Source organism: Phallusia mammillata, chromosome 5, assembly GCF_965637545.1.
Source record: "Phallusia mammillata chromosome 5, kaPhaMamm4.hap1.1, whole genome shotgun sequence".
NCBI classification, from domain to species: Eukaryota; Metazoa; Chordata; class Ascidiacea; order Phlebobranchia; family Ascidiidae; genus Phallusia; species Phallusia mammillata.
In genome coordinates this window covers 25,228,859-26,177,311 of record NC_137256.1, presented here as the reverse complement: position 1 = coordinate 26,177,311, position 948,453 = coordinate 25,228,859, and the positions used below count along the sequence as shown (strand labels likewise).

The window sequence follows — 948,453 nt, the reverse complement described above, 5'->3', positions numbered from 1 at the left end:
TTTGTCTTGTTTCGCTAAACCAAATAAACTCTACTCAACTAAACACAGCTGCAGCAAATGCACAAAACTGAAACAGAGTTGATTATTTGTGCACGCGACCGTTTAATGTTTGCCTAAGGCTAGAACGTGATGACGCAGATGTGTACATAGCTACTTCGCTGAGGTCTTGTCATAAATCCCTAAGCCTACAGGCCTAGGCTACGTTTTATCTCATGTTTACATACGATGTGGGCAAATTCAATATACCGTCCTTGTTGTATGTGCGGTCGGTTGCGATCCCACGGGAGAATTTCTAGTGCATTCCTAGTACACAGAACAAATCACTTGCTAACTCACGTTTGTTTCGGTGCTCAAATGCTTCACTGAATTTTTGAAATGTTTTTTAAATCGATTTTTTTGTGTTCATAGAAATCTTAAAACGTCAACAATAAAACTCGGGTTTGCAAACGAGCGTTTCGGTCTCTCGCATAAAACTAATTTGTGAATGTTAATGTGCTTTATTTAACAGCTGTTTTAAACATTTTATGAAGGAAAAAGTATCAGTTAATAATGCAGTTTGAAACACGCGGTTTGTGCGAAGTAACAAGTTTTCGGTAAGTGTTTTCAAATTTTCTTGTGACAGAAACGCACCAGCAATTGTGTTAACACAATAGTCTACGCTTTTCGAGCATTGAAGCACAGATAAAAATATATTTAATTATTAATACGCTCTTGTAAACACAAAGTATAGATGTAATACTCTAGAGTATTATGACATAGGGCCCCCTCGATTGGTCCCACCAACGTTACCCCCCCAGTCGAGTTTACCCACAATGCGCCAACCTCACCTTCTTGTGAGCCCCCGTCACCTAACGCCTTTTAATACGGTGTAGCTGCAGCGCGTTCAACCATGATCCACCAATTGTGCCCTTCATTGTTTTGCGCTCCATAACGTCTTAACGTTGCGCAGCTATTTCCGGCTTGGTGATTGTTTTAGTGCTATTGTGTCGCTATGTTCACCAAGCGAAATAAACTCATCTCTCTCTCATATTGGCTGGTTTTCTCTGGCTGTGAAAGTTCAAACCCACACAACATTACCACATTTTTCTGGTGGCCATATTGAATTTATCCTGAATTAGTCAGGTCAATACTAGGAACCAATAAAGTTATGTCAACTATATTTCTTACAGCATAACTTTTTTTACAAAAAAATGCAAACACAGTTTAATTGTATAACTAACAGTTGTAATGCAAATACCATGAATGTTCTAGCAAAATGGTAGCGCTATAAAGTACATGATTTCAAAATCATACCTAACGTTAAAAAGCACCTTATATATGCGAAATATTCGATTTGCACTTGCCATACAATTTGCCATACATTTTGTGTGACATTCCGATAAAAGTACTTGTTGTTTTAGTTACAGATATGACTGATTAGGTTCTGTAACAAAGACTGTGCATATGCAACCATAGCAATGTATACCAGCAAAGGGCAAAGTCCCAAGCATCATGTTTTTTGGGTGTGTGAGATTTTACATTTGTTGTGTTCTTATTTCTAGTGCGTATATTCTGTAAACCATTGTAACTGTTGCAAGCAATATTATGTCAAAAGATCCTAGCAATCAAATGGACTCAAAGTATTTTAAAACAAACTACAGTTTTTTAGGGTGGATGCTTAGCATTGTTGTACTTCATATTAAGTTTACAAAATCCTATAAAGATTGCATAACAATAAGCGAAATTGCTTTTTTACACCAAATCATTAAACACATTTATACTTTGGGGTGGGGTGTTTTTAAAACTGTTTGTTTTTACAGTTCACAGTAATTTTCCTTATTGTGTAGAATAATGTGACATACAATTAAATCAAAACTTCTTCAAGAAAAGATGATCAACAATTAAGAAATTGAATCAGAACTGAAACAGGTAACTTTTATTATATTTTGTGATTGCCGCCATAACATTGTTCATTTCAGAACAACATACCATAGTCTATGTGGAATAATAGCTATAGTGTGTGCAAAAAATAAAGAATTATAAGGTGTGGGTAGAAATAAAGTTGAACAAAATGAGATTTAAACTGATTGAAAAAAGGCAAACCGTTTTAGGCCGGGTAACTTGCTCCAACTATAACAAAACTTAAATGTGAAAATGTATATGTATTTTAACCTGAGACGAACCTTGAACCCTTGAAAACAATATATTAGCAAACCGGAACCTGAACCAATGACAAGTATTTCCAATTCTTGATATCTAGTTTGCAACTTATTGCCAACTAGGTTAAAAACATGGAAACATTACATTACTTGTTTTTGTGCATTTGAACTTTAAATTTAAAGATCATGATAAACTACTGAGGTACATGACCTGGAAGATTCATACGTTGTTGGTTGGTGCATTGTGCCTTGTGCAGTATTTGAAAGTATTTTGTTAATAACTAAGTTAAATTCACCCTTTAACCCCCACATATTCATTTTTCATTCACATAGTCTTTTTTTAGATAAAGCATTCAAATGTGGCATATCATGGACTGTTTTAATCGTTGTTTTTCGGATTATGACAAACATTTTATTTTATGGGCAGTTTGTTTCTTAGTCTTGGGTTTAAGTTGAGCAATTGTTGGTGTTAAATGCATTAATGATGTCGTAATGAATTTAGCTTCGCCACCTTGCACTTTTGCAAAACTCGACGCTTAGGTTTGGGGCGCATGCTTGTTACATGAAAGTTTTTTATATATACGGAGTTTCACCGCAGGGAAAATCTTTTAAGTAAACAAATTTTTTCAAGATAGCCTTTAAAATGGCAGAGAAAAAAGATTTCAGTACCCTACCAGACGTGAATCTTAGCGCACGTTACTGATACAAAGAGAAAAAGGGATATTTTAATTTGTATGATTTTTGTTGGATTCGTGGAAATGAGAGTTTGTGTAAGACAGTGCAAACCATTCATTGTTTAAAATGACTGGCCTGTGGTCTGCACAGATCAAATTATGTCATTATTAGGTTTGTGTGCGACATTTAGCATAAATCTGGCCAAGCACAGGTCTCTCATGTGGGTCCATGTGTATAATGTGGCTCTTTATGGTAACACAGTAACAATTGTGGCTCTAAGGCAGGGGCGGGCAACTTCTCCATGCGGCGGGCCTGATATGGGAAAATGAAGTACTTGGCGGGCCGGATTCCTGGATCTATACATTAATCGCGTATTTATCCAGTGATTTAAAATGGATATTTGACCACCTAAACCGAATACAATCAAGAACGTCACAATTACAATACAGTCCAAACAATCTAACTGATATAACATAAAATTATTCACCACAGCAAATTAAATGCATACACCACACTGTGGTGACCACAGACTTATACTGCTAAAACACTAACTAGGCTACACGTGTGGAAACAAAGGAAACCGTGAAAGCAGGTCACACACACGGTTGGCAGTTATGTTGTAACAATGGACGCGAGGTGCAGTGGCAACACTGGCGGGAATTTTTTTTGCTATTGGGAAGCGTTTATGTCCGTTACAACTGTAATTTGACGCAGTAAGCAAGTAGTGGGGGATGACCTGTTTGTTTCTACCTGTCCTGCACTGATAAACGATTTCTGTTGAAGGTATGATTCCAATCATGAAGTTCATCATCACTTGGGAGATTGGATCTGAACTAAAACTTGAACTTGCCCACCTACAACCCAGAGAAGTTTGGCAACTTAAAATGGGGTTTCCCCTTGATTGCACTCCTCATGGTAAGTGAAGCTGGTGGTTTGAAAACACAAGTTTCTGGAATATAATAGTTTAAATCTAACAATGGTTGAACTGATCTCTTACAAAGCTGACATGTGTTTAAACAATTTTGTTGTTAAATTGTCACATTATTTAGCTCGCTTTTGTTAAAAGGTAAATCAGTCTGACTTTGTCTTGTATCCCACTCATACCCAGAGTTGTTAAGTTTAACGCTGATAGTTATTGCTAGGAATAGGCATTGTTAAGAATGAAGACAAAATTTTGTGTGCTTGCATGAGGACTGTGTAATTTAGTTGTGTTGAAGTCAGGCATGATTGTTAGTATCCTAAGCAAACTGTCTAAATTTAAAATTAAAGCAAGCAAGTAGTGTAGTTTACTTAGTAATTGTACATGTTTACATTAAACAATTACTTGTTCAAATCTGGCTGCATTTATAATCTGGTAATTGTATAGTTAGGCTCATCTTACAAGCAATGCTTGTATATTAGGTCACAGGTAACACAATAAGGCGATTGTTTGCGCGCAATTAACACTTTTTGTCTTGTCTGTGACGTAATAAACTGGCTTTGGTTCAATCCTGGGCGTTACAATTCTATGAAAGTAGGTAATATCAAATACATGTTGTAACAGTAAACCTTTGTACGGAGTAGATTCATTTTTGACTGTAACAAAGTTATCAATACGTTTTGGCCAACCTAAAAAATAGGGTCACGGGCCGTAGTTTGGTGACACCTGTACTATATAGTCGGCTTATTTGTTTGCAATTTCGCATTAGAAAAAACCTTGACTTTAAGTGAATCAACAATTTCTGGGCGACATATGCAAAGTTTACTAAAATACTGGAAACAGGCTCTGTGCATGTGCAAATAAAAACTTTTATTTCGCAACTTATCAGTGTTGAAGTGACTTTTTCTAACGATTAGTACTAACTTGACAGCAGCTTAAAGGGGAACTTTTGATGTATGTTGTTTCCGATAAACAAGACAAACATAAGTGCTAACGTTTTTAGGGGGCCGTGAGATTAAATAAGTAGTGTCCAGTGGGGCATAACCGAAAAAGTTTAAGAACCCCTGAGCTAAGTGTATTTTGATTTAAATGTGAACATTTAAATGATGTTTTTGTGTGAGCTTATTTAATCAGTTTCTGTGTTGTTGGGCATGACTGTACATTTTTATTGTCTGAGCTAATTTCATCAGTTTTCTTTATTGTGTTATGTTTGTTTGTGGTATAAGCAAAATAAATTACAACCTACTTTAATCTGAGGTTCCTGTTAATTTTGTGTTTTGTCTGCAGTTGTTGATCCGATCATCAACACAATCACGCTCCCCCAACCTCCAAACACTCCCTCCTGTTAATCCCATCGCACCACGACGTGAGCAACTTCAACCCTCCCCAACGACAAGTGCTCCATCTAGTGGTACAGTGCCAACTCAGTGTAAGTTATAAAAACTGAAATTTGATATAAAAACAACGTTTTGCATGTATTCATGTTTCTTGTGCTGCACTATGTGCTTTAAGTGTTTTAAACCTGATAAAGGTATTTGGATGTTGCAGAATATGATGTAGAAAGTTTTGTATTCCACAGCACTTGCCCTCTGGTGGATGTCTGATTGGGTTCCGAAAATCAAGGTCAGGTGACCTTGGAACAGAGGTGTCAGACTCAAGCCACTCTGAGGTCCAAAAACAAACTATTAGGTAAGTCAGGGCCGCACAGTAACATGATAACAAAGCAATTCCATGATTAAAAAGTAAATGTTCTTTAATGCTATTACCCACAATAAAAAAACACTATTGTAATAAATAACAAACAGATATATACTGTAGCAAGGTGAAAGTCCAACTGTGCTTAATTGCTTTGTGTGAAAACAATGGCATATGCAATTGCTGGTTCTAAAGATGGGTTATTTCGATCATCCTATTAAAACCACTAATAGAGAATGATTGTATTATGTAAACTCACTGGTCTGACAGGGTATTCCGCCTAAATAAAAGATTTAACTTCTAAAAGTAACTTCGCAGGCTGCACAAAATCTTTTAAATTTTTCTATCTCTGTGTAAAAAATAAGCAACCCGCTGTTTGACATCCCTGCCTCAAAACACAAAAAACTAAACTTTAGCGGGCAGTGATTGTTGGTTACGAGGATTTCTGCTACTTGTCTGCTCGACTCGATCAGCTTCTGGGAAATTTGCACAGTTGAAAGTTTGTTGGACTTACAATGCTGTGGTTGGTTTTGAAAAGGTAAATAACTTATCAAGGCATTTTTTTGTAATTGGGGGGAACCTGTTTTGGTGAATTGATTTGACTGATTAGAAGAAATGTATTACCAAATCTAGTATTACTTATTTTTGTTCAAAAAATTGTTTAATGTGTCAAAGTTGAAGAGTGTACTAAATATACCATGATATAGCACATTGTATACCAGGGCTACTCAAATGGTGGACCGTGGTCCATATCTGGACCTTTTGAGGCATATGTGGCCCTCGACAGTCTTGGCAACATATCGTCTATGATTTGAGTGGTAATGACTTGAACATTGACATGGTGTGGTAATTACTTGAACATTGACTAAATCTTTTTAAAATCTTGTGTGAGTTATGGAGCAATCCTTCAAAACCAGATGAAATGTATTCAGTAAATGATTGTGACAATATACTCTCGCAAGAAGTGAATTAACGTTCAGTGCACAGTTGCATTTCTGACAAAAGTGTCCGGACCTTTTGTAATATTTACCTTTTCTATATGGACCTTTGACGAAACTAATTAGCCCTGTTGTATACTGTATATATATATATATGTAAAATGTGAAAACAAGGTTAAATGAAAGCAACTGGATTTGTTATTATGGGTCCCCTTCCATGAAGTTTTTCATGTTTGTGATTTATATAAGTCTAACAACTGCTGAGTGTTGCATTGTTTGTAGGGCAACTTGCATTACTATTTGGAAGAGGAGGACAGCAATGATCGGTTTAGTGTAATTTATGAAGGTGGTGAGAAGACAGCTATATACCTCAATACTGCTGCAGAACCAGTCGATATTGAAGAAAGGTAGAAATGACAAATTGTTTCTTGTTTGCACGCCATGTAATGAATAAAAATAATGACAAAAATATTATGAAAAAAGTTAGCTACATTGCACTTAGTTTTTTATACAATATTAATTACAACATTTTTGACGGAAAATTATATTTAGCAAAGATAATTCATTGCATGCCAACAAAAAAATCTCAATATTGTTGGAATGCAATAAGCATACATTGCTAATAGACATCATAAAAAAGATGGTCAAAGTTTTAAGAATTGTGAAAAATGGCAATTCCAAGTCGAGCAATATCAAAATCATATATGTGTTTTAAACTTTTTCGAGGTGGACTGAAACATACACAAGGTGGTCACCTAAAGGATCATACTTGGCCACATTTCATTCTGAAGGAATTGCTTTATGGGGAGGGGAACACTTCAAGCAGATTCAGAGATTTGCCCACCCTGGTGTCTAACTTATTAACTTTTCACCATCTGAAAGGTGAGAAGTGGTCTTTAGTATTGATCAGAGTGCAGTAAACTATTTTGCACTACAGATGGATGTATGCCTGGCCCTGTTTTCTGGTTATGTGGTTTTGTTCAATAAAATGATTAATGTCTGGTGTATACAACTTTTTTACAATCTACCAACCCATATTTAATGGACATCTGGCACAACTATTGGTGTGAATGCATGTTATGTTTAGACCTTGCAAAGTTATAAATGAGCTTTTAATCTTACCTAATGTGTGCAAAGATTACATAAAAAAATAATACATGTGTCATATATATATAATATGTTGTAGTGCACTTCTTGAGTTTTTATGTACAGTTATAGCTTCGAAGTTTGAAACATACCCGAGCAGCATTCATATATTTGAACTAACAGTATTAGTGATGGGACGAGTACCTGGTACTCACTACTCAATATCGATGGTATTGAATGATTTCAGTGGTATCGATACTCTTACTCGGTATTGAAATATTTTGCCTCAGTTTTTGATACCAGCGTGCGAGTACCGAAGGCTGATGTACACCATAAGAATGCTTGCAACTTTATGCCAATATTTGCTTCGGACAGCACAAAATTGGAAAAAAGTTCCGCCAGTTTATGTATATCTTTTTCGCTATCACGTGGAGATTACATTTTTGGCATGTGTGTGCACACCTGTACCCCGACCATGACAGATAAATTAGCCAGTGATATACAACTAAGTACAACACTACACTTAAGTACTCGGTATAGAACGTATATACATGTGGTACTCGTACTTGGTATCGGTACTCGCTTTAAAACCTGGTATTGTCCCATCACTAAACAGTATTATATTTAGGATATCCTTGATTTTGTACACTTTTCTAACTTTTTAACAAGTCTGCATTGCTGCAATTACCTGTAAAATAAAGATACCATTCATTGTTTTTCATGCAAGTGCTTTAATTGTTTATTAAAATTAGTTGGATATTAGGATTGTGAGTCTAACTAAAACAAAACAGAGAAAAAATATCCTTGTTGTTTTTGCAGATACTTGGTAACTTTCAGGCCAATGCAGGAACAAGGAACTAGTGAAGATGTCCAGTCCATTATAATATGGGAAGTTTTTACTGGCACAAAGAAGAGAGGTTTCCATGCCGACATGTCTCGAGCTGATGACAGGCAGTGGCCCATATTTAAGTATGTAATGAAATCTTTTACATACCTTAATGTTGTGTTTTACATGTTTTTCATTAGCTAATAAAAATTGTTATAACATCAAAAAATTAATAAAAAAAGAACGAAGAAATACCCCAACTGTTCTATATTTGTTACAGACTATTTGACAAAAAAAAAACTATTTGTGGTAAATTCATTTACTGTGTGTGTGGTTAATTATATTTAGACTTTTTGAAGAAAAAGCTGCCTATCATTGTTCAAACAAATTTGTTTAAATAACCTGTTTGAAATTTGCTCTTTGACAGATGGAGTCACGATGGTACTTACTTTGTAAGAAATTCCAAAGGTGTGCTGAGTGTCTGTGAAACTCTTGTAAGTAGCTAAAGCAAAAAACTAATAACTGTCATTAAAAAACCACAATAAAACAAATTAGTTACCCTCATTCTGCACTCAACAATTTTAAACAAATCCATTGTAATAATTTACATGCAAAATTTCATATATTTTATACCTTTATGGAAACTTTATACTATTGGTGGTTGATGGAGCGAGGTGTGTATTAAAACTTTTGGTAACCTCGAACAAACATAGCAAATCAGTATTAAACTTTTCTTGAATTTTAGCGAGTTTGTGTGGTCACCCTTGGCCAACATGTTAGCTTTCTGGGTACCCGAGCAAAACAAGATACCAGCTCGTGTCACAATTCTTGCAATTCCATCCAAGAAATAAGTTTGAGTGAAGAACTTGTTCAATGTGTTTGACATCCGACTGAACTGTCACAAACAGGGCAAGTTTCTTTGTGTCAAAGTCGAACGATACAACAGAGCAAAGAAGGTATTTGGATTCATGTTTTGGTCAATTTAACGCTTTATGGATAATTTTGCAACCGAATGACCCCAATTCCATGCATCCAAGCATTGACAATTTAACCCTCAACCATACTTTACATTGTCTTTATACTTTTTGATAGCTTCCATGTTGAAGCTGGTTTAGCTGACTGGTCATAGCTAAACCAAAAAAACATGCTCCTTTAAAACTTTTGCTAATAGGAAGCAGATATAAGGGGTTGAATTTAAATTACAACCAGCTAGATTTTTTGTGTGTTGCACTGTTTATTTTTGCGATGTGTTTGAACTTTGGTTTCATACTGTTTCCATTAATTTGCGCATCAGTAACAGATTAAGAGTCATCAACACAAAATTGTTTTCTTTCTTCAGGCTACAATTTTCAAATTTTGAAATATTCCACATTCAAAAAGTTCCTGTCGACATAGTTGAGCTAAAGGAGCAGGTAAAAAACAGTTTTCTTGTCCTTTTTGTGTCTTGTTTCAATTACAAACACTCACCCTAATCCGAATAGCTTTAACTGTCACCGCAGTTCTCCATTAAAACTAATTACCATGTGATATCATGCACTATTTAGTTCCCTGAAGGGGACACATATTGATTTTACTCAAAATGTTTTTTGTTTGTTTCTTTTTTTTTCTTCTACCCAAAGTTTGTCCGACTCGTTTTTCCATCAAATCCTTGATGGATTTGGCTGAAATTTACACAGATAGTAGATGTAGTTATGTAGATGTGCATCCCACTTTGTTTTTGTTGATAACCCCAGTATTTACCCCGCTAGCCCCGTAAAATGGGTATTTTTCCCCCGAAGTTTGTCCGACTCGTTTTTCTATCAAATGTTTGATGAATTTGGCTGAAATTTACACAGATGGTAGATGTAGTTATGTAGATGTGCATCCCACTTTGTTTTTTGTTGATAACCCCAGTATTTACCCCGCTAGCCCCCTAAAATAGGTATTTTCCCCCGAAGTTTGTCCGACTCGTTTTTCTATCAAATGTTTGATGGATTTGGCTGAAATTTACACAGATGGTAGATATAGTTATGTAGATGTGCATCCCACTTTTTTTTTGCTGATAACCCCAGTATTTACCCCGCTAGCCCCCTAAAATTGGTATTTTTTCCCCGAAGTTTGTCCGACTCGTTTTTCCATCAAATGTTTGATGAATTTGGCTGAAATTTACACAGATGGTAGATGTAGTTATGTAGATGTGCATCCCACTTTGTGTTTGTTGATAACCCCAGTATTTACCCCGCTAGCCCCCGAAAATAGGTATTTTCCCCCGAACTTTGTCCAACTCATTTTCTATCAAATGTTTGATGGATTTGGCTGAAATTTACACAGATGGTAGATGTGCATCCCACTTTGTTTTTGTTGATAACCCCAGTATTTACCCCGCTAGCCCCCTAAGATGTTTTTTTCCCCCTAAGTTTGTCTGACTCGTTTTGCCATCAAATGCTTGATGGATGTGGCTGAAACTTATACAGATGGTAGATGTAGTTATGTAGATGTGCATTCCACTTTGTTTTTGTTGATAACCCCAGTATTTACCCCGCTAGCCCCCTAAAATGGGTATTTTCCCCCGAAGTTTGTCCGACTCGTTTTTCTATCAAAGGCTTGATGGATGTGGCTGAAACTTATACAGATGGTAGATATAGTTATGTAGATGTGCATCCCACTTTGTTTGTCCGGATAACCCTAGTATTTACCCCGCTAGCCCCCTAAAAGGGTGAGTTTGTAAACAATGTCAGAATTGGCTAAAATTTGGATAGCTTGTAGTATGCCAAATTATCGTTATTGCGCCATTGCAGTTCGGGGGTTGTTAACAGCCCTTTGACGTCAGAAACATTAATGGTTGTTGCTCAAAACACCTCTAGTGGTTGAAATTTTAAACGTTGGCAGATTGGAATGAAATTTTGCAGTACTATTGATTGAGTCATTGTGGTTTCCTACTTTTAAGTTTGTGTGTGTACCTCAAATTAGTTATCCTACTAGCCCCCTAAAATGAGTTTTTTAATTTAAATAGATTTTACTCCATATAGCATATTTAGATATGCACAGCACCAATCACTGTGTTTGTCTTCACAATACCAAACTTACTCATTGTTATCTATTGAATTGCATTATTTTCAACTTTGCATGTTTGGGGACCCATGAGTTTTTGCCTGCAGAAACAACCAAGGTTCTGAAAGACGATGGCTAATATGGGACCCAATACAAAATAAGCATAGGAAATATATTTATGTTTTAAAATAGATCATAGTGTATGTGCAAGGGCAATATGTGCTAAGCCACCCTTCTAGTTGACACACTTATTTGCTGGTAGAGGGATTTAAGCTTATTTAGGGCTTGAAATGGAAAAACACAAGACACATTGTATTAAGGAGTGTTTTGGTATTTAGTTTTAACATTTAAAGCAGCATTCTTTTTTTATTGTATGCAATTTTCTGTGCACAAAATTAATCATGTTTCAAATAAAATATTTATGTTTAGAAAAGCTGGGAAATCCACAAAAGCTTCATCGAACTCATGGCACATTTTCATGTTTCAAACTCACAAACATCAAAGCTGCTTGCAACTCAACTTTATACTTTCACTTACCAAGGTGAGTTAAAACAAGTTTGTAAACATAGACCCAAAACTAAATTGCTAATGACCTTATATAATATGTAGCAAATACATTAAGCGAAAACATTTTTTGTTGCCAACACTTACCTTATCTGTTTTTTTATTCTGTTACGCCACAACTTGCTTTAATTTTGACGACATCAATTTTAGAAACATCTGCAACACAATGTATTCTCTACACACAAGTTTTGTTTTTATCAAACTAAAGTTTGTGTGTATTTTTTTTCAGTTTTGAACTGTATGTAACATATAAAACCAAGTGAGAAGTTAAGCAGCTGATTTTCAGCCACATTTCAAATATATTATTTGTTTGCAGCATTTTCTCCAGCCCACAACCGAAGTTCAAACCCCAACACAAGGAATATAAGGATATTCACAGCACATCAATTTCACCAGTGAAGAAAGATGCTTTACCACAAGATGTAGAAAATATAAATCCTATCCCAACTCCATACATAGCAAGATAATACGGATCTGATCAAGTTGTGATATTCTTTCAACTGTGTTTAATCAAAACATAACTGCAACACAATTTAATTATATTTATTGTAATCTTCTTTTGTAATAATATCCATTATTTATTTTATATGTTTAATATTGTGTGGTACTGTAATGTAATGTAATTCCTAACTTTACATTTACACTCACTACATGAGGGATAAATACCTGCATGTAGACTTTGTAATATAAGTGATGATGATATGAGCTACTGCAAAACAACAAATTTTATCTGCTATGCCCTTCAGTATAAAAAAATAAAATCTAGTTTGAACTGAAATCCACCTACAGTAGCAGTTTTCCGGTGATTACTGTTCTTACATCAATATAATTCAAAACCCAGTGTATAAATCCTAGGCCGAACAGAATCAACCGTACTTGTACACAGTATTTCACAGAATATATATTTCACCAAAAAGTTTTGGCATCGTCGGTTCTGTAAGCGAATACAATACTGTTATAAAAGCATAGTAAAACAGTAAAAACAATAAAATACTAAAACAAGCTACCAGAATAACATGCAACTGGTGAAGAAACTTTCCAGAGTGAACGCCGCACTGTTTACTATCGGGCTGTCAAGTATGCTGCAGGTGTGTTGCAAAACAGAAAAAAAGCGGAGGTACAGAAAAAGATAAGACAGTAATTGGGTTGAGGGGAATGCGTGGAAAACGAATTTAGCGAACACGCGGTAGTATCATGCACTGGATGTTTATTTTGGCGTTAATCAATCCCAACCACTTTGCTTCGGCCATATCTAAATTTTGTAGCACAGGTTGTTCTGCAAAAATGACCGAAAAACATTGTGCGATGTTTGGTTTTTTAACGAGCGTAGACATATGCTTCTGTTCGTAATGGCCCTTCAGTATATTCACACCCAGTATGTGTGACTTGTTTTTCAGGATCCAAGATTGGATTCCACGAAATACAGCCCTACCCGTTCCACCAAGTGAATCTTGGAGAATTGTGGATGAAAAAAACTTGCAGGTTAATAATGTGGCTTGATGCTTTCTACTAATTTGTCCTTCAGAATCTAAAAATACTTGCACCATTTTTATATCGTAAGCAATTCTCATAAACATGTGTGTGGAGACCTTATCAATTTTGCAAAAACAGTTATGTTAGGAGATCAAATGTTGTGTATAGTAAATCGTTAAAAAGAAAAAAGAACGTATAAAATGTAAATATATAGGAAAACCAACTTTTTAGTTTGTGATTAATTATGGGTCCCCTTCCCTGAAGGGGACACATCTTGATTTCACTCTGTTTTTTTCTGTTTTTTTTCTTTTTTTTTTCTTTTTTCTGCCGAAGCGTTTCCATGCACTTTTGGCATGAAATCTTTGGTGGATTTGGATGAAACTTTCACAGATGGTAGATATAGTTATGTAGATGTGCCATCTGCTTCGTTTGAGTTAATAACCCCAGTATTTACCCCGCTAGCCCCCAAAATGTAAAACGTTTTTGCAGGTTGCTACGCACCACAAACAAAAAAATTCTGTGGAGTAACAGTATAGTAAAGGTACCAGAGAATATGCTACTTGTGTTTGTGCATTACTTGGAAGGCGTTTTTGCACATGCCAGTCAGAGGGGTGATAACAGTCTTATGATGTCAGACGTGTTAACAAATGTTGCTCCTCTAGTGGCCAGAAATTTAAACATTGGCCGATTTGGATAAAAATTTACACGACTGTTGATTGGGTCATTGTAATTTCATATTTTTTACTTATGGGTGTAGAACCCCATTAGTTGCCCCACTAACCCCCTTAAATGGGTGAGTTTTTTAAACGGTGTCGGAATTAGATGAAATTTTGACAGCTTGTAGAATTTGTCATTTATAGGTGTCAATTGTTGTGTTTAACCCCGTAGCCCCAATATTACCTCTCTAGCCCCCTAAAATGGGTGAATGTTTTAAACAATGTCCGAATTTTATAAAAATTTCAACAGTTTATAGAATGTGTGATTTATAGTTGTCTATTGTTTTGTTCAACGCTTTGACCCCATCATTTACTCCACTAGCCCCCAAAATGGGTCAATTTTTTAAACAATGTCTGAATTGAATAAAATTTAGACAGCTTCTGGAGTGTGCCACTTATAGGTGTCGATTGTTGTTTTACCCTGTAGCACTATCATTTACCCCACTACCCCCTACAATCAGGTGCAATTCGCAATTAAAAGGAGCTGATTGTTGTGTTTAGCCTTTTTTTCTCAGACAGAGAAAAACCTTGTATGAATGGAATGAATATTCATAACTATGAGAAAGTTTGTTGTTGTCAGATAAAACACAGTGACCGGTACCGAGCATAAAATAATATGCTATTTGGATGAATGGAATGAAATTTGAATAGTTTGTAGTCCATACAGCATATTTATTTATGTTCAGTACCAGTCACTGTGTTTTACCTTACAATAACAAACTTTCTCATAGTTATCTCTTGAAATGCATTATTTACAACTTTGCATGTGTGGGGACCCATGAGTTTCTGCCTGCAGAAACAACCAATGTTATAAAGACAGTAGATAATATGGGACCCATTATAAAATAAGTGTAGGAAATATAGTAATGTTTTAAAGTAGGTTATAATGTATATACAATAGCAATATGTGCTAAGCCACCCTTCTAGTTTTACATGTAAAATATTTTGCAGTCAGCTGTTTCTAAGTCTTCATCTAACGATTCTGTGATGCTTGCTTGGAGAAGAATCCCAACATTTGTGGACAATATTGAGGTAAAATAATTTCATTCATTGCACTGAGATATCTCACTTTAAACTTTTCATGCGATTGTCTGCAGCAGAGGTTAACAACCAGGGAAATATTTGACTTGTCCAGTGGGTTAGATAAAAGGAAATCATAAGTTTTGACATTCCTTAAGGGATAAATAATAATTTGCCTGATTTAATCAATATTGTTTAACAATGTCACACATGGAAACAAGATATTGTTGACAGACAATATTCTAGACCTGTTTTTTGAGATCAATGTGGGATGTAAAATTTATTTTCAAAGGAGGCCTGGTTGGGAACCACTGGGGTACAGGGTAGCAACAGCAGTTTGTAAACCTCTAATATTTTTGTAGATTGTTTACTAACCAGCACCAACTAGTGATGAAAGTTTAGATGCAACTTTAGAAGAAATGTCAGTGAAAAACAACGGGCCTCTTGAATGAATCTTTGTCACCACCAGTAAGTTGAAGTTTCACCCACAAATATAATCTGATGTATTAATTGTACCATAAACCTAGTTATGGGTCTCCTTTCTTTTTTATGTCTAACACTGGTTTGTTCCACATGTTTGGTCAAGAAAGGGTGCTTCCAAATTATTCAAATTTACACAGAAGTTAGTTAGTTATCCAAGTTTAATCCTTCTAAAGTTGACCTTAAATTACTCAGCAGTTTACCCACAGGCCCCCAAAATGTGAATTTTTGAAACAGCTCTACTTACTCAAATACATGATCTTGGAGTTTTTTACTTTGTTGGTTGGTGCGTGGTAAAGTATTGTAATGTACTTGGTACATTTTAGTTAGATTCACTCAATTTTTACCCTTTAAATATGTGTTTTTAGGTTATCGGTCCTTAAGATCAGAAATACAAGCCTTAATGTGTTGAATATTTAAACAATTGATTGTAGTGTGTTTCTCGTTTAGTATTTGAAGTTTTAGTTAAATCGGCCAAATGGTTACCTTTACAGCCTCGAATAAGTGATTGTGTTTGTTAAACATTGACTAAATCTCAGACTATACTATTGAAGCCCCAAGGGAGTAATTCAGTGGTTTACAATTGTGTCGTTTTGATGCAGGGTGGGAGATATCTATTTGACGCATCAACACATGACAAAGCTGGAAAATCTAAAAAAGCTTCATCGAATTCATGGCTCATTTTCATGTTTCAAACTCACAAACATCAAACAGCTGCTTGCAACTGAACTTTATACTTTTACTTACCAAGGTGAGTTAAAACAAGTTTGTAAACATAGCTGGACATTTCAAAGTAGGCCAAAAATGATCCAAAACAAATTACTAATGAGCTTATATATAGCAAATATATAAAGCGAACACATTTTTTTACCAACACTTGCCTAATCTGATCTGATCAAGTTGTGTCAATCCTTGAACTGTGAAACAGAAACTGCTTAAAATGCAATAATCACAATGTGGTGATGTAATGCATTTCCTATCTTTACTTTTACACCTACTACATAAAGGATAAATGCATGTAGACTTTGTAATATTGCTGATAATGGTATGATCTACTGCAAAACAAAAAGCCATATGTTATCTGTTATAATTGATTCTGGTTAAAGACAAAGTTTTTGCATGTTGTTTCTAGGATTGTAAATTGTGTTTTGTGCATCTTTGTATAACTCACCACTATTATGCGATAATATTTTTAGCTACTTTTCTGCAAAGGTATAAAATGCATGTTTGAATGTCGCTGAATCAAGTTTGTTGTCACGAACGATGTACTTCCAACAAATTGGTTGGCAGGAGAGAATGCAGACAATAGGAATTCGATTCCAGTTTAGTGAAGTGAGGTTTGTATGGAATTGGTTCAGAGATCCAGTTACAGTTTTGTTGTCGTTGAGGAAATAGTTATGGGTCCCCTTCCCTGAAGGGGACACATATTGATTTTACTCAAATTGTTTTTGTTTGTTTTTTCTTTTGTTTTCTTCTCCCCAAAGTTTGTCCGACTCGTTTTTCCATCAAATGTTTGATGGATTTGTCTGAAATGTACACAGATGGTAGATATAGTTATGTAGATGTGCATCCCACTTTGTTTGTCCAAATAACCCTATTAGTTACCCCACTAGCCCCCTAAAATGGGTGAGTTTATTAAACAGTGTCGGAATAGGCTAAATTTTGGGTAGCATGTGGACTATGCTATTACCAGGTTTCGATTGATGTGTTTTACCTTGTAGCCTCAACATTTACTCAACTGGCCCCCTAAAATAAATGAACTTTTAAAAAACGTTCTAATTATATGAAATTTGCAAAGTTTATTGAACATACTAAGTCTTCAAATGTTATGTTTTGCCTTGTAACACCACAATTCAACCAAATAATCCCTAAAATGGGTGACCCTTCATCAATGTTCGAATTGAATGAAAATTAGACAGCTTGTAGCATTTGCTATTCATAGGTGTCTATTTTTTGTTTTACCCCATTATGCCACTATTTACTCCTTCTTTTCTTTGAAAAAGAACGTTAAATAGGACATATTTAAAGCAATATATTATTATTTAGGACCAGTGCCGATGATGATTCGTTTCTGGACAAGTAAGTTTCCAAATTTATTTGTTTTATGCAATATTATATGTATATATTTAAGCGTTTATGCTATAATATGCATGTGCTCTGGTAAAATAAAAACTTGTTAGGAACTCTTCCCAGTGCAATTGTGCATTTAAGTAAAAAAATAGGTGATTGCTTGTCAATTGGTAGCTTTGGTACTATGCATATCTAGAATGTTATTTAAAAATCAGATATGGTTTTTGCATAATAATGATTGGTTTATGTGCTTAAATCCCATTATAAAAGCTGAAGCTTATATCAGGCTGTATCAATCTATTTACTTCTTCACACAAATAATAGTAAAATTGAAATCAGTTGATGATGTTTTTTGAAAATCATTTTTTATTACCTTGCCCAGAGAAAAACAAACCGAAATTACAACTGTAGTACAATTAACCTGTTTGTTTATTGTAGCAGGTGTATTTTCTGTTCTCTAGTTGAAATTAACCTGCAGTCATGCATCTTAGTAAGCTGTTACAAACAAAATAGTTGTTCAATTGTCAATGTTGGTCACAGTATGGATTGATCAACATTTAAAAGTGTTTGTATGATTATTGATTTGTGTACTTGCTTATGCAAAAATTGTATTGAAACTTGGCACAAAACCTGCTTTTAGCATGCTTGTGTAATGCTGCTTACTTCTAATGCAAAGTTATAACAAATCAACATTAGTTTGATGTTTTTTTTTCCGGAAAATCAATTGTTTTGTTATTCTGTCTGAGAAAAATATACCAACAAGCAAAAAATGTCATCTTTACCTACTTTTACTACAACTACCTTGTTTGTTTTGCAGCATGTGTATTTTCTGTGGTGAAAGAGATGAGGGATTTACAGATGAAGGTTTAGATTTACATTACTGGAAACAATGTCCAATGTTAAGGAGATGTGAACACTGTAAACAGGTAAATTAATGTTGCTGACATACTCACAAGCTCCTGATATTCACATGTACAAGTCGAACAGGAGTCCTTCCAGGGGGGTGGTTGGGGGTCCTTAAACACATCATTGAATAGCAAAAATTGTACAGACTTGTAAACAGATCAACTAAAAGTTCATACCACTCCTGAAAGCACATGCTTTTGATATTCTAGTATAGAGCAAAAATAGAAACTGTTTTAAATTACAAACACAGTTTTAGAAACATAAAGCAGCCAATACATATTATACAGGCTCATTGTTAACTTCTGCATCCTGTAATGTAGCGATTTCAGCACCAACTTATGCCATCAAAGGGGTTTCACCAGAAATTTAAAAAATTGCCACAAAATTAATTAACTATCCTATTTATGGAAAGGAAATACATTACTCTGTCAGGACATGCTCTGCGTGCTATTGGAAATATGTAATCCAGTACTGTACTACCTGTTTCATAGTCGGGTCGTTGGCGACTAAACCAGCTCACCACACACCTCTGCAGTGTGGAGAGTGCCTAGCAACTCGTTTAGTACCCAAAATAAGACCTAATGAAGGGCGGATGAGCTTAAAAAAATGCCAACAGTATCCCATCTAACTGGCTTAAAAATGAAAATGTTATCAGATGACTTTATCTATATAATGTAGCATACTTGGGTGTTGCTAACTTAGCCAAGCAGAAATTTGTTTGCTTACTTTTGCTCTATGAATTTGACATTCACATACGAAACTGTATTGTGGCCTTCACAAGCAAAGCCGAATCACAAGCACCATTGCCTGCCGTGTATGCTGCACATGTCAGCTTCGTAGTAGGCTAGCGCTAGTTCTACCATTATTTACATCTAAATAAGCAAAAATTGTATTTATTTTAGTGAGAGCAAAAGCTGAAGCGGAAAAAGCAGCAGCGGCGAAGAACAAGAAGAAATCTCCTCACAAATAGTTTGCTTGCCTTAATATTTTTGCTTAGTTTGCACAGGGTTATTGGCTTACACTGTGCGTCGATATATATTTTTATGCAGTGATATCGTACTGTTGCTTCCTTTGTTCCCTTTGTGTTGTATGTTTTTTCCTGTATACATTTTCCTGTAGACAGAAACCTGCTTACACATGAGGAAATGGTTTGTAAAAAGTCTTTTGTTGGCTTCTAATAATATTAGCATTACTTGGCAAAAAATAATAAATCGTCCCTAATTGTCAAGACTTTTCTCACAAAGGGCTTCCGAACCTGTTTCCATTGAAAACCGTCTACTTTCAAATATTTTTAATATAGCAAGTTTTTTGGTTTACAAATGAATTCTGATATATTGTGTGACAAAACTGTGTCTTACCCTTCTGAAAGATAAAGTTCGTAGACTAAAGTAAATCCCTTATTCATCTCATTTTGTTATCAAGTAAACTAACATGTTCCAATAAAATCATGCAATGTATTATTAAACCAATGAGCAAGTGACCAATACATTTGTTCATTTCTCATGACCAAATTTCTTAGTCTTTATGTGTTGGTCCTAATTTATAAAATCATTCCTGTATAACAAAACAGTTGCAACATAAACAAACAAGAAATTAAACGTGCATAAAGATATCATATATTATATTACAAACTTGACCGGGCACCATTCTTCACTGTGAGATAAACAACACATAGAATTTCTTTTAGACCATGTCCATCAACAAAAAAGTCACTAATAAAAATGTAGCACTAAAAGCATGTCAAAAAGACAATAAAATTTAGGAAAATGCCAGTACAGTACGTTGAACAAGTGGGTATAACTCTTACACCAAATTGTGACAAACCATGCATATGTGTGATTATGTTTTTGTTTTCATCTCATTTAAGTTTGTTTTTCATGTTACTGTCTGTAAAGTGTGGTAAATAGTTTCATTTTCTTACTTGCATTTTTGATATTAAACATTTTGCTTCTGTATCTTTGAGTTCTATGTCAAGAGGGCAAATGAAAGGAATTAGCAGCTATATTTAAGCACAGACGTCTCTTGTCATCTTGTTTTTAAGAAGAAATTCCTCCCAAGAGATGGATTTTGAAACTTGAGGGGAAAATTGACTTTAATTTTTACATGTGATTTGTAAATATACGCTTCAGCTCTGGAAATATAACCTGTAAAGTAAAAAAAAACCAACGTTTAATGATCTTTGTATTGTTTAGCATCTACTACGTAGTATATTAGGGAGAAATGAAAATGTTTAAACTGCTAAGGGAGAAGTTTGCCAAAAAAGTTTGGGAGCCACTGGGCTAAACATTTGCTTTGGATTTATATGAAGTAGGCAGCTATATACATGTACAGACTGCTTCTAAATATGTTAATTGCCAGAATGTTTGCTGGTTGTATGTTTAGTCGCCCAGTGGCACAAAATTTAATGTCGTTGGTAAAGGAAAACGAAACATAACAACGTTTTTAATACTTATTTCGTCTACGCAACAACACACCAAGTAAAATAAAACTTTTCCTTTTATGAAATTGCATTACATTTTTACGATGACGGGACAATTAAACGGATGGCTAAACCTATTTGTGCTGTTTGGTTACAAATCCTAACGAACTTCGGATTCTTCCAGCAAGCAATTGTGTCACAAGAACCAATCAAGTCAAGCCACGTCACAACAGTTCAGCCGCCAATCATTCCAAGATTTTTGCCTCCCGCAATCAATCAACCAGCCCGAAGTGGAATTCACTGATTGATGCAATAAAGCCTGTCATGGGTCGGTTGAAGAGCGCCCATATGACGTTTGAGAAGCAAGCGTTCTAATTCGTTGAAAGAAAAAGAAAAAAAAGTGAGGCGACTTTGTCCTTGCGCCTTCGATCTGTCATTCCTTGTGAACTTGGTGAAGGTAGCTGTGTCGATGGGACGACTCACCAATTGAGAATAAACAGGTAATTTGCGAGTTGTAAATCAACTTGTTTGGTGTCTTTGTAGAAGTAAACTCGGGTGCACACTTGTTTACTTCGCACTGATACCTGTAATAATAAGTTATGCGTTTATGTTTAATTCACTTTTCAAATACACTATATACTGCTGCTGGATCACTTTGTTTCAGGTCGTCGGATGGCTTCGGGAATTGATTGGCTGGACGCTGAAACATCGTTCTTACGGAAGAGTGCTTCGTTGGCACACAACACACACTTCCGAAAACAGGCGAGTAAATGTATTTTTATATGTTATCTATTAACTTGTATCACTTAATATTAGATGTAGGGGCCAACATGGGGAAATAGTATAAAAGTGCACTTATCCTGTCTTCACATGTTGGTATATAGTTAAGCTTTTTGTAATTAATATTACGTTATGTCAAATTCCTGGTACTGCTTATATTTTGTTTTGCAGACAATTACTGGAGGCGGAGTGATCGAAGATGGAAAGATCGGAAAGGCCTAATTAAGTTAAGTAACCAGAAAGTTAAATGTGATGTTGCTTATTTGGCGTTCCCTGGTTTGTAACAGTCGTTTGTTTTGAGTTTAGCTTACTAGTTGTGAGGCAGGAGTAAAGATTAGAAGCGTTAACAAACGGAGCGTCAAATATGCACTAATATTATTTTATTTTCATTTCTAAAACCAACAGCCATCGAACTTTAATATTTACATTGGTTATTGCAGATCTCCCGTTTGCGGTTAAGACACTGGGGAATAATATCGGCATTGGACTGATCACTAGATGAATGGGAACTACATACATCGGAAATACTTAATAAGTTAAGTAACCAGAATAATGTTAAATCTACAGATACAACGTAACACAGAGTAAGCTAAAGAGCTATGAGGCAGGAGTAGAGTTAGAAGTGGTTGATTTTATAACTTTATTTTGTATGCACTAAAATTCGTCAGATATTAATATTTGTGTTTTGCTGCAGATCTCCTGTATGTCGTGAAGGCATTGCGTAATGGAGTCGGATTTGCGCTTGAACTAACCATTGGATGAATGGGAACTATATACAGGTACGTGTTAAGGCAAATCTACATGAATTATATTCTTTTAGATAGACGTTTTGCTGCATAAGTACCGGTTCGAGAGTTTCTATCATAAAATGTTTACAAATCAACCAATGAATTAGAGGGGATTAATAATAGTTGTGACTCTTTAGCCGTTGCTGCAACGAATAGCAAGCCTGTTGTTGTTTTGCATGATGCTTGTGCATGTTACATTTATTGTTTTGCATGTCACTTGTGTGTTAGAGCGGCTATTCAGTTGTCAGCATCGGTTAAATCATTCATATTAATAAGTAAGCGCATTATTAAAATTATTTTAACACTTAATGAACTTAAGGCGTTTGTATGCAGCAAATTATAGTCGAACAATTTACTTTTTTCAATTAGGTTGCTTATAGCCAACATGGTGCACACTGTCTAGCTTTCAGTATATTATATTTTGCGAATATGTTAAGCGATCTATATGAAAGTATGGAATTGCATTGTTTTGTCTCTTGTATGTTTCTGTTTCAGGAGCTCAGATGTCGGGTAAAGATTGGAGTTCATTCTATGGACGATGTTGGCCACAAGTTGAAGCACTCCTATCATATTCAGACTTGGAACAACAACCATACAATCAGCGGACGATCTTCAACCAGACATTCTCGACGCTCTTTTCCCGATGAAGAACTTACTTTCCGAAGAACTTCGAACTTATGTTTTGTTTTCACATTTCTGTGTTCGCTTAAATAAAAAACAACTTTGTGTATTGAGTAAGTTAAAGCTACATTTGTATCGTAATTATATTTTTGCGTTTTGTCGTTTATTGTAAATTCTAACATTCTAAAATATTTATGTAATGTAGTTCTTGTTCATCGTCAATTTTGGCAATGCTTACTTATATTATTTTGTTAATAGTTCTGAATTATAACCAAACTTTTGGCATGAGTACAGACACTGTTGAACGTTTATTTAAATGTTGCTTATTTTTGCGTGCGTGTTACTCATACTTGTTTGTTATTTTATTTGTTCACTTAAAACGTTGTTTTGCCCTTAATTTGTGTACGCATATAGCACTGTGTTTATTCTAGGTGTTTCGTTATTCTATACTATATTCTATATTAGGATATTTAAAGACTCATAATTGTGTCTTTTTTGTAATTTTATTGGTTTTGGTCTTTGTTTGTACTTAACATCTTTCATTGTAGTATGTTTTCAAGTTATGCTTCTACATTCTATGCTATAATATACGCTATTTTAGGTTGCCGTTTTTTTGACATTTTTATGTCATTTTTATTCTCCATTGGCTTGATGCCGTTATACCATATTTATTGTTAGACCCCATATTTCCATATTGTTGGATAGGCTTCAGTGTAGATCCCAAGTCAGTCGTAACGGGAGGTCAACAAACAAACAAAAATCTGTAAAATTAGAACGTAAGAGCAAAAAGATTTGGACCTTACACAACTTCCTATCAGCAGATTTTGAGACTTCCGGTGGGATTAGAACCAGAATTGTCGTACTCCGATCCAACTACAACATTAAGTAACGTTATGGTCCCTCACATATGTTCAAAGTGTTGTGGTTGCACACTTGTGAAGTTGTTCGTAAAAATCAAGTTTTTCTGGCCGTTGGCCTAAAACGTCGGTTTGCAGCCTTCCTATACGTCACTTGAGTCAGTTTCTCTGCAAGCGGACAGACAGCCCTTCTGCAAGACTTTCTGTGAACTTCTATCCAGCCTTTCGACCTTTCAGAGGTTCGAACCAGTGAATTGGAGATTTACTGCCTGCCTGTCTGCCTTACTCTCAACCTAACTACCTGCCTGCATAACCACTGTACTAAGGAGCTGCTTGCCCAACCACTAAAAAATCGTCTGCATGAATGGTCTGTGTGTCCAAAAATTAAGACAATAATAGGTAAGAAAAGAAATCGATATCATTAAGGAAACCCGCCCTGCGATTTCGTGTCCATTGTGGTCTAATGGTAAGCTGCTTGGTCGATAAAACTTATGGTTTGTAGTTCTAACCCTCTATCAAAATTTGTTATTTTTTTCGGGAAGGAATCGTTTAACTCACAAATGTATCATTTTTGGTTGGGTTTGCCGTCACCTCTCGTGGTGTAGCGGTGAAGATCCTGTCCTCATATGCTGGAGATTTGGGTTCGAATTCCAAAAGCTACATCGCTGCTTAGTTTTTGGCTGAAGCCTAGAACCGAAAACATATAAGGACCACTTAAAGCTGGGTTTCTCGTCACCAGCCGTGGTGTAGAGGTTAGTTCCTTGCTTCTCAATCCTCTCACCACTGTTCGAACCCCGGTAAAGATAAACTCTGCCCCGGTAACCGATAACACACTTTGGGTTCGAACGTTGCCCCTCTGATAGAACTCTGTGGTGACCCTCCTTGATTGAGGTCTCTCCCCGCTCTGATCTCATCACTCTCTAAGCCACCCCATGGGCCTAACCCATTTCCATGAGTGCCCCCAATCCCCCTGACTGGCTTCCATGCCCCCATAAGCTAACGAACCTCACGCTGATCGTTCAAACGCAGAAATATTTTGTTTGGTGACATAAGAATCGACGAAAAGAACAAGTCATAAGTCAGTTTAGCCCTTAGACCGAAGGGCGCTTGCACGGTGTAGTGGCTAAATAGAAAAACCGCCAGTTCGAAGCCAATGGTTCGAATCGAAGCCATCGATCCCCCCCAAGTGATAAACCTCAACCTCTTCCGTACAAAGGGCTTGCGCCGAAGGCGCAAGCAGGGCCCGAAGGGCCCACCACCTCTCAAGCCCCCCAAAAGTGTCTAAAAATACTACTCTACAACATTCCCCACTTTTTTGTTGTATTATATTCGACGGTTTTCCAAAAAAGTGCAAAATTACCTTTTAATTGTGATCTCATTTAAATAGGTGTACGGTCTTAAGGTTTGAGAGTGGAGTGACACACATAGAGAAGGGGAAAAACTTTAGCTCAGTGACGGCTTATGGCTTATAGTCTGGGAAGCGGGAGATGAGATTGTTACAACGGGGAGAGACCTCAATCAAGGAGGATCACCACAGAGTTCTATCAGAGGGGCAACGTTCGAACCCAAAGTGTGTTAACGGTTACCGGGGCAGAGTTTATCTTTACCGGGGTTCGAACAGTGGTTAGAGGATTGAGAAGCAAGGAACTAACCTCTACACCACGTCTGGTGACGACCATCCAAGCTTTAAGTGGTCCTTATATGTTGTAATACCAGAGCGTTTTTTTTACTGCGGTTCTAGAGTTATATAAAAGAATCATTCAATAAACAACAAGCAGCTTGCTAGTGTAGTGGTTTGCAGCAAATGGTGGAAAGCAGTGAGTCATGGGATCGAATCTCGCGAAGCCTTCGAATCCTCGTAACCCAAGGTTAATTTTTTTGTAAACTAATTCTCTTGTGTTTTGCGATGTTGCTCTGATTGGTGGTTTACCTAAAAAAACAACACACCGAATCGAAATAAAACGTGTTGTTTAGTATTATTGAAGTAAACAAAGAACAAGTTTCACACACATGGTTAGGCAAAAAAGGTACTACTACGACAAACTAAAGGACAGACGTTAAATGGACGATGTAGAAGTTTAGTGGGGAACGGAGATATGTTATTTATTTTAAGATTAATGTTGTGAGCAAGGGAAATACGAAAGCGACGTAGAACGAAATATCGTGAAAATTATGGGAAATTATTTGTTAAAAAAATCATTGTGTATTAGATGTAGCTATAACATATGTTATCAGGAAAATTTGTTTCGCAACAACGCAAGAAGCAGGACTAAAAATGGATTGTGCTCATATAAATATACAACAACTCATATAAGAGAATAAAGTTTGGACGATGCACAGAGGCGTTAAAGCAGAATAAAACCGTTGGTACACGCAAACTGATAAACAATGCTGATGTGTATTTGAAGTGTACCAAATATAACGTGTATGAAAGATTGTTTATTAGTGGACAAATACAAAGTAAACGATGACGTCATCGATCGCAGGTTTCGTCATCACGGTCATCTACATGCGAAAGGATCATGACCATGCGAAGGTTAAACCGAAAGTGCACGATGACGTCATCGATCGCTGATTGCGTCATTCCTATCCAGTTGAAGGATCCTATCCACGCGAAGACCCACCAATGTTTCCCAGTTGTTTCTCCTGATGTTATCGAAGTGACTAAAAAAACAAGTATATAAATGGTAAGTGCGCGGCCAGTGGCATATAAACAAAATATAACATAACTTTTGTAGCAAGTTTTATTCATTCGCCTATTTGAAGGGCATGAGCATTTCCGTCTTATTTAAATGGAATCATATAGTTATTAGATTCAATTGACGCGACCAGCGACCTTCAAAAGTAACATATCTAGGTAAGATAAACACTTACATTTGGAATGTTGTGCTTCAATTACGTTGATCCGATCAGGGTTTCTCCACAACCTTTGTCACCGCAGTTGTTTCCGATGTTTGGCTGCTGCTTCGAACGTCTGCAACAAAACTAACAACAGCATTCTGGTTTGATAAAAAAACCTAAAACTAATATAATAGAAAGCTAATATCTCAATCGCATTCTGTTAAACTGATGTAAAAAGGAATATTGCGATTTTAATCAATTCTACCGATGCTGACAACTGAATAGCAGCTCACAAACACACGTGACATGCAAAACAATGTAACATGCACAAACATCATGCCATGCAACACCCCGGGCTTGCTATCCGTTGAAGCAACGGTATAAATGATAGTTTAAATTCTAAACTATGTTTAACTTCACAACGCTCGTGTTTTCTATTTATAGTTTACTTACATTAAAGCTTCAGTGCGATTTCTGTCAAAGTCAGATTTAGAAGTCTTTAAATCTTAGTCACGCCATGATCTGAAACCAAAACCATTTGAGTAAATATAAACATGGATGTACCAGCATTGAAACTGTAAATTGTTTTAAATTTTGATGTATAGCATATTTGACGCTCATTCTAAACACTTCTGCCTAAAACTCTTACTAACTTTCTGCAAACTATTATGAGTCGTTAGTGTATGCAGCAAATATTATTTTAGGTAACCTAGCATTATATAAGCGTTAAAACAATCAACTTAACTTGAAGCCGAAAGTTCCCCCCATCTTTGTTACGCTTCCGCCGGAAATCCAATCCCTGCAAAACAAAGCAGAAGCAGTATTTGGAATTCAAGGCAACATGTAAACTATAGTTTATGAAATATTTAATTATGCCAACATGCGAAGACAGAATAAGTGCACTTTATACTGCCAACACTTGGACATACAAACTATTACCATGTAACGCCAAAAATATAGATAAGTACATAAACTTCAATCATTTATTTACTCGCCTATTTTAGGAAGTTTCATAAAGTATTTCTTCTTCGCTGTGGTAGATGTTTCTCCGAAGCGATTGAAACCATCCGACGACCTGCAACATACGATGCAGCAGCAATATCGTGTATTTGATAAATAAGTCAAACATATTCTGGTAAATGTTATTCTGGTAAATGTACAGAAGTCAACAAGTGTGCACCCGAGTTTATTCTGCACAAACACCAGGCTAGTTGATTTACAACACGCAAATTACCTGTTTATTCTCAATTGGTGAGTCGTTCCATCGACACAGCTTCAATTCACCACGAGGTGATCAAAACGAATGACAAATCGAACAAGTTGTCTCATTTTTTTTTCGATCAATCATAGCGCTTGCTTCTTAAACGTCACTCCCGCGCCCGAAAACCGACCAATCACAGAGCTGATACAAGTAATCAGCAAGTCTCGTCAAAAATGCAGAGAAAAACTTTAATTGATTTTCCTGGAGCAACATTCGTTGAAATAGGCACGTGTCGTGTTGTGACGTAATTTGTGCGCATTCTATCTGTAATAAAACGCGCCATGCTGGAATATAGAAGAAAAAATGACAAAAGCTGATAATATATTTTTGATAGTTTACAGCAAATCAGTTTCCGCTTTCTGTTTCTTGGTAGAACATAAATATTTTAAAAATCAAACCTTCTGTGAAAGTTGGAACTATACGTTGCCGTTACTGTATTATATGCTTTTTTTATTTCCATCCAACAATTTTAATTGCTTCAAAATCCAACCTGTGACTTTGTTTTTCAGTTTTTCTGTTGCTGACGTTTTTCATTTTGATATCACTTCAAATTCATTAGCTGACATTTCAGCTGATAAGATTTAAACCGACTTGCTGTTTAACTCTGTCACGCCACGTGGTTTTTATCATACGTTAAGCAGGTTTACTTCAGGCCTAATTTATTTGATTTTTTGCGCGAGGTGCGTGACGTCACATTCCTCGTCGTTGCAATCCGCATGGTATCCGGCACTTTACGCGTCGGTAATTTATTCCATGTAAGTTGGTAGAGCTACTGACACCTTGGAGCCGTTCTTCGTATTGCTCTTTGAATTTATTCAGATTCTGCAAAACAATTTTTTTGAAACTGTCAGCAAAACTACGAAATAAAATAATGAATGGAGTTTAATATTCTTTAGAATAAAAAAAATATATATCCGAGAGTAACGGAGTGTTGCAATTCAAGCAAGATATTTTAAAATTGCTTACATTTAGTTACTTCCCCAGTTACTCCTGTTAGGTCTGCTTTGATGTAAATATTACAGCAGTAAAATTATAATTTAGCTTACATATTCGTTTTGCTTGCTTAAAAGTTGAATTTGACGATCCAGTGTTAAAATAAACTTAATTTTACTTTGCAAGTTCAACTTTGACTCACCTTTTCATCTTTCCTGATTTGTTTCTGTACTTCTTTCTTTTTTTGTCCCACGTTGAGTAAAGTATTAAACAAATCGTCAGCGTACATTTTGAGGTTTTGCAAGCAGTCATCGGTAACGGCTGTCTCTTTACACGTCTGCAAGTGACAACAAATTTCATTGTATTAAATAAATCTATTTACTATACACAAATTCCCCTAGCATGCTAAACTTAAATCAATAAGTACAAGTTTCATTATAGCCTTCATCCACCAAACAACGAGCTCAGAGATTCCATTTTTAAGTTTAAAGTACAAGTTTCATAGCATTCCCGTATTTGGTGCTTTTCATTCCGTTTTGTTGGGTAGATTTTATTTGGCGGTTGCAGAAGCGATAGCAATGAAATGTATATACGACGTATACGCTCCTTAACGGCTATCTGGTAATATTTCCTGAACGAACAGCCAGTAAAGCACAAATATCATAAAACCTGCAAAAACAAAAGCAAGTTTCAAAATGTGGTAGGTATTAACAACGTCATAGATCTTCATTGGCTGACTTGGTCAAGTTTTTTCGCAACAGATTCTAAATGCAGCAAATCAGATCTAAGCAGTCTTGCATAGCGAATGCTGCACTGAAAATGGCTGACATTTGACGATGGCGGCTTCCAGGAAAAAAGAGAAACTAAACTAAACATCTAAAAATCGCTTTCGGTAGCGGAACCTGCAAGAAAACCTGTCACTGACTGATCGCTAGCCAAACGGGCGTGGCTACTATCAAAGATAAGAGAGCGACGTAACAACAAGACACAGTTTTCGCTCCAACTTAATTGGACTTATTCCAGCTCATTGCCTCATACTCTGCCGCTGATTGATAGTTAATAGCACCGAACGGTTTCCCTATTCTGAGAGTATTTTGAAGGGTAGAGCTACTGACGGAGTGCCTCCTAGGAGATCCAAAAGTGCCTAATTTTCGATAGGTGGCGTAAAGAGCTGAATTATTTATTTTGCGGCTATAAATGGGTTGGGTTGGGAAATATTTACATAAAATTTTTACATTAATAACTAATTTTTTGGGTTAATTTTATTGAATTTTAAGCGCTAATACCTTACCCCGACCCTAATAGCCCTAACCGTTAGCATTTTTTGAGATATACCGTTTTAAAAATTTAGCACTTTTGGATCTCCTAGGAGGCACTCCGTCAGTAGCTCTACCATTTTGAAGAACCCAATGTCGTCATAATTCTGTGCTCATAGAAATGGTATATGTTAAAAAATCATTACTGTCGACTTTTGGTTTTAAAAACTTCTTTGTTTTGTCTTTAGGTATTGATATATTTGATAAAATTCAATCTTTATTGTCCATTTTCTAGTTTCTGTTTGATTTTGATTTCTACATACCGTTTTGAAAAACCTATGTTTGAATTAAGGATAGGCTTACGCTTTTTCCTGTTTGAAGCCTAACAATGTTTTTAGTTGCCCGCTTTGGAGTGGCTTGTTGCTGAAATGTTCAATTTTCACAGGTTTTGCCTCCTACCTCACCTTTAAATCACGTTCAATCAAAATCGTAAAAATATAACGTTGATCTGATATTTTAAATGTAGGCTTGTATCGCTGCATTTATTTAAGTGCAACTGGCAATTTATGCAGTTGATCACAACCACAATTATCGAGTCACGTTTTCGGTTATTTGAATGATGGTTACAATGTATTAGGTATGTTTTATAAGACAGGCGGTTACCTACAACGGTGGTTGAACCCGTAAGTTCTGTTCACCAAATAAGACAGCGTACACGGAAAACACCAGTGCGGTTTCTTAGTTGCCATATTTGACAAACGTTCTTGATATTAGCCTGTATCACCCAATCTATAAATCACTTTACTCAAACCAATTGCCAATCACGCATGCATTTTATTGCCGGAGTGACCAATATGTTGTTTATGTACATATGCATAGAGAAAATGCACAAATCCAGAATTTGTTCGCTAGACACACAACGATCGAGTCAACTCCCTCTACTAAGAGGCACCAACCAAAGTGAAAACAACGACAACAATCCAAAAAGTACAGCCACTAAATATTGATATATTATTACTATGGGCACACACGCGGTAAAACGTCACACTACACAGTTTGTTACGTCACAGCCAGACGTCATAATGCGAGTACGTCATTAATGTATTACGTAGCACGCAGGGGTTGATGAAGCACTCGAGTCGGATAAAAAAGGATTTATATCTTTGAAGATGGAACACGGTCCATGACGTCACACACATGACGTCATAAACACGTACCTGATCGATGACGTCATATATCGACAAGAACTCAAAAGTTTTTGGTTGAAAAGAATCACAAACAAAAAATACATGCAAGAAAATAGTGATCATAATAAATACAAGGAAATTTCACTTCGTGTTCACAATCGGCGTTTATTCGTTTGCTGACGTCATAAAGGTCATTAGCAGGTGTTCGAACGGTTTTATTGTTCACAGTATGGACACTATGCTGCGCACCTGAGCGACTGTATCGTGATCTCGATTGGTTAAAAATTCGACCAACCACAGAGGTTCCCGCCAAAAACAGGCCCCCAGTAAAAAAAAACAGAAGTACGTGACAAACACAGTTACATGCTGCACACTACAAAAGTACGAAGCAATTAAATAAATAAACAAAAAATGAGCACGGTAGGCAGGATGCCGTTGTAACATCACACAGAGCATTGTGTTTGACACAACAATCTACAGATTATGGCTTTCAATCGAACACTATGACTTCATAGAAGGATGTTGCGCAAAAAAACAGGCTGCTGTTTATTTGATGCTAAAAACGAGCTGATAAAAGGTTACAGAAGGTCGTTGACCCCGTACAGAAGAGTTCACCGCCGTCGAGGTTACTCGCGGTCAAAAGCATGCTGCATAAAAGCTAAAAGCTGCGGGCTTTTGCATAAACAAGCGCTTTGCGATAAAAAACGCAAAGTTTGGGGCAAGATGACTTGGATAAAAGAATTCGCCACAAGAAGCGGGAGGCAAGTCGCTATAAAGTGAAAAGAAACTCGATCCAACAACGATAAAACTCTAACCACCAAACTATAACAAGCGCAAAAATCTTTCACGGGAGAAAAACGATTTAATCTACGGGAAAAATAAAAACTAGGAAAGTTAGGAAAGTCCAATGCCTGCATGGTAACCGGTCATCACGCTTGTAACCCCGCCCTGGTGATTTTGATTGACAGACAGATTGAGCGAATCAGAGAGGTCCATCGCCACACTAGAGGCTGCGTTTCCTTGCATGAGACTAGGATTAAACTGTTGCGTCAGAACGGCAGAAGCATTGAACTGTGGCGATGCTCGTTCATCCGGAACGGGGCTGCTATGAGTGCTCACTCGAGCGTACTCTGCGTTGAATTGTGGGTAGACACCGCTTGAGGTTGGGGCGCTAAATGCTGAGTCAGCATGATTCAGCGGAATTCGGGCTTGCGACATGTTGCTGTATTCAATGTCTTGTCTGCTAAAAAAACATCAAAAGTTGCGATATTTTTCTCTAACCGTGCCTGTTTCCATAGCACTATGACGTAACATGGCGATGACGTACCCGGCTTTTGTGCAGACTTGAGCGAGTAGAATTCCTCTCTTATGTTTGTTGGCGTGTTGTTCTATGCCGGACAGACCGACCACCGAATAAGTACAGCCCGGTTGGAGACAGTGAAAGTGGGAAGTATTCCTGTGTCTGTCGGAATTCCAATTATTATTTCACAGTTTCAAGTTGTTACGACATACTGCTGTGACGTAATCGACTGCTAACTGACACAATCAACCACACTTAAAGCTGGGATTAAAACCGACCCGATAGGACCATGTTGTGGCATTTTAGAAACATGCTCTTCTGCCAGAAAACTGGTTTCACATGAAAAAAGTTAGGTTGAAAACGTTTTCACCGTTTGCTGTTACTTATCATTTATTAGCTTGATGCTTTCATACAGAATTTCCTCTGGTTTATGACATCACAGTCTGTGATTGTTACCTGTATTTGCACGTGTCCCGCATACAATCCTCCTTCCCTCTGAATCTCTCGAAACCGGATTGTTCAAGTGTATCAGTTTTAACGTGTTGACGTCGATGTGTTCCAACTTTCGCACTGTCTGTACACCTGTCACGTCACAATACAAAGTTTGATTCCAAGCAACGAAAAAATTCTAATAAAGACGATTTAAGTCCACCATAGCGCTTGTTACAAGGACCTTGCAAGCTTAAAGCGGGTTTCTTAACGGGCTTTGTGCAGCCAACCATAGCGCTTGTTACATGCACGACTTTGCAAGCTTAAAGCGGGTTTCCTAACGAGCTTTGTGCAGCAAAACACGACCATAAATTAGAATTCCGTCAGCCTCTTGCAAATCTAAAGGCTCGTTGGTAGCAAAATATCGACTGCGGTATTAACTCACTTAAACTGGCATCTGAGACAGTGGAAATGTGTGCTGGTGCTTCTGTACTGGCAACCATCTACTTCACAATCCTGTGTTGTCTTGAACCGCTTGAAGTCGTCCCTCACCAACCCGGCCACACGTTCATGATGTTGCTGATGTTTGAACATGTGAGTGCGACCTGTGAATCTGTACATGCATCCGTCTCTCGTGCAGTGATAATGGGAAACCTGCGAGTGGGAAAGGGATTATAGCAGGCTTACTATGCTTTCATCACCAGAAAGGAAGATATATTCTCAATTATCTTTTACCCTCGAATTTTGTCAAGATGACCAATTTTTACCTTCACTACCCACATTTTTCATGTAAGTAAATACTTATTTACATGACACCGGTTTCTATGAATGAATTATGACGTACTTTGAACACATGCGGACACTGGGTGTCGCCACAGTTTCTCCGAAGAACCTTCGAAATCCCTCTATGACGTCATTATTGATTCGGAATTTGATTCTCGTCGTTCGGTTTCGGAACGAATCTGTTCAACAAAAAATCTTTCACTTTATTTGAGAGTTTCAACTGTTACGTCATAACTTACTAATATGACGACACGATCACAAATAGTGACGTAAAACTTATCAAAATATTTTGATTTTTTTTATATTCTGGGAAATCCTAGCTAAGGTTTTTGAAAAAATGAAACGGAAAAAAAATTTGATTGACTTTTTAACAAGAAAAAAGTTTTTTTTTAAAACTTTTTGCTCGCTTTATAGTCAACTTTTTTCTGATCTTCAAATTGTTTTACATCAAAACGAAATCGGCAGGAAAAGTTCAGGTTACGAAACAAGTCGGTGAGAAACTTCTCCTCACCTGTTGACAACTTCCGGGTCAGAAAAATGAAACGAACTCCCCTCCTCTTCCGGTATCTTCTCAGGGGAATCACCGTTTGTCGACGGCATGTCGTTCGAGAATTCTGAAATTCCATTCAAACAGTTTTGTTTAAATCAGAAAAAACACAAGAGAATGTGTTGGAAGGAAACAAAACGTTTCAACTGTATTTCTGCCATAAATTTAATTAGATAAACTAAGACCTAATGCGAAAACGGTACTTAAAAAGTCAGATTAGAGCAAGGTTCACCGCGATACTTTAATTGCTTGGTACCAATGGTTCGCCTGGTGCTACTTGGGCGTTTTCGTTCAAATATTTTTTAAAACAGCTAAAAGTGCTGGCTACAATATACACGGACATGAAAAGTAGCTTGGTAAAATCAAAACTGCCAGAGAAATCGTGTGTGGAGAATATATTGTGTTGCTGTTTTCCATAGAAAACTTATCGCATAAAACTCACTCGAGTTGGATTCGTTGCTGTTTGAATCGGTGTCGGGATAATTTGCTCGTAAATCCAGCACGCCCTCATCCGACGAAAGATCGTTACTTTCAAGTTGGGCAGGAAGTGACGTAGAGTGAAGACTCGTCACAGGTCGGGGGGGAGCCCATATCTCCGCTAGTTGGCGCCAAAGATTGTCTCCCTGTAAGTGAAATGTTAGTGGTGAGCGAGATCGCCTGTCCTTACTTGCGCAACTACGTTATTGCCTTTTGCGGACGGCATTGGGTAAAAAAAAACATTTTGAAAAAAAATTTCAACCCCGAACCTTTCGCTATCTGCTCCAACATCGCTAGCTGAGGTCGGCTCAACTCATGCATGAAATTCGACGGTTTCTGTGGAAACGACGATGACGACACTGCTGACGCAGTCGCCTGTGAAGAAAAAATGTCATTGAAGTAATATTTTAAACTTTTAAGGTTTTTGTGATGGAACTTTTGTATTCGTATGAAACAAAATCAGACGCCGTTTTATGTTGTTGAATTTTTCGTGATAATTTTCAGGCAAAGATTTTCGATTTCTTTCGTCAGTACCTGGCTCGTATCCATGGCAACGCCCGGACGCTGCTCGATCTCGTCCGCTTCGTCCACTATTAGCGGTAGAGAGTCGTCGCCGGAATCGACGTTGCTGTGGTCGATGTCAGTCGTGTCTGACGTCATATCTGCAATAACGAGTAAACAATTTAAACTATTTTCGTTTCGTTTCACTATAATTGCCGGTTTTTGTTACGATAATGTTTTGCGTTTGTTTGTGCAAGATCATGATGTTTTACAGTATTGTTTCTTTCTGGAAAATACCGAACAAGCGTTTCGTCCACATGGTTGCATAATTAACAAATTTTGTCGTTCAACTGGTGTGATGCTGAACAAAATACTAGTTGTTGTTTCGAGAACTTCTATTTTTACTGACGCTTCGTCCACCAGAACGGTAGGGCTTCTTCAGAGCAATAAATGAAATATTGCGAGCACACGTTTTTGTATGTTTTTGTACGTGTGTGTGTATGTGTGTATGCATAAGTACACAGTGTTTCCATGTTGTGATTAAACGTGTTGTTGTTGTTGTTGTTGTTGTTGTATGTTTCTGTACAACTATTTATTTCTGTGTCTCACCCATTCCGTTGTAACTCCTCCCCAACATTCTGCACAGATGTTTTCTCACGTGAGTCGACATCTGATGTTTATATTGGAAAGCAAAAGCACAACCGGCTCTTATGCAGTGATAATGACTGAACAATCCGTTGTACTTGCAATCTACGAAACAAACTAGAAGAGTGGCTTTCTGATATACTTCCATTTGATATATTCTATACGATATTTACCAATTTACTATACACATCATTTGATCTACACATATGATTGTTTTTGTAAACAAAAACTAATGGGTCCCCACACGCATGTTTGTGCGGATTTACGGTAAACAAATGTTGCGGTGATTTTTACATTCTTAAGGGCAAATTTTTAGAAAGCATTAACCCAACAATAAAAAAAATTGTTCGTATTCTTTTTGCACTATTATTGTCATATAATGACAAAAACTTTAAAAAAGAAAAAAAAAATAATTTCAATTGATTCTCATGCTTTGACCCAGATATTGTGGTCCAAGGTCAGGTTTCAAACACATTTTTTTCTAGAAAGCTGTAACAGTTGTGTTACAGATACTTTAAATTAAAAAGCAATTTGCTACAAGTGTATACATAACAAATTGTTTTTCATTTAACTTTGTTTCGCAAAACGAGTACCATTGAACTGTAGTAACCTCTCAGGGTGCACACGCCAAACGACTGTTTGACCTTTTGACACCGTTTTCAATAGCACGCCGTCATTCGTGTTCAACAATACTGTTAAGCCTAATTTATACATGCCTTGAGTATTGACTCCTAAATTGATTGTTAAAACGCGCTACGTTATAAAGAAAGTTCTGAGCTGTGTTTGTAATACCGACTAGTTGACCTTAAGTAACCCGTGATCATGCGGCGGCCAACCTGACAGCGAGCATTTAAAACTAGAACGTATGAGCCACGTGCACGCATAACGTTCGTTTTGTATAAAAACTACTCAAAATTGAACGAGAAGAACATAAAACTGGTATAATTTACAGTTTGGAGTTTATCGGCCATTGAATTAACAAAAAGGACGACCAGTGCGTTCATTTCCGTCAGTCGATCATTGTCTCGCGGCGTGCGTATGTTGTTAGATAATGATATGGCGTCGATCGCGGCAGGAGGGGCCTGTCGTTAACGGCCATAAGACGCAAGGCCTTTTTTTTACTCGCGCCATTTTTGTCAAGACGTCAATCACTCCCATTGTGTCAGCAGTGCACTGAGCGAGCACAAATTTGACCAAAGACAGCATATAAAAACGTATTTGGGGTTGTAAGTGTAATTACTAAGCCAATTGCACTGATTTTTTTTAACAGCCAACAAGGAGCACCCTATTCACGACTGTTTAAAACTTCAGCAGGTTAAGTCTTGTATTTCGGACCTCATTAACATGTAAACAAACAAACAAATATTTGGGGGTAAATGGGTGAAAATAAATATATACAACTTCAAGTTACAAAATACATTAAAATACGCTGCAATGTACCAATCAAAAAAGTAAGAAACTCCAGAATCATCTGCTTAAGCAAGTATAGCCATTTTAAAAATTTCACGTTTTTGGGGGCTGTGGGTGAACCGAGGGATCAAACAGGGTCAAAATTCACATGGACCATCTTTAGACCAATATCTACAATGTGTGTAAATTTGAAAAAGATTGAACCATTCTTTGTTGACCAAAACGTGGGAACAAATCTGCGTTAGAAAGAAAAAAAGAAAAAAAGAAAAAAGAAAAAAAAAATATAGACAAAAACAATATGTGTCCCCTTCAGGGAAGGGGACCCATAATAATGTACAGTTACTAAAACAAAATAATTTTCAAACAAAGTACATCGCTTAGGTACAATGTGTCTAAGTATCGGAATGTGGTAAAAAGCAAAAACCAATAGTTAACCACGTAACTTTTTAAATCTTCAATTTGCTTAAAAAACAATGTATAAGTTACAATTTGAGATAGCTAACAAATTGTTTTATCTCTTGAAGACAACCAAAAGGTGTAGTTTAATTGTTACAATTATTAAAACAAGGTTCCAGCCACACTAAGCAATAAAGGAAAGATTTTCGCCGTTTTATTTTGCAAAATTGGAACATTTAAAAGAATAATTTAATCTCTTGAAGACAAACAAAAGGTTAATTGAGGTTCAATTGATGAAAAGGAAATGTTTTTGCCGTTTTATTTTCCAAAGTTGCAGCATTTAAAAAGCTAATAATGAATTAAATTATTAAAATTATTAAAATATGGTCCCAACCATTAAAGGGAACATTTTCGCTGTTTAGTTTTGCAAATTTACACCACATGAAACCCACCATATCTTCCGCATTGCTCCTTCTTTGTGTAATATTTAAATCCGCTCGCCTCTCTTCTAGCAATCTTCTCATGTTTCTTCATGTGCCAGGGAAGCTTCGACGTTCCTATGGTAACGAACTGACAACCGGGTTTCAAGCAGTGGTAATGTCCCCTCAACCGAAACTCGCAACTCTGAATAAAATTTCGTGGTAAGTCGACTCGCTAAAACGGGAGAGTGGAATTTCACAATCAGGCCAGACAATGTTTTAAAGCTCTTAGACTTGTATAGATCACAGTACGCCAGGCCCGTTGAAGGCGCCATACCGAATCAGCCGGTCACCAAGCATTCACCACCACATGGCAAGGCGTAGGCTGCAAAAGTCTAGCCTTAGGTGTGTAAAACGGGTCACATATTTAGTAATTGGGCCCTAAAACATGAGGATAAAAAGTCGATGAAACAGCAGCTTAGCACTAGCACATAGTTTCAATTTGATGGATTTATTAAATCCAGAAACACGCAACATTAGTTTACCGGGTTGGGACACATCTTCTTCACTGTGTAGCTTCGAAAACATTCTTTTGCCGCTTTTGCATAAGCTTCCAAACTGTCGTGGGCTTGTCTGGATGAAAACAAACAAGTGTCAGGAAAATTACGATATTGTTTATTTTAAGTTCACGTTTTTCATGCCCTATGTTTGTGTTACGTATTTTTGAGCCCCAAAACAATGACGTCATAAACTATGTTTTTTTCGCTGTAGCTATGAGCTAACCAGGTAAAAAACCCGGTGACTGGGTTTCAGTCGGTACAGAACCGTCTCACGAAATTTTATGAGACCAGCGAACCGGTTAGCATTACTGGTTACTGTCAATGGACTTTTTGTAACAGAACCGGCTGAAAAATATGGCTTTTGTGATAAAACCGGGTGACAAAAAAATTGAACCCCACCACAACATGATACATAACATACCTGTGCGTTTGAGCTTTGCCGAGCGACTTGCAAACGTATCTGCACCGGTTCAGAGTGCAGTGCCAGTGATTCTGCATCATATATTTGCAATCACGACGCATGCATGTCATTCTGGTGAAGAAATAAACACAGAATTGTTATTTTGTTGATCCTAAGACCGAGCTCATTCGGTATGGGAAACTTTAACACACTTTACGGCATAGTTACTTTAAGCTTGTATCAAGTTTTTTCAAAGATCACGAAGGTAGTTTCAAGCAGCTTTGAATTGTTGCGAATATGATCGAATCCCAAACTTACCCAGGTCGGATGTGGATGAAACCTTCCTCATCGCTTCCTCCCATCTTCTTCATCAAATCCAAGTGTCCTCCCAAGCCACTAGAGGGACCCTGTGAGCCCGACATCGCTTGTGACATGAGAGTGGGGTTCTGCAGCATCATATAAGCCCCAGTTGAGCGGGGTTCGGGGTTCAAAGTCGGGTAAACGAGCTTTTTTTCGGCCACCATCCGCGATATGTATTTGTACACTGGATGGTCGGCATAACTCGCCATGTTTACCGGGGGAGGGGCGCTCACATTCGGGTAATCCCCACCGCCGTTGTTGTTGCCGTTGTCGTGGTTACCCATGTCACGTGACTGGTCGAACTGCGCGCGACTGAGCACGATGTTCCGCTGGGTGTCGCCCTCGCCGCGCGGCAAATGACCGCTAGATGGAGTTGTAACGCGGCTGGGGGAGCGAGGTCGGGGGGTTCGTCCTGGGCGGGAAATACCGGGGAGAATTGGCGCGCGATTGGTTGTTCGAAACCCGATTGTTCCAGTTTTTCGTGAAATCTGTGAAAAAAATTAAAAAAATGCAACTAATTTGTTTGAGAACAGTTTTTTGAAATGTTTGAACCGTTTTGTTAACGAAGTTGTTGAAAGTCGGCTTAAGCCTCATACTGTCGCTATGGTTACCACCAATAGTTGTTGAAAAATTCAGTTTAGGAACAGAAATCATTGCACAATAAAAACTTTTGACATAATAGTCGTCTGTTATCTACAGACTGAAAACTTTGACAAGTCTGAAGTCGTCCACCGTTTTATTAGACATATATATATTTTTTCTGTTATCTACATTATATATAGATATTAGATAACCTACAAAAATGAATTCAATTTTTATACCGGTTGCGATTTCTTCCAGCTTATACCAAAATTCCTTTTATGTAAAAAGGCCAAGTTCCAAATTAGTGTTTTCAAGCCTCGATTGAAGCGTTACAAAACTGTTGTGTTTATCAATAAATTGTAACAGAGGTTTTGCTGGACAGCTTACGTGGTGTGAGTTAGCACGAGATGTTTTTCAGTGAACACAGCACAACAATCCTCTACAGCACAGTGAAAATGATGACACGAACCGAATACACAGTTGGCGACGTTGCATTCATCAGGACCGAGTCTGTGTGAAAATAAACATTTTATTTGCAAACTTCAAAACAAGTTGTGTGTCAACAAGTTGCATTTTCTGCGTTTTGTGCAAAATGAGGCAGAAATATTTCGTTAAAAGCGGCACTTTGCATCTTTTACATCTTTTTACATTATTACAGCCATTTTTATTTCAACATAATACAGGTATTGCCATTTAACTTGATTTTAAGTTTGGTTAAAATCGCAATATAGACATCATTGTGAAAACTTTGATTTTTAAAACATCAAAGGCCTCAGCTACAGATATTTTTCTATGCGCGCGTTTAACGAGAAAATCTTCGTCAAAATACAAGGAGACAAAATGAACTAGAAGGGTGGCTTAGCACATTTTACCATAGCATATACACTACAATCTATTCTGCAAACTGTAATATATTCTCTATATTTATTTTTATTGGGTCCCATATTAGCCAACATTTTTTATAATCTTGATTTGTTTCTGCAGGCAGAAACTCATGGGTCCCCAAAACCGCAAAGTTGTAAACAGACAACCATAAGAAACGTTGCTATAAAGTCAAACACAGTAATTGGTAGTGTTACTTAAAAAAAGAAGTTATGTAAATTACAAACTGTCCAAATCTCATGCAATTGAGACATTGTTATAAGTTTGTGTGCCTAAATAGCATAAAACACTGACATCTCAAAACGGCATATTATACAAACTGTCAAAATGTATTGTTGATTAATTCACCCATTTTGGGGGGTTGGTAGGGTAAATATTAGGGCTGCAGGGTGAAACACAATATTCGACAGCTACAAATGCCAAATTCAAAAAACTATCAAAAATTCATCCAAATCGGACGTTTTATAAACAATAGGTGGCTTAAGCAGTAAATATTGGGCTACATGGTGAAACACAATAATCGATGCCCTAAAATAGCATAATGAAAAAACTGTCCAAATTGTATTCAAATCGGACATTGTTTAAAAAATCACCCATTTTAGGGGGCTAGTGGGGTAAATATTGTGGCTGCAGGGTAAAACACAACAAACGATGCCCTAAAATGGCCCAATGAACAAACTGTCCGAATTTCATGAAATTCGGACATTGTTTAAAAAATCACCCATTTTAGGGGGCTAGTGAGGTAAATATTGGGGCTACAGGGTAAAACACAACAAACGATGCCCTAAAATGGCACAATGAACAAACTGTCCAAATTTCATCCAATTCGGACATTGTTTAAAAAATCACCCATTTTAGGGGGCTAGTGGGGTAAATATTGGGGCTACAGGTTAAAACACAACAAACGATGCCCTAAAATGGCCCAATGAACAAACTGTCCGAATTTCATCTAATTCGGACATTGTTTAAAAAATCACCCATTTTAGGGGGCTAGTGGGGTAAATATTGGGGCTACAGGTTAAAACACAACAAACGATGCCCTAAAATGGCCCAATGAACAAACTGTCCGAATTTCATCCAATTCGGACATTGTTTAAAAAATCACCCATTTTAGGGGGCTAGTGGGGTAAATATTGGGGCTACAGGTTAAAACACAACAAACGATGCCCTAAAATGGCCCAATGAACAAACTGTCCGAATTTCATCCAATTCGGACATTGTTTAAAAAATCACCCATTTTAGGGGGCTAGTGGGGTAAATATTGGGGCTACAGGTTAAAACACAACAAACGATGCCCTAAAATGGCCCAATGAACAAACTGTCCAAATTTCATCCAATTCGGACATTGTTCAAAATTTACCCATTTTAGGGGGCTAGTGGGGTAAACACTGGGGCTATCGAGTCAAACAAAACAAATGGCACATCTACATAACCATATCTACCATCTGTGAAAGTTTCATCCAAATCCATCAAACATTTCAGGGCAAAATGGGGTGGACAAACTTCAGGGAAGAAAAAAAAAAAAAGAAAAAAAAAGAAAAAAAAAAAAAAGAAATCGAGTAAAATCAAGATGTGTCCCCTTCAAGGAAGGGGACCCATAAATATGCAGATTAGGTGCTTACCCTCGGAAAAACTTGAGCACCGCTTTTGAGGGTTTGTCAGATTGGTGAATCTGAAACAAATGCAACACAGCGTTAATATTGTCTTAATGTCAGCTTAAGTTGCTGTTGTAATGTTAAGTTATTTTACCTCCATTGGTTTCTTTTCACTTGATGACGTCGAATTGCTCTTCGATGAAAGATTAAGAGCTTGGTCCTCCACTAAAAAAATTATTGCTATTAAACCGATGACTGGATAATATGACATAACAAAAAAATTGGAAAAAATTAGAACCACTATATGCGGACTTGAAAAGTAATTTAATTAAAAACTTCTGCATGCTGTATGTTGTTATGTTTTTGATTTCAGTTTTAAAACGATTTGAAAGATATCCATTTAATGATGAAAATAACGGCCAAATCAACGCTGCTGCGCACCTTTTTAGCAATCTTTTATATGGCTCAACTCTATATAAACGGGTGTAACTGATGTGACCCTTAATATCACTGATGATGGCATGAGCATTTACCGATGCATTTAAATAATAATGCATGTAATACATGTCGCTTTTTACGTCCATTTGGGCCATCATTCAATTTATGAACAGATCCGTATATAGTGTTACCAAGATACGCATATTTTGAAACATTGCAATTTTTCTGGGATATCCAATACCGTATTTTTTTTTATTTACTCTGTTCAGCAAAACTCAAAACCTCACTTACTCTGGTTTTGATGACTTTCATCAATAAACGAACCATAGTTATCCCTATCTTGCTCCTGATTGGCTGGCAGGCGGTCAGGTGACCTAGCCGTTTCGCTCCAGTGCCCACAACGTTCTGCTTGACTGCTTTCTTGCTCGTATTGACTTTCACTCTTGTATGTTGAAGTCTAAAAATGAAAAAAATCTGTGATGGGTATTTTATGATTTTTGTGTTTATGCCGCTTTATAAGAAATTTGTATTTCTCGATATGCCGTTATCACATGAAGGCGTCTCATACAAAACGTCTAAACGTCGGTTATTTGTAAAAAAAACTGCTGGAAATGCAATACTCGTTTATACATTCTGTGATGCATTTACAGTGGGGTTTTATGTGGGCAATTTCCAATATATGTTATAGCGAATGTTACCTCCATTTGATCGTTATATGCCGGTGGTAGAATGTACGGGTTCATATTTCCCCGAGATACAACTTCATCACTGGAAAACAAAATATTCATTAGTGGTTAGTAAAAGTTGTTAAAACGAGAAAAAATAGGTTTACTAACAATTGGGCAAAAAGGCTTTTCCAAATTCAGTAAAATACACAATTAAGTGTAGAAATCACAGTACGCCAGGCCCATTGAAGGCGCCATACCGAATCAGCCGGTCACCAAGCATTCACCACCATATGGCAAGGCGTAGGCTAGAAAAAACTAGCCTGCGGTGGGATTCGAACCCACGACAGGAGTTTTCCGGGACTCACACTCTACCAACTGAGCTGCACAGGTTCGGTGGTGAGCTCGTTAAAAGTCGAATCACAAGCACCGTTGCCTGCCTTTTATGCTGCACATTCGTTGTAAGTAGAAGTAATAGTTGTGATAAAAAATACTTCAACCGAAAAAATCACTCAAAGAGATTTGAAGTTGACAATTTAAAAGGTGGAAGAGCGAAAGAAAACTCACCGTGGAGTTGATGACATGTCGGGTTTCATTTCACCGCTGGATGGCAGCAGAGGAGATGCAGATGTCGATGGGATAAAAGATGAAGGAACTGGAGGATTAGAAGATTCAACTTTTGGGGTGAAACCCGATAAAGTGTGGGGCAGGGCAGCTGAAAACGAGAACAAAAATAAAAATTAAGATTTATATTTTAGGACATTTGACTCGATGACTTATGCTTTTTTAAACAATTATTTTACGAACTGTTATCACTGATGATGGCATGAGTATTTGCCGAAACGTTTGAACGTTTCAAATAAGGCTTGTCGCTTTTTACGTCTATTTGCGCCGTTGAATTTATCATTAAATTTATAAACAGATCCGGTAAATGTACATAAAAAGTGACATGCTTTATTATTCAAACGTTTCGGCAAATGCTCATGCCATCATGAGTGATACGAAGGGCTACATCTACTAGGCTGTTATATTCGTCAATAAACTTATGGACAGATCCGTGTATAGTGTTACACAGTTGTTAACATTTACCGAAAATTAACATTAAGAAGTAAAACGAAAACCCACCAGTTGCTACAGTTGTCGGAATTGAGGCTAAAACTTTTCTTGCCGCTTCCTGCAACATGGAAGAATCAAACTTTGCGCTTCCACCTGATCTGGATTCGAGAACCAGCGAAGGAACCGGACCTGAAACGTGAAACGTTGGGAATAATATATCCGGGTCGGTAAAGCTCGCGACAAAAAACTTTTTCCTAATGTTATCAAGTATGTAAAAGCATAGAGCCAATAAATGATAAGCTGCAGACAGTGCACGCTGTTTTGACCTATAAGGTCTCACAAACTGGAGTGCCGTTGGATGGCTAACAAGTCAATATGGCCGATCTCTCGTCACCAGCTGCACTGATAAGAACTTTAAGGTCGAAACAGTGTGAACTGTCAGCTTATCAAGTAGGCTTTTGAACAAAAAAGATGAAAAAGTAAATTTAACGAATATTACGTTTTTCAGGAAAAACTTTCTAAAAGTCCTCTTTTTAAATGTGAACAAGATTTCAGTGAAGAAAAAGTTTCATAGAAAGCAAGAAAAATAAATCTCACGGTTGAGTAATCGCGACGCGACGTAGGGGTAAATAAAAGATGGCATCAAAACCGGGGTTGGGGGGTTTCCCCTGACACCCAGATAGGACGGGGGTCGTCCAAAGGTCACGGGGGCTTGTTGATGTCTCACTAAGGACTGCTGCACCACCGCTGGAGGGAGGTGTGGAGCGCACGGAGCAGATGTAAGAGGACGGGAGGAGCAAGAGGAGGAAAGAGAAGTGAGAGTGGGAGGAGGAGGAACAAGCTCTGGAGAGGTTGCTATGGCGACAAGATAAACGGAAGAATAATAAATTAGAAAAGGTTTTTGGCACAAAAGTTTCGAAAATTCGTAAAGAAAAGAACCATCAGAAAAAAATGTACAAAGAGAGAAGAAAAGCTTTGCAATGAAAAAAAAATAACTAACTTATGTGCAAAGTACTTAGAAAAGAGTTTTGTGCACCAAGAAAAGGTTTTTGTCACAAACTGTTTTGATAGGAAAGATGAAAAACAAAGATTTGCGCGGAAAATATTTCTCATGTAAAACAAAACGTTCCGAAGTATTTTTTCTTACTTGAGCTTAGACTGTCAGATCCCATAAGATCTTGTCGGTCGTGTTTCCTCTTGTGAGACACCATCTGGCTGGTTGACGTGAATGAAAAGCCGCAATTATTCCGCAAACAGTGAAAGTGGTTTGCTGTGCGGTTCCAAGCACATGTCGGAAATCTGAAACAAAAGTTTGGACTAAAAATTTAGTGTTTTTCATATATGTTACTTGTTTTTGGTCAAGGGCTCTAAACAACATTTCTTAGGGAGGATAAACAAGTGAATTGAAATTTAAAACATCAATCTTTGAATATATAAGCTATTGCTGCCAGGCATAATATCAAGTTTATAGAGCTCTTCTGGCAAATGTATTTTTATTCCGACGTTTCGACGTCCTATACAGGTCGCCTTCATCAGGAAAAAAAGGCAACGATATATTCAGTTCAAACAACTTTTCAAACAATTCTCCTTGATTTAATCCTTACTATTTTACGACTTACTGACAAGCTTCGTTCTTGTAAAACTTCTTAAATCCCTGTCTGGTGTACGCGTCATCTCTGGTGTGGTAAGCTTTATGTTTCTCGATGTCACATTTGTTCTTGAAAGTGAAATTGCAACCGGGACGACTGGGGGATAAAACGATCGTTCAACAAGTTGTCCAAATCAATCAGTTTAAACATATAGGCTTTTATGGTGACAATAATACATTAATTTGCAACATGCTGACTCAGCAATTATTGTCACCGTAAACGGCCTCTGTTCTCTGTTGCGCCACCTAGCGGAAATTCTCAAACCTGGTAACTGTGAGTTCTTACGTAAGTAGCTCTACCCCAGAAAACTTGACCAGTAACATAGAAACTCTACTTTTATGTCCACAAAAACGCACTTTTAATGAGTTTCAGAAAACTAATATCTTGCACAGGACTTTCAATGCAAGTCCGCCACTACTTATATTTTGAAAGTGGAAGCGCGCGAGTGTATTTTAAGGTACAAGTAAATAAGTGCACACGGCCGTGGGATGTCGGCCTTTTTAAAATAATAACCTAAAACACCAGCTTGAAACTCACGTGCAATGGAAGTGGGTTGTTCGTTGGTTGACAAACGGACAATCTGACATTCCACATGATTCCGTGGCTCGATATCTCTCAAATCCATTGCTCACAAACTGTTGGTTCTTCTTGTGGAAATTTTCGTGCGTCATCACATCAGAAGTGCTAGTGTAGACTTTCGTGCAGCTTGTCTGTTCACAAATTCATTTATTGTTTGTTTATTTCTATGATGGAATAAATTCACGCACTCTAGCACCATCTGGTGACACGCCGTGTTTGAAAACATTGAAAAAGTTGATTATAGACGTTATCACAAAATGGAACAAAAATGCTAACTTTAGTAAAACTAGAAGGGTGGCTTAGCACATATTGCCCTTGCACATACACTATAACCTATTTTAAAACATAAATATATTTCCTATGCTTATTTTGTATTGGGTCCCATATTAGCCATTGTCTTTTATAACTTTAGTCGTTTCTGCAGGCAAAAACTCATGGGTCCCCACACATGTAAAGTTGAAAATAATGCAATTCGAAAATAATGCAAAACCATGAAAAAGTCGGGTGATGTAAGGTAAAACACAGTGATCGGCACTGGGCTTAAATAATAATACTATGTAGAATACAAGCTATAAAATTAGATTCACCCCAGATATTGTTTGAAGTATGTCCTATTTAACGTTTTAAAAAACTGACCCATTTTAGGGGGCTAGTAGAGCAACTAATTGGGTTCGACACACAAACTAAAAAATATGTAAAAACCACAATGACTCAATCAATAGTACTGCAAAATTTCAGCCCAATCCGCCAATGTTTAAAATTTCGACCACTAGAGGTGTTTTGAGCAACAACCGTTGATGTTTCTGACGTCATAGGGCTGTTAACAGGCCCCTAACTGCCATGGCGCAAAAACGACCACCAAGCAACCCACCAATGAGCAACATACAACTGGTTGCCCTTGTAACACTATTGCTCCAAAGAAATCTTTCATTTGTGGTGACCAGTAACATACAAATACGTTTTACACTTTAGGGGCTTGTGGGGTAAATGTTAGGACTACAGGGTTGAACGCAACAATCGACACATATAAATGGCATACTATACAAGAAATCCAAATTTCAGCCAATTCTGACACTGTTTAAAAACTCACCCATTTTAGGGGGCTAACGGGGTAAATAACGGGGTTATCAACAAAACAAAGTGGGATGCACATCTACATAACTATATCTACCATCTGTGTAAATTTCAGCCAAATCCATCAAACATTTGATGGTAAAACGAGTCGGACAAACTTCGGGGTAAAAACACCCATTTTAGGGGGCGAGCGGGGTAAATACTGGGGTTACCAACAAAAACAAAGTGGGATGCACATCTACATAACTACATCTACCATCTGTGTAAATTTCATCCAAATCCATCAAGGATTTGATGGAAAAACGAGTCGGACAAACTTTGGGTAGAAGAAAAAATAAGAAAAAAAAACAAAAAACAAACAAACATTTTGAGTAAAATCAATATGTGGGGACCCATAATTATCATAGTACACAAGGCCCATTGACGGCGTTATACCAAATCAAACCGGTCTCCCAAGCATTCCCATGTGGCAAGAGGGTAGACTAGAAAAAGCTAGCCTGCGGTGGGATTCGAACCCACGATAGGAGTCTTTCCAAGGCTCGCGATAGAAGATCTACCAACTGAGCTACACAGGCTCAGTGACGAACCCGTCGAAAGTTGAACCACAAGCACCGTTGCCTGCCTTGTATGCTGCACATGTCAGCTTCGTAATAGGGCATCGCCAGATTGACCAATAACCACAGCAACAAAAGCGCAAAATTATTGTTGATTTTCGTTTAACAGAAATAGTTTCTGCTTAAAATTGGTAAAATTGACACTTTTTAGATTTTTGAAGGTTCTCGCAATGCCTTGGACAGTTTTAGGTACCTGACGCAATAAACTTGAATCGCAAATTCGTTACAAAATGCGAGTAATGAGTTAAACTTACATGCAAGCAATGGTAGTGGGTGCTTTTCCCGTTCAAATGGCAGTTACCAAATTGTCTCGAGCAATCGTCTGTTGGTGCGAATCTCATGAAGCCATGAGCTAATGAGTTATCTCTCTTCTTATGCATGTTGTAATGACGAATCACATCCGACTTGTTGGTGAAGCGCTGGATAGATATGTTTGAAAAAGATCAGCAATTTTGAATTTTTAGGGTCACAAACGTTAAGAATAGGTAAATAAGACGCTATACATTTACGGAAAACGGTTCTATAAGAACTTAGCAAGTCGTATGAACAATGCCCACTTGCAGGGGATTAACCTGTTTTTTTATGTTATTGTAATGTTAAGTGTATTACCTGAAAGTTACAATCACTATCAGTGCAGTGGTAATGATCTCTGTTGATATGAGGACAAGATGCTTGCATGCAAGGGTGCTTTGATGTGTACCTGGAAATATATAAGACTGTTTTAATGCTCTTCTGGGGTGAAAAATATTCTCTGATAATAGTAGAATCGTAGAACGACCGACACAGGAAAATATTATTTTACGTTTAAAAATACAAAAAAATATTCGCTTCACTTATTATCCGCGTAAAACTGAGAGAAAACAAGTCGTTTCAACAGATGCAAAAAAGCATCTTACTTTGAAATATATTTGTCAAATACATCCTCGTCAAAGTTGGTTGGATCCAGAGTACCTTTTTTGATTGAACTAAAAAAATGTAAAAAAACAAAATTAAATATATAAGTTATTGTTGCCAGGCATAATATCAAGTTTATAGAGCTCTTCTGGCAAATTGTATTTTTATTCCGAAGTTTCGACGTCCTATACAGGTCGTCTTCATCAGGGTAAATAACACTGAATGCGCGTTGCACTGTACTACGGCATGTATAGGACGTCGAAACGTCGAACTAAAAATAGATTTGCCAGAATAGCTCTATAAACAAATTTAAATGTTGATGAAAAATATTTCTCAGCCTAAATATATGTCAATGATAATGTAGCCTGGAAGAAATAGAAACAAACAAGTTACACACCCGACTCCACTTGATACAGTTCCAGCTGTTATTGTGTCGATCGAGTCGGCATTCTCACTATACTTCACACTAGGTGGCACACAAGAGCTGGACGAGACCTGAAATAATAATAAGTGTTACAGTGATATAGATCAGGTCCTGTAAAGATTATGACGGGCCGCTATGTGTAATTTTGTCAGCATTAGATGATAAACTAAGACTGTGAAATTTACTGGACAAGTTATTGAGTAGTTTTAACAGTTCTGTTTGTATTTACACATTTTTTTAATTTAAACGTATGTTAATGAAAGATTTAACTGTTCACCAAAATGAGTTAAACTGTTTTTGTATAGCTGGCATTTATGTTTTTAGTAAAACTACTCTTAAAATATGTGTCTTGCGTTCCTAAGTTACATAATATCATACGTTTACTTCAGTACACATATACATATATTGCTAAAAAGCATGTATTAAAACACTTGTTCAGTAACAGCAACATATATGCTTACCTGAGAAATGGCTGATGATCTTTTGAATATTTTCTGCAGAAGTTCCGCTTTTGAGTTAGCTGAAGCATGTTCTAAAATGTTTTAACATAAATCAGTGTTAAAATGAGTTTTGTCGTTAGTCGTTAGAAGTTGAATTACAACTTCCGCAAGTTAAGTACTGAACCACTTCCTTTAAACACAAGGCCTGTTTTTTTAGTGAACTAACATAATAAAAAATTATCATTTTTCCTCTACTTCTGTCATGTAATGCGCTAATGGTAGCTCGTAAGCCAAAGTAAATGGGTTATTTCATTCAATTTTTAGTCTAATACAAGTCAATTGTTGTCGACAAGTAAAATTTTTTTTTAGATAGTCATGAAGTACTAGTGTGGACAAATCAGTAATGTTTCTATGCCAGAATTAGTCTACACCACTTTTCCAACTGCACACCCTCAGAAAACATTCTAAAACAGCTTCGGTAGCGATGGTCAAAATAACATACATGATGTTAGAAGGCAAATTATTGTGTGAGGTACTGTATTCTTTATTGAGTAACTTTTTTACAAGTAAACATCATAAATTTGCAGTGTATCTTTGAATTTCTCTTATTTACAAGTTACACACCTGCATTGCTTGAAACGATTGAAGCCATGAAGGCTGCAGCAACTGCTGGAGGTAGACTGGCTGAAGAAAATGGTTTGAGGGGAGGGATTTGATTTGAAGATGTTGGTGGTGTGACAGCCTGCAACATACAAACTTTATCAACAAACAAAATATCAAGCACCAAAAATTTCTGGTCTGCAATGGCACACAAATGAAGATTTACACCGTTAAAATACTGTACAGTTTACAGAAGCAACAACAGGAATATACAAAGCTTTAAATTAAATCTGATCAGCAAAATGCAGGCGTTAAACATTTCGATGGTTCACATTTAATGTACTGAAGTCTATATTTCGTCTAACAATGCCTAAAAGGTGTAACTAAACTTTTATTTATACTGAGTAAAATCAAACAGTAAAATGTGTGCAATTTCAATGCGTATACATCCACTCTTTTCAACACTTACATTTGATAAACAGTAAACAATAAAAACATACCTGGTATGCTGTGGTATCAACATTTGTATTATTCCATGATGTGGGTGGGTTCCAAGTTGCATTGCTACTAAAAAAATGTAAAAAGATAGACTAAAATTTTTTTTGTTAGCTTACAAAGCTTTACTAAATTGCTAATCAGCTCATATTAATCTGGTGACAAAACGCAAAGTATGCAACCTGTTTTTGAAATCTATGATTGCTATTTTAAATTTTTTGTTGGATTAGGTATAATTTTAAAGTTAGCAACAACATTGTCTATATTAGAATCAAGGGAAATGACATCTGCTTCACAAAACATATTTCTTGCCAAAAAAGTTTAAAACTTAAGAATTTTACTTGAAAATCAATGAAATTGGATTAATATTTATTTTCTACCTTGTGTTGTGAGTGTCTTGAGAAGTTTCATGTTCAGAAGAAGTTTGAATCTGAAATTAACAATATTTTGAACAAAGTTATTACAAAGCACACTGGATCTCAAAATAACTGTGGTTTGGCAAAAGTTGGTACTTACAGTTGATTCTGGTTTATTGCTGGTCATAGTTTTCATTTGTCTAATAGCGATCAAGTCTTGATGAGTTAATCCTGCTTTAGTCATTGCTTCAATCAGAGGAGTTTGCTGACCTAGCAGTTCCATGAATCTTCTGTATCTAAATTAGACATATTGGGTTTAGTTAAGATGCAATTTGAGTTGATACTTGATTTCACAAGAAGTGCTGTGTTTTAAAATTACACAAAAGTTTGAAAATGATTTTGATACAGTCATTTCTTGTCTCATATTCATTATTCTTGTCATCTGTTTTCAATAGTTGGCTTTTTGGTTCTTGCTAAGCAATAATCTCTATGTGTTTCGCCCATAAGTGAAGCATAATGTTATCAATGAACTAGAAGGGTGGCTCAGCACATATTGCCATTGCACATACACTACGTACACTTTATTTAATAGGTCCCATATCAACCAATGTCTTTTATCGCCTTAGTTGTTTCTGCAAGCCGAAACTCATGGGTCCCCCACACATGCAAAGTTGTAAATAATGCATTTTGCAAAAAAATACTACGAATAGTTTTGGTGCTATCTGTTTAAACAGGGCGATAAAAAAGTCTGCAGACATTCGGACATTGTTTAAAAATCACCCTTTTAGGGGGCTGGTGGGGTAAATATTGGGGCTGCAGGGTGAAACACAACAATCGACACCTAATTATTGCACATAAAACAAACTGTTCAAATTTCGACCAAATCGAACATTGTTTAAAAGTTTACCCATTTTATAATGCTGGTGGGTAAATATTGGGGCTGCAGGGTGAAACACAACAATCGACACCTAATTATGGCACAAAAAACAAACTGTCCAAATTTCATCCAATTCGGGCATTGTTTAAAACTCTACCCCCATTTTAGGGAGCTGGTGGGGTAAATACTGGGGCTATCGAGTCAAACAAACCAAAAGGCACATCTACATAACCATATCTTCAATCTGTGAAAGTTTCATCCAAATCCAACAAAGATTTGTTGCCAAAAGTGCATGGACAAACTTCACGGCGGAAAAAAGAAAAAAAAAGAAAAAAACAAAAAACATAGTGAAATCAAGATGCGTCCCCTTCAGGGAAGGGGACCCATAACAAGTTTACTTTTTAACCAAACTAAACTAATTAATCCATCAAATATTGTTTTCAGGCAGAAATATAAATTGGACTTAGAGAAATTGACAGCACAAACTACATAAATTCCCGGCACATAATTTGTATTACTATCAGCCTGTACCAGTGACCCATTTCTATAAACTGCCAATAAGATTAAATGGCAATTCTGTAATTCTTTTGTGAATTTAATCCCACGGGCAAATTCCAATGCATTATGCGAGCAATAATTTTAATGAAAAGAATTATGTTAGAATATCACATATACAAGTAATTCTAGTGTGTACGAGTAAACTTGGTATAAGCGTTCACTTATTCACAGAATTCAGTTTAAAATTAGGCAAGAAATGTGTAAACACCATTTTGTCTTCACAAGCCGATAGCTTTTTTCATTTTAACTATTTTTTATCCCACGTTTTTGTGAAACTTACTTTTCCATTCTGATATGAATGCTGTTATCAACGTCCATCTCATTTCCATCACTCATGTGTCCTGCTGCTGCTTGTGATGCTTGTGGTTCATGGTCAACTTCACTGTCATGCTCAATACCTTGTGTTGATCTCTCCTCTACAAAAAAAACAATACAAAAAAGCTTAACTTTAACATAAAAAACTGCTGTTAATTGAAAAAATGAAATACAAAGTGGAAAATTTGTTAGACTTAAATGGTTTGAGGGTATAGTGATATTGATAGCAGAAAAACAGAACTAAATGGAAGTTAATCTACAGCTTTGCTAGTAATGCTTATGGCAGCAATGAATATAATCTATAAGGTTAAGGTGTATATGCCATATTTAAAATGTAGACTGTTAAAGTTTAAACAACAATTTGTGTAATTTGCCACCTTGTATAGTTTGTGTTTAATTCAAATAAACATGTACATGAGCTATTTGCTTCTGGACAGCAATTTCCTCAAATTTGTTTTCAGCACAATGTCAATAATGTTGGATATTTTGCTTGTTTTATCCCAAGGTTCTCGTTTTACAGTTTAGTACATGCTTGCTTTTATAAAACATTAAATTTAAATAAAACATATTTATTATAGTTTCAAGGTTTTTGCATGGTTTAATAACAGGGCAACAAAAATTAAACAAGAAAATTAAACCTTCATATTATGTCAAGGAGCATCTTGTGGCTTATTCACTTGCCAGCAGACAGCCGCTCCTTAGAGCAGGGAAACAAACTTTTAGAGTTTTATAGAAATGTTTGACGGCTACTTCCTAACTTCAAGCTTCCAAAACATGAGTTCGTTTATCGCTTGTGTGTTGAAAACCCACACACCCCACAAAGGAAGCCAAAGTATTTGGTGGAAGATTAGAACAACACAATATCACACGGGCTGATTAACAAAATAAATGATTCATTTCCAGGGCAAAAGATTAATGATTGCCAGTTGGACAAAACACAAATGTTTTTTTTTCAGGTTTTTCTTCATTATCAACAATATTAACTAGGGATGTGATTAAATTTTTTTAAAAGGTCATATTAATTATGACATAATAATATTTCTAATTATATTCTAATGTAATAATTATATATTATTTTTAATTTTTTGTGCCAATAAAACTTTCATAAACTCCAACAAAACAAACAATGTGTTTGTAAATCTAAAAAGCAGAACAAACATGTTACCTTCATCAGTTTTTTGTCGCTTCACGGACAAATCGAGGCAGGGCTTCACTTTCGGGTTAGGGATTTCACCGTCAGATGTGTTGTTTTCAAAATCTCTCATTCTTTTTTGCTCGGAACGATCATCATCTGTAAAACAGTGTTAGAGATAAAACAAAAAATACTGAAGCATGTTCTCTTGTACATGATGCAGCATGGAACTTGGTTTAGCCTATATGATAGCATTTTAAATGATTGGTATATGGTACAAAAATGATTGGTATATGGTAAAAAAATGATTGGTATATGGTAAAAAAAATATTGGTATATGGTAAAAAAATAATTGGTTTATGGTAAAAAAAATGATTGGTATATGGTAAGAAATTATTTGTCCCAAGTCCAAAATGACAAATATAATTCTAAAGCCATGACTATTTAATAGCAGTTTGTTAACGACAGAAGTAAAGTCAGTATTTGGTGCACAACTTTATCAAAACCAATATGTATTGGAACTAATATGACATCACAATGCCCTCTTAGTTGACTTCCTACTTTTTGTACTCAAAATATTTTCTTTGCTATCTTGAGCAAATTTAAATGAGGCAAACTGAAATACATTGAAGCTGTGTTTGTTTTCACAACAAAGAATAAAGATTGAAATAAATGAGGAACAAAAGATGCACTAAGTACAATGGGGCCTTTAACCAAATATCAGTTACAGATTTTAATTAAATTTTGAAAATTAATTTGCGTGGTTTGGCAGCAGATGAAAATTCATTCATTGTTGTCAATATATCCTTAAAAAATATCACCACAGTAGCTAAAATACTATGATTTCATAGAAAACTAGATGAAGTTGTATTGAAAAATATTTCAGCGCTAAATTAGACTCGTTCAGATGATTTCTGTTGCACAATCGGAGGATTTTGACTAGGGTTCCTCTATTTACCGGATTTTTTCATTCCCGGGAATCGGGAAATATTTTTTTCATTTCCCGGGAATTCCCGACCGAAAAAGTGCCTATTTTTTCGTGAATAATTATGTCATTACAATCGCTAAAATTAGTTCATTTTCGCTAGGGGCATCTAATTAGTGATTAGTCATGATTTTGTCGAATAAAACTATATTTGCAAGCTTCTTTAACGTTAACAAGATTCGGAAATTACGAAAAATAAATTCGTTATTTTTAGTACCGCTAGGTAGCACATTTCGCAAAAATAGTTTACCACCTCATATAAAAACGCTTACTTACTTTGTGATTAAAATTACAAAACGCCCTATTTTGGTAACAGTTAGCAGAAATTTGAACATTTACGGTATTTTTTCACAAAATTAACACGTTTTTGCTTAATTGTCTGTTTCCCGGAAATTCAATACAAATTTCCCGGGATTCAGGATTGAACTTTGCCGGGAAATCCCGGAAATTTCCCGTCGAGACATTCCCGGGAAGGAACCCTAATTTTGACACAAGGTTTACTTTGACATATAATTTCCTCAAATATTTAACACAACTGTAAAGCAATTGCCTTTTTCAGCATTTTACCCAGCTTGAATCATTTCATTGTTGAAAAACAAGCTACGGCCTGTTGAAACATTTTAGTTTATTTATTTAATTTGTTAACAGTGTTTAAAACTGATTGTATCTTTAGAGGGGAAGTCTTACACAGAAATTGTTCATTGAGTTGTACACCAAGCATTTCAAGCATTACCTTGTTTACTTGCTGAACTTTCGATCCCTTCATCATCACTAAAACCCTGTGGTTGCAGAATGTAGACCCCTGGGAAAAGAACACAAGTTTTAAGTGGGTTGAAATGCATTGCTATACATTATGGTACTGACTAAAATGGCTGGGAATCTTAATAAACTTGTTTTGAAACAAGCTAAAGCATTATATTTTACCGCCAGCTCAAATACTAACCACCAATAAAAATTTTAGGCTCGAATACCAAAGACCACAAAACACTAGACAGGTGGCTTTCTAATATACTTCCATTTTATATATTTTATATCCTATTTACCAACTTACTATACACATCATTTGATCTACACATATGATTGTTTTTGCAAGCAAATACGAATGGGTCCCCACACGTGTGTTTGTGCAAATTTATGGTAAACAGATGTTTCGGTTATTTTTAGATTCTTAAAGAGAAAACTTTCAGAAAAGCTTTTTTTGCATCATTATTGTCATATAATTACAACAGAAAAAATACTTTCCATTTAATTCCATGCTTTGACCTTGATATTGTCATTCAAGGTAAACACAATTTTCCAAAACTGAAAATGTGCTTGATAACTTAATAAAGCGACATAGCATAGTTGCACAAAAACATCTGATTTCTAATCACCGAAATGACCGTATCATGAAACGTCTCTTCAGACGTCAAGCTGAGCACTACCGCTGCATTCACCCGCCTTAATTGTAAACCAGTGAGTTACTTCCTTAAGAGTTGAGACTTTTGTCTGACTGACAGTGTACACATGTTATGGACTATAAAAGTCACTACAGTCAAACTTCGATACTATGCCACCCTTTGGGACTGAGAAAAAGTGGAATAATTGCGAGAGTTGTTTGTAAAAATAGCCTTGTTACATGACAATGAACTGTAATGCCATGTTGTATTGTACGATTATAATTCACTACAGTATACAATATCAAGTACAGTATACGGTATAATTTATTACAAAAATACAAATAGATCATGCCTAGCACAAACAAGATCTGTTAGTTTTATCGTGACACAAGCACAAAACGGCATTTACATAACTCGCTGCAAAGCCGTGGAACCTCTTAACATGACCACATTTGTTTAATCAATGATTTGTTCTTCATTGTTTTCCCTGCCTTTTCATAAGCTCAAACCGAAAGTTATCAGAAGGCCCAATTTTTCTATCCATAACCAGACCGTTAATACAGTAATACTGTATTCTCATGTGTCATAGTATCAAGGGTAAGGGATGGCATAGTTAATATATACATTTTCTCTTGAATTCAGTTGTGACGATCAAAAGTGGCATAGTAGCGAAGTTTGACTGTATTCGGGCGATTAAGGCAAAGTTTTAAATACTAAAAGAATAAACTACAGCTAACAATTGTTTAACATTTCAGCACATTAAGGCGTTTAAAAAATTTTACGTTTTGGGGGCCTGTGGGTGAACCGCTGGGTCATTCGGGGTCAAACTTAAGAAGGATCAAATTTGGATTAATAACTAAAATGTGTCTAAAGTTGAAAAAAATAAAGAAAGCAGTGTATTACCCTTCCTGGATGTAAATAATGAAGCAAAATAAGTTTTTATAATAAAAACTGCTGGATGAGCAATACTTTGTTATACAGTATGCCTGGCAGCAATAGCCTATTTAATGAAGCAAAATGTTTGGGTTTTAAACAATATTCAAATACTAATGACAGATTTGCTTAAAATGTTGGTATTTAACCTAGTTGACATTTATGTAAAAATGCTGTTTAACCTGACATGTATGTGACATTTAACAAAATATCTCAGAAATTCTTGTAGGTATTGAGAAAGGTAAGAATTAATCGAAATAGGTTAAATAACTTTCACCCATTTCGCTTGTGTTTGATATTTCATGCGTCATCAGATATATAATATCTGTTACAAATTGTTTTGCAAACACATACCAGAAATTTAAATCAGGCGTGTGCGATCTGTGGCCTGTTGATAAAAGGTTGTGCGGCTGGCAGAGAAGCTTGGATTTCAAATGTCCTAGCAAATAAGTCCAAAAGTTATTTATTTTTGAGTAGATTAATGCCAAATTTAATTGCAGTTAACTCAATTTAGGTATCAAGTTTAAAGAGCTCTTCAGGCAAATGTGATTTTTATTCCGACGTTTCGACGTCCTATACAGGTCGTCTTCATCAGGGTAAGTAACACTTAGGTATTTTCGGTATGCAACAAAGTAAAATCACCTTGTGATATATAAAGGTACAGCCCACCACTTAAAATTGGTAATTCTATTTGATCCCACAGTGACAAAGGTTGCACACCCCTGGTTTACATAATTGCAAACAATATATTTTTGACAATAAAAATTACTTCAAAATGACCCTTAAAATCAAGTGTGGACAATTTTGACCGACTTGTTTAACATGCAGGTTAAGTAGAAAAACATAAACATATCCGTTTTTGTAACGCTGAAAACTAACATGGTAAATTGTTTACCTCAAAACAGTGTCAGAAAGTTGAGATGGCTTCACATAAGTAATAAATCCATATGTGCCGAGCAGAGACATTTGGCCCCACGATCTATCCAACATAGCAGAGTTCTTGCAATATATATTAGGATCAGTTAAAACTAACCTATTTTTGTTCAATGGGTAGCTGTGGAAAAAAAAACAAATTAAGTAACAATTATTTTATACAAACAGAAAAGGTAAATAAATAATTTTGTTTTATATTATTTTCTTCGCTGCTTACTTAATGTGTCCTAACAGCAACCAGAATTGCTTCAGTAAAACCAGCAGTTTGCTGAAGCAGTCGGAACCGACGCAGATAAATTCGTCTTCAAGTTTATTGTTGGCGAATAATGGTGTGAGATTTTTTTACGGGTAATCCCCAAATTTTGCCGCGTAAATTAAATAACATTGAACAGACAATTGCCTTTCTGTCATATCATAATATAAGGCCAAAAATGAAAGTACAATAAAAAGTAGTAGGCGATTTATTTTTGCAAAAAAAAGAAGATTTTCGACGTCTACGATGCGCGCTTAAACCAAAAACGTTTTCGCAAAGTTTTTGAGGTTTTTGTTTCGCGTTGGATGCGCATGATTAGTTTCGTTTGATTTGTTTTTTTTTGTGTTACTAAAGTTTTTTTAAGGTAAAGTAAACAGAGATATAAAACTATTTGTAAAGAATAAAAAAATACAAAAGCTAATGATGGGCCATCATTCCATCATTGATGGTATTAAAAATCTGAAATACATCTACCGTAAGTATGTGTTTATAGTACTGTTTGTTTGTTAGCAGATTGTGGTATAGCTGCGAGGTGATAGTACTCGGGTGTATATTTTTAAAACACTTGTCACACTTTTTTCTTCGGGCCGGAACGCAATTTCGTTGTTCGTCAAACTTTACTACAAGTTCGGGAAATAGTTATTTCCAGGCTAAAATCAGTGTTGACAGTGTTGTAAAAACAAATTAATTTCGCTAGAAAGCATCCTCAGTGTCTATTAGAACAATAAAAGGGATAAAAATTGGAAAAGGCATAGAAAAAGCTAATAGTTCTTCGAACACACAATCAATCGATCCTCAACTGAAAGCCCAACGGCTAAACTGACTGAAAACGCAATGAATGATAAGAAACGCACGAAAGATAAAACCGAAAAAGCGTAAAAGGCGGAGGAAACTTATCCGACCCGCAGTTAAAAAAGTTTCCCTGACTTTAGTAGATGCAGTAAACCTTGATTATTTCAGGGTCGTTTCAACCAAAATACGGATTAATCGATATCGATTAGTTCAAGTCTTCACATTACAAATCATTTGTACCTCAAACTTTGTCCAAATTAGGCGAAGTTCCGAATTACCAAATCTTGTTTAATTGAGGTTTACTGCACTACCAATGTGATACTATAGGCATATTTTTTACAGGTGCTGTCAGCGGGTTAGTGCAATATATATCTACAAAGTACCCCAAAAGGAGATTTTACAACACATTTCTACTAAGTCTGCTTTTGATACCTTCGGCCTGTTACTTGGCTTTGCAACTTGATGGCAGTCTTTAATCCTAGACCAGTGGTTCTCAACCTTTCATGGGCCGTGGCTCCCTAAACGTATTTTTTGGGCCTCATTGCCCCCCTTCTAATATCAGTGTAAGATCTGTGGCCCCCTGCAAAAAAATTAAATGTTAAACTCTTGTTGAAATTTGGTAATAATTTCGGATTTAAATAAGTTGAATAAAGTAAACAACAAACTGTAATCGTGACAAACCTCAATATGGATAAAGTGTGTTAGGGAATAAATATATTTGCAGCACGCACTCAACTTACTGAACTTTGATTTGCCCAGTGATTTATCCAACTTTATTTGTACACCTGTATTCCATTTACATAAACTATAAAAACTTGTTACAGATTCTGGTGAATGTATATTGTTAGCATGCGTTGCACTGTGGAACTATACACTAATAAAACTTTGTGCATTGTCTGCAACTTGTCCTGTAATCAATCTATGCTTTTATATTAATTATGGAACAAATCAGCTGTCTGGACAGGTCTGGAATTTTATCGTAATATCTAAAAATAATTTTCAAAAACATGTGTACTGTCTTTCAGCCTAAGGAGTACACAAAGTTTTTTGCTGTTTTTGATGAATGAAACCTCATTTATGCAAAAATAACTTAATCAGCATGTATATAAGCAATTTGGTGATAATTTTTGCTGTTTAAGAACAGAGAATCTTGTGAAAAGGCATGTTTTGTAACATATTATTATGCGTTACAGAATACATTTATTGAAATGGTCCAGAATTTAGCTCATGCAGATATGGTAACCCTAATGCAGTGTAATAAAAACCCTACAGCATGATGGTACAATACTATGGAAGTTTATGTAATGCGAGATTCACAGTGGCAAAAATATATTAATAAAATTGTTGCAAATAGAATGGTATGAAGTAATGTATTTACACAAATCCATATAGATAAACACAAAAATAAATAAACAAAACAAACTATTAAGTTACAGTGCAACTAATATACTGATGTAAACAAATAAAATTAAACTCAATTTAGGTTGATGCAAAAAAGTCCTTCATCTTTAAATGCAACGAATAAATTGATACATATGTTTGCAGAAGTTACAGCATCAGTATTACGAGTGATAAAATAAAATGGACTTTCATAGGAATTAAATGCACACCACTACATTTTATGACAGGGCTTTAATGAACAGATCTGACACCATTAATAGTGTATAGAGCAACATAAAATTGTCATTTGAAAACAGTTTGGTATATTAAAAGCATTCACAATATGGGCACAGAATAAAAAAAACTGCATACAAAAACATGACAATGTAAAAACATAATTAAATCACAATGATTAAAAGCTCAGCAGCCAGCCCTGTGGCTAAGTAATTCAAAGAACAAAGCTGTTATAATTTGTTACTCGGACCGATAACTGCAAAAAACTGATAACTAGTTTGTGTCTATTACGTCAAATATTTACATGATAATAATACAAATGTGTAATAGAAAGAAATACGTTTTGAACGTTTTTATGTTGTTCAACAATTGACATACATGATTTTGCAATAGTCTATCACATTAAAAAGCTAAAAACCTGATCCAAAATATGTTTGCACTTGTTCCCAGTATCAGCAAAGTCAATATCAATGTTATTTAATTTTATCTATCCCACATGAGCAGTGAAGGTTGCCCCACTGTACATCAATACAGACAGGTTAGGCTGCCGAATTCAGTTGTCAAGCTTCTTGGTTAACAAGAGGTTGATTTTGCAGAACAGCTTGTCGAGTTTTTTGCATCAAAATATATTGCTGTTGAAGATCATGTAGTCTAAAATGCAGAGGTATTGGGTTTAAAATACACAAAAAGCATCAACCAATTAGACAACAAACTAGAAGGGTGGCTTAGCACATATTGCCCTTGCACATACACTATGATCTATTTCAAAAACATAAATATATTTCCTATGCTTATTTTGTATTGGGTCCCATATTAGCCATCGTCTTTTATAACCTTGGTTGTTTCTGCAGGCAAAAACTCATGGGTCCCCACACATGCAAAGTTGAAATTAATGCAATTCAATAGATAACAATGAGTAAGTTTGGTATTGTGTAGACAAACACCATGATTGGTACTGTGCATATCTAAATATGCTATATGGAGTAAAAACTATTTAAATTAAAAAACTCATTTTAGGGGGCTAGTAGGATAACTAATTGATGTTCAACACACACAAACTCAATCAATAGTACTGCAAAATTTCAGTCCAATCTGTCAACGTTTAAAATTTCAACCACTAGAGGTGTTTTGAGCAACAACCGTTAACGTTTCTGACGTCAAAGGGCTGTTAACAACCCCCGAACTGTAATGGCGCAATAACGATAATTGCCATACTTTACAAGCTATCCAAATTTTAGCCAATTCTGACATTGTTTACAAACTCACTCCTTTTAGGGGGCTAGCGGGGTAAATACTAGGGTTATCCGGAAAACAAAGTGGGATGCACATCTACATAACTATATCTACCATCTGGATAAGTTTCAGCCACATCCATCAAGCATTTGATAGAAAAACGAGTCGGACAAACTTCGACAGAAAATACCTATTTTAGGGGGCTAGCGGGGGAAATACTGGGGTTATCAACAAAAACAAAGTGGAATGCACATCTACATAACTACATCTACCATCTGTATAAGTTTCAGCCACATCCATCAAGCATTTGATGGCAAAACGAGTCGGACAAACTTCGGGGGGGGGGGGGGGGGGGAATCATTTTAGGGGGCTAGCGGGGTAAATACTGGGGTTATCAACAAAAACAAAGTGGGATGCACATCTGCATAACTACATCTACCACCTGTGTAAATTTCAGCCAAATTTATCAAACATTTGATTGAAAAACGAGTTGGACAAACTTCAGGGAAAAAATACCCATTTTAGTGGGCTAGCGAGGTAAATACTGGCGTTATCAACAAAAACAAAGTGGGATGCACATCTACATAACTACATCTACCATCTGTGTAAATTTCATCCAAATCCATCAAGGATTTGATGGAAAAACGAGTCGGACAAACTTTGGGTGGAAGAAAAAAGAAGAAAAACAAAGAAAAAAAACAAAAACATTTTGAGTAAAATCAATATGTGACCCATGATAACAACAAAAGCTATTTAAATTAATAAACAATTTAATGGACAATTCACCAAAATATAAGCCTTTAAACTAGACTTTTACAAAAGAAAAAGTTTGTGCCGAAAACAAATTCATTTTATTGCACTAATCATGCATATGGTAAACCAATCATTTAACAAGAAGAGATTGAAGTGCTTGCTTAATCGCACAATAAAGTTATGTGATTAACTGAATTTGAATGTGTTTGTTGGACTTCAGTAACATGCAAAAGTACCAAATTAAATTTTGTACCTTGTTGATTCCCTGGTGTTGTATCTTTTAGGGAACCACTAGAGTACTTCCTTGTTGTTTTTCTTGCATAAAGATCCATCTCGTTTGGAGGTCATTTGGTATGAAATACAAAGGTAAAATTAAATTACAAATGTCTTATTATTATTCAGGTAAGCAATATAAAAAAACTTGTGACATTGGCAAGATATGTGGAAAAATGGAAAACATTTTATTTGTAAACAGCGAATCGCAACTAATAAATGATTGCAAGCAAAATGCGTGAAATAAATATGTATTTTTTCATTGCAAATTAACTGTGCCAAAAAACAATACTATTTTAATCACTGATGATGGCATGAGAATTTGCCGAAAAGTCTGAATAATAAGGTGTGTACATTAAGTGTGTTAGCTTTAATACAGGTTGTGACCACTCATATACACTTAAAATCCTATGAAAACATTAAGTTTATGAATATTGCCAAATAAGCACAGTACTTGATGGAGTTTCTCATTGACAAAGTCAGACTAAATTGATTGGATATTAACTGTGCCTAAAAACAAATACATATTTAATCACTGATTATGGCATGAGAATCTGCCAAAAAGTCTGAATAATAAAGCATGTCACTTTTTATGTCTATTTGGGCCGTTATTTTCAACATTAAATATATTTCAAAATACATGTGTGCATTAAGGTGTGTTAGCTCTACTGTAGGTTGAGACCACCCATATACACTTACAATCTAAATCCTATGAAAACATTTAAGTTTATGAACATTGCTAAATAAGCATAACACCTGATGCAGTTTCTCATTGACTGATCTTCCAATGTACAGAAAGTCAGATTGAATTGATGGAAGTTCTGAAAATGTAGCTACAGAAGTAAAACGAGTTTACTTTGATAATGTTTATGCAAGTACTTACAACAATATTGGTCAATTAGCATCAGTTGCAATCTATTTAATTGTATTCCACACAAACAAGAACAGCAAAAGCCCTTGCCTGAAACACACAAAAAGAACCAAGCCAGCAAACAGCTGCAAACTTGTGAACAAACTGTTAATTGTTAATATACGAGTCTGAAAACTGTAGATCTGATTACACAAAGAAACTGTAAACCACCTAAAAAAGGCAACTTCCTACACCTGTTAACAAAAGAAATAAACCATCAACCTGGAAAGACAAAAAAGATTATTCTTATTATAAAAACATTCTGAATTCTTAAACCTGTAAACAACCAAAATCGTTTAATCTGTAAATAAAGAAAAATAAACTGTATACCTTCATAAACAAATGTCCTAAATTCCTAAACCTGTAAACAACAACAACACAACAAAAAACATGTAATCTTTTAATCTTGAAAGTTAAAATAAACTGTTAACCTTTATAAACAAACACCCTAAACCTGTAAACAACAAAAAACATGTAATCTGTAAATCAGGGAAGTTAAAATAAACTGTTAGCGATCATAAACTAACAACCTAAACCTGTGAACAACAAAAAATATGTAAACTGTTAACCTTGAAAGTGAGAATAAATGTCAAAACCTGCAAAAATGTTTACTTAAAATAAAGATTAAAACCTGTAAATATGTTTAAAAAGACAATGTTAAAACCTGCAAAAATGTTTATTTAAAATAATGGTAAAACCTGAAAATATGTTTAATAAGATAACGTTGAAACCTGTGAAATATTTATTACATAAAAGGTAACTAACACATTCCTAAAAAACACAACAATTTGTTAAAACCTGCAAAAAAACTAATGAAATATATTAATGCCCTAAATATGAAAAAGTCATTAATGCACATTGACACTTACACTTTACCTTGGAAATGTATAAATGCTCAATAACAAAGATTGAATTAAACCAAATTTATATAACACAATAGATCAATCAAAAGCAGGTCCTGAAAGATAAAACAAAACTGTTATGGCATTTGATAGCAAAGTATTTAACACAAGTAGTACACACCTGGAATGAAGTAAACAATAGTTGAGAGCGTACAGACTGAAGTCTCAATTCTGACTTTTTACTATTTTCTGAGCACTTGACGATGGTGGTTCAGGTGGTTAGAGCGATGCATAAACAAACGCAATAGTGTAATGATGTTTAAAGAATCTGTCGGCTGATGTAAAAAGGCACAACACCCCCCAAGAACTGGTCTACTTAAAAAGAAATAAAGGATAGTTAAAGTAAACTCTGCACACATTTTTGTTGATGAAAGAGGGAAAACGCAAGCAAAATTTAAGTCACAATAATATTGATGGTAGTTGCTCTTGGTTCATAACCAGCCTTAATCAAGAAGTTCAGGCATCATCAAGAGGAAAATCTGAAAAAACGTTTGAACCACCACCGTCCCTGCACGGCCGACGTAAAAAACAAAATACAAGCTTGCCTTAACTAACTGTCCTGCATACAAACGTCGCAAAATAGCCTATAAAGGTATAAAGTGAGTCTGTCGTGTTTTACAACCACCCAAGCAGTCATTGCCCCATTATGACTAGGTGGCCTGGCCAAGTAGGTTACGGAACTGACTTAGTAATTAAGTTAATCTAAATCCACACAAAAAAACAGGCTTGACCAGCACAAGTGGAATAGGGGACATCTTTTAGCGCATTTTTTGGCTACTAGATAAGTTTACTAAAACGAATGAGTGAGTTATAGCCTTGCTTGATATCTAGTACAAATTTCCTTTCAACGGAAAGAAAAGTGTACCAGAAATACAAGCAAGAACATCAAAAGCTGGTCAAAACCCAAAAACAAATCCACAATAACCCTATCTTTACAGTTAATATAGGCGCAGAAGTTTTTGTTTAAAGAGTTCAGTGATGATTACAGCGTATAACAACATGAGATCACTGTTCTCTGCCCTGCGAGACCCCCCTTTCAAGGACCCAAATGGATTATGCAACCTCTGGGCTGGGGAAATTTTAACAACAGTTTGCGCCCTATCAGGGTGGCTCACGGGACTTTTCTGGCGAAATGCTATGTCGGCCCCCTCAGGCTTTCGAGCCAAAGCCTTCATTGAGAGTAACTGTGTCCGGTACTCGGTCCCGCCTGCACCGCGGCCAGCGCAAGCGGTGGTGGCCATGCCCAGTCCGTGTTTCTATGCGCACCTTATTTTAGCTAAAGCCATTTAGCAACGCGCCACACCTAGTTAAAAAAACGATCTAAGCTAAGTCCCTATGTGGCGCGCGAATCCCAAATGCATCTAACCTATGTTACTTAACCTAACCTTAGTTATCGAGTGCTACTCTATTTCTATCCCCTAGCGCCAACTTTCTGACATAGTAGCACTCCTACAGACTTGGACCACTCTTTGACCACCGAGGAAGACTTCCTTCACGAGTCAACCTCGGCAAAGAATAAGTCACTCACCCTAGCGCCAGTTAACCTAAGTTAGGCCTATCAGTTCCGCAAACCCAGTTGACCCACGACAGACTCATATGTTTACATACAATTAAATAGTTGAAGTTGAGAGATGTTGGTTGATTGATGGACACATCGCAGATATACACAAATCTGCAAACAAACAAACACATAAATAGGTGCATTTCAGATTTTTAATACCATTATTACATTAGGTATTGCATTTTTTTATTCTTTACAAATAGTTTAATGTTTCTGTTTACATTACCTTAAGAAAACTTAAGTAAAACAAAAAAAACAACAAATTGAACAAAACTTACCACGCGTAACGTCGAGCATCCAACGCAAAACAAAAACCTCATGGTGAAAAAACGTTGCGAAAACGTTTTTGGTTTGAGCGCGCATCGTCGACGGTTGCGTTCGAATTCAAATTAGAAAATATTTTTTTACGAAAATAAATCGCCTACTGCTTTTTGATGTACGCAATTTTTGCGCTTATTTTTGAAGTATAAAGCATTATTTGTTTGCCCTATTATGATATCACAGAAAGACAATTATCTGTGCAAGTTTATTTTATTTGCGCGGCAAAATTTGGGGAATACCCGTGGATTACCCGTGAAACAGCACGCAGTCATGCGTAAAATTTTCTTTTGTTTTTTCATTTTCGATTTCGGCGCAATGATGATGGTCATTATTCGCCAACAATAAACTTTAAGACGAATTTATCCGCATCGGTTCCGACTGGTTCAATAAACTGTATTTCTGAGAACGGGTGGTGCGGGTCTGTATTTGTTACTCTGTTATTGTTTTTATGGTGTTCGTATTGTGTCAAAATGCCAGTTACATTTTGCAATAGTTGGATATTGAAAAAGGCTAAGGCACATTAAGTTAGGTAAACAACGAAAATGATGTGAAACAAAATGATTCATTTGCCTTGTTTGTTTGTTTGTATTAAATAATTGTTACTTATTTTGTTTTTTCCACAGCTACCCATTAAACAAAAAAGTAGGTTGGTTTTAATTTTTAACTGATCCTTATGTATATTGCAACAACCCTACTTTGGCAAATAAATCGTGGATTAAGCCAAATGGTTCTGTTTGCACATATGGATTTATTACTTATGTGAAGCCATCTCAACTTTCTGGCACTGTTTTGAGGTAACCAATTTACCATGTTAGATTTTAACTGTTTCAAAAAAAGTTATGTTCATATTTTTCTACTTACCTGTGTAAAAGTGCAACCATAAGTTTTGACCATAAGGTCTCATCAGTACAGCTGGTGGCAAGGGATTGCCTAGTTCACTTCAGTTGAAATATTTGTTTTGTTTTTTTGTTGGTCATTGGCATCTAGTTTTTTTGATATTTTGTCCCAGGGTTGTGTCACAAACTTTGAAGTAGCCAGGTGGTATGTTGCTGCACAAATCCCACAACTTATATATGTAGGTTGGTTGTTATACATTCCAATATTTTTTAATGATAATGGGCCTGTTGAGGTTATTATTAGTTCATTACATAGGACTTGCAGTTCATTAGGCGGAATATTTACTTTCGCAATAACTTGGATTGATGTTGCCATTTCCAATGAAAAATTGCATTTGTTACTTCAATTAAAGGGCATTCAGCAGCAGTATATACTCCTTTACTTCGCATTCTACATAATGAGTAACACAGGCTGATACTTTTGCTAGAATGATTTTAAGCTCTAGGTAAAGGACAGTGGACCTCAGTGTTAAAACTGCTGATAGTTTCCTAGCTTGGTATTGACAATATTGTTGGTACACAAACACATACTTTCTTTACTTGGAGGTGTTGTATCCTTTTGTATTGGTTTATTTAATTGTTGATTGTGAAATAAGGGGTTTAAATGAAAAAAATATTGCGCTAAAAATCTGAAATAAGTTTGCAATTTGTTGCTAAGGGCTAGTTGCACTAAATTCCATGCATTAAAACTGTATTTACATCAAAACAAAGTCAAATGTGACAAATTTGTCATTTTTGGCACACCATATGTAGCTGCTATCTCATGTAGTTATCAGTATGTTTTCAAATCCTATTGTGGCCATCACAAAAATAAGGACTTCATTTTTATTGGTTCCATTAAGATTTAATGTTTAAGAAAATGCAAAACATATAAAGGCCTACAGTCATAAGGTGCCAACTTTTAAATGTTAAGGTATATCACAAAAGCATTTTTACTACCAGGGTCTTCTGCTACTATTTCAAATGAAAATGATTGCTTGTTTGTGTGCAATAATGCCACTTTGAATATCACAAAAAAGAAATGCCTGTTTCTCTTTGCAACAACATTAGTTTGCTTTAAACCAATTTGCAAGTGTTTCAATTCCAAAACTGCTTCAGGCTGTTTTACAATTGTAATGAGTGTGAACAATTCATTGGCTATGAGACAATAGTCGATTAAAACAATGGTGTTTGTTATGTATTGGTTTGTAAATACATTGTTAGCTGTGTATTGTACATGACAAAACTTAGTCCTATTCTCAGGTATAAGGCATACTCAAAAAATGGGAGAGGCTTACACATTAGATATTCACCCATTCGATAGGGCTATTTTCTTGTTGGTATAGAGTTGCAAGTTTTTTTTTTTTTTTGTATCACAATGAAATATGTGGCATATATTTGGTGACAGCTGTAATATATATATGTATAATGTTGGTCTACGAGGGCAGGGGGAGAATTTTTTGGCATATTCCACTTCTTATCATACAAACATTTGTAAAATCTCTGTCACTTATTCACATATACATCTTTTTCTATAACACAGGTTTCTCAACAGAATGTTTCATCAATGCAATCCACGAAGTATGACCATGGAATTGCAATGTTTCTCCTACATATGCAGGTATGTAGATAAAACAGAGGGAGTGGTGAGATTCAGCCAGTTCACACCAGTTCTGCAGAACTGTGTCATGAAATTTTATAAGATCAGCAAAACGGTTGGCATTACTGGTTACTGTCAATGGACTTTTTGTAACAGAACCGGCTGAAAAATATGACTTTTGTTGTGATAGGACCAGCTGGCAAAAAAAGTAAATCCCACCACTCAACAGAGGTGCTCAATATTTAAGCTATGTATGCCCACATCACAGGTCCCTATTTCAACAAGGGCCACCAGTGTTTTTGTGTTACAGTTTTAAGGAAATGATATCTATTCCATGCTATCCAATTCAATGTGCATAAAAGTACAGATTGTTGTGTAATTGCATCCATAGAGCTTAACCTCTAGCTTTCTAGCTTCTAGCAGTTTTTCACATCACTATTTACATTGTTACATGTTAAGACTGTTGATTGTTTTTAAGCAACTTGCATACAAAGAGTATAAGCATGTAATATGTATATTTTTAAGTCCCTGAGAAGAAGCCAAAAGTAACAAAGGCAATTGTATCTATGCATGGTCCCCTATATTTATATCACAGTTGCCAGTATGTTAATTTTAAAAGTTGCTCTGGTTGCATAAATTTTTGTCTCGACAGGGACAAGCTGCTGTATTGCCACATTTTGTTCAACTGTAGCTTATAGTAAAGCATTGAATTAAAGGGATTCAAAATTCATCCTGACTTTCTAGCAAGCTTGTAAAGAACAACTGTAACTTATATTTTAATATCTGTCATAGTGTCAAATGGAATTTGGAATTTTATTTACTTTTTGTAGAAAAATATTGTAATCTTTGCTTATCTGATATTGTCTTCTTTGCCTTGGAAAATATTAACAAGTTTTATTGTTAAACAGGTAAAAAACTTACCTTCACCTGAATGTTATATCACTTGTCAATACGAAATATCAGTTTCTTCATCACAATGTTTTTTCGGGTGCCACAAGAGATGTTTTTTATAGAGGAAGATGAGAATCTGTGGATGTTACCAAAATAACAACAATAAACAAGTCAGTGGATGGGCTGCAAAACAAGGTTAATATGGATTAATTATTTTGGGGGATGTAGAACATAACAGTCATGAAGCTCCATGGAGGTGTTCCTTAACTCCAGGTGTATCCGTTTTTTTGTAATTTAAGGTTTTTTCTTAAAACATTGAAATTTAGATTTAAAACACTATGAGAATCTATTCTGATCTTGTAAAACACATAGTAAATTTATCTTCAATTATGTTTAATTTTAGATTTGAGCGAAACTGAAGCTACCATTGGTGTAGATTTCCAAGATAGAAGTGGTTGGTTCGTCACTGTATGTCATGCTGCACAACAAGCGACCCCAGCAGATAAACAGACAAACTCTGTAAGTTTCAAGACTCTAATTGCTTCGACAAAGTGCAGCATACAAGGCAGGCTTCCACATCACAGGTCCCTATTCAACAACAGCCACCAGTGTGCTATTGTGTTTGTATGTAAATTACAGTTTTAAGGAAATAGAACGTATGTCCCAAAACCCCATTGACTGGATCATAAAAGTACAGATTGGTGTCTAATTACATGTATAATTTAGCTTAACCACTTGCTTCTAACAGTTTGGCACATCACTATTTACATTGTTACATGTTAAGACTGTGGATTGTTTTTAAACAACATGCATACAAAGAGTATAGCAGCTAGACTTCTAATATCTTCTAAGCATGTAATATGTATATTTTTGAGCCCCTAAAATTTGTTACTAAAGAAGCAAAAGTCACAAAGGCAATTGTCTCAATACATGGTTTATTGCAGGGGTGTCCAACTCGAATACACCCCGTGCCAATTTGGTTTCAAAATATACTCGTGTGCCAACCTTTGTTACGTTTTCCATACCATGTCCTAAACGTCTTAACGGTACGGACTAATTCTGAATGTTTGGCCAATATGTAGAACCCCATTAAATGGTAAAAAACACATATTATGTCACCAAATGCGAGTAAACTTGTCTAGCAGTTACACTCATATTTCTCCTAAGCTTGCAATATTTATATTTTTGAGCCCCTAAAATTTGTTACTAAAGAAGGAAAAGCCACAAAGGCATATGTATTAATACATGGTTTATTATATCAAAGTCAGCAGTATGTACATTGTAAAGATGCTCTGACTGCATAAATGTTTGTCTATTAGGACAAGCTGCTGTACTGCCACATTTTGCAAACTTTAACTTATGGTTAAGCATTAAATTGAAAGGTTAGAAATTCATCCTGGCTTTCTAGCAGGCCTGTAACAAACAATTGTAACTTCCATATCAATATCTGTCATATTAAATTTATGATTTTATTCACTTTTTGTAGAAGCATTATGTAATTTTTGCTTCTCTGATAATGTCTTCTTTTTCTTGTAAAACCTATTAACAAGCTACATTGTTAAAACAGGTGAAAAACTTCCTTATTTGGTCGGTTCTTGGCTTACTGGCCCACTTTTGGCATCCCTGAATCATTTGGACTACCTTTACCTGAATTTTATATCACTTGTCAATATGAAATATCAGTTTCTTCGTCACCATGTTCGTTCCGGTGCCACAGAGGAAGCTTTTTACAGATTCAACTGAGTTTAACATAAAGAAGGAACTTAGAAGAAGAGCTGTATGTTACCAAAATAACAACAATAAACAAATCAGTGGACGGACTGCAAAAAAAGGTTCATGTGGATTAATTATTTGGGAGTTGTGAAACATAACGGTCATTAAGCTTCATGAGATTATGTTTTTCATCTGCTGGTGCATCAGGTTTTTTGATAAGTTTCAGATAGAATGTTTCTAATTTCACATGATAAATTGAAATTAGGACTTAAAACAGTAAAAACAAAACCAAAGAGGTTTGTTTAGAAATTATAAAATCACAGGCCTGTAAAACTTGGTTAAAAATGTTATCGGTCCACAAGCTAAACAAAGTTAAAAAATCCTGTATTGGAATCTATTTTGGTGATTAAGAACAGTCAGTAATTATGTTTAATTTTTATAATTTGATCAAAATTGAAACTGCCACTAATCAAATAATTTCCAGCCAATTTCGTATTCTGGTTACAAGTAAGCATTTAAGAAAAGTTACATGGCCAAACATGCCACTGGGCTATTTTCTTGTTCGAATAGAGTTGCAAGGTTTTTGGTTGTTTTGTTTCATGTTGACAGATGTTGCATATATTTAGTGGCAGATGTTACATATAATGTTGGTCTATGAGAGCAGAGACAGAATTTATTGTCATATTCCACTCCTTACCATACAAACATTTGTAAAATCTCTGTCACTTATTCACACATTCATATTTTTCTATAACACAGGTTTATCGACGGAATGTTTGCTTAATGCAATTCATGCAGTATATCCCTGGAATTGCAACAGCACAATGTTTCTCCTACATGTGCAGGTATGTAGATAGAACAGGAGTGCACAACATTTTAGCTATATATGCCCACATCACAGGTCCCTATTTCAACAATGGCCACCAGTGTGCCAATGTTTGTAAATTACAGTTTTAAGGAAATGATATTTATTTCATAATATCCAGATCACTGGTGCATAAAAGTACAGACTGGTGTGTAATTTCATCCATAGACTTAACTTGACCACTTGCTTCTAGCAGTTTTTCACATCACTATTTACATTGTTATATGTTAAGACTGTGGATTGCTTTTAAACAACATGCATACAAACAGTCTAGACACTAGGTTCCTATATCTCCCAAGCATGTAATATGTACATTTTTGATCCCCTGAAATCTTAACTTAAGAAGCCAAAAACCACAAGAGCAAATGTATCAATATATTGGTCATTATATCACAATCGCCAGTATACAAATTTTAAAAGATGCTCTAGGGACAAGCTGCTGTACTGCCACTTTTTGTGCAACTTTAACTTATAGGTAATCAGTTGAATTAAAAGGTTAAAATTATCCTGGCTTTGTAGCAAGCTTGTAACAAACAACTTTAACTCTTATATTAATATCTGTCATATTAAATTTATGATTTTTTGTGGAAAAAATATTGTATTATTTGCTCCTTCCCTAATAATGTCTTCTTTTCTATGTAAAACCACAACACTATTCCGAAAGGTTTTGCAATAATAAATACACAGACTGATTTCAGTGTGTGCTGAATTTGTCAGCTAATTAATGTCAATATATGTGACTGGAATCGTCTGTTGAACACCCATGGATTTCTGTTTTAGTACATTGTTATGCACAACACTATTAACAAGTTACGTTGTTTAACAGGTGATCAACTTCCTAATTTGGTCGGTTCTTGGATCACTGCCCAACTTTTGGCATCCCTGACTCTCTTGTATTACCTTCACCTGAATGTTATATCACTTGTCAATACGAAATATCAGTTTCTTCATCACCATGTTCGCTCCGGTGCCATGGAGGTAGCTGAGAGTCAGTGGATGTTACCAAAATAACAATAATAAACAAGTCGGACTGCAAAAAAGGTTAATATGGATTAATTATTTTTAGGGATGTAGAACATAATGGTTATAAAGCTTCATGAGATAATGTTTCTTAACTGCTGGTACATCAGGTTTTTGATAGGTTTAAGAAAGAATATTTTCTATTATACATGAGAGAAATTAGTAACAACGAAACCAAAGAGGTTTGTTTAGATTTTACAAAATCGCCGGCCTGCAAAACTTGGTGAAAAATGTTATCGGTCTGTAAGCTCAACAAAGTTAAAAAACACTGTATTGGCATTTATTTTGGTGTTTTATAACACACATTATAGTTTAATTATGTATAATTTCAGAATTTGATTGAAACTGAAACTACCATTGGAGGGATGTGTTGCTAAAACTGATGGAGAGATTTGAATGTTTGTTACAACTGTTTTGTTACTCTGATGGTCGACTTGGTTATCAAACACATACAGAATTTATGGGAGAAAAGTCATCAGGATGGACTCGACTGATTCTGTTTTAGGTAGGAATTTGTACATATTTTTTCACTTGCTATATTATGGGTTATGGTTTATGGATGTGTCAGATATACATATATTCTGTTTCATTACATTAGGATTATAGATTTCAAACTAGCATTCATTGAGAAAAACTCTAATATTTACTTATTTTGGTTCAAAGTTGAAGCAAAAAGCCTGAAAAATGAGACAATCATAAACTACATTATTAGTCAAATAATTTCCAGCTAATTTCACATTCTTGTTGCTTCAGTCCAGACAAGCCCACTTTATGCTTGATAATGTATTTATCTGTGCACTGACCTCGGGTTCTTTCTTGCGTTTGGTGCATGGTTCAGTCTATTGTAGGCTGCAATTTCATGGCATTTGTACCCTTTAGTTTGCAAATAGGAGGATTATTTAGAATAAGGTTTAATTATCACTTTCTAAGCCTGGAACTCTACTTTTGAAGCCCAGGCATTTGTTATTGTATTTTAGCTATGAAACATAAGATGACTCAGCAAAGACGAGTATGTGAAACACTTCTAATAAGGATAACAATGGCACAAATAGAGTTAAAAAGTGACACACTTCATTATACAAACATATCTGAATGCTCTTGCTATCATTAGTAAAATGACAGGCCCCATCATTTAAACCTGTTTATATCCACTTGAGTCACATAAAAGATTGATTAAAAGGTATTATTCCAAGATCCCAATCCTTTGTTGCAATGCTTAGGTTGTTCTACTTCAATCCTTTGATGCTTTGCTGGAAAACAGTGGAGTAGATCATGAAGAGATTAATATTAAACCACAAAGTCAATGTTACAACCCAACTGGCAAATTCAGAAGAAACAAAACATCTATGGACTGGTTTTTGTTGAGGTGGATTTTCTCGGCTTTGGGTGATAGGTAATAAGGCAAGTAAGAGTAAAATATTTTGAGAAATGACAGCTTCCATCAAAACTGAGATAAAGATATACTGATCTGTGTTAGTAAATGTTCAGGTTTGTCTACATTTGTGTAGATTTCCAAGATGGAGGAAGTGGTTAGTTCGTAGCCTGGAAGTTCTGCTGCACAACAAGCGACCCCAGCAGATAAACAGACAGACTCTGTAAGTTTCAAGACTCTGATTGCTTAAACAAAGTGCACAGTTTTGCTGAGTGACGCTTCCCCAAATTGGCTTCGATCAACTTGGTGTATAACCTGGGTAAATCACCTTCTGAGCTATGTAAGCTTAGTGGTTTGCCTGCAGAAAGTCATTCATGTCAGTATTTTTCAGATCTGGTGTACTGTGTTTTGTACAACCTATTGCTGGCATGCACGAACGCTTTATGTCTGACAAAAGTAATGAATATATTCATAGTTGCCGGCTTAAAACGAGCAACCGTTAAACATTTTCACATACCGTATTTTTTATAACAGGGCAAATACGTTTGTTATATAATAATTCTCATTTTCCGAAGATGTCCGAAGCAATCCGATGTTTTCCGATCTTTCCTGGCAGGATTTGTCGGTTCAACCCGAGTTCGTCCTCAACCCGACAGATAACAGACACGTGTTACTTTGATCCGCGCAACAATGTACGGAAGTCATCCACAGCACACGCGTCATATCCGTTGTCATGACGACTCAGTTAGAAACAACGTTTTACCCGAGGAATAAAGTGATTTGTTTCCTTGACAAAAGAGTGATAAAATGGGTATCAACTTTCGTAACCATGGCAACAATGTGACTCAACTTTTGTTTGTTACCAGGGCAACCGATTGAAGGTGACTCGACAATTTTGTTGCGATTTTTTACAATTGTCGAACACTTGGTGGCTTAATTTTGGTTTCCATGGCGATTTCTAACTTTCACGGAGCTACGTCATTTGTGTGCAGTAAGTTGAAAAATTTGAAATAAAGTTCGTTAACTTCTTCTTATTCTGTCTTTGTATCCAAAAAAATCTCCAAACACAATTTAACAAGTGCTGATTATGCCGTGTATTGTATTCACAAAATCAAATCAATGTTTTTAATACGAACATTTTTACACGTGTTTTAATTGTTATAATACCACGGTTTATCTGCACATATTTTTACTTTCGAATTAATTTGCATAAAAATCAGTTAAATCACTTTTTGGAGAAAAAACTTAGTTATTTTTTTAATAAATCCTAATCACTAATGGTTACAAGGTAGAATGATGCGAATTTTTATTTTAGCAAAATTTGAGCAATTATTTCAACAGAGTAATTGTATTTACATAATTTACACTGATACGGGAAAATTAATAAAAGTCCATATTTTCATCTTTGGAAGAGAAATGTTGATTTTATTCGCATTTAAACATCATCGTTGATTCTTTAATTCCTTCATTCCGTTTCCAGTATCCCCAGAGCATGATGCGGTATCCACCTCCTCTTCCCCATTCAGCGTTGAGTTTAGATTGGAAACAATCTTTATACCACCATCCACCGTTAGCGCCGTAACGAAGTGCACAGTTGCGTCCACTCCACCTGTGTCACAATGTAATATTCCAATAAAACTTAACCTCGATACAAACTTCACAAACACATAGTGGAATATTTAATCGTGTGTTTCAACCAATAGCACCATGACCTTATCAGTTGTGACATCACACAGCCTATTTTGATGATTTTATGACGTCACATGATTTTTGGTATTTTGTTAATAAACGATTTAAAACATGTTTATTACACATACGAGTGAGTCGTTTGATCTGCTGTAAAGTTTTTTATTCACTAATTTTTTTAAAAATAAGTCAAAAATTAGTTTTGCAATTTTTATCCTTGTGTTTTTCCTGTAGTTTATATGATTTCTGTGCAATTGATTTTGCACAATTGTTTTTGTCTTGCAATATGACGTCATAAAACAAACTTACAATGAAACAAAAATAATCTCGTTTATTTGACAATGCGGAAATATTTTTGAACTTATGAACATAAAATGTATTTACGGATCATTATCCCGATCTTTGGTGGAGAATTGGTATCCATTGTGATGTCTCAAACTGTCACCAGCCGTTCCACTGAAGCCAGAAACATGTAAACGATAATTGTCTGATTCGTCGTCGATTGCAAACGAACTGCGAAAACAAAACACATTGTTGGTGTTTTTTGTGTTTAACTCGTTTTCCTTGAGGTTTTGTTTTTTCATGTTTTGTGAAAAAACGAGGACCCGCGAACCGATTCGAGCGGTTAAATTCAATAAACCTGATTCGTAATAAACGTTTTTCTCAAAACCCGAACCGGAGTTGGACCCTATATTTTGTTCGGCGTTGAACCTGAAACCTGACACCAACCCGGTAAAAATGCAGCCTGTATTATATTTTTGTAATCGCCATCACAAATTTATTAATTTCAAACAATGTACTGAAGAATACGCGAGATAGGAGCTACAGGGCGTTTCAAAAATGACAAAATATGGGGAGAATTAAGTTAACAAAACAGATTTTAAACCGGTTTACAAACCGAACTCGAACCCCCAAAACAGTGAACCTAAACCCATATAACAAGTGGTTCGACTCCCTGGTTTAAACCAATTTAAATGTTCACATGGTATAAATATGTATCTTAAGTTGTGAATTGTAAAACTTGTAATGCGCTAAAAAACATTCAACAAAGTAGATCTGGTGCTTATTGTTTGTTGCAAAATTTAACATGTCCTGGTACAACGCATTTTATGTGCCCTATTCGCACACTAGTCAGAACCAGATTGGACTGTATTTGTAGTCCAAGGACCTCCCTGGGAGGTCCTTATGGTTTATGTAATAAGATCCAAGTACCTCCCTGGGAGGTCCTTTGTTTGCGCCAGCGTTTACAAGTCCAAACACCTCCCAAGGAGGTATAAGTTGCGCCAGCGTGGCTACCGCGGAGCAACGGAGAGGAGCAACGGCGCAACTCAAGCGTTGCAAAGGGAAAAAGTGGCTGAAATCTATGCAACAGAAACCTGGGTATTGCTTTGAGCTGTATCATACGCTTCAAAGTTACAAACGGTGTCTTTTATGTGCAATATCATTGTTTACTTTTGTTGACTGAACAATAAACTTCATGTTTTTTGTTGGGTGTATGGTTTTGGTTGATTTTAGAATTGATTGGTTTGGTAAAAAATAAGGCTGTTTTGGCATTGGCTACATAGAAAAAAGCCGTATTTAAAATGTCCATAAAAAATAAATCATTTGTATTGAGGAATAAAACCTTTTATATCGTGTTTTGTATGTATTGTGCTATTTGAAAAAAACAAGAAAGAATCAAAATGCTATAGGTCTACTGGAAAATGCTCTTCACAGAAACAGTAGAAGTTTACACGTAACTGTACATTTTAGATTTTATAACTTATTTATGACCCCATGAGACTGTTATTGACCCTGGCGCGGAACACCGACTGCACCCGCATCTCGTAGGGGCTGATTTCAGGCCAGTCGGTTCAGTGATTACTTTTTCAAAGCCTGATTGTTTTATTTCTTACAAAATAGAAAACGGTTTAGAGTTGTAAAAACAAAATAATATTTGAAAAACATTTTGTTCGAGGTGCGCCGTGTTTGTCCGGTTTCGCAGTTTCTCCTGAGGGTGGAAAAACTCTAATGCAATTTTTCTTGTGATTAATGATTCTTATTAAAATACAGTGGTTTATTGCAGGGGTCGGCAACCTTTTTTGCACTGCGGACCGTTTTTAAAACTAAAATTTTATTTGCGGACCGGTCTTCAAAAACTACAAATATTTAGCTATAAAAATGCATATAGTTTATCGTCCCCGAGATATATGGGCGAAATGTTTTCTAGCATTTTACCTGAAAAATTATAAGGCCCGGAAACTAACTCCTCGCGGACCGGCGGTTGCCGACCACTGGTTTATTGTAACAAACAGACAATCCACGGCGGTGTAATTATTAGTGACAAATAACAGAAATGTCTTAAATAAATAAAAAGACACAAAAAAGTCAAAGATTCAATCTGCAAAGGTTAAGGGTCAAATTTATCAGTAACATCGCATGCTAAAAAAATTGAATTTCCCTCTAGTTTTTTGTACCTTTATATGACGGTATTACTTAACACGTCTTATACAAAGACTTGTTTTGCGAAATAACAATGACTTCGAATGTGAAAAGGAATACTTTGTCGCTAAAGATTTAACAAAATCCATCCTTGTCGTGACACAGTTCTCACGAAAGGAAAAAAGTTTGTGGTGCTGCAGGCAAAAGTTTTGCGAAAGATATTTGATTAATTTTGCTTGGGACGGTGTTGAATATCATCTAGCTAACTTAGTAGCTATGACAAATAGCAGTGGTTCATCCGAACTTTGACTTGTTTGCGAGAATAATTACACCGCCATGAAACAAGACCGCCGCGTTTGATTGCTGATTGCAGAAAAGCGGATTAATTTGTTAGGTTAAACCAGGGGTGCACAACCTTTTCTCTATGACGGCCGCATCGCAGGTCCTTATTTCATCAACGGCCGCCAATGCCTACTTGTTTTTGTTTTAAAATTACTGGTGTAAAGAATTAGGTTTCTTTCAAATATATTTATATATATATATATGAAAATGGCTAAAAATGTTTTTTTACAGTGTCGCAAAATCTGTTTAGAGCACTTTGAAAGGCAAAATATTTGGGAAAAAAGTTTGTTGTTATTAGCGAAAATAATAAACCATTAGGTGTCATTTTCTATTTACCAGCGCGACAAGGCAAAACGCTGTGCAGTGAACGGACCTAGTAACTTTATACTGGAACGTATTAAACTTTTTGCCAACACATTTTAGCACTCCAAACCAGGGCTACTCAGCTAGTTTTGTCAAAGGTCCAAAAACAAAAGGTAAAAATCAACGAGGTACGGACACATCTGTCAGTAATGCAAATGCAACATGCCTTAAATTTTGGTTTTACTTATCGCAGTCCAACATAAACGCATTTTTCAAACCGAATGTATGTCTGCAAAAATAAAAGCTTGTATCAGACACTAAACGTTAATTTACTCATTGCGAAAGTATTTCGGCACGACTACAAACAAACACATTTTATCTAGTTTTGTAAGATTACTTTGGCAATGATTTAAAATTGAGTTTTATGTCACAAATGAAATTATGCGCAAACATTAATGGCCGTTTGTTAGTTTTTCCGCGATCCGCCATGTGAGTAGCCCTGTTCTAAACCAACCTATGACCCTAAGTTGGATCGAATGAAAATTCTGTTGGGTCGCCTTTTTTGTGGCAATAAAAGCATCTACTCTTTGACTTTGTTTCGTAGCGTTTTTTTCCCAAGGTTTTAAATCTGGGTTCGTCAGCGGGGCCGATTTCAAATTTTCAACATTACTGATTGGATGAATATATAAGCTTACAAGAACTGTGAAACTCAGCTAACTTTATCTTAAAAGCAGATAAAATATATATTTGAATACATTGTGTTTACTGGCGATTATTTGTGCTTCTCGAAAGCAAGGTTACGCATTTAATTTGCCACAGGGGACACTTTATCGAGGTTATGCATGGTGACAGGTTATACTTTTTAAATACAACGGTAACGAGCTTTCCCTTGAACTTGTATTGCTTTCACACTTCCTATAGGTCGAATAGCGCTTCCCAGACTGCGAAGTATTTGTATCATTTAATTTGGTAAATGTAGGGTAATTTGATGTTGCATGCATAGAATTCTCCTCTACCGAATAATGCCCTATTGTTCAACAAAAGAAGGCGATTGTTTGCACATAATCGTAATATTGTTATGGGTCCCCTTCCCTGAAGCGGACGCATCTTGATTTCACTATGTTTTTTTTTTTGTTTTTTTTTCTTTTTTCCGCCGTGAAGTTTGTCCATGCACTTTTGGCAACAAATCTTTGTTGGATTTGGATGAAACTTTCACAGATTGAAGATATGGTTATGTAGGTGTGCCTTTTGGTTTGTTTGACTTAATCACCCCAGTACTTACCCCATCAGCCCCCTAAAATGGGTAAAATTGTAAACAACGTCCGAATTGGATGAAATTTGGACAGTTTGTTCTTTGTGCCATAATTAGGTGTCGATTGTTGTGTTTCACCCTGCAGCCCCAATATTTACCCCACTAGCCCCCTAAAATGGGTAAAATTTTAAACAATGTCCAAATTGGATGAAATTTTGACAGTTTGTTCTTTGTGCCATAATTAGGTGTCGATTGTTGTGTTTCACCCTGCAGCCCCAATATTTACCCCACCAGCCCCCCAAAAAGGGTGATTTCTAAACAATGTCTGAATTGGATGAAATTTTGACAGTTTGTTCATTTTGCCATAATTAGATGTCGACTGTTGTGTTTCACCCTGTAGCCCCAATATTTATCCAGCTGGCCCCCTAAAAACGGTTAATTTTTTAAACAAAGTCTGAATTGCAAAAAATATTGACAATGCAATGGTTAAATTTTGCAAACAATTGCTGAATTGAATGTGACTTGAATAGTTGTACCTCATATAGTATGATTATGTCTTCAGACTTTTTATCGCCTTGTTTAAACAGAAAGCACCAAAATTTTTCATAGTTTTTTTTGCAAAATGCATTATTTACAACTTTGCATGTGTAGGGGACCCATGAGTTTCTGCTTGCAGAAACAACTAAGGCTATAAAAGACGATGGCTAATATGGGACCCAATATAAATAATTGTAGGAAATATATTAATGTTTCAAAATATGCTATAGTGTATGTGCAATGGCAATATGTGCTGAGCCACCCTTCTAGTTTTGTTTGTGATCTAACAAACTGCTTTGAATTGCTGTCCCAAAATAATTTCAAGAAAACTTGGCGTAATAATGGTCAATTCGGTTGGGACGTCATATTGGCTGATAATACTTTGAGCAAGCCTTAAATTTCGGGCTAAAAGGAAATGTTTCGTCGAAAAAACGAATGATATTTGTTTGATTTTTAAATTTTCAAAACTGGCGCAGTAATTTTCTAAAAGCTTTCCTGATTTAAAGACAAAAATACAACCAATTTAGTAAAAAAAACATGTCCATGGGTCGCGATAAACCACAAAATAAAATTATGGGAAGTACTAGGGTCGCATCAAAAAAAGGTTGGGAACCACTATTCTAAACCAATGTGTATTTTTTGATAAGGCGAGATTCTCTTTTTCACCAAGGAGGTGTGGAGGTGTGGCACTTTTACACGATTAGGAGGAGCAGCGTTTTCCCACTCTCAGGAGGACCGTCGAAACCCGATAATTTAGCACAGATATTTTCAGTGAGACTCGGCAGTAAATGTAGTTTGATGAGATATTTTTCAACATAAACATTTTTTTTTCAATACAGATAAATTACATGTTAGTTTTTTTCACGGGGTTCGAACCCGCGCCACAATATAGGCATACTATTTTATTAATAGAAATCATACCTGTACTGTGCGTAAGCCGTTGTGGCATCAAAACCTGTCATCTTTATTTTCAGTTTGCAGTTCGGTCCACTCGCCATCCTGTTTATTTTGTCCAAACCTGGGTTGTTTAAAGTTTTGGTCAAATTCAGTTTACGCGTTTAAACAAAATTATTTGTTCACCGAGCCAGAATTCTCCTTCCATGTTTCCGAATCCATCTTTATATTCCTGCCAGGTTCGGTTAAAATCCACACTTCCGTTAAATCGTCGTTGGAAAACCTGTCATGTAGGAAATATACGAGTGTTGTAATTCCACGTTGTTATTCTACATATTGTTTGACTTACCGTCCAACCGTGGTCACAGGCCGCTTCCTTGTTGTTACTGATAAACCTTTGGTAACCATCCACTGATGACGTTGAGCAGCTGGTTGCAAGTCGGCTGTTCATCTCTGAAATGTACAATTCCACGTATAATTTACTTTCAAATTTAAATTAATAATTTTCTTTCACGATTAAAGGAAATTAGTGTGGCTATAAGGAGTTTTAATTAAAAAATGAATGCTACATAGGTATAGGTATAAAGTTATTTTCGAGTCCCGGAAAGACTTCTGTCGTGGGTTCGAATCTCACCGCAGGCTGCATTTTTCTACCCTGTGCCTTATGGTAATGCTTGAAAGACCGGCTGATTCGGTATAACGCTTTTAATATGCCTGGCGTGCTATGATTTATCGATAAGTATTCTGCGTTCGCTTGTTTGCATAGATTTAGTCTGCACAGGGACAAGTCCAGGAAACTCCGTGCGTCTAAATGTTGATTTTTGACAACATATTTGTGGAGCAATTGAAGCAAACATTAAAGTGACTTTGTTTGTAAAGGGTTTTGAAAGATGTGACAGACTAAATAAAATGATCTCACCACATAACCGAATTTTTGGCAAAAAATTAATACTAGAAGTCAAAAACTTGCAAAATCTATACAACGGTAAATTACCACCAGTAACTGCTTAAAAAGACAATGGGTGTGCTGATTGAAACTCTGTTGTTGGATTCTATGGTAGACAAACCCTTGATGCGCCAAATGGTTTATTAATTCTCATTCCAACATAATTTCGGCCCAGAAAGTTGCAGACCGGTTTAAAACTTTAATTTTTGTCACGGACCAGCCTTTAAAAACCACAAATGTTTAACCAAAAAACTAATTACAACTTTTGTTTAATGTGAACCATGAGCAAATTTTATGTGGCCCAGTGGTTGCGGACCGCTGATTTTTTTGCAACTGCAACAGTTTTTGATACTGTGGTTCGTTCTGGTGGAAGAGTTTACTGTTGTACTTCGTGTACCGCAACCCCCTTTTGAAAGTTTGCTGTGTGTAGAACTACAAGTTTTGTTCACAAGCTTTTAACAAAAACATGTTAAAGTTATTTTAATCGCCAGCTGTCTGAGTGGTTATTGGGTGGTTTTATTTGTGTTTTTTTGCTAAAACAAAGCTACAAACTGAAATTTCGTTTCATAAATTGCGTTTTTAATAACTTTCAGTTTGCAGAAAAACAAATGTACCTCGAAGACTTTCTCTTATTTCGTTCACATCTCTGTTGAAGTCTTCCAAATTTAAAGCCTCTCCGTCTTCGCCGTTATCGCCTTTAGGACCCACCGGACCTTGTCTGCCTGCCTCTCCCCTTCGACACACACCAGGCATTCCAGGGTCTCCTTTGGGACCTATTGGTCCGATAACCCCGTTGTTTCCGGTAAATCCCCTGGGACCCATCTTGCCTGGTAACCCAGTGTCCCCCTTTTCTCCCCTCCCACTAATCAGGTTTCCAGGCGTGACAGTGACGTTATCACCGCATGTTGCGACGGTGACGTAACTGCATTGCTGCTTTCCGCTGACCAGTGATGTATAATACAGCAAAATTGCTGTCAGTTGTAACAACATGTTTTAAAAATTATTTTATCTTCTGCCAAGAAATAACAAATACAAGTTTAGAAGGTGTTTGTTTGTGTTAAACATTCAAAACAACTGAATATTTCATTCTGTCGCTCCGAAAAATGGTTTTAACAAGCAAAGTTTGCAAGTTTTAATAAAATGTTTCAAAATTATTGTGATAAAACTTGTTTAGTTGGACAGGCGTTTGGCTCCGAAATGAATATATTTCTTAAATTTGTAGGTTTATAAAGTAACATGACGCCATTTATGGTTGAACCCGATTTGTAACCTCAAAATATCGATTCGTTTCCTAAAGTTTAGTATCAGACTTGGCACGGATTAATTCCTTGAACTTTAGTGTTGATACCCTCTTGGGCTAATGCTACAAGTAATTTATGAACCTGTAATAAAACTTAAACAAAGTTCAAACCAATGAGGCGATAAAGCAAAAGTTTCTCAAAATACTCAACAACAGTCATTAAATGGTTTTACCTTAGAAGCTAAGTTAAAAAGTTTTGCATCAGATGCTTTTTCCAGACCCTTTCACCTTTTTAGGCCAAAATTACCCCGCTTTCAACGATGCCACCATAGTAGAGAAATAATGTATGCCACAATTAAACTAAGAATCATAAAATACAAGGTGGACGTCAAAATTGGAAATACGAAGGCAGCATTTGTTGCATGACAAATAATTTTCGCTATTTTATGTGAACAAACCAAATCAAAATGTGAAGAAGTAAGAACGTGGTTAACAAAACTGCTCTAACAAACGCAGTTGAGTCTTAAAATATCTGAAAATAAAAATGCTTTCACACACAAAAACTTAAATCTAACCTTTAAACTTGTTAAGCAAATTGGTGCATCAATTATAACTGATATAATTGAGATAATTATCTTAAGATATCGCGTAACAAGATTAGGAGTTCATTAAAAATGAAATGGCGCCCGCTAAGGTCTTGTCATAAAATTTTTAGGCGACTCATCAATAAGTTTTTAAATTAATACCGGTTCTATTTGCTAAACATATTTGGTTTTATATCACAGTGGCTCATTGTGACTAAATCCAATGGTGAAGGTGATTTTGACAACAAACCGTTAGACGAAGTTGTGCATCAATTCTCTTGAGATATCTCTTAACAAACATCTGTCCTGAATTCCAAAGACGAGTTTTAATAGCTGATGATGATGTTATTTGTTGCTGAACAAATGTCTTCAGTACGAAGTGTGGTAACGAATATTGCATTGAACTCGTCTTAAACTTTGGTTCCAGTTGAATTGTTCGGTGAAAAAGGCCGAATAATTTTGGGTACATTGGTTTAAGCCACTAACAACTCCATGTCAGATGCATTAGGATCTTGATACATATCAACGTTGTTATGCGTATCGTAGGAAATGTAATCAATCCATTAAACTCCTACACATTTTTTCCAAAAAAAGGAAACGAAAAATCAAACATAACTTCTAAATTTGCATTACCACACGAAGCAACTCGAAATTTAAGTCGAAAAATTCGACTGTTTTAATACTATTGTGTCGCTATTTTTTTACTTTCATTTAAGCGAAATAAACTCAATTCAAACTATACGATTGACGTAATCAAACAGTCTATACGTTAAGATTTTCAAATGCGAAAACATTGCGACGTTTCAAAGCAACAAACCCAAAAATAAATATATGCAAGGATTGGCAAATTATTAATTCCGTAATCCGGGTAAAACGCTTTTAAAGCCATGCGATTTTATCCATTAAAACGTATTAAACTGTGACCATGCTATGCATGAACTAGAATTCTTGCCAATAGGAAACTTAGTAAAACAATATAAACTCGAATCAACAACGGACGACTCTACAATAATTTGAACAATGTTGAAACAACAAAATAATTACAGTCCTGCATTGTTCATGTAAAATTTGTTAAACCATTTTAAAAAATTGATGACATGTCAGATTACTATATATATTATGTGATTGATTTAAAACCTTTTATTATCAAGCTACCGTTGATTAGCTTTAAGGCAGGGGTGCACAACCCTTTAGTTAGAGGGCTACATTACAGGCTTCAGTTTCAACGACGGCCACTAATGTGCGCATGATATTTGTTCATAAATTACAACTGATAATTAAAATGAGGTTTGTTACATAACAACGTCTCTTTCTGCATAAAATTCTGAATTGATTTTCAAATTAATCCATAAATTAACTTTATCTATAAATTATACTGAAATATTTGCTCTGATTACACTTAATTATAAGCAGGATTGCCATCGACTTGAAACCAAAAATAAGGACAACCGAAAAATTAAATCTTTATGCGAAACGAAACAAATGTTTTTGAACAAATCTTTGCATTTATACAAGCAATGACATCATTATTCCAATATTTTGGCCAGAAACAATCTGTTACAGCAACTCGTTGTGCGTAATAAAATACTTCGTGCATCTTACAACAGTTCAGGTCGAGGTTTACTTTTACTTGTAGCAGGGATTTGACTATAGTAATTGTTGAAAATAAGACAAAATTAGGACTACAGTTAAAAATAAGGACATTTCTTTAAAAAAGACAATGAATTTTTCTAAGGCATAGCCCTTCAAAATAACGACACCTCTTAGAAATAAGGACGGTATGTGGACTTGATACCAAGTTGAGGCGAACATTAGGACCACCACACAGCGAGATAAACCATTTACTTAAACTTTTCTAAACTACCAAGAACACAATGCAATGCTGCATAAACTTAACTTAGACAAAATAACCGAACCCGGATGGTGTTACAGATTTAACAAGAAAAACTGGCCTATACGCACATTTTTATCTGCAACACTACAGCATAACTCATGGTTCTGTAACACCACTTATATCAACAAACTTAACCTGGTTACTTTACAGTCCAGGGGTTACCAACCTATGCCCGCCACATTTAAACTTGCCAGTTTTAATTTTCAAATAAGTCATGAACACAGTTGTACCCTTTATAGATTTTTAAACATGTTTATGCTTATGTTTTGTACTTGTAGCCCTCGTGTTACTTGATAATATTACGGTAGTCTTCGACTTTATACAAGTTAGTGGTCCCTGCATGCTTCTTTCTAAAGATTTTTCTCACGATTTGCGAGGTTATGAACTTTACTCCATTCAACCCTCAGGTATAAAATCAAACGCACAAAACGCTACTTCGTCGATGACGTCAACTCGCTACGCATTCTGACAGACCTTGTGAACTCAATAGTTGACCAACCAACATAACTGTATATTCCCAACAGGGCAACAAGGAGACGTTAAACGCGCGTTTAATACATGAATCATGACATTTAAGAGCAATAGAGCAGAGGTGTCAAACTCGTGGGATTCGTGGGCCACATTGCAGTTTGAAAATTATGCCGAGGGCCGCATGTGATTTTTATTCAAGTTTTATACACTTAAACAACTGTTTTGCTACGACGGCCGCATTGCAGATCCTTATTTCACCAGCAACCGCCAATTCCATGCTGGTTTTTGTTTCAAAATTACAGATGTAAAGAAATAGGTTTATATCACATATAAACCATCTATTGACGGCCCAAAAGCCCAGATTATTTTCAAACTTGATGCGCAGATTAAGCTGCACAGTGTGAAGATCAGTTTTAACTGTTTATTACGTCATAGGCTATATCAGGGCTGGGGAACCTGCGACAAAAGGCCACCTGCGGCCTTTTAGGACACAAAGTGCGGCCTTCGATGTCAAAATACATTTTAGGATGTTGATATTACAGACTACACCAGGCGCTGAAAAGTAGACAGAAACTTATTTTTGGATCTTTATTCCACATTATACTATTTGATTAGTTCAAGGGCAGCGGGTTTTAAATTAGAACCAAACGGTCCCATAGTGGTTTACATGGCGATTTCCGTAGTACTGCCAAGACCCCAAGATTGTACAATCTTACTTGTGTTGCGAAAGAACAATTGTTTGCGCATAATCGAATGTATTAAACGTGTCTGTGATGTCACAAGGTGTTCTTAGATCATTGATATTTGCAAACAAGCGAGTTTCTAGGTTAAAAAATCCTGAATATTGTTGTTAAGATTAGAATGTATAGTAAGGAATTGTATTTAGCTTGGACCGTAAGTGCTACAACTCTACAAGGGATTTGCAAACGACCATTCTGCACGTCACAAAGTTTGAACACCATTGCAATGGCCTTGGCCTGGGAAATAGTCCATGCGGCCTAAACGAGTATTGATAAACCGTTTGGTGGCCTTTATAAACAAAAAGGTTCCCCACCCCTGGTTCATATTGTGACGCTTTTGGTACGTGTTTTTTGCATTGTTTGCACAAAATAGGCCTACAAAAAGTCTGACGCATATGGCTACTAGGCTATAGTAATACTCCTTTCAGTAAAACAAAATCTGTTTAGAGCAGTTTGAAAGTCAAAATTTTAGCCAAAGGAATTATAATTACAACTCGGCCGCCAGTACATTATTTTAACAAACATATGCTTACGGCCGTACAAACTCGTTTCTGTGGCCGTACGATTTGAGAATGATTAAATTACTATCGTTTCTATTTATAACATCTGAATTATTATATATAAATTAAATTTCTGTAAATGTGTGTTTAAATAATAGCTTTCACTTTGAAAAGTAAGAAAAATTTGTTATAATTGGATAAAAAATCTGACAAAATACTTCCATTGTTGTCGAGTGTTTGACACCCCTGCAATAGAGTATATTCTTTTTGACGTCGGTAAACATAGTAACAAATATATAGAGGTAAAAGGGTAAAAAAGGTGGACTGAATAAAAATTAAAAATTCAGTCAAATATTGCGCATGACACCAATCAACAAAGTATGAAACTCCTCAGTCTTGTATTTTGGAAATTATTGTAATTTAAAAATATTTAGTAAGTTTAGAAACGTTTAAATTAAAAAAAAAACATTTTAAATTTTCCAATTTATTGAAAATCCTGCGTGTTTATCCTTTTAAAAGTATAAAAATTGTGGCAATTTTCTTAAAACGACCCCAGGGATATATACCGCCTTTATTGCATTTTAAGTCGCAAGGCAGAAATAAACTTTTAAAATCTATGACCAGCCAAATAGTTTTAGTGTGTTGTACGCCTTGCTGGAAAGAAGTTTTAAATCTACAGCAACAAATCGTCAGACGAAGTTGTGCATCAATTCTCTTGAGATATTGTTTAACAACATTTGTCCTGAGTCCCAAGGCGAGTTTTAATAACTGATGATGACGTTATTTGTTGCACAGCAAATGTCTTCAGTACGAAGTGTTGTAAACAACGTAAACTCGAATCAACAACGGACGACTCTAATAATTTGAACAATGTTGAAACAACAAAATAATTACAGTCCTGCATTGTTCATGTAAAATTTGTTAAACGATTTTGCAAAAATCCATGACATGTCAGATTACTACATGTTTTATGTGATTGATTTAAACCCTTTTATTATTAAGCCACCGTTGATTAGCTTTAAGGCAGGGATGCACAACCCTTTAGATTGGACGGCTACATTACAGACTTCTGTTTTGCCGACGGCCACAAATGTGCGCATGATATTTGTTTATTAATTACAATTGCTAATTTAAATGAGATTTATTACATAACATTGTGCTGAAAATTCAGATTTGATTTCTAAATTCATCCTTAAATTAACTTTATCTATAAATTAAACTGAAAGATTTGCTCTGATCACTGTTAATCTGAGGTACTGACAACAACGAATAGACAACCGTTTGACAGTCGGTGATCAGTAAACTAAATAAAAAATCACATTGTAGAAACTTACTATTAGGACTTTCATATCTTTAAGAAAGCAAAAAAGCATTTTTTGTGCATACTAGTCGCCTTTACTTAAAAGGCCTATTTAAAAATGAGAAAAAAATGTTGGGCCTTATTGCCACCAATGGCTGACAACCAAAACCGTAAAAAATTATTTTAAAGTCATTCTTTTTTCCAGCTAAAATATTGTCCCAATTAAAGTAAAACGACCCCTTTACTGATATATCTTAAAAAGTTTTCATTACGACAACGAAACCTTTCAATGTTTGTAACCAAATATATTTTAAATTATAAAAAGTCGTCAACAAACACTTATAAATTTGGATTTCTCATAGTAACTATTACACATAACTTGTAGGTTCAAAACTTTGTAAATCATTCTAAGTACTTATATCTTTTGAAATTGAAACAAAACGGAACATTTTTCCTTGTATATCAAAAAATAAAAACGGTGAGCCTTATTACCTTCCAGGCCTGTGCATTTTAAGGCAGGGGTGTCAAACTCACGGTCCGAGGGCCGCATGCGGTAACGAAGCCCTATAATGCGGCCCACGCACACTTAGCAACAAATGTAGTATTTTCTCAGATATTTATCTCATTAAAATAATTTTTTGTACTTTTTAAAGTCAAAGCAATTATTTAAACAGGGACTTTCAAAAATTTAATTTATAGATAAAAATTCATATGTTATGAATAGAAACGATACAAATTTAACCGTTCCTCGAAGCGTTAAGTTTCAGTCAACTTGCAGCCGTATGGCCTTGAACATGTTTATTAAAATATTTGTACTGGCGACAGTAATGTAATTAAACCACCTTTGCCAAAAAATTTGATTTTCAAACTGCTCTAACATTTGTGTTACAGAAAAGAGAATTACCAGCCTAGTAGCCATATGCGACATACTTTTTGTGCGCATATTGTGCACAAACAATGCGAAAAACAGGTACCAAAAGCGTCCAATATAGATTATGATGCCATAAACACTTAAGACTGATCTTCACACTGTGCAGCTCAATTTGTGCATCAAGGTTGTACATCTCTGCTTCGAATTATCACGTAACAAACTGGTAAAGTTAAAAATGTGGCCAATCTGTGCAACGACAGTTTGTTGCCGTTATTAACTTATTATTTTTACGAGATATAACCTTTGTTGGGTGGACTTGTTACCAAGTTAAGGCGAACATTAGGACCCACACAGCGAGATAAACCATTTACTTAAACTTTTCTAAACTACCAAGAACACAATGCAATGCTGCATAAACTTAACTTAGACAAAATAACCGAACCCGGATGGTGTTACAGATTTAACAAGATAAACTGGCCTATACGCACACTTTTATCTGCAACACTACAGCATAACCATGGTTCTGTAACACCAGGTAATTTGATATCAACAAACTTAACCTGGTTACTTTACAGCCCAGGGGTTACCAACCTATGCCCGCCACATTTAAACTAGTCAGTTTTAATTTTCAAAAAAGTCATGAACACAGTTTTACCCTTTATAGATTTGTAAACATGTTTATGCTTATGTTTTGTACTAGTAGCCCTCGTGTTACTTGATAATATTACGGTAGTCTTCGACTTTATACAAGTTAGTGGTCCCTGCATGCTTCTTATAAAGATTTTTCTCACTATTTGCGAGGTTATCAACTTACTCCATTCAACCCTCAGGTATAAAATCAAACGCACAAAACGCTACTTCGTCGATGACGTCAACTCGCTACGCATTCTGACAGACCTTGTGAACTTAATAGTTGACCAACCAACATAACTGTATATTCCCAACAGGGCAACAAGGAGACGTTGAACGCGCGTTTAATACATGAATCATGACATTTAAGAGCAACAGAGTAGAGGTGTCAAACTCGTGGGGTTCGAGGGCTACATTGCAGTTTGAAAATTATGCCGAGGGCCGCATGTGATTTTTATTCAAGTTTTATACACTTAAACAACCTTTTTGCTACGACGGCCGCATTGCAGATCCTTATTTCACCAACAACCGCCAATTCCCTGCTGGTTTTTGTTTTAAAATTACAGATGTAAAGAAATAGGTTTATATCACATATAAACCATCTATTGACGCCTCAAAAGCCCAGATTATTTTCAAACTTGATGCGCAGATTAAGCTGCACAGTGTGAAGATCAGTTTTAAATGTTTATTACGTCATAGGCTATATCAGGGCTGGGGAACCTGCGACAAAAGGTCACCTGTGGCCTTTCAGGGCACAAAGTGCGGCCTTCGATGTCTAAATACATTTTAGGATGTTGATATTACAGACTACACCAGGCGCTGAAAAGTAGACAGAAACTTATTTTTGGATCTTTATTCCACATTATACTATTTGATTAGTTCAAGGGCACCGGGTTTTAAATTAGAGCCAAACGGTCCCATAGTGGTTTACATGGCGATTTCCGTAGTACTGACAAGACCCCAAGATTGTACAATCTTACTTGTGTTGCGAAAGAACAATTGTTTGCGCATAATCGAATGTCTTAAACTTGTCTGTGATGTCACAAGGTGTTCTTAGATCATTGATATTTGCAAACAAGCGAGTTTCTAGGTTAAAAAATCCTGAATATTGTTGTTAAGATTGGAATGTAGTAAGGAATTGTATTTAGCTTGGACTGTAAGTGCTACAACTCTACAAGGGATTTGCAAACTACCATTCTGTACGTCACAAAGTTTGAACACCACTATCCTTGGCCTGGGAAATAGTCCATGCGGCCTAAACGAATATTGATAAACCGTTAGGTGGCCTTTATAAACAAAAAGGTTCCCCACCCCTGGTTCATATTGTGACGCTTTTGGTACCTGTTTTTGCATTGTTTGCACAAAATAGGCCTACAAAAAGTCTGACGCATATGGCTACTAGGCTATAGTAATACTCCTTTCAGTAAAACAAAATCTGTTTAGAGCAGTTTGAAAGTCAAAATTTTAGCCAAAGGAATTTTAATTACAACACGGCCGCCAGTACATTATTTTAACAAACATATGCTTACGGCCGCACAAACTCGTTTCTGTGGCCGTACGATTTGAGGAATGATTAAATTACTATCGTTTCTATTTATAACATATGAATATTATATATAAATTAAATTTCTGTATGTGTGTTTAAATACTAGCTTTCACTTTGAAAAGTAAGAAAAATTGATTATAATTGGATAAAAATCTGACAAAATACTTCCATTGTTGTCGAGTGTTTGACACCCCTGCAATAGAGTATATTCTCTTTAACGTCGGAGAACATAGTAACAAATATATAGAGGTAAAAGGGTAAAAAAGGTGAACTGAATAAAAATTAAAAATTCAGTCAAATATTGCGCATGACACCAATCAACAAAGTATGAAACTCCTCAGTCTTGTATTTTGGAAATTATTGTCATTTAAAAATATTTAGTAAATTTAGAAACGTTTAAATTAAAAAAAAAACATTTTAAATTTTCCAATTTATTGAAAATTCCGCGTGTTTATCCTTTTAAACGTATAAAATTTGTGGCCATTTTCTTAAAACGACCCCAGCGATATATATCGCCTTTATTGCATTTTAGGTCGCAAGGCAAAAATAAACTTTTGAAATCTATGACCAGCCAAATAGTTTTTGTATATTGTACGCCTTGCTGGAAAGAAGTTTTAAATCTACTGCAACAAATCGTGAAACGAAGTTGTGCATCAATTCTCTTGAGATATTGCTTGACAACATCTGTCCTGAGTCCCAAGGCGAGTTTAATAACTGATGATGATGTTATTTGTTGCTGAACAAATGTCTTCAGTACGAAGTGTTGCAACGAATAATGCATTGAACTCGTCTGAAACTTTGGTTCAAGTCGGATTGTTCGGTGAAAAGGCCGATTAATTTTTGGTACATTGGTTTAAGCTACCAACACACGGGGGGTCTAAACTGCGGCCGCGAGTCAAATGCGTCCCCGGTGGCATTTTACGTGGCCTGTCTTTGTTGTTTTAAATTATGTGACCGCTATAGTTTGGATAAAGTTTTTGGATTGTGGCAATTGCTTCTTCACGCAAAAGCTTCCTTGGAACTTTATTTACCGGTAAAAGCGGAAGTATACATTGTGCTGGCGTAATAAATCCCAATGTTTCCTCAAATCCCGTATATTTGTTATATAACTCTACGTTCAAAAACTTTGCAAAAAACGTTGGCCCGCGGGGGTCTTTACCTAATAAAAAAATAGCCTCCATTAGAAACGGTTTGGACACTCCTGCAACAACTCCATGTCAGATGTATTGGGATCTTGATACATCTGAACGTTGTTAAGAGTATCGTAGGAAATGTAATTAATCCATTAAACTCCGACACATTTTTTTCAAAAAAAGGAAACGAAAAATCAACTATAACTTCAAAACTTACATTACCACACGAAGCAACTCGAAGTTTTTTTAGTGCAATTGTGTCGCTATGTTTTCTTTCACCAAGCGAAATAAACTCAACTCAAACTATACGATTGACGTAGTCAAACGGTCTAAATGTATAAACGTATTAAATTGTGACCATGCGATATATGAACTACAATTCCTGTTTACAGAGATCTTAACAAAACAATACAAGCTCGAATCAACAACGGACGACTCTACAATAATTTAAACAATGTTGAAACAACAAAATAATTACAGTCCTGCATTGTGCATGTAAAATTTGTTGAACAATTTTGCAAAAATCTATGGCATGTCAGATTACTACATGTTTTATGTGATTGATTTAAACCCTTTTATTATTAAGCCACCGTTGATTAGCTTTAAGGCAGGGATGCACAACCCTTTAGATTGGACGGCTACATTACAGACTTCTGTTTTGCCGACGGCCACAAATGTGCGCATGATATTTGTTTATTAATTACAATTGCTAATGTAAATGGGATTTATTACATAACATTGTGCTTAAAATTCAGATTTGATTTTTAAATTCATCCTTAAATTCACTTTATCTATAAATTAAACTGAAAGATTTGCTCTGATCATTGTTAATCTGAGGTACTGGCAACAACGAATAAACAACCGTTTGACAGACGGTGACCAGTAAACTAAATAAAAAATCACATTGTAGAAACTTACTATAAGGACTTTCATATCAGAAAGCAAACAAGCAATTTTTGTGCATACTAGTCGCCTTTACTTAAAAGGCCCATTTAAAAATGACAAAAAAATGTTGGGCCTTATTGCCACCAATGGCCGACAATCAAAACCGTAAAAAAATTATTTTAAAGTAATTCTTTTTCCAGCTAAAATGTTGCCCCAATTAAAGTAAAACGACCTCTTTACTGATATATCTTAAAAAGTTTTCATTACGACAACGAAACCTTTTAATGTTTGTAACCAAATATATTTTAAATTATAAAAAGTCGTCAACAAACACTTATAAATTTGGTTTTTCTTATAGTAACTATTACACATAACTTGTAGGTTCAAACCTTTGTAAATCATTCTAAGTACTTATATCTTTTGAAATTGAAACAAAACGGAAACATTTTTCCTTGTATATCAAAAAATAAAAGCGGTGGGCCTTATTACCTTCCAGGCCTGTGCATTTTAGAGCAGGGGTGTCAAACTGACGGTCCAAGGGCCGCATGCGGTAACGAGGCCCTCTAATGCGGCCTACGAACACTTAACAACAATTGTAGTATTTTCTCAGATATTTATCTAATTAAAATATTTTTTTGTACTTTTTAAAGTCAAAGAAATTATTTAAACAGGGACTTGCAAAAATTTAATTTATAGATGAAAATTCATATGTTATGAATAGAAACGATACAAATTTAACCGTTCCTCGAAGCGTTAAGTTTCAGTCAACTTGCAGCCGTACGGCCTTGAACATGTTTATTAAAATATATGTACTGGCGACAGTAATGTAATTAAACCACCTTTGCCAAAAATTTTGATTTTCAAACTGCTCTAACATTTGTGTTACAGAAAAGAGTATTACCAGCCTAGTAGCCATATGTGACATACTTTTTGTGCGCATATTGTGCACAAACAATGCGAAAAACAGGTACCAAAAGCGTCCAATATAGATTATGATGTCATTTTTAACACACACACACACATATATATATACATGTTAAAAATGATTAAGTTAAAAGTGTGGCAAATCTGTGCAATGACAGTTTGTTGCTGTCATTATTTTTACGAGACGTAACTTTGGATGGCCTTAATACCAAACATTAGGACCAAGACAGGGCGATAAACCTTTCACTTAAACTCTTTAAAACTACCAAGAGCACAATACAATGCTGCATAAATTTAACTTTAACAAAATACCCGCATTATGACATTATTACAGATTTACAAGAAAAACTGGCCTATACGCACATTTTTATCGGCAACACTACATAACCCATGGTTCTGTAACACCACGTTGTATATCAACAAACTTAACCTGGTATCTTTGCAGTCCAGTGGTTACCAACCTACGTCGCAACACACACAGCTTTAAATAAGTTATGAACACAGCTTTTTACGTATATCCTATGTAGATTTTTCGCCATGTTTTGAACTGGTAGCTTCCATTCAATTTGATCATTTGTACTGTAGGCCTACATAAGCCTTCTACTCCTGCATAACAAATTCGGGTTTACTTAAATATACGTTTGGAATTATAGCCAAAAAAAACAAAACCCGTTACATTAGCAGGTTTAGCGCACAATCTATTCTGCAAGCCAACGCCTTTGCTATTTGATTATTTGTACTGTGCATATGTCCATTAAAATATACTCCAGCAAAACGAATTCGGGTTTACATTAATTATAATATGATATTTAAACATAGCCAAAAAATAAGCTAAAAACAAAACCGTTGGGCCTACATTAGCGGGAAATCTAGCCTGCAAGCCAACGCAACTATGGTTTCTTTGATCAGCAAATCACAAGACAGATAGGTTCTTTCCATGCGTTCCAAATCGTTAGACGAAGTTGTGCATCAATTCTCTTGAGATATTGCCTAACAACATCTGTCCTTATCCCAAGGCGAGTTTGAAATTGATGAAATTATTTATAGACGCAGTTTTTGCGCCTTAATTTTGGACATTTTCGTTCCAGGTGTCTGGTAACCCTCATGTTGCGCCGCCCGGTTCAGCAGCAAGACGAGCACAAAGGCAAAAGCGGTTTCTGCAAATACGTGCTGCTTTAGTCAAGGCAATATACAAGAAATTATCAGCAAATTTGACTCTTACCGAACTATTATAGGACCAGAGTCACAGTAACATTCAAAGCGATCAGTAGATTTTAGGTTCTGCAAATACTGCATCAAATTCAATAAACATCACCAAACCACATTAGTTACAGATTGCGAGACTTTAAGCAACAAGGCTTACCGGAATAATTCAGTTATTTACAGCAACAGCACGTTGACTGACGACTGTGGAATCAATAGTCCAGAGATGCACAATTACACATTGGACGACCAACAACAGTTCAGTTAGCACAAATTTCCTATCCGTTACCGAAAAACAAAACATAGTCGATCAATTTATAAAGCATGCTGCCTCTATAATATCCAGTCGCTAATAAACACGAGGCAGTCACACTTACAAGACGTGACTTCAGTAAAACAATGCCAAGGCTGTGACGTCATAAGCACTGATTGTATGACAGATAATGTCACCAGGTTGCACAACATTGCGCCATTCAAGTGAGTTAAGGCTACTGGCGGAAAACATAGAAATCATAATAATATGTACAATGGCGATGTAACACTCCCCCACAAAAATGTGACACATTTTTACAAACACAACGTCGCCAATCGCGCGTGCACTGCAGAGTGGCGACAAATCAATGTTCGACAGTCCTTATCATCGGAGTACCGAGCAGTTATCCCTGTATTTGTCTGGTGTTCCGAGCAGTCGTCTTTGACGTCCAGTCTTTGCTTCCACCGATGTTCAGGGCTCAAACCAAGGCCGGACGTCGAGGAACTCTCCCGTTTTTTGGGCGTCCTTGGTCGCGACATGTGCTTCGGTGCTAAGTCGCCTTGACCGATGACGCCGCAAAGGAAAGGACCAATGCCCGTTAGACGGTCGTGTGGGAACGATGTTTAGTTGTGGCGACGGTTTTGCGTTGAGCGTGCAAGACGGGGTTGCCAGGTTGGCCTATTTTCGGCCAGAATCGCTCATTCTGGCCTTGATTCAGAGCCCTTGGGCGAAAAAACTTCGGTCTGGCCGTCTGGCCGAAAGTTTGGGCGTTCTCACACTTTTATCATGCTTCTCGCTTCTCAGCAGGATTTGACGCTTTTCGGTCCCGACCTTTTTGTTTTCTGCGCTGTCGCGATATGCGCCGTGTCTCGAACGAGATTGCAGCGCCACGTGACGCTCTGAATCCCGTCGCTGCTGAATAACACCGACTTTATCCGGTTTTGTGTCTGGTATCATTGTCTGAACTGTAATACTTACTCCGACTTCATGGTTTCCATCCGGTTAGCGCCATTATCATTGTCTGGATAACTTATCAACAACCCTCTACCCCCCCGGCAAATTTAAAATGCTATATAACTTGTCCCTTGTCCGGACTACCTGTATTACATTTTTGAGTAATTTTTGTACATGGATGGACGAAATGTATCTGCATTTAGTAAATTAGCCACATACGCTCTAAACTGCTTGTCGACACCAACAAGCAATGCAGTTGTTGAACGTGTTTTTTCTTTAGTAACTGCCATTAAAGCAAAAAGTAGAAACCGGTTAGGAGTAAAGATGCTTAAAGCCTTGGTTCGTATCAGATCAAACTTACATGAAGATGGGGTTTGCTGCAATAGCTTTACTGCAACTGACACCATGTTTAAATTGTTCAATAACGACATGTATGCACAAAATGTAACTGAGTTTAACAATCTGCTGACTGATTTTGACAATTGATACTTGTATTATTTTTTTCGTATAGTGTTGGTGTTGCGTATGTCATGTTTTTTGAATAAATGTTTACTCGAGCCTCGTTTTTCAAAAATAATAATACACATTGTCCACCACTTGATGGCGCTAAACAAGCGATTTTAGAAATTTAGCATAAAATGAAAGTTTGGGCGAATTTTAAGCGTTCTGGCCAACGGTCTGGTCGATTTGCAAAATTTTAACCTGGCAAGAGCGTGCGCCCGCGCAATTGCGACATCTCGTCATCGTTACACTCCCACTAAATGCCACGTCGCTGCATGTTTCGTTTCCATTCATTTTCTGATGAAATAAACCGTTTTATGTACGACCAGTTGCAGTAGACTCCGAAAAACCACTAACGTTACAGAAGACATTTATCCAAACGTTCCGGAATTTTGCTCATGCAAATATAGTAATTCTATGCAGTGTGATAAAAACATACAACATGATGGTACAATATCAAAGACGTTTATGTAATGAGGGATTCGCAGTGGCCAAAATAAATTATTAAAATTGTTGCAAAGAGAAAATATATTTTTATGCATGAAAACATAAAAATGGCATAAAACATGTATTTGCACAAATCCATAAACACTAGATTACAAAGCAACAAAAATAAATTAAGTTACAGTGCAACTAATATACTAATATATGTATATGTAATATACTGTGCACAAATAAAATTAAATTTAAGTTGATGAAAAAAAAGTCCTTCATCCTCAAATGCAACAAAAAAATTGATAAACATGTTCGTAGAAGTTACATCAGTATTCTGAGCGATAATACTTTTTTGTACATCATTTTTACTTATTTCTAAAATATAAGGCATTATTTTGCCCTTTTGTGATATCATAGAAAGACAATTGTCTGTGCAAGATTATTTTATTTACGCGGCAAAATTTGGGGATTACCCGTGAAAAATCTCTTACCATTATTCGCCAACAATAAACTTGAAGACGAATTTATCCGCGTCGGTTCTGACTGGTTTAATAAACAGCACATCCGAAAACAGTTCGCTTTTGTTACTGTGATATTGTTTTACCTCATTCGTGACTTGTCTAAACATGAGATACATTTGCAATACCGGTAGTTGGATAATGAAAAAGATTGAGGCACATTAGAGCCTTAATTTTTACTGAAAAGTTGACTTTTATGAAAGTCGAAGAATTATCAAAACATGGGCCAAGTAAACAGCAAAAAATGATGTGAAACAAAATTATTTATTTACCTTTTTTGTTTGTATTAAATAATTGTTACTTATTTTGTTTTTTTCTACAGCAACCCATTGAACAAAAAATAGGTTAGTTTGAACTGATCCTAATATATATTGCAACAACTCTACTATGTGCGATAAATCGTGGATTAAGTCAAATGTCTCTGCTCACACATGGATTTATTACTTATGTGAAGACATCTCAACCTTCTGACGCTGTTTTGAGGTAACCAATTTACCATGTTAGTTTTTAGCCTATGGAAAAAGGATATGTTTATTTTTCTGTACTTAAACTGTGTTGACCAAGTGGGTCAAAATTGTCCACACTCCATTTTAAGGGTAATTTTTTAAGTCATTTTTATTTTCAAAAAACATATTGTATGCAATGATGTAAACTTGGGGTATGCAACCTTAGTCACTGTGGGATCAAATACAATTACCAATTTTAAGTGGTGAGCCGCACCTTTATATATCACAAGGTGATTTTACTTTGTTGCATACCGAAAATATCTATATTGAGTTAACTACAACTAAATTTTGCTTTCGATTTTATCCCCAAAAGGCACATTAATCTACTCAAAAATATATAACAATTGGACTTGTTTGCTAGTACATTTGAAATCCAAGCTTCTCTGTGGGTTGCACAACCTTTTATCAATGGCCCACAGGTTGCACACGCCTGATCTAAATTTCTGGTATGTGTTTGCAAAACGATTTGTAACAGATATTTTATATCTGATGACGCATGAAATATCAAACACAAGCGAAAGAGATGAAAGTTATTTAACCTGTTGGGATTAATTCTTACTTTTCACGGTAGCCACAAGAATTTATTATAGTTCACATACATTTTATGTTAAACACCCTTTTGCACATAAATGTCAAATAGGTTAAATACCAACATTTTTTCGCAAATCATTCATTAGTATTCATAACTGTTAAAAATCCAAAGATTTTGCTTTATTGGTTCCCTACAGTAATGGACACACACTGTTTTAGAATTGTACAAAAACAATTGCATTTGTTACTTGGAATAAAGGGTGTTCAGCTATATATAACATGATGTGCACCACAGTCTGATATTAAAAGGATGCTGTAATGATTTTAAGCTTTAGGTAAGGGACTGTGGACTTCAGTGTTGAAACTGCTGATGGTTTCCTAGCTTGGTATCAACAATATTGTTAATACGTAAACACATACTTTACTTGCAACTTGCTGCACTTGGAGCTGTTGCATCTTTTTGTATTGACTTATCAAATTGTTAATTGTGACAGAACAGGGGTTTAAGTGAAAAAATCTTTGCTCGAAAAAATTTGAAGTAAGGTTGTTATTGTTTAAAGAGCATTTTAGTTTGCTGTTTTAAATTTTGGCCCAATCAGCCTATAAGTTATCTTTACAGCTCTTAATATGTGTTAAAGCGCCTGGGCTTCCAGACAGTCAATTCCCATAGGAGCGATTGGTTGGTTTTTGTCAATTGGACGCTGCTTAATGCATGAACACACATGCCACTGGGCTATTTTCGTGTTGGAATAGAGTTGCAAGGTTTTTGGTTGTTTTGTATCACAATGAAAGATGTTGCATATATTTAGTGGCAGATATTACATATAATGTTGGTCTATGAGAGCAGAGGCAGAATTTATTGCTATATTCCACTCCTTACCACACAAACATTTGTAAAATCTATGTCACTTATTCACACGTTCATATTTTTCTTTTACACAGGTTTATCGACGGAATGTTTGCTTAATGCAATTCATGCAGTATATCCCTGGAATTGCAACAGCACAATGTTTCTCCTACATGTGCAGGTATGTTGATAGAACAGGAGTCCACAACCTTTTAACTATATATGCCCACATCACAGGTCCCTATTTCAACAATGGCCACCAGTGTGCCAATGTTTGTAAATTACAGTTTTAAGGAAATGATATTTATTCCATAATATCCAATTCACTGGTGCATAAAAGTACAGAATGGTGTGTAATTTCATCCATAGACTTAACTTCACCACTTGCTTCTAGCAGTTTTTCACATCACTATTTACATTGTTATATATTAAGACTGTGGATTGCTTTTAAACAACATGCATACAAACAGTCTAGCCGCTAGGTTTCTATATCTCCCAAGCATGTAATATGTACATTTTTGATCCCCTGAAATCTTAACTTAAGAAGCCAAAAGCCACAAGAGCAAATGTATCAATATATTGGTCATTATATCACAATCGCCAGTATACAAATTTTAAAAGATGCTCTAGGGACCAGCTGCTGTACTGCAACTTTTTGTGCAACTTTCACTTATAGGTAATCAGTTGAATTGAAAGGTTTAAAATTATCCTGGCTTTGTAGCAAGCTTGTAACAAACAACTTTAACTCTTATATTAATACCTGTCATATTAAATTTATGATTTGATTTACTTTTTGTGGAAAAAATGTTGTAATATTTGCTTCTTCTCTAATAATGTCTTCTTTTCTATGTAAAACCACAACACTATTAATAAGTTACGTTGTTTAACAGGTGATCAACTTCCTAATTTGGTCGGTTCTTGGATCACTGCCCAACTTTTGGCATCCCTGACTCATTTGTATTACCTTCACCTGAATGTTATATCACTTGTCAATACGAAATATCAGTTTCTTTATCACCATGTTCTTCTGGTGCCATGGAGGTAGCTGAGAGTCAGTGGATGTTACCAAAATAACAATAATAAACAAGTCGGACTGCAAAAAAGGTTAATATGGATTAATTATTTTCAGGGATGTAGAACATAACGGTTATAAGGCTTCATGAGATAATGTTTCTTAACTGCTGGTACTTTAGGTTTTTGATAAGTTTAAGAAAGAATATTTTCTATTATACATGAGAGAAATTAGTAACAATGAAACCAAAGAGGTTTGTTTAGATTTTATAAAATCACCGGCCTGCAAAACTTGGTGAAAAATGTTATCGGTCTGCAAGCTCAACAAAGTTAAAAAACACTGTATTGGAATTTATTTTGGTGTTTTATAACACACAGTAAAGTTATCTTTAATTATGTTTAATTTTAGAATTTGATCGAAACTGAAACTACCATTGGAGGGATGTGTTGCTAAAACTGATGGAGAGATGTGAATGTTTGTTACAACTGTTTTGTTACTCTGATGGTCGGCTTGGTTATCAAACACATACAGAATTTATGGGAGAAAAGTCATCAGGATGGACTCGACTGATTCTGTTTTAGGTAGGAATTTTTTACATATTTTTTCACTTGCTATATTATGGGTTATGGTTTATGGATGTGTCAGATATACATATATTCTGTTTCATTACATTAGGATTATAGATTTCAAACTAGCATTCATTGAGAAAAACTCTAATATTTACTTATTTTGGTTTAAAGTTGAAGCAAAAAGCCTGAAAAATGAGACAATCATAAACTACATTTTTAGTCAAATAATTTCCAGCTAATTTCATACTTTTTGTTGCTTTAGCCAAGACCAGCCCACTTTATGCCTGATAATGTATTTTCGTCTGTGCACTGACCAAGGGTTGATGTTTGCGTTTGGCGCATGGCCCAGTCTATTGTAGACTGCAATTTCATGGCATTTGTACCCTTTAGTTTGCAAATAGGAGGATTATTTAGAATAAGGTTTAATTATCACTTTCTAAGCCTGGAACTCTACTTTTGAAGCCCAGGCATTTGTTGTGTTATTTTAGCTATAAAACATAAGATGACTCAGCAAAAACAAGTATCTTGTGAAACACTTTTAATAAGGATAACAATTGCACAAATAGAGTTAAAAAGCGACATACTTTTTTAATTAAACATTTCTGAATGCTCTTGCCATCATCAGTGGTATGAAAAGGCCACATCTTTTACACCTGTTTATGTACACTTGATTCATGCAATAGATTGATAAAAAGGTATTATTATATATATTTATTGCAATGCTTAGGTTGTCCATCTACTTCGATCCTTTGATGCTTTGCTGGAAAAGAGTGGAGTAGATCATGAAGAGAATAATTACAAACAACAAAGTCAATGTTACAACCCAATTGACAAATTCAGAAGAAACAAAACATCTATGGACTGGTTTTTGCTGAGGTAGGATTTTCTCATTTGTGTGTGATAGGTAATAAGGCAAGTAAGAGTAAAATGTTTTGAGAAATGACAGCTTCCATCAAAACTGAGATAAAGATATAGTGATCTGTGTTAGTAAATGTATTTGCAACACACAAACACATTAGTGTTAGGACTTAAGCATGTTGTTGCAAACATGTCATAAAATATTGATTCTTGTCCTGTATATGGCAATTCATGTGGTTGCTACATGCTTCAGTATTCTGGACCAGTGGTTCCCAACTGCAGGTCCGCGTAAATATTTTGCCGGTCCGCAAATTATCTTCATTTTTGAGATTTTGATATGAGATTCATACTGGCTGGATATGAGACATATGTATCTTAAATTACTACCAAGTATGCAAGATGCAATTTCCATGTAAAGTTATAAATGAATTCCAGCATTGTCATGCACAACTACATTTGTCATCAAGCGATAAAACATAAGATGACTCAGCGAAAGCAAGTATTTAGAGACACAATTTAGAAATCTTTTGCTGCCGATAATTTGATAAATCCAGTAGCTAACACCAGATATTTTGTTAATGTTCATAAATGTGTTGAGTCGGATTTATTTACATTTGTGTAGATTTTCAAGATGGATGAAGTGGTTGGTTCGCCGCCTGGAAGTCCTGCTGCACAACAAGCGACCCCAGCAGATAAACAGACAGACTCTGTAAGTTTGAAGACTCTGATTGCTTTGACAAAGTGCACAGTTTTGCGGGGTGACGTTTCGCCAAATTGGCTTCAATCAGGTTTGTGTATAACCTGGGTAAATCACCATATGAGCTACACAGACTCAATGGTTTGCCTGCAGAAAGTCATTCATGTCTTTGTTTTTCACACCTGTGATTTGTACAATACTGCATTGCTGGTTGGCATAAATGCTATATGGCTGACCAAAGTAACGAATATATTTGTAGTTGCTGGCTGAAGGTCAAACTGGCGATCCCCTACTATGAAGCTGACATGTGCAGCATACGAGGCAGGCAACGGTGCTTGTGATTCAACTTTCTATTGGCGCGGCTGAGTAGTCGCACAACAACAAATTCAAACCTGCTTTGGCATGCAACTGCACTTGATTCATTCTTTGCTTGGTTGAAAGAACACGTCATGATTGTGACATCACCAGCTTGTGACATCACCAGCTTGTGACTGGTTAAAAGTCTTTTGGTTAATTGTTTTGTTGAAATTGTCAAAATTATTTCACCAGTCATTTTGTTTTATATTTGTTTTTCACATTGCAGACATCGAGTGGCCTGAAGGAGATGCAATTCTGCCAGATGACGCCATAAAATTGATTCAACATTTGCTAATGAAAGATTCCAGCGATCGCGCAGGCTCAAAAGGTATTTTAAATGTTGAACACATAAATTATGTATACAACTTACTTAACCAATATATACAAAAGATTTTAACAAGTGTCTGTCATGCAGTATCTACACATTTGTGTCTGTTACCACTAGATTTCAGCAGAGCAAACCTGCTTCCAGAAATTAACCAAATTTTTAAACGGCTTCTGAATTTGATAAACTGTAGACACTTTGTACATTCAGCAGTTGTGGATTATAATTATTATTTCTTGTTGTGTTTCACCAAATCCCTCACTAGTTACCCCCACTATCCCTTTATAACAGTTAAGGTGCTTAAACATATAGTAGCTGCATAAAGTTGTCTATTACTACCATGTTTACATAAACAAACACCAAGCTACAATGCAAGTGTAAAAAAGTCTTTGGTGGTTTTGATGGGTTTGGTGGCAAAATGCAGATGTGCATGAAAATGCTGAAACCTTGTTTCAATATTATTTGTTTTTTAAATTGCTCCAACCCGTCACACATTTTGCAAAAACCAATAACTATTACGGAAAAATGGTCAATAATATATATATGCAGTATTCAAATGGTGACAAGTCTATTATTTTTTTATAGTCTATTATTGCAATGTTTAGGTTGTGCAGCTACATTGATGCCTTGATAGTTTGCTAGAAGAGTGGAGTGGATAATTAAGAGAATAAAATCAAAGTTACAATAGACATTGACAGATTTAGAAGAAACAAAACATCTATGACCTTTTTTGTTCTGAAGTAGGATTTTCTCATTTTGTGATAGGTGATAAGTCAAGATGTAGGAACAATATGTGCCTTTGTTTTTTTATTTTACTTAATGCCTTTAACCACAAAACTGAACAAATCCCATTCAAATCTCTTTTTTCTTGGCTTGTAAGCAACATAACAATATATATTCTTAAATACTATAAAGAATGCAAGATACAATTTCCATGTATAAGTTTATTTCAATCAGGTGGCTTTGCCTTTTGTAGCAAATAATATTAATGTGGACTTCTACCATTGTCATGCACCCCTGTATTTAGTCACCAGACAATTACTACGTTTACATGTCCGTGAATAGACTAGTACTAAAGTTGGGCCTAGCCTACTTGATGGGCCAAAAAGCCGTTGCGTTTACATGTCATGTGCGCAATGGTGCGTGACCGGATTGGCGAGGTCAAAACAAATGTTTTGATAAAGCGACCCTTAACTTACTTAAAAGTTTATTTTTGTGCCTCAAAGTTGTTTGAGTTTGACGCCCCTGCAGTAGAATTATGACGTGAGCAGCCTATGATTGATGTAATGCTTCTTTGTTCATTTGTTAACTTGTGATAATTATTTCAACAGCCATTTTGTTGTTACAATTTGTTCTTCACGTTGCAGACATCGAGTGGCCTGAGGGAGATGAAAATCTGCCAGACGACGCAGTGAAATGGATTCGGCATTTGCTAACTAAAGATTCCAGCGATCGAGCAGGCCGTAAAGGTATTTTTTGCTTGTTCTATTGAGCCCGCATTTGTGCCTTACCTACAAACAGCTCGTGGCCCACTTTGGCCGCCGTGGGACCCGTTTGAGAACCGCTGCAATAGGGAAACATGAGATGGTTTGTCAATTTCGGTCTTTTTTCTTGACAATATAATTAATTTGTGTGTCAATGCCAATACTGACATTTTAAACAATGTTTTGGTTATTTATATTTTCCAAAGATATCCGAAGCAATCCGATGTTTATGAAGTCAAGCACACCACACGTGTCACATCCGTTGCCATTACGACCCAGTTAGAAATAACGTTTCATACTTTGTTGCTAAGGCAGGAATAAACGGAGTTACCATGGCAACGGTGTGAGAAGCAAATGATGCTTTGCATTTGTTTCCTTGACAAAAAAGTGATAAAGTGGGATTCAACTTTCGTAACCATGGCAACAACGTGACTCAACTTTTCTCCGTTACCAGGGCAACCGATTGAAGGTGACATTTTTTACAATTTTCGAACACTTGGTGGCTTAACTTTGGTTTCCATGGCAATTTCTAACTTTCCCAGAGCTACGTCATTTGTGTGCAGTAAGTTGAAATTTTGAAATAAAGTTCGTTAACTTCTGCTTATTCTGTTCTTGCTATCTAAAATGGAAATCTCCAAACACATTTTAACAAGTGCTGATTAAGCCGTGCATTGTATTTACAAAATCAAGTTAATGTTTTTAACACAAATATTTTTACATGTGCTTTAATTATTAGTAATAATACCACGGTTTATCTGCATATAGTTTTACATTCAAATTAATTCGCAAAAATCAGTTGAATCACATTTTGGAGAAAAAAACTTAGTTACTTTGTTTTTATAATTCCTATTTATTAACGGTTAAAAGATTGAATTGCGCGAATTTTTAATTTAGCAAGATTTAAACAATTCAACAGGGTAATTGTATTTACATAATTTACACTGATACGGTAAATTAATAAAAGTCCATATTTTCATCTTTGGAAGAGAAATGTTGGTTTTATTCGCATTTAAACATCATCGTTGATTCTTTAATCGCTTCATTCCAACCTTTCCAGTGATACCAGATCATGTTGCGGTATCTACCTCGTGATCTTCCCCATTGAGCGTTGAGTTTACATTTGGAACAAATATTATTATACCACCATCCACCTTCACCGCCCCATAGAACTGCACAGTTGCCTTCCCACCTGTGTCACAATGTAATATTCCAATAAAACTTAACCTCGATACAAACTACACAAACACATAGTGGAATATTTAATCGTGTGTTTCAACCAATAGCGCTATTAGTTTATCAGTTGTGACATCACACAAGCTGGTTTATTGATTTTATGACGTCACACACTAACTACTAAATCACTTGATTTTTTGATTTTTTTAATAAACGGTTTTGGACACGACAAATAAAAATACGATTGAATCGCTTTATCTGCTGTTTTTTTTTATTTATTTAAAAAGTTAAAATTTAATTTTGCAATTTTATCATTGTGTTTTTCCTGTAGTTTATATGATTTCTGTGCAATTGATTTTGCACAATTGTTTTTGTCTTGCAATATGATGTCATGAAACAAACTTACAATGAAACAATATAATCTATTCATTTGACAATGCGGAAATATTTTTATACTTATATACACAAATTGTATTTACGGATCATTATCCCGATCTTTGGTGGTGAATTGCTTTCCGTTGTGATCTTTCAAACTGTCACCAGCCGTTCCACTGAAGCCAGAAACATGTAAACGATAATTGTCTGATTCATCGTCGATTGCAAACGAACTGCGAAAACAAAACACATTGTTGGTGTTTTTTTCCATTTATTATGGGTCCCCTTCTCTGAAGGACACACATTTCCTTCAGTTTTTGTTTTTCTGCCTAACGCGGATGTTTTTTCTCCCTTTTGTGAAAAAACGAGGTTTAAACCAGGAAGTCGAACCGGAACTGAATCCGAACCCGCGAACCGGTTCGAGCGGTTAAAATGCAGCCTGTATTACTTTTTGTAATCGCCACCACAAATTTATTGATTTCAAACAATGTACTGAAGAATACGCAAGATAGGAGCTACAGGGCGTTTCAAAAATGACGAATTATGGGTAGAATTAAGTTAATGGAAACGGTTCACAAACCGATCTCGAACTCCAAAAAATCAGTGAACCCGTAGCCTATAACAAGCGGTTCGACTCCCTGGTTTAAACTCATTTAAATTTTCGCACATTATTCATATGTATCTGAAGTTGTGCGTTGTATGTAATGCGCTAAAGTAATTTTTAACAAAGTAGATACGATGCTCATTGTTTACTAGCACATATGTATCTTAAGTTGTGGATTGGAAATTTTGTAATGCGCTGGATATTTTTAACAAAGTAGATGTGATGCTCATTGTTTGTTTAAAAATTTCAGGCAGGTCACTGGAGAGCAATAATATGTCCTGGTACAACACATTTTATGGGCCCCACTCGCACACTAGTCAGATCTAGATTGGCCCGTATTTTTAATAAAAGAGAGAATCAAAATGCTATACTGGGGAACTACACCATTACTTTGCTGCGTCGTCATAGAAACAGTAAAAATATACACGTAACTGTTCGTTATGGTATTTCCATTTATGACCCCATTAAGGGCTCTGCACACCAGACGCGGTTGACGGTGGCGGCTAGCGCTGTCAGCGCCGGCGGTTGTTGGCGGATTTTGCGCGTAACGTTTGACGCGACGTTGACCCTTCACACCGGCAGTGCGGTTGCCGTCGCCGATTTTGTTGCAAAGAAAACTAGGCCAATGTGCTCGACATATTTAGTGTTTCTGCGTCTTAAGAAAGTTGCTACAAATTCATTTTGTGACAAAATATAACATTGATCACCATTCCACGGTAAAATGTTTCCAAAAACAATTGCAACAGCACCATTGGTTTCAGTTTACTTCTGTCATTGCTGTTGAAACACACTTCCCTGTTTTACAGACAGTTTATGTTTCAAAGTTGGTAATATAATAGCAATAACATAAAGAACACATTTTAGAAAACACAAGATTGCAGAAACGCAAAGAAAACAATCATAAAACAACATACAAAAAAGCTTCTGTGTAAAAAGATACATGTACATAAACTTGTACATTGGTGCACAGTCACAATGATGCTAGATGTTGTCAAATGCAAGAAGAAAACTTTTATTCTTTGGCTTGTGACATACTTTTCTGAAGTTTGCAGCTTCATCGATTTGCTCAGTGGTGTTGAATGAGGTTTTTATTGGGAAATTGCTTTCTGTAGTCTGACAAACATGTCACAAATTCATATCTGGAACTCTATGGAAATATATATGCAACAGTTGATCAGTAGAAACTACATTTTTATTCAAGTATACCAACCTGGAAATCCACATACAACATTTTTTTTCTTGCCATGAAGTTTATTGAACATGTGCACTGGAGTTGCTGAATCGGTCATTGACATGTAGATAAGGAAAAGTTCCTACAGTTCTGCAACAAATCAAAGTTGTTAAAGAAGCAATACATTTGGAACTTATACCAAAATTCACCTACACATAGGCTCATATGAATAGTGTTTCCATCCTGCTAAGATTTCAACAGCAGTAGCTCTCTTGTACTTTTCTTTTTGCAAAGTCGTGGTTTCATAATTACAAAATCATTTCATTAAAAATGACCAGTTAAATTAAAAATGACCAGCCCAAGACTCAACAAAAAGCTGTAAATAAAAGTTCTTTAAACCACTGGTAAGAAAATTTTAGTATGTTTTTGTTCAGTATTTAATTTTAAACTGTTTACAAAAATATTAAACAACCATTTCAAACTAATTTGCTAAAAACAGCCAAAAAACAATGAAAACAAGACAATTTGTACCAATACTATCAGTACTTCATTGACTCTATTCTTATTTTTCTGGTAAATAACAATAAAACAACCCACCTACAAACAAAAAGACCTAAATCAGGCAGAAATGTATCATAAACAAGTCGAGCACCCGCCGAATATCAAGTTTTTCATCCAGCAGTCTAGCGCGGTTGACGGAAAAGTTAAATCCGATTTAACTTTGCCGTCAGCCGTTTCAACCGAGAAAATCACGCCGTTACGGCAAGTCGCTGTCTGGTGTGAATACCCCGTCGCTTGCCGTCGAACGCAAAAACGCGTCGCTATCCGCCAACCGCGTCTGGTGTGAATCTTGCTTTAGGCTGTTATGTGTCCTGGCGCAGAGCATCCGCATTTTGTGGGGTCCGGTTTTAGGCCAGTCGGTTCAGTGATGACTTTTACAAAGCCTCATTGATTTTTTGCTTGCGAAATAGAAAACGATTTCAAGTTGTGAAAACAAAAGAATAGTTGAAAATTGTTTGTTCGAAATGCGCCATGTCTTTACCGTTTCGCAGTTGCTCCTGGATGTGGAAAAACTCACATGTAATTTTTCTTCCAAATTGTAAAATGCAGCATGTCTTAGCCAATTTTGGTTTTAACTAATCGCGGTCCAACATAAACACATTTGTTCAAACCGATTGTATGTCAGCTTTTATCAGACACTAAACGTTAATTTACTCTTTGCGAAAGTATATGGGCACAACTACATACAAACACATTTTATCTAGTTTTGTAAGATTACTTTGGCAATGATTTAAAATTGAGTTTATTATGTCACAAAGGAAATTATGCGCAAACAATGGCCGTTTGTTAGTTTTTCCGCGGTCCGCCATTTGAGTAGCCCTGTTCTAAACCAACCTATGACCCTAAGTTGGGTCGACTGAAAATTCTGTTGGGTCGCCTTTTTTGTGGCAATAAAAGGATCTACTCTTTGACTTCGTTTCGTAGCGTTTTTTTCCCCGGTTTTAAATCAGGGTTCTTCAGCGGGGCCGATTTCAAATTTTCCACATTACTGATTGTATGAATATATAAGCTTACAAGAACTGTGAAACTCAGCTAACTTTATCTTAAAAGCAGATAAAGTATATATTTGAATACATTGTGTTTACTGGCGATTGTTTGTGCTTCTCGAGGGCAAGGTTACGCATTTAATTTGCCACAGGGGACACTTTATTGAGGCTATGCATGGTGACAGGTTATACTTTTTAAATACAACGGTAACGAGCTTTCCCTTGAACTTGTATCGCTTTCACACTTCCTATAGGCCAAATAGCGCTTCCCAAACTGCGAAGTATTTGTATCATTTAATTTGGTAAATGTAGTGTAATTTGATGTTTAATGCATAGAATTCTTCTCTACCGAGTAATGCCCTATTGTTCAACAAAAGAAGGCGATTGTTTGCACATAATCGTAATATTATTTTGTTTATGATCTAACAAACTGCTTTGAATTGCTGTCCCAAAATAATTTCAAGACAACTTGGCGCAATAATGGTAAATTTCGGTTTGTGACGTCATATTGGCTGATAATGCTTTGAGCCAGCTCTAAATTTCGGGTTAAATAGAAATGTTTTGTCGAAAAAACGAACAGTGTTTGTTTGATTTTGAATTTTTCAAAACTGGCGCAGTAATTTTCGAAAAGCTTTCCTGATTTAGAGACAAAAATACAACCAAATTAGTAAAAAAACATGCCCATGGGTCGCGAGAAACCACAAAATAAAATTATGGGAAGTACTAGGGTCGCATCATAAAAAGGTTGGGAACCACTGTTTTTAACCAATGTGTATTTTTTGATAAGGCAAGATTCTCTTTTTCACCAAGTGGAGGTGTGGCACTTTTAGACGATTAGGAGGAGCAGCGTTTTCCCACTCTCAGGAGAAGCGGCGAAACTGGATAATTTAGCACAGATATTTTCACTGACACTCGGCATTAAATGTAGTTTGATGAGATATTTTTCAACATAACATTATTTCTTCAATACAGATAAATTACACGTTAGTTTTTTTCACGGGGTTCGAACCCGCGCCACCATAATGGCATAATATTTTATTAATAGAAATCATACCTGTACTGTGCATCAGCCGTTGTTGCATCAAAACCTGTCATCCTTATTTTCAGTTTGCAGTTCTGTCCTCTCGTCATCCTGTTTATTTTGTCCAAACCTGGGTTGTTTAAAGTTTTGGTCAAATTCAGTTTACGCGTTTAAACAAAATTATTTGTTCACCGAGCCAGAATTCTCCTTCCATGTTTCCGAATCCATCTTTATATTCCTGCCAGTTTCGGTTAAAATTCACACTTCCGTTAAATCGTCGTTGAAAAACCTGTCATGCAGGAAATATACGAGTGTTGTAATTCCACGTTGCTATTCTACATATTGTTCGACTTACCGTCCAACCGTGGTCACAGACCGCTTCCTTGTTGTTACTGAACCTGCGGTAACCATAGACTGATGACTTTAAGCAGCTAGTTGCCAGTCGGTTGTCCATCTCTGAAATGTACAATTGCACATTAAAACAAAGAAAAATATTTGCAAAAAGATTTTTCTGTCGCTAAATTGCAAAATGCAGAACCTTCTGCATAGAAAGGAAAAGATAAAATAGTTTAGTTTCGAGTTTAATTAATTTACTTTCACGATTAAATGAAATTAGTGTGACTATAAGGAGTTTTAAATAAAAAATGAATGCTACATAGGTATAGGTATAAAGTTATTTTCGAGTCCCGGAAAGACTTCTGTCGTGGGTTCGAATCTCACCGCAGGCTACATTTTTCTACCCTGTGCCTTATGGGAATGCTTGGAAGACCGGCTGATTCGTTATAACGCTTTTAATATGCCTGGTGTGCTATGGTTTATCGATAAGTATTCTGCGTTCGCTGGTTTGCATAGATTTAGTCTACACAGGGACAAGTCCGGGAAACTCCGTGCGTCTAAATGTTGATTTTTGACAGCACATTTATGGAGCAATTGAAGCAAACATTAAAGCGACTTTGTTGGTAAAGGGTTTTAAAAGATGTGACATACTAAATAAAATGATCTCACCATATAACCGAATTTTTAGCAAAAAATTAATATAGAAGCCAAAAACTTGAAAAATGAATACAAGGGTAATTTTACGACTAGTAACTGCTTAAAAAGACAATGGGTGTGCTGATTGAAACTCTGTTGTTGGATTCTATGGTTGACAAACCCTTGATGCGCCAAATGGTTTATTAATTCTCATTCCAACATAATTTCGGCCCAGAAAGTTGCAGACCGGTTTAAAACTTTAATTTTTGTCACGGAACCAGCCTTTAAAAACCACAAATGTTTAACCGAAAAACTAATTACAGTTATTACAACTTTTGTTCAATGTGAACCATGAGGAAGTTTTATGCGGCCCAGTGGTTGCCGACCGCTGGTTTTTTTGCAACTGCAACAGTTTTTTATACTGTATGGTACGTTTTGGTGGAAAGGTTTTCTGTTGTACTTCGTGCACCGCAACCCCCTTTTGAAAGTTTGCTGTGTGTAGAACTGCAAGTTTTGTTCACAAGCTTTTAATAAAAACATGTTAAAGTTATTTAAACATGTTAAAGTTACGCCTTTAGGACCCACCGGACCTTGTCCGCCTGCCTCTCCCCTTCGGCACACACCAGGCATTCCAGGGTCTCCTTTGGGACCTATTGGTCCGATAGCCCCGTTGTTTCCGGTAAATCCCTTGGGACCCATCTTGCCTGGTAACCCAGTGTCCCCCTTTCCTCCCCTCCCACTAATCAGGTTTCCAGGTGTGACAGTGACGTTATCACCGCATGTTGCAACGGTGACGTAACTGCATTGCTGCTGTCCGCTGACCAGTGATGTATAACACAGCAAAATTGCTGTCAGTTTTAACAACATGTTTTAAAAATTATATTATCTTCTGCCAAGAAATAACATATACAAGTTTAGAAGGTGTTTGTTTGTGTTAAACATTCAAAATAACTGAATATGTCACTCTGTGGCTCCGAAAAAATGTTTTACCAAGCAAAGTTTGCAACTGGGCACGTTGGACTACAAGTTTTGACATAATGTTTCAAAATTATTGTGATAAAACTTTGGCATTGGCGTGAACAGTAATAAGGTTTATAAAGTAACATGACGCCATTTATGGTTGAACCCGATTTGTAACTTCAAAACGTCGATTTGTTTCTTAAAGTTTAGTATCAGACTTGGCACGAATTAATGGAATTCCTTGAACTTTAGTGTTAATACCCTCTTGGGCTAATGCTACAAGTAATTTATAAACCTGTACTACAACTTAAACAAACTTCAAACCAATGAGGCGATAAAGCAAAAGTTTCTCAAATTACTCAACAACAGTTATTAAATGGTTTTACCTTAGAAGCTAAGCGTTAAAAAGTTTTGCAACAGAAGCTTTTTCCAGACCCTTTTACACCTGTGGTCAAAATCACCCCACTTTCAACGATGCCACCATAGTAGAGAAATAATGTATGCCACAAATAAAACTAGAAGAGTGGCTTTCTGATATACTTCCATTTTATATATTCTATACGATATTTAACAATTTACTATACACATCATTTGATCTACACATATGATTGTTTTTGTAAACAAAAACTAATGGGTCCCCACACACGCGTTTGTGCGGATTTACAGTAAACAAATGTTGCGGTGATTTTTACATTCTTAGGGACAAATTTTTAGAAAGCATTAACCCAACAATAAAAAAATTATCTCCAAGGTCGGGTTTTGAACACAATTTTTTTTAGAAAGCTGTAACAGGTGTGTTACAGACACTTTAAATTAAAAAGCAATTTGCTACAAGTGTATACATAACAAATTGTCTTTCATTTAACTTTGTTTCGCAAAACGAGTACCACTGACCTGTAGTAACCTCTTAGGGTGCACATGCCAAACGACTGTTTGACCTTTTGACACCGTTTTCACTAGCACGCCTTGAGTATTGACTCCTAAATTGATTGTCAAAACAACGCTACGTTATGAAGAAAGTTCTGAGCTGTGTTTGTAATACCGACTAGTTGACCTTAAGTAACCCGTGATCATGCGGCGGCCAACCTGACAGCGAGCATTTAAAAAACACTTATTTGGCAAATAAGTCAAGTTAATTTTTTCATCTTAACTTTTATTAACAAAGTTTTTCTTGACATATACAAAACCGAAGCACGGTTATTAGGTTTAAATCACGTCATAGGTGTAAAACCTTCGCCAAAACTAAAAATGTGAGTGATAACTTAATAAAACGACATAGCATTGCTCTGCAAAACAGCTGATTTCTAATCACTGAAACGACGTCTCGTAAAACGTCTGTCCGACGTCAAGCTGAGCCCTCCCGCTATCGTAACCAGTGAGTTACTCTCTTGGTACTTCTGCCTACAGTGACCAATATCTGTAATGTGTGTAAATTTGAAAAAGTTTGAACCATTCTTTCTTGACCAAAACGTGGGAACAATAGCCGCGCTAAAAATTTCATGTTTTGGGGTGCTGTGGGTGAACCGAGGGATCAAACGGGGTCAAAATTCACATGGACCATCTTTAGACCAATACCTATAATGTGTGTAAATTTGAAAAAGTTTGAACCATTTTTTCTTGACCAAAACGTGGGAACAAATCCGCGTTAGAAAGAAAAAAAGAAAAAAAAATATAGACAAAAACAATATGTGTCCCCTTCAGGGAAGGGGACCCATAATAAGAACCATAAAATAGAAGGTGAACGCCAAAATTGGAAATACAAAGGCAGCGTTTGTTGCATCACTAATAATTTTCGCTATTTTGTGGAAACAAACCAAATCAAAAAATGAGAACGTAAGAACGTGGTAAACAAAAAACTGCTCTATTGAGTTAATTATCTTAAGATATCGCGTAACAAGATTAGGAGTTCATTAAAAATGAAATGGCGCCCGCTAAGGTCTTGTCATAAAAATTTTAGGCGACCCATCAATAAGTTTTTAAATTAATATCTGTGCTATTTGCTAAACTTGTTTGGTTTTTAATAACAGTGGCTCATTGTGACTAAATCCAATGGTGAAGGTGATTTTAAACAACAAACCGTCAGACGAAGTTGTGCATCAATTCTCTTGAGATATCGCTTAACAACATTTGTCCTGATTCCCAAGGCGAGTTTTAATAACTGATGATGATGTTATTTGTTGCTGAACAAACGTCTTCAGTACGAAGTGTTGTAACGAATATTGCATTGAACTCGTCTCAAACTTTGGTTCAAGTTGTATTGTTCGGTAGAAGGCGGATTAATTTTGGGTACATTGGTTTAAGCCACAAACAACTCCATTGCAGTTATATTAGGATCTTGATACATCTCAACGTTGTTATGCGTATTGTAGGAAATGTAATCAATCCATTAAACTCCTACACATTTTTTCCAAAAAAAGGAAACGAAAAATCAAATATAACTTCAAAATTTACTTTACCACACGAAGCAACTCGAAATGTAAGTTGAAAAATTCGACCGTTTCAATACTATTGTTTCGCTATTGTTTTTCTTTCATTTAAGCGAAATAAACTCAATTCAAACTATACGATTGACGTAATCAAACAGTCTATACGTTAAGATTTTCGATTGCGAAAACATTGCGACGTTTCAAAGCAACAAAACCCAAAAATAATGCAAGGATTGGCAAATTATTAATTCCGTAATCCGGGTAAAACGCTTTTAAAGCCTTGCGATTTTATCCATTAAAACGTATTAAATTGTGACCATGCTATGCATGAACTAGAATTCTTGCCAACAGGAAACTTAATAAAACAACATCAACTCGAATCAACAACGGACGACTCTACAATAATTTGAACAATGTTGAAACAACAAAATAATTACAGTCCTGCATTGTCCATGTAAAATTTGTTAAACAGTTTAAAAAAATTGATGACATGTCAGATTACTATATATATTATGTGATTGACTTAAAACCTTTTATTATCAAGCTACCGTTGATTAGCTTTAAGGCTGGGGTGCACAACCCTTCAGTTAGAGGGCTACATTACAGGCTTCAGTTTCAACGACGGCCACTAATGTGCGCATGATATATGTTCATAAATTACAACTGATAATTAAAATGAGGTTTGTTACATAACAACGTCTCTTTCTGCATAAAATTCTGAATTGATTTTTAAATTAATCCATAAATTAACTTTATCTATAAATTATACTGAAATATTTGCTCTGATTACACTTAATTATAAGCAGGATTGCCATCGACTTGAAACCATAAATAAGGACAACCAAAAAATTAAATCTTTATGCGAAACGAAACAAATGTTTTTGAACAAATCTTTGCATTTCTACGAGCAATGACATCATTATACCAATATTTTGGCCAGAAACAATCTGTTACAGCAACTCGTTGTGCGTAATAAAATACTTCGTGCATCTTACGACAAGTCAGGTCAGGTCTAGGTTTACTTTTACTCGTAGCAGGGATCTGACTATACTTTTGTTGAAAATAAGACAAAATAAGGACTACAGTTAAAAATAAGGATGGTATGCAGGTTGTACACCTATGCTTCAAATTATTATAATAAACTGATCAAGTTAAAAATGTGGCAAATCTGTGCAACGACAGTTTGTTGCCGTTATTAACTTATTATTTTTACGAGATATCACCTTTGTTGGCTGGACTTGATACCAGGTTAAGGCGAACATTAGGACCCACACAGCGCGATAAACCATTTACTTAAACTTTTCTAAACTACCAAGAGCACAATATAATGCTGCATAAACTTAACTTAGACAAAATAACCGAACCCGGATGGTGTTACAGATTAAACAAGATAAAACTGGCCTATACGCACACTTTTATCTGCAACACTACAGCATAACCCATGGTTCTGTAACACCACTTATATCAACAAACTTAACTTGGTTACTTTACAGTCCAGGGGTTACCAACCTATGCCCGCCACATTTAAACTTGTCAGTTTTAATTTTCAAATAAGTCATGAACACAGTTTTACCCTTTATAGATTTTTAAACATGTTTATGCTTATGTTTTGTACTAATAACCCTTATATGTTACTTGATAATATTACGGTAGTCTTCGACTTTATAAAAGTTAGTGGTCCCTACATGCTTCTTATAAAGATTTTTCTCACGATTTGCGAGGTCATCAACTTTACTCCATTCAACCCTCAGGTATAAAATCAAACGCACAAAACGCTACTTCGTCGATGACGTCAACTCGCTACGCATTCTGACAGACCTTGTGAACTTAATAGCAACCAACATAACTGTATATTCCCAACAGGGCAACAAGGAGACGTTGAACGCGCGTTTAATACATGAATCATGACATTTAAGAGCAATAGAGCAGAGGTGTCAAACTCGTGGGGTTCGAGGGCTACATTGCAGTTTGCAAATTATGCCGAGGGCTGCATGTGATTTTTATTCAAGTTTTATACACTTAAACAACCTTTTTGCTACGACGACCGCATTGCAGATCCTTATTTCACCAACAACCGCCAATTCCCTGCTGGTTTTTGTTTAAAAATTACAGATGTAAAGAAATAGGTTTATATCACATATAAACCATCTATTGACGCCCCAAAAGCCCAGATTATTTTCAAACTTGATGCGCAGATTAAGCTGCACAGTGTGAAGATCAGTTTTAACTGTTTATTACGTCATAGGCTATATCAGGGCTGGGGAACCTGCGACAAAAGGCCACCTGCGGCCTTTTAGGGCACAAAGTGCGGCCTTCGATGTCAAAATACATTTTAGGATGTTGATATTACAGACTACACCAGGCGCTGAAAAGTAGACAGAAACTTATTTTTGGATCTTTATTCCACATTATACTATTTGATTAGTTCAAGGGCACCGGGTTTTAAATTAGAGCCAAACGGTCCCATAGTGGTTTACATGGCGATTTTCGTAGTACTGCCAAGAGCCCAAGATTGTACAATCTTACTTGTGTTGCGAAAGAACAATTGTTTGCGCATAATCGAATGTATTAAACGTGTCTGTGATGTCACAAGGTGTTCTTAGATCATTGATATTTGCAAACAAGCGAGTTTCTAGGTTAAAAAATCCTGAATATTGTTGTTAAGATTGGAATGTAGTAAGGAATTGTATTTAGCTTGGACCGTAGGTGCTACAACTCTACAAGGGATTTGCAAACGACCATTCTGTACGTCACAAAGTTTGAACACCACTATCCTTGGCCTGGGAAATAGTCCATGCGGCCTAAACGAATATTGATAAACCGTTTGGTGGCCTTTATAAACAAAAAGGTTCCCCACCCCTGGTTCATATTGTGACGCTTTTGGTACCTGTTTTTTGCATTGTTTGCACAAAATAGGCCTACAAAAAGTCTGGCGCATATGGCTACTAGGCTATAGTAATACTCCTTTCAGTAATACAAAATCTGTTTAGAGCAGTTTGAAAGTCAAAATTTTAGCCAAAGGAATTTTAATTACAACACGGCCGCCAGTACATTATTTTAACAAACATATGTTTACGGCCGCACAAACTCGTTTCTGTGGCCGTACGATTTGAGGAATGCTTAAATTACTATCGTTTCTATTTATAACATATGAATTTTTATATATAAATTAAATTTCTGTATGTGTGTTTAAATAATAGCTTTCACTTTGAAAAGTAAGAAAAATTTGTTATAATTCGATAAAAATCTGACAAAATACTTCCATTGTTGTCGAGTGTTTGACACCCCTGCAATAGAGTATATTCTCTTTAACGTCGGTAAACATAGTAACAAATATATAGAGGTAAAAGGGTAAAAAAGTGAACTGAATAAAAATTAAAAATTCAGTCAAATATTGCGCATGAAACCAATCAACAAAGTATATACTCCTCAGTCTTGTATTTTGGAAATTATTGTCATTTAAAAATATTTAGTAAATTTAGAAACGTTTAAATTTAAAAAACATTTTAAATTTTCCAATTTATTGAAAATCCTGCGTGTTTATCCTTTTAAACGTATAAAAATTGTGGCCATTTTCTTAAAACGACCCCAGGGATATATATCGCCTTTATTGCATTTTAAGTCGCAAGGCAGAAATAAACTTTTGACATCTATGACCAGCCAAATAGTTTTTGTATATTGTACGCCTTGCTGGAAAGAAGTTTTAAATCTACTGCAACAAATCGTCAGACGAAGTTATGTATCAATTCTCTTGAGATATTGCTTAACAACATCTGTCCTGAGTCCCAAGGCGAGTTTTAATAACTGATGATGACGTCATTTATTGCTTAACAAATGTCTTCAGTACGAAGTGTTGCAACGAATAATGCATTGAACTCGTCTGAAACTTTGGTTTGAGTCGGATTGTTCGGTGAAAAGGCCGATTAATTTTGGGTACATTGGTTTAAGCTACCAACACAGGGGTGTCCAAACTGCGGCCGCGAGTCAAATGCGGCCCTGGTGGCATTTTATGTGGGGGGAGTGCCATGTGCATACTAGTCGCCTTTACTTAAAAGGCCCATTTAAAAATGAGAAAAAAATGTTGGGCCTTATTGCCACCAATGGCCGACAAACAAAACCGTAAAATAATTATTTTAAAGTCATTCTTTTTTCCAGCTAAAATAATGTCCCAATTAAAGTAAAACGACCTCTTTACTGATATATCTTAAAAAGTTTTCATTACGACAACGAAACCTTTCAATGTTTGTAACCAAATTTATTTTAAATTATAAAAAGTCGTCAACAAACACTTATAAATTTGGTTTTTATCATAGTAACTATTACACATAACTTGTAGGTTCAAAACTTTGTAAATCATTCTAAGTACTTATATCTTTTGAAATTGAAACAAAACGGAACATTTTTCCTTGTATATCAAAAAATAAAAGCGGTGAGCCTTATTACCTTCCAGGCCTATATATCTTTAAGGCAGGGGTGTCAAACTCACGGTCCGAGGGCCGCATGCGGTAACGAAGCCCTCTAATGCGGCCCACGCACACTTAACAACAATTGTAGTATTTTCTCAGATATTTATCTAATTAAAATATTTTTTTATACTTTTTAAAGTCAAAGCAATTATTTAACCAGAGACATACAAAAAAATAATTTATAGATGAAAATTCATATGTTATGAATAAAAACGATACAAATTTAACCGTTCCTCGAAGCGTTAAGTTTCAGTCAACTTGTAGCCGTACGGCCGTGAACATGTTTATTAAAATATATGTACTGGCGACAGTAATGTAATTAAACCACCTTCGCCAAAAATTTTGATTTTCAAACTGCTCTAACATTTGTGTTACAGAAAAGAGAATTACCAACCTACTATAGTAGCCATATGCGACATACATTTTGTGCGCATATTGTGCACAAACAACGCGAAAAACAGGTACCAAAAGCGTCCAATATAGATTATGATGTCATAAACAGTTAAGACTGATCTTCACACTGTACAGCTCAATCTGTACATCAAGTTGGAAAATAATCTGGGCTTTTGGGGCGTCAATAGATGGTTTATATGTGATATAAACCTATTTCTTTACATCTGTAATTTGAAAACAAAAACCAGCAGGGAATTGACGGTTGTTGGTGAAATAAGGATCTGCAAAAGTGTATAAAAACTTGAATAAAAATCACATGCGGCCTAGGCATCATTTTCAATCTGCAATGTAGCCCCTGAACCCCACGAGTTTTACACCCTTAATTGTTTTAAGGTGCCTGATAATTAAGTTTGACGTATGGCTGCTTGACTTATAAACTACATTCGGCCTAGACCTCACCAAAATTCTTCTCATATCAGTTTTTGAAGCCAAATATTTAGCAAAAAGAATTTTAACAAACGCCGCCCATACACTTTTATTCATATATTTACGACCAAATAAATCTGTCTCTTCACGGTTGCAGGTTGTACACTTCTGCTTCAAATTATCAGATAACAAACTGATAAAGTTAAAAATGTGATATTATTACAGATTTTACAAGATAAACTGGCCTATACGCACACTTTTATCTGCAACACTACATAACCCATGGTTCTGTAACACCACGTACTTACATATCAACAAACTTAACCTGGTATCTTTACAGTCCAGTGGTTACTAACCTATGTCGCAACACATACTTGTCATCTTTAAATAATTTATGAACACAGCTTTTTACGTATATCCTATGTACATTTTTCGACATGTTTTGAACTGGTAGGTGCCGAGCAATTCGATCATTTGCACTGTAGGCCTACATTAGCCTTCGAACTACTCCTGCATAACAAAATCGGGTTTACTTAAATATACTATTAAAATTATAGCCAAAAAAATAAGCTAAATACAAAACCGTTACATATTAGCAGGTTTGGTGCACAATCTAGCCTGCAAGCCATTAACGCCTCCGCAATTTAATCATTTGTACAGTGCATATGCCCATTAGCCTATACTCTAGCAAAACGAAATCAGGTTTACATTAATATAACTATGATATTTAAACATACTTTTGAAATTATAGCCAAAAACAAAACCGTTACATTAGCTAGCTTTAGTGCACAATCTAGCCTGCAAGCCAACGCAACTATAGTTTCTCCAATCAGCAAATCACGAGACAGATAGGTTCTTTGCATGCGTTCCAAATCGTTAGACGAAGTTGTGCATCAATTCTCTTGAGATATTGCCCAACAACATCTGTCCTGATTCCCAAGGCAAGTTTTGAAATTGATGAAATTATTTATAGACGCAGTTTTTACGCCTTAATTTTGGACATTTTGTTCCAGGTGTCTGGTAACCCTTACCTAAAAGTTTCGCAAACCCGGTTGACCCACGACAGACTCCTATGTTTACATACAATTAAATATTGGAAGTTGAGAGGTGTTGGTTGATCACATCAAGGTTTATAGAAAGGCCTGAAAACATACAAACACATAATTGAATGCTTTTTAAGTTTTTAATTGCATCATTACATTATGTTAGGGTTACCAGACGTCCGAAATTTCCCTGGACATGTTTGAAATTCGGGTTTAAATCTGTGTCCAGAAATAATTTTAAATTACACTCCCAATGGAATCCAGTGTCTATAGTAGCCGATTAAAGTTCTCAAAGTGGCCGAAATTGCCTTGCTGAGGTGATTCAAGCAATTGGACAAATGCCTATTTACTATAATATTCAAAACGGACTGCTTGGATTTCCCTTATTTCATCGAAGAAGGATGTTTAAGGCAGTGTACGTTTGCTTATGTCTGTGCGGTTTTTGATCCACGGTTCAATGAAATCCAATATGGCGCCAGTTTAGTTTCGAGAAAGGTATTTATTGAAATTGTCCGCAATATGGACAACTATGGAAACTATATATTACGTACTACTTTTTCAATTTATTATTAGTTTTGTATTTCTGTTAACTTGTATCATAGATACATACAGTACGTAGTATCTATGGTATTAGAGTTCTTCTCATTTTATTGTCTTTCTTTGTTTTCCCCAAACTGGATTCTTTAAAAATATTTTAACCACCTATAATTAAGGAAAACAGAAAGGCTATACCCTAAGAAAAGATGCATTTAAAGTTCAGGTTTTAGATATCAGTTTAAATCGGGTTTGAAAGTCGTAAAAAGAAACCAAACAAAATTAGGTACGCAAGATACGGACTTAACTAGTAGCTTCACTAAAAAACCAATTGCCAGCGAAACAAATCTTTCTGTCAAGGACCGCCCTTGCAACAACCTTCGCTGCAGTGTTGTTTACAGGCTTACGTGTTCATGTGGGTCCTCCTATATTGGTGACACACAACGAAAAGTGGGTCCTCCTATATTGGTGACACACAACGAAATTTAGTCACACGAATAAACGAGCATCCAACCAACGAAAACACGGAAGTGTGCAGGCATCTTCAAACTAACCCCATGCACAGGGTCAACCGATCCTGAAATATTGGACACGACATCGGATCGGATTCGCTTATTAATTTTAGAATCACTTAACATACACCGGGACTGAACGCAGACACAAGGTCTATACCCCTGCGGCTTTTTAACACCTAATTATCACTGTTTTTAGCGCTATCTCCTCGTTTGTCTGCAACCTTTTATCGGTGTGACGTAATTGACCTTTTCTCGTTGAGTGCGAACAAAATTAGTTTGAAGCAGATATATTTTCAGCCAAAAATCGCCTTGCATATCTGTTTTTATCTCATTTAATGTTTTGCTTCATTTTATGTGGTTAATCTTTTCAGACGTATTCTTGGCACTTTTGCGTCGTTATTCCTAAAGCAAAAACGATAAGCAGTTCGCCAATGCCCGCTGGACGGTCGTCTGGGGACGATGTCTAGTTGAGGCGACGGCTTTGCGTTTGGCGCGCAAGAGCGCGCGCCTACGCAATTGCGACATCTCGCCGTCGCTGACTTAGCACTTGATGCCACGTCGATACATGTCTCGTTTCCATTCATTTTCTGATGAATAAAAACGTTTTATGTACGACCAATTGCAGTAGGTTCCGAAAAATCACAAATGTTACAAAGACATTTACCAAAACGGTCCGTAATTTTGCTCATGCAAATATGGTAACTCTATGCAGTGCAATAAAACCCTACAGCACAATAAGACAATACCATGGACGTTTATGTAATGAGGGATTCGCAGTGGCAAAAATAAATTAATAAAATTGTTGCAAAGAGAAAATATATTTTTAGGCATGAAAACATAAAAATGGCATAAAATAATTACAAAGCAACAAAAATAGATTAAGTTACTGTGCAACTAATATACAAATATATGTGATATATGTATATGTAATATACTGTGCACAAATAAAATTAAATTTACTTTAAGTTGATGAAAAAAAAGTCCTTCATCCTCAAATGCAACAAAAAAAATTGATAAACATGTTTGCAGAAGTTACAGCATCAGTATTCTGAGCGATAATACTTGTTTTGTACATCATTTTTACTCTTATTTTTAAAATATAAGGAATTATTTTACCCTTTTGTGATATCATAGAAAGACAATTGTCTGTGCAAGATTATTTTATTTACGCGGCAAAATTTGGGGATTACCCATGAAAAATCTCTTACCATTATTTGCCAACAATAAACTTGAAGACGAATTAATCCGCGTCGGTTCTGACTGGTTTAATAGACGGCACATCCGAAAAGGGTTGGCTTTTGTTACTGTGATATTGTTTTACCTCATTCGTGCCTTGTCTAAACATGAGATACATTTGCAATAGTTGGATATTGAAAAAGATTGAGGCACATTAGATTAGGATTACAATATCTGTCTGAGCAAAATTCCGGACGTCTTCAACAAATATCTTAGGCGACACCAAACATGCGATATGCTGCATATTATTACATGTTGCCATCCCAAAGACAAAATAGCATCACTAGCACAGAGACAAAAGGCGCAGTTTTGTTTGTTTGTAAGTTACAAAACAGAAAGTTTCACAGGACCTGACTTATTTAACAGAGTTTTGATAGCTTTTAAGAAGCAATAAAATAGCCTTAATTTTTGCTGAAAAGTTGATTTGTATGAATGTCGAATAATTATCAAAACATGGCCCAAGTAAACAGCGAAAAATGATGTGAAACAAAATTATTTATTTACCTTTTGTGTTTGTATTAAATAATTCTTACTTATTTTGTTTTTCCACAGCTACCCATTGAACAAAAAAGTAGGTTAGTTTTAACTGATCCTAATATATATTGCAACAACTCTAATATGTCAGATAAAACGTGGATTAAGCCAAATGTCTCTGCTCTGCACATATGGATTTATTACTTATGTGAAGCCATCTCAACTTTCTGACACTGTTTTGAGGTAACCAATTTACCATGTTAGTTTTCAGCTTTGCAAAAAAGGATATGTTTATTTTTCTGTACTTAAACTGTGTTGAACAAGTGGGTCAAAATTGTCCACACTCCATTTTAAGGGTCATTTTTAAGTCATTTTTATTTTCAAAAAACCTATTGTATGCAATCATGTAAACTTGTGGTATGCAACCTTAGTCATTGTGGGATCAAATACAATTAGCAAATTTAAGTGGTGAGCCGCACCTTTATATATCACAAGGTGATTTTACTTTGTTGCATACCGAAAATATCTATATTGAGTTAACTACAACTAAATTTTGCTTTCGATTTTATCCCCAAAAGGCACATTAATCTACTCAAAAATATATAACAATTGGACTTGTTTGGTAGTACATTTGAAATCCAAGCTTCTCTGCAGGCCGCACAACCTTTTATCAATGGCCCACAGGTTGCACACGCCTAAACTAAATTTCTGGTATGTGTTTGCAAAACGATTTGTAACAGATATTTTATATCTGATGATGCATGAAATATCAAACACAAGCGAAAGAGATGAAAGTTATTTAACCTGTTGGGATTAATTCTTACTTTTCACGGTAGCCACAAGAATTTATTATAGTTCACATACATTTTATGTTAAACACCCTTTTGCACATAAATGTCAAATAGGTTAAATACCAACATTTTTTCGCAAATCATTCATTAGTATTCATAACTGTTAAAAATCCAAAGATTTTGCTTTATTGGTTCCCTACAGTAATGGACACACACTGTTTTAGAATTGTACAAAAACAATTGCATTTGTTACTTGGAATAAAGGGTGTTCAGCTATATATAACATGATGTGCACCACAGTCTGATATTAAAAGGATGCTGTAATGATTTTAAGCTTTAGGTAAGGGACTGTGGACTTCAGTGTTGAAACTGCTGATGGTTTCCTAGCTTGGTATCAACAATATTGTTAATACGTAAACACATACTTTACTTGCAACTTGCTGCACTTGGAGCTGTTGCATCTTTTTGTATTGACTTATCAAATTGTTAATTGTGACAGAACAGGGGTTTAAGTGAAAAAATCTTTGCTCGAAAAAATTTGAAGTAAGGTTGTTATTGTTTAAAGAGCATTTTAGTTTGCTGTTTTAAATTTTGGCCCAATCAGCCTATAAGTTATCTTTACAGCTCTTAATATGTGTTAAAGCGCCTGGGCTTCCAGACAGTCAATTCCCATAGGAGCGATTGGTTGGTTTTTGTCAATTGGACGCTGCTTAATGCATGAACACACATGCCACTGGGCTATTTTCGTGTTGGAATAGAGTTGCAAGGTTTTTGGTTGTTTTGTATCACAATGAAAGATGTTGCATATATTTAGTGGCAGATATTACATATAATGTTGGTCTATGAGAGCAGAGGCAGAATTTATTGCTATATTCCACTCCTTACCACACAAACATTTGTAAAATCTATGTCACTTATTCACACGTTCATATTTTTCTTTTACACAGGTTTATCGACGGAATGTTTGCTTAATGCAATTCATGCAGTATATCCCTGGAATTGCAACAGCACAATGTTTCTCCTACATGTGCAGGTATGTTGATAGAACAGGAGTCCACAACCTTTTAACTATATATGCCCACATCACAGGTCCCTATTTCAACAATGGCCACCAGTGTGCCAATGTTTGTAAATTACAGTTTTAAGGAAATGATATTTATTCCATAATATCCAATTCACTGGTGCATAAAAGTACAGAATGGTGTGTAATTTCATCCATAGACTTAACTTCACCACTTGCTTCTAGCAGTTTTTCACATCACTATTTACATTGTTATATATTAAGACTGTGGATTGCTTTTAAACAACATGCATACAAACAGTCTAGCCGCTAGGTTTCTATATCTCCCAAGCATGTAATATGTACATTTTTGATCCCCTGAAATCTTAACTTAAGAAGCCAAAAGCCACAAGAGCAAATGTATCAATATATTGGTCATTATATCACAATCGCCAGTATACAAATTTTAAAAGATGCTCTAGGGACCAGCTGCTGTACTGCAACTTTTTGTGCAACTTTCACTTATAGGTAATCAGTTGAATTGAAAGGTTTAAAATTATCCTGGCTTTGTAGCAAGCTTGTAACAAACAACTTTAACTCTTATATTAATACCTGTCATATTAAATTTATGATTTGATTTACTTTTTGTGGAAAAAATGTTGTAATATTTGCTTCTTCTCTAATAATGTCTTCTTTTCTATGTAAAACCACAACACTATTAATAAGTTACGTTGTTTAACAGGTGATCAACTTCCTAATTTGGTCGGTTCTTGGATCACTGCCCAACTTTTGGCATCCCTGACTCATTTGTATTACCTTCACCTGAATGTTATATCACTTGTCAATACGAAATATCAGTTTCTTTATCACCATGTTCTTCTGGTGCCATGGAGGTAGCTGAGAGTCAGTGGATGTTACCAAAATAACAATAATAAACAAGTCGGACTGCAAAAAAGGTTAATATGGATTAATTATTTTCAGGGATGTAGAACATAACGGTTATAAGGCTTCATGAGATAATGTTTCTTAACTGCTGGTACTTTAGGTTTTTGATAAGTTTAAGAAAGAATATTTTCTATTATACATGAGAGAAATTAGTAACAATGAAACCAAAGAGGTTTGTTTAGATTTTATAAAATCACCGGCCTGCAAAACTTGGTGAAAAATGTTATCGGTCTGCAAGCTCAACAAAGTTAAAAAACACTGTATTGGAATTTATTTTGGTGTTTTATAACACACAGTAAAGTTATCTTTAATTATGTTTAATTTTAGAATTTGATCGAAACTGAAACTACCATTGGAGGGATGTGTTGCTAAAACTGATGGAGAGATGTGAATGTTTGTTACAACTGTTTTGTTACTCTGATGGTCGGCTTGGTTATCAAACACATACAGAATTTATGGGAGAAAAGTCATCAGGATGGACTCGACTGATTCTGTTTTAGGTAGGAATTTTTTACATATTTTTTCACTTGCTATATTATGGGTTATGGTTTATGGATGTGTCAGATATACATATATTCTGTTTCATTACATTAGGATTATAGATTTCAAACTAGCATTCATTGAGAAAAACTCTAATATTTACTTATTTTGGTTTAAAGTTGAAGCAAAAAGCCTGAAAAATGAGACAATCATAAACTACATTTTTAGTCAAATAATTTCCAGCTAATTTCATACTTTTTGTTGCTTTAGCCAAGACCAGCCCACTTTATGCCTGATAATGTATTTTCGTCTGTGCACTGACCAAGGGTTGATGTTTGCGTTTGGCGCATGGCCCAGTCTATTGTAGACTGCAATTTCATGGCATTTGTACCCTTTAGTTTGCAAATAGGAGGATTATTTAGAATAAGGTTTAATTATCACTTTCTAAGCCTGGAACTCTACTTTTGAAGCCCAGGCATTTGTTGTGTTATTTTAGCTATAAAACATAAGATGACTCAGCAAAAACAAGTATCTTGTGAAACACTTTTAATAAGGATAACAATTGCACAAATAGAGTTAAAAAGCGACATACTTTTTTAATTAAACATTTCTGAATGCTCTTGCCATCATCAGTGGTATGAAAAGGCCACATCTTTTACACCTGTTTATGTACACTTGATTCATGCAATAGATTGATAAAAAGGTATTATTATATATATTTATTGCAATGCTTAGGTTGTCCATCTACTTCGATCCTTTGATGCTTTGCTGGAAAAGAGTGGAGTAGATCATGAAGAGAATAATTACAAACAACAAAGTCAATGTTACAACCCAATTGACAAATTCAGAAGAAACAAAACATCTATGGACTGGTTTTTGCTGAGGTAGGATTTTCTCATTTGTGTGTGATAGGTAATAAGGCAAGTAAGAGTAAAATGTTTTGAGAAATGACAGCTTCCATCAAAACTGAGATAAAGATATAGTGATCTGTGTTAGTAAATGTATTTGCAACACACAAACACATTAGTGTTAGGACTTAAGCATGTTGTTGCAAACATGTCATAAAATATTGATTCTTGTCCTGTATATGGCAATTCATGTGGTTGCTACATGCTTCAGTATTCTGGACCAGTGGTTCCCAACTGCAGGTCCGCGTAAATATTTTGCCGGTCCGCAAATTATCTTCATTTTTGAGATTTTGATATGAGATTCATACTGGCTGGATATGAGACATATGTATCTTAAATTACTACCAAGTATGCAAGATGCAATTTCCATGTAAAGTTATAAATGAATTCCAGCATTGTCATGCACAACTACATTTGTCATCAAGCGATAAAACATAAGATGACTCAGCGAAAGCAAGTATTTAGAGACACAATTTAGAAATCTTTTGCTGCCGATAATTTGATAAATCCAGTAGCTAACACCAGATATTTTGTTAATGTTCATAAATGTGTTGAGTCGGATTTATTTACATTTGTGTAGATTTTCAAGATGGATGAAGTGGTTGGTTCGCCGCCTGGAAGTCCTGCTGCACAACAAGCGACCCCAGCAGATAAACAGACAGACTCTGTAAGTTTGAAGACTCTGATTGCTTTGACAAAGTGCACAGTTTTGCGGGGTGACGTTTCGCCAAATTGGCTTCAATCAGGTTTGTGTATAACCTGGGTAAATCACCATATGAGCTACACAGACTCAATGGTTTGCCTGCAGAAAGTCATTCATGTCTTTGTTTTTCACACCTGTGATTTGTACAATACTGCATTGCTGGTTGGCATAAATGCTATATGGCTGACCAAAGTAACGAATATATTTGTAGTTGCTGGCTGAAGGTCAAACTGGCGATCCCCTACTATGAAGCTGACATGTGCAGCATACGAGGCAGGCAACGGTGCTTGTGATTCAACTTTCTATTGGCGCGGCTGAGTAGTCGCACAACAACAAATTCAAACCTGCTTTGGCATGCAACTGCACTTGATTCATTCTTTGCTTGGTTGAAAGAACACGTCATGATTGTGACATCACCAGCTTGTGACATCACCAGCTTGTGACTGGTTAAAAGTCTTTTGGTTAATTGTTTTGTTGAAATTGTCAAAATTATTTCACCAGTCATTTTGTTTTATATTTGTTTTTCACATTGCAGACATCGAGTGGCCTGAAGGAGATGCAATTCTGCCAGATGACGCCATAAAATTGATTCAACATTTGCTAATGAAAGATTCCAGCGATCGCGCAGGCTCAAAAGGTATTTTAAATGTTGAACACATAAATTATGTATACAACTTACTTAACCAATATATACAAAAGATTTTAACAAGTGTCTGTCATGCAGTATCTACACATTTGTGTCTGTTACCACTAGATTTCAGCAGAGCAAACCTGCTTCCAGAAATTAACCAAATTTTTAAACGGCTTCTGAATTTGATAAACTGTAGACACTTTGTACATTCAGCAGTTGTGGATTATAATTATTATTTCTTGTTGTGTTTCACCAAATCCCTCACTAGTTACCCCCACTATCCCTTTATAACAGTTAAGGTGCTTAAACATATAGTAGCTGCATAAAGTTGTCTATTACTACCATGTTTACATAAACAAACACCAAGCTACAATGCAAGTGTAAAAAAGTCTTTGGTGGTTTTGATGGGTTTGGTGGCAAAATGCAGATGTGCATGAAAATGCTGAAACCTTGTTTCAATATTATTTGTTTTTTAAATTGCTCCAACCCGTCACACATTTTGCAAAAACCAATAACTATTACGGAAAAATGGTCAATAATATATATATGCAGTATTCAAATGGTGACAAGTCTATTATTTTTTTATAGTCTATTATTGCAATGTTTAGGTTGTGCAGCTACATTGATGCCTTGATAGTTTGCTAGAAGAGTGGAGTGGATAATTAAGAGAATAAAATCAAAGTTACAATAGACATTGACAGATTTAGAAGAAACAAAACATCTATGACCTTTTTTGTTCTGAAGTAGGATTTTCTCATTTTGTGATAGGTGATAAGTCAAGATGTAGGAACAATATGTGCCTTTGTTTTTTTATTTTACTTAATGCCTTTAACCACAAAACTGAACAAATCCCATTCAAATCTCTTTTTTCTTGGCTTGTAAGCAACATAACAATATATATTCTTAAATACTATAAAGAATGCAAGATACAATTTCCATGTATAAGTTTATTTCAATCAGGTGGCTTTGCCTTTTGTAGCAAATAATATTAATGTGGACTTCTACCATTGTCATGCACCCCTGTATTTAGTCACCAGACAATTACTACGTTTACATGTCCGTGAATAGACTAGTACTAAAGTTGGGCCTAGCCTACTTGATGGGCCAAAAAGCCGTTGCGTTTACATGTCATGTGCGCAATGGTGCGTGACCGGATTGGCGAGGTCAAAACAAATGTTTTGATAAAGCGACCCTTAACTTACTTAAAAGTTTATTTTTGTGCCTCAAAGTTGTTTGAGTTTGACGCCCCTGCAGTAGAATTATGACGTGAGCAGCCTATGATTGATGTAATGCTTCTTTGTTCATTTGTTAACTTGTGATAATTATTTCAACAGCCATTTTGTTGTTACAATTTGTTCTTCACGTTGCAGACATCGAGTGGCCTGAGGGAGATGAAAATCTGCCAGACGACGCAGTGAAATGGATTCGGCATTTGCTAACTAAAGATTCCAGCGATCGAGCAGGCCGTAAAGGTATTTTTTGCTTGTTCTATTGAGCCCGCATTTGTGCCTTACCTACAAACAGCTCGTGGCCCACTTTGGCCGCCGTGGGACCCGTTTGAGAACCGCTGCAATAGGGAAACATGAGATGGTTTGTCAATTTCGGTCTTTTTTCTTGACAATATAATTAATTTGTGTGTCAATGCCAATACTGACATTTTAAACAATGTTTTGGTTATTTATATTTTCCAAAGATATCCGAAGCAATCCGATGTTTATGAAGTCAAGCACACCACACGTGTCACATCCGTTGCCATTACGACCCAGTTAGAAATAACGTTTCATACTTTGTTGCTAAGGCAGGAATAAACGGAGTTACCATGGCAACGGTGTGAGAAGCAAATGATGCTTTGCATTTGTTTCCTTGACAAAAAAGTGATAAAGTGGGATTCAACTTTCGTAACCATGGCAACAACGTGACTCAACTTTTCTCCGTTACCAGGGCAACCGATTGAAGGTGACATTTTTTACAATTTTCGAACACTTGGTGGCTTAACTTTGGTTTCCATGGCAATTTCTAACTTTCCCAGAGCTACGTCATTTGTGTGCAGTAAGTTGAAATTTTGAAATAAAGTTCGTTAACTTCTGCTTATTCTGTTCTTGCTATCTAAAATGGAAATCTCCAAACACATTTTAACAAGTGCTGATTAAGCCGTGCATTGTATTTACAAAATCAAGTTAATGTTTTTAACACAAATATTTTTACATGTGCTTTAATTATTAGTAATAATACCACGGTTTATCTGCATATAGTTTTACATTCAAATTAATTCGCAAAAATCAGTTGAATCACATTTTGGAGAAAAAAACTTAGTTACTTTGTTTTTATAATTCCTATTTATTAACGGTTAAAAGATTGAATTGCGCGAATTTTTAATTTAGCAAGATTTAAACAATTCAACAGGGTAATTGTATTTACATAATTTACACTGATACGGTAAATTAATAAAAGTCCATATTTTCATCTTTGGAAGAGAAATGTTGGTTTTATTCGCATTTAAACATCATCGTTGATTCTTTAATCGCTTCATTCCAACCTTTCCAGTGATACCAGATCATGTTGCGGTATCTACCTCGTGATCTTCCCCATTGAGCGTTGAGTTTACATTTGGAACAAATATTATTATACCACCATCCACCTTCACCGCCCCATAGAACTGCACAGTTGCCTTCCCACCTGTGTCACAATGTAATATTCCAATAAAACTTAACCTCGATACAAACTACACAAACACATAGTGGAATATTTAATCGTGTGTTTCAACCAATAGCGCTATTAGTTTATCAGTTGTGACATCACACAAGCTGGTTTATTGATTTTATGACGTCACACACTAACTACTAAATCACTTGATTTTTTGATTTTTTTAATAAACGGTTTTGGACACGACAAATAAAAATACGATTGAATCGCTTTATCTGCTGTTTTTTTTTATTTATTTAAAAAGTTAAAATTTAATTTTGCAATTTTATCATTGTGTTTTTCCTGTAGTTTATATGATTTCTGTGCAATTGATTTTGCACAATTGTTTTTGTCTTGCAATATGATGTCATGAAACAAACTTACAATGAAACAATATAATCTATTCATTTGACAATGCGGAAATATTTTTATACTTATATACACAAATTGTATTTACGGATCATTATCCCGATCTTTGGTGGTGAATTGCTTTCCGTTGTGATCTTTCAAACTGTCACCAGCCGTTCCACTGAAGCCAGAAACATGTAAACGATAATTGTCTGATTCATCGTCGATTGCAAACGAACTGCGAAAACAAAACACATTGTTGGTGTTTTTTTCCATTTATTATGGGTCCCCTTCTCTGAAGGACACACATTTCCTTCAGTTTTTGTTTTTCTGCCTAACGCGGATGTTTTTTCTCCCTTTTGTGAAAAAACGAGGTTTAAACCAGGAAGTCGAACCGGAACTGAATCCGAACCCGCGAACCGGTTCGAGCGGTTAAAATGCAGCCTGTATTACTTTTTGTAATCGCCACCACAAATTTATTGATTTCAAACAATGTACTGAAGAATACGCAAGATAGGAGCTACAGGGCGTTTCAAAAATGACGAATTATGGGTAGAATTAAGTTAATGGAAACGGTTCACAAACCGATCTCGAACTCCAAAAAATCAGTGAACCCGTAGCCTATAACAAGCGGTTCGACTCCCTGGTTTAAACTCATTTAAATTTTCGCACATTATTCATATGTATCTGAAGTTGTGCGTTGTATGTAATGCGCTAAAGTAATTTTTAACAAAGTAGATACGATGCTCATTGTTTACTAGCACATATGTATCTTAAGTTGTGGATTGGAAATTTTGTAATGCGCTGGATATTTTTAACAAAGTAGATGTGATGCTCATTGTTTGTTTAAAAATTTCAGGCAGGTCACTGGAGAGCAATAATATGTCCTGGTACAACACATTTTATGGGCCCCACTCGCACACTAGTCAGATCTAGATTGGCCCGTATTTTTAATAAAAGAGAGAATCAAAATGCTATACTGGGGAACTACACCATTACTTTGCTGCGTCGTCATAGAAACAGTAAAAATATACACGTAACTGTTCGTTATGGTATTTCCATTTATGACCCCATTAAGGGCTCTGCACACCAGACGCGGTTGACGGTGGCGGCTAGCGCTGTCAGCGCCGGCGGTTGTTGGCGGATTTTGCGCGTAACGTTTGACGCGACGTTGACCCTTCACACCGGCAGTGCGGTTGCCGTCGCCGATTTTGTTGCAAAGAAAACTAGGCCAATGTGCTCGACATATTTAGTGTTTCTGCGTCTTAAGAAAGTTGCTACAAATTCATTTTGTGACAAAATATAACATTGATCACCATTCCACGGTAAAATGTTTCCAAAAACAATTGCAACAGCACCATTGGTTTCAGTTTACTTCTGTCATTGCTGTTGAAACACACTTCCCTGTTTTACAGACAGTTTATGTTTCAAAGTTGGTAATATAATAGCAATAACATAAAGAACACATTTTAGAAAACACAAGATTGCAGAAACGCAAAGAAAACAATCATAAAACAACATACAAAAAAGCTTCTGTGTAAAAAGATACATGTACATAAACTTGTACATTGGTGCACAGTCACAATGATGCTAGATGTTGTCAAATGCAAGAAGAAAACTTTTATTCTTTGGCTTGTGACATACTTTTCTGAAGTTTGCAGCTTCATCGATTTGCTCAGTGGTGTTGAATGAGGTTTTTATTGGGAAATTGCTTTCTGTAGTCTGACAAACATGTCACAAATTCATATCTGGAACTCTATGGAAATATATATGCAACAGTTGATCAGTAGAAACTACATTTTTATTCAAGTATACCAACCTGGAAATCCACATACAACATTTTTTTTCTTGCCATGAAGTTTATTGAACATGTGCACTGGAGTTGCTGAATCGGTCATTGACATGTAGATAAGGAAAAGTTCCTACAGTTCTGCAACAAATCAAAGTTGTTAAAGAAGCAATACATTTGGAACTTATACCAAAATTCACCTACACATAGGCTCATATGAATAGTGTTTCCATCCTGCTAAGATTTCAACAGCAGTAGCTCTCTTGTACTTTTCTTTTTGCAAAGTCGTGGTTTCATAATTACAAAATCATTTCATTAAAAATGACCAGTTAAATTAAAAATGACCAGCCCAAGACTCAACAAAAAGCTGTAAATAAAAGTTCTTTAAACCACTGGTAAGAAAATTTTAGTATGTTTTTGTTCAGTATTTAATTTTAAACTGTTTACAAAAATATTAAACAACCATTTCAAACTAATTTGCTAAAAACAGCCAAAAAACAATGAAAACAAGACAATTTGTACCAATACTATCAGTACTTCATTGACTCTATTCTTATTTTTCTGGTAAATAACAATAAAACAACCCACCTACAAACAAAAAGACCTAAATCAGGCAGAAATGTATCATAAACAAGTCGAGCACCCGCCGAATATCAAGTTTTTCATCCAGCAGTCTAGCGCGGTTGACGGAAAAGTTAAATCCGATTTAACTTTGCCGTCAGCCGTTTCAACCGAGAAAATCACGCCGTTACGGCAAGTCGCTGTCTGGTGTGAATACCCCGTCGCTTGCCGTCGAACGCAAAAACGCGTCGCTATCCGCCAACCGCGTCTGGTGTGAATCTTGCTTTAGGCTGTTATGTGTCCTGGCGCAGAGCATCCGCATTTTGTGGGGTCCGGTTTTAGGCCAGTCGGTTCAGTGATGACTTTTACAAAGCCTCATTGATTTTTTGCTTGCGAAATAGAAAACGATTTCAAGTTGTGAAAACAAAAGAATAGTTGAAAATTGTTTGTTCGAAATGCGCCATGTCTTTACCGTTTCGCAGTTGCTCCTGGATGTGGAAAAACTCACATGTAATTTTTCTTCCAAATTGTAAAATGCAGCATGTCTTAGCCAATTTTGGTTTTAACTAATCGCGGTCCAACATAAACACATTTGTTCAAACCGATTGTATGTCAGCTTTTATCAGACACTAAACGTTAATTTACTCTTTGCGAAAGTATATGGGCACAACTACATACAAACACATTTTATCTAGTTTTGTAAGATTACTTTGGCAATGATTTAAAATTGAGTTTATTATGTCACAAAGGAAATTATGCGCAAACAATGGCCGTTTGTTAGTTTTTCCGCGGTCCGCCATTTGAGTAGCCCTGTTCTAAACCAACCTATGACCCTAAGTTGGGTCGACTGAAAATTCTGTTGGGTCGCCTTTTTTGTGGCAATAAAAGGATCTACTCTTTGACTTCGTTTCGTAGCGTTTTTTTCCCCGGTTTTAAATCAGGGTTCTTCAGCGGGGCCGATTTCAAATTTTCCACATTACTGATTGTATGAATATATAAGCTTACAAGAACTGTGAAACTCAGCTAACTTTATCTTAAAAGCAGATAAAGTATATATTTGAATACATTGTGTTTACTGGCGATTGTTTGTGCTTCTCGAGGGCAAGGTTACGCATTTAATTTGCCACAGGGGACACTTTATTGAGGCTATGCATGGTGACAGGTTATACTTTTTAAATACAACGGTAACGAGCTTTCCCTTGAACTTGTATCGCTTTCACACTTCCTATAGGCCAAATAGCGCTTCCCAAACTGCGAAGTATTTGTATCATTTAATTTGGTAAATGTAGTGTAATTTGATGTTTAATGCATAGAATTCTTCTCTACCGAGTAATGCCCTATTGTTCAACAAAAGAAGGCGATTGTTTGCACATAATCGTAATATTATTTTGTTTATGATCTAACAAACTGCTTTGAATTGCTGTCCCAAAATAATTTCAAGACAACTTGGCGCAATAATGGTAAATTTCGGTTTGTGACGTCATATTGGCTGATAATGCTTTGAGCCAGCTCTAAATTTCGGGTTAAATAGAAATGTTTTGTCGAAAAAACGAACAGTGTTTGTTTGATTTTGAATTTTTCAAAACTGGCGCAGTAATTTTCGAAAAGCTTTCCTGATTTAGAGACAAAAATACAACCAAATTAGTAAAAAAACATGCCCATGGGTCGCGAGAAACCACAAAATAAAATTATGGGAAGTACTAGGGTCGCATCATAAAAAGGTTGGGAACCACTGTTTTTAACCAATGTGTATTTTTTGATAAGGCAAGATTCTCTTTTTCACCAAGTGGAGGTGTGGCACTTTTAGACGATTAGGAGGAGCAGCGTTTTCCCACTCTCAGGAGAAGCGGCGAAACTGGATAATTTAGCACAGATATTTTCACTGACACTCGGCATTAAATGTAGTTTGATGAGATATTTTTCAACATAACATTATTTCTTCAATACAGATAAATTACACGTTAGTTTTTTTCACGGGGTTCGAACCCGCGCCACCATAATGGCATAATATTTTATTAATAGAAATCATACCTGTACTGTGCATCAGCCGTTGTTGCATCAAAACCTGTCATCCTTATTTTCAGTTTGCAGTTCTGTCCTCTCGTCATCCTGTTTATTTTGTCCAAACCTGGGTTGTTTAAAGTTTTGGTCAAATTCAGTTTACGCGTTTAAACAAAATTATTTGTTCACCGAGCCAGAATTCTCCTTCCATGTTTCCGAATCCATCTTTATATTCCTGCCAGTTTCGGTTAAAATTCACACTTCCGTTAAATCGTCGTTGAAAAACCTGTCATGCAGGAAATATACGAGTGTTGTAATTCCACGTTGCTATTCTACATATTGTTCGACTTACCGTCCAACCGTGGTCACAGACCGCTTCCTTGTTGTTACTGAACCTGCGGTAACCATAGACTGATGACTTTAAGCAGCTAGTTGCCAGTCGGTTGTCCATCTCTGAAATGTACAATTGCACATTAAAACAAAGAAAAATATTTGCAAAAAGATTTTTCTGTCGCTAAATTGCAAAATGCAGAACCTTCTGCATAGAAAGGAAAAGATAAAATAGTTTAGTTTCGAGTCTAATTAATTTACTTTCACGATTAAATGAAATTAGTGTGACTATAAGGAGTTTTAAATAAAAAATGAATGCTACATAGGTATAGGTATAAAGTTATTTTCGAGTCCCGGAAAGACTTCTGTCGTGGGTTCGAATCTCACCGCAGGCTACATTTTTCTACCCTGTGCCTTATGGGAATGCTTGGAAGACCGGCTGATTCGTTATAACGCTTTTAATATGCCTGGTGTGCTATGGTTTATCGATAAGTATTCTGCGTTCGCTGGTTTGCATAGATTTAGTCTACACAGGGACAAGTCCGGGAAACTCCGTGCGTCTAAATGTTGATTTTTGACAGCACATTTATGGAGCAATTGAAGCAAACATTAAAGCGACTTTGTTGGTAAAGGGTTTTAAAAGATGTGACATACTAAATAAAATGATCTCACCATATAACCGAATTTTTAGCAAAAAATTAATATAGAAGCCAAAAACTTGAAAAATGAATACAAGGGTAATTTTACGACTAGTAACTGCTTAAAAAGACAATGGGTGTGCTGATTGAAACTCTGTTGTTGGATTCTATGGTTGACAAACCCTTGATGCGCCAAATGGTTTATTAATTCTCATTCCAACATAATTTCGGCCCAGAAAGTTGCAGACCGGTTTAAAACTTTAATTTTTGTCACGGAACCAGCCTTTAAAAACCACAAATGTTTAACCGAAAAACTAATTACAGTTATTACAACTTTTGTTCAATGTGAACCATGAGGAAGTTTTATGCGGCCCAGTGGTTGCCGACCGCTGGTTTTTTTGCAACTGCAACAGTTTTTTATACTGTATGGTACGTTTTGGTGGAAAGGTTTTCTGTTGTACTTCGTGCACCGCAACCCCCTTTTGAAAGTTTGCTGTGTGTAGAACTGCAAGTTTTGTTCACAAGCTTTTAATAAAAACATGTTAAAGTTATTTAAACATGTTAAAGTTACGCCTTTAGGACCCACCGGACCTTGTCCGCCTGCCTCTCCCCTTCGGCACACACCAGGCATTCCAGGGTCTCCTTTGGGACCTATTGGTCCGATAGCCCCGTTGTTTCCGGTAAATCCCTTGGGACCCATCTTGCCTGGTAACCCAGTGTCCCCCTTTCCTCCCCTCCCACTAATCAGGTTTCCAGGTGTGACAGTGACGTTATCACCGCATGTTGCAACGGTGACGTAACTGCATTGCTGCTGTCCGCTGACCAGTGATGTATAACACAGCAAAATTGCTGTCAGTTTTAACAACATGTTTTAAAAATTATATTATCTTCTGCCAAGAAATAACATATACAAGTTTAGAAGGTGTTTGTTTGTGTTAAACATTCAAAATAACTGAATATGTCACTCTGTGGCTCCGAAAAAATGTTTTACCAAGCAAAGTTTGCAACTGGGCACGTTGGACTACAAGTTTTGACATAATGTTTCAAAATTATTGTGATAAAACTTTGGCATTGGCGTGAACAGTAATAAGGTTTATAAAGTAACATGACGCCATTTATGGTTGAACCCGATTTGTAACTTCAAAACGTCGATTTGTTTCTTAAAGTTTAGTATCAGACTTGGCACGAATTAATGGAATTCCTTGAACTTTAGTGTTAATACCCTCTTGGGCTAATGCTACAAGTAATTTATAAACCTGTACTACAACTTAAACAAACTTCAAACCAATGAGGCGATAAAGCAAAAGTTTCTCAAATTACTCAACAACAGTTATTAAATGGTTTTACCTTAGAAGCTAAGCGTTAAAAAGTTTTGCAACAGAAGCTTTTTCCAGACCCTTTTACACCTGTGGTCAAAATCACCCCACTTTCAACGATGCCACCATAGTAGAGAAATAATGTATGCCACAAATAAAACTAGAAGAGTGGCTTTCTGATATACTTCCATTTTATATATTCTATACGATATTTAACAATTTACTATACACATCATTTGATCTACACATATGATTGTTTTTGTAAACAAAAACTAATGGGTCCCCACACACGCGTTTGTGCGGATTTACAGTAAACAAATGTTGCGGTGATTTTTACATTCTTAGGGACAAATTTTTAGAAAGCATTAACCCAACAATAAAAAAATTATCTCCAAGGTCGGGTTTTGAACACAATTTTTTTTAGAAAGCTGTAACAGGTGTGTTACAGACACTTTAAATTAAAAAGCAATTTGCTACAAGTGTATACATAACAAATTGTCTTTCATTTAACTTTGTTTCGCAAAACGAGTACCACTGACCTGTAGTAACCTCTTAGGGTGCACATGCCAAACGACTGTTTGACCTTTTGACACCGTTTTCACTAGCACGCCTTGAGTATTGACTCCTAAATTGATTGTCAAAACAACGCTACGTTATGAAGAAAGTTCTGAGCTGTGTTTGTAATACCGACTAGTTGACCTTAAGTAACCCGTGATCATGCGGCGGCCAACCTGACAGCGAGCATTTAAAAAACACTTATTTGGCAAATAAGTCAAGTTAATTTTTTCATCTTAACTTTTATTAACAAAGTTTTTCTTGACATATACAAAACCGAAGCACGGTTATTAGGTTTAAATCACGTCATAGGTGTAAAACCTTCGCCAAAACTAAAAATGTGAGTGATAACTTAATAAAACGACATAGCATTGCTCTGCAAAACAGCTGATTTCTAATCACTGAAACGACGTCTCGTAAAACGTCTGTCCGACGTCAAGCTGAGCCCTCCCGCTATCGTAACCAGTGAGTTACTCTCTTGGTACTTCTGCCTACAGTGACCAATATCTGTAATGTGTGTAAATTTGAAAAAGTTTGAACCATTCTTTCTTGACCAAAACGTGGGAACAATAGCCGCGCTAAAAATTTCATGTTTTGGGGTGCTGTGGGTGAACCGAGGGATCAAACGGGGTCAAAATTCACATGGACCATCTTTAGACCAATACCTATAATGTGTGTAAATTTGAAAAAGTTTGAACCATTTTTTCTTGACCAAAACGTGGGAACAAATCCGCGTTAGAAAGAAAAAAAGAAAAAAAAATATAGACAAAAACAATATGTGTCCCCTTCAGGGAAGGGGACCCATAATAAGAACCATAAAATAGAAGGTGAACGCCAAAATTGGAAATACAAAGGCAGCGTTTGTTGCATCACTAATAATTTTCGCTATTTTGTGGAAACAAACCAAATCAAAAAATGAGAAAGTAAGAACGTGGTAAACAAAAAACTGCTCTATTGAGTTAATTATCTTAAGATATCGCGTAACAAGATTAGGAGTTCATTAAAAATGAAATGGCGCCCGCTAAGGTCTTGTCATAAAAATTTTAGGCGACCCATCAATAAGTTTTTAAATTAATATCTGTGCTATTTGCTAAACTTGTTTGGTTTTTAATAACAGTGGCTCATTGTGACTAAATCCAATGGTGAAGGTGATTTTAAACAACAAACCGTCAGACGAAGTTGTGCATCAATTCTCTTGAGATATCGCTTAACAACATTTGTCCTGATTCCCAAGGCGAGTTTTAATAACTGATGATGATGTTATTTGTTGCTGAACAAACGTCTTCAGTACGAAGTGTTGTAACGAATATTGCATTGAACTCGTCTCAAACTTTGGTTCAAGTTGTATTGTTCGGTAGAAGGCGGATTAATTTTGGGTACATTGGTTTAAGCCACAAACAACTCCATTGCAGTTATATTAGGATCTTGATACATCTCAACGTTGTTATGCGTATTGTAGGAAATGTAATCAATCCATTAAACTCCTACACATTTTTTCCAAAAAAAGGAAACGAAAAATCAAATATAACTTCAAAATTTACTTTACCACACGAAGCAACTCGAAATGTAAGTTGAAAAATTCGACCGTTTCAATACTATTGTTTCGCTATTGTTTTTCTTTCATTTAAGCGAAATAAACTCAATTCAAACTATACGATTGACGTAATCAAACAGTCTATACGTTAAGATTTTCGATTGCGAAAACATTGCGACGTTTCAAAGCAACAAAACCCAAAAATAATGCAAGGATTGGCAAATTATTAATTCCGTAATCCGGGTAAAACGCTTTTAAAGCCTTGCGATTTTATCCATTAAAACGTATTAAATTGTGACCATGCTATGCATGAACTAGAATTCTTGCCAACAGGAAACTTAATAAAACAACATCAACTCGAATCAACAACGGACGACTCTACAATAATTTGAACAATGTTGAAACAACAAAATAATTACAGTCCTGCATTGTCCATGTAAAATTTGTTAAACAGTTTAAAAAAATTGATGACATGTCAGATTACTATATATATTATGTGATTGACTTAAAACCTTTTATTATCAAGCTACCGTTGATTAGCTTTAAGGCTGGGGTGCACAACCCTTCAGTTAGAGGGCTACATTACAGGCTTCAGTTTCAACGACGGCCACTAATGTGCGCATGATATATGTTCATAAATTACAACTGATAATTAAAATGAGGTTTGTTACATAACAACGTCTCTTTCTGCATAAAATTCTGAATTGATTTTTAAATTAATCCATAAATTAACTTTATCTATAAATTATACTGAAATATTTGCTCTGATTACACTTAATTATAAGCAGGATTGCCATCGACTTGAAACCATAAATAAGGACAACCAAAAAATTAAATCTTTATGCGAAACGAAACAAATGTTTTTGAACAAATCTTTGCATTTCTACGAGCAATGACATCATTATACCAATATTTTGGCCAGAAACAATCTGTTACAGCAACTCGTTGTGCGTAATAAAATACTTCGTGCATCTTACGACAAGTCAGGTCAGGTCTAGGTTTACTTTTACTCGTAGCAGGGATCTGACTATACTTTTGTTGAAAATAAGACAAAATAAGGACTACAGTTAAAAATAAGGATGGTATGCAGGTTGTACACCTATGCTTCAAATTATTATAATAAACTGATCAAGTTAAAAATGTGGCAAATCTGTGCAACGACAGTTTGTTGCCGTTATTAACTTATTATTTTTACGAGATATCACCTTTGTTGGCTGGACTTGATACCAGGTTAAGGCGAACATTAGGACCCACACAGCGCGATAAACCATTTACTTAAACTTTTCTAAACTACCAAGAGCACAATATAATGCTGCATAAACTTAACTTAGACAAAATAACCGAACCCGGATGGTGTTACAGATTAAACAAGATAAAACTGGCCTATACGCACACTTTTATCTGCAACACTACAGCATAACCCATGGTTCTGTAACACCACTTATATCAACAAACTTAACTTGGTTACTTTACAGTCCAGGGGTTACCAACCTATGCCCGCCACATTTAAACTTGTCAGTTTTAATTTTCAAATAAGTCATGAACACAGTTTTACCCTTTATAGATTTTTAAACATGTTTATGCTTATGTTTTGTACTAATAACCCTTATATGTTACTTGATAATATTACGGTAGTCTTCGACTTTATAAAAGTTAGTGGTCCCTACATGCTTCTTATAAAGATTTTTCTCACGATTTGCGAGGTCATCAACTTTACTCCATTCAACCCTCAGGTATAAAATCAAACGCACAAAACGCTACTTCGTCGATGACGTCAACTCGCTACGCATTCTGACAGACCTTGTGAACTTAATAGCAACCAACATAACTGTATATTCCCAACAGGGCAACAAGGAGACGTTGAACGCGCGTTTAATACATGAATCATGACATTTAAGAGCAATAGAGCAGAGGTGTCAAACTCGTGGGGTTCGAGGGCTACATTGCAGTTTGCAAATTATGCCGAGGGCTGCATGTGATTTTTATTCAAGTTTTATACACTTAAACAACCTTTTTGCTACGACGACCGCATTGCAGATCCTTATTTCACCAACAACCGCCAATTCCCTGCTGGTTTTTGTTTAAAAATTACAGATGTAAAGAAATAGGTTTATATCACATATAAACCATCTATTGACGCCCCAAAAGCCCAGATTATTTTCAAACTTGATGCGCAGATTAAGCTGCACAGTGTGAAGATCAGTTTTAACTGTTTATTACGTCATAGGCTATATCAGGGCTGGGGAACCTGCGACAAAAGGCCACCTGCGGCCTTTTAGGGCACAAAGTGCGGCCTTCGATGTCAAAATACATTTTAGGATGTTGATATTACAGACTACACCAGGCGCTGAAAAGTAGACAGAAACTTATTTTTGGATCTTTATTCCACATTATACTATTTGATTAGTTCAAGGGCACCGGGTTTTAAATTAGAGCCAAACGGTCCCATAGTGGTTTACATGGCGATTTTCGTAGTACTGCCAAGAGCCCAAGATTGTACAATCTTACTTGTGTTGCGAAAGAACAATTGTTTGCGCATAATCGAATGTATTAAACGTGTCTGTGATGTCACAAGGTGTTCTTAGATCATTGATATTTGCAAACAAGCGAGTTTCTAGGTTAAAAAATCCTGAATATTGTTGTTAAGATTGGAATGTAGTAAGGAATTGTATTTAGCTTGGACCGTAGGTGCTACAACTCTACAAGGGATTTGCAAACGACCATTCTGTACGTCACAAAGTTTGAACACCACTATCCTTGGCCTGGGAAATAGTCCATGCGGCCTAAACGAATATTGATAAACCGTTTGGTGGCCTTTATAAACAAAAAGGTTCCCCACCCCTGGTTCATATTGTGACGCTTTTGGTACCTGTTTTTTGCATTGTTTGCACAAAATAGGCCTACAAAAAGTCTGGCGCATATGGCTACTAGGCTATAGTAATACTCCTTTCAGTAATACAAAATCTGTTTAGAGCAGTTTGAAAGTCAAAATTTTAGCCAAAGGAATTTTAATTACAACACGGCCGCCAGTACATTATTTTAACAAACATATGTTTACGGCCGCACAAACTCGTTTCTGTGGCCGTACGATTTGAGGAATGCTTAAATTACTATCGTTTCTATTTATAACATATGAATTTTTATATATAAATTAAATTTCTGTATGTGTGTTTAAATAATAGCTTTCACTTTGAAAAGTAAGAAAAATTTGTTATAATTCGATAAAAATCTGACAAAATACTTCCATTGTTGTCGAGTGTTTGACACCCCTGCAATAGAGTATATTCTCTTTAACGTCGGTAAACATAGTAACAAATATATAGAGGTAAAAGGGTAAAAAAGTGAACTGAATAAAAATTAAAAATTCAGTCAAATATTGCGCATGAAACCAATCAACAAAGTATATACTCCTCAGTCTTGTATTTTGGAAATTATTGTCATTTAAAAATATTTAGTAAATTTAGAAACGTTTAAATTTAAAAAACATTTTAAATTTTCCAATTTATTGAAAATCCTGCGTGTTTATCCTTTTAAACGTATAAAAATTGTGGCCATTTTCTTAAAACGACCCCAGGGATATATATCGCCTTTATTGCATTTTAAGTCGCAAGGCAGAAATAAACTTTTGACATCTATGACCAGCCAAATAGTTTTTGTATATTGTACGCCTTGCTGGAAAGAAGTTTTAAATCTACTGCAACAAATCGTCAGACGAAGTTATGTATCAATTCTCTTGAGATATTGCTTAACAACATCTGTCCTGAGTCCCAAGGCGAGTTTTAATAACTGATGATGACGTCATTTATTGCTTAACAAATGTCTTCAGTACGAAGTGTTGCAACGAATAATGCATTGAACTCGTCTGAAACTTTGGTTTGAGTCGGATTGTTCGGTGAAAAGGCCGATTAATTTTGGGTACATTGGTTTAAGCTACCAACACAGGGGTGTCCAAACTGCGGCCGCGAGTCAAATGCGGCCCTGGTGGCATTTTATGTGGGGGGAGTGCCATGTGCATACTAGTCGCCTTTACTTAAAAGGCCCATTTAAAAATGAGAAAAAAATGTTGGGCCTTATTGCCACCAATGGCCGACAAACAAAACCGTAAAATAATTATTTTAAAGTCATTCTTTTTTCCAGCTAAAATAATGTCCCAATTAAAGTAAAACGACCTCTTTACTGATATATCTTAAAAAGTTTTCATTACGACAACGAAACCTTTCAATGTTTGTAACCAAATTTATTTTAAATTATAAAAAGTCGTCAACAAACACTTATAAATTTGGTTTTTATCATAGTAACTATTACACATAACTTGTAGGTTCAAAACTTTGTAAATCATTCTAAGTACTTATATCTTTTGAAATTGAAACAAAACGGAACATTTTTCCTTGTATATCAAAAAATAAAAGCGGTGAGCCTTATTACCTTCCAGGCCTATATATCTTTAAGGCAGGGGTGTCAAACTCACGGTCCGAGGGCCGCATGCGGTAACGAAGCCCTCTAATGCGGCCCACGCACACTTAACAACAATTGTAGTATTTTCTCAGATATTTATCTAATTAAAATATTTTTTTATACTTTTTAAAGTCAAAGCAATTATTTAACCAGAGACATACAAAAAAATAATTTATAGATGAAAATTCATATGTTATGAATAAAAACGATACAAATTTAACCGTTCCTCGAAGCGTTAAGTTTCAGTCAACTTGTAGCCGTACGGCCGTGAACATGTTTATTAAAATATATGTACTGGCGACAGTAATGTAATTAAACCACCTTCGCCAAAAATTTTGATTTTCAAACTGCTCTAACATTTGTGTTACAGAAAAGAGAATTACCAACCTACTATAGTAGCCATATGCGACATACATTTTGTGCGCATATTGTGCACAAACAACGCGAAAAACAGGTACCAAAAGCGTCCAATATAGATTATGATGTCATAAACAGTTAAGACTGATCTTCACACTGTACAGCTCAATCTGTACATCAAGTTGGAAAATAATCTGGGCTTTTGGGGCGTCAATAGATGGTTTATATGTGATATAAACCTATTTCTTTACATCTGTAATTTGAAAACAAAAACCAGCAGGGAATTGACGGTTGTTGGTGAAATAAGGATCTGCAAAAGTGTATAAAAACTTGAATAAAAATCACATGCGGCCTAGGCATCATTTTCAATCTGCAATGTAGCCCCTGAACCCCACGAGTTTTACACCCTTAATTGTTTTAAGGTGCCTGATAATTAAGTTTGACGTATGGCTGCTTGACTTATAAACTACATTCGGCCTAGACCTCACCAAAATTCTTCTCATATCAGTTTTTGAAGCCAAATATTTAGCAAAAAGAATTTTAACAAACGCCGCCCATACACTTTTATTCATATATTTACGACCAAATAAATCTGTCTCTTCACGGTTGCAGGTTGTACACTTCTGCTTCAAATTATCAGATAACAAACTGATAAAGTTAAAAATGTGATATTATTACAGATTTTACAAGATAAACTGGCCTATACGCACACTTTTATCTGCAACACTACATAACCCATGGTTCTGTAACACCACGTACTTACATATCAACAAACTTAACCTGGTATCTTTACAGTCCAGTGGTTACTAACCTATGTCGCAACACATACTTGTCATCTTTAAATAATTTATGAACACAGCTTTTTACGTATATCCTATGTACATTTTTCGACATGTTTTGAACTGGTAGGTGCCGAGCAATTCGATCATTTGCACTGTAGGCCTACATTAGCCTTCGAACTACTCCTGCATAACAAAATCGGGTTTACTTAAATATACTATTAAAATTATAGCCAAAAAAATAAGCTAAATACAAAACCGTTACATATTAGCAGGTTTGGTGCACAATCTAGCCTGCAAGCCATTAACGCCTCCGCAATTTAATCATTTGTACAGTGCATATGCCCATTAGCCTATACTCTAGCAAAACGAAATCAGGTTTACATTAATATAACTATGATATTTAAACATACTTTTGAAATTATAGCCAAAAACAAAACCGTTACATTAGCTAGCTTTAGTGCACAATCTAGCCTGCAAGCCAACGCAACTATAGTTTCTCCAATCAGCAAATCACGAGACAGATAGGTTCTTTGCATGCGTTCCAAATCGTTAGACGAAGTTGTGCATCAATTCTCTTGAGATATTGCCCAACAACATCTGTCCTGATTCCCAAGGCAAGTTTTGAAATTGATGAAATTATTTATAGACGCAGTTTTTACGCCTTAATTTTGGACATTTTGTTCCAGGTGTCTGGTAACCCTTACCTAAAAGTTTCGCAAACCCGGTTGACCCACGACAGACTCCTATGTTTACATACAATTAAATATTGGAAGTTGAGAGGTGTTGGTTGATCACATCAAGGTTTATAGAAAGGCCTGAAAACATACAAACACATAATTGAATGCTTTTTAAGTTTTTAATTGCATCATTACATTATGTTAGGGTTACCAGACGTCCGAAATTTCCCTGGACATGTTTGAAATTCGGGTTTAAATCTGTGTCCAGAAATAATTTTAAATTACACTCCCAATGGAATCCAGTGTCTATAGTAGCCGATTAAAGTTCTCAAAGTGGCCGAAATTGCCTTGCTGAGGTGATTCAAGCAATTGGACAAATGCCTATTTACTATAATATTCAAAACGGACTGCTTGGATTTCCCTTATTTCATCGAAGAAGGATGTTTAAGGCAGTGTACGTTTGCTTATGTCTGTGCGGTTTTTGATCCACGGTTCAATGAAATCCAATATGGCGCCAGTTTAGTTTCGAGAAAGGTATTTATTGAAATTGTCCGCAATATGGACAACTATGGAAACTATATATTACGTACTACTTTTTCAATTTATTATTAGTTTTGTATTTCTGTTAACTTGTATCATAGATACATACAGTACGTAGTATCTATGGTATTAGAGTTCTTCTCATTTTATTGTCTTTCTTTGTTTTCCCCAAACTGGATTCTTTAAAAATATTTTAACCACCTATAATTAAGGAAAACAGAAAGGCTATACCCTAAGAAAAGATGCATTTAAAGTTCAGGTTTTAGATATCAGTTTAAATCGGGTTTGAAAGTCGTAAAAAGAAACCAAACAAAATTAGGTACGCAAGATACGGACTTAACTAGTAGCTTCACTAAAAAACCAATTGCCAGCGAAACAAATCTTTCTGTCAAGGACCGCCCTTGCAACAACCTTCGCTGCAGTGTTGTTTACAGGCTTACGTGTTCATGTGGGTCCTCCTATATTGGTGACACACAACGAAAAGTGGGTCCTCCTATATTGGTGACACACAACGAAATTTAGTCACACGAATAAACGAGCATCCAACCAACGAAAACACGGAAGTGTGCAGGCATCTTCAAACTAACCCCATGCACAGGGTCAACCGATCCTGAAATATTGGACACGACATCGGATCGGATTCGCTTATTAATTTTAGAATCACTTAACATACACCGGGACTGAACGCAGACACAAGGTCTATACCCCTGCGGCTTTTTAACACCTAATTATCACTGTTTTTAGCGCTATCTCCTCGTTTGTCTGCAACCTTTTATCGGTGTGACGTAATTGACCTTTTCTCGTTGAGTGCGAACAAAATTAGTTTGAAGCAGATATATTTTCAGCCAAAAATCGCCTTGCATATCTGTTTTTATCTCATTTAATGTTTTGCTTCATTTTATGTGGTTAATCTTTTCAGACGTATTCTTGGCACTTTTGCGTCGTTATTCCTAAAGCAAAAACGATAAGCAGTTCGCCAATGCCCGCTGGACGGTCGTCTGGGGACGATGTCTAGTTGAGGCGACGGCTTTGCGTTTGGCGCGCAAGAGCGCGCGCCTACGCAATTGCGACATCTCGCCGTCGCTGACTTAGCACTTGATGCCACGTCGATACATGTCTCGTTTCCATTCATTTTCTGATGAATAAAAACGTTTTATGTACGACCAATTGCAGTAGGTTCCGAAAAATCACAAATGTTACAAAGACATTTACCAAAACGGTCCGTAATTTTGCTCATGCAAATATGGTAACTCTATGCAGTGCAATAAAACCCTACAGCACAATAAGACAATACCATGGACGTTTATGTAATGAGGGATTCGCAGTGGCAAAAATAAATTAATAAAATTGTTGCAAAGAGAAAATATATTTTTAGGCATGAAAACATAAAAATGGCATAAAATAATTACAAAGCAACAAAAATAGATTAAGTTACTGTGCAACTAATATACAAATATATGTGATATATGTATATGTAATATACTGTGCACAAATAAAATTAAATTTACTTTAAGTTGATGAAAAAAAAGTCCTTCATCCTCAAATGCAACAAAAAAAATTGATAAACATGTTTGCAGAAGTTACAGCATCAGTATTCTGAGCGATAATACTTGTTTTGTACATCATTTTTACTCTTATTTTTAAAATATAAGGAATTATTTTACCCTTTTGTGATATCATAGAAAGACAATTGTCTGTGCAAGATTATTTTATTTACGCGGCAAAATTTGGGGATTACCCATGAAAAATCTCTTACCATTATTTGCCAACAATAAACTTGAAGACGAATTAATCCGCGTCGGTTCTGACTGGTTTAATAGACGGCACATCCGAAAAGGGTTGGCTTTTGTTACTGTGATATTGTTTTACCTCATTCGTGCCTTGTCTAAACATGAGATACATTTGCAATAGTTGGATATTGAAAAAGATTGAGGCACATTAGATTAGGATTACAATATCTGTCTGAGCAAAATTCCGGACGTCTTCAACAAATATCTTAGGCGACACCAAACATGCGATATGCTGCATATTATTACATGTTGCCATCCCAAAGACAAAATAGCATCACTAGCACAGAGACAAAAGGCGCAGTTTTGTTTGTTTGTAAGTTACAAAACAGAAAGTTTCACAGGACCTGACTTATTTAACAGAGTTTTGATAGCTTTTAAGAAGCAATAAAATAGCCTTAATTTTTGCTGAAAAGTTGATTTGTATGAATGTCGAATAATTATCAAAACATGGCCCAAGTAAACAGCGAAAAATGATGTGAAACAAAATTATTTATTTACCTTTTGTGTTTGTATTAAATAATTCTTACTTATTTTGTTTTTCCACAGCTACCCATTGAACAAAAAAGTAGGTTAGTTTTAACTGATCCTAATATATATTGCAACAACTCTAATATGTCAGATAAAACGTGGATTAAGCCAAATGTCTCTGCTCTGCACATATGGATTTATTACTTATGTGAAGCCATCTCAACTTTCTGACACTGTTTTGAGGTAACCAATTTACCATGTTAGTTTTCAGCTTTGCAAAAAAGGATATGTTTATTTTTCTGTACTTAAACTGTGTTGAACAAGTGGGTCAAAATTGTCCACACTCCATTTTAAGGGTCATTTTTAAGTCATTTTTATTTTCAAAAAACCTATTGTATGCAATCATGTAAACTTGTGGTATGCAACCTTAGTCATTGTGGGATCAAATACAATTAGCAAATTTAAGTGGTGAGCCGCACCTTTATATATCACAAGGTGATTTTACTTTGTTGCATACCGAAAATATCTATATTGAGTTAACTACAACTAAATTTTGCTTTCGATTTTATCCCCAAAAGGCACATTAATCTACTCAAAAATATATAACAATTGGACTTGTTTGGTAGTACATTTGAAATCCAAGCTTCTCTGCAGGCCGCACAACCTTTTATCAATGGCCCACAGGTTGCACACGCCTAAACTAAATTTCTGGTATGTGTTTGCAAAACGATTTGTAACAGATATTTTATATCTGATGATGCATGAAATATCAAACACAAGCGAAAGAGATGAAAGTTATTTAACCTGTTGGGATTAATTCTTACTTTTCACGGTAGCCACAAGAATTTATTATAGTTCACATACATTTTATGTTAAACACCCTTTTGCACATAAATGTCAAATAGGTTAAATACCAACATTTTTTCGCAAATCATTCATTAGTATTCATAACTGTTAAAAATCCAAAGATTTTGCTTTATTGGTTCCCTACAGTAATGGACACATACAGTTTTAGAATTGTACAAAAACAATTGCATTTGTTACTTGGAATATAGGGTGTTCAGCAATATATAATTTTACTTTGATTTGTACATGATGAGCACCACAGTCTGATATTAAAAGGATGCTGTAATGATTTTAAGCTTTAGGTAAGGGACTGTGGACCTCAGTGTTGAAACTGCTGATGGTTTCCTAGCTTGGTATCAACAATATTGTTAATACGTAAACACATACTTTACTTGCAACTTGCTGCACTTGGAGCTGTTGCATCTTTTTGTATTGACTTATCAAATTGTTAGTTGTGACAGAACAGGGGTTTAAGTGAAAAAATCTTTGCTCGAAAAAATCTGAAGTAAGGTTGTTATTGTTTAAAGAGCATTTTAGTTTGCTGTTTTAAATTTTGGCCCAATCAGCCTATAAGTTATCTATACAGCTCTTAATATGTGTTAAAGCGCCTGGGCTTCCAGACAGTCAATTCCCATAGGAGCGATTGGTTGGTTTTTGTCAATTGGACGCTGCTTTATGCATGAACACACATGCCACTGGGCTATTTTCGTGTTGGAATAGAGTTGCAAGGTTTTTAGTTGTTTTGTATCACAATGAAAGATGTTGCATATATTTAGTGGCAGATGTTACATATAATGTTGGTCTATGAGAGCAGAGGCAGAATTTATTGTTATATTCCACTCCTTACCATACAAACATTTGTAAAATCTCTGTCACTTATTCACACATTCATATTTTTCTATAACACAGGTTTATCGACGGAATGTTTGCTTAATGCAATTCATGCAGTATATCCCTGGAATTGCAACAGCACAATGTTTCTCCTACATGTGCAGGTATTTAGATAGAACAGGAGTCCACAACCTTTTAACTATATATGCCCACATCACAGGTCCCTATTTCAACAATGGCCACCAGTGTGCCAATGTTTGTAAATTACAGTTTTAAGGAAATGATATTTATTCCATAATATCCAATTCACTGGTGCATAAAAGTACAGACTGGTGTGTAATTTCATCCATAGACTTAACTTGGCCACTTGCTTCTAGCAGTTTTTCACATCACTATTTACATTGTTATATGTTAAGACTGTGGATTGCTTTTAAACAACATGCATACAAACAGTCTAGCCGCTAGGTTCCTATATCTCCCAAGCATGTAATATGTACATTTTTGATCCCCTGAAATCTTAACTTAAGAAGCCAAAAGCCACAAGAGCAAATGTATCAATATATTGGTCATTATATCACAATCGCCAGTATACAAATTTTAAAAGATGCTCTAGGGACAAGCTGCTGTACTGCCACTTTTTGTGCGACTTTAACTTATAGGTAATCAGTTGAATTAAAAGGGTTAAAATTATCCTGGCTTTGTAGCAAGCTTGTAACAAACAACTTTAACTCTTATATTAATACCTGTCATATTAAATTTATGATTTGATTTACTTTTTGTGGAAAAAAACATTGTATTATTTGCTCCTTCTTTAATAATGTCTTCTTTTCTATGTAAAACCACAACACTATTAATAAGTTACGTTGTTTAACAGGTGATCAACTTCCTAATTTGGTCGGTTCTTGGATCACTGCCCAACTTTTGGCATCCCTGACTCATTTGTATTACCTTCACCTGAATGTTATATCACTTGTCAATACGAAATATCAGTTTCTTCATCACCATGTTCGTTCCGGTGCCATGGAGGTAGCTGAGAGTCAGTGGATGTTACCAAAATAACAATAATAAACAAGTCGGACTGCAAAAAAGGTTAATATGGATTAATTATTTTTAGGGATGTAGAACATAATGGTTATAAGGCTTCATGAGATAATGTTTCTTAACTGCTGGTACATCAGGTTTTTGATAAGTTTAAGAAAGAATATTTTCTATTATACATGAGAGAAATTAGTAACAACGAAACCAAAGAGGTTTGTTTAGATTTTATAAAATCACCGGCCTGCAAAACTTGGTGAAAAATGTTATCGGTCTGCAAGCTCAACAAAGTTAAAAAACACTGTATTGGAATTTATTTTGGTGTTTTATAACACACAGTAAAGTTATCTTTAATTATGTTTAATTTTAGAATTTGATCGAAACTGAAACTACCATTGGAGGGATGTGTTGCTAAAACTGATGGAGAGATGTGAATGTTTGTTACAACTGTTTTGTTACTCTGATGGTCGGCTTGGTTATTAAACACATACAGAATTTATTGGAGAAAAGTCATCAGGATGGACTCGACTGATTCTGTTTTAGGTAGGAATTTTTTACATATTTTTTCACTTGCTATATTGTGGGTTATGGTTTATGGATGTGTCAGATATACATATATTCTGTTTCATTACATTAGGATTATAGATTTCAAACTAGCATTCATTGAGAAAAACTCTAATATTTACTTATTTTGGTTCAAAGTTGAAGCAAAAAGCCTGAAAAATAAGACAATCATAAACTACATTATTAGTCAAATAATTTCCAGCTAATTTCATACTTTTTGTTGCTTTAGCCAAGACAAGCCCGCTTTATGCGTGATAATGTATTTTCGTCTGTGCACCGACCTAGGGCTCTTGTTTGCGTTTGGCACATGACCCAGTCTATTGTAGGCTGCAATTTCATGACATTTGTACCCTTTAGATTGCAAACATGAGATATGTTTAGAATAAGGTTCAATATTCACTTCTTTAGCCTGGAACTGTACTTTTGAAGCCAAGGCATTTGTTGTTGTATTTTAGCTAAATATATAACATATGATGACTCAGCAAAAACAAGTATCTTGTGAAACACTTTTAATAGGAATAACAATGGCCTAAATTGGCTTAAAAGCGACATGCTTTATTAATTAAACGTTTCGAAAAATGCTCTTGCCATCATCAGTGATATGAAGGGGCCACATCATTTACACCCATTTATATCCACTTGAGTCACGTAAAAGATTGATAAAAAGGTATTATTCCAAGATCCTAATCTTTGTTGCAATGCTTAGGATGTCCATCTACTTCGATCCTTTGATGCTTTGCTGGAAAACAGTGGATCATGAAGAGATTAATTACAAACGACAAATTTAATGTTACAACCTAATTGGCAAGTAAGAGTAAAATGTATTGAGAAATGGACAGCTTCCAGCAAAACTGAGGTAATCATATACTGATCTGGGTAAGCAAATGTAATTGCAACACACAAACAAATTCATGTTGGGTCTTAAGCATATTGTTGCAAACCTGTGATAAAATATTGATTCTTATCCTGTATATGGTAGATATATATTTCATGTTGTTGCTACATGCTTTAGTATTAAATTCTGAACTATATCTTGTTCCATGATCAGCAATACATTGAAGCAGTAGTTGGTATATAAAACATCTTTCTTTGAAAACATTTGGTGTAAGATGTTTATGTGCTTTGTGCTTTTTATTCACTTAACACTTTTGCCTCCAGTTTACCAAAAGCCATTAATTTTTTTTTGGACTTACAAGAGACATAGCCCTCTGTATTTTAAATTACTACCAATGTATGCAAGATGAAATTTCCATGTAAAGTTTTCTTTAAAAGGATAGAGCTGATTTTGGCAGAAAATTGATTATAATGAGTTCCAGCATTGTCATGCACAACTGCATTTCATCATTAAGCTATAAAACATAAGATGACTCAGCAAAAACGAGTATTTAGTGACACAATTTAAAATATCTTAATTTGATAATCACAGAAGCTTAACACCAGATATTTTGTTAATGTTACTTTGATAAATGTGTTCATTCAGATTTGTTTACATTTGTGTAGATTTCCAAGATGGATGAAGTGGTTGGTTCGCCGCCTGGAAGTCCTGCTGCACAACAAGCGACCCCAGCAGATAAACAGGCAGACTCTGTAAGTTTCAAGACTCTGATTGCTTTGACAAACTGCACAGTTTTGCTAAGTGACGTTTCCCCAAATTGGCTTCGATCAGGTTGGTGTATAACCTGGTAAATCAACATCTGAGCTATGCAAGCTTAGTGGTTTGCCTGCCGAAAGTCATTCATGTCGTTATCTTTCGTACTGTGATTTGTATAATACTGTATTGCTAGTAATGAACATGTTAGAAGGAAGTTGCTGACTGATGGTCAAACTGGCGATCCCCTACTATAAAGCTGACATGTGCAGCATACGAGGTAGGCATCGGTGCTTGTGATTCGACTTTCTGTTGGCGCGGCTTATTAGTCGCATAAAACAAAACGCGTTTGCTTCACTTAAACCTCAATACAAACCAGCTTTGGTCATGCAACCGCAAATGCACGTGCCCCCTCCTGCCCTACGTGCCGTCGCCCATGATCATAAAGGCCGGTTTACACCAAGCGCGTTCGAAGCGAGCAACGCGAAATTTCTTGTTCTATTTAAGCAACGCGTGGGAAAGTCCCATTTCGCGCTTCTCTCGTTTGCGCGCTTCGCGTCTGGGTTGCTCCGTGAGCAACAGAAACGGCGTTTCGCGCGAGAATTTTGCCCAGAATATATAGGAATGATCAGTCTTGGTCATTTATGTCGGTTACTTTGTAGTCATATGGAGGTTTAGGCGCTGCAACTTTATTACACAATGTCAATTGATGCAAATTGTAAGAATATATCACTCATAAAAGTGCTGGACAGTCATATTTCGCGCTGTCATATCAAAGAACACATGATCAATGTAATATTTTCAAATGGTGATAGAATCGGTGCAATGGCCAAGTTTTGCAATGTACAGACCCACCAGGTAGATCAAATTGAAAATACATAGTTTTTGGAAACTTTAATGGGTATTAACTTTGTTGTATTTTATCCCCCAAAATGGTACACGTTTAAGTTTTAGAGTGCAACCATGTAAGATAAAAAAGACACACGAATACTTTGGAGAACAATTTCTTAAGTTAGCTGCACAGAGTAGAGTAGTTTTGCATTACATAAACAACGACTTTGGTTTAGGAGCAATTTCATTATCAGTTGCACAACCACATTTTTAATGGTCACGGGATTTGTACTGTGTACTATTGTTTGATTAAACCTTCACATGCAACAACTAAACGTTGTTTGATCCAAAAACAATTTATTTTACACACAATTTCATGAAATTAATTGCAAGTCTTATCATATATTGGCAGTGCACCACTGTCGGATGAGCGGCCGAAACGACTTTGTCCGCACCGTTCGCGCCTGGTGTAAACCTCGATTTTCGCGTCATTTGCGTGAGGAAAAAAAGAGCTGTTCGCGTTCGCGCTTGGTGTAAACCGGGCTTAACAAGTAACAGCAAATTAGCGTTAAAAACAAAATCGCTGAAGTTTATTATAGTTTAGTAATTTGTTCAGCTTCAAGCAAATTAAGCGGATTATAATATTAACAAATGAAAGTAAATTCCTTTCCTTATGTTTTAGAATTCCTACCGGTTGAAAACCACTGGCAAATACGTTTGTCACCTCACAATATATTCTTATTTTCCGAAGAATTCCGATGTTTTCCGATCTTCTATGGCACGATGATGCTTTGCATTTGTTTCCATGACAATAGAGTGACAAAGTGGGTTTCAACTTTAGTAACCATGGCAACAATATGATAAAACTCTTCTCCGTTACCAGGGCAATTGAAGATGACTCGCCATTTTTTACAAATTGTCGAACACTCGGAACTTTAGTTTCCATGGCGATTTCTAACTTTCCCAGAGCTACGTCATTTGTGTGCAGTAAGTTAAAATTTGGAAATAAAGTTCGTTAACTTCTGCTTATTCTGTCTTTGCTGGCTAAAATGGAAAGCTCGAAACACAATTTAACAAATGCTGATTAAGCCATGTATTGTATTCACAAAATCAAATCAATGTTTTCAATGCAAACATTTTTACACGTATTTTAATTGTTAGTAATAATACCACGGTTTATCTGCATATAGTTTAACATTCATATTAATTTGCATAAAAATGAGTAAAATCACTTTTGGAGAAAAGCCTTTAATTTTTTGATACATCCTAATCACTAACGGTTAGAAAGTAGAATTACGCGATTTTTAAGTTTAGCGAGATTTAAACAATTATTTTAACAGGGTAATTGTATTTACATAATTTACACTGATACGGAAAACTTAATAAAAGTCCATATTTTCATCTTTGGAAGAGAAATGTTGATTTTATTCGCATTTAAACATCATCGTTGATTCTTTAATCGCTTCCCTATCCCCTTTCCAGTCTTGCCAGATCATGTTCTGCCATGAATGTTTTGATCTTCCCCATTCAGCGTTGAGTTTAGAACGGAAACAATTACTATACCACCATCCACCGTCAGCGCCGTAATGAAGTGCACAGTTGCCCCAACTCTTCCTGTGTCACAATGTAATATTCCAATAAAACTTAACCTGGATGCAAACTACACAAACACATAGTGAAATTTTTAATCGTGTTTTTCAACCAATAGCGCCATCACTTTATCAGTTGTGACCACACACAGGCTGTTTTGATGAATTTATGACGTCACACTCTAACTACCAAATGATTTGGTTTTTGGTGTATTTTGATTTTTTTTAATAAACGGTTTTAAACACGATTATTAAACATGCGAGTGATTTTATCTGATGTGGAGATTTTTGTATTTCCATTTTTTTACTTAGTTTTTTTTTTAAACTTAGTCAATAATTAATTTTGCAATTTTTTGATTCAATATCTGCAGTTGAGATTTTTTTCTTTATTAATTCGGGTTTGTCCAAATTTGGTCAAATTTTTTTAGGATTCTTATTTTGTATTTTTGCCTGTTGTTTTCGCATTATTTCTGTGCAATTAATTTTGCACAATTGTTTTTGTCTTGCAATATGACGTCACAAAACAAATTTACAATGAAACAAAAATAATCTTGTTCATTTGACAATGCGGAAATATTTGTATATTTATGTACATAAAATGTATTTACTCATCATTATCCCGATCTTGTGGTGAATTGCTTTCCGTTGTGCGAACTCAAACTGTCACCAGCCGTTCCACTGTAGCCAGAAACATGTAAACGATAATTGTCTGATTCGTCGTCGATTGCAAACGAACTGCGAAAACAAAACACATTGTTGGTGTTTTTGTGGTTATTATGGGTCCCTTTCTCTGAAGGACACACATATCGCTTTTGTTTTTCTGTCTAACGCGAATGTTTTTCCGTTTTGTGAAAACAACGAGGTTTAAACCAGGGAGTTGAACCGGAACTGAATCCGAACCCGCGAACCGGTTTGAGCGGTTATTTTCGTTAAACCTGATTCGTAATAAACGTTTTTCTAAAACCCGATCCAAGGTTGAACCCTATTTTTGTTTGGTTGTTAAACCTGAACCAAACTAGTAAAAAATGCAACCTGTATTATATTTTTTGTATTCGTCAGAAATTTATTGATTTTAAACAATGTACTGAAGAACACTCAGGATAGGAGCTACAGGGCGTGTCAAAAAAAATATTATGGTGAAATTAAGTTAATGGAAACGGAATTAAAAACCGAACTCGAACCCACAAAAACAGTGAACCCGCACCAAACTTGAACCCGCATAACAAGCGGTTCAAATCCCTCGTTTAAACAAATTTAAATTTTACACATTATACGAATGTATCTGAAGTTGTGAATTATTAATTTTGTAATGCGCTGGATTTTAGATATGGATATGGGGCTCATTGTTTGTTTAAAGTTTTAGGCAGGGCCCTGGAGTGTCCTGGTACAACACATTTTATGGGCCCTACTAGCACACTAGTCAGAACTTGACTGGTACGTATTTGTATTAAAAGAGAGAATAAAATGCTATACTGGAAAACTACACCAACACTTTGCGTCTTCATAGAAACAATAAAAATATACACGTAATTGTTCGTTATGGTGTTTATATTAATAACCCGATTAAACTGTTGGACCCTGGCGCATAGAACCGCATTTTGTAGGGCCTGATTTCAGGCCAGTCGGTTCAGTGATTCTTTTTAAAATGCCTGATTGTTTTTTACTTGCAAAATAGAAAACGATTTCGAGTTGTGAAAACAAAAGAATAGTTAAAAAATGTTTGTTCGAGGTGCGCCGTGTTTGTCCGGTTTCGCAGTTTCTCCTGAGAGTGGAAAAGCTCTAATATAATTTTCCTTGAGTTTTTTTTATTAAATTTCAATTCCTTTTAAAATACAGTCGTTTTAGAAAACATACAATCCAAGGCGGTGTAATTTTTAAACAGACAAATAACGGAAACGTCAAAATCACCAAAAAATCGAAGATTCAATCTGCAAAGGTTAAAGGTTAAATTTATCAGTAACTGAAAAAACAGTAATTGAATTTTTCCTATTTTTTTATAGACGGTATTACTTAACACGTGTTATACACAGACTTGTTTTGCGAAATAACGATGACTTCGAATGTGAACGGAAATACTTTGTTGCTATAACGAATCAACACAATCCATCCATGTTTTGACATAATTATCACAAATGGAAGAAAATGGTGGGATTATTGAACAATTCTGTCCTTATTGCAAAAAAAACTGTAACGGGCGAATTGACAAAAAGGTTTGTGGTGCTACAAGCACAGTTTTGCCCAATATATTTCATTAGTTTTGCTTGGGACGGTGTTGAATATCCACTAGCCCAGTGGTTCTTACCGGTGGGAAATTTCCCAATAGTGGGAAATTCGTTGCACTCAGAGAGAAATTTTGTAAATCGGGAGTAATCACACTCCGGCCTTGAATTAACTGTTAAAAGTTAATTTACTACAGTTTGTTTTCGCAGCAACATGTAAGATTAGTATCACCTAGTTTTAGAAGGCCGTTTGTTACATCACAGACATGTCTAAAATATCAATGCTTTTGTTATTGTGCGCGAATAAATGCCTTCCCTTTAATAATCGTGATGAAAAAAATGAGTAATGCAACAGAGAGGACGTTTCAAAATCCCACACACTTTTACTCTCTTATGGTAGCACTATTCAAACTAAATAACATTGCAGTAAGCGTATATGGTTCCGACCAATTCGCTTCACAAAAGTATTTCAATCAAAAAAAAAAAAAAATGTTTGTTAACGTCAAGCACAAAACATTTTTATAAAAATAACACAAGGGGAAATTCGAACTTGGTGATCGACTCTGGTGGGAAACCATCCCAAAAAGCCCAGTGCCGATCACTGTGTTTTACCATACAACACCCGACTTTCTCATGGTTATCTCTTGAATTGCATTATTTTCAACTTTGCATGTGTGGGGACCCATGAGTTTTTGCCTGCAGAAACGACTAAAGTTATAAATGATGATAGCTAATATGGGACCCAATACAAAATAAGCAAAGGAAATATATTTATGTTTTAAAATAGGTTATAGTGTATATGCAAGGGCAATATGTGCTAAGCCACCCTTCTAGTTTATTCAGCTTCAAGCAAGTTAAGTGGAGATAATATTACCAAACCACATCTACAAATGAAAGTAAATCCTTCCCTCAAGTTTTAGAATTCCTCCCCGGTTGAAAACTACTGGCAAATACGTTTGTCACCTCACAAATTTATTCCTATTTTCTGATTCCTATTTTAAGAAATCCGATGTTTTCCGATCTTCCACCGCACGTTTTAAAACGAGTTACCATGCCAACGATGTGAGAAGCAAATGATGCTTTGCATTTGTTTCCATGACAATAAAGTGACAAAGTGAGTTTCAACTTTCGTAACCATGACAACAATGTGACTCAACTTTTCTTTGTTACCAGGGCAACCGATGAAGGTGACTCGACAGTTTTTTGACGTGCTTTACAAATGTCGAACACTAGGTGGCTAAACTTAGTTTCCATGGCAATTTCTAACTTTCCCAGAGCTACGTGATTTGTGTGCAGTAACTTTTTTACATAATGTGGAAAGTTCAAAACACAATTTAACAAGTGCTGATTAAGCCGTGTATTGTATTTACAAAATCAAATCAACGTTTTCAATGCAAAATTTTTTACACATGGTTTATTTGTTAGTAATAATACCACGGTTTTTCTGCAAGTATTTTTACATTCAAATTAATTTGCATAAAAGTGGATAAAATCACTTTTGGAAAAAAGTTATTTTTTGATGAATCCTAATCACTAACGTTTAGAAGGTAGAATTACGCGAATTTTTAATCTTGCGAGGTTTTAAGCAATTAATTCAACAGGGTAATTGTATTTACATAATTTACACCGATACGGGAAAAATTAATAAAAGTCCATATTTTCATCTTTGGAAGAGAAATGCTGATTTTATTCGCATTTAAACATCATCGTTGATTCTTTAATCGCTTCATTCCAACCTTTCCAGTGTCTCCAGATCATGTTGTGGTTGAAACCTTGTGATCTTCCCCATTCAGCGTTGAGTTTAGAAATGGAACAATCACCATACCACCATCCACCGTCACCGCCGTAATGAAGTGCACAGTTGGTCCAACTCTCCCTGTGTCACAATGTAATATTCCAATAAAACTTAACCTCGATACAAACTACACAAACACATAGTGAAATATTTAATCGTGTGTTTCAACCAATAGCGCCATCACTTTATCAGTTGTGACATCACACAGGCTGTTTTGATGATTTTATGATGTCACACACTAACTACCAAAATGACTTGATTTTTCGAATTTTTTATTTTTTGAATAAACGGTTTTGAACACGATTATTAAACATACGAGTGAGTCGTTTTATCTGCTGTTTTTTTTATTTACTCAATTTTTGCACAAAAAAGTTATAAATTAATTTTGCAATTTTTATTCTTGTGTTTTTCCTGTAGTTTATATGATTTCTGTGCAATTAATTTTGCACAATTGTTTTTGTCTTGCAATATGACGTCATAAAACAAACTTGCGATAAAACAAAAAAAGTCTTGTTCATTTGACCACGCGGAAATATTTGTAAACTTATGTACACAAATTGTATTTACCAATCATTATCCCGATCTTTGGTGGTGAATGGCCTTTCGTTGTGATATTCCAAACTGTCACCAGCCGTTCCACTGAAGCCAGAAACATGTAAACGATAATTGTCTGATTCGTCGTCGATTGCAAACGAACTGCGAAAACAAAACGCAGTCTTGGTGTTTTTTGTGTTTATTATTGGTCGCTTTCATTGAATGAAACACATTTCGCTTTCCTTCAATTTTTTTCTGCCTAGCGCTGATGTTTTTCCGTGGTTTGTGTAAAAACGGCATTTTTTACCGTTTTGTGAAAAAACGAGGTTTTAACTGGTGATGTACCGAATCGGCGCAATTTCAGTTCGGCCGAAACCGAATGTTCGGCAATTAATAAATTCAAACAAATGAACCAAATCATTTTTGACGTCACGAGAAGTCGTACGCTATCGTTTGACATGAAAGCATGATATAAAACAAGTTTTAACCAGGCAATTTTGGCGGTATGGTTGTGTTTCGTCTTCATTTCAGTTCTGCGGGGTTTAACATCGCCGCAAGCATGATTTCCAACCCGACAATGAATTACTGATTTTTATCTGCAGTGGGAAAAAATATAATTATTGACAAGATTTTTGTTGGTATTAAGCAGAAAAAGACATGTTTAACGCTTTAATGTTTGTTTGTAAAAGAATTGGGTTCGGCCAAATCGCAACAAATTATTCGACCGAAACCGAATCTATGCCGAAATGGGCGAATAAATTCGGCAAACGAATATTCGGTACATCTCTAGTTTAAACCAGGAAGTCGAACCGGAATTGACCCAAACACGCGAACCGGTTAAATTTATTAAAACCGAATCATAATAAACGTTTTCTTTAAAACCCGAACCGGAGTTAACACTATATTTTGTTTGCCGTTGGACCGGAACCGAACCGGTAAAATGCAGCCTGTATTATTTTTTGTAATCGCCATCACAAATTTATTAATTTGAAACAATGTACTGAAGAATACACGAGATAGGAGCTACAGGGCGTTTTAAAAAAAGGGAATTATTGATGGAATTAAATTAATGAAAACGGATTTTAAACTGGTTTATAAACCGCAAACCGAACTCCAAAAAACATTGAACCCGAACCGCACCTGAACCCGTATAACAAGCGGTTCGACTCCCTGGTTTAAACCAATTTAAATTTTTACACATTATGGATGTGTATCTGATGTTTGTGTATTGAAAATTTTGTAATACGTTAAAAAAATTCTGAAAAAGGAGATTTGGTGCTTATTGTTTGTTCTAAAATTTCAGACAGGACCCTGGAGAGCAGTAAAATATTCTGGTACAACACATTTTATGGGCCCTACTCGCACACTATAGTCAGATCTAGATTGGCCCGTATTTGTATTATAAGAGAGAATCAAAATGCTATACAGGAAAACTACACCTGCACTTTGCGTCTTCATAGAAACAGTAGAAGTTTACACGTAACTGCTTATTTTAGTTTTTATATTTATGACCCCATTAGACTGTTATGGGCCTGGGCGGGAACACCGGCTGCACCAGCATCTCGTAGGGCCTGATTTCAGGCCAGTCGGTTCAGTGATCACTTTTACACAGCTTGATGATTTTTATCTACAAAATAGAAAACGATTTCGAGTTGTAAAAACCAAAAAATCTTTGCTCGAGGTGCGCTAAGTTTTTACGGTTTTGCAGTTGCTCCTGAGAGTGGAAAAGCTTTAATGTAATTTTTCTTCTAAATAATTATTCTTAATATAATACAGTCGTTTTAATAACCTAACAATCAACGGCAGTGTAATTATTGGCGCAGACAAAAATGGAATTGTCGCAAATAAATTGAAGCACACAAAAACATCAACGATTCAGTATGCAAAGGTTAGGGTTAAATTTATCAGTAACTGAGAAAAACTGTAATTGAATTTCTCTACTTAGTTTTTGTACCTTTAAATGACGGTTAACACATCTTATACAAAGACTTGTTTTGCGAAATAACAATAGCTTCAAATGTGAAAAGAAATACTTTGTCGCTAAAAAATCAACAAAATCCATCCATGTCTTAAAACATTTCTCACGAAAGGATGTAGATTGAGGGATTATTGCACAATTTTGTCTTGTTGCAAAATAAATTAATTAACGGTTGAATTGACAAGAAGGTTTGTGTTGCTACAGGCAAAGTTTTGCCAAAGATATTTTATTAGTTTTGCTTGGGACGGTGTTGAATATCATCTAGCCCAGTGGTTCCCAACCTTTTTTTGACGCGAACCATGGACCACATTCTTATTATTTTGGTTGTATTTTTGCCTATAAATTAGGTATGCTTTTCGAAAACTATTACGCCAGTTTGGAAATTTAAAAAATCAACACTTTTCGTTTTTTCGACAAAACATTTCCATTGGGCGCGAACTTTAGGGCCGACTCAAAGCATTATCAGCCAATATGACGCCACAAACAGAATTAACCATTTTATCACACCAAGTTGTCTTGAAATTATTTTGGGGCAACAGCTTAAACAGTTTGTTACATCAGAAACAAAATAATATTACGATTATGCGCAAACAATGCCCTTCTTTACTCCGCCAAGGAGAATCTGCGTTAGGCTACACGGTCGAGGAATTATATACACTCAACATCAAATTACACTACATTTACCAAATTAAATGATACAAATACGCTGTTTGGGAAGCGCTATTTAGCCTATATAGAAAAATGTGAAACCGAAACAAGTTCCTGTGGCTAATTAGATGCCCAAACTTGCTATCGAGATCGCAAAAGAGCGCAAACAATCGCCAGTAAACACAATGTATTCAAATATATACTTTATCTGCTTGTAAGATAAAGTTAGCTGAGTTTCACAGTTCTTGTAAGCTTATATATTCATACAATCAATAATGTTGAAATCAGGGAGTCGAACCGGAACTGAACCCGAACCCGCGAACCGGTTTGAGCAGTCAATTTCATTAATCCCGAAACGAACCCGAACCGCTAATTACGATTTTCGAAAAACCCGAACCGGAGTTGAACCCCATATTGTGAAAAAACGCCACGAAACGAAGTCAAAGAGTAAATCTCTTATTATCACAAAAACAGGCGACCCAACAAAATTTTCAGGCGACCCAACTTTCGGTCGCGACCCATAGGTTGGGAACCACTGATCTAGCCAGTAGCTATGACAAGTTGAGGTGGTTCATTTCCCAACCAATGTTAATTTTTTGAGTAGGCGAGATGCTATTTATCACCAAGTGAAGGTGTGCCACTTTGTACACGCTTAGGAGGAGTAGCGTTTTCCCAGAGCGACAATACCGGATAATCTAACACGCATATTTCCATTGACAGTAGGTTATGAAAGTAAAGTGTATTTTTACTTCTTTTTCAAATGAGATATTTTTCATAAAAACATTATTTCTTCAATGCAGATAAATTTGATGATCGTTTTTTTCACGGGGTTCGAACCCGATCAGTGTTTTTTATGTCTGTATGTGGGTCAGGCGCTCCGAGTCGCTGCCCAATTTGATCTTTGGTTGCAACAATAACCCCATCACATGACCAAGTTGTTGCGCCACCATATGGGCATATTATTTTCTTTATAGAAATCATACCTGTACTGTGCGTAAGCCGTTGCGGCATCAAAACCTTTCATCTTTATTTTCAGTTTGCAGTTCTGTCCACCTGTCAACTCGCGTATTTGATCCAAACCTGGGTTGTTTAAAGTTTGGGTCAAATTCAATTTACGCGTTTAAACAAAATTATTTGTTCACCGAGCCAGAATTCTCCTTCCATGTTTCCGAATCCATCTTTATATTCCTGCCAGGTTCTGTGAAAATCCACACTTCCGTCAAATCGTCGTTGAAAAACCTGTTACGTAGGAAATATACGAGTGTTGTAATTCCACGTTGTTATTCTACATATTGTTCGACTTACCGTCCAACCTTCGTCACAGACCGCTGTCTTGTTATTACGTAATCGCTGGTAACCGTTTACTGATGACGTAGAGCAGGTGTCAGGGAGCAATCGAGTCACTTCCGTGTTACTACTGGCAAGCGTCTGGTCACCATCCACTGATGAAGTTGAGGAGTTAATAGGGAGCAATCGAGTCACTTCCGTGTTACTACTGGCAAGCGTCTGATCACCATCCACTGATGACGTTGAGGAGTTTATCGCTGTTAGTCGGCTGTCCATCTCTGAAACATGAAAACGAAGAAACATTTGCAAAATGAATTTTCTGTCGCTAAATTGTAAAATAGAGATCCTTCTGTATAGAAAGGAAAAGATAAAATAGTTTAGTTTCGAGACTAAATAATTACTTCCACGATTAGAGGAAATTTGTGTGGCTATATAAAGAGATATAACAAAAAGTAACTTGATTTCAAGTAGTTTACAAGATGTATATTACTTATTGCTTTGGGCGTATTGTGTTGTTTTCTTTTATTTCCTGTTGATAAAATCTTAAATTAAATAATCAATGCTACATAAAGTTACCATATCTGCGTGAGCAAAATTTCGATTATCGTTACTGTCACAGAGAAAAATAACGCAGCTTTGTTTCTGAAGAAGTTACAAAACGGAAAGTTTATTGCGAGATCCGTTTTTTTACTAATTTATTTTTTAACGCAAGTAAAGCTTAACCCAGTGGTTCTCAAACTTTTTTGTTGCGACGCCTCAGAAAAAGTTTTCTGTACTTGCGACCCACCAGCAAATAAAAGTTAATGAGGAAACTTTATATTAAAGTGGGGTTTATTGATACAACAACAAAAAGCCACGAAACGAAACTATTCTGCGACGCCCTTGGAAAATTGAAACGACGCACAGTTTGAGAACTACTGGCTTAACCTACTGTAGTTTTCACAATTCTTTTTAACGGGACTAAAAGGTTTATAACGATTGTCTGTGCTGATTTTGATGTACGATGCACACTACCGCGTATAGTCGATAAAAGTGTTTTAAGAAACTATTTCTGACTTTACGCCCGAATTCCGAACATTTTTCAAGCCTGTGCCTTGCCATATGGGAATGCTGGGTAGACCGGCTGATTCGATATAACGCCTTTAATAGGCCTGGCGCACTCTGATTTTTTGATAAGTATGACGCGATCGCTGGTCTGCATCGACGCTTCAGGGACATGTCCGGGAAAATACGTGCGTCAAAAGGTCTATTTTTGACAACACATTTTTGATGCAATTAAATCAAACGGGTAGCGATTGTGTTGGTAAAGGGTTTTAAAAGATGTAAAAGACTAAATAAAATGATCTCACCATATAACGGAATTTTTACCAAAAAATTAGTCGTAGAAGCCAAAAACTTGTAAAATCTATACAACGTTAATTTTACGACCAGTGACTGCTTAAAAATACAACGGGTGTGCTGATTGAAACTCTGTTATGTTGGATTCTAGGGTAGACAACCTGTGATACGCCAAGTGGTTTATTAATTCACATTCCAATATAATTTCGGTCCTGAAAGTTTGTTGTTTTGCTCAAAAATTGTTTTTTCATTTTTTTATTGAAGTTTTTGATACTGTGGTACGTTTTCTGTCGTACTTTGTGTACGCATCCACTTTTAAACGTTTGCTGTGTGTAGAACACAACGACGATAATTAAAGTAGATATAATTTAAAAAGATAAACACAAAACCAATACATTTAAATAATCATAAAACAGTTTTACCTCGAAGTTTTTCTCTCATTTCTCGCTTAAAATCTTCCAAATCTAAGGCTTCTCCTTTTTGCCCAACAGCTCCTTTATCGCCTTTTAACCCGGGAAATCCCCGTAAACCCACTTCGCCGGGCGGCCCAATATCGCCTTTTAGACCTACGGCGCCGAAATCCCCTTTTTGTCCGGTAAATCCCCTAGGTCCCATTTTTCCTGGTGGCCCAGCGACGCCCCTTTCTCCCCTCCCACTTATCAGACTCCCAGGTGTGACAGTGACGTCATCACCACACACTGGAACGGTGACGTAACTGCATTGCTGCTGTCCGCTGACCAGTGACGTATAATACAGCAAAATCGCTGTCAGTTGTAACAACATGTTTTTAATATTTTTTTTCTCCTGTTAAAGAAAATAAACAAAAGCTCAGAAGGTATTTGTTTGTGTTAAACATTCAAAACAACTGAATATGTCACTCTGTGGCTTCAAAAATGTTTTACCAACAAAGTTTGCAACTGGGATCGTTGAACCACAAGTTTTAACATAAAGCTTTATGATAAAACACGTTGGGTTGGGCAGGTGTTTGGCTCCGAAATGATTGGATTTCCTTAATTTAAAAACCCATTGGCATGAACAGTAATAAGGTTTAAAATATAAACACAACGCCATTTATTGTTAAACCCTATTTGTTTCTTAAAGTTTAGTATCAGACCTGGCACGAATTAAAGGAATTCGTTTAACTTCAGTGACTGAAAACATATTTGCTGTTGGTTCGAAGGTTAAAAGCGCCAACTACCAGACACATTTTACATTGCATATAATTTCACTCTGCATGTCGTGCTTGGGTGCTTCGTACGTACCCCTGGTGTAGAGGGATTTCAGATGGAGATGCAAAATATGTGCCACTTTATATGCTGAAGACGGATCAGTTTTAACATGGAGAAGTTTGATCCATTATGTTTGTAAAATATGCCACGACACGTTCAATAAATACCTTTCGTTTTGTGTTAACAAGGTGTTTAATGCAAACGGTAGATGAATGCGAATTTCCTTTTTATTTGCTGATAGATTATTTCAGATCATTTGTAGCTACGTTTAAAGTAGTGATGTACCGAATCGGCTAATTTTCGATTCGGCCGAAACCGAATATTCGGCGGTTTTGCCGAATAAATTCGACCGAATCGACCGAATCATTTATGAGGTCACGCGAAGTCGAACGCTACGCGTTTGACGTGAAAAAAATGTTGATCTACCAGGCAGCCAGTGCAAAATAGTTGTGTTTCGTCTTTATTTCACTTCTGTGGGGTTTAAAATTGCCTTAAACATGATTGGCAACCTGTCAATGAATTACTAATTTTTTTTGACTACCGTGGGAAACACAAAAATGTGTTGAAAAAGATAAACATTGGCGCAATTTTTGTTATGTCGTGAGGTGGCCACACACATCGATTTTCGCCTATGCCATTTGGGTAGAGCACACGCTACTCGCATAGTGCAAACACACAGCGACCGGGTGGAAATTGTAAATCGCCATCATCACTTTCTTTTGCGTGGCTAATAATCCCACAGTTGTCCACAATGCCCAGGAAGACGTTTCACCATGTTATACTGCAACAGAGCCATGTTATATTGCAAGGGCTGGCCAGACACATTTATAGTTGCATTGCTACACAACCTCGTGGTTTTGTTACACTAAGAACAACAAACTGACAGCTGTCAGAATTGAACGTTTACAACGCGGTAAACCTTTGTGTAAATTTCTGTTCATTGACTTAACCTCCAGTCTGAATTCGAAACGAAACAAATGTTTTTGAACAAATCTTTGCATTTCTACGAGCAATGACATCATTTTACGACAAGTCAGGTCAGGTCTAGGTTTACTTTTACTCGTAGCAGGGATTTGACTATAGTTTTGTTGAAAACAAGACAAAATAAGGACTACAGTTAAAAATAAGGACGTAATGCAGGTTGTACACCTATGCTTCAAATTATTATAATAAACTGATAAAGTTAAAAATGTGGCAAATCTGTGCAACGACAGTTTGTTGCAGTTATTAACTTATTATTTTTACGAGATATAACCTTTGTTGGGTGGACTTGTTACCAAGTTAAGGCGAACATTAGGACCACCACAGCGAGATAAACCATTTACTTAAACTTTTCTAAACTACCAAGAACACAATGCAATGCTGCATAAACTTAACTTAGACAAAATAACCGAACCCGGATGGTGTTACAGATTTAACAAGAAAAACTGGCCGATACGCACACTTTTATCTGCAACACTACATAACTCATGGTTCTGTAACACCACTTATATCAACAAACTTAACCTGGTTACTTTACAGTCCAGGGGTTACCAACATATGCCCGTCACATTTAAACTTGTCAGTTTTAATTTTCAAATAAGTCATGAACACAAATTTCCCCCCTTTATAGATTTTTAAACATGTTTATGCTTATGTTTTGTACTAGTAGCCCTCGTGTTACTTGATAATATTACGGTAGTCTTCGACTTTATACAAGTTAGTGGTCCCTGCATGCTTCCTTCTAAAGATTTTTCTCACTATTTGCGAGGTTATTAACTTTACTCCATTCGACCCTCAGGTATAAAATCAAACGCACAAAACGCTACTTCGTCGATGACGTCAACTCGCTACGCATTCTGACAGACCTTGCGAACTCAATAGTTGACCAACCAACATAACTGTATATTCCCAACAGGGCAACAAGGAGACGTTGAACGCGCGTTTAATACATGAATCATGACATTTAAGCCCAATAGAGCAGAGGTGTCAAACTCGTGGGGTTCGAGGGCTACATTGCAGTTTACAAATTATGCCGAGGGCCGCATGTGATTTTTATTCAAGTTTTATACCTTTTCGCTACGACGGCCGCATTGCAGATCCTTATTTCACCAACAACCTCCAATTCCCTGCTGGTTTTTGTTTTAAAATTACAGATGTAAAGAAATAGGTTTATATCACATATAAACCATCTATTGACGCCCCAAAAGCCCAGATTAGTTTCAAACTTGATGCGCAGATTAAGCTGCACAGTGTGAAGATCAGTTTTAACTGTTTATTACGTCATAGGCTACATCAGGGCTGGGGAACCTGCGACAAAAGGCCACCTGCGGCCTTTTAGGGCACAAAGTGCGGCCTTTGATGTCAAAATACATTTTAGGATGTTGATATTACAGACTACACCAGGCGCTGAAAAGTAGACAGAAACTTATTTTTGGATCTTTATTCCACATTATACTATTTGATTAGTTCAATGGCAGCGGGTTTTAAATTAGAGCCAAACGGTCCCATGGTGGTTTACATGGCGATTTCCGTAGTACTGCCAAGAGCCCAAGATTGTACAATCTTACTTGTGTTGCGAAAGAACAATTGTTTGCGCATAATCGAATGTCTTAAACTTGTCTGTGATGTCACAAGGTGTTCTTAGATCATTGATATTTGCAAACAAGCGAGTTTCTAGGTTAAAAAATCCTCAATGTTGTTGTTAAGATTGGAATGTAGTAAGGAATTGTATTTAGCTTGGACCGTAAGTGCTACAACTCTACAAGGGATTTGCAAACTACCATTCTGTACGTCACAAAGTTTGAACATCACTGTCCTTGGCCTGGGAAATAGTCCATGCGGCCTAAACGAATATTGATAAACCGTTTGGTGGCCTTTATCAACAAAAAGGTTCCCCACCCCTGGTTCATATTGTGACGCTTTTGGTAAGTGTTTTTTGCATTGTTTGCACAAAATAGGCCTACAAAAAGTCTGACGCATATGGCTACTAGGCTATAGTAATACTCCTTTCAGTAAAACAAAATCTGTTGAGAGCAGTTTGAAAGTCAAAATTTTAGCCAAAGGAATTTTAATTACAACACGGTCGCCAGTACATTATTTTAACAAACATATGTTTACGGCCGCACAAACTCGTTTCTGTGGCTGTACGATTTGTGAAATGCTTAAATTACTATCGTTTCTATTTATAACATATGAATTATTATATATAAATTAAATTTCTGTATGTGTGTTTAAATAATAGCTTTCACTTTGAAAAGTAAGAAAAATTATTATAATTGGATAAAAATCTGACAAAATACTTCCATTGTTGTCGAGTGTTTGACATCCCTGCAATAGAGTATATTCTCTTTAACGTCGGTGAACATAGTAACAAATATATAGAGGTAAAAGAGTAAAAAAGGTGAACTGAATAAAATTAAAAATTCAGTCAAATATTGCGCATGAAACCAATCAACAACGTATGAAACTCCTCAGTCTTGTATTTTGGAAATTATTGTCATTAAAAAATATTTAGTAAATTTAGAAACGTTTAAATTTAAAAAACATTATAAATTTTCCAATTTAGTGAAAATCCTGCGTGTTTATCCTTTAAACGTATAAAAATTGTGGCCATTTTCTTAAAACGACCCCAGGGATATATATCGCCTTTATTGCATTTTCATAAACATTGAAATAAACTTTTGAAATCTATGACCAGCCAAACAGCTTTTGTATATTGTACGCCTTGCTGGAAAGAAGTTTTAAATCTACTGCAACAAATCGTGAAACGAAGTTGTGCATCAATTCTCTTGAGATATTGCTTGACAACATCTGTCCTGAGTCCCAAGGCGAGTTTAATAACTGATGATGATGTTATTTGTTGCTGAACAAATGTCTTCAGTACGAAGTGTTGTAACGAATATTGCATTGAACTCGTCTGAAACTTTGGTTTGAGTCGGATTGTTCGGTGGAAGGGCCGATTAATTTTTGGTACATTGGTTTAAGCTACCAACACAGGGGTCTCAAAACTGCGGCCGCGAGTCAAATGCGGCCCCGGTGGCATTTTACGTGGCCTGACTTTGTTGTTTTAAATTATGTGACCGCTATAGCTTGGATTAAGTTTTTGGGTTGTGGCAATTGCTTCTTCACGCAAAAGCCTCCTTGGAACTTTATTTACCGGTAAAAGCGGAAGTATACATTTTGCTGGCGTAATAAATCCCAATGTTTCCTCAAATCACGCGTATTTGTTATATAACTCTACGTTCAAAAACTTTGCAAAAAACGTTGGCCCGCGGGCGTCTTTACCTGATAAAAAAATAGTCTCCATTAAAAACGGTTTGGACACCCCTGCAACAACTCCATGTCAGATGTATTTGGATCTTGATACATCTGAACGTTGTTATGCGTATCGTAGGAAATGTAATTAATCCATTAAACTCCGACACATTTTTTCCAAAAAGGGAAACGAAAAATCAAATATAACTCCAAAATTTACATTACCACCACGAAGCAACTCGAAATTTACGTCGAAAAATTCGACAGTTTTAGTGCAATTGTGTCGCTATGTTTTCTTAAATTCAACTCAAACTATGATTGACGTAATCAAACGGTCTAAATGTATTAACGTATTAAATTGTGACCATGCGATGAATGAACTACAATTCCTGTTTACAGACATCTTAACAAAACAACGTAAACTCGAATCAACAACGGACAAATCAATAACTTGAATAATGTTGAAACAACAAAATAGTTACTGTCTTGCATTGTGCATGTAAAATTCGTTAAACGATTTTGCAAAAATCCATGACATGATTACCAGATTACCACATGTATTATGTGATTGATTTAAACCCGTTTATTATTAAGCCACCGTTGATAAGCTTTAAGGCAGGGGTGCACAACCCTTTAGATTTGACGACTACATTACAGGTTTCTGTTTTGCACAAATGTGCGCATGATATTTGTTTATTAATTACAATTGCTAATTTAAATGAGATTTATTACATAACATTGTGCTTAAAATTCAGATTTGATTTCTGATTTCATCCTTAAATTAACTTTATCGATAAATTAAACTGAAAGATTTGCTCTGATCATTGTTAATCTGAGGTACTGACAACAACGAATAAACAACCGTTTGACAGTCGGTGACCAGTAAACTAAATAAAAAATCACATTGTAGAAACTTACTATTTGGACTTTCATATCAGAAAGCAAAAAAGCAATTTTTGTGCATACTAGTCGCCTTTACTTAAAAGGCCTATTTAAAAATGAGAAAAAAATGTTGGCCCTTATTGCCACCAATGGCCGATAACCAAAACCGTAAAAAAATTTTTTAAAGTAATTCTTTTACCAGCTAAAATATTCCCCAAATAAATCAAAAAACGACCTCTTTACTGATATATCTTACAAAGTTTAACGAAACCTTTCAATGTTTGTAACCAAATATATTTTAAATTATAAAAAGTCGTCAACAAACACTTATAAATTTGGATTTCTCATGGTAACTATTACGCATAACTTGTAGGTTCAAAACTTTGTAAATCATTCTAAGTACTTATATATTTTGAAATTGAAACAAAACGGAACATTTTTCCTTGTATATCAAAAAATAAAAGCGGTGGGCCTTATTACCTTCCAAGCCTGTGCATTTTAGGGCAGGGGTGTCAAACTCACGGTCGGAGGGCCGCATGCGGTAACGAAGGCCTCTGATGCGGCCCACGCACACTTAACAACAATTGTAGTATTTTCTCAGATATTTATCTAATTAAAATATTTTTTTGTACTTTTTAAAGTCAAAGCAATTATTTAAACAGAGACATACAAAAAATTAATTTATAGATGAAAATTCATATGTTATCAATAGAAACGATACAAATTCAACTTGCAGCCGTACGGCCTTGAACATGTTTATTAAAATATATGTACTGGCGGCAGTAATGTAGTTAAACCACCTTTGCCAAAAATTTTGATTTTCAAACTGCTCTAACATTTGTGTTACTGAAAAGAGAATTACCAGCCTAGTAGCCATTGGCGACATACTTTTTGTGCGCATATTGTGCACAAACAATGCGAAAAACACGTACCAAAGGCGTCCAATATAGATTATGATGTCATAAACAGTTAAGACTGATCTTCACACTGTGCAGCTCAATTTGTGCATCAAGATGGAAAATAATCTGGGCTTTGGGGCGTCAATAGAAGGTATATATATGATATAAACTTATTTCTTTACATCTGTAATTTTAAAACTTTTGTTTTAAACCAGCAGGGAACCAGCAGGGAATTGGCGGTTGTTGGTGAAATAAGGATCTGCAATGCGGCCGTCGTAGCAAAAAGGTTGTTTAAGTGTATAAAACTTGAATAAAAATCACATGCGGCCTCGGCATCATTTTCAAACTGCGATGTGGCCCCTGAACCCCACGAGTTTTGCCTCCTTGTTTTTTTAAGGTATCTGATAAGTTTGACGTATGGCTGCTTGCCTTATAAACTACCTTAGACCTAGAGCTCACCAAAATTCTTCTCATATCAGTTTTTGAAGCCAAATATTTAGCAAAAAGAATTTTAACAAACGTCGCCGATACACTTTTATTCATATGTGCACGACCGAATAAATCTGCCTCTTCACGGCTGCAGGTTGTACACCTCTGCTTCAAATTATCACATAACAAACTGATTAAGTTCAAAATGTGGCAAATCTGTGCAACGACAGTTTGTTGCTGTCATTATTTTTTACGAGATATAACTTTGGATGGACTTAATACCAAGTTAAGGCGAACATTAGGACCACGACAGGGCGATAAACCTTTTACTTAAACTCTTTTAAACTACCAAGAGCACGAATGCTGCTTAAATTTAACTTCAACATAATAACCCGACTCTGATATTATTACAGATACTACAATATAAAACTGGCCCATAAGCACATTTTTATCTGCAACACTGCACAACTCATGGTTCTGTTACACCATGTACTTACATGTCGACAAACTTACAGCTGTTAACTCTACAGTCGAGGGTTACCAACCTATGCCGCCACATTCAAACTTGTCATCTTTAAATAAGTTATGAACACAGCTATTTACATATATCCTATGCAGATTTTTCGACATGTTTTGAACCGGTAGCTGCCATTCAATTTGATCATTTGTACTGTAGGCCTACATAAGCCTTCTACGCCTGCATAACAAATTCGAGTTTACTTAAATGTTAGTGAGATATTTAAACATACTTGAAATTATAGTCAAAAAATAATCCAAAAACAAAACCGTTGCATATTAGCAGGTTTAGTGCACAATCTAGCCTGCAAGCCAATGCCTTTGCAATTTAATCATTTGTACTGTGCATATGTCCATTAAAATATACTCTATCAAAACGAATTTAGGTTTACATTAGTATAACTATGATATTTAAACATATTTTCAAAACTATAGCCAAAAACAAAACCGTTAGACCTACATTAGCGGAAATCTAGCCTGCAAGCCAACGCAACTATGGTTTCTTTGATCAGCAAAGTACAAGACAGATAGGTTCTTTGTATGCGTTCCAAATCGTTAGACGAAGTTGTGCATCAATTCTCTTGAGATATTGCCTACCAACATCTGTCCTTATCCCAAGGCGAGTTTGAAATTGATGAAATTATTTATAGACGCAGTTTTTGCGCCTTAATTTTGGACATTTTTGGTCCAGGTGTCTGGTAACCCTTATGTTGCGCCGCCTTTTAATTAGTAGAGGGCGTGACTCTATGCGCCCAGACAGCACAGCAGGGGGTGATCGCTACAATTCCTAGAACGGTTCTCAACGCGCCTTTCCTCGCGCTCAACAACTCCGAGGCACCAAGAGCCAAAATAACGAACGTTTTATTAAGGCAATTTGGACAGAGGTGGCGCTCGAGGGTTCAGCAGCAAGACGAGCACAAAGGCAAAAGCGGTTTCTGCAAATACGTGCTGCTTTAGTCAAGGCAATATACAAGAAATTATCAGCAAATTTGACTCTTACCGAACTATTATAGGACCAGAGTCACAGTAACATTCAAAGCGATCAGTAGATTTTAGGTTCTGCAAATACAGCATCAAATTCAATAAACATCACCAAACCACATTAGTTACAGATTGCGAGACTTTAAGCAACATTGCTTACCGGAATAATTCAGTTATTTACAGCAACAGCACGTTGACTGACAACGGTGGAATCAATAGTCCAGAGATGCACAATTACACATTGGACGACCAACAACAGTTCAGTTAGCACAAATTTCCTATCCGTTACTGAAAAACAAAACATAATCGATCAATTTATAAAGCATGCTGCCTCTATAACATCCAGTCGCTAATAAACACGAGACAGCCACACTTACAAGACGTGACTTCAGTAAAACAATGCCAAGGCTGTGACGTCATAAGCACCGATTGTATGACAGATAATGTCACCAGGTTGCACAACATTGCGCCATTCAAGTGAGTTAAGGCTACTGGCGTAAAACATAGAAAACATAATAATATGTACAATGGCGATGTAACACTCCCCCACAAAAATGTGGCACATTTTTACAAACACAACGTCGCCAATCGCGCGTGCACTGCAGAGTGGCGACAAATCAATGTTCGACAGTCCTTATCATCGGAGTACCGAGCAGTTATCCCGGTATTTGTGTGGTGTTCCGAGAAGTCGTCTTTGACGTCCAGTCTTTGCTTCCACCGATGTTCAGGGCTCAAACCAAGGCCGGACGTCGAGGAACTCTCCCGTTTTTTGGGCGTCCTTGGTCGCGACATGTGCTTCGGTGCTAAGTCGCCTTGACCGATGACGCCGCAAAGGAAAGGACCAATGCCCGTTAGACGGTCGTGTGGGAACGATGTTTAGTTGTGACGACGGTTTTGCGTTGAGCGTGCAAGAGCGCACGCCTGTGCAATTGCGACATCTTGTTGTCGTTAACACTACCTCTAAAAGCCACGTGGATGCATGCAAACAGGATTTATTAAATCCCCTGTCGCTTAATTTTAATTAATAGCATACTGCAACGCCCGCCAAAAAAAGAAATAAAAAAGGTTGCTAAGGTTCATCTAGCTAGGAAATCAGGACCACCTAACTGCTGATTCTGTTTAATCATCATTTCTATTACCGTATCTTGTTGTTGTGGACCATGTTGATAATGACGTGTCAGCTGTATGCACTGATCTAGAAAAAAGATCAGTGGCTGTATGGTCAAATGACGCTGCAATCATCCGATTTCACAGCAACTCGCAACTGTCGTTCTGAGCAGGGTTGCCGGGTTGGCCTATTTTCGGCCAGAATCGCTCATTCTGGCCTTGATTCAGAGCCCTTGGCCAAAAAAACTTCGGTCTGGCCGTCTGGCCGAAAGTTTGGGCGTTCTCACACTTTTATCATGCTTCTCGCTTCTCAGCAGGATTTGACGCTTTTCGGTCCCGACCTTTTTGTTCTCTGCGCTGTCGCGATAAGCGCCGTGTCTCGAACGATATTGCAGCGCCACGTGACGCTCTGAATCCCGTCGCTGCTGAATAACACCGACTTTATCCGGTTTTGTGTCTGGTATCATTGTCTGAACTGTAATACTTACTCCAACTTCATGGTTTCCATCCGGTTAGCGCCATTATCATTGTCTGGATAACTTATCAACAACCCTCTACCCCCCGGCAAATTTAAAATGCTATATAATTGTCCCTTGTCCGGACTACCTGTATTCCATTTTTGAGTAATTTTTGTACATGGATGGACGAAATGTATCTGCATTCAGTAAATTAGCCACATACGCTCTAAACTGCTTGTCGACACCAACAAGCAATGCAGTTGTTGAACGTGTTTTTTTCTGTAGTAACTGCCATTAAAGCAAAAAGTAGAAACCGGTTAGGAGTAAAGATGCTTAAAGCCTTGGTTCGCATCAGTTCAAACTTACATGAAGATGGGGTTTGCTGCAATAGCTTTACTGCAACTGACACCAGGTTTAAATTCTTTAACAACGACATGTATGCACAAAATGTAACTGAGTTTAACAATCTGCTGACTGATTTTGACAATTGATACTTGTATTATTTTTTTCGTATAGTGTTGGTGTTGCGCATGTCATGTCTTTTGAATAAATGTTTACTCGAGCCTCGTTTCTCAAAAATAATAATACACATTGTCCACCACTTGACGGCGCTAAACAAGCGATTTTAGAAATTTAGCATAAAATGAAAGTTTGGGCGAATTTTAAGCGTTCTGGCCAACGGTCTGGTCGATTTGCAAAATTTTAACCTGGCAAGAGCGTGCGCCCGCGCAATTGCGACATCTCGTCATCGTTACACTACCACTAAATGTCACGTCGCTGCATGTTTCGTTTCCATTCATTTTCTGATGAAATAAACCGTTTTATGTACGACCAGTTGCAGTAGGTTCCGAAAAACCACTAACGTTACAGAAGACATTTATCCAAACGGTCCGGGATTTGCTCATGCAAATATAGTAACTCTATGCACTGCGATAAAAACCTACAACATGATGGTACAATACCATGGACGTTTATGTAATGAGAGATTCGCAGTGGCAAAAATAAATTACTTAAATTGTTGCAAAGAGAAAATATATTTTTAGGCATGAAAAACATAAAAATGGCACAAAAAATGTATTTGCACAAATCCATCAATACTAGATTACAAAGCAACAAAAATAAATTAAGTTACAGTGTAACTAATATACAAATATATGTGATATATGTATATGTAATATACTGTGCACAAATAAAATTAAATTTACTTTAAGTTGATGAAAAAAAGTCCTTCATCCTCAAATGCAACAAAAAAAATTGATAAACATGTTTGTAGAAGGTACAGCATCAGTATTCTGAGCGATAATACCTTTTTGTACATCATTTTTACTCTTATTTTTGAAATATAAGGCATTATTTTGCCCTTTTGTGATATCATAGAAAGACAATTGTCTGTGCAAGATCTCTTACCATTATTCGCCAACAATAAACTTGAAGACGAATTAATTCGCGTCGGTTCTGACTGATTTAATAAACGGCACATCATAAAAGGGTTGGCTTTTGTTACTGTGATATTGTTTTACCTCATTCGTGCCTTGTCTAAACATGAGATACATTTGCAATAGTTGGATATTGAAAAAGATTGAGGCACATTAGTTTAGGATTACATATCTGTCTGAGCAAAATTCCGGACGTCTTCAACAAATATCTTAGGCGACACCAAACATGCGATATGTTGCATGTTATTACATGTTGCCATCATAAAGACAAAATAGCATCACTAGCACAGAGACAAAAGGCGCAGTTTTGTTTGTTTGTAAGTTACACAACAGAAAGTTTCACAGGACCTGATTTATTTTACAGAGTTTTGATAGCTTTTAAAAAGCAATGAAATAGCCTTAATTTTTGCTGAAAAGTTGATTTGTATGAATGTCGAAAAATTATCAAAACATGGCCCAAGTAAACAGCGAAAAATGATGTGAAACAAAATTATTTATTTACCTTTTGTGTTTGTATTAAATAATTGTTACTTATTTTGTTTTTTTCTACAGCAACCCATTGAACAAAACTGATCGTAATATATATTACAACAACTCTGCTATGTTGGATAGATCATGGATTAAGCCAAATGTCTCTGCTCTGCACTGCACTGCACATATGGATTTATTACTTATGTGAAGACATCTCAACCTTCTGACGCTGTTTTGAGGTAACCAATTTACCATGTTAGTTTTTAGCTTTGCAAAAAAGGATATGTTTATTTTTCTGTACTTAAACTGTGTTGAAAAAGTGGGTCAAAATTGTCCACACTCCATTTTAAGGGTAATTTTTAAGTCATTTTTATTTTCAATAAACATATTGTATGCAATTATGTAAACTTGGGGTATGCAACCTTAGTCACTGTGGGATCAAATACAATTACCAATTTTAAGTGTTGAGCCACACCTTTATATATCACAAGGTGATTTTACTTTGTTGCATACCAAAAATATCTATATTGAGTTAACTACAACTAAATTTTGCTTTCGATTTTATCCCCAAAAGGCACATTAATCTACTCAAAAATATATAACAATTGGACTTGTTTGCTAGTACATTTGAAATCCAAGCTTCTCTGTGGGTTGCACAACCTTTTATCAATGGCCCACAGGTTGCACACGCCTGATCTAAATTTCTGGTATGTGTTTGCAAAACGATTTGTAACAGATATTTTATATCTGATGACGCATGAAATATCAAACACAAGCGAAAGAGATGAAAGTTATTTAACCTGTTGGGATTAATTCTTACTTTTCACGGTAGCCACAAGAATTTATTATAGTTCACATACATTTTATGTTAAACACCCTTTTGCACATAAATGTCAAATAGGTTAAATACCAACATTTTTTCGCAAATCATTCATTAGTATTCATAACTGTTAAAAATCCAAAGATTTTGCTTTATTGGTTCCCTACAGTAATGGACACACACTGTTTTAGAATTGTACAAAAACAATTGCATTACTTGGAATAAAGGGTGTTCAGCTATATATAACATGATGTGCACCACAGTCTGATATTAAAAGGATGCTGTAATGATTTTAAGCTTTAGGTAAGGGACTGTGGACTTCAGTGTTGAAACTGCTGATGGTTTCCTAGCTTGGTATCAACAATATTGTTAATACGTAAACACATACTTTACTTGCAACTTGCTGCACTTGGAGCTGTTGCATCTTTTTGTATTGACTTATCAAATTGTTAATTGTGACAGAACAGGGGTTTAAGTGAAAAAATCTTTGCTCGAAAAAATCTGAAGTAAGGTTGTTATTGTTTAAAGAGCATTTTAGTTTGCTGTTTTAAATTTTGGCCCAATCAGCCTATAAGTTATCTTTACAGCTCTTAATATGTGTTAAAGCGCCTGGGCTTCCAGACAGTCAATTCCCATAGGAGCGATTGGTTGGTTTTTGTCAATTGGACGCTGCTTAATGCATGAACACACATGCCACTGGGCTATTTTCGTGTTGGAATAGAGTTGCAAGGTTTTTGGTTGTTTTGTATCACAATGAAAGATGTTGCATATATTTAGTGGCAGATGTTACATATAATGTTGGTCTATGAGAGCAGAGGCAGAATTTATTGCTATATTCCACTCCTTACCACACAAACATTTGTAAAATCTATGTCACTTATTCACACGTTCATATTTTTCTTTTACACAGGTTTATCGACGGAATGTTTGCTTAATGCAATTCATGCAGTATATCCCTGGAATTGCAACAGCACAATGTTTCTCCTACATGTGCAGGTATGTTGATAGAACAGGAGTCCACAACCTTTTAACTACATATGCCCACATCACAGGTCCCTATTTCAACAATGGCCACCAGTGTGCCAATGTTTGTAAATTACAGTTTTAAGGAAATGATATTTATTCCATAATATCCAATTCACTGGTGCATAAAAGTACAGACTGGTGTGTAATTTCATCCATAGACTTAACTTCACCACTTGCTTCTAGCAGTTTTTCACATCACTATTTACATTGTTATATGTTAAGACTGTGGATTGCTTTTAAACAACATGCATACAAACAGTCTAGCCGCTAGGTTTCTATATCTCCCAAGCATGTAATATGTACATTTTTGATCCCCTGAAATCTTAACTTAAGAAGCCAAAAGCCACAAGAGCAAATGTATCAATATATTGGTCATTATATCACAATCGCCAGTATACAAATTTTAAAAGATGCTCTAGGGACCAGCTGCTGTACTGCAACTTTTTGTGCAACTTTCACTTATAGGTAATCAGTTGAATTGAAAGGTTTAAAATTATCCTGGCTTTGTAGCAAGCTTGTAACAAACAACTTTAACTCTTATATTAATACCTGTCATATTAAATTTATGATTTGATTTACTTTTTGTGGAAAAAATGTTGTAATATTTGCTTCTTCTCTAATAATGTCTTCTTTTCTATGTAAAACCACAACACTATTAATAAGTTACGTTGTTTAACAGGTGATCAACTTCCTAATTTGGTCGGTTCTTGGATCACTGCCCAACTTTTGGCATCCCTGACTCATTTGTATTACCTTCACCTGAATGTTATATCACTTGTCAATACGAAATATCAGTTTCTTTATCACCATGTTCTTCTGGTGCCATGGAGGTAGCTGAGAGTCAGTGGATGTTACCAAAATAACAATAATAAACAAGTCGGACTGCAAAAAAGGTTAATATGGATTAATTATTTTCAGGGATGTAGAACATAACGGTTATAAGGCTTCATGAGATAATGTTTCTTAACTGCTGGTACTTTAGGTTTTTGATAAGTTTAAGAAAGAATATTTTCTATTATACATGAGAGAAATTAGTAACAATGAAACCAAAGAGGTTTGTTTAGATTTTATAAAATCACCGGCCTGCAAAACTTGGTGAAAAATGTTATCGGTCTGCAAGCTCAACAAAGTTAAAAAACACTGTATTGGAATTTATTTTGGTGTTTTATAACACACAGTAAAGTTATCTTTAATTATGTTTAATTTTAGAATTTGATCGAAACTGAAACTACCATTGGAGGGATGTGTTGCTAAAACTGATGGAGAGATGTGAATGTTTGTTACAACTGTTTTGTTACTCTGATGGTCGGCTTGGTTATCAAACACATACAGAATTTATGGGAGAAAAGTCATCAGGATGGACTCGACTGATTCTGTTTTAGGTAGGAATTTTTTACATATTTTTTCACTTGCTATATTATGGGTTATGGTTTATGGATGTGTCAGATATACATATATTCTGTTTCATTACATTAGGATTATAGATTTCAAACTAGCATTCATTGAGAAAAACTCTAATATTTACTTATTTTGGTTTAAAGTTGAAGCAAAAAGCCTGAAAAATGAGACAATCATAAACTACATTTTTAGTCAAATAATTTCCAGCTAATTTCATACTTTTTGTTGCTTTAGCCAAGACAAGCCCACTTTATGCCTGATAATGTATTTTCGTCTGTGCACTGACCAAGGGTTCATGTTTGCGTTTGGCGCATGGCCCAGTCTATTGTAGACTGCAATTTCATGGCATTTGTACCCTTTAGTTTGCAAATAGGAGGATTATTTAGAATAAGGTTTAATTATCACTTTCTAAGCCTGGAACTCTACTTTTGAAGCCCAGGCATTTGTTGTGTTATTTTAGCTATAAAACATAAGATGACTCAGCAAAAACAAGTATCTTGTGAAACACTTTTAATAGGGATAACAATTGCACAAATAGAGTTAAAAAGCGACATAATTTAGTAATTAAACATTTCTGAATGCTCTTGCCATCGTCAGTGGTATGAAAAGGCCACATCTTTTACACCTGTTTATGTACACTTGATTCATGCAATAGATTGATAAAAAGGTATTATTATATATATTTATTGCAATGCTTAGGTTGTCCATCTACTTCGATCCTTTGATGCTTTGCTGGAAAAGAGTGGAGTAGATCATGAAGAGAATAATTACAAACAACAAAGTCAATGTTACAACCCAATTGACAAATTCAGAAGAAACAAAACATCTATGGACTGGTTTTTGCTGAGGTAGGATTTTCTCATTTGTGTGTGATAGGTAATAAGGCAAGTAAGAGTAAAATGTTTTGAGAAATGACAGCTTCCATCAAAACTGAGATAAAGATATAGTGATCTGTGTTAATAAATGTATTTGCAACACACAAACACATTAGTGTTAGGACTTAAGCATGTTGTTGCAAACATGTCATAAAATATTGATTCTTGTCCTGTATATGGCAATTCATGTGGTTGCTACATGCTTCAGTATTCTGGACCAGTGGTTCCCAACTGCAGGTCCGCGTAAATATTTTGCCGGTCCGCAAATTATCTTCATTTTTGAGATTTTGATATGAGATTCATACTGGCTGGATATGAGACATATGTATCTTAAATTACTACCAAGTATGCAAGATGCAATTTCCATGTAAAGTTATAAATGAATTCCAGCATTGTCATGCACAACTACATTTGTCATCAAGCGATAAAACATAAGATGACTCAGCGAAAGCAAGTATTTAGAGACACAATTTAGAAATCTTTTGCTGCCGATAATTTGATAAATCCAGTAGCTAACACCAGATATTTTGTTAATGTTCATAAATGTGTTGAGTCGGATTTATTTACATTTGCATAGATTTTCAAGATGGATGAAGTGGTTGGTTCGCCGCCTGGAAGTCCTGCTGCACAACAAGCGACCCCAGCAGATAAACAGACAGACTCTGTAAGTTTGAAGACTCTGATTGCTTTGACAAAGTGCACAGTTTTGCGGAGTGACGTTTCCCCAAATTGGCTTCAATCAGGTTTGTGTATAACCTGGGTAAATCACTATCTGAGCTACACAGACTCAATGGTTTGCCTGCAGAAAGTCATTCATGTCTTTGTTTTTCACACCTGTGATTTGTACAATACTGCATTGCTGGTTGGCATAAATGCTATATGGCTGACCAAAGTAACGAATATATTTGTAGTTGCTGGCTGAAGGTCAAACTGGCGATCCCCTACTATGAAGCTGACATGTGCAGCATACGAGGCAGGCAACGGTGCTTGTGATTCAACTTTCTATTGGCGCGGCTGAGTAGTCGCACAACAACAAATTCAAACCTGCTTTGGCATGCAACTGCAAATGCACTTGATTCATTCTTTGCTTGGTTGAAAGAACACGTCATGATTGTGACATCACCAGCTTGTGACTGGTTAAAAGTCTTTTGGTTAATTGTTTTGTTGAAATTGTCAAAATTATTTCACCAGTCATTTTGTTTTATATTTGTTTTTCACATTGCAGACATCGAGTGGCCTGAAGGAGATGAAATTCTGCCAGATGACGCCATAAAATTGATTCAACATTTGCTAATGAAAGATTCCAGCGATCGCGCTCAAAAGGTATTTTAAATGTTGAACACATAAATTATGTATACAACTTACTTAACCAATATATACAAAAGATTTTAACAAGTGTCTGTCATGCAGTATCTACACATTTGTGTCTGTTACCACTAGATTTCAGCAGAGCAAACCTGCTTCCAGAAATTAACCAAATTTTTAAACGGCTTCTGAATTTGATAAACTGTAGACACTTTGTACATTCAGCAGTTGTGGATTATAATTATTATTTCTTGTTGTGTTTCACCAAATCCCTCACTATTTACCCCCACTATCCCTTTATAACAGTTAAGGTGCTTAAACATATAGTAGCTGCATAAAGTTGTCTATTACTACCATGTTTACATAAACAAACACCAAGCTACAATGCAAGTGTAAAAAAGTCTTTGGTGGTTTTGATGGGTTTGGTGGCAAAATGCAGATGTGCATGAAAATGCTGAAACCTTGTTTCAATATTATTTGTTTTTTAAATTGCTCCAACCCGTCACACATTTTGCAAAAACCAATAACTATTACGGAAAAATGGTCAATAATATATACATGCAGTATTCAAATGGTGACAAGTCTATTATTTTTTTATAGTCTATTATTGCAATGTTTAGGTTGTGCAGCTACATTGATGCCTTGATAGTTTGCTAGAAGAGTGGAGTGGATAATTAAGAGAATAAAATCAAAGTTACAATAGACATTGACAGATTTAGAAGAAACAAAACATCTATGACCTTTTTTGTTCTGAAGTAGGATTTTCTGATTTTGTGATAGGTGATAAGTCAAGATGTAGGAACAATATGTGCCTTTGTTTTTTTATTTTACTTAATGCCTTTAACCACAAAACTGAACAAATCCCATTCAAATCTCTTTTTTCTTGGCTTGTAAGCAACATAACAATATATATTCTTAAATACTATAAAGAATGCAAGATACAATTTCCATGTATAAGTTTATTTCAATCAGGTGGCTTTGCCTTTTGTAGCAAATAATATTAATGTGGACTTCTACCATTGTCATGCACCCCTGTATTTAGTCACCAGACAATTACTACGTTTACATGTCCGTGAATAGACTAGTACTAAAGTTGGGCCTAGCCTACTTGATGGGCCAAAAAGCCGTTGCGTTTACATGTCATGTGCGCAATGGTGCGTGACCGGATTGGCGAGGTCAAAACAAATGTTTTGATAAAGCGACCCTTAACTTACTTAAAAGTTTATTTTTGTGCCTCAAATTTGTTTGAGTTTGACGCCCCTGCAGTAGAATTATGACGTGAGCAGCCTATGATTGGTGTAATGCTTCTTTGTTTATTTGTTAACTTGTCATAATTATTTCAACAGCCATTTTGTTGTTACAATTTGTTCTTCACGTTGCAGACATCGAGTGGCCTGAGGGAGATGAAATTCTGCCAGACGACGCAGTGAAATTGATTCGACATTTGCTAACTAAAGATTCCAGCGATCGAGCAGGCCGTAAAGGTATTTTTTGCTTGTTCTATTGAGCCCGCATCTGTGCCTTACCTACAAACAGCTCGTGGCCCACTTTGGCCGCCGTGGGACCCGTTTGAGAACCGCTGCAATAGGGAAACATGAGATGGTTTGTCAATTTCGGTCTTTTTTCTTGACAATATAATTAATTTGTGTGTCAATGCCAATACTGACATTTTAAACAATGTTTTGGTTATTTATATTTTCCAAAGATATCCGAAGCAATCCGATGTTTATGAAGTCAAGCACACCACACGTGTCACATCCGTTGCCATTACGACCCAGTTAGAAATAACGTTTCATACTTTGTTGCTAAGGCAGGAATAAACGGAGTTACCATGGCAACGGTGTGAGAAGCAAATGATGCTTTGCATTTGTTTCCTTGACAAAAAAGTGATAAAGTGGGATTCAACTTTCGTAACCATGGCAACAACGTGACTCAACTTTTCTCCGTTACCAGGGCAACCGATTGAAGGTGACATTTTTTACAATTTTCGAACACTTGGTGGCTTAACTTTGGTTTCCATGGCGATTTCTAACTTTCCCAGAGCTACGTCATTTGTGTGCAGTAAGTTGAAATTTTGAAATAAAGTTCGTTAACTTCTGCTTATTCTGTTCTTGCTATCTAAAATGGAAATCTCCAAACACAATTTAACAATTGCTGATTAAGCCGTGTATTGTATTCACAAAATCAAGTTAATGTTTTTAACGCAAATATTTTTACACGTGTTTGAATTGTTAGTAATAATACCACGGTTTATCTGCAAGTATTTTTACATTCAAATTAATTCGCATAAAATCAGTTGAATCACATTTTGGAGAAAAAACTTAGTTACTTTGTTTTAATAATTCCTATTTATTAACGGTTAAAAGATAGAATTTGGCGAATTTTTAATTTAGCGAGATTTAAACAATTCAACAGGATAATTGTATTTACATAATTTACACCGATATGGGAAATTAATAAAAGTCCATATTTTCATCTTTGGAAGAGAAATGTTGATTTTATTCGCATTTAAACATCATCGTTGATTCTTTAATCGCTTCATTCGTCCCTTTCCACTCATACCAGATCATGTTGTAGTTGTGACCTTCTGATCGTCTCCATTGAGCGTTGAGTTTAGAATGGAAACAACTATTATACCACCATCCACCATCAGCGCCGAAACGAAGTGCACAGTTGCCACTCCACCTGTGTCACAATGTAATATTCCAACAAAACTTAACCTCGATACAAACTACACAAACACATAGTGAAATATTTAAATGTGTGTCAACCAATAGCGCCATTACTTTATCAGTTGTAACGTCACACAGGCTGTTTTGATGATTTTATGACGTCTCACACTAATTTTTTTAATAAACGGTTTTAAACACGATTATAAAACATACGAGTGAGTCGTTGTATGTGCTGTGGAGATTTTTTTATTTGCTCAGTTTTTTAAAAAATTAGTAAAAAAAGCAATTTTTTTATTCAATATCTGCAGTTGGGATTTTTTTCTTTATTAATTCGGGTTTTACGAAATTTGGTCAAATTTTTTTAGGATTTTTATTTTGTATTTTTGCCTGTTGTTTTTATATTATTTCTGCACAATTAATTTGCACAATTGTTTTTGTCTTGCAATTTGACGTCATAAAACAAATTTACAATGAAACAGAAATAATTTTGTTTATTTAAAAATGCGGAAATATTTTCATACTTATGTACATAAATGTATTTACCGATCATTATCCTGATCTTTGGTGGTGAATTGCATTCCGTTGTGATATTCCAAACCGTCACCAGCCGTTCCACTGAAGCCAGAAACGTGTAAACGATAATTGTCTGATTCGTCGTCGATTGCAAACGAACTGCGTAAACAAAACACATTGTTGGTGCTGTTTTGTGTTTGTAACAGGTCCCCTTCTCTCAACGACATACATTTCGCTTTCCTTCAGGTTTTGTTTTTCTGCCTAAAGCGGATGTTTTTCCACGTTTTGTGTAAAAACGGCGTTTAAACCAGGGAGTCGAACCGGAACTGAACCCGAACCCGCGAACAGGTTTGAGCGGTTCAATTTATTAAACCTGAACCGAACCGGTAAAAATGCAGCCTGTATTATTTTTTGTAATCGCCTAAAATTTATTGATTTCAAACAATGTGCTGAAGAATACGCGAGATGGGAGCTACAGGGCGTTTTCAAAAAATTTAAACCGGTTTACAAACCGAACTCAAACCCCTAAAAACAGTGAACCCGAACCAAACTTGGACCCGTATAACAAGCGATTCTACTCCCTGGTTTAAACTAATTTAAATTTTCACACATTATTTATGATGTAACAAACTGCTTTGAATTGTTGTCCCCAAAAAATTTCAAGACAATTTGGCGCAATAATGGTAAATTCGGTTTGTGACGTCATATTGGCTGATAATGCTTTGAGTCAGCTTTAAATTTCGGGCTAAATGGAAATGTTTTGAAGAAAAAACGAATAGTATTTGTTTGATTTTTAACTTTTCAAAACTGGCGCAGTGATTTTCGAAAAGCTTTCCTGATTTAGAGACAAAAATACAACCAAATTAGTAAAAAAACATGTCCATGTGTCGCGAGAAACCACAAAATAAAATTATGGGAAGTATTAGGGTCGCATCAAAAAAAGGTTGGGAACCACTGTTCTAAACCAATGTGTATTTTTTGATAAAGCGAGATTATCTTTTTCACCAAGTGGAGCTGTGCCACTTTTTACACGCTTAGGAGGAGCAGCGTTTTCCCACTCTCAGGAGAAGCGGCGAAGCTGGATAATGTAGCACTCATATTTCCACCGACAGTGGGTTTTGAAGGAAAATTGTATTTTTACTGCGTTTTTAAAGGTAATATTTTTCAACATAAATTTTTTTGCAACTCGTTTTTTCACGGGGTTCCAACCGAACGCATGTTATTTTATTAATAGAAATCTTACCTGTATTGTGCGTAAGCCGATGTGGCATCAAAACCTGTCATCTTTACTTTCAGTTTGCAGTTCTGTCCACTTGTCAATTCGTGTATTTTATCCAAACCTGGGTTGTTTAAAGTTATGGTCAAATTCAATTTTCGCGTTCAAACAAAATAATTTGTTCACCGAGCCAGAATTCTCCTTCCATGTTTCCGAATCCATCTTTATATTCCTGCCAGGTTCGGTTAAAATCCACACTTCCGTTAAATCGTCGTTGAAAAACCTGTCATGTAGGAAATATACGAGTGTTGTAATTCCACGTTGTCATTCTAGATATTGTTCGATTTACCGTCCAACCGGCACAGACCACTTCACTGCTGTTACAGATAAACATCTGGTAACCATCCACTGATGACGTTGCACAGCTGGTTGGAAGTCGGCACTTCATCTCTGAAATGTACAATTCCACATATAATTTACTTTCAAATTTAAATTAATAATTTTCTTTCACGATTAAAGGAAATTAGTGTGGCTATAAGAAGTTTTAATTAAAAAATGAATGCTACATAGGTATTGGTATAAAGTTATTTTCGAGTCCCGGAAAGACTGTGTCGTGGGTTCGAATCTCACCGCAGGCTACATTTTTTTAGCCTGTGTCTTGCCATATGGGAATGCTTGGAATACCGGCTGATTCGGTATAACGCCTTTAATATGCCTGGCGTGCTATGATTTATCGATAAGTGTGCTGTGTTCGCTGGTCTGCATCGATTCAATCTGCACAGGGACATGTCCGGGAAAATACGTGCGTCTAAATGTTGATTTTTGACAACATATTTATGGAGCAATTGAAGCAAACGGTTTAGCGATTGTGTTGGTAAAGGTTTTTAAAAGATGTAAAAGACTAAATAAAATGATCTCACCATATAACGGATTTTTAGCAAAAAATTAGTACTAGAGGTCAAAAACTTGTAAAATATATACAACGTTTATTTTACGACCAGTGACTGCTTAAAAATGCAATGGGTGTGCCGATTGAAACTCTGTTATGTTGGATTCTAGGGTTGACAACCCTTGACAATCCAAGTGGTTTATTAATTCACACTCCAACATAATTTCGGTCTTAAAAGCAGGACGGTACGAAAGGATGGCAGGACGGTACGAACGGTACGCAGTAAATTTCATCAAAAAGTACAGTAGGTACGGTATGCAACGAAAGATGGGGTACGGGTGCGGTACGTGGTACGGCTCTACACTAGAGCGTACCACCGTACGAAAAACGTACCGTACCACCGTACTGGTACGCATATTAAATGTTAATTAAACGTTCATTTTGAATCGTTACCATTTGCAGATAATATCAAAATTGTCTGAAACCTGAATTTAAATTTTTGATGACATGATTTCATCACAATGTCCCTGTAAAATGTCCCTAGTTAGTTGAAAAAGCTAGCTAGTGTTGTTGTCTCTTTCGCAGCAATGATTTTAAGAAACATGCTGTTGAAAATTACACACTGTCGCTGCACGAACCCATCGTAGAAAACACATCAACCTTTCATTTCGAATAAGCTGGTTGTAGTGGGGCAGCTTGTTTAGAGTTTACACACTTCTCCTTTAAGTGCATGTCATAAAATGTATCCAACTTAATCCCTAATGGTTTATTTGAAGGTACGGTACGATTTTGCGTACCGTACCTCAAGTACGGTACAGTGGTACGGTACGCTTTGATTTTTGACATTTGGTACAGTACGGTGGTACGGTATCGCTTTGATTTTTGACAATTGGTACGGTATGCTCTACGTAACGAGGTACGTGGTAGGGTAAACGACACACGTGCTGTACCGTACCGCACTGCCATCCATGCTGAAAGTTTATTTTTTGCTTTAAAACTTTTTTTCTTCAAAATAATTATTTTTTTTATCGTTTAGTGCAGGGGTCGGCAACCTGTTTTGCACTCCGGTTTAAAGGTTTAAAACTTCAATTTTTGTCACGGACCGACTTTTAAAAACCACAAATGTTCAACTGAAAAACTAATTACTGTTATTACAACTTTCGTTCAATGTGAACCATGAGCAAGTTTTATGCGGCCCAGTAAAAATCCCTTCACGGATCACGGACCCTTCACTTTTTTTGCATTCAGTGCAACTGCAACAGTTTTTGATACTGTGGTTCGTTCTGGTAGAAAGGTTTTCTGTTGTACTTCGTGTACCGCAACCCCCTTTTGAAAGTTTGCTGTGTGTAGAACTACAAGTTTTGTTCACAAGCTTTTAATAAAAAAATGTTAAAGTTATTTTAATCGCCAGCTGTCTGAGTGGTTATTGGGTGGTTTTATTTGTGTTATTTTGTTAAAAAAAGCCACAAACTGAAATTTTGTTTCATCAATTGCGTTTTTAACTTTCAGTTTGCAGAAAAACAAATGTACCTCGAAGACTTTCTCTTATTTCGTGCAAATCTGTGTTGAAGTCTTCCAAATTTAAATCCTCTCCCTTGTCGCCCTTATCGCCTTTAGGACCCACCGAACCTTGTCTGCCTGCCTCTCCCCTTCGGCACACACCAGGCATTCCAGGGTCTCCTTTGGGACCTATGGGTCCGATAACCCCGTTGTTTCCGGTGAATCCCCCAGGACCCATTTTGCCTGGTAACCCAGTGTCCCCCTTTTCACCCCTCCCAATAATCAGGTTTACAGGTGTGACAGTGACGTCATCACCACATGTTGCAACGGTGACGTAACTGCATTGCTGCTGTCCGCTGACCAGTGACATATAATACAGCAAAACCGCTGTCAGTTGTAACAACATGTTTTAAAAATTATTTTATCTTCTGCCAAGAAATAACAAATTTTAGAAGGTATTTGTTTGTGTTCAACATTCAAAACAACTGAATATTTCATTCTGTGACTCCGAAAAATGGTTTTACCAAGCAAAGTTTGCAAGTTTTAATAAAATGTTTCAAAATTATTGTGATAAAACTTGTTTAGTTGGACAGGCGTTTGGCTCCGAAATGAATATATTTCTTAAATTTGTAGGTTTATAAAGTAACATGACGCCATTTATGGTTGAACCCGATTTGTAACCTCAAAATATCGATTCGTTTCCTAAAGTTTAGTATCAGACTTGGCACGAATTAAAGGAATTCCTTGAACTTTAGTGTTAATACCCTTTTGGGCTAATGCTACAAGTAATTTATAAACCTGTACTAAAACTTAAACAAAGTTCAAACCAATGAGGTGATAAAGCAAAAGTTTCTCAAAATACTCAACAACAGTTATTAAATGCTTTTACCTTAGAAGCTAAGCGTTAAAAAGTTTTGCATCAGATGCTTTTTCCAGACCCTTTCACCTTCTTAGGCCAAAAATACCCCGCTTTCAACGATGCCACCATAGTAGAGAAATAATGTATGCCACAATTAAACTAAGAATCATAAAATAGAAGGTGGACGTCAAAATTGGAAATACGAAGGCAGCATTTGTTGCATGACAAATAATTTTCGCTATTTTATGTGAACAAACCAAATCAAAATGTGAAAAAGTAAGAACGTGGTAAACAAAACTGCTCTAACAAACGCAGTTGAGTCTTAAAATATCTGAAAATAAAAATGCTTTCACACACAAAAAATTAAATCTAACCTTTAAACTTGTTAAGCAAATTGGTGCATCAATTATAACTGATATAATTGAGATAATTATCTTAAGATATCGCGTAACAAGATTAGGACTTCATTAAAAATAAAATGGCGCCCGCTAAGGTCTTGTCATAAAATTTTTAGGCGACCCATCAATAAGTTTTTAAATTAATATCGGTTCTATTTGCTAAACTTGTTTGGTTTTTAATAACAGTGGCTCATTGTGACTAAATCCAATCGTGAAGGTGATTTTAAACAACAATCAATTCTCTTGAGATATCGCTTGACAACATTTCTCCTGATTTCCCAAGGCGAGTTTAAAACTGATGATGATGTTATTTGTTGCTGAACAAATGTCTTCAGTACGAAGTGTTGTAACGAATATTGCATTGGACTCGTCTCAAAATTTGGTTCAAGTCGTATTGTTTGGTGGAAAGGCCGATTAATTTTTGGTACACTGGTTTAAGCCACAAACAACTCCATTGCAGTTATATTAGGATCTTGAAACATCTCAACGTTGTTATGCGTATTGTAGGAAATGTAATTAATCCATTAAACTCCTACACATTTTTTCCAAAAAAAAGGAAACGAAAAATCAAACATAACTTCAAAATTTGCATTACCACACGAAGCAACTCGAAATTTAAGTTGAAAAATTCGACTGTTTTAGTGCAATTGTGTCGCTATTTTTTTACTTTCATTTAAGCGAAATAAACTCAATTCAAACTATACGATTGACGTAATCAAACAGTCTATACGTTAAGATTTTCGGTTGCGAAAACATTGCGACGTTTCAAAGCAACAAACCCAAAAAAACAAGGATTGGCAAATTTTTAATTCCGTAATCCGGGTAAAACGCTTTTAAAGCCTTGCGATTTTATCCATTAAAACTTATCAAATTGTGACCATGCTATGCATGAACTAGAATTCTTGCCAACAGGAAACTTAACAAAATAACACAAACTCGAATCAACAACGGACGACTTCACAATAATTTGAACAATGTTGAAACAACAAAATAATCACAGTCCTGCATTGTTCATGTAAAATTTGTTAAACAATTATGAAAATTGATGACATGTCAGATTATTACATATATTATGTGATTGATTTAAAACCTTTTATTATCAAGCTACCGTTGATTAGCTTTAAGGCGAGGGTGCACAACCCTTCAGTTAGAGAGCTACATTACAGGCTTCAGTTTCAACGACGGCCACTAATGTGCGCATGATATATGTTCATAAATTACAACTGATAATTAAAATGAGGTTTGTTACATAACAACGTCTCTTTCTGCATAAAATTCTGAATTGATTTTTAAATTAATCCATAAATTAACTTTATCTATAAATTATACTGAAATATTTGCTCTGATTACACTTAATTATAAGCAGGATTGCCATCGACTTGAAACCATAAATAAGGACAACCAAAAAATTAAATCTTTATGCGAAACGAAACAAATGTTTTTGAACAAATCTTTGCATTTCTACGAGCAATGACATCATTATACCAATATTTTGGCCAGAAACAATCTGTTACAGCAACTCGTTGTGCGTAATAAAATACTTCGTGCATCTTACGACAAGTCAGGTCAGGTCTAGGTTTACTTTTACTCGTAGCAGGGATCTGACTATACTTTTGTTGAAAATAAGACAAAATAAGGACTACAGTTAAAAATAAGGATGGTATGCAGGTTGTACACCTATGCTTCAAATTATTATAATAAACTGATCAAGTTAAAAATGTGGCAAATCTGTGCAACGACAGTTTGTTGCCGTTATTAACTTATTATTTTTACGAGATATCACCTTTGTTGGCTGGACTTGATACCAGGTTAAGGCGAACATTAGGACCCACACAGCGAGATAAACCATTTACTTAAACTTTTCTAAACTACCAAGAGCACAATATAATGCTGCATAAACTTAACTTAGACAAAATAACCGAACCCGGATGGTGTTACAGATTAAACAAGATAAAACTGGCCTATACGCACACTTTTATCTGCAACACTACAGCATAACCCATGGTTCTGTAACACCACTTATATCAACAAACTTAACTTGGTTACTTTACAGTCCAGGGGTTACCAACCTATGCCCGCCACATTTAAACTTGTCAATTTTAATTTTCAAATAAGTCATGAACACGGTTGTACCCTTTATAGATTTTTAAACATGTTTATGCTTATGTTTTGTACTAGTAGCCCTTATATGTTACTTGATAATATTACGGTAGTCTTCGACTTTATACAAGTTAGTGGTCCCTACATGCTTCTTATAAAGATTTTTCTCACGATTTGCGAGGTCATCAACTTTACTCCATTCAACCCTCAGGTATAAAATCAAACGCACAAAACGCTACTTCGTCGATGACGTCAACTCGCTACGCATTCTGACAGACCTTGTGAACTTAATAGCAACCAACATAACTGTATATTCCCAACAGGGCAACAAGGAGACGTTGAACGCGCGTTTAATACATGAATCATGACATTTAAGAGCAATAGAGCAGAGGTGTCAAACTCGTGGGGTTCGAGGGCTACATTGCAGTTTGCAAATTATGCCGAGGGCTGCATGTGATTTTTATTCAAGTTTTATACACTTAAACAACCTTTTTGCTACGACGGCCGCATTGCAGATCCTTATTTCACCAACAACCGCCAATTCCCTGCTGGTTTTTGTTTAAAAATTACAGATGTAAAGAAATAGGTTTATATCACATATAAACCATCTATTGACGCCCCAAAAGCCCAGATTATTTTCAAACTTGATGCGCAGATTAAGCTGCACAGTGTGAAGATCAGTTTTAACTGTTTATTACGTCATAGGCTATATCAGGGCTGGGGAACCTGCGACAAAAGGCCACCTGCGGCCTTTTAGGGCACAAAGTGCGGCCTTCGATGACAAAATACATTTTAGGATGTTGATATTACAGACTACACCAGGCGCTGAAAAGTAGACAGAAACTTATTTTTGGATCTTTATTCCACATTATACTATTTGATTAGTTCAAGGGCAGCGGGTTTTAAATTAGAGCCAAACGGTCCCATAGTGGTTTACATGGCGATTTTCGTAGTACTGCCAAGAGCCCAAGATTGTACAATCTTACTTGTGTTGCGAAAGAACAATTGTTTGCGCATAATCGAATGTATTAAACGTGTCTGTGATGTCACAAGGTGTTCTTAGATCATTGATATTTGCAAACAAGCGAGTTTCTAGGTTAAAAAATCCTGAATATTGTTGTTAAGATTGGAATGTAGTAAGGAATTGTATTTAGCTTGGACCGTAGGTACTACAACTCTACAAGGGATTTGCAAACGACCATTCTGTACGTCACAAAGTTTGAACACCACTATCCTTGGCCTGGGAAATAGTCCATGCGGCCTAAACGAATATTGATAAACCGTTTGGTGGCCTTTATAAACAAAAAGGTTCCCCACCCCTGGTTCATATTGTGACGCTTTTGGTACCTGTTTTTTGCATTGTTTGCACAAAATAGGCCTACAAAAAGTCTGGCGCATATGGCTACTAGGCTATAGTAATACTCCTTTCAGTAATACAAAATCTGTTTAGAGCAGTTTGAAAGACAAAATTTTAGCCAAAGGAATTTTAATTACAACACGGTCGCCAGTACATTATTTTAACAAACATATGTTTACGGCCGCACAAACTCGTTTCTGTGGCCGTACGATTTGAGGAATGCTTAAATTACTATCGTTTCTATTTATAACATATGAATTATTATTATATAAATTAAATTTCTGTATGTGTGTTTAAATAATAGCTTTCACTTTGAAAAGTAAGAAAAATTTGTTATAATTCGATAAAAATCTGACAAAATACTTCCATTGTTGTCGAGTGTTTGACATCCCTGCAATAGAGTATATTCTCTTTAACGTCGGTAAACATAGTAACAAATATATAGAGGTAAAAGGGTAAAAAAGGTGAACTGAATAAAAATTAAAAATTCAGTCAAATATTGCGCATGAAACCAATCAACAAAGTATGAAACTTCTCAGTCTTGTATTTTGGAAATGATTGTCATTCAAAAATATTTAGTAAATTTAGAAACGTTTAAATTTAAAAAACATTTTAAATTTTCCAATATATTGAAAATCCTGCGTGTTTATTCTTTCAAACGTATAAAAATTGTGGCCATTTTCTTAAAACGACCCCAGGGATATATATCGCCTTTACTGCATTTTAGGTCGCAAGGTAGAAATAAACTTTTGACATCTATGACCAGCCAAATAGTTTTTGTATATTGTACGCCTTGCTGGAAAGAAGTTTTAAATCTACAGCAACAAATCGTCAGACGAAGCTGTGCATCAATTCCCTTGAGATATTGCTTGACAACATCTGTCCTGAGTCCCAAGGCGAGTTTAATAACTGATGATGATGTTATTTGTTGCTGAACAAACGTCTTTAGTACGAAGTGTTGCAACGAATATTGCATTGAACTCGTCTCAAACTTTGGTTCAAGTCGGATTGTTCGGTGAAAAGGCCGATTAATTTTTGGTACATTGGTTTAAGCTACCAACACAGGGGTGTCCAAACTGCGGCCGCGAGTCAAATGCGGCCCTGGTGGCATTTTATGTGGGGGGAGTGCCATGTGCATACTAGTCGCCTTTACTTAAAAGGCCCATTTAAAAATGAGAAAAAAATGTTGGGCCTTATTGCCACCAATGGCCGACAAACAAAACCGTAAAATAATTATTTTAAAGTCATTCTTTTTTCCAGCTAAAATAATGTCCCAATTAAAGTAAAACGACCTCTTTACTGATATATCTTAAAAAGTTTTCATTACGACAACGAAACCTTTCAATGTTTGTAACCAAATTTATTTTAAATTATAAAAAGTCGTCAACAAACACTTATAAATTTGGTTTTTCTCATAGTAACTATTACACATAACTTGTAGGTTCAAAACTTTGTAAATCATTCTAAGTACTTATATCTTTTGAAATTGAAACAAAACGGAACATTTTTCCTTGTATATCAAAAAATAAAAGCGGTGAGCCTTATTACCTTCCAGGCCTATATATCTTTAAGGCAGGGGTGTCAAACTCACGGTCCGAGGGCCGCATGCGGTAACGAAGCCCTCTAATGCGGCCCACGCACACTTAACAACAATTGTAGTATTTTCTCAGATATTTATCTAATTAAAATATTTTTTTATACTTTTTAAAGTCAAAGCAATTATTTAACCAGAGACATGCAAAAAAATAATTTACAGATGAAAATTCATATGTTATGAATAAAAACGATACAAATTTAACCGTTCCTCGAAGCGTTAAGTTTCAGTCAACTTGTAGCCGTACGGCCGTGAACATGTTTATTAAAATATATGTACTGGCGACAGTAATGTAATTAAACCACCTTCGCCAAAAATTTTGATTTTCAAACTGCTCTAACATTTGTGTTACAGAAAAGAGAATTACCAACCTACTATAGTAGCCATATGCGACATACATTTTGTGCGCATATTGTGCACAAACAACGCGAAAAACAGGTACCAAAAGCGTCCAATATAGATTATGATGTCATAAACAGTTAAGACTGATCTTCACACTGTACAGCTCAATCTGTACATCAAGTTGGAAAATAATCTGGGCTTTTGGGGCGTCAATAGATGGTTTATATGTGATATAAACCTATTTCTTTACATCTGTAATTTGAAAACAAAAACCAGCAGGGAATTGACGGTTGTTGGTGAAATAAGGATCTGCAAAAGTGTATAAAAACTTGAATAAAAATCACATGCGGCCTCGGCATCATTTTCAATCTGCAATGTGGCCCCTAAACCCCACGAGTTTTACACCCTTAATTGTTTTAAGGTGCCTGATAATTAAGTTTGACGTATGGCTGCTTGACTTATAAACTACATTCGGCCTAGACCTCACCAAAATTCTTCTCATATCAGTTTTTGAAGCTAAATATTTAGCAAAAAGAATTTTAACAAACGCCGCCCATACACTTTTATTCATATATTTACGACCAAATAAATCTGTCTCTTCACGGTTGCAGGTTGTACACTTCTGCTTCAAATTATCAGATAACAAACTGATAAAGTTAAAAATGTGATATTATTACAGATTTTACAAGATAAACTGGCCTATACGCACACTTTTATCTGCAACACTACATAACCCATGGTTCTGTAACACCACGTACTTACATATCAACAAACTTAACCTGGTGTCTTTACAGTCCAGTGGTTACTAACCTATGTCGCAACACATACTTGTCATCTTTAAATAATTTATGAACACAGCTTTTTACGTATATCCTATGTACATTTTTCGACATGTTTTGAACTGGTAGGTGCCGAGCAATTCGATCATTTGCACTGTAGGCCTACATTAGCCTTCGAACTACTCCTGCATAACAAAATCGGGTTTACTTAAATATACTATTAAAATTATAGCCAAAAAAATAAGCTAAATACAAAACCGTTACATATTAGCAGGTTTGGTGCACAATCTAGCCTGCAAGCCATTAACGCCTCCGCAATTTAATCATTTGTACAGTGCATATGCCCATTAGCCTATACTCTAGCAAAACGAAATCAGGTTTACATTAATATAACTATGATATTTAAACATACTTTTGAAATTATAGCCAAAAACAAAACCGTTACATTAGCTAGCTTTAGTGCACAATCTAGCCTGCAAGCCAACGCAACTATAGTTTCTCCAATCAGCAAATCACGAGACAGATAGGTTCTTTGCATGCGTTCCAAATCGTTAGACGAAGTTGTGCATCAATTCTCTTGAGATATTGCCCAACAACATCTGTCCTGATTCCCAAGGCAAGTTTTGAAATTGATGAAATTATTTATAGACGCAGTTTTTACGCCTTAATTTTGGACATTTTGTTCCAGGTGTCTGGTAACCCTTACCTAAAAGTTTCGCAAACCCGGTTGACCCACGACAGACTCCTATGTTTACATACAATTAAATATTGGAAGTTGAGAGGTGTTGGTTGATCACATCAAGGTTTATAGAAAGGCCTGAAAACATACAAACACATAATTGAATGCTTTTTAAGTTTTTAATTGCATCATTACATTATGTTAGGGTTACCAGACGTCCGAAATTTCCCTGGACATGTTTGAAATTCGGGTTTAAATCTGTGTCCAGAAATAATTTTAAATTACACTCCCAATGGAATCCAGTGTCTATAGTAGCCGATTAAAGTTCTCAAAGTGGCCGAAATTGCCTTGCTGAGGTGATTCAAGCAATTGGACAAATGCCTATTTACTATAATATTCAAAACGGACTGCTTGGATTTCCCTTATTTCATCGAAGAAGGATGTTTAGGGCAGTGTACGTTTGCTTATGTCTGTGCGGTTTTTGATCCACGGTTCAATGAAATCCAATATGGCGCCAGTTTAGTTTCGAGAAAGGTATTTATTGAAATTGTCCGCAATATGGACAACTATGGAAACTATATATTACGTACTACTTTTTCAATTTATTATTAGTTTTGTATTTCTGTTAACTTGTATCATAGATACATACAGTACGTAGTATCTATGGTATTAGAGTTCTTCTCATTTTATTGTCTTTCTTTGTTTTCCCCAAACTGGATTCTTTAAAAATATTTTAACCACCTATAATTAAGGAAAACAGAAAGGCTATACCCTAAGAAAAGATGCATTTAAAGTTCAGGTTTTAGATATCAGTTTAAATCGGGTTTGAAAGTCGTAAAAAGAAACCAAACAAAATTAGGTACGCAAGATACGAACTTAACTAGTAGCTTCACTAAAAAACCAATTGCCAGCGAAACAAATCTTTTCTGTCAAGGACCGCCCTTGCAACAACCTTCGCTGCAGTGTTGTTTACAGGCTTACGTGTTCATGTGGGTCCTCCTATATTGGTGAGACACAACGAAAAGTGGGTCCTCCTATATTGGTGAGACACAACGAAAAGTGGGTCCTCCTATATTGGTGAGACACAACGAAATTTAGTCACACGAATAAACGAGCATCAAACCAACGAAAAATCGGAAGTGTGCATGCATCTTCAAACTAACCCCATGCACAGGGTCAACCGATCCTGAAATATTGGACGCAACATCGGATCGGATTCGCTTATTAATTTTAGAATCACTTAAATTCAACAACATACACCGGGACTGAACGTAGACACAACGTCTATGCCCCTGCGGCTTTTTAACACCTGATGATCACTGTTTTTAGCGCTATCTCCTCGTTTGTCTGCAAACCTTTTACCGGTGTGACGTAATTGACCTTTTCTCGTTACTTTTCTGTGTATATAATCGCGCTTGTTTCCGCTTGTATTTTACATTATTCACTGATGATGACTATGGTTTTTGTCGAAACGTCTGAGTAATAAAATCAATACCTCTTATTCCACTTCGCTGGAAATTTGTTTTTTAGTGAAGCGAACAAAATTAGTTTAAAGCAGATATATTTTCAGCCAAAAATCGCCTTGCATATCTGTTTTTATCTCATTTAATGTTTTGCTTCATTTTATGTGGTTAATCTTTTCAGACGTATTCTTGGCAGTTTTGCGTTGTTATTCCGAAAGCAAAAACGATTTACGATACGTGAACTTAACTATACAAACTGTATTTATAGGTTGTATCTCTATGGCACTAAGAATCCTTTTTAAAACAGTCTCGATTATGGGACAGCACCAGTCAATGTATACTGAGCATCCTTTAAAATTCATTTTATGCTTAAAATATAACTTAATTGGGGATAGGCCTGGTGATTGTCTCGATGTGGGAAGCCGCCAAGTGGAAACCCACAATCGATAAGCAGTTCGCCAATGCCCGCTGGACGGTCGTCTGGGGACGATGTCTAGTTGTGGCGACGGTTTGGCGTTTGGCGTGCAAGAGCGCGCGCCTGCGCAATTGCGACATCTCGTCGTCGTTACACTACCACTTATGCCACGTCGATACATGTCTCGTTTCCATTCATTTTCTGATGAATAAAAACGTTTTATGTACGACCAATTGCAGTAGGTTCTGAAAAACCACAAATGTTACAAAGACATTTACCAAAACGGTCCGTAATTTTGCTCATGCAAATATGGTAACTCTATGCAGTGCAATAAAACCCTACAGCATGATAATACAATATCATGGACGTTTATGTAATGAGGGATTCGCAGTGGCAAAAATAAATTAATAAAATTGTGGCAAAGAGAAAATATATTTTTAGGCATGAAAACATAAAAATGGCATAAAATAATGTATTTGCACAAATCCATAAACACTAGATTACAAAGCAACAAAAATAGATTAAGTTACAGTGCAACTAATATACAAATATATGTGATATATGTATATGTAATATACTGTGCACAAATAAAATAAATTTACTTTAAGTTGATGAAAAAAAAGTCCTTCATCCTCAAATGCAACAAAAAAAAATTGATAAACATGTTTGTAGAAGTTACAGCATCAGTATTATGAGCGATAATACTGTTTTTGTACATCATTTTTACTCTTATTTTTAAAATATAAGGCATTATTTTGCCCTTTTGTGATATCATAGAAAGACAATTGTCTGTGCAAGATTATTTTATTTACGCGGCAAAATTTGGGGATTACCCGTGAAAAATCTCTTACCAACAATAAACTTACCAACAATAAACTTGAAGACGAATTAATCCGCGTCGGTTCTGACTGGTTTAATAAACGGCACATCCGAAAAGGGTTGGCTTTTGTTACTGTGATATTGTTTTACCTCATTCGTGCCTTGTCTAAACATGAGATACATTTGCAATAGTTGGATATTGAAAAAGATTGAGGCACATTAGATTAGGATTACAATATCTGTCTGAGCAAAATTCCGGACGTCTTCAACAAATATCTTAGGCGACACCAAACATGCGATATGCTGCATATTATTACATGTTGCCATCCCAAAGACAAAATAGCATCACTAGCACAGAGACAAAAGGCGCAGTTTTGTTTGTTTGTAAGTTACAAAACGGAAAGTTTCACAGGACCTGACTTATTTAACAGAGTTTTGATAGCTTTTAAGAAGCAATGAAATAGCCTTAATTTTTGCTGAAAAGTTGATTTGTATGAATGTCGAATAATTATCAAAACATGGCCCAAGTAAAAAGCGAAAAATGATGTGAAACAAAATTATTTATTTACCTTTTGTGTTTGTATTAAATAATTCTTACTTATTTTTTTTTCCACAGCTACCCATTGAACAAAAAAGTAGGTTAGTTTTAACTGATCCTAATATATATTGCAACAACTCTAATATGTAAGATAAAACGTGGATTAAGCCAAATGTCTCTGCTCTGCACATATGGATTTATTACTTATGTGAAGCCATCTCAACTTTCTGACACTGTTTTGAGGTAACCAATTTACCATGTTAGTTTTCAGCTTTGCAAAAAAGGATATGTTTATTTTCTGTTCTTAAACTGTGTTGAACAAGTGGGTCAAAATTGTCCACACTCCATTTTAAGGGTCATTTTTAAGTCATTTTTATTTTCAAAAAACCAATTGTATGCAATTATGTAAACCTAGGGTATGCAACCTTGGTCACTGTGGGATCAAATACAATTACCAATTTTAAGTGGTAGGCCACACCTTTATATATCACAAGGTGATTTTACTTTGTTGCATACCAAAAATATCTATATTGAGTTAACTACAACTAAATTTTGCTTTCGATTTATCCCCAAAATGCACATTAATCTACTCAAAAATATATAACAATTGGACTTGTTTGGTAGTACATTTGAAATCCAAGCTTCTCAAGGCCGCACAACCTTTTATCAATGGCCCGCAGGTTGCACACGCCTAAACTAAATTTCTGGTATGTGTTTGCAAAACGATTTGTAACAGATATTTTATATCTGATGATGCATGAAATATCAAACACAAGCGAAAGAGATGAAAGTTATTTAACCTGTTGGGATTAATTCTTACTTTTCACGGTAGCCACAAGAATTTATTATAGTTCACATACATTTTATGTTAAACACCCTTTTGCACATAAATGTCAAATAGGTTAAATACCAACATTTTTTCGCAAATCATTCATTAGTATTCATAACTGTTAAAAATCCAAAGATTTTGCTTTATTGGTTCCCTACAGTAATGGACACATACTGTTTTAGAATTGTACAAAAACAATTGCATTTGTTACTTGGAATATAGGGTGTTCAGCAATATATAATTTTACTTTGATTTGTACATGATGAGCACCACAGTCTGATATTAAAAGGATGCTGTAATGATTTTAAGCTTTAGGTAAGGGACTGTGGACCTCAGTGTTGAAACTGCTGTTGGTTTCCTAGCTTGGTATCAACAATATTGTTAATACGTAAACACATACCTTACTTGCAACTTGCTGCACTTGGAGCTGTTGCATCTTTTTGTATTGACTTATCAAATTGTTAATTGTGACAGAACAGGGGTTTAAGTGAAAAAATCTTTGCTCGAAAAAATCTGAAGTAAGGTTGTTATTGTTTAAAGAGCATTTTAGTTTGCTGTTTTAAATTTTGGCCCAATCAGCCTATAAGTTATCTTTACAGCTCTTAATATGTGTTAAAGCGCCTGGGCTTCCAGACAGTCAATTCCCATAGGAGCGATTGGTTGGTTTTTGTCAATTGGACGCTGCTTTATGCATGAACACACATGCCACTGGGCTATTTTCGTGTTGGAATAGAGTTGCAAGGTTTTTAGTTGTTTTGTATCACAATGAAAGATGTTGCATATATTTAGTGGCAGATGTTACATATAATTTTGGTCTATGAGAGCAGAGGCAGAATTTATTGTTATATTCCACTCCTTACCATACAAACATTTGTAAAATCTCTGTCACTTATTCACACATTCATATTTTTCTATAACACAGGTTTATCGACGGAATGTTTGCTTAATGCAATTCATGCAGTATATCCCTGGCATTGCAACAGCACAATGTTTCTCCTACATGTGCAGGTATGTAGATAGAACAGGAGTCCACAACCTTTTAACTATATATGCCCACATCACAGGTCCCTATTTCAACAATGGCCACCAGTGTGCCAATGTTTGTAAATTACAGTTTTAAGGAAATGATATTTATTCCATAATATCCAATTCACTGGTGCATAAAAGTACAGACTGGTGTGTAATTTCATCCATAGACTTAACTTAACCACTTGCTTCTAGCAGTTTTCACATCACTATTTACATTGTTATATGTTAAGACTGTGGATTGCTTTTAAACAACATGCATACAAACAGTCTAGCTGCTAGGTTCCTATATCTCCCAAGCATGTAATATGTACATTTTTGATCCCCCGAAATCTTAACTTAAGAAGCCAAAAGCCACAAGAGCAAATGTAGCAATATATTGGTCATTATATCACAGTCGCCAGCATACAAATTTTAAAAGATGCTCTAGAGACAAGCTGCTGTACTGCCACTTTTTGTGCAACTTTAACTTATAGGTAATCAGTTGAATTAAAAGTGTTAAAATTATCCTGACTTTGTAGCAAGCTTGTAACAAACAACTTTAACTCTTATATTAATACCTGTCATATTAAATTTATGATTTGATTTACTTTTTGTGGAAAAAATATTGTATTATTTGCTCCTTCTCTAATAATGTCTTCTTTTCTATGTAAAACCACAACACTATTAATAAGTTACGTTGTTTAACAGGTGATCAACTTCCTAATTTGGTCGGTTCTTGGATCACTGCCCAACTTTTGGCATCCCTGACTCATTTGTATTACCTTCACCTGAATGTTATATCACTTGTCAATACGAAATATCAGTTTCTTCATCACCATGTTCGTTCCGGTGCCATGGAGGTAGCTGAGAGTCAGTGGATGTTACCAAAATAACAATAATAAACAAGTCGGACTGCAAAAAAGGTTAATATGGATTAATTATTTTTAGGGATGTAGAACATAACGGTTATAAGGCTTCATGAGATAATGTTTCTTAACTGCTGGTACAGTTTAAGAAAGAATATTTTCTATTATACATGAGAGAAATTAGTAACAACGAAACCAAAGAGGTTTGTTTAGATTTTATAAAATCACCGGCCTGCAAAACTTGGTGAAAAATGTTATCGGTCTGCAAGCTCAACAAAGTTAAAAAACACTGTATTGGAATTTATTTTGGTGTTTTATAACACACAGTAAAGTTATCTTTAATTATGTTTAATTTTAGAATTTGATCGAAACTGAAACTACCATTGGAGGGATGTGTTGCTAAAACTGATGGAGAGATGTGAATGTTTGTTACAACTGTTTTGTTACTCTGATGGTCGGCTTGGTTATTAAACACATACAGAATTTATTGGAGAAAAGTCATCAGGATGGACTCGACTGATTCTGTTTTAGGTAGGAATTTTTTACATATTTTTTCACTTGCTATATTGTGGGTTATGGTTTATGGATGTGTCAGATATACATATATTCTGTTTCATTACATTAGGATTATAGATTTCAAACTAGCATTCATTGAGAAAAACTCTAATATTTACTTATTTTGGTTCAAAGTTGAAGCAAAAAGCCTGAAAAATATGACAATCATAAACTACATTATTAGTCAAATAATTTCCAGCTAATTTCATACTTTTTGTTGCTTTAGCCAAGACAAGCCCGCTTTATGCGTGATAATGTATTTTCGTCTGTGCACCGACCTAGGGCTCTTGTTTGCGTTTGGCACATGACCCAGTCTATTGTAGGCTGCAATTTCATGACATTTGTACCCTTTAGATTGCAAACATGAGATATGTTTAGAATAAGGTTCAATATTCACTTCTTTAGCCTGGAACTGTACTTTTGAAGCCAAGGCATTTGTTGTTGTATTTTAGCTAAATATATAACATATGATGACTCAGCAAAAACAAGTATCTTGTGAAACACTTTTAATAGGAATAACAATGGCCTAAATTGGCTTAAAAGCGACATGCTTTATTAATTAAACGTTTCGAAAAATGCTCTTGCCATCATCAGTGTTATGAAGGGGCCACATCATTTACACCCATTTATATCCACTTGAGTCACGTAAAAGATTGATAAAAAGTTATTATTCCAAGATCCTAATCTTTGTTGCAATGCTTAAGGTTGTCCATCTACTTCGATCCTTTGATGCTTTGCTGGAAAACAGTGGATCATGAAGAGATTAATTACAAACGACAAATTTAATGTTACAACCTAATTGGCAAATTCAGAAGATACAAAACATCTATGAACTGGTTTTTGCTGAGGTATCATTTTCTCATTTGTGTGCCATAGGTAATAAGGCAAGTAAGAGTAAAATGTATTGAGAATGACAGCTTCCAGCAAAACTGAGGTAATCATATACTGATCTGGGTAAGTAAATATAATTGCAACACACAAACAAATTCATGTTGGGTCTTAAGCATATTGTTGCAAACCTGTGATAAAATATTGATTCTTATCCTGTATATGGTAGATATATAAATTCATGTGGTTGCTACATGCTTTAGTATTAAATTCTGATCTATATCTTGTTCCATGATCAGCAATACATTGAAGCAGTAGTTGGTATATAAAACATCTTTCTTTGAAAACATTTGGTGTAAGATGTTTATGTGCTTTGTGCTTTTTATTCACTTAACACTTTTGCCTCCAGTTTACCAAAAGACATTAATTTTTTTTTGGACTTACAAGAGACATAGCCCTCTGTATTTTAAATTACTACCAATGTATGCAAGATGAAATTTCCATGTAAAGTTTTCTTTAAAAGGATAGAGCTGATTTTGGCAGAAAATTGATTATAATGAGTTCCAGCATTGTCATGCACAACTGCATTTCATCATTAAGCTATAAAACATAAGATGACTCAGCAAAAACGAGTATTTAGTGACACAATTTAAAATATCTTAATTTGATAATCACAGAAGCTTAACACCAGATATTTTGTTAATGTTACTTTGATAAATGTGTTCATTCAGATTTGTTTACATTTGTGTAGATTTCCAAGATGGATGAAGTGGTTGGTTCGCCGCCTGGAAGTCCTGCTGCACAACAAGCGACCCCAGCAGATAAACAGGCAGACTCTGTAAGTTTCAAGACTCTGATTGCTTTGACAAACTGCACAGTTTTACTAAGTGACGTTTCCCCAAATTGGCTTCGATCAGGTTGGTGTATAACCTGGGAAATCAACATCTGAGCTATGCAAGCTTAGTGATTTGCCTGCCGAAAGTCATTCATGTCGTTATCTTTCGTACTGTGATTTGTATAATACTGTATTGCTAGTAATGAACATGTTAGAAGGAAGTTGCTGACTGATGGTCAAACTGGCGATCCCCTACTATAAAGCTGACATGTGCAGCATACGAGGTAGGCATCGGTGCTTGTGATTCGACTTTCTGTTGGCGCGGCTTATTAGTCGCATAAAACAAAACGCGTTTGCTTCACTTAAACCTCAATACAAACCCGCTTTGGTCATGCAACCGCAAATGCACGTGCCCCCTCCTGCCCTACGTGCCGTCGCCCATGATCATAAAGGCCGGTTTACACCAAGCGCGTTCGAAGCGAGCAACGCGAAATTTCTTGTTCTATTTAAGCAACGCGTGGGAAAGTCCCATTTCGCGCTTCTCTCGTTTGCGCGCTTCGCGTCTGGGTTGCTCCGTGAGCAACAGAAACGGCGTTTCGCGCGAGAATTTTGCCCAGAATATATAGGAATGATCAGTCTTGGTCATTTATGTCGGTTACTTTGTAGTCATATGGAGGTTTAGGCGCTGCAACTTTATTACACAATGTCAATTGATGCAAATTGTAAGAATATATCACTCATAAAAGTGCTGGACAGTCATATTTCGCGCTGTCATATCAAAGAACACATGATCAATGTAATATTTTCAAATGGTGATAGAATCGGTGCAATGGCCAAGTTTTGCAATGTACAGACCCACCAGGTAGATCAAATTGAAAATACATAGTTTTTGGAAACTTTAATGGGTATTAACTTTGTTGTATTTTATCCCCCAAAATGGTACACGTTTAAGTTTTAGAGTGCAACCATGTAAGATAAAAAAGACACACGAATACTTTGGAGAACAATTTCTTAAGTTAGCTGCACAGAGTAGAGTAGTTTTGCATTACATAAACAACGACTTTGGTTTAGGAGCAATTTCATTATCAGTTGCAAAACCACATTTTTAATGGTCACGGGATTTGTACTGTGTACTATTGTTTGATTAAACCTTCACATGCAACAACTAAACGTTGTTTGACCCAAAAACAATTTATTTTACACACAATTTCATGAAATTAATTGCAAGTCTTATCATATATTGGCAGTGCATCACTGTCGGATGAGCGGACGAAACGACTTTGTTTGCAACGTTCGCGCCTGGTGTAAACCTCGATTTTCGCGTCATTTGCGTGAGGAAAAAAAGAGCTGTTCGCGTTCGCGCTTGATGTAAACCGGGCTTAACAAGTAACAGCAAATTAGCGTTAAAAACAAAATCGCTGAAGTTTATTATAGTGTAGTAATTTATTCAGCTTCAAGCAAGTTAATTGAACTATAATATTAACAAATGAAAGTAAATTCCTTTCCTTAAGTTCTAGAATTCCTACCGGTTGAAAACCACTGGCAAATACGTATATCACCTCACAATATATTCTTATTTTCCGAAGAAATCCGATGTTTTCCGATCTTCCATGGCACGATGCAAAGTGAGTTGCCATGACAACGGTATGAGAAGCAAATGATGCTTTGCATTTGTTTCCTTGACAATAGAGTGACAAAGTGGGTTTCAACTTTAGTAACCATGGCAACAATATGACAAAACTCTTCTCCGTTACCAGGGCAATTGAAGATGACTCGCCATTTTTTACAAATTGTCGAACACTTGGAACTCTAGTTTCCATGGCGATTTCTAACTTTCCCAGAGCTACGTCATTTGTGTGCAGTAAGTTGAAATTTTGAACTGAAGTTCGTTAACTTCTGCTTATTCTGTTCTTGCTGTCTAAAATGAAAAGCTCGAAACACAATTTAACAAGTGCTGATTGAGCCGTGTATTGTATTCACAAAATCAAATCTACGTTTTTGATGCAAGCATTTTTGCACGTATTTGAATTGTTAGTAATAATACCACGGTTTATCTGCATATATATTTACATTCAAATTAATTTGCATAAAAATGGGTGAAATCACTTTTGCAGAAAACTTAAACATTTTTTTAAATAAATCCTAATCACTAACTGTTACAAAGTAGAATTATGCGAATTTTTATCTAGCGAGATTTAAACAATTCAACAGGGTAATTGTATTTACATAATTTACACTGATACGGGAAAATTAATAAAAGTCCATATTTTCATCTTTGGAAGAGAAATGTTGATTTTATTCGCATTTAAACATCATCGTTGATTCTTTAATCGCTTCATACGGCCCTTTCCAGTAATACCAGATCATGTTGCGCCATTCACCTTCTGATCGTCCCCATTCAGCGTTGAGTTTAGAATAGCCACAAGCACTATACCACCATCCACCGTCAGCGCCGTATTTAAGTGCACAGTTGAGCCAACTCATCCTGTGTCACAATGTAAAATTCCAATAAAACTTAACCTCGATACAAACTACACAAACACATAGTGGAATATTTAATCGTGTGTTTCAACCAATAGCGCCATTACTTATCAGTGGCGACGTCACACAGGCTGTTTTGATGGTTTTATGACGTCACACACTTACTACCCAAATGAATTTATTTTTGGAATTTTTTGATTTTTTTAATAAACGGTTTTTAAAAAGATTATTAAAAATACGAGTGAGTCGTTTACTCAGTTTTTTTTTTAAATTAAACAAAATTAATTTGCATTTTTATCATTGTATTTTTCCTGTACTTTATATGTTTTCTGTGTAATTAATTTTGCACAATTGTTTTTGTCTTGCAATGTGACGTCATAAAAGAAATTTGCAATGTATCAAAAAAATCTTGTTCGTTTGACAATGCGGAAATATTTTTTATACTTATGAACATAAACTGTATTTACCGATCATTATCCCGATCTTTGGTGGTGAATGGACTTCCGTTGCTATGTCCATCCAAACTGTCACCAGCCGTTCCACTGAAGCCAGAAACATGTAAACGATAATTCTCTGATTCGTCGTCGATTGCAAACGAACTGCGAAAACGAAACACATTCTTGGTTGGTGTTTTTCTGTTTATTTTGGGTCGCCCAGGACACACTTTTCCCTTTCCTTTATGTTTTTGTTTTTAGTTTAACGCTGGGAGCCGATACGGAACTGAACCCGAACCCGCGAACCGGTTTGAGCGGTTACGTTCGTTAAACCTGATTCGTAATAAACGTTTTTCTAAAACCCGAACCGGAGTTAACCTTATAACTTGTTTGGCGTTGGACCGGAACCGAACCGGTAAAAACGCAGCCTGTATTACTTTTTGTAATCGCCACCAGAATTTTTATTGATTTCAAACAATGTACTGAATAATACGCGAGATAAGAGCTACAGGGCGTTTCACAAATGACGAAATATGGGTAGAATTAAGTTAACAAATTGGTATCCGTTGCTATGTACCAAACCCTATGGTGTTTTTCTGTTTATTTTGGGTCGCCCAGGACACACTTTTCGCTTTCCTTTATGTTTTTAGTTTAACGCTGGGAGCTGAACCCGAACCCGCGAACCGGTTTGAGCGGTTAAATTCAATAAACCTGAACCGAACCGGTAAAAATGCAGCCTGTATTATTTTTTGTAATCCCCACCAGAATTTTTATTGATTTCAAACAATGTACTGAAGCTTTATGTCGAAGATGGATTCGTTTCTTATGCGGAAAAGTTTGATCCAAGGGAAACTATGCAGCCTAAAACCTGCCACGGCACGTCTTACCTTTCGTTTTGTGTTAACCAGGTGTTTAATGCAAGCGGTAGATGATGGCGAATTTCCTTTTTATTGGCTGATAGAATATTTTAGAAACATGATAAACGACACGTTAATGGAGGGGTGGGCAAAGTTCATGCGGCTCGTCAAATGTTTGTAAATTTAAAAGAGAAAGCAAACGCTAAATGGTATTATGAACACAGGCGTAGAGTTTTCAAAAATACCAGAGTGGGACTTGCCCATATCTATACCATGTTTAGTGTCTGTACCCGTGCCATTAGACTTTTTACATGCCTATAGGTTCTGCCAAAGTATTTTGCAAATAGTCACTTCACACCATTTCTTCGTTCTGTTTCAAGAACAAATGTGCGTAAACTGAATAGACCAGTGCGTCCCAATCTTTTCCAGTTTGCGGCCCACTTCAAAAAAAAATGTTTGGGGGCGGACCACCATTTAATATTGCGACAAAACCACAATGGAAAAATAACTAAAATTGAGGCAGAAAAATAATAACCACACAAGCAATAGTTCCGTTAATGTAAAGCCTGAGCTTGCTGATTCGATATGGTGAGATCACTACTACTTTCTGGGATTTTTTGTTTTTCTTTATTTTCCTTGCTTTATCAATTTTGTAGCTAGTCAAAGACCAAATAAAGCTAACAAAGACAGTTCTAGCATCAAGATTTTACAACTAGTACAAGTACTGTTGTGACGCGACAATCACAGTTTGGTTGTGTAATAAAGCTTTGTTTAACGTGAAATCTTACCCGGCTTTCATAGTGAGAAATATTATATTATTGAGAAAAATGTTCAAAATTAAAAGTACGTTCGCACATACTGTGCAACTTTTTTAACTTATATATTGGTATGGTAATAGTTTGAAAAGCTTCGCGGCCCACCAGAAAGTTCGTCGCGGAAGCACTGGAATAGACGATTTGCCGAAACAGCAATTTTAACGATGATTTAGTTTTGGATATTTTGTTACAGCGGAGAATAAAAGCAAAAGCGATTTACGTTTTCAAATCCAGCCTACTTTGCACTGTTGACGCCAAAACTTTGTCACTTTGGATCAAGTTTAGGCCGTGGCAGTACTTCGCAAACGGTCGTTACCCGCACAACACCTAAAGATGGACACAAAAGGAACTTTTATTGTTTACTGTTGGCGCAAGAAACTTAAAAAAATACTTCGTGTAGCCTACGTTGCAATAAATGTCTGTTCATTTTATAACAATTGCAATTAATGCGTTTCAACCAATATCTGTACGATCAATCAAGTTGCAACAAACGTATTTGTATTTAGCTGGAAACATGTTATGTTTATATTTTGGGTTAATATACTATGCTTCCCCATAAAATTGAGAACTTTTGAATGCGGCCCTTGTACTGAAAAGTTTGCCCACCCCTGTACTAAAGAATACGCAAGATAGGCGCTACAGGGCGTTTCAAAAATGACGAATTATGGGTAGAACTAAGTTAATGAAAACGAAATTTAAACCGGTTTACAAACCGCAAACCGAACTCCAAAAAAGTGAACCCGAACCGAACCTGAACCCGTATAACAAGTGGTTCGACTCCCTGGTTTCAACCAATTTAAATGTTCACATGGTATAAATATGTATCTTAAGTTGTGAATTGTAAAACTTGTAATGCGCTAACAAAAATTTTAACGAAGTAGATTTGATGCTCATTGTTTGTTTCAAAATGTTAGACAGGGCCCTGGAGGGCAATAACATGTCCTGGTACAACACATTTTATGGGCCCTACTCGCACTCTAGTCAGAACTAGATTATCCCATACTTGTATTAAACGAGAGAATCAAAATGCTATACAGGAAAACTACACCAACACTTTGCGTCTTTATACAAACACTACAAGTTTACACGTTACTGTTCATTTTAGTTTTTATATTTATGACCCCATTAAACTGTTATGGCCCTTGACGCGGAGAACCGGCTGCACCCGCATCTCGTAGGACCTGATTTCAGGCCAGTCGGTTCAGTGATTCCTTTTACAAAACCTGATTGTTTTTTTACTTGCAAAATAGAAAACGTTTTCGAGTTGTGAAAACAAAAGAATAGTTGGAATATGTTTGCTCGAGGTCCTTAGAGTGGAAAAATCCAAATGTAATTTTCCTTGCAAATTAAAATTCCTTTTAAAATACATTCGTTTTGGAAACAAACATTTCAGGGCCGTGTATTTATTGAACCATAGATACTATACTTTATAATATCTATGATTGAACAGACAAATAACGGGATAATCATTCATAAATTAAAACATAGGCTAATTTCAAAGATTCGTTCTGCAAAGGAAAGGTTTCAAATTTGTGACTAAAATTTCCTTACTTAGTTTTCACTTATTTTGACATTTCACGCTTTTATATGACCTTCATACTTAACATGTGTTATACAAAGACTTGTTTTGCAAAAAAACAAAGATTTCGAATGTGAAAAGAAATACTTTGTCGCTAATAAATCAACAAATCTATCTGTGTCACAATTCTGCATGTAGATTGTGGGATTATTGCACGATTTTGTCTTGTTGCAAAATAAATTAATTAACGAGCGAATTGACAAATTAGCTTGTGGTGCTTCAGGAAAACTACACCAACACTTTGCGTCTTGACAGAAATAGTAGAAGTTTACACGTGTCAATGACAATTCATTTTGTTATTTTCCCCATTAGGCTGTTATTGCCCGTCGGTCCGGTGGCTTGTGGTAAATAAAGTAGCAAAAGTTTTGTGTTTAAAAGATATTTGATTAGTTTTGCTTGGGATGGTGTTGAATATCATCTAGCTAACTTAGTAGCTATGACAAGTTGCAGTGGTTCATCCGAAGTTTGACTTGTTTGCGAGAATAAATACACCGCCATGAAATAAGACCGTCGCGTTTGATTGCTGATTGCAGAAAAGCGAATTAATTTGTAAAGTGTTAAAACTTTTGTAAAGTGTAATAAAAAAGTGGATTTTCAGCTTTGAAATGTTTGTCCCATGTGAACAATTTGTTGTTGTTAGCGTTAATACTATATGGACCGTCTTTTCCTATTTACCAGAGCGAAACAAGTAAAAAAGTTGCGCGGTGAAGCGACCTAGTAACTTTATGCTCTGGGACGTATACTATTTGCCAATATTTCAGCACTTTCTCAACCGATGTGTATTTTTGATTAGGTGAGATGCTCTTTATCAAAGGTGTGCCACTTTTTACACTCTCAAGAGAAGCAGCGTTTTCCCACTCTCAGGAGGAGCGGCGAAACCTGATAATTTAACACGCATATTTCCATTGACATAGGTTTTGAAGGAAAATTGTATTTTTACTTTTTAAATGAGATATTTTTTAACATAACATTTTTTAATGCAGATAAATTTGATGCTCATTTTTTTACGGGGTTCGAACCCGATCAGTTTTTTATGTCTGTATGTGGGTCAGGCGCGCCAGACCACTCGGCCGAGTTCCTGCCCAATTTGATCTCCGGTTGCCACAAATACCCTATTACATGACCAAGTTGTAGCGCCACCATATGGGCATATTATTTTCTTGATAGAAATCATACTTGTACTGTGCATAAGGCGTTGTGTCATCAAAACCTCTCATCTTTATTTTCAGTTTGCAGTTCTGTCCACTTGTCAATTCGAATATTTTATCCAAACCTGGGTTGTTTAAAGTTTTGGTCAAATTCAATTTACGCGTTTAAACAAAATAATTTGTTCACCGAGCCAGAATTCTCCTTCCATCTTTCCAAATCCATCTTTATATTCCTGCCAGGTTCGCTGAAAATCCACACTTCCGTCAAATCGCCGTTGAAAAACCTGTCATGTAGGAAATATACGAGTGTTGTAATTCCAAGTTGCTATTATACATATTGTTCAACTTACCGTCCAACCGTTGTCGCAGACTGCTTTCTTGTAATTACGCAATCGCTGGTAACCGCTCACTGATGATGTAGAACAGTTGACAGCAGGTAGTAAATTTTCAATTTCTGGAAAATTGAAGCAAACACATGAAACGGAAAACCCAACTTGTGCATAACCGATAGGAAGTTTTGTTTTGTTGTTGAGGATTGCGTAACTGACTTACGATTCTCATGTTTTATATCTTTTCGCAAAAATAATAATCGACAATTTACAAATAGTCTACATTGAAAACCAACGTTTAATCACACTTTCTAAAATATATGAAACACAGATAGATAAACACGAATCCAATACAATTAAAAAACCAATACAATATAATTAAATCATAAAACAGTTTTACCTAGAAATCTTTCTCTTATTTCTCGCTTGAAATCTTCTAAGTCTAAGGCTTCTCCCTTTTGCCCAACAGCCCCTTTTTCGCCTTTTAGCCCGGGAAATCCCCGTAAACCCACTTCGCCGGGCGGCCCAATATCACCTTTTAGACATACGGCGCCGATATCCCCTTTTTGTCCGGTAAATCCGCTAGGTCCCATTTTTCCTGGTGGCCCAGCGACGCCCTTTTCACTCCTCCCACTAATCAGACTCCCAGGTGTGACATTATTGACGTCATCACCGCATACTGGAACAGTGACGTAACTGCATCGCTGCTGTCCGCTGACCAGTGACGTATAATACAGCAAAGCCGCTGTCAGTTGTAACAACATGTTTTTTTTATATGTTTTCTCCTGCAAATAAATAATAAAAACAAGCTCAAAAGGTGTTTGTTTGTGTTAAACATTCAAAGCAACTGAATATTTCACTCTGTGGCTTCGAAAAAATGTTTTACCAAGCAAAGTTTGCAACTGGGCACGTTGAACTACAAGTTTTGACATACAGCTTTAAGACAAAACACGTTGGTTGGGCAGGCGTTTGGCTCCGAAATGATTGTATTCCTAAACTTAAACCCATTGGCATGAACAGTAAAAAGGTTTAAAAATAAACATAACGCCATTTATAGCCGAACCCGATTTGTAACTTCAAAATGTCGATTTGTTTCTTAAAGTTTAGTAACAGATGATTGGAAACATATTTGCTGTTGGCTCGAAGGTTAAAAGCGCTAACTCCCAGATGCCTTTTACATTGCCAACCTACTTTACTTAGTTTATATAATGCATCTGATACTTTACATTTTAAATTAGTTCAAACCTGCCGTTAACATGTCTGCCCTTTCAACTATTCCACCATATAAGAGAGCATATATATATAAATGTGTGAAGCATTCACACTTAACGTTGCTATAACGCCTATATATACCCACAAAAGTGTATCCTGCAATAGAGCAAGGTCTGGCTTTCGTGATTGTCGATAGGAAAAGGCCTGACTGCGAAAGAAAAGTCCTGACGCAAAGTGTTGAATTACAAAACCATTAATCGTCTTTTTTGAATGGATCATTAACTCCTACAGCCGACAAATTTTCTCACACTATTTATGGGTGGTCTGATTGGTCAGCGCCTTGGTGTAAAGCAGTGTTTCTTAACTTTTTTAGCGCTCGTACCCTTTTGAGCTTTCATTAAATTTTGTCGTACCTCCGGTCTACAATGGCCGACGGAAGTAAATAAAATTGTAATAATAGGAATTAAACTCAGTGTATTTATAAGTTACGTGTTGAATGCATGCATTAAAACAGTCTTGTAAGTTAAACAATATTTACAGCACACTAACAATCAGTCAATTCAAATCAGCCCAGGTATATAACAAAGTAACTTGTTATGCATTCTTCACAAATATGCCTAAATAGCGTATAATTTCACACTGCATGTCGTACCCCCTGCTTGGGTGCTTCGTACTTCTGGTTAAGAATCTGATTGTTTAGCGCCTTGGTGTAAATGTAAAGGGATTGCAGATGGAGATGCAATACATGTGCTGCGTGTGGAGAAAGATACTTCATTCCTTATACGTAGAAGTTTGGTCCGAGGGTCTACATTATGTTTGTAAAATATGCCTAAAACCTGCCACGGCACGTTCAATAAATACCTTTCGTTTTGTGTTAACAAGGTGTTAAATGCAAGCTGTAGATGAATACGAATTACCTTTTTGTTTGCTGATAGATTATTTATATCGTTTGTAGCTTTGTTTAAAATACATTTCTTAAATTTGAAACATAGTAAACGACACGTTAATACAGTGGTTCTGAACTCGTTTCAGGCATAACATCGTGGACCATTCCACTTTTAAACAAGATTGAAGTAAGCATACGCGACAAGCATTTTGGCTTGAATCATAATTCTTAAAAAATACAAATTTTAAGATATGAGTTAAAAAATTTAGTAACATTTTGACCCTCTTTCAGTATAAGCCAGGGGTGTCGAAGTTTTTTGGCCAAAGGGCCAAATGCGGTTTACGAATGATTGCGCGGGCCACTTAACTGTTACTGCTAATTTGTAATCTTACGAATGGTTGTCTTATAATGTTGAATTAAAACACTCACACCGGAACTCTAATGCCGGAAATGTGTATTAACCTTGTTTACAAGTTCGGGAAATGTTTATTTTCAGGCTAAAATCAGTGTTGACAGTGTTGCAAAAACAAATTAATTTCGCTAAAAAGCATCTTCAGTGTCTAGAAAGCAATAAAAGGGATTAAAAATAGAAATAGCTAATTGTTCTTCGCACACACAATCAATCCTCAACTGAAAGCCCAACAGACTTAACTGACTGGACACGCAACGAAAGATAAGAAAACGCACGAAAGATAAAGACGTAAAAGCGTAAAGGGCGAAGGAAAAAACACGCGTCACTTACACCTCGGTAAAACCATTTTTTTATGTTTATTTTCGCAATGATTTTGTTTAGCCACTTGTCTTCGGCTAAATCCAGATCAGCAGTACGTGGCTGTTCCACAAACACGACACAATAGCAACTTTCAATTGATGGCTTTTTCGCAAACTCGTTTGGATGTCGTTCTTTATAATGGTGTAAAAGCGCCGTCCCATCATCGCGCTGCGATGTGTCAAACTTCGCCCAAATGGCGCGGTGACCCGACCACCGAGTTGCAAACCGATTCTTTGTCTGGCCTACATATTGTTCTTGGCATAAGTTGCAAGTGGCGACGTAAATGCCATAACTCTTACATGTCAGATGTTGCAAGATCTTAAATCTGCGCATCGGGGTTTGCAGAAATGCGGTATTTTTAACCATGTCGGTTTTGTGGTTTCCATGGTTGCCACATAGAGCACAATGCCCGCAGGGGTAGCATCCTGATGGGGCGCAATGATTTAGTCGCCCTAAAGCAAGTTTCCTACGGCGTAAAAACACTTGTTGTAGGGAGGGTGGACGTTTATATGTCACCATACAGTTGGGTTCAAGTGCCCTTTCTTTATTTGTGAGGTGCAGTAGCGCTGGAAATTCCGTGGCCCAAACGAGTTTCTTTATTCTTTCCTTTACACACGTACTGTTCTTGGAATGCCTTCTGTATTCATAACGTTGATCTTTCCAAGCTTTTGCCTCTTCAACTACAGCAGCAGTCATTCTTTTGGAAAAACCCGAGCAGCTCGCCTTTAACTGCAACTTTTCCAGGCTGTTTGTGTAATCTGCATACAACTGGTTAAGATATCTTAGCCGAACCGCTTCACCCCGTACAATGGACCGAAAAGTTGCAGGCGGATGGTGCGATGACCCATGTAAAAACAAACGATTGTTGCTGGTTGGCTTTGTGCTGCACGTTACAAACCGATAGGGATGTGCTGGCGTTGTTCTGTGAAGCACATCTAAAAATTCCAATCTCTTGTTGTCTTCGTTTGTGTGTAACGTGCGCAGAGTTAGGTTTAACCCAAATCGCGCAAATTGATGTTTGATGGCATGAATAATTCGCTTGGCAGAAGTCTTACCAACGCAAATAAAAACAATGTCATCAATAAATCTCTTGAAGATTTGCGCTTGAGACAGCCCTGGGGTGATTCCAGAAATGATGTGAAGCATCGCTATGTTTGCGATAGCAACTGAGTGGTTGTCGCCGGTGGCTATGCCATTTTTTATTTCATAAAAGTGTTCCTGGAACTGCGTGACCACGTTGGTAACAGTAAAGATTGTAAGTTGGATGATATTCTGTTTCACCTTATCAGAGTACGTGGAGTGGTTATTTAGTGCATTTTCCAGCGAAGACTTTATGAGGGAATGTTTGATGTTGGGATATAGCGATACAACATCAGCTGCAACAATATGCAGGGGGTTTGTATCTTGCTATGTTGCTATGCCATTTTTTATTCCATAAAAGTGTTCCTGGAACTGCGTGACCACGTTGGTGGTTTTAATCCCTTTATTGCTTTCTAGACACTGAAGATGCTTTTTAGCGAAATTAATTTGTTTTTACAACACTGTCAACACTGATTTTAGCCTGGAAATAAACATTTCCCCAACTTGTGATTTATAAAATGAAAGGTGGAAATCGTTGCGACAATGGCAATAGAATAGGGAAAGATTCCCAGAATAAATTTACTAGGATTTGTAACCTTGTTTACAATTATATGAACAACAAACATACGAAGATACAATAAAGTCAACAAAAGTTTTACTACACGGCGACATTTCAACGTGAAGTTTGTCACTGTTTTATCTCTAACAAGTTTGGCAATATTCGGTGAGATGGACGATGTACAATGCGAAGCAAACTCCTCACACGAAGAGTGCCAACTGAGCAATAGACTTGACATCGGTGCTTTTATCAGCGCCAAAGAATATGATGAAAATGTTTGTGCTTTTGCAATTAGTGTTTCTTCTGTATAATTTGCAATGGTCTGTCTTGACAGCCTTTTTTAGCAAATGTCTCTTTCCTTTCCTGACATATGACATCAGCAACACGACCATGCATTCCTTAACAAATTCTACATCTGCAAATGATTTTTTGCTATTATTTCTGCCACCAAGTAGCTCGCTTTCACAACCAACTCCTGCTGCAAAGAAACTTCCGAAAAAAACATTTGCTGTCCACGAAGAACTTTTGTTAATTCTTTCACTTTATCTTTTCTAAACTCATTCTGATATTTATCATAAGCTGATGAACGTCTGCTGACGTAATGTCTCTTTGCATTCTGGTACAGGTTGATTACATACCAGGCAAATTGGTTTATTGTCGACATCTACAAAACAGTCCTCACATATCTACCTTTCTCAGATTATTCTGTTAGCGGTGCTTGCTTTCCGTTTTCTAGTTAACATAATCTATAATCTCTGCAAACTTTAGAAAAATTTCACTGCTAAATGGCTTTTGCTCGAGTCTCTGATATCATATGAACCTCATTAAAGCAAGATATGTTACTGACTGACTGACTCTTGAAGCACGAGTAAGATTGTGGACGTAATAATGTAAAAAATGTGATGCGTAACCATTTGCATTGTGATGCAATAAAAGTAGTTTAAACAGTGTGTATTGCTCTATTAAAAAAGAAATAAAGCAACCATAAATGCCAATTTCTCGCAATGTAAGTTCGCCATAGAATACGTAGGCCATTAAGATTATAATGTAAGTCATTCCGAAAATACCGCCATGGGCCACTCAGAACCTTCCTGTGGGCCGCGGGTTGGACACCCCTGGTATAAGCAATCATCTTCAGTTTACTTCAATTCAATAATTTTATTTATTTTTATTTATTTACACTAGTGGTCCATTGAGAATCTGTTGAGAGACCCACTGAGAGACATCAACAATCATCCAAGCTAGGCCTTCTCTGAAGACGCTCTCCGTGAGCCATCTGTAATCGACATTTGCGAAAGTCAGGCCTTTCCAATTCGACAATAACCCAAGTCAGGCCTCAAAAATATTAATAGACAATGGTGTTACGTCATTTTTTACCATCCGGTGTGGATTTTAGTGCGTCAGGCAAACGTAACAATTGTCCTGTGACGCAATAGCCGAAATAACAAATACTTTCTGTTGGGTGATTTCAATTGCCTGCTTGCCATGTTTTTTGTGATCAGTTTACAAATTGTCTCGTGGTGTGTACATGTATAATACCGACATGTGTAATAAGCATCGAAGCTCTTTTAGCGAGAAATTTGTTTAAACACTGTTGATTTCAGCAGGCAGTAAGTTATAGACTGCTGATTTAACTGGATATATTTGAGCTGCCTCCTATTACATTGTGCTGGTTAGTTTGACTTTATCCCAAACCAAGCCCCAAGCAAGGAGATTATTTAAACACTGTTGATTTTCAGCAATTATTTTTGGCTTTTGATGTTTTGTTTTAATTTCGAATCCTAAGAATGTTTGTTTCGACTTTATAAAGACAAATTTAGTGCACAAAACCCTGTGGCCAAAAAGTTGCTATGTTCCGTATTTTGTGGGTAAAGTGCGTTTTGTGGATGCTTTTTTGTGTTTTTGTTGTTCATTACTTTATGTGGCGCTTTGCGTCAATAAGGGCACTCAAATAAAGCGTTACAACCCAACAAGTCAGACCTTCTGTGATGATGCTTTACGTAAGCCATCTGTAATCGACTATTACGAAAGTCAGGCCTTTTCCAATCAACAATCACCAAAGTCAGGGCTTCTATTATGACGTTTTACGCAGTAAGACCTCTGTAATTGACAATCACCAAGGTCAGGCATTTTCCAATCGACAATCATCCAAGCCATGTTTATTTTATTTACAATTCACAGGCATTCCGCAAACAATAGGCCTACCATACGTCCTCTTTTAGGAAGACATGCCCTCCTTTTAGACAAAAACTAAGTTGTCCTTCAAGGACAATAAAAAGAGCCCAAATGTCCTCCTTTTTAAGGAATGTCTCATTTACAAAATAAATATGTAAAAATTATGCCTTTGTACATATTCCTCTTACTTTTTAAAGATTCCAGGTTTTACATTTTTTGAAAATACAAGCTTATTTTAGTGTTGTGATAAACGTTAAACTTTATCCAAACTCTTGTATACCGTCTAATTTCTGAAGCCTTTAATTTTTGGTGGAACTCAAAGGTTTTTCGATGTTCTTTTCAACAATGTGTCCTCCTTTTTAGGGATAGAAATAGGATATGTTTTTTTTCATTCTTAATTTACGGTAGAGCTACTAACACTGAGTTTCACCTTTGGCTCGACCTGGGAACTTCTGGTAGGTGGCGCAAAAGAGCATAGGCGTTTATGGTGCTGTTACAGCAATTTGGGTTTATGATAAGAATAATTGCTGAGTCAGCACCATAAACGCCTATGCTCTTTTGCGCTACCTACCAGAAGTTCCCAGGTCGAGCCAAAGGTGAAACTCAGTGTTAGTAGCTCTACCTTAATTTACAGGCATTCCGCAAACAACCATGACGATAGTTTAGCCCCCTTGCGATACACAGTGTTGATAGCCAGGCTAATTCAAACGCTCATCGATAAAGTCAGTCCGAAATAATATTTTGTGAAAACAGCCTATACTAACATGGTAGTCCAGCTCCTCTTTTCCTCCCGTTTCTATTATTATCTTGCGCATTTTGGTTATGCATGACTGACACTGCACTTCGCCTGGAGTTTTGTGTGATGTTTGTGGTAAACAGCTACTTTTTACAAGCCGCTGGCGACAAATCTGTGTCTGTTTTAAAGATTTTTACTTATTCGGTTTAATGATTAATGTATGCAGACGCATTAAAACGTTTTTAGTTTTTAATTGTACAAACTCTTTAAGGTGTATTTTAAAAACTTATAGACAGCCAGTGTCAAATCTTTGTTAGGGAATCCTGTTACTTCAAACAAACTGGAGGGCCATTAGATGGCTATACTAGCCAATATGACATGTCTTGTCATCAGTTGCACTGATGATACCTTGACATAGCTTGCATCATTGTGCACTGTATACACTGTAGTGGTTCTCGAACTTTTTAGTCAGGCGGCGCATTAAATAACTAAAATTTTCTACTGCAGCACACTTCGCAGTTAAACATAACAAAAGTTGTTTTAGGAATGATAATTTTCAACTTGATTGTGGTGGGTGAGAATGCTTTTCATTACCAATAAAAATATGAGCTAAACGTTTCCATGCACACAGAATTTCATCATCAAGTCTTTAACACCAGGGAAAGCTTCCACGGTAAAAAAGCAAATCTTTCGCGACACACAGTTTGGAAATCACTAATCTACAGGCTCAGTTTTAAAAATCTTAATTTGCAAGCCTCGGTAAATCACTTGGCTTTATAATTCCCACTCACTATGTTTTTTTCACAGTAGCCTACTGTTAGCTGTAACATTACTGTTAACAAGATAACCTGAAAATTAAGTGTTTCTATATTTTGTAATATGTTAAAAAAACATTGTGTAGAAAGTACAGACACTTTAAAAGGTTTTTGATTAATTTTTCAGATCCCCTCTTAACACTTTTGATTGCTTGTTAGACCTTAGGAACATTTTAGAAAAAAGTTTTTTTGGATAAAGTAAACAAAAAATCACAAAAAAATCCAAATTTTTTCCTTCCTCCTTATCCTCATCAACTTATAGAATATCACATGTCCTAGTTTGGAAACTTTGATACAATGGATCATAAAACTTTTGCAATACACTAAAAATCCAGCTTGTTGGCTGGCCAAAACTTTCTGTCAGGCATTTAATGTACACACTTTGTAAAAGTTGAAGGTACTCAGATTAAGTAATTAGACCTCCAGACTTTTGCTTCATTGAAGAAATCAGTTGCCCCTGTTGTTGCATAGTGGGCAACTTGCTAACAATTTTGCTTCCTTTTGTCAACTTATTTTTTATCTTGAACAAAACATCACCTTCAAAATACTCCATTGTGTTCAACTTCATGTTACTTATCATAGCAATTAGACTCGTTTTTCTGCACCATTTTTTAGTTTATGACGTCTAGCAATTGTTCGGCGTCTTGAATTCCTCTTCAAATAAACTTTTTGCTTCACAACACACTTTTGCATATTCTCTCATTAGAAAAGTCTGTTCTTTAAACTTTCTGTAATAATCATCGTCCGGTCATTTTTTTAAATCTACCCTTTCTTGACAGTTTAAAATGAGTAACTTTGAAACAAATATGACCTTCGTTCAAGCTTGACTTTTGGTCTGTCCAGTGTTCTTGTACGGGGTCAAAGTCGTTATACATTGATTTATCAAAGATGCAGCCAGTATAGGAAAGTTTCATTTTCACCAGACTTTAATTTATTCAGCAATAAACTATATTTTAAGTAAAATCACAATGATGTGGCTTAAGCGGCCTTAACGCGTTTAAAGACGGAATAAAAAGATAAATCCTATATTAAATACTCCCAAACACCGACCAAACTAAGTAATATAACACAAGGTTGGTGCAGAAAACCGACCACACAAACTCAGTTTTGCCATTTTCTTGATCTTAAAGCACCCAACGCAATGCAAGCATCCTACAAGCATGCAGTATTAATAAGGCGTGATGGAAACAATAGCTGGACTACCATGTGAGTGCTAGTTAGCTCACTTTTAGTCAAACCCCTCAAAGTAACCGCTTAGCAACCTAGACGTGACGTAACGGCTAACGAAAACTGTCAGAAATTCGGTAATTTCGCTTGTGATTGGCTGAAAAAGCCCTGTTGTTTGAATCCGGAAACATCACTGATTTAAACAATGAAACAATAATTCAATTGCCTTACTGCAGTGGTTCTCAAACTGTGCGTCGCGACGCCCTGGTGCGTCGTTTCAATTTTCGAAGGGCGTCGCAAAAAAGTTTTGTTTCGTGGCTTTTTGTTGGTTGTATCAATAAACCCAACTTTAATCATAACTTTCCTCATTAACTTTTATTTGCTGGTGCGTCGCAAGTCCAGAAAAACTTGTCCAGGGGCGTCGCAACAAAAAAAGTTTGAGAACCACTGCCTTACTGTATTGTCTATGTAAGGTTCGTTACTGCTTAATTATGTGCATATACCGAAACAAGATTTAAGCATAAACTTCTAACTAAAAAGCACCATTAATTAGTATTAAGATTAATATAGAAACTGATAGAGTTAAAGAGTGTCACATCTTGACAACGACAGTTTGTTAGTGTTATACTGCAAGATAATACTGGGCAGAAACATTTATATTTGCTTTGTAACTAAACCTCATGGTTCTGTTACACCATGTACTGTCATACGAACAAACTTAACCTTGAAACACTCAGGTACAAATCAAGCGCGCAAAACGCTGCTAAATCATTACTAACTTGCTGTTATAAACTCGATAATAAACATAATTTCAGTTCAACAGTTATGGTGTACTTTCAAAATTGAACATTTACAACGCGTTAAACCTATTTTTAAATTCCTGTCCATTAACTTAACCTCCAGTCTAAAATATTGACAGCCTGCGAAATATGATGTTACTTTTTACCATTAGGACAAAATAGACGGTTTGCAAAACAGGGACACAAGGCCGCCGTATTTGCAACAAATTTGCTTGAATACTGTCTCCATTGCTACTGTCTCCATTTGCTAAACAATAACCTTTATTGAATGACAACTATCAAAAATGTTTGCGCACAATCGTAATGCTTTTTGTCATGTCTCTGATGTCTCAAGCTGTCTTTGGATCATTGTTATGCGCAATTTTGCATAACTAGCTAAAATCCTGCAATCAACTTTCGTTTTCCTGACATGCACATTTAGGCTTAAGGACCGCGAGCTCTGGAAACAATGGCAGAGGGACCGTTTCGAAAAAACATTAAAAGTTTGAGAACCACTGCTCTATAGTGTTCAACTTCATGTTACTTATCATGGCATTTTGATTTTTTTTCTGCACCATTTTTAGTTTATGTGTTTAGCAATTGTTCGGCGCCTTGAATTCTTCTTCAAATAAACTTTTTGCTTCACAACACACTTTTGCATATTCTCTCATTAGAAAGGTCTGTTCTTTAAACTTTCTGTAATGATCATAGTCCGGTCTTTTTTCAAAATCTACCTTTTGTTGACAGTTTGAAATGAGTAACTTTGAAACAAATATGTTCTTCGTTCAAGCTTGACTTTTGGTCTATCAAGAGTTCCTATATACGCGGTCAAAGTCGTTGTACATTAGTTTATCAAAGATGCAGCCAATATAGGAAAGTTTCGGTTTCACCAGACTTTAATTTAATCATCAATAAACTATATTTTAGGTAAAATCAACGCGTTTAAAGACGGAATGAAAAGATAAAACCTACATTAAATACTCCCCAACAGCACAATAACAACCAAACGTAGTAACATAACGCATGATAGGTGCATAAAACCAACCACGCAAGCTCAGATTTGTCATTTTCCTGCTCTTAAAGCACTCAACTCATTTGCTACACATCCCACATGCGTGGAGCTTTAATAAGGCGGGACGGAAACAATAGCTGGACTACCATGTGAGTATATTATGGTGAAACACTGTCCTGGAATCAGGCCAGTTAGCCCACTCAGACTTTTAGTCAAACTCTATAAAGTAACCGCTTGGCAACCTAGACGTGACGTAACGACAAACGAAAAACCGTAAGAAATTCGGAAATTTCGTTTTTGATTGGCTGAAAAAGCCTTGTTGTTTGAATCCGGAAACATCACTTTCCTTACTGCTTTGTCTATGTAAAGTTCGTTCCTGCTTATTTATGTGCTTATACTAAAATAATACTTGAACCTAAACTTCAAAATTATAAAGCACCATTAATTAGTATTAAGGTTAATATAGCAACTGATAGAGTTAAAGAGTGTCAAATCTTGACGACGACAGTTTGTTAGTGTTATACTGCAAGATAATACTGGCCAGACACATTTATATTTGCTTCACAACTAAAAAACATGGTTCTGTTACAACAAACTGACAGCTGTCACACGAACAAACTTAACCATGAAACACTAAGGTACAAATCAAGCGCACAATACTCTGCTAAATCATTACTAACAACGTCCAACAAATGCACAACAAATAAGACGGTTTGCAAAACATGGACACAAGGCCGCTGTATTTGCAACATATTTACTTGAATACGTATTTCAAAACCACTGTTTCGTACAGGTTATGTTAATGTGAAAGATTTGACTATTATTAGCTTGACTTTCTCACGTGATTTGCTTTTAGATCTAGCCTATACTATGACAAGATTAAATGTTAATTGGCAAATTGTAAAACAAACGTGCAAACAAAAATATCGCTTAACAAAATTATAACCAGAAACAAAGTTGACACAAAATCTTATAAAACCTGAAATAGTTAACTAAAACAGCTAAAATATTTTGTCTTAAATTTTTAAAACAATCCCAGGTAAGTGCCAAGTCGCATTATTATTTGCCGCCGAATATAAAAGCGCCCTTGCCCGTCTGTAAAGTGTAAGTCTAAAAGACACGCTTCAATTCGCTTCAAAAGCCAGGATGTACCACTAAAATACGACACCAGGGCTTTGAAGGTCGAAAATTTCCAACGCGGTATTTCTTTTCATTTAACTTGAGCAAACTTTATTGAAAGCTTTTAGCTCTACTGCTGCGCCATGCTTTCAACAACTTTAGCCTGGTAACATTCAAGGTGCAAACCAATCGCACAAAACACTGGTAAATCATTAACTGTTTCGTTGCGGTTATAAACTTGCCATGAAATCATGTTTGCAACAACAGACAGGATGTGCTTGCAAAAAAGAAGCCTATGCTATTACCTACCAGGTAACCACTGCTTCCTTGCCGTAATAAAATTAATACACAATCATGTTTGTACGCAAATAAACTGCCAAAAAGGACGTATTGCAAAAACGAGGGCTCCGCTATTAACACACAGAAATACCAGTTTCACAAGACAGTTTATTACAAACGTTACTGCGTTTTGTTTTACACGAGTTTTAATTTACACACTAACCTAGATTCTCGTACTTTGTTAACTCACCAAGGGGCCTAAATCCAGAGTTTCTTTGGCATTCTTTCACCTTACATAAGCCACTTATTCATTTCCAAACCATTCCGCGCCATAATTTTACCGACGCCTAGGCCTTGTACGTTGCACGTTTTTGGTTGGTTTTTGTTTACTAATACACTGGTTCGGGTAGCGCTGTTTTATGTTTGCCTAAGGTTAAAATGCGATTACTTATTGTAATATTCTTGAATATTATAACATATTGACTTGTTGATCCTGGCTATAAAAGTTCAAAGCCAATAAGCAATATAACATTATCACATTCTTTTTGCTAGTACAACAGTTAGGAATGGTCAAGTTACATTCTGAGCTGTAGTGTGGACGTTAATCTTATGATTTTTATGTATTTGTGATCAAAAAAGGGGAAAAAAACATTTATGTCACTGTTGACAATTGCCAAATCAATAAGTTTATTTCATCTGCGGAAGCGTAATTGAGAACTTCTGTTGTGCTGTTTGTACAGTATCCAGATAATTGCACAATCCGATTAATCGCATAAAATACCTCAACATTTTTATTAATAAATATTTGTGCAATTAACCAGGTTTGTCTGTAGGGTTGTTTCTCGACCAAGTGTTTTAGTTGTGCGACGTTTTGCAACGAATATTGCATAAAAACCGTCTTAAACTTCGGTTTAAAACGGATTGTTCAATGGAAAGGCCACACAACTTTGGAAATGGATAAGTGTTTTTTCGTCTCTATTAGCACGGTAGCAAACTGATTTAAGTTTCTTAATCTTAAATAAATTAATCAAAACATTGTCTTTTCACCTCATAATATATTACTACAAAACAGAGTTTAAACGTGCGCTTATAAATTGTTACGAAATATTTATTATCCTTAAGATTAAAAGACGGGAAAATTAATTTGTGTGTTAATTTACTGCTGTTATAAGCTTTAGCTTTGTGCGGAATCAATACCTTTTTTATTTGAGCGCACATTGAGATAAGTAGTTAAACCATTACATAAACATTTCTAACCTACCGAGAAGTCAAATATTACCAAAAATTTCTTGTTGCAAATCTTATTTGCCTGCTTGGGTTTTGACCAAAATAATTTGATTTCCATGTTTTAGGCATTTCAGATTGCCAGAGTCAAAATGAACACAAACTACACAAAACAAAACACATGGACCGCAAATTTGACCCGGTTCACTGTAGTCACTGTCAAACCCGAATCACTGTAGCCTATTACCCAAGGTTAAAAACACACATAGCTATTCGACTGTTGCGCATCAACCCCCCTAAAATAATAATGAATTTACTGAATTGGTTTAGTTCTTGTCGCAAATTTCGTCAATGATGAACCTTTTTCACAAACACTTGTTAGTCACTTCGTAAAACGCGACCTTAAAATCATTGCCTCGTGCTGTTACCAAATTTAAAACACAAATTTACAATTTGTAAAGCATACATATAAACCCAATATAATTTTTTTTCTTCACGGTTCTGCTACACTGTGTAATTTCACACCAATAACTTGCGCACGAACCTCTGGTAAATCTTTACCCACCACTTCGTTGCCGTAATATACTTGCCATAAAATCATGTTTGTGCACAACAGACAGGATGTGCTTGCAAAGAGGAAACCTACGCTATTACTTATCAGGTACCCACTGCTTCGTTGCCGTAATAAAATTGCCATAAAATCATGTTTGTACACAACATACATTACGTGCTTGCAAAAAAGGAAGCCTTTGCTATTGCCTATCAGGTACAGGAAGTGCACAAAACGTTGGTAAATCATTACCTATTGCTTCATTGTCGTAATAAAATTAATACACAATCATGTTTGTACACAAGTAAACTGCCAGGGTGTATTGCAAAAACGAGGGCAATGCTATCAACACAAAGAAATGCCAGTTTCACAAGACAATTTATTACAAACGTCAGTTCGTTTTGTTTTACACGAGTTAAAAAATTTACACACTAACTTAGATTCTCGTAAGTTGTTAATTCACCAAGGGGACTAAATTTAGAGTTTCTTAGGCATTCTTTCACCTTGCATAAGCCACTTATTCGTTATAAAACCATTCCGCGACATTAATTTACCGACGTCTAGACCTTGTACGTTGCACGATTTTTTGTTGGTTTTGGTTTACTAATACACTGGTTCGGGTAGCGCTGCATGCTCTCATCTCCACCTCAATTGACTGTCCATGTTAACAATTTACACACACACGTATGCAGTGTTTTGTTTTCTTAAAATCTCACAAGCGTTTATCATCTAAGTTTCAAACGCAGAAACTTTAAGTGTAATAATTTAGCCTTGCGCAAGTGCTGCTAAATTTTGCATATGTTATATCCTGAAATTTTGCCGTCTGCAGCCGTTGGTGTGTTTTTGTTATAGTTGCAGGGAAATTATTACATTGAAGCGTCCTTATGCCATGAGTCGAAGTAGGCTAAGCTAACTCCAATTGTTCAATCGTTTTAGTTTTGTTTCATTTTTGTTTTTGTTTTTCTCCATTTATTTATACATAACCCTTTTATTGCCATTTTAATTGTTTTAACTTAGTTTTTACATTTATTTACTGTAAATGATTTAATCACCACTAAAACAATTCAGTTATTTGAACTAAAATTAACTACATTTCAGTTTAAAGTAAGCTTATACTGTAGATTTTTGCTCCATTGCGTTTTAACGTTGCGCAGCTATTTCTGGCTTGGTGATAATTTGTGTCGCTATGTCTTGTTCCGCTAAACCAAATAAACTCTACTCAACTAAACTCAGCTGCAACAAATGCACAAAACTGAAATAGAGTTGATTATTTGTGCACGCGACCGTTTTCATGTTCGCCTAAGGCTAAAACGTGATGACGTAGATGTGTACAAAGCCACATCGAGGTCTTGTCATACATTCCTTAGCCTACAGGCCCACGTTTTTTCTCATGTTTACATACGATGTGGGCAAATTCAATAGTACATAAAACAAATCACTTGATAACTCACGTTTGTTTCGGTTCTCGAAAGTTGCCCTGAATTTTTGATTTCTTTGCTTTTTTAAATCGGTTTATTTTGTTCATAGAAATCTTAAAAGGTAAACAATAAAACTCGAGTTTGCAAACGAGCGTTTCGGTCTCTGGCATAAAACTAATTTGTAAAATGTTAATGTGCTTTATTTAACTGCTGTTTTAAATAGTTTATGAAGGAAAGCATATTAGTTAATAATGCAGTTTGACACGCGGTTTGTGCGAAGTAACAAGTTTTCGGTAAGTGTTTTCAAATTTTCTTTTGACAGAAACCCACCAGTGATTCTGTAATGTTAACACAATATTCTACGCTTTTTAGCATTGAAGCTCACAGATAAAATGTATTTAATAAGTAATACGTATTTTATTAATACGCATGTTTTAATTAATATTCTTCGACATGGTTGTGATTTGTTTTATTATTATCCTCTTGTAAACACAAAGTGTGTAATACTCTTGAATATTATGACATATTGACTGGTTTTCTGTGCCTGTAAAAATCCAAAGCCAATAAGCAATAGAACTTTACCACATTTTCCTGCTGGATACTGAATTTATCTTGAATAAGTCAGGTCAATATTAAGTTTATTACTTACAGCAAAACTTTTTTCTTGCAAAAAAATGCAAAAACAGTTTAAATGTATAACTAACAGTTGTAACGCAACTACCATGAAGGTTGTGGCAAAATGGTAGCTTTATAAAGTACATGATTGCAAAATCATACCTAACGTTGAAAAACACCTTATATATACGAAATATTCGATTTGAACTTGCCATACAATTTGCCATACATTTTGTGTAAAGTGCCGATAAAAGTACTTGTTGTTTCAGTTACTGATATGACTGATTAGTTTCTGTAACAAAGACTGTGCATATGCAACAATAGAAATGTATACAAGCAAAGGGCCAAGTCCCAAAGCATCATGTTTTTGGTGTTTGAGATTTTGCATTTGTTGTTTACTTATTTCCAGTGCACATATTCTGTAAACCATTGTAACTGTTACAAGCAATATTATACCAGTAACAAAAGATTCCAGCAATCAAACAGACACAAAAGGTATTTCAAAACAAACTACATTGTTTTTGTTTTTTTGGTGTGGATGCTTAGTATCCCTGTTTTTAATGTCAAATTTAACAAAATCTACCAAAAACACCTCATAACAATGAGCGAAATCACTTTAAAGTTTTTACACCAAATCATTAAACAGTGTATTTATTTATATGGGATGTTGGTGTTTTTAAAACTTTTTTCAAATGTTTTTAAAAGTGTTTGTTTTTACAGTTCACAGTACTAATCCTCATTATTAGAATACTGTGACACACAATTAAATAAAAACTGCTTCAAGAAAAAATGATTAACAATTAAGAAATTGAACCAGAACTGAAACAGGTAACTTTTATTATATTTTGTAATAGCCGCCATAAAATTGTTTAGAATAACTTACCATAGTCTATGTAGGATAATAGATAAAGTGTGTGTCAAAAATAACTAATTATAAGGTGTTATATCTTGCACTATTAAAAGTGTTTTGGAGTACAATAAAGGATGTGTGGATAATGGGTAGAAATAAAGTTGAACAAAACAAGATTTAAACTGATTGAAAAAATGCAAACCGTTTCAAGCAGGGTAACTTGCTCGAACTGTTGCAAAACTTAAACAGGAAAATATATATATTTTTAACCTAAACTGAACCTAAACCCTTGTAAACAATACATTAGCAAACCGGAACCTAAACCATTGACAAGTGGTTCCACTCCCTCATCTCTAGTTTGCATAGTAACTTATTATCGACTAGGTTAAAAACATGGAAATAATACATTGTTTTGTTTTTGTGTATTTGAGCTTCAAATTTGAATGTCATGATAAACTACTAAGGTACATGACCTGGAAGATTCGTATTTGTTGGTTGGTGCATTGTGCCTTATGCAGTATGAAAGTATTTTATTACTAACTAATAACTATGTTAAATTTACCCTTTGACTCCCAATATTCTTTTTTTTTTTTTACATAGCCTTAGGTTTGTAAAAAAACATTATAGAAATCAAATTATAAACTATGTTAGATAAAGCATTCAAATGTGGCAAATCATAGGCAAGAAAAATATCTGGATTAATTCCATATTTTCTGTACTATAGCAAACTAATCATGCTTTGCACTTAAAATAAACACTAGATTTAGTGTATTTATTCTTTTGAGTTTTAAATATATGTGATAGGAACATGATTTTTACAGCATGTATTATATGTATAATATGCTTTTTCCCAAATTTATTAAATCATTAAGTCATTCATCCTTCTGAATATACTGTAATGCTTTTTCCCCAATTTGTCTTTTTTAATCTATTTGCATTGCATTAGTTTTATACAACTATATGTGATCTAGGATTGCCTGCAAAAAGATGTGGACTTTAAATCAAGTGTGTCACCAGAAACTATTTCTGTGTAGGAAAACATGTGTTTCTGCCTTTCCTGCACTAAAAAAAAATTCTGTTGAAGGATTCCCGTCATGAAGTTTGTCAACACTTCGAAGATTGGAGCTGAGATAAAACATGAACTTTCCGACCTACAACCCAGTGAAGTTTGAGGGCTTAAAATAGAGTTTCCCCAGAATTGAAACCCCCCTCATGGTTAGTAAGGCTGGTGGTATGAAAAAACAAGTTTTATGGCCGGCAGTTAATATTTTTACCCAACATTGAAAAATTTAAAATTAAGTTACCTGATTGAAAATTAAGTTTTTGCATGCAATTGGGCGCTGGCTTCTCTCTGGTGTCAAGTTTGGGGACTTAAAATGGGGTTTCCCCATGATTGCGCTTTCCCCATGGTAGGTGAAGCTGTGGTTTGAAAATACAGAACATTAGTCTAGGCTGGTGCTCTTCCACTTTCTTCCTTTGTACACCTTTTACAATTTTCCAGCAACTTGTTTACCTCATACATAGCAAATGTTTTTGTACACAGGAAGTATAAAAAATAAACTTGCATGGTCAAGTGATTATATTATTGTTACTGCGGGCCAGGAGTGCACAACCTGTAGTCATAAACGTTGAATAGTTTTTATTGGCCTGGGATAAGTAATAACAGCTCAGATGTCATATGCAGTCTTCAGACTGTATGTAAGCCCATTATGGATGCAAAGCAATGTGACAACAGGCATTATTAGCATCACAATATAGATGGTGTCATTACAACCAGTTTTCACTGATCGCTAGACTCTCCAGCTTAATCTACCGAACCAGTTAGAAATCAAACTGGCCTATCAGGCCATTAGAATAGATTTACAAAGTTTTTGCATGTGATCTACATTAAAGTAAATAGTTTTTTATACATCTCTGTATAACTCACCACTATTATTAGATACTGTTGTTAGCTACTTTACTGCATAGGTATGGAATGCATGTTTGAATGCCACTGAATCAAGTTTGTCCTCAAAAGCAATGTACTTTCATTAAAACAGATGACAGGAGAGAACAATGGAATAATGGAATTCAGTTCTAGTTTGGTGAAACAAGGTGTTTACAGAATTGTTTCAGAGAAGCATCTCACAGTTTGTTGTCATTGAGAAGTGTAAGTTTTTCACTTGAAAGTTATTGAATTAACAGTTTCGCGACATATAATATAACTAATAATTTATCATGTGAACATAGAGGTTCTCTTTTCTCTGGTTTACTTCTTTGCAGATAAATAACACTCTTTTAGTTTCAGTAAATGTTTAATATTGCTTTGTGAAAAAAACTTTTTGCTACTTATGTTCACCACTAGTTAAGAATTCAAAAACAATATTTTATCGGAGGTGCTCCATCCCTCCAGTGGAGATTTCCAAAACTGCTTTAAAACAACTTCCGCATCCTATGGAAGGATCATGGAGTGGTTACATGGAACCAGTTGCCAGTAAAAGACCAATTTTGCCACCAGATGTACCAACCATCCACTACCATCATTACATAGGTGTTGGCAACTGACCAGTTTGAAGGTAGGTTTAAAGCTTTATGAGTTATCAGAAAAGTGCGTGGAAGGCTTACTGCTTTCTCTGTTGCTGCCAAACCAAAATTGAGTAGTCTGCATGTCCTTTTGTGTTTTAATCACAACTGAAGCAAGGGTGGGCAACCCGCTCGCTACAGCAGTCTGACTGATTCTTGTATCTCACTCATACCCAAGAGTTGTTAAGTTTAACGCTGATAGTTATTGCTAGGAATAGGCATTGTTATGAATGGAGACACAATTTTGTGTGCTTGCATTGGGACTGTGTAATATGGTTGTGTTGAAGTTGGGCATGATTGTATCCTAAGCAAAGATGTCTAAGGTTAAAATTTAGCAAGTACTGTATATTACTTGAAATTTTACATATTTACATCGAACAAATATGAGTTTAAATTCCCTAAATTTAAGTTTGCCTACATTCTTGTGTTATTGCATTAGCATTATTGCGACCGCCTTCACAATATCCCTGTTTCTGTGGCCTACATATGCAAAAAGTTGCCTACCTTTAGTGTATAGGAACTCTGCAAAACTAGTAACTGTATTTTGATGTAAACTTTACATATTTAAATTTAAACTTTAAATGTTTATGTGGTCTTAAAAAATGTATATTTTTTGTCTGAGCTTATTTAATCAAATTCTTTAATATGTATAGTTGTTTGTGGTTTAAGCAAAATTTTGCAACCTACTTTAATCTGAGGTTCCTGTTAATTTTGTGTTTTGTCTGCAGATGTTGATCCGATCATCAACACAATCACGCTTCCCCAAACTCCAAACACTCCCTCCCGTTAATCCCACTGCACCTCGAAGTGAGCAACTTCAACTCTCCTCAACCACAAGTGCTCCATCTAGTGGTACAGTACCAACCCAGTGTAAGTTATAAAAACTGAAACTTTGATATAAAAACTTATTGATTTTCCAACTTTTAAGTTTTCACTAGATGCTATTCCGACAAGACATTACAGGATTAATTAATAGATTTATTGAACGTTTGTGATTTAAACTTTTTCTAGGGCCAAATGAAATGAAATATGATATGTTTGTTTGTGGTATAAGCAAAATACATTTAGATCCAGTGGTACAGTGCCAACCCAGTGTAAGTTATAAAACAGAAATTTTGATAAAACAATGCCGTTTTGCATTATTTTTTGTGTGTGTGCTGTACTATGTGCTTAAAGTGTTATAAAAACCTGATGAAGGTATTTGAATGTTGCAGAATATGATGTGAAATTTTTATATCCCGCAGCACCTGCCCTCCAGTGGATGTCTGATTGGGGTTCTGGAGGTCAAGGTCAGGTGACCTTGGAAGGAACGAGGCTGAACTTCAACGGGGAATGGTTGTTGGTGATGAGGATTCCTGCTGCTTGTCTGCTCGACTTGATCAGCTTCTGAAATTTTCACTATTAAAAGTTTGTCGGACCCTTACAGTGCTGTGGTTGTGTTTAAAAAGGTAAATAACTTATCAAGGCATGTTTCCAACTGGGGGAATTTGATGTGTTTTGGATAAATTATGTTGATTGATTAGCAGAAATTATTACCCACTCTAGTATTACTTATTTTTGTGCAAAAAAATGTTTAATGTGCCAAAGTTGAAGGGTGGTATTAAATACAGAATAATATAGCACATACGGTATACTGTATGTAAAATGTCAGAACATGGGTTAATGAACGCAACTTGATTTGTTATTATGGATCCCCTTTCATGAAGTTTTTCATGTTTGTGGCTTATATAAGTCTAACAACTGCTGAATGTTGCATTGTTTGTAGGGCAACTTGCATTACTATTTGGAAGAGGAGGAAAGCAATGACCAGTTTGGTGTAATTTATGATGGTGGTGAGAAGACTGCTATATACCTCAATACTGCTGCAGAACCAGTTGCTAGTGAAGAAAGGAAGGTATGACAAATTGTTTTTGGTTTGCACGCCCCATAATGAATAAAATAATGACAAAAATTTCATGAAATAAGTTAGTTATGTTGCATTTAGTTTTTATCTAATATTAATTACAACATTTTTTCATGAAAATTTATTTTTAGCAAAGATAATTCATTGCATGCCAACACAAAAATCTCAATACTGTTGGAATGCAATAAGCATACATTGCTAATAGACATCAGAAAAAAGATGGTCAAATCTTTAAGAATTGTGCAAAATGGCAATTCCAAGTTGAGCAAGGGTATATTAAAATCATACATGTATTTTAAACTTTTTCGAGGTGGACTGAAACATGCACAAGGTGGTCACCTAAAGGATCATACTTGGCCACATTTCATGCACAAGGAATTGCTTTATTGGGAGGGGAATACTTCAAGCAGATCCAGAGATTTGCCCACCCTGGTGTCCAACTTATTAACTTTTCACCATCTGAAAGGTGAGGAGTGGCCGTTAGTATAGATCAGGGTGCAGTAAACTATTTTGCACTACAGATAGATTTATGCCTGGCCCTGTTTTCTGGTTATGTGGTTTTGTTCAATAAAATGATTAATGTCTGGTGTATACAACTTTTTTACAATCTACCAACCCATATTTAATGGACATCTGGCACAACCTTGCAAAGTTATAAACGAGCTTTTAATCTTACCTAATGTGTGCAAAGTTTACATAAAAAATAATACATGTGTTATATATATATAATATGTTGTAATGCACTTCTTGAGTTTTTATGTACAGTTATAGCTTCGAAGTTTGAAACATACCCGAGCAGCATGCATATATTTGAACTAACAGTATTATATTCAGGATATCCTTGATTTTGTACACTTTTCTAACTTTTTAACAAGTCTGCATTGCTGCAATTACCTGTAAAATAAAGATACCATTCATTGTTCTTTATGCAAGTGCTTAAATTATTTATTAAAATTGGTTGGATTTTAGGATTGTGAGCCAAACTAAAACAAAACAGAGACAAAAATATCCTTGTTGTTTTTTACAGATACTTGGTAACTTTCAGGCCAATGCAGGAACAAGGAACTAGTGAAGATGCCCAGTCCATTATAATATGGGAAGTTTTTACCGGCACAAAGAAGATGGGTTTCCATGCCGACATGTCTGGAGTTGATGACAGGCAAGCATGTAATGAAATATTTTACATACCTTAATGTTGTGTTTTACATGTTCAAACTTGACATGATGTTTTGTAACCTGCAGAGAAATGTACAAGTTTTGAGCGATTTTTCCCATATCAGATTTCATTAGCTACTAAAAATTGGTATAACACAAAAAATTAACAAAAATAGACCAAATTAATACCCCAACTGTTGTATATTTGTTACAGACTATTTGACAAAAAAACTATTCATGGTAAATTCATTTACTGTGTGTGTGGATGATTGTATTTAGACTTTTGGAAGAAAAAGTTGCCTATCATTGTTCAAACAAGTTTGTTTAACTAACCTGTGTGAAATTTGCTCGTTGGCAGATGGAGTTATGATGGTACTTACTTTGTAAGAAAATCCAAGGTGTACTAAGTGTCTATGAAACTCCTGTAAGTAGCTAAAGCAAAAAACCTAATAACTGTCATTGAGGAGCACAATATAACAAAGTAGTTACCCTCATTCTGCACACAACAATTTTAAACAAATTCATTGTATTAATTTACATGCAAAATTTCACATATTTTCTACCTTTATCGAAAGATTTGTATTATTGGTCTTTAATGTTCATACATGCTGTTTACAGAGCATGGGACTTTTGGACAAAAAGAGCACACCAGTTGATGGAGTGAGGTGTGTATTAAAACTTTTCGTAACCTCGAACAAACATACCAAATCAGTATTAAACTTTTTCTTAAATTTCAGTGAGTTTGTGTGATCACCCTTGGCCAACATGTTAGCTTTCTGGGTACCCGAGCAAAACAAGATACCAGCTCGCTCACAATTCTTGCAATTTTATCCAAGAAAGAAGTTCGAGTGAAGAACTTGTTCAATGTTTCTGAAATCCGACTGAACTGACACAAACAGGGCAAGTTTCTTTGTGTCAAAGTGGACCGATACAACAAAGCAAAGAAGGTATTTGAGTTCTTGTTTTGGTAAATTTAAGGGTTAATGTTTTGGTCAATTTAACGCTTCATTGATATTTTGACAACCGAATGACCCCAATTCCATGCATCCAAACAGTGACAGTTTAACTCTCAACCATACTTTACATTGTCTTTATACTTTTTGATAGCTTCCATGTTAAAGCTGGTTTAGCTGACTGGTCAACCAGCTAGATTTTTGTGGGTTGTGCTGTTCATTGTTGCGATATGTTTGAACTTTGGTTTCATACTGTTTCCATTAATTTGCGCATCAGTAACAGATTAGTAGTCATCAACTCAAAATTGTTTTCTTTCTTTAGCCTACAATTTCCAATTTTGAAATATTCCACATTCAGGAAGTTCCTGTCGACATAGTTGAGCTGAAGAAGCAGGTAAAAACAGTTTTCTTGTTCTTCTTGTTTCTTGTTTCAATTGCAAACACTCACCTTAATCCAAATAGCTTTAACTGTCAGCGGTTTTCAAATTCTCCATTAAACAAATCACCATGTAATATCATGCAGAATTTAGTATCTCCAATGGTTTAGTTCCCTTTTTATGTACTGATGTAACATATTATTTTTGCACTTAATTACTGATAGAGGGATTTAGGCTTATTTGGGCTTGAAATAAAAACAACAACAGCAAGACCAATTGCATAAAGTTTTAGTTTTAACATACAAAGCTTTGTGCTTTTTTTATTGTTTCCACTTTTCTGTGAGCACAAGATTATTGCTGTTAAGTTTGAAACTAATAATCTTAATGTTTAGAAAAGCTGGCAAATCCACAATAACTTCATCAAATTTATGGCGCATTTTCATGTTTCAAACTCACAAACATCAAACAGCTGCTTGCAACTGAACTTTATATTTTTACTTACCAAGGAGTTAAAACAAGTTTGTAAACATAGCTGGACATGTTTAAAAAGCCAAGAAAAAATGATCCAAAACAAATTACTAATGGGCTTGTAAATAGCAAATACATGAAGCGAAAACATTTATTGTCACAAACACTTATCTTATCTGTTCTTTATTCTGTTACACCACAACTTGCTTTAATTTTGATGACAGCTATTTTAGAAACATCTGCAACACAATGTATTCTCTACACACAAACTCTCTGGCAATTTTGTTTAGTTTTTTTTTTTCAGTTTTGAACTTTATGTAACATACAAAACCAAGTGACAATTTAAGCAGCTGATTTCCGCCACATTTCAAATATATTGTTTGTTTGCAGCATTTTCTCCAGCCCACAACCGAAGTTCAAACCCCAACACAAGGAATATAAGGATATTCACAGCACATCAATTTCATCAGTGAAGAAAGATGCTTTACCACAAGATGTAGAAAATATAAATCCCATCCCAACCCCATACATAGTAAGATAATACGGATCTGATCAAGTTGTGTTATTCTTTCAACTGTGTTTAATCAAAACATAACTACAGCAGAATTTAAAGATTTTTTTTTTATTGTAATCATCTTTTGTAATAATATCCATTATGTATTTGAGATGTTTAATATTGTGTGGTGCTGTGATGCATTTTCTAACTTTACATTTACACTCACTACATGAGGGATAAATACCTGCATGTAGACTTTGTAATATAACTGATGATGGTATGAGCTACTGCAAAACAACATATTTTATCTGCTATGCCCTTCAGTATATTTACACTCAGTATGTGTGACTTGTTTTTCAGGATCCAAGATTGGATTCCACGAAATACCGCCCTACCCGTTCCACCAAGTGAGTCTTGGAGAATTGTGGATGAAAAAAACTTGCAGGTTAATAATGTGGCTTGATGCTTTCTACTAATTTGTCCTTCAGAATCTAAAAATACTTGCAACATTTTTATAACAGACCCAATTCCCATAAGCATGTGTGTGGAGAACCTATCGATTTTGCAAAAAACATTTATGTTAGGATTTCAAATGTTGTGTATAGTAAATCGTTAAATAAAATAAAGAACATATAAAATGTAAATATTTAGGAAAACCACCTTTTTAGTTTGTGATTAATTTTACATGTAAAATATTTTGCAGTCAGCTGTTTCTAAGTCTTCATCTAATGATTCTGTGATGCTTGCTTGGGGAAGAATCCCAACATTTGTGGACAATATTGAGGTAAAATAATTTCATTCATTGCACTAACCTTCACCATATGTTGTAACATGTGTACCTCTTAAATCAGACACATGTACCTCTTAAACATGTAAGATGTATATCTTTGAGCAACTGATTTTTGTTCATTAAGAAGCCAAAAGCCACAAAGGCATTTGTATTAATACATGGTTCATTATAATACAGTCACCAGAATATACATTTTAAAAGATGCTCTGGTTACATAAACTTTTATCTATGCAGACAAGCTGCTGTACTGCCACATTTTGAGCAACTTTAACTTATAGTTAACCAGTTGAATTGAAAGGATAAAAATTCATCCTAGCTTTCTAGCAAGCTTGTAAAGAACAACTGTAACTTATATTTTAATATCTGTCATAGTGTCAAATTAAATTTAGGATTTTATTTACTTTTTGTAGAAAAATATTGTAATTTTTGCTTCTCTGATAATGTCCTCTTTGCCTTCTAAAATATTACCAAATTTCATCATTAAACAGGTAAAAAACTTCCTTATTTGGTCGGTTTTTGGATCACTGCCCAACTTTTGGCATCTCCGACCCATTTGGATTACCTTCACCTGAATGTTATATCACTTGTCAATACGAAATATCAGTTTCTTCATCACAATGTTCGTTCCGATGTTTGATTATCATAATGACAGCAATAAACAAATCAGTGGATGGATGTAAAAAAGGTTAATATAAATGAATTATTTTGGGGGTTGTGATTGTGAAACATAACAAGCATGAAAGTCTATGAGATGGTGTTTTTCAACTGCTGGTACATCGGGTTTTTAGGTACGTTTTAGATAGAATATTTCCAATTTTCAATTTAAATATGTCCAAATCCTTGTTAAGCTTGCAGACTGATAACATTTTGACATCATTGGTTAAAATTAGGACTTAAAACTGTGAAACAAAAGAACAAAAAACTTGGTTAAAAATGTTCGGTCTGTAAGCTTAAAAAACTTTCAGTTGAAATCTATTTAAAAAACTTTCTGTGTTTTATAACGCATAAGCAAAGTTATCTTTAGTTTTGTTTAATTTTAGAATTTGATCGAAACTGAAACTAGTATTGGAGGTATGTGTTGAGAAACTGATGGAAAGATGTGAATGTTTGTTACAACTGTTTTGTTACCCTGATGGTCGGCTTGGTTATCAAACACATACAGAATTAATGAGAGAAAAGTCAAAGTCAAAAAGTGCTATATTGCAGGTTTGTTATTGGTTTATGGATGTGTCAGATACTTATTTTGGTTGGTTGAAACAAAAAGCCTGGAAATGAGACAATCACAAACTACATCATTAGGAAAATAATTTCCATCTAGTTTCATATTCTTGTTGCTCCAGCTCGGACGAGCCCACTTTAAGGCTGACAATGTATTTTTGTCTGTGCACTGGCCTAGGGTTCTTGCTTGCATTTGGCGCATGACCCAGTCTATTGTAGTCTGATGTAGGCTGCAATTTCATGACATTTGTACCCTTTATTTTGCAAACATGAGGTACATTTAGAATAAGGTTCAATTATCACTTTCTAAGCCTGGAACTCTACTTTTGAAGCCCAGGCATTTGTTGTCGTATTTTAGCTATAAAACATAAGATGACTCAGCAAAAACAAGTATCTTGTGAAACACTTTTAGTAGGGATAACAAGGGCCCAAATAAACTTAGCAACATGTTTTATTAACCAACTGTTTCGAAAAATGCTCTTGTCATCAATAGTGGTATGAAGAGGCCACTTCAGTTACATCCGTTTATATCCACTTGAGTCACATAAAAGATTGATAAAAAGGTATTATTTTAAGATCCTAAAACAAGAAGAGATTAATTACAAACAAACAAGTCAGTGTTACAACCTAATTGACAAATTCAGAAGAAACAAAACATCTATGGACTGGTTTTTGCTGAGGTAGGATTTTCTCATTTGTGTGTGATAGGTAATAAGGCAAGTAAGAGTAAAATGTTCATGAAAGGACAGCTTTCATCAAAACTAACGATTAAGTGATCTGTGTTAGTAAATGTAATTGCAACACACAAACACATTAGTGTTAGGACTTACGCATGTTGTTGCAAACATGTGATAAAATAATGATTCTTGTCCTGTATATGGCAATTCATGTGGTTGCTACATGCTTCAGTATTCTAGACCAGTGGTTCCCAACTGCAGGTCCGCGTAAATATTTTGCCGGTCACAAATTATCTTCATTTTTGAGATTTTGATATGAGATTCATACTGGCTGGATATGAGACATATGTATCTTAAATTAGTACCAAGTATGCAAGATGCAATTTCCATGTAAAGTTATAAATGAATTCCAGCATTGTCATGCACAACTGCATTTCATCATCAAGCGATAAAACATAGGATGACTCAGCGAAAGCAAAGATTTAGTGACACAATTTAGAAATCTTTTGCTGCATATAATTTGATAATTCCAGTAGCTTAACACCAGATATTTTGTTAATGTTACTTTCATAAATGTGTTCAGTCGGATTTATTTACATTTGCGTAGATTTCCAAGATGGATGAAGTGGTTGGTTCGCCACCTGGAAGTTTTGCTGCACAACAAGCGACCCCAGCAGATAAACAGACAGACTCTGTAAGTTTGAAGACTCTGATTGCTTTGACAAAGTGCACAGTTTTGCGGAGTGACGTTTCGCCAAATTGGCTTCAATCGGGTTTGTGTATAACCTGGGTAAATCACTATCTGAGCTACACAGACTCAATGGTTTGCCTGCAGAAGTCATTCATGTCTTTGTTTTTCACACCTGTGATTTGTACAATACTGCATTGCCGGTTGGCATAAATGCTATATGGCTGACCAAAGTAACGAATATATTTGTAGTTGCTGGCTGAAGGTCAAACTGGCGATCCCCTGCTATGAAGCTGACATGTGCAGCATACGAGGCAGGCAACGGTGCTTGTGATTCAACTTTCTATTGGCGCGGCTAATTAGTCGCAAAAACAAAATGCAAACCCGTTTTGGTCATGAAACTACAAATGCACTTGATTTATTCTTGGCCTAAGTTCAAAGAACACGTCATGATTCTGACGTCACCAGCTTATGATTGGGTAATATTCTTGGTTCATTGTTTTAATAAACTTGTCAAAATGTTTCATTTTGTTGTTGCAATTTGTTTTTCACGTTGCAGACGTCGAGTGGCCTAAAGGGAGATGAAATTCTGTCAGACGACGCAGTGAAATTGATTCGACATTTGTTAACGAAAGATTCCAGCGATCGAGCAGGCTCAAAAGGTAATTATGGGTTCCCTTCCCTGAAGGCAGAGTTTAGATAAAGTTAAGTTTACAATTTATTGACAATTATATAATTACAAATTTCTTAAAAAGCGTTAGTAACAAAATCACTGAAGTTTATTATAGTTTAATAATTTATTCAGCTTCAAGCAAGTTAAGTGGATTATAATATTACCAAACCACATCTACAAATGAAAGTAAATTCCTTTTCTCAAGTTTTAGAATTCCTTCCTGGTTGAAAACTACTGGCAAATACGTTGGTCACCTGACAAATTTATTCCTATTTTCCGAAGAAATCCGATGTTTTCCAATCTTCCATGGCACGATTCAAAGGGAGTTACCATGCCAACGATTTGAGAAGCAAATGATGCTTTGTTTCCATGACAAAAGGGTGACAAAGTGGGTTTCAACTTTTAACTTTCGAAACCATGGCAACAATGTGACTCAACCTTTTCTCCGTTACCAGGGCAACCGTTGAAGGTGACTCGACATTTTTGTGACGTGGTTTCCAATTGTCGAACACTAGGTGGCTAAACTTTGGTTTCCATGGCGATTTCTAACTTTCCCAGAGCTACGTCATTTGTGTGCAGTAAGTTGAAATTTTGAAATAAAGTTCGTTAACTTCTGCTTATTCTGTCTTTTTTACATAATGTGGAAAGCTCGAAACACAATTTAACAAGTGCTGATTAAGCCGTGTATTGTATTCACAAAATCAAATCTACGTTTTTAATGCAAACATTTTTACACATATTTTAATTGTAAGTAATAATACCACGGTTTTTCTGCAAGTATTTTTGCATTGAAATTAATTTGCATAAAAATGGGTGAAATCGCTTTTAGAAAAAAACTTTATTTATTTTTTGATAAATCCTAATCACTAACGGTTAGAAAGTAGAATTGTGCGAATTTTAAGTTTTGCGAGATTTAGACACTTAATTCAACAGGGTAATTGTATTTACATAATTTACACTGATACGGGAAAAATTAATAAAAGTCCATATTTTCATCTTTGGAAGAGAAATGTTGATTTTATTCGCATTTAAACATCATCGTTGATTCTTTAATCGCTTCATTCGTCCCTTTCCAGTGATACCAGAGCATGTTGCGCCAATTACCTTCTGATCGTCCCCATTCACCGTTGAGTTTAGAATGGGCACAATTATTATACCACCATCCACCGTCATCGCCGTAAGCAAGTGCACAATTGCCCCAACCCGCCCTGTGTCACAATGTAATATTCCAATAAAACTTACCCTCGATACAAACTACACAAACACATAGTGGAATATTTAAATGTGTGTTTCAACCAATAGCGCCATCACTTTATCAGTTGTAACGTCACACAGGCTGTTTTGATGATTTTATGACGTCACACACTAACTACCAAATGTTTTGGTTTTTGGTGTATTTTGATTTTTTTAACAAACGGTTTTAAACACGATTATTAAACATGCGAGTGATTTTTTCTGATGTGGAGATTTTTGTATTTCCTTTTTTTACTTAGTTTTTTTTAAAACTTAGTCAATAATTAATTTTGCAAATTTTTTATTCAATATCTGCAGTTGAGATTTTTTTTCTTTAATTATTCGGTTTTGTCCAAATTTGGTCAATTTTTTTAGGATTCTTATTTTGTATTTTTGCCTGTTGTTTTTATATTATTTCTGTGCAATTGATTTTGCACAATTGTTTTTGTCTTGCAATATGACGTCACAAAACAAATTTACAATGAAACAAAAATAATCTTGTTCATCTGACAATGCGGAAATATTTTCATACATATTCACATAAAATGTATTTACCCATCATTATCCCGATCTTTGGTGGTGAATTGGTATCCGTTGTGATATTCCAAACTGTCACCAGCCGTTCCACTGAAGCCAGAAACATGTAAACGATAATTGTCTGATTCGTCGTCGATTGCAAACGAACTGCGAAAACAAAACACATGTTGGTGTTTTTCTGTTTATTTTGGGTCGCCCAGGACACACTTTTCGCTTTCCTTTATGTTTTTGTTTTTAGTTTAACGCTGGGAGTCGATACGGAACTGAACCCGAACCCGCGAACCGGTTTGAGCGGTTAAATTCAATAAACCTGAACCGAACCGGTAAAAATGCAGCCTGTATTACTTTTTGTAATCGCCACCAGAATTTTTATTGATTTCAAACAATGTACTGAAGCTTTATGTCGAAGATGGATTCGTTTCTTATGCGGAAAAGTTTGATCCAAGGGATTACATTATGTTTGTAAAACTATGCAGCCGAAAACCTGCCACGACACGTCCTACCTTTCGTTTTGTGTTAACCAGGTGTTTAATGCAAACGGTAGATGATGGCGAATTTCCTTTTTATTTGCTGATAGAATATTTAGATCGTTTGTAGCTTCGTTTAAAATGCATTGCTTCAATTTGAAATATGATAAACGACACGTTAATGCAGGGGTGGGCAAAGTTCATGCGGCCCGTCAAATGTTTGTAAATTTAAAAGAGAAAGCAAACGCTAAATGGTATTATGAACACGGGCGTAGAGTTTTCAAAAATATCAGAGTGGGACTTGCCTATATCTATACCATGTTTAGTATCTGTACCCGTACCATTAGATACTTTTTACATGCCTATAGGTTCTGCCAAAGTATTTTGCAAATAGTCACTTCACACCATTTCTTCGTTCTGTTTCAAGAACAAATGTGCGTGTACTGAATAGACGATTCCACTGACAGTAGGTTTTGAAGGAAAATTGTATTTTTACTTTTTATATGAGATATTTTTTAACATAACGTTTTTTAATGCAGATAAATTTGATGCTCATTTTTTTACGGGGTTCGAACCCGATCAGTTTTTTATGTCTGTATGTGGGTCAGGCGCGCCGGACCACTCGGCCGAGTTTCTGTCCAATTTGATCTCCGGTTGCCACAAATAACCTATTACATGACCAAGTTGTAGCGCCACCATTTGGGCGTATTATTTTTGTGGTAGAAATCATACCTGTACTGAGCGTAAGCCGTTGTGGCATCAAAACCTGTCATCTTTATTTTCAGTTTGCAGTTCTGTCCACTTGTCATCCTTTTTATTTTATCCAAACCTGGGTTGTTTAAAGTTTTGGTCAAATTCAATTTACGCGTTTAAACAAAATTATTTGTTCACCGAGCCAGAATTCTCCTTCCATGTTTCCGAATCCATCTTTATATTCCTGCCAGTTTCGGTTAAAATCCACACTTCCGTTAAATCGTCGTTGAAAGACCTGTCATGCAGGAAATATACCAGTGTTGTAATTCTCCGTTGTTATTCTACATATTGTTCGACTTACCGTCCAACCTTCGGCACAGACCGCTTCCTTGTTGTTACTGATAAACCTCTGGTAACCATCCACTGATGACGTTGAGCAGCTGGTCGCTGGTATTCTGCTGTTCATCTCTGAAATGTACAATTCGACATCAAAACAAAGAAAAATATTTGCAAAAAGATTTTTCTGTCGCTAAAAATGCAGAACCTTCTGTATAGAAAGGAGAAGCTAAAATAGTTTAGTTTCGAGTCTAAATAATTTACTTTCACGGGTAAATGAAATTAGTGTGACTATAAGGAGTTTTAATTAAAAAATGAATGCTACATAGGTATAGGTATAAAGTTATTTTCGAGTCCCGGAAAGACTCCTGTCGTGGGTTCGAATCCCACCGCATGCTAGATTTTCCTAGCCCATGCCTTGCCATATGTGAATGCTTGGAAGACCAGCTGATTCGGTATAACACCTTTAATAGGCCTGGCGTACTATGATTTATTGATAAGTGTGCTGTGTTCGCTGGTCTGCATCGATGCTTCAGCGACATGTCCGGGAAACTCTGTGCGTCTAAATGTTTATTTTTGACAACACATTTTTGAAGCAATTAAAGAAAACGGTTTAGCGATCGTGTTGGTAAAGGTTTTTAAAAGATGTGACAGACTAAATAAAATGATCTCACCACATAACCGAATTTTTGGCAAAAAAATAGTACTAGAGGGCAAAAATTTGCAAAATCTATACAACGTTAATTTTACGACCAGTGACTGCTTAAAACTACAATGGGTGTGCTGAATGAAACTCTGTTATGTTGGATTCTAGGGTAGACAACCTGTGATACGCCAAGTGGTTTATTAATTCACATTCCAATATAATTTCGGTCTTCAAAGTTTGTTGTTTTGCTCAAAAATTGTTTTTTTATTTTTTTATTGAAGTTTTTGATACTGTGGTACGTTTTGGTGGCAGGGTTTTCTGTCGTACTTTGTGTACGCATCCACTTTTAAACGTTTGCTGTGTGTAGAACTTAACGACGATAATTAAAGTAGATATAATTTAAAAAGATAAACACAAAACCAATACATTTAAATAATCATAAAACAGTTTTACCTCGAAGTCTTTCTCTCATTTCTCGCTTAAAATCTTCCAAATCTAAGGCTTCTCCTTTTTGCCCAACAACTCCTTTATCGCCTTTTAACCCGGGAAATCCCCGTAAACCCACTTCGCCGGGCGGCCCAATATCGCCTTTTAGCCCTACGGCGCCGAAATCCCCTTTTTGCCCGGTAAATCCCCTAGGTCCCATTTTTCCTGGTGGCCCAGCGACGCCCCTTTCTCCCCTCCCACTTATCAGACTCCCAGGTGTGACAGTGACGTCATCACCACACACTGGAACGGTGACGTAACTGCATTGCTGCTGTCCACTGACCAGAGAGGTATAATACAGCAAAGCCGCTGTCAGTTGTAACAACATGTTTTTAATATTTTTTTCTCCTGTTGAAGAAAATATAAAAACAAGTTCAGAAGGTATTTGTTTGTGTTTAACATTCAAAACAACTGAATATTTCACTCTGTGGCTTCAAAAATGTTTTACCAACAAAGTTTGCAACTAGGCATGTTGAACTACAAGTTTTAACATAAAGCTTTATGATAAAACACGTTGGGTTGGGCAGGTGTTTGGCTCCGAAATGTTTGTATTCCTAACTTCCAACCCATTAGCATGAACAGTAATAAGGTTTAAAATATAAACACAACGCCATTTATTGTTAAACCCGATTTGTTTCTTAAAGTTTAGTATCAGACCTGGCACGAATTAAAGGAATTCATTTAACTTCAGTGACTGAAAACATATTTGCTGTTGGTTCGAAGGTTAAAAGCGCCAACTACCAGATACATTTTACATTACCAACCTACTTTAGTTCAAACCTGCCGTTAACATGTCCCCACTTTCCACTATGCCACCATATAAGAGAGCATATATATGTACATATGTGAAACATTCACACTTAACGTTGCTGTGCGTTGAGTGCATGCATTAAAACAGTCTTGTAAGTTGATCAATATTTACAGCAAACCTACAATCAACCAATTCAAATCAAATCAAAGACATATAACAAAGTAACTTGTTACGCATTCTTCACAAATATGCCTAAATAGCATATAATTTTACTCTGCATGTCGTGCTTGGGTGCTTCGTACGTACCCCTGGTGTAGAGGGATTTCAGATGGAGATGCAAAATATGTGCCGCTTTATATGCTGAAGACGGATCAGTTTTTACATGGAGAAGTTTGATCCATTATGTTTGTAAAATATGCCACGACACGTTCAATAAATACCTTTCGTTTTGTGTTAACAAGGTGTTTAATGCAAACGGTAGATGAATGCGAATTTCCTTTTTATTTGCTGATAGATTATTTCAGATCATTTGTAGCTACGTTTAAAGTAGTGATGTACCGAATCGGCTAATTTTCGATTCGGCCGAAACCGAATATTCGGCGGTTTTGCAGAATAAATTCGGCCGAATCAACCGAATCATTTATGACGTCACGCGAAGTCGTACGCTACGCGTTTGACGTGAAAAAAATGTTGATCTACCAGGCAGCCAGTGCAAAATAGTTGTGTTTCGTCTTTATTTCACTTCTGTGGGGTTTAAAATTGCCTTAAGCATGATTGGCAACCTGTCAATGAATTACTAATTTTTTTGACTACCATGGGAAAGACAAAAATGTGTTGAAAAAGATAAACATTAGCGCAATTTTTGTTATGTTTGGGCTTTTGAAAGATTGCGTGGTCCTTAATAAGCAGAAAAGTCACGTTTAACGCTTTAAATTTGTGTTAGTAAAAGATTCGGTTTCGGCCGAATCGCAACAAATTATTCGGCCGAAACCGAATCTTTGCAAAAATAGTCGATTCGGCCGAATAAATTCGGCAAACCGAATATTCGGTACATCTCTAGTTTAAAGTGCATTGCTTAAATTTGAAACATAACAAACGACACGTTAATGCATTAATACAAAAAGCCTTTCCTCCTAATCTTTGTGGATTTTAATGTGTCAGGCAAACGTAATAGCCGAAATAACAATTACTTCAATTGGATGATGTCAATTGCCTGCCAGGGCTGCCACTCTAGATATTTTATAGCTAGATCTAGATAGTTTTGGTTAAGCCTAGATGTAAAATTTGGGATCTGGATGATGGCTATAAAATCTAGATAGTTTTTTTAACGTTTGTGAAGACCATAGGAACAGTACAAGCTCACAAACGTGCCACCCAGATAACCACAAAAGCCTCAACATTATCATATTATAACTGTAACAGAAACAATAGTGATGAAAAGGAAGAAGGAAGCTTCTTTAGCATCAAATAAAGATCAATTTATATTAAAAACCTTCATGTGCGTTGTTGTTTGGCTAATATATTATATTAAATTGGATTATTTTATGTTTAGAGACATTTTTGGTTGTTTTGTTTTTCAACCTAAATGATTGTAGATATTTCTTAAGGTCAAACTCGATTATTTCATTCAAAAAAGTGACAGTCCTGTTTTTTTGTAATCAGTTTATAAATTGCCTCGTGGTGTGTACATGTATATTACCGACATGTGTAATAAGTATCGAAGATCTCAAGTCAGGAATTTATTTAAACACTGTTGTTTTTAGCAGGTAGTAAGTTATAAATTGCTGACTTAACTGAATGTAGTTGAGCTGCCTGATTTTACTTTGTGCTGGTTAGTTTGACTTTATCCCATGATGTGTTGTTATAATTTCGAATCATAAGAATGTTTGCTTCGACTTTATAAAGAAAAATTCAGAGCACAAGCCCCCGTGGCCAAACAATAATTACATTCCGTATTTTGTGGGTAAAGTGCGGAATTCACCGGACAATAAGGTGGTTCTGTAATGTGGTGCCGAGTTTTTCATTACTTTATGTGGCGCTTTGCGTCAATAAGCGAATAAAACGTTACAACCCAAGTCTTTTTGATGACGCCTTTCCACTCGACAATCACCCAAGCCATGTTCTTTTCCATCTCAATTCACAGACTTACCGCAAACAACCATGACGATAGTTAAGCCACCTGCGATACACTGCGTTGATAATCAGGCTAATAGGAAACGTCAGTCCAAAAAAATATTTTGTAAAACCAACCTATACTGACATGGTAGTCCAGCTCCTCTTTTCCTCCCGTTTCTTTTATTATCTTGCGCATTTTGGTTATGCATGACTGACACTGCACTTCGCCTGGAGTTTTGTATGATAGTTGTGGTAAACAGCTACTTATTACAAGCCGTTCGCGACAAATCTGTGTCTGTTTTAAATTTTTTTAGTTAATAGGTTTATTGATTAGTGTATGTAGAGCCATTAAAACGTTTTTACTTTTTAATTGTACTAACTCTTTAAGGTGTATTTTAAAAACTTGTCAATGTCAAATGTTAATGTAGACAGCCAGTGTCAAATCTTTGTTTGGGAATCATGTTACTTCAAACAAACTGGAAGGCCATTAGATGACTATACTAGCCAATATGACACATGTCTTATTATCTGTTGCACTGATGATACCTTGACATAGCTCGCATCATTGTGCACTGTATACACTGTAGTGGTTCTCAAACTTTTTAATCAGACGGCGAATTAAATTACTAAAATTTCTATCCGCGGCACACTTCGCAGGTAAACATAACAAAAGTTGTTTTAAGAACGATAATTTTTAACTTTATTGTGGTGGGTAAGAATGCTTTTCATTACCAATAAAAATATGAGCTAAATTTGCGATGCACACAGAATTTCATCATCAAGTCCTAAACACCAGGGAATGATTCCACGTTAAAAAAGGCATAAATATTTCGCGACACACAGTTTTGGGAATCACTGGTCTACAGCCTCAGTTTTAAAAATCTTAATTGCAAGCCTCGGTAAATCACTTGGCTTTATAATTCCCACTCAGAAATGATTTTTTCACAGTAGCCTACTGTTAGCTGTAACATTATTATTAACAAGATAACCTGAAAATTGAGTCGTTCCATATTTTGTAATGTGTTAAAAGCACATTGTGCAGAAAGTACACACACCTAAAAAGGTTTTTGATTTATTTTTCAGATTCCCTCTTAACACTTTTGATTGCTTGGTAGATATTAGGAACATTTTGGAAAAGAGTTTTTTGGCTAATGTAAACAAAAAAACATGAATAAATAAATCCAAATTATTTCCTTTCTTCTTATCCACATCAACTTCTAGAATATCACATGTCCTATTTTGCAATCTTTGATAAGAAGTATTAAAAAAACTTTTGCAATACACTAAAAATCCAGCTTGTTGGCTGGCCAAAACTTTCTATCAGGCATTTAATGTACACACTTTGTAAAAGTTGAAGGTACCCAGATAAAGGAAGTAATTAGACCTCCAGAATTTTGCTCCATTGAAGAAATCAGTTAGCCCTGTTGTTGCATAGTGGGCAACTTGCTAACAATTTTGCTTCCTATTGTCAACTTATTTTTTATCTTGAACAAAACAAAACCTTCTAAATACTCTATTGTGTTCAACTTTATGTTACTTATCATAACATTTTGACTTTTTCTTCCGCACCATTTTTAGTTTATAACGTCTAGCAATTGTTTGGCGCCTTGAATTCTTCTTCAAATAAACTTTTTGCTTCACAACACACTTTTGCATATTCTCTCATTAGAAAAGTCTGTTCTTTAAACTTTCTGTAATGATCATAATCCGGTCTTTCTTAAATCTAACCTTTGTTGACAGTTTAAAATGAGTAACTTTAAAACAAATATGGTCTTCGTTCAAGCTTGCCTTTTGGTCTGTCAAGAGTTCCTCCACGCGGTCAAAGTCGTTGTGCATTAGTTTATCAAAGATGCAGCCAGTATAGGAAAGTTTCAGTTTCACCAGACTTTAATTTCATCAGCAATAAACTTTATAACATCAGCAATAAACTATAAGTTAGGTAAAATGACAATGATGTGGTTTAAGCGGCTTCAACGCGTTTAAAGACGGACTAAAAAGATGAAACCTACATTAAATACTCCCAAACAGCACAATAACAACCAAACTTAGTAATATAACACAAGGTTGGTGCATAAAACCAAACACACAAACTCAGTTTTGCCATTTTCCTGCTCTTAAAGCACTCAACTCATTTGCTACACATCCCACATGCGTGCAGTGTTAATAAGGCGTGACGGAAACAATAGCTGGACTACCATGTGAATATACTATGGTGAAACACTGTCGTGGAATCAGGCCAGTTAGTCCACTCAGACTTTTAGTCAAACCCATCAAAGTAACCGCTTAGCAACCTAGACGTGACGTAACGGCTAACGAAAACTGTCAGAAATTCGGTAATTTCGCTTGTGATTGGCTGAAAAAGCCCTGTTGTTTGAATCCGGAAACACCACTGATTCAAACAATGAAACAGTATTTCAATTGCCGTACTGTATTGTCAATGTAAGGTTCGTTACTGCTTATTTATGTACTGATACTCAAACAATATTTGAATCTTTAAAGTCGTAAAGCACAATTAATTAGCTTTTAGGTTAATATAGCAACTGATTAAGTTAAAATGTGGTGAATCTTGACGACGGCAGTTTGTTAGGTTTTGTAGCGGTCATATGCAAAAATGGAGAACGCAGGGCAAGCTAAAGTATATACCAAAGCGTCACACAATATACATCGCGCTCCGTAAACGGCTCTAAATGGATTTATCAGTATTCTGGATGTACCTGATCCAGAGCGCCCGCAAGTAAGCGACGAATTCCTTCAATCTAGAGCCGGACACCCCTTCTCTGGGGAGCTAGATTGAAGCCAGTATTTTTACTGAAATCAGCCCGAGAAACGTTGGTATCAAACCCGCGAGGCCCTTGGAAATATATTTAACGCCAAGTGGCAGGAGTTCCAGCCAATCAGTGGCCGTGAGGTGGCCACACACATCGATTTTCGCCTATGCCATTTGGGTAGAGCACACGCTACTCGCATAGTGCAAACACACAGCGACCGGGTGGAAATTGTAAATCGCCATCATCACTTTCTTTTGCGTGGCTAATAATCCCATAGTTGTCCACAATGCCCAGGAAGACGTTTCACCATGTTATACTGCAACAGAGCCATGTTATATTGCAAGGGCTGGCCAGACACATTTATAGTTGCTTTGCTACACAACCTCGTGGTTCTGTTACACTAAGAACAACAAACTGACAGCTGTCAGAATTGAACGTTTACAACGCGGTAAACCTTTGTGTAAATTTCTGTTCATTGACTTAACCTCCAGTCTGAATGCGAAACGAAACAAATGTTTTTGAACAAATCTTTGCATTTCTACGAGCAATGACATCATCTTACGACAAGTCAGGTCAGGTCTAGGTTTACTTTTACTCGTAGCAGGGACTTGACTATAGTTTTGTTGAAAATAAGACAAAATAAGGACTACAGTTAAAAATAACGACGGTATGCAAGTTGTACACCTATGCTTCAAATTATTATAATAAACTGATAAAGTTAAAAATGTGGCAAATCTGTGCAACGACAGTTTGTTGCCGTTATTAACTTATTATTTTTACGAGATATAACCTTTGTTGGGTGGACTTGTAACCAAGTTAAGGCGAACATTAGGACCCACACAGCGAGATAAACCATTTACTTAAACTTTTCTAAACTACCAAGAACACAATGCAATGCTGCATAAACTTAACTTAGACAAAACAACCGAACCCGGATGGTGTTACAGATTTAACAAGAAAAACTGGCCTATACGCACACTTTTATCTGCAACACTACAGCATAACCCATGGTTCTGTAACACCACTTATATCAACAAACTTAACCTGGTTACTTTACAGTCCAGGGGTTACCAACATATGCCCGCCACATTTAAACTTGTCAGTTTTAATTTTCAAAAAAGTCATGAACACAAATTTCACCCCTTTATAGATTTTTAAACATGTTTATGCTTATGTTTTGTACTAGTAGCCCTTATATGTTACTTGATAATATTACGGTAGTCTTCGACTTTATACAAGTTAGTGGTCCCTGCATGCTTCTTTCTAAAGATTTTTCTCACTATTTGCGAGGTCTTCAACTTTACTCCATTCAACCCTCAGGTATAAAATCAAACGCACAAAACGCTACTTCGTCGATGACGTCAACTCGCTACGCATTCTGACAGACCTTGTGAACTTAATAATTGACCAACCAACATAACTGTATATTCCCAACAGGGCAACAAGGAGACGTTGAACGCGCGTTTAATACACGAATCATGACATTTAAGAGCAATAGAGTAGAGGTGTCAAACTCGTGGGGTTCGAGGGCCACATTGCAGTTTGCAAATGATGCCGAGGGCCGCATTTGATTTTTATTCAAGTTTTATACACTTAAACAACCTTTTTGCTACGACGGCCGCATCGCAGATCCTTATTTCACCAACAACCGCCAATTCCCTGCTGGTTTTTGTTTTAAAATTACAGATGTAAAGAAATAGGTTTATATCACATATAAACCATCTATTGACGCCCCAAAAGCCCAGATTATTTTCAAACTTGATGCGCAGATTAAGCTGCACAGTGTGAAGATCAGTTTTACCTGTTTATTACGTCATAGGCTATATCAGGGCTGGGGAACCTGCGACAAAAGGCCGCATGCACAAGCGAGTTTCTAGGTTAAAAATCCTGAATATTGTTGTTAAGATTGGAATGTAGTAGGGAATTGTATTTAGCTTGGACCGTAAGTGCTACAACTCTACAAGGGATTTGCAAACGACCATTCTGTACGTCACAAAGTTTGAACACCACTGTCCTTGGCCTGGGAAATAGTCCATGCGGCCTAAACGAGTATTGATAAACCGTTTGGTTGCTTTTATAAACAAAAAGGTTCCCCCATCCCTGGTTCATATTGTGACGCTTTTGGTACGTGTTTTTTGTATTGTTTGCACAAAATAGGCCTACAAAAAGTCTGGCGCATATGGCTATTAGGCTATAGTAATACTCCTTTCAGTAATACAAAATCTGTTTAGAGCAGTTTGAAAGACGAAATTTTAGCCAAAGGAATTTTAATTACAACACGGCGGCCAGTACATTATTTTAACAAACATATGTTTACGGCCGCACAAACTCGTTTCTGTGGCCGTACGATTTGAGGAATGCTTAAATTACTATCGTTTCTATTTATAACATATGAATATTATACATAAATTAAATTTCTGTATGTGTGTTTAAACAATAGCTTTCACTTTGAAAAGTATTGATTATAATTGGATAAAAATCTGACAAAATACTTCCATTGTTGTCGAGTGTTTGACACCCCTGCAATAGAGTATATTCTTTTTAACGTCGGTAAACATAGTAACAAATATATAGAGGTAAAAGGGTAAAAAAGGTGAACTGAATAAAAATTAAAAATTCAGTCAAATATTGCGCATGACACCAATCAACAAAGTATGAAACTCCTTGTATTTTGGAAATTATTGTCATTTAAAAATATTTAGTAAATTTAGAAACGTTTAAATTTAAAAAACATTTTAAATTTTCCAATTTATTGAAAATCCTGCGTGTTTATCCTTTTAAACGTATAAAAATTGTGGCCATTTTCTTAAAACGACCCCAGGGATATATATCGCCTTTATTGCATTTTAAGTCGCAAGGCAGAAATAAACTTTTGACATCTATGACCAGCCAAATAGTTTTTGTATATTGTACGCCTTGCTGGAAAGAAGTTTTAAATCTACTGCAACAAATCGTCAGACGAAGTTATGTATCAATTCTCTTGAGATATTGTTTAACAACATCTGTCCTGAGTCCCAAGGCGAGTTTTAATAACTGATGATGACGTCATTTATTGCTTAACAAATGTCTTCAGTACGAAGTGTTGCAACGAATATTGCATTGAACTCGTCTGAAACTTTGGTTTGAGTCGGATTGTTCGGTGAAAAGGCCGATTAATTTTGGGTACATTGGTTTAAGCTACCAACACAGGGGTGTCCAAACTGCGGCCGCGGGTCAAATGCGGCCCCGGTGGCATTTTACGTGGCCTGTCTTTGTTGTTTTAAATTATGTGACCGCTATAGCTTGGATTAAGTTTTTGGGTTGTGGCGATTGCGTCTTCACGCAAAAGCTTCCTTGGAACTTTATTTATCGGTAAAAGCGGAAGTATACATTGTGCTGGCCTAATAAATCCCAATGTTTCCTCAAATCCCGTATATTTGTTATGTAACTTAACTCTACGTTCAAAAACTTTGCAAAAAACGTTGGCCCGCGGGCGTCTTTTACCTAATAAAAATTAGCCCCCATTAAAAACGGTTTGGACACCCCTGCAACAACTCCATGTCAGATGTATTAGGGCAGAGGCGTGCAACATACGGCCCGCGGGCCAGTGTCCGGCCCGCGGCACCTATTTTCGTGGCCCGCGCAGACTTCAAATTACTCTATAAATTATGAATACTTTTTACTGTTAGAGCATGGAATGCTGCCATTTGTACACCAACACTGGCATTTTTGACTTTGTACAACGTCACACCCTTATAAGGTTTTAACCACTGTGACGACATATTCCCGTTGTTGCATCATCGTGTGCATTATGAAAGAACAGCCTTTAATGATTCAGTAACAAGATTTATAGGTGCAGTAAATATATTGAGATTTATTCTACGAAACGGTTAGCACATATCCCATTGATCAAAGAGTATTCAAAGAGTTACTTGATTGTGTGCCCCTTTTAAATAAACTATTAAATAAACTGTTGAAAAAATGTATATGTTGCTTAATTGTCTGGCCCTCAGCATTATTTTAACTGTATGTTGTGGCCCACTGCGATAAACAGTTGCACGCCCCTGTATTAGGGTCTTGATACATCTGAACATTGTTAAGAGTATCGTAGGAAATGTAGTTAATCCATTAAACTCCGACACATTTTTTCCAAAAAAGGAAACAAAAAATCAAATATAACTTCTAAATTTGCATTACCACACGAAGCAACTCGAAATTTAAGTCGAAAAATTCGACTGTTTTAATACTATTGTGTCGCTATTTTTTTACTGTCATTTAAGCGAAATAAACTCAATTCAAACTAGAAGAGTGGCTTTCTGATATACTTCCATTTTATATATTCTATACGATATTTACCAATTAACTATACACATCATTTGATCTACACATATGATTGTTTTTTTAAACAAAAACTGATGGGTCCCCACACGCGTGTTTGTGCGGATTTACAGTAAACAAATGTTGAGGTGATTTTTACATTCTTAAGGACCAACAATAAAAAAAATTGTTCGTATTCTTTTTGCACTATTATTGTCATGTAATTACAAAATTAAAAAAAACGTAACAAAGACTTAAATCTAATCTCTTGCTTTGACCCAGATATAGTCCTCCAAGGTCGGGTTTTGAACACAATTTTTTTTAGAAAGCTGTAACAGTTGTGTTACAGACACTTTAAATTAAAAAGCAATTTGCTACAAGTGTATACATAACAAATTGTTTTTCCTTTAACTTTGTTTCGCAAAACGAGTACCATTGACCTGTAGTAAAAGGGTGCACACGCCAAACGACTTTTTGACCTTTTGACACCGTTTTCAATAGCACGCCGTCATTCGTGTTCAACAATACTGTTAAGCTTAATTTATACATGCCTTGAGTATTGACTCCTTAATTGATTGTCAAAAAAACGCTACATTATGAAGAAAGTTCTGTGCTGTGTTTGTAATACCGACTAGTTGACCTTAAGTAACCCGTGATCATGCGGCGGCCAACCTGACAGCGAGCATTTAAAAAAAAAACTTATTTGGCAAAAAAAATCAAGTTAATTTTTTCATCTTAACTTTTATTAACAAAGTTTTTCTTGACATATACAAAACTTAAGCACGCTTATTAGGCTTAAATCACGTTATAGGTGTGAAACCTTCGCCAAAAATAAAAATGTGAGTGATACCTTAATAAAACGACATAGCATTGCTGTGCAAAACAGCTGATTTCTAATCACTGAAACGACGTCTCGTAAAACGTCTGTCCTACGTCAAGCTGAGCCCTCCCGCTATCGTAAACCAGTGAGTTACTCTCTTGGTACTTCTGCCTACAGTGTCTTTCTTGACCAAACGAGCGTTAGACACATTTATGTTTCGGGGGCCTGTGGTTGAACCTCTGGGTCATACGGGGTCAAAATTCACATGGACCATCTTTAGACCAATATCTGTAATGTGTGTAAATTAGAAAAAGTTTGAACCATTCTTTCTTGACCAAAACGTGGGAACAATAGCCGCGCTAAAAATTTCACGTTTTGGGGGGCTGTGGGTGAACCAAGAGATCAAACGGGGTCAAAATTTACATGGACCATCTTTAGACCAATATCTGTAATGTGTGTAAATTTGAAAAAGTTTAAAGCATTCTTTCTTGACCAAAACGTGGGAACAAATCTGCGTTAGAAAGAAAAATAGAAAAAAGAAAAAAAGAAAAAAATATATATATAGACAAATACAATATGTGTCCCCTTCAGGGAAGGTTAATCCATAAATTAACTTTATCTATAAATTATACTGAAATATTTGCTCTGATTACTGTTAATTATAAGCAGGATTGCCATCGACTTGAAACCAAAAATAAGGACAACCGAAAAATTAAATCTTTATGCGAAACGAAACAAATGCTTTTGAACAAATCTTTGCATTTATACAAGCCATGACATATCATTTGCAATATTTTTGGCCAGAAACCATCTGTTACAGCAACTTTTTGTTCGTAACAAAATACTTGCATCTTACGACAGTTCAGGTCGAGGTTTACTTTTACTTGTAGCAGGGATTTGACTATAGTAATTGTTGAAAATAAGACAAAATAAGGACTCAAGTCAAAAATAAGGACATTTCTTTAAAAAAGACAATGAATTTTTCTAAATCATAGCCCTTCAAAATAACGACACCTTTTAGAAATAAGGACGGTATGTGGACTTGATACCAGGTTAAGGCGAACATTAGGACCACCACAGAGCGATAACCATTTACTTAAACTTTTCTAAACTACCAAGAACACAATATAATGCTGCATAAACTTAACTTAGACAAAATAACCGAACCCTGATAGTGTTACAGATTTAACAAGAAAAACTGGCCCATACGCACATTTTTATCTGCAACACTACATTACTCATGGTTCTGTAACACCACTTATATCAACAAACTTAACCTAGTTACTTTACAGTCCAGGGGTTACCAACCTATGCCCGCCACATTTAAACTTGTCAATTTTAATTTTCAAATAAGTCATGAACACAGTTGTACCCTTTATAGATTTTTAAACATGTTTATGTTTTGTACTAGTAGCCCTTATATGTTACTTGATAATATTACGGTAGTCTTCGACTTTATACAAGTTAGTGGTCCCTGCATGCTTCTTTCTAAAGATTTTTCTCACTATTTGTCATCAACTTTACTCCATTTAACCCTCAGGTATAAAATCAAACGCACAAAACGCTACTTCGTCGATGACGTCAACTCACTACGCATTCTGACAGACCTTGTGAACTTAATAATTGACCAACCAACATAACTGTATATTCCCAACAGGGTAACAAGGAGACGTTGAACGCGCGTTTAATACATGAATCGTGACATTTAAGAGCAATAGAGCAGAGGTGTCAAACTCGTGGGGTTCGAGCGCCACATTGCAGTTTGCAAATTATGCCGAGGGCCGCATGTGATTTTTATTCAAGTTTTATACACTTAAACAACCTTTTTGCTACGACGGCCGCATTGCACATCCTTATTTCACCAACAACCGCCAATTCCCTGCTGGTTTTTGTTTTAAAATTACAGATGTAAAGAAATAGGTTTATATCACATATAAACCATCTATTGACGCCCCAAAAGCCCAGATTATTTTCAAACTTGATGCGCAGATTAAGCTGCACAGTGTGACGATCAGTTTTAACTGTTTATTACGTCATAGGCTATATCAGGGCTGGGGAACCTGCGACAAAAGGCCACCTGCGGCCTTTTAGGGCACAAAGTGCGGCCTTCGATGTCAAAATACATTTTAGGATGTTGATGATACAGACTACACCAGGCGCTGAAAAGTAGACAGAAACCTAATTAGAGTCAAACGGTCCCATAGTGGTTTACATGGCGATTTCCGTAGTACTGCCACGACCCCAAGATTGTACAATCTTACTTGTGTTGCGAAAGAACAATTGTTTGCGCATAATCGAATGTCTTAAACTTGTCTATGATGTCACAAGGTGTTCTTAGATCATTGATATTTGCAAACAAGCGAGTTTCTAGGTTAAAAATTCCTGAATATTGTTGTTAAGATTGGAATGTAGTGAGGAATTGTATTTAGCTTGGACCGTAAGTGCTACAACTCTACAAGGGATTTGCAAACGACCATTCTGTACGTCACAAAGTTTGAACACCACTATCCTTGGCCTGGGAAATAGTCCATGCGGCCTAAACGAATATTGATAAACCGTTTGGTGGCCTTTATAAACAAAAAGGTTCCCCACCCCTGGTTCATATTGTGACGCTTTTGGTACCTGTTTTTTGCATTGTTTGCACAAAATAGGCCTACAAAAAGTCTGGCGCATATGGCTACTAGGCTATAGTAATACTCCTTTCAGTAATACAAAATCTGTTTAGAGCAGTTTGAAAAACGAAATTTTAGCCAAAGGAATTTTAATTACAACTCGGTACATTATTTTAACAAACATATGCTTACGGCCGCACAAACTCGTTTCTGTGGCCGTACGATTTCAGGAATGCTTAAATTACTATCGTTTCTATTGATAACATATGAATTATTATACATAAATTAAATTTCTGTATGTGTGTTTAAATAATAGCTTTCACTTTGAAAAGTAAGAAAAATTGATTATAATTGGATAAAAATCTGACAAAATACTTCCATTGTTGTCGAGTGTTTGACACCCCTACAATAGAGTATATTCCCTATAACGTCGGTAAACATAGTAACAAATATATAGAGGTAAGGTCGCAAGGCAGAAATAAACTTTTGAAATCTATGACCAGCCAAATAGTTTTTGTATATTGTACGCCTTGCTGGAAAGAAGTTTTAAATCTACTGCAACAAATCGTCAAACGAAGTTGTGCATCAATTCTCTTGAGATATTGCTTAACAACATTTGTCCTGATTTCCCAGGGCGAGTTTAAAACTGATGATGATGTCATTTATTGCTGAACAAATGTCTTCAGTGCGAAGTGTTGTAACGAATATTGCATTGAACTCGTCTGAAACTTTGGTTTGAGTCGGATTGTTCGGTGAAAAGGCCGATTAATTTTGGGTACATTGGTTTAAGCTACTAACACAGGGGTGTCCAAACTGCGGCCGCGGGTCAAATGCGGCCCCGGTGGCATTTTACGTGGCCTGTCTTTGTTGTTTTAAATTATGTGACCGCTATAGCTTGGATTAGGTTTTTGGGTTATGGCAATTGCTTCTTCACGCAAAAGCTTCCTTAGAACTTTATTTACCGGTAAAAGGGAAGTATACATTTTGCTGGCGTAATAAATCCCAATGTTTCCTCAAATCACGCATATTTGTTATAAAACTCTACGTTCAAAAACTTTGCAAAAAACGATGGCCCGCTGGCGTCTTTACCTGATAAAAATTAGCCCCCATTAAAAACGGTTTGGACACCCCTGCAACAACTCCATGTCAGATATATTAGGATCTTGATACATCTGAACGTTGTTAAGAGTTTCGTAGGAAATGTAATTAATCCATTAAACTCCGACACATTTTTTCCAAAAAAAGGAAACGAAAAATCAAATATAACTTTAAAACTTACATTACCACCACGAAGCAACTCGAAGTTTAAGTCGAAAAATTCGACAGTTTTAGTGCAATTGTGTCGCTATGTTTTCTTTAACCAAGCGAAATAAACTCAACTCAAACTATGATTGACGTAATCAAACGGTCTAAATGTATTAAACGTATTAAATTGTGACCATGCGATGTATGATCTACAATTCCTGTTTACAGAGATCTTAACAAAACAACGTAAACTCGAATCAAAAACGGACATCTTTAATAATTTGAACAAAGGGGACAAGGTGCCATGCCCACCCCACCCCCCCACCCCCCCTCAAGAAATTTTGACCGGCTGTTTTAGTATTAAATCTTGTAATTTCAAACAAAACTGTGAATAGCAATGTGTGCTATTTTGTTTAATGTGCGTAACGCATTGATGTTCGTCACACATCTCAATAAACAATGAATGCCAATCCAGGCCACTTGGCGTCCAACAGCGCGTATGTTTTTACTTACTGGTACTGACAACAACGAATAAACAACCGTTTGACAGTCGGTGACCAGTAAACTAAATAAAAAATCACATTGTAGAAACTTACTATTAGGACTTTCATATCTTTAAGAAAGCAAAAAAGCAACTTTTGTGCATACTAGTCGCCTTTACTTAAAAGGCCCATTTAAAAATGAGAAAAAATGTTGGGCCTTACTGCCACCAATGGCCGACAACCGAAACCGTAAAAAAAATATTTTAAAGTAATTCTTTTACCAGCTAAAATATTGCCCCAATTAAAGTAAAACTACCCGTTTACTGATATATCTTAAAAAGTTTTCATTACGACAACGAAACCTTTCAATGTTTGTAACCAAATATATTTTAAATTATAAAAAGTCGTCAACAAACACTTATAAATTTGGTTTTTCTCATAGTAACTATTGCACATAACCTGTAGGTTCAAAACTTTGTAAATCATTCTAAGTACTTATATCTTTTGAAATTGAAACAAAACGGAAACATTTTTCCTTGTATATCAAAAAATAAAAGCGGTGAGCCTTATTACCTTCCAGGCCTATATATCTTTAAGGCAGGGGTGTCAAACTCACGGTCGGAGGGCCGCATGCGGTATAACGAAGGCCTCTAATGCTGCCTACGAACACTTAACAACAAATGTAGTATTTTCTCAGATATTTATCTAATTAAAATATTTTTTTGTACTTTTTAAAGTCAAAGCAATTATTTAAACAGAGACATACAAAAAAATAATTTATAGATGAAAATTCATATGTTATGAATAGAAACGATACAACTTTAACCGTTCCTCGAAGCATTAAGTTTCAGTCAACTTGCAGCCGTACGGCCTTGAACGTGTTTATTAAAATATATGTACTGGCGACAGTAATGTAATTAAACCACCTTTGCCAAAATCTCACCAAAATTCTTCTAAAATCAGTTTTTCAAGCCAAATATTTAGCAAAAAGAATTTTTACAACCGCAAACGCCGCCAATACACTTTGTCTCTTCAAGGTTGCAGGTTGTACACTTCTGCTTCAAATTATCACATAACAAACTGATAAAGTTAAAAATGTGGCAAATCTGTGCTACGACAGTTTGTTGCCGTTATTAACTTATTGTTTTTACGAGATATAACCTTTATTGGGTGGACTTGTTACCAAGTTAAGGCGAACATTAGGACCACCACAGCGAGATAAACCATTTACTTAAACTTTTCTAAACTACCAAGAACACAATGCAATGCTGCATAAACTTGACTTAGACAAAATAACCGAACCCGGATGGTGTTACAGATTTAACAAGAAAAACTGGCCGATACGCACACTTTTATCTGCAACACTACATAACTCATGGTTCTGTAACACCACTTATATCAACAAACTTAACCTGGTTACTTTACAGTCCAGGGGTTACCAACATATGCCCGTCACATTTAAACTTGTCAGTTTTAATTTTCAAATAAGTCATGAACACAAATTTCCCCCCTTTATAGATTTTTAAACATGTTTATGCTTATGTTTTGTACTAGTAGCCCTCGTGTTACTTGATAATATTACGGTAGTCTTCGACTTTATACAAGTTAGTGGTCCCTGCATGCTTCCTTCTAAAGATTTTTCTCACTATTTGCGAGGTTATTAACTTTACTCCATTCAACCCTCAGGTATAAAATCAAACGCACAAAACGCTACTTCGTCGATGACGTCAACTCGCTACGCATTCTGACAGACCTTGTGAACTCAATAGTTGACCAACCAACATAACTGTATATTCCCAACAGAACAACAAGGAGACGTTGAACGCGCGTTTAATACATGAATCATGACATTTAAGAGCAATAGAGCAGAGGTGTCAAACTCGTGGGCTTCGAGGGCCACATTGCAGTTTGAAAATTATGCCGAGGGCCGCATGTGATTTTTATTCAAGTTTTATACACTTAAACAACCTTTTTGCTACGACGGCCGCATTGCAGATCCTTATTTCACCAACAACCGCCAATTCCCTGCTGGTTTTTGTTTTAAAATTACAGATGTAAAGAAATATGTTTTTATCACATATATTTACCATCTATTGACGCCCCAAAAGCCCAGATTATTTTCAAACTTGATGCAGAGATTGAGCTGCACAGTGTAAAGATCAGTTTTACCTGTTTATTACGTCATAGGCTATATCAGGGCTGGGGAACCTGCGACAAAAGGCCACCTGCGGCCTTTTAGGGCACAAAGTGCGGCCTTCGATGTCAAAATACATTTTAGGATGTTGATATTACAGACTACATCAGGCGCTGAAAAGTAGACAGAAACTTATTTTTGGATCTTTATTCCACATTATACTATTTGATTAGTTCAAGGGCAGCGGGTTTTAAATTAGAGCCAAACGGTCCCATAGTGGTTTACATGGCGATTTCCGTAGTACTGCCACTTGTGTTGCGAAAGAACAATCGAATTTCTTAAACGTGTCTGTGATGTCACAAGGTGTTCTTAGATCATTGATATTTGCAAACAAGCGAGTTTCTAGGTTAAAAAATCCTGAATATTGTTGTTAAGATTGGAATGTAGTAAGGAATTGTATTTAGCTTGGACCGTAAGTGCTACAACCCTACAAGGGATTTGCAAACGACCATTCTGTACGTCACAAAGTTTGAACACCAATGGCCTTGGCCTGGGAAATAGTCCATGCGGCCTAAACGAGTATTGATAAACCGTTTGGTGGCCTTTATAAACAAAAAGGTTCCCCACCCCTGGTTCATATTGTGACGCTTTTGGTACCTGTTTTTTGCATTGTTTGCACAAAATAGGCCTACAAAAAGTCTGACGCATATGGCTACTAGGCTATAGTAATACTCCTTTCAGTAATACAAAATCTGTTTAGAGCAGTTTGAAAGTCAAAAGTTTAGCCAAAGGAATTTTAATTACAACACGGCCGCCAGTACATTATTTTAACAAACATATGCTTACGGCCGCACAAACTCGTTTCTGTGGCCGTACGATTTGAGGAATGCTTAAATTACTATCGTTTCTATTTATAACATATGAATTATTATGTATAAATTAAATTTCTGTAAATGTGTGTTTAAATAATAGCTTTCACTTTGAAAAGTAAGAAAAATTGATTATAATTGGATAAAAATCTGGCAAAATACTTCCATTGTTGTCGAGTGTTTGACACCCCTGCAATAGAGTATATTCTCTTTAACGTCGGTAAACATAGTAACAAATATATAGAGGTAAAAGGGTAAAAAAGTGAACTGAATAAAAATTAAAAATTCCGTCAAATATTGCGCATGACACCAATCAACAAAGTATGAAACTCCTCAGTCTTGTATTTTGGAAATTATTGTCATTTAAAAATATTTAGTGAATTTAGAAACGTTAAAACTTAAAAAACATTTTAAATTTTCCAATTTATTGAAAATCCTGCGTGTTTATCCTTTTAAACGGATAAAAATTGTGGCCATTTTCTTAAAACGACCCCAGGGATATATACCGCCTTTATTGCATTTAAGGTCAGAAGGCAGAAATAAACTTTTGAAATCTATGACCAGCCAAATAGTTTTTGTATACTGTACGCCTTGCTGGAAAGAAGTTTTAAATCTACAGCAACAAATCATCAAACGAAGTTGTGCATCAATTCTCTTGAGATATTGCTTAACAACATCTGTCCTGAATCCCAAGGCGAGTTTTAATAACTGATGATGATGTCATTTATTGCACAACAAATGTCTTTAGCACGAAGTGTTGCAACGAATATTGCATTGAACTCGTCTGAAACTTTGGTTTGAGTCGGATTGTTCGGTGAAAAGGCCGATTAATTTTGGGTACATTGGTTTAAGCTACTAACACAGGGGTGTCCAAACTGCGGCCGCGGGTCAAATGCGGCCCCGGTGGCATTTTACGTGGCCTGCCTTTGTTGTTTCAAATTGTGTGGCCGCTATAGCTTGGATTAAGTTTTTGGGTTATGGCAATTGCTTCTTCACGCAAAAGCTTCCTTGGAACTTTATTTACCGGTAAAAGGGAAGTATACATTTTGCTGGCGTAATAAATCCCAATGTTTCCTCAAATCCCGTATATTTGTTATATAACTCTACGTTCAAAAACTTTGCAAAAAACGTTGGCCCGCGGGCGTCTTTACCTGATAAAAAAAATAGCCTCCATTAAAAACGGTTTGGACACCCCTTCAACAACTCCATGTCAGATGTATTAGGATCTTGATACATCTGAACATTGTTATGCGTATCGTAGGAAATGTAATTAATCCATTAAACTCCGACACATTTATTCCAAAAAGGAAACAAAAAATCAACTATATCTTCAAAATTTACATTACCACACGAAGCAACTCGAAATTTACGTCGAAAAATTCGACAGTTTTAGTGCAATTGTGTCGCTATGTTTTCTTTAACCGAGCGAAATAATCTCAACTCAAACTATGACTGACGTAATTAAACGGTCTAAATGTATTAAACGTATTAAATTGTGACCATGCGATGTATGAACTACAATTCCTGTTTACAGAGATCTTAACAAAACAACGTAAACTCGAATCAACAACGGACGACTCTACAATAACTTGAACAATGTTGAAACAACAAAATAATTACAGTCCTGCATTGTTCATGTAAAATTCGTTAAACGATTTTAAAAAATCCATGACATGTCAGATTACTATATATATTATCTGCTTAATTTAAACCCAAACTTTTATCTTTAAACCACCGTTGATTAGCTTTAAGGCTGGTTACACAACCCTTTCGTTTGGAATTGGACGACTACATTACAGACTTCTGTTTTGCCGACGGCCACAAATGTGCGCATGATATTTGTTTATTAATTACAATTGCTAATGTAAATGGGATTTATTACATAACGTTGTGCTTAAAATTCAGATTTGATTTTTAAATTCATCCATAAATTAACTTTATCTATAAATTAAACTGAAAGATTTGCTCTGATCATTGTTAATCTGAGGTACTGACAACAACGAATAAACAACCGTTTGACAGTCGGTGACCAGTAAACTAAATAAAAAATCACATTGTAGAAACTTACTATTAGGACTTTCATATCTCTAAGAAAGCAAAAAAAGCAATTTTTGTGCATACTAGTCGCCTTTACTTAAAAGGCCCATTTAAAAATGAGAAAAAATGTTGGGCCTTATTGCCACCAATGGCCGACAACCAAAACCGTAAAAAAGTTATTTTAAAGTAATTCTTTTTCCAGCTAAAATATTGCCCCAATTAAAGTAAAACGACCTCTTTACTGATATATCTTAAAAAGTTTTCATTACGACAACGAAACCTTTCAATGTTTGTAACCAAATATATTTTAAATTATAAAAAGTCGTCAACAAACACTTAAAAATTTGGATTTCTCATAGTAACTATTACACATAACTTGTAGGTTCAAAACTTTGTAAATCATTCTAAGTGCTTATATTTTGTGAAATTGAAACAAAACGGAACATTTTTCCTTGTATGTCAAAAAATAAAAACGGTGGGCCTTATTACCTTCCAGGCCTATATATCTTTAAGGCAGGGGTGTCAAACTCACGGTCCGAGGGCCGCATGCGGTAACGAAACCCTCTAATGCGGCCCACGCACACTTAACAACAATTGTAGTATTTTCTCAGATATTTATCTGATTAAAATATTTTTTTGTACTTTTTAAAGTCAAAGCAATTATTTAAACAGAGACTTGCAAAAAATAATTTATAGATGAAAATTCATATGTTATGAATAGAAACTACAAATTTAACCGTTCCTCGAAGCGTTAAGTTTCAGTCAACTTGCAGCCGTACGGCCTTGAACATGTTTATTAAAATATATGTACTGGCGACAGTAATGTAATTAAACCACCTTTGCTAAAAAATTTGATTTTCAAACTGCTCTAACATTTTTGTTACAGAAAAGATAATTACCAGCCTAGTAGCCATATGCGACATACTATTTGTGCGCAAATTGTGCATCAAGATGGAAAATAATCTGGGCTTGTGGGGCGTCAATAGATGGTTTATATATGATATAAACCTATTTCTTTACATCTGTAATTTTAAAACAAAAACTAGCAGGGAATTGGCGGCTGTTGGTGAAATAAGGATCTGCAATGCGGCCGTCGTAGCAAAAAGGTTGTTTAAGTGTATAAAACTTGAATAAAAATCACATGCGGCCTCGGCATCATTTTCAAACTGCGATGTGGCCCCTGAACCCCACGAGTTTTGCACCCTTAATTGTTTTAAGGTACCCGATTACTTTCACGTATGGCTGCTTGGCTTATAAACTACCTTAGGCCTAGAGCTCACCAAAATTCTTCTCATATCAGTTTTTGAAGCCAAATATTTAGCAAAAAGAATTTTAACAAACGCCGCCAATACACTTTTATTGATATGTTCACGGCCGAATAAATCTGTCTCTTCACGATTGCAGGTTGTACACCTCGGCTTCAAATTATCACATAACAAACTGATTAAGTTAAAAATGTGACAAATCTGTGCAATGACAGTTTGTTGCTGTCATTATTTTTACGAGACGTAACTTTGGATGACCTTAATACCAAACATTAGGACCAAGACAGGGCGATAAACCTTTTACTTAAAGTGTTTTAAACTACCAAGGGCACAATGCAATGCTGCATAAATTTAACTTCAACAAAATACCCGCATTATGATATTATTACAGATTTTACAAGATAAACTGGCCTATACGCACACTTTTATCTGCAACACTACATAACCCATGGTTCTGTAACACCACGTACTTACATATCAACAAACTTAACCTGGTATCTTTACAGTCCAGTGGTTATCAACCTATGTCCGCCACATTCAAACTTGTCAGCTTTAAATAAGTTATGAACACAGCTTTCTACGTATGTCCTATGTAGATTTTTTCCCATGTTTTGAACTGGTAGGTGCCGTTCAATTTGAACATTAGCCTTCTACTCCTGCATAACAAAATCGGGTTTACTTAAATATACTATTAAAATTATAGCCAAAAAATAAGCTAAATACAAAACCGTTACATATTAGCAGGTTTGGTGCACAATCTAGCCTGCAAGCCATTAACGCCTCCGCAATTTAATCATTTGTACAGTGCATATGCCCATTAGCCTATACTCTAGCAAAACGAAATCAGGTTTACATTAATATAACTATGATATTTAAACATACTTTTGAAATTATAGCCAAAAACAAAACCGTTACATTAGCTAGCTTTAGTGCACAATCTAGCCTGCAAGCCAACGCAACTATAGTTTCTCCAATCAGCAAATCACGAGACAGATAGGTTCTTTGCATGCGTTCCAAATCGTTAGACGAAGTTGTGCATCAATTCTCTTGAGATATTGCCCAACAACATCTGTCCTGATTCCCAAGGCAAGTTTTGAAATTGATGAAATTATTTATAGACGCAGTTTTTACGCCTTAATTTTGGACATTTTGTTCCAGATGTCTGGTAACCCTTACCTAAAAGTTTCGCAAACCCGGTTGACCTACGACAGACTCCTATGTTTACATACAATTAAATATTGGAAGTTGAGAGGTGTTGGTTGATCACATCAAGGTTTATAGAAAGGCCTGAAAACATACAAACACATAATTGAATGCTTTTTAGTTTTTAATTGCATCATTACATTATGTTAGGGTTACCAGACGTCCGAAATTTCCCTGGACATGTTTGAAATTCGGGTTTAAATCTGTGTCCAGAAATAATTTTAAATTACACTCCCAATGGAATCCAGTGTCTAAGTAGCCGATTAAAGTTCTCAAAGTGGCCGAAATTGCCTTGCTGAGGTGATTCAAGCAATTGGACAAATGCCTATTTACTATAATATTCAAAACGGACTGCTTGGATTTCCCTTATTTCATCGAAGAAGGATGTTTAAGGCAGTGTACGTTTGCTTATGTCTGTGCGGTTTTTGATCCACGGTTCAATGAAATCCAATATGGCGCCAGTTTAGTTTCGAGAAAGGTATTTATTGAAATTGTCCGCAATATGGACAACTATGGAAACTATATATTACGTAAGCTTACTACTTTTTCAATTTATTATTAGTTTTGTATTTCTGTTAACTTGTATCATAGATACATACAGTACGTAGTATCTATGGTATTAGAGTTCTTCTCATTTTATTGTCTTTCTTTGTTTTCCCCAAACTGGATTCTTTAAAAATATTTTAACCACCTATAATTAAGGAAAATAGAAAGGCTATACCCTAAGAAAAGATGCATTTAAAGTTCAGGTTTTAGATATCAGTTTAAATCGGGTTTGAAAGTCGTAAAAAGAAACCAAACAAAATTAGGTACACAAGATACGAACTTAACTAGTAGCTTCACTAAAAAACCAATTGCCAGCGAAACAAATCTTTTCTGTCAAGGACCGCCCTTGCAACAACCTTCGCTGCAGTGTTGTTTACAGGCTTACGTGTTCATGTGGGTCCTCCTATATTGGTGAGACACAACGAAAAGTGGGTCCTCCTATATTGGTGAGACACAACGAAAAGTGGGTCCTCCTATATTGGTGAGACACAACGAAATTTAGTCACACGAATAAACGAGCATCAAACCAACGAAAAATCGGAAGTGTGCATGCATCTTCAAACTAACCCCATGCACAGGGTCAACCGATCCTGAAATATTGGACGCAACATCGGATCGGATTCGCTTATTAATTTTAGAATCACTAAATTCAACAACATACACCGGGACTGAACGTAGACACAACGTCTATGCCCCTGCGGCTTTTTAACACCTGATGATCACTGTTTTTAGCGCTATCTCCTCGTTTGTCTGCAACCCTATATCGGTGTGACGTAATTGACCTTTTCTCGTTACTTTTCTGTGTATATAATCGCGCTTGTTTCCGCTTGTATTTTACATTATTCACTGATGATGACAATGGTTTTTGTCGAAACGTCTGAGTAATAAAATCAATACCTCTTATTCCACTTCGCTGGAAATTTGTTTTTTAGTGAAGCGAACAAAATTAGTTTAAAGCAGATATATTTTCAGCCAAAAATCGCCTTGCATATCTGTTTTTATCTCATTTAATGTTTTGCTTCATTTTATGTGGTTAATCTTTTCAGACGTATTCTTGGCAGTTTTGCGTTGTTATTCCGAAAGCAAAAACGATTTACGATACGTGAACTTAACTATACAAACTGTATTTATAGGTTGTATCTCTATGGCACTAAGAATCCTTTTTAAAACAGTCTCGATTATGGGACAGCACCAGTCAATGTTTACTGAGCATCCTTTAAAATTCATTTTATGCTTAAAATATAACTTAATTGGGGATAGGCCTGGTGATTGTCTCGATGTGGGAAGCCGCCAAGTGGAAACCCACAATCGATAAGCAGTTCGCCAATGCCCGCTGGACGGTCGTCTGGGGACGATGTCTAGTTGTGGCGACGGTTTGGCGTTTGGCGTGCAAGAGCGCGCGCCTGCGCAATTGCGACATCTCGTCGTCGTTACAATACCACTTATGCCACGTCGATACATGTCTCGTTTCCATTCATTTTCTGATGAATAAAAACGTTTTATGTACGACCAATTGCAGTAGGTTCTGAAAAACCACAAATGTTACAAAGACATTTACCAAAACGGTCCGTAATTTTGCTCATGCAAATATGGTAACTCTATGCAGTGCAATAAAACCCTACAGCATGATAATATAATATCATGGACGTTTATGTAATGAGGGATTCGCAGTGGCAAAAATAAATTAATAAAATTGTTGCAAAGAGAAAATATATTTTTAGGCATGAAAACATAAAAATGGCATAAAATAATGTATTTGCACAAATCCATAAACACTAGATTACAAAGCAACAAAAATAGATTAAGTTACAGTGCAACTAATATACAAATATATGTGATATATGTATATGTAATATACTGTGCACAAATAAAATAAATTTACTTTAAGTTGATGAAAAAAAAGTCCTTCATCCTCAAATGCAACAAAAAAAATTGATAAACATGTTTGTAGAAGTTACAGCATCAGTATTATGAGCGATAATACTGTTTTTGTACATCATTTTTACTCTTATTTTTAAAATATAAGGCATTATTTTGCCCTTTTGTGATATCATAGAAAGACAATTGTCTGTGCAAGATTATTTTATTTACGCGGCAAAATTTGGGGATTACCCGTGAAAAATCTCTTACCAACAATAAACTTACCAACAATAAACTTGAAGACGAATTAATCCGCGTCGGTTCTGACTGGTTTAATAAACGGCACATCCGAAAAAGGTTGGCTTTTGTTACTGTGATATTGTTTTACCTCATTCGTGCCTTGTCTAAACATGAGATACATTTGCAATAGTTGGATATTGAAAAAGATTGAGGCACATTAGATTAGGATTACAATATCTGTCTGAGCAAAATTCCGGACGTCTTCAACAAATATCTTAGGCGACACCAAACATGCGATATGCTGCATATTATTACATGTTGCCATCCCAAAGACAAAATAGCATCACTAGCACAGAGACAAAAGGCGCAGTTTTGTTTGTTTGTAAGTTACAAAACGGAAAGTTTCACAGGACCTGACTTATTTAACAGAGTTTTGATAGCTTTTAAGAAGCAATGAAATAGCCTTAATTTTTGCTGAAAAGTTGATTTGTATGAATGTTGAATAATTATCAAAACATGGCCCAAGTAAAAAGCGAAAAATGATGTGAAACAAAATTATTTATTTACCTTTTGTGTTTGTATTAAATAATTCTTACTTATTTTTTTTTCCACAGCTACCCATTGAACAAAAAAGTAGGTTAGTTTTAACTGATCTAAATATATATTGCAACAACTCTAATATGTTGGATAAAACGTGGATTAAGCCAAATGTCTCTGCTCTGCACATATGGATTTATTACTTATGTGAAGCCATCTCAACTTTCTGACACTGTTTTGAGGTAACCAATTTACCATGTTAGTTTTCAGCTTTGCAAAAAAGGATATGTTTATTTTTCTGTTATTAAACTGTGTTGAACAAGTGGGTCAAAATTGTCCACACTCCATTTTAAGGGTCATTTTTAAGTCATTTTTATTTTTAAAAAACCAATTGTATGCAATTATGTAAACCTAGGGTATGCAACCTTGGTCACTGTGGGATCAAATACAATTACCAATTTTAAGTGATAGGCCACACCTTTATATATCACAAGGTGATTTTACTTTGTTGCATACCAAAAATATCTATATTGAGTTAACTACAACTAAATTTTGCTTTCGATTTATCCCCAAAAGGCACATTAATCTACTCAAAAATATATAACAATTGGACTTGTTTGGTAGTACATTTGAAATCCAAGCTTCTCTGCGGGCCGCACAACCTTTTATCAATGGCCCGCAGGTTGCACACGCCTAAACTAAATTTCTGGTATGTGTTTGCAAAACGATTTGTAACAGATATTTTATATCTGATGATGCATGAAATATCAAACACAAGCGAAAGAGATGAAAGTTATTTAACCTGTTGGGATTAATTCTTACTTTTCACGGTAGCCACAAGAATTTATTATAGTTCACATACATTTTATGTTAAACACCCTTTTGCACATAAATGTCAAATAGGTTAAATACCAACATTTTTTCGCAAATCATTCATTAGTATTCATAACTGTTAAAAATCCAAAGATTTTGCTTTATTGGTTCCCTACAGTAATGGACACATACTGTTTTAGAATTGTACAAAAACAATTGCATTTGTTACTTGGAATATAGGGTGTTCAGCAATATATAATTTTACTTTGATTTGTACATGATGAGCACCACAGTCTGATATTAAAAGGATGCTGTAATGATTTTAAGCTTTAGGTAAGGGACTGTGGACCTCAGTGTTGAAACTGCTGATGGTTTCCTAGCTTGGTATCAACAATATTGTTAATACGTAAACACATACTTTACTTGCAACTTGCTGCACTTGGAGCTGTTGCATCTTTTTGTATTGACTTATCAAATTGTTAATTGTGACAGAACAGGGGTTTAAGTGAAAAAATCTTTGCTCGAAAAAATCTGAAGTAAGGTTGTTATTGTTTAAAGAGCATTTTAGTTTGCTGTTTTAAATTTTGGCCCAATCAGCCTATAAGTTATCTTTACAGCTCTTAATATGTGTTAAAGCGCCTGGGCTTCCAGACAGTCAATTCCCATAGGAGCGATTGGTTGGTTTTTGTCAATTGGACGCTGCTTTATGCATGAACACACATGCCACTGGGCTATTTTCGTGTTGGAATAGAGTTGCAAGGTTTTTAGTTGTTTTGTATCACAATGAAAGATGTTGCATATATTTAGTGGCAGATGTTACATATAATTTTGGTCTATGAGAGCAGAGGCAGAATTTATTGTTATATTCCACTCCTTACCATACAAACATTTGTAAAATCTCTGTCACTTATTCACACATTCATATTTTTCTATAACACAGGTTTATCGACGGAATGTTTGCTTAATGCAATTCATGCAGTATATCCCTGGAATTGCAACAGCACAATGTTTCTCCTACATGTGCAGGTATGTAGATAGAACAGGAGTCCACAACCTTTTAACTATATATGCCCACATCACAGGTCCCTATTTCAACAATGGCCACCAGTGTGCCAATGTTTGTAAATTACAGTTTTAAGGAAATGATATTTATTCCATAATATCCAATTCACTGGTGCATAAAAGTACAGACTGGTGTGTAATTTCATCCATAGACTTAACTTAACCACTTGCTTCTAGCAGTTTTCACATCACTATTTACATTGTTATATGTTAAGACTGTGGATTGCTTTTAAACAACATGCATACAAACAGTCTAGCTGCTAGGTTCCTATATCTCCCAAGCATGTAATATGTACATTTTTGATCCCCTGAAATCTTAACTTAAGAAGCCAAAATCCACAAGAGCAAATGTATCAATATATTGGTCATTATATCACAGTCGCCAGCATACAAATTTTAAAAGATGCTCTAGAGACAAGCTGCTGTACTGCCACTTTTTGTGCAACTTTAACTTATAGGTAATCAGTTGAATTAAAAGTGTTAAAATTATCCTGGCTTTGTAGCAAGCTTGTAACAAACAACTTTAACTCTTATATTAATACCTGTCATATTAAATTTATGATTTGATTTACTTTTTGTGGAAAAAATATTGTATTATTTGCTCCTTCTCTAATAATGTCTTCTTTTCTATGTAAAACCACAACACTATTAATTAGTTACGTTGTTTAACAGGTGATCAACTTCCTAATTTGGTCGGTTCTTGGATCACTGCCCAACTTTTGGCATCCCTGACTCATTTGTATTACCTTCACCTGAATGTTATATCACTTGTCAATACGAAATATCAGTTTCTTCATCACCATGTTCGTTCCGGTGCCATGGAGGTAGCTGAGAGTCAGTGGATGTTACCAAAATAACAATAATAAACAAGTCGGACTGCAAAAAAGGTTAATATGGATTAATTATTTTTAGGGATGTAGAACATAACGGTTATAAGGCTTCATGAGATAATGTTTCTTAACTGCTGGTACAGTTTAAGAAAGAATATTTTCTATTATACATGAGAGAAATTAGTAACAAAGAAACCAAAGAGGTTTGTTTAGATTTTATAAAATCACCGGCCTGCAAAACTTGGTGAAAAATGTTATCGGTCTGCAAGCTCAACAAAGTTAAAAAACACTGTATTGGAATTTATTTTGGTGTTTTATAACACACAGTAAAGTTATCTTTAATTATGTTTAATTTTAGAATTTGATCGAAACTGAAACTACCATTGGAGGGATGTGTTGCTAAAACTGATGGAGAGATGTGAATGTTTGTTACAACTGTTTTGTTACTCTGATGGTCGGCTTGGTTATTAAACACATACAGAATTTATTGGAGAAAAGTCATCAGGATGGACTCGACTGATTCTGTTTTAGGTAGGAATTTTTTACATATTTTTTCACTTGCTATATTGTGGGTTATGGTTTATGGATGTGTCAGATATACATATATTCTGTTTCATTACATTAGGATTATAGATTTCAAACTAGCATTCATTGAGAAAAACTCTAATATTTACTTATTTTGGTTCAAAGTTGAAGCAAAAAGCCTGAAAAATAAGACAATCATAAACTACATTATTAGTCAAATAATTTCCAGCTAATTTCATACTTTTTGTTGCTTTAGCCAAGACAAGCCCGCTTTATGCGTGATAATGTATTTTCGTCTGTGCACCGACCTAGGGCTCTTGTTTGCGTTTGGCACATGACCCAGTCTATTGTAGGCTGCAATTTCATGACATTTGTACCCTTTAGATGGCAAACATGAGATATGTTTAGAATAAGGTTCAATATTCACTTCTTTAGCCTGGAACTGTACTTTTGAAGCCAAGGCATTTGTTGTTGTATTTTAGCTAAATATATAACATATGATGACTCAGCAAAAACAAGTATCTTGTGAAACACTTTTAATAGGAATAACAATGGCCTAAATTGGCTTAAAAGCGACATGCTTTATTAATTAAACGTTTCGAAAAATGCTCTTGCCATCATCAGTGATATGAAGGGGCCACATCATTTACACCCATTTATATCCACTTGAGTCACGTAAAAGATTGATAAAAAGGTATTATTCCAAGATCCTAATCTTTGTTGCAATGCTTAGGTTTTCCATCTACTTCGATCCTTTGATGCTTTGCTGGAAAACAGTGGATCATGAAGAGATTAATTACAAACGACAAATTTAATGTTACAACCTAATTGGCAAATTCAGAAGATACAAAACATCTATGAACTGGTTTTTGCTGAGGTATCATTTTCTCATTTGTGTGCCATAGGTAATAAGGCAAGTAAGAGTAAAATGTATTGAGAATGACAGCTTCCAGCAAAACTGAGGTAATCATATACTGATCTGGGTAAGCAAATATAATTGCAACACACAAACAAATTCATGTTGGGTCTTAAGCATAATGTTGCAAACCAGTGATAAAATATTGATTCTTATTCTGTATATGGTAGATATATAAATTGATGTGGTTGCTACATGCTTTAGTATTAAATTCTGAACTATATCTTGTTCCATGATCAGCAATACATTGAAGCAGTAGTTGGTATATAAAACATCTTTCTTTGAAAACATTTGGTGTAAGATGTTTATGTGCTTTGTGCTTTTTATTCACTTAACACTTTTGCCTCCAGTTTACCAAAAGCCATTAATTTTTTTTTGGACTTACAAGAGACATAGCCCTCTGTATTTTAAATTACTACCAATGTATGCAAGATGAAATTTCCATGTAAAGTTTTCTTTAAAAGGATAGAGCTGATTTTGGCAGAAAATTGATTATAATGAGTTCCAGCATTGTCATGCACAACTGCATTTCATCATTAAGCTATAAAACATAAGATGACTCAGCAAAAACAAGTATTTAGTGACACAATTTAAAATATCTTAATTTGATAATCACAGAAGCTTAACACCAGATATTTTGTTAATGTTACTTTGATAAATGTGTTCATTCAGATTTGTTTACATTTGTGTAGATTTCCAAGATGGATGAAGTGGTTGGTTCGCCGCCTGGAAGTCCTGCTGCACAACAAGCGACCCCAGCAGATAAACAGGCAGACTCTGTAAGTTTCAAGACTCTGATTGCTTTGACAAACTGCACAGTTTTGCTAAGTGACGTTTCCCCAAATTGGCTTCGATCAGGTTGGTGTATAACCTGGTAAATCAACATCTGAGCTATGCAAGCTTAGTGGTTTGCCTGCCGAAAGTCATTCATGTCGTTATCTTTCGTACTGTGATTTGTATAATACTGTATTGCTAGTAATGAACATGTTAGAAGGAAGTTGCTGACTGATGGTCAAACTGGCGATCCCCTACTATAAAGCTGACATGTGCAGCATACGAGGTAGGCATCGGTGCTTGTGATTCGACTTTCTGTTGGCGCGGCTTATTAGTCGCATAAAACAAAACGCGTTTGCTTCACTTAAACCTCAATACAAACCCGCTTTGGTCATGTAACCGCAAATGCACGTGCCCCCTCCTGCCCTACGTGCCGTCGCCCATGATCATAAAGGCCGGTTTACACCAAGCGCGTTCGAAGCGAGCAACGCGAAATTTCTTGTTCTATTTAAGCAACGCGTGGGAAAGTCCCATTTCGCGCTTCTCTCGTTTGCGCGCTTCGCGTCTGGGTTGCTCCGTGAGCAACAGAAACGGCGTTTCGCGCGAGAATTTTGCCCAGAATATATAGGAATGATCAGTCTTGGTCATTTATGTCGGTTACTTTGTAGTCATATGGAGGTTTAGGCGCTGCAACTTTATTACACAATGTCAATTGATGCAAATTGTAAGAATAATCACTCATAAAAGTGCTGGACAGTCATATTTCGCGCTGTCATATCAAAGAACACATGATCAATGTAATATTTTCAAATGGTGATAGAATCGGTGCAATGGCCAAGTTTTGCAATGTACAGACCCACCAGGTAGATCAAATTGAAAATACATAGTTTTTGGAAACTTTAATGGGTATTAACTTTGTTGTATTTTATCCCCCAAAATGGTACACGTTTAAGTTTTAGAGTGCAACCATGTAAGATAAAAAAGACACACGAATACTTTGGAGAACAATTTCTTAAGTTAGCTGCACAGAGTAGAGTAGTTTTGCATTACATAAACAACGACTTTGGTTTAGGAGCAATTTCATTATCAGTTGCAAAACCACATTTTTAATGGTCACGGGATTTGTACTGTGTACTATTGTTTGATTAAACCTTCACATGCAACAACTAAACGTTGTTTGACCCAAAAACAATTTATTTTACACACAATTTCATGAAATTAATTGCAAGTCTTATCATATATTGGCAGTGCATCACTGTCGGATGAGCGGACGAAACGACTTTGTTTGCAACGTTCGCGCCTGGTGTAAACCTCGATTTTCGCGTCATTTGCGTGAGGAAAAAAAGAGCTGTTCGCGTTCGCGCTTGATGTAAACCGGGCTTAACAAGTAACAGCAAATTAGCGTTAAAAACAAAATCGCTGAAGTTTATTATAGTGTAGTAATTTATTCAGCTTCAAGCAAGTTAATTGAACTATAATATTAACAAATGAAAGTAAATTCCTTTCCTTAAGTTCTAGAATTCCTACCGGTTGAAAACCACTGGCAAATACGTATATCACCTCACAATATATTCTTATTTTCCGAAGAAATCCGATGTTTTCCGATCTTCCATGGCACGATGCAAAGTGAGTTGCCATGACAACGGTATGAGAAGCAAATGATGCTTTGCATTTGTTTCCTTGACAATAGAGTGACAAAGTGGGTTTCAACTTTAGTAACCATGGCAACAATGTGACAAAACTCTTCTCCGTTACCAGGGCAATTGAAGATGACTCGCCATTTTTTACAAATTGTCGAACACTTGGAACTCTAGTTTCCATGGCGATTTCTAACTTTCCCAGAGCTACGTCATTTGTGTGCAGTAAGTTGAAATTTTTCACCGAAGTTCGTTAACTTTTGTTTATTCTGTTCTTGCTGTCTAAAATGAAAAGCTCGAAACACAATTTAACAAGTGCTGATTGAGCCGTGTATTGTATTCACAAAATCAAATCAATGTTTTTGATGCAAGCATTTTTGCACGTATTTGAATTGTTAGTAATAATACCACGGTTTATCTGCATGTATATTTACATTCAAATTAATTCGCATAAAATCAATTGAATCACACTTTGGAGAAAAAACTTAGTTACTTTGTTTTAATAATTCCTATTTATTAACGGTTAAAAGATAGAATTAGGCGAATTTTTAATTTAGCAAGATTTAAACAATTCAACAGGGTAATTGTATTTACATAATTTACACTGATACGGAAAAATTAATAAAAGTCCATATTTTCATCTTTGGAAGAGAAATGTTGATTTTATTCGCATTTAAACATCATCGTTGATTGACTAAGTATTGCTCATCCAGCAGTTTTATTGTAAACAATCGACGTTTCGTCGAAACGTCGAAACGTCGATTGTTTACAATAAAACTGCTGGATGAGCAATACTTAGTCATACATTATGCCTGGCAGCAATAGCTTATTTCATCATCGTTGATTCTTTAATTCCTTCATTCCGTTTCCAGTATCCCCAGAGCATGTTGTGCTCGTGACCTCGTCTTCCCCATTCAGCGTTGAGTTTAGATTGGTAACAACTACGATACCACCATCCACCGTTGGCGCGATAACCAAGTGCACAGTTGCCCCAACTCTTCCTGTGTCACAATGTAATATTCCAATAAAACTTAACCTCGATACAAACTACACAAACACATAGTGAAATAATTAATCGTGTGTTTCAACCAATAGCGCCATTATTTTATCAGTTGTGACGTCACACAAGCTGGTTTGTTGATTTTATGACGTCACACGGTAACTAACAAATGACTTTTTGGTATTTTTTATTTTGCAATTAACGGTTTAAAACACGAATATTAAACCTACGAGTGTAGTGAAGATTTTTGTATTTACTCAGTTGTTTTTTAATTTAGACAAAAATTTATTTTGCAATTTTTTCATTGTGTTTTTCCTGTAGTTTATATGATTTCTGTGCAATTTATTTTGCACAATTGTTTTGTCTTGCAATATGACGTCATAAAACAAATTCACAATGGAACAAAAATAATCTTTTCATTTGACAATGCGGAAATATTTTTATACTAATGTACATAAACTGTATTTACAGATCATTATCCCGATCTTTGGTGCTGAATTGCATTCCGTTGTGATATCTCAAACTGTCACCAGCCGTTCCACTAAAGTCAGAAACATGTAAACGATAATTGTCTGATTCGTCGTCGATTGCAAACGAACTGCGAAAACAAAACACATTGTTGGTGTTTTTTGTGTTTATTATGGGTCGCCTTCTCTAAGGACACACATTTCGCTTTCCTTGAGATTTTGTTTTTTCATGTTTTGTGAAAAACGAGGTTTAAACCAGGGAGTCGAACCGGAACTGAACCCGAACCCGCGAACTGGCTTGCGCGGTTAAATTCATTAAACCTGATTCGTAATAAGCGTTTTGCTCAAAACCCGAACCGGAGTTGGACCCTATATTTTGTTTGGCGTTGAACCTTAAACGAAATGGTAAAAATACAGCCTGTATTATATTTTCTGTAATCGCCATCACAAAGTTTATTGACTTCAAACAATGTACTGAAGAATACGCGACATAGAGCTACAGGGCGTTTCAAAAAATGATTATGGTAAAATTAAGTTAATGGAAACGGAATTTAAACCGGTTTACAAACCGAACTCGAATCCCCAAAGACAGTTAACCCGCAGCAAACCTGAACCCATATAACAAGCGGTTCGAATCCCTCGCTTTAACAAATTTAAAATTTTACACATTATACCAGGGCTGCCACTGAGAATTTTAAGATATCCCAAGGTTCCCTCACTAAAAATCCCAAGATAACCAAAAAAAGGCAAATACACAGTTTAAGTCCTACCTGCGCAGGCAACATAATCTTTATAGTTACACCAGGTCCCAGCCATCACGTACCTTTGAAAAGACGCTAAGAAACACTAGAAAAATACAAAAACAAATTTTTGTGTAGGGGAGACCGGGGATGGTTCAGACGTTTTTTTGAAAATTGCTAATATTTTTTTTATATGCGTCACATGAATTTAAATGTTAGTTTGTTGTAAAGGGTGATCCTTTGCCGAAAAAGGGTAGGAGTTTCGCTTGCCAAAGCAAACTAGAAATGCATGTAAAAGGTCAAATTCCTAAGGCTCTCAAGTGTCCGATGTTGCCCCGGTACCGGGGTGTACCGAATCGGCCCAATTTCAGTTCGGCCGAAACCGAATATTCGGCAATTAACAAATTCGGCCGAATGAACCAAATTATTTTTGACGTCACGAGAACCGTTTGACATGAAAGCATGATATAAAACATACGCTACCGTTTGACACGTACGATACCGTTTGACATGAAAGCATGATATAAAACAAGTTTTAACCAGGCAATTTGGGGGGCAAGGTGATTAAGAGGCAACCACTGTTAGAAACAACTGTGTCGAGTGTTAAAAAGTGTTACGTGAACACGATCAAATCGTGACTACAACGTTCGTTACTTACAGCAAGAGTAAGGGCTTCACAGGGCCTTAGGCTAACCAGCATTTAGTTGATATTGCGAGTTTAGTAGGCACAACAGGTGCTAACAGAGAGGTCTACCGCAAGGTGGCGCACTTGTCGCCGCAAGGTGGCGCAATATATTTTATATTGTTGCCCCCCCCCCCTCTAAAACCGATCCTAGATACGCCACTGTATGTATCTGAAGTTGTAAATTATTAATTTTGTAATGCGCTGGATTTTTTTTAACGAAGTAGATATGATGCTCATTGTTTGTTTTAAAGTTTTAGGCATTTTTAAAGTTTTAGGCATTTTGTGGGCCCTACTCGCACACTAGTCAGAACTAGATTGGCCCGTATTTGCAGTGCCGGATTAACCATTAGGCAAAGTAGGCACGTGCCTACAGGACAGTCAAAAATCCAGACCACTTCATCTTTGCGACAATGATTTGGCAACACCGATAATTCCAATTTTTTAGTTGGCAACCCTGATTTTCGGGCCACTTATAAAACCCTTAATCCGGCACTGCGTATTTGTATTAAAAGAGAGAATCAAAATCCTATACTGGAGAACTATGTGCCCTGGCGCCGAGCATCCGCATCTCGTAGGGCCTGATTTCAGGCCAGTAGGTTCAGTGATGACTTTTAAAAAGCCTCATTGCTTTTTTACTTGCAAAATAACATTTAATATGTTTTTGCCGTTTCTCAGTTTCTCCTGAGAGAGGAAAAGTTCTAATGTAATTTTCCTTGTCAATTAATATTCTTAATAAAATAAAGTCGTTTTTAGAAAACAAACAATCCAAGGTCGTGTAATTATTGGGACACACAAATAACGGGATAATCATTAATAAATTAAAACATAGGCTAATTTCAAAGATTCGTTCTGCAAAGGAAAGGTTTTAAATTTGTGACTAAAATTTCCCTACTTAGTTTTCACTTCTTTTAATCTTTCACACCGTTATAAGACAGTATTACTTAACATGTATTATACAAAGACTTGTTCTGCGAAATAGCAATGATTTCGAATGTGAAAAGGAAATACTTTGTCGCTAACAAATTAACAAAAGTCCATCCAAGTCTTAAAACATTTCTCACGAAAGCATGTAGATTATGGGATTATTGCACAATTTTGTCTTGTTGCAAAAATAAATTAATTAACGATCGAATTGACAAGAGGTTTTGTGTTGCTACAGGCAAAAGTTTTGACAAAGAAATTTGATTAGTTTTGCTTGGAACGGTGTTGAATATCATTTAGCCAGCAGCTATGACAAGTTGCAGTGGTTTATCCGAAGATTAACTTGTTTGCGAGAATAAATACACCGCCATGAAATAAGACCGTCGCGTTTGATTGCTGATTACAGAAAAGCGAATTAATTAGTTAAAACTTATTGCCAAGCTGAATAAAAAAGTGAACTTTCAGCGTTGGAATGTTCGTCCTGTGAAAACAATTTGTTGTTATTAGCGATAATACATGATTGTCATTTTCCTATTTACCAGCGCGAAAAGCTGTGCGGTGAAGCGACCCAGTAACTTTATACTGGGTCGTATTAAACTTTTTGCCGATGCATTTCAGCACTTTTTCAACAAAGGTTAATTAGGCGAGATGCTCTTTTTCACCAAGTAAAGGTGTGCCATTTTTACACGCTTAAGAGGAGCGGCGAAACCGGATAATCGAGACCAGTGGTTCTCTCACTTTTTTAATTTTTTGTCATAACGGTCCCTTCGCTTTTTTCGAGCACTTGCGGTCCAAGCTAAATATAACTTATTCATAAAATTACTTTGTAAAAATAAAACTGTCCAGTTACCATACTAAACACTAATTTATTCGTTTCGAAAGCATTCCCATAACAACACACAGAATGTATTTAGTTTAACTTCGTAAGATCACTTTGCGTCGGAATGTTTCAAAGCAAATTTATTACGTCAAAAACAAGACTAAAACAATATAAATATAGTGCGCGAACAATCGCCTCTGTTTGTTACTTGAAAATAAAGAACAGAAGCACATTTTGCCTTAAAAGCTCGTTTGTCTATCTAATTTTTGCTTATAGACGCGCAAGACCTTATATTACATAAGTTTGTAGAAATACTTCTCCTCGCGGTCCCCCAGAATTTGCGTGGCGGACCCCAGTTTGAGAACCGCTGATCCAGCCACATATTTTCACTGCTTTTAAATACTTTTTAATTTTTAAAATAAGATGTTTCAACATAACATTTTTACTTCAATATAGGTCAATTTGATGATCGTCTTTTTACGCGGTTCGAACCCGATCAGTTTATTATGTCTGTATGTGGGTCAGGCGCGCCAGACTATTCGGCCGAGTTCCTGCCCAATTTAATCTCCGGTTGCCACAAATAACCTATTACATGACCAAGTTGTAGCGTCACCATACGGGCATATTATTTTTGTAGTAGAAATCATACCTGTACTGTGCGTAAGCCGTTGTGGCATTAAAACCTGTCATCTTTATTTTCAGTTTGCAATTCTGTCCACTTGCCATCCTTTTTATTTTATCCAAACCTGGGTGTTTAAAGTTTGGTCAAATTCAGTTTACGCGTTCAAACAAAATTATTTGTTCACCGAGCCAGAATTCTCCTTCCATGTTTCCGAATCCATCTTTATATTCCTGCCAGGTTCGGTTAAAATCCACACTTCCGTTAAATCGCCGTTGAAAAACCTGTCATGCAGGAAATATACCAGTGTTGTAATTGTCCATTGTTATTCTCCATATATTGGTGATTTACCGTCCAACGGTTGTCGCAGACCGCTTTCTTGTTGTTACGTAATCGCTGGTAACCGTTCACTGATGACGTAGAGCAGGGGTCAGGGACCAATTGATAATTATCAATGTCTGTAAAACAGATATCAATCGAGTAACTTCCGTAACCAAGTTCTTCACCAATATGCTCCCAGATATCGTTTTAAACCATTTGATTTAGTAGCTTTTTGTATATCTTTAAACTCGTATTTTTGAAGCACGTAATATATGCAAAGTTTTGAAATTGCTCATTTGGTTGCTAAGCACCACTAAAACCTTAACAATCGATTCGGGTAAGGTAATTTATGTGAAACATGTACGGTCAACCAAGGGCGTCCGCAGGTTTTCGGTTAGGGGGGGGGGGGGGTCAAAGTGGGTTCACTCTGCCCTTACGGCCGGATGCAAAAAATTTTTGAAAATTTGACCATTACACCATCCAGACAATTTATCAGTTTTATTTTTATCATTTCTACGGATTTTTATCAAAATTGGCCAGAGCACAAATTATCAGAGTTATAACTTATAATCGTTTTATTGCATACTATTATCGTGCTCAAGTGACCCTTGCGTAAGGTGTAATATGTACATTTGGGGTAATAATTTTTTTATTTTGGGGGGGGGGGTCCAGACCCGCCCTTTTCAAAAAGTTGTGCGATCACAGATCAAACAAGATAATTCGAAAATTAACATGATTACAACATATTACCTCGACAACTTGGTTGGGTTCTAGACCAACTTTCGGAATCCTGACAACGAAGCGGTAATAGGCTGGTCAACCTGTAGCCAGATGAACATGTGAACGAAACAACTGTACCCACTGGGTGGCGCAACCCCTCTTGAAATACAGGATTCATTTGTCCGTTAATGATTCTTCTCAATGGTGGGCAAGTTTTTTCTGCAAAAACGCGGAACACGTCAAATGACCTGACAGTCTGTTAATTTCTGTCTTTTTCGGACAACATATTCTGTTTATTAACTGACTTACTAACACATGAGACGGTACTTGGGTTGGCATCCCAACGTTTGGTTGTAAGACAGGTATATTTGACCGAAGTTTGATATCTTGTGTTGTTAATCTTGTAACCATCTTGGCAAATGTAACTGACTCTAGTCCCAGGGAGGTGATGTCCTTGACTTTCACGGGGATACGTGATCCTAACATCGCCATTGTCAATCCAGCGCGGAAAATCTAGACACTTCAGGTCTGCAACGACGTTTTAAGTAATATGTTTGTGAATGTGTGTGTCTATTCGAAGGAGTCATATAAAGAGACCTAAGTGTGTTTTGTTTAGCCACTTTACAAGGGTCAGTTACACACATTTCAACACTCAAAATTGAATGTCGTTTGTTTGCTTAAAATATATGAATTGTAGGAAAACAAGAACATAATCGGATTAAGTTTCTTCTTATAAAACCAGCCCTCGTTGATGTTCATTAATCTGTTAATAAGTTTCAACATACCTATACACCTTGGTTGATCGTTAACCCAAAGACCATCCTCTGTGCAGGTTTGAGAACTTGTCCCATTTATTTGATAACCAGTATTGCACTCGATGGTAACAGTTAAGCCATGGGCGTATACACTTCGTTGTGGAACTAGGCGACCGTTTTCAACCACGAAACTAGGACACTTTATTCCATCTGCATGAAAAGTGTCATTGCCAAAAAAACAAATAAATATTTTCGATGTTTCAAAAATAATTCAGCGCATCATATCAGTTAAATATGTAATGCAAAAAAATCACAAAATACTTTTAGTGTTCCGAGTAGAAAAGTATTCCACACTTTTCAGTGAAAGGTTCAAAAAGGTTTACTTTACAGAATCGATTTAATCCCAATAAAATTGGACGTCCGAGTTTGCCGGCAAGTGCAACTGAGATCTAAATTTAAAATGCGTTCAAGAGTTATTTGTTTCAGGCAAAAACTTGAATGAAATATTTTGTACTGCAACTTTTCACGTTGAAAGTTTCTAGTGGTTGGACGATATTGTAACGAAACTGATTTCATAGTTTAGAATTATGGGTAATTGAAATAGTCGTATTTACCAATGGTTGAATCAATCCAGCTCTGAACTTTGGAAACATCAGTATAAAATCCTGGAAAGCGGAAACCAGTATTTCTGTCGACTTGACCGCATCCGTATCCAAAACTGACGATTCCAATTTGAATCCAACACGATTCTGAGGTGTTTGGGAGTTTGTACTGCCAGTAGAAAATTTTTACCATATAGGCTAAGTCCACTCAGAAAGATTACATTTTTTGATAACTACGATTTAGGCAAATAGCTTAAATATTCTAAATTCAAACTTTACTCCAAGTGACGCAGTTTATAAACTAATAGCATCAAGTGTAAACTAGTTGATTAGTTAACTAAGATTTTTCTGATACGTGAAGCATTTCCTATTGCTAACATACCTTTTGCATCAAAGGTCCACCGCTGTCACCCTGACAAGCATCTGATACTGCACTTGTTTCAGATCGAGCACAAATCATACGGTCTGTATACCTTACATCCAGTAAAGTTTCATGTACTATTTTGTTGGCAGCAATTTTACATCTGAAGATAAAAGTATAACATGATTTGGACACATATAAAGTAGCATTTTCCCTTACATTGAGTCAGGTTGAATTCGTTGAGTTGCTTGTTGAAGTTTGAATGGCATGGTTCTGCGTGTTCGTAAAACCAAAACCTGTAACGAACACCGGTGCTCGATCTTCAGTGAAATGATTCGTAAGCCACCTTCCTAACAGAAAAAAAATCTTGTTCGGCGTTGTTGGGTTATTTTATCCTAATTGTCTTGCATCATTTTTTTCCTAGCTTCACAGTTACATGAGATTTGACTACAACAAACCATTTGAGTAATCATATTTCACTTAAACGCATATTTCGTTCAAATTCACATTAAATCTCCACCACATGCAGCCCATCATGAATAAGAAAGTATTGCAGTTAATCATACAACAAAGCTTGCCCAATAGGACGCCCGGCAGGAAGTTACCTTTCTTGAGACATTTGGTACCTTCGGAGTCATTCTCGTTTATTAATCTGCTTCCATTTCGGAACATATAGTTTTCTATCGGAATACACGAGTTACTGCAGGGAAGACATATGGGGTTTACATGGGCTGAGAGTGGAATTGTTCCGTTAAACTTAGGTGTGCTGTCGGTCCAAATCCACAGTCCATTTTCTTTGATGGTACTAAGTTCTATGCCCACGCGAATCTGAAAAAAAAAACATTTACAAAACTATTGTCAATTGATACGCCTCTTTTCCTGTTATGCCTAGATAGGGAGGTTCACTTGTTAATTTACACGACTGGAATCCTCCTGTAAATATTTTTGAAGGTCACTGCATCGACTCAAAACTAACACTGATTTTGATTTGCAAAATGATGTTGGCCTAGCTCCAACTGTACCCTGATCGATTTGATATTATTTGTGGTCGTTTAATATTTGACAAACTATTAATCTTACCAGTGCAACATCGTAATCATAGTTGTTTCTTTCATATCGGTCAGATCGATCGAACCGGTCATGTACAACAATATTTCTCGGTTGAAACACAATCACATTAGAGTCGATGTTACTTCTTCTGTCAGGTCTTCTAAAAATCCCTTCCAAAATAAGAATATAACTTTGTTGTCATGTAACACACGATGCAATTTGGAAGTATTTTTATCTTTTTTTACCTACGGCCACTACAAAGCTTGTTGTACAATTCTCAATGTTGGAGTAACGATCAAATATATGAGCTGCTGTTAGAACCCAATGTTGATTGATCAGAGTTCCACCGGCAAAACTACTCGCGAAGGTCTAAACAATTACACAAAGTCGACCAGGTTAGCCATCAAGACCGAGGAGTAAAAGGTAAATCGGCCAAGCTGTTTGTGTAAGATGAACAGTTTTAGGGCATAATAAAACTGTACCGTTGCTTACGTTATAAACTGTTCCGTGCTTGACCATAATTAAAGCTTGCCACGGCCAAGACCTGTCTGCATTAATTCCTCCGACAACTCGACCAACGAATCGGGAAGGTGAAGCGCTTATGTGGTTTACAGTTTGTCCACACTTTAGTTTTATACCTGCATGAAAATATAAGACTGTTAAAACAAATTTGCCTGATGCCGTTTCACTAAAACGTGAACAATGCGCATGCTTTGATTAGGTAATCTGCAACTTTCGCAAATTAAATTGAAACATTTCATCAACAACTTTTTCATTCGGTTATTTTTAAAAAAATCGTTAAACTTATTCTTATCAGAAAATTTGTTTTTAGGATTTTATTTGCTGTTTGATGTAAGGATTTTGATGGAAAATAAAAGGCTTGCTCAAAGTAGACCGGCTTTATATGGTTCAAAGATTAAAATGTATAACAATAGCATACTTCTTGCTTTAAAGTAAATTTGCTTACCCGTGCAATTTGCCATTCCTTCCCACGTAGCGTTTTCGTTGCAAAATGCCCAATCACTTCCAATGTTCTCATAACCTGGGTCACAGGTAAACTCAACCCGAGACCTGTAGGTGAAATCAATTCCTTTGGATACAACAGAACCATGATCAGGTGCTTCTGGTTCATTGCATCGTAAAACTGTCACAAATATACATACTGAAGTTTGTCGCTACAAGCCAAGTGGCTTTGAACGGAACAGAATTGAAACAAAAGAATTCACAAAGACAAAACGATAGTTCAAATACCTTCTTGGTATGAACCGACTAAAGAACCCGAGGCAACAAAAGAACTTACTTGAACACCGTGCCGCTGTGCCCGACCATTTCTTGTCACTACGACATGTACGGACTGCATTTCCCGTTAACACCCAGCCTGGATGGCAACGATACTTAGCCTGAGATCCGTACTTTCGGGCACGATAAATGACTCTTCCAAACTCAATTACCTCTAGACTGGCACACTCCGCATCTGTTAACGCAAATGGCGACAATAAGCTCAGCATAAAACATCAGCACATACATTTTTTATTTTATGGACAAACTCTTTGATCATATTCATAAACAAGGTTTCTAAAGGTCATTAAATTAATAACAGTGATCTAATACTTTTACGATTTCAACTGTGCAAACTAATACTTTTATGTTATTTCGGTTACACTCGTTGAATCGAGATATTGGAAATCGACAGTAAATGTTGACGAATCTATTCACGACTAAATGATATCAAGGTAAAAATATTTAACGATAAAAAGACAAGCACAATACATAAAATGAGAAACCATTAACAATAGCAATTTAATTTTGTCTGATAAGCTTAACTTTTTGCAATTATTTTAACCATCCTACGATAAAATTAGCATCGTCGCATTTCACAAACATTTGCTTTATTTTCATTCTGACGGTTGAACCTGACGGTTTTACTTGCGTAACTTCATTTCATGAAACTAAGGTGTCTTAAAACAGTCGCAAAAGGAAAAATCTCAAATGCTTCTGCTCGTGTTCACAGATATTACCTGACAATTCATTTTTTAATTCGATTACCATCAACTTACTTGGGTTGAAACACGACATGCCACAAACATCGTCACATCGACACCGCTTGAGGCGCCCTCTACAATCTGAATCACTTGAACACGGTTTCCGACAATTTCTTCCAGACTCGATGAGATTGAGATCTCTGCTGGGGCAAATTGTTTGTGAAGAACCTGCAAAAAATATGCAACTTGTAATAACAAATCCTAAGCATTAAATTTGTGTTTACCTGTTATAATCCATTAAAAGACAACAATAAAAGTAAATACTGTACATCATCTTAAAATAAGTTGGAAACGATGGGTCAAAATTTACCTTTTAGGTAAACCAACACCAAATCCATACAGTAAATGTAACCGCTGCGGTACAAATTTAATTACAAATAAGCAGTAACTGATACTTTCTTACTTACCAGGTCGTACAATTGAGACTGAACGACAGAACAGTGACAAAACAATTATACACCACAAGGTTTTCATACCAATCCTCTAGTTTTCCTGTAACATACACATCAGTATTAACATTAATTAAGATCATGCATTATTTGCCAGGGCCGCAATTAAAATTTAAAAATACAAAAAAACTTATTTGACATTTCAAAGCAACAAATATAACTGCGATTGCTAAATCGGCTGCCACAGTTATGTTATATTCTAACGTAATCAAGCTCAAGTACTTCCTAGCGTTCTCAAGCACTGTCCCTTCTGCAAGCAACTCACAACTGTGACAAACATTGCAAGGTGCCAACAACGAGCAGTTACATACAAAGTGCAGGACAGGAAGTTGTTAAAACTATTTGCAAACCGCTGAAAGTTCACGTTTCATTCAACAGATTTTCGATACAATAACTTTAAACTCAAGGCTCCTTTAATTGTTTCCGATTCTGAAAAACAGAGTCATGCGCGCAGTATGGATTGCATGATGCTGCTGTGGCGTTTAAAGTACAAAACCGACAAAAGCCAATCAGACTTTTGGTTTAGTTTACAGGGATAAACAATGTAACACTTAAAAGTGGTTTATCAGAGTGATATAATACACATGTACGAGTGTATAGCGTGTAGAGTAAAGCAACAGCACATATGTTGCACGCTGCATATTATGTAAAATCAATAATAGTGATTTGTTTACCGAAAAACATCTCCCTGCAGCATTTTACAATCCAACTAATTTTTGCGCAGCTATTTCCGGCTTAAAGGTAGTTTTATTGCACTTGTCTCGCTTTGTCTTGTTTCGCTAACCAAATAAACTCTACTCAACTAAACACAGCTGCAGCAAATGCACAAAACTGAAACAGAGTTGATTATTTGTGCACGCGACCGTTTAATGTTTGCCTAAGGCTAGAACGTGATGACGCAGATGTGTACATAGCTACTTCGCTGAGGTCTTGTCATAAATCCCTAAGCCTACAGGCCTAGGCTACGTTTTATCTCATGTTTACATACGATGTGGGCAAATTCAATATACCGTCCTTGTTGTATGTGCGGTAGGTTGCGATCCCACGGGAGAATTTCTAGTGCATTCCTAGTACACAGAACAAATCACTTAATAACTCACGTTTGTTTCGGTGCTCAAATGCTTCACTGAATTTTTGAAATATTTTGTTTTTTTAAATCGATTTTTGTGTGTTCATAGAAATCTTAAAAGGTAAACAATAAAACTGAGTTTGCAAACGAGCGTTTCGGTCTCTCGCATAAAACTAATTTGTAAATGTTAATGTGCTTTATTTAACAGCTGTTTTTGATATTTTTATGTAGGAAAACATATTACTTAATAATGTAGTTTGAAACACGCGGTTTGTGCGAAGAAACAAGTTTTCGGTGAAGTGTTTTCAAATTTTCTTTTGACAGAAACCCACCAGTAATTTTAAAATGTTAACACAATATTCTACGCTTTTCAAGCATTGAAGCACACAGATAAAAATGTATTTAATTAATAATACGCATGTTTTAATTAATATTCTTCGTTTTTTTCAACGTTACAGTCACACAGATTGTTGTTTGATTTATTATTATCCTCTTGCAAAACACGAAGTGTAATATTCTTGAATATTATGACATACTGACTGGTTTTCTCTGGTTGTAAAAGTTCAAAGCCAATAAGCAATAGGACATTGCCACATTTTTCTGCTGGTGGCAATACTGATTTTATCCTGAATTAGTCAGGTCAATATTAGGAACCAATAAAGTTATGATGTCAACCATGTTTCTTACAGCAAATTTTTTTTAAAAAAAATTCAAAAACAGTTTAAATTTATAACTAGCAGTTATACCCAACTACCGTGAAGGTTGTGGCAAAATGGTAGCACTATAAAGTATATGATTGCAAAATCATACCTAATGTTATAAATCACCCCCAAAATATTTGATTTGAACTTGCCATACATTTTGTGTGACATACCGATAAAAGTAATGTTGTTATAGGTACTGATATAACTGATTAGCTTCTGTAACAAGACTGTGCATATGCAACCATAGAAAAGTATAAAAGCAAGGACAAAGTCCTAAAAACTTGCAACGTTTTTTTTGTTGTTCAACGTTTTGCATTTGTTGTTTACTTATTTCCAGTGCATATATTCCGTAAACCATTGTAACTGTTACAAGCAATATTATGTCAGTAACAAAAGATTTCAGAAATGAAACAGACACAAAACATATTTTGAAACAAACTACAGTTTTTTAGTTTTTTTAGGATGGATCCTTAGCATTGTTGTATTTCATATTAAGTTTACAAAAATCCTATAAACATTGCATAACAATGAGCCAAATCGCTTTAAAGTTCTTACACCAATTCATTAAACACATTTATACTTTGGGATGTTGGTGTTTTTTAAACTTTTTCAAATGTTTCTAAAAGTGTTTGTTTTTACAGTTGACAGTACTACTCCTTATTGTGTAGAATACTGTGGCACACAATTAAATAAAAACTGCTTCAAGAAAAGATGATCAATAATAATGAAATTGAACTAGAACAGAAACAGGTAACTTTTATCATATTTTGTGTTTGCCGTCACAAAATTGTTTATTTCATAACAACATACCATAGTCTATGTGGGATAAAAGCTATAGTGTGTGTCAAGAATAACGAATTATAAGGTGTTATAAAAGGTGTTATATCTTGTACTATTGATTGTTTTGAAGTACGATAAAGGATGTGTAGATAATGGGTGAGATTAAATTTAAACAAAACGAGAACTAATTGAAAAAATGCAAACAGTTTAAGGTCAGGTAACTTGCTCGAACTGTAACAAAACCTAAATGCGAGAATGTCACAACCAATCACAAGTGGTTCCACTCCCTCATTTAAAACCATGGAAACATTACATTACTTGTTTTATGCATTTGAACTTCAAAAAGTCAAAAACTACTAAGGTACATAACCCAGATACAAATTTCATGCATTGTTGGTTGGTGCATTGTCTTAATGCAGTATATTGAAAAATAAATAACATTTTTTTGACAAAGCATTCAAACGTGGCAAATCATTGCTTAAAAAATGTGGATTAACTTGTTATTTGTCTACTGTAGGAATCTATAGGAAAATTAATCGTGCTTTGCACTCAAAATAAACAGGAGATAAAGTGTATTGTTTCTGTTTTATGTATTTGAGTTTTAAATATATGTGATAGAAACATAAATTTTTACAGCATTGGTTAAATTCATCAAGTCATTCATCCTTCTGAATATACTGTAATGCCTTTTCCCCAAATTTGTCTTTTTCTATCTATTTGCATTCCATTAATTTGTATTTGCAAGTATATGTGGTTTAGGATTGCCTGCAGAAAGGTGTGGACTTTCAATAAGTGTGGCACCAGAAACTTTTTCTGTGTATGTGACCTGTTTGTTTCTGCCTGTACTGCACTGATGAACAATTTCTGTTGAAGGTATGATTCCTATCATAAAGTTCATTAACACTTGGGAGATTGGAGCTGAGATAAAACATGAACTTCCCAACCTACAACCCAGTGAAGTTTGAGGACCTGAAATGAGGGTTTCCCCACAATTGCCCCCTTCCCATGGTAGGTGAAGCTGGTTGTTTGAAAATACAGAATAGTAATCTTGGTTGGTGCTCTTCAACCTTTTTTTTCCTGTTACAATTTTCCAGCAACTTTGTTTACCCCGTACATGGTGAAATTCTATTGTACACAGAAAGTATAAAAAGTGAACTTATGTGGTCAAGTGATTATATTATTGTTATACTTGGCCCAGTGTGCACAACCTGTAGTCATGAACATTAAATAGTTTTTCTTGGGCTGGGATAAGTAATAACACATCAGATGTCATATCCTTCCGACTTTATGTAAGCCTATTATGAATGCGAAACAGTGCAAAAAACACGAAAAAAAAACACTAAAATAACAAACAAGTTAGAAAGCCAACTGTGCTGTAAGGCCTCATTAGAAAGGATTTACAATGTGGCCATCACAGAGAAAAGGTTGTGCACTTCTGTACTAGGCCCAGGAATTTTAGCAACAAAAGTGTGTAAACAGTAGAAGTTGATTTAATGGTTAGCTTGTTGCTACATTTTTTCAGTTTAGACATAAAGTGGTGTTGACTTTTTCTCACAAAGGTTATGATGTGATGCCTTCCTGCATTTCATGAAAACACAATAGCGATATCTAGTAACACTGACCTAAGCTGTGTTCTTTTGTATACCGTTCTTCTGTCATACACCCTCGTTTTGATGTGCTGTACACTTGGGTATACAGTATATATACCCGGTGGAAGTGCAATGATCTAGATTCTAGAACACAATACTGTAAATCCAAGCAATGGTCGAGCTGCAGATCTCTTACAAAGCTGACATGCGTTTCAACAATCTTGTTATAATCGCATTATTTTTCATACCATATATATAAGGATTAAATTAGTGAACTTACTGATATAATATGTTTACCAACATATTATGTAACAAAGAATTGATCACATAAACATATAACAGCTTCGTGAGTTATCTTCGAAAAGTTTTTTCCCTACTTGTGTTTCCCCTAAAGTTAACATTTATTTTCATTCCAGCTGCTCTGTCCTCTAGTGACGATTTCCAAGAAGACTTTATGAAACAACTTAAGAATTGCATGGAAATACATTGGAATGGTGGAACCAGTTGCCAGTAAAAGACCAAATTGCCACCAGTTCGACCAACCATCCACTACCACCACTACAAGTGTATTTGCAACTGACCAGTTTGAAGGTTGGTTTAAAGCTTTATCAGTTGTCAGAAAATTGTGTGAAAGGTTTGCATTGTTTTTTTGCTGCCAAAACTTTGTATCCTGGCTGATCCTTTGTTTTTTAATCAGTGTGATCAACTATAGCAGTGGTTCTCAACTGTTGGTCCATGGACCACTAGTAGTTCATGTTGACTTTTTGGGTGGTCCACAGGCTGTTAAATATATTTCTTGTTTAATTGGAAATAGACTAGTTGCATATAATTTATTGAATATTCAATATGAAGAAAGCTTATCCAAGTGTTTGCCTTTTGTTATTATTTGTTATATATTTCAAGTCAATATACTTGTGCTGGATGTTTTTTTATCCTTATTTAACAATGGACTGGTCCACGATATTTGGTCCATGGCCTGAAACAAGTTGAACTTATGCCCGTGGTAAATCTGTAACTCTAAGAAGTGTATTTTGATGTAAACTTTACATATTCAAATTTTGAGTTTAAATGTTTATGTGGTCTCAAAAATTGTACATTTTTATTGTTTGAGCATATTTAATCAGTTTCTTTAATTATGATCTGTTTGTTTGTGGTATAAGCAAAATACATTGCAACCTACTTTGATCTCAGGTTCCTGTTTATTTTGTGTTTTGTCTGCAGTTGTTGATCCGATCATTAACACAAACACGCTCCCCCAAACTCCAAACACTCCCTCCTGATAATCCCATCGCACCTCGAAGTGAGCAACTTCAACCCTCCCCAGCCACAAGTGCTCCATCTAGTGGTACAGTGCCAACCCAGTGTAAGTTATAAAAACTGAAACTTTTATATGAAAACTTATTCAATTGCCAACTTAACTTTAAACTTTTTCTAGGGTCAAATGAAATTAAATATGATCTGTTTGTTTGTGGTATAAACAAAATACATTTAGATCCAGTGGTACAGTGCCAACCCAGTGTAAGTTATAAAACAGAAATTTTGATAAAACAATGCCGTTTTGCATTATTTTTTTGTGTGTGCTGTACTATGTGCTTAAAGTGTTATAAAAACCTGATGAAGGTATTTGAATGTTGCAGAATATGATGTGAAATTTTTATATCCCGCAGCACCTGCCCTCCAGTGGATGTCTGATTGGGGTTCTGGAGGTTAAGGTTCAGGTGACCTTGGAAGGAACGAGGCCGAACTTGAATGGGGAATGGTTGTTGGTGACAAGGATTCCTGCTACTTGTCTGCTCGACTTGATCAGCTTCTGTAATTTTCAGTGTTAAAAGTTTGTCGGACCCTTACCATGCTGTGGTTGTGTTTGAAACGGTAAATAACTTATCAAGGCATGTTTCCAACTGGGGGAATTTAAATGTGTTTTGCATAAATTCTTTTGATTGATTAGAAGAAATATATTACCAAATCTAGTATTAGTTTAAAAGCATATAGAGCCAATAAATGATAAGCTGCAGACAGTGCACACTGTTTCGACCTATAAGGTCTCATCAGTGTAGGTGATGCATGGGGTTGTACCCTGTGCTCCCAACAAACTGGAGTGCCGTTGAATGGCTACACTAGCCAATGTGGCCGATCTCTCGTCACCAGCTGCACTGATGAGACCTTATAGGTCGAAACAGTGTGCACTGTCTGCAGCTTAGTATTAGTTATTTTTGCAGAAAAGTGTAGTAAAAGTTGAAGGCTGGTATTAAATACAGCTTGATATAGCACCTACGGTATACTGTATGTAAAATGTGAGAACATGGGTAAATGAAAGCAACTGGATTTCTGATTATGGGTCCCCTTCCATGAAGTTTTTCATGTTTGTGGCTTATATAAGTCTAACAACTGCTGAATGTTGCATTGTTTGTAGGGCAACTTGCATTACTATTTGGAAGAGGAGGACAGCAATGACCAGTTTGGTGTAATTTATGAAGGTGGTTAGAAGACTGCTATATACCTGAATACTGCTGCAGAACCAGTTGCTATTAAAGAAAGGAAGGTATGACAAATTGTTTCTGGTTTGCACGCCCCATAATGAATAAAAATAATGAAAAAAGTTAGTTACGTTGCATTGTTTTTGTCTAATATTAATTACAACATTTTTTAAAGGGAAATTATATTTAGCAAAAATAATTCATTGCATGCCAACTAAAAAAGCTCAATATTGTTGAAATGCAATAAAGATACATTGCTAATAGACATCACAAAAAAGATGGTCAAATCTTTAAGTATTATGCAAAATGGCAATTCCAAGTTGAGCAAGGGTATATCAAAATCATATATGTATTTTAAACTTTTTAGAGTTGGACTGAAACATACACAAGGTGGTCACCTAAAGGATCATACTTGGTCACATTTCATGCTAAAGGAGTTGCTTTATGGGGAGGGGAACACTTCAAGCAGATTCAGAGATTTGCCCACCCTGGTGTCTAACTTATTAACTTTTCACCATCTGAAAGGTGAGAAGTGGTCGTTAGTATAGATCAGGGTGCAGTAAATTATTTTGCACCACATATATATAGATTTGTGCCTGGCACTGTTTTCTGGTTATGAGGTTTTTTTCAACAAAAAAAAATGATTAATGTCTGGTGTATACAACTTTTTTACAATCTACCAACCCATATTTAATGGACATCTGGCACAACTATTGGTGTGAATGCATGTTATGTTTAGACCTTGCAAAGTTATAAATGAGCTTTTAATCTTACCTAATGTGTGCAAAGATTACATACAAAAATAATACATGTGTCATATATATATAATATGTTGTAGTGCACTTCTTGAGTCTTCTTGATGTACAGTTATAGCTTCGAAGTTTGAAACATACCCGAGCAGCATTCATATATTTGAACTAACAGTATTAGTGATGGGAAGAGTATCCGGTGCTCAGTACTCAGTATCGATGGTATTGAATGATTTCAGTGGTATCGATACTCTTACTCGGTATCGAAATATTTTGCCTCAGTTTTTGATACCAGCGTGCGAGTACCGAAGGCTGATGTACACCATAAGAATGCTTGCAACTTTATGCCAATATTTGCTTCGGACAGCACAAAATTGGAAAAAAGTTCTGCCAGTTTATGTATATCTTTTTCGCTATCACATGGAGATTACATTTTTGGCATGTGTGTGCACACCTGTACCCCGACCATGACAGATAAATTAGCCAGTGATATACAACTAAGTACAACACTACACTTAAGTACTCGGTATAGAACGTATATACATGTGGTACTCGTACTTGGTATCGGTACTCGCTTTAAAACCTGGTATTGTCCCATCACTAAACAGTATTACATTTAGGATATACTTGATTTTGTACACTTTTCTAACTTTTTAACAAGTCTGCATTGCTGCAATTACCTGTAAAATAAAGATACCATTCATTGTTTTTCATGCAAGTGCTTTAATTGTTTATTAAAATTAGTTGGATATTAGGATTGTGAGTCTAACTAAAACAAAACAGAGAAAAAATATCCTTGTTGTTTTTGCAGATACTTGGTAACTTTCAGGCCAATGCAGGAACAAGGAACTAGTGAAGATGTCCAGTCCATTATAATATGGGAAGTTTTTACTGGCACAAAGAAGAGAGGTTTCCATGCCGACATGTCTCGAGCTGATGACAGGCAGTGGCCCATATTTAAGTATGTAATGAAATCTTTTACATACCTTAATGTTGTGTTTTACATGTTTTTCATTAGCTAATAAAAATTGTTATAACATCAAAAAATTAATAAAAAAAGAACGAAGAAATACCCCAACTGTTCTATATTTGTTACAGACTATTTGACAAAAAAAAAACTATTTGTGGTAAATTCATTTACTGTGTGTGTGGTTAATTATATTTAGACTTTTTGAAGAAAAAGCTGCCTATCATTGTTCAAACAAATTTGTTTAAATAACCTGTTTGAAATTTGCTCTTTGACAGATGGAGTCACGATGGTACTTACTTTGTAAGAAATTCCAAAGGTGTGCTGAGTGTCTGTGAAACTCTTGTAAGTAGCTAAAGCAAAAAACTAATAACTGTCATTAAAAAACCACAATAAAACAAATTAGTTACCCTCATTCTGCACACAACAATTTTAAACAAATCCATTGTAATAATTTACATGCAAAATTTCATATATTTTATACCTTTATGGAAACTTTATACTATTGGTGGTTGATGGAGCGAGGTGTGTATTAAAACTTTTGGTAACCTCGAACAAACATAGCAAATCAGTATTAAACTTTTTCTTGATTTTTAGTGAGTTTGTGTGATCATCCTTGGACAACATGTTAGCTTTCTGGGTACCCGAGCAAAACAAGATCCCAGCTCGCTTACAATTCTTGCAATTCCATCCAAGAAATAAGTTCGAGTGAAGAACTTGTTCAATGTGTTTGACATCCGACTGAACTGTCACAAACAGGGCAAGTTTCTTTGTGTCAAAGTCGAACGATACAACAGAGCAAAGAAGGTATTTGGATTCATGTTTTGGTCAATTTAACGCTTTATGGATAATTTTGCAACCGAATGACCCCAATTCCATGCATCCAAGCATTGACAATTTAACCCTCAACCATACTTTACATTGTCTTTATACTTTTTGATAGCTTCCATGTTGAAGCTGGTTTAGCTGACTGGTCATAACTAAAACCAAAAAACATGCTCCTTTAAAACTTTTGCTAATAGGAAGCAGATATAAGGGGTTGAATTTAAATTACAACCAGCTAGATTTTTTGTGGGTTGCACTGTTTATTTTTGCGATGTGTTTGAACTTTGGTTTCATACTGTTTCCATTAATTTGCACATCAGTAACAGATTAAGAGTCATCAACACAAAATTGTTTTATTTCTTCAGGCTACAATTTTCAAATTTTGAAATATTCCACATTCAAAAAGTTCCTGTCGACATAGTTGAGCTAAAGGAGCAGGTAAAAAACAGTTTTCTTGTCCTTTTTGTGTCTTGTTTCAATTACAAACACTCACCCTAATCCGAATAGCTTTAACTGTCACCGCAGTTCTCCATTAAAACTAATTACCATGTGATATCATGCACTATTTAGTTCCCTGAAGGGGACACATATTGATTTTACTCAAAATGTTTTTTGTTTGTTTCTTTTTTTTTCTTCTTTTTTCTTCTACCCAAAGTTTGTCCGACTCGTTTTTCCATCAAATCCTTGATGGATTTGGCTGAAATTTACACAGATAGTAGATGTAGTTATGTAGATGTGCATCCCACTTTGTTTTTGTTGATAACCCCAGTATTTACCCCGCTAGCCCTGTAAAATGGGTATTTTTTCCCCGAAGTTTGTCCGACTCGTTTTTCCATCAAATGTTTGATGAATTTGGCTGAAATTTACACAGATGGTAGATGTAGTTATGTAGATGTGCATCCCACTTTGTTTTTGTTGATAACCCCAGTATTTACCCCGCTAGCCCCCTAAAATAGGTATTTTCCCCCGAAGTTTGTCCGACTCGTTTTTCTATCAAATGTTTGATGGATTTGGCTGAAATTTACACAGATGGTAGATATAGTTATGTAGATGTGCATCCCACTTTGTTTTTGCTGATAACCCCAGTATTTACCCCGCTAGCCCCCTAAAATGGGTATTTTTTCCCCGAAGTTTGTCCGACTCGTTTTTCCATCAAATGTTTGATGAATTTGGCTGAAATTTACACAGATGGTAGATGTAGTTATGTAGATGTGCATCCCACTTTGTGTTTGTTGATAACCCCAGTATTTACCCCGCTAGCCCCCGAAAATAGGTATTTTCCCCCGAAGTTTGTCCAACTCATTTTCTATCAAATGTTTGATGGATTCGGCTGAAATTTACACAGATGGTAGATGTGCATCCCACTTTGTTTTTGTTGATAACCCCAGTATTTACCCCGCTAGCCCCCTAAGATGTTTTTTTCCCCCTAAGTTTGTCTGACTCGTTTTGCCATCAAATGCTTGATGGATGTGGCTGAAACTTATACAGATGGTAGATGTAGTTATGTAGATGTGCATTCCACTTTGTTTTTGTTGATAACCCCAGTATTTACCCCGCTAGCCCCCTAAAATGGGTATTTTCCCCCGAAGTTTGTCCGACTCGTTTTTCTATCAAAGGCTTGATGGATGTGGCTGAAACTTATACAGATGGTAGATATAGTTATGTAGATGTGCATCCCACTTTGTTTGTCCGGATAACCCTAGTATTTACCCCGCTAGCCCCCTAAAAGGGGTGAGTTTGTAAACAATGTCAGAATTGGCTAAAATTTGGATAGCTTGTAGTATGCCAAATTATCGTTATTGCGCCATTGCAGTCCGGGGGTTGTTAACAGCCCTTTGACGTCAGAAACATTAATGGTTGTTGCTCAAAACACCTCTAGTGGTTGAAATTTTAAACGTTGGCAGATTGGAATGAAATTTTGCAGTACTATTGATTGAGTCATTGTGGTTTCCTACTTTTAAGTTTGTGTGTGTACCTCAAATTAGTTATCCTACTAGCCCCCTAAAATGAGTTTTTTAATTTAAATAGATTTTACTCCATATAGCATATTTAGATATGCACAGCACCAATCACTGTGTTTGTCTTCACAATACCAAACTTACTCATTGTTATCTATTGAATTGCATTATTTTCAACTTTGCATGTGTGGGGACCCATGAGTTTTTGCCTGCAGAAACAACCAAGGTTATGAAAGACGATGGCTAATATGGGACCCAATACAAAATAAGCATAGGAAATATATTTATGTTTTAAAATAGATCATAGTGTATGTGCAAGGGCAATATGTGCTAAGCCACCCTTCTAGTTTACACACTTATTTGCTGGTAGAGGGATTTAAGCTTATTTAGGGCTTGAAATGAAAAAACACAAGACACATTGTATTAGGGAGTGTTTTGGTATTTAGTTTTAACATTTAAAGCAGCATTCTTTTTTTTATTGTATGCAATTTTCTGTGCACAAAATTAATCATGTTTCAAATAAAATATTTATGTTTAGAAAAGCTGGGAAATCCACAAAAGCTTCATCGAACTCATGGCACATTTTCATGTTTCAAACTCACAAACATCAAAGCTGCTTGCAACTCAACTTTATCTTTTCACTTACCAAGGTGAGTTAAAACAAGTTTGTAAACATAGACCCAAAACTAAATTGCTAATGACCTTATATAATATGTAGCAAATACATTAAGCGAAAACATTTTTTGTTGCCAACACTTATCTTATCTGTTTTTTTATTCTGTTACGCCACAACTTGCTTTAATTTTGACGACATCAATTTTAGAAACATCTGCAACACAATGTATTCTTTACACACAAGTTTTGTTTTTATCAAACTAAAGTTTGTGTGTATTTTTTTTCAGTTTTGAACTGTATGTAACACATAAAACCAAGTGAGAAGTTAAGCAGCTGATTTTCAGCCATATTTCAAATATATTATTTGTTTGCAGCATTTTCTCCAGCCCACAACCGAAGTTCAAACCCCAACACAAGGAATATAAGGATATTCACAGCACATCAATTTCATCAGTGAAGAAAGATGCTTTACCACAAGATGTAGAAAATATAAATCCTACCCAACCCCATACATAGTAAGATAATACAGATCTGATCAAGTTGTGTTATTCTTTCAACTGTGTTTAATCAAAACATAACTGCGACAGAATTTAATTATATTTATTGTAATCTTCTTTTGTGATAATATCCATTATGTATTTCATATGTTTAATATTGTGTGGTACTGTAATGTAATGTAATTTCTAACTTTACATTTACACTCACTACATGAGGGATAAATACCTGCATGTAGACTTTGTAATATAACTGATGATGGTATGAGCTACTGCAAAACAACATATTTTATCTGCTATGCCCTTCAGTATAAAAAAATAAAATCTAGTTTGAACTGAAATCCACCTACAGTAGCAGTTTTCCGGTGATTACTGTTCTTACATCAATATAATTCAAAACCCAGTGTATAAATCCTAGGCCAAACAGAATCAACCGTACTTGTACACAGTATTTCACAGAATATATATTTCACCAAAAAGTTTTGGCATCGTCGGTTCTGTAAGCGAATACAATACTGTTATAAAAGCATAGTAAAACAGTAAAAACAATAAAATACTAAAACAAGCTACCAGAATAACATGCAACTGGTGAAGAAACTTTCCAGAGTGAACGCCGCACTGTTTACTATCGGGCTGTCAAGTATGCTGCAGGTGTGTTGCAAAACAGAAAAAAAGCGGAGGTACAGAAAAAGATAAGACAGTAATTGGGTTGAGGGGAATGCGTGGAAAACGAATTTAGCGAACACGCGGTAGTATCATGCACTGGATGTTTATTTTGGCGTTAATCAATCCCAACCACTTTGCTTCGGCCATATCTAAATTTTGTAGCACAGGTTGTTCTGCAAAAATGACCGAAAAACATTGTGCGATGTTTGGTTTTTTAACGAGCGTAGACATATGCTTCTGTTCGTAATGGCCCTTCAGTATATTCACACCCAGTATGTGTGACTTGTTTTTCAGGATCCAAGATTGGATTCCACGAAATACAGCCCTACCCGTTCCACCTAGTGAATCTTGGAGAATTGTGGATGAAAAAAACTTGCAGGTTAATAATGTGGCTTGATGCTTTCTACTAATTTGTCCTTCAGAATCTAAAAATACTTGCACCATTTTTATATCGTAAGCAATTCTCATAAACATGTGTGTGGAGACCTTATCGATTTTGCAAAAACAGTTATGTTAGGAGATCAAATGTTGTGTATAGTAAATCGTTAAAAAGAAAAAAGAACGTATAAAATGTAAATATATAGGAAAACCAACTTTTTAGTTTGTGATTAATTATGTGCTTTTTTCTGCCGAAGCGTTTCCATGCACTTTTGGCATGAAATCTTTGGTGGATTTGGCTGAAATTTACGCAGATGGTAGATGTAGTTATGTAGATGTGCATCCCACTTTGTTTTTGTTGATAACCCCAGTATTTACCCCGCTAGCCCCCTAAAATAGGTATTTTCCCCTGAAGTTTGTCCGACTCGTTTTTCTATCAAATGTTTGATGGATTTGGCTGAAATTTACACAGATGGTAGATATAGTTATGTAGATGTGCATCCCACTTTGTTTTTGCTGATAACCCCAGTATTTACCCCGCTAGCCCCCTAAAATGGGTATTTTTTCCCCGAAGTTTGTCCGACTCGTTTTTCCATCAAATGTTTGATGAATTTGGCTGAAATTTACACAGATGGTAGATGTAGTTATGTAGATGTGCATCCCACTTTGTGTTTGTTGATAACCCCAGTATTTACCCCGCTAGCCCCCGAAAATAGGTGTTTTCCCCCGAAGTTTGTCCAACTCATTTTCTATCAAATGTTTGATGGATTCGGCTGAAATTTACACAGATGGTAGATGTGCATCCCACTTTGTTTTTGTTGATAACCCCAGTATTTACCCCGCTAGCCCCCTAAGATGTTTTTTTCCCCCTAAGTTTGTCTGACTCGTTTTGCCATCAAATGCTTGATGGATGTGGCTGAAACTTATACAGATGGTAGATGTAGTTATGTAGATGTGCATTCCACTTTGTTTTTGTTGATAACCCCAGTATTTACCCTGCTAGCCCCCTAAAATGGGTATTTTACCCCGAAGATTGTCCGACTCGTTTTTCTATCAAAGGCTTGATGGATGTGGCTGAAACTTATACAGATGGTAGATATAGTTATGTAGATGTGCATCCCACTTTGTTTGTCCGGATAACCCTAGTATTTACCCCGCTAGCCCCCAAAACGGGGTGAGTTTGTAAACAATGTCAGAATTGGCTAAAATTTGGATAGCTTGTAGTATGCCAAATTATCGTTATTGCGCCATTGCAGTTCGGGGGTTGTTAACAGCCCTTTGACGTCAGAAACATTAATGGTTGTTGCTCAAAACACCTCTAGTGGTTGAAATTTTAAACGTTGGCAGATTGGAATGAAATTTTGCAGTACTATTGATTGAGTCATTGTGGTTTCCTACTTTTAAGTTTGTGTGTGTACCTCAAATTAGTTATCCTACTAGCCCCCTAAAATGAGTTTTTTAATTTAAATAGATTTTACTCCATATAGCATATTTAGATATGCACAGCACCAATCACTGTGTTTGTCTTCACAATACCAAACTTACTCATTGTTATCTATTGAATTGCATTATTTTCAACTTTGCATGTGTGGGGACCCATGAGTTTTTGCCTGCAGAAACAACCAAGGTTCTGAAAGACGATGGCTAATATGGGACCCAATACAAAATAAGCATAGGAAATATATTTATGTTTTAAAATAGATCATAGTGTATGTGCAAGGGCAATATGTGCTAAGCCACCCTTCTAGTTTACACACTTATTTGCTGGTAGAGGGATTTAAGCTTATTTAGGGCTTGAAATGAAAAAACACAAGACACATTGTATTAAGGAGTGTTTTGGTATTTAGTTTTAACATTTAAAGCAGCATTCTTTTTTTATTGTATGCAATTTTCTGTGCACAAAATTAATCATGTTTCAAATAAAATCTTTATGTTTAGAAAAGCTGGGAAATCCACAAAAGCTTCATCGAACTCATGGCACATTTTCATGTTTCAAACTCACAAACATCAAAGCTGCTTGCAACTCAACTTTATACTTTCACTTACCAAGGTGAGTTAAAACAAGTTTGTAAACATAGACCCAAAACTAAATTGCTAATGACCTTATATAATATGTAGCAAATACATTAAGCGAAAACATTTTTTGTTGCCAACACTTACCTTATCTGTTTTTTTATTCTGTTACGCCAAAACTTGCTTTAATTTTGACGACATCAATTTTAGAAACATCTGCAACACAATGTATTCTCTACACACAAGTTTTGTTTTTATCAAACTAAAGTTTGTGTGTATTTTTTTTCAGTTTTGAACTGTATGTAACATATAAAACCAAGTGAGAAGTTAAGCAGCTGATTTTCAGCCACATTTCAAATATATTATTTGTTTGCAGCATTTTCTCCAGCCCACAACCGAAGTTCAAACCCCAACACAAGGAATATAAGGATATTCACAGCACATCAATTTCATCAGTGAAGAAAGATGCTTTACCACAAGATGTAGAAAATATAAATCTCAACTCCATACATAGTAAGATAATACGGATCTGATCAAGTTGTGTTATTCTTTCAACTGTGTTTAATCAAAACATAACTACGACAGAATTTAATTATATTTATTGTAATCTTCTTTTGTGATAATATCCATTATGTATTTGAAATGTTTAATATTGTGTGGTACTGTAATGTAATGTAATTTCTAACTTTACATTTACACTCACTACATGAGGGATAAATACCTGCATGTAGACTTTGTAATATAACTGATGATGGTATGAGCTACTGCAAAACAACATATTTTATCTGCTATGCCCTTCAGTATAAAAAAATAAAATCTAGTTTGAACTGAAATCCACCTACAGTAGCAGTTTTCCGGTGATTACTGTTCTTACATCAATATAATTCAAAACCCAGTGTATAAATCCTAGGCCAAACAGAATCAACCGTACTTGTACACAGTATTTCACAGAATATATATTTCACCAAAAAGTTTTGGCATCGTCGGTTCTGTAAGCGAATACAATACTGTTATAAAAGCATAGTAAAACAGTAAAAACAATAAAATACTAAAACAAGCTACCAGAATAACATGCAACTGGTGAAGAAACTTTCCAGAGTGAACGCCGCACTGTTTACTATCGGGCTGTCAAGTATGCTGCAGGTGTGTTGCAAAACAGAAAAAAAGCGGAGGTACAGAAAAAGATAAGACAGTAATTGGGTTGAGGGGAATGCGTGGAAAACGAATTTAGCGAACACGCGGTAGTATCATGCACTGGATGTTTATTTTGGCGTTAATCAATCCCAACCACTTTGCTTCGGCCATATCTAAATTTTGTAGCACAGGTTGTTCTGCAAAAATGACCGAAAAACATTGTGCGATGTTTGGTTTTTTAACGAGCGTAGACATATGCTTCTGTTCGTAATGGCCCTTCAGTATATTCACACCCAGTATGTGTGACTTGTTTTTCAGGATCCAAGATTGGATCCCACGAAATACAGCCCTACCCATTCCACCAAGTGAATCTTGGAGAATTGTGGATGAAAAAAACTTGCAGGTTAATAATGTGGCTTGATGCTTTCTACTAATTTGTCCTTCAGAATCTAAAAATACTTGCACCATTTTTATATCGTAAGCAATTCTCATAAACATGTGTGTGGAGACCTTATCGATTTTGCAAAAACAGTTATGTTAGGAGATCAAATGTTGTGTATAGTAAATCGTTAAAAAGAAAAAAGAACATATAAAATGTAAATATATAGGAAAACCAACTTTTTAGTTTGTGATTAATTATGGGTCCCCTTCCCTGAAGGGACCCATCTTGATTTCACTCTGTTTTTTTCTTTTTTCTGCCGAAGCGTTTCCATGCACTTTTGGCATGAAATCTTTGGTGGATTTGGATGAAACTTTCACAGATGGTAGATATAGTTATGTAGATGTGCCATCTGCTTCGTTTGAGTTAATAACCCCAGTATTTACCCCGCTAGCCCCCAAAATGTAAAACGTTTTTGCAGGTTGCTGCGCACCACAAACAAAAAAATCTGTGGAGTAACAGTATAGTAAAGGTACCAGAGAATATGCTGCTTGTGTTTGTGCATTACTTGGAAGGCGTTTTTGCACATGCCAGTCAGAGGGGTGATAACAGTCTTATGATGTCAGACGTGTTAACAAATGTTGCTCCTCTAGTGGCCAGAAATTTAAACATTGGCCGATTTGGATAAAAATTTACACGACTGTTGATTGGGTCATTGTAATTTCATATTTTTTACTTATGGGTGTAGAACCCCATTAGTTGCCCCACTAACCCCCTAAAATGGGTGAGTTTTTTTAAACGGTGTCGGAATTAGATGAAATTTTGACAGCTTGTAGAATTTGTCATTTATAGGTGTCAATTGTTGTGTTTAACCCCGTAGCCCCAATATTACCTCTCTAGCCCCCTAAAATGGGTGAATGTTTTAAACAATGTCCGAATTTTATAAAAATTTCAACAGTTTATAGAATGTGTGATTTATAGTTGTCTATTGTTTTGTTCAACGCTTTGACCCCATCATTTACTCCACTAGCCCCCAAAATGGGTCAATTTTTTAAACAATGTCTGAATTGAATAAAATTTAGACAGCTTCTGGAGTGTGCCACTTATAGGTGTCGATTGTTGTTTTACCCTGTAGCACTATCATTTACCCCACTACCCCCTACAATCAGGTGCAATTCGCAATTAAAAGGAGCTGATTGTTGTGTTTAGCCTTTTTTTCTCAGACAGAGAAAAACCTTGTATGAATGGCATGAATATTCATAACTATGAGAAAGTTTGTTGTTGTCAGATAAAACACAGTGACCGGTACCGAGCATAAAATAATATGCTATTTGGATGAATGGAATGAAATTTGAATAGTTTGTAGTCCATACAGCATATTTATTTATGTTCAGTACCAGTCACTGTGTTTTACCTTACAATAACAAACTTTCTCATAGTTATCTCTTGAAATGCATTATTTACAACTTTGCATGTGTGGGGACCCATGAGTTTCTGCCTGCAGAAACAACCAATGTTATAAAGACAGTAGATAATATGGGACCCATTATAAAATAAGTGTAGGAAATATAGTAATGTTTTAAAGTAGGTTATAATGTATATACAATGGCAATATGTGCTAAGCCACCCTTCTAGTTTTACATGTAAAATATTTTGCAGTCAGCTGTTTCTAAGTCTTCATCTAACGATTCTGTGATGCTTGCTTGGAGAAGAATCCCAACATTTGTGGACAATATTGAGGTAAAATAATTTCATTCATTGCACTGAGATATCTCACTTTAAACTTTTCATGCGATTGTCTGCAGCAGAGGTTAACAACCAGGGAAATATTTGACTTGTCCAGTGGGTTAGATAAAAGGAAACCATAAGTTTTGACATTCCTTAAGAGATAAATAATAATTTTCCTGATTTAATCAATATTGTTTAACAATGTCACACAAACAAGATATTGTTGACAGACAATATTCTAGACCTGTTTTTTGAGATTAATGTGGGATGTAAAATTTATTTTCAAAGGAGGCCTGGTTGGGAACCACTGGGGTACAGGGTAGCAACAGCAGTTTGTCAACCTCTAATATTTTTGTAGATTGTTTACTAACCAGCGCCAACCAGTGATGAAAGTTTAGCTGCAACTTTAGAAGAAATGTCAGTGAAAAACAACGGGCCTCTTGAATGAATCTTTGTCACCACCAGTAAGTTGAAGTTTCACCCACAAATATAATCTGATGTGTTAATTGTACCATCAACCTAGTTATGGGCATCCTTTCTTTTTTATGTCTAACACTGGTTTGTTCCACATGTTTGGTCAAGAAAGGGTGCTCCAAATTATTCAAATTTACACAGAAGTTAGTTAGTTATCCAAGTTTAATCCTTCTAAAGTTGACCTTAAATTACTCAGCAGTTTACCCACAGGCCCCCAAAATGTGAATTTTTGAAACAGCTCTACTTACTCAAATACATGATCTTGGAGTTTTTTACTTTGTTGGTTGGTGCGTGGTAAAGTATTGTAATGTACTTGGTACATTTTAGTTAGATTCACTCAATTTTTACCCTTTAAATATGTGATTTTAGGTTATCGGTCCTTAAGGTCAGAAATACAAGCCTTAATGTGTTGAATATTTAAACAATTGTTTGTAGTGTGTTTCTCGTTTAGTATTTGAAGTTTTAGTTAAATCGGCCAAATGGTTACCTTTACAGCCTCGAATAAGTGATTGTGTTTGTTAAACATTGACTAAATCTCAGACTATACTATTGAAGCCCCAAGGGAGTAATTCAGTGGTTTACAATTGTGTCGTTTTGATGCAGGGTGGGAGATATCTATTTGACGCATCAACACATGACAAAGCTGGAAAATCTAAAAAAGCTTCATCGAATTCATTTTCATGTTTCAAACTCACCAACATCAAACAGCTGCTTGCAACTGAACTTTATACTTTCACTTACCAAGGTGAGTTAAAACAAGTTTGTAAACATAGCTGGACATTTCAAAGAAGGCCAAAAATGATCCAAAACAAATTACTAATGAGCTTATATGTAGCAAATATATAAAGCGAAAACATTTTTTTACCAACACTTGCCTAATCTGATCTGATCAAGTTGTGTCAATCCTTGAACTGTGAAACAGAAACTGCTTAAAATGCAATAATCACAATGTGGTGATGTAATGCATTTCCTATCTTTACTTTTACACCTACTACATAAAGGATAAATGCATGTAGACTTTGTAATATTGCTGATAATGGTATGATCTACTGCAAAACAAAAAGCCATATGTTATCTGCTATATTTGATTCTGGTTAAAGACAAAGTTTTTGCATGTTGTTTCTAGGATTGTAAATTGTGTTTTGTGCATCTTTGTATAACTCACCACTATTATGCGATAATATTTTTAGCTACTTTTCTGCAAAGGTATAAAATGCATGTTTGAATGTTGCTGAATCAAGTTTGTTGTCACGAACGATGTACTTCCAACAAATTGGTTGGCAGGAGAGAATGCAGACAATAGGAATTCGATTCCAGTTTAGTGAAGTGAGGTTTGTATGGAATTGGTTCAGAGATCCAGTTACAGTTTTGTTGTCGTTGAGGAAATAGTTATGGGTCCCCTTCCCTGAAGGGGACACATATTGATTTTACTCAAATTGTTTTTGTTTGTTTTTTCTTTTGTTTTCTTCTCCCCAAAGTTTGTCCGACTCGTTTTTCCATCAAATGTTTGATGGATTTGTCTGAAATGTACACAGATGGTAGATATAGTTATGTAGATGTGCATCCCACTTTGTTTGTCCAAATAACCCTATTAGTTACCCCACTAGCCCCCTAAAATGGGTGAGTTTATTAAACAGTGTCGGAATAGGCTAAATTTTGGGTAGCATGTGGACTATGCTATTACCAGGTTTCGATTGATGTGTTTTACCTTGTAGCCTCAACATTTACTCAACTAGCCCCCTAAAATAAATGAACTTTTAAAAAACGTTCTAATTATATGAAATTTGCAAAGTTTATTGAACATACTAAGTCTTCAAATGTTATGTTTTGCCTTGTAACACCACAATTCAACCAAATAATCCCTAAAATGGGTGACCCTTTATCAATGTTCGAATTGAATGAAAATTGGACAGCTTGTAGAATTTGCTATTCATAGGTGTCTATTTTTTGTTTTACCCCATTATGCCACTATTTACTCCTTCTTTTCTTTGAAAAAGAACGTTAAATAGGACATATTTAAAGCAATATATTATTATTTAGGACCAGTGCCGATGATGATTCGTTTCTGGACAAGTAAGTTTCCAAATTTATTTGTTTTATGCAATATTATATGTATATATTTAAGCGTTTATGCTATAATATGCATGTGCTTTCGTAAAAAAAAAACTTGTTAGGAACTCTTCCCAGTGCAATTGTGCATTTAAGTAAGATTGTTTAAAACAAAATAGATGATTGCTTATCAATTGGTAGCTTTGGTACTATGCATATCTAGAATGTTATTTAAAAATCAGATATGGTTTTTGCATAATAATGATTGGTTTATGTGCTTAAATCCCATTTTAAAAGCTGAAGCTTATATCAGGCTGTATCAATCTATTTACTTCTTCATACAAATAATAGTAAAATTGAAATCAGTTGATGTTGTTTTTTGAAAATCATTTTTTATTACCTTGCCCAGAGAAAAACAAACGGAAATTACAACTGTAGTACAATTAACCTGTTTGTTTATTGTAGCAGGTGTATTTTCTGTTCTCTAGTTGAAATTAACCTGCAGTCATGCATCTGAGTAAGCTGTTACAAACAAAATAGATGTTCAATTGTCAATGTTGGTCACAGTACGGATTGATCAATATTTAAAAGTGTTTGTATGATTATTGATTTGTTTACTTGCTTATGCAGAAATTGTATTGAAACTTGGCACAAAACCTGCTTTTAGCATGCTTGTGTAATGCTGCTTACTTCTAATGCAAAGTTATAAAAAATCAACATTAGTTTGATGTTTTTTTCTGGAAAATTAATTGTTTTGTTACTCTGTCTGAGAAAAATATACCAACAAGAAACAAATGTCATCTTTACCTACTTTTACTACAACTACCTTGTTTGTTTTGCAGCATGTGTATTTTCTGTGGCGAAAGAGATGAGGGATTTACAGATGAGGGTTTAGATTTACATTACTGGAAACAGTGTCGGATGTTAAGGAGATGTGAACACTGTAAACAGGTAAATTAATGTAGCTGACATACTCACAAGCTCCTGATATTCACATGTACAAGTCGAACAGGAGTCCTTCCAGGGGGATGGTTGGGGGTCCTTAAATGCATCATTGAATAGCAAATATTGTACAGACTTGTAAACAGATCAACTAAAAGTTCATACCACTCCTGAAAGCACATGCTTTTGATATTCTAGTATAGAGCAAAAATAGAAACTGTTTTAAATTACAAACACAGTTTTAGAAACATAAAGCAGCCAATACATATTATACAGGCTCATTGTTAACTTCTGCATCCTGTAATGTGGCGATTTCAGCACCAACTTATGCCATCAATGGGGTTTCACCAGAAATTTAAAAAAATGCCACAAAATTGATTAACTATCCTATTTATGGAAAGTAAATACTTTACTCTGTCAGGACATGCTCTGCGTGCTACTGGAAATACGTAATCCAGTACTGTACTACCTGTTTCATAGTCGGGTCGTTGGACTAAACGACTAAACCAGCTCACCACACACCTCTGCAGTGTGGAGAGTGCCTAGCAACTCGTTTAGTACCCAAAATAAGACCTAATGAAGGGCAGATGAAAAATGCCAACAGTATCCCATCTAACTGGCTTAAAAATGAAAATGTTATCAGATGACTTTATCTATATAATGTAGCATACTTGGGTGTTGCTAACTTAGCCAAGCAGAAATTTGTTTGCTTACTTTTTCTCTCAGAATAAAGCCTAAAATAATTTGATCATCTCCATAGCAACGAATGAAGGTCAGCAGGAACACTGTCCATTGTGTCATCACAATATCGTACCCGGCGGGGAGTCATGGAAAGCCCACTTGATGGGGTCAAAGAGAGATGCATGTGGCGACAACTCACGAAGACTTCCCTCAATAAACAGATGCTGGCACTTTACCAACTTAGCTGTACAGGCTCAGTGGTGAACTTGTCAAAAGTCGAATCACAAGCACCATTGCCTGCCGTGTATGCTGCACATGTCAGCTTCATAGTAGGCTAGCGCTAGTTCTACCATTATTTACATCTAAATAAGCAAAAATTGTATTTATTTTAGTGAGAGCAAAAGCTGAAGCGGAAAAAGCAGCAGCGGCGAAGAACTAGAAGAAATCTCCTCATAAATAGTTTGCTTGCCTTAATATTGTTGCTTAGTTTGCACAGGGTTATTGGCTTACACTGTGCGTCGATATATATTTTTATGCAGTGATATCGTACTGTTGCTTCCTTTGTTCCCTTTGTGTTGTATGTTTTTTCCTGTATACATGTAGAGGTAGTGACAGGATAAATAATAGTGGTGGCTGCGTGCGACAGAAACCTGCTTACACATGAGGAAATGGTTTGTAAAAAGTCTTTTGTTGGCTTCTAATAATATTAGCATTACTTGGCAAAAAATAATAAATCGTCAAAGGGCTTCGGAACCTGTTTCCATTGAAAACCGTCTACTTTTAAATATTTTAATATAGCAAGTTTTTTGGTTTACAAATGAATTCTGATATATTGTGTGACAAAACCCTTCTGAAAGATGAGAGATAAACAACACATAGAATTTCTTTTAGACCATGTCCATCAACAAAAAAGTCACTAATAAAAATGTAGCACTAAAAGCATGCCAAAAAGACAATAAAATTTAGGAAAGTGCCAGTACAGTACGTTGAACAAGTGGGTATAACTCTTACACCAAATTGTGACAAATCATGCATATGTGTGATTATGTTTTGGTTTTCATCTCATTTAAGTTTGTTTTTCATGTTACTGTCTGTAAATTGTGGTAAATAGTTTCATTTTCTTACTTGCATTTTTAATATTAAACATTTTGCTTCTGTATCTTTGAGTTCTATGTCAAGAGGGCAAGTGAAAAGAAATTAGCAGCTTATATTTAAGCACAGACGTCTCTTGTCATCGTGTTTTTAAGAAGGAATTCCTCCCAAGAGATGGATTTTGAAACTTGAGGGGAAAATTGACTTTAATTTTTACATGTGCTTTGTAAATAGACGCTTCAGCTCTGGAAATATAACCTGTAAAGTTGATAAAAGATCCAATTTTAAACGAACTTTGTACTGTTTAGCATCTACTACGTAGTATATTAGGGAGAAATGAAAATGTTTAAACTGCTAAGGGAGAAATTTGCCGAAAAACTTTGGGAGCCACAGGGCTAAACATTTGCTTTGGATTTATATGAAGTAGGCAGCTATATACATGTACAGACTCCTTCTAAATATGTTAATTGCCAGAATGTTTGAAGCTGGTTGTATGTTTAGTGACCCCAATGGCACAAAATTTAATGTTGTTGGTAAAGGAAAACGAAGCATAACAACGTTTTTAATACTTATTTCGTCTACGCAACAACACACCAAGTAAAATAAAACTTTTCCTTTAATGAAATTGCATTACATTTTTACGATGACGGGACAATTAAACGGATGGCTAAACCTATTTGTGCTGTTTGGTTACAAATCCTAACGAACTTCGGATTCTACCAGCAAGCAATTGTGTCACACGAACCAATCAAGTAAAGCCACGTCACAACAGTTCAGCCGCCAATCATTCCAAGATTTTTGCCTCCCGCAATCAATCAACCAGCCCGAAGTGGAATTCACTGATTGATGCAATAAAGCCTGTCATTGGACGGTTGAAGAGCGCCCATATGACGTTTGAGAAGCAAGCGTTCTAATTGGCTGAAAGAAAAAGAAAAAAAGTGAGGCGACTTTGTCCTTGCGCCTTCGATCTGTCACTCCTTGTGAACAACTTGGTGAAGGTATCTGTGTCGATGGAATGACTTTCCAATTGAGAATAAACAGGTAATTTGCGAGTTGTAAATCAACTTGTTTGGTGTCTTTGTAGAAGTAAACTCGGGTGCACACTTGTTTACTTCGCACTGATACCTGTAATAATAAGTTATGCGTTTATGTTTAATTCACTTTCAAATACACTATATACTGCTGCTGGATCACTTTGTTTCAGGTCGTCGGATGGCTTCGGGAATTGATTGGCTGGACGCTGAAACATCGTTCTTACGGAAGAGGGCTTCGTTGGCACACAACACACACTTCCGAAAACAGGCGAGTAAATGTATTTTTATATGTTATCTATTAAATTGTATCACTTAATATTAGATGTTGAGGCCAACATGGGGAAATAGTATAAAAGTGCACTTATCCTGTCTTCACATGTTGGTATATAGTTAAGCTTTTCGTAATTAATATTACGTTATGTCAAATTCCTGGTACTGCTTATATTTTGTTTTGCAGACAATTACTGGAGGCGGAGTGATCGAAGAAGATGGAAAGATCGGAAAGGCCTAATTAAGTTAAGTAACCAGAAAGTTAAATGTTATGTTGCTTATTTGGCGTTCCCTGGTTTGTAACAGTCGTTTGTTTTGAGTTTAGCTTACTAGTTGTGAGGCAGGAGTAGAGATTAGAAGCGTTAACAAACGGAGCGCCAAATATGCACTAATATTATTTTATTTTCATTTCTAAAACCAACAGGAATCGAACTTTAATATTTACATTGGTTATTGCAGATCTCCCGTTTGCGGTTAAGACACTGGGGAATAATATCGGCATTGGACTGATCACTAGATGAATGGGAACTACATACATCGGAAATACTTAATAAGTTAAGTAACCAGAATAATGTTAAATCTACAGATACAACGTAACATAGAGTAAGCTAAAGAGCTGTGAGGCAGGAGTAGAATTAGAAGTGGTTCATTTTATAACTTTATTTTGTATGCACTATAATTCGTCAGATATTAATATTTGTGTTTTGCTGCAGATCTCCTGTATGTCGTGAAGGCATTGGGTAATGGAGTCGGATTTGCGCTTGAACTGACCATTGGAAGAATTGGAACTATATACAGGTACGTGTTAAGGCAAATCTACATGAATTATATTCTTTTAGATAGACGTTTTGCTGCATAAGTACCGGTTCGGGAGTTTCTATAATAAAATGTTTACAAATCAACCAATGAATTAGAGGGGATTAATAATAGTTGTGAATTTTTAGCCGTTGCTGCAACGAATAGCAAGCCTGTTGTTGTTTTGCATGATGCTTGTGCATGTTACATTTATTGTTTTGCATGTCACTTGTGTGTTAGAGCGGCTATTCAGTTGTCAGCATCGGTTAAATCATTCATATTAATAAGTAAGCGCATTTAAAAATTATTTTAACACTTAATGAACTTAAGGCGTTTGTATGCAGCAAATTATAGTCGAACAATTTACTTTTTTCAATTAGGTTGCTTATAGCCAACATGGTGCACACTGTCCAGCTTTCAGTATATTATATTTTGCGAATATGTTAAGCGATCTATATGAAAGTATGGAATTGCATTGTTTTGTCTCTTGTATGTTTCTGTTTCAGGAGCTCCGATGTCGGGTAAAGATTGGAGTTCATTCTATGGACGATGTTGGTCACAAGTTGAAGCACTCCTATCATATTCAGACTTGGAACAACAACCATACAATCAGCGGACGATCTTCAAACAGACATTCTCGACGCTCTTTTCCCGATGAAGAACTTACTTTCCGAAGAACTTCGAACTTATGTTTTGTTTTCACATTTCTGTGTTCGCTTAAATAAAAAACAACTTTGTGTATTGAGTAAGTTAAAGCTACATTTGTATCGTAATTATATTTTTGCGTTTTGTCGTTTATTGTAAATTCTATCATTCTAAAATATTTATGTAATTTAGTTCTTGTTCATCGTCAATTTTGACAACGCTTACTTATATTATTTTGTTAATAGTCCTGAATTATAACCAAACTTTTGGCATGAGTACAGACACTGTTGAACGTTTATTTAAATGTTGCTTATTTTTGTGTGCGTGTTACTCGTACTTGTTTGTTATTTTATTTGTTTACTTAAAACGTTGTTTTGCCCTTAATTTGTGTACACATATAGCACTGTGTTTATTCTAGGTGTGTTTCGTTATTCTATACTATATTCTATATTAGGATATTTAAAGACTCATAATTGTGTCTTTTTTGTAATTTTATTGGTTTTGGTCTTTGTTTGTACTTAACATCTTTCATTGTAGTATGTTTTCAAGTTATGCTTCTACATTCTATGCTATAATATACGCTATTTTAGGTTGCCGTTTTTTTGATATTTTTATGTCATTTTTATCCTCCATTGGCTTGACGCCGTTACACCATAATTATTCTTGTTAGACCCCATATTTCCGTATTGTTGGATAGGGTCCAGTGTAGATCCCAAGTCAGTCGTAACGGGAGGTCAACAAACAAACAAAAATCTGTAAAATTAGAACGTAAGAGCAAAAAGATTTGGACCTTACACAACTTCCTATCAGCAGATTTTGAGACTTTCGGTGGGATTAGAACCAGAATTGTCGTACTCCGATCCAACTACAACATTAAGTAGCGTTGCAATGGTCACATATGTCCCCACAGTGTTGTGGTTGCACACTTGGTCAAAAAACAACAACTTTACAGTTGAAGTTGTTCGTAAAAATCAAGTTTTTCTGGCCTTCCTACGTCACTTGAGTCAGTTCCTCTGCAAGCGGACAGGCAGCCCTTCTGTGAGACTTTCTGTGAACTTCTATCCAGCCTTTCGACCTTTCAGAGGTTCGAACCACTGAATTGGAGATTTACTGCCTGCCTGTCTGCCTTACTCTCAACCTAACTACCTGCCTGCATAACCACTGTACTAACGAGCTGCTTGCCCAACCACTAAAAAATCGTCTACATGTATGGTCTGTGTGTCTAAAAATTAAGACAATAATAGGTAAGAAAAGAAATCGATATCATTAAGGAAACCCGCCCTGCGATTTCGTGTCCATCGTGGTCTAATGGTAAGCTGCTTGGTCGATAGAACTTATGGTTTGTAGTTCTAACCCTCTCCCAAAATTTGTTATTTTTTTCGGGAAGGAATCGTCTAACTCACAAATGTATCATTTTTGGGTGGGTTTGCCGTCACCTCTAGTGGTGTAGCGGTGAAGATCCTGACCTCATATTCTGGAGATTTGGGTTCGAATTCCAAAAGCTACATCGCTGCTTAGTTTTTGGCTGAAGCCTAGAACCGAAAACATACAAGGACCACTTAAAGCTGGGTTTCTCGTCACCAGCCGTGGTGTAGAGGTTAGTTCCTTGCTTCTCAATCCTCTCACCACTGTTCGAACCCCGGTAAAGATAAACTCTGCCCCGGTAACCGATAACACACTTCGGGTTCGAACGTTGCCCCTCTGATAGAACTCTGTGGTGATCCTCCTTGATTGAGGTCTCTCCCCGCTCTGATCTCATCACTCTCTAAGCCACCCCATGGCCCTAACCCATTTCCATGACTGCCCCCAATCCCCCTGACTGGCTTCCATGCCCCCCATAAGCTAACCAACCTCACGCTGATCGTTCAAACGCAGAAATATTTTGTTTGATGACATAAGAATCGACGAAAAGAACAAGTCATAAGTCAGTTTAGCCCTTAGACCGAAGGGCGCTTGCGCGGTGTAGTGGGTAAATAGAAAAAAGCGCCGGTTCGAAGCCAATGGTTCGAATCGAAGCCATCGATCCCCCCCCCCCTCAAAGTGAGGTGAAGAACCCTCAACCTCTTCCGTACAAAGGGCTTGCGCCGAAGGCGCAAGCAGGGCCCGAAGGGCCCTCCACCTCTCGAGCCCCCCAAAAGTGTCTAAAAATACTACTCTACAACATTCCCCACCTTTTTTGTTGTATTATATTGGACGGTTTTCCGAAAAAGTGCAAAATTACCTTTTAATTGTGATCTCATTTAGATAGGTGTACGGTCTTAAGGTTTGAGAGTGGAGTGACACACATAGAGAAGGGGAAAAACTTTAGCTCACTGACGGCTTATGGCTTAGAGTCTGGGAAGCGGGAGATTAGATTGTTACAACGGGGAGAGACCTCAATCAAGGAGGATCACCACAGAGTTCTATCAGAGGGGCAACGTTCGAACCCAAAGTGTGTTATCGGTTACCGGGGCAGAGTTTAACTTCACCGGGGTTCGAACAGTGGTGAGAGGATTGAGAAGCAAGGAACTAACCTCTACACCACGGCTGGTGACGACCATCTCAGCTTTAAGTGGTCCTTATATGTTGTAGTACCAGAGCTTTTTTTATAAGTACTGCGGCTCTAGAGTTATATAAAAGAATCATTCAATAAACAACAAGCAGCTTGCTAGTGTAGTGGTTTGCAGCAAATGGTAGAAAGCAGTGAGTCATGGGATCGAACCTCGCGAAGCCTTCGATTCCTCGTAACCCAACGTCAATTTTTTTTGTAAACTAATTCTCTTATGTTTTGCGATGTTGCTCTGATTGGTGGTTTACCTATAAAACCAACACACCGAACCGAAATAAAACGTGTTATTTAGATTATTGAAGTAAACAAAGAACAAGTTTCACACACATGGTTAGGCAAAAAAGATACTACTACGACAAACTAAAGGACAGACGTTAAATGGACGATTTAGAAGTTTAGTGGGGAACGGAGATATGTTATTTATTTTAAGATTCGTGGGACAAAATTGAAACTTTTCAAAGACCAAAAGGGTGGAAATTTCTAACAATAATAAAAAGGTGTGAGCAAAGGAAATACGAAAGCGACGTAGAACGAAATATCGTGAAAATTATGGGAAATTATTTATTAAAAACATCATTCTATGTATTAGATGTAGCTATAACATATGTTATCAGGAAAATTTGTTTCGCAACAACGCAAGAAGCAGGACTAAAAATGGATTGTGGAAGATTTAAAAGGGTGAAAAAACAGTGATGGAGTGTGGAAAACACTATGTTAGTAAGGACAAGGAATTGTTCTGTCATTAAAAATGGCGGCACAACAACTCATATAAGAGAATAAAGTTTGGACGATGCACAGAGGCGTTAAAGCAGAATATATTACACACGCAAACTGATAAACAATGCTGATGTGTATTTGAAGTGTACCAAATATAACGTGTATGAAAGATTGTTTATTAGTGGACAAATACAAAGTACACGATGACGTCATCGATCGCAGGTTTCGTCATCACGCTCATCTACATGCGAAAGGATCATGACTATGCGAAGGTTAAACCGAAACTGCACGATGACGTCATCGATCGCTGGTTGCGTCATTCCTATCCAGTTGAAGGATCCTATCCACGCGAAGACCCACCAATGTTTTCCAGTTGTTTATCCTGATGTTATCGAAGTGACTAAAAAAACAAGTATATAAATGGTAAGTGCGCGGCCAGTTGCATATAAACAAAATATAACATAACTTTTGTAGCAAGTTTTATTCATTCGCCTATTTGGAAGGCATGAGCATTTCCGTCTTATTTAAATGGAATCATATAGTTATTAGATTTAATTGACGCGACCAGCGACCTTCAAAAGTAACATAACTAGGTAAGATAAACACTTACATTTGGAATGTTGTGCTACAATTACGTTGATCCGATCAGCGTTTCTCCACAACCTTTGTCACCGCAGTTGTTTCCGATGTTTGGCTGCTGCTTCGAACGTCTGCAACAAAACTAACAACAGCATTCTGGTTTGATAAAAAAAACCTAAAACTAATATAATAGAAATCTAATATCTCAATCGCATTCTGTTAAACTTATGTAAAAAGGAAAAATCGATTCTACCGGAGCTGATAACTGAATAGCAGCTCACAAACACACGTGACATGCAAAACAATGTAACATGCACAAACATCATGCCATGCAACACACCGGGCTTGCTATCCGTTGAAGCAACGGTATAAATGATAGTTTAAATTCTAATCTATGTTTAACTTCACAACGCTCGTGTTCTCTATTTATAGTTTACTTACATTAAAGCTTCAGTGCGATTTCTGTCAAGTTCAGATTTAGAAGTCTTTAAACCTTAGTCACGCCATGATCTGAAACCAAAACCATTTGAGTAAATATAAACATGGATGTACCAGCATTGAAACTGTAAATTGTTTTAAATTTTGATGTATAGCATATTTGACTTCTGCCTAAAACTCTTACTAACTTTCTGCAAACTATTATGAGTCGTCAGTGTATGCAGCAAATATTAATTTAGGTAACCTAGCATTATATAAGCGTTAAAACAATCAACTTAACTTGAAGCCGAAAGTTCCCCCCATCTTTTTTACGCTTCCGTCGGAAATCCAATCCCTGCAAAGCAGAAGCAGAAGGAGTATTTGGAATTCAAGGCAACATGTAAACTATAGTTTATGAAATATTTAACTGTGTCAACATGCGAAGACAGAATAAGTGCACTTTATACTGCCAACACTTGGACATACAAACTATTACCATTTAACGCCAAAAGTATAGATAAGTACATAAACTTCAATCATTTATTTACTCGCCTATTTTAGGAAGTTTCATAAAGTATTTCTTCTTCGCTGTGGTAGATGTTTCTCCGAAGCGATTGAAACCATCCGACGACCTGAAACATACGATGCAGCAGCAATATCGTGTATTTGATAAATAAGTCAAACATATTCTGGTAAATGTTATTCTGGTATATGCACAGAAGTCAACAAGTGTGCACCCGAGTTTATTCTGCACAAATACCAGGCTAGTTAATTTACAACTCGCAAATTACCTGTTTATTCTCAATTGGTGAGTCGCTCCACCGACACAGCTTTCTTCACCATTGAACAAGATCGAACAAGTTGTCTCATTTTTTTCTTTTTTTTCGACCAATCATAGCGCTTCCTTCTCAAACGTCACTCCCGCGCCCGAAAACCGACCAATCACAGAGCTGATACAAGTAATCAGCAAGTCTCGTCAAAAATGCAGAGAAAAACTTCAATTGATTTTCCTGGAGCAACGTTCGTTCAAATAGGCACGTGTCGTGTTGTTACGTAATTTGTGAGCATTCTATCTGTAATAAAACGCGCCATGCTGGAATATAGAAGAAAAAATGACAAAAGCTGATAATATATTTTTGATAGTTTACAGTAAATCAGTTTCCGCTTTCTGTTTCTTGGTAGAACATAAATATTTTAAAAATCAAACCTGCTGTGAAAGTTGGAACTATACGTTGCCGTTACTCTATTATATGCTTTTTTTATTTCCATCCAACAATTTTAATTGCTTCAAAATCCAACCTGTGACTTTGTTTTTCAGTTTTTCTGTTGCTGACGTTTTTCATTTTGATATCACTTCAAATTCATTAGCTGACATTTAAGCTGATAAGGTTTAAACCGACTTGCTGCTTAACTCTGTCACGCCACGTGGTTTTTATCATACGTTAAGCAGGTTTACTTCAGGCCTAATTTATTGGATTTTTGACTCAGATTTCTACATACCGCTTAAAAGAAAACAGTATTTGAATATAGTATAGGCTTATGCTTTTTTCCTGTTTGAAGCCTAACAATGTTTTTAGTTACCCGATTTAAAGTGGCTTGTTGCTGAAATGTTTAATTTTCACAGGTTTTGCCTCCTACCTCACCTTTAAATCAAGTTCAATCAAAATCGTAAAAATATAACGTTGATCTGATATTTTAAATGTAGGCTTGTATCGCTGCATTTATTTAAGTGCAACTAGCAATTTATGCGATTGACCACAACCACAATTATCGAGTCAAGTTTTCGGTTATTTGAATGATGCTTACAATGTATTAGGTATGTTTTATAAGACAGGCGGTTACCTACAACGGTGGTTGAACCCGTAAATCACTTTACTCGAACCAATTCCCAATCACGCATGCATTTTATTGCCGGAGTGACCAATATGTTGTTTATGTACATATGCATAGAGAAAATGCACAAATCCAGAATTTGTTCGCTAGACACACAACGATCGAGTCAACTCCCTCTACTAAGAGGCACCAACCAAAGTGAAAACAACGACAACAATCCAAAAAGTACAGCCGCTAAATATTGATATATTATTACTATGGGCACACACGCGATAAAACGTCACACTACACAGTTTGTTACGTCACAGCCAGACGTCATAATGCGAGTACGTCATTAATGTATTACGTAGCACGCAGGGGTTGATGAAGCACTCGAGTCGGATAAAAAAGGATTTATATCTTTGAAGATGGAACACGGTCCATGACGTCACACACATGACGTCATAAACACGTACCTGATCGATGACGTCATATATCGACAAGAACTCAAAAGTTTTTGGTTGAAAAGAATCACAAACAAAAAATACATGCAAAAAAATAGTGATCATAATAAATACAAGGAAATTTCACTTCGTGTTCACAATCGGCGTTTATTCGTTTGCTGACGTCATAAAGGTCATTAGCAGGTGTTCGAACGGTTTTATTGTTCACAGTATGGACACTATGCTGCGCACCTGAGCGACTGTATCGTGATCTCGATTGGTTAAAAATTCGACCAATCACAGAGGTTCCCGCCAAAAACAGGTCCCCAGTAAAAAAACAGAAGTACGTGACGAACACAGTTACATGCTGCACACTACAAAAGTACGAAGTAATTAAATAAATAAACAAAAAATGAGCACGGTAGGCAGGATGCCGTTGTAACATCACACAGAGCATTGTGTTTGACACAACAATGTACAGATTATGGCTTTCAATCGAACACTATGACTTCATAGAAGGATGTTGCGCAAAAAAACAGGCTGCTGTTTATTTGATGCTAAAAACGAGCTGATAAAAGGTTACAGAAGGTCGTTGACCCCGTACAGAAGAGTTCACCGCCGTCGAGGTTACTCGCGGTCAAAAGCATGCTGCATAAAAGCTAAAAGCTGCGGGCTTTTGCATAAACAAGCGCTTTGCGATAAAATACGCAAAGTTTGGGGCAAGATGCCTTGGATAAAAGAATTCGCCACAAGAAGCGGGAGGCAAGTCGCTATAAAGTGAAAAGAAACTCGATCCAACAACGATAAAACTCTAACCACCAAACTATAACAAGCGCAAAAATCTTTCACGGGAGAAAAACGATTTAATCTACGGGAAAAATAAAAACTAGGAAAGCTAGGAAAGTCCAATGCCTGCATGGTAACCGGTCATCACGCTTGTAACCCCGCCCTGGTGATTTTGATTGGCAGACAGATTGAGCGAATCAGAGAGGTCCATCGCCACACTAGAGGCTGCGTTTCCTTGCATGAGACTAGGATTAAACTGCTGCGTCACAACGGCAGAAGCATTGAACTGTGGCGATGCTCGTTCATCCGGAACGGGGCTGCTGTGAGTGCTCACTCGAGCGTACGACTCTGCGTTGAATTGTGGGTAGGCACCGCTTGAGGTGGGGGCGCTAAATGCTGAGTCAGCATGATTCAGCGGAATTCGGGCTTGCGACATGTTGCTGTATTCAATGTCTTGTCTGCGAAAAAAACATCAAAAGTTGCGATATTTTTCTCTAACCGTGCTTGTTTCCATAGCAATATGACGTAACATGGCAATGACGTACCCGGCTTTTGTGCAGACTTGAGCGAGTAGAATTCCTCTCTTATGTTTGTTGGCGTGTTGTTCTATGCCGGACAGACCGACCACCGAATAAGTACAGCCCGGTTGGAGACAGTGAAAGTGGGAAGTATTTCTGTGTCTGTCGGAATTTCAATTATTATTTCACAGTTTCAAGTTGTTACGACATACTGCTGTGACGTAATCGACTGCTAACTGATACAATCGACCACACTTAAAGCTGGGATTAAAACCGACCCGATAGGACCATGTTGTGGTATTTTAGAAACATGCTCTTCTGCCAGAAAACTACTTTTGCATGAAACCTTGTAGGTTGAAAAAGTTTTCACCGTTTGCTGTTACTTATCATTTATTAGCTTGATGCTTTCATACAGAATTTCCTCTGGTTTATGACATCACAATCTGTGATTGTTACCTGTATTTGCACGTGTCCCGCATACAATCCTCCTTCCCTCTGAATCTCTCGAAACCGGATTGTTCAAGTGTATCAGCTTTAACGTGTTGACGTCGATGTGTTCCAACTTTCGCACTGTCTGTACACCTGTCACGTCACAATACAAAGTTTGTTTCCAAGCAACGAAAAAATTCTAATAAAGACGATTTAAGTCCACCATAGCGCTTGTTACAAGGACCTTGCAAGCTTAAAGCGGGTTTCTTAACGAGCTTCGTGTAGTCAACCATAGCGCTTGTTGCATTAACGTTTTTACGATTAAAACGGGTTTCTTAACGGGCTTTGTGCAGCCAACCATAGCGCTTGTTACATGCACCACTTTGCAAGCTTAAAGCGGGTTTCCTAACGAGCTTTGTGCAGCGAAACACGACCATAAATTAGAATTCCCCCTAGCCTCTTACAAATCTAAAGGCTCGTTGGTAGCAAAATATCGACTGCGGAATGAACTCACTTAAACTGACATCTGAGACAGTGGAAATGTGTGCTGGTGCTTCTGTACTGGCAACCATCTACTTCACAATCCTGTGTTGTCTTGAACCGCTTGAAGTCGTCTCTCACCAACCCGGCCACACGTTCATGATGCTGCTGATGTTTGAACATGTGAGTACGACCTGTGAATCTGTACATGCACCCGTCCCTCGTGCAGTGATAATGCGAAACCTGCGAGTGGGAAAGGGATTATAGCAGGCTTACTTTGCTTTCATCACCAGAAAAGAGGATATATTCTCAATTATCTTTTACCCTCGAATTTTGTCAAGATGACCAATTTTTACTTTCACTACCCACATTTTTCATGTAAGTAAATACTTATTTACATGACAACGATTTCTATGAATGAATTATGACGTACTTTGAACACATGCGGACACTGAGTGTCGCCACAGTTCTCCGAAGACTCGAACCTTCGAAATCCCTCTATGACGTCATTATTAATTCGGAATTTGGCGAACATCGATGGATTCTCGTCGTTTGGTTTCGGAACGAATCTGTTCAACAAAAAATCTTTCACTTTATTTGAGAGTTTCAACTGTTACGTCATAACTTACTAATATGACGACATGATCACAAATAGTGACGTAAAACTTATCAGGGAAATCCTAGCTAAGGTTTTTGAAAAAATGAAACGGAAAAAAAATTTGATTGACTTTTTAACAAGAAAAAAGTTTTTTTTAAACTTTTTGCTCGCTTTATAGTCAACTTTTTTTCTGATATTTAAATTGTTTTACATCAAAACGAAATCGGCAGGAAAAGTTGAAGTTGCGAAACAAGTCGGTGAGAAACGTTTCCTCACCTGTTGACAACTTCCGGGTCAGAAAAATGAAACGAACTCCCCTCCTCTTCCGGTATCTTCTCAGGGGAATCACCGTTTGTCGACGACATGTCGTTCGAGAATTCTGAAATTCCATTCAAACAGTTTTGTTTAAATCAGAAAAACACAAGAGAATATGTTGGAATGGAACAAAACGTTTCAACAATATTTCTGCCATAAATTTAATTAAATAAACTAAGACCTAATGCGAAAACGGTACTTAAAAGTAGGATAAGAGCAAGGTTCACCACAATACTTTAATTGCTTGGTACCAATGGTTCGCCTGGTGCTACTTGGGCGTTTTCGTTCAAATATTTTTTTAAAACAGCTAAAAGTGCTGGCTACAATATACACGGACATTAAAAGTAGTTTGGTCAAATCAAAACTGCCAGAGAAATCGTGTGTGGAGAATATATTGTGTTGCTCTTTTCCATAGAAAACTTATCGCATAAAACTCACTCGAGTTGGATTCGTTGCTGTTTGAATCGGTGTCGGGATAATTTGCTCGTAAATCCAGCACGCCCTCATCCGACGAAAGATCGTTACTTTCAAGTTGGGCAGGAAGTGACGTAGAGTGAAGACTCGTCACAGGTCGGGGGGAGCCCATATCTCCGCTAGTTGGCGCCAAATTGTCTCCCTGTAAGTGAAATGTTAGTGGTGAGCGAGATCGCCTGTCCTTACGTTATTAATTTGTTCTTTTCTTTGCCTGAAGTGGAACGTTTCAGTTAATATTGTTTTTGGAGATAAATTTTGCCTTTTTGGATAAAAAAAGTTTCAACCCCGAACCTTTCGATATCTGCTCCAACATCGCTAGCTGAGGTCGGCTCAACTCATGCATGAAATTCGACGGTTTCTGTGGAAACGACGATGTCGTCACTGATGACGCAGTCGCCTGTGAAGAAAAAATGTCACTGAAGTAATATTTTAAACTTTTAAGGTTTTTGTGATGGAACTTTTGTATTCGTATGAAACAAAATCAGACGCCGTTTTATGTTGTTGAATTTTTCGTGATAATTTTCAGGCAAAGATTTTCGATTTCTTTTGTCAGTACCTGGCTCGTATCCATGGCAACGCCCGGACGCTGCTCGATCTCGTCCGCTTCGTCCACTATTAGCGGTAGAGAGTCGTCGCCGGAATCGACGTTGCTGTGGTCGATGTCAGTCGTGTCTGACGTCATATCTGCAATAATAAGAAAAAAATTCAAACTCTTTTCGTTTCGTTTGACTATAATTGCCGGTTTTTGTTACGATAATGTTTTGCGTTTGTTTGTGCAAGATCATGATGTTTTACAGTATTGTTTCTTTCTGGAAAATACCGAACAAGCGTTTCGTCCACATGGTTGCATAATTAACAAATTTTGTCGTTCAACTGGTGTGATGCTGAACAAAATACTAGTTATTGTTTCGAGAACTTGTATTTTTGCTGACGTTTCGCTCACCAGAACGGTAGGGCTTCTTCAGAGCAATAAATGAAATATTGCGAGCACACGTTTTTGTATGTTTTTGTACGTGTGTGTGTATGTGTGTATGCATAAGTACACAGTGTTTCCATGTTGCGATTAAACGTGTTGTTGTTGTATGTTTCTGTACAACTATTTATTTCTGTGTCTCACCCATTCCGTTGTAACTCCTCCCCAACATTCTGCGCAGATGTTTTCTCACGTGAGTTGACATCTGATGTTTATATTGGAAAGCAAAAGCACAACCGGCTCTTATGCAGTGATAATGACTGAACAATCCGTTGTACTTGCAATCTACGAAACAAATAATGTACAGTTTGCTAAAACAAAATACTTTTCAAACTAAATACATCGCTTAGGTATAATGTGTCTAAGTATCGGAATGTGGTAAAAACCAAAAATTAATAGTTAACCACGTAACTTTTTAAATCTTCAATTTGCTTAAAAACAATGTATAAGTTACAATTTGAGATAGCTAACAAATTGTTTTATCTCTTGAAGACAACCAAAAGGTTAATTGAGGTGCAATTGATGAAAAGGAAATGTTTTTGCCGTTTTATTTTCCAAAGTTGCAGCATTTGAAAAGTTAATAATGAATTAAATTTTTAAAATTATTAAAATATGGTCCCAATCATTAAAGGGAACATTTTCGCTGTTTAGTTTTGCAAATTTACACCACATAAAAACCCACCATATCTTCCGCATTGCTCCTTCTTTGTGTAATATTTAAATCCGCTCGCCTCTCTTCTAGCAATCTTCTCATGCTTCTTCATGTGCCAGGGAAGCTTCGACGTTCCTATGGTAACGAACTGACAACCGGGTTTCAAGCAGTGGTAATGTCCCCTCAACCGAAACTCGCAACTCTGAATAAAATTTCGTGGTAAGTCGACTCGCTGGAATTTCACTAACAGTGTCGACAATGTTTTAAAGCTCTTAGACTTGTATAGATCACCGTACGCCAGCCCCATTGAAGGCGCCATACCGAATCAGTCGGTCACCAATCATTCACCACCACATGGCAAGGCGTAGGCTGCAAAAGTCTAGCCGTAGGTGTGTAAAACGGGTCACATATTTAGTAATTGGGCCCTAAAACATGAGGATAAAAGTCGATGAAACAGCAGCTTAGCACTAGCACATAGTTTCAATTTGATGGATTTATTAAATACAGAAACACGCAACATTAGTTTACCGGGTTGAGACACATCTTCTTCACTGTGTAGCTTCGAAAACATTCTTTTGCCGCTTTTGCATAAGCTTCCAAACTGTCGTGGGCTTGTCTGGATGAAAACAAACAAGTGTCAGAAAAATTATTTGTTTTAATTTCAATCTTTGCACGCCATACGCTTGTGTTACATGTGACGTCATAAACTAAAAACAACGACGTCATAAACTATGGTTTTTCGCTGTCGCGAAATACTCCTGTGGACCAACAAGGCAAATAACCTGGCGTTGTTTTGAGTATGTTATGCGACCGTTGTATTGGTGTGCGTGTACTGACAGTATGTTATAGCAGCAGAAGCAATCAATGTAGAACATTCACGTGTTGATCACATTACAGCATGATACATAACATACCTGTGCGTTTGAGCTTTGCCGAGCGACTTGCAAACGTATCTGCACCGGTTCAGAGTGCAGTGCCAGTGATTCTGCATCATATATTTGCAATCACGACGCATGCATGTCATTCTGGTGAAGAAATAAACACAGAATTGTTATTTTGTTGATCCTAAGACCGAGCTCATGCGGTATAAGACGCTTTAACAAAACTTGTGTTGAGCCTAAACTCAAGATTACTCGAAATAATTAGATGTGGAATGAATTTGGATAAGTAACTCAAGTAAACGGGTGTAACTGATGTGGCCCTTCATATCACTGATGATGGCATGAGCATTTGCCAAGACATTTGAACAATAAAGCATGTCGCTTTTTACGCATATTTGGGAATTACTTTTTCAGTAGGTGTTTAAAAAGAAACAAAAAGGCCACAAGGGGAGTTTTAAGCAGCTTTAAATTGTTGCGAATCTGATCGAATTCCAAACTTACCCAGGTCGGATGTGGATGAAACCTTCCTCATCGCTTCCTCCCATCTTCTTCATCAAATCCAAGTGTCCTCCCAAGCCACTAGAGGGACCCTGTGAGCCCGACATCGCTTGTGACATGAGAGTGGGGTTCTGCAGCATCATATAAGCCCCAGTCGAGCGGGGTTCGGGGTTCAAAGTCGGGTAAACGAGCTTTTTTTCGGCCACCATCCGCGATATGTATTTGTACACTGGATGGTCGGCATAACTCGCCATGTTTACCGGGGGAGGGGCGCGCACACTCGGGTAATCCCCACCGCTGTTGTTGTTGCCGTTGTCGTGGTTACCCATGTCACGTGACTGGTCGAACTGTGCGCGACTGAGCACGATGTTCCGCTGGGTGTCGCTTTCGCCGCGCGGCAAATGACCACTAGATGGGGTTGTAACGCGGCTGGGGGAGCGAGGTCGGGGGGGTTCGTCCTGGGCGGGAAATACCGGGGAGAATTGGCGCGCGATTGGTTGTTCGAAACCGGATTGTTCCAGTTTTTCGTGAAATCTGTGAAGAAAAATATATATGTTTGCAACTAAATTGTTTGAGAACAGTTTTTTGACATATTTCCCGTGGATGAAACGTTTAAGCCGAAGTTTTTGTTAAAAAGTCGATCAATGTCGGCTTAAGCTTAACACTGTCGCTATGGTTACTAACAATAGTTGGAGGAAAATCTAGTTGAGGAACAGAAATTATTGTACAATAAAAACCACAAAATAATCTACAAAAATTAAATCAATATTAATACCGGTTGCGATTTCTTCTAGCTTTCATCAAAATTCCTATTTGTGTAAAAAGAGCAACTTCCAAATTAGTATTTTTCAGCCTCAAATGAAGTTTTACAAAACTGTTGTGTTTATCAATGAATTGCAAAAAAAGGTTTTGCTGGACAACTTACGTGGTGTGAGTTAGCACGAGATGTTTTTCAGTGAACACAGCACAACAATCCTCTACAGCACAGTGAAAATGATGACACGAACCGAATACACAGTTGGCGACGTTGCATTCATCAGGACCGAGTCTGTGTGAAAATAAACATTTTATTTGCAAACCACAAGTTGCGTGTTTTCATTTTCTGCTTTTTGTGCAAATTGAAGCAGAAATATTCAGTGGACAGACGATTTTTTTTACCTAAATTATCTGTTATTCGCAACTTTTTACGTTTTTTCATTTTTATTTCAACATAGTACACGTGATAACATTTACTTGATTTTAAGTTTGGTTAAAAAATCGTCACATAGACATTCATTATGAAAACTTTGATTTTTTGAAACATTTTCATTGAGACACCGCCTTAACTACGGACATTTTTCTATGTGCGCGTTTAAAGACAAAATCTTTGTCAAACAAGTCTGAAGAAAAAATGAATTTTGCTAATTAGGTGCTTACCCTCGGAAAAACTTGAGCACCGCTTTTGAGGGTTTGTCAGATTGGTGAATCTGAAATAAATGCAACACAGGATTAGTATTGTCTTAATGTGAGCATAAGTTGCTGTTGTATTGTTAAGTTATTTTACCTCCATCGGTTTCTTTTCACTTGATGACGTCGAATTGCTCTTGGATGAAAGATTAAGAGCTTGGTCCTCAACTAAAAAAATGTTATTGCTGTTAAACCGATTGGGATATCCAATACCGAATTAATATTCCCCCCATGTTTACTGTTTATTTACGCTTGTTCAGCAAAACTCAAAACCTCACTTACTCTGGTTTTGATGACTTTCATCAATAAATGAACCATAGTTATCCCTATCTTGCTCCTGATTGGCTGGCAGGCGGTCAGGCGACCTAGCGGTTTCGCTCCAGTGCCCACCACGTTCTGCTTGACTGCTTTCTTGCTCGTAATGACTTTCACTCTTGTATGTTGAAGTCTAAAAATAGATAAGTTTCTGTGATGGGTACTTAATGATTTTTGTGTTTATGCCGCTTTATAAGAAATTTGTATTTCTCGATATGCCGTTATCATATTGAAGGCGTCTCATACAACACGTCAAAACGTCGTTATGCATTCGCATTGTGGTTTAATACTGGCAATTTTCAATATATTTTATAGCGAATGTTACCTCTATTTGATCGTTATATGCCGGTGGTAGAATGTACGGGTTGATATTTCCCCGAGATACAACTTCATCACTGGAAAACAAAAGTATCTATTAGTTTAGCTTGTGGAAACAAAAAAACATAGGTCAATTAACATTTGGACAAAAAAGTATTTCCAAATTCAGTAAAATACACAATTAGGTGCAGAAGTTCTAACAGTTATAAAAAAGGAACAATAGCATAAAACACATTTAATAGTTACAAGAAAAGAATGTTTCAACCAAAAAAATCACCCGAAAAGATTTAAAGTTGACAATTTAAACCAATGATTCTCAACTGCTTTTGAGGCCACATCCGGCTCACAACTACTTATTTTGCGGCTCGCAGCAGACCTCAGAAAACAACCAACGATTTCTATTTTAGCTAATAATCCTAAGTGATTTTTTGAGGTCTTATTTTTTGCGGCTCCCTGCACACCTAAAAAACTTCTATTTGGTCCTGACCATAAAAAGGTTGAGAACCACTGATTTAGAACCGCAAGAGCGAAAGAAAACTCACCGTGGAGTTGACGACATGTCGGGTTTCATTTCACCGCTGGATGGCAGCAGAGGAGATGCAGATGCAGATGTAGATGCGTTAAAAGATGAAGGAACTGGAGGATTAGAAGATTCAACTTTTGGAGTGAAACCCGATAAAGTGTGGGGCAGGGCAGCTGAAAACGAGAATCAAAAATATAATGTGAGATTTATATCAGGACATTTCATTCGATGACTTGTGCTTTTTTAAACAATTATTTTACAAGTTGTTATCACAGATGATGGCATGAGCATTTGCCGAACGTTCGAACGTTTTTGAAAAAGCATGTCGCTTTTTACGTTTATTTGGACCGTTGAATTTGCCAAACTTATGAATAGATCCGGCCAATGTATACATAAAAAGCGACATGCTTTATTATTCAAACGTTTCGGCAAATGCTCATGCCATCATCAGTGATTTGAAGGGCCACATCTACTTGGGTTGTTATATTTGCGATTAAACTTACGAACAGATCCGTGTAATGTGTTTCAGCGTCGTTCATATTTCCCGCAAGTTACAGTGCAAAGTAGTGTAAGAAGTAAAACGAAAACCCACCAGTTGCTACAGTTGTTGGAATTGAGGCTAAAACTTTTCTTGCCGCTTCCTGCAACATGGAAGAATCAAACTTTGCACTTCCACCTGATCTCGACTCGAGAACCAGCGAAGGAACCGGACCTGAAAAGTGGAAAGTTGAGAATAATATATCCGGGTCGGTAGAGCTTGCCACAAAAAACTTTTCCTAATGTTATCAAGTATGTAAAAGCATAGAGCCAATAAATGATAAGCTGCAGACAGTGCAAAATTTTTGACCTATAAGGTCTCACAAACTGGAGTACCGTTGGATGGCTAACAAGTCAATATGGCCGATCTCTCGTCACCAGCTGCACTGATGAGAACTTTAAGGTCGAAACAGTGTGAACTGTCAGCTTATCAAGTAGGCTTTTGAACAAAAAAGATGAAAAAGTAAATTTAACGAATATTACGTTTTTCAGGAAAAACTTTCTAAAAGTCCTCTTTTCAAATGTGAACAAGATTTCAGTGAAGAAAAAGTTTTATAGAAAGCAAGAAAAATAAATCTCACGGTTGAGTAATCGCGACGCGACGTAGGGGTAAATAAAAGATGGCATCAAAACCGGGGTTGGGGGGTTTCCCCTGACACCCAGATAGGACGGGGGTCGTGCAAAGGTCACGGGGGCTTGTTGATGTCTCACTAAGGACTGCTGCACCACCGCTGGAGGGAGGTGTGGAGCGCACGGAGCAGATGTAGGAGGACGGGAGGAGCAAGAGGAGGAAAGAGAAGTGAGAGTGGGGGGAGGAGGAAGAAGCTCTGGAGAGGTTGCTATGGCGACAAGATAAACAGAAGATGAATAAATTAGAAAAGGATTTTGGCAGAAAAGTTTCGAAAATTAGTAAAGAAAAGAACCATCAGAAAAAATGAACAAAGAGAGAAGAAAAGCTTTGCAATGAAAAAAAAATTAACTAAGTTATGTGCAAAGTACTTAGAAAAGAGTTTTGTGCACCAAGATAATATTTTTGTCACAAACTGTTTTGATAGGAAAGATGAAAAACAAAGATTTGCGCGGAAAAAAATATTTTTGTAATATTTCTCATTTAAAACAAAACGTTCTGAAGTATTTTTTCTTACTTGAGCTTAGACTGTCAGATCCCATAAGATCTTGTCGGTCGTGTTTCCTCTTGTGCGACACCATCTGGCTGGTTGACGTGAATGAAAAGTCGCAATTATTCCGCAAACAGTGAAAGTGGTTTGCTGTGCGGTTCCAAGCACATGTCGGAAATCTGAAACAAAAGTTTGGACTAAAAATTTAGTGTTTTTCATATATGTTACTTGTTTTTGGTCAAGGGCTCTAAACAACATTCTTAGGGAGGATAAACAAGTGAATTGAAATTTAAAACATCAATCTTTGAATATATAAGCTATTGCTGCCAGGCTTAGTATCAAGTTGATAGAGCTCTTTTGGCAAATGTATTTTTATTCCGTCGTTTCGACGTCCTATACAGGTCGCCTTCATCAGGAAAAAAGGCAACGATATATTTAGTTCAAACAACTTTTCAAACAATTCTCCTTGATTTAATCCTTACTATTTTACGACTTACTGGCAAGCTTCGTTCTTGTAAAACTTCTTGAATCCCTGTCTGGTGTACGCGTCATCTCTGGTGTGGTAAGCTTTATGTTTCTCGATGTCACATTTGTTCTTGAAAGTGAAATTGCAACCGGGACGACTGGGGGATAAAACGATGGTTCAACAAGTTGTCCAAATCAATCAGTTTAAACATATAGGCTTTTATGGTGACAATAATACATTAATTTGCAACATGCTGACTCAGCAATTATTGTCACCGTAAACGGCCTCTGTTCTCTGTTGCGCCACCTAGCGGAAATTCTCAAACCTGGTAACTGTGAGTTCTTACGTAAGTAGCTCTACCCCAGAAAACTTGACCAGTAACATAGAAACTCTACTTTTATGTCCACAAAAACGCACTTTTAATGAGTTTCAGAAAACTAATATCTTGCACAGGACTTTCAATGCAAGTCCGCCACTACTTATATTTTGAAAGTGGAAGCGCGCGAGTGTATTTTAAGGTACAAGTAAATAAGTGCACACGGCCGTGGGATGTCGGCCTTTTTAAAATAATAACCTAAAACACCAGCTTGAAACTCACGTGCAATGGAAGTGGGTTGTTCGTTGGTTGACAAACGGACAATCTGACATTCCACATGATTCCGTGGCTCGATATCTCTCAAATCCATTGCTCACAAACTGTTGGTTCTTCTTGTGGAAATTTTCGTGCGTCATCACATCAGAAGTGCTAGTGTAGACTTTCGTGCAGCTTGTCTGTTCACAAATTCATTTATTGTTTGTTTATTTCTATGATGGAATAAATTCACGCACTCTAGCACCATCTGGTGACACGCCGTGTTTGAAAACATTGAAAAAGTTGATTATAGACGTTATCACAAAATGGAACAAAAATGCTAACTTTAGTAAAACTAGAAGGGTGGCTTAGCACATATTGCCCTTGCATATACACTATAACCTATTTTAAAACATAAATATATTTCCTATGCTTATTTTGTATTGGGTCCCATATTAGCCATCGTCTTTTATAACTTTAGTCGTTTCTGCAGGCAAAAACTCATGGGTCCCCACACATGTAAAGTTGAAAATAATGCAATTCGAAAATAATGCAAAACCATGAAAAAGTCGGGTGATGTAAGGTAAAACACAGTGATCGGCACTGGGCTTAAATAATAATACTATGTAGAATACAAGCTATAAAATTAGATTCACCCCAGATATTGTTTGAAGTATGTCCTATTTAACGTTTTAAAAAACTGACCCATTTTAGGGGGCTAGTAGAGCAACTAAATGGGTGCGACACACAAACTAAAAAATATGTAAAAACCACAATGACTCAATCAATAGTACTGCAAAATTTCAGCCCAATCCGCCAATGTTTAAAATTTCGACCACTAGAGGTCTTTTGAGCAACAACCGTTAATGTTTCTGACGTCACAGGGCTGTCAACAAGCCCCTAACTGCAAAAACGACCACCAAGCAACCCACCAATGAGCAACATACAACTGGTTGCCCTTGTAACACTATTGCTCCAAAGAAATCTTTCATTTGTGGTGACCAGTAACATACAAATACGTTTTACACTTTAGGGGCTTGTGGGGTAAATGTTAGGACTACAGGGTTGAACGCAACAATCGACACATATAAATGGCATACTATACAAGAAATCCAAATTTCAGCCAATTCTGACACTGTTTAAAAACTCACCCATTTTAGGGGGCTAACGGGGTAAATAACGGGGTTATCAACAAAAACAAAGTGGGATGCACATCTACATAACTACATCTACCATCTGTGTAAATTTCATCCAAATCCATCAAGGATTTGATGGAAAAACGAGTCGGACAAACTTTGGGTAGAAGAAAAAAAAAGAAAAAAAACAAAAACATTTTGAGTAAAATCAATATGTGGGGACCCATAATTATCATAGTACACAAGGCCCATTGACGGCGTTATACCAAATCAAACCGGTCTCCCAAGCATTCCCATGTGGCAAGAGGGTAGACTAGAAAAAGCTAGCCTGCGGTGGGATTCGAACCCACGATAGGAGTCTTTCCAAGACTCGCGATAGAAGATCTACCAACTGAGCTACACAGGCTCAGTGAAGAACCCGTCGAAAGTTGAACCACAAGCACCGTTGCCTGCCTTGTATGCTGCACATGTCAGCTTCGTAATAGGGCATCGCCAGATTGACCAATAACCACAGCAACAAAAGCGCAAAATTATTGTTGATTTTCGTTTAACAGAAATAGTTTCTGCTTAAAATTGGTAAAATTGAAACTTTTTAGATTTTTGAAGGTTCTGGCAATGCCTTGGACAGTTTTAGGTACCTGACGCAATAAACTTGAACCGCAAATTCGTTACAAAATGCGAGTAATGAGTTAAACTTACATGCAAGCAATGGTAGTGGGTGCTTTTCCCGTTCAAGTGGCAGTTACCAAATTGTCTCGAGCAATCGTCTGTTGGTGCGAATCTCATGAAGCCATGAGCTAATGAGTTATCTCTCTTGTTATGCATGTTGTAATGGCGAATCACATCCGACTTGTTGGTGAAGCGCTGGATAGATATGTTTGAAAAAGATCAGCAATTTTGAATTTTTAGGGTCACAAACGTTAAGAATAGGTAAATAAGACGCTATACATTTACGGAAAACGGTTCTATAAGAACTTAGCAAGTCGTATGAACAACGACCACTTGCAGGGGATTAACCTGTTTTTTATGTTATTGTAATGTTAAGTGTATTACCTGAAAGTTACAATCACTATCAGTGCAGTGGTAATGATCTCTGTTGATATGAGGACATGATGCCTGCATGCAAGGATGTTTCGATGTATACCTGGAAATATATAAGACTGTTTTAATGCTCTTCTGGGGTGAAAAATATTCTCTGATAATAGTAGAATCGTAGAACGACCGACACAGGAAAATATTATTTTTCGTTTAAAAATACAAAAAAATATTCGCTTCACTTATTATCCGCGTAAAACGGAGAGAAAACAAGTCTTTTCAACAGATGCAAAAAAGCATCTTACTTTGAAATATATTTGTCGAATACATCCTCATCAAAGTTGGTTGGATCCAGAGTACCTTTTTTGATTGAACTACAAAAATGTAAAAAAACAAAATTAAATATATAAGCTATTGCTGCCAGGTATAATATCAAGATTATAGAGCTCTTCTGGTAAATTGTATTTTTATTCCGAAGTTTCGACGTCCTATACAGGTCGTCTTTATCAGGGTAAATAACACTGAATGCGCGTTGCACTGTACTACGGCATGTATAAGACGTCGAAACGTCGAAATAAAAATACATTTGCCAGAACAGCTCTATAAACAAACTTAAATATTGATGAAAAATATTTCTCAGCCTAAATATACGTCAATGATAATGTAGCCTGGAAGAAATAGAAACAAACAAGTTACACACCCGACTCCACTTGATACAGTTCCAGCTGTTATTGTGTCGATCGAGTCGGCATTCTCACTATACTTCACACTAGGTGGCACACAAGAGCTGGACGAGACCTGAAATAATAATAAGTGTTACAGTGATCATTCTATGTTGGCGCTCGTAGCGAGCGGACGCAAGCAGCAATGGAAAAAGGTCCTAGTTTTGCGCAAGTTATACAACAAAGAGGTGGGGAACGTTTAAAGAAACCCACTTGCATGAGCTTTAAAACAAGAAGTCAAAGCAAAAGAGAAGATGTTGTCAATATGATAGAAAAAGAAAGCTTTCCAATAAAGAAGCTGGTGGGAATATCTGAACGAAAGGGAAATTTAGTGGACGTGACGTGTACCACAAGAAAAGCTGTACTGGAGTTGTATGAAAAATTAGTACAAGTTGATGAAGTATATTCGGTAAGACTGTATGAATCCGACAACTTAAATGTGGCGGTGGGTTGGGTACCTATACCCTTTCCTAACGAGGAAATTAAAAAAGAATTTGAGAAAAGATATGGTGATGTAAAAAATATCCAACACCGGAAAGATAAAAAAGGACTATTAACTGGAATGAGAATTCTCACTCTTGACAGAGCCGATGTGGAGAAAAACCCAATCCCAAGCTATGTTACGATGAACGGTTATGAATTTTACTGCACGTACAACGGGCAGCAAATAACGTGCAAATACTGCACAAAACCTGGGCACAAACAACAAAACTGCCCTGAAAGAATAAAAGACTACCCGAAACTGGAAACAAGCCAAAATGTAACCGCGAAAGGCGTTGATTGCCCCGCCACCGATAAGAGTGGCAACAAGGGCGCTGGAGAAGATAAGAGTTCAGACAAGCCGATCGGGGAACCGCTAGATTTGGACGCCGCCGACACCTTCACCAAAACGGGTGAAATTGAGATAAGCAACACAGAAACAAGGTTGCCTGAACCAAAGGAAATTAGCAAGCCTCCTATGGAACTAAAGCGGGGTTCGTCGAGAAAACGCCATGAAAGAAGCCCAACTGAACCAAACCTGCACCAAGCAAAATCAATCAGCCTTAGCGAGCTAAAAATCCCCATTTCCTGCCCAGTATGCGATGAAGATGGATACGTGACAGAGAAACACACCAGTTTCTTTTGTTGGAAATGCTCGTCGGAGTTTAACATTGCCACAGCGTGCTGCAACGAACTGGACCGATTTCTGGTCCCGGATAAGGAGGTGACAATGAACTGCACCATCTGCAATCAACCTATGAGGAAAATGCCCTGCTGTCACAAGTTTCAGCCCGAGTATCAAACCGACGAAGGTACTTTCGAATGTCTGGAATGCGAAAGGTACGCGATGTTTTGTGTGTGTAAAACCGTTAACGCAATACCTAAACGAACCATGACGACCAACTGTCTAAACAACTATTGCAAGTACACAATTGTTAATTGTAACTGTGGGAAGAAAACCTGCCAACTTTTGGGGCCTAACAAACCCTATCTTTGCGAATGCGGCTTTGAATATGAATTTGACATCGAAATAGGTGTAGAACGCGTTTAAATGCCGCTTTCTATCATAACTTACAACGTTGCTGGGTTGCAAAACCCCAAGAAACGAAGAAGTGTGTTTTATTTTCTGCGTCAGAAAAAAATTGATATAATTTGTCTACAAGAAACGCACACGTCCGCATCCTGCCTCAAACAATGGGAATTAGAATGGGGTGGGGAAATTATAGCCTCGCACGGCACAACAAAAAGCAAAGGAGTGGCGGTATTGTTCTCCAAGAATCTATCGTACTTAAAACACAAAGTGATAGTTGACAATCTTGGGCGCTTTGTTATCATAGACCTTGAAATATCTGACCAGCGTTTAACACTATGTAATGTTTACGGACCTAACAAAGACAGCCCGCATTTTAACGACAACCTGTTTAGCCGCTTGGAGGAGCAACGCGCCGAAAGCGGAACAGATGAATTTATTTTAGCCGGGGACTTCAACTGCGTACTTAATGATGAAGTAGATAAAACCGGAGGAAAAACTACGCATAGCAACCGCCGCGCGAAAAATACAATTTTACAAGCGATGGAAAGATTTGAGTTATACGACGTGTTTCGCATCAAAAATCCGACTCTAAAACAATACACTCGCACACAAAAACACCCACACACAGCAAGTCGCATAGACTTTATACTCGTCACAAATACACTTCTGAACAGGACCACCCAAATTCAAATAGAACCAAGCACACAATCAGACCATTCCATCGTCAAACTCGTAATTAATCTGGATAAAATACCTAGGGGAAGAGGGTATTGGAAGATGAACACGTCCTTGTTGGACGACGCAAAATTTGTAAAAAAAACTAAAACATGGATCGCCGAATTTATGAAAACTAACGATAATGGGTCTGTATCTCCCCAAGTCCTCTGGGAAGCACTAAAATGCAACCTGAGGGGATCTATTATCAAATACGCTTGCGAAAAGGGAAAAAAATTGAAAGCCCAACAAACAGAGCTAGAAAATAAACTTTCAGAAATGCAAAAATCACCCCAACCCCATGACGAACGCACGACGAGCGAAATCGCAATAACCCAACAACAATACGACAATATTATTGAAAGATACAACAAAAGCGCAATATAAGAAGTAGGGCGCGGTGGGCAGAATATGGTGGCAAAAACAACTCATACTTCCTAAATCTGGAGAAACGAAGAATGGAGAAAAAGGCCATTACTAGATTAAACTCAAACTCCAAAATAGAAACAGACCAAAAGACTATTCTACAAGTTCTAAAAGGCCATTTTGAAACGCTGTATAGGGCAAATAAAAACCCGTGCCGCACTACAAATGATGAAATGAACGACTACGTAAACAGTGTAGGTCCAAGATTAGATAAGGAAAACGCGAACGCGTGTGAAGGGAAACTGACTGTTGAGCAATGCTATGAAGCATTGAAGACAATGAAAAACAACAAATCCCCGGGACTAGACGGCTTTCCGGCGGAGTTTTACAAAGTATTTTGGAAAGATATAAAATGTCCGTTGGTTAATGCATTTAACCATGCGTTTGAAACAGGTGCCTTTTCTGGGCAAATGACTTGGGGGGTCGTAACTTTAATCCCCAAACCAGAAAAAGACCTTTTATACGCCGAAAACTATCGTCCTATTACCCTATTGAACGCAGATTATAAAATAGCTTCTAAAGCCATCAACAGTCGCTTAAAAAAAGTACTACCCACGATTATAGCACCTGAACAGTCGGGGTTTGTAAAAGGTAGATACATAGGAGATAATATAAGAACGCTTTTCAACATTTGGGATCATATTTCTGAGCAAGGATTGCATGGGGCCCTAATGTTTTTAGATATATGTAAAGCATTTGATTCAGTGGATTGGAACTTTGTTAACATAGCTTGTTCCAAATTTGGATTTGGAAAAGATATGTGCAGATGGATTAAAACATTCTATGTTAACTCACAATGCTTGATCATTAATAACAACCACATGTCTACCCCTTTTAGGATAGAAAGAGGCGTTCGACAAGGGGACCCGCTGTCCCCTTCGTTGTTTGTTATAGCCATAGAATTCCTGGCCTTGTCTATTAAACAGAACAAAGCCGTAAAAGGAATTAACGTAGGTGCAAAGGAAGTTAAAATTTCGCTTTTTGCGGACGACTCGTTACTTTTTCTAGACGGTTCAGAAAAAAGCTTTCGTGCAGCTTTTGCAGAAGCAAAGGAATTTGGCAAACACACTGGCTGTAACATTAATCTTGCGAAATCAAGCGCCATGTATATAGGCGAAAGACAACCTAACGCCAATCACCACCTTTCTTCGGAAGGTCTTTCATGGCCAAATACGTTCATAAAATATCTAGGCGTAAAAATTCCAGTGATTAGAAACAAAACCAATCTGTTTTCACTCAACTTTGAATCTATAGGAAAGGAAATTGAAGCTGTAACAAAACCATGGCTAGCAAGATCACTCTCGTTATTAGGACGAGTAATCATTATCAAAACCCTTGCGATACCCAAACTGCTGTACAAACTGAGCGTTTTGCCCATTAGTATACCGCAAAAATTTCTGAAAGAAATTAAACGAAAACTTTTTACTTTTCTTTGGGGCTCCAACTGGGAGAGAGTCGGCAGGAAAATATTGTATTGTAGAATAGAGGACGGTGGCGTGGAAATGATAGACCTAGAGGCCTATGCAAAATCACTTCGTTTCTCCTGGATACGGAAACTGTTTGATGCTATGTTTCTTATTGGAAAACAATTGAAACTAGTATTACTTCACTAAACGCCATGATCTGCATTGCAGCCACCAATTTAAAACTCTCGCACAAAGAGGTCACTAAACTAACTCCCCTCTCGACATTCTGGTCATCGATTGACCTATGGAAGGAATGTGTAACCCAATTTTGGAAGCAGAACACAGTTTATAACTACGGTATCTGGTTAAACAACAAAGTATTATTCAAACGAAAACCCATCGCCTTCGAAAGTTTTATAAACGCTGGTATACTAAAGTACCAACAAATTATAGACAACAATTTAGACTATCGCAGCTTCAAAAGCGTTTGCGAAAATTACCAATTGATAAACAACAATCAAAACCATGCAAACTACCAGTGCCTTATTGCGGCAATTCCAACAGCTTGGGAAGCATACACACCTGACAAACCAGACAGAGAAACAGTCCTGGACAAAATACGGACAGGAATAAAAGACAAATTATCCACAGCCAAAAATGCGTACGAGTTCTTTGCTTCGGGTAATAAACAGCAACCGATCAAGCAGCAACAAAAATGGGAACTAATTCTACAAGGGGCGCCCCTAAACTGGTCAGATATCTACAAAAACTTGCACGAATGTACAATGGAAACTAGACTGCGCTCCTTCCAAATTAAATTCAACTTAAGAGCCATTGTTCTAAACGATAGGCTTTATGGATTTGGGATTGCGGAGGCTGATGTGTGCACATTTTGTGGTGTGTGCAGAGAAACCATGTACCATTTATTTTGTGATTGTATTCATGTCCAGGTATACTGGGAAAGCGTAAGTGCCTGGATTGACAGTGCCATGTGTAATCGAATCGACCTTAACAATTGTATAAAACTCTTTGGAATCCACACCGAATGCTTTGAAAAAGGTTTTTTGAACTTGATTAACTGCTTGCTTTTGATTGCTAGATTTGTTATTTACAAAAGCAAGATTCAAAAACTGAGGCCAAAGGTGGAAATGTTTGTTTATGAGATGAAACGTTGTAAGTGCAATGAAAAATTTGTTTCTCGAAAAAATGATACTATGTGGAAATATAGAGTGAAGTGGAATGCCCACCTGCGCTAATGGCTATATGTGTTTGCTCGTTATAATCGTCTTTTTGTCGTGATGTTTATGCGCAATAAAAAAAAAAAAAAAAAAAAAAAAAAAAGTGTTACAGTGATATAGATCAGGTCCTGTAAAGGTTATTGCGGGCCGCTATGTGTAATTTTGTCAGCATTAGATGATAAACTAAGACTGTGAAATTTACTGGACAAGTTATTGAGTAGTTTTAACAGTTCTGTTTGTATTTACACATTTTTTTAATTTAATCGTATGTTAATGAAAGATTTAACAGTTCACCAAAATGAGTTAAACTGTTTTTGTATAGCTGGCATTCATGTTTTTAGTAAAACCACTCTTAAAATATGTGTCTTGCGTTCCTAAGTTACATAATATCATACATTCACTTTAGTACACATATATATATATATATTGCTAAAACACTTGTTCAGTAACAGTAACATATATGCTTACCTGAGAAATAGCTGATGATCTTTTGAATATTTTCTGCAGAAGTTCCGCTTTTGAGTTAGCTGAAGCATGTTCTAAAATGTTTTAACATAAATCAGTGTTAAAAAGAGTTTTGTCGTTAGTTGAAGTTGAATTACAACTTAAGTACTGAACCACTTCCTTTAAACACAAGGCCTGTTTTTTTAGTGAACTAACATAATAAAAAAATTATCATTTTTCCTCTACTTCTGTCATGTAATGCGCTTATGGTAGCTCGTAAGCCAAAGTAAATGGGTTATTTCATTCAATTTTTAGTCTAATACAAGTCAATTGTTGTCAACAAGTAAATTTTTTTTTTAGATATTCATGAAGTACTAGTGTTGATAAATCAGTAATGTTTCGATGCCAGAATTAGTCTACACAACTTTTCCAACTACACACCCTCAGACAACATTCTAAAACAGCTTCGGTAGCGATGGTCAAAATAACATACATGATGTCAGAAGGCAAAATATTATGTGAAGTACCAGCTGTATTCTTTATTGAGTAACTTTTTTACAAGTAAACATCATAAATTTGCAGTGTATCTTTGAATTTCTCTTATTTACAAGTTACACACCTGCATTGCTTGAAACTATTGAAGCCATGAAGGCTGCAGCAACTGCTGGAGGTAGACTGGCTGAAGAAAATGGTTTGAGGGGTGGAATTTGATTTGAAGATGTTGGTGGTGTGGAGGCCTGCAATATACAAACTTTATCAATTAACAAAATATCTAGCACCACCAATTTCTGATTTACAATGGCACACAAATTTACAACATACCAATAAAAATATTTTACAGTTTACAGAAACATGCAAAGCTTTAAATTGAATCTGAGCAGCAAAATGCAGGCATTAAACATTTCAATGTTCTAACATTTATTGTACTAAAGTCTAAATTCATATATCTTCTAACAATGCCTAAACAGTGTGACTAAACTTTTAATTATACTGATACAGATATTAATCAGCAAAATCAAACAGTAAAAACATACCGGGTATGCTGTGGTATCAACATTTGTATTATTCCATGAAGTAGGTGGGTTCCAAGTTACATTGCTACTAAAAAATGAAACAAATCGCATTAAAAAGTTTTTTGGTAGTTTCTAAAGCTTAACTAAATTGAAGACCAGCTCATTTTAACCTGGTGACAAAATGCCAAGAATGTCACCAGTTTTTGAAATCTATAATTGCTATTTCAAATGTTTTTGTTAGGTTAGGTTTAATTTTAATGTTAGCAACAACATTGTTTATGTTAGAAGCAATGGAAATAATATCTGCTACACAAAACAAATTTACTGACAAAACTTAAGAATTTTACTTGAAAATGAATGAATTTGGATTGTTTTATTAATTTCTACCTTGTGTTGTTGATGTCTTGAGAAGTTTCATGTTCAGAAGAAGATTGAATCTGAAAATTAAAAACTTCACATTTATATTTATCATGCAAGAACTCAATTTCAAAATTCCAAAACTTCAAAAAAAAGTATTTGACAACATATTGGACAAAATCATTACGAAGCTCACCAGGAGACCGATAATAAGCAGTTGAACTCAAAATAACTGAAGCGGTTTTGCAAAAGTTGGTACTTACAGTTGATTCTGGTTTGTTGCTGGTCATAGTTTTCATTTGTCTAATAGTGATCAAGTCTTGATGAGTTAATCCTGCTTCAGTCATTGCTTCAATCAGAGGAGTTTGCTGACCAAGAAGTTCCATGAATCTTCTGTATCTAAATTAGACATATTGGGTTTAGTTAAGATGCAATTTGAGTTGATGCTTAATTTCACAAGATGTGCTGTGTTTCAAAGTTACACAAAAGTTTAAAAATGGTTTTGATACAGTAATTTCTTGTCTCATATTCATTATTCTTGTCATCTTCTTGGCTTCTTGGTTCTTGCTAAGCAATAATCATTATGTGTCTCGCCCATAAGTGAAGCATAATGTTATCAATGAAGAAGTTTACTTTTTAACCAAACTAAACTAATTAATCCATCAAATATTGTTTTCAGGCAGAAATATAAATTGGACTTAGAGAAATTGACAGCATGAACTACATAAGTTCCCGGCACATAATTTGTATTACTATCAGCCTGCAGCAGTGACCCTATTTCTATAAACTGCCAATATTAAACGGCAATTTTGTAATTCTTTTGTGAATTTAATCCCACGGGCAAATTCCAATGCATTATGCGAGCAATAATTTTAATGAAAAGAATTATGTTAGAATATCACATATACAAGTAATTCTAGTGTGCTGTACGAGTAAACTTGGTATAAGCGTTCACTTATTCACAGAATTCAGTTTAAAATTAGGCAAGAAATGTGTAAACACCATTTTGTCTTCACCAGCCGATAGCTTTTTTTATATTTTAACTATTTTTTACCCCACGTTTTTGTGAAACTTACTTTTCCATTGTGATATGAATGCTGTCATCAACCTCCATCTCATTTCCATCACTCATGTGTCCTGCTGCTGCTTGTGATGCTTGTGGTTCATGGTCAACTTCACTGTCATGCTCAATACCTTGTGTTGATCTCTCCTCTTCAAAAAACAATACAAAAAAGCTTAACTTTAACATAAAAAACTGCTGTTTATTGAAAAAATGAAATACAAAGTGGAAAATTTATTAGACTTACCGTATTTTACGGACCATAAAGCGCACCCTACTATAAGGCGCACTGTCAATAAATTGCTTTGATTAGTTTTTTGTTCATACATAAAGCGCACCGGACTATAGAACGCAACGTATTTTAAGGAGTATGGGTTACCGTATAAAGCTCAATAAAGTCCCATATAAAGCTCATAAAGCTCTGAATATCACAGTTGGTAGTTGCGTTTACCGTAGTTTTTGTGTAAGACGGTGGTTTATTTATATAATGATAGTATCGGTACTGGTTTTGAGTGTAGCCTAGGCAATTAAGCGCTACTTGATCCATACATTAGGCGCACCGGCTTATAAGGCGCACGATCAATTTATGAGGAAAAAAAATGATTTAGATTGCGCCTTATGGTCCGTAAAATACGGTAAATGGTTTGAGGGTATAGTGACATTGATAGCAGAAAAACAGAACTAAATGGACGTTAATATACAGCTTTGCTAGTAATGCTTACAGCAGCAATGAATATTTTCTATAAGGTTAAGGTGTATATGCCATATTTAAAATGTAGACTGTTAAAGTTTAAACAACAATTTGTGTAATTTGCCACCTTGTATAGTTTGTGTTTAATTCAAATAAACATGCACATGAGCTATTTACTTCTGGACAGCAATTTCCTCAAATTTGTTTTCTGCACACGGTCAATAATGTTCTATATTTTGCTTGTTTTATCCCAAGGTTGTCGTTTTACAGTTTAGTACATGCTTGCTTTTATAAAACATTAAATTTAAATAAAACATAGTTGTTATAGTGTCAAGGTTATTGCATGGTTTAATAACAGGGCAACAAAAATTAAACAAGAAAATTAAAACTTCATATTATGGCAACAGCATCTTGTGGCTTATTCACTTGCCAGCAGACAGTCGCTCCTTAGAGCAGGGAAACAAACTTTTAGAGTTTTATAGAAATGTTTGACGGCTAGTTCCTAACTTCAAGCTTCCAAAACACGAGTTTGTTTATCGCTTGTGTGTTGAAAACCCACACACCCTACAAAGGAAGCCAAAGTATTTGGTGGAAGATTGGAACAACACAAAATCACACGGGGCTGATTAACAAAATAAATGATTCATTTCCAGGGCAAAAGATTAATGATAGTCTGTTCTCAACTTTGTGTGATTTCATGTTGCCAGTTGGACCACATACAAATAACACAGGGGTGCAAAAATGCGGTCGCACGGTCGCGCGACCAACAAACTTGCGTGCGCGACTGCAATTTGTGGTCACGCTTATAGATGGTCTATATATTTTTTAATAATTTTCTCAGAATAATAATAAAGTAATAATGCAGTAGCACAACTAGCTAAAAAATAAAGATTAGGCAACGATCTACCAATATTGTTTTGGCGAAAAACACGCTTGGATGAAGCCGCGACCGAAAAACACGCTTGGATGAAGCACGTTGGGGCCGAATGTGAAGGCACATGCTAATCGTCGTACGTATGAGGCAAGCACACGTGTGTGTCTCAAAAAGAATTTGTAACGCACATGCACGCAACAACACGTCACTCACGTCGCACAAACATTTACAACAGCTTTGTAGCTATTAGATTTGTAGCGACGCAATATTGTGGCAAAATAAAGATTTTTACAAAAATAAACTGAGGTCTTAATTTACAGTCTTCGTAACATAAATCAATACACCTCCTGTAGCGTATATAGGACGTCGAAACGTCGGAATAAAATTACATTTGCCAGAAGAGCTCTACAAACTTGATAAATCATTACATGTTGTTGTATTTATGGTTGCCCCAAAAATACTGTCTTACCTGATGCTATGTGTGGCATCGCTACTCATCCTATACTTAAGCGGCATCGGAACAAATTTCCGATACATTTATAAACGAGTAAAACGTGCTTTAGCCTGCTATTTCTACAATTTTGCGATCAGTCACTTCACACTGCCATGTGCGTACTCGGAGACAAATTAGTGCGGCCGCAAAACTGTATATGGATGTAGGCTATAACTTATTTTTTTAGGGTATACTGTAAAACTGGTATAAATAGATTTTGCGGGGCCACTAACGAGATCTCGGTAGCAATACATGACAGACTTTTTGTACGCTATTATGTGCAAACAATGCGAAATGACAGGCAACAAACAACGTAAAATTTAGATAGTGACGTCATTAACAATTAAGACCGATCATCAAGCTGTTCAGTTCAAAATTTAGGAATAAACTTTCAGGCACAAGCAACTGGGATATTGTGAGATAAATCAAAATTCTTTAGATTCTAAACAATTTGAGACATTAACAACAATATTAACTAGGGATGTGATTAAATGTTTTTTGAAAGGTCATGTTAATTATGACATAATTATATTTCTAATTATATTCAAATGTAATGATTATTATTTTTTATTTTTTTTGCCAATAAAACTTTTATAAACTCCAACAAAACAAACAATATGTTTGTGAATCTAAAAAGCAGAACAGAAATGTTACCTTCATCAGTTTTTTTTTGTTGCTTCACGGACAAATCAAGGCAGGGCTTCACTTTCGGGTTAGGGGTTTCACCGTCAGATGCGTTGTTTTCAAAATTTCGCATTTGTTTTCGCTCGGAGCAATTGTCATCTGTAAAACAGTGTTAGAGATGAAACAACTTATATTGATGCATTTTTTTCTTGTACAGGATGCAGCATGGAACTTGGTTCAGCTTAAACAACAGCATTTTAAACAATGATTTTGTCACAAACAAATTACTGTATATAATATTTGCTAATTATTATCCAAAAAATCTTGTGCAGTTTTGTTTGTGCTATTTCCGTTTTAGTATTCGGTAAAGAATGATTTGTATCAAGTCTAAAAGGTCAAATATAATGCTACAGCCATAACTATTTAACAGTGGATTGTTAACGACAGAAGTAAAGTCAGTATTTGGTGCACAACTTTATCAATATGTATTGGACCTAGTATGACATCACAATGCCCTCTTAGTTGACTTCCTACTTTTTGCACTCAAAATATTTTCTTTGCTATCTTGAGCAAATTTAAATGAGGCAAACTGAAATACATTGGAGCTGTGTTTGTGAAGATTGAAATAAACGAATGAAGATTGAAATAAACGAGAAACAAAAAATGCACTAAGTACAATGGGGCTAGGGTTCCTTCCCGGGAATGTCTCGACGGGAATTTCCCGGGGTTTCCCGGCAAAATTATGTTCCCAAATCCCGGGAAATTTGTTTTCAATTCCCGGGAAACACACAAACAAGCAAAAACGTGGTAATTTTGTAAAAAAGTAACAGAAATGTTTAAATTTCTGCTAGCTGTTATGAAAATACGGCGTTTTGTAATTTTAATGATAAAGTAAGTAAGCGTTTTTATACGAGATGGCAAATTATTTTCGCGAAAATGCACCACCCAGCGGTACTAGAAAAAGCAAATTTATTTTTCATAATTCCTGAATCTTGTTTACCTTCAAACAAGATTGCAAATATAGTTTAATCGACAAAATCATGGCTAATTAGATGCCTCCAGCAAAAATAAACTAATTTTGCGATTGCAATGACTTAATTACCCACAAAAAAATCAACACATTTTTCAGTCGGGAATTCCCGGGAATCCCGGGAAATCAAAAAATTATTTCCCGATTCCCGGGAATTAAAAAATCCGGGAAATAGAGGAACTCTAAATGGGGCCTTCAACCAAATATCAGTTTCAGATTTTAATTAAGTTTTGAAAATTAATTTGCGTGGTTTGGCAGCAGATGAAAATTCATTCACTGTTGTCAATACCTTATATCCTTAAAAAACTATAGACACAGTAGCTGAAATACTAAGTATAATGTCAACCAACAGATTGAAATAAAGTTAAAATATTTCTAAGACTGGTTTGATTTCATAGAAAACTAGATAAAGTTGTATTGAAAAATATTTCAGGGCTAAATTGACTCATTGAGATGATTTCTGTTGCACAATCGGCGGATTTTGATGTAGGGTTTATTTTGACATAGCATAGCTGCACAAAAACAGCTTATTTCTAATCACCGAAACAACTGTCTCATAAAACGTCTCCCCGGTGTCAAGTAGAGCACTACCGCTACATTCACCCGCCTTAATTGTAAAGTAGTGAATTACTCCCTTAAGAGTTGAGACTTCTATCTGACTGACAGTGTACACATATTATGGACTGTAAAAGTCACTACAGTCAAACTTCGATACTATGCCACCCTTTGGGACCAAGAGAAAGTGGCTTAATAGCGAGAGTGGGATAATAGCGAAAGTTGTTTGCAAAAATGGCCTTGTGACATGACAATGTACTGTAATGCCATGTTGTGTTGTACCATTATAATTTATTACAAAACTACGAATAGATCGTGGCCAGAACAAACAAGATCTGTCAGTTTTGTCGTGACACAAGCACAGAAAGGCGTTGATATAACTTTCTGCAACGCTGTGAAACCTCTTAACATGACCATGTTTGCTTACTTAAAAGACCATGTTTGTTTTATCATGAGCTCAAACCGAAAGTTGTCGGAAGACCCAATTTTTCAATCCATAACCAGACTGTTAATACAGTAATACTGTACTCTCATGTGTCAAGGGTGAGGGGTGGCATAGTAAATATATTTTCTACTAAATTTAGTTGGTGACGATCAAAAATGGTATAGTAGCGAGAGTGGCATAGTATCGAAGTTTGACTGTATTTGGCCGATAAAAGCAAAATTTTAGATACTAAAAGAATAAACTACTGCAAACAATTGTTTCACATTTCAGCACATTAGGGCTTGTATTTCTGGCCTAAAAATAAAACTTATTATTTTGGGGTTTAAGGGGTAAATGTGGGTGAATCCAATAAAAAAGTTACAAAATTCTTTAGAATACCCTACATTGCACCAACTAACAAAGCATGAAACTCTCTGATTATGTACTTTACTCAGTACAGCCATTTTATTTTTTCGTTTTTGGGGCCTATGGCTGAACCACTTGGTCATTCGGGGTCAAACTTAAGGAGGATCAAATTTGGATTAATAACTGAAATGTGTCCAAATTTGAAAAAAAAATAAATAACAGTGTATTACCCTTCCTGGATGTAACTAAGGAAGCAAAATGTTTTGGTTTTAAACAATTTTCAAATACTAATTACAGATTTGCTTAAAATGTTGGTATTTAACCTATTTGACATGTATGTAAAAAAACTGTTTAACCTGACATGTATGTGACATTTAACAAAATATCTCACAACTCTTGTAGATATTGAGAATGGTAAGAATTAATCCAAATAGGTTAAATAACTTTCACCCATTTCGCTTGTGTTTGATATTTCATGCGTCATCAGATATATAATATCTGTTACAAATTGATTTGCAAACACATACCAGAAATTTAGATCAGGCGTGTGCGATCTGTGGCCTGTTGACAAACGGTTGTGCGGCTGGCAGAGAAGCTTGGATTTCAAATGTACTAGCAAACAAGTCGAATAGTTATATATTTTTGAGTAGATTAATGCGCCTGGTATTTTTGGGGCTAGAGTGAAAAGCGTAATTTGATTGTAGTTAACTCAATATAGGTATTATAGGTATACGTCAAAGTAAAATCACCTTGTGATGTATAAAGGTGCGGCTCACCACTTAAAATTAGTAATTGTATTTGACCCCACAGTGACAAAGGTTGCACACCCCTGGTTTAGATAATTGCATACAATATATTTTTTGAAAATATAAATTACTTGAAAATGACCCTTAAAATCAAGTGTGGACAATTTTGACCTTTGATAAGCATATCCTTTTTTGTTAAGCTGAAAACTAACATGGTAAATTGGTTACCTCAAAACAGTGTCAGAAAGTTGAGATGGCTTCACATAAGTAATAAATCCATATGTGCAGAGCAGAGACATTTGGCTTAATCCACGATCTATCCAACATAGTAGAGTTGTTGCAATATATATTAGGATCAGTTAAAACCAACCTATTTTTTGTTCAATGTGTAGCTGTGGAAAAAAACAAAATAAGTAACAATTATTTAATACAAACAGAAAAGGTAAATAAATCATTTTGCTTCATATTATTTTTTTCGCTGCTTACTTAATGTGTCCTAACATCAACCAGAATTGCTTCAGTAAAACCAGCAGTTTGCTGAACCAGTCGGAACCGACGCAGATAAATTCGTCTTCAAATTTATTGTTGGCGAATAACGGTAAGAGATTTTTCACGGGTAATCCCCAAATTTTACCGCGCAAATAAAATAAATAATCTTGCACAGACAATTGTCTTTCTGTGATATCATAATAGGGCAAATAATTAATGCCTCATATTTTAAAAATAAGCCCAAAAATGGAGTACATTAAAAAGTAGTTTGCGATTTATTTTTGTAAAAAAAATATTTTCTAATTTGAATTCGAACACAACCGTCGACGATGCGCGCCAAAAACGTTTTCGCAACGTTTTTTCACCATGAGTGTTTTGTTTTGCGTTGGGTGCGCATGATACGTGACCAGGGCAAACCGCAAAAAAAGGCTCCAGCAAACACACAAAACATCGCATATCTTAAGTTCTAGAAGAGGTGGAAAGAAAAGGGGAAAAATGCTACAAAACCCAAAAATTTTTTGGCCGAAATATCCCGATTGAGGTAACTTAAATTGAAACGAGAAAAATAAAATGTTGCTCATTTTTTTGGAAAAGCTTTACGTTCCTGAAAATCTAAACGGTATGCGCCAAATTTTGGTGCGGCTAGTTAAACAAATGCAATTTTGTTTAAAAATTCTATGACGTAAAAACGTGGCAGTTTGGGTTTGGCGCTCAAATTTTGGGGTCAAATCCCAACAGATTAAAATGAAACTTGCAGAAAATGCAAATAAGAGTCATTACTTTGCACAGAAAAAATATGTACTTAAAAAAACCTGATGGTAAAAATTGATATTAAATGTTATTACTGCCAAGTTGCACTTTGGAAAAAGTAAAATCACCAATTTATCTTCAAAAACGCAAGAAATTGACACTGAAATGCAATAAATCACACAGAGATGCAGTTATGAGGTATTTAGGCTTCTCTATTGCAAAATAAAAAGAAACATTAATTATGCACGAAATACTAATCATACGAAATTGTATATTGCAATAAAGACCGACGCTTGTCCTACTTTGAGGCGGATTTTCAGCTTTTGTGTAAAAACGGGAAAAAAGCCACTGCCATATTCTTTTTCTGCAGAGCACGTCGTTTTCAAAAGCCCTAACTCGTTGTTATTCTAATTTTGGGGCCACTGCTCTGAATATTCACTTGAAGTTCGTAACTCGCCCGTCCCGCTCACCAGCAAACAATGACGCGCGACCGATCAAAATGGCCCAAAAGGGTTCACTTTCGACCGCAATATCTCGCGAACCAAACAAAGCTAAACTGAAAAATTGAAACAAAACACTTTTTGGTTGCGCAGTACATGTCCGTTGGTTTCCCTTGCATAACGAGGTACTCGCGACCCTCGCCGGAGCCAGTTCGATGATTACCTCCGGTTTTCCGAAGTACGACTGGCTCAACTCGTGAAGGCTGGACTATTTCAGAGTCATTACTATGTTTTTTCTCCTTTTACTTTACTGATAATATTTAATGACTTTTTTCTCCTTCGGGGCCGGAACATAATTTCGTTGTTCGTCAAACTTTCTAAAAGCCAACTGAGCTGGGCCCCTTTGAACAAATGGACCACTTTAAACCACTGGGGGTAGTATTTTATAAAGTCTAAAGTTCGTCCGCTTTTATTGCAGAAATGGATAGTACTCGGCTATGTGTTTTTAAAAAACGTCAAAATTTTTCTTCAGGGCCGGAACATAATTTCGTTGTTCGTCAAACTTCACAAGTTCGGGAAACATTTATTTCCAGGCTAAAATCAGTGTTGACAGTGTTGTAAAAACAAATTAATTTCGCTAGAAAGCATCTTCAGTGTCTAGAAAGCAATAAAAGGGATTAAAAATAGAAAAGGCATAAAAATAGAAAAAGCTAATAGTTCTTCGCAGACACGATCAATCAATTCTCAACTGAAAGCCCAACAGACAAAACTGACTGAACACGCAACGAATGATAAGAAACGCACGAAAGATAAAACCGAAAAACCGTAACAGGAGGAAAGATACAACACACGACATTTATTGAAACGGTCCGGAATTTTGCTCATGCAAATATGGTAACCCGTGGTATGGTATGTAATATAAACCCTACAGCATGATGGTACAATATTATGGACGTTTATGTAATGAGGGATTCGCAGTGGCAAAAATAAGTTAATAAAACTGTTTGCAAAAAAAATTATGGCATGAAAAACAATAATGTATTTGCACAAACCCATAAAGATTACAACGCAACAAAAAATAGGTAAAAACGTTCACAAACAGAATTATTAAGTTACAGTGCAACTAAAATACTGATGTGCACAAATAAAATTAACTTAATTTAAATTGATGGGTAAAAAGTACTTTGTCCTTAAATTCAACGAATAAATTGATAAACATGTTGAGCGATAAAATAAAAGATTATGAGCGATAAAATAAAAATGAACATTCATAGGAATTAAATGCACACCACTATAATTTATAACAAGGCTTTAATGAACAGATCTAACAGTAACACCATTAATAGTTTATTGAACAATATAAATTGTCATGTGAAAACAGTTTGGCATATTAACAGCATTTTGTAATATGGGCACAGAATAAGAAAAATAGCTGCGGACCTTGTGACAAAAACATCACAATGTAAAAACATACTCACAATGGTTAAAAGCGCAGCAGCCATTTAGATAGGTGGCTAAGTGCTCTCACAGGCACAGATAACTGTATAAAATTTGTAACTGGTTTGTGTCTATTACATGAAATGAATTACAAAATAAAGATACAAATGTACAATAGAAAAAATATGTTTTGACAATGTTTTATGTTGTTAAACAATTGACATAAATGATTTTGCAATAGCTTACTGCATTAAAAAGCTAAACAAACAGTACGAACAAATGTTTCCTAAGCCAAAATATGTTTCACTTGCACATGGATCAGCAAAGTCAATATTAATGTTATTTCATTTTTCTAACACACATGAGCAGTGAAGGTTGCCCCACTGTACATCAATACAGACAGGTTAGGCTGCAGAATTCAGTTGTCAAGCTTCTTAGTTAACAAGAGGTTGATTTTGCAGAACAGCTTTTAGAATTTTTTGCATCAAAATCTATTGCTGTTGAAGGTCATGTTGTCTGAAATTCAGAGGTATCGGGTTTAAATTAGACACCAAGCATAAACCATTTAGACAACAAATAACAACAAAAGCTATTCAAATTAACAGACAATTCACCAAAATATAATCCTTAAAGCAGTTGATTTGAACCATTTTAGCAACTCACAGATTAAAAACCAGTCCTTTAGAAAAGAAAAGTTTATGTTGAAAACAAATTCATTTTATTGCACTAACCATGTAATCGCATATGGTTCATTAAACCAATCATTTAACACGAAAGATTGAAGTACTTGTCTCATCGCACAATAAAGTTATGCATTTAACTGAATTTGAATGTATTTGTTGAACTTCAGTAACATGCAAAAGTACCTTAAATTAAATTTTGTACCTTTTTTGATTCCCTGGTGTTATATCTCTGAGGGAACCACTAGAGTACTTCCTTGTTGTTTTTCTTGCATAGAGATCCATCTCATTCGGAGGTCATGTGGTATGAAATACAAAGGTAAAATTGAACTAGAAAGGTGGCTTTCTGATATACTTCCATTTTATATATTCTATACGATATTTACCAATTATATATTCTATATGATATTTACTACTATACACATCATTTGATCTACACATATGATTGTTTTTGCAAGCAAAAACGAATGGGTCCCCACATGCGCGTTTGTGCGGATTTACAGTGAACAAACATCCTGGTTATTTTAAGATTTTTAAGGAAAAACCTAAACAACTTTGGCAATAACCCAACTTTAAAAGTTTTGTCCATATTCTTTTTGCATCATTATTGTTATATAATTACAAAAAAAAACAGTAAATAAGAACGGGAAAAAGACTTTTTATTTAATCTTTGTCCTTGATATTGTCGTTCAAGGTTAGTTTTTAAACACAATTTTCCAAAACTGAAAATGTGCTTGATAACGTAATATAACGACTTAGTAAGCTGCGCAAAAACAGCTGATTTCTAGTTACCGACACAGACTGTGTCAATTGTTTAACATTTCAGCACATTAGGTCTTGTATTTTGGGCCTAAAACGTATTGTTTTGGGGGTTAAAGGGTAAATGGGTGAATCCAATAAAAAGTTACAAAATTCTTTAGAATAGCTTACATTGCACCAACCAACAAAGCATGAAACTCACAGACTATGTACTTGGGTCAGTACAGCGGTTTTTAATTTTTTTCGTTTTGGGGGCTGTGGGTGAACCGCTGGGTCGTTTGGGGTCAAACTTCAATAGGATCAAATTTGGATTAATAACTAACATTTGTCCAAATTTAAATACATTTAAAGCACTCTTTCTTGACCAAACACATTTAACAAACCAGCGTTAGACAGAAATGAAAAATAAGGGGTTTAAGGGGTGAAAGTGGGTAAATCGAAAAAAAGATACAAAATTCTTTGAAATACCTTATATTGCACCAAACAACAAAGCATATCACTCAGAGATGCTGTACTTCAGTAAGTATAGCCGTTTATAAAGAAATACGTTTTGGGGGCCTGTGGGTGAACCGCTGGGTTATTCAGGGTCAATCTTCAGGAGGATCAAATTTGGATTAATAACTAACATTTGTCCAAATTTGAATAAATTTGAAGCACTCTTTCTTGACCAAACACGTATAACAAACCAGCGTTAGACAGAAAAAAGAAAAACGGACAAAAACAATATGTGTCCCCTTCTAGAAGGGGACCCATAATTACAAATATCTTATTATCATTCAAGTAAACATCAACAAAAAACTATTGAAATTGGCAAGATATGTGGCAACATATGTATCTTAGAAAACATTTTGTTTCTAAACAGGGAATCACAACTAATAAATGATTGTAAGCAAAATGTGTGAAACGAATACATATTTTTTTCATTGCATATTAACTGTGCCTAAAAAAACAATACTAACTTTAATATACATGTGTGCATTAAGGTGTGTTAGGTCTAATGCAGGTTGTGACTACATATATACATTCACGCTAAATTCTATGACAACATTTAAGTATGTGAATATTGCTAAATAAGCATAGTACCTGATGCAGTTTCTCATTGACCGATCTCCCAATGTACAGAAAGTCAGATTGAATTGATGGACGTTCTGAAAATGTAGCTACAGAAATAAAATGAGTTTACTTTGATAATGTTTATGCAAGTACTTTCAACAATATTGGTCAATTAGCATCAGTTGCAATCTATTAAATTGTATTCCAAATGAACCAGAACAGCAAAAGCCCTATGCCTGAAACACACAAAGAACCAAGCCAGCAAACAGCTGCGAACTTGTGAACAAACAGTTAATTGTTAATATATGAGTCTGTCAAAACCCTAGATCTGATTACACAAAGAAACTGCAAACCACCTAACACAGGCAACTTCCTACATCTGTTAACAAAATAAATAAACCATAAACCTGGAAAGATAAAAAAGACTTATCTTATAATAAAAACATCCGGAGTTCCTAAACCTGTAAACAACAAAAAAATGTTTAATCTGTAAATCAGCAAAAGTAAAATAAACTGTTAACCTTCATAAACAAACACCCTAAACTTGTATACAACAAAAACATGTAATTTGTAATTCAGGAAAGTGAAAACAAATTGTTAACCATCATTAACTAACACCCTAAACCTGCAAACAAAAACCTGGAAATATATTTAATAAGACAATGATTAAAAATCTGCGAAAATGTTTAATAAGACAATGATTAAAACCTGCAAAAATGTTTATTTAAAATAATGATTAAAACCTGAAAAGATGTTTAATAAGATAATGTTAAAACCTGCAAAAATGTTTAATAAGATAACGTCGAACTTGCGAAAAAGTTATTCTTAACTATAAGGTAACTGATACATTCCTAAAAAACACAAAAATTTGGTAAAACCTGCAAAAAACTAATGAAATATATTAATACCCCAAATATGAAAAAGTCATTAATGCACGTTTACACTTACACTTTACCTTGGAAATGTAGAAATGCTCAATAACAAATATTGAATTGAACCAAATTTATATGACACAATAGATCAATCAAAAGCAGGTCCTGAAAAATAAAACAAAAATGTTTTGACATTTGATAGCAAAGTATTTAATACAAGTAGTACACACCTGGAATGAAGTAAACAATAGTTGAAAGCGTACAGACTGAAGTCTCAATTCTAAATTTACTACTACTTTCTGAGCACTTGACAATGGTGGTTCAGGTGGTTAGAGCGACACATAAACAAACACATTAATGATATTTAAAGAATCTGTCGGCTGATGTAAAAAGGCACAACACCCCCCAAGAACTGGTCTACTTAAAAAGAAATAAAAGATAGTTAAAGTAGACTCTACACACATTTTTGTTGATGAAAGAGAGAAAACGCAAGCAAAATTTAAGTCACAATAATATTGATGGTAGTTGCTCTTGGCCTCAATCAAGAAGTTCAGGCATCATCAGTAGGAAAGTCTGAAAAAACGTTTGAACCACCACCGTACCTGTACGGCTGACGTAAAAAACACAATACAAGCTTGCCTTAACTAACTGTCCTGCATACAAATGTCGCAAATAGCCTATAAAGGTAAAAAGTGAGTCTGTCGTGTTTTACAACCACCCAAGCAGTCATTGCCCCGTTATGACTAGGTGGCCTGGCCAAGTAGGTTGCGGAACTGAACTAGTAATTAAGTTAATCTAAATCCACACACAAAAAAACAGGCTTGGCCAGCACAAGTGGAATAGGGGACATTTTTAGGTGCATTTATTGGCTACTAGATAAGTTTACTAAAACGAACAAGTGAGTTATATCCTTGCTTTATATCTAGTACAAATTTCCTTTCAACGGAAAGAAAATTGTACCAGAAATACAAGCAAGAACAACAAAAGCTGGTCAAAACCCAAAAACAAATCCACAATAACCCTATCTTTACAGTTAATATAGGCGCAGAAGTTTTTGTTTAAAGAGTTTAGTGATGATTACAGCGTATAACAACATGAGATCACTGTTCTCTGCCCTGCGAGACCCCCCCAAGGACCCAAATGAATTACGCGAACGACGGGCTGGGGAAATTTTAACAACAGTTTGCGCCCTATCAGGGTGGCTCACGGGACTTTTCGTTTTCTGCGGTGGAGGCTATGCCAAGTCGTGTTTCTATGCGCACCTTATTTTAGCTAAAGCCATTTAGCAACGCGCCACACCTAGCTAAAAAACGATCTAAGCTAAGTCCCTATGTGGCGCGCCAATCCCAAACGTACCCCACCTATGTTACCTAACCTAACCTTAATTAACGATCGCTACTCTAGTTGTAACCCTAGCGCCAACTCTCTGACATAGTAGCACTCCTGCATACTTGGACCCTTCTTTGACAACCGAGGAAGACTTCCTTCACGAGTCAACCTCGGCAAAGAATAGGTCACTCACCCTAGCGCCAGTTAACCTAAAAGGCCTATCAGTTCCGCAAACCCAGTTAACCCACGACAGACTCATATGTTTACATACAATTAAATATTTGAAGTTGAGAGATGTTGGTTGGTTGATTGACGATGAATGAATGCAAGATGGACACTTCGCAGATGTACAAAAATCTGCAAACAAACAAACATATAATTAGATGCATTTCAGATTTTTGATACCATTATTACATTAGATATTGCATTTTTTTTACTTTACTTTACCTTAAGAAAACTTAAGTAAAACAAAAAACAAATTAAACAAAACTTACCACGCGTAACGTCGAGCATCCAACGCAAAACAAAAACCTCATGGTGAAAAATCGTTGCGAAAACGTTTTTGGTTTGAGCGCGCATTGTCGACGGTTGCGTTCGAATTCAAATTAGAAAATATTTTTTTCACAAAAATAAATCGCCTACTACTTTTTAATGTACATCATTTTTGGCCTTATTTTTAAAGTATAAAGCATTATTTTTTCCCCTATTATGATATCACAGAAAGACAATTGTCTGTGCAAGTTTATTTGATTTGCGCGGCAAAATTTGGGGATTACCCGTAAAAATATCTCGCCAACAATAAAATTGGAGACGAATTAAACCGTATTGGTTGCGAATGGTTCAGTAAACTGTATTTCAGAAAACAGGTGGTGCTGTATTTGTTACTGTGTTATTGTTTTAACAGTATTCGTATTTTGTCAAAACACCAGTTACATTTTGCAATAGTTGGATATAAAAAAAGTTTGAGGCACATTAAGTAAGCAGTAAGCAGCAAATAAAATGATATGAAACAAAATTATTTATTTACCTTTTTTGTTTGTATTAAATAATTGTTACTTATTTTGTTTTTTCCACAGCTACCCATTGAACAAAAAAATAGGTTGTTTTTAACTGATCCTAATATATATTGCAACAACTCTACCATGTTGCATAGATCGTGGATTAAGCCAAATGTTTCTGCTCTGCACATATGGATTTATTACTCATGTGAAGCCATCTCAACTTTCTGACACTGTTTTGAGGTAACCAATTTACCATGTTAGTTTTTAACTGTTTCAAAAAAGGTATGTTCATATTTTTCTACTTAACCTGTGTTAAAGTGCAACCATAAGTTTTGACCATGTGACAAGAGATTGCCTAGTTCACTTCAGTTGAAATATATATTTGTTATTTTGTTGGTCATTGACATTTAGTTTTTTGATATTTCGTCCCAGGGTTGTGTCACAAACTTTGAAGTAGCCAGGTGGTGTGTTACTGCTCAAATCCCACACTTTATAGACGAAGGTTGGTTGTTATACATTTAAATATTTTTTGATGATAATGGGCTTGTTGACGTTATCTTTGATTCATTACATAGGACTTGCAGTTCATTAGGCTGAATATTTACTTTTGCAAAACTTGGGTTGATGTTGCCATTTTTGAAAAATTGGATTTGTTACTTCAATTAAAGGGCATTCAGCAATATATACTTCTTTACTTTGCATCGTACATAATGAGTAACACAGTCTGATACTTAATATGTTGCTAGAATGATTTTAAGCTTTAGGTATTTGACAGAGGACCTCAGTGTTAAAACTGCTGATGGTTTCCTAGCTTGGTATTGACAATATTGTTGGCACATAAACACATACTTTCTTTACTGGGAGGTGTTAAATCCTTTTGTATTGGTTTATTTAATTGTTAATTGTGAAATAAGGGGTTTAAATGAAAAAAATATTGCGCTAAAAATCTGAAATAAGTTTGCAATTTGTTGCTAAGGGCTAGTTGCACTAAATTCCATGCATTAAAATTAACTGTATTTACATCAAAACAAAGTCAAATGTGACAAATTTGTTGTCATTTTTGGCACACCATATATAGCTGCTATCTCATGTAGTTATCAGTATGTTTTCAAATCCTATTGTGGCCATCACAAAAATAAGGACTTCATTTTTATTGGTTGCGTTAAGATTTATTGTTTGAGAAAATGCAAAACATATAAAGGCCTACAGTCATAAGGTGCCAACTTTGAAATGTTAAGGTATAGCACAAAAGCATTTTTACTACCAGGGTCTTCCGCTACTATTACAAATGAAAATGATTGCTTGTTTGTGTGCAATAATGCCACTTTGAATATCACAAAAAAGAAATGCCTGTTTCTTATTGCAACAACATTGATGTGCTTTAAACCAATTTGCAAGTGTTTGAATTCCAAAACTGCTTTAGGCTGTTTTACAATTGTAATGAATATGAATAATTAATTAGCTGACAATAGCCGGTTGATTCTATGGTGTTTGTTATGTATTGGTTCAGAAACACTTTGTTAGCTGTGTATTATGCATGACAAAACTTAGTCACATTCTCAGGTATAAGGCATATTCAAAAAATTGGAGTGGGGTTTCCTCTTTCAAAGATGAATCTCGGTTAAGGTTGGACACCAATCTGAATAATATAAAAATATTATTAGATACATCCAATTTATATATTTATAAAGTGATTCATCACAACAATGCAATGTCATGTGTCACAATGGGAGATTTTTTCAGTATTATGTGAAGTTTAATCCTCAGATTTTACAACATTGAAATCAAAATTTGTCGTTGTTATAAAAATGTCGGACTTACTTGTGACGTTTGTTTGGATTCACCCATTTTCACAGTGTCAGCCCCAAATCTTTATTTTTTGGTTTACCAGTCTCTAAAGTCAGAAATGCAATCCCCAATATGCTTTAATTACAAACACTTTTAATAAGCAATTTTAGTTTGCTGTTTCAAACTTTAGCCCAATCAGCCTAGAGGTTGTCTTTACAGCCCCAAATATGTGTTAAAGAGCCTGGGCTTTCCAGACAATCAATTCTCACAGGAGCGATTGGTTTTTGGTCAAATCGTCGCTGCTTTATGCATGACCACAATGCCAATGGGCTATTTTTTGCTGGAATTTATCTGCAGAGTTTTTGGTTGTTTTGTTTCACATTCACAGATGTTGCATATATTTGGTGGCAGATGTTACATATAATGTTGGTCTACGAGGGCATACAGAATTTATTGTTATATTCCACACCTTATCATACAAACATTTGTAAAATCTCTGTCATTCATTCATATATACATATTTTTCTATAACACAGGTTTCTCAGCTGAATGTTTCATCAATGCAATCTATTAAGTATGTCCATGGAATTGCAATGTTTCTCCTACATGTGAAGGTGTGTAGAAAGTGCAGGAGTGCACAACCTTTTAACGATATAAGCTCACATCAACAGCCACCAAGTGTGCCGATGTGTTTGTACATAAATTTAAGATTTAAGGAAATAGAAGAATCTCCCAATATCCCATTCACTGGTGTGTAAAAGTACAGATTGGTGTCTAATTGCATCCATAGTCTTAACTTGACCGCTTGCTTCTAAATTTGTGTCACATCACCATACATTATAACATGCATACAAACAGTCTAGCCGCTAGACTCTAATATCTTCTAAGCATGCAATGTGTATATATTTGAGACCCTGAAATCTGTTACATAAAAAAACAGAAGGCACACAGGCAGTTTTATCAATGCATGGTTTATTATCTCACAGTTGCCAGTGTACTTTTTCAAAAATGGTCGACTGCATAAACTTTTATCTATTAGGACAAGCTGCTGTACTGTCACATTTTATACAGCTCTAACTTATAGTTAAGCATTGAATTGAAATGGTTAAAATTTCATCCTGGCTTTGTAGCAAGCTAGTAACAAACAACTTCCATATAAATATATGTCATATTAAATTTGGAATTGTTTTCAATTTATTTAAAAAAATGTTGTTCTTCCGTGATAATATTTTCTTTGCCTTGTAAAACACTATTAACAAATTACATCGTTAAACAGGTGAAAAACTTCCTTATTTGGTCGGTTCTTGGATCAGTGCCCAACTTTTGGCATCCCTGACCCATTTGAATTACCTTCGCTTGAATGTTATATCACTTGTCAATACAAAATATCAGTTTCTTCATCACCATGTTAAGTCCAGTGCCACAGAGGATGCTTTTAATGGAGGCAGCTGAGAATCAGTGGATGTTACCAAAATAACAACAATCAACAAATCACTGAATGGGCTGCAAAAAGAGGTAATATGAATTAATTATTTTTGGGGTTGTGAAACATACGGCCATTAAGCTCCATGAGATAATGTTTCTCAACCTATTTTCTTTGGTTGCCCATTTTCATTGCACATAAATTCTGTGGCCCAGTAAATTTTTATGAAAGAAAACAACAACTATAAATAAAACTGCAGTTCAGATACAAAAAAAATAAAAATAGAAAAAGATAGATTTTCTTAAATTCACAGGTCTATAAAACTTGGTTAAAAATGTTATCGGTCTACAAGCTCGACAAAAGTAAAAACAAATTCTATTTTGGTGTTTTATAATACACATTATAGTTTAATTATGTTTAATTTCAGAATTTGATTGAAACTGAAACTACCATTGCAGGGATGTGTTGAGAAACTGGTGGAGAGATGTGAATACTTGTTACAACTGTTTTGTTACTCTGATGGTTGGCTTGGTTATCAAACACATACAGAATTTATTGGAGAAAAGTCATCAGGATGGACTCGACTGATTCTGTTTTAGGTAGGAATTTTTTACATTTTTTTTCACTTCCTATATTGTGGGTTATGGTTTATGGATGTGTCAGATATACATATATTCTGTTTTATTACATTAGGATTATAGATTTCAAACTAGCATTCATTGAGAAAAACTCTAATATTTACTTATTTTGGTTCAAAGTTGCATCCAAAAGCCTGAAAAAAAAATCATAAACTGTATCACTAGTCAAAGAATTTCCAGCCCATTTCATATTCGGGTTGCAAGTAATGTTTAAAAGTAAAAATTTATTGATATATCCAGGGGTGAGGTTTGGTGACAATGAGGGGATGTGACATTTATGCTTTCAGTTTTGCCAACCTAAGTTGAAAAGTAATCATGAAATTTATTACGTTGGAAGGCATAAATATGAACATTGTCATTTGTCAGTTTGGCTAAATGCACAGCTGAGTAAACTGCAGGTCCACATATGTTGTGAATGTCATTATGATTTAAAATACTGTTGTACACTAAGGCTAGTAATATGGTACTTTTTTGTGAGTTCCTGACAGTAATTTAGTAATTGCCGAGTTTTACCCCAGTGACCCCAACTGTTAATCTCAAAATGTATCCCCCCAAAACATTGTCTAAGGTTGTTATGCCAACTACCTAAAATATGTTAATCTCTGTGTTTGACTTTACAGAACCAAACATTTTTATGCTTATCTTGTTACTTGTTAGTGATATGAAGGGCCACTTCAATTACACCTGTTTATATCCACTTGAGTCACTTGAGTAAAAAATTGATAAAAAGGTATTATTATTATATTTGTTGCAATGCTTAGGTTTTCCATCTACTTCGATCCTTTGTTGCTTTGCTGGAAAAGAGTGGAGTAGATCATGAAGAGATTAATATCAAACCACAAAGTCAATGTTACAACCCAATTGGCAAATTCAGAAGAAACAAAACATCTATGGACTGGTTTTTGCTGAGGTAGGATTTTCTCGTTATTGTGTGATAGGTAATAAGGCGAGTGAGAGTAAAATATATTACTAAATGACAGCTTTGAATAAAATTGAGGTAAATAAATGTATTTGCAAGAGACAAACACATTAATGTAGGGTTTTAAGCATGTTGTTGCAAACCTGTGATGAAATATTGATTCTTATCCTGTATATGGTGGATATATAAATTCATGTGGTTGCTACATGGGTTCTGGAAAACATTTTATTCAATGATCAACGACACATTGAAGTAGTAGTTGGTTTATAAAACATATTTGAAAACATTTGGTGTAAGATGTTTATGTGCTTTTTGTTTTTGTTCACTTAATGCTTTGGCCTCCAATTTACCATAAGCCACTGATTTTTTTCTGGACTTGAAAAAGACATAGACCCATGTATCTTAAATGACTATGAAATGTGCAAGATGCAATTTCCATGTAAAGTTTTCTTTAATCAGGTAGAGCTAATTTTGGCAGAAAATTGATTATAATGAGTTTCAGCATTGTCATGCACAACTGCATTTGGTCTTCAAGCCATAAAACATAAGATGATCTAGCAAAAAGGAGTATTTGGTGACACAGTTTAAAATATCTTAATTTGATAAATCTCTTGTTGCGTATAATTTGATAATTTGATAATCCCAGTAGCTTAACACCAGATATTATTGGAGTTACTTTCGTTAATGCTTTTTTTTAAGTTTGTTTATTGTGTAGATTTGTTGAAGTGGTTGGTTCGCTGCCTGGAAGTTCTGCTGCACAACAAGCGACCCCAGCAGATAAACAGACAGACTCTGAAAACCCTGTAAGACTCTAATTGCTTCGACAAAGTGCAGCATACAAGGCAGGCTCCCACATCAAGGTCCATATTCATCAACGGCCACCTGTGTGCTATTGTGTTTGTATGTATATTACAGTTTTAAGGAAATATAACTTATGTCCCAAAACCCCATTCACTGGATCATAAAAGTACAGATTCGAGTCCAATTGCATGTATAATTTAGCTTAACCACTTGCTTCTAACAGTTTGTCACATCACTATTTACATTGTTACATGTTAAGACAATAGATTGTTTTTAAACAACATGCATACAAAGAGTATAGTCGCTAGGTTCCTATATCTTCTAAGCATGTAATATGTATGTATTTGAGCCACTGAGATCTGTTACTTAAGAAGCCAAAAGCCACAAAGGCAAGTGTATCAATACATGGTTTATTGCAGGGGTGTCCAACTCGAATACACCGCCATGCCAATTTGGTTTCAAAATATACTCGCGTGCCAACGTTTGGTACTTTTTCCATACCATGTCCTAAACGTCTTAACGGTACGGACTAATTCCGAATATTTGGCAAATATGTAGAAACCCATTAAATGGTAAAAAACACATATTATGTCGCCAAATGCGAGTAAACTTGTCTAGCAGCTAGACTCATATTTTTCCTAAGCTTGCAATATTTATATTTTTGAGCCCCTAAAATTTGTTACCAAAGAAGGAAAAGGCATTTGTATTAATACATGGTTTATTATATCAAAGTCAGCAGTATGTACATTGTAAAGATGCTCTGACTGCATAAATGTTTGTCTATTAGGACAAGCTGCTGTACTGCCACATTTTGCAAACTTTAACTTATGGGTAAGCATTAAATTGAAAGGTTAAAAATTCATCCTGGCTTTGTAGCAGGCTTGTAACAAACAATTGTGACTTCCATATCAATATCTGTCATATTAAATTTATGATTTTATGCACTTTTTAGAAGCATTATGTACTTTTTGCTTCTCTGATAATGTCTTCTTTTTCTTGTAAAACCTATTAACAAGTTACATTGTTAAAACAGGTGAAAAACTTCCTTATTTGGTCGGTTCTTGGCTTACTGGCCCACTTTTGGCATCCCTGGCCAATTTGGATTACCTTTACCTGAATTTTATATCACTTGTCAATATGAAATATCAGTTTCTTCGTCACCATGTTCATTCCGGTGCCATAGAGGAAGCTTTTTACAGATTCAGCTGAGTTTAACATAAAGAAGGAACTTAGAAGAAGAGGTGTATGTTACCAAAATAACAACAATAAACAAATCAGTGGATGGACTGCAAAAAAAGGTTCATGTGGAATAATTATTTGTGGGTTGTGAAACATAACGGTCATTAAGCTTCATGAGATTATGTTTTTCATCTGCTGGTGCATCAGGTTTTTTGATAAGTTTCAGATAGAATGTTTCTAATTTCACATGATACATTGAAATTAGGACATAAAGCAGTAAAAACAAAACAACAAGAGATTTGTTTAGAAATTATAAAATCACAGGCCTGTAAAACTTGGTTAAAAATGTTATCGGTCTGCAAGCTCAACTGAGTTAAAAAACACTGTATTGGAATATATTTTGGTGATTAAGAACAGTCAGTAATTATGTTTAATTTTATAATTTGGTCAAAACTGAAACTGCCACTAATCAAATAATTTCCAGCCAGTTTCGTATTCTGGTTACAAGTAAACATTTAAGAAAAGTTACATGGCCACACATACCTCTGGGCTATTTTCTTTTTGGAATAGAGTTGCAAGGTTTTTAGTTGTTTTGTATCACAATGAAAGATGTTGCATATATTTAGTGGCAGATGTTACATATAATGTTGGTCTACGAGAGCAGAGGCAGAATTTATTGTTATATTCCACTCCTTACCATACAAACATTTGTAAAATCTCTGTCACTCATTCATATATACATCTTTTTCTATAACACAGGTTTCTCAACAAAAAGTTTCTTTAATGCAATTCATGCAGTATGTCCATGGAATTGCAACAACACAATGTTTCTCCTACATGTGCAGGTGTGTAGATAGAGCAGTGGTGCACAACCTTTTAGAGATATATGTCCACATCACAGGTCAAAGGCCACCAGTGTGCCAATGTTTGTGTATGTAAATAATTACAGTTGTAAAGAAATAGAATTGTCTCCCAATCCCCTATTCACTCGAGCATAAAAGTACAGATTGGTGTCTAATTGCATCTATAGTTTTAACTAAACCACTTGCTTCAGCCTAGCAGCGAGACTCCTATATTTTCTAAGCATGTAATATGTATATATTTAACCCTGAAATCTGTTACTTAAGCAGCCAAAAGCCACAAGAGCAAATGTATCAAAACACTGGTCATTATAACACAATCGCCAGTATGTAAATTTTAAATGATGCTCTATAGCAGGGGTTGCCAACCTGTGGTACGCGTACCACACCACACGAAGGTTTTTCAAGTGGCGTTTTTTTACAAAAACATGGATTCACAACTTTTAATTTTGTTTACAGTAACCACAGACAAAAATCTCAATAAATTTAGTTAAGGCGCTTTAGTGTTATTTTAGCCAATCTTATAAATATGAATAAAATATGATTCGATCAAAATAGTTGTTCTGCAAGAAGTGGTACCAGTGGCAGTACAGAGTGTCCAAGTGGTACGAGATCGTAAAAAGGTTGGGAACCCCTGCTCTATAGGGACAAACTGCTGTACTACCAAATTTTGTGAAATTCTATCTTATGGTTAAGCATTTTAATTAAAAGGGTTAAATTATCCTGGCTTTCTAGCAAGCTTGTAAATCACAACTGTAACTTCCATATACATATCTGTCATATTAAATTTGGAATTGTTTTCAATTTATGTGAAAAAATGTTGTCTTTACTTCTTCTGTGATAATATTTTCTTTGCCTTGTAAAACCACAACACTATTAACAAGTTTCATTATTAAAAACAGGTAAAAAACTTCCTTTTTGGTCAGTTCATGGATCACTGCCCTACTTTTGGCATCCCTGACCCATTTGGATTACCTTCACCTGAATGTTATATCACTTGTCAATACAAAATATCAGTTTCTTCATCACCATGTTCATTCTGGTGCCACAGGGGATGCTTTTTACAGATTCAGCTGAGATTAACATAAAGAAGGAACTTAGAAGAAGAGCCGAGTGTTATCAAAATAACAACAATAAACAAATCAGTGAAAAAAATTTTTTTTTTTTTTTACATTTTTTTTTTTACATATTTTTTCACTTGCTATATTGTGGGTTATGGTTTGTGGATGTGTCAGATATACACATATTCTGTTTCATTACGTTAGGATTATAGATTTCAAACTAGCATTCATTGAGAAAAACTCTAATATTTACTTATTATGGGTCCCCTTCCCTGAAGGGGACACATATTGTTTTTGTCCGTATTTTTTTTTTCTTTTTTCTGTCTAACGCTGGTTTGTAACGCTGGTTTGGTCAAGAAAGAGTGCTTCAAATTTGTTTAAATTTTGACATATGTTAGATATTAATCCAAACTTGGTCCACCAGAAGTTTGACCCCAATTTACCCAGCGGTTTACCCACAGGCCCCCGAAACGTAAAATTTTTAACGCTGGTTTGTAACGCTTGTTTAGTGAAGAAAGCGTGCTTTAAATTTATTGAAATTTGGACATATGTTAGATATTAATCCAAACTTAGTCCACCAGAAGTTTGACCCCAAATTATTCAGCCGTTTACCCACAGGCCCCCAAAACGTAAAATTTTTAACGCTGGTTTGTAACGCTCGTTTAGTAAAGAAAGAGTGCTTCAAATTTATTGAAATTTGGACATATGTTAGATATTAATCTGAACTTGGTCCACCTGAAGTTTGACCCCGAATGACCCAGCGACACACCCACAGGCCCTCGAAACGTAAATGTGTCTAACGCTCGTTTGGTCAAGAAAGACACACACAGACACAAAAGTCCCAAGAGAGTACGTTTACGAATAACAGGGCAAAGCGGGAGGGCTCAGCTTGACGTCGGACAGACGTTTTACGAGACGTCATTTCGTTGATTAGAAATCAGCTGTTTTGCACAGCAATGCTAAGTCGTTTTATTAAGTTATCGCTCACATTTTCAGTTTTGGCAAAGGTTTCACACATATGACGCGATTTAAACCTAACAAGCGTGCTTCGGTTTCGTATAATGTCAAGCAAAACTTTTGTTAAACAAACTAAATATGTAAAAATAAACTTGACTTTTTTGCAAGATAAAAGTTTTTTTAAATGCTCGTTGTCAGGTTGGCCGCTGCATGACCACGGGTTACTTGAGGTCAATTAGTAGGTATTACTAACACAGTTCAGAACTTTCTTTCGCCATAACGTAGCGTTTTTTTTTTTTTTGAATCAAATACTCAAGGCATGCATAAATTAGGTCAAACGGTGTTGTTGAACACCAAGGACGGCGTGCTATTGAAAACGGTGTCAAAAGGTCAAACGGTCGTTTGGTGTGTGCACCCTAAAGGTTACTACAGGTCAATGGTACTCGTTTTGCGAAACAAAGTTAAATGAAAAACTTGTTTTGCAAAACAAAGTTAAATGAAAAGTTATGTATACACTTGCAGCAAATCGCTTTATAATTGTCTGTAACACAACTGTTACAGCTTTCTAGAAAAAATTGTGTTTAAAACCCGACATTGGATGACAATATCTGGGTCAAAGCAAGAGATTAAATTGAAAGTATTTGTTTCATTCTTTTTTAATGTTTTTGTAATTATACGACAATAATAGTGCAAAAAAATACAACAAAATTTTTCATTGTTGGGTTATTGCTTTCTAAAAATTTGTTCTTAAGAATTTAAAAATCACCGCAACATTTGTTTACCGTAAATCCGCACAAACACGCGTGTGGGGACCCATTAGTTTTTGTTTACAAAAACAACCATATGTGTAGATCAAATGATGTGTATAGTAAATTGGTAAATATCGTATAGAATATATAAAATGGAAGTATATCAGAAAGCCACCATTCTAGTTTTGGTTCAAAGTTGAAGCAAAAAGCCTGAAAAATGAGACAATCATAAACTACATTATTAGTCAAATAATTTCCAGCTAATTTCATATTCTTGTTGCTTCAGTCCAGACAAGCCCACTTTATGCTTGATAATGTATTTATCTGTGCACTGACCTCGGGTTCTTTCTTGCGTTTGGTGCATGGTTCAGTCTATTGTAGGCTGCAATTTCATGGCATTTGTACCCTTTAGTTTGCAAATAGGAGGATTATTTAGAATAAGGTTTAATTATCACTTTCTAAGCCTGGAACTCTACTTTTGAAGCCCAGGCATTTGTTGTGGTATTTTAGCTATGAAACATAAGATGACTCAGCAAAGACGAGTATCTTGTGAAACACTTCTAATAAGGATAACAATGGCACAAATATAATTAAAAAGTGACACACTTCATTATACAAACATATCTGAATGCTCTTGCTATCATTAGTAAAATGACAGGCCCCATCATTTAAATCTGTTTATATCCACTTGAGTCACATAAAAGATTGATAAAAAGTTATTATTCCAAGATCCTAATCCTTTGTTGCAATGCTTGGGTTGTTCTACTTCGATCCTTTGATGCTTTGCTGGAAAAGAGTGGAGTAGATCATGAAGTGATTAATATCAAACCACAAAGTCAATGTTACAACCCAATTGGCAAATTCAGAAGAAGCAAAACATCTATGGACTGGTTTTTGCTGAGGTAGGATTTTCTCATTTTTGTGTGATAAGTAATAAGGCAAGTAAAAGTGAAATGTTTTAAGAAATGACAACTTCCATCAAAACTGAGATAAAGATATAGTGATCTGTGTTAGTAAATGTAATTGCAACACACAAACACATTTATGTTAGGTCTTAAGCACGTTGTTGCAAACATGTGATAAAATATTGATTCTTATCCTGTATATGGTAGATATATAAATTCATGTGGTTGCTACTTGATTCAGTATTCTAGACAACATTTTATTCTATGATCAGCAATATATTGAAGCAGTAGTTGGTTTATAAAACATTTCTCTTTGAAAACATATGGTGTAGGATTTTATGTGCTTTTTGGTTTTATTCACTTAATGCTTTTGCCTCCAATTTACCATAAGCCATTACTTTTTTTCTGGACTCAAAGAGACATAGACCCATGTATCTTAAATTACTATGAAATATTCAAGATTTTCGAGTAAAAGTTACAAATGAGTTTGAGCCTTGTCATGCACAACTGCATTTCGTCATCAAGCTATAAAACATAAGATGACTCAGCAAAAACGAGTATTTAGTGACACAATATAAAAATATCTTGCTGCATATAATTTGACAATCCCAGTAGCTTAACATCAGATATTATGTTAATGTTACTTTCATAAATGTGTTCATTCGGATTTATTTACATTTGTGTAGATTTCAAAGATGGATGAAGTGGTTGGTTCGCCGCCTGGAAGTTCTGCTGCACAACAAGCGACCCCAGCAGATAAACAGACAGACTCTGTAAGTTTGAAGACTCTGATGGCTTTGACAAATTGCATAGTTTTGCGGAGTGACGTTTCCCCGAATTGGCTTCAATCAGGTTGGTGTATAACCTGGGTAAATCACCATCTAAGCTACATTGACTTAGTGGTTTACCTGCCGAAAGTCATTCATGTCGTTTTCTTATGGACCTGGTGTACTGTGATTTGTACAATACTGCATTGCTTGTCTGCACAAATGCTCATGGCTGACCAAAGTAATGAATATATTGGTAGTTGCTGGCTGATGGTCAATCTGGCGTCCCCTGCTATAAAGCTGACATGTGCAGCATATGATGTAGGCAACGGTGCTTGTGATTTAACTTTCTATTAAACAAATGCAAACCAGCTTTGGTCATGCAACTGCAAATGCACTTGATTTATTCTTGGCCTAAGTTTAAAGAACACGTCATGATTCTGACGTCACCAGCTTATAATTGGTTGGTCTTAGTTAATCGTTTTTATAAATTGGTAAAAATGTTTCACTTGTCATTTATTGTTGTACATTTGTTTTTTTATCTTTGCAGACGTCGAGTGGCCTAAAGGAGATGAAATTCTGCCAGACGACGCAGTGAAATTGATTCGACATTTGCTAACGAAAGATTCCAGCGATTAAACAGGCTCAATAGGTAATTATGGGTCCCCTTCCCTGAAGGCAGAGTTTAGATAAAGTTAAGTTTACAATTTATTAGAATAATTATAAATTTCTTAAAACAAACAGTTACGGAAAATCAGCGTTAGTAACAAAATCGCGGAAGTTTATTATAGTTTAATAATTAATTCAGCTTCAAGCAAGTTAAGTGGATTATAATATTACCAAACCACATCTACAAATGAAAGTATTTCCTTTCCTCAAGTTTAAGAATTCCTCCCCGGTTAAAAACTACTGGCAAATACGTTTGTCACCTCACAAATTTATTCCTATTTTCCGAAGAAATCCGATGATTTCCGATCTTCCACGGCACGTTTTAAAACTAGTTACCATGCCAACGATGTGAGAAGCAAATGATGCTTTGCATTTGTTTCCATGACAATAGAGTGACAAAGTGGGTTTCAACTTTCGTAACCATGACAACAACGTGACAAACCATTTCTTTGTTACCAGGGCAACCGATGAAGGTGACTCGACAGTTTTTTGACGTGGTTTACAAATGTCGAACACTTGGTGGCTTAACTTTGGTTTCCATGGAGATTTCTAACTTTCCCAGAGCTACGTCATTTGTGTGCAGTAAGTTGTCATTTGTGTGCAGTAAATGTGCAGTAAAATTTTGAAATAAAGTTCGTTAACTTCTGCCTATTCTGTCTTTGTATCCAAAAAAAAATCTCCAAACACAATTTAACAATTGCTGATTAAGCCATGTATTGTATTTACAAAATCAAATCAACATTTTTAATGCAAATATTTTTGCACGTATTTTAATTGTTAGTGATAATACCACGGTTTATCTGCATGTATTTTACATTGAAATTAATTTGCATAAAAATGGGTGAAATCGCTTTTGTAGAAAAAATGTAGTATTTTTTTAAATAAATCCTAATCACTAACGGTTAGAAAGTAGAATTATGCGAATTTTTATCTAGCGAGATTTAGACAATTAATTCAACAGGGTAATTGTATTTACATAATTTACACTGATACGGGAAAATTAATAAAAGTCCATATTTTCATCTTTGGAAGAGAAATGTTGATTTTATTCACATTTAAACATCATCGTTGATTCTTTAATCGCTTCACCCCAGTAGTTACCTTCTGATCTTCCCCATTCAGCGTTGAGTTTAGAATGGGAACAAACGTTATACCACCATCCACCGTCAGCCCTGCCGTATTCAACTGCACAGTTGTCACTCCACCTGTGTCACAATGTAATATTTCAATAAAACTTAACATCGATACAAACTACACAAACACATAGTGAAATATTTAATCGTGTATTTCAACCAATAGCGTTATTACGTTATCAGTTGTGACATCATGATGATTTTATGACGTCACACGGTAACACCGAATTGACTTGATTTTGGTATTTTTTGATTTTTTTGTAATATACGGTTTCAAACACGATTGATTCGTTAATGTGCTGTAAGTTTTTTTAATTTAATCAAAAATTAATTTTGCAATTTTATCATTGTGTTTTTCCGGCCGTTTATATCAGGGATGGGCAACCTACGGCCCGCGGCTCGTATTTTATTTTAATCGGCCGGACGGAATTTATGTGTTAAATCCCATTTTTGTACCAAAGAGTTGTTACATTAAACGTTGATAGTTATTAGTTTATTACTGAGAATAGGCATTGTAACGTACAAAGACAAAATCATTGTGTATTTGACTTTGCCTACACTTTTATGTTATTGCATTTTCATCGTTGCAGCCCGCCTTCGCAATATATCACTGCATTTTGGCCCGCGCATTTGTCCACCCCCTGGTTTATATGATGTTACACAGTTGTTTTTGCCTTGCAATATGACGTCATAAAACAGATTTAGAATGAAACAATATTTTAACTTATATTTTGTATTTGACAATGCGGAAATATTTTTATACTTATGTACATAAAATGTATTTACCGATCATTATCCCGATCTTTGGTGGTGAATTGCATTCCGTTGTGCACTCTCAAACTGTCACCAGCCGTTCCACTAAAGCCAGAAACATGTAAACGATAATTGTCTGATTCGTCGTCGATTGCAAACGAACTGCGAAAACAAAACACATTGTTGGTGTTTTTTGTGTTTATTATGGGTCACTTTCTCTGAATGAAACACATTTCGCTTTCCTTCATTTTTTTTCTGCCTAACGCGGATGTTTTTCTACCGTTTTGTGAGAAACGAGGTTTTCGTCTTCATTTTAGTTCTGTGGGGTTTAACATTGGCTTAAGCATGATTTTCAACCCGACAATGAATTACTGATTTTTGTCTGCAGTGGGAAAAAACATAATTATTGACAAGATTTTCGTTGGTATTAAGCAGAAAAAGACACGTTTAACGCTTTAATGTGTGCTTGTAAAAGATTTGGTTTCGGCCAAATTGCAACGAATTATTCGACCGAAACCGAATCTTTTTCGTAATGGGCGAATAAATTCGGCAAACGCATATTCGGTACATCTCTAATTTAAACCAGGAAGTCGAACCGGAATTGACCCAAACCCGCGAACCTGTTTGAGCGGTTAAATTCAATAAACCTGATTCGTAAAAGACGTTTTTCTAAAACCCGATCCGAGGTTGAACCCTATGTTTGTTCGGCGTTAAACCTGAACCAAACCGGTAAAAAAATGCAGCCTGTATTTTTTGTAATCGCCACCACAGTTTTATTGATTTCAAACAATGTACTGAAGAATACGCGAGATAGGAGCTAAAGGGCGTTTCAAAAATGGCGAAATATGGGTAGAATTAAGTTAACAAAACAGATTTTAAACCGGTTTACAAATCGAAAACCGAACTCGAACCCACAAAAAAGGTGAACCCGAACCGAACCTGAACCCGTATTACAAGTGGTTCGACTCCCTGGTTTAAACCAATTTAAATTTTCACTTGTTATAAATATGTATTTTAAGTTGTGCATTGTAAAACTTGTAATGCGCTCAAAAAATATACCTAAGTAGATTTGGTGCTCGTTGTTTGTTTCAAAATTAGACAGGGCCCTGGAGAGCAATAACATGTCCTGATACAGCACGTTTTATGGGCCCTACTCGCACACTAGTCAGATCTAGTTAGGACTGTATTTGTATTAAAAGAGAGAATCAAAATGCTATACTGGAAAAATTCACCCACACTTTGCAACTTCATAGAATTAATTAGTTTACACGTAACTGTTTATTTTAGTTTTTATATTTATGACCCCATTAAACTGTTGGACCCTGGCGCGGAACACCGGCTGCACCCGCATCTCGTAGGGCCTGATTTCAGGCCAATCGGTTCAGTGACGACTTTTACAAAGCGTCATTGTTTTTTTACTTGCAAAATAGAAAACGTTTTTTTTTTTTTGAAAACAAAAGAATAGTTGGAATATGTTTGCTCGAGGTCCCTAGAGTGGAAAAAACTTAAATGTAATTTTTAAAAATACATTCGTTTCGGAAACAAACATTTCAGGGCCGTATAATTATTGAACAGACAAATAACTGGATAATCATTAATAAATTAAAACATAGGCTAATTTTAAAGATTCGTTCTACAAAGGAAAGGTTTAAATTTATGACTAAAACGTAATTTAGTTTCTCTACTTGGTTTTCACTGTTTTATTTTTTTTACACCTTCACATGACGGTTTACTTAACATGTTTTGTACAAAGACTTGTTTGCGAAATAACAATGATTTCGAATGTGAAATGATTTCACAAAGGATGTAGATGATGGAATTTTGTCCTTTAAAGAGCTCTTCAGGCAAATGTGATTTTATTCCTTTAAAACTTTATGGGGCGAACTGACCAGAAGGTTTGTGCAAGTTTTGTGGACCAAAGATATAAAAACGATAATGTTTGAAAATAATTAAGCGATATTAGTTGTTGCTTAGTTTGAAAGATTGCGTGGCAATCATTAACCAGAAAATACACGTTTTACGTCTAAAATTTGTGTTTGTAAAACCGATTATTTGTCAATAAATTTGCACACCGCATATTCGGTATATCTCTACCTTTTAGCAGTAATATGGTAAACTGATAATAAGCGGCTCCAAACAAATCATGAAAAACTTTGACATCATTTTTGATGCATTACTTATGCGAGTAGCCTACATATTTTCTGTGATAAACGAAACTGTGAAACAGACCGGGCGTGAATTATGCTCAATAATTCCCTAGTTGGTAGCGCCTCCTTGCGACGAAATAAGCTCAATTTTTTATTTCATTAATCTTGCAATAACTTTTATTGCTCAAAATTGGCTGTTTTGTTAAGACCGGATCGCGATAGAATTTTAGTATCAATGCCGGTCTACAGCGCAAAAAAAGTTGCGGACCTTGGTCTGGCACACAAATTTACACTGACAGTGGGTTATAAAGGTAAAATGTATTTTTACTTTTGTAAATAAGGTATTTTTCAACATAACATTTTTTCTTCAATACAGATATATTTGATTTTTTTGACGGGGTTCGAACCCGATCAGAGTTTTTTATGTCTGTATGTGGATCAGCCGCGCCAGACAATTCGGCCAAGTTCCTGCCAAATTTGACCTTCGATTGCCACAATAACCTATTACATGGCAAAGTTGGAGCGCCACCATATGAGCATATTATTTTATTAATAGAAATCATACCTGTACTGTGCGTAAGCCGTTGTGGCATCAAAACCTGTCATCTTTACTTTTAGTTTGCAGTTCTGTCCACTTGTCATCCTGTTTATTTGTTCCAAACCTGGGTTGTTTAAAGTTTTGGTTAAATTCAATTTACGCTTTTAAACAAAATTATTTGCTCACCGAGCCAGAATTCTCCTTCCATGTTTCCGAATCCATCTTTATATTCCTGCCAGGTTCGGTGAAAATCCACACTTCCGTCAAATCGTCGTTGAAAAACCTGTCATGTAGGAAATGTATGAGTGTTGTAATGTCCGTTGTTGTTCTACATATTGTTTGACTTACCGTCCAACCTTCGTCACAGACCGCTTCCTTGTTGTTACTGAACCTGCGGTAACCATCGACTGATGACTTTAAGCAGCTGGTTGCCAGTCGGTTTTCCATCTCTGAAATGTACAATTGCACATTAAAACAAAGAAAAATATTTGCAAAAAGATTTTTCTGTCGCTAAATTGCAAAATGCAGAACCTTCTGTATAAAAAGGAAAAGCTAAAATAGTTTAGTTTCGAGACTAAATAATTACTTACACGATTAGAGGAAATTTGTGTGGCTGTAAGAAGTTTTAATTAAAAAATGAATGCTACATAGGTATAGGTATAAAGTTATTTTCGAGTCCCGGAAAGACTTCTGTCGTGGGTTCGAATCTCACCGCAGGCTACATTTTTCTACCCTGTGCCTTATGGGAATGCTTGGAAGAACGGCTGATTCGGTATACCGCTTTTAAAGGGCCTGGCGTGCTATGATTTATCGATAACTATTCTGCGTTCGCTGGTTTGCATAGATTTAGTCTACACAGGGACAAGTCCGGGAAACTCCGTGCGTCTAAATGTTGATTTTTGACAGCACATTTATGGAGCAATTGAAGAAAAGATTAAAGCGACTTTGTTTGTAAAGGGTTTTAAAAGATGTGACAGACTAAATAAAATGATCTCACCACCAGGGACGGCTTGTGCGAGGGGGCTGCGGAGCTGCAGCACCCCCAGTATTTTTACTTGACATTCCTGTTCCAAGTTGTTATACACAACAATCTTTACATATAGTTTTTATGTTTGATCAGTGTATACTAAGAATAACTTTTATGGCATTAATCGGCATTTTATTAAAATAAAATTAACAAAAATTTTGTATTACTGAAAAAAAAAATTTTGAAAAAATAATAATTGTAATAAGTTATCTATGGCGGAGCTGCAGCTCCAGTTTCATGACGTTTCATGACGTTTTCAGTTGTGCGCATGCGCACTTGGAAAAGCTACATGCCGGGCGAAATAGGCGAGAGGGGGCTGTGGCTCGCGCAGCCCCTCCCGTGACGTAGCGCTAGTTGTGTTGTCTGCTTCGCGTCAGTGAGCTTCAAAGCCAAACCCGTGTACTGTGTTTTTAAGTTCGGCAGTAAGTGCAGTTAAAGAATTATTTTGCTATCATTAAATTTGTTGTTTGACTGTTAGTCGTGACTTTTTAAGATGACTGTAAGTGGGTTTCAGTTTTTACAGTTATCATTGAATTAAATAAGTGTATCTAACACCTTGAAAAAGAAAAAAGGGCCATCTAACACCTTCAAAAGTCACAATTAACCTTTATAATAAATAACTGAATTAAAAAGAGTTATGAAAGTATGGGACAAAACATCTGCTACTCCAATGTCATGCAGGAATAAGCAACAACAAGAAATACTTAGTTTTAGTTCCTAATGCTACCAAACAATAATTAAATTTGTGACTGTGAAGTTAAATGCCTTACTGAAATTCAGGCAATATCAAATGCAGAACAAACAACTGCAAGCAACAGGAATTTTGAAATGAAGACAAAAAAAGAGTGAAGACAATTTAAAGTGTGGATTTCTTAACACACCATGTGGACAGTATTTGCAACCAAGTGCAATCATGTGTATTGATATAATGGACATGTACTGTTTGTCTAAACAGTAGCTGCTAAATTGCTTCACAGGAATTGTTTCTTAAGAATGATTATTCTACAGACAAGATAGTAGTGACACCAAGCACATCCTATTGTTGACAAAGAACAGCTAGCTACTCAAAATGTTTCTGTAGATCTGATGTTCATGATTACTTTGAAAATAATTAATCTAGAGGTGATGTTTTGACAAGTTAAACTACTAGGATGAAAATATCCTTTTGCTGTTTCCATGATTCCTTCAAAGGCAAAACAGTTCTTTTTAACACTGACAAAGATGTCAGTTTTGCTGAGGAACACCAATATATCCAAAAGACTTGCAGTGCTAGTATTAAATAGAAAAACAGTTTCTTAGTTATCATTTGGGATTAAGGAAGAAGCTATCAATTATCATGCCCAAACTATAACTTCATGATTCATTTTGGTTGGAAAAAGGAAGCACCAGATTTAATAGTGTGGTTTAAATTTAAGTGGGAGTGTTATAAATTTTAAAGCTTGAAGGCGGTTTGAACTTAAAAAAGGAATTAAAAGCCATTTGCCAGCAAGCAGCAATTATTGCAGTTAAGAAACTAAAATACAATTAATAGTCTGTACACAAAAATTCAAGAAAGATGTTTAAATAAACAAGTTCTGAAACCAATGTAATGTGGTTGTTAAATTTGTTAGTTATGATACCAATAAAAAGTTGTATGGCTAGTTTTTTTGTGTGACAATAATCTGTGAAGTGTCATAGAATATGTTGAAAACGCTGACTGTGACTTAATTTAATTAAACGAAACATGACAATTTTTGTTGTCGAACTGAAATTCCTGTTGTGTTTTACCGTATTTACAACCGCTTCGTTTCGAAGCTGTGCCACGTATGTTTTTGTTTTTCACATTATTACTGAACGTTTTTGTGTTTAGCCCGTCGCTGTGCAAGTAAACAAAATACACAAATGATGCCGTCTGCTGTTTGCACTCGTGTACATTATTACGTCACAATGGGCAGCACCATAGGCGTCGATTCCCGGGGTGGCAAGGGTGGCGTGCCACCCCGCCAGAAATTTCTGGGGTGGCGACCGTTATAAAAATCCTATGCTGCCACCCCAGGAAAAATTCCTAGATTTGCCCTAATACTCTTGCTTTAATATATGTGTGGCTGTGCCAACATTAGGATTTTCTTAAGAGCGAGCGATCGGCGCGAGCGACGTAACTTTCTGTAACGCAGGGAAATAACCATCTGACGCGTCATTTCTTCGTTTGCCTATAAGATGCTGTGGCACATGCATTGAATTATCTTTCATATAGTGACGCAATAAAGCATTTATTTTGTACTGTAATGGTCATAATGGAACATAAATAGGGTTGAAATCAATTGGCCTGACTGTTTTATTGCTTTTAGGTGTTTTTAGTTTGTTACTGCTAATAAACATTTACTTTTTTTTTGTTTTTTATAAGGCCTCGGGACCTGCGATAAATAAACGATCCGTTTCTTCGAAGTAGGTTGGTAACCTTGCAAGTGTTTAGAGTCGTAACTGTCATCATGTGTTTAAAAAAGACGCAGTTCATAACCGTGGATTTTCCTAAACATTTTAAACTGAAACGTTATTTAGCATTCCTTTAGAGCAGGGGCGGGCAACATACGGCCCGCGGGCCGGATCCGGCCCGCGACGGGATTTTGAGCGGCCCGCAGACAGTTACCGGTCTTACATGATAGTTTGGCCCGCGGCCACAGTCTGTCGCAATTCCCCACTACTTGCTTACTACGTCAAATTATAGTTGTAACGGACAGTAACGCTCCCCAATAGCAAAAAACTTTCCCGCCGTTGTTACCATTAGTTGTAAAAATTTTAAACATTTTGCATCCTAAACCAACCCTCTTTAGCCGCTAAATAAATAATTCAGCTCTTTACGCCACTTATCGAAAATTAAGCACTTTTGGATCTCCTAGGAGGCACCACGTCAGTAGCTCTACCGCCTGCTTTCAGGTAGAACTACTAACACTGTAATTTGGCTGGCCCCTGGTTAAAAATTGTTCGATAGGTGACGCAACGGAGCATAGGCGTTTATGGTGCTGACTCAGCAATTTGGGTATATGGCACCATAACCGCCTATGCTCCGTTGCGTCACCTATCGAACAATTTTTAACCAGGGGCCAGCCAAATTACAGTGTTAGTGGTACTACCCTTCTTTCACGGTTTCCTTTGTTTCCACATGTGTAGCCTCGTTAGTGTTTCAGCAGTATCTAAGTCTGTGGTGTATGCATTAAATTTGCTGTGGTCAATAATTTTATGTTATATCAGTTAGATTGTTCGGACTGTATTGTAATTGTGACGTTCTTGACTGTATTTGGTTTAGGCGGTCAAAATTCCGTTGTAAATCACTGGATAAATACGCGATTAATGTATCGATTCAGGAATCCGGCCCGCCAAGTACTTCATTTTCCCATATCAGGCCCGCCGACTGAAGAAGTTGCCCGTCCCTGCTTTAGAGTGACAGATAACAAAAAATGAGTCAGGCAAGCATAGAAACATTTTTTGGTGCTTCAAAAAAAAGACGCACGGAAAAAGTAAACACTAGTGATGAAGTAGAGCATTCGGAGGTACCTCCAATGCAGCAAGAACCAGTTTTGGAGTTGCCCGGTCCTTCAAGCACACCACAAGTAATGCCAACAGACAGTTACGGCAGGTCAGCGCAACGACATTGGTTTGTAAAATTCCCATTTATGCGCCTAAATCAAGATAGTTCTTGCCATTGTTCGGTTTGTGTTTGGGCTGTTTCTAACAGGCGCCTAGAAACCAAGTATTTGACAGTTTAAAAAGGGAACGAAGTGTATGCAAAAACATCAAAGCTCAAAAGCACACATGAGTGCAATGGCGGCAATGAAGGTACTTTTTTAGTACAGTACGATAAGTTTTTATTATTTCAATTTAAATTTTTCGTTCAGGTAGTAACAGAGGAACCGTCCAACCGATGTCGGATAGATAATTCTGTCATCGAGAAGCAGAAAAAAGACCGTGTCGCTTTGACAGCTATATTTGATGCAATACGTTTTCTGGGCGAAACAGGCAACGCCTTTCGTGGACATGGGAATGAAAAGATTACAGGCAGTCTGTGGTCTGTGTTAAAACTAATTGGAAGATACAATTCAGATATCAGTGAATACATTTTCAACGACATAGCAACCAAATTTTTGTCTCCATCTGTGCGAAACGAAATGATCGAAATAATAGCACTTGGAGCACAACGGCATTCACTTGGTCAAGTTCATAGAGAATCCAAGTCTGTGCTTTCATCTGTTTTGTTTTCAATAATCGTTGATGAAACGTCGGGTATTACACGGTTAGAGCAGGTGAGCATTTGCTTGCGTTATTGCGACAAAGGTTTGCAAAGCAACAAGCTGTTTCTTGGTTTCTATGAAACCTCAAAATGCGACGGCGAAACTTTGCATAAAATAATCAAAGACGTGCTGATAAGGTACAACTTGCCTCTTACACAAATACGTGGACAAGGTTATGATGGTGGATCAAACATTGCCGGAAAAATTAAAGGTTTTTTCACTGCACAGGACACCAGCTTAACCTAGTGTGCCAGGATGCTTGCAAGAAAAATGTTGTGATACGCAGTGCAATTACTTTTTTATCAACACTAGTAAATTACGTAAACGATTCACCAAAACGTTGGAGCACGTTTACCGCCCTCACAGCGGAAGCATCAGAAGGTTATGCTCGCACAACAAAAATACGTCCCATTTGTCCGACACGATGGGTTATACGGTTGGTCAGCATTGACGCTGCGTTGGAAAACTACGCAAACCTTCTGACATTTCTTGACGAAGTAAGTCAGGACCATTCGCACACCAGTGCCGCCAGAGCATCTGCTTTTTCCCACTTGGAAAATATGGAAAAGTTCAGCACATACTTTTCACTGCGGGTTGTACAGAGACTTTTTAGGACCATTGGCCCAATCCATGTTTTGTGTCAGGGAAGACACATCACCACTGGAATGATGCAGCAGGCAATGGCGACGCTGGCTGATACATTAGCTGCTGATGGCAGTTCCTATGAAAACGCGCGTGCTTGTTTTCGAGAGGCAGAAAAGCACGCAAGACAACTCGGAATATCATTGCCACAAATTCCAAGAGCTGGCAAGCCACGCAATCGCTTTAGTGATTCATCAGAAAGTGACACCGAAAACTACTTCGTTTCCATTTACATGAATGTACTGCAGACAGCGTCGAAGGCAATCCTTGACCGTTACGCTTCAAAATCACTTCGCACTGCCGACATGTTACGAAGGCTTTTGGAAGATCCTGACATGAAACAAGCAGAATTAAGGGAAATTTCCGACTTTTATCGAGAAGATTGGAGCATTGAAAATATAGGACGGGAACGCACACAATGGTTTGCTCGTTGCAAGCGAGCAGATGTTAATATTTCAATAAATCAGCTACGAGAGGAAATGCGAGAAAATGAAATGTTAAGGGACATGGCACCCAATCTCCACACTGCTTTGGTCACCTACATTGTTCTTCCAACTTCGTCTTGCGAGGCTGAACGATCGTTCAGCGTACTTCGTCGCCTCAAGACTTATCTTCGTTCAACGCAAACACAGAAACGCCTTAACAATCTTGCCATTATGACAATACATAAAGAAGCCACCCAATCATTAAATTTAGAAGAAGTAGTAAAAGAGTTTGTGTCGCGCACTCAAACACGACGCAATCGCTTCGGAAGCAAATAAAGTAGGATGAAAAAAAGTTTTGTTTAACGTTCGTTATTTCAAGTTTTTCGAAAATAAACGTGATCCATTGTACTTTTTTATGGTCAAATATTATTTAATTGCATATGCTTAAATGAAGCTGAACTCAAAAAAACTCTGTCTGTTGTTATAAGCATCTTCTGCATTGTCTACTAGATCCTAAAATCTAGACTAAACGATAGTGGAGGTACAGGATGACAGTCGATTACGGAAACCGACCTCCTTTACGCACAACGTCAGTCGCGTACCCGAATGTAGTCACGCCATGAAGTCACAAACGAACGTTATAAAATTGCCGAACCGTATGGGTTCGTTTAAGTTTCGCCACCCCACCCGAAAAAAAATTGCTAAAAAATCGACGCCTATGGGCAGCACCCCCACAAATTTTAGGCACGAGCCGCCACTGCTCACCACATAACCGAATTTTTAGCAAAAAATTAATATAGAAGCCAAAAACTTGAAAAATGAATACAAGGGTAATTTTACGACTAGTAACTGCTTAAAAAGACAATGGGTGTGCTGATTGAAACTCTGTTGTTGGATTCTATGGTTGACAAACCCTTGATGCGCCAAATGGTTTATTAATTCTCATTCCAATATAGTTTCGGCCCAGAAAGTTGCAGACCGGTTTAAAACTTTAATTTTTGTCACGGAACCAGCCTTTAAAAACCACAAATGTTTAACCGAAAAACTAATTACAATTATTACAACTTTTGTTCAATGTGAACCATGAGCAAGTTTTATGCGGCCCAGTGGTTGCGGACCGCTGGTTTTTTGAAACTGCAACAGTTTTTTATACTGTATGGTACGTTTTGGTGGAAAGGTTTTCTGTTGTACTTCGTGTACCGCAACCCCCTTTTGAAAGTTTGCTGTGTGTAGAACTGCAAGTTTTGTTCACAAGCTTTTAACAAAAACATGTTAAAGTTATTTTAATCGCCAGCTGTCTGAGTGGTTATTGGGTGGTTTTATTTGTGTTTTTTTCAAACTGAAATTTCGTTTCACAAATTGCGTTTTTAATAACTTTCAGTTTGCAGAAAAACAAATGTACCTCGAAGACTTTCTCTTATTTCGTTCACATCTCTGTTGAAGTCTTCCAAATTTAAAGCCTCTCCGTCTTCGCCATTATCGCCTTTAGGACCCACCGGACCTTGTCTGCCTGCCTCTCCCCTTCGGCACACACCAGGCATTCCAGGGTCTCCTTTGGGACCTATGGGTCCGATAACCCCGTTGTTTCCGGTAAATCCCCTGGGACCCATCTTGCCTGGTAACCCAGTGTCCCCCTTTTCACCCCTCCTACTAATCAGGTTTCCAGGCGTGACAGTGACGTTATCACCGCATGTTGCGACGGTGACGTAACTGCATTGCTGCTGTCCGCTGACCAGTGATGTATAATACAGCAAAATTGCTGTCAGTTGTAACAACATGTTTTAAAAATTATATTATCTTCTGCCAAGAAATAACATATACAAGTTTAGAAGGTATTTGTTTGTGTTCAACATTCAAAACAACTGAATATTTACCCTCCGAAAAATGGTTTTACCAAGCAAAGTTTGCAACTGGGCACGTTGGACTACAAGTTTTGACATAATGTTTCAAAATTTTTGTGATAAACCTTTGGCATTGGCGTGAACAGTAATAAGGTTTATAAAGTAACATGACGCCATTTATGGTTGAACCCGATTTGTAACTTCAAAACTTGAATTTGTTTCTTAAAGTTTAGTATCAGACTTGGCATGATTTAATGGAATTCCTTGAACTTTAGTGTTAATACCCTCTTGGGCTAATGCTACAAGTAATTTATAAACCTGTACTAAAACTTAAACAAAGTTCAAACCAATGAGGTGATAAAGCAAAAGTTTCTCAAAATACTCAACAACAGTTATTAAATGCTTTTACCTTAGAAGCTAAGCGTTAAAAAGTCTTGCATCAGATGCTTTTTCCAGACCCTTTCACCTTCTTAGGCCAAAATTACCCCGCTTTCAACGATGCCACCATAGTAGAGAAATAATGTATGCCACAATTAAACTAAGAATCATAAAATAGAAGGTGGACGTCAAAATTGGAAATACGAAGGCAGCATTTGTTGCATGACAAATAATTTTCGCTATTTTATGTGAACAAACCAAATCAAAATGTGAAAAAGTAAGAACGTGGTAAACAAAACTGCTCTAACAAACGCAGTTGAGTCTTAAAATATCTGAAAATAAAAATGCTTTCACACACAAAAAAATAAATCTAACCTTTAAACTTGTTAAGCAAATTGGTGCATCAATTATAACTGATATAATTGAGATAATTATCTTAAGATATGGCGTAACAAGATTAGGAGTTCATTAAAAATGAAATGGCGCCCGCTAAGGTCTTGTCATAAAATTTTTAGGCGACCCATCAATAAGTTTTTAAATTAATATCGGTTCTATTTGCTAAACATATTTGGTTTTATATCACAGTGGCTCATTGTGACTAAATCCAATCGTGAAGGTGATTTTGACAACAAACCGTTAGACGAAGTTGTGCATCAATTCTCTTGAGATATTGCTTAACAACATTTGTCCTGAGTCCCAAGGCGAGTTTAATAACTGATGATGATGTCATTTATTGCTGAACAAATGTCTTCATTACGAAGTGTGGTAACGAATATTGCATTGAACTCGTCTTAAACTTTGGTTCAAGTTGAATTATTCGGTGAAAAGGCCGAATAATTTTGGGTACATTGGTTTAAGCCACTAGCAACTCCATGTCAGATGCATTAGGATCTTGATACATATCAACGTTGTTATGCGTATTGTAGGAAATGTAATCAATCCATTAAACTCCTACACATTTATTCCACAAAAAGGAAACGAAAAATCAAACATAACTTCTAAATTTGCATTACCACACGAAGCAGCTCGAAATTTAAGTTGAAAAGTTCGACTGTTTTAATACTATTGTGTCGCTATTGTTTTTCTTTCATTTAAGCGAAATAAACTCAATTCAAACTATACGATTGACGTAATCAAACAGTCTATACGTTAAGATTTTCGATTGCGAAAACATTGCGACGTTTCAAAGCAACAAACCCAAAAATAAATATATGCAAGGATTGGCAAATTATTAATTCCGTAATCCGGGTAAAACGCTTTTAAAGCCTTGCGATTTTATCCATTAAAACGTATTAAATTGTGACCATGCTATGCATGAACTAGAATTCTTGCCAACAGGAAACTTAGTAAAACAACATCAACTCGAATCAACAACGGACGACTCTACAATAATTTGAATAATGTTGAAACAACAAAATAATTACAGTCCTGCATTGTTCATGTAAAATTTGTTGAACAATTTTAAAAATTGATGACATGTCAGATTACTATATATATTATGTGATTGATTTAAAACCTTTTATTATCAAGCTACCGTTGATTAGCTTTAAGGCGGGGGTGCACCACCCTTCAGTTAGAGGGCTACATTACAGGCTTCAGTTTCAACGACGGCCACTAATGTGCGCATGATATTTGTTCATAAATTACAACTGATAATTAAAATGAGGTTTGTTACCTTTTGAATTGATTTCAGGTCTAGGTTTACTTTTACTCGTAGCAGGGATTTGACTATAGTTTTGTTGAAAATAAGACAAAATAAGGACTACAGTTAAAAATAAGGACGGTATGCAGGTTGTACACCTATGCTTCAAATTATTATAATAAACTGATAAAGTTAAAAATGTGGCAAATCTGTGCAACGACAGTTTGTTGCCGTTATTAACTTATTATTTTTACGAGATATAACCTTTGTTGGGTGGACTTGTTACCAAGTTAAGGCGAACATTAGGACCCACACAGCGAGATAAACCATTTACTTAAACTTTTCTAAACTACCAAGAGCACAATGCAATGCTGCATAAACTTAACTTAGACAAAATAACCGAACCCTGATGGTGTTACAGATTTAACAAGAAAAACTGGCCTATACGCACACTTTTATCTGCAACACTACAGCATAACCCATTGGTCTGTAACACCACTTATATCAACAAACTTAACCTGGTTACTTTACAGTCCAGGGGTTACCAACATATGCCCGCCACATTTAAACTTGTCAGTTTTAATTTTCAAATAAGTCATGAACACAGTTGTACCCTTTATAGATTTTTAAACATGTTTATGCTTATGTTTTGTACTAGTAGCCCTCGTGTTACTTGATAATATTACGGTAGTCTGCGACTTTATACAAGTTAGGGGTCCCTGCATGCTTCTTATAAAGATTTTTCTCACGATTTGCGAGGTTATCAACTTTACTCCATTCAACCCTCAGGTATAAAATCAAACGCACAAAACGCTACTTCGTCGATGACGTCAACTCGCTACGCATTCTGACAGACCTTGCGAACTCAATAGTTGACCAACCAACATAACTGTATATTCCCAACAGGGCAACAAGGAGACGTTGAACGCGCGTTTAATACATGAATCATGACATTTAAGAGCAATAGAGCAGAGGTGTCAAACTCGTGGGGTTCGAGGGCTACATTGCAGTTTGCAAATGATGCCGAGGGCGCATGTGATTTTTATTCAAGTTTTATACACTTAAACAACCTTTTTGCTACGACGGCCGCATTGCAGATCCTTATTTCACCAACAACCTCCAATTCCCTGCTGTTTTGTTTTAAAATTACGGATGAAAAGAAATAGGTTTATATCACATATAAACCATCTATCGACGCCCCAAAAGCCCAGATTATTTTCAAACTTGATGCGCAGATTAAGCTGCACAGTGTGAAGATCAGTTTTAACTGTTTATTACGTCATAGGCTTTATCAAGGCTGGGGAACCTGCGACAACGCATGCGGCCTTTTAGGCACAAAGTGCGGCCTTCGATGTCAAAATACATTTTAGGATGTTGATATTACAGACTACACCAGGCGCTGAAAAGAAGACAGAAACTTATTTTTGAATCTTTATTCCACATTATACTATTTGATTAGTTCAAGGGCAGCGGGTTTTAAATTAGAGCCAAACGGTCCCATAGTGGTTTACATGGCGATTTCCGTAGTACTGCCACGACCCCAAGATGTATAATCTTACTTGTGTTGCGAAGGAACAATTGTTTGCGCATAATCGAATGTCTTAAACTTGTCTGTGATGTCACAAGGTGTTCTTAGATCATTGATATTTGCAAACAAGCGAGTTTCTAGGTTGAAAAATCCTGAATGTTGTTGTTAAGATTGGAATGTAGTAATGAATTATATTTAGCTTGGACCGTAAGTGCTACAACTCTACAAGGAATTTGCAAACGACCATTCTGTACGTCATAAAGTTTGAACACCACTATCCTTGGCCTGGGAAATAGTCCATGCGGCCTAAACGAATATTGATAAACCGTTTGGTGGCCTTTATAAACAAAAAGGTTCCCCACCCCTGGTTCATATTGTGATGCTTTTGGTACGTGTTTTTTGCATTGTTTGCACAAAATAGGCCTACAAAAAGTCTGACGCATATGGCTACTAGGCTATAGTAATACTCCTTTCAGTAATACAAAATCTGTTTAGAGCAGTTTGAAAGACAAAAGCCCAAAGGAATTTTAATTACAACACGGCCGCCAGTACATTATTTTAACAAACATATGTTTACGGCCGCACAAACTCGTTTCTGTGGCCGTACGATTTGAGGAATGCTTAAATTACTATCGTTTCTATTTATAACATATGAATTATTATATATAAATTAAATTGCTGTAAATGTGTGTTTAATAGTAGCTTTCACTTTGAAAAGTAAGAAAAATTGATTATAATTGGATAAAAATCTGACAAAATACTTCCATTGTTGTCGAGTGTTTGACTCCCCTGCAATAGAGTATATTCTTTTTAACGTCGGTAAACATAGTAACAAATATATAGAGGTAAAAGGGTAAAAAAGGTGAAATAAACAAAAATTAAAAATTCAGTCAAATATTGCGCATGACACCAATCAACAAAGTATGAAACTCCTCAGTCTTGTATTTTGGAAATTATTGTCATTTAAAATTATTTAGTAAATTTAGAAACGTTTAAATTTAAAAAACATTTTAAATTTTCCAATTTATTGAAAATCCTGCGTGTTTATCCTTTTAAACGGATAAAAATTGTGGCCATTTTCTTAAAACGACCCCAGGGATATATATCACCTTTATTGCATTTTAGGTCGTCAGGCAGAAATAAACTTTTGAAATCTATGACCAGCCAAATAGTTTTTGTATATTGTACGCCTTGCTGGAAAGAAGTTTTAAATCTACTGCAACAAATCGTCAGACGAAGTTGTGCATCAATTCTCTTGAGATATTGCTTGACAACATCTGTCCTGAGTCCCAAGGCGAGTTTTAATAACTGATGATGACGTCATTTATTGCTTAACAAATGTCTTTAGTACGAAGTGTTGTAACGAATATTGCATTGAACTCGTCTGAAACTTTGGTTCAAGTCGGATTGTTCGGTGAAAAGGCCGTTTAATTTTGGGAAGCCCTGGTTTAAGCTACCAACACAGGGGTGTGCAAACTGCGGCCGCGGGTCAAATGCGGCCCCGGTGGCATTTTACGTGGCCTGCCTTTGTTGTTTTAAATTATGTGACCGCTATAGCTTGGATTAAGTTTTTGGGTTATTGCAATTGCTTCTTCACGCAAAAGCTTCCTTGGAACTTTATTTACCGGTAAAAGGGAAGTATACATTGTGCTGGCCTAATAAATCCCAATGTTTCCTCAAATCACGCATATTTGTTATATAACTCTACGTTCAAAAACTTTGCAAAAAACTATGGCCCGTGGGCGTCTTTTACCTAATAAAAATTAGCCCCCATTAAAAACGGTTTGGACACCCCTGCAACAACTCCATGTCAGATGTATTAGGATCTTGATACATCTGAACGTTGTTATGCGTATCGTAGGAAATGTAATCAATCCATTAAACTCCGACACATTTATTCCAAAAAAGCGAAACGAAAAATCAAATATAACTTCTAAATTTGCATTACCACACGAAGCAACTCGAAATTTAAGTTGAAAAATTCGACTGTTTTAGTGCAATTGTGTCGCTATTTTTTTACTTTCATTTAAGCGAAATAAACTCAATTCAAACTATACGATTGACGCAATCAAACAGTCTATACGTTAAGATTTTCGATTGCGAAAACATTGCGACGTTTCATAGCAACAAAACCCAAAAATAAATATATGCAAGGATTGGCAAATTATTAATTCCGTAATCCGGGTAAAACGCTTTTAAAGCCTTGCGATTTTATCCATAAAAACGTATTAAATTGTAACCATGCTATGCATGAACTAGAATTCTTGCCAACAGGAAACTTAATAAAACAATATAAACTCGAATCAACAACGGACGACTCTACAATAATTTGAACAATGTTGAAACAACAAAATAATTACAGTTAATCCATAAATTAACTTTATCTATAAATTATACAGAAATATTTGCTCTGATTACTGTTAATTATAAGCAGGATTGCCATCGACTTGAAACCAGACAAGAGGACAACCGAAAAATTAAACCTTTATGCGAAACGAAACAAATGTTTTTGAACAAATCTTTGCATTTCTGCGAGCCATGACATATCATTTGCAATATTTTGGCCAGAAACAATCTGTTACAGCAACTTTTTGTTCGTAACAAAATACTTCGTGCATCTTACGACAGTTCAGGTCGAGGTTTACTTTTACTTGTAGCAGGGATTGGACTATAGTTTTGTTGAAAATAAGACAAAATAAGGACTCAAGTCAAAAATAAGGACATTTCTTTAAAAAAGACAATGAATTTTTCTAAGTCATAGCCCTTCAAAATAACGACACCTCTTAAAAATAAGGACGGTATGTGGACTTGATACCAAGTTAAGGCGAACATTAGGACCACCACATAGCGAGATAAACCATTTACTTAAACTTTTCTAAACTACCAAGAACACAATGCAATGCTGCATAAACTTAACTTAGACAAAATAACCGAACCCTGATAGTGTTACAGATTTAAAAAGAAAAACTGGCCTATGGGCACACTTTTATCTGCAACACTACATAACCTATGGTTCTGTAACACCACTTATATCAACAAACTTAACCTGGTTACTTTACAGTCCAGGGGTTACAAACCTAAGCCCGCCACATTTAAACTTGTCAGTTTTAATTTTCAAATAAGTCATGAACACAGTTGTACCCTTTATAGATTTTTAAACATGTTTATGCTTATGTTTTGAACTAGTAGCCCTCGTGTTACTTGATAATATTACGGTAGTCTTCGACTTAATACAAGTTAGTGGTCCCTGCATGCTTCTTATAAAGATTTTTCTCACGATTTGCGAGGTTATCAACTTACTCCATTCAACCCTCAGGTATAAAATCAAACGCACAAAACGCTACTTCGTCGATGACGTCAACTCGCTACGCATTCTGACAGACCTTGTGAACTTAATAATTGACCAACCAACATAACTGTATATTCCCAACAGGGCAACAAGGAGACGTTGAACGCGCGTTTAATACATGAATCATGACATTTAAGAGCAATAGAGGAGAGGTGTCAAACTCGTGGGGTTCGGGGGGCACATTGCAGTTTGAAAATTATGCCGAGGGCCGCATGTGATTTTTATTCAAGTTTTATACACTTAAACAACTGTTTTGCTACGACGGCCGCATTGCAGATCCTTATTTCACCAACAACCGCCAATTCCATGCTGGTTTTTGTTTTAAAATTACAGATGTAAAGAAATAGGTTTATATCACATATAAACCATCTATTGACGCCCCAAAAGCCCAGATTATTTTCAAACTTGATGCGCAGATTAAGCTGCACAGTGTGAAGATCAGTTTTAACTGTTTATTACGTCATAGGCTATATCAGGGCTGGAGAACCCGCGACAAAAGGCCGCATGCGGCCTTTTAGGGCACAAAGTGCGGCCTTCGATGTCAAAATACATTTTAGGATGTTGATATTACAGACTACACCAGGCGCTGAAAAGTAGACAGAAACTTATTTTTGGATCTTTATTCCACATTATACTATTTTATTAGTTCAAGGCCAGCGGGTTTTAAATTAGAGCCAAACGGTCCCATAGTGGTTTACATGGCGATTTCCGTAGTACTGCCAAGAGCCCAAGATTGTACAATCTTACTTGTGTTGCAAAAGAACAATTGTTTGCGCATAATCGAATGTCTTAAACTTGTCTGTTATGTCACAAAGTGTTCTTAGATCATTGATATTTGCAAACAAGCGAGTTTCTAGGTTAAAAAATCCTGAATGTTGTTGTTAAGATTGGAATGTAGTAAGGAATTGTATTTAGCTTGGACCGTAATTGCTACAACTCTACAAGGGATTTGCAAACGACCATTCTGTACGTCACAAAGTTTGAACATCACTATGATTGGCCTGGGAAATAGTCCATGCGGCCTAAACGAGTATTGATAAACCGTTTGGTGGCCTTTATCAACAAAAAGGTTCCCCACCCCTGGTTCATATTGTGACGCTTTTGGTAAGTGTTTTTTGCATTGTTTGCACAAAATAGGCCTACAAAAAGTCTGGCGCATACGGCTACTAGGCTATAGTAATACTCCTTTCAGTAATACAAAATCTGTTTAGAGCAGTTTGAAAGACGAAATTTTAGCCAAAAGAATTTTAATAACAACACGGCCGCCAGTACATTACTTTAACAAACATATGTTTACGGCCGCACAAACTCGTTTCTGTGACCGTACGATTTGAGGAATGCTTAAATTACTATCGTTTCTATTTATAACATATGTATTATTATATATAAATTAAACTTCTGTAAATGTGTGTTTAAATAATAGCTTTCACTTTGAAAAGTAAGAAAAATTATTATAATTGGATAAAAATCTGACAAAATACTTCCATTGTTGTCGAGTGTTTGACTCCCCTGCAATAGAGTATATTCTCTTTAACGTCGGTAAACATAGTAACAAATATATAGAGGTTAAAGTGTAAAAAAGGTGAACTGAATAAAAATTAAAAATTCAGTCAAATATTGCGCATGAAACCAATCAACAAAGTATGAAACTCCTCAGTCTTGTATTTTGGAAATTATTGTAATTTAAAAATATTTAGTAAATTTAGAAACGTTTAAATTTAAAAAACATTTTAAATTTTCCAATTTATTGAAAATCCTGCGTGTTTATTCCTTTAAACGGATAAAAATTGTGGACATTTTCTTAAAACGACCCCAGGGATATATATCGCCTTTATTGGATTTTAGGTCGCAAGGCAGATAGAAACTTTTGAAATCTATGACCAGCCAAATAGTTTTCGTGTGTTGTACGCCTTGCTGGAAAGAAGTTTAAATCTACTGCAACAAATCGTCAGACGAAGTTGTGCATCAATTCTCTTGAGATATCGCTTAACAACATTTGTCCTGAGTCCCAAGGCGAGTTTTAATAACTGATGATGATGTCATTTATTGCTTAACAAATGTCTTCAGTACGAAGTGTTGTAACGAATATTGCATTGAACTCGTCTGAAACTTTGGTTCAAGTCGGATTGTTCGGTGAAAAGGCCGATTAATTTTGGGTACATTGGTTTAAGCTACCAACACAGGGGTGTGCAAACTGCGGCCGCGGGTCAAATGCGGCCCTGGTGGCATTTTACGTGGCCTGCCTTTGTTGTTTTAAATTATGTGACCGCTATAGCTTGGATTAGGTTTTTGGGTTGTGGCGATTGCTTCTTCATGCAAAAGCTTCCTTGGAACTTTATTTACCGGTAAAAGCGGAAGTATACATTGTGCTGGCCTAATAAATCCTAATGTTTCCTCAAATCACGTATATTTGTTATATAACTCTACGTTCAAAAACTTTGCAAAAAACGTTGGCCCGCTGGCGTCTTTACCTGATAAAAAAATAGCCCCCATTAAAAACGGTTTGGACACCCCTGCAACAACTCCATGTCAGATGTATTAGGATCTTGATACATCTGAACGTTGTTATGCGTATTGTAGGAAATGTAATCAATCCATTAAACTCCGACACATTTTTTCCAAAAAAAGCGAAACGAAAAATCAAATATAACTTCTAAATTTACATTACCACACGAAGCAACTCGAAATTTAAGTTGAAAAATTCGACAGTTTTAGTGCAATTGTGTCGCTATGTTTTCTTTCATTTAAGCGAAATAAACTCAATTCAAACTATACGATTGACGTAATCAAACGGTCTAAATGTATTAAACGTATTAAATTGTGACCATGCGATGTATGAACTACAATTCCTGTTTACAGAGATCTTAACGAAACAACGTAAACTCGAATCAACAACGGACTCTAATAATTTGAACAATGTTGAAACAACAAAATAATTACAGTCCTGCATTGTGCATGAAAAATTTATTGAGCAATTTTTTCAAAAATCCATGACATGCCAGATTACCACATGTATTATGTGATTGATTTATATCCTTTTATTGTTAAGCCATAGTTGATTACCTTTAAGGCAGCGGTTCACAACCCTTTTGTTTGGACGACTACATTACAGGTTTCTGTTTTGCCGACAGCCACAAATGTGCGCATGATATTTGTTTATTAATTACAATTGCTAATTTAAAAGAGATTTATTACATAACATTGTGCTTAAAATTCAGATTTGATTTTAAAATTATCTTTAAATTAACTTTATCGATAAATTAAACTGAAAGATCTGCTCTGATCAATGTTAATCTGAGGTACTGACAACAACGAATAAACAACCGTTTGACAGTCGGTGACCAGTAAACTAAATAAAAAATCACATTGTAGAAACTTACTATTAGGACTTTCATATCTTTAAGAAAGCAAAAAAACAATTTTTTTGCATACTAGTCGCCTTTACTTAAAAGGCCCATTTAAAAATGAGAAAAAATGTTGGGCCTTATTGCCACCAATGGCCGACAACCAAAACCGTAAAAAATTATTTTAAAGCCATTCTTTTTTCCAGCTAAAATAATGTCCCAATTAAAGTAAAACGGCCTCTTTACTGATATATCTTAAAAAGTTTTCATTACGACAACAAAACCTTTCAATGTTTGTAACCAAATATATTTTAAATTATAAAAAGTCGTCAACAAACACTTATAAATTTGGATTTCTCATAGTAACTATTACACATAACTTGTAGGTTCAAAACTTTGTAAATCATTCTAAGTACTTATATCTTTTGAAATTGAAACAAAACGGAACATTTTTCCTTGTATATCAAAAAATAAAAGCGGTGAGCCTTATTACCTTCCAGGCCTATATATCTTTAAGGCAGGGGTGTCAAACTCACGGTCCGAGGGCCGCATGCGGTAACGAAGCCCTCTAATGCGGCCCACGCACACTTAACAACAATTGTAGTATTTTCTCAGATATTTATCTAAAATATTTTTTTGTTACTTTTTAAAGTCAAAGCAATTATTTAAACAGAGACATACAAAAAATAATTTATAGATGAAAACTCATATGTTATGAATAGAAACGATACAAATTTAACCGTTCCTCGAAGCGTTAAGTTTCAGTCAACTTGCAGCCGTACGGCCTTGAACGTGTTTATTAAAATATTTGTACTGGCGACAGTAATGTAATTAAACCACCTTTGTGCACAAACAATGCGAAAAACAGGTACCAAAAGCGTCCAATATAGATTATGATGTCATAAACAGTTAAGACTGATCTTCACACTGTGCAGCTCAATTTGTGCATCAAGGTTGTACACCTATGCTTCAAATTATCACGTAACAAACTGGTAAAGTTAAAAATGTGGCAAATCTGTGCAACGACAGTTTGTTGCCGTTATTAACTTATTATTTTTACGAGATATAACCTTTGTTGGGTGGACTTGTTACCAAGTTAAGGCGAACATTAGGACCCACACAGCGAGATAAACCATTTACTTAAACTTTTCTAAACTACCAAGAACACAATCTAATGCTGCATAAATTTAACTTAGACAAAATAACCGAACCCGGATGGTGTTACAGATTTAACAAGAAAAACTGGCCTATACGCACACTTTTATCTGCAACACTGCCTAACTCATGGTTCTGTTACACCACGTACTTACATATCAACAAACTTACAGCTGTTAACTCTACAGTCCAGTGGTTGTCAACCTATGTCCGCCACATTCAAACTTGTCATCTTTAAGTAAGTTATGAATACAGCTTTTTACGTATATCCTATGTACATTTTTTCCCAAGTTTTGAACTGGTAGGTGCCGTTCAATTTGATCATTTGTACTGTAGGCCTACATAAGCCTTCGAACTACTCCTGCATAACAAAATCGGGTTTACTTAAATATACTATTGAAATTATGGCCAAAAAAATAAGCTAAATACAAAACCGTTACATATTAGCAGGTTTGGTGCACAATCTAGTCTGCAAGCCATTAACGCCCCCGCAATTTAATCATTTGTACTGTGCATATGCCCATTAGCCTATACTCTAGCAAAACGAATTCAGGTTTACATTAATATAACTATGATATTTAAACATACTTTTGAAATTATAGCGAAAAACAAAACCGTTACATTAGCTAGCTTTAGTGCACAATCTAGCCTGCAAGCCAACGCAACTATAGTTTCTCCAATCAGCAAAGTACAAGACAGATAGGTTCTTTGTATGCGTTCCAAATCGTTAGACGAAGTTGTGCATCAATTCTCTTGAGATATTGCCTAACAACATCTGTCCTTATCCCCAAGGCAAGTTTTGAAATTGATGAAATTATTTATAGACGCAGTTTTTACGCCTTAATTTTGGACATTTTCGTTCCAGGTGTCTGGTAACCCTTACCTAAAAGTTTCGCAAACCCGGTTGACCCACGACAGACTCCTATGTTTACATTCAATTAAATATTGTAAGTTGAGAGATGTTGGTTGATCACATCTAGATTTAAAAAATACAAACACATAATTGAATGCTTTTTTTAAGTTTTTAATAGCATCATTACATTATGTTAGGGTTACCAGACGTCCGAAATTTCCCGGACATGTACATAGTATCTGTGGTATTAGAGTTCTTCTCATTTTATTGTCTTTCTTTGTTTTCCCCAAACTGGATTCTTTAAAAATATTTTAACCATCTATAATTAAGGAAAACAGAAAGGCTATACCCTATAAGATGCATTTAATTCAGGTTTTAGATATTGGTTTAAATCGGGTTTGAAAGTCGTACAAAGGCAGAAACCGAACAAAATTAGGTACACAAGATACGGACTTAAATAGTAGCTTCACTAAAAAACAATTGCCAGCGAAACAAATCTTTTCTGTCAAGGACCGCCCTTGCAACAACCTTCGCTGCAGTGTTGTTTACAGGCTGACGTGTTCATGTGGGTCATCCTATATTGGTGAGACACAACGAAATTTAGTCACACGGATAAACGAGCATCAAACCAACGAAAAATCGGAAGTGTGCATGCATCTTCAAACTAACCCCATGCACAGGGTCAACCGATCCTGAAATATTGGACACGACATCGGATCGGATTCGCTTATAAATTTTAGAATCACTTAAATTCAACAACATACACCGGAACTGAACGTAGACACAACTTCTATGCCCCTGCGGCTTTTTAACACCTGATTATCACTGTTTTTAGCGCTATCTCCTCGTTTGTCTGCAACCTTTTATCGGTGTGACGTAATTGACCTTTTCTCGTTACTTTTCTGTGTATATAAACGCGCTTGTTTCCGCTTGTATTTTACATTATTCACTGATGATGACAATGGTTTTGGTCGAAACGTCTGAGTAATAAAATCAATACCTTTTATTCCACTTCGCTGGCAATTTGTTTTTTAGTGAAGCGAACAAAATTAGTTTAAAGCAGATATATTTTCAACCAAAAATCGCCTTGCATATCTGTTTTTATCTCATTTAATGTTTTGCTTCATTTTATGTGGTTAATCTTTTCAGACGTATTCTTGGCAGTTTTGCGTTGTTATTCCGAAAGCAAAAACGATTTACGATACGTGAACTTAACTATACAAACTGTATTTATAGGTTGTATCTCTATGGCACTAAGAATCCTTTTTAAAACAGTCTCGATTATGGGACAGCACCAGTCAATGTTTACTGAGCATCCTTTAAAATTCATTTTATGCTTAAAATATAACTTAATTGGGGATAGGCCTGGTGATTGTCTCGATGTGGGAAGCCGCCAAGTGGAAACCCACAATCGATAAGCAGTTCGCCAATGCCCGCTGGACGGTCGTCTGGGGACGATGTCTAGTTGTGGCGACGGTTTGGCGTTTGGCGTGCAAGAGCGCGCGCCTGCGCAATTGCGACATCTCGTCGTCGTTACACTACCAATTATGCCACGTCGATACATGTCTCGTTTCCATTCATTTTCTGATGAATAAAAACGTTTTATGTACGACCAATTGCAGTAGGTTCTGAAAAACCACAAATGTTACAAAGACATTTACCAAAACGGTCCGTAATTTTGCTCATGCAAATATGGTAACTCTATGCAGTGCAATAAAACCCTACAGCATGATAATACAATATCATGGACGTTTATGTAATGAGGGATTCGCAGTGGCAAAAATAAATTAATAAAATTGTTGCAAAGAGAAAATATATTTTTAGGCATGAAAACATAAAAATGGCATAAAATAATGTATTTGCACAAATCCATAAACACTAGATTACAAAGCAACAAAAATAGATTAAGTTACAGTGCAACTAATATACAAATATATGTGATATATGTATATGTAATATACTGTGCACAAATAAAATAAATTTACTTTAAGTTGATGAAAAAAAAGTCCTTCATCCTCAAATGCAACAAAAAAAAATTGATAAACATGTTTGTAGAAGTTACAGCATCAGTATTATGAGCGATAATACTGTTTTTGTACATCATTTTTACTCTTATTTTTAAAATATAAGGCATTATTTTGCCCTTTTGTGATATCATAGAAAGACAATTGTCTGTGCAAGATTATTTTATTTACGCGGCAAAATTTGGGGATTACCCGTGAAAAATCTCTTACCAACAATAAACTTACCAACAATAAACTTGAAGACGAATTAATCCGCGTCGGTTCTGACTGGTTTAATAAACGGCACATCCGAAAAGGGTTGGCTTTTGTTACTGTGATATTGTTTTACCTCATTCGTGCCTTGTCTAAACATGAGATACATTTGCAATAGTTGGATATTGAAAAAGATTGAGGCACATTAGATTAGGATTACAATATCTGTCTGAGCAAAATTCCGGACGTCTTCAACAAATATCTTAGGCGACACCAAACATGCGATATGCTGCATATTATTACATGTTGCCATCCCAAAGACAAAATAGCATCACTAGCACAGAGACAAAAGGCGCAGTTTTGTTTGTTTGTAAGTTACAAAACGGAAAGTTTCACAGGACCTGACTTATTTAACAGAGTTTTGATAGCTTTTAAGAAGCAATGAAATAGCCTTAATTTTTGCTGAAAAGTTGATTTGTATGAATGTCGAATAATTATCAAAACATGGCCCAAGTAAAAAGCGAAAAATGATGTGAAACAAAATTATTTATTTACCTTTTGTGTTTGTATTAAATAATTCTTACTAATTTTTTTTTCCACAGCTACCCATTGAACAAAAAAGTAGGTTAGTTTTAACTGATCCTAATATATATTGCAACAACTCTACCATGTTGGATAAAACGTGGATTAAGCCAAATGTCTCTGCTCTGCACATATGGATTTATTACTTATGTGAAGCCATCTCAACTTTCTGACACTGTTTTGAGGTAACCAATTTACCATGTTAGTTTTCAGCTTTGCAAAAAAGGATATGTTTATTTTTCTGTACTTAAACTGTGTTGAACAAGTGGGTCAAAATTGTCCACACTCCATTTTAAGGGTCATTTTTAAGTCATTTTTAGTTTCAAAAAACCTATTGTATGCAATTATGTAAAGTTGGGGTGTGCAACCTTTGTCACTGTGGGGTCAAATACAATTACCAATTTTAAGTGGTAGGCCGCACCTTTATATATCACAAGGTGATTTTACTTTGTTGCATACCGAAAATATCTATATTGAGTTAACTACAACTAAATTTTGCTTTCGATTTATCCCCAAAATGCACATTAATCTACTCAAAAATATATAACAATTGGACTTGTTTGGTAGTACATTTGAAATCCAAGCTTCTCTGCGGGCCGCACAACCTTTTATCAATGGCCCACAGGTTGCACACGCCTAAACTAAATTTCTGGTATGTGTTTGCAAAACGATTTGTAACAGATATTTTATATCTGATGATGCATGAAATATCAAACACAAGCGAAAGAGATGAAAGTTATTTAACCTGTTGGGATTAATTCTTACTTTTCACGGTAGCCACAAGAATTTATTATAGTTCACATACATTTTATGTTAAACACCCTTTTGCACATAAATGTCAAATAGGTTAAATACCAACATTTTTTCGCAAATCATTCATTAGTATTCATAACTGTTAAAAATCCAAAGATTTTGCTTTATTGGTTCCCTACAGTAATGGACACATACTGTTTTAGAATTGTACAAAAACAATTGCATTTGTTACTTGGAATATAGGGTGTTCAGCAATATATAATTTTACTTTGATTTGTACATGATGAGCACCACAGTCTGATATTAAAAGGATGCTGTAATGATTTTAAGCTTTAGGTAAGGGACTGTGGACCTCAGTGTTGAAACTGCTGATGGTTTCCTAGCTTGGTATCAACAATGTTGTTAATACGTAAACACATACTTTACTTGCAACTTGCTGCACTTGGAGCTGTTGCATCTTTTTGTATTGACTTATCAAATTGTTAGTTGTGACAGAACAGGGGTTTAAGTGAAAAAATCTTTGCTCGAAAAAATCTGAAGTAAGGTTGTTATTGTTTAAAGAGCATTTTAGTTTGCTGTTTTAAATTTTGGCCCAATCAGCCTATAAGTTATCTATACAGCTCTTAATATGTGTTAAAGCGCCTGGGCTTCCAGACAGTCAATTCCCATAGGAGCGATTGGTTGGTTTTTGTCAATTGGACGCTGCTTTATGCATGAACACACATGCCACTGGGCTATTTTCGTGTTGGAATAGAGTTGCAAGGTTTTTAGTTGTTTTGTATCACAATGAAAGATGTTGCATATATTTAGTGGCAGATGTTACATATAATTTTGGTCTATGAGAGCAGAGGCAGAATTTATTGTTATATTCCACTCCTTACCATACAAACATTTGTAAAATCTCTGTCACTTATTCACACATTCATATTTTTCTATAACACAGGTTTATCGACGGAATGTTTGCTTAATGCAATTCATGCAGTATATCCCTGGAATTGCAACAGCACAATGTTTCTCCTACATGTGCAGGTATTTAGATAGAACAGGAGTCCACAACCTTTTAACTATATATGCCCACATCACAGGTCCCTATTTCAACAATGGCCACCAGTGTGCCAATGTTTGTAAATTACAGTTTTAAGGAAATGATATTTATTCCATAATATCCAATTCATTGGTGCATAAAAATACAGACTGGTGTGTAATTTCATCCATAGACTTAACTTGGCCACTTGCTTCTAGCAGTTTTTCACATCACTATTTACATTGTTATATGTTAAGACTGTGGATTGCTTTTAAACAACATGCATACAAACAGTCTAGCCGCTAGGTTCCTATATCTCCCAAGCATGTAATATGTACAATTTTGATCCCCTGAAATCTTAACTTAAGAAGCCAAAAGCCACAAGAGCAAATGTATCAATATATTGGTCATTATATCACAATCGCCAGTATACAAATTTTAAAAGATGCTCTAGGGCAGTGTTTCTCAACCTGGGGGTCGCGACCCCCCAAGGGGTCGCCAAGCACTTTTGAGGGGGTCGCGGAGACGCAACCGAACACGGAATTATTTTATCTGTATCAAAAAAACTTTCCCTGTGACTTTTGTTTAGCATGTAGTAACTCACACGACCGTTTGATTTAGAACGGGCGCAACAATATTTGCGATTGTATACTTCTATAATTGCGGGTTTTGGTTTTTCTTAACATAAAAAAAACACGAAATAGTGAAATAGTTAGTGAAAAATAGGCATTTTCCGGAATCCAGCAAAACGCCGAACTATTGCAGCCACGTTAGATTGCAAATGTGTGATGAACACAATCAACACATGCTGGTAGTTAAACTTCCTGTGTGTGTGTGCGTGTGTAAAGGGGTCGCGTGGTGTTAGAAAATCTCTAAAGGGGGTCGCATAGTAAAAAAGGTTGAGAACCACTGCTCTAGGGACAAGCTGCTGTACTGCCACTTTTTGTGCGACTTTAACTTATAGGTAATCAGTTGAATTAAAAGGGTTAAAATTATCCTGGCTTTGTAGCAAGCTTGTAACAAACAACTTTAACTCTTATATTAATACCTGTCATATTAAATTTATGATTTGATTTACTTTTTGTGGAAAAAATATTGTATTATTTGCTCCTTCTTTAATAATGTCTTCTTTTCTATGTAAAACCACAACACTATTAATAAGTTACGTTGTTTAACAGGTGATCAACTTCCTAATTTGGTCGGTTCTTGGATCACTGCCCAACTTTTGGCATCCCTGACTCATTTGTATTACCTTCACCTGAATGTTATATCACTTGTCAATACGAAATATCAGTTTCTTCATCACCATATTCGTTCCAGTGCCACAGAAAAAGCTTTTTATTGTACCTAATGTGTGCAAAGTTTACATAAAAAATAATACATGTGTCATATATATATAATATGTTGTAGTGCACTTCTTGAGTTTTTATGTACATTTATAGCTTCAAAGTTTAAAACATACCCGAGCAGCATGCATATATTTGAACTAACAGTATTGTATTTAGGATATCCTTGATTTTGTACACTTTTCTAACTTTTTAACAAGCCTGCATAGCTGCAATTACCTGTAAAATAAAGATACCATTCATTGTTTTTTATGCAAGTGCTTTGATTGTTTATTAAAATTAGTTGAATTTTAGGATTGTGAGCCAAACTAAAACAAAACAGAGACAAAAAATATCCTTGTTGTTTTTACAGATACTTGGTAACTTTCAGCCCAATGCAGGAACAAGGAACTAGTGAAGATGCCCAGTCCATTATTATATTGGAAGATTTCACTGGCACCAAGAAGAGGGGTTTCCATGCCGACATGTCTGGAGCTGATGACAGGCAGTGGCCGATATTTAAGTATGTAATGAAATCTTTTACATACCTTAATGTTGTGTTTTACATGTTCAAACTGGACATGATGTTTTGTAACCTGCAGAGTAATGTAGAAAGTTTGAGCGATCTTTCCCATATCAGATTTCATTAGCTAATAAAAATTGTTATAACATAAAAAAATTAACAAAAAAAGAAAGAAAAAAACATAATAATAACTGTTCTATAGTGTCTATGAAACTCCTGTAAGTAGCTAAAGCAAAAAACTAATAACTGACATTAAAAACCACAATATATAAAACAAAGTAGTTACCCCCATTCTGCACTCAACAATTTTAAACAATTCATTATAATAATTTACATGCAAAATTTCATATATTTTCTACCTTTATCGAAAGATTTGTATTATTGGTCTTGAATGTTCATACATACTGTTTACAGAGCATGGGATTTTTGGACAAAAAGAGCATACCAGTTGATGGAGTGAGGTGTGTATCAAAGCTTTTGGTAACCTCGAACAAACATAGCAAATCAGTTTTAAGCTTTTCTTGAATTTTAGCGAGTTTGTGTGGTCACCCTTGGCCAACATGTTAGCTTTCTGGGTACCCGAGCAAAACAAGATACCAGCTCGCTCACAATTCTTACAATTCCATCCAAGAAAGAAGTTTGAGTTAAAAAATTGTTCAATGTTTCTGACATCCAACTGAACTGGCACAAACAGGGCAAGTTTCTTTGTGTCAAAGTGGACCGATACAACAAAGCAAAGTAGGTATTTGAGTTCTTGTTTTGGTCAATTTAAAGGGTTCTTGTTTCGGTCAATTCAACGCTTCATTGATATTTTGACAACCAAATGACCCCAATTCCATGCATCCAAGCATTGACAATTTAACCCTCAACCATACTTTACATTGTCTTTATACTTTTTGATAGCTTCCATGTTGAAGCTGGTTTAGCTGACTGGTCATAGCTAAAACAAAAAAACAAACATGCTCCTTTAAAACTTTTGCTATTAGGAAGCAGATATAAGGGGTTGGATTTAAATTACAACCAGCTAGATTTTTTGTGGGTTGTTCATTTTTGCGATATGTTTGAACTTTGGTTTCATACTGTTTCCATTAATTTGCACATCAGTAACAGATTAAGTGTCATCAACACAAAATTGTTTTCTTTCTTCAGGCTACAATTTCCGATTTTGAAATATTCCACATTCAAGAAGTTCCTGTCGACATAATTGAGCTAAAGAAGCAGGTAAAAAACAGTTTTCTTGTCCTTTTTGTGTCTTGTTTCAATTACAAATACTCACCTCAATCCGAATAGCTTTAACTGTCAACGCTTTTGGTTTTTTCAATTAAAACTAATTACCATGTAATATCATGCACTATTTAGTACCTCCAATGGTTTAGTTCCCTTTTTATGTGCTGATGTCACATGTTATTTACACACTTATTTACTGGTAGAGGGATTTAAGAATATTTGGGGCTTGAAATAAAAACAACAACAGCAAGACCAATTGTATTAGGGAGTGTTTTAGTTTTAACATACAAAGCTTTGTACTGTTTGTATTGTTTGCCATTTTCTGTGAGCACAAGATTATTGCTGTTTTAAATTTATAATCTTTATGTTTAGAAAAGCAAATCCACAAAAGCTTCATCGAATTCATGGCACATTTTCATGTTTCAAACTCACAAACATCAAACAGCTGCTTGCAACTGAACTTTATACTTTCACTTACCAACGTGAGTTAAAACATGTTTGTAAACATAGCTGGACTTTTTAAAAAAGCCAAGAAAAAAATGATGCAAAACAAATTACTAATGAGCTTATATGTAGCAAACACATAAAGCGAAAACATTTTTTGTTGCCAACACTTATCTTATCTGTTCTTCACCCTGTTATGCCACAGCTTGCTTTAATTTTCACAACAGCTATTTTAGAAACATCTGCAACACAATGTATTCTCTTCACACAAGCTCTATTGCAGTTTTGTTTTTTATCAAGCTAAAGTTTGTGTTATTTTTTTCAGTTTTGAACTGTATGTAACACATAAAACCAAATAACAAGTTAAGCAGCTGATTTTCAGCCACATTTCAAATATATTATTTGTTTGCACCATTTTCTCCAGCCCACAACCGAAACTCAAACCCCAACACAAGGAATATAAGGATATTTGCAACACATCGATGTCGTCAGCGAAGAAAAAAACTTTACCACAAGATGTAGAAAATATAAATCCTATCCAACTCCATGCATAGTAAGATAATACAGATCTGATCAAGTTGTGTTATTCTTTCAACTGTGTTTAATCAAAACATAACTGCGACAGAATTTAATTATATTTATTGTAATCTTCTTTTGTAATAATATCCATTATGTATTTCATATGTTTAATATTGTGTGGTACTGTAATGTAATGTAATTTCTAGGGATGCGCCGAGCCGAGCCAGAACCCGAGTACTCGGTACCGAGCATCGCTGTTTTTGATGCTCGGTGCTCGGCCGAGTAGTTGCACAAACTGACCCGAGCATTAAATTTGCATATCCATGCCTTGCTAACATAAGTAACTAGTGTTCGAAAGGGTGTCTATGAACAAAAACAAATGATTTTTCAAATGTATTAGATTGTGGAAAAACGTGTACTTCTGAGGCCTGTAACAGCTTAATACACCGCTGGTGACGTAAGAGGCCTTGTAGAGCTAAAACGTAGAAAGGGGATTTTTTTGTGATGTCATAATGCACCGAGCGTGCTCGGCCGAACACCGAGCATTAACGTGAGATGCTCGGTGCTCGACCAAACAGAACTCTTGCAATTTTGGCACATCCCTAGTAATTTCTAACTTTACATTTACACTCACTACATGAGGGATAAATACCTGCATGTAGACTTTGTAATATAACTGATGATGGTATGAGCTACTGCAAAACAACATATTTTATCTGCTATGCCCTTCAGTATAAAAAATAAAATCTAGTTTGAACTGAAATCCACCTACAGTAGCAGTTTTCCGGTGATTACTGTTCTTACATCAATATAATTCAAAACCCAGTGTATAAATCCTAGGCCAAACAGAATCAACCGTACTTGTACACAGTATTTCACAGAATATATATTTCACCAAAAAGTTTTGGCATCGTCGGTTCTGTAAGCGAATACAATACTGTTATAAAAGCATAGTAAAACAGTAAAAACAATAAAATACTAAAACAAGCTACCAGAATAACATGCAACTGGTGAAGAAACTTTCCAGAGTGAACGCCGCACTGTTTACTATCGGGCTGTCAAGTATGCTGCAGGTGTGTTGCAAAACAGAAAAAAAGCGGAGGTACAGAAAAAGATAAGACAGTAATTGGGTTGAGGGGAATGCGTGGAAAACGAATTTAGCGAACACGCGGTAGTATCATGCACTGGATGTTTATTTTGGCGTTAATCAATCCCAACCACTTTGCTTCGGCCATATCTAAATTTTGTAGCACAGGTTGTTCTGCAAAAATGACCGAAAAACATTGTGCGATGTTTGGTTTTTTAACGAGCGTAGACATATGCTTCTGTTCGTAATGGCCCTTCAGTATATTCACACCCAGTATGTGTGACTTGTTTTTCAGGATCCAAGATTGGATTCCACGAAATACAGCCCTACCCGTTCCACCAAGTGAATCTTGGAGAATTGTGGATGAAAAAAACTTGCAGGTTAATAATGTGGCTTGATACTTTCTACTAATTTGTCCTTCAAAATCTAAAAATACTTGCACCATTTTTATATCGTTAGCAATTCTCATAAACATGTGTGTGGAGACCTTATCGATTTTGCAAAAACAGTTATGTTAGGAGATCAAATGTTGTGTATAGTAAATCGTTAAAAAGAAAAAAGAACATATAAAATGTAAATATATAGGAAAACCAACTTTTTAGTTTGTGATTAATTATGGGTCCCCTTCCCTGAAGGGGACCCATCTTGATTTCACTCTGTTTTTTTCTTTTTTTTTTCTTTTTTTTTTTTCTGCCGAAGCGTTTCCATGCACTTTTGGCATGAAATCTTTGGTGGATTTGGATGAAACTTTCCCAGATGGTAGATATAGTTATGTAGATGTGCCATCTGCTTCGTTTGAGTTAATAACCCCAGTATTTACCCCGCCAGCCCCCAAAATGTAAAACGTTTTTGCAGGTTGCTACGCACCACAAACAAAAAAATTCTGTGGAGTAACAGTATAGTAAAGGTACCAGAGAATATGCTACTTGTGTTTGTGCATTACTTGGAGGGCGTTTTTGCACATGCCAGTCAGAGGGGTGATAACAGTCTTATGATGTCAGACGTGTTAACAAATGTTGCTCCTCTAGTGGCCAGAAATTTAAACATTGGCCAATTTGGATAAAAATTTACACGACTGTTGATTGGGTCATTGTAATTTCATATTTTTTACTTATGGGTGTAGAACCCCATTAGTTGCCCCACTAACCCCCTAAAATGGGTGAGTTTTTTAAACGGTGTCGGAATTAGATGAAATTTTGACAGCTTGTAGAATTTGTCATTTATAGGTGTCAATTGTTGTGTTTAACCCCGTAGCCCCAATATTACCTCTCTAGCCCCCTAAAATGGGTGAATGTTTTAAACAATGTCCGAATTTTATAAAAATTTCAACAGTTTATAGAATGTGTGATTTATAGTTGTCTATTGTTTTGTTCAACGCTTTGACCCCATCATTTACTCCACTAGCCCCCAAAATGGGTCAATTTTTTAAACAATGTCTGAATTGAATAAAATTTGGACAGCTTCTGGAGTGTGCCACTTATAGGTGTCGATTGTTGTTTTACCCTGTAGCACTATCATTTACCCCACTACCCCCTACAATCAGGTGCAATTCGCAATTAAAAGGAGCTGATTGTTGTGTTTAGCCTTTTTTTCTCAGACAGAGAAAAACCTTGTATGAATGGAATGAATATTCATAACTATGAGAAAGTTTGTTGTTGTCAGATAAAACACAGTGACCGGTACCGAGCATAAAATAATATGCTATTTGGATGAATGGAATGAAATTTGAATAGTTTGTAGTCCATACAGCATATTTATTTATGTTCAGTACCAGTCACTGTGTTTTACCTTACAATAACAAACTTTCTCATAGTTATCTCTTGAAATGCATTATTTACAACTTTGCATGTGTGGGGACCCATGAGTTTCTGCCTGCAGAAACAACCAATGTTATAAAGACAGTAGATAATATGGGACCCATTATAAAATAAGTGTAGGAAATATAGTAATGTTTTAAAGTAGGTTATAATGTATATACAATGGCAATATGTGCTAAGCCACCCTTCTAGTTTTACATGTAAAATATTTTGCAGTCAGCTGTTTCTAAGTCTTCATCTAACGATTCTGTGATGCTTGCTTGGAGAAGAATCCCAACATTTGTGGACAATATTGAGGTAAAATAATTTCATTCATTGCACTGAGATATCTCACTTTAAACTTTTCATGCGATTGTCTGCAGCAGAGGTTAACAACCAGGGAAATATTTGACTTGTCCAGTGGGTTAGATAAAAGGAAATCATAAGTTTTGACATTCCTTAAGAGATAAATAATAATTTGCCTGATTTAATCAATATTGTTTAACAATGTCACACAAACAAGATATTGTTGACAGACAATATTCTAGACCTGTTTTTTGAGATTAATGTGGGATGTAAAATTTATTTTCAAAGGAGGCCTGGTTGGGAACCACTGGGGTACAGGGTAGCAACAGCAGTTTGTAAACCTCTAATATTTTTGTAGATTGTTTACTAACCAGCGCCAACTAGTGATGAAAGTTTAGCTGCAACTTTAGAAGAAATGTCAGTGAAAAACAACGGGCCTCTTGAATGAATCTTTGTCACCACCAGTAAGTTGAAGTTTCACCCACAAATATAATCTGATGTGTTAATTGTATCATAAACCTAATTATGGGTCTCCTTTCTTTTTTATGTCTAACACTGGTTTGTTCCACATGTTTGGTCAAGAAAGAGTGCTTCAAAATTATTCAAATTTACACAGAAGTTAGTTAGTTATCCAAGTTTAATCCTTCTAAAGTTGACCTTAAATTACTCAGCAGTTTACCCACAGGCCCCCAAAATGTGAATTTTTGAAACAGCTCTACTTACTCAAATACATGATCTTGGAGTTTTTTACTTTGTTGGTTGGTGCGTGGTAAAGTATTGTAATGTACTTGGTACATTTTAGTTAGATTCACTCAATTTTTACCCTTTAAATATGTGTTTTTAGGTTATCGGTCCTTAAGATCAGAAATACAAGCCTTAATGTGTTGAATATTTAAACAATTGATTGTAGTGTGTTTCTCGTTTAGTATTTGAAGTTTTAGTTAAATCGGCCAAATGGTTACCTTTACAGCCTCGAATAAGTGATTGTGTTTGTTAAACATTGACTAAATCTCAGACTATACTATTGAAGCCCCAAGGGAGTAATTCAGTGGTTTACAATTGTGTCGTTTTGATGCAGGGTGGGAGATATCTATTTGACGCATCAACACATGACAAAGCTGGAAAATCTAAAAAAGCTTCATCGAATTCATGGCTCATTTTCATGTTTCAAACTCACCAACATCAAACAGCTGCTTGCAACTGAACTTTATACTTTCACTTACCAAGGTGAGTTAAAACAAGTTTGTAAACATAGCTGGACATTTCAAAGAAGGCCAAAAATGATCCAAAACAAATTACTAATGAGCTTATATGTAGCAAATATATAAAGCGAAAACATTTTTTTACCAACACTTGCCTAATCTGATCTGATCAAGTTGTGTCAATCCTTGAACTGTGAAACAGAAACTGCTTAAAATGCAATAATCACAATGTGGTGATGTAATGCATTTCCTATCTTTACTTTTACACCTACTACATAAAGGATAAATGCATGTAGACTTTGTAATATTGCTGATAATGGTATGATCTACTGCAAAACAAAAAGCCATATGTTATCTGCTATATTTGATTCTGGTTAAAGACAAAGTTTTTGCATGTTGTTTCTAGGATTGTAAATTGTGTTTTGTGCATCTTTGTATAACTCACCACTATTATGCGATAATATTTTTAGCTACTTTTCTGCAAAGGTATAAAATGCATGTTTGAATGTTGCTGAATCAAGTTTGTTGTCACGAACGATGTACTTCCAACAAATTGGTTGGCAGGAGAGAATGCAGACAATAGGAATTCGATTCCAGTTTAGTGAAGTGAGGTTTGTATGGAATTGGTTCAGAGATCCAGTTACAGTTTTGTTGTCGTTGAGGAAATAGTTATGGGTCCCCTTCCCTGAAGGGGACACATATTGATTTTACTCAAATTGTTTTTGTTTGTTTTTTCTTTTGTTTTCTTCTCCCCAAAGTTTGTCCGACTCGTTTTTCCATCAAATGTTTGATGGATTTGTCTGAAATGTACACAGATGGTAGATATAGTTATGTAGATGTGCATCCCACTTTGTTTGTCCAAATAACCCTATTAGTTACCCCACTAGCCCCCTAAAATGGGTGAGTTTATTAAACAGTGTCGGAATAGGCTAAATTTTGGGTAGCATGTGGACTATGCTATTACCAGGTTTCGATTGATGTGTTTTACCTTGTAGCCTCAACATTTACTCAACTAGCCCCCTAAAATAAATGAACTTTTAAAAAACGTTCTAATTATATGAAATTTGCAAAGTTTATTGAACATACTAAGTCTTCAAATGTTATGTTTTGCCTTGTAACACCACAATTCAACCAAATAATCCCTAAAATGGGTGACCCTTTATCAATGTTCGAATTGAATGAAAATTGGACAGCTTGTAGAATTTGCTATTCATAGGTGTCTATTTTTTGTTTTACCCCATTATGCCACTATTTACTCCTTCTTTTCTTTGAAAAAGAACGTTAAATAGGACATATTTAAAGCAATATATTATTATTTAGGACCAGTGCCGATGATGATTCGTTTCTGGACAAGTAAGTTTCCAAATTTATTTGTTTTATGCAATATTATATGTATGTATTTAAGCGTTTATGCTATAATATGCATGTGCTCTGGTAAAATAGAAACTTGTTAGGAACTCTTCCCAGTGCAATTGTGCATTTAAGTAAGATTGTTTAAAACAAAATAGGTGATTGCTTATCAATTGGTAGCTTTGGTACTATGCATAACTAGAATGTTATTTAAAAATCAGATATGGTTTTTGCATAATAATGATTGGTTTATGTGCTTAAATCCCATTATAAAAGCTGAAGCTTATATCAGGCTGTATCAATCTATTTACTTCTTCATACAAATAATAGTAAAATTGAAATCAGTTGATGATGTTTTTTGAAAATCATTTTTTATTACCTTGCCCAGAGAAAAACAAACCGAAATTACAACTGTAGTACAATTAACCTGTTGGTTTATTGTAGCAGGTGTATTTTCTGTTCTCTAGTTGAAATTAACCTGCAGTCATGCATCTGAGTAAGCTGTTCCAAACAAAATAGTTGTTCAATTGTCAATGTTGGTCACAGTACGGGTTGATCAATATTTAAAAGTGTTTGTATGATTATTGATTTGTTTACTTGCTTATGCAAAAATTGTATTGAAACTTGGCACAAAACCTGCTTTTAGCATGCTTGTGTAATGCTGCTTACTTCTAATGCAAAGTTATAAAAAATCAACATTAGTTTGATGTTTTTTTTTCGGAAAATCAATTGTTTTGTTATTCTGTCTGAGAAAAATATACCAACAAGAAACAAATGTTATCTTTACCTACTTTTACTACAACTACCTTGTTTGTTTTGCAGCATGTGTATTTTCTGTGGCGAAAGAGATGAGGGATTTACAGAGGAGGGTTTAGATTTACATTACTGGAAACAATGTTCAATGTTAAGGAGATGTAAACACTGTAAACAGGTAAATTAATGTTGCTGACATACTCACAAGCTCCTGATATTCACATGTACAAGTCGAACAGGAGTCCTTCCAGGGGATGGTTGGGGGTCCTTAAATGCATCATTAAATAGCAAAAATTGTACAGACTTGTAAACAGATCAACTAAAAGTTCATACTACTCCTGAAAGAACATGCTTTTGATATTCTGGTATAGAGCAAAAATAGAAACTGTTTTAAATTACAAACACAGTTTTAGAAACATAAAGCAGCCAATACATATTATACAGGCTCATTGTTAACTTCTGCATCCTGTAATGTAGCGATTTCAGCACCAACTTATGCCATCAATGGGGTTTCACCAGAAATTGAAAAAAAAATGCCACAAAATTAATTAACTATCCTATTTATGGAAAGTAAATACATTACTCTGTCAGGACATGCTCTGCGTGCTACTGGAAATATGTAATCCAGTACTGTACTACCTGTTTCATAGTCGGGTCGTTGGCGACTAAACCAGCTCACCACACACCTCTGCAGTGTGGAGAGTGCCTAGCAACTCGTTTAGTACCCAAAATAAGACCTAATGAAGGGCGGATGAGCTTTAAAAAATGCCAACAGTATCCTGTCTAACTGGCTTAAAAATGAAAATGTTATCAGATGACTTTATCTATATAGTGTAGCATACTTGGGTGTTGCTAACTTAGCCAAGCAGAAATTTGTTTGCTTACTTTTGCTCTCAGAATAAAGCCTAAAATAATTTGATCATCTCCATAGCAACAAATGAAGGTCAGCAACACTGTCCATTGTGTCATCACAATATTGTACCCGGCGAGGAGTCGTGAAAAGCCCACTTGATGGGGTCAAAGAGAGATGCATTTGGCGACATCTCACGACGACTTCCCTCAATAAACAGATGTAAGTGCGATGTTTGAAACTTGCTACCACCTAGTGGTAAATGATTATCAGAAATGTCAAAAATTCTGTCAACAGTTTTGGGGCTGGCACTTTACCAACTTAGCTGTACAGGCTCAGTGGTGAACTTGTCAAAAGTCGAATCACAAGCACCATTGCCTGCCGTGTATGCTGCACATGTCAGCTTCATAGTAGGCTAGCGCTAGTTCTACCATTATTTACATCTAAATAAGCAAAAATTGTATTTATTTTAGTGAGAGCAAAAGCTGAAGCGGAAAAAGCAGCAGCGGCGAAGAACAAGAAGAAATCTCCTCACAAATAGTTTGCTTGCCTTAATATTTTTGCTTAGTTTGCACAGAGTTATTGGCTTACACTGTGCGTCGATATATATTTTTATGCAGTGATATCGTACTGTTGCTTCCTTTGTTCCCTTTGTGTTGTATGTTTTTTCCTGTGTACATGAAAAGGTAGTGACAGGATAAATAATAGTGGTGGCTGCGTGCGACAGAAACCTGCTTACACATGAGGAAATGGTTTGTAAAAGTCTTTTGTTGGCTTCTAATAATATTAGCATTACTTGGCAAAAAATAATAAATCGTCCCTAATTGTCAAGACTTTTTTCACAAAGGGCTTCCGAACCTGTTTACATTGAAAACCGTCTACTTTTAAATATATTTAATATAGCAAGTTTTTTGGTTTACAAATGAATTCTGATATATTGTGTGACAAAACTGTGTCTTACCCTTCTGAAAGATAAAGTTCGTAGACTAAAGTAAATCCCTTATTCATCTCATTTTGTTATCAAGTAAACTAACATGTTTCAATAAAATCATGCAATGTATTATTAAACCAATGAGCAAGTGACCAATACATTTGTTCATTTCTCATGACCAAATTTCTTAGTCTTCATGTGTTGGTCCTAATGAATAAAATCATTCCTGTATAACAAAACAGTTGCAACATAAACAAACAAGAAATTAAACGTGCATAAAGATATCATATATTATATTACAAACTTGACCGGGCACCATTCTTCACTGTGAGATAAACAACACATAGAATTTCTTTTAGACCATGTCCATCAACAAAAAAGTCACTAATAAAAATGTAGCACTAAAAGCATGCCAAAAAGACAATAAAATTTAGGAAAATGCCAGTACAGTACGTTGAACAAGTGGGTATAACTCTTACACCAAATTGTGACAAACCATGCATATGTGTGATTATGTTTTGGTTTTCATCTCATTTAAGTTTGTTTTTCATGTTACTGTCTGTAAATTGTGGTAAATAGTTTCATTTTCTTACTTGCATTTTTAATATTAAACATTTTGCTTCTGTATCGTTGAGTTCTATGTCGAGAGGGCAAATGAAAAGAAATTAGCAGCTATATTTAAGCACAGACGTCTCTTGTCATCTTGTTTTTAAGAAGGAATTCCTCCCAAGAGATGGATTTTGAAACTTGAGGGGAAAATCGACCTTAATTTTTACATGTGCTTTGTAAATAGACGCTTCAGCTCTGGAAATATAACCTGTAAAGTTAATAAAAGATCCAATTTTAAACGATCTTTGTATTGTTTAGCATCTACTACGTAGTATATTAGGGAGAAATGAAAATGTTTAAACTGCTAAGGGAGAAATTTGCCGAAAAAGTTTGGGAGCCACTGGGCTAAACATTTGCTTTGGATTTGTATGAAGTAGGCAGCTATATACATGTACAGACTGCTTCTAAATATGTTAATTGCCAGAATGTTTGAAGCTGGTTGTATGTTTAGTGGCCCCAGTGGCACAAAATTTAATGTCGTTGGTAAAGGAAAACGAAGCATAACAACGTTTTTAATACTTATTTCGTCTACGCAACAACACACCAAGTAAAATAAAACTTTTCCTTTAATGAAATTGCATTACATTTTTACGATGACGGGACAATTAAACGGATGGCTAAACCTATTTGTGCTGTTTGGTTACAAATCCTAACGAACTTCGGATTCTACCAGCAAGCAATTGTGTCACAAGAACCAATCAAGTCAAGCCACGTCACAACAGTTCAGCCGTCAATCATTCCAAGATTTTTGCCTCCCGCAATCAATCAACCAGCCCGAAGTGGAATTCACTGATTGATGCAATAAAGCCTGTCATTGGACGGTTGAAGAGCGCACATATGACGTTTGACAAGCAAACGTTCTAATTGGTTGAAAGAAAAAGAAAAAAAGTGAGACGACTTTGTCCTTGCGCCTTCGATCTGTCATTCTTTGTGAACAACTTGGTGAAGGTAGCTGTGTCCATGGGACGACTCACCAATTGAGAATCAACAGGTAATTTGCGAGTTGTAAATCAACTTGTTTGGTGTCTTTGTAGAAGTAAACTCGGGTGCACACTTGTTTACTTCGCACTGATACCTGTAATAATAAGTTATGCGTTTATGTTTAATTCACTTTTCAAATACACTATATACTGCTGCTGGATCACTTTGCTTCAGGTCGTCGGATTGCTTCGGGAATTGATTGGCTGGACGCTGAAACATCGTTCTTACGGAAGAGGGCTTCGTTGGCACACAACACACACTACCGAAAACAGGCGAGTAAATGTATTTTTATATGTTATCTATTAACTTGTATCACTTAATATTAGATGTAGGGGCCAACATGGGGAAATAGTATAAAAGTGCACTTATCCTGTCTTCACATGTTGATATATAGTTAAGCTTTTTGTAATTAATATTACGTTATGTCAAATTCCTGGTACTGCTTATATTTTGTTTTGCAGACGATTACTGGAGTCGGAGTGATCGAAGAAGATGGAAAGATCGGAAAGACCTAATTAAGTTAAGTAACCACAAAGTTAAATGTGATGTTGCTTATTTGGCGTTCCCTGGTTTGTGACAGTCGTTTGTTTTGAGTTTAGCTTACTAGTTGTGAGGCAGGAGTAAAGATTAGAAGCGTTAACAAACGGAGCGCCAAATATGCACAAATTTTATTATATTTTTATTTCTTAAACCAACAGTCATCAAAGTTTAATATTTACATTGGTTATTGCAGATCTCCCGTTTGCGGTTAAGACACTGGGGAATAATATCGGCATTGGACTGATCACTAGATGAATGGGAACTACATACATCGGAAATACTTAATAAGTTAAGTAACCAGAATAATGTTAAATCTACAGATACAACGTAACACAGAGTAAGCTAAAGAGCTGTGAGGCAGGAGTAGAGTTAGAAGTGGTTAATTTTATAACTTTATTTTGTATGCACTATAATTCGTCAGATATTAATATTTGTGTTTTGCTGCAGATCTCCTGTATGTCGTGAAGGCATTGCGTAATGGAGTCGGATTTGCGCTTGAACTGACCTTTGGATGAATTGGAACTATATACAGGTACGTGTTAAGGCAAATCTACATGAATTATATTCTTTTAGATAGACGTTTTGCTGCATAACTACCGGTTCGGGAGTTTCTATAATAAAATGTTTACAAATCAACCAATGAATTAGAGGGGATTAATAATAGTTGTGACTCTTTAGCCGTTGCTGCAACGAATAGCAAGCCTGTTGTTGTTTTGCATGATGCTTGTGCATGTTACATTTATTGTTTTGCATGTCGCTTGTGTGTTGGAGCGGCTATTCAGTTGTCAGCATCGGTTAAATCATTCATATTAATAAGTAAGCGCATTTAAAAATTTTAACACTTGATGAAGTTAAGGCGTTTGTATGCAGCAAATTATAGTCGAACAATTTACTTTTTTCAATTAGGTTGCTTATAGCCCTCAGGGTGCACACTGTCTAGCTTTCAGTATATTATATTTTGCGAATATGTTAAGCGATCTATATGAAAGTATGGAATTGCATTGTTTTGTCTCTTGTATGTTTCTGTTTCAGGAGCTCCGATGTCGAGTGAAGGTTGGAGTTCATTCTATGGACGATGTTGGCCACAAGTTGAAGCACTCCTATCATATTCAGACTTGGAACAACAACCATACAATCAGCGGACGATCTTCAACCAGACATTCTCGACGCTCTGTTCCCGAAGAAGAACTGACTTTCCGAAGAACATCGAACTTGTGTTTTGTTTTCACATTTCTGTGTTCGCTTAAATAAAACCAACTTTGTGTATTGAATAAGTTAAAGCTACATTTGTATCGTAATTATATTTTTGCGTTTTGTTGTTTCTTGTAAATTCTAACATTCTAAAATATTTATGTAATTTAGTTCTTGTTCATCGTCAATTTTGGCAATGCTTACTTATATTATTTTGTTAATAGTTCTGAATTATAACCAAACTTTTGGCATGCGTACAGACACTGTTGAACGTTTATTTAAATGTTGCTTATTTTTGCGTGCGTGTTACTCATACTTGATTGTTATTTTATTTGCTTACTTAAAACGTTGTTTTGCCGTTAATTTGTGTGCACATATAGCACTGTGTTTATTCTAGGTGTGTTTCGTTATTCTATACTATATTCTATGTTAGGTTACATATTTAAAGACTCATAATGGTGTCTTTTTCGTAATTATATTGGTTTTGGTCTTTGTTTGTACTTAACATCTTTCATTGTAGTATGTTTTCAAGTTATGCTTCTACATTCTATGCTATAATATACGCTATTTTAGGTTGCCGTTTTTTTGACATTTTTATGTCATTTTTATCCTCCATTGGCTTGGTGCCGTTACACCATATTTATTCTTGTTAGACCCCATATTTCCGTATTGTTGGATAGGCTTCAGTGTAGATCCCAAGTCAGTCGTAACGGGAGGTCAACAAACAAACAAAAATCTGTAAAATTAGAACGTAAGAGCAAAAAGATTTGGACCTTACACAACTTCCTATCAGCAGATTTTGAGACTTCCGGTGGGATTAGAACCAGAATTGTTGTACTCCGATCCAACTACAACATTAAGTAACGTTGCTCACATATGTCCACAGTGTTGTGGTTGCACACTTGTTGTGGTTGCGTCAAAAAAACAACAACTTTACAGTTGAAGTTGTTCGTAAAAATCAAGTTTTTCTGGCCTTCCTACGTCACTTGAGTCAGTTCCTCTGCAAGCGGACAGGCAACCCTTCTGTGAGACTTTCTGTGAACTTCTATCCAGCCTTTCGACCTTTCAGAGGTTCGAACCAGTGAATTGGAGATTTACTGCCTGCCTGTCTGCCTTACTCTCAACCTAACTACCTGCCTGCATAACCACTGTACTAACGAGCTGCTTGCCCAACCACTAAAAAATCGTCTACATGTATGGTCTGTGTGTCCAAAAATTAAGACAATAATAGGTAAGAAAAGAAATCGATATCATTAAGGAAACCCGCCCTGCGATTTCGTGTCCATTGTGGTCTAATGGTAAGCTGCTTGGTCGATAGAACTTATGGTTTGTAGTTCTAACCCTGTCCCAAAATTTGTTATTTTTTTCGGGAAGGAATCGTCTAACTCACAAATGTATCATTTTTGGGTGGGTTCGCCGTCACCTCTCGTGGTGTAGCGGTGAAGATCCTGTCCTCATATGCTGGAGATTTGGGTTCGAATTCCAAAAGCTACAGCGCTGCTTAGTTTTTGGCTGAAGCCTAGAACCGAAAACATATAAGGACCACTTAAAGCTGGGTTTCTCGTCACCAGCCGTGGTGTAGAGGTTAGTTCCTTGCTTCTCAATCCTCTCACCACTGTTCGAACCCCGGTAAAGATAAACTCTGCCCCGGTAACCGATAACACATTTCGGGTTCGAACGTTGCCCCTCTGATGAAACTCACTGGTGACCCTCCTTGATTGAGGTCTCTCCCCGCTCTGATCTCATCACTCTCTAAGCCACCCCATGGGCCTAACCCATTTCCATGAGTGCCCCCAATCCCCCTGACTGGCTTCCATGCCCCCCATAAGCTAATCAACCTCACGCTGATCGTTCAAACGCAGAAATATTTTGTTGGATGACATAAGAATCGACGAAAAGAACAAGTCATAAGTCAGTTTAGCCCTTAGACCGAAGGGCGCTTGCGCGGTGTAGTGGGTAAATAGAAAAAGCGCCGGTTCGAAGCCAATGGTTCGAATCGAAGCCATCGATCCCCCCCCCCTCAAAGTGATGTGAAGAACCCTCAACCTCTTCCGTACAAAGGGCTTGCGGCCTTCGGCGCAAGCAGGGCCCGAAGGGCCCTCCACCTCTCAGGCCCCCCAAAAGTGTCTAAAAATACTACTCTACAACATTCCCCACCTTTTTTGTTGTATTATATTGGGCGGTTTTCCAAAAAAGTGCAAAATTACCTTTTAATTGTGATCTCATTTAGATAGGTGTACGGTCTTAAGGTTTGAGAGTGGAGTGACACACATAGAGAAGGGGAAAAACTTTAACTCACTGACGGCTTATGGCTTAGAGTCTGGGAAGCGGGAGATGAGATTGCTACAACGGGGAGAGACCTCAATCAAGGAGGATCACCACAGAGTTCTATCAGAGGGGCAACGTTCGAACCCAAAGTGTGTTATCGGTTACCGGGGCAGAGTTTATCTTTACCGGGGTTCGAACAGTGGTGAGAGGATTGAGAAGCAAGGAACTAACCTCTACACCACGGCTGGTGACGAGAAACCCAGCTTTAAGTGGTCCTTATATGTTGTAGTACCAGAGCGTTTTTTACTGCGGTTCTAGAGTTATATAAAAGAATCATTCAATAAACAACAAGCAGCTTGCTAGTGTAGTGGTTTGCAGCAAATGGTAGAAAGCAGTGAGTCATGGGATCGAATCTCGCGAAGCCTTCGAATCCTTGTAACCCAACGTCAATGTTTTTGTAAACTAATTCTCTTGTGTTTTGCGATGTTGCTCTGATTGGTGGTTTACCTAAAAAAACAACACACCGAACCGAAATAAAACGTGTTATTTAGTATTATTGAAGTAAACAAAGAACAAGTTTCACACACATGGTTAGGCAAAAAAAGGTACTACTACGACAAACTAAAGGACAGACGTTAAATGGACGATGTAGAAGTTTAGTGGGGAACGGAGATATGTTATTTATTTTAAGATTCGTGGGACAAAATTGAAACTTTTCAAAGACCAAAAGGGTGGAAATTTCTAACAATAATAAAATGTTGTGAGCAAGGGAAATACGAAAGCGACGTAGAACGAAATATCGTGAAAATTATGGGAAATTATTTATTAAAAAAATCATTATGTGTGTTAGATGTAGCTATAACATATGTTATCAGGAAAATTTGTTTCGCAACAACGCAAGAAGCAGGACTAAAAATGGATTGTGGAAGATTTTAAGGGGTGAAAAAACAGTGATGGAGTGTGGAAAACACTAGTGATGGGGTGTGGAAAACACTATGTTAGTAAGGACAAGGAATTGTTCTGTCATTAAAAATGGCGGCACAACAACTCATATAAGAGAATAAAGTTTGGACGATGCACAGAGGCGTTAAAGCAGAATAAAACCGTTGGTACCAAATATTACACACGCAAACTGATAAACAATGCTGATGTGTATTTAAAGTGTACCAAATATAACGTGTATGAAAGATTGTTTATTAGTGGACAAATACAAAGTACACGATGACGTCATCGATCGCAGGTTTCGTCATCACGGTCATCTACATGCGAAAGGATCATGACCATGCGAAGGTTAAACCGAAAGTGCACGATGACGTCATCGATCACTGATTGCGTCATTCCTATCCAGTTGAAGGATCCTATCCACGCGAAGACCCATCAATGTTTCCCAGTTGTTTCTCCTGATGTTATCAAAGTGACTAAAAAAAACAAGTATATAAATGGTAAGTGCGCGGCCAGTGGCATATAAACTAAATATAACATAACTTTTGTAGCAAGTTTTATTCATTCGCCTATTTGGAAGGCATGAGCATTTCCGTCTTGTTTAAATGGAATCATATAGTTATTAGATTTAATTGACGCGACCAGCGACCTTCAAAAGTAACATAACTAGGTAAGATAAACACTTACATTTGGAATGTTGTGCTTCAATTACGTTGATCCGATCAGGGTTTCTCCACAACCTTTTGTCACCGCAGTTGTTTCCGATGTTTGGCTGCTGCTTCGAACGTCTGCAACAAAACTAACAACAGCATTCTGGTTTGATAAAAAAAAACCTAAAACTAATATAATAGAAATCTAATATCTCAATCGCATTCTGTTAAACTTATGTAAAAAGGAAAAATCGATTCTACCGGTGCTGATAACTGAATAGCAGCTTACAAACACACGTGACATGCAAAACAATGTAACATGCACAAACATCATGCAACACACCGGGCTTGCTATCCGTTGAAGCAACGGTATAAATGATAGTTTAAATTCTAATCTATGTTTAACTTCACAACGCTCGTGTTTTCTATTTATAGTTTACTTACATTAAAGCTTCAGTGCGATTTCTGTCAAGTTCAGATTTAGAAGTCTTTAAACCTTAGTCACGCCATGATCTGAAACCAAAACCATTTGAGTAAATATAAATGTGGATGTACCAGCATTGAAACTGTAAATTGTTTTAAATTTTGATGTATAGCATATTTGACGCTCATTCTAAACACTTCTGCCTAAAACTCTTACTAACTTTCTGCAAACTATTATGAGTCGTCAGTGTATGCAGCAAATATTATTTTAGGTAACCTAGCATTGTATAAGCGTTAAAACACCTTAACTTGAAGCCGAAAGTTCCCCCCATCTTTGTTACGCTTCCGCCGGAAATCCAATCCCTGCAAAACAAAGCAGAATCAGTATTTGGAATTCAAGGCAACATGTAAACTATAGTTTATGAAATATTTAACTATGCCAACATGCGAAGACAGAATAAGTGCACTTTATACTGCCAACACTTGGACATACAAACTATTACCATTTAACGCCAAAAATATAGATAAGTACATAAACTTCAATCATTTATTTACTCGCCTATTTTAGGAAGTTTCATAAAGTAATTCTTCTTCGCTGTGGTAGATGTTTCTCCGAAGCGATTGAAACCAACCGACGACCTGCAACATAGGATGCAGCAGCAATATCGTGTATTTGATAAATAAGTCGAACATATTCTGGTAAATGTTATTCTGGTATATGCACAGAAGTCAACATGTGTGCACCCGAGTTCATTCTGCACAAATACCAGGCTAGTTAATTTACAACTCGCAAATTACCTGTTTATTCTCAATTGGTGAGTCGCTCCACCGACACAGCTTTCTTCACCATTGAACAAGATCGAACAAGTTGTCTCATTTTTTTCTTTTTTTTTCGACCAATCATAGCGCTTGCTTCTCAAACGTCACTCCCGCGCCCGAAAACCGACCAATCACAGAGCTGATACAAGTAATCAGCAAGTCTCGTCAAAAATGCAGAGAAAAACTTCAATTGATTTTCCTGGAGCAACATTCGTTGAAATAGGCACGTGTCGTGTCGTGACGTAATTTGTGCGCACTCTATCCGTAATAAAACGCGCCATGCTGGAATATAGAAGAAAAAATGACAAAAGCTGATAATATATTTTTGATAGTTTACAGCAAATCAGTTTCCGCTTTCTGTTTCTTGGTAGAACATAAATATTTTAAAAATCAAACCTGCTGTGAAAGTTGGAACTATACGTTGCCGTTACTCTATTATATGCTTTTTTTATTTCCATCCAACAATTTTAATTGCTTCAAAATCCAACCTGTGACTTTGTTTTTCAGTTTTTCTGTTGCTGACGTTTTTCATTTTGATATCACTTCAAATTCATTAGCTGACATTTCAGCTGATAAGATTTAAACCGACTTGCTGTTTAACTCTGTCACGCCACGTGGTTTTTATCATACGTTAAGCAGGTTTACTTCAGGCCTAATTTATTGGATTTTTTGCGCGAGGTGCGTGACGTCACATTCCTGGTCGTTGCAATTCCCATGGTATCCGGCACTTCACGCATCGGTAATTTATCCCATGTAAGTTGGTAGAGCTACTAACACCATAACGAATCAGAACTTCGCTTTCACAAGGGGGCGTAAAGAGCTGAATTTTTGTTTAGCGGCTATTAATGGGTTGGGAAATATTTTTTTAAAATTTTTTACATTAGTAACTCATTTTTTGGGTTAGTTTTATTGAATTTTAAGTGCTAATACCTTACCCCGACCCTACTAGCCCTAACCGTGAGCATTTGTGGAGATATAACCAATCAAATTTGGGGGTAGATTCTCGTTATGGTGTTAGTAGCTCTACCATGTAAGTTACGCAGCTCACAGAATTTTATTTTGTTTACAATAAACCAAAGTGTTGTTTCTACGGCGAACATTCGGGGAAGGTAAATCTACGGAGCATAGTTTACTTCAAGCTTTAAACAACGGCCCAATGTTACTTTTGCAAAAACATGGACTAAACAGATTGTTTTTTTGTGTGTTTGCAAATGTTGTTTGATTACTGTATCGTAAACAGACACAACAATGGCTGTAAGACATCAATAAAATGCGGAAAATCTTAAAAACGAAGCAAACTATTAATGCAGTGATAAAAAAAGACGAAGATAAGGTCAACGCAATCACTAAAAAAAAGACAGATGATTTCGTAAAAAATAGAGTGCATGAATAAATAATATAAATGCAACGATAAAAAATAACTTTACGGTATTGATATATTTGGTAAATTCAATCTGTATCGTTCATTTTCTGTTTGACTCAGATTTCTACATACCGCTTAAAAGAAAACAGTATTTGAATATAGTATAGGCTTACGATTTTTCCTGTTTTAAGCCTAACAATGTTTTTAGTTACCCGATTTTGAGTGGCTTGTTGCTGAAATGTTCAATTTTCACAGGTTTTGCCTCCTACCTCACCTTTAAATCACGTTCAATCAAAATGGTAAAAATATAACATTGATCGTTGATCTTAGGCTTACATCTGCATTTGTTTAAGTGCAACTAGCAATTTATGCGATTGACCACAACCACAATTATCGAGTCACTTTTTCGGTTATTTGAGTGATGCTTACAATGTATTAGGTATGTTTTATAAGACAGGCGGTCACCTACAACGGTGGTTGAACCCGTAAGTTCTGTTCACCAAATAAAACAGCGTACACGGAAAACACCAGTGCGGTTTCTTAGTTGCCATATTTGACAAACGTTCTTGATATTAGCCTGTATCACCCAATCTATAAATCACTTTACTCAAACCAATTCCCAATCACGCATGCATTTTATTGCCGGAGTGACCAATATGTTGTTTATGTACATATGCATAGAGAAAATGCACGAATCCAGAATTTGTTCGCTAGACACACAACGATCGAGTCAACTCCCTCTACTAAGAGGCACCAACCAAAGTGAAAACAACGACAACAATCCAAAAAGTACAGCCGCTAAATATTGATATATTATTACTATGGGTACACACGCGATAAAACGTCACACTACACAGTTTGTTACGTCACAGCCAGACGTCATAATGCGAGTACGTCATTAATGTATTACGTAGCACGCAGGGGTTGATGAAGCACTCGAGTCGGATAAAAAAGGATTTATATCTTTGAAGATGGAACACGGTCCATGACGTCACACACATGACGTCATAAACACGTACCTGATCGATGACGTCATATATCGACAAGAACAAGTTTTTGGTTGAAAAGAATCACAAACAAAAAATACATGCAAAAAAATTGTGATCATAATAAATACAAGGAAATTTCACTTCGTGTTCACAATCGGCGTTTATTCGTTTGCTGACGTCATAAAGGTCATTAGCAGGTGTTCGAACGGTTTTATTGTTCACAGTATGGACACTATGCTGCGCACCTGAGCGACTGTATCGTGATCTCGATTGGTTAAAAATTCGACCAATCACAGAGGTTCCCGCCAAAAACAGGTCCCCAGTAAAAAAACAGAAGTACGTGACGAACACAGTTACATGCTGCACACTACAAAAGTACGAAGTAATTAAATAAATAAACAAAAAACGAGCACGGTAGGCAGGATGCCGTTGTAACGTCACACAGAGCATTGTTTTTGACACAACAATGTACAGATTATGGCTTTCAATCGAACACTATGACTTCATAGAAGGATGTTGCGCAAAAAAAAACAGGCTGCTGTTTATTCGATGCTAAAAACGAGCTGATAAAAGGTTACAGAAGGTCGTTGACCCCGTACAGAAGAGTTCACCGCCGTCGAGGTTACTCGCGGTCAATAGCATGCTGCATAAAAGCTAAAAGCTGCGGGCTTTTGCATAAACAAGCGCTTTGCGATAAAATACGCAAAGTTTGGGGCAAGATGCCTTGGATAAAAGAATTCGCCACAAGAAGCGGGAGGCAAGTCGCTATAAAGTGAAAAGAAACTCGATCCAACAACGATAAAACTCTAACCACCAAATTATAACAAGCGCAAAAATCTTTCACGGGAGAAAAACGATTTAATCTAGGGGAAAAATAAAAACTAGGAAAGTTAGGAAAGTCCAATGCCTGCATGGTAACCGGTCATCACGCTTGTAACCCCGCCCTGGTGATTTTGATTGACAGACAGATTGAGCGAATCAGAGAGATCCATCGCCACACTAGAGGCTGCGTTTCCTTGCATGAGACTAGGATTAAACTGCTGCGTCACAACGGCAGAAGCATTGAACTGTGGCGATGCTCGTTCATCCGGAACGGGGCTACTATGAGTGCTCACTCGAGCGTACGACTCTGCGTTGAATTGTGGGTAGGCACCGCTTGAGGTGGGGGCGCTAAATGCTGAGTCAGCATGATTCAGCGGAATTCGGGCTTGTGACATGTTGCTGTATTCAATGTCTTGTCTGCGAAAAAAACATCAAAAGTTGCGATATTTTTCTCTAACCGTGCTTGTTTCCATAGCAATATGACGTAACATGGCGATGACGTACCCGGCTTTTGTGCAGACTTGAGCGAGTAGAATTCCTCTCTTATGTTTGTTGGCGTGTTGTTCTATGCCGGACAGACCGACCACCGAATAAGTACAGCCCGGTTGGAGACAGTGAAAGTGGGAAGTATTTCTGTGTCTGTCGGAATTTAAATTATTATTTCACAGTTTCAACGTCATATTATTGTGACGTAATTGACCGCCAACTGATACAATCGACCAAAATTAAAGCTGGGATTAAAACCGACCCGATAGGACCATGTTGTGGTATTTTAGAAACATGCTCTTCTGCCAGAAAACTACTTTTGCATGAAACCTTGTAGGTTGAAAAAGTTTTCACCGTTTGCTGTTACTTATCATTTATTAGCTTGATGCTTTCATACAGAATTTCCTCCGTTTTATGACATCACAGATGGTGATTGTTACCTGTACTTGCACGTGTCCCGCATACAATCCTCCTTCCCTCTGAATCTCTCGAAACCGGATTGTTCAAGTGTATCAGCTTTAGCGTGTTGACGTCGATGGGTTCCAACTTTCGCGCTGTCTGTACACCTGTCACGTCACAATACAAATTTTGTTCCAAGCAAAATAAAAATTCTAATAAAAACGATTTAAGTCCACCATAGCGCTTGTTACAAGGACTTTGCAAGCTTAAAACGGGTTTCTTAACGGGCTTTGTGCAGCCAACCATAGCGCTTGTTACATGCACGACTTTGCAAGCGATTAAAGCGGGTTTCCTAACGAACTTCGTGCAGCGAAACACGACCATAAATTAGAATTCCCCCCAGCCTCTTGCAAATCTAAAGGCTCGTTGGTAGCAAAATATCGACTGCGGAATGAACTCACTTAAACTGGCATCTGAGACAGTGGAAATGTGTGCTGGTGCTTCTGTACTGGCAACCATCTACTTCACAATCCTGTGTTGTCTTGAACCGCTTGAAGTCGTCCCTCACCAACCCGGCCACACGTTCATGATGCTGCTGATGTTTGAACATGTGAGTGCGACCTGTGAATCTGTACATGCATCCGTCCCTCGTGCAGTGATAATGCGAATTTATAGATTATAGCATGCTTTTATCACCAGAAAGGAGGATATATTCTCAATTATATTTGAATTCTGTGAAAAGGGTTTTACCCTCACTACCCACATTTTTTATGTTGAATAAATACTTATTTACATGACAACGATTTCTATGAATGAAATATGACGTACTTTAAACACATGCGGACACTGGGTGTCGCCACAGTTCTCCGAAGACTCGAACCTTCGAAATCCTTCTATGACGTCATTATTGATTCGGAATTTGGCGAACATCGATGGATTCTCGTCGTTCGGTTTCGGAACGAATCTGCTCAACAAAAATTATTTCACTTTATTTGAGAATTTCAACTGTTACGTCATACTACTATGGCGCAATGATCGCAAATAGTGACGTAACATTTAACAAGATTTTTTTACATTTCGGGAAAGCCTAGTTTTTGAATAAATAAACCGAAAAACAAAAATCGCTTGACTTTTCAATAAGAAATACGTTTTGTGTCATCAAGTTTTTACTCCACGTTTTCTTTTGCTATTTTGTCAACAAAATATTCCAATGAGAATATCAACTATTTCTCTGGGTTTCGTGTTTATGTGAAAATTTTGGGAAACTTTTTTGCTCGCTTTAAACTCCTGACATTTAAACTGTTTTGCATCAAAACGAAACCGGCAGAAAAAAGTTCAGGTTGCGAAACAAGTCAGTGAGAAACTTCTCCTCACCTGTTGACAACTTCCGGGTCAGAAAAATGAAACGAACTCCCCTCCTCTTCCGGTATCTTCTCAGGGGAATCACCGTTTGTCGACGGCATGTCGTTCGAGAATTCTAAAATTCCATTCAAACAGTTTTGTTTAGATCAGAAAAACACAAGAGAATGTGTTGGAATGGAACAAAACGTTTCAACAATAATTCTGTCATATATTTAAACTTGAAATACTAAGATTAAATGCGAAAACGGCACTTAAAACGTCGGATTAGAGCAAGGTTCACCGCAATACTTCAATTGCTTGGTACCAACGGTTCGTCTGGGGCGTTCAAAATATTTTTTAAAACAGCTCAAAGTGCTGGCTACAATATACACGGACCTAAAAAGTAGCTTGGTCAAAACAAAACTGCCAGAGAACGTGTGTGTGTAAAATATGTTATGTTGCTATTGTACAAAATATTCGATGTACGAAGTAATACTTAGTAATGAATACAATATATTATGGACGTTTCAACAATCGCTTCTGTCACCATTAATGCAATGGCAATAAAACGATAATTGCGTGTTATCAGGGATAAAAATGCTTTTATGAATTACGACGGGAAACGGGATTCTTAGCTTCTTAGTTTAATCGCTACAACATGTTATTCATAGAAAACATAGAAATAAATTCATAGAATTCATGTTATTCATAGAAAACTTATCGCTCAAAACTCACTCGAGTTGGATTCGTTGCTGTTTGAATCGGTGTCGGGATAATTTGCTCGTAAATCCAGCACCCCCTCATCCGACGAAAGATCGTTGCTTTCAAGTTGGGCAGGAAGTGACGTAGAGTGAAGACTCGTCACAGGTCGGGGGGAACCCATATCTCCGCTAGTTGGCGCCAAAGATTGCCTCCCTGTAATTGAAAGGTTTGTGGTGAGCGAGCTCGTCTCGGTCGAAGCGAAATAAGTGAAATATTTCGACCCCGAACCTTTCGATATTTGCTCCAACATCGCTATCTGCGGTCGGCTCAACTCATGCATGAAATTCGACGGTTTCTGTAGAAACGACGATGGCGTCACTGATGATGCAGTCGCCTGTAAAGAAAAAAAAATTGTTGAAGTAATATTTTCAACTTTTAACAAGATTTTGTGATGGAACTTTTGTATTAGTGTCAAGCATATCAGACGCCGTTTTGTGTTGTTGAATTTTTCGTGATAATTTTCAGGCAAAGATTTTCTATTTGTTTTGTCAGTACCTGGCTCGTATCCATGGCAACGCCTGGACGCTGCTCGATCTCGTCCGCTTCGTCCACTATCAGCGGTAGAGAGTCGTCGCCGGAATCGACGTTGCTGTGGTCGATGTCAGTCGTGTCTGACGTCATATCTGCAATAATAATAGAAATCTTAAAACTCTTTTCGTGTCTTACTTGCCGGACTTTGACGATAATGTTTTGTGTTTGTTTGTGCAAGATGTTTTACAGAATTGTTTCTTTCTGGAAAATACCGAACTAGCGTTTCGTATGATTATCGAATTTGTCGTTCAACTGGTGTAATGCTAAACAAAATATTAGTTGTTGTTCGAGAACTTGTATTTTTGCTGACGGTTTGCCCACCAGAACTGTAAAGCTTCTTCAGAGCAATGAATTATATATTGCGAGCACACATGCAAACTGTTTCTTCTGTTGTTTCTTACTGTATGTTTGTATGTTTTTGTAAGTGTGTGTGTGTGTGACATTTTGGTGCAAGTTTTGTGTGTGTATACGTAGAAACTTTTTTCATGTTTCGATTAAACACGTGCTGTTTCCGATTAAACATGTTGTTTTGTATGTTTCTGTGCAATTGTTTATTTCTGTATCTCACCCATTCCGTTGTAACTCCTCCCCAACATTCTGCGCAGATGTTTTCTCACGTGAGTTGACATCTGATGTTTATATTGGAAAGCAAAAGCACAACCGGCTCTTATGCAGTGATAATGACTGAACAATCCGTTGTACTTGCAATCTACGAAACAAATATGTACAGTTTGCTAAAATAAAATACTTTTCAAACAAAGTACATCGCTTAGGTATAATGTGTCTAAGTGCGGAATGTGGTAAAAACCAAAAACCAATAGTTCACCACGTAACTTTTTAAATCTTCAATTTGCTTAAAAAACAATGTATAAGTTACAATTTGAGATAGCTAACAAATTGTTTTATCTCTTGAAGACAACCAAAAGGTGTAGTTTAATTGTTACAATTATTAAAACAAGGTCCCAACCACACTAAGCAATAAAGGAAAGATTTTCGCCGTTTTATTTTGCAAAATTGGAACATTTAAAAGAATAATTTAATCTCTTGAAGACAAACAAAAGGTTAATTGAGGTTCAATTGATGAAAAGGAAATGTTTTTGCCGTTTTATTTTCCAAAGTTGCAGCATTTAAAAAGCTAATAATGAATTAAATTATTAAAATTATTAAAATATGGTCCCAACCATTAAAGGGAACATTTTCGCTGTTTAGTTTTGCAAATTTACACCACATAAAAACCCACCATATCTTCCGCATTGCTCCTTCTTTGTGTAATATTTAAATCCGCTCGCCTCTCTTCTAGCAATCTTCTCATGCTTCTTCATGTGCCAGGGAAGTTTCGACGTTCCTATGGTAACGAACTGACAACCGGGTTTCAAGCAGTGGTAATGTCCCCTCAACCGAAACTCGCAACTCTGAATACAATTTCGTGTTAAGTCGACTCGCTGGAATTTCACTAACAGCGTCGACAATGTTTTAAAGCTCTTAGACTTGTATAGATCACAGTACGCCAGGCCCATTGAAGGCGCCATACCGAATCAGCCGGTCACCAAGCATTCACCACCACATGGCAAGGCGTAGGCTGCAAAAGTCTAGCCTTAGGTGTGTAAAACGGGTCACATATTTAGTAATTGGGCCCTAAAACATGAGGATAAAAGTCGATGAAACAGCAGCTTAGCACTAGCACATAGTTTCAATTTGATGGATTTATTAAATCCAGAAACACGCAACATTAGTTTACCGGGTTAGGACACATCTTCTTCACTGTGTAGCTTCGAAAACATTCTTTTGCCGCTTTTGCATAAGCTTCCAAACTGTCGTGGGCTTGTCTGGATGAAAACAAACAAGTGTCAGGAAAATTACGATATTGTTTATTTTAAGTTCACGTTTTTCATGCCCTATGTTTGTGTTACGTATTTTTGAGCCCCAAAACAATGACGTCATAAACTATGTTTTTTTCGCTGTAGCTATGAGCTAACCAGGTAAAAAACCCGGTGACTGGGTTTCAGTCGGTACAGAACCGTCTCACGAAATTTTATGAGACCAGCGAACCGGTTAGCATTACTGGTTACTGTCAATGGACTTTTTGTAACAGAACCGGCTGAAAAATATGGCTTTTGTGATAAAACCGGGTGACAAAAAAATTGAACCCCACCACAACATGATACATAACATACCTGTGCGTTTGAGCTTTGCCGAGCGACTTGCAAACGTATCTGCACCGGTTCAGAGTGCAGTGCCAGTGATTCTGCATCATATATTTGCAATCACGACGCATGCATGTCATTCTGGTGAAGAAATAAACACAGAATTGTTATTTTGTTGATCCTAAGACCGAGCTCATTCGGTATGGGAAACTTTAACACACTTTACGGCATAGTTACTTTAAGCTTGTATCAAGTTTTTTCAAAGATCACGAAGGTAGTTTCAAGCAGCTTTGAATTGTTGCGAATATGATCGAATCCCAAACTTACCCAGGTCGGATGTGGATGAAACCTTCCTCATCGCTTCCTCCCATCTTCTTCATCAAATCCAAGTGTCCTCCCAAGCCACTAGAGGGACCCTGTGAGCCCGACATCGCTTGTGACATGAGAGTGGGGTTCTGCAGCATCATATAAGCCCCAGTTGAGCGGGGTTCGGGGTTCAAAGTCGGGTAAACGAGCTTTTTTTCGGCCACCATCCGCGATATGTATTTGTACACTGGATGGTCGGCATAACTCGCCATGTTTACCGGGGGAGGGGCGCTCACATTCGGGTAATCCCCACCGCCGTTGTTGTTGCCGTTGTCGTGGTTACCCATGTCACGTGACTGGTCGAACTGCGCGCGACTGAGCACGATGTTCCGCTGGGTGTCGCCCTCGCCGCGCGGCAAATGACCGCTAGATGGAGTTGTAACGCGGCTGGGGGAGCGAGGTCGGGGGGGTTCGTCCTGGGCGGGAAATACCGGGGAGAATTGGCGCGCGATTGGTTGTTCGAAACCCGATTGTTCCAGTTTTTCGTGAAATCTGTGAAAAAAATTAAAAAAATGCAACTAATTTGTTTGAGAACAGTTTTTTGAAATGTTTGAACCGTTTTGTTAACGAAGTTGTTGAAAGTCGGCTTAAGCCTCATACTGTCGCTATGGTTACCACCAATAGTTGTTGAAAAATTCAGTTTAGGAACAGAAATCATTGCACAATAAAAACTTTTGACATAATAGTCGTCTGTTATCTACAGACTGAAAACTTTGACAAGTCTGAAGTCGTCCACCGTTTTATTAGACATATATATATTTTTTCTGTTATCTACATTATATATAGATATTAGATAACCTACAAAAATGAATTCAATTTTTATACCGGTTGCGATTTCTTCCAGCTTATACCAAAATTCCTTTTATGTAAAAAGGCCAAGTTCCAAATTAGTGTTTTCAAGCCTCGATTGAAGCGTTACAAAACTGTTGTGTTTATCAATAAATTGTAACAGAGGTTTTGCTGGACAGCTTACGTGGTGTGAGTTAGCACGAGATGTTTTTCAGTGAACACAGCACAACAATCCTCTACAGCACAGTGAAAATGATGACACGAACCGAATACACAGTTGGCGACGTTGCATTCATCAGGACCGAGTCTGTGTGAAAATAAACATTTTATTTGCAAACTTCAAAACAAGTTGTGTGTCAACAAGTTGCATTTTCTGCGTTTTGTGCAAAATGAGGCAGAAATATTTCGTTAAAAGCGGCACTTTGCATCTTTTACATCTTTTTACATTATTACAGCCATTTTTATTTCAACATAATACAGGTATTGCCATTTAACTTGATTTTAAGTTTGGTTAAAATCGCAATATAGACATCATTGTGAAAACTTTGATTTTTAAAACATCAAAGGCCTCAGCTACAGATATTTTTCTATGCGCGCGTTTAACGAGAAAATCTTCGTCAAAATACAAGGAGACAAAATGAACTAGAAGGGTGGCTTAGCACATTTTACCATAGCATATACACTACAATCTATTCTGCAAACTGTAATATATTCTCTATATTTATTTTTATTGGGTCCCATATTAGCCAACATTTTTTATAATCTTGATTTGTTTCTGCAGGCAGAAACTCATGGGTCCCCAAAACCGCAAAGTTGTAAACAGACAACCATAAGAAACGTTGCTATAAAGTCAAACACAGTAATTGGTAGTGTTACTTAAAAAAAGAAGTTATGTAAATTACAAACTGTCCAAATCTCATGCAATTGAGACATTGTTATAAGTTTGTGTGCCTAAATAGCATAAAACACTGACATCTCAAAACGGCATATTATACAAACTGTCAAAATGTATTGTTGATTAATTCACCCATTTTGGGGGGTTGGTAGGGTAAATATTAGGGCTGCAGGGTGAAACACAATATTCGACAGCTACAAATGCCAAATTCAAAAAACTATCAAAAATTCATCCAAATCGGACGTTTTATAAACAATAGGTGGCTTAAGCAGTAAATATTGGGCTACATGGTGAAACACAATAATCGATGCCCTAAAATAGCATAATGAAAAAACTGTCCAAATTGTATTCAAATCGGACATTGTTTAAAAAATCACCCATTTTAGGGGGCTAGTGGGGTAAATATTGTGGCTGCAGGGTAAAACACAACAAACGATGCCCTAAAATGGCCCAATGAACAAACTGTCCGAATTTCATGAAATTCGGACATTGTTTAAAAAATCACCCATTTTAGGGGGCTAGTGAGGTAAATATTGGGGCTACAGGGTAAAACACAACAAACGATGCCCTAAAATGGCACAATGAACAAACTGTCCAAATTTCATCCAATTCGGACATTGTTTAAAAAATCACCCATTTTAGGGGGCTAGTGGGGTAAATATTGGGGCTACAGGTTAAAACACAACAAACGATGCCCTAAAATGGCCCAATGAACAAACTGTCCGAATTTCATCTAATTCGGACATTGTTTAAAAAATCACCCATTTTAGGGGGCTAGTGGGGTAAATATTGGGGCTACAGGTTAAAACACAACAAACGATGCCCTAAAATGGCCCAATGAACAAACTGTCCGAATTTCATCCAATTCGGACATTGTTTAAAAAATCACCCATTTTAGGGGGCTAGTGGGGTAAATATTGGGGCTACAGGTTAAAACACAACAAACGATGCCCTAAAATGGCCCAATGAACAAACTGTCCGAATTTCATCTAATTCGGACATTGTTTAAAAAATCACCCATTTTAGGGGGCTAGTGGGGTAAATATTGGGGCTACAGGTTAAAACACAACAAACGATGCCCTAAAATGGCCCAATGAACAAACTGTCCAAATTTCATCCAATTCGGACATTGTTCAAAATTTACCCATTTTAGGGGGCTAGTGGGGTAAACACTGGGGCTATCGAGTCAAACAAAACAAATGGCACATCTACATAACCATATCTACCATCTGTGAAAGTTTCATCCAAATCCATCAAACATTTCAGGGCAAAATGGGGTGGACAAACTTCAGGGAAGAAAAAAAAAAAAAGAAAAAAAAAGAAAAAAAAAAAAAAGAAATCGAGTAAAATCAAGATGTGTCCCCTTCAAGGAAGGGGACCCATAAATATGCAGATTAGGTGCTTACCCTCGGAAAAACTTGAGCACCGCTTTTGAGGGTTTGTCAGATTGGTGAATCTGAAACAAATGCAACACAGCGTTAATATTGTCTTAATGTCAGCTTAAGTTGCTGTTGTAATGTTAAGTTATTTTACCTCCATTGGTTTCTTTTCACTTGATGACGTCGAATTGCTCTTCGATGAAAGATTAAGAGCTTGGTCCTCCACTAAAAAAATTATTGCTATTAAACCGATGACTGGATAATATGACATAACAAAAAAATTGGAAAAAATTAGAACCACTATATGCGGACTTGAAAAGTAATTTAATTAAAAACTTCTGCATGCTGTATGTTGTTATGTTTTTGATTTCAGTTTTAAAACGATTTGAAAGATATCCATTTAATGATGAAAATAACGGCCAAATCAACGCTGCTGCGCACCTTTTTAGCAATCTTTTATATGGCTCAACTCTATATAAACGGGTGTAACTGATGTGACCCTTAATATCACTGATGATGGCATGAGCATTTACCGATGCATTTAAATAATAATGCATGTAATACATGTCGCTTTTTACGTCCATTTGGGCCATCATTCAATTTATGAACAGATCCGTATATAGTGTTACCAAGATACGCATATTTTGAAACATTGCAATTTTTCTGGGATATCCAATACCGTATTTTTTTTTATTTACTCTGTTCAGCAAAACTCAAAACCTCACTTACTCTGGTTTTGATGACTTTCATCAATAAACGAACCATAGTTATCCCTATCTTGCTCCTGATTGGCTGGCAGGCGGTCAGGTGACCTAGCCGTTTCGCTCCAGTGCCCACAACGTTCTGCTTGACTGCTTTCTTGCTCGTATTGACTTTCACTCTTGTATGTTGAAGTCTAAAAATGAAAAAAATCTGTGATGGGTATTTTATGATTTTTGTGTTTATGCCGCTTTATAAGAAATTTGTATTTCTCGATATGCCGTTATCACATGAAGGCGTCTCATACAAAACGTCTAAACGTCGGTTATTTGTAAAAAAAACTGCTGGAAATGCAATACTCGTTTATACATTCTGTGATGCATTTACAGTGGGGTTTTATGTGGGCAATTTCCAATATATGTTATAGCGAATGTTACCTCCATTTGATCGTTATATGCCGGTGGTAGAATGTACGGGTTCATATTTCCCCGAGATACAACTTCATCACTGGAAAACAAAATATTCATTAGTGGTTAGTAAAAGTTGTTAAAACGAGAAAAAATAGGTTTACTAACAATTGGGCAAAAAGGCTTTTCCAAATTCAGTAAAATACACAATTAAGTGTAGAAATCACAGTACGCCAGGCCCATTGAAGGCGCCATACCGAATCAGCCGGTCACCAAGCATTCACCACCATATGGCAAGGCGTAGGCTAGAAAAAACTAGCCTGCGGTGGGATTCGAACCCACGACAGGAGTTTTCCGGGACTCACACTCTACCAACTGAGCTGCACAGGTTCGGTGGTGAGCTCGTTAAAAGTCGAATCACAAGCACCGTTGCCTGCCTTTTATGCTGCACATTCGTTGTAAGTAGAAGTAATAGTTGTGATAAAAAATACTTCAACCGAAAAAATCACTCAAAGAGATTTGAAGTTGACAATTTAAAAGGTGGAAGAGCGAAAGAAAACTCACCGTGGAGTTGATGACATGTCGGGTTTCATTTCACCGCTGGATGGCAGCAGAGGAGATGCAGATGTCGATGGGATAAAAGATGAAGGAACTGGAGGATTAGAAGATTCAACTTTTGGGGTGAAACCCGATAAAGTGTGGGGCAGGGCAGCTGAAAACGAGAACAAAAATAAAAATTAAGATTTATATTTTAGGACATTTGACTCGATGACTTATGCTTTTTTAAACAATTATTTTACGAACTGTTATCACTGATGATGGCATGAGTATTTGCCGAAACGTTTGAACGTTTCAAATAAGGCTTGTCGCTTTTTACGTCTATTTGCGCCGTTGAATTTATCATTAAATTTATAAACAGATCCGGTAAATGTACATAAAAAGTGACATGCTTTATTATTCAAACGTTTCGGCAAATGCTCATGCCATCATGAGTGATACGAAGGGCTACATCTACTAGGCTGTTATATTCGTCAATAAACTTATGGACAGATCCGTGTATAGTGTTACACAGTTGTTAACATTTACCGAAAATTAACATTAAGAAGTAAAACGAAAACCCACCAGTTGCTACAGTTGTCGGAATTGAGGCTAAAACTTTTCTTGCCGCTTCCTGCAACATGGAAGAATCAAACTTTGCGCTTCCACCTGATCTGGATTCGAGAACCAGCGAAGGAACCGGACCTGAAACGTGAAACGTTGGGAATAATATATCCGGGTCGGTAAAGCTCGCGACAAAAAACTTTTTCCTAATGTTATCAAGTATGTAAAAGCATAGAGCCAATAAATGATAAGCTGCAGACAGTGCACGCTGTTTTGACCTATAAGGTCTCACAAACTGGAGTGCCGTTGGATGGCTAACAAGTCAATATGGCCGATCTCTCGTCACCAGCTGCACTGATAAGAACTTTAAGGTCGAAACAGTGTGAACTGTCAGCTTATCAAGTAGGCTTTTGAACAAAAAAGATGAAAAAGTAAATTTAACGAATATTACGTTTTTCAGGAAAAACTTTCTAAAAGTCCTCTTTTTAAATGTGAACAAGATTTCAGTGAAGAAAAAGTTTCATAGAAAGCAAGAAAAATAAATCTCACGGTTGAGTAATCGCGACGCGACGTAGGGGTAAATAAAAGATGGCATCAAAACCGGGGTTGGGGGGTTTCCCCTGACACCCAGATAGGACGGGGGTCGTCCAAAGGTCACGGGGGCTTGTTGATGTCTCACTAAGGACTGCTGCACCACCGCTGGAGGGAGGTGTGGAGCGCACGGAGCAGATGTAAGAGGACGGGAGGAGCAAGAGGAGGAAAGAGAAGTGAGAGTGGGAGGAGGAGGAACAAGCTCTGGAGAGGTTGCTATGGCGACAAGATAAACGGAAGAATAATAAATTAGAAAAGGTTTTTGGCACAAAAGTTTCGAAAATTAGTAAAGAAAAGAACCATCAGAAAAAAATGTACAAAGAGAGAAGAAAAGCTTTGCAATGAAAAAAAAATAACTAACTTATGTGCAAAGTACTTAGAAAAGAGTTTTGTGCACCAAGAAAAGGTTTTTGTCACAAACTGTTTTGATAGGAAAGATGAAAAACAAAGATTTGCGCGGAAAATATTTCTCATGTAAAACAAAACGTTCCGAAGTATTTTTTCTTACTTGAGCTTAGACTGTCAGATCCCATAAGATCTTGTCGGTCGTGTTTCCTCTTGTGAGACACCATCTGGCTGGTTGACGTGAATGAAAAGCCGCAATTATTCCGCAAACAGTGAAAGTGGTTTGCTGTGCGGTTCCAAGCACATGTCGGAAATCTGAAACAAAAGTTTGGACTAAAAATTTAGTGTTTTTCATATATGTTACTTGTTTTTGGTCAAGGGCTCTAAACAACATTTCTTAGGGAGGATAAACAAGTGAATTCAAATTTAAAACATCAATCTTTGAATATATAAGCTATTGCTGCCAGGCATAATATCAAGTTTATAGAGCTCTTCTGGCAAATGTATTTTTATTCCGACGTTTCGACGTCCTATACAGGTCGCCTTCATCAGGAAAAAAAGGCAACGATATATTCAGTTCAAACAACTTTTCAAACAATTCTCCTTGATTTAATCCTTACTATTTTACGACTTACTGACAAGCTTCGTTCTTGTAAAACTTCTTAAATCCCTGTCTGGTGTACGCGTCATCTCTGGTGTGGTAAGCTTTATGTTTCTCGATGTCACATTTGTTCTTGAAAGTGAAATTGCAACCGGGACGACTGGGGGATAAAACGATCGTTCAACAAGTTGTCCAAATCAATCAGTTTAAACATATAGGCTTTTATGGTGACAATAATACATTAATTTGCAACATGCTGACTCAGCAATTATTGTCACCGTAAACGGCCTCTGTTCTCTGTTGCGCCACCTAGCGGAAATTCTCAAACCTGGTAACTGTGAGTTCTTACGTAAGTAGCTCTACCCCAGAAAACTTGACCAGTAACATAGAAACTCTACTTTTATGTCCACAAAAACGCACTTTTAATGAGTTTCAGAAAACTAATATCTTGCACAGGACTTTCAATGCAAGTCCGCCACTACTTATATTTTGAAAGTGGAAGCGCGCGAGTGTATTTTAAGGTACAAGTAAATAAGTGCACACGGCCGTGGGATGTCGGCCTTTTTAAAATAATAACCTAAAACACCAGCTTGAAACTCACGTGCAATGGAAGTGGGTTGTTCGTTGGTTGACAAACGGACAATCTGACATTCCACATGATTCCGTGGCTCGATATCTCTCAAATCCATTGCTCACAAACTGTTGGTTCTTCTTGTGGAAATTTTCGTGCGTCATCACATCAGAAGTGCTAGTGTAGACTTTCGTGCAGCTTGTCTGTTCACAAATTCATTTATTGTTTGTTTATTTCTATGATGGAATAAATTCACGCACTCTAGCACCATCTGGTGACACGCCGTGTTTGAAAACATTGAAAAAGTTGATTATAGACGTTATCACAAAATGGAACAAAAATGCTAACTTTAGTAAAACTAGAAGGGTGGCTTAGCACATATTGCCCTTGCACATACACTATAACCTATTTTAAAACATAAATATATTTCCTATGCTTATTTTGTATTGGGTCCCATATTAGCCATTGTCTTTTATAACTTTAGTCGTTTCTGCAGGCAAAAACTCATGGGTCCCCACACATGTAAAGTTGAAAATAATGCAATTCGAAAATAATGCAAAACCATGAAAAAGTCGGGTGATGTAAGGTAAAACACAGTGATCGGCACTGGGCTTAAATAATAATACTATGTAGAATACAAGCTATAAAATTAGATTCACCCCAGATATTGTTTGAAGTATGTCCTATTTAACGTTTTAAAAAACTGACCCATTTTAGGGGGCTAGTAGAGCAACTAATTGGGTTCGACACACAAACTAAAAAATATGTAAAAACCACAATGACTCAATCAATAGTACTGCAAAATTTCAGCCCAATCCGCCAATGTTTAAAATTTCGACCACTAGAGGTGTTTTGAGCAACAACCGTTGATGTTTCTGACGTCATAGGGCTGTTAACAGGCCCCTAACTGCCATGGCGCAAAAACGACCACCAAGCAACCCACCAATGAGCAACATACAACTGGTTGCCCTTGTAACACTATTGCTCCAAAGAAATCTTTCATTTGTGGTGACCAGTAACATACAAATACGTTTTACACTTTAGGGGCTTGTGGGGTAAATGTTAGGACTACAGGGTTGAACGCAACAATCGACACATATAAATGGCATACTATACAAGAAATCCAAATTTCAGCCAATTCTGACACTGTTTAAAAACTCACCCATTTTAGGGGGCTAACGGGGTAAATAACGGGGTTATCAACAAAACAAAGTGGGATGCACATCTACATAACTATATCTACCATCTGTGTAAATTTCAGCCAAATCCATCAAACATTTGATGGTAAAACGAGTCGGACAAACTTCGGGGTAAAAACACCCATTTTAGGGGGCGAGCGGGGTAAATACTGGGGTTACCAACAAAAACAAAGTGGGATGCACATCTACATAACTACATCTACCATCTGTGTAAATTTCATCCAAATCCATCAAGGATTTGATGGAAAAACGAGTCGGACAAACTTTGGGTAGAAGAAAAAATAAGAAAAAAAAACAAAAAACAAACAAACATTTTGAGTAAAATCAATATGTGGGGACCCATAATTATCATAGTACACAAGGCCCATTGACGGCGTTATACCAAATCAAACCGGTCTCCCAAGCATTCCCATGTGGCAAGAGGGTAGACTAGAAAAAGCTAGCCTGCGGTGGGATTCGAACCCACGATAGGAGTCTTTCCAAGGCTCGCGATAGAAGATCTACCAACTGAGCTACACAGGCTCAGTGACGAACCCGTCGAAAGTTGAACCACAAGCACCGTTGCCTGCCTTGTATGCTGCACATGTCAGCTTCGTAATAGGGCATCGCCAGATTGACCAATAACCACAGCAACAAAAGCGCAAAATTATTGTTGATTTTCGTTTAACAGAAATAGTTTCTGCTTAAAATTGGTAAAATTGACACTTTTTAGATTTTTGAAGGTTCTCGCAATGCCTTGGACAGTTTTAGGTACCTGACGCAATAAACTTGAATCGCAAATTCGTTACAAAATGCGAGTAATGAGTTAAACTTACATGCAAGCAATGGTAGTGGGTGCTTTTCCCGTTCAAATGGCAGTTACCAAATTGTCTCGAGCAATCGTCTGTTGGTGCGAATCTCATGAAGCCATGAGCTAATGAGTTATCTCTCTTCTTATGCATGTTGTAATGACGAATCACATCCGACTTGTTGGTGAAGCGCTGGATAGATATGTTTGAAAAAGATCAGCAATTTTGAATTTTTAGGGTCACAAACGTTAAGAATAGGTAAATAAGACGCTATACATTTACGGAAAACGGTTCTATAAGAACTTAGCAAGTCGTATGAACAATGCCCACTTGCAGGGGATTAACCTGTTTTTTTATGTTATTGTAATGTTAAGTGTATTACCTGAAAGTTACAATCACTATCAGTGCAGTGGTAATGATCTCTGTTGATATGAGGACAAGATGCTTGCATGCAAGGGTGCTTTGATGTGTACCTGGAAATATATAAGACTGTTTTAATGCTCTTCTGGGGTGAAAAATATTCTCTGATAATAGTAGAATCGTAGAACGACCGACACAGGAAAATATTATTTTACGTTTAAAAATACAAAAAAATATTCGCTTCACTTATTATCCGCGTAAAACTGAGAGAAAACAAGTCGTTTCAACAGATGCAAAAAAGCATCTTACTTTGAAATATATTTGTCAAATACATCCTCGTCAAAGTTGGTTGGATCCAGAGTACCTTTTTTGATTGAACTAAAAAAATGTAAAAAAACAAAATTAAATATATAAGTTATTGTTGCCAGGCATAATATCAAGTTTATAGAGCTCTTCTGGCAAATTGTATTTTTATTCCGAAGTTTCGACGTCCTATACAGGTCGTCTTCATCAGGGTAAATAACACTGAATGCGCGTTGCACTGTACTACGGCATGTATAGGACGTCGAAACGTCGAACTAAAAATAGATTTGCCAGAATAGCTCTATAAACAAATTTAAATGTTGATGAAAAATATTTCTCAGCCTAAATATATGTCAATGATAATGTAGCCTGGAAGAAATAGAAACAAACAAGTTACACACCCGACTCCACTTGATACAGTTCCAGCTGTTATTGTGTCGATCGAGTCGGCATTCTCACTATACTTCACACTAGGTGGCACACAAGAGCTGGACGAGACCTGAAATAATAATAAGTGTTACAGTGATATAGATCAGGTCCTGTAAAGATTATGACGGGCCGCTATGTGTAATTTTGTCAGCATTAGATGATAAACTAAGACTGTGAAATTTACTGGACAAGTTATTGAGTAGTTTTAACAGTTCTGTTTGTATTTACACATTTTTTCAATTGAAACGTATGTTAATGAAAGATTTAACAGTTCACCAAAATGAGTTAAACTGTTTTTATATAGCTGGCATTTATGTTTTTAGTAAAACTACTCTTAAAATATGTGTCTTGCGTTCCTAAGTTACATAATATCATACGTTTACTTCAGTACACATATACATATATTGCTAAAAAGCATGTATTAAAACACTTGTTCAGTAACAGCAACATATATGCTTACCTGAGAAATGGCTGATGATCTTTTGAATATTTTCTGCAGAAGTTCCGCTTTTGAGTTAGCTGAAGCATGTTCTAAAATGTTTTAACATAAATCAGTGTTAAAATGAGTTTTGTCGTTAGTCGTTAGAAGTTGAATTACAACTTCCGCAAGTTAAGTACTGAACCACTTCCTTTAAACACAAGGCCTGTTTTTTTAGTGAACTAACATAATAAAAAATTATCATTTTTCCTCTACTTCTGTCATGTAATGCGCTAATGGTAGCTCGTAAGCCAAAGTAAATGGGTTATTTCATTCAATTTTTAGTCTAATACAAGTCAATTGTTGTCGACAAGTAAAATTTTTTTTTAGATAGTCATGAAGTACTAGTGTTGATAAATCAGTAATGTTTCTATGTCAGAATTAGTCTACACCACTTTTCCAACTGCACACCCTCAGACAACATAGGTTATTCAAACAGATTTTCTAAAACAGCTTAGTCAGCGATGGTCAAAATAACATACATGATGTTAGAAGGCAAAATATTGTGTGAAGTACTGTATTCTTTATTGAGTAACTTTTTTACAAGTAAACATCATAAATTTGCAGTGTATCTTTGAATTTCTCTTATTTACAAGTTACACACCTGCATTGCTTGAAACGATTGAAGCCATGAAGGCTGCAGCAACTGCTGGAGGTAGACTGGCTGAAGAAAATGGTTTGAGGGGAGGGATTTGATTTGAAGATGTTGGTGGTGTGACAGCCTGCAACATACAAACTTTATCAACAAACAAAATATCAAGCACCAAAAATTTCTGGTCTGCAATGGCACACAAATGAAGATTTACACCGTTAAAATACTGTACAGTTTACAGAAGCAACAACAGGAATATACAAAGCTTTAAATTAAATCTGATCAGCAAAATGCAGGCGTTAAACATTTCGATGGTTCACATTTAATGTACTGAAGTCTATATTTCGTCTAACAATGCCTAAAAGGTGTAACTAAACTTTTATTTATACTGAGTAAAATCAAACAGTAAAATGTGTGCAATTTCAATGCGTATACATCCACTCTTTTCAACACTTACATTTGATAAACAGTAAACAATAAAAACATACCTGGTATGCTGTGGTATCAACATTTGTATTATTCCATGATGTGGGTGGGTTCCAAGTTGCATTGCTACTAAAAAAATGTAAAAAGATAGACTAAAATTTTTTTTGTTAGCTTACAAAGCTTTACTAAATTGCTAATCAGCTCATATTAATCTGGTGACAAAACGCAAAGTATGCAACCTGTTTTTGAAATCTATGATTGCTATTTTAAATTTTTTGTTGGATTAGGTATAATTTTAAAGTTAGCAACAACATTGTCTATATTAGAATCAAGGGAAATGACATCTGCTTCACAAAACATATTTCTTGCCAAAAAAGTTTAAAACTTAAGAATTTTACTTGAAAATCAATGAAATTGGATTAATATTTATTTTCTACCTTGTGTTGTGAGTGTCTTGAGAAGTTTCATGTTCAGAAGAAGTTTGAATCTGAAATTAACAATATTTTGAACAAAGTTATTACAAAGCACACTGGATCTCAAAATAACTGTGGTTTGGCAAAAGTTGGTACTTACAGTTGATTCTGGTTTATTGCTGGTCATAGTTTTCATTTGTCTAATAGCGATCAAGTCTTGATGAGTTAATCCTGCTTTAGTCATTGCTTCAATCAGAGGAGTTTGCTGACCTAGCAGTTCCATGAATCTTCTGTATCTAAATTAGACATATTGGGTTTAGTTAAGATGCAATTTGAGTTGATACTTGATTTCACAAGAAGTGCTGTGTTTTAAAATTACACAAAAGTTTGAAAATGATTTTGATACAGTCATTTCTTGTCTCATATTCATTATTCTTGTCATCTGTTTTCAATAGTTGGCTTTTTGGTTCTTGCTAAGCAATAATCTCTATGTGTTTCGCCCATAAGTGAAGCATAATGTTATCAATGAACTAGAAGGGTGGCTCAGCACATATTGCCATTGCACATACACTACGTACACTTTATTTAATAGGTCCCATATCAACCAATGTCTTTTATCGCCTTAGTTGTTTCTGCAAGCCGAAACTCATGGGTCCCCCACACATGCAAAGTTGTAAATAATGCATTTTGCAAAAAAATACTACGAATAGTTTTGGTGCTATCTGTTTAAACAGGGCGATAAAAAAGTCTGCAGACATTCGGACATTGTTTAAAAATCACCCTTTTAGGGGGCTGGTGGGGTAAATATTGGGGCTGCAGGGTGAAACACAACAATCGACACCTAATTATTGCACATAAAACAAACTGTTCAAATTTCGACCAAATCGAACATTGTTTAAAAGTTTACCCATTTTATAATGCTGGTGGGTAAATATTGGGGCTGCAGGGTGAAACACAACAATCGACACCTAATTATGGCACAAAAAACAAACTGTCCAAATTTCATCCAATTCGGGCATTGTTTAAAACTCTACCCCCATTTTAGGGAGCTGGTGGGGTAAATACTGGGGCTATCGAGTCAAACAAACCAAAAGGCACATCTACATAACCATATCTTCAATCTGTGAAAGTTTCATCCAAATCCAACAAAGATTTGTTGCCAAAAGTGCATGGACAAACTTCACGGCGGAAAAAAGAAAAAAAAAGAAAAAAACAAAAAACATAGTGAAATCAAGATGCGTCCCCTTCAGGGAAGGGGACCCATAACAAGTTTACTTTTTAACCAAACTAAACTAATTAATCCATCAAATATTGTTTTCAGGCAGAAATATAAATTGGACTTAGAGAAATTGACAGCACAAACTACATAAATTCCCGGCACATAATTTGTATTACTATCAGCCTGTACCAGTGACCCATTTCTATAAACTGCCAATAAGATTAAATGGCAATTCTGTAATTCTTTTGTGAATTTAATCCCACGGGCAAATTCCAATGCATTATGCGAGCAATAATTTTAATGAAAAGAATTATGTTAGAATATCACATATACAAGTAATTCTAGTGTGTACGAGTAAACTTGGTATAAGCGTTCACTTATTCACAGAATTCAGTTTAAAATTAGGCAAGAAATGTGTAAACACCATTTTGTCTTCACAAGCCGATAGCTTTTTTCATTTTAACTATTTTTTATCCCACGTTTTTGTGAAACTTACTTTTCCATTCTGATATGAATGCTGTTATCAACGTCCATCTCATTTCCATCACTCATGTGTCCTGCTGCTGCTTGTGATGCTTGTGGTTCATGGTCAACTTCACTGTCATGCTCAATACCTTGTGTTGATCTCTCCTCTACAAAAAAAACAATACAAAAAAGCTTAACTTTAACATAAAAAACTGCTGTTAATTGAAAAAATGAAATACAAAGTGGAAAATTTGTTAGACTTAAATGGTTTGAGGGTATAGTGATATTGATAGCAGAAAAACAGAACTAAATGGAAGTTAATCTACAGCTTTGCTAGTAATGCTTATGGCAGCAATGAATATAATCTATAAGGTTAAGGTGTATATGCCATATTTAAAATGTAGACTGTTAAAGTTTAAACAACAATTTGTGTAATTTGCCACCTTGTATAGTTTGTGTTTAATTCAAATAAACATGTACATGAGCTATTTGCTTCTGGACAGCAATTTCCTCAAATTTGTTTTCAGCACAATGTCAATAATGTTGGATATTTTGCTTGTTTTATCCCAAGGTTCTCGTTTTACAGTTTAGTACATGCTTGCTTTTATAAAACATTAAATTTAAATAAAACATATTTATTATAGTTTCAAGGTTTTTGCATGGTTTAATAACAGGGCAACAAAAATTAAACAAGAAAATTAAACCTTCATATTATGTCAAGGAGCATCTTGTGGCTTATTCACTTGCCAGCAGACAGCCGCTCCTTAGAGCAGGGAAACAAACTTTTAGAGTTTTATAGAAATGTTTGACGGCTACTTCCTAACTTCAAGCTTCCAAAACATGAGTTCGTTTATCGCTTGTGTGTTGAAAACCCACACACCCCACAAAGGAAGCCAAAGTATTTGGTGGAAGATTAGAACAACACAATATCACACGGGCTGATTAACAAAATAAATGATTCATTTCCAGGGCAAAAGATTAATGATTGCCAGTTGGACAAAACACAAATGTTTTTTTTTCAGGTTTTTCTTCATTATCAACAATATTAACTAGGGATGTGATTAAATTTTTTTAAAAGGTCATATTAATTATGACATAATAATATTTCTAATTATATTCTAATGTAATAATTATATATTATTTTTAATTTTTTGTGCCAATAAAACTTTCATAAACTCCAACAAAACAAACAATGTGTTTGTAAATCTAAAAAGCAGAACAAACATGTTACCTTCATCAGTTTTTTGTCGCTTCACGGACAAATCGAGGCAGGGCTTCACTTTCGGGTTAGGGATTTCACCGTCAGATGTGTTGTTTTCAAAATCTCTCATTCTTTTTTGCTCGGAACGATCATCATCTGTAAAACAGTGTTAGAGATAAAACAAAAAATACTGAAGCATGTTCTCTTGTACATGATGCAGCATGGAACTTGGTTTAGCCTATATGATAGCATTTTAAATGATTGGTATATGGTACAAAAATGATTGGTATATGGTAAAAAAATGATTGGTATATGGTAAAAAAAATATTGGTATATGGTAAAAAAATAATTGGTTTATGGTAAAAAAAATGATTGGTATATGGTAAGAAATTATTTGTCCCAAGTCCAAAATGACAAATATAATTCTAAAGCCATGACTATTTAATAGCAGTTTGTTAACGACAGAAGTAAAGTCAGTATTTGGTGCACAACTTTATCAAAACCAATATGTATTGGAACTAATATGACATCACAATGCCCTCTTAGTTGACTTCCTACTTTTTGTACTCAAAATATTTTCTTTGCTATCTTGAGCAAATTTAAATGAGGCAAACTGAAATACATTGAAGCTGTGTTTGTTTTCACAACAAAGAATAAAGATTGAAATAAATGAGGAACAAAAGATGCACTAAGTACAATGGGGCCTTTAACCAAATATCAGTTACAGATTTTAATTAAATTTTGAAAATTAATTTGCGTGGTTTGGCAGCAGATGAAAATTCATTCATTGTTGTCAATATATCCTTAAAAAATATCACCACAGTAGCTAAAATACTATGATTTCATAGAAAACTAGATGAAGTTGTATTGAAAAATATTTCAGCGCTAAATTAGACTCGTTCAGATGATTTCTGTTGCACAATCGGAGGATTTTGACTAGGGTTCCTCTATTTACCGGATTTTTTCATTCCCGGGAATCGGGAAATATTTTTTTCATTTCCCGGGAATTCCCGACCGAAAAAGTGCCTATTTTTTCGTGAATAATTATGTCATTACAATCGCTAAAATTAGTTCATTTTCGCTAGGGGCATCTAATTAGTGATTAGTCATGATTTTGTCGAATAAAACTATATTTGCAAGCTTCTTTAACGTTAACAAGATTCGGAAATTACGAAAAATAAATTCGTTATTTTTAGTACCGCTAGGTAGCACATTTCGCAAAAATAGTTTACCACCTCATATAAAAACGCTTACTTACTTTGTGATTAAAATTACAAAACGCCCTATTTTGGTAACAGTTAGCAGAAATTTGAACATTTACGGTATTTTTTCACAAAATTAACACGTTTTTGCTTAATTGTCTGTTTCCCGGAAATTCAATACAAATTTCCCGGGATTCAGGATTGAACTTTGCCGGGAAATCCCGGAAATTTCCCGTCGAGACATTCCCGGGAAGGAACCCTAATTTTGACACAAGGTTTACTTTGACATATAATTTCCTCAAATATTTAACACAACTGTAAAGCAATTGCCTTTTTCAGCATTTTACCCAGCTTGAATCATTTCATTGTTGAAAAACAAGCTACGGCCTGTTGAAACATTTTAGTTTATTTATTTAATTTGTTAACAGTGTTTAAAACTGATTGTATCTTTAGAGGGGAAGTCTTACACAGAAATTGTTCATTGAGTTGTACACCAAGCATTTCAAGCATTACCTTGTTTACTTGCTGAACTTTCGATCCCTTCATCATCACTAAAACCCTGTGGTTGCAGAATGTAGACCCCTGGGAAAAGAACACAAGTTTTAAGTGGGTTGAAATGCATTGCTATACATTATGGTACTGACTAAAATGGCTGGGAATCTTAATAAACTTGTTTTGAAACAAGCTAAAGCATTATATTTTACCGCCAGCTCAAATACTAACCACCAATAAAAATTTTAGGCTCGAATACCAAAGACCACAAAACACTAGACAGGTGGCTTTCTAATATACTTCCATTTTATATATTTTATATCCTATTTACCAACTTACTATACACATCATTTGATCTACACATATGATTGTTTTTGCAAGCAAATACGAATGGGTCCCCACACGTGTGTTTGTGCAAATTTATGGTAAACAGATGTTTCGGTTATTTTTAGATTCTTAAAGAGAAAACTTTCAGAAAAGCTTTTTTTGCATCATTATTGTCATATAATTACAACAGAAAAAATACTTTCCATTTAATTCCATGCTTTGACCTTGATATTGTCATTCAAGGTAAACACAATTTTCCAAAACTGAAAATGTGCTTGATAACTTAATAAAGCGACATAGCATAGTTGCACAAAAACATCTGATTTCTAATCACCGAAATGACCGTATCATGAAACGTCTCTTCAGACGTCAAGCTGAGCACTACCGCTGCATTCACCCGCCTTAATTGTAAACCAGTGAGTTACTTCCTTAAGAGTTGAGACTTTTGTCTGACTGACAGTGTACACATGTTATGGACTATAAAAGTCACTACAGTCAAACTTCGATACTATGCCACCCTTTGGGACTGAGAAAAAGTGGAATAATTGCGAGAGTTGTTTGTAAAAATAGCCTTGTTACATGACAATGAACTGTAATGCCATGTTGTATTGTACGATTATAATTCACTACAGTATACAATATCAAGTACAGTATACGGTATAATTTATTACAAAAATACAAATAGATCATGCCTAGCACAAACAAGATCTGTTAGTTTTATCGTGACACAAGCACAAAACGGCATTTACATAACTCGCTGCAAAGCCGTGGAACCTCTTAACATGACCACATTTGTTTAATCAATGATTTGTTCTTCATTGTTTTCCCTGCCTTTTCATAAGCTCAAACCGAAAGTTATCAGAAGGCCCAATTTTTCTATCCATAACCAGACCGTTAATACAGTAATACTGTATTCTCATGTGTCATAGTATCAAGGGTAAGGGATGGCATAGTTAATATATACATTTTCTCTTGAATTCAGTTGTGACGATCAAAAGTGGCATAGTAGCGAAGTTTGACTGTATTCGGGCGATTAAGGCAAAGTTTTAAATACTAAAAGAATAAACTACAGCTAACAATTGTTTAACATTTCAGCACATTAAGGCGTTTAAAAAATTTTACGTTTTGGGGGCCTGTGGGTGAACCGCTGGGTCATTCGGGGTCAAACTTAAGAAGGATCAAATTTGGATTAATAACTAAAATGTGTCTAAAGTTGAAAAAAATAAAGAAAGCAGTGTATTACCCTTCCTGGATGTAAATAATGAAGCAAAATAAGTTTTTATAATAAAAACTGCTGGATGAGCAATACTTTGTTATACAGTATGCCTGGCAGCAATAGCCTATTTAATGAAGCAAAATGTTTGGGTTTTAAACAATATTCAAATACTAATGACAGATTTGCTTAAAATGTTGGTATTTAACCTAGTTGACATTTATGTAAAAATGCTGTTTAACCTGACATGTATGTGACATTTAACAAAATATCTCAGAAATTCTTGTAGGTATTGAGAAAGGTAAGAATTAATCGAAATAGGTTAAATAACTTTCACCCATTTCGCTTGTGTTTGATATTTCATGCGTCATCAGATATATAATATCTGTTACAAATTGTTTTGCAAACACATACCAGAAATTTAAATCAGGCGTGTGCGATCTGTGGCCTGTTGATAAAAGGTTGTGCGGCTGGCAGAGAAGCTTGGATTTCAAATGTCCTAGCAAATAAGTCCAAAAGTTATTTATTTTTGAGTAGATTAATGCCAAATTTAATTGCAGTTAACTCAATTTAGGTATCAAGTTTAAAGAGCTCTTCAGGCAAATGTGATTTTTATTCCGACGTTTCGACGTCCTATACAGGTCGTCTTCATCAGGGTAAGTAACACTTAGGTATTTTCGGTATGCAACAAAGTAAAATCACCTTGTGATATATAAAGGTACAGCCCACCACTTAAAATTGGTAATTCTATTTGATCCCACAGTGACAAAGGTTGCACACCCCTGGTTTACATAATTGCAAACAATATATTTTTGACAATAAAAATTACTTCAAAATGACCCTTAAAATCAAGTGTGGACAATTTTGACCGACTTGTTTAACATGCAGGTTAAGTAGAAAAACATAAACATATCCGTTTTTGTAACGCTGAAAACTAACATGGTAAATTGTTTACCTCAAAACAGTGTCAGAAAGTTGAGATGGCTTCACATAAGTAATAAATCCATATGTGCCGAGCAGAGACATTTGGCCCCACGATCTATCCAACATAGCAGAGTTCTTGCAATATATATTAGGATCAGTTAAAACTAACCTATTTTTGTTCAATGGGTAGCTGTGGAAAAAAAAACAAATTAAGTAACAATTATTTTATACAAACAGAAAAGGTAAATAAATAATTTTGTTTTATATTATTTTCTTCGCTGCTTACTTAATGTGTCCTAACAGCAACCAGAATTGCTTCAGTAAAACCAGCAGTTTGCTGAAGCAGTCGGAACCGACGCAGATAAATTCGTCTTCAAGTTTATTGTTGGCGAATAATGGTGTGAGATTTTTTTTACGGGTAATCCCCAAATTTTGCCGCGTAAATTAAATAACATTGAACAGACAATTGCCTTTCTGTCATATCATAATATAAGGCCAAAAATGAAAGTACAATAAAAAGTAGTAGGCGATTTATTTTTGCAAAAAAAAGAAGATTTTCGACGTCTACGATGCGCGCTTAAACCAAAAACGTTTTCGCAAAGTTTTTGAGGTTTTTGTTTCGCGTTGGATGCGCATGATTAGTTTCGTTTGATTTGTTTTTTTTTGTGTTACTAAAGTTTTTTTAAGGTAAAGTAAACAGAGATATAAAACTATTTGTAAAGAATAAAAAAATACAAAAGCTAATGATGGGCCATCATTCCATCATTGATGGTATTAAAAATCTGAAATACATCTACCGTAAGTATGTGTTTATAGTACTGTTTGTTTGTTAGCAGATTGTGGTATAGCTGCGAGGTGATAGTACTCGGGTGTATATTTTTAAAACACTTGTCACACTTTTTTCTTCGGGCCGGAACGCAATTTCGTTGTTCGTCAAACTTTACTACCAGTTCGGGAAATAGTTATTTCCAGGCTAAAATCAGTGTTGACAGTGTTGTAAAAACAAATTAATTTCGCTAGAAAGCATCCTCAGTGTCTATTAGAACAATAAAAGGGATAAAAATTGGAAAAGGCATAGAAAAAGCTAATAGTTCTTCGAACACACAATCAATCGATCCTCAACTGAAAGCCCAACGGCTAAACTGACTGAAAACGCAATGAATGATAAGAAACGCACGAAAGATAAAACCGAAAAAGCGTAAAAGGCGGAGGAAACTTATCCGACCCGCAGTTAAAAAAGTTTCCCTGACTTTAGTAGATGCAGTAAACCTTGATTATTTCAGGGTCGTTTCAACCAAAATACGGATTAATCGATATCGATTAGTTCAAGTCTTCACGTTACAAATCATTTGTACCTCAAACTTTGTCCAAATTAGGCGAAGTTCCGAATTACCAAATCTTGTTTAATTGAGGTTTACTGCACTACCAATGTGATACTATAGGCATATTTTTTACAGGTGCTGTCAGCGGGTGAGTGCCATACATATGTACAAAGTACCCCAAAAGGAGATTTTACAACACATTTCTACTAAGTCTGCTTTGATACCTTTGGCCTTTTACTCAGCTTTGCAACTTAATGGCAGTCTTTAATCCCAGACCAGAGGTTCTCAACCTTTCATGGGCCGTGGCTCCCTAAACGTATTTTTTAGGCCTCATTGCCCCCCTTCTAATATCAATGTAAGATCTGTGGCCCCCTGCAAAAAATTTAAATGTTAAACTCTTGTTGAAATTTGGTATTAATTTCGGATTTAAACAAGTCGAATAGAGTAAACAACAAACTGTAATCGTGACAAACCTCAATATGGATAAAGTGTGTTAGGGAATAAATATATTTGCAGCACGCACTCAATGACAAATTGCAAAACTTGTTGAACTTTGATTTGCCCAGTGTTTTCCCTCGGCAACTTTCGAAGATAGAATTTATCCAACTTTATTTGTACACCTGTATTCCATTTACATAAACTATAAAAACTTGTTACAGATTCTGGTGAATGTATATTGTTAGCATGCGTTGCACTGTGGAACTATACACTAATAAAACTTTGTGCATTGTCTGCAACTTGTCCTGTAATCAATCTATGCTTTTATATTAATTATGGAACAAATCAGCTGTCTGGACAGGTCTGGAATTTTATCGTAATATCTAAAAATAATTTTCAAAAACATGTGTAATGTCTTTCAGCCTAAGGAGTACACAAAGTTTTTTGCTGTTTTTGATGAATGAAACCTCATTTATGCAAAAATAACTTAATCAGCATGTATATAAGCAATTTGGTGATAATTTTTGCTGTTTAAGAACAGAGAATCTTGTGAAAAGGCATGTTTTGTAACATATTATTATGCGTTACAGAATACATTTATTGAAATGGTCCAGAATTTAGCTCATGCAGATATGGTAACCCTAATGCAGTGTAATAAAAACCCTACAGCATGATGGTACAATACTATGGATGTTTATGTAATGCGAGATTCACAGTGGCAAAAATATATTAATAAAATTGTTGCAAATAGAATGGTATGAAGTAATGTATTTACACAAATCCATATAGATAAACATAAAAATAAATAAACAAAACAAACTATTAAGTTACAGTGCAACTAATATACTGATGTGCACAAATAAAATTAAACTCAATTTAGGTTGATGCAAAAAAGTCCTTCGTCTTTAAATGCAACGAATAAATTGATACATATGTTTGCAGAAGTTACAGCATCAGTATTACGAGCGATAAAATAAAATGGACTTTCATAGGAATTAAATGCACACCACTACATTTTATGACAGGGCTTTAATGAACAGATCTAACACCATTAATAGTGTATAGAGCAACATAAAATTGTCATTTGAAAACAGTTTGGTATATTAAAAGCATTCACAACATGGGCACAGAATAAAAAAAATAGCTGCATACAAAAACATGACAATGTAAAAACACAATTAAATCACAATGATTAAAAGCTCAGCAGCCAGCCCTGTGGCTAAGTAATTAAAAGAACAAAGTTGTTATAATTTGTTACTCGGACCGATAACTGCAAAAAACTGATAACCCGTTTGTGTCTATTACGTCAAATATTTACATAATAATAATACAAATGTACAATAGAAAGAAATACGTTTTGAATGTTTTTATGTTGTTCAACAATGTTTTTATGTTGTTCAACAATTGACATACATGATTTTGCAATAGTCTATCACATTAAAAAGCTAAACAAACAGTACGAACAAATGTTTCCTGATCCAAAATATGTTTGCACTTGTTCCCAGTATCAGCAAAGTCAATATCAATGTTATTTCATTTTTCTGTCCCACATGAGCAGTGAAGGATGACCCACTGTACATCAATACAGACAGGTTTGGCTGCCGAATTCAGTTGTCAAGTTCCTTGGTTAACAAGAGGTTGATTTTGCAGAACAGCTTGTAGAGTTTTTTGCATCAAAATCTATTGCTGTTGAAGATCATGTTGTCTGAAATTCAGAGGTATTGGGTTTAAAATAAACACAAAGCACCAACCAATTAGACAACAAACTAGAAGGGTGGCTTAGCACATATTGCCCTTGCACATACACTATGATTTATTTTAAAACATAAATATATTTCCTATGCTTATTTTGTATTGGGTTCCATATTAGCCATCGTCTTTTATAAACTTGGTTGTTTCTACAGGCAAAAACTCATGGGTCCCCACACATGCAAAGTTGAAATTAATGCAATTCAATAGATAACAATGAGTAAGTTTGGTATTGTGAAGACAAACACCGTGATTGGTACTGTGCATATCTAAATATGCTATATAGAGTAAAAACTATTTAAATTAAAAAACTCATTTTAGGGGGCTAGTAGGATAACTAATTGAGGTTCAACACACACAAACTTAAAAGTAGGAAACCACAATGACTCAATCAATAGTACTGCAAAATTTCAGTCCAATCTGTCAACGTTTTAAATTTCAACCACTAGAGGTGTTTTGAGCAACAACGTTAACGTTTCTGACGTCAAAGGGCTGTTAACAACCCCTGAACTGTAATGGCGCAATAACGATAATTGGCATACTTTACAAGCTATCCAAATTTTAGCCAATTCTGACATTGTTTACAAACTCACTCCTTTTAGGGGGCTAGCAGGGTAAATACTAGGGTTATCCGGAAAACAAAGTGGGATGCACATCTACATAACTATATCTACCATCTGGATAAGTTTCAGCCACATCCATCAAGCATTTGATAGAAAACAAGTCGGACAAACTTCGGGAGAAAATACCTATTTTAGGGGGCTAGCGGGGTAAATACTGGGGTTATCAACAAAAACAAAGTGGGATGCACATCTCCATAACTACATCTACCATCTGTATAAGTTTCAGTCACATCCATCAAGCATTTGATGGCAAAACGAGTCCGACAAACTACGGAGGGGGGAAAAACATTTTAGGGGGCTAGCGGGGTAAATACTGGGGTTATCAACAAAAACAAAGTGGGATGCACATCTACATAACTACATCTACCATCTGTGTAAATTTCATCCAAATCCAAGGATTTGTTGGAAAAACGAGTCGGACAAATTTTGGGTAGAAGAAAAAAGAAGAAAAACAAAGAAAAAAAACAAAAACATTTTGAGTAAAATCAATATGTGACCCATAATAACAACAAAAGCTATTTAAATTCAATTTAATGGACAATTCGCCAAAATATAAGCCTTTAAACTAGTCTTTTACAAAAGAAAAAAGTTTGTGCCGAAAACAAATTCATTTTAATGCACTAATCATGTGGTTGCATATGGTTCATTAAACCAATCATTTAACAAGAAGAGATTGAAGTGCTTGCTTAATCGCACAATAAAGTTATGTCATTAACTGAATTTGAATGTGTTTGTTAATTTCAGTAACATTCAAAAGTACCTTAAATTAAATTTTGTACCTTGTTGATTTTTCTTGGTGTTGTATCTTTTAGGGAACCACTAGAGTACTTCCTTGTTGTTTTTCTTGCATAAAGATCCATCTCGTTTGGAGGTCATGTGGTATGAAATACAAAGGTAAAATTAAATTACAAATGTCTCATTATTATTCACGTAAGCAATATCAAAAAACTTTTGACATTGGCAAGATATGTGGAAAAATGGAAAACATTTTATTTGTAAACAGCGAATCACAACTAATAAATGATTGCAAGCAAAATGTGTGAAATAAATATGTATTTTTTCATTGCAAATTAACTGTGCCAAAAAACAATACTATTTTAATCACTGATGATGGCATAAGAATTTGCCGAAAAGTCTGAATAATAAGGTGTGTGCATTAAGTGTGTTAGCTTTAATACAGGTTGTGACCACTCATATACACTTAAAATCCTATGAAAACATTAAGTTTATGAATATTGCCAAAGAAGCACTGTACCTGATGGAGTTTCTCATTGACAAAGTCAGACTAAAATATTAACTGTGCCTAAAAACAAATACATATTTTAATCACTGATTATGGCATGAGAATCTGCCAAAAAGTCTGAATAATAAAGCATGTCACTTTTTATGTCTATTTGGGCCGTTATTTTCACCATTAAATATATTTCAAAATACATGTGTGCATTAAGGTGTGTTAGCTCTACTGTAGGTTGTGACCACTCATATACACTTACACTTAAAATCCTATGAAAACATTTAAGTTTATGAATTTTGCTAAATAAGCATAGTACCTGATGCAGTTTCTCATTGACTGATCTTCCAATGTACAGAAAGTCGTGATTGAATTGATGGAAGTTCTGAAAATGTAGCTACAGAAGTAAAACGAGTTTACTTTGATAATGTTTATGCAAGTACTTACAACATTTTGGTCAATTATCATCAATTGCAATATGATAAATTGTATTCCGCACCAACAAGAACAGCAAAAGCCCTATGCCTGAAACACACAAAAAGAACCAAGCCAGCAAACAGCTGCAAACTTGTGAACAAACAGTTAATTGCTAATGTACGAGTCTGTCAAAACTGTAATCTGAATACACAAATAAACTATAAACCACCTAACACAGTCAACTCCCTACACCTGTTAACAAAAGAAATAAACCGTAAACTTGAAAAGATAAAAAACAGATTAATCTAATAATATAAACATCCTAAATTCCTAAACCTGTAAAGTACAAAAAACATGTAATCTGTAAATCAGCAAATGTAAAATATACTATTAACCATCATAAACAAACACCCTAAACCTGTGAACAACAAAAAACATGTAATCTGTAAATCAGGCAAGTTAAAATAAAAAGTTAACCCACATAAACAAACACCCTAAACCTGTGAACAACAAAAACATGTAATCTGTAAATCAGGCAAGTTAAAATAAAACGTTAACTGCAAAAAACAAACACCCTAAATCTGTAAACAACAAAAAATGCCTAAATCTGTCATGAAAACAAACTTTTATATTATCACTAAAATGTAATGACTATAATGATGATGATAATTAAAACCTGAAAAGATGTTTAAGATAATCCTAAAACCTCCAAAAATGTTTATTTAAAATAATGATTAAAATCTGTTAAATAAGATGAAAAAATAAGATGTTTAATAAGATAATGTTAAAACCTGCAAATGTGTTTGTTTAAAATAATGATTGAAACCTGAAATAATGTTTAATAAGATAATGTTGTAACCTGCGAAAAGTTATTCTTAACTATAAGGCAACTGATACATTCCTAAAAAACACAAAAATTCGTTAAAACCTGCAAAAAAACCAAGGCAATATATTAATAACCCAAATATGAAAAAGTCATTAATGCACGATGACACTTACACTTTACCTTAGCAATGTAGAAATGCTCAATAACAAAGATTGAATTGAACCAAATTTATACAACACAATAGATCAATCAAAAGCAGGTCCTGAAAGATAAAACAAAAATGTTTTGACATTTGATAGCAAAGTATCTAACACAAGTAGTACACACCTGGAATGAAGTATAGTTGAGAGTGTACAGACCGAAGTCTCAATTCTGACTTTTTACTACTTTCGGAGCACTTGACGATGGTAGTTCAGGTGGTTAGAGCGACGCATAAACAAACACAATACTGTAATGACGTTTAAAGAATCTGTCGGCTGATGTAAAAAGGTACAACACCCCCCAAGAACTGGTCTACTTAAAAAGAAATAAAGGATAGTTAAAGTAAACTCAACACACATTTTTGTTGATGAAAGAGGGAAAACGCAAGCAAAATTTAAGTCACAATAATATTGATGGTAGTTGCTATTGGTTCATAACCAGCCTCAATCAAGAAGTTCAGGCATCATCAGTAGGAAAGTCTGAAAAAACGTTTGAACCACCACCGTCCCTGCACGGCCGACATAAAAAACACAATACAAGCTTGTCTTAACTAACTGTCCTGCATACGAACGTCGCAAAATAGCCTATAAAGGTAAAAAGTGAGTCTGTCGTGTTTTACAACCACCCAAGCAGTCATTGCCCCGTTATGACTAGGTGGCCTGGCCAAGTAGGTTACGGAACTGAACTAGTAATTAAGTTAATCTAAATCCACAAAAAAAACAGGCTTGACCAGCACAAGTGGAATAGGGGACATTTTTAGGCGCATTTTTTGGCTACTAGATAAGTTTACTAAACCGAACAAGTGAGTTATATCCTTGCTTTATATCTAGTACAAATTTCCTTTCAATGGAAAGAAAAGTGTAACAGAAATACAAGCAAGAACAACAAAAGCTGGTCAAAACCCAAAAACAAATCCACAATAACCCTATCTTTACAATTAATATAGGCGCAGAAGTTTTTGTTAAAGAGTCCAGTGATGATTACAGCGTATAACAACATGAGATCACTGTTCTCCGCCCTGCGAGACCCCCTTTCAAGGACCCAAATGAATTACGCAAAGGCAGGGATGGGAAAATTTAACAACAGTTTGCGCCCTATCAGGGTGGCTCACGGGACTTTTCTGGCGAAATGCTATGTCGGCCCCCTCAGGCTTTCGAGCCAAAGCCTTCATTGAGAGTAACTGTGTCCGGTACTCGGTCCCGCCTGCACCGCGGCCAGCGCATGCGGTGGAGGCCATGCCAAGTCGTGTTTCTATGCGCACCTTAGTTTAGCTAAAGCCATTTAGCAACGCGCCACACCTAGCTAGAAAACGATCTAAGCTAAATTCCCTAAGTGGCGCGCCAATCCCAAACGTACCCCACCTATGTTACCTAACCTAATCTTAGTTAACGAGCGCTACTCTAGCTGTAACCCTAGCGCCAACTTTCTGACATAGTAGCACTCCTACAGACTTGGACCATTCTTTGACCACCGAGGAAGACTTCCTTCACGAGTCAACCTCGGCAAAGAATAGGTCACTCACCCTAGCGCCAGTTAACCTAAGTTAGGCCTATCAGTTCCGCAAACCCAGTTGACCCACGACAGACTCATATGTTTACATACAATTAAATATTTGAAGTTGAGAGATGTTGGTTGATTGACGAAGAATGAATGCAAGATGGATACATCGCAGATATACAAAAATCTGCAAAGAAACAAACAAACGCATAAATAGATGCATTTCAGGTTTTTAATACCATTATTACATTAGGTATTGCATTTTTTTATTCTTTACAAATAGTTTAATATTTCTGATTACTTTACCTTAAGAAAACTTAAGTAAAACAAAAAAAACAACAAATTGAACAAAACTTACCACGTGTAACGTCGAGCATCCAACGCAAAACAAAAACCTCATGGTGAAAAAACGTTGCGAAAACGTTTTTGGTTTAAGCGCGCATCGTCGAACGGTTGCGTTCGAATTCAAATTAGAAAATATTTTTTTCACAAAAATAAATCGCCTACTGCTTTTTAATGTACGTCATTTTTGGCTTTATTTTTAAGTATAAAGCATTACTTATTTGCCCTTTTATGATATCACAGAAAGACAATTGTGTGTGCAAGTTTATTTTATTTGCGCGGCAAAATTTGGGGATTACCCGTGAGACATCTCTTACCATTATTCGCCAACAATAAAATTGAAGACGAATTAATCCGCATCGGTTGCGACTGGTTCAGTAAACTGTATTTCAGAAAACAGGTGGTGCGGTGCTGTATTTGTTACTGGGTTATTGTTTTAACGGTATTCGTATTTTGTCAAAACACCAGTTACATTTTGCAATAGTTGGATATTGAAAAAGGCTAAGGCACATTAAGTTAAGTAAACAGCGAAAAATGATATGAAACAAAATGATTCATTTACCTTTTTTGTTTGTATTAAATAATTGTTACTTATTTTGCTTTTTCCACAGCCAACCATTGAACAAAAAAATGGGTTAGTTTTAACTGATCTTTATGTATATTGCAACAACTCTACTATGTCAGATAAATCATGGATTAAGTCAAATGTCTCTGCTCTGCACATATGGATTTATTACTTATGTGAAGCCATCTCAACTTTCTGGCACTGTTTTGAGGTAACCAATTTACCATGTTAGTTTTTAATTGTTTCAAAAAAAGTTATGTTCATATTTTTCTACTTACCTGTGTAAAAGTGCAACCATAAGTTGTGACCATATGGTCTCATCAGTACAGCTGGTAACAAGGGATTGCCTAGTTCACTTCAGTTGAAATATTTGGTTTGTTATTTTGTTGGTCATTGGCATCTAGTTTTTTTGATATTTCGTCCCAGGGTTGTGTCACGAACTTTGAAGTAGCCAGGTGGTATGTTGCTGCTCAAATCCCAAAACTTGTAGGTTGGTTTTATACATTTAAATATTTTTGATGATAATGGGCCATTTGACGTTATGTTTGGTTCATTAGATAGGACTTGCAGTTTATTAGACTGAATATTTACTTTTGCAAAACTTGGGTTGATGTTGCCATTTTTGAAAAATTGTTTTGGGAAACCTACCATGTAACAGCATGTCATAGTATTGGCTTTTCAATGTAAAAATTTCAAGTTTTACAATGATGTCGCGGGAACAAGATGTCGATGCATGCTTTTGGTGCAAACATGCAGATAATGTCGATTTCGAAGATTTTTGTGACGCAAAAAAGCACGATTTAGTGATTTAGCATTTAGCACCACATTCTATCATGTTACGAAATGAAGTAGTTTATGAGCGTCTACTAGGCTTTTTCACTAATATATTACAAATGATTGCTTGTTTCTGTGCAATAACGGCAGTTTAAACATCAGGAAAAGGGAATGTGTGTCTCTTTTTGCACCCACACTGATGTGCTTTATACCATTTTGCAAATGTTTAAGTTTCAAAACTGCCTTTGACTGTTTTACAATTGTAATGAATTCGAACAACTCATTGGCTGTGAGACAATCGCCGATTGATTGTATGGTGTTTGTTATGTGTTGGTTCAGAAACACATTGTTAGCTGTGTATTATGCATGACAAAACTTAGTGACATTCTCAGGTATTAGGCATACTCTGAAAATAGGTGAGGCTTACCCAATCGAAGATAAATTTTGGTTAAAGTTGGACACTAATCTGAATAATATTAAAAATTTTATGAGATTGATCCATTTTATATATTTATAAAGTGATTCAACACAACAATGCAATGTCATGTGTCACAATGGGAGATTTTTTCAGTATTCTGTGTCGTTTAATCCTCAGATTTTACAACATTGAAATCAAAATTTGTCGTTGTTGTTAAAATGTCGGACTTACTTGTGACGTTTGTTTGGATTCACCCATTTTCACAGTGTCAGCCCCAAATCTTTATTTTTTGGTTTACCAGTCTATAAAGTCAGAAATGCAATCCCCAACATGCTTTAATTACAAACACTTTTAAAGAGCATTTTTGTTTGCTGTCTTAAATTTTAGCCCAATCAGCCTAGAGGTTATCTTTACAGCCCCGAATATGTGTTAAAGAGCCTGGGCTTTCCAGACAATCAATTCCCATATGAGCGATTAGTTTTTGGTCAAATCCTCGCTGCTTTATGCATGACCACACATGCCACTGGGCTATTTTCTTGTTGGAATAAAGTTGCAAAGTTTTTAGTTGTTTTCTATCAAATTGACAGATGATGCATTTATTTGATGGCAGATGTTAGATATAATGTTGGTCTACAAGAGCAGGGACAGATTTATTGTCATATTCCACACCTTATCATACAAACATTTGTAAAATCTCTGTCACTCATTCATATATACATCTTTTTCTATAACACAGGTTTCTCAGCAGAATGTTTCATCAATGCAATCCATTAAGTATGTCCATGGACTTGCAATGTTTCTCCTACATGTGAAGGTGTGTAGAAAGTGCAGGAGTGCACAACCTTTTAACTATATAAGCTCACATCGACAGCAACCAGTGTGCCAATGTGTTTGTACATAAATTTAAGACTTAAGGAAATAGAAGAATCTCTCAATATCCCATTCACTTACCATACATTGTAACATGCATACAAACAGTCTCGTCGCTAGACTCATACATCTTCTAAGCATGCAATGTGTATATATTTGAGACCCTGAAATCTGTTACATAAAAAAAACAAAAGGCACACAGGCAGTTTTATCAATGCATGGTTTATTATGTCACAGTTGCCACTAGGGTTTCTCAAATTTACCACCTTGGCTTATCCCGGGATTCCGGGACAAAAACAACCTTAATCCTGGGATTTTATTCGATTTTTGTCAAATTTATAATATTATTTTGTTTGTTTAATTTTTACTTTTAGTGGACCGGAAAGCATAAATGCATTATGTCCACAAGGCCGCCGTCGAGCTGCCTGTTATATTCTAAGTTAAGTAAAAAATCAGTTCTCAAATTAGTCAGTTGGTGAGTCCAATTTAGTTTAACCCATCAGGTTCCAGCTACCGAGATAGGATTAGAACCCACAACCTTGTGAGACAAGTTGATGGCGATATAACCACGCGGCCGTTTTGGCATTTTACAAATTGCCAGATTTTTACCAACTGGAGAGCTATAGCACGAATTTGACAAACTGGAAAGTTATAACGTGGGTTCTAACACTGTTGTATTGTTCGCAACAACAGACAATTTATCATTATTGTTTGAATTGTTACAAGAAACCTCGGGGAGCCCTTTAATTTACGAAAACCCTGTAGATGTTGTTGTCAAAAATGTTGTGCTTCCATAATATTTTCTTTGCCTTGTAAAACCTCAACACTATTAACAAATTACATCGTTAAACAGGTGAAAAACGTCCTTATTCGGTCAGTTCTTGGCTTACTGCCCAACTTTTGGCATCCCTGACCCCATTTGAATTACCTTCACATGAATGTTATATCACTTGTCAATACAAAATATCAGTTTCTTCATCACCATGTTAAGTCCAGTGCCACAGAGGACGCTTTTTATAGGCAGCTGAGAAACAGTGGATGTTACCAAAATAACAACAATCAACAAATCACTGAACAGGCTGCAAAAAGAGGTAATATGAATTAATTATTTTGGGGGTTGTGAAACATATGGCCATTAAGCTCCATGAGATAATGTTTCTCAACCTATTTTCTTTGTTCGCCCATTTTCATTGCACATAAATTCTGTGGCCCAGTAAATTTTTATGAAAGAAAACAAATAAAACTGCAGTTCAGATACATAAAAATAAAAAAAGATGAATTCGAACAACTCATTGGCTGTGAGACAATCGCCGATTGATTGTATGGTGTTTGTTATGTGTTGGTTCAGAAACACATTGTTAGCTGTGTATTATGCATGACAAAACTTAGTGACATTCTCAGGTATTAGGCATACTCTGAAAATAGGTGAGGCTTACCCAATCGAAGATAAATTTTGGTTAAAGTTGGACACTAATCTGAATAATATTAAAAATTTTATGAGATTGATCCATTTTATATATTTATAAAGTGATTCAACACAACAATGCAATGTCATGTGTCACAATGGGAGATTTTTTCAGTATTCTGTGTCGTTTAATCCTCAGATTTTACAACATTGAAATCAAAATTTGTCGTTGTTGTTAAAATGTCGGACTTACTTGTGACGTTTGTTTGGATTCACCCATTTTCACAGTGTCAGCCCCAAATCTTTATTTTTTGGTTTACCAGTCTATAAAGTCAGAAATGCAATCCCCAACATGCTTTAATTACAAACACTTTTAAAGAGCATTTTTGTTTGCTGTCTTAAATTTTAGCCCAATCAGCCTAGAGGTTATCTTTACAGCCCCGAATATGTGTTAAAGAGCCTGGGCTTTCCAGACAATCAATTCCCATATGAGCGATTAGTTTTTGGTCAAATCCTCGCTGCTTTATGCATGACCACACATGCCACTGGGCTATTTTCTTGTTGGAATAAAGTTGCAAAGTTTTTAGTTGTTTTCTATCAAATTGACAGATGATGCATTTATTTGATGGCAGATGTTAGATATAATGTTGGTCTACAAGAGCAGGGACAGATTTATTGTCATATTCCACACCTTATCATACAAACATTTGTAAAATCTCTGTCACTCATTCATATATACATCTTTTTCTATAACACAGGTTTCTCAGCAGAATGTTTCATCAATGCAATCCATTAAGTATGTCCATGGACTTGCAATGTTTCTCCTACATGTGAAGGTGTGTAGAAAGTGCAGGAGTGCACAACCTTTTAACTATATAAGCTCACATCGACAGCAACCAGTGTGCCAATGTGTTTGTACATAAATTTAAGACTTAAGGAAATAGAAGAATCTCTCAATATCCCATTCACTTACCATACATTGTAACATGCATACAAACAGTCTCGTCGCTAGACTCATACATCTTCTAAGCATGCAATGTGTATATATTTGAGACCCTGAAATCTGTTACATAAAAAAAACAAAAGGCACACAGGCAGTTTTATCAATGCATGGTTTATTATGTCACAGTTGCCACTAGGGTTTCTCAAATTTACCACCTTGGCTTATCCCGGGATTCCGGGACAAAAACAACCTTAATCCTGGGATTTTATTCGATTTTTGTCAAATTTATAATATTATTTTGTTTGTTTAATTTTTACTTTTAGTGGACCGGAAAGCATAAATGCATTATGTCCACAAGGCCGCCGTCGAGCTGCCTGTTATATTCTAAGTTAAGTAAAAAATCAGTTCTCAAATTAGTCAGTTGGTGAGTCCAATTTAGTTTAACCCATCAGGTTCCAGCTACCGAGATAGGATTAGAACCCACAACCTTGTGAGACAAGTTGATGGCGATATAACCACGCGGCCGTTTTGGCATTTTACAAATTGCCAGATTTTTACCAACTGGAGAGCTATAGCACGAATTTGACAAACTGGAAAGTTATAACGTGGGTTCTAACACTGTTGTATTGTTCGCAACAACAGACAATTTATCATTATTGTTTGAATTGTTACAAGAAACCTCGGGGAGCCCTTTAATTTACGAAAACCCTGTAGATGTTGTTGTCAAAAATGTTGTGCTTCCATAATATTTTCTTTGCCTTGTAAAACCTCAACACTATTAACAAATTACATCGTTAAACAGGTGAAAAACGTCCTTATTCGGTCAGTTCTTGGCTTACTGCCCAACTTTTGGCATCCCTGACCCCATTTGAATTACCTTCACATGAATGTTATATCACTTGTCAATACAAAATATCAGTTTCTTCATCACCATGTTAAGTCCAGTGCCACAGAGGACGCTTTTTATAGGCAGCTGAGAAACAGTGGATGTTACCAAAATAACAACAATCAACAAATCACTGAACAGGCTGCAAAAAGAGGTAATATGAATTAATTATTTTGGGGGTTGTGAAACATATGGCCATTAAGCTCCATGAGATAATGTTTCTCAACCTATTTTCTTTGTTCGCCCATTTTCATTGCACATAAATTCTGTGGCCCAGTAAATTTTTATGAAAGAAAACAAATAAAACTGCAGTTCAGATACATAAAAATAAAAAAAGATAGATTTTCTTAAATTCACAGGCCTATAAAACTTGGTTAAAAATGTTATCGGTCTACAAGCTCGACAAAAGTAAAAATAAACTCTATTTTGGTGTTTTATAACACACATTATAGTTTAATTATGTTTAATTTCAGAATTTGATTGAAACTGAAACTACCATTGGAGGGATGTGATGAGAAACTGATTGAGAGATGCGAATGTTTGTTACAACGGTTTTGTTGCTCTGATGGTCGGCTTGGTTATCAAACAAATACAGAATTTATGGGAGAAAAGTCATCGGGATGGACTCGACTGATTCCGTTTTGGGTTAGCCACTTTTTACATATTTTCTCACTTGCTATATTGTGGGTTTGTTATTGGTTTATGGATGTGTCAGATATACATATGTTCTGTTTCATTACATTAGGATTATAGATTTCAAACTAGCATTTATTTAGAAAAACTCTGATGGATAGTTACTTGTTTTGGTTAGTTGCATCAAAAGCCTAAAAAAAATCAAGAATTTCCAGCTAATTTCATATTCTGGTTTCAAGTAAACGTTTTGCTAGTAAAATTTTTATTGATATATCCAGGGGCGAGGTTTGGTCCACAGTGAGGGGATGTACTTTCAATTATACTTTCAGTTTTGCCAACCAAAGCTGAAAAGTAATCTTGAAATTTATTATGTTAAAAGGCATAAATATGAACATTGTCATTTGTCAGTTTGGCTAAATGCACACCTGAGTAAACTGCATGGTCCACAAATGTTGCTAATGTCAATTTAATTTAAAATACCTTTGTGCCAGTTACATAAAATATGACCGGTTGATTGATTATGTCTTCACATGGTGTTAATCTCTGTGTTTGACCTTTCAGAACCAAACATTTTCATGCTTATCTTGTTGAAAATTTGACAAACAAGGTTTTCAATTTTTCTGCAAAGTATTAAAGTGCATTATTCACATTCCTGGACTTGTTGGCAAAATGCAGATTTATAATTTATGTGACACATTGAATATGTGTCATTTTAAAAATAGTCAATACGATGTAGAATTATATTGTAAAAATCCACCAGACTACAGGCTGATGCAGGCTGCAATTTCACGGCATTTGTACCCAGTGTGCAAACATGAGGTACGTTCAGAATAAGATTCAATTATCACTTTATAAGCCTGTTGGAGCCCAGGCATTTTTATGGTATTTTAGCTATAAAACATAAGTTGACTCAGCAAAAACAAGTATCTTGTGAAACACTTTTAATGAGGATGACAATGGCACAAATAGACTTAGCGACATGTTTTATTAATTAACTGTTTTGAAAAATGCTCCTGTCATCAATAGTGGTATGAAGAGGCCACTTCAGTTACATCCGTTTATATCCACTTGAGTCACATAAAAGATTGATAAAAAGGTATTATTTTAAGGTCCGAATCTTTGTTGCAATGCCTTAGGTCAGGGGTGTCAAACTCGTGGGGTTCGCGGGCTACATTGCAGTTTGGGAATTATGCCGAGGGCCGCATGTGATGTTTAATCTAGTTTTATACACTTAAACAACCTTTTCGCTACAACGACCACATTGCAGATCCTTATTTCACCAACGGCCGCCAATTATCTGCTGGTTTTTGTTTAAAAATTACAAGAAAAAGGTTTATTGATGCCCCAAAAGCCCAGATTAATTTCCAACTTAATTTACAGATTAAGCTCCACAATGTGAAGACCAGCAGTTTTAACTCGATTATTACATCATAATCTATATTGTGACGCTTTTCGTGCCTGTTTTTTCGCATTGTTTGTACACAATACGCCTACAAAAAGTCTGTCGCATATGGCTACTATGCTGGTGTAGGCACGCCTGCCTCGATGACGACTTGTTAAAGGCGGCTACAATGTAAACTATGATGTTCATTGCAAATTGTTTGGTGAGTCTGATCTTTGCATCTCAATAACAGCTGACTGATTAACAGCCACACAGGTGTCTCTTCTTTCTTTGTATTCTTGAATAACGTTAAAAGCGAACGTTCAAATCAGCTACAGATCCACATGGGATAAAATAGAAGACTCAAAAATAATCTAAGAATAGACCCAGAATAGACCAAAAATAGACCCAGAATTCACCGGCGACAAAGTCGAAAAAACAAACTATTTATAGAAATGCGAAAACTTAGTTTTACAGTAAACCTTTTTTTCCTTTAAGTTATAGAATTTATTTTATGGCAAAGGTGCGATTTATAAAGTCATAGCGCCCTCGACCGAGCTGCTATGCTTCTTCTCAAGTACGAGCGGCTGTGTTCTACTTTAAACTTGAAACGGAAACGACAGTATAAACAAGAGGAAGTATGCGTAATGATAAACGAACACCTTATGTTTGTGCAGAATATTCTAGAATAACCAAGTGACTCAAAATATCTTATGACTTGCATGAGAACGGAAATACCAACACTTACATCCAGTTATAAAGAGGTTAAACACTTCTCCTATGCTGTGCAACATTATTGCAAACAACATGCTAACGTTAAAAATAAACTTTGTGCACGTTTATATCATGACCGCTACACTGGTAATACTCTTTTCAGTAACACAAAATCTGTTTAGGGCAGTTTGAAAATCAAAAGTTTTGCAAAGGAGTTTTAATTACATCACGCCTGCCAATACATATATATATTTTAATGTGGCCGTACGGCCGCGGGTTGTACACCATTGACTGAAACTTTAAGGAACGGTTTAATTACTATCGTTTCTATTCATAAATTATGAATTTGTATGTATAAATTAAATTTCGGTAAATGTCAGTTTAAATAATAGCTTTTAACTTGAAAAGTAAGAAAAATTTAGTGTAATAGGATAAAAATCTGACAAAATACTACAATTGCTGTTGACTCTTCGTGGGCCGCATTGGAGGGCTTTGTGGGCCGCATGTGGCCCGCAGGCCGCGAGTTTGACAGGCCTGCCTTAGGTTGTTTATCTACTTTGATGCTTTGCAGGAAAAGAGTTGAGTAGATGATGAAGAGATTAATATCAAACTACAAAGTCAATGTTGCAACCCAATTGACAAATTCAGAAAACAAAACATCTATGGACTGGTTTTTGCTGAGGTAGGGTTTTCTCATTTGTGTGTTTTAGTAAATAAGGCAAGTAAGAGTTAAAACTATTGAGAAATGACAGCTTCCATCAAATCTGAAGTAAAAATTGCCAATCTGCCTAGGGTTCTTGCTTGCGTTTGATGCATGGCCGACTCAGCAAAAACAAGTATCTTGTGAAACAATTTTAATAAGGATAACAAGGGCACAAATAGAGTTAAAAAGTGACATGCTTTATTAATTAAATAGTTCGGAAAATGCTCTTGCCATCATCAGTGCTATAAAAGGCCACATCTTTTTCATCTGTTTATGTCCACTTGAGTCACGTAAAAGATTGAGAAAAAGGTATTATTATTACATTTATTGCAATGCTTAGGTTGTCCATCTACTTCGATCCTTTGATGCTTTGCTGGAAAAGAGTTGAGTAGATCATGAAGAGATTAATATTAAAACACAAAGTCAATGTTACAACCTAATTGGCAAATTCAGAAGAAACAAAACATCTATGAACTGGTTTTTGCTGAGGTAGGATTTTCTCATTTGTGTGTGATAGGTAATAAGGCAAGTAAGAGTAAAATGTATTGAGAAATGACAGCTTCCATCAAAACTGAGGTAAAAATTGCTGATCTGTGTTAGTAAATGTAATTGCAACACACAAACACATTTATGTGAGGACTTAAGCATGTTGTTGCAAACCTGTGATAAAATATTGATTCTTATCCTGTATATGGTAGATATATAAATTCATGTGGTTGTTACTTGCTTCAGTATTCTAGACAACATTTTATTCTATGATCAGTGTTAACGCTACAGTTAGCCTATTGAGACTGAATTATCTGTCTCAAGTCCTAAACTGTCGTCACAAACTAAATCTAATTTTATATTCAATCAGGGGTGAATTCACTCTAACGCTTACGATCTCTGTGCAGTATTTCTAGTTTAAATAAGAGTTAAACTATTTAGCAGGGCTGTGCCCCTAATTATACACAACCTTTCACACCACCTTCTGATTTTAATAGATGCAAAGTAAGGTTATACAAAGATTTACGAAGTCAGAACATAATCATAAAACATAAATTCGACGCAGTTGGGCGAGGCCTATATCCATCTAACGCAGCTGGGCGCGGCCTTTATATCCGGTTGCCAGCTTGCGTAATGCGCTTCTAACTTTACACAATAAAAAGAGAATACATGCGAATAAAGTTACGATAGTTGCGATAAAGAATGCGTCAGTTATTCGTTTTTGAAATGCATGGTTTGTTTCTTTTAACAACGCAAGCCGAAACGTTCCTGTCACATCCGAGAAAACCGAGCCATATCACATCCTTTTTCAATTTGCCTGCATTTTGTGGCATGACGGAATTTGTTCATTGTCCGTTTTAGCATAACACCATGGTTAGTAAATCGTACCATGTTGGGTTACGCAACAATCAGCAACACATTGAAGCAGTAGTTGATATATAAAACATCTCTCTTTGAAAACATATGGTGTAGGAAGTTTATGTGCTTTTTGTTTTTGTTCCCCTAACGCTTTCGCCTCCAATTTACCATAACCCATAAAAATTTTTCTGGACTTGTAAGAGACATAAACTCATGTATCTTAAATTACTATAAAGTATGCAAGATGCAATTTCCATGTAAAGTTTTCATTAATCAAGTAGAGCTAATTTTGGCAGAAAATTGATTAAAATGAGTTCCAGCATTGTCATGCACATCTGCATTTCGTCATCAAGCTATATAACAGACGATGACTCAGCAAAAATGAGTATTTAGTGACACAATTTAAAAATATCTTGCTGCATATAATTTGATAATCCCAATAGCTTAATACCAGATATTTTACATTATTATTATTATAGATATAGATTGTTGTAGATTTTGGGTGAATTTGATTACTCAAGTTTGTTTACATTTGTGTAGATTTCCAAGATAGAGGAAGTGATTGGTTCAACGCCTGCAAGTTGTGCTGCACAACAAGCGTCCCCAGCAGATAAACAGACAGACTCTGTAAGTTTGAAGACTCTGATTGCTTTGACAAAGTGCACAGTTTTGCGGAGTGATGTTTCCCCGAATTGGCTTCAATCAGGTTGGTGTATAACTTTGGCAAATCACCATCTAAGCTACATTGGCTTAGTGGTTTACCTGCCGAAAGTCATTCATTTCGTTATCTTATGGACCTGGTGTACTGTGATTTGTACAATACTGCATTGCTGCTCTGCATGAATTCTTTTGACTGACCAAAGTAACGAATATATTTGTAGTTGCTGACTGATGGTCAATCTGGCGAAACCCTGCTATAAAGCTGACATGTGCAGCATATGATGTAGGCAACGGTGCTTGTGATTTAACTTTCTATTGAACAAATGAAAACCTGCGTTGGTCATGCAACTCTAGATTTATTCTTGGCTTAAGTTTAAAGAACACGTCATGATTCTGACGTCACCAGCTTATAACTGGTTGGTCTTAGTTAATCGTTTTTATAAATTGGTCAAAATATTTCACTTGTCATTTATTGTTGTACATTTGTTTTTTATCTTTGCAGACGTCGAGTGGCCTAAAGGAGATGAAATTCTGCCAGACGACGCAGTGAAATTGATTCGACATTTGTTAACGAAAGATTCCAGCGCTTGAACAGGCTCAAAAGGTAATTATGGGTCCCCTTCCCTGAAGGCAGAGTTTAGATAAAGTTAAGTTTCCAATTTATTAGAATAATTATCAATTTCTTAAAACAAACAGTTACGGAAAATCAGCGTTAGTGACAAAATCTCTGCAGTTTATTATAGTTTAATAATTTATTCAGCTTCATGCAAGTTAAGTGGATTGTAATATTACCAAACCACATCTACAAATGAAAGTAATTCCTTCTCTCAAGTTTTAGAATTCCTCCCCGGTTGAAAACTACTGGCAAATCCGTTTGTCACCTGACAAATTTATTCCTATTTTCCGAAGAAATCCGATGATTTCCGATCTTCCACGGCACGATTCAAAACTAGTTACCATGCCAACGATGTGAGAAGCAAATGATGCTTTGCATTTGTTTCCATGACAATAGAGTGACAAAGTGGGTTTCAACTTTCGTAACCATGGCAACAACGTGACAAACCATTTCTTTGTTACCAGGGCAACCGCTGAAGGTGACTCGACAGTTTTGTGACGTGGTTTACAAATATCGAACACTTGGTGGCTAAACTTAGTTTCCATGGCAATTCTAACTTTCCCAGAGCTACGCGATTTGTGTGCATTAAGTTGAAATTTTGAAATAAAGTTCGTTAACTTCTCCTTATTCTGTCTTTGTATCCAAAAAAATCTCCAAACACATTTTAACAAGTGCTGATTAAGCCGTGTATTGTATTCACAAAAACAAATCAATGTTTTTAATGCAATATTTTTACACATATTTTAATTGTTGGTAATAATACCACGGTTATCTGCAGATGTTTTTACATTGAAATTAATTTGCATAAAAATGGGTGAAATCACTTTTGTAGAAAAAAAATAGTAATTTTATAAAAAATTTAAAATTAAAAGTCCATATTTTCATCTTTGGAAGAGAAATGTTGATTTTATTCGCATTTAAACATCATCGTTGATTCTTTAATCGCTTCATTTATTCCTTTCCAGTGATACCAGAGCATGTTGTGGTATCTACCTCGTGATCGTCCCCATTCTGCGTTGAGTTTAGAATCGGAACAACTTCTATACCACCATCCACCGCTAGCGCCGAACATGAGTGCACAGTTGCCCCAACTCGCCCTGTGTCACAATGTAATATTCCAATAAAACGTAACCTCGATACAAACTACACAAACACATAGTGGAATATTTATTCGTGTGTTTCAACCAATGGCGCCATTACTTTATCAGTTGTGACGTCACACAGGCTGTTTCAATGATTTTATGACGTCACACGGTAACTACTAAATGACTTGATTTTTAAGAATTTTTTGATTTTTTTTATTAAACACGGTTATTAAACATACGAGTGAGTCGTTTTATCAGTTTTTTTTGTTACTCAGTTTTTTTTTAATTTAGTCAAAAATTCATTTTGCAATTTTTATCATTGTGTGTTTCCTGTAGTTTATATGTTTTCTGTGTAATGAATTTTGCACAATTGTTTTTGTCTTGCAATATGGCGTCATAAAACAAATTTACAATGAAACAAAAATAATCTTGTTCATTTGACAATGCGGAAATACTTTTATACTTATGTACACAAACTGTATTTACTCATCATTATCCCGATCTTTGGTGGTGAATCGAATTCCGTTGCTAAATGCCAAACTGTCACCAGCCGTTCCACTGAAGCCAGAAACATGTAAACGATAATTGTCTGATTCGTCGTCGATTGCAAACGAGCTGCGAAAACAAAACACATTCTTGGTGTTTTTTGTATTTATTATGGGTCACTTTCTCTGAAGGAAGGACATATCGCTTTCCTTCAGGTTTTTTGTTTTTCTGCCCAACGCGGATGTTTTTCCGTTTTGTGAAAAAAACAAGGTTTAAACCAGGAAGTCGATACGGAACTGAACCCGAACCCGCGGACCGGTTTGAGCGGTTATGTTCGTTAAACCTGATTCGTAATAAACGTTTTTCTAAAACCCGAACCGGAGTTAACCTTATAACTTGTTTGGCGTTGGACCGGAACCGAACCGGTAAAAATGCAGCCTGTGTTACTTTTTGTAATCGCCATCACCAATTTATTGATTTCAAACAATGTACTAAATAATACGCGAGATAAGAGCTACAGGGCGTTTCACAAATGACGAAATATGGGTAGAATTAAGTTAACAAAACAGATTTCAAACCGGTTTACAAATCGGAAACCGAACTCGAACCCACAAAACAACTGAACCCCTATAACAAGCGGTTCGACTTCATGGTTCAAACTAATTTAAATCTTACACATTATAGGCTACATATATATTATATAGTTATAGCCTATAGGCTTCATATATAGGCCTGTCTCAAGTTGGGCATTGTGAATTTTGTAATGCGCTGGATTTTTTTTAACAAAGTAGATTTGATACCCATTGTTTGTTTCAAAGTTTTAGACAGGGCCCTGAAAATCAATAACATGTCCTGGTACAACACATTTCATGGGCCCTACTCGCACACTAGTCAGATCTAGATTGGACTGGATTTGTATTAAAGAGAGAATCAAAAAGCTATACTGGAGAACTACACCAACACTTTGCGTCTTCATAGAAACAGTACAAGTTTACACGTAACTGCTTATTTTAGTTTTTACTTATTTATGACCCGATTATACTGTTTGTGGCCCAGGCCAGTAGGTTCATTGAATACTTTTACAAAGCCTGATTGTTTTATTTCTTACAAAATAGAAAACGATTTTGAGTTGTCAAAACAAAACAAAGTTGAAAAACATTTTGTTCGAGGTGCGCCGTGTTTGTCCGGTTTCGCAGTTTCTCCTGAGGGTGGAAAAACTCTAATGTAATTTTTCTTGTGTTTAATTATTCTTATTAAAATACAATGGTTTATTGCAGGGGTCGGCAACCTTTTTTGCACTGCGGACCGTTTTTGAAACTAAAATTTTATCGCGGACCGGTCTCCAAAACTACAAATATGTAACTAAAAAAACGCATAAATTAGTTTATCGTCTCCGGCATACATGGGCAAAATGTTTTATAGCATTTAACCAAAAAAATATATACGGCCCGGAAACTAACTCCTCGCGGACCGGCGGTTGCCGACCACTGGTTTATTGTAACAAACAGACAATCCACGGCGGTGTAATTATTAGTGACAAATAACAGAAATGTCTTAAATAAAAAGACACCAAAAAAATCAAAGACTCAACCTGCAAAGGTTAAGGGTCAAATTTATCAGTAACATCGCATTCTAAAAAATTGAATTTCCCTATAGTTTTTTGTACCTTTATATGACGGTATTACTTAACACGTCTTATACAAAGACTTGTTTTGCGAAATAACAATGATTTCGAATTTGAAAAGAAATACTTTGTCGCTTACAAATCAACAAAATCCATCCATGTCTTAAAACAATTCTCACGAAAGGAAAAAATCTTGTGGTGCTGCAGGCAAAAGTTGTGCGAAAGATATTTGGTTAGTTTTGCTTGGGACGGTGTTGAATATCATCTAGCTAACTTAGTAGCTATGACAAGTTGCAGTTGTTCATCCGAACTTTGACTTGTTTGCGAGAATAAATACACCGCCATGAAATAAGGCCGCCGCGTTTGATTGCTGATTGCAGAAAAGCGAATTTATTTATTAGGTTAAACCAGGGGTGCACAACCTTTTCTCTATGACGGCCGCATCGCAGGTCATTATTTTATCAACAGCCGCCAATTGCTCGCTTGTTTTTGTTTTACAATTACTGGTGTAAAGAATTAGGTTTCTTTCATATATATACATACATACCATTCAAAGGCACCTAACTTGGTGCATATGTTTAGCTCAACAGAGCTAACTGTTTATGGCGTCATAATCTGTACTGTGAAGTTGCGGTGCCTGTTTTTCGCATTGTTTGCACACAATAAGCGGATAAAAACCTGGCGCACTTGGTTAGTAGGCTGAAAATGTTTTTTACAGTGTCGCAAAATCTGTTTAAGAGCAGTTTAAACAGCAAAATATTTAGGAAAATAGTTTTGGTTACGTCACGGCGCCAGTACATGTACTTTAACATACATGGTCACGGCTGCACAAACTCGTCTCTGCCGCCGCATGCGGCCGTACGGCCGCAGGTTGTGCACCCCTTCGGTTAAACTAAAACGGTTAAGTGTTAAAATTTATTGCAAGGTTGAATAAAAAAGTGGATTTTCAGCGTTGATATGTGTGTCCTGAAAATGTCATTTTCTAAACACATGCTAAAATGTGTTGGCTGTCATTTTCTATTTACCAGCGCGACAAGGCAAAAAGCTGTGCAGTGAACGGACCTAGTAACTTTATACTGGGACGTATTGAACTTTTTGCCAATGCATTTCAGCACTTTCTAAACCAGGGCTACTCAGCTAGTTTTGTTGGAGGTCCAGATACAAAAGGTAAAAATCAACGAGGTCTGGATACATCTGTCAGTAATGCAAATGCAACATGTCTTAAACTTTGGTTGTAACTAATCGCGGTCCAACATAAACACATTATGTTCAAGCCGATTGTATGTCAGCTTGTATCAGACACTAAACGTTAATTTACTCTTTTCAAAAGTATATTGACACAACTATATACAAACACATTTTATCTAGTTTTGTAAGATTACTTTGGCAATGATTAAAAATTGAGTTTATTATGCCACAAATGAAATTATGCGCAAACAATGGCCGTTTGTTAGTTTTTCTGCGGTCCGCCATTTGAGTAGCCCTGTTCTAAACCAACCTATGACCCTAAGTTGGGTCGACTGAAAATTCTGTTGGGTCGCCTTTTTTTGTGGCAATAAAAGCATCTACTCTTTGACTTCGTTTCGTAGCGTTTTTTTCCCCGGTTTTAAATCAGCGTTCTTCAGCGGGGCCGATTTCAAATTTTCAACATTACTGATTGGATAAATATATAAGCTTACAAGAACTTGTGAAACTCGGCTAACTTTATCTTACAAGCAGATAAAGTATATATTTGAATACATTGTGTTTACTGGCGATTGTTTGTGCTTCTCGAGGGCAAGGTTACGCATTTAATTTGCCACAGGGGTCACTTTATCGAGGTTACGCATGGTGACAGGTTGTACTTTTTAAATACAACGGTAACGAGCTTTCCCTTGAACTTGCATCGCTTTCACACTTCCTATAGGCCAAATAGCGCTTCCCAAACTGCGAAGTATTTGCATCATTTAATTTGGTAAATGTATTGTAATTTGATGTTGAATGCATAGAATTCTTCTCTACTGAGTAATGTCCTATTGTTCAACAAAAGAAGGCGATTGTTTGCACATAATCGTAATATTATTTTGTTCATGATCTAACAAACTGCTTTGAATTGCTGTCCCAAAATAATTTCAAGACAACTTGGCGTAATAATGGTAAATTTCGGTTTGTTACGTCATATTGGCTGATAATGCTTTGAGCCAGCTCTAAATTTCGGGCTTAAGGAAATGTTTTGAAGAAAAAACGAATGGTATTTGTTTGATTTTTAAATTTTCAAAAGTGGCGCAGTAATTTTCGAAAAGCTTTCCTGATAATTTTTCGAAAAGCTTTTTTTTTCGAAAAAGCTTTCCTGAGACAAAAATACAACCAAATTAGTAAAAAAAACATGTCCATGGGTCGCGAGAAACCACAAAACAAAATTATGGGAAGTACTAGGGTCGCATCAAAAAAAGGTTGGGAACCACTGTTCTTAACCAATGTGTATTTTTTGATAAGGCGAAATTTCTTTTTCACCAAGTGAAGGAGTGGCACTTTTTACACGATTAGGAGGAGCAGCGTTTTCCCACTCTCAGGAGGATCGGCGAAACCGGATAGTTTAGCTCAGATATTTTCAATGAGACTCGGCAATAAATGTAGTTTGATGAGATATTTTTCAACATAAACATTTTTTCTTCAATACAGATAAATTAGATGTTCGTTTTTTTCACGGGGTTCGAAGTTTGAACCCGCGCCACAACATAGGCATACTATTTTATTAATAGAAATCATACCTGTACTGTGCGTAAGCCGTTGTGGCATCAAAACCTGTCATCTTTATTTTCAGTTTGCAGTTCTGTCCACTCGTCCTTCTGTTTATTTCGTCCAAACCTGGGTTGTTTAAAGTTTTGGTCAAATTCAATTTACGCGTTTAAACAAAATTATTTGTTCACCGAGCCAGAATTCTCCTTCCATGTTTCCGAATCCATCTTTATATTCCTGCCAGTTTCGGTTAAAATACACACTTCCGTTAAATCGTCGTTGAAAAACCTGTTATGCAGGAAATATACCAGTGTTGTAATTCCACGTTGTTATTCTACATATTTTTCGACTTACCGTCCACCCTTCTTCGCAGACCGCTGTTTTGTTGCCACGTAATCGCTGGTAACCGTTCACTGATGACGTAGAGCAGGGGTCAGCGACCAATTGATAATTATCAATGTCTGTAAAACAGATATCAATCGAGTAACTTCCGTTTCTACAGCAACCAATTTCTTCACCAAAATGCTCCCAGATTTCGTTTTAAACCACAAATTTTTGATTTAGTAGCATTTTGTGTAACTTCAAACTGCATATTTTTGAAGCACGTAATATATGTAAAGTTTCGAAATTGCTCATTTGGTTGCTAAGCACCACTAAAACCTTAACAATCGATTCGGGTAAGGTCATTTATGTGAAACATTTACGGTCAACTTAAACGTTCTAAAACATATGTGTTGCTTGTCTAAAAATACCTAACCAACAGTAGAACAGTGTACTCTGTTGTTTGCGTTCTCATATTTGCGTAAAAATCTCGTGTTTAAAATTCTTACATACCTGTACACCTCGGTATTTCTCCAACCCAATCACCACTTTGAGAGCAGCTTCGGGAATTCGTCCCATTTACTTTGAAGCCCTCATTGCACTCGATAGAAACCGTTGAACCAGTAGCATAGGAATTTTGTTGTGGAATCAGACGACCTTCGGCCACTTTGAAACTCCTGCACCGCATCACTGCAAAAGCGTTTTTTTAAAAAGAAAACACGGAATAATCTTAATGTTTTTGTAATTCAGCAAATATATCGCCACAGCGCAGTTTTGTCAAAGAGTTTATTAAAAGTAAACTAAAAAACGTATTGTGTTTGAAATCGCCACTTAGTAAAATGTGGTCTGCAGAAATAAATTTTGTCCGCCCTTCGACTAGTTGTGCCTATATGCACAGACAATAAATCGATTACTTTTCGACATGCCAAGTAAGTATATACAACTAAAAAAATCTCAGGGCAACAATAATTTTGTGCCCATCTGAACTGATCACAGATCACACAGGATAATTCGATGCTTAAGATGATCAACATATTACTTCGACACTTTGGTTGGGTTCTAGACCAACTTTCCGAATCCCGACAACGCAGTGGCCTTGTTTTCGTCAACCTGTAGCCAGATGAACATGTAAACGAAACAACTGTGCCCACTTGGTGGCGCAACCCCTCTTGAAATACAGGATTCATTTGTCCGTTGATGATTCTTCTCAATGGTGGACAAGTTTTTTCTGCAAAAACGTGTAGCACATCCAATGACCTGACAGGCAATTAATTTTTGTGTTTTGCGGACAACATATTCTGTTTATTAACTGACTTACTAACACATGAGACGGTACTTGGGTTGGCATTCCATTGTTTGGTTGTAAGACAGGTATATGTGATCGAAGTTTGATATCTTGTGTTGTTAATCTTGTAACCATCTTGGCAAATGTAACTGACTCTAGTCCCAGGGAGGTGATTTCCTTGACTTTCACGAGGATACGCAATCCTAATCTCGCCATTGTCAATCCAGCGCGGGAAATCTGGACACTTCGGGTCTGCAAAGACGGTTTAAGTAATTTGTTTGTGAATGTGTGTGTCTATTCGAAGGAGTCATATAAAGAGAATTAAGTGTGTTTTGTTTAGCCACTATACAAGGGTCAGTTACACACATTTCAACACTCAAAATTAAATGTCGTTTGTTTGCTTAAAATATATGAGTTGTAGGAAAACAAGAACATAATCGGATTAAGTTTCTTCTTATAAAACCAGCCCTCGTTGATGTTCATTAATCTGTTAATAAGTTTCAACATACCTATACACCTTGGTTGATCGTTAACCCAAAGACCATCCTCTGTGCAGGTTTGAGAACTTGTCCCATTTAGTTGATAACCAGTATTGCACTCGATGGTAACAGTTGAGCCATGGGCGTATACACTTCGTTGTGGAACTAGGCGACCATTTTCAACTACGAAACTCGGACACTTTATTCCATCTGCATGAAAAGCGTCATTGCAAAAAAACGAATAAATATTTTCGATGTTTCAAAAATAATTCAGTGCATCATATCAGTTACATATGAAATGCAGAAAACCAAACAATACTTTTAGTGTTCCGAGTAGAAAAATATTCCACACTTTCCAGTGAAAGGTTCAAAAAGTTTTACTTTACAGAATCGATTTAATCCCAACAAAATTGGACATCCGAGTTTGCCAGCAAGTGCAACTGAGAGCTAAATTTCAAATGCGTTAAGAGTTATTTGTTTCAGGCCAAAACGTGAATGAAATATTTTATACTGCAACTTTTCACGTTGAAAGTTTCTAGTGGTTGGAAATTCGCTTTGGATGTTCATGCATAAGTTACAATTATAATTTGTTTGTCAAACTAGTTATTACAAAAACTGATTTCATAGTGTAGAATTGAGGGTAATTGAAATAGTCGTATTTACCAATGGTTGAATCAATCCAGCTCTGAACTTTAGAAACATCAGTATAAAATCCTGGAAAGCGGAAACCAGTATTTCTGTCGACTTGACCGCATTTGTATCCAAAACTGACGATTCCAACTTGAATCCAACACGATTCTGAGGTGTTTGGGATTTTGTACTGCCAGTAGAAAACTCAAAGATTACTTCCACTCAAAAAGATTACATTTTTTGATAACTACGATTTAGGCAAATAGCTTAAATATTCTAAATTGAAACTTTACTCCAAGTGACGCAGTTTATCGCGCTTGTGTTGGAACTGGCATTAACACGTATCTTACCAAGTATCGTGGTACCACTGTTAAAATAATAGCGTCAATTGTAAATTATCTGATTAGTTAACTAAGATTTCGGCGGCGGTGTTTCCTGATACGTGAAGCATTTCCTATTGCTAACATACCTTTCGCATCAAAGGTCCACCGCTATCACCCTGACAAGCATCTGATACTGCACTTGTTTCAGATCGAGCACAAATCATACGGTCTGTATACCTTACATCCAGTAAAGTTTCATGTACTATTTTGTTGGCAGCAATTTTGCATCTGAAGATAAAAGTATGACATGATTTGGAGACAGATAGAGGAGCATTTTGCCTTACATTGAGTCAGGTTGAATTCGTTGAGTTGCTTGTTGAAGTTTGAATGGCATGGTTCTGCGTGTCAAATTCGTAAAACCAAAACCTGTAACGAACACCGGTGCTCGATCTTCAGTGAAATGATTCGTAAGCCACCTTCCTAACAGAAAAAAATCTTGTTCGGCGTTGTTGGGTTATATTTTATCCTAATTGTCTTGTATCGCTTTTTTTTCTTAGCTTCACAGTTACATGATATTTGACTACAACAAAACATTTGAGTAATCACATTTCACTTAAACGCATATTTCGTTCAAATTCACATTAAATCTCCACCACATGTAGCCCATCATGAATAAGAAAGTATTGCAGCTCTATAGACTTGATACTATGCCTGGCAGCAACAGCTTATTTAAGAAAGTATTGCAGTTAATCATACAACAAAGCTTGGCCAATAGCAAGACGGCAGGAAGTTACCTTTCTTGTGACATTTGGTACCTTCGGAGTCATTCTCGTTTATTAATCTGCTACCATTTCGGAACATATAGTTTTCTATCGGAATACATGAGTTACTGCAGGGAAGACATATAGGGTTCACATGGATTGAGAGTGGAATTGTTCCGTTAAACTTAGGTGCGCTGTCGGTCCAAATCCACAGTCCATTTTCTTTGATGGTATTAAGTTCTATGCCCACGCGAATCTGAAAAAAAAATTTACAAAACTATTGTCAAATGACACGTCTCTTTTCCTTTTATGCCCCCAAACGAGGATCCCTTGTTAATTTACACGACTGGAATCTGCCTGCAAATATTTTTTGAAGGTTACTGCAACGACTCAGAACTGACACTGTTTTGATTTGCTCAGTTGCGTTGGCCTAGGTCCAACTGTACCCTGCTCGATTTGATATTATTTGTGGTCGTTTAATATTTAACAAACTATTAATCTTACCAGTGCAACATCGTAATCATAATTGCTTCTTTCATATCGGTCAGATCGATCGAACCGTTCATGTACTACAATATTTCTCGGTTGAAACACAATCACATTTGAGTCGATGTTACTTCTTCTGCCAGGTCTTCTAAAAATCCCTTTCAAAAATAAGAAGATAACTTTGTTGTCATGTAACATACGATGCAATTTGCAAGTATTTTTTATCTTTTTTTACCTACGGCCACTACAAAGCGTTTTGTCCAATTCTCAATGTTGGAGTAACGATCAAATATATGCGCTGCTGTTAGAACCCAATGTTGATTGATCAGAGTTCCACCGGCAAAACTACTCGCGAAGCTCTAAACAATTACACAAAGTCGACCAGGTTAGCCATCAAGACCGGGGAATAAAAGTCAAATCGGTCAAGCTGTTCGTTTAACATGAACAGTTTTGGGGCATAATAAAACTGTACCGTTGCTTACGTTATAAACTGTTCCGTGCTTGACCATAATTAAAGCTTGCCACGGCCAAGACCTGTTTGCATTAATTCCTCCGACAACTCGACCAACGAATCGGGAAGGTGAAGCGCTTATGTGGTTTACAGTTTGTCCACACTTTAGTATTATACCTGCATGAAAATATAAGACTGTTAAAACAAATTTGCCTGATGCGGTTTCCCTAAAACGTGAATAATGAGCATGCTTTGATTAGGTAATTTGCAAGTTTCGCAAATTAAATTAAAATATTTTAACAACTTTTTCATTCGGTTATTTTTAAAAATTCGTTAAAATTATTCTTATCACAAAATTTGTTTTTAGGATTTTATTTGCTGTTTGATGTTAGGATTTTTGATGAAATATAAAAGGCTTGCTCACAGTAAACCGGCTTTATATGGTTCAAAGACTAAAATGTACAACGATAGCATACTTCTTGCATTAAAGTAAATTTGCTTACCTGTGCAATTTGCCATTCCTTCCCAAGTAGCTATTTTATTGCAAATTGCCGAAGCACTTCCAATGTTCTTATAACCTGGGTCACAGGTGAACTCAACCTCAGACCCGTAGGTGAAATCAATTCCCTCGGTTACAACAGAACCATGATCAGGTGCTTCTGGTTCATTGCATCGTAAAACTGTCACAAATATATATACTGAAGCTTGTCGCTACAAACTTAGTGGCTTTGAACGAAACAGAATTGAAATATAAGAATTTACCAAAAAAAAAACGGTAGTTCGAATACCTTCTTGGTTTGAACTGACATAAGGACATGAAGAGACCAAAGAACTTACTTAAACACCGTGCCGCTTTGCCCGACCATTTCTTGTCACTACGACATGTACGGACTGCGTTTCTCGATAACACCCAGCCTGGATGGCATCGATATTTAGCCTGAGATCCGTATCTTGTGTTTCCAGAACGATAAATGACTCTTCCAAACGAAATTACTGGTAATCTGGCACACTCCGCATCTGTTAATGCAAATTGCGACAACAAGCTCAGCATTAAACATCGGCACAAACATTTTTTATTTTATGTACAAACTCTTTGATCATATTCATAAACAAGGTTTTTGAAGGTCATTTAATTGATATCAGTGATCAAATACTTTTACGATTTCAACTGTACAGACTAATACTTTTATGTTATTTCGGTTACACTCGTTGAATCGAGATCTTGGAAATGGACAGTAAATGTTGACGAATCTATTCACGACTAAATGATTTTAAGGTAAACAATATTTAACGATAAAAGGAAAAGCACAATACATAAAATGAGAAACCATTAACAATAGCAATTTAATTTTGTCCGACAAGCTTAACTTTTTGCAATTATATTAACCACCATACGATAATTAGGATCGTCGTATTTCACAATCATTTGCTTTATTTTCATTGTGTCAGGGTTCCACTTGCGTAACCTAATTTCGCGAAACGAAAGTGTCTTAAAACCGCCACAAAAGTAAAAACAAATTCTCAAATTCTTCTGCTCGTGTTTAGAGATATTACCTGACAATTCATTTTTTAATTCGATTACCATCAACTTACTTGGGTTGAAACACGACATGCCACAAACATCGTCACATCGGCACCGCTTGAGGCGCCCTCTACAATCTGAATCACTTGAACACGGTTTCCGACAATTTCTTCCAGACCCGATGAGATTTAGATCTCTGCTGGAGCAAATTGTTTGTGAAAAACCTGCAAAAAATATTCAACTTGTAATAACAATCCTAAAAAGTCATCTTAAAATACGTTCAATACACATCAAATACAGTAAATGTAACCGCTGCGGAACGAATGTGATTGCAAATAAGCAGTAACTGATACTTTCTTACTTACCAGGTCGTACAATTGAGACTGAACGACAGAATAGTGACAAAACGATTATACACAAGGTTTTCATAACAATCCTCAAGTTTTCCTTTAAAATACACATCAGTATTAACATTAATTAAATTCATGCATTATTTGTCAGGGCCGCAAGATAAACTTAAAATACAAAAAACTCATTTGACATTTTAAAGCAACAAATATAACTGCGATTGCAAAATCGGCTGCCACAGTTATGTTATATTCTAACTTAATGAAGCTCAAGTAACTCCTAGCGTTTTCAAGCACTGTCCCTTCTGCAAGCGACTCACAACTGTGACAAACATTGCAAGGTGCCAACAACGAGCAGTTACATACAAAGTGCAGGACAGGAAGTTGTTGAAACTATTTGCGAGCCGCTGAAAGTTCACGTTTCATTCAACTAATTTTCGATACAATAACTTTAAACTCAAGGCTCCTTTAATTGTTTCCGATTCTGAAAAACAGAGTCATGCGCGTAGTATGGATTGCATGATGCTGCAGCGGCATTTAAAGTACAAAACCGACAAAAGCCAATCAGACCTTTGGTTTAGTTTACAGGGATAAACAATGTAACACTGAAAAGTGGATTTATCAGAGTGATATAATACACATGTACGAGTGTATAGTGTGTAAAGGCCCATTTACACTATGCGTATCGCGCTCGCTCAGACCTGCGTAAGTTTGTTTGTTTCATTTTTTCTGTCTGGTTTCGCGCTTGACTGAAATGAGTGAGCGATCGCCTGCCGAGCGTTTTTCTGCGTATCAAGCTGCTTGAACCTGCGCAAACGGTTTGTGTTATCGCCGTGTACGGGTTTCTGTTTTGAAAAAGCTGGTTCAATTGCCAAAAATGAATGATGACACGCTATTTGCCTTCAATTTAAGTATTTATTACATGGTTATGATTGCATGTTATGTTTTATTGTGTTTAAATATTGTAATTAATTGCATTTAAAATGTACATTTACCCTAGCACAGCGGACTACATGTCATAGAAACATGAAAATGAGATAGCCTAAACATGCCACCAATCTATTCAACAACACCCTGAACAATCCTGTATCATACCAAGATGCAAAATCATGTTTACTAACAAAATCTGATTTAATTTAGATTGATACAAAGCTTTTTCGATCTAAAATAGGTAACAATAAATTTATGTGGTAATTTATGGTCATCGACATTTGCTGTGAGCTGAAAAATACGTCTAGTATATTATTTAGTAAGCTTAGGTACGCACCGATAATCGCAGTGTAAACGGAAGGAGTCGCAAGGTAAGGTAAGGTTAGGTTAGGCGCCGCTAAGCATAGTGTTCGTTTCGGAGCTTAAAAGCTGCGCTGAATTTTTGATTTCTTTGCTTTTTAAAGAGATTTTTTATGTTCATAGAAATCTTAAAACGTAAACAATAAAACTCGAGTTTGCAAACGAGCGTTTCGGTCTCTTGCATAAAACTAATTTGTAAAATGTTAATGTGCTTTGTTTAACAGCTGTTTTAACTAGTTTATGAATGAAAGCATATTAGTTAATAATGTAGCTTGAAACACGCGGTTTGTGCGAAGTAACAAGTTTTCGGTAAGTGTTTTTTTAATTTTCTTGTGACAGAAACGCACCAGTAATTTTAAAATGTTAACACAATATTCTACGCTTTTCGAGCATTGAAGCACAGATAAAAATATATTTAATTATTAATACACATGTTATTAATACGCTCTTGTAAACACAAAGTATAGATGTAATACTCTAGAGTATTATGACATATTGGCTGGTTTTCTCTGGCTGTGAAAGTTCAAAGCCACACAACATTACCACATTTTGCTCGTGGCCAATACTGAATTTATCCTGAATTAGTCAGGTCAATATTAGGAACCAATAAAGTTATGTCAACTATATTTCTAATGGCAAAACTTTTTTTTGCAAAAAAATGCAAAAACAGTTTAATTGTATAACTAACAGTTGTAATGCAAATACCATGAATGTTCTAGCAAAATGGTAGCACTATAAAGTACATGATTGCAAAATCATACCTAATGTTAAAAAGCACCTTATATATACGAAACATTCGATTTGCATTTGCCATACAATTTGCCATACATTTTGTGTGACATTCCAAAAAAATAACTTGTTGTTTTAGTTACAGATATGACTGATTGGTTACTGTAACAAGACTGTGCATATGCAACAATAGAAAAGTATACAAGCAAAGGGCAAAGTCCCAAAGCATCATGTTTTTTGGGTGTGTGAGATTTTACATTTGTTGTGTTCTTATTTCTAGTGCGTATATTCTGTAAACCATTGTAACTTTGGCAAGCAATATTATGTTAAAAGATCCTAGCAATCAAACAGACACAAAGTATTTTAAAACAAACTACATTTTTTAGGGTGGATGCTTAGCATTGTTGTACTTCATATTAAGTTTACAAAATCCTATAAAGATTGCATAACAATGAGCGAAATTGCTTAAAAGTTTTTACACCAAATCATTAAACACATTTATACTTTGGGTGTTTTCAAACTTTTTACAATTGTTTTTAAAAGTGTTTGTTTTTGCAGTTTACAGTACTATTCCTTATTGTGTAGAATAATGTGACACACAATTAAATCAAAACTTCAAGAAAAGATGATCAACAATTAAGAAATTAAATGAGAACTGAAACAGATAACTTTTATTATGTAATTGCCGCCACAAAATTGTTTATTTCAAAACAACATACCATAGTCTAGGTGGAATAATAGCTATAGTGTGTGCCAAAAATAAAGAATTAGAAGGTGTGGGTAGAAATAAAGTTGAACAAAATGAGATTTAAACTGATTGAAAAAAGGCAAACCGTTTCAGGCCGGGTAACTTTCTCCAACTATAACAAAACTTAAATGTGAAAATGTGTATATATATATTAACCTGAAATGAACCTTGAACCCTTGAAAACAATATATTAGCAAACCCGAACCTGAACCAATGAAAAGTGGTTCCACTCCCTCATCTCTAGTTTGCACAGTAACTTATTATCGACTAGGTTGAATAACATGGAAACATTACATTTTTTTTCTTTTGTGCTTTTGAACGTCAAAAAGTCATGAACTACTAAGGTACATGACCTAGGAATTTTATGCATTGGTTGGTGCATTGTGCCTTTTGTAGTATTTAAATGTATTTTCTTACTAACTAACTTAAAATTAAGGAGCAGCTTTATGGGGAGGGGAACACTTCAAGCAGATTCAGAGATTTGCCCACCTAGGTGTCCAACTTATTAACTTTTCACCATCTGAAAGGTGAGAAGTGGTCTTTAGTATAGATCAGGGTGCAGTAAACTATTTGCATTACGGATGGATTTATGCCTGGCCTTGTTTTCTGGTTATGTGGTTTTGTTCAATAAAATGATTAATGTCTGGTGTATACAACTTTTTACAATCTACCAACCCGTATTTAATGGACATCTGGCACAACTATTGGTGTGAATGCATGTTATGTTTAGACAAAAGTTATAAATAAGCTTTTAATCTTACCTAATGTGTGCAAAGTTTACATAAAAAATAATACTTGTGCCATATATCTATAATATATATGTTGTAGTGCACTTTTTGAGTTTTTATGTACAGTTATAGCTTCGAAGTTTAAAACATACCCGAGCAGCATGCATATATTTGAACTAACAGTATTGTATTTAGGATATCCTTGATTTTGTACACTTTTCTAACTTTTTAACAAGCCTGCATAGCTGCAATTACCTGTAAAATAAAGATACCATTCATTGTTTTTTATGCAAGTGCTTTAAATGTTTATTAAAATTAGTTGGATTTTAGGATTGTGAGCCCAACTAAAACAAAACAGAGACAAAAAATATCCTTGTTTTTTTGCAGATACTTGGTAACTTTCAGCCCAATGCAGGAACAAGGAACTAGTGAAGATGCCCAGTCCATTATTATATTGGAAGATTTCACTGGCACCAAGAACAGGGGTTTCCATGCCGACATGTCTGGAGCTGATGACAGGCAGTGGCCGATATTTAAGTATGTAATGAAATCTTTTACATACCTTAATGTTGTGTTTTACATGTTCAAACTGGACATGATGTTTTGTAACCTGCAGAGTAATGTAGAAAGTTTGAGCGATCTTTCCCATATCAGATTTCATTAGCTAATAAAAATTGTTATAACATAAAAAAAGAAAGAAAAAAACATAATAATAACTGTTCTATAGTGTCTATGAAACTCCTGTAAGTAGCTAAAGCAAAAAACTAATAACTGACATTAAAAACCACAATATATAAAACAAAGTAGTTACCCCCATTCTGCACTCAACAATTTTAAACAATTCATTACAATAATTTACATGCAAAATTTCATATATTTTCTACCTTTATCGAAAGATTTGTATTATTGGTCTTTAATGTTCATACATACTGTTTACAGAGCATGGGATTTTTGGACAAAAAGAGCATACCAGTTGATGGAGTGAGGTGTGTATCAAAGCTTTTGGTAACCTCGAACAAACATAGCAAATCAGTATTAAGCTTTTCTTGAATTTTAGCGAGTTTGTGTGGTCACCCTTGGCCAACATGTTAGCTTTCTGGGTACCCGAGCAAAACAAGATACCAGCTCGCTCACAATTCTTACAATTCCATCCAAGAAAGAAGTTTGAGTTAAAAACTTGTTCAATGTTTCTGACATCCGACTGAACTGGCACAAACAGGGCAAGTTTCTTTGTGTCAAAGTGGACCGATACAACAAAGCAAAGTAGGTATTTGAGTTCTTGTTTTGGTCAATTTAAAGGGTTCTTGTTTCGGTCAATTCAACGCTTCATTGATATTTTGACAACCAAATGACCCCAATTCCATGCATCCAAGCATTGACAATTTAACCCTCAACCATACTTTACATTGTCTTTATACTTTTTGATAGCTTCCATGTTGAAGCTGGTTTAGCTGACTGGTCATAACTAAAACAAAAAAACAAACATGCTCCTTTAAAACTTTTGCTATTAGGAAGCAGATATAAGGGGTTGGATTTAAATTACAACCAGCTAGATTTTTTGTGGGTTGTTCATTTTTGTGATATGTTTGAACTTTGGTTTCATACTGTTTCCATTAATTTGCACATAAGTAACAGATTAAGAGTCATCAACACAAAATTGTTTTCTTTCTTTAGGTTACAATTTCCGATTTCGAAATATTCCACATTCAAGAAGTTCCTGTCGACATAATTGAGCTAAAGAAGCAAGTAAAAAACAGTTTTCTTGTCCTTTTTGTGTCTTGTTTCAATTACAAATACTCACCTCAATCCGAATAGCTTTAACTGTCAACGCTTTTGGTTTTTTCAATTAAAACTAATTACCATGTAATATCATGCACTATTTAGTACCTCCAATGGTTTAGTTCCCTTTTTATGTGCTGATGTCACATGTTATTTACGCACTTATTTACTGGTAGAGGGATTTAAGAATATTTGGGGGTTGAAATAAAAACAACAACAGCAAGACCAATTGTATTAGGGAGTGTTTTAGTTTTAACATACAAAGCTTTGTACTGTTTGTATTGTTTGCCATTTTCTGTGAGCACAAGATTATTGCTGTTTTAAATTAATAATCTTTATGTTTAGAAAAGCAAATCCACAAAATCTTCATCAAATTCATGGCACATTTTCATGTTTCAAACTCACAAACATCAAACAGCTGCTTGCAACTGAACTTTATACTTTCACTTACCAACGTGAGTTAAAACATGTTTGTAAACATAGCTGGACTTTTTAAAAAAGCCAAGAAAAAAATGATGCAAAACAAATTACTAATGAGCTTATATGTAGCAAACACATAAAGCGAAAACATTTTTTGTTGCCAACACTTATCTTATCTGTTCTTCACCCTGTTATGCCACAGCTTGCTTTAATTTTCACAACAGCTATTTTAGAAACATCTGCAACACAATGTATTCTCTTCACACAAGCTCTATTGCAGTTTTGTTTTTTATCAAACTAAAGTTTGTGTGTTATTTTTTTCAGTTTTGAACTGTATGTAACACATAAAACCAAATAACAAGTTAAGCAGCTGATTTTCAGCCACATTTCAAATATATTATTTGTTTGCACCATTTTTTCCAGCCCACAACCGAAACTCAAACCCCAACACAAGGAATATAAGGATATTCACAGCACATCGATGTCGTCAGCGAAGAAAAAAACTTTACCACAAGATGTAGAAAATATAAATCCTACCCAACTCCATACATAGTAAGATAATACGGATCTGATCAAGTTGTGTTATTCTTTCAACTGTGTTTAATCAAAACATAACTGCGACAGAATTTAATTATATTTATTGTAATCTTCTTTTGTGATAATATCCATTATGTATTTCATATGTTTAATATTGTGTGGTACTGTAATGTAATGTAATTTCTAACTTTACATTTACACTCACTACATAAGGCTAAATACCTGCATGTAGACTTTGTAATATAACTGATGATGGTATGAGCTACTGCAAAACAACAAATTGTATCTGCTATGCCCTTCAGTATATTTGCACTCAGTGTGTGTGACTTTTTTTTTCAGGATCCAAGATTGGATTCCACGAAATACAGCCCTACCCGTTCCAGCAAGTGGGTATTGGAGAATTGTGGATGAAAAAAACTTGCAGGTTAATAATGTGGCTTGATGCTTTCCACTAATTTGTCCTTCAGAATCTAAATATACTTGCACTATTTTTATCATAACCAATTCTTATGAACGTGTGTGGAGACCCTATCGATTTTGCAAAAAAAACAACATTTATGTTAGGAAGTCGAATGTTGTGTATAGTAAATCGTTAAATAGAAAAAACACTTTATAAAATGTAAATATTTAGGAAAACCACCTTTTTAGCTTGTGATTAATTTTACATGTAAAATATTTTGCAGTCGGCTGTTTCTAAGTCTTCATCTAATGATTTTGTGATGCTCACTTGGGGAAGAATCCCAACATTTGTGGACAATATTGAGGTAAAATAATTTCATTCATTGCACTGAGATATTTCACTTTAAACTATTCATGCGATTAAGATTGTCTGCAGCAGAGGTTAACAACCAGGGAAAGATTTGACTTGTCCAGTGGGTTAGATAAAAGAAAAGCATAAGTTTTGGCATTCCTTGACAGATAAAAAATGATTTCCTGATTTGGTCAATATTGTTTAACAATGTCACACATGGAAACAAGATATTGTTGACAGACAATATTCTAGGCCTGTTTTTTTTAGATTAATGTGGGATGCAAAGTTTGTTTTCAAAGGAGGCCTGGATCAGAACCACTGGGGTGCAGGGTAGCAACAGCAATTTATAAACCTCTAATGTTTTTTTAGATTGTTTACTAACCAGCGCCAACCAGTGATGAAAGTTTAGCTGCAATTTTAGAGGAAATTTCAGTTTAAAGCAACTGGCCTTTTGCATGAATCTTTGTCACCACCAGTAAGTTGAAGTTTCACCCACAAATATAATCTGATGTATTAATTGTACCATAAACCTAGTTATGGGTCTCCTTTCTTTTTTTGTCTAACACTGGTTTGTTCCACATGTTTGGTCAAGAAAGAGTGCTTCACATTATTTAAATTTACACAGATGTTAGTTAGTTATCCAAGTTTGATCCTTCTAAAGTTTGACCTTAAATTACTCAGCAGTTTACCCACAGGCCCCCAAAATGTGAATTTTTGGAACAGCTCTACTTGTTAAAGTACATGATCTAGGAGCTTTTTACTTTGTTGGTTGGTGTATTGTAAAGTATTGTAATGTACATAATAACTTTTATTTAGATTTACTCAATTTTTACCCTTAAATGTGTGTTTTTTGGTTATCCGTCCCTAAGATCAGAAATTAAGCCCTAATGTGTTGAAATATTAAACAGGCTTCTCGTTTAGTATTTAAAGTTTAAGCTCAGTAGACCAAATTGTTACCTTTACAGCCTTAAGTAAGTTATTGTGTGTGTTAAATGTTGACTAATTCTTACAGCTTTTGAAGCCCCAAGGGAGTAATTTACTGGTTTGTAATTGTGTCAGTTTGATGCAAAGCGGGAGATCTCTGCTCGATACATGAACAGATGACAAAGCTGGCAAATCTACAAAAGCTTCATCAAATTCATGTCGCAAACTTGAAACAGCTGCTTGCAACTGAACTTTATACTTTCACTTACCAAGGTGAGTTAAACAGGTTTGTAAACATAGCTGGACATTTTGAAGTAGGTAAAAAAATGATCCAAAACAAATTACCAATGAGCTTATATGTAGCAAATATATAAAGCAAAAACATTTTTGTTACCAACACTTGCCTGATCTGATCAAGTTGTGTTAATCTTTAAACTGGGAAACAGAAACTGGTGGAAATGCAATAATCACACTCTATAAGGTGCTGTAATGCAATGCCTATCTTTACTTTTACACTCACCAGATAAAGGATAAATGCATGCAGACTTTGTAATATTGCTGATGATGGTATGATCTACTGCAAAACAAAAAGTCAGATTTTTAAGCTGCTGTATTTGAGTCTGGTTAAAGACAAAGTTTTTGCATTTGGTTTCCAGGATTGTAAATTGTGTTTTGTGCATCTTTGTATAACTCACCACTATTATGCGATAATATTTTTAGCTACTTTTCTGCAAAGGTATAAAATGCATGTTTGAATGTCGCTGAATCAAGTTTGTTGTCACGAGCGATGTACTTCCAACAAATTGGATGGCAGTAGAGAATGCAGACAATAGGAATTCGATTCCAGTTTAGTGAAGTGAGGTTTGTATGGAATTGATTCAGAGATCCAGTTACAGTTTTGTTGTCGTTGAGGAAATAGTTATGGGTCCCCTTCCCTGAAGGGGACACATATTGATTTTACTCAAATTGTTTTTGTTTTGTTTTTCTTTTGTTTTCTTCTCCCCAAAGTTTGTCCGACTCGTTTTTCCGTCAAATGTTTGATGGATTTGGCTGAAATGTACACAGATGGTAGATATAGTTATGTAGATGTGCATCCCACTTTGTTTGTCCAAATAACCCTATTAGTTACCCCACTAGCCCCCTAAAATGGGTGAGTTTATAGTGTCGGAATAGGCTAAATTTTGGGTAGCATGTGGACTATGCTATTACCAGGTTTCGATTGATGTGTTTTACCTTGTAGCCTCAACATTTACTCAACTAGCCCCCTAAAATAAATGAACTTTTAAAAAACGTTCTAATTATATGAAATTTGCAAAGTTTATTGAACATACTAAGTCTTCAAATGTTATGTTTTGCCTTGTAACACCACAATTCAACCAACTAATCCCTAAAATGGGTGACCCTTTATCAATGTTCGAATTGAATGAAAATTGGACAGCTTGTAGAATTTGCTATTCATAGGTGTCTATTTTTTGTTTTACCCCATTATGCCACTATTTACTCCTTCTTTTCTTTGAAAAAGAACGTTAAATAGGACATATTTAAAGCAATATATTATTATTTAGGACCAGTGCCGATCGCTGTGTTTTACCATACAACACACAACTTTCTGATGGTTATCTCTTGAAATGCATTATTTTCAACTTTGCATGTGTGGGGACCCATGAGTTTCTGCCTGCAGAAACAACTAAGGTTATTAAAGACGATGGCTAATGTGGGACCCAATACAAAACAAGCATAGGAAATATATTAATGCTTTAAAATAGGTTATAGTGTATGTGCAACGACAAAATGTGCTAAGCCACCCTTCTGGTTTCTATTAGAAACCTGTTTGATGGGTTTGACCGATTAGACGGAAAACCAACTCAATCTGAGATCAGATCCCAGATGCAAGCGAGAGCTGCAGAAGAAGAACAGGGGAAGAAGAAAGAGGTAAATCAAGTTGTGCTTAAAACTTTAAGGGATTAATATCAACTCCATTTTGTCGATCTGTGCTTATCTAAAATATGCAGTGTCCAGAAGGCTATTGTGTGTGATACAATAAGCAATAGAACTGGATTGTAGTTAGCTGGAAATATTTGCATTTATTAATGCTAGGTTTGAGAGACAGCACAGCTAACTGATCTATTAGAAACCTGTTTGATGGGTTTGACCGATTAGACGGAAAACCAACTCAATCTGAGATCAGATCCCAGATGCAAGCGAGAGCTGCAGAAGAAGAACAGGGGAAGAAGAAAGAGGTAAATCAAGTTGTGCTTAAAACTTTAAGGGATTAATATCAACTCCATTTTGTCGATCTGTGCTTATCTAAAATATGCAGTGTCCAGAAGGCTATTGTGTGTGATACAATAAGCAATAGAACTGGATTGTAGTTAGCTGGAAATATTTGCATTTATTAATGCTAGGTTTGAGAGACAGCACAGCTAACTGATTTTAAGATTTGATGATGAAACTATTAATGGTAAACTATATTTCACTTGGTTAAAAGTTACATAAAACTCCTTGTCCCAAATGATGATTCGTTTCTGGACAAGTAAGTTTCCAAATTTATTTGTTTAATGCAATATTATATGTATACACAGACGAATCCGGTTAATCGCATAATCTGTTTAATTGCATCAAAATTAAAAATCCCAAACCGTCGCCCATCGTTTGTTAAGAAAATCGTCCGGTTAATCGCATACCGGTTTATCGCATAAACCGGATATTCGCATCGATTTTCCACGAAATATGCGATTAACCGGATTGATGATCTCTATGTGAAAGTCGAACAGCCCGAGTATTTGGAATAAAATACGACGATATGATAGTAAAATCGTTCGGAGGTAATGTACGCGAAAAAGACGTAGATGCATTTTTGCATTCCACACCAAATAACGCGTTTAACGTTGAAAATGACACATCTCGACCATAAAATATTTTGGAAAAGTTATTAAAAGATTAAATCGGCGTTCAGTGTACCGCTGTGCGATAACAAGGAGTCGTTATCTCACAGCCGTGCACATTGATCCTTTTTTATTGGCTTATCTAATCGCCAATAGTTTAAATCAAGCGTTTAAATAAAGAGTTCAACGTGTTAAAATTACGAAACTGGTGTTCCGGCAAAGACGCTGATTGTAATTTCTGTACCAAATTCGAAGTGTTAAACTGTATTGAAATTTAAACAATGTTAAATGTAAAACAAATGTTTAAAAATGTTTTCTGTTATATTGTTCATGACCCGCCAAACACGTAATGGTTGTAAAAAATGTTAGATCGCAAGTAATCACACCATGTTGTTTAGATTCACGTAGTTGGTAACGTGCCAATGATTGCCATATTTTGTCTTCTGTTCGTGACCTTGCGCAAGTTATCAAGTAAAACACCGATTAAGAAAGGCATTTATTCCTGTAATATTTGTTGCTGCTTTAATTTTTTGAAGCAACGATCACACGTTGATCACGTGACAGTCAGCTAACCTTGCAGCTGCAGTTTTGCTGAGTAAGCTAGAATAGAGCGCCACAATCTGAGTCGTTAAAGTTTTGGTAAAATCAAATATTCTTTTTGTCAATTGGATAACGGGTTATAATAGAAACTGATGCAGCTCGCCTTAGTGCCCTTGCGCTGTAGAATATGCCAAAGTTGCAAGTTTACTTAGGTTTCGGTCGTGTACTTGCGGGTTTGGGCTTGCTTACAAATATGCACCTAACACTTTGCCGCTTAACGCGTTGGTTTGAACTAGAAAACGAAATAGGTTAGAAACAACAGGCCATTTTACGTGTATATTAGGCGAGAGGCCTGGCACTTTTATAAGGGAAACTACCCAAAACAAGACTAAAACGTCATAAACCGTCTTCATAGGGAAGTTCCCAAATTTAAATGTTGGGCCGCTTAGCTACGATGCGATGTAACGTATCTTTTCAAATAAACCCGACTGCAAGAGAAAGCACAAATCAAGCGAACTGTGGCGCCAATTAAGAGTGTGTGTGTGTGTGTGTGCGTTTCTACTGTTTCTTTAACACACTTAGGCGATTGCACCATAGCCACGACAGTTAGGAAGCATGACGTCATGTATTGCGCTGAGAGCAGCAATTATTTAATTTTTGGCAACAAAAGAGGAAATACTGCTCCGTTGCCATAGTTGTGCGTCACTGCAACTTTGTTTCAGCTGGGGAAGTGAAAATGAGCATTTTTGTAAACGGCGTGTACTGTTTACATTGCAACCGGATTATCGCATAATCCGGTTAATCGCATCAAATACCCTTGGCAAATCGATGATGCGATTAACCGTATTCGTCTGTATTTAATTGTTTATGCTATAATATGCATGTGCTCTGGTAAAAAAAAACTTGTTAGGAATTCTTCTCAGTGTATTAACCTGCAATTGTGCATTTAAGTAAGATTGTTTAAAACAAAATAGGTGATTGCTTGTCAATTGGTAGCTTTGGTACTATGCATATCTAGAATGTTATTTAAAAATCAGATATGGTTTTTGCATAATAATGATTGGTTTATGTGCTTAAATCCCATTATAAAAGCTGAAGCTTATATCAGGCTGTATCAATCTATTTACTTCTTCATACAAATAATAGTAAAATTGAAATCAGTTGATGTTGTTTTTTGAAAATCATTTTTTATTACCTTGCCCAGAGAAAAACATACCGAAATTACAACTGCAGTTAACCTGTTGGTTTATTGTAGCAGGTGTATTTTCTGTTCTCTGGTTGAAATTAACCTGCAGTCATGCATCTGAGTAATCTGTTACAAACAAAATAGTTGTTCAATTGTCAATGTTGGTCACAGTACGGGTTGTATGATTGTATGATTATTGATTTGTTTACTTGCTTATGCAAAAATTGTATTGAAACTTGGCACAAAACCTGCTTTTAGCATGCTTGTGTAATGCTGCTTACTTCTAATGCAAAGTTATAAAAAATCAACATTAGTTTGATGTTTTTTTTTCGGAAAATCAATTGTTTTGTTATTCTGTCTGAGAAAAATATACCAACAAGAAACAAATGTCATCTTTACCTACTTTTACTACAGCTACCTTGTTTGTTTTGCAGCATGTGTATTTTCTGTGGCGAAAGAGATGAGGGATTTACAGAGGAGGGTTTAGATTTACATTACTGGAAACAATGTTCAATGTTAAGGAGATGTGAACACTGTAAACAGGTAAATTAATGTTGCTGACATACTCACAAGCTCCTGATATTCACATGTACAAGTCGAACAGGAGTCCTTCCAGGGGGGTGGTTGGGGGTCCTTAAACGCATCATTGAATAGCAAAAATTGTACAGACTTGTAAACAGATCAACTAAAAGTTCATACCACTCCTGAAAGCACATGCTTTTGATATTCTAGTATAGAGCAAAATTAGAAACTGTTTTAAATTACAAACACAGTATTAGAAACATAAAGCAGCCAATACATATTATACAGGCTCATTGTTAACTTCTGCATCCTGTAATGTAGCGATTTCAGCACCAACTTATGCCATCAATGGGGTTTCACCAGAAATTAAAAAAAAACTTTATATACTTTACTTTACTCTGTCAGGACATGCTCTGCGTGCTACTGGAAATATGTAATCCAGTACTGTACTACCTGTTTCATAGTCGGGTCGTTGGCGACTAAACCAGCTCACCACCCACCTCTGCTGTGTGGAGAGTGCCTAGCAACTCGTTTAGTACCCAAAATGAGACCTAATGAAGGGCGGATGAGCTTAAAAAAATGCCAACAGTATCCCATCTAATTGGCTTAAAAATGAAAATGTTATCAGATGACTTTATCTATATAATGTAGCATACTTGGGTGTTGCTAACTTAGCCAAGCAGAAATTTGTTTGCTTACTTTTGCTCTATGCATTTGACATTCACATACGAAACTGTATTGTGGCCTTAGTTTACACGGAAAAAAGCCTAAAATAATTTGATCATCTCCATAGCAACGAATGAAGGTCAGCAGGAACACTGTCCATTGTGTCATCACAATATCGTACCAGGCGAGGAGTCGTGGAAAGCCCACTTGATGGGGTCAAAGAGAGATGCATGTGGCGACAACTCACGAAGACTTCCCTCAATAAACAGGTGTAAGTGCGATGTTTGAAACTTGCTACCACCTAGTGGTAAATAATTATCAAAAATGTCAAAAACTCTGTCAACAGGTTTGGGGCTGGCACTTTACCAACTTAGCTGTACAGGCTCAGTGGTGAACTTGTCAAAAGTCGAATCACAAGCACCATTGCCTGCCGTGTATGCTGCACATGTCAGCTTCATAGTAGGCTAGCGCTAGTTCTACCATTATATACATGTAAATAAGCAAAAATTGTATTCATTTTAGTGAGAGCAAAAGCTAAAGCGGAAAAAGCAGCAGCGGCGAAGAACAAGAAGAAATCTCTTCACAAATAGTTTGCTTGCCTTAATATTTTTGCTTAGTTTGCACAGGGTTATTGGCTTACACTGTGCGTCGATATATATTTTTATGCAGTGATATCGTACTGTTGCTTCCTTTGTTCCCTTTGTGTTGTATGTTTTTTTCCTGTATACATGTAGAGGTAGTTACAGGATAAATAATAGTGGTGGCTGCGTGCGACAGAAACCTGCTTACATATGAGGAAATGGTTTGTAAAAAGTCTTTTGTTGGCTTCTAATAATATTAGCATTACTTGGCAAAAAATAATAAATCATCCCTAATTGTCAAGAATTTTCTCACAAAGGGCTTCCGAACATTGAAAACCGTCTACTTTTAAATATTTTTAATATAGCAAGTTTTTTGGTTTACAAATGAATTCTGATATATTGTGTGACAAAACTGTGTCTTACCCTTCTGAAAGATAAAGTTCGTAGACTAAAGTAAATCCCTTATTCATCTCATTTTGTTATCAAGTAAACTAACATGTTCCAATAAAATCATGCAATGTATTATTAAACCAATGAGCAAGTGACCAATACATTTGTTCATTTCTCATGACCAAATTTCTTAGTCTTTATGTGTTGGTTCTAATGAATAAAATCATTCCTGTATAACAAAACAGTTGCAACATAAACAAACAAGAAATTATTCTGACATAAAGATATCATATATTATATTACAAACTTGACCGGGCACCATTCTTCACTGTGAGATAAACAACACATAGAATTTCTTTTAGACCATGTCCATCAACAAAAAAGTCACTAATAAAAATGTAGCACTAAAAGCATGTCAAAAAGACAATAAAATTTAGGAAAATGCCAGTACAGTACGTTGAACAAGTGGGTATAACTCTTACACCAAATTGTGACAAACCATGCATATGTGTGATTATGTTTTGGTTTTCATCTCATTTAAGTTTGTTTTTCATGTTACTGTCTGTAAAGTGTGGTAAATAGTTTCATTTTCTTACTTGCATTTTTAATATTAAACATTTTGCTTTTGTATCGTTGAGTTCTATGTCGAGAGGGCAAATGAAAAGAAATTAGCAGCTATATTTAAGCACAGACGTCTCTTGCCATCTTGTTTTTAAGAAGGAATTCCTCCCACGAGATGGATTTTGAAACTTGAGGGGAAAATCGACCTTAATTTTTACATGTGCTTTGTAAATAGACGCTTCAGCTCTGGAAATATAACCTGTAAAGTTAATAAAAGATCCAATTTTAAACGATCGTTGTACTGTTTAGCATCTACTACGTAGTATATTAGGGAGAAATGAAAATGTTTAAACTGCTAAGGGAGAAATTTGCCGAAAAAGTTTGGAAGCCACTGGGCTAAACATTTGCTTTGGATTTATATGAAGTAGGCAGCTATATACATGTACAGACTGCTTCTAAATATGTTAATTGCCAGAATGTTTGAAGCTGGTTGTATGTTTAGTGACCCCAGTGACACAAAATTTAATGTCGTTGGTAAAGGAAAACGAAACATAACAACGTTTTTAATACTTATTTCGTCTACGCAACAACACACCAAGTAAAATAAAACTTTTCCTTTAATGAAATTGCATTACATTTTTACGTGCTGTTGTTTGGTTACAAATCCTAACGAACTTCGGATTCTACCAGCAAGCAATTGTGTCACACGAACCAATCAAGTCAAGCCACGTCACAACAGTTCAGCCGTCAATCATTCCAAGATTTTTGCCTCCCGCAATCATCAACCAGCCCGAAGTGGAATTCACTGATTGATGCAATAAAGCCTGTCATTGGACGGTTGAAGAGCGCCCATATGGCGTTTGAGAAGCAAGCGTTCTAATTGGTTGAAAGAAAAAGAAAAAAAGTGAGGCGACTTTGTCCTTGCGCCTTCGATCTGTCACTCCTTGTGAACAACTTGGTGAAGGTAGCTGTGTCCATGGGACGACTTCCCAATTGAGAATAAAAGGTAATTTGCGGGTTGTAAATCAACTTGTTTGGTGTCTTTGTAGAAGTAAACTCGGGTGCACACTTGTTCACTTCGCACTGATACCTGTAATAATAAGTTATGCGTTGATGTTTAATTCACTTTTCAAATACACTATATACTGCTGCTGGATCACTTTGCTTCAGGTCGTCGGATTGCTTCGGGAATTGATTGGCTGGACGCTGAAACATCGTTCTTACGGAAGAGGGCTTAGTTGGCACACAACACACACTTCCGAAAACAGGCGAGTAAATGTATTTTTATATGTTATCTATTAACTTGTATCACTTAGATGTAGGGGCCAACATGGGGAAATAGTATAAAAGTGCACTTATTCTGTCTTCACATGTTGATATATAAGTTAGTTAAGCTTTTTGTAATTAATATTACGTTATGTCAAATTTCTGGTACTGCTTATATTTTGTTTTGCAGACAGTTACTGGAGGCGGAGTGATCGAAGAAGATGGAAAGATCGGAAAGGCCTAATTAAGTTAAGTAACCAGAAAGTTAAATGTTATGTTGCTTATTTGGCGTTCCCTGGTTTGTAACAGATGTTTGTTTTGAGTTTAGCTTACTAGTTGTGAGGCAGGAGTAAAGATTAGAAGCGTTAACAAACGGAGCGTCAAATATGCACTAATATTATTTTATTTTCATTTCTAAAACCAACAGCAATCGAACTTTAATATTTACATTGGTTATTGCAGATCTCCCGTTTGCGGTTAAGACACTGGGGAATAATATCGACATTGGACTGATCACTAGATGAATGGGAACTACATACATCGGAAATACTTAATAAGTTAAGTAACCAGAATAATGTTAAATCTACAGATACAACGTAACACAGAGTAAGCTAAAGAGCTGTGAGGCAGGAGTAGAGTTGGAAGTGGTTAATTTTATAACTTTATTTTGTATGCACTATGATTCGTCAGATATTAATATTTGTGTTTTTGCTGCAGATCTCCTGTATGTCGTGAAGGCATTGCGTAATGGAGTCGGATTTGCGCTTGAACGAACCATTGGAAGAATTGGAACTATATACAGGTACGTGTTAAGGCAAATCTACATGAATTATATTCTTTTAGATAGACGTTTTGCTGCATAAGTACCGGTTCGGGAGTTTCTATAATAAAATGTTTACAAATAGAGGGGATTAATAATAGTTGTGACTCTTTTAGCCGTTGCTGCAACGAATAGCAAGCCTGTTGTTGTTTTGCATGATGCTTGTGCATGTTATATTTATTGTTTTGCATGTCACTTGTGTGTTAGAGCGGCTATTCAGTTGTCAGCATCGGTTAAATCATTCATATTAATAAGTAAGCGCATTATTAAAATTATTTTAACACTTAATGAACTTAAGGCGTTTGTATGCAGCAAATTATAGTCGAACAATTTACTTTTTTCAATTAGATTGCTGATAGCCAACAGGGTGCACACTGTCTAGCTTTCAGATTATTATATTTTGCGAATATGTTAAGCGATCTATATGAAAGTATGGAATTGCATTGTTTTGTCTCTTGTATGTTTCTGTTTCAGGAGCTCCGATGTCGAGTAATGATTGGAGTTCATTCTATGGACGATGTTGGTCACAAGTTGGTGCACTCCTATCATATTCAGACTTGGAACAACAACCATATAATCAGCGGACGATCTTCAACCAGACATTCTCGACGCTCTGTTCCCGAAAAAGAACTTACTTTCCGAAGAACTTCGAACTTGTGTTTTGTTTTCACATTTCTGTGTTCGCTTAAATAAAAACCAACTTTGTGTATTGAATAAGTTAAAGCTACATTTGTATCGTAATTATATTTTTGCGTTTTGTCGTTTCTTGTAAATTCTAACATTCTAAAATATTTATGTAATTTAGTTCTTGTTCATCGTCAATTTTGGTAATGCTTACTTATATTATTTTGTTAATAGTTCTGAATTATAACCAAACTTTCGGCATGCGTACAGACACTGTTGAACGTTTATTTAAATGTTGCTTATTTTTGCGTGCGTGTTACTCGTACTTGATTGTTATTTTATTTGTTTACTTAAAACGTTGTTTTGCCGTTAATTTGTGTGCACATATAGCACTGTGTTTATTCTAGGTGTGTTTCGTTATTCTATACTATATTCTATATTAGGTTACATATTTAAAGACTCATAATTGTGTCTTTTTTGTAATTTTATTGGTTTTGGTCTTTGTTTGTACTTAACATCTTTCATTGTAGTATGTTTTCAAGTTATGCTTCTACATTCTATGCGCTATTTTAGGTTGCCGTTTTTTCTGACATTTTTATGTCATTTTTATCCTCCATTGGCTTGATGCCGTTTTACCATATTTATTCTTGTTAGACCCCATATTTCCGTATTGTTGGATAGGCTTCAGTGTAGATCCCAAGTCAGTCGTAACGGGAGGTCAACAAACAAACAAAAATCTGTGAAATTAGAACGTAAGAGCAAAAAGATTTGGACCTTACACAACTTCCTATCAGCAGATTTTGAGACTTCCGGTGGGATTAGAACCAGAATTGTCGTACTCCGATCCAACTACAACATTAATTAACGTTGCTATGGTCCCTGTTGTGGTTGCGTCAAAAAACAACAACTCTACAGTTGAAGTTGTTCGTAAAGTCAAGTTTTTCTGGCCTTCCTACGTCACTTGAGTCAGTTTCCTCGGCAAGCGGACAGGCAGCCCTTCTGTGAGACTTTCTGTGAACTTCTATCCAGCCTTTCGACCTTTCAGAGGTTCGAACCAGTGAATTGGAGATTTACTGCCTGCCTGCCTGCCTTACTCTCAACCTAACTACCTGCCTGCATAACCACTGTACTAACGAGCTGCTTGCCCAACCACTAAAAAATCGTCTACATGTATGGTCTGTGTGTCTAAAAATTAAGACAATAATAGGTAAGAAAAGAAATCGATATCATTAAGGAAACCCGCCCTGCGATTTCGTGTCCATTGTGGTCTAATGGTAAGCTGCTTGGTCGATAAAACTTATGGTTTGTAGTTCTAACCCTCTCCCAAAATTTGTTATTTTTTTCGGGAAGGAATCGTCTAACTCACAAATGTATCATTTTTGGGTGGGTTCGCCGTCACCTCTAGTGGTGTAGCGGTGAAGATCCTGTCCTCATATGCTGGAGATTTGGGTTCGAATTCCAAAAGCTGCATCACTGCTTAGTTTTTGGCTGAAGCCTAGAACCGAAAACATATACATTAGGAAAACATATACCGAAAAACATAAGGACCACTTAAAGCTGGGTTTGTCGTCACCAGCCGTGGTGTAGAGGTTAGTTCCTTGCTTCTCAATCCTCTCACCACTGTTCGAACCCCGGTAAAGATAAACTCTGCCCCGGTAACCGATAACACACTTCGGGTTCGAACGTTGCCCCTCTGATGAAACTCACTGGTGACCCTCCTTGACTGAGGTCTCTCCCCGCTCTGATCTCATCACTCTCTAAGCCACCCCATGGGCCTAACCCATTTCCATGAGTGCCCCCAATCCCCTGACTGGCTTCCATGCCCCCCATAAGCTAACGAACCTCACGCTGATCGTTCAAACGCAGAAATATTTTGTTTGATGATATAAGAATCGACGAAAAGAACAAGTCATAAGTCAGTTTAGCCCTTAGACCGAAGGGCGCTTGCGCGGTGTAGTGGGTAAATAGAAAAAGCGCCGGTTCGTAAGCCAATGGTTCGAATCGTAAGCCATCGATCCCCCCCTCCCCCAAAGTGATGTGAAGAACCCTCAACCTCTTCCATAGAAAGGGCTTGCGCCTTCGGCGCAAGCAGGGCCCGAAGGGCCCTCCACCTCACAAGCCGACCAAAAGTGTCTAAAAACACTACTCTACAACATTCCCCTTTTTTTGTTGTATTATATTGGGCGGTTTTCCAAAAAAGTGCAAAATTACCTTTTAATTGTGATCTCATTTAGATCGGTGTACGGTCTTAAGGTTTGAGAGTGGAGTGACACACATAGAGAAGGGGAAAAACTTTAGATCACTGACGGCTTATAGCTTAGAGTCTGGGAAGCGGGAGATGAGATTGCTACAACGGGGAGCGACCTCAATCAAGGAGGATCACCACAGAGTTCTATCAGAGGGGCAACGTTCGAACCCAAAGTGTGTTATCGGTTACCGGGGCAGAGTTTATCTTTACCGGGGTTCGAACAGTGGTGAGAGGATTGAGAAGCAAGGAACTAACCTCTACACCACGGCTGGTGACGACCAACCTAGCTTTAAGTGGTCCTTATATGTTGTAGTACCAGAGCTTTTTTATAAGTACTGCGGCTCTACAGTTATATAAAGGAATCATTCAATAAACAACAAGCAGCTTGCTAGTGTAGTGGTTTGCAGCAAATGGTAGAAAGCAGTGAGTCATGGGATCGAATCTCGCGAACCCTTCGAATCCTCGTAACCCAACGTCAATTGTTTTGTAAACTAATTCTCTTGTTTTGCGATGTTGCTCTGTGGTTTACCTAAAACAACAACACACCGAACCGAAATAAAACTTGTTATTTAGTATTATTGAAGTAAACAAAAAACAAGTTTCACACACATGGTTAGGCAAAAAAGATACTACTACGACAAACTGAAGGACAGACGTTAAAGGGACGATGTAGAAGTTTAGTGGGGAACGGAGATATGTTATTGATTTTAAGATTCGTGGGACAAAATTGAAACTTTTCGAGGACCAAAAGGGTGGAAATTTCTAACAATAATAAAATGTTGTGAGCAAGGGAAATACGAAAGCGACGTAGAACGAAATATCGTGAAAATTATGGGAAATTATTTATTAAAAAAATCATTCTGTGTATTAGATGTAGCTATAACATATGTTATCAGGAAAATTTGTTTCGCAACAACGCAAGAAGCAGGACTAAAAATGGATTGTGGAAGATTTAAAGGGGTGAAAAAACAGTGATGGAGTGTGGAAACACTATGTTAGTAAGGACAGGGAATTGTTCTGTCATTAAAAATGGCGGCACAACAACTCATATAAGAGAATAAAGTTTGGACGATGCACAGAGGCGTTAAAGCAGAATAAAACCGTTGGTACAAAATATTACACACGCAAACTGATAAACAATGGTGATGTGTATTTGAAGTGTACCAAATATAACATGTATGAAAGATTGTTTATTAGTGGACAAATACAAAGTACACGATAACGTCATCGATCGCAGGTTTCGTCATCACGGTCATCTACATGCGGAAGGATCATGACCATGCGAAGGTTAAACCGAAAGTGCACGATGACGTCATCGATCGCTAAATGCGTCATTCCTATCCAGTTGAAGGATCTTATCCACGCGAAGACCCACCAATGTTTCCCAGTTGTTTCTCCTGATGTTATCGAAGTGACTAAAAAACAAGTATAAAAATGGTAAGTGCGCGGCCAGTGGCATATAAACAAAATATAACATAACTTTTGTAGCAAGTTTTATTCATTCGCCTATTCGGAAGGCATGAGCATTTCCGTCTTATTTAAATAGAATCATATAGTTATTAGCTTTAATTGACGCGACCAGCGACCTTCAAAAGTAACATAACTAGATAAGATAAACACTTACATTTGGAATGTTGTGCTTCAATTACGTTGATCCGATCAGGGTTTCTCCACAATCTTTGTCACCGCAGTTGTTTCCGATGTTTGGCTGCTGCTTCGAACGTCTGCAACAAAACTAACAACAGCATTCTGGTTTGATAAAAAAAAACCTAAAACTAATATAATAGAAATCTAAATAATATCTCAATCGCATTCTGTTAAACTTATGTAAAAAGGAATATCGCAATTTTAATCAATTCTACCGATGCTGACAACTGAATAGCAGCTCACAAACACACGTGACATGCAAAACAATGTAACATGCACAAACATCATGCCATGCAACACACCGGGCTTGCTATCCGTTGAAGCAACGGTATAAATGATAGTTTAAATTCTAATATATGTTTAACTTCACAACGCTCGTGTTTTCTATTTATAGTTTACTTACATTAAAGCTTCAGTGCGATTTCTGTCAAGTTCAGATTTAGAAGTCTTTAAACCTTAGTCACGCCATGATCTGAAACCAAAACCATTTTGAGTAAATATAAACATGGATGTACCAGCATTGAAACTGTAAATTGTTTTAAATTTTGATGTATAGCATATTTGACGCTCATTCTAAACACTTCTGCCTAAAACTCTTACTAACTTTCTGCAAACTATTATGAGTCGTCAGTGTATGCAGCAAATATTATTTTAGGTAACCTAACATTATATAAGCGTTAAAACAAGCAACTTAACTTGAAGCCGAAAGTTCCCCCATCTTTGTTACGCTTCCGCCGGAAATCCAATCCCTGCAAAACAAAGCAGAAGCAGTATTTGGAATTCAAGGCAACAACACTTGGACATACAAACTATTACCATTTAACGCCAAAAATATAGATAAGTACATAAACTTCAATCATTTATTTACTCGCCTATTTTAGGAAGTTTCATAAAGTATTTCTTCTTCGCTGTGGTAGATGTTTCTCCGAAGCGATTGAAACCATCCGACGACCTGAAACATACGATCCAGCAGCAATATCGTGTATTTGATAAATAAGTTGATAAAAAAAACATATTCTGGTAAATGTTATTCTGGTATATGCACAGAAGTCAACAAGTGTGCACCCGAGTTTATTCTGCACAAATACCAGGCTAGTTAATTTACAACTCGCAAATTACCTGTTTATTCTCAATTGGTGAGTCGTCTCATCGACACAGCTACCTTCACCACGAGATGATCAAAAGGAATGACAGATCGAACAAGTTGTCTCATTTTTTTCTTTTTTTTCGACCAATCATAGCGTTTCCTTCTCAAACGTCACTCCCGCGCCCGAAAACCGACCAATCACAGAGCTGATACAAGTAATCAGCAAGTCTCGTCAAAAATGCAGAGAAAAACTTCAATTGATTTTCCTGGAGCAACATTCGTTGAAATAGGCACGTGTCGTGTCGTGACGTAATTTGTGAGCATTCTATCCGTAATAAAACGCGCCATGCTGGAATATAGAAGAAAAAATGACAAAAGCTGATAATATATTTTTGATAGTTTACAGCAAATCAGTTTCTGCTTTCGGTTTCTTGGTAGAACATAAATATTTTAAAAATCAAACCTGCTGTGAAAGTTGGAATTATACGTTGCCGTTACTCTATTATATGCTTTTTTATTTCCATCCAACAATTTTAATTGCTTCAAAATCCAACCTGTGACTTTGTTTTTCAGTTTTTCTGTTGCTGACGTTTTTCATTTTGATATCACTTCAAATTCATTAGCTGACATTTAGGCTGATAAGATTTAAACCGACTTGCTGTTTAACTCTGTCACGCCACGTGGTTTTTATCATACGTTAAGCAGGTTTACTTCAGGCCTAATTTATTGGATTTTTTGCGCGAGGTGCGTGACGTCACATTCCTCGTAGTTGCAATTCGCATGGTATCCGGCACTTCACGCATCGGCAATTTATTCAGATTCTGCAAAACAATTTTGTTTGAAACTGTCAGCAAAACTACGAAATAAAATAATGAATGGAGTTTAATATTCTTTAGAATAAAAAAATATATCCCAGAGTAAAGTAGTGTTGCAATTAGGATTTTTTAAAATAGAAGTTGTAGACAGTGCATACAGATTCGAAGCCACAGAGTAAACTGTTGTTTTTTCGAGCCACTGCAATTCAAGCAAGATATTTTAAAATTGCTTACATTTAGTTACTTCCCCAGTTACTCCTGTTAGGTCTGTTTTTATGTAAATATTACAGCAGTAAAATTATAATTTAGCTTACATATTCGTTTTGCTTGCTTAAAAGTTGAATTTGACGGTCCAGTGTGAAAATAAACTTAATTTTACTTTGCAAGTTTAACTTTGACTCACCTTTTCATCTTTCCTTATTTGTTTCTGTACTTCTTTCTTTTTTTGTCCCACGTTGAGTAAAGTATTAAACAAATCGTCAGCGTACATTTTGAGGTTTTGCAAGCAGTCATCGGTAACGGCTGTCTCTTTACACTTCTGCAAGTGACAACATATTTCATTGTATTAAATAAATCTATTTAATATACACAAGTTCCCCTAGCATGCTAAACTTAAATCAATAAGTACAAGGTTCATTATAGCCTTCATCCACCAAACAACGAGCTCGGAGATTCCATTTTTAAGTTTAAAGTACAAGTTTCATAGCATTTCCGTATTTGGTGCTTTTGATTCCGTTTCGTTGGGTAGATTTTATTTGGCGGTTGCAGAAGCGATAGCAATGAAATGTATATACGACGTATACGCTCCTTAACGGCTATCTGGCTTGACCTCAAATTAGAATTTTGCGGTTAATAAAAATATGTTGCGCATCTACTGTTCATTAGGTTGCTAACGTGGTAAGGGAATGGTGCAAGTAAATGAAAACTGGGTTTGGGGAATCCCGTGACCTAGCGTTCAGCAACAAAATAATTTTGCGGTTAACAAAATCTTCAAAACATGTTTTTGTGGTAATTAGGAAGATTTTTTTTCTAATTATTTGTTTTGTAAACCGTTAGCTTGCTTTAATAAATTGTAATTAACAAAAGACAAGTTTTCTTACCGCTCCTTCCTTCGTTGTGTCCAAGACCAGCTTGGGCTTTGGTACGGTGCAGTCTATCTGCTTGTTCTGCAAACAAATTTGTTCCAAGTTAGCCAGGAAAAAAATTACAGTAAAATAAAACTAGACCAAGAAAAGGTAAAATATCAGAGCAAAAACTTCTAAAAAACTTTCTAAAAGCATTAGTTACAATAACTACTGATTAAAAAAAGTGCTTTAGCAAAAAAATGTATTTCTACAGTAAAGTTATTAAGATAACCTAAAATATATCTATTCGAAAGCGTCCAATTTCCATATTTTTTCACATACAAAAACCAACCAACCAGTACATTTAACTAAAATTCGGATTCAAACTACAAACGGCAACAAAACATATCTGCCAAATCAAAACATCAATTTATAAATTTACCCCGGTTATGTTGTGTATGAGTTGCTCGTAATACTGCGATAATTGGAAAAGGTTGAAAGCCAGAATCCGGCCTTTGCTGTATTTCTTATAGCGGCCACGGCCTTTCTTGACAATCAGTTTCTTCATGTCTTTTTTCACTACTCTTGCGACACGCCCCTTCAACTGGAAAAAGCATAAAAATGTTGAATGTATACATTTGTACAATCAGTAAACTTAATGGACTAGAAATTCTGTGATTCTGTTAATTCTGTGCACGCTACAATACTTATCAACTATGTCCGCTTTCTTGTTTTTTCCTGGATGAGGGCAAAGGTAAATTTCAGTTCCCGTAAAAAAACACAAATTTTACGATGTTTTTCCATTGTCACTATGATGCAATGTTATTGAAAACACTGTTATCAGATATTTCTTAGTGCTTATGTGTATAACCTGGCAGGCACCAGCGTTTTGTGTTGTCTGTGTTTTGCATTCCAGGATTATGATACAATCGGTTGCTAGGCAGCGGCACGATTGTTTTCGTCGTTCAACGAGCATTGTTGCGTGTGAGATGGCTCAATTAAGTAGGCAATTTTCGAATTTAAATTTGCCACCTTTCAGCGCCACCAAAACGTGAACACGTTTAACAGTGTTTAAATAATCCCTACATTAAGCATTGAGTAGCCAGTGAACTTAAAAAAGTCAGATGTCATTTACCAATTTCTGAAGATAAATCGTCTGTCATCTTTAGTACAAAATTCAAATAGATATTTTTGGCCATTTTTTTCGCACTACTGCAAACCGTTTGTGCGAAGATACAGAAAAACGTAAAGAGTTTTAAATGCAAAGTTATGATTGACGAAGAAATAAGCGTGGCTATATGCTGAACCCCGCAAGAGAAACTTGGAAACTAAAAGCGTTTGAAGAGGTCAAATCAAAATACAAAAAAAAAAAAAACTGGAAACCTCCGGCCAGCTTAAATCCACGAAATTCGTACTGACATTATGACGTCAAACAGAAACATATTTGTGACCGCATAAAGTTACGTCGTATTCAATGTTGAATTTGTACGTTATTACACTTTCTACATTTTAAGGTCGTTTGAATAGTCACCAAATCCGGTTAAAATGACAATTTTTTCCATTTTATAATTATGTCAATAATATTGGTCCATGTTTGGATATTTGCCGGAACGTTTGAATAATAAAGCACGTCGCTTTTTCACGTCTTTTTTGCCCGTTATATTCGTCATTTAACTTATCAGTTTATCAGTATTTATTTAAGTATTATTCCTAATATACCGCTCCGTTAAATAACTATTGTCGGGCGGCGATATGTCAAGCGATACTCGATGCAAACGTATCACAAGTCTGGGCTTTATCATAAATCTACCATAAAAATTTTTTGCAATAATTTGTGGATTATTAAAGTTTTTATAGTAGCCTTTCAAAATTATCGGCTCCCATATAAGGCTTTTAAAATCATCACAGTCCAGAGTTTTACCAAAACTCTTGCCTTTAAAAAAATTAAAGGCATATAAAACAAAATTGCGGCGCACCGACTTAAAGCACGCAGCGGCAGCGCTGAAAATCAAAAAAATGCAAGAGTTTTGGTAAAAACGTGAATCTGAGTTGTTTTTGTAAAGATTTTGGATCTGGAGATAATATGAGATTGGCCGCATGCGTAGTTGGGTTAATTTGAGAACTTGCTTTAAACAGCAAAGTTCAATATAAATGGTAGTTTTGAAAAACAATTATTGCGGGTGTCTTGTTCAATTGGAGAAGTATTGATATAAATCACAAATTATATGTCAGTGTTTTTACGCAAAGAATAACAATAAAGCCAAACTTGTTTTTCCCTTGTTATGATGGGTAGAAGGATAACATGATTTTGATTGCGGAGTATCGTTACGATGTGGCCCGGAGGGAGGTTTTGTATAAGTCTACCAGGAAAAGCATACTAGTTCACTTAAATGTCGTTTACGCTTATTTTCTTTTCCGAAAACCGTGAAAGTTGTCGTGGAATGAAATCTATTGGATGTTCCTAATCTGCGATATAAACACATCCAGGAGAAGTTTACAAATGTGCACTAACCAGTAATTGTGCAGTTGTAGTGCAGTAAGCTGATGTGTACGACGTAGAAGGCTTGTCCGATCTGAACTATGGGATTGTGATCTGAACTATTGAAATCATTTGTGTGAAGTGCTTACCTTAAAACTGTGCTGCTATGTTTTGGAACAGGTTTTAATTTTCATTTTGGTCAAAACATACTCTAATATGGTTATGAAAGACTGCAGACAAAACCTTTTTACTTCCAAAAAAATGTGTGATCTGCATTTAAACAAAATATTTAAAGGAAAACAAAAGCACTTGCATGCAGTGTTTACCATAAACGAACATGTTGTTATTATTTCAGACAAGCTTTGGCTTTTTGTTTTATGTCAAATAAATTCCATTCAAAAAAAAGAAGTTATATGAATTATAATGATAGAAAATATATAAATACTCACATAAAATTATTAAACGTTCAAAATCCACTTTTGTGCATCATACAATACTGAAAACCAATAATAATAATCTTGACTGACTTTTGAATTGTAAGTACTATATGTCCCTTTTTTATGCTTTACTGGCTTCTGAAATCTGTAGAATACAAAAATCATGCAATTAGAGATCACAAAAATAACTACAGAGCATAAGATGGTACCTGGTAATATTTCCTGAACGAACAGCCAGTAAAGCACACATATCATAAAACCTGCAAAAACAAAAGCAAGTTAGAAAGTGATCAAATTTTTCTCGACTTTCTCTCATCCACTTCTCTCTTGATATATCTGCAAAAACGAAACAAAGCGTTAGTTTCAAAATGTGGTAGGTATTAACAACGTCATAGATCTTCATTGGCTGACTTGGTCAAGTATTTTCGCAACAGATTCTAAATGCAGCAAATCAGATCTAAGCAGTCTTGCATAGCGAATGCTGCACTGAAAATGGCTGACATTTGACGATGGCGGCACCCAGAAAAAAAAAAACTAAACTACACATCTAAACATCGCTTTCGGTAGCGGAACCTGCAACAAAACTTGTCACTGACTGAACGCTAGCCAAACGGACGTGGCTACTATCAAAGATAAGAGGGCGACGTAACAACAAGACACGGTTTTCGCTCCAACTTAATTGGACTTATTCCAGCTCATTGCCTCATACTCTGCCGCTGATTAATAGTTAATAGCACCGAACGGTTTTTTCCCTATTTTGAGAGTATTTTAAAGAATCCAATGTCGTCATAATTCTGTGCTCATAGAAATGGTATATGTTTAAAAATCATTACTGTCGAGTTTTGGTTTCAAAAACTTCTTGTTTTGTCTTTAGGTATTGATATATTTGATAAAATTCAATCTGTATTGTCCATTTTCTAGTTTCTGTTTGATTTAGATTTCTACATACCGTTTTGAAAAACCTATGTTTGAATTAAGGATAGGCTTACGCTTTTTCCTGTTTGAAGCCTAACAATGTTTTTAGTAACCCGATTTTAAGTAGCTTGTTGCTGAAATGTTTAATTTTCACAGGTTTTGCCTGCTACCTCATCTTTAAATCAAGGTCAATCAAAATCGTAAAAATATAACATTGATCTGATATTTGAAATGTAGGCTTACATCGCTGCACGTTTTCAGTGCAACTAGCAATTTATGCGATTGACCACAACCACAATTATCAAGTCAAGTTTTCGGTTATTTGAATGATGCTTACAATGTATTAGGTATGTTTTATAAGACAGGCGGTTACGTACAACGGTGGTTGAACCCGTAAGTTCTGTTCACCAAATAAAACAGCGTACACGGAAAACACCAGTGCGGTTTCTTAGTTGCCATATTTGACAAACGTTCTTGATATTAGCCTGTATCACCCAATCTATAAATCACTTTACTCAAACCAATTCCCAATCACGCATGCATTTTATTGCCGCAGTGACCAATATGTTGTTTATGTACATATGCATAGAGAAAATGCACAAATCCAGAATTTGTTCGCGAGACACACAACGATCGAGTCAACTCCCTCTACTAAGAGGCACCAACCAAAGTGAAAACAACGACAACAATCCAAAAAGTACAGCCGCTAAATATTGATATATTATTACTATGGGCACACACGCGGTAAAACGTCACACTACACAGTTTGTTACGTCACAGCCAGACGTCATAATGCGAGTACGTCATTAATGTATTACGTAGCACGCAGGGGTTGATGAAGCACTCGAGTCGGATAAAAAAGGATTTATATCTTTGAAGATGGAACACGGTCCATGACGTCACACACATGACGTCATAAACACGTACCTGATCGATGACGTCATATATCGACAAGAACTCAAAAGTTTTTGGTTGAAAAGAATCACAAACAAAAAATACATGCAAAAAAATAGAGATCATAATAAATACAAGGAAATTTCACTTCGTGTTCACAATCGGCGTTTATTCGTTTGCTGACGTCATATAGGTCATTAGCAGGTGTTCGAACGGTTTTATTGTTCACAGTATAGACACTATGCTGCGCACCTGAGCGACTGTATCGTGATCTCGATTGGTTAAAAATTTGACCAATCACAGAGGTTCCCGCCAAAAACAGGTCCCCAGTAAAAAAAAAACAGAAGTACGTGACGAACACAGTTACATGCTGCACACTACAAAAGTACGAAGTAATTAAATAAATAACAAAAAATGAGCACGGTAGGCAGGATGCCGTTGTAACGTCACACAGAGCATTGTGTTTGACACAACAATGTACAGATTATGGCTTTCAATCGAACACTATGACTTCATAGAAGGATGTTGCGCAAAAAAAACAGGCTGCTGTTTATTCGATGCTAAAAACGAGCTGATAAAAGGTTACAGAAGGTCGTTGACCCCGTACAGAAGAGTTCACCGCCGTCGAGGTTACTCGCGGTCAAAAGCATGCTGCATAAAAGCTAAAAGCTGCGGGCTTTTGCATAAACAAGCGCTTGGCGATAAAATACGCAAAGTTTGGGGCAAGATACTTTGGATAAAAGAATTCGCCAAGAGAAGCGGGAGGCAAGTCGCTATAAAGTGAAAAGAAACTCGATCCAACAACGATAAAACTCTAACCACCAAACTATAACAAGCGCAAAAATCTTTCACGGGAGAAAAACGATTTAATCTACGGGAAAAATAAAAACTAGGAAAGTCCAATGCCTGCATGGTAACCGGTCATCACGCTTGTAACCCCGCCCTGGTGATTTTGATTGACAGACAGATTGAGCGAATCAGAGAGGTCCATCGCCACACTAGAGGCTGCGTTTCCTTGCATGAGACTAGGATTAAACTGTTGCGTCACAACGGCAGAAGCATTGAACTGTGGCGATGCTCGTTCATCCGGAACGGGGCTGCTGTGAGTGCTCACTCGAGCGTACGACTCTGCGTTGAATTGTGGGTAGGCACCGCTTGAGGTGGGGGCGCTAAATGCTGAGTCAGGATGATTCAGCGGAATTCGGGCTTGTGACATGTTGCTGTATTCAATGTCTTGTCTGCGAAAAAAAACATCAAAAGTTGCGATATTTTTCTCTAACCGTGCTTGTTTCCATAGCAATATGACGTAACATGGCAATGACGTACCCGGCTTTTGTGCAGACTTGAGCGAGTAGAATTCCTCTCTTATGTTTGTTGGCGTGTTGTTCTATGCCGGACAGACCGACCACCGAATAAGTACAGTCCGGTTGGAGACAGTGAAAGTGGGAAGTATTTCTGTGTCTGTCGGAATTTCAATTATTATTTCACAGTTTCAACGTCATATTATTGTGACGTAATTGACCGCCAACTGATACAATCGACCAGATTAAAGCTGGGATTAAAACCGACCCGATAGGACCATGTTGTGGTATTTTAGAAACATGCTCTTCGGCCAGAAAACTACTTTTACATGAAACCTTATAGGTTGAAAAAGTTTTCACCGTTTGCTGTTACTTATCATTTATTAGCTTGATGCTGTCATACAGAATTTCCTCTGGGATATGACATAACAGATGGTGATTGTTACCTGTACTTGCACGTGTCCCGCATACAATCCTCCTTCCCTCTGAATCTCTCGAAACCGGATTGTTCAAGTGTATCAGCTTTAACGTGTTGACGTCGATGGGTACCAACTTTCGCACTGTCTGTACACCTGTCACGTCACAATACAAAGTTTGTTCCAAGCAAAGAGAAAATTCTAATAAAGACGATTTAAGCGGGTTTCCTAACGAGCTTCGTGCAGCGAAATACGACCATAAATTAGAATTAGGCTCGTAGGTAGCAAAATATCGACTGCGGAATGAACTCACTTAAACTGGCATCTGAGACAGTGGAAATGTGTGCTGGTGCTTCTGTACTGGCAACCATCTACTTCACAATCCTGTGTTGTCTTGAACCGCTTGAAGTCGTCCCTCACCAACCCGGCCACACGTTCATGATGTTGCTGATGTTTGAACATGTGAGTGCGACCTGTGAATCTGTACATGCATCCGTCTCTCGTGCAGTGATAATGCGACACCTGCGAGTGGGAAAGGGATTATAACAGGCTTACTTTGCTTTCATCACCAGAAAGGAGGATATATTCTCAATTATCTTTTACCCTCGAATTTTGTCAAGATGACCAATTTTACTTTCACTACCCACATTTTTCATGTAAGTAAATACTTATTTACATGACAACGATTTCTATGAATGAATTATGACGTACTTTGAACACATGCGGACACTGAGTGTCGCCACAGTTCTCCGAAGACTCGAACCTTCGAAATCCCTCTATGACGTCATTATTGATTCGGAATTTGGCGAACATCGATGGATTCTCGTCGTTCGGTTTCGGAACGAATCTGTTCAACAAAAAATCTTTCACTTTATTTGAGAGTTTCAACTGTTACGTCAAAACTTACTAATATGACGACATGATCACAAATAGTGACGTAAAACTTATCAAAATATTTTGATTTTTTTTATATTCTGGGAAATCCTAGCTAAGGTTTTTGAAAAAATGAAACGGAAAAAAAATTGATTGACTTTTTAACAAGAAAAAAGTTTTTTTTGAAACTTTTTGCTCGCTTTATACTCAACTTTTTTTTCTGATATTTAAATTGTTTTACATCAAAACGAAATCGGCGGAAAAGTTCAGGTTACGAAACAAGTCGGTGAGAAACTTCTCCTCACCTGTCGACAACTTCCGGGTCAGAAAAATGAAACGAACTCCCCTCCTCTTCCGGTATCTTCTCAGGGGAATCACCGTTTGTCGACGGCATGTCGTTCGAGAATTCTAAAATTCCGTTCAAACAGTTTTGTTTAGATCAGAAAAACACAAGAGAATATGTTGGAATGGAACAAAACGTTTCAACTTTATTTCTGCCATAAATTTAATTAGATAAACTAAGACCTAATGCGAAAACGGTACTTAAAAGGTAGGATAAGAGAAAGGTTCACCACAATACTTTAATTGCTTGGTACCAATGGTTCGCCTGGTGCTTCTTGGGCGTTTTCGTTCAAATATTTTTAATCAGCTAAAAGTGCTGGCTACAATATACACGGACATGAAAAGTAGCTTGGTCAAATCAAAACTGCCAGAGAAATCGTGTGTGGAGAATATATTGTGTTGCTGTTTTCCATAGAAAACTTATCGCTCCAATACTCACTCGAGTTGGATTCGTTGCTGTTTGAATCGGTGTCGGGATAATTTGCTCGTAAATCCAGCACGCCCTCATCCGACGAAAGATCGTTGTTTTCAAGTTGGGCAGGAAGTGAGGTCGAGTGAAGACTCGTCACAGGTCGGGGGGAGCCCATATCTCCGCTAGTTGGCGCCAAAGATTGTCTCCCTGTAAGTGAAATGTTAGTGGTGAGCGAGATCGCCTGTCCTTACGTTATTAATTTGTTCTTTTCTTTGCCTGAAGTGGAACGTTTCAGTTAATATTGTTTTTGGGGATAAATTTTGCCTTTTTGGATAAAAAAAAAAAATTCAACCCCGAACCTTTCGATATCTGCTCCAACATCGCTAGCTGAGGTCGGCTCAACTCATGCATGAAATTTGACGGTTTCTGTGGAAACGACGATGACGACAAAGATTTTCGATTTATTTTGTCAGTACCTGGCTCGTATCCATGGCAACGCCCGGACGCTGCTCGATCTCGTCCGCTTCGTCCACTATTAGCGGTAGAGAGTCGTCGCCGGAATCGACGTTGCTGTGGTCGATGTCAGTCGTGTCTGACGTCATATCTGCAATAATAATAGAAATCTTAAAACTCTTGTCGTTTCGTTTGACTATAATTGCCGGTTTTTGTTACGATAATGTTTTGCGTTTGTTTGTGCAAGATCATGATGTTGTACAGTATTGTTTCTTTCTGGAAAATACCGAACAAGCGTTTCGTCCACATGGTTGCATAATTAACAAATTTTGTCGTTCAATTGGTGTGATGCTGAACAAAATACTGGTTGTTGTTTCGAGAACTTGTATTTTTGCTGTCGTTTCGCCCACCAGAACGGTCGGGCTTCTTCAGAGCAATAAATTATAATTATACAATTGTATATTGCGAGCACAACAAGCAAACTGTTTCTTTTGTTGTTTCTTTCTGTATGTTTGTATGTTTTTGTACGCGTGTGTGTGTGTGTGTGTGTGTGTGTGTGTGTGTGTGTGTGTGTGTGTGTGTGTGTGTGTGTGTGTGTGTGTGTGTGTGTGTGTGTGTGTGTGTGTGTGTGTGTGTGTGTGTGTGTGTGTGTGTGTGTGTGTGTGTGTGTGTGTGTGTGTGTGTGTGTGTGTGTGTGTGTGTGTGTGTGTGTGTGTGTGTGTGTGTGTGTGTGTGTGTGTGTGTGTGTGTGTGTGTGTGTGTGTGTGTGTGTGTGTGTGTGTGTGTGTGTGTGTGTGTGTGTGTGTGTGTGTGTGTGTGTGTGTGTGTGTGTGTGTGTGTGTGTGTGTGTGTGTGTGTGTGTGTGTGTGTGTGTGTGTGTGTGTGTGTGTGACATTTTGGTGCAAGTTTTTTCTGTGTATATACGTACAAACTTTTTTCATGTTCCGATTGAACACGTGTTGTTGTTTTATCTGTTTCTGTACAATTGTTTATTTCTGTATCTCACCCATTCCGTTGTAACTCCTCCCCAACATTCTGCGCAGATGTTTTCTCACGTGAGTCGACATCTGATGTTTATATTGGAAAGCAAACGCACAACCGGCTCTTATGCAGTGATAATGACTGAACAATCCGTTGTACTTGCAATCTACGAAACAAATAATGTACAGTTTACTAAAAGCAAATATTTTCCAAACTAAATATATCTTCTTATATATGTATTGAGTATTAGAACGTTGTGAAAACCAAAAACAATAGATAAATTTACAATTTGAGATAGCTAACGAATTGTTTTATCTCTTGAAGACAACCAAAAGGTGTAGTTTAATTGTTACAATTATTAAAACAAGGTCCCAACCACACCAAGCAATAAAGGAAAGATTTTCGCCGTTTTATTTTGCAAAATTGGAACATTTAAAAGAATTATTTTATCTCCTAAAGACAAGCAAGTGGTTAATTGAAGTTAAATTGGTAAAAAAGGAAACAATTTTGCTGTTTTATTATGAAAAGTTGGAGCATTTAAAAGATACAGTTGATCAAGCTAATCATGAATTAAATTGTTAATTTTCTTAAAATATGGTCCCAACCATTAAAGGGAACATTTTCGCTGTTTAGTTTTGCAAATTTACACCACATAAAAACCCACCATATCTTCCGCATTGCTCCTTCTTTGTGTAATATTTAAATCCGCTCGCCTCTCTTCTAGCAATCTTCTCATGCTTCTTCATGTGCCAGGGAAGTTTCGACGTTCCTATGGTAACGAACTGACAACCGGGTTTCAAGCAGTGGTAATGTCCCCTCAACCGAAACTCGAAACTCTGAAGAAATAAATAAATCTAGCCTGCGGTGGGATTCACGATTCAGGGCTGATCCCGGTTATGAATTTATGTTCATCTTAAGACTTATATAACATAAGTATCTTTTTCAAACCACTTATTTTGTAATTTCAATATGTTGGGTGGAAGTATTTGGAAATTGTACAAAATGGGCCACTAGCTATGGTAAGGAATCAATTTGCATTTTAAGACTGGAAATATTTTAATAAAACGGGCCACATATTTAGTAATTGGGCCCTAAAACATGGACAAAAGTTGACGAAACAGAGCACTTAGCACTAGCACATAGTTTCAATTTGATGGATTTATTAAATCCAGAAACGCGCAACATTAGCTTACCGGGTTAGGACACATCTTCTTCACTGTGTAGCTTCGAAAACATTCTTTTGCCGCTTTTGCATAAGCTTCCAAACTGTCGTGGGCTTGCCTGGATGAAAACAAACAAAACAGGAAAATTACGATATTGCTTATTTTAAGTTCACGTTTTTCATGCCCTATGTTTGTGTTACGTATTTTTGAGCCCCAAAACAATGACGTCATAAACTATGTTTTTTTCACTGTAGCTATGAGCCAACCAGGTATAAAACCCGGTGACTGGGTTTCAGTCGGTACAGAACCGTCTCACGAAATTTTACGAGACCAGCGAACCGGTTAGCATTACTGGTTACTGTCAATGGACTTTTTGTAACAGAAGTAACAGAACCGGCTGAAAAATATGGCTTTTGTGATAGAACCGGGTGACAAAAAAATTGAACCCCACCACAACATGATACATAACATACCTGTGCGTTTGAGCTTTGCCGAGCGACTTGCAAACGTATCTGCACCGGTTCAGAGTGCAGTGCCAGTGATTCTGCATCATATATTTGCAATCACGACGCATACACGTCATTCTGGTGAAGAAATAAACACAGAATTGTTATTTTGTTGATCCTAAGACCGAGCTCATGCGGTATAAGACGCTTTAACAAAACTTGTGTTAAGCCTAAACTCAAGATTACCCGAAATAATTAGATGTGGAATGAATTTGGATAAGTAACTCAAGTAACGGGTGTAACTGATGTGGCCCTTCATATCACTGATGATGGCATGAGCATTTGCCAAAACATTTGAACAATAAAGCATGTCGCTTTTTACGCATATTTGGGAATTACTTTTTCAGTAGGTGTTTAAAAAGAAACAATAAGGCCACAAGGGGAGTTTTAAGCAGCTTTAAATTGTTGCGAATCTGATCGAATTCCAAACTTACCCAGGTCGGATGTGGATGAAACCTTCCTCATCGCTTCCTCCCATCTTCTTCATCAAACCTAAGTGTCCTCCCAAGCCACTAGAGGGACCCTGTGAGCCCGACATCGCTTGTGACATGAGAGTGGGGTTCTGCAGCATCATATAAGCCCCAGTCGAGCGGGGTTCGGGGTTCAAAGTCGGGTAAACGAGCTTTTTTTCGGCCACCATCCGCGATATGTACTTGTACACTGGATGGTCGGCATAACTCGCCATGTTTACCGGGGGAGGGGCGCTCACATTCGGGTAATCCCCACCGCTGTTGTTGTTGCCGTTGTCGTGGTTACCCATGTCACGTGACTGGTCGAACTGTGCACGACTAAGCACGATGTTCCGCTGGGTGTCGCCCTCGCCGCGTGGCAAATGACCGCTAGACGGGGTTGTAACGCGACTGGGGGAGCGAGGTCGGGGGGGTTCGTCCTGGGCGGGAAATACCGGGGAGAATTGGCGCGCGATTGGTTGTTCGAAACCGGATTGTTCCAGTTTTTCGTGAAATCTGTGTAGAAAAATATATATGTTTGCAATTAAATTGTTTAAGAACAGTTTTTTGACATATTTCCCGTGGATGAAACGTTTAAGCCGAAGTTTTTGTTAAAAAGTCGATCAATGTCGGCTTAAGCTTAACACTGTCGCTATGGTTACCAACAATAGTTGTAGGAAAATCTAGTTTAGGAACAGAAATTATTGTACAATAAAAACTTTTGATATGACAATCACATTATAGATAATCTACAAAAATTAAATCAATTTTAATACCGGTTGCGATTTCTTCTAGCTTTCATCAAAATTCCTATTTGTGTAAAAAGAGCAACTTCCAAATTAGTATTTTTCAGCCTCAAATGAAGTTTTACAAAACTGTTGTGTTTATCAATAAATTGTAAAAAAGAGGTTTTGCTGGACAACTTACGTGGTGTGAGTTAGCACGAGATGTTTTTCAGTGAACACAGCACAACAATCCTCTACAGCACAGTGAAAATGATGACACGAACCGAACACACAGTTGGCGACGTTGCATTCATCAGGACCGAGTCTGTGTGAAAATAAACATTTTATTTGCAAACCACAATGTGCGTGTTTTCATTTTCTGCTTTTTGTGCAAATTGAAGCAAAAATATTCAGTGGACACCCGATTTTTTTTACCTAAATTATCTGTTATTCGCAACTTTTTACGTTTTTTCATTTTTATTTCAACATTGTACACGTGATAACATTTACTTGATTTTAAGTTTGGTTAAAAAAATCGTCACATAGACATTCATTATGAAAACTTTGATTTTTTGAAACATCTTTATTGAGACACCGCCTTAACTACGGACATTTTTCTATGTGCGCGTTTAACAAGAAAATCTTTGTCAAACAAGTCTGAAGAAAAAATGAATTATGCTAATTAGGTGCTTACCCTCGGAAAAACTTGAGCACCGCTTTTGAGGGTTTGTCAGATTGGTGAATCTGAAATAAGTGCAACACAGGATTAGTATTGTCTTAATGTGAGCATAAGTTGCTGTTGTATTGTTAAGTTATTTTACCTCCATCGGTTTCTTTTCACTTGATGACGTGGAATTACTCTTGGATGAAAGATTAAGAGCTTGGTCCTCAACTAAAAAAATGTTATTTAAAAATGTTAAAGTACGTTTGCACTTGTGCATGTAAGTCAATATTAATGTTATTTCATTTTTCTATCCCACATGAGCAGTGAAGGTTGCCCCACTGTACATCAATACAGACAGGTTAGGCTGCAGAATTCAGTTGTCAAGTTTCTTAGTTAACAGGAGGTTGATTTCGCAGAACAGCTTGTAGAGTTTTTGCATCAAAATCTATTGCTGTTGAAGATCATGTTGTCTGAAATTCAGAGGTATCGGGTTTAAATTAGACAACAAATAACAACAAAAGCTGTTCAAATTAACAGACAATTTACCAAAATATAATCCTTAGAGCAGTGGATTTGAACCATTTTAAAAACCCACAGAATATAAGCCAGTCCTTTAGAAAAGAAACGTTTATGTTGAAAACAAATTAATTTTATTGCACTAACCATATGGTTGCATGTGGTTCATTAAACCAATCATTTAACAAGAAAGATTGAAGTGCTTGCTTAAACGCACAATAAAGTTATGCAATAAACTGAATTTGAATGTATTTGTTAAACTTCAGTAACATGCAAAAGTACCAAATTAAATTTTGTACCTTGTTGATTTCCTGGTGTTGCTTCTTTGAGGGAACAACTAGAGTACTTCCTTGTTGTTTTTCTTGCATAAAGATCCATCTCGTTCAGAGGTCATGCGGTATGAAATACAAAGGTGAAATTGAATTACAAATATCTCATTATCATTCAGGTGAGCAATAACAAAAAACTATCGAAATTGGCAAGATATGTAGCAAGATATATATCTTAGAAAACATTTCATTTGTAAGTAGGGAATCACAACTAATAAATGATTGCAAGTAAAATGTGTGGAACAAATAATTCTTTTTTCTTTCACATTAACTGTGCCTAAAAACCAATACATATTTTAATTTGAATGTGTGCATTAAGGTGTGTTAGCTTTAATCCAGGTTCTGACCACTCATATACACTTACACTTAAAATCCTATGAAAACATTTAAGTTTATGAATATTGCTAAATAAGCATAGTACCTGATGCAGTTTTTCATTGACCGATCTCCCGATGTACAGAAAGTCAGATTGAATTGATGGAAGTTCTGAAAATGGAGTCAATTAACATCAGTTGCAATCTATTAAATTGTATTCCACACCAACAAGAACATAATAAGCCCTATGCCTGAAACACACAAAAAGAACCAAGCCAGCAAACAGCTGCAAACTTGTTAACAAACAGTTAATTGTTAATATATGAGTCTGTCAAAACCCTAGATCTAAGTACACAAAGAAACTGTAAACCACCTAACACAGGCAACTCCCTACACCTGTTAACAAAAGAAATAAACCGTAAACCTGAAAAGATAAAAAAGATTAATCTAATAATAAAACATCCTAAATTCCTAAACCTGTAAACAACAAAAAACATGTAATTTGTAAATCTGGAAAAGTAAAATAAACTGTTAACCTTCATAAACAAACACCCTAAATTCCTAAACCTGTAAGCAACAAAAAACATGTAAACTGTAAATCAGGAAAATCAAACTAAATTGTTAACCCACATAAACAAACACCCTAAACCTGCAAAAAAATTCGTTGGTAGCAAAATATCGACTGCGGAATGAACTCACTTAAACTGGCATCTGAGACAGTGGAAATGTGTGCTGGTGCTTCTGTACTGGCAACCATCTACTTCACAATCCTGTGTTGTCTTGAACCGCTTGAAGTCGTCCCTCACCAACCCGGCCACACGTTCATGATGTTGCTGATGTTTGAACATGTGAGTGCGACCTGTGAATCTGTACATGCATCCGTCCCTCGTGCAGTGATAATGCGAAACCTGCAAGGGATTATAGCATGCTTTTATCACCAGAAAGGAGGATATATTCTCAATTATATTTGAATTCTGTGAAAAGGGTTTTACCCTCACTACCCACATTTTTTATGTTGAATAAATACTTATTTACATGACAACGATTTCTATGAATGAAATATGGCGTACTTTAAACACATGCGGACACTGGGTGTCGCCACAGTTCTCCGAAGACTCGAACCTTCGAAATCCTTCTATGACGTCATTATTGATTCGGAATTTGGCGAACATCGATTGATTCTCGTCGTTCGGTTTCGGAACGAATCTGCTCAACAAAAATTATTTCACTTTATTTGAGAATTTCAACTGTTACGTCATACTACTATGACGCAATGATCGCAAATAGTGACGTAACATTTAACAAGATTTTTTTTACATTTCGGGAAAGCCTAGTTTTTGAATAAATAAACCGAAAAACAAAAATCGCTTGACTTTTCAATAAGAAATACGTTTTGTGTCATCAAGTTTTTACTAAACGTTTTCTTTTGCTATTTTGTCAACAAAATATTCCAATGAGAATATCAACTATTTCTCTGGGTTTCGTGTTTTTGTGAAAATTTTGGGAAACTTTTTTGCTCGCTTTAAACTCCTGACATTTAAACTGTTTTGCATCAAAACGAAACCGGCAGAAAAAAGTTCAGGTTGCGAAACAAGTCAGTGAGAAACTTCTCCTCACCTGTTGACAACTTCCGGGTCAGAAAAATGAAACGAACTCCCCTCCTCTTCCTGTATCTTCTCAGGGGAATCACCGTTTGTCGACGGCATGTCGTTCGAGAATTCTAAAATTCCATTCAAACAGTTTTGTTTAGATCAGAAAAACACAAGAGAATGTGTTGGAATGGAACAAAACGTTTCAACAATAATTCTGTCATATATTTAAACTTGAAATACTAAGATTAAATGCGAAAACGGCACTTAAAACGTCGGATTAGAGCAAGGTTCACCGCAATACTTCAATTGCTTGGTACCAACGGTTCGTCTGGGGCGTTCAAAATATTTTTTAAAACAGCTCAAAGTGCTGTCTACAATATACACGGACCTAAAAAGTAGCTTGGTCAAAACAAAACTGCCAGAGAACGTGTGTGTGTAAAATATGTTATGTTGCTATTGTACAAAATATTCGATGTACGAAGTAATACTTAGTAATGAATACAATATATTATGGACGTTTCAACAATCGCTTCTGTCACCATTAATGCAATGGCGATAAAACGATAATTGCGTGTTATCAGGGATAAAAATGCTTTTATGAATTACGACGGGAAACGGGATTCTTAGCTTCTTAGTTTAATCGCTACAACATGTTATTCATAGAAAACATAGAAATAAATTCATAGAATTCATGTTATTCATAGAAAACTTATCGCTCAAAACTCACTCGAGTTGGATTCGTTGCTGTTTGAATCGGTGTCGGGATAATTTGCTCGTAAATCCAGCACCCCCTCATCCGACGAAAGATCGTTGCTTTCAAGTTGGGCAGGAAGTGACGTAGAGTGAAGACTCGTCACAGGTCGGGGGGAACCCATATCTCCGCTAGTTGGCGCCAAAGATTGCCTCCCTGTAATTGAAAGGTTTGTGGTGAGCGAGCTCGTCTCGGTCGAAGCGAAATAAGTGAAATATTTCGACCCCGGACCTTTCGATATTTGCTCCAACATCGCTAGCTGAGGTCGGCTCAACTCATGCATGAAATTCGACGGTTTCTGTAGAAACGACGATGGCGTCACTGATGATGCAGTCGCCTGTAAAGAAAAAAAATTTGTTGAAGTAATATTTTCAACTTTTAACAAGATTTTGTGATGGAACTTTTGTATTAGTGTCAAGCATATCAGACGCCGTTTTGTGTTGTTGAATTTTTCGTGATAATTTTTAGGCAAAGATTTTCTATTTGTTTTGTCAGTACCTGGCTCGTATCCATGGCAACGGCTGGACGCTGCTCGATCTCGTCCGCTTCGTCCACTATCAGCGGTAGAGAGTCGTCGCCGGAATCGACGTTGCTGTGGTCGATGTCAGTCGTGTCTGACGTCATATCTGCAATAATAATAGAAATCTTAAAACTCTTTTCGTGTCTTACTTGCCGGACTTTGACCATAATGTTTTGTGTTTGTTTGTGCAAGATGTTTTACAGAATTGTTTCTTTCTGGAAAATACCGAACTAGCGTTTCGTATGATTATCGAATTTGTCGTTCAACTGGTGTAATGCTAAACAAAATATTAGTTGTTGTTCGAGAACTTGTATTTTTGCTGACGGTTTGCCCAACAGAACTGTAAAGCTTCTTCAGAGCAATGAATTATATATTGCGAGCACACATGCAAACTGTTTCTTCTGTTGTTTCTTACTGTATATTTGTATGTTTTTGTAAGTGTGTGTGTGTGTGTGACATTTTGGTGCAAGTTTTGTGTGTGTATACGTAGAAACTTTTTTCATGTTCCGATTAAACACGTGCTGTTTCCGATTAAACATGTTGTTTTGTATGTTTCTGTGCAATTGTTTATTTCTGTATCTCACCCATTCCGTTGTAACTCCTCCCCAACATTCTGCGCAGATGTTTTCTCACGTGAGTTGACATCTGATGTTTATATTGGAAAGCAAAAGCACAACCGGCTCTTATGCAGTGATAATGACTGAACAATCCGTTGTACTTGCAATCTACGAAACAAATATGTACAGTTTGCTAAAATAAAATACTTTTCAAACAAAGTACATCGCTTAGGTATAATGTGTCTAAGTGCGGAATGTGGTAAAAACCAAAAACCAATAGTTCACCACGTAACTTTTTAAATCTTCAATTTGCTTAAAAAACAATGTATAAGTTACAATTTGAGATAGCTAACAAATTGTTTTATCTCTTGAAGACAACCAAAAGGTGTAGTTTAATTGTTACAATTATTAAAACAAGGTCCCAACCACACTAAGCAATAAAGGAAAGATTTTCGCCGTTTTATTTTGCAAAATTGGAACATTTAAAAGAATAATTTAATCTCTTGAAGACAAACAAAAGGTTAATTGAGGTTCAATTGATGAAAAGGAAATGTTTTTGCCGTTTTATTTTCCAAAGTTGCAGCATTTAAAAAGCTAATAATGAACTAAATTATTAAAATTATTAAAATATGGTCCCAACCATTAAAGGGAACATTTTCGCTGTTTAGTTTTGCAAATTTACACCACATAAAAACCCACCATATCTTCCGCATTGCTCCTTCTTTGTGTAATATTTAAATCCGCTCGCCTCTCTTCTAGCAATCTTCTCATGCTTCTTCATGTGCCAGGGAAGTTTCGACGTTCCTATGGTAACGAACTGACAACCGGGTTTCAAGCAGTGGTAATGTCCCCTCAACCGAAACTCGCAACTCTGAATACAATTTCGTGTTAAGTCGACTCGCTGGAATTTCACTAACAGCGTCGACAATGTTTTAAAGCTCTTAGACTTGTATAGATCACAGTACGCCAGGCCCATTGAAGGCGCCATACCGAATCAGCCGGTCACCAAGCATTCACCACCACATGGCAAGGCGTAGGCTGCAAAAGTCTAGCCGTAGGTGTGTAAAACGGGTCACATATTTAGTAATTGGGCCCTAAAACATGAGGATAAAAGTCGATGAAACAGCAGCTTAGCACTAGCACATAGTTTCAATTTGATGGATTTATTAAATACAGAAACACGCAACATTAGTTTACCGGGTTAGGACACATCTTCTTCACTGTGTAGCTTCGAAAACATTCTTTTGCCGCTTTTGCATAAGCTTCCAAACTGTCGTGGGCTTGTCTGGATGAAAACAAACAAAACAGGACAATTACGATATTGTTTATTTAAAGTTCAAGTTATTAAAGTTCAAGTTATTTATGCCCTATGCTTGTGTTACGTATTTTTGAGCCCCAAAACAATGACGTCATAAACTATGTTTTTTTCGCTGTAGCTATGAGCTAACCAGGTAAAAAACCCGGTGACTGGGTTTCAGTCGGTAAAGAACCGTCTCACGAAATTTTATGTGACCAGCGAACCGGTTAGCATTACTGGTTACTGTCAATGGACTTTTTGTAACAGAACCGGCTGAAAAATATGGCTTTTGTGATAAACCGGGGGAGCAAAAAAATTGAACCCCACCACTGCATGACACATAACATACCTGTGCGTTTGAGCTTTGCCGAGCGACTTGCAAACGTATCTGCACCGGTTCAGAGTGCAGTGCCAGTGATTCTGCATCATATATTTGCAATCACGACGCATACACGTCATTCTGGTGTAGAAATAAACACAGAATTGTTATTTTGTTGATCCTAAGCGGTATAAGACGCTTTCATGCGGTATAAGACGCTTTAACAAAACTTGTGTTAAGCCTAAACTCAAGATTACTCGAAATAATTAGATGTGGAATGAATTTGGATAAGTAACTCAAGTAAACGGGTGTAACTGATGTGGCCCTTCATATCACTGATGATGGCATGAGCATTTGCCAAAACATTTGAACAACAAAGCATGTCGCTTTTTACGCATATTTGGGAATTTTTTTCAGTAGGTGTTTAAAAAGAAACAAAAAGGCCACAAGGGGAGTTTTAAGCAGCTTTAAATTGTTGCGAATCTGATCGAATTCCAAACTTACCCAGGTCGGATGTGGATGAAACCTTCCTCATCGCTTCCTCCCATCTTCTTCATCAAATCCAAGTGTCCTCCCAAGCCACTAGAGGGACCCTGTGAGCCCGACATCGCTTGTGACATGAGAGTGGGGTTCTGCAGCATCATATAAGCCCCAGTCGAGCGGGGTTCGGGGTTCAAAGTCGGGTAAACGAGCTTTTTTTCGGCCACCATCCGCGATATGTATTTGTACACTGGATGGTCGGCATAGCTCGCCATGTTTACCGGGGGAGGGGCGCTCACATTCGGGTAATCCCCACCGCTGTTGTTGTTGCCGTTGTCATGGTTACCCATGTCACGTGACTGGTCGAACTGTGCACGACTGAGCACGATGTTCCGCTGGGTGTCGCCCTCGCCGCGCGGCAAATGACCGCTAGACGGGGTTGTAACTCGACTGGGGGAGCGAGGTCGGGGGGTTCGTCCTGGGCGGGAAATACCGGGGAGAATTGGCGCGCGATTGGTTGTTCGAATCCGGATTGTTCCAGTTTTTCGTGAAATCTGTGAAGAAAAATATATATGTTTGCAACTAAATTGTTTGAGAACAGTTTTTTGACATATTTCCCGTGGATGAAACGTTTAAGTCGAAGTTTTTGTTAAAAAGTCGATCAATGTCGGCTTAAGCTTAACACTGTCGCTATGGTTACCAACAATAGTTGTAGGAAAATCTAGTTGAGGAACAGAAATTATTGTACAATAAAAACTTTTGATATGACAATCACATTATAGATAATCTACAAAAATTAAATCAATTTTAATACCGGTTGCGATTTCTTCTAGCTTTCATCAAAATTCCTATTTGTGTAAAAAGAGCAACTTCCAAATTAGTATTTTTCAGCCTCAAATGAAGTTTTACAAAACTGTTGTGTTTATCAATAAATTGTAAAAAAGAGGTTTTGCTGGACAACTTACGTGGTGTGAGTTAGAACGAGATGTTTTTCAGTGAACACAGCACAACAATCCTCTACAGCACAGTGAAAATGATGACACGAACCGAATACACAGTTGGCGACGTTGCATTCATCAGGGCCGAGTCTGTGTGAAAATAAACATTTTATTTGCAAACCACAAGTTGCGTGTTTTCATTTTCTGCTTTTTGTGCAAATTGAAGCAGAAATATTCAGTGGACACCCGATTTTTTTTACCTAAATTATCTGTTATTCGCAACTTTTTACGTTTTTTCATTTTTATTTCAACATAGTACACGTGATAACATTTACTTGATTTTAAGTTTGGTTAAAAAAATCGTCACATAGACAGTCATTATGAAAACTTTGATTTTTTGAAACATCTTCATTGAGACACCGCCTTAACTACGGACATTTTTCTATGTGTGCGTTTAACGAGAAAATCTTTGTCAAACAAGTCTGAAGAAAAAGTGAATTATGCTAATTAGGTGCTTACCCTCGGAAAAACTTGAGCACCGCTTTTGAGGGTTTGTCAGATTGGTGAATCTGAAATAAGTGCAACACAGGATTAGTATTGTCTTAATGTGAGCATAAGTTGCTGTTGTATTGTTAAGTTATTTTACCTCCATCGGTTTCTTTTCACTTGATGACGTCGAATTGCTCTTGGATGAAAGATTAAGAGCTTGGTCCTCAACTAAAAAAATGTTATTGCTGTTAAACCGATTGGGATATCCAATACCGAATTAATATTCCCCCCATGTTTACTGTTTATTTACGCTTGTTCAGCAAAACTCAAAACCTCACTTACTCTGGTTTTGATGACTTTCATCAATAAATGAACCATAGTTATCCCTATCTTGCTCCTGATTGGCTGGCAGGCGGTCAGGTGACCTAGCGGTTTCGCTCCAGTGCCCACCACGTTCTGCTTGACTGCTTTCTTGCTCGTAATGACTTTCACTCTTGTATGTTGAAGTCTAAAAATAGATAAATTTCTGTGATGGGTATTTTATGATTTTTGTGTTTATGCCGCTTTATAAGAAATTTGTATTTCTCGATATGCCGTTATCATATTGAAGGCGTCTCATACAACACGTCAAAACGTCGTTATGCATTCACATTGTGGTTTAATACTGGCAATTTTCAATATATTTTATAGCGAATGTTACCTCCATTTGATCGTTATATGCCGGTGGTAGAATGTACGGGTTGATATTTCCCCGAGATACAACTTCATCACTGGAAAACAAAAGTATCTATTAGTTTAGCTTGTGGAAACAAAAAAACATAGGTCAATTAACAATTGGACAAAAAAGTATTTCCAAATTCAGTAAAATACACAATTAGGTGCAGAAGTAATAGTTGAATTCGCCAAAGAATGTTTCAACCGAAAAAATCACCCAAAAAGGTTTAAAGTTGACAATTTAAACCAATGATTCTCAACTGCTTTTGAGGCCACATCTGGCTCACAACTACTTATTTTGCGGCTCGCAGCAGACCTCAGAAAACAACCAACGATTTCTATTTTAGCTAATAATCCTAAGTGATTTTTTGAGGTCTTATTTTTTGCGGCTCCCTGCACACCTAAAAAACTTCTATTTGGTCCTGACCATAAAAAAGGTTGAGAACCACTGATTTAGAACCGCAAGAGCGAAAGAAAATTCATTGTGGAGTTGACGACATGTCGGGTTTCATTTCACCGCTGGATGGCAGCAGAGGAAATGCAGATGTGGATGGGTTAAAAGATGAAGGAACTGGAGGATTAGAAGATTCAGCTTTTGGGGTGAAACCCGATAAAGTGTGGGGCAGGGCAGCTAAAAACGGGAATCAAACATATAATGTGAGATTTATGCCAGGACTCTTCACTCCATACCCTACGTTTTTTTAAACAATTATTTTACAAGTTGTTATCACAGATGATGGCATGAGCATTTGCCGAACGTTTGAACGTTTTAAAAAAGCATGTCGCTTTTTACGTTTATTTGGACTGAATTCGCCAAACTTATGAATAGATCCGGCCAATGTACATAAAAAGCGACATGCTTTATTATTCAAACGTTTCGGCAAATGCTCATGCCATCATCAGTGATTTGAAGCGCCACATCTACTTGGGTTGTTATATTTGCCATTAAACTTACGAACAGATCCGTGTAATGTGTTTCAGAGTGGTTTATATTTCCCGCAAGTTACAGTGCAAAGTAGTGTAAGAAGTAAAACGAAAACCCACCACTTGCTACAGTTGTTGGAATTGAGGCTAAAACTTTTCTTGCCGCTTCCTGCAACATGGAAGAATCAAACTTGGCATTTCCACCTGATCTCGACTCGAGAACCAGCGAAGGAACCGGACCTGAAAAGTGGAAAGTTGAGAATAATTTATCCGGGTCGGTAGAGCTTGCGATAAAAAACTTCTTCCTAATGTTATCAAGTATGTAAAAGCATACAGCCAATAAATGATAAGCTGCAGACAGTACACACTGTTTTGACCTATAAGGTCTCACAAACTGGAGTGCCGTTGGATGGCTAACAAGTCAATATGGCCGATCTCTCGTCACCAGCTGCACTGATGAGAACTTTAAGGTCGAAACAGTGTGAACTGTCAGCTTATCAAGTAGGTTTTTGAACAAAAAAGATGAAAAAGTAAATTTAACGAATATTACGTTTTTCAGGAAAAACTTTCTAAAAGTCCTCTTTTCAAATGTGAACAAGATTTCAGTGAAGAAAAAGTTTTATAGAAAGCAAGAAAAATAAATCTCACGGTTGAGTAATCGCGACGCGACGTAGGGGTAAATAAAAGATGGCATCAAAACCGGGGTTGGGGGGTTTCCCCTGACACCCAGATAGGACGGGGGTCGTGCAAAGGTCACGGGGGCTTGTTGATGTCTCACTAAGGACTGCTGCACCACCGCTGGAGGGAGGTGTGGAGCGCACGGAGCAGATGTAGGAGGACGGGAGGAGCAAGAGGAGGAAAGAGAAGTGAGAGTGGGGGGAGGAGGAAGAAGCTCTGGAGAGGTTGCTATGGCGACAAGATAAACAGAAGATGAATAAATTAGAAAAGGATTTTGGCAGAAAAGTTTCGAAAATTAGTAAAGAAAAGAACCATCAGAAAAAATGAACAAAGAGAGAAGAAAAGCTTTGCAATGAAAAAAAAATTAACTAAGTTATGTGCAAAGTACTTAGAAAAGAGTTTTGTGCACCAAGATAATATTTTTGTCACAAACTGTTTTGATAGGAAAGATGAAAAACAAAGATTTGCGCGGAAAAAAATATTTTTGTAATATTTCTCATTTAAAACAAAACGTTCCGAAGTATTTTTTCTTACTTGAGCTTAGACTGTCAGATCCCATAAGATCTTGTCGGTCGTGTTTCCTCTTGTGAGACACCATCTGGCTGGTTGACGTGAATGAAAAGCCGCAATTATTCCGCAAACAGTGAAAGTGGTTTGCTGTGCGGTTCCAAGCACATGTCGGAAATCTGAAACAAAAGTTTGGACTAAAAATTTAGTGTTTTTCATATATGTTACTTGTTTTTGGTCAAGGGCTCTAAACAACATTCTTAGGGAGGATAAACAAGTGAATTGAAATTTAAAACATCAATCTTTGAATATATAAGCTATTGCTGCCAGGCTTAATATCAAGTTTATAGAGCTCTTCTGGCAAATGTATTTTTATTCCGACGTTTCGACGACGTCCTATACCTTCATCAGAAAAAAAGGCAACGATATATTTAGTTCAAACAACTTTTCAAACAATTCTCCTTGATTTAATCCTTACTATTTTACGACTTACTGGCAAGCTTCGTTCTTGTAAAACTTCTTGAATCCCTGTCTGGTGTACGCGTCATCTCTGGTGTGGTAAGCTTTATGTTTCTCGATGTCACATTTGTTCTTGAAAGTGAAATTGCAACCGGGACGACTGGGGGATAAAACGATGGTTCAACAAGTTGTCCAAATCAATCAGTTTAAACATATAGGCTTTTATGATGACAAAAATACATTAATTTGAAACAGGCTGACTCAGCAATTATTGTCACCGTAAACGGCCTCTGCTGCGCCACCTAGCGGAAATTCCCAAACCTGGTAACTGTGAGTTCTTACGTAAGTAGCTCTACCCCAGAAAACTTGACCAGTTACATAGAAACTCTACTTTTATGTCCACAAAAACGCACTTTTATGAGTTTCAGAAAACTAATATTTTGCACAGGACTTTCAATGCAAGTCCACCACTACTAATATTTTGAAAGTGGAAGCGCGCGAGTGTATTTTAAGGTACAAGTAAATAAGTGCACACGGCCGTGGGATGTCGGCCTTTTTGAAATAATAACCTGAAACACCAGCTTGAAACTCACGTGCAATGGAAGTGGGTTGTTCGTTGGTTGACAAACGGACAATCTGACATTCCACACGATTCCGTTGCTCGATATCTCTCAAATCCATTGCTCACAAACTGTTGGTTCTTCTTGTGGAAATTTTCGTGCGTCATCACATCAGAAGTGCTAGTGTAGACTTTCGTGCAGCTTGTCTGTTCACAAATTGATGTTTAATGATTTATGCATACTCTGTAGCTTTGTTGGTAGATAAGCTACTGTCGTGGGTTCGAATCCCATCGCAGGTTAGGTTTTTCTAGCGCGATTTCGTTACAAAATGCAAGTGATGAGTTGAACTTACATGCAAGCAGTGGTAGTGGGTGCTTTTCCCGTTCAAATGGCAGTTACCAAATTGTCTCGAGCAATCGTCTGTTGGTGCGAATCTCATGAAGCCATGAGCTAATGAGTTATCTCTCTTCTTATGCATGTTGTAATGACGAATCACATCCGACTTGTTGGTGAAGCGCTGGATAGATTTGAAAAGTTAAGAACAGGTAAATAAGACATTTAAGGAAAACGGTTTTATAAGAACTTCGCAAGTCGTACGAACAATGCCTACTACAGGGGATTAACCTGTTTTTTATGTTATTGTAATGTTACTTGGATTACCTGAAAGTTACAATCACTATCAGTGCAGTGGTAATGATCTCTGTTGATATGAGGACAAGATGCCTGCATACAAGGGTGCTTCGATGTGTACCTGGAAATATATAAGACTGTTTTAATGCTCTTCTGGGGTGAAAAATATTCTCTGATAATAGTAGAATCGTAGAACGACCGACACAGGAAAATATTATTTCACGTTTAAAAATACAAAAAAATATTCGCTTCACTTATTATCCGCGTAAAACTGAGAGAAAACAAGTCTTTTCAACAGATGCAAAAAAGCATCTTACTTTGAAATATATTTGTCGAATACATCCTCATCAAAGTTGGTTGGATCCAGAGTCCCTTTTTTAATTGAACTAAAAAAATGTAAAAAACAAAATTAAATATATAAGTCATTGCTGCCAGGCGCAAAATCAAGGTTATAAAGCTCTTCTGGCAAATTGTATTTTTATTCCGAAGTTTCGACGTCCTATACAGGTCGTCTTCATCAGGATAAATAACACTGAATGCGCGTTGCACTGTACTACGACCTGTATATGACGTCGAAACGTCGAAATAAAAATACATTTGCCAGAACAGCTCAAAAACAAATTTAAATGTCGATGAAAAATATTTCTCAGTCTAAATATACGTCAATGATAATGTAGCCTGGATGAAACAGAAACAAACAAGTTACACACCCGACTCCACTTGATACAGTTCCCGCTGTTATTGTGTCGATCGAGTCGGCATTCTCACTATACTTCACACTAGGTGGCACAAAAGAGCTGGACGAGACCTGAAATAATAATAAGTGTTACAGTGATATCAGGTTCTATGTTGGCGCTCGTAGCGAGCGGACGCAAGCAGCAATGGAAAAAGGTCCTAGTTTTGCGCAAGTTATACAACAAAGAGGTGGGGAACGTTTAAAGAGACCCACTTGCATGAGCTTTAAAACAAGAAGTCAAAGCAAAAGAGAAGATGTTGTCAATATGATAGAAAAAGAAAGCTTTCCAATAAAGAAGCTGGTGGGAATATCTGAACGAAAGGGAAATTTAGTGGACGTGACGTGTACCACAAGAAAAGCTGTACTGGAGTTGTACGAAAAATTAGTACAAGTTGATGAAGTATATTCGGTAAGACTGTATGAATCCGACAACTTAAATGTGGCGGTGGGTTGGGTACCTATACCCTTTCCTAACGAGGAAATTAAAAAAGAATTTGAGAAAAGATATGGTGATGTAAAAAATATCCAACACCGGAAAGATAAAAAAGGACTATTAACTGGAATGAGAATTCTCACTCTTGACAGAGCCGATGTGGAGAAAAACCCAATCCCAAGCTATGTTACGATGAACGGATATGAATTTTACTGCACGTACAACGGGCAGCAAATAACGTGCAAATACTGCACAAAACCTGGGCACAAACAACAAAACTGCCCTGAAAGAATAAAAGACTACCCGAAACTGGAAACAAGCCAAAATGTAACCGCGAAAGGCGTTGATTGCCCCGCCACCGATAAGAGTGGCAACAAGGGCGCTGGAGAAGATAAGAGTTCAGACAAGCCGATCGGGGAACCGCTAGATTTGGACGCCGCCGACACCTTCACCAAAACGGGTGAAATTGAGATAAGCAACACAGAAACAAGGTTGCCTGAACCAAAGGAAATTAGCAAGCCTCCTATGGAACTAAAGCGGGGTTCGTCGAGAAAACGCCATGAAAGAAGCCCAACTGAACCAAACCTGCACCAAGCAAAATCAATCAGCCTTAGCGAGCTAAAAATCCCCATTTCCTGCCCAGTATGCGATGAAGATGGATACGTGACAGAGAAACACACCAGTTTCTTTTGTTGGAAATGCTCGTCGGAGTTTAACATTGCCACAGCGTGCTGCAACGAACTGGACCGATTTCTGGTCCCGGATAAGGAGGTGACAATGAACTGCACCATCTGCAATCAACCTATGAGGAAAATGCCCTGCTGTCACAAGTTTCAGCCCGAGTATCAAACCGACGAAGGTACTTTCGAATGTCTGGAATGCGAAAGGTACGCGATGTTTTGTGTGTGTAAAACCGTTAACGCAATACCTAAACGAACCATGACGACCAACTGTCTAAACAACTATTGCAAGTACACAATTGTTAATTGTAACTGTGGGAAGAAAACCTGCCAACTTTTGGGGCCTAACAAACCCTATCTTTGCGAATGCGGCTTTGAATATGAATTTGACATCGAAATAGGTGTAGAACGCGTTTAAATGCCGCTTTCTATCATAACTTACAACGTTGCTGGGTTGCAAAACCCCAAGAAACGAAGAAGTGTGTTTTATTTTCTGCGTCAGAAAAAAATTGATATAATTTGTCTACAAGAAACGCACACGTCCGCATCCTGCCTCAAACAATGGGAATTAGAATGGGGTGGGGAAATTATAGCCTCGCACGGCACAACAAAAAGCAAAGGAGTGGCGGTATTGTTCTCCAAGAATCTATCGTACTTAAAACACAAAGTGATAGTTGACAATCTTGGGCGCTTTGTTATCATAGACCTTGAAATATCTGACCAGCGTTTAACACTATGTAATGTTTACGGACCTAACAAAGACAGCCCGCATTTTTACGACAACCTGTTTAGCCGCTTGGAGGAGCAACGCGCCGAAAGCGGAACAGATGAATTTATTTTAGCCGGGGACTTCAACTGCGTACTTAATGATGAAGTAGATAAAACCGGAGGAAAAACTACGCATAGCAACCGTCGCGCGAAAAATACAATTTTACAAGCGATGGAAAGATTTGAGTTATACGACGTGTTTCACTTTAAAAATCCGACTCTAAAACAATACATTCGCACACAAAAACACCCACACACAGCAAGTCGCATAGACTTTATACTCGTCACAAATACATTTTTGAATAGGACCACCCAAATTCAAATAGAACCAAGCACACAATCAGACCATTCCATCGTCAAACTCGTAATTAATCTGGATAAAATACCTAGGGGAAGAGGGTATTGGAAGATGAACACGTCCTTGTTGGACGACGCAAAATTTGAAAAAAAACTAAAACATGGATCGTCGAATTTATGAAAACTAACGATAATGGGTCTGTATCTCCCCAAGTCCTCTGGGAAGCACTAAAATGCAACCTGAGGGGATCTATTATCAAATACGCTTGCGAAAAGGGAAAAAAATTGAAAGCCCAACAAACAGAGCTCGAAAATAAACTTTCAGAAATGCAAAAATCACCCCAACCCCATGACGAACGCACGACGAGCGAAATCGCAATAACCCAACAACAATACGACAATATTATTGAAAGATACCGCAAAAGCGCAATATAAGAAGTAGGGCGCGGTGGGCAGAATATGGTGGCAAAAACAACTCACACTTCCTAAATCTGGAGAAACGAAGAATGGAGAAAAAGGCCATTACTAGATTAAACTCAAACTCCAAAATAGAAACAGACCAAAAGACTATTCTACAAGTTCTAAAAGACCATTTTGAAACGCTGTATAGGGCAAATAAAAACCCGTGCCGCACTACAAATGATGAAATGAACGACTACGTAAACAGTGTAGGGTGTCCAAGATTAGATAAGGAAAACGCGAACGCGTGTGAAGGGAAACTGACTGTTGAGCAATGCTATGAAGCATTGAAGACAATGAAAAACAACAAATCCCCGGGACTAGACGGCTTTCCGGCGGAGTTTTACAAAGTATTTTGGAAAGATATAAAATGTCCGTTGGTTAATGCATTTAACCATGCGTTTGAAACAGGTGCCTTTTCTGGGCAAATGACTTGGGGGGTCGTAAATTTAATCCCCAAACCAGAAAAAGACCTTTTATACGCCGAAAACTATCGTCCTATTACCCTATTGAACGCAGATTATAAAATAGCTTCTAAAGCCATCAACAGTCGCTTAAAAAAAGTACTACCCACGATTATAGCACCTGAACAGTCGGGGTTTGTAAAAGGTAGATACATAGGAGATAATATAAGAACGCTTTTCAACATTTGGGATCATATTTCTGAGCAAGGATTGCATGGGGCCCTACTGTTTTTAGATATATGTAAAGCATTTGATTCAGTGGATTGGAACTTTGTTAACATAGCTTGTTCCAAATTTGGATTTGGAAAAGATATGTGCAGATGGATTAAAACATTCTATGTTAACTCACAATGCTTGATCATTAATAACAACCACATGTCTACCCCTTTTAGGATAGAAAGAGGCGTTCGACAAGGGGATCCGCTGTCCCCTTCGTTGTTTGTTATAGCCATAGAATTCCTGGCCTTGTTTATTAAACAGAACAAAGCCGTAAAAGGAATTAACGTAGGTGCAAAGGAAGTTAAAATTTCGCTTTTTGCGGACGACTCGTTACTTTTTCTAGACGGTTCAGAAAAAAGCTTTCGTGCAGCTTTTGCAGAAGCAAAGGAATTTGGCAAACACACTGGCTGTAACATTAATCTTGCGAAATCATGCGCCATGTATATAGGCGAAAGACAACCTAACGCCAATCACCACCTTTCTTCGGAAGGTCTTTCATGGCCAAATACGTTCATAAAATATCTAGGCGTAAAAATTCCAGTGATTAGAAACAAAACCAATCTGTTTTCACTCAACTTTGAATCTATAGGAAAGGAAATTGAAGCTGTAACAAAACCATGGCTAGCAAGATCACTCTCGTTATTTATCACTCTCCCTTGCGATACCCAAACTGCTGTACAAACTGAGCGTTTTGCCCATTAGTATACCGCAAAAATTTCTGAAAGAAATTAAACGAAAACTTTTTACTTTTCTTTGGGGCTCCAACTGGGAGAGAGTCGGCAGGAAAATATTGTATTGTAGAATAGAGGACGGTGGCGTGGAAATGATAGACCTAGAAGCCTATGCAAAATCACTTCGTTTCTCCTGGATACGGAAACTGTTTGATGCTGACTATGATTCTTATTGGAAAACAATTGAAACTAGTATTACTTCACTAAACGCCATGATCTGCATTGCAGCCACCAATTTAAAACTCTCGCACAAAGAGGTCACTAAACTAACTCCCCTCTCGACATTCTGGTCATCGATTGACCTATGGAAGGAATGTGTAACCCAATTTTGGAAGCAGAACACAGTTTATAACTACGGTATCTGGTTAAACAACAAAGTATTATTCAAACGAAAACCCATCGCCTTCGAAAGTTTTATAAACGCTGGTATACTAAAGTACCAACAAATTATAGACAACAATTTAGACTATCGCAGCTTCAAAAGCGTTTGCGAAAATTACCAATTGATAAACAACAATCAAAACCATGCAAACTACCAGTGCCTTATTGCGGCAATTCCAACAGCTTGGGAAGCATACACACCTGACAAACCAGACAGAGAAACAGTCCTGGACAAAATACGGACAGGAATAAAAGACAAATTATCCACAGCCAAAAATGCGTACGAGTTCTTTGCTTCGGGTAATAAACAGCAACCGATCAAGCAGCAACAAAAATGGGAACTAATTCTACAAGGGGCGCCCCTAAACTGGTCAGATATCTACAAAAACTTGCACGAATGTACAATGGAAACTAGACTGCGCTCCTTCCAAATTAAATTCAACCTAAGAGCCATTGTTCTAAACGATAGGCTTTATGGATTTGGGATTGCGGAGGCTGATGTGTGCACTTTTTGTGGTGTGTGCAGAGAAACCATGTACCATTTATTTTGTGATTGTATTCATGTCCAGGTATACTGGGAAAGCGTAAGTGCCTGGATTGACAGTGCCATGTGTAATCGAATCGACCTTAACAATTGTATAAAACTCTTTGGAATCCACACTGAATGCTTTGAAAAAGGTTTTTTGAACTTGATTAACTGCTTGCTTTTGATTGCTAGATTTGTTATTTACAAAAGTAAGATTCAAAAACTGAGGCCAAAGGTGGAAATGTTTGTTTATGAGATGAAACGTTGTAAGTGCAATGAAAAATTTGTTTCTCGAAAAAATGATACTATGTGGAAATATAGAGTGAAGTGGAATGCCCACCTGCGCTAATGGCTATATGTGTTTGCTCGTTATAATCGTCTTTTTGTCGTGATGTTTATGCGCAATAAAAAAAAAAAAAAAAAAAGTGTTACAGTGATATAGATCAGGTCCTGTAAAGGTTATGACGGGCCGCTATGAGTAATTTTGTCAGCATTAGATGATAAACTAAGACTGTGAAATTTACTGGACAAGTTATTGAGTAGTTTTAACAGTTCTGTTTGTATTTACACATTTTTTTAATTTAAACGTGTTAATGAAAGATTTAACAGTTCACCAAAATGAGTTAAACTGTTTTTGTATAGCTGGCATTCATGTTTTTAGTAAAACCACTCTTAAAATATGTGTCTTGCGTTTCTAAGTTACATAATATCATACATTTACTTTAGTACACATATATATATATTGCTAAAAAACATGTATTAAAACACATGTTCAGTAACAGTAACATATATGCTTACCTGAGAAATGGCTGATGATCTTTTGAATATTTTCTGCAGAAGTTCCGCTTTTGAGTTAGCTGAAGCATGTTCTAAAATGTTTTAACATAAATCAGTGCTAAAATGAGTTTTGTCGTTAGTTGAAGTTGAATTACAACTTCCGCAAGTTAAGTACTGAACCACTTCCTTTAAACACAAGGCCTGTTTTTTTTAGTAAACTAACATAATAAAAAATTATCATTTTTCCTCCACTTCTGTCATGTAATGCGCTTATGGTAGCTCGTAAGCCAAAGTAAATGGGTTATTTCATTCAATTTTTAGTCTAATACAAGTCAATTGTTGTCAACAAGTAACATTTTTTTTTAGATATTCATGAAGTACTGGTGTTGATAAATCAGTAATGTTTCGATGCCAGAATTAGTCTACACCACTTTTCCAACTGCACACCCTCAGACAACATAGGTTATTCAAACAGATTTTCTAAAACAGCTTAGTCAGCGATGGTCAAAATAACATACATGATGTTAGAAGGCAAAATATTGTGTGAAGTACTGTATTCTTTATTGAGTAACTTTTTTACAAGTAAACATCATAAATTTGCCTGGTATCTTTGAATTTCTCTTATTTAGAAGTTACACACCTGCATTGCTTGAAACGATTGAAGCCATGAAGGCTGCAGCAACTGCTGGAGGTAGACTGGCTGAAGAAAATGGTTTGAGGGGAGGGATTTGATTTGAAGATGTTGGTGGTGTGACAGCCTGTAACATACAAACTTTATCAACAAACAAAATATCAAGCACCAATTTCAGGTTTGCAATGGCACACAAATGAAGATTTACACCATTAAAATACTTTACAGTTTACAGAAACAACAACAGGATTATACAAAGCTTTAAATTAAATCTGATCAGCAAAATGCAGGCGTCAAACATTTCGATGTTTCACATTTAATGTACTGAAGTCTATATTTCATCTAACAATGCCTAAACAGTGTAACTAAACTTTTAGTTATACTGAGTAAAATCAAACAGTAAAATGTGTGCAATTTCAATGCGTATACATCCACTCTAGCTGCTAAGGTAAGTTTTCAACACTTACATTTGACAAACAGTAAACAATAAAAACATACCTGATATGCTGCAGAATCAACATTTGTATTATTCCATGATGTGGGCGGGTTCCAAGTTGCATTGCTACTAAAAAAATGTAAAAAGATAGACTAAAAATTTTTTTGTTAGCTTACAAAGCTTTGCTAAATTGCTAACCAGCTCATATTAATCTGGTGACAAAATGCAAAGTATGCAACCTGTTTTTGAAATCTATAATTGCTATTTCAAATGTTTTTGTTGGATTAGGTATAATTTTAATGTTAGCAACAACATTGTCTATATTAGAATCAAGGGAAATGACATCTGCTTCACAAAACATATTTATTGCCAAAAAAGTTTAAAACTTAAGAATTTTACTTGAAAATCAATGAAATTGGATTAATATTTATTTTCTACCTTGTGTTGTGAGTGTCTTGAGAAGTTTCATGTTCAGAAGAAGATTGATTCTGAAATTAACAATATATTTAACAAAGCCGTTACAAAGCACACTGGATCTCAAAATAACTAAAGTGGTTTTGCAAAAGTTGGTACTTACTGTTGATTCTGGTTTGTTGCTGGTCATAGTTTTCATTTGTCTAATAGCGATCAAGTCTTGATGAGTTAATCCTGCTTCAGTCATTGCTTCAATCAGAGGAGTTTGCTGACCAAGAAGTTCCATGAATCTTCTGTATCTAAATATGACATATTGGGTTTAGTTAAGATGCAATTTGAGTTGATACTTGATTTTACAAGAAGTGCTGTGTTTTAAAATTACACAAAAGTTTGAAAATGGTTTTGATACAGTCATTTCTTGTCTCATATTCATTATTCTTGTCATCTATTTTAAATAGTTGGCTTTTTGGCTCTAGCTAAGCAATAATCGTTATGTGTTCCGCTGATAAGTGAAGCATAATGTTTTTAATAAACAATTTTATGTTTTAACAAAAGTAAACTAATTACTCCATCAAATATTGTTTTCAGGCGCAAATAAAATTGGACTTACAGTATTGAAAAAAACTACATAAATTCATGGCATATTTTTTGTCTTACTATCAGCCTGTAAGCAGTGACCCCATTTCTATAAACTGCCAATAAGATTAAATGGCAATTCTGTAATTCTTTTGTGAATTTAATCCCACAGGCAAATTCCAATGCATTATGCGAGCAATAATTTTAATGAAAAGAATTATGTTAGAATATCGCATATACAAGTAATTCTAGTGTGCTGTACGAGTAAACTTGGTATAAGCGTTCACTTATTCACAGAATTCAGTTTAAAATTAGGCAAGAAATGTGTAAACACCATTTTGTCTTCACCAGCCGATAGCTTTTTTCATATTTTAACTACTTTTTACCCCACGTTTTTGTGAAACTTACTTTTCCATTCTGATATGAATGCTGTCATCAACGTCCATCTCATTTCCATCACTCATTTGTCCTGCTGCTGCTTGTGAAGCTTGTGCTTCATAGTCAACTTCACTGTCATGTTCAATACATTGTGATAAACTGTCCATTGTGATAAATGCTCAATATCTTGTGTTGATCTCTCCTCTACAAAAAAACAATGCAAAAAGGTTAACTTTAACATAAAAAACTGCTGTTAATTGAAAAAATGAAATACAAAGTGGAAAATTTTTTAGACTTAAATGGTTTGAGGGTATAGTGATATTGATAGCAGAGAAACAGAACTAAATGGACGTTAATATACAGCTTTGCCAGTTATACATGATGCTTACGGCAGCAATGAATATTTTCTATAAGGTTAAGGTGCAAATGCCATATTTAAAATGTATACTGTTAAAGTGTAAACAACAATTTGTGTAATTTGCCACCTTGTATAGTTTGTGTTTAATTCAAATAAACATGTACATGAGCTATTTGCTTCTGGACAGCAATTTCCTCAAATTTGTTTTCTGCACAATGTCAATAATGTTCTATATTTTGCTTGTTTTATCCCAAGGTTGTCGTTTTACAGTTTAGTACATGCTTGCTTTTATAAAACATTAAATTTAAATAAAACATATTTGTTATAGTGTCAAGGTTATTGCATGGTTTAATAATAGGGCAACAAAAATTAAACAAGAATTAAACCTTTATATTATGTCAAGGAGCATCTTGTGGCTTATTCACTTGCCAGCAGACAGCCGCTCCTTAGAACAGGGAAACAAACTTTTAGAGTTTTATAGAAATGTTTGACGACTACTTCCTAACTTCAAGCTTCCAAAACATGAGTTCGTTTATCGCTTGTGTGTTGAAACCCACACACCCCACAAAGGAAGCCAAAGTATTTGGTGGAAGATTAGAACAACACAAAATCACACGGGGGTGATTAACAAAATAAATGATTCATTTCCAGGGCAAAAGATTAATGATGGTCTGTTCTCAACTTTGTGTGATTTCATGTTGCCGGTTGGACAACACACAAATAACAAATGTTTTTTTTCAGGTTTCCCTTTATTAACAACAATATTAACTAGGGATGTGATTAAATGTTTTTAAAAGGTCATATTAATTATGACATAATTATATTTCTAATTATATTCTAATGTAATGATTATTATTTTTTATTTTTTGTGCCAATAAAACTTTTATAAACTCCAATAAAACAAACAATGTGTTTGTGAATCTAAAAAGCAGAACAAAAATGTTACCTTCATCAGTTTTTTGTCGCTTCACGGACAAATCAAGGCAGGGCTTCACTTTCGGGTTAGGGATTTCACCGTCAGATGTGTTGTTTTCAAAATCTCGCATTCGTTTTCGCTCGGAGCGATCGTCATCTGTAAAACAGTGTTAGAGATGAAACAACTTATATTGATGCATTTTTTTCTTGTACATGATGCAGCATGGAACTTGGTTCAGCTTAAAAAACAGCATTTTAAACAATCATTAAGTCACAAACAAATTACTGTATATAATATTTGCTAATTATTATCCAAAAAATCTTGTACAGTTTTGTTTGTGCTATTTCCGTTTTAATATTTGGCAAAGAATGATTTGTATCAAGTCTAAAAGGTCAAATATAATGCTACAACCATGGCTATTTAACAGTGGATTGTTAAAGTCAGAAGTAAAGTCAGTATTTGGTGCACAACTTTATCAAAACCAATATGTATTGGACCTAGTATGACATCACAATGCCCTCTTAGTTGACTTCCTACTTTTTGCACTCAAAATATTTTCTTTGCTATTTTGAGCAAATTTAAATGAGGCAAACTGAAATACATTGAAGCTGTGTTTGTGTTGACACCAAAGAATAAAGATTGAAATAAATGAGGAACAAAAGATGCACTCAGCACAATGGGGCCTTTAACCAAATATCAGTTTCAGATTTTAATTAAGTTTTGAAAATTAATTTGCGTGGTTTGGCAGCAAACGAAAATTCGTTCATTGTTGTGAATATATCCTTAAAAAATATCACCACAGTAGCTAAAATACTACGTATAATATCAACCAACAGATTGAAAAAAAAGCTAAAATGTTTCTTTTCTAAGACTGTACTGAAGACTTTTCTAAGACTGTATTGAAAAATATTTCAGCACTAAATTGACTCATTGAGATGATTTCTGTTGCACAATCGGAGGATTTTGACGTAGGGTTTATTTTGACATATAATTTCCTCATATTTTAACACAACTGTAAAGCAAACGCTTTTCTCAGCATTTTACCCAGCTTGAATCATTTCATTGTTGAAAAATAACCGAGATAAAGTTACAAAAATGGAGTTATGTAACACAATGGTACATACAACTGTGACTGTTGAAACATTTTAGTTTATTTATTTAATTTGTTAACAGTGTTTAAAATTGGTTGTGTTCTTTAGAGGGGAAGTCTTACACAGAAATTGTTCATTGAGTTGTACACCAAGCATTTCAAGCATTACCTTGTTTACTTGCTGAACTTTCGATCCCTTCATCATCACTAAAACCCTGTGGTTGCAGAATGTAGACCCCTGGGAAAAGAACACAAGGTTTAACTGGGTTGAAATGCATTGCTATACATTAGGGCACCGACTAAAATGGCTGGAAATCTTAATAAACATGTTTTCAAACAAGCTAAAGCATTATATTTTACCGCCAGTTCAAATACCAACCACAAATAAAAATTTTAGGCTCTAATACCAAAGACCACAAAACACTAGAAAGGTGGCTTTCTAATATACTTACATTTTATATATTTTATATCCTATTTACCAATTTACTACACACATCATTTGATCTACACATATGATTGTTGTTCCAGGTAATTACGAATGGGTCTCCACACGTGTGTTTGTGCAAATTTATGGTAAACAGATGTTTCGGGTATTTTTAGATTCTTAAAGAAAAAACTTTCAGAAAAGCATTAACCCAACTTTAAAAGTTTTGTTCGTATTTTTTGGCTGAATTATTTCTATATAATTACAAAAAAACAGTAAATAAGAATGGGAAAAATACTTTTCAATTTTCGTTCAAGGTCAGTTTTTACACATAATTTTCCAAAATCGAAAATGTGCGGGATAACTTAATAAAACAACATAGCATAGCTGCACAAAAAATAGCTGTTTTTTAATCACCGAAACGACTGTCTCATAAAACGTCTCTCCCCAGGACATCAAGCTGAGCACTCCCGCTGTATTCACCCGCTTTAATCGTAAACAAGTGAATTGCCACCTTGAGATTTGAGACTTCTATCTGACTGACAGTGTACACATACTTTAAATTCTAAACGAATAACCTACTGCAAACAATTGTTTAACATTTCAGCACATTGGGGTTTGTATTTCTGGCCTAAAACTTATTATTTGGGGGTTTAAGGGGTAAAAATGGTTGAATCCAATAAAAAGTTACAAAATTCTTTAGAATAGCTTACATTGCACCAACCAACAAAGCATGAAACTCTCAGATTATGTACATTAGTCAGTACAGCTGCTTTAATTTTTTTCGTTTTGGGGCCCTGTGGGTAAACCGCTGGGCCATTCCGGTTCAAACTTAAGGAAGATAAAATGTGGATTAATAACTAAAATGTGTCTAAATTTGAAAAAAATAAAGCAAACAGTGTATTACCCTTCCTGGATGTAACTAATGAATCAAAATGTTTGGGTTTCAAACAATTTTCAAATACTAATTACAGATTTGCTTGAACTGTTGATATTTAACCTATTTGACATGTATGTGACATTTAACAAAATATCCCAGAAATTCTTGTCGGTATTGAGAATGGTAAGAAACAATCCAAATAGGTTAAATAAAGCTTGTGTTTGATAATTCATGCGTCATCAGATATAAAATATCTGTCAAAAATTGTTTTGCAAACACATACCAGATATTTAGATCCGGTGTGTGCGACCTTTGGCCTATTGAAAAAAGGTTGTGCAACCCGCAGAAAAGCTTGGATTTCAAATGTAATAGCAAACAAGTCCAATTGTTACATATTTTTGAGTAGATTAATGTGCCTGGTATTTTTGGGGCTAGACTCTAGCCGCTAGAGTAAAAAGCGAAATTTAATTGTAGTTAACTCAATATAGGTATTTTTGGTATGCAACCAAGTAAAATCACCTTGTGATATATAAAGGTACGGCCTACCACTTAAAATTGGTAATTGTATTTGACCCCACAGTGACAAAGGTTGCACATCCCTGGTTTAGATAATTGCATACAATATGTTTATTGAAAATAAAAATTACTTGAAAATGACCCTTAAAATCAAGTGTGGACAATTTTGACCCACTTGTTTAACATGCAGGTTAAGTAAAAAAACATAAGCATATCTTTTTTTGTAAAGCTGCTAACATGGTAAATTGTTTACCTCAAAACAGTGTCAGAAAGTTGAGATCGCTTCACATAAGTAATAAATCCATATGTGCAGAGCATAACCATTTGGCTTAATCCACGATCTATCCAACATAGTAGAGTTGTTGCAATATATATTAGGATCAGTTAAAACTAACCTATTTTTTTGTTAAATGGGTAGCTGTGGAAAAAAACAAAGTAAGTAACAAATATTTAATACAAACAGAAAAGGTAAATACATAATTTTGTTCGATATTATTTTTTCGCTGCTTACCTAATGTGCCCTAACAGCACCAGCTGTTTTCTGAAATACAGTTTGCTGAATAATGTTGGCGAATAATGGTAAGAGATTTTTCACGGGTAATCCCCAAATTTTGCCGCGCAAATAAAATAAATAATCTTGCACAGACAATTGTCTTTCTGTGATATCATAATAGGGCAAATAATTAATGCCTCATATTTTAAAAATAAGCCCAAAAATTATGTACATTAAAAAGTAGTTTGCGTTTTATTTTTGTGAAAAAAAATATTTTCTAATTTGAATTAGAACACAACCGTCGACGATGCGCGCTTAAACCAAAAACGTTTTCGCAAAGTTTTTTCACCATGAGGTTTTTGTATTAGCCTACGTTGGATGCGCATGATACGTGACCAGGGCAAACCGCAAAAAAAGGATCCAGCAAACGCACAAAACATCGCATATCTTAAGTTCTAGAAGAGATAGAAAGAAATGGGGAAAAATGCTACAAAACCCAAAAAATTTGGGCAGAAATATCCCGATTTTGGTAACTTAAAATAAAACGAGAAAAATAAAATGTTGCTCATTTTTTTGGAAAAGCTTTACGTTCCTGAAAATCTAAACGGTATGCGCCAAATTTTGGGGCGGCTAGTTAAACAAATGCAATTTTGTTGAAAAATTCTATGACGTAAAAACGTGGCAGTTTGGGTTTGACGCTCAAATTTTGTGGTCAAATCCCAACAGATTAAAATGAAACTTGCAGAAAATGCAAATAAGAGTCATTACCTTGCACAGAAAAAAATATGTACTTAAAAAAACCTAATGGTAAAAATTGATATTAAATGTTATTACTGCCAAGTTGCATTCTGGAAAAAGTAAAATCACCAATTTATCTTCAAAAACGCAAGAAATTGACACTGAAATGCAATAAATCACACACAGATGCAATTATAAGATATTTAGGCTTCTCTATTGCAAAATAAAAAGAAACATTAATTAAGCACGAAATACTAATCATACGAAATTGCATATTGCCATAAAGACCGACGCTTGTCCTACTTTGAGGCGGATTTTCAGCTTTTGTGTAAAAACGGGAAAAAAGCCACTGCCACATTCTTTTTCTGCAGAGTATGTCGTTTTCAAAAGCCCTAACTCATTATTCCAATTTCGGGGCCACTGCTCTGAATATTCACTTGAAGTTCGTAACTCGCCCGTCCCGCTCGCAAAGTGGCCAAAAAGGGTTCACTTTCGACCGCAATATCTCGCGAACCAAACAAAGCTAAACTGAAAAATTTGAACAAAAACTTTTTGGTTGCGCAGTACATGTCCGTTGGTTTCCCTTGCATAACGAGGTACTCGCGACCCTAGCCGGAGCCAGTTCGATGATTACCTCCGGTTTTCCGAAGTACGACTGGCTCAACTCGTGAAGGCTGGACTATTTTAGAGTCATTACTATGTTTTTTTTCTCCTTTTACTTTACTGATAATATTTAATGACTTTTTTCTCCTTCGGAACCGGAACATAATTTCGTTGTTCGTCAAACTTTCAAAAAAAGCCAACTGAGCTCGGCCCCTTTGAACAAATAAACCACTGTTTACCACTGGGGGTCTTAAAGTTCGTCCGCTTTTTATTGCAGAAATGGATAGTACTCGGGTATGTGTTTTTAAAACACTTGTCAAAATTTTTCTTCGGGCCGGAACATAATTTCGTTGTTCGTCAAACTTCACAAGTTCGGGAAATATTTATTTCCAGGCTGAAATCAGTGTTGACAGTGTTGTAAAAACAAATTAATTTTGCTAAACAGCATCTTCAGTGTCTAGAAAGCAATAAAATGGATTAAAAATAGAAAAGGCAATAAAAATAGAAAAAGCTAATAGTTCTTCGCAGACACGATTAATCAATTCTCAACTGAAAGCCCAACAGACGAAACTGACTGAACACGCAATGAATGATAAGAAACGCACGAAAGATAAAATCCGAAAAAACGTAAAAGGAGGAAAAACACAACACACGACATTTATTGAAACGGTCCGGAATTTTGCTCATGCAAATATGGTAACCCGTGGTATGGTATGTGATAAAAACCCTCAGCATAATGGTACAATATTATGGACGTTTATGTAATGAGAGATTCACAGTGGCAAAAAGAAATTAATAAAACTGTTTGCAAAAAAAAAATTATGGCATGAAAAACAATAATGTATTTGCACAAACCCATAAAGATTACAACGCAACAAAAAATAGGTAAAAACGTTCACAAACAGAACTATTAAGTTACAGTGCAACTAAAATACTGATGTGCACAAATAAAATAAACTTAATTTAAATTGATTGGTAAAAAGCCCTTTGTCCTTAAATTCAACGAATAAATTGACAAACATGTCAGCAGAAGTTACAGCATAAGTATTATGAGCGATAATTAAAGAAACTAAATGCACACCACTACAATTTATAACAGGGCTTTAATGAACAGATCTAACACCATTAATAGTGTATAGAGTAACATGAAACTGACCATTGAACACAGTTTGGTATATTAACAGCATTTGCAATATGGGCCCAGAATAAGAAAATACAATGAAATCACAATGGTTAAAAGTGCAGCAGCTATACTGTATACTAAAGCATAGGGATAGGAAGTGCTCTTACAGGCACAGATAACTGTATAAATTGGTAACTGGTTTGTGTCTACTACATGAAATGAATTAAAAAGAAAGATACAAATGTGCAATAGAAAGAAATATGTTTTGACAATGTTTTATGTTGTTCAACAATTGACATGCACAATTTTGCAATAGTTTACTGCTTAAAAAAGCTAAACAAACATTACGATAAGAGTGTCCTAATCCAAAGTACGTTTGCACTTGTGCATGTAAGTCAATATTAATGTTATTTCATTTTTCTATCCCACATGAGCAGTGAAGGTTGCCCCACTGTACATCAATACAGACAGGTTAGGCTGCAGAATTCAGTTGTCAAGTTTCTTAGTTAACAGGAGGTTGATTTCGCAGAACAGCTTGTAGAGTTTTTGCATCAAAATCTATTGCTGTTGAAGATCATGTTGTCTGAAATTCAGAGGTATCGGGTTTAAATTAGACAACAAATAACAACAAAAGCTGTTCAAATTAACAGACAATTTACCAAAATATAATCCTTAGAGCAGTGGATTTGAACCATTTTAAAAACCCACAGAATATAAGCCAGTCCTTTAGAAAAGAAACGTTTATGTTGAAAACAAATTAATTTTATTGCACTAACCATATGGTTGCATGTGGTTCATTAAACCAATCATTTAACAAGAAAGATTGAAGTGCTTGCTTAAACGCACAATAAAGTTATGCAATAAACTGAATTTGAATGTATTTGTTAAACTTCAGTAACATGCAAAAGTACCAAATTAAATTTTGTACCTTGTTGATTTCCTGGTGTTGCTTCTTTGAGGGAACAACTAGAGTACTTCCTTGTTGTTTTTCTTGCATAAAGATCCATCTCGTTCAGAGGTCATGCGGTATGAAATACAAAGGTGAAATTGAATTACAAATATCTCATTATCATTCAGGTGAGCAATAACAAAAAACTATCGAAATTGGCAAGATATGTAGCAAGATATATATCTTAGAAAACATTTCATTTGTAAGTAGGGAATCACAACTAATAAATGATTGCAAGTAAAATGTGTGGAACAAATAATTCTTTTTTCTTTCACATTAACTGTGCCTAAAAACCAATACATATTTTAATTTGAATGTGTGCATTAAGGTGTGTTAGCTTTAATCCAGGTTCTGACCACTCATATACACTTACACTTAAAATCCTATGAAAACATTTAAGTTTATGAATATTGCTAAATAAGCATAGTACCTGATGCAGTTTTTCATTGACCGATCTCCCGATGTACAGAAAGTCAGATTGAATTGATGGAAGTTCTGAAAATGGAGTCAATTAACATCAGTTGCAATCTATTAAATTGTATTCCACACCAACAAGAACATAATAAGCCCTATGCCTGAAACACACAAAAAGAACCAAGCCAGCAAACAGCTGCAAACTTGTTAACAAACAGTTAATTGTTAATATATGAGTCTGTCAAAACCCTAGATCTAAGTACACAAAGAAACTGTAAACCACCTAACACAGTCAACTCCCTACACCTGTTAACAAAAGAAATAAACCGTAAACCTGAAAAGATAAAAAAGATTAATCTAATAATAAAACATCCTAAATTCCTAAACCTGTAAACAACAAAAAACATGTAATTTGTAAATCTGGAAAAGTAAAATAAACTGTTAACCTTCATAAACAAACACCCTAAATTCCTAAACCTGTAAGCAACAAAAAACATGTAAACTGTAAATCAGGAAAATCAAACTAAATTGTTAACCCACATAAACAAACACCCTAAACCTGCAAAAACAAAAAACATGTTAACTGTTAATCTGGAAAGGTAAAATAAAAGGTAACCATATAGACTAACACCCTAAACCTGTAAACAACCAAAAATGTCCAACTCTGTCATGAAAACAAACTGTTATATTATCACTAAAATGTAATGACTAAAATGATAATAATTAAAACCTGAAGATGTTTAAGATAATGTTAAAACCTCCAAAAATGTTTATCAAAAATAATGATTAAAACCTGTAAAGATGTTTAATAAGATAATGTTAAAACCTGCAAATGTGTTTGTTTACAATAATGATTAAAACCTGAAATAATGTTTATTAAGATAATGTAAAAACCTGCAAAAAATGTTTATTTAAAATAATGATTAACCTGTGAAAAAGATTTTTAGTATTCTTAACTATAAGGTAACTAATACATTCCTAAAAAACACAAAAATTCATTAAAACCTGCAAAAAAACTAAGGAAATATATTAATGCCCAAATATGAATAAGTCATTAATGTATGATGACACATACAATTTACCTTGGAAATGTAGAAATGCTCAATAACAAAGATTGAATTGAACCAAATTTATGTAACACAATAGATCAATCAAAGGCAGGTCCTGAAAGATAAAACAAAAATGTTTTGACATTTGATAGCAAAGTATTGAACACAAGTAGTACACACCTGGAATGAAGTAAACAATAGTTGAGAACGTACAGACTGAAGTCTCAATTCTGACTTTTTACTACTTTCTGAGCACTTGACGATGGTGGTTCAGGTGGTTAGAGCGACGTATAAATAAACACAATACTGTAATGATATTTAAAGAATCTGTCGGCTGATGTAAAAAGGCACAACACCCCCCAAGAACTGGTCTACTTAAAAAGAAATAAAGGATAGTTAAAATAAACTCTACACACATTTTTGTTGATGAAAGAGGGAAAACGCAAGCAAAATTTAAGTCACAATAATATTGATGGTAGTTGCTCTTGGTTCATAACCAGCCTCAATCAAGAAATTCAGGCATCATCAGTAGGAAAGTCTGAAAAAACGTTTGAACCACCACCGTCCCTGCACGGCCGACGTAAAAAACACAATACAAGCTTGCCTTAACTAACTGTCCTGCATACGAACGTCGCAAAATAGCCTATAAAGGTAAAAAGTGAATCTGTCCTGTTTTAAAACCACCCAAGCAGTCATTGCCCCATTATGACTAGGTGGCCTGGCCAAGTAGGTTACGGAACTGAACTAATAAGTAAGTTAATCTAAATCCACACAAAAAACAGGCTTGACCAGCACAAGTGGAATATGGGGCATTTTTAGGCGCATTTTTTGGCTACTAGATACTAAAACGAACAAGTGAGTTATATCCTTGCTTTATATCTAGTACAAATTTCCTTTCAACAGAAAGAAAAGTGTAACAGAAATACAAGCAAGAACAACAAATGCTGGTCAAAACCCAAAAACAAATCCACAATAACCCTATCTTTACAGTTAATATAGGCGCAGAAGTTTTTGTTAAAGAGTCCAGTGATGATTACAGCGTATAACAACATGAGATCACTGTTCTCTGCCCTGCGAGACCCCCCTTTCAAGGACCCAAATGAATTACGCAAAGGCAGGGATGGGAAAATTTAACAACAGTTTGCGCCCTATCAGGGTGGCTCACGGGACTTTTCTGGCGAAATGCTATGTCGGCCCCCTCAGGCTTTCGAGCCAAAGCCTTCATTGAGAGTAACTGTGTCCGGTACTCGGTCCCGCCTGCACCGCGGCCAGCGCATGCGATGGAGGCCATGCCCAGTCCGTGTTTCTATGCGCACCTTAGTTTAGCTAAAGCCATTTAGCAACGCGCCACACCTAGCTAAAAAACGATCTAAGCTAAGTCCCTATGTGGCGCGCCAATCCCAAACGTACCCCACCTATGTTACCTAACCTAACCTAACCTTAGTTAACGAGCGCTACTCTAGTTGTAACCCTAGCGCCAACTCTCTGACATAGTAGCACTCCTACAGACTTGGACCCTTCTTTGACCACCGAGGAAGACTTCCTACACGAGTCAACCTCGGCAAAGAATAGGTCACTCACCCTAGCGCCAGTTAACCTAAGTTAGGCCTATCAGTTCCGCAAACCCAGTTGACCCACGACAGACTCATATGTTTACATACAATTAAATATTTGAAGTTGAGAGATGTTGGTTGATTGACGATGAATGAATGCAAGATGGACACTTCGCAGATATACAAAAATCTGCAAACAAACAAACACATAAATAGATGCATTTCAGATTTTTAATACCATTATTACTTTAGGTATTGCATTTTTTAATCTTTAGAAATAGTTTAATATTTCTGTTTACTTTAAAACAAAAAACAAATTAAACAAAACTTACCACGCGTAACGTCGAGCACCCAACGCATAACAAAAACTTCATGGTGAAAAAACGTTGCAAAACGTTTTCGGTTTGAGCGCGCATCGTCGACGGTTGCGTTCGAATTCAAATTAGAAAATATTTTTTTACGAAAATAAATCGCCTACTACTTTTTGATGTACGCAATTTTTGCGCTGATTTTTGAAGTATAAAGCATTATTTGTTTGCCCTATTATGATATCACAGAAAGACAATTATCTGTGCAAGTTTATTTTATTTGCGCGGCAAAATGTGGGGATTACCCGTGGATTACCCGTGAAACAGCACGCAGTCATGCGTAAAATTTTCGTTTGTTTTTTCATTTTCGATTTCGGCGCAATGATGATGGTCATTATTCGCCAACAATAAACTTGAAGACGAATTTATCCGCATCGGTTCCGACTGGTTCAATAAACTGTATTTCTGAAAACGGGTGGTGCTGTATTTGTTACTGTGTGATTGTTTTTATGGTGTTCGTATTGTGTCAAAATACCAGTTACATTTTGCAATAGTTGGATATTGAAGGCACATTAAGTTAGGTAAACAACGAAAATGATGTGAAACAAAATGATTCATTTGCCTTGTTTGTTTGTTTGTTTGTATTAAATAATTGTTACTTATTTTGTTTTTTCCACAGCTACCCATTAAACAAAAAAGTAGGTTGGTTTTAATTTTTAACTGATCGTAATATATATTGCAACAACCCTACTTTGTCAAATAAATCGTGGATTAAGCCAAATGGTTCTGTTTGCACATATGGATTTATTACTTATGTGAAGCCATCTCAACTTTCTGACACTGTTTTGAGGTAACCAATTTACCATGTTAGATTTTAACTGTTTCAAAAAAAGTTATGTTCATAATTTTCTACTTACCTGTGTAAAAGTGCAACCTTAAGTTTTGACCAAAAGGTCTCATCAGTACAGCTGGTGACAAGAGATTGCCTAGTTCACTTCAGTTGAAATATTTGGTTTGTTATTTTGTTGGTCATTGGCATCTAGTTTTTTTTATATTTCGTCCCAGGGTTGTGTCACGAACTTTGAAGTAGCCAGGTGGTATGTTGCTGCTCAAATCCCACAACTTATATATGTAGGTTGGTTCTTATACATTTAAATTTTTTTGATGATAATGGGCCTGTTGAGGTTATCTTTGGTTCATTACATAGGACTTGCAGTTCATTAGGCGGAATATTTACTTTCGCAAAACTTGGATTGATGTTGCCATTTCCAATGAAAAATTGCATTTGTTACTTCAAATAAAGAACATTCAGCAATATATATATACTTCTTTGCTTTGATTTGTACATAATGAGTGACACAGTCTGATACTTAAAAGGATACTAGAAAGACTTTAAGCTCTTGGTAAGGGACTGTGGACCCGGGTGTTAAAACTGCTGATGGTTTCCTAGCTTGGTATTGACAATGTTGTTGGCACATAAACACATATATATATACTTTATTTTACTGTGAGCTTTTGTAACCTTCGTATTGGCTTATCTTATAGTCAATTGTGACATAACAGGGTTAAAGTGAAAAATTCATTTCGCTAAAAATCTGAGATGAGGATGTTATTGCCATTTCTCACTGAGTGGTAGTTGCATTAAGTTAAAAACCGTATTTGCATCAAACCAAAGTCAAATGTGACAAATTTGTCATTTTGGGCACACCGTATATAGCTGCTATCTCATGTGATTATATCAGTATGTTTTTTATTTATATTGTGGCCATCACAAAAATAAGGACTGCATTTTTATCAGTTCGGTTAAGATTTATTGTTTGAGAAAATGTAAAATATACATTGGCCTAAAGTCATAGGTGCTAACTTTGAAATATTTTGAGATATATTACTTTCTATAACGTTACAAAAAAAATAAACAACTTTCTTGTACCTAAATTTGGTCAGACTATGATAAGGCTAATAGTTTATGGGCTTCACATAAAGCTTTTTTACTACCAGGGTCTTCTGCTACTATTACAAATGAAAATGATTGCTTGTTTGTGTGTAATAACACCACTTTGAATATCACAAAAAAGAAATGCCTGTTTCTCTTTGCAACAACATTAGTTTGCTATAAACCATTTTGCAATTGTTTGAATTCCAAAACTGCTTTAGGCTGTTTTACAATTGTAATGAATGCAAACAATTTATTGGCTGTGAGACAATAGCTGATTAAAGAATGATGTTTCTTATGTATTGGTTCGTCAATACATTGTTTGCTGTGTTAGCATGACAAAACATGACAAAAATGGGAGAGGCTTACCCATTAGATATTTACCCATTCGATAGGGCTATTTTCTTGTTGGAGGATTTTGAGTTGCAAGGTTTTCGGTTATTTTGTATTACAATGAAAGATGTTGCTTATATTCAGAGACAGAATTTATTGTCATATTCCACTTCTTATCATTCAAACATTTGTAAAATCTCTGTCACTCATTCGCATATACATCTCTTTCTATAACACAGATTTCTCGACAAAATGTTTCATCAATGCAAACCACAAAGTATGTCCATGGAATTGCAACAACACAATGTTTCTCCTACATGTGCAGGTATGTAGATAGAGCAGGAGGGCACAACCTTTAGGCTATATATGCCCACATCACAGGTCCATATTTCAACAAGGCCACCAGTGTAACGATGTAACGATTGGATATTATGGAATAAATTACAGTTTTAAGGAAATCTCCCAATATCTCATTCACTGGTGCATAAAAGTAGAGACTGGTGTCCAATCGCATCCATAGTTAACCACTTGCTTCTAAATGTGTGTCACATCACCATACATTGTAACATGTTAAGACTGTGGATTGCTTTTAAACAACATGCATACAAACTGTCTAGCAGCTAGACTCATACATCTTCCAGGCATATGTATATATATATTTGAGACCCTGAAATCTGTTACTGTATTATACGGACCATAAGGCGCAATTGAAATCCTTTTTTTCCTCATAAGTTGATCGTGCGCCTAATGTATGGATCTAGTAGTGCTTTATTGCCTACATTCTGGTACCGATACTATTATTACGTAAATAATCCACCGGCTTTATACGGTAACCCATACTCCTTAAAATACGTTGCACCTTATGTATGAACACAAAACTAATCAAAGCAATTTATTGACAGTGTGCCTTATAATCGGGTGTGCTTTTATACTTTATTATAAAATATGGCCAAAAGCCACAAAGGCAATTGTATCAATACATGGTTCATTATATTTATATCACAGTCACCAGTATGTACATTTTAAAAGATGCTTTGGCTGCATAAACTTTTATTTATGGGAGAAGCTGCTGTACTGCCACATTTTGTGCAACTCCAACTTATAGTTAAGCATTTAAATTGAAAGGTTAAAAATTCATCCTGGCTTTCTAGCAAGCTTGTAAAGAACAACTGTAACTCATATATTAATATTTGTCATATTGAATCTTTGCTTCTCTGATAATGCCTTCTTTACCTTGCAAAACCATATTACCAAGTTACATTATTAAACAGGTGAAAAATTTGCTTATTTGGTCAGTTCTTAGATCACTGCCTGACTTTGGGCATCCCTGGCCCATTTGGATTAACTTCACCTGAATGTTATACCACTTGTCAATACAAAATATCAGTTTCTTCATCACCATGTTTTTTTATAGAGGAAGCTGAGAATCAGTGGATGTTACCACTATAACAACAATAAACAAATCAGTGGACGGACTGCAAAAAAGGTTAATATTGATTAATTATTTTAGGGGTTGTGAAACATAACGGTCATGAAGCTCCATGAGATAATGTTTCTCAACCGCTGGTGCATCAGGTTTTTTGATGATTTTTGAAGTTTCAGATGGAATATTTACAATTTCACACGGCAGATATTATGAATAAAGAGTTAAAACAGTAAAAACAAAACAATAAAGATTTTAGATTTTATACAATCACAGGCCTGTAAAACTTGGTTAAGAATGTTATTGGTCTGCAAGCTCAACAAGGTTAAAAAACACTGTATTAGAATCTATTTTGGTGTTTTAAAACATGCAGTAAAGCTTAATTTTGTTCAATTTTAGAATTTGGAGGGATGTGTTTAGAAATAGATGGAGAGATGTGAATGTTTGTTACAACGGGTTTGTTACTCTGATGGTCAGCTTGGTTATCAAACACATACAGAATTTATGGGAGAAAAGTCATCAGGATGGACTCGACTGATTCTGTTTTAGGTTGGCAATTTTTTTGCTTATATAGATATACTCTATAAACTTTAAAGGATATTTACTTATTTTGGTTAATTGAAACAAAAAGCCTGAAAAATTAGACACTCAGAAACTACATCATTAGTGAAATAATGTCCAGCCAATGCCATATTGTTGTTGCTTCAGCCCACATGAACCCACTTTATGCCTTATAATGTATTTTTGTCTGTGCATCAACCTCAAACTCTTGTTTGCATTTGGCGCATGGTAAAGGCTATTGGTCGGAAATAAGAGAAACAAAATCCTCTTGCTATCATCAGTGCTATAAAAGCCTTATCTTTTACACCTGTTTATATCTACTTGAGTCACATAAAAGATTGATAAAAAGTTTTATTATTATATTTGTTGCAATGCTTAGGTTTTCCATCTACTTCCTTTGATGCTTTGCTGGAAAAGAGTGGAGTAGATCATGAAGAGATTAATATCAAACGAACAAGTCAATGTTACAACCCAATTCGCAAATTCAGAAGAAACAAAACATCTATGGACTGGTTTTTGCTGAGGTAGGATTTTCTCATTTGTGTGTGATAGGTAATAAGACAAGTAAGAGTAAAATGTATTAGGAAATGACAGCTTCCATCAAAACTGAGGTACAAATTGCCGATCTGGGTTAATAAATGTAATTGCAACACACAAACACATTCATGTTAGGTCTTGAGCATAATGTTGCAAATATGTGATGAAATATTGATTCTTATTCTGTGTGTCAGTGGTCTTTGACCTGTAGGTCGTGACCCCAAGTGGGGTAGCCTAAACTTTTTCTGGGGTCGCTATAAATTTAATTTATCAGCGTTTTAATTTATTACCAAAAAATGATATGTTTTTATTCTAGTTCTCAACCATTGCTTATGTTTTGCAGTTCAACATAATACCTCATGTCACAATTTAATCATTGTGATGTAATAATCTATACAAAACACAAGTTGTTGTACCCATTGTTAAGCGATAGAGCCCCATGAATGACATATTGTGTCCGAAATAATACAGCGGGTACAGGGAAAAATAAATTTCTGCAAACTGGTATGCTTAATGCCAATCAGATTGGTCAAATTAAATGAAACTTCTGGGTTCCAATATTTGAGCATAATAATATTCAAAGTCTTAAACAACAAATTTAAAAAACACTGTATTGGAATCTATTTTAGTGTTTTATAACACACAGTAAAGTTATCTTTAATTATGTTTAATTTTAGAGTTTGATTAAAATTGAAACTAGTATTGGAGGGATGTGTTGAGAAACTGATGGAGAGATGTGAATGTTTGTTACAACTGTTTTGTTACTCTGATGGTCGGCTTGGTTATCAAACACATACAGAATTTATCTGAGAAAAGTCATCAGGATGGACTTGACTGATTCAATTTTAGGCAAGTAATTTTTTACATATTTTCTCACTTGCTATATTGTGGATTTGTTATCGGTTTATGGATGTGTCAGATATACATAAATTCTGTTTCATTAAATTAGGATTATAGATTTCACTAGATTTCATTAACAAAAACTCTAATGGATAGTTAATGCCCGAAAAGATCATAAACTGTATTATTAGTCAAAGAATTTTCAGCCATTTTCATATTCTGGTTGCAAGTAAACATTTGGGAGAAAAAATTATTGACGTATCCAGGGGCGAGGTTTAGTCCACATTGAGGGGATGTGACAATTATGCTTTCAGTTTTGTTGACCTAAGTTGAAAAGTAATCATGAAATTTACTACGTTGGAAGGCATAAATATGAACATTGTCGGTTTGGCTAACTGCACAGATGAGTAAACTGCAGGTCCACATATGTTGTAAAGTCGTTATGATTTAAAATACTGTTGTACACTAAGGCTAGTAATATGGTACTTTTCTGGGAATTCCTGACAGTAATTTAGCAATTGTCGAGTTTTACCCCATTGACCCCAACTGTTAACTTTAAAATGTATCCCCCAAAACATTGTCTAATGCTGTTATGCAAACTACCTAAAATATGTTAATCTCTGTGTTTGACCTCACAGAACCAAACATTTTTATGCTTATCGTGTTAGTGACATAAAGGGCCCGTTTATATCCACTTGAGTCATGTAACAGATTGATAAAAGAAGGTATTGTTGTTATATTTGCTACAAGCTCAGGTTTTCCATCTACTTCGATCCTTTGATGCTTTGCTGGAAAAGAGTGGAGTAGATCATGAAGAGATTAATATCAAACCACAAAGTCTATGTTACAACCCAATTGACAAATTCAGAAGAAACAAAACATCCATGGACTGGTTTTTGCTGAGGTAGGATTTTCTCATTTGTGTTTTATAGGTAATAAGGCAAGTGAGTGTAAAATGATTTAGGAAATGACAGCTTTGAATAAAATTGAGGTAAATAAATGTAATTGCAACACACAAACATATTAATGTAGGGTCTTGAGCATGTTGTTGCAAACCTGTGATAAAATATGGATTCTTATCCTGTATATGATAGATGTATAAATTCATGTGGTTGCTACATGGATTCCGGACAACATTTTATTCAATGATCAACGACACATTGAAGCAGTAGTTGGTACATAAAACATCTTTGAAAACATTTGGTGTAAGATGTTTATGTGCTTTTTGTTTTTGTTCACTTAATGCTTTGGCCTCCAATTTACTATAAGCCACTGATTTTTTTTCAGGACTTGAAAGAGACATAGACCCATGTACTGTATCTTAAATTACTCTGAAATGTGCAAGATAATGAGTTTCAGCATTGTCATGCACATCTGAATTTGATAATTCCAATAGAAGAATTTGATAATTCCAATAGCTTAACACCAGATATTTTATTGGAGTTACTTTCGTTAATTATGGGTCCCCTTCCCTGAAGGGGACACATATTGATTTTACTCAAATTGTTTTTTTGTTTTTTTTTCTTCTTTTTTTTCTCCTCAAAGTTTGTCCGACTCGTTTTTCCATGAAATGTTTGATGGATTTCGATGAAATTTACACAGGTGGTAGATATAGTTATGTAGATGTGCATCCCACTTTGTTTTTGTTGATAACCCCAGTATTTACCCCGCTAGCCCCCTTTTACCCCAAAGTTTGTCTGACTCGTTTTGCCATCAAATGTTTAATGAATTTAGATGAAACTTACACAGATGGTAGGTACAGTTATGTAGATGTGCATCCCACTTTGTTTGTGTTGATAACCCCACTATTTACCCCGCTAGCCCCCTAAAATGTTTTTTTCACCCAAAGTTTGTCCGACTCGTTTTTCCATCAAATGTTTAATGGATTTGGGTGAAATTTGCACAGATTGTAGATATAGTTATGTAGATGTGCATCCCACTTGGTTTGTGATGATAACCCCACTATTTATCCCGCTAGCCCCCTAAAATGTTTTTTTTTTTCACCCATAGTTTGTCCGACTCTTTTTTCCATCAAATGTATGATGGATTGGGGTGAAATTTGCACAGATGGTAGATATAGTTATGTGGATGTGCATCCCACTTTGTTTGTGTTGATAAACCCACTACTTACCCCGCTAGCCCCCTAAAATGTTTTTTTACCCCGCAAAGTTGTCCGACTCGTTTTGCCATCAAATGTTTAATGGATTCGGATGAAACTTACACAGATGGTAAAGATAGTTATGTAGATGTGCTTCCCACTTTGTTTGTGTTGATAACCCCAGTATTTACCCTGTTAACCCCTTAAAATGGGTGAGGTTTTAAACAGTGTCGGAATGGGCTATAATTTGGATAGCTTGAAGAAGAGGCCATTTATAGGTGTTGATTGTTGTGTTCAACCCTGTAGCCCCAACATTCACCCAACTAGCCCCCAAAGTGTAAAACGTATTTGTATGTTATTGGGCACCACAAACGAAAGATTTCTGTGGCCCAATAGTGTTACAAGGGCAACCAGTTGTGTTACTTGTGTTTGTGGGTTGCTTGTTGGACGTTTTTGTGGCATGGCAGTTAGGGGGTTGTTAACAGCCCTATGTAGTCGGAAGCATTAATGGTTGTTGCTCAAAACACTTCTAGTGTTCAAACCTTTAAACATTGGCGGATTGGGCTCAAATTTTGTAGTACTATTGATTGAATTATTGTGGTTTCATAGTATTATTATTTAAGCCCAGTGCTAATCACTGTGTTTTACCTTACAACACCCGACTTTCTCATGGTTATCTCTTGAAATGCATTATTTTTAACTTTGCATGTGTGGGGACCCATGAGTTTCTGCCTGCAGAAACAACTAAGGTTATAAAAGACGCTGGATAATGTGGGACCCAATATATAATAAGCAAAGGAAATATATGAATGTTTTAAAATAGGTTATAGTGTATAGGCAATGACAAAATGTGCTAAGCCACCCTTCTAGTGTTTTTATTTAAGTTTATTTACATTTGTGTAGATTTCCAAGATGGTTGAAGTGGTTGGTTCGCCGCCTGGAAGTCCTGCTGCACAACAAGCGACCCCAGCAGATAAACAGACAGACTCTGTACGTTTGAAGACTCTGATTAATTTGACAAAGTGCACAGTTTTTTGGTGTGACGTTTCCCCAAATTGCCTTCGATCAAATTGGCTTTCGTTGGTGTATAACCTGGCCTATCACCATCTAAGCTACGCAAGCTTAGTGGTTTGCCTGCTGAAAGTCATTCATGTTAGTATTTTGCAGACCTGGTGTGCTGTGATTTGTACAATACTGTATTGCTGGTCTACAAAACGGCTAATGGCTGACCACAGTAACGAATATCTTCGTAGTTGCTGGCTGATGATCAAACTGGCGATCCCCTGCTGTTTAGCTGACATGTGCAGCATACGAGGCAAGAATTGGTGCTTGTGATTCGACTTTCTGTTGGTAGGCGACTGATTAGTCGCATAAAACAAAACGTGTTTGTTTCACTTAAACCCGCTTTGGTCATGCAACCGAAAATCCACTTGATTTATGCTTGGCCTAAGTTGAAAGAACAGGTCATGATTCTGACGTCGCCAGCTTATAATTGGTTGGTCTTAGTTAATCGTTTTTATAAATTGGTCAAAATGTTTCACTTGTCATTTATTGTTGTACATTTGTTTTTTATCTTTGCAAACATCGAGTGGCCTAAAGGAGATAAAATTCTGCCAGACGACGCAGTGAAATTGATTCGACATTTTTTAATGAAAGATTCCAGCGATTGAACAGGCTCAAGAGGTAATTATGGGTCCCCTTCCCTGAAGGCAGAGTTTAGATAAAGTTAAGTTTACAATTTATTAGAATAAAATTCCTTAAAACAAACAGTTACGGAAAATCAGCGTTAGTAACAAAATCGCAGAAGTTTATTATAGTTTAATAATTTATTCAGCTTCAAGCAAGTTAAGTGGATTATAATATTACCAAACCACATCAACAAATGAAAGTAATTCCTTCCCTCAAGTTTTAGAATTCCTCCCCGGTTAAAAACTACTGGCAAATACTTTTGTCACCTGACAAATTTATTCCTATTTTCCGAAGCAATCCGATGTTTTCCGATCTTCCACGGCACGATTCAAAGGGAGTTACCATGGCAACGGTGTGAGAAGCAAATGATGCTTTGCATTTGTTTCCATGACGAAAGAGTGACAAAGTGGGTTTCAACTTTCGTAACCATGGCAACAACGTGACTCAACTTTTCTTTTTTACCAGGGCAACCGATATAGGTGACTCTACAGTTTTGTGACGTGGTTTACAATTGTCGAACACTTGGTGGGTTAACTTTGGTTTCCATTGCGATTTCTAACTTTCCCAGAGCTACGTCATTTGTGTGCGGTAAGTTGAAATTTTGAACTGAAGTTCGTTAACTTCTGCTTAATCTGTGTTTTCTTTCCAAAAAAAATCTTCAAATGCAATTTAACAAGTGCTGATTAGGCCGTGTATTGTATTCACAAAATCAAGTTAATGTTTTTAATGCAAACATTTTTACACGTGTTTTAATTGTTAGTAATAATACCACGGTTTATCTGCATGTATTTTTACATTTAGATGAGTTTACTTAAAAATGGGTGAAATCACTTTTGTAGAAAAAATTTAGTATTTTTTTTAATAAATCCTAATCACTAACGGTTAGGAAGTAGAATTAGGCGAATTTTTAATTTAGCGAGATTTAAACAATTCAACAGGGTAATTGTATTTACATAATTTACACTGATACGGGAAAATTAATAAAAGTCCGTGTTTTCATCTTTGGAAGAGAAATGTTGATTTTATTCGCATTTAAACATCATCGTTGATTCTTTAATCGCTTCCCAACCCCCTTTCCAGTGATACCAGAGCATGTTGTGCCAGTTTCCTCCTGATCTTCCCCATTCAGCGTTGAGTTTAGAAGTGGAACAATGATTATACCACCATCCACCGTCAGCGCCGAAATAAAGTGCACAGTTGACTCCACTCAACCTGTGTCACAATGTAATATTCCAATAAAACTTAACCTCGATACAAACTACACAAACACATAGTGGAATATTTGATCGTGTGTTTCAACCAATAGCGCCATCACTTTATCAGTTGTGACATCACACAGGCTGTTTTGATGATTTTATGACGTCACACGGTAACTACTAAATGACTTGATTTTTAAGAATTTTTTGATTTTTTTTATTAAACACGGTTATTAAACATACGAGTGAGTCGTTTTATCATTTTTTTTGGTTACCCAGTTTTTTTTTAAATTGAGTCAAAAATTAATTTTGCAATTTTTATCATTGTGTGTTTCCTGTAGTTCATATGATTTCTTTGCAATTGATTTTGCACAATTGTTTTTGTCTTGCAATATAACGTCATAAAACAAATTTACAATGAAACAAAAATAATCTTGTTCATTTGACTATCCGGAAATATTTTTATACTTATGTACACAAACTGTATTTACAGATCATTATCCCGATCTTTGGTGGTGAATTGCCTTCCGTTGCTACTTGCCAAACTGTCACCAGCTGTTCCACTGAAGCCAGAAACATGTAAACGATAATTGTCTGATTCGTCGTCGATTGCAAACGAACTGCGAAAATAAAATACATTGTTGGTGTTCTTTGTGTTTATAATGGGTCGCTTTCTCTGAAGAAAACACATTTCGCTTTCCTTCAGGTTTTTTCTGCCTAATGTTTTTTACCGTTTTGTGAAAAAACGAGGTTTTAACTGGTGATGTACCGAATTGGCGCAATTTCAGTTCGGCCGAAACCGAATATTCGGCAATTAATAAATTCAGACGAATGAACCAAATCATTTTTGACGTCACGAGAAGTCGTACGCTACGCGTTTGAATTGAAAGCATGATATAAAACAAGTTTTAATCAGGCAATTTGTGCAGTGTGGTTTTGTTTTGTCTTCATTTTAGTTCTGTAGGGTTTAACATTGCCTCAAGCATGATTTCCAACCCGACAATGAATTACTGATTTTTGTCTGCAATGGGAAAAAAAAAATTATTGACAAGATTTTCGTTGGTATTAAGCAGAAAAAGACACGTTTAACGCTTTAAAATCTTTTACGAGTGTTCGTAAAAGATTCGGTTTCGGCCAAATCGCAACAATTAAATTATTCGGCCGAACTCGAATCTTTTCCAAAATGGGTGAATAAATTTGGCAAACGAATATTAGGTACATATCTAGTTTAAACCAGGAAGTCGAACCGGAATTGACCCAAACCCGCGAACCGGTTTGAGCGGTTAAATTTAATAAACCTGATTCGTAATAAACGTTTTTCTAAAACCCGAACCGGAGTTAAACCTTATATTTTGTTCGGCGTTGGACCTGAACCGAACCGGTAAAAATGCAGTCTATACTTTAATATTTTTTTGTAATTTCCATCACATTTTTGTTAATTTCAAACATTGTACTGAAGAATACGCGAGATAGGAGCTACAGGGCGTTTCAAAAACGACTGCAAACCGACTCAAACCCCCAAGAACAGTGATCCCGAACCGAACCTGAACCCGTATAACAAGTGGTTCGACTCTCTGGTTCGAACCAATTTAAATTTCTACATGTTATAAATATGTATCTTAAGTTGCGAATTGTAAAATTTATAATGCGTTAAAAAAAATTAACGAAGTAGATTTGGTGCTCATTGTTTGTTTCAAAATGTTAGACAAGGCACTGGAGAGCAATAACATATCCTGGTACAACACATTTTATGGGCCCTACTCGCACACTAGTCAGAACTAGATTGACCCGTATTTGTATTAAAAGAGAGAATCAAAATGCTATACTGGAGAACTACACCAACACTTTGCGTCTTCATAGAAACAATACAAGTAACCACGTAACTGTTCATTTTAGTTTTTATATTTATGACCCCATTAGACTGTTTTGGGCCCAGACGTGGAGCATCGACTGCACCCGCATCTCGTAGGGGCTGATTTCAGACCAGTCGGTTCAGTGATGACTTTACAAAGCGTCATTGATTTTTTACTTGCGAAATAGAAAACGTTCTAGAGTTGTAAAAACAAAATAACAGTTGAAAAACATTTTGTTCGAGGTGCGCCGTGTTTGTCCGATTTCGCAGTTCCTCCTGAGACTGGTAAAGCTCTAACGCAATTTTTCTTCTAAATTAATGTTCTTAATAGAATACAGTCGTATATTGCAGGGGTCGGCAACCTTTTTTGCACTGCGGACCGTTTTTGAAACTAAAATCTTATCGCGGACCGGTCTTCAAAACTACAAATATATAGCGATAAAAATGCATAAATTAGTTTGTCATCCCCGGGATACATGGACGAAAACGTTTTATAGCATTTAACCTGAAAAATTATAAGGCCCGGAAACTAACTCCTCGCGGTTGCCGACCACTGGTTTATTGCAGGGCTGCCACTCCTTGGGATTTTTTCCAAGATCTTGGGATTTCAATGCTAACCTTGGGATCTTGGGACAAACTTTTCAAACCTTGGGCTTTTTTAAAATTATCCGTTTAATACGTTTAAGATTCAATTAATACTATTGTTGAGAACAAAAATTATCCTTTTGCAAAAATCATCTTTTTATGTGACGATTTGCGTAACAGTCGGCGACCCCTGGCACGCGAGGCGGTTTTTCATGGCACGCCAACCGAATTGCGTGTGTATATTGAAGTAACAATTTAACTGGTAAACTGCTTGTTTTCAGTTTTTATCATGTTATTGTCTTAAAATTCAACCTTACATGTACAAAACGCTCTGCTTTCTCTTTATTATTGATATCTGCTTGCACGAACCACTGTTATTTGGAAAAACGTTGACACGCGGTCATTTACACATGGGAATAACAAGTAAATTGGCACGCGTTGCCTAAAAGGTTGTTGACCCCTGATCTAGAACAATGGTTGGCAACTGCCGGTCCATGGCCTAGTGCCAGTCCGCGAGAAGTTTGTTACCGGGCCGTATACTTTTTCAAATCAAATGTTTTGAAACTTTTGCCCATGAACCCCGGTAATCATAAACTAAGGCGTTTTATTGTTAAACATTTGTAGTGTTTTTTTTAAGGCCGGCCTGTTATCAAATTTTGGGTTCAAAACCGGTCAATCTACAAAGGTTAAGGGTCAAATTTATCAGTAACTGAAAAATTTATCAGTAACATCGCATGCTAAAAAATTGAATTTTAAAAAATTGAATTTAAGTTTTTTACACCTTTATATGACGGTATAACTTAACAGTCTTATACAAAGAATTGTTTTGCGAAATAACAATGATTTCGCATGTGAAAAGAAATACTTTGTCGCTAACGAATTAACAAAATCCATCCATGTTTTGACACAGTTCTCACGAAAGGAAAAAAAGGCTTGTGGTGCTGCAGGCAAAAGTTTTGCGGAAGATATTTGGTTAGTTTTGCTTGGCACGGTGTTGAATATCATCTAGCTAACTTAGTAGCTATGACAAGTTGCAGTGGTTCATCCGAACTTTGACTTGTTTCCGAGAATAAATACACCGCCATGAAATAAGACGCCGCGTTTGATTGCTGATTGCAGAAAAGCGGATTAATTTGTGAGGTTAAACCAGGGGTACACAACCTTTTCTCTATGACGCCCGCAGCGCAGGTCCTTATTTCATCAACAGCCGCCAATGCCTACTTGTTTTTGTTTTAAAATTACTGGTGTAAGGAATTAGGTTTCTTTCATATATATATATATATCATTCAAAAGCACCAGAAAAACTCAAATTAATCATTTCTAACTTGGTGCATAAGTTTGGCTAAACAGAGCTAACTGTTTATGACGTCATAATCTGTATTGTGAAGTTGTGGGGCCTGTTTTTCGCATTGTTTGCACACAATAAGCCGATAAAAAGCCTGGCACACTCGGTTAGTAGGCTGAAAATGTTTTTTCCTGTGTCGCAAAATCTGTTTAGAGCAGTTTAAAAGGCAAAATATTTAGGAAAATAGTTTTAGTTACGTCACGGCGCCAGTACATGTACTTTAACATACATGGTCACGGCCGCAGGATGTGCACCCCTGGGTTAAACTAAAACGGTTAAGTGTTAAAATTTCAAAGTTGAATAAAAAAGTGGATTTACAGCATTGGAATGTATGAAAACAGTTTGTTGTTATTAGCCATAATATATCATTGTCATTTTCTATTTACCAGCGCGACACAAGACAAAAAGTTTTCGAGTGAACCGACCTAGTAACTTTATACTGGAACGTATTAAACTTTTTGCCAATACATTTCAGCACTTTCTAAACCAGGGCTACTCAGCTAGTTTTGTTGGAGGTCTAGATACAAAAGGTAAAAATCAACGAGGTCCGGACACATCTGTAAGTAATGAAATGCAGCATGTCTTGGCCAATTTTGGTTTTAACTAATCGCAGTCCAACATAAACACATTTGTTCAAGCCGATTGTATGTCAGATTTTATCAGACACTAAACGTTAATTTACTCTTTTCGAAAGTATATTGGCACAACTACATACAAACACATTTTATCTAGTTTTGTAAGATTACTTTGGCAATGATTTAAAATTGAGTTTATTATGTCACAAATGAAATTATGCGCAAACAATGGCCGTTTTGTTAATTTTTCCGCGGTCCGCCATTTGAGTAGCCCTGTTCTAAACCAACCTATGACCCTAAGTTGGGTCGCCTGAAAATTCTGTTGGGTCGCCTTTTTTGTGGCAATAAAAGCATCTACTCTTTGACTTCGTTTCGTAGCGATTTTTTCCCCGGTTTTAAATCAGGGTTCTTCAGCGGGGCCGATTTCAAATTTTCAACATTACTGATTGTATGAATATATAAGCTTACAAGAACTTGTGAAACTCAGCTAACTTTATCTTACAAGCAGATAAAGTATACATTTGAATACATTGTGTTTACTGGCGATTGTTTGTGCTTCTCGAGGGCAAGGTTACGCATTTAATTTGCCACAGGGGACACTTTATTGAGGCTATGCATGGTGACAGGTTATACGTTTTAAATACAACGGTAACGAGCTTTCCCTTGAACTTGTATCGCTTTCACACTTCCTATCGGCCGAATAGCGCTTCCCAAACTGCGAAGTATTTGCATCATTTAATTTGGTAAATGTAGTGTAATTTGATGTTGAATGTATAGAATTCTCCTCTACCGAGTAATGCCCTATTGTTCAACAAAAGAAGGCGATTGTTTGCACATAATCGTGATATTATTTTGTTTATGATGTAACAAACTGCTTTGAATTGTTGTCCCCAAAAAATTTCAAGACAACTTGGCGCAATAATGGTAAATTCGGTTTGTGACGTAGTAATTCTTTTCTTATTATTGAAATCTCCTTTCAAGTAAAACGACCGCGACGATTCAGGGTCAATAAAATCAGATGAAGAAAATTCAGTGTGAAAAACCACTAAATCTGTCGCTATGTTTTAATAAAACAAATAAAACATAGCGACAGATTTAGTGGTTTTTCACACTGAATTTTCTTCGGTTTGTGACGTCATATTGGCTGATAATGCTTTGAGTCAGCTTTAAATTTCGGGCTAAATGGAAATGTTTTGAAGAAAAAACGAATAGTATTTGTTTGATTTTTAACTTTTCAAAACTGGCGCAGTAATTTTCGAAAAGCTTTCCTGATTTAGAGACAAAAATACAACCAAATTAGTAAAAAAACATGTCCATGTGTCGCGAGAAACCACAAAATAAAATTATGGGAAGTATTAGGGTCGCATCAAAAAAAGGTCGGGAACCACTGTTCTAAACCAATGTGTATTTTTTGATAAGGCGAGACTCTCTTTTTCGCCAAGTGGAGCTGTGCCACTTTTTACACGCTTAGGAGGAGCAGCGTTTTCCCACTCTCAGGAGAAGCGGCGAAGCTGGATAATGTAGCACTCATATTTCCACCGACAGAAGGTTTTGAAGGAAAATTGTATTTTTACTGCGTTTTTAAAGGTAATATTTTTCAACATAAATTTTTTTGCAACTCGTTTTTTCACGGGGTTCCAACCGAACGCATGTTATTTTATTAATAGAAATCTTACCTGTATTGTGCGTAAGCCGTTGCAGCATCAAAACCTGTCATCTTTATTTTCAGTTTGCAGTTCTGTCCACTTGTCAATTCGTATATTTTATCCAAACCTGGGTTGTTTAAAGTTTTCGTCAAATTCAATTTACGCGTTTAAAGAAAATTATTTGTTCACCGAGCCAGAATTCTCCTTCCATGTTTCCGAATCCATCTTTATATTCCTGCCAGTTTCGGTTAAAATCCACACTTCCGTTAAATCGTCGTTGAAAAACCTGTCATGTAGGAAATATACGAGTGTTGTAATTCCACGTTGCTATTCTAGATATTGTTCGATTTACCGTCCAACCGGCACAGACCACTTCACTGCTGTTACAGATAAACATCTGGTAACCACCCACTGATGACGTTGCGCAGCTGGTTGGAAGTCGGCACTTCATCTCTGAAATGTACAATTCCACATATAATTTACTTTCAAATTTAAATTAATAATTTTCATTCACGATTAAAGGAAATTAGTGTGGCTATAAGAAGTTTTAATTAAAAAATGAATGCTACATAGGTATTGGTATAAAGTTATTTTCGAGTCCCGGAAAGACTCTGTCGTGGGTTCGAATCTCACCGCAGGCTACATTTTTTTAGCCTGTGTCTTGCCATATGGGAATGCTTGGAATACCGGCTGATTCGGTATAACGCCTTTAATATGCCTGGCGTGCTATGATTTATCGATAAGTGTGCTGTGTTCGCTGGTCTGCATCGATTCAGTCTGCACAGGGACATGTCCGGGAAAATACGTGCGTCTAAATGTTTATTTTTGACAACACATTTATGGAGCAATTGAAGCAAACGGTTTAGCGATTGTGTTGGTAAAGGTTTTTAAAAGATGAAAAAGACTAAATAAAATGATCTCACCATTAAACGGATTTTTAGCAAAAAATTAGTACTAGAGGTCAAAAACTTGTAAAATCTATACAACGTTAATTTTACGACCAGTGACTGCTTAAAAATACACCGGGTGTGCTGATTGAAACTCTGTTATGTTGGATTCTAGGGTTGACAACCCTTGACAATCCAAGTGGTTTATTAATTCACATTCCAACATAATTTCGGTCTTAAAAGCAAGGATGGCAGGACGGTATTATATTCATTTATTTATTTATTTCGTTCACGCGCAGTAAGTAATCAGTTACGTATGTACATTCAAATTGCAACGGCGCAAACAAAAATGGATCAGCTGGAGCCACTAGTGGCCATTACAAGTAGCTGACCCTATATTACAAGTAGCTGACCCTATATTACAAGTAGCTGACCTTATGTACGATACGATACGGTACGCAGCAAATTTCATCAAAAAGTACAGTAGGTAGGCTACGGTACGCAACGAAAGATGAGGTACGGGTGCGGTACGTGGTATGGCCCTTCACTAGAGCGTACCACCGTACGAAAAACGTACCGTACCACCGTACTGGTACGCATATTAAATTTTAATTAAACGTTCATTTTGAATCGTTACCATTTGCAGATAATATCAAAATTGTCTGAAACCTGAATTTAAATTTTTGATGACATGATTTCATCAGAATGTCCCTGTAAAATGTCCCTAGTTAGTTGAAAAAGCTAGCTAGTGTTGTTGTCTCTTTCGCAGCAATGATTTTAAGAAACATGCTGTTGAAAATTACACACCGTCGCTGCACGAACCCATCGTAGAAAACACATCAACCTTTCATTTCGAATAAGCTGGTTGTAGTGGGGCAGCTTGTTTAGAGTTTACACACTTCTCCCTTAAATGCATGTCATATTGACATAAAATGTATCCAACCTAATCCCGATTGGTTTATTTGAAGGTATACCGTATACGGTACGATTTTGCGTACCGTACCTCAAGTACGGTACAGTGGTACGGTTCGCTTTGATTTTTGACATTTGGTACGGTACGGTGGTACGGTATCGCTTTGATTTTTGACAATTGGTACGGTATGCTCTACGTAACGAGGTACGTGGTAGGGTAAACGACACACGTGCCATACCGTGCCGTACTGCCATCCATGCTGAAAGTTTATTTTTTGCTTTAAAACTTTTTTTCTTCAAAATAATTATTTTTTTTATCGTTTAGTGCAGGGGTCGGCAACCTGTTTTGCACTCCGGTTTAAAGGTTTAAAACTTCAATTTTTGTCACGGACCGGCTTTTAAAAACCACAAATGTTCAAGTGAAAAATTAATTACTGTTATTACAACTTTTGTTCAATGTGAACCATGAGCAAGTTTTATGCGGCCCGGTAAAAATCCCTTCACGGATCACGGACCCTTCACTTTTTTTGCATTCAGTGCAACTGCAACAGTTTTTGATACTGTGGTTCGTTCTGGTGGAAGGGTTTTCTGTTGTACTTCGTGCACTGCAACCCCCTTTTGAAAGTTTGCTGTGTGTAGAACTGCAAGTTTTGTTCACAAGCTTTTAACAAAAACATGTGAAAGTTATTTTAATCGCCAACTGTCTGAGTGGTTATTGGGTGGTTTTGTTTGTGTTATTTTGTTAAAACAAAGCCACAAATTGAAATTTCGTTTTATAAATTGCGTTTTTAACTTTCAGTTTGCAGAAAAACAAATGTACCTCGAAGACTTTCTCTTATTTCGTGCAAATCTGTGTTGAAGTCTTCCAAATTTAAATCCTCTCCCTTGTCGCCCTTATCGCCTTTAGGACCCACCGAACCTTGTCTGCCTGCCTCTCCCCTTCGGCACACACCAGGCATTCCAGGGTCTCCTTTGGGACCTATGGGTCCGATAACCCCGTTGTTTCCGGTGAATCCCCCCGGACCCATTTTGCCTGGTAACCCAGTGTCCCCCTTTTCACCCATCCCAATAATCAGGTTTACAGGTGTGACAGTGACGTCATCACCACATGTTGCAACGGTGACGTAACTGCAATGCTGCTGTCCGCTGACCAGTGACATATAATACAGCAAAACCGCTGTCAGTTGTAACAACATGTTTTAAAAATTATTTTATCTTCTGCCAAGAAATAACAAATTTTAGAAGGTATTTGTTTGTGTTCAACATTCAAAACAACTGAATATTTCATTCTGTGGCTCCGAAAAATGGTTTTACCAAGCAAAGTTTGCAAGTTTTAATAAAATGTTTCAAAATTATTGTGATAAAACTTGTTTAGTTGGACAGGCGTTTGGCTCCGAAATGAATATATTTCTTAAATTTGTAGGTTTATAAAGTAACATGACGCCATTTATGGTTGAACCCGATTTGTAACCTCAAAATATCGATTCGTTTCCTAAAGTTTAGTATCAGACTTGGCACGAATTAAAGGAATTCCTTGAACTTTAGTGTTAATACCCTTTTGGGCTAATGCTACAAGTAATTTATAAACCTGTACTAAAACTTAAACAAAGTTCAAACCAATGAGGTGATAAAGCAAAAGTTTCTCAAAATACTCAACAACAGTTATTAAATGCTTTTACCTTAGAAGCTAAGCGTTAAAAAGTTTTGCATCAGATGCTTTTTCCAGACCCTTTCACCTTCTTAGGTCAAAAATACCCCGCTTTCAACGATGCCACCATAGTAGAGAAATAATGTATGCCACAATTAAACTAAGAATCATAAAATAGAAGGTGGACGTCAAAATTGGAAATACGAAGGCAGCATTTGTTGCATGACAAATAATTTTCGCTATTTTATGTGAACAAACCAAATCAAAATGTGAAAAAGTAAGAACGTGGTAAACAAAACTGCTCTAACAAACGCAGTTAATTCTTAAAATATCTGAAAATAAAAATGCTTTCACACACAAAAAATTAAATCTAACCTTTAAACTTGTTAAGCAAATTGGTGCATCAATTATAACTGATATAATTGAGATAATTATCTTAAGATATCGCGTAACAAGATTAGGACTTCATTAAAAATAAAATGGCGCCCGCTAAGGTCTTGTCATAAAATTTTTAGGCGACCCATCAATAAGTTTTTAAATTAATATCGGTTCTATTTGCTAAACTTGTTTGGTTTTTAATAACAGTGGCTCATTGTGACTAAATCCAATCGTGAAGGTGATTTTAAACAACAATCAATTCTCTTGAGATATCGCTTGACAACATTTCTCCTGATTTCCCAAGGCGAGTTAACTGATGATGATGTTATTTGTTGCTGAACAAATGTCTTCAGTACGAAGTGTTGTAACGAATATTGCATTGGACTCGTCTCAAAATTTGGTTCAAGCCGTATTGTTTGGTGGAAAGGCCGATTAATTTTTGGTACACTGGTTTAAGCCACAAACAACTCCATTGCAGTTATATCAGGATCTTGAAACATCTCAACGTTGTTATGCGTATTGTAGGAAATGTAATTAATCCATTAAACTCCTACACATTTTTTCCAAAAAAAAGGAAACGAAAAATCAAACATAACTTCAAAATTTGCATTACCACACGAAGCAACTCGAAATTTAAGTTGAAAAATTCGACTGTTTTAGTGCAATTGTGTCGCTATTTTTTTACTTTCATTTAAGCGAAATAAACTCAATTCGAACTAAACGATTGACGTAATCAAACAGTCTATACGTTAAGATTTTCGGTTGCGAAAACATTGCGACGTTTCAAAGCAACAAACCCAAAAAACAAGGATTGGCAAATTTTTAATTCCGTAATCCGGGTAAAACGCTTTTAAAGCCTTGCGATTTTATCCATTAAAACTTATCAAATTGTGACCATGCTATGCATGAACTAGAATTCTTGCCAACAGGAAACTTAACAAAATAACACAAACTCGAATCAACAACGGACGACTTCACAATAATTTGAACAATGTTGAAACAACAAAATAATCACAGTCCTGCATTGTTCATGTAAAATTTGTTAAACAATACTGAAAATTGATGACCTGTCAGATTACTATATATATTATGTGATTGATTTAAAACCTTTTATTATCAAGCTACCGTTGATTAGCTTTAAGGCGAGGGTGCACAACCCTTCAGTTAGAGAGCTACATTACAGGCTTCAGTTTCAACGACGGCCACTAATGTGCGCATGATATATGTTCTTAAATTACAACTGATAATTAAAATGAGGTTTGTTACATAACAACGTCTCTTTCTGCATAAAATTCTGAATTGATTTTTAAATTAATCCATAAATTAACTTTATCTATAAATTATACTGAAATATTTGCTCTGATTACACTTAATTATAAGCAGGATTGCCATCGACTTGAAACCATAAATAAGGACAACCAAAAAATTAAATCTTTATGCGAAACGAAACAAATGTTTTTGAACAAATCTTTGCATTTCTACGAGCAATGACATCATTATACCAATATTTTGGCCAGAAACAATCTGTTACAGTAACTCGTTGTGCGTAATAAACTACTTCGTGCATCTTACGACAAGTCAGGTCAGGTCTAGGTTTACTTTTACTCGTAGCAGGGATCTGACTATACTTTTGTTGAAAATAAGACAAAATAAGGACTACAGTTAAAAATAAGGATGGTATGCAGGTTGTACACCTATGCTTCAAATTATTATAATAAACTGATCAAGTTAAAAATGTGGCAAATCTGTGCAACGACAGTTTGTTGCCGTTATTAACTTATTATTTTTACGAGATATCACCTTTGTTGGCTGGACTTGATACCAGGTTAAGGCGAACATTAGGACCCACACAGCGCGATAAACCATTTACTTAAACTTTTCTAAACTACCAAGAGCACAATATAATGCTGCATAAACTTAACTTAGACAAAATAACCGAACCCGGATGGTGTTACAGATTAAACAAGATAAAACTGGCCTATACGCACACTTTTATCTGCAACACTACAGCATAACCCATGGTTCTGTAACACCACTTATATCAACAAACTTAACTTGGTTACTTTACAGTCCAGGGGTTACCAACCTATGCCCGCCACATTTAAACTTGTCAATTTTAATTTTCAAATAAGTCATGAACACAGTTTTACCCTTTATAGATTTTTAAACATGTTTATGCTTATGTTTTGTACTAATATCCCTTATATGTTACTTGATAATATTACGGTAGTCTTCGACTTTATAAAAGTTAGTGGTCCCTACATGCTTCTTATAAAGATTTTTCTCACGATTTGCGAGGTCATCAACTTTACTCCATTCAACCCTCAGGTATAAAATCAAACGCACAAAACGCTACTTCGTCGATGACGTCAACTCGCTACGCATTCTGACAGACCTTGTGAACTTAATAGCAACCAACATAACTGTATATTCCCAACAGGGCAACAAGGAGACGTTGAACGCGCGTTTAATACATGAATCATGACATTTAAGAGCAATAGAGCAGAGGTGTCAAACTCGTGGGGTTTGAGGGCTACATTGCAGTTTGCAAATTATGCCGAGGGCTGCATGTGATTTTTATTCAAGTTTTATACACTTAAACAACCTTTTTGCTACGACGGCCGCATTGCAGATCCTTATTTCACCAACAACCGCCAATTCCCTGCTGGTTTTTGTTTAAAAATTACAGATGTAAAGAAATAGGTTTATATCACATATAAACCATCTATTGACGCCCCAAAAGCCCAGATTATTTTCAAACTTGATGCGCAGATTAAGCTGCACAGTGTGAAGATCAGTTTTAACTGTTTATTACGTCATAGGCTATATCAGGGCTGGGGAACCTGCGACAAAAGGCCACCTGCGGCCTTTTAGGGCACAAAGTGCGGCCTTCGATGTCAAAATACATTTTAGGATGTTGATATTACAGACTACACCAGGCGCTGAAAAGTAGACAGAAACTTATTTTTGGATCTTTATTCCACATTATACTATTTGATTAGTTCAAGGGCACCGGGTTTTAAATTAGAGCCAAACGGTCCCATAGTGGTTTACATGGCGATTTTCGTAGTACTGCCAAGAGCCCAAGATTGTACAATCTTACTTGTGTTGCGAAAGAACAATTGTTTGCGCATAATCGAATGTATTAAACGTGTCTGTGATGTCACAAGGTGTTCTTAGATCATTGATATTTGCAAACAAGCGAGTTTCTAGGTTAAAAAATCCTGAATATTGTTGTTAAGATTGGAATGTAGTAAGGAATTGTATTTAGCTTGGACCGTAGGTGCTACAACTCTACAAGGGATTTGCAAACGACCATTCTGTACGTCACAAAGTTTGAACACCACTATCCTTGGCCTGGGAAATAGTCCATGCGGCCTAAACGAATATTGATAAACCGTTTGGTGGCCTTTATAAACAAAAAGGTTCCCCACCCCTGGTTCATATTGTGACGCTTTTGGTACCTGTTTTTTGCATTGTTTGCACAAAATAGGCCTACAAAAAGTCTGGCGCATATGGCTACTAGGTTATAGTAATACTCCTTTCAGTAATACAAAATCTGTTTAGAGCAGTTTGAAAGACAAAATTTTAGCCAAAGGAATTTTAATTACAACACGGCGGCCAGTACATTATTTTAACAAACATATGTTTACGGCCGCACAAACTCGTTTCTGTGGCCGTACGATTTGAGGAATGCTTAAATTACTATCGTTTCTATTTATAACATATGAATTTTTATACATAAATTAAATTTCTGTATGTGTGTTTAAATAATAGCTTTCACTTTGAAAAGTAAGAAAAATTTGTTATAATTCGATAAAAATCTGACAAAATACTTCCATTGTTGTCGAGTGTTTGACACCCCTGCAATAGAGTATATTCTCTTTAACGTCGGTAAACATAGTAACAAATATATAGAGGTAAAAGGGTAAAAAAGTGAACTGAATAAAAATTAAAAATTCAGTCAAATATTGCGCATGAAACCAATCAACAAAGTATGAAACTCCTCAGTCTTGTATTTTGGAAATTATTGTCATTCAAAAATATTTAGTAAATTTAGAAACGTTTAAATTTAAAAAACATTTCAAATTTTCCAATATATTGAAAATCCTGCGTGTTTATTCTTTCAAACGTATAAAAATTGTGGCCATTTTCTTAAAACGACCCCAGGGATATATATCGCCTTTACTGCATTTTAGGTCGCAAGGTAGAAATAAACTTTTGACATCTATGACCAGCCAAATAGTTTTTGTATATTGTACGCCTTGCTGGAAAGAAGTTTTAAATCTACAGCAACAAATCGTCAGACGAAGCTGTGCATCAATTCTCTTGAGATATTGCTTGACAACATCTGTCCTGAGTCCCAAGGCGAGTTTAATAACTGATGATGATGTTATTTGTTGCTGAACAAACGTCTTTAGTACGAAGTGTTGCAACGAATATTGCATTGAACTCGTCTCAAACTTTGGTTCAAGTCGGATTGTTCGGTGAAAAGGCCGATTAATTTTTGGTACATTGGTTTAAGCTACCAACACAGGGGTGTCCAAACTGCGGCCGCGAGTCAAATGCGGCCCTGGTGGCATTTTATGTGGGGGGAGTGCCATGTGCATACTAGTCGCCTTTACTTAAAAGGCCCATTTAAAAATGAGAAAAAAATGTTGGGCCTTATTGCCACCAATGGCCGACAAACAAAACCGTAAAATAATTATTTTAAAGTCATTCTTTTTTCCAGCTAAAATAATGTCCCAATTAAAGTAAAACGACCTCTTTACTGATATATCTTAAAAAGTTTTCATTACGACAACGAAACCTTTCAATGTTTGTAACCAAATTTATTTTAAATTATAAAAAGTCGTCAACAAACACTTATAAATTTGGTTTTTCTCATAGTAACTATTACACATAACTTGTAGGTTCAAAACTTTGTAAATCATTCTAAGTACTTATATCTTTTGAAATTGAAACAAAACGGAACATTTTTCCTTGTACATCAAAAAATAAAAGCGGTGAGCCTTATTACCTTCCAGGCCTATATATCTTTAAGGCAGGGGTGTCAAACTCACGGTCCGAGGGCCGCATGCGGTAACGAAGCCCTCTAATGCGGCCCACGCACACTTAACAACAATTGTAGTATTTTCTCAGATATTTATCTAATTAAAATATTTTTTTATACTTTTTAAAGTCAAAGCAATTATTTAACCAGAGACATACAAAAAAATAATTTATAGATGAAAATTCATATGTTATGAATAAAAACGATACAAATTTAACCGTTCCTCGAAGCGTTAAGTTTCAGTCAACTTGTAGCCGTACGGCCGTGAACATGTTTATTAAAATATATGTACTGGCGACAGTAATGTAATTAAACCACCTTCGCCAAAAATTTTGATTTTCAAACTGCTCTAACATTTGTGTTACAGAAAAGAGAATTACCAACCTACTATAGTAGCCATATGCGACATACTTTTTGTGCGCATATTGTGCACAAACAACGCGAAAAACAGGTACCAAAAGCGTCCAATATAGATTATGATGTCATAAACAGTTAAGACTGATCTTCACACTGTACAGCTCAATCTGTACATCAAGTTGGAAAATAATCTGGGCTTTTGGGGCGTCAATAGATGGTTTATATGTGATATAAACCTATTTCTTTACATCTGTAATTTGAAAACAAAAACCAGCAGGGAATTGACGGTTGTTGGTGAAATAAGGATCTGCAAAAGTGTATAAAAACTTGAATAAAAATCACATGCGGCCTCGGCATCATTTTCAATCTGCAATGTGGCCCCTAAACCCCACGAGTTTTACACCCTTAATTGTTTTAAGGTGCCTGATAATTAAGTTTGACGTATGGCTGCTTGACTTATAAACTACATTCGGCCTAGACCTCACCAAAATTCTTCTCATATCAGTTTTTGAAGCCAAATATTTAGCAAAAAGAATTTTAACAAACGCCGCCCATACACTTTTATTCATATATTTACGACCAAATAAATCTGTCTCTTCACGGTTGCAGGTTGTACACTTCTGCTTCAAATTATCAGATAACAAACTGATAAAGTTAAAAATGTGATATTATTACAGATTTTACAAGATAAACTGGCCTATACGCACACTTTTATCTGCAACACTACATAACCCATGGTTCTGTAACACCACGTACTTACATATCAACAAACTTAACCTGGTATCTTTACAGTCCAGTGGTTACTAACCTATGTCGCAACACATACTTGTCATCTTTAAATAATTTATGAACACAGCTTTTTACGTATATCCTATGTACATTTTTCGACATGTTTTGAACTGGTAGGTGCCGAGCAATTCGATCATTTGCACTGTAGGCCTACATTAGCCTTCGAACTACTCCTGCATAACAAAATCGGGTTTACTTAAATATACTATTAAAGTTATAGCCAAAAAAATAAGCTAAATACAAAACCGTTACATATTAGCAGGTTTGGTGCACAATCTAGCCTGCAAGCCATTAACGCCTCCGCAATTTAATCATTTGTACAGTGCATATGCCCATTAGCCTATACTCTAGCAAAACGAAATCAGGTTTACATTAATATAACTATGATATTTAAACATACTTTTGAAATTATAGCCAAAAACAAAACCGTTACATTAGCTAGCTTTAGTGCACAATCTAGCCTGCAAGCCAACGCAACTATAGTTTCTCCAATCAGCAAATCACGAGACAGATAGGTTCTTTGCACGCGTTCCAAATCGTTAGACGAAGTTGTGCATCAATTCTCTTGAGATATTGCCCAACAACATCTGTCCTGATTCCCAAGGCAAGTTTTGAAATTGATGAAATTATTTATTGACGCAGTTTTTACGCCTTAATTTTGGACATTTTGTTCCAGGTGTCTGGTAACCCTTACCTAAAAGTTTCGCAAACCCGGTTGACCCACGACAGACTCCTATGTTTACATACAATTAAATATTGGAAGTTGAGAGGTGTTGGTTGATCACATCAAGGTTTATAGAAAGGCCTGAAAACATACAAACACATAATTGAATGCTTTTTAAGTTTTTAATTGCATCATTACATTATGTTAGGGTTACCAGACGTCCGAAATTTCCCTGGACATGTTTGAAATTCGGGTTTAAATCTGTGTCCAGAAATAATTTTAAATTACACTCCCAATGGAATCCAGTGTCTAAGTAGCCGATTAAAGTTCTCAAAGTGGCCGAAATTGCCTTGCTGAGGTGATTCAAGCAATTGGACAAATGCCTATTTACTATAATATTCAAAACGGACTGCTTGGATTTCCCTTATTTCATCGAAGAAGGATGTTTAAGGCAGTGTACGTTTGCTTATGTCTGTGCGGTTTTTGATCCACGGTTCAATGAAATCCAATATGGCGCCAGTTTAGTTTCGAGAAAGGTATTTATTGAAATTGTCCGCAATATGGACAACTATGGAAACTATATATTACGTACTACTTTTTCAATTTATTATTAGTTTTGTATTTCTGTTAACTTGTATCATAGATACATACAGTACGTAGTATCTATGGTATTAGAGTTCTTCTCATTTTATTGTCTTTCTTTGTTTTCCCCAAACTGGATTCTTTAAAAATATTTTAACCACCTATAATTAAGGAAAACAGAAAGGCTATACCCTAAGAAAAGATGCATTTAAAGTTCAGGTTTTAGATATCAGTTTAAATCGGGTTTGAAAGTCGTAAAAAGAAACCAAACAAAATTAGGTACACAAGATACGAACTTAACTAGTAGCTTCACTAAAAAACCAATTGCCAGCGAAACAAATCTTTTCTGTCAAGGACCGCCCTTGCAACAACCTTCGCTGCAGTGTTGTTTACAGGCTTACGTGTTCATGTGGGTCCTCCTATATTGGTGAGACACAACGAAAAGTGGGTCCTCCTATATTGGTGAGACACAACGAAAAGTGGGTCCTCCTATATTGGTGAGACACAACGAAATTTAGTCACACGATTAAACGAGCATCAAACCAACGAAAAATCGGAAGTGTGCATGCATCTTCAAACTAACCCCATGCACAGGGTCAACCGATCCTGAAATATTGGACGCAACATCGGATCGGATTCGCTTATTAATTTTAGAATCACTAAATTCAACAACATACACCGGGACTGAACGTAGACACAACGTCTATGCCCCTGCGGCTTTTTAACACCTGATGATCACTGTTTTTAGCGCTATCTCCTCGTTTGTCTGCAAACCTTTTACCGGTGTGACGTAATTGACCTTTTCTCGTTACTTTTCTGTGTATATAAACGCGCTTGTTTCCGCTTGTATTTTACATTATTCACTGATGATGACAATGGTTTTTGTCGAAACGTCTGAGTAATAAAATCAATACCTCTTATTCCACTTCGCTGGAAATTTGTTTTTTAGTGAAGCGAACAAAATTAGTTTAAAGCAGATATATTTTCAGCCAAAAATCGCCTTGCATATCTGTTTTTATCTCATTTAATGTTTTGCTTCATTTTATGTGGTTAATCTTTTCAGACGTATTCTTGGCAGTTTTGCGTTGTTATTCCGAAAGCAAAAACGATTTACGATACGTGAACTTAACTATACAAACTGTATTTATAGGTTGTATCTCTATGGCACTAAGAATCCTTTTTAAAACAGTCTCGATTATGGGACAGCACCAGTCAATGTATACTGAGCATCCTTTAAAATTCATTTTATGCTTAAAATATAACTTAATTGGGGATAGGCCTGGTGATTGTCTCGATGTGGGAAGCCGCCAAGTGGAAACCCACAATCGATAAGCAGTTCGCCAATGCCCGCTGGACGGTCGTCTGGGGACGATGTCTAGTTGTGGCGACGGTTTGGCGTTTGGCGTGCAAGAGCGCGCGCCTGCGCAATTGCGACATCTCGTCATCGTTACACTACCACTTATGCCACGTCGATACATGTCTCGTTTCCATTCATTTTCTGATGAATAAAAACGTTTTATGTACGACCAATTGCAGTAGGTTCTGAAAAACCACAAATGTTACAAAGACATTTACCAAAACGGTCCGTAATTTTGCTCATGCAAATATGGTAACTCTATGCAGTGCAATAAAACCCTACAGCATGATAATACAATATCATGGACGTTTATGTAATGAGGGATTCGCAGTGGCAAAAATAAATTAATAAAATTGTTGCAAAGAGAAAATATATTTTTAGGCATGAAAACATAAAAATGGCATAAAATAATGTATTTGCACAAATCCATAAACACTAGATTACAAAGCAACAAAAATAGATTAAGTTACAGTGCAACTAATATACAAATATATGTGATATATGTATATGTAATATACTGTGCACAAATAAAATAAATTTACTTTAAGTTGATGAAAAAAAAGTCCTTCATCCTCAAATGCAACAAAAAAAAATTGATAAACATGTTTGTAGAAGTTACAGCATCAGTATTATGAGCGATAATACTGTTTTTGTACATCATTTTTACTCTTATTTTTAAAATATAAGGCATTATTTTGCCCTTTTGTGATATCATAGAAAGACAATTGTCTGTGCAAGATTATTTTATTTACGCGGCAAAATTTGGGGATTACCCGTGAAAAATCTCTTACCAACAATAAACTTGAAGACGAATTAATCCGCGTCGGTTCTGACTGGTTTAATAAACGGCACATCCGAAAAGGGTTGGCTTTTGTTACTGTGATATTGTTTTACCTCATTCGTGCCTTGTCTAAACATGAGATACATTTGCAATAGTTGGATATTGAAAAAGATTGAGGCACATTAGATTAGGATTACAATATCTGTCTGAGCAAAATTCCGGACGTCTTCAACAAATATCTTAGGCGACACCAAACATGCGATATGCTGCATATTATTACATGTTGCCATCCCAAAGACAAAATAGCATCACTAGCACAGAGACAAAAGGCGCAGTTTTGTTTGTTTGTAAGTTACAAAACGGAAAGTTTCACAGGACCTGACTTATTTAACAGAGTTTTGATAGCTTTTAAGAAGCAATGAAATAGCCTTAATTTTTGCTGAAAAGTTGATTTGTATGAATGTCGAATAATTATCAAAACATGGCCCAAGTAAAAAGCGAAAAATGATGTGAAACAAAATTATTTATTTACCTTTTGTGTTTGTATTAAATAATTCTTACTTATTTTTTTTTCCACAGCTACCCATTGAACAAAAAAGTAGGTTAGTTTTAACTGATCCTAATATATATTGCAACAACTCTAATATGTAAGATAAAACGTGGATTAAGCCAAATGTCTCTGCTCTGCACATATGGATTTATTACTTATGTGAAGCCATCTCAACTTTCTGACACTGTTTTGAGGTAACCAATTTACCATGTTAGTTTTCAGCTTTGCAAAAAAGGATATGTTTATTTTCTGTTCTTAAACTGTGTTGAACAAGTGGGTCAAAATTGTCCACACTCCATTTTAAGGGTCATTTTTAAGTCATTTTTATTTTCAAAAAACCAATTGTATGCAATTATGTAAACCTAGGGTATGCAACCTTGGTCACTGTGGGATCAAATACAATTACCAATTTTAAGTGGTAGGCCACACCTTTATATATCACAAGGTGATTTTACTTTGTTGCATACCAAAAATATCTATATTGAGTTAACTACAACTAAATTTTGCTTTCGATTTATCCCCAAAATGCACATTAATCTACTCAAAAATATATCACAATTGGACTTGTTTGGTAGTACATTTGAAATCCAAGCTTCTCAAGGCCGCACAACCTTTTATCAATGGCCCGCAGGTTGCACACGCCTAAACTAAATTTCTGGTATGTGTTTGCAAAACGATTTGTAACAGATATTTTATATCTGATGATGCATGAAATATCAAACACAAGCGAAAGAGATGAAAGTTATTTAACCTGTTGGGATTAATTCTTACTTTTCACGGTAGCCACAAGAATTTATTATAGTTCACATACATTTTATGTTAAACACCCTTTTGCACATAAATGTCAAATAGGTTAAATACCAACATTTTTTCGCAAATCATTCATTAGTATTCATAACTGTTAAAAATCCAAAGATTTTGCTTTATTGGTTCCCTACAGTAATGGACACATACTGTTTTAGAATTGTACAAAAACAATTGCATTTGTTACTTGGAATATAGGGTGTTCAGCAATATATAATTTTACTTTGATTTGTACATGATGAGCACCACAGTCTGATATTAAAAGGATGCTGTAATGATTTTAAGCTTTAGGTAAGGGACTGTGGACCTCAGTGTTGAAACTGCTGTTGGTTTCCTAGCTTGGTATCAACAATATTGTTAATACGTAAACACATACCTTACTTGCAACTTGCTGCACTTGGAGCTGTTGCATCTTTTTGTATTGACTTATCAAATTGTTAATTGTGACAGAACAGGGGTTTAAGTGAAAAAATCTTTGCTCGAAAAAATCTGAAGTAAGGTTGTTATTGTTTAAAGAGCATTTTAGTTTGCTGTTTTAAATTTTGGCCCAATCAGCCTATAAGTTATCTTTACAGCTCTTAATATGTGTTAAAGCGCCTGGGCTTCCAGACAGTCAATTCCCATAGGAGCGATTGGTTGGTTTTTGTCAATTGGACGCTGCTTTATGCATGAACACACATGCCACTGGGCTATTTTCGTGTTGGAATAGAGTTGCAAGGTTTTTAGTTGTTTTGTATCACAATGAAAGATGTTGCATATATTTAGTGGCAGATGTTACATATAATTTTGGTCTATGAGAGCAGAGGCAGAATTTATTGTTATATTCCACTCCTTACCATACAAACATTTGTAAAATCTCTGTCACTTATTCACACATTCATATTTTTCTATAACACAGGTTTATCGACGGAATGTTTGCTTAATGCAATTCATGCAGTATATCCCTGGCATTGCAACAGCACAATGTTTCTCCTACATGTGCAGGTATGTAGATAGAACAGGAGTCCACAACCTTTTAACTATATATGCCCACATCACAGGTCCCTATTTCAACAATGGCCACCAGTGTGCCAATGTTTGTAAATTACAGTTTTAAGGAAATGATATTTATTCCATAATATCCAATTCACTGGTGCATAAAAGTACAGACTGGTGTGTAATTTCATCCATAGACTTAACTTAACCACTTGCTTCTAGCAGTTTTCACATCACTATTTACATTGTTATATGTTAAGACTGTGGATTGCTTTTAAACAACATGCATACAAACAGTCTAGCTGCTAGGTTCCTATATCTCCCAAGCATGTAATATGTACATTTTTGATCCCCCGAAATCTTAACTTAAGAAGCCAAAAGCCACAAGAGCAAATGTAGCAATATATTGGTCATTATATCACAGTCGCCAGCATACAAATTTTAAAAGATGCTCTAGAGACAAGCTGCTGTACTGCCACTTTTTGTGCAACTTTAACTTATAGGTAATCAGTTGAATTAAAAGTGTTAAAATTATCCTGACTTTGTAGCAAGCTTGTAACAAACAACTTTAACTCTTATATTAATACCTGTCATATTAAATTTATGATTTGATTTACTTTTTGTGGAAAAAATATTGTATTATTTGCTCCTTCTCTAATAATGTCTTCTTTTCTATGTAAAACCACAACACTATTAATAAGTTACGTTGTTTAACAGGTGATCAACTTCCTAATTTGGTCGGTTCTTGGATCACTGCCCAACTTTTGGCATCCCTGACTCATTTGTATTACCTTCACCTGAATGTTATATCACTTGTCAATACGAAATATCAGTTTCTTCATCACCATGTTCGTTCCGGTGCCATGGAGGTAGCTGAGAGTCAGTGGATGTTACCAAAATAACAATAATAAACAAGTCGGACTGCAAAAAAGGTTAATATGGATTAATTATTTTTAGGGATGTAGAACATAACGGTTATAAGGCTTCATGAGATAATGTTTCTTAACTGCTGGTACAGTTTAAGAAAGAATATTTTCTATTATACATGAGAGAAATTAGTAACAACGAAACCAAAGAGGTTTGTTTAGATTTTATAAAATCACCGGCCTGCAAAACTTGGTGAAAAATGTTATCGGTCTGCAAGCTCAACAAAGTTAAAAAACACTGTATTGGAATTTATTTTGGTGTTTTATAACACACAGTAAAGTTATCTTTAATTATGTTTAATTTTAGAATTTGATCGAAACTGAAACTACCATTGGAGGGATGTGTTGCTAAAACTGATGGAGAGATGTGAATGTTTGTTACAACTGTTTTGTTACTCTGATGGTCGGCTTGGTTATTAAACACATACAGAATTTATTGGAGAAAAGTCATCAGGATGGACTCGACTGATTCTGTTTTAGGTAGGAATTTTTTACATATTTTTTCACTTGCTATATTGTGGGTTATGGTTTATGGATGTGTCAGATATACATATATTCTGTTTCATTACATTAGGATTATAGATTTCAAACTAGCATTCATTGAGAAAAACTCTAATATTTACTTATTTTGGTTCAAAGTTGAAGCAAAAAGCCTGAAAAATATGACAATCATAAACTACATTATTAGTCAAATAATTTCCAGCTAATTTCATACTTTTTGTTGCTTTAGCCAAGACAAGCCCGCTTTATGCGTGATAATGTATTTTCGTCTGTGCACCGACCTAGGGCTCTTGTTTGCGTTTGGCACATGACCCAGTCTATTGTAGGCTGCAATTTCATGACATTTGTACCCTTTAGATTGCAAACATGAGATATGTTTAGAATAAGGTTCAATATTCACTTCTTTAGCCTGGAACTGTACTTTTGAAGCCAAGGCATTTGTTGTTGTATTTTAGCTAAATATATAACATATGATGACTCAGCAAAAACAAGTATCTTGTGAAACACTTTTAATAGGAATAACAATGGCCTAAATTGGCTTAAAAGCGACATGCTTTATTAATTAAACGTTTCGAAAAATGCTCTTGCCATCATCAGTGTTATGAAGGGGCCACATCATTTACACCCATTTATATCCACTTGAGTCACGTAAAAGATTGATAAAAAGTTATTATTCCAAGATCCTAATCTTTGTTGCAATGCTTAAGGTTGTCCATCTACTTCGATCCTTTGATGCTTTGCTGGAAAACAGTGGATCATGAAGAGATTAATTACAAACGACAAATTTAATGTTACAACCTAATTGGCAAATTCAGAAGATACAAAACATCTATGAACTGGTTTTTGCTGAGGTATCATTTTCTCATTTGTGTGCCATAGGTAATAAGGCAAGTAAGAGTAAAATGTATTGAGAATGACAGCTTCCAGCAAAACTGAGGTAATCATATACTGATCTGGGTAAGTAAATATAATTGCAACACACAAACAAATTCATGTTGGGTCTTAAGCATATTGTTGCAAACCTGTGATAAAATATTGATTCTTATCCTGTATATGGTAGATATATAAATTCATGTGGTTGCTACATGCTTTAGTATTAAATTCTGATCTATATCTTGTTCCATGATCAGCAATACATTGAAGCAGTAGTTGGTATATAAAACATCTTTCTTTGAAAACATTTGGTGTAAGATGTTTATGTGCTTTGTGCTTTTTATTCACTTAACACTTTTGCCTCCAGTTTACCAAAAGACATTAATTTTTTTTTGGACTTACAAGAGACATAGCCCTCTGTATTTTAAATTACTACCAATGTATGCAAGATGAAATTTCCATGTAAAGTTTTCTTTAAAAGGATAGAGCTGATTTTGGCAGAAAATTGATTATAATGAGTTCCAGCATTGTCATGCACAACTGCATTTCATCATTAAGCTATAAAACATAAGATGACTCAGCAAAAACGAGTATTTAGTGACACAATTTAAAATATCTTAATTTGATAATCACAGAAGCTTAACACCAGATATTTTGTTAATGTTACTTTGATAAATGTGTTCATTCAGATTTGTTTACATTTGTGTAGATTTCCAAGATGGATGAAGTGGTTGGTTCGCCGCCTGGAAGTCCTGCTGCACAACAAGCGACCCCAGCAGATAAACAGGCAGACTCTGTAAGTTTCAAGACTCTGATTGCTTTGACAAACTGCACAGTTTTACTAAGTGACGTTTCCCCAAATTGGCTTCGATCAGGTTGGTGTATAACCTGGGAAATCAACATCTGAGCTATGCAAGCTTAGTGATTTGCCTGCCGAAAGTCATTCATGTCGTTATCTTTCGTACTGTGATTTGTATAATACTGTATTGCTAGTAATGAACATGTTAGAAGGAAGTTGCTGACTGATGGTCAAACTGGCGATCCCCTACTATAAAGCTGACATGTGCAGCATACGAGGTAGGCATCGGTGCTTGTGATTCGACTTTCTGTTGGCGCGGCTTATTAGTCGCATAAAACAAAACGCGTTTGCTTCACTTAAACCTCAATACAAACCCGCTTTGGTCATGCAACCGCAAATGCACGTGCCCCCTCCTGCCCTACGTGCCGTCGCCCATGATCATAAAGGCCGGTTTACACCAAGCGCGTTCGAAGCGAGCAACGCGAAATTTCTTGTTCTATTTAAGCAACGCGTGGGAAAGTCCCATTTCGCGCTTCTCTCGTTTGCGCGCTTCGCGTCTGGGTTGCTCCGTGAGCAACAGAAACGGCGTTTCGCGCGAGAATTTTGCCCAGAATATATAGGAATGATCAGTCTTGGTCATTTATGTCGGTTACTTTGTAGTCATATGGAGGTTTAGGCGCTGCAACTTTATTACACAATGTCAATTGATGCAAATTGTAAGAATATATCACTCATAAAAGTGCTGGACAGTCATATTTCGCGCTGTCATATCAAAGAACACATGATCAATGTAATATTTTCAAATGGTGATAGAATCGGTGCAATGGCTTTGCAATGTACAGACCCACCAGGTAGATCAAATTGAAAATACATAGTTTTTGGAAACTTTAATGGGTATTAACTTTGTTGTATTTTATCCCCCAAAATGGTACACGTTTAAGTTTTAGAGTGCAACCATGTAAGATAAAAAAGACACACGAATACTTTGGAGAACAATTTCTTAAGTTAGCTGCACAGAGTAGAGTAGTTTTGCATTACATAAACAACGACTTTGGTTTAGGAGCAATTTCATTATCAGTTGCAAAACCACATTTTTAATGGTCACGGGATTTGTACTGTGTACTATTGTTTGATTAAACCTTCACATGCAACAACTAAACGTTGTTTGACCCAAAAACATTTATTTTACACACAATTTCATGAAATTAATTGCAAGTCTTATCATATATTGGCAGTGCATCACTGTCGGATGAGCGGACGAAACGACTTTGTTTGCAACGTTCGCGCCTGGTGTAAACCTCGATTTTCGCGTCATTTGCGTGAGGAAAAAAAGAGCTGTTCGCGTTCGCGCTTGATGTAAACCGGGCTTAACAAGTAACAGCAAATTAGCGTTAAAAACAAAATCGCTGAAGTTTATTATAGTGTAGTAATTTATTCAGCTTCAAGCAAGTTAATTGAACTATAATATTAACAAATGAAAGTAAATTCCTTTCCTTAAGTTCTAGAATTCCTACCGGTTGAAAACCACTGGCAAATACGTATATCACCTCACAATATATTCTTATTTTCCGAAGAAATCCGATGTTTTCCGATCTTCCATGGCACGATGCAAAGTGAGTTGCCATGACAACGGTATGAGAAGCAAATGATGCTTTGCATTTGTTTCCTTGACAATAGAGTGACAAAGTGGGTTTCAACTTTAGTAACCATGGCAACAATATGACAAAACTCTTCTCCGTTACCAGGGCAATTGAAGATGACTCGCCATTTTTTACAAATTGTCGAACACTTGGAACTCTAGTTTCCATGGCGATTTCTAACTTTCCCAGAGCTACGTCATTTGTGTGCAGTAAGTTGAAATTTTGAACTGAAGTTCGTTAACTTCTGCTTATTCTGTTCTTGCTGTCTAAAATGAAAAGCTCGAAACACAATTTAACAAGTGCTGATTGAGCCGTGTATTGTATTCACAAAATCAAATCTACGTTTTTGATGCAAGCATTTTTGCACGTATTTGAATTGTTAGTAATAATACCACGGTTTATCTGCATATATATTTACATTCAAATTAATTTGCATAAAAATGGGTGAAATCACTTTTGCAGAAAACTTAAACATTTTTTTAAATAAATCCTAATCACTAACTGTTACAAAGTAGAATTATGCGAATTTTTATCTAGCGAGATTTAAACAATTCAACAGGGTAATTGTATTTACATAATTTACACTGATACGGGAAAATTAATAAAAGTCCATATTTTCATCTTTGGAAGAGAAATGTTGATTTTATTCGCATTTAAACATCATCGTTGATTCTTTAATCGCTTCATACGGCCCTTTCCAGTAATACCAGATCATGTTGCGCCATTCACCTTCTGATCGTCCCCATTCAGCGTTGAGTTTAGAATAGCCACAAGCACTATACCACCATCCACCGTCAGCGCCGTATTTAAGTGCACAGTTGAGCCAACTCATCCTGTGTCACAATGTAAAATTCCAATAAAACTTAACCTCGATACAAACTACACAAACACATAGTGGAATATTTAATCGTGTGTTTCAACCAATAGCGCCATTACTTATCAGTGGCGACGTCACACAGGCTGTTTTGATGGTTTTATGACGTCACACACTTACTACCCAAATGAATTTATTTTTGGATTTTTTTGATTTTTTTAATAAACGGTTTTTAAAAAGATTATTAAAAATACGAGTGAGTCGTTTACTCAGTTTTTTTTTTAAATTAAACAAAATTAATTTGCATTTTTATCATTGTATTTTTCCTGTACTTTATATGTTTTCTGTGTAATTAATTTTGCACAATTGTTTTTGTCTTGCAATGTGACGTCATAAAAGAAATTTGCAATGTATCAAAAAAATCTTGTTCGTTTGACAATGCGGAAATATTTTTTATACTTATGAACATAAACTGTATTTACCGATCATTATCCCGATCTTTGGTGGTGAATGGACTTCCGTTGCTATGTCCATCCAAACTGTCACCAGCCGTTCCACTGAAGCCAGAAACATGTAAACGATAATTCTCTGATTCGTCGTCGATTGCAAACGAACTGCGAAAACGAAACACATTCTTGGTTGGTGTTTTTCTGTTTATTTTGGGTCGCCCAGGACACACTTTTCCCTTTCCTTTATGTTTTTGTTTTTAGTTTAACGCTGGGAGCCGATACGGAACTGAACCCGAACCCGCGAACCGGTTTGAGCGGTTACGTTCGTTAAACCTGATTCGTAATAAACGTTTTTCTAAAACCCGAACCGGAGTTAACCTTATAACTTGTTTGGCGTTGGACCGGAACCGAACCGGTAAAAACGCAGCCTGTATTACTTTTTGTAATCGCCACCAGAATTTTTATTGATTTCAAACAATGTACTGAATAATACGCGAGATAAGAGCTACAGGGCGTTTCACAAATGACGAAATATGGGTAGAATTAAGTTAACAAATTGGTATCCGTTGCTATGTACCAAACCCTATGGTGTTTTTCTGTTTATTTTGGGTCGCCCAGGACACACTTTTCGCTTTCCTTTATGTTTTTAGTTTAACGCTGGGAGCTGAACCCGAACCCGCGAACCGGTTTGAGCGGTTAAATTCAATAAACCTGAACCGAACCGGTAAAAATGCAGCCTGTATTATTTTTTGTAATCCCCACCAGAATTTTTATTGATTTCAAACAATGTACTGAAGCTTTATGTCGAAGATGGATTCGTTTCTTATGCGGAAAAGTTTGATCCAAGGGAAACTATGCAGCCTAAAACCTGCCACGGCACGTCTTACCTTTCGTTTTGTGTTAACCAGGTGTTTAATGCAAGCGGTAGATGATGGCGAATTTCCTTTTTATTGGCTGATAGAATATTTTAGAAACATGATAAACGACACGTTAATGGAGGGGTGGGCAAAGTTCATGCGGCTCGTCAAATGTTTGTAAATTTAAAAGAGAAAGCAAACGCTAAATGGTATTATGAACACAGGCGTAGAGTTTTCAAAAATACCAGAGTGGGACTTGCCCATATCTATACCATGTTTAGTGTCTGTACCCGTGCCATTAGACTTTTTACATGCCTATAGGTTCTGCCAAAGTATTTTGCAAATAGTCACTTCACACCATTTCTTCGTTCTGTTTCAAGAACAAATGTGCGTAAACTGAATAGACCAGTGCGTCCCAATCTTTTCCAGTTTGCGGCCCACTTCAAAAAAAAATGTTTGGGGGCGGACCACCATTTAATATTGCGACAAAACCACAATGGAAAAATAACTAAAATTGAGGCAGAAAAATAATAACCACACAAGCAATAGTTCCGTTAATGTAAAGCCTGAGCTTGCTGATTCGATATGGTGAGATCACTACTACTTTCTGGGATTTTTTGTTTTTCTTTATTTTCCTTGCTTTATCAATTTTGTAGCTAGTCAAAGACCAAATAAAGCTAACAAAGACAGTTCTAGCATCAAGATTTTACAACTAGTACAAGTACTGTTGTGACGCGACAATCACAGTTTGGTTGTGTAATAAAGCTTTGTTTAACGTGAAATCTTACCCGGCTTTCATAGTGAGAAATATTATATTATTGAGAAAAATGTTCAAAATTAAAAGTACGTTCGCACATACTGTGCAACTTTTTTAACTTATATATTGGTATGGTAATAGTTTGAAAAGCTTCGCGGCCCACCAGAAAGTTCGTCGCGGAAGCACTGGAATAGACGATTTGCCGAAACAGCAATTTTAACGATGATTTAGTTTTGGATATTTTGTTACAGCGGAGAATAAAAGCAAAAGCGATTTACGTTTTCAAATCCAGCCTACTTTGCACTGTTGACGCCAAAACTTTGTCACTTTGGATCAAGTTTAGGCCGTGGCAGTACTTCGCAAACGGTCGTTACCCGCACAACACCTAAAGATGGACACAAAAGGAACTTTTATTGTTTACTGTTGGCGCAAGAAACTTAAAAAAATACTTCGTGTAGCCTACGTTGCAATAAATGTCTGTTCATTTTATAACAATTGCAATTAATGCGTTTCAACCAATATCTGTACGATCAATCAAGTTGCAACAAACGTATTTGTATTTAGCTGGAAACATGTTATGTTTATATTTTGGGTTAATATACTATGCTTCCCCATAAAATTGAGAACTTTTGAATGCGGCCCTTGTACTGAAAAGTTTGCCCACCCCTGTACTAAAGAATACGCAAGATAGGCGCTACAGGGCGTTTCAAAAATGACGAATTATGGGTAGAACTAAGTTAATGAAAACGAAATTTAAACCGGTTTACAAACCGCAAACCGAACTCCAAAAAAGTGAACCCGAACCGAACCTGAACCCGTATAACAAGTGGTTCGACTCCCTGGTTTCAACCAATTTAAATGTTCACATGGTATAAATATGTATCTTAAGTTGTGAATTGTAAAACTTGTAATGCGCTAACAAAAATTTTAACGAAGTAGATTTGATGCTCATTGTTTGTTTCAAAATGTTAGACAGGGCCCTGGAGGGCAATAACATGTCCTGGTACAACACATTTTATGGGCCCTACTCGCACTCTAGTCAGAACTAGATTATCCCATACTTGTATTAAACGAGAGAATCAAAATGCTATACAGGAAAACTACACCAACACTTTGCGTCTTTATACAAACACTACAAGTTTACACGTTACTGTTCATTTTAGTTTTTATATTTATGACCCCATTAAACTGTTATGGCCCTTGACGCGGAGAACCGGCTGCACCCGCATCTCGTAGGACCTGATTTCAGGCCAGTCGGTTCAGTGATTCCTTTTACAAAACCTGATTGTTTTTTTACTTGCAAAATAGAAAACGTTTTCGAGTTGTGAAAACAAAAGAATAGTTGGAATATGTTTGCTCGAGGTCCTTAGAGTGGAAAAATCCAAATGTAATTTTCCTTGCAAATTAAAATTCCTTTTAAAATACATTCGTTTTGGAAACAAACATTTCAGGGCCGTGTATTTATTGAACCATAGATACTATACTTTATAATATCTATGATTGAACAGACAAATAACGGGATAATCATTCATAAATTAAAACATAGGCTAATTTCAAAGATTCGTTCTGCAAAGGAAAGGTTTCAAATTTGTGACTAAAATTTCCTTACTTAGTTTTCACTTATTTTGACATTTCACGCTTTTATATGACCTTCATACTTAACATGTGTTATACAAAGACTTGTTTTGCAAAAAAACAAAGATTTCGAATGTGAAAAGAAATACTTTGTCGCTAATAAATCAACAAATCTATCTGTGTCACAATTCTGCATGTAGATTGTGGGATTATTGCACGATTTTGTCTTGTTGCAAAATAAATTAATTAACGAGCGAATTGACAAATTAGCTTGTGGTGCTTCAGGAAAACTACACCAACACTTTGCGTCTTGACAGAAATAGTAGAAGTTTACACGTGTCAATGACAATTCATTTTGTTATTTTCCCCATTAGGCTGTTATTGCCCGTCGGTCCGGTGGCTTGTGGTAAATAAAGTAGCAAAAGTTTTGTGTTTAAAAGATATTTGATTAGTTTTGCTTGGGATGGTGTTGAATATCATCTAGCTAACTTAGTAGCTATGACAAGTTGCAGTGGTTCATCCGAAGTTTGACTTGTTTGCGAGAATAAATACACCGCCATGAAATAAGACCGTCGCGTTTGATTGCTGATTGCAGAAAAGCGAATTAATTTGTAAAGTGTTAAAACTTTTGTAAAGTGTAATAAAAAAGTGGATTTTCAGCTTTGAAATGTTTGTCCCATGTGAACAATTTGTTGTTGTTAGCGTTAATACTATATGGACCGTCTTTTCCTATTTACCAGAGCGAAACAAGTAAAAAAGTTGCGCGGTGAAGCGACCTAGTAACTTTATGCTCTGGGACGTATACTATTTGCCAATATTTCAGCACTTTCTCAACCGATGTGTATTTTTGATTAGGTGAGATGCTCTTTATCAAAGGTGTGCCACTTTTTACACTCTCAAGAGAAGCAGCGTTTTCCCACTCTCAGGAGGAGCGGCGAAACCTGATAATTTAACACGCATATTTCCATTGACATAGGTTTTGAAGGAAAATTGTATTTTTACTTTTTAAATGAGATATTTTTTAACATAACATTTTTTAATGCAGATAAATTTGATGCTCATTTTTTTACGGGGTTCGAACCCGATCAGTTTTTTATGTCTGTATGTGGGTCAGGCGCGCCAGACCACTCGGCCGAGTTCCTGCCCAATTTGATCTCCGGTTGCCACAAATACCCTATTACATGACCAAGTTGTAGCGCCACCATATGGGCATATTATTTTCTTGATAGAAATCATACTTGTACTGTGCATAAGGCGTTGTGTCATCAAAACCTGTCATCTTTATTTTCAGTTTGCAGTTCTGTCCACTTGTCAATTCGAATATTTTATCCAAACCTGGGTTGTTTAAAGTTTTGGTCAAATTCAATTTACGCGTTTAAACAAAATAATTTGTTCACCGAGCCAGAATTCTCCTTCCATCTTTCCAAATCCATCTTTATATTCCTGCCAGGTTCGCTGAAAATCCACACTTCCGTCAAATCGCCGTTGAAAAACCTGTCATGTAGGAAATATACGAGTGTTGTAATTCCAAGTTGCTATTATACATATTGTTCAACTTACCGTCCAACCGTTGTCGCAGACTGCTTTCTTGTAATTACGCAATCGCTGGTAACCGCTCACTGATGATGTAGAACAGTTGACAGCAGGTAGTAAATTTTCAATTTCTGGAAAATTGAAGCAAACACATGAAACGGAAAACCCAACTTGTGCATAACCGATAGGAAGTTTTGTTTTGTTGTTGAGGATTGCGTAACTGACTTACGATTCTCATGTTTTATATCTTTTCGCAAAAATAATAATCGACAATTTACAAATAGTCTACATTGAAAACCAACGTTTAATCACACTTTCTAAAATATATGAAACACAGATAGATAAACACGAATCCAATACAATTAAAAAACCAATACAATATAATTAAATCATAAAACAGTTTTACCTAGAAATCTTTCTCTTATTTCTCGCTTGAAATCTTCTAAGTCTAAGGCTTCTCCCTTTTGCCCAACAGCCCCTTTTTCGCCTTTTAGCCCGGGAAATCCCCGTAAACCCACTTCGCCGGGCGGCCCAATATCACCTTTTAGACATACGGCGCCGATATCCCCTTTTTGTCCGGTAAATCCGCTAGGTCCCATTTTTCCTGGTGGCCCAGCGACGCCCTTTTCACTCCTCCCACTAATCAGACTCCCAGGTGTGACATTATTGACGTCATCACCGCATACTGGAACAGTGACGTAACTGCATCGCTGCTGTCCGCTGACCAGTGACGTATAATACAGCAAAGCCGCTGTCAGTTGTAACAACATGTTTTTTTTATATGTTTTCTCCTGCAAATAAATAATAAAAACAAGCTCAAAAGGTGTTTGTTTGTGTTAAACATTCAAAGCAACTGAATATTTCACTCTGTGGCTTCGAAAAAATGTTTTACCAAGCAAAGTTTGCAACTGGGCACGTTGAACTACAAGTTTTGACATACAGCTTGAAGACAAAACACGTTGGTTGGGCAGGCGTTTGGCTCCGAAATGATTGTATTCCTAAACTTAAACCCATTGGCATGAACAGTAAAAAGGTTTAAAAATAAACATAACGCCATTTATAGCCGAACCCGATTTGTAACTTCAAAATGTCGATTTGTTTCTTAAAGTTTAGTAACAGATGATTGGAAACATATTTGCTGTTGGCTCGAAGGTTAAAAGCGCTAACTCCCAGATGCCTTTTACATTGCCAACCTACTTTACTTAGTTTATATAATGCATCTGATACTTTACATTTTAAATTAGTTCAAACCTGCCGTTAACATGTCTGCCCTTTCAACTATTCCACCATATAAGAGAGCATATATATATAAATGTGTGAAGCATTCACACTTAACGTTGCTATAACGCCTATATATACCCACAAAAGTGTATCCTGCAATAGAGCAAGGTCTGGCTTTCGTGATTGTCGATAGGAAAAGGCCTGACTGCGAAAGAAAAGTCCTGACGCAAAGTGTTGAATTACAAAACCATTAATCGTCTTTTTTGAATGGATCATTAACTCCTATAGCCGACAAATTTTCTCACACTATTTATGGGTGGTCTGATTGGTCAGCGCCTTGGTGTAAAGCAGTGTTTCTTAACTTTTTTAGCGCTCGTACCCTTTTGAGCTTTCATTAAATTTTGTCGTACCTCCGGTCTACAATGGCCGACGGAAGTAAATAAAATTGTAATAATAGGAATTAAACTCAGTGTATTTATAAGTTACGTGTTGAATGCATGCATTAAAACAGTCTTGTAAGTTAAACAATATTTACAGCACACTAACAATCAGTCAATTCAAATCAGCCCAGGTATATAACAAAGTAACTTGTTATGCATTCTTCACAAATATGCCTAAATAGCGTATAATTTCACACTGCATGTCGTACCCCCTGCTTGGGTGCTTCGTACTTCTGGTTAAGAATCTGATTGTTTAGCGCCTTGGTGTAAATGTAAAGGGATTGCAGATGGAGATGCAATACATGTGCTGCGTGTGGAGAAAGATACTTCATTCCTTATACGTAGAAGTTTGGTCCGAGGGTCTACATTATGTTTGTAAAATATGCCTAAAACCTGCCACGGCACGTTCAATAAATACCTTTCGTTTTGTGTTAACAAGGTGTTAAATGCAAGCTGTAGATGAATACGAATTACCTTTTTGTTTGCTGATAGATTATTTATATCGTTTGTAGCTTTGTTTAAAATACATTTCTTAAATTTGAAACATAGTAAACGACACGTTAATACAGTGGTTCTGAACTCGTTTCAGGCATAACATCGTGGACCATTCCACTTTTAAACAAGATTGAAGTAAGCATACGCGACAAGCATTTTGGCTTGAATCATAATTCTTAAAAAATACAAATTTTAAGATATGAGTTAAAAAATTTAGTAACATTTTGACCCTCTTTCAGTATAAGCCAGGGGTGTCGAAGTTTTTTGGCCAAAGGGCCAAATGCGGTTTACGAATGATTGCGCGGGCCACTTAACTGTTACTGCTAATTTGTAATCTTACGAATGGTTGTCTTATAATGTTGAATTAAAACACTCACACCGGAACTCTAATGCCGGAAATGTGTATTAACCTTGTTTACAAGTTCGGGAAATGTTTATTTTCAGGCTAAAATCAGTGTTGACAGTGTTGCAAAAACAAATTAATTTCGCTAAAAAGCATCTTCAGTGTCTAGAAAGCAATAAAAGGGATTAAAAATAGAAATAGCTAATTGTTCTTCGCACACACAATCAATCCTCAACTGAAAGCCCAACAGACTTAACTGACTGGACACGCAACGAAAGATAAGAAAACGCACGAAAGATAAAGACGTAAAAGCGTAAAGGGCGAAGGAAAAAACACGCGTCACTTACACCTCGGTAAAACCATTTTTTTATGTTTATTTTCGCAATGATTTTGTTTAGCCACTTGTCTTCGGCTAAATCCAGATCAGCAGTACGTGGCTGTTCCACAAACACGACACAATAGCAACTTTCAATTGATGGCTTTTTCGCAAACTCGTTTGGATGTCGTTCTTTATAATGGTGTAAAAGCGCCGTCCCATCATCGCGCTGCGATGTGTCAAACTTCGCCCAAATGGCGCGGTGACCCGACCACCGAGTTGCAAACCGATTCTTTGTCTGGCCTACATATTGTTCTTGGCATAAGTTGCAAGTGGCGACGTAAATGCCATAACTCTTACATGTCAGATGTTGCAAGATCTTAAATCTGCGCATCGGGGTTTGCAGAAATGCGGTATTTTTAACCATGTCGGTTTTGTGGTTTCCATGGTTGCCACATAGAGCACAATGCCCGCAGGGGTAGCATCCTGATGGGGCGCAATGATTTAGTCGCCCTAAAGCAAGTTTCCTACGGCGTAAAAACACTTGTTGTAGGGAGGGTGGACGTTTATATGTCACCATACAGTTGGGTTCAAGTGCCCTTTCTTTATTTGTGAGGTGCAGTAGCGCTGGAAATTCCGTGGCCCAAACGAGTTTCTTTATTCTTTCCTTTACACACGTACTGTTCTTGGAATGCCTTCTGTATTCATAACGTTGATCTTTCCAAGCTTTTGCCTCTTCAACTACAGCAGCAGTCATTCTTTTGGAAAAACCCGAGCAGCTCGCCTTTAACTGCAACTTTTCCAGGCTGTTTGTGTAATCTGCATACAACTGGTTAAGATATCTTAGCCGAACCGCTTCACCCCGTACAATGGACCGAAAAGTTGCAGGCGGATGGTGCGATGACCCATGTAAAAACAAACGATTGTTGCTGGTTGGCTTTGTGCTGCACGTTACAAACCGATAGGGATGTGCTGGCGTTGTTCTGTGAAGCACATCTAAAAATTCCAATCTCTTGTTGTCTTCGTTTGTGTGTAACGTGCGCAGAGTTAGGTTTAACCCAAATCGCGCAAATTGATGTTTGATGGCATGAATAATTCGCTTGGCAGAAGTCTTACCAACGCAAATAAAAACAATGTCATCAATAAATCTCTTGAAGATTTGCGCTTGAGACAGCCCTGGGGTGATTCCAGAAATGATGTGAAGCATCGCTATGTTTGCGATAGCAACTGAGTGGTTGTCGCCGGTGGCTATGCCATTTTTTATTTCATAAAAGTGTTCCTGGAACTGCGTGACCACGTTGGTAACAGTAAAGATTGTAAGTTGGATGATATTCTGTTTCACCTTATCAGAGTACGTGGAGTGGTTATTTAGTGCATTTTCCAGCGAAGACTTTATGAGGGAATGTTTGATGTTGGGATATAGCGATACAACATCAGCTGCAACAATATGCAGGGGGTTTGTATCTTGCTATGTTGCTATGCCATTTTTTATTCCATAAAAGTGTTCCTGGAACTGCGTGACCACGTTGGTGGTTTTAATCCCTTTATTGCTTTCTAGACACTGAAGATGCTTTTTAGCGAAATTAATTTGTTTTTACAACACTGTCAACACTGATTTTAGCCTGGAAATAAACATTTCCCCAACTTGTGATTTATAAAATGAAAGGTGGAAATCGTTGCGACAATGGCAATAGAATAGGGAAAGATTCCCAGAATAAATTTACTAGGATTTGTAACCTTGTTTACAATTATATGAACAACAAACATACGAAGATACAATAAAGTCAACAAAAGTTTTACTACACGGCGACATTTCAACGTGAAGTTTGTCACTGTTTTATCTCTAACAAGTTTGGCAATATTCGGTGAGATGGACGATGTACAATGCGAAGCAAACTCCTCACACGAAGAGTGCCAACTGAGCAATAGACTTGACATCGGTGCTTTTATCAGCGCCAAAGAATATGATGAAAATGTTTGTGCTTTTGCAATTAGTGTTTCTTCTGTATAATTTGCAATGGTCTGTCTTGACAGCCTTTTTTAGCAAATGTCTCTTTCCTTTCCTGACATATGACATCAGCAACACGACCATGCATTCCTTAACAAATTCTACATCTGCAAATGATTTTTTGCTATTATTTCTGCCACCAAGTAGCTCGCTTTCACAACCAACTCCTGCTGCAAAGAAACTTCCGAAAAAAACATTTGCTGTCCACGAAGAACTTTTGTTAATTCTTTCACTTTATCTTTTCTAAACTCATTCTGATATTTATCATAAGCTGATGAACGTCTGCTGACGTAATGTCTCTTTGCATTCTGTTACAGGTTGATTACATACCAGGCAAATTGGTTTATTGTCGACATCTACAAAACAGTATTCACATGTCCACCTTTCTTAGATTATTCTGTTAGCGGTGCTTGCTTTCCGTTTTCTAGTTAACATAATCTATAATCTCTGCAAACTTTAGAAAAATTTCACTGCTAAATGGGTTTTGCTCGAGTCTCTGATATCATATGAACCTCATTAAAGCAAGATATGTTACTGACTGACTGACTCTTGAAGCACGAGTAAGATTGTGGACGTAATAATGTAAAAAATGTGATGCGTAACGATTTGCATTGTGATGCAATAAAAGTAGTTTAAACAGTGTGTATTGCTCTATTAAAAAAGAAATAAAGCAACCATAAATGCCAATTTCTCGCAATGTAAGTTCGCCATAGAATACGTAGGCCATTAAGATTATAATGTAAGTCATTCCGAAAATACCGCCATGGGCCACTCAGAACCTTCCTGCGGGCCGCGGGTTGGACACCCCTGGTATAAGCAATCATCTTCAGTTTACTTCAATTCAATAATTTTATTTATTTTTATTTATTTACACTAGTGGTCCATTGAGAATCTGTTGAGAGACCCACTGAGAGACATCAACAATCATCCAAGCTAGGCCTTCTCTGAAGACGCTCTCCGTGAGCCATCTGTAATCGACATTTGCGAAAGTCAGGCCTTTCCAATTCGACAATAACCCAAGTCAGGCCTCAAAAATATTAATAGACAATGGTGTTACGTCATTTTTTACCATCCGGTGTGGATTTTAGTGCGTCAGGCAAACGTAACAATTGTCCTGTGACGCAATAGCCGAAATAACAAATACTTTCTGTTGGGTGATTTCAATTGCCTGCTTGCCATGTTTTTTGTGATCATGCCATGTTTTTTGTGAACAAATTGCCTCGTGGTGTGTACATGTATAATACCGACATGTGTAATAAGCATCGAAGCTCTTTTAGCGAGAAATTTATTTAAACACTGTTGATTTCAGCAGGTAGTAAGTTATAGACTGCTGATTTAACTGGATATATTTGAGCTACCTCCTATTACATTGTGCTGGTTAGTTTGACTTTATCCCAAACCAAGCCCCAAGCAAGGAGATTATTTAAACACTGTTGATTTTCAGCAATTATTTTTGGCTTTTGATGTTTTGTTTTAATTTCAAATCCTAAGAATGTTTGTTTCGACTTTATAAAGACAAATTTAGTGCACAAAACCCTGTGGCCAAAAAGTTGCTATGTTCCGTATTTTGTGGGTAAAGTGCGTTTTGTGGATGCTTTTTTGTGTTTTTGTTGTTCATTACTTTATGTGGCGCTTTGCGTCAATAAGGGCACCCAAATAAAGCGTTACAACCCAACAAGTCAGACCTTCTGTGATGATGCTTTACGTAAGCCATCTGTAATCGACTATTACGAAAGTCAGGCCTTTTCCAATCAACAATCACCAAAGTCAGGGCTTCAATTATGACCTTTTACGCAGTAAGACCTCTGTAATCGACAATCACCAAAGTCAGGCATTTTCCAATCGACAATCATCCAAGCCATGTTTACTTTATTTACAATTCACAGGCATTCCGCAAACAATAGGCCTACCATACGTCCTCTTTTAGGAAGACATGCCCTCCTTTTAGACAAAAACTAAGTTGTCCTTCAAGGACAATAAAAAGAGCCCAAATGTCCTCCTTTTTAAGGAATGTCTCATTTACAAAATAAATATGTAAAAATTATGCCTTTGTACATATTCCTCTTACTTTTTAAAGATTTCAGGTTTTACATTTTTTGAAAATACAAGCTTATTTTAGTGTTGTGATAAACGTTAAACTTTATCCAAACTCTTGTATACCGTCTAATTTCTGAAGCCTTTAATTTTTGGTGGAACTCAAAGGTTTTTCGATGTTCTTTTCAACAATGTGTCCTCCTTTTTAGGGATAGAAATAGGATATGTTTTTTTCATTCTTAATTTACAGGCATTCCGCAAACAACCATGACGATAGTTTAGCCCCCTTGCGATACACAGTGTTGATAGCCAGGCTAATTCAAACGCTCATCGATAAAGTCAGTCCGAAATAATATTTTGTAAAAACAGCCTCTACTAACATGGTAGTCCAGCTCCTCTTTTCCTCCCGTTTCTATTATTATCTTGCGCATTTGGGTTATGCATGACTGACACTGCACTTCGCCTGGAGTTTTGTGTGATGTTTGTGGTAAACCGCTACTTTTTACAAGCCGCTGGCGACAAATCTGTGTCTGTTTTAAAGATTTTTACTTATTCGGTTTAATGATTAATGTATGCAGACGCATTAAAATGTTTTTAGTTTTTAATTGTACAAACTCTTTAAGGTGTATTTTAAAAACTTATAGACAGCCAGTGTCAAATCTTTGTTAGGGAATCCTGTTACTTCAAACAAACTGGAGGGCCATTAGATGGCTATACTAGTCAATATGACATGTCTTGTCATCAGTTGCACTGATGATACCTTGACATAGCTCGCATCATTGTGCACTGTATACACTGTAGTGGTTCTCGAACTTTTTAGTCATGCGGCGCATTAAATAACTAAAATTTTCTACTGCAGCACACTTCGCAGGTAAACATAACAAAAGTTGTTTTAAGAATGATAATTTTCAACTTTATTGTGGTGGGTAAAGAATGCTTTTCATTACCAATAAAAATATGAGCTAAATTTGCCATACACACAAAATTTCATCATCAAGTCTTTAACACCAGGGAAAGCTTCCACGGTAAAAAAGCAAATCTTTCGCGACACACAGTTTGGAAATCACTAATCTACAGGCTCAGTTTTAAAAATCTTAATTTCAAGCCTCGGTAAATCACTTGGCGTTATAATTCCCACTCACTATGTTTTTTTCACAGTAGCCTACTGTTAGCTGTAACATTATTGTTAACAAGATAACCTGAAAATTAAGTGTTTCTATAGTTTGTAATATGTTAAAAGCACATGTGCAGAAAGTACAGACACTTTAAAAGGTTTTTGATTAATTTTTCAGATCCCCTCTTAACACTTTTGATTGCTTGGTAGATCTTAGGGACATTTTAGAAAAGAGTTTTTTTGGATAAAGTAAACAAAAAATCACAAAAAATCCAAATTTTTTCCTTCCTCCTTACCCTCATCAACTTATAGAATATCGCATGTCCTATTTTGGAAACTTTGATACAGTGGATCATAAAACTTTTGCAATACACTAAAAATCCAGCTTGTTGGCTGGCCAAAACTTTCTGTCTGGCATTTAATGCACACACTTTGTAAAAGTTGAAGGTACTCAGATAAAGGAAGTAATTAGACCTCCAGACTTTTGCTCCATTGAAGAAATCAGTTGTTAGCCCTGTTGTTGCATAGTGGGCAACTTGCTAACAATTTTGCTTCCTTTTGTCAACTTATTTTTTATCTGGAACAAAACAAAACCTTCTAAATACTCTTCAACTTCATGTTACTTATCATAACATTTTGTCTTTTTCTTCCGGACCATTTTTAGTTTATAACGTCTAGCAATTGTTCGGCGCCTTGAATTCTTCTTCAAATAAACTTTTTGCTTCACAGCACACTTTTGCATATTCTAACTTTCTGTAATGATCATAGTCCGGTCTTTTTAAATCTACCCTTTGTTGACAGTTTAAAATGAGTAACTTTGAAACAAATATGGCCTTCGTTCAAGCTTGACTTTTGGTCTGTCCAGAGTTCCTGTACGCGGTCAAAGTCGTTGTGCATTAGTTTATCAAAGATGCAGCCAGTATAGGAAAGTTTCAGTTTCACCAGACTTTAATTTCATCAGCAATAAACTTTATAACATCAGCAATAAACTATAAGTTAGGTAAAATCACCATGATGTGGCTTAAGCGGCTTCAACCCTTTTAAAGACGGACTAAAAAGATTAAACCTACATTAAATACTCTCCAACAGCACAATAACAACCAAACTTAGTAACATAACACAAGGTTGGTGCAAAAAAACGATCATACAAGCTCAGTTTTTGTCTTTTTCTTGCTCTTAAAGCACTCAACTCATCTGCTACACATCCCACATGCGTGCAGCTTTAATAAGGCGTGACGGTAACAATAGCTGGACTACCATGTGAGTATAATATGGTGAAACCCTGTCGTGGAATCAGGCTAGTTAGCCCACTCAGACTTTTAGTCAAACCCGTCAAAGTAACCGCTTAGCAATCTAGACGTGACGTACAACTAACGAAAACCGTCAGAAATTCGGAAATTCCGCTTGTGATTGGCTGAAAAAGCTATGTTGTTTAAATCAGGAAACACCACTGATTTAAACCAGGGCTTCTCAATCTGTGGGTCGCGACCCCAATTGGGTTCGCGTAATATAATTTTGGGGTCGCGAAACATTATGGGTTATTACGTCAGTCACAATAAATGGTATACATGCGTACATTTATTGTTTACATACATTCCTTTGCCAATTTTTTGATTTTCAAACTGCTCTAAACACGTTTTGTGGAACTTTAAAGAGTACTACCAGCCAAGTAGCCATACGTGCCGGACTTTTTATTCCTATTGTGTGCAAACAATGCGAAAAAGCAGATACTACAAGCGTCACAATTTAGATTATGACGTCATAAAAGCTATTTGTGTGTCAAGTTAAAAAATAATCTAGGTTTTTTCTAGGCGCCATTAGATAGTATATATATACATAAAATAGAGTATTTTTTTACATCACTAATTTTATTCAAAGTATTTTTTTTACATCACTAATTTTAAAACTCAACGAGGCGCGTAGAAATTTCTGTTTCAGATGGGGTCGCAGAGCAAGAACGTTTGAGTAGTCCTGATTTAAACAATAAAACAATAATTTAATTACCTTACTGTATTGTCTGTGTAAAATTCGTTCCTGCTTATTTGTGTGCTTATACTGAAACAAGATTTAAACATAAACTTCTAACTACAGAGCACCATTAATTAGTATTAAGGTAAATATAGCAACTGATTAAGTTAAAATGTGATACTAGCAAAGTCAAAATGTGGTGAATCTTGACGACGACAGTTTGTTAGTGTTCTACTGCAAGATAATACTGGCCATACATTTATATTTGTTTCACATCAAAACCACATGGTTCTGTTACACAATGTACTGTCATACGAACAAACTTAACCTTGAAACACTCAGGTACAAATCAAGCGCGCAAAACGCTGCTAAATCATTACTAACTTGTTGTTATAAACTCGCTAAATAAACATAGTTTTGGTTCAACTGTCATGGTGTACTTGCAAATTGAAGATTTTTAACATGGTAAACCTTTGTTTAAATTCCTTTGAATGTTTCTTCCAACTACTCCTGATAGTTTAACTGTTCACAATAAAGAAATTCATACATTTGGTATGTCTAAACTCGACGCAAACAGCTGCTGCACACAAATTAATTCATATTTTTTTGGAAGAATAGATTAAAAGTCTAAAAATACTTTAAAATTAACAATTAAGCGACCTTATGTTTGTATATCACTTTACAATAACCACCATATCGTTTTTGCGCAAAGTTGAAAACATTGAATGCGATTCGGTTCGGCGACATGTAATTTTACGCTTTAGCGAATCGAAATCGTGACGTCACACAATGCGCATCAACGATACGATTCGATTCGCTCATGTAAAAAGGCTTACTGGTAAATCATGAACTGTTTCGTTGCTGCTATAAATTCGCTAAACGAACAGAGTTAAGTTTGTGTATACTTGGTACCGTTCAATGTTCGTCAAAAGCTCAGCTACAATGGCTCGATTATATAATAAGCGAATACGGCACTCCACTATTGCCAAGTTTTTTGCACAATGAGCGCGAAAATGTGCAGGGCAAAATGTTCGCACAAAAGCACTCAAAATGAAAGTAACCGTTTAGCAATTTAGATATGTGGTAACGACAACCCGTGAAATTCGTAAATTCCGCGTGTGATTTGCTGAAAAAGCCTTCTTGTCATTATTTGGAAACATTTTGAAAATATGCTCTCGGTTCAGCACCACTGATTTAAACAATAAAACAATAATTAAATTACCTTACTGTATTGTCTATATAAGGTTCGTTCCTGCTTAATTATGTACTTGTGCTGAAGCAAGATTTAACTAAAGAGCACCATTAATTAGCTTTAAAGTTAATATAGCAAATGATTAAGTTAAAATGTGGTAAATCTTGACGACGACAGTTTGTTAGTGTTCTACCTGCAAGATAATACTGGCCATACATTTATATTTGCTTCAGACAGACACATTTTATAACTAAACCTGATGGTTCTGTTACACCATGTACTGTCATACCAACAAACTTAACCTTGAAACACTCAGGTACAAATCAAACGCACAAAACGCTGCTAAATCATTACTAACTTGTTGTTATAAACTCGCTAAATAAACATAATTTCAGTTCATCTGTCATGGTGTACTTGCAAAATTGAACATTTACAACGCGGTAAACCCTTTTTTAAATTCCTGTTCATTAACTTAACCTCCAGTCTAAAAGTTACTTTTTGCCATTGGGATGTAACAACGTCCAACAAATGTTCCAACTTAATTACGGTTTGCAAAACACGGACACAAGGCCGCTGTATTTGCAACATATTTGCTTGAATACATATTTCAAAACCACTGTTATGTACAGGTTATGTCTCTGTGAAACACTAGTCTATTATTAGCTTGAATATCTTATGTTATTTGCTCTCATATTATGAAAAAAATGTGTGTTAATTTACAAATTGTAGAGCAAACGTGCAAACAATTATATCGCTTAACAAAATAATAAGCAGAAACAAAGTTGACACAAAACCTTATAAAACCTGACATAGTTAACTAAAACAGCTAAAATATTTTGTCTTGAATTTCTAAAACAATCCCAGGTAAGTTCCAAGTCACATTTGCCGCCGAATATAAAAGCGCCCTTGCCTGTCTGTAAAGTGCAAGCTTGTGTGAAACGACGCGCTTTAATGCGCTTCGAAACCAGGGGTTTGAAGGTCGAAAATTTCCAACGCTGTATTTCTTTTCATTAACTTGAGCAAACTTTATGGAAAGCTTTTAGCTCTACTACTGCGCCATGCTTTCAACAACTTTAGCCTGGTAACACTCAAGGTGTAAATCAAGCGCACAAAACACTAGTAAATCATCAGATGTTTCGTTGCTGTTATAAACTCGCTAAACGAACAGAGTAATGTTTGTGTATAATTGTTACCGTTCAATGTTCGTCAAAAGCTCAGCTACAATGGCTCGGTTGCGTGCTAAGCAAATACAGCCCTCGTTGTTGTTGAGGCTTTGCTATAAATTCCCAAAGCAGTAGGCCGGCATTTACCCACTTGTTCATATGCGATGTGGTCGAATTCAATAAACCTTTGTCACTCAGGAAATCTTCACAGCCCGTTGTACTTCCTTACATCCTGCAAGTTTCGTGAAAGCGTGGATTTTCAACTTCAGGAAATTCATGTCGTTCACTTTTGCCAATCAAGGAACTGCGTTTGTGTTGCGGGGATTTATTTAGCCAGCAGAACCTGCGGGTTCTACCACTGCCTTATGCAACCGAGTGTACCCTGCCAGGTTTGTGCGGTCGGTTACGATCCCACAGCAGAACACACCCAGTGCACTTCATGCGTGTTAAATTTGACTTTACATTGGTTTACAAGAATGCACCGAATGTAACTATGAGCACAGTAGCAAATTTGACACAAAATCTTATAAAACCTGACATAGTTAACGAAATCATCTGAATTATTTTATCTTGAATTTCTAAAAGAATCCCTGTAATGCTGTCTAAAAAGACAAGCTTGAATTCGCTTCAAAAGCCAGAATGTACCAACATACGAGGGCTTTGAAGGTCGAAACGCGGTATTTCTTTCATTAACGTTGAGCAAACTTTATGGAAAGGTTTCAGCTCTACTACTGCGACATGCTTTCAACAACTTTAGCCTGGTAACACTCAAGGTGTAAATTAAGCGCACAAAACTGTTGCTGTTATAAACTCGCCATAAAAGTGTGTTTGTACACAACACAACAACAGGGTGTGCTTGCAAAAAGGAAGCCTATGATATTACTTATCAGGTATGCACTGCTTCGTTGCCGTAATAAAGTTAATACACAATCATGTTTGTACACAAGTAAACTGCCAGGATGTAGGCTACTTGCAAAAACGAGGGCTCCGCTATTAACACACAGAAATACCAGTTTCACAAGACAATTCGAACGTCACTGCGTTTTGTCTCACAGGAGTTATATATTTACACACTAATCTAGATTCTCGTACTTTGTTAATTCACTAAGGGGACTAAATGTAGAGTTTCTTTGGCATTCTTTCACCTTACATAAGCCACTTATTCATTTTAAAACCATTCCGCGCCATAATTTTACCGACACCTTGGCCATGTGCGTTGCACGTTTTTTTGTTGGTTTTGGTTTACTAATACACTGGTTCGGGCAGCGCTACATGCTGTCATCTCCACCTCAACTGACTGTCCATGTTAACAATTTACACCCAAACGTATGCAGTGTTTTGTTTTCTTAAAATCTCACAAGCCTTTATTTTATAAGTTACAAACGCAGCATCTTTTGGTGTAACAATTTAGGCGCAAGTGCTGCTAAATTTTGCATATGTTATATCCTGAAATCTGCCAACTGCTGCCGTCGGTGAGTTTTTGTTATTGTTGCAGGGAAATCATTACATTGAAGCGGCCTTTTGCCATGAGACGAAATAGGCTAAGCTAAATCCAGTTGTTCAATCGTTTTAGTTTTATTTTATTTTTTGTTTCTGTTTTTCTCCATTTATTTATACATAACCCTTTTATTGCCATTTTAATTGTTTTAACTTAGTTTTTTACATTTGTTTACTGCAAATGATTTAATCGCCACTATAACAATTCTGTTATTTGACCTAAAAATTACTACATTTCAGTTTAAAGTAAGCTTATACTGTAGATTTCCGCTCCATCGCGTTTTAACGTTGCGCAGCTATTTCTGGCTTTGTGATAATTTGTGCCGCTATGACTTGTTTCGCTAAACCAAATAAACTCTACTCAACTAAACTCATCTGCCGCAAATGCACAAAACTGAATAGAGTTGATTATTTGTGCACGCGACCGTTTTAATGTTTGCCTAAGGCTAAAACGCGATGACGCAGATGTGTACGAGATCACATCGCTGAGGTTTTGTCATAAATTTCTAAGCCTACAGGCCTACGTTTTATCTCATGTTTAGGCTACATGCGATGTAGGCAAATTCAATCGACCATCCTTGTTGTATGTGCGGTCGGTTGCGATCCTATGGGAGAACATTCCTAGTACACAGAACTAATCACTTGATAACTCACGTTTGTTTTGGTGCTCGAAAGCTGCCCTGAATTTTTGTTTTTTTGTTGTTTTAAATCGATTTGTCTTGTTCATAGAAATCTTAAAACGTCAACAATAAAACTCGAGTTTGCAAACGAGCGTTTCGGTCTCTCGCATAAAAATAATTTGTAAATGTTAATGTTCTTTGTTTAACAGCTGTTTTAAATAGTTTATGAAGGAAAGCATATTAGTTAATAATGCAGTTTGAAACACGCGGTTTGTGTGAAGTAACAAGTTTTCGGTAAGTGTTTTCAAACTTCCTTGTGACAGCAACGCACCAGCAATTTAAAATGTTAACACAATATTCTACGCTTTTTATAAACATTGAAGCACACAGACAAAATACATTTAATTATTAACACGCATGTTTTAATTAAAAATTTGTGGTTTGCTTTAATATTATCCTCTTGTAAACATGAAGTGTAACATTCTTGAGTATTATGACATATTGGCTGATGCTCTGGCTGTAAAAGGTTAAAGCCAATAAGCAATAGAACATTACCACATTTTTTTGCTGGTGGCTTTACTGATTTTATCCTGAATTAGTAGTCAGGTCAATATTAAGAACCCATAAAGTTATGTCAACTACATTTCTTACAACAACCTTTTTTTTACAAAAAAATGCAAAAACAGTTTAAATTTATAGCTAACACTGTAATGCAGATACCATGAATGCTTCAGCAAAATGGTAGCACTATAAAGTACATGATTGCAATATCATACCTAATGTTAAAAATCACCCTATATATGCGAAATATTCAATTTGAACTTTCCATACAATTTGTGTGACATGCAGATAAAAAGACTTGTTGTGTTGATCAGTGATATAACTGATTAGTTTCTGTAACAAAGACTATGCATATGCAACCATAGAAAAGTATACAAGCAAAGGGCAAAGTCCCAAAGCATCATGTTTTTAGGCGTTCGAGATTTTACATTTGTTGTTTACTTATTTCCAGGGCATATATTCTGTAAACCATTGTAACTGTTACAAGCAATATTATACCAGTAACAAAAGATTCCAGCAATCAAACAGACACAAAACAGTATTTTAAACAAGCTACATTGTTTTTGTTTTTTGGTGTGGATGCTTAGTATCCTGTTTTTAATGTCAAATTGAACAAAATCTACCAAAAACATTGCGTAACAATGAGCGAAATTGCTTTTTTTTACACTAAATCATTAAACACTGTATTTATTTATATGGGATGTTGGTGTTTTTAAAACTTTTTTCAAATGTTTTTAAAAGTGTTTGTTTTTTACAGTTCACAGTACCATTTCTTATTTTTAGAATACTGTGACACACAATTAAATAAAAACTGCTTCAAGAAAAGATGATCAACAATTAAGAAATTGAACCAGAACTGAACAGGTAACTTTTATTATATTTTGTAATAGCCGCCATAAAATTGTTTACAATAACATACCGTAGTCTATGTGGGATAATAGCTATTGTGTGTGTCAAAAATAACTAATTATAAGGTGTTATATATTAAAAGTGTTTTGGAGTACGATAAAGGCTGTGTAGATAATGGGTAGAATTATAATTTAACAAAATGAGATTTAAACTGATTGAAAAAATGCAAACCGTTTCAAGCAGGGTAACTTGCTCGAACTGTAACAAAACTTAAGCATGAAAATGTATATATTTTTAACCTGAACTGATCCTTAATCCTAGAAAACAATACACTAGCAAACACGAACATGAACCAATGACAAGTAGTTTTTCTCTCTGATCTCTAGTTTACATAGTAACTTATTGCCAACTAGGTTAAAAAACATGGAAACATTATTTTTTTTTCTTTTGTGCATTTGAACTTCAAAAAGTCATGAACTACTAAGGTAATGACCTAGGAATTTCATGCATTGTTGGTTGGTGCATTGTGCCTAATGCAGTATATTGAAAAAAAAATAAACTTTTTTAGATAAAGCATTCAAATGTGGCAAATCATAGACTAAAAAATGTGGATTAGTTCGTTATTTCTGTACTATAGGAAACTATAGTAAAATTATTCATACTGTACACTCAAAATAAACAAGAGATTTAGTGAATTGTGTTTGTTTTCTTTATTATTTATCTTTTAAATATATGTGATAGAAACATGACTTTTTACAGCATTGGTTAAATTCATCATGTGCAGTATATGTGATCTAGGGTTGCTTGCACAAAGGTGTGGACTTTCAACCAAGTGTGACACCAGAAACTATTTGTATGGTGACCTGTTTGTTTCTGTCTGTACTTCACTGATAATAAATAATTATGGGTCCCCTTCTAGAAGGGGACACATATTGTTTTTGTCCGTATTTTTTTTTTCTTTTTTTCTTTTTTCTGTCTAACGCTGGTTTGTTATACGTGTTTGGTCAAGAAAGAGTGCTTCAAATTTATTCAAATTTGGACAGATGTTAGTTATTAATCCAAATTTGATCCTCCTGAAGTTTGACCCCGAATAACCCAGCGGTTCACCCACAGGCCCCCAAAACGTATTTCTTTATAAACGGCTATACTTACTGAAGTACAGCATCTCTGAGTGATATGCTTTGTTGTTTGGTGCCATATAACGTATTTTAAAGAATTTTGTATCTCTTTTTCGATTTACCCACTTTCACACCTTAAACCCCTAATTTTTCATTTCTGTCTAACGCTGGTTTGTTAAATGTGTTTGGTCAAGAAAGAGTGCTTTAAATGTATTCAAATTTGGACAGATGTTAGTTATTAATCCAAATTTGATCCTCCTGAAGTTTGACCCCAAACGACCCAGCGGTTCACCCACAGGCCCCCAAAACGAAAAAAAATAAAAACGGCTGTACTGACCCAAGTACATAATCTGTGGGTTTCATGCTTTGTTGGTTGGTGCAATGTAAGCTATTCTAAAGAATTTTGTAACTTTTTATTGGATTCACCCATTTTACCCTTTAAACCCCAAAATAATAAGTTTTAGGCCCAAAATACAAGACCTAATGTGCGGAAATGTTAAACAATTGTTTGCAGTAGGTTAATCGTTCAGTATTTAAAATTTTGCCCTAATCGGCCAAATAGTTACTTTATAGCCCATAATATGTGTACACTGTCAGTCAGATAGACGTATCAACTCTCAAGGAAGTAATTCGCTTGTTTACGATAAAGGCAGGTGAATGCAGCGGGAGAGCTTGACGTCCGGACGGACGTTTTACGACACAGTCTGTGTCGGTAACTAGAAATCAGCTGTTTTTGCACAGCATGCTATGTCGTTATATTACGTTATCAAGCACATTTTCAGTTTTGGAAAATTGTGTTTAAAAACTAACCTTGAACGACAATATCAAGGACAAAGATTATATTAAAAGTCTTTTTCCCGTTTTTATTTACTGTTTTTTTTTGTAATTATATAACAATAATGATGCAAAAAGAATACGGACAAAACTTTTAAAGTTGGGTTATTGCCAAAGTTGATTAGGTTTTTCCTTAAAAATCTTAAAATAACCAGGATGTTTGTTCACTGTAAATCCGCACAAACATGCGTGTGGGGACCCATTCGTTTTTGCTTGCAAAAACAATCATATGTGTAGATCAAATGATGTGTATAGTAAATTGGTAAATATCGTATAGAATATATAAAATGGGTGTATATCAGAAAGCCACCTTTCTAGTTTCTGTTAAAGGTATAATTCCCTTCATGAAGTTTATCAACACTTGGCAGATTGGAACTGAAATAAAACTTGAACTTCCCAACCTGCGACACAGTGAAGTTTGGCAACTTAAAATGGTAATATATATGCGCTTAGCCACCCTTCTATTTCTGTATATTTATTACTGATCTTACCAAACAAAAGATTAAAAATTTGTGTCAGTAAACCAAGTTTAATGGCCAGCCGTTAATATTTTTACCTAACATGTTGAAAAATTTAATTACGTTACCTGATCAAAAAAAAAGTTTTTGCATGTGATCTATAGTAAAGTAAGTAGTGTTTTGTGCATCTTTGTATAACTCACCACTATTATGAGATAATGTTGTAAGTTACTTTTCTGCATATGTAGGAAATGCATGTTTCAATGTCGCTGAATCAAGTTTGTCCACACAAACGATGTACTTTCACTAAAATGAATGACAGGAGAGAACAATGGAATAATGAAATTCGATTCCAGTTCTGTGAAACAAGTTGTTTACAGAATTGGTTCAGAAAGGCAACTCACAGTTTTGTTGTCATAGAGAAGTGTAAGTTTTTTACTTGAAAGTTATTGAATTAACAGTTTCAGAGACATATAATATAACAAATGATTTATCATGTGAACACAGAGGTTCTCTTTTCTCTGGTTTACTTTGTTGCGATAAAATAACTGCTTTTAGTTTCAGTAAATGTTTATTTTTGCTTTGTGAAAAAACTTATTGCCACTTATGTTCATCCCCAGTTGAGAATTCGAGAACAATGTGTGTTATCCGAGGTGCTCCATCCCTCTAGTGGAGATTTCGAGAACTGCTTCGAAACACCTTCTGCTTTCCATGGAAGGAGTGGTTGCATGGAACCAGTTGCCAGTAAAAGACCAATTTTGCCACAAGATTTGCCAACCATCCACTACCACCATTACACAGGTATTTGCAACTGACCAGTTTAAAGGTTGGTTTAAAGCTTTATTAGTTGTCAGAAATGTGTAAGGGAGGTTTACATTTCTTTCTTTGTTGCTGCCAAACCAAAACTCAGTAGTCTGCATGTCCTTTTGTGTTTTAATCACTGTTGTCAACTAAAGCAAGGGTGGACAATCGTTCGCTCGCTACAGCAGTGTGACTGTTTCTTGTATCTCACTTATACCCAAAAGTTGTTAAGTTTAATGCTGATAGTAATTATGGGTCCCCTTCCCTGACTCAAAACACTTCCTAGTGGACATTGGACTGACATTTTGCAATACTATTGATTGAGTCATTGTGGTTTCCTACTTTTAAGTTTGTGTGTGTTGAACCTCAATTAGTTATCCTACTTACTCATTGTTATCTATTGAAATGCATTATATACAACTTTGCATGTTTGGGGACCCATGAGTTTTTGCCTGCAGAAACAAACAAGGTTATAAAAGACGATGGCTAATATGGGACCCAATATAAATAAGTGTAGGAAATATATTAATGTTTCAAAATATGCTATACTGTATGTGCGAGGGCAATATGTGCTAAGCCACCCTTCTAGTTGCTAGGAATAGGCATTGTTATAAACGATGGCAGTATTTTATGTGTTTGCATCAGGACTGTGTAATATAGTTGTGTTGGGTGTAACTATTTACATCGAACAAACACGAATTCAAATTCCCTTAATTTAAGTTGCCTTCAGTGCATAAGCATCATTGCAACCTGTCTCCACAATGTCATGTCTATGGCCTACATATGCAAAAAGACTGGCTATCTTTGATCTATAGGAAATCTGAAAAACTAAGTGTATTTTGATGTCAAGCTTTAAATGCTTATTTGGTCTTAATAATTGTACATTTTATTGTCTGAGCTTATTTAATCAGTTTCTTTAATTATGATCTGTTTGTTTGTGGTATGAGCAAAATACATTGCAGCCTACTTTGATCTCAGGTTCCTATTAATTTTGTGTTTTGTCTGTAGTTGTTGATCCGATCATCAACACAATCACGCTCCCTCAAACTCCAAACACTCCCTCCTGGTAATCCCATCACACCTCGAAGTGAGCAACTTCAACCCTCCCCAACCACAAGTGCTCCATCTAGTGGTACACTGCCAACCCAGTGTAAGTTATAAAACTGAAACGTTGATGTAAAAACAACATTTTGCATTTATTCTTGTTTTGTGTGCTGTACTATAAAGTGTTATGAAAACCTGATGAAGGTATTTGGATGTTACAGAATATGATGTGAAATGTTTAATATCCCTTAGCACCTGCCCTCCGGTGAATGTTTGATTGGGTTCTGGAGGTCAAGGTCAGGTGACCTTGGAACAGAAAAAACAAACTTTAGCGGGAAGTTGATGTTGTTGGTGATAAGGATTCCTTGAAAGTTTGTCGGACCCTTACAATGCTGTGGTTGTGTGAAAAGATAAATAACTGATCAAGGCATGGTTCTTAACTGGGGGAATTTGGATGTGTTTTGGATAAAAAAATTTAATTGATTAGAAGAAAAATCTAGTATTACTTATTTTTGTGCAAAAAAATGTTTAATGTGTCAAAGTTGAAGTGTGGTGCTAAATACAGCATGATATGGCACATAGTATACTGTATGTAAAATGTGAGAACAAGGGTAAATGAAAGCAACTGGATTTGTTATTATGGGTCCCCTTCCATGAAATTTTTCATGTTTGTGATTTATATAAGTCTAACAACTGCTGAGTGTTGCATTGTTTGTAGGCCAACTTGCATTACTATTTGGAAGAGGAGGAAAGCAATGACCAGTTTAGTGTAATTTATGAAGGTGGTGAGAATTTATGAAGAGACTGCTATATACCTCAATACTGCTGCAGAACCAGTTGCTATTGAAGAAAGGAAGGTATGACAAATTGTTTCTGGTTTGCACGCCCCATAATGAATATAAATAATGACGGAAATATTATGAAAAATGTTAGCTACATTGCACTTAGTTTTTATCTAATAATAATTACAACATTTTTGACGGAAAATTATATTTAGCAAAAATAATTCATTGCATTCCAACACAAAAATCTCAATATTGTTGTCATGCAATAAGCATACATTGCTAATAGACATCATAAAAAATGGTTAGTATTGTGCAAAATGGCAATTCCAAGTCAAGCAGTATCAAAATCATATATGTATTTTAAACTTTTAAGAGGTGGACTGAAACATACTCAAGGTGGTCACCTAAAGTAGGGCTTCTCAAACTGTGGGTCGCGACCTAAATTGGGGTTGTGGAATATAATTTTGGGGTGGCGAAACATGCATTATTATATCATTATCACAATAAATGGTATACATTGATAAATTTACTGTTTACATCATGTGTAACACTTCAAGCAGATTCAGAGATGTGCCCACCCTGGTGTCCAACTTATTAACTTTTCACCATCTGAAAGGTGAGAAGTGGTCTTTAGCATAGATCAGGGTGCAGTAAACTATTTTGCACTACAGATAGATTTATGCCTGGCCCTGTTTTCTGGTTATGTTGTTTTGTTCAATAAAATGATTAATGTCTGGTGTATACAATCTTTTTACAATTCACCATCCCATATTTAATGGACATCTGGCACAACTATTGGTGTGATTTTATTGCTGCAAATGCATGTTATGTTTAGACCTTGAAAAGTTATAAATGCAAAAAGAGCTTTTCACAGGGTTCCTGGAATTTCAAATTATTGGAATTTCAAATTATGTAACAGATGTATATTCGTTGCAAGTATGGTAAATCAGCTACAATATACCAAAGCCTCTTTACTAGTTTGACTATGGGAGTTGCTCGATTTAACGTTATGGAAATTTGGGATTTTTTTCTTGAAAAAGTGTGAAAAGGTCATGGAATTTATAAACGAAAAAATTGCGCGGGAACCCTGTTTTTATTTTACCTAATGTGTGCAAAGTTTACATAAAAATAATACATATATAAAATATGTTGCAGTGCACTTCTTGAGTTTTAATGTACAGTTATAGCTTCGAAGTTTAAAACATACCCGAGCAGCATGCATATATTTGAACTGACAGTATTACATTTAGGATATCCTTGATTTTGTACACTTTTCTAACTTTTTAACAAGTCTGCATTGCTACAATTACCTGTAAAATAAAGATACAATTCATTGTTCTTTATGCAAGTGCTTTAATTGCTTATTAAAATTGGTTGGATTTTAGGATTGTGAGCCGAACTAAAACAAAACAGAGACAAAATATCCTTGTTGTTTTTTACAGATACTTGGCAACTTTCAGCCCAATGCAGGAACAAGGAACTAGTGAAGATGCCCAGTCCATTATAATATGGGAAGTTTTTACTGGCACAAAGAAGAGGGGTTTCCATGCCGACATGTCTGGAGCTGATGACAGGCAGTGGCCGATATTTAAGTATGTAATGAAATCTTTTACATACCTTAATGTTGTGTTTTACATGTTCAAACTGGACATGATGTTTTGTAACCTGCAGAGTAATGTAGAAAGTTTGAGCGATCTTTCCCATATCAGATTTCATTAGCTAATAAAAATTGTTATAACATAAAAAAATTAACAAAAAAAGAAAGAAAAAAACATAATAATAACTGTTCTATAGTGTCTATGAAACTCCTGTAAGTAGCTAAAGCAAAAAACTAATAACTGACATTAAAAACCACAATATATAAAACAAAGTAGTTACCCCCATTCTGCACTCAACAATTTTAAACAATTCATTATAATAATTTACATGCAAAATTTCATATATTTTCTACCTTTATCGAAAGATTTGTATTATTGGTCTTTAATGTTCATACGTACTGTTTACAGAGCATGGGATTTTTGGACAAAAAGAGCATACCAGTTGATGGAGTGAGGTGTGTATCAAAGCTTTTGGTAACCTCGAACAAACATAGCAAATCAGTATTAAGCTTTTCTTGAATTTTAGCGAGTTTGTGTGGTCACCCTTGGCCAACATGTTAGCTTTCTGGGTACCCGAGCAAAACAAGATACCAGCTCGCTCACAATTCTTACAATTCCATCCAAGAAAGAAGTTTGAGTTAAAAACTTGTTCAATGTTTCTGACATCCGACTGAACTGGCACAAACAGGGCAAGTTTCTTTGTGTCAAAGTGGACCGATACAACAAAGCAAAGTAGGTATTTGAGTTCTTGTTTTGGTCAATTTAAAGGGTTCTTGTTTCGGTCAATTCAACGCTTCATTGATATTTTGACAACCAAATGACCCCAATTCCATGCATCCAAGCATTGACAATTTAACCCTCAACCATACTTTACATTGTCTTTATACTTTTTGATAGCTTCCATGTTGAAGCTGGTTTAGCTGACTGGTCATAACTAAAACAAAAAAACAAACATGCTCCTTTAAAACTTTTGCTATTAGGAAGCAGATATAAGGGGTTGGATTTAAATTACAACCAGCTAGATTTTTTGTGGGTTGTTCATTTTTGCGATATGTTTGAACTTTGGTTTCATACTGTTTCCATTAATTTGCACATAAGTAACAGATTAAGAGTCATCAACACAAAATTGTTTTCTTTCTTCAGGCTACAATTTCCGATTTTGAAATATTCCACATTCAAGAAGTTCCTGTCGACATAATTGAGCTAAAGAAGCAGGTAAAAAACAGTTTTCTTGTCCTTTTTGTGTCTTGTTTCAATTACAAATACTCACCTCAATCCGAATAGCTTTAACTGTCAACGCTTTTGGTTTTTTCAATTAAAACTAATTACCATGTAATATCATGCACTATTTAGTACCTCCAATGGTTTAGTTCCCTTTTTATGTGCTGATGTCACATGTTATTTACACACTTATTTACTGGTAGAGGGATTTAAGAATATTTGGGGCTTGAAATAAAAACAACAACAGCAAGACCAATTGTATTAGGGAGTGTTTTAGTTTTAACATACAAAGCTTTGTACTGTTTGTATTGTTTGCCATTTTCTGTGAGCACAAGATTATTGCTGTTTTAAATTAATAATCTTTATGTTTAGAAAAGCAAATCCACAAAAGCTTCATCGAATTCATGGCACATTTTCATGTTTCAAACTCACAAACATCAAACAGCTGCTTGCAACTGAACTTTATACTTTCACTTACCAACGTGAGTTAAAACATGTTTGTAAACATAGCTGGACTTTTTAAAAAAGCCAAGAAAAAAATGATGCAAAACAAATTACTAATGAGCTTATATGTAGCAAACACATAAAGCGAAAACATTTTTTGTTGCCAACACTTATCTTATCTGTTCTTCACCCTGTTATGCCACAGCTTGCTTTAATTTTCACAACAGCTATTTTAGAAACATCTACAACACAATGTATTCTCTTCACACAAGCTCTATTGCAGTTTTGTTTTTTATCAAGCTAAAGTTTGTGTTATTTTTTTCAGTTTTGAACTGTATGTAACACATAAAACCAAATAACAAGTTAAGCAGCTGATTTTCAGCCACATTTCAAATATATTATTTGTTTGCACCATTTTCTCCAGCCCACAACCGAAACTCAAACCCCAACACAAGGAATATAAGGATATTTGCAACACATTGATGTCATCAGCGAAGAAAAAAACTTTACCACAAGATGTAGAAAATATAAATCCTACCCAACTCCATACATAGTAAGATAATACGGATCTGATCAAGTTGTGTTATTCTTTCAACTGTGTTTAATCAAAACATAACTGCGACAGAATTTAATTATATTTATTGTAATCTTCTTTTGTGATAATATCCATTATGTATTTCATATGTTTAATATTGTGTGGTGCTGTAATGTAATGTAATTCCTAACTTTACATTTACACTCACTACATAAGGCTAAATACCTGCATGTAGACTTTGTAATATAACTGATGATGGTATGAGCTACTGCAAAACAACAAATTTTATCTGCTATGCCCTTCAGTATATTTACACTCAGTGTGTGTGACTTTTTTTTTCAGGATCCAAGATTGGATTCCACGAAATACAGCCCTACCCGTTCCAGCAAGTGGGTATTGGAGAATTGTGGATGAAAAAAACTTGCAGGTTAATAATGTGGCTTGATGCTTTCTACTAATTTGTCCTTCAGAATCTAAATATACTTGCACTATTTTTATCATAACCAATTCTTATGAACGTGTGTGGAGATCCTATCGATTTTGCAAAAAAAACAACATTTATGTTAGGAAGTCTAATGTTGTGTATAGTAAATCGTTAAATAGAAAAAACACTTTATAAAATGTAAATATTTAGGAAAACCACCTTTTTAGCTTGTGATTAATTTTACATGTAAAATATTTTGCAGTCGGCTGTTTCTAAGTCTTCATCTAATGATTTTGTGATGCTCACTTGGGGAAGAATCCCAACATTTGTGGACAATATTGAGGTAAAATAATTTCATTCATTGCACTGAGATATTTCACTTTAAACTATTCATGCGATTAAGATTGTCTGCAGCAGAGGTTAACAACCAGGGAAAGATTTGACTTGTCCAGTGGGTTAGATAAAAGAAAAGCATAAGTTTTGGCATTCCTTGACAGATAAAAAATGATTTCCTGATTTGGTCAATATTGTTTAACAATGTCACACATGGAAACAAGATATTGTTGACAGACACTAACCTAGACCTGTTTTTTTTTAGATTAATGTGGGATGCAAAGTTTGTTTTCAAAGGAGGCCTGGATCAGAACCACTGGGGTACAGGGTAGCAACAGCAATTTATAAACCTCTAATGTTTTTGTAGATTGTTTACTAACCAGCGCCAACCAGTGATGAAAGTTTAGCTGCAATTTTAGAGGAAATTTCAGTTTAAAGCAACTGGCCTTTTGCATGAATCTTTGTCACCACCAGTAAGTTGAAGTTTCACCCACAAATATAATCTGATGTAATAATTGTACTATAAACCTAGTTATGGGCATCCTTTCTTTTTTTGTCTAACACTGGTTTGTTCCACATGTTTGGTCAAGAAAGAGTGCTTCACATTATTTAAATTTACACTGATGTTAGTTAGTTATCCAAGTTTGATCCTTCCAAAGTTTGACCTTAAATTACTGTGCCGATCACGCACAGGCCCCCAAAATGTGAATTTTTGGAACAGCTCTACTTGTTAAAGTACATGATATAGGAGTTTTTTACTTTGTTGTTTGGTGCATTGTTACATATTGTAGTGTACTTAGTAACTTTTAGTTAGATTCACTGAATTTTCACCCCTTAAATATGTGTTTTTAGGTTATTGGTCCATAAGATCAGAAATACAAGCCCTACTGTGTTGAAAATTTAAACAATTGATTGTATTGGGTTTCTCGTTTTGTATTTAAAGTTTCAGCTCAGTAGACCAAATTGTTACCTTTACAGCCTTAAGTAAGTTATTGTGTGTGTTAAATGTTGACCAAATTCTACAGCTATTGAAGCCTCAAGGGAGTAATTCACTGGTTTGCAATTGTGTCAGTTTGATGCAGAGCGGGAGATCTCTGCTTGACACTTGAACAGATGACAAAACTGGCAAATCCTTGCAACTGAACTTTGTACTTTTACTTACCAAGGTGAGTTAAAACAAGTTTGTAAACATAGCTGGACGTTTTGAAGTAGGTCAAAAAATGTGATCCAAAACAAATTACTAATGAGCTTATATGTAGCAAATATATAAAGCGAAAACATTTTTGTTACCAACACTTGCCTGATCTGATCAAGTTGTGTCAATCTTTAAACTGTGAAACAGAAACTGGTGGAAATGCAATAATCACACTCTATGAGGTACTGTAATGCAATTCCTATCTTTACTTTTACACCTACTACATAAAGGATAAATACATGCAGACTTTGTAATATTGCTGATGATGGTATGATCTACTGCAAAACAACATGCAATATTTTTAAGCTGCTGTATTTGATTCTGGTTAAAGACAAATTTTTTGCATTTGGTTTTTACGAACGATGTTCAATTATCAATGTTGGTCACAGTATGGATTGATCAATATTTAAAAGTGTTTGTATGATTATTGATTTGTTTACTTGCTTATGCAAAAACTGTATTGAAACTTGGCACAAAACCTGCTTTTAGCATGCTTGTGTAATGCTGCTTACTTCTAATGCAAAGTTATAAAAAATCAACATTAGTTTGATGTTTTTTTTCCGAAAAATCAATTGTTTTGTTGTTCTGTCCAAGAAAAATATACCAACAAGAAAAAAAAATGTCATCTTTACCTATTTTACTACAACTACCTTGTTTGTTTTGCAGCATGTGTATTTTCTGTGGCGAAAGAGATGAGGGATTTACAGAGGAGGGTTTAGATTTACATTACTGGAAACAATGTCTGATGTTAAGGAGATGTAAACACTGTAAACAGGTAAATTAATGTTGCTGACATACTCACTTCTGATATTCACATGTACAAGTCGAACAGCAGTCCTTCCAGTGGGATGGTTGGGGTCCTTAAATGCATCATTGAATAGCAAAAATTGTACAGACTTGTAAACAGATCAACTGAAAGTTCATACTACTCCTGAAAGCACATGCTTTTGATATTCTAGTATAGAGCAAAAATTAGAAACTGTTTTAAATTACAAACACAGTTTTAGAAACATAAAGCAGCCAATACATATTATACAGGCTCATTGTTAACTTCTGCATCCTGTAATGTAGCGATTTCAGCACCAACTTATGCCATCAATGGGGTTTCACCAGAAATTAAAAAAAAAATGCCACAAAATTAATTGACTATCCTATTTATGGAAAGTAAATACATTACTCTGTCAGGACATGCTCTGCGTGCTACTGGAAATATGTAATTCAGTACTGTACTACCTGTTTCATAGTCGGGTCGTTGGTGACTAAACCAGCTCACCACACACCTCTGCAGTGTGGAGAGTGCCTAGCAACTCGTTAAGTACCCAAAATAAGACCTAATGAAGGGCGGATGAGCTTTAAAAATGCCAACAGTATCCCATCTAACTGGCTTAAAAATGAAAATGTTATCAGATGACTTTATCTATATAATGTAGCATACTTGGGTGTTGCTAACTTAGCCAAGCAGAAATTTGTTTGCTTACTTTTGCTCTCAGAATAAAGCCTAAAATAATTTGATCATCTCCATAGCAATGAATGAAGGTCAGCAGGAACACTGTCCATTGTGTCATCACAATATCCTACCCGGCGAGGAGTCGTGGAAAGCCCACTTGATGAGGTCAAAGAGAGATGCATGTGGCGACAACTCACGAAGACTTCCCTCAATAAACAGATGTAAGTGCGATGTTTGAAACTTGCTACCACCTAGTGGTAAATGATTATTAGAAATGTCAAAAATTTTGTCAACAGTTTTGGGGCTGGCGCTTTACCAACTTAGCTGTACAGGCTCAGTGGTGAACTTGTCAAAAGTCGAATCACAAGCACCATTGCCTGCCGTGTATGCTGCACATGTCAGCTTCGTAGTAGTCTAGCGCTAGTTCTACCATTATTTACATGTAAATAAGCAAAAATTGTATTTATTTTAGTGAGAGCAAAAGCTGAAGCGGAAAAAGCAGCAGCGGCGAAGAACAAGAAGAAATCTCCTCACAAATAGTTTGCTTGCCTTAATATTTTTGCTTAGTTTCCACAGGGTTATTGGCTTACACTGTGCGTCGATAAATATTTTTATGCAGTGATATCGTACTGTTGCTTCCTTTGTTCCCTTTGTGTTGTATGTTTTTTCCTGTATACATGTAGAGGTAGTGACAGGATAAATAATAGTGGTGGCTGCGTGCGACATAAACCTGCTTACACATGAGGAAATGGTTTGTAAAAAGTCTTTTGTTGGCTTCTAATAATATTAGCATTACTTGGCAAAAAATAATAAATCGTCCCTAATTGTCAAGACTTTTCTCACAAAGGGCTTCCGAACCTCTTAACATTGAAAACCGTCTACTTTTAAATATTTTTAATATAGCAAGTTTTTTGGTTTACAAATGAATTCTGATATATTGTGTGACAAAACTGTGTCTTACCCTTCTGAAAGATAAAGTTCGTAGACTAAAGTAAATCCCTTATTCATCTCATTTTGTTATGAAGTAAACTAACATGTTCCAATAAAATCATGCAATGTATCATTAAACCAATGAGCAAGTGACCAATACATTTGTTCATTTCTCATGACCAAATTTCTTAGTCTTTATGTGTTGGTCCTAATGAATAAAATCATTCCTGTATAACAAAACAGTTGCAACATAAACAAACAAGAAATTAAACGTGCATAAAGATATCATATATTATATTACAAACTTGACCGGGCACCATTCTTCACTGTGAGATAAACAACACATAGAATTTCTTTTAGACCATGTCCATCAACAAAAAAGTCACTAATAAAAATGTAGCACTAAAAGCATGTCAAAAAGACAATAAAATTTAGGAAAATGCCAGTACGTTGAACAAGTGGGTATAACTCTTACACCAAATTGTGACAAACCATGCATATGTGTGATTATGTTTTGGTTTTCATCTCATTTAAGTTTGTTTTTCATGTTACTGTCTGTAAAGTGTGGTAAATAGATTCATTTTCTTACTTGCATTTTTAATATTAAACATTTTGCTTTTGTATCGTTGAGTTCTATGTCGAGAGGGCAAATGAAAAGAAATTAGCAGCTATATTTAAGCACAGACGTCTCTTGCCATCTTGTTTTTAAGAAGGAATTCCTCCCACGAGATGGATTTTGAAACTTGAGGGGAAAATCGACCTTAATTTTTACATGTGCTTTGTAAATAGACGCTTCAGCTCTGGAAATATAACCTCTAAAGTTAATAAAAGATCCAATTTTAAACGATCTTTCTACTGTTTAGCATCTACTACGTAGTATATTAGGGAGAAATGAAAATGTTTAAACTGCTAAGGGAGAAATTTGCCGAAAAAGTTTGGGAGCCACTGGGCTAAACATTTGCTTTGGATTTATATGAAGTAGGCAGCTATATACATGTACAGACTGCTTCTAAATATGTTAATTGCCAGAATGTTTGAAGCTGGTTGTATGTTTAGTCGCCCAGTGGCATAAAATTTAATGTCGTTGGTAAAGGAAAACGAAACATAACAACGTTTTTAATACTTATTTCGTCTACGCAACAACACACCAAGTAAAGTAAAACTTTACATTTTTACGATGACGGGACAATTAAACGGATTGCTAAACCTATTTGTGCTGTTTGGTTACAAATCCTAACGAACTTCGGATTCTACCAGCAAGCAATTGTGTCACAAGAACCAATCAAGTCAAGCCACGTCACAACAGTTCAGTCGCCAATCATTCCAAGATTTTTACCTCCCGCAATCAATCAACCAGCCCGAAGTGGAATTCACTGATTGATGCAATAAAGCCTGTCATTGGACGGTTGAAGAGCGCCCATATGACGTTTGAGAAGCAAACGTTCTAATTGGTTGAAAGAAAAAGAAAAAAAGTGAGGCGACTTTGTCCTTGCGCCTTCGATCTGTCATTCCTTGTGAACAACTTGGTGAAGGTAGATGTGTCGATGGGACGACTCACCAATTGAGAATAAACAGGTAATTTGCGAGTTGTAAATCAACTTGTTTGGTGTCTTTGTAGAAGTAAACTCGGGTGCACACTTGTTTACTTTGCACTGATACCTGTAATAATAAGTTATGCGTTTATGTTTAATTCACTTTTCAAATACACTATATACTGCTGCTGGATCACTTTGTTTCAGGTCGTCGGATGGCTTCGGGAATTGATTGGCTGGACGCTGAAACATCGTTCTTACGGAAGAGTGCTTCGTTGGCACACAACACACACTTCCGAAAACAGGCGAGTAAATGTATTTTTGTATATTATCTATTAACTTGTATCACTTAATATTAGATGTAGGGGCCAACATGGGGAAATAGTATAAAAGTGCACTTATCCTGTCTTCACATGTTGGTATATAGTTAAGCTTTTTGTAATTAATATTACGTTATGTCAAATTCCTGGTACTGCTTATATTTTGTTTTGCAGACAATTACTGGAGGCGGAGTGATCGAAGAAGATGGAAAGATCGGAAAGGCCTAATTAAGTTAAGTAACCAGAAAGTTAAATGTGATGTTGCTTATTTGGCGTTCCCTGGTTTGTAACGGTCGTTTGTTTTGAGTTTAGCTTACTAGTTGTGAGGCAGGAGTAAAGATTAGAAGCGTTAACAAACGGAGCGTCAAATATGCACTAATATTATTTTATTTTCATTTCTAAAACCAACAGTCATCAAAGTTTAATATTTACATTGGTTATTGCAGATCTCCCGTTTGCGGTTAAGACACCGGGGAATAATATCGGCATTGGACTGATCACTAGATGAATGGGAACTACATACATCGGAAAGATTTAATAAGTTAAGTAACCAGAATAATGTTAAATCTACAGATACAACGTAACACAGAGTAAGCTAAAGAGCTGTGAGGCAGGAGTAGAGTTAGAAGTGGTTAATTTTATAACTTTATTTTGTATGCACTATAATCGTCAGATATTAATATTTGTGTTTTGCTGCAGATCTCCTGTATGTCGTGAAGGCATTGCGTAATGGAGTCGGATTTGCGCTTGAACTGACCATTGGATGAATTGGAACTATATACAGGTACGTGTTAAGGCAAATCTACATGAATTATATTCTTTTAGATAGACGTTTTGCTGCATAACTACCGTTTCGGGAGTTTCTATAATAAAATGTTTACAAATCAACTAATGAATTAGAGGGGATTAATAATAGTTGTGACTCTTTAGCCGTTGCTGCAACGAATAGCAAGCCTGTTGTTGTTTTGCATGATGCTTGTGCATGTTACATTTATTGTTTTGCATGTCACTTGTGTGTTAGAGCGGCTATTCAGTTGTCAGTATCGGTTAAATCATTCATATTAATAAGTAAGCGCATTTAAAAATTATTTTAACACTTAATGAACTTAAGGCGTTTGTATGCAGCAAATTATAGTCGAACAATTTACTTTTTTCAATTAGGTTGCTTATAGCCAACAGGGTGCACACTGTCTAGCTTTCAGTATATTATATTTTGCGAATATGTTAAGCGATCTATATGAAAGTATGGAATTGCATTGTTTTGTCTCTTGTATGTTTCTGTTTCAGGAGCTCCGATGTCGAGTGAAGGTTGGAGTTCATTCTATGGACGATGTTGGCCACAAGTTGAAGCACTCCTATCATATTCAGACTTGGAACAACAACCATACAATCAGCGGACGATCTTCAACCAGACATTCTCGACGCTCTGTTCCCGAAGAAGAACTGACTTTCCGAAGAACATCGAACTTGTGTTTTGTTTTCACATTTCTGTGTTCGCTTAAATAAAACCAACTTTGTGTATTGAATAAGTTAAAGCTACATTTGTATCGTAATTATATTTTTGCGTTTTGTCGTTTCTTGTAAATTCTAACATTCTAAAATATTTATGTAATTTAGTTCTTGTTCATCGTCAATTTTGGTAATGCTTACTTATATTATTTTGTTAATAGTTCTGAATTATAACCAAACTTTTGGCATGCGTACAGACACTGTTGAACGTTTATTTAAATGTTGCTTATTTTTGTGTGCTTGTTACTCCATACTTGTTTGTTATTTTATTTTTTTACTTAAAACGTTGTTTTGCCGTTAATTTGTGTGCACATATAACACTGTGTTTATTCTAGGTGTGTTTCGTTATTCTATACTATATTCTATGTTAGGTTACATATTTAAAGACTCATAATTGTGTCTTTTTTGTAATTATATTGGCTTTGGTCCTTGTTTGTACTTAATATCTTTCATTGTAGTATCTTTTCCAGTTATGCTTCTACATTCTATGCTATAATATACGCTATTTTAGGTTGCCGTTTTTTTGACATTTTTATGTCATTTTTATCCTCCATTGGCTTGATGCCGTTATACCATATTTATTCTTGTTAGACCCCATATTTCCGTATTGTTGGATAGGCTTCAGTGTAGATCCCAAGTCAGTCGTAACGGGAGGTCAACAAACAAACAAAAATCTGTAAAATTAGAACGTAAGAGCAAAAAGATTTGGAAATTACACAACTTTCTATCAGCAGATTTTGAGACTTTCGGTGGCATTAGAACCAGAATTGTCGTACTTCGATCCAACTACAACATTAATTAACGTTGCTATGGTCCCTCACAAATGTTTGCGTCAAAAAACAACAACTTTAGTTTGTTCGTAAAAATCCCGGCCAAAAACATCGGTTTGCAGCCTTCCTACGTCACTTGAGTCAGTTCCTCTGCAAGCGGACAGGCAGCCCTTCTGTGAGACTTTCTGTGAACTTCTATCCAGCCTTTCGACCTTTCAGAGGTTCGAACCAGTGAATTGGAGATTTAGTGCCTGCCTGTCTGCCTTACTCTCAACCTAACTACCTGCCTGCATAACCACTGTACTAACGAGCTGCTTGCCCAACCACTAAAAAATCGTCTACATGTATGGTCTGTGTGTCCAAAAATTAAGACAATAATAGGTAAGAAAAGAAATCGATATCATTAAGGAAGCCCGCCCTGCGATTTCGTGTCCATTGTGGTCTAATGGTAAGCTGCTTGGTCGATAGAACTTATGGTTTGTAGTTCTAACCCTCTCCCAAAATTTATTATTTTTTTCGGGAAGGAATCGTCTAACTCACAAATGTATCATTTTTGGGTGGGTTCGCCGTCACCTCTCGTGGTGTAGCGGTGAAGATCTTGTCCTCATATGCTGGAGATTTGGGTTCGAATTCCAAAAGCTACATCGCTGCTTAGTTTTTGGCTGAAGCCTAGAACCGAAAACATATAAGGACCACTTAAAGCTGGGTTTGTCGTCACCAGCCGTGGTGTAGAGGTTAGTTCCTTGCTTCTCAATCCTCTCACCACTGTTCGAACCCCGGTAAAGATAAACTCTGCCCCGGTAACCGATAACACACTTCGGGTTCGAACGTTGCCCCTCTGATAAAACTCACTGGTGACCCTCCTTGATTGAGGTCTCTCCCCGCTCTGATCTCATCACTCTCTAAGGCACCCCATGGGCCTAACCCGTTTCCATGAGTGCCCCCAATCCCCCTGACTGGCTTCCATGGCCCCCATAAGCTGACGAACCTCACGCTGATCGTTCAAACGCAGAAATATTTTGTTTGATGACATAAGAATCGACGAAAAGAACAAGTCATAAGTCAGTTTAGCCCTTAGACCGAAGGGCGCTTGCGCGGTGTAGTGGGTAAATAGAAAAAGCGCCGGCCCAATGGTTCGAATCGAAGCCATCGAGCCCCCCCCCCCCCCCCCAAAGTGATGTGAAGAAGCCTCAACCCTCTCCGCACAAAGGGCTTGCGCCTTCGGCGCAAGCAGGGCCCGAAGGGCCCTCCACCCCCTAAGCCCCCCAAAAGTGTCTAAAAATACTACTCTACAACATTCCCCACCTTTTTTGTTGTATTATATTGGGCGGTTTTCCAAAAAAGTGCAAAATTACCTTTTAATTGTGATCTCATTTAGATAGGTGTACGGTCTTAAGGTTTGAGAGTGGAGTGACACACATAGAGAAGGGGAAAAACTTTAGCTCACTGACGGCTTATGGCCATTGGCTGCGGCTTAGAGTCTGGGAAGCGGGAGATGAGATTGTTACAACGGGGAGAGACCTCAATCAAGGAGGATCACCACAGAGTTCTATCAGAGGGGCAACGTTCGAACCCAAAGTGTGTTATCGGTTACCGGGGCAGAGTTTATCTTTACCGGGGTTCGAACAGTGGTGAGAGGATTGAGAAGCAAGGAACTAACCTCTACACCACGGCTGGTGACGAACATCCGAGCTTTAAGTGGTCCTTATATGTTGTAGTACCAGAGCTTTTTTATAAGTACTGCAGCTCTAGAGTTATATAAAAAAATCATTCAATAATCAACAAGCAGCTTGCTAGTGTAGTGGTTTGCAGCAAATGGTAGAAAGCAGTGAGTAATGGGATCGAATCCTGGTAACCCAACGACAATTTTTTTTGTAAACTAATTCTCTTGTGTTTTGCGATGTTGCTCTGATTGGTGGTTTACCTCAAAAAAACAACACACCGAACCGAAATAAAACGTGTTGTTTAGTATTATTGAAGTAAACAAAGAACAAGTTTCACACACATGGTTAGGCAAAAAAGGTACTACTGCGACAAACTAAAGGACAGACGTTAAATGGACGATGTAGAAGTTTAGTGGGGAACGGAGATATGTCATAGATTTTAAGATTCGTGGGACAAAATTGAAACTTTTCAAGGACCAAAAGGGTGGAAATTTCTAACAATAATAAAATGTTGTGAGCAAGGGAAATACGAAAGCGACGTAGAACGAAATATCGTGAAAATTATGGGAAATTATTTATTAAAAAAATCATTCTGTGTATTAGATGTAGCTATAACATATGTTATCAGGAAAATTTGTTTCGCAACAACGCAAGAAACAGGACTAAAAATAGATTGTTGAAGATTTAAAGGGTGAAAAAACAGTGATGGAGTGTGGAAAACACTAAGTTAGTGAGGAAAAGGAATTGTTCTGTCATTAAAAATGGCGGCACAACAACTCAAATAAGAGAGAATAAAGTTTGGACGATGCACAGAGGCGTTAAAGCAGAATAAAATCGTTGGTACAAAATATTACACACGCAAACTGATAAACAATGCTGATGTGTATTTGAAGTGTACCAAATATAACGTGTATGAAAGATTGTTTATTAGTGGACAAATACAAAGTACACGATGACGTCATCGATCGCAGGTTTCGTCATCACGGTCATCTACATGTGAAAGGATCAGGACCATGCGAAGGTTAAAACGAAAGTGCACGATGACGTCATCGATCGCTGATTGCGTCATTCCTATCCAGTTGAAGGATCCTATCCACGCGAAGACCCACCAATGTTTCCCAGTTGTTTCTCCTGATGTTATCGAAGTGACTAAAAAAACATGTATATAAATGGTAAGTGCGCGGCCAGTGGCATATAAACAAAATATAACATAACTTTTGTAGCAAGTTTTATTCATTCGCCTATTTGGAAGGCATGAGTATTTCCGTCTTATTTAAATGGAATCATATAGTTATTAGATTTAATTGACGCGACCAGCGACCTTCAAAAGTAACATAACTAGGTAAGATAAACACTTAACATTTGGAATGTTGTGCTTCAATTACGTTGATCCGATCAGGGTTTCTCCACAACCTTTGTCACCGCAGTTGTTTCCGATGTTTGGCTGCTGCTTCGAACGTCTGCAACAAAACTAACAACAGCATTCTGGTTTGATAAAAAAACCTAAAACTAATATAATAGAAAGCTAATATCTCAATCGCATTTTGTTAAACTTATGTAAAAAGGAATATTGCAATTTTAATCAATTCAACCGATGCTGACAACTGAATAGCAGCTCACAAACACACGTGACATGCAAAACAATGTAACATGCACAAAGATCATGCGATGCAACACACCGGGCTTGCTATCCGTTGAAGCAACGGTATAAATGATAGTTTAAATTCTAATCTATGTTTAACTTCACAACGCTCGTGTTTTCTATTTATAGTTTACTTACATTAAAGCTTCAGTGCGATTTCTGTCAAGTTCAGATTTAGAAGTCTTTAAACCTTAGTCACGCCATGATCTGAAACCAAAACCATTTGAGTAAATATAAACATGGATGTACCAGCATTGAAACTGTGAATTGTTTTAAATTTTGATGTATAGCATATTTGACGCTCATTCTAAACACTTCTGCCTAAAACTCTTACTAACTTTCTGCAAACTATTATGAGTCGTCAGTGTATGCAGCAAATATTATTTTAGGTAACCTAGCATTATATAAGCGTTAAAACAATCAACTTAACTTGAAGCGGAAAGTTACCCAATCTTTGTTACGCTTCCGCCGGAAATCCAATCCCTGCAAAACAAAGCAGAAGCAGTATTTGGAATTCAAGGCAACATGTAAACAATAGTTTATGAAATATTTAACTATGCCAACATGCGAAGACAGAATAAGTGCACTTTATACTGCCAACACTTGGACATACAAACTATTACCATTTACCGCCAAAAATACAGATAAGTACATAAACTTCAATTATTTATTTACTCGCCTATTTTAGGAAGTTTCATAAAGTATTTCTTCTTCGCTGTTGTAGATGTTTCTCCGAAGCGATTGAAACCATCCGACGACCTGAAACATACGATGCAGCAGCAATATCGTGTATTTGATAAATAAGTCAAACATATTCTGGTAAATGTTATTCTGGTATATGTACAGAAGTCAACAAGTGTGCACCCGAGTTTATTCTGCACAAACACCAGGCTAGTTAATTTACAACTCGCAAATTACCTGTTTATTCTCAATTGGTGAGTCGTTCGATCGACACAGCTACCTTCACCACGAGATGATGAAAAGGAATGACAGATCGAACAAGTTGTCTCATTTTTTTCTTCATAGCGCTTGCTTCTCAAATGTCACTCCCGCGCCCGAAAACCGACCAATCACAGAGCTGATACAAGTAATCAGCAAGTCTCGTCAAAAATGCAGAGAAAAACTTCAATTGATTTTCCTGGAGCAACATTCGTTGAAATAGGCACGTGTCGTGTTGTGACGTAATTTGTGCGCATTCTATCTGTATTAAAACGCGCCATGCTGGAATATAGAAGAAAAAATGACAAAAGCTGATAATATATTTTTGATAGTTTACAGCAAATCAGTTTCCGCTTTCTGTTTCTTGGTAGAACATAAATATTTTAAAAATCAAACCTGCTGTGAAAGTTGGAACTATACGTTGCCGTTACTCTATTATATGCTTTTTTATTTCCATCCAACAATTTTAATTGCTTCAAAATCCAACCTGTGACTTTGTTTTTCAGTTTTTCTGTTGCTGACGTTTTTCATTTTGATATCACTTCAAATTCATTAGCTGACATTTAAGCTGATAAGATTTAAACCGACTTGCTGTTTAACTCTGTCACGCCACGTGGTTTTTATCATACGTTAAGCAGGTTTACTTCAGGCCTAATTTATTGGATTTTTCGCGCGAGGTGCGTGACGTCACATTCCTCGTCGTTGCAATTCACATGGTGTCCTGCACTTAACGCATCGGTAATTTATCCCATGTAAGTTGGTAGAGCTACTAACACCATAACGAGAATCAGAACTTCGCTTTCACAAGGGGGCGTATAGAGCTGAATTTTTATTTAGCGGTTATAAATGAGTTGGGAAATATTTTCATAAAATTTTTACATTTTTTTGGGGTTAGTTTTATTGAATTTTAAGTGCTAATACCTTACCCCGACCCTAATAGCCCTAACCGTGAGCATTTGTGGTGATATAACCAATCAAATTTGGGGGTAGATTCTCGTTATGGTGTTAGTAGCTCTACCATGTCAGTTACGCAGCTCACAGAATTTTATTTTGTTTACAATAAACCAAAGTGTTGTTTCTACGGCGAACATTCGGGGAAGGTAAATCTACGGAGCATAGTTTACTTCAAGCTTTAAACAACGGCCCGTTGTTACTTTTGCAAAAACATGGACTAAACAGATTTTTTTTTGTGTGTTTGCAAATGTTGTTTGATTACTTTATCGCAGTGGTTCTTAACCAGGGGTACGTAAGATTTAGATTTAAGATTAGCCATAAGATTTATTCAACATTTAACACACTCAATTACGCATTCAGGGCTGTAAATGTAACCATTTGGTCAATTGAGCTAAAACTTTAAATACAAAACGAGAAACCCACTGCAACCGATGTTTAAATATTCAACACATTAAGGCAGTGGTTCTTAACCAGGGGTATGTGTACCCCTTGGGGGTACAAAGCATCAAAGCAGGGGGTACGACATGCAGGGTGAAATTATATGCTATTTAGGCATATTTGTGAAGAATGCGCAACAAGGTACTTTGTTATATGTTGAGAACGGGCTAGTTTTGTCCTACTTAGAATACTGTTTTGATGCCTGCATTCAACACCCAAGTTATAAATACACTAGGTTTAATTCCTATTATTACAATTTTATTACTTCCGTTGGCCATTGTAGACAGGGGGTACGAGAAAATTTTATGAAAGCTCAAAGGGTACGAGCGCAAAAAAGGTTAAGAAACACTGCTTTATCGTAAACAGACACAACAATGGCTGTAAGACATCAATAAAATGCGGAAAATCTTAAAAACGAAGCAAAATATAAATGCAGTGATAAAAAAAGACGAAGATAAGGTCAACGAAATCACTAAAAAAAGACAGATATATGATTTCGTAAAAAATAGAGTACATGAATAAATAATATAAATGCAACGGTAAAAAATAACTTTACGGTATTGATATATTTGGCAAAATTCAATCTGTATCGTTCATTTTCTAGTTTCTGTTTGACTCAGATTTACTCAGATATACCGCTTAAAAGAAAACAGTATTTGAATATAGTATAGGCTTATGCTTTTTTCCTGTTTGAAGCCTAACAATGTTTTTAGTTACCCGATTTAAAGTGGCTTGTTGCTGAAGTGTTCAATTTTCACAGGTTTTGCCTCCTACCTCACCTTTAAATCACGTTCAATCAAAATCGTAAAAATATAACGTTGATCTGATATTTTAAATGTAGGCTTGTATCGCTGCAGTTTTTCAGTGCAACTAGCAATTTATGCGATTGACCACAACCACAATTATCGAGTCAAGTTTTCGGTTATTTGAATGATGCTTACAATGTATTAGGTATGTTTTATAAGACAGGCGGTTACCCACAACGGTGGTTGAACCCGTAAGTTCTGTTCACCAAATAAGACAGCGTACACGGAAAACACCAGTGCGGTTTCTTAGTTGCCATATTTGACAAATGTTCTTGATATTAGCCTGTATCACGCAATCTATAAATCACTTTACTCAAACCAATTCCCAATCACGCATGCATTTTATTGCCGGAGTGACCAATATGTTGTTTATGTACATATGCATAGAGAAAATGCACAAATCCAGAATTTGTTCGCTAGACACACAACGATCGAGTCAACTCCCTCTACTAAGAGGCACCAACCAAAGTGAAAACAACGACAACAATCCATAAAGTACAGCCGCTAAATATTGATATATTATTACTATGGGCACACACGCGATAAAACGTCACACTACACAGTTTGTTACGTCACAGCCAGACGTCAAAATGCGAGTACGTCATTAATGTATTACGTAGCACGCAGGGGTTGATGAAGCACTCGAGTCGGATAAAAAAGGATTTATATCTTTGAAGATGGAACACGGTCCATGACGTCACACACATGACGTCATAAACACGTACCTGATCGATGACGTCATATATCGACAAGAACTCAAAAGTTTTTGGTTGAAAAGAATCACAAACAAAAATTACATGCAAAAAAATAGTGATCATAATAAATACAAGGAAATTTCACTTCGTGTTCACAATCGGCGTTTATTCGTTTGCTGACGTCATAAAGGTCATTAGCAGGTGTTCGAACGGTTTTATTGTTCACAGTATGGACACTATGCTGCGCACCTGGGCGACTGTATCGTGATCTCGATTGGTTAAAAATTTGACCAATCACAGAGGTTCCCGCCAAAAACAGGTCCCCAGTAAAAAAACAGAAGTACGTGACGAACACAGTTACATGCTGCACACTACAAAAGTACGAAGTAATTAAATAAATAAACAAAAAATGAGCACGGTAGGCAGGATGCCGTTGTAACGTCACACAGAGTATTGTGTTTGACACAACAATGTACAGATTATGGCTTTCAATCGAACACTATGACTTCATAGAAGGATGTTGCGCAAAAAAAAAAACAGGCTGCTGTTTATTCGATGCTAAAAACGAGCTGATAAAAGGTTACAGAAGGTCGTTGACCCCGTACAGAAGAGTTCACCGCCGTCGAGGTTACTCGCGGTCAAAAGCATGCTGCATAAAAGCTAAAAGCTGCGGGCTTTTGCATAAACAAGCGCTTGGCGATAAAATACGCAATGTTTGGGGCAAGATGCCTTGGATAAAAGAATTCGCCACAAGAAGCGGGAGGCAAGTCGCTATAAAGTGAAAAGAAACTCGATCCAACAACGATAAAACTCTAACCACCAAACTATAACAAGCGCAAAAATCTTTCACGGGAGAAAAACGATTTAATCTACGGGAAAAATAAAAACTAGGAAAGTTAGGAAAGTCCAATGCCTGCATGGTAACCGGTCATCACGCTTGTAACCCCGCCCTGGTGATTTTGATTGACAGACAGATTGAGCGAATCAGAGAGGTCCATCGCCACACTAGAGGCTGCGTTTCCTTGCATGAGACTAGGATTAAACTGCTGCGTCACAACGGCAGAAGCATTGAACTGTGGCGATGCTCGTTCATCCGGAACGGGGCTGCTATGAGTGCTCACTCGAGCGTACGACTCTGCGTTGAATTGTGGGTAGGCACCGCTTGAGGTGGGGGCGCTAAATGCTGAGTCAGCATGATTCAGCGGAATTCGGGCTTGCGACGTGTTGCTGTATTCAATGTCTTGTCTGCGAAAAAAACATCAAAAGTTGCGATATTTTTCTCTAACCGTGCTTGTTTCCATAGCAATATGACGTAACATGGCAATGACGTACCCGGCTTTTGTGCAGACTTGAGCGAGTAGAATTCCTCTCTTATGTTTGTTGGCGTGTTGTTCTATGCCGGACAGACCGACCACCGAATAGGTACAGCCCGGTTGGAGACAGTGAATGTGGGAAGTATTCCTGTGTCTGTCGGAATTTCAATTATTATTTCACAGTTTCAACGTCATATTATTGTGACGTAATTGACCGCCAACTGACACAATCGACCAGATTTAAAGCTGGGATTAAAACCGACCCGATAGGACCATGTTGTGGTATTTTAGAAACATGCTCTTCTGCCAGAAAACTACTTTTACATGAAACCTTGTAGGTTGAAAAAGTTTTCACCGTTTGCTGTTACTTATCATTTATTAGCTTGATGCTTTCATACAGAATTTCCTCTGGGTTATGACATCACAAATGGTGATTGTTACCTGTACTTGCACGTGTCCCGCATACAATCCTCCTTCCCTCTGAATCTCTCGAAACCGGATTGTTCAAGTGTATCAGCTTTAACGTGTTGACGTCGATGGGTACCAACTTTCGCACTGTCTGTACACCTGTCACGTCACAATACAAAGTTTGTTCCAAGCAAAGAGAAAATTCTAATAAAGACGATTTAAGCGGGTTTCCTAACGAGCTTCGTGCAGCGAAATACGACCATAAATTAGAATTAGGCTCGTAGGTAGCAAAATATCGACTGCGGAATGAACTCACTTAAACTGACATCTGAGACAGTGGAAATGTGTGCTGGTGCTTCTGTACTGGCAACCATCTACTTCACAATCCTGTGTTGTCTTGAACCGCTTGAAGTCGTCCCTCACCAACCCGGCCACACGTTCATGATGCTGCTGATGTTTGAACATGTGAGTGCGACCTGTGAATCTGTACATGCATCCGTCCCTCGTGCAGTGATAATGCGAAACCTGCGAGTGGGAAAGGATTATAACAGGCTTAGTTTGCTTTCATCACCAGAAAGGAGGATATATTCTCAATTATCTTTTACCCTCGAATTTTGTCAAGATGACTAATTTTTACTTTCACTACCCACATTTTTCATGTATGACAATGATTTCTATGAACGAATTATGACGTACTTTGAACACATGCGGACACTGGGTGTCGCCACAGTTCTCCGAAGACTCGAACCTTCTAAATCCCTCTATGACGTCATTATTGATTCGGAATTTGGCGAACATCGATGGATTCTCGTCGTTCGGTTTCGGAACGAATCTTTTCAACAAAAAATCTTTCACTTTATTTGAGAGTTTCAACTGTTACGTCATATTACTATGACGTCATGATTACAAATAGTGACGTAAAACTTAACAAAGTATTTTGTTTTTTTTTCATTTTGGGAAATCCTAGCTAAGGTTTAAAAAAAGGAAACCGAAAAACAAATTCGTTTGACTTTTGAGAAGGAAATGAATTTTTGAGTTATCAAGCGTTGACTGTTCTTTTGCTATTTTATCAACAAATTTATTCTAAACACTTTGAACCATTTGATGCGAAGAATATCAACTATTTTCTCTGGTTTATGTTCCAACTTTGTGAAACTTTTTTGCTCGCTTTAAACTTTAATAAATTCAACTTTTTTCCTGATATTTAAACTTTTTGCATTAAAACGAAATCGGCGGGAAAAGTTCAGGTTACGAAACAAGTCAGTGAGAAATTTCTCCTCACCTGTTGACAACTTCCGGGTCAGAAAAATGAAACGAACTCCCCTCCTCTTCCGGTATCTTATCAGGGGAATCACCGTTTGTCGACGGCATGTCGTTCGAGAACTCTGAAATTCCATTCAAACAGTTTTGTTTAGATCAGAAAAACACAAGAGAATATGTTGGAATGAAACAAAACGTTTCAACTTTATTTCTGTCATAAATTTAATTAGATAAACTAAGACCTAATGCGAAAACGGTACTTAAAAAGTCAGATTAGAGCAAGGTTCACCGCAATACTTCAATTGCATGGTACCAATGGTTTCCTGGTGCTACTTGGGCGTTTTCGTTCAAATATTTTTTAAAACAGCTGAAAGTGCTGGCTACAATATACACGGACATGAAAAGTAGCTTGGTCAAATCAAAACTGCAAGAGAACGTGTGTGGAGAATATATTGTGTTGCTGTTATACATAGAAAACTTATCGCATAAAACTCACTCGAGTTGGATTCGTTGCTGTTTGAATCGGTGTCGGGATAATTTCAACCCCGAACCTTTCGCTATCTGCTCCAACATCGCTAGCTGAGGTCGGCTCAACTCATGCATGAAATTCGACGGTTTCTGAGGAAACGACGATGACGACACTGATGACGCAGTCGCCTGTGAAGAAAAAATGTCATTGAAGTAATATTTTAAACTTTTAAGGTTTTTGTGATGGAACTTTTGTATTCGTATGAAACAAAATCAGACGCCGTTTTATGTTGTTGAATTTTTCGTGATAATTTTCAGGCAAAGATTTTCGATTTCTTTCGTCAGTACCTGGCTCGTATCCATGGCAACGCCCGGACGCTGCTCGATCTCGTCCGCTTCGTCCACTATTAGCGGTAGAGAGTCGTCGCCGGAATCGACGTTGCTGTGGTCGATGTCAGTCGTGTCTGACGTCATATCTGCAATAACGAGTAAACAATTTAAACTATTTTCGTTTCGTTTGACTATAATTGCCGGTTTTTGTTACGATAATGTTTTGCGTTTGTTTGTGCAAGATCATGATGTTTTACAGTATTGTTTCTTTCTGGAAAATACCGAACAAGCGTTTCGTCCACATGGTTGCATAATTAACAAATTTTGTCGTTCAACTGGTGTGATGCAGAACAAAATACTGGTTGTTGTTTTGTAAGTTTCTGTGCAATTGTTTATTTCTGTGTCTCACCCATTCCGTTGTAACTCCTCCCCAACATTCTGCGCAGATGTTTTCTCACGTGAGTTGACATCTGATGTTTATATTGGAAAGCAAAAGCACAACCGGCTCTTATGCAGTGATAATGACTGAACAATCCGTTGTACTTGCAATCTACGAAACAAATAATGTACAGTTTGCTAAAACAAAATAATTTTCAAACAAAGTACATCGCTTAGGTATATATTGTGTCTAAGTATCGGAATGTGGTAAAAAACAAAAATCAATAGTTAACCACGTAACTTTTTAAATCTTCAATTTGCTTAAAAAACAATGTATAAGTTACAATTTGAGATAGCTAACAAATTGTTTTATCTCTTGAAGACAACCAAAAGGTGTAGTTTAATTGCTACAATTATTAAAACAAGGTTCCAGCCACACTAAGCAATAAAGGAAAGATTTTCGCCGTTTTATTTTGCAAAATTGGAACATTTAAAAGAATAATTTAATCTCTTGAAGACAAACAAAAGGTTAATTGAGGTTCAATTGATGAAAAGGAAATGTTTTTGCCGTTTTATTTTCCAAAGTTGCAGCATTTAAAAAGCTAATAATGAATTAAATTATTAAAATTATTAAAATATGGTCCCAATCATTAAAGGGAACATTTTCGCTGTTTAGTTTTGCAAATTTACACCACATGAAACCCACCATATTTTCCGCATTGCTCCTTCTTTGTGTAATATTTAAATCCGCTCGCCTCTCTTCTAGCAATCTTCTCATGCTTCTTCATGTGCCAGGGAAGTTTCGACGTTCCTATGGTAACGAACTGACAACCGGGTTTCAAGCAGTGGTAATGTCCCCTCAACAGAAACTCGCAACTCTGAAGAAATAAATAAATCTAGCCTGCGGTGGGATTCACGCTTCAGGGCTGATCCCGGTTATGAATTTATGTTCATCTTAAGACTTATATAACATAAGTATCTTTTTCAAAACACTTATTTTGTAATTTCAATATGTTGGGTGGAAGTATTTGGAAATTGTACAAAATGGGCCACTAGCTATGGTAAGGAATCAATTTGCATTTTAAGACTGGAAATATTTTTAAAATGGGCCACATATTTAGTAATTGGGCCCTAAAACATGGACAAAAGTTGACGAAACAGAGCACTTAGCACTAGCACATAGTTTAAATTTGTGGGATTTAATTGAACTCAGAAACAAGCAACATTAGTTTACCGGGTTGGGACACATCTTCTTCACTGTGTAGCTTCGAAAACATTCTTTTGCCGCTTTTGCATAAGCTTCCAAACTGTCGTGGGCTTGTCTGGATGAAAACAAACAAGTGTCAGAAAAATTATCATATTGTTTATTTTAAGTTCAAGTTTTTCATGCCCTATGCTTGTGTTACGTATTTTTGCGCCCCAAAACAATGACGTCATAAACTATGTTTTTTTCGCTGTAGCTATGAGCCAACAAGGTAAAAAACCTGGTGACTGGATTTCAGTCGGCACAGAACCGTCTCACGAAATTTTACGAGACCAGCGAACCGGTTAGCATTACTGGTTACTGTCAATGGACTTTTTGTAACAGAAGTAACAGAACCGGCTGAAAAATATGGCTTTTGTGATAGAACCGGGTGACAAAAAAATTGAACCCCACCACTGCATGACACATAACATACCTGTGCGTTTGAGCTTTGCCGAGCGACTTGCAAACGTATCTGCACCGGTTCAGAGTGCAGTGCCAGTGATTCTGCATCATATATTTGCAATCACGACGCATGCATGTCATTCTGGTGTAGAAATAAACACAGAATTGTTATTTTGTTGATCCTAAGCGGTATAAGACGCTTTCATGCGGTATAAGACGCTTTAACAAAACTTGTGTTAAGCCTAAACTCAAGATTACCCGAAATAATTAGATGTGGAATGAATTTGGATAAGTAACTCAAGTAACGGGTGTAACTGATGTGGCCCTTCATATCACTGATGATGGCATGAGCATTTGCCAAAACATTTGAACATAAAGCATGTCGCTTTTTACGCATATTTGGGAATTACTTTTTAGTAGGTGTTTAAAAAGAAACAAAAAGGCCACAAGGGGAGTTTTAAGCAGCTTTAAATTGTTGCGAATCTGATCGAATTCCAAACTTACCCAGGTCGGATGTGGATGAAACCTTCCTCATCGCTTCCTCCCATCTTCTTCATCAAACCTAAGTGTCCTCCCAAGCCACTAGAGGGACCCTGTGAGCCCGACATCGCTTGTGACATGAGAGTGGGGTTCTGCAGCATCATATAAGCCCCAGTCGAGCGGGGTTCGGGGTTCAAAGTTGGGTAAACGAGCTTTTTTTCGGCCACCATCCGCGATATGTATTTGTACACTGGATGGTCGGCATAACTCGCCATGTTTACCGGGGGAGGGGCGCTCACACTAGGGTAAATCCCACCGCTGTTGTTGTTGCCGTTGTCGTGGTTACCCATGTCACGTGACTGGTCGAACTGTGCGCGACTAAGCACGATGTTCCGCTGGGTGTCGCCCTCGCCGCGTGGCAAATGACCGCTAGACGGGGTTGTAACGCGACCTCTGGGGGAGCGAGGTCGGGGGGGTTCGTCCTGGGCGGGAAATACCGGGGAGAATTGGCGCGCGATTGGTTGTTCGAAACCGGATTGTTCCAGTTTTTCGTGAAATCTGTGTAGAAAAATATATATGTTTGCAATTAAATTGTTTGAGAACAGTTTTTTGACATATTTCCCGTGGATGAAACGTTTAAGCCGAAGTTTTTGTTAAAAAGTCGATCAATGTCGGCTTAAGCTTAACACTGTCGCTATGGTTACCAACAATAGTTGTAGGAAAATCTAGTTGAGGAACAGAAATTATTGTACAATAAAAACTTTTGATATGACAATCACATTATAGACTAGAAGGGTGGCTTTCTGATATACTTCCATTTTATATATTCTATACCAGGGGCGGGCAACTTCTCCAGTCGGCGGGCCTGATATGGGAAAATGAAGTACTTGGCGGGCCGGATTCCTAAATCGATACATTAATCGCCTATTTATCCAGTGATTTAAAACGGATTTTTGACCACCTAAACCAAATACAATCAAGAACGTCACAATTACAGTACAGTCCAAACAATCTAACTGATATAACATAAAATTATTCACCACAGCAAATTTAATGCATACACCACAGACTTGGATACTGCTGAAACACTAACTAGGCTACACGTGTGGAAACAAAGGAAACCGTGAAAGCAGGCCACACACAAGGTCGGCAGTTATGTCGTAACAATGGATGTATGGTGCAATGGTAACAACGGCGGGAAAGTTTTTTGCTATTGGGGAGCGTTACTGTCCGTTACAGCTATAATTTGACATAGTAAGCAAGTAGTGGGGGATTGCGGCAGACTGTGGTCGCGGGCCACATTATCATGTAAGACCAGAAACTGTCTGCGGGCCGCTCAAAATCCCGTCGCGGGCCGGATCCGGCCCGCGGGCCGTATGTTGCCCGCCCCTGTTCTATACGATATTTACCAATTTACTATACACATCATTTGATCCACACATATGATTGTTTTTGTAAACAAAAACTAATGGGTCCCCACACGCGTGTTTGTGCGGATTTACGGTAAACAAATGTTGCGGTGACTTTTAGATTTTTAAAAACAAATTTTTAGAAAGCATTAACCCAACAATAAAAAAATTGTTCGTATTCTTTTTGCACTATTATTGTCATATAATTACAAAAACATTAAAAAAGAACGAAACAAATACTTTAATTTAATCTCTTGCTTTGACCCAGATATTGTCGTACCATTGACCTGCAGTAACCTCTCAGGGTGCACACGCCAAACGACTGTTTGACCTATTGACACCGTTTTCAATAGACGCCGTCCTTACTGTTCAACAAAACCGTTTAACCTAATTTATACATGCCTTGAGTGTTGATTCCTAAATTTATAGCAAAAAAACACTACATTATGATGAAAGAAAGTTCTGAACTGTGTTAGTGATACCTACTAGTTGACCTTAAGTAATCCATGGTCATGCGGCGGCCAACCTGACAACGAGCATTTAAAAAAACACATTTATCTTGCAAAAATGTCAAGTTTGATTTTTCAACTTTATTTTGATTAACAAGTTTTGCTTGACATATACGAAACCGAAGCACGCTTACTAGGTTTAAATCGCGTCATAGGTGTGAAACCTTCGCCAAAACTGAAAATGTGAGTGACAACTTAATAAAACGAAATAGCATTGCTGTGCAAAACAGCTGATTTCTAATCACCGAAACGACGTCTCGTAAAACGTCTGTCCGACGTCAAGCTGAGCCCTCCTGCTATCGTAAACCAGTGAGTTACTCTCTTGGGACTTCTGCCTACAGTGTCTTTCTTGACCAAACGAGCGTTAGACACATTTACGTTTCGGGGGCCTGTGGGTAAACCGCTGGGTCATTCGGGGTCAAACTTCTGGAGGATCAAGTTTGGATTAATAACTAACATATGTCCAAATTTGAATAAATTTGAAGCACTCTTTCTTTACCAAACCAGCGTTACAAACCAGCGTTAAAAATTTTACTTTTTCGGGGCCTGTGGGTGAACCGCTGGGTCATTCAGGGTCAAACTTCAGGAGGATCAAATTTTGGTTAATAACTAACATCTGACAAAATTTAAACAAATTTGAAGCACTCTTTCTTGACCAAACGCATATAACAAACCATGTTTTAAAAAAATTGCATTTTGGGGGCCTGTGGGTGAACCACTGGGTAATTCGGGGTCAAACTTCAGGAGGATCAAATTTAGATTAATAACTAACATCTGTCCAAATTTGAATAAATTTGAAGCACTCTTTCTTGACCAAATGCGTTTAACAAACCAGCGTTAGACAGAAAAAAGAAAAAAAGAAAAAAAAATACGGACAAAAACAATATGTGTCCCCTTCAGGGAAGGGGACCCATAATAATCTACAAAAATTAAATCAATTTTAATACCGGTTGCGATTTCTTCTAGCTTTCATCAAAATTCCTATTTGTGTAAAAAGAGCAACTTCCAAATTAGTATTTTTCAGCCTCAAATGAAGTTTTACAAAACTGTTGTGTTTATCAATAAATTGTAAAAAAGAGGTTTTGCTGGACAACTTACGTGGTGTGAGTTAGCACGAGATGTTTTTCAGTGAACACAGCACAACAATCCTCTACAGCACAGTGAAAATGATGACACGAACCGAACACACAGTTGGCGACGTTGCATTCATCAGGACCGAGTCTGTGTGAAAATAAACATTTTATTTGCAAACCACAAGTTGCGTGTTTTCATTTTCTGCTTTTTGTGCAAATTGAAGCAGAAATATTCAGTGGACACCCGATTTTTTTTACCTAAATTATCTGTTATTCGCAACTTTTTACGTTTTTTCATTTTTATTTCAACATTGTACACGTGATAACATTTACTTGATTTTAAGTTTGGTTAAAAAAATCGTCACATAGACATTCATTATGAAAACTTTGATTTTTTGAAACATCTTTATTGAGACACCGCCTTAACTACGGACATTTTTCTATGTGCGCGTTTAACAAGAAAATCTTTGTCAAACAAGTCTGAAGAAAAAATGAATTATGCTAATTAGGTGCTTACCCTCGGAAAAACTTGAGCACCGCTTTTGAGGGTTTGTCAGATTGGTGAATCTGAAATAAGTGCAACACAGGATTAGTATTGTCTTAATGTGAGCATAAGTTGCTGTTGTATTGTTAAGTTATTTTACCTCCATCGGTTTCTTTTCACTTGATGACGTCGAATTGCTCTTGGATGAAAGATTAAGAGCTTGGTCCTCAACTAAAAAAATGTTATTGCTGTTAAACCGATTGGGATATCCAATACCGAATTAATATTCCCCCCATGTTTACTGTTTATTTACGCTTGTTCAGCAAAACTCAAAACCTCACTTACTCTGGTTTTGATGACTTTCATCAATAAATGAACGATAGTTATCCCTATCTTGCTCCTGATTGGCTGGCAGGCGGTCAGGTGACCTAGCGGTTTCGCTCCAGTGCCCACCACGTTCTGCTTGACTGCTTTCTTGCTTGTAATGACTTTCACTCTTGTATGTTGAAGTCTAAAAATAGATAAATTTCTGTGATGGGTATTTTATGATTTTTGTGTTTATGCCGCTTTATAAGAAATTTGTATTTCTCGATATGCCGTTATCATATTGAAGGCGTCTCATACAACACGTCAAAACGTCGTGATGCATTCACATTGTGGTTTAATACTGGCAATTTTCAATATATTTTATAGCGAATGTTACCTCCATTTGATCGTTATATGCCGGTGGTAGAATGTACGGGTTGATATTTCCCCGAGATACAACTTCATCACTGGAAAACAAAAGTATCTATTAGTTTAGCTTGTGGAAACAAAAAAACATAGGTCAATTAACAATTGGACAAAAAAGTATTTCCAAATTCAGTAAAATACACAATTAGGTGCAGAAGTTGTAACAGTTATAAAAAAGGAACAATAGCATAAAACACATTTAATAGTTACAAGAAAAGAATGTTTCAACCAAAACAATCACCCGAAAAGGTTTAAAGTTGACAATTTAAACCAATGATTCTCAACTGCTTTTGAGGCCACATCCGGCTCACAACTACTTATTTTGCGGCTCGCAGCAGACCTCAGAAAACAACCAACGATTTCTATTTTAGCTAATAATCCTAAGTGATTTTTTGAGGTCTTATTTTTTGCGGCTCCCTGCACACCTAAAAAACTTCTATTTGGTCCTGACCATAAAAAAGGTTGAGAACCACTGATTTAGAACCGCAAGAGCGAAAGAAAACTCACCGTGGAGTTGACGACATGTCGGGTTTCATTTCACCGCTGGATGGCAGCAGAGGAGATGCAGATGTGGATGGGATAAAAGATGAAGGAGCTGGAGGATTAGAAGATTCAGCTTTTGGGGTGAAACCCGATAAAGTGTGGGGCAGGGCAGCTGAAAACGAGAATCAAAAATAAATGTGAGATTTATATCAGGACATTTCACTCGATGACCTGTGTTTTTTTAAACAATTATTTTACAAGTTGTTATCACAGATGATGACATGAGCATTTGCCGAACGTTTAAACGTTTTAAAAAAGCATGTCGCTTTTTACGTTTATTTGGACCGTTGAATTCGCCAAACTTATGAACAGATCCGTGTAATGTGTTTCAGAGTGGTTTATATTTCCCGCAAGTTACAGTGCAAAGTAGTGTAAGAAGTAAAACGAAAACCCACCAGTTGCTACAGTTGTTGGAATTGAGGCTAAAACTTTTCTTGCCGCTTCCTGCAACATGGAAGAATCAAACTTTGCGCTTCCACCTGATCTCGACTCGAGAACCAGCGAAGGAACCGGACCTGAAAAGTGGAAAGTTGAGAATAATATATCCGGGTCGGTAGAGCTTGCCACAAAAACCTTTTCCTAATGTTATCAAGTATGTAAAAGCATAGAGCCAATAAACGATAAGCTGCAGACAGTACACACTGTTTTGACCTATAAGGTCTCACAAACTGGAGTGCCGCTGGATGGCTAACAAGTCAATATGGCCGATCTCTCGTCACCAGCTGCACTGATGAGAACTTTGAGGTCGAAACAGTGTGAACTGTCAGCTTATCAAGTAGGCTTTTGAACAAAAAAGATGAAAAAGTAAAATTAACGAATATTATGTTTTTCAGGAAAAACTTTCTAAAAGTCCTCTTTTTGAATGTGAACAAGATTTCAGTGAAGAAAAAGTTTCATAGAAAGCAAGAAAAAGAAATCTCACGGTTGAGTAATCGCGACGCGACGTAGGGGTAAATAAAAGATGGCATCAAAACCGGGGTTGGGGGGTTTCCCCTAACACCCAGATAGGACGGGGGTCGTCCAAAGGTCACGGGAGCTTGTTGATGTCTCACTAAGGACTGCTGCACCACCGCTGGAGGGAGGTGTGGAGCGCACGGAGCATATGTAGGAGGACGGGAGGAGCAAGAGGAGGGAAGAGAAGTGAGAGTGGGAGGAGAAGGAAGAATCTCTGGAGAGGTTGCTATGGCGACAAGATAAACGGAAGATGAATAAATTAGAAAAGGTTTTTGGCACAAAAGTTTCGAAAATTAGTAAAGAAAAGAACCATCAGAAAAAAATGTATAAAGAGAGAAGAAAAGCTTTGCAATGAAAAAAAATTAACTTACGTGCAAAGTAGGGATGGGCCGAGCCAAGCCAGAACCCGAGTACTCGGTACCGAGCATCGTTGTTTTTGATTTTGACATCCCTAGTGCAAAGTACATAGAAAAGAGTTTTGTGCACCAAGAAAAGGTTTTTGACACAAACTGTTTTGATGAAAAAAAGATGAAAAAGAAAGATTTGCGCGGAAAAAATGATCTTTGTAATATTTCTCATTTAAAACAAAACGTTCCGAAGTATTTTTTCTTACTTGAGCTTAGACTGTCAGATCCCATAAGATCTTGTCGGTCGTGTTTCCTCTTGTGCGACACCATCTGGCTGGTTGACGTGAATGAAAAGCCGCAATTATTCCGCAAACAGTGAAAGTGGTTTGCTGTGCGGTTCCAAGCACATGTCGGAAATCTGAAACAAAAGTTTGGACCAAAAATTTAGTGTTTTTCATATATGTTACTTGTTTTTGGTCAAGGGCTCTAAACAACATTTCTTAGGGAGGATAAACAAGTGAATTGAAATTTAAAACATCAATCTTTGAATATATAAGCTATTGCTGCCAGGCTTAGTATCAAGTTTATAGAGCTCTTTTGACAAATGTATTTTTATTCCGACGTTTCGACGTCCTATACCTTCATCAGGAAAAAAAGGCAACGATATATTTAGTTCAAACAACTTTTCAAACAATTCTCCTTGATTTAATCCTTACTATTTTACGACTTACTGGCAAGCTTCGTTCTTGTAAAACTTCTTGAATCCCTGTCTGGTGTACGCGTCATCTCTGGTGTGGTAAGCTTTATGTTTCTCGATGTCACATTTGTTCTTGAAAGTGAAATTGCAACCGGGACGACTGGGGGATAAAACGATCGTTCAACAAGTTGTCCAAATCAATCAGTTTAAACATATAAGCTTTTATGGTGACAATAATACATTAATTTGCAACATGCTGACTCAGCAATTAATGTCACCGTAAACGGCCTCTGTTGCGCCACCTAGCGGAAATTCCCAAACCTGGTAACTGTGAGTTCTTCTATCCCAGAAAACTTGACCAGTAACATAGAAACTCTACTTTTATGTCCACAAAAACGCACTTTTAATGAGTTTCAGAAAACTAATATCTTGCACAGGACTTTCAATGCAAGTCCGCCACTACTTATATTTTGAAAGTGGAAGCGCGCGAGTGTATTTTAAGGTACAAGTAAATAAGTGCACACGGCCGTGGGATGTCGGCCTTTTTGAAATAATAACCTAAAACACCAGCTTGAAACTCACGTGCAATGGAAGTGGGTTGTTCGTTGGTTGACAAACGGACAATCTGACATTCCACATGATTCCGTTGCTCGATATCTCTCAAATCCATTGCTCACAAACTGTTGGTTCTTCTTGTGGAAATTTTCGTGCGTCATCACATCAGAAGTGCTAGTGTAAACTTTCGTGCAGCTTGTCTGTTCAAAAATTCATGTTTCAATGTTAATTTGGGTGATTTATTTATAATATGTAGCTTTGTTGTACAGGCGTTTTCGTCCACCAGGTTGCATATTTAACAAAAATGTCGTCCAGCTGGTGTAATGTTAAACAAAAATACTAGTTGTTTCTGTCCAGAACGTGCATAACTTTTGCGCAAGTCACGCAACAAAAGGGTGGGGGTTATTTAAAGAGGAATCCACCCAAGACGCCTAACCAACCCATCAACATTTCGGACATTAGTGTCGCTTCATCGTTTTGCAACGGACGCTACTCTTTTCGGATGGCCTTTGTTATGATATAATTATTTTTCATGGTATCACACTGTTCTTGCGCCTTTCGCTTGTTGCTTGCATTCGTCATTCATTGCTCTGATGAAGCCCTACCGATCTGGTGGGCGAAACGTCAGCAAAAATACAAGTTACGGACAGAACCAACTAGTATTTTTGTTTAACATTAACACCAGTTGAACGACATTTTTGCTAAATATGTAGCTTTGTTGGTAGATAAGCTCCTACTGTCGTGGGTTCGAATCCCACCGCACGTTAGGTTTTTCTAGCGCAAATTCGTTACAAAATGCAAGTGATGAGTTGAACCTACATGCAAGCAGTGGTAGTGGGTGCTTTTCCCGTTCAAATGGCAGTTACCAAATTGTCTCGAGCAATCGTCTGTTGGTGCAAATCTCATGAAGCCATGAGCTAATGAGTTATCTCTCTTCTTATGCATGTTGTAATGACGAATCACATCTGACTTGTTGGTGAAGCGCTGGATAGATATGTTTAAAAAAGATCAGCAATTTTGAATTTTTAGGGTCACAAACGTTAAGAATAGGAAAATAAGACGCTGTACATTTATGGAAAACGGTTTTATAAGAACTTTATAAGTGGATTACCTGAAAGTTACAATCACTATCAGTGCAGTGGTAATGATCTCTGTTGATATGAGGACATGATGCCTGCATGCAATAGTGCTTCGATGTGTACCTGGGAATATATAAGACTGTTTTAATGCTCTTCTGGGGTGAAAAATATTCTCTGATAATAGTAGAATCGTAGAACGACCGACACAGGAAAATATTATTTTACGTTTAAAAATACAAAAAAATATTCGCTTCACTTATTATCCGCGTAAAACTGAGAGAAAACAAGTCTTTTCAACAGATGCAAAAAAGCATCTTACTTTGAAATATATTTGTCGAATACATCCTCGTCAAAGTTGGTTGGATCCAGAGTACCTTTTTTGATTGAACTACAAAAATGTAAAAAAACAAAATTAAATATATAAGTTATAGGCATAATATCAAGTTTATAGAGCTCTTCTGGCAAATTGTATTTTGATTCCGAAGTTTCGACGTCCTATACAGGTCGCCTTCATCAGGGTAAATAACACTGAATGCGCGTTACACTGTACTACGACCTGTATATGACGTCGAAATGTCGAAATAAAAATACATTTGCCAGAATAGCTCTACAAACAAATTTAAATGTTGATGAAAAATGTTTCCCAGTCTAAATATATGTCAATAATAATGTAGCCTGGAAGAAATAGAAACAAACAAGTTACACACCCGACTCCACTTGATACAGTTCCAGCTGTTATTGTGTCGATCGAGTCGGCATTCTCACTATACTTCACACTAGGTGGCACAAAAGAGCTGGACGAGATCTGAAATAATAATAAGTGTTACAGTGATATAGATCAGGTCCTGTAAAGGTTATGACGGGCCGCTATGTGTAATTTTGTCAGCATTAGATGATAAACTAAGACTGTGAAATTTACTGGACAAGTTATTGAGTAGTTTTAACAGTTCTGTTTGTATTTACACATTTTTTCAATTTAAACGTATGTTAATGAAAGATTTAACAGTTCACCAAAATGAGTTAAACTGTTTTTATATAGCTGGCATTCATGTTTTTAGTAAAACTACTCTTAAAATATGTGTCTTGCGTTTCTAAGTTACATAATATCATACGTTTACTTCAGTACACATATACATATGTTGCTAAAAAGCATGTATTAAAACACTTGTTCAGTAACAGCAACATATATGCTTACCTGAGAAATAGCTGATGATCTTTTGAATATTTTCTGCAGAAGTTCCGCTTTTGAGTTAGCTGAAGCATGTTCTAAAATGTTTTAACATAAATCAGTGTGAAAAAGAGTTTTGTCGTTAGTTGAAGTTGAATTACAACTTCCGCAAGTTAAGTACCGAACCACTTCCTTTAAACACAAGGCCTGTTTTTTTTTAGTAAACTAACATAATAAAAAATTATCATTTTTCCTCCACTTCTGTCATGTGATGCGCTTATGGTAGCTCGTAAGCCAAAGTAAATGGGTTATTTCATTCAATTTTTAGTCTAATACAAGTCAATTGTTGTCAACAAGTAACATTTTTTTTTAGATATTCATGAAGTACTAGTGTTGATAAATCAGTAATGTTTCGATGCCAGAATTAGTCTACACCACTTTTCCAACTGCACACCCTCAGACAACATAGGTTATTCAAACAGATTTTCTAAAACAGCTTCGGTTGCGATGGTCAAAATAACATACATGATGTTAGAAGGCAAAATATTGTGTGAAGTACTGTATTCTTTATTGAGTAACTTTTTTACAAGTAAACATCATAAATTTGCCCGGTATCTTTGAATTTCTCTTATTTAGAAGTTACACACCTGCATTGCTTGAAACGATTGAAGCCATGAAGGCTGCAGCAACTGCTGGAGGTAGACTGGCTGAAGAAAATGGTTTGAGGGGAGGGATTTGATTTGAAGATGTTGGTGGTGTGACAGCCTGTAACATACAAACTTTATCAACAAACAAAATATCAAGCACCAATTTCAGGTTTGCAATGGCACACAAATGAAGATTTACACCATTAAAATACTTTACAGTTTACAGAAACAACAACAGGATTATACAAAGCTTTAAATTAAATCTGATCAGCAAAATGCAGGCGTCAAACATTTCGATGTTTCACATTTAATGTACTGAAGTCTATATTTCATCTAACAATGCCTAAACAGTGTAACTAAACTTTTAGTTATACTGAGTAAAATCAAACAGTAAAATGTGTGCAATTTCAATGCGTATACATCCACTCTAGCTACTAAGGTACGTTTTCAACACTTACATTTGACAAACAGTAAACAATAAAAACATACCTGATATGCTGCAGAATCAACATTTGTATTATTCCATGATGTGGGTGGGTTCCAAGTTGCATTGCTACTAAAAAAATGTAAAAAGATAGACTAAAAATTTTTTTGTTAGCTTACAAAGCTTTACTAAATTGCAGACCAGCTCATATTAATCTGGTGACAAAATGCAAAGTATGCAACCTGTTTTTGAAAAGCTCCAATTGCTATTTCAATTTTTTTGTTGGGTAAGGTATGATTTTAATGTTAGCAACAACATTGTCTATGTTAGAATCAAGGGAAAAGATATCTGCTTCACAAAACATATTTATTGCCAACAAAGTTTAAAACTTAAGAATTTTACTTGAAAATCAATAAAATTGTATTAATATTCATTTTCTACCTTGTGTTGTGAGTGTCTTGAGAAGTTTCATGTTCAGAAGAAGATTGAATCTGAAATTAACAATATATTGAACAAAGTTTTTACAAAGCACACTGGATCTCAAAATAACTGTGGTTTGGCAAAAGTTGGTACTTACAGTTGATTCTGGTTTGTTGCTGGTCATAGTTTTCATTTGTCGAATAGCGATCAAGTCTTGATGAGTTAATCCTGCTTCAGTCATTGCTTCAATCAGAGGAGTTTGCTGACCAAGAAGTTCCATGAATCTTCTGTATCTAAATATGACATATATATTGGGTTTAGTTAAGATGCAATTTGAGTTGATACTTGATTTCACAAGAAGTGCTGTGTTTCAAAATTACACAAAAGTTTGAAAATGGTTTTGATACAGTCATTTTTTGTCTCATATTCATTATTCTTGTCATTTATTTTAAATAGTTGGCTTTTTGGTTCTAGCTAAGCAATAATCATTATGTGTTCCTCCGATAAGTGAAGCATAATGTTTTCAATAAACAACTTTATGTTTCAACAAAAGTAAACTAATTACTCCATCAAATATTGTTTTCAGGCGCAAATAAAATTGGACTTCCAGTATTGCAAAAACTACATAAATTCATGGCATATTTTTTGTCTTACTATCAGCCTGTAAGCAGTGACCCCATTTCTGCCAATAAGATTAAATGGCAACTCTGTAATTCTTTTGTGAAATTAATCCCACAGGCAAATTCCTATGCATTATGCGAGCAATAATTTTAAAGAAAAGAATTATGTTAGAATATCGCATATACAAGTAATTCTAGTGTGCTGTACAAGTCAACTTGGTATAAGCATTCAACTATTAATAAAATTCAGTTCAAAATTAGGCAAGAAAATGTTTAAACACCATTTTGTCTTCACCAGCCAATAGCTTTTTTCACATTTTAACTATTTTTTACCCTACGTTTTTGTGAAACTTACTTTTCCATTCTGATATGAATGCTGTCATCAACGTCCATCTCAATTCCATCACTTATGCGTCCTACTGCTGCTTGTGATGCTTGTGGTTCATGGTCAACTTCACTGTCATGTTCATTACATTGTGTTGATCTTTCCTCTACAAAAAACAATAAAAAAAAGCTTAACTTTAACATAAAAAACTGCTGTTAATTGAAAAAATGAAATACAACGGGGAAAAATTAAAGACTTAAATGGTTTGAGGGTATAGTGATATTGAGAGCAGAGAAACAGAACTAAATGGACGTTAATATACAGCTTTGCCAGTTATACATATATAATGCTTACGGCAGCAATGAATATTTTCTATAAGGTTAAGGTGTATATGCCATATTTAAAATGTATACTGTTAATGTTTAAACAACAATTTGTGTAATTTGCAACCTTGTATAGTTTGTGTTTAATTCAAATAAACATGTACATGAGCTACCGTAATTTTCCATGTATAATGCGCAAAATTTACTTAATTTATTGTCCTAAAATCTAGGGTGCGCATTATGCATGGGTACAACAAATTTTGAAGAAAATCTGCCTCGAAATAAAACTTTAAATCACACCTTCTTGTTTGTTGTCAATCGCGCATCACATTTAGCCATCCTGCCCAACACACTTAGTCAGTAAAATTCATAATTGACGACACATCGTTTGATGCGATGGTGCAATCCTTGATGGTGTGTTATTGTCAAATACTGCACACTGCCCATTTAGCGACAACGTAAATGGGGTGATATCATTGCCGATATGCAACGGATCGAACGAAAATTTTGTATATAAGTTTGAATTTAATTATTCTGATTTTTAGGTATTTTAATCTGATACATATTAAACTTCATTTGTGTTTTAAAAATAAAAATGTTCTCTGCAAGTATTAAGATCGGTTCCGCTTGAACGCGACCAGTAAGATCTCGTTTGCTGTCACGATGTACCCTACACAATTCCTAAACATTTTTCGCTGTCGAGTTTGCGAGCACATGCGCAGTGATACTGACCGGCAGAATAACATCCGGTTGTTTCAAAAGATGATCTTTTTTCTGAAATAATTTTTTGTTTACGGATTTAAGAGTAAAAATTTGGGTGCGTATTATACATGGGTACAGGCTTTTTTCCAGCATCGACATGCCATTTTTAGGGTGCGTATTATACACGGGGGCGCACTATACTTGGAAAATTACGGTATTTGCTTCTGGACAGCAATTTCCTCAAATTTGTTTTCTGCACAATGTCAATAATGTTCGATATTTTGCTTGTTTTATCCCAAGGTTGTCGTTTTACAGTTTAGTACATGCTTGCTTTTATAAAACATTAAATTTAAATAAAACATACTTGTTATAGTTTCAAGGTTTTTGCATGATTTAATAATAGGGCAACAAAAATTAAACAAGAAAATTAAACCTTCATATTATGGCAAGGAGCATCTTGTGGCTTATTCACTTGCCAGCAGACAGCCGCTCCTTAGAGCAGGGAAACAAACTTTTAGAGTTTTATAGAAATGTTTGACGGCTACTTCCTAACTTCAAGCTTTCAAAACATGAGTTCGTTTATCGCTTGTGTGTTGAAAACCCACACACCCCACAAAGGAAGCCAAAGTATTTGGTGGAAGATTAGAACAACACAAAATCACACGGGCTGATTAACAAAATAAATGAATCATTTCCAGGGCAAAAGATTAATGATGGTCTGTTCTCAACTTTGTGTGATTTCATGTTGCCAGTTGGACAACACACAAATAACAACTGTTTTTTTTAGGGTTTTTTTCCCTTTATTAACAATAATATTAAACAAGGAATAGGGATGCGATTAAATGTTCCTAAAAGGTCATATTAATTATGACATAATTATATTTCTAATTATATTCTAATGTAATGATTATCATTTTTTTGTGCCAATAAAACTTTTATAAACTCCAATAAAACAAATAATGTGTTTGTGAATCTAAAAAGCAGAACAAAAATGTTACCTTCATCAGTTTTTTGTCGCTTCACGGACAAATCAAGACATGGCTTCACTTTCGGGTTAGGGATTTCACCGTCAGATGTGTTGTTTTCAAAATCTCGCTTTTCTTTTTCGCTCGGAACGATCATCATCTGTAAAACAGTGTTAGAGATAAAACAACAAAAACTGAAGCATGTTCTCTTGTACATGATGCAGAATAAAACTTGGTTTAGCCTATATGATAGCATTTTAAATGATTGGTATATGGTAAAAAAATGATTGGTATATTGTAAAAAAAAATATTGGTATATGGTAAAAAAATAATTGGTTTATGGTAAAAAAAATGATTGGTATATGGTAAGAAATTATTTGTCCCAAGTCCTAATTGACAAGTATAATTCTAAAGCCATGACTATTTAATAGCAGTTTGTTAATGACAGAAGTAAAGTCAGTATTTGGTGCACAACTTTATCAAAACCAATATGTATTGGAACTAATATGACATCACAATGCCCTCTTAGTTGACTTCCTACTTTTTGCACTCAAAATATTTTCTTTGCTATCTTGAGCAAATTTAAATGAGGCAAACTGAAATACATTGAAGCTGTGTTTGTTTTCACAACAAAGAATGAAGATTGAAATAAATGAGGAACAAAAGATGCACTAAGTACAATGGGGCCTTTAACCAAATATCAGTTTCAGATTTTAATTAAGTTTTGAAAATTAATTTGCGTGGTTTGGCAGCAGATGAAAATTCATTCATTGTTGTCAATATATCCTTAAAAAATATGGCCACAGTAGCTGAAATACTAAGTATAATATCAACCAACAGATTGAAATGAAGTTAAAATATTTCTAAGACTGGTTTGATTTCATAGAAAACTAGATGAAGTTGTATTGAAAAATATTTCAGCGCTAAATTGACTCATTCAGATGATTTCTGTTGCACAATCGGAGGATTTTGACGTAGGGTTTATTTTGACATATAATTTCCTCATATTTTAACACAACTGTAAAGCAATAGCTTTTCTCAGCATTTTACCCAGCTTGAATCATTTGATTGTTGAAAAACAAGCTACAGCCGAGATAAAGTTACAAAAATGGAGCTTATGTAACACAATGGTACATACAACTGTGACTGTTGAAACATTTTAAATTAAACATGTATGCACTCTAAAATCTACATTTATAATCAGTTTGTTTATTTAATTTGTTAACAGTGTTTCAAAATTGATTGTATCTTTAGAGAGGGAAATCTTACACAGAAATTGTTCATTGAGTTGTACACCAAGCATTTCATGCATTACCTTGTTTACTTGCTGAACTTTCGATCCCTTCATCATCACCAAAACCCTGTGGTTGCAGAATGTAGATCCCTAGGAAAAGAACACAAGTTCAAAGTGGGTTGAAATGCATTGCTATACTTTAGGACACCGACTAAAATGGGGCTGAAATCTTCATAAACATGTTTTCAAACAAGCTAAAGCATTATATTTTACCTTCAGCTTAAAGACCAACCACAAATTACTATTTTTTAGGCTGTAATACCAAAGACCACAAAACACTAGAAAACTAATGATGTAAAATGTTTGGGTTTTAAACAATTTTCAAATACTAATGACAGATTTTGGGTATTTAACCTATGTGACATTTAACAAAATATCTCAGAAATCCTTGTAGGTATTGAGAAAGGTAAGAATTAATCCAAACAGGTTAAATAACTTTCACCCATTTCGCTTGTGTTTGATATTTCATGCATCATCGGATATAAAATTTCTGTTACAAATTGTTTTGCAAACACATACCACAAATTTAGATCAGGCGTGTGCGACCTGTGGTCCATTGATAAAAGGTTGTGCGGCCCGCAGAGAAGCTTAGATTTCAACTGTACTAGCAAACAAGTCCAATTGTAACATATGTTTGAGTAGATTAATGCGCCTTGTATTTTTGGGGCTTGAGTGAAAAGCGAAATTTAATTGTAGTTAACTCAATATTGGCATTTTTGGTATGCAACAAAGTAAAATCACCTTGTGATATATAAAGGGCTCACCACTTAAAATTGGTAATTGTATTTGACCCCACAGTGACAAAACCCTAAAAATCAAGTGTGGACAATTTTGACCCACTTGTTTAACATGCAGGTTAAGTAGAAAAACATAAGCATTTTCCTTTTATGTGAAGCTGAAAACTAACATGGTAAATTGTTTACGTCAAAACAGTGTCAGAAAGTTGAGATGGCTTCACATAAGTAATAAATCCATATGTGCAGAGCAGAGACATTCGGCTTAATCCACGATCTATCCAACATAGTAGAGTTGTTGCAATACATTAGGATCAGTTAAAACTAACCTATTTTTTGTTCAACGGGTAGCTGTGTAAAAAAACAAAATAAGTAACAATTATTTTATACAAACAGAAAAGGTAAATAAATAATTTTGTTTCATATTATTTTCTTCGCTGCTTAACTTAATGTGCCCTAACAGCATCAGCTGTTTTCTGAAATACAGTTTACTGAACCAGTCGGAACCGACGCATATAAATTCGTCTTCAAGTTTATTGTTGGCGAATAATGGTAAGAGATTTTTCACGGGTAATCCCCAAATTTTGCCGCGCAAATAAAATAATCTTGCACAGACAATTGTCTTTCTGTGATATCATAATAAGACAAATACTTAATGCCTGATGCTTCAAAACTAAGGCCAAAAATGAAGTACAATAAAAAGTAGTAGACGCTTAAACCGAAATCGTTTTCGCAACGTTTTTTCATCATGATGTTTTGTTTCGCGTTGGATGCGCATGATTAGTTTTTTTTGATTTTTTTTTTTTTGTTTTACTAAAGTTTTCTTAAGGAAAAGGAAACAGAAATATTAAACTATTTGCAATGTGATTCTATAGCGACAAGCGAGCAACGCGGCGTCTAGCGTCAAGCGATAAGGGGTTCACACACGCTACGCAGTTGGCATCAAACCGGACGACGGCAAATGCTGCAAATAGGTATTTTTGTGATGTAAAATCTGCTTTACTGCCATTAACCGACTGCTTTTGTTGTTGCTGGATATTATCATGATACTTGTTTGCAACATTTTTACCCTGGGAGCAGTGGCGGCTCGTGCCTAAAATTTGTGGGGGTGCTGCTCAAAATTTTAGCCTTTATTGAACATATATAAGTTGGCAATATACAGAAAACCTACATTAATAGTTTTCTAGCCATTGTTTTGTGTAGAAAAACAAGTAATACAAATCTTAATTAGCAACTCCATTGTGACGTAATTTTTGTTACGCAATAATGTACACGAGTGTAAACAGCAGACGATATCATTTGTGTATTTTGTTTACTCGCACAGGCTAAACACCATAACATGCAGTAATAATGTGGAACAAAAACACGTGACACAGACTCGAAACTAAGCGGTTGTAAATACGGTAAAACACAACAAGAATATAGAAAAAAAAGTAATGATTCGAAAAAGGTCGAAGTATTTCAGTTCGACAACATTTAAAAAAATGGTCATGTTTCATTTAAGTAACCTTATGGTCACAGTCAGCGTTTTCAACATATTATATGACACTTTACAGATTATAATTGTCACACAAAAAACTAGCCATACAGTTGTTTATTGGTATCATAACTGACAAATTTAACAACCACTTTACATTTGTGTCAGAACTTGTTTATTTTAACATCTTTTTTGAATTTTTGTGTACAGACTATTATTTGTCTTTCAGATTTTTAACTGCTATAATTGCTGCTTTATTTTTTGGCAAATGGCTTATAATTGCTTTTTTTAAGTGCAAAACTCCTTCAAGCTTTTAAGTGCAAACTCCTTCAACACTCTCACTTGAACCTTGTGCTTCCTTTATACAACCAAAATGAATCATAAAGTTATAGTTTGGGCATGATAATTGATAGCTTCTTCCTTGATTCCAAATGACAACTGAGAAACCGTTTTTCTATTTAGTAGTAGCCTACTAGCACTGCAAGTGCAAGTCTTTTGGAAACAATGGTGTTCCTTACAAAGGTTTGCATCCAAACCGTTTTGCCTTTGAAGGACTCATGGAAACAGCAAAAAGGATTTTTCATCCTAGTAATTTCACTTGTCAAAACATCATCTAGATTATTTTCAAAGTAATCATGAACACTAGATCTACAGAAAAATTTTCATTTCAGTAACTAGTATTTCTTTGTCAACAATAGGATGTGCTTGGTGGTCACTACTATCTTGTCTGTAGAATGTTCATTCTTAAGAAACACTTCCTGTGAAGCAATTTAGCAGCTACTGTTTAGAGTACATGTTCATTATATCAATACTCATCTTTTTCATCATGTCCACGTAAGGGAGTTTCAAAGTTTCCACAGAACAAAATGCCGTCTATTATTTTGGACAAAATTTCATGATTTTTTTCCACTTTTTTGTTGTGTTCAATAATTGAAAGTCTATATACGCCTCACCAAGTTTTTCCTTAATATTTACAGTTCCCAAAAGTGAAAGTGAAACATCATTGTCCACATGCTTCTTTGACTTCTCATGTTTTTCTGCTTTCTCACCTATTTTGGCTACATTTGTAAAACCATCTTTTGTCCAGCATTTTTCATCACCTCCAAACAGCAAACATGGAAAACAGAACAGTGCATTTTTAACTTCACAACCACAAAGCCATTTTTTCTTTTGATACCATTCAGAATTAAAACTGCGTATATATTTCTTGTTGTGGCTCATTCCTGGCTGACAAAGTTGAATATCAGGGTGACACTAAAACGCTGAATGGGCGGGACGGGCGGGATGGGCGGAATGGAGGGCGGGACGTCGTGGGAGATGGCGGGACGTTGTGAAAACCGCTAAATATCGGGTTAAATTGCTGACGGTTGGAGCTATTAAGGTTGGGATAAGGTTTTATAATAGAAAATCATTAAAAAAAATTCCGCCGAACACTACATTCCGCACCCGAAACGTCCCGCCATCTCCCGCGACGTCCCGCCATAGCATTTTTGCCTAATGTCAGGAAATAGTTGAATAAGTTTTAGGCAGGGACGTTTTTTGATTCATATACTATTATAAAACCTCAACCCAACCCTAATAGCACTAACCGTCAGCAATTTACCCGACATTGAGCGGTTTCCGCGACGTCCTGCCCGTCCCGCCCATTCAGCGTTTTAGTGTCACCCGAATATCAGGCGTTGGACGCCCTTTTTTCTTTATACTTACCTTTTCAGCACTTGATAACTGCGAAGTCTTTAGTTGCTGAAGCTCACTTACAGTCACCGAATTAGAATCTTGAAAAGCCATGAATAACCTTTTAATCAATAACTGTAAAAATGATTAAAAAAGAATAACTGTCGTACTGTACTCATTGTCGAACCTGATGGTACACGATATGCTTTGGCACACAATAAACGCGGAACAGACAACTACTTCCGGGTGACCAGGTCACACGCTACGTGATCGGTGGAGCTGCGCGAGCCGCAGCACCCTGGCTCCTATTTCGCCCAGCATGAAGCTTTTCAAAGTGCGCATGCGCAGAACCGCAAAACGTCATGAAACGTCACGAAACGTCGGAAAACTGGAGCTGCAGTTCCAGCATAGATATACTTTAGTGTTTCCAAAAAAAAATTTTTTTAATGAAAAAAAAGGTGATTAGGGCGGAAATTATGCTAATTATATATTGCTAAGGAATAAAAAAAATAAAAATAATGAAAGTTATTTGTAATATTATGGTAGGTGTATTAAGTAAAAATATCTAGGGGGTGCTGCAGCTCCGCAGCACCCTAGCACGAGCCGCCCCTGGTCAAAACCCAAAAACAAATCCACAATAACCCTATCTTTACAGTTAATATAGGCGCAGAAGTTTTTGTTTAAAGAGTTCAGTGGTGATTACAGCGTATAACAACATGAGATCACTGTTCTCCGCCCTGCGAGACCCCCCGTTCAAGGACCCAAATGAATTACGCAAACTACGGGCTGGGAAATTTTAACAACAGTTTGCGCCCTATCTGGGTGGCTCACGGGACTTTTCTGGCAAAATGCTATGTCGGCCCCCTCAGGCTTTCGAGCCTAAGCCTTCATTGAGAGTAACTGTGTCCGGTACTCGGTCCCGCCTGCACCGCGCCCAGCGCATGCGGTGGAGGCCATGCCAAGTCGTGTTTCTATGCGCACCTTAGTTTAGCTAAAGCCATTTAGCAACGCGCCACACCTAGCTAGAAAACGATCTAAGCTAAATTCCCTAAGTGGCGCGTCAATCCCAAACGTACCCCACCTATGTTACCTAACCTAATCTTAGTTAACGAGCGCTACTCTAGCTGTAACCCTAGCGCCAACTTTCTGACATAGTAGCACTCCTACAGACTTGGACCATTCTTTGACCACCGAGGAAGACTTCCTTCACGAGTCAACCTCGGCAAAGAATAGGTCACTCACCCTAGCGCCAGTTAACCTAAGTTAGGCCTATCAGTTCCGCAAACCCGGTTGACCCACGACAGCATCCAACGCAAAACAAAAACCTCATGGTGAAAAAACGTTGCGAAAACGTTTTTGGTTTAAGCGCGCATCGTCGACGGTTGAGTTCGAATTCAAATTAGAAAATATTTTTTTACGAAAATAAACCGCCTACTACTTTTTAATGTACACCATTTTGGGCCTAATTTTTAAAGTACAAAGCATTATTTATTTGCCCTATTATGATATCACAGATAGACAATTATCTGTGCAAGTTTATTTCATTTGCGCGGCAGAATTTGGGGATTACCCGTGAAAAATCTCTTACCATTATTTGCCAACAATAAAATTGAAGACGAATTAATCCGTATCGGTTCCGACTGGTTCAGTAAATTGTATTTCAGAAAACAGGTTGTGCTGTATTTGTTACTGTGTTATTGTTGTTACGGTATTTGTAGCGAAAAATGATGTGAAACAAAATTATTTATTCACCTTTTTTTTGTGTATTAAATAATTGTTACTTATTTTCTTTTCCACAGCTACCCATTGAACAAAAAATAGGTTAGTTTTTACTGATCCTAATCTATATTGCAAGAACTCTACTATGCTGGATAAATCGTGGATTAAGCCAAATGTCTCTGCTCTGCACATATGGATTTAATACTTATGTGAAGCCATCTCAACTTTCTGACACTGTTTTGAGGTAAACAACTTACCATGTTAGTTTTTAACTGTTTCAAAAAAAGGTATGTTCATATTTTTCTACTTAACCTGTGTTAAAACATTAAGTTTTGACCATAAGGTCTCATCAGTACAGCTGGTGGCAAGAGATTGCCTAGTTCACTTCAGTTAAAATATTTGGTTTGTTATTTTGTTGGTCATTGGCATCTAGTTTTTTTGATATTTTGTCCCAGGGTTATGTCACGAACTTTGAAGTAGACAGGTGGTATGTTGCTGCTCAAATCCCACAACTTATATATGTAGATTGGTTCTTATACATTTAAATATTTTTTAATGATAATGGGCCTGTTGACGTTATTTGGTTCATTACATACGACTTGCAGTTCATTAGGCTGAATATTTACTTTCGCAAAACTTGGATTGATGTTGCCATTTCCAATGAAAAATTGCATTTGTCACTTCAAATAAAGGGCATTCAGCAATATACATTACTTTACTTTGCATTCTACGTAATGAGTAACACAGTCTTGGTACTTAAATTGGATGCTAGAATGATTTTAAGCTCTAGGTAAGGGACAGTGGGCCTCAGTGTTAAAACTGCTGATGGTTTCCTAGCTTGGTAATGACAGTATTGTTAACCTGTAAACACACATATACTTTATTTTACTGTGAGCTTTTGTAACCTTCATATTGGTTTATCAAATTGTCAATTGTGACATAACAGGGCTAAAGTGAGAAATTCATTGTGCTCAAAATCTGAAATGAGTTTGTTATTGAAATTTCTCACTGAGTGCTAGTTGCTCCAGGTTCAATGCATCAAACTGTATTTGCATCAAACCAAAGTCAAATGTGACAAATTTGTCCTTTTGGGCACGCCATATATAGCTGCTATCTCATGTAGTTATCAGTATGTTTTCAAATCCTATTGTGGCCATCACAAAAATAAGGACTGCATTTTTATTGGTTCCGTTAAGATTTAATGTTTGAAAAAATGCAAAACATATAAAGGCCTACAGTCATAGGTGCCAACTTTGAAATGTTTTTAGATATATATATATATCACAAAAGCATTTTTACTACCAGGGTCTTCTGCTACTATTACAAATGAAAATGATTGCTTGTTTGTGTGCAATAATGCCACTTTGAATATCACAAAAAAAATGTTTGCTTTAAACCATTTTGCAATTGTTTAAATTCCAAAACTGCTTCAGGCTGTTTTATAATTGTAATGAATGTGAACAATTCATTGGCTGTGAGACAATCGCCGATTAAAACAATGGTGTTCGTTATGTATTGGTTTGTCAATACATTGTTAGCTGTGTATTGTACATGACAAAACGTAGTCCTATTCTCAGGTATAAGGCATACTCAAATAATGGGAGAGGCTTACCCATTAGATATTCACCCATTTGATAGGGCTATTTTCTTGTTGGTATAGAGTTGCAAGGTTTTTGGTTATTTTGTATCACAATGAAATATGTTGCATATATTTGGCGACAGCTGTAATATATATATAATGTTGGTCTACGAGGGCAGAGGGAGAATTTAGTGTTATATTCCACACCTTATCATACAAACATTTGTAAATCTCTGTCACTCATTCACATATACATCTTTTTATATGACGCAGGTTCCTCGACAAAATGTTTCATCAATGCAATTCACACAGTATATCCATGGAATTGCAACAACGCAATGTTTCTCCTACATGTGCAGGTATGTAGATAGAGCAGGGATGCACAACCTTTTAGCTATATATGCCCACATGCATATCACAGGTCCCTATTTCAACAAGGGCCACCAGTGGTTTTTGTGTAAATTACAGTTTTAAGGAAATGATATTTATTCCATAATATCCGATTCACTGTGCATAAAAGTACAGATTGTTGTGTAATTGCATCCACTTCTAGCAGTTTTTCACATCACTATTTACATTGTTACATGTTAATACTGTGGATTGCTTTTAAACAACATGCATACAAACAGTCTAGCCGCTCGGTTCCTATATCTTCTAAGCATGTAATATGTATATTTTTGAGCCCCTAAAATTTGTTACTAAAGAAGCAAAAGTCACAAAGGCAATTGTCTCAATACATGGTTTATTGTGTCACAGTAGTCGGTATGTACATTTTAAAAGATGCTCTGGTTGCAACAATTTTTATCCATAAGGGACAAGCTGCTGTATTGCCACATTTGGTTAAACTCTAGCTTATAGTAAAGCATTGAATTAAAGGGATTCAAAATTCATCGTGGCTTTCTAGCAAGCTTGTAAAGAACAACTGTAATTTATATATTAATATCTGTCATAGTGTCAAATTGAATTTAGGATTTTATTTACTTTTTGTAGAAAAATATTGTAATCTTTGCTTATCTGATATTGTCTTCTTTGCCTTGTAAAATATTAACAAGTTTTATTGTTAAACAGGTAATAAACTTCCTTGTTTGGTCAGTTCTTGGATCACTGCCAACTTTTGGCATCTCTGACCCATTTGGATTACCTTCACCTGAATGTTATATAACTTGTCAATACAAAATTTAAGTTTCTTCATCACCATGTTTGCTCCGGTGCCACAAGAGATGCTTTTTATAGAGGAAGATGAGAATCTGTGGATGTTACCAAAATAACAACAATAAACAAGTCAGTGGATGGGCTGCAAAACAAGGTTAATATGGAATAATTATTTTGGGGGATGTAGAACATAACAGTCATGAAGCTCCATGATGGTGTTCCTTAACTCCAGGTGTATCCGTTTTTTTGTAATTTAAGGTTTTTTCTTGAAACATCGAAATTTAGACTTAAAACAGTATGAGAATCTATTTTGGTGTCGTAAAACACATAGTAAATTTATCTTCAATTATGTTTAATTTTAGAATTGAGCGAAACTGAAACTACCATTGGTGTAGATTTCCAAGATGAAAGTGGTTGGTTCGCCACCTGGAAGTCCTGCTGCACAACAAACGACTCCAGCAGATAAACAGACAGACTCTGTAAACCCTGTAAGACTCTAATTGCTGTGACAAAGTGCAGCATACAAGGCAGGCTCCCTCATCAAGGTCCATATTCAACAACGGCCACCAGTGTGCCATTGTGTTTGTATGTAAATTACAGTTTTAAGGAAATAGAAGTTATGTCCCAAAACCCCATTGACTGGATCATAAAAGTACAGATTGGTGTCTAATTGCATGTATAATTTAGCTTAACCACTTGCTTCTAACAGTTTGTCACATCACTGTTTACATTGTTACATGTTTGGATTGTTTTTAAACAACATGCATACAAAGAGTATAGCAGCTAGACTTCTAATATCTTCTAAGCATGTAATATGTATGTTTTTGAGCCACTGAAATCTGTTGCTTAAGAAGCCAAAAGCCACAAAGGCAAGTGTATCAATACATGGTTTATTGCAGGGGGGTCCAACTCGAATACACCACCGTGCCAATTTGGTTTCAAAATATACTCGCGTGCCAACGTTTGGTACTTTTTCCATACCATGTCCTAACGGTACGGACTAATTCCGAATATTTGGCCAATATGTAGAACCCCATTAAATGGTAAAAAACACATATTATGTCGCCAAATGCGAGTAAACTTGTCTAGCAGCTAGACTCATATTTCTCCTAAGCTTGCAATATTTATATTTTTGAGCTCCTAAAATTTGTTACTAGAGAAGCAAAAGCCACAAAGGCATTTGTATTAATACATGGTTTATTATATCAAAGTCAGCAGTATGTACATTTTAAAGATGCTCTGGCTGCATAAATGTTTGTCTATTAGGACAAGCTGCTGTACTGCCACATTTTGCAAACTTTAACTTATGGTTAAGCATTAAATTGAAAGGTTAGAAATTCATCCTGGCTTTCTAGCAGGCTTGTAACAAACAATTGTAACTTTCATATCAATATCTGTCATATTAAATTTATGATTTTATTCACTTTTTGTAGAAACATCATGTAATCTTTGCTTCTCTGATAATGCCTTCTTGGCCATGTAAATATTAAGTTTCATCATTAAACAGGTGAAAAACTTCCTTATTTGGTCGGTTCTTGGCTTACTGCCCAACTTTTGGCATCCCTGACTCATTTGGATTACCTTCACCTGAATGTTACATCACTTGTCAATACGAAATATCAGTTTCTTCATCACCATATTCGTTCCAGTGCCACAGAAAAAGCTTTTTATGGAGGTAGTCGAGAATCTGTGGATGTTACCAAAATAACAACAATAAACAAATCAGTGGACGGACTGCAAAAAAAGGTTAATATTGATTAATTATTTGTGGGTTGTGAAACATAACAGTCATTAAGCTTCATGAGATTATGTTTTTCATCTGCTGGTGCATCAGGTTTTTTGAAAAGTTTCAGACAGAATATTTCCAATTTCACATGACAGATGAAAATTAAGACTTAAAACAGTAAAACGAAAACAACAAAGAGATCTGTTTAATCACAGTCCTGTAAATCTTGGTTAAAAATGTTATCGGTCTGCAAGCTCAACAAAGTTGAAAAAACAATGTATTGGAATCTATTTTGGTGTTTTATACACACACAGTATAGTTTAATTATGTTTAATTTTAGATTTGATTGAAACCGAAACTACCAGTGAAGGGATGTGTTGAGAAACTGATGGAGAGATGTGAATGTTTGTTACAACTGTTTTGTTGCTCTGATGGTCGACTTGGTTATCAAACACATACAGAATTTATGGGAGAAAAGTCATCAGGATGTACTCGACTGATTCTGTTGTTTAGGTGAGCATTTTTTTACATATTTAAGCTCTAAAAACTCTAATGAAGCATTTGTACCATTTAGTTTGCAAACATGAGGTATGTTTAGGATAAGGTTCAATATTCACTTTCTAAGCCTGGAACTCTACTTTTGAAGCCCAGGCATTTGTTGTGGTATTTTAGCTATAAAACATAAGTTGACCCAGCAAAAATAAGTATCTTGTGAAACACTTTTAATAGAGATAATCAGTAAAATGAAGGGCCATGTCATTTAAACCTGTTTATATCCACTTGAGTAATGTAAAAGATTGATAAAAAGGTATTTTTGCTATAATTGTTGCAATGCTTAGGTTTTCCATCTGCTTCGATCCTTTGATGCTTTGCTGGAAAAGAGTGGAGTAGATCATGAAGAGATTAATATTAAACCACAAACAACCCAATTGGCAAATTCAGAAGAAACAAAACATCTATGGACTGGTTTTTGCTGAGGTAGGATTTTCTCATTCGTGTGTGATAGGTAATAAGGCAAGTAAGAGTAAAATGTTTTGAGAAATGACAGCTTCCATCAAAACTGAGGAAAAATATACTGATCTGTGTTAGTAAATGTATTTGCAACACACAAACAAATTTATGTCAGGCCTTGAAGCATGTTGTTCCAATCTCTAATAAAAAACTGATTCTTATCCTGTATTTGGTAGATATATAAATTGATGTGGTTGCTACATGCTTCAGTATGCTCGACAACATTTTATTCAATGATCAGCAATACATTGAAGCAGTAGTTGGTATATAAAACATCTCTCTTTAAAAACATATGGTGTTTATGTGCTTTTTGTTTTTTATTCACTTAATGCTTTTGCCTCTAGTTTAACATAAGCCATTAATTTTTCTAGACTTAAAGAAATTTTCTAGACTAAAAATTACTATCAAGTAAGCAAGAGGCAATTTTTGAGTAAATGTTCGAATTAATTCCAGCATTGTCATGCACAACTGCATTTTGTCACCAAGCAATAAAACATAAGATGACTCAGCAAAAATGAGTATTTAGTGACACAACTTAAAATATCTTGCTGCGTTTACTTTGATAATTAGATTTACACTAAATATTGTGGAGTTTATTCAAGTTTGTTTACATTCTTAAAGGTTTCCAAGATAAAGGAAGTGATTGGTTCGCCGCCTGGAAGTCCTGCTGCACAACAAGCGACCCCAGTAGTTAACAGACAGACTCTATAAACCCTGTAAGAGTGCAGCATACAAGGCAGGCTCCCACATCACAGGTCCCTATTTAACAACGTCCACCAGTGTGCCAATGGTTTTGTATGTAAATTACAAGTTAAAGAAATAGAATTGTCTCCCAATATCCCATTCACTGGTGCACAAAAGTACAGATTGGTGTCTAATTTTTCCAAAGTTTTAACATAACCACTTGCTTCTGACAGTTTGTCACATCACTATTTACATTGGTAACATGTTAAGACTGTGGAATGCTTTTAAACAACATGCATACAAACAGTCTAGCGGCTAGACTCCAATATCTTCTAAACATGTAGTATGTATATTTTTTTAAGTCCCTGAGAAGAAGTTAAAAGCAACAAAAGGAATTGCATCTATACATGGTCTCTTATATTTATATCTCAGTTGCCAGTATGTTAATTTTAAAAGATGCTCTGGCGGCATAAACTTTTATCTCGACAGGGACAAGCTGCTGTATTGCCACATTTTATGAAACTCTAACTTATAGTAAAGCATTGCTTTAAAATGCACAATAAAATTATCTTTAATTATGTTTAGACTTTGACCGAAACTGAAACTACCATTGGAGGGATGTGTTGAGAAACTAAAGGAGAAGGATGGACTCGACTGATTCTGTTTTAGGTGAGCAATTTTTAACATATTTTCTCACTTGCTATATTGTGGGTTTGCTACTGGTTTATGGGTTTGTTATTCGTGTGTACATATATACTGTTTCATTGCATTAGGATTACGGATTTCAAACTAGCATTCATTGAGAAAAACATTAATGGATAATTACTTATTTCTTCAGAAGAAAATTTAGAAGAAACAAAATATCCATGGACTGTTTTTTTGTTTTTCTTTGAGGTAGGATTTTCTCATTTGTGTGTGATAGGTAATAAGGCAAGTAAGAGTAAAATGTTTTGAGAAATGACAGCTTCCATCAAAACTAAGGTAAAGATATACTGATCTGTGTTAGTAAACGTAATTGCAACACACAAACACATTCATGTTAGGTCTTAAGCATAATGTTGCAAACCTGTTATAAAATATTGATTCTTATCCTGTGTGTGGTAGATATATAAATTCATGTGGTTGCTACATGCTTTAGTATTCTTGACAACAACTTATTTTATGATCAGCAATACATTGAAGCAGTAGTTGGTATATAAAACATCTTTCTTTGAAAACATTTGGTGCAAGAAGTTTGTGTGCTTTTTGTTTTTATTCACTTAATACTTTTGCCTCCAATTTACCATAAGTCATTATTTTTTTTCTGCACTGGAAAAAGACATAGACCCATGTATTTTAAATGACTATGAAGTATGCAAGATGCAATTTCCATGTAAAGTTTTCTATCAATCACATTTGGCTAATTTGATTAAATGAGTTCCAGCATTGTCATGCACATCTGCATTTCGTCATCAAAATATAAAACATAAGATGACTCAGCATAAACAAGTATTTAGTGACACAACTTAAAAATATCTTGCTGCATATAATTTGATAATCACAATAGCTTCACACCAGTATTTTATTGGAGTTACTTTCGTAAATGTGTGTTTATTTGGATTTGTTTATATTTGTGTAGATTTCCAAGATGGAAGAAGTGGTTGGTTCGCCACCTGGAAGTCCTGCTGCACAACAAGCGACCCCAGCAGATAAACAGACAGACTCTGTAAGTTTAAAGACTCTGATTGCTTCGACAAAGTGCACAGTTTTGTGGAGTGACGTTTTCCAAAATTGGCTTCGATCAGGTTAATGTATAACCTGGTTAAATCACCTTCTGAACTAGGCAGGCTTAGTGGTTTACCTGCCAACTGTCATTATTGTCTTTATTGTTCACATATTGCCGTGATTTGTATAATACTGTATTGCTTACACGAATGCTTATGGCTGACCAAACTAATGAATATATTCGTAGTTTCTGGCTGATGTTCAAACTGGCGATCCCCTGCTATAAAGCTGACATGTGCAGCATATGATGTAGGCAACGGTGCTTGTGATTTAACTTTCTATTGAACAAATGAAAACCCGCTTTGGTCATGCAACTGCCAATGTACTTGATTTATTCTTGGCTTAAGTTTAAAGAACACGTCATGATTCTGACGTCACCAGCTTATAACTGGTTGGTCTTAGTTAATCGTTTTTATAAATTGGTAAAAAAAATTCTTTTGTCATTTTTTTGTTGTACATTTGTTTTTTATCTATGCACACGTCGAGTGGCCTAAAAGGAGATGAAATTCTGCCAGACGACGCAGTGAAATTGATTCGACATTTGTTAACGAAAGATTCCAGCGATTGAACAGGCTCAAAAGGTAATTATGGGTCCCCTTCCCGGAAGCCAGAGTTTAGATAAAGTTAAGTTTACAATTTATTAGAATAATTATCAACTTCTTAAAACAAACAGTTGCGGCACATCAGCGATATTAACAAAATCGCTGCAGTTTATTATAGTTTAATAATTTATTCAGCTTCAAGCAAGTTAAGTGGATTATAATATTACCAAACCACATCTACAAATGAAAGTAATTCCTTCTCTCAAGTTTTAGAATTCCTCCCCGGTTGAAAACTACTCGCAAATACGTTTGTCACCTCACAAATTTGTTCCTATTTTCCGAAGAAATCCGATGTTTTCCGATCTTCCACGGCACGATTCAAAACGAGTTACCATGCCAACGATGTGAGAAGCAAATGATGCTTTGCATTTGTTTCCATGACAATAGAGTGACAAAGTGGGTTTCAACTTTCGTAACCATGGCAACAACGTGACAAACCATTTCTTTGTTAACAGGGCAACCGATTGAAGATGACTCGACATTTTTTACAATTGTCGAACACTTGGTGGCTTAACTCTGGTTTCCATGGCGATTTCTAACTTTCCCAGAGCTACGTCATTTGTGTGCAGTAAGTTGAAATTTTGAAATAAAGTTCGTTAACTTCTGCTTATTCTGTCTTTGCTAATAAAAATGGAAAATTCCAAACACAATTTAACAATTGCTGATTATGCCGTGTACTGTATTTACAAAATCAAATCAACATTTTTAATGCAAATATTTTTACACGTGATTTAATTGTTAGTAATAATACCACGGTTATCTGCAGATGTTTTTACATTGAAATTAATTTGCATAAAAATGGGTGAAATCACTTTTGTAGAAAAAATGTAGTATTTTTTTAATAAATCCTAATCACTAACGGTTAGAAAGTAGAATTAGGCGATTTTTTAAATTAGCGAGATTTAGACACTTAATTCAACAGGGTAATTGTATTTACATAATTTACACCGATACGGGAAAATTAATAAAAGTCCGTGTTTTTATCTTTGGAAGAGAAATGTTGATTTTATTCACATTTAAACATCATCATTGATTCTTTAATCGCTTCACTCCAACCTTTCCAGTGATACCAGATCATGTTGTGGTATGAACCTCCTGATCGTCCCCATTCACCGTTGAGTTTAGAATGGGAACACCAACCATACCACCATCCACCGTCAGCGCCCCAACGAAGTGCACAGTTGCCTCCACTATACCTGTATCACAATGTAATATTCCAATAAAACTTAACCTCGATACAAACTACACAAACACATAGTGAAATATTTAATCGTGTGTTTCAACCAATAGCGCCATTGCTTATCAGTTGTGACGTCACACAGGCTGTTTTGATGGTTTTATGACGTCACACACTTACTACCCAAATGAATTTATTTTTTGATTTTTTTAATAAACGGTTTTTAAAAAGATTATTAAACATACGAGTGAGTCGTTTACTCAGTTTTTTTTTAAATTAAACAAAAATTAATTTGCATTTTTATCATTGTATTTTTCCTGTAGTTTGTATGTTTTCTGTGTAATTAATTTTGCACAATTGTTTTTGTCTTGCAATGTGACGTCATAAAAGAAATTTGCAATGTAACAAAAAAATCTTGTTCGTTTGACAATGCGGAAATATTTTTTATACTTATGAACATAAACTGTATTTACCGATCATTATCCCGATCTTTGGTGGTGAATTGGTATCCGTTGTGATATACCAAACTGTCACCAGCCGTTCCACTGAAGCCAGAAACATGTAAACGATAATTGTCTGATTCGTCGTCGATTGCAAACGAACTGCGAAAACAAAACACATTGTTGGTGTTTTTCTGTTTATTTTGGGTCGCCCAGGACACACTTTTCGCTTTCCTTTATGTTTTTGTTTTTAGTTTAACGCTGGGAGTCGATCCGGAACTGAACCCGAACCCGCGAACCGGTTTGAGCGGTTAAATTCAATAAACCTGAACCGAACCGGTAAAAACGCAGCCTGTATTATTTTTTGTAATCGCCACCAGAATTTTTATTGATTTCAAACAATGTACTGAAGCTTTATGTCGAAGATGGATTCGTTTCTTATGCGGAAAAGTTTGATCCAAGGGAAACTATGCAGCCTAAAACCTGCCACGGCACGTCCTACCTTTCGTTTTGTGTTAACCAGGTGTTTAATGCAAGCGGTAGATGATGGCGAATTACCTTTTTGTTTGCTGATAGAATATTTAGATCGTTTGTAGCTTTGTTTAAAATACATTGCTTAAATTTGAAATATGATAAACGACACGTTAATGGAGGGGTGGGCAAAGTTCATGCGGCCCGTCAAATGTTTGTAAATTTAAAAGAGAAAGCAAACGCTAAATGGTATTATGAGCACAGGCGTAGAGTTTTCAAAAATACCAGAGTGGGACTCGCCCATACCTATACCATGTTTAGTATCTGTACCCATACGATTAGATACTTTTACATGCCTATAGGTTCTGCCAAAGTATTTTGCTGATAGTCACTTCACACCATTTCTTCGTTCTGTTTCAAGAACAAATGTGCGTAAACTGAATAGACGATTTGCCGAATCAACGATTTTTACGATGATTTAGTTTTGATATTTTGTTACAGCGGAGAATAAAAGCAAAAGCGATTTACGTTTTCAAATATAGCCTACTTTGCACTGTTGACGCCAAAACTTTGGTCACTTTGGATCAAGTTTAGGCCGTGGCAGTACTTCGCAAACGGACGTTACCCGCACAACACCTAAAGATGGATACAGAAGGAACTTTTATTGTTTACTGTTGGCGCAAGAAACTTAAAAAAATACTTCGTGTAGCCTACGTTGCAATAAATGCCTGTTCATTTTATAACAATTGCAATTAATGCGTTTCAACCAATATCTGTACGACCAATGAAGTTGCAACAAACGTATTTGTATTTAGCTGGAAACATGCTATGTTTATATTTTGGTTAATATACTATGCGGCCCCATAAAATTGAGAACTTTTGAATGCGGCCCTTGTACTTAAAAGTTTGCCCACCCCTGTACTAAATAATACGCAAGATAGGCGCTACGGGGCGTTTCAAAAATGACGAATTATGGGTAGAACTAAGTTAATGAAAACGGAATTTAAACCGGTTTACAAACCGCAAACCGAACTCCAAAAAAAGTGAACCCGAACCGAACCTGAACCCGTATAACAAGTGGTTCGACTCCCTGGTTTAAACCAATTTAAATTTTCACATGTTATAAATATGTATCTTAAGTTGTGGATTGTAAAACTTGTAATGCGCTAAAAAAAATTTAACAGAGTAGATTTGATGCTCATTGTTTGTTTCAAAATTTCAGGCAAGGCCCTGGAGAGCAATAACATGTCCTGGTACAACGCATTTTATGGGCCCTACTCGCACACTAGTCAGAACTAGATTGGACCGTATTTGTATTAAAAGAGAATCAAAATGATATACTGGAGAACTACACCAACACTTGCGACTTCATAGAAACAATACAAGTTTACACGTAACTGTTCGTTATAGTTTTTTTAATTTATGACCCCAATAGACTGTTATGTGACCTGGCGCGGAGCACCGGTTGCACCCGCATCTCGTAGGGCCTGATTTCAGGCCAGTAGGTTCAGTGATGACTTTTAAAAAGCCTCATTGCTTTTTTACTTGCAAAATAACAGTTAAAATATGTTTTTCCGGTTTCGCAGTTTCTCCTGAGGGTGGAAAAACTCTAATGTAATTTTCCTTGTCAATTAATTTCTTAATAAAATAAAGTCGGTTTCAGAAAACAAACAATCCAAGGCCGTGTAGTTATTAGGACAAACAAATAAGGGGATAATCATTAATAAATTAAAACATAGGATAATTTCAAAGATTCGTTCTGCAAAGGAAAGGTTTTAAATTTATGACTAAAACGCTAATTTAATTTCTCTACTTGGTTTTCACTGTTTTAATTTTTTTACAACTTTACATGACGGTTTACTTAACATGTTTTGTACAAAGACTTGTTTGCGAAATAACAATGATTTCGAATGTGAAATGATTTCACAAAGGATATAGATGATGGAATTTTGTCCTTTAAAGAGCTCTTCTGGCAAATGTGATTTTATTCCGACGTTTCGACGTCCTTTACAGGTCGTCTTCATCAGGGTAAATAACACTGAATGCGACTAGTACAGTGCACGATAAACAAAGCAAAAAACCCTGATGAAGACGACCTGTATAGGACGTCGAAACGTCGGAATAAAAATACATTTGCCAGAAGAGCTCTTTAAACTTGATACTATGTCTGGCAGCAATAGCTTATATATTGAATTTTGTCCTTGTTGCAACAAAACTTTGTGGGGCGAACTGACCAGAAGGTTTGTGCAAGTTTTGTGGACCAAAGATATAAAAACGATAATGTTTGAAAATAATGACGCGATATTAGTTGTTGCTTAGTTTGAAAGATTGCGTGGCAATCATTAACCAGAATATACACGTTTTACGTCTAAAATTTGTGTTTGTAAAACCGAATATTTGTTAATCAATTCGCACACCGCATATTCGGTATACCTCTACCTTTTAGCAGTAATATGGTAAACTGATAATAAGCGGCTCCAAACAAATCATGAAAAACTTTGACATCATTTTTGATGCATTACTTATGCGAGTAGCCGACATATTTTCTGTGATAAAGACGAAACCGTGAAACAGACCGGGCGTGAATTTTAGTCAATAATTCCCTAGGTGGTAGCGCCTCCTTGCGACGAAATAAGCTAAATTTTTTATTTCATTAATCTTGCAATTACTTTCATTGCTTAAAATTGGCTGTTTTGTGAAGACCGGTCCGGGATAAAATTTTAGTATCAATGCCGGTCTACAGCGCAAAAAGGTTGCCGACCCCTGGTCTGGCACACATATTTCCACTGACAGTGGGTTATAAAGGTAAAATGTATTTTTACTTTTTTAAATAAGGTATTTTTCAACAAAACATTTTTTCTTCAATACAGATATATTTGATTTTTTTTGACGGGGTTCGAACCCGATCAAGTTTTTTTTACATCTGTATGTGGGTCTCGACCACTCGGCCGAGTTCCTGCCCAATTTGAAGTTCGGTTGTCACAATAACCTATCACATGGCAAAGTTGTAGCGCCACCATATGGCCATGTAATTTTATTAATATAAATCATACCTGTACTGTGCGTAAGCCGTTGCGGCATCAAAATCTGTCATCTTTATTTTCAGTTTGCAGTTCTGTCCACTTGTCAACTCGTGAATTTCATCCAAACCTGGGTTGTTTAAAGTTTTCGTCAAATTCAATTTACGCGTTTAAACAAAATTATTTGTTCACCGAGCCAGAATTCTCCTTCCATGTTTGCGAATCCATCTTTATATTCCTGCCAGGTTCGGTTAAAATCCACACTTCCGTTAAATCGTCGTTGAAAAACCTGTCATGCAGGAAATATACGGTTGTTGTAATTCTCCGTAGGCCCTACATGTTGTTTGATTTACCGTCCAGCCTTCGTCACAGACCGCTTTCTTGTTGTCACGTAATCGCTGGTAACCGTTCACTGACGACGTAGAGCAGTTGACAGCCAGTAGTACATTTTCAATTTCTGGAAAATTGAAGCAAACACATAAAACGAAAAAGCCAACTTGTGCATAACCGATTGGAAGCTTTTTTTAGGATTGCGTAACTGACTTAAGCTTCTCATGTTTTATATCTTTTCGCAAAAATAATAATCGACAATTTAGAAATTGTCTAAATTGAAAACCAATGATAATCAAACGTATTAAAATATATGAAAGACAAATAGATAAACACAGAACCAATACAATACAATTAAATCATAAAACAGTTTTACCTCGAAGTCTTTCTCTCATTTCTCGCTTGAAATCTTCCAAGTCTAAGGCTTCTCCTTTTTGCCCAACAGCCCCTTTATCGCCTTTTACCCCGGGAAATCCCCGTAAACCCACTTCGCCGGGCGGCCCAAAATCGCCTTTTAGTCCTACGGCGCCGATATCCCCTTTTTGTCCGGTAAATCCCCTAGGTCCCATTTTTCCTGGTGGCCCAGCGACGCCCTTTTCACTCCTCCCACTAATCAGACTCCCAGGTGTGACAGTGACGTCATCACCACACACTGGAACCGTGACGTAACTGCATTGCTGCTGTCCACTGACCAGTGACGTATAATACAGGAAAATTGCTGTCAGTTGTAACAACATGTTTGTAAATTTATTTTGTCTCCTGCTAAAGGAAATAATAAAAACAAGCTCAAAAGGTATTTGTCTGTGTTAAACATTCAAAACAACTGAATATGTCACTCTGTAGCTTCGAAAAAATGTTTTACCAAGCAAAGTTTGCAACTGGGCACTTTCAATCACAAGTTTTAACATAATACTTTACAAAATTACAGCGATTACAAAATAAAGTGTTTTTGATTATTTATTTTGCATTATTAATATTTTTCAATGTCAGAAGAGAAAGAAAAGTCGAGAAAACTGCTATTATTGTGAAGATTTTGGGCAAAACGAGGCTGTTTTGCCTTAAAGTTTGTGTTGATTAGTACTCGACTCATGTTTTACGGCAGGGAATCAACGAATGTGTTTGGTTTCTTCGCGTCACAGGGTTAACGTTGTTTGCGAGTTAAAAAGTTGTGTTAATGAAGAGCGATTTTTTGTATGACGTCATTAGAATGTATAATGACGTCATATACGAAGTTTAGTCTCGCTACAATGAATATTTCGCAAAATGGCGTTTTTCTGAAGGCCTGTATAATTGTTTGATGACGTCACAGTGACGCCATTATGTGTGTGACGTATCCGAAGTCTGATGTACTTCGTTGTATGTGGATATTGTTAGGTTACGTCATAAGGTAAGGAAGTTATTGCGTTTGGTCAAGATTGTTTGGGAATAAAGCGATCATTCATGCTGTGCTGTTTTGTTGGCGCACAAAGTCAGGCCCCTTAGTTGTCAAAGGCAGCGCAATAATATTCAATTTTAATGTAAAATGTGACTGATTAATGTGGATTTATTTTAAGGACTGTATGTACTCTTTTGCTGATTAATGTGTGATTGTCGCTATTACGTCATAATGTGTACGTATGGTTTATGTATGTTATTTATGGTTTACAGAAAAACCGTTGCCGTCGCTGCTGACGTTGTGGTCTTGGTTATTATTCGCCAGCGTTGCCTTTTATTGCTCAACAAGAACATTCGTTGCACATGCAAGGGTGGGTCGTCTCGTAAGACATCAGGCTGTAGGGCAGGCGCGTTTTCAAAGGGGTCATCTAGTGTTGCGAACGGCGCACGGCCAAGCTGAGCACCTAGCTGTCGTTACAACAAATGTTGTTAGGCTTTCTCGTATATGGCTGCAAATGAACATTTACATAGGTACGCCTTTAGTTTGTCCGTGGTATAGTCAAGAGAAGTCAGACAATTTAATATAAAAAAAATTTCCCGCTAGCTAGTGCGTGTATGCAACAGGTGGAGCGGGTTAATATACGACCACGGGGTAATGTTTGTCAGCCGCTGTGACATAATAGGCTTGTTTGTTAGGTTTTTGTGTTTCGTTTTTTCCCTTTTAATACACTTTGTTGTTATCATTCAAATCAGACTTGAATACATTCTATGCGTTATGTCTTGTTTTGTTTAACTGTTTTATTTCTGTGTTTCGTCGTCTATTTCTACTTTTTGCACAACAATGTTTTCTCGATTTTTCTCGACAACTATTACGTCACATGCGCTCTACGCCGTGCGTGCGCGTGTGTGTATGGTGCAATGGCCCCTTACTTTTGCTAACATAGTGCTTGGTTTCAAACGTTTGCTTTAATGATGATTGTATATTACACATCCTGTTGTTGTTATCGTGTTATCTATGTTTTTAATTTATTTTGTTTGCTTTAAACCAAGCAAGTTATGGTAATTGCTTTTTTTTTGAAATGTTAAAACGGTAAAGGAATTTAAAAGTCGACCGGAAATTATTAAAATCGGAATATTGCATTGAAAACTTACCAAGAAGAAGATGAGTCAAAACAGAGAGCCCAACAATATTTCCAGTTAACTCATTATAATACGACCACTCTTAAATAAAAGGTGGGACAAAGTAGCATGCCCTTGCTCAGTCAACGCCTGTTGGTATTATAAACTATATCTAATGAATATTATCATTCAGGCATCCACATACAATTTTGTTTGTAAAAATCTACGACCTTCGCGTAAACCGTTTTCGATATTTTACCGACACACTGGTGCAAAATGAACAACCCAAACCGCTGGCCTTGTATCGAGTAAGTCACCTTTGAACAATTATTTTAAATCAAACCATTATTTAATAAACAAGTTGATTCAGTTTTCACATCGAAGGTGAAGCAAAAATCGAGTATCAACTCCCATGAAATGTCGCCTAATAAACAAATTGACAAATCATCCAAGACAAGACTTTAAATTTTGTAAAAAGCACAAATCTGCAAAAGTTAAAACCAAATATAGGCTATATACTTCTGTAATAGTATTTTTAATGACGATGTAAAATTTGCAATTTACAAACTTATAAAACACAGCGCCGCCCCCTTAGTTTTGCTTCACCCCACTAAACCCTGGAAAACATACGACAACTGCTTTGTTAGTTCTGCAACATAATTGCAGCATATTATCAGAGAGTTCGCTTGAGTATTTTTACTTCGTACACATTGTTCGCGTCGTGACAAGATAAATGTTAATGTTAAAGGTTTGTGCAGAAACTAAATGTCGATTGTGTGACATCGCAAAAGTTTGCACTTACCACCTCGAGAAACGTGACTTGCCTTCGTAAAACGTGCTGTCTTGACGTTTGTGGTTGGCCCAAGTCGGATGGAATAATACGTGTTGTCTGGTTGTGTATGTAAATGTCGAGTCGTAGTACCAAACCATTTCCTATAAGTAGAGTTTTCAAAAAAATGTGGTAAAAGTCTGAGACCCGCATGCAGAAACCTGCATTGTCGCACAGGGACACTCTAGCACTAAAACAATCACCAAAATAATGAAATTTTACGGGACAATATAGTAGCAAACGGTAATCAGGCAAAAAGAACTATTAAAATTATTTATCCCAACCTTTTCGCGTCACAACAATTTTGAAAATTTTGAACCTGTATCGGACCTCGGACTTTTCATTTAAAACACATCGGACTTTGGACTTTTTAATTCAAAACATTTTAATTCGTATAATTGTCGTGTCATATTGTCCCGGTCAAACTCGGTCAAACCTCACCTTTTTTCTACACAAAAGCTTGACCGGCTATAAACCTGTTTAAACCTGTTTTCTAATCACCACGATGGTCATATACTGGCTTAAGGCTATTGTTGTATCGCTTTTAACGTGTTAACAGTAACCCACGTATTACTTGGCCTCCAGCCATGTTATATGTGACACTTCTGTAAAGCAATTTAAAGAATAATTGCGGTTTAGAACTTAGTTAATCTTCTCGGGCGTACGTTTTTACAGCTCAGCTTGCATAACAACATTTGACCTGAGCGTTATAAAGACCGAGGCATCTTTTGTTTATTGTAACGCCAATAAACGAAGCGATACGAAAAAACTCAATGCGATAATAAAACAAACACAAAAAACGAAATCATCAGACCGATGAATTTCGGGCACGTCACGCCTGGCAACGCAGTGCCGTTACCCCTCGGGGTTGGTCAACAAGAGAAGAAGAAAGCCAGGGCCTTTACTCCCCGCCTTGGCGGATATGCTTGGGCCCTGCGAGAAGCGGCGCGAAGTGAAGAGAAAAAGGTAAAGACGTCACAAGTACCCGACATAAAAATCGTAGTACAAAAAAAACAAAACACGCACGCACGAAAATAGAAAACAAAAATAACGTCACAAGTACACGACATAAAAATCGTAGTACAAGAGACACGCACGAGAAGATAGAAAGCAAACGCAAAAGGGTCACGTGAGGCACGCGAGTAAAACAAAAACGGTTGAGAATTGTAAGGCAAAAAAACAGGGTCTTCGCTCCCCGCCGACGACGGATATGCATAGACCCTGGGAGAAGGGCGAAGAGGGAAGGTAGAAAGGCGCATTGCATACGCTACCGGTCTCAACCATTAATTTTAGGGGGAAGATCAGGATTAGAACCCGTGATCTGTTTATTACGGGACTTACGCCGTTACCACTAGACTATTCAATGGTAGTGGGCAACGGTTCAAAAGGGCTTTACTCGTGGGAATTATCTGGAGGGGGAGACAAAACACACACACACAAAAAAAAACTATACGGTTAAGAAAATGGAAAATACAAAGTCAGGGTCGTCGCTCCCCACACTCGGTGGATATGCTTGACCCTGGGAGGATGCGAAAAGAGAGAAGTAGAAAGCAAATACATGCAAAAGTATCGTATTTTATGAAACTGAGAAAACCATGTCGGAGTTTCTCAAAACGCGAGATCGTTTCGACGCGGTCCGGACACCGCTGCCTAATTTGAATAGTACGCATGGCGGACAAGTCGCCATGGTTTCGCCACTAGTCGTTTGTGGCGTGCATATATGCACATTGTTCAGGTACTCGGTGGAAGCGCTGCGGGCCTGCAGCAAATAAATACGATAAAAGCAAAACACAATTTGTGAAACAGGGTCAATGAAAAAAGAGTAACTGGGGATGTTTGATGTTAATCTATGACGCTCTCGGTTGTCTGTAAAAGTTGCGGATTAAATGGAAAAAAAAGGGGCGATACAGTAACGGAAAAAAAAAGGAAGAATTAATGCGAAAAATTGGCTGTGCATGCGAAACAAACAAAAAGACGAAACAAAATTAAGCAGATCGTCGAAATTGGAATTTATGCAAATTAGTTCCTACGGTTGGTTGAGATCGGATTTTTATGTGACAACCGGAGACGTCCCTAGAAGCGTTAGTCTGCTACACCGTCAAATCCCTGAGGTCTTGAATAATATCCTTATATGTTGTGTCAACCCTATTGTTTTCGACTGCAAGTCGATGTGCAATAGCTTTTTTAATGGTAGAAATTATGTGATGAGGTAAAATTTTTCTGTCTTCGTATTTTATGCGGTTTCTGGCTTTCCAGATGTGGTGCCGGGTGAGTGTAAAGATGTATACTAGGTGCTCTGTAAATATTTCAATGTTGGGTGGAATGATAAGTTTTATGATCATGTCTCCGCAGAGCGTGGTGTCAGTGTGTGTAATACGGTTTGTAAGGCGTTGTATGTAGTCCCGTACCGGGGAGAGTACGGGACACGAGGTGAAAATGTGAGTGGAGGTCTCTGGGCTCCTCCCACAGAATTGGCACAACGTGGTTGGGTCAAGAGAAATTTGAAAAAATTTGGAGGATACGGGTAGTACATCCCAAATAGTTCTGTAGTTGAACGACTTCATTGCGTTGGTGAGGATAGGGTGGTGAACATTGCCCCAGCGACGGTCGTGGGACGCTTGAGAGCCGCCCGCGCCAGGGATATTCGTTTGGGAACAGGTTATTAACCGATAAAGGGTACGGATGGATCCACGGACGAGTTGGTCAAAGGTTAAATTATATTTTTCAATAAGAGATAGGGTTTTACTATAGAAAGGTGAAGGACTAACAGCATGGGGATGGTTGTTGCGCAAGCGCAGATCAAACCGGTGGGAGAGCTGTAGTCCGATGTTATACTCGACCATGGCCATACCGGGGGAGGTTGGGGTGTCGTTCAATCTATGTCTACAGTAGGAAAATATAGGCTGCATAAAGAAAAGATCGCAGTAAAGTGGACAGTTCGCCACGTTGTAGCCTCCTCTGTCAAAAGGGAGTGCCAGAGTGTCAATGGGTATGATCAGTTTCATGTTGTTCGTCATAAACACCTCGCACGCGCTATTCACCCTTCGCCTAAGGGAGTTGGGGATAGGGTATGTCGAGGCCTGGTAAGTGAGTAGGGGTAAAAGTTTGGATTTAGAGATTAATGATTTGGCATTCCAGGTGAGTATGTACCGAGTGTGGTAAGTCATAGAGGAACGGAATGTGCGATAGTGGGCACGCCAGCTCTCGGTTACGCTACCGGCATTGCCAATAACGGTCCCCAAGAGACTGATGTGGGATGACGTCCACTCAAGAGGTGGTAAAGAAGCCAATGGGGGATTTGGCTTGGTAAAGAGGCCTTTGGATTTCGACACATTAAGTGCTAGTCCAGAGGCCGAGTAAAGGAGTTCGAGATGCTGGAATGCACGTGTAACAGAGTAGGGATGCGTCAGGGTGAGGGTTGTGTCATCGGCGTAACTGGGGCACTTGATCACGTGTCTCCCAGGTACGTCGATGCCACGGACGCTTGTGTCTGCCATAAGGGCTAGTGAGAAAGGGGTTGCGGCGATTAGGTAGAGGAAGAGACTCAGGGGGTCCCCTTGCCTCACTCCTCTACCCACAGTGAACAGCGGGCTTTGGTGTCCATTAACTAGAACGTTCGACTGCGCGTTTGTGTTAAGTGACTGAACTAGTTTTACAAAGTGTTCAGGGAAACACATTTTAGTCATAACCGAATAAAGCCATTCATGGTCAACTGAATCAAAAGCCTTCTCGAAGTCGAGCGAAATAATGAAAGCATCTGTGTCTCGCTCTATCGCATCACAATAAAGATCTCTCAGCAAAACAGTGGCGTCGGCAATTCGACGGGCGGGCGCAGCAAATTGTTGGGGGTGCAAGACCTTGTCCAGGAGCGCGCGCATGCGATTTGCCAGAATCTTGGTGTAGATTTTAAGGTCAGTGTTAAGCAACGAGATCGGGCGGTAGTTCTTCAGCAGTGTTGTGTCGTTTTTCTTATGGATTAGAGTAACTGTGCCACGTTTCATCTCGTCCGGGACGGTTCCCGACGAGTGTATCGTATTAATGACGTCAGTTAAATCCTGGCCAATGATACGCCAGCACGAGCGGTAAAACTCGACGCTGACGCCATCGGGTCCAGGGGATTTCCCCAACGACATTTGCATAATTGTGTTCAGCACTTCCTCAGCCGTTATGGGCTTACCTAGTGTATCATCATTCGAGTCAAGTTTAGGGGTGACGTGTTGCAGGAAGTGCTGCTGAGTGCTGTACATGTAGGGCGTTTCGTGTAAAGTTTACTGTAAAAGGTGTGGGCGATGTTAAGCATCTCGTTAGTGTTTTCCGTGTGGCGACCGGAATCATCACACAGTTTAACAATACCAGTATTAGATATATGTTCAGTGAAACGCTGAAAGAACTCCTTGGTACCCCGATCACCGCGGTCAAAACAGGAAGCTTGGGATTTTGAAATTTTGGCGCGAGCAGATTGTCGCTGGGTGTTGGCCGAAAGGCGTTTTAAAGAGAGGTATTCGGGGAGGAGGGTAAGGTCCCTTGCCAATTGCCCCCAAATAGCCGTAACCCTTTCCTCAAGCTGTTTGGCTTCCGTGTTTGCCTGTTGTCTGTTCTGTTGTGAGTGTGCTATGTTCATTAATTTAATGCGGTGTTTCATGTCGAGCCACCAAGAGAATTTATCCTTAAAGCAGGGAACCTGTAGCGTTCGCCACAAGGCCCACCTGCGTTCAAGTTCCTCCTGGAAGGCGTCTGTTGTGTAAGTGCTAGTGTTATTCTTCCAGATCCCCTTCCCCCTAGGGGGCCGAGGCTCTGTCCGAATCTGTAGTGTTATGATGTCGTGGTCTGAAAGTGAATTTTGTGTGCCAAATTCCGAAATGGGGTGCACATGAGATGAAATGTAAAATCTGTCTAGACGTGATTGAGTGTTATGTTGTCTACGTGTGTAAAAAATACGGTTGCCGTACAGCTTTCGGAAGGAATCCGACAACTGGAGGTTCTCAACAAGGGCGATAAGACCTGACAACTTTTCGTTACTACCACGTAAGGGGGGAAACGCTCAAGTATCGGGTCCTGCACACCGTTGAAATCACCGGCCAAGAGAGTGGGATGCCTCGAGTAGGTGTAGGTATAAAGGGATTCGAAGAAAGCATTCCTTAAGGGAGTGCTTTCGGTACGGTTAGGGGCATACACGTTTACGACGTGTATGATTGAATGGTAAAGTCTAATGTCGGCAGCCAAAATTCTACCGTTCCCATCCCCAGAGTGAGGAACAAAGCTAAGGGCGTTATGCTTTAGCAAGATCCCGACTCCGTTCTCCGATCGGGCCCCCGAAAGAGAAGACCAAAAAATGAGCATGGCCACACGAGCATTTAATGTAGCACTTTTTACAACCCGGGCAAGTTATGGCTTCTCCCTCTTTAGATAGAAGCGTGTCCTGCCCGCACTCACACGAAACGATATTGTGAAAATTTTCAAAACAGGCCCGCTTTCGGTCATCGCCAGAGTTCGACGACGACCTATCACGCTTATTAAGTACCGGTACCTTGTCCTCTCCGCTGGAGTCAGAGAGGTCTCTTGCAGCTTCCAAAAGGTCTTCGAGGATTCCCTCTTTCAGTTGGATTTCCTTCTCTTCGGCCGGGTCGGCCAATAAATCCACTTCTTTGTCTTCAGCCGGGTGGGCCAATAAATCCAAATCTTTGTCCAATAAATCCAAGTCCGGATCCTGTGTTGGCGGGGATCTGGGCCCTGTTTTCCCGCCGGTAGGGTCGGGGGCACCCGAGGTACCACCCTCAGGATCAGGTGTGGGCCCAGATTTCCGCGGGGTTTGCTTCTTTGTCGCCCCGGGTTTCTTGGCTGCGGCACCCGAAGTGCCTCCCGCGCTCTTCTTTGGTTTCCGCGGCGGGTTTCGTTGTGGCCTTGGGCCAGGAGGGGCGGGGGCACCCGAGGTGCCGCCCTCCGGATACTGAAGATCCTTTCCTTTGTCGGGGGCACCCGAGGTGCCGCCCTCCGGATACTGAAGATCCTTTCCTTTGTCGGGGTCACCCGAGGTGACGCCCTCCGGATTCTGAAGTTTCCCATTTTCGGGGGCACCCGAGGTGCCGCCCTCCGGATGCTGAAGTTCCTTGTTGGCCTCTGTTGTTAGAGGCTCCAGTGCCTGTGCAACCAGGGTGCCTGTCTCGGTGGCACTGGACTTCAGGGGGTTGGCATTCGCGTTGCCGCTTTTCTTTCGGTTTCGGCGCCCCTGGACCACCTGAAAACCGTCGTTCTTCTCCGCCCGCACCGGGGTGGAGGTAGCCGAAGGTAGAGGCGGGCCCTCGACCGCTTCCTCTACCGAGTTTTCGGGGGTGTTTTCCCGGCTTTTGAGTGCCTCGCACTCGTCACGCATGTGCCCAAACTGGCGACATACGAAGCACTGCGGTGGTTGGTTGTCATATTCAATGACAAAGGCCAAACCACCCAGTCTGATTTTCGGACCAATTGGGCTTTCCTTGAGGTCAACCGTTTTTGTGTCGAAGGTTCGTTTGCCATCGTACAGGCCCCAACGATCCTTGACCTTCTCGTGCTTCTTGACCTCTCCGTGCTTACGTTCGATGTAGGCACGGATTTCCTCGTTGGAGTACCTGGGTGGAACCTCCTTCACCCAAACCCGGGTCCACTCCGAGTCGTAGAGTTTTGCATACTCCACGTTGGGGTGCGACCCGAGTTTCCTTTGCAGCGTGCGCGCACCCTCCTTGGTGCGGCACGTGAAGTCCGTGAGCCCTCCACGGCGCTCGACGATGCCTTCGAGCTCCTGCGCCGGAAAGTTGACCTTTTTCAACAGTTCATAAATGAACTGTCGAGTCTTCCGGGCAGGAAACTTGGCTAGTACTTCAGTCTCCCGACTGAAAGGTGGAAGGTTGCGGCTTGCAACGACATTCCACGCCTTTGCCATGGTCGAAACTCGTTCAAGCGGAACGGTGAGTTTCGACGTTAATTCTCCTTCAAAGGTCGACCTTGCAGCAGGAAGGTTCGACCGTGACGTCACTAGGTCGAAATCGACTTCGACTTGCTGTGACGACGTATCAGCAGTTGGGCCGGCGCCCTGCACGCTGGGTGACCGACTGGTCCTTTCCACGCAAGAGCCCTGAAAAGGGCTGGGAGCCCCGGACGTTCGTCGGTCTGGGATGGGGGTGGGTGGAAAAAGCGGGCCGGGGTGTCGTGGGTGCTGGTGTTGAAGGTTTGGGCTCTGCCTTACCGGGCTGGGGTCGCGCTCGGGGGCAGGCTTGGGGGGGCACAGGCCTCGTGTCCACAAGGTGACGCACGAGGTGGCCGGGGTAGCAGGTGGGGAGTCAACTACCCTTTGTGGTGAACACACGGGGTAGTTGGGGTGAGAACGTTTGCGACGGCAATAGGAGTCCGCACAAACGTTAGGCCTAACAGGGTTGGAAACAGTAGATGGGGTAAACGCACAGGGAGCCGAAATGACTTCTATTCGCGCCAGTTCCACGTGTAAATCTATTGACTTAACTTGCTGATGGCACGGATAAGGGGCAATCAATATAATACTGATGCTTACCTTATTCACATAGAAATTTGCAATTTACAAACTTATAAAACACAGCGCCGCCCCCTTAGTTTTGCTTCACCCCACTAAACCCTGGAAAACATACGACAACTGCTTTGTTAGTTCTGCAACATAATTGCAGCATATTATCAGAGAGTTCGCTTGAGTATTTTTACTTCGTACACATTGTTCGCGTCGTGACAAGATAAATGTTAATGTTAAAGGTTTGTGCAGAAACTAAATGTCGATTGTGTGACATCGCAAAAGTTTGCACTTACCACCTCGAGAAACGTGACTTGCCTTCGTAAAACGTGCTGTCTTGACGTTTGTGGTTGGCCCAAGTCGGATGGAATAATACGTGTTGTCTGGTTGTGTATGTAAATGTCGAGTCGTAGTACCAAACCATTTCCTACAAGTAGAGTTTTCAAAAAAATGTGGTAAAAGTCTGAGACCCGCATGCAGAAACCTGCATTGTCGCACAGGGACACTCTAGCACTAAAACAATCACCAAAATAATGAAATTTTACGGGACAATATAGTAGCAAACGGTAATCAGGCAAAAAGAACTATTAAAATTATTTATCCCAACCTTTTCGCGTCACAACAATTTTGAAAAATTTGAACCTGTATCGGTCCTCGGACTTTTCATTTAAAACACATCGGACTTTGGACTTTTTAATTCAAAACATTTTAATTCGTATAATTGTCGTGTCATATTGTCCCGGTTGTGGGCACGCCTGCCTCGATGACGACTTGTTAAAGGCGGCTACAATGTAAACTATGATGTTCATTGCAAATTGTTTGGTGAGTCTGATCTTTGCATCTCAATAACAGCTGACTGATTAACAGCCACACAGGTGTCTCTTCTTTCTTTGTATTCTTGAATAACGTTAAAAGCGAACGTTTAAATCAGCTACAGATCCACATGGGATAAAATAGAAGACTCAAAAATAGTCTAAGAATAGACCCAGAATGGACCAAAAATAGACCCAGAATTCACCGGCGACAAAGTCGGAAACAAGCTATTTATAGTAGAGCAAAATATTGGCTATTGCGTGAAACCTTTTTTCCTTTAAGTTATAGAATTCATTTTATGGCAAAGGTGCAATTTATAAAGTCATAGCGCTCTCTAACCGAGCTGCTATGCTTCTTCTCAAGTACGAGCGGCTGTGTTCTACTTTAAACTTGAAACGGAAACGACAGTATAAACAAGAGGAAGTATGCGTAATGATGAACAAACACCTTATGTTTGTGCAGAACATTCTAGAATAACAAAATGACTCAAAATATCTTATGACTTGCATGAGAACGGAAATACCAACACTTGCATCCAGTTAAAAAGAGGTTAAACACTTCCCCTACATGCTGTGCAACATTATTGCAAACAACATGCTAACGTTAAACATAAACTTTGTGCACATTAATATTATGACCGCTACAAAAGCTCCCCCCCGAAAGGGTGTTAAATGTGTTTGGATGAAAAACACATTTCGAAATCCTACAAAATTTGCGTGCGACACTTTACAAGCGACAAAAAAACACTAAAACGCTGGGTGACGATGGAACGAAACAATTACTTTGCGTGGCAATGATAAATAATGTCATAAATTCTTGTCAAATATGGGTATTGACTCTGCAATTCTTGTAGTAGATATGGTAGTATGTGCGAAAACAGCAATCAATATAACAGTTAATATGTCGACAATCATAACATATGCAAATATAAACTAGAAAAAAATGGTATAATAAGTATGATGCGATATATATATATTTTGGGTAGCGAGACAACAGGGAAAAGAATGTAATGGTTTCATGCAAACAGTTAATGACATTCAATAAGATAGATATTGACTCTTCCCTAAAATTTTGGAAGCTAATCTTAACAGAAACGATGTATGAAGTTAAGTGAAAGAGTATATGTGAACAAGGTTGCTGTAGGCGTTAATCTATTTACGAGTAAGGGGCTGGCTAAAATGTTAACGCCGTGTGAAAAACTCAGTTAGCTGATTGTCGTCGAATGGCTTCCTGTTGATCTTGTTGTTGTTTGACGTCTGAGTTCATCTGTTTTTGTACTGTCACGTGTGTGATGACGTGGCCGGTACAAAAGGTGGTTAATAGCACTGCAAAACTGGTCATGGATATGACGATTGCAAATAATTAAGTTGGTGCCAATTGTTGCACGTTGGTACCCACTTGAGAGAAAGTATCGTTCGCTCGTGCTGGCTCATAATTTTGTAGGCTTGTAAATAGTAGGAGCTCGTGGCTCGAAATGTTTGTTTGTAGACTTGTGAATAGTTGGAGCTCGTGGCTCGAAATGTCTGTTTGTAGATTTGTGAACAGATGGAGCTCGATGCTCAAAGTGGTATGCACCATGCAGACAAATATGGCGTAGAACGACGTCGTGTTTCGGTTAGGATGCTTGTTTTCTTGGGTTTGGGCAATTGTCCCCAGCGTAACTGAGCTCACTTGTTTTTGACAGGTTGGTCGTTTACATGTAATATTTGAGTGTGGAAAATGTGTGATCTTATTAAACAGCTCAAACCAGGGAGTCAATACATATCATGCAGCGTGAGTAGCAAAACAAGAACGTTTCCGGCTCGACAAAACCGTTGACATGAAACGTGAAACATAAATTGACGGTGATACACACCGAAGTACACGTTTACAGTTTGACACTAGCAAAATATATATATCATTTTTTACTGAATTATAAGTTATATACACGCACACAGCTTAACATGCAACATACATCGATGAATAAACATAACTACTTTATCTTGAAAAGTGTTATTAAGCGAATAAAATATATATTTTACAACACAGAAAATTGTCAAGTGCAGATTTCACACGCATTTACTTAACCAAGGAAAAGATGTCAGTCGGCGCGATCGCGTGAATGCCATTTCCGTGATCCTGGTAGTCGAGTTGTTCCTCCTCTTTTGTTTCTGATTCCATTGGGATGTCGGTGGCGTTGCACATAACTAAAATGTCTGGTTGTGCTCGAACAGTCTCTGGTAAGTTCGGTCGAGCGTCAGGGCAATCTGTGAGTAACCCTTGTCCAGATGACGACTTGTTCGAACCGTTCGGGGCATAACTTTGTACGTGCTGTCCGAACCTTGCTCGTAAGGTACCAATTTGAAGCAACATCTGCCTGCGCTGGAAGCGAGCTCGGAAGGTGTGTAGCAACTCGTGGGCACCACTTTGTGGGCACGCCTGCCTCGATGACGACTTGTTAAAGGCGGCTACAATGTAAACTATGATGTTCATTGCAAATTGTTTGGTGAGTCTGATCTTTGCATCTCAATAACAGCTGACTGATTAACAGCCACACAGGTGTCTCTTCTTTCTTTGTATTCTTGAATAACGTTAAAAGCGAACGTTCAAATCAGCTACAGATCCACATGGGATAAAATAGAAGACTCAAAAATAGTCTAAGAATAGACCCAGAATGGACCAAAAATAGACCCAGAATTCACCGGCGACAAAGTCGGAAACAAGCTATTTATAGTAGAGCAAAATATTGGCTATTGCGTGAAACCTTTTTTCCTTTAAGTTATAGAATTCATTTTATGGCAAAGGTGCAATTTATAAAGTCATAGCGCTCTCTAACCGAGCTGCTATGCTTCTTCTCAAGTACGAGCGGCTGTGTTCTACTTTAAACTTGAAACGGAAACGACAGTATAAACAAGAGGAAGTATGCGTAATGATGAACAAACACCTTATGTTTGTGCAGAACATTCTAGAATAACAAAATGACTCAAAATATCTTATGACTTGCATGAGAACGGAAATACCAACACTTGCATCCAGTTAAAAAGAGGTTAAACACTTCCCCTACATGCTGTGCAACATTATTGCAAACAACATGCTAACGTTAAACATAAACTTTGTGCACATTAATATCATGACCGCTACAAAAGCTCCCCCCCGAAAGGGTGTTAAATGTGTTTGGATGAAAAACACATTTCGAAATCCTACAAAATTTGCGTGCGACACTTTACAAGCGACAAAAAAACACTAAAACGCTGGGTGACGAAGGAACGAAACAATTACTTTGCGTGGCAATGATAAATAATGTCATAAATTCTTGTCAAATATGGGTATTGACTCTGCAATTCTTGTAGTAGATATGGTAGTATGTGCGAAAACAGCAATCAATATAACAGTTAATATGTCGACAATCATAACATATGCAAATATAAACTAGAAAAAAATGGTATAATAAGTATGATGCGATATATATATATTTTGGGTAGCGAGACAACAGGGAAAAGAATGTAATGGTTTCATGCAAACAGTTAATGACATTCAATAAGATAGATATTGACTCTTCCCTAAAATTTTGGAAGCTAATCTTAACAGAAACGATGTATGAAGTTAAGTGAAAGAGTATATGTGAACAAGGTTGCTGTAGGCGTTAATCTATTTACGAGTAAGGGGCTGGCTAAAATGTTAACGCCGTGTGAAAAACTCAGTTAGCTGATTGTCGTCGAATGGCTTCCTGTTGATCTTGTTGTTGTTTGACGTCTGAGTTCATCTGTTTTTGTACTGTCACGTGTGTGATGACGTGGCCGGTACAAAAGGTGGTTAATAGCACTGCAAAACTGGTCATGGATATGACGATTGCAAATAATTAAGTTGGTGCCAATTGTTGCACGTTGGTACCCACTTGAGAGAAAGTATCGTTCGCTCGTGCTGGCTCATAATTTTGTAGGCTTGTAAATAGTAGGAGCTCGTGGCTCGAAATGTTTGTTTGTAGACTTGTGAATAGTTGGAGCTCGTGGCTCGAAATGTCTGTTTGTAGATTTGTGAACAGATGGAGCTCGATGCTCAAAGTGGTATGCACCATGCAGACAAATATGGCGTAGAACGACGTCGTGTTTCGGTTAGGATGCTTGTTTTCTTGGGTTTGGGCAATTGTCCCCAGCGTAACTGAGCTCACTTGTTTTTGACAGGTTGGTCGTTTACATGTAATATTTGAGTGTGGAAAATGTGTGATCTTATTAAACAGCTCAAACCAGGGAGTCAATACATATCATGCAGCGTGAGTAGCAAAACAAGAACGTTTCCGGCTCGACAAAACCGTTGACATGAAACGTGAAACATAAATTGACGGTGATACACACCGAAGTACACGTTTACAGTTTGACACTAGCAAAATATATATATCATTTTTTACTGAATTATAAGTTATATACACGCACACAGCTTAACATGCAACATACATCGATGAATAAACATAACTACTTTATCTTGAAAAGTGTTATTAAGCGAATAAAATATATATTTTACAACACAGAAAATTGTCAAGTGCAGATTTCACACGCATTTACTTAACAAAGGAAAAGATGTCAGTCGGCGCGATCGCGTGAATGCCATTTCCGTGATCCTGGTAGTCGAGTTGTTCCTCCTCTTTTGTTTCTGATTCCATTGGGATGTCGGTGGCGTTGCACATAACTAAAATGTCTGGTTGTGCTCGAACAGTCTCTGGTAAGTTCGGTCGAGCGTCAGGGCAATCTGTGAGTAACCCTTGTCCAGATGACGACTTGTTCGAACCGTTCGGGGCATAACTTTGTACGTGCTGTCCGAACCTTGCTCGTAAGGTACCAATTTGAAGCAACATCTGCCTGCGCTGGAAGCGAGCTCGGAAGGTGTGTAGCAACTCGTGGGCACCACTTTGTGGGCACGCCTGCCTCGATGACGACTTGTTAAAGGCGGCTACAATGTAAACTATGATGTTCATTGCAAATTGTTTGGTGAGTCTGATCTTTGCATCTCAATAACAGCTGACTGATTAACAGCCACACAGGTGTCTCTTCTTTCTTTGTATTCTTGAATAACGTTAAAAGCGAACGTTCAAATCAGCTACAGATCCACATGGGATAAAATAGAAGACTCAAAAATAGTCTAAGAATAGACCCAGAATGGACCAAAAATAGACCCAGAATTCACCGGCGACAAAGTCGGAAACAAGCTATTTATAGTAGAGCAAAATATTGGCTATTGCGTGAAACCTTTTTTCCTTTAAGTTATAGAATTCATTTTATGGCAAAGGTGCAATTTATAAAGTCATAGCGCTCTCTAACCGAGCTGCTATGCTTCTTCTCAAGTACGAGCGGCTGTGTTCTACTTTAAACTTGAAACGGAAACGACAGTATAAACAAGAGGAAGTATGCGTAATGATGAACAAACACCTTATGTTTGTGCAGAACATTCTAGAATAACAAAATGACTCAAAATATCTTATGACTTGCATGAGAACGGAAATACCAACACTTGCATCCAGTTAAAAAGAGGTTAAACACTTCCCCTACATGCTGTGCAACATTATTGCAAACAACATGCTAACGTTAAACATAAACTTTGTGCACATTAATATCATGACCGCTACACGGTCAAACTCGGTCAAACCTCACCTTTTTTCTACACAAAAGCTTGACCGGCTATAAACCTGTTTAAACCTGTTTTCTAATCACCACGATGGTCATATACTGGCTTAAGGCTATTGTTGTATCGCTTTTAACGTGTTAACAGTAACCCACGTATTACTTGGCCTCCAGCCATGTTATATGTGACACTTCTGTAAAGCAATTTAAAGAATAATTGCGGTTTAGAACTTAGTTAATCTTCTCGGGCGTACGTTTTTACAGCTCAGCTTGCATAACAACATTTGACCTGAGCGCTATAAAGACCGACGTGTTTCAAACTAAAAATCAGTCATCTAGAGTTACCTTAAGTTACCTTAAGCTACCTTAAGTGACTAGAGTACGCATTAGAATTGATGTCTCACAGTTGATTCGTGCGCGGTGACTTTTGTGTTGCGTGTTTAGCCGCAAGAGGCGCTTTCGTGGCATGCCTTATTGAAATATAATGGGGGAACGTTAAACCGGTTTGCGTCTTGTTAGGTTTGTTTAGGCAGCGATACTTTGTTTGTTTATTAGAGTCAGATATACGGAGTGTTTAATTGTCTACCCACTGGGTCAGTACAGATTTATACCATCGCTTGCTGCAATTAGTTGAACATTTTGGCTAATTAACATACTTGTTTAAACACCAATAGTGACTGTCCATTTATTGACCTAATAATGTGATGTGCTGCTAAACAGTCAGGTTGTATTATGTATGGTCAATATCACATGTTAATATTCAGTGGTAGTACAAGTTTTATCTTGTTATAATTTTTCATCTGTGTTTTAGATAAAAATTATTTCAAAATGTTTTGTAAGGTATGTGGGGTTTGGATTCAGTTATTTAACTTCTGTCCACATTGCTCATCACCAGTAATAAAGGATTTGCCCAGTGGATCTAACACTCCTGAATCAGCAACTGCTTCCCCAAGTGAATCACCATCTGGTACACCTAAGTTGCCTTCATTTCAAACATTTAAAGAGTTAAAATCACAAGAAAGGTCCAGTCTGTTATATAGGCCAAAAGTTAAAAAAATGAAGTTTGACAGAGTTGAAGAAGAAGTTACCATCACTATAGGTGTCATGTGTATCAATAAAGATGGGACTTTGTCAATTAAAAGAGGGAAAAATTTGCCATTAAAAGTTAAGCGTGGTGCCACTAGTGAGGAAATTTTTGATCATGCATTTAAAAAGCGCTGTGTTTGGGATAGTTTTTTTGAGAAGGAAAGACAATACCAATTGGTTTATCCTGATGGAAAGTTGGTTAAATATATACCTGGCACTGAAGAAAATTTTACTTTGATTAAATACAAACAAGAATTAGGAAAATCATTCTCAAGAGTAGTGTTGTACCTTGGTTACCAAGAAGAAGAAATTGATTCCACTTACACAAAAGCCAATACATCACTCAATGCTTCAAAAAAGTCAGTGGAAGAGCCTTCGACAAGCGCCACTTCAAAACCGGCAAACCTAAGGTGCCCCATTTGTAACATTCAAGTAGCAGCTGATATAATTGAGGTGCATGCCGACATGTGTTTAAGTAAAAAGGAAAACCATTTCACATGCTTTGAAAATGTATTTGAGACAATTGAGTGCCCCAGTGAAGAAGACGTTGAAACAATTGTCATATTGAATAATGAAGAAACGGAAACCGTTGTTAAAAATCTATTAAAAAAGGCCCATTTTGATGATGGGTATGTGCAAGTCAGCATAAGAAGAGGATTTGCCTTTGCCGACTTGCAAGTTTTTTGAAAAAAACTGGAATAGGAAAAGATGGAATCGTTCCTATCAGTTTGTGTATGTTGGTGAAGCTGGAGTGGATACTGGTGGCATGTCGAGAGATTTTTTTACAGGTTTGCACATACAGATTTTCTTTTTTTTTGTTGACTGGTTCATGTAGTTAAAATAAAAAGCTAAATGTAACACAATTTTAAATGATTATGCAAGTTATTGGCTTAGTGAATATTCTTATGGACCCAAAAGCGGTTTATTGCTTGATGGTGCACCACATACATGTATTTTTATGCTGATAGTTTCATCTTGTTGAATGCCTTACATGAAAATTTGCAGTACAATATTATTTCACTTTGGATTTGGTTATTTTTTTGGCAGAGGCACTTAGAAAAGTCAAGTCACAGTATTTCACTGGTGATGCAGATGAATTGGAACCTTTCTGTGGTTTAACAAGTGTGGTTGATGGTACTGCTCACTGCATTGGGCATTTGTTTGCTGCCAGCTTGGCCAACGGAGGGGCCGGGATGTGGATTTAAAAAAAAATGGATTTACAAATATTTAGCAGGAGGTCTAAATCAGGCAATGGCTGATTTGCCATCTAACCTGAAGGTCGATTCACCATATTTTGACATATATACACAAGTAAGAATTTGATTTGCATGGAAAAGTTCACATACTTTGTATAAGTCCCCTAGAACAATATGTGCATTATATTCAGTTACATTTCTGTTGCTGTACTAAGTTTGATAAAGGTTTTCATTTTCAGTCCTAGTTGAAACATTATTTTTACGAGTATGCAAAACTGTGTCAGTTTATCAATTTTGGGAATTGGTGCACCAGTTTATACAACCAACTTTTAGCTGCAATTGTGAAAAATAGTACAGTATAATGATTAGAATGTAAACTGTTTTCTATTTATTAGTTAACAGATGCAGTCTGTGACGATACAGTATAATGATTAGAATGTTAACTGTTTTTTTTTATTAGTTAATGGATGCAGTCAGTGATGATCAATTGAAAGAAATATTAACATCACAGAAAGGGTGTGAGGTTTTAGATGCAGTGGGGTACAGGGGTGACCCCACTAAAGCAAAAATGAATAAAAAGACAGATGTTCTTCAGTAAGTAGTATGTCTAATGCCGAAAACATTTGTTGCAAAGTTTAAGGTCAAAATTGTGTAGTATGTTTAAGTACACATTATAAACTGAACACTTAGGTTTGCACAGAAACAAACTAGATAGAGGTATATTAAATCACAACATGCCACTCTACTTAAAGTTATCAAATAACCTGTTTTGCAGATCTATTTTCATCAAGTGTGAGGTTGAGCCGTTGCTTCCTGTACTAGACTGCATTAGTGCTGGTTTACAGTGCAATGGCATAATGTCGATCATTCGGGAAAATCAGAGCCTATTTCAAGCTGTTTTCTGTAGCTCTGACCATTATTCTTGGAACAGTAGCAGATTTCTTGAAATTGTTCGGCCCATATTTTCTGAGGATGGCAGCAACAACAAAATAAAGGAAATCAATGTGCACAAAGGTTTTCTTGACTTCATAGATATGTGTTTTCATGATGGTTAGTGTTGTCTTTATTTTCAAAAGATAATGGTAAAATTGTTGGGTTGTATTTGACTGGCCTAAAACATAATATTTTTCTTATCCCTGTTGTTATAAAGTTAGTAAGTGTTTAAATGCTTAATCATTATAACATTGGAAGAAGTTTAGTTATTTATTTGTGTTATTTATGTGTACACATTACAGGTAGTGTGTATATTTGTGGTACTTAAGGTAACGTATTAATTGTTGTGAAATGTTTTAAATGCAGATTCAGTGATGCCTGCAAAAAGAGTGGTTATGAAGTTTGTAACTGGCTGTGAAAAAGTTCCACCTCTTGGATTGCCACAAGATATAAAAGTGCAGTTTGTGCATGAGTGCCCACCTGATTGTAAATGCTTGCCTACTGTTAGTACTTGTGCAATGTGCATTAACCTTCCTGTTCACATTATTACTTGTGAAAAGATGCAAGATGCATTTCGACAAGCAACTACATGTGAACTAGGATTTGGACTTGTGTAATAATCAGTTGTCTGTTTGAGAAGGCATTTAAATGAGAAAATTAATGATTTAGAAAGGTAAATAGGCACCAATACTATCTATTTAGTGACCTTATTGATGTTGCATGGTTACTTTTAAATGTAACTCTCATAATGTTCTTGTGTGGTTTTGGAGGGGACTATAGGGCTATAGTAAACCCTATCTTTAGGGGATTCATTTCGGGGATTTCATTTCGTTTTCTACAAATTTACTCGAAAATTGAAAATAAACATCTTCCAGGGAATCAGTTTGTTTTTGTAATTTATTTTAATGTAGTTTCGTACAATTAAAAGCATGAAAAACGTAAACAGTTCTAAACATGAAATGCCGTATTTTGTCTCTCGATCCTTCAACACACTTGCCATCTATTCATTTATGCTGAATTGACCAATAGGCAAAGTTGTACCTAAAAGGAGGACAGAAATTTTCCCACCACACTTATTATTTTCTTGATATTTAAATGCATGAGCAAGTCGAATTTATATTTTTGATACGCCGTGTAGCTCTTACTTGATGTCAATTAAAATGTTTGCACTGGAAAATAAATGTTTGCGTCAAAAAAATTGTTTGCACTAAAAAAAAAAATTGAAATTTTTTTTTCAATTGAACAAACTGAATCTGAAGAAATCTGAAGAACACGTTTAAAGACGGAATAAAAACATGAAACCTACATTAAATACTACCCAACAGCACAATAACAACCAAACTTAGTAATATAACACAAGGTAGGTGCATAAAACCAAACACACAAACTCAGTTTTGTCATTTTCCTGCTCTTAAAGCACTCAACTCAATGCAAGCATCCGACACGCGTGCAGTGTTAATAAGGCGTGACGGAAACCATAGTTGAACTACCATGTGAGTATACTATGGTGTAACACTGTCCTGGAATCAGGCTAGTTAGCCCACTCAGACTTTTAGTCAAACCCGTCAAAGTAACCGCTTACCAACCTAGACGTGACGTAATGACTAACGAAAACCGTCAGAAAGCGGAAATTCCGCTTGTGATTGGCTGAAAAAGCCTTGTTGTTTGAATCCGGAAACATCACTGATTTAAACAATGAAACAATAATTCAATTGCCTTACTGTATTGTCTATGTAAAATTCGTTCCTGCTTAATTATGTGCTTATACTGAAACAAAAGTTGAACCTTAACTTAAAAATTGTAAAGCACCGTTAATTAGCTTCAACGTTATAGCAACTGATTAAGTTAATGAGTGTCAAATCTTGACGACGACAGTTTGTTAGTGTTATACTGCAAGATAATACTGGCCAGACACATTTATATTTGTTTCACATCAAAACCTCATGGTTCTGTTGCGCAATGTACTGTCATACCAACAAACTGACAGCTGTCATATGAACAAACTTGAACCTTTGTTTAAAATCCTGTTCATTAATAAACCTTTGTTTAAAATCCTGTTCATTAACTTGACCTCCAGTCTAAAATATTGACAGCCTGCGAAATATGATGTTACTTTTTACCATTAGAGTGTAACAACTTCCCACAAATGTTTCAACAAAAAAGGCGGTTTGCAAAACATAGACACAAGCCCACCGTATTTGCAACAAATTTGCTTGAATACATATTTCAAAACCACTGTTTCGTACAGGTTATGTCACTGTGTAAGATTTGACTATTACTATCTTGACTTTCCCATGTTATTTGCCTTTAGATCTAGCCTATACTATGACAAGATTAAATGTTAATTTGCAAATTGTAAAACAAACGTGCAAACAATTACATCGCTTAACAAAATAATAAGCAGAAACAAAGTTGACACAAAATCTTATAAAACCTGACATAGTTAACTAAAGCAGCTAAATTATTTTGTCTTGAATTTCTGAAACAACCCCAGGTAAGTGCCAAGTCACATTATTGTTTGCCGCCGAATATAAAAACGCCCTTGCTCGTCTGTAAAGTGTAAACCTGTGTTAAGACACGCTTCAATTCGCTTCAAAAGCCAGGATGTACCACTGAAGTACGACACCAGGGCTTTCAACAACTTTAGCCTGGTAACACTCAAGGTGCAAATCAAGCGCACAAAACACTGGTAAATCATTAAATGCTGCTGTTATAAACTCGCTGAGCGAACAGAGTAATGTTTGTGTGTACTTGCTACCGTTCAATGTTTGTTAAAAGCTCAGGTCGTGTGCTAAGGCTCGGCTCTGTGGCTCGGTCTCGGTTTGCAATGGCTCGGTTGTGTGCTAAGCAAACACGGCCTTTCTTTGAGGCTTTGTTATAAATTTCCAAAGCATTAGGCCGGCATTTACCCTCTTGTTCATATGCGATGTAATCGAATTCAATAAACCTTATTCATTAAGGAAGTGCGTTCAGCCAAATAAACTTCCTTACATCCAGCAAGTTTCTTGAAAGCAGGGATTTTCAACTTCAGGAAGTTCATTTCGTTTACTATTGACAACCAAGGGTCTGCGTTTGTGTTGCAAGGATTTATTGGTTTGTGCGGTCCTTTACGATCCCAGCGCAGAACACACAATGTGCAATTTAAGCACGTTAAATTTGACTTAACTTGGTTTACAAGAATACACCGAATGTAACTATGTGAGCACAGTATCAAATTACATAAAATAACACAATTTCGCTTCATTATTGGCAAAAACTGAAACTTTGCACAAACAAAGGGTTAAGAGGCAACACCAGAACAAAACAGAAGATGAAAAACTAACTATAATTAGGCTTAAAGTAATGAATAGACATGTTTTCTTTTGTTTGTCATTCACTTTAAACACACTTTCGTTTTTCGTAAAATGGTTAGATATAGCCCTGTATTTGGATCACTAGCTGTCTTATTTGTTGCGCATGCATCTAGCTTAAAGGAACCTGAGATAGTCAAAATCATGCCAGACAACGGAGTGAAATTAATTTGCATCGTCACAAAATATGTAGCGGCATAAGTTGCACCTTTAAATAATATTCAGTGTTTTTATGTTGAAAAACATATTAGTTAGTTATGCAGTTTGTAACACGCAGTGTTTAAGCTTTAAGCATTGAGTTCTGTGGTTTAAGTAATAAGTTTTGACGGGAGTTTTTAGTTCATTTCAAATGTTTTGTTTCTGTCAGAAAATGAATGCAAACTTTGTACTTGTCCCGAGGCCAATGCGAGCTTGGCCACCGCACGACGAGGGGTTACTGCAGGTCAATTTTGCCAAACACCAGTAAGAATGTTTTCTATATGTTTATTACAATGTGCCTTTCAAGTTATAAGGTGATATAAACTTGTAAAACATTACTTAAATTACTGTGTTGTTGTAAGTCGCTGCTTATAAAGTTTTTTACCCTGATCTTTGTGCAGCTTACAATCAAGGGCTGCTTACATTATGTTATCATACCAACATTATGTCTGCAGTTATGCTTTTTAATTTACATGTCAACATACTCTCTGCTGGGTGCAATTGTTTGCTTTCATAACAATTGTTAAGAAATAGTTGTACTATGCAGCAAGATAAAGCAGTGTTATTAAACTTTTAAGTATCGAATTTTATTTTGCTCATGTGCACTTGAACATGACAAGCATATTAATTTATGAAGTGTAACATCTTAAAATCCAGCTTCCAATTGAGTGTGGTTTACATTATTTTGTTAACACCTTAACAAGCGATAGTCAAGTAAATGCAGAGTGTATGATTTTGGAAAAAAACATTGTTAACAAAAAGAACGGATTGTAAGCTACCCTTAAAGTTTATCAAATGGTCATTTAGATAACCTACGCCCCCAGGGCAAACAGCGGAAAAAAGGCTCCAGCAAACACACAAAACATCGCATATCTCCAGTTCTAGTACAGGTAGAAAGGTGAAATTTCACACCTGCACTAAGTCGAACATGCAGAATTTAAAAATGCAAAAAAAATTTTTTTGCCACAAAATTAAAAAAATTTTGGGCCGAAATATCCCGATTTTGGTAACTTAAACTAAAACGGGAAAAATAAAATATTGCTCATTTTTTTTGGAAAAGCTTTACGTTTCTGAAAATCTAAGTGATATGCGCCAAACTTCGGGGCGGCTGGTTAAAAAAATGCAATTTATTTGAAAAATTTTAGGACGTAAAAAGGTGGCAGTTTAGGTTTGGCGCTCAAATTTTGGGGTCAAATCTCAACAGAATTGAATGAAACTTGCAGGAAATGCAAATAAGGGTCAAGACTTTGCACAGAAAAAATATCTACTTAAAAATACCTAATGGAAAAAAATGATAACTGATTAAATGTTATTACTGCCAAATTACATTTTGGAATAAGTACGATCTTCAGTTTATCTTTAAAAAACGCAAGAAATTGACACTTAAATGCAATGAATCACACACATATGCAATTATGAGGTATTTAGGCTACTATATTGTAAAAATCAAAAGAAAACATTGATTCTGAGCGAAATATTAATCATACGAAACTGAATATTGCCATAACGACCAACCCTTGACCTACTTTGAGGCGGATTTTTAGCTATTGTGTTCAAACGGGAAAAAAGCCACTAACATATTCTTTTTCTGCAGAGCATGCCGTTTTCAAAAAGCCCTAAATCATCATTTTAACTTCGGGGCCACTGCTCCTAATATTCACTTGAAGTTCATAACTCGCGCATATTGCCGCCGTCCCGCTCGCCAGCAAACAATGACGCGCGACCAATCAAAATCGTCAAAAAGGGTTCACTTTCGACCTCAATATCTCGCGATCCAAACAAGGCTGAACAGAAAAATTTCCACACAATACTTTTCAAGGAATTAACAAGCCAACGATGGCACTCGCTTGAAAAATAATCAAAACCAAAAATATTAATACGCTTATGAATATGACTGCTTAATGCTCATTACTACGTTTCGCGGGATAAAAGCCACTGCCATATTCTTTTTCTGCAGAGCATGCCGTTTTCAAAAAGCCCTAAATCGTTATTTTAACTTCGGGGCCACTGCTCCTAATATTCACTTGAAGTTCATAACTCGCTCATATTGCCGCCGTCCCGCTCGCCAGCAAACAATGACGCGCGACCGATCAAAATCGTCAAAAAGGGTTCACTTTCGACCTCATTATCTCGCGAACCAAACAAGGCTGAACAGAAAAATTCGCACACAATACTTTTCAAGAAATTAACAAGCCAACGATGGCACTCGCTTGAAAAATAATCAAAACCAAAAATATTAATACGCTTATGAATATGACTGCTTAATGCTCATTACTACGTTTCGCGGGATAAAAGCCACTGACATATTCTTTTTCTGCAGAGCATGCCGTTTTCAAAAAGCCCTAAATCGTTATTTTAACTTCGGGGCCACTGCTCCTAATATTCACTTGAAGTTCATAACTCGCGCATATTGCCGCCGTCCCGCTCGCCAGCAAACAATGACGCGCGACCGATCAAAATCGTCAAAAAGGGTTCACTTTCGACCTCAATATCTCGCGAACCAAACAAGGCTGAACAGAAAAATTTCCACACAATACTTTTCAAGGAATTAACAAGCCAACGATGGCACTCGCTTGAAAAATAATCAAAACCAAAAATATTAATACGCTTATGAATATGACTGCTTAATGCTCATTACTACGTTTCGCGGGATAAAAGCCACTGACATATTCTTTTTCTGCAGAGCATGCCGTTTTCAAAAAGCCCTAAATCGTTATTTTAACTTCGGGGCCACTGCTCCTAATATTCACTTGAAGTTCATAACTCGCGCATATTGCCGCCGTCCCGCTCGCCAGCAAACAATGACGCGCGACCGATCAAAATCGTCAAAAAGGGTTCACTTTCGACCTCAATATCTCGCGAACCAAACAAGGCTGAACAGAAAAATTTCCACACAATACTTTTCAAGGAATTAACAAGCCAACGATGGCACTCGCTTGAAAAATAATCAAAACCAAAAATATTAATACGCTTATGAATATGACTGCTTAATGCTCATTACTACGTTTCGCGGGATAAAAGCCACTGCCATATTCTTTTTCTGCAGAGCATGCCGTTTTCAAAAAGCCCTAAATCGTTATTTTAACTTCGGGGCCACTGCTCCTAATATTCACTTGAAGTTCATAACTCGCGCATATTGCCGCCGTCCCGCTCGCCAGCAAACAATGACGCGCGACCGATCAAAATCGTCAAAAAGGGTTCACTTTCGACCTCAATATCTCGCGAACCAAACAAGGCTGAACAGAAAAATTCGCACACAATACTTTTCAAGAAATTAACAAGCCAACGATGGCACTCGCTTGAAAAATAATCAAAACCAAAAATATTAATACGCTTATGAATATGACTGCTTAATGCTCATTACTACGTTTCGCGGGATAAAAGCCACTGACATATTCTTTTTCTGCAGAGCATGCCGTTTTCAAAAAGCCCTAAATCGTTATTTTAACTTCGGGGCCACTGCTCCTAATATTCACTTGAAGTTCATAACTCGCGCATATTGCCGCCGTCCCGCTCGCCAGCAAACAATGACGCGCGACCGATCAAAATCGTCAAAAAGGGTTCACTTTCGACCTCAATATCTCGCGAACCAAACAAGGCTGAACAGAAAAATTCGCACACAATACTTTTCAAGGAATTAACAAGCCAACGATGGCACTCGCTTGAAAAATAATCAAAACCAAAAATATTAATACGCTTATGAATATGACTGCTTAATGCTCATTACTACGTTTCGCGGGATAAAAGCCACTGACATATTCTTTTTCTGCAGAGCATGCCGTTTTCAAAAAGCCCTAAATCGTTATTTTAACTTCGGGGCCACTGCTCCTAATATTCACTTGAAGTTCATAACTCGCGCATATTGCCGCCGTCCCGCTCGCCAGCAAACAATGACGCGCGACCGATCAAAATCGTCAAAAAGGGTTCACTTTCGACCTCAATATCTCGCGAACCAAACAAGGCTGAACAGAAAAATTTCCACACAATACTTTTCAAGGAATTAACAAGCCAACGATGGCACTCGCTTGAAAAATAATCAAAACCAAAAATATTAATACGCTTATGAATATGACTGCTTAATGCTCATTACTACGTTTCGCGGGATAAAAGCCACTGCCATATTCTTTTTCTGCAGAGCATGCCGTTTTCAAAAAGCCCTAAATCGTTATTTTAACTTCGGGGCCACTGCTCCTAATATTCACTTGAAGTTCATAACTCGCGCATATTGCCGCCGTCCCGCTCGCCAGCAAACAATGACGCGCGACCGATCAAAATCGTCAAAAAGGGTTCACTTTCGACCTCAATATCTCGCGAACCAAACAAGGCTGAACAGAAAAATTTGCACACAATACTCTTTGGTTGCGCAGTACATGTCCGTTGGTTTCTCTCGAGTAACGAGGTACTCGCGACTCTCGCCGGAGCCAGATCGATGATTACCTCCGGTTTTCCGAAGTACGACTGGCTCAACTCGTGAAGGCCGGACCATTTGAGAGTCATTACTATGTTTTTTGTTTCTCTTTTTCCTTAACAAAAATTTCTGATAATATTTAATATGACTGATAATATTTAATATGAAATATTAACTATTAAATAATCAATTTTGTTTAAACGTTTTGTGCACTGCATTTGTCACAGTACCAAACTACATTTTTGTCACAAACATTATTTGGAAATGTTACCTTTACACAGCCAGGGTGGTACCATTCCTTACATCTGTCGCATTCAGTATAAAGCTGCTTGTTGTCAGCTAACCTACACTTGCAGTAAACTGGAATCTCAAAGGAGTCGAAACAACTTTGCAAGCCTCCAATATGAGGAAACTGCTCAGATAGAATGTTCATTGCTGAGTCTATATGATTATCACCAAGCCAATATTTTTTCCTTTTTACACCCACCAAGTCATCTGACGTTAAAGAAAACTTTGTTTCCCACTTTGTTGCACAACAGCGCCGAGCTAAACCTGATTGTTCGTGCTCACATAAACCTTTTGTTAATTGACGCTGATTTCTCTTCTTTGCATCGTCCTTGCGCTGAACTGTCGAGCCTAAGCAGTCCCGCAGAGACACTGCGGGTGATTGCATATACTTTCCCATGCTTTTGTCTGGAGCTGTGAGCCTACTTCGTTTTTGCCACTTTTCTTCAGCTTCCCTTGATGCTGTTTGTTTTCGCTTTCTCTTTTCGCCTATCCTTATACCATCTTTGTACTCGCGAACCAACCCAAGATGACTGTCTGCATAAACTTGTGCAAACTCATGTAAGCCTTTAAATATTCTTTCTTGACACCTAGTCCTTTTCAATTCCTGTTGACTTTTTTCCATAATGCCTTGCGTTCGATTGTCTTTGGTAAAATTCTGCTCAGTTCTTTTCTGCACTTCATTGTAAAAATCAGAATAACCTTTATAAACCTGAGTTTCACCGTGTCGACCAACATTCCCAAGCATCAAACTTGACCACAAGGCGAGTTTGGGAAGTGTGTATTTGATAAACTTTTTCATTAATTCAGGACAATAAAATTCGTTATCCTGCCCACTGTTTAAAACACACAATTTTGCCTTTTCAATAACCTCACCAAAATAATCAGTAAACGGATTGCCCTCCACTTGATCTGCCTCAAATTCAATGGTTTCTCTTTCTTCTGTTTCATTTTTACCGTTCTTTTGAATAGTTTCACGTGCAATTTTTTGTTTCAAATACTGCCAACTCTGTTCTGCTTGCTTTGTGTCTCTTGCTGTAAAAAGAATCGTCATATGATGCAAAATGTCTGCTACACTTTCCAACAGCTAAACAACACTTTCAATGAGACGCCAATTACACAATATTTTCTACTTTCCAAAAGCTAAACAACACTTTCCACTGAACGGCAACAAAACACTTTCCAACAGCTAAACAACACTTTCAATGAGACGCCAATTACACAATATTTTCTACTTTCCAACAACTAAACAACACTTTCCACTGAACGGCAACAAAACACTTTCCAACAGCTAAACAACACTTTCAATGAGACGCCAATTACACAATATTTTCTACTTTCCAACAGCTAAACAACACTTTCCACTGAACGGCAACAAAACACTTTCCAACAGCTAAACAACGCTTCCATTGACACGCCACCTGAACAATATTTTCTACTTTCCAACAACTAAACAACACTTTCCACTGAACGGCAACAAAACACTTTCCAACAGCTAAACAACGCTTCCATTGACACGCCACCTGAACAATATTTTCTACTTTCCAACAGCTAAACAACACTTTCCACTGAACGGCAACAAAACACTTTCCAACAGCTAAACAACGCTTCCATTGACACGCCACCTGAACAATATTTTCTACTTTCCAACAACTAAACAACACTTTCCACTGAACGGCAACAAAACACTTTCCAACAGCTAAACAACGCTTCCATTGACACGCCACCTGAACAATATTTTCTACTTTCCAAAAGCTAAACAACACTTTCCACTAAACGGCAACAAAACACTTTCCAACAGCTAAACAACGCTTCCATTGACACGCCACCTGAACAATATTTTCTACTTTCCAAAAGCTAAACAACACTTTCCACTAAACGGCAACAAAACACTTTCCAACAGCTAAACAACGCTTCCATTGACACGCCACCTGAACAATATTTTCTACTTTCCAAAAGCTAAACAACACTTTCCACTGAACGGCAACAAAACACTTTCCAACAGCTAAACAACACTTTCAATGAGACGCCAATTACACAATATTTTCTACTTTCCAACAGCTAAACAACACTTTCCACTGAACGGCAACAAAACACTTTCCAACAGCTAAACAACGCTTCCATTGACACGCCACCTGAACAATATTTTCTACTTTCCAACAGCTAAACAACACTTTCCACTGAACGGCAACAAAACACTTTCCAACAGCTAAACAACGCTTCCATTGACACGCCACCTGAACAATATTTTCTACTTTCCAACAGCTAAACAACACTTTCCACTGAACGGCAACAAAACACTTTCCAACAGCTAAACAACGCTTCCATTGACACGCCACCTGAACAATATTTTCTACTTTCCAACAACTAAACAACACTTTCCACTGAACGGCAACAAAACACTTTCCAACAGCTAAACAACACTTTCAATGAGACGCCAATTACACAATATTTTCTACTTTCCAAAAGCTAAACAACACTTTCCACTGAACGGCAACAAAACACTTTCCAACAGCTAAACAACGCTTCCATTGACACGCCACCTGAACAATATTTTCTACTTTCCAAAAGCTAAACAACACTTTCCACTAAACGGCAACAAAACACTTTCCAACAGCTAAACAACGCTTCCATTGACACGCCACCTGAACAATATTTTCTACTTTCCAACAACTAAACAACACTTTCCACTGAACGGCAACAAAACACTTTCCAACAGCTAAACAACACTTTCAATGAGACGCCAATTACACAATATTTTCTACTTTCCAAAAGCTAAACAACACTTTCCACTGAACGGCAACAAAACACTTTCCAACAGCTAAACAACGCTTCCATTGACACGCCACCTGAACAATATTTTCTACTTTCCAAAAGCTAAACAACACTTTCCACTGAACGGCAACAAAACACTTTCCAACAGCTAACCCACACTTTCCACTGCGGCAACTAAACCCTTTCCATTGGACAAACACAACAACGGATTTTTTAGCACTGACGTTAACTAAAAACCCTACATCATAAAACAATGTACCTCTTCATGAATAAATTAGTGCAAAATAAAAAGTTTTGCTTTCTTGCTACTTCTGAAAAACCATCTACAAGCACTACATTCAAAACGAACAAAACAAAAAACTTCTTCGAACGCAACTACATTTTGTAAAAACCCAGTAAATAAAAACCTGACGCTACACTGCAAAAGCTTTTCTTTCTTCTCAGTAGAGATTGGAGTTACAAAATAAAACACTGAACATTGTATATAGCACTTACCTTACGAAAGTTGCGAGCTTCACTCATCATTTCAAAGTTGTTTGTTTGCTTCACAAGTAAGTAAAGTAACAAAAGAAATGTTTCAAACAATAAGCTTCCAACTGACAAGAATTCGTTCCGCAAGAGGATAGTTCTCAAAGAGAATAGAACGTCTGTTTGTTTGCTTAGTGAATATATACCATTGTCCTTAAGATAACGCTCGAGCCCGTGATTAAGAGACTTTGACCGCCTCGGAGTACGGAGATGCGGAACAGAAGAACCGCGCGTCGCAGGTATCGCCTCACGCAGCGCACGTTCAGTCAAGGTGCAAGTAAACAACTTTGACCCAGAAAAACAAGTCCTAACTTGCACAAAAACAAGTCGAAATATACAATTTATGAGTTTTAAACTAAAATATGAGACTATAAAAAAATGTTTAGTCCATTTTGATCGGTCGCGCGTCATTGTTTGCTGGCGAGCGGGACGGCGGCAATATGCGCGAGTTATGAACTTCAAGTGAATATTAGGAGCAGTGGCCCCGAAGTTAAAATAACGATTTAGGGCTTTTTGAAAACGGCATGCTCTGCAGAAAAAGAATATGGCAGTGGCTTTTATCCCGCGAAACGTAGTAATGAGCATTAAGCAGTCATATTCATAAGCGTATTAATATTTTTGGTTTTGATTATTTTTCAAGCGAGTGCCATCGTTGGCTTGTTAATTCCTTGAAAAGTATTGTGTGGAAATTTTTCTGTTCAGCCTTGTTTGGTTCGCGAGATATTGAGGTCGAAAGTGAACCCTTTTTGACGATTTTGATCGGTCGCGCGTCATTGTTTGCTGGCGAGCGGGACGGCGGCAATATGCGCGAGTTATGAACTTCAAGTGAATATTAGGAGCAGTGGCCCCGAAGTTAAAATAACGATTTAGGGCTTTTTGAAAACGGCATGCTCTGCAGAAAAAGAATATGTCAGTGGCTTTTATCCCGCGAAACGTAGTAATGAGCATTAAGCAGTCATATTCATAAGCGTATTAATATTTTTGGTTTTGATTATTTTTCAAGCGAGTGCCATCGTTGGCTTGTTAATTCCTTGAAAAGTATTGTGTGGAAATTTTTCTGTTCAGCCTTGTTTGGTTCGCGAGATATTGAGGTCGAAAGTGAACCCTTTTTGACGATTTTGATCGGTCGCGCGTCATTGTTTGCTGGCGAGCGGGACGGCGGCAATATGCGCGAGTTATGAACTTCAAGTGAATATTAGGAGCAGTGGCCCCGAAGTTAAAATAACGATTTAGGGCTTTTTGAAAACGGCATGCTCTGCAGAAAAAGAATATGTCAGTGGCTTTTATCCCGCGAAACGTAGTAATGAGCATTAAGCAGTCATATTCATAAGCGTATTAATATTTTTGGTTTTGATTATTTTTCAAGCGAGTGCCATCGTTGGCTTGTTAATTCCTTGAAAAGTATTGTGTGCGAATTTTTCTGTTCAGCCTTGTTTGGTTCGCGAGATATTGAGGTCGAAAGTGAACCCTTTTTGACGATTTTGATCGGTCGCGCGTCATTGTTTGCTGGCGAGCGGGACGGCGGCAATATGCGCGAGTTATGAACTTCAAGTGAATATTAGGAGCAGTGGCCCCGAAGTTAAAATAACGATTTAGGGCTTTTTGAAAACGGCATGCTCTGCAGAAAAAGAATATGGCAGTGGCTTTTATCCCGCGAAACGTAGTAATGAGCATTAAGCAGTCATATTCATAAGCGTATTAATATTTTTGGTTTTGATTATTTTTCAAGCGAGTGCCATCGTTGGCTTGTTAATTCCTTGAAAAGTATTGTGTGGAAATTTTTCTGTTCAGCCTTGTTTGGTTCGCGAGATATTGAGGTCGAAAGTGAACCCTTTTTGACGATTTTGATCGGTCGCGCGTCATTGTTTGCTGGCGAGCGGGACGGCGGCAATATGCGCGAGTTATGAACTTCAAGTGAATATTAGGAGCAGTGGCCCCGAAGTTAAAATAACGATTTAGGGCTTTTTGAAAACGGCATGCTCTGCAGAAAAAGAATATGGCAGTGGCTTTTATCCCGCGAAACGTAGTAATGAGCATTAAGCAGTCATATTCATAAGCGTATTAATATTTTTGGTTTTGATTATTTTTCAAGCGAGTGCCATCGTTGGCTTGTTAATTCCTTGAAAAGTATTGTGTGGAAATTTTTCTGTTCAGCCTTGTTTGGTTCGCGAGATATTGAGGTCGAAAGTGAACCCTTTTTGACGATTTTGATCGGTCGCGCGTCATTGTTTGCTGGCGAGCGGGACGGCGGCAATATGCGCGAGTTATGAACTTCAAGTGAATATTAGGAGCAGTGGCCCCGAAGTTAAAATAACGATTTAGGGCTTTTTGAAAACGGCATGCTCTGCAGAAAAAGAATATGGCAGTGGCTTTTATCCCGCGAAACGTAGTAATGAGCATTAAGCAGTCATATTCATAAGCGTATTAATATTTTTGGTTTTGATTATTTTTCAAGCGAGTGCCATCGTTGGCTTGTTAATTCCTTGAAAAGTATTGTGTGCGAATTTTTCTGTTCAGCCTTGTTTGGTTCGCGAGATATTGAGGTCGAAAGTGAACCCTTTTTGACGATTTTGATCGGTCGCGCGTCATTGTTTGCTGGCGAGCGGGACGGCGGCAATATGAGCGAGTTATGAACTTCAAGTGAATATTAGGAGCAGTGGCCCCGAAGTTAAAATAACGATTTAGGGCTTTTTGAAAACGGCATGCTCTGCAGAAAAAGAATATGGCAGTGGCTTTTATCCCGCGAAACGTAGTAATGAGCATTAAGCAGTCATATTCATAAGCGTATTAATATTTTTGGTTTTGATTATTTTTCAAGCGAGTGCCATCGTTGGCTTGTTAATTTCTTGAAAAGTATTGTGTGCGAATTTTTCTGTTCAGCCTTGTTTGGTTCGCGAGATAATGAGGTCGAAAGTGAACCCTTTTTGACGATTTTGATCGGTCGCGCGTCATTGTTTGCTGGCGAGCGGGACGGCGGCAATATGAGCGAGTTATGAACTTCAAGTGAATATTAGGAGCAGTGGCCCCGAAGTTAAAATAACGATTTCGCTCAGAATCAATGTTTTCTTTTGATTTTTACAATATAGTAGCCTAAATACCTCATAATTGCTTATGTGTGTGATTCATTGCATTTAAGTGTCAATTTCTTGCGTTTTTTAAAGATAAACTGAAGATCGTACTTATTCCAAAATGTAATTTGGCAGTAATAACATTTAATCAGTTATCATTTTTTTCCATTAGGTATTTTTAAGTAGATATTTTTTCTGTGCAAAGTCTTGACCCTTATTTGCATTTCCTGCAAGTTTCATTCAATTCTGTTGAGATTTGACCCCAAAATTTGAGCGCCAAACCTAAACTGCCACCTTTTTACGTCCTAAAATTTTTCAAATAAATTGCATTTTTTTAACCAGCCGCCCCGAAGTTTGGCGCATATCACTTAGATTTTCAGAAACGTAAAGCTTTTCCAAAAAAAATGAGCAATATTTCATTTTTCCCGTTTTAGTTTAAGTTACCAAAATCAATTTTTTTAATTTTGTGGCAAAAAAATTTTTTTTGCATTTTTAAATTCTGCATGTTCGACTTAGTGCAGGTGTGAAATTTCACCTTTCTACCTGTACTAGAACTGGAGATATGCGATGTTTTGTGTGTTTGCTGGAGCCTTTTTTCCGCTGTTTGCCCTGGGGGCGTAGGTATTTAGATACTCTATGGCTAAGAGGCTATAAAGTTAAAAGTGAATAATCATAAAATTGACTTATCAATTTGTCAGTGTTTACAATACTATCAAGGTTTTCAAATGGTGAAATTTAACTGTTTTAAAACAGACTTTGGACAAAAATGGCGTGAATACAACTAGAAATTACAAGAGAATTAGGCGTATTTTTCACTATTTTTTTAACAGTCTGATGATGCTAAAGGATATTGGATGATGTAGTTTGTACATCTATTTTATTGTATAGGATAGCTTGTTCCTCATGTTTCTGTATGTTCTACACTCCTGCTCTAATAAACAATTCTGTTGAAGGTATGATTTCCATCATGAAGTTTATCAACACTTGGCAGTTTGGAGCTGAAATAAAACATGGATTTCCCAACTTCAACCTAGTAAAGTTTGGTGACTTAAAATGGGGTTTCCCCCTGATTGCCCCCCTTCCTTTAAGTAAGTAAAACTGGTGGTTTAAAAATACAGTATAGTAGTTAGTCTAGGTCAGTGCTTTCAACCTTATTTTCCTGTTTACACCTTTTACATTTCCCCACATATTTGTTTATTTCATAAATGGCAAATTTTAATTGTATACAAAAAGTGAAAAAATAACTAACAGTTACTTGCTTGGCCAAGTGATTGTATTATTGTTGTACTAGGCCAGTAGTGCACAACCTACGACTGTAAACTCAAATACGTGTATTGGCGCTTATGACATAAACAAAATTGTTTTTAATATTTTGATTTCAAAACTGGTTTGAATTAGTTTTGTGGGGCTTAAAAAGCTATTAACAGCCCAGAAGCCATATGCTTCAGACTTTATGTAAGCCCATTATGGATGCAAATAATGCGACAACAGGCATTATTAGAATCACAATATAGATGGTGACATTGCAAACAGTTAAGACTGATCGCTAGACTGTCCAGCCTAATCTACCAAACAAGTTGGAAATCAAACTGGCCTATCAGGTGCCATTAGAAACGATTTGCAATGTGGCCGTCACAGGAAAAAGTTTGTGCACTTCTGCACTAAGCCCAGGAATTCTAGCAAACTAAAGTGTGTAAACGTAAGGAGTTGATTTAATGGTTAGCTTGTTACTGCATTTGTTTTAGCAGTTTAGAGATAAAGTGGTTTTGACTTGTTCTCACAAAGGTCACGATGTGATGCCTCCGTGCATTTCATAAAAACACAATAGTGACCTTTACTAAAATTGTCCTAAGCTGTATTCCTTTTGCATACCTTTCTCAGTCGTATACCCTAGTATTGATGTGGTAGACACTTGGGTATACAGTATACATAACCAGTTAAAGTGCAATGGTCTGGGACACAATACTGTAAATCCAAGCAATGGTCGAGCTGGTAATCTCTTACAAAGCTGACATGTGTTTCAACAATCTTGTTATAATCACATTACTTTTCATACCATATACATAAGGATTAAATTAGTGAACTTAGTGATATAATATGTTTACCAACATATTATGTAACAAAGAATTGATCGCATAAACATATAACAGCTTTCTGAGTTATCTTCGAAAAGTTTTTTTCCCTACTTGTGTTTCCCCCAAAGTTAACATTTATTTTTATTCCAGCTGCTCTGTCCCTCTAGTGGAGATTTCCAAGAAGACTTTATGAAACAACTTAAGAATTGCATGGAAATATTTGGGAGTGGTTATCTGGAACCAGTTGCCAGTAAAAGACCAATTTTGCCACCAGATCGGCCAACTGTCCAAACCACCCATGTGTATTTGCAACTGACCAGTTTGAAGGTTGGTTTAAAGCTTTATCAGTTGTCAGAAAATAGTGTGAAAGGTTTGCATTGTTTGTTTTTTTGCTGCCAAAGTTTTGTATCCTGGGTGGTCCTTTGTTTTTTAATCAGTGTGATCAACTATAGCAGTGGTTCTCAACTGTTGGTCCATGGACCACTAGTAGTTCATGTTGACTTTTTGGGTGGTCCACAGGCTGTTAAATATATTTCTTGTTTAATTGGAAACAGACTAGTTGCATATAATTTATTGAATATTCAATATCAAAAAAGCTTATCCAAGTTATTGCCTTTTGTTATTATTTGTTATATATTTCAAGTCAATATACTTGTGCTGAATGTTTTTTTATCCTTATTTAACAATGGACTGGTCCACGATATTTGGTCCATGGCCTGAAACAAGTTGAACTTATGCCCGTGGTAAATCTGTAACTCTAAGAAGTGTATTTTGATGTAAACTTTACATATTCAAATATTGACTTTAAATGTTTATGTGGTCTCAAAAATTGTGCATTTTTATTGTTTGAGCATATTTGATCAGTTTCTTTAATTATGATCTGTGTGTTTGTGGTATGAGCAAAATACATTGCAACCTACTTTGATCTCAGGTTCCTGTTTATTTTGTGTTTTGTCTGCAGTTGTTGATCCGATCATCAACACAATCACGCTCCCCCAAACTCCAAACACTCCCTCCTGTTAATCTCATCGCACCTCGAAGTGAGCAACTTCAACCCTCCCCAACCACAAGTGCTCCATCTAGTGGTACACTACCAACCCAGTGTAAGTTATAAAACAGAAATTTTGATATATAAATGTCATTTTGCATTCATTCTTGTTTTGTGTGCTGTACTATAAAGTGTTATAAAAACCAGATGAAGGTATTTGGATGTTGCAGAATATGATGTGAAAAGTTGTTTATTCCACAGCACCTGCCCTCCGGTGGATGTTTGATTGGGTCTAGGAGGTCAAGGTCTGGTGACTTTGGAATAGAAAAAACTAAACTTTAGCGGTGAGTTGATATTATTGGTGACAAGGATTCCTGCTACTTGTTTGCTTGACTCGATCAGCTTCTGAGAAATTTGCATGATTGAAAGTTTGTCGGACCCTTACCATGCTGTGGTTGTGTTTGAAAAGGTAAATAACTTATCAAGGCATGTTCCCAACTGGGGGAATTTGATGTGTTTTGGATAAATTCTTTTGACTGATTAGCAGAAATTATTACCCACTCTAGTATTACTTATTTTTGTGCAAAAAATTGTTTAATGTGTCAAAGTTGAAGGGTGGTACTAAATACAGAATAATATAGCATATTGTATACTGTATGTAAAATGTGAGAACATGGGTAAATGAAAGCAAATGGATTTGTTATTATGGGTCCCCTTCCATGAAGTTTTTCATGTTTGTGATTTATATAAGTCTAACAACTGCTGAGTGTTGCATTGTTTGTAGGGCAACTTGCATTACTATTTGGAAGAGGAGGACAGCAATGATCAGTTTAGTGTAATTTATGATGGTGGTGAGAAGACTGCTATATACCTCAATACTGCTGCAGAACCAGTTGCTATTGAAGAAAGGAAGGTATGACAAACCATTTCTGGTTTGCAGGCCCCATAATGAATAAAATATTGACAAAAATTTCATGAAAACAGTTAGTTACGTTGCATTTACTTTTTATCTAATATTAATTACAACATTTTTTCATGAAAATTTATATTTAGCAAAGATAATTCATTGCATGCCAACACAAAAATCTCAATACTATTGGAATGCAATAAGCATACATTGCTAATAGACACCATAAAAAAGATTGTCAAATCTTTAAGTATTGTGCAAAATGGCATTTCCAAGTTGAGCAAGGGTATATCAAAATCATATATGTATTTCAAACTTTTTAAAGGTGGACTGAAACATACACAAGGTGGTCACCTAAAGGATCATACTTGGCCACATTTCATGCTAAAAGAGTTGCTTTATAGGGAGGGGAACACTTCAAGCAGATCCAGTGATTTGCCCACCCTGGTGCCCAACTTATTAACTTTTCACCATCTGAAAGGTGAGAAGTGGTCTTTAGTATAGATCTGTACTAGGCCCAGGAATTTTAGCAACAAAAGTGTGTAAACAGTAGAAGTTGATTTAATGGTTAGCTTGTTACTGCATTTTTTCAGTTTAGACATAAAGTGGTGTTGACTTTTTCTCACAAAGGTTATGATGTGATGCCTTCCTGCATTTTATGAAAACACAATAGTGATATTTAGTAACACTGACCTAAGCTGTGTTCCTTTTGTATACCGTTCTTCTGTCATACACCCTAGTTTTGATGTGGTATACACTTGGGTATACAGTATATATACCCGGTTGAAGTGCAATGGTCTGGGACACAATACTGTAAATCCAAGCAATGGTCGAGCTGGTAATCTCTTACAAAGCTGACATGCATTTCAACAATCTTGTTATAATCACATTATTTTTCATACCATATATATAAGGATTAAATTAGTGAACTTAGTGATATAATATGTGTACCAACATATTATGTAACAAAGAATTGATCACATAAACATATAACAGCTTTGTGAGTTACCCAAAGTTAACAATTATTTTTATTCCAGCTGCCTCATATCTCTAGTGGAGATTTCAAAGAAGACTTTATGAAACAACTTAAGCATTGCATGAAAATATTTGGGAGTTATTGTGTGGAACCAGTTGCCAGATAAAAGACTAATTTTGCCACCAGATTGGCCAACCATCCAAACCACCACTACAAGTGTATTTGCAACTGACCAGTTTAAAGGTGGGTTTAAAGCTTTATCAGTTGTCAGAAAATTGTGTGAAAGGTTTGCATTGTTTGTTTTTTTGCTGCCAAAGTTTTGTATCCTGGGTGATCGTTTGTTTTTTAATCAGTGTGATCGACTATAGCAGTGGTTCTCAACTGTTGGTCCATGGAGTGGTCCATGTTGACTTTTTGGGTGGTCCACAGGCTGTTAAATATATTTCTTGTGTAATTGGAAATAGACTAGTTGCATTTAATTTATTGAATATTCAGTATGAAAAAAGCTTATCCAAGTTATTGCCTTTTGTTATTATTTGTTATATATTTCAAGCCAACATACTTGTGCTGGATGTTTTTTTCTCCTTATTTAACAATGGACTGGTCCACGATATTTGGTCCATGGCCTGAAACAAGTTGAACTTATGCCCATGGTAAATCTGTAACTCTAAGAAGTGTATTTTGATGTAAACTTTACATATTCAAATATTGACTTTAAATGTTTATGTGGTCTCAAAAATTGTACATTTTTATTGTTTGAGCATATTTAATCAGTTTCTTTAATTATGGGTCCCCTTCCCTGAAGGGACACATATTGTTTTTGTCCGTATTTTTTTTTTCTTTTTTCTTTTTTTCTTTTTTCTGTCTAACGCTGGTTTGTTAAACGCATTTGGTCAAGAAAGAGTGCTTCAAATTTATTCAAATTTGGACAGATGTTAGTTATTAATCTAAATTTGATCCTCCTGAAGTTTGACCCCGAATTACCCAGTGGTTCACCCACAGGCCCCCAAAATGCAACTTTTTTAAAACATGGTTTGTTATATGCGTTTGGTCAAGAAAGAGTGCTTCAAATTTGTTTAAATTTTGTCAGATGTTAGTTATTAACCAAAATTTGATCCTCCTGAAGTTTGACCCTGAATGACCCAGGGGTTCACCCACAGGCCCCGAAAACGTAAAATTTTTAACGCTGGTTTGTAACGCTGGTTTGGTAAAGAAAGAGTGCTTCAAATTTATTCAAATTTGGACATATGTTAGTTATTAATCCAAACTTGATCCTCCAGAAGTTTGACCCCGAATTACCCAGCGGTTTACCCACAGGCCCCCAAAACGTAAATGTGTCTAACGCTCGTTTGGTCAAGAAAGACACTGTAGGCAGAAGTCCCAAGAGAGTAACTCACTGGTTTACGATAGCAGGAGGGCTCAGCTTGACGTCGGACAGACGTTTTACGAGACGTCGTTTCGGTGATTAGAAATCAGCTGTTTTGCACAGCAATGCTATTTCGTTTTATTAAGTTGTCACTCACATTTTCAGTTTTGGCGAAGGTTTCACACCTATGACGTGATTTAAACCTAATAAGCGTGCTTCGGTTTCGTATATGTCAAGCAAAACTTGTTAATCAAAATAAAGTTGAAAAATCAAACTTGACATTTTTGCAAGATAAATGTGTTTTTTTAAATGCTCGTTGTCAGGTTGGCCGCCGCATGACCATGGGTTACTTAAGGTCAACTAGTAGGTATTACTAACACAGTTCAGAACTTTCTTTCATCATAATGTAGTGTTTTTTTGCTATCAATTTAGGAATCAACACTCAAGGCATGTATAAATTAGGTTAAACGGTTTTGTTGAACAGTAAGGACGGCGTCTATTGAAAACGGTGTCAATAGGTCAAACAGTCGTTTGGCGTGTGCACCCTGAGAGGTTACTGCAGGTCAATGGTACGACAATATCTGGGTCAAAGCAAGAGATTAAATTAAAGTATTTGTTTCGTTCTTTTTTAATGTTTTTGTAATTATATGACAATAATAGTGCAAAAAGAATACGAACAATTTTTTTATTGTTGGGTTAATGCTTTCTAAAAATTTGTTTTTAAAAATCTAAAAGTCACCGCAACATTTGTTTACCGTAAATCCGCACAAACACGCGTGTGGGGACCCATTAGTTTTTGTTTACAAAAACAATCATATGTGTGGATCAAATGATGTGTATAGTAAATTGGTAAATATCGTATAGAATATATAAAATGGAAGTATATCAGAAAGCCACCCTTCTAGTTATGATCTGTGTGTTTGTGGTATGAGCAAAATACATTGCAACCTACTTTGATCTCAGGTTCCTGTTTATTTTGTGTTTTGTCTGCAGTTGTTGATCCGATCATCAACACAAACACGCTCCCCCAAACTCCAAACACTCCCTCCTGTTAATTCTATCGCACCTCGAAGTGAGCAACTTCAACCCTCCCCAACCACAAGTGCTCCTTCTAGTGGTACACTACCAACCCAGTGTAAGTTATAAAAACTGAAACTTTTATATGAAAACTTATTCAATTGCCAACTTAACTTTAAACTTTTTCTAGGGTCAAATGAAATTAAATATGATCTGTTTGTTTGTGGTGTAAGCAAAATACATTTAGATCCAGTGGTACAGTGCCAACCCAGTGTAAGTTATAAAACAGAAATTTTGATAAAACAATGCCGTTTTGCATTATTTTTTTGTGTGTGCTGTACTATGTGCTTAAAGTGTTATAAAAACCTGATGAAGGTATTTGAATGTTGCAGAATATGATGTGAAATTTTTATATCCCGCAGCACCTGCCCTCCAGTGGATGTCTGATTGGGGTTCTGGAGGTTAAGGTCAGGTGACCTTGGAAGGAACGAGGCCGAACTTGAATGGGGAATGGTTGTTGGTGAAGAGGATTACTGCTACTTGTCTGCTCGACTTGATCAGCTTCTGTAATTTTCAGTGTTAAAAGTTTGTCGGACCCTTACCATGCTGTGGTTGTGTTTGAAAAGGTAAATAACTTATCAAGGCATGTTTCCAACTGGGGGAATTTAAATGTGTTTTGGATAAATTCTTTTGATTGATTAGAAGAAATATATTACCAAATCTAGTATTACTTATTTTTGCAGAAAAGTGTAGTAAAAGTTGAAGGCTGGTATTAAATACAGCTTGATATAGCACCTACGGTATACTGTATGTAAAATGTGAGAACATGGGTAAATGAACGCAACTGGATTTGTTATTATGGGTCCCCTTCCATGAAGTTTTTCATGTTTGTGGCTTATATAAGTCTAACAACTGCTGAATGTTGCATTGTTTGTAGGGCAACTTGCATTACTATTTGGAAGGAGGACAGCAATGACCAGTTTAGTGTAATTTATGGAGGTAGTGGGAAGACTGCTATAGACCTCAATACTGCTGCAGAACCAGTTGCTATTAAAGAAAGTAAGGTATGACAAATTGTTTCTGGTTTGCACGACCCATAATGAATAAAAATAATGACAAAATTACTATGAAAATTTAGCTACATTGCACTTAGTTTTTATCTAATATTAATTACAATATTTTTGAAGGAAAATTATATGTAGTAAATATAATTCATTGCATGGCAACAAAAAATCTCAATATTGTTGGAATGCAATAAGCATACATTGCTAATAGACATCATAAAAAGATGGTCAAATCTTTAAGAATTGTGCAAAATGGCAATTCCAAGTCAAGCGGTATCAAAATCATATATATATGTATTTTAAACTTTTAAGAGGTGGACTGAAACATACACAAGGTGGTCACCTAAAGCAGGGCTTCCCAAACTGGGGGTCGCGACCCCTGAAGGGGTCGCCTAATAAACTTGAGGGGTCGCAGAGAGCTGTACCAATTTTGCAGAAAGTACTCCATACACTGGTGTAGAGTACGGGGGTGCCGAACAGCCCCGGCCTTGACCTTTGTATGACGTCACAATATCATTATTGTTCAAGTTACTTCGGTTTCAAAATGTTTTCAGCTAAGCGCAAAACGTGCTTGTAGTGACGCGTGACGCCATTCATCGAACAAACGTCGGTTGAAACGCAACAATTGCAATTGTTTTGAAATACACAGGCATTTTAATGCAACATAAAGATGACATATATAGAGTTATAGACTAACGTTTAAGTATTGTCTGGCGCAATAACTTTCTCTAATATAACTAGGTAATAAATTTACGATTTCTAAGCAGTGTTTAATAATATCCGTCTGCAAAGCACTGCAACGGCCTAAACTTGGAGTGCCTATTTGCAAAACAATGTGACAGAAACAAAAGGCTAAAACACGTGAAAGGCACAGGTGTTTGGACATGTCAAGTGGTAGACTCCGAGTACCGGTAGGTTGTTTTTAGTTTTCGCTCGAATTAGTCGTTTCAAAAATACAACAAACTAATCGTTTGCACTGTTTACAACAAACAAACGTTTTTTTCGCACTGTTTATCACATTATTCGCGAAGGGTCGCGGAAATTTTAAAGAGATTAAGAGGGGTCGCGATCAAAAAAGTTTGGGAAGCCCTGACCTAAAGGACTTGCCCACAAGGAATTGCTTTATGGGGAGGGGAACACTTCAAGCAGATTCAGAGATTTGCCCACCCTGGTGTCCAAGTTATTAACTTTTCACCATCTGAAAGGTGAGAAGTGGTCTTTAGTATAGATCAGGGTGCAGTAAACTATTTTGCACTACACGTAGATTTATGCCTGGCACAGTTTTCTGGTTATGTGATTTTGTTCAATAAAATGATTAATGTCTGTTGTATATAATATTTTTACAATTCACCAACCCATATTTAATGGACATCTGGCACAACTCTTGGTGTGAATGCATGTTATGTTTAGACCTTGAAAAGTTATAAATGCAAAAATAACTTTTTATAGGGTTTCCACGGGTATGGAAAACCTGGAAAAGTTATAGAATTTAAATTTGTATTTTTAAGGCCTGGAAAAGTTTTGAAAAAGCCAACTTTTGCAAAAGTCCTTGAAAAAGTATGAAATTTGGTGCCTGTTTTACCCTGAAAATGCCAGATAGAGATAGGAATTTCAAATTACGTAACGCATGTATATTCGTTGCAAGTATGGTAATCAGCTACAATATACCAAAGCCTCTTTACTAGTTTTACTATGGGAGTTGCTCGATTTAACGTTATGGAAATTTGGGATTTTTTTCTTGAAAGTTTTGGAAAGGTCATGGAATTTATAAACGAAAAAATTGCGCGGGAACCCTGTTTTTATCTTACCTAATGTGTGCAAAGTTTACATAAAAATAATACATATATAAAATATGTTGTAATGCACTTCTTGAGTTTTTATGTACAGTTATAGCTTCGAAGTTTGAAACATACCCGAGCAGCATGCATATATTTGAACTAACAGTATTATATTTAGGATATCCTTGATTTTGTACACCTTTCTAACTTTTTAAAAAGTCTTCATAGCTGTAATTACCTGTAAAATAAAGATACCATTCATTGTTTTTATGCAAGTGCTTTGATTGTTTATTAAAATTAGTTGGATTTTAGGATTGTGAGTCAAACTAAAACAAAACAAAGACAAAAATATCCTTGTTGTTTTTTTACAGATACTTGGTAACTTTCAGTCCAATGCAGGAACAAGGAACTAGTGAAGATGCCTAGTCCATTATTATATTGGAAGTTTTCACTGGCACAAATAAGAGGGGTTTCCAGAAGCCGATGACAGGCAGTGGCCGATATTTAAGTATGTAATGAAATCTTTTACATACCTTAATGTTGTGTTTTACATGTTCAAACTTGACATGATATTTTGTAACTTGCAGAGTAATGTAGAAGTTTTAAACGATTTTCCCATATCAGATTTCATTAGCTAATAAAAATTGTTACAACATAAAAAAATAAACAAAAAAAGATGGAAGAAATACCCCAACTGTTCTATATTTGTTACAGACTATTTGACAAAAAACTATTTGTGGTAAATTCATTTACTGTGTGTGGATAATTGTATTTGGACTTTTTGAAGAAAAAGCTGCCTGTCATTGTTCAAACAAGTTTGTTTAACTAACATGTTTGACATTTGCTTTTTGACAGATGGAGTCACGATGGTACTTACTTTGTAAGAAAATCCAAAGGTGTACTAAGTGTCTATAAAACTCCTGTAAGTAGCTAAAGCAAAAAACTAATAACTGTCATTAAAAACCACAATGTAACAAAGTAGTTACCCTCATTCTGCACTCAACAATTTTAAACGAATCAATTATAATAATTTACATGCAAAATTTCATATATTTTCTACCTTTATCGAAAGATTTGTATTATTGGTCTTTAATGTTCATACATACTGTTTACAGAGCATGGGATTTTTGGACAAAAAGAGCATACCAGTTGATGGAGTGAGGTGTGTAGTAAAGCTTTTGGTAACCTCGAACAAACATAGCAAATCAGTATTAAGCTTTTCTTGAATTTTAGCGAGTTTGTGTGGTCACCCTTGGCCAACACAGTAGCTTTCTGGGTACCCGAGCAAAACAAGACATCAGCTCATGTCATAATTCTTGCAATTCTATCCAAGAAATAAGTTTGAGTGAAGAACTTGTTCAATGTGTCTGACATCCGACTGAACTGCCACAAACAGGGCAAGTTTCTTTGTGTCAAAGTCGAACGATACAACAAAGCAAAGAAGGTATTTGGGTTCATGTTTTGGTCAATTCAACGCTTTATTAATATTTTGACAACCGAATGACCCCAATTCCATGCATCCAAGCATTGACAATTTAACCCTCAACCATACTTTGCATTGTCTTTATGCTTTTTGATAGCTTCCATGTTGAAGCTGGTTTAGCTGACTGGTCATAACTAAAAAAACATGCTCCTTTAACATTTTTGCTATTAGGAAGCAGATATAAGGGGTTGAATTTAAATTACAACCAGCTAGATTTTTTGTGGGTTGAGCTGTTCATTTTTGCGATGTGTTTTAACTTTGGTTTCATACTGTTTCCATTAATTTGCGCATCAGTATCAGATTAGTAATCATCAACTCAAAATTGTTTTCTTTCTTTAGCCTACAATTTCCAATTTTGAAATATTCCACATTCAGGAAGCTCCTGTCGACATAGTTGAGCTAAAGAAGCAGGTAAAAAACAGTTTTCTTGTCCTTTTTGTTTCTTGTTTCAATTACAAACACTCACCTTAATCCAAATAGCTTTAACTGTCAGCGCTTTTCAAATTCTCCATTAAACTAATTACCATGTAATATCATGCAGAATTTAGTATCTCCAATGGTTTAGTTCCCTTTTTATGTGCTGATGTAACATATTATTTTTGCACTTAATTACTGATAGAGGGATTTAGGCTTATTTGGGCTTGAAATAAAAAACAATAACAACAAGACCAATTGTATTATGGAGTTTTAGTTTTAACATACAAAGCTTTGTGCTATTTGTATTGTTTGCCATTTTCTGTGAGCACAAGATTATTGCTGTTAAGTTTGAAACTAATAATCTTAATGTTTAGAAAAGCTGGCAAATCCACAATAACTTCATCGAATTCATGGCACATTTTCATGTTTCAAACTCACAAACATCAAACAGCTGCTTGCAACTGAACTTTATATTTTTACTTACCAAGGTGAGTTAAAGCAGGTTTTTAAACATAGCTGGAAATTTCAAAGTAGGTCAAAAAAAATGATCCAAAGCAAATTACTAATGGGCTTGTAAATAGCAAATACATAAAGCGAAAACATTTATTGTCTTATCTTATCTGTTTTTTTTATCCTGTTACGCCACAACTCGCTTTAATTTGACCACAGCTATTTTAGAAAGATCTGCAACACAATGTATTCTCTACACACAAACACTATTGCAGTTTTGTTTTTATCAAACTACTGTGTGTTTAGTGTTTTTTTTTTCAGTTTTCAAGTGTATGTAACACATAAACCACATAAGAAGTTAAGCAGGTGATTTTCTGCCACATTTCAAATATATTATTTGTTTGCAGCATTTTCTCCAGCCCACCACCGAAACTCAAACCTCAACACAAGGAATATAAGGATATTTGCTGCACAATTTCGACAGTAAAGAAAGATGCTTTACCACAAGATGTAGAAAATAGTAAGATAATACGGATCTGATCAAGTTGTGTTATTCTTTCAACTGTGTTTAATCAAAACATAACTGCGACAGAATTTAATTATATTTATTGTAATCTTCTTTTGTGATAATATCCATTATGTATTTCATATGTTTAATATTGTGTGGTGCTGTAATGCAATTCCTAACTTTACATTTACACTCACTACATGAGGGATAAATACCTGCTTGTAGACTTTGTAATATAACTGATGATGGTATGAGCTACTGCAAAACAACATATTTTATCTGCTATGCCCTTCAGTATATTTACACTCAGTATGTGTGACTTGTTTTTCAGGATCCAAGATTGGATTCCACAAAATACAGCCCTACCCATTCCACCAATTCAATCTTGGAGAATTGTGGATGAAAAAAACTTGCAGGTAAATAATGTGGCTTGATGCTTTCTACTAATTTGTCCTTAAGAATCTAAATATACTCAAACTATTTTTATACTGTAACCAATTCTCATAAACATGTGTGTGGAGACCGTATCGGTTTTGCAAAAACATTTATGTTAGGCGGTCAAATGTTGTGTGTAGTAAATTGTTAAATAGAATAAAGAACATATAAAATGTAAATATTCAGGAAAACCACCTTTTTAGTTTGTGATTAATTTGCATGTGAAATATTTTGCAGTCGGCTGTTTCTAAGTCTTCATCTAATGATTGTGTGATGCTTGCTTGGGGAAGAATCCCAACATTTGTGGACAATATTGAGGTAAAATAATTCCATTCATTGCACTGAGATATCTCGCTTTAAACTTTTCATGCAATTAAGATTGTCTGCAGCAGAGGTTAACAACCAGGGAAAGATTTGACTTGTCCACTGGGTTAGATAAAAGGAAAGCATAAGCTTGGCATTCTTAAGAGATAAAAAATAATTTTCCTGATTTGGTCAATATTGTTTAACAATGTCACACATGAAAACAAGATATTGTTGACAGACATCAACCTAGACTTGTTTTATGGGTTTAAAGTGGAATGTTAATTTTATTTTCAAAGGAGGCCTGGTTGAGAACCACTGGGGTACAGGGCAGCAACGGCAATTTATAAACCTCTCATATTTTTGTAGATTGTTTACTATACAAATAGCGACAACCAGTGATGAAAGTTTAGATGCAACTTTAGAGGAAATTTCAGTTTAAAGCAACTGGCCTTTTGCATGAATCTTTGTCACCACCAGTAAGTTGAAGTTTCACCCACAAATATAATTTGATGTATTAATTGTACCATAAACCTAGTTATGTTCTTTCTTTTTTTTGTCTAACACTGGTTTGTTCCACATGTTTGGTCAAGAAAGGGTGCTTCAAAATTATTCAAATTTACACAGAAGTTAGTTAGTTATCCAAGTTTAATCCTTCTAAAGTTGACCTTAAATTACTCAGCAGTTTACCCACAGGCCCCCAAAATGTGAATTTTTGAAACAGCTCTACTTACTCAAATACATGATCTTGGAGTTTTTTACTTTGTTGGTTGGTGCGTGGTAAAGTATTGTAATGTACTTGGTACATTTTAGTTAGATTCACTCAATTTTTACCCTTTAAATATGTGTTTTTAGGTTATCGGTCCTTAAGATCAGAAATACAAGCCTTAATGTGTTGAATATTTAAACATCGATTGTAGTGGGTTTCTCGTTTTGTATTTCAAGTTTTAGCTCAATTGACCAAATGGTTACATCTACAGCCCTGCATGCGTGATTGAGTGTGTTAAATGTTGAATAAATCTTATGGCTATACTATTGAAGCCTCAAAGGAGTAATTCACTGGTTTGCAATTGTGTCAGTTTGATGTAGAGCGCGAGATCTCTGCTTGACACTTGAACAGATGACAAAGCTGGCAAATCCACAAAAGCTTCATAAAATTCATGGCATATTTTCATGTTTCAAACTCACAAACATCAAACAGCTGCTTGCAACTAAACATTATACTTTCACTTACCAAGGTGAGTTAAAACAAGTTTGTACACATAGCTGGACGTTTTGAAGTAGGTCAAAAAATGTGATCCAAAACAAATTACTAATGAGCTTATATGTAGCAAATATATAAAGCGAAAACATTTTTTGTTACCAACACTTGCCTGATCTGGTCAAGTTGTGTTAATCTTTAAACTGTGAAACAGAAACTGGTGGAAATGCAATAATCACACACTATGTGTTGCTGTAATGCAATGCCTACCTTTACTTTTACACCTACTACATAAAGGATAAATGCATGCAGACTTTGTAATATTGCTGATGATGGTATGATATACTGCAAAACAAAAAGCAATATTTTTAAGCTGCTGTATTTGATTCTGGTTAAAGACAAAGTTTTTGCATGTTGTTTCTAAGATTGTAAATTGTGCATCTTTTTACAACTCACCACTATTATATGATAATGTTGTAATTTACTTTTCTGCATAGGCATAAAATGCATGTTTGAATGTCGCTGAATCAAGTTTGTTGTCACGAACGATGTACTTCCAACAAATTGGATGGCAGGAGAAAATGCAAACAATAGGAATTCGATTCCAGTTCATTTAAGTAATGTTTGTATGGAAATGCTTCAGAGAGTCGGCTTCCAGTTTTGTTGGCATTGGGAAGTGTAAGTTTTCTACACAAAAATTGAAATGATAACTGTCAACATAAAATATAATAAAAAATGTATCATGTAAACACAGAGGTCTTTTCTCTGTTTTACTGCTGCAGACGTAAATAAATTATACTTTAGTTTTTTTCAAACTTTTTGCTGCTTTTGTTCACCCCAGTTGACTGTGTGATAAAATTTTATTTCAGCTGCTCCATCCCTCGAGTGAAGACTTTAAGACGACTGTTTAAACAACTTCCGCATACCATGGGAGGATTATGGAGTGGTTACATGGAACCAGTTGCCAGTAAAAGATCAATTTTGCCACCAGATTGACCAACCATTCAAACCACCACCACAAGTGTATTTGCAACTAACCAGTTTGAAGGTTGGTTTAAAGTTTTATCAGTTGCCAGAAAAGTATGAGTATAGCCTGCATTTCTTTTTTTTTGCTGCCAAGTTGAAATCATGTAGTCTGCATAATCCCTTCTTCTGTTTTCAATCACTATGACCAACCAACTATAAAAAGTCCGAATAATAGGGGTTATTGAGAACGAGTTAACACCACACTATGTCCACATCGCCAAAACAATGCAGCATCAAGCTAGTCATTAAATCAACTTCTTTTGTTTTCACACTTTTCAATGCTTAATTTCCTGTGCCTAGTAGGGATGGGCTGAGCTGTATGAGTACTCTGTACCGAGCATCACTGTGTTTGATGCTTAGTGCTCTGCTGAGCAGTCGCACAAACTGTCCTGAGCATTAAACTTGCATATTCAAACCCTGCTAATATAGGAAACTAGTGTTAAAATAAATCAAAGAACAAAAATGAATGTTTTTCCAATGCGTTAGACAGTGAAAATGCGTTAGATAGTGTGGAATTGGTTAGTGATGTTACAATACACCGAGCATCAAGCATTAACATGAGATGCTTGGTGTTGTGACAGAATAGATGCTCATGAGACAGAATATTTGCACTTTGAGCCCATTTCTGGCGGGCACCCAGTTGTTTTGCCTGCAGAAACAAACTAAGTGATCTTTATGAAATACATGAGAAAATGTGCTAAGCCACCATTTTAGTTGCATAATTTGTTAGTTACAAGGTAAAAGTATTAGTACCTGATGCAAAAATGGCACACGAAAATTATTTTCTGTTCTGATTTTAAAACTTAGACAATATATACAAAGGTTGGGTCCTTCTATTTCTGTTTAAGAGTTACTACAACAAATTCAAATTTTAAATCTGTTCGTTTGCGATTTTTCATAATTATGACCCCCCTCTCCATAAATTTCAATCTTTTTTTCTTCTGTGAAGTTTGTCCATGCACTTTTGGCATAAAAATCTTGTAGGATTTGGATGAAATTTTTACTTCAAGTTGATATGGTCATTTAGATGTGCCATCTGTTTGGTTTACTTCTAAACTTTACAGTTACCTTGTTAGCCTCGAAACTGTATAACATTGTGTCTTGCCTGCTAACAACCACCACAAATCAATGGTTCTATGTTGTAAAAGTGTAACTGAACATATGTAAGTTATGGTAGTGATCTATTTGCATTATTTAATGGCTATTTTTGCTGATTGCAGTTATGCTGTCAGTAACATCCTGATGATGTCAGAAGCATCAACAGGTTCTCCTTCACATGGATCTGGTGGTGAAATTTTTCATTACTGGTTGATTGGAACAAAATGTTTGTGGTTAATTATGGGTCACCTTCTATAAAGGGGAAAAAGCACTTCTATAAAAGCACATGCTTTTGATATTCTAGTATAGAGCAAAAACAGAAACTGTTTTAAATTACAAACACAGTTTTAGAAACATAAAGCAGCCAATACATATTATACAGGCTCATTGTTAACTTCTGCATCCTGTAATGTGGCGATTTCAGCACCAACTTATACCATCAATGGGGTTTCACCAGAAATTAAAAAAAATGCCACAAAATTAATTAACTATCCTATTTATGGAAAGTAATACTTTACTCTGTCAGGACATGCTCTGCGTGCTACTGGAAATATGTAATCCAGTACTGTACTACCTGTTTCATAGTCGGGTCGTTGGCGACTAAACCAGCTCACCACCCACCTCTGCAGTGTGGAGAGTGCCTAGCAACTCGTTTAGTACCCAAAATAAGACCTAATGAAGGGCGGATGAGCTTTAAAAAATGCCAACAGTATCCCATCTAACTGGCTCAAAAATGAAAATGTTATCAGATGACTTTATCTATATAATGTAGCATACTTGGGTGTTGCTAACTTAGCCAAGCAGAAATTTGTTTGCTTACTTTTGCTCTATGAATAAAGCCTAAAATAATTTGATCATCTCCATAGCAACGAATGAAGGTCAGCAGGAACACTGTCCATTGTGTCATCACAATATCGTACCCGGCGAGGAGTCGTGGAATACCCACTTGATGGGGTCAAAGAGAGATGCATGTGGCGACAACTCACGAAGACTTCCCTCAATAAACAGATGCTGGCACTTTACCCACTTAGCTGTACAGGCTCAGTGGTGAACTTGTCAAAAGTCGAATCACAAGCACCATTGCCTGCCGTGTATGCTGCACATGTCAGCTTCGTAGTAGGCTAGCGCTAGTTCTACCATTATTTACATCTAAATAAGCAAAAATTGTATTTATTTTAGTGAGAGCAAAAGCTGAAGAGGAAAAAGCAGCAGCGGCGAAGAACAAGAAGAAATCTACTCACAAATAGTTTGCTTGCCTTAATATTTTTGCTTAGTTTACACAGAGTTATTGGCTTACACTGTGCGTCGATATATATTTTTATGCAGTCATATCGTACTGTTGCTTCCTTTGTTCCCTTTGTGTTGTATGTTTTTTCCTGTATACATGTAGAGGTAGTGACAGGATAAATAATAGTGGTGGCTATGGCGACAGAAACCTGCTTACACATGAGGAAATGGTTTGTAAAAAGTCTTTTGTTGGCTTCTAATAATATTAGCATTACTTGGCAAAAATAATAAATCGTCCCTAATTGTCAAGACTTTTTTCACAAAGGGCTTCCGAACCTGTTTACATTGAAAACCGTCTACTTTTAAATATTTTTAATATAGCAAGTTTTTTGGTTTACAAATGAATTCTGATATATTGTGTGACAAAACTGTGTCTTACCCTTCTGAAAGTCAAAGTTCGTAGACTAAAGTAAATCCCTTATTCATCTCATTTTGTTATCAAGTAAACTAACATGTTCCAATAAAATCATGCAATGTATTATTAAACCAATGAGCAAGTGACCAATACATTTGTTCATTTCTCATGACCAAATTTCTTAGTCTTTATGTGTTGGTCCTAATGAATAAAATCATTCCTGTATAACAAAACAGTTGCAACATAAACAAACAAGAAATTAAACGTGCATAAAGATATCATATATTATATTACAAACTTGACCGGGCACCATTCTTCACTGTGAGATAAACAACACATAGAATTTCTTTTAGACCATGTCCATCAACAAAAAAGTCACTAATAAATATGTAGCACTAAAAGCATGTCAAAAAGACAATAAAATTTAGGAAAATGCCAGTACGTTGAACAAGTGGGTATAACTCTTACACCAAATTGTGACAAACCATGTATATGTGTGATTATGTTTTGGTTTTCATCTCATTTAAGTTTGTTTTTCATGTTACTGTCTGTAAAGTGTGGTAAATAGATTCATTTTCTTACTTGCATTTTTAATATTAAACATTTTGCTTTTGTATCGTTGAGTTCTATGTCGAGAGGGCAAATGAAAAGAAATTAGCAGCTATATTTAAGCACAGACGTCTCTTGCCATCTTGTTTTTAAGAAGGAATTCCTCCCACGAGATGGATTTTGAAACTTGAGGGGAAAATCGACCTTAATTTTTACATGTGCTTTGTAAATAGACGCTTCAGCTCTGGAAATATAACCTGTAAAGTTAATAAAAGATCCAATTTTAAACGATCTTTCTACTGTTTAGCATCTACTACGTAGTATATTAGGGAGAAATGAAAATGTTTAAACTGCTAAGGGAGAAATTTGCCGAAAAAGTTTGGGAGCCACTGGGCTAAACATTTGCTTTGGATTTATATGAAGTAGGCAGCTATATACATGTACAGACTGCTTCTAAATATGTTAATTGCCAGAATGTTTGAAGCTGGTTGTATGTTTAGTCGCCCAGTGGCATAAAATTTAATGTCGTTGGTAAAGGAAAACGAAACATAACAACGTTTTTAATACTTATTTCGTCTACGCAACAACACACCAAGTAAAGTAAAACTTTACATTTTTACGATGACGGGACAATTAAACGGATTGCTAAACCTATTTGTGCTGTTTGGTTACAAATCCTAACGAACTTCGGATTCTACCAGCAAGCAATTGTGTCACAAGAACCAATCAAGTCAAGCCACGTCACAACAGTTCAGTCGCCAATCATTCCAAGATTTTTGCCTCCCGCAATCAATCAACCAGCCCGAAGTGGAATTCACTGATTGATGCAATAAAGCCTGTCATTGGACGGTTGAAGAGCGCCCATATGGCGTTTGAGAAGCAAGCGTTCTAATTGGTTGAAAGAAAAAGAAAAAAAAGTGAGGCGACTTTGTCCTTGCGCCTTCGACCTGTCATTCCTTGTGAACAACTTTGTGAAGGTAGCTGTGTCGATGGGACGACTCACCAATTGAGAATAAACAGGTAATTTGCGAGTTGTAAATCAACTTGTTTGGTGTCTTTGTAGAAGTAAACTCGGGTGCACACTTGTTTACTTCGCACTGATACCTGTAATAATAAGTTATGCGTTTATGTTTAATTCACTTTTCAAATACACTATACTGCTGCTGGATCACTTTGTTTCAGGTCGTCGGATGGCTTCGGGAATTGATTGGCTGGACGCTGAAACATCGTTCTTACGGAAGAGTGCTTCGTTGGCACACAACACACACTTCCGAAAACAGGCGAGTAAATGTATTTTTATATGTTATCTATTAAATTGTATCACTTAATATTAGATGTAGGTGCCAACATGGGGAAATAGTATAAAAGTGCACTTATCCTGTCTTCACATGTTGGTATATAGTTAAGCTTTTCGTAATTAATATTACGTTATGTCAAATTCCTGGTACTGCTTATATTTTGTTTTGCAGACAATTACTGGAGGCGGAGTGATCGAAGAAGATGGAAAGATCGGAAAGGCCTAATTAAGTTAAGTAACCAGAAAGTTAAATGTGATGTTGCTTATTTGGCGTTCCATGGTTTGTAACAGTCGTTTGTTTTGAGTTTAGCTTACTAGTTGTGAGGCAGGAGTAAAGATTAGAAGCGTTAACAAACGGAGCGTCAAATATGCACTGATATTATTTTATTTTCATTTCTAAAACCAACAGCAATCGAACTTCAATATTTACATTTGTTATTGCAGATCTCCCGTTTGCGGTTAAGACACTGGGGAATAATATCGGCATTGGACTGATCACTAGATGAATGGGAACTGCATACATCGGAAATACCTAATAAGTTAAGTAACCAGAGTAATGTTAAATCTACAGATACAACGTAACACAGAGTAAGCTAAAGAGCTGTGAGGCAGGAGTAGAGTTAGAAGTGGTTAATTTTATAACTTTATTTTGTATGCACTAAAATTCGTCAGATACTAATATTTGCGTTTTGCTGCAGATCTCCTGTATGTCGTGAAGGCATTGCGTAATGGAGTCGGATTTGCGCTTGAACGAACCATTGGATGAATTGGAACTATATACAGGTACGTGTTAAGGCAAATCTACATGAATTAAGTTATATTCTTTTAGATAGACGTTTTGCTGCATAAGTACCGGTTCGGGAGTTTATATAATAAAATGTTTACAAATGAACCAATGAATTAGAGGGTATTAATAGTAGTTGTGACTCTTTAGCCGTTGCTGCAACGAATAGCAAGCCTGTTGTTGTTTTGCATGATGCTTGTGCATGTTACATTTATTGTTTTGCATGTCACTTGTGTGTTAGAGCGGCTATTCAGTTGTCAGCATCGGTTAAATCATTGATATTAATAAGTAAGCGCATTATTAAAATTATTTTAACACTTAATGAACTTAAGGCGTTTGTATGCAGCAAATTATAGCCGAACAATTTACTTCTTTCAATTAGGTTGCTTATAGCCGACAGGGTGCACACTGTCCAGCTTTCAGTATATTATATTTTGCGAATATGTTAAGCGATCTATATGAAAGTATGGAATTGCATTGTTTTGTCTCTTGTATGTTTCTGTTTCAGGAGCTCCGATGTCGAGTGAAGATTGGAGTTCATTCTATGGACGATGTTGGCCACAAGTTGAAGCACTCCTATCATATTCAGACTTGGAACAACAACCATACAATCAGCGGACGATCTTCAACCACACATTCTCGACGCTCTGTTCCCGAAGAAGAACTTACTTTCCGAAGATCTTCGAACTTGTGTTTTGTTTTCACATTTCTGTGTTCGCTTAAATAAAACCAACTTTGTGTATTGAATAAGTTAAAGCTACATTTGTATCGCAATTATATTTTTGCGTTTTGTCGTTTCTTGTAAATTCTAACATTCTAAAATTTATGTAATTTAGTTCTTGTTCATCGTCAATTTTGGTAATGCTTACTTATATTATTTTGTTAATAGTTCTGAATTATAACCAAACTTTTGGCATGCGTACAGACACTGTTGAACGTTTATTTAAATGTTGCTTATTTTTGCGTGCGTGTTACTCATACTTGATTGTTATTTTATTTGTTTACTTAAAACGTTGTTTTGCCGTTAATTTGTGTGCACATATAGCACTGTGTTTATTCTAGGTGTGTTTCGTTATTCTATACTATATTCTATATTAGGTTACATATTTAAAGACTCATAATTGTGTCTTTTTTTTGTAATTTTATTGGTTTTGGTCTTTGTTTGTACTTAACATCTTTCATTGTAGTATGTTTTCAAGTTATGCTTCTACATTCTATGCTATAATATACGCTATTTTAGGTTGCCGTTTTTTTGACATTTTTATGTCATTTTTATCCTCCATTGGCTTGACGCCGTTATACCATATTTATTCTTGTTAGACCCCATATTTCCGTATTGTTGGATAGGGTTCAGTGTAGATCCCAAGTCAGTCGTAACGGGAGGTCAACAAACAAACAAAATCTGTAAATTTAGAACGTAAGAGCAAAAAGATTTGAGGACCTTACACAACTTCCTATCAGCAGATTTTGAGACTTCCAGTGGGATTAGAACCAGAATTGTCGTACTCCGATCCAACTACAACATTAAGTAACGTTGCTATGGTCCCTCACATATGTCCACAGTGTTGTGGTTGCACACTTGTTTACAGTTGAAGTTGTTCGTAAAAATCAAGTTTTTCTGGCCGTTGGCCAAAAACGTCGGTTTGCAGCCTTCCTACGTCACTTGAGTCAGTTCCTCTGTAGGCAGCTCTTCTGTGAGACTTTCTGTGAACTTCTATCCAGCCTTTCGACCTTTCAGAGGTTCGAACCAGTGAATTGGAGATTTACTGCCTGCCTGTCTGCCTTACTCTCAACCTAACTACCTGCCTGCATAACCACTGTACTAACGAGCTGCTTGCCCAACCACTAAAAAATCGTCTGCATGTATGGTCTGTGTGTCCAAAAATTAAGACAATAATAGGTAAGAAAAGAAATCGATATCATTAAGGAAACCCGCCCTGCAATTTCGTGTCCATTGTGGTCTAATGGTAAGCTGCTTGGTCGATAGAACTTATGGTTTGTAGTTCTAACCCTCCCCCAAAATTTGTTATTTTTTTCGGGAAGGAATCGTCTAACTCACAAATGTATCATTTTTGGGTGGGTTTGCCGTCACCTCTCGTGGTGTAGCGGTGAAGATCTTGTCCTCATATTCTGGAGATTTGGGTTCGAATTCCAAAAGCTACATCGCTGCTTAGTTTTTGGCTGAAGCCTAGAACCGAAAACATATAAGGACCACTTAAAGCTGGGTTTCTCGTCACCAGCCGTGGTGTAGAGGTTAGTTCCTTGCTTCTCAATCCTCTCACCACTGTTCGAACCCCGGTAAAGATAAACTCTGCCCCGGTAACCGATAACACACTTCGGGTTCGAACGTTGCCCCTCTCATAAAACTCACTGGTGACCCTCCTTGATTGAGGTCTCTCCCCGCTCTGATCTCATCACTCTCTAAGCCACCCCATGGGCCTAACCCATTTCCATGAGTGCCCCCAATCCCCCTGACTGGCTTCCATGCCCCCCCATAAGCTAACGAACCTCACGCTGATCGTTCAAACGCAGAAACATTTTGTTTGATGACATAAGAATCGACGAAAAGAACAAGTCATAAGTCAGTTTAGCCCTTAGACCGAAGGGCGCTTGCGCGGTGTAGTGGGTAAATAGAAAAAACGCCGGTTCGAAGCCAATGGTTCGAATCGTAGCCTTGGACCCCCCCCCCCCAAGTGATGTGAAGAACCCTCAACCCTCTCCGTACAAAGGGCCTGCGCCTTCGGCGCAAGTAGGGCCCGAAGGGCCCTCCACCTCCCATGCCCCCCCCCAAAAGTGTCTAAAAATACTACTCTACAACATACCCCACCTTTTTTGTTGTATTATATTGGGCGGTTTTCCAAAAAAGTGCAAAATTACCTTTTAATTGTGATCTCATTTAGATAGGTGTACGGTCTTAAGGTTTGAGAGTGGAGTGACACACAGAGAAGGGGAAAAACTTTAGCTCGCTGACGGCTTAGAGTCTGGGAAGCGGGAGATGAGATTGTTACAGCGGGGAGAGACCTCAATCAAGGAGGATCACCACAGAGTTCTATCAGAGGGGCAACGTTCGAACCCAAAGTGTGTTATCGGTTACCGGGGCAGAGTTTATCTTTACCGGGGTTCGAACAGTGGTGAGAAGATTGAGAAGCAAGGAACTAACCTCTACACCACGGCTGGTGACGACATCCCAGCTTTAAGTGGTCCTTATATGTTGTAGTACCGGAGCTTTTTTTAGTACTGCGGCTCTAGAGTTATATAAAAGAATCATTCAATAAACAACAAGCAGCTTGCTAGTGTAGTGGTTTGCAGCAAATGGTAGAAACCAGTGAGTCATGGGATCGAATCCTGGTAACCCAACGTCAATTTTTTTGTGAACTAATTCTCTTGTGTTTTGCGATGTTGCTCTGATTGGTGGTTTACCTAAAAAAACAACACACCGAACCGAAATAAAACGTGTTATTTAGTATTATTGAAGTAAGCAAAGAACAAGTTTCACACAGATGGTTAGGCAAAAAGATACTACTACGACAAACTAAAGGACAGACGTTAAATGGATGATTTAGAAGTTTAGTGGGGAACGGAGATATGTTATTTATTTTAAGATTCGTGGGACAAAATTGAAACTTTTCAAGGACAAAAAGGGTGGAAATTTCTAACAATAATAAAATGTTGTGAGCAAGGGAAATACGAAAGCGACGTAGAACGAAATATCGTGAAAATTATGGGAAATTATTTATTAAAAAATCATTCTGTGTATTAGATGTAGCTATAACATATGTTATCAGGAAAATTTGTTTCGCAACAACGCAAGAAGCAGGACTAAAAATGGATTGTGGAAGATTTAAATGGGTGAAAAAACAGTGATGGAGTGTGGAAAACACTATGTTAGTAAGGACAAGGAATTGTTCTGTCATTAAAAATGGCGGCACAACAACCCATATAAGAGAATAAAGTTTGGACGATGCACAGAGGCGTTAAAGCACAATAAAATCGTTGGTACAAAATATTACACACGCAAACTGATAAACAATGCAGATGTGTATTTGAAATGTACCAAATATAACGTGTATGAAAGATTGTTTATTAGTGGACAAATACAAAGTACACGATGACGTCATCGATCGCAGGTTTCGTCATCACGGTCATCTACATGCGAAAGGATCATGACCATGCGAAGGTTAAACCGAAACTGCACGATGACGTCATCGATCGCTGATTGCGTCATTCCTATCCAGTTGAAGGATCCTATCCACGCGAAGACCCACCAATGTTTCCCAGTTGTTTCTCCTGATGTTATCGAAGTGACTAAAAAAACAAGTATATAAATGGTAAGTGCGCGGCCAGTGGCATATAATCAAAATATAACATAACTTTTGTAGCAAGTTTTATTCATTCGCCTATTTGGAAGGCATGAGCATTTCCGTCTTATTTAAATGGAATCATATAGTTATTAGATTTAATTGACGCGACCAGCGACCTTCAAAAGTAACATAACTAGGTAAGATAAACACTTACATTTGGAATGTTGTGCTTCAATTAAGTTGATCCGATCAGGGTTTCTCCACAACCTTCGTCACCGCAGTTGTTTCCGATGTTTGGCTGCTGCTTCGAACGTCTGCAACAAAACTAACAACAGCATTCTGGTTTGATAAAAAAAACCTAAAACTAATATAATAGAAAGCTAATATCTCAATCGCATTCTGTTAAACTTATGTAAAAAGGAATATTGCAATTTTAATCAATTCTACCGATGCTGACAACTGAATAGCAGCTCACAAACACACGTGACATGCAAAACAATATAACATGCACAAAGATCATGCCATGCAACACACCGGGCTTGCTATCCGTTGAAGCAACGGTATAAATGATAGTTTAAATTCTAATATATGTTTAACTTCACAACGCTCGTGTTTTCTATTTATAGTTTACTTACATTAAAGCTTCGGTGCGATTTCTGTCAAGTTCAGATTTAGAAGTCTTTAAACCTTAGTCACGCCATGATCTGAAACCAAAACCATTTGAGTAAATATAAACGTGGATGTAACAGCATTGAAACTGTTGATTGTTTTAAATAATTTGATGTATAGCATATTTGACGCTCATTCTAAACACTTCTGCCTAAAACTCTTACTAACTTTCTGCAAACTATTATGAGTCGTCAGTGTATGCAGCAAATATTATTTTAGGTAACCTAGCATTATATAAGCGTTAAAACAATCAACTTAACTTGAAGCCGAAAGTTCCCCTATCTTTGTTACGCTTCCGCCGGAAATCCAATCCCTGCAAAACAAAGCAGAAGCAGTATTTGGAATTCAAGGCAACATGTAAACTATAGTTTATGAAATATTTAACTGTGTCAACATGCGAAGACAGAATAAGTGCACTTTATACTACCAACACTTGGACATACAAACTATATATTACCATTTAACGCCAAAAATATAGATAAGTACATGAACTTCAATCATTTATTTACTCGCCTATTTTAGGAAGTTTCATAAAGTATTTCTTCTTCGCTGTGGTAGATGTTTCTCCGAAGCGATTGAAACCATCCGACGACCTGAAACATACGATCCAGCAGCAATATCGTGTATTTGATAAATACGTCAAACATATTCTGGTAAATGTACATAAGTCAACAAGTGTGCAACCGAGTTTATTCTGCACAAACACCAGGCTAGTTAATTTACAACTCGCAAATTACCTGTTTATTCTCAACTGGTGAGTCGCTCCACCGACACAGCTTCCTTCACCATTGAACAAGATCGAACAAGTTGTCTCATTTTTTTCTTTTTTTTCGACCAATCATAGCGCTTCCTTCTCAAACGTCACTCCCGCGCCCGAAAACCGACCAATCACAGAGCTGATACAAGTAATCAGCAAGTCTTGTCAAAAATGCAGAGAAAAACTTCAATTGATTTTCCTGGAGCAACATTCGTTGAAATAGGCACGTGTCGTGTTGTGACGTAATTTGTGAGCATTCTATCCGTAATAAAACGCGCCATGCTGGAATATAGAAGAAAAAATGACAAAAGCTGATAATATATTTTTGATAGTTTACAGCAAATCAGTTTCCGCTTTCTGTTTCTTGGTAGAACATAAATATTTTAAAAATCAAACCTGCTGTGAAAGTTGGAACTATACGTTGCCGTTACTCTATTATATGCTTTTTTTATTTCCATCCAACAATTTCAATTGCTTCAAAATCCAACCTGTGACTTTGTCTTTTAGTTTTTCTGTTGCTGACGTTTTTCATTTTGATATCACTTCAAATTCATTAGCTGACATTTCAGCTGATAAGATTTAAACCGACTTGCTGTTTAACTCTGTCACGCCACGTGGTTTTTATCATACGTTAAGCAGGTTTACTTCAGGCCTAATTTATTGGATTTTTTGCGCGAGGTGCGTGACGTCACATTCCTCGTCGTTGCAATTCCCATGGTATCCGGCACTTCACGCATCGGTAATTTATCCCATGTAAGTTGGTAGAGCTACTAACACCATAACGAATCAGAACTTCGCTTTCACAAGGGGGCGTAAAGAGCTGAATTTTTGTTTAGCGGCTATTAATGGGTTGGGAAATATTTTTTTAAAATTTTTTACATTAGTAACTAATTTTTTGGGTTAGTTTTATTGAATTTTAAGTGCTAATACCTTACCCCGACCCTACTAGCCCTAACCGTGAGCATTTGTGGAGATATAGCTAATCAAATTGGGGGTATAGATTCTCATTCTGGTGTTAGTAGCTCTACCATGTCAGTTACGCAGCTCACAGAATTTTATTTTGTTTACCAAAGTGTTGTTTCTACGGCGAACATTCGGGGAAGGTAAATTTACGGAGCATAGTTTACTTCAAGCTTTAAACAACGGCCCGTTGTTACTTTTGCAAAAACATGGACTAAACAGATTGTTTTTTTGTGTTTGCAAATGTTGTTTGATTACTTTATCGTAAACAGACACAACAATGGCTGTAAGACATCAATAAAATGCGGAAAATCTTAAAAACGAAGCAAAATATTAATGCAGTGATAAAAAAAAGACGAAGATAAGGTGAACGCAATCACTAAAAAAAAGACAGATATATGATTTCGTAAAAAATAGAGTGCATGAATAAATAATATAAATGCAACGGTAAAAAATAACTTTACGGTATAGATATATTTGGCAAAATTCAATCTGTATCGTTCATTTTCTAGTTTCTGTTTGACTCAGATTTATATATACCGCTCAAAAGAAAACAGTTTTTAAATATAGTATAGGCTTATGCTTTTTTCCTGTTTGAAGCCTAACAATGTTTTTAGTTACCTGATTTTGAGTGGCTTGTTGCTGAAATGTTCAATTTTCACAGGTTTTGCCTCCTACCTCACCTTTAAATCAAGTTCAATCAAAATGGTAAAAATATAACATTGATCGTTGATCTTAGGCTTACATCTGCATTTGTTTAAGTGCAACTAGCAATTTATGCGATTGACCACAACCACAATTATCGAGTCACTTTTTCGGTTATTTGAGTGATGCTTACAATGTATTAGGTATGTTTTATAAGACAGGCGGTTACCCACAACGGTGGTTGAACCCGTAAGTTCTGTTCACCAAATAAAACAGCGTACACGGAAAACACCAGTGCGGTTTCTTAGTTGCCATATTTGACAACAGTATTAGCCTGTTACACGCAATCTATAAATCACTTTACTCAAACCAATTCCCAATCACGCATGCATTTTATTGCCGGAGTGACCAATATATTGTTTATGTACATATGCATAGAGAAAATGCACAAATCCAGAATTTGTTCGCTAGACACACAACGATCGAGTCAACTCCCTGTACTAAGAGGCACCAACCAAAGTGAAAACAACGACAACAATCCAAAAAGTACAGCCGCTAAATATTGATATATTATTACTATGGGCACACACGCGATAAAACGTCACACTACACAGTTTGTTACGTCACAGCCAGACGTCATAATGCGAGTACGTCATTAATGTATTACGTAGCACGCAGGGGTTGATGAAGCACTCGAGTCGGATAAAAAAGGATTTATATCTTTGAAGATGGAACACGGTCCATGACGTCACACACATGACGTCATAAACACGTACATGATCGATGACGTCATATATCGACAAGAACTCAAAAGTTTTTGGTTGAAAAGAATCACAAACAAAAAATACATGCAAAAAAAATAGTGATCATAATAAATACAAGGAAATTTCACTTCGTGTTCACAATCGGCGTTTATTCGTTTGCTGACGTCATAAAGGTCATTAGCAGGTGTTCGAACGGTTTTATTGTTCACAGTATGGACACTATGCTGCGCACCTGAGCGACTGTATCGTGATCTCGATTGGTTAAAAATTCGACCAATCACAGAGGTTCCCGCCAAAAACAGGTCCCCAGTAAAAAAACAGAAGTACGTGACGAACACAGTTACATGCTGCACACTACAAAAGTACGAAGTAATTAAATAAATGAGCACGGTAGGCAGGATGCCGTTGTAACATCACACAGAGCATTGTGTTTGACACAACAATGTACAGATTATGGCTTTCAATCGAACACTATGACTTCATAGAAGGATGTTGCGCAAAAAAACAGGCTGCTGTTTATTTGATGCTAAAAACGAGCTGATAAAAGGTTACAGAAGGTCGTTGACCCCGTACAGAAGAGTTCACCGCCGTCGAGGTTACTCGCGGTCAAAAGCATGCTGCATAAAAGCTAAAAGCTGCGGGCTTTTGCATAAACAAGCGCTTTGCGATAAAATACGCAAAGTTTGGGGCAAGATGCCTTGGATAAAAGAATTCGCCACAAGAAGCGGGAGGCAAGTCGCTATAAAGTGAAAAGAAACTCGATCCAACAACGATAAAACTCTAACCACCAAACTATAACAAGCGCAAAAATCTTTCACGGGAGAAAAACGATTTAATCTACGGGAAAAATAAAAACTAGGAAAGCTAGGAAAGTCCAATGCCTGCATGGTAACCGGTCATCACGCTTGTAACCCCGCCCTGGTGATTTTGATTGGCAGACAGATTGAGCGAATCAGAGAGGTCCATCGCCACACTAGAGGCTGCGTTTCCTTGCATGAGACTAGGATTAAACTGCTGCGTCACAACGGCAGAAGCATTGAACTGTGGCGATGCTCGTTCATCCGGAACGGGGCTGCTGTGAGTGCTCACTCGAGCGTACGACTCTGCGTTGAATTGTGGGTAGGCACCGCTTGAGGTGGGGGCGCTAAATGCTGAGTCAGCATGATTCAGCGGAATTCGGGCTTGCGACATGTTGCTGTATTCAATGTCTTGTCTGCGAAAAAAACATCAAAAGTTGCGATATTTTTCTCTAACCGTGCTTGTTTCCATAGCAATATGACGTAACATGGCAATGACGTACCCGGCTTTTGTGCAGACTTGAGCGAGTAGAATTCCTCTCTTATGTTTGTTGGCGTGTTGTTCTATGCCGGACAGACCGACCACCGAATAAGTACAGCCCGGTTGGAGACAGTGAAAGTGGGAAGTATTTCTGTGTCTGTCGGAATTTCAATTATTATTTCACAGTTTCAAGTTGTTACGACATACTGCTGTGACGTAATCGACTGCTAACTGATACAATCGACCACACTTAAAGCTGGGATTAAAACCGACCCGATAGGACCATGTTGTGGTATTTTAGAAACATGCTCTTCTGCCAGAAAACTACTTTTGCATGAAACCTTGTAGGTTGAAAAAGTTTTCACCGTTTGCTCTTACTTATCATTTATTAGCTTGATGCTTTCATACAGAATTTCCTCTGGTTTATGACATCACAATCTGTGATTGTTACCTGTATTTGCACGTGTCCCGCATACAATCCTCCTTCCCTCTGAATCTCTCGAAACCGGATTGTTCAAGTGTATCAGCTTTAACGTGTTGACGTCGATGTGTTCCAACTTTCGCACTGTCTGTACACCTGTCACGTCACAATACAAAGTTTGTTTCCAAGCAACGAAAAAATTCTAATAAAGACGATTTAAGTCCACCATAGCGCTTGTTACAAGGACCTTGCAAGCTTAAAGCGGGTTTCTTAACGAGCTTCGTGTAGTCAACCATAGCGCTTGTTGCATTAACGTTTTTACGATTAAAACGGGTTTCTTAACGGGCTTTGTGCAGCCAACCATAGCGCTTGTTACATGCACGACTTTGCAAGCTTAAAGCGGGTTTCCTAACGAGCTTTGTGCAGCAAAACACGACCATAAATTAGAATTCCCCCCAGCCTCTTGCAAATCTAAAGGCTCGTTGGTAGCAAAATATCGACTGCGGAATGAACTCACTTAAACTGACATCTGAGACAGTGGAAATGTGTGCTGGTGCTTCTGTACTGGCAACCATCTACTTCACAATCCTGTGTTGTCTTGAACCGCTTAAAGTCGTCTCTCACCAACCCGGCCACACGTTCATGATGCTGCTGATGTTTGAACATGTGAGTGCGACCTGTGAATCTGTACATGCATCCGTCCCTCGTGCAGTGATAATGCGAAACCTGCAAGGGATTATAGCATGCTTTTATCACCAGAAAGGAGGATATATTCTCAATTATATTTGAATTCTGTGAAAAGGGTTTTACCCTCACTACCCACATTTTTTATGTTGAATAAATACTTATTTACATGACAACGATTTCTATGAATGAAATATGACGTACTTTAAACACATGCGGACACTGGGTGTCGCCACAGTTCTCCGAAGACTCGAACCTTCGAAATCCTTCTATGACGTCATTATTGATTCGGAATTTGGCGAACATCGATTGATTCTCGTCGTTCGGTTTCGGAACGAATCTGCTCAACAAAAATTATTTCACTTTATTTGAGAATTTCAACTGTTACGTCATACTACTATGACGCAATGATCGCAAATAGTGACGTAACATTTAACAAGATTTTTTTTACATTTCGGGAAAGCCTAGTTTTTGAATAAATAAACCGAAAAACAAAAATCGCTTGACTTTTCAATAAGAAATACGTTTTGTGTCATCAAGTTTTTACTAAACGTTTTCTTTTGCTATTTTGTCAACAAAATATTCCAATGAGAATATCAACTATTTCTCTGGGTTTCGTGTTTTTGTGAAAATTTTGGGAAACTTTTTTGCTCGCTTTAAACTCCTGACATTTAAACTGTTTTGCATCAAAACGAAACCGGCAGAAAAAAGTTCAGGTTGCGAAACAAGTCAGTGAGAAACTTCTCCTCACCTGTTGACAACTTCCGGGTCAGAAAAATGAAACGAACTCCCCTCCTCTTCCTGTATCTTCTCAGGGGAATCACCGTTTGTCGACGGCATGTCGTTCGAGAATTCTAAAATTCCATTCAAACAGTTTTGTTTAGATCAGAAAAACACAAGAGAATGTGTTGGAATGGAACAAAACGTTTCAACAATAATTCTGTCATATATTTAAACTTGAAATACTAAGATTAAATGCGAAAACGGCACTTAAAACGTCGGATTAGAGCAAGGTTCACCGCAATACTTCAATTGCTTGGTACCAACGGTTCGTCTGGGGCGTTCAAAATATTTTTTAAAACAGCTCAAAGTGCTGGCTACAATATACACGGACCTAAAAAGTAGCTTGGTCAAAACAAAACTGCCAGAGAACGTGTGTGTGTAAAATATGTTATGTTGCTATTGTACAAAATATTCGATGTACGAAGTAATACTTAGTAATGAATACAATATATTATGGACGTTTCAACAATCGCTTCTGTCACCATTAATGCAATGGCGATAAAACGATAATTGCGTGTTATCAGGGATAAAAATGCTTTTATGAATTACGACGGGAAACGGGATTCTTAGCTTCTTAGTTTAATCGTTACAACATGTTATTCATAGAAAACATAGAAATAAATTCATAGAATTCATGTTATTCATAGAAAACTTATCGCTCAAAACTCACTCGAGTTGGATTCGTTGCTGTTTGAATCGGTGTCGGGATAATTTGCTCGTAAATCCAGCACCCCCTCATCCGACGAAAGATCGTTGCTTTCAAGTTGGGCAGGAAGTGACGTAGAGTGAAGACTCGTCACAGGTCGGGGGGAACCCATATCTCCGCTAGTTGGCGCCAAAGATTGCCTCCCTGTAATTGAAAGGTTTGTGGTGAGCGAGCTCGTCTCGGTCGAAGCGAAATAAGTGAAATATTTCGACCCCGAACCTTTCGATATTTGCTCCAACATCGCTAGCTGAGGTCGGCTCAACTCATGCATGAAATTCGACGGTTTCTGTAGAAACGACGATGGCGTCACTGATGATGCAGTCGCCTGTAAAGAAAAAAAAATTGTTGAAGTAATATTTTCAACTTTTAACAAGATTTTGTGATGGAACTTTTGTATTAGTGTCAAGCATATCAGACGCCGTTTTGTGTTGTTGAATTTTTCGTGATAATTTTCAGGCAAAGATTTTCTATTTGTTTTGTCAGTACCTGGCTCGTATCCATGGCAACGCCTGGACGCTTCTCGATCTCGTCCGCTTCGTCCACTATCAGCGGTAGAGAGTCGTCGCCGGAATCGACGTTGCTGTGGTCGATGTCAGTCGTGTCTGACGTCATATCTGCAATAATAATAGAAATCTTAAAACTCTTTTCGTGTCTTACTTGCCGGACTTTGACGATAATGTTTTGTGTTTGTTTGTGCAAGATGTTTTACAGAATTGTTTCTTTCTGGAAAATACCGAACTAGCGTTTCGTATGATTATCGAATTTGTCGTTCAACTGGTGTAATGCTAAACAAAATATTAGTTGTTGTTCGAGAACTTGTATTTTTGCTGACGGTTTGCCCACCAGAACTGTAAAGCTTCTTCAGAGCAATGAATTATATATTGCGAGCACACATGCAAACTGTTTCTTCTGTTGTTTCTTACTGTATATTTGTATGTTTTTGTAAGTGTGTGTGTGTGTGTGACATTTTGGTGCAAGTTTTGTGTGTGTATACGTAGAAACTTTTTTCATGTTCCGATTAAACACGTGCTGTTTCCGATTAAACATGTTGTTTTGTATGTTTCTGTGCAATTGTTTATTTCTGTATCTCACCCATTCCGTTGTAACTCCTCCCCAACATTCTGCGCAGATGTTTTCTCACGTGAGTTGACATCTGATGTTTGTATTGGAAAGCAAACGCACAACCGGCTCTTATGCAGTGATAATGACTGAACAATCCGTTGTACTTGCAATCTACGAAACAAATAATGTACAGTTTGCTAAAATAAAATACTTTTCAAACAAAGTACATCGCTTAGGTATAATGTGTCTAAGTGCGGAATGTGGTAAAAACCAAAAACCAATAGTTCACCACGTAACTTTTTAAATCTTCAATTTGCTTAAAAAACAATGTATAAGTTACAATTTGAGATAGCTAACAAATTGTTTTATCTCTTGAAGACAACCAAAAGGTGTAGTTTAATTGTTACAATTATTAAAACAAGGTCCCAACCATTAAAGGGAACATTTTCGCTGTTTAGTTTTGCAAATTTACACCACATAAAAACCCACCATATCTTCCGCATTGCTCCTTCTTTGTGTAATATTTAAATCCGCTCGCCTCTCTTCTAGCAATCTTCTCATGCTTCTTCATGTGCCAGGGAAGTTTTGACGTTCCTATGGTAACGAACTGACAACCGGGTTTCAAGCAGTGGTAATGTCCCCTCAACCGAAACTCGCAACTCTGAATACAATTTCGTGTTAAGTCGACTCGCTGGAATTTCACTAACAGCGTCGACAATGTTTTAAAGCTCTTAGACTTGTATAGATCACAGTACGCCAGGCCCATTGAAGGCGCCATACCGAATCAGCCGGTCACCAAGCATTCACCACCACATGGCAAGGCGTAGGCTGCAAAAGTCTAGCCTTAGGTGTGTAAAACGGGTCACATATTTAGTAATTAGGCCCTAAAACATGAGGATAAAAGTCGATGAAACAGCAGCTTTACACTAGCACATAGTTTCAATTTGATGGATTTATTAAATCCAGAAACACGCAACATTAGTTTACCGGGTTAGGACACATCTTCTTCACTGTGTAGCTTCGAAAACATTCTTTTGCCGCTTTTGCATAAGCTTCCAAACTGTCGTGGGCTTGTCTGGATGAAAACAAACAAGTGTCAGGAAAATTACGATATTGCTTATTTTAAGTTCAAGTTTTTCATGCTCTATGCTTGTGTTACGTATTTTTGATCCCCAAAACAATGACGTCATAAACTATGTTTTTTTCGCTGTAGCTATGAGCTAACCAGGTAAAAAACCCGGTGACTGGGTTTCAGTCGGTACAGAACCGTCTCACGAAATTTTATGTGACCAGCAAACCGGTTAGCATTACTGGTTACTGTCAATGGACTTTTTGTAACAGAACCGGCTGAAAAATATGGCTTTTGTGATAAAACCGGGTGACAAAAAAATTGAACCCCACCACTGCATGACACATAACATACCTGTGCGTTTGAGCTTTGCCGAGCGACTTGCAAACGTATCTGCACCGGTTCAGAGTGCAGTGCCAGTGATTCTGCATGATATATTTGCAATCACGACGCATGCATGTCATTCTGGTGAAGAAATAAACACAGAATTGTTATTTTGTTGATCCTAAGACCGAGCTCATTCGGTATGGGAAACTTTAACACACTTTACGGCATAGTTACTTTAAGCTTGTATCAAGTTTTTTCAAAGATCACGAAGGTAGTTTCAAGCAGCTTTGAATTGTTGCGAATCTGATCGAATCCCAAACTTACCCAGGTCGGATGTGGATGAAACCTTCCTCATCGCTTCCTCCCATCTTCTTCATCAAACCTAAGTGTCCTCCCAAGCCACTAGAGGGACCCTGTGAGCCCGACATCGCTTGTGACATGAGAGTGGGGTTCTGCAGCATCATATAAGCCCCAGTCGAGCGGGGTTCGGGGTTCAAAGTCGGGTAAACAAGCTTTTTTTCGGCCACCATCCGCGATATGTACTTGTACACTGGATGGTCGGCATAACTCGCCATGTTTACCGGGAGAGGGGCGCTCACACTAGGGTAATCCCCATCGCTGTTGTTGTTGCCGTTGTCGTGGTTACCCATGTCACGTGACTGGTCGAACTGTGCGCGACTAAGCACGATGTTCCGCTGGGTGTCGCCCTCGCCGCGTGGCAAATGACCGCTAGACGGGGTTGTAACGCGACTGGGGGAGCGAGGTCGGGGGGGTTCGTCCTGGGCGGGAAATACCGGGGAGAATTGGCGCGCGATTGGTTGTTCGAAACCGGATTGTTACAGTTTTTCGTGAAATCTGTGTAGAAAAATATATATGTTTGCAATTAAATTGTTTGAGAACAGTTTTTTGACATATTTCCCGTGGATGAAACGTTTAAGCCGAAGTTTTTGTTAAAAAGTCGATCAATGTCGGCTTAAGCTTAACACTGTCGCTATGGTTACCAACAATAGTTGTAGGAAAATCTAGTTGAGGAACAGAAATTATTGTACAATAAAAACTTTTGATATGACAATCACATTATAGATAATCTAAAAAAATTAAATCAATTTTAATACCGGTTGCGATTTCTTCTAGCTTTCATCAAAATTCCTATTTGTGTAAAAAGAGCAACTTCCAAATTAGTATTTTTCAGCCTCAAATGAAGTTTTACAAAACTGTTGTGTTTATCAATAAATTGTAAAAAAGAGGTTTTGCTGGACAACTTACGTGGTGTGAGTTAGCACGAGATGTTTTTCAGTGAACACAGCACAACAATCCTCTACAGCACAGTGAAAATGATGACACGAACCGAACACACAGTTGGCGACGTTGCATTCATCAGGACCGAGTCTGTGTGAAAATAAACATTTTATTTGCAAACCACAAGTTGCGTGTTTTCATTTTCTGCTTTTTGTGCAAATTGAAGCAGAAATATTCAGTGGACACCCGATTTTTTTTACCTAAATTATCTGTTATTCGCAACTTTTTACGTTTTTTCATTTTTATTTCAACATTGTACACGTGATAACATTTACTTGATTTTAAGTTTGGTTAAAAAAATCGTCACATAGACATTCATTATGAAAACTTTGATTTTTTGAAACATCTTTATTGAGACACCGCCTTAACTACGGACATTTTTCTATGTGCGCGTTTAACAAGAAAATCTTTGTCAAACAAGTCTGAAGAAAAAATGAATTATGCTAATTAGGTGCTTACCCTCGGAAAAACTTGAGCACCGCTTTTGAGGGTTTGTCAGATTGGTGAATCTGAAATAAGTGCAACACAGGATTAGTATTGTCTTAATGTGAGCATAAGTTGCTGTTGTATTGTTAAGTTGTTTTACCTCCATCGGTTTCTTTTCACTTGATGACGTCGAATTGCTCTTGGATGAAAGATTAAGAGCTTGGTCCTCAACTAAAAAAATGTTATTGCTGTTAAACCGATTGGGATATCCAATACCGAATTAATATTCCCCCCATGTTTACTGTTTATTTACGCTTGTTCAGCAAAACTCAAAACCTCACTTACTCTGGTTTTGATGACTTTCATCAATAAATGAACCATAGTTATCCCTATCTTGCTCCTGATTGGCTGGCAGGCGGTCAGGTGACCTAGCGGTTTCGCTCCAGTGCCCACCACGTTCTGCTTGACTGCTTTCTTGCTCGTAATGACTTTCACTCTTGTATGTTGAAGTCTAAAAATAGATAAATTTCTGTGATGGGTATTTTATGATTTTTGTGTTTATGCCGCTTTATAAGAAATTTGTATTTCTCGATATGCCGTTATCATATTGAAGGCGTCTCATACAACACGTCAAAACGTCGTTATGCATTCACATTGTGGTTTAATACTGGCAATTTTCAATATATTTTATAGCGAATGTTACCTCCATTTGATCGTTATATGCCGGTGGTAGAATGTACGGGTTCATATTTCCCCGAGATACAACTTCATCACTGGAAAACAAAAGTATCTATTAGTTTAGCTTGTGGAAACAAAAAAACATAGGTCAATTAACAATTGGACAAAAAAGTATTTCCAAATTCAGTAAAATACACAATTAGGTGCAGAAGTTCTAACAGTTTTAAAAAAGGAACAATAGCATAAGACACATTTAATAGTTACAAGAAAAGAATGTTTCAACCAAAAAAATCACTTAAAAAGATTTAAAGTTGACAATTTAAACCAATGATTCTCAACTGCTTTTGAGGCCACATCCGGCTCTTGTTTTGCGGCTCGCAGCAGACCTCAGAAAACAACCAACGATTTCTATTTTAGCTAATAATCCTAAGTGATTTTTTGAGGTCTTATTTTTTGCGGCTCCTTGCACACCTAAATTTGGTCCTGACCATAAAAAAAGGTTGAGAACCACTGATTTAGAACCGCAAGAGCGAAAGAAAACTCACCGTGGAGTTGACGACATGTCGGGTTTCATTTCACCGCTGGATGGCAGCAGAGGAGATGCAGATGTAGATGCGTTAAAAGATGAAGGAACTGGAGGATTAGAAGATTCAGCTTTTGGAGTGAAACCCGATAAAGTGTGGGGCAGGGCAGCTGAAAACGAGAATCAAAAATATAATGTGAGATTTATGCCAGGGCTCTTCACTCCATACCCTACGTTTTTTTAAACAATTATTTTACAAGTTGTTATCACAGATGATGGCATGAGCATTTGCCGAACGTTTGAACGTTTTAAAAAAACATGTCGCTTTTTACGTTTATTTGGACCGTTGAATTCGCCAAACTTATGAATAGATCCGGCCAATGTATACATAAAAAGCAACATGCTTTATTATTCAAACGTTTCGGCAAATGCTCATGCCATCATCAGTGATTTGAAGGAACACATCTACTTGGGTTGTTATATTTGTCATTAAACTTATGAACAGATCCGTGTAACGTGTTTCAGAGTGGTTTATATTTCCCGCAAGTTACAGTGCAAAGTAGTGTAAGAAGTAAAACGAAAACCCACCAGTTGCTACAGTTGTTGGAATTGAGGCTAAAACTTTTCTTGCCGCTTCCTGCAACATGGAAGAATCAAACTTTGCATTTCCACCTGATCTCGACTCGAGAACCAGCGAAGGAACCGGACCTGAAAAGTGGAAAGTTGAGAATAATATATCCGGGTCAGTAGAGCTTGCCACAAAAAACTTTTCCTAATGTTATCAAGTATGTAAAAACATAGAGCCAATAAATGATAAGCTGCAGAGAGTGCACAATTTTTGACCTATGGTCTCACAAACTGGAGTGCCGTTGGATGGCTAACAAGCCAATATGGCCGATCTCTCGTCACCAGCTGCACTGATGAGAACTTCAAGGTCGAAACAGTGTGAACTGTCAGCTTATCAAGTAGGCTTTTGAACAAAAAAGATAAAAAAGTAAATTTAACGAATATTACGCTTTTCAGGAAAAACTTTCTAAAAGTCCTCTTTTTGAATGTGAACAAGATTTCAGTGAAGAAAAAGTTTCATAGAAAGCAAGAAAAATAAATCTCACGGTTGAGTAATCGCGACGCGACGTAGGGGTAAATAAAAGATGGCATCAAAACCGGGGTTGGGGGGTTTCCCCTGACACCCAGATAGGACGGGGGTCGTCCAAAGGTCACGGGGGCTTGTTGATGTCTCACTAAGGACTGCTGCACCACCGCTGGAGGGAGGTGTGGAGCGCACGGAGCAGATGTAGGAGGACGGGAGGAGCAAGAGGAGGAAAGAGAAGTGAGAGTGGGAGGAGGAAGAACCTCTGGAGAGGTTGCTATGGCGACAAGATAAACAGAAGATGAATAAATTAGAAAAGGATTTTGGCAGAAAAGTTTCGAAAATTAGTAAAGAAAAGAACCATCAGAAAAAAATGTACAAAGAGAGAAGAAAAGCTTTGCAATGAAAAAAAATTAACTAAGTTATGTGCAAAGTACTTAGAAAAGAGTTTTGTGCACCAAGAAAATATTTTTGTCACAAACTGTTTTGATAGGAAAGATGAAAAACAAAGATTTGCGCGGAAAAAATGATCTTTGTAATATTTCTCAATTAAAACAAAACGTTCCGAAGTATTTTTTCTTACTTGAGCTTAGACTGTCAGATCCCATAAGATCTTGTCGGTCGTGTTTCCTCTTGTGCGACACCATCTGGCTGGTTGACGTGAATGAAAAGCCGCAATTATTCCGCAAACAGTGAAAGTGGTTTGCTGTGCGGTTCCAAGCACATGTCGGAAATCTGAAACAAAAGTTTGGACTAAAAATTTAGTGTTTTTCATATATGTTACTTGTTTTTGGTCAAGGGCTCTAAACAACATTTCATAGGGAGGATAAACAAGTGAATTGAAATTTAAAACATCAATCTTTGAATATATAAGCTATTGATGCCAGGCTTAATATCAAGTTTATAGAGCTCTTCTGGTAAATGTATTTTTATTCCGACGTTTCGACGTCCTATACAGGTCGCCTTCATCAGGAAAAAAAGGCAACGATATATTTAGTTCAAACAACTTTTCAAACAATTCTCCTTGACTTAATCCTTACTATTTTACGACTTACTGGCAAGCTTCGTTCTTGTAAAACTTCTTGAATCCCTGTCTGGTGTACGCGTCATCTCTGGTGTGGTAAGCTTTATGTTTCTCGATGTCACACTTGTTCTTGAAAGTGAAATTGCAACCGGGACGACTGGGGGATAAAACGATGGTTCAACAAGTTGTCCAAATCAATCAGTTTAAACATATAGGCTTTTATGGTGACAATAATACATTAATTTGCAACATGCTGACTCAGCAATTATTGTCACCGTAAACGGCCTCTGTTCTCTGTTGCGCCACCTAGCGGAAATTCTCAAACCTGGTAACTGTGAGTTCTTACGTAAGTAGCTCTACCCCAGAAAACTTGACCAGTAACATAGAAACTCTACTTTTATGTCCACAAAAACGCACTTTTAATGAGTTTCAGAAAACTAATATCTTGCACAGGACTTTCAATGCAAGTCCGCCACTACTTATATTTTGAAAGTGGAAGCGCGCGAGTGTATTTTAAGGTACAAGTAAATAAGTGCACACGGCCGTGGGATGTCGGCCTTTTTAAAATAATAACCTAAAACACCAGCTTGAAACTCACGTGCAATGGAAGTGGGTTGTTCGTTGGTTGACAAACGGACAATCTGACATTCCACATGATTCCGTGGCTCGATATCTCTCAAATCCATTGCTCACAAACTGTTGGTTCTTCTTGTGGAAATTTTCGTGCGTCATCACATCAGAAGTGCTAGTGTAGACTTTCGTGCAGCTTGTCTGTTCACAAATTCATTTATTGTTTGTTTATTTCTATGATGGAATAAATTCACGCACTCTAGCACCATCTGGTGACACGCCGTGTTTGAAAACATTGAAAAAGTTGATTATAGACGTTATCACAAAATGGAACAAAAATGCTAACTTTAGTAAAACTAGAAGGGTGGCTTAGCACATATTGCCCTTGCATATACACTATAACCTATTTTAAAACATAAATATATTTCCTATGCTTATTTTGTATTGGGTCCCATATTAGCCATTGTCTTTTATAACTTTAGTCGTTTCTGCAGGCAAAAACTCATGGGTCCCCACACATGTAAAGTTGAAAATAATGCAATTCGAAAATAATGCAAAACCATGAAAAAGTCGGGTGATGTAAGGTAAAACACAGTGATCGGCACTGGGCTTAAATAATAATACTATGTAGAATACAAGCTATAAAATTAGATTCACCCCAGATATTGTTTGAAGTATGTCCTATTTAACGTTTTAAAAAACTGACCCATTTTAGGGGGCTAGTAGAGCAACTAAATGGGTGCGACACACAAACTAAAAATATGTAAAAACCACAATGACTCAATCAATAGTACTGCAAAATTTCAGCCCAATCCGCCAATGTTTAAAATTTCGACCACTAGAGGTCTTTTGAGCAACAACCGTTAATGTTTCTGACGTCACAGGGCTGTCAACAAGCCCCTAACTGCAAAAACGACCACCAAGCAACCCACCAATGAGCAACATACAACTGGTTGCCCTTGTAACACTATTGCTCCAAAGAAATCTTTCATTTGTGGTGACCAGTAACATACAAATACGTTTTACACTTTAGGGGCTTGTGGGGTAAATGTTAGGACTACAGGGTTGAACGCAACAATCGACACATATAAATGGCATACTATACAAGAAATCCAAATTTCAGCCAATTCTGACACTGTTTAAAAACTCACCCATTTTAGGGGGCTAACGGGGTAAATAACGGGGTTATCAACAAAAACAAAGTGGGATGCACATCTACATAACTACATCTACCATCTGTGTAAATTTCATCCAAATCCATCAAGGATTTGATGGAAAAACGAGTCGGACAAACTTTGGGTAGAAGAAAAAAAAAGAAAAAAAACAAAAACATTTTGAGTAAAATCAATATGTGGGGACCCATAATTATCATAGTACACAAGGCCCATTGACGGCGTTATACCAAATCAAACCGGTCTCCCAAGCATTCCCATGTGGCAAGAGGGTAGACTAGAAAAAGCTAGCCTGCGGTGGGATTCGAACCCACGATAGGAGTCTTTCCAAGACTCGCGATAGAAGATCTACCAACTGAGCTACACAGGCTCAGTGAAGAACCCGTCGAAAGTTGAACCACAAGCACCGTTGCCTGCCTTGTATGCTGCACATGTCAGCTTCGTAATAGGGCATCGCCAGATTGACCAATAACCACAGCAACAAAAGCGCAAAATTATTGTTGATTTTCGTTTAACAGAAATAGTTTCTGCTTAAAATTGGTAAAATTGAAACTTTTTAGATTTTTGAAGGTTCTGGCAATGCCTTGGACAGTTTTAGGTACCTGACGCAATAAACTTGAACCGCAAATTCGTTACAAAATGCGAGTAATGAGTTAAACTTACATGCAAGCAATGGTAGTGGGTGCTTTTCCCGTTCAAGTGGCAGTTACCAAATTGTCTCGAGCAATCGTCTGTTGGTGCGAATCTCATGAAGCCATGAGCTAATGAGTTATCTCTCTTGTTATGCATGTTGTAATGGCGAATCACATCCGACTTGTTGGTGAAGCGCTGGATAGATATGTTTGAAAAAGATCAGCAATTTTGAATTTTTAGGGTCACAAACGTTAAGAATAGGTAAATAAGACGCTATACATTTACGGAAAACGGTTCTATAAGAACTTAGCAAGTCGTATGAACAATGCCCACTTGCAGGGGATTAACCTGTTTTTTTATGTTATTGTAATGTTAAGTGTATTACCTGAAAGTTACAATCACTATCAGTGCAGTGGTAATGATCTCTGTTGATATGAGGACAAGATGCTTGCATGCAAGGGTGCTTTGATGTGTACCTGGAAATATATAAGACTGTTTTAATGCTCTTCTGGGGTGAAAAATATTCTCTGATAATAGTAGAATCGTAGAACGACCGACACAGAAAAATATTATTTCACGTTTAAAAATACAAAAAAATATTCGCTTCACTTATTATCCGCGTAAAACTGAGAGAAAACAAGTCTTTTCAACAGATGCAAAAAAGCATCTTACTTTGAAATATATTTGTCAAATACATCCTCGTCAAAGTTGGTTGGATCCAGAGTACCTTTTTTGATTGAACTAAAAAAATGTAAAAAAACAAAATTAAATATATAAGTTATTGCTGCCAGGCATAATATCAAGTTTATAGAGCTCTTCTGGCAAATTGTATTTTTATTCCGAAGTTTCGACGTCCTATACAGGTCGTCTTCATCAGGATAAATAACACTGAATGCGCGTTGCACTGTACTACGACCTGTATAGGACGTCGAAACGTCGAACTAAAAATACATTTGCCAGAATAGCTCTATAAACAAATTTAAATGTTGATGAAAAATATTTCTCAGCCTAAATATATGTCAATGATAATGTAGCCTGGAAGAAATAGAAACAAACAAGTTACACACCCGACTCCGCTTAATACAGTTCCAGCTGTTATTGTGTCGATCGAGTCGGCATTCTCACTATACTTCACACTAGGTGGCACAAAAGAGCTGGACGAGACCTGAAATAATAATAAGTGTTACAGTGATATAGATCAGGTCCTGTAAAGATTATGACGGGCCGCTATGTGTAATTTTGTCAGCATTAGATGATAAACTAAGACTGTGAAATTTACTGGACAAGTTATTGAGTAGTTTTAACAGTTCTGTTTGTATTTACACATTTTTTCAATTTAAACGTATGTTAATGAAAGATTTAACAGTTCACCAAAATGAGTTAAACTGTTTTTATATAGCTGGCATTCATGTTTTTAGTAAAACTACTCTTAAAATATGTGTCTTGCGTTTCTAAGTTACATAATATCATACGTTTACTTCAGTACACATATACATATGTTGCTAAAAAGCATGTATTAAAACACTTGTTCAGTAACAGCAACATATATGCTTACCTGAGAAATAGCTGATGATCTTTTGAATATTTTCTGCAGAAGTTCCGCTTTTGAGTTAGCTGAAGCATGTTCTAAAATGTTTTAACATAAATCAGTGTGAAAAAGAGTTTTGTCGTTAGTTGAAGTTGAATTACAACTTCCGCAAGTTAAGTACTGAACCACTTCCTTTAAATACAAGGCCTGTTTTTTTAGTAAACTAACATAATAAAAAATTATCATTTTTCCTCTACTTCTGTCATGTAATGCGCTTATGGTAGCTCGTAAGCCAAAGTAAATGGGTTATTTCATTCAATTTTTAGTCTAATACAAGTCAATTGTTGTCAACAAGTAACATTTTTTTTTAGATATTCATGAAGTACTAGTGTTGATAAATCAGTAATGTTTCGATGCCAGAATTAGTCTACACCACTTTTCCAACTGCACACCCTCAGACAACATAGGTTATTCAAACAGATTTTCTAAAACAGCTTCGGTAGCGATGGTCAAAATAACATACATGATGTTAGAAGGCAAAATATTGTGTGAAGTACTGTATTCTTTATTGAGTAACTTTTTTACAAGTAAACATCATAAATTTGCCCGGTATCTTTGAATTTCTCTTATTTAGAAGTTACACACCTGCATTGCTTGAAACGATTGAAGCCATGAAGGCTGCAGCAACTGCTGGAGGTAGACTGGCTGAAGAAAATGGTTTGAGGGGAGGGATTTGATTTGAAGATGTTGGTGGTGTGACAGCCTGTAACATACAAACTTTATCAACAAACAAAATATCAAGCACCAATTTCAGGTTTGCAATGGCACACAAATGAAGATTTACACCATTAAAATACTTTACAGTTTACAGAAACAACAACAGGATTATACAAAGCTTTAAATTAAATCTGATCAGCAAAATGCAGGCGTCAAACATTTCGATGTTTCACATTTAATGTACTGAAGTCTATATTTCATCTAACAATGCCTAAACAGTGTAACTAAACTTTTAGTTATACTGAGTAAAATCAAACAGTAAAATGTGTGCAATTTCAATGCGTATACATCCACTCTAGCTACTAAGGTAAGTTTTCAACACTTACATTTGACAAACAGTAAACAATAAAAACATACCTGATATGCTGCAGAATCAACATTTGTATTATTCCATGATGTGGGCGGGTTCCAAGTTGCATTGCTACTAAAAAAATGTAAAAAGATAGACTAAAATTTTTTTTGTTAGCTTACAAAGCTTTGCTAAATTGCTAACCAGCTCATATTAATCTGGTGACAAAATGCAAAGTATGCAACCTGTTTTTGAAATCTATAATTGCTATTTCAAATGTTTTTGTTGGATTAGGTATAATTTTAATGTTAGCAACAACATTGTCTATATTAGAATCAAGGGAAATGACATCTGCTTCACAAAACATATTTATTGCCAAAAAAGTTTGAAACTTAAGAATTTTACTTGAAAATCAATGAAATTGGATTAATATTTATTTTCTACCTTGTGTTGTGAGTGTCTTGAGAAGTTTCATGTTCAGAAGAAGATTGATTCTGAAATTAACAATATATTTAACAAAGCCGTTACAAAGCACACTGGATCTCAAAATAACTAAAGTGGTTTGCAAAAGTTGGTACTTACTGTTGATTCTGGTTTGTTGCTGGTCATAGTTTTCATTTGTCTAATAGCGATCAAGTCTTGATGAGTTAATCCTGCTTCAGTCATTGCTTTAATCAGAGGAGTTTGCTGACCTAAAAGTTCCATGAATCTTCTGTATCTAAATATGACATATTGGGTTTAGTTAAGATGCAATTTGAGTTGATACTTGATTTCACAAGAAGTGCTGTGTTTTAAAATGACACAAAAGTTTGAAAATGGTTTTGATACAGTCATTTCTTGTCTCATATTCATTATTCTTGTCATCTATTTTAAATGGTTGGCTTTTTGGTTCTAGCTAAGCAATAATCGTTATGTGTTCCGCTGATAAGTGAAGCATAATGTTTTTAATAAACAATTTTATGTTTTAACAAAAGTAAACTAATTACTCCATCAAATATTGTTTTCAGGCGCAAATAAAATTGGACTTACAGTATTGAAAAACTACATAAATTCATGGCATATTTTTTGTCTTACTATCAGCCTGTAAGCAGTGACCCCATTTCTGCCAATAAGATTAAATGGCAATTCTGTAATTCTTTTGTGAATTTAATCCCACAGGCAAATTCCAATGCATTATGCGAGCAATAATTTTAATGAAAAGAATTATGTTAGAATATCGCATATACAAGTAATTCTAGTGTGCTGTACGAGTAAACTTGGTATAAGCGTTCACTTATTCACAGAATTCAGTTTAAAATTAGGCAAGAAATGTGTAAACACCATTTTGTCTTCACCAGCCGATAGCTTTTTTCATATTTTAACTATTTTTTACCCCACGTTTTTGTGAAACTTACTTTTCCATTCTGATATGAATGCTGTCATCAACGTCCATCTCATTTCCATCACTCATTTGTCCTGCTGCTGCTTGTGATGCTTGTGATGCTTGTGGTTCATGGTCAACTTCACTGTCATGTTCATTACATTGTGATAAACTGTCCTCTGCAAAAACAATACAAAATTTAAACAAAAACAATAAGCTTAACTTTTACATAAAAAACTGCTGTTTATTGAAAAAATGAAATACAAAGTGGAAAATTTATTAGACTTAAATGGTTTGAGGGTATAGTGATATTGATAGCAGAGAAACAGAACTAAATGGACGTTAATATACAGCTTTGCTAGTTATACATAATGCTTACGGCAGCAATGAATATTTTCTATAAGGTTAAGGTGCAAATGCCATATTTAAAATGTATACTGTTAAAGTTTAAACAACAATTTGTGTAATTTGCCACCTTGTATAGTTTGTGTTTAATTCAAATAAACATGTACATGAGCTATTTACTTCTGGACAGCAATTTCCTCAAATTTGTTTTCTGCACAATGTCAATAATGTTCGATATTTTGCTTGTTTTATCCCAAGGTTGTCGTTTTACAGTTTAGTACATGCTTGCTTTTATAAAACATTAAATTTAAATAAAACATACTTGTTATAGTTTCAAGGTTTTTGCATGATTTAATAATAGGGCAACAAAAATTAAACAAGAAAATTAAACCTTCATATTATGGCAAGGAGCATCTTGTGGCTTATTCACTTGCCAGCAGACAGCCGCTCCTTAGAGCAGGGAAACAAACTTTTAGAGTTTTATAGAAATGTTTGACGGCTACTTCCTAACTTCAAGCTTTCAAAACATGAGTTCGTTTATCGCTTGTGTGTTGAAAACCCACACACCCCACAAAGGAAGCCAAAGTATTTGGTGGAAGATTAGAACAACACAAAATCACACGGGCTGATTAACAAAATAAATGAATCATTTCCAGGGCAAAAGATTAATGATGGTCTGTTCTCAACTTTGTGTGATTTCATGTTGCCAGTTGGACAACACACAAATAACAACTGTTTTTTTTAGGGTTTTTTTCCCTTTATTAACAATAATATTAAACAAGGAATAGGGATGCAATTAAATGTTCCTAAAAGGTCATATTAATTATGACATAATTATATTTCTAATTATATTCTAATGTAATGATTATCATTTTTTTGTGCCAATAAAACTTTTATAAACTCCAATAAAACAAATAATGTGTTTGTGAATCTAAAAAGCAGAACAAAAATGTTACCTTCATCAGTTTTTTGTCGCTTCACGGACAAATCAAGACAGGGCTTCACTTTCGGGTTAGGGATTTCACCGTCAGATGTGTTGTTTTCAAAATCTCGCATTCTTTTTCGCTCGGAACGATCATCATCTGTAAAACAGTGTTAGAGATAAAACAACAAAAACTGAAGCATGTTCTCTTGTACATGATGCAGAATAAAACTTGGTTTAGCCTATATGATAGCATTTTAAATGATTGGTATATGGTAAAAAAATGATTGGTATATTGTAAAAAAAAATATTGGTATATGGTAAGAAATTATTTGTCCCAAGTCCTAATTGACAAGTATAATTCTAAAGCCATGACTATTTAATAGCAGTTTGTTAACGACAGAAGTAAAGTCAGTATTTGGTGCACAACTTTATCAAAACCAATATGTATTGGAACTAATATGACATCACAATGCCCTCTTAGTTGACTTCCTACTTTTTGCACTCAAAATATTTTCTTTGCTATCTTGAGCAAATTTAAATGAGGCAAACTGAAATACATTGAAGCTGTGTTTGTTTTCACAACAAAGAATGAAGATTGAAATAAATGAGGAACAAAAGATGCACTAAGTACAATGGGGCCTTTAACCAAATATCAGTTTCAGATTTTAATTAAGTTTTGAAAATTAATTTGCGTGGTTTGGCAGCAGATGAAAATTCATTCATTGTTGTCAATATATCCTTAAAAAATATGGCCACAGTAGCTGAAATACTAAGTATAATATCAACCAACAGATTGAAATGAAGTTAAAATATTTCTAAGACTGGTTTGATTTCATAGAAAACTAGATGAAGTTGTATTGAAAAATATTTCAGCGCTAAATTGACTCATTCAGATGATTTCTGTTGCACAATCGGAGGATTTTGACGTAGGGTTTATTTTGACATATAATTTCCTCATATTTTAACACAACTGTAAAGCAATAGCTTTTCTCAGCATTTTACCCAGCTTGAATCATTTGATTGTTGAAAAACAAGCTACAGCCGAGATAAAGTTACAAAAATGGAGCTTATGTAACACAATGGTACATACAACTGTGACTGTTGAAACATTTTAAATTAAACATGTATGCACTCTAAAATCTACATTTATAATCAGTTTGTTTATTTAATTTGTTAACAGTGTTTCAAAATTGATTGTATCTTTAGAGAGGGAAATCTTACACAGAAATTGTTCATTGAGTTGTACACCAAGCATTTCATGCATTACCTTGTTTACTTGCTGAACTTTCGATCCCTTCATCATCACCAAAACCCTGTGGTTGCAGAATGTAGATCCCTAGGAAAAGAACACAAGTTCAAAGTGGGTTGAAATGCATTGCTATACTTTAGGACACCGACTAAAATGGGGCTGAAATCTTCATAAACATGTTTTCAAACAAGCTAAAGCATTATATTTTACCTTCAGCTTAAAGACCAACCACAAATTACTATTTTTTAGGCTGTAATACCAAAGACCACAAAACACTAGAAAACTAATGATGTAAAATGTTTGGGTTTTAAACAATTTTCAAATACTAATGACAGATTTTGGGTATTTAACCTATGTGACATTTAACAAAATATCTCAGAAATCCTTGTAGGTATTGAGAAAGGTAAGAATTAATCCAAACAGGTTAAATAACTTTCACCCATTTCGCTTGTGTTTGATATTTCATGCATCATCGGATATAAAATTTCTGTTACAAATTGTTTTGCAAACACATACCACAAATTTAGATCAGGCGTGTGCGACCTGTGGTCCATTGATAAAAGGTTGTGCGGCCCGCAGAGAAGCTTAGATTTCAACTGTACTAGCAAACAAGTCCAATTGTAACATATGTTTGAGTAGATTAATGCGCCTTGTATTTTTGGGGCTTGAGTGAAAAGCGAAATTTAATTGTAGTTAACTCAATATTGGCATTTTTGGTATGCAACAAAGTAAAATCACCTTGTGATATATAAAGGGCTCACCACTTAAAATTGGTAATTGTATTTGACCCCACAGTGACAAAACCCTAAAAATCAAGTGTGGACAATTTTGACCCACTTGTTTAACATGCAGGTTAAGTAGAAAAACATAAGCATTTTCCTTTTATGTGAAGCTGAAAACTAACATGGTAAATTGTTTACGTCAAAACAGTGTCAGAAAGTTGAGATGGCTTCACATAAGTAATAAATCCATATGTGCAGAGCAGAGACATTCGGCTTAATCCACGATCTATCCAACATAGTAGAGTTGTTGCAATACATTAGGATCAGTTAAAACTAACCTATTTTTTGTTCAATGGGTAGCTGTGGAAAAAAACAAAATAAGTAACAATTATTTTATACAAACAGAAAAGGTAAATAAATAATTTTGTTTCATATTATTTTCTTCGCTGCTTAACTTAATGTGCCCTAACAGCATCAGCTGTTTTCTGAAATACAGTTTACTGAACCAGTCGGAACCGACGCATATAAATTCGTCTTCAAGTTTATTGTTGGCGAATAATGGTAAGAGATTTTTCACGGGTAATCCCCAAATTTTGCCGCGCAAATAAAATAATCTTGCACAGACAATTGTCTTTCTGTGATATCATAATAAGACAAATACTTAATGCCTGATGCTTCAAAACTAAGGCCAAAAATGAAGTACAATAAAAAGTAGTAGACGCTTAAACCGAAATCGTTTTCGCAACGTTTTTTCATCATGATGTTTTGTTTCGCGTTGGATGCGCATGATTAGTTTTGTTTGATTTGTTTTTTTTTTGTTTTACTAAAGTTTTCTTAAGGAAAAGGAAACAGAAATATTAAACTATTTGCAATGTGATTCTATAGCGACAAGCGAGCAACGCGGCGTCTAGCGTCAAGCGATAAGGGGTTCACACACGCTACGCAGTTGGCATCAAACCGGACGACGGCAAATGCTGCAAATAGGTATTTTTGTGATGTAAAATCTGCTTTACTGCCATTAACCGACTGCTTTTGTTGTTGCTGGATATTATCATGATACTTGTTTGCAACATTTTTACCCTGGGAGTTCAAAGTACCTAAATTAATGTGTTAAAGTTTTAAAACTTTATGCAGAGTGTTTGCCCAATCTTTTAGGCCTGGGAAGAAATGGGTTAGTTCAAATTAGTAAAAAAAACATACAGTAATAACCTCAAAGCTTTTACAAGTACTTAAGAATGGATGTATGTTGATCATCGTACACACATGGAGAGTCGTGTACAATTTGCATGAGCATTTCCTTTAACTCCATTGTGGTTGACAACTTGCAAATTGCTAATAAACAAGGTTTCTGCTGTTACTAGATACTTCCAGTGTGAAGCGTCAAGAGGAAAAGTTCAGTCTGATTTAACTCTGACGCTTCAACTGAGAAAATCGTGCCGTCACGACAAGCGCGTCGTCCTGTGTGAATGGTATGTCGATGTCCGCTTATAGCAAAAACGCGTCTAGTGTGAATCCCGCTATACCTAATGTAATAATGGTATTATAAATCTGAAATATATCTAATTATGTGTTTGTTTGCAGATTTTGGTACATCTGCGGAGTGATAGTAGTCGGGTGTATGTTTTTCAAACACTTGTCAAACTTTTCTTCGGGACAGGAACGTAATTTCGTTGTTCGTCAAACTTGCGAAAAAACAACTGAGCTGGGCCCATTTGAACAAATGGACCACTTTTTACCACTGGGGGTAGTATTTTATCAAGTCGTTTGTCCGCTTTTTATTGCAGAAATGGATAGTACTAGAAAAGGCATTAGGAATACAAAAATCTAATATTTCTTCGCACACACAATCAATCAATCTTCAACTGAAAGCCCAACAGACGAAACTGACTGAACACGCAATGAATGATAAGAAACGCACGAAAGATAAAACCGAAAAACCGTAAAAGGAGGAAAAACACAACACACGACATTTATTGAAACGGTCCGGAATTTTGCTCATGCAGATATGGTAAGCCGTGGTATGGTATGTAATATAAACCCTACAACATAATGGTACAATATTATGGACGTTTATGTAATGAGGGATTCGCAGAGGCAAAAATAAATTAATAAAATTGTTTGCCAAAAAAAAACTAGAAGAGTGGCTTTCTGATATACTTCCATTTTATATATTCTATACGATATTTACCAATTAACTATACACATCATTTGATCTACACATACGATTGTTTTTGTAAACAAAAACTGATGGGTCCCCACACGCGCGTTTGTGCGGATTTACAGTAAACAAATGTTGCGGTGATTTTTACATTCTTAAGGACAAATTTTTAGAAAGCATTAACCCAACAATAAAAAAAAATTGTTCGTATTCTTTTTGCACTATTATTGTCATGTAATTACAAAATTAAAAAAACGTAACAAAGACTTAAATCTAATCTCTTGCTTTGACCCAGATATAGTCCTCCAAGGTCGGGTTTTGAACACAATTTTTTTAGAAAGCTGTAACAGTTGTGTTACAGACACTGTAAATTAAAAAGCAATTTGCTACAAGTGTATACATAACAAATTGTTTTTCATTTAACTTTGTTTCGCAAAACGAGTACCATTGACCAGTAGTAACCTCTCAGGGTGCACACGCCAAACGACTGTTTGACCTTTTGACACCGTTTTCAATAGCACACCGTCATTCGTGTTCAACAATACTGTTAAGCCTAATTTATACATGCCTTGAGTATTGAGTCCTTAATTGATTGTCAAAAAAAAACGCTACGTTATGAAGAAAGTTCTGAGCTGTGTTTGTAATACCGACTAGTTGACCTTAAGTAACCCATGATCATGCGGCAGCCAACCTGACAACGAGCATTTTAAAAAACATTTATTTGGCAAAACTCAAGTTAATTTTTTCATCTTAACTTTTATTAACAAAGTTTTTCTTGACATATACAAAACCGAAGCACGGTTATTAGGTTTAAATCACGTCATAGGTGTAAAACTTTCGCCAAAACTGAAAATGTGAGTGACCACTTAATAAAACGACATAGCATTGCTGTGCAAAACAGCTGATTTCTAATCACTGAAACGACAAGTCGTAAAACGTCTGTCCGACGTCAAGCTGAGCCCTCCCGCTATCGTAAACCAGTGAGTTACTCTCTTGGTACTTCTGCCTACAGTGTCTTTCTTGACCAAACGGGCGTTAGACACATTTATGTTTCGGGGGCCTATGGGTGAACCTCTGGGTCATACGGGGTCAAAATTCACATGGACCATCTTTAGACCAATATCTGCAATGTGTGTAAATTTGAAAAAGTTTGAACCATTCTTTCTAGACCAAAACGTGGGAACAATAGCCGCGCTAAAAATTTCACCTTTTGGGGGGCTGTGGGTGAACCGGGGGATCAAACAGGGTCAAAATTTACATGGACCATCTTTAGACCAATATCTTTAATGTGTGTAAATTTGAAAAAGTTTGAACCATTCTTTCTTGACCAAAACGTGGGAACAAATCTGCGTTAGAAAGAAAAAAAGAAAAAAGAAAAAAAGAAAAAAAAAATATAGACAAAAACAATATGTGTCCCCTTCAGGGAAGGGGACCCATAATTATGGCATGAAAAACATTAAAGTATTTGCACAAACCCATAAAGATTACAAAGCAACAAAAAATAGATAAAAACGTTCACAAACACAACTATTAAGTTACAGTGCAACTAAAATACTGATGTGCACACATAAAATAAACAATTTAAATTGATTGGTAAACATTCCTTTGTCCTTAAATTCAACGAATAAATTGACAAACATGTCAGCAGAAGTTACAGCATAAGTATTATGAGCGATAATTAAAGGAATTAAATGCACACCACTACAATTTATAACAGGGCTTTAATGAACAGATCTAACACCATTAATAGTGTATAGAGTAACATGAAACTGACCATTGAACACAGTTTGGTATATTAACAGCATTTGCAATATAGGCCCAGAATATAAAAAAACAATGAAATCACAATGGTTAAAAGTGCAGCAGCTATACTGTATACTAAAGCATAGGGAAAGGTGGCTAAGAAAAACATGACAATGTAAAAACACAATTAGATCACAATGATTAAAAGCGCAGCAGCCAGGCCTGTGGCTAAGTAATTAAAAACACAAACTGCAGACAGTGCACTGTTCGATCTATAAGGTCTGATCAGTGCATCTATGCTGTATGCCCAGTTGTGGTATCGCATTTAAAAATGAAAGTTGTCGTAATTTGTTACGCGGACAGATAAATGCATAAAACTGATAACCTGTTTGTGTCTATTACATCAAAATAATTAAAAAATAATAATACGAATTTACAATAGAAAGAAATATGTTTTGACAATGTTTTATGTTGTTCAACAATTGACATGCACAATAGTTTACTGCTTAAAAAAGCTAAACAAACATTACGATAAGAGTGTCCTAATCAGTACGTTTGCACTCGTGCATGTATCAGCAAAGTCAATATCAATGTTATTTCAATTTTCTATCCCACATGAGCAGTGAAGGTTGCCCCACTGTACATCAATACAGACAGGTTAGGCTGCTGAATTCACTTGTCAAGTTTCTTAGTTAACAGTAGGTTGATTTCGCAGAACAGCTTATCGAGTTTTTGCATCAAAATCTTTTGCTGTTTAAGGTCATGTTGTCTGAAATTCAGAGGTATCGGGTTTAAATTGGACAACAAATAACAACAAAAGCTATTCAAATTAACAGACAATTCACCAAAATATAATCCTTAAGAGCAGTAGATTTGAACCTTTTTAGAAACTCACAGATTAAAAAGCAGTCCTTTAGAAAAGATACGTTTATGTTGAAAACAAATTTATTTTATTGCACTAACCATGTGGTAACATATGGTTCATTAAACCAATCATTTAACAAGAAAGATTAAAGTGCTTGCTTAAACGCACAATAAAGTTATGCAATAAACTGAATTTGAATGTATTTGTTGAACTTCAGTAACATGCAAAAATACCAAATTAAATTTTGTACCTTGTTGATTTCCTGGTGTTGCTTCTTTGAGGGAACCACTATAGTACTTCCTTGTCATTTTTCTTGCATAAAGATCCATCTCGTTCGGAGGTCATGTGGTATGAAATACTAAGGTAAAATTGAATTACAAATACCTCATTATCATTCATGTCAGCAATAACAAAATCTATTGAAATTGGTAGATATGTGGCAAAATATATATCTTAGAAAACATTTTGTTTCTAAACGGGGAATCACAACTAATAAATGATTGTAAGCAAAGTGTGTGAAACGAATACATATTTTTTTCATTGCATATTAACTGTGCCTAAAAAAACAATACTAACTTTAATATACATGTGTGCATTAAGGGGTGTTAGGTCTAATGCAGGTTGTGACTACATATATACACTCACGCTAAATTCTATGACAACATTTAAGTATGTGAATATTGCTAAATAAGCATAGTACCTGATGCAGTTTCTCATTGACCGATCTCCCAATGTACAGAAAGTCAGATTGAATTGATGGACGTTCTGAAAATGGAGCTACAGAAGTAAAACTAGTTTACTTTGATAATGTTTATGCAAGTACTTACAACAATATTGGTCAATTAGCATCAGTTGCAATCTATTAAATTGTATTCCAAATGAACCAGAACAGCAAAAGCCCTATGCCTGAAACATACAAAGAACCAAGCCAGCAAACAGCTGCAAACTTGTGAACAAACAGTTAATATACAAGTCTGAAAACCGTAGATCTGATTACACAAATAAACTTTAAAGCACCTAACACAGGCAACTTCCTACATCTGTTAACAAAATAAACAAACTGTAAACCTGGAAAGATTAAAAAGACTTATCTTATAATAAAAACATCCTGAGTTCCTAAACCTGTAAACAACAAAAAAATGTTTAATCTGTAAATCAGCAAAAGTAAAATAAACTGTTAACCTTCATAAACAAACACCCTAAACCTGTGAACAACAAAAACATGTAAACTGTAAATCAGGGAAGTTAAAATAAACTGTTAACGATCATAAACTAACAACCTAAACCTGTGAACAACAAAAACATGTAAACTGTAAATCAGGGAAGTTAAAATAAACTGTTAACGATCATAAACTAACAACCTAAACCTGTGAACAACAAAAACATGTAAACTGTAAATCAGGGAAGTTAAAATAAACTGTTAACCATCATAAACAAACACCCTAAACTTGTATACAACAAAAACATGTAATTTGTAATTCAGGAAAGTGAAAACAAATTGTTAACCTTCATCAACAAACACCCTAAACCTGCAAACAACAAAAAACATGTAAACTGTAAATCAGGGAAGTTAAAATAAACTGTTAACCTTCATAAACAAACACCCTAAACTTGTATACAACAAAAACATGTAATTTGTAATTCAGGAAAGTGAAAACAAATTGTTAACCTTCATCAACAAACACCCTAAACCTGCAAACAACAAAAAACATGTAATCTGTAAATAAGGAAAGTTAAAATAAACTGTTAACCTTCATAAACAAACACCCTAAACTTGTATACAACAAAAACATTAATTTGTAAATCAGCAAATGTAAAATATACTGTTAAACATCATAAACAAACACCCTAAACCTGTAAACAACAAAAAACATGTTAACTGTTAATCTGGAAGATTAAAATAAAACGTTAACCATCATTAACTAACACCCTAACCCTGTAAACAATAAAAAATGACTAAATCTGGCAAACAGGTATATTATCACTAAAATGTAATGACTAAAATGATAATGATTAAAAACTACAAAAATGTTAAATAATGATTAAAACCTGAAAAGATGTTAATAAGATCATGCTAAAACCTGCATTAATGTTTATTTAAAATAATGATTGAAACCTGGAAATATATTTAATAAGACAATGATTAAAACCTGCGAAAATGTTAATAAGACAATGATTAAAACCTGCAATAATGTTTATTTAAAATAATGATTGAAACCTGGAAATATATTTAATAAGACAATGATTAAAACCTGCGAAAATGTTTAATAAGACAATGATTAAAACCTGAAAAATGTTTATTTAAAATAATGATTGAAACCTGGAAATATATTTAATAAGACAATGATTAAAACCTGCAAAAATGTTTAATAAGATAACGTCGAACTTGTGAAAAAGTTATTCTTAACTAAAAGGTAACTGATACATTCCTAAAAAACACAAAAATTTGGTAAAACCTGCAAAAAACTAATGAAATATATTAATACCCCAAATATGAAAAAGTCATTAATGCACGTTGACACTTACACTTTACCTTGGAAATGTAGAAATGCTCAATAACAAATATTGAATTGAACCAAATTTATATAACACAATAGATCAATCAAAAGCAGGTCCTGAAAAATAAAACAAAAATGTTTTGACATTTGATAGCAAAGTATTTAATACAAGTAGTACACACCTGGAATGAAGTAAACAATAGTTGAAAGCATACAGACTGAAGTCTCAATTCTAACTTTACTACTACTTTCTGAGCACTTGACGATGGTGGTTCAGGTGGTTAGAGCGACACATAAACAAACACAATACTGTAATGATATTTAAAGAATCTGTCGGCTGATGTAAAAAGGCACAACACCCCCCAAGAACTGGTCTACTTAAAAAGAAATAAAGGATAGTTAAAGTAAACTCAACACACATTTTTGTTGATGAAAGAGGGAAAATGCAAGCAAAATTTAAGTCACAATAATATTGATGGTAGTTGCTCTTGGTTCATAACCAGCCTCAATTAAGAAGTTCAGGCATCATCAGTAGGAAAGTCAGAAAAAACGTTTGAACCACCACCGTCCCTGTACGGCCGACGTAAAAAACACAATACAAGCTTGCCTTAACGAACTGTCCTGCATACAAATGTCGCAAATAGCCTATAAAGGTAAAAAGTGAGTCTGGTGTGTTTTACAACCACCCAAGCAGTCATTGCCCCGTTATGACTAGGTGGCCTGGCCAAGTAGGTTACGGAACTGAACTAATAAGTAAATCTAATTCCAAACACAAAAAACAGGCTTAACCAGCACAAGTGGAACAGGGGACATTTTTAAGCGCTTTGGCTACTAGATAAGTTTACTTAAACGAACAAGTGAGTTATATCCTTGCTTGATATCTAGTACAAATTTACTTCCAACGGAAAGAAAAGTGTAACAGTAATAGAAGCAAGAACAACAAAAGCTGGTCAAAACCCAAAAACAAATCCACAATAACCCTATCTTTACAGTTAATCACCTTAATGCTATATCAGAAGTTTTTGTTTAAGAGTCCAGTGATGATTACAGCGTATAACAACATGAGATCACTGTTCTCTGCCCTGCGAGACCCCCCTTTCAAGGACCCAAATGAATTACGCAAAGGCAGGGATGGGAAAATTTAACAACAGTTTGCGCCCTATCAGGGTGGCTCACGGGACTTTTCTGGCGAAATGCTATGTCGGCCCTCTCAGGCTTTCGAGCCAAAGCCTTCATTGAGAGTAACTGTATCCGGTACTCGGTCCCGCCTGCACCGCGGCCAGCGCATGCGGTGGAGGCCATGCCAAGTCGTGTTTCTATGCGCACCTTAGTTTAGCTAAAGCCATTTAGCAACGCGCCACACCTAGATAGAAAACGATCTAAGCTAAATTCCTTAAGTGGCGCGTCAATCCCAAGCGTACCCCACCTATGTTACCTAACCTAATCTTAGTTAACGAGCGCTACTCTAGCTGTAACCCTAGCGCCAACTTTCTGACATAGTAGCACTCCTACAGACTTGGACCATTCTTTGACCACCGAGGAAGACTTCCTTCACGAGTCAACCTCGGCAAAGAATAGGTCACTCACCCTAGCGCCAGTTAACCTAAGTTAGGCCTATCAGTTCCGCAAACCCAGTTGACCCACGACAGACTCATATGTTTACATACAATTAAATAGTTGAAGTTGAGAGATGTTGGTTGATTGATGGACACATCGCAGATATACAAAAATCTGCAAACAAACAAACACATATATGTTTATAATAAATAATATTATATAATATTTATAAATAGTTTATAATATTTATAAATAGATGCATTTAAGATTTTTAATACCATTTTTACATTAGGTATTGAATGTTTTGATTCTTTACAAACAGTTTATTACTTTTGTTTACTTTACCTAAAAAAAACTTAAGTGAAACAAAAAAACAAATTGAACAAAACTTACCACGCGTAACATCGAGCATCCAACGCAAAACAAAAACCTCATGGTGAAAAAACGTTGCGAAAACGTTTTTGGTTTAAGCGCGCATCGTCGACGGTTGCGTTCGAATTCAAATTAGAAAATATTTTTTTACGAAAATAAACCGCCTACTACTTTTTAATGTACACCATTTTGGGCCTAATTTTTAAATTACAAAGCATTATTTACTTGCCCTATTATGATATCACAGAAAGACAATTATCTGTGCAAGTTTATTTCATTTGCGGGGCAGAATTTGGGGATTACCCGTGAAAAATCTCTTACCATTATTTGCCAACAATAAAATTGAAGACGAATTAATCCGTATCGGCTGCGACTGGTTCAGTAAACTGTATTTCAAAAAACAGGTTGTGCTGTATTTGTTACTGTGTTATTGTTTTTACGGTATTTGTAGCGAAAAATGATGTGAAACAAAATTATTAATTCACCTTTTTTGTGTATTAAATAATTGTTACTTATTTTATTTTCCACAGCTACCCATTGAACAAAAAATAGGTTAGTTTTTACTGATCCTAATCTATATTGCAAGAACTCAACTATGTTGGATAAATCGTGGATTAGGCCAAATGTCTCTGCTCTGCACATATGGATTTATTACTTATGTGAAGCCATCTCAACTTTCTGACACTGTTTTGAGGTAAACAACTTACCATGTTAGTTTTTAACTGTTTTAAAAAAAGGTATGTTCATATTTTTATAAGTTTTGACCATAAGGTCTCATCAGTACAGCTGGTGGCAAGAGACTGCCTAGTTCACTTCAGTTGAAATATTTGGTTTGTTATTTTGTTGGTCATTGGCATCTAGTTTTTTTGATATTTTGTCCCAGGGTTGTGTCACGAACTTTGAAGTAAACAGGTGGTATGTTGCTGCTCAAATCCCACAACTTATATATATATGTAGATTGGTTCTTATACATTTAAATATTTTTTAATGATAATGGGCCTGTTGACGTTATTTGGTTCATTATATACGACTTGCACTTGCAGTTCATTAGGCTGAATATTTACTTTCGCAAAACTTGGATTGATGTTGCCATTTCCAATGAAAAATTGCATTTGTCACTTCAATTAAAGGGCATTCAGCAATATATACATTACTTTACTTTGCATTCTACGTAATGAGTAACACAGTCTGATACTTAAATTGGATGCTAGAAAGATTTTAAGCTTTAGGTAAGGGACAGTGGACCTCAGTGTTAAAATTGCTGATGGTTTCCTAGCTTGGTAATGACAGTATTGTTAACCTGTAAACACACATATACTTTATTTTACTGTGAGCTTTTGTAACCTTCGTATTGGTTTATCAAATTGTCAATTGTGACATAACAGGGTTAAAGTGAGAAATTTATTGTGCTCAAAATCTGAAACGAGTTTGTTATTGAAATTTCTCACTGAGTGCTAGTTGCATTAAAGTTCATTGCATCAAACTATATTTGCATTAAACCAAAGTCAAATGTGACAAATTTGTCCTTTTTGGCACACCATATATAGCTGCTATCTCATGTAGTTATCAGTATGTTTTCAAATCCTATTGTGGCCATCACAAAAATAAGGACTGCATTTTTATTGGTTCCGTTAAGATTTAATGTTTGAGAAAATATAACATATATACAGGCCTAAAGTCATAGGTGCCAACTTTCAAATGTTTTTAGATATATATGTATATCACAAAAGCATTTTTACTACCAGGGTCTTCTGCTACTATTACAAATGAAAATAATTGCTTGTTTGTGTGTAATAACGCCACTTTTGGATTTGAATATCACAAAAAAAAATGTTTGCGTTATACCATTTTGCAATTGTTTAAATTCCAAAACTGCTTTAGGCTGTTTTACAGTTGTAATGAATGTGAACAATTCATTGGCTGTGAGACAATAGCCGATTAAAACAATGGTGTTTGTTATGTATTGGTTTGTCAATACATTGTTAGCTGTGTATTATACATGACAAAACTTAGTCCTATTCTCAGGTATAAGACATACTCAAAAAATGGGAGAGGCTTACCCATTAGATATTCACCCATCGATAGGGCTATTTTCTTGTTGGTATAGAGTTGCAAGGTTTTGGTTTTTTTGTGTCACAATGAAATATGTGGCATATATTTGGTGACAGCTGTAATATATATATAATGTTGGTCTACGAGAGCAGGGACAGATTTATTGTCATATTCCACACCTTATCATACAAACATTTATAAAATCTCTGTCACTCATTCACATATACATCTTTTTCTATAACACAGGTTTCTCGACAGAATGTTTCATCAATGCAATTCATGCAGTATGACCATGGAATTGCATTGTTTCTCCTACATATGCAATTTTTTCAAATATACGGAGTCTACCTTGCCTGCGGTGACAAGATGTTGGAGAATTACGCTGCTGGACATTTGCTCCGTTCCAAACCCAAGGACCAAAATGATGGCGGTGTAGCGACTGGAGTTGCAATGTTGGACTCCCCGCTGCTTGTCTAGATGTGCCCTATTTTAACACTTGCAATAGTCTAGTATTTTTGCTGTAAAACGACTTGTGACCAAAATAACGCGGAATTTGAGAACAGAGACAGTGGTGGGATTCAGTCGGTTCGCACCAGTTCTTTAGAACTATGTCACGAAATTTTATAAGATCAGCGAACCGGTTAGCATTACTGGTTACTGTCAATGGACTTTTTGCAACAGAACTGGCTGAAAAATATGACTTTTGTGCTAGAACCGACTGACAAAAAGTAAATCCCACCACTGAACATGTGCAGGTATGTAGATAGAGCAGGGATGCACAATCTTTAAGCTTTATATGCCCACATCTCAGGTCCTTATTTCAACAAAGGCCACCAGTGTGTAAAATACAGTTATAAAGAAATTATATTTATTCCATAATATCAAATTCACTGTGCATAAAAGTACAGACTGGTGTCTAATTGCATCCTTAGATTTAACTTAACCAACTTGCTTCTAACAGTTTGTCACATCATCATACATTGTAACTTGTTAAGACTGTGGTATGATTTTAAACAACATACATACAAACAGTCTAGCCACTAGGTTCCTATATCTTCTAAGCATGTACTATGTATATTTTTAAGCCACTGAAATTTGTTACTTAAGAAGCAAAAGCCCCAAAACATTTGTATCAATACATGATTCATTATATCACAGTCAGCAGTATGTACATTTTAAAACATGCTCTGGCTGCATAAACTTCATCTATAGGGACAAGCTGCTGTACTGCCACATTTTGTGCAACTCTAACTTGTGGTTAAGCAGTTGAATTGAAAGGTTAAAAATTTATCCTCGCTTTCTGGCAAGCTTGTAAATAACAACTGTAACTCGCATATTAATATCTATCATATTAAATCTTTGCTTCTTTGATAATGCCTTCTTTGCCTTGTAAAATATTAACAAGTTTCATCGTTAAACAGGTGAAAAACTTCCTTATTTGGTCTGTACTTGGATCACTGCCCAACTTTTGGCATCCCTGACCCATTTCGACTACCTTCACCTGAATGTTATATCACTTGTCAATACCAAATATCAGTTTCTTCATCACCATGTTCGTTCCAGTGCCACAGAAAAAGCTTTTTATGGAGGCAGCTGAGAATCTGTGGATGTTACCAAAATAACAACAATAAACAAGTCAGTGGACGGACTGCAAAAAAAGGTTAATATGGATTAATTATTTGGGGGTTGTGAAACATAACAGTCATTAAGCTTCATGAGATTATGTTTTTCATCTGCTGGTGCAGCAGGTTTTTTGAAAAGTTTCAGACAGAATATTTCCAATTTCACATGACAGATAAAAATTCAGACTTAAAACAAAAACAACCAAGAGATCTGTTTAATCACAGTCCTGTAAATCTTGGTTAAAAATGTTATCGGTCTGCAAGCTCAACAAAGTTGAAAAAACAATGTATTGGAATCTATTTTGGTGTTTTATACACACATTATAATTTAACATGTTTAATTTTAGATTTGATTGAAACCGAAACTACCAGTGGAGGGATGTGTTGAGAAACTGATGGAGAGATGTGAATGTTTGTTACACAACTGTTTTGTTACTCTGATGGTCGACTTGGTTATCAAACACATACAGAATTTATGGGAGAAAAGTCATCAGGATGTACTCGACTGATTCTGTTATTTAGGTAAGCATTTTTTTACATATTTAAACTCTATAAACTCTAATGGATAATTACTTATTTTGGTTAGTTGCATCAAAAAGCCTGAAAAATGGGACAATCACTGCATCATTAGTCAAATAATTTCCATCTAAGTTCAAATTCTTGTTGCTTCAACCTAGGCGTACCCTTTTCACACCTGATCATGTATTTTTGTCTGTTCACCGGCCTAGGGCTCTTGCTTGCGTATGGCTGTTGTAGGCTGCAATTTCATGACATTTGTACCCTTTAGTTTGCAAACATGAGGTGCATTTAGAACAAGGTTCAATATCACTTTCCAAGCATGGAACTCTACTTTTGAAGCCCAGGCATTTGTCATGGTATTTTAGCTTAAAGAGATGACTCAGCAAAAACGTATATCTCAGGAAATACTTCTAATAAGGATAACATTGGCCCAAATATACTTTAAAAGCAGCATACTTTATTAATCAAACATTTCTGAATGCTCTTGCCATCATTAGTGTTATGAAGGGGCCACATCAGTTACCCCATACATAGCCCTTTGAGTCATGTAAAAGATTGATATAAAAGTTATTATTCCAAGATCCCAATCCTTTGTTGCAATGCTTAGGTTTTCCATCTACTTTGATCCTTTGATGCTTTGCTGGAAAAGAGTTTAGTAGATCATGAAGAGATTAATATCAAAGACAAATGTTACAACCCAATTGACAAATTCAGAAGAAGCAAAACATCTATGGACTGGTTTTTGCTGAGGTAGGATTTTCCGATTTGTGTGTTATAGGTAATAAGGCAAGAGAGAGTAAAATGTATTAAGAAATGAAAGCTTCCATCAAAACTGAGGTAAAAATTGCCGATCTGTGTTAGTAAATGTATTTGCAACACACAAACACATTCATGTGAGGACTTAAGCATATAGTTGCAAACCTGTGATAAAATATTGATTCTTATCTTGTATATAGGAGATACATAAATTCATGTGGTTGTTACGCGCTTCAGTCCTAATATTTTAAAATACACTATTTTATTCCATGATCAGCAATACATTGAAGCAGTAGTTAATATATAAACCATCTTTGAAAACACATGGTGTAGGATGTTTATGTGAATTTTGTTTTTTAATCACTTAATACTTTGGCCTCCAATTTACCATAAGCCTGAAAAATTTTTCTGGACTTGAAAGATACATAGCCCCATGTATCTTAAATAACTATAAGTATGCAAGATGAAATTTCCATGTAAAGTTTTCTTTAATCGGAGAGAACTGATTTTGATACAAATTGATTAAAATGATTTCCAGCATTGTCATGCCCTACTGCATTTCGTCATCAAGCTATAAAACATAAGATGACTTAGCAAAAAGGTGACACAGTTTAAAATATCTTAATTTGATAAATCTCTTGTTGCGTATAATTTGATAATTTGATAATCCCAGTAGCTTAACACCAGATATTATTGGAGTTACTTTCGTTAATGCTTTTTTTTAAGTTTGTTTATTGTGTAGATTTGTTGAAGTGGTTGGTTCGCCGTCTGGAAGTTCTGCTGCCCAACAAGCGACCCCAGCATATAAACAGACAGACTCTGAAACCCTGTAAGACTCTAATTGCTTCGACAAAGTGCAGCATACAAGGCAGGCTCCCACATCAAGGTCCATATTCAACAACGGCCACTAGTGTGCTATTGTGTTTGTATGTAAATTACAGTTTTAAGGAAATATAACTTATGTCCCAAAACCCCATTTATTGAATCATAAAAGTACAGATGGTGTCTAATTACATGTATAATTTAGCTTAACCACTTGCTTCTAACAATTGGCACATCACTATTTACATTGTTACATGTTAAGACTGTGGATTGTTTTTAAACAACATGCATACAAACAGTCTAGCAGCTAGACTTCAATATCTTCTAAAAGCATGTAATATGTATATTTTTGAGCCACTGAAATCTGTTACTTAAGAAGCCAACAGCCACAAAGGCAAGTGTATCAATACATGGTTTATTGCAGGGGTGTCCAACTCGCATACACCACCATGCCAAATTGGTTTCAAAATATACTCGCGTGCCAACGTTTGGTACTTTTTCAATACCATGTCCTAACGGTACGGACTAATTCCGAATATTTGGCCAATATGTAGAACCCCATTAAATGGTAAAAAACACATATTATGTCGCCAAATGCGAGTAAACTTGTCTAGCAGCTAGGCTCATATTACTCCTAAGCTTGCAATATTTATATTTTTGAGCCCCTAAAATTTGTTACTAAAGAAGGAAAAGCCACAAAGGCATTTGTATTAATACATGGTTTATTATATCAACGTCAGCAGTATGTACATTTTAAAACATGCTCTGGCTGCATAAACTTCATCTATAGGGACAAGCTGCTGTACTGCCACATTTTGCAAACTTTACCTTATGGTTAAGCATTAAATTGAAAGGTTAAAAATTCATCCTGGCTTTGTAGCAGGCTTGTAACAAACAATTGTAACTTCCATATCAATATCTGTCATATTAAATTCATGATTTTATTCACTTATTGTAGAAACATTATGTAATCTTTGCTTCTCTGATAATGCCTTCTTGGCCTTGTAAATATTAAGTTTCATCATTAAACAGGTGAAAAACTTCCTTATTTGGTCGGTTCTTGGCTTACTGCCCAACTTTTGGCATCCCTGACTCATTTGGATTACCTTCACCGGAATGTTATATCACTTGTCAATACGAAATATCAGTTTCTTCATCACCATGTTCGTTCCAGTGCCACAGAAAAAGCTTTTTATGGAGGCAGCTGAGAATCTGTGGATGTTACCAAAATAACAACAATAACAAATCAGTGGACGGACTGCAAAAAAGGTTCATGTGGATTAATTATTTGTGGGTTGTGAAACATAACAGTCATTAAGCTTCAATGAGATTATGTTTTTCATCTGCTGGTGCATCAGGTTTTTTGAAAAGTTTCAGACAGAATATTTCCAATTTCATGTGACAGATTAATTCAGACTTAAAACAGTAAAAACAAAAACAACAAAGAGATCTGTTTAATCACAGTTCTGTAAATCTTGGTTAAAAATGTAATCGGTCTGCAAGCTCGACAAAGTTAAAAACACTGTATTGGAATCTATTTCGGTGTTTTATAACACGCAGTATAGTTTAATTATGGGTCCCTACAACCCAATTGACAAATTCAGAAGAAACAAAACATCTGTGGACTGGTTTTTGCTAAAGGGTAGGATTTTCTCATTTGTGTGTGATAAGTAATAAGACAAGTAAGAGTAAAATGTTTTAATAAATGACAGTTTCCATCGAAACTGAGGTAAATATATACGGATCTGGGTTAGTAAATGTAATTGCAACACGCAAACATATTCATGTCAGGTCTTAAGCATATAGTAGTAGATATATAAATTTATGTGGTTGCTACATGCTTCAGTATTCTGGACAACAACTTATTCAATGATCAACGACACATTGAAGCAGTTGTTGGTATATAAAACATCTTTGAAAACATTTGGTGTAGGAAGTTTATGTGCTTTTTGTTTTTTAATCACTTAACATTTTTGCCTCCAATTTACCATAAGCCATCATTTTTTTTCTGGACTTGAAAGAGACATAGACCCATGTATCTTAAATTACTATGAAATGTGCATGATGCAATTTCCATGTAAAGTTTTCTTTAATAGGATGGAGCTGATTTTGGTAGAAAATTGATTAAAATGAATTCCAGCATTGTCATGCACAACTACATTTCGTCATCAAGCTATAAAACATAAGATGACTCAGCAAAAATGAGTATTTAGTGACACAACTTAAAATATCTTGCTGCATATAATTTGATAATTAGATTTACACTAAATATTGTGGAGTTAAATGTTTATTTAAGTTTGTGTACATTTGTGTAGATTTCCAAGATGGAGGAAGTGGTTGGTTCACCGCCTGGAAGTTCTGCTGCACAGCAAGCGACCCCAGCAGATAAACAGACAGACTCCGTAAGTTTGAAGACTCTGATTGCTGTGACGAAGTGCAACATACGAGGCAGGCTCCCACATCACAGGTCCCTATTCAACAACGTCCACCAGTGTGCCAATGGTTTTGTATGTAAATTACAGTTTAAAGAAATATAAGTGTCTCCCAATATCCCATTCACTGGTGCATAAAAGTAGAGATTGGTGTCTAATCGCATCCATAGATTTAACTTAACCACTTGGTTCTGACAGTTTGTCACATCACCATACATTGTTGCATGTTAAGACTATGGATTGCTTTTAAACAACATGCATACAAACAGTATAGCAGCTGAACTCATATATCTTCTAAACATGTAATATGTATATTTTTAAGATCCCGGAGAAGAAGCCAAAAGCAACAAAAGGAATTGCATCTATACATGGTCTCTTATATTTATATCACAGTTGCCAGTATGTTAATTTTAAAAGATGCTCTGGCGGCATAAACTTTTATCTCGACAGGGACAAGCTGCTGTATTGCCACATTTTGTGAAACTCTAACTTATAGTAAAGCATTGTTTTAAAACACACAATAAAATTATCTTTAATTATGGGTCCCCTTCCCTGAAGGGGACACATATTGATTTTACTCGAAATGTTTTTGTTTGTTTTTTTTTCCTTTTTTTTCTTCCTTTTTTTTCTTCCCGAAGTTTGTCCGACTCGTTTTTCCATCAAATGTTTGATGGATTTGGTTGAAATTTGCACAGATTGTAGATATAGTTATGTAGATGTGCATCCCACTTTGTTTTTGTTGATAACCGCAGTATTTACCCCGCTAGCCCCCTAAAACAGGTATTTTTCCCTCGAAGTTTGTCCGACTCGTTTTTCCATCAAATGTTTGATGGATTTGGATGAAATTTACACAGATGGTAGATATATTCATGTAGATGTGCACCCCACTTTGTTTTTGTTGATAACCCCAGTATTTACCCCGCTAACCTCCTAAAATGTGTGAGTTTTTAAACAGTGTCAGAATTGGCTGAAATTTGGATTTCTTGTATAGTATGCCATTTATAGGTGTTGATTGTTGTCTTCAACTCTGTAGTCCTAACATTTACCCCACAAGTCCCCAAAGTGTACTATGCTCAAAATACCTCTAGTGGTCAAAATTTAAACATTCTTGGATTGGGCTGAAATTTTGCAGTACTATTGATTGAGTCATTATGGTTTTTATATATTTTTTAGTTTGTGTGTCGAACGCAATTAGTTGCCCTACTAGCCCCCTAAAATGGGTCAGTTTTTTAAAACGTTAAATAGGACATACTTCAAAGAATATCTGGGGTGAATCTAATTTTATAGTTTGTATTGTACATAGTATTATTATTTAAGCCCAGTGCCGATCGCTGTGTTTTACCTTACAACACCCGACTTCCTCATGGTTATCTCTTGAAATGCATTATTTTCAACTTTGCATGTGTGGGTCCCCATGAGTTTTTGCCTGCAGAAACAACTAAGGTTATAAAAGACAATGGCTAATATGGGACCCAATGCAAAATAAGCAAAGGAAATATATTTATGTTTTAAAATAGGTTATAGTGTATATGCAAGGGCAATATGTGCTAAGTCACCCTTCTAGTTATGTTTAGACTTTGACCGAAACTGAAACTAGCATTGGAGGGATGAAGGAAATACTAAAGGAGAAATATGGACTCGACTGATTCTGTTTTAGGTGAGCAATTTTTAACATATTTTCTTACTTGCTATATTGTGGGTTTGTTATTGGTTTATGGATGTGTCCGATGTACATATATACTGTTTCATTGCATTAGGATTATGGATTTCAAACTAGCATTCATTGAGAAAAACATTAATGGATAATTACTTATTTCTTCAGAAGAAAATTTAGAAGAAACAAAATATCCATGGACTGTTTTTTTGTTTTTCTTTGATGTAGGATTTTCTCATTTGTGTGTGATAGGTAATAAGGCAAGTAAGAGTAAAATGTTTTGAGAAATGACAGCTTCCATCAAAACTGAGGTAAAAATTGCCGATCTGTGTTAGTAAATGTAATTGCAACACACAAACACATTCATGTCAGGTCTTGAGCATGTTGTTGCAAACCTGTGATAAAATATTGATTCTTATCCTGTGTGTGGTAGATATATAAATTCATGTGGTTGCTACATGCTTTAGTATTCTTGACAACAACTTATTTTATGATCAGCAACACATTGAAGCAGCACTTGGTATATAAAACATATTTCTTTGAAAACATATGGTGTAGGAAGTTTGTGTGCTTTTTGTTTTTTATTCACTTAATGCTTTTGTTTCTTATTTACCATAAGCCATTATTTTTTTCTGGACTTGAAAGAGACATAGACCCATGTATGTTAAATTACTTCCAAGTGTGCAAGATGCAATTTCCATGTAAAGTTTTCTATCAATCACGTTTGGCTAATTTTGGTAGAAATTGATTAAAATGGGATCTCGCATTGTCATGCACAACTACATTTCGTCATCAAGCTATAAATCATAAGATGACTCAGCAAAAACGAGTATTTAGTGACACAACTTCAAAATATCTTGCTGCATATAATTTGATACTTCCAGTAGCTTAATACCAGATATTTTATGGGAGTTGCTTTCATAAATGTTTTTATTTAAGTTTGTTTTTATTAATGTTTTGTTTATTTGTGTAGATTTCCAAGATGGAGGAAGTGGTTGGTTCGCCGCCTGGAAGTCCTGCTGCACAACAAGTGACCCCAGCAGATAAACGGACAGACTCTGTAAGTTTGAAGACTCTGATTGCTTTGACAAATTGCACAGTTTTGTGAAGTGACGTTTTCCCAAATTGGCTTCGATCAGGTTGGTGTATAACCTGGTAAATCACTATCTGAGCAGGCTTAGTGGTTTGCCTGCTGAAACTCATTCATGTCGTTATCTTTCACACCTGGTGTACCGTGATTTGCACAATACTGCATTGTTGGTCTGCACAAATGCTTATGGCTGACCAAAGTAGAATATTATCGTATTAGCGAATGATCAAACTGGCGATCCCCTGCTATAGAGCTGACATGTGCAGCATATGAGGCAGGCAACGGTGCTTGTGATTTAACTTTCTGTTGGCACAGCTGATTAGAATGAAAACCCGCTTTGGTCATGCAACTGCAAATGCACTTGATTTATTCTTGGCATAAGTTTAAAGAACACGTCATGATTCTGACGTCACCAGCTTATAATTGGTTGGTCTTAGTTAATCGTTTTTATAAATTGGTCAAAATGTTTCACTTGTCATTTATTGTTGTACATTTGTTTTTTATCTTGCAGACGTCGAGTGGCCTGAAGGAGATGAAATTCTGCCAGACGATGCAGTAAAATTGATTCGACATTTGCTAACGAAAGATTCAAGTATTCAAGCAGGCTCAAAAGGTGATTATGGGTCTCCTTCCCTGAAGGCAGAGTTTAGATAAAGTTAAGTTTCCAATTTATTAGAATAATTATAAATTTCTTAAAACAAACAGTTACGTGAAAATAAGCGTTAGTAACAAAATCGCTGCAGTTTATTATAGTTTAATAATTAATTCAGCTTCAAGCTAGTTAAGTGGATTATAATATTACCAAACCACATCAACAAATAAAAGTAGTTCCTTCTCTCAAGTTTTAGGAACCACTGGCAAATACGTTTGTCACCTGACAAATTTGTTCCTATTTTCCGAAGAAATCCGATGATTTCCGAACTTCCACGGCACGATGCAAAGTGAGTTGCCATGACAACGGTATGAGAAGCAAATGATGCTTTGCATTTGTTTCCATGACAATAGAGTGACAAAGTGGGTTTCAACTTTCGTAACCATGGCAACAACGTGCCTCAACTTTTCTTTGTTACCAGGGCAACCGATGAAGGTGACTCGACAGTTTTTTGACGTGATTTACAAATGTCGAACACTTGGTGGCTAAACTTAGTTTCCATGGCGATTTCTAACTTTCCCAGAGCTACGTCATTTGTGTGCAGTAAGTTGAAATTTTGAATTAAATTTCGTTAACTTCTGCTTATTCTGTCTTTGTATCCAAAAAAATCTCCAAATACAATTAAACAAGTGCTGATTAAGCCGTGTATTGTATTCACAAAATCAAATCAATGTTTTTAATGCAATATTTTTACACGTATTTAAATGGTTAGAAATAATACCACGGTTATCTGCAGATGTTTTTACATTGAAATTAATTTGCATAAAAATGGGTGAAATCACTTTTGTAGAAAAAATGTAGTATTTTTTTAAATAAATCCTAATCACTAACGGTTAGAAAGTAGAATTAGGCGATTTTTTAAATTAGAGAGATTTAGACACTTAAATCAACAGAGTAATTGTATTTACATAAATTACACCGATACAGGAAAATTAATAAAAGTCCGTGTTTCCATCTTTGGAAGAGAAATGTTGATTTTATTCGCATTTAAACATCATCGTTGATTCTTTAATCGCTTCATTCTTCCCTTTCCAGTCATACCAGAGCATGTTGCGGTAGTTACCTCCTCGTCCCCATTCAACGTTGAGTCTAGAAACGCCACAAGCAACATACCACCATCCACCGCTAGCCCTGCCGTATTCAACTGCACAGTTGCCCCAACTCCGCCTGTGTCACAATGTAATATTCCAATGAAACTTAACCTCGATACAAACTACACAAACACATAGTGGAATATTTAATTATGTGTTTCAACCAATAGCGCCATAACTTTATCAGTTGTGACATCACACAGACTGTATGGATGATTTTATGACGTTTTTGATAGTTTTTGAGTTTTTCAATAAACGGTTTTGAACACGATTATTAAACATACGAGTGAGTCGTTTTATCTGCTGTAAAGTTTTTTATTCACTCAATTTTTAAAAAAATAAGTCAAAAATTAGTTTTGCAATTTTTATTCTTGTGTTTTTCCTGTAGTTAATATGGTTTCTGTGCAATTGATTTTGCACAATTGTTATTGTCTTGCAATATGACGTCATAAAACAAACTTACAGTGAAATAAAAAATAATCTCGTTTATTTAACAATGCGGAAATATTTTTATACTTATGTACATAAAATGTATTTACCCATCATTATCCCGATCTTTGGTGGTGAATTGGTATCCGTTGTGCCATTCCAAACTGTCACCAGCCGTTCCACTGAAGCCAGAAACATGTAAACGATAATTGTCTGATTCGTCGTCGATTGCAAACCAACTGCGAAAACAAAACACATTGTTGGTGTTTTTTTTTGTGTTTATTATGGGTTCCCATTCTCTGAAAGAAACACTTTTCGCTTTCCTCTATGTTTTGTAAAAAACAGCGTTTAAACCAGGAGTCGAACTGGAACCGAACCCGAACCTGCAAACCTATTAAAACGGTTTAATTATTTAAACGTGATCCGTGAAAAAGCAATGTGCTCAAAACCCGAAGCGGAGTTAAACCATATTTTTGTTTAGGATTCGGGTTCATATTCTTTCTCTGAATAAAACAAATATCGCCTTTCTTCATTTTTTTCTGCTTAACGCGGATGTTTTCTTCACCGTTTTGTGAAAAAACGAGGTTTTAACTGATGATGTACCGAATCGGTGCAATTTCAGTTCGGCCGAAACCGAATATTCGGCAATTAATAAATTCAGACGAATGAACCAAATCATTTTTGACGTCACGAGAAGTCATACGCTACCGTTTGACATGAACGCATAATTTAACCAGGCAATTTGTGCAGTATGGTTTTGTTTCGTCTTCATTTCTTCACTGATTTTTTTTCTGCAGTGAGAAAAAGTTTTATACATGACAAGATTTTCGTTGGTATTAAGCAGAAAAAGACACGTTTAACGCTTTAATGTGTGTTCGTAAATGATTTGGTTTCGGCCAAATCGCAACAAATTATTCGACCGAAACCGAATATTTAATGGGCGAATAAATTCGGCAAACGAATATTCGGTACATATCTAGTTTAAAGCAGGAAGCCGAACCTAAATTGACCAAAACCCGCTAACCCCTTTGAGCGGTTAAATTCAATAAAACTGATTTGTAATAAACGTTTTTCTCAAAACCCGAACCGGAGTTGGACCCTATGTTTTGTTCGGCGTTAAACCTAAACCAACCTGGCAAAAATGCAGCATGAATTCTTTTTTGTAACCGCCATCACACATTTATTGATTTCAAACAATGTACTGAAGAATACGCGGGATAGGAGCGAAAGGGCGTTTCAAAAATGACGAATTATGGGGAGAATTAAGTTAACAAAAAAAACGGAATTTTAAGCCGGTTTACAAATCGAAAACCGAACTCGAACCCACAAAACAAGTGAACCCGAACCGAACCTGAACCCGTATAACAAGCGGTTCGACTCCCTGGTTTAAACTAATTTAAATCTTACACATTATGGGCTTCATATATATCTCAAGTTGGGCATTGTAAATTTTGTAATGTGATTTTTACAGGTCATCTTCATCAGGGTAAATAACACTAAATGCGACTAGTACAGTGCACGATAAGATATAAAAACGATAATGTTTGAAAATAATGACGCGATATTAGTTGTTGCTTAGTTTGAAAGATTGCGTGGCAATCATTAACCAGAAAATACACGTTTTACATCTAAAATTTGTGTTTGTAAAACCGAATATTTGTCAATAAATTCTCACACCGCATATTCAGTACATCAGCAGTAATATGGCAAACTGATAACAAGCGGCTCTCATAGAAGCAACTTTTATTTCTTAAAATTAGCTGTTTTGTGAAGACTGGTCCGCGATAAAATTTTAGTTTCAAAGCCGGTCCGCAGCGCAAAAAAGGTTGCCGACCCTTGGTCTGGCACATATATTTCCACCGACAGTGGGCTAAAAAGGTAAAATGGATTTTTACTTTTTTAAATAAGGTATTTTTCAACATAACATTTTTTCTTCAATGAAGATGTATTTGATGTTGTTGTTTTTTTCACTGGGTTGGAACCCAGTGTTTTTTATGTCTACATGTGGGTCAGGCGCGCCAGACCATTTGGCCCAGTTCCTGCCCAATTTGATCTTCGGTTGCCACAATAACTTATTACATGGCAAAGTTGTAGCGCCACCATGTGGGCATGTCATTTTATTAATAGAAATCATACCGGTATTGTGCATAAGCCGTTGCGTTATCAAAACCTTTCATCTTTATTTTCAGTTTGCAGTTCTGTCCACTTGTCAATTCGTATATTTTATCCAAACCTGGGTTGTTTAAAGTTTTGGTTAAATTCAATTTACGCTTTTAAACAAAATAATTTGTTCACCGAGCCAGAATTCTCCTTCCATGTTTCCGAATCCATCTTTATATTCCTGCCAGGTTCGGTGAAAATTCACATATCCGTCAAATCGTCGTTGGAAAACCTGTCATGCAGGAAATATATGAGAGTTGTAATCCCACGTTGTTATTCTACATATTGTTCGACTTACCGTCCAACCTTCGTCACAGACCGCTTTCTTGTTGTGACGTAATCGCTGGTAACCGTTTACTGATGACGTAGAGCAGGTGTCAGGGAGCAATCGAGTCACTTCCGTGTTACTACTGGCAAGCGTCTGGTCACCATCCACTGCTGACGTTGAGGAGGGGTCAGGGAGCAATCGAGTAACTTCCGTGTTACTGACAAGCGTCTGGTCACCATCCACTGCTGACGTTAAGGAGGGGTCAGGGAGCAATCGAGTAACTTCCGTGTTACTGACAAGCGTCTGATGATCATCCACTGCTGACGTTGAGGAGTTTATCGCTGTTAGTCGGCTGTCCATCTCTGAAACATGAAAACGAAGAAACATTTGCAAAATGACTTTTCTGTCGCTAAATTGTAAAATAGAGAACCTTCTGTATAGAAAGGAAAGCTAAAATAGTTTAGTTTCGAGACTAAATAATTACTTCCACGATTAGAGGAAATTTGTGTGGCTATATAAAGAGATGTAACAAAAAGTAACTTGATTTTAATTAGTTTACAAGATGTCTATTACTTATTGCTTTGGGCGTATTATGTTGTTTTCTTTTATTTCATGTTGATAAAATCTTAAATTAAATAATCAATGCTGCATAGGTGTAAAGTTACCATATCTGCGTGAGCAAAATTTCGATTATCGTTACTGTCACAGAGAAAAATAACGCAGCTTTGTTGCTAAATCAGTTACAAAACAGAAAGTTTATTGCGAGATCCGTTTTTTACTAATTTATTGTTAGCTTTTTAGGACGGAATGTCCGGGATTTTAACGCAAGTAAAGCTTAACCCAGTGGTTCTCAAACTTTTTTGTTGCGACGCCTCAGGAAAAGTTTTCTGTACTTGCGACCCACCAGCAAATAAAAGTTAATGAGGAAACTTTATATTAAAGTGGGGTTTATTGATACAACAACAAATGCCACGAAACGAAACAATTCTGCGACGCCCTTGGAAAATTGAAACGACGCACCGGGGCGTCGCGACGCACAGTTTGAGAACTACTGGCTTAACCTACTGTAGTTTTCACAATTTATTTAAACGGGACTAAAAGGTTTATAACGATTGTCTGTGCTGATTTTGATGTGCGATGCACACTACCGCGTATAGTCGATAAGAGTGTTTTAAGAAACTATTTCTGATTTCACGCCCGAATTCCGAACATTTTTCAAGCCTGTGCCTTGCCATATGGGAATGCTTGGTAGAGCGGCTGATTCGATATAACGCCTTTAATAGGCCTGACGCACTCTGATTTTTTGATAAGTATGACGCGATCGCTGCTCTGCATTGACGCTTCAGGGACATGTCCGGGAAAATACGTACGTCAAAAGGTCTATTTTTGACAACACATTTTTGATGCAATTAAATCAAACGGGTAGCGATTGTGTTGGTAAAGGGTTTTAAAAGATGTAAAAGACTAAATAAAATGATCTCACCATATAACGGAATTTTTAGCAAAAAATTAGTACTACAAGCCAAAAACTTGTAAAACCTATACAACGTTAATTTTACGACCAGTGACTGCTTACTGCGAAAACTACAACGGGTGTGCCGATTGAAACTCTGTTATGTTGGATTCTAGGGTAGACAACCTGTGATACGCCAAGTGGTTTATTAATTCACACTCCAATATAATTTCGGTCTTCAAAGTTTGTTGTTTTGCTCAAAAATTGTTTTTTTATTTTTTTATTGAAGTTTTTGATACTGTGGTACGTTTTGGTGGCAGGGTTTTCTGTCGTACTTTGTGTACGCATCCACTTTTAAACGTTTGCTGTGTGTAGAACACAACGACGATAATTAAAGTAGATATAATTTAAAAAGATAAACACAAAACCAATACATTTAAATAATCATAAAACAGTTTTACCTCGAAGTCTTTCTCTCATTTCTCGCTTAAAATCTTCCAAATCTAAGGCTTCTCCTTTTTGCCCAACAACTCCTTTATCGCCTTTTAACCCGGGAAATCCCCGTAAACCCACTTCGCCGGGCGGCCCAATATCGCCTTTTAGCCCTACGGCGCCGATATCCCCCTTTTGTCCGGTAAATCCCCTAGGTCCCATTTTTCCTGGTGGCCCAGCGACGCCCCTTTCTCCCCTCCCACTTATCAGACTCCCAGGTGTGACATTATTGACGTCATCACCGCATACTGGAACTGTGACGTAACTGCATTGCTGCTGTCCGCTGACCAGTGACGTACAATACAGCAAAATTGCTGTCAGTTGTAACAACATGTTTTTAATATTTTTTTTCTCCTGTTAAAGAAAATAAACAAAAGCTCAGAAGGTATTTGTTTGTGTTAAACATTCAAAACAACTGAATATTTCTCTCTGTGGCTTCAAAAATGTTTTACCAACAAAGTTTTCAACTGGGCACGTTGAACTACAAGTTTTAACATAAAGGTTTATGATAAAACACGTTGGGTTGGGCAGGTGTTTGGCTCCGAAATGTTTGTATTCCTAACTTCCAACCCATTGGCATGAACAGTAATAAGGTTTAAAATATAAACACAACGCCATTTATTGTTAAACCCGATTTGTTTCTTAAAGTTTAGTACCAGACCTGGCACGAATTAAAGGAACTCATTTAACTTCAGTGACTGAAAACATATTTGCTGTTGGTTCGAAGGTTAAAAGCGCCAACTACCAGATACATTTTACATTGCCAACCTACTTTACTTAGTTTATATAATGCATCTGATACTTTACATTTTAAATTAGTTCAAACCTGCCGTTAACATGTCCCCACTTTCAACCATGCCACCATATAAGAGAGCATATATATGTACATATGTGAAACATTCACACTTAACGTTGCTGTGCGTTGAATGCATGCATTAAAACAGTCTTGTAAGTTGAGCAATATTTACAGCAAACCTACAATCAACCAATTCAAATCAAATCAAAGACATATAACAAAGTAACTTTACACGCATTCTTCACAAATATGCCTAAATTGCATATAATTTCACTCTGCATGTCGTGCTTGGGTGCTTCGTACGTACCCCTGGTGTAGAGGGATTTCAGATGGAGATGCAAAATATGTGCCGCTTTATATGCTGAAGACGGATCAGTTTTAACATGGAGAAGTTTGATCCATTATGTTTGTAAAATATGCCACGACACGTTCAATAAATACCTTTCGTTTTGTGTTAACAAGGTGTTTAATGCAAACGGTAGATGAATGCGAATTTCCTTTTTATTTGCTGATAGATTATTTCAGATCATTTGTAGCTACGTTTAAAGTAGTTATGTACCGAATCGGCTAATTTTCGATTCGGCCGAAACCGAATATTCGGCGGTTTTGCCGAATAAATTCGGCCGAATCAACCGAATCATTTATGACGTCACGCGAAGTCGTACGCTACGCGTTTGACGTGAAAAAAATGTTGATCTACCAGGCAGCCAGTGCAAAATAGTTGTGTTTTGTCTTTATTTCACTTCTGTGGGGTTTAAAATTGCCTTAAGCATGATTGGCAACCTGTCAATGAATTACTAATTTTTTTGACTACCGTGGGAAAGACAAAAATGTGTTGAAAATGATAAACATTGGCGCAATTTTTGTTATGTCGTGAGGTGGCCACACACATCGATTTTCGCCTATGCCATTTGGGTAGAGCACACGCTACTCGCATAGTGCAAACACACAGCGACCGGGTGGAAATTGTAAATCGCCACCATCACTTTTTTTTGCGTGGCTAGTAATCTCATAGTTGTCCACAATGCCCAGGAAGACGTTTCACCATGTTATACTGCAACAGAGCCATGTTATATTGCAAGGGCTGGCCAGACACATTTATAATTGCTTTGCTACACAACCTCGTGGTTCTGTTACACTAAGTACAACGAACTGACAGCTGTCAGAATTGAACGTTTGCAACGCGGTAAACCTTTGTGTAAATTTCTGTTCATTGACTTAACCTCCAGTCTGAATGCGAAACGAAAGAAATGTTTTTGAACAAATCTTTGCATTTCTACGAGTAATGACATCGTCTTACGACAAGTCAGGTCAGGTCTAGGTTTACTTTTACTCGTAGCAGGGATTTGACTATAGTTTTGTTGAAAATAAGACAAAATAAGGACTCAAGTCAAAAATAAGGACGGTATGCAGGTTGTACACCTATGCTTCAAATTATTATAATAAACTGATGAAGTTAGAAACGTGGCAAATCTGTGCAACGACAGTTTGTTGCCGTTATTAACTTATTATTTTTATGAGATATAACCTTTGTTGGGTGGACTTGTTACCAAGTTAAGGCGAACATTAGGACCCACACAGCGAGATAAACTATTTGCTTAAACTTTTCTAAACTACCAAGAACACAATGCAATGCTGCATAAACTTAACTTAGACAAAATAACCGAACCCTGATGGTGTTACAGATTTAACAAGAAAAACTGGCCTATACGCACACTTTTATCTGCAACACTACGGCATAACCCATGGTTCTGTAACACCACTTATATCAACAAACTTAACCTGGTTACTTTACAGCCCAGGGGTTACCAACATATGCCCGCCACATTTAAACTTGTCAGTTTTAATTTTCAAATAAGTCATGAACACAAATTTCCCCCCTTAATTTTTAAACATGTTTATGCTTATGTTTTGTACTAGTAGCCCTCGTGTTACTTGATAATATTACGGTAGTCTTCGACTTTATACAAGTTAGTGGTCCCTGCATTCTTCCTTCTAAAGATTTTCACGATTTGCGAGGTCATCAACTTTACTCCGTTCAACCCTCAGGTATAAAATCAAACACACAAAACGCTACTTCGTCGATGACGTCAACCCGCTACGCATTCTGACAGACCTTGTGAACTTAATAATTGACCAACCAACGTAACTGTATATTCCCAACAGGGCAACAAGGAAACGTTGAACGCGCGTTTAATACATGAATCATGACACTTAAGCGCAATAGAGCAGAGGTGTCAAACTCGTGGGGTTCGAGGGCCACATTGCAGTTTGCAAATTATGCCGAGGGCCGCATGTGATTTTTATTCAAGTTTTATACACTTAAACAACCGTTTTGCTACGACGGCCGCATTGCAGATCCTTATTTCACCAACAACTGCCAATTCCCTGCTCGTTTTTGTTTTAAAATTACGGATGAAAAGAAATAGGTTTATATCACATATAAACCATCTATTGACGCCCCAAAAGCCCAGATTATTTTCAAACTTGATGCAGAGATTGAGCTGCACAGTGTGAAGATCAGTTTTTCTCTGTTTATTACGTCATAGGCTATATCAGGGCTGGGGAACCTGCGACTTGGCCTGGGAAATAGTCCATGCGGCCTAAACGAGTATTGATAAACCGTTTGGTGGCCTTTATAAACAAAAAGGTTCCCCACCCCTGGCTCATATTGTGACGCTTTTGGTACGTGTTTTTTGCATTGTTTGCACAAAATAGGCCTACAAAAAGTCTGGCGCATATGGCTACTAGGCTATAGTAAAACTCCTTTCAGTAATACAAACTCTGTTTAGAGCTGTTTGAAAGACAAAATTTAGCCAAAGGAATTTTAATTACAACTCTGCCGCCAGTACATTATTTTAATAAACATATTTACGGCCGCACAAACTCGTTTCTGTGGCCGTACGATTTGAGGAATGCTTAAATTACTATCGTTTGTATTTATAACATATGAATTATTATATATACACTTTAAATCAGGCCTGTCAAACTCGCGGCCCGCGGGCCGCATGCGGCCCACGAAGCCCTCCAATGCGGCCAACGAACAGTCAACAACAATTGTAGTATTTTGTCAGACTTTTATCTAATTACACTAAATTTTTCTTACTTTTCTAGTTGAAAGTTGTTATTTAAACAGACATTTACCGAAATTTAATTTATACATACAAATTCATATGTTATGAATAGAAACGATAGTAATTGAACCGTTCCTTAAAGTTTCAGTCAAGGGTCCTCCTTTGCCAAAACTTTTGATTTTCAAACTGCCCTAAACAGATTTTGTGTTACTGAAAAGAGTATTACCAGCCTAGTAGCCATACGCGACAGACTTTTTGTAGACGTATTGTGTGCAAACAATGCGAAAAACAGGTACGAAAAGCGTCACAATATAGATTATGACATAATAATTGAGTTAAAACTGCTGGTCTGCACGTTGTGGAGCTTAATCTGTGCATTAAGTTGGAAATTAATCTGGGCTTTTGGGCGTCAATAGATGGTATATATATGATATAAACCTATTTCTTGTAATTTTTAAACAAAAACCAGCAGATAATTGGCGGCCGTTGGTGAAATAAGGATCTGCAATGCGGTCGTCGTAGCGAAAAGGTTGTTTAATTGTATACAACTAGATTAAAAATCACATGCGGCCCACGGCATAATTCTCAAACTGCAATGTGGCCCGCGAACCCCACGAGTTTGACACCTCTGCTTTAAATCACATGTTCACGGCCGCATAAATTTGTCTCTTCACGGTTGCAGGTTGTACACTTCTGCTTCAAATTATCATATAACAAACTGATAAAGTTAAAAGTGTGGCCAATCTGTGCAACGACAGTTTGTTGCTGTTAATATTTTTTACGAGATATAACTTTGGATGGACTTAATACCAAGTTAAGGCGAACATTAGGACCACGACAGGGCGATAAACCTTTTACTTAAACTCTTTTAAACTACCAAGAGCACAATGCAATGCTGCTTAAATTTAACTTGAACATAATAACCCGACTCTGATATTATTACAGATTTTACAAGATAAAACTAGCCTATAAGCACATTTTTTTCTGCAACACTACACAACTCATGGTTCTGTTACACCAGTGCTTCCCAACCTTTTCCAGCTCACGGCCCACTTTAAAAAACAATTTGTCATGGCGGACCACCGTTTAGTATTGCGACAAACCACGATGGAAAAATAACTAAAATTAAGAACGAAAAGTAATAACCGCACAAGCTCACATATCAGTGCTGTTTCGTTTCTTCGATTTCGTTATAGTTACTAATACAAGTAGTGTTGTGATGCGACAATTGCAGTTTAAATACTGTTATGACGTAAGAATTGCGGTTTGTTTGTATGATAAAGCTTTGGTTAACGTGAAATCTTATGCGGCTTTCATAGTAACTATAATATTATATTTTAGAGAAATATAGTTAAACTTGAAAGTACGTTCACACAAACTGTGTAACTTTTTTGAACTTCTATATTGGTATGGTAACAGTTTAAAAAGCTTCGCGGCCCACCAGTGGGCCGCGGCATATACGCACACTTTTATCTGCAACACTGCACAACTCATGGTTCTGTTACACCAGTGCTTCCCAACCTTTTCCAGCTCACGGCCCACTTTAAAAAACAATTTGTCATGGCGGACCACCGTTTAGTATTGCGACAAACCACGATGGAAAAATAACTAAAATTAAGAACGAAAAGTAATAACCGCACAAGCTCACATATCAGTGCTGTTTCGTTTCTTCGATTTCGTTATAGTTACTAATACAAGTAGTGTTGTGATGCGACAATTGCAGTTTAAATACTGTTATGACGTAAGAATTGCGGTTTGTTTGTATGATAAAGCTTTGGTTAACGTGAAATCTTATGCGGCTTTCATAGTAACTATAATATTATATTTTAGAGAAATATAGTTAAACTTGAAAGTACGTTCACACAAACTGTGTAACTTTTTTGAACTTCTATATTGGTATGGTAACAGTTTAAAAAGCTTCGCGGCCCACCAGTGGGCCGCGGCATATACGCACACTTTTATCTGCAACACTGCACAACTCATGGTTCTGTTACACCACGTACTTACACATCAACAAACTTACAGCTGTTAACTCTACAGTCGAGGGTTACCAACCTATGCCGCCCCATTCAAACTTGTCATCTTTAAATAAGTTATGAACACAGCTTTTTACGTATATTCTATGTAGATTTTTACCATGTTTTGAACTGGTAGCTGCCGATCAATTTGATCATTTGTACTGTAGGCCTGCATTAGCCTTCTACTCCTGCATAGCAAATTCGGGTTCACTTAAATGTTAGTGAGATATTTAAACATACTTGAAATTATAGTCAAAAAATAAGGCAAAAACAAAACCGTTGCATATTAGCAGGTTTAGTGCACTATCTAGCCTGCAAGCCAATGCCTTTGCAATTTAATCATTTGTACTGTGCATATGTCCATAAGCCTATACTCTAGCAAAACGAATTCGGGTTTACTTAAATGTTACTATGATATTTAAACTTACTTTTGAAATTATGGCCAAAAAAATAAACCAAAAACTAAACCGTTACATTAGCAAGTTGCACAATCTATCCCGCAAGCCAACGCCTTTGCAATTTAATCATTTGTACTGTGCATTTGTCCATTAGCCTATACTCCAACATAATAACATCTGATTACTTAAATGTTACTAAGATATATATAAAGTAGCATACATGTTCACGGCCGTACAAACTCTTCCCTGTGGCTGCAGGTTGTGCTCCCCTGATATATGCCATATACGGATCTGTTGATAAGTTTAATGATGAAAATAACGACCCACAACGACATGCTTCATTCCATCAACTGATGCGATCCTTTATATCAGTGATGATGGCATGAGTATTTAAATTCAGAACAATAACGCATTTTTACGTCTATTTGGGCCGTCATTTTCACCATTCAAATAATTGCCTCCGTTCAAAAAACACCTAACCTATCGACTGTGTCCTATTGTCTGTTACAAATTAACAACATAAAAGGTATAAAATCAAACGCACAAAACGCTGCTTCGCCGTTGATGTCAACTCGCCACACACCCTGACAGGCCTTGCAAACTTAGTAATTGACCAACCAACATAACTTTATATTCCCAACAGGGCAACAAGGAGACGTTCAACGCGCGTTTAATACATGAATCATGACATTTAAGAGCAATAGAGCAGAGGTGTCAAACTCGTGGGGTTCGAGGGCTACATTGCAGTTTGCAAATTAATACCGAGAGCCGCATGTGATTTTTATTCAAGTTTTATACACTTAAACAACCTTTTTGCTACGACGAGGTTTATATCACATATAAACCATCTATTGACGCCCCAAAAGCCCAGATTATTTTCAAACTTGATGCGCAGATTAAGCTGCACTGTGTGAAGATCAGTTTTAACTGTTTATTACGTCATAGGCTATATCAGGGCTGCGGAACCTGCGACAAAAGGCCACCTGTGGCCTTTTAGGGCACAAAGTGCGGCCTTCGATGTCAAAATACATTTTAGGATGTTGATATTACAGACGGCACCAGGCGCTGAAAAGTAGACAGAAACTTATTTTTGGATCTTTATTCCACATTATACTATTTGATTAGTTCAAGGGCAGCGGGTTTTAAATTAGAGCCAAACGGTCCCATAGTGGTTTACATGGCGATTTCCGTAGTACTACCAAGACCCCAAGATTGTACAATCTTACTTGTGTTGCGAAAGAACATTGTTTGCGCATAATCGAATGTCTTGAACTTGTCTGTGATGTCACAAGGTGTTCTTAGATCATTGATATTTGCAAACAAGCGAGTTTCTAGGTTAAAAAATCCTGAATATTGTTGTTAAGATTCGAATGTAGTAAGGAATTGTATTTAGCTTGGACCGTAAGTGCTACAACTCTACAAGGGATTTGCAAACGACCATTTTGTATGTCACAAAGTTTGAACACCACTATCCTTGGCCTGGGAAATAGTCCATGCGGCCTAAACGAATATTGATAAACCGTTTGGTGGCCTTTATAAACAAAAAGGTTCCCCACCCCTGGTTCATATTGTGACGCTTTTGGTACCTGTTTTTTGCATTGTTTGCACAAAATAGGCCTACAAAAAGTCTGGCGCATATGGCTACTAGGCTATAGTAATTCTCCTTTCAGTAATACAAAATCTGTTTAGAGCAGTTTGAAAGACAACATTTTAGCCAAAGGAATTTTAATTACAACACGGCCGCCAGTACATTATTTTAACAAACATATGCTTACGGCCGCACAAACTCGTTTCTGTGGCCGTACGATTTGAGGAATGCTTAAATTACTATCGTTTCTATTTATAACATATGAATTTTTATGTATAAATTAAATTTCTGTAAATATCTGTTTAAATAATAGCTTTCACTTTGAAAAGTAAGAAAATTTATTATAATTAACAATCTGACAAAATACTTCCATTGTTGTCGAGTGTTTGACACCCCTGCAATAGAGTATATTCTCTTTAACGTCGGTAAACATAGTAACAAATATATAGAGGTAAAAGGGTAAAAAAGGTGGACTGAATAAAAATTAAAAATTCAGTCAAATATTGCGCATGACACCAGTCAACAACGTATGAAACTCCTCAGTCTTGTATTTTGGAAATTATTGTCATTTAAAAATATTTAGTAAATTTCGAAACGTTTAAATTTAAAAAACATTTTAAATTTTCCAATTTATTGAAAACCCTGCGTGTTTATCCTTTTAAACGTATAAAAATTGTGGCAATTTTCTTAAAACGACCCCAGGGATATACATCGCCTTTATTGTATTTTAAGACGCAAGGCAGAAATAAACTTTTAAAATCTATGACCAGCCAAATAGTTTTAGTGTGTTGTACGCCTTGCTGGAAAGAAGTTTTAAATCTACTGCAACAAATCGTCAAACGAATTTGTGCATCATTTCTCTTGAGATATTGCTTGACAACATCTGTCCTGAGTCCCAAGGCGAGTTTAATAACTGATGATGATGTCATTTATTGCTGAACAAATGTCTTTAGTACGAAGTGTTGTAACGAATATTGCATTGAACTCGTCTGAAACTTTGGTTCAAGTCGGATTGTTCGGTGGAAAGGCCGAATAATGTTTGGTACATTGGTTTAAGTTACCAACACAGGGGTGTCCAAACTGCGGTCGCGGGTCAAATGCGGCCCTGGTGGCATTTTACGTGGCCTGTCTTTGTTGTTTCAAATTATTTGACCGCTATAGTTTGGATTAAGTTTTTGGGTTGTGGCGATTGCGTCTTCACGCAAAAGCTTCCTTGGAACTTTATTTACCGGTAAAAGGGAATTATACATTGTGCTTGCCTAATCAATCCCAATGTTTCCTCAAATCACGCATATTTGTTATATAACTTTTGGACACCCCTGCAACAACTCCATGTCAGATGTATTAGGGTCTTGATACATCTGAACGTTGTTATGCGTATCGTAGGAAATGTAATTAATCCATTAAACTCCGACACATTTTTTCCAAAAAGGAAACGAAAAATCAAATATAACTTCAAAACTTACATTACCACACGAAGCAACTCGAAATTTAAGTCGAAAAATTCGACAGTTTTAGTGCAGTTGTGTCGCTATGTTTTCTTTCACCAAGCGAAATAAACTCAACTCAAACTATGATTGACGTAATTAAACGGTCTAAATGTATTAAACGTATTAAATTGTGACCATGCGATGTATGAACTACAATTCCTGTTTACAGAGATCTTAACAAAACAATGTAAACTCGAATCAACAACGGACGACTCTAATAATTTGAACAATGTTGAAACAACAAAATAATTACAGTCCTGTATTGTTCATGTAAAATTCGTTAAACCATTTTGCAAAAATCCATGACATGTCAGATTACCACATGTATTATGTTCATGATTTAAACCCTTTTATTATTAAGCCACCGTTGATTAGCTTTAAGGCAGGGGTGCACAACCCTTTAGATTGGACGGCTACATTACAGGTTTCTGTTTTGCACAAATGTGCGCATGATATTTGTTTATTAATTACAATTGCTAATGTAAATGAGATTTATTACATAACATTGTGCTTAAAATTCAGATTTGATTTCTAAATTCATCCTTAAATTAACTTTATCGATAAAGATCTATACATTAAACTGAAAGATTTGCTCTGATTACTGACAACAACGAATAAACAACCGTTTGACAGTCGGTGACCAGTAAACTAAATAAAAAATCACATTGTAGAAACTTACTATTAGGACTTTCATATCTCTAAGAAAGCAAAAAAGCAATTTTTTTGCATACTAGTCGCCTTTACTTAAAAGGCCTATTTAAAAATGAGAAAAAAATGTTGGGCCTTATTGCCACCAATGGCCGACAACCAAAACCGTAAAAAATTATTTTAAAGTAATTCTTTTTCCAGCTAAAATATTGCCCCAATTAAAGTAAAACGACCTCTTTACTGATATATCTTAAAAAGTTTTCATTACGACAACGAAACCTTTCAATGTTTGTAACCAAATATATTTTAAATTATAAAAAGTCGTCAACAAACACTTATAAATTTGGATTTCTCATAGTAACTATTACACATAACTTGTAGGTTCAAAACTTTGTAAATCATTCTAAGTACTTATATCTTTTGAAATTGAAACCAAACGGAACATTTTTCCTTGTATATCAAAAAATAAAGCGGTGAGCCTTATTACCTTCCAGGCCTATATATCTTTAAGGCAGGGGTGTCAAACTCACGGTCCGAGGGCCGCATGCGGTAACGAAGCCCTCTAATGCGGCCCACGAACACTTAACAACAATTGTAGTATTTTCTCAGATATTTATCTAATTAAAATATTTTTTTGTACTTTTTAAAGTCAAAGCAATTATTTAAACAGAGACATACAAAAAAATAATTTATAGATGAAAATTCATATGTTATGAATAGAAACGATACAAATTTAACCGTTCCTCGAAGCATTAAGTTTCAGTCAACTTGCAGCCGTACGGCCTTGAACATGTTTATTAAAATATATGTACTGGCGACAGTAATGTAATTAAACCACCTTTGGCAAAAATTTTGATTTTCAAACTGCTCTAACATTTTTGTTACAGAAAAGATAATTACCAGCCTAGTAGCCATATGCGACATACTATTTGTGCGCAAATTGTGCATCAAGATGGAAAATAATCTGGGCTTGTGGGGCGTCAATAGATGGTTTATATATGATATAAACCTATTTCTTTACATCTGTAATTTTAAAACAAAAACTAGCAGGGAATTGGCGGCTGTTGGTGAAATAAGGATCTGCAATGCGGCCGTCGTAGCAAAAAGGTTGTTTAAGTGTATAAAACTTGAATAAAAATCACATGCGGCCTCGGCATCATTTTCAAACTGCGATGTGGCCCCTGAACCCCACGAGTTTTGCACCCTTAATTGATTTAAGGTACCCGATTACTTTCACGTATGGCTGCTTGGCTTATAAACTACCTTAGGCCTAGAGCTCACCAAAATTCTTCTCATATCAGTTTTTGAAGCCAAATATTTAGCAAAAAGAATTTTAACAAACGCCGCCAATACACTTTTATTGATATGTTCACGGCCGAATAAATCTGTCTCTTCACGATTGCAGGTTGTACACCTCTGCTTCAAATTATCACATAACAAACTGATTAAGTTAAAAATGTGACAAATCTGTGCAATGACAGTTTGTTGCTGTCATTATTTTTACGAGACGTAACTTTGGATGACCTTAATACCAAACATTAGGACCAAGACAGGGCGATAAACCTTTTACTTAAACTGTTTTAAACTACCAAGGGCACAATGCAATGCTGCATAAATTTAACTTCAACAAAATACCCGCATTATGATATTATTACAGATTTTACAAGATAAACTGGCCTATACGCACACTTTTATCTGCAACACTACATAACCCATGGTTCTGTAACACCACGTACTTACATATCAACAAACTTAACCTGGTATCTTTACAGTCCAGTGGTTATCAACCTATGTCCGCCACATTCAAACTTGTCAGCTTTAAATAAGTTATGAACACAGCTTTCTACGTATGTCCTATGTAGATTTTTTCCCATGTTTTGAACTGGTAGGTGCCGTTCAATTTGAACATTAGCCTTCTACTCCTGCATAACAAAATCGGGTTTACTTAAATATACTATTAAAATTATAGCCAAAAAATAAGCTAAATACAAAACCGTTACATATTAGCAGGTTTGGTGCACAATCTAGCCTGCAAGCCATTAACGCCTCCGCAATTTAATCATTTGTACAGTGCATATGCCCATTAGCCTATACTCTAGCAAAACGAAATCAGGTTTACATTAATATAACTATGATATTTAAACATACTTTTGAAATTATAGCCAAAAACAAAACCGTTACATTAGCTAGCTTTAGTGCACAATCTAGCCTGCAAGCCAACGCAACTATAGTTTCTCCAATCAGCAAATCACGAGACAGATAGGTTCTTTGCATGCGTTCCAAATCGTTAGACGAAGTTGTGCATCAATTCTCTTGAGATATTGCCCAACAACATCTGTCCTGATTCCCAAGGCAAGTTTTGAAATTGATGAAATTATTTATAGACGCAGTTTTTACGCCTTAATTTTGGACATTTTGTTCCAGGTGTCTGGTAACCCTTACCTAAAAGTTTCGCAAACCCGGTTGACTCACGACAGACTCCTATGTTTACATACAATTAAATATTGGAAGTTGAGAGGTGTTGGTTGATCACATCAAGGTTTATAGAAAGGCCTGAAAACATACAAACACATAATTGAATGCTTTTTAAGTTTTTAATTGCATCATTACATTATGTTAGGGTTACCAGACGTCCGAAATTTCCCTGGACATGTTTGAAATTCGGGTTTAAATCTGTGTCCAGAAATAATTTTAAATTACACTCCCAATGGAATCCAGTGTCTATAGTAGCCGATTAAAGTTCTCAAAGTGGCCGAAATTGCCTTGCTGAGGTGATTCAAGCAATTGGACAAATGCCTATTTACTATAATATTCAAAACGGACTGCTTGGATTTCCCTTATTTCATCGAAGAAGGATGTTTAAGGCAGTGTACGTTTGCTTATGTCTGTGCGGTTTTTGATCCACGGTTCAATGAAATCCAATATGGCGCCAGTTTAGTTTCGAGAAAGGTATTTATTGAAATTGTCCGCAATATGGACAACTATGGAAACTATATATTACGTACTACTTTTTCAATTTATTATTAGTTTTGTATTTCTGTTAACTTGTATCATAGATACATACAGTACGTAGTATCTATGGTATTAGAGTTCTTCTCATTTTATTGTCTTTCTTTGTTTTCCCCAAACTGGATTCTTTAAAAATATTTTAACCACCTATAATTAAGGAAAACAGAAAGGCTATACCCTAAGAAAAGATGCATTTAAAGTTCAGGTTTTAGGTATCAGTTTAAATCGGGTTTGAAAGTCGTAAAAAGAAACCAAACAAAATTAGGTACACAAGATACGAACTTAACTAGTAGCTTCACTAAAAAACCAATTGCCAGCGAAACAAATCTTTTCTGTCAAGGACCGCCCTTGCAACAACCTTCGCTGCAGTGTTGTTTACAGGCTTACGTGTTCATGTGGGTCCTCCTATATTGGTGAGACACAACGAAAAGTGGGTCCTCCTATATTGGTGAGACACAACGAAAAGTGGGTCCTCCTATATTGGTGAGACACAACGAAATTTAGTCACACGAATAAACGAGCATCAAACCAACGAAAAATCGGAAGTGTGCATGCATCTTCAAACTAACCCCATGCACAGGGTCAACCGATCCTGAAATATTGGACGCAACATCGGATCGGATTCGCTTATTAATTTTAGAATCACTAAATTCAACAACATACACCGGGACTGAACGTAGACACAACGTCTATGCCCCTGCGGCTTTTTAACACCTGATGATCACTGTTTTTAGCGCTATCTCCTCGTTTGTCTGCAAACCTTTTACCGGTGTGACGTAATTGACCTTTTCTCGTTACTTTTCTGTGTATATAATCGCGCTTGTTTCCGCTTGTATTTTACATTATTCACTGATGATGACAATGGTTTTTGTCGAAACGTCTGAGTAATAAAATCAATACCTCTTATTCCACTTCGCTGGAAATTTGTTTTTTAGTGAAGCGAACAAAATTAGTTTAAAGCAGATATATTTTCAGCCAAAAATCGCCTTGCATATCTGTTTTATCTCATTTAATGTTTTGCTTCATTTTATGTGGTTAATCTTTTCAGACGTATTCTTGGCAGTTTTGCGTTGTTATTCCGAAAGCAAAAACGATTTACGATACGTGAACTTAACTATACAAACTGTATTTATAGGTTGTATCTCTATGGCACTAAGAATCCTTTTTAAAACAGTCTCGATTATGGGACAGCACCAGTCAATGTTTACTGAGCATCCTTTAAAATTCATTTTATGCTTAAAATATAACTTAATTGGGGATAGGCCTGGTGATTGTCTCGATGTGGGAAGCCGCCAAGTGGAAACCCACAATCGATAAGCAGTTCGCCAATGCCCGCTGGACGGTCGTCTGGGGACGATGTCTAGTTGTGGCGACGGTTTGGCGTTTGGCGTGCAAGAGCGCGCGCCTGCGCAATTGCGACATCTCGTCGTCGTTACACTACCACTTATGCCACGTCGATACATGTCTCGTTTCCATTCATTTTCTGATGAATAAAAACGTTTTATGTACGACCAATTGCAGTAGGTTCTGAAAAACCACAAATGTTACAAAGACATTTACCAAAACGGTCCGTAATTTTGCTCATGCAAATATGGTAACTCTATGCAGTGCAATAAAACCCTACAGCATGATAATACAATATCATGGACGTTTATGTAATGAGGGATTCGCAGTGGCAAAAATAAATTAATAAAATTGTTGCAAAGAGAAAAGAGTGATAAAATCGGCATAAAATAATGTATTTGCACAAATCCATAAACACTAGATTACAAAGCAACAAAAATAGATTAAGTTACAGTGCAACTAATATACAAATATATGTGATATATGTATATGTAATATACTGTGCACAAATAAAATAAATTTACTTTAAGTTGATGAAAAAAAAGTCCTTCATCCTCAAATGCAACAAAAAAAAATTGATAAACATGTTTGTAGAAGTTACAGCATCAGTATTATGAGCGATAATACTGTTTTTGTACATCATTTTTACTCTTATTTTTAAAATATAAGGCATTATTTTGCCCTTTTGTGATATCATAGAAAGACAATTGTCTGTGCAAGATTATTTTATTTACGCGGCAAAATTTGGGGATTACCCGTGAAAAATCTCTTACCAACAATAAACTTACCAACAATAAACTTGAAGACGAATTAATCCGCGTCGGTTCTGACTGGTTTAATAAACGGCACATCCGAAAAGGGTTGGCTTTTGTTACTGTGATATTGTTTTACCTCATTCGTGCCTTGTCTAAACATGAGATACATTTGCAATAGTTGGATATTGAAAAAGATTGAGGCACATTAGATTAGGATTACAATATCTGTCTGAGCAAAATTCCGGACGTCTTCAACAAATATCTTAGGCGACACCAAACATGCGATATGCTGCATATTATTACATGTTGCCATCCCAAAGACAAAATAGCATCACTAGCACAGAGACAAAAGGCGCAGTTTTGTTTGTTTGTAAGTTACAAAACGGAAAGTTTCACAGGACCTGACTTATTTAACAGAGTTTTGATAGCTTTTAAGAAGCAATGAAATAGCCTTAATTTTTGCTGAAAAGTTGATTTGTATGAATGTCGAATAATTATCAAAACATGGCCCAAGTAAAAAGCGAAAAATGATGTGAAACAAAATTATTTATTTACCTTTTGTGTTTGTATTAAATAATTCTTACTAATTTTTTTTTCCACAGCTACCCATTGAACAAAAAAGTAGGTTAGTTTTAACTGATCCTAATATATATTGCAACAACTCTACCATGTTGGATAAAACGTGGATTAAGCCAAATGTCTCTGCTCTGCACATATGGATTTATTACTTATGTGAAGCCATCTCAACTTTCTGACACTGTTTTGAGGTAACCAATTTACCATGTTAGTTTTCAGCTTTGCAAAAAAGGATATGTTTATTTTTCTGTACTTAAACTGTGTTGAACAAGTGGGTCAAAATTGTCCACACTCCATTTTAAGGGTCATTTTTAAGTCATTTTTAGTTTCAAAAAACCTATTGTATGCAATTATGTAAAGTTGGGGTGTGCAACCTTTGTCACTGTGGGGTCAAATACAATTACCAATTTTAAGTGGTAGGCCGCACCTTTATATATCACAAGGTGATTTTACTTTGTTGCATACCGAAAATATCTATATTGAGTTAACTACAACTAAATTTTGCTTTCGATTTATCCCCAAAATGCACATTAATCTACTCAAAAATATATAACAATTGGACTTGTTTGGTAGTACATTTGAAATCCAAGCTTCTCTGCGGGCCGCACAACCTTTTATCAATGGCCCACAGGTTGCACACGCCTAAACTAAATTTCTGGTATATATGTGTTTGCAAAACGATTTGTAACAGATATTTTATATCTGATGATGCATGAAATATCAAACACAAGCGAAAGAGATGAAAGTTATTTAACCTGTTGGGATTAATTCTTACTTTTCACGGTAGCCACAAGAATTTATTATAGTTCACATACATTTTATGTTAAACACCCTTTTGCACATAAATGTCAAATAGGTTAAATACCAACATTTTTTCGCAAATCATTCATTAGTATTCATAACTGTTAAAAATCCAAAGATTTTGCTTTATTGGTTCCCTACAGTAATGGACACATACTGTTTTAGAATTGTACAAAAACAATTGCATTTGTTACTTGGAATATAGGGTGTTCAGCAATATATAATTTTACTTTGATTTGTACATGATGAGCACCACAGTCTGATATTAAAAGGATGCTGTAATGATTTTAAGCTTTAGGTAAGGGACTGTGGACCTCAGTGTTGAAACTGCTGATGGTTTCCTAGCTTGGTATCAACAATGTTGTTAATACGTAAACACATACTTTACTTGCAACTTGCTGCACTTGGAGCTGTTGCATCTTTTTGTATTGACTTATCAAATTGTTAGTTGTGACAGAACAGGGGTTTAAGTGAAAAAATCTTTGCTCGAAAAAATCTGAAGTAAGGTTGTTATTGTTTAAAGAGCATTTTAGTTTGCTGTTTTAAATTTTGGCCCAATCAGCCTATAAGTTATCTATACAGCTCTTAATATGTGTTAAAGCGCCTGGGCTTCCAGACAGTCAATTCCCATAGGAGCGATTGGTTGGTTTTTGTCAATTGGACGCTGCTTTATGCATGAACACACATGCCACTGGGCTATTTTCGTGTTGGAATAGAGTTGCAAGGTTTTTAGTTGTTTTGTATCACAATGAAAGATGTTGCATATATTTAGTGGCAGATGTTACATATAATTTTGGTCTATGAGAGCAGAGGCAGAATTTATTGTTATATTCCACTCCTTACCATACAAACATTTGTAAAATCTCTGTCACTTATTCACACATTCATATTTTTCTATAACACAGGTTTATCGACGGAATGTTTGCTTAATGCAATTCATGCAGTATATCCCTGGAATTGCAACAGCACAATGTTTCTCCTACATGTGCAGGTATTTAGATAGAACAGGAGTCCACAACCTTTTAACTATATATGCCCACATCACAGGTCCCTATTTCAACAATGGCCACCAGTGTGCCAATGTTTGTAAATTACAGTTTTAAGGAAATGATATTTATTCCATAATATCCAATTCACTGGTGCATAAAAATACAGACTGGTGTGTAATTTCATCCATAGACTTAACTTGGCCACTTGCTTCTAGCAGTTTTTCACATCACTATTTACATTGTTATATGTTAAGACTGTGGATTGCTTTTAAACAACATGCATACAAACAGTCTAGCCGCTAGGTTCCTATATCTCCCAAGCATGTAATATGTACAATTTTGATCCCCTGAAATCTTAACTTAAGAAGCCAAAAGCCACAAGAGCAAATGTATCAATATATTGGTCATTATATCACAATCGCCAGTATACAAATTTTAAAAGATGCTCTGGGGCAGTGTTTCTCAACCTGGGGGTCGCGACCCCCCAAGGGGTCGCCAAGCACTTTTGAGGGGGTCGCGGAGACGCAACCGAACACGGAATTATTTTATCTGTATCAAAAAAACTTTCCCTGTGACTTTTGTTTAGCATGTAGTAACTCACACGACCGTTTGATTTAGAACGGGCGCAACAATATTTGCGATTGTATACTTCTATAATTGCGGGTTTTGGTTTTTCTTAACATAAAAAAAACACGAAATAGTGAAATAGTTAGTGAAAAATAGGCGTTTTCCGGAATCCAGCAAAACGCCGAACTATTGCAGCCACGTTAGATTGCAAATGTGTGATGAACACAATCAACACATGCTGGTAGTTAAACTTCCTGTGTGTGTGTGCGTGTGTAAAGGGGTCGCGTGGTGTTAGAAAATCTCTAAAGGGGGTCGCATAGTAAAAAAGGTTGAGAACCACTGCTCTAGGGACAAGCTGCTGTACTGCCACTTTTTGTGCGACTTTAACTTATAGGTAATCAGTTGAATTAAAAGGGTTAAAATTATCCTGGCTTTGTAGCAAGCTTGTAACAAACAACTTTAACTCTTATATTAATACCTGTCATATTAAATTTATGATTTGATTTACTTTTTGTGGAAAAAATATTGTATTATTTGCTCCTTCTTTAATAATGTCTTCTTTTCTATGTAAAACCACAACACTATTAATAAGTTACGTTGTTTAACAGGTGATCAACTTCCTAATTTGGTCGGTTCTTGGATCACTGCCCAACTTTTGGCATCCCTGACTCATTTGTATTACCTTCACCTGAATGTTATATCACTTGTCAATACGAAATATCAGTTTCTTCATCACCATATTCGTTCCAGTGCCACAGAAAAAGCTTTTTATTGTACCTAATGTGTGCAAAGTTTACATAAAAAATAATACATGTGTCATATATATATAATATGTTGTAGTGCACTTCTTGAGTTTTTATGTACATTTATAGCTTCAAAGTTTAAAACATACCCGAGCAGCATGCATATATTTGAACCAACAGTATTATATTTAGGATATCCTTGATTTTGTACACTCTTAACTTTTGATTTTGTACACTCTTAACGCAAGTGCTTTAATTGTTTATTAAAATTAGTTGGATTTTGGGATTGTGAGTCGAACTAAAATAAAACAGAGACAAAAATATCCTTGTTGTTTTTACAGATACTTCGTAACTTTCAGGCCAATGCAGGAACAAGGAACTAGTGAAGATGCCCAGTCCATTATAATATGGGAAGTTTTCACTGGCACAAAGAAGAGGGGTTTCCATGCCGACATGGCTGGAGCTGATGACAGGCAGTGGCCGATATTTAAGTATGTAATGAAATCTTTTACATACCTTAATGTTGTGTTTTACATGTTCAAACTTGACATGATGTTTTGTAACCTGCAGAGTAATGTAGAAGTTTTGAGCGATCTTTCCCATATCAGATTTCATTAGCTAATAAAAATTGTTATAACATAAAAAAATTAACAAAAAAAGGAAGAAAAAAACATAATAATAACTGTTCTATAGTGTCTATGAAACTCCTGTAAGTAGCTAAAGCAAAAAACTAATAACTGACATTAAAAACCACAATATATAAAACAAAGTAGTTACCCCCATTCTGCACTCAACAATTTTAAACAATTCATTATAATAATTTACATGCAAAATTTCATATATTTTCTACCTTTATCGAAAGATTTGTATTATTGGTCTTGAATGTTCATACATACTGTTTACAGAGCATGGGATTTTTGGACAAAAAGAGCATACCAGTTGATGGAGTGAGGTGTGTATCAAAGCTTTTGGTAACCTCGAACAAACATAGCAAATCAGTTTTAAGCTTTTCTTGAATTTTAGCGAGTTTGTGTGGTCACCCTTGGCCAACATGTTAGCTTTCTGGGTACCCGAGCAAAACAAGATACCAGCTCGCTCACAATTCTTACAATTCCATCCAAGAAAGAAGTTTGAGTTAAAAAATTGTTCAATGTTTCTGACATCCAACTGAACTGGCACAAACAGGGCAAGTTTCTTTGTGTCAAAGTGGACCGATACAACAAAGCAAAGTAGGTATTTGAGTTCTTGTTTTGGTCAATTTAAAGGGTTCTTGTTTCGGTCAATTCAACGCTTCATTGATATTTTGACAACCAAATGACCCCAATTCCATGCATCCAAGCATTGACAATTTAACCCTCAACCATACTTTACATTGTCTTTATACTTTTTGATAGCTTCCATGTTGAAGCTGGTTTAGCTGACTGGTCATAGCTAAACCAAAAAAACAAACATGCTCCTTTAAAACTTTTGCTATTAGGAAGCAGATATAAGGGGTTGGATTTCAATTACAACCAGCTAGATTTTTTGTGGGTTGTTCATTTTTGCGATATGTTTGAACTTTGGTTTCATACTGTTTCCATTAATTTGCACATAAGTAACAGATTAAGAGTCATCAACACAAAATTGTTTTCTTTCTTCAGGCTACAATTTCCGATTTTGAAATATTCCACATTCAAGAAGTTCCTGTCGACATAATTGAGCTAAAGAAGCAGGTAAAAAACAGTTTTCTTGTCTTTTTTGTGTCTTGTTTCAATTACAAATACTCACCTCAATCCGAATAGCTTTAACTGTCAACGCTTTTGGTTTTTTCAATTAAAACTAATTACCATGTAATATCATGCACTATTTAGTACCTCCAATGGTTTAGTTCCCTTTTTATGTGCTGATGTCACATGTTATTTACACACTTATTTACTGGTAGAGGGATTTAAGAATATTTGGGGCTTGAAATAAAAACAACAACAGCAAGACCAATTGTATTAGGGAGTGTTTTAGTTTTAACATACAAAGCTTTGTACTGTTTGTATTGTTTGCCATTTTCTGTGAGCACAAGATTATTGCTGTTTTAAATTAATAATCTTTATGTTTAGAAAAGCAAATCCACAAAATCTTCATCGAATTCATGGCACATTTTCATGTTTCAAACTCACCAACATCAAACAGCTGCTTGCAACTGAACTTTATACTTTCACTTACCAACGTGAGTTAAAACATGTTTGTAAACATAGCTGGACTTTTTAAAAAAGCCAAGAAAAAAATGATGCAAAACAAATTACTAATGAGCTTATATGTAGCAAACACATAAAGCGAAAACATTTTTTGTCGCCAACACTTATCTTATCTGTTCTTCACCCTGTTATGCCACAGCTTGCTTTAATTTTCACAACAGCTATTTTAGAAACATCTGCAACACAATGTATTCTCTTCACACAAGCTTTATTGCAGTTTTGTTTTTTATCAAGCTAAAGTTTGTGTTATTTTTTTCAGTTTTGAACTGTATGTAACACATAAAACCAAATAACAAGTTAAGCAGCTGATTTTCAGCCACATTTCAAATATATTATTTGTTTGCAGCATTTTCTCCAGCCCACAACCGAAACTCAAACCCCAACACAAGGAATATAAGGATATTTGCAACACATCGATGTCGTCAGCGAAGAAAAAAACTTTACCACAAGATGTAGAAAATATAAATCCTACCCAACTCCATACATAGTAAGATAATACGGATCTGATCAAGTTGTGTTATTCTTTCAACTGTGTTTAATCAAAACATAACTGCGACAGAATTTAATTATATTTATTGTAATCTTCGTTTGTGATAATATCCATTATGTATTTCATATGTTTAATATTGTGTGGTGCTGTAATGTAATGTAATTCCTAACTTTACATTTACACTCACTACATGAGGAATGAATACCTGCATGTAGACTTTGTAATATAACTGATGATGGTATGAGCTACTGCAAAACAACATATTTTATCTGCTATGCCCTTCAGTATATTTACACTCAGTATGTGTGACTTGTTTTTCAGGATCCAAGATTGGATTCCACGAAATACAGCCCTACCCATTCCAACAAGTGAGTCTTGGAGAATTGTGGATGAAAAAAACTTGCAGGTTAATAATGTGGCTTGATGCTTTCTACTAATTTGTCTCTATCTAAATTTACTTGCAACATCTTTATAAAGTAACCAATTCTCATAAACATGTGTGTGTAGACCCTATAGGTTTGCAAAAACATTTATGCTAGGAGGTCAAATGTTGTTTATAGTAAATCGGTAAATAGAATAAAGAACGTATAAAATGTACATATTCAGGAAAACCACCTTTTTAGTTTGTGATTAATTTTACATGTAAAATATTTTGCAGTCGGCAGTTTCTAAGTCTTCATCTAATGATTCTGTGATGCTTGCTTGGGGAAGAATCCCAACATTTGTGGATAATATTGAGGTAAAATAATTTCATTCATTGCACTGAGATATCTCACTTTAAACTTTTCATGCGATTGTCTGCAGCAGAGGTTAACAACCAGGGAAAGATTTGACTTGTCCAGTGGGTTAGATAAAAGGAAAGCATAAGTTTGGCATTCCTTAACAGATAAAAAATAATTTCCCTGATTTGGTCAATATTGTTGTAACTATGTCACACATGAAAACAAGATATTGTTGACAGACACTAACATAGACTTGTTTTATGGGTTTAATGTGGGATGTTAATTTTATTTTTATAGGTGGCCTGGTTGAGAACCACTGGGGTACAGGGCAGCAACGGCAATTTATAAACCTCTAATATTTTTGTAGATTGTTTACTAACCAGCGCCAACTAGTGATGAAAGTTTAGCTGCAACTTTAGAAGAAATGTCAGTGAAAAACAACGGGCCTCTTGAATGAATCTTTGTCACCACCAGTAAGTTGAAGTTTCACTCACAAATATAATCTGATGTAATAATTGTACCATAAACCTAGTTATGGGCATCCTTTCTTTTTTGTCTAACACTGGTTTGTTCCACATGTTTGGTCAAGAAAGAGTGCTTCACATTATTTAAATTTACACAGATGTTCGTTAGTTATCCAAGTTTGATCCTTCTAAAGTTTGACCTTAAATTACTCAGCAGTTTACCCACAGGCCCCCAAAATGTGAATTTTTGGAACAGCTCTACTTGTTAAAGTACATGATCTAGGAGCTTTTTACTTTGTTGGTTGGTGTATTGTAAAGTATTGTAATGTACATAATAACTTTTATTTAGATTTACTCAATTTTTACCCTTAAATGTGTGTTTTTTGGTTATCCGTCCCTAAGATCAGAAATTAAGCCCTAATGTGTTGAAATATTAAACAGGCTTCTCGTTTAGTATTTAAAGTTTAAGCTCAGTAGACCAAATTGTTACCTTTACAGCCTTAAGTAAGTTATTGTGTGTGTTAAATGTTGACTAATTCTTACAGCTTTTGAAGCCCCAAGGGAGTAATTTACTGGTTTGTAATTGTGTCAGTTTGATGCAAAGCGGGAGATCTCTGCTCGATACATGAACAGATGACAAAGCTGGCAAATCTACAAAAGCTTCATCAAATTCATGTCGCAAACTTGAAACAGCTGCTTGCAACTGAACTTTATACTTTCACTTACCAAGGTGAGTTAAACAGGTTTTTAAACATAGCTGGACATTTTGAAGTAGGTAAAAAAATGATCCAAAACAAATTACCAATGAGCTTATATGTAGCAAATATATAAAGCAAAAACATTTTTGTTACCAACACTTGCCTGATCTGATCAAGTTGTGTTAATCTTTAAACTGGGAAACAGAAACTGGTGGAAATGCAATAATCACACTCTATAAGGTGCTGTAATGCAATGCCTATCTTTACTTTTACACTCACCAGATAAAGGATAAATGCATGCAGACTTTGTAATATTGCTGATGATGGTATGATCTACTGCAAAACAAAAAGTCATATTTTTAAGCTGCTGTATTTGAGTCTGGTTAAAGACAAAGTTTTTGCATTTGGTTTCCAGGATTGTAAATTGTGTTTTGTGCATCTTTGTATAACTCACCACTATTATGCGATAATATTTTTAGCTACTTTTCTGCAAAGGTATAAAATGCATGTTTGAATGTCGCTGAATCAAGTTTGTTGTCACGAGCGATGTACTTCCAACAAATTGGTTGGCAGGAGAGAATGCAGACAATAGGAATTCGATTCCAGTTTAGTGAAGTGAGGTTTGTATGGAATTGATTCAGAGATCCAGTTACAGTTTTGTTGTCGTTGAGGAAATAGTTATGGGTCCCCTTCCCTGAAAGGGACACATATTGATTTTACTCAAATTGTTTTTGTTTTGTTTTTCTTTTGTTTTCTTCTCCCCAAAGTTTGTCCGACTCGTTTTTCCATCAAATGTTTGATGGATTTGTCTGAAATGTACACAGATGGTAGATATAGTTATGTAGATGTGGATCCCACTTTGTTTGTCCAAATAACCCTATTAGTTACCCCACTAGCCCCCTAAAATGGGTGAGTTTATTAAACAGTGTCGGAATAGGCTAAATTTTGGGTAGCATGTGGACTATGCTATTACCAGGTTTCGATTGATGTGTTTTACCTTGTAGCCTCAACATTTACTCAACTAGCCCCCTAAAATAAATGAACTTTTAAAAAACGTTCTAATTATATGAAATTTGCAAAGTTTATTGAACATACTAAGTCTTCAAATGTTATGTTTTGCCTTGTAACACCACAATTCAACCAAATAATCCCTAAAATGGGTGACCCTTTATCAATGTTCGAATTGAATGAAAATTGGACAGCTTGTAGAATTTGCTATTCATAGGTGTCTATTTTTTGTTTTACCCCATTATGCCACTATTTACTCCTTCTTTTCTTTGAAAAAGAACGTTAAATAGGACATATTTAAAGCAATATATTATTATTTAGGACCAGTGCCGATGATGATTCGTTTCTGGACAAGTAAGTTTCCAAATTTATTTGTTTTATGCAATATTATATGTATATATTTAAGCGTTTATGCTATAATATGCATGTGCTTTCGTAAAAAAAAAACTTGTTAGGAACTCTTCCCAGTGCAATTGTGCATTTAAGTAAGATTGTTTAAAACAAAATAGGTGATTGCTTATCAATTGGTAGCTTTGGTACTATGCATATCTAGAATGTTATTTAAAAATCAGATATGGTTTTTGCATAATAATGATTGGTTTATGTGCTTAAATCCCATTTTAAAAGCTGAAGCTTATATCAGGCTGTATCAATCTATTTACTTCTTCATACAAATAATAGTAAAATTGAAATCAGTTGATGTTGTTTTTTGAAAATCATTATTTATTACCTTGCCCAGAGAAAAACAAACCGAAATTACAACTGTAGTACAATTAACCTGTTTGTTTATTGTAGCAGGTGTATTTTCTGTTCTCTAGTTGAAATTAACCTGCAGTCATGCATCTGAGTAAGCTGTTACAAACAAAATAGTTGTTCAATTGTCAATGTTGGTCACAGTACGGATTGATCAATATTTAAAAGTGTTTGTATGATTATTGATTTGTTTACTTGCTTATGCGAAAATTGTATTGAAACTTGGCACAAAACCTGCTTTTAGCATGCTTGTGTAATGCTGCTTACTTCTAATGCAAAGTTATAAAAAATCAACATTGGTTTGATGTTTTTTTTTCGGAAAATCAATTGTTTTGTTATTCTGTCTGAGAAAAATATACCAACAAGAAAAAAAATGTCATCTTTACCTGCTTTTACTACAACTACCTTGTTTGTTTTGCAGCATGTGTATTTTCTGTGGCGAAAGAGATGAGGGATTTACAGAGGAGGGTTTAGATTTACATTACTGGAAACAATGTCGGATGTTAAGGAGATGTGAACACTGTAAACAGGTAAATTAATGTTGCTGACATACTCACTCCTGATATTCACATGTACAAGTCGAACAGGAGTCCTTCCAGGGGGGTGGTTGGGGGTCCTTAAACACATCATTGAATAGCAAAAATTGTACAGACTTGTAAACAGATCAACTAAAAGTTCATACCACTCCTGAAAGCATATGCTTTTGATATTCTAGTATAGAGCAAAAATAGAAACTGTTTTAAATTACAAACACAGTTTTAGAAACATAAAGCAGCCAATACATATTATACAGGCTCATTGTTAACTTCTGCATCCTGTAATGTAGCGGTTTCAGCACCAACTTATACCATCAAAGGGGTTTCACCAGAAATTGAAAAAAATTGCCACAAAATTAATTAACTATCCTATTTATGGAAAGGAAATACATTACTCTGTCAGGACATGCTCTGCGTGCTATTGGAAATATGTAATCCAGTACTGTACTACCTGTTTCATAGTCGGGTCGTTGGCGACTAAACCAGCTCACCACACACCTCTGCAGTGTGGAGAGTGCCTAGCAACTCGTTTAGTACCCAAAATAAGACCTAATGAAGGGCGGATGAGCTTAAAAAAATGCCAACAGTATCCCATCTAACTGGCTTAAAAATGAAAATGTTATCAGATGACTTTATCTATATAATGTAGCATACTTGGGTGTTGCTAACTTAGCCAAGCAGAAATTTGTTTGCTTACTTTTGCTCTATGAATTTGACATTCACATACGAAACTGTATTGTGGCCTTCACAAGCAAAGGCGAATCACAAGCACCATTGCCTGCCGTGTATGCTGCACATGTCAGCTTCGTAGTAGGCTAGCGCTAGTTCTACCATTATTTACATCTAAATAAGCAAAAATTGTATTTATTTTAGTGAGAGCAAAAGCTGAAGCGGAAAAAGCAGCAGCGGCGAAGAACAAGAAGAAATCTCCTCACAAATAGTTTGCTTGCCTTAATATTTTTGCTTAGTTTGCACAGGGTTATTGGCTTACACTGTGCGTCGATATATATTTTTATGCAGTGATATCGTACTGTTGCTTCCTTTGTTCCCTTTGTGTTGTATGTTTTTTCCTGTATACATTTTCCTGTAGACAGAAACCTGCTTACACATGAGGAAATGGTTTGTAAAAAGTCTTTTGTTGGCTTCTAATAATATTAACATTACTTGGCAAAAAATAATAAATCGTCCCTAATTGTCAAGACTTTTCTCACAAAGGGCTTCCGAACCTGTTTCCATTGAAAACCGTCTACTTTCAAATATTTTTAATATAGCAAGTTTTTTGGTTTACAAATGAATTCTGATATATTGTGTGACAAAACTGTGTCTTACCCTTCTGAAAGATAAAGTTCGTAGACTAAAGTAAATCCCTTATTCATCTCATTTTGTTATGAAGTAAACTAACATGTTTCAATAAAATCATGCAATGTATTATTAAACCAATGAGCAAGTGACCAATACATTTGTTCATTTCTCATGACCAAATTTCTTAGTCTTTATGTGTTGGTCCTAATTTATAAAATCATTCCTGTATAACAAAACAGTTGCAACATAAACAAACAAGAAATTAAACGTGCATAAAGATATCATATATTATATTACAAACTTGACCGGGCACCATTCTTCACTGTGAGATAAACAACACATAGAATTTCTTTTAGACCATGTCCATCAACAAAAAAGTCACTAATAAAAATGTAGCACTAAAAGCATGTCAAAAAGACAATAAAATTTAGGAAAATGCCAGTACAGTACGTTGAACAAGTGGGTATAACTCTTACACCAAATTGTGACAAACCATGCATATGTGTGATTATGTTTTTGTTTTCATCTCATTTAAGTTTGTTTTTCATGTTACTGTCTGTAAAGTGTGGTAAATAGTTTCATTTTCTTACTTGCATTTTTGATATTAAACATTTTGCTTCTGTATCTTTGAGTTCTATGTCAAGAGGGCAAATGAAAGGAATTAGCAGCTATATTTAAGCACAGACGTCTCTTGTCATCTTGTTTTTAAGAAGGAATTCCTCCCAAGAGATGGATTTTGAAACTTGAGGGGAAAATTGACTTTAATTTTTACATGTGATTTGTAAATATACGCTTCAGCTCTGGAAATATAACCTGTAAAGTAAAAAAAAACCAATGTTTAATGATCTTTGTATTGTTTAGCATCTACTACGTAGTATATTAGGGAGAAATGAAAATGTTTAAACTGCTAAGGGAGAAGTTTGCCAAAAAAGTTTGGGAGCCACTGGGCTAAACATTTGCTTTGGATTTATATGAAGTAGGCAGCTATATACATGTACAGACTGCTTCTAAATATGTTAATTGCCAGAATGTTTGCTGGTTGTATGTTTAATGGCCCCAGTGGCACAAAATTTAATGTCGTTGGTAAAGGAAAACGAAACATAACAACGTTTTTAATACTTATTTCGTCTACGCAACAACACACCAAGTAAAATAAAACTTTTCCTTTAATGAAATTGCATTACATTTTTACGATGACGGGACAATTAAACGGATGGCTAAACCTATTTGTGCTGTTTGGTTACAAATCCTAACGAACTTCGGATTCTTCCAGCAAGCAATTGTGTCACAAGAACCAATCAAGTCAAGCCACGTCACAACAGTTCAGCCGCCAATCATTCCAAGATTTTTGCCTCCCGCAATCAATCAACCAGCCCGAAGTGGAATTCACTGATTGATGCAATAAAGCCTGTCATTGGACGGTTGAAGAGCGCCCATATGACGTTTGAGAAGCAAGCGTTCTAATTGGTTGAAAGAAAAAGAAAAAAAAGTGAGGCGACTTTGTCCTTGCGCCTTCGATCTGTCATTCCTTGTGAACAACTTGGTGAAGGTATCTGTGTCGATGGAACGACTTCCCAATTGAGAATAAAAGGTAATTTGCGAGTTGTAAATCAACTTGTTTGGTGTCTTTGTAGAAGTAAACTCGGGTGCACACTTGTTTACTTCGCACTGATACCTGTAATAATAAGTTATGCGTTTATGTTTAATTCACTTTTCAAATACACTATATACTGCTGCTGGGTCACTTTGCTTCAGGTCGTCGGATGGCTTCGGGAATTGATTGGCTGGACGCTGAAACATCGTTCTTACGGAAGAGGGCTTCGTTGGCACACAACACACACTTCCGAAAACAGGCGAGTAAATGTATTTTTATATGTTATCTATTAACTTGTATCACTTAATGTTAGATGTAGGGGCCAACATGGGGAAATAGTATAAAAGTGCACTTATCCTGTCTTCACATGTTGGTATATAGTTAAGCTTTTTGTAATTAATATTACGATATGTCAAATTCCTGGTACTGCTTATATTTTGTTTTGCAGACAATTACTGGAGGCGGAGTGATCGAAGAAGATGGAAAGATCGGAAAGGCCTAATTAAGTTAAGTAACCAGAAAGTTAAATGTGATGTTGCTTATTTGGCGTTCCCTGGTTTGTAACAGTCGTTTGTTTTGAGTTTAGCTTACTAGTTGTGAGGCAGGAGTAAAGATTAGAAGCGTTAACAAACGGAGCGTCAAATATGCACTGATATTATTTTATTTTCATTTCTAAAACCAACAGCAATCGAACTTTAATATTTACATTGGTTATTGCAGATCTCCCGTTTGCTGTTAAGACACTGGGGAATAATATCGGCATTGGACTGATCACTAGATGAATGGGAACTACATACATCGGAAATACTTAATAAGTTAAGTAACCAGAATAATGTTAAATCTACAGATACAACGTAACACAGAGTAAGCTAAAGAGCTGTGAGGCAGGAGTAGAGTTAGAAGTGGTTAATTTTATAACTTTATTTTGTATGCACTATAATTCGTCAGATATTAATATTTGTGTTTTTGCTGCAGATCTCCTGTATGTCGTGAAGGCATTGCGTAATGGAGTCGGATTTGCGCTTGAACGAACCATTGGAAGAATTGGAACTATATACAGGTACGTGTTAAGGCAAATCTACATGAATTATATTCTTTTAGATAGACGTTTTGCTGCATAAGTACCGGTTCGGGAGTTTCTATAGTAAAATGTTTACAAATCAACCAATGAATTGGAGGGGATTAATAATAGTTGTGACTCTTTAGCCGTTGCTGCAACGAATAGCAAGCCTGTTGTTGTTTTGCATGATGCTTGTGCATGTTACATTTATTGTTTTGCATGTCACTTGTGTGTTAGAGCGGCTATTCAGTTGTCAGCATCGATTAAATCATTCATATTAATAAGTAAGCGCATTTAAAAATTATTTTAACACTTAATGAACTTAAGGCGTTTGTATGCAGGAAATTATAGTCGAACAATTTACTTTTTTCAATTAGGTTGCTTATAGCCAACATGGTGCACACTGTCTAGCTTTCAGTATATTATATTTTGCGAATATGTTAAGCGATCTATATGAAAGTATGGAATTGCATTGTTTTGTCTCTTGTATGTTTCTGTTTCAGGAGCTCAGATGTCGGGTAAAGATTGGAGTTCATTCTATGGACGATGTTGGCCACAAGTTGAAGCACTCCTATCATATTCAGACTTGGAACAACAACCATACAATCAGTGGACGATCTTCAACCAGACATTCTCGACGCTCTTTTCCCGATGAAGAACTTACTTTCCGAAGAACTTCGAACTTATGTTTTGTTTTCACATTTCTGTGTTCGCTTAAATAAAAAACAACTTTGTGTATTGAGTAAGTTAAAGCTACATTTGTATCGTAATTATATTTTTGCGTTTTGTCGTTTCTTGTAAATTCTAACATTCTAAAATATTTATGTAATTTAGTTCTTGTTCATCGTCAATTTTGGCAATGCTTACTTATATTATTTTGTTAATAGTTCTGAATTATAACCAAATTTTTGGCATGCGTACAGACACTGTTGAACGTTTATTTAAATGTTGCTTATTTTTGCGTGCGTGTTACTCGTACTTTTTGTTATTTTATTTGTTTACTTAAAACGTTGTTTTGCTGTTAATTTGTGAGCACTGTGTTTATTCTAGGTGTGTTTCGTTATTCTATACTATATTCTATGTTAGGTTACATATTTAAAGACTCATAATTGTGTCTATTTTGTAATTTTATTGGTTTTGGTCTTTGTTTGTACTTAACATCTTTCATTGTAGTATGTTTTCAAGTTATGCTTCTACATTCTATGCTATAATATACGCTATTTTAGGTTGCCGTTTTTTTGACATTTTTATGTCATTTTTATCCTCCATTGGCTTGATGCCGTTATACCATATTTATTCTTGTTAGACTCTATATTTCCGTATTGTTGGATAGGGTCCAGTGTAGATCCCAAGTCAGTCGTAACGGGAGGTCAACAAACAAACAAAAATCTGTGAAATTAGAACGTATGAGCAAAAAGATTTGGACCTTACACAACTTCCTATCAGCAGATTTTGAGACTTCCGGTGTGATTAGAACCAGAATTGTCGTACTCCGATCCAACTACAACATTAAGTAACGTTGCTATGGCCCTCCTCACATATGTCCACAGTGTTGTGGTTGCACACTTGGTCAAAAAAACAACAACTTTACAATTGAAGTTGTTCGTAAAAATCGAGTTTTTCTGGCCTTCCTACGTCAGTTGAGTCAGTTCCTCTGCAAGCGGACAGGCAGCCCTTCTGTGAGACTTTCTGTGAACTTCTATCCAGCCTTTCGACCTTTCAGAGGTTCGAACCAGTGAATTGGAGATTTACTGCCTGCCTGTCTGCCTTACTCTGAACCTAACTACCTGCCTGCATAACCACTGTACTAACGAGCTGCTTGCCCAACCACTAAAAAATCGTCTACATGTATGGTCTGTGTGTCTAAAAATTAAGATAATAATAGGTAAGAAAAGAAATCGATATCATTAAGGAAACCCGCCGTGCGATTTCGTGTCCATTGTGGTCTAATGGTAAGCTGCTTGGTCCATAGAACTTATGGTTTGTAGTTCTAACCCTCTCCCAAAATTTGTTATTTTTTTCGGAAAGGAATCGTCTAACTCACAAATGTATCATTTTTGGGTGGGTTTGCCGTCACCTCTCGTGGTGTAGCGGTGAAGATCCTGTCCTCATATGCTGGAGATTTGGGTTCGAATTCCAAAAGCTACATCGCTGCTTAGTTTTTGGCTGAACCCTAGAACCAAAAACATATAAGGACCACTTAAAGCTGGGTTTCTCGTCACCAGCCGTGGTGTAGAGGTTAGTTCCTTGCTTCTCAATCCTCTCACCACTGTTCGAACCCCGGTAAAGATAAACTCTGCCCCGGTAACCGATAACACACTTCGGGTTCGAACGTTGCCCCTCTGATAAAACTCACTGGTGACCCTCCTTGATTGAGGTCTCTCCCCGCTCTGATCTCATCACTCTCTAAGCCACCCCATGGGTCTAACCCTTTTCCATGACTGCCCCAATCTCCCTGACTGGCTTCCATAAGCTAACGAACCTCACGCTGATCGTTCAAACGCAGAAATATTTTGTTTGATGATATAAGAATCGACGAAAAGAACAAGTCATAAGTCAGTTTAGCCCTTAGACCGAAGGGCGCTTGCGCGGTGTAGTGGGTAAATAGAAAAAACGCCGGTTCGAAGCCAATGGTTCGAATCGTAGCCTTGGACCCCCCCCCCCTCCAAGTGATGTGAAGAACCCTCAACCCTCTCCGTACAAAGGGCTTGCGCCTTCGGCGCAAGCAGGGCCCGAAGGGCCCTCCACCTCCCAAGCCCCCCCCAAAAGTGTCTAAAAATACTACTCTACAACATTCCACACTTTTTTTGTTGTATTATATTGGGCGGTTTTCCAAAAAAGTGCAAAATTACCTTTTAATTGTGATCTCATTTAAATAGGTGTACGGTCTTAAGGTTTGAGAGTGGAGTGACACACATAGAGAAGGGGAAAAACTTTAGCTCGCTGACGGCTTAGAGTCTGGGAAGCAGGGGATGAGATTGCTACAACGGGGAGAGACCTCAATGAAGGAGGATCACCACAGAGTTCTATCAGAGGGGCAACGTTCGAACCCAAAGTGTGTTATCGGTTACCGGGGCAGAGTTTATCTTTACCGGGGTTCGAACAGTGGTGAGAGGATTGAGAAGCAAGGAACTAACCTCTACGCCACGGCTGGTGACGACCATCCCAGCTTTAAGTGGTCCTTATATGTTGTTGTACCAGAGCGTTTTTTACTGCGGTTCTAGAGTTATGTAAAAGAATCATTCAATAAACAACAAGCAGCTTGCTAGTGTAGTGGTTTGCAGCAAATGGTAGAAAGCAGTGAGTCATGGGATCGAACCTCGCGAAGCCTTCGAATCCTCGTAACCCAAGGTCAATTTTTTGTAAACTAATTCTCTTGTGTTTTGCGACGTTGCTCTGATTGGTGGTTTACCTAAAAAAACAACACACCGAACCGAAATAAAACGTGTTATTTAGTATTATTGAAGTAAACAAAGAACAAGTTTCACACACATGGTTAGGCAAAAAAGGTACTACTACGACAAACCAAAGGACAGACGTTAAATGGACGATTTAGAAGTTTAGTGGGGAACGGAGATATGTTATTTATTTTAAGATTCGTGGGACAAAATTGAAACTTTTCAAAGACCAAAAGGGTGGAAATTTCTAACAATAATAAAATGTTGTGAGCAAGGGAAATACGAAAGCGACGTAGAACGAAATATCGTGAAAATTATGGGAAATTATTTATTAAAAAAATAATTCTGTGTATTAGATGTAGCTATAACATATGTTATCAGGAAAATTTGTTTCGCAACAATGCAAGAAGCAGGACTAAAAATGGATTTGTGGAAGATTTAAAGGGGTGAAAAAACAGTGATGGAAAACACTATGTTAGTAAGGACAAGGAATTGTTCTGTCATTAAAAATTAAAGCAGAATAAAACCGTTGGTACAAAATATTACACACGCAAACTGATAAACAATGCGGATGTGTATTTGAAGTGTACCAAATATAACGTGTATGAAAGATTGTTTATTAGTGGACAAATACAAAGTACACGATGACGTCATCGATCGCAGGTTTCGTCATCACGCTCATCTACATGCGAAAGGATCATGACTATGCGAAGGTTAAACCGAAACTGCACGATGACGTCATCGATCGCTGGTTGCGTCATTCCTATCCAGTTGAAGGATCCTATCCACGCGAAGACCCACCAATGTTTTCCAGTTGTTTCTCCTGATGTTATCGAAGTGACTAAAAAAACATGTATATAAATGGTAAGTGCGCGGCCAGTTGCATATAAACAAAATATAACATAACTTTTGTAGCAAGTTTTATTCATTCGCCTATTTGGAAGGCATGAGCATTTCCGTCTCATTTAAATGGAATCATATAGTTATTAGATTTAATTGACGCGACCAGCGACCTTCAAAAGTAACATAACTAGGTAAGATAAACACTTACATTTGGAATGTTGTGCTTCAATTACGTTGATCCGATCAGCGTTTCTCCACAACCTTTGTCACCGCAGTTGTTTCCGATGTTTGGCTGCTGCTTCGAACGTCTGCAACAAAACTAACAACAGCATTCTGGTTTGATAAAAAAAACCTAAAACTAATATAATAGAAATCTAATATCTCAATCGCATTCTGTTAAACTTATGTAAAAAGGAAAAATCGATTCTACCGGTGCTGATAACTGAATAGCAGCTCACAAACACACGTGACATGCAAAACAATGTAACATGCACAAACATCATGCCATGCAACACACCGGGCTTGCTATCCGTTGAAGCAACGGTATAAATGATAGTTTAAATTCTAATCTATGTTTAACTTCACAACGCTCGTGTTCTCTATTTATAGTTTACTTACATTAAAGCTTCAGTGCCATTTCTGTCAAGTTCAGATTTAGAAGTCTTTAAACCTTAGTCACGCCATGATCTGAAACCAAAACCATTTGAGTAAATATAAACATGGATGTACCAGCATTGAAACTGTAAATTGTTTTAAATTTTGATGTATAGCATATTTGACTTCTGCCTAAAACTCTTACTAACTTTCTGCAAACTATTATGAGTCGTCAGTGTATGCAGCAAATATTATTTTAGGTAACCTAGCATTATATAAGCGTTAAAACAATCAACTTAACTTGAAGCCGAAAGTTCCCCCCATCTTTTTTACGCTTCCGTCGGAAATCCAATCCCTGCAAAACAAAGCAGAATCAGTATTTGGAATTCAAGGCAACATGTAAACTATAGTTTATGAAATATTTAACTATGCCAACATGCGAAGACAGAATAAGTGCACTTTATACTGCCAACACTTGGACATACAAACTATTACCATTTAACGCCAAAAGTATAGATAAGTACATAAACTTCAATCATTTATTTACTCGCCTATTTTAGGAAGTTTCATAAAGTATTTCTTCTTCGCTGTGGTAGATGTTTCTCCGAAGCGATTGAAACCATCCGACGACCTGAAACATACGATCCACCAGCAATATCGTGTATTTGATAAATAAGTCAAACATATTCTGGTAAATGTTATTCTGGTATATGCACAGAAGTCAACAAGTGTGCACCCGAGTTTATTCTGCACAAATACCAGGCTAGTTGATTTACAACTCGCAAATTACCTGTTTATTCTCAATTGGTGAGTCGCTCCACCGACACAGCTTCCTTCACCATTGAACAAGATCGAACAAGTTGTCTCATTTTTTTTCTTTTTTTTCGACCAATCATAGCGCTTCCTTCTCAAACGTCACTCCCGCGCCCGAAAACCGACCAATCACAGAGCTGATACAAGTAATCAGCAAGTCTCGTCAAAAATGCAGAGAAAAACTTCAATTGATTTTCCTGGAGCAACATTCGTTGAAATAGGCACGTGTCGTGTTAAAATAGGCACGTGTCGCGTAATTTGTGCGCATTCTATCTGTAATAAAACGCGCCATGCTGGAATATAGAAGAAAAAATGACAAAAGCTGATAATATATTTTTGATAGTTTACAGCAAATCAGTTTCCGCTTTCTGTTTCTTGGTAGAACATAAATATTTTAAAAATCAAACCTGCTGTAAAAGTTGGGAATGTACGTTGCCGTTACTCTGTTATACGCTTTTTTTATTTCCATCCAACAATTTTAATTGCTTCAAAATCCAACCTGTGACTTTGTTTTTCAGTTTTTCTGTTGCTGACGTTTTTCATTTTGATATCACTTCAAATTCATTAGCTGACATTTAAGCTGATAAGATTTAAACCGACTTGCTGTTTAACTCTGTCACGCCACGTGGTTTTTATCATACGTTAAGCAGGTTTACTTCAGGCCTAATTTATTGGATTTTTTGCGCGAGGTGCGTGACGTCACATTCCTCGTCGTTGCAATTCCCATGGTATCCGGCACTTAACGCATCGGTAATTTATCCCATGTAAGTTGGTAGAGCTACTAACACCACAACGAGAATCAGAACTTCGCTTTCACAAGGGGGCGTAAAGAGCTGAATTTTTATTTAGCGGTTATAAATGGGTTGGGAAATATTTTCATAAAATTTTTACATTAGTAACTAATTTTTTGGGTTAGTTTTATTGAATTTTAAGTGCTAATACTTTACCCCGACCCTAATAGCCCTAACCGTGAGCATTTGTGGAGATATAACAAATCAAATTTGGGGGTAGATTCTCGTCATGGTGTTAGTAGCTCTACCATGTCAGTTACGCAGCTCACAGAATTTTATTTTGTTTACAATAAACCAAAGTGTTGTTTCTACGGCGAACATTCGGGGAAGGTAAATCTACGGAGCATAGTTTACTTCAAGCTTTAAACAACGGCCCGTTGTTACTTTTGCAAAAACATGGACTAAACAGATTGTTTTTTTGTGTGTTTGCAAATGTTGTTTGATTACTTTATCGTAAACAGACACAATGGCTGTAAGACATCAATAAAATGCGGAAAATCTTAAAAACGAAGCAAAATATTAAAGCAGTGATAAAAAAAAGACGAAGATAAGGTCAACGCAATCACTAAAAAAAAGACAGATATATGATTTCGTAAAAAATAGAGTACATGAATAAATAATATAAATGCAACGGTAAAAAATAACTTTACGGTATTGATATATTTGGCAAAATTCAATCTGTATCGTTCATTTTCTAGTTTCTGTTTGACTCAGATTTCTACATACCGCTTAAAAGAAAACAGTATTTGAATATAGTATAGGCTTACGATTTTTCCTGTTTTAAGCCTAACAATGTTTTTAGTTACCCGATTTTGAGTGGCTTGTTGCTGAAATGTTTAATTTTCACAGGTTTTGCCTGCTACCTCATCTTTAAATCAAGGTCAATCAAAATCGTAAAAATATAACGTTGATCTGATATTTTAAATGTAGGCTTGTATCGCTGCAGTTTTTCAGTGCAACTAGCAATTTATGCGATTGACCACAACCACAATTATCGAGTCACGTTTTCAGTTATTTGAATGATGCTTACAATGTATTAGGTATGTTTTATAAGACAGGCGGTTACCTACAACGGTGGTTGAACCCGTAAGTTCTGTTCACCAAATAAAACAGCGTACACGGAAAACACCAGTGCGGTTTCTTAGTTGCCATATTTGACAAACGTTCTTAATATTAGCCTGTATCACCCAATCTATAAATCACTTTACTCAAACCAATTCCCAATCACGCATGCATTTTATTGCCGGAGTGACCAATATGTTGTTTATGTACATATGCATAGAGAAAATGCACAAATCCAGAATTTGTTCGCTAGACACACAACGATCGAGTCAACTCCCTCTACTAAGAGGCACCAACCAAAGTGAAAACAACGACAACAATCCAAAAAGTACAGCCGCTAAATATTGATATATTATTACTATGGGCACACACGCGATAAAACGTCACACTACACAGTTTGTTACGTCACAGCCAGACGTCATAATGCGAGTACGTCATTAATGTATTACGTAGCACGCAGGGGTTGATGAAGCACTCGAGTCGGATAAAAAAGGATTTATGTATTTGAAGATGGAACACGGTCCATGACGTCACACACATGACGTCATAAACACGTACCTGATCGATGACGTCATATATCGACAAGAACTCAAAAGTTTTTGGTTGAAAAGAATCACAAACAAAAAATAGTGATCATAATAAATGCAAGGAAATTTCACTTCGTGTTCACAATCGGCGTTTATTCGTTTGCTGACGTCATATAGGTCATTAGCAGGTGTTCGAACGGTTTTATTGTTCACAGTATGGACACTATGCTGCGCACCTGAGCGACTGTATCGTGATCTCGATTGGTCAAAAATTTGACCAATAACAGAGGTTCCCGCCAAAAACAGGTTCCCAGTAAAAAAAAACAGAAGTACGTGACGAACACAGTTACATGCTGCACACTACAAAAGTACGAAGTAATTAAATAAATAAACAAAAAATGAGCACGGTAGGCAGGATGCCGTTGTAACGTCACACAGAGCATTGTGTTTGACACAACAATGTACAGATTATGGCTTTCAATCGAACACTATGACTTCATAGAAGGATGTTGCGCAAAAAAACAGGCTGCTGTTTATTCGATGCTAAAAACGAGCTGATAAAAGGTTACAGAAGGTCGTTGACCCCGTACAGAAGAGTTCACCGCCGCCGAGGTTACTCGCGGTCAAAAGCATGCTGCATAAAAGTTAAAAGCTGCGGGCTTTTGCATAAACAAGCGCTTGGCGATAAAATACGCAATGTTTGGGGCAAGATGCCTTGGATAAAAGAATTCGCCACAAGAAGCGGGAGGCAAGTCGCTATAAAGTGAAAAGAAACTCGATCCAACAACGATAAAACTCTAACCACCAAACTATAACAAGCGCAAAAATCTTTCACGGGAGAAAAACGATTTAATCTACGGGAAAAATAAAAACTAGGAAAGTTAGGAAAGTCCAATGCCTGCATGGTAACCGGTCATCACGCTTGTAACCCCGCCCTGGTGATTTTGATTGACAGACAGATTGAGCGAATCAGAGAGGTCCATCGCCACACTAGAGGCTGCGTTTCCTTGCATGAGACTAGGATTAAACTGCTGCGTCACAACGGCAGAAGCATTGAACTGTGGCGATGCTCGTTCATCCGGAACGGGGCTGCTATGAGTGCTCACTCGAGCGTACGACTCTGCGTTGAATTGTGGGTAGACACCGCTTGAGTTGGGGGCGCTAAATGCTGAGTCAGCATGATTCAGCGGAATTCGGGCTTGCGACATGTTGCTGTATTCAATGTCTTGTCTGCGAAAAAAACATCAAAAGTTGCGATATTTTTCTCTAACCGTGCTTGTTTCCATAGCAATATGACGTAACATGGCAATGACGTACCCGGCTTTTGTGCAGACTTGAGCGAGTAGAATTCCTCTCTTATGTTTGTTGGCGTGTTGTTCTATGCCGGACAGACCGACCACCGAATAAGTACAGCCCGGTTGGAGACAGTGAAAGTGGGAAGTATTCCTGTGTCTGTCGAAATTTCAATTATTATTTCACAGTTTCAACGTCATATTATTGTGACGTAATCGACCGCCAACTGATACAATCGACCACAATTAAAGCTGGGATTAAAACCGACCCGATAGGACCATGTTGTGGTATTTTAGAAACATGCTCTTCTGCCAGAAAACTACTTTTACATGAAACCTTGTAGGTTGAAAAAGTTTTCACCGTTTGCTGTTACTTATCATTTATTAGCTTGATGCTGTCATACAGAATTTCCTCTGGGTTATGACATCACAGATGGTGATTGTTACCTGTACTTGCACGTGTCCCGCATACAATCCTCCTTCCCTCTGAATCTCTCGAAACCGGATTGTTCAAGTGTATCAGCTTTAACGTGTTGACGTCGATGGGTACCAACTTTCGCACTGTCTGTACACCTGTCACGTCACAATACAAAGTTTGTTCCAAGCAAAGAGAAAATTCTAATAAAGACGATTTAAGCGGGATTCCTAACGAGCTTCGTGCAGCGAAATACGACCATAAATTAGAATTAGGCTCGTAGGTAGCAAAATATTGACTGCGGAATGAACTCACTTAAACTGGCATCTGAGACAGTGGAAATGTGTGCTGGTGCTTCTGTACTGGCAACCATCTACTTCACAATCCTGTGTTGTCTTGAACCGCTTAAAGTCGTCTCTCACCAACCCGGCCACACGTTCATGATGCTGCTGATGTTTGAACATGTGAGTGCGACCTGTGAATCTGTACATGCACCCGTCCCTCGTGCAGTGATAATGCGAAACCTGCGAGTGGGAAAGAGATTATAGCAGGCTTTCATCACCAGAAAGGAGGATATATTCTCAATTATCTTTTACCCTCGAATTTTGTCAAGATGACCAATTTTTACTTTCACTACCCACATTTTTTATGTTGAATAAATACTTATTTACACGACACCGATTTCTATGAATGATTTATGACGTACTTTGAACACATGCGGACACTGGGTGTCGCCACAGTTCTCCGAAGACTCGAACCTTCGAAATCCCTCTATGACGTCATTATTGATTCGGAATTTGGCGAACATCGATGGATTCTCGTCGTTCGGTTTCGGAACGAATCTGTTCAACAAAAAATCTTTCACTTTATTTAAGAGTTTCAACTGTTACGTAATACTACGATGACGTCATGATTACAAATAGTGACGTAAAACTTAACAAAGTATTTTTATTTTTTATTTTGGGAAATCCTAGCTAAGGTTTCAAAAAAAAGGAAACCGAAAAACAAATTCGTTTGACTTTTGAGAAGGAACTGAATTTTTGAGTTATCAAGCTTTGACTGTTCTTTTGCTAGTTTATCAACAAATTTATTCTAAACACTTTGAACCATTTGATGCGGAGAAAATCAACTATTTTCTCTGGTTTATGTTCCAACTTTGTGAAACTTTTTTGCTCGCTTTAAACTTTAATAAATTCAACTTTTTTCCTGATATTTAAACTTTTTGCATCAAAACGAAATCGGCGGGAAAAGTTCAGGTTACGAAACAAGTCGGTGAGAAATTTCTCCTCACCTGTTGACAACTTCCGGGTCAGAAAAATGAAACGAACTCCCATCCTCTTCCGGTATTTTTTCAGGGGAAGCACCCTTTGTCGACGGCATGTCGTTCGAGAATTCTGAAATTACGTTCAAACAGTTTTGTTTAGATCAGAAAAACACAAGAGAATGTGTTGGAATGGAACAAAACTTTTCAACTGTATTTCTGCCATAAATTTAGTTAGATAAACTAAGACCTAATGCGAAAACGGTACTTACAAAGTAGGATTAGAGCAAGGTTCACCGCGATACTTTAATTGCTTGGTACCAATGGTTCGCCTGGTGCTACTTGGGCGTTTTCGTTCAAATATTTTTTAGCTAAAAGTGCTGGCTACAATACACACGGACATGAAAAGTAGCTTGGTAAAATCAAAACTGCCAGAGAAATCGTGTGTGGAGAATATATTGTGTTGCTGTTTTCCATAGAAAACTTATCGCTCCAATACTCACTCGAGTTGGATTCGTTGCTGTTTGAATCGGTGTCGGGATAATTTGCTCGTAAATCCAGCACGCCCTCATCCGACGAAAGATCGTTGTTTTCAAGTTGGGGAGGAAGTGACGTAGAGTGAAGACTCGTCACAGGTCGGGGGGAGCCCATATCTCCGCTAGTTGGCGCCAAAGATTGTCTCCCTGTAAGTGAAATGTTTGTGGTGAGCGAGCTCGTCTCGGTCGAAGCGAAATAAGTGAAATATTTCGATCCCCAACCTTTTGATATTTGCTCCAACATCGCTAGCTGAGGTCGGCTCAACTCATGCATGAAATTCGACGGTTTCTGTGGAAACGACGATGTCGTCACTGATGACGCAGTCGCCTGTAAAAAAATATTGAATATTTTAAACTTTTATCAGGTTGATGTGATGGAACTTTGTATTATGTTGTCGACTGTTTCGTGGTAATTTTCAGGCAAAGATTTTCAATTTCTTCTGTCAGTACCTGGCTCGTATCCATGGCAACGCCCGGACGCTGCTCGATCTCGTCCGCTTCGTCCACTATTAGCGGTAGAGAGTCGTCGCCGGAATCGACGTTGCTGTGGTCGATGTCAGTCGTGTCTGACGTCATATCTGCAATATTAGTAGAAATCTTCAAACTCTATGCGTCATACTTGTTCGGCTTCGATTAACTTTCAGCGCATTTTCTGTGTTTTGTGTATGTGTGTAAGTATAGAGAATACCGAACAAGCGTTTCGTCCACCAGGTTGCATATTTAAAAATTTTTTTCGTTCAATTGGTGTAATGCTAAACAAAATACTATAGTTGTTGTTTCAAGAACTTGTATTTTTGCTGTCGGTTTGCCTCCCAGAACGGTAGGGCTTCTTCAGAGCAATTAATGAAACTTTGCTAGCACCACAAGCAAACTGATTCTTCTGTTGATTCTTTTTGTATGTTTGTATGTTTTTTTGTGTGTAGCTTTTTCGTGAATGTTTTTGTATGCGCGCGTGTGTGTACGTACATACTTTTATCTCAACGTGTTGTTATTTTGTTAGTTTGTGTACAATTATTTATTTCTGTATCTCACCCATTCCGTTGTAACTCCTCCCCAACATTCTGCGCAGATGTTTTCTCACGTGAGTTGACATCTGATGTTTATATTGGAAAGCAAAAGCACAACCGGCTCTTATGCAGTGATAATGACTGAACAATCCGTTGTACTTGCAATCTACGAAACAAAAAATGTACAGTTTGCTAAAATAAAATACTTTTAAACAAAATATATCGCTTAGGTATATATTGTGTCTAAGTATCGGAATGTGGTAAAAACCAAAAACCAATAGTTAACCACGTAACTTTTTCAATCTTTAATTTGCTTAAAAAACAATGTATAAGTTACAATTTGAGACAGCTAACGAATTGTTTTATCTCTTGAAGACAAACAAAAGGTGTAGTTTAAATGTTACAATTATTAAAACAAGGTCCCAACCACACTAAGCAATAAAGGAAAGATTTTCGCCGTTTTATTTTGCAAAATTGGAACATTTGAAAGAATAATTTAATCTCTTGAAGACAAACAAAAGGTTAATTGAGGTTCAATTGATGAAAAGGAAATGTTTTTGCCGTTTTGTTTTCCAAAGTTGCAGCATTTAAAAAGCTAATAATGAATTAAATTATTAAAATTATTAAAATATGGTCCCAACCATTAAAGGGAACATTTTCGCTGTTTAGTTTTGCAAATTTACACCACATAAAAACCCACCATATCTTCCGCATTGCTCCTTCTTTGTGTAATATTTAAATCCGCTCGCCTCTCTTCTGGCAATCTTCTCATGCTTCTTCATGTGCCAGGGAAGTTTCGACGTTCCTATGGTAACGAACTGACAACCGGGTTTCAAGCAGTGGTAATGCCCCCTCAACCGAAACTCGCAACTCTGAATACAATTTCGTGTTAAGTCGACTCGCTGGAATTTCACTAACAGGGTCGACAATGTTTTAAAGCTCTTAGACTTGTATAGATCACAGTACGCCAGCCCCATTGAAGGCGCCATACCGAATCAGCCGGTCACCAAGCATTCACCACCACATGGCAAGGCGTAGGCTGCAAAAGTCTAGCCTTAGGTGTGTAAAACGGGTCACATATTTAGTAATTGGGCCCTAAAACAGGAGGATAAAAGTCGATGAAACAGCAGCTTAGCACTAGCACATAGTTTCAATTTGATGGATTTATTAAATACAGAAACACGCAACATTAGCTTACCGGGTTAGGACACATCTTCTTCACTGTGTAGCTTCGAAAACATTCTTTTGCCGCTTTTGCATAAGCTTCCAAACTGTCGTGGGCTTGTCTGGATGAAAACAAACAAAACAGGACAATTACGATATTGTTTATTTAAAGTTCAAGTTATTAAAGTTCAAGTTATTTATGCCCTATGCTTGTGTTACGTATTTTTGAGCCCCAAAACAATGACGTCATAAACTATGTTTTTTTCGCTGTAGCTATGAGCTAACCAGGTAAAAAACCCGGTGACTGGGTTTCAGTCGGTACAGAACCGTCTCACGAAATTTTATGTGACCAGCGAACCGGTTAGCATTACTGGTTACTGTCAATGGACTTTTTGTAACAGAACCGGCCGAAAAATATGGCTTTTGTGATAAAACCGGGTGACAAAAAAATTGAACCCCACCACTGCATGACACATAACATACCTGTGCGTTTGAGCTTTGCCGAGCGACTTGCAAACGTATCTGCACCGGTTCAGAGTGCAGTGCCAGTGATTCTGCATCATATATTTGCAATCACGACGCATGCATGTCATTCTGGTGAAGAAATAAACACAGAATTGTTATTTTGTTGATCCTAAGACCGAGCTCATTCGGTATGGGAAACTTTAACACACTTTACGGCATAGTTACTTTAAGCTTGTATCAAGTTTTTTCAAAGATCACGAAGGTAGTTTCAAGCAGCTTTGAATTGTTGCGAATCTGATCGAATCCCAAACTTACCCAGGTCGGATGTGGATGAAACCTTCCTCATCGCTTCCTCCCAACTTCTTCATCAAATCCAAGTGTCCTCCCAAGCCACTAGAGGGACCCTGTGAGCCCGACATCGCTTGTGACATGAGAGTGGGGTTCTGCAGCATCATATAAGTCCCAGTTGAGCGGGGTTCGGGGTTCAAAGTCGGGTAAACGAGCTTTTTTTCGGCCACCATCCGCGATATGTATTTGTACACTGGATGGTCGGCATAACTCGCCATGTTTACCGGGGGAGGGGCGCTCACATTCGGGTAATCCCCACCGCCGTTGTTGTTGCCGTTGTCGTGGTTACCCATGTCACGTGACTGGTCGAACTGCGCGCGACTGAGCACGATGTTCCGCTGGGTGTCGCCCTCGCCGCGCGGCAAATGACCGCTAGATGGAGTTGTAACGCGGCTGGGGGAGCGAGGTCGGGGGGGTTCGTCCTGGGCGGGAAATACCGGGGAGAATTGGCGCGCGATTGGTTGTTCGAAACCCGATTGTTCCAGTTTTTCGTGAAATCTGTGAAAAAAATTAAAAAAATGCAACTAATTTGTTTGAGAACAGTTTTTTGAAATGTTTGAACCGTTTTGTTAACGAAGTTGTTGAAAGTCGGCTTAAGCCTCATACTGTCGCTATGGTTACCACCAATAGTTGTTGAAAAATTCAGTTTAGGAACAGAAATCATTGCACAATAAAAACTTTTGACATAATAGTCGTCTGTTATCTACATTATATATAGATATTAGATAACCTACAAAAATGAATTCAATTTTTATACCGGTTGCGATTTCTTCCAGCTTATACCAAAATTCCTTTTATGTAAAAAGGCCAAGTTCCAAATTAGTGTTTTCAAGCCTCGATTGAAGCGTTACAAAACTGTTGCGTTTATCAATGAATTGTAACAAAGAGGTTTTGCTGGACAGCTTACGTGGTGTGAGTTAGCACGAGATGTTTTTCAGTGAACACAGCACAACAATCCTCTACAGCACAGTGAAAATGATGACACGAACCGAATACACAGTTGGCGACGTTGCATTCATCAGGACCGAGTCTGTGTGAAAATAAACATTTTATTTGCAAACTTCAAAACAAGTTGTGTGTCAACAAGTTGCATTTTCTGCGTTTTGTGCAAAATGAGGCAGAAATATTTCGTTAAAAGCGGCACTTTGTTGACCTAATTTATCTGTTATTTACATCTTTTTACATTATTACAGCCATTTTTATTTCAACATAATACAGGTATTGCCATTTAACTTGATTTTAAGTTTGGTTAAAATCGCAATATAGACAGTCATTGTGAAAACTTTGATTTTTAAAACATCAAAGGCCTCAGCTACAGATATTTTTCTACGCGCGTTTAACCAGAAAATCTTCGTCAAAATACAAGGAGACAAAATGAAATATGCAGATTAGGTGCTTACCCTCGGAAAAACTTGAGCACCGCTTTTGAGGGTTTGTCAGATTGGTGAATCTGAAACAAATGCAACACAGCGTTAATATTGTCTTAATGTCAGCTTAAGTTGCTGTTGTAATGTTAAGTTATTTTACCTCCATTGGTTTCTTTTCACTTGATGACGTCGAATTGCTCTTCGATGAAAGATTAAGAGCTTGGTCCTCCACTAAAAATGTTATTGCTATTAAACCGATGACTGGATAATATGACATAACAAAAAAATTGGAAAAAATTAGAACCACTATATGCGGACTTGAAAAGTAATTTAATTAAAAACTTCTGCATGCTGTATGTTGTTATGTTTTTGATTTCAGTTTTGAAACGATTTGAAAGATATCCATTTAATGATGAAAATAACGGCCAAATCAACGCTGCTGCGCACCTTTTTAGCAATCTTTTATATGGCTCAACTCTATATAAACGGGTGTAACTGATGTGACCCTTAATATCACTGATGATGGCATGAGCATTTACCGATGCATTTAAATAATAATGCATGTAATACATGTCGCTTTTTACGTCCATTTGGGCCATCATTCAATTTATGAACAGATCCGTATATAGTGTTACCAAGATACGCATATTTTGAAACATTGCAATTTTTCTGGGATATCCAATACCGTATTTTTTTTTTATTTACTCTGTTCAGCAAAACTCAAAACCTCACTTACTCTGGTTTTGATGACTTTCATCAATAAACGAACCATAGTTATCCCTATCTTGCTCCTGATTGGCTGGCAGGCGGTCAGGTGACCTAGCCGTTTCGCTCCAGTGCCCACAACGTTCTGCTTGACTGCTTTCTTGCTCGTATTGACTTTCACTCTTGTATGTTGAAGTCTAAAAATGAAAAAAAATCTGTGATGGGTATTTTATGATTTTTGTGTTTATGCCGCTTTATAAGAAATTTGTATTTCTCGATATGCCGTTATCACATGAAGGCGTCTAATACAAAACGTCTAAACGTCGGTTATTTGTAAAAAAACTGCTGGAAATGCAATACTCGTTTATACATTCTGTGATGCATTTACAGTGGGGTTTTATGTGGGCAATTTCCAATATATGTTATAGCGAATGTTACCTCCATTTGATCGTTATATGCCGGTGGTAGAATGTACGGGTTCATATTTCCCCGAGATACAACTTCATCACTGGAAAACAAAATATTCATTAGTGGTTAGTAAAAGTTGTTAAAACGAGAAAAAATAGGTTTACTAACAATTGGACAAAAAGGCTTTTCCAAATTCAGTAAAATACACAATTAAGTGTAGAAATCACAGTACGCCAGGCCCATTGAAGGCGCCATACCGAATCAGCCGGTCACCAAGCATTCACCACCATATGGCAAGGCGTAGGCTAGAAAAAACTAGCCTGCGGTGGGATTCGAACCCACGACAGGAGTTTTCCGGGACTCACACTCTACCAACTGAGCTGCACAGGTTCGGTGGTGAGCTCGTTAAAAGTCGAATCACAAGCACCGTTGCCTGCCTTTTATGCTGCACATTCGTTGTAAGTAGAAGTAATAGATGTGATAAAAAATACTTCAACCGAAAAAATCACTCAAAGAGATTTGAAGTTGACAATTTAAAAGGTGGAAGAGCGAAAGAAAACTCACCGTGGAGTTGATGACATGTCGGGTTTCATTTCACCGCTGGATGGCAGCAGAGGAGATGCAGATGTCGATGGGATAAAAGATGAAGGAACTGGAGGATTAGAAGATTCAACTTTTGGGGTGAAACCCGATAAAGTGTGGGGCAGGGCAGCTGAAAACGAGAACAAAAATAAAAAGTAAGATTTATATTTTAGGACATTTGACTCGATGACTTATGCTTTTTTAAACAATTATTTTACGAACTGTTATCACTGATGATGGCATGAGTATTTGCCGAAACGTTTGAACGTTTCAAATAAGGCTTGTCGCTTTTTACGTCTATTTGCGCCGTTGAATTTATCATTAAATTTATAAACAGATCCGGCAAATGTACATAAAAAGTGACATGCTTTATTATTCAAACGTTTCGGCAAATGCTCATGCCATCATGAGTGATACGAAGGGCTACATCTACTAGGCTGTTATATTCGTCAATAAACTTATGGACAGATCCGTGTATAGTGTTACACAGTTGTTAACATTTACCGAAAATTAACATTAAGAAGTAAAACGAAAACCCACCAGTTGCTACAGTTGTCGGAATTGAGGCTAAAACTTTTCTTGCCGCTTCCTGCAACATGGAAGAATCAAACTTTGCGCTTCCACCTGATCTGGATTCGAGAACCAGCGAAGGAACCGGACCTGAAACGTGAAACGTTGGGAATAATATATCCGGGTCGGTAAAGCTCGCGACAAAAAACTTTTTCCTAATGTTATCAAGTATGTAAAAGCATAGAGCCAATAAATGATAAGCTGCAGACAGTGCACGCTGTTTTGACCTATAAGGTCTCACAAACTGGAGTGCCGTTGGATGGCTAACAAGTCAATATGGCCGATCTCTCGTCACCAGCTGCACTGATAAGAACTTCAAGGTCGAAACAGTGTGAACTGTCAGCTTATCAAGTAGGCTTTTGAACAAAAAAGATGAAAAAGTAAATTTAACGAATATTACGTTTTTCAGGAAAAACTTTCTAAAAGTCCTCTTTTTAAATGTGAACAAGATTTCAGTGAAGAAAAAGTTTCATAGAAAGCAAGAAAAATAAATCTCACGGTTGAGTAATCGCGACGCGACGTAGGGGTAAATAAAAGATGGCATCAAAACCGGGGTTGGGGGGTTTCCCCTGACACCCAGATAGGACGGGGGTCGTCCAAAGGTCACGGGGGCTTGTTGATGTCTCACTTAGGACTGCTGCACCACCGCTGGAGGGAGGTGTGGAGCGCACGGAGCAGATGTAAGAGGACGGGAGGAGCAAGAGGAGGAAAGAGAAGTGAGAGTGGGAGGAGGAGGAACAAGCTCTGGAGAGGTTGCTATGGCGACAAGATAAACGGAAGAATAATAAATTAGAAAAGGTTTTTGGCACAAAAGTTTCGAAAATTAGTAAAGAAAAGAACCATCAGAAAAAAATGTACAAAGAGAGAAGAAAAGCTTTGCAATGAAAAAAAAATAACTAACTTATGTGCAAAGTACTTAGAAAAGAGTTTTGTGCACCAAGAAAAGGTTTTTGTCACAAACTGTTTTGATAGGAAAGATGAAAAACAAAGATTTGCGCGGAAAATATTTCTCATGTAAAACAAAACGTTCCGAAGTATTTTTTCTTACTTGAGCTTAGACTGTCAGATCCCATAAGATCTTGTCGGTCGTGTTTCCTCTTGTGAGACACCATCTGGCTGGTTGACGTGAATGAAAAGCCGCAATTATTCCGCAAACAGTGAAAGTGGTTTGCTGTGCGGTTCCAAGCACATGTCGGAAATCTGAAACAAAAGTTTGGACTAAAAATTTAGTGTTTTTCATATATGTTACTTGTTTTTGGTCAAGGGCTCTAAACAACATTTCTTAGGGAGGATAAACAAGTGAATTGAAATTTAAAACATCAATCTTTGAATATATAAGCTATTGCTGCCAGGCATAATATCAAGTTTATAGAGCTCTTCTGGCAAATGTATTTTTATTCCGACGTTTCGACGTCCTATACAGGTCGCCTTCATCAGGAAAAAAAAGCAACGATATATTTAGTTCAAACAACTTTTCAAACAATTCTCCTTGATTTAATCCTTACTATTTTACGACTTACTGGCAAGCTTCGTTCTTGTAAAACTTCTTGAATCCCTGTCTGGTGTACGCGTCATCTCTGGTGTGGTAAGCTTTATGTTTCTCGATGTCACATTTGTTCTTGAAAGTGAAATTGCAACCGGGACGACTGGGGGATAAAACGATGGTTCAACAAGTTGTCCAAATCAATCAGTTTAAACATATAGGCTTTTATGGTGACAATAATACATTAATTTGAAACATGCTGACTCAGCAATTATTGTCACCGTAAACGGCCTCTGTTGCGCCACCTAGCGGAAAGTCCAAAACCTGGTAACTGTGAGTTCTTCTACCCCAGAAAACTTGACCAGTAAAATAGAAACTCTACTTGTTATGTCCACAAAAACGCACTTTTAATGAGTTTCAGAAAACTAATATCTTGCGCAGGACTTTCAATGCAAGTCCGCCACTACTTATATTTTGAAAGTGCAAGCGCGAGTGTATTTTAAGGTACAAGTAAATAAGTGCACACGGCCGTGGGATGTCTGCCTTATATAACCTAAAACACCAGCTTGAAACTCACGTGCAATGGAAGTGGGTTGTTCGTTGGTTGACAAACGGACAATCTGACATTCCACATGATTCTGTTGCTCGATATCTCTCAAATCCATTGCTCACAAACTGTTGGTTCTTCTTGTGGAAATTTTCGTGCGTCATCACATCAGAAGTGCTAGTGTAGACTTTCGTGCAGCTTGTCTGTTCACAAATTGGTGTTTCAGTGTTTGTTAGGTAAGCACCTGTCGTGGGTTCGAATCCCACCGCACGTTAGGTTTTTCTAGCGCGATTTCGTTACAAAATGCAAGTGATGAGTTGAACTTACATGCAAGCAGTGGTAGTGGGTGCTTTTCCCGTTCAAATGGCAGTTACCAAATTGTCTCGAGCAATCGTCTGTTGGTGCGAATCTCATGAAGCCATGAGCTAATGAGTTATCTCTCTTCTTATGCATGTTGTAATGACGAATCACATCCGACTTGTTGGTGAAGCGCTGCATAGATTTGAAAAGTTAAGATAAGGTAAATAAGACGCTATACATTTAAGGAAAACGATTTTATAAGAACTTCGCAAGTCGTACGAACAATGCCCACTTACCGGGGATTAACCTGCTTACTATGTTATTGTAATGTTACTTGGATTACCTGAAAGTTACAATCACTATCAGTGCAGTGGTAATGATCTCTGTTGATATGAGGACATGATGCCTGCATGCAAGGGTGCTTCGCTGTGTACCTGGAAATATATAAGACTGTTTTAATGCTCTTCTGGGTTGAAAAATATTCTCTGATAATAGTAGAATCGTAGAACGACCGACACAGGAAAATATTATTTTACGTTTAAAAATACAAAAAAATATTCGCTTCACTTATTATCCGCGTAAAACGGAGAGAAAACAAGTCTTTTCAACAGATGCAAAAAAGCATCTTACTTTGAAATATATTTGTCGAATACATCCTCATCAAAGTTGGTTGGATCCAGAGTACCTTTTTTGATTGAACTAAAAAAATGTAAAAAAACAAAATTAAATATATAAGCTATTGCTGCCAGGCATAATAACAAGTTTATAGAGCTCTTCTGGTAAATTGTATTTTTATTCCGAAGTTTCGACGTCCTATACAGGTCGTCTTCATCAGGGTAAATAACACTGAATGCGCGTTGCACTGTACTACGGCATGTATAGGACGTCGAAACGTCGAACTAAAAATACATTTGCCAGAAGATCTCTATAAACAAATTTAAATGTTGATGAAAAATATTTCTCAGTCTAAATATACGTCAATGATAATGTAGCCTGGAAGAAACAGAAACAGACAAGTTACACACCCGACTCCACTTGATACAGTTCCAGCTGTTATTGTGTCGATCGAGTCGGCATTCTCACTATACTTCACACTAGGTGGCACACAAGAGCTGGACGAGACCTGAAATAATAATAAGTGTTACAGTGATATAGATCAGGTCCTGTAAAGATTATGACGGGCCGCTATCTGTAATTTTGTCAGCATTAGATGATAAACTAAGACTGTGAAATTTACTGGACAAGTTATTGAGTAGTTTTAACAGTTCTGTTTGTATTTACACATTTTTTAAATTTAAACGTATGTTAATGAAAGATTTAACAGTTCACCAAAATGAGTTAAACTGTTTTTATATAGCTGGCATTTATGTTTTTAGTAAAACTACTCTTAAAATATGTGTCTTGCGTTCCTAAGTTACATAATATCATACGTTTACTTCAGTACACATATATATATATTGCTAAAAAAACATGTATTAAAACACATGTTCAGTAACAGTAACATATATGCTTACCTGAGAAATGGCTGATGATCTTTTGAATATTTTCTGCAGAAGTTCTGCTTTTGAGTTGGCTGAAGCATGTTCTAAAATGTTTTAACATAAATCAGTGTTAAAATGAGTTTTGTCGTTAGTCGTTAGAAGTTGAATTACAACTTCCGCAAGTTAAGTACTGAACCACTTCCTTTAAACACAAGGCCTGTTATTTTAGTGAACTAACATAATAAAAAATTATCATTTTTCCTCTACTTCTGTCATGCAATGCGCTTATGGTAGCTCGTAAGCCAAAGTAAATGGGTTATTTCATTCAATTTTTAGTCTAATACAAGTCAATTGTTGTCAACAAGTAACATTTTTTTTTAGATATTCATGAAGTACTAGTGTTGATAAATCAGTAATGTTTCAATGCCAGAATTAGTCTACACCACTTTTCCAACTGCACACCATCAGACAACATAGGTTATTCAAACAGATTTTCTAAAACAGCTTCGGTAGCGATGGTCAAAATAACATACATGATGTTAGAAGGCAAATTATTGTGTGAGGTACTGTATTCTTTATTGAGTAACTTTTTTACAAGTAAACATCATAAATTTGCAGTGTATCTTTGAATTTCTCTAATTTACAAGTTACACACCTGCATTGCTTGAAACTATTGAAGCCATGAAGGCTGCAGCAACTGCTGGAGGTAGACTGGCTGAAGAAAATGGTTTGAGGGGTGGAATTTGATTTGAAGATGTTGGTGGTGTGGAGGCCTGCAATATACAAACTTTATCAATTAACAAAATATCTAGCACCATCAATTTCTGATTTACAATGGCACACAAATTTACAACATACCAGTAAAAATATTTTACAGTTTACAGAAAAATGCAAAGCTTTAAATTGAATCTGAGCAGCAAAATGCAGGCGTTAAACATTTCAATGTTCTAACATTTATTGTACTAAAGTCTAAATACATATATCTTCTATCAATGCCTAAACAGTGTAAAACTTATATTTATACTGATACAGATATTAATGAGGAAAATCAAACAGTAAAAACATACCGGGTATGCTGTGGTATCAACATTTGTATTATTCCATGAAGTGGGAGGGTTCCAAGTTGCATTGCTACTAAAAAATGAAACAAATCGCATTAAAAAGTTTTTTGGTAGTTTCTAAAACTTAACTAAATTGCAGACCAGCTCATTTTAACCTGGTGACAAAATGTCAAGTATGTCACCAGTTTTTGAAATCGATAATTGCTATTTCAAATGGTTTAATTTAGATGATAGCAACAACATTGTCTATAAATTTACTGACAAAACTTAAGAATTTTACTTGAAAATCAATGAATTTGGATTGTTTTATAAATTTCTACCTTGTGTTGTTGATGTCTTGAGAAGTTTCATGTTCAGAAGAAGATTGAATCTGAAAATTAAAAACTTCACATTTATATTTATCATGCAAGAACTCAATTTCAAAATTTCAAAATTAAAAAAAAAAGTATTTGACAACATATTGGACAAAATCATTACGAAGCTCACCAGGAGACCGGTAAGAAGCAGTTAAACTCAAAATAACTGAAGCGGTTTTGCAAAAGTTGGTACTTACAGTTGGTTCTGGTTTGTTGCTGGTCATAGTTTTCATTTGTCTAATAGCAATCAAGTCTTGATGAGTTAATCCTGCTTCAGTCATTGCTTCAATCAGAGGAGTTTGCTGACCAAGAAGTTCCATGAATCTTCTGTATCTAAATATGACATATTGGGTTTAGTCAAGATGCAATTTGAGTTGATACTTGATTTCACAAGAAGTTTTTGGTTCTAGCTAAGCAATAATTGTTATGTGTTCCGCTGATAAGTGAAGCATAATGTTTTTAATAAACAATTTTATGTTTTAACTAAAGTAAACTAATTACTCCATCAAATATTGTTTTCAGGCGCAAATAAAATTAGACTTACAGTATTGCAAAAACTACATAAATTCATGGCATATTTTTTGTCTTACTATCAGCCTGTAAGCAGTGACCCCATTTCTATAAACTGCCAATAAGATTAAATGGCAATTCTGTAATTCTTTTGTGAATTGAATCCCACAGGCAACTTCCAATGCATTATACGAGCAATAATTTTAATGAAAAGAATTATGTTAGAATATCACATATGGTATTGGTATAAGCGTTCACTATTCACAGAATTCAGTTTAAAATTAGGCAAGAAATGTGTTTGTCTTTACTAGCCTATAGCTTTATTATATTTCAGCTATTTTTTACCAGAAGTTTTTGTGAAACTTACTTTTCCATTCTGATATGAATGCTGTCATCAACGTCCATCTCATTTCCATCACTCATGAGTCCTGCGGTTGCTTGTGATGCTTGTGGTTCATGCTGGACTTCACTGTCATGTTCATTACATTGTGATAAACTGTCCTCTGCAAAAACAATACAAGAAAGCTTAACTTTAACATAAAAAACTGCTGTTAATTGAAAAAATGAAATACAAAGTGGAAAAATTAAAGACTTAAATGGTTTGAGGGTATAGTGATATTGATAGCAGAAAAACAGAACTAAATGGACGTTAATATACAGCTTTGCCAGTTATACATAATGCTAATGGCATCTATTTGCTTCTGGACAGCAATTTCCTCAAATTTGGTTTCTGCACAATGTCAATAATGTTCTACATTTTGCTTGTTTTATCCCAAGGTTGTCGTTTTACAGTTTAGTACATGCTTGCTTTTATAAAACACTAAATTTAAATAAAATATATTTGTTATAGTTTAAAGGTTGTTGCATGGTTTAATAATAGGCCCAAAATAGGGCAACAAAAATTGAACCTTCATATTATGGCAAAGCATCTTGTGGCTTATTCACTTGCCAGCAGACAGCCGCTCCTTAGAGCAGGGAAACAAACTTTTAGAGTTTTATAGAAATGTTTGACGGCTACTTCCTAACTTCAAGCTTCCAAAACATGAGTTCGTTTATCGCTTGTGTGTTGAAAACCCACACACCCCACAAAGGAAGCCAAAGTATTTGGTGGAAGATTAGAACAACACAAAATCACACGGGCTGATTAACAAAATAAATGAATCATTTCCAGGGCAAAAGATTAATGATGGTCTGTTCTCAACTTTGTGTGATTTCATGTTGCCAGTTGGACAACACACAAATAACAACTGTTTTTTTTAGGGTTTTTTTCCCTTTATTAACAACAATATTAAACAAGGAATAGGGATGCGATTAAATGTTCCTAAAAGGTCATATTAATTATGACATAATTATATTTCTAATTATATTCTAATGTAATGATTATCATTTTTTTTGTGCCAATAAAACTTTTATAAACTCCAATAAAACAAATAATGTGTTTGTGAATCTAAAAAGCAGAACAAAAATGTTACCTTTATCAGTTTTTTGTCGCTTGACTGACAAATCAAGGCAGGGCTTCACTTTCGGGTTGGGGATTTCACTGTCAGATGTGTTGTTTTCAAAATCTCTCATTCTTTTTCGCTCGGAACGATCATCATCTGTAAAACAGTGTTAGGGATAAAACAACAAATACTGAAGCATGTTTTCTTGTACATGATGCAGAATAAAACTTGGTTTAGCCTATATGATAGCATTTTAAATGATCGGTATATGGTAAAAAAAATATTGGTATATGGTAAAAAAATATTGGTATATGGTAAAAAAATAATTGGTTTATGGTAAAAAAATATTGGTATATGGTAAGAAATTATTTGTCCCAAGTCCAAAATAACAATTATAATTCTAAAGCCATGACTAATTAATAGCAGTTTGTTAACGACAGAAGTAAAGTCAGTATTTGGTGCACTTTATCAAAACCAATATGTATTGGATCTAGTATGACATCACAATGCCCTCTTAGTTGACTTCCTACTTTTTGCACTCAAAATATTTTCTTTGCTATCTTGAGCAAATTTAAATGAGGCAAACTGAAATACATTGAAGCTGTGTTTGTTTTCACAACAAAGAATGAAGATTGAAATAAATGAGGAACAAAAGATACACTAAGTACAATGGGGCCTTTAACCAAATATCAGTTTCAGATTTTAATTAAGTTTGAAAATTAATTTGCGTGGTTTGGCAGCAAACGAAAATTCGTTCATTGTTGTCAATATATCCTTAAAAAATATCACCACAGTAGCTAAAATACTAAGTATAATATCAACCAACAGATTGAAATGAAGTTAAAATATTTCTAAGACTGGTTTAATTTCATAGAAAACTAGATGAAGTTGTATTGAAAAATATTTCAGCGCTAAATTGACTCATTCAGATGATTTCTGTTGCACAATCGGAGGATTTTGACGTAGGGTTTATTTTGACATATAATTTCCTCATATTTTAACACAACTGTAAAGCAAACGATTTTCTCAGCATTTTACCCAGCTTGAATCATTTCATTGTTGAAACACAAGCTACGGCCGAGATAAAGTTACAAAAATGGAGCTTATGTAACACAATGGTACATACAACCAGACTTGGACAACTAGATTTTTTTTTGGTTTTTCAAATTAGATTAGAATTAAAATTAGAGCATCTCCTTTTTTGAAAATTAGATTAGAATTAGAATTAGAATTTTCTCAAAATCTAGAAATTAAACTAGAATTCAAACTAGAATTAGATTTAAGCCAACCAACTTTAGTTTGTTTCAAGTTTGAACTTGTAGATTTACACATTTAAAACAATACGATTCGGTGCATCTAAAACGTGTTCGAACGGAGCTGAGTGCCAAATTTCACTGATAAACGTGTTTCAGTGATGTAGTTTGGTCTTGTTAATTGCATGGTTTTGTGCGCTTTGGTTACAAAATGCATGCTCAGATCACATGTCTAAAAGTGCCGTTGGACAAACTAGCGATTTTGGGAAAACTGTGAATTAGATTAGAATTAGAATTAGAGCTTACTCGATAATTCTAAATTAGATTAGAACTAGAATTACCGCCATTTTGCTCTAATTTGCCCAACTAGACAACTAGAATTATCTAGTTGTCCAAGTCTGCATACAACTGTAAATGTTGAAACATTTTAGTTTATTTATTTAATTTGTTAACAGTGTTTAAAATTGATTGTATCTTTAGATGAGAAGTCTTACACAGAAATTGTTCATTGAGTTGTGCACCAAGCATTTCATGCATTACCTTGTTTACTTGCTGAAACTTCGATCCCTTCATCATCACTAAAACCCTGTGGTTGCAGAATGTAGACCCCTGGGAAAAGAACACAAGTTTTAAGTGGGTTGAAATGCATATACATTATGGTACTGACTAAAATGGCTGGGAATCTTAATAAACATGTTTTCAAACAAGCCAAAGCATTATATTTTACCGTTAGCTCAAATACTAACCACCAATAATTTTTTTAGGCTCTAATACCAAAGACCACAAAGCACTAGAAAGGTGGCTTTCTAATATACTTCCATTTTATATATTTTATATCCTATTTACCAATTTACTATACACATCATTTGATCTACACATATGAATGTTGTTCCAGGTAATTACGAATGGGTCCCCACACGTGTGTTTGTACAAATTTATGGTAAACAGATGTTTCGGTTATTTTTAGATTCTTAAAGAAAAAACTTTCAGAAAAGCTTTAACCCAACTTTAAAAGTTTTGTTCGTATTTTTTTTGCATCATTATTGTCATATAATTACAAAAAAGCAGTAAATGAGAACAGGAAAAATACTTTTTATTTAATTCTATGCTTTGACATTGATATTGTCATTCAAGGTAAGTTTTTAAACACAATTTACAAAAAGTTTAAAAATTCTTTAGAATACCTTACATTGGACCAACCAACAAAGCATGTAACTTCAGATTATGTTCTTAAGTCAGTACAGCCGTTTTAATTTTTTTTCATTTTGTGGGCTTGTGGGTGAACCGCTAGGTCATTCGGGATCAAACTTAAGGAGGTTTAAATTTGGATTAATAACTAAAATGTGTCTAAATTTGAAAAAAATTAAAAAAACAGTGTATTACCATTCCTGGATGTAAACAATGAAGCAAAATGTTCAGGTTTTAAACAATTTTCACATACTAATGACAGATAAAATGTTGGCATTTAACCTATTTTACATGTATGTAAAAAAAACTGTTTAACCTGACATGTATGTGACATTTAACAAAATATCTCACAAACTCTTGTAGGTATTGAGAAAGGTAAGAATTAATCCAAATAGGTTAAATAACTTTCACCCATTTCGCTTGTGTGTGATATTTCATGCGTCATCAGATATATAATATCTGTTACAAATTGTTTTGCAAACACATACCAGAAATTTAGATCAGGCGTGTGCGATCTGTGGCCTGTTGACAAACGGTTGTGCAGCTGGCAGAGAAGCTTGGATTTTAAATGTACTAGCAAACAAGTCCAATAGTTATATATTTTTGGGGCTAGAATGAAAAGCGAAAATTAATTGTAGTTAACTCAATTTAGGTATTTTCGGTATGCAACAAAGTAAAATCACCTTGTGATATATAAAGGTGAAGCCTACCACTTAAAATTGGTAATTGTATTTGACCCCACAGTGACAAAGGTTGCACATCCCTGGTTTAGCTAATTGCATACAATATATTTTTTGAAAATAAAATTTACTTGAAATTGACCCTTAAAATCAAGGGTGGACAATTTTGACCCACTTGTTTAACATGCAGATTAAGTAGAAAAACATAAGAATATCCTTTTTTGTAAAGCTGAAAACTAACATGGTAAATTTGTTACCTCAAAACAGTGTCAGAAAGTTGAGATGGCTTCACATAGATAATAAATCCATATGTGCAGAGCAGAGTCATTTGGCTTAATCCACGATCTATCCAACATAGTAGAGTTGTTGCAATACATTAGGATCAGTAAAAACTAACCTATTTTTTGTTCAATGAGTAGCTGTGGAAAAAACAAAATAAGTAACAATTATTTTATACAAACAGAAAAGGTAAATAAAAAATTTTGTTTCATATTATTTTCTTCGCTGCTTACTTAATGTGCCCTAACAGCACCAGCTGTTTTCTGAAATACAGTTTACTTAACCAGTCGGAACCGACGCAGATAAATTCGTCTTCAAGTTTATTGTTGGCAAATAATGGTAAGAGACTTTTTACGGGTAATCCTCAAATTTTGCCGCGCAAATAAAATAATCTTGCACAGACAATTATCTTTCTGTGATATCATAATTGGGCAAATAATTATTGCCTCATACTAACTAAGGCCAAAAAATGATGTACAATAAAAAGTAGTAGGCGATTTATTTTTGTGAAAAAAATATTTTCGACGTCTACGATGCGCGCTTAAACCAAAAACGTTTTCGCAACGTTTTTTTCCATGAGGTTTTTGTTTCGCTTTGGATGCGCATGATTAGTTTTGTTTGATTTGTTTTTTTTTGTTTTACTAAAGTTTTCTTAAGGAAAAGGAAACAGAAATATAAAACTATTTGCAAAGAATAAAAAAAATGCAATACGTAATGTAATAATGGTATTATATATCTGAAATACATCTTTTTGTTGGTTTGTTAGCAGATTTTGGTATATCTGCGAAGTGATAGTAATCGGGTATATGTTTTCAAAACACTTGTCAAACTTTTACCTTCGGGGCCGGAACACAATTTCGTTGTTCGTCAAACTTCACAAGTTCGGGAAACATTTATTTCCAGGCTAAAATCAGTGTTGACAGTGTTGTAAAAACAAATTAATTTCGCTAGAAAACATCTTGAATGTCTAGAGAGCAAAAAAGGGATAAAAATCAGAAAGGGCATTAAAATAGTTCTTCGCAGACACAATCAATCAATCCTCAGCTGAAAGCTCAACATACTAAACTGACTTAACACGCAAAGAATGATAAGAAACGCACAAAAGATTAAACCGAAAAAGCGTAAAAGGCGGAGGACACACGTTTTTGTAAGAAATTTATTGTTTACATTTAGTAGATACATTAAACCTTGATTATTCCAGGGTCGTTTCAACCAAAATACGGATTAATCGATATCGATTAGTTCAAGCCTTTACATTACAAATCATTTGCACCTCTAAAGTTCCGAATTACCAAATCTTGTTTAACTGACGTTTACTGTACTACCAATGTGATCCACTAAGCATATTTTTAGCAGGTTCTGTCAGCGGGTTAGTGCTGTACTGGCTTGCTTCAGCAGGGGATTAGCTTAGTTGTGAGCCCTGTCGAAATTTGGGTGGTCGATTTAGATGTGTAGCGAGGACACGACCTATAGGTCAAAAACACTTGGAGGCGTTGTCTTTAAATGATCGTTGGTAGAGGCAAATTGTAGGATCCGCTCCTGGGCCAGCAATATTGGGCGCTGTCGGTATTTCACTGCTGGACGGCAGATCGCTGTAAGTGGCGTGACTTTTTGCGGTCTTTAGCGTTTCATAACTTTGTAGCCGCATCTGCCTCGATGACGACTTGTCAAGGACGACTACAGTGTAAACTGTAATGTTCATAGCAAATTGTTAGGTAAGTCTGATCTTTGTATCTCAATAACAGCTGACTGATTAACAGCCACAAAGATATCTCTTCTTTCTTTGTATTCTTGAATAAACGTTTCAAAGGCGAACAATTAAATCAGCTCTTAACGGGGGCAACGTTGGTGGAACCAGTCAGGTTGGGATCTAAAAGCTACCCGTGTTAGGGAAAGAGGGTGGGGTTCAACAAGAAAAGAAACGACCACAAGGAACCCTGTTGGATAGTTTCCGGCGCCAGAAGGAAGGCTGCAGTAAAAACATAGTGACGATAGAAAATGTAGTACAACATATAAAAGAAAGACAAAAGAGGAAATAAAAAAGGCACAAAAAAGCAAAACTAGAAAAACAAAATGACTCAAAGTTCTTAGGCATCGAACGAAACGGAAATGTTATATCTTAGAAAACCTATTGTGACGAGTTAAACACATTTCCTGTTGTTTTATAAAATGCTCCCGTACACGAAAATACAAACGTTAATGTAAACATTGTATGCAATAATAACCTGACCCCTACAGTGCCATGCATATGTAAAAAGTACCTCAAAAGGATATTTTTCAACGCATTTCTACTAATTCTGCTTTTGATACCTTCGGTCTGTTACTCGTCTTTGCAACTTGATGGCAGTCTTTTAACCTGGAAAAGTGGTACTCAACTAATCCTGGACCGTGGCCCCTTTTAAATAACAATGAAAAATCTGTGCTCCCCTGCAAAAAATTAAATGGCAAACTCGTGTTGAAATGTGGCGGTAATTTCGGATATATACAAATCGAAAGAGTAAACAACAAACTAAAATCTTGACAAACCTCAATATGAATGAAGAGTGTTAGGGAATAAATATTTGTTTAAATATTTTATTACCTGGTTGAGATATTTGCAGCACGCACTCAATTTTGCCCATTAGATTAGAAAGTGACTCGCTGATTTCAGTGAGTGTTTATAGTGTGCCTACAACCGTGCCCCCCGGAATGCAGCATGTGCTGGTCCAATCCTGTTTATTAACCATCCCTTGGCTAAATAATTTGTGAAGTGACAAAACTTGTTGAACGTTGATTTGTCCAGTTTTTTTCCTTGGCAACTTTCGAAGATAGAATTTATCCCACTTTATTTCTACACACTGTATTCCTCTTACATAAACTATAAAAACTTGTTACAGATGCTGGTGGATGTATATTGTTAGCATGCATCGCACTGTGGAACTATACACTAATAAAAGTTTGTGCATTGTGAACGAAACCTCCCTAACATTTATGCAAAATAATTTATCAGCATTAATTTGTGGCTATTTGGTGATGATTTTTGCTGTTTATAGGGCAGAATCTAGTGAAAAGGTACGTTTTGTAACACTTTACTATGGGTTACAGAAGACAGAAATTTTGCTCATGCAGATATTAACCCTAATGCAGTGTAATAAAAACCCTACGGCATGATGGTACAATATTATTGACGTTTATGTAATATAGTTGTTTGCAAACAGAAAAAAATGTTTTATGGCATGAAAAACAATCAAATTACATAAAATCTACACAAATCTATAAAGCAACAAAAATAGATGAACACACTCACAAAACGAAACTATTAGGTTACAGTGTATACAATACTGATGTGCACAAATAAAATTAAACTCAGTTTAAGTTGATGGAAAAAATAAATTGATAAGCATGTTTGCAGTAGTTACAGCATCAGTATAATGAGCAACAAAAAATAAAAATGGGCAGTCATAGGAAATAAATGCACACCACTACAATTTATAACAGGGCTTTAATAAATATAATCTAACACCATTACTAATAGTTTATAGAGTAACACAAAATTGTCATGTGAAAACAGTTTGGTATATTAACAGCATTTGTAATATGGACCAGAATAAGAAAAATAGCTGTGGACCTTGTGACAAAAACATGACAATGTAAAAACACAATTAGATCACAATGGTTAAAAGCGCAGCAGCCAGACCTGTGGCTGAGTAATTAAAAAAAAATAAAGTTGTTATAATTTGTTACGCGGACCGATAAATGCATAAAACTGATAACGTGTTTGTGTGTATTACGTCAAAATAATTAAAAAATAATAATACGAATTTACAATAGAAAGAAATATGTTTCAAAAATGTTTTATGTTGTTCAACAATTGACATACACGATTTTGCAATAATCTACCACATTACAAAGCTATACACACATTACGAACAAAGGTGTCCTGATCCAAAATATGTTTGCACTCGTGCTAGTAGCAGCAAAGTCAATATCAATGTTATTTTATTTTTCTATCCCACATGAGCAGTGAAGGATGACCCACTGTACATTAATACAGACAGGTTAGGCTGCAGAATTCAGTTGTCAAGTTTCTTGGTTAACAAGAGGTTGATTTTGCAGAACAGCTTGTAGAGTTTTTTGCATCAAAATCTATTGCTGTTGAAGATCATGTTGTCTGAAATTCAGAGGTATTGGGTTTAAATTAGACAACAAATAACAAAAAAAGCTATTCAAATTAACAGACAATTCACCAAAATATAATCCTTAAGAGCAGTGGATTTGAACCATTTTAGCAATTCATAGCTCAACAACCAGTCCTTTAGAAAAAATACGTTCATGTTCAAATCAAATTCATTTTATTGCACTAACCATGTGGTTGCATATGGTTCATGAAACCAATCATTTAACAAGCGAGATTAAAGTGCTTGCTTAATCCGGCAATAAGGTTATGCGATTAACTGAATTTGAGTGTATTTGTTGAACTTCAGTAACATGCAAAAGTATGAAATTAAATTTTGTACCGTGTTGATTCTTTGGTGTTGCATTTTTGAGGGAAGCACTAGAGTACTTCCTTGATGTTTTTCTTGCATAAAGATCCATCTCATTTAGGAGTTCATGTGGTATGAAATACAAAGGTAAAATTAAATTACGAATATCTCATTATCATTCATATCGGCAACAACTATTGAAATTGGTAGATATGTGGCAAAATATATATCTTGGACAACATTTTATTTGTAAACAGGGAGTCACAACTAACAAATAATTGCTAGTTAAATAAATATGTATTTTTTTCATTGCAAATTGATTGTGCCTAAAAACCAGTACTAATTTCAATATGCGTGTGAGCATTAAGGTGTGTTAGCTCCAATGCAGGTTGTGACCACTCATATACACTTACACTTAAAATCCTATGAAAACATTTAGGTTTATGAATATTGCTAAATAAGCATAGCACCTGATGCAGTTTCTCATTGACTGATCTCCCAATGTACAGAAAGTCAGATTGAATTGATGGAAGTTCTGAAAATGGAGCTACAGAAATAAAACAAGTTTACTTTTCTGAAAATGGAGCTACAGAAATAAAACAAGTTTACTTTGATAATGTTTATGCAAGTACTTACAACAATATTGGTCAATTAGCATCAGTTGCAATCTATTTAATTGTATTCCACACAAACAAGAACAGCAAAAGCCCTATGCCTGAAACACAAAAAGAACCAAGCCAGCAAACAGCTGCAAACTTGTGAACAAACAGTTAATTGCTAATGTACAAGTCTGTCAAAACTGTAAATCTGAATACACAAATAAACTATAAACCACCTAACACAGTCAACTCCCTACACCTGTTAACAAAAGAAATAAACCGTAAACCTGAAAAGATAAAAAACAGATTAATCTAATAATATAAACATCCTAAATTCCTAAACCTGTAAAGTACAAAAAACATGTAATCTGTAAATCAGCAAATGTAAAATATACTATTAACCATCATAAACCAACACCCTAAACCTGTAAACAACAAAAAACATGTAATCTGTAAATCAGGCAAGTTAAAATAAAAAGTTAACCCACATAAACAAACACCCTAAACCTGTGAACAACAAAAACATGTAATCTGTAAATCAGGCAAGTTAAAATAAAAAGTTAACCCACATAAACAAACACCCTAAACCTGTAAACAACAAAAACATGTAATCTGTAAATCAGGCAAGTTAAAATAAAACGTTAACTGCAAAAAACAAACACCCTAAACCTGTAAACAACAAAAAATGCCTAAATCTGTCATGAAAACAAACTTTTATATTATCACTAAAATGTAATGACTATAATGATGATAATTAAAACCTGAAAAGATGTTTAAGATAATCCTAAAACCTCCAAAAATGTTCATTTAAAATAATGATTAAAATCTGTTAAGATGTTTAATAAGATAATGTTAAAACCTGCAAATGTGTTTGTTTAAAATAATGATTAAAACCTGAAATAATGTTTAATAAGATAATGTTGTAACCTGCGAAAAAGTTTTCTTAACTATAAGGTAACTGATACATTCCTAAAAACACAAAAATTCGTTAAAACCTGCAAAAAAACCAAGGCAATATATTAATAACCCAAATATGAAAAAGTCATTAATGCACAATGACACATACACTTTACCTTAGCAATGTAGAAATGCTCAATAACAAAGATTGAATTGAACCAAATTTATATAACACAATAGATCAATCAAAAGCAGGTCCTGAAAGAAAAAACAACAATGTTTTGACATTTGATAGCAAAGTATTTAACACAAGTAGTACACACCTGGAATGAAGTAAATAATAGTTGAGAGTGTACAGACCGAGGTCTCAATTCTGACTTTTTACAACTTTCTGAGCACTTGCCGATGGTGGTTCAGGTGGTTAGAGCGACGCATAAACAAACACAATACTGTAATGACGTTTAAAGAATCTGTCGGCTGATGTAAAAAGGCACAACACCCCCCAAGAACTGGTCTACTTAAAAAGAAATAAAGGATAGTTAAAATAAACTCAACACACATTTTTGTTGATGAAAGAGGGAAAACGCAAGCAAAATTTAAGTCACAATAATATTGATGGTAGTTGCTATTGGTTCATAACCAGCCTCAATCAAGAAGTTCAGGCATCATCAGTAGGGAAGTCTGAAAAACGTTTGAACCACCACCGTCCCTGCACGGCCGATGTAAAAAACACAATACAAGCTTGCCTTAACTAACTGTCCTGCATACGAACGTCGCAAAATAGCCTATAAAGGTAAAAAGTGAATCTGTCCTGTTTTACAACCACCCAAGCAGTCATTGCCCCATTATGACTAGGTGGCCTGGCCAAGTAGGTTACGGAACTGAACTAGTAATTAAGTTAATGTAAATCCACAAAAAAAACAGGCTTGACCAGCACAAGTGGAATAGGGGACATTTTTAGGCGCATTTTTTGGCTACTAGATAAGTTTACTAAAACGAACAAGTGAGTTATATCCTTGCTTGATATCTAGTACAAATTTCCTTTCAATGGAAAGAAAAGTGTAACAGAAATACAAGCAAGAACAACAAAAGCTGGTCAAAACCCAAAAACAAATCCACAATAACCCTATCTTTACAATTAATATAGGCGCAGAAGTTTTTGTTAAAGAGTCCAGTGATGATTACAGCGTATAACAACATGAGATCACTGTTCTCTGCCCTGCGAGACCCCCCTTTCAAGGACCCAAATGAATTACGCAAAGGCAGGGATGGGAAAATTTAACAACAGTTTGCGCCCTATCAGGGTGGCTCACGGGACTTTTCTGGCGAAATGCTATGTCGGCCCCCTCAGGCTTTCGAGCCAAAGCCTTCATTGAGAGTAACTGTGTCCGGTACTCGGTCCCGCCTGCACCGCGGCCGGCGCATGCGGTGGAGGCCATGCCAAGTCGTGTTTCTATGCGCACCTTAGTTTAGCTAAAGCCATTTAGCAACGCGCCACACCTAGCTAGAAAACGATCTAAGCTAAATTCCCAAGTGGCGCGTCAATCCCAAACGTACCCCACCTATGTTACCTAACCTAATCTTAGTTAACGAGCGCTACTCTAGCGGTAACCCTAGCGCCAACTTTCTGACATAGTAGCACTCCTACAGACTTGGACCATTCTTTGACCACCGAGGAAGACTTCCTTCACGAGTCAACCTCGGCAAAGAATAGGTCACTCACCCTAGCGCCAGTTAACCTAAGTTAGGCCAATCAGTTCCGTAAACCCGGTTGACCCACGACAGGCTCCTATGTTTACATACAATTAAATATTTGAAGTTGAGATGTTGGTTGATTGACGAAGAATGAATGCAAGATGGATACATCGCAGATATACAAAAATCAGCAAAGAAACAAACAAACACATTAATAGATGCATTTCAGATTTTTAATACCATTATTACATTAGGTATTGCATTTTTTTATTCTTTACAAATAGTTTAATATTTCTGATTACTTTACCTTACGAAAACTTAAGTAAAACAAAAAAACAACAAATTGAACAAAACTTACCACGCGTAACGTCGAGCATTCAACGCAAAACAAAAACCTCATGGTGAAAAAACGTTGCGAAAACGTTTTTGGATAAAGCGCGCATCGTCGACGGTTGCGTTCGAATTCAAATTAGAAAATATTTTTTTCACAAAAATAAATCGCCTACTTCTTTTTAATGTACATCATTTTTGGCCTTATTTTTAAGTATAAAGCATTACTTATTTGCCCTATTATGATATCACAGAAAAACAATTGTGTGTGCAAGTTTATTTTATTTGCGCGGCAAAGTTTGGGGATTACCCGTGAAAAATCTCTTACCATTATTCGCCAACAATAAAATTGTAGACGAATTAATCCGCATCGGTTGCGACTGGTTCAGTAAACTGTATTTCAGAAAACAGGTGGTGCGGTGCTGTATTTGTTACTGTGTTATTGTTTTAACGGTATTCGTATTTTGTCAAAACACCAGTTACATTTTGCAATAGTTGGATATTGAAAAAGCCTAAGGCACATTAAGTTAAGTAAACAGCGAAAAATGATATGAAACAAAATTATTTATTTACCTTTTTTGTTTGTATTAAATAATTGTTACTTATTTTGTTTTTTCCACAGCCAACCATTGAACAAAAAAAATGGGTCAGTTTTAACTGATCCTTATGTATATTGCAACAACTCTACTATGTCAGATAAATCATGGATTAAGTCAAATGTCTCTGCTCTGCACATATGGATTTATTACTTATGTGAAGCCATCTTAACTTTCTGGCACTGTTTTAAGGTAACCAATTTACCATGTTAGTTTTTAACTGTTTCAAAAAAAGTTATGTTCATATTTTTCTACTTACCTCTGTAAAAGTGCAACCATAAGTTTTGACCATATGGTCTCATCAGTACAGCTGGTAACAAGGGATTGCCTAGTTCACTTGTAGCGGTTGCGACATAATTTGTGCAAACTTTGCAATTATTGTTTACCAAAATAGCTCGGTTTTGACTCGCTAGGCTGCGAGGAAGTTAAAATGTATAGCATCCAAATCCCACTGTATTGACAAATCATGTTTGGACTTTGTAATATTTCCTGTCGCAGTTAATTAGGATGCAGAGGCGACTTTGTGATCTAGTGTTTGTGAGCTTTAACCGTATGTTTTGTACCGCGCTGTGATTGGACGTTACTTTCTGTGGAAATTTGTGCAAGAGCCAATCGCAAGAGCACATGTGTACAATTTAACGCCTTTATCCGGAGTATATATAAAACCGCACTCGTTCATTTCGATCTCTTTTCCTCTTGCCTCTCTCTCTGTCTCATTATCCTGCAATAAACGAACGAACCGAAGTGCAAGACACATGTGTGGAGTTTCCAGGACTCCGGTCCTGACAAGCTCAGGAGCTTGGGAGGTTAAGGATGGTGGTATACCTTTCTAATTTGTAGTGACGTGGTTGTAACCTTGAGACTCATCAGCGACTATTAACATTAAAACCGATAGCGACTACACACTTTAGTTGAAATATTTGGTTTGTTTTTTTGTTGGTCATTGGCATCTAGTTTTTTTAAAATTTCGTCCCAGGGTTGTGTCACGAACTTTGAAGTAGCCAGGTGATATGTTGCTGCTCAAATCCCACAACTTGTAGGTTGGTTTTATACATTTAAATATTTTTGATGATAATGGGCCTGTTGATGTTATCTTTGGTTCATTACATAGGACTTGCAGTTCATTAGGATGAATATTTACTTTCGCAAAACTTGGACTGATTTTGCCATTTCCAATGAAAAATTGCATTTGTTACTTCAATTAAACGGCATTCAGCAGTATATACACTTCTTTACTTCGCATTGTACATAATGAGTAACACAGTCTGATACTTAATAGATTGCTAGAAAGATTTTAAGCTCTAGGTAAAGGACAGTGGACCTCAGTGTTAAAACTGCTGATGGTTTCCTAGCTTGGTATTGACAATATTGTTAGCCCATAAACACATACTTTCTTTACTTGGAGGTGTTGTATCCTTTTGTATTGGTTTATTAAATTGTTAATTGTGAAATAAGGGGTTTAAATGAAAAAAATATTGCGCTAAAAATCTGAAATAAGTTTGCAATTTGTTGCTAAGTGCTAGTTGCACTAAATTCCATGCATTAAAACTGTATTTACATCAAAACAAAGTCAAATGTGACAAATTTGTGATTTTTGGCACACCATGTATAGCTGCTATCTCATGTAGTTATCAGTATGTTTGCAAATCCTATTGTGGCCATCACAAAAATAAGGACTGCATGTTTATCGGTTCCGTTAATTGTTAATGTTTGAGAAAATGTAAAATATATACAGGCCTAAAGTCATAGGTGCCAACTTTGAAATGTTAAGGTATATCACAAAAGCATTTTTACTACCAGGGTCTTCTGCTACTATTACAAATAAAAATGATTGCTTGTTTGTGTGCAATAATGCCACTTTGAATATATATCACAAAAAAGAAATGCCTGTTTCTCTATGCAACAACATTAGTTTGCTTTAAACCATTTTGCAATTGTTTAAATTCCAAAACTGCTTTAGGCTGTTTTATAATTGTAATGAATGTGAACAATTCATTGGCTGTGTGACAATAGTAGATTAAAACAATGGTGTTTGTTATGTATTGGTTTGTCAATACATTGTTAGCTGTGTATTATACATGACAAAACTTAGTTCTATTCTCAGGTATAAGACATACTCAAAAAATGATATTCACCCATTCAATAGGGCTATTTTCTTGTTGGTATAGAGTTGCAAGGTTTTTGGTTATTTTGGGTCCCCTTCCCTGAAGGGGACTCATATTGAATTTACTCAAAATGTTTTTTTTTTTTTTTCTTTTTTTTCTTATTTTTTCTTCTACCCAAAGTTTGTCCGACTCGTTTTTCCATCAAATCCTTGATGGAATTGGATGAAATTTACACAGATGGTAGATGTAGTTATGTAGATGTGCATCCCACTTTGTTTTTGTTGATAACCCCAGTATTTACCCCGCTCGCCCCCTAAAATGGGTGTTTTTACCCCGAAGTTTGTCCGACTCGTTTTACCATCAAATGTTTGATGGATTTGGCTCAAATTTACACAGTTGGTAGATATAGTTATGTAGATGTGCATCACACTTTGTTTTGTTGATAACCCTGTTATTTACCCCTGTTATTTACCCCGTTAAAATGGGTGAGTTTTTAAACAGTGTCAGAATTGGCTGAAATTTGGATTTCTTGTATAGTATGCCATTTATATGTGTCGATTGTTGCGTTTAACCCTGTAGTCCTAACATTTACCCCACAAGCCCCTAAAGTGTAAAACGTATTTGTATGTTACTGGTCACCACAAACGAAAGATTTCTTTGGAGCAATAGTGTTACAAGGGCAACCAGTTGTATGTTGCTCATTGGTGGACCGTTGCTTGGTGGTCTTTTTTGCGCCACGGCAGTTAGGGGCTTGTTAACAGCCCTATGACGTCAGAAACATTAACGGTTGTTGCTCAAAACACCTCTAGTAGTCGAAATTTTAAACATTGGCGGATTGGGCTGAAATTTTGCAGCACTATTGATTGAGTCATTGTGGTTTTTACATATTTTTTAGTTTGTGTGTCAAACCCAATTAGTTGCTCTACTAGTCCCTTAAAATGGGTCAGATTTTTAAAACGTTAAATAGGACATACTTCAAACAATATCTGGGGTGAATCTAATTTTATAGCTTGTATTCATAGTATTATTATTTAAGCCCAGTGCCGATCACTGTGTTTTACCTTACATCACCTGACTTTCTCATGGTTATCTCTTGAATTGCATTTTTTTCAACTTTACATGTGTGGGGACCCATGAGTTTTTGCCTGCAGAAACGACTAAAGTTATAAAAGACGATGGCTAATATGGGACCCAATACAAAATAAGCATAGGAAATATATTTATGTTTTAAAATAGGTTATAGTGTATATGCAAGGGCAATATGTGCTAAGCCACCCTTCTAGTTTTGTATCACAATGAAATATGTTGCATATATTTGGCGACAGCTGTAATATATATATATATAATATATATAATGTTGGTCTACGGGGGCAGAGGGAGAATTTAGTGTTATATTCCACACCTTATCATACAAACATTTGTAAAATCTTTGTCACTCATTCACATAAACATCTTTTTATATGACGCAGGTTTCTCGACAGAATGTTTCATCAATGCAATTCACGTAGAATATCAATGGAATTGCAACAACACAATGTTTCTCCTACATGTGCAGGTATGTAGATAGAGCAGGGATGCACAACCTATGTCTATGCCCACATCATAGGTCCCTATTTTAACAAGGGCCACCAGTGGTTTTTGTATAAATTACAGTTTTAAGGAAATGATATTTATTCCATAACATCTAATTCGTTGGTGCATAAAATTACATCCATAGAACTTAACCTCTAGCTTCTTGTAGTTTGTCACATCATTATTACATTGTTACATGTTAAGACTGTGGATTGCTTTTAAACAACATGCATACAAACAGTCTAGCCGCTAGACTCTAATATCTCCTAAGCATGTAATATGTATATTTTTAAGCCCCTAAAATTTGTTACTAAAGAAGCAAAAGTCACAAAGGCAATTGTATCAATACATGGTTTATTGTATCACAGTAGTCGGTATGTAATTTTAAAAGATGCTCTGGCTGCATAAACTTTCATCTATTGGGACAAGCTGCTGTATTGCCACATTTTGTGAAACTCTAACTTATAGTTAAGCATTTAAATTGAAAGGTTAAAAATTCATCCTGGCTTTCTAGCAAGCTTGTAACAAACAACTGTAACTCGCATATAAATATCTGTTTTATTAAATTTATGATTAAAATTGTGTGAATGTTGTAATCTTTGCTTCTCTGATATTGTTTTCTTTGGTGTTTAAAACCAAAACACTATTAACAAGTTACATTTCTACAAACAGGTGAAAAACTTCCTTATTTGGTCGGTTCTTGGATCACTGCCCAACTTTTGGCATCCCTGACCCATTTGGATTAACTTCATCTGAATGTTATATCACTTGTCAATATGAAATATCAGTTTCTTCATCACCATGTTCGTTCCAGTGCCACAGAAAAAGCTTTTTATGGAGGCAGCTGAGAATCTGTGGATGTTACTACATAACAACAATAAACAAATCAGTGGACGGACTGCAAAAAAAGGTTAATATGGACTAATTATTTGTGGGTTGTGAAACATAACAGTCATTAAGCTTCATGAGATTATGTTTTTCATCTGCTGGTGCAGCAGGTTTTTTGAAAAGTTTCAGACAGAATATTTCCAATTTCACATGACAGATAAAAATTAAGACTTAAAACGAAAACAACAAAGAGATCTGTTTAATCACAGTCCTGTAAATCTTGGTTAAAAATGTTATCGGTCTGCAAGCTCAGCAAAGTTAAAAACACTGCATAGGAAACTATTTTGGTGTTTTATAACACACAGTATAGTTTAATTATGTTTAATTTTAGATTTGATTGAAACCGAAACTACCATTGGAGGGATGTGATGAGAAACTGATGGAGAGATGTGAATGTTTGTTACAACTGTTTTGTTACTCTGATGGTCGACTTGGTTATCAAACACATACAGAATTTATGAGAGAAAAGTCATCAGGATGGACTCAACTGATTCTGTTGTATAGGTGAGCATTTTTTTACATATTTAAACTCTATAAACTCTAATGGATAATTACTTATTTTGGTTAGGTGCATCAAAAAGCCTGAAAATGAGACAATTATAAACTACATCATTAGTCAAATAATTTCCATCTAAGTTCAAATTCTTGTTGCTTCAACCTAGGCGTACCCTTTTCACACCTGATCATGTATTTTTGTCTGTTCACCGGCCTAGGGCTCTTGCTTGCGTATGGCTGTTGTAGGCTGCAATTTCATGACATTTGTACCCTTTAGTTTGCAAACATGAGGTGCATTTAGAACAAGGTCCAATATTCACTTTCCAAGCATGGAACTCTACTTTTGAAGCCCAGGCATTTGTCATGGTATTTTAGCTTAAAGAGATGACTCAGCAAAAACGTATATCTCAGGAAATACTTCTAATAAGGATAACATTGGCCCAAATATACTTTAAAAGCAGCATACTTGATTAATCAAACATTTCTGAATGCTCTTGCCATCATTAGTGTTATGAAGGGGCCACATCAGTTACCCCATACATAGCCATTTGAGTCATGTGAAAGATTGATATAAAAGTTATTATTCCAAGATCCCAATCCTTTGTTGCAATGCTTAAGGTTGTCCATCTACTTCGATCCTTTGATGCTTTGCTGGAAAACAGTTGAGTAGATGATGAAGAGATTAATATCAAAGTCAATGTTACAACCCAATTGGCAAATTCAGAAGAAACAAAACATCTATGGACTGGCTTTTGTTGAGGTAGGATTTTCTCATTTGTGTGTGATAGGTAATAAGGCAAGTAAGAGTAAAATGTATTGAGAAATGACAGCTTCCATCACAATTGAGGTAAAAATTGCCGATCTGTGTTAGTAAATGTATTTGCAACACACAAACACATTCATGTGAGGTCTTAAACATGTTGTTGCAAACCTGTGATAAAATATTGATTCTTATCTTGTATATAGGAGATATATAAATTCATGTGGTTGTTACGCGCTTCAGTCCTAATATTTTAAAATACACTATTTTATTCCATGATCAGCAATACATTGAAGCAGTAGTTAATATATAAACCATCTTTGAAAACACATGGTGTAGGATGTTTATGTGAATTTTGTTTTTTAATCACTTAATACTTTGGCCTCCAATTTACCATAAGCCTGAAAAAATTTTCTGGACTTGAAAGCTACATAGCCCCATGTATCTTAAATAACTATAAAGTATGCAAGATGCAATTTCCATGTAAAGTTTTCGTTAATCGGAGAGAGCTGATTTTGCTACAAATTGATTAAAATGATTTCCAGCATTGTCATGCACTACTGCATTTTGTCATCAAGCTATAAAACATAAGATGAAGATGACAATTTAAAAATATCTTGCTGCATATAATTTGATAATCCCAATAGCTTAATACCAGATATTTTACATTATTATTATTATAGATATAGATTGTTGTAGATTTTGGGTTTTTGATTATTCAAGTTTGTTTACATTTGTGTAGATTTCCAAGATGGAGGAAGTGGTTGGTTCGCCGCCTGCAAGTTCTGCTGCACAACCAGCGACCCCAGCAGATAAACAGACAGACTCTGTAAGTTTGAAGACTCTGATTGCAAAGTGTACAGTTTTGCGGAGTGACATTTCCCCGAATTGGCTTCAATCAGGTTGGTGTATAACTTTGGCAAATCACCATCTAAGCTACATTGGCTTAGTGGTTTGCCTGCCGAAAGTAATTCATGTCGTTATCTTATGGACCTGGTGTACCGTGATTTGTACAATACTGCATTGCTGCTCTGCATGAATTCTTTTGATTGACCAAAGTAGAATATATTTGTAGTTGCTGGCTGATGGTCAATCTGGCGTCCCCTGCTATAAAGCTGACATGTGCAGCATATGAGGCAGGCATCGGTGCTTGTGATTTAACTTTCTATTGAACAAATGAAAACCTGCGTTGGTCATGCAACTCTAGATTTATTCTTGGCTTAAGTTTAAAGAACACGTCATGATTCTGACGTCACCAGCTTATAACTGGTTGGTCTTAGTTAATCGTTTTTATAAATTGGTCAAAATGTTTCACTTGTCATTTATTGTTGTACATTTGTTTTTTATCTTTGCAGACGTCGAGTGGCCTGAAGGAGATGAAATTCTGCCAGACGACGCAGTGAAATTGATTCGACATTTGTTAACGAAAGATTCCAGCGATTGAAAAGGCTCAAGAGGTAATTATGGGTCCCTTCCCTGAAGCCAGAGTTTAGATGAAGTTAAGTTTACAATTAATTAGAATAATTATCAATTTCTTAAAACAAACAGTTAGGGAAAATAAGCGTTAGTAACAGAATCGCTGCTGTTTATTATAGTTTAATAATTAATTCAGCTTCAAGCAAGTTAAGTGGATTATAATATTACCAAACCACATCTACAAATGAAAGTTATTCCTCCCCGGTTGAAAACTACTGGCAAATACGTTTGTCACCTCACAAATTTATTCCTATTTTCCGAAGAAAACCGATGTTTTCGATCTTCCATGGCACGATTCAAAGGGAGTTACCATGACAACGATGTGAGAAGCAAATGATGCTTTGCATTTGTTTCCATGACAATAGAGTGACAAAGTGGGTTTCAACTTTCGTAACCATGGCAACAACATGCCTCAACTTTTCTTTGTTACCAGGACAACCGATGAAGGTGACTCGACAGTTTTTTGACGTGGTTTACAAATGTCGAACACTAGGTGGCTAAACTTAGTTTCCATGGCAATTTCTAACTTTCCCAGAGCTACGTGATTTGTGTGCTGTAAGTTGAAATTTTGAATTTAACAAGTGCTGATTAAGCCGTGTATTGTATTTACAAAATCAAATCAATGTTTTTAATGCAAATATTTTTGCACGTATTTTAATTATTAGTAATAATACCACGGTTTATCTGCATATGTTTTTCCATTGAAATTAATTTGCATAAAAATGGGTGAAATCACTTTTGCAGAAAAAATGTAGTATTTTTTAAATAAATCCTAATCACTAACGGTTAGAGAGTAGAATTAGGCAATTTTTTTAAATTAGCGAGATTTAGACACTTAATTCAACGGAGTAATTGTATTTACATAATTTACACTGATAAGGGAAAATTAATAAAAGTCCATATTTTCATCTTTGGAAGAGAAATGTTGATTTTATTCGCATTTAAACATCATCGTTGATTCTTTAATCGAGTCACTCCCTTTCCAGTGTTGCCAGATCATGTTGTGGTCGCTACTTTCTGATCTTCCCCATTCAGCGTTGAGTTTAGAATAGGAACACCAATTATACCACCATCCACCTTCAGCCCTGCCGTGAAGAAGTGCACAGTTGCCTCCATACCTGTGTCACAATGTAATATTCCAATAAAACTTAACCTCGATACAAACTACACAAACACATAGTGGAATATTTAAATGTGTGTTTCAACCAACAGCGCCATCACTTTATCAGTTGTGACGTCACACAGGCTGTTTTATTAATTTATGACGTCACACACTAACTACTAAATCACTTGATTTTTGATTTTTTTAATAAACGGTTTTAAACACGATTATCAAACATACGAGTGAGTCGTTGTATGTGTTGTGAAGATTTTTTATTTACTCAGTTCAAAAAAAAATAGTTCCAAAAAAGAAAAAACAATGTAAAAATTAATTTATTTTGCAATTTTTATTTAATAGAGGATTCTTTTCTTTATTACATCAAAATTTTTTAGGATTTTTATTTTGTATTTTTTGCTTGTTGTTTTTATATCATTTCTGTGCAATTGATTTTGCACAATTGTTTTTGTCTTGCAATATGACGTCATAAAACAAATTTACAATAAAACTAAAATAATCTCGTTTATTTGACAATGCGTAAATATTTTTTTTCTTTGTACATAAGCTGTATTTACCCATCATTATCCCGATCTTTGGTGGTGAATTGGTATCCGTTGTGTAGCGCCAAACTGTCACCAGCCGTTCCACTGAAGCCAGAAACATGTAAACGAGCATTCTATGTTGGCGCTCGTAGCGAGCGGACGCAATCAAGTAATGGATAAAGGTCCAAGTTTTGCGCAAGTCACGCAACAAAAGGGTGGGGGCTATTTAAAGAGGCCCACCTGTCTAAGTTTTAAAACGAGAAATCAAAGTAAAAGAGATGATATTTTGAATATCATAGAAAAAGAGAGTTTCTCTGTCAAAAAACTGATTGGAATCTCAGAAAGAAAAGGAAACCTAGTTGACATAACATGCACTACAAGAAAAGATGTTTTAGAATTGTTTGAAAAACTGGTTCAGGTAGAAACAATTTATTCTGTTCGACTCTACGAATCTGATAAGCTTAATGTGGCTGTAGGATGGGTGCCTATACCTTTCCCCAACGAAGAAATCAAAACAGAATTTCAAAAAAGATTCGGAGAAGTGAAGAATATCCAGCACCGAAAAGATAAGAATGGTTTACTAACTGGAATGAGAATTGTTACACTAGACAAAGCTGACGTGGAAAAAAATCCAATACCTAGTTACGTGACATTACATGGTTATGAGTTTTATTGTACATATAACGGCCAGCAAATAACCTGCAAATATTGCTCAGAAGCTGGACATAAACAGCAAGACTGCCCAAAAAGAATACAAGACTACCCAAAACTCTCAGAAACAACCAAAAAGGTGAACCAAGAAGGCAAGGATTGCACCGCTTCTGATAAGAAACGAAACAACTTGGACGGCGCGGGAGAAGATAAGGGCACTGTTGACTCGAACGGGACAACAATAGATTTGGAAACCGTCCACACCCCAAGCGAATCAGCAGAAAAGGAGATAAGAAAACCCGAAACTAACTTGCCTGATGAACAGCTAATTAACGGATCGCTCTTGGAAACTAAAAATAGGTCATCAAGGAAACGGCACCAACGAAGCCCAACCGAAGGAAACTTACATCAAGCGAAATCGATAAGTCTAAGTGAACTAAAAATACCAATTACCTGCCCGAAATGTAAAGAAGAGAGCTACGTAACAGAAAAAAATTCAACATTCTTCTGCTGGAAATGTTCATCAGAGTTCAACATTGCTTCATCGTGCTGCAACGAAATTGATAAATTTTTGGTCCCGGATAAGGAGGTGAAAACTAATTGTGTCACATGCCACCAACCCATGAGAAGGATGCCGTGCTGCCACAAGTTTCAGCCGGAGTACCAAACAGATGAAAAAACTTTCGAATGCGTGGAATGCAGAAGGTATTCAATGTTTTGCATTTGTAAAACTGTTAATGCTATACCAAAACGGACAATGACTACTAACTGTGTGAATAATGCATGCAAATATACGCTTGTCCACTGTAGCTGCGGGAAAATAACATCTCAGTTAATGGGACCTAACAACCCGTACTTGTGCGATTGTGGCTATGAATATGATATAGACATTGGTGTAGAACGTATTTAAATGCCTCTCACTGTAATAACCTACAACGTAGCAGGGTTGCGAAACACTAGGAAACGGCGAAGCGTCTTTCATTTTTTAAGACAAAAAAAGTTCGATATAATGTGTCTACAAGAAACGCACTCATCAGCATCAAATCTCAAGCAATGGGAGTTAGAATGGGGCGGGGAAATTGTAGTTTCGCATGGCACAACAAAAAGTAAAGGAGTGGCGGTTTTGTTTTCCAAAAACCTTTCCTACCTGAAACACGACGTGACTATTGATAACCACAGGCGTTATATAATCATTGAGCTTGAAATAAATGACCAGCAGCGCATAACGCTGTGCAATCTCTATGGGCCCAACCAGGACAACCCGCAGTTCTACGAAAACGTCTTTCGGGTTGTTGCTGATAAAAGCGCTAAAAGCGGAACCGAAAATATGGTTTTAGTTGGTGACTTTAACTGCGTACTCAATGATGAGCTAGACAAGACAGGAGGTAGAGCAATGCACACTAACCAACGCGCAAAAACTACCATCTTACAAGCTATGGAAAACCTTGAATTATATGACGTATTTCGTATCAAACATCCCAAGGCGAAACATTACACGCGCACACAAACTAACCCGCACACGGCTAGTAGGCTCGATTTTGTGCTTGTCACAAACGAACTACTAAACAAGACAACCCAGATTCAAATTGACCCAAGCACGCAATCGGACCACAGTATTGTTAGACTTACACTCAACCTTGATAAAATACCCAGGGGTAGAGGCTACTGGAAATTCAATACATCCTTATTAGAAGACCGGAAATTTGTAGAAAATACCAAAAAATGGATCGCTGAATTCATCAAAAATAATGATAACGGGGAAGTATCTCCGCAAATCCTGTGGGAAGCACTAAAATGCAATCTTCGCGGTTGCATTATAAAATATGCAAGCGAAAAGAAACGAAAAGCTAAAGCAAAACAGACAGAGCTGGAAAATATACTTAATAAAATGCGAAAACTACCTCAACCCCATGATGAGCGCACAACCACCGAAATCGCAGCTACACAAGAAAAATATGATGATATTATTGAAAGGCATACCAAAAGCGCAATAATACGAAGTAGAGCGCGATGGGCTGAATATGGAGGTAAAAATAATGCATACTTTCTAAACCTCGAAAAACGGAGAATGGAAAAGAAAGTCATTACACGATTAAACTCAACTTCGAAGATAGAAACGGACCAAAATACAATTTTACGCACTCTTCAAGAGTATTTTAAAACGTTGTACAGCGCGAGCAAAGACCCGTTGTGCACCACCAGCAAAATATACGATTATATTAATAACATAGCGTGCCCAACACTGGACGAGGAAAAAGCGCGTATGTGTGAGGGAAAATTGACCGCCGAGCAATGCTTAGAAGCCCTTAGGACAATGAAAAATAACAAATCCCCGGGACTAGACGGTTTACCAGCGGAATTTTACAAAACGTTCTGGAAAGAATTAAAACACTTACTGGTGAACGCACTTAACAACGCATTCGAGACAGGTTCTTTTGGTGGACAAATGGCTTGGGGTGTAGTAACCTTAATTCCTAAACAAGAGAAAGATCCTCTATACGCGGAAAACTATCGTCCGATAACTTTACTGAACGCTGACTATAAGATAGCAGCCAAAGCGATCAATAGCCGTATCAAAAATTTGCTTCCGACAATCATCGCCCCCGAACAGACTGGCTTGTCAGGGGCAGATACATAGGAGATAACATAAGAACGCTTTTTAATATTTGGGATCACGTTGCCGAGCAAGGAACGTCGGGGGCCTTTTTGTTTTTAGATATTTGTAAAGCGTTCGACTCTGTGAACTGGGACTTTCTTAATGCAGCGTGCTCAAAATTTGGTTTTGGAAACGACTTGTGCAGGTGGATAAAAACGTTTTATGCGGACTCGAAGTGCTTGATTATAAACAATAACCACATGTCAAATCCTGTCAGGGTTGAAAGGGGTGTTCGTCAAGGTGACCCGTTGTCCCCTTCGCTTTTCGTACTCGCAATAGAATTTCTAGCCTTGGCAATTAAAGGGAACAAAAACGTAAAAGGAATCAGTATAGGAAAACAGGAAGTAAAAATTTCGCTATTTGCTGACGACGCCCTACTTTTTCTAGATGGGTCGGAAAGCAGCTTTCGCGCAGCATTTGATGAGGCAAATGTATTTGGTATGCACACTGGCTGCAATATAAATCTCACAAAATCAAGTGCAATGCACATAGGCAAGGTAGAGACAAACCCTAAATACTACCTGAAATCAGAAGGTTTAACCTGGCCTAAAACTTTCGTTAAGTACCTCGGAGTTAAAATTCCTACCACCAGATGTAGTGGTAACCTGTTTACACTAAACTTTGAATCTGTAAGTAAGGAAATTCAATCTGTAACAAAACCTTGGTTGGCAAGGTCACTTTCCTTATTGGGTCGAGTGATTATTATCAAAACGTTGGCGATACCCAAGCTACTTTACAAACTAAGTGTTTTGCCTGTAAATATACCTCGACCGTTTTTAAAAGAAATTAAAAGAAAACTTTTCACCTTTTTATGGGGCTCCAACTGGGAGAGAGTAGCAAGGAACAAACTGTGCTGTAAAATTGAAGAGGGAGGGATAAATATGATAGACGTGGAAGCCTACGTCAAATCAATACGTTTTTCTTGGATAAGAAAACTATTCGATACTGCTTATGTCTCGCTTTGGAAAAGCATCGAAACGAATATTACTTCTCTACATACCATGATATGCATCGCAGCCACCAATCTAAAACCAACCCATAAACAAGTAAAAAAACTGACACCCCTCAGGACGTTTTGGTCATCGGTCGACCTTTGGAAAGATTGCGTAACCCAGTTTTGGCAGCAGCCCACTGTTTACAACAACTGCATGTGGTTAAATAGAAGTGTACTGTTCAAGCGAAAACCAATCGCCTACGAGAATTTCGTTAACGCTGGGATACTTGAATACCACCAAATTATTGACAACAAATCGGAATATCAAACTTTCAATAAACTTTGCGAAATTTACGATTTGGCAAACACCAGTAAAAATCATTCTGACTACCAGTGTCTAATCGCGGCTATTCCCACTACATGGGAAACACACACCTCAAGTAAAATTTACAGACAAACTTCCACTGAAAAAATATTGGCAGGTATACGCAACAAATTACCAAATAGCAAAAATGCATACCAGTTTTTCGCGTCAATAAACGTACAGCGGCCGACCAAACAAGAAAATAAATGGGAGGAGATTTTACAATGGGAACCGCTCGCCACTGAAAAATGGGGAGAAATGTACAAAAATCTATACGATTGCACAGTGGAAACAAAATTACGCTCCTTCCAAATTAAGATTAATCTTAGGGCTATTGTTCTAAACGATACCCTTTTTGGCTTCGGGATTGCTGATGCCGATGAGTGCACTTTTTGCGGCGTGTGCAAAGAAACTATGTTACATTTATTTTGTGAATGTGTATATGTGCAGGCATACTGGGAGGATGTTAGTTCATGGATCGACAGTGTTCTAGGCTGCCGAATCGTTTTAAATAATGGTATAAAGACGTTTGGACTTCATAATGAAAAATTTGATCAATATTTTTTGAAACTTGTAAATTGCATGCTTTTAAATGCCAGATTTGTCATCTACAGATGTAAACTACAAAAACTAAAACCAAAAGTAGACATGTTTGTGTATGAAGTAAAACGTTGCCAACGTAACGAAAAAATCATAGCAATGAAAAATGATAGTCTGTCTAAGTATAAATTAAAGTGGAATGCGCACTTGCGTTAATTGCCTTTGTGTTTGTTCGCTACTGTGTGTTCCTATGTTGTTATTTTGTCATTTCTATGTTTTATCGCCAATAAAAAAAAAAAAAAAAAAAAAAAAGATGAAGGAGCTGGAGGATTAGAAGATTCAGCTTTTGGGGTGAAACCCGATAAAGTGTGGGGCAGGGCAGCTAAAAACGGGAATCAAACATATAATGTAAGATTTATGCCAGGACTCTTCACTCCATACCCTACGTTTTTTTAAACAATTATTTTACAAGTTGTTATCACAGATGATGGCATGAGCATTTGCCGAACGTTTGAACGTTTTAAAAAAGCATGTCGCTTTTTACGTTTATTTGGACCGTTGAATTCGCCAAACTTATGAATAGATCCGGCCAATGTACATAAAAAGCGACATGCTTTATTATTCAAACGTTTCGGCAAATGCTCATGCCATCATCAGTGATTTGAAGGGCCACATCTACTTGGGTTGTTATATTTGCCATTAAACTTACGAACAGATCCGTGTAATGTGTTTCAGAGTGGTTTATATTTCCCGCAAGTTACAGTGCAAAGTAGTGTAAGAAGTAAAACGAAAACCCACCAGTTGCTACAGTTGTTGGAATTGAGGCTAAAACTTTTCTTGCCGCTTCCTGCAACATGGAAGAATCAAACTTGGCATTTCCACCTGATCTCGACTCGAGAACCAACGAAGGAACCGGACCTGAAAAGTGGAAAGTTGAGAATAATTTATCAGGGTCGGTAGAGCTTGCGATAAAAAACTTCTTCCTAATGTTATCAAGTATGTAAAAGCATACAGCCAATAAATAATAAGCTGCAGACAGTACACACTGTTTTGACCTATAAGGTCTCACAAACTGGAGTGCCGTTGGATGGCTAACAAGTCAATATGGCCGATCTCTCGTCACCAGCTGCACTGATGAGAACTTTAAGGTCGAAACAGTGTGAACTGTCAGCTTATCAAGTAGGCTTTTGAACAAAAAAGATGAAAAAGTAAATTTAACGAATATTACGTTTTTCAGGAAAAACTTTCTAAAAGTCTTCTTTTTAAATGTGAACAAGATTTCAGTGAAGAAAAAGTTTTATAGAAAGCAAGAAAAAGAAATCTCACGGTTGAGTAATCGCGACGCGACGTAGGGGTAAATAAAAGATGGCATCAAAACCGGGGTTGGGGGGTTTCCCCTGACACCCAGATAGGACGGGGGTCGTGCAAAGGTCACGGGGGCTTGTTGATGTCTCACTAAGGACTGCTGCACCACCGCTGGAGGGAGGTGTGGAGCGCACGGAGCAGATGTAGGAGGACGGGAGGAGCAAGAGGAGGAAAGAGAAGTGAGAGTGGGGGGAGGAGGAAGAAGCTCTGGAGAGGTTGCTATGGCGACAAGATAAACAGAAGATGAATAAATTAGAAAAGGATTTTGGCAGAAAAGTTTCGAAAATTAGTAAAGAAAAGAACCATCAGAAAAAATGAACAAAGAGAGAAGAAAAGCTTTGCAATGAAAAAAAAATTAACTAAGTTATGTGCAAAGTACTTAGAAAAGAGTTTTGTGCACCAAGATAATATTTTTGTCACAAACTGTTTTGATAGGAAAGATGAAAAACAAAGATTTGCGCGGAAAAAAATATTTTTGTAATATTTCTCATTTAAAACAAAACGTTCCGAAGTATTTTTTCTTACTTGAGCTTAGACTGTCAGATCCCATAAGATCTTGTCGGTCGTGTTTCCTCTTGTGCGACACCATCTGGCTGGTTGACGTGAATGAAAAGCCGCAATTATTCCGCAAACAGTGAAAGTGGTTTGCTGTGCGGTTCCAAGCACATGTCGGAAATCTGAAACAAAAGTTTGGATTAAAAATTTAGTGTTTTTCATATATGTTACTTGTTTTTGGTCAAGGGCTCCAAACAACATTTCTTAGGGAGGATAAACAAGTGAATTGAAATTTAAAACATCAATCTTTGAATATATAAGCTATTGCTGCCAGGCTTAATATCAAGTTTATAGAGCTCTTCTGGCAAATGTATTTTTATTCCGACGTTTCGACGTCCTATACAGGTCGCCTTCATCAGGAAAAAAATGGCAACGATATATTTAGTTCAAACAACTTTTCAAACAATTCTCCTTGATTTAATCCTTACTATTTTACGACTTACTGGCAAGCTTCGTTCTTGTAAAACTTCTTGAATCCCTGTCTGGTGTACGCGTCATCTCTGGTGTGGTAAGCTTTATGTTTCTCGATGTCACATTTGTTCTTGAAAGTGAAATTGCAACCGGGACGACTGGGGGATAAAACGATGGTTCAACAAGTTGTCCAAATCAATCAGTTTAAACATATAGGCTTTTATGGTGACAATAATACATTAATTTGCAACATGCTGACTCAGCAATTATTGTCACCGTAAACGGCCTCTGTTCTCTGTTGCGCCACCTAGCGGAAATTCTCAAACCTGGTAACTGTGAGTTCTTACGTAAGTAGCTCTACCCCAGAAAACTTGACCAGTAACATAGAAACTCTACTTTTATGTCCACAAAAACGCACTTTTAATGAGTTTCAGAAAACTAATATCTTGCACAGGACTTTCAATGCAAGTCCGCCACTACTTATATTTTGAAAGTGGAAGCGCGCGAGTGTATTTTAAGGTACAAGTAAATAAGTGCACACGGCCGTGGGATGTTGGCCTTTTTAAAATAATAACCTAAAACACCAGCTTGAAACTCACGTGCAATGGAAGTGGGTTGTTCGTTGGTTGACAAACGGACAATCTGACATTCCACATGATTCCGTGGCTCGATATCTCTCAAATCCATTGCTCACAAACTGTTGGTTCTTCTTGTGGAAATTTTCGTGCGTCATCACATCAGAAGTGCTAGTGTAGACTTTCGTGCAGCTTGTCTGTTCACAAATTCATTTATTGTTTGTTTATTTCTATGATGGAATAAATTCACGCACTCTAGCACCATCTGGTGACACGCCGTGTTTGAAAACATTGAAAAAGTTGATTATAGACGTTATCACAAAATGGAAAAAAAATGCTAACTTTAGTAAAACTAGAAGGGTGGCTTAGCACATATTGCCCTTGCACATACACTATAACCTATTTTAAAACATAAATATATTCCCTATGCTTATTTTGTATTGGGTCCCATATTAGCCATCGTCTTTTATAACTTTAGTCGTTTCTGCAGGCAAAAACTCATGGGTCCCCACACATGCAAAGTTGAAAATAATGCAATTCGAAAATAATGCAAAACCATGAAAAAGTCGGGTGATGTAAGGTAAAACACAGTGATCGGCACTGGGCTTAAATAATAATACTATGTAGAATACAAGCTATAAAATTAGATTCACCCCAGATATTGTTTGAAGTATGTCCTATTTAACGTTTTAAAAAACTGACCCATTTTAGGGGGCTAGTAGAGCAACTAATTGGGTTCGACACACAAACTAAAAAATATGTAAAAACCACAATGACTCAAATAGTACTGCAAAATTTCAGCCCAATCCGCCAATGTTTAAAATTTCGACCACTAGAGGTGTTTTGAGCAACAACCGTTGATGTTTCTGACGTCATAGGGCTGTTAACAAGCCCCTAACTGCCATGGCGCAAAAACGACCACCAAGCAACCCACCAATGAGCAACATACAACTGGTTGCCCTTGTAACACTATTGCTCCAAAGAAATCTTTCATTTGTGGTGACCAGTAACATACAAATACGTTTTACACTTTAGGGGCTTGTGGGGTAAATGTTAGGACTACAGGGTTGAACGCAACAATCGACACATATAAATGGCATACTATACAAGAAATCCAAATTTCAGCCAATTCTGACACTGTTTAAAAACTCACCCATTTTAGGGGGCTAACGGGGTAAATAACGGGGTTATCAACAAAACAAAGTGGGATGCACATCTACATAACTATATCTACCATCTGTGTAAATTTCAGCCAAATCCATCAAACATTTGATGGTAAAACGAGTCGGACAAACTTCGGGGTAAAAACACCCATTTTAGGGGGCGAGCGGGGTAAATACTGGGGTTACCAACAAAAACAAAGTGGGATGCACATCTACATAACTACATCTACCATCTGTGTAAATTTCATCCAAATCCATCAAGGATTTGATGGAAAAACGAGTCGGACAAACTTTGGGTAGAAGAAAAAATAAGAAAAACAAACAAAAAACAAACAAACATTTTGAGTAAAATCAATATGTGGGGACCCATAATTATCATAGTACACAAGGCCCATTGACGGCGTTATACCAAATCAAACCGGTCTCCCAAGCATTCCCATGTGGCAAGAGGGTAGACTAGAAAAAGCTAGCCTGCGGTGGGATTCGAACCCACGATAGGAGTCTTTCCAAGGCTCGCGATAGAAGATCTACCAACTGAGCTACACAGGCTCAGTGACGAACCCGTCGAAAGTTGAACCACAAGCACCGTTGCCTGCCTTGTATGCTGCACATGTCAGCTTCGTAATAGGGCATCGCCAGATTGACCAATAACCACAGCAACAAAAGCGCAAAATTATTGTTGATTTTCGTTTAACAGAAATAGTTTCTGCTTAAAATTGGTAAAATTGACACTTTTTAGATTTTTGAAGGTTCTCGCAATGCCTTGGACAGTTTTAGGTACCTGACGCAATAAACTTGAATCGCAAATTCGTTACAAAATGCGAGTAATGAGTTAAACTTACATGCAAGCAATGGTAGTGGGTGCTTTTCCCGTTCAAGTGGCAGTTACCAAATTGTCTCGAGCAATCGTCTGTTGATGCGAATCTCATGAAGCCATGAGCTAATGAGTTATCTCTCTTCTTATGCATGTTGTAATGACGAATCACATCCGACTTGTTGGTGAAGCGCTGGATAGATATGTTTGAAAAAGATCAGCAATTTTGAATTTTTAGGGTCACAAACGTTAAGAATAGGTAAATAAGACGCTATACATTTAAGGAAAACGGTTCTATAAGAACTTAGCAAGTCGTATGAACAATGCCCACTTGCAGGGGATTAACCTGTTTTTTATGTTATTGTAATGTTAAGTGTATTACCTGAAAGTTACAATCACTATCAGTGCAGTGGTAATGATCTCTGTTGATATGAGGACAAGATGCTTGCATGCAAGGGTGCTTTGATGTGTACCTGGGAATATATAAGACTGTTTTAATGCTCTTCTGGGGTGAAAAATATTACAAAGATCATAGTAGAATCGTAGAACGACCGACACAGGAAAATATTATTTTACGTTTAAAAATACAAAAAAATATTCGCTTCACTTATTATCCGCGTAAAACTGAGAGAAAACAAGTCTTTTCAACAGATGCAAAAAAGCATCTTACTTTGAAATATATTTGTCAAATACATCCTCGTCAAAGTTGGTTGGATCCAGAGTACCTTTTTTGATTGAACTACAAAAATGTAAAAAAACAAAATTAAATATATAAGTTATTGCTGCCAGGCATAATATCAAGTTTATAGAGCTCTTCTGGCAAATTGTATTTTTATTCCGAAGTTTCGACGTCCTATACAGGTCGTCTTCATCAGGGTAAATAACACTGAATGCGCGTTGCACTGTACTACGGCATGTATAGGACGTCGAAACGTCGAACTAAAAATACATTTGCCAGAAGAGCTCTATAAACAAATTTAAATGTTGATGAAAAATATTTCTCAGTCTAAATATACGTCAATGATAATGTAGCCTGGAAGAAACAGAAACAGACAAGTTACCCATCCGACTCCACTTGATACAGTTCCAGCTGTTATTGTGTCGATCGAGTCGGCATTCTCACTATACTTCACACTAGGTGGCACACAAGAGCTGGACGAGACCTGAAATAATAATAAGTGTTACAGTGATATAGATCAGGTCCTGTAAAGATTATGACGGCCGCTATGTGTAATTTTGTCAGCATTAGATGATAAACTAAGACTGTGAAATTTACTGGACAAGTTATTGAGTAGTTTTAACAGTTCTGTTTGTATTTACACATTTTTTTAATTTTACCGTATGTTAATGAAAGATTTAACTGTTCACCAAAATGAGTTAAACTGTTTTTGTATAGCTGGCATTTATGTTTTTAGTAAAACCACTCTTAAAAAATATGTGTCTTGCGTTCCTAAGTTACATAATATCATACATTTACTTTAGTACACACATATATATATATATATTACTAAAAAACATGTATCAAAACACATGTTCAGTAACAGTAACATATATGCTTACCTGAGAAATGGCTGATGATCTTTTGAATATTTTCTGCAGAAGTTCCGCTTTAGAGTTAGCTGAAGCATGTTCTAAAATGTTTTAACATAAATCAGTGTTAAAATGAGTTTTGTCGTTAGTTGAAGTTGAATTACAACTTCCGCAAGTTAAGTACCGAACCACTTCCTTTAAACACAAGGCCTGTTTTTTTAGTAAACTAACATAATAAAAAATTATCATTTTTCCTCTACTTCTGTCATGTAATGCGCTTATGGTAGCTCATAAGCCAAAGCAAATGGGTTATTTCATTCAATTTTTAGTATAATAAAAGTCAATCAGTAATGTTTCTATGCCAGAATTACTACACCACTTTACCAACTGCACACCCTCAGACAACATAGGTTATTCAAACAGATTTTTTGAAACAGCTTAGTCAGCGATGGTCAAAATAACATACATGATGTTAGAAGGCAAAATATTGTGTGAAGTACCAGCTGTATTCTTTATTGAGTTACTTTTTTACAAGTAAACATCATAAATTTGCCCGGTATCTTCGAATTTCTCTTATTTTCAAGTTACACACCTGCATTGCTTGAAACGATTGAAGCCATGAAGGATGCAGCAACTGCTGGAGGTAGACTGGCTGAAGAAAATGGTTTGAGGGGTGGGATTTGATTTGAAGATGTTGGTGGAGTGACGGCCTGCAACATACAAACTTTATCAACCAACAAAATATCAAGCACCAAAAATTTCTGGTCTACAATGGCACACAAATGAAGATTTACACCATTAAAATACTGTACAGTTTACAGAAGCAACAACAGGAATATACAAAGCTTTAAATTAAATCTGATCAGCAAAATGCAGGCGTTAAACATTTCGATGTTTCACATTTAATGTACTGAAGTCTATATTTCGTCTAACAATGCCTAAAAGGTGCAACTAAACTTTTATTTATACTGAGTAAAATCAAACAGTAAAATGTGTGCAATTTCAATGCGTATACATCCACTCTTTTCAACACTTACATTTGATAAACAGTAAACAATAAAAACATACCTGGTATGCTGTGGTATCAACATGTGTATTATTCCATGATGTGGGTGGGTTCCAAGTTGCATTGCTACTAAAAAAATGTAAAAAGATAGACTAAAAATTTTTTTGTTAGCTTACAAAGCTTACTAAATTGCAGGTCAGCTCATATTAATCTGGTGACAAAATGCCAAGTATGCAACCTGTTTTTGAAATCCATAATTGCTATTTCAAATGTTTTTGTTGGATTAGGTATAATTTTAAAGTTAGCAACTACATTGTCTATATTAGAATCAAGGGAAATGATATCTGCTTCACAAAACATATTTATTGCCAAAAAAGTTTAAAACTTAAGAATTTTACTTGAAAATCAATGAAATTGGATTAATATTTATTTTCTACCTTGTGTTGTGGGTGTCTTGAGAAGTTTCATGTTCAGAAGAAGATTGAATCTGAAATTAACAATATATTGAACAAAGTTATTACAAAGCACACTGGATCTCAAAATAACTGTGGTTTGGCAAAAGTTGGTACTTACAGTTGGTTCTGGTTTGTTGCTGGTCATAGTTTTCATTTGTCTAATAGCGATCAAGTCTTGATGAGTTAATCCTGCTTCAGTCATTGCTTCAATCAGAGGAGTTTGCTGACCAAGAAGTTCCATGAATCTTCTGTATCTAAATATGACATTTTGGGTTTAGTTAAGATGCAATTTGAGTTGATACTTGATTTCACAAGAAGTGCTGTGTTTCAAAATTACACAAAAGTTTGAAAATGGTTTTGATACAGTCATTTCTTGTCTCATATTCATTATTCTTGTCACATATTTTAAATAGTTGGCTTTTTGGTTCTTGCTAAGCAATAATCATTATGTGTTTCGCCCATAAGTGAAGCATAATGTTATTAATGAACAAGTTTACTTTTTAACCAAACTAATTAATCCATCAAATATTGTTTTCAGGCTGAAATATAAATTGGACTTAGAGAAATTGACAGCATAAACTACATAAATTCACGGCACATAATTTGTATTACTATCAGCCTGCAGCGGTGACCCCATTTCTATAAACTGCCAATAAGATTAAATGGCGATTTTGTAATTCTTTTGTGAATTTAATCCCACGGGCAAATTCCAATGCATTATGCGAGCAATAATTTTAATGAAAAGAATTATGTTAGAATATCACATATATATACAAGTAATTCTAGTGTGTAAGAGTAAACTTGGTATAAGCGTTCACTTATTCACAGAATTCAGTTTAAAATTAGGCAAGAAATGTGTTTGTCTTTATTAGCCTATAGCTTTATTATATTTCAGCTATTTTTTACCCCACGTTTTTGTGAAACTTACTTTTCCATTCTGATATGAATGCCGTTATCAACGTCCATCTCATTTCCATCACTCATGTGTCCTGCTGCTGCTGCTTGTGATGCTTGTGGTTCATGGTCAACTTCACTGTCATGTTCATTACATTGTGATAAACTGTCCTCTGCAAAAACAATACAAAATTTAAATAAAAACAATAAGCTTAACTTTAACATAAAAAACTGCTGTTAATTGAAAAAAATGAAATACAAAGTGGAAATTTTTTAGACTTAAATGGTTTGAGGGTATAGTGATATTGATAGCAGAAAAACAGAACTAAATGGACGTTAATATACAGCTTTGCCAGTTATACATAATGCTTATGGCAGTAATTTGCTTCTGGACAGCAATTTCCTCAAATTTGTTTTCTGCACAATGTCAATAATGTTTTACATTTTGCTTGTTTTATGCCAAGGTTGTCGTTTTACAGTTTAGTACATGCTTGCTTTTATAAAACATTAAATTTAAATAAAATATAGTTGTTATAGTTTAAAGGTTGTTGCATGGTTTAATAATAGGCCCAAAATAGGGCAACAAAAATTGAACCTTCATATTATGGCAAAGCATCTTGTGGCTTATTCACTTGCCAGCAGACAGCCGCTCCTTAGAGCAGGGAAACAAACTTTTAGAGTTTTATAGAAATGTTTGACGGCTACTTCCTAACTTCAAGCTTCCAAAACATGAGTTCGTTTATCGCTTGTGTGTTGAAAACCCACACACCCCACAAAGGAAGCCAAAGTATTTGGTGGAAGATTAGAACAACACAAAATCACACGGGCTGATTAACAAAATAAATGAATCATTTCCAGGGCAAAAGATTAATGATGGTCTGTTCTCAACTTTGTGTGATTTCATGTTGCCAGTTGGACAACACACAAATAACAACTGTTTTTTTTAGGGTTTTTTTCCCTTTATTAACAACAATATTAAACAAGGAATAGGGATGCGATTAAATGTTCCTAAAAGGTCATATTAATTATGACATAATTATATTTCTAATTATATTCTAATGTAATGATTATCATTTTTTGTGTGCCAATAAAACTTTTATAAACTCCAATAAAACAAATAATGTGTTTGTGAATCTAAAAAGCAGAACAAAAATGTTACCTTTATCAGTTTTTTGTCACTTGACGGACACATCAAGGCAGGGCTTCACTTTCGGGTTGGGGATTTCACTCTCAGATGTGTTGTTTTCAAAATCTCTCATTCTTTTTCGCTCGGAACGATCATCATCTGTAAAACAGTGTTAGGGATAAAACAACAAATACTGAAGCATGTTTTCTTGTACATGATGCAGAATAAAACTTGGTTTAGCCTATATGATAGCATTTTAAATGATTGGTATATGGTAAAAAAATAATTGGTTTATGGTAAAAAAAAAATGATTGGTATATGGTAAAAAAATAATTGGTTTATGGTAAAAAAATGATTGGTATATGGTAAAAAAAAATATTGGTATATGGTAAAAAAATAATTGGTTTATGGTAAAAAAAAAATGATTGGTATATGGTAAAAAAATAATTGGTATATGGTAAAAAAAATGATTGGTATATGGTATGAAAAATGATTGGTATATGGTAAAAAAATAATTGGTTTATGGTAAGAAATTATTTGTCCCAAGTCCAAAATGACAAGTATATAATTCTAAAGCCATGACTATTTAATAGCAGTTTGTTAATGACAGAAGTAAAGTCAGTATTTGGTGCACAACTTTATCAAAACCAATATGTATTGGATCTAGTATGACATCACAATGCCCTCTTAGTTGACTTCCTACTTTTTGCACTCAAAATATTTTCTTTGCTATCTTGAGCAAATTTAAATGAGGCAAACTGAAATACATTGAAGCTGTGTTTGTTTTCACAACAAAGAATGAAGATTGAAATAAATAAGGAACAAAAGATGCACTAAGTACAATGGGGCCTTTAACCAAATATCAGTTTCAGATTTTAATTAAGTTTTGAAAATTAATTTGCGTGGTTTGGCAGCAAACGAAAATTCGTTCATTGTTGTCAATATATCCTTAAAAAATATCACCACAGTAGCTAAAATACTAAGTATAATATCAACCAACAGATTGAAATGAAGTTAAAATATTTCTAAGACTGGTTTGATTTCATAGAAAACTAGATGAAGTTGTATTGAAAAATATTTCAGCGCTAAATTGACTCATTCAGATGATTTCTGTTGCACAATCGGAGGATTTTGACTGAGGGTTTATTTTGACATATAATTTCCTCATATTTTAACACAACTGTAAAGCAAACGCTTTTTTCAGCATTTTACCCAGCTTGAATCATTTCATTGTTAAAAAACAAGCTACAACCAAGATAAAGTTAAAAAAAATGGAGCTTATGTAACACAATGGTACATACAACTGTGACTGTTGAAACATTTTAGTTTATTTATTTAATTTGTTAACAGTGTTTAAAATTGATTGTGTTCATTAGAGGGGAAATCTTACACAGAAATTGTTCATTGAGTTGTACATCAAGCATTTCAAGCATTACCTTGTTTACTTGCTGAACTTTCGATCCCTTCATCATCACTAAAACCCTGTGGTTGCAGAATGTAGACCCCTGGGAAAAGAACACAAGTTCAAAGTGGGTTGAAATGCATTGCTATACATTATGGTACTGACTAAAATGGCTGAAAATCTTCATAAACATGTTTTCAAAGAAGCTAAAGCATCATATTTTACCTTCAGCTTAAAGACCAACCACAAATTACTATTTTTTAGGCTCTAATACCAAAGACCACAAAACACTGGAAAGGTGGCTTTCTAATATACTTCCATTATATATATTTTATATCCTATTTACCAATTTACTATACACATCATTTGATCTACACATATGATTGTTTTTGCAAGCGACATAGCATAGCTGCACAAAAAAGCTGATTTCTAATCACCGAAACGACTGTCTCATAAAACGTCTCTCCCGATGTCAAGCTGAGCACTACCGCTGTATTCACCCGCCTTAATTGTAAACCAGTAAATTACTCCCTTAAGAGTCGAGACTTCTATCTGACTGACAGTGTACACATATTATGGACTGTAAAAGTCACTGCAGTATTTGGTCAATTAAGGCAAAGTGCTAGTGTAGACTTTCGTGCAGCTTGTCTGTTCACAAATTGATGGTAATGATCTCTGTTGATATGAGGACATGATGCCTGCATGCAAGGGTGCTTCGATGTATACCTGGGAATATATAAGACTGTTTTAATGCTCTTCTGGGGTGAAAAATATTCTCTGATAATAGTAGAATCGTAGAACGACCGACACAGGAAAATATTATTTTTCGTTTAAAAATACAAAAAATATTTGCTTCACTTATTATCCGCGTAAAACTGAGAGAAAACAAGTCTTTTCAACAGATGCAAAAAAGCATCTTACTTTGAAATATATTTGTCAAATACATCCTCATCAAAGTTGGTTGGATCCCGAGTACCTTTTTTGATTGAACTACAAAAATGTAAAAAAACAAAATTAAATGTATAAGCTATTGCTGCAAGGCATAATAACAAGTTTATAGAGCTCTTCTGGCAAATTGTATTTTTATTTCAAAGTTTCGACGTCATATACAGGTCGTCTTCATCAGGGTAAATAACACTGAATGCGCGTTGCACTGTACTACGGCATGTATAGGACGTCGAAACGTCGAAATAAAAATACATTTGCCAGAAGAGCTCTACAAACAAATTTAAATGTTGATGAAAAATATTTCTCAGCCTAAATATACGTCAATGATAATGTAGCCTGGAAGAAACAGAAACAGACAAGTTACACACCCGACTCCGCTTGATACAGTTCCAGCTGTTATTGTGTCGATCGAGTCGGCATTCTCACTATACTTCACACTAGGTGGCACAAAAGAGCTGGACGAGACCTAAAATAATAATAAGTGTTACAGTGATATAGATCAGGTCCTGTAAAGATTATGACGGGCCGCTATGTGTAATTTTGTCAGCATTAGATGATAAACTAAGACTGTGAAATTTACTAGACAAGTTATTGAGTAGTTTTAACAGTTCTGTTTGTATTTACACAATTTTTCAATTTAAACGTATGTTAATGAAAGATTTAACAGTTCACCAAAATGAGTTTTTTTGTATAGCTGGCATTCATGTTTTTAGTAAAACCACTCTTAAAATATGTGTCTTGCGTTCCTAAGTTACATAATATCATACGTTTACTTCAGTACACATATACATATATTGCTAAAAAGCATGTATTAAAACACTTGTTCAGTAACAGCAACATATATGCTTACCTGAGAAATAGCTGATGATCTTTTGAATATTTTCTGCAGAAGTTCCGCTTTGGAGTTAGCTGAAGCATGTTCTAAAATGTTTTAACATAAATCAGTGTGAAAAAGAGTTTTGTCGTTAGTTGAAGTTGAATTACAACTTCCGCAAGTTAAGTACCGAACCACTTCCTTTAAACACAAGGCCTGTTTTTTTTAGTAAACTAACATAATAAAAAATTATCATTTTTCCTCCACTTCTGTCATGTAATGCGCTTATGGTAGCTCGTAAGCCAAAGTAAATGGGTTATTTCATTCAATTTTTAGTCTAATACAAGTCAATTATTGTCAACAAGTAACATTTTTTTTTAGATGTTCAATTATTACTAGTGTTGACAAATCAGTAATGTTTCTATGTCAGAATTAGTCTACACCACTTTTCCAACTGCACACCCTCAGACAACATAGGTTATTCAAACAGATTTTCTAAAACAGCGATGGTCAAAATAACATACATGATGTTAGAAGACAAAATATTGTGTGAAGTACCAGCTGTATTCTTTATTGAGTAACTTTTTTACAAGTAAACATCATAAATTTGGCCGGTATCTTTGAATTTCTCTTATTTAGAAGTTACACACCTGCATTGCTTGAAACTATTGAAGCCATGAAGGCTGCAGCAACTGCTGGAGGTAGACTGGCTGAAGAAAATGGTTTGAGGGGTGGAATTTGATTTGAAGATGTTGGTGGTGTGGAGCCCTGCAATATACAAACTTTATCAATTAACAAAATATCTAGCACCACCAATTTCTGATTTACAATGGCACACAAATTTACAACATACCAATAAAAATATTTTACAGTTTACAGAAACATGCAAAGCTTTAAATTGAATCTGAGCAGCAAAATGCAGGCGTTAAACATTTCAATGTTCTAACATTTATTGTACTAAAGTCTAAATACATATATCTTCTAACAATGCCTAAACAGTGTAACTAAACTTTTATTTATACTGATACAGATATTAATCAGCAAAATCAAACAGTAAAAACATACCGGGTATGCTGTGGTATCAACATTTGTATTATTCCATGAAGTAGGTGGGTTCCAAGTTACATTGCTACTAAAAAATGAAACAAATCGTATTAAAAAGTTTTTTGGTAGTTTCTAAAACTTAACTAAATTGCAGACCAGCTCATTTTAACCTGGTGACAAAATGCCAAGTATGTCACCAGTTTTTGAAATCTATAATTGCTATTTCAAATGGTTTAATTTAGATGATAGCAACAACATTGTCTATAAATTTACTGACAAAACTTAAGAATTTTACTTGGAAAATGAATGAATTTGGATTGTTTTATAAATTTCTACCTTGTGTTGTGGGTGTCTTGAGAAGTTTCATGTTCAGAAGAAGATTGAATCTGAAAATTAAAAAACTTCACATTTATATTTATCATGCAAGAACTCAATTTCAAAATTTCAAAAAAAGTATTTGACAACATATTGGACAAAATCATTACGAAGCTCACCAGGAGAACGATAATAAGCATTTAAACTCAAAATAACCGAAGCGGTTTTGCAAAAGTTGGTACTTACAGTTGGTTCTGGTTTGTTGCTGGTCATAGTTTTCATTTGTCTAATAGCGATCAAGTCTTGATGAGTTAATCCTGCTTCAGTCATTGCTTCAATCAGAGGAGTTTGCTGACCAAGAAGTTCCATGAATCTTCTGTATCTAAATATGACATATTGGGTTTAGTTAAGATGCAATTTGAGTTGATACTTGATTTCACAAGAAGTGCTGCGTTTTAAAATTACACAAAAGTTTGAAAATGGTTTTGATACAGTCATTTCTTGTCTCGTATTCATTATTCTTGTCATCTATTTTAAATAGTTGGCTTTTTGGTTCTAGCTAAGCAATAATCGTTATGTGTTCCGCTGATAAGTGAAGCATAATGTTTTTAATAAACAATTTTATGTTTTAACTAAAGTAAACTAATAACTCCATCAAATATTGTTTTCAGGCGCAAATAAAATTGGACTTACAGAATTGAAAAAAAACTACATAAATTCATGGCATATTTTTTGTATCACTATCAGCCTGTAAGCAGTGACCCCATTTCTATAAACTGCCAATAAGATTAAATGGCAATTCTGTAATTCTTTTGTGAATTTAATCCCACAGGCAAATTCCAATGCATTATGCGAGCAATAATTTTAATGAAAAGAATTATGTTAGAATGTCGCATATACAAGTAATACTAGTGTGCTGTACGAGTAAACTTGGTATAAGCGTTTACTTATTCACAGAATTCAGTTTAAAATTAGGCAAGAAATGTGTAAACATCATTTTGTCTTCACCAGCCGATAGCTTTTTTCATATTTTAACTATTTTTTACCCCACGTTTTTGTGAAACTTACTTTTCCATTCTGATATGAATGCTATCATCAACCTCCATCTCATTTCCATCACTCATGTGTCCTGCTGCTGCTTGTGATGCTTGTGGTTCATGGTCAACTTCACTGTCATGCTCAATACCTTGTGTTGATCTCTCCTCTACAAAAAAACAATACAAAAAAGCTTAACTTTAACATAAAAAACTGCTGTTTATTGAAAAAATGAAATACAAAGTGGAAAATTTATTAGACTTAAATGGTTTGAGGGTATAGTGATATTGATAGCAGAAAAACAGAACTAAATGGACGTTAATACACAGCTTTGCTAGTAATGCTTACAGCAGCAATGAATATTTTCTATAAGGTTAAGGTGTATATGCCATATTTAAAATGTAGACTGTTAAAGTTAAAACAACAATTTGTGTAATTTGCCACCTTGTATAGTTTGTGTTTAATTCAAATAAACATGTACATGAGCTATTTGCTTCTGGACAGCAATTTCCTCAAATTTGTTTTCTGCACAATGTCAATAATGTTCGATATTTTGCTTGTTTTATCCCAAGGTTGTCGTTTTACAGTTTAGTACATGCTTGCTTTTATAAAACATTAAATTTAAATAAAACATATTTGTTATAGTGTCAAGGTTATTGCATGGTTTAATAATAGGGCAACAAAAATTAAACAAGAATTAAACCTTTATATTATGGCAAGGAGCATCTTGTGGCTTATTCACTTGCCAGCCGACAGCCGCTGCTTAGAACAGGGAAACAAACTTTTAGAGTTTTATAGAAATGTTTGACGGCTACTTCCTAACTTCAAGCTTCCAAAACATGAGTTCGTTTATCGCTTGTGTGTTGAAAACCCACACACCCCACAAAGGAAGCCAAAGTATTTGGTGGAAGATTAGAACAACACAAAATCACACGGGCTGATTACCAAAATAAATGATTCATTTCCAGGGCAAAAGATTAATGATGGTCTGTTCTCAACTTTGTGTGATTTCATGTTGCCAGTTGGACAACACACAAATAACAACTGTTTTTTTTAGGTTTCCCTTTATTAATAACAATATTAAACAGGGAATAGGGATGTGATTAAATGTTCCTAAATGGTCATATTAATTATGACATAATTATATTTATAATTATATTCTAATGTAATGATTATCATTTCTTTTTTGTGCCAATAAAACTTTTATAAACTCCAATAAAACAAATAATGTGTTTGTGAATCTAAAAAGCAGAACAAAAATGTTACCTTCATCAGTTCTTTGTCGCTTCACAGACAAATCAAGACAGGGCTTCACTTTCGGGTTAGGGATTTCACCGACAGATGTGTTGTTTTCAAAATCTCACATTCTTTTTCGCTCGGAACGATCATCATCTGTAAAACAGTGTTAGAGATAAAACAACAAAAACTGAAGCATGTTCTCTTGTACATGATGCAGAATAAAACTTGGTTTAGCCTATATGATAGCATTTTAAATGATTGGTATATGGTAAAAAAATGATTGGTATATTGTAAAAAAAAATATTGGTATATGGTAAAAAAATAATTGGTTTATGGTAAAAAAAAATGATTGGTATATGGTAAGAAAATAATTGGTTTATGGTAAAAAAAAATGATTGGTATATGGTAAGAAATTATTTGTCCCAAGTCCTAATTGACAATTATAATTCTAAAGCCATGACTATTTAATAGCAGTTTGTTAATGACAGAAGTAAAGTCAGTATTTGGTGCACAACTTTATCAAAACCAATATGTATTGGAACTAATATGACATCACAATGCCCTCTTAGTTGACTTCCTACTTTTTGCACTCAAAATATTTTCTTTGCTATCTTGAGCAAATTTAAATGAGGCAAACTGAAATACATTGAAGCTGTGTTTGTTTTCACAACAAAGAATGAAGATTGAAATAAATGAGGAACAAAAGATGCACTAAGTACAATGGGGCCTTTAACCAAATATCAGTTTCAGATTTTAATTAAGTTTTGAAAATTAATTTGCGTGGTTTGGCAGCAGATGAAAATTCATTCATTGTTGTCAATATATCCTTAAAAAATATGGCCACAGTAGCTGAAATACTAAGTATAATATCAACCAACAGATTGAAATGAAGTTAAAATATTTCTAAGACTGGTTTGATTTCATAGAAAACTAGATGAAGTTGTATTGAAAAATATTTCAGCGCTAAATTGACTCATTCAGATGATTTCTGTTGCACAATCGGAGGATTTTGACGTAGGGTTTATTTTGACATATAATTTCCTCATATTTTAACACAACTGTAAAGCAATAGCTTTTCTCAGCATTTTACCCAGCTTGAATCATTTGATTGTTGAAAAACAAGCTACAGCCGAGATAAAGTTACAAAAATGGAGCTTATGTAACACAATGGTACATACAACTGTGACTGTTGAAACATTTTAAATTAAACATGTATGCACTCTAAAATCTACATTTATAATCAGTTTGTTTATTTAATTTGTTAACAGTGTTTCAAAATTGATTGTATCTTTAGAGAGGGAAATCTTACACAGAAATTGTTCATTGAGTTGTACACCAAGCATTTCATGCATTACCTTGTTTACTTGCTGAACTTTCGATCCCTTCATCATCACCAAAACCCTGTGGTTGCAGAATGTAGATCCCTAGGAAAAGAACACAAGTTCAAAGTGGGTTGAAATGCATTGCTATACTTTAGGACACCGACTAAAATGGGGCTGAAATCTTCATAAACATGTTTTCAAACAAGCTAAAGCATTATATTTTACCTTCAGCTTAAAGACCAACCACAAATTACTATTTTTTAGGCTGTAATACCAAAGACCACAAAACACTAGAAAACTAATGATGTAAAATGTTTGGGTTTTAAACAATTTTCAAATACTAATGACAGATTTTGGGTATTTAACCTATGTGACATTTAACAAAATATCTCAGAAATCCTTGTAGGTATTGAGAAAGGTAAGAATTAATCCAAACAGGTTAAATAACTTTCACCCATTTCGCTTGTGTTTGATATTTCATGCATCATCGGATATAAAATTTCTGTTACAAATTGTTTTGCAAACACATACCACAAATTTAGATCAGGCGTGTGCGACCTGTGGTCCATTGATAAAAGGTTGTGCGGCCCGCAGAGAAGCTTAGATTTCAACTGTACTAGCAAACAAGTCCAATTGTAACATATGTTTGAGTAGATTAATGCGCCTTGTATTTTTGGGGCTTGAGTGAAAAGCGAAATTTAATTGTAGTTAACTCAATATTGGCATTTTTGGTATGCAACAAAGTAAAATCACCTTGTGATATATAAAGGGCTCACCACTTAAAATTGGTAATTGTATTTGACCCCACAGTGACAAAACCCTAAAAATCAAGTGTGGACAATTTTGACCCACTTGTTTAACATGCAGGTTAAGTAGAAAAACATAAGCATTTTCCTTTTATGTGAAGCTGAAAACTAACATGGTAAATTGTTTACGTCAAAACAGTGTCAGAAAGTTGAGATGGCTTCACATAAGTAATAAATCCATATGTGCAGAGCAGAGACATTCGGCTTAATCCACGATCTATCCAACATAGTAGAGTTGTTGCAATACATTAGGATCAGTTAAAACTAACCTATTTTTTGTTCAATGGGTAGCTGTGGAAAAAAACAAAATAAGTAACAATTATTTTATACAAACAGAAAAGGTAAATAAATAATTTTGTTTCATATTATTTTCTTCGCTGCTTAACTTAATGTGCCCTAACAGCATCAGCTGTTTTCTGAAATACAGTTTACTGAACCAGTCGGAACCGACGCATATAAATTCGTCTTCAAGTTTATTGTTGGCGAATAATGGTAAGAGATTTTTCACGGGTAATCCCCAAATTTTGCCGCGCAAATAAAATGATCTTGCACAGACAATTGTCTTTCTGTGATATCATAATAAGACAAATACTTAATGCCTGATGCTTCAAAACTAAGGCCAAAAATGAAGTACAATAAAAAGTAGTAGACGCTTAAACCGAAATCGTTTTCGCAACGTTTTTTCATCATGATGTTTTGTTTCGCGTTGGATGCGCATGATTAGTTTTGTTTGATTTGTTTTTTTTTTTTGTTTTACTAAAGTTTTCTTAAGGAAAAGGAAACAGAAATATTAAACTATTTGCAATGTGATTCTATAGCGACAAGCGAGCAACGCGGCGTCTAGCGTCAAGCGATAAGGGGTTCACACACGCTACGCAGTTGGCATCAAACCGGACGACGGCAAATGCTGCAAATAGGTATTTTTGTGATGTAAAATCTGCTTTACTGCCATTAACCGACTGCTTTTGTTGTTGCTGGATATTATCATGATACTTGTTTGCAACATTTTTACCCTGGGAGCAGTGGCGGCTCGTGCCTAAAATTTGTGGGGGTGCTGCTCAAAATTTTAGCCTTTATTGAACATATATAAGTTGGCAATATACAGAAAACCTACATTAATAGTTTTCTAGCCATTGTTTTGTGTAGAAAAACAAGTAATACAAATCTTAATTAGCAACTCCATTGTGACGTAATTTTTGTTACGCAATAATGTACACGAGTGTAAACAGCAGACGATATCATTTGTGTATTTTGTTTACTCGCACAGGCTAAACACCATAACATGCAGTAATAATGTGGAACAAAAACACGTGACACAGACTCGAAACTAAGCGGTTGTAAATACGGTAAAACACAACAAGAATATAGAAAAAAAAGTAATGATTCGAAAAAGGTCGAAGTATTTCAGTTCGACAACATTTAAAAAAATGGTCATGTTTCATTTAAGTAACCTTATGGTCACAGTCAGCGTTTTCAACATATTATATGACACTTTACAGATTATAATTGTCACACAAAAAACTAGCCATACAGTTGTTTATTGGTATCATAACTGACAAATTTAACAACCACTTTACATTTGTGTCAGAACTTGTTTATTTTAACATCTTTTTTGAATTTTTGTGTACAGACTATTATTTGTCTTTCAGATTTTTAACTGCTATAATTGCTGCTTTATTTTTTGGCAAATGGCTTATAATTGCTTTTTTTAAGTGCAAAACTCCTTCAAGCTTTTAAGTGCAAACTCCTTCAACACTCTCACTTGAACCTTGTGCTTCCTTTATACAACCAAAATGAATCATAAAGTTATAGTTTGGGCATGATAATTGATAGCTTCTTCCTTGATTCCAAATGACAACTGAGAAACCGTTTTTCTATTTAGTAGTAGCCTACTAGCACTGCAAGTGCTTCTTTTGGAAACAATGGTGTTCCTTACAAAGGTTTGCATCCAAACCGTTTTGCCTTTGAAGGACTCATGGAAACAGCAAAAAGGATTTTTCATCCTAGTAATTTCACTTGTCAAAACATCATCTAGATTATTTTCAAAGTAATCATGAACACCAGATCTACAGAAAAATTTTCATTTCAGTAACTAGTATTTCTTTGTCAACAATAGGATGTGCTTGGTGGTCACTACTATCTTGTCTGTAGAATGTTCATTCTTAAGAAACACTTCCTGTGAAGCAATTTAGCAGCTACTGTTTAGAGTACATGTTCATTATATCAATACTCATCTTTTTCATCATGTCCACGTAAGGGAGTTTCAAAGTTTCCACAGAACAAAATGCCGTCTATTATTTTGGACAAAATTTCATGATTTTTTTCCACTTTTTTGTTGTGTTCAATAATTGAAAGTCTATATACGCCTCACTAAGTTTTTCCTTAATATTTACAGTTCCCAAAAGTGAAAGTGAAACATCATTGTCCACATGCTTCTTTGACTTCTCATGTTTTTCTGCTTTCTCACCTATTTTGGCTACATTTGTAAAACCATCTTTTGTCCAGCATTTTTCATCACCTCCAAACAGCAAACATGGAAAACAGAACAGTGCATTTTTAACTTCACAACCACAAAGCCATTTTTTCTTTTGATACCATTCAGAATTAAAACTGCGTATATATTTCTTGTTGTGGCTCATTCCTGGCTGACAAAGTTGAATATCAGGGTGACACTAAAACGCTGAATGGGCGGGATGGGCGGAATGGAGGGCGGGACGTCGCGGGAGATGGCGGGACGTTGTGAAAACCGCTAAATATCGGGTTAAATTGCTGACGGTTGGAGCTATTAAGGTTGGGATAAGGTTTTATAATAGAAAATCATTAAAAAAAATTCCGCCGAACACTACATTCCGCGCCCGAAACGTCCCGCCATCTCCCGCGACGTCCCGCCATAGCATTTTTGCCTAATGTCAGGAAATAGTTGAATAAGTTTTAGGCAGGGACGTTTTTTGATTCATATACTATTATAAAACCTCAACCCAACCCTAATAGCACTAACCGTCAGCAATTTACCCGACATTGAGCGGTTTCCGCGACGTCCTGCCCGTCCCGCCCATTCAGCGTTTTAGTGTCACCCGAATATCAGGCGTTGGACGCCCTTTTTTCTTTATACTTACCTTTTCAGCACTTGATAACTGCGAAGTCTTTAGTTGCTGAAGCTCACTTACAGTCACCGAATTAGAATCTTGAAAAGCCATGAATAACCTTTTAATCAATAACTGTAAAAATGATTAAAAAAGAATAACTGTCGTACTGTACTCATTGTCGAACCTGATGGTACACGTGATTTGCTTTGGCACACAATAAACGCGGAACAGACAACTACTTCCGGGTGACCAGGTCACACGCTACGTGGTTGGTGGAGCTGCGCGAGCCGCAGCACCCTGGCTCCTATTTCGCCCAGCATGAAGCGTTTCAAAGTGCGCATGCGCAGAACCGCAAAACGTCATGAAACGTCACGAAACGTCGGAAAACTGGAGCTGCAGTTCCAGCATAGATATACTTTAGTGTTTCCAAAAAAAATTTTTTTTAATGAAAAAAAAGGTGATTAGGGCGGAAATTATGCTAATTATATATTGCTAAGGAATAAAAAAAATAAAAATAATGAAAGTTATTTGTAATATTATGGTAGGTGTATTAAGTAAAAATATCTAGGGGGTGCTGCAGCTCCGCAGCACCCTAGCACGAGCCGCCCCTGGTCAAAACCCAAAAACAAATCCACAATAACCCTATCTTTACAGTTAATATAGGCGCAGAAGTTTTTGTTTAAAGAGTTCAGTGGTGATTACAGCGTATAACAACATGAGATCACTGTTCTCCGCCCTGCGAGACCCCCCGTTCAAGGACCCAAATGAATTACGCAAACTACGGGCTGGGAAATTTTAACAACAGTTTGCGCCCTATCAGGGTGGCTCACGGGACTTTTCTGGCAAAATGCTATGTCGGCCCCCTCAGGCTTTCGAGCCTAAGCCTTCATTGAGAGTAACTGTGTCCGGTACTCGGTCCCGCCTGCACCGCGCCCAGCGCATGCGGTGGAGGCCATGCCAAGTCGTGTTTCTATGCGCACCTTATTTTAGCTAAAGCCATTTAGCAACGCGCCACACCTAGCTAGAAAACGATCTAAGCTAAATTCCTTAAGTGGCGCGCCAATCCCAAACGTACCCCACCTATGTTACCTAACCTAACCTTAGTTAACGAGCGCTACTCTAGCTGTAGCCCTAGCGCCAACTTTCTGACATAGTAGCACTCCTACAGACTTGGACCCTTCTTTGACCACCGAGGAAGACTTCCTTCACGAGTCAACCTCGGCAAAGAATAGGTCACTCACCCTAGCGCCAGTTAACCTAAGTTAGGCCTATCAGTTCCGCAAACCCAGTTAACCCACGACAGACTCATATGTTTACATACAATTAAATATTTGAAGTTGAGAGATGTTGGTTGATTGACGATGAATGAATGCAAGATGGACACTTCGCAGATATACAAAAATCTGCAAACAAACACATAAATAGATGCATTTAAGATTTTTAATACCATTTTTACATTAGGTATTGAATGTTTTTATTCTTTACAAACAGTTTATTACTTTTGTTTACTTTACCTAAAGAAAACTTAAGTAAAACACGCGTAACATCGAGCATCCAACGCAAAACAAAAACCTCATGGTGAAAAAACGTTGCGAAAACGTTTTTGGTTTAAGCGCGCATCGTCGACGGTTGAGTTCGAATTCAAATTAGAAAATATTTTTTTACGAAAATAAACCGCCTACTACTTTTTAATGTACACCATTTTGGGCCTAATTTTTAAAGTACAAAGCATTATTTATTTGCCCTATTATGATATCACAGATAGACAATTATCTGTGCAAGTTTATTTCATTTGCGCGGCAGAATTTGGGGATTACCCGTGAAAAATCTCTTACCATTATTTGCCAACAATAAAATTGAAGACGAATTAATCCGCATCGGTTCCGACTGGTTCAGTAAACTGTATTTCAGAAAACAGGTTGTGCTGTATTTGTTACTGTGTTATTGTTGTTACGGTATTTGTAGCGAAAAATGATGTGAAACAAAATTATTTATTCACCTTTTTTTTGTGTATTAAATAATTGTTACTTATTTTCTTTTCCACAGCTACCCATTGAACAAAAAATAGGTTAGTTTTTACTGATCCTAATCTATATTGCAAGAACTCTACTATGTTGGATAAATCGTGGATTAAGCCAAATGTCTCTGCTCTGCACATATGGATTTAATACTTATGTGAAGCCATCTCAACTTTCTGACACTGTTTTGAGGTAAACAACTTACCATGTTAGTTTTTAACTGTTTTTAGAAAAGGTATGTTCATATTTTTCTACTTAACCTGTGTTAAAACATTAAGTTTTGACCATAAGGTCTCATCAGTACAGCTGGTGGCAAGAGATTGCCTAGTTCACTTCAGTTAAAATATTTGGTTTGTTATTTTGTTGGTCATTGGCATCTAGTTTTTTTGATATTTTGTCCCAGGGTTATGTCACGAACTTTGAAGTAGACAGGTGGTATGTTGCTGCTCAAATACCACAACTTATATATGTAGATTGGTTCTTATACATTTAAATATTTTTTAATGATAATGGGCCTGTTGACGTTATTTGGTTCATTACATACGACTTGCAGTTCATTAGGCTGAATATTTACTTTCGCAAAACTTGGATTGATGTTGCCATTTCCAATGAAAAATTGCATTTGTCACTTCAAATAAAGGGCATTCAGCAATATACATTACTTTACTTTGCATTCTACGTAATGAGTAACACAGTCTGATACTTAAATTGGATGCTAGAATGATTTTAAGCTCTAGGTAAGGGACAGTGGGCCTCAGTGTTAAAACTGCTGATGGTTTCCTAGCTTGGTAATGACAGTATTGTTAACCTGTAAACACACATATACTTTATTTTACTGTGAGCTTTTGTAACCTTCATATTGGTTTATCAAATTGTCAATTGTGACATAACAGGGCTAAAGTGAGAAATTCATTGTGCTCAAAATCTGAAATGAGTTTGTTATTGAAATTTCTCACTGAGTGCTAGTTGCTCCAGGTTCAATGCATCAAACTGTATTTGCATCAAACCAAAGTCAAATGTGACAAATTTGTCCTTTTGGGCATGCCATATATAGCTGCTATCTCATGTAGTTATCAGTATGTTTTCAAATCCTATTGTGGCCATCACAAAAATAAGGACTGCATTTTTATTGGTTCCGTTAAGATTTAATGTTTGAAAAAATGCAAAACATATAAAGGCCTACAGTCATAGGTGCCAACTTTGAAATGTTTTTAGATATATATATAAGCATTTTTACTACCAGGGTCTTCTGCTACTATTACAAATGAAAATGATTGCTTGTTTGTGTGCAATAATGCCACTTTGAATATCACCAAAAAAATGTTTGCTTTAAACCATTTTGCAATTGTTTAAATTCCAAAACTGCTTCAGGCTGTTTTATAATTGTAATGAATGTGAACAATTCATTGGCTGTGAGACAATCGCCGATTAAAACAATGGTGTTCGTTATGTATTGGTTTGTCAATACATTGTTAGCTGTGTATTGTACATGACAAAACGTAGTCCTATTCTCAGGTATAAGGCATACTCAAATAATGGGAGAGGCTTACCCATTAGATATTCACCCATTTGATAGGGCTATTTTCTTGTTGGTATAGAGTTGCAAGGTTTTTGGTTATTTTGTATCACAATGAAATATGTTGCATATATTTGGCGACAGCTGTAATATATATATAATGTTGGTCTACGAGGGCAGAGGGAGAATTTAGTGTTATATTCCACACCTTATCATACAAACATTTGTAAATCTCTGTCACTCATTCACATATACATCTTTTTATATGACGCAGGTTCCTCGACAAAATGTTTCATCAATGCAATTCACGCAGTGTATCCATGGAATTGCAACAACGCAATGTTTCTCCTACATGTGCAGGTATGTAGATAGAGCAGGGATGCACAACCTTTTAGCTATATATGCCCACATGCACATCACAGGTCCCTATTTCAACAAGGGCCACCAGTGGTTTTTGTGTAAATTACAGTTTTAAGGAAATGATATTTATTCCATAATATCCCATTCACTGTGCATAAAAGTACAGATTGTTGTGTAATTGCATCCACTTCTAGCAGTTTTTCACATCACTATTTACATTGTTACATGTTAAGACTGTGGATTGCTTTTAAACAACATGCATACAAACAGTCTAGCCGCTCGGTTCCTATATCTTCTAAGCATGCAATATGTATATTTTTGAGCCCCTAAAATTTGTTACTAAAGAAGCAAAAGTCACAAAGGCAATTGTATCAATACATGGTTTATTGTGTCACAGTAGTCGGTATGTACATTTTAAAAGATGCTCTGGTTGCAACAATTTTTATCCATAAGGGACAAGCTGCTGTATTGCCACATTTTGTTAAACTCTAGCTTATAGTAAAGCATTGAATTAAAGGGATTCAAAATTCATCGTGGCTTTCTAGCAAGCTTGTAAAGAACAACTGTAACTTATATTTTAATATCTGTCATAGTGTCAAATTGAATTTAGGATTTTATTTACTTTTTGTAGAAAAATATTGTAATCTTTGCTTATCTGATATTGTCTTCTTTGCCTTGTAAAATATTAACAAGTTTTATTGTTAAACAGGTAATAAACTTCCTTGTTTGGTCAGTTCTTGGATCACTGCCAACTTTTGGCATCTCTGACCCATTTGGATTACCTTCACCTGAATGTTATATAACTTGTCAATACAAAATTTAAGTTTCTTCATCACCATATTCGTTCCAGTGCCACAGAAAAAGCTTTTTATGGAGGTAGTCGAGAATCTGTGGATGTTACCAAAATAACAACAATAAACAAATCAGTGGACGGACTGCAAAAAAGGTTAATATTGATTAATTATTTGTGGGTTGTGAAACATAACAGTCATTAAGCTTCATGAGATTATGTTTTTCATCTGCTGGTGCATCAGGTTTTTTGAAAAGTTTCAGACAGAATATTTCCAATTTCACATGACAGATGAAAATTAAGACTTAAAACAGTAAAACGAAAACAACAAAGAGATCTGTTTAATCACAGTCCTGTAAATCTTGGTTAAAAATGTTATCGGTCTGCAAGCTCAACAAAGTTGAAAAAACAATGTATTGGAATCTATTTTGGTGTTTTATACACACATTATAATTTAATATGTTTAATTTTAGAACTTGATCGAAACTGAAACTACCATTGGAGGGATGTGTTGAGAAACTGATGGAGAGATGTGAATGTTTGTTACAACTGTTTTGTTGCTCTGATGGTCGACTTGGTTATCAAACACATACAGAATTTATGGGAGAAAAGTCATCAGGATGTACTCGACTGATTCTGTTGTTTAGGTGAGCATTTTTTTACATATTTAAGCTCTAAAAACTCTAATGAAGCATTTGTACCATTTAGTTTGCAAACATGAGGTATGTTTAGAATAAGGTTCAATATTCACTTTCTAAGCCTGGAACTCTACTTTTGAAGCCCAGGCATTTGTTGTGGTATTTTAGCTATAAAACATAAGTTGACTCAGCAAAAATAAGTATCTTGTGAAACACTTTTAATAGAGATAATCAGTAAAATGAAGGGCCATGTCATTTAAACCTGTTTATATCCACTTGAGTAATGTAAAAGATTGATAAAAAGGTATTTTTGCTATAATTGTTGCAATGCTTAGGTTTTCCATCTGCTTCGATCCTTTGATGCTTTGCTGGAAAAGAGTGGAGTAGATCATGAAGAGATTAATATTAAACCACAAACAACCCAATTGGCAAATTCAGAAGAAACAAAACATCTATGGACTGGTTTTTGCTGAGGTAGGATTTTCTCATTTGTGTGTGATAGGTAATAGGGCAAGTAAGAGTAAAATGTTTTGAGAAATGACAGCTTCCATCAAAACTGAGGTAAAATATACTGATCTGTGTTAGTAAATGTATTTGCAACACACAAACAAATTTATGTCAGGCCTTGAAGCATGTTGTTCCAATCTCTAATAAAAAATTGATTCTTATCCTGTATATGGTAGATATATAAATTGATGTGGTTGCTACATGCTTCAGTATGCTCGACAACATTTTATTCTATGATCAGCAATACATTGAAGCAGTAGTTGGTATATAAAACATCTCTCTTTAAAAACATATGGTGTTGGAAGTTTATGTGCTTTTTGTTTTTTATTCACTTAATGCTTTTGCCTCCAGTTTAACATAAGCCATTAATTTTTCTAGACTTAAAGTAATTTTCTAGACTAAAAATTACTATCAAGTAAGCAAGAGGCAATTTTTGAGTAAATGTTCGAATTAATTCCAGCATTGTCATGCACAACTGCATTTCGTCACCAAGCTATAAAACATAAGATGACTCAGCAAAAATGAGTATTTAGTGACACAACTTAAAATATCTTGCTGCGTATACTTTGATAATTAGATTTACACTAAATATTGTGGAGTTTATTCAAGTTTGTTTACATTCTTAAAGGTTCCCAAGATAGAGGAAGTGATTGGTTCGCCGCCTGGAAGTCCTGCTGCACAACAAGCGACCCCAGTAGATAAACAGACAGACTCTATAAACCCTGTAAGAGTGCAGCATACAAGGCAGGCTCCCACATCACAGGTCCCTATTTAACAACGTCCACCATTGTGCCAATGGTTTTGTATGTAAATTACAAGTTAAAGAAATAGAATTGTCTCCCAATATCCCATTCACTGGTGCATAAAAGTACAGATTGGTGTCTAATTTTTCCAAAGTTTTAACATAACCACTTGCTTCTGACAGTTTGTCACATCACTATTTACATTGGTAACATGTTAAGACTATGGATTGTTTTTAAACAACATGCATACAAACAGTCTAGCAGCTAGGCTCCAATATCTTCTAAACTTGTAGTATGTATATTTTTAAGTCCCTGAGAAGCAGCCAAAAGCAACAAAAGGAATTGCATCTATACATGGTCTATTATATTTATATCACAGTTGCCAGTATGTACATTTTAAAAGATGCTCTGACTGCATAAACTTTTATCTTGACAGGGACAAGCTGCTGTAATGCCACATTTTGTGAAACTCTAACTTATAGTAAAGCATTGTTTTAAAACACACAATAAAATTTATCTTTAATTATGTTTAGACTTTGACGGAAACTGAAACTAGCATTGGAGGGATGTGTTGAGAAACTAAAGGAGAAGGATGGACTCGACTGATTCTGTTTTAGATGAGCAATTTTTAACATATTTTCTCACTTGCTATATTGTGGGTTTGTTATTGGTTTATGGGTTTGTTATTGGTATGTACATATATACTGTTTTATTGCATTAGGATTATGGATTTCAAACTAGCATTCATTGAGAAAAACATTAATGGATAATTACTAATTTCTTCAGAAGAAAATTTAGAAGAAACAAAATATCCATGGACTGTTTTTTTGTTTTTCTTTGAGGTAGGATTTTCTCATTTGTGTGTGATAGGTAATAAAGACAAGTAAGAGTAAAATGTTTTGAGAAATGACAGCTTCCATCAAAACTGAGATAAAGATATCGTGATCTGTGTTAGTTAATGTAATTGCAACACACAAACACATTCATGTCAGGTCTAAGCATGTTGTTGCAAACCTGTGATAAAATATTGATTCTTATCCTGTATATGGTAGATATATATTTCATGTGGTTGCTACATGCTTCAGTCTTAATATTCTGGACAACAACTTATTCAATGATCAGCAATACATTGAAGCAGTAGTTGGTGTATAAAACATTCTTCTTTGAAAACATATCATGTAGGAAGTTTATGTGCTTTTTGCTTTTTATTCACTTAACACTTTTGTCTCCAATTTACCATAAGCCACTATTTTTTTCTGCACTTGAAAGAGACGTAGCCCCATGCATCTTAAATTACTATAAAGTAGCACTTTCCATGTAAAGTTTTGTTTCGTTCAGTTGGGGCTGATTTTGGTAGAAAATTAATTAAAATTGGACTTTGTCATGCACAACTGCATTTGGTCATCAGATGACTCAGCAAAAATGTGTATTTAGTGACACAATTTAAAAATTCTCTTTCTACATATAGTTTGATAATTCTGATAATAATCACTGTAGCTAAACACCAGATATTTTTGGAGTTAATTTGGTTAATGTGTTTTTTTTAAGTTAGTTTATTTGTGTAGATTTCCAAGATGGAGGAAGTGGTTGGTTCGCCGCCTGGAAGTCCTGCTGCACAACAAGCGACCCCAGCAGATAAACAGACAGACTCTGTAAGTTTGAAGACGTTCATTGCTTTGACAAATTGCACAGTTTTGCGGAGTGACGTTTCCCCAAATTGGCTTCGCCAGTTCGAGGTAGCCAACGTGATTTAACTTTCTGTTGGCGCGGCTGATTCGCGGCATATAAACGAAATGCAAACTCGCTTTCGTCCTGCAACCGCAAATGCACTTGATTTATTCTTGGCTAAAGTTTAAAGAACACGTCATGATTCTGACGTCACCAGCTTACGATTGGTTGAAAGTCTTGGTTCGTTGTTTTAATAATTTTTTTTAAAATTATTTTACCAGTCATTTTGTTTTTTAGGCGATACAGTGAAATTGATTCGACATTTGCTAACTAAAGATTCCAGCGATCGAGCAGGCTCAAAAGGTATTTTAAAATAAAGTACAACTTGGCATTATTTATCAGGGATAGTTACCGAGCACCGCGGTTTTTGATGATCGGTACTCGACACAAAATCCTCTGAACATCGTATAATGATAAGTCTGAGTTTAGATAAAGTTATGTTTACAATCTATTAGCATATAAGTATTAATTTCTTGAAACAAGCAACCGGTATACAATGATCACATATGTGGGAGTTGTTTGTGTTTAGCATCATAACAAGTAACGGCAAATCAGCGTTAGTAACAAAATCGCTGAAGTTTATAATAGTTTAGTAATTTATTCAGCTTCAAGCAAGTTAAGTGGAGAAAATATTTGCAACACAAACGCAATTCTGTGATTTACGTTGGAAAAGCCTTTTCAAAAAAAGGCTACGTCTCAAGAAAAATGGCGTATTTTTTTTTGCTTTTTCTTACGACCCCACACGCATGCCTTCCCTGCAAACAACTCGTGACCCCCTTTGGCGGCCGTGGGCCCGCTTTGAGAACCGCTGCAATAGGGAAACATGAGATGGTTTATCAAACAAAACAATTTCGGTCTTTTACATCACAATATACCTGAATATTTGTGCCAATTTCTTACATTTTAACCAATGTTTTAATTCCAACATTGTCCAACCATAACGTGGGAAATACGTTTGTCACCTCACAAACTTATTCTCATTTTCCGAAGATATCCGGAGCAATCCGATGTTTTCCGATCTTTCCTGGCACGATTTGTTGTTCGTTCCTCAATCCGAGAGATAAAAGACATGTGCTACGTTGGTACGGAAGTCAACCACAGCACACGCGCCACTTCCGTTGCCATGACGACCGAGTTAGAAATAACGGTTCACCGTTTGTTGCTAGGACAACCGAGGAAAAAAGGAAGTTACCATGGCAACGGTGTGAGAAGCAAATCGTGCTTTGCATTTGTTTCCATGACAAAAGAGTGACAAAGTAGGTTTCAACTTTCGTAACCATGGCAACAACGTGACTCAACTTTTCTCTGTTACTAGGGCAACCGATTGAAGGTGACTCGACATCTAACTATAGTTTCCATGGCGATTTCTAACTTTGCCAGCGCTACGTCATTTGTGTGCAGTAAGTTGAAATTTTCTTAACTTCTGCTTATTCTGTCTTTGCTATCTAAAATGGAAAGCTCGTAACACAATTTAACACTTGCTGATTAAGCCGTGTATTGTATTCACAAAATCAAATCAAGGTTTTTAATGCACAATTTTTACACATGTTTTAATTGTTACTAATAATACCACGGTTTATCTGCACATTTTTTTAACATTCAAATTAATTTGCACGAAATTCAGTTAAATAACTTTTGGAGAAAAAAACTTCGTTGTTTTTTTGTTACATCCTAATCACTAACGGTTAAAAAGTAGAATTAAGCGAATTTTAAGATCAGCAACATTTACACTTAATTCAACAGGGTAATTGTATTTACATAATTTACACCGATACGGGAAAATTAATAAAAGTCCGTGTTTTTATCTTTGGAAGAGAAATGTTGATTTTATTCGCATTTAAACATCATCGTTGATTCTTTAATCGCTTCATATTCTCCTTTCCAGTGATACCAGATCATGTTGTGGCCGTAACCTCCTGATCTTCCCCATTCAGCGTTGAGTTTAGAATGGGAACAACCATCATACCACCATCCACCGTCATCGCCGAAATAAAGTGCACAGTTGACTCCACTCCTCCTGTGTCACAATGTAATATTCCAATAAAACTTAACCTCGATACAAACTGCACAAACACATGGTGGAATATTTAATCGTGTATTTCAACCAATAGCGCCATTACTTATCAGTTGTGACGTCACACAGGCTGTTTTGATGGTTTTATGACGTCACACACTTACTACCCAAATGAATTTATTTTTGGATTTTTTTGATTTTTTTAATAAACGGTTTTTAAAAAGATTATTAAACATACGAGTGAGTCGTTTACTCAGTTTTTTTTTAAAATTAAACAAAAATTAATTTGCATTTTGATCATTGTATTTTTCCTGTAGTTTATATGTTTTCTGTGTAATTAATTTTGCACAATTGTTTTTGTCTTGCAATGTGACGTCATAAAAGAAATTTGCAATGTAACAAAAAAATCTTGTTCGTTTGACAATGCGGAAATATTTTTTATACTTATGAACATAAACTGTATTTACCGATCATTATCCCGATCTTTGGTGGTGAATTGCCTTCCGTTGCTATATGCCAAACTGTCACCAGCCGTTCCACTGAAGCCAGAAACATGTAAACGATAATTGTCTGATTCGTCGTCGATTGCAAACGAACTGCGAAAACAAAACACATTGTTGGTGTTTTTCTGTTTATTTTGGGTGTCCCAGGACACACTTTTCGCTTTCCTTTATGTTTTTGTTTTTAGTTTAACGCTGGGAGTCGACCCGGAACTGAACCCGAACCCGCGAACCGGTTTGAGCGGTTAAATTCAATAAACCTGAACCGAACCGAACCGGTAAAAACGCAGCCTGTATTATTTTTTGTAATCGCCACCAGAATTTTTATTGATTTCAAACAATGTACTGAAGCTTTATGTCGAAGATGGATTCGTTTCTTATGCGGAAAAGTTTGATCCAAGGGAAACTATGCAGCCTAAAACCTGCCACGGCACGTCCTACCTTTCGTTTTGTGTTAACCAGGTGTTTAATGCAAGCGGTAGATGATGGCGAATTACCTTTTTGTTTGCTGATAGAATATTTAGATCGTTTGTAGCTTTGTTTAAAATACATTGCTTAAATTTGAAATATGATAAACGACACGTTAATGGAGGGGTGGGCAAAGTTCATGCGGCCCGTCAAATGTTTGTAAATTTAAAAGAGAAAGCAAACGCTAAATGGTATTATGAGCACAGGCGTAGAGTTTTCAAAAATACCAGAGTGGGACTCGCCCATACCTATACCATGTTTAGTATCTGTACCCATACGATTAGATACTTTTACATGCCTATAGGTTCTGCCAAAGTATTTTGCTGATAGTTACTTCACACCATTTCTTCGTTCTGTTTCAAAAACAAATGTGCGTAAACTGAATAGACGATTTGCCGAATCAACGATTTTTACGATGATTTAGTTTTGATATTTTGTTACAGCGGAGAATAAAAGCAAAAGCGATTTACGTTTTCAAATCCAGCCTACTTTGCACTGTTGACGCCAAAACTTTGGTCACTTTGGATCAAGTTTAGGCCGTGGCAGTACTTCGCAAACGGACGTTACCCGCACAACACCTAAAGATGGATACAGAAGGAACTTTTATTGTTTACTGTTGGCGCAAGAAACTTAAAAAAATACTTCGTGTAGCCTACGTTGCAATAAATGCCTGTTCATTTTATAACAATTGCAATTAATGCGTTTCAACCAATGTCTGTACGACCAATGAAGTTGCAACAAACGTATTTGTATTTAGCTGGAAACATGCTATGTTTATATTTTGGTTAATATACTATGCGGCCCCATAAAATTGAGAACTTTTGAATGCGGCCCTTGTACTGAAAAGTTTGCCCACCCCTGTACTAAATAATACGCAAGATAGGCGCTACAGGGCGTTTCAAAAATGACGAATTATAGGTGGAACTAAGTTAATGAAAACGGAATTTAAACCGGTTTACAAACCGCAAACCGAACTCCAAAAAAAGTGAACCCGAACCTGAACCCGTATAACAAGCGGTTCCACTCCCTGTTTTAAACCAATTTAAATTTTCACATGTTACAAAAATGTATCTTAAGTTGTGGATTGTAAAACTTGTAATGCGCTAAAAAAAATTAACAAAGTAGATTTGATGCTCATTGTTTGTTTCAAAATGTTAGGCAAGGCCCTGGAGAGCAATAACATGTCCTGGTACAACGCATTTTATGGGCTCTACTCGCACACTAGTCGGAACTAGATTGGCCCGTATTTGTATTAAAAGAGAATCAAAATGATATACTGGAGAACTACACCAACACTTGGCGACTTCATAGAAACAATACAAGTTTACACGTAACTGTTCATTTTAGTTTTTGTATTTATGACCCCATTGGACTGTCATGGGTCCTGGCGCGGAGCACCGGTTGCACCCGTATCTCGTAGGGGCTGATTTCAGGCCAATCGGTTCAGTGATGACTTTTACAAAACCTGATTGTTTTTTTTTTACTTGCAAAATAGAAAACGATTTCCAGTTGTGAAAACAAAAGAATAGTTGGAATATGTTTGCTCGAGGTGCTTAGAGTGGAAAAACTCAAATGTAATTTTCCTTGCAAATTAAAATACATTCGTTTTGGAAACAAACATTTCAGGGCCGTGTAGTTATTGAACAGACAAATAACGGGATAATCATTAATAAATTAAAACATAGGATAATTTCAAAGATTCGTTCTGCAAAGGAAAGGTTTTAAATTGATGACTAAAACGTAATTTAATTTCTCTACTTGGTTTTCACTGTTTTAATTTTTTTACAACTTTACATGACGGTTTACTTAACATGTTTTGTACAAAGACTTGTTTGCGAAATAACAATGATTTCGAATGTGAAATGATTTCACAAAGGATATAGATGATGGAATTTTGTCCTTTGAAAAGCTCTTCTGGCAAATGTGATTTTATTCCGACGTTTCGACGTCCTTTACAGGACGTCTTCATCAGGGTAAATAACACTGAATGCGACTAGTACAGTGCACGATAAACAAAGGAAAAAAACCCTGATGAAGACGACCTGTATAGGACGTCGAAACGTCGGAATAAAAATACATTTGCCAGAAGAGCTCTTTAAACTTGATACTATGTCTGGCAGCAATAGCTTATATATTGAATTTTGTCCTTGTTGCAACAAAACTTTATGGGGCGAACTGACCAGAAGGTTTGTTGTTTGTGGACCAAAGATATAAAAACGATAATGTTTGAAAATAATAAAGCGATATTAGTTGTTGCTTAGTTTGAAAGATTGCGTGGCAACCATTAACCAGAATATACACGTTTTACGTCTAAAATTTGTGTTTGTAAAACCGAATATTTGTTAATCAATTCGCACACCGCTTATTCGGTATACCTCTACCTTTTAGCAGTAATATGGTGAACTGATTATAAGCGGCTCCAAAAAAATCGTGAAAAACTTTGACATCATTTTTGATGCATTACTTATGCGAGTAGCTTACATATTTTCTGTGATAAAGACGAAACTGTGAAACAGACCGGCCGTGAATTTTAGTCAATAATTCCCTAGGTGGTAGCGCCTCCTTGCGACGAAATAAGCTAATTTTTTTATTTCATTAATCTTGCAATAACTTTTATTGCTTAAAATTGGCTGTTTTGTGAAGACCGGTCCGGGATAAAATTTGAGTATCAATGCCGGTCTACAGCGCAAAAAGGTTGCCGACCCCTGGTCTGGCACACATATTTCCACTGACAGTGGGTTATAAAGGTAAAATGTATTTTTACTTTTTTAAATAAGGTATTTTTCAACAAAACATTTTTTCTTCAATACAGATATATTTGATTTTTTTTGACGGGGTTCGAACCCGATCAAGTTTTTTTTACATCTGTATGTGGGTCTCGACCACTCGGCCGAGTTCCTGCCCAATTTGAAGTTCGGTTGTCACAATAACCTATCACATGGCAAAGTTGTAGCGCCACCATATGGCCATGTAATTTTATTAATAGAAATCATACCTGTACTGTGCGTAAGCCGTTGCGGCATCAAAACCTGTCATATTTACTTTCAGTTTGCAGTTCTGTCCACTGGTCAACTCGTGAATTTCATCCAAACCTGGGTTGTTTAAAGTTTTCGTCAAATTCAATTTACGCGTTTAAACAAAATTATTTGTTCACCGAGCCAGAATTCTCCTTCCATGTTTCCGAATCCATCTTTATATTCCTGCCAGGTTCGGTTAAAATCCACACTTCCGTTAAATCGTCGTTGAAAAACCTGTCATGCAGGAAATATACGGTTGTTGTAATTCTCCGTAGGCCCTACATGTTGTTTGATTTACCGTCCAGCCTTCGTCACAGACCGCTTTCTTGTTGTCACGTAATCGCTGGTAACCGTTCACTGACGACGTAGAGCAGTTGACAGCAGGTAGTACATTTTCAATTTCTGGAAAATTGAAGCAAACACATAAAACGAAAAAGCCAACTTGTGCAAAACCGATTGGAAGCTTTTTTTAGGATTGCGTAGCTGACTTAAGCTTCTCATGTTTTATATCTTTTCGCAAAAATAACAATCGACAATTTAGAAATTGAAAACCAATGATAATCAAACGTATTAAAATATATGAAAGACAAATAGATAAATACAGAACCAATACAATACAATTAAATCATAAAACAGTTTTACCTCGAAGTCTTTCTCTCATTTCTCGCTTGAAATCTTCCAAGTCTAAGGCTTCTCCTTTTTGCCCAACAGCCCCTTTATCGCCTTTTAACCCGGGAAATCCCCGTAAACCCACTTCGCCGGGCGGCCCAACATCGCCTTTTAGCCCTACGGCGCCGATATCCCCTTTTTGTCCGGTAAATCCCCTAGGTCCCATTTTTCCTGGTGGCCCAGCGACGCCCTTTTCACTCCTCCCACTAATCAGACTCCCAGGTGTGACAGTGACGTCATCACCACACACTGGAACCGTGACGTAACTGCATTGCTGCTGTCCACTGACCAGTGACGTATAATACAGGAAAATTGCTGTCAGTTGTAACAACATGTTTGTAAATTTATTTTGTCTCCTGCTAAAGGAAATAATAAAAACAAGCTCAAAAGGTATTTGTCTGTGTTAAACATTCAAAACAACTGAATATGTCACTCTGTAGCTTCGAAAAAATGTTTTACCAAGCAAAGTTTGCAACTGGGCACTTTCAATCACAAGTTTTAACATAATACTTTACAAAATTACAGCGATTACAAAATAAAGTGTTTTTGATTATTTATTTTGCATTATTAATATTTTTCAATGTCAGAAGAGAAAGAAAAGTCGAGAAAACTTCTATTATTGTGAAGATTTTGGGCAAAACGAGGCTGTTTTGCCTTAAAGTTTGTGTTGATTAGTACTCGACTCATGTTTTACGGCAGGGAATCAACGAATGTGTTTGGTTTCTTCGCGTCACAGGGTTAACGTTGTTTGCGAGTTAAAAAGTTGTGTTAATGAAGAGCGATTTTTTGTATGACGTCATTAGAATGTATGATGACGTCATATACGAAGTTTAGTCTCGCTACAATGAATATTTCGCAAAATGGCGTTTTTCTGAAGGCCTGTATAATTGTTTGATGACGTCACAGTGACGCCATTATGTGTGTGACGTATCCGAAGTCTGATGTACTTCGTTGTATGTGGATATTGTTAGGTTACGTCATAAGGTAAGGAAGTATTGCGTTTGGTCAAGATTGTTTGGGAATAAAGCGATCATTCATGCTGTGCTGTTTTGTTGGCGCACAAAGTCAGGCCCCTTAGTTGTCAAAGGCAGCGCAATAATATTCAATTTTAATGTAAAATGTGACTGATTAATGTGGATTTATTTTAAGGACTGTATGTAGGCTACTGTTTTGCTAATTAATGTGTGATTGTCGCTATGACATCATAATGTGTACGTATGGCTTATGTATGTTATTTATGGTTTACAGAAAAACCGTTGCCGTCGCTGCTGACGTTGTGGTCTTGGTTGTAATTCGCCAGCGTTGCCTTTTATTGCTCAACAAGAACATTCGTTGCACATGCAAGGGTGGGTCGTCTCGCAAGACATCAGGCTGTAGGGCAGGCGCGTTTTCAAAGGGGTCATCTGGTGTTGCGAACGGCGCACGGCCAGGCTGCGCACCTAGCTGTCGTTACAACAAATGTTGTTAGGCTTTCTCGTATATGGCTGCAAATGAACTTTTACATAGGTACGCCTTTAGTTTGTCCGTGGTATAGTCACGAGAAGTCAGACAATTTAATTGAAAAACAATTTCCCGCTAGCTAGTGCGTGTATGCAACAGGTGGAGCGGGTTAATATACGACCACGGGGTAATGTTTGTCAGCCGCTGTGACATAATAGGCTTGTTTGTTAGGTTTTTGTGTTTCGTTTTTTCCCTTTTAATACACTTTGTTGTTATCATTCAAATCAGACTTGAATACATTCTATGCGTTATGTCTTGTTTTGTTTAACTGTTTTATTTCTGTGTTTCGTCGTCAATTTCTGTTCTTTGCACAACAATGTTTTCTCGATTGTTCACTGACTTCTGTATTTTGGGTTAATTTAATTATTTATACGTTGCCCATACACTTACCACGTTGAATGTTAATTTATTTTGTGCCTGATTGGCAGTTATTGCTTAAATTTGTTTAATTTAACTTGGTTTAAAAACTGGTGGCCAAAAGTAGTTGTGTTTGCTAACGTCGCCATTTTAGGTTCGGCGCGGTCTTGCGCGTTTTCGTTACATGTCGTATCGAGTGTCGACACTCTTTTTTGTGGAGGGGCTTGTGTTAAACAACTATTACGTCACATGCGCTCTACGCCGTGCGTGCGCGTGTGTGTATGGTGCAATGGCCCCTTACTTTTGCTAACATAGTGCTTGGTTTCAAACGTTTGCTTTAATGATGATTGTATATTACACATCCTGTTGTTGTTATCGTGTTATCTATGTTTTTAATTTATTTTGTTTGCTTTAAACCAAGCAAGTTATGGTAATTGCTTCATTTTTTGAAACGGTAAAGGAATTTAAAAGTCGACCAGAAATTATTAAAATCGGAATATTGCATTGAAAACTTACCAAGAAGAAGATGAGTCAAAACAGAGAGCCCAACAATATTTCCAGTTAACTCATTATAATACAACCACTCTTAAATAAAAGGTGGAACAAAGTAGCATGCCCTTGCTCAGTCAACGCCTGTTGGTATTATAAACTATATCTAATGAAATATTATCATTTAGGCATCCACATACAATTTTGTTTGTAAAAATCTACGACCTTCGCGTAGACCGTTTCCTACGACCTTCGCGTAAACAAGTCACCTTTAAACAATTATTTTAAATCAAACCATTATTTAATAAACAAGTTGATTCAGTTTTCAAATCGAAGGTAAAGCAAAAATCGAAATCAACTCTCATGAAATGTCGCCTAATAAACAAATTGACAAATCATCCAAGACAAGACTTTAAATTTTGTAAAAAGCACAAATCTGCAAAAGTTAAAACCAAATATAGGCTATATACTTCTGTAATAGTATTTTTAATGACGATGTAAAATTTGCAATTTACAAACTTATAAAACACAGCGCCGCCCCCTTAGTTTTGCTTCACCCCACTAAACCCTGGAAAACATACGACAACTGCTTTGTTAGTTCTGCAACATAATTGCAGCATATTATCAGAGAGTTCGCTTGAGTATTTTTACTTCGTACACATTGTTCGCGTCGTGACAAGATAAATGTTAATGTTAAAGGTTTGTGCAGAAACTAAATGTCGATTGTGTGACATCGCAAAAGTTTGCACTTACCACCTCGAGAAACGTGACTTGCCTTCGTAAAACGTGCTGTCTTGACGTTTGTGGTTGGCCCAAGTCGGATGGAATAATACGTGTTGTCTGGTTGTGTATGTAAATGTCGAGTCGTAGTACCAAACCATTTCCTATAAGTAGAGTTTTCAAAAAAATGTGGTAAAAGTCTGAGACCCGCATGCAGAAACCTGCATTGTCGCACAGGGACACTCTAGCACTAAAACAATCACCAAAATAATGACATTTTACGGGACAATATAGTAGCAAACGGTAATCAGGCAAAAAGAACTATTAAAATTATTTATCCCAACCTTTTCGCGTCACAACAATTTTGAAAAATTTGAACCTGTATCGGACCTCGGACTTTTCATTTAAAACACATCGGACTTTGGACTTTTTAATTCAAAACATTTTAATTCGTATAATTGTCGTGTCATATTGTCCCGGTCAAACTCGGTCAAACCTCACCTTTTTTCTACACAAAAGCTTGACCGGCTATAAACCTGTTTAAACCTGTTTTCTAATCACCACGATGGTCATATACTGGCTTAAGGCTATTGTTGTATCGCTTTTAACGTGTTAACAGTAACCCACGTATTACTTGGCCTCCAGCCATGTTATATGTGACACTTCTGTAAAGCAATTTAAAGAATAATTGCGGTTTAGAACTTAGTTAATCTTCTCGGGCGTACGTTTTTACAGCTCAGCTTGCATAACAACATTTGACCTGAGCGCTATAAAGACCGAGGCATCTTTTGTTTATTGTAACGCCAATAAACGAAGCGATACGAAAAAACTCAATGCGATAATAAAACAAACACAAAAAACGAAATCATCAGACCGATGAATTTCGGGCACGTCACGCCTGGCAACGCAGTGCCGTTACCCCTCGGGGTTGGTCAACAAGAGAAGAAGAAAGCCAGGGCCTTTACTCCCCGCCTTGGCGGATATGCTTGGGCCCTGCGAGAAGCGGCGCGAAGTGAAGAGAAAAAGGTAAAGACGTCACAAGTACCCGACATAAAAATCGTAGTACAAAAAAAACAAAACACGCACGCACGAAAATAGAAAACAAAAATAACGTCACAAGTACACGACATAAAAATCGTAGTACAAGAGACACGCACGAGAAGATAGAAAGCAAACGCAAAAGGGTCACGTGAGGCACGCGAGTAAAACAAAAACGGTTGAGAATTGTAAGGCAAAAAAACAGGGTCTTCGCTCCCCGCCGACGACGGATATGCATAGACCCTGGGAGAAGGGCGAAGAGGGAAGGTAGAAAGGCGCATTGCATACGCTACCGGTCTCAACCATTAATTTTAGGGGGAAGATCAGGATTAGAACCCGTGATCTGTTTATTACGGGACTTACGCCGTTACCACTAGACTATTCAATGGTAGTGGGCAACGGTTCAAAAGGGCTTTACTCGTGGGAATTATCTGGAGGGGGAGACAAAACACACACACACACAAAAAAAACTATACGGTTAAGAAAATGGAAAATACAAAGTCAGGGTCGTCGCTCCCCACACTCGGTGGATATGCTTGACCCTGGGAGGATGCGAAAAGAGAGAAGTAGAAAGCAAATACATGCAAAAGTATCGTATTTTATGAAACTGAGAAAACCATGTCGGAGTTTCTCAAAACGCGAGATCGTTTCGACGCGGTCCGGACACCGCTGCCTAATTTGAATAGTACGCATGGCGGACAAGTCGCCATGGTTTCGCCACTAGTCGTTTGTGGCGTGCATATATGCACATTGTTCAGGTACTCGGTGGAAGCGCTGCGGGCCTGCAGCAAATAAATACGATAAAAGGAAAACACAATTTGTGAAACAGGGTCAATGAAAAAAGAGTAACTGGGGATGTTTGATGTTAATCTATGACGCTCTCGGTTGTCTTTAAAAGTTGCGGATTAAATGGGAAAAAAAGGGGCGATACAGTAACGGAAAAAAAAGGAAGAATTAATGCGAAAAATTGGCTGTGCATGCGAAACAAACAAAAAGACGAAACAAAATTAAGCAGATCGTCGAAATTGGAATTTATGCAAATTAGTTCCTACGGTTGGTTGAGATCGGATTTTTATGTGACAACCGGAGACGTCCCTAGAAGCGTTAGTCTGCTACACCGTCAAATCCCTGAGGTCTTGAATAATATCCTTATATGTTGTGTCAACCCTATTGTTTTCGACTGCAAGTCGATGTGCAATAGCTTTTTTAATGGTAGAAATTATGTGATGAGGTAAAATTTTTCTGTCTTCGTATTTTATGCGGTTTCTGGCTTTCCAGATGTGGTGCCGGGTGAGTGTAAAGATGTATACTAGGTGCTCTGTAAATATTTCAATGTTGGGTGGAATGATAAGTTTTATGATCATGTCTCCGCAGAGCGTGGTGTCAGTGTGTGTAATACGGTTTTCAAGGCGTTGTATGTAGTCCCGTACCGGGGAGAGTACGGGACACGAGGTGAAAATGTGAGTGGAGGTCTCTGGGCTCCTCCCACAGAATTGGCACAACGTGGTTGGGTCAAGAGAAATTTGAAAAAATTTGGAGGATACGGGTAGTACATCCCAAATAGTTCTGTAGTTGAACGACTTCATTGCGTTGGTGAGGATAGGGTGGTGAACATTGCCCCAGCGACGGTCGTGGGACGCTTGAGAGCCGCCCGCGCCAGGGATATTTGTTTGGGAACAGGTTATTAACCGATAAAGGGTACGGATGGATCCACGGACAAGTTGGTCAAAGGTTAAATTATATTTTTCAATAAGAGATAGGGTTTTACTATAGAAAGGTGAAGGACTAACAGCATGGGGATGGTTGTTGCGCAAGCGCAGATCAAACCGGTAGGAGAGCTGTAGTCCGATGTTATACTCGACCATGGCCATACCGGGGGAGGTTGGGGTGTCGTTCAATCTATGTCTACAGTAGGAAAATATAGGCTGCATAAAGAAAAGATCGCAGTAAAGTGAACAGTTCGCCACGTTGTAGCCTCCTCTGTCAAAAGGGAGTGCCAGAGTGTCAATGGGTATGATCAGTTTCATGTTGTTCGTCATAAACACCTCGCACGCGCTATTCACCCTTCGCCTAAGGGAGTTGGGGATAGGGTATGTCGAGGCCTGGTAAGTGAGTAGGGGTAAAAGTTTGGATTTAGAGATTAATGATTTGGCATTCCAGGTGAGTATGTACCGAGTGTGGTAAGTCATAGAGGAACGGAATGTGCGATAGTGGGCACGCCAGCTCTCGGTTACGCTACCGGCATTGCCAATAACGGTCCCCAAGAGACTGATGTGGGATGACGTCCACTCAAGAGGTGGTAAAGAAGCCAATGGGGGATTTGGCTTGGTAAAGAGGCCTTTGGATTTCGACACATTAAGTGCTAGTCCAGAGGCCGAGTAAAGGAGTTCGAGATGCTGGAATGCACGTGTAACAGAGTAGGGATGCGTCAGGGTGAGGGTTGTGTCATCGGCGTAACTGGGGCACTTGATCACGTGTCTCCCAGGTACGTCGATGCCACGGACGCTTGTGTCTGCCATAAGGGCTAGTGAGAAAGGGGTTGCGGCGATTAGGTAGAGGAAGAGACTCAGGGGGTCCCCTTGCCTCACTCCTCTACCCACAGTGAACAGCGGGCTTTGGTGTCCATTAACTAGAACGTTCGACTGCGCGTTTGTGTTAAGTGACTGAACTAGTTTTACAAAGTGTTCAGGGAAACACATTTTAGTCATAACCGAATAAAGCCATTCATGGTCAACTGAATCAAAAGCCTTCTCGAAGTCGAGCGAAATAATGAAAGCATCTGTGTCCCGCTCTATCGCATCACAATAAAGATCTCTCAGCAAAACAGTGGCGTCGGCAATTCGACGGGCGGGCGCAGCAAATTGTTGGGGGTGCAAGACCTTGTCCAGGAGCGCGCGCATGCGATTTGCCAGAATCTTGGTGTAGATTTTAAGGTCAGTGTTAAGCAACGAGATCGGGCGGTAGTTCTTCAGCAGTGTTGTGTCGTTTTTCTTATGGATTAGAGTAACTGTGCCACGTTTCATCTCGTCCGGGACGGTTCCCGACGAGTGTATCGTATTAATGACGTCAGTTAAATCCTGGCCAATGATACGCCAGCACGAGAGGTAAAACTCGACGCTGACGCCATCGGGTCCAGGGGATTTCCCCAACGACATTTGCATAATTGTGTTCAGCACTTCCTCAGCCGTTATGGGCTTACCTAGTGTATCATCATTCGAGTCAAGTTTAGGGGTGACGTGTTGCAGGAAGTGCTGCTGAGCTGCTGTACATGTAGGGCGTTTCGTGTAAAGTTTACTGTAAAAGGTGTGGGCGATGTTAAGCATCTCGTTAGTGTTTTCCGTGTGGCGACCGGAATCATCACACAGTTTAACAATACCAGTATTAGATCTATGTTCAGTGAAACGCTGAAAGAACTCCTTGGTACCCCGATCACCGCGGTCAAAACAGGAAGCTTGGGATTTTAAAATTTTGGCGCGAGCAGATTGTCGCTGGGTGTTGGCCGAAAGGCGTTTTAAAGAGAGGTATTCGGGGAGGAGGGTAGGGTCCCTTGCCAATTGCCCCCAAATAGCCGTAACCCTTTCCTCAAGCTATTTGGCTTCCGTGTTTGCCTGTTGTCTGTTCTGTTGTGAGTGTGCTATGTTCATTAATTTAATGCGGTGTTTCATGTCGAGCCACCAAGAGAATTTATCCTTAAAGCAGGGGACCTGTAGCGTTCGCCACAAGGCCCACCTGCGTTCAAGTTCCTCCTGGAAGGCGTCTGTTGTGTAAGTGCTAGTGTTATTCTTCCAGATCCCCTTCCCCCTAGGGGGCTGAGGCTCTGTCCGAATCTGTAGTGTTATGATGTCGTGGTCTGAAAGTGAATTTTGTGTGCCAAATTCCGAAATGGGGTGCACATGAGATGAAATGTAAAATCTGTCTAGACGTGATTGAGTGTTATGTTGTCTACGTGTGTAAAAAATACGGTTGCCGTACAGCTTTCGGAAGGAATCCGACAACTGGAGGTTCTCAACAAGGGCGATAAGACCTGACAACTTTTCGTTACTACCACGTAAGGGGGGGAAACGCTCAAGTATCGGGTCCTGCACACCGTTGAAATCACCGGCCAAGAGAGTGGGATGCCTCGAGTAGGTGTAGGTATAAAGGGAGTCGAAGAAAGCATTCCTTAAGGGAGTGCTTTCGGTACGGTTAGGGGTATACACGTTTACGACGTGTATGATTGAATGGTAAAGTCTAATGTCGGCAGCCAAAATTCTACCGTTCCCATCCCCAGAGTGAGAAACAAAGCTAAGGGCGTTATGCTTTAGCAAGATCCCGACTCCGTTCTCCGATCGGGCCCCCGAAAGAGAAGACCAAAAAATCGCTTTATTCGGCTCCCATGCGACGCACCACCCACCCTCCGTCACAGGAGAACTATGCGTCTCCTGGAGGAGAATGATGTGGGCGTCTAACGACCGGAGGGATGACAATACAGCGGATCGCTTAGCTGGATCGGCCATCCCCCCGACGTTGAATGTGGCTATTTTTAGGAAATTCGCCATGACTATTGATATTGGCGTGTTACAACGGTGTATCAAAAAAAAAAAAACGCTTCTAGTCCCTAAACGGTATAGTTAAGAGCGTGCATGGGGAAAAACGTTTTACACTCAGAGCATTGGCTACCTTGCCCATCCCCTAACGGATGAGCATGGCCACACGAGCATTTAATGTAACACTTTTTACAACCCGGGCAAGTTATGGCTTCTCCCTCTTTAGATAGAAGCGTGTCCTGCCCGCACTCACACGAAACGATATTGTGAAAATTTTCAAAACAGGCCCGCTTTCAGTCATCGCCAGAGTTCGACGACGACCTATCACGCTTATTAAGTACCGGTACCTTGTCCTCTCCGCTGGAGTCAGAGAGGTCTCTTGCAGCTTCCAAAAGGTCTTCGAGGATTCCCTCTTTCAGTTGGATTTCCTTCTCTTCGGCCGGGTCGGCCAATAAATCCACTTCTTTGTCTTCAGCCGGGTGGGCCAATAAATCCAAATCTTTGTCCAATAAATCCAAGTCCGGATCCTCTGTTGGCGGGGATCTGGGCCCTGTTTTCCCGCCGGTAGGGTCGGGGGCACCCGAGGTACCACCCTCAGGATCAGGTGTGGGCCCAGATTTCCGCCGGGTTTGCTTCTTTGTCGCCCCGGGTTTCTTGGCTGCGGCACCCGAAGTGCCTCCCGCGCTCTTCTTTGGTTTCCGCGGCGGGTTTCGTTGTGGCCTTGGGCCAGGAGGGGCGGGGGCACCCGAGGTACCACCCTCAGGATCAGGTGTGGGCCCAGATTTCCGCCGGGTTTGCTTCTTTGTCGCCCCGGGTTTCTTGGCTGCGGCACCCGAAGTGCCTCCCGCGCTCTTCTTTGGTTTCCGCGGCGGGTTTCGTTGTGGCCTTGGGCCAGGAGGGGCGGGGGCACCCGAGGTGCCGCCCTCCGGATACAGAAGATCCTTTCCTTTGTCGGGGGCACCCGAGGTATCGCCCTCCGGATACTGAAGATCCTTTCCTTTGTCGGGGGCACCCGAGGTGCCGCCCTCCGGATACTGAAGATCCTTTCCTTTGTCGGGGTCACCCGAGGTGACGCCCTCCGGATACTGAAGTTTCCCATTGTCGGGGGCACCCGAGGTGCCGCCCTCCGGATGCTGAAGTTCCTTGTTGGCCTCTGTTGTTAGAGGCTCCAGTGCCTGTGCAACCAGGGTGCCTGTCTCGGTGGCACTGGACTTCAGGGGGTTGGCATTCGCGTTGCCGCTTTTCTTTCGGTTTCGGCGCCCCTGGACCACCTGAAAACCGTCGTTCTTCTCCGCCCGCACCGGGGTGGAGGTAGCCGAAGGTAGAGGCGGGCCCTCGACCGCTTCCTCTACCGAGTTTTCGGGGGTGTTTTCCCGGCTTTTGAGTGCCTCGCACTCGTCACGCATGTGCCCAAACTGGCGACATACGAAGCACTGCGGTGGTTGGTTGTCATATTCAATGACAAAGGCCAAACCACCCAGTCTGATTTTCGGACCAATTGGGCTTTCCTTGAGGTCAACCGTTTTTGTGTCGAAGGTTCGTTTGCCATCGTACAGGCCCCAACGATCCTTGACCTTCTCGTGCTTCTTGACCTCTCCGTGCTTACGTTCGATGTAGGCACGGATTTCCTCGTTGGAGTACCTGGGTGGAACCTCCTTCACCCAAACCCGGGTCCACTCCGAGTCGTAGAGTTTTGCATACTCCACGTTGGGGTGCGACCCGAGTTTCCTTTGCAGCGTGCGCGCACCCTCCTTGGTGCGGCACGTGAAGTCCGTGAGCCCTCCACGGCGCTCGACGATGCCTTCGAGCTCCTGCGCCGGAAAGTTGACCTTTTTCAACAGTTCATAAATGAACTGTCGAGTCTTCCGGGCAGGAAGCTTGGCTAGTACTTCAGTCTCCCGACTGAAAGGTGGAAGGTTGCGGCTTGCAACGACATTCCAAGCCTTTGCCATGGTCGAAACTCGTTCAAGCGGAACGGTGAGTTTCGACGTTAATTCTCCTTCAAAGGTCGACCTTGCAGCAGGAAGGTTCGACCGTGACGTCACTAGGTCGAAATCGACTTCGACTTGCTGTGACGACGTATCAGCAGTTGGGCCGGCGCCCTGCACGCTGGGTGACCGACTGGTCCTTTCCACGCAAGAGCCCTGAAAAGGGCTGGGAGCCCCGGACGTTCGTCGGTCTGGGATGGGGGTGGGTGGAAAAAGCGGGCCGGGGTGTCGTGGGTGCTGGTGTCGAAGGTTTGGGCTCTGCCTTACCGGGCTGGGGTCGCGCTCGGGGGCAGGCTTGGGGGGGCACTGCTGCGGCCTCGTGTCCACAAGGTGACGCACGAGGTGGCCGGGGTAGCAGGTGGGGAGTCAACTACCCTTTGTGGTGAACACACGGGGTAGTTGGGGTGAGAACGTTTGCGACGGCAATAGGAGTCCGCACAAACGTTAGGCCTAACAGGGGTGGAAACAGTAGATGGGGTAAACGCACAGGGAGCCGAAATGACTTCTATTCGCGCCAGTTCCACGTGTAAATCTATTAACTTAACTTGCTGATGGCACGGATAAGGGGCAATCAATATAATACTGATGCTTACCTTATTCACATAGAAATTTGCAATTTACAAACTTATAAAACACAGCGCCGCCCCCTTAGTTTTGCTTCACCCCACTAAACCCTGGAAAACATACGACAACTGCTTTGTTAGTTCTGCAACATAATTGCAGCATATTATCAGAGAGTTCGCTTGAGTATTTTTACTTCGTACACATTGTTCGCGTCGTGACAAGATAAATGTTAATGTTAAAGGTTTGTGCAGAAACTAAATGTCGATTGTGTGACATCGCAAAAGTTTGCACTTACCACCTCGAGAAACGTGACTTGCCTTCGTAAAACGTGCTGTCTTGACGTTTGTGGTTGGCCCAAGTCGGATGGAATAATACGTGTTGTCTGGTTGTGTATGTAAATGTCGAGTCGTAGTACCAAACCATTTCCTATAAGTAGAGTTTTCAAAAAAATGTGGTAAAAGTCTGAGACCCGCATGCAGAAACCTGCATTGTCGCACAGGGACACTCTAGCACTAAAACAATCACCAAAATAATGAAATTTTACGGGACAATATAGTAGCAAACGGTAATCAGGCAAAAATAACTATTAAAATTATTTATCCCAACCTTTTCGCGTCACAACAATTTTGAAAAATTTGAACCTGTATCGGACCTCGGACTTTTCATTTAAAACACATCGGACTTTGGACTTTTTAATTCAAAACATTTTAATTCGTATAATTGTCGTGTCATATTGTCCCGGTCAAACTCGGTCAAACCTCACCTTTTTTCTACACAAAAGCTTGACCGGCTATAAACCTGTTTAAACCTGTTTTCTAATCACCACGATGGTCATATACTGGCTTAAGGCTATTGTTGTATCGCTTTTAACGTGTTAACAGTAACCCACGTATTACTTGGCCTCCAGCCATGTTATATGTGACACTTCTGTAAAGCAATTTAAAGAATAATTGCGGTTTAGAACTTAGTTAATCTTCTCGGGCGTACGTTTTTACAGCTCAGCTTGCATCACAACATTTGACCTGAGCGCTATAAAGACCGACGTGTTTCAAACTAAAAATCAGTCATCTAGAGTTACCTTAAGTTACCTTAAGCTACCTTAAGTGACTAGAGTACGCATTAGAATTGATGTCTCACAGTTGATTCGTGCGCGGTGACTTTTGTGTTGCGTGTTTAGCCGCAAGAGGCGCTTTCGTGGCATGCTCGACTGCGCGTTTGTGTTAAGTGACTGAACTAGTTTTACAAAGTGTTCAGGGAAACACATTTTAGTCATAACCGAATAAAGCCATTCATGGTCAACTGAATCAAAAGCCTTCTCGAAGTCGAGCGAAATAATGAAAGCATCTGTGTCCCGCTCTATCGCATCACAATAAAGATCTCTCAGCAAAACAGTGGCGTCGGCAATTCGACGCGCGGGCGCAGCAAATTGTTGGGGGTGCAAGACCTTGTCCAGGAGCGCGCGCATGCGATTTGCCAGAATCTTGGTGTAGATTTTAAGGTCAGTGTTAAGCAACGAGATCGGGCGGTAGTTCTTCAGCAGTGTTGTGTCGTTTTTCTTATGGATTAGAGTAACTGTGCCACGTTTCATCTCGTCCGGGACGGTTCCCGACGAGTGTATCGTATTAATGACGTCAGTTAAATACTGGCCAATGATACGCCAGCACGAGCGGTAAAACTCGACGCTGACGCCATCGGGTCCAGGGGATTTCCCCAACGACATTTGCATAATTGTGTTCAGCACTTCCTCAGCCGTTATGGGCTTACCTAGTGTATCATCATTCGAGTCAAGTTTAGGGGTGACGTGTTGCAGGAAGTGCTGCTGAGCTGCTGTACATGTAGGGCGTTTCGTGTAAAGTTTACTGTAAAAGGTGTGGGCGATGTTAAGCATCTCGTTAGTGTTTTCCGTGTGGCGACCGGAATCATCACACAGTTTAACAATACCAGTATTAGATCTATGTTCAGTGAAACGCTGAAAGAACTCCTTGGTACCCCGATCACCGCGGTCAAAACAGGAAGCTTGGGATTTTAAAATTTTGGCGCGAGCAGATTGTCGCTGGGTGTTGGCCGAAAGGCGTTTTAAAGAGAGGTATTCGGGGAGGAGGGTAGGGTCCCTTGCCAATTGCCCCCAAATAGCCGTAACCCTTTCCTCAAGCTATTTGGCTTCCGTGTTTGCCTGTTGTCTGTTCTGTTGTGAGTGTGCTATGTTCATTAATTTAATGCGGTGTTTCATGTCGAGCCACCAAGAGAATTTATCCTTAAAGCAGGGGACCTGTAGCGTTCGCCACAAGGCCCACCTGCGTTCAAGTTCCTCCTGGAAGGCGTCTGTTGTGTAAGTGCTAGTGTTATTCTTCCAGATCCCCTTCCCCCTAGGGGGCTGAGGCTCTGTCCGAATCTGTAGTGTTATGATGTCGTGGTCTAAAAGTGAATTTTGTGTGCCAAATTCCGAAATGGGGTGCACATGAGATGAAATGTAAAATCTGTCTAGACGTGATTGAGTGTTATGTTGTCTACGTGTGTAAAAAATACGGTTGCCGTACAGCTTTCGGAAGGCATCCGACAACTGGAGGTTCTCAACAAGGGCGATAAGACCTGACAACTTTTCGTTACTACCACGTAAGGGGGGGAAACGCTCAAGTATCGGGTCCTGCACACCGTTGAAATCACCGGCCAAGAGAGTGGGATGCCTCGAGTAGGTGTAGGTATAAAGGGAGTCGAAGAAAGCATTCCTTAACGGAGTGCTTTCGGTACGGTTAGGGGCATACACGTTTACGACGTGTATGATTGAATGGTAAAGTCTAATGTCGGCAGCCAAAATTCTACCGTTCCCATCCCCAGAGTGAGAAACAAAGCTAAGGGCGTTATGCTTTAGCAAGATCCCGACTCCGTTCTCCGATCGGGCCCCCGAAAGAGAAGACCAAAAAATCGCTTTATTCGGCTCCCATTCGACGCACCACCCACCCTCCGTCACAGGAGAACTATGCGTCTCCTGGAGGAGAATGATGTGGGCGTCTAACGACCGGAGGGATGACAATACAGCGGATCGCTTAGCTGGATCGGCCATCCCCCCGACGTTGAATGTGGCTATTTTTAGGAAATTCGCCATGACTATTGATATTGGCGTGTTACAACGGTGTATCAAAAAAAAAACGCTTCTAGTCCCTAAACGGTATAGTTAAGAGCGTGCATGGGGAAAAACGTTTTACACTCAGAGCATTGGCTACCTTGCCCATCCCCTAACGGATGAGCATGGCCACACGAGCATTTAATGTAGCACTTTTTACAACCCGGGCAAGTTATGGCTTCTCCCTCTTTAGATAGAAGCGTGTCCTGCCCGCACTCACACGAAACGATATTGTGAAAATTTTCAAAACATGCCCGCTTTCGGTCATCGCCAGAGTTCGACGACGACCTATCACGCTTATTAAGTACCGGTACCTTGTCCTCTCCGCTGGAGTCAGAGAGGTCTCTTGCAGCTTCCAAAAGGTCTTCGAGGATTCCCTCTTTCAGTTGGATTTCCTTCTCTTCGGCCGGGTCGGCCAATAAATCCACTTCTTTGTCTTCAGCCGGGTGGGCCAATAAATCCAAATCTTTGTCCAATAAATCCAAGTCCGGATCCTCTGTTGGCGGGGATCTGGGCCCTGTTTTCCCGCCGGTAGGGTCGGGGGCACCCGAGGTACCACCCTCAGGATCAGGTGTGGGCCCAGATTTCCGCGGGGTTTGCTTCTTTGTCGCCCCGGGTTTCTTGGCTGCGGCACCCGAAGTGCCTCCCGCGCTCTTCTTTGGTTTCCGCGGCGGGTTTCGTTGTGGCCTTGGGCCAGGAGGGGCGGGGGCACCCGAGGTGCCGCCCTCCGGATACAGAAGATCCTTTCCTTTGTCGGGGGCACCCGAGGTATCGCCCTCCGGATACTGAAGATCCTTTCCTTTGTCGGGGTCACCCGAGGTGACGCCCTCCGGATACTGAAGTTTCCCATTGTCGGGGGCACCCGAGGTGCCGCCCTCCGGATGCTGAAGTTCCTTGTTGGCCTCTGTTGTTAGAGGCTCCAGTGCCTGTGCAACCAGGGTGCCTGTCTCGGTGGCACTGGACTTCAGGGGGTTGGCATTCGCGTTGCCGCTTTTCTTTTGGTTTCGGCGCCCCTGGACCACCTGAAAACCGTCGTTCTTCTCCGCCCGCACCGGGGTGGAGGTAGCCGAAGGTAGAGGCGGGCCCTCGACCGCTTCCTCTACCGAGTTTTCGGGGGTGTTTTCCCGGCTTTTGAGTGCCTCGCACTCGTCACGCATGTGCCCAAACTGGCGACATACGAAGCACTGCGGTGGTTGGTTGTCATATTCAATGACAAAGGCCAAACCACCCAGTCTGATTTTCGGACCAATTGGGCTTTCCTTGAGGTCAACCGTTTTTGTGTCGAAGGTTCGTTTGCCATCGTACAGGCCCCAACGATCCTTGACCTTCTCGTGCTTCTTGACCTCTCCGTGCTTACGTTCGATGTAGGCACTGATTTCCTCGTTGGAGTACCTGGGTGGAACCTCCTTCACCCAAACCCGGGTCCACTCCGAGTCGTAGAGTTTTGCATACTCCACGTTGGGGTGCGACCCGAGTTTCCTTTGCAGCGTGCGCGCACCCTCCTTGGTGCGGCACGTGAAGTCCGTGAGCCCTCCACGGCGCTCGACGATGCCTTCGAGCTCCTGCGCCGGAAAGTTGACCTTTTTCAACAGTTCATAAATGAACTGTCGAGTCTTCCGGGCAGGAAGCTTGGCTAGTACTTCAGTCTCCCGACTGAAAGGTGGAAGGTTGCGGCTTGCAACGACATTCCAAGCCTTTGCCATGGTCGAAACTCGTTCAAGCGGAACGGTGAGTTTCGACGTTAATTCTCCTTCAAAGGTCGACCTTGCAGCAGGAAGGTTCGACCGTGACGTCACTAGGTCGAAATCGACTTCGACTTGCTGTGACGACGTATCAGCAGTTGGGCCGGCGCCCTGCACGCTGGGTGACCGACTGGTCCTTTCCACGCAAGAGCCCTGAAAAGGGCTGGGAGCCCCGGACGTTCGTCGGTCTGGGATGGGGGTGGGTGGAAAAAGCGGGCCGGGGTGTCGTGGGTGCTGGTGTCGAAGGTTTGGGCTCTGCCTTACCGGGCTGGGGTCGCGCTCGGGGGCAGGCTTGGGGGGGCACTGCTGCGGCCTCGTGTCCACAAGGTGACGCACGAGGTGGCCGGGGTAGCAGGTGGGGAGTCAACTACCCTTTGTGGTGAACACACGGGGTAGTTGGGGTGAGAACGTTTGCGACGGCAATAGGAGTCCGCACAAACGTTAGGCCTAACAGGGGTGGAAACAGTAGATGGGGTAAACGCACAGGGAGCCGAAATGACTTCTATTCGCGCCAGTTCCACGTGTAAATCTATTGACTTAACTTGCTGATGGCACGGATAAGGGGCAATCAATATAATACTGATGCTTACCTTATTCACATAGAAATTTGCAATTTACAAACTTATAAAACACAGCGCCGCCCCCTTAGTTTTGCTTCACCCCACTAAACCCTGGAAAACATACGACAACTGCTTTGTTAGTTCTGCAACATAATTGCAGCATATTATCAGAGAGTTCGCTTGAGTATTTTTACTTCGTACACATTGTTCGCGTCGTGACAAGATAAATGTTAATGTTAAAGGTTTGTGCAGAAACTAAATGTCGATTGTGTGACATCGCAAAAGTTTGCACTTACCACCTCGAGAAACGTGACTTGCCTTCGTAAAACGTGCTGTCTTGACGTTTGTGGTTGGCCCAAGTCGGATGGAATAATACGTGTTGTCTGGTTGTGTATGTAAATGTCGAGTCGTAGTACCAAACCATTTCCTATAAGTAGAGTTTTCAAAAAAATGTGGTAAAAGTCTGAGACCCGCATGCAGAAACCTGCATTGTCGCACAGGGACACTCTAGCACTAAAACAATCACCAAAATAATGAAATTTTACGGGACAATATAGTAGCAAACGGTAATCAGGCAAAAAGAACTATTAAAATTATTTATCCCAACCTTTTCGCGTCACAACAATTTTGAAAAATTTGAACCTGTATCGGACCTCGGACTTTTCATTTAAAACACATCGGACTTTGGACTTTTTAATTCAAAACATTTTAATTCGTATAATTGTCGTGTCATATTGTCCCGGTCAAACTCGGTCAAACCTCACCTTTTTTCTACACAAAAGCTCGACCGGCTATAAACCTGTTTAAACCTGTTTTCTAATCACCACGATGGTCATATACTGGCTTAAGGCTATTGTTGTATCGCTTTTAACGTGTTAACAGTAACCCACGTATTACTTGGCCTCCAGCCATGTTATATGTGACACTTCTGTAAAGCAATTTAAAGAATAATTGCGGTTTAGAACTTAGTTAATCTTCTCGGGCGTACGTTTTTACAGCTCAGCTTGCATAACAACATTTGACCTGAGCGCTATAAAGACCGACGTGTTTCAAACTAAAAATCAGTCATCTAGAGTTACCTTAAGTTACCTTAAGCTACCTTAAGTGACTAGAGTACGCATTAGAATTGATGTCTCACAGTTGATTCGTGCGCGGTGACTTTTGTGTTGCGTGTTTAGCCGCAAGAGGCGCTTTCGTGGCATGCCTTATTGAAATATAATGGGGGAACGTTAAACCGGTTTGCGTCTTGTTAGGTTTGTTTAGGCAGCGATAGTTTGTTTGTTTATTAGAGTCAGATATACGGAGTGCTTAATTGTCTACCCGCTGGGTCAGTACAGATTTATACCATCGCTTGCTGCAATTAGTTGAACATTTTGGCTAATTAACATACTTGTTTAAACACCAATAGTGACTGTCCATTTATTGACCTAATAATGTGATGTGCTGCTAAACAGTCAGGTTGTATTATGTATGGTCAATATCACATGTTAATATTCAGTGGTAGTACAAGTTTTATCTTGTTATAATTTTTCATCTGTTTTTTAGATAAAAATTATTTCAAAATGTTTTGTAAGGTATGTGGGGTTTGGATTCAGCAGTTATTTAACTTCTGTCCTCATTGCTCATCACCAGTAATAAAGGATTTGCCCAGTGGATCTAACACTCCTGAATCAGCAACTGCTTCCCCAAGTGAATCACCATCTGGTACACCTAAGTTGCCTTCATTTCAAACATTTAAAGAGTTAAAATCACAAGAAAGGTCCAGTCTGTTATATAGGCCAAAAGTTAAAAAAATGAAGTTTGACAGAGTTGAAGAAGAAGTTACCATCACTATAGGTGTCATGTGTATCAATAAAGATGGGACTTTGTCAATTAAAAGAGGGAAAAATTTGCCATTAAAAGTTAAGCGTGGTGCCACTAGTGAGGAAATTTTTGATCATGCATTTAAAAAGCGCTGTGTTTGGGATAGTTTTTTTGAGAAGGAAAGACAATACCAATTGGTTTATCCTGATGGAAAGTTGGTTAAATATATACCTGGCACTGAAGAAAATTTTACTTTGATTAAATACAAACAAGAATTAGGAAAATCATTCTCAAGAGTAGTGTTGTACCTTGGTTACCAAGAAGAAGAAATTGATTCCACTTACACAAAAGCCAATACATCACTCAATGCTTCAAAAAAGTCAGTGGAAGAGCCTTCGACAAGCGCCACTTCAAAACCGGCAAACCTAAGGTGCCCCATTTGTAACATTCAAGTAGCAGCTGATATAATTGAGGTGCATGCCGACATGTGTTTAAGTAAAAAGGAAAACCATTTCACATGCTTTGAAAATGTATTTGAGACAATTGAGTGCCCCAGTGAAGAAGACGTTGAAACAATTGTCATATTGAATAATGAAGAAACGGAAACCGTTGTTAAAAATCTATTAAAAAAGGCCCATATTGATGATGGGTATGTGCAAGTCAGCATAAGAAGAGGATTTGCCTTTGCCGACTTGCAAGTTTTTTGAAAAAAACTGGAATAGGAAAAGATGGAATCGTTCCTATCAGTTTGTGTATGTTGGTGAAGCTGGAGTGGATACTGGTGGCGTGTCGAGAGATTGTTTTACAGGTTTGCACATACAGATTTTCTTTTTTTTGTTGACTGGTTCATGTAGTTAAAATAAAAAGCTAAATGTAACACAATTTTAAATGATTATGCAAGTTATTGGCTTAGTGAATATTCTTATGGACCCAAAAGCGGTTTATTGCTTGATGGTGCACCACATACATGTATTTTTATGCTGATAGTTTCATCTTGTTGAATGCCTTACATGAAAATTTGCAGTACAATATTATTTCACTTTGGATTTGGTTATTTTTTTGGCAGAGGCACTTAGAGAAGTCAAGTCACAGTATTTCACTGGTGATGCAGATGAATTGGAACCTTTCTGTGGTTTAACAAGTGTGGTTGATGGTACTGCTCACTGCATTGGGCATTTGTTTGCTGCCAGCTTGGCCAACGGAGGGGCCGGGATGTGGATTTAAAAAAAAATGGATTTACAAATATTTAGCAGGAGGTCTAAATCAGGCAATGGCTGATTTGCCATCTAACCTGAAGGTCGATTCACCATATTTTGACATATATACACAAGTAAGAATTTGATTTGCATGGAAAAGTTCACATACTTTGTATAAGTCCCCTAGAACAATATGTGCATTATATTCAGTTACATTTCTGTTGCTGTACTAAGTTTGATAAAGGTTTTCATTTTCAGTCCTAGTTGAAACATTATTTTTACGAGTATGCAAAACTGTGTCAGTTTATCAATTTTGGGAATTGGTGCACCAGTTTATACAACCAACTTTTAGCTGCAATTGTGAAAAATAGTACAGTATAATGATTAGAATGTAAACTGTTTTCTATTTATTAGTTAACAGATGCAGTCTGTGACGATACAGTATAATGATTAGAATGTTAACTGTTTTTTTTTATTAGTTAATGGATGCAGTCAGTGATGATCAATTGAAAGAAATATTAACATCACAGAAAGGGTATGAGGTTTTAGATGCAGTGGGGTACAGGGGTGACCCCACTAAAGCAAAAATGAATAAAAAGACAGATGTTCTTCAGTAAGTAGTATGTCTAATGCCGAAAACATTTGTTGCAAAGTTTAAGGTCAAAATTGTGTAGTATGTTTAAGTACACATTATAAACTGAACACTTAGGTTTGCACAGAAACAAACTAGATAGAGGTATATTAAATCACAACATGCCACTCTACTTAAAGTTATCAAATAACCTGTTTTGCAGATCTATTTTCATCAAGTGTGAGGTTGAGCCGTTGCTTCCTGTACTAGACTGCATTAGTGCTGGTTTACAGTGCAATGGCATAATGTCGATCATTCGGGAAAATCAGAGCCTATTTCAAGCTGTTTTCTGTAGCTCTGACCATTATTCTTGGAACAGTAGCAGATTTCTTGAAATTGTTCGGCCCATATTTTCTGAGGATGGCAGCAACAACAAAATAAAGGAAATCAATGTGCACAAAGGTTTTCTTGACTTCATAGATATGTGTTTTCATGATGGTTAGTGTTGTCTTTATTTTCAAAAGATAATGGTAAAATTGTTGGGTTGTATTTGACTGGCCTAAAACATAATATTTTTCTTATCCCTGTTGTTATAAAGTTAGTAAGTGTTTAAATGCTTAATCATTATAACATTGGAAGAAGTTTAGTTATTTATTTGTGTTATTTATGTGTACACATTACAGGTAGTGTGTATATTTGTGGTACTTAAGGTAACGTATTAATTGTTGTGAAATGTTTTAAATGCAGATTCAGTGATGCCTGCAAAAAGAGTGGTTATGAAGTTTGTAACTGGCTGTGAAAAAGTTCCACCTCTTGGATTGCCACAAGATATAAAAGTGCAGTTTGTGCATGAGTGCCCACCTGATTGTAAATGCTTGCCCACTGTTAGTACTTGTGCATTAACCTTCCTGTTCACATTATTACTTGTGAAAAGATGCAAGATGCATTTCGACAAGCAACTACATGTGAACTAGCATTTGGACTTGTGTAATAATCAGTTGTCTGTTTGAGAAGGCATTTAAATGAGAAAATTAATGATTTAGAAAGGTAAATAGGCACCAATACTATCTATTTAGTGACCTTATTGATGTTGCATGGTTACTTTTAAATGTAACTCTCATAATGTTCTTGTGTGGTTTTGGAGGGGACTATAGGGCTATAGTAAACCCTATCTTTAGGGGATTCATTTCGGGGATTTCGTTTCGTTTTCTACAAATTTACTCGAAAATTGAAAATAAACATCTTCCAGGGAATCACTTTGTTTTTGTAATTTATTTTAATGTAGTTTCGTACAATTAAAAGCATGAAAAATGTAAACAGTTCTAAACATGAAATGCCGTATTTTGTCTCTCGATCCTTCAACACACTTGCCATCTATTCATTTATGCTGAATTGACCAATAGGCAAAGTTGTACCTAAAAGGAGGACAGAAATTTTCCCACCACACTTATTATGGGTCCCCTTCCCTGAAGGGGACACATATTGTTTTTGTCTATATTTTTTTTTCTTTTTTTCTTTCTAACGCAGATTTGTTCCCACGTTTTGGTCAACAAAGAATGGTTCAATCTTTTTCAAATTTACACACATTACAGATATTGGTCTAAAGATGGTCCATGTGAATTTTGACCCCGTTTGAACCCTCGGTTCACCCACAGCCCCCCAAAACGTGAAATTTTTAGCGCGGATTTGTTCCCACGTTTTGGTCAAGAAAGAATGGTTCAAACTTTTTCAAATTGACACACATAATAGGTATTGGTCTAAAGATGGTCCATGTGAATTTTGACCCCGTTTGATCCCTCGGTTCACCCACAGCACCCCAAAACGTGAAATTTTTAGCGCGGCTATTGTTCCCACGTTTTGGTCAAGAAAGAATGGTTCAAACTTTTTCAATTTTATACACATTACAGATATTGGTCTAAAGATGGTCCATGTGAATTTTGACCCCGTATGACCCAGAGATTCACCCACAGGCCCCCGAAACGTAAATGTGTCTAACGCTCGTTTGGTCAAGAAAGACACTGTAGGCAGAAGTACCAAGAGAGTAACTCACTGGTTTACGATAGCGGGATGGCTCAGCTTGACGTCGGACAGACGTTTTACGAGACATCGTTTCAATGATTAGAAATCAGCTGTTTTGCACAGCAATGCTATGTCGTTTTATTAAGTTATCACTCACATTTTTAGTTTTGGCGAAGGTTTTACACCTATGACGTGATTTAAGCCTAATAACCGTGCTTCGGTTTTGTATATGTCAAGAAAAACTTTGTTAATAAAAGTTAAGATGAAAAAATTAACTTGACTTTTTTGCCAAATAAATGTTTTTTTAAATGCTCGCTGTCAGGTTGGCCGCCGCATGATCACGGGTTACTTAAGGTCAACTAGTCGGTATTACAAACACAGCTCAGAACTTTCTTCATAACGTAGCGTTTTTTTAACAATCAATTTAGGAGTCAATACTCAAGGCATGTATAAATTAGGCTTAACAGTATTGTTGAACACGAATGACGGCGTGCTATTGAAAACTGTGTCAAAAGGTCAAACAGTCGTTTGGCGTGTGCACCCTGAGAGGTTACTACAGGTCAATGGTACTCATTTTGCGAAACAAAGTTAAATGAAAAACAATTTGTTATGTATACACTTGTAGCAAATTGCTTTTTAATTTAAAGTGTCTGTAACACAACTGTTACAGCTTTCTAAAAAAAATTGCCCGACCTTGGAGGACTATATCTGGGTTAAAGCAAGAGATTAGATTTAAGTCTTTGTTACGTTTTTTTAATGTTTTTGTAATTACATGAATAGTGCAAAAAGAATACGAACAATTTTTTTTATTGTTGGGTTAATGCTTTCTAAAAATTTGTCCTTGAGAATGTAAAAATCACCGCAACATTTGTTTACCGTAAATCCGCACAAACATGCGTGTGGGGACCCATTAGTTTTTGTTTACAAAAACAATCATATGTGTAGATCAAATGATGTGTATAGTAAATTGGTCAATATCGTATAGAATATATAAAATGGAAGTATATCAGAAAGTCACTCTTCTAGTTATTTTCTTGATATTTAAATGCATGAGCAAGTCGAATTTATATTTTTGATACGCCGTGTAGCTCTTACTTGATGTCAATTAAAATGTTTGCACCGAAAAATAAATTTTTGCACTGAAAAATAAATGTTTGCACTGAAAAAGAAATGTCTGCCAAAAAGTTGTTGAATTGCACATGTGGGCCACCGTAGAGTAGCCCTGTTCTAAACCAACCTATGACCCTAAGTTGGGTAGACTGAAAATTCTGTTGGGTCGCCTTTTTTGTGGCAATAAAAGCATCTACTCTTTGACTTCGTTTCGTAACGTTTTTTTCCCCGGTTTTAAATCAGGGTTCTTCAGCGGGGCCGATTTCAAATTTTCAACATTACTGATTGTATGAATATATAAGCTTACAAGAACTTGTGAAACTCGGCTAACTTTATCTTACAAGCAAATAAAATATATATTTGAATACATTGTGTTTACTGGCGATTGTTTGTGCTTCTCGAAAGCAAGGTTACGCATTTAATTTGCCACAGGGGACACTTTATTGTGGCTATGCATGGTGACAGGTTATACTTTTTGAATACAACGGTAACGAGCTTTCCCTTGAACTTGTATCGCTTTAACACTTCCTATCGGCCGAATAGCGCTTCCCAAACTGCGAAGTATTTGCATCATTTAATTTGGTAAATGTATTGTAATTTGATGTTGAATGTATAGGATTCTGCTCTACCGAGTAATGATCTAACAAACTGCTTTGAATTGCTGTCCCAAAATAATTTCAAGACAACTTGGCATAATAATGGTAAATTCCGTATGTGACGTCATATTGGCTGATAATGCTTTGAGCCAGCTCTAATTTTCGGGCTAAATGGGAAAAAACGAATGGTATTTGTTTCATTTTTAAATTTTCAAAACTGGCGCAGTAATTTTCGAAAAGCTTTCCTGATTGAGAGACAAAAATACAACCAAATTATTAAGAAAACATGTCCATGGGTCGCAAGAAACCACAAAATAAAATTATGGGAAGTACTAGGGTCGCATCAAAAAAAGGTTGGGAACCACTGATTTCAGGCCAGTCGGTTCAGTGATTACATTTGCAAAGCGTCATTGCTTTTTTACTTGCAAATAACAGTTAATATGTTTTTCTGGTTTCGCAGTTGCTCCTGAGAGAGGAAAAGCTCTAATGTAATATTTCTTGTGAATTAAAATACTATAAAAAATAAAGTCGTTTTTAGAAAACAAACAATCCAAGGCCGTGTAATTATTGGGACACACAAATAACGGGATAATCATTAATAAATTAAAACATAGGATAATTTCAAAGATTAGTTCTGCAAAGGAAAGGTTTTAAATTTGTGACTGAAATTTCCCTACTTAGTTTTCACTTATTTTGATATTTCACGCTTTTATATGACGGTCATACTTAACATGTATTATACAAAGACTTGTTTTGCGAAAAAACAATAATTTCGAATGTGAAAAGGAATACTTTGTCGCTAACAAATCAACAAAATCCATCCATGTCCTGACAGAATTATCACGAAAGGAAGAAGATTATGGATTTATTGCACAATTTTGTCCTTAAATTTAACGGGCGAATTGACAAGTGGTTTTGTGTTGCTACAAGCAAAGTTTTGCCAAATATATTTCATTAGTTTTGCTTGGGACGGTGTTGAATATCATCTAGGCAGTAGCTATGACAAGTTGCAGTGGTTCATCCGAAGTTTAACTTGTTTGCGAGAATAAAATAAATACACCGCCATGAAATAAGACCGCCGCGTTTGATTGCTGATTGCAGAAAAGCGAATTAATTAGTTAAAACTTATTGCCAAGTTGAATAAAAAAAGTGAACTTTCAGCGTTGGAATGTTCGTCCTGTGAAAACAATTTGTTGTTATTAGCGATAATACATGATTGTCATTTCCCTATTTACCAGCGCGAAAAGTTGTGCCATAAACCGACCTAGTAACTTTATACTGGGTCGTATTAAACTTTTTGCCGATGCATTTCAGCACTTTTTCAACAAAGGTTAATTTTTTAATTAGGCGAGATGCTCTTTTTCACCAAGTAACGGTGTGCCATTTTTACACGCGGGATAATCGAGACCAGTGGTTCTCTAACCTTTTTAATTTTTGTCATAACGGTCCCTTCGCTTTTTTTCGAGCACTTGCGGTCCAAGTTAAATATATTCATAAAATTTAAAGTACTTTGTAAAAATAAAACTGTCCAGTTACCAAACAAAACACTAATTTATTCGTTTCGAAAGCATTCCCACAACCAGTGTTTCATACCGGAACAGAACGAAACGAAACGAAATAACGTTATTCGTTCTGAGCAAAATATTTATTTCGTTGTTTCGTTCTGGAACGATATTTTCATTTCGTTCCGGTCCGACTAAAATAAAATAACGGTGCTTTTCGGTATTGCGGTCTTAAAAAAACATTTATTTGTGGCCTTTGGAAGGAAAGTTGCAACACACAAGATTCATTGTAGGTAGTTGTTACGTCACATAACATTTGTTAATAAAGGTCAAACGGATGTAAATTGTAGGACCTTCAATTTGTATTACAGCAAAACGCAGCGAAACTTTTGCATTTTTTTCATGTTAAATTTTCAGAACGAAATACCGAAATAAAAAATAACGGTATTTCGTTCCGTTCCGGTATTTTGAATATTTTTTATTTCGGTATTTCGTTCCGGTATTTGAGCCAAAAATTATTTATTTCGTTCCGGTATAACGTTCCGTTCCGGTATGAAACACAGTTTGTAGAAATACTTTAATCTCCTGGCGGTCCCCCAGAATTTGCGTGGCGGACATTTTAAATACTTTTTAATTTTTAAAATAAGATGTTTCAACATAACATTTTTTCTTCAATATAGTTCAATTTGATGTTCGTTTTTTTACGGGGTTCAAACCCTATCAGTGTTTTATATGTCTGTACGTGGTCAGGCGCGCCAGACTATTCGGCCGAGTTCCTGCCCAATTTGATCTTCGGTTGCCACAAATAACCTATTGCATGACCAAGTTGTAGCGCCACCGTGTGGGCATATTATTTTTGTAGTAAAAATCATACCTGTACTGTGCGTAAGCCGTTGCAGCATCAAAACCTGTCATCTTTATTTTCAGTTTGCAGTTCTGCCCACTCGTCATCCTTTTTATTTTATCCAAACCTGGGTTGTTTGAAGTTTTCGTCAAATTCAATTTACGCGTTTAAACAAAATTATTTGTTCACCGAGCCAGAATTCTCCTTCCATGTTTCCGAATCCATCTTTATATTCCTGCCAGTTTCGGTGAAAATACACACTTCCGTTAAATCGTCGTTGGAAAACCTGTCATGTAGGAAATATGCAAGTGTTGTAATTCCACGTTGTTATTCTAAATATTGTTCGATTTACCGTCCAGCCGTGGTCACAGACCGCTTGCTTGTTGTTCTTGATAAATCTCTGGTAACCATCCACTAATGACGTTGAGAAGCTGGTTGCCAGTCGGCTGTTCATCTCTGAAATGTAAAGTTGCACATGAAAACAAAGAAAAATATTTGCAAAAGGAATTTTCTGTCACTAGATTGTAAAATATATTTTAGGACGACTCGTAGTCGCATGAATATACGCGGTAGGGTACATCGTACATCAAATTCAGCACAGACAATCGTTATTTGGAATGGGCCGAGCTAGGGCTGTTATCAAACAAATAATTAATTGATTATTTGAAATTTTTAATTATTTGAAAATTTATAAAATATTTTTTTTCAAGTAAACCTCAATTTAGGTGCAAAAAATTGGTGACACTTATGAAATGGAGTGTAAACAAAAGCACTGCAACATGTGTTTCCAGCCTTATATACCCCTTTCCGAGCTTAAATCATTTTTTGAGCTTCAAAAGAAATTGGAATTTGTTTCATTGATGAATGATGATAGATGGATTAGATGTCTTGCTGATATGGTTGATATGTTTGATCAATTAAATAAACTGAATCTGAAGATGCAAGGGAAAATGACCAATATGTATTATATGCTATGCTAAATAATTGGAAGAGAAAAGTTAGAATGAACAACGTTAGTATGTTTGAAGAATTATCATCAGTTCTGGTTGTTGATGGCCAAGAACAAGTTCTTCCAGATTTGGAAAAAGATTTGATTTTGCAAAATCTGACAGCGTTGGAATCAGAATTCATTCGATACTTCCCTGAAAGTGATGACGATGAGCTGGATTTAATACGAAATCCATTCACACTGTTTGTGGAAAAAGAAAAAGAATTCGATTTGAATATCGACTTAAAGGGGGCACCGGACAAAAAGGGTTGGGAACCAATCCCTTTTGTAGATGATTGCGAATGTGCTTTATACCGGGATTGACCGGACAATAAGGTGGTTCTGTAATTTGGTGCCCGAATTTTTGATTACTCTCTGATGACACTTTACGCAGGCCATCTGTAATCGACAATTATGAAAAGTTTGGCTTTTCCCCATTAACAATCACCCAAGCCAGGGCTTTTATTATGACGCTTTATGCAATCAGGCCTTTCCAATCTACAATCACCCAAGCCATGTTCTTTTCCATCACAATTCACAGGCTTTCCGCACGCAACTGTGACGATAGTTAAGCCTCCTGCGATACACGGTGTTGATAGTCAGGCTAATTCAAACACTGAACGGAGAAGTCAGTCCGAAAAATATTTTCCCGTTTCTATTATCATCTTGCGCATTTTGGTTATGCATGACTGACACTGCACTTCGCCTGAAATTTTGTGTGATGTTTGTGGTAAACAGCTACTTTTTACAAGCTGCTGGCGACAAATCTGTGTCTGTCTTAATGTTTTTTATTGGGTTTATTGTTCAATGTATGCAGAGCCATTAAAACGTTTTTAGTTTTTAATTGTACGAACTCTTTAAGGTGTATATTAAAAACTTATAGACAGCCAGTGTCAATTCTTTGTTAGGGAATCCTGTTACTTCAAACAAACTGGAGGGCCATTAGATGGCTATACTAGCCAATATGACATATGTCTCATCATCATTTGCACTGTATACAGCGCAGTGGTTCTCAAACTTTTTAGTCTTGCGGCGCATTAATGAACTAAATTTTCTTCCGCTGCACACTTCGCAGGTAAACATAACAGAAGTTGTTTTAAGAATGATAATTTTCAACTTGATTGTGGTGGGTAAGGATGCTTTTCATTACCAATAAATATATGAGCTAAATTTGCCATACACACAGAATTTCATCATCAAGTCTTAAACACCAGGGAATGCTTCCACGGTAAAAAATCAAATCTTTCGCGACACACAGTTTGGAAATCACTAATCTACAGGCTCAGTTTTAAAAATCTTAATTTCAAGCCTCGGTAAATCACTTGGCGTTATAATTTTCACTCACTATGTTTTTTTCACAGTAGCCTACTGTTAGCTGTAACATTATTGTTAACAAGATAACCTGAAAATTAAGTGGTTCTATATTTTGTAATTTGTTAAAAAAGCACATTGTGCAGAAAGTACAGACACTTTTTAAAGGTTTTTAATTTATTTTTTAGATCCCTTCTTCACCCTTTGGATTGCTTGGTGGATCTTAGAAACATTTTAGAAATAAGTTTTTTTGCTAAAGTAAACGAAAAAACATGAATAAATAAATCCAAATTATTTCCTTCCTCCTTATCCACATCAACTTCTAGTACAGGGGTCGGCAACCCCTGGCACGCGTGCCAAGGTTGGAACGTGAGGTGGTTTTTTATGGCACGCAACCGATTTGTGTGTTTAAATTGAAGTATCAATTTAACCTGTTACGCTGCTTGTTTTCAGTTTTTATCATGCCATTGTCTTAAAATTCAGCCTTCCACGCACAAAACACTCTGCTTTGTGGTTATTATTGATATCTGCTGGCACGAACCATTATTATTTAGAAAAACGTTGGCACGCGAGGTCATTAACACATGAAAATAACAAGTAAATTGGCACGCGTCGCCGAAAAGGTTGCCGACCCCTGTTCTAGAATATCACATGTCCTATTTTGGAAACTTTGACAACAAGGACCATAAAACTTTTGCAATACACTTAAAATTCAGCTTGTTGGTTGGCCAAAACTTTCTGTCAGGCATTTAATGCACACACTTGTAAAAGTTGAAGGTACTCAGATAAAGGAAGTAATTAGACCTCCAGACTTTTGCTCCATTGAAGAAATCAGTTTGCCCTGTTGTTGCATAGTGGGCAACTTGCAAACAACTTTGCTTCTTTTTGTCACCTATTTTTTATCTTGAATAAAACATAACCTTCCAAATGCTCTATTGCAGCAGTTCTCAAACTAGGGTCCGCGGTCCTTTAGCGGTCTGTGAGGCAATTTTTGGGAGACCGCGAAGCGGTTGAAGTAATTTTATAATCTTATTTTGCGTCATTTTGCGCCACTGAATAAGTTTAAATCAAAGTACCCACCCTCCTTCCTAACACGGGTGGTTAGATTCTAGGCCCCCCTCGACTGGTCCCACCAATATCTGTAATGTCACAAGCTGTCTTTGAATCATTGTTATGCGCAATGTTGCATAACTAGATAGAATCCTGCAATCAACTTTCGTTTTCCTGACATGCACATTTAGGCTTAAGGACCGCGAGCTCTCGAAACAATGGCAAAGGGACCGTTTCGAAAAAATATTGAAAGTTTGAGAACCACTGCTCTATTGCGATCAACTTCATCTTACTTATCATAGCAATTTGAGTTTTTTTTTGCACCATTTTTTAGTTTATGTTGTCTAGCAATTGTTCGGCGCCTTGAATTCTTCTTCAAATAAACTTTTTGCTTCACAACACACTTTTGCATATTATCTCATTAAAAGTCGGTCTTTTTCAAAATATACCCTTTCTTGACAGTTAAAAATGAGTGTAACTTCGAAATAAATATGGCCTTCGTTCAAGCTTGACTTTTGGTCTGTTCCAGAGCTCCTGTACGCGTACGGGGTAAAAGTCGTTGTACATTAGTTTATCAAAGATGCAGCCAGCATAGGAAAGTTTCAATTTCACCAGACTTTTATTTGATCAGCAATAAACTATACGTAAAATCACAATGATGTGGCTTAAGCGGCTATAACGCGTTTAAAGACTGACTAATAACATGAAACCTACATTAAATACTCCCCAACAGCACAATAACAACCAAACTTAGTAATATAACACATGGTAATTAGTGCATAAAACCGACCACACAAACTCAGTTTTGTCATTTTCTTGCTCTTAAAGCACCCAACTCAATGCAAACATCCGACAAGCGTGCAGTGTTAATAATGCGCGACGAAAACAATAGCTGGACTACCATGTGAGTATACTATGGTGAAACACTGTCGTGGAATCAGCTTAAGCGACTTCAACGCGTTTAAAGACGGAATAAAAACATGAAACCTACATTAAATACTCCCCAACAGCACAATAACAACCAAACTTAGTAATATAACACAAGGTAGGTGCATAAAACCAAACACACAAACTCAGTTTTGTCAT

At 36.4% G+C, this 948,453-nt stretch overlaps 49 protein-coding genes, 32 long non-coding RNA genes and 5 pseudogenes across 229 annotated transcripts; 34 read left to right on the top strand and 52 right to left on the bottom strand.

Annotated features, from left to right (window-relative positions):
• Positions 1-6,561: 6,561 nt before the first annotated feature.
• On the top strand, positions 6,562-9,684 carry LOC145228659 (eukaryotic translation initiation factor 3 subunit B-like). The gene is made up of 6 exons (XM_080093915.1): positions 6,562-6,772; positions 7,092-7,247; positions 8,271-8,420; positions 8,705-8,771; positions 9,023-9,233; positions 9,617-9,684. Exons 3-5 carry the CDS (start codon positions 8,293-8,295, stop codon positions 9,158-9,160), a joined length of 333 nt encoding a protein of 110 aa, XP_079950041.1. The 5' UTR covers positions 6,562-6,772; positions 7,092-7,247; positions 8,271-8,292; the 3' UTR covers positions 9,161-9,233; positions 9,617-9,684.
• Positions 9,685-11,784: 2,100 nt separating this feature from the next.
• LOC145228746 (uncharacterized) lies at positions 11,785-13,329 on the top strand. Its single transcript, XR_013860254.1, has 3 exons — positions 11,785-11,848; positions 12,188-12,329; positions 13,269-13,329. It is a non-coding gene; the product is annotated as an uncharacterized LOC145228746 (long non-coding RNA).
• Positions 13,330-15,483: 2,154 nt separating this feature from the next.
• On the top strand, positions 15,484-20,491 carry LOC145228689 (centrosomal protein of 104 kDa-like). 2 transcript variants are annotated; one of them, XM_080093947.1, is made up of 4 exons: positions 15,484-15,548; positions 17,607-17,639; positions 18,448-18,556; positions 19,439-20,491. In XM_080093947.1, exons 1-4 carry the CDS (start codon positions 15,529-15,531, stop codon positions 19,439-19,441), a joined length of 165 nt encoding a protein of 54 aa, XP_079950073.1. In that variant the 5' UTR covers positions 15,484-15,528; the 3' UTR covers positions 19,442-20,491. The 2 variants fall into 2 exon arrangements, with proteins under 2 accessions (XP_079950073.1, XP_079950072.1); XM_080093946.1 differs by lacking the exon at positions 15,484-15,548 and adding an exon at positions 16,824-16,897.
• Positions 20,492-21,406: 915 nt separating this feature from the next.
• Positions 21,407-23,749, top strand: LOC145228678 (uncharacterized). Its single transcript, XR_013860166.1, has 3 exons — positions 21,407-22,270; positions 22,430-22,514; positions 23,019-23,749. It is a non-coding gene; the product is annotated as an uncharacterized LOC145228678 (long non-coding RNA).
• A 7,357-nt stretch (positions 23,750-31,106) lies between these two features.
• Positions 31,107-56,709, bottom strand: LOC145228716 (zinc finger protein castor homolog 1-like; annotated as a pseudogene). Its single transcript, XR_013860222.1, has 37 exons — positions 56,650-56,709; positions 54,965-55,090; positions 53,765-53,900; positions 52,210-52,345; positions 52,074-52,123; positions 51,699-51,765; positions 51,223-51,340; positions 50,620-50,690; positions 50,132-50,229; positions 49,737-49,805; positions 49,450-49,540; positions 49,095-49,259; positions 47,111-47,283; positions 46,544-46,669; positions 46,072-46,223; positions 45,522-45,779; positions 44,994-45,113; positions 44,436-44,583; positions 43,902-43,971; positions 43,495-43,660; positions 42,920-42,990; positions 42,793-42,842; positions 40,676-40,798; positions 39,665-40,194; positions 39,368-39,478; positions 38,932-39,019; positions 38,420-38,591; positions 36,126-36,266; positions 35,550-35,677; positions 35,285-35,390; positions 34,981-35,161; positions 34,503-34,605; positions 34,053-34,170; positions 33,654-33,862; positions 33,236-33,361; positions 32,807-32,941; positions 31,107-32,719 (listed from the first exon to the last, which is right to left on the bottom strand). The product of XR_013860222.1 is annotated as a zinc finger protein castor homolog 1-like (transcript).
• Positions 56,710-61,562: 4,853 nt separating this feature from the next.
• LOC145228749 (uncharacterized) lies at positions 61,563-67,779 on the bottom strand. Of its 2 annotated transcripts, XR_013860257.1 has the most exons (6): positions 67,731-67,779; positions 66,013-67,563; positions 64,963-65,947; positions 64,836-64,900; positions 64,060-64,589; positions 61,563-62,471 (listed from the first exon to the last, which is right to left on the bottom strand). It is a non-coding gene; the product is annotated as an uncharacterized LOC145228749 (long non-coding RNA). The 2 variants fall into 2 exon arrangements; XR_013860258.1 differs by having other exon boundaries at positions 64,060-64,138; positions 64,963-67,563.
• Positions 67,780-68,397: 618 nt separating this feature from the next.
• LOC145228650 (uncharacterized) lies at positions 68,398-109,689 on the top strand. 29 transcript variants are annotated; one of them, XR_013860128.1, is made up of 13 exons: positions 68,398-68,567; positions 70,192-70,269; positions 71,157-71,334; positions 71,543-71,723; positions 72,707-72,971; positions 73,612-73,697; positions 74,544-74,758; positions 75,070-75,242; positions 75,958-76,130; positions 76,246-76,332; positions 76,726-76,884; positions 76,976-77,100; positions 77,590-78,137. XR_013860128.1 is itself a non-coding variant. In XM_080093864.1 (13 exons), exons 9-12 carry the CDS (start codon positions 76,084-76,086, stop codon positions 77,069-77,071), a joined length of 306 nt encoding a protein of 101 aa, XP_079949990.1. In that variant the 5' UTR covers positions 68,398-68,567; positions 70,192-70,269; positions 71,157-71,334; positions 71,543-71,723; positions 72,707-72,971; positions 73,612-73,697; positions 74,544-74,758; positions 75,070-75,242; positions 75,958-76,083; the 3' UTR covers positions 77,072-77,100; positions 109,316-109,688. The 29 variants fall into 29 exon arrangements, 9 of the variants coding, with proteins under 9 accessions (XP_079949990.1, XP_079949991.1, XP_079949989.1 ...); XR_013860131.1 differs by having other exon boundaries at positions 76,685-76,801; XR_013860124.1 differs by having other exon boundaries at positions 71,543-71,763; positions 75,958-76,138; positions 76,644-76,801.
• On the bottom strand, positions 77,186-85,495 carry LOC145228606 (fibrinogen-like protein A). Its single transcript, XM_080093724.1, has 6 exons — positions 85,105-85,495; positions 83,894-83,997; positions 83,731-83,827; positions 83,572-83,668; positions 78,180-78,308; positions 77,186-77,718 (listed from the first exon to the last, which is right to left on the bottom strand). Exons 1-6 carry the CDS (start codon positions 85,478-85,480, stop codon positions 77,535-77,537), a joined length of 987 nt encoding a protein of 328 aa, XP_079949850.1. The 5' UTR covers positions 85,481-85,495; the 3' UTR covers positions 77,186-77,534.
• Positions 109,690-110,880: 1,191 nt separating the features above from the next.
• Positions 110,881-112,438, bottom strand: LOC145228755 (uncharacterized). 2 transcript variants are annotated; one of them, XR_013860266.1, is made up of 3 exons: positions 111,791-112,438; positions 111,621-111,731; positions 110,881-111,557 (listed from the first exon to the last, which is right to left on the bottom strand). It is a non-coding gene; the product is annotated as an uncharacterized LOC145228755 (long non-coding RNA). The 2 variants fall into 2 exon arrangements; XR_013860265.1 differs by having other exon boundaries at positions 111,795-112,438.
• A 24,723-nt stretch (positions 112,439-137,161) lies between these two features.
• LOC145228756 (uncharacterized) lies at positions 137,162-138,719 on the bottom strand. Of its 2 annotated transcripts, none has more exons than XR_013860268.1 (3): positions 138,072-138,719; positions 137,902-138,012; positions 137,162-137,838 (listed from the first exon to the last, which is right to left on the bottom strand). It is a non-coding gene; the product is annotated as an uncharacterized LOC145228756 (long non-coding RNA). The 2 variants fall into 2 exon arrangements; XR_013860267.1 differs by having other exon boundaries at positions 138,076-138,719.
• Positions 138,720-153,957: 15,238 nt separating this feature from the next.
• On the top strand, positions 153,958-162,127 carry LOC145228649 (uncharacterized). 3 transcript variants are annotated; one of them, XM_080093860.1, is made up of 10 exons: positions 153,958-154,118; positions 155,631-155,716; positions 156,427-156,641; positions 156,958-157,130; positions 157,858-158,007; positions 158,652-158,738; positions 158,951-159,019; positions 160,253-160,394; positions 160,454-160,557; positions 161,053-162,127. In XM_080093860.1, the coding sequence occupies exons 5-7, from the start codon at positions 157,939-157,941 to the stop codon at positions 158,966-158,968; spliced, it is 174 nt and encodes a 57-aa protein (XP_079949986.1). In that variant the 5' UTR covers positions 153,958-154,118; positions 155,631-155,716; positions 156,427-156,641; positions 156,958-157,130; positions 157,858-157,938; the 3' UTR covers positions 158,969-159,019; positions 160,253-160,394; positions 160,454-160,557; positions 161,053-162,127. The 3 variants fall into 3 exon arrangements, with proteins under 3 accessions (XP_079949986.1, XP_079949985.1, XP_079949984.1); XM_080093859.1 differs by lacking the exon at positions 158,951-159,019; XM_080093858.1 differs by lacking the exons at positions 153,958-154,118; positions 155,631-155,716; positions 156,427-156,641; ... (1 more) ...; positions 157,858-158,007; positions 158,652-158,738 and having other exon boundaries at positions 158,954-159,019.
• Positions 157,686-158,697, bottom strand: LOC145228781 (uncharacterized). The gene is made up of 2 exons (XR_013860294.1): positions 158,642-158,697; positions 157,686-157,890 (listed from the first exon to the last, which is right to left on the bottom strand). It is a non-coding gene; the product is annotated as an uncharacterized LOC145228781 (long non-coding RNA).
• Positions 162,128-164,811: 2,684 nt separating the features above from the next.
• On the bottom strand, positions 164,812-171,754 carry LOC145227980 (uncharacterized). The gene is made up of 6 exons (XM_080092947.1): positions 171,381-171,754; positions 169,639-169,898; positions 169,476-169,572; positions 169,265-169,413; positions 165,741-165,919; positions 164,812-165,254 (listed from the first exon to the last, which is right to left on the bottom strand). The coding sequence occupies exons 1-6, from the start codon at positions 171,739-171,741 to the stop codon at positions 165,065-165,067; spliced, it is 1,236 nt and encodes a 411-aa protein (XP_079949073.1). The 5' UTR covers positions 171,742-171,754; the 3' UTR covers positions 164,812-165,064.
• An 8,240-nt stretch (positions 171,755-179,994) lies between these two features.
• Positions 179,995-181,272, bottom strand: LOC145228760 (uncharacterized). Its single transcript, XR_013860273.1, has 2 exons — positions 180,291-181,272; positions 179,995-180,208 (listed from the first exon to the last, which is right to left on the bottom strand). It is a non-coding gene; the product is annotated as an uncharacterized LOC145228760 (long non-coding RNA).
• Positions 181,273-183,402: 2,130 nt separating this feature from the next.
• Positions 183,403-191,125, top strand: LOC145228665 (uncharacterized). The gene is made up of 10 exons (XM_080093924.1): positions 183,403-183,841; positions 185,333-185,418; positions 186,128-186,341; positions 186,658-186,830; positions 187,546-187,694; positions 188,299-188,464; positions 188,947-189,044; positions 190,409-190,510; positions 190,732-190,920; positions 190,980-191,125. The coding sequence occupies exons 6-8, from the start codon at positions 188,308-188,310 to the stop codon at positions 190,454-190,456; spliced, it is 303 nt and encodes a 100-aa protein (XP_079950050.1). The 5' UTR covers positions 183,403-183,841; positions 185,333-185,418; positions 186,128-186,341; positions 186,658-186,830; positions 187,546-187,694; positions 188,299-188,307; the 3' UTR covers positions 190,457-190,510; positions 190,732-190,920; positions 190,980-191,125.
• A 171-nt stretch (positions 191,126-191,296) lies between these two features.
• Positions 191,297-196,240, bottom strand: LOC145228605 (angiopoietin-related protein 1-like). Its single transcript, XM_080093723.1, has 6 exons — positions 195,847-196,240; positions 193,777-193,877; positions 193,614-193,710; positions 193,455-193,551; positions 192,242-192,370; positions 191,297-191,711 (listed from the first exon to the last, which is right to left on the bottom strand). Exons 1-6 carry the CDS (start codon positions 196,220-196,222, stop codon positions 191,525-191,527), a joined length of 987 nt encoding a protein of 328 aa, XP_079949849.1. The 5' UTR covers positions 196,223-196,240; the 3' UTR covers positions 191,297-191,524.
• A 26,253-nt stretch (positions 196,241-222,493) lies between these two features.
• Positions 222,494-226,310, bottom strand: LOC145228600 (uncharacterized; annotated as a pseudogene).
• Positions 226,311-236,082: 9,772 nt separating this feature from the next.
• Positions 236,083-251,031, top strand: LOC145228641 (eukaryotic translation initiation factor 3 subunit B-like). Of its 7 annotated transcripts, none has more exons than XM_080093822.1 (24): positions 236,842-236,949; positions 238,056-238,186; positions 239,011-239,120; positions 239,347-239,526; positions 240,262-240,403; positions 240,778-240,981; positions 241,299-241,427; positions 241,747-241,902; positions 242,464-242,595; positions 243,210-243,256; positions 243,329-243,538; positions 243,867-243,938; positions 244,780-244,921; positions 245,246-245,330; positions 245,589-245,669; positions 246,164-246,360; positions 246,716-246,881; positions 247,470-247,573; positions 248,178-248,264; positions 248,511-248,737; positions 248,818-248,920; positions 249,137-249,319; positions 249,387-249,509; positions 250,940-251,031. In XM_080093822.1, exons 7-10 carry the CDS (start codon positions 241,357-241,359, stop codon positions 243,253-243,255), a joined length of 405 nt encoding a protein of 134 aa, XP_079949948.1. In that variant the 5' UTR covers positions 236,842-236,949; positions 238,056-238,186; positions 239,011-239,120; positions 239,347-239,526; positions 240,262-240,403; positions 240,778-240,981; positions 241,299-241,356; the 3' UTR covers position 243,256; positions 243,329-243,538; positions 243,867-243,938; positions 244,780-244,921; positions 245,246-245,330; positions 245,589-245,669; positions 246,164-246,360; positions 246,716-246,881; positions 247,470-247,573; positions 248,178-248,264; positions 248,511-248,737; positions 248,818-248,920; positions 249,137-249,319; positions 249,387-249,509; positions 250,940-251,031. The 7 variants fall into 7 exon arrangements, with proteins under 7 accessions (XP_079949951.1, XP_079949952.1, XP_079949948.1 ...); XM_080093820.1 differs by having other exon boundaries at positions 250,008-250,957; XM_080093823.1 differs by lacking the exon at positions 250,940-251,031 and having other exon boundaries at positions 249,214-249,319; positions 249,387-249,547.
• LOC145227977 (angiopoietin-related protein 1-like) lies at positions 250,716-252,327 on the bottom strand. The gene is made up of 4 exons (XM_080092943.1): positions 252,223-252,327; positions 252,044-252,156; positions 251,901-251,905; positions 250,716-250,879 (listed from the first exon to the last, which is right to left on the bottom strand). The coding sequence occupies exons 1-4, from the start codon at positions 252,325-252,327 to the stop codon at positions 250,716-250,718; spliced, it is 387 nt and encodes a 128-aa protein (XP_079949069.1).
• Positions 252,328-279,191: 26,864 nt separating this feature from the next.
• LOC145228634 (uncharacterized) lies at positions 279,192-287,485 on the top strand. 4 transcript variants are annotated; one of them, XM_080093799.1, is made up of 11 exons: positions 279,192-279,351; positions 279,734-280,255; positions 280,863-280,948; positions 281,657-281,871; positions 282,173-282,345; positions 283,073-283,216; positions 283,948-284,034; positions 285,617-285,655; positions 285,788-285,891; positions 286,539-286,679; positions 287,138-287,485. In XM_080093799.1, exons 6-11 carry the CDS (start codon positions 283,197-283,199, stop codon positions 287,161-287,163), a joined length of 417 nt encoding a protein of 138 aa, XP_079949925.1. In that variant the 5' UTR covers positions 279,192-279,351; positions 279,734-280,255; positions 280,863-280,948; positions 281,657-281,871; positions 282,173-282,345; positions 283,073-283,196; the 3' UTR covers positions 287,164-287,485. The 4 variants fall into 4 exon arrangements, with proteins under 4 accessions (XP_079949925.1, XP_079949924.1, XP_079949926.1 ...); XM_080093798.1 differs by lacking the exon at positions 279,734-280,255; XM_080093800.1 differs by lacking the exons at positions 279,734-280,255; positions 285,617-285,655.
• LOC145228785 (uncharacterized) lies at positions 282,901-283,993 on the bottom strand. The gene is made up of 2 exons (XR_013860298.1): positions 283,938-283,993; positions 282,901-283,105 (listed from the first exon to the last, which is right to left on the bottom strand). It is a non-coding gene; the product is annotated as an uncharacterized LOC145228785 (long non-coding RNA).
• A 4,487-nt stretch (positions 287,486-291,972) lies between the features above and the next one.
• Positions 291,973-297,107, bottom strand: LOC145229733 (sushi, von Willebrand factor type A, EGF and pentraxin domain-containing protein 1-like; annotated as a pseudogene). Its single transcript, XR_013860473.1, has 14 exons — positions 297,080-297,107; positions 296,785-296,937; positions 296,028-296,201; positions 295,695-295,871; positions 295,220-295,365; positions 294,973-295,096; positions 294,758-294,897; positions 294,283-294,505; positions 293,897-294,027; positions 293,699-293,840; positions 293,329-293,485; positions 292,745-292,924; positions 292,269-292,487; positions 291,973-292,178 (listed from the first exon to the last, which is right to left on the bottom strand). The product of XR_013860473.1 is annotated as a sushi, von Willebrand factor type A, EGF and pentraxin domain-containing protein 1-like (transcript).
• Positions 297,108-304,718: 7,611 nt separating this feature from the next.
• LOC145228638 (centrosomal protein of 104 kDa-like) lies at positions 304,719-321,048 on the top strand. Of its 6 annotated transcripts, XM_080093815.1 has the most exons (15): positions 304,719-304,808; positions 305,398-305,547; positions 305,832-305,898; positions 306,151-306,360; positions 306,744-306,816; positions 308,875-308,986; positions 309,326-309,466; positions 310,406-310,490; positions 312,428-312,539; positions 312,879-313,015; positions 313,955-314,039; positions 315,675-315,755; positions 316,821-316,962; positions 318,258-318,290; positions 319,109-319,212. In XM_080093815.1, the coding sequence occupies exons 12-15, from the start codon at positions 315,711-315,713 to the stop codon at positions 319,159-319,161; spliced, it is 273 nt and encodes a 90-aa protein (XP_079949941.1). In that variant the 5' UTR covers positions 304,719-304,808; positions 305,398-305,547; positions 305,832-305,898; positions 306,151-306,360; positions 306,744-306,816; positions 308,875-308,986; positions 309,326-309,466; positions 310,406-310,490; positions 312,428-312,539; positions 312,879-313,015; positions 313,955-314,039; positions 315,675-315,710; the 3' UTR covers positions 319,162-319,212. The 6 variants fall into 6 exon arrangements, with proteins under 6 accessions (XP_079949941.1, XP_079949938.1, XP_079949939.1 ...); XM_080093817.1 differs by lacking the exons at positions 304,719-304,808; positions 305,398-305,547; positions 305,832-305,898; ... (7 more) ...; positions 313,955-314,039; positions 316,821-316,962 and adding exons at positions 316,102-316,207; positions 317,424-317,548; positions 320,282-321,048 and having other exon boundaries at positions 315,690-315,755; positions 319,109-319,217; XM_080093816.1 differs by lacking the exons at positions 304,719-304,808; positions 305,398-305,547; positions 305,832-305,898; ... (7 more) ...; positions 313,955-314,039; positions 316,821-316,962 and adding exons at positions 316,102-316,207; positions 317,424-317,548; positions 319,935-320,034 and having other exon boundaries at positions 315,690-315,755; positions 319,109-319,217.
• Positions 321,049-321,499: 451 nt separating this feature from the next.
• LOC145228742 (uncharacterized) lies at positions 321,500-324,319 on the top strand. Of its 3 annotated transcripts, none has more exons than XR_013860250.1 (4): positions 321,500-322,022; positions 322,186-322,283; positions 322,473-322,839; positions 322,999-324,319. It is a non-coding gene; the product is annotated as an uncharacterized LOC145228742 (long non-coding RNA). The 3 variants fall into 3 exon arrangements; XR_013860249.1 differs by lacking the exon at positions 321,500-322,022 and having other exon boundaries at positions 322,029-322,283; positions 322,999-323,083; positions 323,587-324,319; XR_013860248.1 differs by lacking the exon at positions 321,500-322,022 and having other exon boundaries at positions 322,029-322,283.
• Positions 324,320-326,543: 2,224 nt separating this feature from the next.
• Positions 326,544-329,378, bottom strand: LOC145228733 (uncharacterized). Of its 2 annotated transcripts, XR_013860238.1 has the most exons (7): positions 329,194-329,378; positions 328,778-329,059; positions 328,539-328,618; positions 328,288-328,341; positions 328,011-328,079; positions 327,601-327,711; positions 326,544-327,390 (listed from the first exon to the last, which is right to left on the bottom strand). It is a non-coding gene; the product is annotated as an uncharacterized LOC145228733 (long non-coding RNA). The 2 variants fall into 2 exon arrangements; XR_013860237.1 differs by having other exon boundaries at positions 328,778-329,371.
• A 493-nt stretch (positions 329,379-329,871) lies between these two features.
• LOC145228711 (zinc finger protein castor homolog 1-like) lies at positions 329,872-344,674 on the bottom strand. Its single transcript, XM_080093956.1, has 28 exons — positions 344,616-344,674; positions 344,329-344,419; positions 343,975-344,139; positions 342,167-342,339; positions 341,600-341,725; positions 341,130-341,281; positions 340,566-340,823; positions 340,040-340,159; positions 339,467-339,620; positions 338,932-339,001; positions 338,574-338,739; positions 338,389-338,459; positions 338,262-338,311; positions 337,771-337,893; positions 336,849-337,379; positions 336,381-336,491; positions 335,995-336,082; positions 335,497-335,668; positions 334,959-335,099; positions 334,398-334,525; positions 334,133-334,238; positions 333,806-333,979; positions 333,329-333,431; positions 332,888-333,023; positions 332,489-332,697; positions 332,002-332,127; positions 331,573-331,707; positions 329,872-331,485 (listed from the first exon to the last, which is right to left on the bottom strand). Exons 2-28 carry the CDS (start codon positions 344,395-344,397, stop codon positions 331,137-331,139), a joined length of 4,206 nt encoding a protein of 1,401 aa, XP_079950082.1. The 5' UTR covers positions 344,398-344,419; positions 344,616-344,674; the 3' UTR covers positions 329,872-331,136.
• Positions 344,675-345,143: 469 nt separating this feature from the next.
• LOC145228597 (uncharacterized) lies at positions 345,144-346,617 on the top strand. Its single transcript, XM_080093719.1, has one exon. The coding sequence runs from the start codon at positions 345,178-345,180 to the stop codon at positions 346,561-346,563; it is 1,386 nt and encodes a 461-aa protein (XP_079949845.1). The 5' UTR covers positions 345,144-345,177; the 3' UTR covers positions 346,564-346,617.
• Positions 346,618-350,758: 4,141 nt separating this feature from the next.
• LOC145229732 (uncharacterized) lies at positions 350,759-359,593 on the bottom strand. The gene is made up of 9 exons (XM_080095063.1): positions 359,493-359,593; positions 359,235-359,398; positions 355,916-356,044; positions 353,220-353,355; positions 352,407-352,542; positions 352,174-352,223; positions 351,808-351,874; positions 351,393-351,510; positions 350,759-350,868 (listed from the first exon to the last, which is right to left on the bottom strand). Exons 3-9 carry the CDS (start codon positions 356,016-356,018, stop codon positions 350,759-350,761), a joined length of 720 nt encoding a protein of 239 aa, XP_079951189.1. The 5' UTR covers positions 356,019-356,044; positions 359,235-359,398; positions 359,493-359,593.
• Positions 359,594-361,242: 1,649 nt separating this feature from the next.
• LOC145228768 (uncharacterized) lies at positions 361,243-363,108 on the bottom strand. Its single transcript, XR_013860280.1, has 2 exons — positions 363,008-363,108; positions 361,243-362,638 (listed from the first exon to the last, which is right to left on the bottom strand). It is a non-coding gene; the product is annotated as an uncharacterized LOC145228768 (long non-coding RNA).
• A 1,536-nt stretch (positions 363,109-364,644) lies between these two features.
• LOC145228709 (uncharacterized) lies at positions 364,645-367,368 on the bottom strand. Of its 2 annotated transcripts, XR_013860219.1 has the most exons (5): positions 367,310-367,368; positions 367,087-367,172; positions 365,570-365,651; positions 365,045-365,075; positions 364,645-364,706 (listed from the first exon to the last, which is right to left on the bottom strand). It is a non-coding gene; the product is annotated as an uncharacterized LOC145228709 (long non-coding RNA). The 2 variants fall into 2 exon arrangements; XR_013860220.1 differs by lacking the exon at positions 365,045-365,075 and having other exon boundaries at positions 364,645-364,709.
• Positions 367,369-368,257: 889 nt separating this feature from the next.
• Positions 368,258-383,493, top strand: LOC145228677 (uncharacterized). The gene is made up of 9 exons (XR_013860165.1): positions 368,258-368,318; positions 370,141-370,218; positions 370,881-371,119; positions 371,455-371,626; positions 379,783-379,948; positions 380,414-380,515; positions 380,821-380,932; positions 380,992-381,114; positions 381,627-383,493. It is a non-coding gene; the product is annotated as an uncharacterized LOC145228677 (long non-coding RNA).
• On the top strand, positions 375,126-423,067 carry LOC145228669 (centrosomal protein of 104 kDa-like). 5 transcript variants are annotated; one of them, XR_013860146.1, is made up of 13 exons: positions 375,126-375,409; positions 411,306-411,470; positions 411,826-411,975; positions 412,390-412,436; positions 412,508-412,713; positions 413,125-413,196; positions 413,575-413,684; positions 414,071-414,199; positions 415,548-415,632; positions 417,286-417,366; positions 417,713-417,818; positions 418,433-418,581; positions 419,027-419,090. XR_013860146.1 is itself a non-coding variant. In XM_080093928.1 (5 exons), exons 3-5 carry the CDS (start codon positions 417,799-417,801, stop codon positions 420,779-420,781), a joined length of 222 nt encoding a protein of 73 aa, XP_079950054.1. In that variant the 5' UTR covers positions 415,548-415,632; positions 417,286-417,366; positions 417,713-417,798; the 3' UTR covers positions 420,782-420,788. The 5 variants fall into 5 exon arrangements, 3 of the variants coding, with proteins under 3 accessions (XP_079950054.1, XP_079950055.1, XP_079950053.1); XM_080093928.1 differs by lacking the exons at positions 375,126-375,409; positions 411,306-411,470; positions 411,826-411,975; ... (4 more) ...; positions 414,071-414,199; positions 419,027-419,090 and adding an exon at positions 420,729-420,788; XR_013860145.1 differs by lacking the exons at positions 375,126-375,409; positions 411,306-411,470; positions 411,826-411,975; ... (8 more) ...; positions 418,433-418,581; positions 419,027-419,090 and adding exons at positions 419,094-419,167; positions 419,877-419,909; positions 420,729-420,837; positions 421,591-421,731; positions 421,983-423,067.
• On the bottom strand, positions 382,437-393,256 carry LOC145228721 (uncharacterized). The gene is made up of 5 exons (XM_080093963.1): positions 392,865-393,256; positions 385,452-385,552; positions 385,290-385,386; positions 385,131-385,227; positions 382,437-382,580 (listed from the first exon to the last, which is right to left on the bottom strand). The coding sequence occupies exons 1-5, from the start codon at positions 393,238-393,240 to the stop codon at positions 382,448-382,450; spliced, it is 804 nt and encodes a 267-aa protein (XP_079950089.1). The 5' UTR covers positions 393,241-393,256; the 3' UTR covers positions 382,437-382,447.
• LOC145228780 (uncharacterized) lies at positions 419,043-420,985 on the bottom strand. Its single transcript, XR_013860293.1, has 3 exons — positions 420,865-420,985; positions 420,334-420,407; positions 419,043-419,356 (listed from the first exon to the last, which is right to left on the bottom strand). It is a non-coding gene; the product is annotated as an uncharacterized LOC145228780 (long non-coding RNA).
• A 907-nt stretch (positions 423,068-423,974) lies between the features above and the next one.
• LOC145228773 (uncharacterized) lies at positions 423,975-424,550 on the top strand. Its single transcript, XR_013860285.1, has 3 exons — positions 423,975-424,040; positions 424,205-424,302; positions 424,492-424,550. It is a non-coding gene; the product is annotated as an uncharacterized LOC145228773 (long non-coding RNA).
• Positions 424,551-424,567: 17 nt separating this feature from the next.
• On the top strand, positions 424,568-426,338 carry LOC145228682 (uncharacterized). Its single transcript, XR_013860169.1, has 3 exons — positions 424,568-424,858; positions 425,018-425,102; positions 425,603-426,338. It is a non-coding gene; the product is annotated as an uncharacterized LOC145228682 (long non-coding RNA).
• A 2,225-nt stretch (positions 426,339-428,563) lies between these two features.
• LOC145228735 (uncharacterized) lies at positions 428,564-430,707 on the bottom strand. The gene is made up of 5 exons (XR_013860240.1): positions 430,604-430,707; positions 430,354-430,407; positions 430,066-430,134; positions 429,659-429,770; positions 428,564-429,447 (listed from the first exon to the last, which is right to left on the bottom strand). It is a non-coding gene; the product is annotated as an uncharacterized LOC145228735 (long non-coding RNA).
• Positions 430,708-432,842: 2,135 nt separating this feature from the next.
• On the bottom strand, positions 432,843-457,092 carry LOC145228713 (zinc finger protein castor homolog 1-like). Its single transcript, XM_080093958.1, has 37 exons — positions 457,033-457,092; positions 455,348-455,473; positions 454,148-454,283; positions 452,593-452,728; positions 452,457-452,506; positions 452,082-452,148; positions 451,606-451,723; positions 450,984-451,054; positions 450,496-450,593; positions 450,101-450,169; positions 449,814-449,904; positions 449,459-449,623; positions 447,475-447,647; positions 446,908-447,033; positions 446,436-446,587; positions 445,886-446,143; positions 445,358-445,477; positions 444,800-444,947; positions 444,266-444,335; positions 443,859-444,024; positions 443,284-443,354; positions 443,157-443,206; positions 441,040-441,162; positions 440,028-440,558; positions 439,731-439,841; positions 439,295-439,382; positions 438,797-438,968; positions 438,125-438,265; positions 437,521-437,648; positions 437,254-437,359; positions 436,999-437,178; positions 436,297-436,399; positions 435,749-435,886; positions 435,384-435,590; positions 434,964-435,089; positions 434,542-434,676; positions 432,843-434,454 (listed from the first exon to the last, which is right to left on the bottom strand). Exons 2-37 carry the CDS (start codon positions 455,445-455,447, stop codon positions 434,106-434,108), a joined length of 5,073 nt encoding a protein of 1,690 aa, XP_079950084.1. The 5' UTR covers positions 455,448-455,473; positions 457,033-457,092; the 3' UTR covers positions 432,843-434,105.
• A 4,820-nt stretch (positions 457,093-461,912) lies between these two features.
• On the bottom strand, positions 461,913-465,907 carry LOC145228705 (uncharacterized). 3 transcript variants are annotated; one of them, XR_013860213.1, is made up of 5 exons: positions 465,485-465,907; positions 465,286-465,363; positions 465,158-465,223; positions 464,387-464,467; positions 461,913-462,940 (listed from the first exon to the last, which is right to left on the bottom strand). It is a non-coding gene; the product is annotated as an uncharacterized LOC145228705 (long non-coding RNA). The 3 variants fall into 3 exon arrangements; XR_013860214.1 differs by having other exon boundaries at positions 464,387-464,910; positions 465,286-465,907; XR_013860215.1 differs by lacking the exons at positions 465,286-465,363; positions 465,485-465,907 and having other exon boundaries at positions 464,387-464,910; positions 465,158-465,274.
• Positions 465,908-468,734: 2,827 nt separating this feature from the next.
• Positions 468,735-480,906, top strand: LOC145228683 (uncharacterized). 4 transcript variants are annotated; one of them, XR_013860170.1, is made up of 11 exons: positions 468,735-468,897; positions 470,615-470,692; positions 471,602-471,839; positions 472,912-472,989; positions 473,899-474,136; positions 474,456-474,627; positions 477,282-477,392; positions 479,298-479,463; positions 479,639-479,833; positions 479,920-480,021; positions 480,250-480,906. It is a non-coding gene; the product is annotated as an uncharacterized LOC145228683 (long non-coding RNA). The 4 variants fall into 4 exon arrangements; XR_013860171.1 differs by lacking the exons at positions 479,298-479,463; positions 479,639-479,833; positions 479,920-480,021; positions 480,250-480,906 and adding an exon at positions 477,754-478,170; XR_013860172.1 differs by lacking the exons at positions 477,282-477,392; positions 479,298-479,463; positions 479,639-479,833; positions 479,920-480,021; positions 480,250-480,906 and adding an exon at positions 475,177-477,263.
• LOC145229731 (fibrinogen C domain-containing protein 1-like) lies at positions 480,906-481,804 on the bottom strand. The gene is made up of 3 exons (XM_080095062.1): positions 481,785-481,804; positions 481,605-481,733; positions 480,906-481,130 (listed from the first exon to the last, which is right to left on the bottom strand). Exons 1-3 carry the CDS (start codon positions 481,802-481,804, stop codon positions 480,941-480,943), a joined length of 339 nt encoding a protein of 112 aa, XP_079951188.1. The 3' UTR covers positions 480,906-480,940.
• A 4,158-nt stretch (positions 481,805-485,962) lies between these two features.
• LOC145229730 (microfibril-associated glycoprotein 4-like) lies at positions 485,963-486,742 on the bottom strand. The gene is made up of 4 exons (XM_080095061.1): positions 486,699-486,742; positions 486,301-486,442; positions 486,138-486,234; positions 485,963-486,075 (listed from the first exon to the last, which is right to left on the bottom strand). Exons 1-4 carry the CDS (start codon positions 486,740-486,742, stop codon positions 485,963-485,965), a joined length of 396 nt encoding a protein of 131 aa, XP_079951187.1.
• Positions 486,741-492,643, bottom strand: LOC145228717 (sushi, von Willebrand factor type A, EGF and pentraxin domain-containing protein 1-like). The gene is made up of 15 exons (XM_080093959.1): positions 492,570-492,643; positions 492,276-492,428; positions 491,520-491,699; positions 491,186-491,362; positions 490,714-490,859; positions 490,467-490,590; positions 490,250-490,389; positions 489,779-490,001; positions 489,329-489,464; positions 489,131-489,272; positions 488,695-488,851; positions 488,062-488,241; positions 487,586-487,804; positions 487,307-487,495; positions 486,741-486,957 (listed from the first exon to the last, which is right to left on the bottom strand). The coding sequence occupies exons 1-15, from the start codon at positions 492,631-492,633 to the stop codon at positions 486,773-486,775; spliced, it is 2,415 nt and encodes an 804-aa protein (XP_079950085.1). The 5' UTR covers positions 492,634-492,643; the 3' UTR covers positions 486,741-486,772.
• Positions 492,644-493,595: 952 nt separating this feature from the next.
• On the top strand, positions 493,596-507,857 carry LOC145228684 (eukaryotic translation initiation factor 3 subunit B-like). 8 transcript variants are annotated; one of them, XM_080093934.1, is made up of 15 exons: positions 493,608-494,150; positions 494,710-494,811; positions 495,755-495,845; positions 496,434-496,583; positions 496,986-497,032; positions 497,104-497,309; positions 497,721-497,792; positions 498,171-498,280; positions 498,669-498,797; positions 499,122-499,206; positions 499,466-499,546; positions 499,903-500,008; positions 500,546-500,730; positions 501,178-501,318; positions 502,281-502,537. In XM_080093934.1, the coding sequence occupies exons 5-6, from the start codon at positions 496,989-496,991 to the stop codon at positions 497,249-497,251; spliced, it is 192 nt and encodes a 63-aa protein (XP_079950060.1). In that variant the 5' UTR covers positions 493,608-494,150; positions 494,710-494,811; positions 495,755-495,845; positions 496,434-496,583; positions 496,986-496,988; the 3' UTR covers positions 497,252-497,309; positions 497,721-497,792; positions 498,171-498,280; positions 498,669-498,797; positions 499,122-499,206; positions 499,466-499,546; positions 499,903-500,008; positions 500,546-500,730; positions 501,178-501,318; positions 502,281-502,537. The 8 variants fall into 8 exon arrangements, 7 of the variants coding, with proteins under 7 accessions (XP_079950060.1, XP_079950062.1, XP_079950063.1 ...); XM_080093936.1 differs by lacking the exon at positions 502,281-502,537 and adding an exon at positions 502,231-502,278; XM_080093937.1 differs by lacking the exon at positions 502,281-502,537 and adding an exon at positions 502,023-502,211 and having other exon boundaries at positions 501,178-501,313.
• Positions 507,858-508,581: 724 nt separating this feature from the next.
• On the top strand, positions 508,582-511,209 carry LOC145228675 (uncharacterized). Its single transcript, XR_013860158.1, has 5 exons — positions 508,582-508,794; positions 508,959-509,056; positions 509,245-509,611; positions 509,772-509,856; positions 510,349-511,209. It is a non-coding gene; the product is annotated as an uncharacterized LOC145228675 (long non-coding RNA).
• Positions 511,210-513,297: 2,088 nt separating this feature from the next.
• LOC145228624 (uncharacterized) lies at positions 513,298-521,034 on the bottom strand. Of its 2 annotated transcripts, XM_080093747.1 has the most exons (12): positions 520,485-521,034; positions 520,288-520,420; positions 519,872-520,108; positions 517,802-517,963; positions 517,396-517,461; positions 516,699-516,833; positions 515,513-516,301; positions 515,266-515,345; positions 515,090-515,142; positions 514,797-514,865; positions 514,371-514,481; positions 513,298-514,161 (listed from the first exon to the last, which is right to left on the bottom strand). In XM_080093747.1, exons 4-7 carry the CDS (start codon positions 517,925-517,927, stop codon positions 516,188-516,190), a joined length of 441 nt encoding a protein of 146 aa, XP_079949873.1. In that variant the 5' UTR covers positions 517,928-517,963; positions 519,872-520,108; positions 520,288-520,420; positions 520,485-521,034; the 3' UTR covers positions 513,298-514,161; positions 514,371-514,481; positions 514,797-514,865; positions 515,090-515,142; positions 515,266-515,345; positions 515,513-516,187. The 2 variants fall into 2 exon arrangements, with proteins under 2 accessions (XP_079949873.1, XP_079949874.1); XM_080093748.1 differs by lacking the exons at positions 520,288-520,420; positions 520,485-521,034 and having other exon boundaries at positions 519,872-520,245.
• Positions 521,035-521,714: 680 nt separating this feature from the next.
• Positions 521,715-553,222, bottom strand: LOC145229729 (uncharacterized). The gene is given in 52 exon segments (XM_080095060.1): positions 521,715-523,322; positions 523,411-523,545; positions 523,832-523,957; positions 524,115-524,323; positions 524,513-524,648; positions 524,980-525,082; positions 525,456-525,635; positions 525,788-525,885; positions 525,888-526,032; positions 526,888-527,028; positions 527,527-527,698; positions 528,056-528,143; positions 528,499-528,609; positions 528,966-529,496; positions 529,908-530,030; positions 530,400-530,449; positions 530,527-530,597; positions 531,579-531,588; positions 531,636-531,700; positions 532,340-532,437; positions 532,652-532,735; positions 533,147-533,249; positions 533,849-534,209; positions 534,371-534,498; positions 534,977-535,117; positions 535,649-535,820; positions 536,147-536,234; positions 536,596-536,706; positions 537,345-537,599; positions 538,011-538,133; positions 538,503-538,552; positions 538,630-538,700; positions 538,815-538,980; positions 539,173-539,259; positions 539,448-539,502; positions 539,682-539,817; positions 540,231-540,350; positions 540,759-541,016; positions 541,323-541,474; positions 541,789-541,914; positions 542,348-542,520; positions 542,667-542,831; positions 542,975-543,065; positions 543,262-543,330; positions 543,655-543,752; positions 549,437-549,507; positions 550,056-550,173; positions 550,545-550,611; positions 550,921-550,970; positions 551,060-551,195; positions 551,881-552,054; positions 553,155-553,222. Coding segments are annotated over 51 exon segments (6,903 nt in total). The 5' UTR covers positions 552,018-552,054; positions 553,155-553,222; the 3' UTR covers positions 521,715-522,973.
• On the top strand, positions 543,788-545,265 carry LOC145228598 (uncharacterized). Its single transcript, XM_080093720.1, has one exon. It carries the CDS (start codon positions 543,826-543,828, stop codon positions 545,209-545,211), a length of 1,386 nt encoding a protein of 461 aa, XP_079949846.1. The 5' UTR covers positions 543,788-543,825; the 3' UTR covers positions 545,212-545,265.
• A 5,102-nt stretch (positions 553,223-558,324) lies between the features above and the next one.
• On the bottom strand, positions 558,325-560,019 carry LOC145228767 (uncharacterized). The gene is made up of 2 exons (XR_013860279.1): positions 559,920-560,019; positions 558,325-559,574 (listed from the first exon to the last, which is right to left on the bottom strand). It is a non-coding gene; the product is annotated as an uncharacterized LOC145228767 (long non-coding RNA).
• Positions 560,020-563,432: 3,413 nt separating this feature from the next.
• LOC145228637 (uncharacterized) lies at positions 563,433-602,879 on the top strand. 11 transcript variants are annotated; one of them, XR_013860108.1, is made up of 11 exons: positions 563,501-564,114; positions 565,770-565,855; positions 566,945-567,016; positions 567,353-567,502; positions 569,647-569,795; positions 571,893-571,979; positions 572,157-572,672; positions 572,973-573,084; positions 573,144-573,266; positions 573,759-574,047; positions 574,368-574,523. XR_013860108.1 is itself a non-coding variant. In XM_080093804.1 (9 exons), the coding sequence occupies exons 4-8, from the start codon at positions 567,478-567,480 to the stop codon at positions 600,577-600,579; spliced, it is 417 nt and encodes a 138-aa protein (XP_079949930.1). In that variant the 5' UTR covers positions 563,433-564,114; positions 565,770-565,855; positions 566,945-567,016; positions 567,353-567,477; the 3' UTR covers positions 600,580-602,340; positions 602,414-602,879. The 11 variants fall into 11 exon arrangements, 7 of the variants coding, with proteins under 7 accessions (XP_079949930.1, XP_079949933.1, XP_079949936.1 ...); XR_013860109.1 differs by having other exon boundaries at positions 563,492-564,114; positions 571,893-572,672; positions 572,896-573,084; XR_013860107.1 differs by having other exon boundaries at positions 563,496-564,114; positions 571,893-572,672.
• Positions 573,468-583,038, bottom strand: LOC145228603 (angiopoietin-related protein 1-like). Its single transcript, XM_080093722.1, has 6 exons — positions 582,497-583,038; positions 580,230-580,330; positions 580,067-580,163; positions 579,908-580,004; positions 574,366-574,494; positions 573,468-573,890 (listed from the first exon to the last, which is right to left on the bottom strand). The coding sequence occupies exons 1-6, from the start codon at positions 582,870-582,872 to the stop codon at positions 573,701-573,703; spliced, it is 990 nt and encodes a 329-aa protein (XP_079949848.1). The 5' UTR covers positions 582,873-583,038; the 3' UTR covers positions 573,468-573,700.
• On the bottom strand, positions 601,646-607,122 carry LOC145229728 (angiopoietin-1-like). Its single transcript, XM_080095059.1, has 5 exons — positions 606,745-607,122; positions 606,366-606,469; positions 606,203-606,299; positions 606,044-606,140; positions 601,646-601,868 (listed from the first exon to the last, which is right to left on the bottom strand). The coding sequence occupies exons 1-5, from the start codon at positions 607,106-607,108 to the stop codon at positions 601,646-601,648; spliced, it is 885 nt and encodes a 294-aa protein (XP_079951185.1). The 5' UTR covers positions 607,109-607,122.
• Positions 607,123-609,114: 1,992 nt separating this feature from the next.
• On the bottom strand, positions 609,115-611,459 carry LOC145228602 (uncharacterized; annotated as a pseudogene).
• Positions 611,460-620,889: 9,430 nt separating this feature from the next.
• On the top strand, positions 620,890-635,949 carry LOC145228656 (eukaryotic translation initiation factor 3 subunit B-like). Of its 19 annotated transcripts, none has more exons than XM_080093900.1 (22): positions 620,894-621,043; positions 622,094-622,174; positions 624,480-624,545; positions 624,818-624,995; positions 625,190-625,370; positions 626,379-626,520; positions 627,133-627,271; positions 627,757-627,815; positions 628,642-628,791; positions 629,206-629,252; positions 629,324-629,529; positions 629,941-630,012; positions 630,391-630,500; positions 630,887-631,015; positions 631,340-631,424; positions 631,684-631,764; positions 632,122-632,227; positions 632,780-632,920; positions 633,014-633,131; positions 633,616-633,724; positions 634,474-634,617; positions 634,869-635,949. In XM_080093900.1, the coding sequence occupies exons 7-10, from the start codon at positions 627,191-627,193 to the stop codon at positions 629,249-629,251; spliced, it is 336 nt and encodes a 111-aa protein (XP_079950026.1). In that variant the 5' UTR covers positions 620,894-621,043; positions 622,094-622,174; positions 624,480-624,545; positions 624,818-624,995; positions 625,190-625,370; positions 626,379-626,520; positions 627,133-627,190; the 3' UTR covers position 629,252; positions 629,324-629,529; positions 629,941-630,012; positions 630,391-630,500; positions 630,887-631,015; positions 631,340-631,424; positions 631,684-631,764; positions 632,122-632,227; positions 632,780-632,920; positions 633,014-633,131; positions 633,616-633,724; positions 634,474-634,617; positions 634,869-635,949. The 19 variants fall into 19 exon arrangements, with proteins under 19 accessions (XP_079950039.1, XP_079950040.1, XP_079950026.1 ...); XM_080093906.1 differs by having other exon boundaries at positions 624,442-624,545; positions 632,837-632,920; XM_080093905.1 differs by having other exon boundaries at positions 624,442-624,545; positions 632,827-632,920.
• An 822-nt stretch (positions 635,950-636,771) lies between these two features.
• On the top strand, positions 636,772-639,286 carry LOC145228679 (uncharacterized). Its single transcript, XR_013860167.1, has 4 exons — positions 636,772-637,163; positions 637,353-637,719; positions 637,878-637,962; positions 638,466-639,286. It is a non-coding gene; the product is annotated as an uncharacterized LOC145228679 (long non-coding RNA).
• Positions 639,287-641,409: 2,123 nt separating this feature from the next.
• On the bottom strand, positions 641,410-643,602 carry LOC145228729 (uncharacterized). The gene is made up of 5 exons (XR_013860230.1): positions 643,443-643,602; positions 643,194-643,246; positions 642,902-642,970; positions 642,482-642,592; positions 641,410-642,270 (listed from the first exon to the last, which is right to left on the bottom strand). It is a non-coding gene; the product is annotated as an uncharacterized LOC145228729 (long non-coding RNA).
• A 2,620-nt stretch (positions 643,603-646,222) lies between these two features.
• LOC145229727 (zinc finger protein castor homolog 1-like) lies at positions 646,223-669,196 on the bottom strand. Its single transcript, XM_080095058.1, has 30 exons — positions 669,058-669,196; positions 668,172-668,240; positions 666,890-667,016; positions 664,897-665,032; positions 664,079-664,214; positions 663,943-663,992; positions 663,567-663,633; positions 663,078-663,195; positions 662,458-662,528; positions 661,970-662,067; positions 661,582-661,650; positions 661,295-661,385; positions 661,003-661,167; positions 660,211-660,383; positions 659,663-659,788; positions 659,169-659,349; positions 652,905-653,497; positions 652,432-652,542; positions 651,987-652,074; positions 651,459-651,630; positions 650,784-650,924; positions 650,393-650,520; positions 650,073-650,233; positions 649,819-649,835; positions 649,599-649,701; positions 649,013-649,148; positions 648,633-648,841; positions 648,350-648,475; positions 647,928-648,062; positions 646,223-647,840 (listed from the first exon to the last, which is right to left on the bottom strand). Exons 2-30 carry the CDS (start codon positions 668,205-668,207, stop codon positions 647,492-647,494), a joined length of 4,113 nt encoding a protein of 1,370 aa, XP_079951184.1. The 5' UTR covers positions 668,208-668,240; positions 669,058-669,196; the 3' UTR covers positions 646,223-647,491.
• Positions 655,874-658,635, bottom strand: LOC145228612 (uncharacterized). The gene is made up of 8 exons (XM_080093732.1): positions 658,553-658,635; positions 658,026-658,145; positions 657,595-657,742; positions 657,059-657,128; positions 656,701-656,866; positions 656,516-656,586; positions 656,389-656,438; positions 655,874-656,019 (listed from the first exon to the last, which is right to left on the bottom strand). Exons 1-8 carry the CDS (start codon positions 658,596-658,598, stop codon positions 655,893-655,895), a joined length of 798 nt encoding a protein of 265 aa, XP_079949858.1. The 5' UTR covers positions 658,599-658,635; the 3' UTR covers positions 655,874-655,892.
• Positions 669,197-673,838: 4,642 nt separating the features above from the next.
• LOC145228642 (uncharacterized) lies at positions 673,839-684,313 on the top strand. Of its 12 annotated transcripts, none has more exons than XM_080093832.1 (12): positions 673,839-673,998; positions 675,607-675,692; positions 677,993-678,231; positions 678,552-678,724; positions 679,051-679,189; positions 679,844-679,938; positions 680,492-680,575; positions 681,525-681,611; positions 682,157-682,251; positions 682,480-682,668; positions 682,728-682,840; positions 683,337-684,313. In XM_080093832.1, the coding sequence occupies exons 1-4, from the start codon at positions 673,928-673,930 to the stop codon at positions 678,555-678,557; spliced, it is 402 nt and encodes a 133-aa protein (XP_079949958.1). In that variant the 5' UTR covers positions 673,839-673,927; the 3' UTR covers positions 678,558-678,724; positions 679,051-679,189; positions 679,844-679,938; positions 680,492-680,575; positions 681,525-681,611; positions 682,157-682,251; positions 682,480-682,668; positions 682,728-682,840; positions 683,337-684,313. The 12 variants fall into 12 exon arrangements, with proteins under 12 accessions (XP_079949958.1, XP_079949954.1, XP_079949955.1 ...); XM_080093828.1 differs by having other exon boundaries at positions 679,844-679,977; positions 682,168-682,251; XM_080093829.1 differs by having other exon boundaries at positions 679,844-679,977; positions 682,557-682,668.
• LOC145229726 (angiopoietin-related protein 1-like) lies at positions 683,279-688,912 on the bottom strand. Its single transcript, XM_080095056.1, has 6 exons — positions 688,087-688,912; positions 687,734-687,837; positions 687,573-687,669; positions 687,414-687,510; positions 683,923-684,051; positions 683,279-683,468 (listed from the first exon to the last, which is right to left on the bottom strand). Exons 1-6 carry the CDS (start codon positions 688,445-688,447, stop codon positions 683,279-683,281), a joined length of 978 nt encoding a protein of 325 aa, XP_079951182.1. The 5' UTR covers positions 688,448-688,912.
• Positions 688,913-690,401: 1,489 nt separating this feature from the next.
• On the bottom strand, positions 690,402-698,596 carry LOC145228575 (uncharacterized). The gene is made up of 3 exons (XM_080093689.1): positions 696,560-698,596; positions 691,006-691,136; positions 690,402-690,627 (listed from the first exon to the last, which is right to left on the bottom strand). Exons 1-3 carry the CDS (start codon positions 697,946-697,948, stop codon positions 690,570-690,572), a joined length of 1,578 nt encoding a protein of 525 aa, XP_079949815.1. The 5' UTR covers positions 697,949-698,596; the 3' UTR covers positions 690,402-690,569.
• Positions 698,597-705,762: 7,166 nt separating this feature from the next.
• LOC145228576 (uncharacterized) lies at positions 705,763-709,040 on the top strand. 3 transcript variants are annotated; one of them, XM_080093691.1, is made up of 5 exons: positions 705,763-706,820; positions 707,080-707,343; positions 707,689-707,822; positions 708,004-708,242; positions 708,528-709,040. In XM_080093691.1, exons 2-5 carry the CDS (start codon positions 707,164-707,166, stop codon positions 708,776-708,778), a joined length of 804 nt encoding a protein of 267 aa, XP_079949817.1. In that variant the 5' UTR covers positions 705,763-706,820; positions 707,080-707,163; the 3' UTR covers positions 708,779-709,040. The 3 variants fall into 3 exon arrangements, 2 of the variants coding, with proteins under 2 accessions (XP_079949817.1, XP_079949816.1); XM_080093690.1 differs by having other exon boundaries at positions 708,004-708,278; XR_013860099.1 differs by lacking the exons at positions 707,689-707,822; positions 708,004-708,242; positions 708,528-709,040 and having other exon boundaries at positions 707,080-707,294.
• Positions 709,041-711,127: 2,087 nt separating this feature from the next.
• Positions 711,128-742,123, top strand: LOC145228573 (eukaryotic translation initiation factor 3 subunit B-like). 17 transcript variants are annotated; one of them, XM_080093684.1, is made up of 24 exons: positions 725,883-725,951; positions 726,098-726,305; positions 727,069-727,224; positions 727,781-727,962; positions 730,079-730,220; positions 730,525-730,728; positions 731,040-731,166; positions 731,479-731,509; positions 732,261-732,371; positions 733,316-733,452; positions 733,800-733,866; positions 734,060-734,106; positions 734,178-734,388; positions 734,767-734,838; positions 735,219-735,332; positions 735,702-735,814; positions 736,134-736,218; positions 736,475-736,555; positions 736,910-737,019; positions 737,620-737,778; positions 738,239-738,419; positions 738,611-738,789; positions 739,988-740,981; positions 741,045-742,123. In XM_080093684.1, the coding sequence occupies exons 6-10, from the start codon at positions 730,706-730,708 to the stop codon at positions 733,324-733,326; spliced, it is 303 nt and encodes a 100-aa protein (XP_079949810.1). In that variant the 5' UTR covers positions 725,883-725,951; positions 726,098-726,305; positions 727,069-727,224; positions 727,781-727,962; positions 730,079-730,220; positions 730,525-730,705; the 3' UTR covers positions 733,327-733,452; positions 733,800-733,866; positions 734,060-734,106; positions 734,178-734,388; positions 734,767-734,838; positions 735,219-735,332; positions 735,702-735,814; positions 736,134-736,218; positions 736,475-736,555; positions 736,910-737,019; positions 737,620-737,778; positions 738,239-738,419; positions 738,611-738,789; positions 739,988-740,981; positions 741,045-742,123. The 17 variants fall into 17 exon arrangements, with proteins under 17 accessions (XP_079949805.1, XP_079949799.1, XP_079949798.1 ...); XM_080093686.1 differs by lacking the exons at positions 725,883-725,951; positions 726,098-726,305 and adding an exon at positions 725,112-725,175; XM_080093687.1 differs by lacking the exons at positions 725,883-725,951; positions 726,098-726,305 and adding an exon at positions 726,685-726,749 and having other exon boundaries at positions 727,148-727,224.
• A 1,758-nt stretch (positions 742,124-743,881) lies between these two features.
• On the top strand, positions 743,882-745,381 carry LOC145230558 (uncharacterized). Its single transcript, XR_013860682.1, has 2 exons — positions 743,882-744,136; positions 744,646-745,381. It is a non-coding gene; the product is annotated as an uncharacterized LOC145230558 (long non-coding RNA).
• Positions 745,382-747,579: 2,198 nt separating this feature from the next.
• LOC145230437 (uncharacterized) lies at positions 747,580-750,311 on the bottom strand. 3 transcript variants are annotated; one of them, XR_013860650.1, is made up of 6 exons: positions 749,845-750,311; positions 749,621-749,700; positions 749,368-749,420; positions 749,074-749,142; positions 748,653-748,763; positions 747,580-748,442 (listed from the first exon to the last, which is right to left on the bottom strand). It is a non-coding gene; the product is annotated as an uncharacterized LOC145230437 (long non-coding RNA). The 3 variants fall into 3 exon arrangements; XR_013860651.1 differs by having other exon boundaries at positions 748,653-748,752; XR_013860652.1 differs by lacking the exon at positions 749,074-749,142 and having other exon boundaries at positions 748,653-748,752; positions 749,845-750,043.
• A 1,531-nt stretch (positions 750,312-751,842) lies between these two features.
• On the bottom strand, positions 751,843-772,530 carry LOC145228719 (zinc finger protein castor homolog 1-like; annotated as a pseudogene). The gene is made up of 36 exons (XR_013860223.1): positions 772,470-772,530; positions 771,234-771,359; positions 769,967-770,111; positions 769,155-769,290; positions 769,017-769,066; positions 768,641-768,707; positions 768,152-768,269; positions 767,534-767,604; positions 767,046-767,143; positions 766,651-766,719; positions 766,364-766,454; positions 766,009-766,173; positions 764,202-764,374; positions 763,635-763,760; positions 763,163-763,314; positions 762,078-762,197; positions 761,512-761,659; positions 760,992-761,061; positions 760,634-760,799; positions 760,449-760,519; positions 760,322-760,371; positions 759,830-759,952; positions 758,888-759,418; positions 758,591-758,701; positions 758,155-758,242; positions 757,657-757,828; positions 757,198-757,338; positions 756,592-756,719; positions 756,325-756,430; positions 756,070-756,249; positions 755,368-755,470; positions 754,821-754,956; positions 754,450-754,658; positions 753,963-754,088; positions 753,534-753,668; positions 751,843-753,446 (listed from the first exon to the last, which is right to left on the bottom strand). The product of XR_013860223.1 is annotated as a zinc finger protein castor homolog 1-like (transcript).
• A 2,553-nt stretch (positions 772,531-775,083) lies between these two features.
• On the bottom strand, positions 775,084-779,222 carry LOC145230418 (uncharacterized). The gene is made up of 4 exons (XR_013860646.1): positions 778,767-779,222; positions 778,640-778,704; positions 778,190-778,297; positions 775,084-777,843 (listed from the first exon to the last, which is right to left on the bottom strand). It is a non-coding gene; the product is annotated as an uncharacterized LOC145230418 (long non-coding RNA).
• A 3,678-nt stretch (positions 779,223-782,900) lies between these two features.
• LOC145228655 (uncharacterized) lies at positions 782,901-874,440 on the top strand. 2 transcript variants are annotated; one of them, XM_080093894.1, is made up of 18 exons: positions 782,901-783,060; positions 784,665-786,078; positions 786,388-786,562; positions 787,167-787,309; positions 818,520-819,145; positions 819,560-819,606; positions 819,678-819,883; positions 820,295-820,366; positions 820,745-820,854; positions 821,241-821,369; positions 821,694-821,778; positions 822,031-822,111; positions 871,167-871,404; positions 871,714-871,886; positions 872,496-872,637; positions 873,380-873,539; positions 873,993-874,094; positions 874,377-874,440. In XM_080093894.1, the coding sequence occupies exons 15-17, from the start codon at positions 872,548-872,550 to the stop codon at positions 874,079-874,081; spliced, it is 339 nt and encodes a 112-aa protein (XP_079950020.1). In that variant the 5' UTR covers positions 782,901-783,060; positions 784,665-786,078; positions 786,388-786,562; positions 787,167-787,309; positions 818,520-819,145; positions 819,560-819,606; positions 819,678-819,883; positions 820,295-820,366; positions 820,745-820,854; positions 821,241-821,369; positions 821,694-821,778; positions 822,031-822,111; positions 871,167-871,404; positions 871,714-871,886; positions 872,496-872,547; the 3' UTR covers positions 874,082-874,094; positions 874,377-874,440. The 2 variants fall into 2 exon arrangements, 1 of the variants encoding a protein (XP_079950020.1); XR_013860132.1 differs by lacking the exons at positions 871,167-871,404; positions 871,714-871,886; positions 872,496-872,637; ... (1 more) ...; positions 873,993-874,094; positions 874,377-874,440 and adding an exon at positions 822,392-822,455.
• Positions 794,602-800,205, bottom strand: LOC145228599 (uncharacterized). The gene is made up of 6 exons (XM_080093721.1): positions 799,828-800,205; positions 797,944-798,275; positions 797,781-797,877; positions 797,622-797,718; positions 795,596-795,724; positions 794,602-795,132 (listed from the first exon to the last, which is right to left on the bottom strand). The coding sequence occupies exons 1-6, from the start codon at positions 800,189-800,191 to the stop codon at positions 794,943-794,945; spliced, it is 1,209 nt and encodes a 402-aa protein (XP_079949847.1). The 5' UTR covers positions 800,192-800,205; the 3' UTR covers positions 794,602-794,942.
• LOC145228691 (centrosomal protein of 104 kDa-like) lies at positions 823,356-827,479 on the top strand. Its single transcript, XM_080093949.1, has 4 exons — positions 823,356-823,876; positions 824,586-824,618; positions 825,439-825,547; positions 826,427-827,479. The coding sequence occupies exons 1-4, from the start codon at positions 823,803-823,805 to the stop codon at positions 826,427-826,429; spliced, it is 219 nt and encodes a 72-aa protein (XP_079950075.1). The 5' UTR covers positions 823,356-823,802; the 3' UTR covers positions 826,430-827,479.
• LOC145228698 (uncharacterized) lies at positions 828,119-830,435 on the top strand. The gene is made up of 4 exons (XR_013860196.1): positions 828,119-828,446; positions 828,611-829,264; positions 829,425-829,509; positions 830,013-830,435. It is a non-coding gene; the product is annotated as an uncharacterized LOC145228698 (long non-coding RNA).
• Positions 832,949-835,386, bottom strand: LOC145228738 (uncharacterized). Of its 2 annotated transcripts, none has more exons than XR_013860243.1 (6): positions 835,135-835,386; positions 834,896-834,975; positions 834,646-834,699; positions 834,369-834,437; positions 833,959-834,069; positions 832,949-833,748 (listed from the first exon to the last, which is right to left on the bottom strand). It is a non-coding gene; the product is annotated as an uncharacterized LOC145228738 (long non-coding RNA). The 2 variants fall into 2 exon arrangements; XR_013860244.1 differs by having other exon boundaries at positions 833,959-834,058.
• Positions 837,166-858,369, bottom strand: LOC145228582 (zinc finger protein castor homolog 1-like). Of its 3 annotated transcripts, none has more exons than XM_080093697.1 (37): positions 858,216-858,369; positions 856,631-856,699; positions 854,868-854,993; positions 853,763-853,898; positions 853,083-853,218; positions 852,850-852,899; positions 852,536-852,602; positions 852,124-852,241; positions 851,502-851,572; positions 851,013-851,110; positions 850,618-850,686; positions 850,331-850,421; positions 850,015-850,179; positions 849,718-849,890; positions 849,178-849,303; positions 848,706-848,857; positions 847,628-847,747; positions 847,070-847,217; positions 846,536-846,605; positions 846,129-846,294; positions 845,553-845,623; positions 845,426-845,475; positions 844,933-845,055; positions 843,993-844,523; positions 843,696-843,806; positions 843,247-843,334; positions 842,749-842,920; positions 842,074-842,214; positions 841,492-841,619; positions 841,264-841,369; positions 841,009-841,188; positions 840,536-840,638; positions 839,951-840,086; positions 839,560-839,768; positions 839,277-839,402; positions 838,855-838,989; positions 837,166-838,767 (listed from the first exon to the last, which is right to left on the bottom strand). In XM_080093697.1, exons 3-37 carry the CDS (start codon positions 854,965-854,967, stop codon positions 838,419-838,421), a joined length of 4,815 nt encoding a protein of 1,604 aa, XP_079949823.1. In that variant the 5' UTR covers positions 854,968-854,993; positions 856,631-856,699; positions 858,216-858,369; the 3' UTR covers positions 837,166-838,418. The 3 variants fall into 3 exon arrangements, with proteins under 3 accessions (XP_079949823.1, XP_079949825.1, XP_079949824.1); XM_080093699.1 differs by having other exon boundaries at positions 852,536-852,599; XM_080093698.1 differs by lacking the exon at positions 858,216-858,369 and adding an exon at positions 857,767-857,787.
• LOC145228696 (uncharacterized) lies at positions 861,771-866,305 on the bottom strand. Of its 3 annotated transcripts, XR_013860192.1 has the most exons (6): positions 866,250-866,305; positions 864,520-865,985; positions 863,337-864,454; positions 863,171-863,247; positions 862,734-862,812; positions 861,771-862,387 (listed from the first exon to the last, which is right to left on the bottom strand). It is a non-coding gene; the product is annotated as an uncharacterized LOC145228696 (long non-coding RNA). The 3 variants fall into 3 exon arrangements; XR_013860191.1 differs by having other exon boundaries at positions 863,337-865,985; XR_013860193.1 differs by having other exon boundaries at positions 863,171-863,235; positions 863,337-865,985.
• Positions 874,441-874,695: 255 nt separating the features above from the next.
• Positions 874,696-875,887, bottom strand: LOC145228687 (uncharacterized). Its single transcript, XR_013860175.1, has 2 exons — positions 875,788-875,887; positions 874,696-875,231 (listed from the first exon to the last, which is right to left on the bottom strand). It is a non-coding gene; the product is annotated as an uncharacterized LOC145228687 (long non-coding RNA).
• A 3-nt stretch (positions 875,888-875,890) lies between these two features.
• Positions 875,891-880,859, top strand: LOC145228595 (uncharacterized). Of its 2 annotated transcripts, none has more exons than XM_080093712.1 (2): positions 875,891-877,110; positions 880,810-880,859. In XM_080093712.1, exons 1-2 carry the CDS (start codon positions 875,891-875,893, stop codon positions 880,850-880,852), a joined length of 1,263 nt encoding a protein of 420 aa, XP_079949838.1. In that variant the 3' UTR covers positions 880,853-880,859. The 2 variants fall into 2 exon arrangements, with proteins under 2 accessions (XP_079949838.1, XP_079949839.1); XM_080093713.1 differs by lacking the exon at positions 880,810-880,859 and adding an exon at positions 879,449-879,514.
• A 1,877-nt stretch (positions 880,860-882,736) lies between these two features.
• LOC145228718 (zinc finger protein castor homolog 1-like) lies at positions 882,737-899,970 on the bottom strand. The gene is made up of 16 exons (XM_080093961.1): positions 899,832-899,970; positions 898,946-899,014; positions 897,618-897,743; positions 896,385-896,520; positions 895,563-895,698; positions 895,338-895,387; positions 895,023-895,089; positions 894,608-894,725; positions 893,994-894,064; positions 893,512-893,609; positions 886,453-886,521; positions 886,165-886,255; positions 885,811-885,975; positions 883,830-884,002; positions 883,263-883,388; positions 882,737-882,941 (listed from the first exon to the last, which is right to left on the bottom strand). The coding sequence occupies exons 4-16, from the start codon at positions 896,438-896,440 to the stop codon at positions 882,752-882,754; spliced, it is 1,410 nt and encodes a 469-aa protein (XP_079950087.1). The 5' UTR covers positions 896,441-896,520; positions 897,618-897,743; positions 898,946-899,014; positions 899,832-899,970; the 3' UTR covers positions 882,737-882,751.
• Positions 886,850-888,956, bottom strand: LOC145228661 (uncharacterized). The gene is made up of 6 exons (XM_080093917.1): positions 888,892-888,956; positions 888,756-888,805; positions 888,381-888,447; positions 887,905-888,022; positions 887,343-887,413; positions 886,850-886,945 (listed from the first exon to the last, which is right to left on the bottom strand). Exons 2-6 carry the CDS (start codon positions 888,784-888,786, stop codon positions 886,912-886,914), a joined length of 321 nt encoding a protein of 106 aa, XP_079950043.1. The 5' UTR covers positions 888,787-888,805; positions 888,892-888,956; the 3' UTR covers positions 886,850-886,911.
• Positions 889,753-893,141, bottom strand: LOC145227976 (uncharacterized). Its single transcript, XR_013860016.1, has 4 exons — positions 893,117-893,141; positions 892,230-892,298; positions 890,827-890,952; positions 889,753-889,840 (listed from the first exon to the last, which is right to left on the bottom strand). It is a non-coding gene; the product is annotated as an uncharacterized LOC145227976 (long non-coding RNA).
• Positions 899,971-904,854: 4,884 nt separating the features above from the next.
• On the top strand, positions 904,855-914,051 carry LOC145228673 (uncharacterized). 6 transcript variants are annotated; one of them, XR_013860153.1, is made up of 8 exons: positions 904,855-905,014; positions 906,613-906,698; positions 907,549-907,644; positions 910,942-911,028; positions 911,342-911,407; positions 912,271-912,360; positions 912,420-912,504; positions 912,990-914,051. It is a non-coding gene; the product is annotated as an uncharacterized LOC145228673 (long non-coding RNA). The 6 variants fall into 5 exon arrangements; XR_013860151.1 differs by having other exon boundaries at positions 912,095-912,360; XR_013860152.1 differs by having other exon boundaries at positions 905,003-905,057; positions 912,095-912,360.
• On the bottom strand, positions 913,582-920,080 carry LOC145228722 (uncharacterized). The gene is made up of 5 exons (XM_080093964.1): positions 917,746-920,080; positions 917,402-917,505; positions 917,241-917,337; positions 917,082-917,178; positions 913,582-913,714 (listed from the first exon to the last, which is right to left on the bottom strand). Exons 1-5 carry the CDS (start codon positions 918,104-918,106, stop codon positions 913,582-913,584), a joined length of 792 nt encoding a protein of 263 aa, XP_079950090.1. The 5' UTR covers positions 918,107-920,080.
• A 406-nt stretch (positions 920,081-920,486) lies between these two features.
• Positions 920,487-928,934, bottom strand: LOC145228590 (uncharacterized). 2 transcript variants are annotated; one of them, XM_080093706.1, is made up of 2 exons: positions 926,750-928,932; positions 920,487-921,002 (listed from the first exon to the last, which is right to left on the bottom strand). In XM_080093706.1, exons 1-2 carry the CDS (start codon positions 928,352-928,354, stop codon positions 920,868-920,870), a joined length of 1,740 nt encoding a protein of 579 aa, XP_079949832.1. In that variant the 5' UTR covers positions 928,355-928,932; the 3' UTR covers positions 920,487-920,867. The 2 variants fall into 2 exon arrangements, with proteins under 2 accessions (XP_079949832.1, XP_079949831.1); XM_080093705.1 differs by lacking the exon at positions 920,487-921,002 and adding an exon at positions 921,615-922,658 and having other exon boundaries at positions 926,750-928,934.
• A 25-nt stretch (positions 928,935-928,959) lies between these two features.
• Positions 928,960-935,648, bottom strand: LOC145228593 (uncharacterized). 2 transcript variants are annotated; one of them, XM_080093710.1, is made up of 2 exons: positions 932,390-935,648; positions 928,960-929,380 (listed from the first exon to the last, which is right to left on the bottom strand). In XM_080093710.1, the coding sequence occupies exons 1-2, from the start codon at positions 933,776-933,778 to the stop codon at positions 929,246-929,248; spliced, it is 1,524 nt and encodes a 507-aa protein (XP_079949836.1). In that variant the 5' UTR covers positions 933,779-935,648; the 3' UTR covers positions 928,960-929,245. The 2 variants fall into 2 exon arrangements, with proteins under 2 accessions (XP_079949836.1, XP_079949834.1); XM_080093708.1 differs by lacking the exon at positions 928,960-929,380 and having other exon boundaries at positions 932,114-935,648.
• A 44-nt stretch (positions 935,649-935,692) lies between these two features.
• On the top strand, positions 935,693-937,461 carry LOC145228609 (uncharacterized). Its single transcript, XM_080093729.1, has 2 exons — positions 935,693-936,988; positions 937,247-937,461. Exon 1 carries the CDS (start codon positions 935,940-935,942, stop codon positions 936,885-936,887), a length of 948 nt encoding a protein of 315 aa, XP_079949855.1. The 5' UTR covers positions 935,693-935,939; the 3' UTR covers positions 936,888-936,988; positions 937,247-937,461.
• LOC145228611 (uncharacterized) lies at positions 937,331-939,200 on the top strand. Of its 2 annotated transcripts, none has more exons than XM_080093731.1 (4): positions 937,331-937,510; positions 937,856-937,989; positions 938,171-938,409; positions 938,695-939,200. In XM_080093731.1, exons 1-4 carry the CDS (start codon positions 937,331-937,333, stop codon positions 938,919-938,921), a joined length of 780 nt encoding a protein of 259 aa, XP_079949857.1. In that variant the 3' UTR covers positions 938,922-939,200. The 2 variants fall into 2 exon arrangements, with proteins under 2 accessions (XP_079949857.1, XP_079949856.1); XM_080093730.1 differs by having other exon boundaries at positions 938,171-938,445.
• Positions 939,201-945,790, bottom strand: LOC145228652 (microfibril-associated glycoprotein 4-like). Of its 3 annotated transcripts, none has more exons than XM_080093874.1 (5): positions 944,820-945,790; positions 944,371-944,474; positions 944,208-944,304; positions 944,049-944,145; positions 939,201-939,362 (listed from the first exon to the last, which is right to left on the bottom strand). In XM_080093874.1, exons 2-5 carry the CDS (start codon positions 944,470-944,472, stop codon positions 939,326-939,328), a joined length of 333 nt encoding a protein of 110 aa, XP_079950000.1. In that variant the 5' UTR covers positions 944,473-944,474; positions 944,820-945,790; the 3' UTR covers positions 939,201-939,325. The 3 variants fall into 3 exon arrangements, with proteins under 3 accessions (XP_079950000.1, XP_079949998.1, XP_079949999.1); XM_080093872.1 differs by lacking the exon at positions 939,201-939,362 and adding an exon at positions 942,185-942,849; XM_080093873.1 differs by lacking the exons at positions 939,201-939,362; positions 944,820-945,790 and adding an exon at positions 942,185-942,849 and having other exon boundaries at positions 944,371-944,725.
• Positions 945,791-948,453: the final 2,663 nt, after the last annotated feature.

Excerpts from the sequence above, each read along its gene's own strand:
- LOC145229726 (XM_080095056.1), bottom strand. The coding sequence starts at position 688,447 with ATGTTGTTACAACTGACAGCAATTTTCCTGTATTATACGTCACTGGTC. Across the intron at positions 687,511-687,572 it reads GGAAGGAGAATTCTGGCTCG|GTTTGGATGAAATTCACGAG; the intron begins GTGAACAAATAA and ends TAAACAACCCAG. Across the intron at positions 683,469-683,922 it reads AAAGATCGGGATAATGATCG|GTATAGTGGAGGCAACTGTG; the intron begins GTAAATACAGTT and ends ATTGTGATACAG.
- LOC145227977 (XM_080092943.1), bottom strand. The coding sequence starts at position 252,327 with ATGAACAGCAGAATACCAGCGACCAGCTGCTCAACGTCATCAGTGGAT. Across the intron at positions 252,157-252,222 it reads TCTGTGCCGAAGGTTGGACG|GTCTTTCAACGACGATTTAA; the intron begins GTAAGTCGAACA and ends CCTGCATGACAG.
- LOC145228642 (XM_080093832.1), top strand. The coding sequence starts at position 673,928 with ATGTCTCTGCTCTGCACATATGGATTTAATACTTATGTGAAGCCATCT. Across the intron at positions 673,999-675,606 it reads CTTTCTGACACTGTTTTGAG|GTTCCTCGACAAAATGTTTC; the intron begins GTAAACAACTTA and ends TATATGACGCAG. Across the intron at positions 675,693-677,992 it reads TGTTTCTCCTACATGTGCAG|GTGAAAAACTTCCTTATTTG; the intron begins GTATGTAGATAG and ends ATCATTAAACAG.
- LOC145228597 (XM_080093719.1), top strand. The coding sequence starts at position 345,178 with ATGGAAAAAGGTCCTAGTTTTGCGCAAGTTATACAACAAAGAGGTGGG.
- LOC145228721 (XM_080093963.1), bottom strand. The coding sequence starts at position 393,240 with ATGTTGTTACAACTGACAGCAATTTTGCTGTATTATACATCACTGGTC. Across the intron at positions 385,387-385,451 it reads TCTGTGACGAAGGTTGGACG|GTTTTTCAACGACGATTTGA; the intron begins GTAAGTCAAACA and ends CCTACATGACAG. Across the intron at positions 385,228-385,289 it reads GGAAGGAGAATTCTGGCTCG|GTTTGGAACAAATAAACAGG; the intron begins GTGAGCAAATAA and ends TAAACAACCCAG.
- LOC145228598 (XM_080093720.1), top strand. The coding sequence starts at position 543,826 with ATGGAAAAAGGTCCTAGTTTTGCGCAAGTTATACAACAAAGAGGTGGG.
- LOC145229730 (XM_080095061.1), bottom strand. The coding sequence starts at position 486,742 with ATGAGAACGCAAACAACAGAGTACACTGTTCTACTGTTGGTTAG. Across the intron at positions 486,443-486,698 it reads ACTGTTCTACTGTTGGTTAG|AAACGGAAGTTACTCGATTG; the intron begins GTATTTTTAGAC and ends TGGTTGCTGTAG. Across the intron at positions 486,076-486,137 it reads GGAAGGAGAATTCTGGCTCG|GTTTGGACGAAATAAACAGA; the intron begins GTGAACAAATAA and ends TAAACAACCCAG.
- LOC145228624 (XM_080093747.1), bottom strand. The coding sequence starts at position 517,927 with ATGAAGAAACTGATTGTCAAGAAAGGCCGTGGCCGCTATAAGAAATAC. Across the intron at positions 517,462-517,801 it reads TCATACACAACATAACCGGG|AACAAGCAGATAGACTGCAC; the intron begins GTAAATTTATAA and ends ATTTGTTTGCAG. Across the intron at positions 516,302-516,698 it reads AAATAAGGAAAGATGAAAAG|AATCTGAATAAATTGCCGAT; the intron begins GTGAGTCAAAGT and ends ATTGTTTTGCAG.
- LOC145228606 (XM_080093724.1), bottom strand. The coding sequence starts at position 85,480 with ATGTTGTTACAACTGACAGCAATTTTGCTGTATTATACATCACTGGTC. Across the intron at positions 83,998-85,104 it reads AATAAGAGAAAGTCTTCGAG|AGATGAACAGCCGACTTGCA; the intron begins GTACATTTGTTT and ends TGTACATTTCAG. Across the intron at positions 83,828-83,893 it reads CCTGTGACCACGGTTGGACG|GTTTTCCAACGACGATTTAA; the intron begins GTAAGTCAAACA and ends CCTACATGACAG.
- LOC145228652 (XM_080093872.1), bottom strand. The coding sequence starts at position 944,472 with ATGAACAGCCGACTGGCAACCAGCTTCTCAACGTCATTAGTGGATGGT. Across the intron at positions 944,146-944,207 it reads GGAAGGAGAATTCTGGCTCG|GTTTGGATAAAATAAAAAGG; the intron begins GTGAACAAATAA and ends CAAACAACCCAG. Across the intron at positions 942,850-944,048 it reads ACGGCTTACGCACAGTACAG|GACGAACATTCCAACGCTGA; the intron begins GTATGATTTTTA and ends TTGTTTTCACAG.
- LOC145229727 (XM_080095058.1), bottom strand. The coding sequence starts at position 668,207 with ATGATGAAGGGATCGAAAGTTCAGCAAGTAAACAAG. Across the intron at positions 661,651-661,969 it reads ACTGTATCAAGTGGAGTCGG|TTCAATCAAAAAAGGTACTC; the intron begins GTGTGTAACTTG and ends ACATTTTTGTAG. Across the intron at positions 649,149-649,598 it reads GACCCGGAAGTTGTCAACAG|ATTCGTTCCGAAACCGAACG; the intron begins GTGAGGAGAAAT and ends TTTGTTGAAAAG.
- LOC145228650 (XM_080093864.1), top strand. The coding sequence starts at position 76,084 with ATGGACTGGTTTTTGTTGAGGTGGATTTTCTCGGCTTTGGGTGATAG. Across the intron at positions 76,131-76,245 it reads TTCTCGGCTTTGGGTGATAG|ATTTCCAAGATGGAGGAAGT; the intron begins GTAATAAGGCAA and ends ACATTTGTGTAG. Across the intron at positions 76,802-76,975 it reads ACTTTGATCCGCGCAACAAT|GGCAACCGATTGAAGGTGAC; the intron begins GTACGGAAGTCA and ends GTTTGTTACCAG.
- LOC145228641 (XM_080093822.1), top strand. The coding sequence starts at position 241,357 with ATGATGGTGGTGAGAAGACTGCTATATACCTCAATACTGCTGCAGAAC. Across the intron at positions 241,903-242,463 it reads AACTTTTCACCATCTGAAAG|ATACTTGGTAACTTTCAGGC; the intron begins GTGAGGAGTGGC and ends TGTTTTTTACAG. Across the intron at positions 242,596-243,209 it reads ATGTCTGGAGTTGATGACAG|AGCATGGGACTTTTGGACAA; the intron begins GCAAGCATGTAA and ends TGCTGTTTACAG.
- LOC145228665 (XM_080093924.1), top strand. The coding sequence starts at position 188,308 with ATGGATGAAGTGGTTGGTTCGCCGCCTGGAAGTCCTGCTGCACAACAA. Across the intron at positions 188,465-188,946 it reads CCCAAATTGGCTTCAATCAG|ACATCGAGTGGCCTGAAGGA; the intron begins GTTTGTGTATAA and ends TTCACATTGCAG. Across the intron at positions 189,045-190,408 it reads CCAGCGATCGCGCTCAAAAG|ACATCGAGTGGCCTGAGGGA; the intron begins GTATTTTAAATG and ends TTCACGTTGCAG.
- LOC145228691 (XM_080093949.1), top strand. The coding sequence starts at position 823,803 with ATGTACTTCCAACAAATTGGTTGGCAGGAGAGAATGCAGACAATAGGA. Across the intron at positions 823,877-824,585 it reads TTCCAGTTTAGTGAAGTGAG|GACCAGTGCCGATGATGATT; the intron begins GTTTGTATGGAA and ends ATTATTATTTAG. Across the intron at positions 824,619-825,438 it reads GATGATTCGTTTCTGGACAA|CATGTGTATTTTCTGTGGCG; the intron begins GTAAGTTTCCAA and ends TTTGTTTTGCAG.
- LOC145228717 (XM_080093959.1), bottom strand. The coding sequence starts at position 492,633 with ATGAAAACCTTGTGTATAATCGTTTTGTCACTATTCTGTCGTTCAGTC. Across the intron at positions 490,002-490,249 it reads ATGATTACGATGTTGCACTG|ATTCGCGTGGGCATAGAACT; the intron begins GTAAGATTAATA and ends TTTTTTTTTCAG. Across the intron at positions 489,273-489,328 it reads CGAATTCAACCTGACTCAAT|ATGCAAAATTGCTGCCAACA; the intron begins GTAAGGCAAAAT and ends TTTTATCTTCAG.
- LOC145228582 (XM_080093697.1), bottom strand. The coding sequence starts at position 854,967 with ATGAGAGATTTTGAAAACAACACATCTGACAGTGAAATCCCCAACCCG. Across the intron at positions 849,304-849,717 it reads ACAACCCACTTCCATTGCAC|TCGTCCCGGTTGCAATTTCA; the intron begins GTGAGTTTCAAG and ends TTTATCCCCCAG. Across the intron at positions 838,990-839,276 it reads CGGGACACGTGCAAGTACAG|ACACAGGAATACTTCCCACT; the intron begins GTAACAATCACC and ends AAATTTCGACAG.
- LOC145229728 (XM_080095059.1), bottom strand. The coding sequence starts at position 607,108 with ATGTTGTTACAACTGACAGCGGCTTTGCTGTATTATACGTCACTGGTC. Across the intron at positions 606,141-606,202 it reads GGAAGGAGAATTCTGGCTCG|GTTTGGATAAAATATTCGAA; the intron begins GTGAACAAATTA and ends TAAACAACCCAG. Across the intron at positions 601,869-606,043 it reads ACGCCTTATGCACAGTACAA|AAAACATAAAGGAAAGGGAA; the intron begins GTATGATTTCTA and ends AAACTAAAAACA.
- LOC145228718 (XM_080093961.1), bottom strand. The coding sequence starts at position 896,440 with ATGAGTGATGGAAATGAGATGGAGGTTGATGATAGCATTCATATCAGA. Across the intron at positions 886,256-886,452 it reads TTTGACAAATATATTTCAAA|GTACACATCAAAGCACCCTT; the intron begins GTAAGATGCTTT and ends ATATATTCCCAG. Across the intron at positions 883,389-883,829 it reads ACAACCCACTTCCATTGCAC|TCGTCCCGGTTGCAATTTCA; the intron begins GTGAGTTTCAAG and ends TTTATCCCCCAG.
- LOC145228603 (XM_080093722.1), bottom strand. The coding sequence starts at position 582,872 with ATGTTGTTACAACTGACAGCGGTTTTGCTGTATTATATGTCACTGGTC. Across the intron at positions 580,331-582,496 it reads AATAAGAGAAAGTCTTCGAG|AGATGAAGTGCCGACTTCCA; the intron begins GTACATTTGTTT and ends TGTACATTTCAG. Across the intron at positions 580,005-580,066 it reads GGAAGGAGAATTCTGGCTCG|GTTTGGATAAAATATACGAA; the intron begins GTGAACAAATAA and ends TAAACAACCCAG.
- LOC145228689 (XM_080093946.1), top strand. The coding sequence starts at position 16,824 with ATGTACTTCCAACAAATTGGTTGGCAGGAGAGAATGCAGACAATAGGA. Across the intron at positions 16,898-17,606 it reads TTCCAGTTTAGTGAAGTGAG|GACCAGTGCCGATGATGATT; the intron begins GTTTGTATGGAA and ends ATTATTATTTAG. Across the intron at positions 17,640-18,447 it reads GATGATTCGTTTCTGGACAA|CATGTGTATTTTCTGTGGTG; the intron begins GTAAGTTTCCAA and ends TTTGTTTTGCAG.
- LOC145228599 (XM_080093721.1), bottom strand. The coding sequence starts at position 800,191 with ATGTTGTTACAACTGACAGCAATTTTGCTGTATTGTACGTCACTGGTC. Across the intron at positions 797,719-797,780 it reads GGAAGGAGAATTCTGGCTCG|GTTTGGATAAAATATACGAA; the intron begins GTGAACAAATTA and ends TAAACAACCCAG. Across the intron at positions 795,725-797,621 it reads ACGGCTTATGCACAATACCG|TTGGTTTGCAATCGACGACG; the intron begins GTATGATTTCTA and ends TTGTTTTCGCAG.
- LOC145228661 (XM_080093917.1), bottom strand. The coding sequence starts at position 888,786 with ATGAAACTTCTCAAGACACCCACAACACAAG. Across the intron at positions 888,023-888,380 it reads TTGATACCACAGCATACCAG|GCCGTCACTCCACCAACATC; the intron begins GTATGTTTTTAT and ends TGTATGTTGCAG. Across the intron at positions 886,946-887,342 it reads GATCATCAGCCATTTCTCAG|GTCTCGTCCAGCTCTTGTGT; the intron begins GTAAGCATATAT and ends TTATTATTTCAG.
- LOC145228655 (XM_080093894.1), top strand. The coding sequence starts at position 872,548 with ATGATGAAGAGATTAATATCAAAGTCAATGTTACAACCCAATTGGCAA. Across the intron at positions 872,638-873,379 it reads ATGGACTGGCTTTTGTTGAG|ATTTCCAAGATGGAGGAAGT; the intron begins GTAGGATTTTCT and ends ACATTTGTGTAG. Across the intron at positions 873,540-873,992 it reads CCCGAATTGGCTTCAATCAG|ACGTCGAGTGGCCTGAAGGA; the intron begins GTTGGTGTATAA and ends TTATCTTTGCAG.
- LOC145228609 (XM_080093729.1), top strand. The coding sequence starts at position 935,940 with ATGTTTTGTAAGGTATGTGGGGTTTGGATTCAGCAGTTATTTAACTTC.
- LOC145229732 (XM_080095063.1), bottom strand. The coding sequence starts at position 356,018 with ATGCGAAATTTTGAAAACAACGCATCTGACGGTGAAACCCCTAACCCG. Across the intron at positions 352,543-353,219 it reads ATTCATATCACAATGGAAAA|ATACAGAAGATTCATGGAAC; the intron begins GTAAGTTTCACA and ends TGTCTAATTTAG. Across the intron at positions 351,875-352,173 it reads CAAGACATCAACAACACAAG|TAGCAATGTAACTTGGAACC; the intron begins GTAGAAATTAAT and ends TTCATTTTTTAG.
- LOC145228656 (XM_080093900.1), top strand. The coding sequence starts at position 627,191 with ATGAAGGTGGTGAGAATTTATGAAGAGACTGCTATATACCTCAATACT. Across the intron at positions 627,272-627,756 it reads TTGCTATTGAAGAAAGGAAG|CAGATTCAGAGATGTGCCCA; the intron begins GTATGACAAATT and ends TAACACTTCAAG. Across the intron at positions 627,816-628,641 it reads AACTTTTCACCATCTGAAAG|ATACTTGGCAACTTTCAGCC; the intron begins GTGAGAAGTGGT and ends TGTTTTTTACAG.
- LOC145228638 (XM_080093811.1), top strand. The coding sequence starts at position 313,935 with ATGTGTGACTTGTTTTTCAGGATCCAAGATTGGATCCCACGAAATACA. Across the intron at positions 314,040-315,674 it reads TGGATGAAAAAAACTTGCAG|TCAGCTGTTTCTAAGTCTTC; the intron begins GTTAATAATGTG and ends AATATTTTGCAG. Across the intron at positions 318,291-319,108 it reads GATGATTCGTTTCTGGACAA|CATGTGTATTTTCTGTGGCG; the intron begins GTAAGTTTCCAA and ends TTTGTTTTGCAG.
- LOC145228713 (XM_080093958.1), bottom strand. The coding sequence starts at position 455,447 with ATGAGAGATTTTGAAAACAACACATCTGACGGTGAAATCCCTAACCCG. Across the intron at positions 437,649-438,124 it reads GAGGAGTTACAACGGAATGG|ATATGACGTCAGACACGACT; the intron begins GTGAGATACAGA and ends TTATTATTGCAG. Across the intron at positions 435,887-436,296 it reads GACCCGGAAGTTGTCAACAG|ATTCGTTCCGAAACCGAACG; the intron begins GTGAGGAGAAGT and ends TTTGTTGAGCAG.
- LOC145228573 (XM_080093672.1), top strand. The coding sequence starts at position 725,038 with ATGAAACAACTTAAGAATTGCATGGAAATATTTGGGAGTGGTTATCTG. Across the intron at positions 725,176-725,779 it reads TGCAACTGACCAGTTTGAAG|GTTCCTGTTTATTTTGTGTT; the intron begins GTTGGTTTAAAG and ends CTTTGATCTCAG. Across the intron at positions 725,952-730,524 it reads TGGTACACTACCAACCCAGT|CACCTGCCCTCCAGTGGATG; the intron begins GTAAGTTATAAA and ends TATATCCCGCAG.
- LOC145228711 (XM_080093956.1), bottom strand. The coding sequence starts at position 344,397 with ATGCAGGCATCATGTCCTCATATCAACAGAGATCATTACCACTGCACT. Across the intron at positions 333,432-333,805 it reads CAGCAACGAATCCAACTCGA|AATTCTCGAACGACATGTCG; the intron begins GTGAGTTTTATG and ends ATGGAATTTCAG. Across the intron at positions 332,128-332,488 it reads TGTCTCAGATGTCAGTTTAA|GTGTACAGACAGTGCGAAAG; the intron begins GTGAGTTCATTC and ends GTGACGTGACAG.
- LOC145228593 (XM_080093708.1), bottom strand. The coding sequence starts at position 933,778 with ATGGCAAAGGCTTGGAATGTCGTTGCAAGCCGCAACCTTCCACCTTTC.
- LOC145228611 (XM_080093730.1), top strand. The coding sequence starts at position 937,331 with ATGGTACTGCTCACTGCATTGGGCATTTGTTTGCTGCCAGCTTGGCCA. Across the intron at positions 937,511-937,855 it reads ATTTTGACATATATACACAA|TTAATGGATGCAGTCAGTGA; the intron begins GTAAGAATTTGA and ends TTTTTTTATTAG. Across the intron at positions 937,990-938,170 it reads AAAAAGACAGATGTTCTTCA|ATCTATTTTCATCAAGTGTG; the intron begins GTAAGTAGTATG and ends CCTGTTTTGCAG.
- LOC145228595 (XM_080093712.1), top strand. The coding sequence starts at position 875,891 with ATGTTGGCGCTCGTAGCGAGCGGACGCAATCAAGTAATGGATAAAGGT. Across the intron at positions 877,111-880,809 it reads GAATGCGTGGAATGCAGAAG|GCATACTGGGAGGATGTTAG; the intron begins GTATTCAATGTT and ends GTATATGTGCAG.
- LOC145228637 (XM_080093804.1), top strand. The coding sequence starts at position 567,478 with ATGGACTCGACTGATTCTGTTTTAG. Across the intron at positions 568,039-598,623 it reads ATGGACTGGTTTTTGCTGAG|ATTTCCAAGATGGATGAAGT; the intron begins GTAGGATTTTCT and ends ACATTTGTGTAG. Across the intron at positions 600,327-600,458 it reads CTTCCATGGCACGATGCAAA|GGCAATTGAAGATGACTCGC; the intron begins GTGAGTTGCCAT and ends CTCCGTTACCAG.
- LOC145228669 (XM_080093927.1), top strand. The coding sequence starts at position 419,094 with ATGTACTTCCAACAAATTGGTTGGCAGGAGAGAATGCAGACAATAGGA. Across the intron at positions 419,168-419,876 it reads TTCCAGTTTAGTGAAGTGAG|GACCAGTGCCGATGATGATT; the intron begins GTTTGTATGGAA and ends ATTATTATTTAG. Across the intron at positions 419,910-420,728 it reads GATGATTCGTTTCTGGACAA|CATGTGTATTTTCTGTGGCG; the intron begins GTAAGTTTCCAA and ends TTTGTTTTGCAG.
- LOC145228575 (XM_080093689.1), bottom strand. The coding sequence starts at position 697,948 with ATGGCAAAGGCGTGGAATGTCGTTGCAAGCCGCAACCTTCCACCTTTC. Across the intron at positions 691,137-696,559 it reads ACTCCAGCGGAGAGGACAAG|GAAATGGTTTGGTACTACGA; the intron begins GTACCGGTACTT and ends CTCTACTTATAG. Across the intron at positions 690,628-691,005 it reads AAGTCACGTTTCTCGAGGTG|GCGACATTTCATGGGAGTTG; the intron begins GTAAGTGCAAAC and ends TTTGTTTATTAG.
- LOC145227980 (XM_080092947.1), bottom strand. The coding sequence starts at position 171,741 with ATGTTGTTACAACTGACAGCGATTTTGCTGTATTATACGTCACTGGTC. Across the intron at positions 169,899-171,380 it reads AATGAGAGAAAAACTTCGAG|AGATGGACAGCCGACTAACA; the intron begins GTAAAACTGTTT and ends TTCATGTTTCAG. Across the intron at positions 165,255-165,740 it reads AAAGATCGGGATAATGATTG|GGAGAGTTGGACCAACTGTG; the intron begins GTAAATACAATT and ends ATTGTGACACAG.
- LOC145228722 (XM_080093964.1), bottom strand. The coding sequence starts at position 918,106 with ATGTTGTTACAACTGACAGCAATTTTCCTGTATTATACGTCACTGGTC. Across the intron at positions 917,506-917,745 it reads AATGAGAGAAAGACTTCGAG|AAATTGAAAATGTACTACCT; the intron begins GTAAAACTGTTT and ends TCAATTTTCCAG. Across the intron at positions 917,179-917,240 it reads GGAAGGAGAATTCTGGCTCG|GTTTGGATGAAATTCACGAG; the intron begins GTGAACAAATAA and ends TAAACAACCCAG.
- LOC145228649 (XM_080093858.1), top strand. The coding sequence starts at position 158,968 with ATGGTCAAACTGGCGATCCCCTACTATAAAGCTGACATGTGCAGCATA. Across the intron at positions 159,020-160,252 it reads TGACATGTGCAGCATACGAG|AATTCCTACCGGTTGAAAAC; the intron begins GTAGGCATCGGT and ends CTTATGTTTTAG. Across the intron at positions 160,395-160,453 it reads CATGACAATAGAGTGACAAA|GGCAATTGAAGATGACTCGC; the intron begins GTGGGTTTCAAC and ends CTCCGTTACCAG.
- LOC145228684 (XM_080093933.1), top strand. The coding sequence starts at position 501,278 with ATGCAGACAATAGGAATTCGATTCCAGTTTAGTGAAGTGAG. Across the intron at positions 501,319-505,502 it reads TTCCAGTTTAGTGAAGTGAG|CATGTGTATTTTCTGTGGCG; the intron begins GTTTGTATGGAA and ends TTTGTTTTGCAG. Across the intron at positions 505,612-506,383 it reads GATGTGAACACTGTAAACAG|CAACGAATGAAGGTCAGCAG; the intron begins GTAAATTAATGT and ends TCATCTCCATAG.
- LOC145228612 (XM_080093732.1), bottom strand. The coding sequence starts at position 658,598 with ATGCCATCTTTTATTTACCCCTACGTCGCGTCGCGATTACTCAACC. Across the intron at positions 657,129-657,594 it reads GACATGTCGTCAACTCCACG|TGATGAAGTTGTATCTCGGG; the intron begins GTGAGTTTTCTT and ends TTTGTTTTCCAG. Across the intron at positions 656,020-656,388 it reads GTGCTCAAGTTTTTCCGAGG|ACTCGGTCCTGATGAATGCA; the intron begins GTAAGCACCTAA and ends ATTTTCACACAG.
- LOC145228634 (XM_080093798.1), top strand. The coding sequence starts at position 283,197 with ATGAACTGGTTTTTGCTGAG. Across the intron at positions 285,656-285,787 it reads CTTCCATGGCACGATGCAAA|GGCAATTGAAGATGACTCGC; the intron begins GTGAGTTGCCAT and ends CTCCGTTACCAG. Across the intron at positions 286,680-287,137 it reads AACTCTTCCTGTGTCACAAT|ATCATTATCCCGATCTTTGG; the intron begins GTAATATTCCAA and ends CTGTATTTACAG.
- LOC145228605 (XM_080093723.1), bottom strand. The coding sequence starts at position 196,222 with ATGTTGTTACAACTGACAGCGGTTTTGCTGTATTATATGTCACTGGTC. Across the intron at positions 193,711-193,776 it reads TGGTCTGTGCCGGTTGGACG|GTTTTTCAACGACGATTTAA; the intron begins GTAAATCGAACA and ends CCTACATGACAG. Across the intron at positions 192,371-193,454 it reads TCGGCTTACGCACAATACAG|TTCGTTTGCAATCGACGACG; the intron begins GTAAGATTTCTA and ends TTGTTTACGCAG.
- LOC145228659 (XM_080093915.1), top strand. The coding sequence starts at position 8,293 with ATGCAGGAACAAGGAACTAGTGAAGATGTCCAGTCCATTATAATATGG. Across the intron at positions 8,421-8,704 it reads AGGCAGTGGCCCATATTTAA|ATGGAGTCACGATGGTACTT; the intron begins GTATGTAATGAA and ends GCTCTTTGACAG. Across the intron at positions 8,772-9,022 it reads TGAGTGTCTGTGAAACTCTT|CGAGTTTGTGTGGTCACCCT; the intron begins GTAAGTAGCTAA and ends CTTGAATTTTAG.
- LOC145228590 (XM_080093705.1), bottom strand. The coding sequence starts at position 928,354 with ATGGCAAAGGCTTGGAATGTCGTTGCAAGCCGCAACCTTCCACCTTTC. Across the intron at positions 922,659-926,749 it reads ACTCCAGCGGAGAGGACAAG|GCCCGCAGCGCTTCCACCGA; the intron begins GTACCGGTACTT and ends TATTTGCTGCAG.
- LOC145228576 (XM_080093690.1), top strand. The coding sequence starts at position 707,164 with ATGGTACTGCTCACTGCATTGGGCATTTGTTTGCTGCCAGCTTGGCCA. Across the intron at positions 707,823-708,003 it reads AAAAAGACAGATGTTCTTCA|ATCTATTTTCATCAAGTGTG; the intron begins GTAAGTAGTATG and ends CCTGTTTTGCAG. Across the intron at positions 708,279-708,527 it reads AGATATGTGTTTTCATGATG|ATTCAGTGATGCCTGCAAAA; the intron begins GTTAGTGTTGTC and ends TTTTAAATGCAG.
- LOC145229731 (XM_080095062.1), bottom strand. The coding sequence starts at position 481,804 with ATGTCCTTCCTTCAGAGAAA. Across the intron at positions 481,734-481,784 it reads ATGTCCTTCCTTCAGAGAAA|CTCGTTTGCAATCGACGACG; the intron begins GTGACCCATAAT and ends TTGTTTTCGCAG. Across the intron at positions 481,131-481,604 it reads AAAGATCGGGATAATGATGA|GGCGAGTTGGGGCAACTGTG; the intron begins GTAAATACAGTT and ends ATTGTGACACAG.